Source organism: Aptenodytes patagonicus, chromosome 7 (genome assembly GCF_965638725.1).
Source record: "Aptenodytes patagonicus chromosome 7, bAptPat1.pri.cur, whole genome shotgun sequence".
NCBI classification, from domain to species: domain Eukaryota; kingdom Metazoa; phylum Chordata; class Aves; order Sphenisciformes; family Spheniscidae; genus Aptenodytes; species Aptenodytes patagonicus.
Window position 1 is genome coordinate 28146648 of NC_134955.1, and position 1138456 is coordinate 29285103.

At 46.4% G+C, this 1138456-nt stretch overlaps 26 protein-coding genes and 1 non-coding gene across 111 annotated transcripts; 13 read left to right on the forward strand and 14 right to left on the reverse strand.

The window, feature by feature from the left end:
- Positions 1-342: 342 nt before the first annotated feature.
- On the reverse strand, positions 343-79415 carry MADD (MAP kinase activating death domain). 23 transcript variants are annotated; one of them, XM_076344475.1, is made up of 39 exons: positions 79349-79399; positions 74618-74754; positions 64685-64877; positions 61249-61863; positions 58237-58540; positions 57766-57897; positions 56392-56505; positions 54565-54645; positions 52751-52807; positions 51821-51999; positions 51005-51240; positions 50472-50628; positions 49375-49478; positions 48283-48476; positions 47343-47674; positions 46549-46688; positions 45184-45285; positions 44279-44317; positions 43195-43254; positions 42633-42735; positions 41390-41576; positions 41065-41215; positions 38381-38587; positions 33342-33395; positions 30162-30259; positions 29731-29814; positions 26567-26725; positions 24738-24846; positions 24115-24177; positions 23641-23761; positions 22383-22488; positions 19794-19904; positions 17707-17814; positions 17459-17623; positions 16074-16146; positions 14039-14145; positions 8565-8634; positions 3637-3683; positions 343-1887 (listed from the first exon to the last, which is right to left on the reverse strand). In XM_076344475.1, exons 3-39 carry the CDS (start codon positions 64744-64746, stop codon positions 1780-1782), a joined length of 5139 nt encoding a protein of 1712 aa, XP_076200590.1. In that variant the 5' UTR covers positions 64747-64877; positions 74618-74754; positions 79349-79399; the 3' UTR covers positions 343-1779. The 23 variants fall into 23 exon arrangements, with proteins under 23 accessions (XP_076200590.1, XP_076200592.1, XP_076200589.1 ...); XM_076344477.1 differs by lacking the exon at positions 74618-74754 and having other exon boundaries at positions 47343-47623; positions 79349-79415; XM_076344474.1 differs by lacking the exon at positions 74618-74754 and having other exon boundaries at positions 79349-79415.
- A 2306-nt stretch (positions 79416-81721) lies between these two features.
- On the reverse strand, positions 81722-113947 carry NR1H3 (nuclear receptor subfamily 1 group H member 3). Of its 8 annotated transcripts, none has more exons than XM_076344504.1 (10): positions 113091-113197; positions 98944-99055; positions 94385-94632; positions 91177-91443; positions 88036-88244; positions 87609-87788; positions 87106-87205; positions 85014-85127; positions 84077-84171; positions 81722-83675 (listed from the first exon to the last, which is right to left on the reverse strand). In XM_076344504.1, the coding sequence occupies exons 3-10, from the start codon at positions 94500-94502 to the stop codon at positions 83529-83531; spliced, it is 1230 nt and encodes a 409-aa protein (XP_076200619.1). In that variant the 5' UTR covers positions 94503-94632; positions 98944-99055; positions 113091-113197; the 3' UTR covers positions 81722-83528. The 8 variants fall into 8 exon arrangements, with proteins under 8 accessions (XP_076200619.1, XP_076200617.1, XP_076200622.1 ...); XM_076344502.1 differs by lacking the exon at positions 113091-113197 and adding an exon at positions 110842-111081; XM_076344507.1 differs by lacking the exons at positions 98944-99055; positions 113091-113197 and adding an exon at positions 113930-113947.
- Positions 113661-123178, forward strand: ACP2 (acid phosphatase 2, lysosomal). 2 transcript variants are annotated; one of them, XM_076344499.1, is made up of 11 exons: positions 113661-113806; positions 113891-113986; positions 114059-114145; positions 116614-116766; positions 117124-117222; positions 117385-117474; positions 119745-119877; positions 119953-120041; positions 120653-120759; positions 120982-121157; positions 121240-123178. In XM_076344499.1, exons 1-11 carry the CDS (start codon positions 113696-113698, stop codon positions 121374-121376), a joined length of 1278 nt encoding a protein of 425 aa, XP_076200614.1. In that variant the 5' UTR covers positions 113661-113695; the 3' UTR covers positions 121377-123178. The 2 variants fall into 2 exon arrangements, with proteins under 2 accessions (XP_076200614.1, XP_076200615.1); XM_076344500.1 differs by lacking the exons at positions 113661-113806; positions 113891-113986; positions 114059-114145 and adding an exon at positions 114176-114241.
- Positions 123179-123507: 329 nt separating this feature from the next.
- DDB2 (damage specific DNA binding protein 2) lies at positions 123508-143334 on the reverse strand. 7 transcript variants are annotated; one of them, XM_076344514.1, is made up of 11 exons: positions 143280-143334; positions 137040-137212; positions 134050-134180; positions 132752-132943; positions 129837-130003; positions 128628-128727; positions 127053-127230; positions 126217-126362; positions 125774-125938; positions 125411-125456; positions 123508-124718 (listed from the first exon to the last, which is right to left on the reverse strand). In XM_076344514.1, exons 2-11 carry the CDS (start codon positions 137209-137211, stop codon positions 124468-124470), a joined length of 1548 nt encoding a protein of 515 aa, XP_076200629.1. In that variant the 5' UTR covers position 137212; positions 143280-143334; the 3' UTR covers positions 123508-124467. The 7 variants fall into 7 exon arrangements, with proteins under 7 accessions (XP_076200629.1, XP_076200627.1, XP_076200628.1 ...); XM_076344512.1 differs by having other exon boundaries at positions 137040-137216; positions 143280-143333; XM_076344513.1 differs by lacking the exon at positions 143280-143334 and adding an exon at positions 138512-138553 and having other exon boundaries at positions 137040-137216.
- On the forward strand, positions 143069-165801 carry PACSIN3 (protein kinase C and casein kinase substrate in neurons 3). Of its 5 annotated transcripts, none has more exons than XM_076344522.1 (12): positions 143069-143188; positions 155223-155306; positions 156785-156885; positions 157324-157480; positions 158271-158506; positions 158919-159074; positions 159623-159798; positions 160616-160736; positions 161211-161347; positions 161996-162061; positions 162576-162663; positions 164356-164453. In XM_076344522.1, exons 3-12 carry the CDS (start codon positions 156832-156834, stop codon positions 164365-164367), a joined length of 1203 nt encoding a protein of 400 aa, XP_076200637.1. In that variant the 5' UTR covers positions 143069-143188; positions 155223-155306; positions 156785-156831; the 3' UTR covers positions 164368-164453. The 5 variants fall into 5 exon arrangements, with proteins under 5 accessions (XP_076200637.1, XP_076200632.1, XP_076200635.1 ...); XM_076344517.1 differs by having other exon boundaries at positions 143073-143188; positions 162576-162736; positions 164356-165801; XM_076344519.1 differs by lacking the exon at positions 143069-143188 and adding an exon at positions 143428-143497 and having other exon boundaries at positions 162576-162736; positions 164356-165801.
- A 9201-nt stretch (positions 165802-175002) lies between these two features.
- On the forward strand, positions 175003-184466 carry ARFGAP2 (ARF GTPase activating protein 2). Of its 2 annotated transcripts, XM_076344524.1 has the most exons (17): positions 175003-175100; positions 175373-175491; positions 176443-176515; positions 177064-177195; positions 177289-177369; positions 178204-178306; positions 178959-179015; positions 179591-179635; positions 180744-180796; positions 181231-181367; positions 181907-182038; positions 182525-182653; positions 182734-182862; positions 183238-183364; positions 183482-183572; positions 183691-183809; positions 184238-184466. In XM_076344524.1, exons 1-17 carry the CDS (start codon positions 175029-175031, stop codon positions 184256-184258), a joined length of 1620 nt encoding a protein of 539 aa, XP_076200639.1. In that variant the 5' UTR covers positions 175003-175028; the 3' UTR covers positions 184259-184466. The 2 variants fall into 2 exon arrangements, with proteins under 2 accessions (XP_076200639.1, XP_076200638.1); XM_076344523.1 differs by lacking the exon at positions 179591-179635 and having other exon boundaries at positions 175005-175100.
- A 1286-nt stretch (positions 184467-185752) lies between these two features.
- CSTPP1 (centriolar satellite-associated tubulin polyglutamylase complex regulator 1) lies at positions 185753-273004 on the reverse strand. Its single transcript, XM_076344525.1, has 9 exons — positions 272881-273004; positions 262986-263088; positions 243289-243419; positions 202170-202254; positions 196604-196689; positions 193840-194035; positions 191187-191296; positions 187849-187912; positions 185753-187322 (listed from the first exon to the last, which is right to left on the reverse strand). Exons 1-9 carry the CDS (start codon positions 272924-272926, stop codon positions 187142-187144), a joined length of 1002 nt encoding a protein of 333 aa, XP_076200640.1. The 5' UTR covers positions 272927-273004; the 3' UTR covers positions 185753-187141.
- Positions 273005-289058: 16054 nt separating this feature from the next.
- LRP4 (LDL receptor related protein 4) lies at positions 289059-372860 on the forward strand. Of its 3 annotated transcripts, XM_076344528.1 has the most exons (39): positions 289059-289168; positions 330911-331057; positions 341055-341171; positions 343276-343389; positions 343836-343952; positions 346463-346591; positions 346928-347047; positions 347178-347303; positions 350192-350317; positions 350766-350900; positions 351069-351194; positions 352238-352468; positions 352771-352927; positions 353290-353507; positions 353832-354008; positions 354593-354718; positions 355461-355669; positions 356303-356384; positions 357046-357151; positions 358126-358327; positions 358655-358844; positions 359097-359228; positions 359901-360041; positions 360761-360847; positions 361061-361232; positions 361329-361491; positions 361737-361962; positions 363363-363666; positions 364004-364222; positions 364532-364666; positions 364866-364974; positions 365298-365442; positions 365970-366083; positions 366393-366516; positions 367501-367568; positions 368198-368285; positions 368818-368959; positions 369526-369594; positions 370754-370824. In XM_076344528.1, the coding sequence occupies exons 1-38, from the start codon at positions 289084-289086 to the stop codon at positions 369568-369570; spliced, it is 5454 nt and encodes a 1817-aa protein (XP_076200643.1). In that variant the 5' UTR covers positions 289059-289083; the 3' UTR covers positions 369571-369594; positions 370754-370824. The 3 variants fall into 3 exon arrangements, with proteins under 3 accessions (XP_076200643.1, XP_076200641.1, XP_076200642.1); XM_076344526.1 differs by lacking the exon at positions 369526-369594 and having other exon boundaries at positions 370754-372860; XM_076344527.1 differs by lacking the exon at positions 369526-369594 and having other exon boundaries at positions 354596-354718; positions 370754-372860.
- Positions 372861-375549: 2689 nt separating this feature from the next.
- CKAP5 (cytoskeleton associated protein 5) lies at positions 375550-431165 on the forward strand. 2 transcript variants are annotated; one of them, XM_076344529.1, is made up of 45 exons: positions 375550-375628; positions 386289-386380; positions 386927-387120; positions 388275-388481; positions 390912-391083; positions 392081-392213; positions 392509-392612; positions 392986-393099; positions 393353-393457; positions 397133-397222; positions 397337-397501; positions 398322-398450; positions 399361-399543; positions 400510-400623; positions 401836-401946; positions 403182-403274; positions 403882-404067; positions 404538-404632; positions 406016-406073; positions 406156-406281; positions 406623-406759; positions 406922-407096; positions 407638-407751; positions 409802-409930; positions 410579-410773; positions 411424-411559; positions 412346-412434; positions 413649-413774; positions 414484-414633; positions 415023-415226; positions 416498-416633; positions 417475-417668; positions 419505-419677; positions 419892-419915; positions 420827-421000; positions 421441-421561; positions 422264-422443; positions 422898-423085; positions 423496-423571; positions 424323-424511; positions 424612-424749; positions 425289-425372; positions 425466-425625; positions 427344-427498; positions 428725-431165. In XM_076344529.1, exons 2-45 carry the CDS (start codon positions 386324-386326, stop codon positions 428977-428979), a joined length of 6138 nt encoding a protein of 2045 aa, XP_076200644.1. In that variant the 5' UTR covers positions 375550-375628; positions 386289-386323; the 3' UTR covers positions 428980-431165. The 2 variants fall into 2 exon arrangements, with proteins under 2 accessions (XP_076200644.1, XP_076200646.1); XM_076344531.1 differs by lacking the exon at positions 419892-419915.
- Positions 421611-421721, forward strand: LOC143163893 (small nucleolar RNA SNORD67). The gene has a single exon (XR_012995983.1). It is a non-coding gene; the product is annotated as a small nucleolar RNA SNORD67 (small nucleolar RNA).
- A 1379-nt stretch (positions 431166-432544) lies between the features above and the next one.
- Positions 432545-442695, reverse strand: F2 (coagulation factor II, thrombin). The gene is made up of 14 exons (XM_076344532.1): positions 442589-442695; positions 441460-441623; positions 440408-440432; positions 440153-440203; positions 439529-439634; positions 439319-439449; positions 437351-437647; positions 436859-436972; positions 436445-436571; positions 435780-435947; positions 435272-435445; positions 434930-435108; positions 433245-433315; positions 432545-432836 (listed from the first exon to the last, which is right to left on the reverse strand). The coding sequence occupies exons 1-14, from the start codon at positions 442665-442667 to the stop codon at positions 432693-432695; spliced, it is 1830 nt and encodes a 609-aa protein (XP_076200647.1). The 5' UTR covers positions 442668-442695; the 3' UTR covers positions 432545-432692.
- Positions 442696-446894: 4199 nt separating this feature from the next.
- On the reverse strand, positions 446895-452273 carry ZNF408 (zinc finger protein 408). Its single transcript, XM_076343515.1, has 3 exons — positions 452035-452273; positions 451658-451956; positions 446895-451169 (listed from the first exon to the last, which is right to left on the reverse strand). The coding sequence occupies exons 1-3, from the start codon at positions 452271-452273 to the stop codon at positions 449254-449256; spliced, it is 2454 nt and encodes an 817-aa protein (XP_076199630.1). The 3' UTR covers positions 446895-449253.
- A 100-nt stretch (positions 452274-452373) lies between these two features.
- On the forward strand, positions 452374-480967 carry ARHGAP1 (Rho GTPase activating protein 1). 3 transcript variants are annotated; one of them, XM_076344533.1, is made up of 14 exons: positions 452374-452437; positions 459284-459467; positions 460260-460352; positions 465704-465733; positions 471062-471149; positions 471393-471524; positions 472016-472102; positions 472731-472829; positions 473560-473667; positions 474907-474983; positions 475385-475462; positions 476017-476145; positions 476321-476424; positions 477125-480967. In XM_076344533.1, exons 2-14 carry the CDS (start codon positions 459329-459331, stop codon positions 477302-477304), a joined length of 1344 nt encoding a protein of 447 aa, XP_076200648.1. In that variant the 5' UTR covers positions 452374-452437; positions 459284-459328; the 3' UTR covers positions 477305-480967. The 3 variants fall into 3 exon arrangements, with proteins under 3 accessions (XP_076200648.1, XP_076200650.1, XP_076200649.1); XM_076344534.1 differs by lacking the exon at positions 452374-452437 and adding an exon at positions 458950-459031; XM_076344535.1 differs by lacking the exon at positions 465704-465733.
- Positions 480968-483675: 2708 nt separating this feature from the next.
- Positions 483676-508319, reverse strand: ATG13 (autophagy related 13). Of its 11 annotated transcripts, none has more exons than XM_076344538.1 (18): positions 507934-508319; positions 502307-502388; positions 501390-501470; positions 500350-500469; positions 499865-499911; positions 499165-499305; positions 498050-498090; positions 497423-497519; positions 496962-497060; positions 496131-496221; positions 493616-493714; positions 492388-492498; positions 491122-491255; positions 489819-489903; positions 488994-489071; positions 488572-488688; positions 487981-488109; positions 483676-486757 (listed from the first exon to the last, which is right to left on the reverse strand). In XM_076344538.1, exons 2-18 carry the CDS (start codon positions 502373-502375, stop codon positions 486680-486682), a joined length of 1617 nt encoding a protein of 538 aa, XP_076200653.1. In that variant the 5' UTR covers positions 502376-502388; positions 507934-508319; the 3' UTR covers positions 483676-486679. The 11 variants fall into 11 exon arrangements, with proteins under 11 accessions (XP_076200653.1, XP_076200654.1, XP_076200651.1 ...); XM_076344539.1 differs by having other exon boundaries at positions 488572-488646; positions 489786-489903; XM_076344536.1 differs by having other exon boundaries at positions 489786-489903; positions 507934-508318.
- A 304-nt stretch (positions 508320-508623) lies between these two features.
- Positions 508624-511292, forward strand: HARBI1 (harbinger transposase derived 1). 2 transcript variants are annotated; one of them, XM_076344552.1, is made up of 3 exons: positions 508624-508684; positions 509179-509911; positions 510493-511292. In XM_076344552.1, exons 2-3 carry the CDS (start codon positions 509242-509244, stop codon positions 510867-510869), a joined length of 1047 nt encoding a protein of 348 aa, XP_076200667.1. In that variant the 5' UTR covers positions 508624-508684; positions 509179-509241; the 3' UTR covers positions 510870-511292. The 2 variants fall into 2 exon arrangements, with proteins under 2 accessions (XP_076200667.1, XP_076200668.1); XM_076344553.1 differs by lacking the exon at positions 508624-508684 and having other exon boundaries at positions 508740-509911.
- Positions 511293-511368: 76 nt separating this feature from the next.
- On the forward strand, positions 511369-652741 carry AMBRA1 (autophagy and beclin 1 regulator 1). Of its 4 annotated transcripts, none has more exons than XM_076344549.1 (18): positions 511369-513167; positions 525431-525686; positions 525941-525999; positions 526737-526920; positions 527595-527767; positions 528554-528620; positions 529207-530666; positions 547959-548045; positions 555545-555727; positions 569152-569232; positions 569788-569888; positions 599164-599274; positions 608394-608582; positions 609038-609192; positions 624052-624191; positions 640669-640761; positions 642382-642575; positions 651148-652741. In XM_076344549.1, exons 2-18 carry the CDS (start codon positions 525552-525554, stop codon positions 651636-651638), a joined length of 3903 nt encoding a protein of 1300 aa, XP_076200664.1. In that variant the 5' UTR covers positions 511369-513167; positions 525431-525551; the 3' UTR covers positions 651639-652741. The 4 variants fall into 4 exon arrangements, with proteins under 4 accessions (XP_076200664.1, XP_076200665.1, XP_076200663.1 ...); XM_076344550.1 differs by having other exon boundaries at positions 511854-511867; XM_076344548.1 differs by lacking the exon at positions 511369-513167 and adding an exon at positions 514385-514466.
- Positions 652742-670824: 18083 nt separating this feature from the next.
- On the forward strand, positions 670825-687172 carry CHRM4 (cholinergic receptor muscarinic 4). The gene is made up of 3 exons (XM_076344554.1): positions 670825-670922; positions 684206-684247; positions 684820-687172. Exons 1-3 carry the CDS (start codon positions 670868-670870, stop codon positions 686295-686297), a joined length of 1575 nt encoding a protein of 524 aa, XP_076200669.1. The 5' UTR covers positions 670825-670867; the 3' UTR covers positions 686298-687172.
- Positions 687173-688172: 1000 nt separating this feature from the next.
- MDK (midkine) lies at positions 688173-693610 on the reverse strand. Of its 2 annotated transcripts, none has more exons than XM_076344556.1 (5): positions 693537-693610; positions 689905-689988; positions 689645-689806; positions 689375-689536; positions 688173-688928 (listed from the first exon to the last, which is right to left on the reverse strand). In XM_076344556.1, exons 2-5 carry the CDS (start codon positions 689981-689983, stop codon positions 688903-688905), a joined length of 429 nt encoding a protein of 142 aa, XP_076200671.1. In that variant the 5' UTR covers positions 689984-689988; positions 693537-693610; the 3' UTR covers positions 688173-688902. The 2 variants fall into 2 exon arrangements, with proteins under 2 accessions (XP_076200671.1, XP_076200670.1); XM_076344555.1 differs by having other exon boundaries at positions 689905-689984; positions 693537-693585.
- A 3562-nt stretch (positions 693611-697172) lies between these two features.
- DGKZ (diacylglycerol kinase zeta) lies at positions 697173-751437 on the reverse strand. Of its 3 annotated transcripts, XM_076344557.1 has the most exons (32): positions 750838-751437; positions 721328-721436; positions 719957-720052; positions 719102-719179; positions 718702-718758; positions 716412-716480; positions 715893-715964; positions 715459-715575; positions 715297-715368; positions 714910-715005; positions 714545-714627; positions 713933-713993; positions 713395-713508; positions 712850-712990; positions 712299-712377; positions 711944-711999; positions 710811-710873; positions 710494-710567; positions 710269-710380; positions 709791-709990; positions 709399-709499; positions 709185-709264; positions 707998-708042; positions 707639-707708; positions 705693-705733; positions 704901-705091; positions 704304-704335; positions 703476-703519; positions 702980-703100; positions 702418-702454; positions 702026-702125; positions 697173-699630 (listed from the first exon to the last, which is right to left on the reverse strand). In XM_076344557.1, the coding sequence occupies exons 1-32, from the start codon at positions 751074-751076 to the stop codon at positions 699514-699516; spliced, it is 2967 nt and encodes a 988-aa protein (XP_076200672.1). In that variant the 5' UTR covers positions 751077-751437; the 3' UTR covers positions 697173-699513. The 3 variants fall into 3 exon arrangements, with proteins under 3 accessions (XP_076200672.1, XP_076200674.1, XP_076200675.1); XM_076344559.1 differs by lacking the exon at positions 707998-708042; XM_076344560.1 differs by lacking the exons at positions 707998-708042; positions 750838-751437 and adding an exon at positions 742809-742999.
- Positions 751438-756746: 5309 nt separating this feature from the next.
- Positions 756747-826213, reverse strand: CREB3L1 (cAMP responsive element binding protein 3 like 1). 4 transcript variants are annotated; one of them, XM_076344564.1, is made up of 12 exons: positions 826196-826213; positions 778380-778608; positions 773403-773563; positions 771672-771750; positions 770562-770722; positions 769811-769960; positions 768945-769003; positions 766979-767047; positions 764466-764565; positions 760273-760393; positions 759464-759710; positions 756747-759062 (listed from the first exon to the last, which is right to left on the reverse strand). In XM_076344564.1, the coding sequence occupies exons 2-12, from the start codon at positions 778570-778572 to the stop codon at positions 759026-759028; spliced, it is 1377 nt and encodes a 458-aa protein (XP_076200679.1). In that variant the 5' UTR covers positions 778573-778608; positions 826196-826213; the 3' UTR covers positions 756747-759025. The 4 variants fall into 4 exon arrangements, with proteins under 4 accessions (XP_076200679.1, XP_076200677.1, XP_076200678.1 ...); XM_076344562.1 differs by lacking the exon at positions 826196-826213 and adding an exon at positions 802963-803098 and having other exon boundaries at positions 770562-770719; XM_076344563.1 differs by lacking the exon at positions 826196-826213 and adding an exon at positions 802963-803098 and having other exon boundaries at positions 760279-760393.
- Positions 826214-843933: 17720 nt separating this feature from the next.
- On the forward strand, positions 843934-979859 carry PHF21A (PHD finger protein 21A). Of its 13 annotated transcripts, none has more exons than XM_076344572.1 (19): positions 845283-845545; positions 846211-846296; positions 877543-877583; positions 882257-882392; positions 887067-887099; positions 889204-889290; positions 947748-947948; positions 951698-951952; positions 953729-953815; positions 956049-956345; positions 958123-958221; positions 959325-959376; positions 960171-960250; positions 960702-960762; positions 963207-963370; positions 969946-970101; positions 971749-971824; positions 972153-972256; positions 974211-979859. In XM_076344572.1, the coding sequence occupies exons 4-19, from the start codon at positions 882339-882341 to the stop codon at positions 974463-974465; spliced, it is 2061 nt and encodes a 686-aa protein (XP_076200687.1). In that variant the 5' UTR covers positions 845283-845545; positions 846211-846296; positions 877543-877583; positions 882257-882338; the 3' UTR covers positions 974466-979859. The 13 variants fall into 13 exon arrangements, with proteins under 13 accessions (XP_076200690.1, XP_076200687.1, XP_076200688.1 ...); XM_076344574.1 differs by lacking the exon at positions 845283-845545 and adding an exon at positions 881160-881255 and having other exon boundaries at positions 845991-846296; XM_076344575.1 differs by lacking the exons at positions 845283-845545; positions 846211-846296 and adding an exon at positions 843934-843949.
- A 5052-nt stretch (positions 979860-984911) lies between these two features.
- On the reverse strand, positions 984912-1013798 carry LARGE2 (LARGE xylosyl- and glucuronyltransferase 2). Of its 5 annotated transcripts, XM_076344565.1 has the most exons (16): positions 1013746-1013798; positions 1007581-1007741; positions 991711-991884; positions 991157-991413; positions 990658-990740; positions 990261-990384; positions 989547-989718; positions 989277-989381; positions 988899-989011; positions 988657-988782; positions 988349-988504; positions 988068-988231; positions 987505-987783; positions 987031-987177; positions 986658-986853; positions 984912-986535 (listed from the first exon to the last, which is right to left on the reverse strand). In XM_076344565.1, exons 3-16 carry the CDS (start codon positions 991808-991810, stop codon positions 986338-986340), a joined length of 2220 nt encoding a protein of 739 aa, XP_076200680.1. In that variant the 5' UTR covers positions 991811-991884; positions 1007581-1007741; positions 1013746-1013798; the 3' UTR covers positions 984912-986337. The 5 variants fall into 5 exon arrangements, with proteins under 5 accessions (XP_076200680.1, XP_076200682.1, XP_076200685.1 ...); XM_076344567.1 differs by lacking the exons at positions 1007581-1007741; positions 1013746-1013798 and adding an exon at positions 1004964-1005001; XM_076344570.1 differs by lacking the exons at positions 1007581-1007741; positions 1013746-1013798 and adding an exon at positions 998193-998223.
- Positions 1013799-1013936: 138 nt separating this feature from the next.
- Positions 1013937-1022017, forward strand: PEX16 (peroxisomal biogenesis factor 16). Of its 2 annotated transcripts, XR_012995890.1 has the most exons (12): positions 1013937-1014096; positions 1014261-1014296; positions 1014573-1014649; positions 1015921-1016054; positions 1016360-1016466; positions 1016964-1017044; positions 1017504-1017656; positions 1018013-1018085; positions 1018389-1018508; positions 1018718-1018782; positions 1019907-1020016; positions 1021963-1022017. XR_012995890.1 is itself a non-coding variant. In XM_076344585.1 (11 exons), exons 1-11 carry the CDS (start codon positions 1013937-1013939, stop codon positions 1019963-1019965), a joined length of 1065 nt encoding a protein of 354 aa, XP_076200700.1. In that variant the 3' UTR covers positions 1019966-1020433. The 2 variants fall into 2 exon arrangements, 1 of the variants encoding a protein (XP_076200700.1); XM_076344585.1 differs by lacking the exon at positions 1021963-1022017 and having other exon boundaries at positions 1019907-1020433.
- On the forward strand, positions 1021683-1022411 carry FREY1 (Frey regulator of sperm-oocyte fusion 1). The gene is made up of 3 exons (XM_076344586.1): positions 1021683-1021750; positions 1021969-1022036; positions 1022160-1022411. Exons 1-3 carry the CDS (start codon positions 1021683-1021685, stop codon positions 1022294-1022296), a joined length of 273 nt encoding a protein of 90 aa, XP_076200701.1. The 3' UTR covers positions 1022297-1022411.
- A 208-nt stretch (positions 1022412-1022619) lies between these two features.
- Positions 1022620-1047569, reverse strand: MAPK8IP1 (mitogen-activated protein kinase 8 interacting protein 1). The gene is made up of 12 exons (XM_076344589.1): positions 1047481-1047569; positions 1039772-1039877; positions 1032730-1032963; positions 1028814-1028895; positions 1027722-1028594; positions 1026994-1027069; positions 1026368-1026540; positions 1025967-1026076; positions 1025705-1025824; positions 1024614-1024684; positions 1024132-1024230; positions 1022620-1023680 (listed from the first exon to the last, which is right to left on the reverse strand). Exons 1-12 carry the CDS (start codon positions 1047564-1047566, stop codon positions 1023608-1023610), a joined length of 2103 nt encoding a protein of 700 aa, XP_076200704.1. The 5' UTR covers positions 1047567-1047569; the 3' UTR covers positions 1022620-1023607.
- A 3736-nt stretch (positions 1047570-1051305) lies between these two features.
- On the reverse strand, positions 1051306-1074835 carry CRY2 (cryptochrome circadian regulator 2). 2 transcript variants are annotated; one of them, XM_076344591.1, is made up of 12 exons: positions 1074638-1074835; positions 1071583-1071691; positions 1067927-1068069; positions 1060433-1060617; positions 1059007-1059095; positions 1057797-1057937; positions 1056992-1057303; positions 1055753-1055904; positions 1055415-1055617; positions 1054840-1054929; positions 1054177-1054315; positions 1051306-1053695 (listed from the first exon to the last, which is right to left on the reverse strand). In XM_076344591.1, the coding sequence occupies exons 1-11, from the start codon at positions 1074823-1074825 to the stop codon at positions 1054179-1054181; spliced, it is 1749 nt and encodes a 582-aa protein (XP_076200706.1). In that variant the 5' UTR covers positions 1074826-1074835; the 3' UTR covers positions 1051306-1053695; positions 1054177-1054178. The 2 variants fall into 2 exon arrangements, with proteins under 2 accessions (XP_076200706.1, XP_076200705.1); XM_076344590.1 differs by having other exon boundaries at positions 1054177-1054318.
- Positions 1074836-1075108: 273 nt separating this feature from the next.
- SLC35C1 (solute carrier family 35 member C1) lies at positions 1075109-1079603 on the reverse strand. The gene is made up of 2 exons (XM_076344592.1): positions 1079060-1079603; positions 1075109-1077264 (listed from the first exon to the last, which is right to left on the reverse strand). The coding sequence occupies exons 1-2, from the start codon at positions 1079601-1079603 to the stop codon at positions 1076705-1076707; spliced, it is 1104 nt and encodes a 367-aa protein (XP_076200707.1). The 3' UTR covers positions 1075109-1076704.
- Between the last annotated feature and the right edge of the window lie 58853 nt (positions 1079604-1138456).

Genomic DNA, 1138456 nt, shown 5'->3' on the forward strand with positions numbered 1-1138456 from the left:
GTTTGCCAATTTCAGTTTTGCCTTTATATTAGGAAAGGATGAAAAATCCTTTATTTTTTGCTTCTATTTGCATGTGTGCAAAAAAATTTCAATATTTCAGATGTGTCTGTTTTCCCTATTCGTGTTTTTCAGATTTTTTTTTAAAGACAAATTACATGGATGTTATGATAGAAGAAAACAAAAACAAGTTTTAACTGCTTATGTGGAAAGAAATGTAGATTTTCCATTTATAGTCTTCTCTTTTTCATTATTTCATATATGCGTATGATGTATTTTGTATATAGTTACATTAATTTCAGAATAAGTTGCATCAATAGAAAAGCACAGGAGGATGAAAACCAGTTGCTGGTTGAATGACATTTTATTTTCACATTCAGACAGCTGTACAGTTTCTATAAATAGACGTGGTACTGTAATATTTACATCATTTCCTCACCCATTACTAGTGTCTTCCATTCAAATTGGTAGGCACCCTGACCAAGCCAAAACAGGGTTATTTCTGGGTTCATTTACTCAGAATTCTATGTCAAAACATACAATACATCAGTTTGCATCAGAGCATTTTTTCCAGGTATTTTACATGTAACATTATTTTCTCTAGACAGTCTCTCCTCCCAGCATCCTAAGAGCTTTCCAGACAAGTGCAGTACAGTTCAAGAACAAAAACAGGATGCAAAAAACATTCATTTTCGGCCTACTTAAAATAAGGAATGTGATTGATAGTTTTAACTGTGGGAGTTTCATTATACGTCAACACAGTATTTGCAAGATTCCTTGATATATACAGGTACAGATTGGAAAAAAGCAATAGCTTAAAAAATTTGGAGACAGCATAATCCTTTGGGCTTCAGAACATGTTCTATAGATTGCTATAGAAATGTCTTGTTGTATAGTTACAAATGCAGAAAGACAAAAGGGTCTGCTGCATGCTTCTGTCAATAACGTTTCCAAGTTTTACATTTCCTTATTCATTTTCTAATCCCTGTGATTAACTGCTTTAGGTAGTGCTTGTATGCATCTGTTAACTCTACTGCTGGGATATCTACAAATGTTACCTCAATGCCCATTTGAAAATCCACACAATCCACAAATCCACAAAATCCAGAGTTTTTCACAATATACTGCCTTCAAAGTTTCTCTCTCCACTTCTTTTCCCACTTGAGATAGCAGTCATCTCCACAGATGGACCAATTTAATAGCCAAACTTCAATTGTCACATGATATTTTAAGACTATGGTAGCTAAATTGTTCATCTCTACCAAAAGGGTCTGAAGAACTATGTGACAAGAACTCCGTTGGTGGGTAAAAACAAACAACACAGGAGGAAAACAATAAAAACACTGCATTTAAACAACATGCAGGACCAGACTGCTTCCACTGAGCACATACCAGAGAATCTGAAAGCAGAAGCCTGCAGTTGTAAAGTGATTAATCTGTAACAAGTACCACCAGAAACAAAAAAAACAACCGAACTCAAGCTGTTAGTCATCTTAAGAAAAAAGGAATTCCAAAGGAATGGCCAGAGTAGGTCACTCACAGCTGGATGCTGATGCTCAAAACTGTTTGATTAACAGCTCATATAAAAACTCCATTAAGGATGAATTCAGAAGGAGACTGAGCAGTGAAGTCTTAGGTTTTTCTATGGGGAAAGACTTGCAGGGTCATACATAAATAATCAAGTTCTCATAGAAGACAGTAAAGTGAGCTCCAGTAACTGCAGTAAAAATAGGAGTACTGCACGTCAGCGTGCCAAAGGATAGGTATTTCCCAATATCGTGATCAACTGGAAACTGGTCGAGGTGGTTTGCTTTTGTTTTCTGCCTCTTTTCCGCGAATGGCAGCCACGTAAGAGAAGAGACACAGCACGGAGTAGCAGATCTCATGAGCCTACAAGAATTTAGAAAAGGAGACAATGAAATTCATATGATTTAGTGTTTTACAAAATCCACTGCACATTTCGTATTTTGCTGCATGTCTTCCTTCATGGGACAACTACTCTGACTACAGACAAAATCAGGAAAAAGTGTCCCATACTACCTTTTAACTGAGATGGATAGAGAAGAAAAGCCTTATAACAAATAAAAAAATCTCCTTTGGGATAAAACATCAGTTGCTTGATAGTATGATTCGAATCATTTTTAAGAACAGTATGCTAAGCTAGAAAGTTGGACAGCTGGCTGTAGAAAAAGCGTCCTACATATTTGCTTTTGGTCTGTTGTATGAAGTTACAAGAAATTTTCTGGGAGGGATTGAAAGAGCTAACTAAAAAGACCAGAACTAAACATCCAATACTGTACCTTGACTCATGAGATGGTGGGATTCTTCCTTGTTCACAACTATCTTTTTATGCTCAAAAGTACGACTGGTAATCCTTGTAATTTTTAATCAACGATAGTGAATCCATGGATAATACAAGATTTTTTTTTTGCCCTTTTTTTTTTTTAATTTAAAAAACCCCACAACCCAACATTGCATGTTTCATATGAAGAATACCAAGCAATTTTGTCACTACCTTAAAGCAGAGGGTTTCACACAGCATTAGCAAGATTTACAATTATTGCTTTTAACTGATTAAGTGTGCTATTAGTTAACAGAAAATCCTCTTTTAGCATGTGACTGGCAGCACAATTCAGTGAAGGTAAGACTTAGACTTAGTTTATATCCTAGTTCTAATACTGGCTATTCTGGTGATTTTAAAAGTTCTTGTCCTGTAAATTGACATTTATAATCTTTGTAAAGGTAATAAGCATAATAACGTGTTTTGTTGTATTATAGTACAAGTAAAACACTTATGTAAAATATAATTAATTTTCATTAAACTGGCTTTTCTTATTAAAAGATACAGCGATCTGCTTCTTAAATTACATATATTGTAAGCATTTTGTTTCTAAAACATTTCTAGCTTCTTCAAGTAATTTTTCTCTCTCTCCTTTTGAGGTTTCCCTGCAATCACAAAATGTACACACTGCACTTTAGACATAAAATAACTGAAGAAATTTCAGTTCTGATGATAATCATTGGCTTCTATTTCTTCCTCATAAGTGCATGTAAGCCGGATCATTGAACTATTATGTGTAAGAGTGCTAAGTATCATTATCAACTGCTGGTGTTCAAAAAATGTTATAAAAACTGAACACTAAACCACAGCAGTAACTCACCTATACAGCAGGAATCAATACTTACACTGTTCTCTTGCATCTCACTGCTCACTTTCATGAGGAAATGGGAATTTTTCATAAAATTCAGTTACCAATCATTTTATGCCCAGGAACTAGTCAACCTTCCCATCTTTTCTGTGGATTAAGGATTGTTTTCTTGCACTGTCTTAAATTTAACAGTTCCACTAGCTCTTGTTGTGCTAAAGTTCATGCCAAACCAGCTACCTTGCATCTTTAAATATCTGAACAAAAGAGACCACGTTTTCTACACTACCTGAGTTCCTCTAGTTTCATAGAAACAACTATCACCAAGTTTTGTTGGCTTCCCTTAAGGAAAATTATCATAAAAGAGCAGCTGGTATTTCACTGCAGTATTAGCATTGCAAATCCTGCAATCTCAATGTAATTCTTTTTGCCACATGAAAATGTAAAGATATATCCTCTAAAGAACTACCAGAAGGCATCACAGTTGACTCACCATTGGCGTCTTGTACTTGTGGCTCACCACTTCTTTAGTTTCAGGAACTAAAACCGGACGGGCAAGAGACAAAACAAAAAGTTCAAAAAACGAGAGGAAAAGGGGAAAGAAATAGCACAATGTTCCCACAGGAAAGGGAAGGGATGCACACAGACAGCAGGTGCAGGTACAGGGCACCTCACTATGCCTCACTTCTAGATACTCTTCCTTCTCCTCATTTACATTACGTATGTCCTTGAAGATACTGGTAGTACCATAAATTACTCAGGTTGGCAAAAATATTTCACTGCCTCTGTTTGGAAAACCATAGTAGATATTTGACGTATCTTAGAGACTCTGGCTTTTCTTATACTACTTATTCCTGCTAGACAGCAAAATTAATGACAAAATATGCTTAATAACAAAATATGCCCAATGTCTACTAGGATAAAACATAAACCAACAATTCCATAGGAATATGTCAGTATACAATTCCCAAAGATTTTATCCTTTAAATGTTTGAATCCTTCTCTGCTGAAAAACAGATCTCAAAAGAATTGTTGGAGACCCTGCAGTAAGTTAGTGAAATCCAGAAGGAAAAAAAAAAAGAGCTGAGGGAGAAAATTTTCTAAACTGGAAGACTGTTTCCCAGTTCTATTTCAAGAGTTTCTCAAGACATTCTTTTTCCTCTCTAGGATGTGTGTGATGGTATTTACTTGACATACTCACTGAAAATGTTCATTGCTTTTGAACAAGTTGCCTTAAAGTAAAATACTGATTTCAGTTACATGTATTCTTAAAATACCAGACTTGTTGATTTCTGGAAGACTTTATATATAAAGAGGATTAGGGCACTGATGGGGGGGGGGGGGGAATCTTTTTCATCTTGCTCCCTTGCACTGCCTCAAACTAACAGAAAGGAAAACAGGCATAATATAGCTAAAGAAAGTTCGCCTTTTGTTCTCATTGTGGAATGCATAGAAAAGCAAGCTGTAACCATCCCATTAGTGTGCACTGCATCTGAACTGTGCCTTTGACCCACACTTGGTCTACAAATCTTGTTGTGAACAGATACCATGGGAAATCACCAGGAGAGAACAAAGACCACACTAAGAACATACAAATGTCAAGTTTAAGATCAGTGGAATACCAAGACCAACTTTGAATACTTCCCTTCCAGAATAGCTGAAATTTGCCATGGAATTTCTGTGTCACAACAAAAAAATTTAGAAGCAGCAATACAGAAATTATGCAAAACCAAATCATACCAGGTTCATAGAGGAAGGGTAAATGTTTTATTACACATAGTACTAGTGACAAGAAAAGAAACAGAGGCAGATGAGTTCAGTATGAATAACTAGGAAAAGTCCACAACAAAACCTATCCATGCAGATGTCATCTTTTCAACTATGATATGACACAGCTAAACGCTGGAGAGGGAGACGGATCACACTCTAAGGGGCCAAAAGTAGGCAGTGCAGACTGGGTTTGAGAAAGTACTCTGAATATAAACCAGTGCCTACTAATTCTTGTATGTCACGGTATTGTCATTCTTGAAAAAAACTAGTGAAAAGTACAGAATATGGTTGTAAAAAGTAATTAATACTTTTGTTTAATTTTTCAATTCTCGCTTTTCTTGGAGTTGTCAGTTACATTAAGGACTGAGAAACATGGGAAGTGCACACCCAGGCTGCACTGCCCCAGTGATACCAGTGACTAGAGTTGGGGAGATAAGGAGGTGCACATCCAAGCTACCTTACCCGTTGCACCAGATGTTCCAAATTAACTCCATGTCACCAGGGGATAAAGGTGGGAGTGAGGCTGGTGCACAGCCAAATAGGGTAGGACTTTTACAGCTGTGTAAGTCTCACTGCCCACTGGATAACATACAACTGTTCATATACTCTTCAAAAGGCAGGAAGGGAAAGCTGTAAGGACCTTGTGCCACGAGGGAAGGAGAGAAGGGAAGCTGTAAAGTCCTGTATCATAATTGAGAATAGGAAGAGAGGGAACAGGAGAGCACCTAGGCAAGGTACTGTCTCCCCACTTCACAGTCAGTAAGTTGCCTTGTCTTTAAGTAAAGTACTCCTTCACAGTCCTTCCAATGGGGAAAATTCTCCTGAGAGGACTGAGTTAGGAAGAGTAAAAAGAGTGGGTTTGGATTTACACTCAGAAAGTCAAAGCACTACCGCTGCAGAATACAAAGAAAAAAGAAGAACAACAAAAAGAAAAAAAGAAAAAAAGAACCAAGCCTCAAATTAAGAGATTAGCAGAAGCACTTTTCTTCTAGCATTAAAAGTTATTCCTGATGCTGTTGAACTAAGTGGATGAAGGGAGTAAATTATTAAGCACCATCCTGCAGCATTTGGTCCTGTGAATGAAAATATGGCGCTAGCATAGAATGAGTTTAGGGGACATCACTTTACCTGCTGGAGAATGAAGGTTTTCATAGCAGCGGCGGTGAAGGGGCCACAAGAAAGTAAAGCACAAGTACACAGCAGTAACTCAAATTCCAGAGGGAAGAGCCTTACATTTCCTCACTTACTTAAATCTCCACTTCCATTTGTGGGCAACAATTCCTGAACTTCTGCTTGCATCCTGCTCTGAAATCACAATTCCAACTTTCATGCTGCCATCTAAACCCAGCATTAACACAAACAGACCTTTAATTTCCTGCTGCGGTATCACTAAACTTGGAGCACTCATGCTTGGCAAAATCAAATAAACGAATCTTGCATTGAAGTATTTCCCACCAGACTGGAGTATGCATGCTTACCACACTCTACTTTTCTAAGAGGAGGTAGTGCTTCAGTATACTCCTACTATAACAAATCTGATTGCAAGGTTCACAATGTTTAACACAGCTAAATAACTTCATTCTTAACAAGTCCACACAAGTTTTTGGTGAATGTGGTTAGTTTACTATTAACAAATTAACATGTTAATTTCTCTTGAACAGGACAGATTAGCATATCTTCTCATCTTTATAACAATTAAAAAAGTAGCTCTGAGGTAGTCTCTCATCTCTGCACAAGAAGAAAGCTTAGCTCCCCTGCAACATCTTTCTTGAAGAAACTTTATTAGCTGGATGGGCAAATTGTAAATCTCATTTGGTACATTTAAATTGGTTCTTGTCTGTGCCCTCTATTTTGGGAGGAGGGTATTTGTAATTTAATTGGTTTAATTTCTCAGTTTTTGCTTGTAGTGTCCAACTCCCAGTTTATTTTTAATTACTTCTTAAAATTACCCTTTCATAAGTTCTATATCACAATTCTAGCTTTTGCAGTAGGCCCTTAATTACAAAATTTTCAGTAAAAAAAGTTCTTTTTCTTACAGTTATTACAGTCATTATTTAGGGGCTAAATGCTGTATTACAGAGTCATCAATAGAAGTTGACTGGAAATAACTAAGTGAAAGACTCTCTTTCTTCTTGTGCAATATAAACAAACTATTAAAAGAAATACTTTGAGTTAAAACCTCTCAAAAAATGATGCAAACTTCATTTCTGATCGAAGTAATGTCTTTTAAGTTAAAGATTTCAGAAGCTGAAGCCATTCTTTAAGCTAATTTTATGGCTTCTGAACTCTCATCTTTGTAAAACTCATCAATAAGTTGATGAGTTTACAGCCTTAAGCAATTTCTGTAAGTAGTAAAATGAATCATGCCCGTCAGGGTGAAAACGTGGTATCAAAGGAATATGCAACCATAAAGTGCAGACAACTTCTGAACATCTAAACTATTAGAAATTTTTCAGGGTTTAAATACACTGATCTGATCATTTGAACCATGAACAACATTTTCAGAAAACGGGAAAAAATTGTTCACAAATTCAAATCCCAAACTTCTGGGAGATTAGTTTATGGCAAACAACAAGCAAACTGCAATAGTCAGAAAGGCTTTGTCATTTGAATACCTTATACCTTTGTATCACCGAAAGGAGACAACACATTATTATGGACAAAGACATTAATTTCAGCAATCTCATATTAACTGTCTTTTATATTCTAAGAGACAATCCCTCAGCCAGAACATTCTATTCAGAGCACCAACGAACAATGAGAGTCTTGGTAAAGGGAGCTGCTGATTTAGATTTTGATTAACGGCCAAAGTATGGATGCTGATCTACTACGGAAAGAATGTTGTAAATTTTATCTTCTTTTTAAATGTTTCATACATACACTTAAGACCTAGACAAATGTCTCACAGATGGGTGGAAGAATAAACCAATATGGGTTTGGGGACTATTTCAAGAGAAGTATGTGGATCATTCTTCTGGAGACCTGCATCTGAAGTCACTAAGTATAGTGTGACTGACAGTAACACTGAATAGTAACCCAGAATTTTCCCCAAACTACACTGTAGGCAGATTATATGTAATAGCAATAACTGACCAAAATAGCACAAATTCTCTATTCTACTTAACCTTTACTTTTCCACTCTTTACCAGTCATGCTCTGAAACAAAAACCACAAGATAAAGTGCAACCTGACAAAACATTATCTGCTCCATACAACAAAAATGAAATTCCACATAGAGCAAAGAGGAAACTTTGCAATTAACAGTAATTCTTTGTAATGAAAGCATAGTTTGTTGAGAAAGATCAGCTATAAGTCCTGCTTAAAAATGTGGCTTTTCAGGTGAAAAAGGAACATACCAAAGAAAATTCCTACACACATCCAAGTTTAACTGTTGTTTTGTTCGTTTCAGAAGACTCAGAACATCTTCTTTGTCTATTAACAAAAAGCACCTAGGCCACAAATCTTAATACGATGAAAATTAATGTGTAAATTTTTACGTTAAGTCACCCATCTCTCAGTTAGGCAACTTCTCACGTGCAATCTACATTTATCTCCCATCTTTGAAACTGCAGTGCAACTCTGAATCTGAAGACTGGAAATTTGAGTTACTGCCATGTGAGTACAGACCTAATATCAAAATAATGTAATTACCAAATTCCTCCAGGACAAAGACTCCTCGCACAGTATTGCACTTTTTAATGTGATTCAGCTCTATGAAAACCTACAAAAACAGGAGGAAAAGTAACATAAAATTAGTCAGGTTTGTTATTTTTAAACTAAAAACCAAAATTAAACAAAAACATCATCACAGCGGATACAACCTGAAGTGTTGTAATATACACTACCGGTTCATTTACAGTTTAATATATAAATAAAGGGTGAAATAAATATTCAAAAGACAAACTTGCCACAATGCTAGAAATCAACAAATAACTTAAAAGCGCTAAGAAGCGAAGACAGCAGAAGATGAAGTACCTTCCGCTCCTTGCAGGAGGAGAAAGCATGGAAGAGAAACGAAGGAGTTAGTAACTCTGACATATCCAACATTGCTACCCCTTCAGGCACTCAAATGAGTTATTGCAAAAAGAATACCAACACACCTGAAATATAACAGAAAAGGGGGACGAGAAAAAAGCTGGCTCCCAAATTTGGCACGATTTGTAACCTCTGATCCATCCCAGTTAGTTTCTGCCCCTCCATGCATCCTCCTCCAGCACAGAGGGCAGGTAAGGGGCACTATACTTCCCACCCTGACACAGATCCTTCTAACCTATCCAGTAGTCGAATTTAATCCAATGAGGAACAACTACTCTTCCTTCTCCCTGAGAGCCTTGCCGTTTAGGACTTTACTAGGGTTTATGAGACATAATCTGCATACTTACTCTTGGAACTGTCTCCTTTAACAGTCAGTAGCAGTTTTCTGCTTAAAGCAGGATGGGAGAGTTTGGACCCTTCTCTATTTTCTCACTTCACATATGGCTGCTGCCAGCTGAGCAGTCACTTACAAAACAAACCTGCTTTAAACTCATGTTTTACATACGTGAACCCCAGAAGACAAAACAGTTGAACTACATGACTAGGTTTTTCAGTCCAGAACCAAGATGCCAAGACTGCATAAATAAACAAGTTCTCTGAGCACAAGGAGTTTGTTCAATATCCAATCTATTTCAAGATACAAAACAGCCCCTTCTTATATGCACATCTCCAAAAGAGTCAGAGTGAGTACACAGACAGAAGAATCTGTAGAAAGTGCTATAAGGAATCAATTCCATATTCCAGTTTCTAACATACTTGCTTTTTCAAGGCAAGAGAAACACTAAGAGTAACATTGTCCTAACATTCAGAGTCAGTCTATGTCCAATACCTTAGAGAGACCCTTGCAGGACTGTATTCCAGTAGTCTGGATTGATACTTTCAGTGCCTATACACTTATGACACCATGATCTCAGGACCTTTTTTTAAAAATGTTACTGGAGAAACTTCATTGTCTTGGAAAGAAGGGAAAGGAAATCTCTGCAACCCTTTTGAATCCAATACTAGCAACATCCTTGTAATCATAGATGATATGCCACCCAAGAAAGGCAAAGGAGTCAACACCAGAAATCGTTGTGGTTTTTTTAAGAAACAGGCTTATCTGTATCAATAGAGGTCAGTAAATGCACCATACATCTGAGAGAAATCGGGTTGATTTTCAAGTTAAAGGGGTTTTATTACTTTTTTTATTAGCAGAGACCTAAAACAGACCCAGGATATTTTTTGCTCAATATAAAAAACTAAACTTCCACTTACTTAATCAGAAAATCTGAAGCTTGCTTTCTGCTTACATTCAAGCACTCAGGGAAAGGAGACTTAATCCCATCTTTTTTGTTTGCCTGTCTTCACCGATGTTCTATGTCAGTTTAGTTGGTCGAAAACATTTTATTTTTTGAGGAATAGTTACAGAGTAAACAAGTCAATAACAGAACACTTTCTTTATTGCACTTAGCTTCCTTTTTCTGTAATATTTTCTGTGAAATGTTTTTGCTAGTAGTCTAACGTACAAAATTCAGAAAGTCAATAGAAAGGCTCAGGTGAAACATTTGTTGTTTTATCTGGTAACAGTAAAGCTGCCTAAAAGACTTGACTGCCCCATGTGCTCATGATCTGAGTATAATGTTAAGGAGTGCTGCATTTCCACAAGAATTATGAATGAGATAAGAATTTATCGAGTTTGTCACAATTACAGTAAGTTATCAGTTTTCAGAAGACATATGAGTTGATGGGCAATTTCTTGTTATATTGTTTAAGGGACAGAGATGCTCTCCTCTCACTCAATCAGAAAACAAGCGTAAAGGAAGTAACAGTTACTTACCCTAGGGAAAAACTGTGGTTCTTCAAGACAGAGCATTCAGTGTGGATCCTACTGTAGATGGGCATGTGCCTGCTGCATTTTATTAAACTTTCATCTATTTTTGACACAGATGAATTCATAATGGGGACAAAGTTACTGAGGCCCAATATTATAACATAATTTGTAGATGCAAACTCAGAATAGTCTGCCAATGCCACAGGTACACTTGATTCCTCCCTATTCCAAAGGACTTCCTCTGACCTGCTAGGCACAGATAGACTTTAACATTCTTTCTTCTTAAACTTATGGGCGCTGCCAGCATGGTGAGACCATTTGTGAACAGTAAAGACAACTATCATGTCAATAACAGGTTGGCCCACCATGCATCCAAGACATTTCCTGAGGAATTCATAAGGCGGTAAGAACATATACACGCTGCAAATCAACGGCTTTCAAAAACAGTTTCATGAAAGCAAGCACCATTCTAACACTGAAGCAGTATGTTCAGCCTTCTCAGGTAGGACAGAATAGACTCCATTTATCTTTTTATTTATAAAAGGTATGTTCTTCCTATGTTCTAAATGAATTATTTCTATGGTGTCCAACCAAGCAGAGCAACAGAAATCCCTTCTTTTAGTAAGCTTCATTGCTGAAAAGAGTACTTGGAAAGAGGGTCAAGAACAGGGCCTGTATATGGAGTAAGAAAAGGAAGATGAAGAGAAAGCTGTGCCTGATGAGGTCCTGTAGGCATTTGTTGGTTAGTATCCCCATCCAAATTCAATAGAAACAGAAAAAGCCATTTTCAACACAGAGAAACAGCTATAGGATCCTGGTTTTAATCATGCTCATATACATATTCTGAAATCAACTGCCTTAGGGAGAAATTCATATAATTTATATGAAAATTGGAAAGGAGAATTCATCTAGAACAGCAGACCTTTTATTAAGAAAGCAGGCTGGTTGATGAGTTTTAGAATAAGAATGCAAACATCCTTTAGCTCCACAGATTATGAAATTGGAGGGGATTTTTTTTGTATGGTGCAACTAGTAGGAGTCCTTTATGTAACTGCTACAGTTGTCCATTCTACACAGACCCTCAAATGGTAGACTTTTGATATCTGTTTAGACACTTTGCTTTGAGAAGGAAAACAAGGATATGTCTTAGGTCCACTAAATGGTACTGAATGCCCTTGCCAGCTGGCAGTGTAAATCTAACAGACCAAGAATTAAACATATCAAATAAATGAAGTATATTTTCCAGAACTGTACTTGTTTCAATATCCAACTTAAGTAATGGAAACTGATCTGGCTACAGGCTCATTGGAAAGGTGATGAAGAGGAGGAATAATCTTTCAGGTGGGGGAGACAGCTGGCATACTTTCTGGGTCTGACCTGCACAGACTGTCTTCCAGAAAAGATGTAGTAATTTTCACCACGGACAGCAAATTAGAACACCATTCTCTGTAAGGAAAGGTATGATAAAGCTAGTACTCTAGGAGTGCTGGTGGTAGCACAGGACTCAGTTATCTGTGGTATGAAATTCAACTGGTAATGGTCCTGACAGTTGTATAGTAACTATCAGTACTAGGTTTCCCTAAGGTTTCTTTCAGAATGTCATTCCAGTCTTTCAGGGAAAAAAAAAGGCTTTGACTTTAAGGACAAGGGTATGTTCTAGGATTTGGAGTTTTTCTTTTGGACAGATACATGTGTGCTTACTATGTACTTAACACTGAGTGTCTTTGTCTTGTGAAGATGCCTGTTACACTTAAGAAACCATCATGATGATGATGTGGCTACCTTCTTATATATCTTTTCTCACTGCAAATGCATATATGCCTGGATGTTCTGTTCAAGAGATGAGCAGTCTGAGCTCAGCATCTTTTTTGACTTCTGGCAGAAGAAAAATGAGAAGCAAACAGAACATTCCCTATGGTGTGTCCTTACCTTAGGACAAAGTAATTTCTATTACGTCCGTCTATAATGATATCAAACTGTTGCTTCAAGAGCAGCGTTTAATTTTCAAAGGCTTTAGACGTGCCATTTCCAGTAACTATGAAAATTCATTCTGTACTACTGATGAGTTCCTCCTGCAGTTCTTCATATTTCGGCATATCCAATAAAAAGTTAAAACCTATAACTAAGTCATACAGGTAGACTGTTCCATCACAGAGTAGGTTTGAAATACTACAGCAGGTCAGCTGTAGTCCGGGTTCTACCCTGGTAATAGACAGGAAGAAAACTGAAGGAGGTTCACAACTCTCCACTCCTTATACTGGCACATACAAACTCAAGAGAGGCACATGGTGCTGCTGTGACCTTGGGAGAAGCATTAAAGATTCTGAGCATGTGTGTTTGAGATGCACATGCACTTCCAGTGGGATCTACACTGACGTATCCTCAAAGAAGAATAAAGCTTGTGTGGGGAGAAAAGTCTAGTCAGGAAGAAAGGAAAAAAAAACTCCACAGAGGACTGACAGAAGCTTTTCTTTCTCTCTCTCTCTCTCTCACACACACACTTTGTCTCTCTCTCCCCCCCCTAAAAATCGATTCTATCGTCTAGCATAGCATGCATTTAAGATCATATGCAAAACAAAAAAACACAAAGCAAAATAAAAAACAAGGATAAAAGGAAGCAACAGAAACAACATCCAGAGAAAGGAAGAAATGACAATTCTAGTTGTGTTTCCTCTATGCCCAAGAGATCTGCTATTCGGAAGGAAAAAAAAAAAAAATCAGTAATTTTTTCTTATTTTTGTGAATAACAGCAAGAGCCACTTTCCCATTTTATTTTCATACTAAATTCTACAGATGGTTTCTCAAATTTTAAAACAAGACAGATTAAATATGATGCAGAAGGTTGCCCTCTGTACCTGCAATATTCAAACACTATATCTTTAAGGTTGACTGCATATGCCATCAGGATATGTTCACAGTGTGATGCATTATGGCAGTTTAGATTACTATTGATCACTTTTTCTGTCCCTTAATATACTGGCTACCATTTGTTTTGTGCTTAGACCATTCAGACCACCAGAAACAAGAAGTTGAAACCTGTATCAATGTTTTTCTTCCATTGATTATAGTTTTCCTGAGGATATTTAATTTCAGTACATTTTTACATATATACTCATATATATATATGTGCATGTGTGTTTGTGTGCAAATATACATACGCTTTTTTACCCCCATCACGCTATCCCTTGTCCTTGTTGATACTCTGGGAAGAGGAAACACATATACAGGCGTGCTGCAAAAAGCTTCATGCTCACAGTGTTCTCACGGATTTTCCTCATACCTGACTGTGCATAAATTTCAGGTTAATGCCTTCCAGTGTGACCTGAAGAAGACCTCCTTCACCAGTTTTCATATCCTGCACAGGGAACTCACCACCCAACTCAGGGCCTGTGATATGTTAATTAAAAAAAAAAAAAAAAAATCAAAGGAAAACAAACAAACAAAAATATCCAGAGAGAGAAAGAGAGAGAGAGAAAGAACAGAAAGCAGTCAGCCAAGTCATGATATGTAGAAGGGGAATATAAAACAATAAAAACATAATTTCCATCCGATGTGCATAGCAAGAGAACACTACTAAGAATAGTAGGCAGCACTTCAGTAGAGTCCACTCACTAATGACAGCCTTCTGAGAACCACTAGACTTTTAAGTATCATAACAAATTTCATCCTGGTTACATGAAGGGACATAGATGTCAGCTCAGTCTGTATTTATTGTAGTTCATATTGGGGTTTTGTTTGTTTGTTTTAAATGACACATTTCATTTCTGCATGGTAAGACACTGCAATTACATAACACCACAGACAGCACAGACTTAAGTACAAACACATAAGCAAGTACAAACTAGGCTTGCATTTGTGAGCTTGATGATTTTTGTATGGCATTGTTTTATGCTTTCAACAATGAAAAAGTCAACGTGGTTACAACAATGACAATTTAATAGAGGACATTAATAGATGACAGTCTAGGCATTTTCATCTAGTTTCTTTTACATCATTCACTTCAGCTAGAAAATGCTTTCTTATAATGATTTTTTTAAAAAATCATCATTTGTGCAGAACCACTGAACTCTGGAGAATGGCTTTCAAACACATTTTTAATACTACATTATTGCCCAAGTCTTAAAATAGCTTCCAAAGATACTTTTGCCTCCTCTACCCTCAGTGAAAGTCCAGTCCTTCCTCCCGCTCCTCAAATTAAACTGGACTAATGGTAGGAGGAAGAAAACAGTGGCTCTTCCAAGCTCCAACAGCTAGCTGAGAGTTGAGCACTTAGGATGCTAGACTTAAACGCAAGTCATTTTCTCAGTCATGCTGATGCCAGTTATGAGTATAAAATGTAGACCCCTTAGATTTGGCATTAAGACACACCTAAAATAGGCTTGTACCTCAAAGCATGGCTCCCAGAGTCCCAGCATCCACTTGAAAAAAAAGAAATAGTTGCAACAAAAATCAAACTTGAAAACACGAAACCAGAGTGATGTTACCCTGAACCTGCAAACAGACTCCAACAAGGAGTCTTATGACCATCTTATGAAGGTATAAAAAAAGCCACCTTCATGTTTGTTACCCAGGTACATACAGCACCTGCTGCTCTCTGGGGACTAAGAAAAATGGAAAATTGCCTTCCCAAGAACTAATCTCCCAAAACTGCAAATCCACTTTTCTAGTTTTTTTGACTCAACAGGAAAAGGAAAGTGGTGTTTGCCAAGAAAAGTGTCACCGGTATAATTACACTATCCTGTACCAGATGACTATGCTAAACTAAGAAGAATGTCAACACTGGAGAAGTTGTACTGATATAAGGACATTGGGTTAACTGCACCTTTTGACTTGCACCAGTATGAGACTTTCCGATATAGAAAAGGTTTCTGCATTGAAGGTCTGCAGAAAGCTGCAGATTCATCACTGCAGATTCACTAAGACAAACAAGCATATTCATTAGCCTCCATTCTCAACACAAAGTGGACAACATAGTTCTATGTCTCAATCAGGAATATAAGGAGTAGCTAGCCAACGGTGAAGAGAAAGTGAAGCTGAAGTTTCATAGTCTTTTCTTAGTTATCATTTTACTGGCAGCTAGTCCTCCTTAAATGCCACTCTTCTTTATACAGGTGTTTTGTTTATGTTTGTATTTAGAGTGAGGTATCTGGGGGCAAGCTAATGATAACACCAAGTCTGCTACATACACACAGATGTACAAAGCTACCCTCAGATTTCCAAGTAAAAGGAGATTATGTTCAAAGAAGTTATTAATAAAAAAAATTTGTTGATTGCAGATTAAACAACAAATGTTCCCAACAAGCAAAATCTTGTACCTGGTTTAATGCTTTGTTGTCTTGCTGCTGCTCGCTCCATGCTGTCTTTTACACAGTAGTATAATTCCCGACACTAACATATAAAAGAAGAGTAATACGATGTTATTTTTCCAAATTACTAGGGGAAAAGAACAGCAAGATTCTAAGATTCTACAAAAAAAACAAGCCCCATGTGGTGCATAACAACAAAAAGCCTATAGAAGTTCAACCACAGCTAATTACTAGATGGTATTTATATTTATTTTTCAAGTTGACAGAGAAACTATATGATACCATTTCATAGCACAAGCTAGTGAAGAGTTCATGGCTTGGCACATGCTCATGAGCAATCTAACCAAGTTTACTCAGTTTCCTAGTGTAGAAAAAGCCTCAAAACAATATCACCATCTCTCCCTTTCTTTCGGCTTCCAGCAATCAATGTTAATGGTCATGCCCATATGATCTACCTTTTTGATATTCATATCAACTTCCTTATGCCATATTCTTCTATTCATCTTCCTCCAACTGCCCTCTCTAATATCAAATAATGTTAAGCCATAAACTCAGAGTAAAATTTAAGAAAATTTTCTATCTGAAGCCCAAGATACATGCAATTAGCTTTCCAAGTAACTTCTGTAGCACACTGCTTTTGTCCTCCTTCCCTTTGTATTCACACCTGCATTATGACGACCTGGTCTATGTAAAATGAAATTTTTGAAGCAGAAATCTAATCCCTTTATGTATCTCAAAGATAATAACCTTTCAATATATTACTTGCATTTACAAATCTTTACATTTTGTTTCCTGGTCATTGTGTAGGAGTTACTGGAGTTCTAAGAGTTACTGGAGTTTTCCTAGTAGGTTAAACCTATTTCTTTATATTTGCAATTAATCATAAGGAGAAGAAAAGGGCTTTCATATTAGCAGAGAATGTAGGCATATATGAAATAAAAATCAAACATGGGCTCATGGAGAAAAATTTTTATCTATTTTGTCAGTTTGGGTTTGCCATTAAAAATGACACAATCAACTCAATTAGTAAGACATAGTTTTATTTAGCTTTTTCCCCATGAATCTACCACAATATTTTTACTACCTTTATAAAGCCTGCAAGATAATGCAACATTTAGTAATACTGATGCTTTCCTTCTTCTATCCAAAAAACCAAGTAAACACTACACATGTAATTTCCTAAGTTACATCCTGCTGTACTACTGTCTTCAAGCAAATAACAAGGCATAATGCCAGCTTCAGATGTCAGTGCTGTTAAACAGCCATTGCAGTTCAGTAACCAGTGCTAGAGAGAGAATGCTATTTTTTGATTAAACACAGAATGTGACACCCAAGGATTTGTTTGTTCTATGCAGTTTTCCCTCAGTATTGTGTGTATTAAACAAGATGCATACCTTCTTTGTGTAGAACTTGTTCAGTTGTGTCTCCTGACCATTCCTCCGCCAGAGGCACAGCACTTTTGTTTTGGGACAGTAAGTCATGTTGATGAGTTTCTCATACCACCAACGTTCATACACAGTTCCAATGTTGCTTCTCAGCACAATGCAATCATCACATACCTGGGAGCACAAAATATTACATAAGATTTCTAATATTATTTATTGAATGCTACTCGTTGCATTAATATTATTCTTGTCTCTACCTCCATGAAAAATATGTCTCCTGTTGTGTCTGTCCCAGCATGTACTACAAAAGTCTGCTTCTTGATGTGGCGGCTGCCACTGGGTCTCACAGGGAGTTCCCGTCCATTCTAGACAAAAAAAAATATGCAATCATTAATCATAGAATCATAGAATCATTGAGGTTGGAAAAGACCTCTAAGATCATCGAGTCCAACCGTCAACCCAACACCACCATGCCCACTAAACCATGTCCCTAAGCGCCTCATCTACACGTCTTTTAAAAACCTCCAGGGATGGTGACTCCACCACTTCCCTGGGCAGCCTGTTCCAATGTTTCACCACTCTTTCAGTAAAGAAATTTTTCCTTACATCCAATCTAAACCTCCCCTGCCGCAACTTGAGGCCATTTCCTCTCGTCCTATCGCTTGTTACTTCGGAGAAAAGACCAACACCCACCTCGCTACAACCTCCTTTCAGGTAGTTGTAGAGAGCGATGAGGTCTCCCCTCAGCCTCCTTTTCTCCAGGCTGAACAGTCCCAGTTCCCTCAGCCGCTCCTCATAAGACTTGTTCTCCAGACCCCTCACCAGCCTCGTTGCCCTTCTCTGGACACGCTCCAGCACCTCAACGTCCTTCTTGTAGTGAGGGGCCCAAAACTGAACACAGTATTTGAGGTGCGGCCTCACCAGTGCCGAGTACAGGGGCATGATCACTTCCCTACTCCTACTGGCCACACTATTTCTGATACAGGCCAGGATGCCATTGGCCTTCTTGGCCGCCTGGGCACACTGCCGGCTCATGTTCAGCCGGCTGTCGACCAACACCCCCAGGTCCTTTTCCGACAGGCAGCTTTCCAGCCACTCTTCCCCAAGCCTGTAGCGCTGCATGGGGTTGTTGTGGCCCAAGTGCAGGACCCGACACTTGGCCTTGTTGAACCTCATACAGTTGGCCTGGGCCCATCGATCCAGCCTGTCCAGGTCCCTCTGCAGAGCCTTCCTACCCTCGAGCAGATCAACACTCCCACCCAACTTGGTGTCGTCTGCAAACTTACTGAGGGTGCACTCAATCCCCTCATCCAGATCATCAATAAAGATATTAAACAAGACCGGCCCCAGTACTGAGCCCTGGGGAACACCGCTCGTGACCGGCCGCCAACTGGATTTCACTCCATTCACCACAACTCTCTGGGCCCGGCCATCCAGCCAGTTCATCCATGAACTTTGAAACCAATTTTTCCTGATCTATTGGAAAAAAACCCATTAGGTGACACTAGGAGCGTTTTCAACAAATGAAAGAAAAAAGTATTTTTAACACAGCTGATCGGAGGCAATTTTGGACAAAGCCTTAAGCAAGATACTCTAGTTTCAACAAGTGTGACTACGAGAGCTATCACAGCATACAACAACATTCACGCTGGTACCATACTCAGTATAAGATAGTGAGGTGTCTGGGTTCCAGTAACATTGCAGTAAACTGGTCTGCTTTTTCCCAATTAATTGTAAGAGAATTTTGTGTCCTTTTTGTGCATGAAGCTAAGTTCCAAATGTAAAAATGCTTTGAAAAATTAGCTTTCAAAGGACCTAACTTGCATCCACCCCGGTGACGGTTGTGTTAAAAGCTGGCTAGTTTTGTTAACTTAAGTGTTAGCCTATATTCTTAATGAGCATTACAGGACGTAAGGTTTATTCTGCATGGCAGCTGATAGCGGAAACAGTTTTGTAGCAATCAGTTTCTATACCAGTCTTATAACGACCTGGAAACTGATGGCAAACTAAACACTTGTTACAGTCATAGTAAGAATAAAGGTTCCCGCAAGTGATATTAAGAAGACATTAGGGTTGCATAGAACTGTGGTACTGAAGTGTCATGTGTATATGTATTTGTACTGCAGTTCTAATTGATAACTGCATAACATTATAATATTATAAACAGGGTCATACAATCACAGTCTTTATTCTATACATGTGAAGGCAATGTTTAATAATTCAATTTAATTATTTTTAATATTTTTAAATTAGTGTTGCAGAGCATTTATAGAAGAATTTTCAGACAATTTTTTTCCTCTGCTGTAGCTCCCACAGGTACATCACTCATCACTGTTTTACTTACCAGATTGGCAAGTTTGTCTAGAATATCATTTATTTGCTGGCTGTGCACCAATCCAATATGCGATTTTCCCATTAGACGACGCACCTTTTTCCTAATATCATTCTTGTTCACCTAGAAAACAGATATAAATACAGTTACATACTCTCCTCTATTCACAGGCGGCATCTCCTGTCTCCCAAAATCAACATATCTTGGTTTCCATTGCTAAGACAGCAAAACAACTGATCTCCAGCTCAGTCATGCTAGGGCCTCTTTAGCCCAGGAATACAAGCAGAAGTTGCACATACACCACTTTTCCCAGCTACTGGGCAAGTGATACTGTGCACAACAGATTTCCTGCCTACTCTTGCACAACAGAGCAGTGATTCCACTACCCTCCGCTTCCAACTACTGACATCAGTTTGGTATTCTCAGTTCTCCATGTTGCCACTTATGTGATGGGTCTCATCTGCCAGGCTAGCTTCTCCACCTCTTCCTCTGCAAAGAGTTGGTTTAGTCAACTGTGGAGCCCTCAACACAAGAAATATTAACACAAAGGCATGATATCTTTCAGGATTCTCACTCTTTCATGATCTGTATCCTGGTCACTAGGCCAGGGGTCTAACAAACATTTCCAGATAGTCGTCAAACAGCAGCAGGTTCCTCCTGAAGATGAACTACAGAGAAGCTCAGAAGCAAAATGGCCGCAGGTGCCATTTCAAAAGGCTATTATGAATGCCTGCCATTGATACTAAAGGCTTCAAGACGGTACACTCATGCTTGAGCACCAACTTCAAGCTAGATTGGACATTCTTTTTAAACGTATTGTGATTATGACCTTAGTGCTATGGAGCATACAAAACAAACTCGACCTGCTTCCTTCCTTTGACAAGAATTCTTTGCGCTTGAAAGAAAGCATTGTATTTTTCAAGAATTTTTTTAGGTAAAAAATACTAGGCTCTGCTATCCCAAAACAAGAATATAAATTAAAATACCAAGGTGTTGGGTTTGGAGGATTATGCTTCCCTTGATAGCTCAGAATAATTTACCTCTCTAGTAATAGAAGGCCTTACAACTTTGCAGTTTCTACTAGAAGCTGCCCTAAGATGAGATACCTTGGTACAGTCTTTAGTCTCTTAAAGCCTTCACTCTAACTGCTTGAAAAAAATCCTATATACAAATAATATATACCAAATTCTAGATCCACCACCTTTTATCCCCAAACTGATAATCAGGGCAGAAAAAAAGTAACCACAACAATAACAAAAAAAACCCAACACCCCACAACAACCCTTCTTTTGCCCAGTCCTTCATCCCATCCTCACTCTTGAGCATCTCTGAAGATGCAATGAAAGAAACAATATTTTTATCACAACTCTCAGATCCCCTGTATTCCCTTTTCATCTATAACCCATAGGCCCAGAGTGATAGCATTTTCAAAGGCATAATACCCTGTTTGCCTCCTTATCCCTTTCCCTCAGGAAACTGTTTTCTTGGGGATCTGATTATTTTCACCACACCAAAAGACACTCTTCCCCTCTGGAACTAACTCTATCAACATCTGTCATGAGATAGCCTTTTGAAATCAATATTATTTGCTCTCCTCTTTTGCATCCTGTGATGAAAGTAACTGCGCTGGTTATTATTACTTCTACTTTAAGTATTGCAGCAATGCATGTCCTAATGGCCAAATCCCACAGTCGTCTTCTGAAATAAACTCATTCCAAATATACTCAAATCCCATCTTAAATGGAATGTGAAGGTAAGTTTTATGTCAGGAAAAATCAATACCTTCTTTCTTTCACCACTCCCCCCCCCAAAAAAAAAAAAAAAACCTACATACAATAACTTCTTCCACTGGTTGGGTATCAGACATTCTTTATCTATGGAATAATGTCTCACCTCCTCATTTAAACAGTGAAAACTATCAAACTATCACTTGTGTACAGCTATTCTTACTGTCAAGCTGTTGCACTGGACAGCACAGTGCATCAAATCTGTTACAGGTAAAACCATGCACCTAAGCTGGTTCTAAACATGACAAAAATTTTAGAAGACTGATTTTCCAGTGACACTGAGGGAGGATTTGGACTATCTAAGAAATTATTCAGACCAAAAGAAAGATATTGCGCATTAAGGTGCATATAGACAGCCCATTAAATGAGGGGGAAAAAAAGGGTTGCTTACTAGTAACGGCAAATTTCATATTAAGTTATTGATGTGTATATTCACAATCTGCCCACGTTTGGAATTTGCAGCTGTGAGGAAATCAGATTAGAAGATGCTCTCTACTTAATTTATAACCCATACTCTTAAAAATAAGAATGTCCTCTAAAGATACTAATAGAAACAGTAAATTTCTATTGTAAATGGCAATGTACATGCATACCCATGGCACAAAACTGCATAAACTCAGACAACATATCTCAAAGAATCTCCAGGTACTGAAGCAATTTTTTCATTAAGATTAGGAGATGTTTTATAACATTCTTTTATACTTCACTGTTCTGAGCTCTGTGAACAGACATGTATGGTTTCAAGACAACACCAACAAAATATACTGCTTAAATCTGAGCAGGGATCTATTAAAAAGAAAAAGAAAAAAGTCACCTTTATCATAAGCATATAAGCAATCATATTATGCAGCAGTGTAGCCAACAAGCGGTCCTCATCATCCTCCAAACGCTTTCGATCATGTTCTCCCAGAGAAAGATACCTGCAAGAAGAGCTAGATCTGAAGCAGACTCACAGGCATACTTCATCCAGTTCACTAAAGCACTGGCAGAGGACAGATCACTATTTGTAAAGCGTATGGCAAATAAAACCTCCAAAAACACTAAGCCAAATGGGCATTTTCCAGTAAAACACTGTGATCACTAATTAAACATTTCCATTAATTATTAACTAGTTGAAGTAAATAACATCTGCTCAGTGGGAAAGTTCTCAGTGGTCCACTGGGCTTATCCATTTCCTCTTTTCTGCAGTCGCAGCTCCATGACAATTGTAACTGCCAGAAGAGGGATGTGTAACTCAGTACAAGAGCTACCTGCCTTTAGAGCTTAAATGTAGCTGCAAGGCAGAAGTAAACTGCACAGGCACTCTCTTTTTCCAGTAAGGTAGGTAGTCTGTGGAAAAAGAAATCGTTTTCAAACGAGCACCCCACAAACTGGTTCTTATTTTGGCTACCAGATCCCATGTTACATGATAGCATGGGTGTTGGTGGTACAACTGCAGGTGGTAGACAGAGCAGAGAATGATCAGATATTAACAGAGCTGGGGGCGGGGGGGAATAAAGCAAGCAGGTAGCGAAGACTGACATCTTATAAGTAGTCTAGCTTTAAGCAACCACGCAGATATTTCTAGAGAGTGGTTCCCTCGTGGTTCTTTTGTTTGTTTCTTTTAACTACAAACTGTAAAGTAAAAACACCTGTAAGTAACTTAGCATTTTGAGAAGGCTTAAAATGCAGTTTCTGAAGACATTTAATTCTTTCACGTTATGTCAACACACTGGTATCTTCCTTTATTCCAGAATACAGTCATCTTGCCACAGAAATCTCTTGCTTTATTACTGATCTAGTCTATTCCATCTATTCATACTGTGATTACGCTTACATTACCCATTTCTCTGGAAATACCACCTCTTCACAAGAGTTAAAAAACCCATATATATCACAACTGAAGATAGTATTTCAGTATCAGGAGATACTGGCCAGCACAGAGACAAAAGGCTCACTTTGGAACAGTCAGGTATAGTAACAAGGTTTACAAAGTGACAATAGCATGTTCAGCAGTAAAAAAAAATGGGTTTTTAGTATTTCAGCCCCAGGTGAAACAATGAGAAGGAAAGAGTTCTACTAATGAACTTTACCTGTCAATCATCTCCTGAGGTCCCTGGTCCATCCCCATTCCTTCTCTCTCTAACATCACAGCATCCAAAAAAGCATCTTCCCAGAACTGCATCTGGTCCCACAAAGTTGAACGCTCTTTGCCTATGCAATGTATACAAAAATTGAGCATTTATTCCATTTACTCCCTGTTCCTTCCCACTCCTTGAAAATACCATAAGCCAACACACAATTAATCCATATTAAAAAAAAAAGTTACTTTTAAATGACAAGCAATATCACAACTGAAGAAAAGTGTAAAAGAGAAGACATGTATCTCATCCTAATTCATGGCATAATCTTTTCAAACCCTTACACAAAAGTACCTCTCATCTCTATTCTTTAAGGAGTGTATCTTCTTCCATATACTGTTAACACTGCCCGAAAGAGACAGGAATATCTCACACAAACACAGATCATGGCAAACACACAGAGAAGTGGAAAGATAAGATTATTACTCATAGAGAAGGTTTCCATTGCAGCATCCTCTAACTGGTCCCAGACAGATCCTTTATCCCTACCTGCACCATTCCAAGCAGGTAGGAACGATAAATGGAAAGGATGAAAAACACAGGAAGAGAGAGCTCTTGATTAACAGCAAGTCCAGATGAAATACATTTCAAAAAAGTCAATATACTCCTAATCCAAGGATACACTCGAAGGCCATTAGTATTCTGAGTTTAGTAGCCCTCTGTTCAATGACTTAAGTTGAAGGATCTTTTTTCAAGATCAGGGATATATTTTAGTCTTCTATGCATAGCTAGGTAAGTTCCTTCTCCTCTTTTTCCAACAGTTTAAAGAATTCATATTCAAGAACAGCAAGAGACTTGGACAAACTACATTTTATGCAAACTACACCACTCACACCCATCTCCTCTTACTCTTATTCAATCTCCCCAGCAGATCTTTGGCTTTACTCTGAACAGCCTGATGCGCCACCCTATTCTACCAGTATGGGCAACAGTAAGAGGTTAAAAAGTCTCTGGGAATGTAAAAATTCCAGTCTGCCCCAGACATGACTCCACCTGAACTTCAGTCTAAGAGATCCCCTCCTCCCCTCCCTGCAAAAAAAATAGTTTACCCAAAAGTCCTTCATAGAGATAGACACGTTGGTTCCCGTCCTCTGGACCTCTCCCTGGAGTACTGCCTTTGCTATCCTTCACACTCTGCTTCAGGTTGTGAGACTTCGCCTGAAAATAATACAAGAGGTGTCAGACAATTTAACTCTGCGCCCTGCAGGGCTGTTTCTTGCAGTCCACTGTTGTACTTAACAGATGCAGTTTGCAAGCTATACTTCACAGACACTTCTCCCACAAATGTTCACAAAACAAAAAAATTACTCTGTTCAAAGAGCAAGGTAATACACTTAAAAGTCCAGAGTCAGACAAAGGAAAAACAAAGAGAGACAGAGAGAGAAATCAAAACACAGAGGAAGCAAAATGCTTCCCCTGAAGGAAAACTGAGACAAAACAAAAAATGCAAATCCCAGACTAAAGGAAAGAACAGTTAAACCTCTTCTGTCATCCCCCATATTTCATGCTTATGCAGTAAGTTTGCCCAAATTCTAATAGTAAATCTTTCCCACTGTTTAGGAAATAGCTGAATATCACTGTCATTGTACAGATTGTGAGGAACGGAGGAAGAAATATGCAGCATTCTCAGGACTACGCAGAAAATGAGTATTCACAAGCAGAATAAGATTACCTGAGCTCTATCTCACATTCAGACTTTACAGGTTTTTCTTTCATTTACTATTCATAAAGGTATGACGTTAAATAAATGATTACATATCATGTGGTCTGAAGAACTGTGTGCTGGGACTATCAACCAGCAGGAACTATGATAATAAAGCTGGCCCATCTATTTCTCTACCACCAGGTAAACTATGATGCGATACTTGACATTCATCGTACATCACGTACACCCATCATCTTTGTTCTAAATCTGTTGCAAGGGTTCTTAAAATTACATTTAGTTTCATTAATCAAGTAGAAAAATGCAGAAAACTTTAAAAAAAAAGTAACTCTTTAGTAACTGAGAAGACACCCTCTTGCAGCTAAATAAGCGGACGTGGTTACATCATTTTCATGCTTTTAGAAGAAATCTGCAATGAAGCACAATGATTTTGTTTGTTGCTTAAAATTAGAAGTAGAAGCCCTATAAAGGCTTTTACGATCTCATCAGGATTATAAAATAATGAACACAGTGAGACCAATCTTAAGGCATTGCAAGTTGTTTTCATATTTGGCTGACAGCTTGATTTAGTCAAATCAAGTATATAATTATTTTCTTGGTAAGATGTATATTATAATCAAGGACTTTAAAAAACAAAATGAACAAGAAGTGCTCTCAGATCATTTGAATTTTACTGCATACAGATCTTCCAACTATGGAATATATTTAAAAGTTATGATTACACTTCAAATAGGATTAAAGTAATGTTTTAAAGAAACAGAACAGCTGTAAACCTACAATGGGTCATCCCTTTGCTGTATCAAACAGCTGCTCCTAAGAAACAGGGGAATCCATTCCTCTCAATTAGGTAAGGTCAAACAATGCCCTTCAATGTTGTTTTGCCTCTGAAGGGCAATTAAATGTCCATTTGGTTGAGAGAAATATTGAATGAGGGGGAATTAAATATTGCTAGAGCCTGTAACATGGTGCGAGATGTAAATCTACTGCTCTCAAAGAACCATGTATTGCACAGGAAATGAAGAAAGGCACGTGGATCCATACAAAATTGCATCTTTAATATTTTAATATTGTAAGTCATCACTGATTAACCCTTAGAACAGCATCAGAGATCCTCTTCCACACATGCACACACATTGAAATGATACTGTACAAGATTTAATTTAAAAAAAAAAAAAGAAAAGAAAAATAAAAAAGGGAAGTCTGCAATGCCCTTACAAAGATAGAGCTAGTAGCAGAGTTTGTCTCAATTTCACTGTCTGACACAGTGCCTCTGGATCCTGTCAAATTGCCACCATTTTCCACACTCGGGCCATCACCAGCATTGCTACTCAAGTCACTGTCTGCTCCTAATGTCTCTCCGGAACTGTTACTAACCTGTGGAGAAAAATAAAGCTGTTACTTTCAATAGACAAAGACACCATGGAGAGAAAAGTTGTAAAATGTTTCTTCTTAAGGCACCAAATAAGAAGCAGTACAACTGAAGGCCACATTTGCCTTTTCTCCTTCAGTAACATTATCTTTTCATCAAATCCTACTCCACAGAAAAAGATGAAAAGACACTCAAAAAGCCCTTCAGAAAAATCACCGAACTGTTTAGGTTGGAAGGGATCTGTTAAGATCATCTATAGACAAGCCCCCCTGCTGAAGCAGGGTCAGCTAGAGTACGTTGCTGAGGACCATGTCCAGTCAGGTTTTTAAAATCTCCACAGATGGAGAATCCACAACCTCTCTTGGCAAACTGCTCCAGTGTTTGACCACCCTCAAACTAAAAGTGTTTTCTTGTGTTCAGATGGAATTTCCTGTGCTTTAATTTTTGTGTTGACTACCTCTTGTCCTGCCAGTGGGTACTACTGATAAGACTCTGGCTCCCTTGCCTTCATTCCCTCCCATCAGGTATTTATACCCATTGATAAGATCCCCCCTGAGCCTTCTCTTCTCCAGGCTGAAGAGTCCCAGCTCTCTCAGTCTCTCTCATGAAAGATGCTCCAGTCCCTTAATTGTCTTCATGGCCCTGAGATGGACTCACTCCAGCAAATCCTTATCCTTCTTGTACTGGGGAGCCCAGAACTGGACATAATACTCCAGATGCAGCCTCACTGGTGCTCAGTAAAGCGGAAGGATCACCTCCCTCGACCTGCTGACAATGCTCTTCCTAATACAGCCCAGAATACCATTGGCCTTTTCTGCCACAAGGGTGCATTGCTGGCTCATGGTCAGCTTGCTGTCCACCAGGATCCCAGGGTCCTTCCCAACAAAGCTGCTTTCCAGCTGGTCAGCCCCCAGCATGTACTGGTGCCTGGGGTTATTCCTCCCCAGATGTAGGACTTGGTGTTTTCCCCTTGTTGGGCTTCATAGATTCCTCGTGTGCCCAGTTCTCCAGCCTGTTGAGGCCCCTCTGAATGGTGGCACAACCATCTGGTGTGTCAGTCACTCCTCCCACTTTTGTATCATCTGCGAATTTGCTCTGTACCGTCATTTAGGTCATCAGTGAAGATGTTGAACAGTACTGGCCCCAGTACTGACCCCAGGGGTACACCACTAGTGACTTGTCTCCAGCTGGACTTTGTGCCACTGATCACAACCCTCTGGGCCCAGTTGTTCAGCTAGTTTTCGGTCCACATCACTGTCCACTTACCTAACCCATACTCTTGTCAGCTTGTCTATGTTACAGGAGACAGTGTCAAAAGCCTTACAGAAGTTGAGGTAAACAACATCTGCTGCTCTCCCCTCATCCATCAAGCTAGTCATCTCATTGTAGAAAGCTATCAGGTTGGTTAAGCATGCCTACCCCTTTGTAAATCCATGATGACTAGTCCCATTCACCCTCTTGTCCTTCATGTGTTTGGAAACGTTTTCCAGGAAGATTTTCTCCATCACCTTTCCCAAGGACTGAGGTGAGGCTGACCAGCCTGTAGCTCCCCTGATCTTTCTTCTTGCCCCTCTTGAAGATAAGAGTGGTATTTGCTGTCTTCCAGTCTTCAGGAACCTCTCCTAATCACCTGACTGTTCAGAGAATTGAGAGCGGCCTCGCAACGGCATCAGCCAGCTCCCTCAGCGCTTGAGGCTGCAGCTCCTCAGGAACCATGGATTTACATATATGCAGTTCGTTGAAGTGCTCCCTAGCCTGGTCATCCTCCTCCAAGGGTAAGTCTTTCTTGTTCCAGACTCATCCTCTGGTCTCAGGGGCCTGGGATTCCTGAAGGCCAGTTTTACTGGTAAAGACTGAGGCAAAGAATGCCCCAAGTACTTCAGTCTTTTCCATCTGTCATCAGTTCCCCTGTCCCATTCAGCAGCAGGCCCATGTTCTCCCTAGTCCTTTCTCTTGCTGCTTACGTACTTGTAGAATCCTCTCCTGTTTCCATTCACATTCCTTGTCAGATTCAACTCCGTGTCCATATTGGCTTTCCTAACCCTATCCCTGCAAGATGAGACAGCAAATGTATACTCCTCCTGGGTCACCTGCCCCTGCTTCCACCTCTTGTATACTTCCTTTTTATGACTGAGTTCAGTTAGGAGCTCTTTGCTCATCCATGCAGGTCTCCTGCTGCCTTTGCTTGGTTTCCTACTTGTCGGGATGGACCTTTCTTGAGCTTGGAGGAGGACATACTTGAATATCAACCAGCTCTTCTAGACCCCTCTTCTATCTGGGGCAGTATCCCATAGAATACAATTTCTGGGTCCATTAGAGAAAGACAATCAGAGTATTATTCTTGTTACAGGCTGGGAAAAGGTCATGGAAAGGCAGATATTCAGAGTTATGCGCAGTTTAGAGAAGAAAAAAAAACCACCAACAACAAAAAGGAAAGTTCCTTGAGTTTTGTCCCTGGAATATGCCATATCAGATAATATGCAGTAGGGAGAAGGCTCATTCTTTTTTTACTGAATGCATTCCTGCTACCTTTTCCCTCTAGGCCCTGTAGTTGATTGGAAAGCAAGCAGACATATTTTGATATGATTCAGGTGCTTTAAGGTAATACATCAGAAAGTTTTTTCTTGTTTTTAATGCATCAAACAATCTGCCTTTTTTGCTCTCAGGTTTCATTTTTAAACTTCTTTATAGATGGATTATACACAGCTAAGGCATATTTATAAAATTATTGCAATCCACCAGTTCCATAAATACACCAATATGTAGGAATATGTAACAGCAACAAGCACCATATATGAAGGATGCAGTCTGCTAATAAAGCACTACGTATGTTCTGTCAGACACACATGCTTGCCACCCACTCAGAGGCTCTGGAGAGAGAACTCATAGACATACATTATGCATGTGTGACGATATGCAGCCATACCACACAAAATGTAGGCACGAAATGCCCTCCCCCACTTTAGCAAGCAGTGAATCACATCAAGATTTCACTTTGGGGGTATCCTACCACTGTGCTAACTTCAGAATCCTGGCTTGTACTTCGGACCATAACTGCTGGTCCTCCACTGGGAATAGAGTCGAAATCACTCTTCTGCAATCAAAACATATAAAGGACAGGAAGAAAAGTCACGTTAGTTTTTATCATAAGGAGAGAACATCACTTCCCATTCCTTCAGGGTCTTGAATCACACACCTTACACTTCTTTGGTTTATTTAGCCAGCCAAATAGAAACTACTGCCTGCATGTCAAAAAGATCACGGGGTCATACAATTGAGGAGTTCGCAAAGAACTCAGTCCCCTACAGGAAGGGGGAAGAAATGTTACTGAATGAGCCTTTCAAGAATACTCAAACCCTAGAAGTCTTCCCACAATTAAGTAGTGAATAGAAGAATCCTCTCTCTTATCACATAAAGAAAGCAAGCATAGGAGCCACTGACCTGAGAACCTGAGGCCAAACTGAGGCCACTGTCTGCACTGATTTGGGATTTTTTCTCATCCGTTTCTCCCAAATCAAAGTGTTTCACAGCTTCTGGCCCTGAACAAAGGAAAAAGGAAATCATTACTGTACCAAGAAAAAACAGTATGGCAGAAAGCAGATGACAGACTGAAAGCAGGAACAGTACCAAGAAAACAAATTTGCTTTCTCATTCCTTTGATTTTTTTATTCCTTGGTACTGTAAACAACAAGGCCAGCAGGACACATCTGCCGTTCTTCAAAAGTTAGTCTGAATTTCAAATACTCCAAAGGCATAGTCCAGGAGTGACTATCACTAAACAGTACCTTTGTTAGCCATTCAAGAGAGAAAAGAGGACAGACAAAGGTCAAGTAGCTTCCAGTTACAGTATCACATGCAGAGCAGTTGCCATTCAACTCTAGGAAGCCACTTCCTTTATTCTTGGTAAAATAAAGGATACTTTTTTACTTAAAGTGAGAATCCTTTTTTGAACAGCTAATTTGCTCAAAGTCTTGGACTGAGTTTGTTAGGTTGCCTGCAGCAACTATCTAGACAAAAATCAGGCAACACATGACAAGAACATAAACAGTGACAATTGGTGTTACATCAGTAAGAATTTCAAGGAAGAAGCTTGTATGATGCTGTACTTCACAACATTCCCCGATTACATTAACAAATGGCTCTCCAGAGTTGGCAATCACATAGGTCAGTAGTGAGAGAGGGAATCAGCAAGCCTTATGTCATGCATTCATTAACCTGCCGATCCGAAAACAAAAAAGGGGAAAAAAAGGATAAAGAACTTTATGTTCAATTTCCCATGCAGTTCTAGAATCATATCATCTATTGTCCTCTGATGGGATGGCAGAAGGAAAAGACAATGATGGAGAGGTAGAGCCTGAAAAGAAATTTGGATAAGCACTGAACGAGGTAAATAACGAGGCAAGAAAAGAATGTGTTATAGACTGTACACAGAATGTCACTACTCTCAGAAAGGGGAAGAGACTGAATGCAACACTTCTGCCATATCCATATCTGCCAACTATTCAGTTACAGGAAGACATGATCAGCAGCTGGAATATTTGTATTATATACCCATGACTATATCCAGTATCTCTAAGTAAACAATGTCACTATCTCTTATAACCACTGATCACAACAACCTGGGAATTATGAACATGTTTGTATTATATGTAATATTAGAGAGGGTAAGACAGCGAAAAGGAAAGAAAAAGGGAAGGGAGGAGAGAGAGAGAGAAGGATAATATACAAAGATTTGTGGGAGTGAGTTTGAGATGGTATGTAAACTCATGAACAGCAAAGCCATAAGCGGGCTGTGCAGACCATACTAGCTTACTACTCAACCATCAATTCTCCATTTGAAGTGTTTTACAGAAAGTGTTCTTCATTGTTATAGTATTCTGCCTCTAAATCCATATGCTTTCGTTACTGTAAATCAAATCATCAAAGATTCTAACAAAGAGAAAGTATGAACAAAATTTACAAAAAAGAAAAATAACTAAAAATATCCTTTCTAAGAATCTGGAATCTTATTTTACACCGAAATATACACTGCTCACTTCTAGAGGTCTATTTCCACCCATTCAAACGGCCACCATTTCTAGTTCTGAATAACGATGCAGCAAAAAGTTTTATATCTCATTACTACAGCAAGAATACTAAACTTCAGCTGTGTGTTTTAAGCAATTTAAGAGTTCCCTGTCCCGACACATAATTCAGATCTATTTCTGGCAATTTGACTTTTAAAGCAAATGAAACTGACTGAAGCAGTTCAGGTATTTTGAAGGCTGTGGGCAATACTGGTAACTGAGTTTAAGGAGCACAATAACCACAACCACATTGTTGTCACTATCAATTTACAGGCACTTACTAACCTCCCCTTCCCTTCTTTATGGAGCTGTATGTCTAATACACATAAACCACCAAAACCTCAATTTATCCCTCCCAATGTAGGCACCTACCTGAAAGGCCCAGTTTGGGAGAGTAGGTGTGTGCATGTACTACGTGTCTGTCTCACACACTCCTACCTCAGCAGAAAGCAATTCAGATCTTAAATGTAGCAAGCTGTACTGCAGAGGTGCCCCATTTGCCCCATTCTCTCTGAACTAACTCCAGATGCTCGCTTATACTTAACTGAAGTATTTAACTGAGGAGCCTAAAAGTAATGTAGCAAATCAAGGCCTAGTCAGAATGTCAAGAATTTTCACCCATTTATCTTAGCTATTAATCCTCCCCAACCTTCAGTCCGTAAAAGGGGCATCAGCTCTGCCAGGTAGAAACTACACTTATGGTTAGGAAACACCTACCACATCATGGTTATTATAAACTAGCTATTGTCCTTATGTCATATGTCCCTATTTACAACAGTGACAACCAAAAGAGCAAAACCTTGTACTACACCTGCAGATAATATATATTCAATATTTTATTCAATATCATATTTCAATAGATGTTAAGATTTGTGTAGATTTAGACTACTGTTTAGACTCTGCAAACAGCCTCAGACTATTTCACTCCTCCTTTAACATGGGATATAAAAAACAAAATCAGGTTGATTTCTTATTATGAGGCTATTCTCTAACAGCCATCACTAAATACAATTCTTCACATACACCTTCTCTCTCCCCCTCAAATGTATTTCTTGTTGCAGACTGACTGTGGTCATAAACTGTTCATGGTTGATGCCAGGTAACAAAATTTGCCATCCCACGGCTTGAAAGAACAGAGAATTCTTCATTCCAGTAACATTCAATCAATCAATCAATATATTCATGTCAAGGACTTGTTAAGCAAAACTGGTCTTTAACTTTTAAGAAAGGAGATGGAATATCTTAAAATCCTTCCATATATATTTCTGATACGGTAAGGATGCAGGATATCTGCTTCCCCTTCTTTGAAGAAGGCAACATTCAGGGGAGGAAAAAATGAAAGGAAAAAAAAAAAAAAAAGAGACATTTGAACACAATTTCCCCAAGGCAAACTGATCTGTTGGGTCTCCTCTATAATGCAGGCTTTCTTGATAGACCTTTGTTCTTGCGGGCATAAAAACTGTGTGCCAGAGATGGAAGCTCACTCTGCATGTGGGGAGTTGGCAGTTATGGGGAGGCTGGAGGAGTCAGTTTCTACGTTTTTTAATTTCCTTACTCGTTTTTTCCAAAGATTTTTGCTTTTTCACTTCCTGGTGCTTGTTCCACAATTCTACCCAAGATGCATTGAAAGCAGGAGAGAAAGAGAAAGAGTCAGCGGCTGGTGAGACAGGTGAAAACGGGGAAGAAAATTTGAAACAAAACCCCCACCCCTTCATCTCAAAAAAAAAAAAAAAAAAAAAAGGCAGAAATTTACGACACCTACTGAGTGAAGGGTTAATTACACCATTTTACAAGAAATCAATGTTAGGAATCGAGCACTGTCTCATCTCTCATTTACAGAATTCAAATGTTAGAGATGACTTCATACAGTGAACCAACTAAGGAAAAACAGCTATTATGAACACATATAATGCAATTATAATCACCTTTCCTGAGAAAGGCCTTTAAGATTGTCAGATATTTATTCCTCCAGAATGTAGGCATCACAGAAGCTCTAATTAACAGAAACGTTTTAATGTCTCTAGTTTATATCATTGAAAGGAAAAGGCGCAAAACCAGCAGCAGCAATTCCAAGAAAATGAAAACTGTAGGTTAACACAATATTTAACCGATATTATATCTTAAAAATTATCACAAAGTTTACAAGTACAACAAGTTATTTTTGACCTGACAGCATTCTCAATAAATGCTTGGCTCTGCCTATCAACCAGTCCTACATGCAAAAAGCTGAACTTCTCTGCATCCACTACTTCCTATCAGGTTATAAAGAATGGAAAACAAGGAAGAAGAAGAAAATGAGCAAGATATCAGTCATGCTTAATGCCAGCTTCCAAAATTCAAATTAGGTCACAGCACTCCAAGTCAAGGAATTCCGTAACAGGATACAATGCAGAGAAAAGAAAAAAAGTCTGAAGTCTGCATGCACTCTCTTCATTTGAAGCTTAGCCCTGAGACGAGATAGCGATGAGGCACTTGCACTTTTCTATCACTCACATTCTTCAACACTCTGAAATGCAGTCATCTTTTCTGCTCAGAAACATCAGATGATTCCAGGTGCTGGCCTGTTGGCCAAAGGAAACATTACAAGCTGACATGCTGAACTGACTCGCTGAACTGACTCTGAATGCTGGGCACTGTCCCCTCTCACTAGCACGGTTAAAGCTGGGAATGCTACAGAGAAAGATACTCTTAGAAAAGCAGCAAAGGCAAAGGGAAGGAAAAAGAAGTACAATGTTCTTCTACTGCTCTTCAAGGAAACTTGCTGAGCAACTAAAAGGCCACTTGAAGTGTGTCAGAAACCCATCCCACCCTGCAAATGGCAGAAATTAGGGCAAGACAGGCTCTAAAAAAGTTCTGTTTAGCAAAATGTCTACTAGAAAAAAAAAATTAAAAAAGGATAGTGTTATGATTGTGGAGGAAGGCTCCAAAGTATTATCATTAAATGTATCAGGAGCAAGGCAAATGTAGCAAGGGAGAAAAAGCTAGAAAGACAGCTGCTAGCCAACCGATTTCTGTATCTGCTTCATGATTGATGGATGTTCCTTCAACTTTCGTAAGTACACAGATGGATAGGATAAAATTGCTTATGGATCCAAACAGCATCCTATAGGCTTATCTAGCTGAGCACACACTGACACAGATAACAATCGCTTAAAGAGGCACTGAATTTGTTTGTTAAAGGGCTTTTAAAACATCTGGCCTCTTAAGTGCTCAGTCCATATGGCTTGGCTTTAAAAACCACCAGGCTGAAAGCTACAATACCTGCCGTTAAATTACTTCTAGCTGACTTGCCTGTTAATTCAGAGTAGAGTGTATCCTAGCACATAAAAACAGCCTAGATTTTACTCTCAACTGCTTTGTCAAAGAAAAGGAAAACCTCAAATAAACTTAAGGGGCATAAAATACTATGCCTATGACTTTGTTACATGAGCCTGAACTAAACAGGACAGCAGGTCCAGAAAGGATCTGATGCAGACAAAGTAGGTAACACAATCTTTTCTGTTTCAAAAAACTGTCAAAATAAAAGTGATCTGCCAGCATTAAACAATTATTTAAAAAGTAGTAATGGAAACTTCAGTAAGTACTGACATTTTCATTAACAGCTACTGCAAGTATGCAATAAGACCAAACTAACCACTAACATAAAAGGGGAAACTATTAACTACCAACTTTAAAGCCACCAGTGTCCTAACAAAAAGGCCAACACTACAGGTGATGACCTGGAAGAACTCCAGAAGTAAGCAAATAATTGGTGATCTTTTAGGAAACAAAGTATCAGAAGCATCATCTTCACAATGAATTTCCTAGCTAAGCAATTAGGTATTAGAGCACAGCAAAGATCAATCCTCAACTGATAAAAATCCATCACTCTTCACCTCAGAAATAAGAATTTTGAATACCAACAGCCTTTCCTGTTACAAGGGAGCATCCTACATACTTGAGAGGTACACAAGAAACCATAAACTTTCTGAAAAGCGAAGAAGAAAAGGGGGTCAAGCAGGATCACATCCACCCTGAACTTTGGAAGACTCTGTGAACCTCCTGGCCGTTGTTCCTGTAGTACAAGACGACTGCACACATTCAGCTACCATACCTCTAGATCTCAGAGATGCAGTTTAATTGCCACACTAACACACACTTTATGTCTGGCTATTGCAAACAGTGCCGTACGTGATTTTACTCCATCATGCTGATGACTTACTTTTCATTCTAGTATTTTCTCTTGTAACTAGGTCAAAAGGTTAGCAGCCCAATTTGTATTTTGTCCACACAACACCAACAGATTCATTGAGAGTTTCATTTACATATCTGCAACCTGAGACTGTAAGCACCTTCCAAACTTCATAGAATCAAGGAACTGCTGAGGTTCCAAGGGACCTCTGGAGATCATCTAGTCAAATCTCCCTGCTCAAAGCAGGATCAACTAGAGCAGGCTGCCGCAGGATCATGTCCAGTCAGGTGTTCACTATCTCCACAGATGGAGAATCCACAACCTTTTCAGGCAACCTGTTCCAGTGTTGGATCACCTTCACATACAAACATTTTTTCTCATGTTTAAATGGAATTACTTACAAACACTTTGTTATTTCAGCAACATGTAAATGTTTACCAAATGCTTCTTCCCTAAATAAGTTAGTTTGAATGAGAAAGTCTGCATTTCAATACAGAAGGAATTTCAGCCCAGCCATGACTAACTCTGGTCCTGTATATCCAAAGTATTGTCTTATACTGAAGCTTTCGTAACAGAACATAAAGGAAGTATAATAGCCAAGCAACTTTAAATTATCTTCCTGCAACACAAGAGAAAATCCCTTTACTTCTAGATCTCAAAAGTCAGATGAACATGGACACTACGGTTTTTTTACAGCAATTCCTTAAAGACTGACTTGCATACTAGTTCATGGTTCTTTGTGACAGACAAAACCAGTTAGAAAAAAAGGCTTCAGAAAAAACACTGAAGTCTTTCGAACTTCGATCGGTTTTGGTGAAACCATATCCTTCTTGTAACTTAGTTCCATAAAAGACAAGTGGAAATCATTAGAGCATCAGAACCACCAATAAGAATTTACCTGTTGCCTGTCCTTGAACACTATGAATTGTTTAAGGCTAATATTCTGGCAACAGTAGTTAACATAACATATTAAGTAGCACTTCTTTTGAAAAGCATTTCTTACAATGCTTCACAAATACGGACTGTCTGATCTCTAAGATTTCCATTTCTATGAGGTTTTAAATTTATTTGACAGAAAGGAGCAGTCTCAGCAATCCAAACAAAAGATCTCTCTTCGTTCTTTAAAAGAACGCTGGTGTAGCATCTGTTTTATTCTTAGTTGTGTCAGAAGCATACTTTCCTTTTTCTCCTTTCTACAGAAAAGAAATTAAGTACCCAGAGTGAACCAAACCACTAAACTGAAATGCTAGAAATCTGAATCTCTCTTAGCTCCCTGACAGATTTTCAAATAGAGTGTAAGACTAGTTTCTGAGCAACCACCTCCATGTATTACCTCTTGAAACAAAAAAGCAAATCAAGTCAGAGGGGCTCAGTATCAGTTCAGGACTCGACACCATTCAGCCTGCAGCTATTATGTGGGTATAAAAATGAATGCCTGCACTCCTGCCACATAACTGCCCAATACGCACATTCCCCTGTCTTATGCGACATACTGCAGGTACAGCCTCACAGTAGCAGGCTGCTTCCAGAAGATTAATCTTTCATACAATGATTCCACTAAAAAGTTATTTTGAACAGGCTATAAGAAGCAATGGCTAAAATCTAACATGACATATTTTTGGAGTTGACAAAGAATTTCTCTCATATGCTGATGGTACTTTCCTCTTGTTTACAATCCACAGCAGGTTGGATCCAACCAAAATATTTTTTTTCTTTTTTTCTCCCCCCCCCCCCCCCCCAAAAAAAAAATTTGTAAAGCCCTTTTTAGGTAAAACAGTTTAAAGCCTACCTCTAACTTTTTCCCAGACATAGAGAAAAGCTATACCCGCTAAGAAATTAGGCTGGGAAAATTTCCAGTGACCAGCCTAGCAGATGCTGTTTAGAAGGACACGCATTCTATTTGCTATTGCATAGAAGGAAGATCCATCAGTCCTGCTCACTAAAACTGTAACACTACAACTAAAATCTTTTTGGCGGTTTTTATTATTAATAGTCAGCAGATCCTGGGTCCCACTTCTATCAGGATGCAATCTAGATAATCCACAGGTAGTCAGCAATGATTAGAAAACTTTTGTTTCATGTAGCTCCTTCCACAGTTGCCCTTTCCAAAGTCCTGCTGGCCCTGTTTCCCTTTTGCTATTTCCTGTTGCTTGAAAACATCAATCACAGAGCAAAAAATTAAGTTGTCTAAAGCGTAATGAAATTCAGAAACAATTAAGATTAGAAAGCTTCTGGGAGAAAACTGCCCTGAATAGTTTATCCAAGAGTAGAGTGAAAACACATATGATTGTTCCTTGTGATCCAAAGTGTAAATGAAGCATGTTACAGCAGCAATGTAGTGTGTCAAAATGGAGAGAATGCAAATAGAACCTAATGCCAAAATAGAAGTTCCTCCTGCACTTCACATGCACCTCAATACACACCAATGGAAGCAATAAAATTTTCTTCCTTTAGACTCCTTGTGTCAAACTCCCTTGGCCCTTTGCCTGCAGGGCTTGGTGCCTTTGGCATCAGCTGAGGTACCGGCAGCTGCATTGCAGGTTTTGGCTCCACTCTTGGGGATGATGCAGGATCCTTGCCAGCTGGAGTGACAGATCCATCCGTTGGACTTCGTTTTCTCTTTTCTGGTTCTTTAAAGAAAAAAAACGAAGTGTTGGGGAAAAAAAAAAAAAAAAAAGAAAAAAACATAATGAAAAAGGAAATGAGAGCAGGAAAAGGAAGATGAGACAGATGGTCTCACCTAAATCATTAAGCCTGGCACTGAAACAGCTCAGTCCCACATTTGTTCCCATAGGTCACCATGGCTTGCAGATAGTCTGACACACTGGTGGAAACAGCAGAGGAGAAAGCCAGAGTGCTGTTTTTGCGAGTCTCAAATTATCTTCTTCCTGTATATTTGAAACCTAGGAATCTTCTTTAACACAGTAACTGTAGTATCTCCTCTGCTGAGTTGTGCAAAATTAAACAACTCTGCCTAAACTACCAAGAATATCACTTCTAGAATATAAGGAAGCTCCTCTTGCAGTGAAAAGATGACAAATACAATCATCTTTGATGGGTAACACTAAATGAAACTTCAGTTAGGAAAAAACCCCAAAAAACTATGAGCTATAGCTCTTCTATCATTCTCCAAGACTTCCTATAATCATATGTCCCCAAAGGCAGTTTGGATTATTTCTCTGTATCAAACTCCACAGTCTGAATTACAGCAAAACTTTCAGAATAGAATAATTAAAATTAGGTTTTCCATAAAGAACCTCCTGCAATCCTACACAAACTGTTCCAATAGCTGATGAGGCTAATAGTCAAAATTTCATATCCTAATATCTAAATTTGTCACTACCACTAGACCTCATGATACCTTTGTCCAGTAGATTAAAAATTCTGCTATCAGCAACACCTTTCCATTTAGATAACTGAAAACAATCAACATCTAATATTCAACAGACTGAACACCTCCACCTTTCAGAGCAAAAGTGTTTTCCCAATTCCTTGTAGGTCTTTCCAGAAACCTCCTCAATTTTTCAAGATGTGATGATCAGAACTGGAAGCACTACCTCAGCTGTGGGTCTTGTTAGTGACATATCCAGAGACAATGTAACAGCTGCATCCCAAATCTATATTCCCAGGTTTACACAGTGTCCCCTTCTCCAGTTTTTACAGACTCAGTAAACAGTGGGAAGTTCACACATAGCTGCCATTTTCAGAGACACTGCTTCCTAGGACATAGTTCCCAGTCCTGCTATATTGCCAACTGTCCTTGTTTCTAAACACAAGTCCTTAGTCCTTAATTATATTAAAATAAATTAATCACAACCATGCTTTATTAAGATTCAGCTTCCTCTAGACAAATAACCTATACCCATCATGTCCTGTTCCAATAGCATGCATCATATGCAAACTGAACAATTTTAGGATTACTAGATCACTACTATATGTTAAGTAACATTAAGATAAGCACTAATCTCTATAAAACATTTCTAGAAATACCTAGATCAACTCATTGAAAACAGGTAAAACATAGTAAACAGCTAAAATTTGAGTATAAATCAAGATGTCATGCAATAGAGAAGTCCTTCAAAGATGTATCAAGGCTTTAAAAGTTTTTATCAAATTTTGTCTATTGTGATCACAATTAATTTACTGAGTAGACTCTACTTACAACCAAATTATGGTATCTGGCATCACATTAGCAAGACTTCACTCTACAACCATGGAGTTTTACATCAGCCACTCTATAATTTTGCTTAGGATCAGTGTCAGACTAAAAGTCTTGTAATTACCAAGATCAGCCTATTCCCCACATGCAGGACTGTTACACTAGCACAGCCTTCCTTACCTTCCTCAGCATTCTAACAACGATTGGGAATGAACACCTGTAACCCACAGGGCATCTAAGCCAACTCATAAAACCCCTGATGCAAGCCACCCAGAACACCAACCATAAAGTGTTCAGTAGATGTTACTCCTGGGCTACAATGAAATAAATAGCTTTTCATCATTTGAGATTACAGCTGAGTCAGATATTAAGCAGAGAGGTAACTTTTTGTCATCTTTTGCTCTTTTTCCTTATGCATGCATTTTCCTATTTTGCATTAAGGATCATATTTTAAGAAAAAGCTGAAAAATAAAGAGGTATTTTCGGACTTTCCTCTCCAAGAGTACTTAGTGATATAAGAATCATCGTGTAATGCAAGGTGGTTGGTGAGATATAAGTCTCATATGGTTCCACATTAGAAATAGCTCCCTCCCTATTCAGGTTGTCTGCAATAACTTTCCAAGACTGTGGTTGGGACAGTGTTAGCTGAAGGTCCCCACTCTCAGAATTTCCAATTCATCTGTGAAAGTCCCAGATTTTGTATCTTGCTGCATAGTTTCCATTTTCAATCACATATCAGCATGGCCATTATTTTGCTTTGGTCCAGTTACATGTGTGCAAGAGAACGGTTTCAAGCTTTGTAAGGTTTCAGTAACAATGGTACAGTTCTCACCTATTTTGAAAGTGTCGTAAAACCCCTGAAATACCAGGAGTCACAAAACAGCTACCTTCACAATAAGGATCTTGTTTGGTTCATAAACACCGTATTCTCATAATCACTTTTCTTACCTTTGTTGTAATAGTGAGTATGTGCTATCTCTAGCAGGCCAAAAACACTGGCCATGCCTCCCAGGCCAGCATTTGCATATGACTGCTCCAGGCTCAACACGGTGCACTTCAGCAAGTCCAGCATGCCTTTATAAACCTTGCGGCTGATCTCCTGCAATGAAAATCCCATTGGTGTCGCTATTTCAGAAGTGAGACAGTAATTCAAGAACATAAATTCCAGTACTGCTGTAACATCAGCTTTTAGGAGGCACTTTAACAAAAACTTTCTACGAAATGAGCTGCAGCAGACACTAGGTATGAGGACCCTGCTGAGTTCAGCACTGACCACATCCTGTATGACATCCTGTCGAGCATCTTCTTCTGACTGGATCGTGCGATTCAGCTTGCTTAGTACAAAGACACGAAGCTGCTCGCTCTCCAGCAGCCGTCGGACTCTCTTCATGTTCAGCCAGCCAACACCTTGCCCATCGAGAACATTGTGTACCACCTCCTTCAGGAACTGCTGGTTCTCACTGATGGATTTAAGGGGAAGCAGGCAAAAGTTAGCCCTCTGCTTACCTTGGCTTGCATAGGAAGAGAGGTATGGCCAGGACACACACAGAAATGCACTTCCTATCAAAGCTAAGCTTACAAGAAAAGAAGTTCAAATCTAGCTATGCCCGCTGCTAACGTAACTGCACACAGCCCAAGCTCTGTTCTATAGGTGTAGTATCAATTATTTTATTTTGTCCGTTATTTCCTATAATAAGCCGTAATCAGATTTTCCTCTAGTCCCTCTAGCTACCACTCTACTTCTCACCTTCACAGCACTCCTCAGAATCCATAGGAATCCTCTATGCCACAACCTTCTCCCACAGCCACCTTGTCTGACCTGTAGGCTTTCCTTGAAAGAGGAAGTGCAGCACTACCAATAGCACTACTGCAGCAGCCTTGGCAGGTGTACTGCTTCAGCTTGTTTTGCCACAGGGGAGGGAATGGTAAGAAGAAGGGAACTCCTGTGCAACCTGCTGCACTCCCCAGTCTGAACTGCAGTTATTGTTCTTGCTTGTCTCCCCAACCCCAGTAGCTCAAAGTAAATTTCACTCTACCCATGATTGCTACATAAGAAAGGGAGGAGAAAGCACAGGCACAGGTCAGGTAATGTTTACTTGCACCATCCTGAGTCCCTTCCCAAGGCTGAGAAAAGCGTTTCACATGAATTTGCAGAATCAAACTGCTTCATATGACTCACCTGATCCCCTACATGGTGCACTAAAACTTTGCTGCCTAGACTACCTTGTTCAGAACAGACTTAATTGCAAAGAATAAATACTGAGTTAAAGTAGGGACCTAGAATTTTTTGGATCTCATCAGAAAGAGGATACATTTCAGAGCACAAAAAATACGTAAGTGCGCTATTAACTGTAAGACCATTCATACCGAATCTTTTCGGACAATAATACATGCAAGCTTAGGGCCACAGAAAAATACTATTTAGTTTTCAACAGCTAGGCTTCTGAGGAAACACTGACAAAGTATGAGACCACTCTAACAACACTTTATACTCAAAAAGCAATGAAAAATATTACCTGGAATTGCTAGTTCGTCCCTGAGGCGATGGAGATTCTCTCTTCACTGTTGGGCTGTGCTTAATGACTGAAGACTTTTGATCTACAAGAGCTCGTCTGTTTCCTAAACAGGAGAGGAAACAGGATGAGAGGAAGGGGTGGGAGGAAAACAGTCTGATCCCAGGACAGTAACAAGCAACGCTAAGGTTGGCTAACACACCTCTTCAGATTACAGATAACAGACTTCAAACAAAATGGAAACTTCAAAAAAGCAGCAGCATATATCATATTCTAGCATCACACATCGGCAGAAAACAGTAATGGGAGTAATGCAGAGAGAAAAAGAGAAGATGGTAATGGGAGCAGGAGGTGAAAGGCAGGAACAGTTTGGCTGCTCTGCATGCAGTTCCACAACAAGAACCATCTTCAAATTAGTCACTATATGTAAAAGCATAATGCATTGGGGATGACTAGTATAGATCATGTGGTACTGGTTACCCAGTGAGAAAGGTAGCCCAAAGTCAGGCATAGGGAATGCTGGAAATTGTTATATCATGCACAGCTCATGCTGTAGGGAACCCACCTTCATTGCTTACTGGGCCAGCTTCAGTAATAATCTCCATTATAGTATTTAACCCAAATACTGGGACACAAAATACACAATTAGTAGTGTACTACAATATCTACACTCCCCACCATCAGCATCAAAAGAATCCAACTACCAGCTTCTTCCCAGCCCTCCCTCAAAACAAAACCCAAATGACGCTAGAGCAGGAAGGATGATTGAAAGCCCAAGACAACAAGGGCCTGCGTAATTAATCTTAGAGATAGTGCTTGACTTGAAATTTGGCATCGTGGAACCATTGTATTGCATCTTCAAGGACATTATTGCACATATTGTATTTCAAGGGCACTATCAAAAACATCTGCGTCACCGAGGAAAAAATATCAATGGATGTGCATGAAATAAAAATTAAAAAGGAAGATGGAAAGTGGTCAAACAGCAGCAATGAGATGGAGTCCCAGCATCATTTCCCATTACAGTTAGAAACACAGGGTACCACACACACTTGGTAAGAACAAGTTAATGCAGCGATTTTATACCTGTACAACAGAGACAAAAACATTTAAAAACCAGTGAAGTGCCCAGTGGGAATCCCAGTGAGCCAGCATGCACACGTAAATGAACACGAACACACACACACTTGCACATGCATAAAACAGACTGAGCTACTCCACGGAAATCCCATCCTCTCATCTTCATAGTAACATTAAAGGCCCTACAGGATTACAATAGTCAAGAAAAGAACACCAAAGTGCAGAAGATGAGGCGCAAAGCATGAACGTGGAATGGCAAACCCCATCACTGTTTTCTTCCAATGCATGGAATCAGTCTTTAAGTTTACCCATGGAAATAACCCTGACATGAAGCATGTTTTTTATCCAGTACAATTGGACATGAAAACATAACCAACTGGTAAAAGGTTGTCAAAAACAGCTGGGCAGAGTCTCTGCTAGTGTTTTCACCATACCAGTCCTGTTCCTCCTCATTTTACACACAGGGAATGATTACTTGTCTCAAAAACAAAGTCCAAAGCAGAAACACAAAAACCAGCTTTTGGCCTTTGTTTCTACAAGGTCAAAGGTCAGCAAAACATCATACCAACCTTCATCCACATCCCTTCCCACTTCCAGATTAAAGTAATCTTTACCGATGAAAATGATGAGGAGGAAAAAATAAATGAAAAAAAAATCAACATATTAAAACAAAAGCAGTAAGTTCTAATCAGATAGAATAACTCAAAAGGTAAAATAAAACCTTTCCCCAGTTTAGCAACTGAAAAGGTCTCAACACTAAAACGCCAGCATGTGCTCAGTCACCCATCTGTTACTACATCTGGTACAAGGATGACCAGGCTGTCTATCTCCCCACGGTAAGAGGGTCATTTCTCCAGTGCCCATTCAGACATGTTATCTAATGATACTGCAGACAAACAGGAGATGTTCCAATGAAAAGATTGTGCACATAAGTTAGGAATTGATCTTCACTCTGAATGAGCTGAAGTATGGTTATCATTTGATTTTGATCAGAGATTTTCTATTTCGTGACCTGAAAAGACTATAAACACTTTTGAAACCCACGTAAACTGCAGTCTCCATGGGAGGTTGGCATTACCCACACTTACAAATGCAGCATCATTGCTCTAACAAGTTATCTAAGGCTAATCATGAGGATAGTGGCAGTACAAAGTAGTACCTACCTCTCAGTTCCCATTCTTTACAATAAGTACTTAAAAATAAAACAAATCAAAATACAAAACAAAACCAACATTCACAGTTAATCCATTAACACAGGCTAGACTAGCCAATCTCCCATCCCAGCACAGCCCAACTGTTGGGAAGAAGTCTGACTGAGAAATATCAAGACAATTTACCGTCTTGATACTTAAGACAGGTACTACCCAAACTACCAAAATACGTCACCCCCAGGATTCCTGTTAGGGGTAAGACTTCAGACTGCCAAGTCACAAGAACTGTAAAGGCTGTAGAAGACAAAGGGAAAAACGGTTACCTTTCAGGCTGGGAAAGGGAGTATTCTTGTCTCTCCCAACTTTGGTTGGTAGGGCTAAGTTGGACAGACTGAAACTTGTGCTGTGGTTTCTGTACAGGCTGCCTATGACAGAAGAAGAAAACAATTAAATGCCTAATGCTCACTGCACACACCCAAACTTCCTAAACTTCCTGTAATTCACCTTCTTATTCCAGATCCTTGATGATGAAGTTGTTCTTTATTACCCAAAAGTCTCACAAGCATAACATCATCTCATTTACACTGCAACCACATCTGTAATCAGATTATTCTAAATTGTACAAAAAAGTAATTCTTAGCTTTCATGTTACAATCATTGCTGTTGTATCTATGAGTCTTAAATGTAACAGCAATATCCACCTGTCTTCCTGCACTTAAACTGGTAACCTCACATCAGCTGTGTCTTCTAGTTTGATCCTCTTTTTAGGAGCAAATGAATGGTAGGGGCCACATGAGAAAACAGGATGACGGAAGATCTCCAAAATACGCAATTCTGAAGTGAGGATTGTGCACTGTGCCTTGTGAAACACTGTAAATCTGCCACAGAAGTGTGCTTTAAAATAGAAGCTTTCCATAGATTAGGAGAAAACAGAAGTTCTTCCTCGTACAGACAGATCTTAAGAACACAATAATGCATCGTCATCTGTTAAGTCTGTAGACAGCCTGAAAGCACCTCATGTAGATCAACGAGCTGATTAACACTTGAAGATGTTCATTTAAAATCTCAGCGTACTATTTCAATTTGCCTTGGTTCTTTTTTTGCGGCCTTATTTTAGTAACAATCATTTTACCAGAAACATCCGATATACTTTCCCCACTGCTGCAAACTTCTTGCGCTGCTCCCCACTGTAGTGCAAGACTCAACTGGCCATATCTTCTCTCAGTCATTTAAAAAACTCTGTCTTAGTTTTCCACAACTGTGGATTTTATTATTAAAATATAATTGAAAGTAGGTGAGCACAGTCAAGAAATTCAATGTAGCACCTAAACACACAATATGGTAGCATGGAAGACATACTACTAGTAAGATTTTTGTATCAGCTTCATGAAATTGCACAATTTTTTGTTTAAATGAAACTGAAAGAATTTCTGATCTGTGCCCTAAAGTGCCATATAACTCAAGGGCCTAACCACATAACCAAAGTCCTTCTTACTGAAAAATACATAAAGTAGTAGTTATCAGCAGTGTAAGTTAAATAGGTCCTGTGGCTCCTAACGTGACTTCTGGAGAGCTGGTAACAATTCGCCAACCAAGTCATTCTCTTGACTAGCCATCCCTCTATTCCATCTCTCTGTAAATTCTAATATAATAAATAAAACCAGCTTAACAAATGCAGTAGTACATACTTGCGAAAGACATGATGCCCCCAAAACCTTCACTGCTGTTGTTGGAGACAGTAGAGTTTGGGGAGCTGGCCCTGGAATCTGAATCTGCATCAGAATCATTGGCCAGTTTTAAACTGTTTGGACGGAGTAACTTCTGAGACCTTTAAAGAAATTAAGTACAACTGTTATTAGTATTCCTCCTTCCCGCCCCAAATCAACACGTTGTCTGATTGTGGGAGATCGATGCCGGTCTCATTCCTCACCAGTTTTCACCACACTACCCTTACCTTGTGGGAAAGAAAAAAAAAGAAAAAAAAGAAAAATTAGAAGCAAGAGAATTGAAGCATCTTTGCATTCAGGCTTTTATTACTTTTCAGGGCATGCTGAAAACTTGTCTGCAAAAGGGCATTGGTGGATTTGGGGGTGAAAGGCTTCTGCTTGGACAGCAATAACAAGAAAACCCAATGTCATCAATCACTATAGTATCTTTCCCCCAAAACACAAAGCTTCACACAAAAAGAAAAAAAATTGCTCAAAGGTTTCCAGAAATCAGTAGGTGATATACTAAATGTTTCTAGGAAGAACTGATAATTCTGTTAGCTCCTACTGCTTACATAAAAGCAAGGAACTGAGGGAGTTGAGCAAGTGCCTTTACTCAAACCAGAAGGGTTTACAGAATTTCAGTATTAAATGGAAACGATCAACAATACATTTCAGGTGCAAAAGACATCTGAAGGAACGAACGTTAAACTACATGAAGCAGATGGAAACCCCAACAGTGCTGTACAGAAGGGCAGGAGACAAGGAGGACTCACCTGCTTCCATTGAGATTCTGGTTAAATCTTGGGGTGTAGCTCTCTTCCTGCTCATCATCTTCATCCTCTGTAGGAAAACCATACTGTGGTTCAAAGTACGGATTGTCATACTCTCGCTTCCTCACCACCCCTTCTGAGGAGCTCATGCTGCCAGCTGCGTTGTCACCCTCACGACGATCCAAACTTATCTTGGGAAAGCTTGGTTGCAGTGGCAAGGAAGGGAGATGGTTTGAAAATCCAGCAACCAACTTCTCTTCCATTTCTGCTGAATCTGCTGACTCCTGTGGACCAGTCAAATCATTGATCTGTTCGCTAATTTGCGTTACGTACAACTGAAGGGCAGGACAAGAACAATTATTTCAAACTGGGAAGTCTGCAGGGTCCTTGCTGTTTGTTACTGGGCCCTGACCCCATCCCCACTGTCAGTGGCTATAATCTAGGATTTTATACATGCTGCAGTATTTGTGCATTGTTCTAGGGACTTACTCCCCTGTAAAACAGATCTTACTGGTAAGTGTTAGCTCAGGATAACAGCTGTCCATTACCCTGTTCTGTGGTTATGCAAGCAACTCCCATTCTTCCTAAACGACCACAGATTCATGAGTTTTCCCATCCCACTCCCTGCCTCTCTAATGCACCAGGTCTTTCCAGACTCTGTAAAAGCAATTCCTGCAGTCACAACCTGGACCACTGCTCTCTGTTAATGCTGCATTTTTCAATGCATGGGAGCTTTTGTGTACAGGAATGCTCTATCCCAGCATAAAAGGGTACCAGTAAACTCCACCTTGCTCAGAAAGTCTAGAAAGAGCATGCAATTTAATCTGTGCATGGTTTCACAGTCCTATTAGCTTTTGCCCTTCTCAGAAAGAACCACATGCATTCTCCCATTCTTTATATCCTAATACACTGATCTTGGGGCTGAACTCATCTCAGTACACACATGATTCACTCCATGGATGACAGTGCTGGGGCTGCTACTGGCTGTAGTACTGGAACTTGAACGAGGCTGGTTGTTCTCTTGGGAGTTTTCACTGTCCATGGCCTGTTCATCGAGATCCCCTGAATATTCTTGAAAATCATCAAATTCCACTTCACTAGCATCACCAAGGGCTGCATGAGTCAGGGGGTCAACATCTGCAAACACATCATTTTGCATTAAAGAACACTGCCTTCCTCAGCCTTTTGCCCATCTAACTAAAAATCCCTAGCAAATGAAGACTGCTCGGTAGAATGAACTTGCATAAAAGATTAGGTTGTAAAGGGCCTTTGGAGGTCATCTATTCCAACTCTCTGCTCAAAGCAGGGGTAACTTCAAAGTTAAAGCAGGTTGCTCAGGGCCTTGTTCTACTGAGTTCTGAAAGTCTCCAAGGCTTGACATTCTACTGTGAACCTGGGAACCTGTTTAACTATACTAACCGTGAAGATCTTTTCCTTATGTCCAAGCAGAATTTCTTTTGTTGCAACTTATGATTATTACCTCTTGTCCTTGGGACATAGGAAATGTGTTGGCATTCCTAGATTTAATTTATTGAAAAAAGTGAGTTTCCCACTCTCACAAGAGAAGCTATTGCTGCAGCCTCCATATAAGCCACAGAGAATGCATCTCCTGTCCCCACTAGGATAGAGTGACTCATTAAAGCCAGCACTGAGAATCAATATGCAGGTGCAGGAGAAAGCTCGTACTCTGCTGCCCGTACTCTGCTGCCCGTATTGCACAGTATCTACTGGCAGCAGCAGGTTGTTTCCAGACCTAGTGAGCCAGTTTTGTTCAGCAGCACCTATTTCTGTTCTTCCTCCTTGCAGTGTCCTTTGGAGGGCATTGTTTATAAGCAGGAGAAGTGTCTTTTTTCAGCCTACCCCTGGATATTGAAGAAGGAGTATAGAAGACACTTTTACCTCAGAGCAAGACTACAATGGAACAATACTTTGCTCTGATTCAGGGACTTAGGGGAGGCATTTTTCCCACAGTGCAGATGAATGGGGAAGAGGAACCTATGTGGACCTTGTGAAAGTACAGCTCGAAGTTACTCACTTGGGGTATCGCCATTAATGTCACATTTCATCATCTCACTGACAAAGTCACCAAGGGAGGAGTAGGAGGAACTTGAGTCATCATAGTCGACACTGTCACTGCCACTGCCACAACAGGTGAGAAAGAGAGATGAGTGGCAGCACAACAGCAACAGCAGGGCCTGATGTTTCAAAGATGTGAATCAGCACCGTTTTCATGGGCCTCTTAAAAAACTCATGATACTACAGTCTCTACAAACAAATTTCTGGCAAGAGTCAGAAGCCAGCTTCATGAAAGTCAGAGCAAATGAAATAACTTTGAGGTACGTCAAGAGACATATGGGAAGACATTTAAAGGCTTTCAGCAAAGTTAATGAGGTCAAGCATAAGTGAGCAGGGAGTAGTGTATTATTTCTCAGTGTGTGTGTGGATGTGTAGGACGACTTTAAGGGAACTGGAAATCACAAGTAAAAGCATTCCCTTTTTATACTAATGATAAATCCCACTCAGTCAGCATCACTGGTGCTTTGTAGAACGTAAAAGATATGCAAGACCAAGCCTAAAAGATCTCACAGGCTAGCAGAGAATGAAGGATAATAAAACTAGATGCAAAACTCTGGGAAATATGGCCAAAACTACTATAACAAAAAAAGTTTACTCTTTTTACTGAACACACAAGGAGTCTCAAGCAGTAGGTAGTACTAACAAGCTTTGCATAACTATGTGCACTGAGCAGAGATTTGAAAGAGTGGTAGGATGGGTAGGAGTACTTGTAGTACTGCAACAGAAATAACCGGAGAAAGAACAGCATGGAAGAAAAAAGCATTAGGGTGGGAGGAAATATCAAATGTCAAGCGGCATATGGGTAGCAAAAGAAAACAGGAAAATACAAATGGAGAATCACATTAAATGAAGGCTTAAGAATACACTAGCAAAGGGTTAAGAGGTTGCTGTGATGACAAAGCAGTGAGACAATTTACTTCAGTGTCAGTATTCTGCCCAGACAGAAGAAATGAAACAGCAGCCTGGCAGGCTAAAGGAAAAGTCTGCAAATGAGAAGTAGGAGGCCCAGCAATCTGAAGTAACTATCACGTGACTAGGGTTATGCTCCCCACTAACCTGTCATCAGTGGGATCAGAGTCTGTTTCTTTCTCTACTGTGACATTCAGCGCTTCAGCCAGCTGTGAATTACTGTCATAGACACGATAGTGGATGGGCTGCAGCTGGTGAGCATACCACTTTGGTTTGTCACCAATCAGTGCTGGGTCAAACATGCCTGCACAACAAAACAAGGAGAGAGTTAATTGAACTCATTTATTGGTGTCAAAGGCTTCATTCACAGTGAGGCTACCCCCACTAAGTCTTGCACAAAGGAAGGGACAGTCTCTACTCTAAGTAGCCTACAAGACGACTTCTCCGTAACCAAACAAGACAAGAGGTAAAATTAATGGGAGGAGTGAGTGGCTAATAGCAGGGCTAACTTGGTAGAAACACATGAGGACATACATAAAAATAGAAAAGTGTTCCTTGAACTGGATTTCCCTGCCCAGCAGGAATAACATGGTGTAAAATTAAGTCCTTCCCTAGAATCTCTCTGCTTTTTAAGTTCTTGCATTACATCCAAGTGCAGGAAAGGCAAGACCAAAACTTACTGTTATGAATTCTTTGGAAAGCATAGTTAGTAGGGTTGAGTGACCATTCTCCAAAGTATTCTACTGCCTGTGTCCTGGAAAGCTTATCTGCAAAAGGTGTTTGCTTCGGCCTAGAGGCAAGAAAAGAATTTGCCTGGAAGGCCACCACTGGTCGCGGGAAGAGACGAAGAGTGCGAGTATGCATCTGGAAACCTTGCAAAACATTTGGCGAGTTGAAGAATCTCACCATAGCAACCCTAAAAAGAAACAGAGGCCAATATATCAGATAAAAACACAAAACACAACAGAAAAGACAACAGAGAGCCTTTAAAAGGTATGCAGTAGGCAATGTTTCAAACCTTTGAAGAATGGTAACCCAGTACGAAAAACTAAGTATTCTTAGATAACACTTGTCTTTAAAAAAAGAAAAAAAAAAAAACCAAAACAAGAAATTACTTTGTTTTAATTCACCACCTCATCACCAAGACCCACCCAATGAGGGACATTGTTCTCATATCCACTAGCTGAGGTGACAACTAAGTCTCCAGCTTTTTTTGTAGTTCAAGGCTTGTGATTTAAGCTGAGGATACAATATCAGACTGACAAGTCCAGGTAAAGTGGATGATCTGTAGGAAAATGCAAGAAACAAAACACCCCCTCAAGATACATAGTTATGTTCATGCAGTTAATAGATCTGAGATAAACGCTGTAATTTCTGCTCTTTCTTTCCCACGATGTAAAGTAGAACCTGGCACATGCTGCTTCCACCACAGGACCCATAGAAGTGTCTGTGCAAACTTTATGAAGACTCAACACTACCTTCCTGTTCAGCCTCACCTGGTAGCCACATCCACAGAGTCCACATCATTTCCATAGATCAGAGGGTTGAATTCTGTGGAGGGAGTAGACTGCAAATCATTCTGTGGTCTTCCCAGCAGCAGTGGCACCTCCTGCCCCTCTTGGAACTTCTCTAGATTAAGAATGGGCTGAGTATTCAGACTCATGCTGGCCAGTGCCTAACAAAGGACAACATTATGCACACATTCAGCAAGAAAAGTTACTCAAGGAAGAGAGAGATCAGAGCTACCCTGCCCTCTAGGCAATTGCAACATTGTGCATGCTCCATTACTTTGTCTTAAACCATCTCCTACGCTGAGTCACAAATATCTCCAGGCCCTCCTTTATGTGGATTGTCAAAATGATCTCCTCAATGCTGAAACAGTCCTGGAGCCAGCCAAGGGGTAGCACAAAAGTCTACTTTGCCAGATCATTCATGACATGAAAACAGATAGTCCAAATTGGACTACTAGTAGTATGGCACTGTGTACAACTTATTGTAGAGTTATTCCCATGTGTAATTTGAATACATCTTGGTACCTAGAGGCCTTGAAACTTGCCTTACAACTTGGCTTCAACCAGGGAGTTTGATATCCCAGGACAATGTGGAGACACCTTTACACAGGCATCTGCCTGTATCCCTGCAAACCTCCACTTCCCATCTGAATGAGGTCTTAATCTCTCCATAAAGCTACCATCCTCTTCAACCCTTGTAACATCTTCAAGGATATGCACTGGAGCAGCACAAGTGCTAAATCAGTCCTGGACACTCAGACCTAACGTAAGTCTTCCTCATTTCTCCCATTTGCCCACTGAGTCTTCATCTTTTTATTTCAAAAATAAATAAATATATAAAACAAAACAAAAACCAAAACTCCAAAGGAAAATGGTAAAATGGAAAATTGAGGGGAAAAGAATAAAATAAAGAACCTTGTTGTCAGGAGTGAGCAGCTGTTTCTGAGTGATTGCAGTCATGCTAACCAGACACTGGAGGCAAGATGGAAGATCATATGATAACACCAGCAGCCCATCAGAGCCAAGACGAACACATGACCACAGAGAAACAAATGGAAGGGAAAAAAAAAAAATATATCTATTACTACCAAATATCACAAATGAGAGGAAATAAAAGGGACCACAAAATATGCACATCTTGGGAGAGAGGTCTAACTGCCCCACCCCCAGACGTTCATATCTGGCCACTTTGGAAAGTGGAAAGGCTGCTGTCCTTATTGATGCAGCTAAGAACTTTCTACTGCAGTTTAAAATCCTGAATTTTATTCATTGACACTAAGACCCAAAGGCACACAAAAGTGTTAACCTTAGTGACGTGGGCCACAATTTAGTCTTCTCTACTTTGTACAGCAACCAGTAGCGCTCCTTCTCTTTTGCCAATGGTCAACTCTTAATGATAATGCCTATAGGAATACATAGGGATGTAATATGAATTTGGGTGAACACTCTGAGAATTTTAAATGTGTCTTCAAGGAAATTGCAATTTGTTCTTCTGATACCCAACTTTGCCCTAGTGAGAGAGTTTTGCTGAATAGTGCCTGAAATTGCAAGGGGGTGAGGCAGAAGTGGGGGGAAGGTGGATCTAACAAAACTCCAAGCAACGCTTCGCTTCCATCTGTGCTGACAGCAGGTACAGGGGTATCATAGAGGTTACACACTTTGCTCTCCTGGTCTACGAGGAGAGAGAAAGAACAGAACTCATCACATTAGTAACACACTTTACCTTTAGATACTGCATGCAGCATGCATAAGGAAAACAGAAATAAAGAGATAAAACCTGCTTGACACAATCAGCCAGGATGACCCAAGCCGATTAATGGCTTAGCAGGACCTGAGAGGAGAGACTGAGACCTCACACACAGATCTGTGAATGGAGGGGAAACAAAGATGATCATAGCTTGATGGATCAAGTCAGAGTTTGAAGCCCACATGGCAAATGTAAAGGAGGAATCTGGAACTTTCTGCACCACCTGGAAACAAGTTAGCCCCAAACAATAGTAAAAAACAGAAACCATTTGTTGCGTCCAGGAGCATTTCACATTATCCCTCACCTGGCTAAGAAATTAACTGCAGTTATAAGCCTCAGTGACCACTCACTTCTCCAGATTAAGTCTCTCCATTAAGACAGAAAAGCAGCAACTGGATACCTACCACTTAACATCTGTATCAATTGATATTGCTTTTCAAGCTCAAAATGCTGTTGTATTCTAACATGGGGGATGTTCTAACTAACTACAGGATGTAGTCCTGTGCCTCCCCTACAAATGACAAAGGTGGAAGAAGCAGAGACAGCAAAAGATGAAACAGGTAACAAAAATTACAGTGAAGTCCTCTGGAGAAACTACAGAGAGATCTGAAACAAGATAAAAGTCTCAGATTTAGCTTAGTCAGGAGAAGACAATGTTAAAGTCATACAGCTCAGGGAGCTCAAAAGAAGGCACCTCTATAACGTTGTTTAATCAGCCACCCTGTTGATTAGCCCACCTCCACATTCAGAGAAGTAGACCTCTCCATGACTGACCAAGGGGCACCTTCTTGAACAAGAGTGTTCTAGTAGTCTGATAAGTTTTCACATCCATCTGATGTGCCAGGATACACACCTGTTTTTAACACACTTTGCTTTGCATTTGCTGACTTGCATTCTTGTCCAGTATAGCAGAAGAGCTGTGCAAGACTACATCTTGCTAAGTTCTACTGAATCCGAGTCCTTTCCCCAAAGTGCTTATTACCTGTTTCAGATGCTTTTTCAGTTCTGAAGCTTCTGGTTCTGGCAGTGCTGGCAAAGATTCTGCATTTGTGGGAACGATCACCTGGAATTAAGCACAGCAACAGACTAAAAATTCCCCAGCTGTAGTCATTTCCAAAACAGAATCTCCTGAATCTCCACCACTCCAGAGACCGAGGAATAAAAGCATAAAGTAAAATAATTAATAAAAAAACCCCACAACACAACCCACACACACAGACACCTGCATCAATACTTTGCTTTTCACTTCTTTATGGTTGTTATTGTTTACAATATCACAAACAACAGAGGAATTACTTTATCATTTACCACAAAAAAGAGAAGTTTGAATGAACCCACACTCATCCTTTGGAATTTCCATCAATTAGATGATGTTATAACACATTACCCTTGAAATAGCCTTGCTCATGCCCCAGTAGAAAGCGGGATACATAGTCCCATTTGAATCATGACAACCAATGCTGCTGGAAGGCTCTTATCATAGAATCATAGAATCATTGAGGTTGGAAAAGACCTCTAAGATCATCGAGTCCAACCGTCAACCCAACACCACCATGCCCACTAAACCATGTCCCTGAGCGCCTCATCTACACGTCTTTTAAATACTTCCAGGGATGGTGATTCTACCACTTCCCTGGGCAGCCTGTTCCAATGCTTGACAACCCTTTCGGTGAAGAAATTTTTCCTTACATCCAATCTAAACCTCCCCTGCCGCAACTTGAGGCCATTTCCTCTCGTCCTATCACTTGTTACTTCGGAGAAAAGACCAACACCCACCTCGCTACAACCTCCTTTCAGGTAGTTGTAGAGAGCGATGAGGTCTCCCCTCAGCCTCCTTTTCTCCAGGCTGAACAGCCCCAGTTCCCTCAGCCGCTCCTCATAAGACTTGTTCTCCAGACCCCTCACCAGCCTCGTTGCCCTTCTCTGGACACGCTCCAGCACCTCGATGTCCTTCTTGTAGTGAGGGGCCCAAAACTGAACACAGTATTCAAGGTGCGGCCTCACCAGGGCCGAGTACAGGGGCACGATCACTTCCCTCCTCCTGCTGGCCACACTAGTTCCGATACAGGCCAGGATGCCATTGGCCTTCTTGGCCACCTGGGCACACTGCCGGCTCATGTTCAGCCGGCTGTCGACCAGCACCCCCAGGTCCTTCTCTGCTGGGCAGCTTTCCAGCCACTCTTCCCCAAGCCTGTAGCGCTGCATGGGGTTGTTGTGGCCGAAGTGCAGGACCCGGCACTTGGCCTTGTTGAACCTCATACAGTTGGCCTCGGCCCATCGATCCAGCCTGTCCAGGTCCCTCTGCAGGGCCTTCCTACCCTCGAGCAGATCAACACTCCCGCCCAGCTTGGTGTCATCTGCAAACTTACTGAGGGTGCACTCAATCCCCTCATCCAGATCATCAATAAAGATATTAAACAAGACCGGCCCCAGTACTGAGCCCTGGGAAACACCGCTCGTGACCGGCCACCAACTGGATGTAACTCCATTCACCGATTGGTTATCAGATTGGTTTTCTTAGGTAGGGCTATAAGAGACAGGGTCACAATTACTCAGGAAGACAGCTTTATCATTTGTTTGAGGATTTATCTTCTAATGATATAGCCACATGGATTAACTGAAAAAGAATGCCTTGTGAGCAAAAGAAATGGGGAACTTGAGACACAACAAGGAACGGAATCCTAAAGTTTAAGGCGGGAGTGGCAAAGGCAGACTGAGGCCAGGCATTCTTAAATTCTCAGTGGGTACATTGATGAAAGTGCACAGTTCCCTGGAAACAAAGCCACAAGTCCTTATGGGCACCACTTACCCTATTGGTATCCAGGTCAATAAGCCATACATCATCAGGCATTTTGAAATCCAGTTTGTAAAGGAAGAAACTTGCTGGAACACCAATGATATAAGGTGTAGGGGCTAGAAGCAACTGAGAGAAAGAGAGACTTTAATAAGGACACGATATGCATTTGATATCACCATGTTCTTCCCAAATATTTATTTATTAACTACAGTATGTTTATAGCAGAGGAGACGACACACAAAGCATTGATAAATCAGTAATTAATTCCATACAATAGAAACATTTAAACAAAAAAGAAGAATAAAAGCTCCTGCTCAGAGAGCTTCAATTTTCATGGAGAAGAAAATAAATTTCCGCTTCCCGTATCACCTCCCAGGGATGTAATTTATATGGCTGCATGGCTCTCTGGAAAAAACTTAGCTAATCTAATAGTTTGCCACATCTATCATGGACCAAGAAAAAAGATGTTCAGAGTAAGAGCCTAACTAGAGAAGTAGCAAGTCACAGATGAATACACCCTCAGCTCAAACTGAGTCTGTGCCATTGTAAATATGGCTTCACCCTTGCAAGGGCTTCACCCTTACCCTTGTAATGGTAGTTTGGTTTCAAAACAATAACATCTCTAGGAAGCAGAAGAAACGGACGCATTTTTTCAAATGTACATGGAAAACCTAAAGGGAAATTCAGGTTGTTTCTGATAATGGAATCAGCAGAGGGAAAAGCTTTAAATCAGTAAGGCATGTAGCAGCTTGAGACCAGTGGCTTGGGAGGCTAATTTATTCTTTAAATCTAGAAGAGTTGGTCACCTCCAAGGGGCAGTACAAGAACAAACCTGCAGCATCAGTTGCAGGATAGCACTGAAGTAGTAAGATGGCCTGAATTCTATCTTTCCAAGCAAAATAATGAGCTCCTGCAGAGAGCTGACTATTGGTAAAATCCAGGGTCCCAGCTAAAGTAACTCAACACTTCATATTTCTGAGGAGAATAAATTGCAGTCAATAGTTTCTAAATGCTGAATCAAGAGCCCTCAAGTGTCCTTAAATATTACTCTGGACTCTCCCTAACAAACCTTAATACTCAGCTGGGGGGGGCGGTAAATACTCATCATAATATTGTGGATCTATGGCCTTTCAGTCCATTGCTTGTGAACTGCTGTGAACTACTGCTTTGAAGCATACTATTCACTAAGCATGCTTTGAAGATATCCTAAATAAGTGGTGTTACCTACGATTTAAATAGTGCTGCTCAAAGAACGTTCTTTGCAAGGCAGACTTTGCTACAATCCCTGAGAAAACAGCAGGGAAGGAAATAAGGACTACTCCTATATGAGTTTCAGACATTACAGAAACATCCTTTGGAAAAGACCAATAAAGGAAAAATATATACCTGTTCTGCAGAGGCCATGCAGGTGGGAAGCAGAGGGATCACTGGGAACATGTACTCTAATGGGTAGATCATAGCCACAAAGGCCATCACAGACATTGAGAGCGCATTATAATCTCGGGACTGCAATACAACCTGCAACCAAAGAAACTCACATTAGCACTGCAGCAACCATTCCCTTCTAATACTCCCCCCAGGGGTATACAAAGATCACAGCCTGCAGGCCTCTGATTTGATGGCTGTGAACTGGATGACCCTCCATTAATCTGTCTGAAAACAAGTTTCAGGTGTTTTTTTGAGTGAGAACAAAACTTTTCAAAACGGGAACCTCAGAAGGAGCTATTCCTTCCCCCCGCAGACAAACTGATTCCAGGCAGTGCAGGAGACAGCTGTTCTACACGTCCAGCCTACCCTGGTTTTGAAGAGGGCAGAGCGTCCTACATACCTCTCAAAGATCAACTCTTCCCTTCTTACCTTGTGCTCCAGAAGGATGCAGGTCAGCACCTGCAGGCAGGCATCCACTCCCAACAACTCCAAAGGCAGATGTAATGGAAAATCCACCAAGGTGAAGCGGGATGGATCAGGAAGAGCAAAGGTCAAAGCTGGCTGCAACTCATGGGGCAAGACTTCCACATCCACCCGCTTCTGACCAGCAACAGGCATCGGTGAACGGAGCAGCCGGTATATCCAGGCCTCAATCTCCCGCAAGTCGTGTAGCAATGCACTAGACTTTTCTTCCACCAGGAGGGAGCCTGTGAAAATCCGCCACATTGTATCCCTGTACAGGGAGAACAACAAGGTTAATACTCCAAGAGCTTCACGTGACAGCCATTCCACAAGGCTCTTCCAGGGAAAGGGCAGATCCACTGAGAATTAAAAGATGCAGCTAACAAACATTTGGTCACACATGGGAATGGAAGGTAGGGATTTAAGCCTACTGAAACAACCACTGTGGGGAAGTATAAATCTTTCTGTGGCAGGAATCAACACAAGTATGTCACTTCCACCTGAGAGTTAATTCATTCTTTTAAAGGGTTCAGTTAGGTCCAGATCTCTGAAGATCTCTCATCGCCCTGGTGCTTGAAATTCAGCATGCACATAGGATACTCTCGTATCTCGTCCAGAATTGTGGCAGACTTATTGACTGTAAGATTCTGCTTCCAGCAGTCCTACAAACCTTTGCAAGAATAGGAACTAAACCCAAGATAACAAAAATATGCCACACCAAGATCTCCCAGATGTTTTGGCATGATAAAATACTCTTTTTCACCCTATCCTAAATTGCATTGTATCATTCTTAAGAGCGGACTAACCCATGGCAGAAGTGGATGCATTTCAGCTGAGAATATAAATTTCTGAAAGCTGTCTAGAAAGTATTTTGGGTACCTCAGCAAAATAAGCAGCAATTCTTCCATGCCCTAAGCTAGCAATCTACAAACTTGTAGCTCACAGACGGACTGGCCAAAATGCATTTACAGCATTGCTCAGGGCCTTCAGAGCTTCAAAACTTGAAACTGGGTCTGACAAGGGAAGCAAAGTGGCTTGCCTACTTCAGCCCTTAATGTTGTAGCACAGTGAAGGCTGCAAACCTGCTGCAGCCATTCTGCAAAAAACTTCAGCCTGGTAAGTATCTTCAGCTACTATAGTAGATCCCTTAGAATGGTATGGGTTCAAATTAGAGGTTCTACCTTACAGTTCACAACTTAAAAAAATTAAGAAAAAGAAAAAAAGATTGTAACACTGAAGGCTTCAGAAAGGAAGAAAAGTTAGAGAAATTTGGAGGGGTAAAAAGAAGGGCAATTTGAGATTATGCTGAGTAAGTGATACACCTCTCAGGACCTGTGATGCTTCTCATCCTCCACTCTTCCTTCAGCTGCTAGTAATGCACAGGACATTAGGTTGTTAACAGGCATGCTCAGCCTTTTGCAAGCCGTAAGGATTCAGTTTCACCTTTATTCTGCCACCACTTCAAAACTGTTCTACTTTTCCAGGTCACGGCTTGCAAACCACATGGTAATTCAAACCTGCTGCTTTACTTTTACCAGAGATGTATGATCAGCATTCCTTCTCTTGCCCTCCTCATCTGTCACTCAGTTCTTCTCTTTAAGAATTATGTCCAACAAGAGCAAATTTTTCAAATACCACATGCCATTCAAACACTGGAATACTTTAGCACCCCTTTCAAAAGTCAGATGAGCTCACAGAGTTGAGGAGAATCATGAAATTTAGCTTTTTTCTGCCTCAGTAATTATCAGACTAAACCAAGTGACAAAATAAGCTCCCTTAATACATACTTCCACTGGAGGGGGGGGTGGAAGTTTTGTTCTGACAGAATAATTTTTTCCCCAACAGTCAGTGGATTCAGGTGATAAATCTGCTAATGCAGGAGTCAGTCATAAGCTCAGGACACTCTCCTAGAACTATTCCAGGGCAGTAACCCAAGAAGTAGGCTACTGCTCTGTGAACGGAACAGACTTCCCCTTTCATGCAAAATGTAAAGAGCTTATAAAGATGAAAATGATAGATGTCCTGTCATTTTTTGCTTTTGACAAGTTTAATTTGGAGTGTACCAAGCTACTTAGCTCACACTATGAGCTATCGCACAGTCCCATCCCTCTTACTATTGAGATAATGCCCTCCTTTCTCCAGAGATTCATTTTGTATTTTCTCTTTTCATTTAGCATATTGGAAAGGAAAATATCATCCTGAAATGTAGGTGTCAGGCACAATAGCACAGATAAACATCCATGACTGATACACATAAAGACATTGTTCCTTCTGTACCCTACAGTGCAACAGCTTTTGTTAGATACCCAACATTATAATAGCAGATATGTAAGATTACTACATTACATTAAAAATACACCAAGTTCCTGTTAATTTGCTGTTACCAACCCCCATTCCCACATGCTTCCTAGACAACTCCTTTGTTTTCCACCTCTCCTCCCTCTCCCCTTCAAATATTGTACTTTGATCTCTTTCAGCCGTTCCTGCTTCTCTAGTCTTTTTTCTCCCACACCGAAGTTCAGATTGTTTCATAAGCTCATTAAGCACACTTTCATCATTTCCCTCTTGCCCCAAGTGGAAATTCTCTCCGTTATTTCTTGGCTGTTTCTAATTTGCCAGGGAATCAGTCCTGACATACACTGCCATGGAGCTTATATGCCAAAGCAACAATAACAGCATCAGTGCTCAACTTCAGAAAAGATCGTGCTCCGTCAGTTGTTAGCAGGACAGTGCCTCCTTAGGCATATCAAAAATGAAAATCATACCAGGTTACAGAATAAGACAGAGAAGTTTTAAAGAAATCATCACAAAATTTTCCTTTTCCTACTGTGATCGTGGGTTAAAACAGCAAAAAGGTCAGCCATTGGTGTTTGGCTCCTTCTGCAACCACAGCTGCAGCCACAATTTGCTATGCAGACAATTGCAAGCCCTGGACACAAACAGTGGGAGGAAAAAGTTCTTTCTTCCCCCACAACATACCTCTGCACCCCACGAGGAATCCCCAACTTCTTGCCCAGCAATCTCTCACTACAGCAGTCCACAAGTCTCTTGAGGGTGTACAGACACTCACGAAAGGTGGAAAAGAAGGGATAATGACTAAGGATGCACAGAGAAGTCAGAGTGCTGTTCCGAGAGCGATGGCTGCCTTTGGCCAGACGCTTACTGCGTGGTGATCGATTCACATCTGGGGTAGACTCTGTACTTGGAGCCTGCAGTGAAGAACCGCTCTCCGAACTCTCAGTGCCCACTTCCTCTTGGGGTGCAGATGCATCCCCAGATTTGGGGATTTTCTGTCCCTCCCGAGCTCGATGCCCCCCTGTGCCTTCTCCCTTCTCCTTGGGTACTCGCTTCTGGAAGGAGCGGTAGAAGTTGACACAGATTCCATAGCGAATGACACCTGTATCCTTGTCTGTGAGCGTGAAGACAAAGGAAGTGTCATCACGGAAGCTCATGCGTTTTTGCCGCACGCTCAGGCATCCTTCTGGCTGGCAGAAGAATACAACGTCAGGTGGTAGAGGAAAGTCCACATGGTCTTCTAGAGGGTAACGTCGCAGCAGTTCAGGAGTCTGAGCAACACTATCACTACTTGGCTGCCTACAAAAAAAGCAAACAGAAAAAACATACATAGTTGACTAATGCCAATAAAAATCTTTGGTATCTCCCTACTAAGATGTCAGGAGCCTGTGGGCTCAGCTTCACCTTTGTTTCTTCTCTCCACTACTACCCAGGGAAAGTGCAGCTTCTCAGTCACTAGCCACAACGCTCAATCACTAGCACAAGGCCACAAATGCAGAATGGTTAAATAAAAAAGTCTATACCATCATTATCAAGGCCCAACAAGGAGCCTGTTCAAATTTGACCAAGAAAAGAATTTTCAGGAGTATGTTTTTCCCAGGAGAACATCGTATTGTCATGTTTCCCTGACTTTGATTTCCAAAATGAATTTAACCGCACAGGTCTCTGGGCAACACTTGGGTAGGAAATACACTGTCCCTCTCCAAATATAGTCAGATGAAAACCCCCTGGATTTCAGCCATTTATGAACAAGATGAAAAATTAAATGAGAAAATCCAGTATCAATTCCTAACTGGGAAAAACAAGAATTTACTAGGAAAGAACTCAGACAAAGGGTGGAATGATACAGACCTCATCCTGTAAAATTTTCATTAAAAAGTTCTAGCAACCATAGATACATATATTTCTGCGTTTGATTTTCAAGTTGGATTTGAAGCGTAAGTTACTATAAAAGCTGGGTAGTAACATGCAGACCTATTTAACACTGTGGCTCACCAACCTTTGTACCACAAATCACTAATGGAACACAAAAACAGAAAGGCAATACTGTTTATTCCTAATTTTCCACCAGAAGAACAGATTCTTTCAAGGTATTAACTATTTTCCTACCACTACTTTTCCATGAAAGTTACTGAAAAACTGCGGGAGAAATAGTATGAGATCCACATAGTGAAGGAAAAAAATATGTCCCCAGAAAAACCTCTCTTTGGTTTAACTCCTTTGCTTAAAGTCTGATCTCTCACCATTTTCTAAAGTAATTGGCATTTCGCATCATGTTTACTAAATGGGATGTAGGAGACCTGGCTCCACCATCACTCTCCTATGGGATCTCATACAAGACATTTTCTCACCTTGATACTTTAGATTTGCCCATTTCAAAATACGAATGACACTTGCTTTTCTCTCATCTGAGAGGTGAGAAAACCCAAACAAGTAGTAACAGAATATTTGTAATTTACAAAAGAAAATCACTGGTGTAAATAGCTCTGCTGACTAATTCTCCTCAACTAATACTTTATTAAAGAAAAAGTAAAAATGCTTTAATAATAAAGCATAAATTGGTAACAAAATTTATACTGCCTGTACAGTTAAGTACCAAAATACTGTACTGAAAAGTAAGTACTGAAAAAAAAAAGAAACCCTAAAAAGCTTTTATATATTAGTGGACACAACTAATGCATCATCTGCTGAAGAAGAAATGTCAAATAATGCTGGTACTGTTTAGAGAGTCTATTTGGCAGTAAATGGTTAAAAAAAAAGTCATCAACAGAGTACCAGTGAATATATCATCAGTTCATGCCTTTGCAGTAATATTAGCTACAAAGACAGAGTCTTCTCAGACATCTAGAAAATCTGCATCTAATAAAAGGGAATACTTCCAAAAGGCATTACTATTTGTGCACGGTGGATAACAAGATGTAATGGTAAAGGCCACATGGAGCTCTAAGGACTTTGCAGTAGCAGCTACTTCAGTCAGCTCCTTCTCTTATCATAGGCATTTGTTGAAGTGCCTAATGAGACAACAGACCTCTGAGCATTAGCAATCTAGCTACCGCTGCCCAGCAAAAAGCAAGAGAACCGTAGGAGTCCAGAAGTCATGCTAGCAAGTTTCTAATGAGAACATCAGACACTAAGCATCACTGGGGGAGGCAGTTAACATTTCTTCCTCCTCCTTTTCCTAGTCAGTGACACAGATATGGAAAACTCGGTTATTTTTCTACAGACAATAAGAAGTAATTAAACTATTAAATTATTCTGTTCATAAAATACAATAATAAAAATAATTATTACTTAGGATTATGTCATCTCCTCCACTTAGCCTATTTAAATATTGCACTCAAAGTATTCTGAAAAGAAAGCAGGAGGTAAAGCAACAGGCTGATGCACATAAACCACTGATATTTAGAAATGAAAGTAAAATAGACTTTGGAATACACCCATTAAATAGACTGGCAGAAAGTTAGTGCGTAAACTTTGAATAAAGAAAAATAACATTTACTGAGCACCTGTGTATTTGACAAACAACATACACATCAACCCCACATTTCATATACGCTTTAAGTAAATAAGCATAACATTTTATCTATTGACAGTTAACAAGACTTTTAAAAAAGAAAGCATTCATGTCATTCCTATGAGGATAAATGAGTATTAGAGGGAAAAACAGTCAAGTAAGGCAAGTTCCAGATTTTTTTTTTTTTTAAACTGAGTTTACAGACTACACTTCAAAAGCTAGAAAAGTAACCCCAAACTAGTATTTTACTTGCATGTGGCTTTCAGTATGTTCAATTTGTGAATCCCTCTATGCTGATGCCAGTAGAAGCAAAGAAGTTCAGACACACAGGCTACCAGTCAGTCATATATAAATTGGCTTTTCTTAGTCACTCTTTGCAGACCCTTGAAAAGGAGTCTAAAGACCACAAGTTAAAAAACTTTGGCTGCACTAGTATCTTTCAAAAAGTGCTCTGGCCCAAGCAGATGCTCCCAATACGATAGCATTCTGCATGCATTCCAGACAGCACTTCCTCAGCACCAAGCAAAGCTTCATCAATGGATGCTAGGCTATTTATCCCCACTCTACTGCCCATACAAAAGCACTGCTGAGACTTTTTTACATTACCTGGCTCCAATGATCACAAGATAGTCAAGTAACCGAGGACAGATTTTCTTTTTCTGCACCATTGTCCTTGACGCCCCTCCCTATGTCATCTCAGTGAATTTCTGTTCATCGATCCAGTAGTCAGTTATCCAGTCAGCCGTGATTGACTGCCTTGGGGAACAGAAACTGCTTGGAACTGTCTGGCAAGTCCAACCTATGATCAAGAAAAGCAAGAGTGTCAAAGGCACAATCGGGAATACAAAATACATATAAGCAACTTCATGACCTTAATTACATTCCCAAAAAGCCTCAGTGTTCTGTGCAGTCATGGCCATCCACGGATCTCTCTCTTCATGAGTATAAAACCACAACCACATGCCCACAAAAGCACAGAGCTGAAAAACACACAAAAAAGTACACAAAGATCTCAAGAAAGACCACAGACAAAGAAGCATATCACTGGCAAAGAGCTATTCATGAAATGGTTCGAGGCAAAAGTATTGTTTAGGCAAATCCCTGGGATTTCTACAGTGCTTGGGAAAGGAGCTTTAACTGGCAATTCTGTACAGTTAAACATGACTGAAGAAAAAAATGCAACCTGAACTTTAGCTGTCCGATAAACAGAATAACTAAAGAAGGGGTAATATCAAGAGAAGTCCAATTTGATATAGAATCATAGAATCGTTTAGGTTGGAAAAGACCTTTAAGATCATCAAGTCCAACCATTAACCTAGCACTGCCAAGTCTACCACTAAACCATGTCCCTAATCACCACATCTACACGTCTTTTAAATGCATCCAGGGATGGGGACTCCACCACTTCCCTGGGCAGCCTGTCCCAGTGCCTGATAACTCTTTTGGTGAAGAAATTTTTCCTAATATCCAATCTAAACATCCCTGGCACAACTTGAGGCCATTTCCTCTTGTCCTATTGCTTGTTACTTGGGAGAAGAGACCGACACCCACCTCGCTACAACCTCCTTTCAGGTAGTTGTAGAGAGCGATGAGGTCTCCCCTCAGCCTCCTTTTCTCCAGGCTAAACAGTCCCAGTTCCCTCAGCCGCTCCTCATAAGACTTGTTCTCCAGACCCTTCACCAGCTTTGTTGCCCCTCTTTGGACATGCTCCAGTACCTCAATGTCCTTCTTGTAGTGAGGGGCCCAAAACTGAACGCAGTATTCGAGGTGCGGCCTCACCAGTGCCGAGTACAGAGGGACAATCACTTCCCTCCTCCTGCTGGCCACAGTATTTATTTCTGATACAAGCCATATATATATATATATATATATATAAATATAAATATTCTGATATAATGCACCTCACCCTCCCAAACCTAGATGTGGCCTAGAGCAAGAATGATCTCCACAATCCCCAACGACTGCAATCTCTAACACTTTTTCTGTGAAGATACAGAACTGCAGTTTGCAACAGCGAAAGTGCTTCTTGTAAATCATAGCGTTTCTTTCACCTACTTTATTCAATTCCATTTATCTTGTCTATCTTCACCATTTACTCTTGATACCCATGCCTCTTACAGCTACTTTCTCTGCCCATTTTAAAATAGCAAAATCCTCTTGGCACAATTGGTATTTTACTGCAGCATTACTATTTGTCAATAACTACGCTTAATAGACATTCAGAATTCAGTAAGCACTGTAAAATTGTTCTTTCCATTCCCACCATTCATACTTCATTGAATTCATGAAAGAGAGGGGAAAAAAAAAATCTTAAAAAGTAATCAAGTTCCATATTACAATGTTCCCTACCTACATTTGAAAACAATCTGAAAGCAGAAATTTTCTGAAACAGAAAGTTCTCAAAAACTCTAAAATCAGAGATGCTCAAACTGTACTACATGTTTACTGAGCATTCCAATGAAAGCATTAATAAATTTATTTTATATTAAAAAAAATTGAACTGATTGTCTTTTGGGGCATATTCAGAGTAAGGTTTCTATTTCAGTTCGTGTTTACATCCTAAGGCTATCACAGAATTCAGAGAATTATTATTACTGTACTAAAATCTTTCAGTTCTGCAGCATAAAGTTTAGATTTTATTTGTATACAAGTATAACTGATTTACTAACAACCTGTAAATCTCAGCAAAATTAGGTAATTTTCTTGATGTTTCTCTCATTACTTCACAACCAAAAGTTAGTTAAAGGCACTGTAACTGTCAGCATCTCACAATCAAGTTCAAAGTCTAGCAACATATTTGCTTTTTTCCCAGCCCTTCACATTCCAGGTACAGAGTTGGGGAATTTTATTCATTAGCCCTCCAAATACCAGTAAGAACACAAACACACAAAAAAAAGTATGTATATGATTTATCAAAAAAGGAAAATCATACTAGTCAGTAAGTATTAATTATGGAATAATAAACAGAAAGAAACTTTAACCCTCACACCCACATTTTGTAAGACTTCATGGCATGGTGTTAGTAGATCCTCAATTACAGTCACTGTAGGTTCCTAAGTGACAGCACTATGAATTACCTTCTCTGAGCAGCAATACTTTTATAAATTATCTTCTCTGAACAGCAGAGAAAATACAGACACAGGAAGCAAAGCTCCTGTTTCTTCATTTTAATGGTATTATTGAAAACATTGTGGAATCTGTCCTGCAACAGCTCTTGATCCAACATATTCTGCAAATATCTTGGCATAGATAAACTTGAGAGGAACAAGATGAAGTTGGGACAATCAAGTGGATCTTTCTGCTGTCAGTTTGAAGAACTACTTTATCTGTTTTCTTTCCAAATAGCTTTACCCAGAACTCTTTAAGGAACTCACTGTTCAGTTACAGATATGGGCATAGGAATAAGTTACAATGAGGTAACCTAGAAGTATGACTTCGAGGAACTTCCGCTACTCAGTGGTAACCAAACGTATGTTCTTCCTCTATAACAGAGACTATCCTACCCCTCAGTGAAGGTGGAGAAAGTAAACTGCATTTACAATGGAGCAGAAACATACGCAATGACTACAGAGTAACTGAGAGGCTACAAGACCACAACCTTAGCTTACCTTTCAGTAACTTGTCCATACCCTATGGTTCTTCTCCTATTCTCTAGCCTGGAGAACATCTTTTATAACTGCAATTCATTACACATCTTTCCCACAGTTCTGCAAAGGAACTAGCGAGATATGCAGTATGAAGACCTCCATCAAAACCATAAAATTTTCAAAAGAGTATCCAAGCAGACCAGTACAAGGAACACGTGCAGGGCTTCCAATGTCCCTGGAATGGCTGAAGCTGTATCCTAGTGATGCCACACATCAAAGTTTCTGTCAGTTTTTTAGAAAAAGATCAGAGCACTTTCCGACATTTCTGATTTCTGCTGCAACACAGGGAGACCAGACTGATGCAGATATTCTGCAGGGGCTTCTACAGTCTCCTTTACTTGGTTACTTCTTCTTAACAAGGCCATAGTTAGCGAGACATAAGAGGACAAAAGCTTTCTTTTGGAAGATAAAGTTTTGTTGGATTGAAGCAAGAGGTAGAAGAATTAGAACAAAGTTTAGGATTTTTGCCTTCCCCTATTCAATCTCTTGCTTCTTCAGAGATCTAGTAATGGCTGATAACAGCAATTAAAGAGCATTAGATCAATATTTGCTGGAACTCACCTTCCTACTCCTGGTTGGAATCAGCCACCACAGTTGATGATCGGTATAAACCAACACAAACAGAAATTACAGTCCTGCCTCTCTCTCCCTGTCTGCCAAAAGCTTGCTTTCAGGCCAGTGTCATTCCCTCCTCTGTGCTGGTAGAAGTGCTCGTGCAGTTACATGGTGAATCAGATTGTGGAATTGATATGGATTAAAACTAACACCCTGCCTTCTCCTCCCTTGCCACTTTTGTTTTTACTGGGTTATTTCTATGACTTGGTTCACCAAGTGGCCACACAAATGCTTGTGCAGGCACAAAGAAAAGGTAGGAGCGAGCAGCTAAGGGAATCTGGCAAATTTGATTGAACATAATATGATCACAACTACAGACGACAGCTTCTCTACAGGCAATAAAGAGGTAAAGTAGTTTCTTTCTCAGAGATTTGCTATCATCCTTCCTCTAGCTCCTAGATTTTACAGACTAAGTACATTAGAACAGAAAGAGATCAAACAACCGAGAGATACTTCCATTTCGCCTCTTTCATATTGGCATTTGGACCTGAACTGAGAGATTATCTTGACTCTGAGATGGTACAGATTTTGACATTGATGGCTTCTTCTCTCTCTCAAGCTGCTTTAACTCTAGGTTGCTTTTTCTGAAAAGGTCTTCTGCAGTCTGCTTTCCCTTTGCAAACATCTTGGAACCAGCCCTTTGAAGGCTGAATCCTCAAGCAGCGCCTGAGAAGAAACTTCCTGTAACTTCAACTCAAGAAAAGGTGAAAAATAAAGAAGTGAAGGCCACCCCACAAACATATTGCACAAACATATCACATATCAGAGAACACCATAATTTAAATAAGCACTCATATGGATGGTGAACAGGTTGGTGAGAACTAACACTACCCACGGACTGTAGCAGCTGTCAGCAATACTCATGAACTAGTAGAAATTGGCACAGCAGCCTAGATACAAAGACAAAGGCCAGAGCCAGCACTATAACCCACGGCCTACCAGTAACTCAAGATAAAAAAGTGTTCCAAACAATGCTTCTATTACTGGCACTACTCTACATTTCAAAATTCCCAAACACCCATGTTTTAGGTTGTAGCACAACTTCTTAGAGGACAATCTGCATGGTATTCTGCAATTTAAAGTCCTCCCAGAAACAGAAGTCTATATAAACACACACACACTCATGAAAAGCACCACACCACAGAACGGATATGATAGCGCGAAGGAACTGCAGACTTTTTATCAGTTTAGAGCCATCTGTGTCGGGCCAATACCCAGCATTAGCCCTGAGAGACATGAATTGTGCAGCACCCCTGCCTCATCTACCCCTTGGAGTCTTCAGTCTTTTTAAGTGTCTCATCTTTTTAGTTACAAAGCTAGAGGAACAAAGTCATTTAGTCAAAGAATAACTTGAACACAACAAACCGTTAACCCAACTTAGCTCACTTACAGTTGTTTTCCTCACACAGAAGCTTCCAACTTTGATAGGCCAGCCTTACGCTCAACTGTATGGTAGTCAGCAGTATTTAAATCATTGCTTGAAAAAATGATACAAAGACAGCAGATTATTTTCCAACAGGCAGATGTTAAGCCCTGCTTTCCTTGCAACTCTTCCATAGTTTAGGATGGTACCAGAAAGGTCTCTCCTTCCATTATCTCCAGCTTTCATCTGGTACAAGGATCATACTGCACAGTTCACCAGTGCACGGATACCTTTAGAATATAAATCAGGGTCATACAATTCAATTGACTAATTGAGTGAAAAGCATATAGTGGGACATTAATTTCTAAGAGAAAAAAGAGGAAGTCATGAAGGAGACAGCAAGAATTACAGGACAGAAGCCACATGAATTCTGGTTCACTGAAATCTCACCTTGCGAAAGACCAAATTTCCAGCCATGTCCAAAAGGAACTAGATTTTCAGTTCTAAAATGTCCTTGGGACATCTCGAATTTCTATTTATTCTCAGCCAAGACAGTCTGTACTCAGTTCAGCATTTACTGTGAACTCAAGATCCATACCAAATCAGACAAAACTGAAAGCTGAAACAAATACAAATAGGGCCAGGAGTTTCAATGCCCACTTTTTGGTTGATTTATCTTTCCTTTTCTCACATTACACACCTTGAGTACACTGAGACAGCTATCTGCGAAGCTATGAGAAACAGGTACAAGTACTTCAGGACCAGACAACCTCACCTGTGCGGCCAGGAACCCCACTTAACTCACTGTAGAACTGCAATCAACACAGTTTGAAGCACAATATGAACTATTCATGATAGCTTTGACCTGTCTTTAGACATTTTAATAATCTTTATGGAATCTTTACCACTGAAATTTTGGTTACTTCTTCTTCCAAGTCTGTTTCAAGTGATTCCAGCCATTATCTCCATAGCACATAGTATTTTTGCTTGTACTAAGCTTTTAAAGAAGCAGATAAGCAGTCCCCATTTCACGTGAGCCATTTTACACTTTCTCTGCTTAACAGCGATATTAACATTAAACACCGCTAGTAGTTTCATACTTAAAAATATGCAACATTCTAGGAAGCCCGTTATCCCTATTATCCAGATACTACAGTGGTTCTACTAACACAAGAAACATAGATGACAGCGCAGATGAGTTGAGAACACCTCCCCTTCTCCAGAGCTTGACAGAACATGAAACAATTTCTGAAGTCAGACCTGGATGGACTTGCTATACTGGTGCAGCTGCTTTGTGTGTTACCATCCACCTTGGCAAGGCAGCAGTGCATGCCGATGCTGTGACTCCTAAAAAGATACTAGCGCTTTGGCACCAAAAAAAAAAAAAGGGGAGGCATTTTCAAAGCATTGCAAGCATGCCTAAAACAGACAATGGCATATTTATCTAGTACAGTTACTCTATAATATAGGTGTGGTTCTGCAAAATGCCTAGGGATAGTTCCAAGAATAAGAAATCACCCAGTAGAGAACAGGACTGCAGGCAGATTCTAAAAGCATCCTCCCCGGAGCACACGCATCACTTGAGTCAGCAAGAGCTCCTTACGGATAAAACAGCAGATGCATCCTAACTGTTTCTACTTTCCATCTATCCATAAAGCTCGAGAGAAAGGACAGAATAAATCAGATTAAAGAAAATTAGAGAATGAATTGTGAAAACAGTTTTTGGTAATACAAAAAGACATCCCTGGAAGTCCGTCTGAAGAATGATAATAATTTAAAGATTTCTTCCTTTCCTACTACAGAATGATATTCTCTCTTTGCCTTCTGAAAACAGTACTGACGCAGCCAAACATCTTTAGCCTCCACATCAGTTTTCCAGAGCAAAATGGAGGTAGCATGGACAGGGATGCCAACAGACTGAACATGACCAGAATTAGTTCACAAACAGAAGTATCATGCCACAGTCAGGAACCTTTTTGCAGCATCACAGAGTGAAGCTGGACTGATTCAGGTTCGCAGTTGCTATAGTGACAGATTTCCCCGTCCTTGTCATATGCTGGCCCTTCAGTGTTGCCTCCTCTTTCCCCCCGGCTTCAGCCAAATGCTTGGCTAAAGCAGCCTGCTGTACATGCAAGACCACGCAGTTGCCACACATGCACGTGCTGTGAAAACAGACCCACAGGTAATCTGATTCAGATCAATCTCCATAGCAACCCAATCTTTAGTCCCCAGATCTTAGCCTGTCGGGTCTATTTATAGAGCAGCTGCAGTGCTCCACCCCCTCCGCTCCACCACCAAAGCTCCCAGCACTGTCCACACTACAAACAAGCTTCACCCACACACAAGGACTGCCTGCAGCCAGCGCTGAAACATACCCCCCCTGGCACCTGCGGGCCCCCGAGCTAGATGACAGCGTAGTATCTGCAACACGTTAAACGCCTCCCAGTGGGTGAGGTTTTCCATATCCATGAATACTACAAATATCAGAAGTCATTATTGCTCATGGAGAGCTGAGTACCAACCGCAGCTGACAAAATCTGCTTATCCAGGTACGCACAGGATGCTTCCACAGACATCCACTGCTGCTGCTCCCTTAGTCTTGCGCAAAAAGGATGTGCAAAGTGCGCCAACACAAATGTGCAATCCTAAAAGGAACTTGCAGGCAGCAGCAAACGCAAAGGAGTGGTCCCAGCAGTACCTGCCCCACAGAGGCACAGCTGTACCCACCAGCAGATATTTGAAAACCATGTGGCTGGGACATCCACCTACTAATTGTTTAAAAAAAAAAAAGAAAAGAAAAAGAAAAATCAAGACCGAGGCCTTGAATGAGTCATGAGAGATAAGCATGTGAGAAAGAACAGTATGCGAATGCTGTTATCCATTTCATTCTACTACAGTCTTGGGGAAAACCATCAACAATAAACTAATGCAGGAGAAGCATACACTTTTACAGTACTCTACTTGCTAACAGGAAGGAGATGAGGTTTTAGCCTCAGCCCCAGTTCATTTTGCACACTTCAATTTAGGTTGAAGACCTTATTCTCCTCCCTTCCTTTACTGTCTGAAACACCTCTCTCGTGATACTCCCTGCAGCTCTCATAGTGCAGGGCACGCAGAGCACCACTCACCATCTTCTCACAGAACACAAATTCCGGCATAAAAATGCTCTGTCAACTCAATCAGTTCTCCTGCTCTACACTGTTCGAATTTAAATTCATCTTTCATTTAAAAATAATCTCCAGAGATTTGCATGAGAGAACAGTAACACAGGAGCTTTGGCTCCCTGCCCTTCACTCTTTTCAAGTCCACCCTTTTTTCCCCTCCTTGTGCAACGTCACTATCACAAAATACAAGAGCCTTCGCATCTATTTCTACGTCATCAGCTTTTCATCGATCCTCAAAACCCCAGTAGCAGCCACTCATACCCTTTGCAAAGGCAAGGAGGGAAGCAACCCAGAACCTTAAAACCTACACAACGCACCAAACTGCATTAGCCTCACCTTCTGCAACTACTATGGCAGTACATTCTTTTCCAAACCAGAACTGCTTTCGGCCCAAGTTTTGAGCTGAGAAACTTTCTTGCTGCTTTTGAGCACAGCCTAGACCCCAGCACCCATAAGTAGCTTCCATTCCCAGCCCTCTGCCCAGTTCCCGTTTGAGAAGTAGGCCACAGTTCCCATAACACGGGCACCAGCAGGTTTTTTCCAAAAGCCAAACACTGCAAATGTACAGCCATAAAAAATTAACAAGAAAACAACAAAGCATGTGACATTTAAATTGAGAGAACTGCTGGCTGCAGCTGCAACTGCTAAATTATTCAGTGCTCTCCCTTGCCACGGCACCTCCCCCAGCCACAGTAAGCAGCTCCAAGCCAGGAGCTCAGAGGAGACTTGTACAAGACGACAGCAGGTAGAAAGCACACACCACAGGCAAACAGCAGGGAGCACACCAATGACTAGTGGCTTCTCCTCTCACATAGGTTACAAGCTATTCACCTGCTCATTTAATAGGTGACATCACTCATGGCACCACCACCACCAAATACAGGCACATTCAACTCTCCTTCCTGGAGATGGGCCGCACAGGGACAAATGACAGGCTCGCTGGGACCCCGACAGTAAATTCCAGCCATTTATAAGGCAGAAAAGGGGGACACTCACAACCAGTGTGAAAACACTGAAACATTGCTCAGGACAATGAGAACCAGAAAATAAAGCGTTTGCAATACTCCAGTTACTTGACTGTTTTTAGCACCACAGAACTGGTACTCAGAGTCTCACATCTGTTTTGCCTCGTCTTAGAAACACTCAGCCTGTCTCTCTGCGTGTGCCACCTGCCTTGTTATTCCTTCCCTCCACGCACCTTTCCCTTCTCTTCATCAACACGGTGGAAGATCAAAAATTCCTACTCTCAAACCAATCCTACTATTAATTTTGGTGATAAAACATAGTACCAGCTGGTCAAAACTGAAAGGAAAGCAAAGAGAAAAGCCCATTTTCTCTCTGCTAGAGCTCTGGGATGTGGGAAGCATGTGTTTGGCAGACTCGCCCACACGTAAACATTGAAGGAAACAAGCTCAGAGCAAAGAAGGGATAGGAACCGCCTCAAGCGACTCTTAGGGCCGGCGAGTGACAGAACAAGGGGTCCCGAGAGGACCTCCTGGACATCGGCAGTCACCACGGCAAAGGAGGGAGGGAAAAGACAACACCTGCTGGATATGTCTGAAGACTAATGAGAGAAAGAAGGGAGAAATGAGGTGGCCTAGAGGAAAGAGCAAGCATGCCCAGCTCGCAGCTCCAGCAGAGTGCAGTTTAACCACTAGCAAGCGGAAACAGATACAGACATGGCAGCAGAGTGGCTCAGTGCTCTTGGGTGAAGCAATTTTGGTGAATACCAGTTTCAATTCTTAATCACCTTTATCACAAAAAGCACTCCTCTCCTCCTGCTATCTGATGCAGAGGCAGAACTCCCCACCTCCTGCCACAAGGGCCTTTCCAGAGCAAGTACAATATACCCAGGCAAGCAGAGATCCAGGGAAGCTGGTGTCAAAGCTACGGGTAAGAAGGCAATCAAACATTTGATACTGACAGTGGGAAATTCAGTTAGGGAATATAACTATATATAAAATAATATAATATATAATAATATAAAGGGAAGCAGGACACAGCCATGGCGCTGAACTCACAGACGTGACAAAAAAAGGAACAGATTAAGAAAAAAAAAGGCTGCATGCTCATAAGATAACGCACAGTTCCTGGAGGTCATCAGATACATAACTGTCAATCCGGGTATCTTTGTCCCCTGGGTAGAAAAACAAGGTTAATTTCCCAATTCTCACAAATACCACTTGGAATAACCGTTTAGAAATTAATTACAAACAAAACAAAAAGGAGAGATCTGACAAATATTACAGGATACATCAAAGGCAACATGATGACCAGCCCTTTTTTGAGGGCTGCCACTGCTGTGAAATATTGAAGGCTGTGGAAAAAACAGAAAACCATGAAACTTTGTTCCTTGTTGCTACACTGATGCATTATTTCTCACAGGGACCTGGAAACAAAACAGTCTCTCATCTAACCACAATGCCTAGGAACACAGCACGAGAACTGCCTCAGCATAGGTAATCTAGGCATATGCAAGCAGCACTTCTTACTTTTAAATCACTGCAAGGGTCCTGCTAGTAGCACCAATTAAAAGTAAGCACCACCTCTCACAATTCAGTGGTTTCTGGGCACCAAAAGGCACAGCCTCCCCATTCAGGAGTTCTCCGGTATAAAGAGATTTTAGAGCTCCTGGCAGTACGTGGGTCATTTCTTCAGAGTTTTGCTGGGTTTGGGGTTTCAGTTGGTTATTCTAGTTCCAAGAGACAAATCAGGAGGATGTTTCTCAATCATCAACAGTAATTTTGATGTGGTCGTGACAGGTTTAAAGGCCTCCAGTGACAGAGAATCTAATCGCTCTAAAATTATGTTCTAGCTCAGACGACAGAGTAAAGACCAGCTGAATTATACAGGCTCAGTTACAGAGAGTGAACAGTAGGTCATCGTAACAGTTTTTCATAGCTCTTGAGGTGGAGAAGGAAAAGCAGCAAACCCTTCCGTCATCAAAAGCAGTATCACAGTTATTCCACAGATTAACAGATTATCCCACTAAAAAACATTCCCTTCTAATTGATGCCTCATGCTGCTCATTTTTATTTCACTTTGTGTCTCGTTAGGTCACTGATGATGCTTTTCCTTCATGAAAATTTATACCTTGAGATAGATGGAGATCGTTTAAACTGGGGAAGTGATATTAATCCTGCACATCAAGCTCTTTCATTCTTCTTTCTAAATCTTTTCCCCATTGCTGCAAATCCCCAATCAGTAGCTGCATTCTGTATTTTCTACTAGTGCGCTGAATAACTACGTCAAAGCCTTTCTGCTAAGGGGCTGCCCGGAAATTTAATGCAGTATATCTTAAATGCAGGCACAATAGGGCCAAAAGACATTTGCAGGAATTAATCTAGGTTGTAACATACGCATTGCCTGTCTCCGATTCCTTCCTAACGGAAAGTAAGTGAAACATTCAACTCTGTACTTGGTTTTAACAAAAAAGTATCAATTTCCATCTCATGGGCATGATGTGGGCACCTAGTTAAAAAACTACAGTGTGAAATGACAGCCAAGTCACTAAATTTTACATCATTTGTTATCCACTCTCATGCACTAAATCTCTAACAGTATTTTTTCCCAAAAAAAGAAAGTCATTTCTCTAACAAACATATCTGGGAAGAAGTATCAGAGAAAAATCTATTAGCTCAAGTGCTATAAATTAAAAACCGTGAAGAGATTAATTCTCTTAGAATTCAGCAGTACTTCTGACTTGCTAATTTAATACCAGAAATTTTTGTAAATATTTGGTTTTTCAACTGACTTATTGCAAAAGATATCAAATAGACCAGACTGAACAGCTTCCCAGAGGTATGTCTAGTGCATCCCGCCTACACGCGACTTGAATATTTGATATGGCTTGAGGTGAGAGGGAAAAAGCTATAAATGATGAGCCTCTGTGCCCCTCATCCCAAGCCAGATAAAATCAAAGCCAACATTAATTTAAATTTAGGAAGATGATATGAACAAGCACTTTACTTAAGACTTGAGATACACTGATGCCTCTACCATTTCTACTGAACCATCAACCTGATACTCTAAAAACTAAAAAGCTACTTTGGCTAGGTGGGCAAGGCTTACTGTTAAAAATCGTTGAAACTTTTATTTCTCCTTCTCCAAAATCCTTCTGAAACAGACTGAAGTTGGACTTCACTACATACACACCCTGTCTGCTTTCAAAAGAGTTAGAGAACGGTATCAAGCCTGAAGAAGAGGTCTGCCCTCTAGAACATTTACTTTATGTTTTTCTGTGAAATCTTGAAACTAGAAGACCTATTTTTTTGCCACTTGCTACACAGCCTTTGGTTCACCACCATTCATGGCTTTGGCACATAACACCTACATCATCAAAATATATCTTGGCCATATTATGCATTTTATATGGAAAATATTCTTTCACTGCAATTTCCTTTTTGTCCATCCAGTAAAGCTAGAACTGTTTTAAAAGTAGTAATGGTATGGAAACCAATGCAGTAGGACTCTGAAGCTTACAGCTTGAAAGCTCTTAATTTAGTAAAAACACAAAAGTCCAGACTTGCGATACAACTGCAGCACCACTGGACAGGCATGTACAAGATCTTTCAGCGCAGACAAGGCTATCTTATTTTTCAAACAAAAGTGTTCTAGAAACTTGCCGATGATTTTGCATTTTATTAAACACACAATAAGATGCTTAATGAGTGTATAATTAATTCCATGGCATATTAAGTTGGGTCCAAGAGCTATGTATTTTCTAACAATACAACTGTAAAGCAAAAGAACTATTTTATAGCTGGAATGGCCGATCAGTTCAGTATTACGTAACATGCTATGAGGGGATGGCCAGATCAGATCCTGCAAAAACTGCATTTTAGCTATGTTAGATGTCTGAGGTGCTCTCTCTGATGTGTCAGGATTGCAGATTTTCATTAGTGCTGAAAACAGCAAGTACTTCTTGTGCCCATCCAAAACAGTTGCCAAGGTTCAAGCAGTATAAAGTCCAAAAATGGAGACACTTCTCAAATAACCTATATTTGGATGACTTTGGTTTGGTTACGTGACCCTCGGGACACCACAATACATCTTCCCTCCCCTTGCTTCTGTCTACCAGTAATATCCTTTTTGCAGATAAGTGATGCTGCAAAGAGCACAGCAAGGACACTTGAGAGCATACCAAAAGAAATGCTGACCCAGAGTTGCACTGAATGTAGAGAAAATGGCTGGCTTGCCTAGGGAAAGCACAACATATTGCCAGATTCACAGTTCTACCCCATCACTGTGGGGCCGTGATGTATGTTATATATGTTATAATGTATGTTATTCTGTGTATGTCAGAAAACAGTATGGTATACGGGCGAGTTCAGGGAAAAAAGGGAGGGAAGAAAGCCAGGCAACAAATCAGTTTCCTCCAAGGCTTATAATTTCTCTAAGCACTTCTTTATCGTGACTCCACACAAACAGTAACACAGACCAAGCTTTCTTCCCTTCCTCCACCTGAAAATAAAAGTGAGCAACGCAGCAAGGTGGTGACACCCTTTTCTAAGGGGAAAATGCTCTTGATTTATAGGTTACTTCACAAGAAATGGCCTAGTATAAAGTGGATATCCTAGTCTATTGTCTTCGGGAGTAACAGGATCTGCTGTTTGCAAACCAAAAAGTAAAAGCACCTTTCCGGTCACATTACTGCAGCAATCCCTTCGCAAAGCTGCACACCTCACCTCTTCAAAGGGGATCAGTCCGTCCTGCGTCTCCCTTTACCTGCCCTAACTGTCCTGCCCGCTCCCTCCCGGCAGGGAGCGAGGAAAAGCCGCTGGGAGGCCTGGGCCCAGCCCTGCCCGCCGGGCGCCCCGCTGTGCGGGAGGGCGGCGGGCCCCGCGCCCTCGCACCCGCCGCCGGCCGAGCCCCCTCCCCGGCCGACCACGCCGCCATTTCCAGGGCCGGCCAGCCCCGGCGCGCTGCCGTCCCCTGCCCCGCTGGAAATCCGCAAGCGACCCCCCAGGGGCTGCCGCCCGTTCCCGCCCGGGGAACGCTCCGCCACCGGCCGGCTGCCGGCAGAGCCCCGCGGCGACAGCCCGGAGCGGCGCGCCGCTCAGCGGGCCATCGGGGCGAGCGGCCCCGCGCACTCCCGGAGCCAGAGCCGCGGGAGGATGGAGCAGCGCTCGGCCGGCCCCGCTCCCCAGAGCGGCGGGCCACCACCTCTGCCCCTTCATGCAGTGACCTTGCGGAAGGGCTCGCCGTACCCGAGCATCACCACAGCGCCTAGCCGGGCGGCTGCGGCAAAGCCAGAGGCGGGCGGGGGCGTCCCTACCGCCAGCTGTCCGGGTGCGGATCACCTCAGGCAGCGCCAGCCGGCCGGCCGGGCTCCGCGCTCCCCTGCCCGACCCACGCGTAAGCGGCGCTGGGGCAGGCTCCCCGCTTCTGGCACGTGCATGCACGCACACGCACCCCTCCGCCTGCCTGCCAGCCCGCACGGGCACCCGCCCCCGCGCCCGGCCGGGCTGCCCCCGCTCACCTGCCGCCGCCCCGCCGCCCCCTGGCCGCTCTGCGCCGCCCGGCCAGTTCCGCATCGAGCGCCAGGAGCGGAACGCGCCACCGCCACCCGCAGGGAGGGAGGGAGGGAGGAGCGGAGCGAACCACTCGCACCGACGGCGGGGGGAGCCACCTCACCAACCTCCCGCAGGGGGGCGCTGCAGCTGGCTCGCGCCGCCGCTCCTCGGTCGGGAGGGGGAAGCGGCTCGCGCCCCGGGGGCCGGCCCGGCCCCGCCGCCCCAACGGGCGCCTCAGCCGCGCCTCTGGGCTGGGCCTGCGGAGGCCGCAGCGCGGAGCCCCGGCCTCCCCCGCCACGCCGGTGCCCGCGGCGCCATCACACTCAGCTGTTACCCGGGGCGGCGAGGAGCAGGCGGCAGGCTGAAGGCAAGATGGCAGGAGGGGGAAAAGCTGCGCGGACGCAGCTCTCCGGGCCAGGCTGCATGAAGATAAATAACCTGGAACATTTCAGCCACGTGAAGCGTCAAATTACTGCTTTCAGACCTCGTCCTGGCAAGCAGAAGGTGAAGCCGCGCGGCAAAGCCCGGCTCCAGGCAAGCAAGGCCAGCGAGAGCCACATGGGTAAGGAAACGCTACCTTACAACAAGGAGACACAGCGCTGTGCACTTTCACCCTGTGTGTATCGAGCTACTTGCCGATTTGCTACTGGCTTCATAGGATTACAAGAGAATTTGGTTATTAAAAGCTTGAGATAGAGCCTTTTTAATGCCCTCCAAGCTGCTATAAACCAGTACACTGCACAACCAAATCCATTTATTAACAAAACCAAAAGTACTAAAATAAACCCAAAATGCAACCAAAACTACTGCAAGTATCCCAGGGGTTTAAAAAAAATATAAGGTGCAGAATGGTGAAATACTTGATTTCATATTCCACATCTGTACTCTGCCCATTGTAGGGGAATTGGGATTTCAGAAATACACCCATCTTTTCTTCCTCCTCCTACTGATCTGAATAGATCGTGAGCAAACATGGCTGTTGCGTAAGAGTAGAGCCAACTGGGAACACCTCCCGAGATTATAGTTCAAGCACTCCATGATTTCTCCAGTGGCCAAGTTAGCAAAATTAATTTGAAACAGATGGGGTACAGAGACTTACAGCGGCAAGACTTAGCCTCAAGCCTAGGTAGCATTTTGCAAATATGAAAGTAACAAAGGGCCACTGATCTCAAGGAAGGTTCTTCCCCACACCTGCTTACTTGAGCTCCCTGGGAAGCTGCTATAAAATGAAAAACTAATACTGTACTGATTTGCACTTTAAAAAATGGGAACATGAATATGTAAACAAGGAGCTTATATTTGATTACATGATAATGAAAAGGGATGGAGAAGCAAGAGCCAAGGAAAACCACCATTTTCACCACTACCATCAACAGCAACATTATGGGTTGCACCTTGAAAATACTGCAAATTTACACGTAGTTTTTCTCTTCAAATTAATAAAAACGAGATGCAGCTCAAAATGAAGAAAATTAAGCTAAAAATGAAGCTGCAGCTTCATTGCCTCTGTTGACAGCCTCATTGTTTAGCAAATCCTTGGAGTAGGGCCCAGCCACTCTCTAATCCACCCAGGGCTGGCTCGAGGTCTCGAGCTCTGCTCATTACTCCTCACCTCATACCCCGCTGCAGTCCCCTATAAGCCTATTCCTATTCCCTCTTCCTCTGGTTTAGTAGTTTCCAATGTAAATTTTATACTCGGAAGTAATGCAGAGGCTTCAGCAGAACAGCCTGTGGCGTGGAGCCTTGCTGAATCGGCAGTTGCCTTCCTTTCCCATTGTGGCAGGGGACCTTCAAGTGCTTCGGAAGCAGCTAACGCTGGACAGCTCTCTGCTTCCCCCGTTCTACCATTCCCTTCGAGGTAACGTGTCCGGACAGCTATTCTTGTTGCTTCTCCTACGCTGACCATTTCCGATGTATTCATAGCAGGTATCAGCTAGGATCCTGCTGAAATCCAGCCAGCAGCCAGGGGCGCGCTGGACTCCTATTCCAATTTTGGTGAGCCACGATATGCAGAAAATGGAGCAGAGCGCATGGAATAAAAGGGTTAAATTCTGAATGTAGCTGTACAAATCAAGGTGAGGTCTTGGTCTTCATGACATTCACTTAATCCACTTCACCTATTTGCCAGCTCTGGCACACAGCAAGGTGCATAACAAGCTAAAAATCTCATAGTAGAGGCCCAAAGAAACTGCCTGGCCTTGCACTGCTATTTCTTTTTCACCACTTCTTGCTTCTCCCCAACCTATATACTCACTTTCGTATCAGCTTTGAGCCTGTTACATCAAGAACTTCTTCCACCCTCCTCCAGTCTAATGACAGCACATCAGAGAATGTCAAAATCCTGTATTAGGCTTTATTCTTTTATATAAACATTAACATTTCTCAAACAGATTAGTTAAAAATACAGATTTAAACAAGAATTTTTGCAATTGCAATGAGTTATAAAAAACAACAGATTATTTTACAGATTGTTACAAGTGCTTTACAAAGGTGCAGAGTGAAGGCCAGTGGCAGGGGACCAACCTCAAGTGCAAAATGGACACAATACCCTCACCACGGGCATAGCGCTCAGATACACAGCCAAAAAAAAAAAAACCAAAACAAACAAACAATAAAACGAGCCATGTGAACCTAGGCTCTTGGGATGCTCACCGGGCAAGCAAACATAGACCCCTATGACAGAGAAGACTCATGAGACCAAGCTACCAGGATACATAAGGTTACATCTCTGAGATCAGCCATAAGATGTTGTTTCTTGGAAAATAGGGAACGTGTTTTACAACAGTATATTTCTCTTCTGTCAGACAAAATATTGCTGTAAATCCTAGAATACTTATGGATGTGGATACTTAAGAACTTGGGGCATAAATCCAGTGTGGATCTCACAGTGCCCAAAGTGAAGAAAGCATACAAGACCCAAGTGTCCTTCTAGAGCAGTTGGCACTCCTCATACGGGAGGGACCTCCATATCCCATGACCATCACTAAAACCTTGAGCAAGTACCTTGGAAAGACTTTGGCAAAAGGAAGAAGACGCAAGTGGATCTGGTTACACCCAGTATTCCTGCAGCCCATGATCTGAGAGTTGTGCAGCCCATAGCTTATGCAATGCCCACATATTTCACTAAATGCAGTGTGTCCTCTCTCCTTGGCCGATACATCTTCACACCCACCTTGGAACACATACCACATGCTCCAAATTCTTGGAAGTTTGAGATCTTTCCACCACACCTACCTTGCCTAGGTACCAGTCCTTCCCACCTATCTTTCTTCTATTCCACCCCTAAATATAAAATCTATGCCCTGATTTGTTTTGAACTAAAGTTTCCCAGCTGTTAGCAAATCAAAGGTAAAGTGAACTGGCTGAGAACCACCATGAGATAAAACTACAATGTATTACATTAAAAAACCCCACTACTTTATGCCTGACATCTTTCTGATACACAAATGTTCCCTACCCAGAGGACCTCCCTGTTAGACAAAGGGCACTACACCTTAGAGGAATCCTTTTTCCAAAGGAGGGCCAGAATGAAAGGGCAGCTCTAGAGATGAAGTCTCATAATAAAGAAATAACAGCTACTTCTCTTGGAATCGTTGTAAAGGGCAGCACATAGAAGAGATTTTATTTATAGGAAACCCAGTGAAACCCCTAGAACATCCACATTGACTTCCCTGAGCTCCTCAGATCCAGGTACACTGGGGACCCTGCAGAAGCCTTTTGAGCTGGGTTACTCTCAATAGAGAGGGTTTGGCAAGTTCCTGCAAATTCATTTTCATAATCAACAAGAGGGGAAAGGATCAGTGGGCAAGCCCTCAGGACATGCTTAGAGAAGAGAAAGACTCTGAAGAAAGAGGTGTATGTGTGTGTGGGGAAGGTCTTCATTTCTACCGTTTTCAGATGTTTCATGTTATTCCTTTGGGGTATGGGCACTACATTGAAACCAACCCCCCCTCCCCCCTCCCCCCATTCTGATCTACCCCAGCTGCCTCCTGCATAGTCTCATGACAACACTGAAACCCCAGGCTCATCACTCTCTGCACTGCCTAGCCCAGAGTTCAGTGCTTTGGAGAGGGGAGACTGGCTTCTCGTTAGCAAAGGCTAGGAAATGGCGTTATGTCAGCACGTCAGTGCCCTGGGAGCATGCAGTCACTCATGCACATCCCAGATTTCTGACAGCAGGGGAGGGAGTTTCTTGTCCTGCAGCCGAAGGGCGAACACCTGTTCGGAGTGGACACTACTTAGTGTCCGAAGACTGACCAGCTTCATTAACATCCGTGGAAACATCAGGCGGTCCTGCAGAGTCAAACAGACCGCTGTTAGTAAATTCACACTAAAACTTTGTTCAAAAAAGAAAAAATTACCACACCAGATAATGCACTGTAACCACAATCCTGACTTCCTCTAAAGCCAGCATTCTCCAGGAGGCAGCAGTGTGGAGGAACACGAATACTACACCATGTCCCAAAGCTCCAGACTTTCCATGCTGGCTAAATGATGGAACATGATACAGAACAGCAGGCTGTGACAGCTCACAAATCCTACATTTAGAGCTGCTACCAAACAGCCACAGAAGGGAAGAGCACGACAGTACAGGCAGCAAGAGACCTGTTACAGACAGTACTGCAGGAACTGTGCCTGCATAAACACAAAATCAGTTTGCATCATCGTTGGGGATGTTCTGCTCAGGCACTTACATTTGGTCTGTTGATGCAAATGTAAGAATGAAGGGCTTCCACATAGGTGTGCTGCAGCCTCTCCACCAGGGACTGGTCCTGCACATTAGGTCGGTCTGCCAAAAAGCAGGTTAGAAGTAAGCAGATTGCCACAGGCAGCTTCACTCGACTTGACCTGCCTAACCCCAGTCCCTCAGTATGGTCTGTCCCCAAAACCTCATCTAGCATTCACCCAGCACAGCTGGGAGAGTCATCCATGACTGCAACAGCTATGTCAGTTTTCTGTAACTGTTCTTTCTCAGTGATGTCTACAGCACATGGGGAGTCCAACCTGACTCCTGTAGAGGTGGAAGGTTAGACAGACCAAACAGCACTGTAAGAGTGAGTTTGGTCTCACATTCCTGCCCCAGTGAAGATGAGAAGCTGGCCATTCAGGAGGGAATGGGAAAGTCTCTCCAGCAGCTGAGCCAGTTAGAAAACAGGAACAAAGAAAAAGAAAAATTCATCTTTCAGGTCACAAGACAGAAAATAGAACTAGAGAGTAGAGGTGGCTTCTTTGCAAAGCCCTGTCCTGGCCCAGAGTGATACTGGTCTCACATCCAGAGCATCTTTACTTGACCACTAGATGTCACTCATGCCGTGTGACCTGCATCACACCAGAGAAGTGCCAAGTACATTAAGGGGACAGTAAAATAACAATCTCTAAATGAGGAAGATAAATATTGGCTGATTTTGCTATACACTTTTCCAGCAGTGGGGAATCTGATTTCCTCTGGAGGCAGCACTAGAAAATTCAGAATATAATGAATACCCTAAGCAGAAGTAGTAACACACTCCCTTTATCACTAGACCCTACACACCCTCTATTATTCCTCTTCCGCTTGTGACCCTCCTTAACTCTACTTTCTTTGCCCTCTGACTCACTGCTGCAGCACTTCAGATGTCCTTGGCTTTTTACCTGCAGAGAAAATGTTGATGGCGATTAAAAGTGCATATTCAGCATCGTTGAGCTGTAGCTCATTCATTCCCTTTGAGAACTCAAAGATGGGGTTAATGAACTCAAACTGCAGACCTGCAACAAACAGAAGAGAACAAGGTGAGGCAACAACAATTGTCTCCTCTCTCTCCCCCTCCCTCCCACAGAATAAGCTGCCAGAAACCCACCGCAGTACGCTAGGGAGTGGGGAGGACAGACAGGCAAGGAAAACCCCTTACATTATGTTCCAAGTGTGGCTGAAACCTCCCTTTACATCCCACCACTACTGGTGACCAACAACAACAGTGGCTGAGGAGTTGGGCTCTAACTAAAATGATGCTATTTCTGGGTTTTCTTAGAGCCTTAAATGCCCCACAGCTCGTTACTAGGCAACAGCTAAAGGAACACAACATCAACTATCAGGTAAGTCCATCAAAAAGTCAGAAGCCCACAAGTACAACATTTACACTTTCCACTCTCGCACTTCTTCCTTCACACTCTTCTTCAAACCCAGCAGCCCTCTTGCTTTCAAAGAAAGCTTTAATCCCATGCTCCAGATTCATCTGAAGTCCATCTGAGCTGAAAATATAAAGTTCCAAGAAGTCTGAACTATGCCATTTCCTTCAGCTCAAAAAGCTGGGAGAGCTGAGGCAGAGCCTGACTTAGGCTTCCAGTCACCTCCTTTGATAAATGCAGTCAGGCAGAAATGCACTGATATTTATTGTCATAACATACAGAGGCCTCCGTCACATCAGGTCTCTTTGTGCTCTGTGCTATACAATCATGCTGAAAACTTTAGGCCTTTCCCCCAAAACAGCATCCAAGTTTCTAATTTCCTGCAGCGCAACTGCATCAGAGAAGGATGAACAAGATGGAGGGAATCTTTCTGGCTGCCTGCTTTTTGCCTTCCTAATAATCTGAAGAAAAGGCTACCAGGAAGAGTGTCAAAGAGGAAAGTTGTATATAAAAGCCATCTCAAGTATAAATGGTTAAAATAGCTACCCAAGGAATTTAAAAAAAAAAAAAAAAAAGTCACATGAAGGATAACCAAAGTCTTTTTCAGAAATGCTGAAGATACACACTTCCTGTTACTTCATCTGAAATTACAGATACTCATTGCTGGAAAAATAGACTTCAGAAATCACACCACCACAGTCAGCTCGTTTAGTAAGGGAGGAAGAAGCTTCTTCTAAAAGGGAAGCAGAGGAAGAACTGTACAAATACCCTGGAGAAGGGCCATCACAAGAACGGGAGGAGGAGAGGCAGCCGCCGCTCGGGGACTGGCTGGGCATCGGTCGGCGGGTGGTGAGCAATTGTACTGTGCATCACTTGCTTTGTGTATTATTATTATTATCTTATTATCATATTATTATTATTATTATCATATTATTTCAATTATTAAACTGTTTTTATCTCAACCCACGAGTTTTTCTCACTTGTGCTCTTCCAATTCTCTCCCCCATCCCAGCGGGTGGGGGGAGTGAGCGAGCAGCTGCGTGGTGCTCAGTTGCCGACTGAGGTTAAACCACGACAGTCCTTTTTGGCTGATATCATATACTGAGCTGATGAGATGTCGAAAGCACTCTGCGGGGATCTTCAGTGCACAGTATAGACTTCCTATCAACTGAAATATAGTAACACTAACGTCACCACTCAAAGCATGCATCTAGCTTAGCAAGTGATATACTTGCAAAGGAGAGAAAACTGGGGTTTGATTTTTTGTGATCTGATACGGCTCTAAGACCACATGTCCACGCCAGATCTCTACCAGCAAGGAAGTTCACACCAGCTGCTAGCCTTAGGTGCACTCTTACAGCAAGATTTTCATGCTGTAAGAGTCCAAATTTTCCAAAGCAAGTTCACACCTAAAAAAAAAAGACACGAACTGAGAGCTAGTATCACATGTTAAAAGCAAGAATAGCATGCGGGGCTATTGATCTGGTCCTGTTCTAAACCTCTCACCTGACTTCAGCTTTAAGGCCCCACATACTATTTCCAGTAGCCCACATTAAAAAGAAAAAGATGAAAGAACACAAGACACAGGGAAGGAAGAAACACCTGTCTGATGCACCACCTGCTTTGGCGAAGTCATCCCGATTATAGCTCAGGTCCTTAAGAAAGGTGATGCTCTCAATCTCTGGATTGTAGCGCCGAGATGTCTCCAACAACATCACCTGAAACCAGAAATGGATATACTTGATTTGAAAACAGGAAAGAATGTTACAACATTGATAATTTGCTGAGTGTTAGAGCATCTCTGAAAAAAACAAAGAACAAACAAAAATCCTCCAAGCAGTTTCACTCAGAGTGCTTAAAAATTCCAAGGTAAATTCTGCTGCATCCTTTGCTGCGTCTGCTTCTGGGAAGGGGGAAATACCTGCTTACCACTAGCAAGGCTCTTGCCTCGTTCTCCTCCATGGCCCTTTGCCAGTATAGCCTGGCACTGCAGTAATGGTCCCATAGCTGAGGTCCTTCAGCCTGCCATCCCAAAAAAAGGGACGGAACCAGTTCTCCAGGTGGGTACTCCAAATTCTTTCATCTCTGCTACTATGTATTGTGGTGGAGCCAAACTCTCACCTCTATGGTAGATGTCTTCAATAAAGCGATCTGATCTTCCCTGGTGAGCTCCAGGAAGCCAGGTAGTTGCTTGGCAAAGTCCACAATCTCTTGCACAGAGATAATTGCAAGTTCTGTAAAGTGAGCAAAACGCTGCTGCCTTGCTTCACGGTTATTAGGGTCAGGAACTTGGGGCCATGGCTGTGGGAATGGGAAGAGACAGCGTATGCATGTGAAAGATGGAGCCAGGGCAGAAAGATGAGAAGATGAAGTGTACAGAGAAAGAAAATGAGACACATTGGAACATCATCCTTTGCTATTATTTACAGAACTTTAGCCCACAGATGCAATGCCTAAAGTATCTCTGTTCTCCCAAATAATTTACCCACAACGCTGACACCCCAAACTTCACTTTTTCTTATTTTTGGTACACCGGTAGAGTTTTTACCGTCACTTTGAGCCTGTCTGTGAATGAGCGCTGGTTGCACTGCTGCTGAGCGGCCACAAGCTTTTTTATCATGCTCAACTGTTCAGGCGTCAGTTTGTGGGAAGGGCTTGGCGGATTTGGAGGGTTTGGACGCACCACGACTGTCCGAGCCTGATCGTCTTCCTGCTTCTTCAGTTTCTTCAGTCGGATCTGTTCTTCAGACAGAACATCTAAAGCAGAAATAGCCAGAGATCAATCATGACATAGGAGCGCACTGGAAACCACACTAAACACAGGGTAACATGCTATGGATGGAGAGGCAGAGATCCCAGCTGCCTGTATCTGGTATATCAGACTGTACAAAACACAGACAGCCAACAGCGATACTTATCATTTGTTTCTCCCTCTTTTCCCCACTTTAAGTTCTTCCATCACCTTTCTTTTAATCATACTGTCATGCAAAGTGTTCACAAAGGACAGAACCTCCCTGCATGATCCCCTGCAGATCTCAAAAAGACAACAGCGACTTTCCCCATTGAGCAATTCCCCAAAATGCCATGTTACAACAGATTCCAACAGGTGCTCTCTTCACATGTCCATTGTATTTTATATTATCCTGCTGTTGTGTCTTTTTCCAATATTGCTAAATTAACAGCCTGTGTCATTTCATCTTCTTCTTGGGACGTCAGAGTCAGTACTGGATGGAGTTTGAGAGTGAAAGGACAATTCTCTGCACAGCCCATCTGCTGCAGACGGTAGAGTCGTAACATACCACAAGATGAATAATGGAAGAATAGCTTTGCATAAAACGTACTGAGGACCGCAAGTCCTTCGGGAGTAGGGCTAGAAGACTTCTTCAGTCATGTAGTCAAAGGATATGCCGTTTAGATGTAATGTTGTAAGGAATAAAACAACTCAGAGGCATGGGTTGTGAAAAATCTTATTGGACCAACTGTTCATTAGCTAATTTAAATACAAAAACCTGTTAACAGCCTGTAACTAAGTTAACTGAAGAATTCACTGATTTGAATGTAGAGGAGGTTTATTGTTTCTTTAAGTTAAAGCTGCAAAAACTGTCTGCAAGTTGCATCAAAAAAAAAAGGAAACTACCAGACATACCTGGATTCAAGGATTATCTTCAAGAGAATCATCCTGTGAGTTAGTGATGAACAAACAAAAAGCAGAAAAGGGACTGACTGGAAACGAAACCGTATCTTCAGGAACAAAGATGAAAAAATTAAAGCTTGACTTTGCAAACAAGATTTGAAAAGTGCTGAAAGATTCTTTGGCCATTTTTTATGCACAGGTAACAAGGAAACATGACTGCTCCACAGGAATGCAGGCCCCAAAACTGAACAAGTATATACTTGCACTTCTCAAAATAATCATGTTAAACGTGAAGACAAGAAATGGAGAAATACTGTGAAAGAGCATTCTGAAATGGACAGTCCACAGGATTGGAGGGAAAGACGAAGAACATAGCACATTCAAGCTGAGAGTAACCTTTATCCCTGACTTCCAACAGGGAGGATGCACGCACAGGTACACATGCGCACAAAAATTACAATTCTAACAGCAAAGACATTCAATACAATTACTAAATTAAGGGGGATCTGTAAGATTAGAGAATGCTAGTCACAGTGTTAGTTTAAGAAGGGAAGTAATTGATCCAAGCAATTATAGTCCCTCATCTTGGGACTCAGACACACAAAGAATTTATAGCCGAGTAACAAGTTGCCAGATATTACTGAATCTTGAAAACTGCCTATGTGCAAGCTTCTACACCATGCTAAATTCAAAGCAATCTAAGTTGCTTGGTTTGCCATGAATGAACTATTAACCTCATGGTTCACACTGGCTTAAGAACAATAAACTGGCCATGAATAACTTCAGTCTGGGAATTAGAAGAATGTTTCCAACAACTAGTAGAGGGAAGTTCTGGAATGACCTTCCAAGTGAAACAGCTGGAGGAAAAAGCCTTCGGCTTCTGTCGAGATTAACAAGGCGAATTTGCAGTGGGGATTACAGTGTCGACAAGAATTGCCAAGCACTCGATAATAACAACCCAAAGATTCCTTTTGGCCTAATTTTCCTGAGCTGTCTTCAACATAAGACAATGAGTAAATGCAGAAACACATTGAGGCTCTCTAGTATCTACCTGCAACAGAAGAGCAAGGTGGACAGGTAGCCTTGCTACGTAGCTTTTCAAATACATCTGTTTTGTAGCTCTCAGGAGCAGGGGCAAATGGGGCAAAGACAGCATAAGTAATGCTGATACAAACCAGTGTGACAAAAATACTGATTACATATGTTAGGCGTGCTGTGTTTCATGTTGAAAAAACTGAACAGCATGTTTCCTTGATGCAGCTCAGTGGGACTTACTTTTTGCAGAAGTATTTTTATAAGATGTTTCCGAAATACCCTCTGTTCCTCACTGTTCTGGGTGCTGGATGTCAGAAAAAGAGACTTCACACAGATTTAACATTAACCGAGCATCCATTTGGTCAGTCTTGGCCAGCAAAGGGATGAAACCTGGATGCCTTGGCAGAGGAGGGCTGTTCCTGATACATGAGCAGGAGCATTGTTGAATATTCGGAAACAGCAGCCTTATGGCTTGTGTGAGAAAAACAGCAGAGTTCACTAAAGGGAGCAACGAGATCGGGTCTGCACAAACACAGCTGCAGTACTGTGGTGCTGCCCTTGACCTCTGTCACAAGCTCAGTATAAGGCAAAGGAAAGTGCCTGTTGTTCAAGGAGCACGGTCACCAACCTTGCAGTCCTGATCACAAAACAGAAGCCTGAGTTTACTGATACAGTTGACAGCATACTGAAGAACGCACAAATCTTAGTTGTGAATCTTTCCTCTGATGCCATGTTCCATGAGTTCTTACAAAATAGCGTGTTCAGGGAGCACCCCAGCAGGGCTGGGGCTCTCAGCACACCGGTGTAGTTCCACTGACAGCCTCACCTCTCCAGGTGATCCCCACTAAGCTCTGAGTGACTTCCCACACACATTCCAGCATCCAGCCTGCATGGCTCACATGTGACTCCCCAAGCACTCACACTGCCCCCTTCCTTACACCCATCGGCCCCCAGCCCACCCCCACACGCCTCCTGTCCCAGCACCATGGTGTTCCTGCCAGCACCATTTCCTGCACTCACACTGCTCCCGCATGCCCGCCTCCTGGCACTTGCGCAGCCGGCACTCCTGACACTTGCGACGCATGTACATGTCCATCTCACACTTGCCGCCATTCTTGCAGACGTACTGTGCACCCTTGATGACACTGCGGCGGAAGAAGCCCTTGCAGCCTTCACAGCTCAGCACGTTGTAGTGGAAGCCGGAGGCCTTGTCCCCACACACGCTGCACACTTCATTTCCCAGCATCTTAGGGGCTGGGCCCTTCTTCCGCTTCAGGGGGGGATTTTCTACCAAAACGAACAGTACCAAGGAAAAGGAAAAAAAAGAAAAGAAAACCCACACACATGAGGGAAGCATGGTGTTTGCAGCTGACTGCCCCATTCCTTACAATAACCGATATCCTCACTCAAACCCACTATCTCCCAAACACACAGATGAAGAGATCAAGTCTCTCATTTCACAGACTCCCCTTCTGGGCAAGCATACCTTCTGCAACAAACCAACTATTGACATAATCCAAACAGTTTCACGTCAACTATATAAGCAGATACAGCTTCTCACTTGTTCCCCTCCAAAATAGGGTGAAAGAGCTAAAACATGCTCAGGCCAGATGCTCTTCTGCACTTTCCATCAGCAGGAGTGACAGACAGGTTACCAACGTGAGAAAGAGCTGCAAAAAAGTTGAGCTGAAATCCAAGACTGTGCAGAAAGTAATTTTCTTCAGAATTCACCTCCAGTTCTCTTACTTCTCTGCCATACTCACGCACAAGGATAAGGAAAAATGGTTCAGCAGTCAAACAGTCACAGAAAACCAGTGCTGAAACCATAACCGTCCAAAAAGCAGACTGAGTAGGCAATCCCTGTAACTGGAACACTTAGGGAAACTGTCAAGACAGAAGACAGCAACTTTGTGGAGTTAGGGGCAATAAGCAGGCAAGCAGCACGCTGCACAAGCTCTGTGAATCTTTGGAACCCTGAAGCCATCATTCCTTCTTCAAGAAGAGCGCTCCCCACTCCTAAAACTGAAGCACTCTCATACTGACAGTTCATTTACTAAACTTTGTTATTCTATCTGAAACACAGGGCCTTCACTACTGCCTCACGTTTCAGATGGTCTTGTGCAGCAGCTCCCAGTTCTTCCTATGTCATTCTGATGGATCTTAATCTTGTCATTGGCTGTGCATTCTGAAAACATCTTTGGTCTACTCCAACGTGTCTCACCTTAAGCATTCCAGCCAAATGCTTGCCTATGTCATTTGTGTATTCCCTCCCTATTAGCCATCTCTTTTCATTCCATTTAATTCTAGCCATGTTGACATCTGACGTGTCCTTCTGCACAGCTCATAGTGCAAGTATTTTTCTTTATGTCAGATATTATAGATTCTTCTATGGCAGCTGTTCATAAAGATTACAAACAGCATGTCTTGATAAGTCTCCAGATTATGTTTAGATATGCCTGGAAAGCCTTTACACTGGAATTAATTCATAGCGATTGGTTTGCAGGACAAGGCTGCTGCATTTCCTGATCAGCATCAGGGTTACAATGGCATGTCTCATTTTTGTACATAGGGTTCTAATACTTCTATCTTTACTCTCAGTTACACTTACTATTCTGCTCGAGTTCCTGAAATGGTAGTTTTAGGTCAGCCTCAGAAATTATTATTAGTGTTCTTCGCTACATATTGGTTTTCACAGTCTTAAGTATCTTAGTGTTGATTTTCAATCCCATTGACTTTAGAGGTCTGGAGGTCACTCATTTTGGCCTGCACTTCTCATTCCAGATTGGACAGCAGGAAAATGTCATCAGAAAGGTTAAGTCTCTGATATTCCCCTCTCTTGTTCTACTATATTTCTCTTCACACAATCTATTACCGAGAGAAAACTATGCAATGCCTACAGTTTTTTCAAATTACTTAGTCTGCCATTGCATATATATTAACTGATATGACAACTTTGCAGAAGCCTCAAATGATGTTCATATGTTTCTGAGGGACAGCAGAGTAATCCGATGACTTCCACAAGATGGATCTGTCTGTCTTGTAGATTTCTTAGCTGTCTTTAAGAAGTTACATAAACGTCTGATTATCATTCCTATGACTGTTTTATGGAGATAGGCGAATTCTTTGATCTATGCGAATTATTTTCCATTTCTGAACATTAACCATTTTAGTTATATAGCTTATTATTGTCATTTTATGTAGTCAAAGATAACACAGAAATAATTTGAGATGTATGAAGCGTGAATGCCATCTCTGTACCTTTAGCTCTCATTAGGGTCCTCCTTCTTTAATGTTTTTCTACATTTTGTGGCTTTTTTTCCTTGCATTTTTGTAAGGCATTTATCAATTGTTTTCTTTTCCTGTCCTCAAGTCTGTTTTAAGGACTTTTATTGGGTAATATCTCTTCACCTTTCAATTACTCTCTTTGTTTCTACTCTACTGATGAGTCCTAGTTCAATGTTCAGATCACCTCTTCTTTTTGTATCAGGGATTGCCCATTCCCTCACTGTTCAACAAATACATTTATTTGTCATATTTTCATTAAGTTGCTGATACTATGCTGGACACCTCACTTGTGCTTTCCTTTTTTTCCTGTTACCTGTCCAGAGATGTTATACTACATCTTCTTACAGTTTGAAAGGGTAGGATTGCGTGTGTCAGCAGCAATTATAACTGCAAAATCTCAATTCTATTTCCTGATACTCTTTTAACCTCGTTTCTTCGTGGCAGATTACTCTAAGTTTGATTCTGCTGCCCATCTTCTTTTTTATGCCATGTAGCTTCAGAATATCATGGCACAATATGCTTCATTACTGTGGATACATACATTCTGGAAAAAGAAATGTGTAGAGGAAACTTCTACTGTCTTTCCATTATATGAATCTGCAAGAACCTATTATTTCTTTGCATCACTCATCCTTGTTGGATTGTCACCAATAGCAAAGCTTTATTGTTCAGCAGCTTTTGATAAGCCTAACAAAAAAAAATTCATTTTATTGCCACGGACCTAGCCTATAGAAGGTCAAATATGCAAAATATTCAACACATTTATCACCTGGATAAACCCAGTCATCTTCAACTATCAGTAACTGATTCTATTCGTAGACATTCTGAGTGCCTCAAGCACAGCAGAACTCACCCTAAAATTTTACCAAGTATCAATTCTGCTTTCAGCTGAAAGAATGGATAGCCTTTAGCTTGCATGGATTTAGTAAGAATTTTTCCATACCTGCATGCTCAGGGGGGTTCTCTGAGCCAGGGAAGAGCGAAAGCCCTTCCTCCTCCATCTCAAATACACTTGCCACCCTCTTCCCATGATCCTGTGTGCTGAGTTGAGTGGGACCCATGGAGGCCACACAGGAAGGGCTCACTATAATCTCATCGCTGCAGCATTGTTATTGCCGAGCAAGGGGCCACAGGTGTCCTTCTTCAAGGTCTTTAGTTTCTCTCTGCTACTGAAAGTCAGAAAGGAAGTACCTGTGGAAAAAAAAACAGATGCAAAAGAGGCAAGAGTTCAACTACTGAGGCTATTAACTCCCAAAATCTATTACAAGCTGCATCACAAGCAAGCTTCAAGATTTTGTTTCCTTATTTATTAAAAGGGACAGTTAACTTTGTTTTATCAATGTTTATGCTCTTGAAACACAGTATTTTAAAGAAACTGTGGTAAAAGGTACAAGGTTAGCACACCCAGGCTCAAAACTGTCTTTTTATTGCCAAAATATTTATCAAAGCAGGACAAGTCTTCATTACTGCTAACACCACTAGGGGACTTCAGCCCTGACCTCTCCAAGCATATAAGGAGGAAATTCCAGACTTTACAACAGGTGGCCTTTGTTAAAGCTTCCAGTAACAAACAGCTCATTGGTGCTAGCCACCCTCGATTTTGTGGCATGTACTGCAGAGCACACAGAAAATTGTAAAAGACAATTTTGATGCAATTCTTTAGCAACGACTACAAAACACTGAATTTCCCTATTAATATCAGTAGCCAAAGGCTGTGCCAAAGATCAATGATGTATCAAAGATGAGGATGACAAATTCTCCCCTCACCTACAGCAAGAAATTGAAAGCCAGTGTCATACCTACGGGAAATGACCATTACACCACCCTCAGGAAATAGATTCACCACCAACCTTCTGAGGATAGCCTTTTCTGGAACCTGGAAACCATACTGAAAAGCATCTTTATTAAACAGCACTAACTCCACTACAGAACCTGAAAAGCAAATCCAATCACTTTTTCCAAAAAGCCCCACTTGCACAGAAAATGACCTTACAGGTTTGACTGCACAGACTTAGTGAAACTGATGCAAACTGCTAATGTAGACACCCCTAAGCTGATTGAACATGCATTTGATCAGTTGATCTTAACTCAGTGATTTACCAATGCAAGCTAAAGGGATTAACTGATTTAAAAAGCAACTACGTTAAAGGCCTGTACCAGTTTAACTTGAGTGATTGAGTTCAGGACTGGAAGTCTGCCACTCTCTGAAAGACAGGAGGTGACAAAGCTGTGCAGCAGCCCAGATACAAAAGCATCAGGTAAGCAGGGGCATGCCTTGCACACTGCAGTGCTGACTGGGAAGAGGCAGAGGATCACAGTCCCAAGTCCCTTCTTCCCTCCTGGGTATTTGGACCAGATCGTGCAACTTTTCCTAGAATGCCAAAGGCAAAGATGAAAGCAACACTTCCACAAACCACCCCCCTCCCAATACTCTGAAACAGTCATCAAGTATAAAAGCAGTCATACTGTCAAGCCTGCTGAGCTCCTGCCATCTCCCATTACACTGTGGCAGATAATAGATGCAGGTGTTAAAAAACACAGGGCATATTAATTCACATAACCTTTGTAAACACAGCCTCAGACTAAGAAATTCAGAGCTCCCTCCCCCCTTTGGTGCATGCAGCCACTGAATTGCTGGAGAAACAGACTATCTAGAATAAAAACAGTGGCAGCAAATATGAAACGCAAAGCCACAGAAAGGAAGAAGTCCTATTGTGGGAGACTACAACCTAACTGATGTGATTTGCAACCAATTCAAAGAGACTCACAGTCCTCAAAGGAGCAGCGTGGCTATCTCAATCAATTTTTTAAAAAAAGCCTCCACAGTAAATCCTGCAGCAACTGAAAGCCTTGTGGAGAGGCACAGAGCATCAGATGGAGATAGGAACTTCACTGAAACAAACCCAAACCTGACTTGTATTCCTAGTCCCATGTAAGCTCCTCACTGATACCGATATCAGATGTCTCTGGACATGTTTGGGCACGAAACAAGAAAGCTAAGTGTACTGCCTCAGTGCATCTCCACATTCCTTTGAACCACGCAAAAGACTCACTCAAACATTAATTATTGTGCAGAATGAATCACCAGCAGCAGTACCGCAGTAATTTTTCAAAGGAGGAGTTTGATCCCCCAGCTGAGGGACTGAGTGACAGTGCTCAGGCCCCACTGCCTTCACTTCAGCATCCCAGTCTTGCTGCATCCCAGCCACAACTGCTATGTACTGCAGAAAGCAAGAGGAGGGTACAGCTGGATGGGATTTCAAAACTCTGTCATCCGCACAATCATGACTGACATTGCAAGAGTGAAACTTGCTGTCAGCAGGACATCTGGAGCCCAAAGGGGAGTTTCTAAGAGACTGTAGACTTCCTGGCAATGTCTGAGAAGTCTGCAGCTACTAACAGGGAGGAGAGTATAAATCCATGTGCACACCCAGGACACGGCGAGGGGTAAGGCCTATCAGCCACTACCTTCGTGCTGTAAAACCAACCCACACGTTCCTACTTCGTGCACCAGCCTCGAGCCTTTCCAAAACAGAATGGGCCAGACAGGAGAGGCCTCTTGTCTTCTCTGCTCCTAAGACACGGCATTTTTTAGTTTTGTAGATGCAGTAACAGTTGCAGGCTGTGGAAAACTGACCTAACTACAAACAGCAGCACTCTGGTGCTAGGTAAAGAAACCTAAACTAGCATTTTCCCCACAGGCACACAAGTCAGAGGCTGTATGACTAGGCTAGAAATGACTAGGCTATTCACAGAAATACATGAGGATCATTTTCAAATGACTAAAAATCTTGTCGAGTTTTGTTCTAATAATCATGTTATTAGAGGTTCACATCTTCCAATTCGTAATCGGAACTACATCAACTAAAAATGTAGAAGGGTGATGCAAGCCATAACTGCAAGAGGGAACAGTGTCTTCTTGACATAATCTGCTGTGCTGCCTCCCACTGTCTGTCTCAACTCTATCAGTTTTAGAAATGAGGACTGGCCAAGTGACAAAAGATGAAGCAATCATTTCTCTCTAACGCAGCGTCTAGAACAGAGGAACCTGATGAGCAGACACACTGCAGTGAAGAAGCACATATAGATGAAAGGCTAAGGGAAACAATTTTCTGCCAGCCCTTGCCACCCATGTCTCAAATAAGACACTAAACACTTCCAAAATGTGTCACCACCAGCTTCGCCCTACTCCATTTCTTCCCTCTCCCTTTCTTTTCTGAGACAACGGAACAACTCAGATACCGATGGTCCCAAGATCAGTGCTCTTGCAACAGGAAGAACTGTTAACAGAGACTAGAGGTGGCAGCCCTGGCTCTTGCAACTAATGCTAAGTGCCAGAAACCTTCATCACTTCCTCCAGCAATGGTCTCATCTCATCCCATTCCCTCAGCTGAGTCCTCTTCCAAGCCTGGCTGAAGCACTTGTGCACTCTTCTGGACATCTTTGATCCGACCAGTCATCAACAGACACAAAGCTACAAAATATTCCTAATTTCTGCCCCACATTCATTGAGGACAAGTAAAGGAGATAGCATTGGGCAGCACAGCACATAAAGAAATCAAATGAGCCAGATGCAGTTACTGTGACACTTCTGCTAAACAGGTCTGTTCTCTCCCTGGTACTCCTTGTTTGGTGCTTTCTGCAAGAAGTTTAAGGATCAGGAGCCAGACCAGATGCCAGCATATCTCTGAAGAAACTGTACTGTGGAGTGCAGGAATAATCAGAGGAATAGCACAACAAGCCCTTTACCTCCAAATATTGGAAGTTCAGAGGAAACGGTAGCTTTTTAGGAAGTTTGTGCAAGTCTCTGGGATCTTTCAAACAGGATTTACTGGTCAGTCCTGGTCCTGTAAATTACAAAATCCTACAGCCTTTTGCCAAGGGAAAATATATGGTTACGTTTCAGTTCTGTAATGAATCACAAGAGTGCACTCTGCAGCACATCAGCATCAGCAGAAGAGACCTTAAATTTGTATACATATGTTAACATGTGCTCACCCGTCACACAGCTGTGTGTCAACAGGACTGTGCCTTTGTGCATGGGCCTAAAAGGCTGTTGGTGAACAAATGCATCTGATCGGAAGGGCTACCTTTCAGAATTACCTAAAGCACGGATATAATTTGGCATTTTGGCTTCTAAACGTGTTCTGACATGCAATACAAGTGCCAGCACCCAAACTGAATCTACCTCTGAAAGCTGGGCTCACAACAGTGCATAAGGGTCTCCACTGAAATCTAGATGCGCAACTCGCACAGTGGTGATGCTACCTCAGGGATCAAAAGCTGGCTGCAGATCTAAATGGCCAGGAAAAAAACCTGTTGGACTGAGATTTCACAGGACCCTACAGCACCAGCACAGAACTAAGCCCCTTAGGAGACACCACTGTTCCAATCCTTTCATAAGGAGTAACCAGTATTTTGTGACCTAATGCTCTTCCTATACCGTCTCTGGTGTAGCAGCCAGAATATTTTCACAAACCTTCCCGAGGACCTTGGTACTACCTTGTAGCTGTCTCAGAGAAACAAAGGTTATTCCCAGCTCATGTTGGCTCATTCCTCTTCCTTCCCTCTGCATCATCATATTTCTCAAGAAATGTTGGAGCAGCTAGTAGGTCTGTAAGCGGGGCAAAAGTACACATATAACAGGTTTCAATTAGGAAAAAGTTGAAAGAGACACTTGTACCTTTCAGGGCAGAAAAAGAATCCTGTGCAAAGCTGTCACTTTGAAAATGAAGTAATATTACATGTGAAAACTGTTAAAACTCACAAGGAAAAATAATAAACTTCAGATTGTCAATGGGAGGGACAAACCATGAAAATACAAGGTATGCAAAGCAGTGCAACAGGATAGCATAAAGAATGACTTTGAACAGTATGTTTACAAAGAATGGAAAAAACGGTTCCTGTAACTCTCAGGGAACAGAGACTAGCTCTGTGCCCCCACTGTAAATCCCTCTCTACAGAGAACTGCAGGGACATGGTTTGAAATCGCATTATCCATTTTGATCTCTCAGAAGCATAAAGACAACCACAAACCGGAAGGAGTTTGCAAGCCACCGTCAGTCCCAAGCTGATAAAAAAAAAGCTACAGCCTCCTGATCGCTTTCATTTGCTGTTGAGCTGAGCTTCAGCTGACCATGAGCAGCTGCCCAAGCATGCAGCACCAGCCTCTGAGCCTTGCAAGTTGTTGCCACCTCTGCCAACTATGCAAAAGAGCCCTACCAGTCACTCCTGGCTGTGCAGCCTGCTCCTCAGGGATGGGCAGCTGCATTCTGGTCTCTTGCCCCCAAGTTAAGGGTCTTATTCCCACCTCTGCCTCTCTAGCTCTCAGTTTTAGAAACCCCCCCACCCTTACTTTGGCTTTTACTCCTGCTGCTGACCAACTCCTTTATTACCCATGACTTTGCTGACTTCTGGCATGGCCTTTTGCCCACACGTTTGTCTTCTCCTTTCAACTGGTACATCCCTGAGCTTGACTGGGTTCTCACTGCAGCACCCAGCTCTCATTGTGAAGACTTCCTTTGGCTTTAGTCTGGTCTCAACACACAGCATGCCATCTCCTACCCAGGTCAGGTATGGATGCCATGGCAGAGTTCAGAGAACAACAGCAAAAGTGACTAACAACTGAACAGATTAAAATAAACAAACATGTGTCACTTGGTTGTAAGAGTACTGGGAAGAGAAGCAGGAAGGTGTAACAATGGTGTACAGCAGGATGAAAGGCATTATTCTGAAAGATGGTATGCCTAAAAGGAATAGAAGGAAACAGAGGAAGGGAAAGTCAGGCTATTACAGAAAAAACACCCTAAAGGTGAGTTCTGGGAGACTGGAGGGCAGTCTCCCTAATCTTCCTTCCAAAATTAGACCTTATATTACAACTGAAATGCAAAGAGGTCTGCAGACATTTCTGAATCTGAACCTAATACAACTTAGATGCTCTTGATCCACAGAATATGCTATTATAAACAAACAATGGCAGCAACAGAAGTTCCAAACCAGTTCCACCCTACCTCAGGTAAGAAGGAATATAGGACTGAAACAAAAAAAGTCTCTCTCCATTGAACAAATTGGTTACCAAAGTGAATTAGCATCGTAAGGCACAAGTGTACCACCAAACAGAATGCAATAGTTCAGGGCAGAATCAGCCCAAAGCACTTCTATGGATCCCTGCATTTTGGGAAGAGGGCTTCCCAAATAGTACATCAGATGAAGACAGAAAGCGCTGACTCCAGTCCCACCCAAGAACCTACAAGCTCTGCAAAGGAACTCCTCATCCCAACAGCAATTGTTTTGCAAGAAGTCAGCTCTCCTGTTCACATGCCTCATCCAACAGGAGATGCTCCCTCCCCTCTGACCTGCCTCTCATTATTCCTTGCCTGTCAAAGGCTGAGGTTTTGGTTTTGCCCTTGTCTTCACCTCTTGGTTTCTGCCTGATCAGAGTGCCATGTCAACACAAGGAGCAAGAGGAAAAGAAAGTACACGTGTGACTACTTTCAGGGTGGGTAAGATCCTGAAATGGGCTATGTCTTTCTGTTTCCTCCCTCCCTCTCTCCCAACTGCCAGATGCCCTTGGTCCTGCAACTGAAAGGAGGAGAAAGGAGATGAGGTTACTAGAGTTTGTTCACAGTGTGCACAGGGCTGCTCTCGCCTCTCTTCCTGTTTGCATGGAAGTATCAGTCCCTCTGACAAAAGGAGAGAGAAAGAGGCAGAGAGAGAGAGAGAGGAGATGATGGTAAGAGAAGATAGACTTTTCCCTGGTTAATGAACTGGAAATGAATAGCAAGTAGTATCACGAGTGATGTGGCCACCTTGCTGCCATGAAATTGCTTTAAAGGCCATTGACACAAGTTCCCTTGAACTCTGGAAAAGAGCACAAGCCAGGTCTGGGTAACAAAGCTCCAGTCCCTTCTACCCCTTCTAGGCTTTCTACTGTCACCTCAGCTTTCAAGCTTCTGGCTAACCTAGAGTATAGGAATGGCAAAAACTAGGGCATGCACTGGGTTACAGCAAGGAGGATGTTACAGTAGCAGCATCCCCCCCACCTTCCCCTCCCCTCCGAGCTGTTTTCTAAAATGACAAGTCATCCTTTCTCAGCTCTGCCTGGCCAGATCAGCTGTGAAGCCAGTGTCCCAACATGGGGAGCAGACAGAGCACAGCCACTTTGGAGCAACACCAACTTCTGCAGCACCGTGGGGACGGACACGAGCAGAACTAGCCATTTGTAGCTGAACTGCAATAGTCCCCCATGTCTGGCTGCGAATCCAGCTCATCGACAGTGCTATCAGCACGAACCTTCAGATGGCACGAAGCACAACTGAGGCTTTGACAGGGGCTTCCAACAGGAAAAATCCCATCTGTGCTCCTCCCAGGAGGATGAAACACACAAAGCAGAGCAGCTGCCCCCTCCTGCTAGCAGAGGAGCAAAGGGCAGCTCTCTGACATCCCTTGGGAAGAAAGGGAAGGGAGGGGATCCAGCCTGGAGCCTTGTCTACAGAGTATGTTTGTCAGCATCAGCTATAATAGCAAACTCTCCCTATGGAAGCTCACTTTAAAACAGCAACAGCATTCTTTTGCCAGTACCACTCACAATTTCTCCAAGCAAATTAAGCTATTCTACCTTATTCTAGTAAGTCTTTTTTTCCCTTGCACATCTAAATGTATCTATGCAAAGGTGGTTTTGGTTTGAGGGTTTGTTTTTCTTCCTAGGGCCCCTGTATTGGCTAATGGTGTAATTCTTTCGCACTTCTAACCACACCACCAGACACACACACACGCAGAAAACAAAGAATAAAATCAAACATGGAAAGTGTTCAAGCAACCTAGAAAACTTCCTACTACAAAATAATCTGCTAACTAGCAAGACCCTGCTTTGGAAAATTAAAGATGAGATGTTTGCAGCCCACTATTCCTGCTGCTGACCAGCTCTTACACATCCTACGTGCAGTGACAGCTCATCACGTCCTACTTGAAGGCTGAAAATGAGATCTGACCATAGTTTCCTTATAAATGCCACTGCAAGGCAGCATGGAAAACATGCCCACAGACTGTTTCTTTCTGGATTCCTTCTCTAGTTTTACTCAGCCATCAATACCTTGTTCTACACAATTATACATAGCTATCCAAAACGTAACAGCCAGCCATTCTTTGAAGCAACAGTTTTAAGACTCAGAGCTTCCTTAGTCTTCCCAGAGAACAGGGTTTAAGAGACAGGAAGTACACAGTGTCATCCAGATCAAAGGTAATGGCAATAACCGGATAGGTTCAAAAAGCTGTTTTTTTTAAAAATGGGGCTTGCACAGAAGTGGCAGGGGGGTGGGGGGGAAGTTAGAGAAGCCTCTCTCTTCAATCATTGTGGACTTCCACAGGGGCACCACGTTACAGAACAAAAGAACACCCTACCTTGGATCCCACATTCCTCCTTTATGACCCTGAGTCTCACAGATGTTACAGCCCTGTTTCAGGGAACACAAGTCTGACTAATGGCAGATTTGAGATGTCATCCCAATGCCATCTCCAAACTGAAGCGAGAGATCAGAACTTTTAAAAAAAAAAAAAAAAAAGGCAGCAAGAATGAATACCCAAAATAACATTCTGATAGTGGAGATGTCAGAGAAAAGGGTTAAACCTAGTCCATAAGCAATAAGAGAACCAACTAGATTATGCCTAGAAAAGAGAACTGCAGGCCTTTTTTCTGCATGTAGAAAATGATGACAAATAATCACACGACATACTGTTTACCTGATTGTCTCCTTAAAAATAATTTCACCTCCACTAAACTATGCAGTAAGGGAATAACATTTCATGACCCGTGCCTATTCTAGCCAAGTGCCTTTATCAGCTGGCATCACGAAAGGGAAATCTGCTCACCAGGTTGTCTCAGCCCATTTCTTCAACATCAGTATCCCAAACTGCTGTTGACTCCTCTGGGCAGGAACATGGCCCAGTCCACTGTCAGCCCTGAACTACTCCTAAAACAGATAAAAGCAGTAAGAAGCAGCTGAGATATTTTACCAAGACAAGATGACAAAGGACACATGAAGCTGTAGGATGCATCACAGCAAAGCCAGAAAGAGAACTTAAAACACCTCAACTCCTAGTCCTTGTCCAGACCACCTTCTCTTTCAAACTGGTTTTCTCCATCCTCTAGCAGCTATGAAATAAAAGACCATGAAGAATAGAGGCAAAAGAGGAAAAGAAGAGAATAAAGGGGAGGGCTGTTTATGGTACAATTGTTTGTTCATTTTTCCGATTTCCTCCTTTCCTCCCACCCCAAGAGTACTTTCATCAGCATGCTGCATATCACCATAACTGGAACAAGACTGTTTCTGGGAAACCGTCTTTTTATAATGTATCTATATAGCACTTTGTATCTAAGCACCATCCCACCTAAAAGCATCAATCAAAACAAATACTGCCCTTCACAGGCAAAACAGAAATACAGTACTGGATTGCAAAACAGGCAGGAAACTCATTAGGATTCCCTTCAGGGCAGTAAGGGAAAAGTACCGATTCCCATTCATAGAAATATCATCCCTAGATGTAGCACAGAGGTCAGGAAGAAAGGACAGTACTACAGAAACACCCATATAAAGAATACATTGGAGGAATACTGGAACGGAGTTTTAAATTGCTTCAAAGTAAGCTTGACTGTTAGTCTATTCCCCACTCATCCATTACCGGGGATATATTTTGGCAGGTTTTGCTAACACTGCTCTCAGAAGAATGGAAGAAGAGAGGCAGGGATTCCTACCCTGCAGCAGATGTACATATCCAAACCTAGATCCACCAGAAGACTGTAGTAGAGCAAGAAGAGAGATCAGAAGAGTTGCCAAGAAACACAGTGAAGACTGGCATAGGGGTGCAGGTCAGAATAAATGACTATTAAGAGCTCTGTTGCAAAGTAAACTTGCCCTGCTTTTGACTTCACTATTCTGGATCCTGGCCTCTATGGTCTATTTCTGCTTTGGGGGTCATTGCAACTAAACACTTACAAGGTACAGTAACAGTAAAATAAGGAGGAGGGATTTTTTTGTCTTTTATAAACCCATAGGGTGGAAGCTAGGAGGGAAGGGTTAAAGGTCTGAAAATGAGAGAAAGAGGATCTGCGTGACAGGAAGGGAGCATGTGAGAGGGCGTGTGACAGGCTGTGTAGCAGAATGTGTGTGTAGATCTCATTCCCTCCGAGGCTCTTGGCCAAATGTGGAGCTGAACTTTCTGCAGACTTTGTCCTGCCAAGTCATGTTCCCTTCTCACACTGCCTGACATCACCACAAATACTCAGCTGGAAAACAGTCCAGAGCCGGACAGAGTCCACCGCTCAAACACCAGCCAGTGAAATGGCTGCACTCACGGCACACCCACCAGATGGGAAACCAGAGCCACCGACTCTCCTCACAGGTTATCTCCAAGCTCCCAGGTGGCATCACCCTCATCCACCCAGAAAGAGCTCTAACAAGGCGCAAAGAGATTGGAGGTGCTAACAAATGCTATTCTATTGCCCAAATAACGTAGCCCAGAACAGATTGAAAGCCTGTACAAAGGCTTTAATAGAAAAAAAGCAAAAGAACGTAACCATCAGATTGTCAGAGTTTGTCACATGCAATGTGCTGCAAGGAGCACACTCTGTTCCCAGCTCCGGCGCAACCCTGCCATGAGGAGAAGGAAGCCATCACACATGACCCATGGATGAACCAGTAGCCAGTGGTTCTGCAAAGACTGACGCTCCAGCAGGGTCTGCATGAAGCAAGCAAGCAAACATTATACTGTCAGAGAGCTCCTATCACCCGACTTCTCAGAAATAATTGCGAACCCAAGACCAGTACTGGAAAATGCAAGCACGTGTACCAGTGTGTGGGAGCAGGCAATGGGGCTAAGCCAACAGGTGGCTGGATTTTTTATTTTGATCAAGGGAGAAGGGTGGGGATGGCCTGCCAATTCTGGGACACTACTAAAGGCACCACCCAGAGCAAGTATCAGGGAGTAGCAGTTGGAGACGATACTGAAACAAGGGAGGACAAAGTCTGCAGTCTCTTCTTGGTTTTTCTTCAGCCTTCACCCCTAGCCTGCTGCTTAAAAGCAGCATGATAGAAAATGCCCTCAAAATACACGTGATAGGGAGAAAATTAATGTTTTCTTCAAAGGTTTCTGCTTTCTCCACTCCTGTTCTATTTCTAGGAAAACAAACAGCAACTTGGGAGCTTTCTGGAGACCAAGGGAAAATTTTTCTTCAGTCCCATATAGCCCAGAAAGTTAAGTCCCCTCTTCTCAGACACACCTAGATCACAGAAGCTACATTATATGGTTATCAGTATTTTAAATTTTAAAAACACTCCTCACAACAGAAGTTCCCTCTTCCTTTGCTGAGGAAGGGAGTCTGACACCTTCCTTAAAGGTCTAGCAGCGCAACCTTGCCTGTCCGCATGCTATATGGACCTTAAATCACATCCCTAGGGCTTCCTGCCCAGACCTGCAGACGACTGAGAATCTGTCCCCCTCACCAGTTGTAAACACAGAAGCCATCTTTTGAACCTCTTCCTGGCCCTTTCACAGAAACCAGAATATTATTCCTCTCCTACAGGCCACGGCCAAGGCTGGGAAGCAGTCAATCAGAAGACCAGAATCACAAAGTTGGTATTTGAAAGCAAGGTGACAGCTTCTCCTTCTACTCTCGGAGCGTGCAGCTGGGTGAGTTGCCCTGCCTCGGTGGGAGTACCCATGCAAGCCAGAGCATGCTGGTGAGGAGGGCTGGCCACAGGACTCTCTGTGTGCATGTGTGCATGCATGCCAAGGCAAGCACCATCACAGCAAGTTTCAAAGGCTGTTCCAGTGCAACTTCATGTGCCCACAAACATTTATGCGTGGGTTCCTGCTGGTAGGTATGCAAGAAGCCACTACACATGCGCATCTGACAGCCCAACTGTGTAAAATCCGCCAGGAAAATTCACTGGCATGGCATGTGGAGTCCTTTGGGGGCTGGCACATTACTGCATATATGTCCGTGGCAACCGAGATATACAACGGAGCTGTTGCTGAAACCTACCTCTTTGCCCTCATTTCATAAGGGCCTTAGACTATTTAAATTCCAAACATTTTCCTTTAAATGGATTTTACACACATTTTTCGAGATTACACTCATTCCATTTATTTTCTAAGTTAATGTCAATTTATGATAAAGCCTAAAACAATCATTTAAACAAACCAACACACACCCTATCCAAGCAGCACATGGTTGCTGGAGAATGTTCAAAGAGTATAATTCCTAAACTTGAGAAAGTCACAAAGTCCACAGAATCAGAATCCACTGAAGTACCAAACAAATCTTTCTTAAAAAGGCAGAAAGATTAGTTTCTTCAATTCACTTATTAAATTGGTTCTGTTCACACAAAGTTGGGGGAGGCAGCATAAAATGGGGGGGAAGTGTTTTTATTCAGAGATTAGAAGAGAGAAACAAGACAAGGGAGGATGAGTTACACTCATTCTAAGATCTGGAAGGACACAATGACCAAAAACAACGAGTTCATTTTGCTAAGTACAGATAACGCTACCCTGTTAAAATAAGTCAGTTGTAATAGCACACACTCCAGCAAGCATATTTTCTCTTATGCATCCAGTGCGCGATTATAGTCTAATTATATTAAAAAATTGCATATTTAATTTGACCTCTTCATTCAAATGCAGTTTTGTACAAGTCATGAGGAAAGAAATTATTCACCTAGTAAACACAAATGACCGTTTTCTAATGTAAACATTCACTGGGATATAATAGCATAAATGGGTGTATGTAGATACACTGTATCATCCTGCTTAGCAAGAAGTGGTAATAGATGAACCTAACCAATTAGAATAAACCTTCCTTTTAAGAAAGTATCAAATGCAAAACAAAGCTTAAATGAATTATTTAAATCACCAACTTTAATCATTATTTAAATCAGCAAGTGGGAAGCCTTGATTCAAACCAATTAACCTTGTTTGTTTCATAGTTGCGGTAGGACCAGCAGGCCAAGACTGCCCCTCTCCCTTCAGGGAGAGAGGATACAACTTCCATGGCCAGTTTGTTTCAAGAAATTGCACAAGTATATTTGCCAATATTTTTTTTAAATCTTAAAACAAACTAGAAAGCCTTACATGCCAGGAGACACCTACTCTCTCGTCAGTCATCTGCTTTAGCAATCAGTCTGATACTCACCTAACACCTTTTATTTACATCTCAGAGAGGTTTCTATGCGTACACAACACAACCTGACTCTGCAGTATGGCTTTTAAATTGCTTCAATCCTCACATCCCACGAGATAGTTCTCCTACTTAATCCTACTGACACTAATTTTGGTCTGTTCAAAACAAGAATTAGATTTCTCATTCTCTAGCATTGTTCTCCTCATTCCTTCATCAACTTCCCACTAAATAAACATTTATCTCTTCCCCTCCCTTAAACATACTGGAAGCTCTGCAGGGCTCTGCTCTCCTCTGTGCACTGCCCTAATTAGCCTTTGCCCTCCCCAAATAAGGTACTTAAATTTTGACAGTGTATACTTCAAAACAATTTACAAAGTTATACTGAAATCGAGTATATCACCTTAACATTTTCTTTTTGACGCTCAATAAAGCAAGTAATTTTGCTTTACAGGACATCTGGTTTTGAGATCTCCAGATCTAAAAGTGCAAGCTACATTGACTCCAGGGGTGTCTCCTTTTTAGTGAGGACACAAGAATGGAATTTATCTATGCACCAAAAATGGAAGAAAGGTATTTTGTCCTGAGCAGGAAGTCACAGAACAAAAACCACACAGGAGTGCTAAAGTAACCCATCGTACCACTTCTAATAGAGAAATTTTTAAGATCTGCCAGAACATGGACAGCCTTATCTAATTTAACAATATTATGCACATCTCTCAAACCCAAACTGACTACAACACAGCTTCTAGCTGCATTAACTGCAACGAAAATGCTAAGTCAAATGTTGTACTTGTATAGCAGCAGAAGTATGATCTAATGACCAAGTTCAACCTGTTTGCAGCCTAAATGCAGACCTGTACCTGTCAGCAGGAAGCACTCCCCTGAATTCCCTCCTAAGATGAAGTTCCTTCCCACCACGACAGTTTCCACAGCCAAGAGAATATGATTTTGCCTTCCTAAGTTACTAGGCTGTGAGGAAAACAAGGCGACATATCCTATTGCGGACCAGCAGAACATTTTCCCCCAATGAAACAAGGTGTCTTTGTATAGAATCATAAAATGGTTTGGGTTGGAATAGACCTTAAAGATCATCTAGTTCCAACCACCCTGCCATGGGCAGGGATGCCTAGGACAGGTTTCACCTCAGTTCTGAAACACTGATTTTTCTCCAAGATTGTCAGGTCTGTGAATCTTAAGACTTTGGGGGGGGCGGGGGGAGGGAGGGGGCGGGGGGGGGGGGAGTGACATACAATCTGATAAGCTTTCCTGTTCAACATGCAAAGACCCACACATCTGCAACAATGAGACTTTCACAGCAGCTGCTTCCAGACTAGAAAAGCAGGATCACCCTTCAATGCATTCGAAACAAAGCACATTATATTCTATACTCTTCCTTGGGCAGATGGGAACACAACTTCTGAAAAACAGCAACAGTTAAAGACCTTAAATTCAAAACTTAAAATTTTGAAAACTGTCAATCTTGATAGCCACACAAGCACAGACCAGATCTAATTACAAGAGACATGACTTTTGAGGTCTGAGACCATCACTGCTGGATCAAACATTTAACAGCAGCAAAAAATTCATCCTTCTGTTTACCACAGAACGAGTGCGCTGAGTTGTGAGGACTAATCCTAGAGAAAGCTTCTTTCTTGGAAAAAAAAAGTCATAGCAATCAAATGCACTTTAACAGACTGGGAACATGACTCTTCCTGCAGGTGTGAGATCAGGAGAAGGCAGCAAACGCATGCTCTGTACTTGTACGGCTGCATGCCCGTTCTGCACACCCTCTGCCTGCCTCCTCGCTGCACAGCCAGCTGGTAAAGGAAACATGCTGACAAGGCGCAGAGAGCTGCAGCAGCAGTAACTGGAAACAACTGACAACGGTAACCCAAGGCACACAACCAGGACACACTAAATCTGCGATAAAGTTTCCCATTTCTTATTTTTTTAGATTAGGCAATTTATATACATAGTCCCTGCTACGGTACTTCTTGCATCCCTTCACAATACAAGTAGCTGCAGGTTTCCTCCGGCAGCTACAGAACTCCTGAGCAGCTCTGCAACAACCCGTGTTCTGTCCTACCTGAGGCTGGTTCGGGTTTATTCCCTTCACCTTTTATTTTGGGGGGTGGGAGGGAGGAGGTTGTTAATCATTTTCACCCCTGCTTTTCTCCTGCAAAAGCTGGCCTTCCCATATGGAGAAAGATGCATGGGCGTGTGCACGTACGAGAACGAAATATCACTGAACTCACTGCTAGATTTCAAAAAGGGGTTACACCAGGCAGCCACACAGTCAGCCTGCCCTTGCAAGTCTTGCAGCAGCAGTAAGCTTCTGGCAAACATGCCACAGGTGTGATAGCAGAGAAGCACAGCAAGGCCAAACTCCATCTGGTCCTGGCACAACGCGTACCGTGTCCAATGCCCTCTTTCCACAGCCCAAAGGAAAGAAGAGCTGAGCTCAGCAACACTCAGCTGAAATTTTCAAACTGCATTTGCTTCCTTAACTAAAAGACATTTTTTTTCTGTTTCTACCTCAGCAGGGGGGGGTTATGTCTTGATTAAGACTCACTTACTCCACAAACCAAGCCCACCACTCGCTAAAGGAAGTAAAAGACAGCTTTTCCTTTTCCTTCTGTCTGTCCTCAGGTATAGCGTTCTCCAGGGGAACAGCAGATACTTCATGTACCTTGGAATGAGCAGCAGAGCCAAGAGGACTCTTCCCTACAGACAAACATAACCTGCAGTCATAGCCAGAAACAGACTGACACACAGTGATCAAAACGGTTAGTCAGAAACGTGACTCAGTGTTGGAGACTCCCTCAAAAAAGCCTTGCAGTGAAGGGCCCAGCTGTGCCTTTAGGAAAAAGAAAAGGGGAGGAGGAAATTTCAGGAGATAAAGTATTTCTCTTTCACCAGTGATCCAAGGTTTGCTTCTGTCCCATAATGAAATACTTATTGTGACAGATCTGTGGACCTTAGCATAACAAGCAGCAGTGCAACGGCACAATGAAGAGCCATCACCAACGAAAGCAAAGTTACCTTTTAACAGCACCATGCAAACTGACAGCTGTGCAGACAAGTGCGTGTCCTAGAAAGCTCGCGTTCTCGGTTGACAGGATGCAACAGGTGAACGAGATAGAGAAATGCAGAGCTGAGCAGAGGAGACGAGGGAAGAGGAAAGCTAACAAGTTGCCACAAAGCAAGTAAACATCTCCGTGCTGCACCTGACAGCATCTCCGGAGACAGCAAACGGCGATCCGGGGTCTCTGGATGCACGATAACAGCCACGAGTAAGTGATATCCCCTCCTTAAACGCCTGCTCTACCTTGCTAGGTCCGTCCACCTGCTGCTGCTGCCGCCCCTTCTCCGACCTCTTTAGCAGAGGGACCCTCTCCAACGGCGCGACTGCGCAACCGCTGCCAGCCCGAGACGGCAGGCCCTGCCGCCGCCCGCAACACAAACAACACGCGACCGCCAGCACTCGGCTCCTTACTCGCGCCAAGAAAGCGACTCCCGCCCGCCCGCGGCGCAGGAGAGCCCGGCCGGCGGGTCTCGCGGAGCCGCCACGAGGAACGCGCCGCTCGGGGCCGCCGCCAGCCCGGCCCGCGCCCCCGCCAGGCCCCGGGCGGCTCGGCGGGACGGGCCGCCACCGCCGCCCCCCTTCCTTCCAGCACCTTCCAGCGCCGCCCGGCCCGGCCGGCAGCACCACGCGGGCGGGCGGGCGGCGCCGGGCCGCCGGCACCGCGTCGCAGGAAGCGCTGCCGCGGCTCGGGCCGGCGCAGGCCGCGGGGCCGGAAAGCCGCGGGGCGAGAGAGCGCGTCCGCCTCCCCGTCCCCCGCCGTGAGTCACGGACGCGCGAAGCGGCCGGGCCGGCCCCGCGGGCGCGAGGAGGAGGAGGCGGCGCCCGCCCCGCCGCCCCCACAGCCAGAGCCGAGGAGAAAAGTTACCGGCGTGACCCGCGGCGACGCGCGGCCGCCGCCCCCCGTGGCGCAGGTGCCCGAGCCGCCGGCGGGAGGGGCGGCCCGGCCCGGCGCTGTTCCCGGCGGGGCGCCGCGGCGGAGCTGCGGTGATGTCACGCGCGGCGCGGCCCCGGGTCACGTGCAGGCACCGCCCGCCCCGCCCCCCCGCCGGCCGGCGCGGCCGCCCCCGGCCCCGCCCCCCGTGAGCCCGGCGGGAGGCGAAGGCTGCCAGCCCCCCCCCCCCCCCCCTCCGGGGCCAGCGCACGGTTAAACCCTGCCTGCTAATGACAGGGCGCGGACGCCGCGGCCACGGACGGCGTCGGGCCCGTGCCCCACGCTCCTCCGCGCCCGCCGGTGCTCACAGCTTCGCCGCACCGCAGAGCCGCTGCCGGCTCTCCGCCCTCGGCTCGGCTGGGAGGGGAGGAGCAAAGCCGGCGGAAGAACAACAAAAAAGCAGGTGCCCGCAGAAGCGACGCACAGCCTCCGCCTGCAAACAACCTCTTCCTCCCAGCCCCCGCCCGGAGCCCCCGCGGCGCGGAGCCCGCAAGGAGCCGCACAGCCCCGCGCTGTCCTCGAGATACGAGATAGCATTAGCTGAAGTCCACTAAGCGCTCAGGCACGAGCAAATTAAACGCGTTATTCCACCCAGCTGAGCCTTGTGTGCTCGGCCGAGCCTGCGGTGACATCACCCCCCCGCTTCACGAATAACTCGGCACGCGAAGACGTTCCGCGCATAACTTCCTAACGCTGCCAGCCGCAGAAAGTTTCACGCAAACAAACGCATACAAACGAGCTGATTTTTGAGCCACGGGGCTCCGCGCCCCCGGGATTTCTTTGCAAACGCGAGAGCCACGTTTCCTTCTTTTCTTAAAAAAGGGAAAACCGAGAGCCCCGCGTAATCACCCGTCCCTACGCACTAGCAGGCGGAGACGAGCACCGAGTACCACAAGATCCGTCTGACCACCTATGACTTCTCCCTCTGTTTAAACGGCACCTACCAGGCCCGCGGCCAGCGCTTCGGCAGAGGCACCCCTGGCGGCAGAGGCACCCCTGGCGGCAGAGGCACCCCTGGCGGCAGAGGCCGGGTTTCCTCACACGCTCGCGTCATGCCACCGAGCTTCGTGAGGGGCGGCCAAATCTGGGCAAAACCCGCCAACGGCAGCCTCGTCGTCAGCGGAGCCGGGAGCGGCAGCAGACTCCCGCTTCCACACGGGCACCCCCGGGCTGACTCAAGGGATGAGGCGAGCGACGACCCGCGGGGCTAGGGCAGCCGGGTCGTGCGCGCCGGCACGCTTTCCCTCCTTCTGCCCATTAAGGCTCCACGCAGGGATCACAGGCGGTGCCGAACACCGCGAGCTTTTCTCCGTTTTAAAAAGAAGCCGCCGGACGACCGCCTGCCCGAGAGAGAGGCGCAAGGTGACGCTCCGTCCGCGAGGAGCCGCAACGCATCGCGCGCCGTGACACAACTGAGCCCTCGCGTTCCCACCCATCCCCGCCCACCGCCGAGCACCTACGTGGTCGAAGCCCACCGGGACGCTCCGCGGAGCTGCCGAGCGCAGGCCAGCCAGCGGAGGACGCCGCCGTGACCCCGGCGGGCCCGACCCGGCCGTACGCGGCTCCTCAACGGGCCCAGGCCCTCCCGCAGCAGGCCGGCGGGCTGAGCGGGCCGCCCCGCCGCCAGGCTCCGCCCCCGCCCGTCAGGAGGCGGGAGCAGCCTCGGGGGCCCGCCTGAGGCCCGGCCCCCTCCCCACGCCGGCTCGGCCTCGCCCGGCCCCGCGGAGCGCAGCGCGGCCGCCCCAGGCCACCCGGCGCTTCCGAGGCGCGTCTGTCCCCGCCGGGGGGAGCGCATCCCGTGGGGCCGCCCCGAGGGCTGCCGACTGCCGCCCGGCCCGGCCCTCACCGCCGCCCCGCCCCGGCCAGACCGCGCACGCGCACTGCGCGCGGGGGCTGCGAGGCGGGCACGCGGGACCGGGGGGCGGGGCGGCCCCAGCCCCCAGCGGGAGTGCCGGTCGCCCGGGCCCGGCCGAGACGCTTCCGGTGTGCGTTGGAAAACCGTGTCCGTGCGGGCCCGCGGCCGGCGGCGGCTCGGTTCCGCGCTGCGGCGGCGGGGGGAAGCGCCATGGCGGCCGATGCGGCAGGGTGCGGCTGGGGAGGCGCCGTCCTGCTCCTCCTGGCGCTCTGCCTGCAGCCGCCGCCCGCCCGGCCCCGCAGCCTCCGCTTCGTAACGCTGGTGAGGGGGAAGGGGGGCGGCGGGAGGGGGCCGGGCCGGGCCGCGGGGCCGGGCCGGGCCGGTGTGACGCGGTGCCGCCCGCAGGTGTACCGGCACGGAGACCGCTCGCCCATCAAGGCCTACCCGCGGGACCCCTTCCAGGAGGGCGCCTGGCCCCAGGGCTTCGGGCAGCTCACGCAGGTGGGTGCGCGGCCGTGGCGGGCGGGGGCCGGCCAGGGCCGGCGCCGTCGGTAACGCCCGGTGCCGTTGCAGGTGGGGATGCGGCAGCAGTGGGAGCTGGGCCAGGCCCTGCGGCGGCGCTATCGCGGCTTCCTCAGCGACACGTACCGGCGGCAGGAGGTCAGTGCCGCCGGCCGCCGCGCCGGCACCGGGGCTCGGGGCGGGGAACGGCGGGTGGCTTCTCTCGGAGGGGAAACGCGGGCGCCGGGTCCCAAGGTACGTTTGTTTCTAGCCCGTTTCCACTGCAGGCTGCCGAGCTGGAGGAGAAGGGGCCGAGCGCGGGCCTCGTTCCGAGCCTGGCCGCAGCGGGGGAGGACCGGGCAGCGGCTCAGCACTGCCCTCGTTGGGGGTGCTAAGGCAATCCAGCCAAGGGCCGCGCTGCAGCAACGCCGCTGGGAGAGTGTTCGAGCCGACTGCTCTGAAGTCAAGGGAACAAAACAGGAACGCTGTGTTGTAGCTGGCACTTGTTTCTCACCCGAGATTATGAGGGTGGGGTTTGCTTTTTTGTCACATCAGCTGACAAGAGCGCAGCCCCCGTTTGCCCTGCCCTCCCCAGCGCGCTTCAGGTACAATCTCGTGGGAGCCTGTGCCTGTAAGCAGTAGTTACTGACCAGAAGCAACCCTCTCATTTGTTTCCACCTGTGAAGTATCGACGGCTTCAGTCCCCCAAAGCTACTAATTTTCCTCTCTCCCTCCAGGATGTTGCCACACTTTATAATAGTTCTTGAGAAACTGGTAGGTTTCTTTTATAAAACGCTGAGCCCTTGTGGAACCATATGCCAAGCACAGGGGAAAATTTGAAAGATTAAAAAAAGTAAGGAAATAGAAAATCCCCTCAAATACACCTGCTGGTTGATCACAGAGGTGTGAGTCAAGTGGAACATGAGCAAGTGTCAGGATGAGAGGCATACTGTCACGTGGTTCGGATGGACAGCGGGCAGTCAAGACCCCCTTGACCCACTACTGGCTCTGCATCGGTTCAGTTATTTTATCTGAGCTCACTTTGGGTGATTGACCAGATGGGGCAAACTGAGAATCCCCGTACAATTTTCTGTCTTTGTTTCCCCCGTTTTTGGGCTCCCCAGTAAATACCCAGCTTGCCATAGCTGAGATTACAACCCTTCTTTGGCATTTGCTTCATCAACAAAATTTCCAGCATCAGCTCAAACACAGATCCTTTAACCTTCCTCAGTAGTTCCTTTCCAAACATACTTCACTCTTATAAAGTTTTTGCTAGCTGAAGCTGTTTTGCTTCTCTTGCTTGAGAAGGAAAAACAAACCAAGGCATATGCAAACAAAAGCTGTTCTGCTAACCAAGCCTGAACCCCTGCTCGAGTTGAGCAACCTCCCTCTTACAAGAAGTGTTGCCTCTGGGTGACACCATATGACCGTTTGTCACCTGACTCAGCGACAAGCTGGAGCCCTGGCAAAAGGTGCTGAAGAAAACATGTACACTCAGGGCTTAATTGTTTTTTATGACACTTTTAGAATTAGATCCTTATCTTTTAAAATATTTCCTTTCTATTTCTTCAGAGCTTACTGAGGATGAAAGCATTCCGGTCTAATAAGTACAGGGTCAGTTGTTTTCAAGCCACAGTTAAGAAGTAAAAGTGGGTAGAAATTGTCAGAGAAAAGACAACTTTTTTTTTTTCCTCATGACTGTTAAGTTTTGAGGTACACTTCATGTGGGAGATGCTGTACAGAGTGAGCATATATATTTTTTCTTATGTTTCTTTCTAACATTAAAAAAAAAAACAATCTCGACATTGTATTTCATCTTTCTGGCTTTTTATTCTTGTTTCAGATTCAGTATGCTGTTTTCTAGCACATTATTTCATTATTTCCTCTGTGTTCCTCTTGTTTCATCACTGGTTTCTCTCCAATCTCCCCCTGTGTTTTCAGTGCACAGATACCAGAATACCAAAGTTTTGCCATTTTGACCTTCTGAACTTTTCTGTATTTTTCTGGTTTCTCTTTTTTCTCACTCAGATCTCTCTCTCTAAGCTCTGGATTGATAAGTCTTGGCCCATTAATCCCAAGAGCCCACAATGATCAAATAAAATCCCAGCTCCCCCTTTTCTTCCTCTCCTGTTAGTCAGATCACTCTTGTCTTTGCTTCTCGGATGGAAAATCTGAGGCTTGGAGAAGCCTTTTTTTTTTTCATGAGCACAGCAGGCCATTACTAGAACTGAGAACTGAATGCAGGAGTTTGCCCCAGTCCTGCTCTGTAAATACAGTGCGTTTCCTATCTGTGCCCATCATTATCTGCATCTCTCTGTTGCTCTTCTCTGACTCTTCCTCATACTCAGACTCCATTCTGTCTGTAATCTCCGCACAGTGCATCTGGCTATCCCACTTATCCAGAACAGGCTGCTCCAGTATTACACGCCAAGTTGTCTTTGTGTCTGTCCTTACAGTTTTGTCCAGGTTGACATCAGCAGGCTCGGTCACTTCAACCCCTGTTATCCTGTTGTCCATGAGCAGCTGCAGGGCACTTGGCAATGTTCCTCAGCGAGTGCGTCGTCCTGCGTCCAAGCATCGCCACTTAGAGCAGCATTATTAATGGTGCGCTGTCCCTGTTCTGGCAGATCTTCACCCGCAGCACAGACTATGATCGGACGCTGATGAGTGCGGAGGCCAACCTGGCAGGCCTGTATCCCCCAGAGGGACAACAGATGTTCAACCCTAACATCTCCTGGCAGCCTATCCCTGTGCACACAGTGCCGGAGTCCGAGGAAAGGGTAAGTTAGTCTCAAGGATCAGTACTGACCACTCAAATAGTGTGTTATGCTGACTTCTCCAAAAGTCTTTGCTTCAGTCTCGATCCAGATTGTCTTGAACTTCTCCTGGGACCTACCTTGCAAAGGTTCTTCTGTTCTCAGCGTAAGACAAGAATTCAGGGGCTATGTTCACTCAACATGTTAGCTGCAACACCTCAGCAGACCACACACAATCTGGAGTATGTTAGAAGGCAGTACCTGAGGCTCTTTATAGATGCGTCCCGCTAGTCAGGGTTTCATTACAGTTGCGCGTGTTGACTGCAAATTCTGTACTTCAGTGTTCTCGGTGACCTAGCTGCTCTTGTTGTCTCTGCCCAGCTACTGAAGTTTCCTTTGACCCCCTGTCCACGGTATGAACAGCTACAGAATGAAACACGGCACTCAGCAGAATACATAAATAAGACCAAAGAGAATTGGGTAAGTGATTGTTTGCATGAGATAAGGTGGTCTTAGGCTTGTAGTTAAAGTATTATCACCTCTATATAATCAGAGCTCTGAGAAAAGGGTAGGAATACCTGTGCGTGTAATACAGTATGAAATCAGAAAATTGAAGGCCTTTCTCTTTTCTCGTACCTACAGCAATTCCTGCAGATGGTGGCAAATGAGACTGGGATCCGGGATGTCTCTCTTGAGTCTGTTTGGAGTGTGTATGACACACTGTTCTGTGAAGTAAGTTTGGCCGTTATCTTACAGCCCCGGGAATTTGGTCTTTAGGACTCACTGGATTTGGTAGAAAATTATTTTGCAAAATCCCATAAAGCAACTTTTCACCATTCCCACCCTACAGTTAGAAGTAATGTTCTAATTTCAGAATAATAAGTTCCTACTCACTAGAGGCGTGTGCCAAGAATTACCTACTTTTGCACTCTATAACCTCCCACTTTGTAGCTTAGATATATATCGTGCCAGAGCCAGAAAAAGTCCCACCTGCATAATAAATATCTCTTTTGAAAGTCACTAGAAAATGACTGCAATCTGAACTCCTTAGATCTCTGTGGACGAGTCTGAGTTAAGTAAGGTAGAAATGAGATCTCTGGAAACTGAAGGAGCGTTAACTTTAAGTTAGGAGCTTAAATTAGGACTATTCCTGGTTCTACCTCTCTGTAACTTTAGATCAATCACTTTTCTTTCTGTGCTTCTGTTAATGCCATCTCTAAAAGAAAATAATGCTCTTCTAGGTTAAGTGGGGTTCACCCACATCTGGTTTTTGACCTGTTATAAGGTCCTTTGCCAGAGAAAGACTCTGGAGACAGATATGACCCTTTTACTGCCTGGGGCGGAGCACCAAACTGTATTCATGTGGAGTTTTGTTGAAAACACATCTCATGAAGGCTTAAACAAAATCAAAAATCGGGTTAGCTGTGCTGTGATAATGCTAAAGTAAAGGTCATCTATCCAGGAGACTTACAGTTGTTGCACACAAGTTTGTGTACAATTATACAGTATGATGAAGTAAATTACAGAGCTCTTTCATGTCAGACTAGCTAATTGTGGAAGAAGCAGTAAAGCCAAGCATTTTGACACTGTGTCATGCTAATTCTATGGAGGTGCAAGGCTACTTAGCTTGCTGGCAGTGGTATACAGCGGTATGTACTATTTTGGGGATGTACAAGATAAATCTGCATGGAATTGCACTTTGCTATGTAAAGTAGTAGCTTGAGTTGCTGCAAGCTGAGAATATTCCAGTCATGAGCTGCATTGCACTATGTAAATTTGCCCTTTGTATCACAAACCGCATCTCCTGTCTTTTAACGATCACAGTGAAGCAACTTCTGTCGGTAATAAAAAATCCTTTGATCAGAGAGATCAAGAATTTCAGATCTCCTTCATTTTCAAGACTCACTTAATGAGCTTGCAGATTGGGCCCAGGTGGTCAGCTGACAACCACTATAATCCCCAAGAGCTTGGAGAATAGCTCAGTGTCCCAAAATGAAACCAGAACGTTTTGAGGGAGTTTTACCCTCAAAACTATACCCTCAGGCCGATCCTTCTCTTCAGCTGCTTCAGGCTTCCTCCTTTTTTCTCACTCTTACTAACAGTGCCCTGAAGAGAAGGATTGTTTTTCTCACCTGAGCCAGTAGATTCTTTCTACTATCTGAATGGAGAAAATAAAAAAGTCCAAGAAATAGCTGAACTTACAAGCTATTCTCTTTGTAAATTAATGAAAAAACTAAATATCTAAGTTGCTGATGGGAATTTCTCCAAACCACTCAGACAGAACGGGCCCTTAAGGATATTCAGCCTCATCTTCTGGCAGTTTAATGGGATGTGGCGTAGAAAATTGCTCCGAGTAATGCCAGGGAACCACAACTGCTGTTTGCCTGCCAGTATAACTAATCCTTTCTTGTAATGGGTTGGCTGCAAAGCAAATTCTTCTCTTGGTTCCCAGTTCTGTGTACTCTGGGTTTGAGTACTGGGCTTTGTCAGTGGTGCATCCCAGTATTACGTCTGCAGAGCGCTTGCTAACTTTCTCCAATATCCTTCGGTGGCCCTCAGAGCCTCCGGTGAAATTGTGCTGCAGGTACACCAGAAACCTTGAGTTTGCATTCTCTCACTTATCTTTTTTTTTTTTTTTTTTTGACTGCATGCCATCTGCAGGGCAGAATCAGCCACACGTAAAGTAAATGCCCTAAGATTATTGTATCGGTGTTACGACGTAACCCTGCACCCCAGTTGTGCTTTGACAGAAATGTAGCTCCTAGATTTTAATCTTTATGCTTCTCATTATCAGTTTCTGAAACAACATTAAAACCCATATATATTCTTTGTATGCAGCACAGCAGTGTGAGAACAGAAGCATAAATAGAAAAGGGGCATATTTAAAATAATACAGGAAATCAGTAGCAGCATGGGCAGGACTCCAGACACCCTGACTCCCATTCTCTGATTGATCTGCGATCCGTGCTACCTGCAGATGAGTATTCTGTTTCTCTTTCTAGCAAGCACACAAAATGGATTTGCCTGTATGGGCGACACCAGATGTCATGACTCAATTGAAGCAACTAAAAGACTTTGGTTTTGAATTTCTGTTTGGGATCCACAATCGGGTAGAAAAAGCTCGTCTGCAAGGTGGTGAGTGCACCGGGGAGGGAGCTTCATGCTGCTCTATCTAGTTTTTGCCTCTTACCAGCTGTTCCCTTTCCTCAGGGGTCCTGCTGGATCACATAAGGAAAAACCTAACCAAAGCAGCAAATGTTTCTGCCCACCAGAACCTGAAACTGCTTGCCTATTCAGCGGTAAGTCAGAGCTTGGGGGCTAGCTTTTATCCATCTCCTCCTCCTCACAGGGAATTGGGGCTTGCTGATAGTTTTAACCCTTTCTGGCTTCTCTACAGCCCATGCAGTGATCAGGACATGCATCTTTGCCTCTGGCTGGGTGGGATGTGCAGGATCTGGCATCGTTCCTCTGGGGCCCCTGAGGAACATTCCCAACCTGCGCTTTGTTCCTGTTAGCTCAGGCTTGTGGATGAGTCTGGCAGACTTTGGGGAGCCACTGCTGTATATGTTTGGTAGATGGGTTGATGCTACTCAGACGTGATGTTTCAGCAGTGTAAATGCAGAGTCATCCACCCTTTCCAGCAGCCTACTGACTGGAAAGTCAAGCATCTCTCCCAGAGATTAATTCTTAAAGAACAATGCAGGATATATATGGCTGTCTTTGACTTCCTCCCCTTCTCTGGCACCATCACAGATCACCGTTCTAGCAGCACAGCTCCTCTCCTTTCTTCCAGATGGCAGTTACAAAGGTGACGTCCCCTCAGCACTGCCCTGTCCGTTATTGGTATGGTCTGAGCTGCCCTGCCACATCCATAAGGGTGACTGATTTGGTTTTTTTCCCTCTTTCTCAGCATGACACCACACTTGTGGCACTGCAGATGGCTCTAGATGTCTACAACAAGATTCAAGCACCATACGCCTCATGTCATTTATTTGAGCTGTACCAAGAGGATGATGGGTGAGGGCTGCAGTAAAGACGTCTGCTGTGATTTCACCTCAAGGGTTAGATACCTAGGCTAGGCTCCACCCTAGGGGGATGCAATCGTGCTCCTAGTGGCAGACTCTTAGGAGGAGAACTACCACCAGAATAAAGGAAAGGGTGTGCACACTGAGGTTTTGGGAAGGGATGACTTTAGCTGGAGGAAAAAAAAAAAAGCATCTGGCTGTGTTTTGTTTTCAGTAACTTCTCTGTGGAGATGTTTTTCCGCAACGAGAGTGGGAAGGAACCTTTCCCACTGACAATCCCTGGCTGTCAGCATAAATGCCCACTGCAGAGATTCTTGGAACTCACAGATCCTGTTGTTCCTCAGGACTGGGAGCAAGAATGTCAGGTAGCAATCAGCATGCACGACACAGGTGAGCCCAGGCTGGACCAGAGCATGGCAGAAGGGGAAAGCTTGGACGATACCATGTTGACCGCTTGTTTTCTCCCTTGCAGAACTGTTTGTAGGTCTGGCTGTGTGTGGATCCATTCTCCTTCTCCTTATAATCCTCCTGTTGACTGTACTCTTTCGCATACAGTCTCAGCCCCCCGGCTACCGGCATGTTTCCAATGAGGGAGAAGAGCAGGCCTGACAGTTGCTTCAACTCCTTCCCAGGCAGTAGGAGGGAGCAGTGTTGCCCCCAAGGATGATTGGGCACCTTCAGTTACTGAGCATTCTTCTGCTTTGACCATTGCCTCCCAGAATGAAGCTGGACTTGATTTTTGGATGCTTTCTAAAGGTGACGTCCCAGAGAGAGAGGACTGAGCTACTCTAATGGAAATTACACCTTAATTCTGAAGCCAGTATACTGTGTGGTGCCCCCAGTCCTCATACAGCTTACCTAATCTGGGATTCCCAACATGGCCAGTTGGAGCTGGTCAAGAGTTTTCCTCCTTTCAGTAATTGTAAATGTTACCACTCACCGTGACGGTGGCAGAGGGGCTTGGGCCTCCAGCAGCTGCCACATCCAGTGCAGTCAGGAGTTGCATCTCTCTTCAGGGTCAACCTGCTTTGAGTGCTTTTCTCTCAAGCCATTGGGCTGATGATGGTGGGAAGGCTGGGCTTGGAGCAGTGGGCCTAGCTCACCAACAATGCACCGAGACTCATCTACTGTCCACGCAGAGGGAACTGCTGCAGATGATGGCAGACAGTGAAAAGTGTTTCTTGAGGCTGCTGCTAAGCAACTAGTTGCTGCTGGCAACTAGTCTTTTTTTCCCTCCTTACATTTTGGTTCAAGAGAGAACTGGCCTGGAATCAGGACTAGGTTGAAAACCCGGCAGTAGTTTCTAGGATTCAGCTCAGAGTAGGTTACATATGATCCAAAGAAGCTCTAAGAGCTTCATCAGAGAGATGAATTCCTGTGACCGTAGCAAACCCGCACCCAATTCCTTATGCAAGGTTGGCTCTAGAAAGGGGAGTCCCCATAGAGAAGAAACTTGGGCCCTGTCTGAAGATTCAGCCTTTGAATTTGACTTCCCCACCTCTGAACTTCAAGTACCTATTACAGGGAATATCCAGTACTACAGGCAGTCCAGGTTTCAGCTACAAGCCCAAGGAATATGCTTTACTAGCAGAATGTTTTTATGCTGTAATTAAAGAGATGTAGCAGAGCTGTTTACCTGAGAGTAGATTAAATGCCAAGTTCTGTAGTTTTTGTTCCTATCTTCCCTACTGGATGGACAACAAACAAACAAAAAACCCCTATTAAGGATCAGAGTTTGCAGATGACTGTGGATCCCTTTATTTGCCACGCTTTGGTATTTTGTCCGAAGTGTGATTCTTCCTCCAGGCTGGCCTCTCTGTGCGCACTGCAGCTGCCGCAGGGAACATCATGCCAAGTGCTCACCACCTGCATTGTAGCTTTTGGCAGAAAATGAGAGACTGCAGCAGGCACCAGAAGCACAGGCTCTTCACATGGTGATGCTGCACATTCACTTCCCACTTTTACTTCCCTTTCTGGTGCAGTTCCCTTCCCCTCTTGGCGGCAGAAGCCAGTTCTTAGGTTACAGACATTTCCTTTTCTTCCCCTATGGAGTACCGTGGGGACTTTTCCCTACACCATAATCGGCATCTGCCAGCATGGGAACTCTAAATCAGCAGAAGCAGCTTGCTGTTCTCAGCATCTCCCTCACCTTTTTGTCCTCTGAAGAGATAATCTAGGTCTCCTGCACAGCAAGACAGTCATAAAGAAAAAGCTACTGCCTGTGAGAACAGGCACAAGAAAGAGGCAATAGTGCATTTAAGAGGACCAGACCTGTTATTTTTAAAGGCAGCAAATTTTGCACACACAGAGGAAAGGTTTCTATGATGATTTAGACATTTTGACTGTGAATTACTTTCTGTAATTGTTCCAATACATTTCCTTTTCATTATTAAAATCAAATTCACACTGAACTCTACTCCTCTTCTTCTCTAAGAGTTCACAGGGCTAGCACCAGCGTGCTCAGTGCTGGAAAACAGGCAGAGCTTACTGCAGTATACCCCCTCCCACAGTAAATCCCTGATTTACAATCCCACTTATAGCAGAGTGAGAACTGAGATAAACTATTTTTGACTGCAGTGACCATGCATAGATACAGCTTACAATGCAACCTGTCCAACTTGGAAGGGTCCATTATAGACGCAGTACTATGACTGGTATTTCCACCACTGTTCTAGGTCTCTTAGCCCTCCTGCAGAAAGGTCAGTAACTTCTTCCCCCCTACAAAAGCAGTGCAGCAGAATTTCAGTTTAGTACAAAACTTTATTAGTATCAATACTGCGAAACTGTAAAAGTGAACATAGAGAATCTGAGCGGGCCTGGAGCCTGTCCCATCCATCAACCTCTGGGACAGCAGCAAGGCCCCAGGCAACCTTGTAAACAAACTAGAAAAAGCAAAACTTTTCAGTTTAACAGCAGTCTTGAGATTTGGCTCTGAGCAGGGGTGTTTGGAAGAAATTCCTCATTTCTGCTTTACAACACTTTTATCCAACACTGAAGCACATAGGCATGGGTGAAAAAAATTACCTAATCAGTGGCAAGAAAAAGCCTAGAGCTCTGAAAACAGAAACTACAGAATCAGTAGGTTCCCAGCTCCATACTGCCTTTGCATCCCATGAGGCAGGTAAAGAGCTCTGGCATCATCATATTCTTCGTGGTCTAGTTAAATAGCTGCAAGCACAGAATAGACTAAGCCTGAGGTCTTGACAGACACACGTTTTCCAAGAAGCTTGCATATGGGAGGGGTTGGTGTTCCCTAGGCTACCCAAGCTATCCATCGCCTCACCCCTGTGAACGTTCTACCTTTTCAGGACACTAACCTTGTTAGCAAAGGGTTTCTCGGCTCAGTTTGACTAGAAAGAACAGGCTGAGGACCCTCCACAGCAGACTACAGGAGATGGTAACCTCTGAGAAGTGATGACAAGCAGATGCGGCAGGCAGGCTGGAAGCAGTAACTTCAGCAGGATCTGAGAATATCTTTGAAGTTTTCCTAGTGCCTCGGAAAATGGGTGGTAACTCCACTTGGAGGAGGAACTGAGTACTGACACAACTTTCTAGAAGGGGAAGCAAAAGGAATCAGTGAAGCAAGATCAGATCCAGGGAGGAAGGACAAAGTAGAAGTCTAATGCCCTGCACGGCTTATACTGCCCATTGCCAACAATTAATTTGTACCCTGTGATCCAGAAAGGATCAAAATACTAAATCAGTTCTCTAGATCCTTCCCTTTTCGCTTCCTTCCCTGTGATTTAGAATCGTCGGTTTTTGTTCTTGTCTCCTCCAGCTCCCAAGACAGTAACTTAGCTTTGAGTTTGCTTGTCCCGGGGTTTGCCTGCCTTTGCCCTCCGCGTCTGGATAAACTCCAGCTTCCAATCCCCTGTTCTGTCATGGCTTTCAAAAGATGTTCTTGCTTCTTGGCCACCATCTCCTCCCGGCTCCAGATCAGAATATTAAAGCCTGAGAGGGAAAATTAAACACTGTACATCAGAAACTCTACATCAAATATAATACCTTAGGCTACGTCACTTAAATGCCAGAAATTCAAAACGCTTTGTCTGTTCTAAGATATTTCCAAGGTACAGAGGATGCAGAGATATTTATTGCAGACGCTACCTCCACACAGCCATGGAAATTTGATCTAATTAAAAGACTTAAGTAATTCCTAATCTCATCTGTCACAGGTCTAAGACCTAAATCTCTAGCTAGCTCCCTTAATCCCATACAGCCTGCGAAAAACTGAGTAATCTTGGCTCTGCAGCCTAGGAAATGAGATAAATTAAACAAAGGGAGAGGGTACAGCCTAGTAGGAAAAGGCTTTCCCCCCTGGCCCCATCGTTTTCTGCTACTGTTACATGGCCCACAGATGGCAGCAGCTCCCTGCTGCGGGGAGGCCTCTCACTCCTCTGGACTTCATGCTCTCAGGAATGTTACACAGGAGATGACTAGCAACCCATTTTCCAACTGCAAAGCTGGAAGACTGAAAAGAAGGTCTTGATCTCTTTTACAGATGTAGGAAATTATAGAGGACTACTAGCAAGTGGGATTTGGGAAATCCTCACTCACAACTTGCTTTAGTCTGGAGAAACAAGCCTGCCCTTTTCTGGGACTGGAACCACCCGTGCTTAGTGCCCCAGGTTCTCTTTACTTACCCATGCCAGAAGCCAGCGTGTCTCCCATAGGGTTAAATTTATTGAGCTGAAAATGGAAACACAATCAGAGCCTGTAAGAGCATCACTGCTTATATAACAGAGTCATAAGAGCACCACAGCTTATATTACAGCAACAAACCATCTGGAAAACCCAGTGTTCCCTAAAGAGTATCACAGAAAACCCACAGATGACCATGGACCAGCCCTGCTCGAGTCAGCAGCTTTAGCCAGCAGCCATACCCCAACAAGAGCGTGAGTCTGTCACAAGTAGAGAGGATACTCCTATTGTTCTAGTCCCTAACTCATATCTCTTGGCTGCTGTTCAACACACAGCGGTCCTTTTAGCTGCAGTGCTCAACTCACCGAGATGATACCAGAAGCATTTGGATCATGGAGTTGACAAACCATCTCCCCAGTGTTTCCATCGAATACATCAACAGTTCGTAGCTCATTCACCGTGTACCCTGGGAACTTCGGGTCTGGGTAGCGACCTGCTACAATGAGGTCATAGCGAGGATGCCATGTTGCCTAGTCATAGAGCAGAGTGATGGGGAGTTAAAAGAAAGGGACAGAGCTCATACTGGCACACACCAGAAAACCAGCAGTGTGAGCAACCGTTTGTGCATCCCACCCACAGCCTGAGGAACATGGGTATCCTCAGAATAGTGCTCTGCTGGGAGGTGCAGCAGTGCGAACATCCACCCACCAATGCAGTATCCCGACCAGAAATCAGACCATTTCTGATGTACAGCTGGCTGCTAGCACCAAGCGTGATATTCCTCTCAGACTGCACTGGCTTAACTCACCTTAATAGGTGTGAGGTGCTGAAACTGCCGATGTGGATGTGGGATCAGATGCTGTGGCTTGGTCCAGTCTGAAGATGAGTAAACCCTGATTTCACTGCGCTGGTCTGTGCTCAGGAGCTTGGCACCATCTGTTGGGCTGAAGTAAGCTAGGAGAGGGGGACAATAAGGCAAACAAAAGATCACAATGCTGTGATTGACAAGAAACATAAAAGTCACATTTCTCCGATTGGAAACCCATTGCTCTTTCTTTAATAGGGACGCGAATATGGCCATGTGTCCCAACAGACGAGACTTTACCTGTCTCAAACAAACTCAAGGCTCTTGCAATCAATAAGCTGAAACCTACAGCACTGGGTTACATAGGAAGAATCATTATTCTCATTTTAGAATCACAGAAAGAGACATTGCAAAGAAAGCAACTTGCTCATTCAAATGGAAAGTTAGTGGAAAAGCTGGAGACAGACACCTGCAGTTTGGATTTCCATGAACTGGTAAAACTGCACCCAAGAAACAGAGGTTTGAGTCCCATGCTCTGCTTTTGTCAAAGGAACTGCCCCAAAAAATTCAGCTTTCTAATCTCAGCCACTGCTGATGCTTCCACACTCACCTCTCAAGGCACAGTGCCACAGTTTGTATGGCAAGCCTACGGCTGTGCTGCAGCTGCCCTATCCACCTCCCTGCCTCTGGCCACATGTTCCCAATGCCTTCCTTGCTTTAACACTAGCTACTGTGCAACTTCAAATCTGAGCGAAAGCTAACATTGGCACAACAATAAAAGCTGAGCTGAATGGACTCTCTGCACACATCTATGCAATGAAATCCTTATCTCAACTCACCTGCATTGACAGGTTTGTCATGAGGAAGCAGATGAAGAAAATTCATTTTGTTTTTGATGTTTCTGAGGTCCCAGATTTTGACTGTCTGATCCACAGACGCTGTGGCCAACAACCACTCACATCGGGAGTTAAACTCCACATGAGTCACTTTCTTCCTGTGCAATTTCAGCTTCCAAATCTGCAGCAGAGGAAACAAAATCACACAGAAAAAAATAATCAAGGTCTGGAGTAAAGAAATGGAATAATAATCTACTAATGCAGAGTAAAGAGGTCACACATTTACGCAGCAACAAAACTTCTAAAATACACCAAGAGTTTATCCACTGGAAACAAGAAAGGAGAAGAATGACCTTGGGAACTATTTAATTCTAGGAGAACTCTGATCCACCAATTTATTACAGCTATGAGAAAGGAAAACGCAGTCCCTGGTTCATGGAGGGAAGTATTAGTGCCACTACACAAAGCAAGATCACATCTGGAATGCTTTATGCAGTGCCAGTCTTCCACCTGCAGAAAGATTAAAACAAACTGGAACAGGTACAGAAAATGCGCTGCCGAGATAATAATAAGGAAGGGCCTGCTTTGTGGGAGAAGACCAAAAGAGCTTGCTCTGTTTATCTTAGTAAAAAAGGTGAAAGGAGATGCAATTGGCTTCTAGAATACATCAGCAAAGAAACATGAGGGTAGGAGAAATATTTCAATTAGCAAGAACAAATGGATATAAACTCGCCATGAATAAATTCGTATCCGAAGCCGGAAGATTATTTCTAATCAAAAGGGTGAAGCTGGCCCATCCTCCCTACAATAATGGCTATCTCCTAAGTGCAGAAGAGACTGTCACATTCTTTCAGGAGAAAAAAAGGAAAGGAAGCAACTAACCTTGAATAAGCACAAATCATTTGGAGCACTCCTGACTGCCCGCTAATTTACACAGCTGCCTCTAGCCACAGCTCATTGGGTGGCAAACTCTTACAGATGCTACCCTTACAGGCAGGAGAAACGGTAATTCCGGTGTGACGGTACAGCAGGCTTTTAAAGCAGGGCCCACTCCAACTATTCTCTTTAATATGTTTCTGTACTACTTCAGACTCGAAGATGCCGTCTGCCTCTGCCTGCCCTCTCGTGTCTAATGGCAGTAGTGCAATTTCTATCCCAACATTCGCTGAATTACTGTTGTGTACCTGCTCCAAGGTCGTGGAAGGATATACATCAAAGCAGTATCTCCTAAATGACTCTCATCAGTGCACTAAGTTTCTGGAATTGTGAAGGTCGTTGGCAGAGAGCGCTCACATCTTCAGGTTACCCTATAATTACTCTGGCCAGTAGCAAATACTCTTAAGGAAGGGGTAGCACACGACACAGTCCCTGTTTGGGAATTGTTACCATTACACTCAACAATGTGAAAATGTCTAATGAATGGCAGAGGTGGAGGACCTCTCACCACCTAGACAATGGGTGGACTCATCTCCTGAGCTGCAAGGTACTTGCTCCTCTTTTCAGGGTCCCTGTAGTGTAGGAAAGCACATAAGCCATGAAGCTTCCCGTAGAGGAGACACTGCATGGAGCCATACAAACCTCTTCACCAGAAGTGCTGAGGAGGACCACGTTGCCCACATTATCACCTGTCACCACTGCACGGCAGCTTGCAGAAACATCAACACTGCAGTACCAGCAACTAGAGGGAAAGACACAAAATCAGTGCTGCCTCCCACAGGCAAGTGAAGGCAGTGGAGCTCTGGTTCACATCTCATCCCTGACAAGGGAGACTGCAACAGACTGTAACTGCAATCTCCTGCCTGATGGTGTGGGCCTGAGTATCAGGAAGGGGGCGGCTTATCAACAATGCTCCCTGTGGTGACTGAATATGAAATAACTTCCTAGTCATTTGTGAAGTGCTCTTTAGATGGAGTGTGACACATTGGGACAGTGGAACATAATAGAGGCTGAAAAGCCACTTGGTGCCTGCACATGGACACACCTTGGGAAAGATCAGAACACCCTTGTGACATTGACAAATATACAGAAACAGCTTTAAAATGACATTTTCCACAAATCACAGAAGCAGCAGTAAAGAAAAGACAAGCTTTGGACTGGAAAGTTGCACATCAAACTATCTCAACTTCATGCTCCAGGAAACAAAACTGAATAGAGACTTATCTGATAAAGACATATGTCTTAACTCCAGCTCTGCTGGGAGGGGAAGGGCAGCAAGAATAAAGCCGGGGACCTTTGGGAACTTGTTGGGAAAGCTTCACTTGCAAAGATAAATTAATCTAGAATTCAAGGTCATGGAAATTAGCATGGTGAGCCTGAAGCCTCCAGAAGAGCAGCAGGGTAAACTCAATAACCTGAAACTCAGATTGTGCAGGAATGTTTTGTGGCTTTCCTATGCTACCTGAGCTGCTACAGACAAAACACAGAGAACACTGATGACAATGAAGAGTCGGAAGTTACCCTGCTCTTCTCACCTCACACTTTATGAAGTGAAAAGCTGTCAGTATCTGCAAGACAGGAGATGGCGTCACCAGAAAGCAACACCAGAAGATGCAGGCAGCACACTCAGCTACTGTAAAAGCATTAAGTGCCCTGTGGCTGCCTAGCTTGTCACCCACCCTGCAGTGCTAGGGTCACGAGCAGGAGCCTGTCTCCAAGCTCCCTCACAAGACCAATTCATACCAAGAGTCTCCTAACACTGGCAAAGATGAAGATGTTAGAGAGCACAAGAAACAGAGCAGCATTAACCCCAAGGAACACAGAATCAACCTTGCGCTGCTCCCTTCTCACCAAACATTATGGTACTCATGGCCACAGTCCAGGGCACGGGAGATCACCTGCACCGCTCTGCCCTCAAGGTCCTGCAGACTTAGGGTGCCATCCCCTGATGCCACATAAAGCTTCACTGCCTCATAAGGACTGAACTTGATGTCTCCGAGAGAATCTCCTGGCCCTTTCTGGAATACACACAAAGCCAAGAGGCATCAAGGTTAGAGCAGAAGATAAAAATCTTAATACAACGCTCATCTGGAACACACTGCCGGTTTCCCTAGGTACAACGCACTGTTTTCTGACGGGGCACATACGTAACAACTCTTTTTTTCCAATCTGTTTCCAATCTGAGCACAATTCGGAGCCTGTAAGTTCAACCCCACCACTTTGGGCTGCAAAGCTCATTAGCAGCATTGCTTCTTCTGCTATGGGGTAGGACTAATCTGCAGTGAACCACCTAGCTCAGACCAGGCTTAGGAGATCACAAGCAAAACTAGCACCATTCCATGCAGAAACCACATAAAATCTCATGACAGCCCTGCACCAAGCTTTTCTTACAGAGACTTCATTCACCAGTTCCCTACAGGCTGCTTCCAGTGCTGTATCTGGTCTTTCTCAAGGTACCAGCAGGCAGGATGAGAGCGGTGCAAGGAGAAATCCTATTGCTAACCCCATGCATGATACAGGAATCTTATGTTCTATGTTATGTTATACTGTTGTTATGTTGTTTTGTTATGTTGTTTCCCCCAGTCTATCTACTGAGGAAGTATGGAAACCCGACCCAAAGAGAGAAAAGAAGGATGCTAGCTAGAAGTCCCCAAACTCTTCAATACTCAAGTGCACTCCATTTGCTGCTCACAGAACAACTACTTAATAAAGTCTCACTGTAAATACTAGATTTCAAGAAGCCAATGAAGATAAAAAAAGGCTTGCCCATAGAGCTTGCCTGTCCTCACAGCAGTAGAAGGAGGATGGCATGCCCTTTCAAATCCAGGCATCATTGCTGTGACAAGCATCCCACTGGGATAGGAGATCCTCATGTCCCAGGACCCAGTCTATCCCTCCTTGCTCACCTGGCCAGTCATCCCAGCATTACTTGGGTTCACCTTCTGCCCTATTACAAGGTTGCAACTGGAACAGCCAATTTGGAAACCAACCATGAAAGTTGCCACCCGGAAAGAATCAGGTGGGGAAAAGTAAAGAGGAGGCTAACACAAATTCCCTCACTTACCTGTAAGTACTGAACTGAAGTAACTAATTGAAGAGCTCAGACTTCCTCACGAGTCCACAGAAAAAGCAACAGTCTAAGAGGGTGATTCTAAGCGCAGGCAGACAGAGTAGCCTCTAGCAATTCATGTCCTCTTTTCACTCATTACTGAAGGAGCCCAGACTCTTAATTTTGGTATTTTAGATCAGCATCAAAAGTTAGGTGGGGTGAATTGGGGTGATCCTTATGACACGCACCACTTGAAGTCAGTGGTGTTTGTGGAGAAGCACTCAGGGGACTATAAATTGTCCCGTAAAACCCATCTGACAACAAGCAGCACTGCTAACAGGTGAAGAGATTAGAAGGTCCCCAGGGCACAGAGCTATTGGAGGTTTAAGAACAGACAACTAAGGAAATCCACTGGCACCCCCATGCTCTCCCATGTACAACAGGAAGTAAGCAGCATCAAAGAGTCCCTCCCCTTCACGAAGAAAAGCTCTCTCCTACCCACCACCCCGTTTCAGGGAAAAATAAGAAGGGAGAGTGAGCCTCCCTGGAAGAGAGAGGATCCCTGAAATTTAGAGGATAAAGGACATGTAAGTGGAGAAGAGGAAGCCCAGCTCCCACATATTAGAGACAAACATATCTCTCTCTCTCTCTCTCTCTCTCTGTAGCGGTCCTGCCAGCAGGACACAGAGGCCCAAAGCATTGCTGTATTTCTTACTCCCAGTCCTCGGTGCTGGTGAAGACCCGGACAGTATTGCCATTAAAATCCTGCAGGGTGGTAGTGCCGGCAACTGACGAAGTGTACAGCTGACTAGGGTTAAAAGGGTTAAACTTCATTCCTGTGATGGCCCCTCCAGCTCCCATCTACAAGGAAGGGGATGAACAAAAGAAAAATCCACTGAGTGATGGGGAAGGAGAAAAGTGTGTTCTGTAACTTGCATTCACTGCTATGTCCTTAACAGCAACAGTGAAACACACCACAGCCCTTCAAGGAGGCAAAGACAACCATGTCTTCCCACATGATGGCTGTCTAGACAGCTGCCCTCCTGGAGGACAAAACTGCAACTCCTTCAGTCCCCAGGCAATGTATTCCCTGGCTGGCTGGCACCACGCTATTTACAAAAAGAAAAAGATGACCCTGGAATTTCTGGAGGATAGACTCCTCCCAGTGTATATCTATGTTAATTTAGAAAGGGGACAAAAGTTAGAGTCTTTGAGCCCCTGTCGGAATGGGAATGGCTGAATACAGCAACGAGGGGGCATGCCAGCTATATAAACCATTCATTCTACCTTAGTTTCTCACTTTAGATAAAGGGACTTTAGTTTCTCCCCACTCAAAGATGTTTCCTCATCTGACACAGAATAAAAGGTGAGCAGAGAAAGATCAAGACCTAAAACAGACAAACCCTCTCTGCTTACTTGTTTCTGGCATCCCTTTAAGATAACTGTTTTGCTAGTTGCTGAATTATTTTCCCACTGAGCACACACCAAGTACTGCTTCACTATGAATTTAATCAACACGCCTCGGTTCTCCCCAGTGCTAGAACAGTCAGGGACTTAGGAACAGACATGCTATTGCATCTCAGTCCTGCCCCATAGCTCGCTACTCTGCAACCTGAGACCCTTATGTGCTTCTCACAACAGAGCTCAGTTTTGATCTGCGGTATTTGGTGGTACTCCAATTTTCCCTCCCACCCATTCCACACACCCAGAGGCTTACCCCTTTTATGAAGCAGGTCTTAGTAAGTACTTCATAGTCCCAAAGGATGATGTCTCCACCTTTGGAACCAACAGCTACAGTACTGGGGTGTGTTGGATGCCACTCCAGGCATGTCACTCTCCTGTCAAAGGGACTTGCTGTTCGAAAGAGGCGGTATGAGGCGAGAGAACGCAGAAAGGGCAGCTGCAGACACTGTTAAAAAGATAAAGAGAATTATGACTTTTGCAGGGATCCAGGAGATTCTCTGAATGAGGAGTGCTAACAATTTCTAATTGCCATCAGCGTTAGTACATTCATACAAAATTCTAAGCCTCTCTGTAGAATGAAGAGAACATGCTGTCCCCAAGGGAAACAGCCTGTGACCACACAAATCCACATCAGCCACAGCACTCAGAAAGCAACAGAGAACTGAGAGATACCATACGTTAAATGATGTACAGGGAGTTAAGCCTCGTGGGCTGAGCTAAAAAGGCAGGATAATTAACATTAACAAGGAAGGCGAACATGCCTCCACACCAGTAAAAGGCACTTACGACTATCTATGTCTTTACTGAGCATCCCAAAATGTTACACATCATCCAGAGATAAAATATTACGGTCCTCCATCCAAATTGCCTGCAGCTCAACTATACAGCATAAGAGTGAACAAAACACTTGAAATAGTGAACAAGAAACCATGACATGGTTTTGTTATGGTATTGTTATTCAGCTGAGGAACAGGTACTGCTTGGATGAGCTTGGCGATTTCTTTAGCATTTGGATACTTAAAACAGATAAATCATATGGAAGATAAAGCTAGCCCAGGTGCTTCCCACCCAAGGATGTTACAGAAGTTAATTTTCAAATGGAAGAAGGAGTATGGCTCTGAAAACAGTAAAACATTATGGACTTGATGGAATATGTCTGTGAAGAGGAAAAAACAACACTAAACCTGACATGATTAGCAAAGTAGAGTGGATACAAAAATAGTATGACAAAACAGTCAGATCACTGTGCAAAAGTAGCACTGTGCAATAACTCAAATGGTAGAGTGGGTAAGTTTAAATGTGATTCAAGGAAGCACAGAATTAACAGAGATATAAAATGTAGAGTGACAGGGCCAGGTCAACCGAAGGGAAAGCCATCTCAGCTCTTGCATTTTACAGGATTAAGAAACATAAGAGTGCGCCAGACTTGGAGCCACAAACTGTGTATGTGAGGAACTTTTAAGCCCCTTTAAAGTTTCCCTGTGTGTGTTCAAGACGTTTTTATGTAGGGAGCTGACATGTCCAACAGGTCATGAAGGAGAAACTCCTCACCTGCCTGAGCTGTGCCCGAATGGAGCCTCCCAGCATGTTCTGGTAGACATAATGAACAATGCTGCACTGCCGCTCCAGCTGGTGGAAAAGGACTTTGTTGTTTCTCACCATCGACCCACCTCCACTCCAACCTGCCAGAGAGGAAAAGAGTAAAACTTACTGAGAGACACCACCTGTCATGCTCATTCAATAAAAAACGTGGGAAAACATCTGCATTTGCTGCTAAATCCATTAAAAGCTTCAGCCACAAGAGAAAAGTCTCTAAATTATTCTTATATCTCTAAGGTACAGCAGCCTCTGCAATTATGGAGTCCAGTGCTTCCCATAGCCTGCCAGAGCTTTGTGTATGCTTCCTCTTGTTAAACTTTCCTTCTCCTTGCCAAAGATTTATCAAAAAGACAACAGGAGAGGACTAAAGCAAAGCCACAGGTGGTGCATCTCTTGGACAGTACACAACCTGAATGGTTCATACCCAAAATACAATGAAGCTATCCAAAGCCTCAACAACTTGGAAATATGCCATGGGAGGCGGTAAGCCCCTGGGTACAGCAAAGGGAAGGTCAGACGTGTGACCAGCAGAAACGTTAACACCTGAAAATTCCCCAAGCATAGCAACGTGAGTTCCCACACAGTTCCTGAAATGCCTGCCTGTGAATCAGAATTTTCGATCTGCTTGTGCTGTAGCCTGTTCAGTCTGCCTACAGCACTGCGAGTTTTGTTTTTGATAATAGACTTGCTGACGCCTCATCGCCTGAAAACCTTTCTGTTCAGGGTGATTTTTGCTGAGAGTACAGCATGCTTCTACATTTTGTTCATGTTCCAAGTTTTTATCTTCAGGGACCTTTACATAAAAACCGGATCTGTTCAGTCCCGTGTCCGTGATCTAATCATCCCCACGGCAATGGTCTGTAACACTCCAGGGGATCTAGACGTCAGATGGAAAAGCAGCATTTCTTAAGAAACAAAAATGCTATTTTCATTTAGCATTATTATAAAAAAAACAGAAGACCAAAAACATAGGGATCGTTCTATATGATTAGAACCTAAACCAAATCTTTCTTTAATGCAACACTGGAGCCTAGAAATGCATGGGTGTGAAACTGAACTTCTTTGTTCACATGCCAACATAGTCCCAACACTTGTCACACCTGTTGAAATACGTAAAAAAGTATTTATATTCTAATTCCTTTTTTTCACAGAAGAATTAGCATCCACAGTTCCTTCTTCAGAGGTAACGGAAATGGAGGCATTTTTTCCAAAATCCATTTTGTTACAAAGGAAAATTTATTAAGAAACAAACTTTAGGCCTTTTTAGAATCTGCTGGAAGAAACCCTTTAAAAAGGTGTTTCAATTGCAAGAAACTGAACCTGTCCCATATGGCTCAGGAGAAAAAAAATATTTTTCCAAAACATATAAAAATCAAAACTGGAACACAAAATGGAAAAGCTCAAATACAAAGGTCTTCATCTTTTTTAAAAAAGGGTTAAGGGAAAATTATGATTGGCTTCATTTGTCCAAAGTACTAGCCTACAGCCAGTTCCCTCTGAATCTTACAGGAACTGCAGATGCCGACCAAATCTGAAAATTGAAGTTACAATGAAAATCATGTAGCTAAATTAACTACAGAAGATGCTTTAACTGTCCACAATTATACACAGAACTCCTTTCAAAGAGAGTATTTTGCCTCCACGTCCGCTGTTCACACTGCCAGCTGCTCCAAGTTTGGAGTTATACACCAGACAATGGAAATGTACAAAATCGTAGAACTCCTGTATGGAAAACTGTGACTGTTGAAAAACACTTCAGTAATTTCTGGATTCTTAAAGCCAAAATTGTACAGAAAGTGTGTAATATTTCCACGCAAGGCAGTAACTAGTGCTCTCCTAAACAAACAATGGAATTAAAGGTTTTATCTGAGAAAAGGAGGCTCAGGTGAGACCTTATCACTCTCTACAACTACCTGAAAGGAGGCTATAGCGAGGTGAGGGTCAGTCTCTTTCCAGGTAACAAGCAATAGGACAAGAGGAAATGGCCTCAAGTTGCGCCAGAGGAGGTTTAAATTGGATATTAGGAAAAATTTCTTCACCGAAAGGGTTGTCAAGCATTGGAACAGGCAGCCCAGGGAAGTGGTTGAGTCACCATCCCTGGAGGTATTTAAAAGACATGTAAAAGTGGTGCTTAGGGACATGGTTTAGTGGTGGACTTGGTAATGTTAGGTTAACGGTTGGACTCGATGATCTTAAGGGTCTTTTCCAACCTAAATTATTCTATGATTCTACGAAAACAGTCCTTACTGTAGCTGAAGCCTACACAACTTTCTTGATAATGCAAACCATTATCCTTTCCAGTATCTTAGAACTTAGGAAACCTCTCCTCATTATATCAAAAATCTTTAAGAGATTTTTTTTTTAAGTTACATACTAAAGGAAAAAAATGCACATGAGGAGAATTGATTAGTGGAAATTCTGTCCAGTCTAATCTGAACATAGAGGTAAAAGGTATTCCTACTTACTGCAGCAAAAGATAGAATACGCAAAGAATCGGGAAATACCAGTTTAGACTGCATGCTGTAGGATACCAACCTTACGACTATGAAACTGCATTAAGAATTGCATGGGAGAAAAAACAATGTATTACCAAGCTCGGTCTGTCTTACAATAAAGCAGACATCTGGTAATTCAGGAATTCCACAAAACTTAACCACCCTCAAATGAGCTGTGACAGCACCTCCAGTGAGCAGGCTTCTACAAAGGGGTACGGAGCCTCAGAAATGAAACACGCATACATGTTCATGCACACACACTCACTAGGCAGGTAACTGGAGGATGTACTACCCCAATGCATGTCTGTGTATCACTTAAATATATAACCCATCTGAACACTCATGTCTGAACACGCGTCTTGGCATTCTCCCTCTTCAACTAGTCAATGCCTGTCATTTAGGGTAAATCTGGTTGGGAGAAACAGTAAGGATCTGAGGAAATGTTACCGATTTTCTCTGGGGGCTTGGATGTTTTTCTCACAAACAACCTCTTTGCTTGTGGCTCATTCCCTAGTTCCTCGTAGTCCGGTTTCCTCTTCCCAGCTGATTTTGCCTCTTCCGGCCAATGCTCATGTGCCCTCTCGTGCTTCTTGTCCTTTGGCTGGTTCACTGGAGCCATTCTGTCTGACCACAAAAAGCAAACAAAGCATGGAAGGTAAGACTGTCATACACTTTTAACTAGAAGACAGAGAGGAAAACTGGAATGAAACATATCCCAGTGGTCTGAAAGTAGTGATTATACCTGTACCCTCTTTCATCAGCATGACACTAGCTTTTTGTTGTGCTCTGCTGGAGAGGGGAACAGGTTCAATAAACTCTTCTTTGTTCACGTATGAAAATGAACGTATCCTGAAGCATTAGAATATGTTTTGACAGATGTGCTTCTACCGAACTTTTAAGCTTAAAACCCACAGATCTGCATAAAGTACATCTGTGAAACCACATAATACCCTAACTGTTTCTCTAGTAGCTCACACTGAGCTCTTTAGATTCAGCTAAGAAAAAAGTCAGAGCTTTTATGGCGATGGCCAGGGCCGACTGGTCTTCCACCATATATACTCAGAAGATACTTCCTATTTAACAGCCCCTGTTCGTCACAACCACCACCTGATATTTGATTGGGCTCCTACACTGGCTGGCAACCACACTTGAACTGCTCTTCTGACCAGTGGTGGGACGCAGCGACGCGTGTCTCCTGTTATGACAACCAAAACACCACCCAGCCCCCCGAGGAACGGCACGGGCCTCCCACAGCCTTCCTCGTAGCTGGCGGGCGATGCGTCACACGCTGTTTGCAGGAGCAGATTCCCTCCAGAAGATCCTCCCCAAAGAGCCTCGTACAGGCTGCCCCCATGCTAGCGCTAACTTATTTATAATTCGTGAATGGCTGTCACGGCTATCTGCCCGTGTTAAATATAGCTCGGCAGGCACCGCGCAAGCTACCCTAAATAGCGCCCACCCCGCGCCTCAGGGCCTCACCCGGCCCCGCGGGGCCACCCCTCAGCGCCGCGGCCCGCCGGGCCCCACTCCGGGCCCCGGCCCCGGCCCGGCTCCCCCGCGGCCTGGGTGGGCAGGGCCGCCCCGGTCTCACCTGCGCTCTAGCGGCCTCCGCTCCCCCGGTGCGGCCGAGGACGGCGGGCGCCAGCCGGCCCCTCCCCCGCGGTTTCGTAACCGGGGCGGGAATGGGGGTAGCGGCTCCCGGCGCGGCCCCGCGGGAAGGCTTGCCGCCCGCCCGGCCGCCCCTGGGGAGCGGCGCCAAGCCCGCGGGCCCCGCCGGCGCAGGCCGGTGGCGCCGGCCGTGGCGGCTCTGCACGGCGCGCCCGGACCCCGCCGACCCTTCGCCACCGAGAGGCAGCGGCCTCGGCAGGGGGAGGCCGGGGGTGCCTGCCCCAGCCGCTGCCTCCCACCGCCGTCCTTACCCGCTGCCGGCCTCCCCGCCGGCCCAGCCGCGGCGGCGATCAGCATGGGCAGCACCCCCGAGCTCCGCTGGTGCGGGACGGCGCAGGAGGCGGCTGCAAGGCTCACGCTCCGCTGTGCCCGTGGCCTGGCCTGAAACACCCAGTGAAAGTCTCTGAGGTGTCCTTTGGCACAGGACTTAGAATCTTACATACTTTACTAGTTTCCAGAGCACCAAACTGGCATATGAAAGCTGCGGAAGGGCCCAAAATACATCATCCAAACGGCAACCAAAAAAACCGATACTATTTCAAAACACAACTTCCACAAGAAGATGCATCTGGTGTTGGAACTCAACAGAAAAAAATGCACTTTAAAGGCAGATAAAAAAGTCATGGCAAGATCAGCTCAGAAACTACCAGATCTTACATGACAAAGCAGAGAAGAATGGGGAAGGAAGAGCCCTACCAACACAGCTGGAGGTACCAGCTCGTCCCCCTTCACCTGCGAAGGAGGCTGCTGTCTGCCGGCTGTGTTGCGTTGAGGACCTTATCTCCGGAGCAGTAGGGTCTCATGCTTCAGGCCTACCAGTAACTATGCTGAGTGATTAAGGTCCACTCATCCACGCAGCTGGCTATGAACACAGGTCCTAAAATATCCGTACATAACCACTCCTTGAATTGTGGGGCTTTAGGGTTTGGTTTTGGGTGTTGGTTGTTTTTTGGGGTTTTTTTGCACTATAACTATAGTTAGCATTTTCTCACGTATTAGGAAATGCATAGAAAAACTACTAAGAAAAACAACAAAAACCCAGACTCTGTGCTTTTCTCCTGAACTGTAACAACATTGTATTAGTTGCTGCCATCCTAAGAATGAGTATCAGAATGACATACACAAAAAATCATAACCACTGACAGACAACACAATCTGGTTTTAAACACGTCAGCCCAATTAGCAAATCTTAAAGTCTTATCAAGCACTCCTGTAATACACAACATTCTTCTTAGAACTGTACCCACTAGCAAAAAATAGCAAGAAGAATAATTGAACGTAGCACTTCCCTTCTTCCCTCCGAAGCCTCCAAGTCTTGATTTCCAGCAAGGGAAACTACTATAGAAAAAGATCCTTCTTATCTTGACAGTGACCAACAGTTTCATCTATAGGTCTGCAAAAGTCATCATCATTGGAGACAGAATCTATGGAGTTCATCAGGAATCACCAACAAAACACCAATTAAATTACATAACTCAATACCTTTTGTTTTTCATATGCTTTAAAAGGGGTACATTTCAAAATTTGTAACTGAAAAAAGCGGCCCAGATACCCATCTTCTTAAAGTAGACTGAAAGGCTTGTATTGATTTCAATGTTCTATGTATTAATCCCAAAGAAAACTCTGACAGTTATCCAAGTTATCTCCAGCAAAGATACGCACTTCCTGACTCCACCCCATTTGTCTCCCAGCAGTAGCGTCCCCATGCAGAGTACACACAGAGTAACCTATGAGTTTCCCTCTTGGAGCTATCATGGTTAGCATTTTATGGGATGGAATGGGATGGAATAGAATAGAATAGAATATTTCAGTTGGAAAAGACCTACAATGATCATCTAGTCCAACTGCCTGACCAATTCAGGGCTGACCAAGTTAAAGCATGTTGTTAAGGGAATTGTCCAAATGCCTCTTAAACACTGACAGGCTTGGGCCATTGACCACCTCTCTAGGAAGCCTGTTCTGGCATTTGATCACCCTCTCAGTAAAGAAATGCTTCCTAATGTCCAGTCTAAACCTCCCCTGGCGCAGCTTTGAACCATTCCCACACGTCCCATCACTGGATACCAGGGAGAAGAGATCAGCACCTCCCTCTCCACTTCCCCTCCTCAGGAAGCTGTAGAGAGCAATGAGGTCACCCCTCAGCCTCCTTTTCTCCAAACTAGACAAGCCCAAAGTCCTTAGCTGCGCCTCATAGGACATTCCTTCCAGCCCTTTCACCAGCTTGGTTGCCCTCCTCTGGATGAATTCAAGGACCTTCACATCCTTCTTAAATTGTGGGGCCCAGAACTGCACACAGTATTCAAGGTGAGGCCACGCCAATGCTGAATACAGTGCTAAATACAATATGCTAAATACAGTAATTTTTCAATTACTAACACCAAGTTTGCTTTCTCTCTAGAGAATCACTGGATATTTTTGTAATTATTATTCACTAAGGACAAGAATAGCAGATAGTACACAAATCACGCACAGAAGAAATGCCACTGGCCCTGAGTGCCACAGCTCAGTGTCTGTATGGTACACTGAGCAAGCCAGAGAAAGAGTAATTTGAAAAAATATTCTTATCTGTATTTACAGTCTCACACTCTTTGAACTACAGTATGCAGCAAAGTCAGAGAAGTATAATTATGTGTGGGCAGGATATTAGGCTTATTTTTATGATGCCTTTTGTCTGACGTACAATTATGTTGAGGTTCTGCCTTAGTTATGGGACGTGGTTCTCTACCACAGAATAAAGCTGTCTTGTCACCAGGTCTGGTAAAGCTATATTGTGACTAAGACCATCAACTTCACAGTATTTGTAATACCACTAGGTATTCTGTCTCCTTGTCACCAGGATCTTTTTCCAAAGCATGAATATTTTCGGCTACTTTAGTCCAACTACTGATGTAAAGAGTACCATTACAGCAACTAGAGTTTGGCATGTGTATGAAAACAAGCCTATATTCCACTAAAAAGTAGGAAAAAATATATAATCATAAAGAGACAAAAGAGAGAGAGTAAATATCATGCTATCTGACCTCCTTCTATCCCATGACCATTACTAAGCTGCCCTGCACAAGGAAAATGAACAAAAATATCACTATTGTAACGACCTCATTTACTCGAGTACCCCATTTTCCCTAAGCCATTCCAGCCTTGGAGGAAAGGATTGCAGCGTCCACGCTACGTAGCACACTCGCCTTGCAATCAGTACTGGGGGCGGCCAGGTCCCAAATAGAAAGCATCTATCTTAGATGCTCAGCGCATCGGATATCAATATCAAAATCAGCATGAAAACATAACATAGGGCAAATGCTGGATGCAGAATATTAATGTATGACAGATGTTTGCCTTTTCTGTACTTCATTAATGTACATAGAGAATGGAATTAAAATGTCAGAATTTAATTGGAGCATGTCTATACCAAAGACTTGGGTTTGGTTTTGTTTTAGTAAAATACAAAGTTGATGCTTATATTCTCAACTATGATTAACTCTGAGGCTAAGACAAGCATCTTGCATTACTTTTTGAAAGGATGCTCACGGTCACACCACACCCAGTGACCTGTCATGGGTGCCCACCTTCCAGGGACCCCACACAGGTAGAAGTGAAGAGGATTGGCCCCAAAACAAACTAAGTGGGATGGTTTCTAACGTCCACTTTCCAACACAGCAATTCATCGTATCTGAAGGGCCTCAGTACAGCTATTTCTCTGGCTCCTAAGAAACTGGGGCAGTTGTAAAGAGAGAAAACATCCCAGTACTGCTCCAGAGAAGCAGGAGCACAGATTTACAGCATGCTCTTTCCTCTCTTCCTCCTGCAAGGCTCTCAGTCTTTCCTTTCTCCACCAATGGAATAAACATCACTGCAAACCCACAGCTGGTCCTTGGAGTTGTGTCCCAAGTCACTTGGAAGCAATCAAGAGGAGACGGGCCAGCGAGGCCTCCCAGCACTCCTCCTGCAAGCCCTGCCCCAGCGTCATGGGGAATCGCACCTGGGGCCTGGCGTTAGAAATGGAAACTCTGGCAGGCAAACTCCCTGGCATTTAGAAAAAGCTTCAACCGAGAGACTCTGAGGGCTTAAAGATGAGGTCTGGATTATTCAGATAAAGGTTTTCAGAGGAAAGGGAGAGTGACCAGAGTCAGCGGGGTCAGGCTGAAAGAAAAAAAGGATACCGAGCTGAGCTGAGGTGAAGCTGCTCTCCAACGCCAGGGAGAGTGACCTACACCACGCTCAAAAGCGAGGGCGCAGCTCTCTGCTTGGGTGGGAGCAGGGCTTGGGGAACCTGCTGGGCCTCCTGCTCCAGCACACCAGGCTGGCTCCGGGCCCTGCGGGTCAGCTGGCCGGTACAGCACGCAAAATAACTAACTAAAAACTAACTAAAGCCCCAAATCCAGTGGGCAACACAGAGAAGAGCCCAGCTCCTCGGGGTTGGGCCAAGCGTCAGTCACCCGGGCAGGCAGATAGGTAGGTCCTCACAGGGCCGCCTCCCTCCCCCTCCCGGCACCCGCCATGACGGGGGGCGACCCGGCCGGGCAGGCCTCCCCCAGGGAGAGGGCAGCCCCCTCCCCACTGTTTAGAAGCAGCGCCCCGCGCCCCAGGGCCGACCCCAGGCCCTCCCCGTGGAGGGGGAACTGCGGCGGGAGCAGGCGCTGCCCCCCCCCGGCCCCACCTGCCTGGGCAGAGCCCGCTCGGCGGCGGCGGCCACCCGTTAATTGGATCAAGAGCCCGGCGGAGGGGGGCGGGGAAGCGGGAACCTCGCCGGAGCTGCCCCGCCGCCACCGGAGTGCCCGAGCGCGCGGGCCCGCCCCGCCGGGAGCTGCTGGAGGCGGGGCGGGAGCCCCCGTGTCCCGCGGCTGAAATAGGGGGAGGGCCCAGCCCTCTCCCAGCCCAGGTGGCCGCTGCCCGCCGAGCGCCCTGCTGTGCCGAACCGCGCCGCCTGCGAGGTAAGCGGCGGGGCCACCTCTGTCGGGACTGCGGGCTCCGCTCCCCCGGGTCAGGGTGCCCCCCTCCCCCCCGCCGGGACGCCTTTCGGACCTGTTCCCCGTCGGGTGCCGGGGGTCCCGGCGGCAGAGCTCGGCTCAGTCCCGCCGCCGCCTCGGGAAGCGCTGGCGGCTGCGAGGGAAAAGTTTCTTCATGGAAAGGGGGCGGGTGGGGGTAGGCGGTGCCCGGCCGGGCGCTGCCTGTGGGCAGAAGGGGAACGGGAGGCGGCTCGGCGCGGTTCGGCTCGGTGCGGAACGGAGACGAGACCCCCGGTAGGCGCGGAGGAGTGGTGGCGCTGCGGGCCGGGAGGGGCGGCGGGCTCGCGGTCCCCGGCAGGTTGCTCGCAGGAGGCTGGGGGAAGCTCTCGGGAGAGCTCCGGTCCCCCCGCGTCCCTTGCGGCCCGGCCGTCAGCCTGACCTTCAGCGGGTGCCCCGCCGCCGGCCTCCCCGGAGCCGGCCTGCCGCCGCCGCCCCGTCGCTGGGGGCTGCGGAGCCTCCCCCTCCCTCCGGAGCCAGCGCCTCCGCTCCGCGGTGGGGACAGGGGCCCCTTTGTCCCGGATCCGTGTTGAGCTGCTTCCCACTCTGAAACCGTAGCTGCGGGCGCTGGCAGCGCTGCGGCGGAGGGGGGTAAAGCGGCTTCCCAGGACCCCCTGGGGGAAGGGGCCTCGCTGGGGCCCAGGCTCGGGGGGGCTGCACGCCCTTGTTTCAGGGGGGTCCATGTTGTCAGTCTATGAGCCGGGGTCCTGACGGCCAGAGTGAGGAGTATGGCAAACGGGACAGTCTTGGCCTTGCTCATCCTCTTCCTCCCTTCTGGTCGCCAACAGCAGTCTTGGTGTCAGGGAGGGGAGAGCAGGGTGCGGGGCAGGCTAAGGAGTGCTGCCTGCAGCAGTGTCGCCTGGCCCCTGGCAGGCTGGTGGGGTTACCGTGTCCTCTCTGGCCCAGGGCAGGAAAAAGCTGATAAACGTGGAGGGTATTAGTGGGCCTGAACATCCAGTGCTTGAGAAGACAGTTTATGACTTGTCATTGCGTGTGGGAGGAGGGATCCACGATCTCTGCAAAGCTATCGATAAGTGATGCTAGTGTGGCCCAAACGCATTAACCAGTTTCACCACTTTCTGTGCCAACTGCGTGTTCTTTGCTTGCTTCAGTTCTTCAGGCTTGCAGGAGGCTCAGAGCTTGGTGGTGAGGGGCAGGTTAGCTGACCACCTCTGGACACTTGCTCCTGGCCCTAGGAAGTAGCCTGGCCTTTTTGTTCACTCTGTAACCCTCCTTACCCAACTGGTGCTCCCTACCTCCTGAAAAGGGAGATGAGCCTCTCTCCCCTTCAAATCCACCACCAGTTTCATGCGCACAAAGGAATTTCTGATACGATGGTAATTGATTGCAGTACAGAACCCCAGCAGAGCCTCCCACTCCACCCTGGAATTCAAATGTCACCAAGAAGTCACTAAGCCTTACGACGACTCAAGTCATTCTCAGAGTGTAATGGGAGCAGAATGCACAACTGTAGCATGTGGGCTAAAATGACAGGGTCCAGATACTCCTCGCTCCAGGTGTGAGCTGGTCTCTGGGTGGAGTCAAAGTGGAGTTTCTCCCCTTGCGTTGCATAACTGGGCGCATTCTTTCGGCCAAGGATTCACCTTCCTGTGAAGTGCACAACGTGCTCTGTGTGAGACAGAGTCTGTTCTGCTTTGACAGTGTTTTGTGTTATTAATGGTATTTCACTAGAAGTTCTCTAAAATATTTACTAGATTGTCTTTTGAGTTGCAGCTTGGGACAGAATGAATGTGTGAGCTGGATCAGCTGCTTGCTGCCTTCCCTATTCTGTGCCTGCTGTATTGTATTGCTTTATTGGCTTTTTTTCTTTTTTTCTTCTGACCTATGAGTTTGAGCTTCTCTGGCTTGCCTGCACTTGTTCAAGTGAAGACAGTCTTCTCCTTTTCAGGCTGTAAAAAGCAGTAGCTTCAGTGTGTCAGCTATGTATGGGCCTGAGAACAACTGCCCACCTGGAACTCCGCTATCAAACGTTAGTGCGTGAATAAGGATTGTGTGTGACTGGGCTGTGCCAAAATGCCGCAGGTCCCTGGCAGACTGTGTACATAACCAAGTCCATAAGAGCCTGAAAATCTTACGGAGCCAAATTCATTTCTTCACAGGACAATGACTGGTGCTTTTAGTCATTTTAAGTTATTGTGGATTATACAAGAGCTAGCCTGAATCTTCTGGGCTTTCCATGGGTCAACATGAGTTTCCAAAGAAATATAAATAAATAAATGTGTGTGTGTATATATATGTATACACACAGAGATATATATATATATATATTTTAATTCAACAATACAGTCAGGTATATTTGTAATGTGACTGCTTTTCTTAGGAGATGCAAAACTGAGAACACATTAGTCGCCACACCAGGGGCAACATGAGCTTCTGTTAGGAACTCTCATGATATCACTGAGCGTGGCAAATACTGTATATTCTTTATTCTGGCTGTCTTGAGGGCTGGAGATTATTCAGTTGTTGTTTGAACTATTTGGTCTGTGTCATGGCTGGCATCCAGGGATTGAACTGGGGACCTCAAGCTAAAAGTATCTGCCTGTAGCCTGAGTGGAAAAAGCTATGCTCTTGATCAGAGAGCATTAATAAACTGCCTCTATTTTTGCCATCAGCTGATCAGTGATGTGTGAATTTGGGCTGCTCTTGAGAGTTCATGGGGAAATGCCTAAACAATAGGAGAGCTGTTTAAGTCCTTTGAGGGACTCTTATCTTTTTTTTAAAACAGACTTTCTGATCAAGCAAGCTATTTTATCTCTAGTTACTCGGCATGATGGGTGTAGAGGGTACTGTATGACAGGGAACTGTGTCAGACAGATTAAAAAAAAAAAAGCCGTAATATCTTAGTCTAAGGCCTTAGTGGGTGGGACAGAAAACAGTGACTACTGTATCTGGAAGTTTTCATGAAGAATTTGCATGAAGAATGCAGAACTTTGCACCCTTGGAGCAGTTAAGAAGCTGTTCAAGAGGTAGCTTTTTGCCGCTACCTTGCAGCATGGTGACCACTGTAATTTAACATCCAAATGCACTCTGACTATCTGGGCACAAGTTTTTTCCAGCAGCACAAAGTGTAATGTCAATGCAAAGAGCCTGGTGCATCCTCTGCTGTAATCATCCAGCTTTGTTTCGGTGACTGGTATAATAGTTTCATGTTCCTTCAAGCTGAAATGTGGGCTGAAGCTGGGCACTGCTATAAGGCAATATGTGTGACTGGCATCCTAATCATATTTCAGCCTTCAGTGGCTTCTCCTCACTATGAATGGCACAATGGGAAAGAGCCTTTCAGACTTGTGGTAGTCAGAATTTGTGTGTTAAATCTAGTGGTTGTCACTGGGCTTTGTAGTTTGTTGAAGAGGCATGTGAGAGATCTCCATGGTACTGGGGGCCTGGATCCAGAGGCATTAGGCTTGTATAGGATTTTATGCTCTCTTAGTAGGCGACTGTGGTAGGACTCTGTTTATCGTGACCTGTCAGTAAGTTTTTCCAGGCTAGAGGAGTTAGAATTGCTGCAGGCAACCCACAACTAACAGTGTTGGCAAGTCTTCAGCCTCCTCAGTCCTGTCCGTGCTATGAGCTTGCCCAAGCTGTGTCTCTTCTGTTTGCAGGAAAATATGGTACTTGTCCCCTGGGCTGTTGGGGACATGGTCAGTCTTTTCAGTCTCCTATAGGTGATTATCTGTTGGCAGTAACTTCCTTTCCCTCAGTTGCCCTGCTGCTGAGCCAAACCTCTCCTGTTCCTGTGTGTGCTGAGCCATCAGCTGCAGCACTGCTGTGTAGAGCTCAGAGTAGGCTTGCTGCCTGTCTCTGACAAGGGCAAGAAGCTTTCATGGAGGATTGGGAGAAGATGCAGCATATTTCACTTCTCAAATGATTCTAGATATTTATTTTTGCTTTTTGGTGTTTTCAGCCAGCTTTTCCTTGTACTAGGACTGCTGACCTGTAGAAACCTGTGTGAAAGCCTGCTGTTGACTCCAGCAGGCTTCTACCCCAACGCAAGCAAAAAACTAGTGTTTTGAGCTGTGGGATAGGAGCTGCTTCAGGAAGCCATTAGGGAGGAAATAAAGCCCACTGGATTGCTCTGTTTGTGCTTTCTGTTTTTGAAAAGCCTCCCCGTGTTCTTTCCTCACATGTCAGGTTGAGTCCTGAGGATCAGAAACTGAGACCATTGCTTTGGGCAGTGAGCTGGGAAAGCAAATGACATTCCAGTGATGCTGAACAGTTAAAATCTATTCTGTAACGTGTGCCCTTTGGGCTGACTGTCCCATTTGCTTGTGTTCTCTTGGATTTTTGTGGATAACACCTGGGATATGAAGTAATGTATATTAATAGTCCTGTTCTTCAGCTTGAGATCCAAAAATTTATTTGAAGAGGCACTACTGATACCAAAGAGCAGATTCTGTGCAGATAGTGTGAAAGTAGATAAAAGTTGCTCCATGACATACAAGATAATGAACTTCAAGAAGAATGCATGAAGTATGAATATCCACAGTGCAGGTCAGTTCCTAATGGCTGCCCTACTTCAACCTTGTTACCTATCTGTATCTCTGGGAAATAGGTCAGAAAGGCATATGAGTATCTTAGGAATGGAGTACCTACAAAGTGATTGCATCTGCCAAACTCTCCTTGAACCAGGAGATGCTACGAAGGGAATCTAAGTTACTGAATGGTCTCTCCAGTTCACAGAGCAAACGATGCTTCCTTTTTACATGCCATAAAAGACTGTGTGAAATGACTCTGTGTAAAAGCTGGTTTATAGTCCTGCCAGTTCATATGGTACTGAAGTCTGCCTTACAGTTGCAGTTGTTCTTTGTTTAGATTTTCCTGTGAGGAAGCAATTGAGTAAACCTAGCTCTGGTGACAAAAGGTACACAAAGAGCCTTGTCATCAAAGTGGAGGAACTGACCACAACGTGGAACAGAAGCAATGGGTGTGATGCTTTACCTTGTTCTTCACCTTTACCAGAAGAGATGTCCTAGCATTCAATCTTATCTTATTCAGCTCTCGCTCAAAAAGTTGGTTGTACTCCCTTCTACAGCCTTTTTGGGACTCGGAACTGTGCAGGGAACTGGATGAACTTCAGAAATGCCTTGATGATCATCTTCCAGGTTCTTGTCTGCATTATATATGAATATTTGGAAGAAAAGTATTCACATAATAAACAGTTTTAGTAAATCAGTTTTACCAAGTAAAAACAGAAACCTGTTTGATGCAACCAGAAATAAAGAAATGCAGTACTTTGAATTCATTGGCCATGTGATTGCCACACGCTTGGTCTGAATGCCAAAATACTTGCCAACTTTATCTCCCATTCCCCCTTCCTCAAAAGACACTAATGGAAAAGAACTATTGGTGAAGTGAAGCCAGAAGTTGCAGAACTGCAGCTGGCTTAAAAAACCACTGTGACTTTCAAATGGAAGGAAGGGTCAGAGAAGGCTGATTGGAGACACCTGACTACTGTGCAGTCTAGTGAAGCAAGAAACCACCAGAAGCTCAGTGTTAGAATGGAGCTAACTGGCTTGTGGCTCCTCTGAAAGTTGTTTGATTGCATTGATTGCAGTCTGCTTCCTTAAGACTTAATGCATTCAAGTAAACTTGATCTGTGCTCTGGAGGTTGCAAGGTGATTCAGTCACAGGAGAATATTCCACTGACATGGACTTACAGGAGTTTGCTTTTTTTTCCTTCCCCCTCCCCCCAACCACAGGAAACACCCCCCCCATCACCACCCCCTCTCTTCTTTGCTCAGGGTTGGATGAGGCTGGGGCATTTTGTTCTGTTTGGATCACTGCTGTTCATGTAAAGCTCTGAACAAAACAAAGGTCTTGACTCAAAGCCTGGTTGGAAGTGGGTGGACTGGCTCTGCCTGCTATTGTGATGAGTTACCTTTACTAAGTTATAGGCAACTGTGTTACAGGATGGACTATTGATCTTGTCTTGCCAGTCACTGAGTGCAGAAAAAAATGTGACCAGGTGAAATGTAGATTAAATCCTGGAAAAACTGTCTGCATTCAGTGCAGATTGAGACTGCTGAGGAGGGGTATAATGGTGTTGGCTGGAACTTTAAACACCTGTTTATCAATGATTTAGGAAGAAATAGCTTCCAGTTGTTTAGGGTCCCTTCTGATGAAAAGGGAAGTGCTGATTGCATGTGTTTGCTGGCAAGCTTGATGTTTATTTGCAGAGACTGATGCAGCAGGGTAGGAAGTACCCAGCATGGAAACAAGCAAGTGAAGAGGCTCAGGGGTGGGGCAGTAGAGATTACAGGTTCTCAACATCTGCATGGGTTAAAACCTTGCCCTGAGAGACAGGTAAGCCAGGGAGTGTGAGAACTGGGAAGTGGGCATGCTGACTGATGTGTGGAACAGGAGCTATGCTATTCACAGGGCTAAGAAAGTAGGCTAGTGTAGTGCTGTTCCTGGTAGCTTGGATGTGTGTCTCTGCTCCTATTTGTAGCTGCCTGCTAAATACATAGACAAAGCATACATTTCAAGATTATTCCAGCAACTGTCTTGAACATACCAAATGAATGTGGCCTGTTACCCTGTCAGAGTATGGTACCCCATGGTCCAGCACTGATTTCCTCCCTCCTTTAACTGTGGATATTTGAGATTATAATCAAATTTTTCATAGGAAGAACAACTGGGGAAAAACCAACACAGACCTTGATAGCCCAATACATTCCTTCATCAACATTGCCTCATATTGTTGTGTTAACCAGGATAGATCTGTGTTCCTGTCGTACTAAAGATCTCTTACGTCATATTGGAAAAGAAAGCAGAATTTTTCCTTTTCTTGGTGAAACAATTTCTGCCTGGTAAAGCTATGTCAGTCAGGAATCCTAACCCTTAGATCAGCAGCAATGTGTTGGTAGAAGCCTGTCCTGTAGCCTTGGCCTCTGAGAACCTGACAGGGAATAGCTAATAAATGTGGAAAGTACTTAATTCTAAATGAACGTTTTGAAAACTTGGGGTAACACAGAGGGATGTCCGTCTTCAGTATGTTAGCTTGGTCTGAATGTGGAGAAGACCAATATAAAGAAGCTGTAGGCTGAAATGAGAGAGTAATAAAGCAGCACGTAGACTCAGGAGGTCAGCCCTTTAAGTGGAAAAGGATCTTGTCTGTATTTTAGTACTTCGGTGTAATTGTGGAGAATTTTGCTGGTGGACAGCCACATGATCTCTAGAGAATCATTGTCTGGGAGACGGGCTTCTGTTAGAAGTCTGCACGTAGCTGAAGTGACCTTTGTGTGTAGTTACTGTTCTGCCTGATGTCTCTCTGACCTCTCCCTGGTTGGAGAGATCAGCTGAAATCTTGCTCGAAACTGCATTAGGCAGGCCTGGCAGGCTTCAGTCCTTAGGGAGCGGCTGGGAAACACTGGCTCTTAGTCCCTTTCCCAGTCAGGTGACTCTACCAAGGGTGTGACCACAGCAATAAGATAAATATCTCTAAGGGAAGTTTTGGAGGATCTTCATGTTACTTGGCATCCTCTCTAGCTGTAGAGAAGAACTGGCCTCTCTTCAGAAAGGTGAGCACACCTGTAAATATCAGTCCTCCTGTATAATGGCAGTGGAGAGCATGTTACAGGGCATCATTACAGTCATTTCAGAGCTATTGGATGTGTGCCTCCAGAGATGGTGAGGCTGGAAAGGACACCCTGTCCTATGCCCCATTTCATTCTCTCCATCAGGGACCTTCCTAGCACTGCTGTACCAGCAGCAATCCAGTTCATTACACTGCTGGAGTCATGTAGAACCTCCTGGCTCCAGCTCTCTAGTTCCATTCTGACAACAGGTTAACAGAAAAAAAATAAAGGGTTTTCACATCTGCTGTTCTGTAAGGGGAGGGGGGGGCTGTCATCCTTTTGTGTATTTGGATTGTTCAGATTGAAATGTTTATCTGCAACCTACACCAGAAGTGTCCTGGAGTGAAAACAATACCTTCACCACTGCCTGCTGTACAGGAAAAGTGACTCTTTAGGAATCAAACAAATTGGTCACAGAAATCTCACATTGCTGTCTTGTGATGTTAGTTGTTGTCTTGAGGTGGATCAGTTAGTAGCAGCGATTCCTGATTAAAACTCTTGCTTAGCTTGACTTTAGCACCTATATAGAAATTGGTTCATAATAAAAATGTGCTTACACCAAAGCCCCAGTTACTATTACTAGATAAATATTACTCAATTTGTTTCTACATGTGTCTGCATCCAGCACTTGCTGTTGCACTTGGGAAAGGGGAGAGGAGTTGGGCAGAAGGCATTGTCTGGCACAACATTACAAGCTCTGTTTCTGTGGATGAATTCCTGCAGGGCTGCATGCACCAGCCCTTTGAGCATTTGTAGAGTTCAGAGGCTTGTTCTTGGCAAACTTAGGAAAACAATTGCTCACAAGGAGTCTTGGGAGGCAGTCGAGCAATGCACAGAAGCGACGCCTTGGGCATTTGGAGGCTGGAAGTATTGGAGTGTGGTGTAGAGGGAAAAGGATCTTTGTGGTTTACCTGCCTTAGGGAAAGGTTTCTGAAGTGTAGAAGAGTGATTATTACTATTGGGTCTAGAAGCTTTATTTGTGGATCAGGACCCTGTTGTACTCATGTTGTGCAAACATGAAACAAAGACGTACCTTGTAGTGTGTTGCCAGATTCACACGTTTTGAAAGGGAAGGTTTTAGCCTGATGCCTTGGGCTGAGGGCAGGGATTTGCAGTTTGAGATGTGTGACTGACTGGAGCAGGGGTGAGATTAACAACATGGTTAAAGGTGGAAACAGCTCTGCCATGACAAGCCCTCTGGCATTTCCCCGAGTGGAGCTCAGTATCAGTGAGGCAGTCATGAGCCATTCTACCTTTCCGCAGCTGAAGACCAAGAGTCTTTTTTTGATAACTTAATAGGGAGTTGATACAGGTGAGGCCTAATGACTGTGTTGGTCATAAGCAAGAGCAGATATTTGGGGGAAGGAGGGGAGTACCTTTTTTTTAACACTACTAACAGAAAGGGTTGTAGCTGTGCAGCAATCTCATTTGCATGGTTCAGTTTGCCTACCTGACGTTGCTCATTGTAGTGGTGTCTGTGATGCCCTCATCCGTAATCTGCAGAGGTGTGAAGTGAATAGATGTAGTCACTCTCCCCCTCCTTCAGAGAGCTTATCTTGCAGGAGCTGCAGTGAGGTCTCAAGTAGCTCTTGAGGTACTTGGTAGCTGAAAGAGGAAGGTGGGAAGGTAGGGATAAACATTCCTTTCCTTGCAAATATGACTCACTAGATAGCCTCGTCTTAGCAGAGGTGGCAGTGGCATCAGTCTTGCATGTGGTGCTGACCCACATATAACTCCAGTTGACCCAATATAACTCCAGCTATATTGCTCATACTGTACAGGCTCTGCCAGCTCTCCTGAATCATGTGGTGGGTCTTGCTATATCAGGCTGTCCACAAGGTAGCCCTGTCATCTCTACTTTGCTGTAAAACAGCCTTGCCATGTATAACTCATTTGCTTTTCCTGGCAAACTCGGGTTTCCCCTGGTCTCAAGCTCTTGGTGGCTCACAACACATGCGGTGTTTTGGGAATAACTAGGCATGAGGGGGTGGAGTGGCAATCTGTTTGCCCTTCTAGGGCTCAGGGTGACAGCAGCAGCAGCTGTTCTTCAGCCCCTGTGTGCAGCACTAAGTACCTTTCCTATGCCTGCATGCAGATCCAATTTGATCTGCTGACTGACATGGGCTCATGGAGTATGTAAAGTCCAGAAAAAGCCTGGCAGAAAAGGGTGCTCCTTGTCCTTTGACCTTTTTGCTTCTACCAGGCTAGATTTTTTTTTCTGGACTTCTATAAAGTCTATACAACTGCTATAGAAATATGTACTTGACTGGCTGCTACTCAGGTCATGGAGATTAGCCTGCAGAAACATTATACTACTTTATTGTATTCTCCCACTTAGCTACTGTGCCGATGACTACAGTATATCCTTAAGCTGTGGGATACTTTGCCACATGATGTTGTGGATGCTGAAAACTCATGTGGGTTCAAAAACAGATTGGAGAAATTAATGGAAGAGAAATCCATTGAGTGTTACTAAATTCATAGGTGCCACATCCAGCTCAGGAAGTTCCTGTCAACAAACGATTAGAGGCTTGGAGAGCATGCAGGGAGGCATCGTGTACGCTTGCTCTGCCCTCAAAGTGAGGGAAGGTATCTGCTTTTGGCTGCTGTCTACAGAGACTGTGAGGCTACGAGAACCATTAGTCTGATCCAGCACAGCTACTATTCTGTTCCAGAGCCTGTTGATCTTAGTGATGTAAATCCAGTTATTTGGGTTAGTAACTCCTGAGAAAATAAGTGGGTATGGCTCAAATTCTAATGTGGAAACTGCAGAAAGAATGGATTCGGGGGTTTTTTGTTTTGTTTTTTGCTTGACCGTCCCTCAAACGAACAAGCACTCTGACACACAACAGCTTTCCACATTTACCCCCAAATTCTAGCACTGTGTAGTCAGCCTGAATTGGAAACCAGAGCTGGAAGGCATGTTTGTGATTCACTGCTTCCTGATAAAGTGGGGATGGGGGTGTGGGATGGAAAAAGTGATACAACAATTAGATATGCCACATAAAGGATCTATGTCTTCATCAGGAGAAAGAAAGGAAGGGTCCAGGGCAGATTTAAGTATACTTTTGCATAACTATTCATGAAGTATTTTTAATCTTGGCAATTTCAGGAATGTGTAGTCTGGTTTTACTGGGGACCACTGGAAAGTCTTAGAAGGTTTTATGGTGAGCTGTAACTTTTTAACCAATGACCTGGATCATGCAAAAGTGTCCCAACTCTTCCCCTGCTGCCTTCGTCACCAGAGGTCCCTAGTCTGTTTGCAATAACCCAGTCTGCTTTTCTTTCCTTCTTCCTCTTTTCCTACCTTCTTGCACTCCTTCTCCAAAACTGTCTTAATGTATGGCTAAAAATCCCACTTCCTCCCAGGTTTTGCAGTTTCTGCTCTCAGTTGTATTAACTCTCAGTTGCCCTAACCTTCCAGCCTCAGCCGAGTGGATATTCATGACTGTGCAGAAGGTTTTTTGCTTGTCTGTTCTTTAAATAAATAGACTTTTGACATTGAAGTAAATCTTCAGGGAAGTGAATGCGAGGTAAACAAAAATGCCTTTCTGCCCTTGCTTCCCTTAGCCTCTGCAGGCCTTTTATTTCCCTATCCTCTGTGGAAAGTTGATGACAGTTACCTATACCATAATGCAAAATAAAGTATTTCTGAGAATGTGATGGGGACAGCTTACAGAACTAAGGGTCAAAAAAGCTCTGCTGGTAGAGAGCCACATCCTACCAGGGCAGTGCTAGGTGCTCTACTACTAAAAGGAATCCAGGCCTCTAAACCAGAATATGCATTCTTGTAAGTTTTTTGGTTTTGTTTTTTAAATGTAGAGTTATCAAGTCCTTTGTCTTGTATATAAATCCTCTTCATCTTTAGTAAAAAGGGATTGGAGAAAGTGTATGTGTGTATCCTTCCTTTCTTCTCCCAAAGCCAGCTATGTATAAAAGTGCGGGCAGCAGTGCATGAAGGCAGTGGGGTTTGCTAAACCGGACACTGTACAATGAGGGGGGACCAGGCCCCACATACAGTGCCTGGGGAGCGTGCTTATTTTAGGCCTTTCTGGCCACGAGCTGCTCTCTTTGCTCAGCTGTTGTGATGCTACCTTTCCCGCACAGTGCTGTCATGTCACCCCGATGTTTCTATTTTAACTCTCTCTGGGGCTAGATCTTGTGACACAAGGATTTGGCATCTCTCCTACGTGCTGGAACGTGGCATCTCAGGAGGCACAGTGGCTGCAGCTGCTATATCGGAGGGTGCCCCTCCTAGTAGCTGGCAGAAGGGGGACACCCATAGGATTGCAATGCATCAGAACGGGCAGCATTCCTGCAAAGGAGCAGCAGTGTCTAACTGTGCCCATCTCTGTCTCCTCCAGTCTTTTTCACAGAGTTTGAAGAGCTCGGGACATACTTGCCAGCTGCCTGCTGCTCCCCCGCGACATCTCACTTTCAGCTTTCAGGTATGTAGTTACTGGGGACAAGAGTAGAGTTGCATGCCCTGGAGGCACATAAGATAGCTTTGCAGCCTGCTGACAAATGCTGGGGAGGGAGGACAGGGACAGCTGGTGGCATGGGTGGAGGTATTCTTCAGGTTTCAAGGTTCGTGCACCTGAGTGTCATGTCCCATTTAACAACTTGCTTCTGTGACTGGAATTCAGCACTTCCAGCCTTCTGGAAAAACCCAGAGGAACAGCATTAATGTACTCCTGACACTCTCCATGGGACGAGACTGGGCAAACAGGGCCAAACTGTTTCCAGAAGAAATGTAGGAAATTCCTGCAGTCTGTGTTGGGGTGCTTCATGGCGTGGCTCATGCTGCTGAGAAGGATTTGCAGGAGGTGGGAGATGTGGTCTCTTGACCTGATCTTCTTCATCTCTGCTGTGTACTCTGAGCTGGCAGAATGAGCAGATACCTCTCTGGGGTGTGAGGGAAGCTTTTTATAACTAGGAATGTGCAAGAGGAGAAGTGGCAGCAAAGGACATCTATGCTGCATTAACCCAGACTTGCCTAGAATGGAGTGGGTTTGTGTGTGAGTCACTGGGCTTGGGCCTTTTTCTGTTACTCCCTCTCTCATTCCTGCACAAGAGCAACCCTGAACCTCTCCCCAGGGAATTCATTGTGTCACACCATGTCAGGAACAAACTGGCAGCGCAGACAAGCACAGGGAATAGGCAAAAGTTCTGAGACAACAGAGGATGAGAGGCACCTTTTACCTTCTAGCCTAGATTTTGAGCCTAATGCAGTGGGAGTTGAGTGTAATGAACACACCAGCTCTACAGGGATGTTTCTAGAGAAGCAGTGCTGCTGGGTTACCGGTATGTGTGCCGCAGTGCCATTTGGCTGGGTATGCCCCAGTGTGTTTCTGTAGTTCTGCTCAAGCCCAGCTCAGCTGGTGGGCAGCTTATAGGGTTCCTCCCCATTCAAGTCATGCCTGCCTGCTGACTGCTCAGCCTTGTTTTCTCCAGTCAGTTGTTGTAATCCCATAATCCTGAGTCATACTGGGAAGCTGGAGTCATCTCCATTGACAGAAGACTTATTTAAAGTCTGTCAAGGCAGATTTCAAATAGCTTTAGCTACCTCTTGAGGGCCTTGGTTAAGAAAGGAATCTCTGCAGAGATGTCTGGTGCTGCTGAAGGGTGTTGGATTCACTAGCATCTCCAGTATCTGTACAGCTGAGGTTTAGCAAGATTGTCTTCTACAACATCCTTTCCAAATGTGCTACAGGCCTGCCAAGGAGGCCTTCTGTCAGCAGGAGGGAGGTTCAGTCCTGGGCATCTCTGCTGGATCTAGCCATCTGCTGCTGGAGGTGCAGTGATGCCAGTACTTGCCTGCAGGGCAGTAAGTTGGGCTCCTCCAGCTCCAAGAGTCACGGAGGACTGTGCTGTCTGCAAAGGCTCAGCCAGTGCTATGTTAGAAATCACTTTTCTCTCTTCTCAGCTTAACTGAAATCTGCAAAAATTTTCTGCTGCAAGAAAACGGGGGTGATGTCATCAGAAGATGATGCTGGCGGGGAGGCTCCTGGAGGCAGTTTCTGGGAGGTAAGGAAGGATAATTGGAGTGTGAGAGAGGTAGGAATGTCTTCTTACCTCCTATCTGTGGAATTAGGGGGTTGAGTTTCAGGTTCCTGGATGACATGTTGTTCTTGGGGACTGGAAGGGAGGAACTGTGGGGAGGTTCAGTAATGCACTCTGTATTACTGCAGGGAGGAGGTGACCCTTACCTCCACAGATGCTGTGGAACGAGAGTTCCTTGTTCAGCTGACACTGATCTGAGCTGTGAGAGAGGCAAACAAAGCATCTCAGCTTCTTCCCTCCACTGTTGTGCCTGCCTGAGAGAGTGCCAGTAGAGGGTCTGAGCCCAGCTGCTGGCTTCAGAAGGGCCTGTGCTCCCTCCTCATGCAATGATTGACCTGCTGCTGTCTGTTTTGAAGGAACATGAAAGTACAGTATAAATGATGATGATGTGTGAAATTTCAGGCTGGAAACTACAGGCGGACAGTGAAGCGTGTGGATGATGGGTACCGGCTCTGCAATGACTTAATCTCCTGCTTCCAGGAGCGAGCCAAGATAGAGAAGAACTATGCCCAGCAGCTAACAGAGTGGTCCCGTAAGTGGAGGACCAATGTGGAGAAAGGTAAAGTTGGCAGGTTGGACTGGGAACAGGATGCAATCATTGCGCTCTCTTCCTTGAGTGCTATCTCTTACTGAGGTGACGCTGTCTCCTTGGGGGACAGGCTTCCCTTATCCAGGAAGGGGGTGACTTTTTTGGGTGTCTTTGTGTGTGTGTGTGGTTTTGTAGCCAGTCCTCTGATTCACTTGGAGAGGTGTTCTCTGCATTGTCAGGTGTTTGGTTACAAAAAAAAAAATCTATTTGTTTAGATTGGCAAGTCCTTGGGCAGTCCAAGTCTTAAATCAAGCTGCAGATCTCCCCTTTTAAGGATGGATTGGCTGCCTCTCCTCCTTCCCCTCTAGTCAGGGAATAACTACTAATGCTGTGATTGAGTGGCAGTGGGCTCAAACTGACAGCATCTCACAAAGTAATGGGAAACAGTGGGACAGATGCCCCAAAGGACCTACTGGTCTGTGAAGCAGCAGCTTAGCCTCAGTCATGAACTAGTGTTGCTATCTGTCCTGAAGCTCAGGCCAGATCTGTGAAGAGAATTTTCTACAGAAACTTTCTCCTAGCAGGCACTGTCTGGGACAGCTAAGGCTGCCCAAAAGAAATGCCTGTCTCGGCCAGCTGTAACAGCCAGTGTACATGCTGCCTGTTGGGACTGTGTGGAGACCAGTCAATGCTGACTTGTGTGATGGGGGAGAGTTAAGGAAATTACTCCATACTGATAGATGTGTGTAGGAGGAAAAGAATCTGCGTTCCCTTCTGCGGACAGGAGGTGTAAGAGCTCCTCTGGTGCTTGTTCCTGCAGGTCCACAGTATGGTACTCTGGAGAAGGCCTGGCATGCCTTCTTGACAGCTGCAGACAAACTGAGTGAAATTCACTTAGCTGTCCGGAACCACCTGGCTGGGGAAGACTCAGATAAGATCAAAGCCTGGCAGAAGGAGGCCTACCACAAGCAGATGATTGGAGGCTTCAAGGAGACAAAGGAGGCAGAGGATGGGTTCCGCAAGGCCCAGAAACCCTGGGTGAAGAAGATGAAAGACGTGAGCAAAGTGTAAATGGGGAAGGAGGGATAAGGGAAGTTGAGCTGGCTGCCTGACTGTGAGAGCCACTGGGCAAACAAACTGGATTTAGCCAGAGTAGTAGAGAATGCCAGAGAGGGAGGGTTGTGTTGATGGTCTCTTGTTCTTGGTGGTTTTGTAGCTTCCTTCCCATGTGGGAAGACTTTGGTAACAGGCTCTGTATTCCTGCACAGCAGGTAAGCACTGAAAAAGGGATCATTTGGAGGTGGTACTTCCCTTTTGGAGCATGTTTACTAAATGCCAAATTGGCATTCCTATTAGGTTGTCCTGAAACCATTGCTGCTGACTGTAACAAATGTTAACATGCCCTCTCTGAGTAATAGAGGATCAATGTGGTCAGGATTATGGCTTTCTCTGCATCTTTCTCCTATAGGTGGAGACTTCTAAGAAAAACTATCATGCAGCCCGGAAGGAGGAGAAAACAGCCCATACAAGGGAGAACCATGCCAAGGCAGACTCATCTGTCTCACAGGAACAGTTGCGCAAGTTGCAGGAGCGTGTAGAGAAGTGTACTCAGGAGGCTGAGAAGGTGAGTATGTGTTTTATGGATGTGGGTCACAAGGATACTCCTCTCGAGGAAAAAGCACTGGTTGTAATGTCACTCGGTGAAATGGCTCCTGCTGAAGCCTGTAAGGAGGTGTGAGATCCCATTTTCTGAGGTTTTAGCAAGTTATTGAGACTTCAGTAACTAAGACTAAGGTCTCTCTATCTTTGGTGTTGAGTAAGACCTAATTTATAAGTAAATTTAAAAAAGTAGGAGATTTGGTGTGGGGGTAGGAGCTGCAGAGCTGAAGACTTGGCTACCAAAAGTGGCTGGTTTGCCTGCCCACGAGAGTGGAAGTGCGGAAGGTCCTCTATGGAAGAGGGTGGCAAGGAAGAACAAGGAACTTGCAAGAACATTAGGAGAGCAATGGACTGGGATACCAGCTGTGGGATTTCTTCTTTCTGTGGTGTATTTGTTCAGCAGTGCAGGGGGGGAAAAAAACTTGTCAGTCCCAGGCCAGAGCAGGGAGAGTGTCACTGGTTTGACATGAAGGCCACACATCTCACCATTACTGTCCTCCTGGGTTGATACAGTGCAAGGATCAATATGAGAAGATGCTGGAAGAGCTGAACCGCTACAATCCCCGCTACATGGAGGACATGGAGCAAGTGTTTGAGGGCTGTCAGGAAGCAGAGCGCAAGCGATTGTGCTTCTTTAAGGAAATGTTCCTGAATCTGCACCAGCATCTCAACCTCTCCACCAGTGAAAGGTACCAGCCCTGACACAGGAGGGAAGTCTGCCAGCCTGGGGTGCCCTGGGCTCTGGTGAGGGGTGCCAATTCTGGTGTCTGAAAGGGAGCTGCCTGCTTGCATCAGGCAGGTCTTGCTCCTTCCCCTTCCAAGTGTGTCTGAGAACTGGCATTTGGTCCCTTTAGGCTGACCAGTGCTAGTGTCTCTTATCTTGGACAGTGCCAGGCTCCCTAGAGAGGATTCTTTCTGCCTCTGAACCCTTCCTCTTCCGCTACTGTCTAGTACTGTCCTGTGGGTGTGTTTCTATTCCTCCATGTTGCTATATACAATCCCAGACTGAGGAATGTGGCTCTGTTGCCTTCTAGTATCTATAGCTATTACACCCATTCTGCCCTGAGTAAAGAGACTTTTGTGAGATAATGATAACTGTAAGCCCACAAGTTGCCCTTAAGTGTAGGGGTTACATGGGGGAAATAGGTGCAGCCAAAAATCTTCTGTGCTCCTATACTTTAAGGTGGAGGCAACAAATTTGAGCCACCTGTCTGTGTGCAAGAATGTGCAAGGTTCTTTCAATGCTCATTTGATGAGCTGTGCTGAGAGCTGGCAGATGTTAGCTGCTGCCACACCAAACAAGCCTGTCCCATTTGGCAGGCTGACTCTTCTGTAAGGGTGGCTCTTTTCCTAGGGCTGAGCAGGTGCTGCTCTAGCATCCTTAATCCTGTGGGACTTTGGATGCTATGTAATTGTTCATGAGGTTACGCTCTTCCTTTCTACTTGGCTTTTGGGAAACAGCTGAGGGACTTGGTTACTGATGGTTCTGTCTGTTCCTGGTCACAGCTTTCATGCATTGTATCGAGATCTCTACCAAGTCGTCATGGCTGCGGACAACCAGGAGGACCTGAAGTGGTGGCGCAACACTCATGGACCAGGCATGGCGATGAATTGGCCTCATTTTGAGGTGCTGTAGCATTCTAGAGTGTATTATTACTATTTCCAAACATTTATCTGCTTTACTGAAATTGGTGGATTGCTAGTCTTGTGTTGGAAAGACCATGTCTTTGCTCGGCAGGCCCAGGATGTTAGGCTCTTCTAAAATTTTTGTTGTGTTGCAAGCTCTTTGGTGCCCAAAGGGACACATGCAACCCTGCCAAACTGCAAATGCTCCAGCCATCCAGCTGCAAGGTCAAAGAACAAGAGCTGGTGCTCAGTGCCTTGGGACAAGTTCCTGTTATAATTTTCTCACAGCCCCTCTTGTTACACCTTGGGAATTCATCAGGAGTGAGCCTGCTATGCCAGCAAGGCCATTTGGCTGACCAGTCCAGCCACAATTGAAGTATGACCTGGTGTTCTGTCCTTCTGTATTGGTCAGAAAAGATGCACAGAGCTTTTGTATCTGGGTGGCTTGATGGTGTTACTGCTTTTCCCTGAACAGGAATGGTCCCTCGAAACACAGCGGCCGATCACCAAGAAGGAGAAGAGTGGCAAGGTGGCTGATGATGTCACGCTGACCAGCATTTTGCCTACACGGGATGGTGTTGTCTCACAGACCCCTCTGCAGACAAGGCGAAGGTAAGGGCTGAAGTCTGGGATGCATCAGGTTAGGAAAAGTACAGTCCTGCCTAGGGTCATGAATGAGTTGGATTGATAGGAGTGATCTCTTCCTTAACTTCCTGTCTCTTGCCCATGGCCTTGCCTGTGCCACCCTGGAAAACACAGGGTAGAAAAGGGGGTTTATGGTAGCTGCACTTTTTTTTTTGTCTAGTATGTACTGCCTCACAAGGTGCCTTCCTTGTAAAGATCCTTCTGGTGATGAGATCTGTCCGAGTCAGACTAATGCTGTGTGAGATTTTTGGCATGCATTTCCCCAATCCTTTTTCCTCCCAGACAGGGTGAGGAGAGTTGGGAACTGGCAGCTTTGCCAGTTAGCTGTACTGTTTCCTAAATGCAGGCATCAGATTTTTTTTTCACCCCCTGGCATGGTGCTGAGTACTACCTGACAAGTGTGGGTATAGCTGCTTCCCTTACCAGGAAGCAAGCTGGAGAACAGGGAGAGGCTGGAGAGACTCATGTCCTACAGTTCTAGTAGCCATCCTGCTTTAAAAGGTGAACTGTGGCCTAAGTGAAGTGGGCAGAAAAGAATGGGGATATAGAGATGTCTCAAGGCCACTACTGTATTTCAGTCTGTTGGATTCAGGGGCCCTATTTGCCAATCTACAGGTTTTCCTATCAAGAGGAGCAGAACAGCCTCTTCTATGACAGCCTGAGGGCACCTGCCCATGTGAAGTTAGTATGGAACGTAGCCTCTTCAGGGGTTTTTGGGTTCCAGGTGCCTGTCCTCTGCTGCTCTTCCCCTCTGCTCTTGTTCCTGACTTGGAAAATGTCATTCCAGACATTTTTCTTTGGGATGGGAGACATGGCTTTTCCTGTCTGTCTTATTCTTGGCTGGAATAACTCTGAACACAGCTGGGCTCTCCAGTTAAGACCGGCCTTCCTTGTCTGAGAGGGTCTGCTAGAGTAGGATGAGGTCATGAAGAGTGTGCCTGTGTGAAAATACTTTGAGAATGAGTTACCCTCCTGGCCCTCAGGGCTGTAATGCTTGAATGCTTTCAACCAAATCTAGTATCTGCTGATCTCTCCCCCCTGTTCACCCTCACTTGGCTGTTGGGCCTCTTGCACCTTGTTCTATAGCATAGCAGTCTCAGGGGGGAGTCAGGGTGGTGCATGATTCAGGAGCAGGTGGGTGAGAGATGAGTCTACTAACAACCATCTTGTCCCCTCTCTCCTTCCACATACAAAGCGGAGGGAAGGAAGACATTTCAGAGTGGTCAGATGAGGACACTCCCAAGAAGTGCCTGGATGCCAATGGGCATGAGGAGGACATAAAGGTACCAGGTGTACGGGTACGAGCGCTGTATGATTACACAGGACAGGAGGCTGATGAGCTGAGCTTTAAAGCAGGTACAGAAGCACTAATCTCTTACTAACCTCTTGCTGTCCTCACTCGGGCTGAGTGATTGAAACACTCTTTAAGAACTGGATGTCCCTTGAAAACTGATACTTACTCTTCTTCCCTGGCCTGACCCATTGCCAGCTCCTCTGAGGTGGATGATACCCTGGGCAGTCCAACCTGTTCTAGACTAAGAGACAGGCCACATAAAAAGAGATTGCCTTGGCCTTGGTCACAGTGTAAGGAGAGCAGACCCCAAGTGGTAAAACGGATCCTTCCTGCCTCCTCCTAAGGCACTTACTCTGTCTTGTATCTTGAGACTTTATTAAATGTTTCTCCCTTGTGCCATCGATACAAAAATTACATAGGTGGTCTGGATTGTCCTTTGAAGTAACCAGAAAATAGATGTTTTGGGAGAAAGCTCAGCTGACTGACATGCACTACTGAAGGCAGAGTTCAACTGGCAAAAAAACAGCTATGCAAACTGTTGCTCAAAATGGGTATCTTGAGAGTGGAGATCCTGGCTCACAGCAGAGGATTGAGTGAGAGAGAATGCTGTTGCAAACAGACCCTTCCACTTTTCTTCCTTCAGTTAAATTTAGTTTGCATATGCCATCTTCTCCAATTCCAAGAGGACATCTGAATCTTGAGAGTGTCTCTAATTGTGCTTGTTTTGAGTCTTACATGGTGTCTCTGTGCTATGCCTCTCCAAAATACACCTGTTTTGAAAAGGTACTGAAGTCCTTCAGTACCTTGTGCCTGAGGCCACTATCTATGCTGCAGTGTTACTATACTAGTAAACTTCCTAACGCTAACTTGTTGCTTTAAAATATCTTACAATATGGGTGCTCTAGAACTTGACTCTTTGCTCTCTCTTTCCACCCAGCAGATGTAATGAGGCATGACTGGTTAGCTTCAGCCATCCCCTTCTTGAATCTGCTCTGAGCAGCATGCACCAAGTAGAGCTTAAGCTTAACAGCAGATGACTCTGAGCCTCTGCCAGTGTGGGATGTGTCTATTGATGCAGTGAGACCTCCCTCTCTGGCCGAAGTATGACCTTCTACTGGTGGAGAAGGGGACCTTTCTGCCCTTTCCCAAAGTAGATGTGGGAAGATTAAAAGCCTTTCCTGCTCATAGTCTGAGAAATGAATTGATTCCATGCCTTGCTGGCCAAACCAGACGCTCCATCATGGAATAGTCATTTTGGGTCCTAACAGCCAGAGAGCTTAGCAGCATCTTACATTCCCTTCCCACCTGCTACGGAGGAGCCACTAAGAGAGAAATCTCTGAGATCCTTCTGATCTCTCTGGCTTGTAAGCACGTTCCTCTGGGGAGAGGAAAGCAGGCAGAAATATAGGGCACAAAAATATTTCTGATGTTGAACAGCAGAAGTGAAGGTCTGGCCCTAAGTTCCTTGGCCTAGGGGATGGTACTGAGCATAGATACTGAAGAGGTCAGTAACTCTGGCTTTGGTTAAACTGTGCAGTATGATACAGAGTGCGATAAGGGGAGAAAAGTGTGGTGATTCAGACCAATAGGTCTTGCTTTTTAATCAACTCTTTTGAGGTGGGGGAAAAATGCCATGCTACCTTTCCCAAGACTGCTTCCTAATGACTGTTTTTGCTTTTAGGTGAAGAACTAATGAAGATTAGTGAGGAAGATGAGCAGGGCTGGTGCAAGGGCCGACTTCTCACTGGCCAAGTTGGACTCTATCCTGCTAACTATGTTGAGAAGGTTGGATCATGATTGCTACTGCCCTGCTAGTGTCTCACAGCCATACCAGCATCTCCTGCAGAGGTCACTGCTGGCCCCAATCCACCTTTGCAGTATATCCAGCAGCTTCTGGACTTTGAGGGCATGTATTCCATGTAACTAATGCTTCATTTTAAATGCCTAGACCTGTAGGGATTTTCTAATAAATAAACAAGGATGAGTAAAGACTTCTCTGATTGTGAACACTATAGGAGTGCAGAAGGGAACAGATCCTCTTGACTTGCACTCAGTGAAGGGAGGTAAGTGACACATGCAACTCTTCAAAACAGAGAAAGGAGACTTCCTTGGCTTCGATGCACATGCATCCATAGGGTGGTGGGGTCTGCCCTGCCCCCAAGTTTCCTGTTCAAGGAACTTTGGATGTACAGGGCAATAGGGAACTTCTAGTATTGCTTCCCCTTTTTGGCTCAATCAAGCTGACTGGCAGAAATCTTACTCTCCTACATCTTTTGGAAGTTTTCAGCATCCTTAACCTGCAGGCTTGTTGGCTCCCCTGGTAAGGCAGTTGGTATAAGTGATACAGCTTCAACAACCTGGATGTCCCCTCCCACTGCTCTCAGATTTATTGGGATAACACCAGGAATTAATGGTAGTATAGCTGGGACAGGAGAAAGAGGCTTCTGTCTTGCATGATGTGGCTGTTCAGGCTAACAAGTTATGGACAGAACTGTCTAGCAGCAGGTCAGAGTTGACTCAATGTTTCCTGAGCTAGAATGGGCCTTGACACATGCTGAAGGCTGGTATTAACAAAGAGGCAGCCACATTCCAGTGCTGTTCTGCTTAGGACCCCTAAATGCACTAGTATGTGTTGGGGTTTCTAATGCTTCTAGATCATTTTGGCTATACCTCTCTTCATGAACACTCAGTACACAGTAGAGACATTCTTTTTCCTTCTCCTACATATTCTTGACTTATGCATGCTAGAAGCACGCTCCCTGCTTTGCCAAAGACCTACACTGTGATGAAGGGTAGCAGAGTGTGGAAGCTACCTGCTGGCTGGCACAACATTAGCTATAGAGGGATAACTCTTCTTTTGGTCCTGAATTGCTGGAGGTGTACTTATGCCCAGTTGTTAAGTGCCATTCAGCAGGGAGGCCCTATCAAACCTCTTTATCTGGCCTGCCTTTCTGCCCTTGTAAGCCTCTGAGGCTGCTGAAACAAAGTGGAACCTGATCCTAGTGCTCTGTGTATTCAAACATGAGGACTGATGGATATGTTCTGTATAGGATAAGCCCAGGAGCTTGAGGGAACAAAAAAAGGAAAAGCTACCATTTTTGGAAAAATAAAAAAACCCTAAACAATAGTTTAAAGGCTGTTTACTTCCTCATCTGCTTGAAATTGTTGTTGAGATGCATTGTGAGTTTGTAGTAGCCTTCTGTAGTGAAATTCTTATTCTGGGTTAGCACGTGAGGAACTTGGTTAAGTCAGAAAAGGGGTGATACAGATAAGGAAGTCTGAAGTCATAGGTGAGCATGTTAACAGCAGCTAGTGAACCAAAATGGATGTTTAACAAATGTAGACTGAAAAGGAGGTGGGGATGGACAGATTCAAACACTGTTAACTCACGAGAGATTAAAGTATCACAAATATCTTATTGCCTGCCTGCTAGACAGAGTAGAAATTAACCTTTTACAGCACACTGAATGCCTTGAAATGTAGTCTGCCATGGACAAAGAGATCTGAGACTAATGCTATTTAGTACTTTTTGTGATACCACAAAAATGCATCAGCTGTTGAAAGGTCTTGCTCAAAGTATCCCTAGCACTGTACTTCATGAATGGGGGAGGGGGTGCAAATCAAAAGAACAAGGCTAAACCATTTTGTTCTGAATCAGTAATGTCATTTCTCAAGAAAAGATAAAGTATTCCCAAAAGACAATTAAAGATCTAAGGAACAGACATTAAAAACACTTGGATTTAGCTATGAATTTACCTATTATTCTAGGTTCAAGATTTGAAGAAACCTCTAAGCTTATGCCATGCAATTAGAGGTGTCGGTGTTGGATTTATTTAAAGATCTAGTCTTCTCTTTCAGTACTATATCCCAGGTGAAGTATCATCAGTGTTGTACAGTAACTGCAAGTGTTCTACTTGCTGACCCACAACTGAATGATTTGTTGCTGCTTTGTCCTAACACACATGAATGGGAAGAGAGCATGCCTGCCAGGCTTGTGAGATAACAGAGACAAAAACAGTCAGGGATAAAATGACCTGAGATGTGCTTTAATGAATACTGAAATTTACCTTGTTAGCCTGGATATTTTCAAACACTAATGCTAGCCTTTCATGTAAGGTCAAAAAATTCTAGAAAGGAGTTATGTAGGATAACATGGAGGCTTGACTTCAATTCCCCTTCTGAGTTCTAGTCAGGCTATAATTTAGGGATGGAGTTAGGTGTGGCCAGAACCTGCTATGAGGACAGAAATGTCCAGTGGCCGAGACCTCTGATTACAGTACAAACAACCTGAAATTCCACATGACAAAGTCTGAATGGACTTATTTGTCCTAGGAAAACAGGACCACCTGATCATAGTAGGCTGCTTGAAGGTTGAAATAGTGACATACTGCAGCTTATGTGAACAAGTCCCCTAAAGGAATGTTTGCATATCAGAAATTCCTGCCAAGAGCTGAAGTAATGGACAGGAGACAACACATTGAGAATGAAGAATTGCTTGGCTGGACTGTACCTCATAAATTTTGGCATGGCACATACTACTGGCTACCCAAAACCAAATGGATTAGTAAAAGAGAGCCTTTGTAGTAAAGAACGAGCTGGAGGGGAAAAAAAAAAAACAAACAACCAAACACATCTAATGATCTTATATTAAACTAATAGCTCTGCCTGGAGATTTAGATTTCCGTAGAAGCAAATGAGGTTTTGTTAACCACAAAGGCTCTAGTTGAAACTTGTCATCCATGCCATGCCAAAAGTCTTGTGTGTGAACAGAGAGATGCACCCATGAACTAATTCCAGAAGGCCAACAAAGCCTGTTTTTCCCCCATGGTTTCTGTAAAAATGTACAGATGCATCTCTGTGCCTGATGGGCAACAGTGAAAACATTATCTAGTCATACTTTATGTTTTTAATAAAGCCATTCCTTGTGGAATGCTTGTACATCTGTGGTTGGCAGATAATTAATTTGGTTCTGACATCTTCCTGGAAAAGAATTTCTAAAGTATCATGCAAAGCTTGGATTTCCTGTTGAGCATGAATTTTCTAGGAAGAGGAAGTTAAAGATTCTCTATGATGGATCACACCCATTTCCCCAAAGCAGCAGCTGAGCTTGCTCAACCCATTAATGATGTTTCTGCCCTGTAGGCAAAATGTGGGTTGCAGAGCCCACAGGACAGCTGTGCTCTCTGATGGCAGCTGAGAGTTGCGGTTAGTGTATAACTCTTGGTGGCACTCCCACAGGCCTGCGTGGAGCTTGGGACCGTTGGTGCTTCAGTTTACTGTCCGTTCCACTTCCCCATCCCCTGTGTCCTTGTGGCTGGTTTGCTTGGCACGAAGCACTGAGGCAGGTGCAAGTATGTGGCAATCCTGCACAGAGACCCCTCAGAGCTGTTACAAACTGTCCTGCACTCGCTTCGCTCCTGCCCTGTTTGCAGGGCAGCCCAAGGCCGCAGCCACATGGAGCTCAGCTCTGCTATTTCAGGCAGGTTCTCCCTGACTGAAGTGCAGGTTGTGCATAAACTGGGGCTGCATTTCTAGAGCTGCTAGTGCTATGCTTATGGGCAGCAGGCTGCAAAATTCCCCTCTGTGAAGAAAGCTGGTGCCAGAGTTAAAATGGGCTTGAACGCTCTACTCAGACTGCCTGCAGACTCAGGTGATCACTTCCAGGGTAACTGCACAGAGACTGGCTGCAGACTGGTCATGGGGCTGAATCCGAGACAAAGCCAGTGCCACAAACTCCATCTTGACCCATGGAAATGTGGTTGGAAAATATCCACTACAGGCTGGCAGGAAAGGTTGTGCAAAACAAGCAAGAATAGTAAGGCTGCATGATAGGCAAAGTGTCTTCAGAGGGACCTTGCACAAAAGAAAAAAAAAAAAAAGGAGAAACAGAAAAAGGCTTGCAACCAAGTGTTCCACCACTGCCCAGGTCCAGGCTTCAAGGAGCTGGAAAACTCAGGGGCTGCAAGGGAGTGAGACTGTTTACCAAGCTACTTAGGTTCTTAGAAGATCAAAGAGGATGAATATGAGAAGATCTTTCTGGAGAAGATGAACAAATCCTTGCTGAAAGGGGAGGGCAGGGGGGGAGAGGGCAATGGGGTAGGCTCTGTAACTGGAAGAAATTGGCTGGTTTTCTTTGGAACACCTTGACTAAGCAGCACAGCTCCAGTGAACTTTTCCAAACCAAATTTCAGGCCAAATCACCTCAGCTGCTTTCAGCACATCCATTTTACTGTCCATTTTTGTCGTCCAGTAACCCTGCTTGCAGAGGTTCCTAGTTTGTCAGTCTCAGCTTAAGGCAATTACAGCTGCAGCTTGAGTGATCTTTTCTCCACAAGCAATGTAGTGGTGGTCAGCACCTCTTCCCCCTTAGTGTGGGGGCCCATAATCTCTCCTCTTCAGTCCCAGTGCTTTCACTAGGTCCAGCTATTTACAGATCCTGTGGTCCCTTCCTCCCTGAGTTTCCTTTCTATTCTACCAGCTGGAAGTCTTCTTCTAGGTCCTGCACTCTCCCCCTTTGACTTCACTACCTCTTTCCTTCCTGAGTCTATTGTTCCTGCTCTCAGCAGGAGGTTGACACCAAAACAGTCACTGCCCCCAGCTGTGACCACACTAGCCCTTTCTCTCAAATTCTTCTCAGGGCTTCCCCACAGGTGCCACACAGTTCCTAAGGAATGCTGCATCTACAATCCTATGGATGTTTGTCTCACCTGTGGCCCTGCATCCCCTCTACACACCGTGGCCACCTGCGGAGATGAAGCACTGCTACCTACTCCCTCTCCACCCAAATCCCTCATAATAACCTGTTTAGCAGCAGTGCTTGCACTCTGTGATAATTGTATGTTTTCAAAAGAGCTTCATAGTAAACCAACAGTTTTCTCATCTTGCCTTGTTTACCTTGTCTTCCTTAGCTCAGCCTGCCCTGCTTTCAAGGGTCACTCATCTGCTTTAGGCATGCTCCCTATGCTTGTTGTAGGGGCTGCAGGCAACTAGTCCCTGTACTAGAGGGGTTCAGTTTAGAAAACTCTGGAGAGTGGGGTGATCTGCAGGGAAGAGGGATTACATGTCCGCTGGAAAAGTTGGAAGGGTCACGTCTGATAAGAGGACAGCCCTGCCAGCTCTGACCTCAAGCAAGTTAGTGCCTGTGCTGTGGACTGTCCTTGAAGGAGGGTGAGGTAGCTCAGGGCCTGCTCACTGGCCAGTCTCTCCACTGTGCTTCCATATGGTGTGATAAGCATGACTTGAAACTATACATCACTTGAGTGATTGTCGCCTGCCAAACAGCCTGCTCCCGGCAGGGACACCTGTAACATCTCCAAACTGACCATTACAGCAGGTCTAAAACTTGTCCTCAGATGCAGGAAACCCCAGGGCACATCTGCCAGCTCACCCCTGCTTTGGGGTATCCCCAAAGCCTCCCAAGTCCCAAGTACCTGCCAGGCCAGTCAGAGGTGATGTTACCAGACATTTGAAAATAAATATTTGGTTATAATATTGGAAACAGAGTTACAAAAGAAAAGCCTGAAGACATACATATATACACACACACACACACACACACACTCTCTCACTTAACAACTACTCAGGAGCAATCGGGAGCAGCATGCTCCTTCCCTGGCCCCACGCTCCAGTCACCCTTTCCATCAAACCCCAGCAATTTTGCCTGACAGCCCAGCAACATTGGTTAGCACAGCTGAAAGGGACAGTCCTCTTTTCTCCCTTTCAAATCTTCCTAGCCCTTCCTTTACTTGCTTCAGGAATCGCACAAGCAGGAGATCAGCTCAGTAATGCAATGACAATCGGCATTTGAGCGGGGCTAGGGACACAACTCAGCCCACGGCCGCCACTTGCCAGAGTGGGTGCAAGGGACAGCATGTGCAGCAGGACCGGCCTTTCAGCTGCAACACAACCCCAAATTGGATCAAGCCAGCCATGACTGTGCTCATCAGTATCTCTGGAGTTACCCATCTGTTGTGTTCCTTAATTTGTGGGTTCCTTCTACCTTTGCTGGCTTTTCTCCAGACCACAACATTTGTAAGACTGCAGTAAAATTGTATAAGTTGTAAACCTGAACAAAATACTCACTCTGCACATAGTGTATTAGCTCCTTATCTTAGATCTTGCTGGAAGCATTTCATGGAGTCAGTGTGTGACGTGGCTGCCTGCCTCGGTGCTATACTTTCTTCCTAGGGAGGCAGCTACTAATTACACTCAATCCGGCACACTGGCAGGCTGGTCACCCACAACCCTCAGCCAGCTGCTTCCCTTGCATCAATCCTAGCAAATATATGGCCTTATGGGAATACAGGGCAGCTTGCTGACCTGACAGAAACCTAACACAACCCAAGGAAAAGTTTTCTATATGATCCCTGAAACCATAGGAAATTGGGAGCATCTTCTTACTCTGGGAAGGGACATACCTGCTGAGAACCCATCCCTTGCTCTAGTGAGAGGCAGAATGCTTTCTATCTGATTCTCCTTTCCTCGTCTCCTCCATCTATGGCTATGCTTGCTCTTTCCACTACTGGCAACAGCCAGGCTGCCCTAAAATACTGCGCAGAGCTCTCTCCCAGGGTTACTGACTATCCCCAGGGGAAATCATGCAGATTAGTTAGTGTCTGTAAACTGCTTGATAAGAAAGAAAGAAAGAAAAAAGAAAAAAAAAAGTAGTAGACTTGTGTTAAGAATTGCTCCTCTTCCCAAGACATCATTGTAGATTCCTGGTATCCCACCATTCACACTGTGATCCATGGGAAACTATATCTCCCAGTTATTTTTCAGGTAGTTGACTGAATTTGCCAGCCCCCTTCCCTAATCTTCTCATCCAGCAAAAGCATGAGAGGCCAACAGGCCTGAGTAGGAGATCAGGACTCAGCCACCTCCCTCCCTCTCCAGCACAGTCCTTTCACCCATGTTCTTTGCTGGCTAGGGAGAAGAGAGCAAGGTCCCTCTTTCCCTCTGCCACTCTGCTTCTGGACAGACTCATAGAGAAGCACTTTCTCTTCTCTTTGTCTCTGACCTGCAAATGCAGGCCAGGTTTTATCTCCATCCCAGCCCTTCACTCCCAAGCCTCTCCAGCTCTCTTTCACAGTAACCTCATGCCCTCAGACAACAAGACTTCTGTACTGAAAATGGTTCCCCAGTGGTATGGCAGACTCCAGGAACAGGCCTGGTCACCTTCCTTTGCTTTCCTTTGCTCTCTTGGATGATGCTGGGGACTATCTTTTACTGACAGAGGTGGGTCACAGCAAGGTGATCTCCAATTAGGAGGCTACATCGGGGGTCACAGCAGTCAGGAGGAAAGAGGCAGATGTCAGATGTGATGTAGATGGACAGGGAAGCTGAGGGCCAAAGAGCAGGCTGCCAGCTTGGAGCTCAGAAATTCAGCACCAAAGCACATGAGGTGCAAAAGAAACAGATGCAGGAAATAGCAAGAACTCTGCAGTGACAGCACGTGCTCACAGGGAACAGTCAGCAGCAGGAGGTCTTTCCTGTACTGACAAAGGCAACAAAAAGAAGCTGACTATTTCTCAGACCAGCAGCATGCTCTTCCTGCTGCTTTTATGTAAAACTGATGGACAGGATCAGCAGCCTTGCCAGGACTTGGAGCAACTAGCATGGGCTGGAAGGCCTGCAAGGGACCCAGCTGAGGTAGAGAAGCTTGAGTAACCCTGCTGTAGCAAGCCTTCCTAAGACAGCGCAGTGAACAAAAACTGTGCACCCTCCACGGTGGAGAGGAGCCTGCACAGTATCTCCCCATGTCTCCTAGCACAGACAGGCAGAGACAAAGCGTGACACTGACCTATTGGCCTCTGAGGCTGCCTTGACTCCTCCTGGGCACATGCCATTTCTCTCTCACAAGCCCCAGCTGGGGTAACACCAGCACGAACAGACTCTGTCCCTCCCAACCCCTGCACGACATCTCCATCACGCAGCCAAACACAGACCTAGTGAGAACAAAGCCAGCAGAGGAGGGAAGCAGCACCGCACAACAGATGGTGACAAGGTAGGAGCAAGCAACTCCAGTTGAGACTGCTCAAGCCAACATGACCACTGCCACTCCCAATGCACACTCATTGCCTGAACTTGCTCCTCTACACAACAAGATGCAGCTTACACAGCCTCCACCCTGCCACCGTACACTCCCTCTCCTGTCCTTCTGTCTAGCTTCAGCTGTCAGGGCCCTGAGTGCATTAACAGGCCTTAATTGCCCTGAGCAGCCTCACCTGGGGCCTCTACCCACACCCCTGCCCATGGGTGTGGGGGTGGGTGTGTTTTCATTTAAGTTCAGCCCAGAGCTACCAGTCCCTGTCTGAACTAAGCTGGAAGAGTAGCGGTCTCTGGCTGTGTGTTGTTGATCCTGACCTGTGGGCTGGCTTACCAGCCTGACTGCAGACTACCTCATCACCATGAGCTTGCCTGGCCATCTCAATTCTTGGTCAAACCTGGGCCTGCCCAGCTGTCCTTGCTCAGGGCACAGGCCTGCTGGCCTTGGGAACCACACCCCTCACAGCTCTCCTTCTCCCAGGGTGCAGCCAGCCCTTGCTGCACTCTGACATTGGCTCTTCTGGTTTGACAGCCAGGACAGCTGCACCATGAATGGGATCAGGGAACTCAACTGGTTTAAAAATAGCTGTGAGGAAAAAGCTATCAGTTATTTTTACCTGAATTGATTCCCCAATACTGCTTGTGTAATCCCAGAAATGGGCATATAGGCACAAATAAGGTAGCTGCATAAGAGCGACAGATGCCAGGGGCTACTTAAGACAAGACTGCTGCCAAGAATGAGCCCTGGCAGGCTGGATCAGGCTTCATTACCCACTTCAGAAACTCATCTCGGAGTAGCTCAAATCAGATGTGTCAGCCAGAAGCCTCTCATCTTACTGTAGGGCAACATGGCTCCCATATCAGGTCTTGCTCTGATCGTGTAGTTAGAGCTTTGCTGATTCCCAGAATGCAAGACTTCATACCCCTGCTAAACCTGTGGGGGGGGGTTCTGCAGAGTGTTTTTGCCCAACAACTCAGTAGTTCCTGACTGCATCTGTATGTCCCAAGACTTTATGGACCTTGCTAAGATCCTAGGTTCCCGTTGCAATGAATTCTACAGTCTACCATACATATCTGTGGAAAATATGGAAATGAGTGAAAGGAAAGCCTTTAAATTTAAACTGAAAGTTCTCTTGTCCAGATATTAGTACATTTAACTGTTTATTTTAGAGACAAGCTGGTGCTACAGAGCAATCTCCTTTTGGAGGTAAGGAAATCCCAACCTATTCCATCTCAGTAATACCATGCTACTGATTAGCTTTTGTTGTTGTTGCCCTTCTGAACCACTCGTTGCTCTGCAGTCACTTTTTTTTTTTTTGGCTAAAGCATGAAACGGTCTATATGCCATTGACTTTTAGTTCAAAGCACAACCATATCTTTTCCTGTTTTTCTTGCATTATAACTGAATGACTTTCTAGTCCATTCTCTCCTGCTTCCAAGCAGGTAATACAGCATTTTAAGGTCCTGGCACCATCTTTGGTCTGAAGTAACAACTTCCCTACCTTGACTACTGCACAGGATTAGGCAATGCTGCTTGCTGCTCTTGAGAAGTCTCCAGCCGACTAAACCATTTCCAAGTCTGTTCACTTGTGCTAGTGTACCAGGCCCGGTGTCCTGAGGTCCAGCTGCTGCAGCAGGTGATACCTGTAAACACTCATCCGAGCATTTTCCCAGGTAGCAGCTGACCCAAGGCAGGCATTGCCTCCCTGCTATTCTATGAAGCCTCTCCCTGTCCGGGCCTACAGAGGCCCCCCCCGCAGGAAGGGCACAGTAACACCCCCCCGAGAGCGCCTCTGCCGCCTGCCGCATGCCTGCGCCGTGAAGGGGCTGAGGGAACACCGTGAGCAGCCAGAGCTGGCGGGGGTCTCGGGCGTGGAAACGTCCCTGTTCATGCTTAGACTCGGAAAGCGGTTTGCAGAGGACGACGCTGTGAAACCCCAGAAGCGGCGGGGCCGGCAAGGCCGGAGCAGTGGACAGGGTGACGGGGCTAGCGCAGGGTGCCGAGGAGGGGCCCTGACCCGAAACGCCCACCCTGGGCGCCGGGGCCGCCCCTCAGCCCGGGGAAGGTGGGGACTCCCGTCCCCCCTCCCGGCGAGCGGCCCCGCCGGCTGTGGCGGTTGGAGCGGTTAATGGCGGAGCGGCTCCGCGCCCCCGCTGTCATGGCGACGGGGCGGGTAGGAGCTGACCCCCGCGGGGACCCGTCCGCGGGCCGGTATGGGCTCAGGCGGCACCCGTACTACGGCCCGACCCCTGCGCTGATTGGACCCGGCCGGCACCCGTCGCCGCAGTGGTGTCTGGGAAGGAGAGATCATGGCGGCGGAGCCGAGCAAGACGGAGATCCAGACTCTCTTCAAGCGGCTCCGGGCAGCGCCGGCGAACAAGGTAGCGGGGCGACGCCGGGCAGCCTCCCGTCCTTCCGAGTCGGGCTGCTTCCCCGCGGCCGCGGTTTGGGCTCGGGCCAGGCCCCGATGGGCTCCGGGCCGCGCTGTAGCGGCGGGGCGGCCGGGTAGGGGGCTCCTGGGGCGCGGGGAGGGCCCGGAGAGAGCGGTCGAGCCGTGGGGGATGGAGCTGCCGGGTCGCGGCAGGGGGTGGAGAAACGGCAGAGTCGCCGAAGACGCCGCTTCAGCCCGGCCGTCCCTCTGCCTTCGCTTTAGTCGTGCTTCGACTGCGGCGCCAAGAACCCGAGCTGGGCCAGCATCACCTACGGGGTCTTCCTGTGCATCGACTGCTCCGGCGTCCACAGGTCCCTGGGCGTGCACCTCAGCTTCATCAGGTGCGTGGGGCGCGGGAGCGTGCGCGGCGGGGAGCTCCGGCCCGTGGGTTACCGCCGGGCAGGCCTGGAGCAGCTGTGCCTCGTTGGTGTGGGAACACGCAGGGACTCGGTTAGAGAGAAGCGTTATCGCGCAGTGATCGCTTCGGGATCGCTTCGGGTTTTACGTGGCTTGTTCGCTGGAGGTTTTAGGTCACTCAGCCCTTCCAAGATGGAGTTTCCAAAGCACCTCAGTGGAACGTCGACGTGTTACTTTCGCTAACCTTGCAGAAACACTGTCTGGACTCTGAATTGTAGAAGCTGAGAGGAGAGTGTGGTGTGTGAATCTTGCCAGTAAACCAGCAATATCTTGTAATGCTGAGCAAGACAAAAAGAGGAATATTATTATTTTCTGTATCAGCCTAGTGGGGAAGATGGTGTTGGATTTTCAGCTTATTGTTCTTATTTTCAGTATGTGTAAAAGTTAGCATTTTAAGTAACAGAACTGTGACCTTTACTTATTCAGAGGTAAGTTGAGTAACTGGTACAAGGCGTACTATGTCACCCAGCTTTACTTGGTTGTTTTCTCAGTTGCTTTGTCATGTGTTCTGGCCTAATCTGTGGGACGGGCTGAATGTGAGTCTCTCATGTTGTGGTGAGATCACGTGTAGAATGAAAGTTGTTGGCTGTGCTTTTCTAGCTCCAGCTCTGCCGTCTTAACAAGCAAGACAAGTGAGAGGTCCTCTAAATTTGGACACTGTTATTTGGTGTGAAGCTGAACCTGTGATTTTTCCTTTACTTTAAAAGTTCAACTTAATTTCTTACGGGAGCAAAGAAGTTACCAAGATGTTCTTTCTCTCTTTGCCTCCTATACTCTGGGATAGTAGTGGGATACCTGACCGTTCTAGCTCAGAGCTTGCTTTTGCATTTGGTATGCCTGCACGTTATTAATAGAAATAATTGGTTCTCGCACAGGTCCACAGAGTTGGATTCTAACTGGAACTGGTTCCAGCTGAGGTGTATGCAAGTGGGCAGCAATGCCAACGCGGTGAGGAGCCTCTGTAGGCATTTTGCTTGCTTTCCCCCTTGCTAATCCACATCCTCTGTTTCTTGTCCCTTTCCTTTGTGTGGCTTTCTCGGTACCAACCTCATCTGTTGTTTTTCTGGGTACAAACATCATCTGAAATGAGTAATGAGGGGAGGCGTTTGGTAGGTGTGCTTGGAAGTCAGACTGTGACCTTTGAATGCATTGTTTTCTGATGTGCAGATCTGTTATTTCCTTACATCTCATTTAAATGAGAGGCATAGTCCTCTTAAATGAACGGAGTTAGTAACACTGATCAGTTTGAAAGCTCATGCTCAGCATTGTGACTCGGAAGCATCCTCCTGTGGAGGACAGGGATGGTTTTCTTAGGCCTCTGGGGCCTGGAGTGAGACTTCTTGGAGAAAGCTGATCAATGAATCGTTGGTTCATGCTGTGTGCTCAGTATACCATCCCCTGTCTCTGGGAAGCTTCCTTTTTCTGTTGAGTTTATGTCTAATGCTTGCTTGAGTATGATCTAGCAGTCAGGAGACTGAATATTATTCTCTTTTCAGACTGCTTTCTTCCGCCAGCACGGCTGTACGACCACAGATGCCAATGCTAAGTATAATAGTCGAGCTGCCCAGATGTACAGGGAGAAGATCCGGCAGCTGGCAAGTGCTGCCATGGCCAAGTATGGCACCGATGTAAGTCTGAGCAGCTCTGTACTGTTAGATGCGTAGCGCTGGATGCTGAGTCTTGTAGGATACCTTCTTTTTTTTCCCCTCTCCTCTCTTCAGCTGCTTATAGATGGACTGAGTGGAGCCCCTGGGCACTCCCCTGACAAGAGTGATGCTGATTTCTTCATGGAGCACACACAGGTGAGAAGAACTGTCTAAACCAGACAGCCTTCACAGCTCTCAAATAGCCAGCTGTTCAGCCGGGAGCAGTCCCACTTAGTTTGGAAGGACTCTAAATTGTATACTCGTTCAGTAGTCACTTGGAAGAACTAAGATTCATTCGTCAGCCTGGGACATAGTCACAGATCTAAACAGTCCCTCAGGGGGCCTGTAATATCCATGTCCTTTGTTTTCGAGACCATCTTTATCTTCAAGGAATACTCAGAGCTACCAGCTACTCCCTGGAAAAAGCTTTGTGTACTGCGTTAATGCATAGTCTCTTTGTACAGTTAAAGCAAGAATGGGCTGTTACTTTGAACTTCTGGTTTAGTCAGCTTTTCAGTGCATAGACCCTGGTGAACTGGATTTGGGCAACTGTTTGCACAATGCACTTGTTTTCTCAAGTGAATAGAGTAATGTGAGAATTGGCTGTATGGCAATAAAGACAGTGGAAGCCAAGATTATTTTAATCTAGGGAAGCTCATTCACACTTTCTCCCAGATTTAAGCTCATCTCCCTAACCTGGGAAGTCCTTGCAGTAGCCAACTCTGATAGTACTGTCAAGTGATGCTGTTGTTCCTCCTGGCCTTCCATTCAGCTTAGCTTCCGTTTTTTTTCTTCTTTAATTTTTGTCCCTGCTAAGGGAATGTGGACTTGTCCATATGTTATCTTATCGTCAATGAAGGCATAGTCTGGAGTTTGGAATGCGTTTCCTTTGGCCTGAAACTGAATACAGGTCACTAAACCTGAAGTAAGTTCAGGATTGTTCGGTTCATTCATCTTCTGCAAATCACTGGAATGAGCATCTCCTTGCAGTCTTCCAGTACCTGGGATGTAGCAGATGCCAGCCAGAATCCTGCACAGTCTTCCCCAGAGGTGGAAAAAGCAGCAAAGTCATCAGAAGGCAGTGAAGTGTCGAGTGAGTTCCCTGCTGAATAATCTTTCCAAGAACCTGACTTCATTTCCAGGAGAATACACTTCTGTACCACAGCTGGAAGGGCTGAGCTTCTCCTTTGGTTCAGGCTTGAAGGAGTGGAAGCTTTGTGCACTCTATGATGTTTAGTTAAATTAGTGGAGACTTCTAAAAACACTGCTCTGTTTGGGATCAGTTCTCTACTTTTCCTGAAATGCACACAAAACTGTTTTGGGGATTAGCTGCCCCGTTTCCCTGCTTCCAGACATAATTATTTGTCTAAACACTCTTCTCTATCCCTTGGATTTGGTGGGTCTGGAAATGACATGTGAATATAGAGCAGAGAAGTGTTTCTAGGGTGAATGACAAGGAAACCGAGAATCTGGGGGCATAGCTGTAATTTGAAACAGCTTTGTGTATTCCTCTGCAGAGTGTTTGCTTTCTTTTAATGTGTTAAGAACACTGCAGAGGGAATAACTTGCTCTGTGGAGATGTAAAGTTGTTGTGCTTGGGAAATTGCACGTAACTGTAACTTGTCTTGTTGGCGGGGGGGAGGGCAGAGGAGGTAGAAGAGATATAGTGGAACTGTGAGCACACTGAAAAGAAAGAGGTTGAGAATCAATCTGCTGAATGTTCTCTTCTGGTTTTGTGCCCACAGATTCCAGCCAAGGCCCATCTATTGACTTGCTGAGCACATCTCCTAAAGCTCCTCTAGGTAAGTAAGACTCCTCACTGTCGCTCAGATCAGTCTTTCTCTTATATCTACTGTTCAGTAGTAAGCTCAGTGGAGCTGGAACTGATGAGTCGATTTTCAGACTGTCTAAAGGAGCTTATCTTCCTGTGGAGCCAGTACTGAGGATCTCCCTGAACCCCAAAACCGAGCCACAGTTTACTGGAGGTTTCCTCCTCCTCCTTTGGATGATCGAGTTCAAAGCTGTCACCTTCCCAAAAGCTTGTTTTCATTTTTTGAGCTTTGGACAGAACTTGGCATTTGCATATCTAGAACTTGGCTGATCAAGGCCACATGGCTGTGGTGTTTGGTTTTTGGTTTCTTTTCCCCCACCCCCCACCAGAAGCTTTGGAGGCAATTGAATTTTTAGCTTCCAGAGTAATAGGGATTTGTATCTGATTCTCCCCTGCCATTACTGTCCCGGCTGCACACAGAGCATGTAGCTGGAGCTTCTTTGCTTATTGAGAGTGTGCTCCTAGCCTACAGTGGGTTCATCCTGGGTGGAAAGCCTGTGTCCTCAAGTGTCTATTCATTCCCCATGTTTTATGTCTCTTCCTCAGACATGTCCATGTATCTATCAACACAAGGGCCTGCTCCTGCCAGAGGTAACTGGCCAACAGCTGGCCTGCGCTGGCTGCTTGTGACAACTCTGCTTGCCCCTTCTGTGATTCTGCCTTCAACTCTTAACTTTAGCTTCCCGTGCTTGGAGGGAGAGAATAAGCCAAAGCTTACATGTACCGTATTGGGATCTAAAGCAGCTATTAATTCTCTGGAAAGGGATCTTATTGTCATTTCTGTTAAATGTTTCCTGACAGTAATAAAAAAAACTCCAGACAACCCCAAATCAAATGTTAGGAACAGTGAGCTGAAAACAGTCTTGGACAGTGTGAATGTTTTGAATGCCCCTATTTCAAAAACTTACGGTAAGACTAGAAAAGATACAGGAAAGGCTGTCAAGAATGATCTAAAGTATGGGTTGACAAAAGTCACGTGGGTGTGGAAAGTAAGGAGACATTTCTGTGGAAGAAAAGCCCAACAAGGGCGATGAAAGATTTTGGAGCTACATGTTGCAAGTTGGGAAAATGTCCCTTTCTGTTTGCTTTGTTCTTACACTTTTCTCCAGGCATCTGCTGCTTGGCTGGACCATGGCTGGTTTTACAAGTGTGGCATGCTTCATGCCCTCGGAGTGACAGGTTCCTGGTACAAGCTGTTGGGGAACCTGTTGCTTTTACAGCTTGCTGCACTTTAGGTCCATTTTGTCATTGGTCTGTTCATGTGAACATGACTTAAAGGTTCTTGTTTCTTCGTTCTGAAGGCATTGGTGAGGCACTGACCTTCATATGGCTCTGAAGCTGCATTTTCTTGGATTTATGTATGGAATAAATCTAGTCTTTCTCTACCTACCCTGATCCCTACTGGGTAGGGTCACCAACTGCATGACACTTGGAGGAGCTATTTTAAAGGTCTTAATTCACTTACAAGTTTCTCCAGCAATGGACATGCTTCTCAAGGCCACCAGCCTGCAACTGTGGAGCTTCTAAGTGCATCTTTCTTGGCTGGTGAAGTCACCCAGGCTTCTGATGTGAAGCTGCATGGTGTGCCCTGGACTCTATAGCAGCTGGACTGTGGTGGATGTTTGTGTGGGTTGCTGACTAATTTTGGCTTCTTAAATTAATTCACTTCTGTTTACTTGCTACTTCCCTCCTCTTGCAGAACTTAAATCCTCCCTCATTGGAAAGAAGAAGCCAGGAGCTGCCAAGAAAGGGGTATGTCTGAGCTCTTGTTTTATGGAGAGGAGGTAGAGCATGTGTCATTACTGCCATCCTTTCCCTGGCCCTTGCTTTCTGCCCTTAACGAAGCTGCGTACTGAGAGATCTATTTGGGGAAGGGAGAGCTTTGATTGTGTCACTGCTTATTTTGAAAGATATCTTGTATATTAATGGACAAAACAATTAGGTTTTGGATCATTACTTGTTGTGGTCTGAAGTGTATGTGGCTGATCTCTTAGCACTGGCCACTGGTGGGTTAAGTCTTGGGTGTTCTTCCATACTCCGTTGCAAGCTCTATTGGGTCTGTAGGTTGTGACTACATGTGGAGACTGAAGGCCTGATCAGTGCGGGAAGGAGTAGGATTCTGGTTTTCTTCTACGATGAGCAATTTAGCGTGAAGAAATCGCATTTTTTTGTTTTTGTTTTTCAAGTTGGGTGCAAAAAAGGGTCTTGGAGCCCAGAAAGTGAGCAGCCAGAGCTTCAGTGAGATTGAGCGGCAAGCCCAGGTGGCAGAGCAGCTGAGGGAGCAGCAGGCAGTGGAGTCCAGGAAACAAGATGAGGAGTCCATGTAAGTGCCCTGTTTGGGCTGAATACCTTGCATACATAAGGCAGAAGTAATATGAGGTTAATGCTGTTCACCTAGGACCACCTAATGTGAGTACAGAACATGCTGCACAATAGGATGACCAGTAGCTATAAGTCAATATGGTCCTTACAACAGGGCACAAGTTACACTGCCATATTTTATTCAAAGTAGCGTCCCTGGAAGAGTTTAAGGAGCAGATATGGAGGTGTTTTGTGTTTCTGTTGACCTTTCGACAGGACTGAAAAAGGCAAAGGCTGAACTGGATGGGGCATTCTGTTGGGGGGGGCAATGCTTACAGTAAGGAAATAATGTTGAATCTCAACTCAAAAAAGAGTTGAATCCCAGTGGAGGTGAGATGGGAAGACAAGCAGTAGCTTCTATGCAAGGATTTTTGGCAGAGCTGTTGTGGAAATGGGTGTTTTGATGGGTTGTCAGGGTTACTCTCCCCCTTGCCCCTTCGCAGCATGGGCTGGGCGGGGGGAGGGTAATGGGCTGGTACCCACCATAGCTCTTTCCTTTAGAGTCACCTCAATGCGACTGGCTTATCAGGAACTGCAGCTCGATCGGAAGAAGGAAGAGAAGAAACTTCAGAACCTTGAAGGGAAGAAGCGTGAACAAGCAGAGAGGCTGGGCATGGGCTTGGTGTCCAGAAGGTACTTGGCTGTGGATGGCATAGGACAGACAGGTGCCTTGGACGCACCCTGCTCTGGAAAAGTCTCCTGAAGGCAGTAGCTTGCTGCTCTTGTAACAGATGAGGAGCTTATTTAAAGTGCTCGTATGCTGGACTGTCTAAAAATGCTTCAGGCCCCAGAATCAATGGGCACTCTGTTCAGAGGTTCTAGTTCTCATTTGAGTTTTTCCAAAGATGCGTGTGGCCTGTCAGTGTCTAGCCCTAGAGCCCTGCTGCTTGACAGATGTCCCCCTGCAGAATACTTCCCTTAAGAAGGTAGCTCAAGACTTCTGAGGGAGTCAGGATAAGCTAGATAAGTGGTGAAGGGAGCTGGCATCCCACAATTCTCCCTCGAACCTTGTGGCACCTGCCCTGCCTGTGAAGGCCGGATTCAGTTTTGAGGCAGACTGGTTGTAGGGGCTGGATGCTGTCAGACCCATCAGCCCTGACTGCCCGTTTGTTGTGCTAGTTCTGTTTCACACTCGGTGATGTCTGAGATGCAAGTAATTGAGCAGGAGACGCCGCTGGCTGCAAAATCTTCCCGCTCCCAGTTGGACTTGTTTGAAGATGCTGGAGGCTTCACATCTGGACCCCCCAAGTAAGACTTGGCTTCAGTGTAGTCTTTGGCTTATTCCTGAATTTTACGTCTGGCCTAAATTACCTATTTTTGGTACCTAGGTACAAATATAATCCCTTCTCATTCGAAGACGCATTTGGCTCACGATGGGAAACAGACTCTTCATGGGGTATGGACAAAGAGGAGGAACCTGAGGTGACCACTTCCAGTATTCGGCCAGTTTCAGAGAGGTAAAGCGCCTGCCACTGCTACTGTACCTTTCTTGTGTGTGGGACAAAGGGATAGGTCTGGGACCTGCGGGGAGAGATGCTGCTGTGTTATGACAGGAGTCTTGTGCTGCAGAAGATATCTTGCATGGACAAGCCCAAGAAAAAGGGCCTTCAGTGAAAGAGGCTTGGGCACTTTGCCTATTGTGTCCCTAAGTTTGATACAGCCTTTATGGTCATCAAGTGCTGGCTGTCCTGAGGTGGGGAGAGAACCCTGATGGTAGCTAGCGCTTGAGGATTTGTTGCTTTCCTTTGATCAGATGGGGTCTGAGAGAGAAGTCTGTTTCTTTACTGTGTTGGTGAGCTTAAGCTGAGATGTCTCCTCTCTTGTTTCCTCAGACCCACCAGTAGGCGGGAGACAGAAAACAGGACGTCAGTTGTGGAATCCAATGAAGCTCGGCAGAAGTTTGCAGGGGCTAAAGCCATCTCTTCAGATATGTTCTTCGGGCGGGAGGCAGATGCTGAGGTAGATGCATTCTGCAGTGCTTAAGCTGGTACAGCTCTGGCTTCATCTCCTCCTGTTTGCTCAGGTCCTAATTTGTTCCCTTCCTTTATAACCGTTTTGTTTTGTTTTTGACTGTAGTATGAAGCCAGATCCCGACTGCAGCAGCTCTCAGGCAGCAGTGCCATCAGCTCTGCAGACCTGTTTGGAGAGGCTGAGAATGCACACTCAGGTTTGTTAGCACTCAGCAGGTTGAGGAGGGGGGCAGCTTTGGAGGACCTAGACTAAAGGGGGTCAGGGTGCTCTCTGGAGCTGGGGAACTCCGGGCTAAGTCCTGCTGCTTCTCGTAGGTGGCGTGTCAATTGGAAATGTCCTGCCTGCAGCTGACATTGCCCAGTTCAAGCAAGGAGTGAAATCAGTTGCTGGCAAGATGGCTGTCCTAGCCAATGGGGTGATGAACTCTCTCCAGGTGAGGTTACGCTATGGCACCTTCAAACAGGCTATCATCATGCTCAGGGACTTTCACCATATCCTGGCTTCTGCTGGAATTATCATTGTCTTCTCAAATTACATGGAAAGTCCCAAGTAGAGACCTGTCTTTTGTAGCTAATGACTACACTGCAATAGCTGAGTAATTCCAGGTGGCCAGTGAACTCTACTTGGCCAACCTTACTCTCCTGCTGGACAGGACACCTTGTTACGTCAGATATACCTTTTCCTACAAATCTCAGGCAGAACTTAAAAGTTAAGGCCATTTTACTTCCTGCCTTTGCGTGGTGTCCTGTCTAGGTAACCTTGTGCAGCATTCCAATCCCAAACATCCCAAGACCTTGTTATTGGTCTCTGGAGTTTGCATGAAGTATTGTAGCGTGGTGTCTTGGTGTGTTTCCTCCCCAGGATCGTTACGGCTCATATTGATGACCCAGGGACTGCAACTCACAGGGAAGCCAGCAAGAGGCACTGATGCCACCTTTGCCTGGAGTAAACTCTGCAGGATTGTCTTAGTTTGTCTGGGGAGGGTGGGGAGGGGAGAAGGTAAGCAGAGGGGGTCAGGACATGGCTGTGCCCAGGATGCTTTCCAAATATCTCTGGATTCCACTCTATTAAAATTCAATGTGCCCTCATACCCACTGCTATCTACTAGCCAGTGGAGAGACAGGCCTTCTTACAGGGTTAACCTCACTGCTGTGAAAGATATGACAGGAACTCCTGGGCTGCCCTCATCAGTGCTCCTGTCCTTCTTGGCCCATACCTTAGCTCACCAAGTGATGGAGGAAAAGGGAATGCTATTTTTCTGAACATCATGTTACTTGGTTCCTACGGACTTGACTGGTTTTTTTGTTCTGCTCAGTGCTCCCAATCCATGGTGCTGTGGAGTCCTCTGTATTTGCAGGGTCTGACTTTTACCATGGGGTAATCCTTTTTATTGTCTTGTAAACCAGCATATATTGATGCAGGAGAAAAAAATCAAACAAAGCAAAGATTATTTTTTTAGCTTCTGATTATATCATCAGCAAAAGAGGCCCAGGTAAAGAAGTACTGTAAAGGTATTTACTGGATCCCTGGTTATTTTGTTGCCCAGCTTTGGACTGAGGTCAAAGTCCTGAACCTCTGACTTCACCATGACATGAACCGCTGAAGTGCAGCAGTGAGGACTGTTGTTTTAGTCCTGTTCAACTTGGCTCTCTGCTCCCGACTCTGGTTTTAACAAGAGTATGTTTTTCTCTTCTTTGGACTATGGTGTTGAGGACTAGGTAGTAAGAAAAAGGGGGGGAAAAGGGCTAGTTACACACTAACTATTAGAAAGAGAGGCTGGGGCAGTTTGTTCTGAAGTTTCTGTCGGCAGCTCACTCTCTGAGGCTGGTAGCAGGCTTGCACGGGCTTCACCGCTCCTGTCTAGGTCGAGGGGCTGTGGTACCTGCAGGGCTGGGGGCGGGAGCGGAAGGGTTACTCTGCGGCTGCGGTGGGGCAGGAGGGGGGTAAGGGTCGGGCCTTCCTGTGGCTTTGTCCCCCGTGCCCCGGCGCAGTTGAACCGTGACAGAACCCGCGACAGAGCCGGGGCTCTGAGGGGCGACAGCGCTCCCGCCCACCGCGCGAGGCGGGAACGCTGGGCGAGCGCGCTTGCGCGGTGGGTCCGGGCGCGGCGGGAGGCCACCTGCGCTTGCGCGGCCGCAAGCCGCGCCCAGGGGTGAACCGGAGCTGCTCCAGCGCAGGCGCGGCCCGGGGACGCCCCGGCGCTCGGGAGTGGCGCCGTCGCCTTCCTCGGCCGAGGCGGCGTCTGGCGGGGCACCTCGGAAGGCGGCCGTCGCCTTGCGCTGCTCCTGTCCGCCCTGTACCGCTCCCCCAGGGTCTTAATCCTGGCAGCGCCCTGAGGAGGGGCCGGGGCAGCCCAGAAGAGCCCAGACGCAGCAGTGGCCTTGCGCAGCGTGCTTTATTGCCGGGCTGTCACAGTCACTCACTGATGGTTGGGAGAGAAAGCGCAGTTAGCGAGCACGTTAATAAATACAATAACTTACAATATATAAATAACCCCTCCCACTACCTCCACAGGTGGGACTGTGGTACAGACTCGGCAGTAGTTACAGGATTAGTCTTAAAATAGCGCCAGCATGTGTTGAATCCACTCAGCTTAGGGCTGCTATAAGCCTTGGGTTACCAGCTCTTAGTAGCCCACGCTGCAGCGTTTCATGAACAGGAGGAGCAAGGAGGCTCCCAAAGAATCAAGAGAAACTAAAGTTCGCCATGAAATAATTAGTCTATGCAAGCTGAGGCACAGGAGCTGGGCTAGACAAAGCGTTCAGGGCTGTGGAAGTCAAACTGCTGAGTTAGGTACCATTAACACAATGAGACACTACTTTTTGTAGTTGTGAGGGCTATGCTATGATGCTACAACAATGCCAATATTTACAAAAAAATACCTGGGACTCATTTGATAACTGCTTCCTTCTCCCCTAGTACTTCTGCCCACCCAACCCCAGCAGATGCTCTATAAGTTTGCAAGCCACACCACCTGTGGCCAAGGAATTTAAAGACTTCTTTTTTTTCTCTCTCTCCCCTCCAACCCCTCTGAAGCTCGCTTTTCCAAATGACCTTAATAATGCTGTTGGAGGCAGTGTGAGGCCTTACAGAAAGGAACTCAGCACAGCAGAGTACTTACTGCAATCTAGCTTATTTGCTATATTTGCTTTGGCAAGTCTTGGACACATGAAGGAGGAAGCAGAGACAGGTGGCATGGCAATACCTAAGCCCTTCTTTTCTAGGAACTTCAGGAATTTCTCTACCTTTGATCGTATGCAGGTGCAGCTTTACTGGGAATAATTATAATGGAGCACGAGTGCAGAACTGCCACTGGCGATTTAACCACTCTATTGTCTAGGCCAAGTCTGAACACAGTTACACAAAAAACACTGGCAAGCGGCCTGCACTAGCACTCCCACTGCTCCAGCACCTGCTGAACTGTGAGGGAGAGCCCCGGTGAGAAAATACCCAGCTATTTCCAAGTGGAGGCAGAACTAGCATCTGCTGGTTTGTCTTGCCTGCCAGCAGAGGGTAGCATAACTCTGCAGCTGGAAATAGCTTCTGCAGAGGAGCTACTCCTGCACGAATTTGGAGCTAGGAAAAAGGCAGAGTTCTTCCTGGGAAGAGACGGGTGGACCTGGCAATGGGGACTGGCACAGCTGCACACACACTGGTGACGTGGACAGAACCCACCATCAGAGCAGATGCTCTGGGAGGAGGTACTGTTCCTCCAATGGGTTCTGGAGAAACCCAAGATGGGAACAGTGCCCACCCTTACAATCTTCAATTTTCAGAAGAGTCTGTCTCTTCGTTGGAGCCTTCACTCTCAGCATCCATTTTTCGCCGATGGTGTAGAGGTTTCCAGGGAGAGTTAATCCTGGGTGAGTTACGGACAGGCAAATTAGCTGTGTCCCCGCTGGAGCTGGTGGGACCGGAGACAGAAAGCCCTGAAACCTGAGCTACCCTGAAAGAGAAAAGACAAATGCTAGGCAGCCTACCTTGTCATCTCCAACCTTTACCATAGCAGTTTTGGAGTGAACCTGGGAGGAGGACTTGTTCACAACTAGCACAGGGATGGAAAGATATTCATGGCACAGAGGGGGAACACCTTGCACTAGTACCTACCAGACTCGCTCTGTGAATCCTTCTTCCTGTTTAAACAGATCTTCTGGGCTGAGCCTGTGTCCTCCAACACTCCTAGTTTTCACCATCCAAACAAAATTTCCCTGTTCATTAGAGACTGCTGCTTCCCCTAGATCCCTCTTTGAGGCACACTTTTTCCCTCTGTTTCTGAAGCCTTTTCTAAGGATTTTGTTAGCTGCACCAAGGCACCCCAAAGAAAAAGGCCCTCTCTGCTCAGGCTGCTCTGTTAGCTCCTCTATTGTTTTATAGTAGAGCAAAGGAATAGGGACAGTACTTTACTAAAGTCTTCCTTAGCATGCTACCTTTAATCTGTTGCTTTACCTCCTGCTTTAGGCAACTCCACTTACAATTTCTCAAGTTCCTCATCCATGGCAGGGTCCAGAAACAAGTCTCCTTTATCTGGCAAAGCCCCTGGAAAAAAAAACAAAGGAAAGTATCAGAGCAGAGCGAGGCTATTCATTCTTAAAGAAAAGCGCTCAAGCCATAGCAGCATCCAAAATCTGTCCTGCAAGACAGAGAAGACTCTTCCTTATACTTGTTAGAGAAACGGACACTGAATGCTGATGATCATGGACTGATGATCCATATTCTGTGTCCTTCACACAGGCTGTAGCTGAGTTCAGACTAAATGGGAGGCACTCTCAGTAGTCTCACCTCTCAGAGAACTTGAAGAGCCCTAAGGATTGGCAGTTTCCACTCACTATACGAAACTACTGAGTACTGACTGTCAGAGAGATGACAGTCTGTCAACTTCGGGCCTCTGCTAATTGCCCTATATAGTCACCAGTCCCAGATCAGAGCAATAGATATGTTGTTGTCTGTGCCACAGCCTGAAGCATGCGCTATACCACTCAGGGAGATGCATACTTCTGTGCCACCTGCCTTTCTTGTGGTGCACTGAGCTTGGGGATCAAAACACTCCACAGATTTAACACTATTGCTTTCTTTGCAATTCAGGAAAGTCAGGCCTGACTCTGGTGCACATTAAATCTACAGGAGTGAGTGTGGGCGGACTGTGCTCTAGCGTTGCTTGCTGTCTGGGTGAGACCGTGAAAGACTGGCTCAGTAATTGGGTACCCTCTCTCAGCATAAGATCAGCATGTTCCTTTTCACCTTTGAAACCCTCCTCAGGATGAAGGACATGGTGTAGTTCAGGACTGGAAGAGCTGGTTGATCACCCTTGCCATTCTCTGAAAGGACACTGGCACCTCAGGAAGAGCCCAGAAAGAAAGGTGGGGCTCTTAGGAAACCCCTCCTTCCCAATTCTGTAACAAACTCCACCTTGTACAGGGATCATGGGAGGGTGTGATCAGCCAGCACAGAGATGAGAGGAATTGCCTACCGCAGCCTGGATAGTGCCACTGCACACCAGAAAAAATACACTTGGTAATCTGTACCAACAGTCCAGTGAGGGATGCTCTTGTTTTTCAGGAGACCTGGGTGCTACACTCAGTACCTTTGGGAAGGGGCTTTGTATTACCCTGTGGGGACACAAATCTGTTTTCTTGGCCCTGGCACCTTGGTCTTGAAGGAGGGGCTGGAGAGCTACCTGCCTCACACAGGCAAGCTGGCAGCAGTCACCAAAACAGCAATGAATGCCTAAAAATTAGAATCAGATTAGACCAGAACCGACTCCCCCACTCCTTCCATTTCTGGTCTTCCCTTCCTGCAAATGAACAGGAAAGCCTGGCACCGCAACACAGAGTGTCAGGAGGTCCAGTGAAGTGCCCCAGCCTGCTTCCTTTCATGGGCTCAATTAAAAGAATAAGCAGCTAAAGCTTGTTTCTGCATTTGCAGAAAGCACAGTGAGGTCTCTAGGGCACAAGAATTACTTGGGAGAGTCAGTAAATAACACTTAAAGGATTCACGAATCAACATTGACACTGGAGTTAGGCTGTGGATTCCAGTCTTCCTGACAAACTCATCAGCGCTGCCCCAGCCTGAACGAGCCGCTCTAATCCCTACCCCTGTTCCTCAAGGGGGGGGGGGGGGTACTGGCTTTGTAAGCCCAGAGAGAAGGCAGGCATCCTGACCGAAAGCTCCTTTGCCTGAAACTGCCCTTGCTGAAGGGCTTTGGGGAGCTTGTGATCCCCTACAGACCAAAGACTATTGAAATCACCCTTCAGGAGAGATTAAAAGACACCAGGAAAAGAATCCTTCTTTCCTTGCCAAGATGCTAGCACCTGTCAGACTTGTGCCTGCTGCCCCTCCTCTGTGAGAGGCCTCGGCAGGAGGCTGGCAGAGGGCCAGGGGACAGGCCCACATTAATGGAAAAAAAAACCCACACACTTTGTAGGTGGCACAATGGAAGCTGTGGGCGGGATTTTTTTTTCTGCTCATCTGTTTTCTTTGCACTCAACTAGAAGTGGATTTCGTAGGGCAAAGGAAAAAAAAGATTTTCCTTGGTGCAATCCAGGCATCACCTTCCCCAGTGAATACACTGCTTCCTAAGCCTGTTTGCAGAGGGGATCACAGGGCTGTATTCATGCACCTTTGATATATAATCTCCATGTTGCTGGGTAAGCAGCCCTGCCCCAGAGGAGCATTAGCAGCTTAAATGGTTTGCTGTAAGAAGGGGCTCAGCCACAGAGGGGACACTTTTACTCTACTATGACACACACCTGTGCAAAAGAACAAGCCCTCAGGCAAGGTGCACCTTTTCACTGAGGTTTATCTTTGTAATATAGGGACTGGCAGATACTCAAGCCTAGAAATAGAGGGAGAGGATACCTACCCAAAGACAGAGAAAGCCTACTCTTACCGGCCAGATGATTTGCTGGGTGGAGATGAGTGAAGATGAGTGTTTGGGCCTCCACACGTTTAAACATACCTCCTGGATACAGCCTTGTCAAACACAGAAAGCCACTTCTGTTCCCCTTTGCAAGAGGAGGGAGAGCACAAGCAAGGCATATTGGGGTATTATGGAATTGTGAGTCTCAATTATGTATGGATTACATACTGTCCTTTGCCAATGCAACACTTTGCTTCCTTGCTCTGGAACAATATTGACCAGCACAACATGGAAACGAGCAGTGAGATGCTGCTTGGTAATCCCTCTGGTTCCCACAGCAGTCTGGTACAGAATTTTGTAGCAGTTTGTATTTTATGATACCACCAGATTTTCAGCAGGCCATAGATTAATATACTAGCACGCTGCCTTGAGGGAAGATGGGGAAGAGCTGGGAAAGACTGGGCTTTGAGTCTTTGAGCCAAGGTGGCAGCAGAGGTTTTCCCATTAGGTGTGCCTCCTTTTCTTGTAGACAAGAGCAGTCACTTAAAATCTGTGGGAGAATGAAGGGCTAAAACATAGGATGGGACTTCAATTCAGTACTGTCGACAGCAGTCAGCCACCTTACTTGTCTCCTGAACACCTCTGCCCAGCCTTTATAGCCAAACATGTTAAAACATCAGTTCTGCTAAAATGATCAGCTATTGAAGAGGTAAAACATTGCTATCTTAGGGCAGCATTTCATATCTAATTTTATCCTTGAAGAAGCTCCACAGCTTCAAGCAGACAGTAAGGCACAGTGTTGTTTTTAAAGTTTAATCCATCAACAAAAAGATGAAAAACTTTCCCTCACTCTCTTCCTGACAGTGTAAAACCTGGGGCATAATTACAGAGGAAATTCCACAGAAGTGCAGAAGGACTGAAAATCTAGAGCCGTACCACTCGCAGGAGTCTTACCTAGGGCTCTATTGATCCCCTGATCCTTTGCAAGTGCCATAAGGAATCCATAGAAGGTCAGTCTCTGTGCACTACTCAACATTTCCTTCACAAGAGCAGAAGGTGGACAGCTAGGAAAAGAGAGACAAAGGGGTCATCTTGTCTTTTAAATTATCTTTTTTTTTTTTTTCCAAGACCCAGCTCAAACTGGAGAAATAAACTCTTCTACCAGTTCTAACACTGACAAGTTGCCCTGACTCAGTTTAAAACAAATAGCCACCAGCTTGCTTATTTAGCATTGCATCTGCTCCTCATTTGCTAAGCAAGATGTTTGAGCTAGCGTACATCCCTAGGAGCAGTCTTACCTGTCTCCATTCCAAGGAGAGGGAGAAAAGCCTAAATTCACTCAGAGGTATACACATCCCAACTCTTAGCATATTCTTTCAAAAATCAACTGGGAAATCCTTTCTTTTAGAAGACAATAAACTTTCATGAGGGTTGTTATGTTGTTATCACCCTTTTATCAGTGATAGTCATCCAAGGGGCAGGAAAACCTCTCCTATGATAGCCTAAATATGTCAGAAAACAATATTTAGGTGGGGACTAAATTGACATGTCCCCTTCTTCTACACTCATCTTAACCCCTGGCCCTGACTTCTAAGCAATATCATCATAGTGATTCTTGCTCTTGCCTAATACTTCTTAAAGGATTTCATGCAAAATAAAGCTGTCTCATAAAGAGCAAGTGTTGAACAGTCCACGGTGTAGTGGCACCCCTGGGAGATGTGGGTGTGGGCTGGTGATCCCTCAGGCAAAGGTGGTTATCAAAGCCTGGCTGAGTGTTGAGCTACTGGATGAAAAGCTGGGAATGGCTCCCCTGCACAGTGCTGTGCAGAGCCTGACCTACCAGGCAGGCTTCAGATCCTTCCCATCTGAAGCTCTCAGGACATACAGGGAATATAGAGCTTTTGTTATTTAAAAGAACAAACCAGCCTGGCACCTCCATGCTCAGCTATCTATAGTAGCAGTATCTATAGTTCAGCAGTCATTTTGTGGATCACAAATTTGGATTCAGGCACCTAAAGCAGGAATCAGGTGGAACTTGTGTCTTGAGTCTTTTTGTGGATCTAGCTCCTGACCTTCTAGCAGGGCATGTGCTCGCTACCTGCAAGAAACTATGAAGAAAGTGTCTGTCAAAGCTACACAATAAGGTTTGGTACTGCTCCATCCCCTGCTGAACCAAGGCTAGTCTTGTGCCTGGAATCTGTAACTGGAGACCAGCTCCATCACAGGCTCAGGCACAGACTAGCAGTGTGATCTTGTCTAGGTAGTAAGGCTTCAAACTCCATCCACCCCAGTGTGCCTTTCCTGTGCTTCAACACCCAAGAACACAACTGCACTTGTTTATCTCCTCTAGTTAACTTGTGATGGTAGATGGACCTCTCCTTGATGAAAGTGTCAATGCAGAAGTGAGAAGGAAAGCAGAGACTCAAATCAATCCATTACTTCAAGAATCAGCTCAAACCTCATGTTTCTTAAGTCCATGAAATTGTTTCTCTCCTTTGATTAAAGCGGTTCGGCTATGATCTCTCCCTTCATACTTCTCCAATGACATCTATTTGGGAGTTACAGCTTGTTCAAAGTCATAGAATCATAGAATCACAGAATCATAGAATCATTGAGGTTGGAAAAGACCTCTAAGATCATCGAGTCCAACCGTCAACCCAACACCACCATGTCCACTAAACCATGTCCCTAAGTGCCTCATCTACTCGTCTTTTAAATACCTCCAGGGATGGGGACTCCACCACTTCCCTGGGCAGCCTGTTCCAATGTTTAACCACTCTTTCAGTAAAGAAATTTTTCCTTACATCCAATCTAAACCTCCCCTGGCGCAACTTGAGGCCATTTCCTCTCGTCCTATCGCTAGTTACTTGGGAGAAGAGACCGACACCCACCTCGCTACAACCTCCTTTCAGGTAGTTGTAGAGAGCGATGAGGTCTCCCCTCAGCCTCCTTTTCTGCAGGCTAAACAACCCCAGTTCCCTCAGCCGCTCCTCATAAGACTTGTTCTCCAGACCCCTCACCAGCCTCGTTGCCCTTCTCTGGACACGCTCCAACACCTTGACGTCCTTCTTGTAGTGAGGGGCCCAAAACTGAACACAGTATTCGAGGTGCGGCCTCACCAGTGCCGAGTACAGGGGCACGATCACTTCCCTCCTCCTGCTGGCCACACTATTTCTGATATAGGCCAGGATGCCATTGGCCTTCTTGGCCGCCTGGGCACACTGCCGGCTCATGTTCAGCCGGCTGTCGACCAGCACCCCCAGGTCCTTCTCTGCTGGGCAGCTTTCCAGCCACTCTTCCCCAAGCCTGTAGCGTTGCATGGGGTTGTTGTGGCCGAAGTGCAGGACCCGACACTTGGCCTTGTTGAACCTCATACAGTTGGCCTGGGCCCATCGATCCAGCCTGTCCAGGTCCCTCTGCAGAGCCTTCCTACCCTTGAGCAGATCAACGCTCCCGCCCAACTTGGTGTCGTCTGCAAACTTACTGAGGGTGCACTCGATCCCCTCATCCAGATGGGATCGAGTCCTGTATTTCTTCACAGCTCCAACCTTACAAAGGGTCTGCAGAGACACAGACTTCAAATCTGTGTTTTGGACTCCATTCATACCTGTATTTTGATCTGTCGCACAAGGACTCTAGGCACTGGTAGAAGAGAGATGCCTCTACCCCATCGAGTGGGCTGCAGTCATTTGGGAGTTGGCGCTGCCGATGTTGCCCAGAAGATGATGTTGGCACAATCACAGTATTTGGATTCTTACCAGCCAGTAGATCTTGATAAATGGCAGCCACACTTTCCAGAAACTCTGAAAAAACAGAAAGCGACTTAAAACTCAGGGCTATAATCAGCAAAGCATCCTCCTGACCTACCAGACCTAGGATTAAACTGTCATTCCCTGTTCTGTGTTGTACATAGCACCAACAGGAAATAAGCACAATACTACGGCATCCTGCATGCTCAGATCAGATATTATGCAAGCAGAAACAGCCATTTCCATGTAAGTTGCTGGCTTCTTCCTGTCAGGATGATTACGAGAGGCCACTCACTCTGGGGTGATTATGAAAGGCCACTCACTCTGTTGAACGAGATTCTTCTCAAGGGAACAGAGGCTAGCTAGCACATGGATAAAACAGCAGACCATGAAAGCTAACGTTGAACGCAAAACTAGTTTGCAAAGTCTAAGAAGTTTTCCTTCTCCATCTCTTGCCACTGACTAAGAACTCATCCAAGTTGGGAACAAACTATATGGAACTGCAACAGGAGTAAAGGGAGCAAGTTAGTCAGGGCTCCAGGCTGTATCCCAGCTTGTCTCTGTGCTGCTCCAAAGTAAATATAACACGGGATCTAGAGGAAGGGCCAGGGCAGGTCAGGGCTAGAGCTGGCAGAAAGCCTCTCCCCAGGCTCCTCATACTACCCACTGTTTACTGCAAGAGTCTAATTTTAAACAAGTTTGTTTATGGATGTGGTCAGCAGTTTACAAATCTAGATTCCATTTGGAGTGGTTTGCATGTGTGTGGGTTGGTGGGAGAGCGTATGACAGGGTGCGTGTGTGCATTGTGCCTGGGTGAACAGGACAGGGATGGGATGTTTGAGTGTGTGTACACAAGGGCGGGCTTGTGAGGACTCCAGTGCCATTTAAGTCCCGAGTGAATAGAAGTGTAATACTGTGCGTGAGGTGGGTGGAGAGGAAAGGCAGGATGTTAGCAGGCCCTGAGGCTGTGCTGAGGTTCTGCAGCTCAGTGGAAATATTTGTTATATCAGAGAAAAACTTTCCAAACACATTTTCTGTCCCTGGCTAAAGGCATTACAAGCCTGGTTCTGCCCAACCCAAAATCACCATTTTGAACTGTTTTTCTTTGATGAATTGTCATGGATGATGTTGTGATATGCACAGGGGAGTTACAGGGCAAGTATATACAGAGGAGTACTGAGAAAAAGAGATTTTTCTATTAGGGATAGCAGCTGACTCTTAACTGCTAGAAAGATGGGAACTGACAGGTTGGATCAGATCAGCGGGCCATCCAAGTCTACTCTCTGACCACTGACTATGCTCCACCACAGCTTCTAGCCAGTGTCTCCCAGTAGCCAAACCTGGCCCCTTTTGCCTGGTCGAGGCCAATTGTGAGCTACGTCCATCAGAGGGAGCTATTTAAGTGTGAGTGGACGGAAATCCATGAGCTTATGTTGCCTTTAGAAAGTGCTCTGTGCCGCAAGATGAGTAAGTGGCACCCCAGCAGTCCCCAGTGCTTAGAAGCATATCTAACTTTGATAAAGGAAATGCTTCTCTCTTTTTGCCCACTTAAGCAGTTCCCTGAATGAGATTCCCTTTCCTCAACCACATTTTAGGGGGGCTAGGACAAACAGGCCAATGTATTGGCCTGTAATCAAAGCAGTCTCCCTGTACAGAACAAGCACCTGAATGCTCATCCGAGTTTCTCCCCCTTGTCTCCTGAACTTTAGTTCAAAAATACCTGGGGATTTTTACAGATGTATATGTGTGGGTGAGCATACATAAATACACACACACACACACACACACACAAACTAATATTATTTGATTTGTACTTTTTCTGTCAAGAGTTTTAAAAGTACCCCATCTAGTTAAAACTCAAACTGGGGGAGAGGGGTAGAATACGATAAATGACCAACAATATGAAGAAGGTAGATGGGGATCAACTGTTCAATTTCCCTTCCAACTAGGGTCTCTCAAATCAAACAAGAGAGGTGGTTCTTCATGGGACGGGTGGCAGACCTGTGCAACTCCTTGCCAAAAGGTGTTGTGGAGGTTACAAGTTTATGTGGTTTCAAGGGGAGGCTGGAGAAGTTCTTGGGAGAGGAGTCCACTGGGGGTTCCTAAATCCATGGAAACTATACCCAGTTCAGAAACTCTCTGAGCTGAAACCAGATCATAGTTGGGCAAGTATTAGGGGAAGAATTGTATTCATTTGTCCAGTTCCTTTTCCTTTCAAGGCACCAGCTGGTGGGCTTTTCTTATCCTGTCTCCAGCAGGGACCAATACTTTAGAGGCGGAAATGCTGTATTAAAGAAAAAAAATGTTCCTAGTAAAAGTTAATTGTTAGGTGTTAACATACTCTAGGATAAAGCTGGAAATTTATGTCTCAAGACTAAGACAAATACATGCATAAGCCATAACAGTTACAGGTATCTTGTTATTCACAAAAATTTGGAACCTCCTTATGAAGCCTCCTAATCTCTTGGCATCAGTGATGCCTTTTGTCAGTAGATTCCATTATCTATATATTTTCTGTGAAATAACATATCTTTACAAGTTTCAAAAAAGTGCAGGGATTGGGAAGCTGTAAAGTTGTAATGCTATACTAGTGGGTGAAGTCAGCAGCTTCCCAGCATTTACCTGAGTAGTAGAACTGTATCTGGAAAGCAAAGAGGAAATCAGAAAAAGACATCAGGCAATCCATAGCATCATCCATCAGCACAATCCTAGGATAAGATGAGAGAAAGTTTAGCATCTACAAAAGAACTGAAGTCTGTAACCAGGAACCCCAGATCTAGAGAAAGTGCAGCTAGGGAGCTATGTGCAACTGAGGATCGCTAGTGGCTTGGCCCAGTGTAAGAGGTTAAGAGAGAGGAATAGGAACACCCACTGCTGCATGGATGTGGACACCCTAATATAAAATGAAGGCAGCTTAAGAACCTGCAGCGTGGAGAAGATCCTGAATGTCAGTGCTATCACACACTTCAGCTACAGTGTGAACAGAGCAGCGTGACATGGATGTCAAGCATTCAAAGCCTGGTGGACACAGTGGAACGAACACTGGTATAAAACCTGCAAGGCTGGTTCACATGGCTATATGAAGAGTAACTGTGCTACAGCCAAGACAGTTACACGAGTATTAAACTGGTGTAAGCAGAACGAGACTTATGCTATTCCTCTGTATACCAGAGTTCATCAAACTGGGATATTTTCAGATTCATAAGGATAACAACAGTTACTAACTCCCAATCTATACTCAAACAAACTCCACTTGACTACAGAGGAAATAACATTGCGCCAACAATCAGCTTTCTAATTACAAACTGTGAACATCCTATCCTCCCTTCCTGATGAATGAATCAGTCTCTCTTCATATCTATCAGGTCTATCATTTGACTGTCAGGTCAAATTTCATGGAAACTGAAGACTTCTTGGGCCAGGGACAATGTCTTCTTTCTCTCTGCTAAGCCCCAGGTGCATGTAGGGAGCTACATGCATCCCTATTTTGAAGCATACTTCATGAATATGGAAAGTATCAGCCACAGGCCATAAAGATGAAGTATAAGTGATAGCAAAGTCCAACTCCTCCTTTCAGGAAAAAACTCTGGATTTCAGAAGTAAGTTAGGGCAAAAATGTTCATAAACATGAAAACAAAAACAATGCTCTGGCCACTGCCACTACATAAGGATGAAAAGGTCAGTCTCTGAAGTGGGGAAAAATCAAACTTGGGCTGATCAATGACAGCTCAGACTGGAAAACAGAAGGAAACACTCCATTTTGATGGGAAAAAACAGTATTTGGACAATGCTAAAGAAAGGTAGTTGGTACTTCTTTTCAACTGTGTGCAGGTCTACTGACCCCATACAGTCAGTATCTGGCATATCATGTCATATGAGAAGGATTACCAGTTCATTATAGCCAAAGCATGGGTCATCTAGTAGGACCCTTTCGAACACAGGGCCAAATGCAATCCACGGACCAACTCATCCAGCATCAATGGTCTAAACACATTGCTGGGGAAACACTGTTCTGTCTCATGTAAAAGACTCCAGGGAGCTGTGTGGGAGGCTGACCTAGAAGACTTACAGGATCTTGCAAGACTTCCCTGCCACTCAGACCAGTTCTGTTCACTGTGGCAAAATCAAACATGCAGAGCAGCTTGGATTAATTATCTCAAAGAAGAAAGACTGGGGCTAAGAGGGTCCCCAGGAGAAAAGCCAGTATTTAAAACAAAACCCTTTGAAGATGTCAAAGTGCTTCTGATTTATTTATTATGCTCCAGAAGCCTCCTCCTCCTTCTGTCTAAAGAAGCAGCAGCTTCAGTTCTTAATTCTCACTAATAAGCATGTTACTGAGATTGTCAGTGGCCACATCAAGGAAATGGCTTTGAAGCTGGCAGGCAGAGCATCTTCATCTCTCAGGCAATACTGCTTAGCCACTGGCATTTCCAACCACTATTTAAGCACTGGAAGTGCGATGGGCCACATCGCTGATGAGCTGCACTCCCTCCTTTGAAATGATGGTCTGTCTCCTAGATACCCTCAAAGCACAAACTCCAAAGCTTTTGCCAGTGCATTTCTCCATCCTGGAGATGCAGGAGAACAACAGTGGAGAGGTTTTTTATGTGTTCATTATGCAGAAAGACAATTATTACATCACTTTCATGACAATCAACTCATTTCACTTGTTAAATCTAAAGCTATGGTCAATGGATGTGCTCTGCAGCACCAAGTCCCAGTCTCTTTCTCAGAGGAGAGAGCATGAGGAAGTAGGCAGAGGTCTGAGAATTTGCTAGACATTTCTTGCTATTAAAGACAGCAAGAAGCCTCTAAGGAAAACTGTACGGCACATATGTGACGGAGGAGCGTCTAAATAGAAGCAGGTGCACTCTGGTGCTGGGTTACTGACTCCACTTGGCCCAGGAGTCTGCACTCCGGAAATGTTGAGAAGTCTTTAAATCCAATACAATCATTTATGAGGAGATTGACTGCAGCTGGCTATTTCCCCAGCAGTCAGGGAAGCTGGGAGAGCATCATATCTGCACCTCTTCTCTGAAATATCTGGCACAGAGAGAATCCTAGCCATGGACTGTAACCCAGACAGCAGGACCAAAACTAAGGACGAAATCTGAAAGTCTGAACTGCAACTCAGAAGAGTTCATCAGGTAGCTGATATTTCAAGGGATTCCTTATTCATTCTTTCTTGTCCAAATTAGACTTTAAGCCCTCAGGGGCACAGACTTACTTACAAAGTTAGTAGTCAGCACTCAATGAATAATGAAAATCAAGGATAAACTTTGGAAAGGACTGAAGAAAGATGCCTACACTTGACGGGCTCTGGTAAAGGGTGTAGTGGTCTTTCAGGGTTCAAGAGGGTTTGGCTGGCAGGAAAGCCTTGCTACTGTGCCAATGGGGAAACTTTATGATCTACTGATTGCGGTTAAAATCTCAGAAACCCAGACTAGACAGGATGTCCCCAGGACAAACTCTAGACCAGGCAAGTTGAAAGGACTTTTACTGTTCTCTGCTACCATTAAAGGCCAACTGACAGAATCTGTCTTAAGGCGAGGCTGGCTCAAATGAGTCTTCAGGGACTTGGTTTGTTTACTGATACATGGAGGCAAAAATAAGCGGAACATACAAAAAGGGCAAGATCTGCACTCTCAGGCAATCTTTTAACAACAGGGGTACAGACTTGCAAGCCCCACTTCCATTAGCACTGATCAGTGCAACATGAGCGCCCATACCACATAAAACAGCATAGGAAGCTGTGAACTACTCAGCTCCCGTTACTCAAATGCAGGCAGCGAGTTCCTTGTGTTTCTGTTACAAGAGAAGTCAGTGCTCAGGTACAGATCTTGAAATCATGGCATCAAACCAGAAAAATCCCTTCATTTTGTATCCTTCTGCAATTTCAAGATTCAGAAAGCCAAAAGGTGTCTCTGAAGATCTAAGGTATCTCTGTAGATTAAAATCTTCAATCTGCTAATGGCTATAGCCCTTTGAAGAAAAAAACATTCAAGAAACCTCACAGACACAGATAGCCTGGTTCTTTTTTGGGTATGACTTCTGCATTTGTACGGCACCAGGAACAGAAAAATGGAGCGCTCTGGTGTAATGCTAATAAAACCTATATTGTTGTAGCCTCTGTTCTTCTGCTCTGACATTTCCCAATCTTACTCCCAGTGTTTGTTATCAGTGCATAGCAACAGCTCCTGGATGAGTGAAGTGCACCGTGCTGTGAGATCATCTCAGTCATGCAGCACTGAGACTACAGCTATGACTGCCCTCTTCCCAAAAGCGCCAATAATTACACAGGTCCTGGCTGTATCAGTGAATGCTGTGGCTACTCCCGCCACTACTTTACTTAATTCCTTTCCCAAGCAAATTAGCAACAAAACCGTTGGGGGTGTGCAGACTGAAGGAGGAACAGTATCAGTAGGTTTGCATGTGACATTCATGCTTTGCTAGGACTCAATCAACTGGTGCCGGAAGACAGCCTGCAGAGTTCACCTTTCTAACTGGCAGAGACCAAGGAGGACAATGGGAAGTGTAGACCAGAAAAAGGACAAGAGAGCGAGCAACAGTTGGAAGGAAAGAGAAAGATGGTTTAGAAATATGACAAGTTTTATTAAAATTGTTCAACTAGATTAGCTTGTAACAGAATAGTAGCAATGTGTAAGTAAATCTCTAGCCAGCCAAAAGTAGGAGTGAGGTCATCCCCACCTGAGCCTGGGTGCCTCTGACAGAGATCTCATTTCTCTCCAACACCTGCTCCCAAAGCCTGCTTGTCTGTCTCTACGGCACAGTGCAGCAGGCCCCTCAATGGGGCCTCTAGTTTACAGCAGCCTTGTGGATTAAATTCCTTGACACAAACATCATAACATGTGTAGATATGCTGAAGTCTCCTTTCATGCACCATCACAAATTCCTGCTCAGCTCAGCTGGAACCCTGTGAAATACACACCAGCGCATAGGACTGGTGCTTTTGTACCTCCATGAAAGGAAGCAGCAGATATATCCCTGCTACAGGGTTAGCATTCTTTCTTAGTCTGGCATTGGAGGCCAAGCAACTGTACTCTGTGGAGCCCCAAAGGCCTACTGATGAGTTAGAGGGAAAAGTGGTGCTCCACTTTTAGTTTTAATTGAGCCAACACTCAGTTGAACTGCAGTTCAATTCAGATAGCAGTACATAGGAGCCAGGGAAGAATCTAGAGAATCAGCCAAGTGGAAGTACTAGCAGATGGATAACACTTCTCTTTTTCTCTCTCCTTTCTTAATACAATTTTCATGGGACTGATGCTGAAGAAAGATGACAGAATGACAAACAGAAAATGAGGACCTTTTCATTATTTAGGCCATGAACAACTTAAGCAGCAGCTAATATCCCGCTTGTGTGCCTGGATCCTGTTTCCAAATGTCGTATCTAGGTCCATGAAAAAAGTTACATTTCCATGCCCCCTCTGCTGAGATGGCTAGGAATGAGAGCATTTATTCAGTAACCTTGCTGTGATTATATATGAGTGTGTGTGTGTGCGCGCGCGCACGCATTCCTACTGAGATGATTCTGACCTGACCCCCCACCCCAACAGATGCATATAGCTTATTACATTTTCACTATCAGATAGTTAATAATCAACTGCCTGGGCTGGACTGGAACCAGCAAGCACTATCAGTAAAAAATTCCATATCACGTTATCAGTGCCCTGAGCCATCTACCTGCTTTAGGCCTTGTCTAGATTAAAATAAAATTTCAAACAGATTAGCTACCATGTTGTTAGCTAATGTACTTTAGAACACTGGCAATCCTTCAGAAGTTAGTACCTTTTAAACATGATCAACCATAGGAAGCTGGGGCAGGGGGGGAACACATTTTAAAAATGGTAAACATTATTTAAAATAGAGTTTAAAATCATGTCAGTTAAAAAAACACATTGGCTAACATTCTTTTATATGCAACTCATCTTCTGAACTTCGAGCCAGCAGCAGCATTCTGCACTGATATTTCAGTCCCTGTATACCTTAAAGATACACTCTTTCTCATTACTAGAAAAACACCCTGTTCTTAGCCTCAAAACATGGTATCTCTTTTCCCCAAAATCTTAAAAGCTGAAGGTCCCTGTCCATAACCTTTACCCACAGATCTAGTTCCTAAGTCCATCTATGTAGGACTGATCTTGCCTTAAAAGAGAGGATGAGGACTCACCTTGCTGCTTTCTGAGTGAGTTCCATTGGGAAGTCAGGGCAGAGCAGCTGCAGCAGGCAGTGGTATTCCTGCGCTGTCAGCAAATCTGCAGGAAAAAAGAGGTGAGAACATCGTAATTCTTTTACAGGCTGTTCCCTCCCCTTGCTTCCTCTCTAGAAAAAACCCCTCATATTCCCTTCTATTCTCAATTCAAGTAGACTGAATACTAATGACAATATAACTGCTCCCTAGACCCTCAGAACTGAGCTCTTCAGATGGAGTTTCCAGCAAAGACAATCAGAAAGAGGCCTGATAAAGGGGAAATCCTATTGAAGAGACTCCTGCAGAGAAACTGGTAACAGGTAGTGATTCAGTGTGAAAAAGAGGTAACCAAAACAGGGCAGTTTCAAGTGAGAACACAGTTTGGTTTGACTTGAATATAACCATGTGGAAAAAGGAATAATTTCAAAGTTGCTTAAATTTGCTGAAATTCACTGGCATGGTGACATTCACCACAATACGCCTGAAAACCATCCACAGAACATCTGGCAGCAGTAACAAAGGCAAACAAGGTTTTTGGGTTGTGTATGGAAGACTACAGAGTATAAACCACAGACATTATTACTTTGGCATTCGGTAAGGCAGCTGGATGGTCTCTTTTGGAATAATGTGTACAAATCTGGTCACCGTATTATAGGAAGCACAGAACGAAGATCCAAAAACCACAAGAAAACCAATCAAATGATTCATGTTTTAGAGAGCAGCTTTGTGAAAGACTGGTCAAGAAAGGCCTCTGTGGTTCAGCAGGAGGAGTCTAAGAGAGGTGACTCTTAAGGAAGCTTATAGGATCCCAAGGGAATGGAAACATACTTATGTCAAAAAGCCCTACATGATTGTATGTTCATAGTCCAAAAGGCTGTGGACTAGAGCTAAGGAGAAGACTAGCTGAACAGCAGCAATTTTGCAGTACTTCTATATACAGAAGAATGCAAAGTATGGAAGAAAGAGTCAGGGGTGGAAGTAGAGCCAAGCAGCAGTCAGGGAGGGGATCCAAAGGGCACAGGCATTAGGACTGAGGTACAGAGGATGAGTTCTTTTTTCACAGACACATCTTAGCCTTCCTTAGGCTCCCATCCAAATAATCAACCTTGTCCCAGATGATAGCCACAACTTCTCCATATCTCCACAACTCCTCAAAGCCTGGCAGTTCAACAAAAGTGAGAGAAAGGGAAAATGCTACGCCTTTGTCAGATGTTTCAAGAGGCAGGTATGCAGTATCAAAGGGACATTTCACTGCGACATCCAACCCAGCCAAATGAATATTTTCAATGCTGACTAAAGAAATACTGCAGGAGGACTGTCACCAAAATCAAGTTATAGACTTTTCCTTTACCTACATTATTAGCCAGGGAAGTGGAAGAAAGAGAGGAGAGAGCTACTATTTTTCTCTTCAGTTCAGGAAACCCTATAGCTGAAAAACACTGTTGTCAGATTCTTTGATATCCATTATAGACACTCTCTAGACTACTATACTTTGCACTGCTCTTGGGAGGACCTTCTATCTCATGAAGCACCTTAGGTTTAGGGTCATGCCATGAAAAGGTTATTTTGCATGCTGAGAAGAAAGATTTTGCTCTGTCTCGAAAAGCCAACTCTGCAATCAGAAATCTGCTATAACACAAGGAAGTCCCAGCCTGTGCAGAACTACAATACCATTGTGGGGATTTGTGCAACCTATTCTACTGTAAAGATAAATACATCAGAATCTCTCTTCTTCCAAAACTTGAATGCTGAGCTGAATTAAATTTCTGTGACTGCAGTGAAATTACAGATGTCTGGGAGAATATGGAGGGCACTCTAACTTATTTGTATTGTCATTTCTTACTAAAACACAAATCAGAGGCTGCTCTCTATTGCAGATACTACTTGGTCCTTCAGTCAGCATATATCTAAGTTTGGGTTAATGCTGGTATCCAGTGGAATGGTGGGGTTTTCTCCTGCAGTGTTAGCTAATCAGTTCCTTGAATGTCATCAAGGAAAGTATCAACAAGTTTTACGTATAACTGCAAAAGTATATTATTGAAAAAGTCCCAGTTATCATGAGCAGGAAGATGCGTATTTTTAACTGAATTTTCAGCTCACTATTTCTCCTTCATGACACAACAGAGAGGAAAGAAAATTTTCTTCTCTGTTATTTTGTTAGATCAACAGTCATTTATAGCAACAGAGATTTTGGTCCTAAGTTCTTAAGAAAACTATCTGATCATTTGAGGTACATGCAAGTACCTCATGAAATCATCTTCAACAGGCTCAGCATAGGAAGCAGGTTACAGGAAAACAGAGAGGTTGGGAATAAAAAGGCTCTTTTGAAACAGACAATTTCTCATAATTTAAGAGGACAGTATGGACCTCTTACAACTACTCTTCAAGGCTTTCTAAACCTAGCTTTGAATAATGCTGGGCATTAAACTTCCGATCTTTGTCTAAAAAAGTCTACATGTTGGTTTGAAGGAGTCACACCATTTGGAAGCTTTATGCAATACTCAATTTACATTTTTTGTTTGCTTAAGTTCAAATTCCTATTTATGCATCCTTATACCTCTTGCTCTCCATTATTTTTTCCTTTCATTTGTCAACCCTTTCTTCATACTGTATCTTATTCAATCTATTTAACTGATAACTATATTTATTTAAAGTTAAATCTGTTTAAATTTATCTTACCCTCTACACCCCTCCCTACCTAGCCCAGTCATATCTGTTGCTCTGCTTTGATCCCCGTTAGATTTTCACAGTGTGGTGTCCAGCAGTGTACAAAGCATCCCTCATGCATTCATAACAGACAGGCTCTAGGAGGATAATCTGCCCACTTTAATCAGCGAAGACCTTTTCATTAATTCTGAATCTTAGCTTCCTCTTTTCTCCCCCCAAAGGTGAAGGAGTTTAAGGGTTTTTTGAAGGATGAGGTTTCCTGAGAAAGTTGGACTTTGTTCGCAGTCCCTGTCAGGTTGCTAGACAAAAGCAGCTTGAAAGGGTAACTGGGCCCTAAGCAAGCATTAGTTTTGAGGCTTAAGTAGAGATCGCTCACTTGCTGGAAATAACATACTTTTAAAACTTATAATAATTTACGCTGTCTTTTTCTTCTCCCTCTTTATACCAAGTCACAGCATCATCCTTACTCCTCCATCACAAAACAACATAGAGCAAAAGCAGAAGTCTGCTCAAAAAGACTTTGGGAAAGGGTGGCAGAGATCCTCTCCAGCCAGCACATCAGAGGGTGAAGTTCATTGTCAATAAAAGTGGAATTAATTACAGTTTCAGTCTTTGAGCAAATGGTCTATTTAGATGGGAACTGCACACAAAGCTGAAGTGGTACAGAGAAGTCCCTTCTCTAAAGAAAGAAGCCTTTTGCTTCTTATGCCTGGAGAAACGACACCAAATTAGTCACTGAAGTACGCAGGCAGACTCTTTTAGGCCGCAACACAACTCAGCCTGTAGACACCCCAGGCGCCTGACCAATAAATCATATTAATTTCTCAGACTACAGATGGGTACCTATTACACAGGAAGGGGGATCACCACAGAGCTTAGGAGGTGTCTACAGTTTGCTGTGATGACTTTTTTCCCATCCCCTACAGCAAGGTCAGTGAAGACCATCCAGAAAATTACATTTGCCCATGCACCATATTGTCTGCCAAGAGCTGCTTGGAATAAACAAGGGCAGTTTTGGTGCATGACCACATTGCTCCTTCCTGTCTCCAGGCCACAGCTGAGTAAATAGTGTTCAATGCTGCATGATGAAGAAAGAAAGAAAAGAAGGAAGGTACCAGTCAGAATGAGTGAAAACTGGAATCCACAACTGCTACTTTGGTTGCTACCACAAATTACTGTATCTCAAGTTCCAGTAACAAATGAAGCAAATCACGGAGAGTTTAAATCTGACCCCACAGCACAGGGCAGTGAGCCGTATGCACTCTGCCATGCTCTCCCAGTGGAACAAACTTGGTCATACCATGTGCTTAAGGATGGAGAGAGACTGATTGCAATCTGCATGTTAACCATGTTCATTTACAGCTGAACATAACACTTTGCTCTTCTACTGCAAAGCAGCTAATAACAAATTCCAAAGTGATTTTAAAACAGCAGTACACTAAGAAGGAGATGGAAGGTTTAATAGAGTAAGTACAGAAAAGTAAAGTGGTACGGCTAGAGTTGCACAGGAAGTACTTTAACTGTTCAGTCATAATTTTTGCTGTACTGGTCTTCAAACTCCTGCCCAGCCTGTACTGCTACTGCGCCACTAGCAAAATCCTGACTCTTTCCTACAGATCTCACTGTGAGTAGTATATCGTCTTTTAGTGCCTGAGGCAGACTCTTCCTCATGTTTCAGAGGCATAGCGGAGAAGGAAGTTTGTCCATGTGGTACAGCCTTAGAAAACAAATACCACTTTCTGGATAAAAATGGCCTACCTTGGAGAAACATGAAGGCAGCTGCTTTGTATTTCCCTGGCTTTCAAAACACATATTGTTTTTACCAGCTTCGTTTCTGGTTTGTATGTGGCTGACAGATGGCACCTGACACGAAGCGATGCAAACTCTAGGAATGCTAAATGATGCATTTATGCTGCTGCCAGTGTCGTGAGTGAAGTGTAGACACACCTGAGCTATCTTTAAACTAGTTATCTTTCATACCGACAGCAGCCTAACCACAGAAGCCTGGAGCTCAGTGAAGGCTGTAAAACCTACCCAGGAAGCCAATAAATATTTAGGACTTAGCCTGAATTGCAGTCATTGCTGCTGTATCTAGGCTGCTTTCGGCACAAGAAGTAGCTATCTACAATGCTGTCACAACACTATGACAGCTATAAATATGCCCAAAGCAGTAGGAGAATATTTACTGCAGTTGGTGTATGAAATCTGCCCCAAAAAGTCACATTAGTAACTTCCCAGAAACACAAGGATTACCTTGATGAATATACATTAAAGTTCCCTATTCCCATCATCTTTCATGTACAACCACTATCCAAGCAGGCTGGAGCCCTGGGCAGTGTAGCCTTCCCCTTCGGATTATGGTAGGACACACAATTCCCACAGGTTGCTTTTCTACCACAGTCATGAAGTCATTCAAGAGTCATAAAGTCACAGAGCTGTAAATCAGTCTCCTGGAAATATAACAGAACAGCCTAATAAATAATACTGTTTTTTTAAAATGTTGGGAGAGTCTTTCCTGGCCTTTAGTTTTTTAGCGTTTCTGGTACAAGTAAGTATCACATCCTTAGGATTCTCTCTATATCCGTGCAAGCTTGCAGCTTTGTAGAAAAGAACAAAACCAAACAAAAGTCCCTAAAAATAAAAGTCTAGGTGTTCTTGTGCTGTCTCTAGGAGCTGCGATTTTACAAAAAACTGAATATAAACATGAGTATTGATAATACTGCAACTTCACACCTCACATCTGGCTAATAGGCTATGCTCTGCGCATGCCTTGTTCACAAGATACCTATAGCCCAATTTCTTCATCTCTCCATATATCTAGTGCTAGTAACAAACAGAAAACTAACAATTCTAGGAAAATTAATCCATGTGTAGGACCTAAACAGCGATATACAGCTGTGTAAAAACCCTATTTCTTCCTCATAAAACTTTCTACTCTTAAAAAAAAAACATTTCTTCCTTTTCAATCATTTATAAAATTTTGCAGAGAGATTTTATGACCTATCATGAATAAGATCTGTTCCTTTTCATTGAGAATCATTGTTTAAATAAGAATTTGAAACAAAATAAAAACATTCAAGGGCTGTTTCTTTGACTAATTCGCTTTTTCCACTGACAAGAGGAGATATAAAATAAACAAAAACCAGATCCAGAACGTGCATTTGTCTAATTTTAAAAATTGATTTTCCTTATTTTTTGAACAAACAAAAAATGAAACAGTGGGCCACATAATTATTCCCATAATTTGAGTTGGAAGGTTAAATAAATATAAACTAAACAATAAAGAGAAAGCACTCACACACTTTCCCCTTAAGTTGCATAAGCACGTTCATGTAAGATGTGTACAGCAGGATTCATTCTGCTCTTGAAGTGTACAGACAGCTCCCACAATCATTAGAAAATAGACCTAAGATCACAGGAAAATCAGAAGAAAACTGAGAGAGACCCACTTGTAGTAACAACAAGTTAAGCAGTAGTTAAGCAACAGGAAATGCACTAGAAGCCAAAGATTTGTGCCAGGTGAGCACAAAACCAACTTCATTTTTTAAAGGAAGGTTTCTAGTGAATAGTTTAAAGAGGGTAATGGTCATGTTTCATGGATCAAAGTAAGAATCTGTGCTTTACATGGAGTCTTGGACATAAGTAGCTTTAAAAGACTATATGGCTTTGTACCAACGTCTGGCTCAATCTCATTAGATACTAACAAAAAAAAAATTTTCTTAGTTTTAATAACTGGATGCATTACCTCTGCCTTCCTGATGGTGAAGTTCAACAAGCAGCTAAGCCAATCTAAAACCTTACTCCTGTTGAAAGGGGCAGGTCTCACTCCACGCTCTCTTCTTTGCTTTCCCACCACTTGCTGCTGGCCATGTGGTTCGGAACCACCCCTTGTACCAGCTCTGGCACGCAGCAGGCCCCTTGCTGAGAAAATTCAACTTTTTTCCTGGGCTAGTGAATTGAACTGACTCTCAGAAATATCTGATGAAAGCTCATGCAAAGCAAGCTGTGGAAGGGCATGGCCAGGTGCAGGGAAGAGAGAAGAAGGTGGAGCAGAACGTCCCCTCCTCAGCAGAGATAAATTGTTAAGATAGGCTCAGATAATTCCCTGCTTAAGATGTTTTAATTCTTAAAGTCCAGGATGTATGCAAGGCATTGTCATAGGATTAATGATCCTCCTAATTAAAAGTAGGTTCAGCTAGGTACCTGCTAAAACGGTTTGTGAACACTCTGTTGTCAGACACACTCTTAAGACAGAACTTTTGGCATCCTTACTATCCAAGCAGGCAGATGAGTTCAGGTTATTCACAAACCCCATCTGCTCTTTCCTCTGATACCATTTAGGTCCTTCCAGAAGGGATCCCAGGGCATCCTCAGGAAAGGACCCCAGAAGACTTTGTGTCTGACATGACAGCATAACCAGACAGGGTAACTGAAGAATTCTCAGAGTTGCTAGAGTTTGGGTCTGGGGGGGATGTTCTTCCAGGAGGGTACCTGCAGCACTGGGGGCACCCTGCCTTGCCTATCCTGACCTATGAGAATACTAGCAAAATCCTGCCAGATGTAAGGGTGCTGCTGCAGGCAAGTAGTCTTCACAAACAAGATGTTTTGCACTTTACAAAAGGAGCATGGCTGCAAACAGCAGACTTAGACAGGTGACTCCTTAGACAGGTTGACAACAGGTAGAAAAGACCCAGCTTATGATGTGAAAAAGCAAAGAGTGACAAAGATTTAGCGAGATATGCCTGGAACAACCTGTGTCAGACTCAGGACAAATATAGCGGAGAGTTAAGCAGACTGACCTAAAATTATTTGTTGGGGAAGTGCTGCAAAAGAGAACAGTTAGAGGGGATTAGCACTGTGGTTGAGCAGAAAGCTAGTTTTGAGGCTCTCAGGTAAGAAGGAAAAGATTCAGCTGCAGCTGATGTGAAGAATGAATTCATTTGTTCTGGAGGGAATCTGGACAGTTCATATGAACAGTAATTTCACTGAAAAGCAGCCTTATTACGGGAAAAGCTCCAGTAGCACCATATTTTGAGCGAGCTGAAGGGTTTTTAAGGAGTAAAATCCTCTAGATGGTGTGATTGTTTTTCTGCCCTTTGATCTTGAGCCCTTTTATCAATAAACGACTTGCCAGATTAACAAAAACAAAAAATGAATTTATACAGAACTGCTCCAATTCTATCTCCAATATCCAGAATCTTGCTGTTTATACAAACTTTAATCATCCTCTAGTCCCTTTCAAATTCACCATAATTATCCTTCAGTATCAAACGTTTCATGTGGCAGTATTACTTCAGCTTTGAGTGAATGTTACTCAGGGCAGGATGAGCTGTGCCAAAGGTACAGTGCAAGGCTATCATCTGGCGTGCTTATGTGGCTAGCATGGCACATCCACAAACTGAAAAATTTAAACTTTCATTAGAAAAATAAAAAAAGTTCTCAGCTCTCATGACTGTAAAGAAAACATTCCAATAGTGGAAGAGTTTAACTGATGCAGTGTGGTATTCCGGAATCCACAGACAGCCTGAAACATGACTCAAGTTTGAACTTTCTACCTACTTTGGGAACCTTAACACTATACCTAAAGACAACATTAACTCTTTAATTACTTGTTTTAACTATAGGATGGGACTTTGAATGAAGTTGGAGCTTAACAAATTCAGAGTTCCTGAAGTGCAAGAACAGCAAACAATAAGAAAGGAGAAGCAGCCACAAATTCTGTCAGTATTTCCAGAAGTAGAAAAAGAAGACAGATGACAATCAAAAGAACCTGGTTTAAATTTTCCGGTATGTTATTGACTACAGCAACCAAACAGTGGCTTAAATTTTATTTACTACACAGACATACAATTTTCTCCATGCAGCTTTCTTTAACATTTGCAAAGATAATTCTGTGCATATTCTGAAGCACATATAATCCTGAAGATATGCTCAGCTCATTGAATATGATCCAAAAGGACATTTAGCCTTCTCCAAAGGACATAGGTCTGAAGCAAAGAGGCTAGTTTTGTGGACTAGAGTATGAAAATATATTACTTCCCCTCATGTTTTAGAGGCATTAAAAAGCCAAGTAAAAAATGTTAAGAATGTCCTAACATCTGAAGTTAAGTGTGATTATAAATATGCTGTATATTCTTGGGTAACTGTAAGCCTGTGGAACAGCAGAGATCACCCCTGGTAATCCTCGGTCTGTAGGTAGCTACAAGGGAAATGACATCAGATAATAAGAGGCACTTTAATCTACCAAATACAGGCATAGCAAAACCAAACCAAAACAACAACACAACACAAGACTGGCTCTTAAGACAGATAAACTACAAAACTAGAAATAAGGTATAATTTCAGAGTGAGAGTAATTTATAACTGAAATGCTGTGACATTTGACATTCTTTCTATGTGTCGACTACGAAACTATTTTTTCCTTTCACTGCAACGTCACTAAAGGTGTAACTAGCAGATCTTCTGAGCAATAGGTGAACTGATAGATTTAGACTACTTCTATCTTGTTCAACAGTTGATTTTTCTGCACTTTGAGGAGTTTTCAGTCACTCATTGAGAAAATAATCAATCCAATGCCAGAGCTAATTGGTCATGTAAACAATAAGAAGCAAACATTCCTGTTGGAGTTCTGGCCATCTGGGGGGCAGACTGCTCAACCACTTGAAACGGGACCCACAGCAATCTTAATAGTGAACTACAGGAATGCCGGCAACACTTCACTGGCGAGGACGATCGACAACTCCCCAAGCTCTCAAACAGCAGCAGTAATCTTTAGACAAGATGTGGATCAGCCTCTATTCAAGAAAACAAGTTGTCATTAAGCTTAAGATCTTCAAAACAACTAAAGAATTCATAGCTACACATCACGAGATGGGCAGAGTAAATGGGCAGGTGGTATGCAGCTGCATCTCATGCAATACAGGACCTTACATACAACCCCTCCTCCCCTCAGATATGTACTAGGTCTAGTGACAATAATGGGACTATGGCCAGGGAGAGGCACACAGTCTTCAGTTACTGTTTGGTATTTCCTTTCTGCTTTGGGAGCCCCAAGAAATACAGTTAGCTGGCAGACAGCTCATCTGTGTCATGCACACAGGGTCAGGGAGCAGAAGCAAGCTATGACATTGGCCTAAAAGAAAAGGAGGTAGAGGTTAAGGAGGACATACAATGAACTATGGAAATGCTGCAGATTGCTGTAGCAATCTCAGATCAAAGATCTCCTTGACTTCCAGTTTCCTTCTAGCCCGACCTTTCCAGGAAACACCAATGAAAGGTTCCGGTGAACCAGTTCCAGTAGAATCAGGTATTTTCAAATACCTTGAATCTACCAAGTGTTTCAGACTTCAACATGGCATGTAAAAGCATGAAGTGCAACGGTCAACAATTTTCTCAGAACAATGAATGAAACAGAAATGTCTTGGACTTTTCTCTTTTAACGACTGGTTTGGAAGAGGCTTTCAAGGAACAGTGCAGTTGCTACAAACACCCCATGGAAGAGAGACGAAACATTTCAGCATAATTTAGATCATGATCAAGGATAGCCTTGTGTGTCTCCCCCTGTCCTTGCTCCACATTGACTCTTAAATAATTCACCGCAAAGTTCTGAACAGTTAACTGTACCTTCACCAACAGCTGTCATCACAGCAGGCACTCTGATACTGCTTCTCTGAAATGTGTCCATCATGAGCCCAACCATTGAAAGAGACAAATTCAGGCTTGTGAAGAATGGAGAATCCCACATGCCACCAAGAGTGACACCAGTATGCAACTACACAAAGCAGTCAACTCACTGTGGCTGAAACTCAACAAGCTGGTTGTGATCCACAAAGCACTGAATGGTCTAGCACATCTTTCTCCGTGCACTTGTGTTCACCTGGAACAATTTGACTACCTGACTTAAACATGAATCTTCCAAGAACTGAAAGCCATTCCTAGTCCTGGCCATTCTTTGACTTTACTGCACAGTATATTTATATATAGATTTATATACAGGCTATACAGTATAATCCCAAGCACCCATACTGTTGGCTAGTTTTCTCCAATTTTCTTTCACAAATTATAATGCTGAGGAAAACAGTCTGAAAGGAAAGGACATTGTTTTTAGGAGCCTCTGAGTCAACAGTTAAAGCCTCTATTCATAAAAATAAGTATTGCAGTATCTGGACCTATGCTTGGGCAGTGTTGTTCAGTCATGTAAAATGCTCTCAAACACACCGATACGGAGTCTCTTTTATGAGCGTAAAAACTTAAGAAGAAAATGAACCTCAAACCAAACAAATCAATAAGAGAACTGGCTGGAGGAAGATAATCTGGTTAATGACAAGACTGAAGAAGTCATCATTAGTTATTTAGAAGGAAATGCAGTGGAGCATGTAAGCTCCACAGAGAATGTTTGGAGCGCATTACAATATCAATGAGCTAGATTAATGATTATAAATGACTACCACTACAGAACTGGTCTGAATGCAGAACAGAATGAATGCACTAAGAGAAACCTGAAACAACAAGGCATCCAACTACCCCTTTTAAGGGTATGCTTTTGGCTAAGGTTCTGTAACGTCTCTTGATTTTAACTCTTAAAATACTCTAGTGAGCTCTGTGTCCTAAAAAATAATAATAATTTTAAAAAGATTGAGAAGAAGGGAGAGAAGGAAATAAGTTGGTTTTCTCTGTATTTCACATGGAGAAATACATGTTTAATAAGAATTTAACACAGATATTCATTTCTAAAAAATGAAACAAAGCCTTTTTTTTTTAACGTTCTTTAAGCTTCAGCCCAGCAAGTTCTAAACTCTTCAGACGTCCATTAATCCTGAAAGTTTTTCATGGACATAGTGCATCTTTGTCAAAGTTTAACTTAAATGCCACCTATTTTACAGCTAAATACACTTCCATGGACAATCTACCATGAACCACAAGTTAAGAATATTTTGCTGGAGGAAAGTTCAGGCAAATGCCCTAAATCCTCCAGCATTATGCCCTAACACTGATGGTATGCATATATTATGGTAATCAGGGAAGTGTAATAAACTAGACAAAAGAGCAGCTCTTGTTGTGGAAAGAAAAAGGACACTTTCTTGTTGCCGCACAGGACTTTCTACAGGGAAAAAAAGGCCATCTACTGGAGGACAAATGTAGAGATGAATCCATACTGTAAACCTGGCTTGTAGAAACTGAAAATAGATACAGTTCAGTTGTTTAATCTTTTTCAGCCTCATAATTATGTCAGGCTTTTCAGGATCTTTGTAATATCTTTATGGCAGGAGCAATAAAAAGGAATGTCACTGAACTTATTAGTGGTGGGATGATAGCTTAGCATAGTGAGCAAATTATTTTGACCAGGTATGATATGCAAGTTATTTCCCCTAAAGGAAGCATGATTAGTATTCTGTGGAAACTCCTGGATGGATTGCTGCTGTGATGTAGTCTACTGAGAAGATAATGCAAAGAAGAAACAAAACACAACCTCTAAAAGATGTAGGACTGTCCTTGCTTGGAATAAAAGATAGCAGGAGTCCTAAAACCCCAAATACAGTTACTGCTGACTAACCCATTTAATGACAACAGTGAGATGGGCCATCCATAGTGAGTAACACCATATTAACCTCTACTAGCAGCTGGGGCCTCAGCTACATTGTTCTAACATAACTGTACTCTGTGGTTTCGCTTACATTTTTTCGTCTCCTATGCAACAATATCCTGACTGTTCAGCAAAAAAAACATCATGGAAATGCAAGTATGATAAACCCTCAGAGTGGGAGTCAAGATGAAAGCTGCTCTTTAAGCATCTCCAGCCACTGAGGACTTACAAAACACATGTTCCTTCTATTTGCTGCAACATTTGCTCTTCTTTTCCCATTCAATGTTGAGACTTATGGAGCAAGTCTGAAAATCAGATGGTGCAAATCATACAGCAATATAGCTTTAAGAAGTACTTAAATGTAACGTATTTCAGCATATGTTCTTGACTCAAAGGAAATGTGCTGGATCTTTCAAAGCAGAGCTTAAAAGCTGAGATCCTATTTGCTCCATGCAATTATAAATGTTTCTTAATGCTGCCCTGTTGGGAAAAAAATTGCTTCCTGGTGTTTCTGGCAAAAAAAAAAATTATCTAAACTCACTACATCAGATGTAGCTACATTTTAGTAGTACTCTATGTGAAGTGGATGGTAAAAAAGGGATGCTATATAAATGTATTAATTCATATTCCGCTCACTTTCATGCCACATTTAAAGGTAACATCTGTCCTTCCAGTTGTCTTTCACATGAGTTATCTCCTGTCTGGATCTTTTTCAGGCTTTGCTGTTCCAAGTCCCTACCTACACGCAGTACTAAGGGCTCTGAAACCAGTAGTGCTAGCTCTTAAGAGATTCAAGATTAAATAAAATTATTAACATATAGGGGAACCCAAAGAAAAGCAGAAAATATCCCACCTCCAAAAAAGCTCTGAGATATTCAGCAGACAAATACAAATTACAAGAAACAGCTCCTCAGTTATTAGAGAAATACAGAAGTGACTCTCTGGACTTGAGAACCTGGGTCCACGTGCCAAAACAAGACTTTACTTACCAGCTCCTGGAATAGAAAACTCTGACAGGAAGAATAGGGGCCTTGAGGATCCATGCTGGTGGGCAACAAACAATGCTGAAGTTCAAGGTTTCTAAATGATCTCCACTAAATGGGATATGTTTGGAAAGTCACTTTACATGACATGTTTATCAAGGGAAAAAACAAATCTTCTCACTATTTACTTTTGCTCTTTCCTTTTAGGAGGATGTTTTCTGGGGTTTGGTAAAGAACAAACAGATGAGTGCTGCAAAGGGAAACAGACCAAGAGCCTTTATGCGTACATCTCATTTTCACTTGCAGCTTTGTATGCACAGCTGTGACCAGAACAGACTTTTGCTGAATGAAGGACATGCAGTTCTGTACCCACTGGCACAGCACAAGGGAGATCATCATTACTTGCTTTGCAGTTAAGGTTTGAAATAACAAATCAGTGAATTATTTGGGAATTTAATGAGCTTTTGTTCTGATTTCCTTTTCTTTTTGAACTGTCTGTATCACTCTAAAGTCTTTCCATGAATATAGTGTAGATTTGAAAGCTTTTCAGTGCTAGATAGATTAGATTCTAATTTCAATGTCTGAGTAAAAATGTTAACTATTCTAGATGTTAAGGAAGCAATGAAAATACTTTCTATTATACCTATTAGGAAACAAAAAGAAAACTATACAACCACTAGAAGTCTCTGGTATAGCAGGAACATGCGGAGATGCAGGAGTGGAGTTTGTGGCTGCAATAACGTGCCTTCAGGTGCTAAATAGGAATAGGGACAGAAGAGTTTTGACTAGATGAAACTTATGCTCTGTAAAACAAGTATAATTTATTATTCATCTTTCCAGTACTTTAATTTTTGTAAGTGTGAATACCGCTGGTCAGCAACATAAACAAGATTAGTATTTAGTAATAATGATATACCAGCAAATGGCCATATCTGACTCAAAAATGTCCAAAAGCTATAGGGAAAAAAATCATTGAATGAAGGGGTAAAATTAAAGCAGGTGAAATAGTATCTAGAATTATTAAGCAGAAAGATAAAAAAAATTTATTATTTTCTCAAAAAAGTGACAATGTTCAGCTGAGTCACAGATTTGTCACAGATCAAACAGCACTAACTGCACGTAGGAAGTCTGGGATTCAGTCACAATCCCTCCCCTGCTTAGGAATACAGGAGAACACGCTGGTCTAATTATTCATGTTTGAGGCACTTTATAACAGGTTAAAAGTTGATACGTAACATTGTAAATAGAGATCTGTAATCCTTTTATGAACTTGGCTATCATGGCCTGCAAGCATTAATGGGAATAGAAAACATGGCATGAATGAACAATCTAGAGAATTGAATAGTTATAAAAAGACCAAAGATGATACTATCCCCAAAAGTCTGGGACAGCAGTTACAAGACACTAGTACATTTGCATGTTTCAGGTAGAAAAGACACCACCGCTTTCCTATGCAGAGATTGAAAACAAACAAATGAAAAAAAACCAAAGAACCCTAAAAACCAAAGCACCAGCACTTTCATTTCCCCAAGGGATTAAGATCCCTTGGAGAAAGAGGATGGTTACTTGTCAGGGAAAACCCAGTAATCTGTGATATAGAGGCAAACTAACATAGAGAAGTGAAATATGGAAGTGGCTGGAGGAACTCTGCATGATCGTCAGGTGGAAGATGACAGTATACCTTATAAACAAGCCTACATATAAGGTTTTCTTTAAACACGTTTCTCTAGGGAGACTTGGAGAACCTAGCACTGGTGCCTCAGAGAGAATGGAAGTGCAGGAACTACGTTTCAGTCAGACCAACAAGAGGGTTCTCATTTGGGCAAAGGGACTGCAAAATCAGGAACCCAGCATGCAATGAGAAAAATCATAATTATTCCATCCTGCATCAGCTCTGAGACTGAAGAAGAACAATACCTACTATTACACAAGGAAAGTTCAGCAGTTTGGCCAGTCTGGTAACTGTGATACTGCTTACTTCCCACTGTGCACCAGGCAATGCTGGTGTGTGGCACACAACAGAGGTCTTTCCATTTCTTAAGATGACGAATTGCAGTGCTGAATGCGCAATATTGCCTTTCTTGCTCTGAATGTTAGCTAGAGCTGAAGTAGAACCTATAAGGCAAAGCAACTTCTTTTCCCTTATTTACATGAGACAGGCACAATCTCGTCCTCTTCTCTTAAACTTACATCCCCCAGACTTTTCACTTTCAAAGCAGAAGGCCTTGGGTCAAGAGAGACTTTTCTGTCACAGAATGCCAAGGGAGTTAGAGTACCTAATATAATCAGCGACCCAGAGATACGTTATTGCCCATTCAGTAGTGAACATTCACAGGACAGAGTCATGCATTTAGTCAGCTACCCAACACTAGCTAGATCCTTCAGTCTCAAAATAATGTTGAATATTTTCCTCATTAATTTGGCTGGGTAGATTATCGCTGAAAGCCTAATTGTCCATTATTGCTAACTGAACAGATGAGAAGCAAATGAAGAGAATCCCCAATGAAGAGATCGGAGAGCCCTGCGAAGCAGTCACTAGTGTTCTAAACAAAACCTCTCTTTATTAAACTGGTGAATATTTAAATTTTTAAAATACAAGGACATATGTGTTTCTATTTCTAGGGTTTTCCTTGTCTCTTCCAAGACAGATCATCCTGTGAAATTGGAGCCCAATATCAGCTGTACAGAAGGAAGGTCTTTAAGTGATAGGACATGATACCGCATTTAACAGTGTTCCTGTGCCAGTCTGCATAATGAGTGGGGGATGAAAAGCAATCGTTTTTCTTCATGTACAGCTCAGTGAGGACAGTTCCAAACCTGCCACACAAAACTTCTTTAATAATGCAATCCAGTGCCTTTGATTTGAGGAACACGCAAAAGAATAAACAACCTATTAATCTAAATTTTCTCGTTTGCCTGAAAGTACAAAGCAGCAAGGAACAAACCTCTTGGCTACATTAAGTGTACTGAAATGCAAAACTGCTTCTTTTCTCACCCTACAGTTACTCAGGAAAAAGGAGGAGGGAGAAGAGGGAAGGGAGAGAACAGGCCAGGGAAGCAGAAATGGTTTTAATATAAATTGCTCAGTCAAAACATAGGGCACAATGAATTCTGAAGAAGGCTTTCAAGTATTGCCACACGAAGGCACTTTAATACAAGTGGATATGCTCAGAAGATGAGTGCAAGAGATAGCATTACTTAGTAAAGAGCAAGAATCCTCAGGCTAACCAGCTCTCAGCTGAGCTGATACTGTCAAGACGAAGGAACCACAGGTAGTAGCTTGATTAATGTTTTCAGTGGTTTTGTTTTGGGAAGCTTCAACACAAAATACGGGTGAACACCTTGATTAACATCAGTCTCCTCACTGTCTGCAGTGGTGTGCTTTGCTCTGTTATTCTAATGTACTTGCAGTCAGCAGAGGTGCTTTCATTATCCATCCACAAATTTTAACATCTGAAACAGAATTATTCTAGAAGCACTGTCAGTCTGACTCAGACCGAGTCTGCTGTGCCCGAGCACTATGAGTGTGGTTGGAGGATATGTTTAGGCATTTGGCTAAACAGTTTTGGCAAACGTTCTTGGTTCCCCTACAGCCTTTTTCACAGCTTGAGAAGGGCAGAGAGATATTAAAGTTGCTTGTCAAAGCAGCTTCACTACATCTATGGTTTGGGTAAAACATGTATAGTTTCAGTCAAACCCTTCTCTGTATGTATAGCAAATTATAATGTACATCAGAAAGTCAGGAAAAAGAAAAAAGCTACTTCATTGGCTGTAACATAAGTGGGCTTTTGGAAAAAGTGGAAAAAATATTCTGACAACTTCGGGATGAGCAGAAGAACCATAAACTGAGAAAAGGGTAGGACCTGCACCAGAGAGGAATTAATATCTGTGGGTTAAGCATCCATAATACTTTTTGTATTGAAAGTTCAGGAAGAGGCTCAAAATACTTGCAACCAGGGCATTTTCAGTAAACTGTTATTTGAGCCAATATACTAGTCATCTTTCTGCTTTGGCTCCCACTCTTCAGCACACAGTTAAAGCCAGACAAGACAAATTTAGCAAACTGTTGATAGCTTATGCTACAGTTGTAAACAAGAGATCTGAAGTTACATATAAATTGTTTTCTGAGGGAGAGAAGTTTTATGGTGCTAAGAGCAAGTTTGGCCTGCTAGGCCCTTTATATCACCACCAAGCAAAGCTGTAATACAAACATAGGTTTTATACTGGGTCATCTACTGAAAAGGGCAGTCCTACTCTCCTCCCTACCTTTCATTCCTATCTTCTCCATTATGCCAGCACAGCTGCCTGTACAGCCTCATTGTGAACGGGACAAGAAACTGATTAAACTGAAAAGTACTTCTTTTTTCCAGGTTATTTTTTGTTTGGATCAGCTCTGTGCTGTCTTCACTATGCAGCCAACCATACCCCCACAAAGAAAGGGAAGAAAATTAGGAGCAGAGAGGAGGCCAAGGACTACTCCTTCCCTCACTAGTGCCAACCTAAAAGTGCTTATCTAGCCACAGGCTCAGTTGTCTTCCTTGGGAAGAAGTAGTTTCCTTGCAAGCCACCTTGTAGAACAGCTGGCCGCAGGACTCCCAGTAAAACTCTTTTCTTCTTTCTCCAATGTCTGAAAGCAATGCATCACCTTCCTCAGAATACAACCCACAAAATGTTCCTACCTCCACAGCAAAGAGGACAGAGTGACAGGCAGTATTTTACAAATGATAGTACCTGTGATTAGAAAAGGTGAATGAAATCCATAATATTCCTGGTTTAAAAAAAAAAAAAGTCAACACTAGTGAAAAAGCAGGAAATTAATCTCTTGGAGAGTAAGTTTAACTATCTCCTGCATCATGCAATTCTAAATCATTAAGGAAATAGCTTATGGTTATTAAAGCTAGAGAATTAAAGGGATAAATCATTCTGAATTTATCTACTGAAGAATCTCTTACAAGAGTAAAATCTTGAACTAAAATTAGTGAACAAGTGCCAGATGCCTCCAAATATATCCTCCGGTAGCCACCATCTGAAGAAATTTAGGGTCATCTTAATTAAGGACAAAAGAATCTTTAACCAGTCACTTTAGTACTCAGCAATGGTGTATGAGCCTCTGTTTTGTAGCATTCAGAGGCTGCATTTTAAGGGTTTTATTAAACAAGATAGGAACATCCCTTGCTCTGGGCAAAAAAGTCATTAGATGCAGCTAGTTCCACCCTGTCTCTCTTATGCGTTTGTATTTGACTTGGAAAGGTGCGTCTCCTTCAAAAGTGCCATGTCTGACTTAAGGTTTTCCAACCAAGTCAATTTTCTTTCCTAGTAATGTGAGTACCTACCCTTTTGAAGTTTTTTCTTTTCTTTTTTTTTTTTTTTTAAGAGTTACTCATGATTATCAGGTGGTTGAAAGTGTAATAATTAATTTTAAAATTACCAGATTAGACTTCTCTGCAGAGAGCAGGCTATTAATAGCTGAAGAGTTCAAAATTCTTAAAATCCACCCACTCCTGGACTGACATACCAACATAAGGCATATTTTGCCTTTGCTGTCAGTTTCTATCACTATTCAGAAGATTTGCTATTCAACTTTATGAACAGCAAACAGCATTACAACAAACCACTCTAACTTGAGTAAACTGAAAGATCTGCTTTTGGATCTTCACAGTTTAAAAATCTATTTTTCCACTGATGAGCAGGCATCAATCCATTTATAGATAATAATCCTTTTAGAGACTTTACAGCATTGCCTAAGCACTGAAATTTTCATCTTATGTTACAATTTCCCATTTCAAACTGAAATTTTCCCTGTTTATGCCTTCAGATGTTTTGGAAGTCATGCAAAGAACATAAGGCTGTGTCTAAGCTGTTACCTAATTTCATGCACAGCTTATAAAATGAACAAAGAACTACCTGCTATGGAATTTGTTCAGTACATGGAATAGGAAGGCAGTTATTGTTAATCAATTATTTCAGTAAAGAACTTGTTTATCTCAAAAAAACCAAGGAAAAGCCATTTAAAAACATGACAGTAATACAGCATTATATTTGTATGGCTAAGCCATGGTAAATGTCAGAAAATGCTAAAATTATGAATGTGCAGAAAACTTTATTTACCTCAGGTCTGTAGAAGTTACATCATCATTTCCTCCATTATGCAAATAATATTAAGCATTATACTATTATAGCATTTTTCCTAGTTTCTTCATAACATCTATCATTCTTGCATACTTCATACGAATTTCATTGTCACAGTGGTGCCAAACATCTTTATTGACAGATTTTTGTATTATACTTTATTTGGATGGAATGTCACATATTTTCCTTTCCAAAAGGCACACAGCCTACCCAAGATGAAATTCAGACAATAGGAGAGATTAAGTTCTCTGCCAAACACTGACAATATTTTAACTACCTTTCTGATATAGTTCAACTGGAAGATTCAAGTAAAACTCACCTAGTATTAGCATAGATATCTTTCATAGACTCCTAAGCAGTATAAAAATAAATAATACAATGTAAAAAAGAGTCTGCTGACAGCAGTGAATAATATTGAGAAGCCAGGAATTTGCAGAAAACTGGAAAGAGAAACAAAATTAAACAGGTAAAAAAAATCAGGGGACAAAACAACAAAGATAACGATATGCATATCAGGAGAAAACTGTAGTAATGATAGTCCTCTTGACATTTTGCTCCATGGGGGGAAAAATAAAGTAGTGTTCAGAAGAAGCGTATGCTGTATTTAATATAATACGTATCATCCTTCTTTTTCTGCATAACCCAAAACATTTTCCATTTCAGTGATAATTTGGGAAGATGTCAGTACTGGAGTGGTACTTAACATATCAAAAAAGTAAAAGCAGACGTTCATCATTTCTGTCAGAATTCTGAAGAGGGTTGGCTGACAAGCTCTCAGCACTGCTGAGAATTGATTTTCAAAGTCTGAAACACCTGGGAAATGTTATAGGACTAGAAAAAAGCTGAAGTCGCATTAGCACTTAAAAATTATAAGATCAGGGGCTTACTCTGACTGAAGTGGCTACCCAACAAGAGCACGCAGTATACCAATGAGTGCAAGGATGGGGTCAAAACAAGGCCTAAAGTGCTGCCATCGGTTGAAATAACCTAGGCATCTGTACCATGGCCAGCTTGATAGTACTCCCAAACAAAATATTCAAACAGGAAATATTGGACTTCATCGGTTAATTACTAATAGCTATCAACCAGGAAAAAAAATTTCTTGGTGAATTAAGTAATCTTTTCAAAGGGGAACACAAGTCTAGTTGTAAAAAAGCATCAAATAACAGTTAGGCTTTGAGAGATACTACACTTTATCCTGAACAGTGCTGTGATTAAAAAATTTGAATTATTCAAAACAACCATCACACATGTTAACAGGATAACTGTTACATCTCAAAATGAGGATGAGGAATCACTACTTAGAAGGTGTATTTCTCCGGGATCCCCAAGAATACCCCTTAGTTGTACACTCTGAAGCAATTTTTCAATTAATGGTCTAGAAAAGAACAGAATTAATGATAACATTTGTGAGCCATATAGAAACTGAGGAAACACTAAAAATTTAAAAGGAATCAGTAGTAACATAGAAAAATCTCATCGACATAGTTGGCTCACACCTAGCTTAGAGTATCCTCATATATGAAACACTATATCTAGAAACAAAGAATGCAGAGGGCTCCACCTGGGTAAACAGTTTCTATGAAGACAAGTAGAGAGGAAGGTGACAACAAATGCTCAGAATAATGTAATCAGGAGAATAATATAGTCCTCAGATGAGTAAAGACAGCAATGTCAAGTAGAGAGGCTGAGCTACCAGCATTTGACCAATCTGAGATACCCACAACTCAGGAATGATGGCGAGAATTGAACAGGAGTCAGAAGTGCCACAAGAATGATCACGTGCTTACAAAACATGCCTCACAGAGAGAGGCTCAATGTGATAATTTACTTGGCTTATCAAAAAGAAGGATAAGAAATTGACTTCAACATATGATTCAAATACTTAAAAGAACATAATTTTCATAAACTTTTAAAAAAAATATTTTTTAAGGTGAAGATAATCACATTGTTAAAGACTGCCACAAGTTGAGATTGCAGTAGCATGTTCAGGATTCTGATTTTACTAGCCCCTAATGATACTTTTCAGTTCAAAATCAAGTCTTAGTAAATTCTGACCTCCGACAAAACAAAAGTTACCAAATAAACAACCTTCCTCCTCTGTCAGGACAGTTTCTTTCTCACCTGGGCCTGCTATCACCACGAGCAGTCTTCACAAGCAACTGTTTTCACAGCAGCAGCAGTGTGGAGCATGCACAAGGGCCACCCTACTGCATGCGTGCAGAACTACTACACATCGGTCAGGCTTCCTGCCTGTGTGCTAAAGCATGTGCGAGCACACCAGGAAGGTGTCCGAGGGCAGGCTATTTCTAGCAGCCCTCCCTCCCATGAAAACTCTGTACTTCATGGGGACCGGGCTGCAGGCCAGCCTAATTGCTCTGGCAGCACCGACAGCTGACTGCTTCCTCCTGCTATTTTTCCCAGGGGCCCTTTGGCCCCTTCAGGCTCACATGACTTAATCAAACCTGAATGCCCTTCTGGAAGATATGCAAATTATTTTTCAGTCGGACAAAAGTGTTTTGGCTCAATACTGGTGTTACTAAGTGAAGTTTAATGATGTGCTATACAGGTCAGACTACATGGTCTAATGGTACTTTCTGGCTATAAACTTGACAAGTGTATTACTCTCTAAAGGAGGTTTTAAAACAAAATATTAGTATATTCATTATATTACCTAATTAGCCCGGGCCAAGTATAAATGCAAAGCAATATGACCTGTATCTTAAGGCCAGATTGGTCAACACTGGGATTTTTGCACTTATAAACTGCTAGGCAGTTTGAGTTCAGCCATGGTTGCAGAGTACCACACTCTGCATCCCACCTCCCGTGTGACTTTGCACTGGTGCATTTCAATGCACTATGCCAGCAGAAAACTAACTCAAGCAGCAGAAGTACTGAATAGTTTTCTGCCAGTTTAGCATGCCGAGACAGATCAGCACGAGATTGGACAAGTGCTGGAGCTGCCATAAGAAGGATGCGAGAAGGCAGTATCTCACTAGCCAGCAATTAGATCAGGTTATGCTGACACGGGACTGCAGCTTTAATTAAGGCATTAGTAAAGTCTCAGATGCATTCAATTCAGAGAAGACAACAGCTTCTGCTTCCGATTTATCTTAGGCGTATGATCAGAATAGGTCTCCTTCTCCTGTCTAGCTCTTTCCACAAGAAACTGTATCACTAGGATATCCTTCTCTTAAATACTGAGCTGAAGTTTTTTCCACTGCAAAGTAGGATAAACCAATGATGAATGTTTCATAGCCACGTGAAGCACAGTAGTCTGGTTTTAAAGTCATTTTAAAACCGATTGTGAAGAAAGACAAATTATGTTGCTTTCAAGGTAATGAAAGTACAATCTGTAAAAGAACAGGTTTCAACTTGCAGTATTCTATCTTGCCCTGGGCAACCGATTCACACTGTGTGGGGGAACATACAGTCTTGTATATTCCCTTTATTTATATTAAAGATACAATGTGGCATCATAAAATGCATTACAGGCAACAGCGCTTAACTGAATATTGGACAACTCTACAGGATACACACATGTACTTTCTTGGTTCTCTTTCACCTGTTAATATCAACTGAAAAAACCAAGTACACTAGAGGTAATGCTAAGATAAAGATAGTATCAGTTGTTCTAGTTACAATAAGGCTTCCAGGATAAAGTGGCAAGCATTTAACTGGGTGTGGGAATCAGTGCTTTCTAAACAATAATGGTATCTCTACCTTATCCAGCCAGCTGCACGTCCTTGTATACATTACTAGAATTAATACTACACAGAACTCAACATAATTTGTTGTTTATTTACAACCACTCTTCTCACATGCTAATGAGTGACACCAGCTCTTCAGAGGGAGAATTTGCTTTTCTTGCCAATGCACCCTTGGCAGACTCTGCCCCTGAAATAGAAGATTTCAGGGAGGGACTGAAGCCAGCAAGAGGGAATGCAAGGGAGGATAGTATGATATGAGAAGAATGCCTGCAATTTTACAGGGAGAAGACCCAGCTGCCAGTTATTCAGATGTTTGAACTCACACACAGATACTAAGCTGTTCCATCAACAAAAGGTACACGCTTAGATATTCAACTGCCAGAAAATGCCAGGGAACAGGTGCTCCTCTGTGCTCTAACCTGCTTATGTACTTATAATTGAAGTATATATATAAGAATATAAGAAATAATGCAATATACTATGCTTCCTCCCACCCCCTAAAACAAGAAAAACATCTACACCACCTTCATCTCCATGCTAGACAAAGCCTACACAGATAACGTAGTTACTGGGCAGCTTCTTCAAACTCATCTGTGACTCAGGTAAAACATTCTGGGGTTGAGACTTTGCTTTTCAGCAAGCAAAAACTTAAAATCCTTCAGAATTTTGAAACTCCTTCAAAAACAGTGAAGTAATTTGCCTCCCTTTTGTTGTCTTCCAAGCGCCTATCAATCCATAATGGTGCTTTTGGCCCTTTCCAAATCACTTGACACTACTTGGAAGCAAGGGGATTGTATGCTGTAGTTTTATCAGAATACACCCATTCAGTGCATCCAAAGCTTGCAATAAAGTGCATACACAATTGAGTTAAGAAGCAATTGAACTATCATGATGTTGTAGTGACCCCTAGACTTCATTTGGCACTCAAACATGGAAGTCACATGTTAAAACTGTAAAAGAAGAGAACCGAAGGATTTCTCGTGGAAGTAACATCCAGACCAGGCTAAAACTGCAGAACACAGTATCCCTTCAGGATCTCACCTGTACGCTAGCATGACTGGGGAAAAAAAAAAAGATAGTTACACAGGCAGAAGTGGGAGAACAAACTCTGCAACAGATTTCAAAGATATTAACTCTAGTGGAATCTGAGGTAGTTCAGTTAAAGCCGAAACTGAATTCTGCGAAAAGTCACCCAATTGATTTCCAACTCATCCCATTCATCCATTTGAGTCTGATCCACTGTCAAGATTTCAGAGAAGCATGTGTATGCACTGTTCATCTTCTGGTGGTTTTGGGGGGGGGGGGGGGGGGAAGGCTTGTTCGTAATGATAGCCCACCCAAAATCCAGCTCAGCTTGTGAAGCACCACACAAGGGGTTTTTCCCCTCCCCTAACTTATTAATTTTAATTTCAGCATTATAAATTAGTCAATAACATTTACTGCCACTTATGCCCAAACTTCCTCACTTTCTGCTACACTCATCTTTATAATGAACAAGCTAATTATATTTTAAACATCCATCAAAAGCTACTTAACCTAGTCTGGTAGGTGGAGGGGAGCTATAAACCAGAATTAGTTTTAATTTATAACTATCATGGCAAGGAGAGGTAGAGTATGTTCATTAAAATAACCAAATAAAATTTTTTAAACTTATCCATTAGAATCACATTTGTATTTTGCCACCTGCTTTTACATTAACGTACACAGGCATCAGGACTAGAGACAAGTATAAAATTTCATACAAACAGATTTTTTTGTTTAAAAAAATTTAGCCAAGAATTGCAAATGATCATGTTTATAGTTCTAACAAGAATGAGCTGAAACACACATAGCATTCAGTAAAACAAAAGTGTGCATATGTCATCAGGTAGGTTTAAATTTGTACACTGAAGGTGGAATACCAGTATCTATTTCTTTGGTAGCAAACTTGACAATTTCTCACCTCCACCTTGTCTGTCACAGTTCACTGCTCTTTCAGTTTGCCAAACCAATTGTTTGAGCAGCTGTGTTATAAATCTGATTATGAAAGTGATCTGAGTTAAAAATAAGCTTTAAAAAAATTCAGTATAGAAGTAGTGAAATGATAGAACAACACCGTACTGAGTATATCTGGACAATCCCTCAGTTAGCAAAGGGAAAATAAATACTTGTGCAGAAAAATCAGCAGCCTACATGCTGCTCTTGTTGCATTCAAGTCCCAAGAAGTTCTGCGTTGCACTTCCCATTACAGCAGAGGGGAGCCAGTCTCAGAGGCTAAATCTAAGGTATTTTCTGTGAGATGTTTTCACTTACAATTATTTCTCAGTGTGGTTACTTTTGCTTATTTGGTTTTGTTTCTCCTCAAAATCATCACAGAAGGCAATTAGAATGCTGATTTTTCTTTAGGGCTCAAGGATAATAAAATCTGTCATATCTGCATTTACCTCAAGTTCAAAGTTATCTGAACAAGGTTCCTGAAGAATAGAAAAGTCACTCCTGGATACCTCAGTAACTTAAAAACTCAGTATTTTGAAGAAAACTCTCTTGATATTTTCTTTAAATCCTCTCTTCTGCAGAGATACAAGCTATTTCATCCTGGATTTATTTATTTTTGCTTGTATTTCCTCAGAAAGCTACTATAGTCTGAAAACAAGGTTTTAGAATTACTTCTGGCTATAACTTGAACGATGTTCCACACAGACTAGGTTGTAAGGAATATGGTTGATGACACAGTTAACTTCCTGATGATTCAGGCTCCTCTACAGTCAATTACTACTACACTTGGGTCTCAAATTGATCGTTGTTGTGTAACTTTAGGAGTTACATAAATTCCTTTTGCTATGTTGTCTGCAAATGGCCTTACAAGTCAAATAAATAATTTTCTAAGAAGAGTTAACTTAGTAGCAAGCAAACATCCAGTGTTTTGAGGCTGCTTAAAATATTAGATTAACTTAACACTTACCTAAGCCTCTTCTCAAAATACCTTAGAGCCATTTCTTAGAAGTGACTGAATACTGAGGTCTGTGCCCTACAGAGTAGTCATAAATGAGTAAAAAGTAAAATTCTTCTCTGCCTATATCCATGTTACACAAAAAATGCTCAAAAAAGAAAAGGCAGTTAAGAAGATTGATTTGCTCGTACAACGTCACTTTCATAATCTGAGTTTTTACGGTTTTAATATGTTAAATTTGTACCAATCAGAAATAGAATCATACAAATATCCACAAATTAAGTATCAGATGTATTTGACCAACACCTAATTTTTTATTAAACATTTAGCAAATGCTCAAATACAAAGAGAGTAAGAAAAGTATCAAGGCAAGGCAACAAATTTTAACTCTCTGGCTAAAATCAATGGTCCACCTCACCCTCTGCTGAAACTATGCTAGGTCTGAAAGAGTTCAAGATGATTGTGTACATTGTGTGTGACAACCTTCTGCAACCAAACCACAACAAACAGTGCCACCACTTTCCTATTTCCTCTCTGCAGGTTTGGTTAGTTTTCATATGAATAGATATACCTCTTGAAATCCAGTTCTAACTATCATAAAGTCTTTCCTTCCTTCCTCCAGAACTGATTTTAATATCATTCAAAGAACTGTTAAAAGGCAGAAAAATTCTCATAGGAAAAACCTTCTGAGTCTGAATTGGGTTGGGGGGGGGGGGGGGAAGGGAGAGAAGAGAAGGAAGACTGATATTAAAGGGGTTTTTATATTAAAGTTTTTAAATTTAAAATGCTTATACTGTTATACTCACTCCTTTTTGTGTATTTAAAGAAGAGTTAAATTATTTTAATGGAAAGAAGCCATAAGGAAGTTTACATGCATCTGTCTAAAATTAACTGCTTATCACTAACAAAAAAGTGAGAAGTTCATTATGGTCTTGATTCCATCAAATTTGATCTATACAGATATCTAAGTAGTCTCAGTTTTACCTATCCAGTCAAAACTTGTATGTCCAAAGACTACTTAATTTAATCCAACAGATGGAACTCCAGACTATAAATAGAAAAATGAAGGTACATTGAGATTAAGTGATTTGCCCAAGACACAGATTAACAGGATTAGGATTCAGGAGTTGCCAGTTTGAATTTCTTTGCTTGTCCCACATTTGCTGTAGCAGACTAAGTACAACAAGGAGAGCAGTGAAGGGAGGAAAATGTTTACATCTTCCACTTGGCATCAACAAAAAAATGCAAAAACCCTATTCAGTATCAGCTATTTGCCTACAGATTCACTTTACATACACCTAAATCATGCCTATTATCAGAAATAATATTTTGAATACACAAGACCTAATCTAATTTATTTTAAATCAGCATAAGACCTTATAAAACAAAGCTCCAGACTCTGTGTGTGCATGCGAGGGTGTGTAGAGGGATGTTGCAGATACATTCTTCCAACAGAGAAAGCCAAAAGAAATAATGAACGAAGTTTTCAGTAGCTGTATTACTTCTTAAAAAAACTGCTTCCCTTAGTAACCATGTTTAATTGCTGCATCTACCAAAGCTGGCAGTGTTTACTTTCTGAGAAACAGATAAATAACATTTCACTAGCTTTTTCTTCCCTTTAACATTAGATTTGCAAGATGTCTTAGCTAGGATTCAAAGGAAATACTTCAAGAGATTACAAATTTGATTTCAGTGACTTGATTTGTTTCTTAACTCCTCTAGTCTAATAAGATTTAATATAGTATTCACTTTCCTTTGCTTTGCTTAGGGGACACTTTAGATACAACAGTTGTAGAAGATTTATACAGAAGAAAAACATCATGGAATCAAAAACTTTCCTAACAGTTTTATTCATGAGCATTACAGAATAGTGAGTGCCAAACTAAAATGAAATAACACAGCATCATTAGAAAGACACATTTTGCTAAGGGTTTAACGTATTAATCTGGAAAACAGCACGTTTGAAATGCAGAGCGGAAGGGTAATTTTTATGCTGCCTAACTTCAGGCACCAAACTTAGGTCCTCAGTTAAAATGCTGCTCTACCTAAACTCCTAATATAATCAATAGAGAGAAAGATTATCAGATAGTGTTCATGGCCAGGATCCCATCTGAACTGTTCAAAACTGCCCTATGGATCAGGCATTCTCTGTTGACTATCAAAGAAGCCTATGAAAACGAGATTTCTAGTTTGGGCATCGAACTTGTATACTCATAGGACAAGACATGATGGACACAAGCTGCAACAAGGGATAAGCTCCAGCAGGTATTCTTTAGCTTTGGCTTTAGCTACACCAGTGCACCTACTCAACTTTCCCGTGCAGCAGCCTCTTTAGAGCAAATGCCAAAATCCCAAAGCTCAGCTTTTAAGCCTGTATTTCCAGATAAATAGCAAGGCATAACATAGCCAGATCAGGTTCTAGGCTTCTGTGTTTCACCGCTTGAATAAAAGAACTCAGAAGATGGCCCTTCACAGATGTGTTTAGGAGAGTTTCACTAGACATTATGTGCAACTCGCCTAGCAGACTGGACCTAAGGGGAAAGAACAGTATGCCATTTTATAAGGTGGTCCCTTGAAGAACAACATGCTTGAACAAGACTCTACTAGTTAGTACTTTGAAGCTATGGAAAAACAACAAAAGACTGCAGCCTCTATAGAAAAGGGAAATATTCTGAATTTACAATGAGGGAAGATGAAATAGTGTGGCCAGTAGGAGGAGGGAAGTGATCGTGCCCCTGTACTCGGCACTGGTGAGGCCGCACCTCGAATACTGTGTTCAGTTTTGGGCCCCTCACTACAAGAAGGACATCGAGGTGCTGGAGCATGTCCAGAGAAGGGCAACGAGGCTGGTGAGGGGTCTGGAGAACAAGTCTTATGAGGAGCGGCTGAGGGAACTGGGGTTGTTTAGCCTGCAGAAAAGGAGGCTGAGGGGAGACCTCATCGCTCCCTACAACTACCTGAAAGGAGGTTGTAGCGAGGTGGGTGTCGGTCTCTTCTCCCAAGTAACTAGCGATAGAACGAGAGGAAGTGGCCTCAAGTTGTGCCAGGGGAGGTTTAGATTGGACATGAGCAAAAATTTCTTTACTGAAAGAGTGGTTAAACATTGGAACAGGCTGCCCAGGGAAGTGGTGGAGTCCCCATCCCTGGAGGTATTTAAAAGACGAGTAGATGAGGCACTTAGGGACATGGTTTAGTGGGCATGGTGGTGTTGGGTCGACGGTTGGACTCGATGATCTTAGAGGTCTTTTCCATCCTTAATGATTCTATGATTCTATGAATAAAGAAGATACTCCAACATATAAAGGAGTTTCTATTTTGCCCAATTTTACTTTAGAAACTAACAACTTCTATAAACGGAGATTGGCTTTCTAAGTGACACAGTTACCAGCTAAATACCAGAATGCTTATGAGCCAAGGTACTTTCAGAGAGGTTATATATTACTAATGCACACACATGAAATTACCTTCCCCTCCCAAAGAGGGAAGGATTGTTGTGAAACTGATACTGAGCATGTGTTCTACAATAGAGATGATTAACTTGATGACATATGTTAACTAATCTGACTTCTATCTTGCTCTAAAGGCTTTGTCTAGAAAAGTAAGTAGCAAAGGGGGTTATAACGTCAAACTTGAAAACAACTAAAAATACAACCTACGTCATCCAATGTAGGTCATGCACAGTGATCTACTATTCTGAGTAAGGCAATGATTACTCTCAAAACTTTTAAAAAGAAAAAAGATAACAGATTCTTACAAACAATTTATCTAAACGATATTGCTTTATACTAACGTGTGTTTTCCTATTTGCCTCACGGTAAAAGAAGCCTATATCTCCAAGAAAAATATAATTTTAGCATATAAAATTGAATCCATAATATCAAAAGGCCAGACATCTTGATTTTACCTCTGACTATGTGAACTTCAGCTAGTCACTTCATTTCCCTGTCTCACTTTCTGGAACTGTAAAGTGAAAATAGTATTGTCAAGATTTTTGGGAAGCTTCATTCATTAACACCTGTAAAATACCTGGAGATCCTCAGACACCAGGTACAGAAAAGTGTCATCATTAATCATCATTCTGAAATTAAAACATCACATTTGAGGTTCTGTCCATCACAGAAAAGCCACGAAACACTTCTCAGCACCTTAAGGACAATTACACTCACTCAGTCATTTCAAGGGTTTGATAAAAGAAATTTCCAATCAGAGTAGACAGAAAAATTAAAATTCTTTCAGGAAGAAGCTGCAATATTAACTGTTCGGTATCCTAATCATGTTGACTAGTGTCTACTTTGCGTTGTAACTTTGCACAGCACAGCAATCCCTTTGCCACTGCTGGCAGAAATGAAGAAATATCTATTAGCAGCATGGAGAGTGGGGATGAGAAAGAGGAAATACAGAAAAAGATTTGTTTCTGACAGAAGATAGTGATGCAGAGACAGCTTCACACCAAAAGCACTGGCAGCTTGACTTCCTTTCAGATAATGTATAAGTTATTCTGGGAATTATATAAGGGAAATTTGACTGGAGGGTAGATGAGAACTTTGAATATGCAATAACTTAACTCCAGCAAAAAGAGCAGGGAGAAAAGTAGTAATAGATAACTAGGTACCAGGGCTATAAGGAAACAAATATTTGAGAAACAGACGATCGAAACAAACAAACTCAGAAGGAAGATAGTATAATGATACAAAATAATGAAAAAAAAAGGGCAGGTAAAGAGCTGACTAGAGGAGGGGGTGAATATAGTTCAGAATGAAAGTTTGTCCTACAGCTCAAAGGAACAAAAGGGGAAGGGTTGAAATTCCATTCAGGACAATATTGCCTTTCCTGACATTTCTCCTCCCTCTATGAAGATGAACACTTGTAACACTTCAGAACCTGACATACTTGTACTTTCCAACAGAAAAAAAAAAATCCATTTCTTTTCAAACGTTCGTCTTCCTTTAGGTTTATTATGTACTCCATGTACTCTCCAGCCCCCCTTGATACTATTGCTTCTTCTATTAAGCAACACCAGGTTACTCCATTACAAATAATACACAAGTTCTACTGGGGAATCTATACCAGTTTATTAAATCAGCTGATGTAAATTTTGACTGCTTCTGGGACTAGGCCTTAATGCAGGAAAACCTCAGAGAACACAAGATTTGACAAGTATCTCTGTGAGCACTAGAACTAGCAAAGATTTATCCTACAGATTTGTGGGTTTTGGCTGACTGACATTGAAGTCTAGGAAGGTGTGAACTTCTACAGAAGCTTTTCCTGCGCCTGAAACGTTTCTAAGGTCTTTGTCTTTATACCTGAAAAAACAGTTCATGAAGCTTTCACAATTTATCTACCTGGCAAAAAGCAGGACCACAGCCCTGGATTTCAGGAGAGCAGACTTCAATGTCTTCAGAGATCTGCCTGGAAGAATCCTATGGCATATGGCTCAAGAGAGAAAAAGGGGTCAAGAAGAGCTCGTTGATATTCAAGTGTCTCCTCCTCCAAGCTCAAGAAAGGTCCATTGTGCCAACGGAGGTGATGAGATTCATGCTTAGTATGAGCATGGAATGCAAATCACTCTCAGATCAGCTTATGAAGGAAGGTATCAGACTGTACATTATCAGAATCACGTCCCTGCGACAAATTCAAAATGGATCAAGCTTAATTTATAAATATTACTGACTACATTTCATAACTCATTTGCAGATTACAGGTTTTCCATAGTAGTACCTTATCCCCATTTCACAAAGTAGCATATCAAAGTACTAATCACGCATGCAGATCACTTCTACTGGTACTCAGCTAGGATTCTTGAAAGGCACATAATAGAGCATAAACCAACAATCCTTTTAATCATATACAACACTTTATTCATGATCATACTGATTTGAACCAGACTTACAGACGTTTATTGAGGTAAGGCGACTTTAAAGTGATGCAAGAACTTCTACACCTAGGCACAGCTGTACTGTTTAGCTAAACTAATTCAACATCACACCTTTAGTCAAACATGGACATACTGAATGGCACCAAGGCCTCAAAATGAAGTGCAGAGTAGGGACTCCCTGAGAGATGATGAGTTTGTATGCACCAATTATCTTGCCTAACAAGAAAAGGTTTGCTGGAAGAGTTTGGTAACATAGTTACAGCAACAGAAATTCAGCTCATGTCAGTCCTTTTAACACCATAGCGTTAAAAATCAGTTCCTTGAAATAAATGGCACTCCCAAGCTTATTTTACCAGGATAACTGAATTGAAAGTTTTTGTGAGTACAACTAATAGATGGAGTGGAAGAACAGGGGGTGAGAGATTGTAGTTGTCCAAATTCACAATCAACAAACAGGCAAAAAACTTCTAGATATAGGTCAGGCCTGCTTGACCCAATAGGAGACACAGACTCTAGAGTCAGGAGCACACTATATAAATCAATCAGGTTAACTTAGGAAAGCCAGGAAGTGAATTTGCGGTGATGGAAACTATGAATAACAAGACCACCAGAGAGAAAAGCTATAAGAAGCAGCTGGGACGATAAAGACAAAGACAACTGATGCAGAGATTTTCTGTGCAGCTGGACAACAGTACTTAAAAAAGATAGATATTTAAAAAGCTAGATATCTCTTCTCTTATCATGACATCTCCTAGCACCTAGGCTACTTTGAAGAATTAATTGCACGTGTAAAGGAGGGTCCTTACTCTTCTGTTCACACTGAACCGGAACACACATTATCTCTTCATCGTGCTCTTCCTCAGACTGCATCTACACTGCTCACAGTAGCTCAACACAGAGATGCCAGAGTTTATTCCACAGCAGTGAGCTACACGGATGCACCATAACAACACTCCCCATATGTCAGCTGACCTACTGAGATAGATCAACTAGTCTCAGGCTGCTGTCAAAGAAATATAGCTCTGCAACTTCCCGGTCCCAAGCTAGTATCTTGAGGTAGTGCTGAATTGTACCATATGGAAATACCAACCCTGAGCTTAGATTGTCTATATAAACATTGCATTACACAGCACAGACATACACTTGAAGCCAACAGCATGGGCAGAAGTATGTTTTATGGTTCACTGAGAAGGGATGAAGATAATTCTTTCCTCCGTTCAGGCACTTTCACATCTCAGGGCAGGTTAAGAGCCAACAGCGGGTTGAAAGCAGACATGGGCTTCACAGAGGCTCTTATTTTCTTACAACCTCTTTGCAGAAAGTCACAGTATAAGGAATCAAGAGAAAACAAGATTTTCATATATTCTCTACCTCCCTCTCTCCCTTTCAGCATCTCTGCTGCTGAAGAGTAGACCAGAAACATCATAAAACATAATAGTTAATGAAGCTAATGCTTCATAGACCTTCTACTGGATGATCACCTATATATATGTAGTGTGCAGATCATCTCTCAAGACTTGTCACAAGTGAGAGAAGAGATAGACCAAGTTCGTTTAATATAAGAAACACAGAGCAGAATCCCAACCCAGATCACACAACTTAGAACTAATTTTATTCCAAGGAACTTCCCCACAATTTGGAATACTAACTCTTCAGGCCCATATTGGAACCTAAAAAAGTCTTGATTGAAAAAATCCCTTTCAGTTGGTTTGAATAAGAATGCTGTTATAGGGATGGGAAACTTGCCAAAAGACTGCAAAGCAAATGGTAATAATAATTACCAGTTGAATTTTGGATAACTGCTTAGCAGAATGCAACAATGATCACTGTACATAAACTCATTTAAATGTTTCATTCAACTGGGACAAAAAGCAAAGAACATATTAATTTAATTTGCCAATGACACAACCAGTGAAGAACTGTCAAAAGACACAAAATAGCCAGAAAACATTAGAAAACAAACAGAAAAGCTTATTGGTTTTCCAAAAAAGTACATTTAGAGAGATATTCGTCTGGAATATGAAGTTGAAAAAACATTTGGATATGGTTGAAAAGGAAATGTAATACTGGCGGGGGGGGGGGGGGGGGGGGGGACACCAGGTTAGATAAGGAGGACTTCCAGAGTACTATATTTAATTTCATAAACTGCATTGGCAGAATGGTATGAACTGAATTCAGGGAGGGGCTAGCTGAAGACTCCATCACTGACCCATGTGCTACTACTTCTACAAATGATTACTGCAATGCATTTTAGATCTACGTAATGCAGATGTTTTAACTTACAATGCTTGTAGATATACCCCACCATCTCTAAAATGTAATCCTCCACTTATTTCTCCTCAACTTCAGAAATCCTTTCTCCTGATATTCCAGGGTCATCAGTGGTTCCAGGCAGAGCTACATTGATAAATCATAAATAGCAACAGCTATAATTGTAGGGCAAAGGAACTGCTAAGTGAATAAAGGCTGGAGATCAATCATTTCAGCCAAGGCTATTTCACTGCAGAATGAGCTTTCAGAGAACACTGTATTAAAATCCACAGCTTAATTATCTTTAGGACATACTATAAGACCTTACTGATTCATAAAAGCTTTCCTGCAATAACATGGTATAAAGATCTGATTTGGTTTTAATAATAAAAGGGGAAGGGCAGAAGATTCTGACATTTGCTGTGTTCATCACTGCATTGTTCTATGCATCTCACTAAACAGAGATTGGCTAAGCTACAAATGGAGATAGTATAACAGCTTACAAGGGAGGGAGTAAAAAAAGAGGGAGGAATTTAATATGAAGAGTTACGTGTGGAAGCATTAGAATGACACTAGTGAAGGAAGGGGTTTTGGAACCTCAAGAAAGTAATCTTGTCAGCAAAATGCATTAAAATAGCACCTTTCAAAAAAGAGCTGGGAGAAGGGTGGTCCTAGCTCTTCTCAATCTCCAGGTTACATGAATCATACGGATAGGGCATTTCTTTAATTTTTGTAAGGAACCCAGCCTTCCTGGCGAACTCAAGAAGAACTAGTCAGAGAGACATACCACTCTTCTCATTCTGTGACAGAGTTTGTGTGCTTGGTTGTGGCAAGCCTTCCTTCCACAAGCTCCAAAGGTAGTTAGGCTTCCCATTTCCTAATTCAAATGTGCAGAAGCAAAGAGGCAGCCGTTACACCACGTAACGAATGTGAAAGAAACAAGGTAAGTGTATAAGAAGACTTTATTTCAATATGAGCAGTAACAGTACTTTTTGTCTGAAGGGGAGGTAAGAGTCTGTAAAAAGGATCCTCAACCAATATAGTCCAACATACTTTCTGCAGCAGTTTTATGCTTCAGTGGTGTGTGCATCTAAATAAAGTAACAATCACCCCAGAGTGGAAAGAAAAGATCCTGTAGCTGGTGTTGAACCATTCCAGGGCTATATCTAAGGTATCAAACAGCAGCTGTTTTTGCTGGAAGCAATTTTAAATCGAGGAGAGAAAAAAAAAAAAGAAAAAAGAGAAAAGCTGTTGAAAAGCACCAAAGAAAGCTGGGGCTCTAGAAAAAAGTGCCAATGGTCCTGACTGAGCTTTCTGTTCACTTCTCAATACATCAGGCCTGGAACAAGTTTCTCAGTGCAAAATTTCTCTAATTGGCTGGAAAGCATTTAAGGAAAAAACTTTTTAATTAAAAACAGAGAACCAACAAGACATGAAAGCCATGGGGGTTGGGAGAGGCATATGTTGACCTTATGAAGCTTCACAGCAGAACTCTGCAGGGGCTGTTTAAACTGAGAAAGCACAGCTTTAATTAAAGAGTCCTGAGGAACAGACAATTCAAAAGAGCAGGTCAGCTAGATTCCAAGAGGTCAATTTAAGCATAAGCAGAGGGAAAACAAGACTTCTGGTCATTTTGCCTTCCTCTGGGAGAAATCTGTTGCTAACTGAACATTATGCTCTGTGCTTCTCAACACACAAGCTGGCTGTCCTCTAACCACCACCATGGGTGTTGTGTATCACTGGTAAGCGTTTAAGGGAGGGAAGAAATTTTGTGAAGTCCACCCCAGTTTCTTGACACTGGATCACATTCTAAAATAAACCTATTTTTTTTTTTCCCCAATGCATGGAATCCCAGATATGCTTATGCATACTTGAAAATAGATCTCTGCATCTTGCTAAGCTTCTAAAAACATTGGGAAATCCTGTAAAAAAAACAGACCCAGCATATCACCAAACAGAAATCCTCTTTTTAAAAAAAAAACCAACAACAACAATCTTTTTCTTTACTTTTTGAAGTGTGTTATGTTACTATCACATTTAGTGAAGCTAGTCATTTTTCCTTGCTATTTGGAGACCAAAGGAAAAATAGATCTAGTCTCCAAACAAAAGGAGTTATGAAGGGCAATGTAACTAGAAGCCATCAAGTAGCAGGGCTAACATATAAAAATGTAACATAAAAGCTGCTGCATTTCTCTGTGAAGAACTACTTTCCAGTAATTCAAAAGGATAAGGAATTAAGTAGAAAAGTAATATCTACAGTAATTTCCCCAGAGAAACAGTAATGACAGTGCACTTCAATCAGTGTATACATGGTTCTGCACATACATGGATTATTACATTTAAGTATTGCTTCTGTTCAGACAGATTTCTCTCGTATTGGTCCTTTGAGAACTCATGGCTAGATGCATCTGCTTGGGTGAACAAGGTGCATATCCCAAGTCAAGGCATGGCTACTTCAAGACTGACAGACAAAGCAGTAAATTTCCCTGCATCAAGGAGGAGCAACTAGCAGCCAGATTAAGCAATCAGTTCACTCATTTGTGAGATATTGTCTATTCTTCTAAAATCCCAATTAAACATTCAGAAGTGGAAAGGTGAGGGTTTTTTTGTTTGGGGTTTTTTGAGTTTGTATAAGATTGGAAATTACATCATCTTACATCTTTAATTTTATTCTCCCTTGCTTCCTCCAGCCAGGGTGCAAGCTTTGATGCAGGTTCTCATTTATTATGTTGACCTATATCCTCACAGAGCTGGCTTTTTTGCAGTTTATCAGGGATACCCTCCACAGATGAACAAAACTAAGAAAAAGTCACCACTCACTCCTAAAACAGAAATTCAAATCTGGAATGAAACTTAAAGTAAATGAGAGGGGAAAATGACAGTAAACACTTTTATGGCAAAGGAATAAAAACCAAGAACATCCTGGCAGACATGGAAGTTAGTGAATGTAATACTTTTGACAAAGGAAGACAAAAGATGCCTCCATAGTTCTTTGCAGACATAAATCAATGACAATACTGAAGCACAGAGCAATCCCTGCCCAGAAACAAACCCAGGAGAGAAAACTGGGACAGAGCAGAATCTTGCTGTAGAAGGCAAAGGACATATTTTCACCCTTTTCTGCGCACAGAAATTCTATTTGAAATAAAATGGACATTCGATGAATAACTCTCCATACACCTGACATAGGGCACCAAATGCAGAAAGATACTAGTTCAGGTCTCAGAAGCAATATACCAACGTTAATCTGAGCCATACTGCTTCTAATTTCAGAACTAGCAAGTTGTTTGTCCCATGTTCTGCTGCGTAGTACAGGATAACCATAAACAGAATTTCTTACCTGGACTTTATAACTTACCTACCTCCTTGTGGTGGGTTGACCCCGGCTGGATGCCAGGTGCCCACCAAGCTGCTCTATCACTCCCCATCCTCAACTGGACACGGGGAGAGAAAATATAACAAAAGGCTCGTGGGTCAAGATAAGGGCAGGGAGATCACCCAGCAATTACCATCACAGGCAAAACAGACTCGACTCGGGGAAATTAATTTAATCTATTGCCAATCAAATCAGAGTAGGATAATGAGAAATAAACCCAAATCTTAAAACACCTTCCCCCCCACCGCTCCCTTCTTCCCAGGCTCAACTTCACTCCTGATTTCTCTACCTCCTCCCCCCAAGCAGTGCAGGGGGACAGGGAATAGGGGTTGTGGTCAGTTCATCATACGTTGTCTCTGCTGCTCCTTCCACCTCACTCTCTTCCCCTGCTCCAGCATGAGGTCCCACCCATGGGACACAGTCCTCCACGAACTTCTCCAACGTGAGTCCTTCCCACGGGCTGCAGTTCTTCATGAACTGCTCCAGCATGGGTCCTTTCCACGGGGTGCAGTTGTTCAGGAATGGGCTGCTCCAGTGTGAGTCCCCCACGGGGTCAACAAGTCCTGCCAGCAAACCTGCTCCAGCGTGGGCTCCTCTCTTGACAGGGTCACAGGTGCTGCTGGAAGCCTGGTCCAGCACAGGCTCTCCACAGGGTCACAGCCTCCTTTGGGCATATCCACCTGCTCCGGTGTGGGGTATTCCACGGGCTGCAGGTGGATATCTGCTCTACCATGGACCTCCATGGGCTGCAGGGGGACAGCCTGCTTCACCATGGTCTTCACCATGGGCTGCAGGGGAATCTCTGCTCCAGCGCCTGGAGCACCTCCTCCCCCTCCTTCACTGACCTTGGTGTCTGCAGAGTTGTTTCTCTCACATATTCTCACTCCTCTCTTCTGGCTGCTGTTGCACAGCAGTTTTTTCACCCTTCTTAAATATGTTATCACAGAGGCGCTACCACTGTTGCTGATGGGCTCAGCCTTGGCCAGCGGTGGCTCTGTCTTGGAGCCGGCTGGCATTGGCTCTATCGGACATAGGGGAAGCTTCTAGCAGCTTCTCACAGAAGTCACCCCTGCAATCCCCCCGCTACCAAAACCTTGCCACGCAAACCCAATACACTCCTGTACATAATACAACGTTTAAATTGTCAAAATTGTATCATCATAAAACGAGATGCTGTAGCAACAAACTATCTGTAGATAGAGTCATGATTCCATGCAAGCTTGTGTAACTGTTTTCAATTTGATATGTACATATGACCTTGTGTTCTAGTGCAGTGATCATAAAGAAACAACTTAAAACTAATTTCTGGAATAATCCAATTAGAAGATGTACCACCAGCCATGCTTCTAAAGAAAGCTCTAAGTTGAAAGTCTTACTTGCTTTGGGCATCACTTAGTCTGACTTTTTCTATTGTTAAGAGACTCATTCTGTAGTTCAGATCACCAATGATCTCACTTCTTGTTGCTGCTATTTGTTGTATAACATGATTCCTTCCTGCATTCATCTAAAAGCAATGTATTTCAAGGAAAGAAATCCAGGTCTAGTCTATGCCTGAGTGTGGTAATGACCATATTTCACCCACCATGTTGCACAGGTTCAGCTTCTTCTTGGTAAATGAGTTTAGTTCTTAAGAGACCATGAATGTTCTGAGTTCCCCTATGCACAAGTATAGCAGAAAAAATCCCATAGCAAATAAAACTGAAATGAATAAAATCAAGGTTCTAGTCTGTAATTACTGCTAGAGAATCAGAGATATTGGACTGAGTGGATGAAAATATTGACAGCAAGCTCTCTAAAGTGATGCATTTCTGTCTCTAGTTAATATAAAAAGAAAATGTATATAAATGTATAAATGTACAGGTAAACATGCCATATTTGCTCAGACTAAAAAGTGCAGCCACTGGACTTTAAAGTTAGAAAAATATATGTTGAACTCTTTTAAGGCCACAACAAGAGCATAGTAACATCCACCTGAGCTTTTGTTCCTATGCTCTCCCTTCCCTTTCAGAGTACCTTGGTGATTACATTTTCTTCCACAACCTTTTCCATATTCACATAAAACTGCTAAAAGTAAAAGAGAAGGGAAATATTACATAGCTAAAACTTTTCGGTTCTTTCCAACAAATCCAGGTGGCCATCATCTGGCTGAGTCAGATGCTAGATAGATGAAGCTTGATGAAAACTTGCATTGGAAGTACAGCAGTGGGTACTTTCCATCAGATAGCTTCTTCTCAATTTGTCAACAAGGTTTACCACTGACAGCTGCAGTTCTGGTGGATGACTTCTTCACTATCATCTCTGACTCTCCTACAGAAATATGTTCTAGGAGTCTACACTTTATCTTTCCTGACTATGACCTGACCTCAAATCAGGTATGTCCTCACTGCATACTGGTTAGATTAGTACCATACAATTTACCTGAAATCTTAAAAATATTATCCCTGAACTAATATAAATGATTTAGAACATAACAAAGTACCTATCACTGGGGAGAAGGTGTTACAGACAGCATAGTCAGTCACTTCAGTAGCTAACTACAGATTTTGTCATGTTGAACTACGATTGTCTAATTTCCAAGGATCTAAAATGGCATATGTCAAAAAAGTCAAGTCATTATTCATAGTCTTGCAAACTCTGTTCATCATCTGCAGAATTGTTGCAAAGCTTAGTCAGAAGGTGACATTTTATCTGTATTTAAGAGAATGGTTCTAGTCTTCCCTGCAACAAGAATTGAGGCTGAATAGCCTGAAACAAGTGAGGCTTATAGTAAAAAAACCCACCACAATTCATATTTGTACAGCAACATTCAGTGTATTTCCTTAAAATACTAAATTAAAAACTAAAACAAAACATAATTTTAGTTGCATGTAGTTACATGAGTTTATTTTGAACTCTGGACAGTTCTGTAATACCTTATATACCAAGTGCAGTATGAGAATAGCTAAAGAAGATAGTACAGTGCTGAATAGTTATTTTGGCATTGGAGCTTTTTTCCTTGTGGGTAGGGTTGGGGAAGAGGTCACACAGTTGTCAATGGTCCCCCTTCCACAGCCATCAGGATCCTGCAACATCACCTAGGAGATGTGCCAGGACTAGCTCAGGCCCAGCTCGGGTGGCAGCGTTCACCACCCTACAGCCCAACACCACTATATACTCTACCTCCTCCAGGGCTCCTAGTCAAAGCACTTGGTACCCCAACTGCCTAATAATCTCAGCACCTACTTCCCCATGCTCCATACCCTATATTCTAACCATCTCTGGGTCTGCTACCCTGCTCCCATCTACCAACCCCCAGCATACTTTTCTTTTCTATCCATCCCCATGCACAGGCCCACAAATGTCCTCCCTCTGGTCTCTTGTTGCTTGACATGCTGTTCTGTAATGGAAGTAGCACTGGCAACAAGGTGCTCCTACGCTACTTTATGCTGCGAGCATTTTTTAACTATTCCGCAGGCAACTGTGACGGTGTCTCCCTATTAACAACGTTAGAACATTAGAACACAGTGTGAAGTGTCAGTATTTGCACTGCATTAATAGCCTAGCTAATGATTTTAATGTCAAGGTAACAGGACAGCAGCAGATGCTGGAATACTTGCCTCCATTTTTCCCCACTGTTCGGAAACACCTCCAGAAGGTCCGAAGAAAAGACGCCCTGTTATGAGGGGTAGCTTGAACAAAGCTGAACTCACGGAACAAGATGTGTGTTCCTTGACGCACGCTGTTAAAACTGTGGAGATAAAGTCAAAACAAGAGAGCATTAGAAAACTGAACCGATGTGAATGTTCTGGGGCCAGCTGGAACAGTAGCAAGAAAACCAACCACTGGCAGTTACATTTTGTGAAACCAAATCTCCAAAGCTTATACCCATCTGTTCTCTAGAGAGAAGACTATCTGCAAAAACCACACATTGGTACTTAATTATAGGAATTAGAGGTTTGTGAAAGTAAAATTCACTCTAAAGAATCCCAGCAAGGCGTGTCCAAGATCAACTTATTTGAAACCAATCCATTGGAAAACGGCTGGCCAAGAGTAACTTGTTTATCTGACCAGAAGATGCCCTTTCTTTTAGTACCATTTGAACTTCACTGCTATTCTCATCACAGTTTTCCGTGAAGCCACAAAAACAAACAAACAAAAAATCCTCTTTAACAGAAGCCTCAAGATTTCATTTCTAGGTTACTGAAACTTGACTGCACTGGATATATAAAATCTACTTCAGTTGTCATGAAAAGCAGATTGACACTTCACTAAACAACACTTTGCACTGGTGCATTTTGAAAAGAGTAGCTGGTCATTATGATAGTCAATTAGATATTCACATTCTTGTATTTTTGTACGAATTTCTCCTATTTGAGTTGTAAGCACTTTAGGCTAACTTATTATAGTAAACATTTGTCTTAAAAAGGTTTCTCTGAAGTGTAAGAAGCTCTCCTTTGAGCATGGTAAAGCTCAACATGCAAGAACAATAGAAATGCAAATACAAACATTATATACCAAAAGGTATAATGACAGGATTGCCTCAAAAATAGATGTCGCGCATTTCACTCTGCATTGTACAAGTGGGACAAAGCTTTCAAACACTCCAGAGAGATCATTAAAAACATTCACTTGGGACAGCAGCTTAACTCTCCCGCATAGGAGAGAATTAATGAAAAGATACAAGTTTACTTTCATCGCAGCAGAACCTCTCCATAGGTAGCATCTCCACAACAGACAAAATCCACTGGTCAGTGTGAACCCTCTCAGTTTGCAATTTTAAATCATCTCTTTAAATATAAATAGTTTAAATCACTTTATCCTTCATAGTATAGAAAAGGGTCTCACATCTGAAAGAGAATTATACCAGACAGTTGAGCAAAATTAAAAAGTCATGTAACAACTGGGGGTGTGTGTGGAGAGAAGCCAATTCAATTTTTCAGAAAAGAATCATTATTTCTGTTTTTTAATGTCCTGGTTCTCAAAGACATGCGAGTAAATGGAATTTTTTGCCATGTGTTGAAAGCTAGGTGCAGAACACTGTTTCTAGCCCTCCTACCCAGAAGGAAATGCAACTCAAAATCACCTTATGATTAAGAAACACTCATCACTCTTGAATCCTGGAATTAGGAATACTCTTTCTGTAAATATCATAGACAAATATATTATTTTGTATTTATGAAAACTTATTCATACACCAGTGCTGTACAAACCAGAGGAAAGCACAGCCATTGTCCCAAGAGATTAAAGTAAATAAATAAATCATGTGCCTGATCAAAATATGCCAAAATTACAGGAAAGGTCTCCTATGACTATCATTGTAAGTAAAGACTATTCATTACAAAGTGCCATAGCTCCCTGCCTTAGAGTAAATGAGTTCAGAGTAAGGTAAAGTAACTTGCATAAAGTCCCACAAGATGTCTGTGACAAAGCTGGAAATGGGATTTCAGATCTTCGCATCCCAAACCACAGCCTGTAAGACTTTTTTCATTTCCTATTTGCATTATTTTGCTGATGATTTGACAGGCTGATAGAGAAAAGAGGGATACGAATGAAAAAAGAAACTTGGTGTAATAGGAGAAGGCGGCTTTCAGAAAGATGACACATGTAAGGGAGACGTTTAGGAAGAGAAAGAAAATGAAGACACAATGATACAACTAAATGCACCAAATTATGTTGCTCAGAACAACTACAGTACATGCAATGTCTGGAAGCAGATCCTGGCACAACTGTAATGGAAAGGTTCAGACATGAAGCTAACATGCTATTCATTCACAGCAGACAGCCCTACTATACTACTCCTTAGTTCTAATAAGTGAAAACTCAAGTCACTTGCATTTTCAGCACAGGATGGCTCTAAACCTAGCAGGCAGAAGGGTATGATATCATTTGTTGTTGCTTACTCAGTTAAAAGAGTGGGTGGATATGTTGGAACATCAGCACACCTGGATGTGCTGACAGCCAAGTGCCGCCAGCTAGTTGAGTAAAAGAGGTACAGTATTTCTTTCATTCCTCATTTCTTGCAATAAGATTTTGTTTAACTATACAATGGAAGGATTTTTCCCCAAAAGCTCAAGTCTGTGAGCATGGGAGTCAGAATTTTATCCCAGTTAAGATGCTGCATTTCAGCGACCCTACTTTATAAATACTTTTTTATAAGTTATAAAAGTTCAGCTCAAAGGAGCCAGCCCATGATGGAGCTATCCAGCAAGCAGCCCAATGACAAATCAACAGATCTATTCTCACGCAGGGTCAAGATCACTACAAGAGAAAGGAATACTATACATTTTGAACAAACTATATATTTTGAAATTCCTTTATCATGGGTAGGTGGGCAGTACAAAAATAACTTGGCCACCTTTTCATTAACAATTGCCCAGAGGTGAAGTTACCGTTAATGTGGCAAGTAGTAATGGCTTGCAGGTAAACCCTTCTGGAAGAAAAAGAAATGGTGACAACCCAAAGCTGTTGCAGGTATTCCAACAGCATGTAGGGAGTATCACCAACACCTTACCTATGATTTTTATATACATGTGAACAGATGTCTTTTCCAGTTTCTTCTGAACGCAAAAATAAAACAAGCTGCAGACTCAGAGAAATGGCTTAAGTAAGCAAGATATCAACAGCAAAGCAACAAACTTAGCTCAAACATTCTCAGCAAGTTTAACAGCTACTGAGATTCTTCCCTTCGGATTGCTCGGTCTTCCCTCTATCTGCCCTTCTCTCACTGAAAAACTCATACCCTTAGCAAAGTTAGGTGGCCAGAGCTTATCAGCACATTTGCAGGACAAAGACTTACGAACAAACTAGGGTATCTCAACAAGGTATTAGTTTGTCCTCAATCATTGGGTTTGTAAACCAGAAACAGGGAAAATAATTTTTCACTTCTCTGGTTAACTTCTCCTTTCACCCTTTTAGGCATCTAGTGCATCCATCTGCAAGAGATTCCTTCAAGAAGGAAGGTTTCAACAACTCTGCAAGTCTCCAAGCCTCCTATTGCAGACCTAATGGTTGGCCTGGCCCTCTACATTACCAGTAAATAGAGTAGGCAAATTAGAACATTAACAAAAGTTACTAATGATATGATTTTATTTGTCTTGCTGAAACTGAGACTAGAAATTGAACTGAACGTTCATTAGTTAACACCAGTTCACTGCAAACACTCATATTTCACACAAGAATTGTTACACAACTGGGTACTCTGTTAACAAAATGGCTCTTCCCATTCATTTGTGAGAATATTCTGGAGAAAGATGAGAGAAAAATAAAGTAAGGTTCTCACTTGATGAGAAGATCTAAAGAAACTCTTACAGTAGGGACTTCAAGATGCTCACTTTTTCACTCCTTTCCTCTACATGCCCCAGAGCAGCCATACCACAGAACAGAGTCTCTTCCAAGGCCACTGCTGAGAAAGCTGCATCTTGCAGCACACCCAGTCTACACTTGTGGGATGGCACATGCACGTGAGAGGAAGGAAAAAAGTTTGGGGAGGAGACTATGATAAAACTGCCCCAGCTCTCAGAAATGGCTATGCTGGGAACTCCAGCACTCAGGTGCTGCTTCTCTGAACAGAGCTGCTTTGAGTAAGGCTTTGTCTTTTGTGTAATGACATTTCGGCAACTTGCCAGAGTTCAGAAACTTTCAAGCACTCTTTTCAAACCTTTGGACTTCTAAATAGATTGTAAAAGTCCCAGAATGCTACAGTAACATCCCAACTGAAACCCACTACAGTAGTTAGCCTCTGCCTGCTGAACTCAGGCAAAGCCAAATATGCACAATGAAGAGAGAGCCCCAAGTCCCCAAGAAGGACAGAAGAGCTTGCCAGCACCCTGCTGTCCCCCTAGCAGGTACCACCTTTGGTTACCACACAAAGAGCTGAATGAGTTCACAGGACTCCTTCTCTACTAAATGGAAAACAAGGAACAAGGACTGTTATTCCTTAACTTACAGCATTACTTCTTGCATTTTCCATCAAGAGCATGAAGAAGGAAAGTGCTGGTTTTGGCTGGGATAGAGTTAATTTTCTTCATAGTAGCTAGTATGGGGCGATGTTTTGGATTTGTGCTGGAAACAGTGTTGATAACACACGGATGTTTTCGTTATTGCTGAGCAGTGCTGACACAGTCAAGGCCTTTTCTGCTTCTCACACCACCCCACCAGCGAGTAGGCTGGGGGTGCACAAGAAGTTGGGAGGGGACACAGCCGGGACAGCGGACCTCAACTGACCAAAGGGATATTCCATACCATATGACATCATGCTCAGCAAAATAAAGCTGGGGGAAGAAGAAGGAAGGGGGGGACGTTTGGAGTGATGGCGTTGGTCTTCCCAAGTAACCGTTACGCATGATGCAGCCCTGCTTTCCTGGAGATGGCTGGACACCTGCCTGCCACTGGGAAGTAGTGAATGAATTCCTAGTTTTGCTTTGCTTGCGTGAGTGACTTTTGCTCTACCTGTTAAACTGTCTTTATCTCAACCCACAATTTTTCTCACTTTTACCCTTCCGATTGTCTCCCCTATCCCACCGGGGGGGAGTGAGCGAGTGGCTTTGTGGTGCTTAGGTGCCGGCTGGGGTTAAACCACGACAGTCCTTTTTGGCACCCAATGTGGGGCTCAAAGGGTTCAAGATAACAACAGATTTGATTGGAGTGTGCTAGATGGAATTTATAGCTGGTTTTGCTGTTTAGCTATTAATCGGCAGGCTCCTGTGCTTGCCACTGGGCTTGCCTGTCTTACTGTATATTAGCATCTAGTGCTCGTTAGTGGCTGCTTTTTGCTTTCGCTGCTTGCTGTACTGCTTATCATCGTATTCTACTGTGCCTGCGAACATTTTGATAACAGCAATGGCAATGCGCCTGGGCTGGCAGATGGCCAGGGCATCGCTGCTGTTTCTGTGCTGCTGTACTGGACAGGCTGGAACTCCAGTGTGAACTCAAGTCAAAGGGACTGTGACCTGTGGATGAGTCCACGCGGGAGCAGGACACCCCAAAGCATCTGTGGCTGTGCGTAAGTCCGCATCAGATCAGGTACGTCTTGAAGCATCTGTGGCTGTGGTTATGTCTGTGCCACAGCAGATATACCCCTGAAAAGACTGTGGCTCATAGATAAGGCTCCACTTGGAGCAGGTACAATCCTAAGGGACTGCGGTCTGTGGATAAGTCCAAGCTGGAGCAGGGGCAAGGGGAGACGTTCATTGAAATGTTAAACCTTACAGTCTGGTCCAAAGGGACCAGGGGTGGAGACTGTAATGGATCTACCTCTAAATTGTTGTAACCCACGATTTGAGTTGCATGTTATAGGAATTACTATAGCAAGAACCACCTGAACCAATGGAGGACAAGCCTTACAAGAAGCAGTGCAAGTGCAGCAGCGACCCGACCTGAGCTGGCTTTGGTGCCTAGTAACTCCACACAACGCACCACCTCTCCTGTCCTGAGTGACCACCATAACAGATGGAGCCCAAAGTCATGGACTAAATGAACTCAATAGACACTTTGTGGACATTTTACAGGGATGGTCCATAGACTAAGGGAATGATAGCTGCATGTTATACCAAAGGATGGGAAGGGGGGTGGTGGTTAGTGAGGTTGTACTGGATAGTGTGGGACCTGAGCATGACATAAATGGTATGGAAAAAGGGGTGGAGAACGTGCTGGTTTTGGCTGGGATAGAGTTAATTTTCTTCATAGTAGCTAGTATGGGGCGATGTTTTGGATTTGTGCTGGAAACAGTGTTGATAACACATGGATGTTTTTGTTATTGCTGAGCAGTGCTTACACAGAGTCAAGGCCTTTTCTGCCTCTCACACCACCCCACCAGCGAGTAGGCTGGGGGTGCACAAGAAGTTGGGAGGGGACACAGCCGGGACAGCAGACCTCAACTGACCAAAGGGATATTCCATACCATATGACATCATGCTCAGCATATAAAGCTGGGGGAAGAAGAAGGAAGGGGGGACGTTTGGAGTGATGGTGTTGGTCTCCCCAAGTAACCGTTACGCATGATGCAGCCTTGCTTTCCTGGAGATGGCTGAACACCTGCCTGCCGATGGGAAGTAGTGAATGAATTCCTGGTTTTGCTTTGCTTGCGTGAGTGGCTTTTGCTCTACCTGTTAAACTGTCTTTATCTCAACCCACAATTTTTCTCACTTTTACTCTTCCGATTCTCTCCCCCATCCCACCCCGGGGGGAGTGAGTGAGTGGCTGTGTGGTGCTTAGTTGCCAGCTGGGGTTAAACCACGACAACAAAGAAAAACTCACCTTGAAGGCTTATGCTGCTTCTTCAGCATGAAGAATTTACACACACACACACACACACACACTACTTTTCTTCCCGGTTACACAGGTGTCTAAGTCATTAAAACAGAATTGAGTGTCTTAAGCAAAAATAAGGTAGTCTCAAATGCAAAGTTGCCATCGGAGGCTATGGCTAGACTGACTGAAACATCTGTAGAGAGAAACGGTGCAGAGGACCTGATGTCAACATTATGGGTATCTCAGGGTTCATTTTTTCTTGAAACACTCTCTGGACTAGCTCTAGTCTGGTCCCGTGGGCAGAATGCTCATTTGCAGTTGGAACACATCTTCCAGTTTAGTTTCATATGAAAGGAACCCAGGTCACGAGCTCCAAGAGTGCTTCATGGTGTGAACCAAAGCACAGTAAGTAGGGATAATCAGGAGTATTAGGATTAGAGACTATGGTACAATGAGTAACAAAGAACTAGCTCTAGCAATAGAAAATACTGAAATTCAAAAGGCTTTAAAACCCAGGCAATTTCTGTTGTTAAATAACTCATCCACATACAAAGCATCCCCAAGCAACCAATCACACTTACCCCAAGGCTATGCTCTGAAATAGCAAAGTGAGATTTACCTTGCCTGGAACAAGCCCTGAGAGGGAACACTTAAAACTGTAGGCACCATTGGGAAAAAAACCCCAGTTTCACTGATGTGATGAATAAATTACTGCCACATGAGCATAGTTAATTTAAGATCATTTTATTCTTCACCTATTGGTTTAAGCATACTATGCTACTTACAATATTCAGACCAATCATTGGACTGTTTCTTTACCTATCCCTCTTGGAAGGTAGCATAGGAGCATTAGCATTTCTCAATTCAAAGCTGTTGTATCAAGTGCTTTTTAAAGTTCCAGAGATATTAACACTTGGGACAATGAAGTCAGCCTCAAGGAAATCACCATCTTCCTCTAATGAAATTAGCAGTGCTTTTTAGGCACTTCCTCTGAAATGTGTTAGCAGTGTTAAGATGAAACAGATGCTGAAAGTTATTCCTGATGACTGGCTTTAAGGAAAAATCCTTTTTTAACAACCAGGCAGATAGGAAATCATTAACACTCTTAACATTTTGGCAAGACCGGGTGATGTAACACTGCAAACACAGAGACTCAATTTTTTTGAGATCCTTTCTGTCTCACCCACTCAAGTTTATTTCAGCTGAAGGGTATGGAAAGAGTGACACAAATTTTAATGATTTAAAGCCTGAGTTTTCAGGCTTCTTGGTATAGGCTCAGGAATCTCTGTATTCATGGCAGAATTAATACAGGTGGTACAAAGATTATCCCAAGTACTGTTTGAAAGGAAATGAGCCACAGCACCTGTGACACAGCTCAGAGTAGGCAGCAAACAAGCTCTCTTATGTTGCTTTGTAGCAAATCAAACCCTCTGAGACCAGTCTACAGATTCTGGAGAAGGAAAGGATTAAAGGAGTTACTGTGCTTGCTCTTTATTACTCGGAATCCCTTTATCCTTTTTAGAGTCCCCCTCCCTTGATTTTTCCTATGCTAGGTCAGTAATTTAACACCTTGAAGCTTTCAAATCAAAAGCTAAAATGACCTTACTGCGTTGAATTATTAGCCCAGGATTTTAAAAAAAAAAAAAAAAAAGCAAACGGCGGGGGTGGGGGGAATCTCTAAAAACAGAGGCCTTTTGATCAGAGCAGCATCCTGCAGTTTGCTGTAACTCAAGCTGGCCATTCTTATATAGCAGGAATTAAGGACTCCCCCTGCCAGGCAGGGCCCTATTAAAACACAATAGCTGTTTGAAAAGGGTAAGCTAGCTGATATGGATATAATAGGCCACATATTGGGGCCCCTTTCTACTCTGAAATAAAGCTGCTTCTGAGAGTTATGAGCTGGGAAACCTAGTATTCAGGAAGATGGGAAAGAGCGTACAATGGAAGATGGTAAATAGCCCTGCAGAAGCACTCAAAGGTGCTTAAGGGAAAAGTAAAGAAGCCTTCAGAGATAAGCATCAATCACCCAGGACTAACTCTTTCAGTCTGATCAGGTGCTATTTCAGACCACATGGTGTTTCAGTGAGTCTGGAAAGGTCTTGCTGCTATAAACAGAGATTTAGTTTTTACAGTAGAAAACACAGTGAGTTGCACACCACAGAGACAGCTGCATGAATACCATTATAATTAGTTTTATGGAGATCATTGCAAGTTGCTACGCAGCTTCCCTCAAAAACCCTTGCCATTTTCACCCAAACCTAAAAAAAAATAAATACATAATAAAATAAAAAAAATCCAGAATTATAGCTACACAAAGAAAGCTGCTAACTCTCCAGCTAATGTATTTAGTATTTGTTCAAACTGGTCCAACTAGACATTTTGGGGCAAGCAGAAAATTCCTTATTGAACTTCTCTATAGCCTTCTATATGCTGAGGGTATGGGAGATTCAAGTCGTCAATGAGTTTTATTATCATACAGCCATGATCTCCATTCTTTGGCTTCCTTTATTAACCAACAGATGTATTTTTGCCCTCCCTGCCATGCTGTGGAATTCATTCAATAGCTGCAAGATGCTACAGAAACCATGCAGTGAACCTGTGGCAAGGGTGACAAGATGGCACAAAGAACAGAAACACTATTAAAAATACAAGCAACACAAGGTAGCGTTCAGATTTCCTCTAGTCTAACAACTCTGGAAGTAGCTATAGAATTGACATTGGCTGGAGAAGGATTTTGATACCAAAATGTCAGTGTCCATTGAAGGAGGAGCACAAATTTGAAAATTATCGAATAACTGCACCCATCTTGTACTGCCAAGATCAAAGGGTAATACCGAGTGAAGGCAAACTGGCTTCTCAGAAAGTTGAGGCCAAAGTATAAGCACAAGTAAGGGCCTGCTTGCTCCACTCTGCATGTAGTCTCCTGTATCTCTTATTGTAAGAGAGTTCCATGTTTTGTAAATTAGACTTTTCATTATTTTAAAAGGTAGCAACACAATCACGTTACAACTGTGATGATCTAGGAACTACTGAAATGTAACTTAATCACTGTTCCAAAGAGATTCAATACTGGTGCCATGCATGCAGCTCCCATATTTGCTCTTTTCAGTCTTGGTTAGACTGGAGAATTTCAGAAGAAAAAAATTTACAACTAATACTCTCGCACCTATTCAGTTGCCTTGGCAAGAACTATAGCACATCAAAGACTGAGCAGCTTCCAGTATTTCCATCGTGGCAACAAATGAACCTTGCCAAAATTCCTTAATATAGATGAAGTTTCATCATTTGACATTAATGCTAACTCTGCATTTAGAGATTGCTTAGCTAAACCACTTTGTGCTCACTACAACTGCTTGGCTACAGTGTTGACCAGCTACAGTTTGTCTAATTTATTTGAAGATACACAATAGGATTAATTTTGCAGGACATGAGGTTACTGCAAGTCTAATGCTAACGTGTTCTGGAATCTGTATAGTTTCAACACTACACAGCATAGAAAGTCTCAGGTTCTCTGAAGATATCCAGATTTCTAGAAACTAGACTTTTTTTTTTTTTAAGAAAAGGAAGATAAACCAAGTTTTAAAAATGCATTTTTCATGCAAGCTACAGGACTTTCAGCGGTTTGCTATTCATAGGGATGCAGAGACAGTTAAGGGATTTTATCCTGTAAAGGATAAGGAATTCTGTTATGGGATCTTATCACATCCCACTGCTGCAGGCATTTGCTGATTTTTACAGCTTGGCATATCCAATTTAGGAGGAATTTTACATTTGTTGGCCTTGTCTGCATTGGAACACACATAATCTTAGCAAGGCAATTAGAAATGCTCCTCAAGATTTTCTGTGACACCACAACATTTTACAGCCTAAGAATTAATACAAAACTCCTTCCAACACCACAAAACAAAAAACCCAACCTCAATTCTGATCCATCTTTTCTTAAAGATCTTTCTGGGAAAAATAAAGTGTTCCTCAAACTTATGCTACTTTATTCCAATTTAATACAAAGTCTTATAAGCTTAGATAGATGGAAGCCAAGAACTCCTCTGAAATTGATATCCTATATGCATATAGTAGTCTAGACTCACGCCAAAATGCTTAATTAAAACCAGAACTAAACCATATGAGTTAGTAATACAGAGAAAGGTATAGTTATTGATGAAGCTATCATTTATTCAACAGCAGTTCCCTTACAGCTTGAGACATCAAAAACTTTATTGGAGGAAACAGTATGTTCCAAAGAAAATTCCTAACAGAAAAGGATAAAACTATGCCTTGTAATTCTTAAAAATAAAAAAAATATAATAAGAGAAAAAATACCAATGGGTACCAAACTTCCTACGTTATTATGTTTTTCCAAAGCTGCTATTCTCTAGTGCATTTCTACTGAATTCCAGGTGCCAATTTCACACTACTAAAAGAGTTTTCTTCAAAACATTTACAGAAGCTGCAGGAAATCCACTCCTTTCGGTATGTGACCAAGCATGAAAAGAGATTATTGCTTTATATACACATTGCAGACTGTAAATAGTCCCACTACATCTGGTGTGGATATGTCACTATTTATCTTTCTCATTTTTTCCTATATATTCCAACACACTGACTCAGCAAGCACAGCTGAGCTGTTTTCCAGAATGATGGAGAAAGATGCTTGTCAAACAGTGATCTCAGCATTGAACATCTATTTTGCATCATGGTGAGCTCTACTACAGACCTTTCCTCAGTGGCAGAAGGACAATATAAGATTGCCACAGTTCACCAATTCTGACTTGAGGGCCCTTTCATTTCTGCAAGAATACAAACTAAAACAGAGCAAAGATTTGTGATCAGAAATGCAAGAACAGGGATAAGGAAGTAACCACCAATACCACAGACATTAAAAACAAGTAGACTGATGGAGAAAATAAAATTAAACAAAAGACCCTGTGGCATCCCAAAAAGGATATGATGAGCAGTATGAAATACCCAACTGATGAAATGAGTTATGGCAAAATAACCAGAAAGAGCACATATACAGGAGGCTCCTTAAAGATTTTCTTATGAACAGCAGTGACCTGCATATCTATTTTTTTCTACTGCCAAATGCAGACAGTGGGATGGACTGGGGAGTAGGAAAACTGTATCACAAATGCACATAACCAAGAAAAATTACTTCTCTATTACCTTCTAATCAAGATCAGAGAGATCAATTTTCAGCAAACCCGAGGATTTTGTCCTTTTCCCTCTCTCCCTAAATTATCCAGACTTGTTTCAAGAATAAATTTACACATTTGAAGTGTGTCACAAAAGTCTGATTTTAACTCCCAGCTGGGATCATGTATACATCTCCAAATTTGTACTAGTAACATTAACAACTATGATGAAAAGCAATAAAAAAATTGGAAGCATAAACAGAATTATGCTAGAGTTATTATCCTCTGTCTAGTTTTAGTTCATACATTCAACTCTAGCCCAGAGAAACAGCACAAACACAGTTAACTCAGATACATAGAGTTATAATGCTTCTACCATTTGCCAGGTTTCTGGACTGTGGCTTTTGGAAAATTTCAAACGTCTGTTTTTCAGTTTTATTAGCTATCAACACTGCCTACATGCAATTTGCTTTAACCATCATTAAAGGAAGCTCAACTTCATGGCAAAGGTGTTGCATTTCAACATTCAAGGCTGTAAGAAGGAATACAAATATACGTGACTACACAAGGTCTCCATAAGGTAGTCAGTCCACTTCTGCTGCAACTATTCTGACAAAGACCACAAATAAGTATGTAATTTCCATGATGTAAAGGAATAGGAAAGACGTGGGCAAAGACTGCACTGCTACACCACTGAATACATACTAGAAGCATCATAATCTGACCACACTGCATATAAAAGTTGTGATTGCCTCTCTTCAAATAGCAAGAGCACAGTGCAGCTCAAGTCAGTGTATAAGTGAAGGGTTATCTACGGACAACTACCCTGTGCTGACAAGGTGCTGATATCAAGTGCTAACATTCATATGCTATGGCAAGTCCTCTAGATTTTTCTGTCACCAACACAGTATTATAAGTTTCCTGAGTGGAGTATATTATCGTACACGGCATCAACAGTAAACGTTGTCTTTCACATTCAATTCTATGTTGCTCCTTTAGCTACAAGCCTTCCGAGTTTGTCCTACTTACCAGAAAGCTTCTTTACCTTTTCCCCACCTGTGTTTCTTTGTGAGGGCTTGGATTCATCTCAGTATCCACTCACCTGTAAGATTCTTGAGTATGTGGGAAGAAAACACTACATTTTCTAATATATTGGCAACATGTACAAACTACAGTGGGAATCAGTGTGTTATTCCCATTAATATATGCATTTTTTCCAGCTGTTTACTCAACAGCAGTCATCCCAATCAGCATATTTGTCAGGTTAGGACTTGTTGCAATGTTTGTTACAAAGAAACAGCTCTGGGAAAATTAGGAATTCATAGATCCTGCCTGTCAGCTGAAGATACCAATGTTGTTTCTGCTGTCAAGCATTTCTGTAATAAAAACATCACGCTCCAGGTGGCAGGTCTACAGGTTCTGGACAAAATTCACATAATTTTAATCACAAATAAACTGAGTTATCCACACACCCCCAATCTTCCATAGCTCTCATAAAAAATGCATATCCCATGCAGAGTAGACAGGGGGTATTGAAATCCCATTTCTAATATGGGTTGGAGAAACTTAGATTACAAGGAAGAGAATTTGCCATTCTGACAACTCCTCTGTAGAGGTAAGACTGGCAGGCAACAAATGGATTTTAACAGAAGGCTTTGTGTCCATTAGCAACACTCTAAGTGGAGAAATATGCAACTATTATAGGTTCCCCAGAAAGACTTATCAACAAATTCAGTCCTGCAAATCCATCTACTCTGTGGAGAGAGAGAGACTTTGAAAATGTCTCTCTCGTAGCAACTTATTCACATTAGCTGCAAAATCTACTCCTCAGAGCTTCTGGCACGAGTGCTGTGTCTGAGTGCATAGATTCATTCTATTTCCACTGATAACTGAAGAGCAAAGGAGAGGCAGACAGCACTCTTATGCAGTGCCTTAGGGATTCAAGGAATCCAAAGTAAGAGACTGTCAGGAACGGTCAAGCACATTATCCCAGCTGAGATTTTCAGCCCAAAGGGCTGCTTCACAGCTAGGTCACTGGCAGCAGCAGCTTCATACCGATTGCATGGCTCAGTGCAGTCTTGCATTGAGTGTGATAATTTTGTGTTTTTCTCTCCAGAGCAGAAGACATGTAGGAATCCTGACAGTATTTGAAGAACACATGAAATATTATTTTTGCAATTGCTCATAAGATTATATCAGAGAGAATATCAACATTTTATGTAAGAACCTGAAAGTATTGTTACCTCCCAGAGGCTACTGATTTGCTCAAAACACACAGAACTAACACTAAAAAAACCCAACAACCAACGCCCCTCCCCCAAACAGTCTTACTGAGAAATTCTAATGAATGGCTCCATCTCTCAGAAAGGGAATCTGGCACAACCTGTCAAAGCCCTAAGGACCTTCTCACTACTATTTTTGTTGTTTATACTACAATTGTACAAAGCACAGAGGCGACATTCTACAATGCTAGATGCTGTAAAGTACATGCAGTACAATATCACTTCTGTCTTGAAGAGCTTACACTATCCTTGCGAACAAGACAGAACAAGTTACTGTGAAAAGGGGAAAGATGCAGAGCAGATGACAGCAAGATGATGACAATGATAAGGCCTACATACAGAAATGAAAAAAAACCCAAAACCTGATGGCTCTAAGGTAGCTCTAAGAATCTCTCCTCTTTATAAGCAGATAATTCAGGTTATTTCCAGTTGCCAGTTAAGGTTGTCTTCAGTGAGTGGCTTATTTCTCATGGGCATCCCATCTGTCTGTCCTGTTCCTGACCCTTCCCCCTCACCCTCTCCCCCCAAGGGTACTGAGACTATTTTAAAGAGGAGGACATTGTTTACTCTACAGATTTATTTAGGTAATGTTGTATAGCAGCACAGGACTGAACAAGCCACAAGTTTTTCTGATACCAAAGCCTGTGTCACTGCTATTGCCAGAGAAAGCCAAGAGAGCAATACTGTATTTGTCCCTAAGGAATGAGTCGAAAAAATTGTTCCAGCCAATCCAGACAGCAAGAGAAAATGAGGTACTTTCATTGCTAGAAGTTGATACTTCTCACCATGATAACATCTTCTTATCCAAGGATCTCAAACTATATAGCACTGGCAGTCCTGTTACTCTGAACAAAGCAAACGTTCCTTTGTGTAAAACAGGGCTCTACACAGCGCAGACCTGGTATTTTGAATCGCCAGGCACACAACAGATCTAAAAGCAGTATCTGACCCCCAACCCCCCCAAACACACATCACAGACACCTTCTCAGATAAATAGTATCAAACTGTCACACAAGATCCAGCAGGGGCACTTCAAGTTAGAGCCAGCAGAAACATCCTTCACAGAAAAAGGGGATCTCAGACATCAGTTTGCAGAGCCCAATGGAAGTAGTGATGCATCTGCAAGCTAAAAGCAAGATGTCTTTCTCAATCATGCTCCAGCTGGCAGGTGGTCAGGGAGACATTTCACCAGAAACAAAAGAAAACAAGAAGTGTTTTGGGAGAAGAACACAGACAAAAAAAAAAGCCTTTTCCTGTGTCTCCAGTTTTGGTTTATCAAACAAACTGTAAAAGCGATAGGAAGAAGAGTTTCTTGTCTGAGGTAAGTTATCACTGTTTAATATTTCCGAGCTTTCCAAAGAGTCTTGAACAGAGTAGCACATCTACCTGCAAGTTGGAAGAGAAAGCTTTAAGCAAAGGGTTAGCCCAGAAGAAAAGCAAAAATTACTAGTAGGAAGTCTCTTCGTCAAAAATTTTTTTTGCTGCTTCTTCCAGCTGAAGTGAAAAAAAGCCACACAGACTCCCTTTAAGATCCCAGAAAACATAAAGTGGGATGCTATGCACATTCCCTCTGCGTGATCAAATGCATTAGCATGGGGGCCCTGTTTTTCTTCAGTACAAGAAAGATCAAGAAAACAGGATGATAAATAACATATAGGAGGAACATGTCCCTTTAAGATATGTTGGCACAGAAGTTAGGCTGGAAGAAGTAAAGTAGCATTAGTGTGTAACTACACAGAGGGTTTTCAAGAGTCTGCATTTCATGGAGATTCAAAAGCAGAGCAGAGATTTCTTGGGTTTGTAATGAACAAATACCAGTAGCATTTCAGCATATCTATAAAACCAAGACTAGTCCTGAGAGAGGCATAATTTCACTCATTTAGCTAAAAGATGTGGATTAATTGGCAGAAGTGTGATTGATCCCTATTCCTGTAAGAGTCAGGAGTGAGTCAGATGAGGGGAGCCTCAAGGAACTCCCAAGATTGAAAGCAGATGTCCACATGACTGGGACAAATGAACAATGGAATAAAGTGGGAGAAAAACTATCCTTGAAGACTAAAAATATTCTAGAAGGAGAACTGTAGAGATGAAGGTCAGCCCCCTGCAATCAGCAATCCCAGTGCTAGGCTGTGGATAGCAGTGAAATACATACCCAATTTCATTTCCTAGAAACAACTAGAAACACTCATTGCCTGCAAAACACTTCCTGCCTGATCCATACAGACCTACATGACCACATAGTTTTCAGCTCTGAAATTTCACTCAGGTAAGCTAAACCCCAACAAAATTTTCATAATTACCCATAAAAATAGTTGTTGTAACTGGCACAAAGATTTGAAGTGACTCATAGTAAGGTGGGGCATCGCAACGCATGATGGAAAGGCTATGATTGCTCTTCAGTGGTGAATCCTGCAAGAGAGGTCCATGGAACACCACTCTATTGAAAAGCGTGCCCTCTGAGAAGAGTTTGGAGAATATCTAACACCCATCCTTGACGCACTAACATCATCATTTCTGAAAAGTTACAGAAGTCATTATTTTATCCCATACACACTTAAAAAAAAAAAAGTCACTTGCTCAGGCCTACCTGCTAGCTTTCTAAACCCTGGGTTTGGTGTCTAATTTTAAGTAAGCATGAATAGGGAAAGCACAACGTGAAAAAGTGGACACCCTAATACCAAGTCCCTTCACCGCAAATCATTGCAGCATATTTCAAAATATGCACATGCCAATCCTCTCACTTAGAATAACCTGAAACAAGGAAAACACTGGGAGAGTGCACACAAACCTTTGGGAATCTCACAAGTTATCTTCAAACTCAAAGATACTGAGATTAAAGATAAAAATCAAGATCAAGCTTATTTGCTTGGCAGAGCAATACAAAGCCAGTGCAGCCTTCAAAGCACAGCCTGAACAAATGTTGACAGTTGCATGGATGAACAGAAGTCAGTGAGGGCTCACCACTAAGCCCCGGGAGCCAGAATGTATGACACTTTCATAATAGGAAACTTTGTATTCTGAGTCTACCTACACCAATACTGCCGATCATTTATTCTCCACTTTAAATAAAGAATCCCACATTTCAAATCTTAACACAGCTCTCAAAATTACTAAGCCTGTTTGTGCTTTGCTACCCTGTACCCTTTGGTACAGAGACCCAGTTTGATCTGCTAAACTCCAGATATACTATAAAAGAAAAAAAGAAAAAAGAAAAGAAAATGGAAAAAAAAAGAGAATAGAATGACAGAATGATTAGTTCTATATTAGTCACAGAAAAAATGAACATGCAGCCTTTTCCTATCTTTCAAGAAATCAGAAGCGCCACAGAATGCTCAATGTGAACAAAAAACCATTGTAGAAATTCACATCTTATTTTGAAAATAAATGGGAAAAACATGATTTCCAGCACCTAAGTCAATCAGAGGGTTGTGCTCTATGGTGACAGTTTTGTTTGTTATAATGATCTTGAATTACTTTTATTCTTTCAAAGGTAGAAGAGGAACAGGAAGTGAAAAGCAGGTGGTTATCATGTCACGATGAAGAAATACTATAGAGAAGCAATGTGAGCAGTTTCAAAAAGTGTGGAAGACCTCTTTGCTCACCATTTAATTTTTTAAGTATATATGATCAGAAGTTTAGAAAAGGCCCTGAGGTGTCAGCTTGAAAGCAGGTGCAAACCAAATCCGATCTGGAGAGATGCCTGAATGACGATTTCAGCAGGGTATTTCAGAGGCACCTTGCCTTTAACCCCTGTAAAGAAATCCTGTTGGTGGGTGGAGGTCATTGTAGTCATGCTCTTTATCTTTCTTAAGCTCTTCTTTACTGACTATTTGTTCAGCTGACTAATCTCAGCATTACCTTCTGTGGAAACTCACCTGTATCAGATAGAGTATCACGATTCCCAATCATGTCAAGTGCACAGGTTGTACCTTCATTTGTCCCCAAAACCTACTCTTGGTAGGTTAACTGCCTGCAACCCCCACTTAACAGTGACCACTGCAACTTGCTCAGAACATGGAAGTATACTGTTCATTGGTTTGTATAATAAGAGTTTCATTCCTGACACTATGCATTTTTTTAACTTTGGTAGTCTACAAAGAGGGAATGCATTTTGAGAGTTTAAGATATTTTATAAAGAACAACAAAAATATCAATCTCCTTATAAAATCCATGTAGTACCAAGTATTTTTTGTTTCCAAAATAGATTTCTGAGGTCTTTTAAGTCAGTATTTGTTCTAGTTACACTAAGCTACAGAGAAAGGTTAACAGTAAAACTAAACAGCCTTGATAAGCAGCTTGATTCTTCTATCAAAATTGCCTTTATACTGTTTTGAATGGGTCTTCCAGATTTTGCAACATGGATGATTCACTCCAAGTGAAAGTTGGAAGTACTTTGTTGAGAGCAAAAGAGACAAGGTACTACCAAGAAACCACATTTTCTTGTTACAATGCCATCTACCTAAAAGATCTGTTATATAAACAGATGTAGCAAGATGGCCTGTATCTTACCTCCTCTGCCAAGATGGTCAAAACCATGCTAGTCTTGAACTGCTTGTTACCCTATCTCAAAAAAAAAAAAAAAAAAAAAGCAGCTTTCAGAATTTCCCCTCAGACTTGCTGCAGTATTTATCTTAGTTACTCATTTACCAGTGAGAATCTCAGTTGTTTAAAAGTTGAAAATGTGCATGGGGCAAGAAAATATAATGCAAGCTGTCCAATCAGTCAAACTAGCAAGTTAGATCTTATTTGAAGATTAGACAGACACTGATGTGCAGAAAAAAGCAAAACCAAAAAAAAAAAACCACCAAAAAAACCCTGAAACTGTGGTCAATTGAGAAAGTTACTCATATGCTTTGAGATCCTCTTCCACTGCTGTAGTACAGAAATTGTTGTGAAATACTCTGCATATTGATTTGCCTCAGAAAAAGATAACAGGAAAGGAAGCAAGCAAGGAAAGATTTTCAAATGGGCATCAAAAGACAGAAACATACAACCACTGCAAGCACACGCATTACCAAAAGATCTTTAATGAAGCTGCCTGAAAGAGTTTTAGACATTGTGCAAGACATCATCAAGTTGGCAAAACATACAGCAATCGGCTGAGACAACATCAACAACACTGAAGATCAGCACACAGTTTCCCCCCCCCAAAAAATCTTTGCGAATTAGTAGGAAGAGATTATGTGTGGTAATTATGATGATCATTATTTAAGGACTTATGCAGGTTATAAGGGAGGAAGAGGCATTCTGTTAAAGCATTCAACAGGACAACAATCACACAAGGAGACAAAAGAGTTCAAATTCATACTCAGAAAAAGGAAGAATGAGTGCTGCTGAAACCAGAAGCAGTGTCTGCTTTTGACACTAACAGCCCTGTTTAAGGCAAGCAGAATTTGGTTTTCTATATGCTTTTGAAAGCTCTGTTCCCCAAAGGGACTGCTTCACATGAATGTTTATAACAGGAGAGGTACTGAACTGTAGGAAACCCATGCACGTTTCCAAAACATGCTCAGGCAGCCCTTGGCTAACCCAGTGAAATCCAGCATTCACAACATAATCAGCATGTGTCCAGCTCCATTCTCCATGTACCCTGCCTGTTTCCAAAAGCCCCCCCTCAGGCTGGCCCTATTGGCAGCGTCCTGATGTACTTACTATTCAGTGAAGAACCTGGCAATGCCATACTGACTAATATCTTCTCTGTTCTCCAGCAACTGGCTCACTGCATCCTCCATGTACGTGAGGACATGTCTTTGAGCTGCAAATAAAAGACAGTAAGAGACAGAAATTAGAATATAAGGGGCCTGCAAAGCCCAGAACCAGACTAGCCTAGTTGTGTGCCTTACACACCAAGCCAACAAGCATTTGATCCCTCAGTTAGAGAGTGGAGGTTTCATTCTCCCAGGTATGGATAGTAAAATTCCTGACCTAAATCCTGCTTTCCTTCCTGGCTACACAGTGTTAGTCATTAACAGTGCTGACCCTTTTCTCCTGAGATTCTGGAAGTGAAGGAAGAGGAGAAGGAGTTGTGAGACTGCCTCACTGGAAAATACTCAAGAGGAGTTCCTGATATCTGTTCTGAGTCACAGCCATCTTTCATATACAGATGGTCAATGCCTTATCTATGGGGCTGTTGCAGAGCTTTAGGTGTTCCCTGCCCTTCCCTCCTTACCAAAGCCAAGTAGCTCTAAGGTTGTTCTGTAAAAATTTTTTCCTAAAGGCGCAAATAAAAGTACATCTGTTTCCATACAAGCATCAGTGAATGTTCTTGGAGTGGCAGGTGGGGAACAGGTCTCAATGCCAAGAGAGATTTATATTGCTCAACAGTCAGTCTCAAATAACTACCTAAACCAAACATAAGGAAATTTCAGAAGTGGTGGATCTGCCAGTACCCAACCACAAAATGCCACTCAATTATAAGACTTCTGAATAAAGATAGTTTGGTATGACACAAACCATTTTGCTGCTTCTACAGGGGGCAGACTCTGTACAAATCAAGCATTTGCCAGAGAGGAAGCAGCACAGATTTGCCACTGAGCCCCTTTGATGTTTTTGGCTAGAAACCAAGTTGGAGCAACAAAGAGCCGAGTCTGGGGTGATGCGCCAGCTACCAAGCAGTAGACGTTCCAAATCTACAAGTTCAACAATCAGAAGACAAGTCACAACGAACCCAGGAAAATCATTCCTAACCTGGAAAGCACACAAACCCTGTTCCCAAAGCACACACCTCCATCCTAAACATATATGCTACTGCACCTTTGCAAGTAGTGTCGTGTCCTAAAAAGAGCAGGAGAAAACCCTTAGGGGATATAGGAAAGGCAAAGGCTGTTCTTGCTCCTTGCCAATCTGCTCCAGACTTGGCAGCATCATCCCCTCACTAGCAACTGGCCAACCTCAGACCCACATCAATATTCTTCAAACCATTTTAATTTGTGCTTAATATCCTGGTAAGCATCAAGCCTGCACCACTTGATACACAGCATGGAAGTCCCTTTCATCTTAGTGTGGGGCAGGTGGACTTCAAGAGAGGCCCGGAAATGATTATTCCCAGTGGATACAGTGATTAAAAGTATGTATGAACATTGATTGCTATCAGGGGATTTCTCTGCCTAGAACACTTTTCAGGACAATGGTAAAATTGGTTAAGCACACCCTGGAAAATACCTTGCAGCTGATAGCAAAATGGTGAGCCAAAGGTTCAAAGATATTATCTGGCACTAAAAGATACAGGGCGTAGCTTTATTTAATTATTGTAATGCAAAGGAATAAATTTAATTTATGTGAGCGATTAAAGAAAAATAGCTCTGCGCACCTGTGTCCCCTGAGGGAGGAATGAGTTGTGCAGCTCAGTCACAGGCTCAAGATAACAGCAACCGGGTAGCTTTATTTCAGCCCATCCTTCCTCCCTCTTCATTATACAGCCCATCTTGCACTCAGAAACCATCTTCCCAGACCCCTCTTGAGCTGTCAGTGGTACCAGATTAAGCCAGGAACCAGTACTAGCAGACAGGCTTCCACTCATCTCAGCCTGCAATAAACTTCTGCTCAACTGCAAAACCATTCTCAAAACTTTGTGGCGAAGTATACGCTCCTCCTTTCGTAGAATAGCCCCTATCAATGAAACATATTTTTGTTATTTTGCTTCTTTAGAGTCATTAACCTCTCCCCTAAAAGCCTACAGAACAGACAGGCATGGTTCCACAGTGCCACACAGCACAATGGGGCTGACCTCTATAACAAATACCTTTGAGTCTGCTCCTGGAGAATAAATTCAACACAGAATTTCAGACATTTCTGTCACGCTCAAAAATGTACACAAATATATATGGGTCATTGTTGAATACAGTCGCTGGTAAAAGGATATTTCTGTTAAGCTTTTTGTTGCATGGCCTAAGGATCCTGGCAAAGAACCTCTCTCTATTTCCCAGAAAATAGGTAGAGGCATGGGGGAGGGAAGAAGTTGGTGAGCGGAGAAGCTGCAAGAAAATAATAGCACTTGCAATCTCCTTGAGAAGTGTCTCTCTTTGGCTCTTTAGCTGCTGTGCTGTTTTCCAGGTAGCACAGTTCACACTGCCAAACCAAATTCCAGCTCTGGCTTCCTGTTCGCTGGCTGCCCAGTTCCATGGAACGGTACAAGTAGTATGTTTTATAACCCAACCAACTCTACCCTACACAGAAAAGTCACAGAATAAAATTTAATTTGCAGGCAGGTTCTAGCAGGTCAGAGAGGCAAAATAGAGTGCCAGGAGTCTGGTTATAGCAAAATAGTAGTTTCATAATTTATAGAAATGGTACTTTCCATAACAAACACTGGAATCATACTGGAATGTTAACTATTTATGCAAGCAGAGCTAAAAATCCATGGGGTCCTGTCCAAAATAAATGGGATGATTCATAAGTTTTTAACAGTTTCAATCTTTTTGAAAATTCAGGGAGATAATCATAGAATACCAGGTTAGAAAGGACCTCAAGGATCATCTGGTCCAACCTTAAATGGTGTATTGGTGGACATGTTGCTCATATTTTTGAGGCTCACCTTGCAATAACAAGGCAGCAAGTCCAATTCAGAATGTAAAGACCAAATGCTCATGCAACTGTGCTATTACAGCTTGCTGTCTCTACTAATTTTCTTCCCGATAGAATTCCAGTATACTGCAGCTTCCATGCAGGAAGTATTACAACAAGTTATCATCCTCAGCATTTATTTGTTTATGTCTTATTGCAACAAAGGCTCTCCTCCCTACTAGTACAAACCCTTCCAAGTTAATGGTTCATGCAACCCATATTTGCTAAACTCTTCCCTGAAATCCCATGCAGCTACCCCAAACAGTAAGTAACTGTGCCTGCCACAGTCATTTGGTAGGTGCTACTCTCTTCTGTCAGGCAAGCTTTGCTACCAGGCAGCTTTCACAGAAAGATCTGACAACATAAGTTCACAGAGGAGTCTTCAGGCAGCCCATGACCTGATGTCAAGTAGATACCTTCGCATAGAGTATCTTAATTCTTATCACTAAACCACTAACAATGATGTTACACTTAGAGCCTCTGTCCAATCAGTGGCAATATAAACAGTCCTTCCAAGTCAGCTACTGCAGCACTTAGGAGAATGGCCTCTGATGGTACTACTACCACATTCACATGCTCACACCTCCACCATTGCTCACGTGCCCAAGGTTCAAAGCAAATTTTGGAATCAATGCACTTTTGGCTCAGAACCAAATTCAGGGCTAAACAGCGGCTGTTCAATTCAAGCATGGCCAGACCAGGTCATATAAATCTGTAAGTATTTCTATGTAAAAGGCAAAGTGACAATTGCATCCACAGTCAATCCACAATCTCTAGAGACTTCACTACAACAGATTAAACAATCACAACTAATACCATTTAGCCATAACTGCACCAAATCATTTTGCATGTGTATTTAAAATAGTAAAAATAGTCCTTTTATAAGCCACTGGATGACTTTTTTCAATCTTCCTATAAGAACAAACAATCCGCTAATTCATAGAGTTGATTACAAATATCGTAAGAACAAGCACTGACACTTGAAAAAACTTGAAGGAAAAGGAAAATGTAACGCAAATAATACCACTGCATGAAACAGAATATATGCACTGAAAATCTCAAAGCCAGACATTCAGGAAGAAGGAAGGAAATACATGTCACCTTTAAGTCATGATATTGCCTATATGTAATATTTTTATTATCAGCAGTGCTCAGGAAGGGAGACGATTAAGACCTTGGAAGTGCCACAGTACTGTTTGTGTCAGTTACGTGATACCTACTTCAGCACGTATTGGCAACACAATCACGTTAACCATACTATTTTTGCATACTAGTTTCCCAGTTTTACAACTTAGATGCATCTCCTTAATGCTACATTGATAAGAAGCTTCTCTTTCCAACAAGTTTGCCTCTTCTAAAGGCAGAGAAGAAAACCTGAAGATCAGTATATCAGCACACTTACCAAGAAGTGGTGCTGCATGTCACACTTGAAAGGAATAGCAAACATGGGATGGCCAGAAGATGCAATAAAAATAGCAGCAGATGCTGCAAAAGAAAAGTGAAGTGCACCAAACAAGGTGAAGAAAGATAAATTGGTATCGGATAGTAAAATACGTATCACATATCTTGTTTAAAGAAGCAGCAGAACAGAGTCCTACAGCAGAGGTAAGTCTTCATTTATCAAATTATTATCAAATCAGCTAGCTACGTTATTGCTCAACTCTTCATGAGAGATGACTTCTGGAACATGAGCCGTCTACCAAAACAACTTGTACTATATGCACATAAGAGCTTTTTTTTTTTTTTTTTTTTTTTCCAGCTGGTTCATTCCTGGCATAACTGAATACGTTGAAAAATCAGGAGTGGGAATTCCTGGATAATAAAACAAGCTTTTGTTAACTATTTGCCTCCTCCTCAACTGAAGTGTTGAAAATACACACTATTTGATGCAATTAACATTATGATTCACTTCAGTTATCATAAGTTCAAGAGCATAACAAGCTTTAATGTATTTGGAATATTTCTGGCATTTTTTAATCTCTAAGAGTGTATAAATTAACAGCTAAATACCCTTTCAGTATTTATTCTAAATTGGAGCTTAACTAAGGACACTGCTGTATTACGCACGTTGGAAAGACACATCTATAGCAACACAAAATCAATTTAATGCAAATACTACCAAAACAATAATGATGTGAGAGGGAATTAGTAAGGATACAAACTGCAAGAACAAAACCATATCAACCATGGAAGTTTTTCCAGCATTAATGGTCTTTCAGGATGCTCTTTTTAATCTCTTCAGATATCACTAAGGAAAGGCCTGAGCAAGAGAAGTATGTAAACAAAACAATCAACCTAAAAGCTAAACCACTGTACAGCTGTAGTTCCTTCCAGCTTTGCACAGCTTCACAGTGTAATTTCCTATTAACCCTCAAAAAAAATTTTTTTTTTTGAAGGACAGAACATGTAATGAAGTACAAGCAGACCTTGTCACACCAGAGATAACACCATGATGCGAGACATGCACTGTTACTCATGAACACATGCTAAGTGGCCACACAGCACAACTATATCGTATTTCATATGTTCACAGTTTCAAAACCACTTTCAGTAAAAGATTTAAGAAATGTTTCAGTTTATAATTTAATTTTTACCATAACTGAAAATTTGTTTCAAACAATTAATCAGCATATTAATCACAAACCATGACATTGTACTCTCTCAGTTTGCACTCCTGAGGCTGCACAGACTGACTTGTCTAAGTCCCTCCAGCAGACCACTTCCTGCAAGATGTCGTACAGCTGCTAGAAATCACCACCTCGCCAATGCAAAATTGTCGAGCTATCATTTAAAAAAAAAAAATAAATCTGAATTTATGCAGTGTATTAACAACATTGTGGAATTGTTATTCTAGCTTGTTATAAGAGCATTAAGTAGCCTAATGGCTCCCTACCTATTCACACTCAAACGCAGAAGGACTGTGTACAATCCAGTTCTGGAAATCTACCTAGATCAGGATCAGATTTCACTTGTTACCTTTCAAGTTAAGGTGGAAGTCCTGTAGTGCAACAGCAGGTTTGGGGATGAAACCTCCATTGTTTGGAGAAAGTACTAGACTGAGTCTAAGAAGATTCAAACATATCTAACATTTCTACAAGCAAACTCTTACACATCAGTGGGGAAGTCATTCATCTTCCACATAATAGTTCTCCTATCTGTACAACAGAGAAAGAAAAATTAAAAAAAAAAAAAAAAAAAAAAAAAAAAAAAAAAAGGCATTCTCTTCTCTTTTTAGACCATAAGCTTTTTCAGCCAGAGTGCCTCACAGAAGCTCATCAAATATCTAGACTGAGGAGACTCAGTGTCAGCTGAGATGTCTGGATAACAACGTAACCTCTACATTGATCATGCTGTTAAAGAAAACAATTGCACTAAGACTTTCCAACTCAATATTTCTTAAGACTGTTCAGAAGAAGAGTAAACCCTAGGTATCTGCAAAGTCTCTACACAACTGAAGTTCTCTGCTGGGAGCGACTCAGTTTCGTAAAAGCACCAATACCATGAACGTTCTTTCTAATCATGAAGCCCAAGATGTCTTATGAGAGAGATGGAGAAACATGACCGTGTTTCTGGCACTTAATAGCCCCATGCTTTACTGATAAGGCACTTCCCTAACAGAGTATCTGTGTTCTTACATGTCTTACATTGGCAAAGGAAGAAATGAAAGCACATCCTAGAGTTGGGGAGTAGAGAGGAGGAGAATCCAGAGAAAAATAAAAGTTCAGAAATTTGCAAAAATCTACTGCTTTTTCTCCATAACGGGGGCGGGGGGGTGACACAATTTGAAGCTTCTGAAGACAGCTGCATGAGCAGAACAATACACTAAGTGCTCCATTGCCTGCTATAAATAACTGAGCTATCACCAGTTATTAAACCATAATGAGGAAGGCATGGAAAAGTGTCTCAAATAGGCCGCATTTTGCCTACTGTAGTTCCAGTCTCATCCATCAAGTGAGAAACACGTTTTCATCACTATTGCAAACAATAAGTGTTGTTTATTCAGTGAAAATGCTGTCTAAAATGTCCTGCTTGTTACAACATCTTCACTGTAGCCTTTCTGCCAACTCTGCAGACCTCATCTCCTTTCCTATTCACTGAGTATCAGTCATCTCTGTTCTTCTACCTACTATCTCACAACCACTGTGGCATGAGACGTGTTGCCCTGATTTTTATTTTCCAGGAACTCTGCTGTACCAAAGCTTTGCAATTATTTTTCATCTTAAGTGAATAATTAATTCTTTCGCTGTTCCCTTCTATTTTAACTCACAACTGCTTTTATTTCCCTCTTAGCATCCAAATTGGACGTGGAAGAATCATCTCAAATAGGAAAAAAAGAAAAAAAAAAGTAATGCAGCAAGTAGCATGTAATGTTATTTTTGCCACTCCTTTTATTTGTTGGCCTGGTTTTGATACTGAAAAAGGAAAAGGGGAAAAAGAGGTTAGGTGAAGCTTGCCCATTTCAGGTCAGGAAAGACAGTGCCATCTGATCTGGGAGACTCAGAGAATACCTTATGTGGCAGCCTGGGGCAACACAACTTCACAATGAAATTGCAGAAAGTGAAACTTATCACAATTACTTATAACCCCACATCACACAACTATATTAACAAGACTTCGAGGCACACAATAGAACAAATCCAAAGAGCAGTGATTTCAGAATGCCAGGTCAATGTAGAAAACATAAAAGCATCTTATGAAGACGTGTGGGGAGGTGTGTTTATTTGGGGGGGGGGGAGAGGTCAGGTTTTGGGGGTTTTGTTTGTTTGAGGTTTTTTTAACCACTTTCCTACTGCTAATACACAATTCATTCAGTAGGATCTGTGAGCAGATTGGTAAGTTACAAAGTCTCACGAAGATAAAAACATTGTTATTGGTAACATTTACAGCTAAATAACAATACCATCATGTAGCAGACACTTTTTCCTCTCTAACAGACAACAGGTATTGCAATCTAAACAGGAGGATATACTAAGTGATCAACAAAACAGGCTCTTATACAAGTTATTGCTCAACCTGATATGCTCACACATGTGTCTTTCTGACCCCAATGTCAGAATAATTTAGAAGGTTTTACAAAATGAAAAGGGAATGGTAGATCAGCATGTGAAACAGAGATAAAAGGAGGCTCACTTTAAGTAGGTTAATAAAGCTGCTTGCACCTAACAATCTTGCACATCTCTTAGAAGTCATTTCTCAACTTCAGATGTGAAACGGAAGACTGGTTTATTCTTACACTTTAAGAATTTTTAGTCTGCTTCCTAGATCGTTTTGAGTGATTCAATCCTTACTGACAAGTTTCACACAAGTAAAAGTTAAGTGCCTATTTCATTAAAAACAATTAAAAAAGAACCTAAAACCAAGCTGGCTCATTAAAAAAAAAAGAAATTTTGCAGGTTTCAGCCTAGAGCAACTCTGGAAAAGTTATGAGTCTCTGTTAACGCGTAGGTTGAAAATGCTGACATAGTACGATACAGTAGCACAAAACCAAAGGGTGTATCTACATGGCACGCTGCAATACTGTTCTCAAATACCTGAACTAGCTCCAGAATTGAAATCAGCAATAAGAACTTCAGTAAAGTGAGTCTCCTGAGAATCACCCCGAACAGAGCACTAAACAAACTCTTATTTCTGCCTTGAGTTTCCTTAACACAGAATAGCATTGCAGTTACGTAGGTATGCACAAAGTACCCAACCAGCAGCCTAGCAGCAATAGCACAAAGAGATTCTACTCTAAGATGAATTAGATCACTCCTTTGCTTAAACACTTCATCTCTCTTTAGTGCTATGATATGCTTTGAAAGAACAGTCAGATCCCTCCTCATTGACACTATCGTTAGACTAAACAAAATAAGCTCTTTTAGTCTCCTCCCTGCAAGACAGGTTTTCCATTTACTAGAAGCCAGCAGCGTTTCTCTAGTCTTGTTCCATTTTGACTTACCAGAGATGGCAAAATCATGGTGGAACAAGTAGCACAAACCAATCGATGCCATTTCTGACCTTTCCTTGTACAAGAAAGCCACAGTAAATTATGTATACCTTTATAACAATTATTACCAAATAGCCTCTTGGGCCTAGAAAGTAATGGCTGAAGAGTTTCACTTCAAAAATACTGTCTTGAACACATTCCAAATGCTTACTACTTGTGATTCATCTCCTCTTTAGCAATTAAATGAAGTCATATTGACTTTATTCCATCCTAATTATTTTTATTTGACACATTAACACCGAATCACTTTGCTCCTTAGTTTCCTGGAACATCAAGCAGTAACACAGACTGTTAGAGCCAGCTTAAAAAGAATGCAGTCTGCAAGGGAGCAGCTGCTTTATAAGTTAAAGGATTTCCATTTTATGTGGGAAACATTATCAACATTACCTTATTTCAGAAGAAAAGCTGACATTCAAACTATCTCCCAACATAAGAACAGCACCCTTTCCAATGTTGGGAAATGAGCATGAAATAAGGTTGCTCACATAGATCCGTGAGCAAAACAGGTTGGTAATGGGCTAAATGAGGTTACAGTCTACCATTGAGCAGCTGGACGTTGCTTGCCTCTACTCACACAGTGCCAATGAGACAGGGGAGGATACCGCAGCTCACCTTCCTCAGGCCAGCGCTGCCTTCACGGAGACCACATCTAAGGGCACCGGAGGGGAGCTCCCTGCACCCAAGAGGGCCCCGCAGCCCTCTCGCCTCAGGGAAGCACCCGGCAAAGCAGCGCCCTACAGCACCGACCTGTAACCCCCCGGTGCTGCCCCCTCCCCCGCCGAGAAAGCAGACACGGAATCGCTGAGGCCCGGCCCGGCCCAGCCGGGGGGCACACCGCGGGCCTGAGGCCACTCGCCGCTGTCCCCGGGAAGGCCGGGCAGGGCCGGGCCGGGCCGCAGCCACGCCCGGCCCCGCTGAACCCTCCCCATGCCGGGCCGCAGCACACCTAGGGGACCGGGCCCTCGGGGTGCTGCCCCGTCGCCCCGCTCCGCTCCTCACCCAGGTACTCGGGCCCCGGCAACGAGAGCCGCTCGGGGCTCAGCATCCTCCCGCCGCCGCCGCCGCCGCCGCTCCCTCCCGGCTTCCGCCCGTTTCCAAGGCGCCCGACGCTCCCGGCGCTCAGGGCCCGGCGCTACTCGGCCGCTCGCCCCGGCTGGGAACACGCCCCCACGCCGCCAGCGTTCCGCGCCCAAAACCGCCCGGGCGGGAGCGCCTGCCCGGCCTCAGCCCCCGCCCCGCCACCCCCGAGCGGGGACACGACGGCCTCCCCCCGCCAGCCAGGGCGCCTGCCATGAGTGACTTCGTGGGAAGGATCTCTAGAGGAGCGTGGTGACATGGCAGCCTGGCCTTAAGGAAGGGGCCGTGGGCAACATGGCGGCCTGGTTGTGAGGAAGGGACGGTGGGCGACACTCTGGGCAGCATGCTCCAGGGCGGAGGGAGACCTCAGAGAGAGAAGAGCTAGTGAAGCTGAAGAGCCAAAATGGCACGAGGAGATGCATGTGTAAAGTCATTCTGGTTAGATTTAGGTTGGAAATCAGAAGGTGTCTAATGCCAGGGGCTGTTGGGACTACAGCTGTGGGGGAAAGACCGCAATTTGAAGGTCAGTGGTAATAAGTTAATGCAGGACTCTGCGTAGCACCTTTGTGCCAGGGAGCAGGGACTGAACAGGGTGACCAAGGAGGTCTTTTACAGCTGTGTCCTTCTGTCTGTACCACTCCTCTGCCATTTTTTTGCAACCCTTGTGCTCTGGAGAGGGAGGTATGGGGAGCATCAGGAATCGTCCTTCGTTCACATGAAAGTAGAAACTAGCAGAAAAGTCCTGAGCCACAGGGCTCTTTCTGTTCTTGTCTGGGAACAGCCCTTGTCCTGGGGGTGTAGGAGAGGCAGAGCTCTTCGCATGGCTGGAAGCAGCCACGCTGGGCTCCTCTTCCCCAGAAGCTGATGGGGCTAAAATTCCCAAATTACTCTGCAGTTTCTTGCATTTCCATTAGAAAAATCCCAGCCCAGGATGTAATCCTGGGAGTTTAAAAAAAAAAAAAAAAGGACTGGAAGTGTTGTCTATGTTTTTACTGACAAATGCAAAAGAACAGAAATTAAATAAACCACTTGCGCGTGCATATAACCTGCCTTCATTCCACTGGAGGAAAGAGATGAGTGTGACTGTTGGCAACTCAACTTTAATCTATACTTACAGGACAGCCACGGTTAAAAAGGGCAAACAGGATGTTGTAACTTACCTATTCATATCCCCCCCAAAATTGCCTAAACCACTTCACTGTCTTTGGCTTGTTCTGTCTTTAAAAGGATATGGCTTAGATGTCAATATTTCAAAGATGGGCAGAGAGAATAATTTAGGAAGCAGACAATGAGATACTCCAGTGTGAAGAATGATTGGAAAATATAAGATTGTCTTAAAGAGGATATGCATAACATATAAAATGATGTTATCTAAAATTACTTGTGCTACAATGAAGCTCATTAAAAACTTGTATTTGTTCAGTTTTGCCGTTTGTGCATTTGGTTATTAGCTATAAATTTAAAGGCAGGAATTTTTTTATAATAGATACAATTAGATTGTAGAATACATTGACACAAGATATTTTTGAGGCCAGGAATTTAGCACAATTTAGAAAGGAAGATATTTTCACGCAGAATGAGAAAACACAGGATTATGTTGTTACATACAAAAGCATAGGGAAAAAAACAGCACAACATCTGTAGGAATATGAACTATCCTACTTCACAGTGAAGCCAATTATCTGACATGGGGTTTTGGAAAACATTTTTCCTAACATGATGTCTATTGCATAACTGCTCGCTTTAGGGTTTCTGGCACTTTTCTGTGAGGTATCTAATTCTAGGACACTGTTGGAGAAGAGAAAGGGAATTTGATAAATCCCGTGTGATCATTAGGTTTAAGAACATCGTTCCTGCACTTTTAAAACTAGCATCACGATCTCTATTTTCACAAGCAATCCTTTATCATCAGCCAGGTAGTTTCACTGGTGTTCAAAAGCCAAATATAAAAGCCTTCCTCTCCCATATTGCTGGTCAGCTGAGCTGGTAGGAGCCTTCCACAGGTTGTGCACTGTTTCTTTCTTGTTGTTTACACCATTTCTGTAAACCACAATTTATCCTTGATCAGTATCTGGAGTACTCATTTCCAAGAGGCCTTTAAAGTCCAGTTTTAAATACTACATTCTAATATTTCTATTTTTCATTCTCTGGGATTTTTTTTCTTGTTACTCTTTGGTCTCTGTGAGTTGGACTTTGTTATTTCCTTTAAACCAGCTAAGGGAATCCTCTTGGACACTGAGCCCATTTGTGGTTGTAATAATGATAAGTTTCAGTAGTAGTGGCGCCTGACTGTTAACAACTCAAAGAAAACTATATAAAAACAAGATGTCATTTCTGGAGCCATTTATAGACTTCCCTGTTTACTATTATTTCTCTTTGGGCTTGCCAGAGCCAGGATTAGGTGATACAACAGATCAGCTGCAGGACTCACCTGTTCTCTCACACTCATGACCTGAAAAGGGAGAAATGCTGCCAGCCTGGCCATAGGAATTAAGTTTGTTTTCCCATATTGATTTTTAAATCCCTAGACTAGTGCATTTTAATAAATTGAGAAGGCTTTTCTGCATCACTGGAAAACATCTGCAAGTTTAATAGCTGCCCCAAGAGGGGCAAGTCTAATAGGGGCTTAATGTTCTTTTGGACCCAGCTGCAAGAATGATAGTGAAAAGATGTATTTTTCTCTGTCACAACCCCTTGGTAGATTATCAGAGGTACAGGTCTCACTTTAGGGCAAGCCTATGGAGTACGCTTTTAGGGTCACCATCTGCCCTGGGAATCATGGTGGTGCTTACATCTCTTAACTAAAATTGCTGAGTTTTGTCTACCAGGGACATTTGGGAATCCAAATCAGTCTTTCAAGAAGGATCAGTTGGACTGCATTGATACATTTTGTGCACATTCTCTTTCAGAGTTGAAGTGACCTTGATTTGATTTAGCTTAATTCACTTCAAAGTGTGGTTTAAGTAGTCTTTCAGAAATCATACCGTTAGGTAAATTGGGCTAATTTACTTATGTAAGAGTCCATGTGACCACGAGTTTGAAAATAGTCAGTGGTATAATTTAAATTATGTCATGAAAGAAAATTTCTTTATTATGTTATGATGCATGGACTGAAAAACTCCTTTCTGTGTCAGTTTTATAAGTGTTTCTCAGCAATTTAGCTTAAATTGGATTTCTGTTTACTTCCATTCCCACATACTTTGCCCCCACTATGTTAATTGCTTAGCTTACTCTTTGCTGGTTTTATATTCACCTTCCTAAATGATATTATCAATGTTGAGCTGAAATACTTTCCTTTTATTAGCCACAGTTCTTCTGAGAAACAGCTCCTCTTTCAGAGAGAATATTATATAGAATAATAAACAGGACTAGATATCAAGCAACAAATTCCAGAGGAAATGCCTTGTTTTAAACAGACTGAGTCATTTTGTCTGGCTTCTATTACTTTTTCTTGGAATGGAATTTTTTATTTGCTTAGAATTTTAACAATTATCGCTAAAGTAGTTACAATAAAGCCTAGACATATTGGAGGAAACTTAACTTTTACATTTTTTTTTTCTTCAGGTGACAGTTGGAAATGCTATTGCTTTAAGCATTACAGCTACAACGTACAAAGAGCTAGGCTGTGGCAGTCTTCAGTCCTGTTCCATCTGACTTCTATGAAATTAATGTAAGCCAGTTTCACAGAAACACTAGGAAACTGTCTCTAGCCTTTCTTGTTCAACCTTTGAGTGTCCAAAGCCTTGTCCAATTCTAAAACAGTTAGCTAAGAGCCTGTCTTGTGCAGGGCTTAGCTTTTGGGGGTTTAGTGGTGCTTTGTATTTTTTGAGGCTTCCCACACATTTGCCAGCTGAGCTTTACCTAGTACATAATAATTAATAAAATTGCAGGTGTGATAACAAAATGTGTTTATCTTAAGACACAAGAAAAACAAATTGTACTGAGAGGAGAAAAACATTGCGTTAAACAACTGTCAATCTTTATTGATAATCTATTATTTTGGGCACCATAGCAGAGATCAGTTTTGAGGAGAGATCTGAAGAAATGGAGAATAAGAGCTTCACATGCTATTATTTATGTAAATTATTGGATATCTTGTAAGTGAAATTAGGATTCTATTATGCAAGACATTTTAAAAATCAGTGGTGCTGAAGCTGGATGATTCATTTATGAGTCAGCTGCAAACCCATAAAAACCTCCCATTAAATTTCTGATTTAATAATTATTTTTATGAATTATGACCAAACTCTCTAAACACATGCACTAAAAATAAGATTATCTTAAATAAAAAGGTCAGCCAAAATCACAATGAAATTATGTGATGAAATCTGTATTTTCATATTGTTGATTCCTCAGGAGACATTTACAGAGAAAGATCCAGAACTTCTAGTGCTTATCCTAACCTGAGCCTTCTCAAGCTGAATGAATTGTTTATGTGGTTCACATACAGCACAGTGGTTTCGCACAACAAGTAAACCAATCCTTTTTCTCTAATAATGCAGTATTAATACTTGTTTACCTCTTCAGGTAAAACCTAGACAAACAGATAGGACTTACATTGTTCTTTAAGATCAATGAACTTTAGAGAAACAAGATTCACAAAGTTTCTCACTCCTAACATCTGCCACAAGATGAAGTCTGGAAACAACTGTGTGTTTTCCAGCTAGTGATAAGACATGATGACAGCAGCAGCTCTCTTAAGTGGCCAGCATTTGTACCATTAAAGGGCTTAAATTCGACACCTGTAATTGCACCTGGAAGTCTTAAGTCAAGAATATACTTAACTGGTAAGGTGTCATAAGCATGCAGGAAACTGTGCGTGAACATTATGCCATTGTAATTTATTTTTTATTTACTAGTTTAGCTGCATTTTAATCTGGATTGCTGAGATTTTATTTTTCCCCTTGAACTGGTGGACAGAAAGAAAGTAAGTAGAGGTCTCTCTATATTGATGAACTTTATGTTCACCCGAGGATTTAGGTCTAATCAAGCTCCCAGATCCTTGTATTTTAAATATAAGTTGTTAGGAAAAAAACTTGAAACATTCCTCTACCCATCAGTCATAGGAGTACTTCTAAATTCTGGGTGATCTGCTTATGAGAAGAAGAAATGTTATTATGACAGGTTCTGTGGCTTATGGAGGCCACATCTTCATTTTAAAATCAAGGGTAGCTGTAAGTTGTATGGTAGATTCCTGGCATGTATTAAATGCACTGTCCAAATTCTGGTTGGTTTTGAGCTTAGTGTTAGCAAGCAAAGTAGGCTTTTTTGTAACAGAAAACTGTTGAAAGACTCTCCTTCAGGTTTTGTTCCCATTATCTCGTCAGGAAGGAAAGGACAACATCTTTAAAAGTACTTAAGTACCAAGAGAGTGACCCTTCTCTGCTGGAATGCTGCCCCACTAATGATGCAGAGAAGAAAAACAGCCATTTCTGGCAGAGTTTGCAGGATCTCTCATGCCAAACAAAAAAGTCTAAAATGCCTGGTAAAAATAAATATCACTATGAAATTCTGGCATGGGAAACATTTCTGACAGCCAAGGCTTAGCTCATCCTGGGGGGTAACCCAAGAAGGCCTGCAATTTTCATTCTTCATTCCTACTCATCAAATGTTCCTTGCAAACTTAAGCTGCCAGACTGTGTTATCTATTAGACCAGGTGTCTGTGTGAGAAAATTTTAATAAGTAAATGGCTCTGTGTGTGTGCAAGAGAGTAGGCAAATCTATGTGGGAGTGAGCTATTGCTTCTTGGGCTGAGGTGAAGCAGTAACTCTTGACAGCTATACTGGCCAACTCTTATGGGAAAGGTATATAACTTTCTGTGTGCAGTACAGAGATTTAGCACACTCAAAATACTCTGAAAGTATTTTGTCTTATAACATCTACAGGGAAAAGCAAATGATGGAAGCAAGAAAAAAAAAAGAAAGAGGAGATCACAGATTCATTAAAATTGTGGAATTCTTGCAAAACAGTCCTTAGTTCTGCTTGTTAGGTACGCAAAAGAGAACCTGAGTATTTATTAGGGCTGTTGTGAGAGAGCACTACAGAACCCTGCAGCTATGCAAGAGCTGAAGTCAGTATTTTTTTTTTAGTGACGCACACATTGGTATCCCAGTCATTCACTCGGTAATATAAGAGGACAAAGTGATGAATGTTCTTTCCTTTCCGCTACATAATACTTGAGGTGTTTTCAAGAGTAACATCTTTGCGGAGTTGCTAGAAGATAGAGACCAGAAGATCATATAATGGTTGGAGTACTAGGGAAGAGAAGTTGAGGAGTAGTGGATGGGAGATGGAAAGGGTAGTATGCAAATCGCTTACTGAGAGAGAAGATAAGCCATGGGAGACTGAAACAGCAAATGAAGATCATGGCAGTTAATTCTAAAAAGAATAGAGGGAACATGGAACATTTACCAGATTATAGTAGCAAATGAAGACATTAATTAAGTTTTATCTGAGAAATGTATTTAAATATCTCTTTTGATTTGTTAACTTTATCATGCAAGTTTCTAAAACACAGCAAAATAGATTGACCACTCCATATTTGAAACTGATAACAACATGTTAGATAGTAAGAAAATGTCCTTAAGGTTCCAACTCTTTATGTGTTAAACTTTACAAGGTGTTAGTGAAAGAAGAGTTGTTCCTTGAACACTTAGATGTGGATCAGAGTTTTTCTCAAACTCTGTGACTAGAGTCCATTTCTGATATTTACTAAGCATACTCAGTGTGCTCTAAGTTATGTGAAACAGAAACCTGCAGTCTCTGTGACAAAGTTTTCACTGCATTAAAAGCATAGTTTTGTGCTTGCTGAAGTCACCGATAAAGTTTCCATCAACTCTGCTGACCTAGAATGAAGCATAAATGGAAATGCAATACACAAGCCCACGTTACCTTGAACTCTCAGAATGCTAATATTATGTTAATATGCTTAAGTATCCTAAAATCCTAAAATTGCAATGACATGGACACAAGTATATGTGGCTAGGAGGGAGGTTGGACGTGTGTGCATATGCGTGGGTGGCTGATCTCAGATTCATGTGGAGGGTGTGTGCAACTCTGGATCTTGCTCCCACCTGTGCCTTTATTCAGGTCTCACTTAGTGCTGGTAAGAAGCAATTAATTTGTTCCCTCATTCACATTTATCAAGAGCTAATATGAGAGAGGGAGAGGTGTTAAGAGGCGTCTCTGATTCAGCCACCTGATAGGAAAACAGATGGTTAACATGCCATGTCTCTTATCAGAAAGACTCAAGGGTTATATCTTGTGCATGCTGGCAGTACTTGCTTAACCCATCATGCCAGTAAAGTATTAGAACTGAATCATCTTCAAGAAAGAAAACACTCTTTATCTGTCTGTCTACATTTTTACATGTCACTCATCTCCATAGTGGCAGGGCTTCTGCAAACAAGAAGGGTTTGTGAGCTGAGGGAAAGATATGTTTATGTCTTTCACATCTATTCCCATGACTACTTGTTTCTCTTGCAGGCCGAATTTGTGTATTCTAGTTTTTTGAGAAAGGAAAACTCAGCCCATCATAGATATTCCAGATACCGAGACATAAGGTCACCTTTCTTTCTGATTGTGTGATTGATTTCTACCACAAACTTTTTATCTGAATACAGAGACTGTTGATGACAAACTACATTAATAGCTTGAAGTTAAAGAAAGACACAGGTCTTCAGTTCTTTGGAAAATGCTTCTCTGTGCAGTCAAAAATTAATTTAGGAGCCACAACTTGCTACTTACCCATTTGAATGTGTTTGGAGAATAAAGGTGGTTAGGCTTCTGTCTTCAAACTGAATTCTTCTACTGCTAGCTTTTAAAAGAACATTTTCCTTTTATGCTCTTCCTCTTTTCTCTTCTTTTTTTTTGTGCCAGAGTCAAGGTATTAAACTGTGCTGTTCCTAAGGCTAGGCCACAGGCTACCTTTGCAATGCAGACATTGTGCAAGGCCTGGGTAATTGCCATTTCACTGCAGGGAGGAGTCTCATCAGGAATAGAAGAGGGTGTATTTGCATTATTTTTACATAGAGGATGTAAGGGAACCGACAAAAGGAGGAGAAGAACCAGCTTGCAAGGCACCCAGGAAGAGCTACTATCTCAAAGAAAACATGAAGAAAGGTTTAGTTTTGTTTTCTTTTCCCTAGTCTGAGAGTCAATCTACTTAGGGTTTTTTTTTTTCCCAGAGTGGAAGGTTGAACAGCCTGGCAGGTTGGCTTCAATCCCACCTTCCAGACACACAAAAAAAAAAAAAGGAGGAGGGGTGTCAGATGAATCTGCACTTTGGTCATTAAATTACAAAGGGCCTTTTGCAAGATTCTTCATATCTTAGCTTCTGAATGTAGACATTTAGTAGTTTTGCTGTTCTGCACTGCAAAGTAGAATTAATTGTGGTCCATGAGATGATCACGAAGTTTCCCAAAATAAATGTGCAGTTGGAGTGCTTAGAAGGCAGTAGATAAGTGAAAGGTGAAGAAAATGAAGTAACACATAAGCTCTGACTCGTTAACATGAATTTTATTTTGTTGTAAATTAAAACAGTTGTGGTAACGCTGCAGAAGATGGCACACAGATTACTGTTTTCTTAAGAGTAAGTGGGCAGTAACTTGAGAAACACTGTAAAGGAGAGTACTGACAGGACTTGAATGTTTAGAATCATAGAATCATAGAATCATTGAGGTTGGAAGAGACCTCTAAGATCATCGAGTCCAACCGTCAACCCAACACCACCAGGCCCACTAAACCATGTCCCTAAGCGCCTCATCTACACGTCTTTTAAATACCTCCAGGGATGGGGACTCCACCACTTCCCTGGGCAGCCTGTTCCAATGTTTCACCACTCTTTCAGTAAAGAAATTTTTCCTTACATCCAATCTAAACCTCCCCTGCCGCAACTTGAGGCCATTTCCTCTCGTCCTATCGCTTGTTACTTCGGAGAAAAGACCAACACCCACCTCGCTACAACTTCCTTTCAGGTAGTTGTAGAGAGCGATGAGGTCTCCCCTCAGCCTCCTTTTCTCCAGGCTGAACAGTCCCAGTTCCCTCAGCCGCTCCTCATAAGACTTGTGCTCCAGACCCCTCACCAGCCTTGTTGCCCTTCTCTGGACACGCTCCAGCACCTCAACGTCCTTCTTGTAGTGAGGGGCCCAAAACTGAACACAGTATTCGAGGTGCGGCCTCACCAGTGCCGAGTACAGGGGCACGATCACTTCCCTACTCCTACTGGCCACACTATTTCTGATACAGGCCAGGATGCCATTGGCCTTCTTGGCCGCCTGGGCACACTGCCGGCTCATGTTCAGCCGGCTGTCGACCAGCACCCCCAGGTCCTTTTCCGCCAGGCAGCTTTCCAGCCACTCTTCCCCAAGCCTGTAGCACTGCATGGGGTTGTTGTGGCCGAAGTGCAGGACCCGGCACTTGGCCTTGTTGAACCTCATACAGTTGGCCTGGGCCCATCCATCCAGCCTGTCCAGGTCCCTCTGCAGAGCCTTCCTACCCTCGAGCAGATCAACACTCCCACCCAACTTGGTGTCGTCTGCAAACTTACTGAGGGTGCACTCAATCCCCTCATCCAGATCATCAATAAAGATATTAAACAAGACCGGCCCCAGTACTGAGCCCTGGGGAACACCGCTTGTGACCGGCCGCCAACTGGATGTAACTCCATTCACCACAACTCTCTGGGCCCGGCCGTCCAGCCAGTTTTTGACCCAGCGCAGAGTCCACCTGTCTAAGCCGTGAGCCGCCAGCTTCTCTAGGAGAATGCTGTGGGAGACAGTGTCAAAGGCCTTGCTGAAGTCCAGGTAGACCACATCCACAGCCTTTCCCTCATCCACTAGGCGGGTCACCTGGTCATAGAAGGAGATCAGGTTGGTCAAGCAGGACCTGCCTCTCATGAACCCGTGCTGGCTAGGCCGGATCCCCTGGTTGTCCCGCTCATGCCTTGTGAGTGCCCTCAAGATGAGCCGCTCCATAATCTTCCCCGGCACCGAGGTCAGGCTGACAGGCCTGTAGTTCCCCGGATCCTCCTTCCGGCCCTTCTTGTGGATGGGCGTCACATTGGCAAGCCTCCAGTCTTCCGGAACCTCCCCCGTTAACCAGGACTGCTGATAAATGATGGAGAGCGGCTTGGCGAGCACCTCCGCCAGCTCCCTCAGCACTCTCGGGTGGATCCCATCCGGCCCCATAGACTTGTGAGTGTCCAGGTGGCATAGCAGGTCATTGACTGCTTCCTCCTGGATTACGGGGGGTTCATCCTGCTCGCCGTCCCCGTCTTCCAGCTCGGGGGGCCGAGTACCCTGAGGATAACTGGTCTGCCTGTTAAAGACTGAGGCAAAGAAGGCATTGAGTACCTCAGCCTTTTCCTCATCCTCAGTGACAATGTTCCCCCTTGCATCCAAAAAAGGATGGAGATTCTCCTTGGCTCTCTTCTTGTCATTAATATATCTGTAAAAACTTTTTTTGTTGTCTTTAACGACAGCGGCCAGATTGCGTTCTAGCTGGGCTTTTGCCTTTCTCATTTCCTCTCTGCACGACCTAACGAGATCCCTGTACTCTTCTTGAGTCGCCTGCCCCTTCTTCCACAAGCGGTAAACTCTCCTTTTTTTCCTGAGTCCCAGCAAGAGCTCCCCGTTCAGCCAGGCCGGTCGTCTTCTCCGCCCATTCTTCTTACGGCGTACAGGGACAGCCTGCTCCTGTGCCTTTAAGACTTCCTTCTTGAAGATCGTCCAGCCTTCCTGGACCCCTTTGCCCTTCAGGACCGTCTCCCAGGGGACTCTCTCAACCAGCGTCCTGAACAGGCCAAAGTCCGCCCTCCGGAAGTCCATGGTTGCAGTTTTGCTGCCCCCCCTCCTTACTTCACCAAGAAGCGAGAATTCTATCATTTCATGGTCGCTAAGCCCAAGACGGCCTCCGACCACCACATCTCCCACCAGTCCTTCTCTGTTGGTAAACAGCAGGTCGAGCGAGGCACCTCCCCTGGTAGGCTCACTTACCAGCTGTGTCAGGAAGTTGTCTTCCACACACTCCAGGAACCTCCTAGACTGCTTCCTCTCTGCCGTGTTGTATTTCCAGCAGACATCCGGGAAGTTGAAGTCCCCCACGAGAACAAGGGCTAGCGATTGAGAGACTTGTGCCAGCCGCTTATAGAACGCTTCATCCGCCCCTTCATCCTGGTTGGGTGGTCTATAACAGACTCCCAGCAGGATATCTGCCTCGTTGGCCTTCCCCCTCATCCTTACCCATAGACACTCAACCGTACCATCATCACAATCGTTGAGCTCTATACAATCAAAACACTCCCTAACATACAGGGCCACCCCACCGCCTCTCCTTCCTCGCCTGTCCCTTCTGAAGAGTCTGTAGCCATCCATTGCAGCACTCCAGTCGTGAGAGTCACCCCACCATGTTTCTGTGAGGGCGACTAAGTCATATCTCTCCCGCTGCACAATGGCTTCCAGCTCCTCCTGCTTGCCGCCCATGCTGCGTGCATTGGTGTATATGCACTTGAGCTGGGCTATCGATTTCGCCCCCGGCATCGGCACGCCACCCCTCGGCTCATCTCTAGCGAGCCTGGTTTTATCCCCTTCCCCCTTCGAACCTAGTTTAAAGCCCTCTCAATGAGCCCTGCCAATTCATGAGCCATGATCCTTTTTCCCTTGTGAGACAGCTGGACTCCGTCTGTCACCAGCAGGCCCGGTGCCATGTAAACCTCCCCATGATCAAAAAAGCCAAAATTCCTCCGACGGCACCAGCCCCTGAGCCACGCGTTGATCAGGTGTGTTTTCCTGCTCCTTTCGGTATCCTTCCCTGCCACTGCAGGGATAGAGGAAAACACTACCTGTGCTCCCGATCCTTGAACCAGTCGCCCCAGTGCCCTGAAGTCCCTTTTGATCGCTGCAGGACTTCTCTCCACAACCTCATCACTGCCAGCCTGTATAACCAGCAGCGGGTAGTAATCAGAAGGCCGTACTAAACCAGGGAGCTTCCTAGTGATGTCTCTGACCCGGGCCCCAGGGAGGCAGCAGACTTCCCTGTGGGACGGGTCCGGTCGGCATATCGGGCCCTCTGTTCCCCTCAGAAGGGAATCGCCTATGACAATTACCCTCCTTTTTTTCTTAGCAGCGGCAGTCGTAATGCGTGGGGCTGACTGCCTCACCCTAGGCGACCCCCCGGATGGACCTTCATCTACGTCCTCGCTTGCCTCGCCCTCAAGTTCCAGGGCCCCATATCTGTTGTGTAAAGGCAACCGGGAAGGTGAGGGAGGCCGGGCAGGGGTTTGCCTGGCATGCCGAGCAGGGACCCGTTTCCATCCCCCCCCGTCGCTTAGGTCCCCTCTTTCTACCTGGTGGCAAGAAGGCAGGGGGTCCTCTGCTTCTCGCGGAGCCTCCTTCTGCTGCCTCTGCCTCAGGGATGGTAGGGTGCGGCTCCACCAATCTATCTCCCTCTCACACTCCCGGATACTCCTCAACCTTTCCACCTCCTCCTTCAGCTCTGCCACCAGGCCGAGCAGATCATCCACCTGGTCACACCGCACACAGGTGGTGTCTCTGCTGCCCTCCGGCACAGCTGACAGGCTCAGGCACTCCCTGCAGCCAGAGACCTGGACAGCTGCATGCTTGCGTGTGAGCTCCGTCTGGGAGCATATGACATCTATGAGCATAGGCACTTGGCCTTGTTGAACCTCATACAGTTGGCCTGGGCCCATCGATCCAGCCTGTCCAGGTCCCTCTGCAGAGCCTTCCTACCCTCAAGCAGATCAACATTCCATATGGTGGAGAAGCATCTTCCCAAGGAAGGGCCCATTTGAATGTGTTAAAAATACTTTGACAGCTAAGACCAAAATGGCCCGTCCCATTTTTGTCTTTTTTTTTCTTTTTTTTTTTTAACCTCTTCTTAAGGTCTTTGCGGTTTTAAAATAGTTAAAGTGTATTTTCTCTAGTAATCCTACCTTGTTCTGGTTCCTTTCTTTCTTCTTTTTCCAATGACACCATGTCCTTGGTTCTGTTTTTCTTGGCACAGGGTTGCTATTTAAAATCACTCTGAAAATGATGTTAACTTTTAGTATTATTTCATAGTAGTTATTTTCTGTCATTGGATTGGTTTATTTCTCTAATGTGTCTGTTTGGAACAGGGGGGGAGAATTATGTCCCAAAATGGTTATTATGATAATAATCTTCTCCTTGCTCCCTTTATAATGGCTGGTGTGGGTTTTTTATCAAGCATGTTGTCATATAAATTAATTGTTAATTATATTTTAATTACTTCTTTCTCACCTTTCTTACAATACTTGTGTTATATATCACTTATCAGTGATCTATAAATTACTACAAGTTACTTAATAATGTTCCTCCCTCATAGCTGTGGGTAAAAGCAAGTACCTACCTTCTGCATGGGCTGAAGTGCATTCTGATATTTACATAGTCTTTTTTAAAGTGATTTGGTCTGAATGAGGCAAGTCCTAAGCATATGGTTCAATTTTACTGGCATTATTTAGCAACCCTTCTAGTTTTCTTTCAGCAAAAATACCCATTTTACACTGCATAAATCTACTTTACAATTATCCCCCCAAGATCGCACACGGAGTCAGGGCTATATTCATAGTATTATATCAACAGGTAGGTAACTGAGAGGTTTGTAATGTAAGTTTCCGTCTGCTCAACTGCAACCTGTTTAGGAGATCGTTGTGAAAGACAATACTATGTGCTCCTCTAACATTTCACCAGGGGATTTCAAAATGATTTATAAGACAGAGATATAATTATAGGGAAGTTGAGCTTGGAGAGGAAAGTGATTTGCCAGAATGCAGTGCAAGATGCAGAGGACTAGTAAACACACTTTAACAAACACAAGTGGGTAAAGTAATTTGTTCCCTGGGGAGAGAAGGACTGAAGAGCTAACGAGTGAATTTATTTGTGTTTAGGACAATATTTTTCAAGAGGCTTTTGTTTCAAACACAGGAAAATACTCATCTCAACTGCTGGAAGACTGTTCCATGACCTAAGTATATAATTATCAGGAAGTTCTGGGCCCTGTGTCTGTGCTTTATCACGTTCAGTACTTCGGCATCTAAACTTCTTACAAGCTTCTGTGAGCCTGAAGTCAGCAGGGCTCCTCTGATTTATACTACCTGAGGATCTAGCCTCAGTAGAGAATATAAACTTAAATGAATTTTGGTTATGTTGCCCTGTATTTTAGGGGGATGCAGTAAGGGTTTTGCATGCTAGCCAGTCAGCCAACCCCCAGTCAGAGTGATGTTAACGTTTTCTCTCCCCTAACTTCAACCCACTGTTCCCAACTCTTCCACTTCAATCATCTTAAACTCTGGTATCTTGGAGTTTAGTCCTTTACAATAATTGCAAATTCTTTCCATGCCTCATTCCGTCACTGCTTCCAAGTCAATGTTAGCATAGAGAGGTTTTTTAATCTACCTCAATCAATCCCTCCTGGCTACCTGTATTTATTGTTACTCTTCTGCAACTTTGTACACTTTGCCTATCAAATGGGTAGAATTCAATGCCATAGTCTACATGCTACTGCACTCATGCTATGTAAAGTGGATCTATTCCTATCTTGAAGCAGTGATTTTGCACATAAAGGGAAAAGTCTCCATTTTTTAAATTTTGGGGGCCATATATTGTAAATTTATGCATGGTTTGCTGCTTACTGTTTCTTATGGTGTTCCTGCTCTTGGGAGTTCTCCTCAGTGAAGCTCTGTGTTGGATTATTTTCTGCTTTACATTGAGCTCAATTTGTCGAGTCAGTCTCTGCTTTAATTTCATGTTGACGTTTTTAATAATGTCCCTTGTCTTCACTATTTTACGTGTAATTAATAGGAGTGGCAGAATTGTCTCAATCACATGCTGTGCTGTTTACTTGCTCCTGTGATTCTTTAAAGGAGAGGATTAATTGCAGCTTCCTCTGGATTCATCTGTGCGAAGGCTTTAAATAAGACCGTTCCTATCACTGGCCCTTTGGTGTCAATTTGACAAAATTCCCATCCTCCCCTGTGGTCCAGGGTTTGGACTATCTGAATCGGCTTTCCATTCAAGTTAATACTTTGAAATCAGCTGAGATTAATTATTTAACAACAGTTTCTTGCATTGCCAACCCTATGTATTAAAATGTCAAATCATGCTACAGAGGATCATAAAACTGGCTTTAATGATGATGTCCAGTGAAAACCTGCCTGCTTTTAAATGCAGCAGAGAGCAGAAAGCAGATAAGACAGTTGTCCAAGTGTTAATTTCTACTCCTACAGGCAACGACCCTAGCTCTTTTTTTAGGGTATCCGAGATTCATACATAATCAGCTGTCTCCGGACACTGCGGCTCTAAGGAAAACAGCAAGTATCAGAACACTTGCAATGAACGGAAGGAAAAAAATCATATGTTTCTCCTAGACAGCAACATGTATGCTGGGCAAAGAGCTCGGGAACGAGGGTTTCAGTTTCTGAAGGGTGTTTGGCAAACGGGGATGGGACAGGGAGAAGGGACTCTGCCATTTGCCATGTACAGACAGCCGGCACAAGCCGGGAAGCGGTGGCAACGCACGGGGGAACCGCTCAGCCGCTCAGGAGGATACCGGGCAGCCGAGAGCCCGGAGCGGTGCTCCTTGGCGGCGCTGCGGGATCTGGGACAGTGAGAGCCGACACTGACGGCGAGAGCCCCGAGCACCGGGGCCGCTTTAGGAAGGGCTTCTCCGCCCGCAGAGGGGGAGCCGCACCCGCGGCGAGGGCGGAGGGGGGCCGGGGGCGCGGGGCGAGCCCGGGGGTCTCGCCGAGGTGCCGGGCGGCGGCCCTAGGGGGTGGTGAAGCGGGGGGGGGGGGGGGGTGTCTCGCTGCGGGGCCCCGGCCCCGGGGCCGCCTCTGCTGCGCCGAAAGTTTGCGAAGTACCTCGGCACTGGGGGGAGCGGGGCGGGGGCTGCCCTGGCGGGGCTCCTCCTCCGGGGCCGGGCCTGGGCCGGGGCCGGGGCCGGGGCCGGGCGGAGCGGGGAGCGAGCCCCCAGCCCCGGAGCTGCCGCGGCTGCGGAGGTAGCGGGCGGCGGCCGGGCCGGGGTGCTGCGCTCAGGAGGAGCCCGGGACGTCGCTGCGGGCGGCCCGGGCGCGGGGCCGGGGCGCTGCCACCATGAGGCGGCGCGGCGGGGGCTGCCTCTTGCCCGCGCCTCCGCAGCTCTTGCTGCTGCTGCTGGGAGCGCTGCTCCGCGCCAGAGGTAAGCGGCTGCCGCGGCGCCCTCTGCCCCGCGACGGCGCGGGGGGCCCGGCCGCCGTCCCGGGCTCGACGGCGCGGAGCCTTGCCCGGGCGGGGAGCCCTGCCCTGCCGCGCCGCTCACCTGCCCGCGCCCGCCGGGCGGGGAGCCCTGCCCCGCCCCGCCGCGGGACAAAGGTCCGTGCCCCGTCCCGCGCCCGGACGCGGGGCTCTCGCCTTCCCCGTGCCCCGGCGCGGCGGGCCGGAGCCGGCGGAGTCCCCCGGCAGGCCGGGGCGCGGGTCCTGGGGCGGCGCTGCCCTGGCCGGGCGGCAGCGGAGGGTCCCCGCCGCCCACGCGGCCGCTGCCCCCCGCGGAAGTTTGGCGGCGGCGGGCGCGGGCTTTGTTCCCGCGGTGCGAGCGGCGCGCCGGGCCGGGGCGGGCGCGCAGGTTGCCTCGGAGGCTGCCGTGCCCGGCGTGTCGGGACAGCCGCCGCTCCGGAGCAGGAATGCAGCCGCGTACCCGCCGCGACGGGCCCCTTAAAGGTACAGCCCGGCTCCGCGGCGGCGCCCCGGGCTACCTGCCTCTCCTCGGCGGGGACTGGGAGTCCTTCCGCAGCGCCCTGGCAGAGTGGGGCCAGGGCAGGAGTGGCACCAAAAATAGTGGCGAAGGGAGGGGTTCGCCGCAGTCTTAGCGAGCAGGGAATCAGTTCCATGAAAGTCTCGCCGGTGAAAACTTATCTCTGTGGTTGCTCTATCAACTGGAAAGCAATTGCTGTTTCTTCCTCTTGTGCAGTAGTGCTTTATTTTACAAGTGCGCCCGGTGGAGGAGAAAACACCTAAACGCTTCGCGGAATTGTTTATAAAGAGTTGGAAGGCTTTTGGGGGAGGGGTGCGAGGAGGAGATATATACCTCATTTCTTTCCCTTCACTCCTTTGGCAGCTGCTGTATAATTTCACCCATCCGTTTTCTCCTATGCTACTCTGAAATTACAGGAAGCATTTGCAGTAGTGCTGCTGACCTCCATCATCCTACAAGTATTGCCTCTGGGGCACATTCACATGGGGTTTGGGTTTCAAGTAATATTATTTCTTTTCTAACAAGAAGCCTAATTGCAGGCAGCTTTGAAGAAGGTGCTAAACCAGCTTGGGAAGGCTGAGTAGAGGGCTGCAGTTCTGTATATTACAAAATCTGCTTTTTAGAAACCAGAAGTACTCTTAAGTTCCAAGTGCCACACAGTTACTTAGCTGCAGTCTAGGAGCGAGAAGGATCTAAAGCACAGATCTTAGTGTAGGTGCAGATCTGGATGTGTTTTATTTTGGCTGTTACCCAGGTGCTCCTAGTTAATGTGTCTGGGCTGTTAACAGCCATGTGGGGGATGTCTGATTGTAAAGTGCAGGTTTGCTCGTAGGTGGTTGTGCCTTGATGTCTCCAGGACACTTTTTACGGCAGTTTGCCTCTCTTTCAAGTAGCTCTCCCATCAGTGCACTTTCCTGTATCCTCTTCTCAAATGAATGTGAGTTTATGATTGGATGTGCCAACTGCTTCCAGAAGTGAGTATCCTCTTTCATTCATGGGAAGATACGCTTTGCAATAAGAACACAATTCGTGAAAAATTTTTTTCCTATTTGAAGCAAGGAAAAACATGAAAAGGTGTCAGGATGGAGGTGGCAGAGAAGATGCCAAAGTTTGTGATGAGTTGGTGTTCCTCCTCTTAGCTAGAAATTTTTCACCGTTGTCCCTGTTACGGTTTAACCCAGCAGGCAGCTAAACACCACACAGCCATTCGCTCAATTCCAGCCCCTGCCCAGTGGGATGGGGGAGAGAATCAGGGAAAAAAAAAGTAAAATTCATGGGTTGAGATAAAGACAGTTTAATAGGACAGAAAAGGAAGGGAAAATAATAATAATACTACTAATAACGATAATACACAAAGTAAGTGATGCACAATCCAATTGCTCACCACCTGCCGACCAATGCCCAGCCAGTTCCCAAGCAGTGGTCACCGCCCCCCAGCCAACTCCCCCCAGTTCATATACTGAGCATGACGTCGTATGGTATGGAATAGCCCTTTGGCCAGTTTGGGTCAGCTGTCCTGGCTGTGCCCCCTCCCAGCTTCTCACTGGCAGGGCTTTAGAAGCTGAAAAGTCCTTGACTAGTGTAAGCGCTATTTAGCAACAACTAAAGCATCAGTGTGTTATCAACATTATTCTCATACTAAATCCAGAACACAGCACTGTACCAGCTACTAGGAAGAAAATTAACTCTATCGCAGCCGAAACCAGGACAGGCCCTTAGAATTACCTGCAGGGACGGTGTACAGCTTAACTGTCATAAAGCATCCACAGCCACAGAACTTGTGATGCCAAACAGGTAAATTGTTAGAAGCACTTGGTCATTTACCACCGTACCTCAGTACAGGAGCAGGTAAAGCGAACAAGTCTGCAAGATTGACCTTTGACCATCTTTTAGTGGATAGTGGCAGTTAAAACTGGAGAAGTCTGTGCCAAAAAAAAAAAAGAGAGGTCTGCAAGTATCTTGAGCTCTTGGAAAAGGGTGTTGCAGGTTAAAATGGGTATATAGAGAGAACTTAAAGCTAATGGCACGTGCTGCTGGTGCGTGGTGATGAAGAAGGGCCTGATGTTATGATGGTCTGTGTTAGTATAAATACAGAATGTCACAGAACCTGTCTGGGTGATGTGCTTGCCATTCTGGCTCCTGGAGCTCTGCCAGAAAAATGTATGGCTAATATCAGTGCTTCACTCCGCAAACATCTTGACTACATTTTAGAGCCAGAAACCTGAATGCGATACGTCTATAGATGTATAGTTTGCAGTGGGAATCGCAATCTCTGCTAGGTGTGCTTGGCATTGCTATTGGTTCTACAGCTCTCAACCAAGTGCAAAACGCCCGTTTTCCTGTTGTCAACTTAGAGCTGATAATGATGTTCTTGGGTGTGCTGAGGGTACCTGGGTTTACTGTTGATCAGTTTGGATGATATTCACAGATCTCATGATCACCCTGAATTATCTTGACTGTTTCTTTTTGTCAAAGTCGTGAAGGCACTAAGTGACATCCCCACTCTTCTAAAATTAAGAGTAAGATGCTGCAGGAGGCTGACAAGTGGCGGCGTTCGTTTTTTTTGTTTTGCTTTATTTTGTTTTTGTTGTTTTTTTAAAACAATTCTGTGTCTACTAAAACATGGTAGAATTAGCGAAAAAGCATAAAGCATAAATCTTCCAGTATGAAGTTAACATTATAGTTTCATTTATTTAGTGTAGATAAGCAATTTTCTTTTATGTTCTCTTTCCAAAAGCTTTCAGTTGTGTGCTTTAGTGCTGCTTTCTGCAATAGAGAATACCTTCTTGCATCCTGGGAGTGTGGGTGTATGCAGCAACCAAATTAATAGGTGCTTAGTTACGTAAAGTGCCTGCATTTCCAGAGTGTCTTGTGAACCTTGAAGAGGGATATTCTGTTCATGTGGGCCACAAAATGGGATTTCAGAAAACTTGGAGCTGTTTCTCCAAGTTGAAGTTACAGAAGAAAATGTGGTTGGATATAGACATTATCCAGTTGTTTGTAGTTCAAACCAGAAGGCAATACTTGCTGTATGTTAAATAGGAAAAGAAATTGAACTGATTTGTATTTTGTTTTTACTCCTAAAAACCCTGTAGTTCTCCAGACTGGTGAAATTAACATTAAAAAAATAATTAAAACATTCATTCTGTGAGAATGATCTGTAGCCTGATAGTCCTCTTGAATCTTCCTGCACTCTTGTGAAATAGGCAAATATTATCCTTGTTTTGTAAATGTGGGAAGTGAAGTAGAAATTGTCTTGCCCAAGGCCAACTCCATTTGCTCTAGAATGCAACTTACCATTGAACACAATAGAATGTATGCTTCATAACACTTATAAAAGCTGATAAAGAGATGTTATCTTGAAAACCAGTCAAGGTTTTAAAAATAGGTTTAAAAAGTAAGTGCACGTCCTACACCTTCGTTGAATTCCTCTGCTGCTTGTAACTTTTGTGGCTATTTCTCTTTTTAATAATACTTCTGTTTCTCTTACTGATCAAAAGATTCCTAAAACCGCAGAAATTTTACTGACTCTCCGTTGGAAGGGGTGAATTGGCAAGTAAAGTGTTGTTAAAAGAGGCATATAAGAAAAGTGGACACTTTATTTCTCTAGTTCTCTGTTATTTCTACCTTAGCTGTTTGTGATGTTATCTCAAAGGGGTTTATGTAGTAAGGTGATAAAGACACACACGCATGCACACTTAAACTGACCATCTTTTAAGATGTCTGGCTTTACCTGATACAACATCCAGATCTGGAGCTCTGGCATGCAGCAAACCCACTCTGTTAATTGGCATACTGTATTTAGTGGCTGTCCGTGTTTCACACAAATCATGGCAGAGAACGCTAATTGTAATTGTCGTTCATGAATCTAATGTGCTTGACGGTTAGGCTCTTGCTTTTTCCGTCTGTAGTGCCTGTGGTTCTTTGCTATGGCTGTTATGTTAGGTATTACTCTTCTATGGGATTTTGTTGTCTATTCTGCATGAAGACCGGGCACTGTAATGCTTCTTGAATCTCTTCTTTCTGTATCATCTTCCCTGTAGATTTCGATTTCCCTGTAATAAAGGTAGTAACTATATGGATCCAGGGGCTTGTGATTCCGTAGACTTGTGGTTTATTCATGCTGTGTATCTGGTTGCTCTGGGACTGTTACATTGCGAGTATTTGGCTGCCATCCTGTTGTGGGTGAGTTTGTGTTCAGATTTTTCAGCTTTCCAGGCGTTTTTTTGCCTCTGTTATGCAGAACTGCCTGTTAAATGCTGAAGTATTCCAGCCTGTCTATTTAGTCTGAGAGACTCTTGAGCTGCAGTCAGTGTTTCTGCGAGGAGCAGAACTCCTTCTTGGCTGCTGCGAGCCTAGATGAAGGGAGACTCACTACGCGAGGGCAAGAAAATAAGTTTTCATAAAGACTTTATTAACATCAAATGGAGCTGATGTTTGTGGGCTTTTGCCTTGCTAAATTGTGGATGACTGCAACTCCTCATATCAGGGAATTATGTTTGTTGTTTAAAATAGAAGAAAAAGAAAAGAGAGGATTGAACAGTCAGGAGCCCGATTCTGATGGTATGAGATACATGCCTATAGCAGGATGCTTAATGCTTGTGCAACTTTGGGTTGTGAAAAGTAGTAACAGAAGCTTCTGTTTTTCATGAGGTTCTTCTTAGGTCATTAGATTTTTCTGTATTTAGCCACCAGTCAGCAAGTCACAAACCATTAAGATTAATGGACAGTATTGTATACGCATATTAAATGTTTGTACTGCAAATTGCAGTTTTGTCAAAAAGTGTATGACAGAAGACAGTGTAGACTCTTGTTTCTTGAGCTCTTTTATGTTGATAGCAACTTTTTGATGTTGCAGTACTCGGAACTAAGAAGCACCAGCTATTTCCCCTGAATGGGTTAGGATGAGAATAAAATTCACCTCCCTATACTATAGTGATGAGGTTGTTTAAAGACATGTTGTCGAGCAAAGCTTCCAGCAGAGAACATGTTTGCCGGAAAACAGACCCCATATTCTGTAGCGTCAAGGTGAAGTTTTACTCCTGGAGTTAAATTTACCAGCAGTGAGACTTTATCATGACTCCAGGCAGGGGAGACCCCTCTCCTGGCTACCAGTATGGTGACTTCCTCTATATGCCCTAGCAGGGCATAGTCTTCTGTGTCTCTTTGTTACTGCCTGACAGCCCCTCCCGGCTGCTGGAGCTTTCTGTTTCTATTGCATAGCAGCAGTTCTTTAATCAGAAATCTTGTTAGTATTCAAGGATAATTGATCCGACTCTCTGGTAGGGGGTGGGGACCCAGCCTTGCATCCTTCTCCTACTTGCCACCCCCAGTTTGACCCCTGTTGTCTCTTTGTTTTCTCCTGTTAAGTTTGTGCCAGTGATGTGTGTGTGCTGTTTTTCCAAGCAGCCTGAAGTTGGCTGTAACCAAGAGCAGCAGTTAAATAGAGCCCGATTTCCCCGCTTCCTGGCGTTTAGTTGTTCGGCTCCATTTTCTGGTCTTCTGTGTTTTTGATTTGCAGAGAAGGAACTTACTTGGTGCCCCCGGGCATCTCTTAAACCCATTAGAACAAACTCCATTATTTCACTGTACTTAGAAATCCTCCTCCTTTAGTCCCAGCATCCATCAAAATAATGTATCCTCTGTAAGGCCCTCTGGAAAATGTTTAATAGGATCTTTTCAAACTCAAGGAGAGTTCCAGTTGGGAAGGGGGAGGGGAGAAGGCTAATGGAAGATCTGACTGTGACTTGCAGTAAGCCCGAACTTGGCCTGTGTCAGCTCTCCCTTCACCTCCATGCCGAGGGAGTGCTGAACAGAGCGGATCCAACACTGGGATCAAAGCTGGAAACAAAAGGCTTTGGGAGAAAAATTTCCCGTCTGGCCAAGAGGCAGCCTCACAAAGGTGGTGCATAATTTATCATTCGAGGTTTATTTCTGCTGTGCTCCTTCTGGAGAGGGAAGGAAAAAAGAAGTGACTCTCCTGCTGTTTCGAAGGCAATAAGTGATGGCTTTGGAGACTTGAGGCAGGAAGGGGCTAGAGATACCATGGAAAAACTTTTTCAGTGCAGTCTGTACCCAGCTCTTCTCTTTTCAGACACGGTCAGACATTATTTCGGGGGGGGGGGGAACCCTATTCTTGCCTTTTGACGTTTCAAAGAGTGAGTACTTTTAACTTCTCTGGTCATTCCCAAGTCTCAGTGTATGGAGTGGTGCTGCTCTTGGCAAAATCAAGTTCTTTGAATTTCTGAGGTATTTTTCTTACCTTAAGGATCAGTCTAAGTGCTGTGGCTCTGTGTAACATGGAGGAAGAGGCTACATTTGCCCCAAAGGATTTATAGTCTAAATTAGACATCTGACAAGGATCAGGGATGTGATAATTCCAGTGGTACAGATAAGGTCCAATATTAAAATAGCATAGCTTTCTAATTAAATTTCCTTTAGCTTTGGTTTAATGGGAAAAGCTTCTGAAAGTTTTTAATTCCAATCACTTCTTAGAACAAGGATAGAGAGGGGTTTTTGGGTAGGAGTTGACATCAAAGACTACTGAAAGCTGGTAACTGGGGAAATAAGGATGAGGAAGCAAATGCAAGTGTAAACCATGAGAAGAAGGGAGGGGGATATAGGAGTACAGATGTTAACAGAAGCAAAGATAGGCATTTTGGAAATGAGAGCCAAGGACTTGAGCTGGCAAAGGAACAGAAGAGCCGTGTAAGGAGATCCAAGTAGAGTAATTATGGCAGAAAGAGTTGTTAATTAGGTAGTACAAAAGATGGCAGTTTTGAAAGTGAAGATGAGCACTGAGCACAGTTTAACTGCTGAGGCAGGGAAAGACTCATTTTAGTAATGCTTTAAAGGAGGATGTGACAACTTGTTAGGGACCCTCAACAGTAGAGTCCCTGACCTAGTGAGGTGATTTTATGAAATACCAGGAACTTAGCAATGGGGGCAGAGGTGGAAAGGGAAACTGATATTGGCATAATGCTGAGATGGTGGCCCCATGAGATAGTGGTGGCGATGGAACTATCTGCAGCGGTGGAATGTGGGACCTGTCAGGCTTGGGAGCACGTACGGCCAGAAGGATTTTTGGGTGAGATGTCCGGGAAGATATTTTGGAGGACAGTCCTGTCTGGAAAAGTGTATGAAATGGGAGGGCAGAGTTGAAGAGAGAAGCTAGGAGGTTGGAGATGATTGCCTGGAAAAAGGCATAAAGTGAGAATAGGAGATTACTCTGTGTTTGGAAAGGAGTCTGGGTACAGAGGCAGCAAGAATAGTGGTAGAAAATAACACCTTTCCTGGAAAAGGAGGCTACTTCTCTTCTTTTTCTCCATTAAGAATTGCTGTGTGAAGGAGTGAGTCACTAGTGAGAACTGTTAAAACATAAACATGTGATGTCCTCAGCCTCCTTCTCTGAAAGGCTCATAAGAAGCATTGTGTGACTATGCAAGAAGGTTAGAGGGAAATATGCACTCTGCTCCTTTAACCTGAATCTCCAGCTCCGTCAGTTCATTTGACTTGGTGAGAGCTGGTAGTGTCTGGGAGAGGTTCTTGCCTAAGGTGCAGCCATTCACTGTAGCGGAACCGTGTCTCATGGGATCTAGGATTAGAATAAAATAAAGACACACCTTCATTTTTTTTTCTTTGTGCTCCCACCCAATTTTAGTTCTGAATTTCCATAACTGCTGAATAGTCAAGTCCTTTCTTTGCAACTTTGAGGGCAGGGAAAAATGAAGAGTCTCAGGGTTGTCATTTCCTGCTTCTGTTCTGAGCTCCTGAGGATGAACCAGGAGGTGGGATGATTCTCTGAATTAAAATTGCATTTGTTAAGAGGAAGCCAGCTTTACTGCTGTCCTTTCTTTGTGATTCAGAGTTTGCAACTTCTTCAGGCTTGACAAATTTAGGAAATGAGGTTTTTGAGGCCTCAGAGATTGTGTTCTTCTCACTGTGATTTTTGAAGCCTGTTATTCTTGAAAAGCCTGAGTTGAGTTTCTTGCGGCTGGAGGACATGCCCCTAATTTGTGCTGCCTTTTTAAAAGGGCCTTGATCAGCATAGTACCTATTAGCATGAGGAAAAACATAATGGGTCTGGCTGTGAGAGAAAACGGGAGAGTTTGCGGCATGGGAAAGGGAGATAGATTGGAGGCTGCCATTCTGGAGGCTTTAATAACCAAGAAGCAGGAGAGGATAGTCATTGGCAAATAGGAATGCTAGTGGACTATCTGCATTTTTGTCATAGATCTCAAATAGAAGTATTCAGTGTCTAAATCTTAGAAAGCATGATGTGGGAGTAGGTGGGAGAGACTAGGTCGGGTCTCCTGACGAGGGCACTAGTCATTGCCCTGCAAACAGACCTAAGTTTAACAGAAGGAAAGAGCAGGTTGAATTGAGAGCTGGATCCATGCAGAGTCAAAGTGGTGGAGGGATTTTTCTTGGGCATTGACTTGGAAACAGGGAAGGACTGAACTGGGCTGGCTGGTGATGTTATGGCCCTTTGCTATCTTTGCTAGGCCTTAGGGAAGGCTACCCCTGGGTCTGACTTCTTTCCTGTACCAGTGAATGGTAGTTGCAAGAGGGTGTTGACTCATGCACAGCTGATTCCTGAGCCATTAAGATGCCTCCACCACAAGGGTGGTAACCTCATGTGTTGTTCCAGTTTGAACTGTCACTGCTCGTGAATCAACACTGTCTGTAGGCCTTTGTTCACTGCATTTTTGAGTATAAGGAAGAATTCAGACCTGCAGTCAGCATTACCTTAAACAACAGAAGGCCTTTAGGCCTTTTGGGCGCTTGTTGTTTTGGGTTTTTTTTTTCCAGGCCCAGGGTTCTTTTATCTGTGGAGCAGGTGGATCCCCTGCCTGTGCCTCAACTCCCCTCGAAGGGCAGATTTGTCATCTTTGCATCTTTGGCAGTTACGTTGAGTAATTTCTATGCTACCAGTACTCAAGCAGGGAAGAACAACCTTGTTGGTCCCTGCCTTCTGCAACCTTCCACTATGAACTTCTTTGGCTTGAAGCAGCTCACCCACTCACAAAAGAAGCCTGTTCTTTGAGGTTTCTCTTGTTTGTGACCTGCCTCCTGTGAACTGGAAGGTGAGGAGCTGTAATCTTCTGTTGCTCTTCGTGCAAATTCCAGACTAGAACAGAATAAGATAATTCCTTAGGTTAAGTTTTCCAGTCAATTGTCCCTAGCAAATGTTTTTTTCATACTTCCTTTCTTGCTTGTTACGGTTAGTTCCTCATGCACAAGTCTTCAGAAGTCTGGGAGCAAAATTTAAGCTGGAAAGGAATGTCTAAAAAAAAATGGGATCATTCCTGTGATACTCTGTAGTAACTTTTTGTTGGTTGGTTGTGCTGGAGAAGCAAACTTTTGATGAAGGTAATATGTACGCTAGAGGAAGAAGAGAAGCTCAGATGATTACTTTCTGAGAAATGACCCATGAGCAATTTTTGTGCTGCAGATGCTTTAGAACAGACTGGCAGGGAAGAGGGGGTGGCAGGCACTTGCCTACTTTAAACGCTTGGCAAAACCCCCTGTTTAGCTTAATCGGGTACGTGAGGCCAAATCTAACACAGTTACAGTATAGAACTAATGGGAGATGCAGGGCAAATTAAACCTATGTACAATCCATCAATTGTAGGATAAAAATAAACAGTACTCAGACAGAAGCCTTCAAGCAAGGAAGGGAGTGAGGCAGAGATGACATCTTTGGTATGTACATCATGACTTACCCGCTCAGGCGAAACAGCCTCTGAGCTCAGGCTTCCGATTAAGTGACTGGGACAGCTGCCAAAACACCTATGTTCGCTAGCTAATATACTGCAGTGCATTGGTCCTGCAGGTTAATCTGGGAAAGGCATGGAGTCATATCTGGGTTTGTTTTGGGCTTTTTCTTGAACGATGTCGTAACAACGTGCTCTGCATCCTGTATGTCAAGATCTTAAAATAAATGTGGTGGTGATGCTAAAGTGTTGTGAGGAAAGAGGGCCATCAGAGTTATGCCACAGGAGACCAGATGTGCCCAGGGAGCCAGCTTTTCTAACCTTGCAGGCTGCATAGTAAAGTCTTTAAGGTATGCGCTGTATGGCTCTGTGCCCTTTAGAGACAAGCAGAAGGGGAGTGGCTTACAGGAGGGAGATGACAGTAACTCCATAAGGAGAGAATTATTATTCTGTTGCGGGATGGGGCTGGGCTGAGGTGGGCATGCAGCAAGGTCCTTCTACAGCCCCGCACTAACCAGCCTCAGGAGCCCTTGCATGTCTAAGGCTCTGTGCCAGTGTGGCTGTGCTGGCTATGTAGTGGCCCTAGCAAGTAAGATACATTTCAACTACTCAAACCATGAGAACTGAATACAATGCTGAGATTTTCCTGCTAATTTGATGGCAAATTAAACGTTTGACTCCCACAAGAATGAACTCCAGAGCTCTGTATGTTCTTACATTGTAACCAAAGGGAAGTTAACTTTTTATTTTCAGATGTGCAAAGACATGATAGAACTAAATCTATGAAATCTATGTAGATGGCTACAGAGTAGAACTGGAAGGATTTCCATTGCTGATCTTTGCATAAAAAGACTTGGTTTCGGTGCTATCTCAGCCAAAGCAGCAAAAGCTGTCTCCACCTAAAAGTACTAGAGAACCATAGGCTGAAACCAAATGAAAACGCTGTCCATTCCTATGAAAACATTGTTTCTGGGATTTGGCACTCCTTTTGAGGCTAATGAAGCAAATAACTTAATCCAAAATCCATCTGTTTGAGAAACTAGTCTGAATCTAAACCAGAACACAAGTTTCTGTAACAAAAAAAAGTCCAAACCTACTAGCCAACTAGACTGCCACAAGTTATTGTGCAAAGTTATTGTGCTGGCAGATAGTACCAAATGAAATGTGCAAAATCAAGTCAGACTCTTACCAAATACCGAACTGGCATGTGCAACTTTGAGTTGGATACAGGGAGAACACCATAAATCAAACAGTGAATGTCTGGAAAAGAGAAGTAAAAGGAGAGACTGAGAAGGAAATCTTCTAATCCTGTGAGTAAAATATAAAAGAAGATTAGAGAGAGCAAGAAAACACTTATCTTACTAGAAATAAAACATTATTCCTTGGAATATTTTCATTTCTGTCATTGGACTCCATGCCATGTAGCCTTCTCTGTTGAAACCTCTGTGGAGGCAGGCGCTTTGTATGTTGAATCCACTTCTGGGAGAAACTCAAGTGTGCTGTCTCTTACATGTGGGTAACACTTGCAGGCTTGTTTTGCCAATAAAAGTGTCTTTGAATTGACTGTGGTGGGATGTGGTGCAAGTTCTGATGCAACATGAGGCTCTTTGTAAGTAGAGATTTTGATGAGAACTCGTCTCTAAAATCTCTAGTAATTTTGTTTTCTTGTTGCTGTTGTGAATTGGCTCCTTCCTTTCTGTGGTCCATTGTTGTATGGTTGATGTTTGAAAATGAAATGTCTTCCATCTGGTTAAGAAATTTCATTTATCCTTGGAGGCCTGAACTGCTGCCTTTGCTAGTAGGAAATAAAAAATGTTCCAACTGTCCCTGATTATCACCCACTTGCCTTCCTGCAGATCCATGTCTTTTGCAAGGGCACTAGAAGAAATGACTTATGGATCATGAATTTCATTTTTCCTGTCCTCTATTCCTTCATCTCTATCAACTTAGTCCTCTCCTCCTGTTTAAACTTTGTAAATTAAAAATACTACTTAGAATGATTAAACAATAGGCTGGACAGCGGAGATGTGGCTTGCCTGGAACACAGTCAGTGGCTTGTTTCAGGTGACGTTAGGAATGTAACTGCAAATGACTTGTAAGGGCATGTTACTGATTCGGAGTAGGGTTTAGTATAATCTCGCTTTATGGGAAACATTGTCTTCAAAGTACAGTTTTGGGGTAATATAAAGCCTATGTTTTGGAATATCAGAATGAGAGGAATTTTTGTTCCTGCTGCCTTTTGCTTTCAGTAAACTTGATATGTCTCTGAGAGAGAGAAATTTTTTTGGTGGGGGTGCTAGGATGTTGTCACTGCTGAGGATTGTTCTCAGCCTGCAATGTATGTGGCTTGGCCTCTAGCTGCAGGGCTTCCTTGACCCACAGGGTGTGGTTTCATGTTACGCCTAATCTAGTGTAACTGTGGGTTGCCCCACAAGAGCGGTCTCGCCCCCGCGTCCCTTTGATAGGTCTGTGTGTATATGTCTGCTGGATGAATCAGTTCAGCTTGTTGATCTGTCGCAGAACTGACCTGCAAAATGGTGAAACCAGTGACACCATGGGTTGTGTGGTATTGGCAAGCTGAAAAGAATTGCTCTTCAGTGAGCTGATCAGTATAGACCTGATGGAAGGATGGAGAGAGACAAGACCAACCGTTGGGTTTTTTTGGTTTTTTTTGGCACTGGCTTGCTGCTGCTTCACTTTGCCTTAACAGTAATTTGGAAAGACTTTCTCTGGAAACAAGGGAAGGTGAGAATTCAAGCCCAAGATTCAGTTTCTATGGCTCATGTAAGCATAGGCCTCTTTATTGTATTGTACTTGTATGACAGTCTTAGTGTTTTATTAGTGTCTAAGTGTGGTGAAAGATCAACCTATAGATGTTGCAACTGGTGCAGTACATTAATTAGTGATGCCTTTTGTGGTGGAAACGTCTGTTCATTAAGACTGGAAGCAAACAGCTACTATCTTGTTTTACTTGGGCTAACACAGACTTATGTTCTGAGTTGTTGCCAGAGAAATTGTCGATCTAAATATGAAAAGCTTTATCCCCTTGCTAGCACCTTGACTCTTCTTTCTTAATCTTGCCTTTTAAATGACTGATGTCTAGCAAAGAGTTGGTTTTTGACCCCTTATTTACAGAATCTGGAGCTGAGTTTTTCTTGCTTTCCCCACCCCTCTCCACTGATGCAGTGGTGTGTCGTGGTTTGACAAGCCTGGCCTGGGCATGCACACAAAAGGAGGCACGATCCTACCCTCCTCCAGAGTTGAGGATGAGGATGCAGAAATGGCAGCGCTGATGCTAAGCGTCTGGTTAGTCAAAGGAAGACAGAGCTAGCTGTTTGGAAACATAAGCTGCCTGAACGGCCATTCCTGTTCTCCCTGAATGAATATGTGGCAGGCTGAAGGGGAAGATCTACAACGGCTGAATCTCACACATGAATTGTCAATTGGATCATGTAAAGATTCACTCTGATGGAAATCAGAGCTTCACAGTTACATACAATGTGTGCATACAATAAGGACAGTCCCTACTCTGAAGAGTTCATAATTTCTACACGTAATAAATTGACAGATGTATCGAATAACAAGAAAAAAACACAATGAAATACTGATTAACATAGTAAATAGAGGCTTCACTTAAATGCTTTGCCTTTTAGTCTGTATGTTGATACTCCTTGTCCTGTCCTCTCCATCCCCAAAATATCTTTCTGTTGAAGCTGCCTTTCTCTAATCTTTTTTTTTTTTCCCCCTCTGACATGCTGCATGCAGCTTTATCACAATTAAATAGATGCATTTGTTGTGTCTGGGGTCTGATACTGGGAGAATGAAAATTATTCTCAGATGTAATGCCCTTCTAAGAGGATCTAGTTGCTGTTTTTGTCCTAGATAGTGCATGTTCCTGTTATCTGCCAGCATGTTCAATAAATGGTTAGCGTTAGTCTAATGAGGGGTATCATATCTGAACCCAGCTCACAAAGATCTCTTCTGCCTCCGTGACTCTTCCACCCTTTCCCCTATCCTGACTGTAGCAGCTCTTAGAATGGATCGCAAATGGATATTTAACCATATAACCACAAAGGTCAAGAAATTTGAGAATAGAAGCATAACTTGGAGTTGTTTAGGAATCCAAGTGTTAAACCCTGGATTCCTGACTTGGGATAGTTTAGCTGTGGCCAACTTTAAATAATAATTATTGAATGTTCCTTTTTGCTGCTTTGTAGCAGCAAGCTAAATTGCTGGGTAGAATTCTGTAAATACGTAATTGGCTTCAGTGGCCATATTTACCCAATAGCTTAAGTGTTTTTCCCCATAACCTTTGGAGATCATCTGTACAGAACTTAACTTGGGAGTGTCCTCTTTGCAAGCTCTGACATAAAGGTTCCCTATGATTGTTAGGCCAGGTGTGCTAATGGCTAGGTCTTTTTTTTTTTTTTTTTTTTTCCTTCCTCTAAGGATAGTTGACAACTTGATTTTGGAGTCTACAGAATTTTTTCTTGCAAGGGTAAAGAACTGAGCCATGGTGACTGGTTCCTTAAGAGCTGGTTTTTTTCTGCATGCTGAAGTCAGTGGCTTTTTCCCAGGTTAGAATGTTAAATCTTTAAACATCTACTGTACTCAAGTGTAGAATGATCTAATTCACCGTGTTTATTCCTTTTCATAAGAATTTTCAGCACAGTAGCATGTCTATCATACTTCTAAATGTACAAACACTTGGTAAACAGACTGTAAGAAAAAAATAACTCTTGCGCCACTGTAGTAAATATGTCTGCAAAGCCTTAAACAGGACATGACCCCAACTTCTTCTGTCAGTTTGGCTCTGAGGCCATGGTTCTGCAAGCAGTGAAGCAAAGGGAGGAATCAAACTGGGCTGGGTGGAGTTGGAAGATCCTTCAAATTTGTATCTTTTCACTGCTCATCGCCCACTGGACCACTTTCCCTGATCTGTTTTTTACCAAGCTGCACAAAGTTGTGCCAGCTCATGGGGGTCACGGGACTGAGAGTTCAGGGAAGGAGGGCTGGGAACTCTTTAAGCTAGCACTACTGATGAATATGAAACCACAGTCCTAAAGTTTCTTTCCCATTTTGAGCAAGTATCAGTGTGTTTCTGGAGGACCTGAGAGCTGTGTTATCACTTAAGCATAGTCAAATCAAGGCTGCTTCCTTTACTTTGCTTATCGTGCACAGAAGAGGGTTTGTTTTGGGAGGATATCTGGCAAAGAAGTCAAGAAACTAGGTTATAGCATGAAGGGCAGAAGATTATATCTTCCCCATGGAAAACGGTCATGCTTTTCTGAGGACTTGATACCTAAATCATCTTGTATGTATTTCAGTTTGCTAAGTGTTTGTGCAGTTATAAGGAGGGACATGGGAACGATTTCCAGAATGCTGTTGCTATTTGTAATTCCACATTGTTTGATAGTGTACAATGAAAAATTGAGGGAGGGGAATGAACCTCTAAGCACACTTCTCAGAATCTGGAATTAATGGACCACATTCAACCTCAGAATAGAGGACCAGGAAATGGGAAAGCTAACTGACCTCGACCTCTGAGGTTGAGATGTATGCTATCATGACTGTAATGGTGTGTAGCTTAGTGGCGTACTGTGACTTCAGTAGATATGATCTTGACTCATCAAGGCTTGTTGGCTGAAGGTCCAAATGTACCAGATGTTCTTACTTAGAGAATGATCTGTAGGAATAAATGTTATGTTCTTACAGTGTCTGGGAATGGCAGTGTATGGTACCAGAAATATTTAGCAAATTTAGTCAAGATACAAACTGCACACTAAGGCCTTTTTCCCCACCACAGAAATCCATTTTTTTCCTGACTGAAAAAAGTAATTTTACTGCACAACCATTAAAATGGATTACTACATAACTCTTCCACTTAGGAGTGGAAAGAGAGGAAAAAAGTCTGTGTCCAACTTAAAAAAAACTCCCAGGAGCTTCTCAAGGTAGATTGCAATTACTGGAGATAAAATTCTGCTGCGAATAGAAGTAACCAGAGGAGTAGTCCTGTGTTCTGCCACATCTTTACTGCTATCCAGTCATTTTAGGTAGCATTTATAGCACCGATGGGCTTGGGTCATTCTTTGATCAGAGGAAGTACTCTGTATTTGGCTGAATAACATCACTTCTTGCAATGCCCACAAATTGCCTCAAAAGCTTGATTCAACTTGATTTGTCTGTTGCACCCTACCCTCCAAAGTACAGTGGAATAACAGAAGGAAAACGGCTCTTGAGTCACCACAGTAAATGCATCTGTAAGACTGAACAGAAGACTCCACACTGTCTTGTCGTGGTTTTTGGCCCTGAGATCATGGTTCTAGCAAAAGGCAGGGTCCCTGCATGTAGGATGAACTTTTCCTCTGTAGGCAGAAGAGTTTAAAAGGCTCTTAAAAAGTGTCAAAAATTCTTCTTCCAGGGCTGAATGACGCATCTGCTGAAATGATTTGTGGGCTTTGTGAGGAATCTGTGTCTTTTATTTAGATATGCACTTCAGATCCTGGAACTTGGTCCAGGAAGTACTATCAGAGGCAGTTCTTAATAATATTGTTAATATATGCTCTTCTCGTGAGAAAAATCTGCAGGCATCTTTAGCCTGCTTTTATATGGAAGCAATGGTTATTTCAATATGTATGCATATCTTCTCACCCAAAAAACTGGTCCCAGAGAATAAAAATTTCATGAAAATAGGCAGCACAATAAAGGGAAGGCACCACAGAAGTGACTTGGCCGTGGGTGAAGATTCCTCGTGAGTTTGCATTTTGTTAGACATGAAAGAATCCACTCCCTCCCTCCATTTGGCAACAGATGCACCAAAATTGACTATTAGAGATTAATCCATCTGAAACCGGCTTTGTTAGTTCTGCTTCTCGTGTAGCTATTGAGATTAATCAGGTGTGCAGGTTGGAGTCTTGCTGGACATAAGCCTATTTCCAGGTTCCTAAGTAGTGGCAGTGGTCCAAGCGGTTAGTTCATCAAGCTCAGGACATATTTAGTCCTCTCTCGTTAGGAGGAAGAAGTCTTCAATGGGCTTTAATTGGGTTGCACTTTAGGACTGCTCAAAAGCTTTGGCTGGTTTAGGATGTGGCTGCTTGGCTGCAGAGTGATATTTCTGGCGAGAAGCATGTTAAACTTGCATTCTGAGCTAACTAGCTGCTGGCTGGTTCTCAAATAGGAATGAGAAGTTTGGGGTGGGGTTTTTGTTTTTTGGGTTTTTTTTTGTTTAAACTCGTGAAATTTTTGGACTGGATTTTATCTGTTAAGGTTCTGATATTGTGCTCATCCCCAGCTTAAGGGTCCATGGAGGCTGTGCTCTCTTGTATAGCAAGAAATTTTAACTAGGATATCTGAAATAATTACTGCTCCCAATGATCCGCCCTGTGCCTTTGAATGGCTGAATACGAGCTAAAATATTGCTGAATGTCACAGTTTACAGCCTGGCAACTTCCATTTATTTTAGCGTGCTGGATTATAAACTGGTGCTTCAGGAGATGTGCACAACTGTCCTGAGGTAATATCTTGCCAGATAAGATCCTCCGGATTGCTGGGTCTGTCTGATTGATCTGGAAGGAGGCTGCAGGCGTGACGCTCTTTTCCCTCTGGAGACTTGAATCTCTTGGTCTTCAGGCTGTGTTACAAGGCCTGTGTGCCTCAGCCCTAGCCTGGCCAGGGTGGCAGCTAGCTGAGGGGTTTTGCTGAGGGCAGGGAAAGGAAAGAAGGGTGCTCCCAAATCTCCTCAGCATCTTGGAGCACAAGAGAGACATTTTATAATGCAAGTTGAACCAGTTCTGATGGTCTTTCCTAATTAGTTACATCAGAAAGGCCAAGGATCTTTACTTTTACTGATTTTTTTTTTCTTTCTTTCTTTCTTTTTTTTCCCCCTGCCTTCCTCCCCCCCTTTTGTCTTGCTTTCAGTTCACCCATCTGCATCTGGTCTTGCCCAGGCAGCTGCTGCTCTATTTGTATGTTCCCTGGGGGAGCTCTGGTACTCCTTTAAGATCTCCTGTTGCTTTGGGAATTCACCTTTTAGACATGGTGCTTCATTAGCGCCTCTCATTTATTTAGTATTGTGAGAAAAGATTTCCCCTCCCAAAAAGCAGAAGAACGAGATTCCAGCAGCATCTGCTTGAGAGAAGAGCGTCTCTATGTAAATAGAGCAGGTTTAAAAGCCTTCCGCTATTGGCAAAGGAGCGGCTGGGGAGTTTTTGAAGGAATATTGTTCGACCGAGTTGACACTAGGAGGCCCTTTGGAGGCGAGGGCTGAAGAATTCCCCCCTGCTCTTTCTCGCCCGGGGAAGTCTTGCACGCTGGCGAGTGGACGTGCTGCCCCTGTGCTCCGTTGTCTTCCTCCCCTGCCTCGGTCTCAGCACAGTCACTCCTTTTTGTTGCTGCTCATTAGAGAAAAAGAGCCATTTGGGATTTTTCAGCCCATCGGGTTCTGCATTTCCTCGTGTTTGCCGCCCCTCTCCCCTGCCGGGTGTTGTGGGAGAGTCGTCCCCTCTGCAGGCGATGGTGGGAACGGCTCCGGCCTCACTTATCACCAGTGACAAATCAATGGCAGCCTTCAGAAAGCTGGCCCCCAGGATCCCCGCTCGGCCCAGCTCTGGAGCAGTGGGAGGCTTCCCTGGCGGATAAAGGACTCCTTGCAGCTCTGACTTGTTGCCTTAAATCTAACTGAGGAAACCTTTTCATTCTCTTCAGCAGCGGCCCCCTCCCCTCTCGATTTGTCTTGGGGAAGGTGGCGGCTGGTGGAAGGGGGGTAGTTGGGGAGGCAGGGGAGACAGGAGTGGGGGAGCATTGGGGTTTGTAATGGTTTTTCTGTTTCCCTTTCACAATAGTCTGGCTAGTGCATGCAGAGCTGGGCTCACAAAGCCTCCCTGAAGTGCCCGGAGTCCCGCAGGGCTCCTCACAGTGCAAGTTTGCTGTGTGTATTCCTACCAACAATACAGCTGGGCCCAGCAACAAGGTCCAGCTTTGGGCAAATATTTCTACAGCTTTTCCTTAATCGCTTTTGAGAGGAGGAGGGTGAGATGGGTTTGGGAGGTGGGAGGGGAAAAGAAAATTTGTGTATGCAAGGGAGGGGAAAATAGAGATGGGTGGAGGGATTTATCTCTGGCTTCTGCGGTCCAGGATTCTAAAGGGAGCCTTTGTGAGTATTCAGCATCCACACTAAAGCTAGAGTGAGTTTGGGGGGCATCAGTGCTGGATCTGAGGGAGGAGGGAGATTTAGGCAGACAACACATAATGGTTTGGGCTCAGCCAGTCTCCTTTTTCTTGTTTTCTTTTAGTAGGAGACATTAGCTGACAAGCTGCTTCTGGGTGGTTTTGTCCAAAGCATTGGTGTAGGCTGAAAGCGTGGCCTTTTCTTGTGCTGAGTATGTCTAGCTTATTTCTGCTTAACAGTTCTGTATGTTTTTAAGCTTGACTTCATGTTCCCTCTACTACCTGTGAATTATCTCTCAATTTCTAGTTTATTTCATCTGGGTCCCAGCTCCAGATGTGGAAGAAATCAGAAGTGATGTCTCTTTAAAACAAACTATTGCAACTTGACTGTCTGATAGGTTTTGGCCTTGGGAGTTCCTTGAGCCCATTACTGTAGTCCTGGGATAGTCAGGTAAGCTCATATCTATGTGCTGGTTCTGTCCCCCATTTCTAAAGCTGCAGTGGAGATACCTAAACAGCATGAAACTGCTTGATTGTGTCAAGAAGAGCTCATATGAGCCCACTTCTCCCTAGCATTATGGGGAGAAAGTAACCAGGCCACCTCCTTTAAACATTCCTTTCCATCCCTGCAGGGCTGACAGCAAGCTTGGCATGCCTACAATTTGGGGCTAAATTCTTACATTGGCTAAGCCATGATGCATGCATTATTTGCTGTGTATTAAAGATTCAAATGTCTTAGACCTGATGTTCTTGTTATAGTAGGAATGGTGCCAGAAGCATCATCCTTGTTCTAGATGTATCATGTCAGAAATTAAATTTGGGCAGGACATGCTTATCTGTGTCCTGTGTCAGTATTTTCCCAGAGCAACGAGTACACTTGCTCTAAGGTGTGAGGCTTTAAGCTGAGCATAACTAGGGCTGCACATACGGAGACTGGAGTTCCTGAACACTCTGTCCAAGGCCTGGCTCATCGTCCATTTCCAGTCAGTTAAATCCCAGCAAAATTTCCAAATTGAATCCAGTCTCCAAGCGATCGGCAGAATTTAGTAAGTAAAGGCTTACTCTGTGACAGCGTGTGGGAGAATGTGCAGGGAAGGCAAGACTGGGGTGCTATGGTAAAGCTCGCAGTAAAGGTCTTAGCATGGATATAGCCAATGCTTTTAAATAAGGGACATCGTTGCTTCTCATTTGGAGGTGAAGGTAGAATAAGAGTCCTTCTTTGTAGGAAGAAATTACTGATATGCCAAAAACAGACCTGAGTCAAAAGAATGTACACAACCATAGAGATTTTTAAGCATCCTTATCCTCACTGGCATCTGGTGACTGCCCCTTCCTTCTATATTGTTCATGATATAATATTTGTAGAAGCATTCTATCCTTAGAGCATCACAACTGCAAGTGAGGCAAAGTTTGTAGGGAGAGAGAACAACTTTAGTTAGACCATCTAATATGGCTGGAAAAGCAGACAAGCTTTTGGGAGCAGTTTCTCCTGAGAACTGAAATAGAAGCCTAAGTCTTTAAATTAAGTGCAAGTTGAGAACAGTTGCTTTGAGTTCAGCTTGACTGTGTTAATGAATTAGAAATTCAAGAGAAGGTTCCTGATACCTCTGGAGCAGAAGGAGATGATGTGTGGGAAAGGAGTGGTGCCATAGGGGCCAAGCCTACCCCAATCCCTGCCTGATTTTCTCTTTCTTTTCAGTTGATTAAAGTCTGACCAATTTCTAACTTTCCAGGCTGAAACTTGAGGGAGAGAGGGAAGAGTTTCTGCTTAAAACTGCCTGTGAAACTTCAGTTAGAAATGATTCAGTGAGTTTGGAGAATAAAGATAGAGAGAAAAATGCCTTTTTTTTCCTATGTATAAAACTGTGCCATAGTACAGAAAAGCTTGAGAATGTTTGTTAAGCCTCCCGTGTTCCAGAAATACAAAAAAGCAGAAGGGGCTTAAAGAGTCTTTGATTTCTCTGAAATTCACCCATGCATGTTGGAGTTGTAAATATTTGAAAATTTGTACTTGTATGTGCTGAGTAGGAGTTAAAAAGCCTTACAGCAAAAGCCTCTGACTCTCTCTGCGATGGACGTTGACTATCCAGTGGCAGGCTTGAATTGAACAGGAGCTCTGCTCCAATTATTCCCCCAAGCAAAGGGCTGCAGAGGATCTGTAGTCTAGATAATGCCTTCTGAGAGGCTGCCCTCTGGGCTGAGTGCTCCCTTGCTGGCCTACAGGTGGTGAGGAGGAGGAGAAGGCAGCTACAGGAGGCTGCTTCTGTGTGATACAGTGCAGTATTGAAGATTGTGTTGCAATGCAAGAAATAACATGGAGTCCCTTATGGAGCCGAGTCTGTCATCCCACAAAGCTGTAAAGCAAGTGTGCAAAAACAGTGCAGCTGTGTGATGCCAATTACTGAATAATATAACCTGTCTGCCTGTTCAGATTCTTCCAGGTAATTTTGAAGGGTTAACTTTTTGCTAGTGCTTTTCCATCTGGATCACTTAGCTGCTTTTTTGCAATCAGCTTGCACCTGGCTTAAACTTGGGTATGTTGCTCTCTATAGAATAGAGAGAAAGGTGACTGTGTTTGCACCGGATTTGGATCAGGTTTGAATTTCTGGGCATTTTTCAGGCTGGGGGGGGAAAGGAAAAGAAGAGTTTAGGAGGAAAGAGAAGCAGAAGAGAACTGGGTTATGGAAGTAGGGAGACATAAAAGGCATGAGGGGAAGTGGGCAGGTGGAAGGAGGGCTCTGGGTAGCAGGTGTGAGAGAGGAGACACTGCCTTGTGCTCTTTTTTCCTACATCTAGCCTGTCCCTCTTGCTCCTAAGTTCCACTTCTCTGTAGTGGCTCGCCCACAAAGCCACTTGTGCCTTTCAAGTTCTTTTCTGTTGCTTGTCCTTTTTCTTAGAAAAAAAGGGACTTGCAAGTTTGAGAGGCCTGAGGCTGACCTGTTTTACTTTTATACCACCTGCATTGCTCCTCTTTCCTTCTGTTGCATTTCACGAGCATCCAACACTTCTGCAAACCATTCCCTGGCTCTTCAGGCTGGACACCTAGGAACAGAGGTTTCTGGCTTGGGACTCTGGCTGTCTGAAATCTATAAAATGGAGCTGATGAAACCATTCAGAGCAATAAGATGTGAAGACAAATGAATCTGTGTTTATGGACTGCCTGTTACGGTGATGAATACCATATAATAATTTTACATCCAGTTCAGGACTTTGTGCTGCAAGTATTGTGGGGATTGTGTGGTGTGATAAAGTGCAAAAGGGGCCTGTTAAAGGCTGTGCAGGTGAATTTAATTCTAGGATTTCATTAAAGCTTTTTTTAACTTGCTTATAATAGATTTTAAATGTCCTGTGTAATCAATAGCAGCTGGATTTATTTTCTTCTGAAGCATGCTGTATCAGATACTGTCTTTGCCAGACTGTTGATCAGTTCTGCATACCAGGAAGCAACCCTTTTAAATTCACACCTGTAAAAGTAAATTTACTAAAATCTTCCCGGTTCTGTAACACTAGACCTCGTCACTCATTTCCCTTCAATGGAGAGAGAGCTGGTGTTGGGGAATCACGGTGTGTCTCTTACCATGCTGTTTACTGCTGCCTCTGTGGTTAACTTGTTCCTTATGGACCATTCAATGGTGTCTAATTTTTTACACTGACACATTTCCCACTCTGTTGGGGAATGTGTGTGTGTATATATATGTATACACTATGATATTATTTTTTCCTTGGAGTTGTCCCATAGCATCTCCGTCCTATTTCAGCTCCTTCAGGAAGAAGAGATCCAAGTCTCTCCTAACACTGCACTTGCAGCCTCTTTCAGCCTCTTTTGACCCACTCCCTGGTGAATGAGAGTGTCGAGTAAAGGCCACAGATCTGCACGTGAAAAACACAGGGAACATGAGTTGAGATCCATGTTAATGTCCCCCCGGAAACTGCCTCTCTGTAATTACAGTTCCAACATCCTCCAGAAGAAAAGGGCCCTGTCCCCGCTGCAGCTCCCCTGGCAAATTCGATGCTCCTTGCAGCAGGGAAACCAGGCGTGGAGCGGAGCAGGTCAGCTGGGGCCTGAGAACGCTCCCTTTCTGTGTCTTCATTGCAGGAGGGGGGTGGGGGCTGTTCATCTCCCCAACCCCCTTCTTGCCCCTTCCCCCAAATCTCCCAAGTAAATACAATTTTATTTTATTATATTGCTGCCGATGTGCTGTTGTTTTTCATACAAAAAAGGTGGAAGGGGCAAGAAGGAACGAAAGAGTCTGGCGACAGGAAGAGATGAATTGCTGAAGAATGATGCTGGCAGGGACTATTGTTCATTTTAACGCTGGAGCAGGAGCAGAGAGAAACGTTCACACGCCATTCTTGGGCATCCTGCTGGGCAGGCTAGGAAAGGGGCATTCCAGCTGGTCATGAGATTTGGCCGGACAGATTGAATTGGGCTGAATAGAGTGCTTGCCGTTTTTTATTATTATTATTTTTTCTTATAAAGAAACCCACTGATTAATTGCAATGGAACCCGATTAAAGGGAGAGTCTGCAACCCACATAGACATTACAGACATAAAGCTGTCAGCCTACCAGCATGTGATAACTGGGCCTTAATCCTTTACAAGGCTCATGGGGGAGGGGGATGCTCACCGGAGTCAGCATTGCCCAATTTGTGTTACATGTTTGTATGAGAGAGGACTTGTGTCATTTGGGGAAGGAGCTGTGTGCACAGCAGGAGACCTGTAAACAGACTGTATCTCATGAAAGACAAGTGCCTGAAGAATGAAAATAAGGTTTAGGGATATTTTGTTCATGGAGAGGTTGTATGGGGATTTGCTCAAACGTTGCTGGCTATATTTTAATAGTTTTGCAGAATTTAGCAGCCCTTGTCCATATCTGTCTCTCCTTCTGTGCAATCCTGAATATGACAATAAGAAAAATCTGTGAAGAGACCTATAAAGTTCCACAGACTCGTTGGGAATTGTTGCAAACGAACTTGCTAGAAACATGAATACCCCTGTGGTGGATATAACGTAAAAAACTAGGTAAGTATTTAAAAGAATGCTGTAATCTGTATGAGAACAAAGCTGTAGTTCAGCTGAACTTGGGGACTGATGTGGAGATTGAAAGCGGATGGACAACTTGGACATACATTATCTCAGCGGTGGTAGGATGGAATTTCAAGATGCTTAGAAACCCCTTTCTGTGAGTGAAAACTCTCGTTTTTATTATATATTGGTTTCATTTCAAATGTGTGGGAAAAAAGTCCATGTTGTGATAGCTCTGGTTGTCTTTAAACCATTTTTTTCCTCAGCTGATTTAGTGTCTGGACATGGTTGAATGCCCTCTGCTTATTCTGTTGCTTCTTCAATATCATGTTTGTAGTTTGCTTCTTCTGTTGAGAAACACAGATGATTTATTTGAATAGACTCTTCAAGCTTTGAAAGGGGACTCTGTGTTGCACTGTGAGGAGATTGGGCGGGGGAGCAAACACTCTTGCCCCCAGCAATGTTCAGCTTCAAGTGTGACACAGTAAAGGATGGCACGTAAGATCTCTAATGAGTATGCTCTCCAGTTGTTTTATCCTATTCTATAGCACCCTGTGCACATGTGCGCCCACTGGCTCGGAAATATTTCCATAGAGAGGTGGAAAGAGCAGAGATACAGTTCGAGCAAACAAAGGTCCTTTCATGGGCCCTGGGAAGATGACAGAGGGATTGCTTTTTGCTATCTAGAGCGCCTCGTTCCTTCCAATTCATCTCTCCAAGTGAGAAGGAATTGTGGAGGCAGTAGGAGCTTTCTAACATGGAAGTTGCTGATCTTCCTTTTTCTTGTCCTGTATCTCTGGTCACTTCCATCAGAAGCTACCAATGCAGGATGTGCCCTCACTGGCTTGACTTCACTGGAAATAACTGTCAAATGGGTGAGTCTTCATGCTCAGCTCCTTCCTATTGGGAAAAGGAGAGGAAAAAAGTCAAAATGGGAATATCTTTAAACTCTCTCTGCATAGACATTTGTATTAGATTGAGTGTTTGAGTATTCAAGGGAAGAAGGGCACAGTGCTGTCTTAAGTCCCTACAATTCATCAGTAAAATGGAAAACAGCATGAACAGACAAGGTCTTGCACTGTTTTCACTGCATCCTCTTCACAAAAAGAGAGCCTGCTGCAAGAGCTGCTTCTGCAGGCAGCTGTGTACCACTCCCTCCGAGAACATGGTATCTGTCGAGATCCCAGCCAGAGAGACTGGAAATATCTGTCTGTTCTTAGCTGACCAAGGGTGAGAGTCAAGTTTTGTGGTAACTCAGCATTGACATAGCCAAGGAGTCAGGAATAACAGAGTTTCCTCAGATTCTTATTCTGTATTTTAAACATGGAGAGAGGAAGGTAGATGAGAACTACTGTAGTTGCAAAAAAACCCCTATGAGCAAATGGGACCTAAAAAGTCTGCTTTTCACGCAGCTAAGTGGAGGGATTGGACAGGGGAGTCACTTCTACACAAAAATCTGCTTACTTGTTGATCACTTCCCATGTCTTGCTTCTTGTTTCTGTTTCTTCTGTTTGTTTGTGGCTTCCCCTCCTTCCTCCCTGCCACCTACTAGTCCTGCTGTATTCCTTTCCTGCAGCTCTGTTAACGTTTAACAAATTTCCCTCCAGTTCCTATGTTTCTTTTGGCTGTAGCTCAAGGCAAACTCCCCAGATCCAAAACTAATTTAGGGCTCTGAGCAACAGTAGCATTTAAATGTTGGCTTTGTGCCATCAGGCGGGCAGCCTCTTCACTGAGAAGAAATCTAATTCCAGTGTTTATTAGATCAACAGTGGCCTCAGGGCTGGACTTCCTTTAATGTTGGGTTTTTAATAATTGTAAGGCTAATACAGGAACTTGGGACTCTTAGGAGCCTGGCTCTGACCCTTTTTTTGGGAAGCAGGACTTGGATCTGACTTAATTTGGGTTAGGGAGCATAGGGGAGCAGACTGGTGAAGTGGAGCAGGAGGTGTTATTTTGACTTCCTAAGCAGCATGTGTAAATCCTTCCACGTTTGTGCAATAGTGACTTTGATTTCCTGCAAGTTTGTTTTAACGAGCTCTCTGGGGTAAGGAGCTAGGTAGGGCAGGGCAAATTGTGCCCTGGTTAAGAAGTGGACTGGGACCGGGTAGGATCTGCGTTAATTTCTCAGTTTGGCCACAAGCTCTTTGGGAAGTCACTTAGGGCTCAGGTTTCCAAGCATGAAGAGTGCCTGTGGCGGGAGGTATGAGTACTTTGTAATACCGAGAGACAGGTCTGCATCTCTTTGGCCAGATGTGTAATGATAGTTAAATGTCTAATGTTCCACTGATTTTAAATGACTTGGGCACCCAAATACTCACATATCTGTGCTGTTGGGCTTCCATTTTCTGCTTCTGAATTGAAGATAATACTTCCCAGCTTTTAAGAGGTGTTAAAATTGTTCATTAGTAGAAGAAGGCACTCTGACACTGTAGTAGTGAAGGCCACACACATACCTACAAAGATGTGGTTCCATAATTGGGCCATTTTGCTTTTTGTGCATCTTCCTCCCCCTGCCTCAGTGCTGTTGCTATTATTTCATTGAACGTGAAGGTGAAACCCAATGTGAACAGTATGAAATTGGCTGTAAGGGATCCTCTGGCGCTTTTCACTATTGCGGTTAATTTTTCTGGGGTGTGAGTATGAATGAACTGTGGAGCTTGCGGGTTTGTAGAGGCAGCACCTGAGACTTCCAGTTGAAGCAGAGGAAGAGTTTTGTGACCACTTTCTAAGTGTTGCAAAGGAGTCTGAAGTCCAGGTGCTGTGGGAGGTGTAGGTCGGTGCTTCGTGAGCTGCCTAGAAAGCAAACAAATGTGGGTGGGCTGAATAGGGGCTGATGTACAGCATAGCTGCCCTGCAGTAACGCCAACACTGACGTTCTTGTTTTTCCTATTGGCAATTCTGTTGGAAAGAACTTATCCCATCTGAGCCCATAAAACATATTTGCGTTAAGCTTGTGTTTTTGAGTGCACGTGTGTGTGTGTGTGTGTGTGTATATGTATTAAAAAAATGTTACTGGTGAAGGTTTCTTTTCTACTTTTAAGTTAATCCAGTTCTCTGGTAGGCAGCACAGTTGCTGTGATGTCTCTGTGGTTGTGTGGTACCTCTCTCTTTGCCAGGCCCAACCCTGTTCTTCCAGCTCAGTCTGGCCAGTTAATAATTGCCCCTTTGCTGCTCATCCTCTGAGGGCAACATAATATCATGTATGGGGTTGTTTTTTAGAAAACGATGTACAGAACAACTCTCTTTCTCCCAAGATAGCTCCGTTTATCTTGTGGTTTGTGCTTTTGAAGTCTTCCTGCCTGTGGGATTGCAAAAATGAGCTTCTGCCTCCTTACTGCCACAAAACCACACTGTGTATCTTATCCCTTCCCTGGAGAACTCCTCTGCTAAGCAGAGCTGTTGTGGTTGGCTTCCCAGTCTCTCGTGTGGCAGAGAGCTGGAAAGCTACAAAGCTCAGATGCTCCACCGCTAACATGATGGCCTCTTTATAGAAGACCAAAATAAACTCCTTAAAATGAGCCTGTAAGAGAACAGTCTCTGTATTGTCCAGGAACCTGGTCTTTTCTGTATCGTGCCATAATGATGGGAAGAATCTCACTGCAGCCCACAAAAGCCAAAATGGGCTTTTTTGGAGGCAGAACTCGTCTCCTTGCACTACGTGCCTGGACAACTGCAGTCCAGCTAGAACATTAGGTTCCCTGAAAAGAAGGACTTTACAATGCTTGCATTTTTATCTCCTGAAAAGAAGTGTATGACTATCCATGTTGATGTGTTCTGGGACTGATCAAGACAGAGGAACTTGGCTTTTGTCTTGAATACGTTAAATGAACAAAAGAATGTTCTGGGTTCTAGTTTTGGAGAAAAGTTGGGCATATGTTCTGAAGGGCAGAATGTCCTTACAGCTAGTCCAGTGCCTGGAGCATCTGAAAGATGAAAGGCTGGCTGATAATTTCCTGTGGGACGAACTTACTTAGCATATTTCAGAGAGCCAATGCAGGGTGAAACCTTGAAGGCCAGGTCAAAAATGGCTTCCAGATGTGTTGTGAGCAAGGTTATGGGTGCTTTGTAAATCCAGAGAGCACTGGACAAGCACTGATGTGGTAATTAACAAAGATCATAAGTGGTGTGGGAGAGGAAGCTAAAAAAAGCTCAAGAAGCTTCTGAATCTAAAGAGAAAGGAACCAATTTCTCAGAGAATCTGTGGTAAGAAGGTGGCTGGATAGGATCCTTTGTGTTTGGAATTTTCCTAAGTACATTTACCAGGCTTTAGTCCTTGTAACCCAGATCGAAAAATACCACTTTTAGTTTTTCTTGGTTCCCTAAAGCCTCTGAGCGCTACTTTTCAAGCAAAGATGGCAGTAGTGCTTCCTCATCTTAGCTGCCCTCTTTTGACCACTGCATTTTCCTTTCCCCCCACCCTGAGACAGCTTAGCTTCTTGTGAAGCTGCAATTAAACAGGTGCAGTTTACAGACAGTAGATTAAAATAAATTGACATTAATTTCAGTTTTCCTTAATGCTGTGACCTGCAACTGGTTCTTCAGTAGCATCTGCTAGAGTTGGAGGCCATTACTGTTCAAGAGTATATGCAGACAGGAAGATGTATAGCTATCCTATATGGAACTGAAAACTGAGTGGGTTTTTCTTTGCTTGTTTTTTAGCTCGAATCAGGTTGAGTTAGTCCATGCACAGTGAGATGACAGCTATGTCTTTCTTAGCTGTTAAGCAAAGGATTCAGTGAAATCCCAATGACACTCGCAGTTTGGAAGAGGACATGACAGGAATGGGAGCAGAAACAGAATGAATGTTGGAAAAGTACTGGAAATTTGTTTGCCTTAAAAGTTAATACTTGGGTTACTTAAGCTAAGGGAAGTGAAGTAGAGGGAGGAATGCATGGGTGCAAATTAAACCTTTGTTTTCTTATATTGCTGTTATGAGTGACAGATGCCAAGCTGTTTTTCATTAGGTGTCATAGGCTGCTTGCATTCATCTCCATTCAGTGAAGGGGGAGGATTGCAAAGCTTCAGAATTTCTGAAATAGCTCTGAAGTTCTGATTTTTCCAGGTTGTTTCCCAGAAGTGACAGAGCATATCCTTGCTGTGACTGTAGTAAACTTTGGGTGCTCCTGTAGCTGAGGTAATGTAAGGCTCACTGTAGGATAATTGCTTCAAGTATTTACTCTGCTGCTTTTGCTGACTTTTGCAGGTGGATTGCAGCTGTGTGCTTTTGTGATCTACTGCCACCAAAACCCAAGTTAGCTAGTTTAAAGCTAACTTGAGTAGATCTACGGTACACTTGAGGGACAGCAGTGACTGAAGCAACCCTTTCACAAAACTCTGTCTATAGCAGCAAGAGCAGGGGTCTGTTCCTAGGGACTTGGTGAGAGCCTGCTTTGTCCAAATTCTTCCTTCTGAAGGCTGTAAGTGGCAGCATTTGATTAAAGTGGTGCTTTGCCTTTAGGGGAGTAAGTGCACTTTGGTTGTCCAAAATTTTGAAAACGTGGATATGGATCTCATAGCTGCCCCAAATTTATACATCAACTGTTGTGTCCTGGTTTCGGCTGGGATAGAGTTAATTTTCTTCCTAGTAGCTGGTAGAGTGCTGTGTTTTGGATTTAGCATGAGAATAATGTTAATAACACACTGATGTTTTAGTTGTTGCTAAGTAGTGCTTATACTAAGTCAAGGACTTGTCAGCTTCCCGTGCTCTGCCAGGTGCACAAGAAGCTGGGAGGGGGCACGGCCAGGACAGCTGACCCAAACTGGCCAAAGGGCTATTCCATACCATGTGACGTCATGCTCAGTATATAAAGTGGGGGGAGTTGGCCAGGGGGCAGCGATAGCTGCTCGGGGCTGGGCTGGGCATCGGTTAGCAGGAGGTGAGCAATTGCATTGTGCATCACTTGTTTTGTATATTCTTTTATCATTATTATTATTACTTTCTCTTCCTTTGCTGTCCTATTAAACTATCTTTATCTCAACCTATGGGTTTTACTTTTTTTTCCCAATTCTCTCCCCTATCCCACCAGGGGGGCAGCGAGGGTGAGCGAGCAGCTGTGTGGTACTTAGTTGCCAACTGGGGTTAAACCACAACATGCTGTCACAGAAATATCCTGTAAGATGCATATGAATCAAAGCTGCTTAGGTTTTTCCTTTTGGACCATTCCTTGTATTCTCCAACAAATGCCAGTAGTGCTCTTATGTCTCTGTGCCTCTCTCCCTTTGTTTCCTCATTTTAATTTATTTGCAGAAGAGAAGGATGAGAGAAATCCATCTCTCTATGAAGTAATGGAAAAGTTAAAGGAAAGCCTATGGAACTTAAAATACCAACGTTTTCTGTCCTGTAACTGGGAAAACAAACTCCAGTGTTTCACTAGTCCTAATCAATATCTGTAGCTTATCTCCATGAACTTTGATATAGTAGAAGGATTTCTGACTGCTCAATGAGCTTCCTTCTCAAGGGCTGTCTTGCTAGTGAAACTCTCTGGTGACTAGAGTAGGTGAAATACATCAGAAGTACCTTTTTCCTATGGATTATCTCTTTAAAACAGCAGGTTGCTTCTCTAGCTGGCATTTAGCAATTGTCTGGTATCATGAAGGTCTCCTGGTAACATTTCTGCTGTTGTGCCATTATTTTCTAAATTTTAGTGTCTACTGTACTGTATGATTCATGATAAATGAGCAGTAAATTGTTCACAACCCTTATGGGACAGGAAAGGATAGAGGTTGTTAGTGTGTGGTTTAAAAAAAAAAAATACAGTGAAAGAAATGGAAAGTTACGTGTCTCATGTTGCTGAGGTGACTAATTCTTACAAAGCATGATGTAGGCTTAAGGTAGTATTTTAAAGTGTTTGTCTAGCATGTGTGTATTCTGAAAGGGTTTGAGTCACGTAGTTCTGCCTGCCAGGCCCTGGTGGTCCAGCTAAACATTCCCACACTGTTCCAGAGCGGATGATGATATTTCTGAATTATGTTATGCAGCAGCAACCTTTTATTATTCTGTCCATTTCTGAGTGGTATTTAATTTCTGTTTAATGTGCTTGAGTGGAATGGCCCTGCATGACAAGTAATTTAGTGCTGTGGGTGACGACGTTATATCTGTCCCTTGGATTCTTCATTGACATGCAGTTGCACAGGAGGTTGCAGCTGTGTAAGGAAATGCCACTCCAGGCTAAAATCAGCAAAGCATGTTTCTTGATGGCATCCTTCAGGTATCACTCTGCACTTCATAATACAATGTGGATGAAATGTTCTCTGCTTAAGAAAGAAAATCTACAGATAATGAAATGCCAAGGCTGAAGGGATGCTTTTAACAGTAACAGGAGGAAAATTTCACAAGGTGGGAAGCATAATGCTCTTGCTCCTTGGAATCCAAGTTTATATGTAGGAAAAATGAATTATTCCACAGAGAAAATATAAATACATGGGCTAAAAGGATTTAGGAGGCTGAATCTTCCAGTAAGGGCCTTGGAGGTGAGGAGCAGAATGTGAGAGATGGTATACTGCAGCTCATGACTTTCTGTGGTCTTTGTTTTACCAAGAATCTGTGAAGGTGAAAACAGATGCTCCAACTATCTAATGTTTTTGAACACACTTGTAGAGAGAATGGGAGAACCATCGTCTTGAATTGTGATCTTTTGAAAGGCTCAAAGCCCTTTCTAAAAGATGTCTATTTCTATTGACATTGGACATGACACCTGAAGCAGGCTGAATCAAGGCTGATACAGTGCTTGTTTCTTGGATGGCAGCAGTGATTGGCAGGCATGCGGAGCTACAGAACAAAGCCTGCATTTTTGACTCCTCTGCCAGCTGCAAATGTTTGAGGGAACCTTGTAGTTAGGGAAAGTGGGGCATTTGCCATTTAATGGCAAGTAAATATGCATAAAGCATCACAGTATGGTCACACTTCAGCCAAAAGATCTGGAAAGTAGAGTCAAGATGTTTTACCAGGTTCTTACAGAGTAATTCTGGTGTTACCAGGAAAGAGCTGCATAGGAATCTGAAGAGAGGGAGGAAAAGTCGCTCAGATATGACTTTCTTCTGTCTGGCCTTGCCTGATAGAATTCCTCAGTCGCTTGGAAATAGTTGTTGTCTACCTGATACTTCTTGCCTTTCTTTGGACAGGGACTTTGGGCTGAGATTTTGGTGGTTGAAAGGTTCCTGTTGCTATACTGGGACTTCATGGATTGTCCACCGTGAGCTATTTCCATAGGCAACTGAGGGGTTGCTCAGGAAACAGGGGATAATAAAAGTCCTATTTAGAAAAAAAAAAATGCACAGAGTTGATAGTTGTTGCCTTTTGTCTGATTTCAAGAATTAAATAGTCAGCAGGGGAAAAAAAAAATCACATTGGTTCAGGCTTCAAACAGAATCTGTTTGAAGTCTTGAGGGAGCAGTGTGCTGTAACACACCTTTGATAAACATTTTGTTGCTGTGGTTAGAATATGTTGTTTAGTTTCCCTATATCGGCCTCAGTGTGGAACTCAATCGTATACTCCAGTTCTGCACAGGGAGAAAGTTTCTTCCTCCATGATGTGACATTTATGCATATTTAGCCTAAAGTAGTTTTTTGGCTGCCATATTGTGTCATAACATAAATCAATGGCTAGCTTGTCTGTTATTATTGCTCCTTCATTTCTCCAGGCATTGCTGCATCCCAGATTTTTCTTTCCATTTGAGTGTCTGTTTAAAATTATTTTCCACCAGATGCACTAGCTTTTAAAAATCTTGTTTTTAAAGATCGAATCTTAATTTCCTGCCCATAATTCTAGTCTTCTAAGGTCCTTTCTATATTATTACTTCTTCCTCTGTCGTGTTTGTAGAAGAATATTTCCTATTTTGGTATCACTTGCAGGCTCCTTTAACATGATACTCTTCCAGATCATTAATGAAGTTATTTAATGGGACTGGATCTAATGCTGATCCCTGTGATACCTACTAGCGGTCTCTACCCCCTGCAGCTTGACTTGCTGCCATTTCTAATTATCTTTTGTTTATGGTCCTTCAGCTGATTTTTTGATCTGTGTGTGCTGGTAGCCCAGCCAATTTGAATTAGTTTTTGACTAGGATTTCATGGCAATAATACTGTCCCTTCAGCTGCACCTTCTGTTCAAAGACTCTGGATATATAGAAACACACACTAAACATTAAACCTTAATACACTGTGCTGACGTAATAGCAGTGTCCCCACTTCTAGAGGGGGAGAAGTAGTTTTGTCAAATGCTGTAGAAGATACGGATAGAGTTAGGACGATTCTCTAGAGACCTCGGTTATGGTCACTTTGTTTATTGCAAGGTGTTTGTTTATGACTTGAAGGATTTGGGAGAAGGAACTGTAACAATTGCTTCTTGATCCTTCAGTCTTTCTATGTTCAAATCAAATCCTTCTTCAGTATTTCTTTTTCAACAGTTGTTTCTATAAATGCTTTCCTATTCCCTGGGTGCAGGGTGAGGTTTTCAGTGGGGTTGGTAGTCTTTATTTCTGTGGGATCAGAATTGGGCCTCACAGACTCAAACATGTTTTTAAAGGCCTCCTATCTCTTGACCCATGCGGTCTTTCTGAAAACATGGCTTCTGTTCCAGTCTCGCTCTACGTCATGCATACACCCATTGCATCAAACACTAACTCAGTTTGTGCTTTTGTTGCACCCCTTATTTTCTTTAGGTCCTAATTAGCAGACGCCCTGTGGAATTTCTCTTCCTTATGCTTCCTGTTCCTTGTGGTCTAACATTTTTCAGGTCTAACCTGCATAGTTGTGCAGTTTAATATGAGAACTGAAGGGTGGTTGTGCTTGATAGCATGCCTCTCCCTAGAACTTTGTTCAGCCACGTGTTTAATTGAGAACCAGCTGGTTCTGGACTGAGGTATCCCTGCTTTTGCAAATTGAGAGGGGAACCTCTAAGCCTGGGAAACTTTCATCCTCACTTGGAGACTGCCAAAGTAGGCACAATACTCAATAACCAAAAAGCTGTAACATCTTTGACCTCTCTTCTTCGACCTCTCTTCTCCGGTTGATGTGGTTTTGTTATTTTGGGTTTGTATTGTGTGTGTCTGTATTAAATTTTTTTTTACCTTACCACTATCACATTCTTTCTCAAACAAAACTGAAACAGTTCTGTTTAAAGCTTTGAAAACTTTTGGGTTGCTCTTCCTAGTGAGGTTAATTTTACTCTAGACAGGCATCAAATACTTGGGAGACCATGTGGGTACCCAGTCAGAACTGCTTCAGATGCTTCCATAACGGGAGTAAAAAAAAAAAGAGAAAACTGTTGGCTTTTATCAGTGCCTGGTGCCCCCTCTGACATCAGGCTGTTGTGCTGTAATGTTGCCTTTGCTGTGTCTGCCAGCAGAGCTCTGGGCTTAAACAATGGTCAGCAAATCCCTCTTCTAAAGCTGGATTAACTGTACTTTCCTTCAGTGGAAACTGCTATTTGGGTAAGAGAGAGGAATCCAAAATTTTCATTTTCCCTCAAGATAGGCAAGCAAAGAAAGCTGAGCTGCTTTGCTATAGAAACACTCAGAGAAGAGCTGAATGAAGAAGGAAAATGTATCAACTGAACTATATTTAAGGCCATCTGAAACATCCAAGGTTGGCCCTCATCAAGGTGTGTATGTAATGGGAATGCAAAAGTGAGCCTGGCCTGGAAGTGGAGAAAGAGAGAAAATGGTATCTGATATAGACCTTCTAACAACAGGTGTGCAAGGTATTAAAGAGGCTATTAAAGGCTATGCTACAGAATTCACTAATTTCAACCCCAAATAAACAATCAGATGCTCATGGGTTCTTAAAATACAGAAATAAGAAATGAAGTGCATCTGCTGAAGCCAGGGCAAAATATTCTGATGCTTAGTCCAAATTTGTTCAGAAATGCTTCTGGTGATACCCTTCCACACTTTCTCTGGGGAAAAAAGTCACAGCCTTATGCCCGTCACTATTAGGACTTTCTTTCTCTCATTTTCCCTTTAATTCCATTATTTATATTCCAGTTCTTCTGCACAGTCCTAGATTTTTTCCTCTTTGTCACTGTAACTGTCAAATATTTGTACTGTATTTTCACACCCGTTCAATATCCATTTATACCTTCTATCCTCTGCCAGGATTTTTATATGGTAGGATTAAAATTATAATAGCTGGTACTGTCATCTTTTTGGTTGTGTCTCTTGTAGTAATGAGGTTGCAGAAAGATCTCTGCCTTCCATTGGAGGTCTTCTGTAGGCCATGAAATGCGATGTTACGTGCCTGCCCATGGAGGAGAAGGAACCCAGATCCATGTGTTACTCAGTCCTGGACCAAAAGAGTGATTGTTCTTTCCAGAGGCTTCTGATTCTGAACTGAACAGTCTGCAACTGTAAATCATGCCAAATATTTTTGTAGTTCTGGGTTTTCTAAACCTGTTGGTGTTATTTTCCTTGCAGTATAGAAGAACTAAATGGATACTTAGCCATGGCTAGCTATGCTACCCTGTGTTACAGGTACATGCAGAATTGCAGGATGGTGCAAGCAAACTGATGGCTGTGAATTTAATACTACTACTTTAAAAAATAACAGTAAGAATTTTTCTGTTAGGATGAAGGGGAAAAGATGCAACTAACAGGGTGGTGTGGAGCGGAAGAGTCTCTTATGTAGTCAGTTCTTGGTACCTGGAAAGAAAGTGTGGAAAGGCAGCATGGTGTTGACCATAGATGGCAGGATCTTTGGCAGTTGTTCATGTGGTATTCTTGGTCAACATCCATTTGAGGAAACTTCATCCATATTATGGGACTGTGAGAAAATCCTGCTATTGCTAGAATGCTGCCAGGGCCTGACAGAGCTGATGGACCCTGAAGAGCAGGAACATGTTCATCTCAACATAAAAAGTAAATTTTTTACAGTAAGAACAATCATTCACTGGAACTCCCTCCCCAGGGACGTGGTAGAGTCCCCATCACTGTAGGTTTTCAAGGTGCAACTGGACAGGGTGCTAGATAATCTCATCTAGGCTCCCTTTCTCACAAAAGGTTACCTTTCAAGTTAATTTTTCAAGGTCCCTTCCAATCTGGGCTGTTACATGATTCCATGTTGAAGCAACAGCCTGTAGAAGGTTGAATTGCTACAAAATAGTTGTAAGAGCTGCCATCTGTCATTATTTTTACTGAAAATAGAATTAGCATCTCTCCTTTTGGAAAAAAGCATGCCATCAGGACTTAAAAGAAACAGTGTTTTCACTCTCCCCTAGAAATCTGCTGTCCCTAACAAAACAAAAGCTACAGAGTTCAGTTTGGTAATTATTCTGTCTACTTAAGCTTCCTTTGTAATGTCAATGTTTCTGTGAATCTGTGGCAAATACAGGGCTGTTATTTAATAGCCCTGAGGGTTGCAGGTGACCTCATCAGCAAAATGAAGCTTTGTATATTAGGTTTTTCTTTTCGGGCTATATTATTTGGCCTAATGAAGAACTGCCGAGGGGAAAAAAGAAAAAAAAAAAAGCAAAAAGCCGAGTACCAACTTATTGTTTAAGCAACCCTGCCCACCCCCCCAAAAAAAAGATGTGCAGAAATAACAGAATGATTATTGACTTTTGCTTTTCAGCCAGAAATGACATAACTGTTTTGCCAACTTTAGACATAAAATTACAAGGATCGTAACTATCTTTGGCCGGGGGGGGGGAGGAAGCCCTCCCTCCCTCCCTCAGGAGATGTTTCATTTGTCAGATAAACATGAAGATGGGGAGGGTATTTGGAAAGAATCTGAAGAAACTGAGCATACCATGCTAAATTTAAGGTGATGGCAGATGTTAAGTATGAGGTCTGTGTTTAGACTGACTTCCTGTTTTTAAAATCTGGAGGCTGTTTGTATAATACTTTGCTATGAAAACTGTTTGGTTACTGGATCCTGCTGCTGTTGCATCTGGAGAGAACCAAACTACAGACAGTGAAAATGATTTTTTGGTTGCTTGTACCCATGGGCAAGTGAGAGAGTAGGAAACTTGTGTGGTGGTCACGTGAGGTATCAAGAGAGGCCAGGAAAGTTGAGTGATGTCAGCTCAGCACCTGGCAATGCCTCTGTTTAGCTTTTGTGTATTGTTTTGTATATATTACATTGTTAAAATACGTTGGGTTTTTGCCTCCTGCGTAAGTGCAATGATTTTTGAATATACAGGGTTGGTAAAATGTCCAAGCCTGCAGTGTGATGAAAAGTTTTAGGAAAAACGCTTGTCATGGCTAAGCCTAGAGGTACCTCTCATTGTTCCTGCTGCAGAAGAATGTGCAGAAGTGTAAGTAGATATGTCTGCTTTGATTGTTGGTCCAGTTGCCTGAACAGCAAGTGCTGACTTCCATCCTGTTCCTGGACCCCTGATTAACTGGGATTGAAACGTGACACTGGAGGTTTATGTTCCTCCCTAATGCGCGCTTGGTTAGTCTTCTGTCTCACGCTCCCTATGCTTAATGAGACCTCGATGTTAAAGAGTAAGTTTTCCATTGAGGCTTCTTGCACCAAGTGCACTACTTCCGTTTGTCTTTGAGGGAGTTGGAGAAAACATGCTTCTCATCTTTATCCTTCCTGGCCTTCTACTGTTACAGATATAGTTACAGGGTGTCATGGTTTAACCTCAGTTGGCAACTAAGCACCACACAGCAGCTCGCTCACCCTCCCCCCCATGCCCCGGTCTGATGGGGGAGAGAATCGGAAGAGCAAAAGTGAGAAAACTCGTGCGTTGAGATAAGAACAATTTAATACTTGAAAGAATAATAATAATAATAGTAATGGAAAGTAAAACAACGAGAGAGAGAGAGAGAGAGAAACAAAAACGCAGGGGGAAAAAAACCCAAACAAAAAACAAGTTTTGCAACTGCTCACCACCCACTGACTGATGCCCAGCCAGTCCCCGAGCAGCGATCACTGCTCCCCGGCCAACTCCCCCCAGTTTATATAGTGAGCGTGACATCATATGGTATGGAATATCCCTTTGGCCAGTTTGGGTCAGCTGTCCTGGCTACACTACCTCCCAGCCTCTTGTGGACCTCTTCGCTTGCAGAGTATGGGAAGCTGAAAAGTCCTTGACTTAGTATAAACACTGCTTAGCAACAACTAAAACATCAGTGTGTTATCACATTATTCTCATGCTAAATCCAAAACACAGCACTATACCAACTACTAGGAAGAAAATTAACTCTATCCCAGCCGAAACCAGGACCACAGGGTAATGTCACTGGAGCTCTGAGCACTGGGAAATAATCATGGGACACCAAGGGTGAAATACTGTCCACATTGAAATCATTGAGAAAATTCCTCCTGTCTGCAGGGACTCCAGGGTTTCATTCAACCTGTTCTTTTTACTGGATAATGACTAGTCATCCAGGATTGGTTCTTCTGGTACTCTTTATAGGTTGGAATTAGTGTGCTCTCCGAACAATAATGTGCTGTACTTGTCCAAGTGTAAGACTAGTGTAAATCATGGTTTATAAAATGCATCATTGTAATGACTAGAAGGTTACTTACCCTATAGGTCACAAATCACAAAGCATTAGACTCACAAAGGTCATAATTTGGACTAGTTAAGAAAAGTATGCTCACATAATAGTACTACAGATATAGGCTAGTGCATAGGAGAGAGTGTTGGTATCTGGGTCATAATGTATCCTTCAGCTTCCAGCAGTTTCTATAGCATGGTAAAAACACAAACCAGAGATGATTGAACACAACAACTTTAATGAGGTGGGAAGAACGGATTTAATACATGTGTGGATATATATATAACCTGATATTAGTAGTAACTTTTGAAGATAACTGTGTTTGACAATACAGCAGATGAAGTTGCAGTTTGCAGATTGGGACAGCTGCACTAATTCTTTCTCTGCTGTTGCAGAGCTGTACCTCCATGCTGCTATTCAGGAGCTAAAATAACTCGCTTTTACTTTTTTTTCCCCAACTCTCTCATTTGTGCTTATCCAGAAAGAAATTATTAAATATATTCCCCTAGTTTAAGAATTGGTTACCTTGATGTTTGATCCTTTCCTGTTGGTGAAGCTACCCTAAGACATGGTGGAGCCTGGGCAAGATAGAGCCAGTCACTAGTACTTTTGTATTTGTCTTTTTCTAGGGGTAATAAGGATGATGATTGTCTTCGTGTACTCCAACAGGAAGGGGTATTGGAGCTTAAAGTAGCTGGGATAAGTGTTTTGGGTACTGTTGAGGATAATGGTAGAAAAATTGCTTTGGAAAAGGTGATTTAAACAGCAGCTACCTTGGATACAATATACAGCTAGTTCTGCCTTTCTAAATAGTGATAGGCAACAGCAGAAGGTGGTTTGTCCTGAATTTCCTGTGCTGCCAGTTTGAAGGAACCTGTTTGATTTTTGGGGAGGTTTGTGGTTCTTCTGAATTTCCTGGTGTTTATTTCTAATAGTTGGATGTGTTGCATAGATGATGCATTGCTTTTCCTTAGAGGATGTCTGTGCTGCTTTTTTTGCCTTCTGACTCTACATCACCCACTTGCTGTCTTTTTGAGTCAGCCTTTGCCCTGGCCATACCTGGCAATTCCTTGAAGGATCTGACCACTCCGCCCTCTTTCATTTGCCTTTCCTTCTTTCTGTTCCTTATTCATCTCATGTTCTTCCTGCCTCTGTCCCTTGTAACACCAGATATTGGCCACTTTCTGTAGCAGATACAGTAATACCTTGAGATGTATGTTTTCTACTAAACCTGTTAAAGAGAACTTGTAGCAGAGATAGGGGAAAGAATAAAAGGTTGTTACACCCATGGCAGTCTGTGAAGGGAGATGTCCCAACCAATTTCGTTGGCCCAATTCAGCAGCTTGTCGATGTGCTTGGAAAATAGTTTGTTGGGAGCAGGCAGCAGAGGCTGGCAGAAACCTCCTCAGCCAGTTTTGTTGCAGAAGAAACTTATCATGGAATTGTTCCTCAAGAAAGAAGTGCATCCCCTCTAAACTTAAAACTTAGCTTAACTTGCACAAGTGGATGTCTTTGCTGGAGGGAATTCTGCTGTTGAGAGTTGCGGAATAGTTACATAAAATTTTGTAGATATAGCTTTTCTCAATTAGAAGGGAAAATAAGGAAATTATGAGGCTTTTTTTTTTTTTGCTTAGGTTGCTACAGCTCATGGTTCATCACAGATACACTAGATGTAACAAATGAGATCAAAAAGTCTGCAAATAGTTCAGGATGCATATAACTACCACTTGGGGCAGGTATCCTTCTGTACTTCTTTCTTTATGATCTATTGTTTAATCTAAGAGCTTTAGGTTTGTTTGAATTGCAGAAAGAAGGAACCATGCAAAAAGAATCCAGTCACTGACTAGCCTGAGGGGGTTGTTGATTGATAGAATAATCATTTGTTTAACAGTGATATTGATTATATAGATTGTCTAGATAATGTCAGACAGAAGTTCAGGCATGACTTTTCCTTTTCGAGAGGTGGGCTATAGCCTGTTCTCTCTTGAGGTAGAGATTTATTAAGAGAATGTGTGGGATAATATTGTAAATAGTTGCATTTGCACAGGGGTGAGAGTCAAGAGTTGTGCAGAGTATTGTTCTGTAGCTAGGAGAGGGGAAAAAAGGGTTGGGAGCTCCTTAAGCTAACTTTAAGGCTGGAAGAAAATGTTCTTATCAGATTATATATTGACATTTGGACTGCATTTTCTTTTGGTCAGTTTGTAGAGTTGAAAATCCTCTTCTCCTGCTTTCATAAATGTCAGTTATGCACAGGATAATGTCACAGTTTAATCTCTACAGATAAATAAGAAAGGATTTATTTTTTTTTCTTTCTTTCACTGGAGTCTGAAACGTCTAAAGCAGTGACATGTAAAAGGTTTGCATCTAGAAAGTTCAGGGTCTGGAGAAGACCCCAGATAACTCTCTGAAGTAGAATCTTTGCTATCCCTTCTGTTGTGGTGTCAGAACTAAGTGGAGCAGCAGCAGCCCTGTGCTCCAGGAGAAGACTGAGTTTGTAAAATAAAAAGGGTGTTCTGATACCTGGGATTCCTTGAATTTGATTGTGACTAGTGTTGAGTTATTTTTCAGCTAACTGATTCCCAAGTCTCTTTTTGGCAGGTTGCTATTTGCTGTTGCCTTCAAATAGCCCCATTCCAGGAAACTGTGCACAGTACTTGATCTCCTATTTCAACAGTGTGAGGGGGGTGAATGTTTTCCTTTTGCAGTAGAGTATGTGTTCATACATATAGTGTGTACATGGAGATAAATTGTGATGTCACTTTGTATTTAACGCATTTACCCTAAAATAGAAGGATCTCTTCAAAATATCTTTTTGCTTTGTTTGTTCCTTTACAGGTGTTACAAGTAGCACCGAATGCTCCTGTGGACGTAATCATTTTACATGTGCTGTCAGTGCTTTTGGTGAATGCACATGCATCCCTGCTCAGTGGCAATGTGATGGAGACAATGACTGTGGGGACCACAGTGATGAAGATGGCTGCAGTAAGAATACCATTCTTGACTTGTGTTTGTGAAAACGGAATGTCTTAACTTTTTCTCCGCAGGTGCTTCTCTGTTTTAAAGGCACATCCTAGTTTTTGTATGACAAATGTTTAACACTGTAGATGACATACTTTTGACTGACTTCAGTACACAGAGTCTAACAGAGCCAGTGTCCACTGACATAAAGCCCAGTGAAAGCCTAACTCTGCCTTTTGCAGCTGGTTTTAGATGGCTGTTGGACGTGAATGTTTTAGAGTGATAGGAGGGACAGAGAGAAATACCTCTTTTTTCCCACCCTTGCAAAAGCGCTGTGAACTAAATTATATGGGTTTGCTATAAATATTAATGGAAAATAAATAAGCAGTGTGAAGAAGTGTATTGAGGGTGTCTGCCCTCTTAAGTAACATTCTAGTTTCTGTCCTGGCTGCCCTGTGAAGGGAGGAAAAGGTAAGCACTGTAATCAGCATTCATTGATCTTGGGATCTGCTGAGAAAAGTTACCTTGCAGCTACTGTGTATCTGCATAGTGTCAGCATCTGTGAGCCCAGCTAGGTGAGAACTGGTAAGAGTCACTCTTAGTGGGTTTAGCACAATATAGATGAATGGAAAAAACCTCTTTCCCTGGAGCCACAAGTAAGTTGCTTTCTTACCTCATCTTTTTGGATTCCACAGACCGTGGTAGAATTGAAGGGTGGAAAAAAAAGGCCCGATTTCATGGAACTCCTTTCCTGAAAGTTTCCCTAGAGCTGAAGATTTAGGGCTCCTGTCAATGAACATGATTGAGGAATTTATCTTCCTCTGTTGGATGTTTCTCTAGCCTTCCCTGGTTTCCACTGTTGACTGCTGTAAGGAAAGGAGCTTTCCTCATCTTTGACACATTGTTTTGGAGAATCTCTTCTTCCTTAAGTGTGGGAGATCTCAACCCAGCTTTGTGAAAATTTGTTTCCTTCTCACTTCTTGTTTCTTGTAATTTTGCAAATAGTGAGCAACGTGGAAGACCTTGGGTGAAAAATGGGGTTTTGAAAAACAGGTTACCTGCAAACTGAGGTGATCAGTGTTTGGTTTAAAGATGCTTAGTGAAAGGGTTATTGGGCAAGGAAGTGACCTTAACTGGAGAAATCAAAGAAAGTGGAAGGAAAACCTGCATGTTTACATCCAGTGAAGAAAAGTGCGAATCTGAGAACTTGCCATGCTCAAGAAAGAGGACATGAGGATCTGGGAACTGAAGAAATAGTATTAAAATCTCCAAAGAACAGGAGAGAGGAGGCTGTACTCAAATGCACAGGCTGAAAAAAGGAGAAGTTGAGCAGGAATAAGGGGCTTGGGGAGGTAAGGCATATCCAATAACTAAACTGGTTTTGCTGGCTTCTTACTAAGCACGGCGGAAGATTTTTTTTTTTTGTGGTTTGGGGGGGGGGGGGGCAGGTTGGGGGTTGGGTTTTTGGGGTTTTTTTTTTGTGCATTGTTTTGGTTTTTTGGGTGGGTGGTGGTGTTTGTAAGGGGAAGTCATGCTTCACAAATCTATTGGAATGCCTTGAAAGAGTCAGTAATGATTTAGACAAGAGATACTTGTTGATAAGGTCTACTTTGTACTTCAACAAAATCCAGCACCAAAGGTTTTTAAGCTAAGCAGGCGTGGTAGGATTGGGGGCAGGAGGGATAAGACCTTCCATAGGAACTAGCAGGAGGTGGTTCAAAGCTAACAAGAGTTGCTTGTTCATGCAACATATACTTAAGCTGTGGATCTCCTTGCCATAAAACATTGATTCTGAAATTTCAAACATTCTCAGAAAGCAATCTGACGAGTTTATGGATGTAAAATTCATTGAGGGCTGTTAAAGATGAATATGCCATCTGTTGTTTGGGAAGTCCTTGTATCACAAATAGAGGCAGATTTTGTCTTTTGAGGAAGAATGTTTACTTGCATGCTATGTGCTTACACTCTTCTCTTGGCATCTGCTGTTGCATCATGTCTCTCTCCGTGGCCTGGGCGAGAGGAACCTTTTGGTCTTGCACAGTAAAGCTGTGGTTGTGGTGTATCCCTAATACATTAAGGAAATCTGGCCCATATGGATTTGAATGGAAGCTGTGCAAACTAGGGAGTAGTAGTGAATTGTGATCAATCTGCTGATACTCTCAGGCACTGGAGGTTGGGAAGTATATAAAGTAGAGGCAGACAACCAAGTGAGGCAGAGAATGTAGGAACTGGGTTTGACTTCTGCCTTCTTTAATTTACAGTTTCTGACAAGGCAAAGGGAGAAATAAGACTGAAGCAAAGGGAGCTGTCTAGAAAGCAGCACATGTAAGATGGGAATGTTTAAACATCTCATTCGGAATATGACTTGTGTTGTAGGTCTCTGCAATTTAGTGAGAGAGGTAAGCTAGCATGTACAGAGAAGGACAGTAGATTTGACAAGATGGGAGGGGAGATAAAGAGCTGCATTTATACAGAGTAGAAAAGTGACTCAAGGGGAAGGACTAGAATCTGAACTGCCTTTTTAAATATTGCATTGTAGTAGAATAAATACGAAGAGGAGGACTTTTTTTATCTGACAGCCAGAAGTACTCTGAGTGCAATTTAGTGGAAAGAAGAAAGCAAAAATAAAAGTTAAGCAATGGGGCTAAGGGCTCTATAGAAATGTTAAGTGCATGGCTTCAGCACACACATGCGAGGTTGCAGTGGAGGGGCCCTAAGAACACTTATTCCATTAAGCCTGCTGAATCTTGCTCCGAGTAGCTGCTCATTACAAGTCCAGCTATGTGATATTATTGTTAGCTTGTGAGAACTAGATCGACTCTACATTGTAGGTTCGTGGTAGTTGCCTGTGCTATTTCCTATCTTGCTTAGTTATTATGGCACTGAAACTTTTTGCTAGAGCAGATCACTTGCTAAACCCCTCTCTTTTGCTTGGCATACAGGAGCCTTGTGAAGGTGTACTCATTTGTGGGGTTAACTTTCCATTTGATCTGTTTGCTGACTGTGCCAAGCATAGAGAAGGCAGCAGGAGTGCAAGAGCAGGGGTGGGGTGTGAGCCCCTTGGAACAGCAACTTGAACTTTAAATCAATTTAAGCTTCTCACAAATCAGCACTGATGCTTGCACATAGTACATGAGAACAGTCAGTTCACAGATTTTCTTTCCTTCCCTGGCCGTTTGTCTGTGACATGCATGCAGTGTTCTGGTTGGAGTGAAATTTTGGACAACTTCTCTGTTTTGAACTTAATTTATTTTTTATTTATTGACTTATACCAGATCTGAAACTGGTGAATTTCTTTTTAGTACAAATATTGAGCTGTAGGTTTGGGTTGTCCTGATTAAATCATCCTACGAGCCCCAGATAAATTAAAGGCCTAGTTAAAAAAATTAGTGAGATGCCTCAAAAACCATGGGGCTAGTCTTCATGCTGGGGTGAGCCCAGTGGTTTGTTCTGACTCATGAACCTAAGTCTGTGCAACCACTTATATGGACTATTCTGAGATGCTAGAGCTGTCGGAATTCTTTTTCAGCAATGTCTGGAAGTACAGCTCTGAGTTTTAAAGACAGAAATTATAATATCATCAAGTAGATGTCTCTGATCAGAAGAGTAAACAGGAGTGATTGCAAGGAATCCCACATTTCCACTGGTCTGCTGCAAGCTAATTTTACAGAGTTACAGATTTTTCTTTTTTCTCCTGTGAATGTCCTAACTTTCCAGAGAAAGAAAGCTGCAACCATGCCTGTTTTATGGTCTACTTTTCCTTCAGTGTATCAGCTCATATGTATACTGTAAGCTGGTACAACAACAAGAATGAGTTCCTGAGAGAGTTTTGTCTACTTCCTTGGGAAAGGGAGAGGAGAATGGGAAGACATTGGACTGCTGGACTCCTAATAAAGCAAGAGAATGAAACACGGCGTGGGGGAAAGGTGAAAATTACTTTAGCAAGTCAAGATTCAATCTTGCATCTGTGTCTATATAGCACTGCATATACTTGAGTAGTTGATTGGAGTTTACTAAATTCAATATTAATGCAATTTTCTAGCCTTGAACTGGTAATCTTTCATTTCAGTTAAAGAATGACAGATAACTTGAAATGCACGGGGGGGGGGAGGGGGCAAGTTACTTGGCCATGAGTGAGAGGAGTTGCAGCTATGAAAAACAAGAGCAGACACAGGGAATGTTCCTTCCTTTTGGAGAGATTTTCAGTTTTGAGATAAATTCTTAAAATGTGGTGTGTTTTGGGCTTTTTGTTGGTTTGGTTTTTTTTTTTTTAATGTTCTGTTACAAACTATAAAACAGATTCCCACTTTTTGAGTCAGTTGCACTAAGTTTTTCCTCAGCTGTTACCCTTTCTGCACACCCCAGACATTTTCCACTTGTATTGGTGTCCTTGTAATGTCTACTTCTCATAGGTATTTTCCCATCGTTTTTGGGAGAGCCCTGCCTCTGCTTACCTGGCTGTGACAGGAACTGTTCTTCTTGCAAGTCTGAAGCCCTGCTGTGATGGGAGCCAATTATTCCATGACATGTTTGCTTCCTGCTCTGGATCATGTTTACAAGCCAGAGTGCTGTAGTAATAATAGCAATAAGCAACCTCCCAGCTGTCATGCCAGCTTCATAGACTTTATCTGGTGTCAGCTCTCTGGCTTGCTGACAGTGTCTGGCTTGGAAGCCCTTGCTACACATGCACAGAATAGCTCAGCTGCCTTCCTGCCTTGTGCCAACAGAGACTACTTTGGACTGTCCCTAACGAAAGCTGCATGCAAGCGGAGGAATGGTTTTCATTCTGTCCTCCTGCATGCGCTTTGAAGTCCAGCGTGGTGTTACTTCCTGTTGCAAGGGTGAAAGGACAACTGAGTAAACTTGGCCTGAGGATTGATAAATAGTTCTGTTTCTTCTAAGATACGCCAGCCCCCCTCATAACCATCCCCCACTAGAGCCTTCTTGCTCTGAATTTTGGATCTGTATCATACCTAATCAACTTGTAAACGTGTAGCTCCGTGGGACACAGACTTGCTTGCTTAGCTCCATGCACTGTTGTACAATACTTTTTCATTTAAAGGGACTGAAGAAGAATTTAATGCTTTTACCTTAAAGCTTACTGAAAGTGGTCTGTTGTTCCCATCTCATTGGGAAATTTAGGCAGTTCCTCTTGAGCTACAACTCATTCAAGCCTAGGAGAGGGTCTCTTCCTTGCCAGGAACAGGGGTATCAGTATAGCCTGCTTATGAGTCCCACAACAAAATTTTTTGAGGTGACATGAGGATAAAAATCTCACAGGTCTTTTACTAAAATTAATGGAAACTTTAAAAGAATCATCTTCCCTCTGCCCTTCATTTAGTCACCAGTCTTGAGCTCAGATGCAGGAGCTCAGGTGAAGCTTCACTTCTAAACTTCAAGTTTTACTAATTAGGAACTCTTAACAAGAGTTCAAGTTTCTCTTGAAAAGGTACCAGTTCCATATCTGCAACCATACTTTTTCATTTTATTGGGCTTGGAGTATGTGTGTTTCCTTTAAAAGGCATCAGAATCAGTGCAGTGCCCCCTCGGGCAGAGCGCTTGTGATCAACGGGCTGTGAAAGATTGAGTGCCGATACTCTTTTTAATTTTTTTTTCTCTCTTTTTTTTCTTTTGACCAGCAACATCCTTAAATACAGTTCAGCAGTGTGATTGGAAACATTTTATGTTATTCTGGAACTAGATTTTCCAAAATGTAGTTAGTAAAATGCAGTATGTCCTATTTCTTCCTGAGAGTGGACTAACGTCCTCTATTCTTGTTTCTGGACTTACTGCCCACTGTGCTACAGATGTCAGCACAGATCTATGTTTGTGTGTATGTATGTGCTCATACACATGCATGAGTGTGGACTTAGCTGGGGGTCAGGCTGCAGTTGTCTCTAATGTAGGTAGCATGAATTTTTTGTGAGTTTGTATTTATTTCTGAAATTAACTTCTAATTCTTCACATGACTGAGAGTTTGTCTAATTAAACAAGCGGTATTGTTCAAACTGCTGAGCTCCAGAGCTCTGAACATCAGTCGCTCGCTGTCCTTGGGTACAAAGCAACCTGCTCACCACAGGCAACAGGGATAGAGTGTTCAAAGGACAGTGGGACGTGATTCAGTCTGTGTTTCACCTTATAAACTTCCCTTTTCCTCCTCCCTCCCCCTTCCCTTTCTGATCAGCCATAAAAGAGCGCCCTGTGTAATAGGAGTTGGGAGAGGGGGAGGAGTAGCAGGCTTACGATAGACCTAGCTTTGCTGAAACCTTGGATGATGTCCAGTGTGACCATGCAGAGGGATGAGCTCAGGGAAATCGTTGGAAGTTCAAAGGCCTTTTTGTGTTGCTCACTGTCAGATGACAGATGTGCTCTCTTGGGCTGTCGCTGCCCAGGCTAGCTCTTCCCACCGGCTCCCCTTCCTTGGGCTTGTTCCCCATCCTGCCTCTCTGCTCTGCCTGGAGAGGCGGGTTAGTCCCTGTCTGTCTGGGCATTTGTCTGTCTTCAACTCCATCCTAGGACTTGCCTTTGCTCATCTCTTTTAGGAAAATATTGTTTCTTTGCATAGATATGGAGAGATCAAGCTGGAACTGAGCAGGGAAGGGGGGGATGAGGCTTAACTGTGTTTACTGTTGCATTACCTAATCCTGCTATGAGTAGTGGTGAAAGCATGTTAGTGCAATCTGTGATTACTTTCTCATCAGTGGAAGCAGTGCCTATGAAGGACTTGAAGCTTTCTTGGGAAGTAATAAATATCCTTCATTTTACAGGTTGGGGAAGTGGGGCTAAAGAGACAGAACTGTCCCATGGTCATGCAAGCATCAATATCAAGCTGGGAAGAGAATATAGGGGTTCTGTTTCCAGTCTTCTAGATGCTAATCTAGCTTGTCCAGAGAGTTCTTGCTCCATCTCTGGCAGTGAAAGGAGTTCGTACTGCTTCATTTGTACTACCATGTACTCTTCTTCTGATCATGGAAGCGTGGCTTTTAAAATGAGTTATGTAAGTTAAAGGAATACACTTACCAAATTGTATAGCTGCTCCATGATGTCAGAACAAAATATAGTGGAGGTTGTTTGAATGTCCTAAGTGTGACCTCTTAACTTTTGAATTTCCTCTTAATGTCAAATTTACAAACACTTTGGATATATTTACAACAGTACTAAACATTAACTCTGGGCTAATGGTATGCCCTCAGCTTTAACTCCACAGGAATAAAACTCATCAAAATATGAAGTAATAAATGACCAACAGAAGGGCGGAATAATAACAACCCTAGAGCAAAGGGCTGTACAGTGGAACTGAAGCCTGACGTGTTTAGAATGAATAGGAGGAAACACAGGAAAGTTTCTGTGTAGGCAGTTTGCTTTTTCATGGGGAGAAGGGATCGTGGATTGGGAGGGCAGAACTGGGAAGAGGGGGTTAGGAAGAGACTACCCCTGTGTGAAAGCTGCTCCCAGAATCTCTTGCATTTCCTTTTGAAGCATCTGTTTCTGACCATTATTAGATTCAGGTTACGAGTTTACGTGGATCCCTGCCCTGATCCCATTGACAGTTCCTCTGCTCTATGAGACATCAGCAGTTCATTAGGTTTTTTTTGTCTTAAGTGGGTTTGTGTTTTTTCTTTCTCATTTAAAGGAGAGCTCCTGCATGAGAATCCTGTAGAAGGGGATTTATACACCACCACCCTCCCCACCCCCGTGTTGTCTGGGCTGGCACACACTTGCTGTCTGCTGGGGTAGGAATTAGGTGGTCCTCCTTTGTATGTGGCAGTTTGTGTTTCGCCCTCTTCCCCCTGCTCCCCCTCCCCTGTGATTGAAGCTCAATTTTTATATTTAGGGGGAGTATGAAATTGGCTGAACTGCTCCCTATAGGGGTGGAATTTCATTTTGTATCGTTACCTCGTGAAGCGATGCAGCAGTTCAGTGGGATAATGGTATCAGCTCTGAACCAGCGCTAATGGCCTAACCCTCTGGGAGCCTGAAGAATTCTCCCCTGGAGAGTCAGCATGCAAATTCCCTTCCAGGTGGCTCCTGTGCAGTCCTTTGGTGATTAGTCACGCTGGGACCAGGGAGAGCAGACAGAAAAGCATATGCTGGGGGGATGGTCTTAGTCCTGAAACCGCAGCTGAGGCCGGGGAAGGTTTGCTCAGTGTGCAGTGTATGGAAGTTGTGCTTGGGGGAGAGAGGGCTGATCTGTAGGACTGACCCTCTGAATCCAAATATCTGTCTTGGTTTTGTTTGGAAGCAGAGTTTGGGAACGGGGATGTTTTCCCCTTCTGCCTGCCCAGGGGAAGAAGGGGAAGCTCCCTCTCCATTTTGATGCAGCAGCACAGGGGTGCTCAGAGAAAGCGCAATGTAAGGAAATGGGTCAGCCATTGGAAGACCAGGGTGGTGTCAAACCTGTGGGGTGAAAATACAGATTTGTATGCTTCCCTCTCCTTCATACCTCCCTGGGGCCTAGAAGTAGCTGGATCTGACCTGGACATATATCTGCATGGGGCATCCTGGACATGATGGGAAGAACCTTTTCCCAAGGGCCAGTGCCAGATTCTGTATTTTGTCACCTAGTGCAGGGTTCAGCGTTGAGAGCAGTGACGTCTGCAGTGATGTCCTCTCAGACACAGAGATGCCTATGCCTGCCATACTGCAGAACGGCTGAGAAGATGATCCGAATTTGTCGTTAGAAAAAGAGATGTTAGAGCAGGCCTGAATTTAACTGCACTAGTGTATTCATAGGATGGGAGGCTTTTAGGACAGGCCCTTGGTGAGAAATGTTGGAGGACTTGCTATAGAGAGCAGTGAATGATTCTGTATAGTGTAATCCATGCTGCTTCACAGGACATTGGCAGCAGTCCTGGGCCAAGGGGAAATGGAGGGTTCAGGAAGCTGGAAAAGCTGAAAATGTGACTATTTGTTCTCCTTATTAAATCCTCCTCCTTGTGTGTGTGGCTGCTATCTCCACCTTCTTCTTTTACCCGCCTCCCTCCCCTTGCGCTCCCACCTCCAGGATAGCGTTGGCAGGGGAAGAAGTAGCAGCATAACAGAAGAGGGTTGGCCTGCCTGGTGACAGATGGGAGATGCTGTCAGCAAGCTGGGCTGGGATGAAAGGGTTTCAGGGACTAGCCTCTCCAGCCCTCGCCCCTTCACATGGCTGAGTGAACGTTGTTCTTTGGAGAACACACCTGTCAGGAACAGTCTTATGCAGCCCCTTCCCTACCACAGCTGGCAGCACTTAAAAGCATGAACCTCCCGGGGCTGAGTGTTCCTCTCATCTGTGGGGGGAAGGACAGGGCTGATGCTCCCCCTTGAATTCCAGCTTTGTGGTTCCAGGCCTCTTCAAACACTGTGGATTTGTGGTTCCACTCCATTGCCAGCAGACTCCTGTGTAGGCAAGTATCATTCCATGCCTGCCCCCTTCCTCTGTCCCTTCTGGAGACCTCTAGCAGGGTTTGGACTCTATTGCCCACACCCGAGGTACAGCGAATTATCCCCAGCAGTGGATTCCCACCTCTAAGCTTCTCCTTGCAGGTTTGTTAGACAAAAATGCTGACAGAGTCCCCGTGCTGGAACACACACTGTAGCATGTACCTTGCAAAATCCTGTTCCCATAAACATTGCTTCCGATAGTTCTCACCCTAAAGAACTTGCTGTGTAATAGAAACAGGATGGACTGCACTGGGAAGCATGCAGGAAAGATGCTGATAATGTAATTTTGCTTGTTATAAAACAACTGCAGTTATGGGAGGACAGCAGGCTCAGGGATGAAAGAGAAAAAAGGAATTCTGGGGGGGAATTGTGGCAGCTACTTTATTGTGGAAAGGTCAGTGCTTCTCTGGGGAGGAGAGACTGCCAAGCTACAGACCTACCTTGGCCCCCCATCTGAGGGACAGCTCCTCCTCATGACTTGAAATTTTATGCCTTTTGTTGCTAAGAGGTGTAGCCCTCTTCCCTCAGGAGGGAAGGAACTTCTCTTTCAGGAAGGAAGCTGGCTGCAGCTCCATGAGGTGTTTCTTTGCTGTTGCAGTGCTGCCCACTTGCTCCCCCTTGGACTTCCACTGTGACAACGGGAAGTGTATCCGCCGGTCGTGGGTCTGCGATGGAGACAATGACTGTGAGGATGATTCTGATGAACAGGACTGCCGTAAGTCACTTCTCTGAGGGGAGAGGGTGGGTGCAGTGCCTGCCTGCCATGGCCGGGGAAAGTTGATCCTTTTTATTACAGGAATGTGAGAGTTTATCCACTGAATCAGACCTTTGGCTTGTAATAAGCTATATCCTGCCTCTGACAGAGGTGTGTACCTGATGTCCGTAAGCCCTGCTGCCTTGGCACCTGGCTTGCTGTTCAGCTGCATGTCCTGGGGGAGGGGATGCTTCTCCATCCAGCTGGAGAACCGTTTATGCCCTGCAGCCTTGCTAGTTAATGTCCCATGAAGCACTTCCCTGAGCTGAGCTCTTCATGTCCTCCCCTGTTCGTGGAAACACCTAACCCCTGCCAAATCCTACTGAACTGCCTGTCTGGCTGACTTCCTGCGGCCTCAGGTTCCACTGTCTGACTTTTCTGCTGTGCCGGGCAGATGTCCCCAGCATCCTCTCCCTTCAAACAGAGCTCCCTGAGGAGAGGGAGGTGCTGTAGGGATGCTGCCCACACAGAGACCAGTTACCCTGAAAGCTGACTGACTGCTGCGATGTGAGGCGCCATCTTCAAAAGACCTGCCATTGCAGGCTGCTAGCTGTAAGCACTGCCGTTGTGCTTCTACAGATTACTAAAATGGAGGGAATTTTGTCTCAGTCTTTGGAGTTCCGCCCCCTCCCTTCCCCTTTGTGTTGAGGACAAGGGTTACTTGTGGTTGGCTTCCGTTAGCAAAAGGTGTTCAGGGATCCAACTTTACTTCTCCACAACAAATCGTCAGGTCCATACTTGGCAGCACGTGCCAGAGAACCAGCGTGTTTTGTAGCACTGGAGCTTCAGCTTCTCTGAAACTGCACTGGTTGCTAGGGCTGGCATTGGGCTGCAGTTAGGAGCAGAACTGTTTTGCTGTCTGGTTGAGATGGTTGCAGCTGCTTAATAAGCATCACTCTACAGCCCTTGAATTCTACAAAAGTTGTGTGCATGGTGCTCCAGAGTGGCTCTGATGGAGGAACCACAACTCAAGAAATGCAAAAAAAAAGCCCTTGGCTGTAAAGTATTCTGTATCCAATACTTGTGCGGAAATTAATTCACTTTTTGATCAGTATGCCCCTGATCTTTGCCTGCCCTTTTGGGCAAAGGGCTGGGAAGCAAGGTTCAGGGGTTTGACATCCTGTGTGATGCTCTGGATCACAGGACTAAGCTCAGTTTTCCAGTCCATTCAAAGGTTTTCATGAAAGAAAAGGTTTATAGGTCTGGGTCTGTTTGGTCTTCTGTTTTTCAGAAAAAGTTGGAATGCTCTCATATCTAAGACAACAGTGGAGAAGGGTGTGATGAAAAGATTTGGAGACTAATGAAAGGAGGAAGGCAAGGTTCTGTGAATAAGAGACTCCTAGGGGGTTGTTCAGACTAGCACGTAACCGTAGGAGGGTTTCTGTTGGATTGAGGTCCTCAGGTGCTAATTTTGCAGTCCATTTCCTTTCCTCACTGGTCTGCAGACAAGCTTTCTAAGAACACTGGCAAAGAGGGTGGAATGAGGCAGCAAATACTGAGGTGTTCAGAAGAGGAAGTTTAAATTTTCTCTCTCCCTTTTCAATGAGCATTTCCTTTCCTTTGAAGATAGCTTTGGCATTGTTGTGAAAAGAAGGTGGAGATATAATTCTACCAGCAATTATTTGTTAGATAATGATAGGGCCTATTAATTCCTTTAAAAAGAGGCCTGGATTGCCTTTTTTCTGTGCAGGCGTCTCTTGAGCCTGGCTTGGGGCTGTGCTAGAATACCAGCACAGGGTGGGTGTCTCCATCTCTCTGTTCCAGGAACTTCCTCCAACCAAGCACAGGGTGGGTGCTCCATCTCTCTCCAGGAACTTCCTCCAACCCATGTTCTCAAGTTTTAGAGCCTGCTGTACTACTGACTTGCGGATGGAGTGGGAGAGAGACACTCAAGAAATCTCACAGTGTCCCTCCTGGTATTGTTAGGGGAAGTGAAATCAGCTCTCCAACATTGCCGTGTCCTTGGAGGACGATGTTGCTCGATTTGTAACATGTCACAGATTTGGTGTTCTGCAAGGTAAATTTCTTGCCTTGCCTTCACCTTATCTCCATTGTGTCCCTGCAGCTCCACGGGAGTGTGAGGAAGATGAGTTCTCATGTCAGAATGGATACTGCATCCGCAGCCTGTGGCACTGTGATGGTGACAACGACTGTGGCGACAACAGCGATGAGCAGTGTGGTGAGTAATGTGGCCCTACAAATACTGCCCTGCCAGTGCTTTAAAAGGGGTTGCACAGACTCCAACCTGTGCAGTTCCAGGATCCGCTGAGCATGGCAAGGGCTCGCAGCTGGCTTGTCTGGGCTGGGCTTGTGGGATATTCCATTCCCAGGGCTGGCTGCTTGGGATCTCGGGCTGTGTGGCTTACCTGCCAGGCAAAAATCACTTGAGGCCTGTTGTTCCTTGACGTACCACTGTGAAGTCCTGCAGATTCCTTTTGAATCCAGCATTCTGTGTCAGTTAAATGAACAGTGATGGTTTTGCTCAGGCACTGCATGACATGGGTATGTATGGTTTAATGAGCAGTCTTATTTGTGGGTGCCCTAGGAGCTTCAGGAGCATGGTGCAGTTGTTTCCTGGGTACTCTGAGGAAAGCCAAAGCTTTGTTTGCGTTGCTGTCTCTGCAGATATGAGAAAGTGCTCGGAGAAGGAGTTTCGTTGCAGTGACGGTAGCTGCATAGCTGAGCACTGGTTCTGTGATGGTGACACAGACTGCAAGGATGGCTCGGATGAAGAGAATTGCCGTAAGTGCTCTCCTTGCTTTGTAACCACAGGAAATAGCCCTTTGGACTGGCTCCTGTCTTGGAGTTTGGCATGTTTTCTGCAGCAGAGATCAAAAACAAGTTAGTCCTGCCTGTACTGGCAGCTATGCTGCCTTCTGTTGCCTACCCCAGAGGGCACAAGAGAATGATGTCTCTCTTGTGTTACCTCACAGGCATACTTCGTCTGTGCCTGGCTCTTCTCTGTTCCTTCCCATGGCTATGTGACCTTGAGTCAGAGCAGGAGGCTTATGCTTTACTGAATACAGCTCTATATAAAACTGTAGGAGTTGGAGGGCAGGGGGGGAGGGGAGAAAACTATTCCCTCCTTTTTCCTCTTGTCTGATTCCTGCCTGAAATTTCTGGGGGGCTCTGCCCACTGACAGCATCCTCAGGGACTGCACGTCCCCAGCTGGCACACTGCAGGGGCTGCCTGCCTGACCAGCCTCTCTTGACTCAGACGCTTTATGCAGGACGTTGTCCGAAAAGGGCCTATAGGACAAGTTAGCTGGAAGCTGATGTGACTGATGGGGAAGGGGGGCTGTGACAGCCCACAACAGTTGTTTTCTCCTCCACCTTCACAGGCTTGTAGCAAGTGGGACAGGAGTCTATTATGTTCCTTCCTAACCCCCACTGCCTCTCTCCCATGTCTGTGAGTTCTGTCAGTGTCTGTGGAAGTTGCAGTGGTCCCTTCCCCCACCCTGCTCTCAAAAGCATTTTGCAGAATTTGTTCTAGATAGCAGGAAACTTCAAAAGGCTCTGGGAGGGGGATCAGGGCCGCCAGCTCCTGAAGGGCAGGGGGAGTGGATGCATGGGGGAGTTGTCTTTTATCTCTCCAGATAATGAGAGTTGGCAGGGAGCCAGGGGCTGCAAACATTTCTAAGCCAGGAAAGGGCTCTAAGAGGAAGCCAGCCTCTCTCCCTCTCCTTTCCCCCTCTTACTTTCTCGCTCCCTTGCCTGTCGCTTCCCCGCAGGCCATGAATAGGCCCTTGGGAAGGGAGGGGAAATGTTTCAACCTTGGCTCCTATGGGAGTGGAGGGGCACCCAGAACTGGTGCCCCTGCTTCTCTGAGCTGGAATGCTTCTCCAGTCCTGGCTGGCAGTTGTCTCTATAAGGCATTTTAAGTAACTCACTAAGAAGCTCAGTCTGGCTAGCTCCCTTTCTCTTATCTTCCTCCATGTGGTTGTCATCTTTTCCTTATCTCCAATCCTGCTTGTCATTCATTTAGGACAAGGTGGGATTATACTGTTCTATTTTGTGTGGTTTTTCTTTTTTTTTTTTTTTGTGTGTGTGTGTGTGTTTCTTTTGGGGGTGTGTGTGTTATAATTGAATCATACTACATGAGAATTTAAGTCACTGAGTTGATTTGCTCCTCAAGGAGACCCAAACACTCCTTTCAGGCTCCTTTGGTGAGGCAACACATTAACACACATTTTAGTATCCAGCCACTGGGTACTCACTGAACTAAAGCTCTTACTGCATGCCTGCAGGCTGTGCCCACTACTTCAGATTGGAAAGGCAGGTGTAGTTCACTTCCCAGACTGTCAGTCTTTCTTTTCCATTTTGTTTAATGGATTTATTTTCAGAGCTCCTCAGTTGGAAGACTCATATGCCTGAAACATGCAGTTCATTCTCTGGACAGTATGAGAAGAGGTGTCAGATTCTGTTGTGCGGGACTCAAAATAGTTTTCATCCCTTCCCGCATAGTGTACTGTTGAACAGAGAACAGTGGACAAATCCTTGACTATAAGTTTGCTGGGCTTTGCCCAGGGTCATCTGTCTGGCTGTGCTCCTTACTGATAAGGCACGGTTTGTTTTGGCGACAGCTTGAGAGGAAAGGGAGGGGGGAAATCCTCAAAGGTCAGGTGCAGACCTGGGCACCTTGCTGCTTGCTTGCTTCCTTTGATCTTCAAGTGCTTATTTTTGTTAAAATTTTAAAGGAATCATTCCATAGTTTAACCTTGCATTCTGACACGCCTCAGTCCTTAATATAGAGCTACCCCAGAGGGTATCTGTATTTTTCTATCTGTTTTTGTATCTACCTTTTTCAGGTTTAATAAACAATTTAAACACTTTCTGGAGGGCACTAAGACATAGTGTCTCAAGCATAAGACAGAAGGTGACATACTCTTGGATCCTTTGTGTTGCTTTCCCATCAACCCTTCCTTCTTCATAGCTGTTTCCTTCTCTAGAACTTAATGGCTCTTGAAAAGTTACATCCTATGTAATTTTTTTTTTTTTTTTTTTTATATTTTTAGTGGATTGTCTGCATGGGTGTTTTTATATATAGGTTTAACATGCCCCTCAGTGAAGCACAAACAGCATTCAAGTTCCTCTCAGTAATACAAGTCATGCAGCGATATGCAGCAATGGCTAGTAATTTCAAACACCTTTCCATTGAATACTCTCTAGTCTGTTATTAGACTGAGAAGGTTGCATCTAAGCTGGATTGTGCCCTGTCACCTCAGGCATTTTTTCTTTGATTCCCTTGTTAGCATCAGATGTTCCAGCTGCCACCTGCAGCTTGGAGGAGTTCCAGTGTGCATATGGACGCTGCATCTTGGACATCTACCACTGTGATGGCGACGATGACTGTGGGGACTGGTCTGATGAATCTGACTGCTGTAAGTTAGTGCAGGGTGATATACTGGTCCAAGCATCTGAGTTGCAAACCTAAATGGATTTTGCATTGGCTGGAGAGGGGTTGCAGTGTAGACAGCAATCTTAATTGTTCACACATAAGCTGGCTCTTTATTTATTTTTTTAACTTGGGAAAGTGAGAATAGTGATGGGAACTGTGTAGTCAGTACACTTCTGCATACAGGAATTAAAGCAGTTTCCAGGAGCAGTCTATTCTGGACCAAGTTCCACAATAGTGGAGTGTAAGGGTGGTGCTGAGGGGCTTTGGGGATGTTACACTGGTCTGAGTTTGCTCTTTATATTCTTTACCATCTCTGCAGCATCTCATCAGCCTTGTCGCTCTGGAGAGTTCATGTGCAACAGTGGCTTGTGCATTAATGCTGGCTGGAGGTGTGATGGAGACTTCGACTGTGATGACCAGTCAGATGAGAGGAACTGCAGTGAGTGCTGGGAACTGGTGGAAGCGTTCAGTTTCTGCGGATGCAAAAGAGTGTTTGGGACTGTTAGCTTTGGAATTGGGTCTCTTCTGATCCTTCTTGCTCATGTACTGTTCTTTTTCTGGTCCCTCAGCTACATCTATGTGCACAGCTGACCAGTTCCGCTGTAAGTCAGGGCGCTGTGTCCGTCTGTCCTGGCGTTGTGATGGGGAAGATGACTGCTCTGACAACAGCGATGAGGAGAACTGTGAGAACACAGGTTTGGCCTGCTGCCTTGCTGCTTATACCTAATGTTTCCATCCTGAAGGTAATAGGTAGTGAAGTCTCTTTTGGATTGCTTCACTGAGTTCAGCCTCGAGTTTCTGTCCTTCCCAAAGAATGGGATCTATAGGCTATCTCATACGCTTGCAAACAGGTGCAGGTCTGTGTGCTTAAACGAACTTAAGTGATGGTGTTTTCTGGTCAAATATCAGATTCCTTTATCTTCCTATCCTGTCCCTACACTATGAATTACCACAGAGCTCTGAGACTATTCCATTCAGACTTGGAAACATTAATAGTGTGCAAAGTTGCTGCCTTTGTCAAATGGACTAACTCATGCCTTCTAGGTAGTTCTGGATAGCTTTCATTGCCTTGTGAAATTGCCAAGCAATTCTAGCAGGCAGTGGAATCAAGAAGAGCATTTTGTGGAATTGAAGGATAAAGCCTTTGTTTTAGAGGTTAAGGATGTCAGCTTCCCCCTTAGATATTTGCTCAGGAGTCTTTCTCTTTCTAGTAATCATTTTGCATATAGCCATTCTTTTATATAACAGTGGTTATGGAGAAGAGGAGGGTTTCAACAGACCCTAGTGTTATGGTTGTCCTGGTTTCAGCTGGGATAGAGTTAACTTTCGTCCTAATAGCTAGTATAGTGGTGTTTTGGATTTAGGTTGAGAATAATGTGATAACACACTGATGTTTTAGTTGTTGCTAAGCAGTGTTTATACTAAGTCAAGGACTTTTCAGCTTCCCATACTCTGCAAGTGAGGAGGTGCACAAGAGCTGGGAGGGAGCATAGCCAGGACAGCTGACCCAAACTGGCCAAAGGGCTATTCCATACCATATGACGTCATGCTCAGTATGTAAGCTGGGGGGAGTTGGCTGGGGGGCGGTGACCACTGTTCAGGAACTGGCTGGGCATCAGTCGGCAGGTGGTGAGCGGTTGCACCACTTGTTTTTCCTGGGTTTTGTTCCTCTCTCTCTGTTGTTGTTTTCCTTTTCATTACAATTTATTATTATTTTATTTCAATTATTAAACTGTTCTTTTCTCAACCCACGAGTTTTCTCACTTTTGCTCTTCTGATTCTCTCCCCCATCCCACCGGGGTGGGGGAGGGTGAGCTGTGTGGTGCTTGGTTGCCGACTGGGGTTAAACCACAACATGATAGGATTCAAGGAATGTCTAGAATCTTCTATTTTCCTTAAATCCTTCAGGATGTCTGTAGGCCTTGTTGAGGAATAGTGTGTACTGGTCCATGAACTCATCCCAGTGAGTGGAGCCCAGCTGCGCATACTGACCCTTCTGGATCAGTGTATTTTAAACAGTGGGTTTAGGGGGTGACAAAAGGGATTTGTGAAACTGTACCCCTTGTTTGGGCCTGTTGAGGAGGGGAGAGTGGGTGTTCTACAAGGACAGCTGAGCTCAGAGGACCTGGAGAGGAACACTTTGTAGCCATTTGAGAGCAGCTGCTCTAGACTGGTCAGCTGTCATGAGCACCAGTGTGCAGGAGCTGGTGATGATCCTGGAAAAAGCAATTGTACTTAAAGACAAGCCAGTAACTGTGTTTCCTCATCCTAATAACAAAGGTATTTAGAAGTATTGAAAGAACAGTTGCCACCCAGAAGCCAAGTCAAACTTCCAGAGCCACTGAAATTCAACCTCTCCACCTCAAGCCAAACCCAAGGTGGTTGAGTACAGCTATTGTTACTGTAAGGTTAGTTTTGCAGTTCTGCATTAGGTCTATGGTGATAGTCAGCAAGTAAAAATTAACTCAGGGCTTCCAAGCAGCATGTGTACTGGCTCATCTAAGCAAAATAGTGTGCTGTCTCAATGTCTGTAGCAAGAGTTAAAATCCTGTGTCACCTCTTGGATTTAGAGCAGAATTATATTTTTATTGGCCATAGAGAGAGGATTCCTAGAATACTAGGAGATCAGCTGATGTAAGGATCATTATGTTCGATACGACAAATGCAGTCCAAGTTTCAGAATCCTTAATATAAAGCATTCCTGTGCTCTGAAAAGTGAATCTGCATGTGATTTGGTTTTATGTTCCCAGCTGGTGTGTCTGTTAGTTCCTATTTGTACTTGTTGTTAATCTCACAACTACCCTTTTCCATGCTGCTTACAGGCAATCTGCCAATCTAATTGTTTCTTTGCTGATAACTGTATTGTCCTGTTGTCTTCCTAGGATTATCAGAGGGTGATGATTTGGAAACCACTAACCAAGCCAGCTTAAGAGGTACAAGAAATAAGAGGCAACAGGACAGTGCATTTATTGCTCAAGAAACAATCAGATTGGCAAAGTCCCTACAAACAGTATTACTTACAAGAATTCTGTAGAGTCTCCCTGCCAACAGCAGAAGTTGAAGTGTGTAGCTCGTGTGAAATCCTGTTGCCTGAGCTCAGATTTCAAGGATGCATGTAAATCTCATTCCAAGTCCATCACAGTGCAGTTAGGGCTGGACAAGACGCTCATTCCTAGGCAGGTTTAAGATCCAGAGCCGTGCTGGGATGACATATCAGATGATTGAAGTGAGGAACTGACTCCTCTCTTGCACACGCTGAGTAGGGCTGTGAAATCTGGAACCAAAGGGAACTAAGCCAGGACCTTCCAGTCATTCTGAGAGAAACTAAATAGCTGAACTTCCCAATAAAGCAACACTGAACTCAGTCTGGAGGAGAGTTCACAGGCCTCCAAATCAGCATAAAGATATGTGGAGCAGTAAGGAGTGCCAGATGAGATGAATTGAAGGAAAGAGGAAGTCATGGATTTGTGCTCATATGTAAAGTTTGTAACAAATCTTAGAAAATGTTCTGTATCCTTTTCTTCACCATGACTGTTCCATCAGTAAGCTGTGGTGTGCTTACTTTCCCCTTCTTCTATTGCAGGGACCCCTCAGTGTGCCCCAGACCAGTTCCTGTGTGGGAACGGGCGTTGTATTGGCCAGAGGAAGCTGTGCAATGGAGCAAATGATTGTGGAGATGGCAGTGATGAGAGCCCGCATCAAAACTGCCGTAAGTTCTCCAAGTTCAGTCTTAAACATAAATGGAGGCACTGTGATGTGTGGGAGTCTATCTGGTGTTGCTGAAGAATGTGTGTAAGGAAGAAAGCCTGGATTGTGATAATGGGAGAGAGTTGAAGACTGAGGAAAATTACCTTGGTGGTTTTGCCAATTACATACTGCAGACAAGGAATAATGAGGAGAAGATTATGATCGCAGGTATCAAAGTTTGTCTGCAGAGATAGTGAATCCTAAAAGCATATTATTCTGAGTTTCATTGTCCCCTTTGGTTGTGGCCTGCAGGGGAAAGTTCTGACTGCGAAGAGGCAGCTTCCAGCACAGCCTGTGTCCTCCCCCTCTTGCTCAGCCTGTTCTGAAGGGCGACTGCTGCCTAACAGCTGAGGACACAAGCAGCTGCCTTGTGGTTTCAGCTCAGTTATCTTCACGTGTTCCTTTTGCAGGTCCACGAACAGGGGAGGAGAACTGCAATGTCAACAATGGTGGCTGTGCTCAGAAGTGCCAGATGGTACGAGGGATGGTGCAGTGCACCTGCCACACAGGTTACAGGCTCCTGGAAGATGGCCGATCATGCCAAGGTGGGTTTTTGGAGCAGTAGCCTCCTCCCTGCAGCTTTGATGTGCTTCAAGTTGATGGCTATGATAGGGTGCAAATCAGAGCATGAAAGCAGAAGCAAGCTATCGGTGAGATTGCCTGGCTTGTTGATGATCTAATGGTAACTTTCTCCCTTTGTCTGTAACGTGCAGATGTGAATGAATGTGCTGAGGAAGGTTACTGCAGCCAAGGCTGTACCAACAGTGAAGGAGGCTTCCAGTGCTGGTGTGAGCAAGGCTACGAGTTGCGACCTGACAAGCGTAGCTGCAAAGCTCTAGGTAAAGAGGAGTTCAACCTTATTCTGGTGTGTGTGTGTTGGTCCAGTTCTCATGATTTTGTCTCTAATGCTTCATTGGCAGCATTATGCTGTTCACTAAGCCAACATGTGAGGAAAAGGAAGTACCTGGATTTGTATTAGATATGCCCAGGTTGTTGGTGAATGCCTGTGAAAATTTTGTGTGATTTTTGACCATGCAGAGGTACTTCGCTGTTCCTTTCCCTGCCAGCAGGACAGCCCTTGCCTTCTTTTCCTAGTCCCTTGTCATTCTTGGTGACCAAGACCCTGGGACAAAAACAGCCTCCTGCCTCTGTCTCTGTTCAGGAAGTGTCTTAACCTTTCCAGTCAGTGAGGTTGTATCACACCTCCTTGTGGTTTGACCCTTGATGCTGGTCACCAGTCCTGAATGCTGTGAGTGGCTGCTGTACGGACATCTGCTGTTTTTTAAGGGCATCTGTACACTTGTTTAACTTTATTCCTCAGCTCCTCTAATGTAGATGCTGAGGAATTAGAAATTCCATTTAAAGAATTAAGATTTCATTAGGAATTCCCCTAATGAAATCCATAAAGGCTATTGATCTTGTTTTTATTTTTGTTTTTATTTTTATTTTCTTTTTCTCTGCAGTGGAAGTACCTGCTGAGTTTGTATCTGGCTGAGGCAGATTTTAACTGTATCTTGTCTGTGGTAGAAGATGTGGTAGAGCATGTGTGTTTGTATGGCTAGGAGATGGATATAGGAAAAGGAAACTATAGACCGGCTGCCTAGTGGTATGGTTTCAGAGGCTGAGGTGAGGCGGGCTTAGGTGGGACCTGGAATGATCACTTCTTGCTGAGTGAATGTTTGCCAAAAGGTTTAAAACTGCTCATCTTTGAGTTAGAACTGTGTATCGAGGATGTGAAAACAGCTCTCTGAAGTGTTTTGCACTTGGGAGTTGATTTCTTGCTGCCAGTACTGCAAAACTATGTTCTGGGACTTGGTGCAGAGGGAATGGTAGGCAGGACCCTGTCAAAGTACTCTAACACTGTCTTCCCATATATTCTCAGGGCCAGAGCCAGTGCTGCTCTTTGCCAATCGAATTGATATCCGACAAGTGTTGCCTCATCGCTCAGAGTATACGCTGCTCTTGAACAACCTGGAAAATGCCATTGCCCTTGACTTCCACCACAGCAAGGAGCTGGTGTTTTGGTCTGATGTCACTCTGGATCGCATCATGAGGGCCAATCTGAATGGTAGCAATGTGGAAGAGGTGGTTTCCACAGGGCTGGAGAGCCCAGGTGCGTCACCACAAAAAAGGCAAAAGCCTGGGGACTGACCATGATGTGAGAAAAGGGGTGGGTGAGTGAAGAAAAGCAGGTACCCAGCATTCAAAATGGAGTGCATCTCCCCATGCAAAGGGGATGGGTTGGAGGGAATGGGTGCGAGATCAGTGTCTCCCTGGAGTTAATCTTGACTGACGGGGGAAGAGACAGGAGGACTGAATTGGGCCTCTTCTGAGGCTGAGAGGGAAAGGGAACTATTTTTCTGAGCAGATCCTGCTCCTGGTTTCATTCTGTGCTTAATTCTCCCCTGGAGATAGGTGGACTTGCTATTGACTGGATCCATGACAAATTATACTGGACAGACTCTGGGACATCTCGAATTGAAGTAGCAAACTTGGATGGCACTCACAGGAAAGTGCTTTTGTGGCAGAACCTGGAGAAGCCCCGAGCAATTGCCCTACATCCTATGGAGGGGTGAGTGAAAACTTAGAACCCCAGTGAGTCCTCCATGCAAGTGCTTCCAGGTGAACACTGAAAACCCCATCCTTGCTCACCAAGGCTGCCTCTGGGTTCAAGCCTTCGTTTGGTACTACCAGTTTGGGGAACCTGTCAGTGCTGGGGGCCTTCAGACCCTTAATCCTATTCTGGGCCTTTCAGGTTTCACCAGCCTGAAAGTGCTGGGTGTTACCTTGTTGGCTGTCATTTCTCCCATGGCTGTGACCCAGTCTCATGCTCGAGGTCAGAGGACTGATACTGTTTTGCCCTGATAGGGAGTGATGCTGAGTGCAGTATGTGGGATGTGAGTTTTCTAGCCTGTCTCTCCCTGCCTCCTCCAGCACTATCTACTGGACTGACTGGGGCAACACTCCCCGCATTGAGTATTCCAACATGGATGGCTCTAATCGGCGCATCATTGCGGATACGCACCTCTTCTGGCCCAATGGACTGACCATTGACTATGCAGGACATCGAATGTACTGGGTGGATGCCAAACATCATGTCATTGAGAGGGCTGACCTTGATGGGCAGAATAGGAAGGCTGTTATTAGCCAAGGTAAGTAACAGGGCTATGTAGGGGGTGTGCTCTCTGCAGTAAAGAAGACAGAGTAACACAATGCTACTCTGAGTTTCAGAGCCACTGGCTCCTGCTTCTATGCTTGTCTCCTGTTCTTTCACTGTGGGATGAAATCTGCCACTGCTGAGGGATGGGGTTTGCTACCCAGTCTTCGGTAGACAGGAGAGAGGAGTTGTTTTGTGGATTTGATCGGGTTGACTGTGGCAAGGCCAAACGGGCAGTGGAAAGAGCTTTCCCTTGTCTCCCTGCTAGCCTGAGTCCTGTTGGACCTGATTATATCCCTGTATTGGATGTCTATTACAGGCCTCCCGCACCCATTTGCTATCACCGTGTTTGAGGACAGTTTGTACTGGACAGACTGGCACACCAAGAGCATCAACAGTGCCAACAAATTCACAGGCAAGAACCAGGAGATCATCCGCAACAAACTCCACTTCCCTATGGACATCCACACACTGCATCCTCAGCGCCAGCCAGCAGGTAACTGCAGAGAGGGTAGAGAAGACCCATTTGAGCCACTAGAAGATCTGCTGCCACCCACCACCCTGTAAAGCAGGGAGATGGCAAGCCCGAACCCAGCATATCGACACATCCACCACCTCCACCTCTGTCCAGAGCTGCCGCAGAACTTGCTCCATCTGGCAGTTCAGTTGAGGTCCCTCAGCCCCGGTAACCTGGTGTTAGGTGTTACCACAGCTCCCCCTGCTGACACGTGGGAGTGGAGGCTTTTCAGTAAGAAATACTTGTGGCTTGTTTATGCAAGAGCTGTTTTGGGAGGGGGAAAAAACCCATAAGTGGGCACTACTAATGACTGACACCTCCCTTATTCCTCTTCAGTTGCCATAATCTGCTCTAGAAGTGGATTGAGTTAAATGCTTTGTCTTAAAATTGAGCCCTACAAGTGCGGAGTTAGTGCTTTAGTTTATACGTTTCCTTATTCTCAATTAACTTCTGAGTAGACAAGTTATCTTATCCATGTGGGTCTTGACACCGTGACTAGTGTTTTTCCTCTTTTCTTTACTCTTTGCTTTATGTGTGGTTGTTTTTGTCTTTGGCTACTTGAGCAGGGAGAAACCGTTGTGGGGCCAACAATGGCGGCTGTACTCACCTCTGCCTGCCGAGCAGCAAGGATTACACCTGTGCCTGCCCCACAGGCTTCCGCAAGATCAGCAGCCATGCCTGCGCCCAGAGTAAGTGAGGTGGGACCACAGCCTGCATGCTCAGATGTTCAGCGGGTGGCAGAGGGTTGGCAATGGGAGTAAGCAGCAGCAGTTGCTTCCAAGGAGATGCAGCTGGATAAACTGAGTTAGTAGTATTAAGGGCCCCACCAGAGGATGCTTCACCTCTTTAATGCATTCCACTGTTGTGCATTCCCATTGCCGTCACTAGGCTTGATGAGTGGGGATACAGAGAAGCTCCATCCTTGGGTCCTTATTTCAGGGCTGCTTTTGGTGCCATGCTACCTGTCACAGCTGATTGTTTCCCTAAAGCTCCCATAGGAGCTGTGTCAGTGATGAACAAAAAATTCAGTCCTCTTGATTGCCACAGTTTCTCTTGGGTTGCAACCACTTGGAAGAATTAGGCCAACTGTCTCCTAGATTCTCAAGAGTGGCATAGCTATTTGATTTGGAGGGAGGTCTGTGCCATTCTTTGAAGAATATGGTTGACTTTGTTCCCTCAGCATAGGTTACCCCCAGGAGACAGCTCCCTACTACGCTTCCTGCTAGTCCCTACTACTACTTCCCCCCCTGCCCACCCACCCCACCTACCCTCCTTGGTGATATTTTGCTACCAATAAAATCCTGGGCTGTGACCTGCCAGTGAGAGATGATATAAGTGGTTAAGGTTGGATATAGCAGGGAATTGTCTGTGTCTATCACTGTGTTGTTGAACTTAGAGAAATTAAAAGAAGACCTTTCGACCTTTGATCAGGTCTTGACAAGTTCCTGCTTTTTGCCCGAAGGATGGACATCCGTCGGATCAGCTTTGACACAGATGACCTGTCAGATGATGTCATCCCCCTTGCTGATGTTCGCAGCGCTGTGGCTCTAGACTGGGACTCAAAGGATGACTATGTCTACTGGACAGATGTTAGCACTGACTCAATCAGCCGAGCAAAATGGGATGGATCGAGCCAGGAGGTACAGTGTTAACTACGTGTGGAGGTCATCTAGCCAGGAGACTCCTTGAGCATCAGATTTGAAGCCGCTGGGATACACTGGCCTTCTAAGGAGCTGCAGTTCATGCTGGATTTGTTATTCATTAGTTTGCCTAGTTCTGGCTCAGAAGAGCCCTGAGATGACTGAACACTTCATACACAAGTTTGGTGTATGTTCCTGCTTGTATGGAAAACCTTGAATTGGGACACGAAGCATGTTGATTTACAAGCTGTGGTCTATTCCTTTGTTGTAGCCCTAAAATCTGAAAGGAAGAAGTATTAAATCCTCTGTTATGTACTACATTTGGAACAAGAGCCACGCTCCTTAGGAATGCTTTTTGCACATGCCCTTAGGCTAGTGTTGCTGTAAATGAGGGGAACAGAGTTCAAAGTTTGGAGTTGCAGTTTGAACAGACATGAAAAATAGATGTTTCTCCAAATGTAAGACTTTTTTGAACTTCTAAGTCCTTAATGCTCTCTCTTGTATGGCATTGCTCTGCTTGGGCTTTTGCCTTTTGAAAGTTAACATTGTTTGTGAATAGGTAGTGCATTGGGCAAGTGCTTTCTCCCTAAGGTCTAATCTCACTAAAGATTTTTTCTTTTCGTTTTTATTTAGGTTGTGGTGGACACCAGCCTGGAAAGTCCAGCTGGACTGGCAATTGACTGGGTCACCAACAAGCTATACTGGACTGATGCAGGTACTGGGATCCTCTGCTTTACCTAGGCTTCTGTCTTCCTTATTAGTCATGAAAACTGAAAAACAGCTGGGTAGTTCTATCTGTCTCATTTCAAATTTGTCTGTTTCTGTCTAGCAAAAAATGGAGTTCCGTCTCGTGTGCTTCTAACAAAGTGGGAGCAGAGGTGGCATCCTTAGTTTACTTCTCTTTGCAGTATCGCCAGTACTAATTCTGTAGAAAGGTTTATAGTAGAAATCAAGCACCGCTGTTGTCTTGCTGCAGAGCTTGTGATTGTGTGTGTTTACATATCTTCCAACAGTGTATCTTGGGGTGCAGCAGGTAGTATTTGGAGGATGTTCCCTGCTGGAGAGTCATAGTTCAGAGAGATGTAAGGAAGGTGATTCTCTTCTAGCTGTTCTCTCATGCCTATGGAGATACCTTGGGAGCTCAGGAAAGAGCTGGTTTGCATTCATACAGGACTCAGCACCAGTGACAGCCACAGAGGTGACTTGAGAGATCTAATGCAAGGTGACACTTTGAGCCACGTTTCTTACCTGTCTTCCAGCTATGAACAGAGATAGATGGAGGGGAAGAATGCATTGTTGTATGGATGTTTTTTGGCTTAGCTCTTGCGATTCCAGAGGTCTTTGATATCTCTCTTTCTCTCTCTTGACTTTTGTAGGAACAGATCGGATAGAGGTCTCCAACACAGATGGGACCATGAGAACTGTTCTAATCTGGGAGAACCTGGACAGACCTAGAGATATCGTGGTGGACCCTGTTGGAGGGTGAGAGATTCTTTCTTCTGGGATGACATGGCAATTCTTGCATATCTAAAGATGGTCAGGTTCCTTGGTTTTGTGCAATTGTCTTTCTCTCTGGTGCCATTGTTCTACATCCTGCCAAAGACTAAAATTAGAGACCTGATTTTTGGATGCTAGTGGAACAAGATAAGCAGGGATAATTGCCTGTTGTGCTGTAGAGCTTGCAGGAGCTGGCTGGTGATTTTATTTGTTTATCCTGGGGACATAATAACTAAAGATGTGGTACAAAAAATGTTGAGAATGAGGCCATCTAGGTATTTTCTATTTCTTTATTTCACATCTCTGTTGAATTTGTATTCAGGCTCTCTGCTTATGAACTAGAGTTCAGTCAGAAGGATCTCCTCAGGTAAATTACTGCTGATCTCAAGCAAGCTGTAACATTAGCGGCCTCTTGGCTTCAAAGCACTGTGTCAGAGTATTGAGGGATCAACTCTGCCATGGAAAGCAAACCTTGAGTAACAGATACAAATGGTTTCAATAACGGATTTTGCTTCTGAATCATAAGACCTTGTGGAGCTGGGGATAGGGTGGATAGGAAGAAGGTTGCCAGCTGTTGCTTTAGAAGCGTGAAGGTCTTGAATAAAAGTGTGCTGTTCTTTCCTTGAGTGGATTACTGGAAGACCGATGCAGCAAGAGTATAAAGGGCCAATGGTGGAGACTGGTAAATGGTTAATTTTTAGGCCTTGAACTATTATCTTGAACTTTTTCCTCCATGTTGTAATTAGGCCAGCACGTGGGCAGTAGAAGGTATATAAATTTGAGTATGATCTTAGGTACATTACAAGAACCCAAGACTGGACATGAGTACAATATTAGTCTAATGCTGCTTCCTGCTAGGGCCTGAAGGCACCAGGCTCTCTTGCTTCTCTGTAACACTGCCTGGCCATAATGGCAGTGAAGGAGTGTGGGCCTTCACTTTTGTCTGGGCTTGTGTTCAGGTTCATGTACTGGACTGACTGGGGAGCCAGCCCAAAAATTGAGCGTGCTGGTATGGATGCCTCAAACCGCTTGGTGATCATTTCCTCCAACCTGACATGGCCTAACGGCTTGGCCATTGACTACGAGTCACAGCGCTTGTACTGGGCAGACGCAGGCATGAAGACCATCGAGTATGCCAGTCTGGATGGAAGCAATAGGAAGGTAAGGAAGCCATCTTTGAGGAGGGAGTCTGGGAGCCTGAGGTATAAGTCCTAGAGCACAGAGTGCTGATGGCCCCTGCCTCTCTTTCCAGTTGAAAGTGAAATCTCCAAATCAAGACATGCTGAGCTGCTTTCACTGGGAGAGAAGAGCTCCCTTTCAGTTGCAAACTGTGTGTGAGGGAACCTCCTTTTGAGGGCTAACGTTGCCCCATTGCTCTCCTTTTGCTGTGACTGTACATTATGATGTTGAGAGGGGGCAAGGGAAGCCTCTTCCCCTTAGTGACTTCTTAGTAATGTTTTTTTGGGGGGCTGGGGGTAATCTGACCAGGTGCTGATTGGGAGCAATCTGCCTCACCCCTTTGGACTTACTCTTTATGGCGAGAGAATCTACTGGACAGACTGGCAGGCCAAAAGCATCCAGAGCGCAGATAGAAGGACTGGTCAGGCTCGGGAAACGCTGCAGGACAATCTGGAGAATCTTATGGATATTCATGTTTTCCACCGGCACAGGCCACCAGGTACAGAGCTCGCCCCAAGCCACACTGAGCTGCGAGCCTGCTTAGGCTCTGGTATGTGGCACAGCTCTCCTGCAAGGAGCTGACCTATCTGTCAGCTCTTGATGCCTTAAGTCTCTGGGTGGAATATGAGAGCATGAGAATAACTCTCGGCTTGGTATTTAAGGGCATTCTAGAATGCATTTCTATAGCGGTTGCACCCCTTTTTTGTGCCTGTGCTACTGGCTTAGGGATTTCTCATCCTCTTTCCTATAGTACGTACAGCGTGTGAAGTTAGCAATGGAGGCTGCAGTCACCTGTGCCTTTTGGCACCTCTTCCAAAAGGTTACAGCTGTACCTGCCCTACTGGGATCAACCTGCAATCTGATGGCAAGACCTGCTCCCCTGGTGAGTCCTCTTTGTAGGATCCTTCATTGCAATTTTGTATCAGAGCTACATTTTGCTCGTGCCTTGTTAGAGAACAAAATTCACTTTTCTGTGCTTAACTGCTTTACCCCTTGAAAAACCAATTTGATGCCTGTACCTTCAATTTGACTGGGAATTACTATGAAGAAACTTTTACTGATGATTGATGTAGAAGAAATTTTTCTTGAAATTATGTTGGGCAACTAAACCAGATGTCACGTTTTCCCCCATACTTTTGCCCTAATCTTGAGGTGGATTCTTTTTTAACTACAAGGTGCTATATTCTTTAATAGGTCTGTACATACTCCTCCCATGGACCCTCTTTTTGAGGATTGTGGAAGGCACTTGGCTTCAGGCCATGGTACATTCACTTTTTCTCCTTAGCAGGAAAAAACTGACTCCTAATTACCATTTCCCACACATATTAGCAGAAGTAACTCTTCTATGGGTGCGCTCCTTTTCAACTTGGATGTAAAAAAGCATTCAATAACGCTCAGTAAAGCTTTTGTACACAGACTCCCCATAAGCCGAGATCTGCCTGAGACTTCCCCTTTTCCACTGAAGTGGGTGTCACCTCCAGAATGTTCAATAAATGATGCCTACAGTTGACTGAACTTGTTCCTTGCTGATATATGTCCATTTTCAACTCTGCAGGAATGACCAGCTTTCTGATCTTTGCCAGAAGGACTGACATCCGGATGGTCTCTCTGGATATTCCCTACTTTGCAGATGTTGTCGTCTCAGTCAATGTCACCATGAAGAACACCATTGCAATTGGAGTGGATCCTCGTGAAGGTCTGAACTTCTTAGTATTTCCGACTGTCTGTTTGAAAGGAAACAAGTGACTTCATATCTAAATGTCTGAGTAAAGATCCAGGCACAGATCTTGCTGTAGGTTGTGAATTTGAGTAGGTTTTTTTTCTAGTATGTGCTGCAAATATTCCTTTCCAATCAGGAAAGGAATGTCCTTATAGGAAAACAGAGAACCCCAACTATGTGGAAAAAGCTGCCTGCTATATTGACTGAGGTTCCTGTGCATTTTGGATTTAAGAAAGCTTTCCTCCTGCTGAAGCCTTTTACAGCAGTAGAGCTGAGACTCTGGCTGTTCGTGTATACTAAACATCTGATGCTGTGCTGGATGTAAACCCACTGTTGTACAGTAAGGTAGATGATCTGATTGCTGTCCTCTGGGACATTTTGAGAAATCAGATGTGGGACTCTATACTACTGATAATGTGTTATATGTTCTCTGGCCTTGTGTAAATGTCAGAGTGCCAGTGCTCCTACATATTTTGGGGAGGATTGGAACAAGATAATTTGTACTGTTTTATCACTCTAGCTTAATGGTCTTGTACTGCTGTTATTCCTGTGCAGTCAGATCTGTTTTGAATGGTGTAGCTGGTAGTCAGAGACCTGGATCTGTTTTTTAAGGATTTTGCTGTTTGGTTGTTGGGGTTTGTTTTGGTTTGGTTTTGTTGTGGTTTTTTTAAGTTTCTCTTTCTTCTTCCACCCAGGAAAGGTTTACTGGTCAGACAGCACACTGCGGAAAATCAGCCGGGCTGCCCTTGATGGCTCACAATTTGAGGACATCATCACTACAGGTAAGAGAGATTTTGGCCTGGGAGCCTCTCGCCTTCATGCAGCAAGAAAAGAGAGATTCTCTGGTACCCTGGTAGAAAAATCTCTAAATTTTCGGTGGAAGGGCAAGCAAAGCCTGAAGCAACTGCCTGATGAGATGCACAGGGGGAATACCAGAAGTTCCTGACTAAGCTGGGAGGATGAGCAGTGACCAATACACCTTTCTGTTTTCTCAGGTCTGTTGACTACAGATGGGCTGGCTGTGGATGCTATTGGCAGGAAGATATATTGGACAGATACAGGAACAAACCGGATTGAAGTGGGCAACCTCGATGGCTCCATGAGGAAAGTCTTGGTCTGGCAGAACCTGGACAGCCCTCGGGCAATAGCTTTATACCATGAGATGGGGTTAGTGTTGTCAAGATATCAAGAGGATATCTAGAGGTTAGGTTAGGACAGGACTTCTGACCTCTTTTTCTGTAATACTTGCTGGTTTTTCCCTAGGTATATGTACTGGACGGACTGGGGTGAGAATGCCAAGCTGGAACGCTCTGGGATGGATGGCTCTGGACGTGCGGTGTTGATCAGCAACAACCTGGGCTGGCCTAATGGACTGGCAGTGGATAAGGCTGGGTCCCAGCTGCTCTGGGCTGATGCACACACTGAGGTCTGATTCTGTTCTTCAGCATTGTTTGTCACTGGATCTTTGGTAGCCTGGAGGCTGTTTTGAAGTTCTTGAGCAAGCTATCAAAAGAGCAAGGGGAACTTAAGCTTTTCTGAGAGTATGGGCTATGGGAAGGGTGGACTTGAATAATATCACTTGCTTAGGCTCTGTTTCCCACTTGATATAGCAATTGCTAGCAAGAGGATCAATGTTCTGAGCGTGGGGCTGATGTTTACTTCTTTCTTCAGCGTATTGAGGCTGCAGATCTCAATGGTGCTAACCGCCGCACCCTGCTGTCTCCAGTGCAACATCCCTATGGCCTCACTTTGTTGGACTCTTACATCTACTGGACTGACTGGCAAACTCGCAGCATTCACAGGGCTGACAAGGACACTGGTGCCAATGTCATCTTGGTGAGGGCAAACCTGCCTGGCCTCATGGACATTCAAGCTGTTGATAGGGCACGGCCCCTGGGTGAGTTGCTAGGCTGCTCAGCGGGTGTCTGTAGTGACTAGGGGAGCTCTTCAGAGCTGTCATTGAAGAGTCCTTTGGTGTAAAGCATGAGTGATAGAGTAACGTCTCAAAAATCAGCTTTTCTTTTCTTCTTCCCTGTTGTTTAACTATTTTTGCACTTCTCCCTGTTTACCCAGCTCCATAGGTCTGGTGTTTGTTTATTACTGCATGCCTTTTGACCCCCTTCATCCCATTTCCTTCACTAGATTGCATTGACAAACTCATTCTCACACACATCAGAGCCACTTTCTTAGGAGGACTGAATGAGTCATGCCCTATTAGGCTTCACCAGAGTCTACTGGCATTGGACAGTTTCCCCTTTTTAACTCCAAAAGGCACTAATTCCTCTGAAGCTAGTTGCTGAAACCTTATTTCAAGTTCTAGTTATTTTTTTGCCAACCATTGCAGGCTTCACCTTCCTGTCTGCCACTTTGCTCTACAAAATCTCTGCTTCTTTAGTTGCTGTTAATATATCATGCTCTCCAACTATTCTGTGCCAGAGTCAGATTCCTTATGTTACTCTTTGGGGATCCTATATGACGCCATCTTGCCTCCTTGCTCTTCAGTGGGAGTTGTTGCTTTGTGCTGTGGCTTCGTTTCGGTGGAATTTCCCCAATACATACTTCTACAGAAAACTTTGTGCTGCTTCTCCTGTGGCTGCTAACAGCAGAACATCACTCTTGGCAGCGTAACTTTACAGTATAACTTAAAGCTAACCAAAACTCTAGCCATCATATCCCCATTGTCTTCTTCCCACTCCCTGCACCTGTCTTCTGGGCTTATTCCCTTCTAATAAATGTATACTGGGTTTTTTTCAACTTTAAAAAAAAAATAAAGAGAGATGACCCTAATATGTCAGGCACTTTCAGCAGGCTTCTCTGATGCCTTTGTTTACTTGCCACTGCGTGCAGCTAAGTTGAAACAGAAGCTTCTTTGTCAGCCTGACCTCTGGTGCATTGTCACGCTGCCTCCCCACAGGGTTGGATCTTTCTGTCAGCATTACCATTTTCAGCAATAATAAAGCTAAACTGCAGTTGTGTGAATCTATCAGCATTTGGCTGTTCCTTTTTCCATGGGAAAACTATGATTAGCAAGGAATGCAGGTGAAGATTTTGCTCCTAATGCTCCCTCTTCTTCTCTGTCTTCCTGTTCTCCTTGCCCCAACCATGCCCATACCCACCATGACTCTTGGAGGGGAGGGAGGCAGCCTCTGTGTGAACAGCTGTAGATTCCCAGCAAGGCTGGGATGGTAAGGGTGAACTCAGCTGCTAGCAAGTTGTGCATGTATGTAGCCTTTAAAATAAAGCTTTGGTCTGTGGGACCACACTGATCCTTAAACTGTACTTTCCCTATTTCTAAAGGCTTCAATAAATGTAGAGTTCGTAATGGTGGCTGCTCCCACCTTTGCTTGCCTCACCCCACTGGCTTCTCCTGTGCCTGCCCCACTGGCATCCAGCTGAAGAGAGATGAGCAAACGTGTGACTCTTCTCCAGAGACCTACCTACTTTTCTCTAGCCGTGCTTCCATCCGTCGTATCTCGCTGGACACCAGTGACCACACAGATGTGCACATACCTGTCCCTGAGCTGAACAACGTCATTTCTCTGGACTATGATAGTGTGGATGGCAAGATTTACTACACAGATGTATTTCTTGATGTCATCAGGTGGGTGCAAATCATCTGCTTGGCCAGTGCCCAGGTCACTCAGCTACTTGTGCTGGTTGTGCCACAGTGAGCTGTGGAGTGTGCTAATTAGTTGGGGAGACTGAGATGCTGGCAATACACCACTACTTACACCTGGTCTTTGGTACACAGCATCGTGTGTATCGCTGAACTAAATGCTGAAGGTGTGTTTAACCTGCTGGAGACTATGGGGAAAAATGTATTAGGGAGGTAGCAGTATGAAGTGGCCCTGTGGTTGTTGGGGACCACACATGGAGGTGTGAAGGTTTTCCGGGGGCTATCCATTCCTCACTGCCATTTGTCATTGATTTCCATCCAGGCGGTCTGATCTGAATGGCAGCAACATGGAAACTGTTATTGGTCAGGGTCTGAAGACGACAGATGGCCTGGCAGTGGACTGGGTTGCCAGGAACCTCTACTGGACAGACACAGGACGCAATACCATAGAAGTAGCTAGACTGGATGGAAGCTCCAGGAAAGTGCTGATCAATAACAGCCTGGATGAGCCCCGAGCCATTGCTGTCTTTCCCAAGAAGGGGTAGGTATGGGGTATTGGTGGGGCAGGAAGAAGGGCTGTGCAGAGGCAGATTGGAAGAGGAGGTTGTGGGAGGAAGAAGAGATGTGCCGTGTGAATCTGCAGGTACCAGCAAGGAGCTGACTCTGAGTGACAGATGTAATCAAGCAGACAGTGAATTTGAAGGTTGGGCAGATAGCTGGGAGAAGCAAGCTACAGACCACATGATCTTTTTTGAACCTGAAGAATCTGGCAGTTTAATTCATAACTAAAACTTTCATTAGGCTAAATGAAATGTTCTTTTTTTCTAACACTTGCCTTTTATCTCTTCAGGTACCTCTTCTGGACAGATTGGGGTCACATTGCTAAAATTGAACGGGCAAACTTGGATGGCTCTGAACGTAAAATCCTGATTAACACTGACCTAGGATGGCCCAATGGATTGACTTTGGATTATGACACCAGGAGGTCAGTGAAAGATTTTCTTATACTTGCATAGGGTTAAGGGGTGTAATGAATCTTTTAGCCTTCTTAGCTTGGTTTATTGGAGTAGTGTTGTGGGTTTGGTGGGGGTTTTTTGGTTGTTTTTTTTTTTTTGCCTGATCCATCTTGGCTAGCGAATGACTAGAAAGTAAAGAGGGATATGTATATTTTCCTGTTCCTCCAGGATTTATTGGGTGGATGCGCATCTCGATCGCATAGAGAGTTGCGATCTCAATGGGAAGCTACGGCAAGTGTTGGTCAGCCAGGTGTCACATCCCTTTGCTCTGACACAGGTAAGAAGATTTTCCTGCTGCCACTGTTCTCCCTAGTGTGTTCATGAGTTTGGACAGTGGAGCTTGGGGACAGGGAAGTCTGGGGAAACCAAGGTGGCTGAGAGGATAGTACTTAACTCTTCTGTGGAGTTAACAAAGGATGTTTGTCTGAACTCCTGTGGGGTGTAGACAGTCATCTTCTTTATGATAAGAGGGGAAGGGGTTGAAAAGGCCTTTATTTGGGGCCTTTTGCCACTGGGATGTGTTTTTTTTATGGGTATCCTGTGTCTATATGGCTAATCATGCTAAAGGCTGTGATTTTTCTTTGCTGTCTCCCTGAGCAGCAGGATAGGTGGATATACTGGACTGACTGGCAAACCAAATCTATCCAGAGAGTGGACAAATACTCTGGGCGGAACAAAGAGACAGTCCTAGCCAATGTTGAGGGACTGATGGATATCATTGTGGTTTCCCCTCAGAGACAGACAGGTAAATAGGAGGACCTTGATTCAGGCAAATGCTAACTGTAGACAAAAAGAACTCTAGAACCACTGTGCTACTGTAGATGTCAAGCGAGGTTGGCATCCTTTCTTATACTCAAACTGTTAATGCATCTTCCCTGGGCACATTCCTTGTCTGCCTGTGACATTTCAGTCAAGTACATCTTAATGGTGTTGTTACAGCTTTGATTAGCAAATGTCACTTTCTGTGTTGTTTATCTGACATTGTGTTAAAACAGAAGAAGGTGAGCTTTTTGGTTTTTAATCTGTGCAGCTGTATTGACTGGGCTCCTGTCTAATGACTTCCAGTGCCTTCCTTTCAAGACTGCCCTAATCCTACCAGTGTCTGGCTATTGTCATCACTTTCTTAGCAGTCAGATGGAGGGCATGTGCCAGAGCATAGTAATGTAATGGATTTCTAGGAAGTATCTCTGGCTGAGCAGCAAAAAACGTTGTTGCTCTGAGCTCCTATCTGGTCATCTGCAACATATTTAGAAAATTGCTTGTTCCTTCCAGGTACTAATGCTTGTGGAGTGAACAATGGAGGCTGCACTCACCTCTGCTTTGCCAGGGCTTCTGACTTTGTCTGCGCGTGTCCAGATGAACCAGATGGGCGGCCCTGTTCTACTAGTGAGTTTACCGAGTGTCACTTGGGTAGTAGCTTCCATAAGTGAGCCACTGCCACCACTTAGGCAGTGGCAGTGGCAACCAGAGCATCTGAAGCTCTCCAGTGTATAAAAAAAACTTATGCAGAGTTGTATACTAGAAGTAAGGTGGCTGTGAGCAATAGAGCCTTCTTCTGTCCTTTCTGCTGACAGACTGGGTTTGAGATGGGAAAGCTGCTCATATAGGCCATTTCGGAAACTCTCTATAGCTTACCAGACTTGTTCATCTGTCCCACAAAGTTGGGGTCCTGCTTATTTTTCTTTGTTGTTCTAGTTCCTGGTGTAGTGCCCCCTGGTCCTGAACCCACCAGTGTAAGTGAGAGAAGTCAGACACCACCTGGCAGAGTAGGTACCTCAACAACCAAATCTCTCACATCTCTGGAAGCAGTGGAAGGAAAGTAAGTGCTCTTGTTCTCTTGGAATTGGGGTGTGAAAGTCACAGCTTGTGCAAGGTGCAACGTGCAAGCCCCCTCTGGTTGTCATCATCCAAATGTACCTCTCCCTAGCCAAAAGAGGCTATTCCAGCTCCAGACTTCACGTTCATAATGGGGAAAACCATTTTGACAAAGAATGCAGAACACTGTTGAGCTGGCAAGAAAGAGATGCAGAGATCTTTGTTCTATTGAAATGTGTGTCTAGGCTGACTGTGCTGAAGTGTTAAAATCCTCCTGAGACCATGTCATTCATTTGATTGATTTTTGAACTCCTAATTTTGAGACCTTATTTCTGAGAGGAGGAGAGGGGAGTCTGTTGCTTTAATTCACTGAGACATCTCAGACCTGACCCAGACATCTGAGGAAGTGGTTCTGCCCTGGCCACAAAGGGGTAGCTTGTTTGGGGCAGAACAGAACCTTTGCAGCTCTAACATTTAAGTTACAATGCAGCTAGTTAAGAGACTTTTTTCTGCTAATTCCCTATAGCCTGCTATCCTACTGCCCAGCAAAAAAGTATGTTCTATAATATACAGCTGGGTTATTTACAAGGCAAAACTTCCACTTTGTTGAGTATGATGTATTGGACAGAAAGATCTTTGTGCCGACTCTAGGATGTTCTGATTTTTGCTTCAGCACGGATGCTGAAATTTGTGTTCTGATAGATAGATATACGTATGCACCTATGTACCTGAGAGGTGAATCTAGAATGACTCAGATATAAAGATATTGCAGACCTATAATTGATGTATACACACACACCCCCCTATATATACGTATATGGTCCTCTCTCCTCTGGATACAGAAGGATACTGGAGAAAGGAAGGCTCCTGTTGTTGAACTGGAAATGGAAGGGATATCAGTGCTAGCCTGTCCCATCCTGTCTTTTGATAGATACCTTTGATACTGTTGATACTACTTTCAGTAACTAACTGCCCTTCTGTCATTCAGCTGCTCTGACAAAGATGCTAGGCGAGGCTTGTGTACCCATGCCAACGAGGCAGTGTTGGCAACCATGGGTGAGTTCCTGTTCTTTAACTCTTCCCCACCAGGGTTGTTCCTCCCAATGTGCCCAGGGCATTCCAGTCCATAGTGTTTGAAACTCAAATTTCTGAAACTCAGACTTGAATTACTCAAATGCCTTCTGAGCAGAACAAAGTGTGTCTAAGGATGAACATCAGTCATACACATTCATTAGCCTACATGGGGACTTTATCAAATGACTCTTTGGTCTGAAGAATAGTTCTGTTTTCTTTTATCCCATACCTCATCCATTGGGCTCTTCCCATTAATGATGCTCTCTTCACCATCCCCTTTGTGTTTAGTTGAGGATGGTTGACTAGGGTAATTGTTTCTCACTGCAGGAGTAATCTGTCAGCAAGGGGGTCTAACTCGCCCTTATCCAACCCCATTACAGAGGTTTTGATGCTCCTTGGTTTGCTGGGGCCTGGATGGGAGGAAGGGTTACCGTATGTTTGGTTTCATATGAAGCCAAACAAAACCCTCTGCTAAACCTTGGTGCGCTGACATTTTACTTTACATAATTCTGTATGGTGTAAAACCTCTGTATTGGGCGTTACACCGAGGTCAGTATTATCCAGTGAAAGTTAAGGAGAGTGCATAAATTACCCTTGCTGTTCACTTTCAGGAGAAGGACTGCATGTCAGTTACATTATTGGAAGTCTTCTCAGCATCTTGTTTATTTTGCTGCTTATTGCTGCTTTAATTATATATAGGTAAGCAATCTTTTTTCCCCTCTCTTGGCCAATAGTAAAATCTAGGGTTGTAGGAGAAGAAAGCTGCTGAAAGCACTTCATCTTTCTTTATTGCCATTTACAATCCCTTTGTTCTCCATTGGAAGCAGTGTTTGATGATTTTATTTGCAAGGTTTGAGTCCTGTGCCTTTGAAGTGTTGGGCATGCAACTCTATTATTTGAAGCCTTATTGGCTAAATTTTCTGCAGAGAGCTTATGAGTTATGGACAGGGATGTGAGATAATTCATATCTCAGTACATGTGTGAGCTCATGTGCTTTCTGCCAGATAGCTTCACTAGTTACTGCCAGTATAGCTTCTATGGTTACATGGCAGTGCCTTGCTGTACTGGTAGCTAGTGAATGTACAGGTAGCTGAAGAGCCAGGTGAAGCCAGCATTCCCTCTTTTTGAGGGACAGTGAAGATTGCTGGAGCTTTCCACTTGCTGAGCACTCAGGAATGTTGGATCCTGGCAGTAGGGCCCTGTGTCTTTTCTGACAGCTTTTTCCCTCTAGGCATAATAAGTCCAAGTTCACGGATCCTGGCTTGGGGAACCTAACCTACAGTAATCCCTCATACCGGACATCTACCCAGGAGGTGAAGATTGAAGCGATTCCCAAACCAACCATGTACAACCAGTTGTGCTATAAGAAAGAGGTAAGAGCTGCTACTAAGGACATGGGAGCCCAGCCCAAGCTGCTGTTGGGTATTACAGGCCTTAGTATGTGAAAATGTTGCAACTTGTCAGCATTTACTTCTAGGACATAGGAGGGCAGCTTCAGTGAATTGCTCAGACTCCTATGGAGATCAACCAGCAGCACTTCTTCCCCAGTGAGCTGTAGTGAATTAGACCTGTCTTTAGCTCTCTGCTTCTTCCCCGCTCCCACAGTGTCTTGTATTTCATTTACATTGTGTGCTGGCCCTCGAAGTACAGAAGTCAAAGGGAATTGTCTTCCTTGGACACAGTCCTAGTTAGTGACTGTTGCACCAAGGTTGCTGTGCACTGTCACCAGGGGAACCAGGCAGCCAGAAGGGGTTTGGTAACAAGAACGTGGCTCCTGGCTGTGCGCTGCCTGGAAGGGGTGGGATAGGGAGAGAACTGGAGCCCTTATTAAATGGAGCATTTTAAAGGCCCTGCAGAGGTCCACCCTGTGTGCCACAGGACGGAGAGGGTTTAATATGATATCTTGCAGCACTTAGTTTCTCCTTTGTTTTCTCCTCAGAAGCTTTCTTATCACTCAGATAGCTTCTCATCTTCCCTCTTCTGATTTCCGTCCACATCCTCATGTCAGGTATCACTACTCTATGTGTTTGATCCTGCTTCCCTCACTCAAGCTCTGTTGTGTGGCTCAAGCACTGTCCCATACTAATTGCTCTTTCTTGTTTTTTCCCCTGCCCTTATGTCCTTAAACCAGCTCTGCTGTCTGTCAAGAAAGTATAGGTAATTTTCTATGGCAGATCCTTTGGTCTTGGCTTTGGCTACTCATACTCAGTGTGTGAGATTTGAAAAAGACAATTTCTGTAGGACTATTTATGATAATCTGTTAGATCCCTTAGTTCCTCTAGCAGGGATCACAGCAAGACTTACGCAGAGGAGAGTTTTCCCTGGTTTTGTTTTTCAAAGGTACTATCCAATAGATTTCCCAAATTTTCCTGCCATTTTAGCCTTATCTGCTAAGGATAAGCCAGGATTATTTATCTGGGAATCTAAATCCTTTCCACTTTTCTCTTAATTCTGCTGCTTCTAGATATATCCAGATGTATATTTCCCCACCCCCTCCACTTTCTCCTCAGGGGTAGATCAGATGTTCTAATGCTCCTTATTTGTCAGTGAGCTAAGTTAGACAGATTTCACTACTTTAATCTCAGTGTGGTCCCTTTAGCCTCTGATCATTTCCATTGTTTCCCTATAATCTCCTTCCCCTGTATCACTGTGAGACTCAGACTCAACAGTGGTATTCCAGCTGTGCTTTCCTGACAGGCAAATCTAGAATGACTCCGATATAAAGATATTGCAGACCTAGAATCGATTCCCTGCCTACTTTTACTGTGAAGTCTTCTGGCTGTTCCTGCTTCCCATTTTGTTTTTTTTTTCTTTTTTTTTTTTTTTTTCTTCCTTTTTAGGCTCAGTGTTGTTCTTACTCCCTGCTGTCAGGGAGTATATATAGTTGAATTAGAAGAGCCAGCTCATCCTCATTTCCCTTCTATGATTTGAAGGCTCCTGGAGTTTGGAATGAGAGCTCTTGCAGGGAGGATTCGTCTGGGGGTGGTGAAGAACTAAAGGGAAACTTAGAATGGGTTCTGCCATTGTGACAGTCAAAGCCAATGGCTGTTTACGTGGACGTCCAGCCTTTTGTCTGCTTCACTGTCTACATTCCAGCTCTGCTTTGCTCTTTGCCGTATTTTTCCGTAGATATATTGGCTTTTTTCATTCATCTGTCTGCTCCCTAGACTGGTCCTGACCACAGCTACACCAAGGAGAAGATCAAGATTGTGGAGGGGATATGCCTTTTATCCAGTGATGATTCCGAGTGGGATGACCTTAAGCAGATTCGGAGCTCCCGAGGAGGGATCCTCCGGGACCACGTCTGCATGAAGACAGACACGGTCTCTATCCAGGCTAGTTCTGGTTCACTGGATGACACCGAAACTGAGCAGCTGCTACAGGAAGAACAGTCTGAATGCAGCAGTGTTAACACAGCAGCAGCCACTCCTGAACGGCGTGGCTCACTCCCAGACACAGGCTGGAAACACCAACGCAAGCCCTCCATGGAGAGCGAGGTCTAAAGTACACGCGACTTTGGAAATGCTGTTACCCTCTCTAGCCTCTGCTCTGCACAAAAAAGACAGGACTCTGCCTGCTAGGCAAGGAAGGGCCCAGAGACCAGCCTCTCTTGCGAGGGGCCCAGAGACTGTGATTGCCTTTCAGCAAGGAGCTTGGGCAGCTGTGCTGTTGCAGTTGGAGAGGGAGGATGGGTGGGTTGGAACCCAGAGACCCTTTTTGCTCATTTTCACTGTCTGTGGTTTATTTATATGTTCCCTTTTCCTGGAAGCTGCCACGTTAACTTTTGCAGTGACTCCTCTGGCCTGAATCTGGTTCAGATTCTGTGTTCTCTGGCAACCTGCAAGTCCTGTGCCGTCCGGCTCACAGTCAATGCCCATGAAGAGAGCAGAGCTGCCTCATTGCTAGCTCCTGGTCACAGAAGTTCCCCTAGTCATTCCAGCACTAGCAGCACTCTGAGGCTTTGTGTTGAGGGGTCTCTGGCTTGAGAGAGGTCTTGGAATAGATGGGGTATACTTTGGGGCTCAAGGGGACACTGACACAGCATCAGGTCACCTTTTAAGGGCATAAAGAGGGTAACCACAGTTGCCGTGACTTGCTTCATGAGAGCATTGCTGCTTACTTTCCCATCTGCTAGTAAAAACTTTAAGGAATGCTCAGATCGGAGCACTGTGTCTGTTGCTGGCAGTGGACACTGCTCCTGTTCTCCCCTTTCCTGTTAAAACATGTTTCTACTCTGGAAAAACAAGAGTCAGCAAATGGCCCTTTCAGAACTGCTCCCTGTGGGTGCTGGAGTCAGAGCGCTGAACTTGAGGAAAGAAGACATTGGTATTGTTCTTAGCTCTACAGAGCTAATGGGAGGAAATGGATCTCAGCAAGACCTACATTCTACTCTTGTCTTTGCATAACTGATAGATAAAAAAAGAAAAAGAAAATTTGCTAAGTTCCAATTCTGCAAGGTCCCAATTCTCTTGGCCTTTAGGACCTGTGATTACCATAATGAGGGAAAAGAGAGAATTCCTAGGTCGAGTCTTTCCCAGGGGAATGCTCAGCGCTGACAGTTAGGAACTGCTTTATTACTAGGCTGAGCCCATTTGACATAGAATAGGAGACAATAATCAGGGAGCTGTAAGGGCCATTTTAAATAGTTGTTTATCAGATAGAATTGCACTTTAAGCTCTTCTGTTACCACTAAATAGCTCTCCTTGCAAAGTCGTTTTTCCCATCAGCTGCCTGAGCTTCAGTTGTCCTCTGGCCTCCAAGGCCTTCACCCTCTACGGGGTGTAATCCTACCCTTGCAGTTACACCCCAGCAGCATCTGGAGCTGGGGTTTGCATGCTCCTAGGGACTATCACCACCTTTTCATACTCTCTTGACTTCTCTTGTCATCTGTTTGTTCAGAGGGGAAAAAAGAGAAAATATCTCTTGATGCTTCTTCAAAAATGAGATTTATATTAACCCCTCAAGTCATATGGATACTATAATGGTAAAGTATTAAGTGTTAAGCCAGATGCTTGGAAGCAGAACTTCCCAGTGAAGAATTTCTCACGGCAAATTCTGTAACCTCTTTATCTCCTGGGAAGAGGTCAAGTACATTCCCACCCGTGGTGTAAAGAGAGCAAAGCGTACACTAGGGGTATGGCTTAGAGGTGTGGGGAGGGTGCATCTCCTGTGGATTATTTTTCCAGCTGGTAAAAAAAGAAAAAAAAGGAAAATCCATCCTACTCTGCTCTAACCTTGTTCATATACTAACAGTCCTGCTACCCCTGAAAAACACGACAGTTGCCAGCAGGTTGGCTGTACTTTTTACAGCAGAGGTAGCTTTGCAGAAAGGGGAAGGTTGCAGCTTTGACCTGGCTAGGTGGCTTGAAACTCTGTCCATAATTGCACCATTGGGCTGACTGGTGTATATTCCTGTGGAAAATGAACTGGAGCTAAGGCTTGGAAATTTCCCTGTGGTAATGTGGGACTCCGCCCTACTCCCAGAGGGATTTTTTTTTTTTTAATTAGATTTTTATTTAATTATTTATTTGATTGACTCCAGCCTGGGAAGCATTGTTTTTGTTGGGCAGAGGCACTTTTGGATTGAGGCGTGGACTCGACTGGGAACTGAGAAAGGAGTGTGTATCATTGACTTGGACCTTGCCTGTCTAAGCTGCCTCATGCAGGGACAACCCCAGAGGGCTCAAGCATAGGCAGAAGAATCGATTTGAACAGAAACCACATGTAGGGGCAGGGGCATCAGAGCTGGGAGTGAGTGGGTGGATGGGGGAGGAAGGCTCTGACTTCTGGGAGAGCAGGGTTTCTTTGGGGTTTGGGTGTGGGTGGTTTGGTTTTGGTTTTGTTTGTTTTTTCCCCCCCTGATAGCTTATGTGAACGTGCACCAAAATCCTGAGGTGGGACAGGGGTGAAGGGAAACATCTGCCCAGACCTGTCACTTGAGGTTCAGTCAGCCTGTCAAAATAATCGCTGTCGGAGTCGCAAGTGCAGAATGGAAAGGAAAACCCAGTCAGTCTTTTCAACAACTCATGGTGCTTGTGATCTCCACCTTGATAAATATTCTCTGCTGCTTCTTAGGAGGGACCCTGCACACTCCAGCCTAACGACCATTCGTAACTGCTCTCTGCTCCCTTCGTCAAATGATTATGGTGAAAAGGAGCAACAAAATGTCACACAGCCTCTCCTCTACCAGTGAGGTGGGCAGAAATTAGTTTCTTTTTCCTAGAGACAGCCCCAGTGAGACGCTGCCTAGGGGGTGCATCATGGTTCCCCATTCTGGGGAAGAGAAGACCCTCGTTGCACTTAGGATGTTAAGAATGTAGAAAGGCCACTGGAGGATGATCTCTTGAGCACTGATTTACTATGTAAAAAGCAAACCTCTCTCCTGTCTGTCCCGAGCTAACATCAGTGATTTCCGTGTGTTCCTGTGTAATGGTTTTAACGTTACTCACTGGAGACATTGGACTTTTTGGAGTTATTTAACCACTGTGTTCAGTATTTTAGGGGTTGATGATAATTTAATATAAATTTAGCTTTTCTTAACCACTCTGCCTGGCTTTTCGTTGTGAATCATGCATGTTATTTGGACTCTCCTTTGAAAGAGGAGCGCCCAGACCTGTTTGCACAGAACCTCAATTTTGTTTCATTTGAGAGGAGCAAGAAGGTAGGAATGGATCTGGGTTCTTTTGATAATCTGATTGTAACACACATTTCTTCTGCCATTACGGCTTTGAATCAAGGGCCAAATATCCACGCTCACGCGCTTTTGCAAATTCCTGCGTACACATAATACCTTTCATCCTGCCCCTACCTTGCTTTTTTTCCTTTTTGTTACCATTTTAACATGGCAACAACAGAAGAGGATGTTCCTCTTTTGGGAAAGTATTAGGACTGTAGTGGTCTTAAGCCTCTGCCCACTAGAAAACAAAGCTCTGAAGAAGAGCTGTTTTTCTATCTGTAAGGGGTTTTGTTCAAGATTCTGTCGCTGCTTTTTTTTTTTAATAACAGTTTAAATGGTGCAAAAGGCCAAATAATGAACAAAACATTCAGTAATAACTGACACCACAGTACTGGTGCTAATCTTGTACCCCATTCTGTCCCTTTCTGATGAAAGAAGTACCAAAAACAATTAAAACATCTTAGCTTTATTCCTGCTCGTTTCACAGTTGAAGCACAGTGCAGAAGTGATTTCACTGAGGTTGTGCAAAAATATAATCGCCTCACTTTTTTAAAAAAATTGATGCTTACGCAGTGTGGTGGGGAGAGATGGCATTGTAAGATTAATTGCAGTTGTGTTGATGTCACTCTCCTGTCCCTCATCTTCTATTCTGACTACCCCTAAAAATTTTCCCTTCGCTTGCTTCAGCTGAAGTGAAGAAACAAAGGAGGGAAAACACACTGTACTCCAACCACGCACAGCGGCTGCTTGCAAACTCACTAATCGTATTAAAGATATTAAAGAAGAGAAAGCCCATTCCCCTATAACGGGGTATTACCGAAAGCTGAATGCAGCCAGAGCTGCTTTAGCCCTTTGCGAAAGGCGACGGGTTCAGCGGCCCTGCACGGCTGCCTCAGGACACCACCAGCGCTTCTCGCCAGCGGTGCCGCTCCGGGCGCCACGGGCTCCGCAGCCGCCCCACGCCCTCACCGGGGCCGCGGCGGCTGCCGCGGGGCCCGAGTCTCCCCGCAGCATCGCGGGGCGGGCGGGCGCAGCGGCCTCTTTCCCCGACACGCCTCGGTGGTTATCGAGCGGGGGCGCGCCGAGCCGCGGGGGCCAGGACGGTGCCGCCAGAGGCCGCCCCCGTCGCGGTGCGCTCTCCCCGCGGCGCCGGCGAGGCCCGGTAGCGGCCACCTCAGGAGAGCGCGGAGCACGCGTCGCCGCTGCCGGATTCAAACGGACCAATAAAGCGCGCGGGTGCGGGCGTGGGTGGGGCCAGCGCCGGCCAATGGGCACTGAGGACACTGGGAGGTGCGGGCGGTGTTAGCGATTTCAAACCCCACCGAGGAGCGGCCGGACACGCCGCGCCCGACCCGCCGGGGCCCAGGTGAGAGTCACCGTCTCTTCCCCAGTGGGGGCCCGGCCCCTTCCCCCGCTCTGCCGCGGCTTCCCGGGCCCGCAGGAGGGTGGGGTAGGCCTCCCTTCGCCGCTGGGCCTGAGCCTCCTCCCTGTCACCTGGGGACTGGGCGGAGGCACGGCCCAGAGCGGCGCTGACATCCGTCCACGGGAACGACCTGGGCCCGCGGGCTTCGCCTGGAGCCGCTCCCGTGGCTGCGGGGGGGTGGGGGCCGCGACTGCTAACGGTGGGAGGCCGCGGCCTGTACCACGCCGCGCTGTAGAGGCTTAAGGGGCGCCGCTCGTCTAGGCCGCTCGCGGAGCGGCGGGTGTCGGGGCCTGTAGCGAGCCGCGGTCCGGGCTGCTCCGCCGCGGTCGCTTCCTTCGTGTCATCACTGTGGGCCCGGGCGCGGTTGGGAGCTGCTAGGGCCTTGCCTGGGAGGCGGCCGGCAGGGTGGGCCCGGGGGCCGGTGAGGGAGCCGGGCTCGGCCCCTTCCTAATGCTCCTCGAGGGAAATAGAGACCTGGCATGTTCTGTCCCCCGAGCGTCCGTTTCAGGAGGCTGCGTGCGGGATTGGTTTCCCCTCCAAAAGGACTTCAGGTAAACGTTCCCTGAGGTGATTCTAATCTTAAAGTGAAAGGCAAGAGCTCATCTCCATTTCTACAGCTCTGCTGTTGGGTGCAGGTGTTAGTCTTGGATCTCCAGGGTCCCTCACCAGGAGGTGCTTCCTGTTGAATCTTCTCTAGTGTATGTGAAGAGGGTCTGGACAGGAATGTGGGTCCCATGTTCTCCCCCCCTCCCCCCCCCTATTTCATTTGATTCTGTTTCTGAGTCAGAGTTGTGATTCTTCTTAAGACTGTAGCTTTCAGGTTGGTGTGTAGGGGGTTTTCCTCCTGAATTTGGACCTCTGTCAGTGAGAGACCTGAAGTCTTGTGTAGCAGAGGCTGAGGAATGAAACTTCTGTGCAGCTTAAGCTGACCTGGACTCTGTTCTAAAAATAAAATTAAAAAAAAAAAAAAAATCACAAACTTATCTGCTACAATTTTCTGATATGTGTTTGGTGTGTGTCATCTAATTATTCCGCAGTTTTCCTTTTTTGCTGACTTACTATTTTGTGTTTAGTGTTGCATCTTCCAGTACTTCTGCTAAACTGCAGTGCTGTTAAAGTTGCCTTCTGCAGATGAGAAGGGGATGAGTAGTTGTTGGGATGTTGGGCTACCAGCTGTGGGAGACCTTCCTTATTTTTTACTTGTGTATTGGAGAAAGCATTGCTATAGACTTTCAATGAACACATCTATTAGTTTGAAACTGTAAAGATGCATATTTCCAAATGTTGAGAGTCTCAAATATTGAAGTATTCTAAAAGGCTACTCATAAAAATCTGTTACTAAAACTTTGTGATAGGGTCAAGTCAGAAAGAAGAATGATGGGGTGCAAGTTGCCCTTACAGTTTTGACTCTTTGGTGTCCAATATCAGATCAGTTGATTGTGCAAAAATCAGAATTTGGTTTGATTTTTTTGCTTTAGGCTTGGCCTTTCTTTAAACTTTGCTGTTTTGGTAGCTTTCCCCCATTTAAAACTTACAGATGCACTTTTTTTTTTCTTTTTTCCCCCCACTTCAAGGGGGAGTAGGGTAGTAGGGTTAAACTTCTTAAGCAACATCAAGAGAGTGATACATCAAAGCAGAATCAACAAAAAATGGCTTTCAAGTACAACAAACTGGTTCTAAACAAATTGTTGTAGATGCATTAAAGGTAATTCTCAAGAATACAAAGTTGGGAACGTTAACTAGGGGCCCTGCTATGGAAAAAATTATTTATGTGACACCTGCACAAAAATAAATGAAACTTGGATTTCAGAAGCATGGGAAACGTTAGTTAGTCAGACTGCTTTAAATCTGTACTGATGTGAGACTTCTCGTTTGATATTCTAATATAAAAAAGTGAATGCATGGTAATGGAACACGATTCCTGATTCTTGTACGTGTATGACTTGTATTTGGTGGGACTTAACTTCCCTGCTGGCTCGTGTCCTTTCCCTGATACGGGCCAGTTATGTAATCTGGGCCTGCGCTTTTGAAAACCTGGTCTGCCATGGTGGAGCCGATACTCTCATACCGATGTCTGTTAAAACAGTAAGGTCTTGTTCCCATTTAATAGTCAGCTCAGAAAACCTGACTTTCTGAGTCATGTTAAAAGTTGTTTCTCTCTTGTGCATCACTGCATGTGTTAGGTGATAAATTCACTTGGCATGTTGTAAGCTCTTCCAGTCAATTCTTTTCTTTTTTTTCTTGCTACCCTGATTAATTGTGTCATCTGCAAACTGTAACACCTCTGTTTGCCCCTTTTTATAGATAACTTAGAATATCTTGAGCAGTATATACAATTAGAAACTGCTCTGAATGTTTTGTGGAGTAGAGATAACTGTCTCTCAGTCTTAAGTATCTAATTTGGAAGATTTTTTTGTGTAGGATGTATGACTTGAAGGACACTTACGAGATGTAAATACTTGTAAACCTTCTAATTAGGGGTTTCAAAATCATGGTCAGTGATCGTCTGGTTCCCTTTTTTCTCCTTCCTGTCTCTCCGCTGTTCCATGGTACCAGCAGATGTCCTTTTCTGGTTTTTAAAAGAAATTTACAAACTTGTATTGCTAATTTGTTTGTAAACTATTTAATGTAAATGGTTTGTGAAGTCTCTGCCAGACTAGGATGGCATTAAAGCCATTTGCATCTGTAACAGAATGGTTGGTTTCAAGACAACATAGTCTAAGACTAATACTGTTGCTGCTGTTGCTGATGCTGTGTTGTAGACTGTTCCAGTGGTTCATCTTATAGGGGTGGAGTTCTAAAGTGTGACACAGGAAAGCCTTGTACCCTTGTGTTTGAATTAAACATTGCCTTGCGCCGGGCAGTGTTGCTGTAGCTTGTTTGAATAAGGAGTCTCTTGACCTGAGCAGTTGCGTGTTGTTTGGGGTTATCTCTATGACAGCTCGGTTGCTGTGAATGTGAAACATTGAAAAGCAGGAGCTGTTGTGTGTCTTCGTGCCCCCTGTTGCAGGGGGGAGGTTGAGATGCTAGAAAAAGTAACTTGGACGATTATTCAGTGGGGAGCGTGTCTGGTGCTGCAGTGCCTAGAAGATGCTTCTTTCTTTAGCTAGCTAAAAAGATGTCTGAAGAAACACAGCCTTGCATCATATGGCTCGATGCTCTTCTCAGGAGGAAGCTATTGACACCCAGTTTCCACCATACCAGCTTCTTCAATTGCTATTGTCACTGTAGAAAAGGCATCTCAAAATGTCAGGCGATGGGCTAGAGAGATGGCTGATGAATCGGCTCCACCAGAGCACTGTCATTACACACTTCGCAGCAGAACATGAAATGCAATGATGGTATGGTGCCGGGCTATTCATTCATACCTCCTTTGGAAGGTACTGTGTTTCTCGTTCTTCACAGCAGGCCTTGTTCCTCCTGTCGGGTTTCAGAACTGATCCCTTCCTCGATGAGGGATTGCTGGATGATGGTGGCCTGGGATAATGTCTGCTCCACGCTTGAATATGACCGCAGCTACCTCCGTTACAAGAATAATTGTTCTGATGGGTATGGGTGTTCAGGGGTATGACTCATGAGAACAGCAGGCCTGGCAGGCCAAGCTGGTCACCGGCCACCGCGGTCCGGTGGCCCCTGCCCAGCCGCAGGGCAGGCACCGCAGCCGCCGGGAGGGCCGGGGAGCGCCCGCTGCCGCCTGCGCACCGGCGGCGCGGGGGTCGCGTGTCCGGCCCCGCGGGGGAGGGCTCCTCCGCGGCGGCCGGGCTGCGGGGGAGGGGGGCGCCATGTGCCCGGGGCTGCCGTGGGGGGAGCGCGGCGGGGCCGGGAGCCCGACGCTGCCCTGCCCGCCTTTGTCTGGCCCCGGCGTGGGCCGGCTCCCCGCCCAGGTGCGGCCGCGGCGCCCCGAGCCCCGCCCGCCGGCGGGGAGGGGCTTGGCCCGGCCCGGCCCGGCCCGCCCCGCGGCTCCACGCCCGCGTCGCCGCGGAGCCGGCCCGGAGCTGTCAGGGTGAGTGTCCGGTGAGGCCCGGCGGAGCCGCGCGGGTGGTGCGCGGCGGCTCTGGCGGGGCCCGCCGGCCCTCGGGCGGGGACGGCGGGCAGAAACAATGCCGGGCGGGCGGCCTGCTCCGCCGCTGCTGGCCCGCCGCTGCTCCAAGCCCCGGCCGCGGCCTGCTGCCAGATACCCGCTGCCGGTGCCGCCGCGGAACGGGAAACCTCTCCGGGCTGCGGCGTGCGGGGGAGGTGGGGCCCGCGGCGGCCCTCCGGGAGGAGGAGCAGTGGGACATCTGGGGCTGCGGGCGGGGAGCCGGCGGCAGGCGGAGCGGGCAGAAGTGGAGGGGTGCTCTTCTGGAAGGTGCTGGGCATGGCGGGGGCGCCGCTAGTTCGGGGGTGGGGGTAGGCTGTGCTGCCGCGTTGGAGGGTGCTTCCCTTGGAGAAGGAGGGAGCTAGTGGTCGGTCCTGGGGGGTGATGTCTCTGCGGGAGCTTTCCTTCATCAGCAGTTCAGGCCGTCCTTTTAAAGAACATCACATGAGCCTTTCCGTGCCTGAGCTTTGTAAACACCTTGAGGGATGGGGGAGTTTGCAGCTAATAAGCATGGCCACACTGGCATCTTTCACTCCAGCTGGCTACCCTTAGAATTATGTCAGTGCATGCAAACTTGCCCGTGAGCTGCCCTCTTTCCCCTCTTGCCCCTCTCTGCTCTGTAGGGTTGGCTTCCCTCCAGGCTTACCCATGCAGTAAGAAATCGCTTTTGCTCTTAGCTGTAGCAGTCAGTTTAGTTTGCATTGTCTCTCACTTTTAGGTGCATGAAAAAGAATGGCCTCAGTTACTTTCAGAGACTATGTATTAAAACATGTTTTTTTCCAGAGAAATTAAGTATCTGTCTCCCTTACCAATAACTTGCCATTTGTGCTATTAAGATGTCACTGTGCTGAGTTAGGACATAGGAATTAGAACAGGCAAGAGAGAATTTAATGCTCTTTATTCTTGAATGCCATTTCATTGCTGCTGAAGCAGTAGCTTCTCTCAGCTCCCATCTACTCCACAACCTGCAAAACAATTCCTTTTTAGCATGCATTTCTCCTATTTCTTCTTCATTATTCTGAGGTCCTGCTTTCCTTTCATCAAGAGTCTGTGTATCTTGCAACTTCTAATTCATCTTTTAATTGAAAATGCCAACCTTTAAAATCCTAGGAAATTTTTATTGCTTGAGCAGCAAATAATCTTCTGTGGGTTTTTTAACCTCTTGTTCTTTTGTCTGTCATCAAAAGATATGTGGACTGAAGCTGGAAAGCACATTTACAGTCTGACTGAAAGTTCTTCTGACTCTTTGCTGCTTTTGCAGGTGTCTGTAGTTCAGGATTGTTAGCTGGACTTCAGTTTTCCTTTTGATTATGTGGAATTTACTTAAAGCAATTGCATTATTTCCCTGACTGATTAGGCTATAGTTCTTAGATTTGAGTGCTCTTCAAAATACTTAGTGTGCCCAGGTGTTGTTTAAAATAAAAATTTAACTATGTTATGATTACTTGAATTTTTCAACCTTTTTTCTGAGCTACTTTATGTTGTACCTAATGAGAAGGTTTAACGGGCAAATACCGAAAACGTGCTGGGCTAAACTTCTAAAAGTGAAACTTCATCTTTTCAGAGTCAAAGAGCAAATATGACCCAAAACTGCCATTAAACAAATAAAAATTCTTTCTGCTAGGAAAACTGGGGGCTGCACTGACCGACAACTGTCTACTGAGAAGTCTAGTTTCATCTGAAATGTGACATACAGCTATACGCTCCCCAAGTATATGCCCTACTGTATAGGAACATTTCAAACAGATTTTTTTCCTTTAAAAAGGCCTGTCTTGCTTTCTCAGAACTTAGTCTTTTCAGTAAAGTTTTTGAGAAGCTGTCAAACTATCAAATGCTTGATGCTGTTCTTGTGGCAATGGTGATGTTCAATAGGTGGAAGTGAGTAGGGAGAAATGGACAATCAGTATCAATAAACATCTGTTTTTGTTTAGCATAAAATGGCTTCCTAGTTTGCCATTGCACATTTTCTGTAGAAGATGGTCTGGAAGCTGAAACAGAATAAAATATAGTGATAGGTGATAAATGTATGCCTCAAAATAAAACACGTGCATTTCAGGATGTTTATGATGAAAGGATTTTCTTTAGCAGTATCTCATACTGTGAAGCTGTAAGGTTGATGCTATTCAGCCCTCAAAAATTGGAGCAGTGAAAGCATTTATTTAGAAGCTGAGTAGGAGCTGTTCAGAGCATTGCGTGGTTAATCCAAACTTTCATGTATTGACACTTTCCCATAATCTCTTAATGTGTTGATAAATTTGTTTCCTAAACTTACTTATATTCAGTGGGGAATTCTCACTTTTACGTTTGAAATTCTTGCATTTGTGCTGCCTCGTAAGTACTTTCTGCTCTTGCTGCTTTTGCGTGGTCTCCCTTTGAAAGACATCCTATTCTTTCCTTGATGATCTTCATTTTCTCACTGTTCTGTAATATAAGAACTTGTCCTGCCAAGAACTGTCAGGGAGGATTTGTTATTCATCTCCATTGCAGATTCCTCAGCTGACTTGCTTTTGGAAACGTTGTATTGACCATGTTAATAACAAACTTCTCTCACAAAACTTATTTTGGTTGTTCAGTCACTTTGGAGGTCTTGTCTTCTGGATTCTACTAAAATGAATATTGCTACTGAAAGACTTAAATCTGTTTGTTCTGAGTTGTAACAAGAAAGCTATGTAGGTCAAACTTCATTGCTGCAAATTCACTAGTAATAACATAATTTAGCTGCATTATTGTATAATGAAGCTACTTGCTATTTGCATGTTGAGAAGTAATGGCTGGAGGCTTACATGTCTGTGCAAAGAAGCTTTATAAAAAAAAAAAACATTTTGTCAAATGTGGGATATTCTGTGAACATACAGAACCCAGTGACTTAATTGGAGGAATTAAAAACAGTCTTTTATTCTGGTAAATGCAAGATGTAGACAATACAAGATCTTGGCATTAAGACAGGCAGTGATGAAGCTGGAAAAATGGGATGTTTAAGAAGGAGCTCTCCCTCTGTGACCGTGGAATACTTTCTGATAAACTGTTCTAAAGGGATTTGTAAGTTATTGGGGGGGGGGAAGTATAATTTTATCACTATTTTTAGATGCCAGATTCAGCACAGAAGGCAACTTAACCCATTTTATAATTGAAGTAACCATTGTAGATGTTAATGACTAAAAATAGTAGGGGAACTGACTTGACCAGACTGAAAAAAAATGGGTGAGAGAATACACACTGTTTCATGGTCATCTGTCTCCCCTCCCTGTGTCTGTCCCATCACGTGTGTTATCCTCCAAGTTGCGTATATTGTGATGTTGGGAAGGGAAATAGTAGATCCTTTTCTTCTAGATTCTATAATGCAACACTGGAGTATACAAGTAAGAGGTCGTACTTTGTAGTGATGAACTGTTGTATATGTGTAAGGGTAAAAATACTTGTAAATCAGTATCAGCCTTGCAATGGACAAGCCTTTTTAACAGAGTTGCTCCTGACTTTAGGGTTTGAACTGATTTTAGGATTATAGTAAGGTAGTTGCTGTCCTACAATAAGATTTTCCTTTGGTGGAACAGATTTCTGGAGAGAAATAAATGTTTCTTTTTATTGTTGAAGTAGGAAGTTCATGCTGCTGATAGTTTTCTAAAAGAATGGGGTGTAGATGGGGGTTTGTCTTAGTACAGGTGCCAAAACTCTTTATTCTCGTGTTTCTGACGCTGGTTAGTGCTTTCTTTCTTTTTCTGTTTTCTTTGTGAATAACTGTTGTCCTTGTATTGGTTCCTTATGCTTTCCTTAGCAAAATGATATAGACAGGTAATGGCTTGAATTACCTCCAAGTTTCTGAGCAAGATTCAGAACTACCTAATTTCCTATTAAGTTCACTCTGCTTGTTCTTGGCAAAGGCACATGTGAGTTTGGGAAGAGACCGCCGTATCTATTTGTCATCTGCATCTACACTGGGGAAGTACCCCATTATTTCTATACTGGTATGTTAAGAAGAAGTATTCCTAATGCAAACACAGCTTATACTGGCAAAGCTGCATCTTTCCTGATGGCACTTGGCTGCAGATCTAACTTGAATGACAGAAGGAAGTCTGCTGCTGTAACTGTGTTCACACTAGGGCTTTCCTGCATCCTTTGCTAGGTGAGCTATTTGAAAAGTTTTTAATGTGGATGCAGTCTCACTTTTGATTTTGTAAAGAAATCATTGCAATCAGAGCTAGATATAGCTTTACCCCCCAGCTCTATGTTTGCCATGAGTGTCTTGCTTTTGTGTGTGTGGTGGCTTTTTTTTTTTGTTTGGGGGTGTGTTTGGTTTTGGTTGTGCGGTTTTTTTTAAATAAGTAAAATGCATTCCATTTGAATCAGGAGGCTGTTGATTTGTATTTAATTTTGAACCCTCTCTTTCAAGTAGGCTGAAGGAGGGGATAAGAGAACAAATGAGAGGTTTGGGTAGAGAAAAAGAAAGCAGTAGAGTTTCAGAAGAATTTAAACGGATGAAAGCAGGATCCGTTGCAAAAGGCTGGTGAGGCTTCTATGCAAAAAGATGTAGTAACTCACTTGCCCTGTTGACCTCTTATGATTGTTCAGTTTTGGTATGGCATTTCAAAGCTTGAGTTTTATTTTCATTATAAATTTTAAATCAGAGTACCTTTTTCTTGTAATGGTGTGACCAGTATTTAACCTGGAACTTTTTTTTAAAGAAGTTGTACATTTACAAAGATGGTGTACCAGAATTAACGGTTCAGTAGAATGGGCTTTAGGTAGCCTCACTTCTGTGTACTTCGTTTCTTACATGATGAGCAGAGTGATTCCTTCATTCTCAGTGGTTTATAGTTCTAGGGGTTAATTAAGTCTTCATCTTTGGCCCTCTCAACTGTTTTTTTTTTGCCTCTTTTTGCTTAAAAAGCAAACTTCTTAGTACCACTGTGCAACTGTGCTGATATCAAGAAAAAATATCCACATCACTGTTTATGAAATGAGAAGGACAAACCATAATAATGCCTGGATGCACTCGTTTATATGCATAGTCAACTTCTGTCCTGACATTGACTTTTGTTTTATTGCCTTTGTGCAAATAAATAGGTTTATGCAAGTATAGTGAGAACAGTATTAACATCCATAGGAATCTATAAATATTTAAGGTAAGCTTAGTGTAGATTGGTGTGGGTGTTGGTGGCTGGTAGGGCTTTTGGGGTTTTTTGTTTGGGTTTTTTTTGTTTGGTTTTAATTATTGGGGGGTTGGGTTGTTATTTTTTTAAGTATCTTCTAACTAATCCAGGAAGGAAGAAAAAATACTGTTTTTACTGTGGGTTGTTGTTAGCCTAATTTTGCTATTGAGTTAGCTGTATGTTAGTGTTCTGTGACTGACAGAAGGCTTTGGAGAACTTGCTTATATTAACTTACACCAGTGAAATTACACTCCTAATTCTAGGGGTTAATTTTCTGCAGAGAACCTCTGTGCATTGGGTGAAATATTTTGTAGGTTAAAGTATGCAGCTTTGCTGGCATAGGCTGAATTTACATTAGGAATATTCTGCTAGTATTGTGTATTTATATGCCTTTAGTGATAAATCATTTTATATGCTGGCCAATTTTTGGAATTTTGGTCATCTTTGTCTATGCATTTGAACTGGTGTGCTGGAATGTGTTATGCCTTCTCTGGTTTGATTTTGTTTGTTTGTGTAAATAATGTTGGGAGCCCTCATTACTGCTGCTGCTATTTTCATTTTGCTGATCTCCCTGCATCAGGCATATTCTCTTGTTATTCTCTGAGCAGTCAGGTTAGCTGTACAATATTTCTGAGATGGGCGTTGAGCCTGAGATCTCATCTCTCGTACCCTAACGGTCAGTATTCCTATTTTAATAAAAGGAAAGGGCTGGAGGAGGAAAACACTTAGGAACTTGAATGAGTAAGGATTTGAGCCCTACATGTGGTAAGAAATTGATCTCTTGTTGACAGTTGCTGATGCTGGCTACATTAGAATTAGGGCATAAAGTGGCCAGTTTGCAAAAATGGGTTTTGTTCTTCTCACAGTACGATTCATTTCAATTGTGCTGTTTGTAAAGTTGTTAAAATGGCTGTTCTTACACTAGCACCCGATTATTTTTTGACACTGATTCATGGCACCTGTTGCTGAAAGCACGTGTCAGTAAGAGTCGGTTTTCTAGTGTTGATGGGTACTCATTTCATTTTAGCACCTTAATCATAGTACATTCTTCCTCAAGCTTAGATGAGGTTATATTCTGCATGCCCTTCTCAGTTTACTAAAACTTTCACAGATTGAGACTTCTAGTGTCTGAAATATTACAAATTGCACTACTCTCTAATCTTTAATGGCTTCTGGTAGCTTTCCAGGGCTAACAAAATAGTGGTCTAGTCTTAGTAGTGCATATCTAAATACAATTACAAGCTTGGGTTGCACATTAGCGATAAGATTTGCTACAGAATTGTCTTTGTTTTGTGGTTTTTTTTTTTAAGTAGAAGTACGTTGCAGGTAGCATCTGACATGTATTTTTCTGTGTTCTAACTTGTCCCTATCTCCACAGGAATTACTGTAGTTATAGAGAGAACCTGAATTACAATGGGGGACGACAGTGAATGGATGAAACTGCCCATTGACCAGAAATGTGAACACAAGGTAGGAAATCTTGGCTTTGGCTCTGGCTTGCTGTATCTCTCTGCTGTGGTGATTCTGTGGTACTCCTCTACCTAAGTACACCATAGTTAGGTAATCTCAACAGCTGCACAGCGTGCGAATAACAGGTCTGAAACTGCATCAGTTCTGTCCAACCTAGAGGCTAAATAACATTTATTAAGCAGAATTTAGTACCATGATAATCTGTATGGCATAAGTTTGTGCGCTGAAAGATCAGTGCGGTCATTCATGTGGAGAAATTATTCATCTGTAGTTGAAACTATCATTGGGCTCCCACCTGCTCATCAGTGGTTGTTAGAGCTTATGAAGAGCAGTGGGGAAGACTGGCATGTCTCTATCCAGATCGTTCCTCACAGGAGAAGAATGAGTATTTTGTCCTGTTGCATGTTATTCATATAGTCATCGAAGAGAAATCTTGCAGATGCCAGCTTACTGAGCACACTTTCAACTATGATTGAAGAACTTTGCGAGATTGGTGAGTTAAGATTGTACTAGCACAATGTTTAAACGTCTGATTTCTGCTTCCAGCTGTGGAAAGCCAGATTAAATGGTTATGAAGAAGCCCTTAAGCTCTTCCAGAAGATAGATGATGAAAAGAGTCCTGAGTGGTCCAAGTATCTTGGATTGATAAAGAAATTTGTGACAGACTCCAATGCAGTGGCTCAGTTGAAAGGACTGGAAGCAGCGCTTGCTTATGTTGAAAATGCTCATGTAGCTGGGAAGTAAGTAGCCTTTTCTTGCTATTAGTAGGCTGTTAGGACAGTTTAATGTGCCTCTCTGAGAAAGGCTGCAGATTAAATTGTACAGTGGCCACTAACAATTCTGATCTTTACTGTTGAGAGCAGAACTTGCTTTCTGATCTAGAGAATTTGCCAAATTCTAGATTTGCCAAAATCTAGATCAAATGCTTTCCCTGTAGATGGCTTCCATGTGCGTGTTAACTTGTCAGAAATTACTTACAATGTTCAAAGAAACTGCTAAAGGCAGTAGTAAAGACTTCTGAAATGGTAGGGAAAGTGAATCAGTAATTTGGTGGTGTAGGTGCTGTGAACTGGAATCCCTGTTCTTGTTTGACTAAACGGTCTATATGTACAGGGAGCCTTTTCTTCCAGGGAGATATTTGTGTAATTCATCCATGAAATAAAATGTAGTTATGTTTATGTAGTGTTGCATCCAGCTTAACCAATATGAATCTTCATACCTGCCAATTTCTTCATGGGATGTCTTTTAGTATTCACTGTTGTCTAGCCCATGAAATAGCCCGTACTCCTGAGGGTGAAATAAAAACACCTAATGGGCCAGATCAGTGCTCTGGTCCATTGACTTTGTGACCTGATGAAATGAATGAAAGTCTTACTTAAAAAACAAATAAACAAACTCAAAGCTTTGTTTAAATTAAGGGGTTTGGAAGGTTGTTAGGTTTTTAAAAGTGGTGTAAATGATTTAGTTGATTGGAAGCTTTGAAATAGATGTGAAATCCTGTGCTGGGATTATGCGCCAATGCTGTATGCTAGTTAACTGTAATGTATGCAATTCCAGGAAATGGCATTTATTTGTGGACCTTGACTAATGTATATTAATGAATATACTTTTGAGAAAAAGTGTACTGTTCACTGTCTGGTGTAATCCAGTATTAGGAACATGTTAACTAGCACTCAGTCTGCAGGAGTTCTTTTGATTAAACTAGAGGTTGAAGTAATCTCTTACAAAAGGTTACTACCTTAAAAGTTAACTTAGAATTTAGTCCCTATTATATGAGGACTTCCTGAGTTTTAATCCATGTTTTGGGTGTTGTGTGTGCTTTTGTCTGTGGATAATGGTGTAGAACACCTAATTCACTTAAATGTTCCAAAAGTAACACTTTCTCCTCTTTCAGGACAACAGGAGAAGTAGCGTCTGGAGTTGTAAATAAAGTGTTCAATCAGCCAAAAGCCAGAGCAAAGGAGCTGGGTCTAGATATATGTCTAATGTATATAGAAATTGAGAAAGGGGAGGCAGTACAAGAAGAATTACTAAAGGGTCTGGACAACAAAAACCCGAAAATCATAGTAGCGTGTATAGAGACACTGAGGAAAGCCCTAAGGTAAGCTTTTAGTTCGCGGTGTTTGGGGTTTTTTTTCCTTCTCTTTCCCCTCACTCCAGCAGTATGTAGAGTCTAATTTGTTGCTTAAGTCTTTAGCAGGCCCTTGTTATTGTTGAATAGGATGTATCTTTACTGAACTGGTATTTTCTGACAACAGTTGAGAGCATCATGGGATTTGTTAGATGTGAGGGATGTCTTTGTTGTACAAGCCTCATCTGGATCACTTTCGTTCCTGGCAACTGTTTACCAAACTTCCATTTTCACAATGGACCTCTGAAAGAAGGGCAGCATTAGTGTGTCTTGTTCCAGACTGCAGAGCTTCTCTTCTGAATAGCTGAAATAAACTCACTGATGGGAAAATTAAAATGTAGTCTTTTTAAAAAAAAAAAAAAAAACAAACCACCATTTTGATGTGAGCATCTTTAATTGGGTACAGTAAGTTTCTCTTGTCCGTATAAGAATTTCTTTATTAAAAAGAAAAGCTGATAATGCTCCCTAAAAATCAAATCCAGTTTAATTAAGATGGGGTAGTTGGTTTCAAGATTAGATTTGGAACATCTTTTTTTGTTCCACTTCAAGTATGTTTGCTGCCTTTGTGAGTTGAGTGAAAAATACAGGGGTTTTATCAAATTCTTACACTTGGTGTGTGTATATATAATTCACTGTCCATTAGATTGTTTGGGTTTTTTTTTTTAAAGGAAACATAATTTTGGTATTAATGGACAGAGCACTTTTTTCTGAGTAAAGTAGCTCATGTGAAAACCGTATAATATAGATGGAGAGTGTCTTATGCTAGGTATTTTTTAGCGAACTTGCTGAGGCATATGTATAGATGGTCCTTGTTAAACTAATTGTTTCAGGCTTCTGTAATAGAAGTCAAAGCATGGGTCTTAGCACATTACCTATGCTTCTACTAAGTGAAACTACTGTCCCACATTTAAGAATATATTTTAGCTATTTTAAATTGCCTTATCTAATCAGATGTCCTTTTAACAGTACAGTGTAATTAGAAACCTGTGTAACCTTCCTCAATATCTTTCAACTAACCACGCCTATAAAATGTGCCACATCTGCCTATTTTTTTTTTATATGCAGTATTTTATTATCTTTGAGATGGCAAGATCAAATTCTTTCATGGAGCCCTATTGACTTAACCTTCGTCTTCTGCTTCTGAGCTGTGTTGCTACCTAAATTTGTCTTGTGCTTTGACAGGATTTCTGCATTGATAACAAAATTTGTCTATGTTGTACCTACGTGGGTAGCTTGAGTGCATAACTAGTTTAGCTTCTAGTGTGTTTTAATCTTGTGCTAAGGTTTCTGTTCTTTCTTGTGTTGTTATATGAATTGGATAAGAATAAGAGAATTTGCATAGGCACTCTTCCTAATATGCTCTTTTTTGTGTCATGGTAGAAAAATAAAAATTTTGGGCAACTCATTTGTTCATATTCTGCATTTAAATTGCATTGAGAAATACTAAGTATTAAAACCTGCAAAAGAGACTCCAGTCTTAGAAACAAAGTGGGCTTGGCAATAAAATGTTTAGCACTAGAATTTTTAGAAAGTGAGACATAAGTTTTAGTTCTTGAGCAGCCATTTTTACTAGCTTTTTCATGTGGTACTTGATTGAAGGGAAGCAGAAGAAAGTGTGATTGGTGGAAAGGTTAATTCCGAATTCTCAAGGAAAAGAAATGGTTCTGAATCAAAAAAAAATTAGGGCTTCTGAGGTGATTTAGATCTGCTTTAAGAACTGTAGCAGTTAACTTTACTATGAGTATGGAAAGGAAGTTCTCATTCAGCAGTGATTGAAAAAGGAAGTTTAGTGTATCGAGTTCAACAACATGTAGAATCTGCTGACAGGGAAGGGTGATTGGCTGGGGAAACTTGTTTTATGTGTCCTTTCAGCAGTACGTATTTCAACATGTATATTTTCTGTGAAGATGACCCAAGCTCACTATAATTATCTGGTCTAACAAGTGGAAAAGTGACTAATGCTTTTACTGCAGTTTGCCTCCAAGGATAGACAAAGGAGATTCTATTCTGATTAAAAAAAAAAAAAAAGTAGGTCATACAAATTTTGGTCTAAGGACACTTTTTTTCCTTCTCTTCCCCCCCCCCCCCCCCTTCCACAAGAGAACAGATTGAAGCAGCAGATTGTATTAAGTGCTTTGAAGTAATTTCAGAGGCCCGATTTTGTAATTCCAAGCTGGGTGTGGAGGGTAATTATGATAGGGCAAATATTTTTTTAAATTTTACAGTAGCTTAGTAGCTTCACAAAATAATAGCTATAATAATGATTTAAGTAATGACACAATCCCTAAAAGTGCACTGGAAGCATTTCATAGATTGTTTTAAAAAAATCAATTATTATTTGTGGATCACTATCTGGTTCCTACCTGGACTCTGATGCTATTCTATGTTTTTAACTTTTAGTGAATTTGGTTCAAAAATAATCTCACTGAAGCCAATCATTAAAGTATTGCCAAAACTTTTTGAGTCTCGGGAAAAGGCTGTTCGAGATGAAGCCAAACTCCTTGCTGTGGAGATCTACCGTTGGATAAGGGATGCTCTGAGACCTCCATTGCAGAACATAAATTCTGTTCAGGTATGCCGAGAAAACACTTCCATGCTCACCCTCCCTGATCCTGTGGTGTTGGGCATTCTTAAAGACAAAGCTGGAATTTTTCAGTAACAGCAATGTTATTTTTTAGCCTCCTGTAACTTTACCTAAAATGTTAGTCCCTCTTTGTTCTTTGTAAAGAAATCATGACAATGTTTTTTTGTTGCTCTGAATGTATGTGAAGCTGTGGGGGGAAGCATCATACTGAAACTGAGGAGGGGATCTGAGAAGTAGAATGGTATTTCTTGGAGACCTAACCCAAGGGCAAATGGTTACCCTTATAAAAGACCCCTGCATTGAAAGTCTTCAAGTCGACCGTTTTCCTTCTTTTTTCCTGAAGTCTTCTCCTCTACGCAGCCCTTCAGACTTGTTCTGGTGGTGCTCAGGATGTGACTGTTCCACTTCAGGAAGTGGCATTACATTATGATAGGTAACTATGCTATTGGACATGGAACATCCCGTTATTTTAAAACTTTGTTGTTTATGCATCCTTCCCTCCTACCCACTTGAGTTAATTGTGTTCAGGTGGAAAGCAGTAACTTGCTGGAAAAAGGCATGGTTTAAAGAAAACCAAACTGTCTCATCAAATGTAGCTCAACATGTTTGCGTTGTCTTAGTTTTAGTGTGTAATAATAGCATGGCAGTAACAAAAAGATCCTCCTTCATGCTCAGCCTTTTTTATTTTAAAGCTTCTACAGAGGGGACACACCATTCTGACTGTTCTACAGTTTGTTCTTATGTAAATGCTTTGCATTGGTATTTTTGTTGATGATACTCTGTTTTGTGGATATACTTGGTCAAAAGCTTCTGAACAGTGAATGCGAAGGGGATGTCACTTCTTTGGTGGCAGAAAAAAGAACTTGAAAGGTAGTGCTATCTTGGCTTTGAAATGGGAAAACTCCATTGCTTTCCATGAAGCGTTGTTTGTCTTGGGTTATGTACAAAATGTCTCCGATACAATGATTCTTTTCTCTTTTGGCAGCTAAAAGAACTGGAAGAAGAGTGGGTCAAAGTGTCATCAGCTGCTCCTAAGCAGACCAGGTTCCTGCGTTCCCAACAGGAGCTGAAAGCAAAATTTGAGCAGCAGCAGGCAGTTGGAGGAGATGCAGATGGAGGTAAGTTATTTAATCTCTCAACTCCATTGGAAAGTATAGCACTAGTATATTATTTGTGAAGGAATGCATTAAATTGTAAAGGTGCTTTTACTCAAGCTGGTGCAAAACATGTGGGGTGCAGTACACAACAAGAAAATGTGGCTCGGGCAAAAACTTTATATGAAAGAGTATCTGTCCTTTGGAATAGCAAAATCACAGCTGCTGATAGTACTTCTTAAACAATGAGCCTTAGGTGGTGCTGTAGTCAAAATTTCATTTGTCACTCTGCTTATATTTTTCTCTTTTCTGGTTGCAGGAGGTGATGATGAGGAAGAGGCGGTACCACAAGTAGATGCATATGAGTTGCTTGAAGCTGTAGAAATTCTTTCCAAGCTTCCCAAAGACTTCTATGAGAAAATAGTAAGCATAAACTTATACTACCAGTTAACTCTATGACATGTGGAGCTAACGAGTCTTAAGACTTACTAGCATTCTGCAATGCATGCTTTACTGCTACAAGGATAATAACAGACTAGTGTAAGTAAAATACAGACTATCATAAATAAGTGTCAAAATTTGATTTACCAGCAAGAAAGCTGTAATTTTAAGGAGCTGAGAGATGTCCTGGGAAAGGACTGTATTTCATATTTCATTGCAATTATTGATGTTGAACTGTAGGGAGACTTTGGCTTTCTCAGGATAGAATTAAGTTTTAAAATCTATGGTTTGTGGCAAGTATGCTTCTCTAGAACGGTTTGTATTTATAAATGAATGTAAATTATTTGCTCTGCAGGAAGCAAAAAAGTGGCAAGAAAGGAAAGAAGCTCTAGAAGCTGTTGAACTGCTGGTGAAAAATCCCAAATTGGAATCAGGAGACTATGCAGACTTGGTGAAAGTTCTCAAAAAGGTAATAAATAAAACCCAGAGTGCACATATGGCTTAATTTTTTTTTTTTATAATTTATTCATATTATTCTTTAAAAGTTACAATTGAGATAATACTCATGACTAGAAAATTATTAGCTGGAACAGTGGTGGAAATAACCCAATCTGTGGCCTACTGACTATTCTAAGAAATTCTTCCAAGTCTCTGAAATTTGTTTTTTTGGTCTTTTTAACATTGGGGTTTTTTTGGGTTTCTTGTTTGTTTTTTCTCCTCAGGTTGTTGGAAAGGATACAAATGTTATGTTAGTTGCTTTGGCTGCCAAATGCCTTACTGGACTAGCTGCTGGCCTCCGAAAGAAATTTGGACAGTATGCAGGGCATGTAAGTAAGAGTATGTACTTTTTCCTGTGTTTATTGATGCTGGACACCTTGCACACGCGCGCACACACACCACACCACCCCCCCCCCCCCCCCCACACACACACCCCACCACCACCCCCCCCCCGTCAAACCTTGATATTTATCAAAGGTATTCTTTGTACAATTATGAATGCTTACCTAGCCCTTAGTGGAGCAAGCAGTGAAATATCTGCCAAGATCTCTTGCAGCTTTAAGGTTAAAAGGACCTTGTTTATTCACATGCAGCAACATGAAGCTTACTATTGCAATAAATCTTCTATACTAAGACAACTCTGAATTACTCTGCCATGAAATGAACTTTATTTACATTGCCTCATCCTGGAGATACACCCACAGAAATGCATTTGTAGACCACAGTGGAAAAAAATAGCTTCTGAACCTAAGTTCTACTTAGCAGCTCCATGATGTATGTTTTAGGTTGGTTGGGTTTTTTTTGAATGTTGGGGGAGGGCTGGTGGTGGGTTTTTGGTTTTTGTTGTCTGGGTTTTGTGCAGTTTTTTGTCTGCTTTAAATAGCCAAACTACTGAGATTTTTGGTACCAAAATGTTCTGGTGGTCTAGTTTAATGCTCCTCTCTGTTCTCCTTTGCTACTCTTCTCTTACCAACAGCTAACATCAGGGAATACAGGGAAGCTTAACCAGTCTCTGCAAAGAAAGGGAGATTTTAATTAATTGCAGTTACCTCACTTGTTTCTCAAGCCTCTGTTGCTGTGTTCTTTAAGCTTCTCAAACAAATTTTTCTTGTGATAAGCAAGAGTGATGGGGGTAGAGCTTAGAGACGGAGAAAACTGATGTCTCTGGCTGCTGGTAGCGTTACATTTTTGTCATGAATTGGAAGGTTCACTGAATCTCACTGCTTCAGAAACATTCAAGTCTCTTGAACTCTGAACAGCAGTTTGGACAAAGCCTCTTTCTTTCTGAAAGCTGTCTGTAGTTGTAAGAAGCATTCTTACATCTGTTTACACTTGATTTGAGTTTTAAAGGTTAACCCTCGTAGCTACTGAGTTAGTATTGAAAAAGCCGAGCCTCTGAATTAAGAGTATAGCTCCATGGTTGCCAAACAAATGGCATTGAGAAGATGACTTTTTTCAGTACTGTAATGGCAGCTATGGATTGCATAATCTCAGCACTCATTTTACCAGTTCACTTGATTTGTTTGCTGGATTTATTTACTAGTGAGGAAGATGTTGACTTCTCCTGAGAGTGGGCATTCGAAGTGTTATAAAATGGAACTGTTGCTAGAATTGTGGGGTTATAAACTCTATTAGTTAAATATAGGACTGTAATCATAGAATCACTGAGGTTGGAAAAGACCTCTAAGATCATCGAGTCCAACCGTCGACCCAACACCACCACCCACTAAACCATGTCCCTAAGTGCCTCATCTACTCGTCTTTTAAATACCTCCAGGGATGGGGACTCAACCACTTCCCTGGGCAGCCTGTTCCAATGTTTCACCACTCTTTCAGTAAAGAAATTTTTGCTCATGTCCAATCTAAACCTCCCCTGGCGCAACTTGAGGCCATTTCCTCTCGTCCTATCACTAGTTATTTGGGAAAAGAGACCGACACCCACCCCGCTACAACCTCCTTTCAGGTAGTTGTAGAGAGCGATGAGGTCTCCCCTCAGCCTCCTTTCCTCCAGACTAAACAACCCCAGTTCCTTCAGCCGCTCCTCATAAGACTTGTTCTCCAGACCCCTCACCAGCCTCGTTGCCCTTCTCTGGACACGCTCCAACACCTCGACGTCCTTCTTGTAGTGAGGGGCCCAAAACTGAACATGGTATTCGAGGTGCGGCCTCACCAGTGCCGAGTACAGGGGCACGATCACTTCCCTCCTCCTGCTGGCCACACTATTTCTGATATAGGCCAGGATGCCATTGGCCTTCTTGGCCGCCTGGGCACACTGCCGGCTCATGTTCAGCTGGCTGTCAACCAGCACCCCCAGGTCCTTTTCCGACAGGCAGCTTTCCAGCCACTCTTCCCCAAGCCTGTAGCGCTGCATGGGGTTGTTGTGACCCATGTGCAGGACCTGACACTTAGCCTTGTTGAACCTCATACAGTTGGCCTGGGCCCATCGATCCAGCCTGTCCAGATCCCTCTGTAGAGCCTTCCTACCCTTGAGCAGATCAACGCTCCTGCCCAACTTGGTGGTGTCCGCCAACTTACTGAGGGTGCACTCAATCCCCTCATCCAGATCATTGGTAAAGATATTGAACAAGACTGGCCCCAAATCTGAGCCCTGGGGAACACAATGTTACAGTCTGTAGTCTGTGTTAAAACAAGAGTGATGAAATCAAGCATAGAACCATAGTACTCACTGCAATTGAGTGCATGTGGCCCAACTTCACCTCTGTTGACTGCCTTTGGAGCCCTGGACTGACTTTCCTTCCTTTCCTCCTTCTCTCATGTAGGGTGTGGCTTCTACCTACCACGTTAAAAAAAATACTCATTCTAGCTGTCAGCATTTTCTAAACCAGTGATTTAATGATTTTAGATATCTCCTTCCTATGACTTCGTTCTCTGTAGGGTTTAGGGTGTCTAGCACCTGCAGTAGCATGTATGAGGGTCTTTATGGTGCCATTCTGTATTATTTGAAGCTTTTTTAGTGCTAAAGTCTTTGTGAACAGGGAATTTGCAAGTTGCGGCCCAGCAAAGGATGCCAGCTGAGCCTAGGTCACTGTGTTGCAAGGGGTTGAGATCTCATAGTCAGCTTCTGAGTAGAAAGCATTATCTGTGGAAAATCTATTTTGAATTATACAAGAGCTTATAACTTCTGTAAGGCATCAGTCTGCTTCGAAATTATGAACTGCGTTATGTTTATGAAAATCTTGAAAATAGCCTCCTTCCCACAGTTAAAAGCTCTGCATGTTTCTGACTCACTGACAAGTTCTTACTGTTACAGAGATCATACTTAGATGGAGCTGCTCGTATTACTGACACATAAGAATGTCTGCCGACTTTTTTTTTTCTTTAATTTTTTATTTATTTTATTTTATTTTTCAGCAGTGACTGACTGAGCAGCTAGATTGGGTATAAATTGCTGTGAAATTCCAGTATGGCATAGTTTAGTGTCAGGTGTGCTTTTTCAAGGTGATAGATCTGAAAAATACTGCTCCAGGAAGGATTCGTGTTGCTTTAGAACCATGGCTTTGTCAGCTGTGGATCAAATGAGGGCTTCTTAATGAGCCGTGCTGAGTGCTGTCAGGAAGCTGGGAAAGAGGGGACAGGTTATGTACCTCCTTGGATTCTTAGAGTACAAGAGCACAGCACTCTGTGCTGTGAAATTGTTTAATTTCCATTATATTGCTCTGTGTTCCAAACCAGTAGAGCCAGAGTATTCATTTGTAATCATGTGAACTTGTATATCTGCCTTTTGTTTAGCTTTGCTATGAAATTGCTCAAAAACCTATATTTTGTTAACAGATTGACTGGAATGAATTTAATATTGCAGATCAGCTAGAATAAACTATTTCATACTGCTGTTGTGTACCCCTGGAGGGGGCAGCAGTGATGTTTGCATTATTTGCTTCTCTGCAAAATACTAGGGAGCGGACTATCAGGCTTTCCTGATAATTCCTGATGTTAGTGAAAAGTGGATTGACTTTTTTGTTTGTTTCCTTTTCCCTTTTCCATAGGTTGTTCCAACAATCCTGGAGAAATTTAAAGAGAAGAAGCCTCAGGTAGTGCAGGCACTGCAGGAGGCTATTGATGCAATCTTTCTTACAGTAAGTAGGAGTGACAATTTTCCTGTTGTCTGAGAATTGGTCTCTAATTTTGATTTGCTTTTTCTCTTTTTCTCTTACTTCACTGAAACTAATGACTTCTTTATCCAACACTAGACCACATTGCAGAACATAAGTGAAGATGTGTTGGCAGTGATGGACAACAAAAACCCAACAATTAAGCAACAAACATCCCTTTTCATTGCAAGAAGCTTCCGTCACTGCACACCTTCCACTCTGCCAAAAAGCCTGTTAAAACCTTTCTGTGCTGCACTTCTCAAGGTAAAGCAGGAGGAGTTGGTGCTTCTCTGGCATTGACTCGAGCACTGTTGTTGTAAAGCGTTGGGTTGTTTTGGGAGAAAGATCCTTCTGGTAGAGCAAGGACTAAAGAGTTCTTGTGTGCTATGTAGCCATCGGAGTCAGTTTTGACTGATGTTAAACTTGAAGATGACTGTCAGTCACGGGAACAGTTTAGTCTCCTTTTTCTTAGCTTCTCTGAAACTGAAGACTCACCAAGTTTATAATAGATTAAGACAGTGATGTGCAACTATTAAACTTCTGGGCACTGTGCCACTTGCTTCTTGCAGACATCTCTAGCAAGCTTTTGTTGTAATGCTACATATAATTTACCATGAATAAAAGAACCATCGATTCATACACTGCAATTACACTAGAGCATTTATCAGTGTAAACAATAATGATGTATACTTTTTTCTTATTGCAAAATAGCCCTTTCCTCATTATGGGAAATATCCCTGGCTTCAAAAATGGAGATTTGAACAGGGTTGCAGAACTTCAAACTCCTTGTGAACTTTCATGGTGTTGCAGTATCTATTAAAGCATGAATGTTTACCCTCTTCTTGTTGTGTGAAAGGTCCAAAGATGAGAAACTGGCTATATCTGAGAAACAGTAGACTTGATCAGTACATAGGAAAACAGAAGTGAAAAACAACCTTTTTCTTTCTGCAATGGGATGTTAAGGATTATTCTGTAGTAGACGTAGATTTTTAAAAAGGGGAGGGGATTTATACAGAAGATAGATTTAAGAATCTGTTTAGATATGAGCTGCAAGTCATATGATACAAGTTGTCTTTCTCTGCAGCATATCAATGATTCTGCTCCTGAGGTAAGAGATGCTGGATTTGAAGCATTAGGCACTGCCTTGAAAGTGGCTGGGGAGAAAGCTGTGAACCCTTTTCTAGCAGATGTAGACAAACTAAAGCTTGATCGGGTGAGTTTGTCATAAATGTTGTAACAAACAAACAAACAAACAAAGCTCCATTTATCCATTTAAGATGCATCTTAGGCTAGAAAACACTGAAGAGGATGCTTTAGCTAATGACTCTTAGCACAGATTTTTGAAAATTTATTTTTTACTTAAAAGTTACATATTGCAGGGAATTGGAAAAATATCATTATTTCTTGCTAGATTGTCAAGCATCTTTTCTTTGACTTTCCACTACCTAAAATACATTAGTATGTTAACATTGCACCTTTTCATTCTTATGTAAAGTATCTGTTTGGCTTCAAGGCTCTACTATCGATGAGGTGGGTTGTGAGGTTTGGTTTGTTGTTTGGGGTTTTTTTGGTTGGGTTTTTTTTGTTGGTTGTATGTGGGGTTTTGTTTGGTTTTGTTCCAGACAGAAAGTGTTCAAAGCTCAGGGTTTAGGTTACAACCACATGGTCTAATTCTATATTACTAGACAGGATTTGGTATTAAAGACTTATTTCCAGCAGGAAAGTTTTTGTGCCTTTGCATAAGCTGACAGGTTTGATTGAATGATGATTTTATAATTTAAGGTGCTAAGAATTAGTCTTTAGAGCATCTATAAGTATTGGGAGGTGTGTGTCAATGCTTTATGTGTATAAATGCACTTCATTTTGAACTAGGAAAATTGTTCTAGCAATACAATGAATGGCTGATGCCATTGACTGGTTAACATTACTACTGTAAGGAACACAGGATAACAAAATTTTGTGATGTAAATAAACTCTTCACATTTTTTCCAGAGTAGTCAAGTTTGAGCCACTGCTGTTGAAGGGACACTGTACATCCAATTGTGGTAGCTAAATAGCTTTTTTCTTTTTTCCCCTTCCCTGCTGGCCCCCCCCCCCCTTTTTTTTTTTTAACTGCTTGTCAGATTAAAGAGTGTGCTGAGAAGGTAGAACTGGTTTATGGTAAAAAGACAGGAGGAGCTGCTGAGAAAAAAGAAGGCAAGCCTATTATTGGAAAGACCCCTGCTCTTTCAGGGACTGGTGGAGATAAAGAAACAAAAGATGCAGCAACCAAACCAGGACCACTGAAAAAAGTGCCTGCTGTGAAGGTAAGAGAGATTGCCAAGAGGTTTTCTGACAATCATGGCTGTCTCTGCATCGAATAGTTACTTACTGAAGATCAAAGGTGGCCTGTTGAACATCTCCTTCCACTGAGGAATCACTGTCCTTCTGTTAGGGGTAGGTGAGCCTAACAATAAAAAGAATCTGGGACTTTCTGAGAATGTACTTGGTGAAATCTCAGTTTTTAATGATACAAACTGTTTTGTCACTTACATCTTAATACCAGATTTTGATATTGAAATAGTGATAGACCACTGGAGGCATTCAGAGGAGTCTCAGATGTTGTAACATTACTGTATCACCACAGAGCGCGTTAATATTTGGCTGAAGTCAAGGTCTCTTCTTATAACTAGCAAGGTTACTACTTAAATGTTGAATATTCTCTTCAGTGTTGTTTTTAGTTTGTTACCATAAATAATTTGAACCATTAGCCTGTATTACTTTAAAATCCAGATAATAATTTTAAAAATTGACCTTAGTAGTACTATAGATGGTCTTTGTAACACCCTACTTACTTCTCCAGGTGGGAAACCTGGAAGTGAATACTAGAATAGATCTTTTTTTTTTTTTTAATCTATTGATACTCTGGTAGCCTTGAAAAGAGATACCAGTCACCAAGTTTAGTATCTAATCAGTATCCATAGGAGAATATATAGATTAATTCATTATTTCCTGAACCTTCACAAATAGATAAATTCTTTCCCTTTTCATCTTTTATTGTCTTGTGTCCCTGTTACTGTACATGTTTTCTAAAACCTGGTAGTCTGAAAGCAACATGAATTAAATAAGCTTTAGCAGGAAACTATTTCTTTGCCTGCAGCTGTTATAGTACTAGAGAGATACGAATTTTTTTGACATTAGAATGTAGAAGTGTGGAAAAACAGCAGTTCTCTTGGTATCTGATGAACTAGAGACCTGTTTGATCTTGGCTAACTTGTCCATTTCCTTTTTAGCCTGGGGGCCCACCCAAGAAAGGCAAACCAGCTGCAGCTGCAGGTATGGGAGGTGCTGGGGCTAAAGGCAAGAAGGGTCCTGAGACCAAAGAAATATTTGAATCTGAGCTCTCGGTAAGTATTCTGCTGTTGTCTGATATACGAAGTCCTCTCTATAAGGAGCTTCGGTTAATCACTTCTTCGGCTACTACAGAATTTTTCACTGAAGTTGGGTTTTTTGTTAGGACAAGGGAAAGCAATACATTTAAATAAATGGAATTCATAACTGGTAAAATGGGTGTTTGATATATTCTGGTAAATACACCTGTTCTTCAGGCTGTCGTTGGTACCAGGTCATATAAGACGGTGAACAATAAATCATGCTAATATAATAGGGTATATTGTGTTGTCCCTGAACTAGGAACAGATGAAAAAAGTGATGATATGACTACTTTATATGTAACTTAAGATGCATGGTTTGCTGAAGGTGTCTGGTATTAAAAGCCTGAGAATACAGTATTCTAGAGTTTATAATTGAAATCTGAAGTACAATACAGTAATAATTAAACAAACTAATGCAAGTTTATTCTGTGCTGCTCATCTTAAATTACACTTCAAGAAAATTATTCAATTCTGCATGTTAATTGAGCATCTACCTATCTTCTTGGTAGGGAACCAGGTAAACTAAACTATCTGTAGGTCAAACAGTATCAAAAAGCTATGAAAGCTTTGCTAGATGTATCTGCAAGTTTTTTGGACTGTCAGCTCTCTTGAGTGTTGCTTAGAATGAATACTTTCCAGTATGTATCCAGTTATATTGCTAGTTATACAGTGGAAAATGAGTATACACTTCCTGAAGGTGATACAGAGACCAGTGAAACAAGGGAATTTTTTATCATTTTTCATATACTAAATAACTTTAATTCTTCATTTTGCTAAAATGGATGCAGAAGATGCGTCTTCTCCCATCCACCCTCATCAACCACTGATTCATTGCTGTGAATGTTCATTCAGACTTCATACAAAATTATCTTGCAAATTTTAGGTTACATCTACTTGATTCTGTAAGTAGATAGTGGCTATTCAGGGTAATTTTTGACTGCACAAGTTATCATACTTTTTAGGGGTTACTTTTCTGTTGCAGTACAATTTAGCAGCTTCCTAAATTCTTAAGGCCCCTGAACTGTAATCCATACAAAATCTTTCAACTTGTAACGGAAAACTTTTCATATTTTGTAAATGCACCACAGTGCAAGGGTCATTCCAGTATATTACCTGTCCTTAAGGCTGCTGCCCCCCTCTGAAGGGATACAGTGGGGTGTTAACCTTACTCTGATCTCCCTGCAGATAGAAGTATGTGAAGAGAAAGCTGCTGCTGTCCTTCCAGCTTCTTGTATCCAGCAGTTGGACAGTGGTAATTGGAAAGAGAGGCTTGCCTGCATGGAGGAGTTTCAGAAGGTAAGTTTGTAGCAGTTGGTAAGAAGAGAGGCAGGTAAGAAAGCAAGCAAGCAATAATTTCTTCAGCTTTTTAGGCCTGGTAACTCTTTTAAAAGACATGCCAGTAATAGTGATATGTCAGCACTTCAGATGGATTAAACAATACTTGCAAAAGACAAGTGGCTTAGATGGTTCAAACTGGCTCTTATTCCATAACAATAGTGGAATTAAGTCTTTTAGTCTAATATAGGTAGTTATGCTTTTGTCAAAAATATTTGTACATGGATTGAGGATGCATAGAAGTCTTTTTAAAACAGTAGGTAACTTTAAAGCTTAGTCTCAAAGATAACTAGGTTTAAACAAAAAGTTTTGCAATGACAGGGTAAAACCAGTTGGAAGTAAGTCCCTGCTGACTGCATGTTAGGCAGCAATTGATTATAATCTAAAATTTCAGTTGGCAAATAGTTGATGTTTGAAGCCTTATACAATACCAGCAGTCTTCACAGCTGGTGGTGAGTGCTTCAGGTAGTAACAAACAAAAAAAAGCATCATGTGTCACTCAAATGTGAAGCCTGGCTTTCTTCCCATGGTATCTGTCATAAAACCTTTGAGAGTTCACATTCAAGAAGGCATCAACTGTAGATGTACAAATAGTTCATACCGCTACACCATTACAGATGCAACTGAGTTTTAATATTTTAGTGGAAAAGGTGACTAACTTAAATTATGAAACGGTGACTGGCTGCACTGAAATGCTGCTGCAGAAGTCAACTTTACTTAAATGTAAAGATGTTACAGTTTCAGTGGAATGGATAAGCCTAACAACAAGTAAAAACAGTAATTTAGACTGCATTCAGGCTTAATCTCTGCTGTGTAGTCAGCATTCCAATGTGAAAGGTGCACAATATACTTAATCATAAAAAAAAAAAGGCAGCTTGGGGGTTTCTTTTAGTTAAGTGTTAATTTCCCAGGGCTGGAATGGCCAATAGTTGTTGTAAGGACACTTGCTAAAGAACATACAAAGTGTAGCAATGTGAATGCTGTAGTTTAAATGTTGGCTCAGAACCTGTAAAATGGGTTTCTTATAAAAGTGGGTCCTGTAGTACGGCTCTTCAGGTAAATTCTTATGATGAGAATTTCTGCAACTTAGTTCAATATTAAGAAAATATTTACAGGACAGTTGCGGTAAGTTCTGTTTGGGTTTTGGGTTTTGTATCACTTGTGACCCACTGGCTAACATAATGTTTATCATTTAGGCTGTTGAGCTTATGGAGAGAAGTGAAATGCCTTGCCAAGCTCTAGTAAGAATGCTGGCCAAGAAACCTGGTTGGAAGGAAACAAATTTTCAGGTAATACATTATCCTTCAGTAACTAACAGTCCATTCTTGTTACTTAATGTAAGATGTGTTTCCAACTAAAAGGCTGTAGGTGCATATATGTCACTGACAGTCCTAGTACCATGACCGCAGTTGTATCTGTAGTCAATGAGAATATAAACTCTGAAATTAGATTTTATTTCTGCTGACAGTTGAGACTTAGAGACAACATTTGAAGATATCTAGATGTATGTGTATACATGTATGCGGATATGTGTGTGTATGTATGTGTGTATATATAAATTCTAAAAGTAGATAATGGCTGCCCAGTATTATTGATTGTGTATGTATATATACATACAGATATAAAAATATGTATTTGTGTATAATCACACAAAATCATATATATACAAGTGTGTGTATATAAAATATGTATGTGTACACATGTTTGTGAACACAAACATATATTAAAATGTATATAAACATTTGTGTGTATATACACAAATACGTATTTTATGTATACATTTGTGTTTACCCTCAAATACATATTTTTTTAATATATCTATAAATGTATAGAATAAAAAAAAGTCTAAACTACATGAAGACATGAGTAACTTCCTTGCTGTTATGGACATTCCAGGTGATGCAGATGAAACTGCATATAGTTGCATTGATTGCACAGAAAGGAAATTTCTCCAAAACTTCAGCACAGGTTGTGATGGATGGTCTTGTAGACAAGGTTGGTGATGTGAAATGTGGGAGTAATGCAAAAGAAGCCATGACAGCAATAGCAGAGGCATGTCAGTTGCCATGGACTGCTGAGCAGGTGAGTGAGCAGCAAAGGTATTCTTCCAGTAAATAAAATCAGAAATATTATGTGGGGTGTTCTTTCAGTCTGAGGAGTAAATCCTAAATCTCTGGTTTTTCTCTGTTGCCTGAAAGTGATTTGTTTCCTCTCAAGATACCTCCTAAGGCAGAAATTAAATACAAATTCCTCCAAAAGAGGAAATAACAAGTAGTAAATCAGTATTTTGCTGAAATACTGCCAAAGCAGGTACACATCCATAATAAAGGTATCTCTGGCTGCCTTTAAGTACTTTAGGAACTTCTGGTTCACTTTAGCTGCAATGATGTTCTGCTACAGTGGCACAAAATTTTTTTCTTGTATGTTACCCCAGCTGTTTCTGTTTACTTGCAATGCCCTGTGGTTTTTGCAGGTGTCTTCACTCCTTTATTACAGTACTTTGTCACCTGGTTTGCCAGTGAAAATTTACACTTAACTCTCTTCTGTTCCAGGTTGTGGCTATGGCTTTCTCTCAAAAGAATCCTAAAAACCAGTCAGAAACTTTGAACTGGCTTTCAAATGCAATTAAAGAGTTTGGCTTTTCTGGGTACGTCTTTTAAGTAAATTGCTAAGAGAAACTTGAATGAAAATGTTTCTAATCTAGGACTAAAAATCCGCTGTTCTCTGCCAAATTGGTCTGAAGAGGGTGGCTGCAAATGCATCTGACGTTTTGTTCCTTAAACTGATGCTGGCTTTAAATGTGTAAATGAAAGTATCTGACATTACTAATAGGATACTATTACACTACTAGATACTTTATTTATCACCCTGCCTTCTCTGAAGAGCACTTTTCTTAAACTTTATTTACTATAGGAGTGGGCTGAGCAAGGAGCTGTGGTATTGTATGTCTGTTGTTCCTGTTCTACTTGGATACACCTGCACCCAGGTGGATCACTATTTTATAGTTTAAAAAACCCAAAACCTGACAGCCTACAGAAGAGTACATACCAGCATGCTTATTGCTCTCCTTGGGAGAGATTTTGAGGCTGATAACAGGATGAAGTCTTAGCTAACAAAATAGCCATTATTGCAACTGGCACTGTGAGGGTAAGAAATGGATTCCTCATCAGAACCAGGGATAGCATTCCTTAATTTTTAATCATCAGTCTCTTAACTGAATGTGGTCAAGCATATATAATACAGTTTACTCCTGAGAACAAAATTTCTAAGCAGTGAAGACTTCAAATATTAATTTATTTGACTACTTGGGCAGTTACTATTCCTGTCCAAGTTGTTTTGCAGCTATTAAATGGATAGTAACATTGACTAAGTCTGGAAAATAAACTCTCTTCTTCAGTAAATTCCCCCGAAAGTGCGTATTTCCAGCAGGGTAATCTATGTGTAGATGTGATACTAGAACAGCAGTGTTTGAGGCTGCACAAAGGAAGCTTCCATGATTGCCTGTTTTCTCTTCTATTGAATTCAGTGCTGGTATAGAAGATTCAGTAATCTAAACCTTCCTTTCTTTCTCTTTTAAATTTTTTTGAAATTTGTGCCTTTCTCTGGAAGATCCTGAGACAGACTAACAAAAAAAAAAGCTTCACCTTTATTATGTAGCCATGTTTCAGGTGCTTAAAATTATTCTAGACTCATCCCTCAGGATTTCAGTCCTAGCAATCATGTGGGTGATGTAGTTTAAGAAACTTTCCAGCTGTAGTAATAGTAGTCTTTGATATAAACTATCTTGTTTACTGTATTGATTTTCATAGTAGGCTATTCTCCAAACTGATCTCTTTCAGTAGTTGTTTAAATAGCTACAATCTACACTGTACCTGTGATATTATTTTATAAGTGCAAATATCTTCTGCTTGTAAGTTAGTTGTATGAATCTGTTCTCAGCGCATTTTTTTTTTTTAGCATACTGTGGTGATTGTTTCTTGTTGGTGCTTCCTGTGTTGTTTTACTTATGGGGGATACCTTTTTCCCACAGACTGAATGTCAAAGCTTTCATCAGTAATGTGAAGACAGCTCTTGCTGCAACTAACCCAGTGAGTAAATTTAGAATTTTAATCCTGAATTATTATCAGTCCTTAACTTGAAGACTGAGTGCTTTTATCCTCTTTCTGGCAGGCTGTAAGGACTTCTGCCATTACCTTGCTGGGAGTCATGTATCTTTATGTGGGACCTCCTTTGCGAATGTTTTTTGAGGATGAGAAGCCAGCCCTTCTCTCCCAGATAGATGCAGAATTTGAAAAGGTATGAAGTGTAGCTCTTTTACTACCAAGTATCATTAAAACTACTTGGAAACTTCAGTAGCTGGAATCTGTAGTAACATCGTGGTCTAACCTGTGCTTTTGTAAGTGAAGCAGATTTTTTTAAGACAGCTCACCAAAGCAGCTGCAAACTCATTATGTCTAGCTATGTCAATTTTTTTCATGACAAACTTCAAAAGTTTCTGGTTTTGTTTGAATAGCATAATGTTTTTAGAAGTCTGTCGCCCTGAGACAGCGTATTCGTGTCATGCAAGTGATTTTTATTTTTAATGTGAAATGAAAAACTGTAAAAATAGCTGTTTCTGATTTTTGTGTTGCTTGCAGATGCAAGGGCAGACAGCACCAGCCCCAACTCGTGGCATTTCCAGGCACAGTGGGGGAGGTGGGGATGATGGTGAGGAAGAGGAACAGGAGGATGTTGGGAATGATGTTGTGGATCTCTTGCCAAGAACAGATATTGGGTAGGTTTGGATTCTGCAACCTGAAGACATACTTCCACTGTGATTCAAAACTTTGTGTTTTATAAACACTTTCTAAGCAGAAATCTGTGGTGTTAAGGCACTCAAATACTAAAAGATACATAAGTAAGAAAATAGGCTTTTTACTTTTTTTTTCTCTTACAGTGATAAGATCACAGCTGAACTAGTGTCTAAGATTGGGGACAAAAACTGGAAGATCAGAAAGGAAGGTCTAGATGAAGTGACAAGCATAATAAATGATGCTAAGTTCATACAGCCAAACATAGGAGAACTTCCAGCTGCTTTGAAGAGTCGTCTCAATGACTCCAATAAAATCTTGGTATGTTATTCAAAATCCTGTTTCAGCTGTTTCCATCTTGGAACTTAAGACAAACCATTTATGATTTCTGAACCTTGCTTATTACTCAGTCTGTTACAATGTCATGAAATCAACAGTTGGAAAACAGTGAACTGTGTATTTCTAGCTCATACATTTGCCTATTTTTATAAATATTTGCCTTTGTTTTGTATTTTTAAAAAAGCCTTCAAAAAAGAGAACCTACCTCTACTCTGAATGTAATGTAAGCAAATCTAAAAAAAAAAAAAAAACCCAAACAAACAAAAAAAGTTTGAATAATTGCTCTGCTTGTGACAAAAGTGAAGTGTCCCTTGTTTGAAAATATTTTTAGTTGAACTTTAATTTACTCAGAAATAATTTTTATCTATATGTGATGAATTTGAAGTCTGGAATAGATATCATTGAGTAGGCGTTCTAAAGTAAAAGCCTAGGTATACAGCAGTGTTACTTTTCCCCATGACTTGGAGTTTTGCACACGTGGTTGTAACAGTATTTTATTCAAAGCCTTTTTGTTTATGTGCAGGTGCAACAAACACTGAGCATTCTTCAGCAGCTAGCAACAGCAATGGGCCCCAATATCAAACAGCATGTGAAAAATTTGGGCATTCCTGTCATTACAGTCTTAGGAGACAGTAAGGTAGGACACCCATCAAGATCTCTTTCCTTTTTGCCGCTCACAATCTGAGTTGTGCCGTGCCTGAGAAAAACTATTGCTGTTTGAACTTGCTTTTGAGAGGTGGATGGTAGTTAAAACTTCTTTGGAAGCTTATGAATTTTTTTGAAAGGTTCTTGCCTAAATGACAACTTATTATCCAAATATGAATGTGTGCCTGAATATATATTCTGCCTGAGATGTATTCTGCTGCTTGCAAATAAACTCAGTCAGTGTCATAATTCAGCTTTTAAATGAAGTGTGGTGACTGTATGCATACTTCTAATGCTGAAAATACCCCGTTAGATGCTAATCAGGTTTGCTTGGTAAAGCTGCTTGTAGAACTTTTTGTTCTTTTAGTGTATCAGTGTGGATTCCAGTGTACGTTGTTGTCTTTGTGTTACTGTGTAGGAGGCCTTTGAACTGCAGGTAGAAACAGGACACTCACAACTGACACTGAAGCTTGTATAATGTCAGTGTCAAGCTTATCAAGATGCTATGTCAAAAATCAAAGCTAGGACCATGGGAGAGAGCTATTTGAAGCAATGGGGGAAGGAGGCTTGGGAAGATGCCAATGTCTTGTGCCAGAAGTCACAGGCAATTATCAGAGGTGGCATGCTTCAGATGTCTCTACTCTGAATGTGAGTAGGAAAAAGAGCAGAAACTGGATCTACTTGTCCCAAGCAATGGAAGGACTAGGACTGGTCCTAGGGCTAGATAAAAACCTGTAAGACTCTTAATGAGAAAACAATTTGAACTAAAAGAACTGAGATTTTACAGGATGAAGTTGGATTTTTCTTTTATTCATCAATTATCTTGAGGAAACAGCAAGCTCCCTTCAGTTCCAAGTACATGGTTTAAGGATAAAGACCAGCTGTGATTAACTTGTACTGTTACTAAAATGCATAATACCAGTGTTACTTGTAAGCACTATAATGCTGACAGAGGATTGTATACTCATTCAAACATATTGTTACAGTAGTAACTTTTTTGATGTACTGCAAGATTTACCCAGTTTATCCAGTTGCTAGAGTTTCTGAAGAGGATCTTTTTTAGGCCCTACTTTGAAATGTTGATAGTGGACCCACTGAATAGTTGAGAAAAATCAACAGCTTGTAGCATAAGTGAAGACAAATTAAGTTTGGGTGATGGGAATCAAGGCCTCATCAGAGAGGCTGATAAGCATCTATTTACCTGCAGCACACGATTTGTTTCTTTTCCTCAATGAGATTAAAGATGGGACAAGTTATTTGCAAGGATGCTCACTTCTTGTTTAGATACATGTCTGGATACTACCTTTGCATTTAAAATTTATTCATACTAAAGCTAAATGAGTCTGTTACATTATCAGCTTGCCTCAGAAATTCAGCCTACAGGAGAGAGTCATATGTATGGAGTCATGTCTATACTGATAAAGTTTTGAAGAACCATAGTTAAGTATTCCATCTGACTTCTTGCAACTTCACATAGCTGCTTCAAAAAAGTGTGCTGTTCTAAATTTTGCTTGGAAAAAACCACTAAAGATGGAAATTGGTAGGAGTTAGAGGGCTCCCCTGTTCCTGACTTGACTTTTGCTCGTGTGTGTCCTAAATAAGAGTGCCCTAATAACAGGCTCCATAACCCACTTGCCTTCGTTTATGAATGTGCTAAGTCTATTTTAAGCATTACATAAATCACTAACCTTATTCTATAGCTTGTTTGAGAGTTAGGAGACTCCCATAAATCTCATCAATGAATGGTAGCAGGTATGAAGTGCTTTTAAAAATATCCTTTGTCCCTCTTCATTAAACTTATCTACCATAGTTTTTAAAAAGTAAGTATAGTGTCCGATTCGGTGATTTCTGCAGCTGATACCGTCACTAAAACGGAATTCTTCTGAATCTTAGACTTCTCAAGCAGTGAATAAAAATAGAAATTTCAAAGCCTGTGATATTGAAGCTTCTTCTTTTCATGGGAAGGATGAATCTATTGCCTCTTTTGTTGTAATCTTCTGACCCCTCTTTAGGATTATTCTTAAATCTTGTTCTTGCTACAGAATAACGTTCGTGCTGCTGCACTAGCAACTGTGAACGCCTGGGCTGAACAAACTGGCATGAAAGAGTGGTTGGAAGGGGAAGACCTGTCTGAGGAGCTCAAAAAAGAAAATCCTTTCCTAAGACAAGAGGTAGGCTTCTGTTAAGTAAACCTCTCCTTATGTGAGTCTAATCAAGATAACCTTACTTGCTATGGACTATGTTTATCTATGCAGACTGAAATGACACAATGCTACCATTACATGAGTAAACAAGTAGCTGTGTCTTCATACTGACATAAAATTGTTAAACTTCAAAAGGCTAATAACGAGCTTTCTTCCTGCATTATAGCTGCCACTCAGATTTTAGTGCCTCTGAAATGAAACTTTTGTCTGTTTTGATCAGCATTTTAAGAGCTAGTGTGTTTTCCCTCAAATTAACCACATGGTAATAAAGACTAGAACTGAAGTGGAGGCATTAATATGTTTGAGGCTGATAAAGTGCAGCTGAAATTCTGATGTTACTTTCGAAAGGGAGAAACAGCCCATGCAGTCTTAAGAGACCAGGCTCCAAGTTTTAAGATAGCTGTGTATTAATATACTGTATTTAATCCTTAAAATTTTTTTAATTGCTTACATGAAAGTTGATGTTGGTTAAGAATATTTGTCTGAACAAAGGTTGGGGTGGGTTTTTTCCTACTTACATAGAGGTATGTGAAAGACTACTATTCGGGCTCTTGTGGCCTGACAGAGCACTGTGAGCGCTTCTTCAGCAACTTTTATTATAAAACTTTCTTTCAGCTTCTTGGTTGGTTGGCTGAGAAGTTGCCTACCCTCCGTTCTGTTCCTTCTGACCTACTCTTGTGTGTGCCTCACCTGTACTCCTGCCTTGAAGATCGGAATGGGGATGTGCGTAAAAAGGCGCAGGATGCCCTGCCGTTCTTTATGATGCATCTTGGCTTTGAGAAGATGGCAAAAGCCACCGGCAAGCTGAAGGTATTTCTGTCACTAAGATTAGATAACGTGACCTTGAACGAGTGGGTATTAATAAGTCACATTCACAATCTCATGATATGCTGTCTTGAGTCATGTAAGCTTGTCTGCATTGAATGCTTTCGGGGGGCTGAAAATAGTATCAGGAGGCTGTGAGTTAGAGCTTTCTCTACTTCAGATAGACTACTGCCACCACAGGTTTCTCACTTAAGAGTGAATAAATGTCAAACTCCTGTCCTTCTGAAAAAAATCTACCTGCAGATAGCTTCTATACCAGTTACTGTCCAACTGTATGCCTTAGAAGCCATCTTAAGGCATGTGTTCAAGCAATTTGGTGTATCTTACAGACCCTTGAGTGCTGAATCACTGTTAGGGCACTCCATTAAAGTCATAGGACTGCTCACCTAAAACAGATTGCTGGTTCACATGTTTCTCATAGGTCTTGCAGAAGAAACTTAATGGAAAGGTGTTTTATCTCAGAACAGAAATATCTGAAAACATTGATGCTCTAAGATAAGCGTCCTGGAAGATGCTAAACAGAGAATAGCTTGTTTCAAACTACTGTCATTTTCCTTGTCTGTGGCATGTATTAGTAATTGGTATAACTAACCTTTCCAAATTTATCACTTCTTTTTCTGCCTTCTGTTCTTTAGCCAACTTCCAAAGACCAGGTACTGGCCATGCTTGAGAAAGCCAAAGCCAACATGCCAGCCAAACCAGCTGCTCCTGCTAAAGCATCTTCCAGAGTGGTAGGGGGAGCAGCTCCAGCCAAATTCCAACCTGCATCAGGTAACCTCTCTTACGTTCTGAGAAATGACTGAGAAAAGGGTGGTTTTTGAAGCGTTTTGACATGCCGGAGGAAGAAGCTTACTTAGCAGCAGGAGAGGAATTCAGCATAGTTAGGGTTACAAATAGCTGTGTAATCTAGTGAGTTCTGTCTGCAGTTCTGGTCTTACTTGCAGTTGAGTCAACTTCTAATGTAGGAGTGTTTTTCCTTTCCACACAACCATCTGTCAGCTGCTCTTTTAAAATATCTACTTGGTATTGAAGCTAAAAGCCATGGACTAGAGGGTTGGGTTTTTTTTAATACTGATCTGATTTTAACATAACATTTTTTAAATGTTTTCACATTAGTTTTTATCTGGACTGTTTCCTCAGTATAGTTTACTGTGGGGCTACCAGAATGCTTGTGCTGACACAAAAGAGGGTAATGGGATTAGGGGACAGGTGACTTGAAGAAGCAGTCCTGCCTTATCCCTCTGCTGGGGCTAGCTTGCCTGCTCAAGCTGGGTGCAACTACAGCTCTAGACATTAGCCTGCACAGTATATGTGTGTGTGCATTTTTAAATTGTTTTGATAATGACAAATTTGCTAACATATTATGATATTATTTATGAAAACTTTGTATGCTAACATGGAATTTAAGGAACTTCTTTTATGGGTCTAAAATCCTCAGACCTCTGTGTGATAAACGTATTGTATCCATGAACAGTTTTTCTTCTGTCCTAAGAATGGAAAACTGTGCTGACCTAAAAGGGCTTCTTGGTAGTTTGAAATGGTCTATTGTTTCTCCAGCACTTGCTGAAGATTCGGGGTCCAATACCATGGAATCCAAGCCTGATCCCAAAAAGGCCAAAGCAGGAGGAGCCTCCTCTAAAGCTAAGGTATGTTGATTTCATTTTGTATAAAATCCGTTCTATGAAGTTAATAGCTGTAGTTCGTTAATGTATTATAGGTAGAAGAGTATAGCCCTTGCTAGGGACTGCTTTTACTGAGAATCTTTATGCTTGTCTGAGTTCTGAAATGACAAGTGTTCCCATATCACTTACTTAACCACTACTCTTGTCATTACCTATTTAATTCTTTAAGTCTGTGTTGTCAAAAATGCTGTCTTGTGAGCAGCTCAGTCTGTGTTCTAAATCTGCTTGGCCTCCTTGATTTTGTGCTGTTGAGAATTCATTCTTACCATTGCAGTTCCAATGTTATACTTCAAACAGTAATTTTGAACACATGTATCAAAAGAAATTGCCCTTCATACTGTAAAGGAGAGATTAAAATGTTCTTAATCACAAGTGCAAAAAGGGAAGGAAGATGCTTAAATGCATAATAATCTCAACTGATGACATCTGAATTTGGGGTTAGGTTTTTCTGTTGTTTTGTGTTACAGTAATTTTTTTGCTATTAACTTTAAAGTTTGTCCTAGGTGTATAACTAAAAAAACCCCAAATCGTTCTACAGTCCTGTTGCCTCCATTGTGTAAAGTAGTGCTGTAACGAGAACATTTGATGTAGGTCCAGATTCATGGCAGGAATGAATGGAACAAGCCTTGAAGGATGTGGTAGATTTGCCTAAGTCGATGTATTCTTCTGTCAAAACTGATGCTAGAGTTAATGCCTTTGCTGTGAACGCATTAAAAGGTTTGGAATGGTAACTCTTAAGACTAAATAGCTGTCTAACAACAAAGCCTTTTCTGTGGCTTATTTACAGCGGTCAGATGTTAATAGCAGTATGTCCAAGGGCAATACCAGCCTGTCCAAAGCTAATACAAGCCTCAGCAAAGGCAGTACCAGTCTGACAAAGAGCAAATCTATCAAACAGGTACCACATTGGATTTTAGGGATGTGTGTGGGTGACTAGCACACTGGTTGAGAGTGATGTGTCATATTTCACAGGGTACTACTGCGCACACTGTCATGGGTATTGCTTCCACAGCAGCAGAGCACATACTTTTAAAATTCTAATCAACATTATTCTTTCAGCTTCTCTCTGGCTCTTGTACACATAGGCAGCATGAGGTTGGCTGGTATCTAATACTTGCAGTTGCTGGGACTGAGGCATATATGTCTTGTGTTGCCTGTTAATACCTTGCTTTTTTCAGGGTGTACAGGGGAAGAAAGTGCTAAGCAAGCCTAATTTGAAGGAAGATGATGATAAATCAGGTCCTATTTTTATCATAGTACCAAATGGGAAAGAACAGAGGATGAGAGATGAGAGAGGTCTGAAGGTGAGAAAAATCTGAATGTATTCACAAGTTTTGAAGAAGTGTAATTTTAACGCATTCTTTTGGCTTTTAATTTAGAATTAAACATGTTATGGCATGAAAGTGCTAGTCTCTGTCCATCCCTTGGATTGATTATCTAGTTCTTCAGTTGACTTTCAAAGGCCAATATCTGGTTTACTGTGGTGTTTCTCTACTTATTTCCAAATTTTGTGCATTTATACACTCTCATAAAAGCCAAAGACCTTTTTACAACTTCCAAGAGATGATCTTCAGTTGTGAAGTATCATCAAGTTTTTACCTGAAAACAGTTGACTAACTTCAGAGTTCTAGGATATATTGTACGTGCTTTAATATATTTATTTTGAACAGCCCCACTTATCAAGCTTGTATTTTGTAGGGAAATTCTATTATTTAAAACATGCATATTATTTGTAACTTGCTAGTAAATAGACCTATCTATTGCTTAAAGACAACCACTTTAATTAAGTGCTAATAATTAAGATAATGGCCTAAAGATAACCACTCCACATAGAGAAAATTTTTCATGTAAGCCAAGGTGAGCAAACACCACTGAATTTTTCCCGTTACTTGTTGATAATGAGACGACTTTGAAAACAGATTCTAAAGCAGAATTAGAAGGGATGCAATTTACAGATTCTTTCAGGAAGAAAAGGTATTGCTTGCTTTGAGTTCCAAATGCTGCCTTTTACAGGTGTTAAAGTGGAATTTCACTACTCCCCGTGACGAATATATTGAGCAGCTAAAAACTCAGATGTCCAGTTGTGTGGCCAAATGGCTACAGGATGAGATGTTTCATGCAGACTTTCAGCACCACAACAAAGCACTGGCTGTTATGATTGAGGTGAGTTTGGATCTGTGGTGGTAGAGGACGCTGTATAGAATTATTCTCTGCTATGAAAGATTCTGCTTGAATTAAAATCAAATAGGAATTCTCTGAGGAGCCAGGTGTCGTCATTCTGTGAAGTTGAAACTTTAACATATATAGAAATAATTTTCAGAGGAACGATGAAATTGGTATTAGTATTGTTTCTTGGGAAAACGGAAAATTTCCCCCCGGAGACTTCTATTAGAATTTCAGAAAGCTTGTATAAGTTAAAAGTGAGTACTTATGATTCTAGGAATCAATCAATACAAGTAGACTGTCTTATCAGGCACAGCTTTTCCTTATTCTCTGTTCTTTTCTTGAACAGCATGTTTCATTTTGCATACCCTTTTTTTTTTTCCTTCAAGCACTTGGAGAGTGAAAAAGATGGAGTCATCAGCTGCCTGGATCTGATCTTAAAATGGCTTACCCTGCGGTTCTTTGATACCAACACAAGTGTTTTGATGAAAGCACTTGAATACCTTAAATTGCTTTTCAATTTGCTGAGTCAAGAAGAATATCACCTTACTGAAAATGAAGCATCCTCTTTCATCCCATATCTTGTCCTAAAGGTACGGTTCATTCTACAGAAACTAACCTTATTTTTCATGAGGAATATAGCAGGGTACCATCAAATGCTGTAATATGTTCATTCCAAATATATTGTGAATGGCATTAAATCCAGGTGGCGGCCAGTCACAAGTGGTGTTCCCCAGGGCTCAGTACTGGGGCCAGTTCTGCTTAATATCTTTATCAATGATCTGGATGAGGGGATTGAGTGCACCCTCAGTAAGTTGGCGGACACCACCAAGTTGGGCAGGAGTGTTGATCTGCTCAAGGGTAGGAAGGCTCTACAGAGGGATCTGGACAGGCTGGATCGATGGGCCCAGGCCAATTGTATGAGGTTCAACAAGGCTAAGTGTCAGGTCCTGCACATGGGTCACAACAACCCCATGCAGTGCTACAGGCTTGGGGAAGAGTGGCTGGAAAGCTGCCTGTCGGAAAAGGACCTGAGGATGTTGGTTGACAGCCAGCTGAATATGAGCCAGCAGTGTGCCCAGGCGGCCAAGAAGGCCAATGGCATCCTGGCCTGTATCGGAACTAGTGTGGCCAGCAGGAGGAGGGAAGTGATCGTGCCCCTGTACTCGGCACTGGTGAGGCCGCACCTCGAATACTGTGTTCAGTTTTGGGCCCCTCACTACAAGAAGGACGTCGAGGTGTTGGAGCGTGTCCAGAGAAGGGCAACGAGGCTGGTGAGGGGTCTGGAGAACAAGTCTTATGAGGAGCGGCTGAGGGAACTGGGGTTGTTTAGTCTGGAGGAAAGGAGGCTGAGGGGAGACCTCATCGCTCTCTACAACTACCTGAAAGGAGGTTGTAGCGGGGTGGGTGTCGGTCTCTTTTCCCAAATAACTAGTGATAGGACGAGAGGAAATGGCCTCAAGTTGCGCCAGGGGAGGTTTAGATTGGATGTAAGGAAAAATTTCTTCACCGAAAGGGTTGTCAAGCATTGGAACAGGCTGCCCAGGGAAGTGGTGGGGTCCCCATCCCTGGAGGTATTTAAAAGACGTGTAGATGTGGTGCTTAGAGACATGGCTTAGTGGTGGACTTGGTAGTGTTAGGTTAATGGTTGGACTTGGTGATCTTAAGGGTTTTCTCCAGCCTAAATGGTTCTATGATTCTGTATTGGATATTTGCCTTTAAAAGCCATTTACCCAAAAGGATTTTTGCACTGAGAATAATTCTGGCTTTTCCTAACATTTAGACTAATCAACAGTATCAGGAGACTGTTTAAAATAGTCTGTATTTCTTCTGCCTTTTTTTTTTTTTTTTACTTTTCCACTAGGTAGGAGAACCGAAAGATGTCATCCGCAAGGATGTACGTGCCATTCTGAACAGGATGTGTCTCATCTATCCAGCCAGCAAGATGTTCACTTTCATCATGGAGGGGACAAAATCCAAAAACTCAAAACAGCGTGCAGGTGGGAAATAGCATGATGAACTGAGCAACTGCAAAGTGCTTGAAATTGCTTTGGTTTGCACCTTGAAAAACCCAGCATAATAACATTTGATGGAATGTGAGATTTGCCTATGTATAGCATTTTATGTAAACGCTTGTAAGTGTTTAAACGATCGGATTTTAAAGTAATATCATCTTGCCTTTTATTTTTGGTGTCCATACCTTCTAAGGATGAGCAATTTGTTAAATTGCTATCAGCATTAAGATTATGAGTCTCCCTTGAGTAAGCTGCTTGTCTTACAACAAGCTTTCACAAGACAGTGAAACAGTAGTGGAGAGAACAGTGACAGTACTGTTGTCCAAGTGACTAAGGGAATCAGTTAATCTGATCAAGACTTTGGAAAGAAATGCCTCTACATTGTACATCTGTCTCAACTTTGTTACAGAAATTATTTGTGGTATGGTGTTTGTAGTTCAAACAACTCCCTAGTCACCTTGAAAACATCTTATCCTGATATAACCAGAAAGTTAAATTATATACATACATACAGCATTGCAAGCTCACAACTTTCTAAACTTACCTAGATGTGAAGTTAACTGTAACATTGCTCATATATGGTAATGGGAAATATTTGAAGGGTGTAGGGATAACTGACAGCTTTTAGATGCTATCTGTGTGAAATAGTCTGAACCTTTAGTTTACTATTCATCCCATAAATCACCTGGAATATATCTATCATTAGCATTATGCTTGACACTTCTCTACAGTGAATGTTCAAGTTGTGCAAGCAACACAGAAATTGGGAGGGCTCTTTTCCCAGCAGCTTTAAACTGAATGTGCACGTGTCATTTTCTTCCTTTAGAATGCCTGGAAGAGCTTGGATGTCTGGTTGAATCATACGGCATGAATGTATGCCAGCCAACTCCAGGGAAAGCCTTAAAAGAAATGGCAACTCATATTGGTGACAGGGACAACACTGTGCGCAATGCTGCACTCAACACCATTGTGACTGTCTATAATGTTCATGGCGACCAAGTGTTCAAGCTGATTGGAAATGTGAGTGTAACTGGAAATAGATTTTTTTTTTTCTTCAAATCCTTACACTTTTGTAGGGGATTAGCACTTTTGCTTGCAATTGGTCATGGTACATCTTGCTGTTGGTGTCGAGCATTTTGTAATGTTGAAAACAACTTGCTACACCACAGATGCTCTAAAAGTTAGTTGGTTAATTCCTGATTGTGGGATATATAACCTGGGTGTTCATGAATGAAAAACTAAACTGAAGAAATGAGCAAAACACTGACTTTCATGGGAATTAAATTGTTTATAAAGAGTAACTTGCTTTATAGTTGACTGTATAGGTAACACTTGTGATTTAGAATATTTGGATAACTTATTTGGATAACTTATTTGGCCAAAAAAGGCTAGTTGTTGGGGCTCCATCCTCTCAGCTTTTTTTTATGTCCATCTCCACCAACAGCTTTGCAGTTGAAGTCTGGTAAGTTTGGGTTGTTTGCTTTGTCTTACTGCACTCCAGTGCTTAAGGTTTGTGTCAGTACAGCAGCAGTACAAAGCAACACAGTTTTGTTCTCTGGAAATCATACTTAACGATGTCATCTAAAATGCAGTAAAAGTTAAAGGTGGCAAAACTCAAATTTCCAGTCTCCAGCAGTGGAAACCTAGTTCACTGTGTTGTCTACAATTACTGTGCATGACAGATTAAGTATACTGAATTCTAACCTGAATCAAGAGCTGTTAGACCATTTTTTCCTGTTCTGCTCTCTGAATTTGTGGTCTTGGTAATGTTTCTAGCAGCACTTAAAATGATTGGAATATGATAGATTAATGCCTGTACAAACTTTTTGTGTTGTGTTATATGCCATAGTGTATACAAGCTATTAGATGGATATTTTCTGACGTATGATGAGCAGGGAAGCAAGGCTGCCTCTCTCTCCCCCCTCCCCTTCCCAGCTTCCTGAAATGTTAAAATTTAATGTGACTCTTATTTTCCCTGGTAACAATCTCCATGATAATTAATGTTGCATTTTCATTAACATTTTAGATTCCTGTCTTATTTTAACTATTGTTCAGAGTGCAATTTGCCTACTCCTTAGTGTTGAATAGTCCATTTGCGTTTGGATTTTCGAGGTTAAAAAAAGAACTGTAGCCCCTGAACCATTCAGCCCCTTCTAACCATGGCTTTCTGAGCTTCAGTATGGTCCATCTAGTCCCAAAATGTATGGCTTTTCAGGAAAAATCATTTCCAAATCATAGGGATGCTGGAGAGTACTTCCCACAAAACTGTCACGGCTACTTTTGTTCAAATGTAGTTATTGGTAACCTCGGTCCTGTAGGTAAGCCTGTAAATATGATTCTTTTCAGCTCATGAGTTGGAGTGTTCAGTTGGCTTGCTTTGTGTTCAGGTTGAATTATAAGTACATTGAACAAGTCAACTGTTAAAAGGACTCTGGCTTCTGTGGCAGGGTCCGTAGTGTTAAAGCATTGCCTGGGCTCCTAATAGGGGATATAGAAAGGTGGGTGGGGATTTTTTTGTTTGGTTTGTTTTTTTTTCAGAAACACAAGCAACAATTGGAAACATATGGTAGTATCATGGTTTGAATTCAAGATGACTTGTTTCTTGGAAATTATGTGGGCTAGAAATAGCTGTATTTAGTATTACAGCTTGTCAACATGGGTTAATTAGCTCCTGAAGTAGCATCTGGCAGTCCAGAGTGGCCCTATTAGATTGCTGCTGGATGGTAGTATTGACAGTTCCTACCCTTGCTATTAGAGAACTTCAGTCTGCAGTAATAAGTGGCATACCTCCTGTAGGTGACTGAGATTTCTAAAATCCATACAACTCAAATTGAGTGAAAGCGTTGTGTGTTATAGCTTTCTGAGAAAGATATGAGCATGCTGGAGGAAAGAATAAAACGGTCAGCCAAGAGACCGTCTGCTGCTCCAGTGAGACAGGCAGAAGAGAAACCTCAGCGTACTCAAAACATCAGCGCTAATGCTAGCATGCTGCGGAAGGGACCAGCTGAGGACATGTCCTCCAAACTCAAGTATGTAATGATACGTTATGGTCTGTGGCCTGTATAGTGTATGTGCTAATATCATGTCTGGCGATGTTATCTTAGTTCTTGTATCATCATCTTTGCATGTTGTGAAAATTGGCCAAATGATATAAAACAAAATGTCTGAAACTTTTTTGTCTTGTCTGTCTTGAAATCTTTCTAAATGGTCTTGTGCCTTTTTTCACTGCTTCTCCATGGACAGAATTATGTATCGCACTTATAGGATGTAAGTACTGCCCACTAACTCCTTGGTAGCAAGGCTCTTGTATCTTTCAATTTCTATCCTAGTCATCCCTTCCTGAGGGTGTGACAGGTTTACTATGGCCAGTTCTACGTTATTCACAGGTCTCTGACTTAAAGAAAAGAAAGAAACCAAAAATACAGGTTTCTGCCAAGGTGACTGCAGGCAGAGGTGGCACTTCCATATTAAGCAGCTGTTAGAAATATTAGGAGAACTTCCTGTGTGTTACATTGAACTTGGTGTTGATTGGATCCTGTTCTTAACTTGTTAGGGCAGACATACAGCACAGAAGTGGATTGAGCATGTGTGAATTGTAGAGCCTGGGGCAACAGTACCAGAAACAAAAAGCTCAAACTGTATTCCTTGCCATCTGCTCATTATCTTGGAATAAAAGTCCCTGTTGACAACTATATATTAGAACATTTCCTTGAAAAATCTAATATGCAGCACAAGTCACGTGGGACGCTGGGAGTCCTAGGTTCAGATGAGTTGGCAAGGTTGCTATGTACATACGCATCCTATCCATCATTTAAAAAAAAAAAAAAAGCCACTCATTAACTGTAATGCTATATTCCATTAATACTACTTTAAACTGTGCTAGATATCTCTCAGAATGAACCAGTGCATACCTGTCATAGATGCAGGGAGTCTTGTGGTGGGTTATAAGAGAAACTAGGAAGACAAGTAACAAGCAGCTGCTTTTCTGGCCTACAAAAGCTTGTTTTACTGATGGCTAGGGGAAAGGCAAAAGGGGTTATTAGGGAGCTTGAATGAAATCAGAACTTCAAAATTGTGCTATTCTATTATGAGAGCTTTAGGGCTACCAGTGGATGCTAGTGCTAGTACTCTTGCCTCTTGTGTATATATAATAAACACCTCTCCCCGGGTTTCTATAGCCAAAATCGCAACATGGGCAGTCACTCTGAGACAACGCACACAGTTCCACGGGAATTTCAGCTGGATCTTGATGAAATTGAAAATGACAACGGTACTGTCAGATGTGAGATGCCAGCACTTGTACAGCACAAGCTAGATGACATCTTTGAGCCAGTCTTGATTCCTGAGCCCAAGTGAGTCTAGTTTTAACTCCTAAGTGAAACCAGTAGGGCTACTTAAAAACTATTTTGAGAAGCTGAATTGACCGTGCTAGCTTCTACATTTAGGCTTGTTTACACAAGAAGGTAGTGTCAGCTAATTTGAAGAGAGATGTCAAAGCGATGGTCTGTTGTACTGTTTTGGAATCTGGAGAGCAGTTATTTCTAATGAAAAACCTGGGTTCTGCTTATGTGTTTTTATAGTAAAAAGATCTTGAGTTTGTAAATGCATCATCAGTGTCTTTACAAGTAGTGCAATAGACATGTTAAAAGGAATGATTCCTTCCTTGAGTATCCTCTGTGAAGAATGAAATTCTTTTCCCTTGTCTGTAAACCATCATTAAATATAGCAGTTCCGTGTAAATTAGAGCTATCTCTCCAAGGAATAATGAATCCCGTTTTCTTCAACTGTTTAGAATCCGTGCTGTATCCCCACACTTTGATGACATGCACAGTAACACAGCTTCTACTATCAACTTTGTCATTTCCCAAGTAGCCAGTGGTGATATAAATACAAGCATCCAGGCTCTGGCACAGGTAAGCGAATTAAGGTAACAACTAATCACACTGTACTAACCTATTTGTCTGCGAGGGTGATGAGTTGCACTGTGGTGGAGCAGTCATGTCAGGAGACGTGGACTCTGCTCAGAATCTCCCTGATGACAAAACTAAGTGCACAGGGGCCATCTGACTCGCTTTAGCAATAGAAATTTCACTTGGAAGATGTAGAATACACTCTTAATACAGAAGCACTGAGGGGAAAAAAAAAGCATGTATCTCTGTTTTTGTCAAGTATCTGTGCTATAAGTTTGAAAAAGCCAGTTAAGCCAGTGAGACTTAACTTTTAAATGTAAACTGTTTTACAGATCCGCAGCAAAAGAATTGTCTTGCCTCATATCTTTTACATGTTTCTAGGGTGGCTTTAACTACTTAAAAGTATTTTATCCAGAAGATTTCATAAAGTTGTTAATTCCAAAATCCATAATGCAGCATTTCATGTTTTCGTTTGTGTGCAGGATAGGATTGCAGTTCTCTTAAAAGATCAATAATTGGTTGTATTGGAATTAGTAATAGGAGTCTGTGGCTACTGATTTCAGGTGAAAGCTTAGAATATAAGTGCCTTAGTAAATGGACTGGTCAGGGCAAGACCTTTCCTATAGAAGAGTTTTTAAATTATAGTTATTTTGCACTATTTGCATTACATTGACTTTACTTGGGTGTTTTGTTTTTAAATCTTAGATTGATGAGGTTCTCAGACAGGAAGACAAAGCAGAAGCTATGTCTGGCCACATCGACCAATTCCTAATAGCTACATTTATGCAGCTTCGGCTAATCTACAATACGCACATGGCAGATGAGAAGCTAGACAAAGATGAGATAGTCAAACTTTATAGCTGTATTATTGGGAGCATGATCTCGGTAAGGCTTTGACCTAAAAGTTAAGGTGAAGAGCAAATAATTTCTATGCAGAAGTTGCAGGAGAATGGAATGTCTGTCCTGTACCTAGGTTAGCTTACTGTTGAGTCTTATCTGTGAAGGTTTGTTACTAATTGCTCACCAATGCACCTTTTGAGAGAGTGGGGAATGAGAAATTGGGGAAGAAGGTCTGTTTGTTGCTTCTACAGAATACAGCCACTTTAACGCTTTTATTCAGCTGTTTTAATATGCCTTACTTCTGAGTGCTTAGTTGGTGGCCTAAGTATTTTCAGAAGTCACTCTGTAGAAATAACCTTCTTCCTAGTTACATTTCTATTGTTTAATGCTGGGGGGGGACGTGGGGGATGTCAAATGGTTTGACAGTGTAGTCTAGAGAAATCCCTACATTAAAGCATTGTGTGCAGGGAAAAATTCTAATACTGTCTTCAATTCGTAGCTATTTCAGATAGAGAGTCTGGCTCGAGAGGCCTCCACTGGTGTGCTGAAGGACCTAATGCATGGTCTTATTACATTAATGCTGGATTCTCGGGTTGAAGACCTTGAGGAGGGTGAGCAGGTCATCCGATCGGTCAACCTCTTGGTAGTGAAAGTTCTGGAAAAGTCTGACCAGACCAACATCTTGAGGTATATAATGAAAATTGTGCAGTTACTGCTTCTCTTCACCTGTCTTGTGTGTTCCTTGAATGACTGAGTTTGTTATTCATTCTGTAAGCAAAGAATGATGTGTGTAGAATCATTCAGCTGGCTAATGAAGAGTTATCACTGATTGTCAGTGGAGATTAGAATTTGACTGCACAATCTGCACAGCTGGAGGCAGGCTAAACGAACCAGCTTAGTATGATTCTATATGCTTTGTAGTTCAGCAGACTGCCTCTTAAACTCTTGTAACATACTAGAAAGAGAGAGCTGTTACACAATGTGATGTAAACTGCTGGACTAACCCCAGTCTCTGGTGTGGTATTCTGTGGGGAGCTGGCATCTTTTCTGTGTGTAGCACTTTTCCTGTGTAACTATTACAAATTTATTCCTTTTAGTGCTCTGCTTGTTTTGCTCCAAGACAGTCTGCTAGCAACAGCCAGCTCTCCTAAGTTTTCAGAACTTGTCATGAAGGTGAGCCTGTGGTAGAGGTTTTGAACTTGGTTTATCTGAATCAACTTAGCTGAAAGAACAGATATATTTAAAAAAAAAAGTGACCATAACTTGAAATATTTCTTATAACTCTTATTATAATCTTATAATTAGATGTTGCATATAGTGACTTCTTATGCCAGAAGGCTTAACACCTGCTACTAGTTTACTGAAGCTTGTGTATACTAATACACACTCCATACAGAGGTGTGCAATCACCTGCTGGGCTTATTTGCTTAGGCACAGCACTGTACTATGGATTCAAACAGTCCCAGGCTGGAGCTGGCTTGTATTTTGTCATGTCTAAGGACAGGCAGAGTGAACATGCAAAAGTCTGCATTTAAAGCATGGGTGTGATCTTTTTTTATAATACAACACTCTTAACTTTAATGAGGTTAAACCTAAAGAACTGGCGCTGTGCATGGGTGTACATAGCATATATGCATTATCTGCGGAAATTTCTTCACATAAAGCATTCAATCTCCTGTTTTTGGTAGAGAAGTCAGCACTACTTTTGTTCATCAACTCTAAAGAAGGATCTGGATACAGTACAGCTAGTTACAAAGAGAAAGCATATACCAGTGCAAATATAGCTTGAGCAGACAGACATGGTGCATGTCTGTATGTGGTAGCTGAGTGAAATGGCTCAAGTATAGTTTTGTATAATCTTTCCTTGTATAATTAAATGCTTCTTCCTTGAGTTGTCTTGCTTTAAGTCAGCCTCTCATTCCAGTGTCTGTGGAGAATGGTGCGTCTTCTTCCGGAAACCATTAATAGCATCAATCTGGATCGGATTCTACTGGATATCCACATTTTCATGAAGGTTTTTCCCAAAGAGAAGCTGAAGCAATGTAAGAGTGAGTTTCCTATAAGGACACTGAAGACACTGCTTCACACCCTGTGCAAGCTGAAAGGGCCCAAGGTCAGAGCAGTCACTAGTCATGTACTTTTAAACTGGATGTTCATGCAGTCTCTAAAGCTTTTCCTTTTTTTTAAATTTATTCCCTTTTTTCTCCTTATAGATCTTAGATCATTTAACAATGATAGACAACAAAAATGAGTCTGAGCTGGAGGCTCACCTGTGTAGAGTAATGAAACACTCCATGGACCAGACTGGAAGCAAAGCTGATAAGGATACAGAAAAAGGGGCTTCTCGCATAGTAAGTAATGTAAATGTGTTGATGGGGAGAGGGAATGTAAGGCAATTTATTTAAGAAACAAGCTTAGTTTTTGTGATTGTGGAATATGAAGTAGTAATTGCCTTTCCAACATGCAACTAGTGTTGGAAATACTCTTCTGGTTTCACTTTTATTTATGGCTGTTTTGGGAACTTGCAGTGTGTTTCTGTTACTCACAGAATGTTCAGGTAATATCCCAGGATGAAGTGCTCTCTAAGACATTCAGGTGTGCAGCATAGGTTTTATGCTGCCTGATACTGCATTTGATCTACTAAAAGTTAACCATACCCAAAACAGGTTTTAAGCACTGGCTTCTCAGAAGGAGTCCTACAGCTTGATAATGTCCTTACTCTCATTCTGTGTAAACAGTGGCTATGTAAAACCCTAATTGCTTCAAGGTTTTCTTCATCTTGGAAGCTCTGTATCCAGCTAGCAGGTCTGAGAGCACTGTGGGTTCGTCATAACTTCCCTTCATTTTTATTCACTTTGTTTTAGAAGTCTCCTTTTATTTATTTCTTTAGGAGGAAAAGGCTTCGAAGGCCAAAGTTAACGATATTTTGGCAGAAATATTTAAGAAGATTGGCTCCAAGGAGAACACTAAGGAGGTAAGTGCTCCCTTCCTGCAAGGGAGAAGGCATGATACATTAGAATGGTGTATGCAGCAGTTGTAGTAATGGACAGGAACTCTTCCCTCCCAGGGTCTGGCAGAGCTGTATGAATACAAAAAGAAATACTCTGATGCAGACATTGAGCCCTTCCTGAAAAACTCCTCTCAGTTTTTCCAGAGCTATGTTGAAAGAGGCCTCCGGCTGATAGAAACAGAACGGGAGGGGAAAGGACGCATTGCTGCTTCTACAGGTACATGTTACAGCCAAACTGATTTGATTTATGAGAAGCAGAGATATAAGGAGGGCAGCTACATATCTGTCCCCTGGTAGAAACTAATAATTGCAGATGCTTATGGACTTTCAAAGTGAGTCACGTATTTTCTTGGCACTTGTGTTGCTTCATGAGGCACCATTTGCAGGGACTATGCGTTCTTAGTTTACAAAAAAAGATGTTGTAACCATCGTCACACTAAATGTAGAAAACATCTGAAAGGCTTGGTAAACAAGTGGTTCTAATTCGTATCCTGTAGTGTGGGTTGAACATTAGCCTATGTTTCATGTGTCTGGTATCAAGAATTGTTTCTGCAAAGTATACAGCTGGTTTATAACAGCAGCAGCTGTCAAATTCTCCTTTTACCTTTTGGTTACTAAAATGGTCCAGGATTTTTTTTGGTAGAATATTGTTTACTGTGGAATTGAAAAGTTTATTTTAAATAACTTGAACTCTTTCTACAGCAGTCGTTGTGATTACCCCTTTCCAATAAATCAGCTTTACAATTGAATAAATTACTGTAAAACACTTAGTTTGTTAGTGAGTCTTTTCATTGCATGTAAGCACAAATGAGTATTTAATGCAATATTGGGGAGGGAATGTAACAAATGATTAGCTGACAGTAAAAACTGATAGTCTGGCAAAACTACCTTTAACTTTCACTTCTTTCACATTTCACACTGTCCTGTGAGACTTTTTAGCATTTTCTCCTACTACTGTTCCTTCTCTTATCCCTGTATTTTAAATTACTTTAGGAAGACAATGTAAGTTTCTTTCAGAACCTCCTAAATGTGTCTGACTAGATAGGACAGAAGATTCTACCTTTCGTCCTAAAAGTCTGTACAACCAAGAAATGTTAGTTCAACAGTTAGAGATTTCAAAACAGAATTTGTGCCCCGATTTTCTTTTTCCCCCTCCCTAACTATAATAGTTTGATGTAATAAAGGATATTGTTCCATCTTGCAACTGTGCTTTATTTAGACTAAAGTATAAATGCTTAACCTTAGTTCTCCTTTTATCTATTTTAAATACCCTTGCAGTAAACTAGTGAAAACAAATCCCTGTCCACACTAAGTCTTAGAACTTGCCATTCATTTCAGAATGTAAAGGTTTTTTCATAATATAAAATCCTTTCCTAGTCTTTTGGTAGGGAAGCTTTAAAAACCTTGCTACATGCCTTCCAGAAATCACTATTTCAGATTGAATTGGAAGAAGCAGCAGCTTTAAGTTACATGAACAAGAGGTAAAGAGGGGTTAGAATCAGTGGTGAGGTCTGCCCAGAAGTACTACTAAACTTAGAAAAAGACAGAAGACTCCAAATATTTCCCATCCTGCTAATTGCTGAGGTCTCTCTGTTGGACATAATGGTTACTGCTGATCTAGATCAGCATCTTCCTCTCCCTTCACTGTTGTCTTCAGCTGTCAGCCTCAGCACTACTTCTGGAGCTGCTCTGCTGCCACTTCTTAAATGTCGCAGTTTGTCTTCTTGGTTTTCAATTGTCGTTCTTGCAAGGAAATGAAAGGGCTGATATGCCTATACTAGCAAATGTAAATAGCTTGGTAGTTTGTAGGTTGGTTGATTCTTCATCCATTGCATCTTATTTCAAGGAACTGACCAAGAGGCTTACACTTTTTTGGTGTGTTTAATCTTTTTTTTTTTACTTTTTTTCTCCCTCCCCTCTTCCCCTATCCTCCAGGAATTTCTCCTCAGATGGAAGGAACATGCGTTCCTGCTTCTACCCACACTGTATCATCATCTATAGGAAACACAAATGGGGAGGAAGTGGGGCCTTCAGTTTACTTGGAAAGATTAAAAATCCTCAGGCAGCGTTGTGGCCTTGACAACGCAAAGGTATTGTACTTGACAATCCTTGTAAATCCCCAGGGGAGGCACTTCATTTGCACTTTTTTTTTAAGAATTCAAATTATTGGTTTTTCTGTGCCAAAGGCAAATTCTAATCAGAATTTATGATCTTTCATTATACTGCATGTCCTAGCTATTCACTGCATGTCACCATGCCTAGTATAAATGGCTTTAAACTCATTACTTGGCCAAGTAGGCTTATGTTTCAGTCCACCCTGTTTGCAGCACTGGTGTACATGCAGGTTGTTTCTGCAGCTCTGTAGTTTGGTATCTTCCCTTGCCGTGTAGTTGAGTCTCAGAAAGGTTCAAATAACTTAACTCCTGTTTTCTAAAGCTTAAGATATATTGATCTCTGAGAGTTGAATGATGTGGAAATTCTAGATCTTTCTGCTCTGAAACAACCATAAGAGCTGAATGAAGACTTTGAATGAAGTTTTATATATTTTGGGTGTATGGATACTGAGGCACAGAAATACTGAATGAGCTTAGTATTGGAAACCTGTGGGCCAAAATTTCTAACAGTTTGGTGATCTATGAGTTAGGAATCTAGTGCTGATGGCTGAAGTTTGCACTCAGCCACATGAGAAGTGATGTTCAGTCTAGGAATAGTCATACAGGCACATCACTGTTTTAACCTTTAACACACACTTGCATATCACCTTACAGCTCTGAGGAGGCGAAAGGTTTCCTAGATGATATAACAAGGTAATTAACGCAGATGGAAGTATCAGTTGGTAAAAGAACAGTAAATTGACATTGTAAGTCTTTGGCAGGGTGTATCTTGCCAATCAATCCAAGGTTCCTCTTCTCATTCCTACAGAAAACTCATTGGCTGTTGATGCTGCGCATGGGCATGAACTTTCCTCTTGTGGTGTTAGAATTCAGGCTGTTCAAGACTGCAGCAGGCCATCTCAGTAAAACACTGGTCTGATGTGACTTTTTGATCTTTAAAGACTGTAGCTCCTTTGTGTCCCTACTGATATCAAGCTAAATGAACTACTTAAATGATAGGAATTGAGTATTGTAGTTAGCTTTGCATGGTTCTGACTTTGATGGCAACTGACTTTATTGCTGCAGATCACCTGTTGTATTGCTCCTTCTTTCCTCTGTTTTGAGTGTCTCCTGTGAAGATGAAAAGCCATTGATTATGGTTTGTACTTCTTATATGGCTTTTGCCACTATCTGTCTTAACGCTTCACTCTCCTCCCCTGTAGCAGGAAGACAGACCACCTCTGACATCTCTGCTCTCTAAACCAGCAGTCCCTACAGTTGCATCCTCTACAGATATGCTTCACAGTAAGCTCTCCCAGCTCCGTGAGTCACGGGAGCAGTACCAACATCTGGATCTGGACTCCAATCAGACTCATTCCTCTGGCATTGGAACTACCCTGGCTTCACCCTCTTCTGCAGCAGCTAATATTGATGACTTGAAAAAAAGATTGGAGAGAATAAAAAGCAGTCGCAAATAGAGATGCGAGAGAGAGCATCACTGTTGCTTGGGCTGTCTTCAGCTTTAGTTTACTAAACTAGAAGTCTTCATAGTTAAATGGCCTCATTTAGGCCTAATGTATACAAACTGGTTTATGTATAATACAGTGGATTTTGGGGGGTTGAGTCATTGTGGCACAAGTATTTGTACATACTCTGCTTCTCAGTGAGCATCTCTTTGACAATAGAAGGCTGTCTGTGTATTAGTTTTAGTGTACAGACCTGTAAACAACCATCCTCTTGCTCAGACTAGTTTCTCATAACTTGTTTTTTTATTTGTAAAATTGTCTTTAAGATCTTTTCCTAGTTCTTAACTCTTAGAAGATCTTTAGTGATTTCACTTTTAATTTTGTGAATTCTTCTCCATGTAATCCTTGAACTGTTGATTCTGTATGGACACATGGCATGAAGTGACTAATTTAAGTGTCTTTTGTAAATAAAGTTTGCATTAACTATACCAGCCTCTGTAGGAACAGCAGTGACTGCTGGTTAGAGAATTCACTCTCTATTCCTGAATGTTAGTGACTGGGCATCTAGAAACTGAACTAAGCTATTCTTGACATGAACGTTGGGGTTTGGATATATTATAAGGAAGATGAGTGAATATATACTATCTGTGGGTGCAATCCTGAGACTTTGCACTCTTACTTTTATGAGCAGTAGTGCATTTTTCACATAGTTGCTTTTTTGTTTTGGAACGTGTTTCTGTAACTTGAGAGTAAGTTGAGAATATTTAGTTTGCTGAAGTGCTTATTTTAAATTATCTAGTCCTTGTGATGCCTTTACCCAGATTAAGCATAGTCCCATCTGTGTACAAATGCTTTCTTTGAGGGAGCCTGCTGCTGTTGATATGGAATAGGTTAGCAGTGATGTGCAGTCAGTGGACTCATTTATCCTGAACTCATTTGGTTAAGCAGTCTTTCTCATGCAGGTGGATCTCACCACCACATTCTTCTTGCTCTTAAACATCTGATGTCACCAAACTCTACTATTTGTGTAACTGTGACACCTGGTAGTGCTAGTCTGTGGAAGCTGTAGCCACTGCTTTTTTTTTTTTTTGTAAGAGTGTCTTCTGATTAGCCTTTTTCAGAAGCACCAAGTATGAAGATTAAGACATACACTGGTGTAGCCTTTCTAGCCCTTTCATCTCTAGGGAGGTGATGTGTTTTCACCTTACTACTGCACTTCCACATGAGAGCTGGTTGTGAAGCATAAATTGCACATCTGTTCCATAGCTAGAACAGAGTTATTGAAGAGTTGGACAGGCAGGCTTAAAATAGCACACTTCTGCTCTAGATTTTAATCTCTTCTATATAACTGCTGCTTTTGTTGTTTGCTCTGTGGACCAGCAGTCTCTGCATTAGGTTCATTACTGAAACTATCTTGCCTGATTACAGTAAAAATATGGCTTTAAATTAGTACCTGTACAACAAATCTATGCCAGAGCTTTTGCAAATGGCTGAAATCTTCCTTTCGCAGGACCCCTAGGCTGGGGGTTGCAGTTGATATAATACTGCTTGGTGCTTATGGTGAGTTTGTACACTGTGATATAGCAGGTGACTTGCGAGCGTTCTCCATCCTGTGTTAATTGACATGATGCCATTCACTGCTCCACCACCTCGATTTAGTAGTTGCAGTCTCCTCCTAACCTGAAGTGGGCACGCACTTTTTTGTGGAACAGAGCTGTGTGACAAGTGGAGGTTTGCCCTTATTGGTAAGTGCTGAGGTTTTGTGCACTTAAATTGGGGCTGTTTGTGAATAGTTGGTGTTGGCTGGCACTAGTTACTGCCACTACCTCTCAATTACTAGCTGCTTTTTGAAACTTACTGACATTTAAATTAATCCATATGTTCCTTTACCATGTCCAGCAGATACTCTGAAGAACTATTTGTTAATTAGCTCAGGATGTTAAAACAGCAATGCCTGCAAACCTGCATACAGCTATTATAAATTTGAAGCTGAATTGGAAGTGAAGTACAGGAATAATTGAGAATCAGAAGATATAGTTGCTTACTATGAATGAGTTTTTGCCCTGTGTCTCTGTAGTGTTTGGTTGGACTCAATATCCTGGGAGTTCTAAACTTAAAACTTGTGCACATAAATTAATAAAGCCTAATCTTTAGCCCAGACAATATTTAAATAACATTAAACTGAATTTTAAAAATGATTCCTCTGTATTGTTTGTAACAAGTCAGCATTAACAGTGACTTACTCCAGAAACTGTATGGTCCTGGTTCCTCTCTTAGATGTGCAATTTCTCACAGATTATTAGATAGCAGTGAAAGGGTGAGGCTAAAAATTTAAACATTATGAAGGGCTAAACATTTTCAGTGTCCGATGCCTGTGGTTATCAATGACTTTAAACAGTTGTGGAACTCGAGCTCTCGAGGTTTCGTTCTTCGGATGTCTTTTGAGAGGTTGTTTTTATGCTTTCTTTGGGCAATCAAATTGGGCTGTCTTCAAGTTGGTTCCCAAATGAGCCATCTTCAAGGAGGTGGCCAGACAGTAATTGATCAATGACTGTTTATATCCAACTAATTTCAGGTAGCTACATCTACTGTCATTTTTTCAACACAGTCACTCTGCTTCTTAATGCTCTGTATGAAGCACAACAAAATTTCACTGTTGCCTGTTTCTGTGACTTGATGGCACTGTGAATGAGGAATTTAGGAATATGGTGTCATAGGGTGCAAGGACAGTTTCCAAATCTCATTATTATATTTTAAGAGAAAATTGGGCTGAACAAATTCGCTAGTCCAAGAATGTGTTTACTGCTGTACTGCTGGGTCCTCAGTGGTCCACAAATTGCTGCTAAAGAGGATTTTATGAAAGAACTGAAGCTGCTTTTGGGAGTGATCCCTGAACAGGCTTTATAAGACAACCAAACAGGTATAGCGCAGGATGCTTCCATTGGAGGCCCTTTGACAATGACTGTGCATGAATTGCTTCCTTCTGAATCTTGCTACACAGGTGGAAAATACACTTTGAGGACCCAGCACCACCTGCCATGAAGAAAGTTACTGCCATACAGTAATGGAAGTGCTACTTAATGTATTCAAGCCTGTATTCCTCTGTAGGATGAATTGCATACAGCTGGCATCTGTAACTTCTTAAGATGCTAACCTTGCAAACTCCGGTGTTGGTATTTGTCTGCTATTGTAGCTGAGAACAATGTCTTATCAAAACAGGTTATAGTTGCTTTACTTTTGATGTTGGTATTGGTGTTTTGTGTAATGCTACAGTTACTGTATGGTGATAATCTCCATTACATTCTTGGCTCAATTTCTAGAACAGAAAATGAGTTGACTTGAAGGGAGGAAATGGACAGTGCCCGAGGGCACAGTCGTGCTTACTATGACTGACTTAAGGCCATCATCTGAGGTCTAAAATCTGTTGATGATTATAGCTGATAGAAGGGAGGAGCATTTGTTTGAAGCACAACAGATAATTAGCAGTACAACTAGTGCCATTCTGTTGGTACTCCTGGCTACTGTGATGGCTTAGATTCAAGCGCAACTAAACTCAGCATGAACAAAAGGAAGAAGATGGGTTTGAGAGCTTTTATTTTCAAGGGAGAACACTTTCCTTTGAGTTGTAAGGATATAACTGTTTTACTTCAGGATCTTCTATGCTTATGTCTTTAAGAAGTAGCAAAAGTGTGCAAAACTGAGAGCAAGCAAGGTAAACGTTTCCTCTATCGCCCATGTTTTTCGATGGCTTTTCGCATCCACTTTTTCAGGCGGAATACATGGGTATAAAATCCATATTTGTTGTCTCGGTCACAGCCTTCTCCCCATGAAACTATTCCCACTTGATACCAACGGTTGTCATCTGGGTTCTAAAGCAAAGAAAAATAGGATTGACACAAGGAGCAAGAGACTTCCAGATCTAAGCCTTGTATGCACCCCAGCCTGTTTAGTGATGGATACTGCTTTGGAATTCAGACTGGCATCTACTAGATAATGTAGCTTGTTGGAGTAATTTTGTCTACTCTTAAACCTCTAACTGAGAATTGGCCATCACTCATGCATTCTGCAGCTGATCTCTGTGCTGAGAACTCAGTACAGAAATGGGGCTGAATGACTGCAGGATTCATCTCAGTTGGTCCGCTTGGGCATGAGATGGGTTTTCTTCAGCCACTCGGCAGTCTCCGTCTCTGCTGCTGTTTTTTTAGGCTATTATGAAAGTTCAGCATAGCACAAACCTAGCTCCATGTGTTTTATGAGCTTGAACTTGTTGAACATACCTTCATTACAAAAGGTCCCCCACTGTCCCCTTCACAGGCATCTCCTCTCTCTGAGTCTTCAGGACTGTAACCTACAGGCAAGAAGAAATTGAACGCTTGACTGTAGGAGGAGTGGCTGGTGTTGGCCATCTTTTCCTTGAAGTATTGCTGCATAAATTTTCTGAGAGCCATGAGATTGCTTACAGCTTCTGCCAACTATTGGACTTAAACAAAGCTATTTTCTAAATTTATATGTAAAACAGCTAACTCTGCTTCTGTCTTTGCAACACTTCTGAATCCACCATATTCTGCCATCCTCTGTGCCCTCATTCCTGTTCTTTCATCAGAATTGCTGTTAGTGTCAGCTGTCACTGTGTTCACAGCTGTAGCTTAAGCTACTGTGCCTTTCTCTTGTCTTAAACTTCTGTGTGTAATATGCCATGTACCCTGTTCTTTCATTCTATTTACTAGAGAGACACATTGTTGTCCTCACTTTCACCTTCCTGTCATTCTGCAGGCTCTGTTCTTTCTCTCCCCCAACTGTCTGTCTTCCTACAGTCTCGCTATGAAGAGGAAAGGGATTTCACTTTAATTCCTGATGAACTAGACAATATCTTTGCATTTTCCCCATTACCCGTCTCCCCTTTTCTGCTGTATGTCTGCATCTCGGCTATTTTTCAAGACTTGTCTAGAAAAAGAAACCATAAGAACACTATTGTCAGTATACTCATGAAATTGGCTTCCATCCTAACTCAAGCAATCATATACGTTATTAGATGTGAGCAGCACAAACTCGGTCAAAAATCATGAGAGATTTGCTTGTAGGAACTGATGAAGTCTGCACAAATGAAGAATACAGCAGAAAGTATTAAATGGGTACATAAGTCCATAGTCTTTGTATCTTGAATTCTGTGTTCGCTTGTATTCTCTCTCAAAAAGAGTATAGTGCCAGAAGAGATTTAGGAAGGTACAACAAGGATTATCAGAAGTACAGAATGCCTTCTATATTAGGAAAGATTAAATAAGTGCTCCTCAGCTTGGAAGAGAAATGACAGAGCTGTAAAGGGTCCATAAAATAGCATATGACATGGAGAAGAAAATTTTTTTCTTAAGTTACGAGTATAGATGTGTACCTCTTCAAATTTATTAGGAAATTTAACAGAACATGAGGAATTACATTTTTCACACATGCCTAACTAATCTGTGGAGCCTGTTGCCACAGAAGTTGTGGGCGTAAGTATGAATAGGCTCCAAAAGGTTGAGACAAGCCAGTAGAGAAGAAGGGGTTGTTTGGCTACTGAGTAGGATAACTGGTGTGCAGCCTTTAATTTAGGAAGTCACTGAACTGTTCTGTATACTGATGAAAAGATAATTTTAGGAAGTCACTGAACTGTTCCACGTACCGGTGAAAAGATAATTTTACATGTGCTCAGTTCTTACATGGCTGTTGCTGGTATCTGGCGGAGTGGTGCCATTAGGCTAGTTAGCCTGACATAGCGTGATGTTACAAACCTTATTCATAGCTTTAAGTTCTCCAGCCTTTGTGTTTTCTGAGAGCTGAAAAAGTTCTTATCATAGGAAAGTTATTCTTTATGGAGGGCATTTGCAAATTTATCAGAAAGTAACCTTGCTGCGTGAGCCCCACCGGGAGCACAGAGCCCTTGTCTTCTGTGGCAAGTTGGCCTTGTGTCTCCAGTGCTACTTACCTGCACAGAACATGTTGTCAGTGACTTTAACTTTGGTGGATGCCTTGCAGGTTTCTTGGTCTACAATTGGCACATTGAGCTGTTGCAGAACTGTGGGGAGGTTGCTTAGGCTAGTGGCCCATGTTTCTCTCAAGTTTCCCCAACCAGTTACCCGCCCTTTGTAACCTGACAGCATCAGCCTGTGGAAGGAAGCATGAGTATAATCGAACGTATTGTAACAGCTTTCTCCTGCCTGGCTCTCTTGCTGATAGTCTAAATAAGGCATCTTTTTCTGTCTTTTTTGAAGGCCCAAAGAAGGGTTTTGTAGCCTGTATTTTTAGGACTGTGGGACAGTCCCCTCACCTCTGCACAACCTCTTTGGTAGGCAGGCAGACAGGATGGATGTATTCACTGAAGATGATGGGTCTCTTCAAGTGCATGAGTGCAATGTCTCGGTCCATGTTCTCTTTCCAGTTGTACCTGGGATGGATGATGATTTTATCCAACAGAGCAATCTTCTCTTGATTCTTTTCATATCTGAAATAGTCATGAAGGAAAGAACTTGCTGTACAATAGCAGCTGAGAGTCTTTTGGGGTTCATGATACTCTCAGGTGCTTTGTACTCTCTGAGACAATACTGTCTTCACTCTGGAGCGCCCCTTTAAACTTTCCATGCTTCTGCTCTCCCTTTCACTTTAACCTTTAGGACCAGCAAGAGCTGCAAATGACAGCTCCATTAGATCCCATTATTGAGAGGCATGTGGCATTGGCTATGTATGTTTCCTTGGATACTGAACGATAGCCCAGCCTCATCGTATCTCATTACTCCAGGAGAAAGGCTATTTCAGTCTCACTTCATCCAGGCTCTTACTTTGCCCTTATGTGCTTGCCAATCCGCACCAAGATGTCATTTGTGGTTAAGTTCTTGTCCCAGGGTGGATAATAAAGACAATGAGCAGCAGTCAAGACCCAGCTGTCACTGATGAGGCTGGCACCACACAGCAGTTCTTGAGGACTCTTTTTGTAGAGCATCACCTGCCTGAGAGACAAGGAGGGAGGAAGGCTTAGCAGGACCGAAGGCGTGGCTGGCTAAATGCGGCTTGGTGTCATGCAGAAAGAGCAGAATTTGCAGTGAGCGGGGAAGAGCGTTGCGCTATACTGACAAAAACAACTGCCTTGGTGGCTCTCTAGCAGTCTTCCCTGGGCATGTATATTCTATGTAGTAGGCCATTTACCCTATTTCCTTCACCTGGAGAGGTTTCTCATCCTCTCTGCTCCAGCAAAGCTGGAAAGAGGAAGAGACAAAGATGAAACACACCAGCACTCTTGCTTTCCCAGATGGTTGCGTACTTGGCTCAAGAGGAGAGTTTCTTTCCAGCTATTTTAGTACTACCCTGACAACCACTTGGAGGAGCTTTGATTAGAAGCCATAATGCCCACATGCTGCCTGAGATGGGAGAGCACCTTTACTTCCCCCTGCTTGAACTGAAGAGAGACAAAATTCCCCATGAAGGACTATGCAAAGATAATGCTTACCAGGGGGAACTGCCAACTTCTGCATCGTCCCCACACACAACTCTGCCTCCTATGTAGGACTCCAGCAGCTCCTTCTCACTTTTATCCTTTACTTCTTTCTTCTCAAATAAAGGACGAGTGCCGCAGTCTGAAAAAAGAGGCAATCTGGCTTTGTTACTCTATCTGATTCACAACAGAGAAAGCATGCTGACTGCAGACAACATAAGCTGGAAGAGCCTAGGAAGGAAGTGCTTACTAGCTCCATGACCATAACTGGAGATTGACTTCTGAGTGTCCTTCAAGGAATTTAAATATTTCCCCCTGCTTTTGACAGCCTTTGGCAAGCTGGTGTTTCTGAGGAACAGTGCGTGCCCTGTGGAAAGAAGCTGCAGCCTTTCTACAAACTGTGATGCTGTATCTAGAGTTTTTGCTCACCTGCTTCGCCTGAACCAAAAGTTTTGATATCAAAGAAGGTTTTGAACTCCTGAGGATGGGTAGTACGTCCTGATATTCCCTCCAACTGTTCGTTCCCATCCTCTAGCAAGCTGTCTGAGAGAGACAGAAAGACAAACATGGTAAAAGGCCTAACTGCAGTTTCCATAATTATCAGCAATGTAGGTGTTCCTTTCTGCACCCAGTGGGTCTGATGAAGGAATGATGTTTTAAAACCACTGCTCTTTTTAATGCTCTTTTTCCACCATTGTGAGTTTTCAGGGGGAAGAGAACACCTGAGAGATGTAACAGCTCTATACATGTATGGCAGGTTAGTATATATGATATTTGGACAAACGGGACTTCCACATACATGGTGCACATGCTTCCTTGTCTATGCCTCCCAGGCCAACCACTTCACCCTAGTTGCACATACTGCTTTTGTTTGCCACTACCTCACAAGTGTGCCTCCCCAAACCAATGTAGGCTTCTCACCGCAGTAGTGCAGATCACAATATTCAAAGTTGGGTGGTTCATCTGTGACACACCAGACACCCTCATCGTCTCCATCGGGATTCCGACAGTAATTCTCCAGCAGCTTCACCTCTGGGTCAATGTGTTTTCCATGGAGCATCTCTTTGGCTTTCTCAGAGTTCCAGGGCAGGCACTTAGCTCCAGACACAGTGACCGAGAGGGTCCCGGTATAAAGCATGCCTTTCTCTTGTTCACAGGGCTCCACCGGGGCTGGTAGCGTGACCCGTGGAGTAAATTCAACTGTCGTCCTTTCTTGACCTGGAAAGACGGAGAGCTGTGATTTAAGCCTCAGCTTTGCACTCAGAAATACTGTTAGCCCCTTTACTAAAGCCCAGAGTTCCATGGAGTATCCCATTATGTTTGGGGGTTCCCACCATGCTACCATGCATGTGGTGGCCCTCTACAATATTGCAGTGTCAGAGGTGGTCCTTTCAACAGGAGGTAAGGTGAGGCTGGCACTGCTCATCACACTTCTCTGCCACTAAGATGTGAGGGACAATATTGTTTGTGTTCTTTTCTGGGGTATCTTTGAGAATCAGCTCAAGGGATGGGTAGGTGCCTCAGGCATCATAATGCTGCTGCGTTAGAGCCTCCAATGCCTTTTTCTCAAATGCATAACTAGACCATATTTGGGGGAACCTTTTACCATGATATGCTACTAAAATAGCAAATTTAACTTTTGCCAATGTTTCTATATCTAATGATAAGAGAAAAATCTTCCTGCCATGCTTTCCACAGTTTTTCTTGCAAGTATCCTAATGGCCACAAGCTTTAAGCAGTGTTTCCTGAGTGAGTGGGCACCAGATAATCTGTTCTGCGGCAGTTGCTTGGCCTCAAGGTGCCTTCTCCTTGTGCACTGGGGGAATCCCCATGTGAAGAGAGACCCTCTGTTTGACTACTCACACTGGGACACAACAGCCACTGAGCAAGTAGCATTCACCTTAATCAGTGAGGCTGCTTCTGTGTGAGATTGACTCATGTCAACATGATTGCAAAGGAACTGTGCACAAAAACAAGACTTTTCTAGCCCTGCCATATCCATGCACGTGTAAGTATAACAGTAAGCTACTGTAGGTCAGAAACAAACTAGCGAACAGAGATAGTACAGATGCCTGATCGCCCCAAAGTAGAGCAGTATCTCTTTACATTTTGCCGTATTGCAGACCAGGGCAATGGTGATGATTTTTAAAACTTCAGAACATCCCTTGGTCAAAATGGTTGCTGACCTCTCTGACTTTCACTTGTAAGAGTCATTGCCTCTAGTCTCTGCTTTTGGAAGAGAAACTTCTGCTGTGAGAAGGTTCTCTGCTTTCTACCAGTTCTTCTGAGATGGAGGCCAAGCCCCAGGGGAGACAGCTCTCTATTGTGCAGAAGGTATAAGTGTAGGGGGATGGTTCTCCATCCTGTCAAGTGCAATGATGAGAGAAGGGCGTATTCTCTGTTCTTGAGATTGTGGGTATTAAACTGCACCTTCCTGTATGAGTGAATGTTAAGGCAGGCAGTCAAGCACAAGCTGTAGTGGTTTTGTCCTAAAGGTGGTAATTCAGGCAAAAAAAACCCAGTATGACTCACTGCTGTCACAAATCAGAGGCAGCTGAGCCAGGATTTTGGGGTGCTCCTGACTGGCAAAACTGTAGTAGATTCCAGGGGACTGCTGACACTGGAATTAGTTTTGATCTAGATCAGCGTAGTCTTGAGAAAACAACACATTAGAGGAATTTAGCTGAGGTAGATGTATGGGCGACTCACTGACTTTTCCTCCTCAGCTCCTTTACCCTTTAAGACACAGCTCCTCTACTTCAGCTGACCTCTGTACATGTAAGATCCCTCCCTCCTAACTCTCTCCCCTTCCTTGACACATTTAGTATCAGTCTCGGTGCAGTTTCCTTGCCAGTGAAGGGCTTGCTGGGGTGTAGTGCTGAGGCATACCACACACTGGGATGGGACACTCCTCCCGTTCCACCGTTGGGTCTCGGGTGTAGCACCATGGGCCTTCTGAGTTGTTGTCTGGGTTCCTGCAGTAGTTCTCAATGAGGTTTGTATAAATGGTGGCATTAAATCTACGAGAAAAAGCTAGTTAGGCTAGGAAGGAAGGACACCTTGGAGAACCCTTTAGGGGTGTGCAGGAGATGAACTTACTTAGGTATATGTGGATATTTGCTTGTCCACACTTGACATTCAATCCCTGATTTGGTGTAGCTAATTGTCCCCTGATAGTTCTGGCCCAGACCAAGAGAGCAGTTACCTGTCAAAATCCCAACATGGTGTAAGCCAGGGCCAAGGGAAATGGACATTGCATTTTTCAAGGCCAGAGGTGCCATCCCACAAATCCCTTTAATAAACTTCTGCTGCATGTGTGAGCCTGCACAAGCACAGGCATTCTCTTCATGGGGTGGGAAGAGCACGCAGCTGAAGCTCTCTCTGCCTCATCAGAGGGAGCTCACCCTGAGGCTCTGTGCTTTGCTTTGGCTGTAGGCGCAGGTCAGAGCCCTTCTGAGAGGCTGGGCTTCGGGATGCCTGACTGTGTCACAAGAAGGGTATCTACCCCATGCTGTTTCAGTGGGGGAGTTAGGCTGTTTGTGAAATGGTTAGTGGGGAAATAAAGAGGAAGAAAGGAATTTCAAACTCCCTTCCTGCTATTTTTCTTTCTAATCAGACAGCTTCACCAACTTTAGATTTTTTTTTTTCCTTACAAACTCTGCAGGAAGCAAGTTCCTGGCACTCACTGTATCTGGGAGACTGAGGTCAACATGCGTTTCTTACCTTGTAGACAAGCATCCAGAACTGTCCTGGAATTTCTCAGACCCTGACATACTAGCAAAATAAGAAGAAAGAAACACATTATATGAAAGGAATCCAAATAAACATAGTTTGAATCAGTTTATCATCTAGGGACAAAACACACGTGCTTTGTCCTGGAAAGTGAGCTCTTGTAAGAGGGTAGGGAGCCATCTCTCCAGGATGGGACAGTGCATCCTAAGGGACAGCAGGGCACCTGCAGGACTTGAAGCAACTTACCTTGGTATTTTGACCAAAATGCCTCCTGTAAAAAAAAAAAAATAAAAAAAATAATAAAAAAAATTAAAAAATATCTATTTAAGAGTAGAGACACAGAACATCAGACCTTGCTTAGCTGCTGCAATTCAAACCAGTAGGAGAATGCCCCATCACAACAAAGGGAACAGACTAACCTAGCTCTGTTGATATCAATTATTACAGAGTCAAAGCAAGCAAAAAATCTGATATAAAACCACATTCCCACTTATCAGACTCAGGAATCAAGAGAGTACTGTTGTTTCTAAAAGGACCAAAGATGCTTACAACCTTCATCAACCTGCAGAGGAAGCAGAGCCTGTGCTACAGTGCAGAAGTCCAAGGAGCTGAACCTAGAACTTCTAAGGCCACAGATCACACGTAGGTATTGCTCAGTGATTTGGACCTACATCTCTGCTGTGCAGCCTGAGGGTGATGGCTTTAGAAATACTCCAGAGGTGGTGTCTTGCTGGCTTAGACTCCTAACTGTTCATCTGTTTACTGTTGTATTCTTGGGAGTGGAATTCAGCATGGATACTGGCCTCGGGGCTAGGAGCAAATCCCAAAAGGATGCAGAACAAATTTAGCAGAGTGAGTGAGTCTGGAAGCCAGAAAAAGGGATGGGCTGTGTCAAAGCTTCAGCTGAAAGGAGCTGAGGCACCTGCACTGTTTGGTTGCTAAGCCAGCTCTTCTGTGAGTGTCTGGGGCTGTGACAGTTTGAATGTGTGTGGCACCACGCTGAACTAGTGGAAGATGCGATTCAGGACTGGTGGTTGAGGGAAGACTCTCTCCTTTTCGCTTCATGCTTAAAGTAGAGAGGGAGGGAAGAAGAACCTGAGCTTTGAGCTGCATTCCCTGGAATGGCTCCAGGAGGGGAAGTCCCTAAGGAAGCTGGGGCTCTCCTTGGGGCACATCCACATCAGTCTCATCTTTGTACCACAGAACTGAGTCTTACAACCCCAGCCCCTCACTGTGTGCGCAACCTGCTGGTCTCTCACTACAGGTTTCTTGGGACCACCCATGTCCCCTGTACGTACCATCTGAACGGTGGATTCAAGGGCTTCAAAAGCCTCCTCATAACTGCACGTCTCCTCCAGGCACTCTCGCTCCAGGTTTCCCTCAAGCATCTCTTCCAGAAATCCCTTGTTGGCACGTCGTGGGCGTTTGAGCAGTGACAGTGCCTGCTCCTTTTCCAGGAAAACTACCGAGTCAGAACACTGCCAGTCAAAGGGGTGCTCACAACAGGAGGGGCCCTTTGTCTCCCCTTGCAGTTTCCAAAAAATCCCACACGGCTGACGTGATGATCCCACAGCCCAGCCTCCTCCAGTGCAGAGAGGAGAAGCCCTGTCAGGTCCCCACCTGATGATCAGAGCAGGCTCTCTATAACTCATCTGTCAGAGCTGGCATCACTTAGGCAACAGCAGTGACACAAATCCTCTGCTATCCTTGGCAAAGCTGCTCTGCTCATTTGCAGTTAGGTAGAGGCTTGTTTGCTTGGAGCCTGCTACTGCTCCCTGCCAGCCACAGTATTTCTGTCTTGCCAACCTCAGACCACTGTGATAGGCACAGCTTGGTTCCATCTTCATGTTCAAATACCCTGATTTGAGACCTGTAGACAGGTCTTCCCCCACAAAGCAGTGGGCCAGAGAGGACCTAGCCTCATATTAAGAAAAGATGGATGAAGTAGAGGCTCTGATAAGAGAAAAGGAGCAATGAGCAGGCAGGCTGCATACTGCGTATGACCTAAAGTTTAGATAAGGGACAGCTGGGGAGGCAATGGAGAATTGCAGCCACCCAGGTCACCTGAGGAACTCTAGCCCAAAAAGGCCCACAGTTGTGCTACACAAGGTTCTGGGCTGAGCCACATTCCCCTTCCCCACCATCTCCCAGGTGACCCACAAAATCCTGACCCACAAAATCCACTGATTTGTTGTCACCAGCCATCCCTGCCAGCTGCTGGATGCTGCTGCATCCTCCTGTGCAGGAAAGCCCTGTGCTCACTCCACTCTTGGCACCCTTTCACTCCTAGCTTCAAGCTTTTAGCAGCTCCTCCTGCCTTACCGAGAAAACCTGCCACCGGCTTTACCCCTGGAAAGAAATAACCCCATCTTTCTTCCTTCTGTCACCCACTGGTACTGCCCTTCTCCCTGTGCCATTGAGTCTTACCTCTGGCATGGCTCAGCGTGAGTTGCAGAAGGCTGGAAAAGAGTAGGCCCCTCAGTACGCTGTTTTTGTTGTGCGCCATGCTGTACAGCCCTGGCTGCAGGGGAAATGTAAAGGGAGCAGAATAAGTGGAGTCACAGCCCCGCTGGGTTAATATTGAACCAGAATGAAGAAACAGGACTCCAGAGGTCGTGGTGTGTCAGGGACAGTGGGACTGAGGCTCCTCTTATCCCTCCTCTCTTGGCACCTCTCCCTCCCTTCAGGGCATCCTCATTTTCCTACTTAATTGGTGGAAGCCAAGCAAAATGTCTCTGGATCCCCATAGGACTAAAATTAGCATGCCATTTCATAACAGGGAAGTTGGCATGAGGAGTGAGAGGACAAGCTTGTCCCAGGGCACAGGGAGAACTCGGGCTGGCATGGAGAGGTCTCTGCCAGCTCACCCCAACCAGAGCAGCTCACACCTTTTCCCTCAGTGCCACTCCATTCCCCTGCAGCTCTTGGCACCATCACAGCCTCCCCACCATGCTGGCTCCGGTTCCTGCTGCTGACTCTTCTTGGAGGCTGTACTCTAGTAGCCTCACACGCAGCAAGACATTGAGAGCTCCTTAGCCATTCCCAGTCCTTCTCTTTTTAGCTGCAGCACCCCCTGCTTTTTCCCCCTAGAGTCCAGTTGTCTTTTCTCCCTGCAGTTATCAGCAAGCTCAGCCCTACTACTTTGGCACCAGAACACACAGTTTAAGTCTCCCCCTTCTCCCTCGCCCATGCCAAGGAGCAGAAGGGGTGCCTGCAACAGCCCATGTGGAATTTCAATTTTCCTCCCAGTTAGGTCAGCAATGCCATTGGCAGTGCATGCTTCCCACTGCGTTACAATTCCCAGGAGGATGAAGCAGCATGAAGTTTGGGCTCCCCCTTTTATTCCCACCCCAGTGTAACGTACAAAAGTACATCCAAAAGGAAACAGAAGCTCTGATGAGCAAGGAGCTAACACACCCAAAACCAGACAGGAAAACAAGAGCTTCCAGGAACAGGGAGGCAGGAATAGCCTGGATGTCATGACATCAGCTATTAAGTCAAGAACTGGGCTACCGGAGCTGGGAAAGCTCTAATGATTCCTACAGCAAGCAGAAAATTGGCACAGTGAGAAACCAGCAGAAAGCAGGACAGGGTGGGGGTAGTCTCGGCAACTGCCACATGTCACGAGAATGCTTTCTGCCAGCAGGGAGCATGTTTTGTGCTGTGCCTCTGTGCAGCAGATACATCTGTAATGTTTATCTCCATAGAAGGAGTGTAAATATTAGCATTAGGGTGGCTGAGGAATGACTCTGGCCACTGGTACAAAGAGCAGTTGCAGAGGCTCGCTCCCTCATCTAAGAGTATCCCCTGTTCTCACTCACACACAACCCTGGATTTTGGAGAGACGCCTTTAGGAATGGCTGGGATGACCTGGGTGGAGGAGTGTGTGTGTGCAGGATTAGGCACAACCCTAGAAACACCCCGTGTTACTTAGCAGGGGGAAGCAGCATTTAGGAGGAGGGTGCAGGCAGGGACAGGAAGGAGGTGTCAGGTCACACACAGGTTTTGGAAGAGTGGTGAAATCGGAGCCGCCACCACCGCTCCTCAAAGTGGGAGGACGTGCAAACTGCCCCACATTTGTGTAAGCCCAGCTGGCAAGCAGAGGGCCTTGCTCAGCTGAGGGAGAGAAGAGGATAGCAGCAAGGACAGTTTCTTTACTCTCTATATGATAATTTGGTTTTGGTCTCACATTACAGGTGGGACAAGTGACCTCAGGGCTGCTTTCACCAGGCATAATTGAGCAAGCCCATGTGGATGTGAACGCAGGGAAGAAATACCACTGCAGGAAGACTGACGCCCACCCCCCCAGTTGTAGTGATGAGAGACACAAATGCTGCTGTGTTTTATGGAGGTGTAATGCACCTGTGCAAGTGTTCATTATGGATCCCAGTAAGAAAGGCACCCAGACTCTGTAAAGTATTGATTAAAACACCATTCGTTGGGGATAACATTAGAAGGCAAAATAGGATAACATTAGATAATCTTACAGCCCTTCAGATGCTGAGAACACCAAGAAGTACAGCATCAGCCCATGCCATGCTGCACAGTGTCTGTGCTGAAGTTCACCAGTGTCATGGTCTTCAGAGGTTTTATAGGATTTTCTTGGAAGTAAACAACTCTATTTGTCATTTCTGCTGTCAATCAAAAGGATGTTCACATAAGAATATGCTGCTTCACTCTAAGATAAAGACAAGGACATGGTGGTGGCATCATCGCCAAGCGGAAGCAACCTGCAGGCTCCCCACTTAGGTTTAGCCAGCTAAGTTTATCCTGCGGCCAAGTGGTATGTGCAGCACTGGCCTGCACCGCCTCACCTCAACTTGTTACATGGATTGCCGGAGTATTTAACTTCATAAGAGCTTCCAGTATTCCAAGTCACTTCCTTTTTCATTCCTGCATATCTCTGTGTCTCTTCTTTATAATAACCAGGCAGCCTTTACACTGCAACTTAAGTCAACATTGTTGTATTTCTGCATAGATTTTTACCATCTTCTTGTCTTTCCTTTAAAGGAAAGGTGTTAGCATCTTTCATGGTATCGTGCATTATATAGGGTTAACTTTAAGCAACACTAGAATACAGCAGTTAAGCTTGGTTATCAGACAGGCAATAATATGCTCTAATACTGCCCTATGCTATCTTCCTTTAACGTTACTTCTCTTCTGGCTCCTACATTCATTCTGTTGCTTAAGCACCTGTTTAAAAAACTGAAACCAACCATTCTGTCACTATGTCTGGCTGCATCTTTTCCAGTTGCTGTTCTTCTTTCCCTCTGTGAAACAGGACAAACGCATCTACCAGGGCCATTAGGCTGTTAACTGTAACTGCTGAAACCTTTTATCTCAAGATTACTCAAAGTTACATCCATCACTTAAGTTTCAACTATTTCTTTACATTGGTTTTGCTTTATAATTTGAGATTTTCACTACATCCTGGGACATTTTCCAGCCCTTTATGGTATCTTACAACAATGTTAGTAATTAAAGATGCTGGCTCTTCACATTATAGCCTTTTCTTGTTCTGTAATGTGCTTCTAGAGCTCCTCTCTGTTTCTCCCATTCTTGTGGTTAGCCTCTGCAGCAGGACAGTGTACATCAGCTACCATCACCTCTCCAGCAGCTTTGACTTCCACCCCTCAAACATTTAACTCTTCTGCCTGTTCACCGTTCCTGTAAGCAACTTTTTATCATTTCATTTTCTTTCTGCCTTCACCCACCCATGGGTGATGGATGCTATTTTCTTTCTTAGGGTAAGAGAGTTAAGACTAATACCTTTACCCTCCCAGACTTACGGCTTTCAACACAGCCAGGAGTTTTGATCTCTTTCCCTCTATGAGTTGACTCTTCTTTTTAAGTGAAGAAAGCCTTTGGCAATTGTTTATTTCCTATGTAACTATTCTTCCAACTTCCGGGGAGCAGAGTATAGAGGGTTTGGCCTTGGCCTATTTTCTTGTGCCTTTGTCTGCTCTATGACAGATACAATTTGCTCGTTCAATAGTTGGGCCATTTCTGAATATTTTCCTGAAGTGAGTGATACAGTTTGATCACCAATTGTAACACTTTGGGTACAACCACAAAGGATGAATCCCCCATCCCCTCACACAGGGGTTCCCCTGTCCCTGAGGATGGGGGGAGCTGCCGAGCAGGGAGGACTTCAGGACCCAGAGAATCATCCCCTTCCCTCGCAGCTTGCTGCCACCTTTTCATTCAAACACCTTGGTCAGGTTTAAGCCAGTTTACGAGTTGGCCGAGGGTTGAACCCTGGCCATGGTGTGAGGTTTAAGTGTAACACTTAAGTTTACGTGCATGCCTGATACCTGGTGAGGCCCTGCCAGCATGAAGGACCCCAACCATCAGACAGACCGGTGCACTTGTCACCCTGGAGCACTGCAGCAGCACCCCAAAGCCCTGGTGGAGCCCCACCAGCCTGCATACCTGTGTGCTTGCTACCTGAAGGTGTAAGGGTCACAGGTGCACAAGACCTCCAGCCAGCCAGGTGATCCATGTGTCTGCTGCCCCGAAGCATAATGATTATTGGCATTATAATGCAGCATACTGTGTGCCTGTTCCCCATGCCAGTGTATGGGACCAGGCAGGCACCCATCCTTTTCCTCGCCATCCTTCTTGCAGTAAGGTGTCTCATCAGGATCCTGCCAACTACACCAAATGTAATGCACTGGTGCAAGTGTTTGTTATGGATCCCAGTAAGAAAGACACTCAGAGCCCATAATGTATTAATTAAAATACCGTTTATTGGACATAACACAAGAAAGGGTATAGCATTAGTTAATCCTACACCCCTTCAGATGCTGCAAACACCAAGTTGTACAGCATCGGGCAGATATCTAGTCAGGCCATGGCATGCTGCACAGATCTCATCCACGTTGAGATTCACCAGCATCGTGGTCTTCAGGGCTTTTATAGGATTTTCTTAGGAGTAAACAACTTTATTCATCATTTTGCTGTCAAGCAAAAGGTTGTTCACAGAAGAACATGCTGCTTCTAAGGTAAAGACAAAGACACAGTGGTGGCATCATCACCAGGTGCCCAGCAGGAGCCACCTATGGGCTCCTCAGTCAGGATTAGCCAGCTAAGTTTATCCTGCAGCCAAGTGATATGTGTAGCACAGCACAGACCTGCCCCTACCTACTCAGATCAACTGTTAGGTTGTTTCTGTGAGGACCTCCTAATTTGTAATTGCTCCTACTTTTTCTCTCCTATTATCTCAAAATAAAGAAGGTAGTTACAGGTCAGCAGATTAAGCAATAGGGGCCTGGATTCTCCCCTTCCCTTCCCCCAGTTGCTCCCCCTTCTCTCCCGGTTGTGCTGTGACAGAGGGCACACGCTTCAAAAAGCGCACGAGCCCAGCTCCAGCGAGAACACTTTGCAGCTGTGTCAATATTTGAAAACTGCAAGAGTTAGGATAGGCACCAAAGGGAGAGCAGTAGGAAGCACTGTGGCTTCAAATACAAGCCCCCCTCATACACCTCTGCTCCCACTGGTCTGTCTCCAAGCACTCAGGGCAAAGACTGAGCTCATCTGCCCCCTGACTTCAAAGAAAATAGCTGAAAAAAAGGACACCCAAAGATTTATCAGCTGAATTCACCTTCCATCCTCACTTCACATCTGACTCTAGCACCTTGTCTGCAAACAGGTCGTAAAAGTTTATGGAAAAGGTTGACTGTAGAAACTACAAAGAGCAGCTTTTCAGATTGTCACCTTGTTACATTCATAGCACCCCAAAAGGGAACTGTGCTACTGGCGATTCCCTGGTGACACTATACCCTCCTCTTGTGCAGCGGGCATAAAAAGCCCAGAGAATTTAGACCCCTAAGCAAAACTTTTTTTGGGAAATGCAGATGTTAGAGAAGGGCAAGATGGAGACCAAGAACAGCTAAAACTGAGATTGCAGCAAATGAAAGCAGTGTTTGTGTAACACGTGAAAAGGGAGTGCAGGGTGGGCAAGTCTTCAGAACTCTGTTAGGGCTGGTATTGTTGGTCTTTTCCTATAAGGCCATGTTCACATGGCGTTGGGATCTGTGCACTTCCTTCCTGAAACGGGATCAATTTCCTTCAGCATGCCTCAGCTGGCAAATGAGCACTAAAGACGGAGCAGTGGGAATACTGGGGTGTAGCTGTGGTGGTGCTGTCTTTTAGCTTTTTGCTGCAGGAGCAGGAAAGAAGTGGAAGAGAGGAAGCGAGAATGTGAGAAAAAGAACAAGGGAAACAGATTAATGAACCCAATTTGAATGTGGAGGGGAAAGGCAAAATCTCCTGAGCATACTGAGATGAACTGTTGGACCCTTACCTGGAGAGGTGAGGAGCCTCTCCGCTGGGGACAGTGAAAATTGCACTGTAGAATGCATTCGCATAGTGAGACACAAAGCTATCCTTTCATGTCCTCAGACAGACCATCCAGTCACCGTAAGGCCAGGAAGCCGACAGCAAGCAAAAGAGGTGACAGTGGAGAAGGAACACTCAGCCCTAGCTCCAAGGCAGGACTTTGCTTCTGCTAATTGTGAAAAATGCTCTTAAAAACCCCACAACAGAGGCAGCTAGTAAACACTTGGGAAGCTGCTTCCCAGCAATGTCTGGCATCAGCATCACCTTCAAATGATCAGAAGGCTGCTGAGCTCCAAGAGTAAAAGCCCAGGAAAGTGCTTGAGTAGCAACAATTAATTAGAGAAAGAAAAACTTGCAAGGAAGACATTGTTCAAAGCCACTGCCTTGAGACTTTTCCTGCCTTTCCCATGGCACACTGTCACCCACTGACAGCATAACAGAGGCAGAGGAGAAGCACTACTCATTAACACCATGGGTGTCTTCTCCAAGAAGCTATTCCCATCAACAGCAGCCTTCCCTGCACCAGGCCCGGCACGCGGCACGTGTAGGCTCATAGCTCCAAGGGGCAGCCACCAAAAAGACCCGGGTCTCCCAGGTAACCCAGTTACCTCCAAGACTGCTAATTCTGCCTGGGGCTGAGCCACAGGGCCTTGTTGCCACAGAGAGACAAGACAGCTAGGTTTTTTGTTGTTTTTTTTTTTACCCCATTTTAATAAGTACAGAAGAAGATCAGCCAGGGCAGGCTGGGATAGTCAGGTCCCAGTCTCGACCTCCACCACTTCTGCCACTGCTCCAAAGCCCACCCCCTCCTGGATGATGACCACATCACTTGGTGAGCCCTCATCCTGCACTATAATGCATTTGTCCTCATGCTCGGAGATGGTGATTTCAATGATGTCCTTTGCTGATGGCAAATGCCCAGCAGGCCTCCTGTATGCCCCAGGATCTGGGGGGCTGCCTCGAGACTGGTAAGTAGTAATGCAGTGACCGCTGGCTGTGATCAGCAGCTCAGCCTCATTTGCTGGCCCCGGCACCTCCACCATGAGCAAGGCGGGCTCTGCCGCAACCTCCTCCTGGTGGCCCTTCCTCTGAGGCCTTTTCCTTGCTGCCTGGGGTAGGTCCACAGCAAGCGAGGCCACTGCAGAGGTGAGTTCCTCAGGGTCCTTTTCTGCCTTGTGGGTGAGCACATGGCGTGCAAGGCTCTGGGGAAGGGTGTAGCCCATGCCACAGAGCTCGCATTTGTAAGGCTTGTCAGCCAGGTGGGATTTCTGGTGGCGCCGCAGCTTCGTGGCCAGGGTGTAGGACTTGCCGCACTGCTCGCAACGGAAAGGGCGCTCACCTGTGTGCAAGCGCTCATGGGCACGCAGCGTGTGTGGGTCCCGCAGCGCCTTGCCGCACACAGTGCACAGGTGGGCCTCACCTGTGTGGGAGATGAGATGGCGCCGCAGCTCTGGCAGCTTGGGGAAGGCGTCGCCGCAGAAGCGACACTTGTAGGGCTTCTCGCCCGTGTGCAGCCGGAGGTGCTCTCGCAGGTTGCTCTGCTGTCGGAAGTCCTTGCCGCAGTAGGGACAGGCGTAAGGGCGCTCCCCCGTGTGCAGGCGCATGTGGTTGCGCAAGGAGCCGGGGTTGGCCAGGTGGCGTCCACATATGGCACACTGGCATCCCTTGGGACCAGCTGGGCCAGTCCCAGTGGCCAGGTGGATCTTCCTGTGAATGCGGAGAGAGGGCCGGCGTGCAAAGGCCTTGCCACACTGCTCACAGGAGAAGGGGCGCTGGCCGGTGTGCAGGACCTGGTGCTCCTGCAAGTCTCGCTTGGTGCGGTAAGCCTTGTCGCACTGGGTGCACTGGAAAGGCCGCATACCCCGGTGGGCCAACACATGGGCCTTGAAGCTCTCCTCTGAACTATAGCTCTTGCCACACTCCGTACACAGGAAGGGCTTGTGGCCAGCATGGACAAAGCAGTGCTTCTTGAGGTGGCAGAGCTGCAGGAAGGCTTTACCACACTCCCCGCAGCGGTACCTGCGCTTGATCATCTCCTTCTGGGACAGAGCTTTTGATGGGGGGCCTGGGCTGCCAGAATGACCCTCCACCAGCTCCATATACTCCTCCTGCCCCTTAGGCCCCTCCAGTGGGCCCTTTTCCACATGTTCTGGGGACGCCAGTCTGGAGTCTTTGGAAGCTTTGCTCTCTTTCTCACAAGTCTCTACACTCTCTCCTTCAAAAGGACTGGGCTGCTGGGATTCGTGCCCAGCTGTCCTGCCACTACAGTCCTGCAGGCACTTCTGGAGCTGGCTGGCCAGAGCATGTACCTTGCACGGCTTGCCAACCAAGCGAGCACTGAGTCGAACCCCGCTTGAGGGCAACAACAGACCCAGGTCTCCTGGACATGCCTCTTTATGCCCCATCTCCACTTTTTCTGCTGCAGATCTGGGATCCACACCCTCATCCAGTTCTTCCTTGCACCTGCCATTGGCCTTAATGGTTGAGATTGTCTCGAGGTGCTGATTCTCAGTCCTCAGCACCTTGGCTTGCCATGGCTCATGTTCGGAAGTTGTGCTTTCCTCTTCTTGCAGTCTGTGGAAATATTTGGTGGGCAGCCTGCTAACCTCAGTAGGGACATCAAGGACTGTGGTTTCATCAGCTATCACCATGGAGACATTGGGATCCCCTGCACAAACACAAAAGCATGGCAGGTAAATTAACGCTGGCTTGTTGTTGTATGACACGATTGCTGCTGGATCAGAGGAACATGAACCTCGGAGACAGATACTCTGCTATCCAGCAATCCTGGGGCTCTGGCACGAAAACCATTACTTTCATGACGTTTTCTTTTAAACTGGGGAAGATGGGTGGAATCTCAGTTCTCTCACCACAGACTGTACCCGTGCAGCATTTCTAGTATTTCACAGGCAATGTTTCTAGGAGATATCATCATGACTGGCATAAAACAGGGCGGCATGCTCCTTTCTCGGTCGGTAGCTCTTAAAAGCGACGCAAGGTCAGGACAGCAATCTCGGAGGGGCTGCGGGGCGAACGCGCCAGCGCAGAGATGCTGGGGACAGCCGAAGGCACCCGGTCGCCAGCACCCAAGACCCGGGAAGGCCAGGCCGCCCATTTCACCCAGGCTGGGACGCGCGTCCACGGCACGGCACCTACCTGCGAGGGGCTCCGCCGCCGTCCCGCCGGGAGAGGCCCCGTCCCCCTGCACTGCCACCGCCACCGCCGCCTCCGCGGTGGCCGCCGGCCGCCCCCTCGGCCCGGCTTCCCGCGGCGCCGCTATCCCCTCGCCTCCGTCCGGCCGCCGCTCCTCCGCCGCGGCCCCGCGGGCCTCCTCGGGCCAGTAGAGCAGCTCCGCGCCCGCCGCGATGGGCCGCCGCGCCCGCAGCTGCAGCCGGCCGCCCGCCCAGCCCAGCGCCACGTTGGCCTCCGCCTCCTTCGGGCTCCGCTGCACCAGGCTGCAAGGCACGGCCACAGCGTCGGCCGCGGGCACGGCCGCACGGCCGCACGCACGCCCCGCCGCCCGCGGTACTCACCTCCTCCACCCCGGCCCCGCCACCTCCTCCCAGGCCCCGCCGGGCGGCCCCAGGAGCGCCCCGGCCGGCAGGGCCCGGCCCACGCACCACACGCCCGTGCCCCGCGCCCGGGACAGAGACGGCCCCACCGCCAGCCCGGGCGGCAGGCTCCGCAGCGCCGGGCAGGCGGCGCCGAGCGGCTCCTCGGGACCCGGCCCGCCGCCGCCCGCGGGGGACATGCCGGGACCGGGGCGCTCCATGCCGGCGGAACGGCGCGAGGGGGCGGCGGGCGCGCCCGGACGGCGTGCGGCGGCGTGCGGGGCGGGGCGGCGTTCCCCCGGCGACGAGCCGCGCTTCCGGCGGGCGGCGGATGCCGGCGGGGGGTTGACAGGCGGGCGGGCCGGGCGGCGGCCGGCGGCGGCAGGTACCGGCGGCGGGCGGGGCGTGGTGTCCGGGGAGCGCAGCCGGGCCCTTCGTGCAGCGGCGGCGGCGGCAGGGTCCGGGGCGGGCCGCGGGGGCACGGCGGCCTGTCCTGGCGCTGCCGGGGCGGGGCGGGGAAGGGGCCCGGCGGCGGGGCTGGGCCCGGAGCCCCGACCCCCTCTGCCCGGGCGTTGCCGAGCGCGGGGGGCGCCGGGCTTGCCCCGTGCGGGGAGGCGGTTATTTCTGCGGGAAACGCCGAGCCCGGCTCCTCGCTGACCGCCCCGCGGCAGGCTGCGGGGCGCGGCGGGAAGAGCCCGTCTGGTAAAGCGCCGCGGGCACCGGCGGGCGTTGCGGTCCCGGGACCTGGGCGGGGAGAACAAGGGCTCGGAGCCCGCGGAGTTTTAGTCGCTTCTTTGGTGTTGGCGGTGTAACTGACTGCTGGAGCAGGGGCACGGGGCCGGGCCGGATCGGGCTCTAGCCCTCGCTGCTCGCTTGTCCCGTCCCCAGCGGCGGGCACTGGCCGGTGGCTGCAGAAGATGGTGTAGGAGTGCTGCGGTAGGGGTGCAGGGTAACTTGCCGTCCCTTTTGGTGCCTAACAGCGCAGGGGCTGTTAAATGTCCCTCCGTTATGCAGTTGGCATGTGCTACAGGAACTTGGGGTTTTCTTTTAACAGTGTAAATAGCAAATCTTTGATTCTCTTATTTGCATCTTGAAGTTGGCTCTGGGTTGTCACAGGAGCTCAGGGAATGGGAGAGAATCAGACATATGGCAGAGAGGAGGAGGAGGAGGAGGAGAGGTGCAGCCCCTCTAGGGCTGCGTATGCTCCCGTTCCCTCGCATGCTCCGCGTGTGATGGGTGGATCCAGCACGACACTGATGGCAGCCTCTGTACTTTGTGTGAGAGCTCCGAGAGAAGAAGCTGAGCTCCATGCTTTTGCCCTCAGACCCTGCAGAGAACCACTAAGAGGAGGTTGATTGCTAGCTGGGATGGATTTCCAGTGGGCATGGAGGTGGCCTTCAGCAGAGGGTTTGAGGTGACTGCGGAAGGAAGGCTGCTCATTTTAAAAGCTGTTACAATAACGAAGGGCCAAAGAGTTTCCCCAAGCAATGGTGTGTCTGTCCTGAGTTAGTTGATCATGGTGCGCCACACAAAGCCAGTCTGGCTCTTGACCCCTTTGATTCTTTCAGGGCAGTACCGGGGTAGTGATGCTCTCAGTGGTATCATCAGTCTTGATGTGAGGGAAGACTTGGGCTGGACTTTCTCGGTGAGTCGCAGTCCTGGGGGTCATTCGTGCAAGTGAGGACTTTGAAGGTCTGCTGCTGAGTAACTGCTTCCTTTTTTTGCAGCGTGCTTGATATTAAGACTGTAGCAAAGTGCAGGGACTTGATTGATGTGTACAGAAAAACAGACATTTGTGCAAATGAAACGAAACTGGGAGGAAGTGCAGATGGCAGCAGAGTCAGAAAAATAATACAGTCACCCCAGAATTGGGATTCCTTTGGGTCTGAACGTTGCTTGTTAATCGGGCAGGGAAGAAGAGGCCACTTGGCTTTTGTAATTTTTTTATTGTGTGTAAGTACAGGTCCAGGGCGTGGTAATACATGCATGGACATATTTTGATGTGTAAGATTTACTTCTGAATTAATAGTACATCTGGAAGAAAAACAGGAAAAGGAAACTGCTGAGTAGGTGCAGCTTAGAAATAAATGATGGAAAAGTAGTGAAACTGGAATTGCAGAAAAAAATAGCCTGCATGAACAGCAGCTACCAAGACTTCATAGATACAAGTGAACTGTCTTCCCTGGGTAAATTCTGGTGGGATCTTGTATAAAGAGTCTCCAGCTCAGAATTTGTGTGAAAATTGTATTTTAAAGGGCTGAGGTTTCTCTCCTTCAGCAGAACGTGCTGTTCTACAGCACATATCTCTGTTATCGAGAGAGTAAATTTTTATTAGGCAGCAAGTGTTCAGGTCAACCAGTGTAGGTGCAAAAAACATACTTAAATGCTTGGAGAAATGGAAGCAGTTGGCTCTTTAGAGCCTGGCAGTAAGAAAATGCTTGTGATGCAGGTGTGATTCTTTAGTTTTTAAATGTTTTACTAGGCTTTTTACTTTTTAAATCTAGGTACGTCATTTTTCTTACATTATGATTGGCTATACAGGGTGCATCACTTGCATCTTGTCATGACATCTAAAACAAGTGGGGCTCTTAAATTGTGTTATGTCTGGTGAAATGCTGGTTTTTGACAACCATTTCACCCTTATACTGATACAGGATGGACTTTCTGTTCAGTGACAGGTCCTGCTTATGGGTCATTTTTGAGTACACAGGGAAAGATCTCATGCAGCTGCACTGTCAGGAAGTAAAATGTATACCCTTATACTGAGATCCCCAAGTAGTTTCTTACATCCTAACTCCAGGCCTCTCCTTCTCAGTGCCTGCTAGTTCCCAGGCATTTAGAGGATTATATTTCTCTAAACTGTTCTAGGGTTACCTGATGTGAGACCCTGTGCTTTTGTCTTTTGCACCGTTGGGAAAGGGCTGGGGAAAATTCTGCAAAAGCCTTCTAGAGCTCTGTGGGAGCTACAGTCTGGTTCGCAAGAAGGACTGGAAATCTAAGAGATCTTCTGCTCTGCATCCTCATTCCATTTACATTTCTGCCATGGACCACTAACCTAGAGCCAAGGAATGGAGCTGCCTGCATGGCTGTGAAAAGCATGTGGAGGTACCTGGGGAGTCTGGTCTGCCTTTCCAAGGGGTAAGGAAGGTTTTGGCAAGAGCACTATCCGCTGAGCATTTTTTCCAGCGTGGAACTGTAAGGATACTACTAACAACTTCCTTCTTCCATGTGGTGCCAACCTAGGATTAATTTTATGCCTAAGGGGAAATCCCCCAGTGCTGTCTAATAACCAGCTCTTCTGCCTCTGATCAAGCACTGCAAGTTGACTGTGAAGCCAAGTCATGATCTGTGTAGGGACAAGTGAGGATGCTTGGTGTCTTGCTGGCCCTATGGCAGTACCATCACTGCTCTGTGGGAAGATTTGGATTTGGTCCCTAAGCTCTTCAGGACCTTGCTTTGGGGACACTGTTGCTACTGGGCATCCCCAAGAATCTCACATGAAAGGCATCTCAGTGGATGGCAGCAGTTGAACGTAGGTCCTCTGTCCCCACTGGGGCCGGAAAGTCCCTGGGAGCTGGGAATCATAGAATAGAATCATAGAATCATTAAGGTTGGAAAAGACCTCTAAGATCATCGAGTCCAACCGTCAACCCAACACCACCATGCCCACTAAACCATGTCCCTGAGCGCCTCATCTACACATCTTTTAAATACCTCCAGGGATGGTGACTCCACCACTTCCCTGGGCAGCCTTTTCCAATGTTTAACCACTCTTTCAGTAAAGAAATTTTTCCTCATGTCCAATCTAAACCTCCCCTGGCGCAACTTGAGGCCATTTCCTCTCGTCCTATCGCTTGTTACTTGGGAAAAGAGACCGACACCCACCTCGCTACAACCTCCTTTCAGGCAGTTGTAGAGAGCGATGAGGTCTCCCCTCAGCCTTCCCTTCTCCAGGCTAAACAACCCCAGTTCCCTCAGCCACTCCTCATAAGACTTGTTCTCCAGACCCCTCACCAGCCTCGTTGCCCTTCTCTGGACACGCTCCAACACCTCGACGTCCTTCTTGTAGTGAGGGGCCCAAAACTGAACACAGTATTCGAGGTGCGGCCTCACCAGTGCCGAGTACAGGGGCACGATCACTTCCCTCCTCCTGCTGGCCACGCTAGTTCTGATATAGGCCAGGATGCCATTGGCCTTCTTGGCCACCTGGGCACACTGCCGGCTCATGTTCAGCTGGCTGTCAACCAGCACCCCCAGGTCCTTTTCCGACAGGCAGCTTTCCAGCCACTCTTCCCCAAGCCTGTAGCGCTGCATGGGGTTGTTGTGGCCAAAGTGCAGGACCCGGCACTTGGCCTTGTTGAACCTCATACAGTTGGCCTCGGCCCATCGATCCAGCCTGTCCAGGTCCCTCTGCAGAGCCTTCCTACCCTTGAGCAGATCAACACTCCTGCCCAACTTGGTGTCGTCTGCAAACTTACTGAGGGAGCACTCGATCCCCTCGTCCAGATTATTTATAAAGGTATTGAACAAGACCGGCCCCAAAACTGAGCCCTGGGGAACACCGCTCGTGACCGGCCGCCAACTGGATTGAACTCCATTCACCACAACTCTCTGGGCCCGGCCGTCCAGCCAGTTTTTGACCCAGCGCAGAGTACACCTGTCTAAGCTGTGAGCTGCCAGCTTCTCTAGGAGAATGCTGTGGGAGACGGTGTCAAAGGCCTTACTGAAGTCCAGGTAGACCACATCCACAGCCTTTCCCTCATCCACTAGGCGGGTCACCTGGTCATAGAAGGAGATCAGGTTGGTCAAGCAGGACCTGCCTCTCATGAACCCGTGCTGGCTGGGCCTGATCCCCTGGTTGTCCCGCTCATGCCTTGTGAGCGCCCTCAAGATGAACCACTCCATAATCTTCCCCGGCACCGAGGTCAGGCTGACAGGCCTGTAGTTCCCCGGATCCTCCTTCCGGCCCTTCTTGTAGATGGGCGTCACATTGGCAAGCCTCTAGTCGTCCAGGACCTCCCCCATTAACCAGAACTGCTGATAAATGATGGAGAGTGGCTTGGCGAGCTCCTCCGCCAGCTCCCTCAGCACTCTCAGATGGATCCCATCTGGCCCCATAGACTTGTGAGCATCCAGGTGGCGTAGCAGGTTAACTGCTTCCTCTTGGATTATGGGGGGTTTATCCTGCTTGCCGTCCCTGTCTTCCAGCTCAGGGGGCTGAGTACCCTGAGGATAACTGGTCTGAGGGGCTGCCCTGGGGGGGGCTGCAGATGCTTCCTCAGCAAGGGGTGCTGGGTTGTGGGGCTGCTGAACTGCAGTGGGGAATGCTTTAAGCACACTGACTCATAGGAGTTGGTGCCTGGTGTTACCATAGAAATCGGATCAGCTGCTAGGGGTGGGGAGTCCTTGTCCCTTGGCTCTGCTGCTGCGTGGTTCCAGCATGAGCTCACGGTGCAAGGTAACCTGATTTCTTGCTCCTTGTCCCTTCAAGATCAGAGGAGGTCAGGCAGCTCTCGCGGCCTTCACTGGAGGGCAGGGAATAATTTTACTTGGGTCTCTGCTTGGCTGCAGTGGTCAGACCCTGTGTGTTTGCTGTGCTCTCTTGGTGATCTGCTGCCCATATATGTCTTGCTCTTTCATATTTTGGGAAAGTTCCTTCATTTGCTTAGCAATAGCTCCCAGCCCTTTGGGAGCCCCAGAGAGGTGAAAACTGGTTGTAAACTGGTGAGTAGAAGATAAGGGAGGACAGGAAGCAAGAAGCATGGAATGATCCAGAGGGAGGGGACAAACACTGAATATCCAATTTCCTGTACTCTGAAAATGCATCCCCAAGCTTGGTCACAAGTGTTGCCCCAAGCATGGATGTGACGCCTTCCGATGCTCAGTCTCTCACAGTTTTTGTCCTCTATGCTCACATCCGAGTAACTGTTTCATCATCTTCTCTGGATAAATACACACATTCAAGCTCTAGGGATGGAAGATGCAACACATCATTGCCCCCCTCCGTTCTGCTAAAGGAAATAACTTTACTGTGAATATAATCTTTCCACAGAAAGGCGTTGTGCCTCCTTAGATCATCTGTGAACCCTTTGCTCTCCTCGTAATGCAAAACAAGCACAAGCCTGTCTGAGAAGCAGTGTTACAAGAGTCTTGCTGATGCAAGGTGTCATTTTGTTTTGCTACAGTTCCTCTTGGCTTGCTGCCTGTTGTCCATGTGGTCTGTGTGAGCAATCCAGATCTATGTACTTGTCCTTTCCAGTGTTTCCTTGCTTATTTCCAGACATTGGCATTAGAGGATAACAAGCTGTTTTCTAGGGGTCATCCCTACGAACTGGTACCCTTAGGAGGTGCTGTATGCTGTGCTAGCTCATTCCTGGGTTTGACATATCTTCTGCTCCGGCTGAGAGTGAGAAATATTTGCAAGCAACAGCAAACATACTGAGCTGTCTGTTTCTTGGACCCTCTTAATTCCTTGGTCTCCTGAGTATTATGGCATGCTTTGTGAAAAATACTCATTCTAGCAATATGGCTTTAAGTTAAAGAGGTTATTCCTTGCTCTCATATAGGAGAAAGGATTTGCTGGGTGATGCTGAAAGGAGATGAAGGTTGTATGTGTATTGTTCTCCCTGTCTTACTAGCTCAGCCTACAAAATCCTGTTTTAAGAAGCTGTTCACTTCTGTATTCAGATCCCAGCACACTGAAGCACCCACTTCAGTGTTGTTGAGAGCTCTGGCCCTCCCTTATGGGGAGAAGGGGGGGTGATTCCTGGGAAAGCTTCCAGCACTGGGCCAACTGTGGAAACAGCTGGGCTTTGTGCCAGCCCTTCAGAGGGAGGGGGAGCTCAGAGCTGGTACAGTGAGTGTATCAGGCAGGGGCTGGTGTAGCCTGTCGCCTTCCTCAGCGTCTTGCCACTGCTCCTGTTTCAGGGGAGAAACTACTCTGGACAGGGCTGTGGTCAAGCAGAGACTCGCTGAGGGGGTTGGTACAGGCTCCTGATGGCTTTTGATAGCAGTTGGCAAGAAAGAATCTGACATATGTCTGACATATGTCGGTGCTCCTGGCTTGGAGGAGGAGGAGGAGGAGTTCCTGCCTGTGTTAAGGGGGAGGGGAAGTATGATCTCTGGATAAGTAAAGATAAGGGAGGATTTGAGGAAAATCAGTGAGAAGAGGAAGAGCCTCTATGGGGAGGTAAACTTGTGATGTCTGTGTCTCACCTAGCAATCTCTGCAGTCCTCATTCTAGACACTGCAAAATAAACTGCGGTATTTGGGGACCATGGCTACAGACCCACTCTCGGAGCTTCAGGATGACCTGAACTTGGATGATACCAACCAGTCCCTCAGCCAGCTCAAACTGGCCTCCATAGATGATAAGAGCTGGCCAGCAGATGAAGCCCCTGCTTTTCCCAAATCAGGTAAGTATCCTGCTTGTCTGGGGTCTGGGTTTTGGCCAAAAAGGAATTGTTTGTCCTGCAGCATTGTGGTCATATCTACATATACAGAGAGCCCCAGCTCCATTTGAAAGCTTTATAGACACATTAATCTTGCACCACACCCAAGTGAATTAGCCCTGCTATTGAGCAGCACTAAAAAGCTCAGAGCCAGCTGATGTAAATATACTCTTCTCAGTCCTGTGGCTGGCTGCACTTTGGTGCTGACAGTACAGACATGCTGTAAGTCCTTGAGTGCCCTCTGTTATGGTCTCTTGCAGGATAGTTTGGCCTTCCTGAGTGGAAGGGTCTTGAACTTCCATGTGGGAGGTGGGGCTGGAGATCTGAGTTGTTGCTGTGAAATCCTGCCCAAAGAGGTCAGGAAATTAGCTGAAGGGCATATAGGATGGCCATCCATCAAGGGACGATGTTAAGATCCTCCTGCTCTAAAAAGTCATGACGGTGCCCTTGGCACTTGGGTTTTGGTCTTTGTGAATGTTTGTGACATATCTGAACAGTCATTTTTGAGAGGATGTACAGTCTGAGGAACACGTATGGACCTCATAGGATTGACAGGTCTCTTCTGAAGTCATTGCTGCTCTTGCCCCCTCAGAATTTCAAAGGTGGGTTTCCGGGGTGGATGGGTGCATACATTAGTCCCTCCCATGTTGAAGAGCCATTTTTTCCTCATCCCTCTATCTCTGTCGCTCTATCCCTCTATCGCTAAGGTGCTCCAGATCCCTTCTTCTAATTGCTTGTTCCTTGTGTTTTGTGCAGAGGACTCCAAAGGCTCCCCTGAGCCCATCACTCACCTGCGGTGGGATGATCCCTACTATGATATCGCCAGGCACCACATTGTGGAAGTAGCAGGTAGTGGTCTTTCTGTTTTCCCCTTTGATGTCTTTGCAGCTGGGCTGAGGAAGGGTCTTTCTAATGGGGTTGTGGGGGTATCTGCTATATGCCAGGCCCAAGTGGCCATGGCAGCTGGCATTGTAAAGAGAAGGAGCACCAAACTTCTTGAATGTTCGCAGTATGTGTAGTTTTCTGTTGACCTCGGTTAAACTTGCATTCCTTCTTGGCTCTTACTGTCTTGATTATATTATTAGCAGGACTTGGTTGCTTTTGCTGAATTGTTTTAGATGTGGCCCTTGACTATATCCTGAGCACAAGATGTGTTTTTTGCATGATAAAGCCACAGAAATTACCTAGTTATGCAGTACAGCTGCAAGGTCCTCAGCTGACTGAGTAATCCACAGTAGGTCTGGCAGCTCTCTCATATCTGAATGGCCAGAGCTTGCTATCCTGTCCAGAAACAGCGTTTACAGAAATCTGAAATAGGGTCAATAGGCCCATGGCTCACTGCAAGGAAAGACCTGATCATTCAGGGTCACAAGCATTCGGATTTTCTCTGTAAACTAATATCCATATTATTTTAATTACACTAACCCTCGGAGATTTAGTGATGGGACCTCCATAAAAAAGAGTTTTGGGGGTAGTTTTAGGTAGCTGCGGTAAGTCTGAGGGAAGGGTAATCCCAGTTTGTCTTGCATTCCTTGTTTAAAAAAAAAAAGCTCCTCTTCAACCTGTTGTGACTTGATTCATACTTCCTCCTTGATTATCTGTAGCCACCTCCTACCCCTCCTATTGCCATTTCTCTGTGCCTTGGTCCCTGCCCCACATGTGAATTTGCAGCAAAGCAGAGGCACAAGCTGGAGTCCTCCTGATTCAGGGTTGTTCTGCAGCAGGGTTTGACCACAGAGGGAAGATTCTCAGGCACTTACCTTGGTAAGAGTTGTCCTGACATTGTTCTTTTCTGGACCGTCTTCTAGAATGAGCTTTCTTTCTCCTAACCTCTCACGTTACAGCTTTTGGGGAACAAAACGATAATGGCAAACTCAAAACTTTGTTGTCCTTTGTCTCCTGCGTGCCTCTGGCTGCTCAGGCTGACCGGCAGGGTGTTTAGCATTTGGGCCGTTATGTCTTGTAGATTTGCCACAAGCGCTTTCATTTGCAAATGTGTTACTAACCTTCTTTCCCATGGGGTTGGAGTTTCAGGACTGGGGTTTATAGAGGTTTGCACCCTGGTCTCCCTACTTTTGAAACTGGGAAGGGACAGATGTGTGGACCCCACCGTTTCAGTGATAATAGCTAGAATATCTGGAATGCGAATGGCAGAGGTGACTGGTGTTTCTGGACTCTGGGAGCTGGTGAGTTAAATGATACTGTTGTTCACTTCAGACAAAGCTTCAGACAAAGTGCTTAGCAGAGACTTTAGATCAGAGACATTGATAAGACTGGAATGTCAGCCCAAACCAAGGATATACTTTGTGTGCTGCCTCTGACATAAGCAACAGTCTTTCTGCGGGATTTCTGTTCCGAGGTAACATGATTTTTTTTTTCCCCCCAAGCTCTCTGAATAGAGTATCGTTCCAGTGGAGGTGTGTCTCAGTGGCTGTTGGAATGCAGCCGTTTGACACGTTGTCTAGTTTAGCAAATGAAGAATTATCTAACTTCCTGAAAGGATTTTGGGGTGGTATGATGGCTGTCTGGGAGGCGTGCCTGCATTCTGAAAGAGATCTCTTCCCCGTAGTGGTTTAAATTTGTGTTTCTAGTGAGCTCTCTGTTCCTGTTGTGTCTCTGTATGGTGCAGAAGCAGCTCAGAGGAGCTTCTGTTGTTGGCTGCTCCTGGCCCATTTTCACCAGTAGCTGGTTTATCTGAAAGCCTGTGATGGTCCCACACACAGAATGTGGTGCAATGCCTTTCTTGGCATTGGAAGAGTTAGTAGCACAGCTCCAGATACTGGATTTGCTGCCCCATAGTTTTGAAACTTGCTGGTGTCTCATCTCCTGGAAGCAGGATTTATGAAGTTGATAACAACTCAGGGCCTGAGTTGTAATCTGGGCTCTGGGGTGAAGCTGTTCGGTTTTCTTGGTCAATAATTAATCATGTTAACTGTTCGGAGAATCAGCCAGGGTAATGTTCTCTGGACTGTTGTTGGAGGCAAACAATCTGGGAAAATCTGGAAAAATCCTATTAGAAGTAGCCTGGAGAATCAAAATCTCACTGGAGGATTAATATGAAACTGTTTGGATCTGGCTCTACTGACAAGTTGTGCTTGTCATCACCCTCAGGTGCAATAAACGCTCGCCACGCTGAGCCTGAAACAAAATAGTTCCACCCCGGTTCTCTTGTAAATATTAGCAAATGGCAGCAGATCAAGGGTAGTTTTATCCATTCTGCTGATTTATGAGCTTTCTCTTCCGTGTCCTTCCCTGTTCTGCACTTCAGAGCAGAAAGCATATGGCTAACCCTGTTCCTGCCTTCCCTGAAATATATTCTGGGATGATGATGCTATTTTGAGACAAAAACAGAAGGCTGGTTCCCATCCTCAGGCTGAACTCCATGATTCCAGGGTTATCCTGTGTGGTCAGAAAAGTAATTGCTTCTTGCAGGATGGATGCATGGTGTTAATAACTTATTAAAAGCCCAGTTTTGATGACAAAAAGTTAGCGCACTCATTTTCTAGCTGACCTCAATTTCTGATTCAGTTCAAGGCACGCTGGATTTGAATATTCTGGCTATCTGGCCTAAAGAGGGAAAACAATATTGAAAAACATTTTGCAGAATTTGCTAGAAAAATAAGGGGTTTGGTTTTGTTTTTCACTTAAAAATAGTGCAGCAGTTTCATGGAGACTCTTCTTTGTGCCCTATGCTCCTGTCTCTTCTGGGGACTGGAATCTTCCTGGAAGAGGCTGTCCATGGGGAAGGAGCAGGCATGTCATTGCTGTCCCTTGTGGTGGTGTGTCACAGGAAGGTGGCAGCAAAAGGCATCCAGGCCACAGTTCTGAGGGAGTACCGTGGCATTATTATGAATCAGAATATTTTAGTTTTGGGAAACCTTTTGGTTCTGGGATTCAGTGCTTTTCTGAAGGAAAGAGATGATACTCTGCCTATCCTTTCAGACCTGCCTTAAGGTGTGTGTTTCTGGAGTGTTTTACGCAGGCTCCTGAGAGGTCTCTGTGTGGTTGTGCTCTTCTTGAGTCCGAGTTCCTCTTTTTGTGACCATTATAGCAGAGAAATTCATCTGTACACGTGGCTAGAAGTTGGAGCAGAGGCAGCTCGATTTCACTGCACAAACCACTTCTGCAAAGTGTGGGTTTTTTCCTTGCGTTCGGAGGAAACGCAGGCTTCTGGTTGAAGGCTGTTGAGGAACTATCCCAAATTTCTGTTTAAGAGTTTCTGTATCCTCCTGCTAACTCTTATATGGCAAAGGTGCTGCTTCCATCTCCTTTGGGGTTGAGGCAGACTAGAGTGACATAATCTTGGCCTTGAATTTCAGCAAAGGCTGAATTGCAAGAATATGGCAGATGGTTAATAACAGTCTGAAGGAGGTCTCTGGAGATGGCAGTGCCTACTGGAAACCTGGGCTGTGTGGGAAGAGCAGGGCTCTTGACCGCTCTCTGGCAAAGTGTTCCTTCCTCGTTCTTCTGCCCAGTCCGAAATACTGATCTCGCCTTTGTGGTCAATATGCAAACCTATAGCTATGAGGTGCCTCAGCATTCCCATTTTACACAATAACTGGCTTTGTTCCTTTTGGGATAAGAAAACTGGGGCTTAACATATGATTGGCGTATGAATTTTCCACTGCTGTGGAGGCTAGAAGTTGGTGTAGCAGTTGTCAGGACAGTGGCCATCACTGTTTACTTCAGCTATGTAGTCCCTGCCCAGTGACTTCAAAGCTTTGCTGAAGCTCAGAGCATGTTTCCGCTAGTTTTTGTGGGAAATCTGCTGCCTCACACCATTAATTGGCAGTCTGCAGGGCTGCCCTCACAGACAAGGCGTGATGCTAGTGTGCATAAGACCTGCGATTGAAGTGGGAAAGCAAGGTAGAGAGCTGGGGATGTACCTTCTTGTGTGTTACTAGACTGAAACTGCAGTTTCAACAGTGAATCTTTTTTCAGTGGTGAATCTGGTACCAAACCTACCTGAAAAGCATTGTGGCTGGCTGTTGGCTGCGGGTGCCAAAGTTGTAACTAGTGCTGATGATTAGCTGTTGCTGTCAGTGATTGACATGGGGAGGTAAAATCAATCTTGGAGCACCAGTAGCTGTTGTTTCACTACGCAGGCAAAGGTAGAAGTTGCAGACAAAACTTGTGTTGAAAGTATGTTGCAGTGTGTCTTTGGTGGCTAATGGGCTCAGCAAAGGCCTCTGATAACAAGGGTCCTTTTCCCTTCCAGTATGCTACATTATTATTGGCTTCATTAATACAGGGTGCCTGCATTTCTGCTGCTTTTGGATGTAGTTTCTGGCTTTGACTTTTTTTTTTTTAAAAGTATTGGTATGGTACGGAATGATGAGTTGCTTCTGTAGAATTGGGCCCATCCAAAGCAAGCCCAGCTTGTGCACCATGTTTTGACATGTGAGATCAAGGGAACGGAGAGTTTCTAAGGGATTCTCAGTTTCTAATGGAGACCAAGGGAGTGGAGAGTTTCTTTCTAGAGCCCTGCTCTGCTCAGGATCCTGTCTTGATAGGCCTATGTGGGTCTGTTGAGTATGTAGCTGTAAGAGTGATGGAAAGGGGCTGGGCATGGCAATAAATGCCTTCGCAGATGCCTCCCTGCCCAGAAAAACCTTTTTTCTTTTTTCTAATTGGCAGTTGGTTTTTTTAATTATTAAAAATCTACTAAACTTTTTTTTTTTTTTAAAAAGCTATGGGTGTGTTGAAGATCTAAATTGTCCCCATCTTCAGCTTATTAGTGAAATTTAGCTTCTTGCAAAACAATCTGTTGGATGCATCATTCATACGGTATGATCCCATTCTCTATACACTTCTGAAGTTGTTCAAAAGACCTTGACATTCAGAATTAATTGCATTTAACCCTTTTAAAAGTGGCAGTACGGCAGTTGCCGTTTTGGTGGTAGGGGAAATGTAACAGTAAGGGCCAGAAATTTGGCTGTGATTATACAGAATTAGTTGCAAATTCAAGAAGGAGACTCAGGAATCACGGGTTGCTGTTACTGCCTCTAATTGTTAGATAAGGTTGCTTTGGAGAGGAGCATGGGGGAAAGATGAAATAGAAGGAGCTTGACTGCTGCAAGACAGCAACTAAATGCATCCCAGTAGCAATCTGGCTAGACTCTGAGACTTTATACTCAATATTACTTTCTGGGAAAGGGTGCAAAGCTTGGCTTGCTGTAACTTTGTTTCTGTTCCTCCAGACCAGGGTGCACTTGATGGGGCCCAACCAGGTAGGTAGATTTTTTTGTGGCACTAACATTTGGTACTGTAGATCATGGTATTCCTTTAGCATGACCGTGGCCTGTAGCTGGACTGTCTCAGGGGAGCCCAAACTTTGCTCAGCCTCAGGCTGCACCAGCAACTTTTCAGGAGTCCAAAGGCTGCACAAAACTGTCATCTGAGGGCTGCACCTCTTTCTCAGGCACAGCAGAATCATCTGAGCCAAATTTGGCATGGGGGCTTTACTTTGGGCACTTTGGAGCTCTGGGGTCTCAGTGTAAATCCTGTTCCTCTTCTGTCATGGTGGTGGCCTGCTTGGACCAGTTCATTCTGAACTCAGATTTACCTCGTTGTCATGTGTGCTTTGGAAGTTCATCCTAGGATTGCTTCCTATTCCTTCATATGATCTGCTGCGGCGCTCACATGCTAGCAGCTGGCACTTAAACTGGATTCTCCAGCTGAAAGCAAGTGTTATCTATTTCTTCTCCATTTGGCTGCAGAGACATTGTGTTTTGGTAACTTGTTCCTCATTCTAGCCTGAAGCTGTGCTAGACTGCTCTGTGCTTGCTAAGCATTTGTTAATACTCTCTGGACTTCAGTCCCAAGCCTTAAGAATTTGGCTGCTGGTGCTTTCACACTTCTCAGTGTAGATGAAAACTTCTTTTGGTGTGAAATTCTTTCGGCTATTTCTGAACAGCAGGCCAAGACTTTCACACAGTCCATGGAAATGCTGATCCTCCCTGCCTCATTATGTGGGCTCTTCTCCCCCGTTTGCCGTGCTCTCAGGCATCCTCCCATTTTGCATTCTTTAATCTGACCCTCTAGTATATTTTGTATCAGAGCTGTAGTCGCTTGGTAAGGCTTTATTCTGGCAGTGTTTGGATATTGGGAATATCCAAAATTCCACCCTATAGGTGGAAGATACCATGTTAAAATACTTCTACTTGGAGCTCCTTACCTTCTTTTCCTGAGGGGCTACATCCACTTTGGAATTCAACAGGCAGCTAAAATCTACTATACTTAAATACTGCCCAGCTATGTCATAAGTTTGGCAGGAACCTGAAATTACATTAGAGAAGTTTTTTACTGACAGTGGCTCTGATAAACATCCTAAGCTTTGTGAAACTTGTGTAGTAATGTTCCAGAATTACGTAGCGGTGTCCTCTCCTTGGCCCTGAACTCTGTTAACTTTGCTGTTTTACCAATAACACCAGCTTTTGGTGGCAAGTTTTATCCGTCTGCATTCTCTCAGTATCAAAGTACCAGGATATTCCCTTTTGAATCTTTCATCGAGGTGAGCCCTCAGCTGAGGGTACCTGATGAAGGTAGGAATGAGCAGGATCCCTGGGCTGCAGTTATGCTGCCAGTGAGTAGTATGACAGCTTCCAATCATGGCATAAAGCCTAATGGATACATTTCAGGAGAAATACCTAGAAATACATAGCAGGATTTGCAAGTCAAGCATGTATTTTCTGTGTTGGCTGTACAGATTCATTTAATAGAGAATCCTGTCTCAGGACAGTACTGCTACCTTGACATGAGTTTCTGTTCTGATACATTTGTATTGCTGCAGGTTTCAATCTGAAACATTAGCCTCAGTATTTAAACTTCAGCTCTTTTAGAAGTATGGTCCTGCACTGATGGCTTGGAACCACAGCAATGATGTTCCTTGCCCCTTGTCTCAGAAGTGCACTGGAAACGCTGCTCTTCGGGTGAGAGGAAGAACTGAGTTTGGGCCTTAAAAGCGCCATAACAGTGTTCAGGAGAATTAGCATGTCCATCAGTGCTACAAGTTAGTATCTCTTTAGATGAGCAGCTGTCTTGACTGGAGAGGCTTTGCATGTTGGCTACTGTCTTGTTCTTTGTTGTTAAAAAAAAAAAAAATCTGAATTACATCCTATGGGGAGGTAGTTTAATTCCAGTGTAGATTGAAAATATTTTTTATGTATGAACTTACAAAGGTATGCACATTGTTGGGTGCTCTGTGAGTACTGATGGTATATAATTGCTTCTTTGCTGGTTTGTTGTTGAGCATTCCTCATCTGGGAGAGGAGACAGCCTGAGAAGCTGAGTGATTGCTTCATGGTCTATAGTTGTGTTCAATGGAAACTTTAGCTATTTGCAATTGCAAACAAGGGGTGAAAACCTAGGTACGTAAGATTAATATTGCAAACAGGAGAGCGAACAGTACAAGGGATGGAGCATCTGGGAAAGATCAAACGCGATAAGAATCTGTTTGGTCTGAGGCAGAGAGGCCACCTGCAGGCAGTTTCCTCCAACAGCCAAGAATGCATGGAGTGGACTTTAGGTTCTTTATAAATTGGAATAACTGATTGTTCAGCTTTGATGCTGAATTTTGAATTTTGTCATGTCTGGAGGAACCAGACTGATCTGATATATGTCAGGTGGAAACAAGATTGGCAGCTGGTTGTTTTGAAAGTGTCTGTGTTGACAGGCTGAGCTCAGTGTGATGAAACTGGAGTGAAACCCAGAACTCAGAAATGGGCATGCTGGTTCCTGTGTAGGTCTCACGCATAAATTCATTCTGATTTGGAAGGCAAAACGGGCCACTCCTTTTTCAGTCATCCAGAGGACTATAGATTATCTTTTGGTGTACTTGGCCCTGGAAATTATCCAGGGGAAACATGCCATCTCCCCTTTGGCAGAATCATGGATCGTCTGTTTTTTCTTTACCAGCGATCCCAGGCCTTTTCACCAAGGCTATATAAGGAACGAGATTCTAGACTTTGCATAGGCCCTGCCATAGGCTTTCACGTCATTCCAGAGGAAGGTGTTTAAGCTATGTGGTTCCTGACTTGTGACTTGTCAGGTCTGGAAATCAGTGCCCAGGAGCCTGAGCTGAGTGTGTGGCCGCCCACATCTCATGAACATGGTGCTGTACTGCAGTTCTTCACAGCCAAGGCCTGCTTTGATCAAGCTTGCAATCTGCTTCTCGCCCTCAGACCATTTACTCTGGTGTGAAATGCAGCCTCTCAGTTAACTGAAGATAGCACCTATTCTGACACATGGCACAGAGCTATGATCTGTAAACATCTGTAGTCTTTCTGACCATTCTCTTTCATCACTACAAAACTCAACAGATTCTCAGATGCTACCATCTTCTTGCTGCTCTGTGCAAGCAAGACCCTTTGTCTTCCAGATGGAGACATACGAGTGGCTCAAGACCACTGGGAAGAGTCACAATATGCCATATTCCCTGCCCAGGAGTTTGTAGCCTGCACCTTTGTTGTATAGACAGCTTATGTGCATTAGACCCAGCCCTAAAGCTCATAGCAAGCTACCAAGAAACTCTGGGCTAGGCAGAGAGTGGGCTACCGTGGGATATGCAATGTGATGTTGGTCTTGTGGCCTGGCTGTGACTGTATCTGGTTGTTCCAGATGAGCCTTGCATCACTCTCTCCTAGTCCTGCATTCTGGGTCATGCGTCCTCCCTAATCGCCCCTTACCTCCGCATGTGTATGTCAATGTGATGGCCTATGCCACCCCTTTCCTGGTCTGTACCTAGTGCTGCCTCAGTGTCCCTAGCTTTTTTAGAGGTTCTGGCTTGTGTGCATCAGTAAATTCTGTCTCTTGTGTTGTCTGGTGAGTGACTTGAAAATGGGACTTGCGAGGGAAAAATATAAGTGAAAAAGTAGCAAGAGAATCTGTTCTTCTGGTCAGGATGGGGGTAAAAGAGGGTTAGTGGCATCTTAATGTCATGGCTTGTGTATGTGAATTCTCTGGCTGCCATTTGCAGCACCAGGTGGTCATCTGTTACTAGCAGGCAATGTTCCCAGAAACTTCAGGTTTGCTGTTCCAGGGTTCAGTCTGAGATCTCAGTTGCTGCACGGCAAGTGTAACCAAGCGGTAGTTGAGGGCCAGAGCCCACGCAAAGGTGAGAAAATGGCTGCATGCTCTGAATATTGTAAATCAGTGTGGGGAAAAGGATATATTTTGAGAGGAATGATGTATTGCAGGGCTGTCCTGCATAAGTAGCGATCCTTGCTGCTTTTCTGTGCTGTGGTCTGTATGAGATGGTTGTGCCGTAGGGGAGGAAGGAGGGTGTTGTTGAGTATAACCTCAGTAGCCCCTTCCACTGCTCCATGCTCCTTCTGCGTGACAAGAAAACAGCTCTTGGAGCAGGGTGAGTAGCAAGAAAGATGGGAAGACTTTAACCCTTCACATTAAAGGAACCATTTCATCTTCACTGGTGCTAAAAAGCAAGTCATCCTTATGGAAATGGATTGGGTGTTGTGTCTGGGAGAGAACCAGACTTTCCCTCAAACTCCGTATGTCCAAAAGATTTGTGACCTGGTTCTTACTTATCTAAATCTCTCAATTCCCCTAGCATGTCTGCTAAACTTGTCCATGCCCATCTGCTCGGGTTTTGTTCATGGGACTGAGATCTCTGCTGGCAGAAGTCCACTGACGTATGAAGACTTGCTTTGGGGAAAACTTGGCTTGTTGTCTCTGAAGCCTCAAGTGGTGGCTGGGAGTGTCCTCCCAGAGATGAGGGTGCTTTATGGGTTATTTGGCTCCAATGCGGTGGGGACTGCTTTCTGCTGAGTTTTTACATAGAATGCTTTGTTGTGCCGCACTTTGCAGCTCCTTCCAGCTCAGGTTGGAAAAATATCTCTCTGGATGGAAAATCTAGGAAGCAGTGAACAGCTTGTTCTGCAATCCCCCTGGAGAATCCAGCAGCCCTACTTGGTCCAAACGTAGAAGAGACTTATGATGATGCTTACTTCTCATCTCTGGGATGTGGCTGGGACTGCCCTGTTTCTAGGAATTTCGTGGTTTCCAGGGTATGAAATGGCTTTGTTCTGTGTGCAGGACTAAGCTTCAGGTGAAGCAAGAAACAAATGCACCAGACCACAAGCAGTTAGTCTGGGACGGTGTGCAGGATGAAAGGAATGGTTATTGTGCCTGTGAGGGGCAGTTTTCTCTGTACCTCCCTGGACACACGTGCTTCAGGAGCAGTGCCCAGGGGCAGCGCTGCAGGATTAATGCTCTGAGCACTCTGCTCTGTACTTGAGGCCTCCATCCCTATGTGCCCCGAGGCATCCTGGCTTCCAATCCTTCCTCTTCTTTCAGGGCTGGAGCATGGGATCTGTTCTCCATTCGCATTGTTGACTTGCCAGGCCCTTGGTGTCCAGGTTTCTGCTTCCGTACTAGGCCTGTGGTAACTCTGCTGAAAATCAGGTTTAGCTTTGCTGGCAGCTGTGGCAATCCAGACTTCTGCCTTGTTATGGCGGTTTCCCATTCTGTGTTTACCCCTTGCTGCCAAGACCACAACATAGTCCTTAAACTCCCTGTAATCTCTGGCATTTCATTTGCAGGTGATGACAAATACGGAAGGAAAGTAATTTTGTTCAGTGCCTGCCGGATGCCCCCAAGTCATCAACTTGATCACATGAAACTGCTGGGGTGAGTAGTGTCTTAGGAGGCTGCTGTTAACTTCTTAAGCCTGACATAATTCCCAGGTGCTGGATTCCTGGGACCAGATCTATCTGCAGTAGCTTCTTTAGCTGGACATGTCCTCCCAATGTGCTTACCTCCATTGCTGGGGATGCAAATCCTCTGTTACAGCACACAAAAATGAGTCCCAAAGGGAGGAAGAGCCTCTCTATGGCAGAGCGTGAAGTGAGTTCAGCAGCTGTCTCTTCTCAGGTACCTGAAATTCACACTGGACCAGTATGTGGAGAGTGATTACACACTGGTGTACCTGCACCATGGCCTGACCAGTGAGAACAAGCCATCCCTGAGCTGGCTGCGGGATGCCTACAGGGAATTTGATCGCAAGTGAGTAAGGCTGCAGCAAGCAAGGATGTAACATGCTGTTCTGTAGCTTAACGTAGAAGATCTTCCCCAGGCCCCCCCTGTAGCTTGGTGATCATAATTTACTATCACATATTTCTGCTGCTTATGGAGGTGGGTTGTTCTTTAATGCAGGCTGAATCATGGGATAAACAGCTCCTTCTGTAGTTACATCCTTTAGGCCAACAGGCAAGCAGCAAAACCAGGACCCAGTGCAAGTGTGTCAGCCCCATGGTTGCTTCCTGGTGAGGCTGCTCACTGCTTCTCGGTGAATCTTGGAATACAGTAGAGTGTGCCCTTAGGCTGCTGAGTGGCCTGACACTGCTACGAAGCATGGGAGAGCAGAGGCCATGGGTGCTGGGGAGTGGTGAGACTCAGTGCAAAGGGAATGGAGCACCCAGGGTGCCTTAATGTTGTGGAAAGGTTGGTTCCTCTGCTTAAAGTGCAGCTCATCCTTACTTAGCTTCTCTTGGCAGGTACAAGAAGAACATCAAAGCCTTGTATATTGTGCACCCAACCATGTTCATCAAGACCCTGCTGATTCTCTTCAAGCCTCTGATCAGGTAGGAAGCACTATAGGAGGCTCACCCACATCCTCGCACTGCAGGGGAATAATGGGGCATTCTCAGTCGGGCACAAGATGAGCCCAGGCTGCCGAGCCTACCCTGGAGTCTTTCACCCTATGCTATCTCCTCCTGTTTCTGAGCTCAGAAATACTCAGACAAAAGAAGTACTGCTTTGGGAACCTACAGAGTTTGCAGCTCTGTGCAGCTCCCTTTCTATCCAGCCAAGTAGAAGGAAAGTGTTGCAGGCTCTGCTAATAATGAAAAAGGAAGTGAGAGCATCAGTTCAAATTATATTTAATTCATTGTGTTGATGTTGAAATCCTAACTCTGTAAAATAATTGAAAACTTTCTCCAGCCTACTGCTGAACTTAGGAAGGAGAAATCCAGCGTTTCAGGGAGCCTGCTGCTGCTAGAGCTTCTAATATGACTGGGAAGTCTTGGCATCTCCTGGTAAAATATATGGAGTTGGAGAGCTATGTGGGCGACATCTCTGCTGCTCAGCCATACCTGCCCCTTTGCCCCATTGATGCCTCTTGCAGAACCCTGCTGTTCTTGCCTGTAAGAAATCCGTTCTGATACTGGATTTACTGATTCCTCACATACCGACTTTTCTCTTGTTTTTCAGCTTTAAGTTTGGACGAAAGATTTTTTATGTGAACTTCCTTAGTGAGCTGGAAGAGTATGTGAAGCTGGAACAGTTGGGGATCCCAAGCCAAGTGCTGAAGTGAGAATGCTGCCTGTCTCCCATTTGCTTTGGGCTTTGTGAGAGGGGACTTTTCTGGAGGAATGGCAAGGGGAGGAGGAGATTGTTCCACTCAGGCAGTGGTTTTGGAGGGAGCGGTGACAAATTGCCTTAAAGACTATTGTTTCTCTGCATGCTCCTTCCTGTGTGTCCTTGGCACCAGTGCCCAGTTCTGTCCTTGAGTTAAAAATCCTCCTCCAGTGGAGCACCAATCCTGCCTCTCCCGCTCAGCCCTCAGGGGCTTTCTGCAAGCTGCTGACCTTAACACTGACCTGGTGCTCGTGGTGCGCGTCTGCTGCGTCTGGGCACCTGCTTTGCTCACTCTGCACAGTTCAGCTTGTCTTGGGGCTTCCCAAAGTGCCACAATCTCAGTCCTACCAGATTGATTCCCTGTCCCTCACACACACATGCAACTGTCTCATCACAAGCAGTGCTGTCCTGGCCTCCTGCCCATGCTGTCTGTCATCCTCAGCTACTCCAGCTCCTGATTCCAGATAGATAGTCCTTTCTCCCTGCTTTCTTCTGGCAACCAGACGTTTGGTTTTGTTGCTCCTGTGCTCCAGAGCTGCCTGTCCTGTTTTTGCATAGGTGGAGTCAACCATGCTAGGCTGGAGCTGTTATGAGAGGGTGTGCAGTGGGTCACGTGCAGTGCTGGGTTCATGCTCTTTCTGGGAGGTGGGGTGGCTTTTTACTAGTCTGTGTTTTGCCACAGATATGATGAATATCTGAGATCCCTGCAGAAACCTTCACAAGTGCCCCAGAAGCCAACACCCCCACGCCCACCACTGCCAAACCAGCAGTTTGGAGTCTCGCTCCAGCAGTGAGTATCTCTGGATTGTGTTGCTTTTGCCCTTACTTGCTTGAGGTGAGGTCACTGTATTTATAACTGAACAGAAGCAAAAGTGGATGTAAAATTTCTTGTAGTTCAGATTTCCTACAAAGCTTTAATCATTCTTCTGAGGAACTCTGCGCTCATGTCCGGATCCTGACTGACTCAGTTCAGTTCAACCCTCTTGATTCCCCGGCTAGATTGTATCTAAATTAGGATGGGATTGTTTCTGCAGCTAAGGGTTACTAAGGGAGGAGCAAAATAAGGGCCGTGGGGACGGCTTTATGCCACTAGAAACTTCCTTTAAGCAGAGGAAGTCTGTAGGAGGCTGATGGAGCTGTCTTTAGGGCTATGCTATTTTGATTGAGCAGTGCTGCAGATCTGTTTCTTAGTTTTTTCCGTATCATAAATTCTATTTTAAAAGCACTTCCATTCACCCTTGTAATGATTCTCACCCCCCATTCCTGCACGGTGACACAGACAAACACGGACACTGGCAAGGGCTAGTGATACTGGCTAGGTGTTGAAGGTATTTTTAACTTTGAGTGTGATTTTTGCCTCCCCGGAGAATGAGGAGGAGCCAGTAATGTGTGGCCAGACAGATCCTCTGAAGCAATCTGGGAACACATTCCCCAGCTTCAACACAACATTTCCAAATGTAACCCCCGTGGTGCTGTGTGCCTGAGCTTGTTAGTAGCCTGAGTGGGGTGAACAGCTCCATGCTATCAAGTGGTATAGACAATCAAATGTGAGGGTGGCAGCAAACACCTAGGTCTTCCCTGACAGCATTCAACCCATCAACATTGGGTTGATAGATCTTCTGTTACAGGCATGGGGTGGGTAAACTTATCCCATATATATTTCTCTCATGTGTCAGCTTCTTTCTGCCCTTGCTCCTATGGGGAAGGAAAAAGGAAGCTTAACCCTTTTCACCTGATTCATAACTAGCAGCCTTGCCTTCTGGGAACCCCTTTGCCCTGCATCTACAGGCTATGATTTTTACAGAAGATAGAGAAATATTCCTGTGATGTAGGAGTGAGCTCATACTTGCTCTGGTGAATGATGCAGCATGATGGGTGAAGAGGAAAGCAGGCTGGAATAATGGCTAAACCAGGGACTGGGATAGCAAGATCCTATGTGGTAGAGCTTGTGCGGGCAACTTCAAGACTCAGGGGCTGCATGCGGGGCAGGGAGGACCAGTCATTTGTTACCTTTTGTCTCTTCCCGCAGTCTCAGGGAGAAGAGCCCTGATCAGTCTCCTGTTCCTCTGGTGGTCAGAGACACCATTGCTCATTTGCAGGAGCATGGTAAGTGTTCAGGGGAACCTGCAACCCCTCTTAATTCCATGTCAGTGGCCTCTCCTCCACCCAAGTTCCCTTCCAGAGTGTGGTAAGAAAAAGAACAACAGCAGTCTAGAATAAGGTGTAAAGGCCTGAACTAGGTGAGTTAGCCTTCAAGAGAGATTGTGCAGGGCTTAGGAGACCTCTTTCTTCCACTCATCCATACTCCCACTTGTATGAGAGTAGCAAAATGCTCCTTGTATCCTTTGCCTCGTAGTGGAAGCAGAAAGAATTGCCGTACTCTAAAAAAGGGACTTGTTGACATCTGTCTGAACGCCCCACAGCATGGATTTATGATTGTTAAGACCAGCATTTTTGGAGACTCTCTTATGGTTGATCTTTCTTCTCCATCTGCTCTTACTTCACAGCTCTTGCTACAGAGGGTATTTTCCGGAGATCAGCAAATACACAGGTTGTCAGGGAGGTCCAGCAAAAATACAACATGGGTAAGTGCCCAAACTCAGCAGAGCCCCTCTCATTCCCTAACTACTACTGTCCAACTGGAACTGTGTTGGAACTGGTCCACCATGGCTCCTCTCCTTCTCTAATAGGCCTTTAGGTGAGGCCCCATCAGGGTATGACCTGAGTTGCAAGGGAGAAGCATCTGATACTTTTGCTGTGTGGAAAGCATATTCCTTCCCACTCATGTTCCACTCACTGCCCCTTTCCTTCCTGAAAATTTCCCTGTTTCTTGGGGTGGGATATACCATCTTAGTCTGGTTATACTGGAGGGACTGAAGATGACCAGGAAGAAACTTGGTCATCTGTTTCATTTGATGACTTCTAAAGATGTAGCGCTGGATTCAGCAGTGCTTTGCATATGCTTTTGGGACACATTTTTCCACTCTGCTAGAAGATGTGGTGCTTCAGTACCCTCTCTGTGTTCTTCTTTAAAATACTGCTTCCCTAGTTCTGGGCTCTGACCACCATGTCCCATTCTTTGTCTGGAGGAGGTCCTACTTTGGCCAGTGAGCACTGACTCTCTGCTCTACTTTCTCAGGTGTGCCTGTAGATTTCCAGCAGTATGAAGATGTCCACCTCCCTGCTGTGATTCTCAAGACCTTCTTAAGGGAGCTACCTGAGCCCCTCCTCACTTTTGACCTCTACAGCCATGTTGTCAGCTTCCAGAGTGAGTTGTAACAGGAGTGTGCTACTCCCTGAATGTTGCACTGGCCAAGGTCAATGATATCTTCGGGGGGGACAGTCCTGCATGGGATACCCTGTGACTGCAAACAGGGCTTTCATCAGGGTGGGTGCTGAGGATTCCTCATGGACCTGCTTGCCCTGTCTCTCTTGATTTTTAGGTGTGGAGGAGGAGAATCGTGTGGATGTTGTTCGCAAAACACTCCAGACTCTGCCAGAAGAAAACTACCAAGTGCTCCATTTACTGACAGCCTTTCTAGTGCAGGTGAGCTGCTCCAAAGGTGGGCAGTTGTATTCTAGTTCAGTTGCCAGTGCCTTGCATCAGCTTTTTGACTGCCTGCTCCCTCTTTTCCTTTGGGAGAAAATGAGTCTCAAGCTAGGAAATTGCCTTTCTTTACCTTATGTTCTTGTTAAACAGAGATCAAGAATGATCATGATGAACTAGCCTAAGCAGTTGCTTCTCATAATGCTGAGAGGTGCGGGTGGGCCTTAAGCCTGTGTGGTCTGTACCAGGGAGGCTGAAAGCTCCCCAGGGTGGAGGTACAACTGCAAAATATCTGAGTAGAAGATTAGACTAGAAGAGGGGTCTCAGATCCGCCCTACAGAACTTTCTGCTGCCAGGGGAGCCACTGCAAGGCTATTCTAGCAAGAGGGAAGATAATTTTGTTTTGAGTGGTGATGTGGACTGTAGAGGTATTGGCTGACAGTGCTCTTGGTCCTATTGTTACGATATGGCCTGGTGGTTAAGCCATAGTGGCAAACTGCCAGATATTGTTCCTCACCTCCTGAATGCTGGATGTCATGTGTGTTTCCCCCAGCCGTCTTCTGGCATTGGGCCTTTGGCTTCTCTCCTCCCATTTGCCCTTGGGAGTCTGTCAGCTCTGGCTTTGGGGAGGGTAGAGGGCAGCGGGCAGTTGCTCTGTTGTTCTCTAGGATTCACAGTGGTCTTTTTCCTTCCCACATAGGTCTCTGCTCACAGTGACAGGAACAAGATGACAAACACCAACCTGGCAGTTGTGTTTGGCCCAAATCTGCTGTGGGCCAAAGATGTAGCCATCACCCTAAAAGCCATCAACCCCATCAATACCTTTACCAAGTTCCTGCTGGACCACCAGAAGGAGCTCTTTGAGGATGTGGAGGCCTGAATCCAGGCCAGTCCACACCAGCACACTGTGCCCACCTTCCCACCTTTTTTCCCACCTTGTCTTGGAGCTGTGACCAAGCTGTCTCCAGTGCAAAGGGACCATTGATCCTCTGGGTGATGAGCAGAGCGAGGGCTGTGGAGATGGTGGAGAAAGTGTGTAAGTAAGCGAGCAGGAGACCTGCTGCTCCAGATGGGGGGGAGCTGGTCTCCCAGCTGCTGAGAGTGGAGTCCTAACCCACCTGCCAGTCTGTGCAGCTCCTCCAGGGCTCATCACCAGTCTGCTGCCCTATCAGATGCCCTGCCTTCCTTTCCTCCTTCCCTCACATGCAGTTTTTCTGCCCTCCTGGTCCCTTCCTCAGCAAAGATCTTTTTTGTTTAAGCTCCCAATAGCCCCAGCTCACCCCCCTTGCCTCAGCTGGCTTGTCTGGGCTAGGGCAGGCTTGGCTGGGTTTTGTGGCAGAGGTGTTCTTGCTGCGAGTGCCATCTCTCAGCACTGAACGTGCATCCTGCCTTTCCCCAGAGGCACCTAAAGCAGAGAGGGGAGCCAGGCAGCCCTTGTGCTTCAGGTAGCAGCATGTCCTGCACTTGCAAACACCACTCTAGACCCCATGCTTTTGGCAGGCAAGTGAAGGACAGGCTCACAGCACGTGGGCTGTATTACCTGTCAGACTCCAATACAAGGAAGCTGAATTTAGCCCAAACCCCTCTGGGGTCACCCACTCCAGATACTATTCAGTGTTTGCTGGGGTGTAGTGGGTGAGGTGTCTCCCATAGTTACCCAGCTCAGGTGTGTTTGTCCCTCCAGCAGCATTTCCAGCCCGGCTGGGAAGGTTCATGCCAGATCTGGCTGTGCGGGGGGGCTGGCTGGGGCCCTTTGACAGCTGGTGAGTCTGAATGGCAGGAAGCAAGTGCTCTAGTGGCGCTGAACTGCTGAACACTATGAGGATCACTGCCTTTCCCTGTGGCAGCAGCACAAGGCCTCTTCTCCTCCGTCAGGCATGTGTATCTGTGCTGACTGGCACAGACCGCCTTGGCTAGTTGTCTTTTTCAGCAGAACTCTCCCCAGCACAGTGTAACAGAGAGCATGGCCTTGAGGGAAGGTCTAGGGACTGGGGCTAACCCTCACCCTGGAGTGCACCAGGCCTGGATTACAAATTTCTGCCCAGGTGCTGAGCACTCATGTGCCAAAGCTGTGAGGGAACAGCTATTCCATGCCAAGGGCCTTTGCCCCGTCTCCTCCTCAGTTCATACCTTCCTTCCATCCTACCATGGAAGCCTGGTCAGATGCATCCTGTATGCACTGGGCATGGCTGGAGAGATCAGGTTGTCCGCAAGGCAGGCTCAGAGTGGGGTGGGCCTGGCACCTTCCCAAAGCAGCTGCAATACCGTTAGGGCATCACTGTTGGTTTCGGGTTGCAGCATTCCCGTTACCTGAGCTAAAAGAGATCCCTCTCCTTAGCCTGGGCCCAGCAGGGTGTTAGTAGGGAGCTTCTAGCCTTACTTTACTGGTGTGTTATATCTTTATATCTTGTGCCCTGTGTGCCTGGGCCAGTCCTCCCTGCTGCATCTGGCCACAGGGACAAATCTTTTGGACCAAGCAGAACTAATTTTTAAAAAGCTACTGGATGCTAAATAGAATTTGCTTTTTCATAATATTTTAGCCTGGCTTTAAACACTGACCAAAGGTCGGTGCCCCAGTTGTAATCAAAATAAGTGACATCTGCTGCAGTTATTTTGGAAATTGCTCTTTTTGCTAAGCTCTGGAATGGGGATGGGTGCGAACATAGGCAGTGTTGCAGGGCAGCGCAGGTCCAGCCAGCTGGCTCGGAGGAGGCACACCAACACGTGGGTGGGAACAGTGAGCAAGAAACTGAGCATTACTAAGGCTGGAGCAAGAGATGTTCTAGGAGAGGGCTGGGTCTGATTCCTTCTAGATACTGGGGGACTTTGCCCTATGGAGGCTGCAAGGCTGCTTAGTCTTCCTCTTCCAAGAGTAGGAGTCTTCCCTGTTTGGCCAGGGTATGAATTGTTTCAGCCTGAACAATTCACAGCAGTAACCAAATAAATGTTTTGGAGGTAGAGATACTCAGCTCCTAATTCACCTGTGATCTCTGCTAGAGTAGGTTAGCAGAGCTGATGTGCTGTGGAGGAGTAATCTCCTAGGATGGACAGTGTGGAAAGAAGTGTACTTGCCCCAGTGCTTCTTTTAAGAGGCAAGGCTTTCTGGACAGCGTGGGAGAAGCGTGGAGGCTGAGGGAGCCCAGTGCAGGCACCCTGCTCTGTGTAGGCTTCAGTATGGGGGGAGACTTGGAGCTCTGAGTGTATCTGCAGCTGACACTGGCCTCGCTTATATCTCCCTAGAAGAAAGGCAAACCCAGCTAACTTCTCCTGGGACAAACAAGCCCAAGGTCAGCAACTTGGAATGGGAAGTGCCTGTGTGCTGGGGCACGAGGCCTCGGCCCTATGTGCAGCCCCGGCTCCCTGGGGAGAGTGGCACGTTCCAGCCCTGCAGAGCAGCAAGGACCGTTCCCTGCCCAGTAGCGAGAGGAGCAGCGCTGGGGTAGCTTAGTTCCTCTCCAGGGGGAGAGCAGGGATTGCCACAAGTGTCGGTTCTGACTGGAGTTTGTTCAGTGGGTGCTTTTTTTTCTGTGAATTCTTGAAATAATATTTCCTTTTTTAGCAAAATGGAGACTGGTGCATCCCCTGCAGGCAGGGAAAAAAGCCTGCTCCAGTTCAGTGCCTGCAGGGAGCAGATTTGGAGGGTGTTCAGGAAGCTGCTACTGCTCATGGTGGGAAAGTGCTTGCAAATCTTGGAAGGGACCCAGTGTAAATATCCCCTTTCCTCTGCTGCTCCTCATGCTGGAGCTGCTGGGGGCCCTGGAGCAGGCACAGTAACCAGGGTTGCTTTTGCTTCTGCAGTCTGCTCTCCTGAATGCCTTGTATTGCAATATCCCTCCTGTGACTTGAGCAAGGAACTGGCCTGGGCCTGCCTGCAGCCTGCACTAGGTGCAGCCAAGCCCAGGGGGTTAAATTTCCTCCTCACCTGGTCAGCCTCCTCGCTGAGGCAGGGGGCTGGCTGGGCTGGGTTTCTCTGCCATGTATAGGTGGGGGGGCAGTATCTGACTAGGGTGCTGGTCTTTGTCGGTTTTCTCCTTGCTGTAGAGCTGCCCAAGGGTCTCTTCCCTTGCTCGTCTTTCAGGTTAGCTATTAGCCATTTCTCCCTGTGGGGGTACTTGTTCCACTTCAACCCTCTGCTTTTTAGCACCTAGACCATTCCCCTCTGCTAAGCCTCCTGCTGTCTTAATAGCCTCTGATCACTCCCTGCTCCCTGGCCCAAGCTATGTGCTGACACACACAGAGCTTTTGGGTGGTGCAGGGAGGGCTGGGGCCATCTGGATGCCTTGTGGCAACGTTTGCTAATTTGAGAGAGAGCTGAGGGCCAGTTTGGTCCCTGTTTCCTCTTTTATGCATGGGGGCTCCTGTGCAAAATTTTTGGCTTTGCTTTTGTTGCTGGTATTCCCTGCCTTATTTTCTGTTGATGTTCATCAGTTGCAGGGCTGGGGTTTTCACGGTTCACATTGTTTAATTCCTTCTAATCTGCACCGATCTTATATTTCACAGTTTGCACTTTTTGTATTTCAATAAAAATCAAAATGTAATCCCAGATCCAGGTGTGTGTGTCAAGTGGCAGCAGCTGTGGCACAGCTACAAGAAACAGAAGTAAGGCTGGCTATGCTGCCAACCACAACCATGCAGAGAGGGAGGAAAGTGAGTATGAAATACCTCCTATGTGAGTAACTCTGGGAAGAAATACTAGTTTGTGGGAGCCTCAGGCTGGAAACAGAATTCAAACAAAAATGAAGTATTACAAGTTTGGCTCTTCCCTGAACAGGGCTGGGCTTCCATGTTACAGTCTCCCTGTCACAAAGAGCAATCTGCCCCGGATTGCCCTCTCCCAGAGGTGGACCCTGGCAGCTGCACAGGTTGTGGTATCACCAGGTTGCCACGTGGGAGCCACCTGCAGGCTCCCCAGTTAGGATTAGCTGGCTAAGTTTATCCTGTGGCCAGGTGATATGTGCAGCAGAGGCCTGCAGCTTCTCATCTCAACTTATGTGGATCGCTAACTCCTCGATGTGCAATAGTCTTCTGGTTACTACTACACTCCACCCCTTGATGCACATACAGTTAACTACCTTTTCCTAAAGACACTGTAATTTGCTGGTTACATCAGTAAGCTTTTTGGCTAGTAGAAAGGCTCTTATATGCAAAGTGATTACTATAATACCATAATACAAACGTAGCAACAAGTGAACCCAATAGTGGATGTGAGAACAGGAGTAGAACGGAGGGCAGTGGAGCTAAAAGCATCACCATCGGGCAGTAGCCTGAGCCCTGGCTACTGGCCTTGTCGTCTGGATGATGTGTTAATGCTGATCTTAACACTTGCATTTCTAAACCGCATGCTGCTTTTCAGTTTTTATTACTGATAAGCCGTCCAATTAAGGGCATCCCAGTGCTGCCAATTCTCCTTCCGCATGTTGACATTATTCAGCGTGACTTGTGACAAGCTGTCAGCCATACACCAGAAGGCAGAGGTATTTTTGGCATCAGTTCACAGGTACTATTTTGCATATAGTCCTTGTAGTCTGATTTATTAATTTATTTACCTGCTGTAACTTACTGGGCAGTACTTTGGTTCTTGAGTTGAGGGGTTTACTACACATTATTTCTCTGGGGCTTTTTCATGTGGATGGTGCTTTTGGCTGTAGTCTATGATTTTCCACCCCTTGGACTGTGTTGGCCCCCTGTAATGGGGCCAGTACGGTTAATATGCTGATTCTACAGCAGTATCTCAAACTCCTGTGAGTGCAGCAGTTGGTCCCATCTCTGGGTTTGGTCACAGTGACCTGCCGCTGCTGAGGCTGTGCTGTGGCAACATCTGCTCTGGCCTCAGAGGAGCTTGAGAGCAGGTGAGTCCATCCCTGACAAGGTGCTGTACTTGGCAGGATGTACGCTACGTGCAACCACATGGACAGCACTTAACACAGCATAAACACCGTTGCAACTGGGTGTGTTTTCATGTGTAGCTGCCCTGTGGCCTTAAGGACATCATTGTTCTGAGAACATTTTTCTTTTTATAAATACATACAATAGGCTCATAGTTGGATGGTATTTGATTGTTTGTGACCTTGGTGATTAATCATCCTTCTATGACTGTTTACTTTTTCACTTATTTGCTGATGGTTTTTCCAATCCCTTGTCTTACTGGTAACATGGTGACAAGGGTAGATACTGAAGGCCCTGTAGTAAAGCCCAGATCCCACAGGACAGTTTATGTGAGTTTGCCAGCAATTCACCTCTCCCCACATTGTGCGGTGTCTTTTGTAAGTGCGTGAAATGATACTCATAAATACACACACGTAATGTAGATAGATCAGTATCTATAAGGTTGCAATGGGATACTCCGTTTACTGTGTTACCTCCTGAAGATAAGATTAAGATGATTGCTTTTAATAGTTATCCTTGTTCCCCAAGCTGCAATATTTCCCTTCATAGAAGCTTCCAATATACGCATTTTTTTTTTCCATTCCTGCCATTTCATTCACTGTCTCTTCTTTATAATAACCAGACACCCTTTACACCACAGCTTAAATCAGCAGTTGTTATATTTACACATAGATTTTTACCATCTTGTCTTTCCTTTAAAGGGAAGGTGTTAGCACCTCACATGGCATTGTTGTGTATATAGAGTTGACTTTAAGCAATACTAGAATACAGCTGGTAAGTTTGCTTATCAGACAGGCATGAACTACACGCTGCGAGCAGCATGCTCTTTCACCAGCATTTCTTGCTGCTGGGATACCCACACTAGTTCTTTCCACAGACTTTCTTATTAGTCTCTTCTAACTCCTCTATCAGATTGAAATATTCCCAACGCTCCTTTTAAGCACGTAGTAGCAAACAAGTACAATGCAAATTCTGCTGGTGTTTTTTTTTCCTTTTCCCACCCCTTTCTTTTGGAGACAAGTCAGTATTGCAGCTGGGGTGGGACATCCAGGTAATTCGGTTTCCCAACTCACTGGGAAGGTCACCAGGGCCAAACACTATGTGACTGTTCCCCATGCCTGCATTTGGGACCAGCCAGGCACCTGTTCTGTCTCTTCCTCGCTATCCTTCCAGTAAGGTGGTCTCACCTACTCCAACTGTAACGCACCAGTGCATTTTACCCTCTCTGTTGGAGGCAGCAACCCGCTCCATCCTGCAATCACTGACAGGCAGCTCTCTGACTATCTCGTTTCCTGGAGGACAAAGAGTGAGAGGTTGGGACTGTCCCACACCTGTCAGTACACATGGAGAAAAGCACAAACAGAGTGTTGCTTACGTAAAAGTTTTATTGGAAATTCTTTGAATACTTGAAGTACATTGGAGACTATTTCCAAAACAATACACTTTAAGAGCCTTCACCCAAAGTATCCATAAATCAGCAGCTACATACATACTGTCCTTAATATAGAATTGAGCAGACAGCTGCTAAAATAAACAGCCTTCATAACACAACCTGTGGCAGGCCACAGCAGCAGCTAGATCTTTCCTGAAGCAGAGCATTTGTGCAGTGGTCAGGGAACTCGGAGCCTAGATGTAGCAACTATGTGTTGAAACTGAGGAATGTCCAGGAAAGAGGCACATAACTCAGCCCTAGAGAATCTCTTTATTGCTATGGCCATCCAGCTCAACACTAGCAGCTTATATAGGCAAATTTCCAGCCTTTTGAAGTAGAAAAGAACGTGCCGCACTGACGTTCTGCCTTATGAGATGTGGGAGCTGTAGCCGTGTTAGGAACTGCATCAACAAATGAGCACACGTATTTGGCTCAGGGGACCTTCTGGACAGGACTAGCAAGAATGGCATGCTTTCTGCCAACTCCATAGCTTGTCAGTGTGAGAAGAGGACAGCAGTAGCACTGGCTAGATGAAGTTCAACCTAGTCTATTCTCCATGAATACAGCGCTTTACCCCATCTCTGCTGCTTTGCAGCCCAGATCGTATTGCTTTCCCAAGCACAGCCTGTACATTAAGAGAAAGGTGACAGCAACTACCTGTCTGTGAGCTGCTTCCTACAATGTGGCAGAGACCAACTTCCTGAGCAGAGGTGAGAGCCAGCTGATCCGTTAATTCCTTGTGTTTCTGCACACTTCTGTGACCCTTTCCGTCTGTAAAACAAGGTGGCTCTGGCTGTGGGGATCAAGTATTTGTTAAAGCCCATGTAACTTAAGCCCTCCTGTGAGCTGTTTATCTTGGAAGCTTTCTTAAATGTTTGTGCAAGGACTAAGCAATTTCTGTGTGAGGTTGCTGAAAAGTTGAATTGATTAAGTAAGCTAAAAAGGTTCTGGTGGGTAGCTTTCCTTTAATAAAGCTCTTTCTTACCTACAATTTTAGAGCTCACATGGCCTCCCACCAAACACATCACTCAACAAAAAAGCTGGTAAAGTTCAAAGCAGTGTTGCTCTGACCTTACAATAAGCTTTATTCTGAACTTGGTTTCTTGCTCTAGCAGTGGCACAGAAATAGTGTTCTAGAGAGGAGGTGGGGTTCCCCTGTCAGCTGCTAGCAATCTCTTTCAATTAAGAATGCAGCTAAGTTGAAGAAGCTGCCGCATTGCACTGACTAGAAGACTGGTTACTCAGCTACTCTAAAGAAATTAAGATGGTTCCTCAGTACTGAAGGAACGCAACCCCACTTCTGGAGAAAGAACAAACGAACGAAAAGAAAAACAGTATTTTAGGACAGTAAGGGGTCTTGCAGTTGCTCTCTCTAGTTACACATGGGAGGAGGAGAGAGAACCACAAGACTACCTACCTTATCTAAGTTTCTGTTTAGTGTCACTGTTTCTCCTCCCATCCTTACCTCAGGCAAAAGACACGCAACAGCCAAATCAACCATAGAGCACTGCCAGCCAGTCACACTATCGATAGCCAGATCATTACAAAAATAAAATTTCAGCTAATCAAAAGCCAGCTGATTAAAAAGTACCATAAGCTCCCAAAAAATGTGCTTCTTTAAAGAAGCTGCCTTCTGAAAGGCTGAAGAACACTGCAAATTCATCCATGCCTATCAGAATACAGCTTTTCACCAAGTCCCTGCCACTCCACTACGCTGATGTGTGCGTTTCATTCTGTCAACGGGCCCTGACTGGATGTAATGGACACACAGTCCCCAAAACAGAGTAGTATATTAGAATAATCAAGTCTGTCTTAGAAAATAAATATCTTGGATATTTTCCTGCAAAGAGAGACCAGTCTCACTGGCCAGGGTTCCATGGCACACTTGCTGTCTGCAGTGATCTAGGGCAGAATGACCCGCGCTACTACATGAAAACAGAACGTCTTTTAAATATAGGTTTCTTTAAAAGCAATAAATATTTCTTGATTCTTAAGATCATCTATTAACCATAAAGCAGGAAGGTTTGCAAGGGTTAGAGGAAAGAATCTTGGACTAAGACTCCTAGTTACATAACCCTAAAGAAACAGGATTCCTAGTATTTACAGTTACAATTCAGAAGCAGAGACTATGAATTCAGCATCATCACAGCTGCTACATGCAGGCTTGCCAACATTCAACACTGGTAAACTCAGCATGGCCGAGTGTCAGTACACTCAGGAAGGAAATGTGGAAAGCGCTTCTGTAGTTTCATTCCTGCTTATCAACCAGCGTAACAGAAGGCCTCACACAAAACAACTGCGTAGAGATCCAGTTCCTTAGAAGCAGGAAAACAAAGGTAACTTGTATTACACAGGTCCCAAAGCTGACGTCTCTCCCTGGGCTCCAGGCACTCACACTGAAGTCAGGATGAAATGCCCTGTTCTGCGGAATGCATGTCCTGGACTTAAAACTGTTGAATCTGCTGAACTCACAGACCCTGGAAATGAGCCAAAGCTTTCTATGCTCTAACAGGATCGGAGACTGTACGAAGAAGTCTGTTAGCAAGAAGCTCTACCTAGGGAACTTACACCATAGGACCTCTGGAGGAAACATACAGCAACTTCTCACAAAGCCCCTCCACACAGAACAGAGACTGAGGAGAAAATAGGTTTCATACATTGGAGTTTGACTTCCTGTGTCCCTACTGAAGTCTTAAATTCAAAACTGACTGTGAGCAGGAAAAGCGGTCCAGAACTATGCGGTGGTGTAGTTGAGGAAAATCAGCAGATGAGCTGTATCTGCTGTTGAAGAGAGCAATCAAAGACAGCTCACTTGATGGAAGGAACTAGTCAAAGTGAGACAAAAGGCAGAGCAGGGGCAACAGAGATATTTGTTGACGTCATTCTCCAGGATGCCTTGAGGAGGAAGAACTGCTGCAGCAAAACTGGAGAACAGCTTCACTGCAAGGTTTCTACAAAGGCATCAAACTCTTTGACATTTTTCTCGTGGACTGCCAGCTTCTCTGGTAACGAGTCCTGGAAGGGTAAAGAAGGGTGCAAATCAGGGCTCATTCACAGCAGATAAAAGGAAGCTTTAAACACACACTCTAAGGTAAAAGTTCTGAGTCACGCAACCCCTCTCCACTGCTCTGGACTCCCCTTCCCACATGCACAAATCCAGGAGTCCTCTGGCCGCATCCAGCAAGTGACCCTGAGAAGGGCACTCTGCCCAGAGTGTGTTTGTTCTGCAGGAACAGTAGGTGCACTGGGGCCTCGCCTTGTGCAATTCCCGCCACCAGCTGCAGCACAATAACCTGCTCATGTCACTGCCTTCATCAAGTCACTTGCAGCTCTTAGCCTTTGGTATTCATTTTTCCCCACAGTATGTTACAATGCCTGTGAGCCCAATACAGCACTCACCCAGACATGACTTTCACCAGCCACACCAGGATTTTACCTCTGCTCAGGCTGCAAGATCAGGCCTAGTTTGCCACTAAGTTTGACACATCAGAGGCAGGATTAGTTTTGGGGGTTTCAATGACAGCCATGGCAAGCATGTGGCAGCAGCTTTCAGCTTGAAGATAAACACACCAGTTTCAGAGGCTCAGGTGTGCCACAAACCAATTTGCATTTGTCTGGAACATAATTAGTGAGGGGCCCCCTTTGGGCAGGGTCTCTCTTCTGAAAAGTACAGGACAGACATGGACCTGTTGGAGCAGGTCCAGAGGAGGCCACAAAAATGATCAGAGCGATGGAACACCTCTCCTATGAGGAAAGGCTGAGAGAGTTGGGGTTGTTCAGCCTGGAGAAGAGAAGGTTCTGGGGAGACCTTATTGCAGCCTTTCAATACTTAAAGGGGGCTTATAAGAAAGATGGGGACAGACTTTTTAATAGGGCCTGTAGCGACAGGACAAGGGGTAATGGTTTTAAATTAAAAGAAGGTAGATTCAAACTAGATATAAGGAAGAAATTTTTTACGCTGAGGGTGGTGAAGCACTGGCACAGGTTGCCCAGAGAGGTGGTGGATGCCCCCATCCCTGGAAACATTCAAGGTCAGGTTGGACGGGGCTCTGAGCAACCTGATGTAGTTGAAGATGTCCCTGCCCGTGGCAGGGGGGTTGGACTAGAGGACCTTGAAAGGTCCCTTCCAACCCAAACTGTTCTATGATTCTATGAAGATAAGACTTTTTTCAAACTAGGAATAGAGAGAGCATTATAAAGTACATATTCCCACAAACAGAAATTTCAGGGTTCCATACCAAATCCTCTGCCATGGACTGCGCTCCAATGTCAATGGAGAGGCTGCTGAGTTGAGGGGGGTTCTGAAACTCACGGTAAAACGTCCCCAGGTCCATTGGAAGAATGTCATCTTTTGAAAATGCTGGTTTCTAGAATCAAAGATACTGCTGTTAATTCCCATTCAGAGACATTGGCTTCCCTTTTGCTATAGTCTCAGGTAAAGTCATTACCTGCTATCAGTAAAGATCTTGGCATTACAACTGTTGCTGCAATAATGCAGATTAAATAACTGAAGAACAGCTAAGATCTGTGCTTGCCTGAGCACTTAGAAGAGAGCATTTCCTTAGAATCTGGCTCCTTTAGGCATTAGAGAGGGGACGCCAAGCCCAGGTGTTGGTAGGGAACCGAAAGAGTATTCAATTTGTAGCTGTTGGTTCTGGGTATCAATGTCTTTGCAGTTTTGGGACTGTCAAGCTTTAGTTTGGAACTGTGAATCATGGGTCTTTTCCACCCCCATTGAAAACTACTCTTACATCATTTGCCATTGTACCAGCACCTGAAGCCCATCTAAGATGCAGCTGTTATGTGAGAGCACTGATGAGGGCACTTACAAAGTCAATCATAACAAAGTCATCATGGGTGTTCCCTGTGCTGCTGCCACTGGAGCCCTCCGAGTGTAAGCTGCCCTGTAGAGGAGATTCAGTTTCTGGGGAGTCAGGAGGATTGACCTGCCCAAGAAATCAAAGATGGTGAGTACTGATCTTATGATCACGTCTGTCTGTGTACTTTGACAGTGTGGGGGCAGTTAGGAGGTTGGACAATAAACACATGCTACAACAGGGGCAGCAAACACATACTGTTATTTGCATGTCTAGAGAGCCCAAGACTCAACACCGGAGATTTCTTGAAACAAACAAATCTGAATAACTAGTTCTTTGCTCAAAAAACAAAGTGTATTCAAGGTAGGGAATAGCATGGATGTTGCATAAGGGATGCTGAGAAGGCACATATTATACCTCTGGAAGAGGCTTACCATGGGGTCGTTATCTTCCAGCTCAACATTCTTGGGAGCAAACATGGCAAAAGGAATGTCTAAGTTGGCCATGGTCACCTGAGGAGATTCAGCAAACAGAATTTCACTAAGATGCTCTGCTTACCCAGCACAGAAAAGGATATTGAAAGTCTTTGTCAGGCCTGCTAAAAATTGCCCAAGATCACAGGCAGGAGGCTGACAACCTCATTTAAAAGGCATAAAATAAGAGAGATTGTACTCAGCTGACCTAATGCAGATACATACCCTGAGGTGGGATTGCTTATATACATCTTGTATAATATAGGCAAGGATTAACGAACTGCTACAAATTCACACAATTCTCCTTCATCCATCCAAAAGGCTTAGAACAGCAGACCTAGGAACTGGGCAGATCTCTAAGCTGCCCTAGCTGAGCTTAAATGCTTGCTTACTAGTGATGAACTGGTCTACTGCATGTCCCTTCAAGGAAGGAAGGCTTGCTAGCAGCTTCCCCAGTTTATGAACCTGTGGTAGTTGCAGATCATTGTGAGACCCAAGTGGAGTATCAAGTCTTCCATACCCAAAAAGGGTGTTGGCAAAGTGGGGCAAATTCAGTGGCTGTCACATCCCAAAAGGATTTTATGAAAAACAAGCCTATGACAAGACCTTGTAGGGAAATGCAGCAGGCAGGAATATGCACTCTCAGTCTCCGGGGTTGCCCTGGCATTGGGGTGCTTTTTGCTCCTCTGTGTAGGAACAGATGGGAAAAGCAGGGTATTATGGTGCCCCCTGAGAAGACCTACTGCTAGTTACCTGGTTAATGGGTTTGTTGACAAAAGCTCCCACCTTCCGAATAAAGATGGTCTCCAAAAGGTCATGTGGGGAGCCACACTTCCCTTCGCTGCTGTTTGATACTGTTTCTGTGTCCTCACTGGGGGAGGAAAATAGACTAATTAGTGACTCATAGCACAAACAATATAGACAAATCACATGCTTTACAAGACTCCTTCATTTTTCTGGGTTTACTCCTAGTATTGGAAGAAGGACAACAGAAAATCTCTGTCCTTGTACCACACCTTCCTCCTCAGTCATGAGCACAAAAGGGGAGTGGGACACTTGTGGAATCAGATTTTTGTTTAAAGCTGGACGAAAACTATTTAGTTGAATGAAAAGTTGCTGCCAACTGAAATAGGCTTTTCTTTTTGGAGATGGGTTTTTAACTTCAGAATGTGCACGTTCACAGCAATTCCTGTTCATCACTATTATTTTTTCAGTAATACAGTAGTCGCAGATCTGTCAGGAGGTGAGGGCAAGAACCAGAATTGTATCTGTCACTCGGGTTACAAAGGCAGCAGTCTAATACATCACAACAGCCACTGCCAGTATGATTAATTCACTGCATGGCTATTAGTTATTTCTATGACCTGTTTTTTTTTTTTCTACCACAGGTATTCAGAACTTTAAAACAAAAAAAATAATTGAGTCTTCTGGCAAGAGGACTACTTAGATAGCATACCCAGGAAAGTGCTAGTGCAACTATGATTTTTGGTTTCCTCATAGCAAAATCTCTGCTTAAGATATTTGACTCAACTATGTGACCCCAAGAGAGACTTCACAGGAAATAAATATGGTGACCAAAAACAAAGAAGGATTTAATTAGTTGAGAGGGAGGTGATTTAGGACAGTTTGAAGTTGCATTGTTTCCTTTTAAGTAACTTTGTGCCTAAAGTTTCTTAATAAAATCGTGAACAGATTTGCAGTAACTACAACCTGTTTTGGTAACAATTCACATTAAGTCTCTGGAGAATTGAAGACTCACTTGTGAACTTGCTTCATCTTGTTGTTTTATAATCAAAAACAGTAGGGAGATTAAAAAAAGATAAAATTGATAATAAAGTTAAAGTTGACATAACGGAAGTTGCAAGGATGTTACAGTGACTAGCAGGTGTAAGTAGATGGGCGAGATCATTGTTTGGAGAAAGGCTGGAAAAAAAAGCCCCAATCAGAGAAAGCTGCTAGTTGTTTTTGAGGATGGAAAGACAGTAGTTATGCTACAAACAATAGATAAAAAGGGGAAAACAAAAAGTTTTATCTTAACAGGATTATAAATGGGCTAGCACAAGTGGTGGATCATCTAAAGCCAACCTACCTACTAGAAGGAGTAGCTGCTGAGTAGTGGACTCCATCCAGTGGGGTACATATCCTCTCTTGGTCAGCTTGAGTGCCATGTGCTGGCTGGCTAGGAATCGGGGGAACTCCCCCCTCTTTGCCTGGACCAATCAACTGAGACAGAGAGGAACGGTCAAGTTAGAGATCTCAAATTCAGGTCAACATCACAGTGCAATACAGAGCAGATTCTGTCATATCGGGACTAAGTAGTGGGGTTTTTGGCATATGGCCAGGCTCTAGCCCCCATGAGGCTGAGAGAGGCATCAAGTAGAAGGTGATCACCACAATACAAACTTTTTTATTCCCTTCCTACTCCAATCCTCTCCACTTCAGGCCTGTTCTACACTGCAGAGCTCTCTGGCCATAGGTCCTCTGCTTCAAGTGGGGGGGGGGGGGGGGGGAGGGGCGGGAAATCACATCCTCTTGCTATGACCTCATTGCTCTCTACAGCTTCCTGAGGAAGGGAAGCAGAGAGGGAGGTGCTGATCTCTTCTCCTGGTGTCCAGTGATGGGACATGTAGGAATGGTTCAAAGCTGTGCCACGGGAGGCTTAGAATGGACGTTAGGAAGCATTTCTTTACCGAGAGGGTGGTCAAACGCTGGAACAGGTTTCCTAGAGAGGTGTCAATGGCCCAAGCCTGTCAGTGTTTAAGAGGCATTTGGACCAATGCCCTTAACAACATGCTTTAACTTGGTCAGCCCTGAACTGGTCAGGCAGTTGGAAGGTGCCTACAATGATCATCTAGTCCAACTGAAATACTCTATTCTATTCTACCATCACTGTGTCAGCAGAACTCTGGTGTAGCAGCAACATCACAGGCAGAAAAAGACTTCTGTCAACTTTGCTTATTTGTCTGATGAATGGATGCAAATATGCCAATATGGACTGTCAGTGTATCCTATATCTAGGCTACAATGCTGTGCTTGGACAGCTACAGGGGCAGCAGCTCTGTAAGACAGCCAAAGTTTGGAATCAGTAACATGCTGGTGCAAGCAAACAGGTCTGCTGCCTGCTCTCTTGGTGTAGTTTTTCCACATGATCCCTACCGCAGTAGAGTCAGGGGTGCTGAGGAGCCAATTCCCAGCTCCCATGCAAATTGTGCTTTCTCTATATTTACCTCACATTCTTTTCATTCCTGACAGACAGGATACCAATGCATGCACTAGTTTCAAGGCCTCTCTCAGATGTACAAGTGACACAAATGGTTGCAATACCGGTTATGTTTGTTCTACCCTCTACAAGTACCTGGTGAGGGTGTGCAGCATTCAAGCCACCAGCAAAGAGTATGGGATACCCCATGTCAGCTGATCCAACTCCCAGGGCAGCAGGCTGATAGGAAAGACGAGAGCTGGAAAGCTAAGAAAGAAGAGAAAAAACAAGAAGGGCAAAGGGAGAGGAGAGAGGAAGGGGAAGGGGAATGCCCCACAGTCTGAATAATCATCAGTCACTGAAGAAGGAACAGGAAAAGTCAGAGGCACAGCACAGCATTTCAGGCTGGCAGAAGGATGACAGATTTTCGTTGGAATCAATAATGAAGGTTATTACTCTAAAAAGTTCTTATTGCAGGGGACTAAGTCTGGGCCTTGACAAGAAAACAAGACTGGTTTTCTACACACATAAGAGGAGGCTGTGCAAGGTATAACCGATATCCAGTCACAGGGAAGCTCTGCTCTACAGGCCTGTTTCGCATACTGGAAAAAGCATGAAGGTGATCGTCAACTTACTAAAGAGCTAATATTTAATATTCTTTCCCCAAAACAACTGCATTATCAACTGTTTGAACCCATTCCCATTGTACATTGAAAGAGCTGATCTTCAAGGCCTGATCAATAGCTTCAGCCAAAGAATACAGAGTCCCATAAATGTGCTAGGTAAAGAGAATTGGGAAGCTAACCCTTGTGAGATTGCTTTAGGAATGAAGTGCTGGAAGCAGTGAAACCCAGGAGAAGTTCCTTACACGCCCCAGGCAGAAATCTAGCTGGTCAGATTAAATAAAACTTTCCTGTTTTAGCTTGCTTGACCTCAAGAAGAACGCTTCTTTCAGAGCTCTGTGTGTGATACTCCAGCAGCGCCAACACTGACATCATTTACAGGGGTCTGAATGATGAACAGCACTTTTACTCACATGAGGCTAGTTAAGCTGTATGGAGCACTAATGACCCTGCAGGTTCTAGGGACACTGACTGTTAAGAGAAAACTCTCAGCACTGTGCCTTACTACTTGTGCATTTCACTAACAATCCTTGCAACAGCTGTTGTTTATTTAGGGGTGCTTGTCCTGTCTTTGGGAGACCTTCATCTGCAAAGGCATTTAAGCAGCCAGTCTCAATAATGTGTCTGGCTCATTTTGGGTTCACCAGCCTTTCCCATGCACAACAAACATTCCACATTGTCAAATTTGTACTTTCCTGTCTTTGTTCTGTCATGCCAGAACTGTATCTGGCCATGTATAGCATATTCTATTGACAACTCACTTGATGTGAAAAGGCCAGTCCCATCACTGGGACCTTCAAGGTGTCCGTCACCACAGGAGGAGGGGTCTGAAAATGTGCCTTTGTGACAGTAAAAACACACTGTGCACAGACACAGACACACAGAGGAAACAAGGAAAAGAGAGAGAGTGAGAAGAGGGGGGGAGAGAGAGAGAAAAGGACTTCAGAGAAGAACTATAAAGAGTTGGATGAACTGAATGCTACTGAAGAGGTTTTGGCTGCAGCAGCCACACCTACACATAGAGCAGAAGTCTCAGTGTTGCCAGAAGCACATTCATTTTGTAAAGAACTGTTTTCCAATCTCAGTGAACCACTCAACACAGGTAATGTTTTAGACTCCAGTGAATGCTGACAGAAAGTAACTGCCAGAGACTCTGTTCCACAGCTAATTAGAATTGGTACCGGCCAATTAGCAAGAAGAAGGCTGAGCGGATGCCAGAAAAAGCCAAGAGTAATTTTTTTTTTTTGGAATGTACAAATTACATGTATTTCAATACTCTCCATCCATCCATACTCCTAATCTTCCAGCATTCTGAGGGATCATATCTTGGCAGGTCTGTGCTGCACCCTTAGAATAAAGGGAACCCAGACTAAGATGCAATTCAAACGCACTGATGTGAAGAGAGAACTCCGTCAACAGGAGTGATGCTCCAGAAGTAAACACTGCCTCACAGAGGGTACTAATGCAAAAAGGGCAATCCAAACCTGGTTCAGTCCCATACCTCCTCTCAGTCATTTTCCTACCAACAGTTTTCAGTTTTAGGAAAGCTTCATTCCTGGGTATTCCCCGTGGCCAGACCTCCTCCTGAATTTTGAGCTTATCCACAACACACACAGACATGCTATGCAAGCTCACAGGGAAAAGGTAACACCTATTCCCTTATATCATGTAGGTTAGGCCTCATTTCTACTGGGAAGGCAGGCAGAGATTTGGACAATTTGCCTAAACAACCACACAGTTACCAGTATTTTCCTACACATTAAGTTGTATATAGAAAGCTGGAGAAAGAAATTAACTTTTTTTTCCCCCCTTCTAATTTACTTTAGAGACCACTCTGCCAAGACAGCCTTACAATTCTAACTGTGGTAACAAAGACTGGCAGTTGCTTTATAAATAAGTGCACAGCATATGGCAACTATGGGCCACAGGAAAAGCAAGAATGTAGGCTCATACTTAATGTGAATCCTCAAGGTTCATCTGGTTTCATAAAGCTTTTCCCTTCAGTGACAGCAAAGCTTCATGTCCCCTGGGGAAATGTCAACTTCAATGTATTTACATACACTATTACTGTTAAGTAACACTGGCATGAGCAAGCCAGTGGAAATTTCCTTATGAAACCTTTTGCATTTAACCCATTTTGTGAAAAGGCAGGACACAACTCGGCCACTAACTCATCTCCTGAGTTGTGTATCGCAGAATAAGAAAAGCTTTATTCCATCAGACTTACCATGAGTGCTGGCTGATTAGTTCAACGTTGCCTGATGCCCTGTCACCCAAAATCCACTTGGCACAAAAATGCTTCCAAAGAAAAGCTCATTTCTAGCTCATTCATACAGTAGAATACATTCTGCTAAACCAGTCATACCAATTCCTCTGAAGCAGTAGAAAGACTCATAGCAAATTCTTTCCGTTTGGAACAGCATTCCAATTACACTTCATTCTATGTTTCACATCGACAGCAAAAGAGATTTGGAGTCTTCAGATTGTCTTTAAAGATCAGTAGAGCCATCTGCTTGGCTGGACAACAAGGCAGGACATTCCTGAATATTTAAAGCTATAGGACAACTGCAAATCTGGCCAAGTCTTCAAAATACAGAATTGTGGAGTCAGATATATAAGGACAGTAAAAGAAGGAGGAATTGGAGTTTCTGTTTTCTGATATTCAGAAGGAAACCATTATCTTTTTTTTTAAATTGAAACTTAAATGAAATTTGCATGGGTAGGTGGAAGTACAGAATATTAAGTCCCTAGTTCAATATTATGACCCAGTTTGTTTGCCGATACCTATTCCTGCTGCCCCAACTAGTTTTAGATGGTCCAACAAATACGGCTTTTGTCTTTTTCCTGCTTTTCCATTCTGCAATGCAGAAAACATGACTGTGCTATAAGCATTTTCCTGATACTTCAGGAAAATGTCAGTCTGTTACCTCTACTTACGCTGCCTGGCATCAATCTCTTGAATTCCTCTCCTTGCAGTATCGGTATGTGAATGTATAAATACACTGCTATCCTCTTCAAGCACATCTCAGCCCAGCTACAGGAGTAGGTTCTTTTAATCTTTCTCAGTAATTCAGTCTTTCTAGTCCCCTAGCATTTTGTTGAAATTAGTATCTAACTAGGTTTTACTCAGAGTGTAACGATATAAATAACCCACACATTAAAATTTAATTAGCAGCAGGAAGCTGCCTGTTTGCACAGTAGTTGATGTAGGAGTATGCACACTACTCTAACAGTGATTGTTCTATCTAGGAGTAAAAAGAGCCCGGTTTCTCTTACCTGAGATGGAGGAGAGGTGGAAAAAGATGTGGTACACACTTCTTGGGAATCTTCTACTGAGGGGTATACTGCACCATTGTCCTCACCAGCTCTAAAGCAGCAAGAAAAGAAAAGCTTTCTAACTGGAAATACTCCTTAAAAAAACAAATAGTAAACCACACTGGGACAAACACTGCAGGGAGGTTGAGAGTATTTGGGTGGAGTTGAAAGGAGAATTATGAATGGCTTTCATCTACTTGGCAGAACTGAAGAAAACACAGTATGAAAACTTTAATTTTCCCCAGGCGCTCCTCTTCTAGCCCCTAACAGAAACACTTCCCTCTGCTTTTTGAACTAAAGGTTTTGTTATACCAGCTAATGCTACTGGCTTTGGTGCTTACAGAACCATTGTCAAACAATACCACTGGTCCCAATCTGAGTGCCCTCACATGCATTTTAGAGAAGACAAACCTCTCATCTACAAAGAGAAATTAAACTCGTCTCTTTTGCCAAAGGAAATATCTGGAGATGCATGCCTCTGGACACGTAGTTCTACAGCAGGATTAACTGTTACACTTTCAAATTCCCAACGGCAGCCAAGGTTAAACATCCTTTGTGTCCAAGTGCTTCTGTAAGGAATTTGGGAAAATACTGGGGCTTGCTGCACTCAGTCTTCTAGATGTGAGGAGAAAAATGTCACTCTTCCTCATATGCTCAACCGTGTCAATATGATTGACACTAATCCTCCAGTCTCCCTTCCCATGCAGTCAGCAAATAGTGGAAAAGGCTCTGTATTTGGGCATAATTGATGCCTTCACCATGGCCCATGACTTCAACTCAGTATTTCCTCACCTGTAATTGCAGGGATGCATGGGTGAAGAGCTGGGATAGGGACGGTCCACAAAGTGATCAATGATAATCCCCATGATAGGAGGGGTCCTCTCAAACTGCCTGCAAGGCAACAAGCAATGGTGTTATTGGCTTTTTCTCTCTACTCTCATCCCAATTCATGGCGCCCTCACAGAAAACCCTTGTGTCTGTTAATGGGACCAGAGCATCTTTACAGTTCAGCCCTGCAACTCCAAGCACGCATCAACAATTTGGAGCTCTAGAGTCTGGCTCAGGGCTACCCAAATACTCCCCTTGCTGCAAGACTTAAGCATGAGAGACAGTATTTTTCATGAAGGAGAATCTCAGCAGGAAAGGATAAGCAGAAGGGAAAGATTTAGGGGCTCATAATATGAGGGGTTTAATAGTTAGGTTTAATAGTACGTTACTGTAAAACAGTTTCTGGCATGATCACATTTTCTCACCTGGTTGACATGAAAGCGAGGTTGATTCTGTAGGCACAAGACAAAGTGATGGTTCCCACTGGGGTACCCACTGTTCCAACACGGACTGTCTGGAAACCTGTAAGGTTAAGGAACAATTATCAGTTTCACTGATTATTTATGTTCCATACTTTTCTATTCTGAGGTTACATTATCTTATTTCTATAGTGTTTCCATTATACCTTGCAATCTGAACTCCAAAGACACGCATAGAACCCATAACAAAACAGCAACACTAGGTTGCCTTGCTTGTAGGTTTCATCTACAAGACTTCTGATGTTGCTCCCTATCTTGGTCTAAAATACTGCTCTGAAGTGCTTCTTGTTCCTGAGTACATCATGATCTCCTTTACCAGTCCTGCCCCTTATCAACACACTTCCATATTCTTATTTCAGTGCCGGATCACTAGAGTCAAAATGGCAATCACCCTAGATTTTGTCAAAGTACCACCATTATACCTGTCACCTTATGACACAATGGCAGATCCAGATAAAAAGTGTATGTAAACCTCAGACTTAACTTTCCTTATGGCACTTAGGAATAGTAATAAATGGCTAGCCAGTGTGGAAAACAGTTCTGCTCTAGTTTGTGTGTGTTGCCTAATCATACCTTCTCCCAAGCCACTCAGTTGCACTTCACCAAAATATATCCTGCAGGAAAAGGAAAAAGAAAAGGTTTAAAGTCCATTAGGGACATAATGCTATACATATCCTTATTGCTTATTTAATTTTATGAGTTGAAAGACTGGAACTACTTTTCCTCTTTAGAAAAAAAAAAAACAAAAGAAGCGGCTAGAATGCCCATCTCAAAAAACCTTCCAGCTACTTCAGAGGAAGACATGTCACATAAAAAGGAAGAGAAAACGATAGTCTAATCAGAAATTTCTCTTTAAGTTTTTTAAGCCTCTGTGACAAATCTACAGTTCAGAGCAAAAATATGAAGCGATGTAAACTTCACGGACAGGTCTGAGTCTAAAAGCTGATACTCATCACACAACATAAAGATTAACTGCTGTAAAGAGACCTGCTCTTAAGTATATGCCAAACCAGCAATGGAGGCAAAAATGAAGAAATGGCTGGGATTTCTTTTTAAGTTCTCAGCTGTGCAAATGATAACAAACGTGAGATTTAGAATAATCTAAATTAGCTGTGCAAACATGTCAAAGACTTTTCTCAAAGCCAAAAACAAAGACTGGAAGGTGATAACCATGAACCACAAGCCAGTCAGATCTCACAGGCTAAACAGAGTTGAACTCAGTATTGGGATGAGTAAACTGCAAGAGCTACAGGAAGTGGAGCTGAGGTTGCATCTTTAAAATGGAATAGCAGGAGAGAGTCTGAATCTATACTGCAAAAGCATGCATTGCAGTTATGTGCAACGTAGACAGGCATTTATCAAATACAGGCCAGACACTGAACAACTGGAAGCTAATAAGCAATTTAACCAGTGCTTGCATGTAGAATTTTTGTACTCTTCTCAACATGGTAGGCAAACAACAATACTTCACAGCCTGTGCTTAGTTTTTCTTTCAATGGCTCAGATGGAGGTTATATGGTAATATATAGCCCAAAGTTCTCTTCTGTCACTGATCGGTAGTAGTTAAAATCCAAATAACTTGAATTTATTATCACTCATCCCTTTTTACCACATTTGCAGCTGCACTGTGCAAGTCTAGAGTATCTGCTGTTTGCACTTCAAATGGGGAATTTCATATTCTGCTTTACCTGTACAGTATTACATATTCATGGCCTTGTTTCCTTGAGAGTCTGTAGGCTGGAGTTACCCTGGTTATAGCAAGCAAAGACTTCAGCAGTAGAGACAGCCTGTTGTATACAGTGTATGAAACTTTGATTTCTTTGTCACACCTACAGAACACAAAGGAAAAAATTAGTCCTTTGTTCCCAACTAAGTTGTTTGGTTTTTTTTTTTATTTTTACTTTTTAAAAATCAAAATGAGTCTGGGCCAATTGTTTAATGTCAGTTTTATTGCCAAAATGATAAAATAAAGCCTCAGTGTGGGTACCTGTTATTGACCAACCAGCTAAGAGTCCTACTTCAATCTAGTCACCTGTTGTAGAATTAATTGCTGAAAAATGCCATGCAGCCTTCTACTAGACAGAAACATCTTTTCAGTATTAAAAACATTTGTCGTTACTGAGTATATGAATTCTTGTATCTGAGGAAGCATACTAGTTGTAATGGAAGAATGAAAAAGGAATAAAATCACTAGTTTATTTTCTTGACATCAATATTAAACAGTTTGACTGCTGCACTAGACAAAGAGGGGACTTCCCTCTGAAGTGTCCCAGGCCACACAGCCAATATGTGCTCATTCATCACCATGGATTGTGCTGCTTCCCCATTTCATCAGCTAAAGCAAACAAACACACACACACACAAAGAAAGTGTGAAGAATGCACTTACTTTTCATTCATTTCTAGACACCAAATTTCCAGCTCCATGGAGTCCCCCTGGATCAGAGAAAGGATGGCAAACAAAGGCTCATTTCAGAACACAAACCTTTTCACATCTCATTAATGATCAGCAACTGCCACACCTCTCAATGAAGATGTTTCTCCTGGCTCCCACTTTCTTGTAATGCAATAATAGAAAAAGGTGCACTGGAAGTCTCACTGCACAATTAGATCACTTGAGGGAATACCTTCCTCAGAATGGCTAAGCTCTTCATTATCTAAGAAACTAAATTTTGCTGCTCTATCATTTGTGTTTGGCCTCAGATATTTGCAGTGAATTGCTTCTGTTAAACAATACATTTCTTTTCATTGGCATACTACCTAACTTCATAAACAAAGATATTTTCACATTGTCTTGGACTAAAGGGCAGGAGCTCTGGTAGGTGACTTAAGATTCAAGTAAAAAAATGGCATCTATTTCGACTCAATTCTCACCTCTGAGGTTTTGAGAGAAATCTCCACGCACATAGACCGTCCAACAGCAGGTAGTTGTCCTGCCAGGGCTTTCTTTGCTTCATGAGTAACCTCTGGTATATCTTTGATTGCCAAGTTGAACTGCAGAATGAAAGAGATGATTTAATTTTTTTTATTTCTTTGAAAAACTGCCTAGTGGTACACTGCAGACAGACTCACAGACCCATATAGAATCACAGAATCATTTAGGTTAGAAGAGACCTTTAAGATCATCAAATCCAACCATTAACCTAGCACTGCCAAGTCCACCACTAAACCATGTCCCTAAGCGCCACATCTACACGTCTTTTAAATACCTCCAGGGATGGTGACTCAACCACTTCCCGGGGCAGCCTGTTCCAATGCTTGACAACCCTTTCGGTGAAGAAATTTTCCCTAATATCCAATCTAAACCTCCCCTGGCACAACTTGAGGTCATTTCCTCTTCTCCTATCACTAGGTCAGTGTCCACTGAAGTATTTATGAAACAAAAAATTCCCAGATGGACTCAGGCTTTCCATATTTGCAAACATTTCCTTGGCTGCTAATTCAAATGTTTTTCTTGATCTTGCCACAAAAATCACGTTTCTTTTCCCTCACTTGAGTTCTATCTTCACCCACAGAGTATCTTGAGTCTCTTCAATTTTAATAAAGCCCACTACAAAGTCCTGAATTGCAGAGTTGCAAATTTCTGACAGAAAAGAACTCATCACCCCACCCCAGCAGATCTTGGAAATGTGCCTTAGCTGGCAAGAGTTGCTGAGAGGTATCATTTATCTCTCCTCTAATCAGCCTTTAAGAGCCCAGAGGAACATGTTGTATGTGAACAATAACAACAACAAAAAAAACCCCACCACACACCATCAATGAACATAATTGAATACAGTAGTTATTTTATGAATAGTTATTATAGTCTGCACAAGACTGTAACAATGACGTGTTCTCAACACAGGCGCGCGTGCACACACACACACACACAATCTCCAACAGTTATGGAGTTGCTTTAAAAAACATGACTTCACCCAGTCAGAGCCTGTTGGGGAGGATGATGATCGGGTACAGATTTTCTCTCCAAGTCGGGCCTGGACAATTACTTGTACCGTCTGGAACAGAAAGGAAAAGATACACACTCATGTTCTGAGCTCAGCAGAACCCTCAGTTCAGAACCTGAGCTAGACAAATTCCAAGTAAAAAAAAAAAAAAGAGCTGACCAGGATGTAAAGAAGTAGAGTTTGCTATGCTAATCTTCAGGTCTAATCAATTTAAGTTATTACATGTAACAGGTAAATGTATTTCAGAGAGAAAATCGTTTTAAGCTGACCTTTCTCTGTAATAACATGAAGTGACTAAGTCAATTTTGTGATCAGGAGTTGCACAGTTTTCGGTAATACTGAAATGAAATTTACAACTATATCCTGAACCTTGGACACAAACGGAAGTCAATTCAATCTGTACATTTATAACATAGCCATTGTCAGAGTATCTACTTGCATCTATGTACCAAGTGAGGCCAAATTTTACAAATATGTATCAACATAACTCAAAAGAACATTCTGGTATTATTGCTTTTGGATGCAATATAAAAATTAGATAGGCTGAAATGAAAGAGTGGAATCCAACAGAAGATACTACCTAACAGCTGGATGGTTACATGTGTTGATAGGAGCCCAAAGCTGACAGAGGTATGAAGCACCTGTAACTGATTCTACAGCAGGACACTTCTCGGGGAAGGAAGAGGATTTGAAGGTAGAAAAAGGGGAAAAGATGTTTTTCTAGTTCTTCTCAGGAATCTCCTAAATTTAACATCAGCTTTTCTTGCTTTGGTCTTTAGCAAAAACAAAAAAAACCCCAAACCCCAACCTTGTTACTCTAGCCACAGCAAGTATGGCTTTTCTTAAACAAGAAAGAAGAGGCATTTGCCCACAAGAGAAAAAGTTACCTTTAAAGCAAAAAATTTGATGAACTTGTCCAGGTCCTTCCTGTCCTGGGAACTGAGATCAGTGTCCATTGCATATGGCAATCTGAAATATAGCACAGGCGTGGGAATGAAGTCTTCCTTCAGCTTTCTGTTTGGATTTCAAGATTTCAAAATATTTTGCCATTAGAGGCTAACTCAAAAGAAATGATAAGCACCAAAGGCCTTCTGCCGGTCAAAATCCTAACACGCTAAGAACTTTGGGGGGTAGGTGTGAGGTATAAACGCGCATGAATAGTTTATCTGGTCAGTGCAAAAGATACTAGAAAAGAAACAACAAGGGGGGCTCACAATTAAAACTGGGTACAAGTTCTCCAATCTTGCTAGCTTAATTAAAAAAAAACAAAACAAAAAAAACCCCAAAACACCCCAACACCACACTGGATTCTATACCAAGCTATCCATCAGACATGGCAGTCTCTACTTCAGAAATAATATATCTTCAGTTATCAGCACTGGTCAAAACCAAGCCAAATCGTTTTCTTGAGTCTGAAATTCTAAAAACAGTATTCCAGTGGTATTTCAGCAGATATTGAAGTCTATATAATAAACTACTGCTGGAACGGGCTACACTGCTTCTTTACTTCCAACAAATAGTACTTGCAGTAGAGCTGTACAGCTACAGATTTACCTACAACCAACTGAAAAGTACATTTTTGCCAAGGGATAGACCAAAATTCTCTGTTCACTTCTCTTGAAAGCTCTGACAACAAATATTTAGCTCCCACATTCACACTGCCTTGTTTTTCAAAATACGATTGTTTCTAGCAATACCATGAACTTGCACAGTGCCTGAAGCGAGGCAGGCCAAGGCACTAGTCAGATTTCTGCCACCATCGTGTCACATGGTCTGGGATAAATCATGATTTTTCTGTCTCTCAGTTTCTTCATGTGTAAGTTAATAATCATATAGAGACCATGGGGAGGAATGCCTTAATTAGCAGCATTAACTGTACTTTTGCTCATAAGCCTTCAAAGTATTAATTCACTCTTAATTCCTGTTGTTGTTTTTGTTTTGAGACAGCTAATCAGCCTGAAGCAGCTTGTCAAACATCACGTATTTATGGAACGTGCTGCTCATCACAGAAACGTTGGCGGTCTAAGGTCAGTGAGCACGAGCAGCTGCCGTGCACAAGGTTACTCTACTCAGGGTTCAATCTTTAAGCAAAGACTGAACTTGCAGCAAGGTATGCTGTTTATACAAATTAAAGCTTAGCAGGACGAAGTGGCTAATAGTCCTGTTCACACAGAAAATATCGTATACTCTTTAATGACTACGCACATGCAGAACTTCTATTTAAAATATCTCACTTAATAGCAGTAAATGCCTATTTTAAGTAATGCTTTAGGAGCATCATCCAAGAAGGTCTGCTAGATAAGAGTACTGCAATTTACAGAGCATTTTATAGAGAAGAGTCCTGCTTTCTGAATGACTCGATAAAAAGAAAGCTGGACATCTAATATGGTTGAAAGTTCCTAGGCTACATTCATACTGCATCTCCTAGCGCGGTACGGTTCTCATTACAAATCATAATTTAATATGAGAACTAACAATACAAATGATTCAACATTAGATGCATTATCAAATTATCCTTTGGATATTTTAACCTCCTCATCAAAAGTATTATACTTTCTTTCCCTGCCTTTACCTCCACTAGACAGAGATTAGGGATCTTTTCTACTGGGGGGGGGGGGGGATGCAAAAGGAAGTCAAAACTTAAAGCGCTAGACTCTAACTTAAAAAAAAATAAGCTTTTAGTATAGATACTTCCCACTACAAAAAAATAGGTGACAATGACCTGTTATTATTCTTTTGACTTAACTAAGTAAAGCACTGTAAGGGTTGAGGGGACCCGAGATCTACAACAAAACCTGGCTGATATGGGCAATAAAATACTGCATTAAAAAAATACATCTTTTTCTCAGTGAAGAAAATGCTGACATTTAAATACCAAGAGAAATCAAATCATCTTTTAATGTGAAAAGAAGTTTTTTTCTATGCGACCCCTGGAGAAAGGTGCAAGGAAATATATATCCTGATGTTGTAGGAGAGCTGTCAAATAAGGCACCTACATTTGCCTTATGGGGCTGGAAAAGAATTCTGGTATCGACTATTGCAAGACATTCGGGAACTAATGGGAGGCGTTAGGCTCACTGGCCTGTTAGGAAAGGAAACAAAGCAGATCATCAGCATGGTTCTCTGTGCAGTATAGGAATTAGTTCTAATGACTATATACCTAAATATCTCTAGAGAGGAGAGGAACAGCCACCAGAGCCACGTCTTAGATTCAGGGTTCAAACAGTAAGAGCTTCACAGTTCTGCCCTGCTGCAGCAGAATTGGGATTCTTCCTGCAAGATCTCAAACTATCTGTAACATTCATGAAACATTTGGAGATTCATACCCTTACCTCTCAAGCTCCAAATGCCAGCAACAGTTGACTCACCAGAGCCTAAAGTAGAGCAGAAATTATGAGGCAAGGTTTCCTGTCAGGAATCTGTAATTTCAGGGGGAAACCGGGACCTTGGAACTCAGCTCCTGACATGTCTAAGGGCTGTCATCTGATGACCACCATCTCCTCATTTTTGCAGGAGGGCCTCTGGTGATTACCTGAGATCTGCTAAGGCTGAGGACAGTGTTCACCTTTAGAATCATTCTTGATAAAGAGTCAAGATGGGCCTAGAATTACAGCAAACATTTTATTTACAAAAACGCCTCAGTACCCTTGGGTTAGCTGCCACCAGCTGACCTGAACAGGAAGGAAATTCTTTAAACTTAGTTCCACCAAGCTTATTCAACTTCTCAGGTTCTGTGGGTTGCAACGCCAGCAGGGCTCCTTGTTAAGTGCCAGCATCCGGGCATACGCTTAGCTCAAGGAAGACGCTGTCTAATTTTACAATGAGTAACAACTAGAAGGAAATAACCTTTGGTCTAGGTTAGAAACCCACAGATGACTGATTCCCCCTCAACCAAGTAATCCCTTAAGTAAACTGATACCTCTCTGCTTTAGCCTTACACATAGGTTGTTCACAGGTAAAAACAAGCATCTTGGCCACACGGCTTTTTGCTTTGTCTCCCTCTTCTGGCAACATCCATTTTCATACTATTGCCTTTATTTATACGCCTTTGTCTCCACTTTCCTCTAAACAGAAACGTCAGAGACAGATGTTCAAAGGAGAACTGCCACATGTGGCTCTTTTGACTAAAGCCTTATTCTTTCTCACAAGGTTATGAGGCAGAGAATACTAGGCTTATCCAACAGTTTAGCATCTAAGCATTGTGCCTTATACACTCTACTGGTATTTATACTCTCCTTCTCCAAGGAGAAGGACACATCAGCGTAAGCTGATGGCACCCTATTTGCATGATGCAACAAACTGCAAAAGCCCTCCCCTTCATGCCTTCGTACAGCCCAGAGAAACTACAGCTACCAGCATGCCATGCTCCAGTCCAACAGCAGCAGCCCCGCTGCCTGCAAATACCTGTAACCCTGGCACACAACAGGTGCCCAGTAACACCTGTGAATACTTGCATTGCAGTACGTGTTTCATACGTGGGAATTTAGCGTGTATGTCTGTTTGACACTCACGTACATAAATGGGAAAGGAGCAGGCATTATTATTGCTGCTGGGGAAAGTATATACAGGCTGCTTCCATCACCTCCCTCCTCTGAGATTTCACTCTGAGCCAAGGCTGCTACAACTTAAAGTCATCACGCTTTCCTTTCGAACAGATATTTACCAATGCAAAGTAATTACTCATGGTTCCTATCCCAGAGTGAAATTAAAAAGACCAGAGGGAAGAAACAAGAAGGGCTGTCGCTGTAAGGACAGGGCTGTGCCCCCCAGACTGGGCTCCTTGTCCCTACCACTCTTTCAGAACTTCTTTGTTAATACAGGAGCCAAATCCCATCTCTGAGGATGTCCTATGTGAAGGTCCAGAAAAGCTTTGTTGAATCATGCAGGTAAACAAGAAGCACATAGAAGTTTTTGAAGCTTTTAATAGAATGCCTTTGATAAATAGGCTTGACTGCCAAGAAAGCTTTCCTAGAACATCACCTTCAATGACCAAGAAACTTCACTGCAAGCAGGTATTTTGAGCACATTAATAAGCAACTATAAAAAGATCTCCATAAAGACAGCGCTCTGTTTCAAGGCTGGGCTTAAAAGTCAAACTCCAGTATCCTACAATTACTTAAAATTAATCTCCATTCCGCCTTCTTAGTAGGTTAGTCAGAAACCTGGGGAGAGGGAGGGAACAGTTCTAAATTTTAAGGAGTGCCACTCCCATTCTTTAAAGTTTATGGATTTTTTTAAGAGAAGACTAGAGTAGATTCTAGCAGAAAAACTGTTTCACATAATATAAATGTTCTGATGAAATCAAAGGCTCTGTAGTTCACTATATGGTTGTTTTGACTGATAAAGAGGCAATTTTTCCTGCTGATCAGGAAATAGATTTACTTCATAACTGATAAATGAATTCCCAGCTTAGGAAATATCTTACTAAAGCCAGCACTGCCAGCTCCATGGGCTTAAAACCAAAATTAAGTAATTCCTGTTGACCAGCAGTTACATTCTGTACTTCTCTAAGGTCTAAAAATGGTGTCAGTTCAAAGGTCCATCCTCTCATTTTGTTTGCCAGGCCAAAGTATACAGACTAAACCAGAATCTGCTTCTACGTACCCTGTACTACAGCCACCAGTATAATCACCAGGTCTCAACTTTTGTGTGAATACATGTTCAGAAAAGTTGAGATTATACAATACCATTTAAGCAAAATAAGGTGATCCTGTATGATCCTTCTGGACATCTAAATACAGCCTGGCTCATCTGAATGACTTATTTCTTGCCACAAGAAGGAGGGTTCCACCAGGTCAGGCCACTCCTGCAATAATTTGGAGATGCTCTAAACTTCATTTGCATAGCCAACTAATTTTCAGCTAAGGCAGTAATTTACCATGTTTTTTCCCCCTTACAACGTGCCTAGTCACACCACTTTTGAGATTTGTAAGTAGGCAGTTTGTAGGCTTAGTCCAAATGTCCCTTTTCTACCTGTTCACTGACATGGAAGGTGTCTCTGCTCCCACCGAATCGATGGGAATGACTCTGGAGGTGCCGTAAGAGCCACAGCTCTAACAGGAAAGAAAGATGCAATGATTTGTAAACTCCTGATCTTTCCTAGCAGACAGCAAACTCACATTACAGGAAAACTATACAATGAACTGCAGGGTCTGAAGTTCCACTATTTCTGACAAGCTCTGAAGCATTTTGATTTTAAAAGACACCACTTGGAGAGATTTCAGCGGGCCACATCCTTCCCAGCCTCCGCTGACGGTCACCAGCCGTTAGGAAAACAAAGCCCCGCCGCCCCGCTGACGCGCGGCTGTGGGGCCCCAGCAGGGCTGCAGCAAACCCCGACTTCAGCCAACAGCGAAGCGAAACTAAAACGGAGACACGAAGCCGCAGCCAAAGGCTTAAGACCCACGTCCCGATCCCCTCCCCTCGAAGGGCCGCCCGCAGGCTCCCGAAGCTCCCACCCCCTGCGCGGCCCTCCCCGGCCCCGGGACCCCCCGGCTCGGCCCGGCCCCGGTACCTGCGCGGGGGCGGCAGTGCTGGCGACGCGGCGGCTCATCCCGCGCGGAGGCCCGGCTGCCCGAGGGGGCCTCGCCGCCCCGCTCCCCCGCCGTGCCCCGGCGTCTCCTCAGCGCCCCCCCCAGGCACGGGGGGGTCCCCGCGGCCCCGGGCCCGCTCCCTACGCCTCCAAGCCCCAAGGGCCCCGCGGCCGCCCTGGCTCCGGCCAGCGCCCCTCCTCCGCCTCCTCCTTAGTCCCGGGCCCCGGCGCCCGGGCCGGCGGGGGTCTCGCAGCCGGTCGGCTCTGCTGCGGCTCGCCGCGGGTGTCAGCGCCTGTAGGCGTGCGGGGCCGGCGGCGAAGGTCGGGCTGCCGCTGCCCTCAGAGCCGCGGCCTGCGCCGCGCCGCCGCCATCGCCGCCGCCGCTGTTTGTTTTCATCCGCTGCAGGCGGGGGGAGGGAGGGAGGTGCCTGGGTGTCCGCGGCGGCACTTTCCACACGGAGCCGCCGCCGCCGCTCCCCGCCCACCCGCGCCGCCCCGGGCCGACGGGCCGGCAGGGGAGGGAGCGGGGCCGAGATAAGAGGGGCAGCGCCCGCCGACACTCCTGCTGGTAGCCCCTTGCTGTGGCGAATCTGCTGCGGCGAACGTGGAGGCCTCGGCGGAGTGGCGGTAACGGCGCCGCCCGCCTCGGGGGCCGGGCTGGCGGGCAGCGCGGCGGCGGCGGCCGCGGCGGCTCCTCGGGGGCGGGGGACCGCCTGGAAGCGGCCGCAGGCCGGTAAGGACCGAGTCGGCGTCCGATGGGGTCGGGTTCCGGGCGCTGCCGGCGGGGTCGCTCCGCTGTCCCTCAGCGCGCGGGGCCGTCCGGCAAGGGCAGGGCCCGCCGGGCCTGTTTCACCCGCCGGACGGCAGCGGGGCGGGGGAGGACACACACGGCTGCCGGCGGTTCGTGTCTCTGCCATTCCGGGTGTGAACGTGGCCGGGTCGGCGGTGACTGGGGATGGCTCCCAAGCCCGGGAAGCGGGCTGCTGCGGTTCACCAGCCCCCTCCCCGTCACGGGAAGTAAATTCCTGTCAGCGCCAGGCCCCCTCCCGCCAGGCAGGGCTGGAGAGTTGTCAGCCCCGCATTGAGCCGCCCTGCTTTGGCCCCCGTGCTTCTAAAAGCAGATACAAAGAAGTAAAAGGGTTTGTTGCATAACCGGAACGGTAACGGAGTCTGAAAGGCTGACCGGCAAAAACCATCCTGAGTCTCCTCCCCGTTTGGTTTATGCAGGTGAAGGCTCTGGGGAAAGCTCTGTAACAGAGGAGCCCCAGAGGACTCCCCTGGCCGTCAGCCATGGCTGTACCTATTGCAGTTCTTGACTGCGACCTCTTGCTGTATGGCCGCGGACACAGGACTTTGGATCGCTTCAAGCTGGAGGATGTCACGGATGAGTATTTAGTATCCACGTACGGCTTTCCCCGACAGTTCATTTACTACCTGGTGGATCTCCTGGGAGATAGTCTCTCTCGCCCTACGCAGCGGTCCAGGGCCATCAGTCCGGAGACGCAGATACTTGCTGCACTGGGTTTCTATACCTCTGGCTCCTTCCAGACTCGCATGGGGGATGCTATTGGCATTAGTCAAGCCTCTATGAGCCGCTGCGTTGCCAATGTAACTGAGGCATTGGTGGAAAGAGCCTCACAGTTCATTCACTTTCCTGAGGATGAAGCTACCGTTCAGAGCCTGAAGGATGACTTTTACGGGCTGGCAGGCATGCCGGGAGTGCTGGGGGTGGTTGACTGCACCCACGTGGCAATCAAAGCACCAAATGCTGAGGACCTGTCCTATGTGAACCGAAAGGGTCTCCATTCTCTGAACTGCTTGATGGTGTGTGATGCCAGAGGAGTCCTCCTGAGTGCAGAAACACACTGGCCAGGCAGCCTGCCCGACTGCACAGTGTTACAACAGGCAGCCCTTACAAGCCAATTTGAAACTGAGCTACATAAAGATGGCTGGCTACTTGGTAAGTCAAATTTTCATCGTTATTTTCTGTGGAAAGTCTGTTATATATCGGCTCCTTATTGAGTCTAGAGCCTCTGGGAACAAGTCATATGTTTACTTTTGATTGCTTTCCTGCAAATTCCTTGAGATCTGCGATGCAGTTTGGACGATCCTTCTCTTAGAAGTCTAGAACAGTAACTTCCAATCTGTGTTTTATACGGTCTGATTGTTGTATGTATGAGTTTACATTCATTCTGTTAAGACCTTGTTTTCAGTATCCTACACCTTTCTAAGCTGAATTATGCAATTTTAAATTCTGTGTAGGATCCTAGTCCAGCTGTCTTTCACTGTATTATGTAGTGAATGAATTCTCTTAAAACTCTTCTGTGTTCTTCCAGGATTTCCCTGTGTAAAACAGAATGTCTTTATCTTGTTGTTTGTCACATTTGTAAACCTGAGTTACATGTTTTCTCATGCCTTCTGTTTTAGCCACAGGAATAAGTTATTCTGTATCCGCAGTACCAGAAAACCGAGGGTGAAGAGCTGCAATCTGTGATTAACTGTAGATATATAACCTGTCCTCCTCTTTTTCACTGCTAACAGGTGACAGCTCCTTCTTTCTCCGAACGTGGTTGATGACCCCTCTGCATATCCCTGAGACACCTGCAGAATATCGTTACAACATGGCGCATTCTGCCACTCACAATGTCATTGAGCGGACGTTCAGAACCATTCGGTCACGTTTCCGCTGCCTGGATGGGTCCAAAGGCACCCTGCAGTATTCTCCAGAGAAATCCAGCCACATCATTCTGGCCTGCTGTGTGCTCCATAACATCTCCCTGGAACACGGGCTGGACGTGTGGTCTTCCCCGGCCACAGGACACATGGAGCAACTGGAAGAAGAGTATGAGCAAATGGAATCAATGGACTCGGAAGCCTGTCGTATTCGTCAGGAGCTTTTACTTACTCATTTTAGCTAATATTGTGACAGAGGGAAGGCTTCTAATGGTTCATCTGGGAAGATATACAGAGGAAATATGACCCTTCCTCCTCTTTAAGTCTGTAAGGACTAAGCAGACGTGAGACGAGGAGAAATTTTACTCTCTTCATTTCAGGCAGTATTCTGAATTTCTCTCGATCTTTCCAGAGATGCAATTTAACCGCTAAATTTTTACTGTTGTGATGCTTATAGACTCCCCTTTCATCTGATTTAGAGAACAATGACTAATGTGAGATCAGTGGAGAGACTTGGGAAATTGTCTTTGATAATTATGAAAAATCTGTAAGCCTCGCACCGTTTTACAAAGCAACAACAATTCTATGCTGCTTTGTAACCCAGAACATTCATGACTGAATTTTAAACAGTATTTCACACGAAATAAACTTCCATGTGGACTCATGTCTACCCTGAATTCATGAGCAGCAAAGCAAACATTTATCTTTTCGTTTGCAGATACAAATTCTTGCTAAATACCATTTTGCAGTTTTGCACATCTTGCAAAACCCAGCGATTCCTCTGGAAGCTGACAGCTGTGTTCTGGGAGGAGTCTGGCTTTTTGCTGGGTACACACTAGTGCTTGCACGTACCTAGAAGGTCAAGAAGGGTTGAACGTTTCTTCTTTCCCAAACAGACTGGGGAAGATGTTGAGCTGTGGTTGGCTCTGTCAGTTACTTAACAGATATTAGGAAATGGGCTAGTGAATGTAAGTCTAGTTCTTGCTAGGTGTGTCTGCCACAACAGAAATTGTCAGTAACTACTCATCTTGTTGGCTGCTGTAAAAGAAATGCCAAGGACTGGCTGGTCACAAAAATTGAACTGGTTGCAAAAGTTCTCCGTTTAGATCAGAGCTGAGGTACAGAAAGGCTGCTGTACCACTGCTGGCAATCTACCTATTCAGTGGAAAAAAGACGACTAATGCACGCAGTTGTTGCTGGCACAGGACTGGAAAGTTTCCTGGCAATGTTCTCGTTCCAAAAGGTGCAGGTGTTTCCAAGGATCTCTTAACAGCAGTCTGAGAAAATTTTTGTTTCTTGGATTTTATTGTTTACTGGGCAGTAAGTGAAACACAACTGGTAGGGAATGCAGAACGCTGAAAAAATGTAGCTACTTAAAGTAGCAGTGCAACCATCTGGCACGGCAGGTCTCTCTGTTCTCTTAGAGGAAATGAGCCTGGATCGTGCCCCACGTTTGAAGAATAAGAAAGTATGGGACACGTTCCTAAGTGTAGGATGGAGATGCTGGATTAGGTATAGTTCTGTCAGGTTAGCAATGGCAGCAAGCATTTACTATCTTATAGAAAACCAAGCATGCTTTATGATGTATAAGCAGCATGTTTTCATAAGCCTTGATGAGAACTGTTACATAATATGTACAACAGTCTGAGATGTAATTATATTTTCTTTACACATCTTCCCATGAAGTAAGAACTACTATTGCTCACTGTGGCAAAAACCCTGCTCCTTTTACCTAGGAAGAAGCAGACAAGCATCGTTTTCTAAAAAAAAAAAAAGCATTTTTAAGGTAAGAATTGCTGCTGTGTATGGTGCCTGATGGCTCAAAATCATATCTGATGGACTATGCTAAAAATACTGATCTTTAGACCTAAACACCAGCAGAGCTGCGTGGGTGACGCTAAGGTCAAGTGAGACTTGGACATGTGTAGGTACAAACCCTGTCACGTAATAACGAGCTGGAGTTTCTCAACTTATGCTATGAATAGCTCTTCCCAGCGCGTGCTGAGACCAGAGTGAACTCAAAGTGGAGGCTTTTCCCGGAACACATTTGCTGCTGGGTTTTGTCTTCCTTCAGCCACTGTCACCTTTGGTAGAGTTTAATTTCAAAACTGATCTCGCTGCTTATCAGTTTGGGCAAAACCTGCATCAGGCCGCACCAGACAAGACCAATCCACTCAGCAAAACTACTGTTCTTCCTTGAGTCAGATGTCAGTACCTCTCAGTTCACTTGGGAAATGGAACTTCCTCATCTAGAGGAGAGTTTGCCCCGTGTACTCCTAAGCAACTTCTTTCAAAAAGATTCATCTAGACTTTTCTCTTTTCCCTCGGGTTTAGACAATATTTAAATTTGGCAGCCTGAGATTCATGTTTCTTTTTTGCTTTCCTGCTCCTCTGTGCTTTCACCTCATCTTGCCAGCTGCATTCTGGAGTACTTACAAATTTGTGCGTTGTCAGAGCTTTGAAAAGTCAAGTCTACCCTGGCCGTATAATGTCTGATAAACCTCAGTCACGTGTTGGAGGATGGCAGTGAATGACTGTCCAAGGTATTGCAGTTTTCACTACTTGACTAAATTCCTTGTAAAATCCCATCACAAGCCATTTTCAGTTTTCCTTTAAAATACCTCCTCGAAGACCGTCTAGCTGTTCTGCAGGCTGCCTTTGCTCCCTCCGACCTGCGTATTACAGCAAACCTCAAGCCCTGAGCTTCACCTCTCCGGGCCTTTTGACTCTTTTTTTTTTTTTTTCCCCTTGCTGACTTGATGGTGCAAAGTGCCCTGGCTTGCTTAGATTTTCCTTCCCGCAACCAAGTCCCTCCCGAGGCTCCCGCTTCTCCAATACAGATGAGGCAGGAGGATGCAGCAGCTCGTCCTATTGCCTCCCTAGGGCTTCTCGTTGCAGGGTGCCCCTCTTCCCAAGGGGCTGCGTACACGTTCTGCGTCTCCACCACCCGTGATGCTGGAGATCAATATATAACAATAAATAGTAACACTGCTATTTCAGGAAAAGAAGCTTTTCAGTTACATCTCATCTGATGCCCTTATCTTTTTCTCTCTAAATGTGTTTCACTCTGATACCATCTATCTTCTCTTGCCTGTTTTTAATTACATTTTTTCCACTATCAGTCTTTGAGGGGAAAAAAAAAGATAGACGAGACGTGGAGAACGTCCTGTAGGGTGGGATTTAAGAACAGTAGCCTACACGAAAGAGGGAGCAGGGCGCTGCCTGCCCGAGAGGCCTCCCCGAGAGGCCTCCCCATCTCGGGGTAACGGGCGGACACCCCCGGTGCGGGGCCCGGCGCAGCCCCGAAGGGCTTCGCGGGGCAGGCCGGGGCCCGCCCGGCACACCGTAATTTTTCCCTTGACCGGATGCCCGGCACAGCGCGACTCCCGGCCCCGCCGCCTGCCCGTCCTGCCCGGCGGGGGGCCCCGGGCACCCGCAGGCGCGGGGCGGCGGGCAGGGCGGCCCGGCCAGGCCCGGCAGCGGCGCCCGGCAGCGGCATCCGCCCCTCGCCGCCCTCCGGGTTCGACTCGTCTGGCCTGCCCTCCGTCGCCCCCGGGCGGCCGCGCGCAGCGCAGCGCCGCGCCGCGCCGCGCCGCGGTGGAAGAGCTCTTCGTTCGGCTGGCGCGGCCTGGCGGCGTTCTACCTTCGGCTGCTCGGGCCTTGGTACCGCTCTCGGCGCCGCTCTTCGAGTCCGGCTCGGCGCTCGGCTGGCTCGCCTGGTCGGAGCTCGGAGCGGCGGCGGCGACGACCGAGCGCTGGGGGCCGCTCCTTCCGGGCCCAGCCCTGGCCCTGGCCCTGGCCCCGCTCCGCCCGGCCGGCCGGCCCCGGCCCTTCCGCACCAGGTAGGGCTCCGGGCCTACGCGCCCGGCGCGGCTCCAGGCCAGGGCCGCGCCGCCGCTGCTCCCCGGGCGGGCGGGCGCGGCCGTCCCCGCGGCGGCGCCCCGGAAGGTGGCGGGCACCTGCCCGCGCGGGGCCGCCGGGCCGCGGCGGGCGGAGGGGAGCGGGGCCGGGGCTCGCTGCCGGGGCCTTTGTTCGGGAGCTCGGGGACCGCGGCCTGCGGCGGGGGGAGCGGGGAGGCTGCCGCGGCGACGGCGGGCTCCGCTCCCCTCGGGCCGCGCTGTCCCGGGCCGGCCGCGGCCGGCGGAGGGCGAAACTCGCGGCGCTTGCCACCCGCTGGCCGGCCGGCGGGGTCGGGGCCGGTGCTGGGGGCCGGGAGGGAGGGGAGGCCTCCGAGCAAAGCGGCTCCCGAGTCCCGGGGAGCTGCCCCTGCCCTGCGGCCGCCCGCCTGAGCGCTCCTAAAAAGCGGATTTTTAAACCCGAGCTTGGGTGCCTTGAGCTTCCCTCTCCATCGGCCCCTTCTCGCCTGCTGCTCCCGCAGAACAGGCCGGGGCTTCCACGCACCCGCGGTCTGGGTAAGGTCAGGCTGCGTTTTGGGGCTGCTGTTTTGAAATAATAAGTATTTTTGTTGTTGTTTTCCGGCCTTAGCCAAATAAAATGTGAAGTAAGTGTTGCCTTCTCTATCTCTCCTTCTGTTTTTCATCGTGTGTTGCAGAACACTTGCTTGTGTAAGTAGTATTTTGCATAAAATGCATTCATGTGTGCCTCTAGTATGATGATACTTGATTACCTCTTTTCTTGTGAGGGAGCATACCCAGTTAATTCACTAGCTATAGAAACGGTTTTGTTTTCACTTACAATAATGCTCCAGACAACACGTAAATTTCTGTAGTGTTCGTTGAGTTTTCTGAGATTATTTCTGATCGTGTCAGTACCATACCTGTCTGTGGAAAGCAATTTTTGCAACACGGTTCCTGCACTAAAACAGCATTTCATCTTCCAGAGATGTTTTAGATGGTTGCGCATAATTTTTCCCAGTACACACTTTTACAGTATCGCTCTGTTGTAAGAGACCGATTCAAGAATAGCTATTATCTAGGTGCAGGCTAGTCCCCGGGAAGATCAGCTGTGTGAATGTAGAGTCCGTATAAATACATTCAGGAAAAGTGCTCAGTGCTGCTCCATTTTCTCCTCCGTATGAAATGTTCTTAGATCTTTATATAAAAGCCCAATGCGTTTTTCTATATTTGTCCTTGTTTACTGCTCCACCCGGTTTGGTGTCCTCTGCAAATGTCATCTGGCTTCTTTGCCTTTGCCACTCCCATCCTCTTTCATATTGCTAATGGGAATGTTAAAATGGGACCTAAGAATGACCTGCTGGGTAATGTACGCTTACTGCCAATCCATTACCAGACTGTTTAATTTTGTTGTTGGGTCAGTCTTCAGAATGTGGTATGGGGTTAAATCCAGGCAGATTTGAATGCCTTATGGGTGACGTAGGCAACAGTACCTGAAATTCTCTGCTAAACTTAAAATCCTTTTTTGTATTCTGAAAGGCTGCTGTAATGCAATTTCTAACATTCATAACTCTTCAGTATAGCTTGCTTAATAGTTCTGTGGTCCAGAATTGGTGCTGCTGTAGATAATTTTTTTTTTTTTTAAATTGGTCCATTTGTGTTTCGACAGTAACAAATACTTATCTTGTACTCATCTGTTGATTTGTGGCAGCGTGGATGTTAATGAGTATGGCAGTCCATTAGCATTTATATTTTATCTGATACTTGGAATGAAGAATATATTTGGATCCAAATATCTGGACTTGCCTTTTCAGATTTAGTTGCTGGGGAGTTTATGCAGAATGTTTACTTTGCTGACAGCTTCTTCTTAGTGTTCTTTCTTTTGCCCTTTTCTGAGTCATAACTGACCCTCTGGATTCTTGTTTGGTTGTTTCCTACTTTTCCATTTTCTGTGCAGCACTTTTAACTTTTATGCAGCTGTAACAACCAGTTATAAAGAAGGCAAGCAACGATACTGTCTGCTAGTATCCCTTTGCCATAAGTTAGGAATTTGAATTCCTACTCCTTTTTTTGTGTCATAATTTTTTATGAAACTTCTGGAAAGTAACTTTAGTATCTTTTATGCCATGGTTAGCAAGCTAACTGAATTCAAGGCTCTTACAAAGTTATTGTTGATGTTAATACTTATTAGTACTATTAATACAAATAGCATTAAGGTACTTTTTTTTCCCTATTGAGTTTGTATTATTGGAGACCTGATAAAGGGCATAGTGCATGTTAATAGTTACCTCGTGTGTTTTGTGTTAGTAGCCCTCCACTAACCTAGCAAGGAGGGTGATAGAAATGAAATATTAATGAGGTGAGGACAAAAGAATTGTGGTTTTCAAAAGCAAATAATGAGGTGATGTGCAGTGGAAGAGGATTAATATTAGAAATATTTTAATGGAAAGTTGTTAAATGATATAGTAGTCACTTAATGAAAGACCCATTGATTGGGTTACTTAAAACAAGAGGAGACCTTCTTGTCTGCCTCTTGGGATTTAACGTTGGTTGTGAAGAGCTCTGACTAGGATTGTTGTCTAGTAACTGTTTGTTGTCTCCAGTTTTTGTAAACTGTTTGTTGAAGGTGCGCAGGATGATGAGGTGCCAGGCCTGAGCATGGAGAGAGTCATTTTGATCTGTGTGCTCGCACAGCTCCGCTTCAAATGTTCTCAGTGAGGTCTTTTGGGCTGTCCCGGCAGAGCTATTCCTGCTGCCCTCTTCCTGGTATGTAGCACTAATTCTCCACCTTGAGCAGCGTGGGATTGCTGAGACAAGTCTCGGACCCGTGTTTCGGACACTTTCCCCCTCTCCCTTTACATTTTTCCCACAGTCTCAGTCCAAGGCCAAGAAGGGAAAGAGTGTCAAGAATTGGCTGTGTTTCTTTGTTCGGAGTCTAAATCTTCTTTGTCTCCCACCTCTTCTTTAGTTCTGATACATCTGTTCCTGAAGACTTCAGCTTCTGTGTAGATCATTTTTGCTTTTTGGCTTGTTACCTTGTTTGATTATTTCCATGTGAGCAGGAAATCGTATGAACTGCATTTTTTGTAAAATATGTTCTCGCTTCCAGTTGCTTTTTCTTTATTACTTGGATAACGTGCACATGCCTTAAGTGCAGCCTTGAATGCATAAAATACTTGTGGATACCCCATGCCGCTTCTGCTACTCTGTAATGTTGGTGCTCCCAAATTTCTCTTGCGTGCACGATGTCACTAGGGGGCACTTGGCTGTGGCTCTTGAGCTTGAGGAACCTTGATGTGACTTTTACTGTAAATACTGGGATTTTGAATTGAAAATTCCTTTACTTTCCTATCTAAATGAGAATAATTCTCTTAAGGGGTTAATCTGAATTCTATGTTGCTCTATTTGCCCCTCTCTCTATTGCTCTAGTTCTCTCTTTTCTGTCTGTCCCTCATTTCCTGCTGTGTAGAGTACTTAGCAAAAGATGCCATGGTCTGAGTATGGAACTGGGGAACCCAACTCTCAATCTTCTGGATCTCAGTTCTGCTGTTTGACTTATCTTACAGCTTTGTGAATTTATATTTATTCTCTTCCTATCTTCTGGATTGGAACTAATATCTCTCTTCTCAAGAATTCATTAAGTTTGTGTGGAAATGGTAACAATAGTCATGAAAGTGCTCCATATTCTCATTGGTAAATGAAACTGTCAGACTCCAGACACAGCTGATCACATACTTTTATTTTTATTACTTCCCTTCTTATATTTACCATTCATTTTCTGACCTTTAGGAGTTGATATCTGCAAGTTTCTCTTACAGCAAAATGATGAGGGAGTGGAAATAACTAGCAATTTAATGTACTTCTTTTGACTGAAAAGTTCTCTTAAGAGGAGTATTATAGCTCATTTAATCCAGACTGGGAAGACAAATTAAGATTCTAATGGCAGTCAGCTCCTTGTTGCAGTCATATAGGATCTTGAAATGACAATGTACTACTGACATCTTTGTAATGTAATTGAATTTCCTGAGCTGTTTGTAGTTTCAATTTAAAACATGGCATTGAATTTTTTAATCATGAAGCACTAATACAAGTTATTTTTCTTTAGGAATCCTGTTCTGATTTATGTGGAAGCGCTTAGAGCTGTGGATACAACTTAGAGCAGTGTATCTGCAGAAGATGTGCTTTGGAATTACTTTCCAAATATCTCTGGCCTTAATCAAGGGAAAACTTCAGCTTGCAGAATAATACTTTGGGGAATATCTTAAAAACTTTGAAGACTAAAACCAGGGCCATATAGTGAAAGTGCCTTCATGGTATTAGTTTTGGACTCTGTTGCATAGTTGGATGATAAACTTACTTTCTCTCCTCCTAAGGCTTTTTTTAGTGTGTGTTTTTTTTTTTTTCCCCCTCATATTTAGGGACACTTAAGACTGGCTCTGTGCTCTAATGTCAGGAATCTACATGATTCTAGTGTCTTAAATTAAGCTGCTTTTGTTTTTTTAAAAGCATAATCAAGGACACAGAAGTAGAAACAGCGAAAGAATGGATTGTAGTTTTGCTTTTTTCATTGTTTTGATTAATCATGCTTAAGATACTTGTACCTCGTGGACTATTTTTGTTTGTGGGTTAGCCTTGTTTAAAGATTCCAGTGCAATGTAACTTTATTTCCAATTTAACTTTTATTTCCAATTTTCTGTTCATTTAGATATTGCTGCAAGATAACTCGAAGTTGTCTCTATGCAAAACATTTTCTGGTTTTTTTTTGTTTCGTTTTTAACCCAAGAAGAGCTAGAACCTCTGAGAACAGTCATAAAGCTCATATGGAAGTATCACAAAGGGAGTTAAGGGAAGACGAATCATGTTGTTTGAGGAAAATTTAAATATGTAGCTGATCAGGTACACTGTCAGAAATTCATGTGGCCCTGTCGCTTAATACTGAACATAGTCCTGTTCCTCTAACACTTAAGTTTTGATACGTGGAACTATTCTGGATATGAGTCATGTCACCCTTTTTTTACTGATTTTGTTGTTGTTACAGCATTGTTCAAATTCCAGTGCTACATAGTTTGATTACTTACCAAACTAGGACTCTTTGAGTTGTCTTGTTTGTTTAGCTGAGTTGATGCAGTGCAAAGAAGGCAAATCATCGTTTTTGTTTTGGTTTTGCATAAACTTTTTTATTTTGCTCAGTCTTTCAAGCGGAGACATGAAAAGGGTTAGCAGGAATGGCATGACTCTTGGTATGAATTGAGTCAATATTTTTAATGAACCTGCTAGTAGAAATCAGGTCTTCTATCCAGGATAGCATTTCTGGGGCTTCTTACATGGTATTGTTTCGTGCAATTTAGGAAGAGGTTGGCATCGTAATCTCTGTATTGCCGGGGGGCTTGGAGTATAAACAAGGAAGGGAACTAGAAAGTCCCTGGAGCTGCGTGATTGCTCACATATATTCCAAATGATGTTTTAGGCATCTGGTTCGTTCTTGGAGATCTCCTTTCAGTCTCCGAACCAGGTTTTATTGCTCTATCAATGAAGCTCCTGTAAAAGAAGGAGGGGCTGTGTAGTCTGTAGTCATTGGCAAGGTGATCTCTGACTGTCTTCAGTATGCACGATGTTTTCCTCTTTGCTCTTTTGAGCTTCTGAAAGACATGGGGGTTTCGATGAAGCAATTTGCCTCAAAATTAAACTGTGTAAAATACAAGGGAAACTGATTTGTTGTAGAAAATACTTTGAGGAAATAGCATGTCTTGTGACTACAGCCTACGTGAGGATCACTGGCAGTGAAGGTAAAGCTTTTGGGCTGTATAGCTGCATACACTGTTTTCATGCCTGTCTGATGATCTTCTGATCATTCTTGGAGAACCCGCCCACATGTACAATAGTGGGAATGCTAAGTTATTACTAATATTTATTAAATTACTAGAATTTATTAAATACAATAAAAATGCTCTTGAACTCGTTAACATCTTGCTGATATTCAAAGCCTGAGATGCTGCAGTTTAATTTGGAATAAATGAAATGGCATGCTTTATTGTTAGTACTGGACACTTCACTTAAGAACAGACATTTTAAAAACAGAAGTTACTGGCTTACAAGATAGGTAGGCCCATGGCCAGAGCTGGGATAGTTCAGAGTACTAATAATCTGTTTCTCTTCTTTTCTAGAGACAAGTTTGCTTGTGTTTTTGCAGGTCAGTGACATGCCTCATTGTTCACAACAGTTTTGTTTTTGTTTTGTTGTTTTATTTTTTTCCCATCTGTGTTCTTTTAATACAAAGTATACAGCTTGCACTGGCCCATAACCTATGTGGATCGTATCAATTTTACAGTCAATGCACTCTGGAAGTCTTAAAACTTGACAAAGGGACTTTGAGACAGAAACTGCCAGCACATGCTTTTATCCTCTCTGGTCTTTTCTAGGGAAGCTTATACATGCATTCTCTCTGTGGATCCCAGATTGCAAAGCCAGAGACAGCTTTTATATTTCACTTAATATTACCTCTTTCTTCATCAGTCACTTGAGACCTCTTTGGGCAGCAAAATTGTCTGAAATTATTTGGACACTTGTATCTTTTGGCTAGAACTCCTGTTATAAATAGCATTTACTGATTGCAGCTTTTTTTTCTTTTCTTTTTAAACACTGGTAGAGCTGTTTACACTGTTTCTGTATGCACATATCAGGAAAGGCTTTTAGTGTTGGGCTCAGCACGCAACCAAGAAGTCCTTTGGAGTGGTAATAGATTTGTAGTCTGAGAGCTGAAGGCCACATGAAATAACTTTTTTTTCCCCAATGGAGAATTGAATAACATGACGTAGTACTCCGATATTCTTCTTTGTATCAAAGCCAGCTGTGCTCCCAGAACAGTGGTACCAGAATCTCCACAAAATTAATAGCGCCAAAGATGCTGGGGGAGGGGGCAGGGCATGTTAAAATATGGGACCATCATCTCTGTAAGGTGCTAAAGTTTCTAATTGGAATGGTAAACCACTGCATAATGCATAAAATATCCTGACATCCTTTCTCTGTGGCGATTTTAATGTGCTGCTTTTTATTCCTCTTCTCTCCCTACCTTTTTGTCAGTGCTTTCATGGGATCCTGTACCATTATGAAGTATTACCAATTTGCTGCTTCACTTTGGTTTTCTAGAGGTTCAGCATCTGTAAAAGTGACAATTACAAGTGAGCTTATATTGCTCTGAGGCTAGGAATTCTTAAGGCTTCTTCGAGGACAGCTGGCACAGAGCAAGTAAAAGGCTTGGGGTTGGGGTGTGTAATGTTCTTTCCAAAACTGTAAACAGCCCAGCATGCTGTCCTGAAATGCCCTGAAGGGAGAAAACTGTTAAGGAAACAAAGCTGCCAATTATAGAAAAATTTCTGACTCTCCACTTTCAGAATTTCTGTGGTGCCCTGGACCACATCCAGGGCATCAGTTAATCTTCCAGTAGTTGGACTCCACTTTTGGTCATCCTGATTAAAAAAACAAACCAACCCCCAAAACCCCCAACAACAAGAAGAAAACAGAAAAATACCAATCCCTGAGCAGTTCCTTGTTTTGGTGGTCAGCTGTTTATCAGTTGTGATAGCATGGGTATTTGTAATAGAAGCTGTTACTGAATCGGTCCACCACTTGCCTGGACAGGTTTGATCCAGTGAGCTGCAAGTTTTCTTTATGCTGAGGCCCGAGAAGTATTTTCAAACCCACTGTGTTTCATTTAAACTTTGTTAGATGGCTACTGAGTAGCTATAAATATGGTTGGTACTTCCATGGTTTATCTGCTAATGGTATTTAATAACATGCTGTCATTATTCGGCTTCTTATATTCGAGCAAAATGTTTGGAGTTGGTGGGTATCTTTACTAGATTAGAGAAGGAACTGGGTCCTTTAAAAAAACCCCAACAAAAAAACAAAACCCCAAACAAAGCAACCCCCCAACCCCCCTGCAAAACCCTCCCACACCCCCAAAAAGAGAAACCCAACCCAAGAGAGAAACCCAACCCCAACCAAAAAAAAAACCCACCCAACCAAAACTGAACATATGATCCAATAACGAGGTTAAAGGCTTCCTGCTAAAGTGAGCGAAGGTAATGCCCCTGTCTACGCTGCATCTATTTCTCCATTTGAAGGCTCTAATTTTCTTTGCCAGTCTGAAGTGTTGCTGAACGTGTCACCAGCTAGTGGAGAGCAGTTGCTGTATTCAGGCTAATTCAGATAAAGGAGTAAACTTTCCCCTTATGAGGCATGGATAAAGCTTGGCCCCCAAAGGGATCCGGAGTAACACTGGAGTGCCAGCCCCACTCAAGAAGGATGCATTCAGTGTTTTCTGAAGAGATCCCAGCTTTTAAAAAAGGAGCAGGTTAGCAGGGCACTGTGTAGGCATTCAAGCCCTGGGTTTCTTTTGTTTTCTTTTCAAATGGGATAAAGAGGTGAGTCAGAAGAAGCTGAAAAAACGAGGGACAGTCCCTGAAGGAAAAACATCAAGTTCAGACACGCTCAGGAGGCTCACATATGAAGTGTTTGTTATAGCCAAATTAGTTCAAGAAATTAGACACATCTGCAAAGATTTAGATAAGCTGTCTTAAGGTAGGTACTTGATTTTATATATTGGAGATGACTTGGTCTTTCAATAAGGTGAATACAAGAGGGTCACTAACTGCAGTTGTAGGTGTTATCTGTCTTTATTTTACAATATGTAAACTTGCCCTTGGCATAAATAAACAAAGATGTTTGTTAAACCTCTTGATTTCCTTGTTGCTATTGTACTTCAGGGAACATTAGTCCTTCTGATAGGACTGAAATGTTCCCAAGTTGTCAGAGCTTGTTCTTTCTCATGAGTAATTGGGTTATCCTGCTTGTAAATTATCAGGATCTCTTAAGTTATTTAGGTTGTTTGTCCTTTACAGCTATCGAAAGGCTATTCCAAAGCTTTATGTTTGAGATCTCTTCGAACTTCCAGCTTATTCCAGCTGCAAGTCTGGTCTTCCGTTTGTGTCCGGTTTATATGTTTATTCTTGGTCTGTTGTAGTCCTTACTCCTTGAATGCACCCATATAGAATATTCAGCTACTGTTTTCTTAATTTTACTAGATGAAACTAGACTTACAGCTTCCTCCTGTAAAATAGGCTTTTTATTGCCTGTATTGTACTGAGCTGTCCTTCCCCTCCACGCTGCTCACCATCTGAATCCAGTCATTTCTGAACATGGGTGACTGGTGCTGTTTGCAGAATCCAGATGAGGATTTATTAGCATTTAGTGAAAAAAGATTTTGGGTTTAGTGATTCCTGTATTATACTGTACTTTTGGCTGTATCTACTCCAGTTATCCTTGTTCTAACTTTTTTGGGTCTGGGCTTTTTTAATCTGTACAGTTGCTTTTAAGAATCTGCTTGCAGCATGACATCTTTAGTTTTTGTGTTGCTTTCCAGTAAGGCTTTTATTTTGTAGAATAATTCCTACCTAATGTTTGGCTGACTTTCACAGATTCTCGAAAGAAGGCTTATTTTACGCTGTGGAGTTCAGCTTCTCTAAAATAGATGATCCCCATGCTGTTCACATTAAGCATCAGGGGATTTCCAGCTAGCTTGAATTTCTTTGTGGTGAATTTCTTTTCTAGGAAGATGGATGCCTTTACTTGTTCATCACTTCAGTACCCTTTATTGTACTTTTACAAATGAAAACTGGTCTGCTTTATTAGAACTCATTTTCTTGGCTTATCTCTTCAGACAGCTCCTCCCTGTAAGCAGCAGCTGTCTTAAATCATCTGCTCAGGAGGTTTTTTTAGGGAGAGTAGGAGGAAAGAAAGGTTTGCTAATGACCATTTTGAATTCTGTCATTTAACAATTCATCTCTTCTTGTGTATATGAACCCTTTTTCCCTGTAGGTGTGTGTTTTGCTTTTTTAAGTTCTTCTTTAAGCCACTTCCTTCTCTGTTGAACATTGATGGTTTTGTTCAGTGTAACATGAACTGAGGAGGATTTATCTTTAGATCTTTACGTTCTAAAGAGATGACAGAGTAGTATGCGCGCTCTGCTGGGATCAAAAGGTAATAGCATTGCAGCAGCGTTTCTTGGTTTATGTATTCTAAGAAACTTCTTGTTTCTGGAGAGCTTTTGGTGGCAAACTCCAACGTATGAGACCATTCAAAAGCTGTGTAACTTGGTTGCTGTTAGGGTACCTATATTTAGTTCTTTCAAAGAATTAACTTTTTTCCTAGAAAACAGGTATTAATGCTTTCCTTAGCAGCTCAAAGTGTACTAAAAGCATTAGTCTTTGCCATTGTGCATTACTTGGGGTGAACTGTTCTAAGAGCAATGTAGATGGAAAAATGATGTGCAGGCAGGCGGAATGAATCATCTTGATGGAGCTGGCCAAGATGTCATGCAGTGTAAGGTTTTGGTCCGATATATGGTTGTTTTCATACGTTGTAAACTACTGTGATGGAGTTGGAAGTAACTTGGACTTGAGGTCTATCAATCATCTGACCTTTGCAGTGATAATAATTACTACTACTGAAATTTGAATAATTCCCCAGAGACTCCTCTGTCATATTGTCAATTTTTTAACACTATTCCTCTAGCTATCAGTCACCCTTCCCAGATAGGACCTAAATCTTCAAGGTGTAAAGACTGTCTCTTCATAAGTCTTTTTTTCTTTATTATATACAGCAAGAGATGGAGGGAAGGGAAAGAGTTTCAAGGCCAATTTTTTATTCTCTTTAGGTGTGGTATGCCTAGTGCAAGTGTACAAGGAAAGGGCTGGATGCTTCAGAAACCTTTCAAAGTAATCTTTGGCTGCAGAAATGTCAAAATTGGGCCTTGGTAATGGAGGAAGGTAGCAAAGGCTGCGGGAGAAGATTGAAGAGAAAAATCTATCTAGTCTTTTGGGATTTAAAGCTCTTATTTCATCTAGGTGATCAAGGTAAAAGCTGCCTGCCTTATCATTCTCTTCTCTTTCTAGGTTTCCATGAAGATAAACAATTGAAATGTGGATAGCCTATTTGTAGTTTGGTGGTGGTTGTCATCTGGAACCTGCTGGTGTCTCCTCCCAGTAGTTTGTATAACGTTGGCTGCTGAGAGCCATGAAGGTTGTACCAGAGAAGAATGCTGTCCGCATCCTGTGGGGTAGGGAACGGGGTACCCAAGCCTTGGGTGCTCAGCGGCTCCTGCAGGAGTTGGTGGAGGATAAAACTCGATGGATGAAATGGGAGGGCAAGGTAAGGTTGTGGGATAGAGGTGCATAGCTTGATCTTGGAGTGGGGGAAGGGAGGCAGGGATTTGAAATAAATTGTCTCATGATTATACATTTGATGTGTTACACTTGATATGCTCTCTGGCTCTGTTCAGTTCCTGCAGTGATGTGATACTAGATATGTTCCTGCAGCGGGTTCCCCTTGTTGTCTGTGTGGCTTACAGTTAAAGTATGATCATATGACACTTGCAACACTTCCTGCTTTGTTGGCTTTTTCAGAAAGTTGAGTTACCAGACAGTCCACGCTCCACCTTCTTGCTGGCGTTTAGTCCAGACAGGTAATTAACTCCTAGTTCGTTCCCTGTTTCAGCAGTCTCCTTACACTTACAAAAGTGATGGAGGCTTGTGCCCGTTGAGTTGTCCAGTCCTGAATAGCCAAGTGAAACTTCTGGTTCCTGACATGCATGGATGGAACGTGCGCACCTTCCTAATCTCACAGCTTCAAGCATAGTTGGTGTTTAATTTCTGAGGTACCCAAGCGATGCATAGTTCTAAGAAAAAAGGATCTGTGCGGCCACCGTGGGATTTCAGAAGAAACTTGAAGGGAGTAAAGGGTGTTTTAGCACAATATGCCAAGTGATGTGGCACACCCACTGGGATATCTAGGACTAAAGAACAGAGCAGAATGATGCGTTTATTGGAAGCAGAAATGGAGGTGGGATCTCTCTTAGTGTCACTTGATTTGACAGTGGTTGAGATGGTGTGGAGAATTGGGAATATTTCTTTGCCCCGAACTGTCACTCGGGAGTTCCTTCTGAGCTGCATGTTCACTCTGACTTTCAAGGTCAAGTTTGTGCTTGCAGATCGGATGAGCTCATGTTTGCATGGACCCTGAAATCTGGCTACAGGAAGCTTTGTGGCCATTGGTGAAACAGTAGCCTCTTACCCTTTGAGCTCTGTGTGGGAGAGCTGCTGGGTTAGGTGTGAACAGACCCTGTTGAGATGAAGCTAACCATGGTCTGGTTTTGCTGTATTCTTCTCATGCTAATGTTTGTCCTACCTTCTGCATTCCCAGGACCCTAATGGCTTCCACACATGTGAACCACAATATCTACATCACAGAGGTGAAAACGGGCAAGTGTGTTCATTCCTTGGTTGGACATCGCCGCACTCCCTGGTGTGTCACCTTCCATCCCACCATCCCGGGCCTCATTGCTTCAGGATGCCTAGATGGGGAGGTTAGAATTTGGGATTTACACGTAAGTCTTTCCTGAAACATATGTGCCTTTGGTGTTTGGTGGGTGGTGACTTTTTTTGTCTGAGTTTTTCCCAAATGTTGCCTGCTAAGAGAGCTGTTTGGAAGCTTTGCTGGGACCTGTCTCTAAAAGCATAGAACAGATCATAGCCATCCTCTTCTGTCTAGAGAGGAGGTGACAGATTCTTCGTTCAATCCTGCCAGGTAGGTCATGCTCCTTAGCCATGCCTGTTTATTTGATTAGAGTGGTACAGATAATGCTGGAGAACTTTGTGCAAGGTGCCTGTTTAGCTTATGTGAAAGACGTGCCATTTTTCATTCCACTGAGCATATCTGAACTCTTCATTAGAGAAGCTGCTGCTCTGTCAGTTCTACCTAGTCTGGTGATTGGCACAGAGACAGAACACTTAAACTTACCTGGTCACTTTGAAATGCAGCACTTTTACAGGCTGCTTGAGACACACTTACCTGCAAAAATACATCTATGGTCATTGTTGCAAGTAGTGTTATATTCTAGACATGACACATGACCTCATATGAGAGCAGCTGTTGTTGTTGCCAAGAAAGCATGTCACTTCCATGCTCTAGGCAGAGTTTTGGAGAGATGGCACATACATGGAAATCTAATGATCTCAAACTTTGTGATAAACTGCTTGTGATTCTTGACTCCTCACTCAGGGTGGAAGTGAGAGCTGGTTCACAGATAGCAACAATGCCATTGCGTCGCTTGCTTTTCATCCTACGGCTCAGCTCTTGCTGATCGCAACTGCCAATGAGATACATTTCTGGGACTGGAGTCGTCGGGAACCTTTTGCAGTGGTGAAAACAGCCAGCGAAATGGAGCGAGTCAGGTGAGTTCTTGCTTCTGGGGGAAGAGAACACTGGTATGTGAAAAATGGTCACGTTTGGGGAATGTGGGGGGGTCCTGTGGGACGCTGCACCCTCTGCACTGAGGCAGCAGAGAGAAGCATTGCTTGCAGTTCCTTGACCCAGCTGGTAGAAAAACAGTTCTGTGCACAGGAAAAAAAGCAATGGGAAGTAATAGATCAGCTTAGCTGTTCATATTTGTAATCTGACCTGTGCCCAATAAATGCCCAAGATCTACTTCATGTTCATCTGTAAGCTTAGTAATTAAACTTGTCAGCCATAAGAATGAGAGAATCCAGAAGTTGCTGGAAGAGAGTGCTGAGCTATTACTTTGGTGCGGTTATAGAGGAAACTGTGTTGCTGGAAACTTGATGCCTTCTTTTAAGCAATTTAAAATAAGACAATGATGTAACATTCAAGGGAAGCTAATCTCTCCCTTTGTACCAAATTCCAATTTGTAATATATATATTTGCATATTCCTTAAAATTTTCTGGCTATTTCAATTGATACAGCAATACTTGCTTCCAGCTTTTAACTTCTATATAGTGTTGCTGTGGACTATAAAATAGCTGCAGTCTTCAGCTAGATAAGTATGTTTTCTTCTTAATGCGTAAACTTTTTGACGTCCTTCAGAAGATGATGATGGTAATGTAGTAATGTTCTCACTGTAAATATTTCACGTGGGATTTTCTTCCCTGCTGTGTCCAGCTTCCTGTGTCAATGTGGAATGTGAACTCATGTTGATACTCTGACTCTGCTTTTGTTTTAGGCTGGTCCGGTTTGATCCCTTGGGACATTACTTGCTCACAGCAATTGTTAACCCTTCTAACCAGCAGGTAAGGGGAATGTCAGTACCTGTATTGACTGACTAATTACAAGATGCTCTACATACATTAATGCTAGTCCGTTGCTAAGCAGCCTTGGGCTTTTCTGAAAACCTGAAGTCCTTCTAAGCAGAGTTCTGTCTCACCTTAATTGGTCACATGAATGTTCTTGTGTTATGTGCAGTGCTATCAAAGAGCTCTCCAAAGTGTGTTTGTTTTGCCCTCGCTGTCTCATTAGCGGTGGGACAGATGTCCCAATGGCCCTGCTCTTTCAGTTCTGTTGTGACATTCTGCTGGATTTGAAGGTACACGAGGTATTAACATTGCTCGCCATGGCTGCTGACCTCAGATGCTGATGCTTCTGTTGGTATGAACAGTGTATTGTCAAAGCTTACTGGGCTGTAGGAAGAGGTTGTCTGGATCCATAAAATGAACTTTGAAATAAAGGGTCAGCTGGTTTCCTGCAAGTCAAGGCCTCTAGGAAGGGACTAACTGCATCCTTTCATCTGTCTAGGATGGTAGCTGTCTTTCTGCTATTTATTTGGAGGTGTAGGATTTTGCTGTGAGGTGACTGAACTTTGATTGCTTCCTTCTGCAGAGCGATGAGGAAGTGGAAATCTCCGTGGACAGCACAGAGATGCCACATTATCGCCAGCGTGCTATCCTTCCTTCTCAGCCTGTGAGGCGCACACCCCTTCTCCACAACTTCCTGCATATGTTGTCCTCCCGCTCCTCTGGCATACAGGTGGGAGAGCAAAACAGTGTTCAAGACTCTGCTACCCCATCCCCTCCACCGCCTCCACCACCACCACCTCCGCCTCCAGCCAGTGAGAACACAAGGGCATCTGTCTATAACAGGCTCCGGGAGCGTGTCAGCTATCCCACAGCAGAGTGCTGCCAGCACCTGGGGATGTTGTGCCTTTGCAGCCGATGCTCTAGTGCAAGACTTCCTTCTTCTCTCTTCCCGCACCAGGAAAACGCACCCTCCACGTCTTCTGGGGCCACTGGCACTTCCTTCTCCTCTGTGCAGACAGAGCCTTACCAACCCCCAGAGCAGGCATCCGTAGCACAGGAGGAGCAGGGGATACTTAACAGGCCCTCTGCTTTCAGCACAGTTCAGAGCAGCACTGCTGGCAACACCCTGCGCAACCTTAGCCTGGGCCCCACACGGCGGTCCCTCAGCGGGCCCTTGGCAGGCCACCAGTCCCGGTACCAACAGTCTGCAAGAGAGATGGCTTCAGGCTTAGGTGGGTCTGACTGGTCCAGGACAGTGCTGAACATGAGCTCTCGGTCAGAGCTGGAAGCCATGCCTCCCCCTAGGACCAGTGCCTCCTCTGTGAGCTTGCTGTCGGTGCTGAGGCAGCAGGAGGGAGGTTCCCAGGCATCAGTCTATACCTCTGCAACAGAAGGGAGGGGCTTTCTGGCCCCAGGGGCTGAGGCGGACAGTGGTAGTAGCGCTGGCCCGAGCAATCCAGCCAGCATCCGTAATGAGCTCCAGTGTGATTTGAGGCGATTCTTCCTGGAATATGACCGGCTTCAGGAGTTAGATCAGGGGATTGGTGGGGAGTCCAGCCAGTCGCAACAGGCTCAAGAAATTCTCAACAACAACATTGAGCCTGATCGGCCGGGTCCCTCCCATCAGCAGACTCCACACAGCAGTGAAAACAATTCCAATTTGTCCCGGGGTCACCTGAACCGCTGTCGCGCTTGTCATAACCTGCTGACCTTTAACAATGACACGCTGCGCTGGGAAAGAAGCACGCCTAGCTACACACCAGGGCAGGTCCAAGGCACGTTTGAGGGTGTGCCTCCAAATACCAGCCAGGTGCAGCCTGCAGAGAGAACCGAGGGCAGAGCTCCTGCCTCTAGCAGGCTGCAGCTGGGCAGCTCTTCCACCCCGCAGGAGGAGAGGACCGTGGGAGTGGTCTTTAACCAGGAGACGGGGCACTGGGAAAGAGTTTACAGCCAGTCGGCTTCAAGCAGACCTGGGAATGTATCACAGGAGGCCTTAAACCAGGAAATGCCTGAGGAAAGCTCAGAGGAGGATTCCCTCAGGAGGTAAGATATATGCTTGGTCTTCCTCCTCTATTTTTTCTTAAACCTTTCCCATCTAGTCTGAGTTTTTCAGTATTTTCAGAGTTGAAAACCTTTTCTCATGTGGTCACGTGCTATTTATGTAGATGAAAATAGAGACGTTGCATTGACGTCTTTTATAGCTGCCATTGTCATGCTGCAGATAGGTTCTGAGGATGTCTATAAGGACAAACACCAGACCTCTCAATGAGAAAGGAGAATAGTAGTACAGATAGGCAAAAGTACAGGCTCTGGCAGCAGATCTCTGGGGTGAACTGTGCTTCTGGTGTTTCCCATACACGGCAAAAGGGTGGGAACACAGGATGTGCTACACTGCCCTTTGTGCCCCATACTAATCATGTGCTGCACATGGAGAATCTGCCCAGGGTAGGCATGGAAAATTGGGCATGAGTAATGAGAATTGCTTTCTTGAGTGCTGTGTCTTGTTGAGACTGTAGTTGTTAAGTTGGAAGGGTTAACAGTCATTTCCTTGGTGCAAAAAAAGTCAAAGCTCTGTGTCAGTGGCATATACCTTAGTTGCGAGTGTTCGGTCAAACCCATGCAGTTTGCTTGCCTTTATTAAAGAGGTAAGTTTTGAAAGTGGCTCCCATTGACCCGAATCTAGGGTGAATTGGTTGGGGGCATGCTGATCACTGAAAATTTTAGACTCTGCTGTATTCTTTCTTAAGAAGGTGATTCTTTTTTGGAAGGATTTTTTTTTTTTTAAATACTTCAGATGTGTTACAGGAAACAGAACGAGCCAAACCAGATTTGCATCAGAAAGGACCTGTGCTTTGTGTGAAAGTGTCTCCACTGGCTTGTATGGATGATTCAGCTACATTGGTGCTTTGGATAGGGTTTCCCTACTGGGTTTCAGTTTGACAACCTTTCTGTCAAGTGGTTTGTGCGCTTGTCAGAGGAAAGGTCCAGCCCTGCTGTTTCTTGGAAATGGATGCTTTGTGCTGTAGGAAAGCAAAGTTTCCAGGTTGGATGCAGATGTAACTGACTGAGGAGGCTTTGTACACAGGAGTGCCTGAGGAAAGGGAATTCTTTCCTTCTTCCTGCAGATAAGCTGATTATACTCAGGCTGAAACAGTGGCTGCCTTTCTTGTTGCTGTAGTTGCACAGCAAATAAGTGGTGGTGGTCATGAAAATATTCATCTGCTTCTAAATCCTTGCCCCAGTTTTTTTTATAGCCTGCCATAATGAGAGTCTAAAGCTGATTACATGGTAACTACTTCTTTCTTGGGCCTGGACTTACCTGCTGTTAATTTAAATCAGATATCCTCTAGTCCTCTATTAAAGGGCAGAGAGGTGAGAAGGAGCTGACAAATTTAGCTTTAAAATGGCACTTGACTAACTCTTACATTATCTTTCTTTTGAAATAGCTGTACGTGCTCATAGTGTCTTCACTGTTGCTTGTTTTCTGGGCTGAGTCACTGTAGTGTCAGAAATAATGGGGGCAAATAACCTTTTTCTTGATCAGGTGGTTGGCACGCATTTGGACAATGAGGTGTGGTGGGATCTGTAGATGTGATCTTTTCTGTGGGAGCTGTATAACTTAAAAATGCCCTAAGGCATATAACTCAGTCCACCCCAGCATACAGGAGCTGGATGGGTTACTGCCTAACAGCTGGAGTCCTGCGACTAAATCTCTGGGTCACTTTGCCTGTCGCCCACGGTGGTTGCTGCTGCCTGCTCAGTGGCTGTAGCATCTGTGCAGGGTTAGTTGCCTGTGCAAACAGGTGCTTTTTGCTGAGACATTAATTTGGAGTGTGTAGTTTGATGTGTGAGCTTAATTCCAGAGGAATTCCTATAAGATGAAACCTTTAGTGAAACCCTTTTGGCAGAGGTTGCTGAGAAGCTCATAGGGACTCTTGTTTTCCCAGTTTCCTGCTTCTGCTATCAGGCCTTTCTCAAGAACAGGCATGGCAGGGGCTTCTGCATCCCTTCTAACTGAAGTTAACATAACTGTGAGGTAAGGAAGCTGAGAGCAGTGAGCAGTCTGGTATTAAATACTCATGGCAATTTCCTTGAAGTAAAACTTGGTTTCCTTTCCTGTTAAACACGTTGGGTGGACTTGTGGGGATCTTTACGAAATCCTTCTCCTTAAAAGAAACCCTGCATGTGGGATAGCTATATTCTGCAGGTGTAATATTTTCCCTTCTCAAACTGCTGTTACATTTTTCCTTATAGAGTAATAACAAGTCAGCAAGCACCCACTTACATGATTTTGCATAGAATGAACGTCCTCAGGTCCAGCCTTTTTGTCTTCCAGACCTAGGGTGTGCTCCCACAATTAGAAGTGCTGGAACCACTCCTGCACAGCAGAGTCCAAAATGTCTGTTAACTTTTGCAGCTGCGGAAGTGTGCAAAGATGGTGATTAATGTTCATGAGATGTAAGCTGTGTAATGCTGAAAGTGCTGGGGAAATAGAGGAGGGAAGGTAAGCCTTCAAGCCTGAGGGTGCAAGTGATAACTGCATACACACTTTCAGTCGATGTAATTTTGTGCCTGTGGACCTCAGGTTAGTTGTTGGCATTGGGGGACATGCATGTATTTGCTTGTAACCTGTTCTATATTCTGTTCTTCTTTGTTTCTCCATTAGATGTCCTCATTGGGCAATTGAGCTCTGTATTCAAAGGCCAGCTGAAAAACTTAAGATAAAAATTGCATCTGGAAACTGCGTGTGTATGTTCTCGTTCCCTATTCATGGGCAGGATCCATTCCTTGACCTGGCTTGCCTGGCTGAGAAGTAGCTTGCTGGGAAGATACTGCCATAGAGGGTCAATTAAGTTAATAGGTAGTTTAATGAAGGCTGTTCCTCTTTGAAGTCTGTTGAAGCAGCTATGCCAGCTGGGTAGGGAGAGAATTCTGCTCTTTCTGATGGTGCTGGGCTAATTATCTTGGGCTAATCATGAAGGGATTAATAAGCATGTAATGAAGCTGTTCCTGACTAACAGCTCTGGCACCTCTATTAGGAGGAACATGTTGCTGAGAACCGCGGCAATACAGCAGTCCTGTCACATTCAGCTTGGCCTGAAAGCAACATGGGCGTTGAGCTGTGTGCTTCTTGAAGCTGTGTCAGTGAGGTATGAAACTGGGGAAGGTTTATGGTCTACCTTAAGCAGAAGTTGGTGAGACTGAGCTTCAGCTTTTCTGAGGTTCTCCAGGCTGATCACATTAATTCAAATGTAGGGTTTTTTCCCCTGTGGATCTATCTTTGCCTCACTTCTAACATCAAAGTGAAAAGAGCCTCAGAAATCCCTGAAGTTGTCATGTGAAATGTGCTGCGTAAAATTGGTGATAGAAACTATTGGCAAGATCTGGATGAAGGAAAGATAATTGAGCAACAGATGATAGCTAGTTTAATTTTTCTATAACTTCCTGTTAATTAAAAAATGGGTTGAGGAAGCATTGTGTTAATACTGTAATCTTAGTGAGGGAAAAGATCCTGTAAGTACTTTAAGCCATTGTTGCTGTGTGGGCCAGTTAGGTTGGTAATGAAAAGTTGAACAGGGAATGAAAGAGGATTCTTCTAGTCAACTGCTTGTTTGAGAGGAGCTAGTGCCACCTACTTAAGAAAATGATATAAAAAATGCTAGCAGTGGTCTCCACTGAAATATGTTTCAGCTCATCAATTAATGAGAGGTACAGTGCAATGCTGTCTAATAAAACTGATCCAGCTCTTCAAATGCCACCTCTTTGGCTATTTTAATATGACACAAGTGATATCTACAGAGCTAGTGTGTTATTTCACAAAAAAAGAAAATCCTCTGGTTTTAATCTAGTAGTGTTTCTTGCTTCTGGCATGACACCCCAGGCCACAGTCTTTCTAGAATGGATACAAGGAGCAAGTAGTGCCATGTGTATCCCTGTTGACATACTTCAAATCTTATTCTGAGAAACAATCCCTAGAAAGGGGGAAAAGAAATGCACAAAGGGAAACTTGTCCTCTATGCATTCGAGACTTAGCTGCTTGTAATATACTAAGGGGGCAGTTCTGATGTTTACCTGTCTTATTTTGACTGGAGATTTGAATGAATTGCTGCAAACGAAAGATGAGCCCTGTCCTACTGCCAGGCAGGTTTGCATGAAACCTGTGTTTTGTGAGGAAACACTTATTATCCTTGTTCTTCCATTAAGAAGCTTTGCCTGGCAATTATGTTAAACTTCTCTAACCACTCCATTGCGCTCATTCCAGAGGTCAAATTCTGTAGGCTGTGTGGTATGAGTAACTTCTGTGCCTGTGTCTTATGAATGCATAATGTTTTTGCCTTGCCTCACCTATTTAGTTTGGCAGACAAGATAGATTACTGAAGTTATCTGAAAATCTGAGAAGTCCTTTGAACTGTCCTGGGTGATGGTTTTGCCATGCACACAGGTCGGAAGGAGTGTATGTGAGGTGGGGGAGTTTGTATTGTCTGGGGACACTTGTATAAACTCCTTTATTTTGTTTGTGAGTGTATAAAAGTGCAGAGTCTACAGTGCTGTGCAAATAACTGACTTGCTGAAGTTGCACAGCTGACCAAAGGCATAGCTTTTTGATGTGTTTTAGTCTGTTGGATGCAGCGTGCACAAGTGACACATGCAGACCAGCTTCCCTGGAACCACGTAACAGGGTCCAGGGTGAAATTTGTCTTTCATTTTCCCAGCTCTTGTCTGAGGATTGAGGTCCCTCCTACCTGCATTCTTGCTACAAAATGTGAATGCAGTCGTCTTTCCTGAGCTAAGATTGCGTGGTACTTAGCAATCTAGGATTTCTATCTAGGTGAGATGAGAAAGCTATAGGATTATGAATGTGATCCAGTCATTGGTGCTACACATTGCGAATGAGTTTGGCTGTGTTCACTTTCCCTTAGAAAGGTATAAATGCTCTACCTGTGGTTTCACCTGTTAGCCAAATGCAGACCTCTGTGCCCTGCTCTCGTCAGGCATGTAAAGGTCTGAAGTAACACCAGGTGCAGCAGGGTGGAAGCGGTGGTACCATTCTCACCTGCCTGGGCAGTACAGTGACTCCAGCTCATATATGTCTTTATTCAGTCTTGATGGCCTTTCTGGCAGCATGTAGCTCTCTATACATACAACAGGTATGAAAAGAAACGCCTACTCTGTGCCCCTTTGAATTTCTCAGGATTTATTTCACTTCCATATTGCTTTGCTGCCACAAGGGGGTAATGTTGCTTCTGCTCCTTGCTTTCTCCATCTCCTTGCAGAACCGGAAAGTTTCTGAGTTCTTGTATAAAGAAAACAAGGTAGCTTGAGGACCCCTGCAGTCCTAAATTGCAGCTTATCTCCTTAGTGTTACCATACATTTGCAAGTTCTTCAGTGTTTGGGGAAAGGCATGAGTGGGGATCCTGAGGGGAATTGGCTCTGGTACAGAATGCAAGCAAGGGAGCAGCTTATCCTCTGGTCTTCTTTAAGGGCTTGAAAGGGACAAATGTGGATCTTGAGGTGAAGCAGGTATTTTGTCTTTCTGACATGTAAATGTCCATGAGTTAGAGCTGTAAAAGACCAACTTTGCAGAATTGGTCTCAACTTTTTGCTCATTGCCTTCCAAGCCTGGAGCAGACCTTTCTTTGCAGTCTGCCTTTTCAAAGGTTTTGTTTGCATTTAAATGGTTGCTCATCCATCCTCAGAAGACTTCCATAATAATGGGGTTTATTTTCTGGAGGAACGCTTGGCAGATGTTGACTGGAGTCTGGGTGGTCACCTTTTCCGGTGGTCTGTGTTTATTTTCTTGTTCAAGTATGCTGTGAGCTATTACCTAAATTTTTGGGCTTTTCCATAAGAAGGCCGTGAATATGTTTGGGTTTTTTTTCTCATGCAAATAGGCAGGGCTTACTCATGGCCAGGAGGGGATGCCTCTTCTGGTTCTAAATTGTAGATATGGTGTTGACTTGTGTTCAAGGTGGGACCAGTCTGTGGTTACAGTAGATTGACAGGGTAGGAACACTCCCATTCCTGCCCAGCAGTGGTGAGTGCTGTATGTAAAATGGAAAAGAGTATAGCCACTTCTACAGCTTGTTCTTGAGCTCCTGTTGGAACTTGAGCTTCTGGTGTGCTGCTCTGTTTTTCGATTTAAATGACCAGGCTGTTCAGATCTCTGCATATATTGGCTTCTGGTAGCTTTCTCACTGTGTAAAGCACTGAATGAAAAAGGTGCATGTCACTCATATCCTAGCCTTAAAAACAAAACCACCAGAACATTTCCTTACCCCCTGCTGTGGGTACAGAGTTGCCTACTAGGAGTCAGTTCTGTAACTGAAATTTACCATCAAAATAAGAGAAGAGGGTAGTGCTACTCCCTTTACTTTTCTGGGGGAAGGGAGCTAAAGCAGGAGGGAATTGCCTTACCTAAAGCTACAAAATGCATCTTGTGGTGGAGACAGAACATATACCTAGTGTATTTCATCTTGTTTTGTTCCTTATTTCACAAAACCTGCGTTGTTACTATTTTTTTCCTAATTGCTTGCAGCAGTTGTGGCTTGCTTATTCAAGTATTTAATATCTATTGTGGCAGTGGTGTGTTGAGTTCACTGAAAAAGGGGGACTTGAGCAGGAGGGCACGCCTCTGCGCTGTGGAGAAGAGAGGCAGCAGTATAATGCTGGCTGCTCAGACTGCACATCAGTGGGAATGTGGCCTGTGCCAAATCTAAATGGACCTACCCAGTATAATTTCTCCCCACCCGTTACATTCAGGCCCATTACTTGTGGAAACCTTACTAGCTTGGTGTCCTGGCATTTGTAGTTTGGGCTCAGCATTTCGTTTAAACTTACAGTGTGTAGACCTTATCTGTGCTGTGGAAAGAAGGATTTTCTGGCAACCTTGTAGCCTCCGTGTGTAATGTGATAGTTTTGGAAAAGTTTATGCTGTGCTGTTTTCAGGCTTGGTAAGAAATCATTCCAAAGATGCTTGTTACAATTCTTGAAAATGATGGTGATAATGATAAGTAATATCTCAGTAGTTAGTGAGGAAAGTGGGGTAAATAGAAGTAATGAAGGGGTTTGCAAGCAGAGACAAGAGGTTCGGGTTTGTGGTTGGGAAGAGGGGCTTGAGGGGAGAAGGCCAAAACTGTGGGATGGGGAAATGATTTCTGAAAATGCTAGCCTGGACACACAGGAATGAATGAAGACCTAATTTGTCAGTGCCGAACATAAAGTGAAGTGATAATCTGAAGGTGACATGAACATTTAGACATGATAATTAGCTGTGGTGATGGGTGAGGTGTGCAGGTTGTGGACAAACTTGGCAAGTATTGTTTGTTTGGCCTTTTCTAAAAATGGAAAATACAAATTAGTTTTATCATGAGAATGTAACCACAGCCTGAACTGTAGGAGAGGCTGCCATGATACCTAAATGGCCAGTTGATGTCTATGTGAGCTCTGAGGTTATTGCTGCCACCCTTCCAGCTTTGTGTGTTTTTCCAGACCGAGCCTGCTGTCTCCATGTGGGCAGGAAAGACTTTGTTTTACTGCCATGGTAGAAGTTTGAGCTCTTGAATGCTCTGGTAGTTGTTATGTAGAAGAGCAAGTGAAAGAGGTGCCTGTTTTCTTGCACAAAGGTTCCTCCCCCTGCCTTTGCTGGTTTCCTCATTTAAGACTAATGTAACGTTGCTAGAGCCCTTTTACTTCATCACTGAGAGTTGGTGGGGGAAAAAATGATGCTGTGTGCTTTCCCTCTTGCAGTGACTAATAGAGGTCACTCCCAGCTGCCGAGCTTCCCTGAGTACTTTGGAAAGCTGAGCATGTGCAGTCTTCACCAAACTTGCAGAAAGGCTTAAGCCGTCTTTTCTTTTTCTTGGCCTGAATTTAAATATACAGCAATGACTGTAGCACATGAAAAGAGATTCTTTTCCCCATGTTGCTCTTGCAGCAGCTTGGCTTGCAAATTAAGCAGGTATAGAAATAACTGCTTTCTCAAATACCTTCATGGTGTTTCCCCAGTCAAACCACTCCCCTTCTCCCACCTCTTTTTTTTTTTTTTTTTTTTGTAGTCCAGGCCTAGCAATGAGGAGTTCACCTATAAAGAAATAGGTAAACTTTGTTTCTCTGCAGTCTCCAGGAAACGGGGACGTGTTTCCCTACAGGTGTCTGTCTGTGGGATTGCTCTGGGACTTCGCTTTGTGTTTACCTGCTCCAGCATGGCAGCAAGGGAACTTGTTGAAATTGGATTCCAGTGATGTTTCTTAATGAGGATGGACGAGGTACATGATTCCAAACTGGCTTACTTTTTTGTTTCTACTGAGGAGTAATGAGATCTAGAGTTGGGTGGGTTGTTTTGGTTTTTGGGGTGGGTTTGTGGTTTGTTTTTTTTTTTTCTTTTGAGGAAGGCCTGTCTGAGATGACCATACAACAAAGATATTAGATAAAGACAGATTGCTTAGAAGTTGAAAGACAGCTGACTTCAGACAGATAGCTATTTGAGGATACCATAAAATATATCCGTTCTCAGCTTTCCTACAGACAGGGAAGAAGTGTGAATAGCTTCCCTCTCTTGAAAGCCATCCTTTGTTAGGTTGTCTGTCTCCTGTGCTGTCTGCACATGGCTTCCCTGTGGCCTCCTGATCCAACTGCTGCAGGGTGGGCAGCATGTCCAGACAAGCTCACTTGACCTGGAACAGCTGCTCCTGTTCCCATTTTTTACTTACGTGCATTGAATTAATGTAGTATTCTATCTAGGGGATGATGCAGTTATGATTAATGGTCGTCTTTGACATGCTTAAACTACCTTGCTGTGATTCCTAGAGCTTGTTTTCTGGCTTCAGATAAGTAATGTTAAAACAACCTCTAAGTTTTGTTTTGGTTTTGTTTTCCTTTTGCCAAGAAACAAGTTATGGGCAGGTCCTCAGACCTTCTATTTCAGGTCTGCTTGCTCAACTGCAAGCTCTGTGTAGCTTTCTTGAGTGTGGGGAGGAGCTGGAGATGTTGGCAGTATAGTGTGCCTCTTTTTTTACGCTGATACAAGCCCTTAATCATTAGATGTGCAGTCACTTACATATACTGCACGCATGCACTCATTCTTCATGCTCTTTATAAATGCACACAGCACGGTGTGCCTGGGAACAAAGTGTCCTCATCCAATTATTCGCTCCTTATTACAGAATCTGGACCGGAGAACTTGCAGTAGAGCAGCATGCATCTACTCTCTGGGCCTGGAGCAAGAGGAGAGAGAGGGATCTGTGATCTGACTCAGTAATAAAACTGTAACCAAAATAGCGATGACTCTAGATTTCTCCAGTTGAGCCGTTCTGGTCTGTTGAATAGCTAACATGCATTTTAAACATTTTCCACATACATATTTAACTGATTGCGCCAAATGGCTGTTTGTGTGATGATATAACTGACCCCCTCCCTTGCTCTTCTTGAGAAAGCACCTGCTGGAACTGAAGGCTGTGAATAAACAGGATTCATCTGCCAGGAAACTGACTCAGTTTTCTGTTTGAAATGCATTAGTATCAAATCCTTCCCCTGTCTTCATGAAGTGGGAGGGCTGGGGTAAGTTGCTGAACTGACCTGCCGGTCATCTGTTGACCTGACTCTCTTCATTACTCCAGCCTGAACAAGAGCATTTTAAGGGAAGTGATTGATGTGTGGTGGGACCTCTGTTTTCATATCCTTAGAAGCCTATGGAGATAACAGTATGGCTTCTGCCCCCTCAGGAAAGACACCTCCTCTTCAATTCCCTATGGAGAAGCAGGAGCCCTATGTAATTATCCCAGAAGCTGACGCAGATCTGCGTGCGTGGGTAAGCAGAGATTTCTGCTGTCCACACAATCTGTGGTGTTGGGAACTCCCAGAACAAGGAGAATTTGAAGCAGACTTTATACATATGAAGGTAGGTAGAAGAGCCCTCAGAAGAGTAAAGCTGTCTGTAGGCTGAGGGAGTTCACTGTGTTGGCTATGTTCTGGCCGTGCTTTCAAGTTATCATAACCATGATGACTAGGAACCGATTCCCTCTAGCGGAATTTCTGGTAAAATCGCATGTTGTTAAGGGTCTAGGTGGAGGAATGCGATGTCTGTCTTCAGCTTGGCTGAGGTGCCTGCCCTGTTCTGAGCACTGGTATAAAACTGCCACAGTAGAGCAAAATAGCACATGCAGTAGCTTGAGCTGGTTTAAGTTTCTTCTCCCCTCCCCGCCCCTCAAGTTTTGCCCTGCAAAAAGGAAGTGCAAGACCTTTCATCGTTCTTTTCATGTTGAGAGTTATTGCTAGACTAATCAATGCTGCCATAGCTGTTCTTGACCCTTTTAATGTCTATCATGGATGTGTGCTTCCTCTTGCCTGTTGAAATAACGCATTAATCATTCCATAGGTGCTGTATGATGAGGACCTCTGCATAATGCTTGCTCATCTTTTGTTCTGATGCATGGCCTTTGTCAGCCAGGTGAAGTAACAGATTAACAGTGTGACCTTGGGTCCTCTTAAAGAACCTGTCATCTTCCTCAGAGCCACTGAATTTCCCTATGATGAGGTCCAAAGGTGCTGTGTAGCTCCTGCAGCATCAGGTGGTAAATGGAAGTTGAAGTTCCTAGTCCAAGAGCAGAGGTGCAGTAATAGCACAATTCATCATGTGGTATTACTTTCTAGTTAAACTGAAACAGGTAAACTTTAAAGGGTTAACTATGTTCTTCTTGAAACTCTGCTCCTTGTCTTGTGATTAGGAGAACTCAAATCCCAATGCTTTTTTCTGCTGTTCGAACTCTTCCCTACAGTTCTTTGTTTCATGTAATTGTGCTCCTTTTCTCTGCACTCCTTCCCAAATGTATTCCTTCCCATCCTAGCTGAAGACCTGATGTGCTGCCTGGTTTCTGACTGAGAAATCCTTACAGCTTGTTTTCTACAGGATTCTTGCCCAGAATCAGTGAAGGGGGAAAAACGTTTTTTGTGGTAACTTCTGTCCTGTGTCAAACCTGCTTCTCTGACAACTCCACACCTCCAGCTGGGAAGGATGTCTTCTCTGTCCCTGGTTGCCCTTCAGAGTTAGCACAAGTTCTTTCTCACAAACAGGCCAAAGTGTTCTACAAAGGCCATGTTTGGAACGTAACTGTGATCACATATTGCATCTTTGCTGTCACTGCTTTCCCTAAAGAAAGGAAACTTTCTTGCAAAGGGCGTTCATTATGTGGAATAACTTAAAAAAAAAAATTATGAAAAGAATGCCTAACAGGGCTTGGATACTCATAAGAGAGGCAGCCACCAACTCTCGTTCCTCACTGAGGATGAGTTGTATGACAAAGATGTGAACAAGGGGACGGAGGAGCTAACAGAGAACTGCCAAAGTGAATGTTGAGGTTTTCATCAGTAGTGAAATTCTCAGGGTATTTATCTCTTGTAGATGGTTACAACTGTCTTAAGAAAAGTTTGACCATTTTGTTTGATTGTTTCTTCTCTTCTAATCATCTGCTTCTGACCTGTCTTCATTCAAATCTTGATGCCAGGCTAAATATGTCTAACCATAATGATGTGAAAGCTGAAACAGTCTAGAAATGTTAGCTTAGAGGTATCAGTAGATTATGTTAAGGACTTAATTTTAGAAATCATCTTTTCAGGCAAACTTTAGAACTGCATACTGATTGCTTTTTTATTTTAAGCTTGAATATGAAACTGGTGATAGCAATAGTGTTTTTCTGTTTGACAAGAACTACAAAACTTTTATGGAAAATGAAGCTATGGAACAAAATGCTTGATGGTTTCTCCTTATGTGATTTTAGTTTGCTCTTTGAAAGTAGGCAACACAATACAGAGATGTCTGAAATAATTTTCCCTATTCTTCTGAGAAAAGGGAAGGGAAAAAAAACCAAAGCCAGTGGATTGGGTTGGTTGAGATTTTTGTTTAGAATAGTTTTCTAGTGTTCTGTTGAGGCTGTAATTGATCTCCAAGAATTAATTTGGCTTGTTAACAGTTAATAATTGAGCTTAGGATTTGAGGGAGGGTAGCAGTGCTGTTGGGCAGCTGGAGAACATTCAGCTGTCTTTTATGCTTTAGCTTTCTTGTTATCTTTAGGTTAAACATTGCCCAGCTGTAAGAGGAAGATGACTGAAGGGAATCTAGTTTTAAACTGTTGCTATTCTTTACATTCCTATGAGGAACTACAGGAGCACATCCGTAGGGACAATTGCTCAGGAGAACTGACTGCTGGCTGTAATTTGGAGGGCTGAAAAAGGGATGTAATATGAAGTAGTGCAGTAATTTCACCTCCAAATGGGCAGTAGGGGATATAAAAGCCTTTCCAGGGAAGATATAAAACCAGAGGAGGAAACTCACAGAAGCTGCCAGAGTTGTCAATATACTTCTGCTTCAAAGGATAACGATGAATTGCTCTTAGACCCTCTTCAAAGCTGAAGGCTGGGACTGTGGGAGAGGCAGGAGCGCTTGCTGCATTTTACTGGTTTGCTCTGGTTCTCGGTGTGCAGCAGCAGCTTAGGAGGATGGCAGCTGACTGAACACCCTTTTGATTTTAAGGAAACTGAGCCTCAGTGCTGTTTGTTAGCGCCTCCCTTTTGGATGGGGGAGGAAAGCCCTTCCCTCGGTGTTGTGTGGAGTAATGCGTGTGCTGTGACAGCAAATCTAAGATGTGGTGTAGGAATTGCATATCCTTAGAAACTGTTACTGAGAAGTTAAATTTGCTGCATTTAAGTATCTTCTCAAAGCCTGCTGAGATGAATCACTCTGTCCCAAGAGGCTTTTGGTGGTGATCCTCGCCCCCGTGGGGAGAGTGTGGGTATAGTCCAATGGCTGATGCGCTGTGAGGAGGTTGCTTCATGACTTTGTTCCCTTCAAGCTGCAGCTTCTGGCATTCAGCTGCTTCATTCCTGAGGAAATTTCCCTTTCTGCTTGTAGTATCTTGTGTGCGTGCACTCTCTTTTTCTCTCCCTTGTCTAAAGGTGTCCTGTAACTTGGACCTTGCTTCCTTCTCTCCTTGCTAGCGATTGCTGCTGTTTGCAGACCCGAGGTAACAGAGCGAGTGTAGAGCGGTGGTTCCATAGCTACTGATGTCTGACAGAAAAGGAATCTGCTGAGATCTCAATGCTGCTGAACAGAGGCAATTTGTATCTCCTTGTAGTAGTTTTAATAAAAAGAATAAACCAACAAAAAACTACAATCCCTCTCCTCCTATTTTAGCAAGCTGGGCCAGAAGCATCTCTCAGGGTGAGCAGAGTTAATCTTCATCATTGCAGCATTGACTGACAACCTGGAGGATGATAATGTGTGATTTTTTTTTTTTATTATTTTTTCTGGTGAGCGGGGGAGGAGAGTGGAAATTGCAGTTTCTCTGCTAATTGTACTTTAGATGTCATTTGTGACAATTTCATATTGTCTAGACAGAGATAGTGGAGCAATTGCTTCCACAGAGCCTAGTGTTAGCCTGTTATATACCTGGGTAGCAAAAACGGGGGGTGTGGGAGAGGAAGAGGGTGCTCTAAGCTCCAGAAAGGATTCAGGAGTCAAGCATGATCTACTGAAATGTCTCAAAAGGAGATGCAAGCAATATGCATTTCTGTTTTCTCTTTGCGTGCTTCTCTGTTGGAAACTTAGATGTTTAATGGCTAGCAGTTCACTGTAACAGAGCTGCTTCTATTCATCTGTGGATTATGTTTATCCTCCTTAACAGAATTGCTCCCAACCTCAGCATTTACTGTGGTAGGATATTGGGTTACCTTATACTTTGGGATCACTGAAAACAAATAGTCTGTGTCTCTTCTGGGACTTTGGGTGACAAAAGCTATGAATGTGGCACCTAAGACTTGATAGAGTTCAGCGTGACTTACTTTAAAAATATTTATCTGCGCCTTCCTCGGGAAGTCACAGATGGGACACTTTATTGATGATTGTAGCAGTGTATCTGTTATTGAACCCATTTGTCAGTACCAAATGCATTCGGATCTGTAACTTGGGCCTCAAGGGCTCAGTCTAGAATGAGTTAGTTAAATAATAGATTTTATTTGTGTTTAGTACTCTGGTGTCAGTATGATACTGTTATTCTCTGGAGCATTAAGCACAGAGATGGTCCATCTGGATCTCATGAGATTGCACGTTGCCTTGTTTTGGTTTTTTGCCTACTATATGTATTTATATCCACCTGTTCATTGCTCTGTGATCTGAGAGGGCACAGTTGTAGGACAATTAAGAACTACCAATCAGGCTTAAAATCAGCTATAGCTTTTAGCAGTTACTGTTAACTGAATTATCTTTGTCCACCTGATCTGAATGTGGCCCTAGTATGTGGCTTGTGTCCCTCAGTGTGAGATAGTGCAGGAGCTGAGTTTGGTCTTGGCAGGCTTGGAAGGTTCTGCTGGAAAGGCCGTCTTAGCTGAGACTAAGCTGAGTTCAACTCAGCTCAGCCTCAGAGAGGGTCCTGGGGAGTGAGTTTAACGGAATACGTTTGTCATCCCACTCTCCACAACCCCATAACTACTGGTCTTCCTAGGGAGCCCTTCTGGTGAAGGAGGTGCTCCTAAAGCAGCAGCAGCTCCTGCTGCATCATGGGGTGGAGTTGCAGGCTGTTCAGGTAAAATCACAGGGCCATGAGGCCTATAGGAAGTCTGTTTACCCAGATACCTGGCCATCCTGTGGCTCAGGCAACTGTTGGTTTGTGTTTTATTAAAGTAACGTATACCAGTTCTCATCTGAGGTGCCAGGTACCTGATAGAGCAAGGCTCTTCAAGTATTTATTTCACAGATCAGATGGGGTGTAGAGGTGAGAACTGTAGATTCCCCAAAGTGCTGTTCCCAAGCCAAGTAGAGGGACTCCTAGCAGTTCTATACTGAGTTACTACAATGTGTGCCCTGCTTCTGTTTCCACACCCTTCTGGTGCCCTCTGGTTGGTATACATTTTGATTTCCTTCAGTGCAGCTGCTGGCTGCTTTCTGAAAGTGATCCCTCTAAGGCAATGCTCTCCTCAGGCAATTGCCAGCCTTTCCAAAGATGAGAAGAGAAATATGGCTGGAGAATACCTGGAGACTCCTTTCTAACAGAGCCTGCTGGGCCATGCAGCATGTACTGGCCATCTTCCCTTGTGGCTCTGATTTTGCTGTGTCATTTAGTGGATAGACCCTGAAAGGTTGGGAAAGAGGGTGGCACGTGTAGTGTATAGGCACCAAGACTTTTGACAGGGATGATGAGTTTGATTATTTGTGTGTACACACATTATCAGGACACCACAGGCATTGCAGGGAAATAGCATCAAACAAACCACTTGGGTTGTGTGTAGGTTGCTCACACCTGTAAGGAGGCAGCTGCTGTTTCTAGGGTTGTGACCCTGCCAGGCTCTGTGTGCTGTGGGACCTCTTTTTCCCCGATTAAGTCTGGTGATTAGGCAGGATGGTCCAGTAGGGTGGCAGCCTCAGCACATCCAGGCTGCTTGCAAACTGCTGGTTTTGGAGTACTCTGCATAAGCAGCTCTGAAGAGCAGAGTTCTAAAAAGCATGTTGGTGCTGCAGTGGCAGCAGTCTCTGAACTCTGAGCCAGTGGTTTAGAAAGGGGCCAGCTGACTGAATAGGTAGAATATCCCTTCTGCTAATTTTAATCTGTCTACCTTTCCCCCCAGAAGAAATAAAAGCAGTTTATATATGATGCAGGTGATATGAGGTATACCTCATAGGTATAGGACTTCAGGTATAGCTCATAAAGCTGTTGTACCGTTTGTTCTGGATTAGCTGCTTTTGCATATATTTGGAGCAGGAGAGAGGGTTTGGTAAGGCAGGATTGAAGTATAACTTTCTGGGGAGCCAAGGGATTCCTAATATCTAGCAGTGTTGAAGGTTAGAGCTTTTGACTCAATAACCTGGGGAATTAATTCATCTCAAAGTTTAAGAGATTTAATAACTGTTCTTGAATAAGACAAATGGTTGCCAAGCAACTTCATGCCAGAGAGGACAGGATTTCTTGCCTTCTGTAGAGTCCCAGTGCTTTGCAGCAAGTACAGAGTCTCTTGAGCTGACACATGCCTTTCCAAGTAACTGGAGCAATCTCTTGCTGTTTTCTGTATTCTAGATTTATAATGTAAAATTGAAGTAATTTTTTTTTTTTAATTGCTGGAAGGCAGTGAAAGTTGTCTTGAGATCCTGATGGGGGGGCAGCTGCTGCTGGAAAAAACATGTCTCATTTGCATTTCTACTGTCTTTTTCTGGCTAGAAATGGGAAGTTGGGCGTGGATTATATCTGGTCCTTCTTCCTGCTTCCTGTGTTGACACTTGCTGTCCTGCATTGCAAATGTTAACTGCAAATTAGGAGTGTGGGGCTAAGACTGATAGGTTCAAATCTTTCTTGCCAATTGTGTGTGTGGGTGAATAGAACAGATGTGGTGTTGGACCCCTTTGACTTTTAAACCACAACAGTTTTCATTTAAGTTACTAAGACTAGGAAACAAAATTTAGTAGGAGTTCTGAGGCAAAAAGACTTGAAAGGGAACTCAGCAGCCTTATAAATTTTGGCAGTTGATTTTTTTCCACTCTCCACACCCACCCCAAATTATCTCTCTTGTTAATCTAATGGCTGAAACAGGCTTGAATGAATCTGTCTTGAAACAATGCCATCGTCTGCTTTATGACAAGAAGCTAGATAGAGGTGCATGTAGAAGCCAGGGTGGAGGACATGTTCCTGCTGTATACTTTTGATTCTGCTGCCTTCATGACTCAGACTCGCTTCTTGCATATTCAAGCTGTCTGGCTGCATTTGCATACATTTACTTCTTGAGTGAATATTTGGTATCTCTCCCTGTGGCTGATTAAGATAGAGAGGAAACGAACATTTTTTTTTTTTTTTGTAGCTGAAAACCTCTCTTTCTGAGCCTTGAGACTAAGATTGAATATCTTACTGTGAATAAACACCAGCAGTGCCCTTAGAGTCCACATGCCGAGCTGTGTTCTTTGTCCTGTGCTCCTTGGCCCCATTCCCTGTGTAGTCACCTTTGAGTAGGTAAGAATTTGACAAATGGCCAATGCAGCCAATGTGTTTATGGACCTGACAAATTGGGATGGCTTGTCTCCAAAGGAGAAGTAGCATCTGCATCTTTCTCTTGAAACTTGGAAGTGGGTTTGGGACCACTCTTCTTTCTTATGCGAGGTGTTCTTTCTCCTGTGCAGTGAGAACATTACACTTTGAATAGCTATGTGGTGAAAACGCTTATGCCATCAGTGAGTGGTTCAGTATGCTGCAGAGCTCTCTGCACTGATGATAGAAATAGTCTTAAGAGGTTTCAGAAAGTAGGGCGTAAATAGGGGGGATGTTCCTGAATGGTCTTTGACTTTATAATTTGTTTTTCCTTTCTAGGAGGTTGCTGGAGTCTTCCCTCATTTCTTTATCTCGCTACGATGGAGCAGGGTCCCGGGAACATCCGATCTACCCAGATCCAGCCAGGTAAGAGCTAAATGCAATCTAAAGGCATTTAAGTTTCATAGGCAAAAGCATAACTTTGGTATAACTCACTGAATCCTTTGGGAATGGTTCCAATATTGGGCTCATCTCCTCCTCAGTGACTTGCCATGGGGGCAGGGTGCAAACCAAATGAGAAGATGCTGTTAAGTCTGGGAGAGAATGAGGAAAAGAAGAAATTGCTGTTGAAGTAAGCACATAAGGATTCCTGAAATCATTTGGGATGGAGAACACTAGGTGGCAAGCAGGTCCAACAGTAAATGAGATGATATCAGTAAATTTGAAATCTCTTTTGAAGAAAAATGAAGAAAAAGCAAATAGTCTATTCAGGAATAAGGGGGAATGCAGTAAAGGCAGTTAGGAGCTGGTGTGAGCAGACAACGTGCTTGGAAGAATGGAATGTCTCCATAAATGTATCTGTATGAGAGAGCATAACCAGGATGTTAAGTATACTTAACTAAGAACAAAAGACTGACAATTATTTCTGAAGAGTCATGAATCATTGACAGTAGACACAGAAACACCCGTAGTGCTGCTTAATCTCTAGAAGAGGTGGGAGTGTTTCAGAGGACTAGAAAATGCAAACGTGGCAGAGTTATCAAAAATGGAAAGGAGTGATCTTTGCAGTTTCAACTTAGTGTAAGCAACAGATGGGATAATGTGACCCACAGACTCTGTCAGAAGAAACGATAGAATCGTGAACAGCAAGCAGCTTTGGAAGCTTTCAAAGAATAAATCGTGACAAATAAACTTTTTTTAGATGGGTTTAACAAAGCTATGAATGAGGAAAATTCAGTAAGTGTAAAATAGATCTGATTTAGCCTCTTAGGGAACCTCTGGCATAGCTGCATGAACTGAAGGCTACTAGGATTTATCGTAAAGGAGAGTACAGAAATACCAGTGTATGCAAATTAAATATCTAAGTTCCTGAAGGAGGTTTGTTTTAGTTTTTTTAAATCTCATTCTTTTTTTACATCATTAACAACAAAATCTGCATTTTTATACAGATGATGCTCTAAGTACAAGTTCTGAAATAAAAGGCTATGTTGCAAACTGGCCACATGGTATGATTATGCTGGTGAACAGCTCCTTGCTAACTATCTCTGTAGATAAAGCCTTGTAGAGGTGAAATCTTATATTAAGCTTTTTTTCCATTTATTGCAAAGAAAATTGCTTTGTGAAGATAATTCAGAGGCTCAGGAATGATGTAAATAAAACTTCGTAGCGAGGTGAAAGTAAGGTGGAGTGTGCTACCTGTATGTAAGGTCACTGGGAAATCAACCTAGGTAACTGCAGAAGGACTTGGCAACTGCATGTCAGAATGATGCTGATAAATGTAAAAACTTTCTAAATGGTAATTGATTAAATGACAGGTAAAGGGATTGATTTACCTGGAAAGATGAATATTATATTTTACAAATGTTAATTAAAAGGTATTACTACATTCAGGTCAATTTATGAATGCCAAGACCTGCTAAATGGCTGGAAGTGCACCATTCCTTATTTCTGGAATGTGTAATCCAAAGCAGGCAGATTTATTGACCAGCGATTGTAAGAAGTGATTCTGGCTCTCCGGGAGCTGCCTTTTAAAAAAGAGAAGGAGGAGGACCTGCCTAGGTTACTGAATTCTTTTTTTTTTTTTTTTCCCTTCTGTCATATCTCTGCTATGATGAAGCTCAATAAAATGTATGAAAAGGGATCACTGCCTGAGACATTTCCTAGCATAAGGAGCATTGTCAAAAATATTTTTCTACTTGAAGCCATTTTTTAACTGATAAGATGCTCTTCATGTGACAGTTCAGGTGTTTTTATGTTGTGGTAGAAGCTATAGTAGCTTGAGTTTGTAAGGAGCTTTGGGAGAAAAGTCCAGGGCTGAAACTTCTTTTAAGAGGGTTAACTTTTTCCAGTAAGTGTCACTGCCGTTTTCAGAGGATGAGATTCATAGATGCTTAATCAGCACGAGCTAGAAGTTTGAATGGGGTAAGATCAGAGTCTTCCTCCATAAACCTTACTGGTGTGCTAGGCTTAGTAGGATCTTTTTAACTGTCCCTTTAACTTGTTAGAGATTGGGGATGTGGTTAAAAGGAGTGTTATTGCATTTTGAGTTTTTTTGTAATGTCATAAGTTTGTAACAGAAAGTTATGACTTTCAGATGTTCTTAAGTAACAAAGTGGAAAAGTGAAACAAAGGTGAAATAAACATATATCTATATATGTGTGTGTATGTGTGTTTAAATATATATTAAAAATCATAGAATCATAGAATGGTTTGGGTTGGAAGAGACCTTAAAGATCATCTAGTTCCAACCCCCCTGCCATGGGCAGGGGCACCTCCCACTAGACCAGGTTGCTCAAAGCCCCATCCAACCTGGCCTTGAACGCTTCCAGGGATGGGGCATCCACAGCTTCTCTGGGCAACCTGTTCCAGTGCCTCACCACCCCTCATAGTGAAGAATTTCTTCCTTATATCTAATCTAAATCTACCCTCTTTCAGTTTAAAGCCATTACCACCCCTTGTCCTATCACTACATGCCCTTGTAACAAGTTCCTCTCCAGCTTTCTTATAGGCCCCCTTGGTACTGGAAGGCTGCTATAAGGTCTCCCCGGAGCCTTCTCTTCTCCAGGCTGAACAACCCCAACTCTCTCAGCCTGTCTTCATAGGAGAGGTGCTCCAGCCCCCTGATCATCTTTGTGGCCCTCCTCTGGACTCACTCCAACAGGTCCACGTCCTTCTTATGTTGGGGGCCCCAGAGCTGAACGCAGTACTCCAGGTGGGGTCTCATGAGAGCAGAGTAGAGGGGGAGGATCACCTCCCTTGACCTGCTGGCCACACTTCTTTTGATGCAGCCCAGGATACGGTTGGCTTTCTGGGCTGCAAGCGCACATTGCCAGGTCACATTGAGCTTCTCATCAACCAACACCTCCAAGTCTTTCTCCTCAGGGCTGCTCTCAATCCATTCTCCGCCCAGCCTGTATTTGTGCTTGGGATTGCCCCGACCCATATGCAGGACCTTGCACTTGGCCTTGTTGAACTTCATGAGGTTTGCACGGGCCCACTTCTCAAGTGTGTCAAGGTCCCTCTGGATGGCATCCCTTCCCTCCAGTGTGTTGACCGCACCACACAGCTTGGTGTCGTTGGCAAACTTGCTGAGGGTGCACTCAATCCCACTGTCCATGTCGCCAACAAAGATGTTAAACAGCACCTGTCCCAATACCGACCCCTGAGGGAAATATATGTACCTCTTTAAGACCAAGCTGTCTCTATTGGAGTCTGTCCTTTTTTTTTTTTTTTTTTTAAACTCCATGATCTGAAGAATTTATTTTTAAGAGCGTGTGTGTGTATTAGTTTTGTTTCTGCATCTACTGTCTGTAATGGTGCTATATTTGAATAATCTAGGTCAGGAGTGAGGCAGGGAGAACATTCTTTGAAGTTCCCTCAGATTTAGAATGAATATTCTGATATAGACTGCAGCAGTCTTTCTCAGTGGCCTTGCTGAACTTCTCTAAGGTCAGCTTGGCTGTTCTGTTATTCTCCACAGTTTCCATATGTACTGAACTCCGAAAACAATTTGCAGAGGAATCAAACAAAGCTGTCATCAAAGAACACTTGTATTAATTTTTTTTTTTTAAATAGAAATACTCATGAGATGGTCCCAGACTGCATATATAAAGCATCACAAGGGTGTTTGGTAGATACGTCTGTAGAAAAAAACTAAGCTGCTAGAAAGTTACTGGGAGAGACACCCTCAGGCCGAATGTTGCCTGTGAGTTGAAGGCTTAAGTGGAATGGAAGCAGCCAAAAGTTGGTGTCTGCTACTAGCATTGCCTTCAGCTCAAGGATTGGTGGTATGTGCTGTAGATATCACCAAGGAAATTAATGACACCAATCAGGTAACCCCTTTAAAACGTGTCTGCTGGCTGAGAGACATTTAGAGGTGTGAGCTGTAATAATGTTAGTGAACATCCTGGCCATCAGCATCAAGGCAGGGTTGATGAGTGATGTCAGTACTTCTGAAATGTTAGGAAGCTTGGGGGTCGGCACAGCAGTATAGTGCTCTTGGATGCACATACACCAATTCTTGTGGCTGTCTTGGGGAACTGGGTCTAGACATTCTCCAGTTGATGTTCTTGTGATTTTTTTTTTTTAAAAATTTACTTCCTTAGAAGATACTAAAATGGAGCAAGGTGAAGAAAAGCAGCCTTTGTGTAAAAATCTTCATGTTGTCCATAAATACAGCCAGCTGGATTGGATATCTGGCTGTAGCTGAGGACACTGCTATGTAGTAGCTTGCTCTTTAGGACTCATGATGCCATTTAGAGCAAGATACTTGAACTTTACTAATGCTAGCAAAACACTTCCTTCCCTCAGTTCCACTTCCAACTGGCCAGCCAGCAGCACTGGGTGCCTAAAGAACACACTGCTTCTCGATCACATGGTTGTTGGATGAGACAGAAGCTGTTCGGTTCTGGTTTTTGCACTGTGGCATTTCTCCCACTCAGTGCCTCGTTTTGTGGCCGTTAGCTGTGGCAGCATAGCCTCTCCTCCTCTGAACCATCTGCTCCAGTAAATGGGGTCCAGTCACCCTAGAGACTAGGTTAATTTAGCTCCTGTGGTGTTGTCAAATACAGCCTACTGTCCTGTGGACGCAAACTTGGTTTAAGAATTACTGGATAACCTCTATCTGTGTTTTGCCACTGCTTTGTTAGAAGCACAGGTGAGAAATAAATGGACTAGGCAGCCTGCTGTGACTGGCTTGTGTTTAGCCAGCTGGTAGACTAACTTTGGTCAGGGGCTGATTTACAGTTGTGTTCAATAGCTGAATGAACTGAAGGGTTACGTTTAATGTTAACCGGTGTTTCTTAGGTTGCTTTGCAGCCTTCTCCTCCCTCTAGGACAGCAAATTCTCTTATGCTGGCTCTCAGCTCTGGTTCTGATTTGTGTCATAACTGTATTCTAAAGACAGATACAGCCTGACAAATACAATTTATTTTTTTTTGCCCTGCATGCACTCATCTGCAAAGATTAATTCCTTAGCCTGTTGCTTTGAATATGTTTCTCCCCTGCCCTTTTGTATTTTATCCCTCACACCTTGCTCTCTGTGTATCAGATGTAAGCTTCTTGTCTTCTCTTTGGAAATCTTTTTCCCAGTCTATCCAGTCTACATACCATGTGCTGTCAGGAAGCTGAATCTGGCATCTCATCATCCATTATGGCAAGTCTTTATTGCCTACTCCTTCTCGTTCTTCTAAGAAGCATCACTGTGTTTTCTCTTGTGATGTGCTGCATAATTTGGGAAGACTAAATGTCTGCAAAACTCATTCTTCATACCCTTCTGTATAACTCTCCCTTGGTGTGATATTAGCAAAGAAAAAAGTTTCAGTGATTACACTGCTGGACTGCTGAGACCACTGTTCATGTTTTCCAGTGTTGCCTTGTTTCCACGTTCCTTTCTTTCTCTATGTGCACGTATTATGCCGTAGACTTATTTTTAGTCATACACAGAGGCTTTGGATTATGGAAAAGGCCAAAGAAGAGAACAGCTCCTCACTTACGAGTGCACTGCTGTAATGCCTTGCTTTTTTGTACTTGGCCTATTAAATCTTCAGGGGAGTAGAGAGAAGTGCTGTGTTTGTACAGTGAAGCCTTCAACGTTATATAAGCATGAACAGCTTTAACTCATCAAACAGTACATAAAAGATCCAGGAGGAATCCAAAACAAACTGTGTGTGTGGTTCACCTTACCCTTTTGCTGCTTATTGACAAAGTTTTTAGACCCCTGAGCCTGTCTGCTAAACTTCCCTCTTTACCAATGTGGCAGCCTAGTAGGGTACGGGGAGCTTACCTTGGGGAAGACATTCTCTCTTTATGTCTACATGACTTCTAATTCCTTCTTTCTTGCCACCTTCTCTTTTGCTTATGTGCCCTGAATGTATGGTGGAATGGATGTGGATGTGAAACATCCATATAATAAGCAAAATCTTTTTCCCAGTACATTCCCATAGAATCAGCACAGCTCTGGAAGAGAGAAAAAATAAAAAGTCTTCTAACGATCATATTATCAGAGATGATTATGGAGTTGCATTTTTGACGCTGGTTGTAGTGTAACAGAGTGAAACTCTGTGGTATTGGTCACGATAAAGTTAAACATATCCTTAAGAGTCTTCATGGCTGATGGTGAGGTACACTGTAAAATGAATTTAGCTTGAAACTCTGTTCTGAAGATAGGTAGCATTCCTATAAGGTAGACAGGCCACCTCTCTTTGTGATTGCAAATGAGAATATTTTCATCTCTAGATTATCCCCTGGAATTCACTGTTCATTTGAGGCTTTTTGTTTTATTTTTCTTTGATTAAAGCTGTTCGCGCTTTCATTTGTAGATTAAAAATTAGGGCTACTCTCTCCATTATCAGTCTCTTGCCTGTGGTGCCTTTGCAGGAAATGAGATTGTATTTTCATGACCTCAGGAAGTACCAGTCTGGTAACTTGAATTGAATAAAAAAGAACAAAATCAAACACATGTATGGAAAGGGGGGGGGCGGGGAGCTAGAAGTTAAAGAAATAGACATCTTAATGTCTAATTACTTGGGGGGGATTGTTGTCATCTCCCCTCCTCCCCCCCAAATTAGAGTTCAAGTCTAATCCAAATGAGGCTAAATAAATGGTTATTTAAGCATCTGAGGTGTCTGGACTTTAATACTGAGTAACTGTGTCACAGAAAGCGTGTGCTAGGAGCTGTGGATATATGCAGGGTTGGAAAAGAGAGTGTTTTTACCTATCTAGCATCAAGGAAGGGGGTAATACTGGTGCGGGATAATTGATGCAAACAAAGGCCAAGTTATGCATGAGAGAGAATTAAGAGTTAATTGCAGAGGAAGTTTTTCCTTTCAGGTGGGATGCAAGGCTTTTAACGCTCCTCTTAACATACATGTAGTGGATCTAATGAAATTGCTGCTATGTGAAAATCCCTACTGTTTGGATTACAAAATAGTTAAACAAAGCTGTTAAACCTTTTTTTCCTCCTGCTTGGTACTTTATGGTGCTCCCATTAAGTACCCTTAAAACAACACCTTCCTTCGATGTTTATTTGAACACTGCTGTGGTTTGGCATTGCAAGCAGAGTTCACATTGGGAGTGGGCTTGATTCTTATCAGGGATGCTTGCTGGGGTTAGTTGTGTGAACTAGTAATAAATGAAACAGTGGGCTCCAAAGAGTCCTGAGAAGCAAGTCGATGAGCTTTTTGTCTATAGGTAGTGTAGTGCTTCTGTTTGCAGAACAAGGGAATCACGTGGGAGTGTAGTATATAAAGGGAAAATTACTTCTACTTGGTTTCTTTATTTACTCTGTCTTACTCACGGATAAAATGCAAACAGCCAATTTTGTGATATGCTGTTACTGTCCTGACACTTGGAGCTCAAAAGGAAAAATAGGACTGGCTGTCATTCTATACTTGTGTAACGAGTGTCTGTATCTCCCTCTCTCTCAGGTTGTCTCCTGCTGCATATTACGCACAGAGGATGATCCAGTATCTTTCCCGGAGGGACAGTATTCGACAACGCTCTATGCGATACCAACAAAACCGTCTCCGCTCTTCCTCCTCCTCTTCTTCCACGTCAGAGAACTCAAGCCCAGCTGTAGACGGAAATGATCTGGAATTTGAAGATTTTGAGTAAGTGTGCGTGCTGCCTTGCCCTCTTGCTTGAGTCTGTTGTCAGCACAAGACTGCTTTGTGGCTTCCTACTGTTTACCAATCAAAGACATCTCAGGCTTCCTGTAGGAACAGGTTAAGTCAAGTCATTCAATCAATAATTAGAGCAGTGATTGCTACAAATGGGACTTGTCATTTCTGTTATGAAAATTAAGATCCTTTAGGCTACCTTCAACACATCAGGCTATCTCAACCAGATTTAAAAGACTGATTACATAAAGAAAAAGAGAATCTTTTTCTTCCATGGAACAGATGGGGAGCCAAGAGTTTATTAGAGCCTTCAAATCTTGAGATAGAACAGGAACCACTAAGAGGCTTTGCAGGACTTAGTTCTTTGGTCTAAGGCCATAGGAGACAGCCAAACATGTTCTGTTACTTTTACTTGCTCTATCTGTACAACTTTGTCAGATTAGCTGAAGTTCCTGGGATTGTTTTTTTGGAAGACTTGGTGATTGTGAATCTGTGTTAAGTTAAGGCTTAGTTTTCTGTAAGGAGAGCAAATGGCCCATTGTGTCAAAGTGAGGAATGACTCTGTCTGCATCCAAACCTTAGAAGAGCACTCCTGTAAGCCACTGTATTTTCTTTTGAGTGGTTGTCCTGACAAACTTTTAAAGTCTGCTTTCCAGCATCTGCTTTTGGACTTCTAGTGATACCCAGTGTAATCCCAGCAAACAAATTTATTGCAAACCCTTTCCAATAAATGGAAGTATAGTAATGGATTGTTTAGATGGCATGGAGACCAAAAGCTCAGGAATTTAGATTAAAATCCATTTTAGCAGAAAAGAGAGTATGACCTTTCTAGTCTGTCTTCGGTCATTTCCTTTTAAATATGGGATTTTCCCTGAGTACTTTAAGTATTTAACTGAATTTTTTCCCCCCTTTGTGTATATTGTGGTTAAAACATAGGATGATTCTGAGCATGGTCATAGAAGTAGTCTATAGTGGTAGTGTAGTAGGGAGATGTGTTTGATGGGAGCTATGAACTCCTCAAAAATCTGGGCTTTTATGTTGTTGCTGCCAGCAGAGGATGTTGTCAACTTTGCTACTATCATAACTTTCATGTTCACTTGCTGTAGTGGTACATACTTGAGATGGCATGTTGTTAAAGCTCCGTGTCCTTTGTGTCAGGGTGAAGTCCCTTTATGAAGGACACTGGTAACACTAGCTATTCCCAGAAAGGCAAGATATTAATCCCTTTCTGACTTTTTAAGTAGCGGTAGACTTTTTTTCCCTTAGAATGTTGTTCTGTGAAGCTGTCATTTCATGCTCCAGCAATTAAATATTCAGAAGTACAGGGTGGGTGAGTGTCTTTCCCGTCATTGTGGCCTTGTTTGTGTAAGATGTAAACGAGGGCAGATAATGTGGAAGAGTCATTGCCTAGTAGCTTTTCCCAAGCAGCTTCGTGGTCTGGAAGAGCAGAAATATGGTGGCTGTTGGGCCCATTTTGAGAGGCAGGTGCGTCACAAGCATAGACCTTAATATTTCCATTATTCCATTTCATTTGTTTGGGGCGGCTTGTTCTGCTGGGAAAAGAAAAGATGGTAAGTTCTTAATTCACAGAGCCAGGCAAATGCCTGCAGAGAAGTGTGTTCCCCTGCAGATAATATTCACATGGTAAGAGCGTCCAGTCAGGGAAGCAATTCAATCAGCCATGCTAAAGTTGTCTTTCATTTCATACTGAGCAAAAAGAAGTGTTTATTCCTTACTGTGCAGTGACTGAATTTGTTGGTTGAGTATTTCATACTGAATTCTGTTCTGTGCATTCAAGACATGCTGTCTTTTTCCTTCTCTGCTTCATTATTTCTCCTGGCTGATTAGAGGGAGCTGTTGTGCAGGGGTCCTTAGAGCTGGAACTTGTCTCATGACTCATTTGATTTCTTCTGCTGACACTTCACAATGAAATCTCTTATACAGAGTTCTTGCTTCTCCTTTTGGCTCCTGCGTCCCTCATTCTTTGCTTGCTCACCTGAGCAGGGTCATGTATTTCTTCGTGTATTTCTTTCTTGCCCTGATCTAGATGGTCTGGCTTCCCTGCTTCTTCAGATCTGATGTAGGACAGGGAGTTGCTATTGTGTCTAGCTGTCTGCAGCTCTTGCTTTTCTCCTGGAATCCAGTGAATTTTTTTTAATGTAAAAGCCATAGCAAATTGCCTTGATGCTTTATCTTTCTAAACTGGTTAATGTAATTGGTAAATATTCTCTCTTCTTTCATTTTCCTAGAGATCAGGAGAAAGGTGTAAGGGGCATTAAACACTGGTTGGTTTTACTATACATAGAGCACTGGGTAAGGAGTGAGCCCTGTGCTTGTGCAGGGTGCCTGGGAGACAAGCCTTTCTGAGCTCTCATCTTTTTGTGGGGTTCTGAGGTTTTTTTTTCTCCTCTAAGATTCATTCTTGTATTTTTCCAGCTTTGCTTACCTAATGACCTAGTAAGGGGCATGAAAAACTTGGCCTCTGCACTGTTTGTGTACATACGGCCTCTAAATTTAAGCTAAAGCCTCTCCTCCTGTGTGTCAGTCTAATAGTGTAATTTTCTCCATGCAGTTTCTCCAGAATCTCATTTGAATTAATTCATAAATGCATTTAGTTTGTGATAGCAATAGCAGTAGTGTTGGTCTAAGAATGTGAATTAAAGTGGTTTTTATAGATATTAATAATATCCTTCTATTACAGCAGCTTTTATGGACAGGGGAGGAGGAGGGAGACACAAGCTATAACTGTGTTATTTGGTCTAATAAGATCTTATCTCTCTACATGTGCTGCCTGTGTTTAACCTGTCACTGTTGTCATCTTACTGCTTATTGAATACAACTGACAACTGTAAACTCAGTCATGTCTGCATGAAAGCATTTAATACAGTTTGTAATATATATACACAGATTGTAATATTAGGTTATTAACAGATAAATTGATATGAGTCGGTTTTAAGGTTAGCTTTAGCAGAATCCTAAGCTAAAATGAAAAGGCTTCTTGTATTCTGGGATAAGAATCTCTGAATGGAGAATGACGTCACTTTAGTCTTCCAGCATAACTGGTAAAAACAGATTCTTTATAGACAAATCATAGATATTGAACTCTTTAATTTCAAGGTCTTTTGAGTGTCTTATGTTTGGATCACATAGTAAATGTAGATTTTTAGAACTAAACTATCTTTTCTTTTGACTTCTTCAACAAGTTTGACTGGGTCTCTTTCTAGAGATTTCCTTTAGTCTGGAACAGCTCTGATGCTGGAGACTGTGGGTGACGCTTCTAGGACTCCTTGGATAGCGCAAGCTAATTTTTTTCATGTGTAATTCTAAATCTGTCACCATAATCAGAATATAAAGGTGTTTCTGCAGATGAATTCTGGCCACCTATGTCCCTTTTTGTCCGCAGTAAGTGTGGGAACAAATACACAAATACAGGTTCATTTCATCTGTCAGACTGAAAAGCAGATATATAGGACAGTGCACCACCTCGCTGTCTGAAAGCCTTGCTCAAATCCTTCACTACAGTTCTATAAAGGCTTTCAGGCCAAGGCTAAAGGTGTGGCTGTGGCTGACTCCTCTGTCTGCTTTTGAGAGTGGGCTGCCTGGTAGAATATAGATATGAAGGAGCTTGGAGTTTACACTCTTTCAATGTCTGCAGCTTTTCCCCTTTCTATCCTCTCCTTTTTCCTTCCTCCCAGGAGGATCTGCGCTGGGGTGGATCTATTCAGTTGTGCATTTTCACAGACTAGGAAGGTCTTTATTGTGTTTCTACAACAAGAAGGGCTTTACCTCACAGGCCTGAAATCTTGTTTTGGTGCTTTATCTTTTTAATTTCTTTTGAGACACCACTGAGCACCCAGACAGAGAGTATGAGCACTGTAGGCACTGTTTTACAGAGACCATAATGGGCATTCTGGTTTTGTGGAAGCAGGCTCTTGCTTTGTAGAGATGATGAATCACTTATGGAAAGCTTACAAGATTCAGGGTGACATTATTTGGCTTTATTAGTCAACTTAAAATCCTTCTGTTTAAGGCATATTCTGGACCAAGACTTGTGGTTTCTCAGATGGACATCTTGCAGAAGTCTCTTCATAAGTGCATAAGATACATGAGTATCCGCCATGCCTGTCTTCTGCCATTTTTGGTTGCTTTATTGACACTGTCACGGCAAGAACTGCCATATCTAAGTTCCTCCAATAGCTTCTTGCCTTAAAAGGTTCTAAGATCGCAACCTGCCAGCTGACTGCCACTGCATTAAAGCTGTAAGTCTCACTTCTGGTTTCTTGAATATGATTTTCATTTATTTCGGAGAATAGTATGGTAGATTCTTTTTGGCCTCTTCCATAGGTGAAGTGTTTGGTTTGGGAGTCTGTTTTGTGTTATAGTCAGTGCTCCACTTCAAGCTAGCATTTTGGTTTAACTTTTTTTATGTATTAGGGAGAAAAGTGCATGGCTGATTAGACATTCATGCGAGATATCCAGGCAATCACCCTTCTTTTGGAATGTCTTTGTTTAAAGCACCTTTTCTTGTTAGCTTCTTTAAGAACCTTGACTTGTGCATTGGTAACTGAAAATATTAATTAGGAACTGCTTGGAAGCAATTGTGTCTGAACTAACATTATTATGAGAGAGAGAAGGGGAGACAATGACTGTGGCAGTGTGGGTACTCAGTAGTGCGCACTTGTGTAGTAGGTTTGGTTTGGGCTTCTGTTCTCCCGATTACTTCTCAAGTGGGATGGTGGAAGTGGGTTTTGGGGAGGGAGTTATGTGCACGGTGAGAATAAGCATGTGGTTTGCTTAATGGCAGAGACAGAAAGAGATTTTGGAAAGTTTGAGTGAGGGGAGAGGTTGGAGATTACCACTTACTGAAGTAACTTCTTCCCTACCCTTGTGAAGGAATTCCATGCTCGTGTTTAAATCCAGTCTCTACCTTTTCAGTCTGACTCTATATCATTATTTGCTAGAGGCACAGCAATGGGAGTACTAATCTGCAGAAATGCAATCAATTCACAATGCGCCTGCTGTTTTCCCTTGGCACACCAACTACTAAGAGCACACGGGTAGAACTCAGACTCTTTGTACAGCCAGTCTCGGTCTTTACTGCTCTCCTTCCCAGCTGTTCACTGTGCATTCGTGTATTTCAGAGTGTTTTTTCCTTCCTGTGACAACCTTCAACTTCTGCAAAAGAAACTCCTTCAAATAGGAGCCAGGTTTTCTTGGCAGGGGAAAGGAGAGATTGGAATGGCTAAAGTTTTTTGTGAGACTTGAAATAAGTATGGAGCTTTTGATCTACAGCTCCAGAACAGTGAGACAAGTTGTGTCATTGTGGCGAGAGAAGCGTAGGGAATTCCAGAGGTAAGGAAAGAGGTTAACTCTGTAGGGTGACTATAGCTTAAGCTGACACAACAGGATGGATGGGATGCCCAGTGCTAAGTTCGGATAGGGCGTAGGTGACGGTGGGTAAGAGAGATGACTTGATCAATGGTAGCCTTTTGGTGTAGTGGTAGAAGGGTAGTATATCTCAACCTCAAGGTTTCTAAAAGCAATTAGGCTGGTTTTGGTATTTTTTTCATTTTTCTCCTTATCATCCTGATGTTTACATTTGAGGTTAACAAAAGACATGGTAGGACATGTGAGAATCTATATGGGCTCTTCAGGTCACTGAAATGCTGATGGAAATGGATTTTTAGGATCCATGACACACCAGTATACTGCAGAAAAAGCGATTTCTTTCTGGAAGTCTTAGATGGGACTGTTTGTTATCTGTCTCTCTTACTTGAGCAGCTACAAATAATATTCTTGTTAGTAATTTGTTATTTGAGTTCAGATAAAGATATTAAAAGCAGGATTGCTATTTATTGTACATACCTGCCTTTGTTGTTTTCTTCCCAGAGCCCTTTTATCTGTGGTTTTGATGCTGTTTCCTCTGCCTCTGTTTCTTGGCTCATATGGCTCTGCCTCATTGTTTTTGATGAAGATGGACTTTCTCAAAACTGGCTTTCAAGGCAGACCTGAATTTTGTGGAACTTGGTGGTCACTTTCTGTGTTGTTTTTTTTTTCCTTTCTGTTATAGGTTTCTGGAGCAGTTAGCACTGGGATGTTGCTTCCAGATACATAGAAATTTATGTTAATTATATTCATCATCTTAAACACAGTTTCAGGCTAAGAATGCTAACAAGTCCTGGATGAACAGGAAGGATATTGAATCTACTCTTTGAACTTCATTTTTCAAGGATTAGTGAGAGTCTTAGCTTGGCTTGTGATCTACTCATAGTAGCCTGCAGCTTCATTTTCCCTATTCTTTTTATCTTTATCTTTTGTGACAGTCTTTTATATTCCCCTTATCTTGGTCTTAATGTCTAATAATACTGCCTGGATGCAGTGACAGGCAATGACTATTTCCTTGCAGCAGTACTGCAGGATATTGCTAACCTCTCCAGCATAATATTGTTTTACCATTAAGTCACATTCCAGCAAGGCAAGTGTCTTTATAGCAGGGCGGTGAAAGAATGAGTGCCTTTTGAAAGATGACAGTTGCCAGAAAAGCTCACATCATATTCCATACTGTTGGTTGCCTGGGCTTGTAGAAACAGTTTTGATGTCAAGATGGTACCCTTCATCCATCTGAGTTTTTCTGCTACTTATGAGCTGTGTTCATTGTGTTCCTTTTGCTTTTATTTTGTGTCTGTGAAACTCTTAACTCAAACTAGGTCACCTAGTAGGTGACATCTGGTGTTAATGAGAGTGATTAGGAAGCAAGCTATTATTTGTTGCTGGCCACACAGAACAGGCAGTGGTTAGCATTCTTCAAGCCTGTAGGTCTAACAGATTAGGGTTGTTTGTGCAGTTGTGCTTTCATTTCTGTTTCCCTTGGAAGAGCAGTAGCATAATAGAGCAATATATTAAAAAAAAAAAAAGGGAAAAAGAAGTTGGTGCTTACTTTTGACACTTTATTCCAGTATTGAATCCTGATGCGGCAGTCGTTTACATGTTTGCGCTACGAACTGTGTTCAATGAACACCAGTTGTGAAGTTTCCAAGTGATTAGAATTAGCCATAGTGATGTTTTCCCTAGTCATGCTCATGTTTGGATGAATGTTTGAAAATGACTAATTAAGGGGTCTCGGAGGAAGGGTGGTTGTAGTGCTGGGTGCCCTGTTTTTTTATAAAACACTGTATACAGTGGTTTCCTTAATACTCATATACCAGGTCTAGACTGGGGAGTAGGGATTCTCTACCTTCATCTGGCCTCTGATGTTTCTGTTTTCTAATGACTCACTGTAGCTATGGAGTGTATCAATCTTATCCTGAAAGGTGTCATCAATTTGTGAGCCCACCACACAGTGAGGTGATTAAAATAGGGACAACTGGATACTGTGCCTAGATAAGAGTGCTTCATTCTGGTTCCAAATCAGTCCTTCTCTGAAGCAATTAATCCTTGGCATTTAACAGGCAAGTGCTGCTGTTTCTCTTGACCAGGTCATAAATCCTCTCTTATGTGATGCTTCTCTGAAACACTTGATCTTCTGAAGTGCCATTTTTTAATCTTGTAAATACATTTTCCCCTGAACAGCCCTCTGAGAGGTCATCAAGGCTGGGGGGTTTGTTTCCCTCTGGTCAGGAGAGCCATTAGTAACTCAGCAGTCTGCTGGTTATAGGAAGTTTTAGCTGATAGACATAAGTTTTCCTTGGTGTTCCTTTGAAAAAGCTGCTAGTGAAAGACTGGCATTTTAGCCTTCAAATGAACATAGGAAGATGGAAAGGCACCATGTCTTGGGTGACTTACCTAATTTCTTTATCAATTACCGTATTAAGTAGCTATGTTAAAAATCTATTCTTCTAGTTCCTGTCTCTCCAGCTGGGCAGCACTGCTCTTTGCAGTTTCTCTAATATTTTTATTCTTCAATTTTGTTTGGCTTCCAGTGTTATACTTGGGAGTTTGCTCCACAGTCCTAGTACATTTAGTGCCAGGAAAAGCTTTTCGTGTAGCAGATGCTTCTTTTTGCTTAAATTTTCTTGTTGTCTCCTTCTGTTCTGCCTTAAGTACTTTTCCTTCAGTAATGGTCATATCCTTCAAAGATGTGTAGATAAATTTATACCTTTCATTTTTACCAGATTATGTATATTCTTTTAAATCAGTGTTTTCATCGTTTTAATGTCTGGCTGTCAATACTTGTACCCGTTTTGATAGGACCAGTGCTCCTGACTTGCTTATTTTTATCTACTTGTGGAAAAAAGTCTCTGCTCAGAGATAAGTCAGTTGTCTTGAATCTTTCTCTTAAACATAATCCTAGTTTTAGGTGAGATACCCTTGTCCTCAGAGCCATAAGTAGGGTGGTCCCCTTTTCCTGGGTTGAGTTTGCAACTTTTCCAAGACTTAAGGATTGTGAGTAAAGTAGCATATACTGGATGGAACCTGTCTTTTTTGATTATGAGACTAGTCCTACTGATGCAGGAGATGTTATTCCAGCTACTATGTCTTTCTGCAGAGTTATAACCAACTTGCAGTGTGGCTTTTCCTTTTGTCTTCTAGGATACCTGTATCTCACTGAAATATTCAGAATGTCAAGGTTTTATTTATTTCGTGTTTACCCCTCTATTTTGAGAGGCTTATTTCCTAGAAAAGTTCCGAGTTTTCCCTAACTTCATTTGTAGGAGATGCTCAGGATCTCGCAGGATCAGACAGAGGAAAAACTAAAGTTTTAACATCTTCTGGTATTTGCTGCTCCTCTCAGTTGTAAAGCTAGGAGTTAACTTTCTATCATAGTGTTCCCAACACTGTATGTCCCTTACTCATCAGGATGGTGATTGACATGTTCTTAGAATCACCAGCAAATATAATGTTCCCCTCACCACCTTTTTCCTACTTCTATAAACTTTGTGAAACATAGTACACACTTTGTCTTGTAGTCCTATGCAGCTCTTGTAAGTATACCCTTCCCAGGATATGTGTCATCTGTTTCCATCTAAATCGGCAGTGAATCCTGTGAAGTGAATTGCAAGATTTCAGGATCTGTTTCTTCTTTAGTATGGCCAGTTTAATATGACATCCTCTAGGTACCCTCTTTAGAGGCAGACTTGACCAACCTCTAAGGCCAAATAAGTTTGCATTTTCTGGTAACCTCCTCTGAGCTCCTGATACGATCTTTGTGTTACTCGGGCCCTCCTTGCTCTGTGCTACTCCTGCCCTCTGTGCTATCTCCTCTGAATTAACCTCCTGTAGTCTTAAAAAATTGATAGCAAGTAAGTGGAGATACTTAATGTTTGAAGTACAGAGAAGATGTTACTGTTTTTTTGTTACATCAAGATGGTGTGACTGAATCCAGTGCCAACCCTTACGGATATTAGTAGCTGCCACTCAACCAATTATTTAGCATTTCTATTGTATGTAAGTGTCTAACCTCTGCAATAGAAATTGATTTAGCATTTTAAATTGGATCGCATGAAACATGATAAAATGCTGAAAATATGGAACAATTGGCTTGGTCAGGTATAATTTGATTCTTAGGAACTTGCATGGCTTACTGGTGCTAGCTCTGATAATTAAATGGCTTTTCAAAATGGTCATTGTTGACTTAAATCTATTGGCAGTGTAGTCAGTGGGAGTTTTAATATTGACTACAATGGCAACAGTTAGACGAACAGATTGCATTAGAAATCCCATGCTGTGTGTTTAATTTCACTTCCTGATACAACAATCTCTAAATATTAAAGAGAATTCTTGCCAAGATAGAAAAGCAGAACATAGCTTTTTTCCTTTCTGACAGTCTTGACTATATTCTGTATCCACTCAGTTATTAATGCCGTAGCCAAGTTACCAGATGACAAAGAATGCCTTTTTCTCCAAACTTTAGGATGCAAAGTTTTGCATCTCCATCTCTGTTTTCAGAGCCGGCGTTGCCGCTCCATTATATTTACATTGGTCAACTTTTCTCTCAACAAGCAAACAAAACAATAGCAGAAAAATCCAAGGAGATTTGACTGTCTTATCCAGTTTAGGATGAACTTTCATCCTTCTTATGCCCTATTAAAGGTCTATAAATCTCCTGAATGTTTGGGAATTGCTTTCTTTTCCTGCTCCATTCTGTGTTAGTGTTAATGCTGTTTTTCCCCTACCAACTCTTATTCTCTGTATCGCTGTTTTGATTTGTCCCACACTGGTATCTGAACAAATTATGAATAACCTGAATTTTGAGCCAGACCCGTAAAGTTGTTTTGACCATTTGTTGGTTCTTGCAGTTTTCCTCCTGAGACTAATTTGTCTGTTAATAATTATAGTATTGTCTCCCTTGTCACCTTACACGCTGATTACTTCTGATTCTTTCCCTGCATCTTGCTCAATGGATTGCTTAGTTCCTTCATTATTATTTTTTCACTGCAGAAGTTCCCCTGTGCTGTTCATATTTGCTGGTGCACTTAAAACAAAGGGCATTGCAGGACACCTTTTTAGCCCTGTTACAGAGCACTTGCTGTGGCACATTTTTGTTTCATTTACTTTTGCAAGGTTGCTGAGTTGCTTTACAGAAGAGGCTTTTTTTTATGTAGACATACACACTCTGAGGGATCCACTTTTGCAGGTTATGTTAATTAAACTATCCACTGCAAATCATTAGCTAATGGGTCTGTAGGTGGTTGACACTAAATAGAAAGTAGAGCATTAGATCTTCACCAGTACTTTAGAGAACTTTGGAAACTTTTCATTTCTTGCCAGAGTGCTTCACACTGGCACTGCAGTCGTGCTAACATCTGCTCTCCTCCCTCTGTCAGCAGGCTGTATGTGGTACAGAAATAACACCAAGTGCCACCCATCTTCACTGATCTGTAGGGTTTTTTTAAATTTTCCTTTTTAGAAGGTGCAGAAATAATCTTCAGCTGGCACCAGGGTAGTATCAGCTGTTCTAGCTTTTCAGCACTAGATGCTTAAAAACACTCTTGCATGGAGTTGAGCATGGGAGTTTAGATATAAATGACTCTGTAGTTTAGTGATTCAGAGTAATGTTTAGTAATATTCCTCTTTAGCACAGGGGAGTGTATCTTACACTTCCATTACAGTAAATAGGAATTCTAGCATTCTCAAAGGATAGTCACTGTTTCTCATTCCTAATTCTGCTGTTTGAGTTATAGGGGAGTGGCAGTTGGGGTGTGGTGGTTTTTAAAAATTTTTTTTTTTAAGGCGATGTTAAAAATAGATTGCTGTCTCTTGAATCGGTAGAGGCTGTGTCTGTCATGGTGAAAACTGAAGAAAAGTCTAGCCTATATTTTTTCCCTTTTAGGCTTTTTGTACTGGGGGAGGGTTATATGCACAGTGAATGGGACCATACAAGATGGAGTTCTTGCATCAGAAAGTCTCATTGGTTAGAAAATTTGTGTCGTAAAATGTTTTTGTGGATGCTAAGAGCATTGGCTAGTGGCATTTTAAAAAACTTGAACAATTAGTTGATTTAGGTCTCTTGATTTGGACTGTAGGAGACTTTGCATCTTTATTTTCTTTTGTTTGCTGGAGCTAATTCCTCATTCCTTTTGAAACATGCTGCAGAGATTCTCTTCAACTGGAGAGTTCTGCAGGGTGTAGTCCTGCTGTTCCTCTAGCTGATACTTGTCCCTTTCAAAAGCATCTTCTAATTCTAGTAAATGTCCAAAGCAAATGCAAACCCTGAAAACTGTTTTGCTGCTTTTCTTCCAGGGCTGCATTTCAGCGGTTTCAAAAACTGCTATATGGACTTTTAAAAAGTGTATTTCTTGTCTGACTTTCAGTAGCTCTTACTGTGTGTGGCAAGATCTGGAACATGACACTTCTTTTTCCCTTTGGCCTTTTCTCTTTAGCAGGAAAAGTTGATATGTCAGCACTTGAGTTCCCAGGACTCCTTCTGTTATTGATCCACATCTTAAAAGGCTGGAGGCCTCTGATAAAAGAGCAGCAGCAGCTTTTACATTGCTGATTTCAGGAACCCTGCTGGTTACGCAGAAACCTCAGGGCGAGGTGCGGCTTTGGCTGTGAACTGCAAATCCTGTGCCTGCAGTGGGAGGAGAAATGGAAGCTTTGAGCTTGGATTTAGATCTGGGTTTGGTGAAATAGCTTGAAATGCTAACGAGCTTTGCAGAACAACCTCTGCTCTTGTGTTCCTGGTTCCTCAAGTGTGTGGGAAACAGCCACGTAATGGACTTTTCTTCTCAGCCCACGTTTCTTGCTCACTGACTTTAAAAAAGCAAAACAAAAAAAAATTATAAAATGCACAGCTTGCTGGAGTGGGTTAGGAATGTGCTGCTAGTGTGTTGCATAAGGAATATTTAGTTTCCTAGTGATTCCAAGGCTCTGCAAGTAATATTCTCCCCACAACTGCCTGGGAAGGAGACAAGTAGGGCTGCAATTACAGATGGGGATCTGGAATCCAGTGAGAACAGACTTGCTAATTTGTGCAAGGTCATGCAGAGAGTAAATTTCTGAACGGAGAATAAAGCACTGCGGAGGTCTGTTTCAAAACTCCAGAGTCACTGATGGAGTCTCATTATTTTCCTTACAGTTTTAGTGCTATATAATTACAGGTCCTCTTGTGACCTATGAATGCAATATCAGGACTTTTATTTGCTGGGGACTCTGGAGTTTTGGCCTCCTGATTGTTGTAGGGTTGTTATTCCAAAATCAGACTGGGTCAGCCATGGCTTTGTCTAGCTCCTGTCTTGAGACTTCCAAGGATGACAGCTCCGCTGCCTCTCTGGGTAGTGTGTTCAGTGTTGCACTGCCCTCCTGGGGAGAAGAATTCTCCGTGTCTGCTGTAGGACAATAGATGCTAGACCTTTTCCCCTCATTCCCCAAGGCCCAGACATTTATTGTGAAACCGAATGAGAGGGTTTTGAGGAGGTATGGTTTTGTCTGATACCACCTAACATTTCTGACTTCGCTGGAAAAGCTTGTGAAAGGTGAGATTATCTTAAGCTGTGATGGCACTTAAACTGGACCTTGAGGGAAGGAGTGCAAAAGAATAGTCTGCAGATTATGCTCTTTTGCCTGCGCTTCTGGGAATGAAAAAGTGAAATTTTACAGATCTCTCTGACTAACAAAGTTCTCATCAGGACTGTGGTGTGCTTGCATTTGCTCTCCCAGTCCAAATTCTAAAGTTTCTTGTTCATTTGCTCAGGTGCTGATGTTGATTAATTGACTCTCTGTGCGTTTGTTGATACTTTTGAGACATTGTCAAACAATTAAGAAAGTGGACATTAGGTGACCCGTATGTAAAACTGTCAGGAGTCTTTGGTACGGTAAGTTGTATGAATTTGGAACATTGACTTACGCAAGAGAACCCTTAAATCTCAGTGGCATACTCAGGATGACTAGGTGATGTTGTTGGGTTTTTCTTTTCTTGGAGAACACTTTATTACATAGTATTTTTAATGTACTTTTTTTTTTTTCTTTTGCTGAAGGGACAATGGAGACCGATCCAGGCACCGAGCTCCCCGGAATGCCCGCATGTCTGCACCATCGCTGGGGCGCTTTGTCCCGAGGTAAGGCTTGTACATGTAAGAGTAAAAGGGTGTGGAAATCCTGGAGGTACCAGTTGCAGTACAGCTCTCTGGTGCTTTCAGATGGATTCTTTTACTTGCACAGGGCTGCTGTATTCTTGGTTAGCAATTTCTGGGACCCCTGAGATGGCATGTTAGTATGATCAGCTGATCCTGTGACATCTGAAGGACAGCATGGTCTTAGTGCTTCTTACCTGCAGGTTGGGGCTACGGTGAGAACGCAGAATAGGAGGAGAAAAGAATCTGATCGGAGATTCTCAGCACAACATGCTGGTTTGAGATTAGGAAGCTATTGTGGGAGGTAAAGGATTTACTTAAAGCTGATCTTCACAGCCACATTGATCAGAGGAGGATCTAATCTGTAACTTGCCTTTGGTTTGAAGCAGTGAAGTGGTTGGCTAAGCGGAGGAGTCCAGCCTTCCTTCTACTACAGTCTGCTGGAATACAGTCATGTTTCCTCAAAGATTGCAGTTGCTGTCCAGGGCTGTAATATACTGGGATGTCTTTCTCCATGTAAGCTTACTCTTTGTTTTGCAGACGCTTCTTGCTGCCAGAGTACTTGCCTTATGCCGGGATTTTCCATGAACGGGGACAGCCTGGCTTGGCCACCCATTCCTCTGTAAACAGGGTTTTGGCAGGTAATGAGGTTTCCTTGTTTACAGTAGTCATGTATATTAGTGGTATTTTTCTCATGAATCTGAGCAGAGGAGGATTGATGAGGAAAAGTCTAATTCCAGCTTTTGAGGTTCTATTTAAGTTGCCTGAAACAAGAGAAAGGACTGTTGGAGTGATGCGGTGAGCTGTCATTCAAGTGCTTGGGCATTGCAGATTCCATGCTTCAAGTATGTGTATGGGAGTCTCTGCATGAATTGGGGAGGGGTGCTGTTAACAATTCTCCCTTTGTTTAACTTCCTCCCCTATTCCTAGATGTCTTTTTCTTAACAACCTGACAGACTAATGATTAGCTTGCTGCAGGTCCTTCTAATTGAATTATAGGGTGCCTTGTTCATGTTCCGGCTGGCAAGACGCACACAAGGCAATGCGGGATTCAATTAGGATCTTAATAAGTGCATATTAAAAAACTCAGCTGCCACCACATACGGCACACAGGCATTTGGGAGCCTTAAAGGGCAGGCGGAGGTGGGAAGGGAGGTGGGGGGAAGAGGAGGAGTATGGCGCTCTGGCAGTTCATGAAATAGATGGTTATAGATGACACTTCTTGAGGGTGGGTCTTTTTTGGCTGGGTCTGAGTTGCTCTGTAATTAACCCCAGTGCAGGGGAGCCATCTTTGAGCTTGGGGGAGAACGAGGGATGATGTATGGACAGGTAGGTTGGGATGTGGTTCTCTTCCTTCCTGTAGGTAATCACAGGACCACCACTGAAACGAGTGCTGAAAGGTTTCTCAAACAGCTGCGTGACTCTTTTCCTTATCCTAAGGCACGACCAACTATGCCTAAACCATTTTGGACAGGATTTGTCTAACCTGTTCTTAAGAGTCTTCACTGGAGTTTTGCCATCCATTTGGGGGTGGAACTGTTGTTGGTTTTGCATGGCTGATTTAGTATGGCAGTGGTCTTGTCTTTGATAACAGATTTCTGGCATCTCCCGGACTTTTGTCTCCCTGGATATTTTGGTTTGAGCGCATGGTTCATAGACCTTGCTGTTGCAGTAATAGTAAGAGCTCAGCCAAAGGCCAGCCTCCAAAGCACCTCTGCTTTTTTTCCTTAGGAAAGAGTGGAGCTAGCCTGTAGCTTTAGCTGACGCACGTACTTTCCCGTGCTGGCTGCCTGTGTGGGCTTTGGCTGTTGGCACGTGGAAACAGCACACTGGCAGATAATTACTTGCTGCCAGGCAACACTGCAGAACTCTTGTATCGCCCGCTTTGCTGGAGACACCTGCCTTCAACCCTCCTCCCATCCTCCTTGCAGTTTGCCTGTTCCTTAGTGGCTGGGAAATAGCCTGGCTTTTTCTCCTTGCACATTTTAGGGAATTCGAGCCCCAAAATACATGTGCTTGCTGTTTGTTGTGTGTACACCAAGACTAACAAAAGAAGGCAGAAGTTGTAATTATAGGACTTTCAACAAACAAGATCAATCTTTTCTGTATGGCGCTGTGGTGAGCCTACTTAAGGCAAGGTTTGTTGGTTCCTACAGTGTCGTGGAACCTCACACTGGAATGGCTGGGACTCCACAGTAAAGGCTTTTATTGACTTAAATATAAAATTAATTCTCCCAATGCAGCAGCTGCTTGTGATACGTTGTTTTAATATTCTGTTTATTTTAGTCTGTACCTACGCTTTCAGTTTTCAGAATGTTTTTTACATTTGTGCTCAAAAACATGTTAATGTGTAGCAGAAACCAGTTGTAAAGATTAGGTGGAGGCATGAAAGATGAGAACTAGAAAATGAGGTTGCAATTGTGGAATAGTCAGAGAATTTCTTGTGTTCGTTTTGTTGGTCAGCAGCATTGTAGTTTTCAATATTATATTTCAGAGCCGTTGAAAGTTGCAGTGCTGACAGTTACGCTTTCCTTTTTAGTTAGCCTGTGCCAAAGCTTGTGGTCATTCTTTCCTCACTCTCATAGTGAAAAACCTCTACTCAAGCTCAAAAGTACTTTAACCCTGGCCTGGTAGTTACGGGTGAGGTTGCCAGCCTTGGCTGAGGGAAAAATCAGTCATCTATCTTCCTGTTAACACAGGCTAATCTAAACTTGAGTGCCTTAAATTGCTTCATCCTACCATGTATCCAGACTGTCACTTCTGAATTATGTTTAAATGCATAAATGCCAAATGTATTTCTTATGTAACCTCTACAGCATTTGAGAAAAGATGCCAAAAACCCCCCGTATTCCTATAACGTGACAGCTTTCTAAAAACTGACAATAGACTTCTGTGGTCAATTATGAGCGAGAGCTGTTGTTTGGGGAAAATACACCCAGTTAGACTTCTGCTCCTGTCCCCTTCCCCACTTACTGCTGTACGCGGAGAGGAAATAAAAACAGCAGACAGATTTTACGGGTGTGTGAATTACTTTGGTGTGCTGACTATATTTCTTAATGTCAAAGCTCTTGCTGTCAGGTTCTGTCCACGTTTACTTTCAGCTGTCGGCTTTATATGAACAGCTTTCTGTCATTTAAGTATTGTTCTCATGCAACCATTATAGACAATAGCTCCATGCTAGGGAAGACTGCCTTGTGAATAAATTCTTAGAGCAGTCTGGTTTAATGAACCACTAAAAATTTCAGGTTATCTAAGCAGACGGGTTAGTACACAGCAACACAGTAGGTTTGGCAGAATGACTCTGACGTGCCAGGCAGGGCTTAAGTCAGGATTAGAGAGTCCTTTGTACTGGTCAGGGACTGGTGGCCATCCCTGCACGAGGGCGCTTCCAGGCGAAGTATGGGAAAGGTGGCAACAGATGGATAGAGTAAGTGGGAGTTCAGGGGGAGAATGAAGCAATACTAGTCAACATGACAGACAGAGGTATCTCCATGCCAGCAGCCTAATTTGCATGTACCACTGGAACAACAGACAGAGTCCCAGTAGCACCTTCCTGCCTGACTCCTTATCTACTGGTGCAGTTTAGATCTATCAGCTGATGCGATACGCTGCATCACTGTGTTTTCTGGCACCAAGTAAAACACCATGTGAAAATATATTACATCAACATTGTTACCTTTAGCGTTCAAACTTGTAATCACACCAGAAAGTGTTGGTAGTTTGACAAGTTATATTTTCCTGTAAAGTCTATGTTGATTGGCAGTAATTACACTGTCCTCCTTTAATCCTTTATTAACTGAGTCTTATATCAGCTTTTTCATTATTTTGTCTGGAATCAATGTCAGGCTGACAAGACTGACATGTCTCATCCTATTTCAACCTTTTAAAATACTGATATAACACTAGCATATTTTTCAGTCTTCCACATTCCCCTTTTATTTCAAGACTTGTCAAAAAAACTGAGAGTTCATTTGGCAGCTCTTCTAAGGCTCTTGGTAGTGTGGGCTGTAAGCTACCCTCTGGACTCTTCTTTCCGTGGTGAACTGCCGTTAAGTGATGGGGTTGTGGTCTCCAAGGAAATATCCATACAGTGAAAGCTAGTTGAAGTGATTGTTTGCTAAAGTGATGATGAAAGTGGCAAATACATTTTGGCTTCTCACTCGATAGGACTGGTCAATTGCATGTGGCAATACAAGTGGAATACCACACCTTGGGGCCATTTCAGCCTTCTAGTCTCTTGTGTTCTCTGCCATTTGCAGGCCAACAGAGTGGGTGGGTGAGTGGTTGTTTTTTTGGTTTTGGTTTTTTTTTTTTTTTTTGGTTCTGTGCTTCCCAGGAGATACCAAAGAGCTGTTCTGTGGGATGAGGTTACACCTTTTGTAATGGGAGTTAGTACTGCTGCAAAGTTCAGCAGCTTTAACATGCCTGGCTCTGGATCCAAGGAACACACAGCTCAGTACTGTGTTTACCACCTCCTACTGCTTTTTTTTGTTTTTCTTTAAGCTGAAAATTTCTGCCCACTGTTTTGTTTGGGGTTTTTTGTTTGGTTTGTTTGTTGGTTTTGGGTTGGAGTTTTTTTGTTTTTTTGTTTTGTTTTTTTATAAATTTCTCTTTGTCCTAAGTCACATTGTGAGTAGGACACTGCTAAGTAATTTGAGGGCCAAGTCATGGATATTTTTTGGCATCTGGTAGTAGACAGATGTACATTTTAATATCTTTTTAAAAATTAGTAAATACATTTAAAAAAAAGATCCAATTCATTACCACTAAAGTGCTTATGACCTCTTGTTTGCCTATGTGAACTTTTCCTTTAGGCTTTATAGTAATTGACAGAGACACGCTAATGGTATAGTGGAACAAAGAAGGCTTTAGTTTCAGTTCAGTGGAAGCTTGGAGGAAGAAGATCAGTGTTTGCCAAGGAACTTTGCAGGAGGCTTTAAAAATTGACACAGATGCCGGTTTGTTGATGTTCCTGTTACTCAGCAGGAGACCTGCAGATGAAAGTTTACTGGTTTATGATAGTTACCTAGCTTTGTGAAATGCTTCTGTCTCACCTCACTTTGTTTTAATAGGCATCTATTCAGTTCAACAAACAAAATATTTTTCCTTGAATGAACACAGATCATGTTTGTCTGTGCTGGCTTTGCCACCAGGCTTTATCTTTTAAATGGAATCCAACACAATTGCTCTGAGTCCTCCACCTCATGGGGAGATCCAGACTCAGCTTGGCTTAAGGGCCGAGTGACACAACACTCTACAGTTTTTGAGTGTTTTCATTGCTATTTCAGGGTAATAGATTCAGACCAGAGACTGAATGCTTACATGTATTCAAAGAATGAGCTTGATATTACAGATTTTTCCATAGCCCACGCCTATTCAGAGTATGACCTGCTATAAGAGTAATAATGGTGCAGCTTTGGGTATCTCTGCTGGGGTTGACAAACAAAGCTGTCTGTGGCCTCGTTACACTGGGATAGGGCTGAGGCTATAAGTGAAGCTAAGATTCAGTTGATAGCCTGCCTTTAATGGGGATCTAGGACTTCAAAGTGTAATGTTCAGCTGCTGTTTTCCCAAAATTACATAAGCTATCCCATTCTTCAAAGCTTGGCTCCCTGGGAGAATTCTAGGTCACGTGTCTTCAAGTGAATTTCTATACTTCAGCCAGAAACCGCTAATGCACAATTGTTAGAGCATTTGAAGTTTCATCAGGATAAAAATTAGCTAAGATGGTGGATAAATGTTGTCCTTGCTCTGTGACAGGAAGATTTATTTGAGCACGTGATAGTTCTCCTAATAAGAATTAGGGCGGTGACCTCTCACCAGTCAAATTTTCGAACCAGACCCACTAGCTAAGGTGCCTCCTGGTGCATGTTCCCAATCTGTTGATCACTCTAGCTGTGTTAAGGGCAAATGTTCAAATACAAGTGAATAGCTCTAACCTAAGGCCAGTTAAAATGGATGTTGATGAGCCTGTGATACAGACAGTTAGATAGAGTATTGGTTGCTGCTGCAACTAGAATTAGCCCAGTAACCTTTCACTTCTGCTCTAATGATGGAAGTGATCATGATAAGAGGCTGCTCTGGTTGCCTTGGAAACCATATTGCGGACAGATTCTCCAGTTCCTCTGGCATTGCAGGTGTGATTGCCTCCCATGGCTCAAGTCTCCTTGACCTAATCCTGTTCTGTCACATACAGTGTCAGTGAGCTGTGAATTCTGTTCTGGGATGCCCTCATCCTTCAAATGTGCTTGCAGTGATGCACAACTGTACAGAGTAGCACTTAGATGACTTGAGAGCACCAGAAGGCCAGCAAGAGTTGATGGAAAAACTCATCCCAGTTGTCTCTGATGTACCCTTGTTTTCCCCACTGTTAGCAGGTATGTACTTCACTTCCTCTGGCAAGGCTTTCTCTGTAGTTGCCTGAGACTGAGTGTTGTTTTGAGTCCGTACCTTCAGCTGTCAGTCATTGGCTTTTTACTGTTAGCTTGCTTCTGCCTTTTCCTCTAAGACAACTACATGAATTTGGGTTAGTGTCCTGATCTAATCCTCCTTTTCACAATAGGCAGATCTGTAGGGTAATACAATCAATGAACATAGCCATGTGGCTTTCTATGCAGTGTGTTTCTGTTATAAGTCTGTTGGGTACTGCTTAATATGGAAAGACGTAAACCTTTGAGTAACCTGATTCTCTGTGGTGTCCCTGTGATATACCTCAGTGGATGCTAAACGATATAAGAGGCTTAAAATATGCCTCAAGTTCTTCTGTAACTGGAGAGCTATAGATATGTCACCTTCATCACAAACTTGAGAACTGTTTATAATTTCTGTGAAAGTACAGCCTTTCATGCAGAAATGTAAGGAAGAAAACAGGCTGCAGTGCTGAACTGCAAATGCAGGAACTGAACTCCACAGTAGGGAGTGGAAAGTGTGCCTTTATGGAACTGGTGAGAGGTATCCTTGGAGTTGTTGATTTCCTCAAGACAGTACTTAGCTTCTGAAGACAGTAGGGTTTTGGAAGTGTGGAGAAGACTTTAATTGTGTGACATTCTCTTATTTAAGTGTTAATTTATAAACTTGCTTCATGTGTTCTGATAACACACTTGCAGCCCATGAGCTTTCATGAAGCTTAGCTGCTGGACCTCAGCTCTCATCTGCCTTTGCCTCTCTCCAACTGCTGCTCTCCAAGAGCAGCTTTCAACTATGAAAGTTTTTAACATTGCTTCTCGATCATAGTGGAGTATCTCACAAATAAAATCTCCTGATAGTTCAGTGTCGTAGATGGATTGGATGAAGGCAGAATAAAGTCATACTGTAGTTAACTTTATCTTAGTATTAGATCCATTGTTGACTTCTACTTCATAGATTCTATAGCTGTGGCTACAGAGTTATACCACATCATGACTGTGGTCAGAAGGTGAACAAACATTCTTCAAATGAAATCTCTCTCCCAGAAGGTAGAAATCAGTTTGTTAATGCTTAAAAAAAAAACAAGCCTAGAAACCAACTGGTAATATGTAACTTCTTACATACACAGGGGTCATATAGCTGATCCACAGATGCTACATTCTCCCTAGCAGGTCCATCTTCATAGTATGTCAGTCATTTTTCACTGTATTGCAAGACACCAGTGAGTTTGTTTTTTCAGGCTCTGTGCTTTAATTGGCAGCCTAACTGCCACTTGTCTGGTTCTGTAATCTGTGTCATCCTGTAGCATTGTACCTTGGCACAATGAAGGCTGAAAGGTAGTTGATGTTATTAGCATTTGAATGACCTACAGGTCATCTCTTCTGAAATACTAGTCTTGTGCAAAGACCCCACAAAAGTTCCCAAGGTGGTGGTATTGGTTTTGATGCAGATAAATGCTGCCCAGAGCTAAAGGGGGTTTACTTCTCCCATCTAGCTAGAGGTCTCCTGAAAGTGGATGGTAGGTAGTGTTGAGAGAAAGCCATTAACGTATGCATTTATGTGATTGAAAAGGTTGTGTGTGTTGTTTCCAGTTAGCCTTTCCCTCCCATCCAAAATATCAAATTCTACAGTGAAAATCCGTGCGGTTACTCATCCTTGTTTTGATGTCTGCTCCTGCTGTACACTGTTGCATACAAAAAGCATAGACAGCTAGAAAGTGTCAGGGTACTTTGTGTGCTGGAATGGAAAAACGTTAATCTGGCTGTCTGCTTATGATGCTCTGCTTGCTCTATGCTGCTCTTCACTTCCTTCTTCCCTTTAGCAGTGAAGGTGCTCTGTGGGCACAAACACTTCTCTGTTGTCAGCTGTGAACAGATCCAGTTTGAATTCTTTGGTTGGGACATTAAGAGTGCAAAGCACTAGAGATTGAAGGGCAAAGGGAATGAACTTGCATCAGAACCCTTGTAAGATGCTATCCCCTATTTGTTTCCAGAGACTAGGGTACTCTCAAGGCTTGAGTGACTCCAAAACCAGTTTAATTTCTAAAACAAATTTGTAATAATATTTTGTAATATCAATGTCTTTATATGGAAAGAGATGCCTCTTCACACCTGAGAGCTGGAGATGGTCCAAAAGTCTCTTAAATATTGCACGATAAAGGTGAACTGAAGAGTCAAAATAGTGTTATTAGCACTTTAAAGCCTGCTCTTGCTCAGTCCTTTTTGTTCTTGTTTTTCCTTTATGCTTTTGCAGCTCATGCCATGGTTCATCTCAATCTGCTAAGTCTGGGAATATGTTAATTGCACTATGGGGGGTATTTACACTGTAATTTTTGGGGCATCTGACTTGGGAAGCTAAGCTTCCTGTATAGTTAGCAGAGAAAGAGAAGCTTCTGCTCTGATTTATCAGCTGAAGTGAGCTGAACTTAGGTGCTCTGAATCTTCTGTGGAGCTGCCACTCTATTTATCACTGATTGTATAGGGAGCTTTGGAAGAGTACCTTTCTGCTGTGGATACCTTAGATGCCTAAAATTAGGCAGGTTGCATCCTGCCCTGATGGCTGAGTGCAGAAAGGATGATATCTAGAAGAGGAGCCTGAGCAGAAGGGATGAAATCGAAGCAGGAAAGGTGGTATAAGAAACTAAGAAAGCAGGAACTCTGAGAGGAGGAAAAGCAACAGCTGTTTGGTTTGTATGGAGGATGTTCTTTCATGTGTGCTTTGCTTCCAGAAGTAAACACTGCTTGGCACAGTGGCAGTGCCAAGGTAACGTATAGCTTTACTGTTGATCAGTGCTGCTCACCTGCTTTCTTTATTTTCTGCATTTATCCACTGAAAAGGTGGAGTTGCTCTCCACCTCCCCCCCTCCCAGTACACAAACCCTACCACTGTCTGCAGCAGATAATCAAGTTTTCTTAGGAGGAGCTGTACCCTTTTTCTGTTTCTATAGCTTTTTGTTCTGTTTTTTTTGAGATTTTTTTTTTTAAAACTTATTCTGGACTGCAAGTATTAATGGATGTTTTGAGACCAGTCAGACAGTGCATGCTTAACTCGCTGCTCAAGATAAATGAGCCTTGTGTGATAGGGATTTTTTTTTCTTGTTTCCACCTGTGCAATTTGAAGCTGGTACTGCCACTGTCACTTGGTGTGCAGCAGTGTTGCAAATTTAATTCTGATAGCCAGGTGTATGGAACTTGGTTTTACGATGTGAATGAGTGCGCCTGCTGCAGGAGCCCTTTCTCAGACCACATCAGTCTCAGATACTCAATAAAAGCTCATGTGACTTCCTCCTACATTATCATAGAATCATAGAATAGTTTGGGTTGGAAGGGACCTTTAAAGGTCATCTAGTCCAACCCCCCTGCCATGGGCAGGGACATCTTCAACTAGATCAGGTTGCTCAGAGCCCCGTCCAACCTGACCTTGAATGTTTCCAGGGATGGGGCATCCACCACCTCTCTGGGCAGCCTGTGCCAGTGTTTCACCACCCTCAGCGTAAAAAATTTTTTCCTTATATCTAGTCTAAATCTACCCCCCCTTTAGTTTAAAGCCATTCCCCCTTGTCCTGTCGCAACAGGCCCTGCTAAAAAGTTTGCCGCCGTCTTTTTTATAAGCCCCCTTTAAGTACTGATAGGCTGCAATAAGGTCTCCCTGAAGCCGCCTCTTCTCCAGGCTGAACAACCCCAACTCTCTCAGCCTTTCTTCATAGGAGAGGTGTTTCATCCCCCTGGTCATTTTCGTGGCCCTCTTCTGGACTCGCTCCAACAGGTCTGTGTCTTCCTTATGCTGAGGGCTCCAGAGCTGGACACAGTACTCCAGGTGGGGTCTCACCAGAGCAGAGGGGCAGAATCACCTCCCTTGACCTGCTGGCCACGCTTCTTTTGATGCAGCCCAGGATACGATTGGCCTTCTGGGCTGCAAGCGCACATTGCTGGCTCATGTCCAGCTTTTCATCCACCAGTACCCCCAAGTCCTTCTTGGCAGGGCTGCTCTCGGTCCCTTCATCCCCCAGGCTGTATTGATACTGGGGGTTGCCCCGACCCTGGTGCAGGACCTTGTACTTGGCCTTGTTAAACCTCATGAGGTTCACACAGGCCCACTTCTTGAGCTTGTCCAGGTCCCTCTGGATGGCATCCTGTCCCTCAGGCATGTCAACTGCAGCACTCAGCTTGGTGTCATCTGCAAACTTGCTGAGGGTGCGCTCGATCCCACTATGTCATTGATGAAGATATTAAACAGTACTGGTCCCAATACGGACCCCTGCAGGACGCCACTCGTCACCAGTCTCCATCTGGACATTAAGCCGTTGACCACTACCCTCTGGATGCAACCATCTAACCAATTCCTCACCCACCGGACAGTCCACCCATCAAATCCATACCTCTCCAGTTTAGAGAGAAGGATGTTGTGGGGGACCGTGTCAAAGGCCTTACAGAGGTCCAGACAGACGACATCTGTAGCCCTTCCCATGTCCACTGATGTAGTCACTCCATCATTATGCTCCTCAACTTTTATGCTTCCTATGTACCCCAGTGCTGTGACCTGTTTATTAATTTCTTCCCCTTCCTACTCCATGTCCCTTCTTGCTGTGTGTTGTGCATTGATGTGACAGACTGAGGAGCTGTCAACAACCTGTATTTAACAGAGTAGGCAAGAAGCTCTGGTACTTGATCAGAAGCTGTGCTAGATGTGATATAAGGAGACTCATTGTAGGTACGCTCCTTGTCGCTACATGGTGCTGTCTTTTCCACGTTTCATACTGAACATGGCTACAGGACTCAGCAGATAGGGTTTTGGTATTATGAGAAACAAAACTTAACATCTTGATTTCCTATATGTAGGAAGATAATGCAGCAGTTTTGTTGATGCAGCAGAGCTTTTTGCAACTGTTTTGCAGCTCCTGATGCATTTAAAATATTGTTTCTTGTGCCTCACAAGTGAACATGTTAGGTAAGCGAATGCACTAGTACTTGTAATCAAGTTTTATTAGCAAGTGAATTAGCCTTATGTCTTGTAACTGGATGTTTTCTGGATCTTTCATCATGCCTTGCTCTTTTGGTTTCATGCCTCAAAATGGGTAAAAGGGGCCCACTTTGAGCATATGCAGATAGATAAGGAAGTATCTACAGGACAGCATTGTGGGAAAAGCTCTTCAGGAAAGCAGACTTTGGCCTGTTCAGGGATTTGCTTGGGGCCAATACATACTGTTTAACATCTTCATTCATCACCTGGATGATGGGTCGGAGTGCACCCTCAGCAAAACTGGGAGGAGTAGGTGATGAACCAGCAAGTTGTGCTTCTATTCAGAGGGACCTTCATAGGCTGGGCCAACAAATCTCATGAAGTTCAATGAAGAGAAATGTCAAGTCCTGCACCTGGGGAGGAATGACCCCATACACCAGGACGGGCTGTGGACCCTACTGGCTGGAAAGCAACTTCGCAGAAAAGGGCCTGGGGGTCCTGGTGGGCAACAAGTTGAACATGAACCAGCAAATGTGCCCTTGCAGAAAAGAAGGCCAACAGTATACTGGGTTGAATTAGGAAGAGCATTGCCAGCTCTTCTGGGGTGGTCAGCGAGGTGATCCTTCTTTTCAGCCCTGGTAAGGCCACATTTGGAGTGCTGCGTCCAGTTCTGGGCCCCCAGTGCAAGAAAGGCACGGACATACTGGAGTGAGTGCAGTGAAGGGCTACAAAGATGAGTAAGGGATTGGAGACTCTGACTTGAGGGGGGAGGCTGAGAGAGCTGGAACTGTTCAGCCTGGAGAAGAGAGGGCTTGGGGGTGGATCTTGTCAATGTGTATAAATAACTGAGGGAATGGAGACAAGAGAACCAGGCTCTTAGTGGTGCCCAGTGAAAGAACAAAAGGCAATGGACACAAATTGAAATTCCGTTTGAACTTAAGAAAACTTTTTCTTTTTAATTGTGAGAGTGGCCTGGAAATGCTGGAAGATGTTGCCCAGAGAGGTTGTAGAGTCTCCATCTTTGGAGGTATCTAAGTTTGACTGGAGATAGTCCCTGGTAGCCTGCTGTAATTCACCCTGCTCTGAGCAGGGTGATGGACTAGAGCATCTCCAGAGCTCCCTTCCACCCTCGATCTTCAGTGATTCTCTGAATCATGTGAGTGCACAGGAGCAGCGACAGGATGCTTGGGTTCAGTGTAGGTGAGAATAGAGTTCAGTTTAGCTGAAGCTGTGTTTAACACTGTATTTCAGCAGTAGGTACAGCTGCTTCTGGTTGCATCTATTGGCATTGTCTGCTAAGCCTATTGTAAAACCTTGTGATGGCTGTTACTGCAGAGGACTTCCTTCTCTTTGAAGGTTTATTTGAGAGAGCAGATGTTACTGGAGAATGCTTTGTTACTAGCTTTCCATGAGGATGCTTATTTTGTGCCAAGAGTCTCTCAGTTCCTTTTGGTAAGCTGAACTGAAAGCTGAAAACCCCTCAATCGCCCACTTCTGTAGCATAAGTGTCCATAGAAAGAGTTGGTGTGGATTAGCAGCTGTATGTTATGAGCATAATGTACAACTTTACTTGCAAATGAGATTAGAATGAGGGCAACTTTTCTGGTCAGAGTAAGTGCAGACCACTTTGTTTTACAGGATATGCTTGATGAGGTCTGAGGTGTCAGGGGATTTTTGGCTAGTATCTGGAAATGTGACTGCACTGAGATTGGCGGTAGTTGGAAAGATCTGCATTTACTCAAGTGCGCCAGACACTGTCTGTGACTGGCTGTGTTTCAGGAGTTGTGGAGATGTTTGCAGTACGTTGTCCTTGGTTATGCTGCCCCATGAGAGAAGTTTGTTAGAGAAATGTGTATGACTTTGTCCTCCATATGAGAAAGTCCTGTTAAAGGGTTAAGAGGTCCCAAACACAGAGCCTTGAAGTGCTAATTACACTTTTACCCTTAAGTTTCCCCAAAAGGATGATGGTGCAATTGCAGGGTTATCGTTGCTAGCCCTGGTACATAGGCTTCCATATGCATTTGTGGAAGATGGTTCAAATGCGAACAGAGTGGTACTCAAAGCCTTGAATTAGGCTGAAACAATAGGGAAGATTTTGGACAGTTAAAGGAAGCAGTTTTATGGAATGACTCTGGGCCAGAGGCAAGATGTATTTCAAACAAGCCAGCTGTTAAGAACTCTTAAGAGCCTAGAGTTCAGTGTTAGCAGTCTATTGCTGTTGGCCTTTCAAAGAACCAGGTGTTTGGGGTCTGGGGTCAATCCATGTCTGTCTGTAGATAGTAAAATATGGAGTGTGACAGTGGCAATCTCGATCTGTTTGTTTGGAGGGCAGATCTTTCCTGCAGTCACTTCATTCCCAGTGATGATCCAAGCAATGGTACATTGTGGGTAAGTGAATATTATTACAGCCCAGAGTGGGATTAGATACCTTGGGACAAGTAATGTGTATCCCATTTGCAGTTTGTGAAGGTTTGTTTTGGGCAAAGTAGTGACTCTGAAAATGTCTTTGGGGAATTGCACGTGAACCAAGGGAGCGTTAATTCCTATCATGATGACATAGCTCTAAGACCTTATATAGGTAGGCAATATCAGGGAGTATGAAACTGCTGTTATCTTTTTATATGGTCTTATTAACACCATTCCAGATGGTGTGCAAATCCATGTGCGATGTCTGCACTTCAGAAGGGCTCAAAGTAGCTGAAGGAAGAATCAGCTGAGGAAAACTTCAGCTATAGAATGACGTAAGCTTAATGTACTTAGCTAATCAAAGAAGTAGTAGGTAGTTGTCGTTACTTGATTGGTCTAGATATGTCTATGTGGGGGAAAGATTTCTGATAGAGCATCTTTTAATTCCATAGACAAAAGGCATAGAAAGATGCAGAAGCTGACGTCAGACCAATTTAGATTGGAAACAAATGGCAGATGTTTGAGTGGTGGTGTTGGGGGGGGGTTATTTCTTGAAGTCCTGCTACATAAAGTTCCCACTTACCTTATGGTAGCTAATTGCTGAAACAGGTGAGTTTTTTCCAGTACATGGAGTGTTTAAACTAGCAAAATTGTTGCCTGGGCTCAAGGGGAAGTTTATGAGCATAGTACTGGTCCTGCAGTTCCTGGTATATGTACAGGAGTCTTGATGGGATGTCTTCAGTGGTCCCAGTGCAAGAGAGGTCCCACTAGCCATTTGCATCATGTCACAAGCTGTAGTCTGTTCCAGTGCCACATGATGGAAGCGAGCACTGAATCTGAGAAAGCTTGTATATTGTATTTGCTGATGCAGACTGTCCCAAGAAGCCTTTCTTTGTGTTGGTGGCTGGGAAGCTAAAGCTGGTTTTGAGATTCAGAAAGGCATTAGAGAGAGATGATGATGTTCTTAACAGTGAAGGGTGCAGGCTGTTTCCTTTTGTGTGCATTGTTAAAGCAATAAATTTCTAGATATCAGAAGGGGTAAGGCTTTGCAGAAGTGCTCGTCTTTTTGTGGGCGGTGAGGGCCCCTTGGGGACCTGTCTCTTTGTGGGTGGTAAAGCTCACTTAGCCATAAAAGTATTTTCCCACAGCTTGCTGCCTCCTTTTTAAAGCGGGGAAAAAAATAATAAAAAAATTACCCACGCTCCAGAGCGCAGAGGGGGGGCAGGGACCCATGCGATCTGCCGTGCGGAGGGATAGGAATTCTCAGTGGCCTGCCATGTTTGGCTGCCACCTTTGAAGAGAATAGTGATGATTTTTGCTTATGTGTTTTACATGGGGGGAAAAACCAACCACCACAAAGCAAACCCGGAGCCAGATTTGCAGCACCCAATATAGAATATCTTCATAGACTTTTTTATAGCCACCCTGGCATAAAGATGGAGGAAGCTCTTGCTATGGCAACGTAGCTGTATGTTGTATTAAGGGATCTGATAAGGATGCTGTGTACTAATCCTCCAGCTCCCTTTCCCAGGTAGATAGGATTATACCGTCGGATCCTTCTGCTTGCTACCCTGGAGGGTTTTGTTTATAATTGTGCATTAATGTATCAATCTGTTATCACTTAATATAGTCAAATTGAAGGTTGTTGCTAGCTATTAGATTCTGCAGTTATAGTTTTCCCTCCACATAGTATCATTACCTCAGCTTGCTCTGTTTTATGCTTCTGGCCTGCTGGCTTTCCTTGATTACGGGGAAAGATGTATGGGAAGGTGTTGTAAGGTTAGTCACAACTTGCCTGCCTCTTCGGAGTTACTTTTGACTTGTGGGTTTGCTCATCCCAGATGGGTTTACCTTACCTGTGTGGTTTACCTTAACATGAGCCACACTGAGAAATCGCCCTCTCTGCGTGGAGGCTGGAAGAGTTTTAGAACATGTCCTTGGCAAGGGCAGAGCCTAGGGAAATAAATTTAGGCTGTGGACTTTTCCCAAAACATAAAAGCTGCCTTTGTTGGTGGTTTTGGGGTGTTAAACATGTGGAAGGTGGTAAGTGTCCTGCGTGAGACAGAGAAATTCTTAAAGAAAACCAAGCAGAGGATCCAAACAGTATTTGTGCAATAGCAAACACAGGCCTTAGTCAGGATGAGAGCACTATATAAACTCATACCAGCTTTTTAACTTGTTGCCTCAGAACTCAATCAAAAGTAAATGCAGACAGCAGGAGATTTTATACACTAACAAATATAAACAGGAACCAAGGGTGGAGGTATACTTCATATATGTCTCCCCCCTCCCCGCCCCCTGTTTTTTTTTAAATTAGTATACCACTACCTCTGGAGTGGGGCAGAAGAGGGAATGGTCTCCAGTGTCTGCAGGAGCTCAGAGAGTTGATTTTGAACTAAGCAGGAGCTGCAAGTCAGTGCTACTAAAGGAAGCTGTATTTTGCTTTCTTGAGCAGTAGGTTGACACACTCTCCTGCTGAGCTTGGTGTGGGCTGTAATCCAGCAGCCCTGGCATGCAGGAGTTATGTTTCTGAGATTCAAAATCAGCAGGAGCTGTGAGCCAGCCTCTACAAATGTAATTGCTCTGGTCTCTCAAGTCCTGCTGAGTTCCCTGGTAGCCTGGCTTCTGAACCCTGCTCTTGCTGATCTGGGAACCAGGTTCACATCTCTTTCCCTTGCTTCAAGTGCTGCCTGAAACTATGATTTCAGCTGTATTGACCTGCTTCAACCCACCTGTTTTTGCAGCAAGGGTGGGAAGGAGTATGTAGGTGTGGCTTATGACCCATTAGATAACTTTAGAGCTGGCAGCAAGCACAGAGATCAGTGTGGAAGAAGTTGTGGTGATGTTCATAATTGCTCATTTGTCTCCTTCAGCATCTTTGGGGGGTGGTGAGAATGGTAGTGGTGGAAGTCATTCACAGAAGGCAAGGGAGGAGTAATCCAAGAATCAAAAATGTTACCACCTTTGCTAAGTAAGAGATAACGATGACGGCTAGACTACTAGTCCTGAGCTTTGACCAGAAAGGGGGTCACTAGAAGTAGAGCAGCTTTAGTAGTATTTGAGAGATGGAAGGCAGGCTGGAGAGAATCCAAACTGGACTTGTCAGAAAAAGAAAAGTCCCTGCAGGGAGTTCACATGGTGCAGTTTGAGAGCTAGAGATGAGAAGAACATGGGGGTGAATGCATTTCCCCTTCTCACCCTAGACATCCAAACTGTGATCCAGAGTCTCTGAGGAATTTAGAACTGCAAGAAGTTAATGCATGTTTGTATTGTGAGAGGAAAGAGAAGAGCATACGAATGTGTATTGTGAAATGGCAAGGGATGGAAATTGGCACGAACTAGGGAGATGGGGATAAAACCATAGACGCAGGTGGAGAGCTTAGAAGGGTCAGGAAGATGCTTCTGTATGTGATGGGAGGAATTGTAGGAGGGGAAGGGAAGGTTGAAAGGATGGAGGAAGTAGTGTCACTTTGTAATTTTCTTATAAGCAACTGAGATTCTGCACAGAGAGAAATGGAGGCTGGAGGAGGGGAGGGTTTGAGGAATGAGTCAAAGGTGGTGATGAGGCAGCTGGGATTGCAGGCGTGGGTTTCAGTTAAGCTGGAGAAACACTTTGTCTTCTTTCAAACAATTGTTCATATTAGCATTCATGGTGTGGGCATGCATGCACCCAGCCATGTGATGTCTCCTGGTGTGCTGCACACACAAGTTGTTTGAGGATCTGTCTTTTGGTTCATTACAGACCAACCCAGTCAGATTTCTCTGTCTTCCCTGAGGTGCCATAGTAGAAGTAGAAGAGCAAAGTTGCGTAGTGGAGGGAATTGGTCTGGTGACAGTTTTCATTAGAGTTGTCTAGCAATAGATGATGGAATGGGAACTGGTATCGGGGTGGGTCAGGTTCAAAATCTGGTGGGGAGCATGACTGGGGGAAGGAGGCAAACACCCAACACACACACACACGCGCGCGCGTACACACCCCCCCATATGCCCATTATGAGGACACTGAAAAGCCTGAAGGAAATCCAGAACTACTTTGACAGAGTGGAAGGGAAAGAAGACACAGGAAAAAGAGGGCTGAGCGCAGACAAATAACTAACAGTGCTTATAGACTGGAAATCATAGCAAGGTGGAATGAGAGAGAAGGGCTGATGGTAAACGCTGAAAGACGTTAAGTTGTGGTGGGGAGGGAGTCAGTAACAGAAAGTTTAGAGAAAGAGCTTATAGGCCACATGGAATGAACAGATTTGCAAAGATTTTGAAGGGTGAGGTGAGAAGGCATGTCACTGAGGACTTGAGTGCATTCTTTATGTGGAAGGCACGGAAGGGGTGCAAGGGGAGCGTATTTCTATCTTTTCCTGGCCTAGCTTGGCCGCTGAGGTTCCACAGAAGACCCCTTGTTCGCTAGGTACATGCGTGTCTGTTGACACAGGAAACAGTGAAAGCTGAAGACAAAGCCCTGTCATAACTTCTCTGCTTGCAAAGAAACTAGCTGTAACTGGATGTCGGTCTCCCTACTTCTGTGATTTTAGTGAGCTTCTGCCTAACTTCTGCTGTCCTCTGACTTGTGAGGCCTAACAAAATTGTCCTTTGGGACTGTAATTTTACACTGAGTCCTAGGACTGAGAGGCTGACCTGGAGTGCTCATCATCTTCTAGGTTGTACCACTGCTGATTCTTTGATCTGGTAGGAGCTGGACCTCTGCCTCTGCTGCTGTGAGAATGAGATCTTGAAGCCTCTCACCACAGTTTCTTTTTAGTTTGTGACCCCCACCTCCAGTAAAGCATGGCCTGCTCCAAATCTCAATTGCATATAATCTAAAATCTTACCGCAAACCAGTAAATTGTGATTGCCCTATTTTCATCATCTGAATTTTCCTCCACTCTTGCTTATAAATGCTGTGTGGAGTAGCTGTGGTGGTTATATTGTATAGCAGCTTCTTGGACAGGTCTGTGTAGTATCCTCTGGAAGTATTATGAGCTAATTCAAGCTGGATTAAGGTCAAGTCTGCCCTAAAAAGAAATAAAACCCATCTGAAGTATCCATCTGTTGTGCAGCGCAGGGCCTGCATGCTAAGTAGCTAGGATGTACTTCTACCTTGAGCTTAGGTCTTAGTTTTTCTGTGTGTGGCTTTGAGTTTGACTTTTAATACTCCTTAAAATAATGGGGTAAAGCGTTAGTCTCTTTTGATCTTGTAGTCGCTTTTGTAATTGCAGTGGATTGGACCTGTCTGGGTTGAACTCAGCTGTGGCACTGATTTACAGAAGTCACTGCAAGGTTATGAGCTTGGCTGAACTCCTTGGTGGAGTCCTGCTGCCCTCTGGGAGCTCTGATGCTGTGTCACTGTTCTGAATGTCGCACCGTTAATTTCACGTTGTTACACAGTGGTCCATCAGGGTGTGGACCAGTGTGCTTTGTCAGTCCTGCTCTGCATACTCTGGGATCTGGGTCACCCCTTGAGTCTGAATCTCCGCATTGGCTCTATGCGGAGATCCCTCTGGATTCAATGAGGTGCTGGAACCTGCTTTGTGCATTAAAGCTAGTGGCGATAAGGAATGAGTCTTGTTTCCATTGCTGTCATCTAGATCATGCCAAACCGCCCTCAAAACTTCCTCCATCAGAAAGTATTTAAAACATTGCGAGAGCCAAGTACTTTATTTGTTGTAGGTTTCTTTTATTTTGTTCTTTTCCAGTCAGAACAATGTGGTCTCCCCATTGTGTTCTTCCAGCCTGGGCTTCCTCCTTTCCATCTCACCATGCTTTAAATTTAAACTGCCTTCCCATTAGTTAAACTATTGTTAGATTTTGTGTTTTCCCAGCTTGCTCGTTTTCTGCTTTTTTTGGTTGTCTTCCTGTTCACCGCTTTACCCAGAAAACAGCGAGCCTGGCTGCTTACTTCCCAGTTCCTGTCCTGCCTTCTCTTTTGCTCATCAGATTGGGGATACCTTATAAATTGTTCCCTTTAGCGATGTCTTTCCAGCTTTGTATTCCCTATGCAAGGTTAGTGCCTGTTTTCTTTGCAGACACAGTGACTGTGCAGGACCCACCGGTCTGAGAAGAGGCTCTTAATGAATACAGTGCACCCTTAAAATACATTTCATAAATGCCACTTATCAGGTCTTCATTTGCCCTAAGACACTTTGTTAGTTTATTATATGGAGTTTATTTAAGTTGTCAGGACCTGCATTCTTATTAATGGAAGTGCATTTTTCTCTGAGAGCATGTGACTTCATCTTAACCTCCCTAGATGAGTACAGATTCAGAACAGACAAGTATTTCCTCAACAGAGCTATCCTGCTCACAGGATATTATGACTGTGAAATGTAATCAACCATTGAGCATGTTTAGCTTAGTGCTCTGTATTGTGGTGGTAGCTCAGTCCGTGTCACTAAGCTGACACAGCATTTTCATTGCAAGTTTGGATGCACAGGGCTTGTGCTGTAATATAGCAGTCCTGAAATGTGTTGAAGGATAGTAAGAATTTTTGCAAGTCTTCCATTCACTGGCAAGTACAAGTCTTTGAATGTGTTTCTGTGCTTGGAGCTTTTATTAATACTGTGTACTGCTATTTCCACAATGAAAAGTGGCTCCAGTGTGGAAACTTGGTGTTGTACTGATACACAGTTAAATCTCAGGAATTCAAACCCTTCTAGGGAACATACTGCTTCTTGGATTAGTGAAAGTTTGTATTATTGCAATGTGGTGATTGATAAGGCATGCATGTGTCCTACGAAGATACCGCTGAGTTTTTTTTTTTTTCCACTGCAGATGGGTGTTTTGGCATAAGCTGCACATTTAAAGTGTTAAGCACACATTCTTGCAGTAAGAGCTGCAGAGGCAGTAGCAGGCTTGCTGATTTGTTTGGATTAATAGGATTTCACGTAGTTAAATTGCACACTCACAATGAAAAAGGCTCTTCTGTGTAAAAGCAGTTTCACTCGTTATTTTTGCATCTATTCTGCATCTCTCTGTTGGCGTAGCTATATTGGTTAGATGGGAGTGCTGTTACAACACTATTTGAGCCTCTGCTCAGGAGATTTTTCGGTGTGAACTGAAACTGTGGCCACACTAACTTATGATCTGTGGAGTTGATGATAAAGTATAACCTGTGTGGAATATGGGCTAAAGTTGGCAAGTGTCCAGGCAAACAGTCCCTACAAGAAAATCTCAAGAAATTGCAGGAGCTCTGAATTATCTAAAACTATATACAGCAGTTTTGGCAAGGCTGGGTTAGTCTGATACTGTGTTAGTGTCTACGTTAAGATGAGTGAACTGCAGTAGACCTAGTAGACAGTGTGGGTGGTGTGACAACTGTGGAGGACACTAGCCTTGGGGGGTAAGGACGTTCTGGTTAGGCAACGACAGCAACCCTGTGAAGGAGTGTTTTGTTGCTGCAGCGGAAATATTCCTCTGAATCCAGACAAACTCTGCTAGACCAGAAAGTTAACTTCTTTAATGATTGTTGGAGGCAAAAGTGTCTTAATACCATAACAATTCAGTTTCTCAGTGCCTGTGTTACTGACCAAGGCACTGCTAATGGAAAGGCCGGCTGTGGACGTGCCAGTGGGACCTTGCAAACTTTTTCTTTGGTAAGAGAGCTGGCGCCGGGATGCAGACAGGCAAATGACCCTTAGAAGTCAGATGTTTAGCTTTTTTGCTTTGACATACAGCAGCAATATTTGAGGACTCTGCCCAGCCTGAGTCACATCGCACAATGAGCTCAGATGGGCTCTTGTGCTGGGAGGGCCATTTAAGCAGGACAGGGGAAGTCTGGGAAAGCAAGTCCCTGTTCCTGGAATAGCTACTTGGGGAAGTTTGTCCTTGTGTTCTTCAGAAATGCGGCAAAGTGAGATGGGAGCTCTGGAGACTCGAGAGCTTAGAGTCTGGTGCCTGCTCACAGCTCCTTGGTGGAAAGCTGCCCCCTTTGTCTAGTCTCTGCAAGACTCTCCATCTGAGGCAGTTAGGATTAGCAGGCACATTTCATGCTCTGAAAAGTCAGAAAGGGAAAGAAGAGGGAGTTTTACAAAAGGAAATGCCTGCCAGGCACAGATTTCACTTGGTTTTTGTGCAGAGAATAAACACAGATGTGAAGGTTAAAAAGCAGACTTCCAACAGCATTTAATGAAGGGCTTGGAAATGATGCAAGGGACTTAGTGACGGGAGAGAGTGGAGGCATTGCAAGGGGCAGAGTTGGCAGAGGGAGGAGCCCAAGCGAGACACAGCACAGATTAGCTATTGAGACCTTCCTAGTTCACCTTCACAGGGATTTTGTGAAACTTAAATTCTGGCAGGAGAGACATGGCATTTTGATTTTGGAGAGTCACCTACTGTTTCGGGAAGCTTAGAAGGGAGGAGGGCTGTGAACATGCCCTTGTGTGTGGGTTCAAACAGAGGTGAAGGAAGAGAATACATGTTTCTTTAGAGACTGTGAAGTTCAGCTCTCTTCTGCCTTTTCATCTAGCAGTGTGTCCTGGCCTCATTCGCTCCCCCCCCTCAGTTTAATTCTGAAAAACACATTTCTCTTGTAGTGTCAGTTGCTTGGGAGCTGATTTCAAATGTATTATTTTACTGATTTTTTTTAGTAGATTGATACAGACCTCCAGATGGAGAAATGACTGTAACCCAGATTATTGTTTCTCCTCACACCGACAAGGTGAAGTTGTCTTTATCTCCCCGGTGTTTTCCAATAAATAGGTTTCTGACTCCCATGCCAGGGCAGTAGCTGATGGCTCTTACAGCAGATTCTGTAAGTATCAGAGGATTTTATGGTGTATGGAATAATAGAAATTAGGAAGAAAGCGTAAACTCCTTTCTCCAGTGCTTTACTCATTGTTTTTTGTTAGGGCTTCTTTATGCATACAGACAAAATCATCTAAAAGGCTGAAAATACGCAGAAAAGGTCGAAACAAAACATTAGTTAAATAAAATGCAGATTGGAATGTATTTTTAGTGCTTGAATATTTTCCCTAAAAGGCTGTACTGTAGGAAACATGTTTTACTGCTTGAATCATGTGGTAGTATGAGGCATGCTTTTAACACATGCTGCTGTCACATGGAAATAAAGAAATTGTCTCAAAACAAGCAACAATGTCTGCAGAGACTTCCTTTAACAGCTACAGCAGTTAGCTGACTGGAAGACTCCAGCCTTGACTCCCCTTCCCAGCAAGGGGCCCAAATGAGGAAGGAGAAAGCTTTTTTTTTTTTTTTTTTTTTTTTGCCCACCCACTTCCCAAACAACTTGTAAGCTGTTTCAGCCAACGAAAACAGATGTTTCTTTCTGTTTCCATAACCTTTTCCTGTCAAGCTCTTTTAATGATACAGCATCTCCACTTGCAGGAAGATTTTTCTTGACTGTCTAGCCTGATAACATTTATTTCCACCTTTGTGCTTCATGGAGCACCTCCATCTCTTTACATACCAGTCCAGTACTGTACCCAGTATCAGAATTCCAGGAGTCTCATGGTGGTCCCTAAACAAATGGGGTTTTGCTGTTTAAAATGTGTATGCATGTGTGCCATTACATAGTATAAAGCAACCAATATAGTGGAGCCTTCCCACAGAACTTCCCATCCACTGCAGCTAAAAGCATCATAAATGACAAATGAGAAAACAAACAGCTGAGCCTAAACAGTCCTTGTTCATAAAGATTTTCTTATAAAGAAGAAAATTGCACTTACCGGCTTCATTTGAGTTGTACAAATGTAAGAGCACCACTAAGACTTGCAGCTCTGCTTCTTTTGCAAGCAGGATTTGAGGCTTCAGTTCTCTGGTGAATTGTACTTACTACCCTGCAAGAACGAACTTTTAAACTATGCAAAATATCCTCTGAAGCATAAGCTAAATAATTATATATCAGTAGCAAGATACAACTATTACTTTCTGTTCCATTGCCAAAGTCAGGCTCTCACTTGTCTCTTTCATCCCTTCTCCTTTCCAGCAGTTGTTGAGCAGTTATGTAGCTCTCCACTCATCACTAAGGTGAGGCGTGAGTAAGACACTCTATGCCCACGGTTCAGATGGTATTTGTTTACCTTTTTTTTTTTTTTGATGGCATGAGAGATTATGAATCTTATGGATGAAAAATAGTATGCAAAAATTGTTTTAAATCCTGACAGACTTTCGTTGTGGCAAGGCTGTACTTGAGGTGATGATTGGTAGTGATTTAGGAGGTAGAAAGAAGGAATTTCTTCCAATTTATTTGATTGGGTTTTTTTCTATTCAGCAGTGCATATCTGATATTGGATGGTTGCAGAAAGTTCTTGGCAAGTTGGAGACTTTAGGCCATGATCTGTCACTAACAGTAGCTGAGAGGGTTGAGGTAGCTACAGCAAGGAAATGAAACTGCTTGTTCCTTATTGGTCACCCTGAGTAGGATGAGGACTTCCTGAACAGTGACATTTGCTTGCTCCAATGTGTATATGCAAAAGCTGTAAGATACCTTATTTGTCACCGAGGGGAGTATAGGGTTTTCCTCATCAGAGAGGTTCTATGTGAATATTGCTGGCTCAACTCTTGCTGGTTCTGGAAACTCCCCATGCTGTTTCATATCTGATTTTCCAACTTCCATGTGTAGCAGGGTGACATGAGCAGGGGCATTTCTATGGGGTGAACAACAACAGAAAAGCGGGAATTCTCTTTCTTAAGGAGAAAAATTATCGGCTTGCTTGGTGAAGTGCAAACAATTCAGAGAAGAGGGGAATGCATTTGAAAAGGACCTTAACCTCTTCTGATTTCCCTGAGGGAAAACTGGACCCTACCATCAAAGACAAACGCTTCCCAGATGCATTTCTGTATTAATTGTTATATGATCAGACAAAGAAAGATCTTTAACGTCAGGAAGGTAAGATGTCAAGGAGCCATCATGACTGTACTGGGGATGGAGGCTTTGGGCAGGGCATCTGTTCATTTATTGTTTGTGTTTCTTGCAAAAAAACTGATTTCCTTTTGAAGTCTGAAACTTGTGGCTGGAAAATTCCCTTTCCTATATGTTGCTTGCATTGTTCACAATGTGAGTGAAACCCTTGGGCACTTGACTGACCTCCTATTAGGATGCTCATCTTCACTACCTGCACCTGAGGCCTGCTCAAATTCCCATAGTTGATAGGACTGTGGAACTCGGCATGTTAAGCATTGCCCCTTTTAAAAGGAAATTTTGTAATAGGAATGAGCATGAATGGGAAATTGCATTTCTTCTTATTTTGTACATCTGGGGTAAAGGAAAAATAATAGCCTTTTGAAGGGTTCAGCCTTCAGAGAGCATAGACCTCTTTGGGGCTTTCTCAGTTAACATCAAATCTAAGATCCCTTCAGTGCTTAGCATGTGCCGAGCTACCCTTAGTAACATTTTGTGCATCGATTCATGAAAATTGTTTTACTTCCTATTTACAGCTTGCTGGTACATTGAAAAACAAGCAAAATGAATCCTTGAAAATACCAGGTTGCTATGTGTACTGTTTTGACAGCATTAGCACAGTTTTAGATAGTTAGCTCGGCCACTTCAAAGGCAGTATCTTCATGGTATCCTGGAACAGATATTTGCTGGGACTTGTCAAATTCATATTCAGGATTTAATATATTTACTGTGATCAAAGGTAGTCCCCAAAACCAGGCTGCCCCATAAAATACTTTAGGATCGGAGATGCACAAGAGCTGGTTACATCTCCACTAGGCTTCAGGGATCAGTAGTCACATTTCAGCCGAATTCAAATTGCTTCAGAACTGGTTGAGAGAATCTGGTGTATTCTTGCAGCAAAGAGCTTTATCCTTGGTTTGTCAAATAGATTTGTCCTGTGTTTTGGGCTTCCTGGAGCCTGGATTATAGTAAATGTAAAACTTGTCAGCTGTGATAGATCCTTTCTTGCAAGTGTAGGATAACCTCAGTATCATTAGCCACAGTTACAAATGGGCTTATAAAGAGGTAATTACTTTTCAAAGGTACTCATGCTTAAAGATGCAAGTACTAATCTAGGGGGAATTTTATACCAGGGCTTAATCACTGTCTCAAATTGAGTCACAAATTAGCTCAGGGACTTCTCCAGCTTCCTCAAGCTTATCCATAAGCATCTTAATAAATTTTTCTCTCACTATGAGGGGACCTGCCAGACACTAAAACCTTAAGAATAAAGGACCTAGTCTAGAAAAAAAATTGAGTTCTGGTTTCTGTTAAATACATGGGAAGGAAATTCCCATAATATGTAGATGTTCCATACTCTTGAAACTTGTACCCCAAAGCCTGTGCAGCTCTAGAGTATTAGCTCTTCCTCTGAGAGTCTGATAGTAGTAGTCTGGAAGTATCCTGCTCTTCACTGAAGGAGTGCTGGAGTGCCACGGAAGGTGGTTTTGCACTGCTTTTTTCCCTTTCAGTCTAAACTCAGACATTGGCTTGCATGGCTTGATTCATAAATGAGCAATAGCTGACTGGCAAAGGTTCATTTCTCTACATGCCAAGATGAGTTGGACCCTCTGAGGGGATTGATACTGATGGGTAAATATGTTACGTGTAGGTGGCCTATAAGAAGAGATTTGAGGATTTTTTTTTTTTAAGTCTTTGTTAAGACTTTTTTCCCCCCACTCTTTAAACTCTCTTGTCATGTGCTGAGTGGGGGTGGATGGAGATCGGGGCGGTGGGGGGAGAAGGGGGGGCTGCTGAAAGCATTTATCTTCATTTCTGCCATCACCCAGTGTTTATTACGCAGTGATAGACAGACGCAGGAAAGCTGCCAATCAAACCTACGTTCACTGCATTTCAATTGGCCTTCGCTTTGGATTTCAGCATTTTGAAATCTACATCATCTCTGCAGTAAAAGGTGGTTCTGTTCATGGGAATGACAAGCCTGAGACCCTCTGGTACCCACTGCAGTCACTTGTGATCCCATCAAACAGTGGAAGACCCAGGAATCAGGACAAACTGTCAAGTGCTTGGTGAGAACTGTTGCTTGTAAGAGCTGATCTGCTGCTGCCCACATTTAAGAAGCTGAAGTGTGTTGTTTGCCTCCATGTTGCACTAGAACTTAAGAGGCAACAGCACCTTCTTCTGCTCTCACCCAGGCTGAAACCCTGACTGGGCAAAGCCAGCTGAGGATGAGTTCTCACGCTGCACAGTGAACAAAAGCTCTGTAAGTTTTCCACCCATGGTCTCAAATCTTCCCTATCAACCAATGGAAAAAGCGAACAACAAAGGTTAGGATAGCATAGTTGTGTACTGGGGGGGTGTTTTCCTCCCTAAATTGAATGTCTGAAATGTTTGCGTGCTTTTAATCATCTTTACTGTAGGACAGTGCATGCATGCATGTGGGAGGCTTCTGGCAGGATTTGTGATAGGAATGTTATTCCACTTTGTTATATGTAGCTAGATATAATTTAATAATTACACTTCTCAATTACATAATTAGTATAAGTAGAGGTAATTACTTAATAAAAACATGTAGATCATGGATTTGCCATTAGTGTTAGGCACACTGGTTTGGAGCCTTTGAGAAATGGACCAAATCCTTCTGAACATGCACCTTTCACTCTATGAACCTTGTTCCCTGGGTCCTAATCTTTTTGATAAAGGTGTCTGTTACCTGAAGCACTAGCATTAGTTGACAGCTTTTGCTGGCTCTGAAATTTGTGCAGGGCTGTCCTGTAGATGGGGAGGTATTGCTTTTTTCCATTGTTACCTTTTCTGTGTAGGATGTGACTGCCTTTGGAGGTGAAGGGGATGTGAGGTTTAAATGAACACCATAACTAACTTGAAGGTTCTGGAGAAAGATGTGAGAAGACCAGAATCTTTACAGAAAAAAAAATCAAAAACATTTGCCAACAGCTTTTTTATGGTACTTGTAGCAGTAGGTGCAACAGTTGTATGAGCCAGATGAATTTTCTGTTTGTGGAGCAGTTGGTGATCTTGCTAGGCTTCTGTGATGGAGAGGGAACGCACGATTACTCTCCTAGGGTATGTTGTTCTCCAGTTTATATATTACTTGCTATACCTACAAAGGTTGTTCTCATTGCAAAACAGGTGATGACTTTGTAATGTTTATCTGTAGTAAGATCAATATTCTGGAATTATGTGCCCTGAGTAGTACTTCTGTTGCCTGTCTTTGCAGAGTGTTTCCTTGTCTGACTCAGTCCTGTAAGGCAGTTGCTACCTAGTTGGTGATGTTAGTTACTGTCTCCCTGCAGGAAGTCCCACTGCTTGAAATTTGTAAATTTAAAGAGACAGAAACTAGTTTTCTGTTCTCCACCTGGTGGCTGGAGACAGGACAGCAGAAGAGCTGCCCTCGTGTACCAAACCCGGGCTTCCAATGAGGAGACTTTTAAAGATGAAGCAACATAAAATTTAATTGTCCTTCTTCTGGTTGCAAAATGTAATTTCATTAATGCATTGAATCTGCTTTCTCCAGAGCATATCTTTTTGTTCAGAGGAGCCCTTTGTTTTGGGGGATATGGAGAACAAGGCCTTGGGCATATGTAAGAGCAATGGAAATTTTCTTAATTCTGCTCTCCAAGTGATATGTGCGTGTCTGACAGAGGCAGAAATGGAGACTGAGCAGACGTACGGTGGAGGTTTGTTGATTGCTGGAGGCCTGGCACAGCTGAGTACACAGTGTAAAGCTGGCTGCTCAGAAGCCTTGCTCTTGGCGTATTTCTGAGCTTTCTCCAGAACCAAAAATCAGGACTCGAGACAGCTTATTGATGGAAAGAGGACTAGCAGCAGCCTTCTTGGCACTGGTCTAGAGTTTGCTTCCCTACTTTGCCCTGCCCCACCTTGTTCTTTACTTTGCAGAGAAAACATAAACCGTGTTAGTATGTGTGTGTTTACAGGCCTTTTTTTTTTTTTTTTTTTTTTTAAACAAGCCTGAGTGTTCTGCTGGAATTTGGTAAGAAAAGTAAAAATCCAGTCACCCTAGTCTCCTCATCTTCCTCCACACCACTTTCATTTACTAGCAGTTAGCAAGCTTTTTAGCTCTCTGTGCAGGCAGCTGGCTTGCTGTGCACTGGATAGAGTTGTCAGTGATGTCTCTTCCACTATTGCTGCTGTGGCAGTAGAGTCCTGAGCCAGCCCTTCCGGGAGGGTGAAGCCACTGCCTTTTCTGTGTGCTTCCCACTGGAGACAGCGTGGAGATGCTGAAATCCAGACTGCGTAGACTCTGGAGGCTGTGCTTTTCCTCATTTGTGCTTGGGGATGATCTTGTTTTGCTCTCCCTTATCAAATTCTGTTACCTTGAGTTTCCCTGGGTGCCAGCATGTGTGTGTAGTACAAGGGCTGCATGTATATGAAGGCCTTAGAGACTGCAAATAGCGTGAGATTTTTGACTCTAGTACTATTATGGGAGAACGGTTTCTTCTCTCCACTTGTCTCCCTAGGGTTTGCATTTAATGCCTCTGAGCTTTCTCAAATGTATGCCGACTTGAGTTACCAGTAGCAGTTCCTTTCTGCCTGGAAGATTATGTTCTTTGTGCTAGTTTCTGAAGTACTCTGCTTAGCCTTCTGCTTTGGGCTGTTGCCCAAATCCTTGGGTGGTTAGCAAGGGTCATGTCATTTGCCTGGAGTCAGGGCAGTCCCTGCCTGCTGCAGGTTGGGCCACCCTGAGCAGCAAAGGGCCAGCTTGTAGGTCCTCCTTGCTAATATTTTGTTACAATCATTACTGTGTGACAAATATTGTAGGCAGCCTGTATTTTCTGAGTGGAGTTTACAGTAGTAGGAGGGATTATGTCCACAAATGTGTGTGATTTGCCAGGGCAATGCTTTTCCTTAGTATGTATTCTGGTCTGCCTTCATAGCTGTACTAGAAAATTTTGGGTCTGTGAAAATACAGCTTCGCTAGTACCAATAAGTAGAATGCATTTGCACCAAATGAATTGGTTAGGATTCCTGCCTTGTGAGTCTGGGCAAGTCTTATCTTTCATCAACTTTCTTTTCTTTCAGAAATGTGTTGCAGGGAGGTGCTTTCCTATTAATTTCCTGTGCTCTGTGGCTTATTTAGGAGGTGTTGCCATTTCTGTAAATAAGTTGGGTTTTGTTGTTGGTTTTTTTTTTTTTTTTAAGAATCTAGAGTTTTGCTTATAGGATTTTGAAAAGTTTTCTATGGTTTTGTCTCCCCAGCTCTTTTCTGGATAATCTTCTGGAGGTTAAATTGCTAATTATTTCCCCCTTTTCTGTAGGCGCTGTGATTGGGGATGGACAGTCAGCTGTGGCCAGCAACATCGCCAACACAACCTACCGGCTCCAGTGGTGGGACTTCACTAAATTTGATCTGCCTGAAATCAGCAATGGTAAGCTGGAAAGGACACCAGTACTTTCTTTTAAGTCTGCACCAACCAGAGCTACCATAAGCTCTAGGATCTTCCAAAGGTAGCTGTATGTTGCAGTCCTTGGGTTGCTTGATTGTCTTGTTGCATTGGGAACTGTAAAATGCTGAGCCTTTTAAGAAAGTTGACTAAAAGCATGCAGAGCTGTTCCTGTTCTGTCTAGCTTGTATATTCTTGCTATCAGCAAATCCATGCATAAATGGGGCTTTTTTGTGAGCATTCTCATGGGAATATACAATCCTCTTAGAAGAATTCTGTATCCAATCTCCTCATTCTTTTACCAACAAGTTTCTAGAGGGATATTGTCTTTATACCTTTATATTAGAACCTGCTAATAAATTGGGTCTGAATTCTCCGAGTTAGTGACATTAGTGTGGGTTAAAGTGCTGCAATACATTTTGGGAATGGGGGCTCTGGTCTGTTGCTTACTACAGTGTTGCAAGCCAGGGGAAGTAAACGTAGCTTCTAGCTATTTGCAAAAGCAGTGATTCGTCCCATATCTCAGGTGAAAGCTGCTTCTAGGTCAAGAATATGAATAATATTGCCTATTTATTTATTTATTCTCTCCTTCCCTTTGTGAAAATTAGACCATACTTTTACATATGTTCTATGGCATAAGCTAGCTCTTGCACTGGAAGAGACTTCCTTATGCAGGCACAAGAATGTTTGATGCTCGTGGTCAGCATCAAGGAATGACTTTTGGGGGGCTAAAACTAACTTGACTAGAAAGGCTATTTTTAACCCAGAATGGTATACTCGTATAACTTGCTGTACAGCTGCAGAAATATTTGTGGCAGCCTGGGATGAAAATAAGCGGTGGATATTCATGAAAGTTTGTACAATGATTTTTAGCTTAGGCCATCTCTGTGCATATGTGAAATTCATTGCTTGACTTCTCAGCAAAACCAGATTGGGTTCTGCTTTAAGGGACTGACTTCTTTTTAGGGAGACCAGAGATTCTGTTTTCAGGAAGACTCTTGCTGTCACAGGTAGCCACTGAAATGAATTAAGAAAAAGTTTCTCTCAGTCCCAGCCCTGTCTGTTCTGCAATTCTAGAAATTATATATCTGACAAGAGAGGTCTCGGGGGGGGTACTGTCCTATTGCTTAAAGAACCCACAAAAGGAGCACATGTAGTGACACCACAGCAGCAGAGATGTGGGGAATTGAAATTATAGAGTCACAGAATGGTTTGGGTTGGACCTTTAAAGATCATCTAGTCCACCCCGGCCCCCACCGTGGGCAGGGACGTCTTTCAATAGATCAGGTTGCTCAAAGCTCCGTCCAATCTGACCTTGAACACTTGCAATGATGAGGCATCCACAACTTCTCTGGACAACCTGTATGGGGCCATTTACCAGTCCCTGGGAAATCGGAGGAGCTGGGGGAAAGCCACCAGTAGCCCATCCCACTACGAAAAGCTGTCTTACTTTATCTCTAGGGACGACACAGTATCTGGTGTTTCTGTCTTATCTCCTTCCTTCACATTGTATAGAATATTGTGGTGTGATATTTATAGCCTGGTGGGAAATAAAAACCCTGCTTCCAGACAGTAGCCCTCGACATTGCAAAGGGGGAAGATGCTTTATATTTTGTCCTGGAGAACCATTCTGTCTCTTGGGAAGGAGCACACAGTGTCATCTTGAAAGTAGAATACTGTGTTGAACTCGTGTGCCACTGCTTGTTAAGTGCCAAACTTTGTAGTACTAGTGTAAGGTTGTAGGCTGAGGATCAGTGCTCAAGGCGAAGTTTTGCCACGCGGTGGCAATGCTTTCCGTGGTCCAGTCAGACTCTGGAACAGAATAACGATGAAGTCAGAGGGGGAAGCATCTTGCTGCTGACTTAAATTCTTTGGGACTTCTCTGCAAGCTTGTCAAGTATTTGAAGAGTGCTACAGCTGCTAATAGCTTTTTTTTGGGGGGGGGGCTCATCTGGCTGCTGAGGAGAAGGCTGCTGATTTTAAAAAAAAAAAAAGCATAAGTTTTTTTTACAATTTATGGAATCCCATAGAAAAGAAGAACCATCTGCTCCTCAAGACATCAATATTTCAATCTTATCTCTCTCCCCTACCAGGACACTTCCATTCTGAAATAGCTTCCAGTTAGCTGGAAATTGGGCTATGGTTTCTGTTGTCATTGTGCCCTCCTTGCAGGTGGGGTTCCTGCTACAAGCCCATCCCCAGCCCTTTTGACTCCCCACTTTGTGCTTGGTAGTACTTGGCTTGTCCATCTTTATTTATTACCATTTGGAAATGTTCAGTTTTACTCTGCTTCTTCCTTTTTACATTCTGAGCCCAACTCTGGCATTTCTAGGTTGTTAGCCATATCTCCCTCTGCCAAGGTCTAGTAGGGATGTATGAAGTCGTAGCCGTTGTGCTCATCCTACAACAGGTATTTGCCAAGCTTGACTAGGCACAGAACAAAGGCAAGCTGCAAGTTTGACAAGGTGCACAAATTTGTAGAGATACTGTGAAGCTGAATGTGTAACAGTGGAATGGTGGGTTGGAGGAGTTTTTTCTGACCCTTCACGATGTTGGAAATAAACTATTTTCCCAGTAAAGCATGTGACCTCAATAGCTCCTTTTTTTCCCATCATTTGCTATAAATCAGAGGTGGTCATGTGAGAGAGTCTGCTTACACAGAGAGGACTATTGCACTTTCTGGGACTGACTTGAGCCACAAGTGGTTTGGGAGTTCAGGCAGATGAAATGATGCAGCTGAAGTTTGGGACTGCCTGCCAGCTCCACTCTCCATCAAAGAAATGACTCTGTGGCCAACCTCCATCTCCGAGCAGCTCTTCTTCCTGTTACAATTAAACAAAGAAAAGATAGTTTGGAAGTAGGATGTTTTCCACTGAAGCGGATGCATCTGAGCAAGTGACAGCAGCATGATTAGCACAGTCCTGTGATCTCAGTGGCTGGGGCCCAGCACCCTTCAGAGCCCTGGGCTCAGGACTCGCCTCTGCAGCAGCGACCTCGTTAACACTCAATCCAGCAAGCACATGAAAGAGGACTCCAGTGGTCTTGGGGAAATGCTTTGCAGGGACTTGTGGGATTTTAGTCTCTGCCCTGTCTTTCTCTATTAATTGCAAAATGGAAAAAGATGGCTTCAGATTTCTTCTCTCCTTTTGCCAGTTTTGCTTTTAATAACTCTGAAATGAACATGACCCGGTCTTAAACTGTAATTGTCAGTCATATCAGCTTTGGGGTGGGGAATTTATTTGGCAGCAGAGACAAGCTATCTCCAGCATTTATTTAATATTCTTCTAGTAAGTGTTGCAGATCCTTAAAATTTCCCACAGCTAACAGGTAAGTATTGAATCGGTGAACAGTGCAGAATATAGCCTTTCCACAGATAAAATATTTGAAGGTTTTGTCTCTTGTTTATATCTCTTGAATATAGTTTCTCTCATGCTACTCACTGCTCGTTATTTCATTTTCTAGCCATTGTGGCTGAACTGGTCTAGTTCTTCCACATTTAGTCACGCGTCAGGAATTTGTCCTGTTCTAACATTGGCTGTGAGTTGAGGAAGGTGATTTGATCAATACTTAGTGATCCACAGTGGGATGCAGAAGAACTTAAAAGAAGAGAAGGAAAAAAAAAAAGCATACTAAACAACATATAAATAGGAGCAGCTGTTAAGAAAGTGTCATCCTTAAGGGTGGCTAGAAGCGGGTGGTGCACCCAGCACCTTTCCTTTGGCAAACAGTGCTGTTGCTGCTGGCGTTCCAGGCCTTCCCCAGCTTTAAGCATAATCATGCTGTAGGTGTAGGCGCTCCAAGTTGGCACAACAGCTTGATTAATTTGTTCTCTGATGTTGCTTTTGATCTGTTCTGTCAGCTCGGTGGCTGCATTAACAACAAAAGAAAACAAGAGATGAAAGGGCAGCCTTTGTTGTAAATGGTTTTCCAAAAATAGCAATTTTTTTCCCTAGAATCTTCTATATTGGCTTTATTTTCATAGATCAGGCCTCAGGCTCAAACAAATCAAATAGCCCGTGGCTTTGTCAAATGCATGGGTATCTTCATCCTGCCAGCGTCTTGGGAATCTCTTAGATGCTGTTCCTTAAAATGAAACCTTGCTGAGATCTCCACCTCTCACATTTAGACTTTTTCTGTTGGCACAGTAGGCTCTCTTGGTTCTAGGTGTAAGTGCTACCTGAGTCCCTCAGCCTTTGTAAATGAGGGAAAAGCAAAGAACCACAATGCCAGCATGAATCAGATCTTGAAAGACTGAAATAAAGGGCGCTCTTTCTTGTTCAGCGCAACTTGCATCTGTGATGTTTTATGTTCCAGGCACACATTAAGGGGGAAAGATAGTTCACTTCTGGCAGGGGAGCTCACATCTGTTTTGCTAAGAGGCATTCACCGTATCCAACAAACTTTAGAAAGAACAAGACATGCAGTCATGTTGGCCATCATTGTGGACTGCTCACCAAAAACTTCTGTGCTGGAGGGGTGGGTGGAAAAAAAAAAAAGGAAAACCTGTGTGGATAGAAAATGAGTGATCATGTGCTATGTGATAAAGAGACTCTTGGTGAGTGGTGATCCAAACCCAACATTGTTTTAAAAAGACATATAGTAAATGCTAGATGAGGAAGAGGATTAGAGACCTGGAAAGGAGAAAAAAAGTCATGGAACTGCAAGGATATGTACAAGTGTTGTGGTTTAACCTCAGTTGGCAACTGAGCACCACACAGCTGCTTGCTCACTCCCCCCAGCCCCCCGGTGGGATGGGGGAGAGAATTGGAAGAGTAGAAGTGAGAAAAACTCATGGGTTGAGATAAAAATGGTTTAATAATTGAAATATAATAATAATAATGTAGTAATAATAATAATACACAAAGCAAGTGATGAACAGTGCAGTTGCTCACCACCCGCTGACTGATGTCCAGGCAGCCTCTAAGCAGCGGCCCCCCCAGCCAGCTTTCCCCCAGTTTATGTACTGAGTCACATGGTATGGAATGTCCCTTTGGCCAGTTTGGCTGTGCCCCCTCCCAGCTTCTTGTGCACCTGCAGCCTTCTCAGTTGGTAGAGCATGGGAAACTGAAAAGTCCTTGGCTAGTGTAAGCGCTACCTAGCAACAACTAAAACATGGGTGCGTTATCAACATTGTTCTCATCCAAAATCCAAAACACAGCACTGTACCAGCTACTAGGAAGGAAATTAACTCTATCCCAGCCAAAACCAGGACAACAAGACATGGCAGTGTCCCTGAATCTGTAAATGGTACATAAGAAATACAAGCATTTCTTACCTTACAAAAATAAAGATGTGGGGTTCTTTTCTTATGAAAGTCCAAGGTGGCATTAGATTTAAAAAATCCCCAAACTTTAAAAGCTGAAAAGAGACATGGATTCTATAGACTATGATTTTCAATAGTTATAGAAACAAGGAAGAAACATTGCCTGTGCCCAGAGAAATTGGTATCTGTCCCCTCTAAAACTTCTTGCACCTCTCTGAAAAGCACCAGGAGTTCATCAGTACAGAAGGGTCCCTGGGCTAAATGACACCCATACCTTTGGTCTGATGAAGCAAGTATACAATCTTGCTACTTCCAATACTGAGCATCAAATGACAGTAGAGAAACTGTGGCTACCTCATGGAAACTGCATCCTGAGCCCAGAGATGCAGAACAAAAACGCAGATATCTAGCAGAATAGGAATGAGAGAGAACAGTTCTTAGACCCCAAAGAAAGGGACTGGACTATATTTTCTCTTCTAATAATCAAAGTTTTTTGCAGGGGCGGTGGTGAGGGTGTGTTTCTTAGTTGTATCTCTGGCAAAGGCTCTCCCTGTGTAGTGTGTAGTTTTGCTCTGTTGCTGGCCTTCTTTCTTGGCTCTCTTTTAAGTAGTTAACTCAGGTTTGGCTGGGAGAGTCCCAATATTCATCTGTCCAATAAGTTCCCATTCCCCTCCCTGCCCCCACTCCCCCTTTTTTTTTTTTTTTTGCAAATGTTTAGGTCACTGCTGATTAGATTACAACTACAAAGGAATTGGTGAGAAAGGACCCCCTTAGCCAATAAGTATAGCTCTCTGCTGTCTTAGGCAAGCACATCCTATAGTTCTTCTTATTCTGTCTTAAAATTGGTTAAATTCGTTGCCCCTTTCACTTCTGTTGAAAGACTGTTCTAGAATCTTGCTATTCTGGTAGAAATCTTCAAATTTCTAAACTTAATGGCTGCTTTTACCCACTTACTCACCTGTCAGCATTATTTGTGAAGAGAACTGATGTTTTTCTGGCACTTACTTTCTGGTATTTTTTGTAAAAACAATCCCGTTTCCTCACAGTCTTCTCTTTTTTTTTTTTTTTTTATTATTTAACATAAAATACATGTTTCATTTTCCCCAGTCATCTTCCTAGCTCTTTGCTGGACTTGTTACCATTTAGGGTTTAATCTTTCTTGAATGTGGCTGACCAAAACTGTGCCCAGTATCCTGCATGTGGTCTCAGCACAAGGTTGTATATTAGCACTGATATTTCTATTATAAGTGTGCTCCCTACTGCAGTGTAGGATTGCCATCTCTTTCACTGTTATGCGGGTGGATAGCTCAGTCTTTGCTATGATCACCAAAGCTGATTCTCTCTTGTTTCCAACTGAAAAGCTCCTAAGTAAAGCAGAAATTTGTAAATGTTAAGACACTTTAGAATTCTTTCATTTCACTTCTGTTATGTCTCTGTGTATTTCAGTTCACTGTGTGGTCTGATCATGCTCTGTTAATGAAATTACCCAACTTTATCAACAGAATTCGTTAACCAGCTCCACTGTGTGCCTAACTCATTGCTAAAGCTAATAAATAGGACTGGTTTTGAAATGAGTCACTGAAGAACTCTGCAGGAATCCTCCCAATTTGACAGGGATTACAACAGTGTAACCTGTTGTCATGTATCCTTTAGTTAGTTCACAGCATATACTGCAGTTCTTGTGTTGATGCCCATCTTCTCTTGTGATGACATGAGTATTTGAGTGAAGCCTAGATTAAAAAAAAAGGGGGGGGGCAAATTTTAATTCTACCTTTTTTAAAATTAGGTAGTATAGTCTTTAATCCTTATTCTGTTGTCTTTCTGTTCAACTAGCTTCAGACAAAGCACTCAGGAATTTTGTCATCTTTTGGACTGTCTGTTCTTTGAAGGGCCATGTGTATTTTAGATTATGTTATTATAGCACTGACAGTGACTACCATTATTTACCTTTTTTCTGTTCAGCACCTTTCTGTTTATACTAGGCTGAAAATTACTAGTTTTAGCAGCTTCGAGACTGAAAAAAGTGGTTGAATAAATTTAGAGTACAGGTTTAGGTGTTTTGGTACAGAATGTAATTACATAGTCCACTTTTTATCCTCGTCTTCTTTTTTCATCTGAGTTTCTTAAATGGAACAGTAGAAGTTGATACTCAACCATGTAGGAAAGCAGTTCCAGGAAAAATGTCTTTCAGACCAGAAGAACTGAAGATGAGGTTCAGTGAGTGCTTTAAATCAGCAGTGCTGGAAGAAGGAGCAGTCCTGTCTGCTTCCCTGTGATGACTTCTTTTTCTGCTGCTGCAAGTGTCTATGTGGGACACTTAGACTGTACGGTTTCCCAACCATACCAGGTTGGGAAACTGTTCTGGCTAAAAAGTGACCCAGACAACAGTCAGTAATGTCTCAGCCATATCAGTTCCCTGATGTAGCTTTCTTTCCACAGAAGTGTTGGAAACAAAGGGCAGGGATTGTTTCTTCTGGCAGCAGCACCAGTTTGTTAAAGCATTGAGTTACAGCCTTAATTTGATTTGGAAGTTCAGACTTTCGGAAGTATGCACAAAGCATTCTTGGCACTGTTCTTTTGTTAAACTAATAAGGAATCTAGCCCAAGAAGTGCCCTCATAAACTCATCTGCAATTTTAGCTGAACAAATCAAAGCCACTTCTAGGCTGGGCATGGTCTGAAGGCTTAGAAGAGAATTCCTGGACTGTAGAAGTTGGCATAGTGCTCCACATGATGCTATAGCTTCAAGGATATGAGATGGGGTGTTCAGTCTTCTAGCATGCAGAGCTTCTATATTGCACATGTGGGCTTTATTTCTATTTTTTTATATTTCTGTCCCCTTGAGTTTGAAAATACTAGAATCTGAAATTCCCCCATCCCCAAAATAGCGTATGCAGTTTCAGCTCCAAACCTTCTGGAAAATTGCAGCAGTTTTAGTGAAACACTGGAGCACATTTAGGTTAGGCTTGAGGGAGCGTAACCTTGTCTTATCAAGCCACCATTGAACTGCTGGTAATAACAATGCTAAAAGACCTTGGAACCTCATTGTACTAGGAATGGCACAAGTGCATAGTAAGATTCAGTAGCCCAAAGAACTTATGGACTGCGTATGCAAGGCACGGAGGGGAAAAGATTTGTACAAGGTCACCCAGTGACTCACCAGCAGAGATTAAAATAAAACTTAAATTTTCTGAATTGCTGCTCACTACCCTGCCTGCTAAACAGTTATTTCACTGATTGCATGAGTGTCTCAAATACTGGAGTAATTAAATGGAGGACTGGCTGGAGAAGTCTCTGCCCTTTCTCACTTGCTTTATCCAAGATTGGTGTGAAAATCAGCTGTCAGAAATTAATGTCTATATCTGCAGGAAGGATTTTTTCTCTCATCTCTTGTTTATTGGAGATAAGGGGAGCTGGAACTAGGGGCTCCGCCAGAGAAGGGGAAATGAATTAAGGTGTACTGTTTCCAGTGATACCACTGCTGGAGTTTGTCAGAGTCACAATTTGGGACTTGTTTAGACTGTGCTGTCCTTTACAAAGGATGGTGTTATGCTCTACAAAGGAGGGGTATGATAAAGTGCAATTGCCACTATTTCTTGGCTGAAGGTTCCAGGAGGTGAGTAGATTTCATTCCCTCGGCTCATTGCAGTGTCTTATCTCCTTTTTGGAGCAAGTTTTACATTAATCAGGGTATTAACGTTTCATAAACTTTTGGAGGAAGCTAAATGTCTTGAGTGTCTTTTGCATGTACTGTCCAGTCTCCAATGTTAGGTTTAAATCTTGCTTTATTCTCTGTTGAACCTGAGTGCTTTAATCACTGTTCCTTTCTTTCTTCTTTGCAGCCTCTGTGAACGTGCTTGTTCAAAACTGCAAGATTTACAATGATGCTAGCTGCGATATCTCTGCTGATGGGCAGCTGCTGGCAGCCTTCATTCCCAGCAGTCAAAGAGGCTTCCCTGATGAGGGAATACTGGCTGTGTATTCTCTGGCACCCCACAACTTGGGCGAGATGCTTTACACAAAGCGATTTGGTAAGCATGCAGCAAGAAGTCAGGGTGGGTTGGGAGTGTGAGAAGTTACCTCAGAACTCAGCCTGCAGTGAGAAATGCAATAGTCTGAACATCAGTGATTGTAGTAACAGGAAATACTTTATTAACCTTCCAACCAGCCACAAATATAGTACTGCTGGGGAGAAGTTTGTGGTATGATCTGGACATGTAAGGTGCTGGTATGGGGGAGCTGCTAAGGGATAGTTTTTTATTCCTTAAAGAACTTCATTATCTTAGTGGGAGGACACTTGCTGCAAGGAAACGTCTCACAAAATTTGTTCTTGTGCAGGTCTCCTTATTCTTCTCTATCCCTTATAAGGATGAGCTTAGTATGCCATACATTATGGGAATGCTGGAAGGGAATGAAGAAGCTGTGAGGACAAGGCATGGGGAGGGATGTCAACCTGTGAGAAAAATAACTCCTCTTCTCTTTATAGGCCCTAATGCCATTTCTGTGAGCCTGTCTCCAATGGGCAGATACGTAATGGTGGGACTGGCTTCCCGACGTATCCTGTTGCACCCCTCCACAGAACACATGGTTGCTCAAGTCTTCAGGCTGCAACAGCCCCACGGTGGAGAAACCTCTATGAGGGTGAGTGTATGTGTATTCTGCTTCTGTGTGGTTTCATCTGTGATTTTGTCATTTTGGCTCTAGCATAGTAGGTGGTTGCTGTGTTATGGTAACAAAGAGGTAGCATGCTCCAGGCCTACTTGAATAATAAGCATGTGAAGGAATTTATTACAGAGGTATGCAAACATGGCAGGAGAACATAAGTATAACAGAATTGTGAAACTTTACTCTGGTTTCAAATATGATGATAAACAAATAATTCCATGTAGTGTGTGGTATCCTAAGTCTAGATATCACTCATGGTACCTGGTAGGTCTTTTGTACTTCTTAGGGTAATATGCACATTGCTTGTGGTACTACAGTTGGCTTTGCTGAGGGAGATTTTCAGCTGAGGTTTCAAGATCATTTCCTGACATTCCTAAAAGCAGCTAACCTCTAGGAGAGTGGACACCAGCAGTTTCAGGAAGGGTAGGAGCCAAACTTCACATCATACTCGCAGACTGAAGGTGAGGCTTACCGTACTTTTGCCAAACAGGCTTTTGTTGGCTATTTATTAATGAGCTTTCTATATATATGTAGGACTATTTTGGCAATGGAATTATCTTTCGGTACTTCTGCTTTGTGGGAGAACTGAATTATGACCCACGCTGACTCATTTAGTATGTGAGGAAAAACCTTCATCTTTTTGCAAACTGGCAAATAGAGTTAAGAGAACATGTGTGTCTTGCTTTGTTCATCAGCGGAGCACAACAGCTATTCAGTGATAGTTAGGGATGGAAAAAGCCATGTCCAGTTGATAATGCACAAAGAGAGTTGAGGAGGCAGGACTAAATAATTTCTCAAGCTGAAATTTGGGCTGGATTCAAGTTTTAGGCCATGTATTCAGGTGACTTTTGTTGCAGGAGATGAAGAATAGCTATTCAAACCTTTTCATTTTGGGGGATAACTTGATCATAGTGGAATTCATTCCATGAGCAGCTTTATTTTCCTCTGTCTGTATCTCTCTCCCCCCCCCCCTTTAAAAATTTTTTCTTTTTTAAAAGGCCACTCTGATTATTATTACTTTTGGCAGAGCTTTCCCAGTGTACAAGGGAAACTGTACACTGAGCCATTAATCTAGTGGCCCAGCACTGGGGAGAGACTTGTCTCTGGGAGAAATTGCTTGATTCACCTTCTGACTCTATAGTTGCTCTCCAGACTGCTCATGATTCAGAGAGGGTCATCTCAGCTGCGTCATCACATGAGCTGCTTCATCAGCTGATATAAAACTCTTGTTTATCGTCATCATCTGCTCCATGTTATAATGCAAGGGAAAATCAATGATGAGGATATTCTTTGGTGCACCAGTCAGCACTTTTTCAGCCCTGGTTCTGAGCTACTATTCTGGTACGAGCCTCTTAAGGTAAGAGGCAGAAATTAAAAAGTATTTATAAGAAAAACACAATTTGGATAGCAGGTATGGTTGGTGAAAGCTGTGTGGATATGATAAGATCACTAATTACATGGATTCAGTATCCTGTTAGATCCTTTTAAAAGTCTAGTTTGCCCTGGTACTGTTCCTTTTTTCAGTTATTTTAAGATCCTAGTGAAATACATAGCTTTTACTGCCAGATACGGGAGTATCCCTTCCCACAGTCTTTTTACCATATCGTAATAAGTTAAGATCAAGAAGTCGTATTAGCTAAAATTGTGTCTCTTCCCATAAAGAGCTATGGTAGGATTCTTTCCTCTCATCCATTCTTTACATTTGCTCTAAACTCCAGTTGCTATGGCTTCTATCTAGCCCTTCCTTTTGGAGACATTTTTCATAGCCAGCTAAATCAGTAAACTTCTGTCTAAGCCTTCCGTTTATATTTCTTCATCTCCATTTCAAACATATCTTCTTTCTCTATGGTGTGTTATACTCTTCAAATGCTTGTACCTTTGCTCTTAGTCACCATTTAGTGAAGTAATGCTTTGTATTCCCTTAATCCTTTCTTGTAATTCAATCTTCCAGCTTTTGTTTTTTATCTTCTGAATTCTCTCCAAAATACCCTTCTTTTTTTTTTTTTCCTCCCCCTCATTCTGTTATATGTTTAAATGTACGTAATGTGATAAACATAGTCTTACCAGAAGCCCACAGAGGATATTTTTTCCTGCTTTTTTGGACTACAGGGCTTTACTTATGCAGTCGAAAACTGTTGGGTTTTTTTTCTTTTTTGCTGTTATGGTGCATTGAAAATTTTGTATAATTTTTCCCACTCTTGCTTTTCAGACTTGCTCCGCATCACTGCACTCCTGTCTTTCTCATCTGCTGTAGTTCTGGATTATTTTTCTCCAGATGGATTGCATGTATTTTAAAGGTTGCTTTTTTCATCTTTCTTGCACATGTATTTTTAGTTTCCAAAAACCTTTCCCCCACGTTTTCAAATCTATCCAGTCTAGCAGGATTTGCGAACTAATTTGCTGTTTTCCCCTTTCCCACATCATGTTTAAAGATGTTAAAAATGTCTCATTTCTGACTGCTTTGGACTTTCAGCTTTCTGCTTATGTGACAGGGTCACAACTAGACCAGTTTGAATAAATTTGATTAAAGAGCCTTCCTGTGGGATGATGTTGAGTATTGTTTCAACATTCTGGTGTGGTGTTGGTCATCTTTGTGCAGTCTGTAGGACCAAGCTTGGAAAACATAAAACTGTTAATCTTGTAAATATTAATCCTTCATCTAGTTGTAAAAATTAGTAGATCAACTACAGGTATTTATTTTGTCTTGAATTTTGCAATAAGACTGCTCTGTAAGTTCATAATACTTTTCAGGACATGCAAAATAAAAATAGAGCTTTAAGTAGGAAACTTTCTATTATTCTTAGCACACTGTCTTTACAGTAGTTGCTGTATTCATATTCAGTTGAGTAAAAACCTGTTTGCAGCTTGGCCAGCATGCTGTAGAAAAAGGTTTAGGAAACCTAGTGAAACTGTATTCTTCAATTTCTAATTTAATGTGCACATTAGAGAGAAACAGAAAGCATCCTTGTTGCCTCTGTGCCAACAGCTTGTAATACAAAGCAATTGTTACTCAACTTCTTAATTAAAAATAAGTCATAGCCATGTTCTGAAGCAATGCTTTGTGGATATTTTAATTTTACATTACTTGCAAAACTCCCAAGAGAGAAATTCAAGAGAAATGCTACATCAGATTCTATGAAGATTCTTGTAAGTTGTCTCATGATTGTTCCTTCCTTCCCTGATGCCTTTTGATTTGCAATCGATGAACCGGGAGAGTAGGGCTTGGCAATGTGGCCTGTAAGTCACTGCAAAAGCATGGCAACCTGCTGAGGAGTGAAATACAGTGATTATTTCTGCTTCCAATTAAAATGGAAAGACCCTTCCTCCACATCCTTGACTAGCAGTCAGTGGAATGAAGGTTTCTATTCCTCAGAGAGGTTCCTCCATCTTGCTGTTGAAATAGAGGTTTTGAAGATGCAATTAATTAGTTTTGTTACATGAAACTCTAATACATTTAATTGCACCTAGAAATCCACTGGCTGCTGGTGTAATTTTCAGAGTTGGAGAAATGTTCTTTCCAAGAACCACAGCACTTTGGGATTGTACTAAGGAGCATCTTGGTTATACAAGCGTGCATTGTCTATATACATCTTGCTCCTAATATTTCAGAGAGATTGGATAGAGTTCTATGGGTCAGGGCTGACATGATTTGACAGTTATGAATTGTGCTCAGAAACGGAGTAAAAGTAGTGAATTGTCATCAAATATGGTAGAGTCCTGAGCTAGAGGTTCATGCTCTTTCTATTCACTCCCTTAAGATTGATCTGCTTAGCATTTCAGATGGAAACCTGGCTTTGCTAAAGAACAAGTTTGTTTTTCAGACTGAAGCTTAAAAAGCTCTCTAGTAGTGTTGACTTTTAACAAGAGTGGTATGCATAAGCTTCACTTTTTGTTGTTTGTGTTTGTGGGTTTGGGTTTTTTTTGCAAATCTAGCTAACCTCTCTGGAATTTATCTGTAGCTGGAGAGTACAGGGAGGGAGTGCTTTTAGCAGATCTCTAGCTTGGAGTGGTACAGGTAGCAGTGGTACTGGGAATGGTCTGGAAATATTTGAGTTTCAGAGATGGGAAGTTTGGAGAAAGGACTCCAAATATGGAGTAAGAATAGGTTTTGCAGCCTATTTTGAAAGCATAGGTGGAGCTGGTCTCCAAATAAAGAGGGTCTGTTTTCAAGCTGCCTTGGGTCTAGGGTGATTTCTGAATTCCGTATGATTCAAAGAGTATACAGAGGTTAAAGAACTTAGAAGAACATGAAATTAGAAATGTGGTTGGAGCTGAAGTTCCTTAGAAACGTAGAAGAGTAGGGATCATATTGCCGTGGATCTGTTAGCAGTAGATATTAGTGAGAAAGAAGGCCATAAGGTAGTTTGATTTCTGGCATTCACAAATTCTGATGCCCTTGCAATGTTTAATGTTTTTCATTTTACCCAGAGGAAGCTAAATCTAAAGATCAGAAAAACATGATTACTGCAATCCAAATTAAAATAAAACTTGGAAAGGGGCTTTTAAGCTGAGGATACAAAAAGTGAGTTAGGTGATGGAAAAATTTGGTTGACGTGAAGCTGAAGAGCAAATCATGCAATTTGTGGGGATAAGGTAACTTAACCAAGCCCCATCTCAAATACTGCATTGTGCTTTGAATCTGGAAGGAAATTCGGGCTGTGGAGATCTGGAATTAACTCTTGACAAGACTACTGGTATTTGGGAAACATCCCACTGAAGTGGTCGGTCAGTAGCCTGGATGGAACAGAATACATGTACACTTCCATTGTAAACAGATGGAGAATTCCAAATACTGCAGGAAGAAGGGCCTGAAGCAGAAAGGCACACGGAGTTTTAGCACAGAGCCAAGCTTTTTTTCAGTGTATTAACTGTTAATGAGGACAATGCACAGAATATGTGAGAAGATGCACAATTTTATTGAGTGCTGTTGTCTCCTGAGCTTCATGCAAGTGTCAGTAGAACGTATGCAGTGTGGTCTGCAAAGGTCACTGCCAGACCTCATTGACTCACTGGATGAGCTGTGAATGCTCCTGCAGCCAACAGCGAAGGGGCTTTAAGCCTGAAAGCAAATGGCTGTGCACATTTGCTTCACTGGGGTGCAAGTTACAGTTTTGTCAGAACCCTTGATAATGTGAAAAGAAAGTTGGTTAGGAGAATATATGGAGATGGTTTACTGTAACATGTTACCTCCAGTGGAAAAGTTCATATGAACTAACATACTTCTGAAAACAAGAGTAGTTTGCAAGAAAGAGTACCAACCTCTTGCTGTGTTTATTGAAAAAGCATGCTTATTGGTGTGGTCCCTTCTGTCTCCTTTTGAGAGAGACTTCGACATCTTCAGGTCGACAGGAGGAGCTTCTGACAACTCTTGAGTAGAACTGCAAATAATACATTCAATTACTGCCCAAAGAAATTTTTCACTGTTGGCAGAAGTTGAACCAGGTAGATGTTTCTTAGACTGCCAGAAGTCCAAGCAGAGTCACAGACTGTGTGTACTTGTTGGTACTAGGAAGAGGGCATGGGGACAGAACCCTTTTCTGACTGATACGGGAAATCCCTTCTTTTAATACAAAGTAGAGCATAATAGTCTGGTTGAGGCCAAATAGTTTTACATGCTCTGTGTATCGGCAGATTCTCACAGGTTTCTTTAGAAAAACAGAGCATATCCAAAACCCATGCTGGTAAGCACTGCTTATGTAGAGTGCCGTAAGAGCAAGCTGTATTCAACATCATTGGAAAATGCAACACCACTTTGGTGTTGCAGATGGCATGAAGATTTGCATAGATGTGCACATTTGAGTATAGATGCAGGAATGGTACGTTGTAAGATTTAGTTAAATTGCTATGTTGACCAATTCATGTCTGCATGAAGGCTGCTGAGACAGAATTTACAAGAAACTTAAAACTCATTAGGATCCCTTCATAAAATATTGTGTTAGTATCTCGTGCAATGGATAAGCATGGGAGCAGTGTCAGTTTTAGCAAACTGGTGTGAAGAAAAGGCAAATTATATTTATTCGGGATGTTTTTACTTCATGGGATGTGAAGCTGAGAGCCAAGACCTTTTGTTTAATATGGGGTCCAGTATTAGCAGTGCTGAGCTCTTGCAGTTCAGGTAAGGCCTTAAGCCCATTTGCCCCACAGTGGTTACTGTTAGCTTTGGTGCAGTTGGGTACATAGTTTTAACTAGATAGAAAAAATTATGGCAGAGATGGTTCCGCATCTGAGATTATTTATGTGCAGTCATCTTGCCCAAGTCAGGTAGGGGGAAAGGAGCCAAGGTGAATTATTACCGGATTTGCACTAAACTGGCCATGGGCTGAGAAGAGGTTTGCAATTTCATGAAATTCTTTTTCTTTTGGTACTTCTTCCTACCACCTTTCTTGAACTAAATTTAAGCCAACTCTTTCCTCTAGTATTTATTCCTTCCAGACGTGTAGGTAGCTGGATGACAGCCTCTTTTCACCTAGTTGAGGTGCATGTAGCTTTGTCATCAACATATTGTTGACGCTTGATCTTGTATGCTGTTCTATTGAGGCTCAGCAGACGGAGAGCGGGGTGGAATGGCAGCTGCGTGCGAATCCTTTGCTCTTGTCATTAGATCTTTAACATATTGTAGATTTTGCTGTTACAGTCTCAGCATGACATTTAATGGGGAATTCACAGGTACTGCTTTTGGTTTGTAGTCTGAGTTAAGGGCAAAAATTAAGCAGCTTGTCATTTCTTTTGCCATAGAAGTGACCATATTTTTTATTAGATTGCTCCAGCATTGAGAGCTGTCGGTGATTTTTGCAAGAGAGAGAGATAGCTGGGGGCACAGTCCTGTTTGCACAGTTCAGTTCACTTCTACATCTGCACTGAATATATACATATCTATCTTCTGTCACGCTAACACCCCCTTTGGCATTCCTGTTTCTCTCCTTTCATCTGTTCCAACCACACGCATGCACAATTGAAAGGACAATTGTTTTGCTTAGCAATTTCTTGCTTACTCAGCCCTAGGTTTCAGATCTGGGCTTGGACCAGTCCCCTAAAGGGCTTTTTGGAGGTATTACCCTGGTTTTGCAGCCTTTGGGAGACAAGTAGTAAATTAATGAGCCACTTCACTGCTAGTGTTATTTTCCTGAGTGAAAGCTTTGTTACTTGAGATGATCCGTTTCTTCATAAGACCTAGTTCTTGTTAATGTTTTGAGGTTTTCCACTAGTTATTTTAAAGCTCTTTCACATGTAGTAGTTGCATGGCAGACTTGTGAGATAAAGTACCAGCTGATAATGCCAAGAGCTAGCCTAAAGAAGGAAAGGGTTAGGTGTGCTGTAATGAGACTTCTCCTGATTTGAAAGATCAGCAATAAATTATGTGATCAAGTATAGTGAGGCAGAACCAACAATGTTTTACCTTTCCATAAAGTTTCTCAGTCCATCCAACAGAAACTTCTGGTGCTGTTCTGTTTTAGGAATGAAATCAAATATCCTCAGTTGTTGCTGAAAATTAAGGGTTAGTTCTCATTTCATTCACTGTGGCTCAGAAAGCAAAGCTAGGATTTTCTGCACTGACAACAGGTGGGCAGAAAGAGGTTTGTTGTATTGGTAAAGACTGAAGAAGAATTTCATATATGATCCTATTGCATCTGGGGATGATAAATGGAGTTGAAAGAAATTTTATTTGTGCAGAGCATTAGATGATAAGATCCATTTGAGGATAAGACTGACAAATCCAAAAAGCTAAGTGCATTATTTTTTGCTTCTTCCATTTTAACAGAGAAGATCTAATGGAAAGACGTGTATTTTGTTGGCAGGAATCAGCTGTGGGGGAGGGGTTGAGAGCAGCATAGACCAACCTGCCTAGTAAGAAGAGACTGGGAGCAAAAAAGCGGTTTGTTCCTCCCCCCCCCAGTCTGATCGTGGGAAATGCATGCCTTTTTCTTTGCATCTGCGTATAGATACAGAAAGAAGACTCCTTCCAAACAAAGGGGAGACTTGCCTTGTTTCAAAATACTGATGTACGTTGTCTTATGAATAAATGTATTGAGCCATTGGTCAATTATCCCAAGGAGTTTGTTTTGCTTTGCATTCAAGGCCCTCTGCTTTAGACAAACTAGACTTGAATTCCGCTGCAGAGGGCTCTGGGTTTGTGGCAGTGCAAGGCCCGAATTTCAGCAGCTTTTGGTGAAATTCATAAATTAGAAGGCAGAGTAAAGAATGTAATCTAAGCAAAAAAGGGATAGTGTTATTTATTAAGGAGATCAAATTAGGATGTCTTATTATGCTTCTGGACCTTAAAAAGCCACAGACTTGTTTAAACTAATTGGCAGCGTTATAGAAGTCAGTGATGCAGGTGGCTTCCTGGCAGCTAAGCAAAGGACATGTAGTGCTTTCAGTAGAGTGGTAGATGCTTCATAGATCTGATATCCTCTGGTGTCAGAGGTGAGCTAGTTAACACATTGACATTAAAAAAAAAAAATACAGGGTGAGATCTTTCAGTGGCAACACCCTATTGGGATGAGTAAGACAAAAAAAAGATAAATTATTTAGGGGCTGTTCAGTCTCATTAGGGTGCTTGCAATCAAAAAAGATGAAGTGAAACTTCAAGTTCTTGTTCAAGGTCAGACTGTGGAGCAGAAGATGAAGGGCAGATGGGGAAATGCAAAATGTGTGCAGCCCTAGTTGGACTGCTGTTGGTTTTGCTCTGCTTATGCCTTCATTCTGTCACTGCACCTCATCTGCTGCTCTGCAAATACAAGTACACTTTGTAGTTTTCTGCATTTTTTTGAATGCTCTTTGGGTAGTTTCTTACTGTACGTAGGCTTTGCTTTGGGGTGTGTTTTCAGTGAACTTAATATTGTGGATTGGCTGTGCTTTTAGGACTGCATCTATATTACATAGTTCATGTAGCTTAGTTTGTTAAAGTGGATTACAAAACGAGGTACCTGCACTGGCCAGAAGCTCTAGTATAGCTGCAATTACATTGGCAAAGCTGTGCAGCCTCCACAATTACTTTGGTGGTATAACCTGTATCCATATGAAGAGCGCTTTGTTTACCACCATAAACTTTAGATCTGTGCCGGCACAAGATATAAATGTTGGCTGCCTGTACAACTATACCCATCCAGCAAAAATCAACACTCCTTTCTGAAGCACTTTTCTCTGCAACCCAGGTCAGAGTGGTCATGAAGCTGTGGATTTTACCAGTCTTCCCAATAAGAGGTTTCTATTGGGTTTAGCACATTAGGTGTTTCTCTTCCTGTGTGTTTTCATGGTCAGTCAAGCCTCTGGTGACAGCATCAATTCAGTTGAAAATTAATAATTAAATTTTAGGCTGGTGCCTGATAAACCCGCCTGGTCTGCTCCACCTTTTCCTCTCCCTTTACCTGTCAGGATGGAACTTCACAGATGACAAGATTTCCCCATGTAAACAAGAGAACAGCTGCACCCCCTCCCCACGCAGTTTTTATCAAGGCTGATCTAACAGCCCAGTTTACTGCTTGCGCTAAGCAAAGGTAATGGCTTGAAATTTATTGGCATCTTGAAAGGCGATGCATCTAGTCAAGAACAGGAATGTCTCTTATTGAATTTAAAAAGATAAAAAGCAAGAGTTCCTGCTGAGTTTCCCTACCTGCTTGTGCCAACATTCTCTTCTCCTCTAGCTTCAAAACATGTTTTTTCTTTCTTGAGTGCCAGAGAGGAGAAGAAAGGTCCCACTCTGCCAAACAAGTAGTGTTCAGCACTCCTCTGCCTTCCATTGCTCTCCTTAGAGGTGGGAAGGCCTTGAGCAAAGAGACGGCTGTGCAGATGACGTGGTGCCTCCTCTTTGGCCAGGCATGGTGCTGCTCGGACCAGGCGAGCAGTGCAGCACTGTTGCCAACTGGCAGCAGTAGCACAGGCTTGGGGCAGCCTGCTGCTACTCTGACGACTGACAGGATCCTGGCAATTGCCCTGTCCGGCTTATTAATGTTGGCACACCCCAGAAATGGAGGGAAAAGGTGGAATTTGAAGAGCGTTATTAAATAGCAGCAGCTTCCCTGGGATAGAGCGGGAGGGGAAGAAGGGAAATGCTAGGTCAATAACTAGGGCTTTGCAGAGCAGAGGCTTTTAGCAAAAAGTTTTCTTGCCCCTCCAGGGCAGGTACAAATTAACTGTCTAGCTCTGTGCTTATGTGTTGTGCCCTGGGCCCCCTTCTTCCCATGTAAGTACAGCAGCTTGATGGCGAGGAAGAGATCACGGGGAAAGATTTCTTGAGGCTGTTGATTGTCATGCAGCCTCCCCTGGCTCTCTGCCATAAGTAAATATTTAGTTTAATACCTAAGCAGTGGCTGTGACAGGTGCTACAGTACTGATGTGCCAGCACTGACAAGTTGGAGGGGAAACAGCAGCAGTGGACTTGAGGTGGCCCTTTGCACTCCACATGCAGCTTGTTTGCTGAACACTTTGAGGGCCTATTTTTTTTTTCTTTTCCTCATGCCTTACAGCCCTGCTTTCTCTGAGCCATCTTCTCCCCTGCTGAATTCAACGTTGAAGAAGTGGCTGTGAAGTGATGAAATGAGCTTTAGGGAGTTCAGTAGATGATGTGTACCTGCCCACTCCTGTTCAGGGAGGATGGAAAAGGCACACCAAAGAGATAAGTAGTTGCTTCTAGTGCAGTCTTTGAAAATAGAGAAGTCCAGACATAAATTACTCAACCAAATCTTTCCCCACGCTTCATGGTTACAGGGATGTAGAATGGAAGCAACCAGCTGTTTCTTTAGTGAGTATCGCTTTCCCTTTGTGAGAGTCGCCTTTTGTGTGGAAGCTTAGCTACCTAGACAGTTTTGGTATTTCTAGAGGAAGACTTTTTATCTTGCTGACATCCCCTGAACTCAGAGGAGAGATGGAGTCCCTGAAATGACAGAATACTTCTGGAGTCTCCTGTGAAGTGTGGGGAGATCAACAGAGACGGGGTTTTCCACAAACATAAGCACAGGTCAAGCAACTGTTCTGTGTAATTCAGGCTGGGTTGAGTGGCCTTAAAGGGAAGGGGTAGGACCTTTCTTGTCTACTGAAATGGCATTTATATGTTTATGTTGTTGCCAAGAAGAGAACAGCTTGCTATACTTAAATTGCCTGTTTGGGCTTAAGCTTCCACAGGGATGTTCTGAAGCTCCCACTCCTCAGACTTCACAGTGTTTATAGTTAGAGAAACATACCATTCAAAACTCTGTTTCAGAACAACATCTGGAAACAAATGCAACTGCCAACTTCATAAAATGCTGAATCGCCACATCTAATGGTGTGGCTGTATATTATTGAATTAGTAGTGTAGTGATGCTAAGAGCAAGTTTGACATTGGTTATGAAGAGCCTGGAAGCTTTCTGTGGCTGCTGGCAGTGATTATGGGCTGATAAAGTGTGATGCAGTATGATATCTGTCCTAAATGAAAATGCCACCCTATTAAAACTAAACTCTCTGGAGGTTGTAGTAGTGTGTGGTGGTCACCTTAAACATTAGTGGACTTTTACAACAGTGGTTCTAAACTGGTTCCTGAACCCTTGGCCATCAACATGGCTGTCACACGTGGCCTGCAACTAGTCCTAGTCCTAGACCAGCCCTGATGAAAGGGAACTGGTGAATTATCAACTTTATGCATTTGTATTGCTAGTTTTAAGAGTGTTTGAGGGTTGGTAGCAACCTCTTGACCTAGAAGCTGGAGAATCGTGTTAGTGTAGGTTTCCTGTAATAACTTGAATATTATTCCTAGAAGTTCAGAACTACAATCCCACTGGCAAAGAGGTGTGGTCACTCTGTGGTATGTTTTCAAGCTGGCTACTTTGGTTGAAATATGTCAGTAACTTCTTATAAGATTTAGCAATGGAAACAAAAAGACAAAAAAATCTGAAAAGAATTAGCTGTGATCTGTGGAGAATAATGCTTCCTGGCAGGCTTCTGACCTTCTTCTTGAGAGGGACCTGCCAATGTTGAAGGAATTTTAATTTTTTTTCCACTCTCTGGATAGAGTAGGGGGTCTTGCTAATGGATGCAATTGCAACAGCCAGTCTGTATGACTGCATCAGATTGATTAGCTGGGTTCTGGTTACTGCTGCGAGTGGTGATTATGCCAGTACAACTGCTTTCTCTTTTTATGTACTAATTACCACATGCACGGATGTCATCACCCTTAACACTGCATGGAGTTGTCCCATTAGTGTGGGAGTGGGAAGCAGCAGGGCAGGGGAGCTCTTTGGCATGACAAGCTGTTTAGAAATGAATGGAGTAGAGTGGCATGATGAAGCAACTATTCTTATGCAGAATTTTTAAGCCATCTTGTCTTTGAGATTCTGCCCTCAGCCAACATTTTTGCAGGTTGTCAGAACCAGACCCATGTTCTTGGCAGCACTTTCCATGGGGTGTTATTTACTGCAGAGCACTTGGATGCTCAGCTGTAGCTAACAAGTCTCCCCCCTTGACATGCCTGATTGCAGAGCCTGTGGGACAACAGCTGTGCAAACTGACCTGGCAGTGGAGGAGAGCTTGCGGCGAGCCCAGAGAGGCAGCTTGTCTAGCTGTGATACCTTGCAAAGCCATTCTCAGGAGAAGAGAAACCGTTTGTTTCTGACTTGCCAGAGAAGGACATTGTGGAAAACCCTTGCAGTTTTTGAGAGATTTGGAATGTTTATTTTATGAATTTATGCTCCCAGCTCTGGCAGACCCCTCCCTTTCCTCTCCTTCCTCCTCCTCCTCCTCAAAATCCAGTCTCCCCATCTCAGAGTGCACCATAATCTCCATGGTAACAGGTGTTACCATCGTACATCTGATTTTTTTCTTTTCCCCCTGTTCTTTTTCTCCCCTGCCACCCCCCCCCCCCCACCCCCCCCACCCCACCCCCCCCCAGAGCAGACAAGGCAGGGAGGGAATGGGGCAGACATGATAGAGATGGGTAAGAGCTAGATAAACCCCTAAGGGCCTGTTTCTTCCATCCAAACACTGAGCTTCTGTGAATACACTAACTGCTGAGTGATAGCCAGGGCAAAGAGTGACCAGCTTCTGTCATACAGAGAAGTCCTCAAGGACGTTTTCTGCTCTAATGTGGCCTCCTCAGAGGAGAGGTTAAATGTGTTACTGATGACAGGAAATAATGTAGCTATGTTGTTTTGCTCTGACTTACTTTGTTTGCGTTACGATGGTCAAGATGAAGGTTCTGGGTACTAGCTATTGGAGGGCATACAGTTAAGTGGTCTCTGCCTCAGACTTCTCAAGTTAAATTGTCAACCAGACAAGATGTGGGGTGGGCAGTAGAGCTGCAGAGAAAAACAGGTACGTAAGCTGTTGTGCTGAGTCCCAGTTTGCTTTGCTAGCTGATGAGTCCTACCCTAATGAATTCTAATTATTACGTCAGGCCACCTCAGCAGTGCAGTAGTGGTTGATCTGCATTGCCCTCTACCTTTATCCTGTTGTTCCAGCACATCCTCATTCCCTTCCCTGCTTCCTGGTCCAGCACCATCCCCTTTTCTAAGGAGTCTAGAAGAAAGGTTTTGTGATGGATGGATGGTTGCCCACCAGAAAATCTAATGAAAATTTATCTTTCACCTGGGACTTACCCCACTGAAAAATCTAGATTTGAAGTCTGTTACCTGCAGTGATTACAGGTTTAAATCTTAGATAAATTTCTGCAGAAATTCTGTTAATGATTTGGACTTGTAAATGCAGTCTTCAGTCCTGCCCTTCTGAAGCCGTGATGGAATGTGCTCTGATGGTCCAGTCCACTGAAGCAGCTTGCTCCTGTTTATTCCTGGTAGCCAAACTGGTTCATTACCCCTCTTTCCACTTCCCATGCCTTTGTTTTTATGATCTACATGTGTCATATTTTCTGGCTAAATGGAGCATTGTCAGTATACCCAGTTCTTGTTGCTGGATGGCAGGGTGCAGGAAAGCATTGTGCTGTACAAAAGACATTAGCTCCTTGGAGTAGAAGGAGAGTATCTGCATAGGTATAATCTGTTCCACTTCATAGTTCTTGCTTTTCAAGCACATACGCTTCAGAAACCAAGCCAGTGCAGACCAGAAAGCAGAGCTTGCTATTGGTCCTTTGTGTGCACAGGGTTTTCATTCACCTGCATTAATGCATCATTTGGGAGGCACTGGCTTGCAGCCGTGCTAACTACCTGCAGTCTTAGCAGCTCTTCAGCTTCCTACCTTACTGCAGGTAAAATGGATGGTATTGGAAGGGGACCTGAACTGAGGGATTTGTTACTTGCGTACTTGTGTTATTCTCATAATCTCTGGATTTTGATTTTCCTTTGTGCGTTGTTGGTGTGGGGGTTGGTCAAACTCTGAAACATTTTCAGGAGGCTGTTTAAATGTTTAAAAAAGGAAAGAATTGTATATTATTTTTGCATAAAGTTTGGTTTGCTTAATAGAAACAATAAACTTTTGATGCTGAAAGCCCATGTACTTGCCAGTTTCCTGTTCCCACCCTAGTGAGTTAAGATGAAAGGTGAAAGCCAGAAGAGTCCCAGTTGTCCTGCTTTCTAATGACTATACCACTGGTCCCCATCACTTTGTTTAATTAGTTTGAATAGAAGGACTGTGCAGCCCACTGAGTGATACACAGATTCTCCTGGGGTCAGAATTTCTTCTGCTCCGCAGCTGCGTGCCAGTCAGTCTGTTAAACACTGAGGGGCACATGTATGTGCATTTCTAGTAGCTGAGTATTCTTGCTGCTGGATTAGTGGTTTCTTGCAACATCCTGTGAAGTGACATGTCTCCTTGGCCAGCTGCGCTGCTGCAGGGAGATTGAACGTTTGTTTGAGCCTCCTTGGCTCTCCTGACTTGTTACTGTCAAGTAACCTCCTGTTATTGTTTCAGAGAGTTTTCAACGTTCTGTACCCAATGCCTGCCGACCAGAGAAGACACGTCAGCATAAACTCTGCTCGCTGGCTGCCTGAGCCAGGCCTGGGATTGGCATATGGCACCAACAAAGGGGACCTGGTGATTTGCCGACCAGAGTAAGTGATTGCTTTATATGGAGTTATAACTGCTTTGGCCGTTCTGTTCTTAGGGCAGTGGGGATAAGATGGCTTTTCACTGCCGGGGGCATTGTGCTTGAGGGACCCAAAGAACCCAACTCCTAATACTCCTTTTGGACTGCCACAGTGTTTACCCGAGTCTCTTACAATCAGTGTTTGTTTTGCTGATTATAAACTTCTGAGGCTGTTTGAAGTGCATCTCATTAGCTCATTTTACTTCCCATGTCTTCCTAGGCTTTCTGAATCCTTTGTTTCACGTATGTCTAGTGCAGAGTTGTTCAGTCTCTCTGGATTTATGGATTTCTAAAACTTTCCAATGAGAACAGCAAATTTGAGCTGTTAGTGATATGCTTGCTTTCCTCAGCTTTCATGGACCCCTTGGAGTCCACCAACCAGGTTGAAAGCTGCTGACTTAGACTTATGAAATACTTGTTACAGTATTCAAGCATGAGATTCTATGAACTGCCGAGATTTTTGCCATGATTATGAGCAAGCCAGTGAATTGTTTTGGTCCTCACTTGAAAGCCCAGTGATGTGACGTGTAGACTTTAGCTCTCTTTTATTTATACAATGCCATGAAGGGTGTAACTGTCCCTTTGTAAACTTGCAATTAAACACAAGCTAATTTAGATGTGGTATGAGACAGATGATGACTGAGCATCTGAGCAGTGAAACATGGATTGCTTTCAGTGTTCTTGGGGAGTCTCTGCACCGTACTTTGTTGAGAACCTTTTCTCCATTGTGTTGTGCAAGTGCTTCTTTTGGAGCAGTGTTTCTTTTATGCTGCAGGAACACTTTAGGGATTTCTCTGCTTCAGTTATTTCCTGGTACTAAACTACCTTGGTATTCTTTTGGGTTATGCTTCACACACTGAAGTTTTTTGTAACTTAAAAGCTGGGAGCTAGAAACTCGCAGCATTGCTAGTGATCTTACCGCATGCATGTGAACTCCATCTGTTGTGCATGAGATCAGGCATGTGGTGCTTGAGGAGAGTCATGTGGTCAGTGTAGAACCACTACCTCAAATCAGAATAAATATATACAGTTGTAATAGTGACTAATTCAGCACAGCCTTCTGGTGAAATCTGTGGTTGGAATTCAGATTGGACCAATTTCAGTAGTACAGAATGCCAGTGCTCTTCAAACAGCCCTCTTGTTCTCTTGAACATAATCTGTCATCAAGACCTTATTTATACATGAAGTTCTACAAGATATTATTATGGAATAAGCTATAATCACTCTCTTCCAGGATAAGTGGCTTTCTTCAAGAATAGTTGCTGTACTTTCTAAGCAGAAGAATTATTCAGGAATAATGGCTCTCTTCTCAAAGTCTAGAGAGTTATTCTAAGTTATTTTCAGTATAGAGAAGTGATAAGATCTAGTCTACTGATTATGGCTCATGAGATGTACTTGGACGAGAACCCAGGGAAATTAAGTCTCCCTGGGGGTGGATGCTTTGATTGAATGCTGCAGAGTTGAGCTTGGTCTGGCTGTCCTCGCTTGCCACACCCCACATTAGGTATCCATTCTGGTGCTTGCAGTTGCCCCAAGCTAAGTGGCGTGTCTCTTCTTGACACCTCACTAATTAAAGACACAATAGGAACACTTTCATGGTATGTTACGGAAGCGAAGCACTGTCAGCGAAGCACTGTCGTCCTTCTGCGGCATCTCTGTAAAACCTTCTTAGCTCACCATGTTGCTAGGGCACTCTTCTATCTCCTTACTTCTATCCCAACATCAATCATGCACAATTTCAACAAAAATAAACTTTTTGTATACAAACATGAAACAAGGTGGCTGTAGAGGTGGGGGAGATTTATTGGTGGTTTGACAGAAATGCTTCAACAGGTTTCCTGCTGGTGGATTGGAGTGACTGATGCTTCTGGTGATTATTGCAGACCTCATAGGGACTGGTGGGTTCTTTTTGGAGCAGGACACCTGATATTTTCTGTTCTCAACTGCACTATTTTATAGACCAACAACAGCCAGAGTGAATTAAAAACCTCTGCATGAAGGTGTAGATATTCACCAAGCTGAATAATTTGGATTGAGGCTCTAACATCAGAACACACGAATGAGTGAGGCTCTATCACAGCAGAAGTGGCTTGCGGCTGTCATGTCTGCCCCAGATCTACTTGGAAGATCCTCAGAAAAAGGAAAAATCCCAACATGTAGATGCCATCACAGTAGTTCTTGGCTTAATAGACTTGGTTTGAGGTTGGCATATCTGTTGACTTTAACTTGAGAAGCGAAGGAGAAAGATGAAAAATATTTGTGTAGTTTCCATACACAGTAATACAGAGGAAGAGAAATATTAAATAAAGGATTCAGCAATTGATAGAGTACTATGTCGGGGATAGCCTAGCAAACAGCAGGGATCAAGAAAATACTGTACTGCTGAAAACACCCCCACTGTTCTAATTTGGCAAAGAAAACTGGTCAGCAGCAAACAACTGAGATGGTTATAATTCCCTGGGTCTTTATTCCCATGTACAATGGAGGCATTTGAAACCAAGTACTACAGGGATCACATAAACAGGTTGGAATAGCAGCTGTGCCTCAAATACAGGGTTTGAAAAGCATGTGCTTAGGGAAAATGAGTAGACTGGAAGTACAAGCTGACCAAAAAAAAGGCATAACTTGAAGCTCCATGGGCTCATAATGAGAGGCTATGCAAGTAGTCCTTCCAGAGTTTTAAAGAAACGGTAATTAAAACCAAATGTTTTGGGCTATATTGCTAATTTGGGGTAGCACTGATGGCAGTTTTTCTTGCAAATGGAAATGGGGAAGGTCAGGTTATGTTGGCAATCCATAATGTGAACTTGGTACACAGATTTATGGGCTATGTATGTTTTGAAGGAAAGGAAAATTAGAACCATGGAAAGCGGGATTGAATGCATTGTGATTTGACTAAGGTGGAGTATAGCAGGTTGGATACCTGTCCTAGAGATTTTTATGTGTTTATTTTTAATTAAAGGGTCAACTAAGGACTTGCTCCAGGTCTAATACCTCTGCATTTTAGTAAGGCAGTTCCCATGTTGGAACTACAAAAAATCTAGTTAATTTGTAAAGAATTAGGATTAGAACAAGATCTGGTAAAGAACAGATAAAGGCCTGGCTAAAGGAAAGAATACAGCATGATTGAGAGCTGGACTCTGTTACAAAAGAGGTCATTGATGGACTTCTTTAAGAACCTGTTCTGGGGCTGGTTATTAATACTATTTGCACTAATGCCTTGTAAGGGTGCACTGAATAAATTTGCAGATGTGACATTAGCCTTGTCATTGAAGAGAAAGATCAGAATTGCACAAGAACTGGATTGCCTTGAAAGTGACTGAAGCTATAGAAATGAGATAGAATTTAATAGTACAAAGTGCACTTAGTGACTAATAACACTGAGCTCAGTAGTTAAAATGACAGAGGAGGAGAAAGACCCGAGGTTTTAGTTGATCTTAGGTGATTGAGCCATCAATACATGAGGCTGTAATTAGTTTTAGGATGAGACACGAGATGCTTAACAGCAGAGATAGCAAAATGTTACTATCACTGTAGAAGAAACTAGATACGTAACCTGGAATAGTTAAAAATTCGCATATCCATATTCAGAACTGCCTTTGAACTGGTACAGTAGTTGAGAAGAGCTGCTAGTGGGGTCGGTGGAGCACTTTTATCTAAGAAAAGCTGCAGCTTGGGGTCTTTAGCAAGGCTAAAAAGGAAGGCTAAGGAGGGGGTTATATAGCCTTCCATAAATCTCCAGGAAAGGAGAACTATTTAAATTTATGGGTTTTTTTATTAGAGAACAAAGAGGCGTAAATTGACTATGACTAGGTTGTGGCTGCGAACTAGAGAAGGGTGGCTAACTAGCTGATTTCTGCAGTAGCCTGTACGTTGGTTGGGTGGATGCAAAAGGCTTAGCTGTTTGGAGATGCAGCTTGGCTGGTTTGCAGAGACAGGTATATGACTTCAATACTTGTCACTGGGGGTGGGACTGGACTGCTGAGCTGTGAGGCACTTTTTCAGTATTTTGAACCCAAGGTCCATGTCTAAACAGGTGTTGACAAGTTGGCTCTCAGGGCTCTTGTGCTGTAGGGAGGTGAGGTGGTGACAGCAGTGTTCATCCACACTTGGAAATGCACCTAATGGGCCTGAAAGAAGCCTGCAAGAGACTAATTCCTGAGCCAGTACAGTAGCTATGAGGATAGAATAAATGGTTTTATTAGCCAAAGATATAACCCCTAGCAGGGTTGCGTTGTGGTGGGTAAAGGAAAGAAAGTTGTGTACCCACTTCCTTAGGTTTCAGGGTGACACCCAGCTCACTAAACTGTGCTGCTGAAAAGCATCAGTTTGTTTGCTCTGCTTTTTATGTGATTAAATTGGAATAAACTTTTAATGTAACATCAGGAAAGCTCCTCCTTTCCCAAACACTCAAAGGCCAACCAACTTACGTAGTTTACTAATATGTTAGTTTGAACATGCAGTACTAGATACAAACTTGTATTGAAAACCCAGAGATCCTAATTGTCAGTGAATAAATACTATTCCGAGTAAGGATAACGAATAGCAAAGGTGGTGGAGCTGGTGTTCAGCAGTGTTTGCTTGTCCTTCATGTGTTCTTTTCTTTTGCTTGTTTAGCTGCTGGTTTCACTTGCTTGCAAATAAACAAACTATCCATCTTAGAGCAGGTCTCTATGACCTGTTTAAAACTTTGTCTACTTTTCCTGCTGAATTACTGTCCTTTTGAGGAATGGTCTGTGTGAAAGAACCCAGGGGACTGGGTTCCTGTGGGACAGGAACCCAGCTTTTGGAAACAACTTCCTCTGCAAGTGACCAGCAGGACAAGCAATTTACTTTTCACAAGTCTGATCTTTCATTTTTGTTTGAAAAAAATCACCAGCCACCATGTAAGAGGAGGAGTCACTGGGAGAAGGTTCATGGAAGTGACTGTTGGGGACAGAGCGCAAAGTGCAGGAAGCTGACATGAAGAAAGGCATCTGCAAGTCCTGAAGGTGCATAGAGTAATGAATGGAATTGAGTAGATCATAGGTAGTATAAGTGTTTTTGGGGGATGCTTCATGCTTGTCTTGTTGCTTTTTAACCAATTGCAGTGATGATAGGCTGGAGCAAGGGTACTCAGGTCTGTGGTTCACAGGCGAGTCCTGCTCAAAAGTTTAAGCCCTCAGATGTGGATTGGAAACAGGTTGCAGTCTGTATGAGGTTGTGACAGCCTGTTCATTTTTTCAGGGTCCTGTAGTTCACTCTTGTCATGGTTTAGTGTATAGATGTTGCCAACTGATAGACTTGCATACATATTAGATCACTAGTCTGCTATGTGCTTGCACATGGCTTCACATTGCCACGTGGTAGTCTGTGCTTTTTGGATGTAAGATGAGTTTGTGTTCAGTCCAAAAGTGTGGTATTGAAAGGCTCTGAGGCTGCCACGTTTTAAAGGGTGGGCACCACTGAGCTAAATCAAGACACTAAATTCATTACACTAACGTTAATTGGGAGAGCCGTGCCACATGAAAATGGGGATCCCTTTAGGTATGCCACTTGAGGTAGTGTACTCCACTTAGCAAATGAAGTGAACTACCATGTACTACTCACTGTGGTCTGGAGGTCTGTCGCGGGAGGTGGTACAGAGCAGTGTGAATTCCCCCCGCCCCTCTTCTCTCCTGCTGCACACTGACTTTTCTGTGTGGCTGCTAGTGCTTTTTTAGCCTCCTCAGGGCTGCTTCTCCCCCACCACATGCTGCCTGACATCCTTTGTAACTGTGACCAGTCCTAATGCTCACTAAAGTTTTGTACATCTGTCTTGGCTCTGTGTAGTTCAAGGTTTGATTCAGTTCCTGAATCTTTGGTTTTTGCAGCATGGAATGAAATCCACAGTGTCTTGTACAGTAGAAACACCTCGACTGAATTAAAAAGGAATTTGTTTTTTAGTGCTCATAACCTTTCCTATCCTGTCACATCCTAAGAAGAGCTTTCACATTCAGAAGCACCCCGGTAGGGCTTCTCAAACATTAATTGTCTTGTAGAATATGAACAGGTGAGACCGAAAGTGAGGAGGAGCAGACTGCCTGCTGTTTATTGCCCTTTGCTGGCTTCTCTTGTGGATGACTGCCATGGGAGAAAGGCAGGGGGTCCAAATATCTGTTCTTCCTTGTTTCATCTTGAGTGCCCCCCCCGTGCTCAGGAGCAGGTTCTGGAAGGGCTCAGTGCTCACGTGCTTTTGAAAATACTAATCCAAAAACCTCAGTGTTCTGAGAATACTGTTTCAAAACCAAGCACTCAAAGCACCTTGTCTAGGGTTAGCTATGTAATGCAGGCATCCACAAGAGAGGAAGGATTTCTTCAGCAGACAGGGCCTCTGGTAATGGAATTAAAATACCCCCTGAAGATGTATCTGGTTCAGAGGCAGCATCCCTTGGAATTCTCTCGTTGGGAAGTAGGTGTGGAGAGTCTCAGATTGATTCAGTGCTAAGCAGTGTGCATATTTTAATTCTTTGTGGTGAGATCTGCCTCTAACGTGAAATTATTCTGGGAAAATTGTCGTCACAATAAATTCCTATGCTTTGCAGAGGATCATTGCAATTGTCTGTCCATGCCAATCCAGTTTTTTTTCCTCTGAGAATTGCATATCCTCTCATCTAGTAATGGGGACAATGTGTCTGCATCTAGTTATCAGCGCTGGTAGAGAGATGGTGATCTATCCAGCTGCCTGGCGTGTCATGTCTCTCTGCTTGCTGGCTCCATTTGTCAGGCTCTTCAGCCTCTAGCAATGATGCCCCCCAGCAGCATAAGCCCTGGTGCATTGTTTGCCTTTTAAGAATAGCTTCTGGAGGATGGAGTAAATGAAGAGACAGAAGGAGGAGCTGTCTTCCTTCGTGTGTAACGGATGGATGTTAGCAACCCTGCACAGGGAATGTTTTCACAACTGTTAACTGGGGCGGCTAGAGATACTGGTTATGTCTGAGTCCTCCCTGCAAATGGCCTTTTGAAAGGCAGCATCTGCACAGTGGCCTTTGACCATGACCAAGTAAGCGAATGCATGTCCTGGACTTTTGCTGCCTGTTAACCACAAGATACATTAAATTTTCTAAATGAGGGTAAAAGATTATTTTGATTGATAAAAGGACTGAAAAGGGGGGAAGACGGCCAATTTTGCACTAAAGATGCATCCTGAAGGCTTATATTTGGATTTTGTTATTCATGCATTTAAGAAAAAAACTGATATGAATTATTTCCAAATTGTGCAGGGAAGCCTAGGTATCCTGAGTGCCAAGAGGCTCAGTCACTGAGATGCAAGAGAAGTAGAGTGGTAATATGGAGGCTTGAAACAGTATCTCCATTCTGATATTGGTTTTTATTCCATTTCTATTTCTGTATGTGAATTTGATATCCAGGATGAATGATGGCATTAGGTGGAAGATGCCCTCATAAAATTCCTCTTAATATATCTATGAATCCTAGAGATAAATTTTGAGAGCTGCTTTAAGTCTTCAGGTATTAGCAAGTTCATTTCCCTCACCCAATTCTTCAAGATATGCTGAAGCACTGACTAGTTAGTGACATTTATTTTCCACCATGAGAAAGGGAACTTGGTACAGAGCTCAGTGTTAAAGAAACTTAACCTGTTACTTACCAGTTTGTGTACTATGTCACTGGGCTTCTGCAGGTCCTTACAGGTTCTCAGATTGGGTAGCAATCTTTCTAAGAGTGTGGCCATGTACTCTACAGTTACTAAATGCTTCACTTACATCTATTCAGATCACACCTGCTGTCTTTGCTTCCTTTACTTTTTTCTAATTCTATATACAAAAGCAATTAAATTTCATGCTTGCAATTACTTGACTTACTGCCTACTGCGTGTGGCTCACTCTTTCATTGTTTTCATATATCTTCTTTTTTCTCTTTGTTATATTACTGTCTTTAAGGATAAAAGTTATGCTTAGGAGAGAGTAATTGTCAATTTAAGTATGGCTTTCTTTTTGAACAATGCTGCTAAGTTGGCTTTTTTGGCCTTTTGTCACTTCCTCGGTTTTTTGTAACATATTAAAAATCAGATGTGAATGGCTCAAAAAAGTTAACTTTTGTTTGTTTTTTGGTTTTTTTTAAATTTTCCTAATGAGTACAACTAGCTGCTATGTCTGGCTTCTTTTCTTACTCCCTAATTCCATAAGCACCCTTGGATATTTTTTAAGTGGAGACTTGACAGAGAAAATTCAGTATCTCGTCCACTTTGAGTCATCATTGATTTTTGTCCTTAGCCTCACAGATGAATAGACCTTTTTTCATTCTAGTACCATTTTCCTCATGTTTATTTCTAGAATGTCTTTTCCCTCTTTGGCAGCACCAGTCCATCCTGCTTTCTTATAACCTTTCTTTTGTCCACAAGTCTATGCTAGACCTTCCTTGTTTGGTTGTTTACGCCCTTGGCTTTCCAATAAGATCATCTTTCATTTTCCGGACTTTGATCCAGTTTATTTGTGGAGTTCTATTTGTTGTCCCTTACACCTGTGTTTTCTAGCAGGACTGTGGTTGAATCCAGCTAGCAAATAAAACAGTAAACTTTTTCTTCGTTTTCTTTCCCTTTTTTAAATGCTCAAGCTGTCTGGTTCTGTAAATGGTCTCAACTCAATGTCTACAAACTATGAGCAATATGAGTAATAATTGTGGATTTGGGCTTTTTGTCAATTTTTTTTTTTAAGCAGGTTTCCCCTGTGTGCTAAATATAGCACTTTTCAGTTGGCTAATTTCAAAGCTGGTGAAGATTAAAAATATAAAACTTGGCTTGCCCTGTGGATCTCATTGAGATTAGACCAAGCCAAGATCTTGGTTCTGGAGCTTGGCAGCTTTGTGTATGCACATCGCAATGTTGTATTAAAAAAAAGCATTTGCTATGCTTGCTAATTTTAAATGTTTATTTTGAAGTTGATTTCTCCTATTCTAAATGCATTTTCCTGGTTTAGTTTGTTGGCATAAGATCTACAAAACAAGCCTACTTCAAAGTCACCTTTGAATCAACGTAAATGTTAGTTTCTGCTAAAACGCTAGTGAAAGTTCAAAGATGACTAAAGAGTGACTTTAGCTCTCGAGACTTGCAACAGTTTAAGATCTTTAAGGCCTTAGAAGGCTTAAGCAATTTGCGCTCCCCCAAAGACTCCTAACATCCTAAATTGTCTTAAGCCACTGGAAGAGCTGATAGATCATAAAGAGCTTAAGATATTCTGAGGGTTCAAATCTTATTTGGAGTATAGGCTGCCTGTAATCACTTTAAGCAATTAACAGGGCTTTAGGTTTTTAGAGGACTTTAAGCAAGTTATCCATCTTTAGAGCTTGGTTTAAGGTGATACCAAGCTAAATTGTCGTTATTTAAGAAACTTAAAGCTCTGCGTTCTGGAATCTGTTATTTACCTTCCAGCGGATCCCTACGTGCTACTTGGTGTGGTTGGAGCCTCGTAAGTGAAGGATACCATGGAATACTGGCAAGATTTTGACTGAGAAGAAAATCAGTGAAAGTTCAGGAAATTCTTATTTGATCTATTTCTGCCTTGTTCATTCCAGGCTATTTGGTCTGGGTGGTATGTTCTTATTCACATAAACATGCTTTTTTTTTTTTTTTTTTTTAATAGTGTTAAAACTACTGTGTAGTGCACTGTCTGATACACAAAAATCTTATCAGTGTTTTAGGAGCAAATCTTAACTCTGGGTCTTCCTTGCACAAGTGTTTTGTCCATCTGCTTACAGTAGTGCATTAATTCAAATATTTTTGAAGTATGGGCATCAGTATGCCCCTTCCTAATTGGGATATATTGGGATATATCTCTTCTAAATGTCAAAGTAGCTGATGTCTAGTTACATCAGTAGCGCAGGAGTCACGTTCAGGACTAAGAAGGTTCCCCTTGTTCTCTCAGGTACAAGTTACAACTTCCTACATCATGCTGAGAGTGGTGTAAAAAAGCTCTGGGAAAAGCTGCTTTAAAAAACTGTTGTGGTATTTTGGTAGGAGAATTGATATTGGCATGAAGGCCGTCTGTAAGGGACTTTTCTTGTCCTTATTCTCAACACAGGTTTTGCTGTTTAGCTTTGCATCCCTTAAGTGCAGTGCTTTCAACCTCAATATTTGTACTTGGGTCCCAAGGTAATCGAACATCCAGACTTTCATACAAAACTCTCTCCTTCTGCTCTGTCATTGTCTTGGTGCTTAATTTCCATTTATCACTCCTGTTGAATGTGTTGGAAGACTGATTCTTCATTTAAGACTTTCTCCTTTGGAATGTAAGACAGATTCCTCTTATGCTTTCTATTGATGCGTCCTCCATGTCAACTCATTTTATGAGTCTACTCATCTGCCTCACGCAAACTGTAGGTAGGTTACAAATGCTGACTCTGGAAGTCACTTGGGTTTTAGCTGTAGTGACCCTGTGGATCAGAAGAAACCATTCTGTTTGGGTTCTTCCTACTGTGTTAATCTCTCTTCTCTCCCCCTCTCTCTTTGAGGTATCTAACAGCTTAGCTGACTGATGACTCTCTTCCTTAGCTGAGATACCACATTTTTGCCCAGGGAAGATGACTGTTAGAGGTGTGCCTTCTATCTAAATCTTATCCACTGGCTGCAAGAGCATGGATTGTATCCAGCTTTAGTTGCCCAGTGGTGGGCAGAACAAACTCATGCATATTCACGCTGTTGAGACACAAAAGTGTTAATTAGCTACTGGTGACTCCAAATTTATAAGGCTGACCTCATTTAAATGGTGTGAGTTTGAATAGAGCCTCTTCAAAAATCCCAGTATTTAACCTAGCTGGCAGGACTGCACAATCAAATAAACGGGGTCAATCATCTTGCATAGTGTTGAGTTGGCATCCTCCCTGAAGTAGACACTTGGCTACTAGCTGCACCAAGCTGCTTGCTGTCCTGCTTCTGCAGTACCTTTGCCAATTCAGGTGGGTGTCAGGATGTGTTTCTGCATGGTTGCTGGTTTCCAGGTGGGTGAAGCTTGCAGGATTCTGAAAAATTAGTGGGCTGTATCAGTACAGGGAGTAAAAATGCACCTGCTGCTAGTTGCGGAGAAGGGGTCATCTTGCCATTGTTCCTCCTAATGTGTTGAATAGGATAATTTCATACGTCACTTAAATGTCTGTGTGGTTGTTAATCATAAACTGCAGATCTTTTGTTCTGTACGACTTATCTTGTTAGGAATTCCTATACTCGGTCTCATGCTCTTCTCCTGGCTAGTCATACATGGGCTGTACTCAAGGGTGTGCTCTGAAATAAGCCAGTGCCAGTGAAGCTGCAACCTCTTCCTTGGTCAAAGGGAATTACTGCCCTGCAGAGCTACTCCAGGAATCCCGTTTGCTGGTTCCATACAGTTTGCACTGCAGCCAATTTTCACTTGGATTTGTCTCTGCATGTGGTTCATCGCCTGCACAGAAAGCTAAATATTTATGAAGTAGGGTGTTAGAAATGATTATTTTCCTATCCAGGCAGCTGCTGGGAGTGCCAAACTTTGCCTTGTACTGACAATACCGTTGCCTAGTTAATCATGGGAGCCAGGGATGGGCTTGCTGTGCTGATCATCACATGCCAGCAGAAGAGATAATGAGCTGCTGAAAAGGATGCATCTGGAATCCGTCCGAGCATTGCATTGCGTGAGATACCGTGTGCTGCCTCTTCCTTCCCAAACCAGGACAATGGATTCCTGTTCCTTAGCATAGTGCCACCTTGCTCTCTGTAGCTCACTTTATATTTCCTTTGTACAGTTTGAATGGTTTAAGAATGACAAGTTTACACAAAGGGAAGAAAGCACATCTTGGGGAATTCAAATCCTTTGTAAACTAACCTGGTTTTGTATGCTTGCTCTTAGTGATCTTGAATGGACAGTATATTTGAGAAATCAGCTTTAAAGAGTGATTTCTTTTGTGGGGAAAGTGAACCTTGGCAGCATGAAAATCAGATATTCACCACCTAGCTGCATGCTGCATGGCGTCGCTTTGCAGCTAGTCTTCTCCATGTTGGGCTTGCCACAATCTTCATTCTAGTAATGGGGTTGTGCTGATATTTTTAGAAGGGATTGCAGGCAGCAATATCTTAACCAAAATTTAATTCAGTGCTGTAGCAGACAAGTGTGCTACTGTTGGGCCTTTCCATGTGGCAGCATTTGAAGGAGAGCAGTGCATTTGCCCATTGCTGCTGCTGCCTTCTTCAGTATTGGGCGTGGTTTAAGTGAAAAGACAGTAAGTGCTATTTATGCCTTCCTGGACATGCATACTCTACTAGAAAATCATAGTTTTTTGTCTTGCCATCTTGCTTCCAAGCTGTATTGTTGTGGTGGAGTTGGGGAACTTTTGTCCTACTCCCTCCTCCTCTTCACCTCCTAATTCTGGATATGCCAGCTGTGGGGGGTTACTCAGATGTCTGTCGGTTTATGCTGACCTGTGCTTTGTCAATGTACTTTCCAAATACTGGTTAAGCCAATGCAGTAAACTGTATTTCAGCTTTCTTGTCACGTATGAATAATTTTGTCATTAATTCCTAGAGCTTGGTACTAGTTTCTTCAGCGGGCCATACCTGAGCTGTGTAGGTAATACCTCCATGCAGAGGGAGAGGCGGTGCTGTTTAAGTTGCTGTTAAGGTACTTAACAGGCTCCACTCTGAATCCTTATTCGACTTTCAGCAAAGCATGCAAGTCTGTGCCCTTCATCCTCTTCAAGCTCGTTAATAATGTGAGCTGGACACAGGCGTGAAGGAAAAGTCCATCTCGGAACAGGTCCCTGCTGGGAAAGCCAGGCTGTGAGCAGCTCTGCATTTAACAAAGCTAATGGAAATTTCCAGGGAGGGCTTAGAGAGCTTAGTGACAGCCATAAAAAGAAAGAAAATAAGAACTTGACTAAGTGGGCTTCACTGTCCATGACTGACACAGTGTGGAGAATTGCAATTTTTCACCCTGAAGCCCGGGGCAACAAATGTCCTCCTTACTGCATCCACATCCAAGTGGCAACATGCTCCATGCTACACAGAGCTTCTACCTTATGCCTTGGAAAATGTAAAGTGCTTCCAGCATTTCCATGTCTAGAGTTTGATGGAGCAAAAGTTAAATGCTTACATTACCTGAAAAATATTCATTTCTCCAGTGTAAGCTCTGCTTCTGTGAAATGATAGTCAGGCCTTGATTTGCAAATCTCCTGGGAAACGTACTGTGAAAGGCTTGCTAATTTACAAAATTCAGGCAATGTTTTGCAATGGGAGTTAAAAAACCTTTAGGCTTTCTGAAGAGGGAGATTGCACTGTTTTAAATAGGTGTGGCTAAACCAGTGCAAATCTTTAAGCTTAATTGAAAATCTGATTTAAACTAAGGTAATTGCAGTTGTCACACACATCTTGTTGTGTACTTAAGTTGGTTTAAGGTGCGATTATGTGATCAAGTTTCTAATGCAGGCATGGTCTGGCACTTAACCCATACAATAGCAGCATTTCTTTGATGAAATCTTTGCTTATTAAGAAGGGAAGTGATGATCTTCGTATAAAAGATAGTGCCCAGCCAGTTCCCTCTGTTAAGTTCAGATATTTGCTTTCCTCACTGTTCCTTGATGCAGTCTGAAACATCACTTCTGTAGCCTCGATCATCCAAAGGCTGGAAGACTTAATGGGGAGCAAGCTGGATATTGGTCTTAGGGCTGTGGAGAGGCAGAGTTCCAGGTCAGAGAGATGCAGATGCATGCGTGCTCTCTCACCCTCTACTCCGCTCTTGTGAGACCCCACCTGGAGTACTGTGTTCAGCTCTGGGGTCCCCAACGTAAGAAGGACGTGGACCTGTTGGAGTGAGTCCAGAGGAGGGCCACAAAGATGATCAGGGGGCTGGAGCACCTCTCCTATGAAGACAGGCTGAGAGAGTTGGGGTTGTTCAGCCTGGAGAAGTGAAGGGAGACCTTATAGCAGCCTTCCAGTACCAAGGGGGCCTACAAGAAAGCTGGAGAGGAACTTGTTACAAGGGTATGTAGTGATAGGACAAGGGGTGGTAATGGCTTTAAACTGAAAGAGGGTAGATTTAGATTAGATATAAGGAAGAAATTCTTCACTATGAGGGTGGTGAGGCACTGGAACAGGTTGCCCAGAGAAGTTGTGGATGCCTCATCCTTGGAAGTGTTTAAGGCCAGGTTAGATGGGGCTTTGAGCAACCAGGTCTGGTGGAAGGTGTCCCATGGCAGGGGGGTTGGAACTAGATGATCTTTAAGGTCTCTTCCAACCCAAACCATTCTATGGTTCTATGAAAAGAGAACAAAGATTGTGGTGAGGGCTTTATCGCTTGAAATCTTTTGCAAGAGGTGGAGTTGGGAGAGGGTAAGTTGGTTAGCTGGTCAAGGGAAGAGTCTGCTGAAAGGTAGCGGTGAGGATGCTCACTGCTGCAGTAGGGACTGCCAGCTGTTTATTCTGAGCCACTTTTTTGGTCCTGCAGAGAGACCGGAATACCAGTCGTGTAGGTGGCTGCGGGGACCATGCCTGTACTTTGGAAAGCATGAAGAAGTGTGGAAGGAGAGGGAGAAGAGCATGGGTCAGTTTAGTTCTGTTGTGTAATAGCTGCAGATACCAAGCAAACTAGACTTTTTATGGAAATTTTGACTACCAGGTTAGAAAATCTCACTTGCCTAGGGAGTGTGCTACTTTGCAGACAGCAAAGTGTGACAGCTAAGTCTCAGTATATTAGGCAGGGGATGGAGCAGCCAGAGGGACTGGCATGGTTTTAGTGCCAAAAAAAAACCCCAAACCCCAAACTTTTTTCTTTAATCTGTCAATAAACTCTGAAGCCTTTGTAAATCAGCATCTCCCCGGCAGCTGCTTTCATGGGGTATAATGCAGTGCAGGGCTAGCTCAGCAGGGGAAAAAAAAAAAAAAGGTGGTGACTGATTACTTCCTGTAGACTCCATGCGCGGTTTTGTTGACCTAATTTTCTCCAGCTTTTGCCCTTAGTCCCGACCTGGGGTGCTGTCACCCCAGCAGCCTGGCCCCAGGCCTCCAGCACACACAGCTCTCCTATTGCAGCATGTCTGACCTGCAGCATCCTCTAAGCTGGGGTTCTTGCCAGTTCTGCTGAGGCATCTCATTACAGAGACAACAGCTTTTATATGTACGTAAAACACCATGTTTGTGCCTGAGCCATAACCAGCTACCAACTACTTGCCCTGAATCCTTCCTTCAGATTATGGGACTACCCTTAGTTCATGCTCTGAGACTGTCTGCAGTGTGATGCAAGTCCAGCTCTTCAGACGCAATTCCCTTCTGTCTGGAAGGGACTTTTTTTTTTTTTAAAGTTGCCTTGTGCTGACCACTGCACAGCGCTGTTAACTCTCCACCTAGCACCATCAGGTGTCTGCAGTCCAGGAGCCATGTGGTGGTACACAGCACCGTTTTGAAACCCGCAGGCCAGCTCACAGGGAGCTGGTGTGTCAGCACGGCGTGGCAAAACACTGTACAGAAAGTCTCTTCCATGGTAATGCAGCCCAGAGTGCTTCTGGAGGTGGGACACAGCAGTAGGTGGAAGATCTCCATGCTGCCTTGGACTGCACAGCGTGTGCCTGTCCTCTGACATTTCTGTATGGCACAGAGTAAGATGGATTCACTCTTATCCTCTTGCAGTCTAAGAGCTGTTGGGCCTTAGAAATAGTGGGAGATGCACTTACAGTGTTAGTGATTGCCCGTAGTCTTCAGCAATGATGTGATTTGCTGTACATTGCTAAGCTTGCCTGTTCCTGTGAAGTGGTTAGCTAGCTCTGGCTTCACATATCTTTTTGGGAAATGCACTGTGAAAGGTTGCCAGAGTATTGGCTGTTCTGTTAAACTTAGTAGCATTAGCTGTAAAATTCAAGTTTTGGACTTTTCAGACACACATAGTTGATCCAGTACAAACTCTCTTGTGGAAACTTATTAAAATATCCTCTACATCTGCCCTTGCTCCACAGTGACTGTCAGTGAGAGGGCTGTATAGAGATTTATTTATAGGTAGAATGAGAACCATTTGCAAAGAAACTAAATGTCGAATAAGAGCAGTGTTTTACTTAGCATTACTGAGTGCGGGAAATGCTGGCAGGCACCACAGAGAGAATTGGCCTTCCCATTCCAATTCTTTGTTTAGTCACTTGGAGTTAGGGTAACCTGATTTTATACACACAGTTGTATGTCTTCATTTCCTGAAAATCTCTCTGTTCCTGTTGCTGTGCCTCAGTGCTTATATTGAATTGAAATGAATGGAATATTCCAGAGCAATCTGGGTAATACAGCGCTCCATGTTTGCAAGGCTGTTCATGGTGATGCGCCCTTTTAACGAAAATGTGAATTGAGCTAGATCTGCAGTTTCTGTAGGGCAGGAGTCAATACTGTCCTTCATGTTGTGGGGACGTAATGTGTGCTGGCTGGAATAGTGTCCTGTCATGCTAATATTTTCTTCCTTCTTTGGTGTTTCAAGGGCCTTAAACTCTGGAGTTGAGTACCACTGGGACCAGCTGAATGAGAACGTCTTCGCTGTGCATTCCAGCAGCAGGAACACTGAGCGGCCTGGGTGAGTCTCCTGGGTGTGGGTTAGAGAGACCTGACCCTTTCTGCTGCTTTTGTTACATCTGACAGCACCACTTCTTCTTTGTTCCCTTAGCACTGGCAGCTTTAAATATGCAATTTTTCCCCCCTTTGACACTGCCTAGTTGGGTCACCTGGCCTGCTTCCAGCAAGTGACATTCAGTGCCCAAAAGTGCTGCCAGTGATTGTGAAGTACATGTGTCATCCACGGCCTCAGTAACATCCATGAGCAAGCCGCGGGAGGAACGTGTGGGGCTTGATGCCTCAAAAACACCATGCAAAGTAAATGGCCTTTGGAGGATAACTGAAACAGGGGGTTCCACAGAGATGAATGCAAATCCATTGGGTGGTCCTGGTGACTGATTTTCATCCCTTTAGTTTCTGGTCATGGGACAGTTGTTTCTCAGCAATAAACTCTAAAAATAAACCTAAATCCCTTGAGAGCCCTATTGGCTGCTTCATCCAGTCTGTCCAGTGATGCACACATTAGTTACTCTAAACACGAGGGTGATGCTGCAGTCCCTTGCTTCTTGCCCCCATGACAAGTACTTCTCTGTATGCCAGCTGTTCTCAGCAAAAGGGTGACAGTCTTGTTTCTGAATTGTGAGCTCCAGGATCCCAAGGAAGTTATGAGCTGGTGTACAGGGCAATGTCTGTGCTTTCCTACAGCCTTGGTCTGACTGAAGGTGAAAAATAAGTAGCAGAGATTCTTTACTCTGCCATGTGAGTGGGTATTGCCACTACTCATGTTTTTTGACAGCACATATCAGTCTTGCATGATGGGCTTAGGAGCAGCTTGAAGACAGAAATATTGCTCAAGAATGAACTAACTCAGAGAGCAAGAAAAGTGTGGCAGGTTTCAAAACCTTATGAAAAAATGTTGTGAATGAGGCAATCTTTCCTAGAATCTCTTTAACATTCCCAGCACTTAACAGCCAGAGGTCGATTTTGGAAAGAGCATCCAAGCATTGTCAAGATTCAGCTCTTGCAGTGTCATACACTTCAACTGTTCGATTCTGAGAAGCTAATGAGCCTTGAGGTGGTTCCTGTTGTTTGCTTTTGAGAACAGAGAATATCTCTTGTCCAACTGGAATGGGCAGAAATGCCTGCTGGAGTGCATTCATGGGTGATGCTGACAAACTAGGAGGTCCAGAGGAGGGAAGGGATACAGGCTGTGTCCTTGGGAGTTAAAACCACTCTGCTGACATGCAGAGGGAGGTTGTGTCTCTGTTTATGGTCCTGCGCTGCATGTTGTGTTGCCTACTCAACTCAGTGACCCCGAGACAGAGTTGTTCTGCAGGCTTAGTGGTGCTGCAGGGATATCTATCCATGCCTGTCAGACATGCTGCTTCTGTGGAAGGGTGAGTGGACTATAAGACTCTGTTGGCTTAAAACTCAAGAGACCAGCCAGCTGAGGCTGGAGAGGGGTGTTTGTGTGTGTGTGTAAATAAGTGCAGGTCACAATTCCCTCCAGCCTCATCTGCATAGTGGCTAGCAGGTGTGTGGTTGGAGTGGAGGCAAGAAGAGGCTCAGGTGGAAGCTTCAATCTTGCTGGGGCATGTTGCCTCCGATGCTCCCGGTCTTATTTGTTTTTCTCTCTTTTCAGAACCAGCAGAGCCACATGGAGGACAGACAGGGATATGGGCCTGATGAATGCCATAGGCCTGCAACCCCGAAACCCCCCCACCTCTGTGACTTCGCAGGGTACCCAGACCTTGGCGCCTCAGCTGCAGAATGCCGAGACTCAGACAGAGAGGGAGGTACAGGAGCAGGAATCCGCCTCTGCAGGGACTGGGGAAGGTAGGAGCTCAAGCAATGATTTGTCTGACAGAGCTTACCTGGTGAATGAGGAGTTTCCACATAGGTTCCGCATCCTATCGATGCATTTCGACACTCCTGTTATCTCTTCAGCAAAGATTTCTCCAGCCTAATTTGCCTGTAGCCAGGCCAAGATGATCAGGAGAGTGAATCTCTGTCCATATGAATAGACAAGTTGTCTTTTTCACATGCTTTTAGAGGGCAAAATGAACTCTTCTCCAGATCATTGTCTTTGTAGAATCAGCTGTACTGGCATCACTCCTCACAAATCTCCTGAACTCTAACCATCAGTAAGGCTGCAGACTGTTAAGAACTATCCTTTCTGGCTCTGCATTAGAGTTTAGCTTGGTCCTTCAACCTCTGCATCTAAAACCTGTGCAGGCTTCACAAGCTCAGCATCTGGATACAAAATACTGTAAATCATTTCTCACAAAGCAGGTATGAGTATTCTGTTTAGTCTGATCGATGAAGGCTGTGATGAGTGTCCAGCTCAGCTATTCAAAAATGTCTCTAGTGTTTTCCAGTCCAGGAAAACTTACCAGTAAAGAGCTGGAAGCAGCTGATGTGCAATTCCTATATGATGATAAAGTCACTGATCTTTTGAAAGCATGATGATTTTGTCCAGGCTTCTTGTCTCTGTACTGTAGCATTGTGCTTGAATCCAACTGTGAAGGCTTGGCTAGGAAGGAGTTGGGCAGTATATACATAGGAAAGACAGAGAAGAGAAAATCAAGGAGACAGTTTTGAAGTTGTTGGTTCATGATGAACCCACTTGGCTTTGGGAAGCAGCCCATGGCATTTCTGTTTGTGCCTGTATGCTTGCTTGTGCTGTGTCACTCTGAAAGATGCTTTTTGGCATGTGACTCTTCCACAGTTTCTGCTGTGCAGCATCCAGCATGTGTGATAAGGCTTTGTGTTTCTCTGATCTCAGCTTTTCTGTTCAAAGTTAAGTGGCAAATTCCTGACCTGTGGAGTTTCCCATCTGCTTATCTCAGCAGAGCTGAGATTAACCTCTCTGGAAGGTTAGTACAGTTGAGGGCATGTGAATAAGGCTGGAACGTAGGACGTCTGGGCAAATGCTGAACTTGTGGGAACTGGTTCTTCCACTGAATGTGGTATGCAGACTGAGGACAGGGTACGGTGTGGGACCTTCTTGCATCAAGGCCATGATGGCTGATGTTGCAGGCTTGGGGGTCTTTCTCTGCTCTGTTAAACCAGTGGAGTTCTCCAGTTCTTCTCTCTGTTGCTGTTCTGCAATTGTCTGAAGGTTTCATTATCTCATTCTTTCTAATTAACCTTTCAATTTTCAGATCTAGATCATGGTTTTTAACTAGACCATTAATGAGATGGGGAAGGGTTGTCCTTTACCAGTGCCTTGGGCAGGGTATCTCTACAAAGAAGCAAAACGTGTAACATTTGGAAGAACAGGAGTGTAGATAACAAGCCTAGGACAGAGACTCCTCTTTGTCTCCCTTTCTTGCTTGGAAGATTGGCGGGTTCCACATGTGGTGTGATTTCTGGCTCAGATGCTGACTTACCGCGTGTCCCCTTGCAAGTGGCCTCGCCTGCAAAATGGGCTGTCACACTCCTTTCTCCTATATAAGGATCTTTAGAACAAAGGAGTTACTCCAGTACGGATGCATGCACTGGAGATGAGCCAAGTGGTCTTACCCTGTAGTTGATCAGTTCTTATGCCAGTTGCATCCTCAGTGGAAATTCTGGTGCAAAGGATCAAGAGCAGCTCAAAACAGGGAGCTGTCAAGACATTAACTATCAGGAGCATGTATGATCTAAAAACCAACTGTAATCCATGACAGAGGAATAGTACAAGGACCTATCATGAAGCAGAAAGACAAGTTTTCAGCTGCTATTACCAACACCTCAGCCAGTTAGCCAGGGACTTGTAGCATCAGTGGTCTGGTTCATCCAAGAGTCTTTGTGCTTGACATTACACTTGAGTCCTATTGCGCTGCTTGTGATGTTAAGGTTACTGTTTTTCCAGCATCATAAACTCTTGTGATGCTCATCCAGTGTGTTCAGGCAGGCTAGATTAAATGCTGTGCTGCTTTTCTGATGGTTAATTTGTCCACTGTATCTACCATAACTCTTTGCCTGTTGTTGAAAGGGAAACAGTGTTTCCTAATAGCAGGATCTAGATGTCAGGGATACAAGGGAAAAAAAAAAAAGAAGAAAAAATGTCCTACATGCACCTACAGCTTGGTGCATGACCTAGGGCAAATTATTAATCATCTACCAAATGGGAATAAATCTTCCCATAGTACAGTACACCAGGGGCTGTGAAGATTAATTAGTGTTTTGTATGGGGCTTTGAAGATGTAAATCACTACGTAAAGGCTTAGCAGTATTATCAGCAGCAGAATGGATAAATCAGATGTGATTCTGAGTAATGTAAAGGAAAGTGTTTTAGTTATCACCTCGTCATGAGGGGGGAAAAAAAAATCAAAACAAAACAAACCCCTTGAATGTTTTAAAAAAAAAAAAAAAAAGAAAAAGAAAGGCTACTGCTACCCCCAGGAGTGGGTTTCTGTCCTGTGTCCTGTCAGCCTCGCTGCTGTGGGGAATTCTAGCTCAGGGCATTTCTTGCAGATATGTGCTTACTGTACAAAAAAAAAAGTATGCAGAATTGCATCAGAAATCTAATTAAGCTCTGTGCGGGTATAAATAGTTTCCTTTTCTCATGCAAAGCTCTGCGGGGACTTTGCTATTCTGATTATCTTTCTACCTCCTTTGGAGGAATGAGTATATGATGACTTTATTAGAAGTGAATCCCTTTAATGTCTGTATCTTTTTGTTTTGCAGCAGTTGATAGCTGCCTTGTGAACTCTGCTCCCAAGCCACACATAAACTTAAGGAAGTTAGAGTTGAGAGAAAACTGGGAGAGGTACCAAGAAACGCCTAGAACAGTGTTTCAGCTGTCTCCTACTTTCTTTTAAGCTGACAGACATAGTGGAAATAGTGATGGAATTGTAACTTTGAGGCACTCTTAATTAGAAACAATCTGTTGGGAGTTATACTATGATTTCCCTTGCAAATGGACAGGCATGATAGGGGAGGGATCTGTATTCAACTGGCAAATTAAATCTCACTTAAAAACCAACAAAAATTCCTAATGAGATTTAATGGCCCAAAGCTTTACCTTTAGAAATTGTAATTCCCGGTCCAGACTGGGTCAGGCTGTGGCTGCCACTTGTTCAGGCTGCTGGATCTGTGGAGTAGGGTGCAAGTGGCAGTAACTGTCAGGGACTGCAGCTGTGCAAAAGGTGTTACAGGCTGAGGGAAAGGGACCTTTGCAGAGCTGCAGGACACTTGTTTCATTGTGCGCCCATGCTGTCCCCTGGCTATTGACAGTATATCAATACATCTTTCAAAAAGAAATGCATTTTTCAAAAAGAAAAAAATAACCCACACTCAAAAAAAACTTTATGGAAATAACTGAAAGGCAATTGTCATCTCAATTCTTACCATCTGCATTGTCTTCGGGGCTTAAAATTCAGATAGCTAACTCAATGCTCATTGTGCAAGTAGCATGTGCTATGAACTACTGAAATTGTAGCCATCGGAAGTCTTGCTGTCAGTGGATTGCTACTTTGCCTGTCTTTGGGGGAGCAATATATTGGCTACTGTCATGCCATATACAATTTTTAACCAATTTGGTTGAAGTGTTTCTCACCAGCCAGTACAAATTTCCATCATGTCCAACTGCTTTCAGAGGTTGCAGCAGATACTTTTGAGAGTGAAAAGGGTTGTAAAATGAAGGCTTGGGTTTGTGGGGTTCAGTCTGTTCAAACTGTTAGTAGTGAAAAGACAGCACATGCAAGTGAAACTTCCCTGGTATAAGCAAAGCATCCTGAGGATGCCTAAGGAGCACTTATAAGCAGAGTCAGAGTGCCTGCATGTGATGTAACTTACTTAATCTGAGACATTAGGAACGTGTGTTGGGGGGCTGCATGGGTAGGAGTACCCTGTCCCCAGCCGAGCCTCATGAATGCTAAAAAGAAACATGTTGTTTTACGTTAGCTGAACACGTTCTTGCAATGCTGTTGTCAGATGTGATGTGACTTTTGTGCGATTAGTGTGGAAATGGGAACCAGGACACCAGGGATCAGCTTCCAGATCTGCCTCTCATTCTCCAAGTAGAAACGTGGGTAGATCCCTTAGCCTTTCATCTGCCCGTCCATCTGTAAAATGTGCGTCATATGTCCTATAGAACTGCAAATTTCAGTTTCTCTTTAAAGCCATCTGAAAAGCACTACCTAAAAATTAGAATCAGGTTCTAGAAACATGTACTATGCAAGCCTTTACAGTGTGAGCTACTCCAAGTACTCTCTTGGGATTAAATTATGGGGGCTACTTTTAAACTCTCATTACAAAAATAAGTTTCACTCATACAAATCACCAAGGTGAGATATCGCTAAGAAATTTGTTACAAGTCAAAGCAGTTGTGTCTTTTCTGAGTTCTGTGGAGTTGTTTGGATTAGCTACCTCAGAAAGGAAGTGTGAACATGCTTCTGAGATTGGCTGGGGAGAAAAGTAACTGACAGTATTTCTTCTGGCACTAAGGGAGATGTGATTATTCATAGCTGGTTATGCTGTGCTTTGACCCTCCCTTTCCTATTCTTATGCAAGGAGTGAATTCATTTAAAAATGCTGATATTTTTATCTTTGGGCATCTGAATTAGTGGGTCAGTTCACACCTCAGAGCTATTATTCCATGTTCTCTGAAGACTTAGATATCTCTGCAGTGCTTACTCTCAGTTCTAATTTTGAAGCTTTGTTTGCAAGCATGGCTACTAACTACTGCTGGTTTTAGAAAGAAGAAAGCTGAAAATAGGAAAAAATTCGAGAGCGATGTCAGTATATCGCACAGCCGCAGAGGAGCCTGATCTTATCCTTGCTTCTGTGGGCTTTGCTCTTTATCAGGTGTGTGCCTTCCGTGCCCAGAGATAAACAAGTTGTACTCCCCATAAGTACTTCAGAGACCACTTCATTTAAGAGTGGAAATGCTCCGGCCTTATGCCCAGCTCCACTGAAAGTTTGCCACATGTTTCGCCTTTGTAGTCTTCTGTGTCAAACTCTTGTCTTGCTGGAGTAGCATGGCAGAGGACTTCTAAAGACAGGTGCATTAGCTAGAGAGTATTTTGTTAAATGTTGGAGCCAGTCAGCTAGATTGACAGAAATCCCCTGGTCTTCGGGATAATTACTCTCAAGAGTAATGTTTTGTGTCTGTGTTTGGAATAGATGGGGTTTTGGACCTCTGGAAAGGTCACTTCAGTTAGAGTAGAAAAGGTTTGTAGGAACACAGCACTGTGGACACAACACTAATACTTACTCGTATTGCAGAAGGGAACCATGGGTGATGCTTTTCTGTCCTGTCAGGCACAGAACCTGTGTCCCTGTCCAGAAAAAGATGGAGACTGTCTCTCAAGATTGCTTCCTGCTCTGTGATGGATTCTGATACAGGGACAGCCTAGGTGGAGGGCGAATTGGCAGGTGTTACGCTTACACTGGTACTTCACACACTGTAGCTGAAGCTGGTTAGCTCAGTTTTCTAGATTTTGTCTGTAGTGCTCTGTGAGGTTTTTCTATTTTTCTGACCCTAGAAGGTAGGCTTAGAAGAATGAGAGCTTAAGATAAGGGATTTTACAGAGCCTGGGAGATCAGAATGTAATTTTGAGCATAAAATGAGAGAAGAGGAATTGCCTTCTCCGTATGGAGAATTAGATGTGCTATCACTTGGCCTACACCTGCACAAGCTCTGGATATGCCTAAACCCTTTGGAGTCTGAAAAAAGTGTCACGAGTATGGGGTTTCCCTCTGTCCTGGTTTTGTTCAGCTGGTGGTACAGGGAATAGGGTTTGGCCACTGTGGCAAGTTGAAACTTCTAGCAATCTGAGGTGTGGGGTTTACGGCATTGCTGTTGTTTTGGGTAAGTGCCTGTGTGCACATTGAACCTCCACCAAATGGAAGTTGGCTTATTTCACTTGCACTGAGTACTAATGTAGTCTGCATTGGCAGCCTGGTGAAAGAACGTGTGTGGGAGTCACCAGGCAGTAGAAATGGGCTGTATGTGAATCTGTGCGTAGCTCAGCTCAAGGGAAATTGCGCAGGAAGCTTTGCTCAGAACCAGTCAGCCAAAGTCATTGTCGAAACCCAAGGGGGGAAAGGGGAGGACAACCCCTGAAGCAGAGGTGCTTGTTGGCTGCTTGAAGGGTGAGGCTTACTTCTGGCCCTTGACGGGCTGTCTTTCTGGAATTTCCAACAGTGCTGTATCTCTGTGCTTGTAATCTGAAGGCTGATGACTTGCTGATTTCTGCTGTGGCATCAGCCCTTGCCTGTTTTCTGAGCAAGCAGCTGCCTCAACTGGAAATTCAGCCATGGCACATGGTAATTAAGGGGCAGGGAAGAGCAGGGAGTGCTGTGGTGTGCGCTGCCTGCATGGACTCCTCTGGTGAAGCACATGTTTGTAGTGCTGAGGAGCATTGGCTGGAGATCCTTGCTGATTTGCTGTTGCAATGCTCCTGTATTGGGCTAGTTTATAGTAAGTGATCTGTCAAGAGCACAGTACCTGCTGTTTCAGGCCTTGTGTAGATAGGGCTGGCTGGCATGTCTCTAAGCCAGGTTGCACATCTTGGCTTTCTCAAGCTTCTTCTCTGGCCTGGCCAGACGGTTGGTAACAAAGTGCTTACGACTATGCCCTCAGAAGGAAGCGATGACTGAATCCAAAACCATGCTTCTCGTTAAACCTTTCACTTACTTCTGCTCATGATTAACGCTTCAATATCCCCTGGCCATGCATGTTTTTCACACTGAAGTTTCAAGTCTAATAGCTGCCTCTGTCTGTGCTCAGTCTTCGTGCTGGTCAGCCAGGTTCCTAGTTCATGCATCACCCACATCTTAGTTCATGCATCAGCTGCATCCTGAACAGGATTTCTCTGCTAGAGTTGTGGGTCAGGCTCTGCCCAGGGGGTATTCTTGCTCACTCCTCTAGGCTCCGCTCCAGGTTCTCATGTGGTTACTGGCGTCCCTGTGGTCTCACTGACGCTCTAACGAAGGAGCTATGTAATTGCTGTGTATATATAAGTGGATATAGCAGGCCTACTACATTCCTAGCAGAAAGAGACTTATTCTACTTGTGGGTATTAAATTTGCCCTTAATGTCCATAGTATTTCTACAGCAGGGCAGTATGTCAGCAGACTTGCTTGAAGATGAAATTAGCCGTACCCTGTGGTGGAGGAAACTGGTGATGTTTGATGCAAGTACCACTGAGCCCATGAGGAAAGGGAATAAGCTGTCACTGACTGACTGCACAACACGTTATCAGTTTTAACTATCTTGCTTTTTTAAAAAAATAACCTCTACAGTGGCATGGTGTAGACTGTGCTGAATACCCCAGCTCTCATGTTAGATACATGATCTCCACCCCACAGCCCCAAGCGGCTTTGTCTTCCTAGTCAGTGTGGCAGTGGTTTTTATTGTGTTTTAACTCCTGCCTACATCTAGCCTTGTTTGTGTTCATTTCCTTGGTGCCAGGAGAGCTCATGGCTTTCTCCTCTCCTCCAGTCAGCACTGCAATGGCTTCATGGAGCTGGGAGTTAGATTTATCTCTTTAATAAGAATCATCAGGATCCCACTGTGGAATGATTCTAGCAGTTTATGATTACAGATTGTTTTCCCCAAACGGTCTGGGTAGGGTTTGTAGCAAAAGGAGGATTCTGGGAAACAGAACTGGGCTGGACTTCCCTGCCATGGGGATTTAATCTCCTACGTGGACTATTTTTCTGTGAGATTTTGTTCTTCAAAAGTAATCTTCAGCAACCAAGGCATCTGACGATGGTTCCCTCAGAGCTCAGTACAGCCTGACTATGAAGGGAGGGCTCAGAGATAGACAAAGACTTAAGAGATAGTTTTTGCATTCCTCAAAAGACACCAGTCAAGCGGAGCAGGAGCCTACACACTTGATCTTTCCTTGATCATAGGTGATGTGGAAGCACAGACCATGTTCTGTAGCTGCTGTCTGCTCTTGGCCAGCTGCTTGTGTCCTCCCTGATACTGGGGAGATTGCCATCATGTCATCTGCCTGGGGCATTCTCAAACAGGTGAAGTAGGAAGGGCCACAGGACTCTTTAACACCATGGTGAAATGTTTGGTTTATTGCAGCGCAAACTGAGGTTTTTCTTCCTGCCCCTGTGGGACTGGCTGGACTGTCTCTGCAGCTGTGAGAAAACACACTGCCTCTTTGACTCCTCTTTTTTCCACACCTGTATGGCTAGATAAGAGCTGCTTCTTCAAGGCTTGGACATGCAGGTCTGTGAGGGATACCTGTGGGAGTGGCCAAGATTTTCTTGACAGAGTTCAGTGCCTCTGTTTGGCACTTCACCAAAAGTTACAGAAATAAAATGTTGGGCTCCCTCTGGACAAAAGCCATCTTCTGTCCCAGCACATGCGCACTGCATGATGCATCTACCCAGCATGCTTTCTCTTTGTGTTGTAGTTTGCCTTGTGCACCAAAGTTGCTTCTGCTTTCTCTTGCAGGTGAAGGTCCAGAATATGGGGCCAGTGGGGAGGATGCCCTGAGTAGGATCCAAAGGCTGATGGCAGAAGGTGGCATGACTGCTGTGGTCCAGCGGGAGCAGAGCACCACCATGGCGTCTATGGGCGGCTTTGGCAACAACATCATTGTGAGCCACCGGATCCACCGCAGCTCTCAGACTGGTGCAGAGTCCACTGGAGTTGAGGGCACATCAGCACAGCAGTCCACCTCACAGCAGCTGGCAGCTGAGTTGGAGGGACGGATCCTTTCAGAGTCTATGCAGCTGTCAGAGCATGGCCTGAGCCCGCGGACAGCCCCTAGCGGGAGTGAAGGACAAAGCGCTGGTGATCTGGACCTGCCAGAGCAGGCCCAGTCCTCCATGGACACTGAGGGACCAATTGATTACAGTGACCTAACTAATAATAACCATCTTCCTGACAGTACCAACTTCTATAGTGATGACAGCACCAGTGGGGAGTCGCGGAACAGGTAGAGATTGAGTTGTGTGTTGGTACTACCCTTGTACTGCTCAGCAGAGACCTGTACCTCACAGCTGGCCAGGAGCTGGAAGAGTAGCAACGTGTGGCTCTGACAGGATGCTGGTGGTTCAGAGGGCTTCTCTATCCTGGGTGAGTGGGAGGGGATAAGGACTGCAAGGGAAGCCATGGGGAAGAAAGCATACTTAACTTCCAACATTCCCACTGCTGAAGAGTTAACAGGAATATGAACCATACTGGCTGCACATCATGCAGATTTTGAAGCCCCATGGGATTCCCTGAGCTTAGCCCTAACCCTGCAATTTGGTTAGTGTCATCCTTTGTAAAGCTTCTTTCCTTTCCTCTTTCCTGCCCTTTTATGCTCAGGGGCTGATCAGTACAGTGAAGAAAGGGAAGGGGGCCTGCAGCATCCTTCTGGAGACAGGCAGTCCTACTGGGCAAACCTGGGCGTGATGCTCCAGCTCCGTTGCTGGAGTGGAGGAGTCTTCCAGGCCACAGTCCTGCTCTGTGGCACAGCACTGCTCCCTCCTCAGAGTGTGGTGTTCTAAGACCCGTCCTGCCTGTGCTGTGGTCTTTTCTGGGAAGAACTGGGCTTTGCCAAAACCTGCATGGCTCAGGAGCTGCTCACAGGTGGGGATCTTTCCTTTTTAGAGAGTTAGTTTAGCACTTGGCAGGAACCTAAGCAGAGCTGCTGTATGGGTAGAGGGATAGGGGCTACTGCTCTCTAGTCAGGATGCAGTTCATGCGAGGATGTTCTAAGCTGTGCCAATATTAACAGGAATGAGCTATCCCAGTGGTTTCATGGTGCCATGAGCTGCACCTCCTTGGCAGGGGGCAGGAAATGTCTTTCAGCTCTAGGCCAGGATGTGAGGTATGGGTCTGTGATGTAAGGTGTTGCATGTGAAATCTTGACCTTGTACATGTAGTTTCTAGTGGAGAAATCAAGGCTCTGATATTTTGTTTTTAGTCTCAAATGTGATTTTCCTTTTCGTTTGTAACTCTCCATCCCTAGCAGGCTTGTGGAGGAAGGACGGGGAGAGCGTGAGTGCTAACGAGGGAAACACCAAAGATCAATGTCATTAAAATATGACAAACCCTTGCTTGACCTACTGTCTTCATTTGTGTGATGGTTGTCTCTGTGTTCAGCCTTGGCATAGGTACATCCAGCTCAGAAGCTCAAGGTAGCTTACAAATGTCAGATGATGACCACCCCCTTCCCAGGAGGAAAGCAGGCTCAGCCTTTGAGTTGGAAGCCCAAAATTGGGAAACAGGGAGGAGCATTTGGGAGTCTTAACTGCAAATTGCCTTTTAACCAGTCTGGAGGTGAGCAGGCACTTCTGTGTTTCCCATCGTTCAAGTAATGGGGTGAAAGAGGAGCGTTAGTCCTATCCCACTTAAAAAGGTATGTAGAGATGCAGCACTGTCTATCTTAGGCAAGCAGAGAGTGGTCTGTCTTGCTGACCTCTCAAAGCAGAAAAGGGGTGCAGTATAGGGCTGTTCTGGATAAAGGAACGCATGCCCCAGTGTTAGCACTCTGCGGTGAGGGATGCTTCCCCTGCTGTCTGAGCACTTGCCAGCAGCTGCTGCGCTCCTGCCTGGCTCCTCTAGATGCTGCGCTGCAAAGACATTACAATAAATAAGGCTGTTATTAGGCAGCACTCAAGCTCCCAGTCAGAAGAGTCTGTTAGAGAACATTAAGCAAATCTTCTCTTAAATCACAGCCTGGAAATGAACCTTAAATCAAATCAGCTGCTGCCAGGCCTCATTGTGGAGTGTTAATGAGGCTCTAAAACCTGTCCTGAGCCAGCTACATCCCTGATCTGACAGGAGAGCAGCCTGAAAAATGGGATTTCCTTGTGTGGTGAGGAAGGTTTCATGCATCCCTATATTGCCTTAGTGTGGGGTGGCCTGAGGATGTGTTGGCACTTGGGAGCCAGAGGAGCTATGTCTCAGCTGAAGACTTGGGCAGACAGGGCGGTGCAGGTCTAGGCAGAGCTGTTTACTGCTCTGCTTGAAAACAAAGAAAAACAGCCTGGAAAAAAACTGCTTCAGCTCAGCCTGGCATCTCCTCTTACCTCTCCCTGCACAATTCCTGGAAGAGTCTTGAGGCCCATTCCTGGTAGATGTGTTGCAGAGCATTTACAGATGTCCATTTCCATAGCCAGAGCCAAACTACCTACAGAAAAATTTCCTTCACGGTTGGAGAAAGGTCTTCTGGGATGTCTCGCTCTAGTGTTGGCAGATTCTCAAAGACCTGGCATGTACCATTGCTGGGCGCTCAGGCCTGGCTGCTGTGCAGAGGCCTGAAGCCTGCTCTGCTGACTTCCCCTTAGTCCAGACGTGCCCCCATTGTAGACGATGGTGGAGCAGGCAGTGAGCTCCAGTGAGAGCAGGAGCAAACCACAGCTGCTGTCTTTAACATTGACTCGGGACATCTCTGAAGCTCCAAAGCAGCTTTTCATTCGAGGCTTGTAGGGGAAACTTCCAGATGAGGTAAGGACGGAGGCCTGATCAGAGCAGGCAGCTTTGATGTTTCTTCTAACCCGCTTTGTAGCTCTGGGCCAAAGGCCTACTCCTGTCTTCATACAGGCTTTAAGCAGGAACAGTGGGCAGGGTGGGTGTGGGTGGGCTTAATCGTCAGATGCTGCCTTGGCCATGCTTTGTAGATGACCTGCTGTGGCCGCACAACTAAGCTCTCAGTGGTGGTGGGCTTATATGTAGAGAGAGCAATGCTTTTTTTTTTTTGAGTTTCAGACCTAGAATCTGCCAAGCTCAGTTTCTGTCCCTGCCTGAGACCTGACAGAGGGAGGTGGGTGGTTGGGAAGAGGGGGGACAGGAGGGAAAATTGAGCGCACTTATGCCATGGGCTCACTTCCCCCCCCACCTCAATGCAGTTTTCTTATGCCTTCCATGCTTCTTGTGGAGCAAAACTCACTCTCTGCCTTGGACTACCCTGTTCTGGCCCAGCAGTCTTCCTTGGCTGGTTTGGGCAGGGCTGAGCTGACCTGTACCCTCGAGCAACACCCCTGAATCTGCACAATGACCTGAGGCATGGAGCCCTGTGCAGAACAGGAGGTGGTGGGATTGCCTGCATCCAGGACAAGCACAGCAGCAGCATGGGGCTCCTTCCCCGAACCTCGCAGCTTACCTGCTCACTGCAGTATGATAATGCAGTGCTGAGGCAAATGCCCTGCCAGGAGCAACGTGGAAATTCAACAAGAGCTGCCTGAGGAAACCAAACCAGAGCTGTGCGTGCTTGCTGGCCCGATTTAGGAGGCAAAATGAGAGCCTTGCTGCTTAGGAGCAGGAAATAATCTTAAAAACCAAAAGCTTTTCTCAGCCTTAGCCTGTCAGGAGCCTTTAAATGTGCTAACAAAATCCTGGGGAAAGGAGAAGTATGGTGCAGAGAATTTTATTTAGCTTTCAAAAGGCTTTTGATAAAGTCCCTCACAAGAGGCTGTTAAAGAAACTTAGTCACCTCAAGGTTGAGGGGTAGAGTCCTCCTGGAGATGGAAGCTGTTTGAGGCAGGAATTGGACTCAAAAGTAACAGCCAGTTCTTGGTGTGGAAAGAGGTTAATGGTGGGTTGGTTGGGTTTGGTAGGAGCCAGTGTTCTCTAAAAGCCCTAATAAGCTGGAAGAGGAGGGGAACAACTGAAGATACAAGATTGTTTAGGTTAGCTAGGGAGAGAGAAGGTGCCAGAAGCCTGGGGCAGCGGGAGGAGGTAATGGTTGGAGCTGCTATGCTGGAAGGGGGCTTTTGTATGAATCCACAGAGCTAACCCGCACGGGCACCGCTGCAGCTGGTGAATGCTCTGGCACCCCTGGGCTTGGGACCAAACCAGCTGGTGAGCACTGGAGGGGAGACCTGGGATCCCACAGGGATCCACTGAAGCCCTGGCAGGTGGTACAGCAAAGCAGTGAGACCCACTTGTCCCCGAGTCCTGTGTTTTCTGCCCTTTCTCCTTTGATGGCCTGTTGCTCCATCTCCAGCACCTCCATTCGACTCCCCCTGGAAGTCCCACACCATACCCACATGTGGCTGGTTTGGGGTGTCTGTGGGGTGACCCTATAGCTGGGTGGTGCTGGGACCCCAGCTCTACGTGACGGCCAGGAGCTGTGCTGGGCAGGAAGGAGAGGGCAGGAACCAGGTAACAGCTGGGTGCATGGGGACTCTCTCTCCCCCAGTGTTACCAGTGCCGAAGCTGAGCCCCATAGCTGGCCCCTCGGGCTGCTGGCCAGGGTCCAGCTGTCTTCTCTGCTTGGTCCCAATCTGTCAGAGAAGCTGTTCTCCAACAGGAAAAGTCATTTAATTAAAGCATGCAGCATGTGAGCCATCCACCTCTAATTGGGATTTCAGTGTGCAGGACATAAATGTCATGCCATTGTTGCCTCTGCGTGGAGGGGGCCCTCGGCACACGAGGGAGCTGGGGGGGGACAGCAGCCTTTCATTTCCAGCTGCCACCCTCTGCCAGCCAATTAATGTCGGCGCCTCTTTCTCCTTGTCCCTGGGAGCAGAGGCCTCTCTCCTCCCTGCCCTGCTGCTGCTGCGTGGCTCCTGCTGTGGTAATAGGCGGGAGGCTTGTTACAGCCCGCTCGGTGCACTCTGGCAAGCACACGGATTTGTTTCCCCACAGCGTCTCGAACAGAAGTGCCTCTCATCTGTTCTTGGTTAGCTCCCTCGGCTCCTGTTTGTTTTGCCTTTCAAGCAGTTGTTGCTGGCGTGCAGCACCGGTAGGAGCTGATGGGATCAAGCTGTCCTCCCTGGGACGCCAGCACCGGGCATCAGCTCCCTCCCAGCCAGGAGCCAGCGTCCCAGAGAGGGCACCATGAGGCTTCCCCTCCGCCTCCCATCTGAAAATCAACATGCTGTTGCTCAGCCTCCAAGCAACCACCCTCCGTGCCAGGGTCTTGCCCGCCAATTCAGGCCAGGCTCCTCCAGCTCAGTGGTGCCACGTGGGAGGGACTGGGGAACCCAAGCGCTGCATGGGCAGGGCTTAAATGACTCGGTGGGATAGGCAAGGTGTGAGTGATAGGAGATGTGAGCCCAGCAGGGAGCAAATGCTACTGCTGGAAGAGGCAGCCAGACACTGAGATCTCCAGGAGGACCTGTTGGTGAAACTGGACCAACACGTATGTGGAGAGCTGCAGCTGGGCTCTACTGCCCTACTGAGCCTTCGCTTCAGCTGTGGCTGGCAGGACAGTGAGCTCTGGGCTGGCACGTGGTTTCTGGCAGCCTCTGAGGTTTCTCTTTCTGTCCTTGCATCCAGCCCTGTTCCAGTTTGACTGGTGGAGTTGGACTCTGGAGTCCCTGCTCTTTCCAAGCTCAGGAAACACCCAAGGCTCCCTGGCCCTCCACCGTTACCCTCTGAGCTCCTAGCTCCAGCTTTACAGAGGCTGGGGTAAATAGCAGACACTGTGCAAGCTGTGCAGAAGCATGAGATGTTATGGTAATTTAGGCTTGGTTCTTTCTATTTCTTAGGCTCAGCTGCATATCCAGGCCAATATTCCCACCCACGTGGGTGCTACGTGCAGGGTACGCCCCTGCTACGGCTTTTCCCAAACCCTTTCTCTGTGCCATGCGAAGTGGCAGACCAGCAGAGCTCCAGGTTAGGTGTCTGTCACTTTGAGCATTGCTTGACACACACAGCAAATGCTGCCCTCCTGTCTGCACTGCTCTTTGCAGCTGCTGGGGAGAGGGAAGCCTTGAACACCTGGGAGAAAACAGGAGACCAGGATGGGTTATGGGGGACTCTGTAGCCGCTCTGTTGTGTGTAAATCAGGGGAAGGGAGAAGAGAAAGGGAACAATAGGGGTTCAGCTGACAGTTCCTAATGTGCAATGGGCCCAGCACAAGCGTGGCTGTGGGGCTTGTGCTCTCCAGTGCTCACTGCTGTGTGTTAAATGAGCTCCAGCATCCCTTACCAACACGCATGAAGCGTCTGTACCAAGGTCTTACCTTATATTGGTATGTTCTCCTTTTTCTTTGAGGCCAGAGCAGGTTGCCCAGCATTGGAGACATGCTGCCAAGATGGTGTGCTGCTGTCCTGCCTCTGCCCTGCCCTGCCCGGAGCACAGGGGGGCAGAGCCAGGGCCCAGGTCTGGCCGCTTCCTATGCGTCCATGCAACTGTGTGTGGTGGTGGGCTTGGGGGCTGCTCTGGGCCAGCAGCCGCTGGGATGATTTCCAGGTGGAGAGGAGGGTGCCCAGGCAGGGGCTTTCGCTGTGCTCCCCCGAGAGCAGCTCTGTGCTGCTGAGGCTCTCCCATGAACCTGCGTCTCTGAACTGATATGCAGGTGCCCAAGGGCAAGGGGGCTCTTCTGGACTGTTTGAAAGGCTGGTGCTCGGCAAACACAGGCTTATGCCCCCCACTGACAGCTTTTGTGTATGAGCCTGGGTTAATTTGGTGCAGAGATGAAAATATTTTTATCCTCAAGAATTTTGTGGCATGCAATTGCTGCCTCAGAGTAGGGAAAGCATGCAAAGCCGTGGCCCTTCCTGGACCCCTGATAGCATCGTAGCTATTAAAGCCCATCCCTCAATCCCCAGTTCAATAATACAGTAATATCCTGATAGCATCAGGAGCTGGCTCTGATGGCAGATGGGCTCCAGTCCCTCCTCCAGCGCAGTGTGGGGCACTGCCACCCTATCGCAGGGAAACTTTAATTCGCAGATTATTTGTTTTCATGGCAGGCTTTGGAGGGGGGGATGAGCGAGTTCCCGTTACCAGGGTGGTGGTTGCTGGCTGCTGACCAGGCACCGCTGAAAGCCAGAGCCCTTTGCTGGGCTCTGTCACGCTTCGCTGGCTGGTATCCAAACCCAGCTTCTGTCCTTCCCCTGGGTCCTTGTCAAACTTCCCGAAGGTGCTATGGCCATGGCTCTGCCCTTTCCCTGGGGGTCATTACCCCCGGATTTGCTCGCTCCTGCCAGGCAGGGCCATACCCCCACCAAGGTGGGCGCCCACCTGTGGGGTTCCCTGCCAGGCTCCATGCCTTGGCAGGCAACTCCATCCACTGCTGCGAGCCCTGCTTTGGCCGCAGGCAGAATTGGAAAAGGCTCAAAGGGGCTAATGAAGACTGACTGGCAGCGACCGGGGAGGCTGATATAAAGCATTTAAGTGCTATGGCAGTACAGAGGGCTGCACTCATCTGTCTGTCCACTGCAAAAGTTCCCAAGGAAGCCCTGCCAGCAGCCCCCTGCTAATCGCCTACATCAAAGCAAACACTAATTAAAACAATTATTTAGGGAGGGATTGAGGCTGGTCCTGCTGCATTGCTGGGGGGTGCCAAGTACAGCTGTGAAACAGCAGCTTCTGGGTTGCTGGACCCGGTGTGACCAGCAATGACGAGTGGTGCTGGGAAGGACAAGGTGGTTTTGTAATGCACAGGGAGTGCCTGGGCCATGGGATGCAGCCTGCGAGGAGGAGGAGGAGGAGAGCTGAGCAGACAGAGGCAGCAGTAACCTCTTTTCCCTCTCCACTCTCACCCAGTGCAAGGTGCTGCCCTGCACCCAGCCTTTCCCATCCGGCTCCATGTCCTGTGGCCGCTCACAGGGTGGGAGTGAGGATCCCACACCAGGGACACTTTATTTCAAAATCATGCGAGCTCCGCTGCAGTGGCACCAGCTTTGCTGCGGCAGGGAAGTCCCACCCTTGGGGTAGGGGGGCTCGGGCCACTTCCCCCTGAATTGCAGCCCCGGGCTGAGTGGTTGGCAGCACTCGGGGTGCAGTGACCCAGGAGAAGTCCCAGAGATGGCTTTGCTCTGGAGGCGCTGAGGATGGCTAAACCCAGCATTGTTTTTTTGATGAGACCTCAGATTTGGTTGACAAAGGTAGCCGCGTCGGCATAATATGCTTAGGCTCCTGTAAGGTATTTGACATAATACTTCCTGACAGCCTGATCGGAAATTAGCCCTATACAGCACTCTGTGGGTTTAATGCAGCTAAGTGCAAGGCCGTATGTTTGGGGAGGTGGAATGTAGGTCGCAGTGGTGAGACAGGGCTGCATGCCACAGGCGGCCAGGCGAAGGTCAGGGTGGCTGAGGTCCCAGGGGGACAAGCGGCACCGGTGGGTCCTGTCCTGTGGAGGGGCTGAGCTCATTGCCTAGAAGTTACTTTGGAAATCAAACTTGGGGAATAGCTCAGCTAAAACCCCACTGGGGCTCTGAGGTGCCACAAAAGAGCCGGCTCGGGGACACCAGCAGGCAGTAAACCACCAGCGAGTGAAATTCCCATCCAGGTCCCGTGTGCTGCTTCCTGCCTCGGTGCTGTCTTGGCTTGCGCTTGCTCCCTGCAGTCACTTGCTGCAGGCTCAGTAGGACAGGGCATCTCCTCCCCCCTGGGTTTCCCCAGGCTCCTGTCCCCTGCTCCCTTCCCTGCCCTTTGGCCCTTACCCCCCCTGGGTGATTTTCTCTAGCAACCTTCTCCTGCTCTTCCCACCCCCCTCTGGAGTGTTATTTATCTTATGCTCATCAGCGAGAATGGGGCTTTCCTTCCTAGGAGCACTGCCTCCCACACAGTTAATGGGACTGATGGGAGCAGGATGGTCTGGAAATGATGCTCGCCAGGGCTCGGATCCATCCACGGGGACACCCCAGGGTGATGCAGATTTGCGGGCTCTGCCGGCTGAGAGCAGAACTAGGCTGCAAGTGCCCACGTCCTGCCCACACTGCGGTGGGGGGGACATGTCAGCCATCCGAAGCGTTGCTCTTGGGCTGACCTGCTCTGCATGGACCCGCCCTGATGCTGCCGGCCCCATCCCCACTGCCTGCACAAATATTAGCTTAAGGGATGGCGAATGGCCCTGAAACCGCCAAGATTCCTCCCGCCTTGAGCAGCCCCTGCTCCATCTTCTTCAAGGCTGTTTAAGGCCATCCAGATGGCCTGATGGACCTCATCAAAGTACAATTTGTGTCGTAGTGCACAGCTATTTGAAGTATCCCAGCTCAAGGCTGGTGGTAACACTTTGGCTGGGCCAGTGGCACGTCTGCCTCAATTCATTGAGGCGGTGATGGATGGAGGGATTGTGCTCTGGAGCCCAGCACGAGGAGGCTGGCCCAGCACCTGGGACGTGAGGAGGCACCCAGGGGGTTTTTGCATGGAGGCTGTGGGCTGGTGCTGGTTGGGTCCCCCCGAGGGGTTAGCAGCAGGTTAGTTAGCTGTAAGGATGGATGCAGATGCAACAGGTCCTGTCCTTTAGGAAACACTGGAAAAGCCCTTTGAGCCCCTGCAGGAGTGCGGGATCTGTCTTGCCAGCTTCCCTGGCCCCGGCTTGCAGCCTCACGGGTTTGGCGCTGGCCCTTTGCAGTCCCAAGGGGTTGCTCCTCCCTGCCGTCATCTTTAGCTCTTTGGGGATGTTGTTAAGCGCTGCTTTGCTTTGCTCTGAGTTCTCTGGACAGGCTCTGTGTGCTGCAAGGGTCCTCCCGCACCACCACCTGCAAGGGTGGTGTGCTCCTCCCCCACAGCCGAGGCGTGAGAGGTCTTGTCCCCTGTGCAGGGGCTGCTGCTGGGTTTCCAAGCAGGGTCTCAGGCCCTGAACAGATAGAGTAAGTAAATTTTCATAAAACAGTTTTACTCTTCAAACAAATAAGACCACAGCTGCTTACTTTCCTCCTTTGAAATACTATCACTGAGATGATGCATTTTTTAATTTTAGTGATAAAACCTATTTAGGGTCAGGTAGTCAACTGGGTATGAATTAATTCAGCTCATCAAAGTGCAGTGTCCCTCCATAGAAAATCTGCCATCAAAATGTGTTACTCTCACTCAGGTAGCTCTGAAAATCTATGAAAATATTTTTTCCCCTCTTTATGGTAGCAAGAGGGGAACCTAGTTGGTTTTTTGCTGTATTATGGGAGTGCCTGCCATCCCACTCCACAGCAGCACCTGGGGGATGCTGGCACGCCATGGAAGCTGGGGGGACAGTAGCACGGGCAAGAGCGACTGCAGGGGCAGATGCACGAAGGGAGACTGGAGGACATGGATAAGGGTGGTTCAGCCAAGTACCTGCATGGAGCAGCAGCTGGCAAAGGCACAACGAGAGTGTGGGGAGACAGGTGCAGTGAGCTGGGGTCTGAAGACCAACCCCCTCCTGCAGTGATCTCGGCCGGATCCCACCCGAGAGACAGTGGCTGTTAACACCCCGTCTCCAGCAAGGCAGCTGGAAGCACTTGCTCTCTGAAGGTGTTGACAGCTCCTCTCCTTGTGTTCCAGGTTGCAAGGCCATGTGCCTGCTCCCCCCTTGGAAGGGGCCCATGGTCCCTTGCTGCCCCTGGCTGGGCCCCAGCTCTGCCCGGCTGCCTGGCCCTGACCCTCGCTGCGGCTCCGTCCTCCAGCCTAATCACCCAGGGGCTGGAAATTAAGTCCCATCACAGGCTCATTTTCATTAATAAAAATACCAGGCTGGGCTGGGATTTTTATTTATTTCACTGATGTGATTACCCGCCTCCCACCCACAGCTCCCCCTGCCCAATGGGGATGGGGATGCTCCACGTGGGTTGACAGGCTCCCACAGGTGCCTTTGCTCTATGCCATGCCCCAAAATCCCAAACCTCCATCACCCCCGCCCAGCTGCTGGGAAGGGAAGCTGCAGTGCTGTGCTGGGGCATCCCCCCCTGCCACGAGTGAGGGTCTTAGCTCAGGGTCCCCAGCGAAAAGCACTTTGCCCCCTGCCCAGCTGAGGCTTGCCAGCCGAATTACCAGCTGGGGGCTGGCATGGGGCCAGTGCCGAGCAGGAGCTGGCCTGGCTGCAGGGAGGAGGAGGGTTGTGTGTGCATGTGTGTGTGCACACGTACGTGCGTGTGTGTGTGTGTGTGCGCGCGCAAGGGAGCGCCTGTGGAGGAGAGAGGGGCTGCAGCATGGAAGGACAGATGGACAGAGCTGGGCTGGCAGTCTCCTGCCCTCCTCCTCCTTCTGTGCTCTCTGCCCTGAGAAGCCTTATTTAAATAAATGATGCAATTACTGGGAATTAAGGGGAGGTGAGGGATTGATGCCAAAACAGAGGCTGCTCATTTCCAACTTCCCCAGATTCTCCAGGTTCTTCTGTGCACCCTCTCCCCCTCTCTCGAGGCTTCTCTTCCTCCCAGTGACATCATTGGAGGGATGGAGAACCACCTGGCTGGAGGCTGGTTCCCTCCTCCCTCGGTGTCTTCTTCCCTGACCGCTCTGGTTCTTTCAGTGACTTTTTGACTTTTGAGTCCCCTTGTGGGTGCTTGTGCTCTCATGCTTCCACCTTCCCCAGTGTCCCCAGCTCCAGGGTGAGTGGTCCCGGGGCTGTAGGGCTGCGACTTGCAGGCAGCCCCAACCCTGCCACCCTCCTGCTCTGCAGCAGCCCCCTGCTCGCCTCCCAGTTCCCTGGCAGACACAGTAGTGAGATTATCGTAATGATGCCCGACAAGGCAGTATCAGGAATTACACTGATAAATCTAAACAGACAGCTTATAAAAACAAACAAACAAAAAAAAAACCAACCACAACTGAACCCAGGCCTGTAATTTAATACAGGGTTATTAGCCTGGCCAGCACAGAACAGAACTCTTGCATCCTGCAGCCTCAAGTCTTCTCCATCCCTGTCTCTGCCTTGAGAAATGGCCTCTTGCCATAACAAAAGGCTTCAGCCAGGTTTTTGGCTTGGCTTGGGGTGGTGGAGTCTCCTTGGCGAGTGCTGGGGCTGCGTGAGGGGTACAGACCTGGGGGTGAATGGGAGACCCCGATGGCAGTGTCTGTTTTCGTCCCAGCAGCTCGCGGCAGCTCGGTACCCATCACCAGCCCGCACTGGACCCTGACACGGGGTCTTCATCCTGGGGTAAATTTCAGTGGGAAGAGGCTGGGGAATGGGGGTGAGGAGAGGGGCAGTGACGCATGCCAGAGGTGTGAATGCTGGGGGACTGCCTGCTGTCACGCTCACCGCCCGCCGGATGAAGACAAGTGACTGGTAGCCGGGTCCCTGCCAGGTGCAGGGAGGTGCAGGGCAGGGGCAGCATCTTTCTTGGGAAAGAAAGTACCTGCTTGCTTCTGGCTGTGTTAAATCCCTTATTGGCACAGAAATTGCTGACTGGTTTTTTTACCTGCTGTGGTTTTTTTACCCTCCCTGTGTTCCTCTTGGCTTCCTTCCCTGTGAAGGGGACCGTGGGGGCTCTGTGCAAGGCAAGTATGTGTGTGGGGAGCACAAATCCTGTCCAAACAGGGGGCTGAGCAGGGCTGCCTGAGGTGAGATATGCACACACATAGAGCTCTTTGTCCCCCTGCAGCACTGGTGATTACCTCAAACCGAGGGAAATGTACCTTTTTAATAGAGATGTTTAAAAGAGTGGGTGCATTAAAGCAAATATTCATTAGGCTGCGTGTTTATTAGAAGGCAGGCTCCACCAAGCTGCTCGGTGAATTAAATCTGATGGCGGAGCGACTGAACTGTAGGCAGGGCTGCTGGCTCTCTGCCCTGGGGGGAGGAGCACCCCGGAGGGCTGCAGGGAAGCCCCCAGAGGGGCTTGGGTTTGCCTCTGTGCCCCCAGCGCAGGGAGGCTGGCAAGCCACGAGGCAGCTGCGCTGGGTGGTTCAGTGCCTGTGTGGGGCTAGGGCTTGTCTCCTTGCTTGGGATGAGTTCCTCCTCCAGCGAGCAGCTGCCTGTATCAAGGGTGGGTTTGGCTCCATGAAGTTTGTCGGGTTCAGGGGCTCTGTCCCCCCGTAACCCAGGGGCTAGTGGGCCTGTGTCTCCTGCAGCCATCCTCTCCTGCAGCTCTGCAACAGTCACTGGCACCTTCTGCAGGACCCACCAGCCTATAGAAATGGTATAGACTGATCTCCGGAGCTGGAAGGCACGGTGGGTACCCCAAAAGCCTTTGGAGGGGAGTCAGCAGCAGCCAGACTCTCGTGCTGCCTGGTGGGCTGCCGGGGACCCTGCACTGTGGCGGGGAGGAAGGCTGAGCACTCTCACTGCCGGTGAGGGAATTGCCGTTCGCATAAACACGAGGGTTAGTGAATTCGTGGGTTAGTGAATTCATGAATTAATGAAGTAGCGAATTAGGAAATTAACAAGTTAAACTAATCTGTTAAAGGGGCTCGAGCCACTCTCTGATTTTTCCCTGATGGTCAGGCAGCAAGCTGTGTGGGACGGTGCCTGGGAGAGGGGCCCAGGGAGCATGGTGGCCGGCAGCAGGCAACTGCAGGCAGCACGGTGTTTCACCATGTGCCAGCCAGCTCTGCAGGCCAGAGCTGGCCCACAGGCACAACGGTCATGCAGGAGATGTGCCGTCTTCTGTGGCGGCGTGGGAAATGGCAGGGGAACAGCACAAGCCTACATTTCCACTTTCTTTTTTTTTTTTTTTCCTTTTTTTTTTTGGATAATAGGTATAAAAGAAGTGATTCAGAAGCACTTTCCCCCTTCCATTACCCAGAAAGCAAGTAAGAGTTGCAAGAATGGGGACTGCAACAAAACAATTATATTGAAATATTTGAAGTCGTGCTTATATGGCAAATGTGACAAAATTGAGTGCAATCTTAAAATAGCAGCAGCAATCTTTTAAAACACAAAAAGCAGACGATTATTGGCTGAAGAGATTGCAGTGCACTGGGCTGGGCGGCAGGCTGTTGTGTTTAACTCTCTCCAGAGGTGCGTGCTCCCTGTGCCTCCTTGAAAGCTGCAGTGGGCACAGGCTGCAGCTGCCCTCCTGTTTTTGATGAGCTCGAGCAATCAGCAATGCCCAACAACCAACTTTCCAAGGGCTAACATCAGGTGAGATGAAGTCTAACGTTTCACCTGTCGTGCCCCCTCACATGAGTTAAGGCACTGATATTTGCAGTCAAGCCGAGAGCATGGGTGTCTGGTGGTCCCCTGGTATTTCAAGGATGCTCACGGGCCAATGTGAATTGCACTGGTGTGCACTAGCCAGGCATGGGAGGACGACTTTCTACATTAGTCACAAAAATCTTCTTCACACTCACCTGGCTTCCCTGCATGGGGCAGAGCAGTCGTACTCCGCTTTCCTGGCTGTGCCCTGCCGAGGACCCCAGGACAAGTGGGCACCGCTGGTGCCACCATCACCCCAGCCGCTTGGGCTGCACCTGCTGTGTGGCTAAACATAGTCACCCGCTCCCTGGGGCTGTGGCTCTGGCATCCTTCACTGGTGGTAAAAATGACATTTTCTAAATAATGAAAGAACCTTTCATTATCCCCTCTCTCCAAGCAGCCCAGGAGGCTGGGAAACAGCTGAGCACTAAGTGATGTGCCTAATGTGGCTTCAGCGTCGGTATTTTTGTTCCTCCGTCTCTGGTCCAGGCATGCCATGAAGCATGAGAAGATGTGGCTGTGGATGACTCCTGGGGGCCTGACCGAGGTAGAGGAGCACGGCTGGGTGCCTTCAGTCGCTTTCTCTCTTGGGAAGGCTGCAGCAGCCCTGCTCCTTCTTGGGCCCTGCAAGTCCTCCTGCCCTGCTCCCCTGCAGCATCACTTGCTCCCTGCAATGTGGTTTTGTCCCAGCATGTTTTGGGTCCTGGCTCACCCCACATGCATGAGTGACTGCCCTCCCACAGAGCTCATGTCCGGGGCACTCACGGGGCCGTATGTGCCTGCTGCTGCCCCGGGGACAGCTGGAATGAGGGAGAAAGGCTGTTTCCCTGGGGATGGTGCTTGATAGGGAAGAGGAGGACTTGTGCTCACACCATCCTGCATCTCCTCAACTGGGAGAGCAGCCGTGGGAGGCTCCAAGCAAACATGGCCTGGGAGTGATATTTATTTCAGACCCTTTAAACTGTCCTAAACCCCTTTACGAATGTGCCATCCCATGCCCTTAGGCAAACTATTAGGAGAGAGGCAAGTGACTGCAAGGTGCTGTCCCCTCTCCCATCTCCCACAGGGTAATGTCACTGGCCCAGGGGAATGACCCATGTCCCCTGTGGGCTGTGTCTCACCCACCAGTGCACGCAGGGCAAGAGCCCACCCACAGGTGGCATCGCCCTGTTGCCTGCAGCCCTGGGCATGGGCAGGGAGACTGAGTTACTGACCTGGTGTTTAGATAGCTGCCTCCTGCCAGGCAATGCCAGCTCCATACCAGCGAGCAAAGGGGCTGCGTGCGTGGGGGCTCGCCCCCCACCCTGGCGATCCCTCCAGGGTGCCCAGGGTGTCTCCTTGCTTGGCCAAGAGCAGGCAGAACGGCTGCTCCGGCTCCCTGTGTCAACACTTTAATGCTCTCACCGACTGCTGAGCAAAGCCTTCATGCCCATCTCCCTTGGTGAGGTGATGCTCGGGAGGGCTGAGCCTTTCTCACTCTCACTGGCTGTTTTTTCTCTCTCTGCCTCTCCCCTTCTGAGTTGGGTTTATTTTGTTGTTGGGCTGATACATGGATTAGCATTTATCACCAGGCTGACTACTGGAGGGTTATTAAAAGTGATTTGCAATGTAAATACTTTCATCATCAACCACATTTTCTTTAGACTAGGGTTGACTTTTATGAATATTAAAGCCGTGTGGATGGGTTCAGCGAGTTTGTGGGAGTACGTCTGTCGGAGGGAGGCTGGCTGCCTGCGCTGTGCTGGGAGAGGCACTCTGGATCTGCCTGAGGGCAAAGAGATCTGGTGCCGGAGGGAGGGAAGCGGAGCGTGAAAGGGTGTGTGTAAGGCAGAAAGAAAACCTGAGTGCCTTGGAGAGGGACAGAAAGAAAGGCGAGGGAACATGTGAGCATATGCATGAGGGCATCTGTCTATGAGCAGGATGGGAGGACAAGCTGGGGCCAGGGCGTTTTTGCTGGAGACCAGCGGGGGCTGGGGGAGGGCCTGCGGAGGGATGGGGAAGCCTGGCCAGAGCTGGTGGTGAGCGGGTTTGTCCCCGGCAGTGCCCAGTGCTGGAGGCGTGTGTCTGAACAGGCACGTGCCCCGTGTGCTGCAGGGATGGGTGATAACTGCTTCTTTACCTGCAGAGTCCCTGCTATGAGTGTGGGGCTGCAGGACCAGGGGCAAATTCCCCAAATCCCCCAGCAGCCACAGGCTGGCATTAAGTTGTGTACCAGGAGCTGGTGTTAGCTGCTGCCGCCGAGGCTGCTGTCTGCTCTACACTGCACGTGTGAGTACAGTTACTGGGAGTCTCTCAGGGATAACGGGTCAATGGTCCCAGGCCGGTGGGGGAAGCCAGAGTAAATGACCCATAACTGCCTTCCCTGCTCTTCAGATGTACCCATCTCCTGAGTGCCCACTCAGTGGGGTAACCACTCCTCTGCCTCAGGATGCCGATTGGATGGGAACTTTAACAAGCCAAGATGGAGCATCAAGGTGGCCACTTGCCACCGGCCCCTGCATCTCCCACCTCAGGGGCAGAGGGGAGAGGAGTGGCTTTGCCTGTTTCTAGGTGTTTGTGTTGTTTTGGTGTGAGGGCAATTTTGGAGATGATAGAGGAGCCTGATGGAGCATTGCCAACTGATAATGGAAGAGCAGCAATTGCTGATTAGACATCAGGCACAACAAAGCTCATGGGCATGGCTAAAAAGAAACAAAAAAACCAAAGAAGCCATCCAAAAATAGAAGTACAGTGATGAAAAAAGGGAGATGTTCAGTTACATGAAAAATGGCCGGCTCCAGGAGTATCCCAGACCCCTACAAAGTGATGTGTGCTGGCTTTTACTCCCCAGGTACCTGCCAGACCAAGCTGTGTCAGTCAAACAGGATGGCAGGAGACTCAGACTGTCACAGGTCCTAATCCCAAAAGAGAATAAGCAAGGCCCTTCCTTTGCTTGGGACACAGAACATGAAGGCAGGTTAGTCTCTGGCTTCTGATGTGGGGCAACCACAAGTCCCTCTTGTCCCACCCCACAGCCTGGCACAACGTATCTGGCCAGGGGAAGGGTTGGAGCTGGGGTCAGATTCTGGAGTGGAGTTACTGTTTTTCATGACCAGTGCCTACATGGCCCAAGAAGGAAGGTGATGTCACTTTGGTGACAGCAAGAGGGGCTGGTGAAACTCACTGGCAGCCCGTGAGCAGGGAATGTGCGAATATGTCAAGGCAAGAGAAACAAGTGCTATCTTTAATTGGAATATGTGTGGGGAGTCTGGGCTTTCAGAAACTCTACTTCTTCTGACTAATGAGAGTGCATAAAGCTAGGCTAAGAGTTAGAAGTTGAAAAGTTTTGTGTTCAATTTGGTTACACATTTTTATCTCCATGACTGATCAGCTTTGGAAGAAGACTTCTCGCTGTTCATTACAGTCTTTTGTCTATCCATGGGGAGTTGTAGTTTGAAACAAGAGTCCAATCAAATAACCCAACTCCAGTGCAATCAAATTGTCTTTGAAGCAGATATTTCCTCCATCTGATGAGTTCACACAGAGTGTGGCAAAGGTTTTTTCACATTAATTTTTTTAGGGGGGGAGAAGGAGGAGGAGAGGGTGGTATTTATTGAGGTCAGGGCTTTGGGGCGAGGCAAGAGACTCCAATTAACTGGCTGAAATCTTTGTCAGGTTTTGGTCAGTGACTGCAAAAATGGTGTGGGCAGATGTTAAGCTGACAAAAGTCAGCAAAGCCTCGCTGCGCTCAGTACAACTGCCTGACTCCGCACCAGCTGACACCGGGAAAGCTTTGTCGTCTCGCTCCTCAAAGAAGGCAGGAAAGAAAACAAATACCCGTTGACTGAACACTCACTAAAGAAATGCCAGGATCTGGCCTAGGGTGACCAAAATAAAGACAGTGTATCTGCCTCGCTGCTGCGGCAGGGGCCTCTCGGTGTGCAAAGGCAGCAGCCGAGCTGCGGATGCAAGTGCCAAAAGGCTTTAACCTTTTCAGGGTGCAGAGTGAAGCACTTGGAGCTGGAGATGTGTCATCAGAGAAAATTGTCTGAATTATCTTACAGTGTTCTCTCTGCTGGGATTCAGATGTGTGTCTTCATCTCCAGGGAGAAGATACCAGATTGCAGGATCGGGGGAAGAGAGAGGTCAAATCTGTGAACTGGGCACATCTGGCTAACATTTTAGATGAGACATTGACATCAAACACCAGCCTTTAGTTAAGTGCTACCAACTAGAGCAAGAGATGTAAGGGAGGAGGGTGAGGAGGTGAAGGAGTGGATGGTGGGAACTTGTCTGAGACTGTAATCACTCAAAGGAGGGAGAAAGCAGGACGTTTATTTGTTTATGTGTATTTATGTATGTATGTGTGAGAGCTGAGCAGATGGGGAAATGATACCCATGTGTATCTGTGAGACAGTAGAAGTGCGAGGCAGAGGGTGGGTGAGAGTTGGTCTAGGTAGAAGCAGAGAGAAGGGGAAAGATGTAGAGGGAAGGGAAGACAGATTCCCCCCCCTCCCCCCCTTCCCCCCCTCCCCGTTTGTTTCTTCTTGCTTGACACTTTCTCATAACTGCAACAAAAGGAGAAAGCAGAACCTGTGGGGCAGTCAACTGATTGTGAAACTGCCTATTGATCTTTTTGTTCCTGGGGAAAAAACCCAGTGCTGAATATTAGTGACAACCCGGCAGAGAGTCCATCATGCGTTTCAAGTTTGCAGATGTGTGCGCCAGGACCGGATTCTAACTGTATTTTGGGGGCCGGGGAGCGAGTCGAGGACTCCTTTGCCCGGGCCGTGCCGGACCCCGCTCCGCCTCTCCCGGCACCTCGCTCTCTCCCGCGTTGAGGCCCTGGTGCTCCCGGCGCTGCCGGCTGCGGCGGAGCGGGGCTTACCCCCGCCGGTCTCCGGGCGAGGCTGGTGAGTGCGGGGGGCAGCAGGGGCTCCCGGCCGCGCCCACCTGCCGCGCTCCGGCTGCGGGGAGCCCGGGCGGGACCCGGCTGCGGGGAGCGGGCGGGGAGCGGGCCGTGCCCGGGCGGGCGGGGAGCGCTGTCCGCGGTGCTGCAGGGGAGCCCTCCCGCCGGCCCGGCGGGGGTGCCCGCACCTGCCCGGCACCGCCCCCCCCCCCCGCACGACATCTGGCCGGCGGGGGCGGGGAGCCACATCTGGGATGGGGGGAACGGCGGCGTGGGGATTGGCCGCGGCTCCCTGACGTCGTGGTGCGCCCCCCCCCCCCGCCCCGGTGCGTCTTTGCGGCGGGGAGGGGGGCCCACATCTGGGAGCGGGGGAAGGGAGGGGACGGGGGAGGGGGGAGGACCGGGCCGAGCCGGCAGCGCCGGGCCCTCCCCTCCCCCTGCCCCTCCCCTCCCCGCCCCTCCGCCGCGTACGGCGCCGCCGGGAGCCGGGAGCCGGGAGCCGGCTGGGGCCATGCGTGCCGGAGTCCCCGACGGCGCGGCGGCGTGCTCGGCGCTGCACCATGGCCGCTGAGAACCGCTCGGCGGCGAGCGGCGGCGCGCCCTGGGGGCTGCCCGGTAAGTCGCTGCTCGGGGGCTCCGTGTGCACGGGGCGGGGGGGGCAGGGCATCACCGCGGCCTCCCCCCCACGAGAGTCCCTGTGGTGGTGGGGCAGCATGGCTTGAAAGTGCATGGGGAGGTGGGGTGCGCACCCCCAGGGGCTGCAGCACCCGGTCGCCCCAGGAATGGGTGCTGTCTCTCTGCCAACTTTCCCGCACTCCTGCGTCCCTCCGGGAACCCCGCGGGTCGGGACCCCCGCATTGGTTCACGACCCCGGGATGTGTGGAGTCGTGCAGGGCTGCAGCCCTGCCAGGGCACCGGGAGGAGTTCTGGCAGCCCCCTTCCCTGCTCCCATCCAAACCAACACCGCTCCCTGGGATCCGTGGTCCAAGGCACCTCGGGTCCCTCTGATTGCCTAGGAACTGGCCCTGTCGGCACCCTGCCACGGGCATATGAGCAGCCTGTGCCCCCGGGGCAGGCACCCCCACAGCGGGGACCCCAGGGTGGGGGTTATTTGCTCCTCTGGTAGCTCCTCTTGAAAGGAGATTTGTTTTCTGGGCAGGAAACTACCTGCATGCTTTCTTTGCTTCCCTCTATATTCCAACAAGAGCAGCAGGGACAAGTTCCCATATCTTTTGGATAATTTGTCCCCATGCTGGACAAAACTCCTCTGGCCCTTGTGGCCACCTCTCAGGACATGACTAGGCAGAAGTCTCCCCACCTCTCTGCAGAGCCCTTTGCCGGGTTGGGCATTGCAAGGGGGACAGATTGTGGCCCCTCTCTCCCTAGGTGTGGATCCCATCTGCCCTTTAGCCCTTGCTGGCCCTGCTGCGCCCTCCCTGCTGGTAATGGCAGAGCTGCCCCATGCTCTCCATTGGCCCATCATGGGCAATAGTTAGGCAGCCCCCTTTCTTTTCTCCCAAAATAATGACATTGGCTTCAAATCGGGGAACAGTTCTTGTCATTTTTTTAAATGAAAGCAATGCTGGCTTCTCGTCTGTCCTGCTTTCAACCCCTCTGACTGTGCTGTGGCATTTTCTAGCTGGTCTTTGCAAACCCAAGGCTAGGGAGATACTTCCCAACCCGAGGAACAACTAGCATTCTTCTGTGACCTGCTAGCAAAGTTGGTGGGCTCTGCTTGGGCGTTTGGAGGCTCCTTGCTGTGTCACAGGTGCCTTGAGTGACCTCCGAGGGCAGCTCGGCTTCTCCTGCCACTACTTGCAGGATGAGCAGAGGGGCTGGGAGGGCTGGTACCCACCCAGTGGGGTGGCTTGTTGATGCTGGCACTGTCTATCAAAATACTCAGATGCCAGGGTCCTAGAGCCTAGGCTTTCGGTGAAACATCACCAGTGACAACGCTCACGTTGAAATCGCAGGTGACAGCAAGATGCTTTTCACTGTCACTACTGCTGGGCATCACCTTCTGCTTCCTAATGCCTTGACTTCTGTGATCTGAGCACCTGCTGCTGCTTTCCAGCCTGGACTAGGCCCCCGTGAGGCATCCCAACAAAGAGCAGGGCATCCGAGGGGGCGATTTCACCCATACAGAGATCCTAAGAAATAGCGACCCATCCCCTGTTCACCCCTCAGCCGGGCTGGTAGCCAGTGGAGCCTGGGTGGGGAAGGTGGGATGGGAGCAGGTATCTGGGAGGGGGGTGGTGTCTCTGTGCGTGGCAGCCCCCGATTCCTGCGGGAGCCAAGCCAACGCGCCCTTGCTCAGAGCCGGCAGCAAGTTCCCAGGTCTGCCGGATGGAGCGGCGGCAGCCCCGGGAGTGACCCGGTGAGTGGGCAGTGGGAAGCTGGCAGGAGAAGGAGGGCTACCGGTAAAAGCGGCTTGTTTATTCACACAAGGGGCATACCTGTCTTGGTGGGTCAGTCTGTTTTCTTTCATAGAGGAGAAATGAACTGAAATGATTAACTAATGCTGTGATCCAATTACTCTGAGTTTGCAGAAGGAGCATGGTTTTTCTCTTTAAACTGTCCCCACGAGGATCCTATTGATATCAGGTTTTGTCATGGTTGGGGTTTTGTTGTTGTTTTTTTTTTTTAATTAAAATGACAAACACCTCCCCAGGAAAAAAAAAAAAAAAGACAAAAACAGGGAATAAAAATAGTGAGACCAGGACAAGCGGCTGATGCGGAGCAGTCCCTAGCATGCCTTCGCTGTGGAGCCCTTCTATGCCTGCCCTGCTGAGCCCCGGCCAGCAGCACCCACAGAGGTGAAGAGGGCTGGTGAGTGCCCAGCTGAGGTGGCAGACGCAGCTCTGCAAAGACAGTGGGGATAGCAATAGCGAGAGGAGAGGGAAATGGAGGCTGTTTGCAAGGGGCTGCTGCTTTCTGCGCAAACGCAGCTCCTCTTTCTGCATGCACGTACAAGCAGCAAGAGTTTCATGTGCGCAAGCTGACCCCTTCTCCTTGGCACACTAAATCAGGGCTTTGATCGACATCTTCTGGAGAAGTAGGCGTTGTCCTTGAGCCGGTCTCTGCTCAGTCTGACACGGGGCTATGCCCTTGTTGCTCTCCAGTAAGCCAAGGGAGGAGGTTTGCTTTGCATTTCAGCATCCATTCTGGGCTGGCCCTAAGACTGTGTATTTAAAGGATGTGTTTCGGGGAGATGCGAGGGTGCAGGACATGGCGCAGCCAAGAAGTGGAAGTTTGGACCAGATCATTCCCATCTGCTTCCCCTCCTCTCTTCATGACTCTCCCAGCATCCCCCACTGACTGCTCCTTAGTCCACCTTAGCACCAGTGCCCACCACGAGTGTGCCAGGGGCCGGTGGTGGGCTGAGGGGCTCAGCACCTGGGCCATGTTGAAGCCTCTTCAAGCCAGTATTTGGAGCCATGCCAAAGCCATCCCTCTTCCGAGGGATTCAGGTGACCAGTTAGAAAACAGCCACCAGTTTCTAGGAAGACGCATGTGCTCTTCTGCCCAGGGCCCTGGCAGGCCAGGCGGTGAGGGTCTTAATAGGTGGCTGTGATCTAACTCATAGCCAAGTGGAGGAGTGTGCCAGCCCTGACTGTCCCCCTGGGAGAGCACTGCCCACCATGACATCCCTTTAGCCCTTTAGTCACGGGAAAGGCTCACTGCATCCAGACCCTTGAACGTGCCGAGGTTGGCCCTTGCGCTATATTCAGACAAATTCATTTGCTGCAACTTCAAGGGGGAATTAGGCATTTGCTGGCCAAATGAATCTGGGGCAAATGCTCCCCGGACAGGCTTGCCCGCTACGCCAGTATTTTGCTGGTGCAGGAGCATAGGGCTGGGTGTCTCGCCTACAGGTACCCCCCCCCCTTGATGTTTAGCAGCAGGGCTTTAGCAGCAGACACACAACTAGTCCCTGTCCCCCCCGGCAGACACCTGGGTGTCCCCACCCTGTGTGCATGTTGGCATCCATCCCACTTTCCCTGCAGAGGGATGTGCTGATCCTGCTGGGCCTTGACTCTGGGACAGGACGCTGTCATTTGACCTGGCTTCAGATCTTGAGTCCCTCGGTACAGCGAGCATTGGCAAGCAAGGCTCTGCTGGAGCTGTTCCCCATCCTGACCCCTCGTGTGCCAGGCGCCTTCACCCTGGGGCTGCTCCCGGGACCCTCCAGAGATGCCTTCAGCCCTGAGGCTGCACTGCATGGAGGAGGAACTCAAACAAAGACTCAGTTTATACCTCATAAGATGTAAGTTTGCTGAGAAAATTAACTTCACCAGCCTGTCCAAGCCTCCAAATGCCGTGGCTGCAGGCACAGAGATTGTCCGTTTGACAATCCCAAAACTGTTGCTGGAGGTCCTGCAAATCAGAACTGTGGGAGTGACACGAACCCTCCTGTCTTGCTGTGACCCTGTACCCCTCACCCCTGGCGTCCCATGGCCCACTCAGTGCACGAGGCAGCGGCAGAGGTGCCCAAGTGCCCTGTCCCCTTCCCATCCCGCCCTGCCCCAGCGTTAGGCAGGCTGAGACGTGCTCGTGCAGAGGACCTGCATCCACCCTGGGTGCTGTTTCTGTGACTCAGAGAGGGCTGGAGAGGGATGTGGGGAACCACAGGGCTGTTTGCTTGTCTTCAAGAGCCTCGCAGAGGAGTTTCATCCTAGGTCAGCTGGCACAGGAAGAGCAGCAGCTGGGAAGTTTGTCCTTTAAAGGCAGGACTCAGTGTAAACCATGGAGCTCCTCAGACACAGCAGGCTCGGCCAGAGCTATTGACGTGGTACCAAGCTATCGAGGCTAGCTGTGCTCCTCTAGCCAAGAAAGCCAGGCAGTGAAGCAGCCCCTCTGCTACCACAACTGCTGTTAAGTCTAATGTATTTTATGGCACCTTGCAGCTTGCAGGTTGTAGCAGCAACATATCTTGGCACTGCTGAAGCTGGACAGGAGGCAGCGGGGGCTGGCACCAAGTGCCTCAGCTGGAGGCATCTGGAGGACGGGGGTGAAGTGTTGTCCGCATGTTTAAGGCTCGTGGCAGAGTTCATTTGTGTTGGCCGGTTAACGCATTAATGTCTTTAGACTCTTTAAGCAGAATTAGATTGATTCATCTGTGGGAAACTCAAAGCTCCAGTTGTGCAACACCAAGGTCTGAAAACATCACTCTGCAAACACAATGTCCCAGGCCCTGGCATCCGCTCCAGGTCACGGGACAGCTCTCTAGAGGCATGCATGGCGCCTTGCTTCAGTGATCCCTCGCTCGCAAAACCTCCCAATGTTGATGTTAGCTGGGCCCCCCCACGGGCAGCGCGGCAGGCTGGCTCTGCTGTGGAGGGACAGGCGTCCTTGTGGGATCTTTGCATGACTGAGATGGGAAGGAGTGTATCCTGCATCTCACCATCTCTAGTGCCTTCAGGGTAGTTTGGATCCCAGCTCCACCGGCAGTTACATCACGTGCAGTCCCAGCTAAAGCCAAAAAAAAGTGTGCGTGTGTGCAGAGAGGAGTGGAGAGCAATGAAACCCTACTGGCATCAGCCTTCGCCTGACAACAGGCATGAGTTGCCTAGGCTTGGGTCTGCCTTTCTGCAGCACTTAGGAGCAGTGTCTAGCACAGTCATCTCTAGGCTGTTTGAAGAGCTCAGGTCACCCACCATGGCCCATAAGTGATGCCTGACTCATGAAACTTTCTGCCATGATGTGCAGCCACAGGCAATGAGGTGGTTAAAGCCCCTGTAGGGTGCTGCCTGCGGCATTAGTGTAGGGCCACGACAGGCTGGAGACCACTGTCCTGCGGTGAGAGAGGTGACTCCTAGGCAGAGCTGGACTGCCTGAATGGGAGAGCTGCGGCCCACGAAGGTTTCCAGCCCCAGCATGGCTCCCGCTCTGCCGGCGGGAGCCTCCAGGGAAGGCAACAGGGAGAGATTTGTAGGCAGTGTCTCTGCGTGAGGTCTCTCCCTCTCGGAAGGGTTTCTTAGGGCTCTTCTGTGGGGGAGATGTGTAATCCCACCCTGGCAGCCTGAAGCTATTCCCACCTCCTTCCTCTCCATCCCTCCCCTCCTCTGTTGTCGCCACGGATGGGAGTTTCCTACCTGTTCTCCTCCCCTGGCACCCATGCTTCCCATGCTGCCTGCCCATGCCCCGGGCTCCCCTGCCCACCTTCTGCTCTTGCTCCTGTCCTTCTTCACTCTGTCCCCTTGCTCAGGCATCACCTCCAATGCCAAAACCTCTGGGCAGATCTCGTGGCCAAGTAGGGGTCTAATGTTTTCATTTTCCTTCCCCAAAGATTCCCCTCTGCTGTCTGTCCCCAGGACTAGGCCTTTCCTCTGTCACATCCACATCCACCCAGCAGGGCCCTTGCTCTTGCCCGATTTTCTGCCCTTGGCTCAAGGCATCAGATCTCTTTTCTCTTACTCATTGCTTAGCTAGCTTATTTGTTCTTTCAAAACCCTGCAGAGCGTTGCCCTGCTCCATGGGGCAAGGGGCTCTTGCCCACTCTTTAAAATTTCAGATGAGCACCTTGGTGCTTTCCCTCTGCAGCCCTCAGCTCTGGGATGAGTTGCTTACAGAGAAATGTGCCCCCCCCGCCCCCCCCCCCCCGCCTTCCTAACAGCTCTGCCTGTGGCAAACACTGCATCCCTGATGCACAGAGCCCAGCGTCCATCCATCCCCCTGCCTGCCCTGGGCTCCTCCACCACCACCTGTAGCCACCCAGTGCTCCTGCAGCCTTTTACCTCTGTGCAGAGGTCAGGAGAAAGGCATCTGATCTAAATCCTTTAGTGTTATTGGGAAGGGAAGGATTGCCCAGGGCTGCCAAGTCCTCCCCGGTAGTAGGTGGGTAAGGAGAGAGGGTCTTTCCCAGCTGGTCTGACTGAAGAGCATCTCCTGGCTGGAGCCCTCCACAAGAGCCCAGCACCCAGCAGGCAGTCGCACCTCCCTCCTGGCGAGCCCCTACCTTCCCAATGAGATGCAATCTCATGGAAGCAGCTGCCCTTCCCAGCTCACACTTGGTGCTTTGCCTGAGCTGCGTCCCCACCCCACGGTCCGTGGGGACCCTGGGGGGCAAGGAGGGCGCAGGGTGCTGCGGCTCTCTGCATGGGGGTCAGCTCCCCCCTTGCCCAGTGCCAGCCCTCGCTCCTAGGGGGGGCTGGGGTGGACTGGCACCCTGGGTGGGTGGCCAGCATGGGTGACTGTGCGGGGTAGTGGCAGGGTGAGGGGGCTTCCCTGCAAGGGGCTTCCCCCTTGCTGTCCCCAGGTGAGGCCTGTCCTTGTCCCTGGGGCAGGGGGAGCTGCTCTTCTAAGCAACCAGATCTGGGGTCTTGCAACTCCCTGCCCTCTTCCCCCGGGTCCCTCTTCCAGCGCTGTCTCTCCCACAGGCGTCTGATCCTGGCCACTAACCTCTCCCTGGGGAGAGACCAGCTAATCCAGGCAGCCACTTGTTGCTGTAATCCATCGTTGCCCTTGCCCTCCTTCCCCTCTCTGCTGGCTGAACCCAAAGCCCTTCCCGGCAGCAGGACCTGTAGCTGCAGCAGGGTTATTTCTGTTGCACTGCCTTGAAACAGCTGGGTCCTATTAAAGCTTCAGCCCAGAGATACAAAAGAACATGAGCATCTCTCTGAGGCAGAGAGCATTAATGCAGTAGATGGGAGGGGAAGAAATGTGGCTCTAGCCCAGGCTCAGCTGGAAGCTGAGCACCTTCCCCGCTCACTGGCATGGGCTGAGCTCTGCCGCCAGCACAGAGCTGCAGCCCTTGGGGGCCAAGGCAGAGGGCACAGGAGGGAAGGGACGGCGGCCCCCCTGGCCCCATGATGTTACTCACTGGAGCCGCTGTGGGCACAGGAGCTGCTGGGGAGCCGCCGGTGCCCAGGAGCCATGGGCTGGGCACAGTGGGGTAAGGCTGGGGTTGGCTTGCATGGTGTTTGCCAGGCACGCTCGCTATTAGCTTTCCACTGATATAGGTTATTTATTGGGCCTAATAATTGGGTGACACATGGTTAATTAATTGTCAGAGTGGCCAGTGTGCTGGAAGGTTATTTATAGGAGTGACTTTTAACTACTTATGCCCACTTTCTTACCCATTTGCTTCTTGCCTGGTAATACTGGGGGTAGACGGTGTGTGGCCCCTTACAAGCTGCGTATGATACAGGGCACTTTAGGGATACAAGCAAGCACTGGGGGGCCAGCTTGGGCAGGGGGGTGCAGCCGTGCCAGCAGTGGGATGCTGATGAGTGTGCTGGGCTGGGTGCTACTGAGGTGGGTGGCTCGTAAGCCAGGGCTCTGACCTGCAAGCACCTCTCATGGCCAGGTGCATGCCGCATTGGACAGGGTGCCTTGGTTTTGCTTTAAAACCCAGCGACAACCATGTAGTTACAAGCAGCAGCGAAGACAGGGAGGTTCCTGGCTTGCTCGGGGCGGGCGGTCAGGTTAGGTCCTGGACACAGGAAATCTTCAAAATCTGATGCACCAACATGTGCCGAGCGCAGGAGGGTTCTCCAGCCCCCTCACCTCCCCCCGAAAGCTGGCAGCGCCTGCTCCGCTGAGCTCACTGCATCTCCAGTAGCTCCAGGAAAAGCCGTCAGAGACTCCTAGCTTGTGGGGACGGAGGAATTTGCTTTGCCTCATCAGAACCAGTTGAATAGTAGAGGAAGAAAAAGGATTAAATTATTCAATGGAAAAATAAAATGCCCAGATCGACCCTATCCATTACTGGTAAGGAGCAAGTCCTCTGGCGCGATGGCTCAGATCTCCTCTGGAGCAGGATAAGGACTTCAGGGGCCCATCGACCCTCGCTGTGCTGGAGGCGCGCCAGCGCAGCTGCCAGCTGGAGCCGGGAGGGCAGAGGGAGCCCTGCCATCTTAACACAGCAAATCCCGCTGGCCCCTTGTCTCCTTTCTGTTTTCCTGGTTGGTTTATTGCCTTTGTTGCTGCCTATGCAGAGGCACAGGAGCAGCCAGACACCTCCCTGATGGGGCAAATCCAGGCTAATCCCCCCGCCAGGCACAGGGTCCCCCTCTATCCTCTCCCCATATATTATATTTCTAAGGTGCCTGTTCCTGGTATCTAGGAGCTCTATTTTCACACTCTTTGAGGGGTGTGAATCTGTCAACCAGAACAATCCCTCACTAGCTGTAAACTGGTGCCGTGACTCAGGAACTAATTAACGGCTATTAGATAACACAATTAGCACCACAAACTGTCACCCCTCAGTGGAGCGTTGCCCCATCCCTTTGTGTCACAGACATGCATGAGCCATAAACACAAGTATCCCTTTAGCATCTTCTATCCCTCCCCTCTTTTTTCTCCCTCCCTCCTCTCCCAAGGCCGGTTGCGACTGTGCTAACTGCCCAGCCCCACATCACATCAGTGGTTTGACATGAGGGAACAAATCCCATTAAGATTTTCACCCTCGGTGCTTTTAGGAAGGCCAGGACAAGCAGGGGGCTGGCAGCGGGGCTAGGAGGGCTGGCCCAGCTCTTTCCAGTAGTGACGCTGGAGCTGATGTGCCCTGGCCCCAGCCCTCTGCACCCAGCTGGAGCAGGGGGTGATGTGTGCCTTCCCCTGGGATGTCCCTGTGGTGAAGGGGGCCAGCTTCCCTCCCTTCTGGAGTCAGGCAGCACCCGGAGCCCAGCACGGTGCACCCAGCCAGAAGCTGGGCTTGGGGTCTCTTCAGCTTTGCTGTTCCTCCAAAGGGCTGATTGCACCCATGCAGAGCAAAAGCCCGTCTCCTCTGGGAGCAGCTCACACTCGGAAGCCCCTGGGAAAGTAATGGTTTCTCTAATTCCAGTCCTTCCCCTAAGAAGGTCGTCTTCTCCTGACTGGCATGTGAGCATGGGGCTTGGTTTCTGGTGGCGGTGTTTGCCAAGTGTGCTGGGTGTGTGCACAGCCCTGCTCATTCCCAGAGACCTCATTTCAATACGCACATGGACCAGCCGTGACTCTGCCCACACCTGCCCCCACTCCCCCGGCCCCGAGGATGAGGATGGGGCTGGGATGGAGGCAGTGATGGAGCAGGGAGGGGAGGCAGCTGGCGGTGGCGTGAGGGACAGGGGCTGTGGACGGGCACAGGGAGGCTGTGCAGTACAGGGAGCAGAGGCAGGGGACACTGAGGCAGCAGGGCTGCTTGCTCCAGGAGCTCATCCCGCAGCTCAAGGTGCCACCATCACATGGGTGTGTGTAAATACCAGCCTCTCCCGCTGCCTTTGCCGCACCGGTGGGCAGGGCAGCTGTCTCCTGCCACATGGGGAGTGACAGGGAGGGCAGGAGCAAGCAAGACCCTCTGTCCCAGATGGGTTCAGTGCTTGGTCACTAACTGCACCCGATGGAGCACCTGCCTCTATCTGGTGCAGACTTTTTGGGTATGGGATGACCATCAGCAGTCCATGACAGGGCTTTCTCCTTTCCTGCCTGGTGATGGGCTGCAAGGTACTTTGCAGGGGCTGACAGGCTGGGAAGCCTTGCCAGAGTGGCACACGAGGTGTGCGGCAAGGAAACAGCAGGAGCTTTCCGCTGTGCCCTCAGATGTCACCCTGTGACCGAAGAAGGGTGGGCAGGACTGGCTTTGTGCTCTTGCTCTGGAGCTGTCTCCTCACCCAACAGTGGTGGCACCCGTGATCTCAGGCAGCGATGGGGACCCTGCTGTGCCAAGCGCTGCCCAAAACAAGTGGACCCCACCTAAATTACAACCTTCTCTGCTTGGATCTGCAGCCACCTGTGCCTTGTGTCTTCATCCATAACATGCAAAATGTTGGGTGGGAAGGGAAAGGCATTTCCCTGCTTTGAGGACATGCTTGCTGAGTGCTGCAAGGGCCACAGAAACCCTTAGACCAAAAGATGCTATCAGTGAGGAGCTGGAGGCTCCTAATGGCTTCGATGGAGAGGAGAAAACCAGCCATAAATCACTGCCAGAAGTCCTAGGGAGGGAGGAGGCCAGTAATGGAGTTTGCTGTAGCTGGCTGGCGGGAGCAGGTCTGGGAGAGCACCCGCTGAGTGCTGCAGACAAGGGATGGCGTGTGCAGGGAGAAAAGCCAACTGGTGTCACAGGTACGGGCCTCAGCCCCAGGAGCCCTTCTGAAGTGGCCTCTGGGCTTTGCTGCGTCTCCTCCCCGGCTGTGGTGCCAGCACGGGGGCGGGGGGCAGAGGGGGATGGAGACAGGGAGGGCGATGTGGGATGGGGGGGCATGAGGGTAGCGAGAGGAGAAATGTGCTCTTGGAGGTGCAGGAGGAGAGAGATGGGCAGCGAGGGGCAGGGGGGAGGCATTTAGTGGGGCATGGAGAGGTCCCTTGGTGTCTGGGGGCTTCACAGCATTGGGGACAGTGATGCAGCTGGCGTGAGAGTAGAGATGGGATTGCACTGGCGAGTCCGTTGCAGCACTGCAGCTCTCCTGCATGCTCCCTCCGTTCTCAGGCACATCCTGGGGGTGCAGGCAGAGCTGGGGCTGCCCGAGGGCTGTGCCCCCACCCGGGCCCCCACCCAGGTGCCCTCCATCCCCATGGGCAGTGGGGGAAACCAGACTCAACAGGCTGGAGCTGCTGCTGCTAAAGGGGAGTCCCCCAGGACAGAGCAGGGCAAGTTTATCCCCAAGAAGGCTGTCAAAGCAGCCAGCGACCCGGCGAGCTCAGAGAGGGTGTCTGGGGCAGAAGAGAGAGACAGTGGGATGGAGAGAGCAGAAGACGGGGAAAGAAAAGATGTGTGACAGGCCGGGGCATGGCAGAAAATAGTCAGGGTGTTTGTGTGGTGTTTGTATCTTCTGGCTGTACATGTTGTTGTATGTCTGTGTTGTATGTATCTTCACACCCTTAACCGTTTTCAGTCTCCCTCCTACCCTCAAACGGGAGATTGCTTTATTTTTGCCCTTCAGTGAAGGCTCATTTTCAAAACACCTGTTTAAGTCCTTTATCCTGAGGCTGCAGTTGCCTCTGTCTCAGCACACCAGTTTCCAGCATGACCTCTGGGTGGCATCCAAAGACACGCAAGTGGGGCTGTGCCAGTCTTTTCCTCCTTCATTTCTTGTGATCTGTACAAATGGTTTTATGGAGTGGGACGAGCTGGACTTTTACTTCAGGCAACCGAGAACACAAGTCTCTGTCAAGACTGATAATTAATTAAATGCACTTAGAAGAGGATGCTGGTTCACAAACTAAAGTGAAAAACTGAAACCCTCATTTAGCGGAGACGAAGGAAAGGCTTCTTTTAAAGATTTTCAAATTCTTCCTGGAAGAGCTGGGGTAGATGTCTGGTTGATTGCTAGCTTGTCTGATCGGTCTGATTAGCTGTTATAAGAATGACAGCTAAATCTCCCCATCTCATCAAAGCGAAGAATTTAAAACTCATTTCAATTGTACTGAAACCAACCCCCAAACTGCCACGATTATATATCTCTAAGTCATTTTACACACTTATCACCTCTTCTCGCATCCCTGGCTGGGTGCCCAGGAAGGATGGCAGCAGAAACCGCTTTTCTTCTCCCTTGATGCATCCCTTGCGCTTGGAGCTCGGTGCAAAGCTGGGCAGTGCCGCCAGGCTTCCTCGCCCTGTCAGTATTTAGCATTTAGTATCTGCCAAAGGGTGTTGCTTTCTTTTCAAAGCACTTTGTCTTTGTGAGCCACGTGTAACGGGCTCAGAGGATTAATAGTACAGAGGTATTTCTTTGGCTCTCACCCACTTCTTTCCCCTGCACGTGTAAGACAATCCCAGCCACTATCGCAGCTACAGAGATAGCGTAGCCTTGCTAATGCAGAAGCTGCCTTAATGGCTACGTTGGTACCCTGGGTTTAGCATCTCAGCAGCCATGCTTCCATTTTCCCACACCCGCATTTCTTCAAAAAGTGGTTATATTAAAACCTTGGCTGTTTGCTGATGGTAGAAATCTACCCTCACCACAAACGAAAGGCAAGCGCATTTCTTTTAAAAGACTTTAAAAATACAAACCGATACCAAAGCCTGCCAAACCCTGTTTTGGAGAGGAGCGCGTTAATGGCGTGTTTATACATCTAGCAAAATCAGCTTCAGGAGTCCCAGGGGTTTGGAGCCAGCACTGCTACCCAAGGCAGCTTGCAGAGACACGCTGTGCTAAGCACTCCCGCTGCGCATGCCGGCGTGGACGCCTGCCCGATGTGCCAGCCCCCGCTGGGCTACCGGCAGCAGCACACATGGGGCTGGGTGGGCAGCCTGGCAGGACCCCCACCCCAGGCGCCGGGTGGAGCTGCTGGAGAGGCTGCCCTTGCTGGGCTGGTGGGGTTGGGATGCCTCCAGCAGCCCGGGTGATGGCCCAGCAGGTTTTGGGGGTCTGGGTGGTGCGGGAGAGGCAGGTTGGATGCGAAGCTCCTCTGTCCAGCCCACCTCCCCCCCATGCCTTTGCTTCTCCTTCCCCTTACAGGAAACTCCCCTTCATCCCAACACATCAATTTTGGTCCATTGATTTTTTTTTTTTTAAGGTCCATTCTCCTCTTACCTTGGGGGGTTAACCACAGGCACCTTGGTTTGGATGAAGGCAGTCTTTCTGTCCATAATTCTTTCCGCCTTTCATAAATAATTCCATGTAGCAGGCTGAGATGTCTGGGTTCACCCTGTACATCTCCACGGCTGGTGTGGTTGCAGCTGCAGTGTGATGTGGGACTGGGGGAAGGGGCCAGCATTTCCCACCATCGCTGGCTGATGGCACTTGTGCGGTCCCTTCCCTCTCCTGCGCCTGTCGGGGCTGGGCTGTGAACCAGGCCAAGCCAAATTACCCCATTTCAGCCTTGTTTGGGTTTTCAGCATCTGCCTCCGAGCAGTGTTACCCCTTTGTCAAGGCCACCTCTGTTGGAAAGGTTGGTGCCCCCCAGTAAGATGTTGTGGGACTCACATGAACTTGGGGCTGAAGCTGTAGTGTAACTTGCTGTTTTCCCTGTCCCAGATTTCATCTTCCAGAAGGAGCTGTTTGCTGCCAGAGATACAGGTGAGCTGAGCAGACCATGGCATGGGCTTCGTGGGGTAGCCCCCTCTTGTGGGGGGGGCTTTGTGGGGTAGCCAGCGGGACATGCCTGGGGCATACCATAAACCTGCTCTCATCCCTGGGGCAGGGCACCGGCTCCGTGCCACGCTGTCCTCGCAGTGAGCACTGTGCATCACCACTCAGCTCCTCAGCCCCCTTCCTCCTGCAGGCCCTCGGCCTCTCTGCATGCCTCCCCGGGGCACACTGGGGCTGTGCTCCTGCTAGGAGGTGGTTCCGGGCCCTGCAGAGAAGGGACCATCGCACCCTGGCCAAAAGGCTGTCCCCAGCCCTGTCCCTGCTCCTCTCCCTGCAGCCCCGTGTGTCTCCTCCATTGCTAAATGGGGGCATGCTAAATGGTGCCTTCAAAGAGCTCCTGGGAGAAGGCTGCAATGGCAGAGAGAAACCCAGTAACACTGGGAGATTTTCGAGCACTAGCCAGAGCAGTGCTGGCCTGGGAAACTGAGGAGGAAGCAAACGCTGCCAGCACGGGCAAGCAGGTATGATATTCTGCCTTTCTGTCCCCGCTCCCCTTGCAGATCCCATGCACAACCTCTCTGCTCAGCCCTGGCAGGCAAAGATGGCCAACCTGACCTATGACAACTTCACCCTGGGCAACCACTCCGAGGTGGCCATCCAGCCTCCCACCAACTACAAGACAGTGGAGCTGGTTTTCATCGCCACGGTCACCGGCTCGCTCAGCCTGGTCACCGTGGTAGGGAACATCCTGGTGATGCTGTCCATCAAGGTGAACCGCCAGCTCCAGACTGTCAACAACTACTTCCTCTTCAGCCTGGCCTGCGCAGACCTCATCATCGGGGTCTTCTCCATGAACCTCTACACGGTCTACATCATCAAAGGCTACTGGCCGCTGGGGGCCGTGGTGTGCGACCTGTGGCTGGCCCTGGACTATGTGGTGAGCAATGCCTCTGTCATGAACTTACTCATCATCAGCTTTGACCGGTACTTCTGTGTCACCAAGCCCCTGACGTACCCAGCCAGGAGGACCACCAAGATGGCGGGGCTAATGATTGCGGCTGCGTGGATATTGTCCTTCATTCTTTGGGCCCCTGCCATCTTGTTCTGGCAGTTCATTGTGGGCAAGAGGACAGTCCCTGAGAGGGAATGCTACATCCAGTTCCTCTCCAACCCAGCGGTGACCTTCGGCACGGCCATCGCTGCTTTCTACCTGCCTGTGGTCATCATGACGGTGCTGTACATCCACATCTCCCTGGCCAGCAGGAGCAGGGTGAGGAGGCACAAGCCTGAAAGCAGGAAAGAGAGGAAAGGCAAGTCCCTCAGCTTCTTCAAGGCCCCCCTGATCAAACAGAACAACAACAACTCCCCCAAGGGGGCCGTGGAGGTGAAGGAGGAGGTGAGGAATGGGAAAGTGGATGACCAGCCCTCAGCACAGACAGAGGCCACTGGCCATCAGGAGGAGAAGGAGACTTCCAACGAGTCCAGCACAGTCAGCATGACCCAGACCACAAAAGACAAGCCCACAGCAGAAATCTTGCCAGTGGGGCAAGGACAGAGCCCGTCCCACCCCCGGGTGAACCCGTCTTCCAAGTGGTCCAAGATTAAAATTGTCACCAAGCAGACTGGGACCGAATGCGTCACCGCCATCGAGATCGTCCCAGCTAAGGCAGGAGCCTCTAACCACAACTCCCTGGCCAACAGCCGCCCAGCCAACGTCGCCAGGAAGTTTGCCAGCATCGCCAGGAGCCAAGTACGGAAGAAGCGCCAGATGGCAGCCCGGGAGAAGAAAGTCACCCGGACCATATTTGCTATCCTGCTAGCCTTCATACTCACATGGACTCCATACAACGTGATGGTCCTCATTAACACCTTCTGTGAGACCTGCGTACCCGAAACAGTGTGGTCCATCGGCTACTGGCTCTGCTATGTCAACAGCACCATCAACCCAGCCTGCTATGCCCTCTGCAATGCCACTTTCAAGAAAACCTTCAAGCACCTTCTCATGTGCCAGTACAGGAACATTGGCACAGCCAGATAAACTGGCACTCAGGGACCACTTCAGCAACATTAAGGAAGCCCTTCCCTTTGCCTCCTTCGCCGGGGGGCCCTCTGCTCCCCACTCACAATAGTGCAGACTGTGCAGTGATTGCAGATAATGGCCTTCATCCAATGCTGACAAAGGTCCAAGGCACCTCTGAGCTGCAGCTCCTTCCAGTCATCCTGGGCCTGGAGAATAGCTTGGGGAGCCAGTGGGAAAGCCAGAGGCAAGAGGAGGAGATGTGGTCACCAGAAGCCCTCTCCAGCTCCCTGCTCTTGAGAGGCTGGCCAAACGGCATCAGTGTTTGTCCTAAGACTGGATGCCTCTTCTCCCCCTTGCTGACCGCCTCCAGGGCATCAGAGCTTGTCTGCATGCAGACAGCCTAATGCTGGATGCTTTCAATAGGCTTTTAAACCATTTATTACCCAAGAAATGAAAAGAAACCGGGGCCAAATGTTTGCCAGCCATTTTGGACCAGGCTGGTTCGGGCGTGCTCATGGGACATTCTGCTGGCCCAGCCAGGGGGCCTCCCAAGGCAGTCAAGATTGCGCCCTAGCAGATGCGGCAAGCTCCTTCCTTTCCCTTAAGAGACACCATCGTACATCCTCACCAAGGGACCTGGGGGGAAATTTTTCCCTGGGCTTCAGCTCCACTCTCCCCTTCATGCCCTTTCCACCCTCAGCCAGCAATTGGCTGGACAGACAGACAAACCAAGCATCTCACTCCTGGGTGAGGGGCGTGAAACCCAGTCGCCTCCTACAACAATGGAAACTAAAACTGCAAAGAAAAGCAGTGGTATGGTGCAGGACTGCTCTCCACGGCCCTGGGGGAACGTGGCCTCTGAGAAGTGGGCAGCAGTGACAGTGAAAATAACTGTCCTTGGGAGGGACAGGGGGAGCTGGGGGGTCTCAGAGGGGGTCGGGAAGAGGGTCTACAACGTGGCTGAGGTGCCCTGTGTCTCATCTGGGCCATGAGCAGGTCCCCGCTCTCCCCATGGTGGGGGATGCATGGCTCTGGGGGTGGGAGAGGATGACGGTGCACCCCCAACCCCACTCCTGCCCCAGGTGCAGGAGGACGCCCCAGGGAGGCCAAAGGAGCTGGCTGCTGAGCTTTGTAAATGGACGTAACCCTGTTGTCAGTGTTGTGGCGGAGCCCTCAGCATGCAGGCTTCAGCCAGCGTCTCCAGCCCCCTCCAAGCCCACCTGCGTGCACAGCCCAGACCACCCCAGGGCTGCTCAGCTTCTCCCAAAGCTGGGTCTCTGCAAGCCTTGGCAGGCACAGCCAGGCGCAGCCGAGAGACGGGACGGGGCCACGCTGGCGTGGGCAAACTCCACGTCCATATGTCCTTCCCATCCCCACACCGGAGCGATGCTGTGCAACCTGGAGAAAGGCTGCCCCGGCCCAGCTGGGGACCTCACCCCCTGCCACTGCCTTTAGGATAATTCACATAGCAGTGCCCAAACTGCCTGGCAGGCCTTTGGGTTTTTTTAAACTGTTACAACCACGGCCCAACCCACCCCGAGACAAATAAAGACCTCGGACCAGAAACCAATGGCCATGGCGTGAGGAGTGAATGAGTTGTCACCCGGTCGCTCACCAGCTTCCCAGTGTCACCCACCAGTGACATTTCCTGCAGCGCATGGGTGGCAGCCCCATCCCTCCTTCTGAGAGCAAGGGGGGCAGCCCAAAGTGCTGCCAAGAAGAGGCCATGAGGTCTGACCCATGCACCTTCTCCAGGGCTGTGTGTGGTGGCACCCAGGCCACTGCTGCCAGCCGCACGGTGAGTTCACTGCTGGTCCCAGTGGGGTCGGCAAAGCTGGGGTTTGCTGGGGCTTCCAGCACAGCAGCACCTCGTGGGGACGACAGGTGGGTTCTGATATTTTTTTTAAAAAGATTTTTATTGGAAAAGAAAACAAACCCCATTTTCCAAAAGAAGTGAGAGGTCCCACCCAGCACCGGTGTTCGCGCACTGAACTGCAGCCCTGCATCACTGCAGCCCTGGCATGGACACACACAGTTAGAAGTGATGGAGGAGAAGGAACAAGGTTCCTGGGGGCGGTGGCTTTGTTTTCCCCGGCTGCTGCAGGGAAGTCATGCCCCAGCCGAAGGGATGCTGGAAGAAGCCCCTCGAGCTGAGAGCAGTCCTCACATGAGTAAGGGGCATGAGTGATGGAGTTACTTGGGCATTCAACACCCAGCCCCTCCCTCCGGCACTGGTACCTGGCGGAGGAGTGAGAAGGCTCCCGGGCTTGCCAAAGGATTTGCTAAAGGCAAGTCATTTGTGCTAGAGGGTGGAAAAATGTGTGTTCCCATCCCAGCTCTCCAGGTGCATCCCAGCAAACCCCAACACCAGCCAAGAGGAGGCAAGCAGGATGCACTGGCAGCGGCGGCAGGGCAGCAGGGAGGGGGGCAGCCCCTCCTGTGGGGCAGGTGGGTTTGCTCTCTACAATACTAGTGATTAAAACAAGGCATCTCAGTGAAAGAGGAAGTCATGGAAAGGAGGAAGGAGAGGAGGAGGAAGACTGGAGCGTGGGCCGGCTGCAGCTGGGCATCCAGCCCCGTGGGCACTGTGTCGAGGGGCCGACGAGGATGCTGGCTTCCTGCTCTAGTCCTTCCCCTTGCCCTTCTTTGCTGCATCCGAGAAGCACAGGAGACAAGAGTTAGTGTGTCTGCTGGCAGCTCACTGATCCCCCAGGTGCTGCCGTGGCAGAAATGTAGCCAGCATGGCCAGCTTGGCATGGTGCAAGGGCCGCATCCCTGCAGGCAACCTCCCCCCACCATGCAAAGCCACGTTTTGCATCAGCCCCACTGAGGAGAGGGGGAAATCCCTGTCCCACCGAAGCCAATGGTGGGCTTGGGTGGGCGGACCAGGGTTTTTCCTAGCAGCACCTGCATCCCACCCAGCCAGCAGCTGGACTTTGGGACTGTCACATGTACTGATGCAGAGTGAAGAGCATCCTACGTGATCCCCCACACCACCAGCAAAGCCCAACCCCAACGGGCCAAGCTACCCCTGGAGAGCCCCTGCCCGGGGTCCCAGCAGGACCCTTCTGGGGACAGGAGCGGTGGGGACTGACCTTTGGACTTTGACTTGATCTTGGAAGAGCAGGGCTTGGTCACATAGACAATCTCCTCGCACTGGGCATTGTACAGGGCTTTCTTCAGGATGCCGGAGCGAGTCTTCACGCCTGTCTGAGCGCTACACCCCCCCCAGCTCTCAAATTTGTACTTGCAGTCAGCTGGAAGAGAGGGGAGAGGCGTCAGAGCCGGCCAGGACCTGGCGTGGGCACCAGCCCCGGCCACCCAGTACAGGGTAGTCCCCAGCCACCCCGCCGCCATGCACCCACCTCCAAACTTCTTCTTCCAGTTGCAGGGGATCTTGCACTTGAGCTTCTTACTCTCATCTTTGCAAGTCCCCTCACGGTAGCCCAGGCCACAGTCCTTGCTGTTGGGGACGCAGGGTCCCCAGTGCCAGTCCTCACACTCAGAGCCATCCTTCTTCGCCTTCTCTGCAAGGGAAGGGGAAGCGGGTGCTCGCTGTGGGGGCATGGGAGCACACCCCAGGCTGCCGCCAGCCCCCAACCCCCTGCCCCGGGCTGCCCCTCACCTTTCTTATTCTTGCCAGCCTCAGCGGTGGCGGCCAGCAGGATCAGCGCCAGGAGGAGGAGGAGGCCCTGGACCTGCATCCTGCCTGGGGAGGAGGGAGAGGGTGAGGCAGACAAGGGGTCAGGGCGCGATGCAGCAGCAAGGAGGGGGCACGGTGAGCTGTGGGCAGCCTGCCTGGGAGTGAGATGGCAGCTGCCTCCATTGCACACATGCACCTGCGTGTGTGCGTGCACGTGTGTACACCCCCATACCCTGCTCGTTGCCACCCATTAGACTGTGTGTATTAATTGCAACAGGAAGGTTAACTGTGCACCTCAGCAACTGCCTCCGGCCAGGGAGCTGTTGAACTGGAGGCTTGTTCCCATCCCTACAGCCCCCCATTGCCCTAAGTGTGGCCAAAATGCTCTCTGCGAGGACCCCTGCACCCTACACAGAAGCCAGGGAAGGCCCTTTGGTTGGGTGCACCCAGCACCAGGCTGCAGCAGGGCCCATGCTGCTCCTGCGCCTCCAAAAGCAAAGCAGTCCCTGCCTGCCTGCTCTCCAGTGCCGGTCCCCAGCCCCTACCCCCCCTGTATTTCTCTGTGGCTCCTTTACCCAGCACCCAGCAGGCTGCTGCCCCACACCGAAAAGCCCCAGGGCCTGGGGAGTGCAGCTGCCATAGTACTTTTCTCCGGCTCCAGAGGCATCCAGGAGGGAAAGAAAAAAGCCCAGCAAAAACAAACCTGCTGCCATGAGGGCTCTGAGAGCTAAACCAGTGGATTAAACACCAAATAAAAAAGTCCCCACAGTGTGCGAGCTCATTGGAGAGATGGAGCAGGAGAGCTGCACCCACTGCTGGCACTGCGGCCGCCAGCACAGCACCCCTGCATGCAGGGAAGGAGTGTGCAGGCGTGTGCATGCACCTGGGAGCAGGTCGGGGCCGAGGGTGCATACACACAAGGGTGCAGCTCCTGGGGCCCTGCCCACCCCACCACGGTGGCCTTGGGCCAGGCGACAGCACCCCTCCAGCTGCCACCAGGAGCCTCTGTGGGATACTGCTGCCAACACTGGGGTCCCAGCTCCCTCTCCCAGCAGGAGTGCAGCCGTGCAGAGCCGGTGTCTCAAGTCTAGTGGCCCCTTCCCCGCTCCCCCACTGCCCTGCTCTTTAGGATGACACCCATATCTGCGTGGCAGCAGCCAGCCAGCAAATACATAGCACCTGCCCTGGCTCCATGATGGGCTTGGCGGGACTGGGATGGAGAGATCAGGATGCACCACGTGTCCCAGGGGAAAGCAGTGCAGGGAAGAGCCCGGGGTCAGCATTTGCTCCCTGCCCCCAGGCTCCCCGGGCAGCGTGCCGGAGAGAGCAGCTCCTTGCATTATTCAGGCTCCAGCACACTCACCTTTCATGCATCCGCTGCCACGAAGCTGCCGGCTTCGCTCTGCATTGAACTGTCACAGGGAATTACACAGCCCAGCTGGCTGAAGGCACAGCTGAGGGGGTGAGAGCTGCCTGCCCCCTCGCCCAGCCTGGCTGGGAACCATCCTGCCGAGTACGGCATGGCTCAGCCCTGTTCCCATCCAGCTGCCTTCAAAGGGAGCAAGAGCTCAGCCCGGAGGGCCCAGTTACAGAGAGCAAGGCTGGGGCTAAGCTGAGTTGCTGGCACTCCTGCCCCACTTTCTGTCAGGGCAACACCTCCGACACCCGCACTATTCACAGCATCTCCCTGATTTCAGGTACTCTGTAAACTTCTTCCATCTTTTGCCATGGAGCATTTCCCTCTGCTCCTGAACCGCCTCCCAGCCCGGCACCTTCCAGCTCAGGTCCTGCAGACACGGCCTCTGAACACCCAGGGCAGACCCCCGGCTGCTGTGCTCACCCCTGCCTCGCCTCCAGACATGGATGCCCGTCACTCCCCCCGGCAAGGGTACTGTGGGGTCCTGCCCATGTGTACACAGGGATGTGGGAGGGGGGGCCTCCAAGGGGCAGCCCAGCTACAGCCCCAGGGATTCCTGGATCTGCTCCCAGGCTCTGCCTGGCACATCACATCCCCCAGGCAAAGTTCTGCAGGGACCCTCAGCCATGGCTCATCCTAAAGCATTCATAAGGGAAAGGCAGTGCAGTTTTCCAACTGGTTTTCCAAACAGTCTGATCCCTTCTTTGCCAGTCAAACAAGAGCTGTTCCTGGTTGGGCTGCCAGCACCTTCAGGCGTGTTTGCACAGCCCAGCTCCTCCCGCATCCCTGCGGGGCCCTGGCTCCTCTCCTGCTCAGATCCCAGCTGGCTCTCACACTGCGTTGGTCTCTCCCAGGAATGGGCTGCATGAGTGGAGCAGCCTGGAGCCTGGCCACACCATAGCAGTCCCCCCTTTCCCCTTCCCCTCCCTCCTCTAGCTGCCCTGGGTTTGAATAATCTAGGATCAGCACTAAAAAAATACCCACCACTGCCAACGGGAGAGCCTAGACCCCTCTCTGGACACCGCTCAGGGCCAGGCAGTGCCACCGGCAAGTGCTTCTCCTAGCATGGGCCACGCCATCCTCCCCAGCTCCTGTCCCCTCGCTTCCACCCTGACGCTCTCCTGGGAGCAGGGCGTCTGTCAGCCCCCTCACAGCCCCTCTTCCAGCAGCAGGACCTCTTGGCTCGGCTCAAATTGCAGCCGGCTCTGGCAGAGGTGAGCGCAGGACTGCTGCCCTCCCTCCACGGGCTGAGCTGCTCCCCAGTCTCTGGGCAGGGAGCCCAGCGCTCGGGAAGCCCATGACTTGGGGTACCCAGCACCCCGCCAGCAGGAATTTCCCTGCTGCCAGGAGAGGGGAGACTGAGCTTTTCCCCATGAGCCAAGGTGTTATCATGACCAGGAGCTCTGCTGGAGGTACCGGAGGGGAGCAGAGCCACGGGGGCTGTGGGGCTTTCCAGCAGATGGCCTCACCTTCCCCTCGAAGTGAGGAAAAGGTGCTACAGGGGGAAAGGGTTTGCTCTGCCTTCTGCCTATGCACTGTGGGATGAGAGGGGAGCAGGCAGCACCCTTCCATGCTTCTACGCTCTGCTCCCTCCCCAGGGCAGATGCTCTGCCGTGACCCCAGTACAGCCCCTTCCCCTCTGGCCGGTCTCCCCCCTCGCCCCCTGGAGAGGCTGGCGGTGGCCAAGCAGGGAGCAGCTCCCCGGGCTCCAGCCGGAGCATCTCCCGCCACCTAAGCGCGCCTCCCCGACCCGGTGTGGGATGCCCCCCGAGTTGGGACGGGGGGGGGGGCTAAGATCCCGGGCCCCTGCCTCAACCCCTGCCTGCTGCCTGCTCTCCAGGAGCCCTGCCTCCCTCCAAAACCCCTTCCTTCCCCATCTCCAGCCCTCCAGGCACTTCCCTGGCTCCTTGCAGGCAAGCCCGCACCCGGGGGGCTGCCGCCCCCGGAACCCCTGCCCCAATTGCCCTTCCTGCAGCTCCTCCCCAGCCAGGGCCGTGTCCCCCACCCCGGCAAAGCCCCTTCCCCCGCCGGGGAGCCCTCAGCCTGGATTACTGCCGCCTCCCCGGAGAGGCGAGGTTAGGTCGCCGCTCGCCTTGCCGGAGGCGCCCATCCCCGTGGCGTCGGGCGGGCGGCGCCGCCGTCCGCGGGGGCTTGGGGGGGGGGGTCCGACCCCGAGTACCGGGGGGGGCCCACTCACCTGCGGAGCGGTGCGCGGAGCGGTGCGGAGCTGCTGCCTTTGTGTGGCGGCCGCGTGCGGAGCCCCCGCGCAGCGCACAGCGGCCCCTGACGTCGGGCTCGGCTGGCAGCAAAAAGGTGGTTTTTTAGCCCAAAACTTTTCGCAAGCTCCTCCTCTGCCCCCCCGGCCAGGCACAAAGGCAGGCAGGCCGGCCGGCCGGCGGAGGGGCGGCCCCGGGGAGCGGGGAGGGGGGAGCGCTGGGCCGGCGGCGGGCCCTGCTCAGCCGGTGAGTGTGCTGGGCTCCCCGGCACGGGGAGCTGGGCCGGAGGGGTCAGGCCCCAGCGGGGCAAGTCCCCATGTGTCCCCTGCCCTAGGCGGGGTGTCTCACCTTCCCCCGGACTCTGCAGCGTGGTACCAATGAAGCCGTGAGGGTTCAGCTGACCACACACCCCAGCACCGCAGAGTGGCTGAAGGGGGGCAAGCTGAACAGCTGGGCAGGGCTTCCCTGGGGCCCGCCGCTCTGAGACCCGCTGGAGGATGGCCTCTGGGGCACCTCTGGGGCTACGTGGAGTGAAGAGAACCACTTCGTGTCTCCACCAGCTCCGTGGATGCCTCCTTCCCCATCAAGGCCACTGGCAATGATGGACCGACTTTTCATGGTCTCTGCCCTTCTCATCCCTCTCTGCTTGCTCTGTGCCTCGTGAGAGGGTACGGGGAGGGGGTACCTGAAGCAGCACATCACTTTCATGCTGACCCAGGCCTCTCCCCAGCCCCAGCCCTCGAGACCTGCTCGTCCCCGGCTCAGACACGCTGCAGCCCTTCTCCTTGGACCAAGCAGTGATATGTGATCAGGCTGCTGGTTGGGGATGAAAGGACCTTAAAGACGTGACTGCTCCCTCCCCCCCATCCACCCCCTTTTCTCAGGAGGTGAGGAGAGGCAGGGGCCAAGCCAACTCTCTTCTGGAGTTACCAGCCAGAAAGGGGAGTGTCATGTCAAAAGAATGGGCTGTGGTAGGGAACAGAGCCATTTTTCCACCCCTTACCCTGGAAGAAGGCTGCTGAGAGCAGGGCCACCACAGGTAGGGTTGGGGGGTGGGGGCTGGTTTTTATGAGCTGCTTCACAACCAGGAATCGCTTTCTGAGAGATTCCCGCATTTAACTCGCACCCTGCTGGCAACTTCCTGAACACCTGCAGAGGTTTCGAGGAGGGCTGGCAATCGTGGGAGCATGTCATCTCCCCTGCCCGCTGCACACACAGCAATGGGTGCTGCTCTGGGTGGCGAGGGGTCTGGACATACCTTTGAGCACAGGGTACAGAAATGGGTCCTGACAACTAGACAGGTAGCAAAGCCAATAGTCCCCCCCAGCCCCCCATCACTGAACCTTTAAACCAAAGCTGAAGAAAGCTGTGGAGACAAACTTCACGGTCAAAAAGAAGGGGAAGGGCCTAGGTGTGCTGCTTTTGGCCGGGGTTCAGTGGCATCAGGTTTGCAAATCTGAGTTATGGGACTGTGATGAGCAAACCAGGGCCTGGTGGAGCTGTGAAAGAGCTGGGTGTGTGGCAAGCGCTGCTGCTTTTCCTCAGTCATCTCTGGCCAGGAGCCAGAGACCTCACTGGGGTCCCCAGGGCAGAGCAGCCCAAGGTATGGAGAAGTCCTACGCAAATTTTCACTCCTTCCTCCTTTTCCAGACGTTCCCATTCTCCTCCTGTTGCCTCCTCGGGCTGGGGACCAGGAGACAGGTGCTGGCTGCGTGGGAGAGCTGAGATGCATTGGTGCACATCACTCTCGGCAGTGGTTGTGCTTGGTCCCTTCGGGCCCTTTCTGAGGGATGCAGGGGGGGAACAGCTACTTTCCCAGCTCAAACAAGCAGCAGAAGGCTGTGCTTGCAGAAAGGGGCCTCATACAGAGGGAAGGAGGGAAAAGACGGAGCATGACCAACCCAGGTGTGTTTCGCTGCAATTGCTTACCTCTGAAAACATCACAAGATACTTCATGGTATGTCGGCTCCTCATTTTCTATCTCCAGTCGAAGCTTGGTCCTTGGGGCACTGTTACTGCACGGTGCGGCAGTGCCAGCGCGGGGACACAGCTGTGCATGGGGGGCACATTTTCCTTGTTCAGACTTGCGGAGGTGGGCATGTGGCAGGTAATCATTAACACGGCCAACTGCTGTCATCCCAGCTCTGCTTAGCTGGGGCTGGGTTTGCACGGCCTTCCCCAGCCTGCACGTGTGCCCTCTGTGCATACACCCCCAGGTGTGTTTCCATCCCATGGGAGGCCAGACAGACCTCTGGACCTCTGACACCTGGCTGCAAGGGAGAAATGGGGGATGTTGAGACCCTTCGGAGAGAAGGGCAGGGCTCTCCCCCAAAGGTAGACTGCCCCTTTCCTAACACCCCTCATCACAGCGATTGCATTTGGGAACGCTTCTCTCCCCCACCATAAATTTGGCACTGGGGCAGCTGGAAAACTCTCATTGCCATGGTTACTGACGGTCCTCACCGCCTAGACATGGGCCAAGCGCCAACGCGCCAGGGTCTGGGCACTGAAGCAGAGCGGGCCCCCTCCTCCCAGTCACTCGTCCGCCTGGTCCCTGGGCAGCGGCCCAGGCAGGCCGGGACAATTTGGTGTGCCTTACACCCGCTACAGACCCCCACTGTTAGCTCCGGGCAGGAGCTGAAAGGCTGAAGGCGATGAAAGGGAGGCACGGGGGGGGGGTGGAAGGGACAACGCAGCCGGGGAAGGAGGCTGCTTCTCCGGGCAGAGAGGGGGCGGCAGGAGAGACAGGCAGGCTGCCAAGCTGCCCTCAGGAATCTGAGTTTAAGGTATGAGTATAGTTCCCCATCACCCACCACGTCCATCCGCGGCTCACTCACCAGCACGCCGTCGGCCAGAGTGGTTACCTCCCTTTTGCAAAGGAAACTCTGCAGGAGAAACGGCATTGGCCGCAGTCATCCTCATGAGTCTGGGGCTGGAAGCAGAAGTGTCCCTAATCCCCTGCTTTTGTAATCGGAGAGCAGTCCTCCTGCCAGAGATAATCCCAGCCCTTGACGCTGCAGCCTCAGTGCTCAGCACTGGAAGCAGGACCCCAATGCTCCCCTCTAGAGCTGGGAACAAATGGGAAGAGCTCTCAAGCAGGCTCGTGCCTCGCAGAGCAGCGTGGCTGGGGACAGCTCACCACAAAAAAGGGCCGACAGAAACATTTTGAAATCTGGAGGCTGGATGCTGCTGTAGTACCCACTCATAGCTGTGCGGCTGCAAAGGGCAGGGCAGGCCTGCCGCCGGGGCTGCTGCCTCCTGCCCCAGGGAGGAACTGGAGCAGGGCAGGAACAGCAGGCTGCCAGCTCCTGACTCACACTTCCAAGCCCTTCTGGATCACTTGGGATGGAGATGCGCTTTCTCCCTGTTCCACGTTACACTGAATATCGATGTATGCTACAGAGTGGGGGAGAAGGTCCCTCAGGACAAAGTCACTGTATCCAGCAACTGTCCCAGAGGGATGCTGTGCAGGGAAGCGGGCAAGGACCTGGCCCAGTAGGGAACTCCCCAGAGTACCCCCAGTTAGGACTGAGGCAGAAGCCTTGGGGTACAACCTCGAGGGGTGTCACTCGTGCACCACCCACCACATTCTCACAAATGCAGCTGGAGACAGTAACTAAAACATCCATCTCTATTTCAATGGCAAGAAACAACAACATCCAAACAATCCAAGTCGAAAAGCGACGGGAACGCAGGCTCACGCCAGGCCCTCGGCCTGCTGGAGCCGGCACCCTCACAGAGTTACAAAAATACAGTCCTACAACAGCGTCTAAGAAACACAGACCCAGGTATTGCACAGAACCCCTGCCCTTTGCAGGCAGGGCGACCCACACCCCCTCCGCCTTCGCCGAAATACAAGCCAGGCTTGGAATTGCACAGCAACTCAGCTCACGCATGCACGGAGAGGCCAGGCGGGGAGGGGGACAGTGTGTCTCTCAACTACCTGTACAAAAACTATAAGGAAAGATACAAAACTGGGGAGAAAGGGGGAAGCTGGGGCTGTAAACGCCTGCGGGCCAGGCTGGGCGTCCTGGCTGGGGGCAGCAGTTTGCACCTTTGAGAAGATGACAGTGCCTTGTCTGTCGGTGGCCAGCAAGCAGTGCTGATGGGAACTCTGGGCGCTGCTGGAGCATCCCAGCTCTGAATGTGTCAGGACGCTATTGTCATTAATTGCCAATACTGCTGCTGGCCCCTGGCACTCTGCACTGCCCTGCACCCCTGCTCCCCACCACAGCATACCCCATCCTCCAAGGGAACCCTGCCCCCCAGCCAAAAAGCCTTAAGGGTATTCTGGTTCTCTGCAGTAGCCTCATACCCTTTTTTTGGTATTGGTATTAGGAGAGATTCGAATGGTGCCACCCAGCACTACCCAGCAGGCGCAGCTGGGTGTGAGTGCAGGTGGGACCACACAGACCCCACGCGGCAGCAGCATCCTCTCCTGGGACTGAAGCTGCAAGCAGCAACCCGCTTTGCAACCGCTGCCCACCCAAAGGTGCCAAGCAGGTCTGCAAGGCCCAGAGCCATCAGCCCTCCTCTTCCCCTGGTACCTCCTGGTCCCAGAGACTGTCAGTGCTGCAAAAGCTTGCTGAAGGGCTGGCTTGACACCTCTGCGGATGCTCAGCACCCACAGCGTCCACAGGGGAGATGGGTTGTGGTGCCGCGTGCCTCAAGGCAGATGGTAGGTGAAATGCCATCCCATTGCAGGTGTGACTTGGGGCTGGGAGCCCTGATGCTTCCTATGCATCCAAATCCCTCTTTCTGCTAAAACTGGAGAGGTTGAGCTGGTGGCCTGCCCAGGGAGTTTGTGTCTGGGCTGGGCAAGCTCCCAAGTTTTCCCTGCAAAGCCCTGCACCCAGTTTGGCGGGAGTTGGACTCAGAGGATGCGTGTTGACAGGTTGGGGGGCATGGGGGGAATCCCTGAGAGCAGCACTGACCCCAGCACTGCCCCTCCAGCCCAGTGCAACATCTAGCATCCGGGGGGAGCTGAAGCAGGGAGGGCAGCCGGATCCAAGTCAGCATTTGGGGAATATAACGGGCTCCACTGCAGCCACTGCCCAGGCCAAGCACAGCTCTCCACCACGGCTACGTGCTGCAGCAGGCTCACGAAGAGATGCCCAGCAGACACTGGGTGTGCAGGCTGTCCCACCCAGCCCTGCAGAGGGAAGGACAGTGGGAGGGCTCAGTAGCCTTCCTCCATGCCATCCCTGCCCTGGGCCAGACTGCCGGCTGGCTGAGCACTAAAGGCAACTGGGAGGGCAGCAGCTGCCCTGCTTCCAGCTGCGCCAGCCCCAGATGCTCTGAGGAAAGGCTGGGTGTGCCAGGGACTTCCCTCCTGCTGCAGAAGGCCCCAGTAGGGCAACGCAGAGACCCAGGGCAGCCCCAAACCGACAGGAGGGAGGAGGAGGCAGGGGCAGTAAGTCATTGTGCTTCCCTTGAGGCAAAGTCTGAGGTTCACGGCCTCTGTTGTCTGCCCGCACAGCCTGTGCCTCCTGCAGCTGTGCCAGACAGGAGAGGAGGAACAGGACATGAACCTAGCCAAGCATCTAAAGGAGGGGCACTGCTGGCAGGGAGAGGGGACGAGCAACAATATCCCACAAGGATCATAGGTAGGAGCCTGCGGATGCGCCACTGGCATCACTCCCATGTACAAGGGTGACTCGGGGCTTCAGCCTGGCCTGCCCCAACAGGGCTGCGGGATGGAGCCCATCCAGGGCAGGGAACATGGTGGATGAGGGGCAAAGGGGGACACACATAAAGAGCCAGGTTTCAAGTCCCAAATACCCACTGTCCTCATAAACAGAGTCCCAGCCCAGCCTGGGACAGAGCTCTGCAGTCTCCATCTCCTCCGGGGACCAGGCTGACATCTAGGGAGGGCTGGGCCAGACTCACAGCTCTGCCAGTTGCCATCATCCTCTTCTCATCCTGCCTGAGCTGGCTTGGGCTAAGGCACGCTAAGCACTACACAGCTGTCTCCTGGTCCTCCCGCTGGATCATCTGGTAGTGCTGTCGGTTCTCGAGGTAGGCAGCTAAGTCAGGGTCGTTGGCTTTCTCAGCCCGGTGCTTGGGGGTGTCTCCCTGCACAGGGGAGGCAAAAGACATCAGAGCGCTGAGCACTGCCTAAATGCTGCCTTGGCACCCAAAGGTGCTCCCATTCCCCCACCGAAAAGGTGGCTGCAGCTGGGTCCAGCGGAGCCTGCAGCCAAGCCCTGAGGTGGACAGTAGCCAAATGCCCAGGTGCTTGCCACGGAGCAAAAGCGTGCTCCCGAGGAGTCCAACTTTGCTGTGTGGCTGGAAGCTGTCCCCTGAAGGGCCATTGGCCCTGTGTGCGGGCCAGGACAGAAACTATCCCTGACCATCACCAGCCCCCTGAGAGGAGACAAAGGTTGGTCCCCGTGACCCGCTCTTCCCCGGAGCTGGGGAGGCAGGCGGGAGAGGGTGAGGAATGAGGGGTATGTCTGGGGAATGCCCGGGAATACCAACCCCCCTTCCCTCTCTCAGCCTAGCTAGCGCTCCTGCTCCCGGAGGAGGATCACATTTCACCAGCTTATTGCAGCCATCTGGACTGTGTCCACTAATGAACTCCCGCACTCCATAAAAAGCAAATCTGTTAACAGCTCCCAGCTCTGTCTCCTCTCCCCCTTCCCTCCCCCTGCTCCTCGCTCCTCCTCACCAAGCGCCCAGGCTCTGCCGTGCTGCTGAGAAAGGCCGCAGAAACCTGGCGCTCTGCCACTGCCATTGAAAACCGGCCCCGGAAGGGATGCCCAGCCTGCCCGGCTCGTCCCCTGGTGCGCAGTGGGGCATGGGTGGCTGCAGCGGGGTCTGGGGCCTCCAGGGTGACCCGCAGCCATATTTCTCCAGCAGGAACAATGGTCAGAAACATGGAGCCCCACCAGGCCTGGATGCGGCTGTGGACAAAAGCCCACCTACGCACGGCTGCGGAGAGGTGCGATGCACCAAGAAACCCCCTCTTTTGCATGTGCACCCCAAGACCCGGGCACACACCATGGTCCCACACACACGCAGGCAGGGGTAGGGAGACTGCTCTGTGCTTCGGTGCCAGCTCTCCTCAGGGGCCTCCTCTCCGCAGCCCCTGAATGCAAGCACTCATTTAACAAAGGGGGGGAAAGACCAGAGGAGGAATTGAGTTTCTTTCCGTCCCCCTGCAGAAGCCCCACTGCAACACTGCCTGCCCGCAGCCTGAAACCGGAGCTGCCAGGGCCCCTCTGCCCAGCCGGGCTGAGGCACGCCAACCGATAAGGCTCAGCCTCCCTCACCGCTGTAGAGTGCAGGATCAGTCCACTCCAAACCCGTGCCACAGGTCTGACACTGGGGCTTATAACAAGGTGGGCTCATGCCTGTGCAGGCAGGCTGTGACCCAGGGCCCACGTGAGGTCAGCGCAGCAGTGCAGAGGGGTCCCCAGACAGCTACAAACCTGGACACGTGTTTGCACAGGTATGTGCAAGCCCCGTTCCCCGGGGCAGCCGTCATGTCTGAGCAGGGCTCCCTTTTGTGCTGGCAGGTTGGGGGCTGCTCCCCTCCTTCAGGCAGATGAGGGGGCTGGAGGCAGAGAGGGGCTGTGCCCCCAGAGCTGCCCTCTCCCCTTGCCTCTGTTGGCTGAGTCTCCAGCCAGGGCAGCTGTGCAAGGCCCAAGCCTTGGCCAGGACCAAGGAGGAGCGATGCTCCAACAGCAGAGCCAGAGACTGTCTGTACAGCATCTCCATGGCAGCTGGACTGCACATTGTCTGAGGCCACCCCCAAGCTCCACTAGCCCCAGCAAGTTTGCACCCTCCGGCTGGGCTCCTACCCTGTGTCCCAGTCCCACAGATTGCACCTTCTCAGCTTGTTACTACATTGCCTCTGCTACAGTCCATCACTACGAGCCTCCACCAGACAGATGCGACCCCGTCCCCTCTGCCGCCTGCCAGTCCCGGGAACCTCCTGTACCAAAACATGGCCTCAAGCCCCCTTCCCACAACTCCTCTGCCAGGGCTGGCACAACTCCCCGGCACCAAGGCATGTCTCAATTAACTCAGCATGCGAGGGAAAGGGCCGTCACTGCCCGCTCCTGCTCCCTGCAGGCCGGCTTTACCCGCTGAGAGGAGCTCCCAGTGCCCCCATCATGGCCGCCCGTGGGGGAGAGCAGAGGGAGCCCTGCAGCTGGGAGGGAACTCACAGCAAGAATGTCCTTGCTTTGACCCCGGAGGGTGGGAAGGGGGAGACGGGGATGAGACATTCCAGCCCCTCGCTTCTAATTTAATAAAACAACAGGGAGAGAAGTGCAGGGAGGAGAGGGATTTAACCCCTCTGCAGCTGGGCTCCACTGGGCAAGCATGGGTGCTTCATGTCAGCTCTTCTCTGGCTGGCAAAGACCCCAGCCAAAGCACCTTTGCTCTGCTCTCCTGCTGACCCCACTCCTGCCAGCCCTCTGCTCCCCCCAGAAAGCCCCACTGCCAGCCCTCCCGCCGTCACCTGCAGGTCCGTCTTCATGAGTGAAGCCCCGGCCTCCACGATGTAGTGGCAGATAGTGCGCTGGCGTAAGGCTGCAGCCTGGTGCAAGCTGGTTTCACCGCTGGGGAGGAGAAAGCGGGAGATGTGAGATGTCACCCCCGAACAGGGACAAGCAGCACGTGTGGGTGGCAGCTAGGGACAGCAATTTGACTGCAGCAGGAGCTCGCGGTGGGTTGCGTGCTTTTCCAGGCAGCCCTGGCAGAGGAGGGCATGCTGCTTGGGGCCAGTCAGTCCAGAGTGGACTGGGAACCATGGATGGTAATTAGGGTGAGGGTAGCTGATAAGTGCCCAGACAACCAGTCACCTCACAGAAGGTCTGGCCAATAGGTAATGCAAGTCGGTCAGCAACTTACTTCTCCTCCTCTGTGGCATCGAGGATTTCTGAAGGGGCTGTGGAGAGAAAGACAGTGCAGGATGAATAAGACCCGGCTGCAGGGCAGAGACGGACCCACCTACTCCCCAGTCGCACTCTGTGTCTTTCCATAGGGGCTGCTATTTCTTTCCATGCTGCCTGCAAAGGTCCTGGCTCCAAAGCACTCAGGCCAGCAACGGCATCTGAGCCCAGCTGAGATCAGGGAAGAAGAGTTGTTGTGGACTCATTACAGAGAAATATCTAACTAAAAATAAAGCAGCCTCTATTTCAGTGGGAGCTGCCAAAAACAACAGGTCAGCTGCCCTGAAGGCAGAAGCAGGACACTGAGAAACGTTTCCCAGAGACATGCTGGTCCCTGCCAGAATGTGGCAATGGCCATGGGGGCTGGCAGGCAGATGCCAGGGAAAGCCCATACACCAGGAGGATGTAGCAAACCCAGAGGGAAGGGATCTAAGCCCAGGAGGACCCCCTCCGAGCAGAGGGTCGGGCTTTTTCAGCTGCCAGGCTCCTTTGCTAAGGGTGGCAGCCTGGCCCCAGCTCACCATTCTCGATGATGTATTTGACGATGTCCTTGCTCCCTGATTTGACAGCATGGTGGAGGACGGTCTGGCCCGAGGAGTCTCGCACCATCAGGTCTCTTCCAGCCCGGTGCAGCTCTTGGAACTACAGGATTGCCAGATTGCTTGGGATGAGTTGCCTTTCCCAGCTCCAAGCCCCGGCATCATGTCCCCAGGGTGCTCGGCAGGTTGTATGGATATTTGGGACCTGGCAGGGAGCTTTGTCCAGCTCAGCCATACCGCCAAGTCCCTCCCTCCATGTCCCCCAGACGAGGAACAGGGCTTCTTGCCAAAAGCCTGCCTGGTTTCCAGCCACCACTCCTGGAGGAAGGCCCTCGACAGGAGCTGCTCCAGGGCAATTGCGGAGTGCGGCTGGCAGGGCTTCCCACAGCCCAAGGGGGACGCCAGCCGAGCAGGCTGCGGGGCGAGCACCCAGAGCCAGCCCTGGCTGCACATCGCAGCAGGCAGCGGGAGCGCCTACCTTGCTGAAGTTGCCACTCTTGGCAGCTTCTATCAGAAAGTCATCTGCAAAGAAGGGAGATGGGTTGGGGTCAGAAAAGTCAAGCTGTAATGCCGTTTATCTAACCAGGTAGGCCAAGGTTTGGGCACCGGAGGCTTAGCAGTCAGCTGGAGCTCCTCCAGGGGCTAACCCCTTGGTCAGACTGGTTTTACATGGCTCCCCCACCTTCAGGCATGTAAGGGACAAGGCAGGGGAAGAAGGGAGACCCCAGGTAGCTGGGGGCACAGCCAGACTTCAGCCCCAGGGAGGTGTGTATGCAGGGGGAGCGATCTCTGCCCATGGGCAGGATGACTTGCAATGGAAGTGGGGAGCAGATCTCCTGGGCGTCAGCCAGCGTCCAAGATGCCTCTCACCCATGACTGACTCACACTTCCAGGCACTGGGCTCTGCTCAAGCCCCAGGAAACTCTTTCCATTTGCTCAGCTCGGCGAGGCCCCTGATCTTGTGCTCCCACCTCCAGAGCTCCCGCCACTGCCTGGCAAGGACAGCCCCCCAACCCAGCCCACAGCACTCAGCTCCGCAGGTGGGGGATTAACCCATCTGCCATGCCATTTCCTGCACAACAGAGTTGGGAAGGCGCCTGGCCGGGCCACTCCACAAATCACTGTCAGGTCTCTCCTGCCCACCTCTGGGGTCACCCGCCTGTGGGGCTCTGTGCTCCCACCTAGCACACAGGCAGCAGGGCTCCTGCCTGCACGCCAGGGAAAGGATAGGCCAAAAAAACCATGGCAGGGACCCAAAACAGTGCGACCTGAGAGAGGGTGTGACAGGGGGTGGGACAGGACTCACCTTTGTGTGGGAGGCAGCACTCAGGCTCAGCACTGGAAGGGAAGAAGAAAAGGCATAACTAACCCTGCTAGTCCTGGCAGCAGATTGCCCAAAAGAGCACACGGCGGGTGGAGGGATGGTTGTGGAGAAGCCTGTCCGTGGCACTCCTCCAGCAGGCAGGAGCAGAGGCAGGCCAAGGGACTTTGCTGCTCTTTGGTCATGCTATCTGCTTCTTCCCCAACCTGGGTTCTTCCCCATCCCCACTCCCATTTCTACTGCTGCTCCCAGCTCTGTTGCTCACCTGTACCCAAGGCCAGCCTGACTTGGGCCAATAGACACCCATGCCCTTTGCCCCACAGGCCAGGCACTGGAGCTTGACCTCATGGCTGAGCTGCCTGGTGATGCCCCACCACCTCCAGCAGCACTGGCTGGAGAGCAGGGAAGATGGGACAGCATCTTACCACTTGGTCTAACTCAGCACTGAATTCCTGCTCGCTTCCTGGGAGCCCCCCTGTGACCTGGCCCAGGGATCGATGCAGTGAAGCCAACCCTGGCTCTCCCATCGCTGCCCACCCTTCCTGAGGTCCAGCACCCCATTCTCTCCCACCCCAGACCCACCTGGGGGCAGGAGAGGAGGGTGGAGAGGAGGAAGAGGAGGGGAATGCAAAATGGTGCCCAGTGGGTGCAGCAGATGAGTCAACAAGGTCAGGCATGGCAGGAGAGGTGCCCACGGTCTGGGTGATCACCAGCTCTGGGTCCAGCACGTAGAGCTCGTCCTGAGAGATCTCTGTCACATAGTTGAGGTGCTCCTGAAAGACACAAATGAGCCTCCTCATAAGCAAGACCTACTTCTGCATAGCTCCCATCCCCTCACATGCCATGCCTTGTCGCCCACCCACTCACTCAGCAGAGTGATGGTGGCTCGAAGAGTCCTGGGACCTGTGTCTGGGAAGCCGCCACATCTCCTTGTCCTTTTCAGGCTTCCCATCTCCTCCCAACCTAGCAGGTGACCCCGTACACCTCATCTCCACGTGCCTCTCTCCAGATCATTAGGGAAAGTATTTAATGCTGGGTAAGATGACCCCAGTCGGTGGGTGCCTGGCCAGCCTTGCTACGTTGCTATTCCTTACCCACTCTGCTGCAGGGTCCTGCAGGCGGCTTCCAACCCAAGTCTCTGTGCTCCCACCCACGCTTCCTCCCTTTCCACAGGAACCTAGAGGTGCTGGGGCTGGCCCTGGGCCAGGCCCGTCACACCACCCCTTGGGGGATGACACAGGGCAGGGCAGCAGTGCGAGACCTGCGTGTCCCTGAGGCTGAGCATGCCTGTCGGTCCACGTGAACGCAGGACACTCAAGCACCTTCCCAGCAGATGCCGGGGGAGACAATGGCGGAGGACAAGGCCACACTCACCTGTGCGCGGTCTATCCTGTAGAACCGATCAGCCGTCGTTGCTGTAAGACAGGGACAGAGCAAGACAGAGTGATTCTTGGTGTGGGATGAGGGAGACAGCCACTTTCTGCCACCGAGAGGCGGTGAACTATCCAGCCACTTCATGGCCTGCATGGAGGGTACAGCAAAGCAAACAGCACCCCCTGACCAGGAGCAGTCCCCTTCCCTTTGGGACCCTGCTGTTCTCTTTATTCAAGAGGCAGCTCCTTAGGCCTACAGACCACCATGCCGCTGTGCAACATGCCTTTGCTTGCTATCTCCTCCTCGATGACTCCTGGCAGGGAGCCACAGGGAAGGCAAGAACACGCCTAGCTGACGCTGTGGCCTTTCTGGGGGCTTTCGGGTGCTCCAGCATTAGCTTGAGCAGACAAAGCTCAGGGTTGTGCAGCACATGTCTCAGCATTCACTTGCACCAGGTGAGGAACTACTCCAATTTAACATGGTGCACCTCGTTGCAGAGTGCCGAGAAACGGGGGTACTAAGCAGGGCTGGGAGAAGAGGGAGCTCAGCCTCCCGCTGACTTGACTGAGTAAGGTCCCATGGACCACCACAAGACCATGTCAGAGCTTGTGACTGCCAGGTACAATGGAGCACACCACCACCAGCTGTAGATCCAAGCCCCTGTCTCCTAGGACAGCAGGAGAGAGCTTCAAACCAGCCTCCAGCTTGTTGCTAGCAGCAGCTTGTCTGAGTGCATCCCTCTGCTCATCTCTTTTCCTTAGAGGAGAGATCCCCACAGCAGGAGAGGAGCTCCTTCAACACCAACGGAGCAAGTGGCTGTGCTGGAGCCAGACCCACGAAGCCACCACTCCTGAGGGAGGAGGGAGGGGCTGGGGACTTACGGCATCACCAGCCAGACAAGCAAGAGCACAGTGCCAGGACAATTGGGTCCCCACACAGGGTGGCACTTCCCCTGTGTCCCGCCAGGCTGCTGGTGCCTGCCCAGGTGAGGTTGCTGTGGTGGGACCCTTGGGGACCCGGGGAATTCTCTCCGCAGAGTGGGGATGGGCCAGAGCAGATGAGAGGAGTGAAAGAGCCCCGTTTATCCTGTCCTGGCTGGAGATTTACAGTCAGCGAGCTGCTGCTGAAGGCCTGCAATTCAGCTGCTTGAATAAGCCTATGCTGTCTTGAATGAGGCTCTGGCCTCTTTCCTGACACATTTTCCTGAGCCCAGAACCTGCTGCTGGGAGACTGGCAGGAAGAAGGAAAGCGGTCCTGGTACAGCAGTCCTGGTAGTGACACCTGGGAGCAGCAGCGCCAGCAGTCCCATATGCAGGGCTGGAACCCCAAAGGGAGAAGCTGTATCCTCTCTGCCTAGCACGAGGCTTCCCAGGCCCACTTTGCAACCCACAGCTGTGCTCTACTGTGCTCTATGCCCTGCTACTGGGAAGTCAGGGAGATGAAGTGCCACCAGCAGTCATTTCTCTCGGCCAACTTCCAGGTACAGAGGGAGAGCTCTGGAGCCTCTTGGTCAGTGAAGGCAAAGGGGGAAAACAAAGCTACTTTCAGGCAGGGGAGAAGAAGCAGCTGGAGCCTGGTGGGGAGCCTGCTCCCATACTACTGGGACGCTCACGGTGAGCCTCACTCCCAGCATGCTGGAGCAGGGGGGCCCCCTGCCTGCATGACACAGGACAGCAAGCCCAGGAGTCCCGCAGTGACAGGACACACGCCGCCAAGCTGGCTTCAGCTCTGGGGGCAGGAGACCAGCAGACACCCCTCGCTCCACTCACGGCCAGCAGCCAGAGACACAGCCTGGGGCAAAAAACTGCTGCACTAGGCTGCAAAGACCCCAACGTCCATTAGTCCCAAGTCCCACATGGCTCTCAGTGGCTTGTCACTAAGGGTCCGTCCCCTCACTCCCCCAAATTCAGACACAATCAGCACTCCCAGGGGAAGATGATACTCACAGTCCAGGAAGCACCACTTGGGCGACAGCTTCTGCGATGACAGTGTCTTCGGTTTGGCTCCATCTCCCTCCTGCATAAAAAAAGAGAGGATAAAGTCACGTCTCTTGGCCTCCCCATCTCTCCCCAGAGCATCCCTCCTGCTTTGGGAGGTCCCTGCAGACATGGAGGACCACAGGTGCTTGGATGGAAAGGCGAACTTGAACACAGGCACAGCACACAGCGACGGGAAGCTGCACAGGACAGACTGGAGCCAACACACACCAGCTCACTGGAGAGAGAGGTGCCACAAGATGAGCCCATGAGACCGGCACAGTGCACATGACAGATGGGCCTGGGGGACGGAGCGAGGCCATACGCACCTGAAAGAGCAGGCGCTCTAAAGCAGAGGGCTGTGGAAGGAAATCCTGCAGAAAGGCAAGGTGTGCAGTTACAGCCTTTGGGCGGCCCCTCAGCCCCTCTCTCGTCCCATTGGTCTTGCTTAATGTGCTGCTATATCTGGCTTTACACACTGCCTGGCCAAGGTCCCTGGTCCCTGCCCTGCTTTGAGGCTAGAGCACAGTGGTTGCCCAAGGAGAGAGAAGAGGTAAACCACGAGATGACTGAGGAACACCAGCCTCAACGCACAGCTTTAGAGGTGCAGGAGGTTGCAGAGGTATCAGTCTACCAGGTTGACGTCATAGGAAAGCATTACCCTCTGAGCCCGGGAGCTGCTAGCCATGTGCCTGTCTGCATGTCCTCACCAGTGCCTGGGCACAAGGTGGGCAGGGGACAGGCAAGCAGAGCAGGCAGAACAAAGGAGCAGATGCCAGCGTGCCAGCCTGGGCAAGCAGCTCTGCAACTCAGCCCTGCAGGACACTATGCACAAGCTGGATAGGATTCCCTCAGGCACAAGAGCCAGCTAACTGGGGACTGAGCAAGGTCCCTTCAATCTTCTGAGAGAAAATCAGACTGAGCAGTGCAGCACCAGGAAGCACGCTGTGGGCTTAGAAAGCATTGCTCACCAGGAGCAAGGGTTACACAGCCCGTATCTAGGTCATGGACACGTACTAGCACATTGGCAGGAGCACAAAAGTTAGTACTTGTAAATGAAGAGTTGGAGGGGGGTGCAACCCTAATCCAGGCACCCTGGGAGGGGCAGAGCTGTGCCAGGAAACACGGAGCCTGCAGAGGGCTGAAGGAACACAGCACAGCAAACAAAGAGACAGAGGAAAGGCCTCCCCAAACACCTAGGGGGTGATAGGCCCCCATAGGATGTATGCTGGCTTTTTCCACTGCCCCATAACTTTTCTGGGCCACCGACACCCTGGGCCTGGAGAACAAGGTCAGAAAAGCAATGCTGAGAAAGAAGCTGCCAGAGAGCAGGGAGCAACTAGCCATCCAGCTTGTGATCCTGCCTCCACCATGGGGTGAAGGCAAACCGTGACCTGCTACCAGAAGCAGGAGCATGTGTGTTGGTGTGTGCAGGTCGAGGAGGCTTAGAAATCCCTTCCCTGAGCCCCTCCATCCTCGGCATCCATCTGTGACCATTTCCCACGCAAAGCCTCACCTCCTGCAGCCTCTCGATTTGGGTCCGGCACAACTCCAGGTCGCTGTCTCCTGGAACCACAATGATCCCCAGCGGCACAGCTGCATGACAGGGCACAGACACAACTCAGGGAGCAGCCCATGCCCCACCCCTAACACCTCACAGCTGAGCTGAGGGCACTGCTGGACTCGGGGACTGTGGCTCCCACCCCCTGGTCACTCAGCTGGTCACTCACAGGCTTCCTTGAGCTTTTCCTTGTCATAGTGCAGTGCCTCGTAATCACGCATGCTGATTCGGCTCACCCGGATCCGCAGCCGCTCGGGCACTGGCTGCTGGCTGTATGCAGGGGGGAAGGAAAAGGGAAGGGATCAGAAAGTGACAGCCCACTTTCTTCTTATCCCACTCACCCCTCCAAAACAGGCAAGAGCACAGACTAGGGTGGGGAGCTTGACACCATCAGCTTCTCCAGCATCGGGGTCTGGCCATACTTCTGTGACCTGATCCCTTCCCAGGCCCTTCTTGAGAGAGGATCGAAACGCCTTTGGGACTGATGAATCGGTCCCATGCCTTCCCCCTCCATCCCTTCTGCTTTGGAGAGGAGGTGGCAGATTGATCTGAGGAACCTACTCATTGAGCAGAGGCATGGAGTTGCGCCGCTTGGTCTTCTGCACCATGTTGGCTTGGTTGCGCAGGGAGATGTGGATACAGGAAGCCGCCAGCTTGCAGGGCTCTCCATCTACCTGCATGGGGATGGCCTTGGACGTGGTGAGAACCACCTGCCGGCACTGGCACAGCCGCTCCCCGTGACCACCAACCTGCAAGGCAGCCTGTGAAAGGATCCAGAGTGAGAGCAGAGCATAGACTGAGTGGTGGATGGGGGAGCACCCATTGTCAGCCAGATGCCGCAAGTGAACCAAGTTCTGGAAAGGATCCACAGAGACTAGGGCATGACAGCACCTCGCCTAAATCTCAGAGAGCAGACACTGCCACACAGACCAGCACTACAGCTCCTCAGGACAGAAGCTGGGGGGCTGGCCAACGCCTGGTCAATGGGACCAGTCGCTCCCCTCATTGCTAGTTACAACTGGCAACAGCACCGACTCACCAGGGATGTCATGGTGAAGCCAATAACTTCAATGCAGCCGTCATCGTGGCGCTGCGGCTCGAAATCGTGGTGCTCCCCAGGGTTGCCCCAGGGCATGGTGCCTGCACAGTACCTGTGAAGGGATGGCAAGTGATGCATGGACAGGCCTGCCCCAAACCTGGGCAGGGATCTGTGGCATGGGGGTGAGGAGCCCAGCACACGAGGGCAGGTCCTGGGGCTGCTCACCTGGGGATGTTCAGGAAGACCAGGCACTGGGGCTTCAGGTCCTGGATCTTGGAGGTCAGGTCTGTGCCATCGCACTGGAGACAACACAGGGGCGTTCAGGCTGCTCTAAGGGGTGGCTTGGCCCACCCTACCCACCTAGGAGGAAATGACCTCCCCCTCTGCTCCCCATGATGACTGTCCTCCAAGCCAGAGGAAGCCAATGTCCCCAGGAACACATCCTCTCCCCAATCCTGAGATACCCAGTGTGCCAAGGGACCGCTCCTCACCCCTCGGCAGCTCAACCCCCTCCCTGATCCAGAGCACCCCTGCACACTCACAACCAACTTGACGTGCTTCGCTAAGTCTTTGGAGCTCCCTGTGAGGAAGTCGGAGAAAGCCGTCTGCCAAGGCAAGAGACAGCATTAGCGCCCACGTGTTCACCGAAACGGGCAGCCAGGAAGCCTGCCACCAACCTTCAGACCTCAGCTGCTGAGAGCAGCAAATCCCTTCCTTGTCCAATGGCAGAAGCCCTCTCTTCTCCCCTCCCAAACCAACCTTATCCATTCCTCTGGCCATTTTGTCTACCAAAAACCTTGGGGCACCTTTAGTAACACCCCCCAGTATTCCCTTGCCAGCCCAGTCCCAGCTTTAGGGAAGAGCTGGCAAGGTGGGTCTCCTCTTGTGAGAGACTTGAGTCACAGGAGACAAATTCAGTCTCAAGCTGCAATGAAATACCATAAAACAGAGCTGATGTGACCTCATCTAGATTTATCAGGAGGACAGCATGGCCTCTGTTACACAGATCCTAAGGTCCCCTTTGGGTTTAACTGTACAGAGAGGAGGGGAGACACAAACAGGAGAGATGTGAGATGGTACAGAGCAGCACTTGGCCTTCAGAACTGCTCAAATACTGGTCACCCAGCCACATGGGTAGGGAGGTATACTGAGGATGGGGGGATGGACGAACAAAGATGACACTGAGACACAAAGTTCTACAAGTGAGATACAGGAGGGTGGCATAATTAGCCAGGGAGCTGTAACTGGCCCAAGGTATAAAATAAAAGACCAAAGTAGCGTGGGGACTCTATGGAAAGGCTTCCCGTTCCTCTGCAGGGGAGACAGCCTGCCTCCCCACAGCTCCGGGGAGGTCCTGCCTGGGTGACTGTCCGTGAGCCGGAGAACAAGAACAATAGTGGCAGGAGATCAAGGCAGCAACTGTACTGCAGGCCAGAGAGCAAGCTGTACTGCCAGCAGCACTCGTAGCCAAAGAGGAGCTGTGACTCCCAGGTCTGCAGCCTTTCTCCAGCACCTCTCCAGCTTCGGGAGGGGGGCTCAGCTTGGGTGCACGTGAAGGCCCGTGTAACTCGGATGAGTGAGTTGAGGGTGCAGACAGGAGCCAGGGCTGTGCCTGCGCTCCAGCTGACGCTAAGGCTGCTATGAAGGCATGCCCAGATATCCTCCACACACTCACCCCAGCATAGAACATTTTATTCCGAAACCGGCTGTTGAACTTCTCTGGGTTGGCCTCTAGGGAAAGGAGAAAAAAGTCCAGGTCATTGGCCTGCACATGGAAATACTTCACTTGCCAGCTCTCTCCAGACACAGCTCTCCAGCCAGCCTCGGCCAGGAGGCAGCCCCCAGCTCTCTTCCCATGCAGGCACCCCTCTTCTCCCTCTGCAGCCTCCACTTGCTCCTCAGGTTTCACCTCCAGCCCTGCCCCTGGGGCAATCCTCTTGTTCACTTTCCCGAGGAGCATTTTACGGGCCCACCTCTGGGGCACCCCATCACCACAAACCCTGCCCCAGCCCTGTCCCCCCCCCCCATACCTCGGGATTCGTGGAACTCCAGCGTCACCCGCGCGTCAAAGCCAAGGCTGAAATAGTTATTAAAGACATCCAAGGGGAGCTGAAATGGAAAGGAGGAACAAAGATGAGGCTGCCAGCGTGTGGCTATGGCAAAGACAAGGTCAGGCTATAGCAGAGCCATGCACCGTGCTCACGAGGCTCATGGAGCAGAGGATTGCCTTCCCCCCAGGAAAATACAGAGGTCACCAGCCTGAGATGACGGACCCCGGCTCCTAGGGGTAAGGGACATGGCCCAAGGGGACACACTCTGGTCTCCAAGATACCTGCAATCACCCATGTTTCCGCTAAAGAAACAGTCTCAGAGGGGACTGGGCTTATACCTGTTGCAAGCTGTGGTTAAAAACCTCTGCTGAACATTTAGTTCTGATCTCTACATGCCTCGCCATGAGTGCCATGGGTCAGAGCCATGAGGGGAGGAGTGGAACTGGAACAGGGAAATGCCAGCCCAACACCATAGCCCCAGGTGCTGGGGCTGCCTGAGCCAGTGGGAGGAGGAGAACACAGTGTCCCACCTTGTCAGCGGCCGCCTCATCCTTTTCCTCAGGGTTCGCGTCAGGGTTTGGCTCCACATGGAGGTTCCAGCGATCGAGCTGCACAATGTTCCCATCTTCCACGTGCGACAGGATCTTGGACAGAGGCTCATCTGTGTAACCCTGGTGAAGACCAGGACTCAGTGAGTCTCCTACCTGCTTCCTGCAGAGATGTCTTCTTCTTTGGGAAGACATCCCAGAGCAAAGGATGTGGAAAAGATCAATTCTACTTGAATGCTCAACAAAGTGGAACTTTAAATTTAAAAACAACGTATCTTCCTTCTAAAAATCTCCCAAAGTTTGAAATAATGATTGCTTTTGTTAATATCCTAAGATATTATAACCTAATTCAGAATAATTCAAATGTCAGAAGAACGGTAACATCCAAACTGCACTTATTTGTTGGTCTATAGTTAGGGAAAGTCAAAACAGCTAGCCAGTGCAAACCCCCACCTGTGTGTCTGGAACCAGAGCCGAAGCACCCAGCCCCCCTCTGTCAGCAGTGAGCTCTTCTGCCCATCACTTACCCCACCCCAGTTCAGTGTCCTGGCCAAGTCATTCCCTGTCCCCAAAGGTAGAATGGCCACAGGAGGAGGTGGGTTGAGGCGTAGCTGGTCCAGAATGGAGAGTATCCAGCCCACCTGCTCAAGCAAGAGAGCACAAAGAAACAGTTGGTTATTTCAGGGACAGGCAGGCAGGTGGAGGTGAATCGGAGCACTAGCAATGGCAGAGGGGCAGAGACGGGGTCCCCTTAGCCACCACCGAGGCTATTCACAGTCTTTAATGCTCCAAATGGGTGCTGCGGGAGATACCAGTAACCCCACTGGCCCCCCTCACTGGCCAGGACACTGGCCCCCAAAAGGGCAACAAATCCAGACATGCCACAGACTAGCACTCCCTGGAGCAGTGCATGAGGCGACCCACAGTATCCGATGCCACCAGCTGGACCATGGACACAGTGTGCACATTTTGCCCCATTCTGGATTGCAGCGAGGAGGGCTGCTGCTGGCACTGGGAAGGCCTGGGGCGAAAGGTACCGCAGGCACAAAGGGCCAGGGGACTCACTGTGCCGTCTCCCCCGCACGCCAGGATCCGGAGGTTGTGGACCTTGCGATACAGCTCCAGCCTGCAGGGAACAGAGAGGGTAAGAAGGGGAGGGAAGAGGCACTTGAAGGTGTTACGCAGCAGCTGCAGGGCTCCCTGCCCTCACAGAGCCCGTGGCGTTCACAAAGCCACATGCGTGTCTCCCTCCCCATCGCCACAGCAGTTCACAGCAGTGGGCAAAGCCACAGTAACTTTGGCTTCACCAGCTCTTGCAGAGGAAGAGCAGGGTGTCCACAGTCCATGTACACGCAGATAAGCTGAAACGCAGCAAGCAGGCAAGACCCACACGACATTAATGGAACATAATGAACTAGATTTGGGAATGTCACCCTACAGCTGGTCTCTTTGCCACTAGCCTTAAGATTAGACCAGCCCTCCAGCAGGAAGCACTGCAAGGCCAGGACTGGCCGCAAGGTGTCCTAGAGAGGCCTCTCAAAGCATGAACTCGTTGGAGGTGTCTTTGCACAGGGAAGTATGGAGCATCAGGCCTCTGCCAACCGCGGGAAGAGCTCTGAGGAGGAATCTCTGGGGCAGGGATGGGGGAGAGAAGGGTGCTGCCCCATCAGTACTCACGCCTCCTTGGGTCCACCCTGGCTGAGGTCGAAAACTTGCCGTGGGTTGAGATACCACATGAAGGATTGGATGATCTTGGCTCCCTGTGAGGGCAAGAAAGACTTCAGCAGGGAACAAGGAGTTCCCAGTGGACAGAGGGAAGAAGGCACCTGGTCTCAAGGACAGGCCAAGACAACGGCGTTCTGGGGGGACTCAGGCAAAGCCTGGCCTAGGTGGGAATTGCTGGGCAGCAAACTGGCATTGCGGAGGTTGCCTTGCCTCTTCTGCAGCTGAGACATCACCAAAACTATGCTGAGTCCTCAGCAACCAAAAGGCAATGCCCCCATAGAGCTGCCTTCTCATGGAGATGTAGAACAAGGCCATACCTGATTCCCACCACTCTTGGGGTTCACAAATACCAGCAAGGGCTTCATGAGAGGAGCTGGCATGGGCTTGATGACAAAAGGTTTCCACCTCCCTTCCTGCAAGAGACACCACAGGTCCTTCAACAAACCCGGGGAAACGCAAACTCCCACCTCTAGCTGAGCCCTAACATCACACGTGGTCAGGAGTGGGAGGAAGAGAACATCCCAGCCACCCTGTAAGCCTCATAGCTGGGATTTTCCCTGCCAGCAGGCACCCTCCCTCCACCTCACCCTCCTTAACCTCAGCGCAGACCCCGCAAAGCCCTCTTGTTTCCCAGTCCTGCTCCTCACTGCCCAGTCCCTCCACCCTTCCAAGACAAGGTCATTCCCTGTCCCCTAATCTCTTGCCTCGGCCCCCTTTTTGCTGGATTTCCGCTTGAACGATGTCCTCTTCTTCTTCTTACTAGATTTCAGTGGATTCTAGAGAAAAGAAACAAACCCAAAAACTCTGTGAGGAGCTGCTGGGCAAGCAGTTGTTGTGAAAGAGCCACAAGAGCTGAGGTGAGTTACCTGGGGCCGTCGGACCCGCAGAATCCAGGTGGGAGGAACAACGACAGCAGCGTGAGCCCCCAGTGAGCAGGGCTCTTCGATGTGTTGCAGCATGAAACATGACACTTTGCTGTGATACTGGCGAAGGACAAGAGGAGAGACAGAGAGAAAACTCAGCTGCTCAGTTTGCTGGGGACAACCATCTTCTCCTCCTCCCAGCTCACCCATGCCAGTGCAGGGAGTGCTGGAGAAAACCATGCAGGAATTTTGTAACGGGAAGGCAATGAGGAGAAAGTTTCTCGTAGGAGCTCCCAGCTATCACAGTACAGCTTCTCCCACTAAGAGGAGCTGTAAGGGCAGGCTGCAGAGAAGCAGCCTGAGGGCATCCCAGCAGAAAGCAGAGGTCATGAGATGCAGAGCAGGCTGGTAAGACGTTCAATGGGGGCTTTGCTCACCGCTTGCTTGCACCAGGAACAGCTGATGGCTACAATCTCTTTACTGTGGAAGGCAAACTTTTGCTGGAAACCCTGTAGAGGGAAGGATAAGAGGCTTAGGGAATTTCCTTGCAGTTTTCTACCATCCAACAGGACTTTCCCACCACCAAGAGAGACATTAACAAAGAGAGTGTGCCTGCAGCTGGAGCCCTCTGGATCCCTGTCAGATAGCCCCAACCACCACTACAGCACCAGGGAGGCCACTGCGCTCTGCAGGGGTGTCCCTATTCCCCAAGGAAAGCATGTCAGGAAGACAGTCCCCTCCAGGATTGATTTGGCCCAGGGGGAGAACAACTCTGTGTGGGAAGCACTTATGTAGTGCTTCACTGTGCAAAACAGGGCACGCGTCTTGCTGTTGCTGTAGGCTGCTGCCACCAAACAGGAATGGCGGGATGTCCTTGGTCCCCAGCCCTGTTCTTGTCCCTGGTTTGACCTTAGCTTTCCTTCAGGCTGAGAAAAAAAAAAGAGATGCCCTCTCACCTTGCCACACTGCCGGCATTTCCCTTCCTGCCGCCTCCGGTGTACCCAGTGATGCCGGACAACTATGGGCTAAAGGGAAAAGAAAAAAAGAGAAAAAAAAAAAAAAAAGGGAGTGAAAGGCCCAGCACGTGAGGGAACACAGGAACAGGCAGGAGGAATGGACCCAGGCCAGCCAGGATCTCTGCTCTTGCAGCAAACCCACTACTCACATGCACCAGCCCCAACATTCTGGGAGAAGGCAAAGCCAACAAATCAGGGGGCAAGGGGCCAAATTAAGGTGCTCAGAGAAGAGGGAATTAAAACCAGAAAAACTAGGAAGGAAACGAGGGAAACTGAAGACTGAGAATCACACAAAGCAAACCCAATGGAGAGTGGGCAAGCAGTAATGTGGAGCACTACTTTGGTCATAAATCACCTCTCCATCTCCTAATATCTCTGACCAGATGCCCCCAGTGCCAGGTGAAAAATACGCTGGTGGAAGGCGTGAAAATCCCCAGGGAGACACAGTTTATGCCCACAGCAAGAAGATGGAAGTGCTTGCAGCTAAGCAGCGAACTGCCTAGCTCCACATTCCTTGAGGAGAGGAGCAGCCCCAAAGCTCCCCACACCCACTTCACCCTGCTCTTCACCCCAGGGCAAGTCCTGCCAGCCTGTCTCAGTCCCTGCCCGCAGGGAGGGGAGCCAGGCTGCTTGCAGGCACCTTCTCTCTGTCTGTAGGCTCACGGTGGGTGAGGGCTGGAACTTGCAGGAGTGATTGTGGAGGCACGGAAACATGACAGTGGGATCTCTGAGCGTTGTGGGGGGACAGAAGCTTTGCAATGAAGTACCACATTTCCTATATCCCTCCTTCCTCTTCCAGCCCTGGATTGGGAATGGCAATGTGGGGAGGGCAGCAAAGAGAGAAGAGGGAGTGCAAGTTCACAGCCCGTGAGGTAGGGCCCAACGCCCTGCTCTTGACAACTTTTGGGATCACGATGATGATAGAGGCAGAACCTGGCAGGAGATTTGGGTCAGCTCCAGTGTTGTCTGCTCTGAGCGCAGCACATGGGAGAGGACAAAGAGTCCTGTTGGCTTTAGTGGACATTAATCCAGTGGCAGCAGAAGGGGGGCTATGCCCTGAGCTCAGCTCTGAGTCCCACCAGGCACATGTAGGGAAAGGGCTGACCCTGAAGGGGATCCCTGGCAGCACAAAGGCCAGAAGGGCACCTTTCTAGGGCAACAGGAGGGAAGAGCCTGTGGAGGAACTGCGGACTATTAGAAAGACAGGATGGAGAAGCAGGGTTTGTGAGTAAAAGGAGGAAAACCAGGAAAGGGGAGGAAAAGAAAATTTGTAGAGGTTGGAGAGGAGGAAAACAGAGACAGAAGAGTAAGCGGAGGCAGAGAGTTATCAGCAGAGCCCAAAAAGTAAGTGAAGGACAAATAAGGGAGCTGCGCTGAGAGTGACATGGGAAGGAGGCACGGCAGGAGAAGCAAAGGAAGAAAGGAAGGTTTAAAGTGATGTCAAAAGCTTCACCTTACCAGGTGACACTGGCATTTCTGAGCAGGGAGCCCTGTGTTTGAGTACCTTTCCCCTTCTGCATCTGCTGTGCCAGCACAAACACGGTGTGGGGGCAGCAGCTGTGTTACCAAAATGGCCCACAACTGAGCCCATCCACACCCACTCCAGAGCACTGCATGGGCTACGCAGGCTCCATGGGCTGGAGGGTGAAGCATGAAGGCTGACAAGTGCTTCCACCAGTGCAGCTCAGCAGGCAGGTCCCAGGCCACTGCTTATGCCCAGGACATTAAAACATGGACTAAAAGGGTCTGACAGCACCACTGTGGGCATCTTCCACTGCTACCTGGAGTACCTGTGGCACCCAGGTCAGGGCTGAGCAATAAAGCAAGAAGTGAGCCCGTACTGCTCCCTTCCAAACTGTGGGAGTCTTGGGGAACTGCTGTTTGCCACAGCCCCCTCTACTTGCTTGGGGACGAGCACAAGGGGGGAAAAAACTCTCCCAGGAAACACTGTTTGCAGGTTCCCCCCATGCAGATGCAGGAGCTTTAGAACATGCAAACCAGCAGATGCTCTGCATTTGCTGCCTGCGAGCTCCTCACTCCTCACACCCAGCCTGCCCTGCTGCCTTGCAAAGAAACATCCCTTTTACTGCACCATCCCCTTGGAGCCAGGAGGCAGTACGATGCCTGCACTCTGATGGGCAACAGGCTGGCAGCATCTGATGCCTTTGCCACCAAACTGGGAAGGCGAGGAAGGGTCAGACATAGGCAGCGTCCCAGACACATCTCTCACCTCCCGTACGTTCCGGGATCCTGACTCCCTGAAGGAAGGTTTGCAGCGGAAATTTATCTGTAGATTGAACACACATGAGAGGAATCAGTAAAACCATCATACCTGAAGAAAAGCTACTGGAGCTTATTTTACTACAGGAGGCCCAGAGCCTCTGGAGATGTTCGATGCTTGCCGCGAAACCTCTCACATATCTCTGTTACTGAACAAAATGGCGCCTGGGGTCCCAATCATGTCACTAGATGCTCCTTTTGGTATTGCCTCCTCAGAAGACCCCTCTTTGCAATGACACATTGTAGTTCCCCAGTCTTCTTGTGTTTCACTACCCAAGAGGAAGGGCTGCCCAGGAAAAGGCTGTTACAGCTTTGTGAGCCACAGAGAGGGCTTAACAAGCTCTACTCACTTTCTCCAGCTGTTCGATGCAGGGTGTATGCACTACGATCTTGCAGGCTGCACACTTACGCCTGGAGAGAGGTTTTTGCTGGAGGATGAGAAAAGAGGAGGAAAAATGTGCATGTGAATAACAGTGTTCAAAGGCTGGCAAGCTCAACTTCCCCTTACACCTCCTTCATATATTTCAGGATGCAGAACAAGTCCTATAGGAAAGTTATATACACCTAAACTCCTTGCAAGTAAAGGGATCTAAGCGTGTGCCTAGAGCAGATGCTCTTGAGTCTGTGACAGAGCAGGGAGGTGCTCTCCCACTGCTTTAATCAGTCCTTGGCCTCTTCTGACATTGCCCGCGAGCACCACAGAAGCTGGTCTGGGAAGCTCCCATGGTAAGCCCTGTGGGCAAGCGCAGGATGGCATCAGTGCTCCATGTCCACACCACAAGCAGGATTGAGTCTGCAAGCCGGGAGGGAGAACTGCAGCAACCCTCTAAGATCAGTGCTGCCTGCAGGGTCAGGAGGCAGCAGGCCTGGGTCTCCAGCACTCACTTTTCTCCTCTACTGAAAGGTCTTTCCAGAGAAGCTGGATTTGGATTCTCCCTCTAAGGGTGTGAGATCCCAACAGCCTGTCCCTGGAATATCACCATACCACCTCTGAGTGAGCGGCAACCCTGCGTCAGGTTCCCATTGCAAACTGAGCACCAGCACCGGCAGAAATTGGAGACAGGAGGGGCACACTCCCCGCCTTGGCAGACCCCTACGTTTGCCCCAGCAGCAGCAGCAGGGCCTTCGTGGTGTCCCCGCCGGGTGGCAGCACAGCCTGCGTCTGCGGCCCCTGCTGGGGAGGCACGTGACCCCTTTTGGCTTACCAGCAGCTTCGCCATACAGTTCTGTTCCCCAACGTAGCAGAAGTCCCCAGAGACATTGGTCTCAAACCAGATGTGCTCCCCATAGACCGCAGTCTCCTGAAAGGCACAAGACAATGTGTTTCTCTGAGAGCACCCCCAGACGGGCATCCAAGCCCTAAAATGCTTTGTGCAAGGGACAAGATACTGGGACAAGCAAGGCTGGGGGGTGTCATGGTTTAACCTCAGTCAGCAACTGAGCACCACACAGCCGCTTGCTCACTCTCCCTCCCCCCCCCGGTGGGATGGGGGAGAGAACTGGAAGAGCACAAGTGAGAAAATCTCGTGGGTTGAGATAAAAGTTTAATAATTGAAATAAAATAATAATAATAATAATAATAATAATAATAATAATAATAATGATAATACACAAAGCAAGTGATGCACAGTGCAATTGCTCACCACCCGCCGACCAATGCCCAGCCAGTCCCCGAGCAGCGGCCCCCCCGGCCAGCTTTCCCCCAGTTTATGTACTGAGCATGACATCACATGGTATGGAATGTCCCTTTGGTCAGTTTGGCTGTGCCCCCTCCCAGCTTCTTGTGCACCTGCAGCCTTCTCAGTCGGTAGAGCATGGGAAACTAAAAAGTCCTTGGCTAGTGTAAGCATTACCTAGCAACAACTAAAACATCAGTGCCTTATCAACTTTGTTCTCATCCTAAATCCAAAACACAGCACTGTACCAGCTACTAGGAAGGAAATTAACTCTATCCCTGCCGAAACCAGGAGAGGGGGTTGGAGCTATGTGTAGGCTGGGAGACAAGATGCACAGAACAATCAGGGCCAACGTCTGGACAGAAGAAACCTCACGAAGCTGCTGTCACGGCCTGCCTGTTGGAAACGAGAGGGCCCCAGGAAACCAGCTCCAAGACCCACAGCCCAGTTGCAGTGTCCTGCACAGGGGGGCTGCTTCCATCACCCCCTGAGAGGAGGCATCGGGGCAAATTCAACGCAGGGGACTCTCCTGAAACAGCTTCTGTTCTACGACCTGAGGATGCGGCTTAAAACCTGCCAGGCTTTGCCTGCGAAGGAGCAGGGGCTTGCTCCTGCTGCTTGGCCCCAGCCACCAGAAGACCTTGGCTGCCAGGAGCAGAAGAGCTGGCAGTGGAGTAGCTATGCCATCCTCCCAGGAACCACCTGTGCCTGCACAGCCTCTCACAGCATCAAGCGGTGCTGCCAGCAGCACAGATGCTGGCACCAGCTGGTGGCAACGGTGGAGGCCATAAATGTGTCAAAGCTGAAGTCACCTGGGAAGCCTCAGCCTGGGAAGAGCCTGCTGCTTCTTGGCCAGGAGCCCATCCCATGCAACACCCAGCAAAACGCACTACAACTTACGCTCCAGTCCACAGTGCTGCGTATCTGCCTCTCCAAGTCACTCCTCAGGGCTAGTGCAGGGTTTGGCTGGGTTACCATGTGCTGGAGGCTGGACTTGGCGATAGCTTTCCTGGAAGACACGGGAGGGCTGGCTATTAGATCAGGGGAGGAGGAGTGCAAAACACAGCCTGTTTCTGGGGCGGGTGGAGAGGCTGGAGCAGAAAAGCATCCTCAGGACCAAGCGTCTGGAAATGAGGTGAATCCCCAGCACCGCCGGCCGAGGAGTACCTGCTCTTGCGAGGCAGCCCTGTGGGACAAAGAGGTGCTGGCCATGTTGCTGATGGCTCAGCTAAAGACACCCTTCACCTGGCAAAAGGCACAGCCTGGGCCTGCTGTGCCAAAGCCCTTGGGGATGACAGGTCCATTGCAAAACAGCCTGGGACGCTCCACTGAGCTGTGGTGGTGCGGCTGCCTTTGCAGGGACAACCCAGAGCCCTTGCCTCACAGAGGTTCCCCACAGCTCTCGCATTCCAAGGCACCTCAGAGCCTGGGGCGTTTTTGGGGACCAGCACAACTGTCCAGAAAAAAAGCAGCTGTTTTTTTGGGGCTGGCAAGCTTCTCCCAGATGTGCTAGGGTAGAGGAAAGCAGCAGCAGAGCCGGCCAGCTGGAGAAAGTGTGCATCTCCAGCCCACAACCAGGCCTGCCACCTCCCTCTGGCCCCGGGCTGGCAGAAGGGGATGCCCGCAAGCCCCAGGTGCCGCGCTGAGAGCACCAGAGCAGCGCTGGCCCGAGTGGGAGATGCTCAGTGGGACACAAGCAGCACTGCAAGACACTGATGGCAGCCAGGGCCAATGGTGTCGAGCCCCTTCCCTCCTTCCCCACCGAGCCTGGGTCTGCACCCAGCCTCCCCTCCCCGAGGCATCGCACGTTTGCAAGCTGCTGCCATACATACAGCAGCCGGGGGCTCCAGCCGTCCGGGGTGGCATGGTGGGTGGACTCCGGTCCCAAGCACTCGGGGAGGGTGGCAGAGGGGTGCCCGGCTCCGTCCGCCCCCACACAGTGCTGGGCCAGCAGCTGCAGGTGGCCAGAGGGGAGCAGCCCAGGCTGGGGGGCATCGCTGGAGCGACGGCGCTGGCTGAGGCGGCGGTAGCGGCCTGGCAAGCCACAGGCAGCCCAGCCGTACATGAACTCGGTGGGCAGGCGGTGGGAGGAGGCACGCCACAGGCAGCGGGGGCCCCGTGACAGCAGCCTGGCCTGGAGCGGCCGCAGCCGGGGCAGCATGGCCAGCCACTTCTCCTCGGCCCACCGCTCACGCCGGCCCCGCTCGGCTCCCGCTGCTGCGCTGACACCGCCATCCTCCGGAGACTCGGATCCGGAGCTGTTGGTGCGGGGCGCCCCATCCCCCTCCTCTCCGGTGGGGATGAGGCTGGTCAGGAGGATGGAGGGACCCACCAGGTGAGCATCGATGGCTCGTGCCCGGCCCCCACGCTTCATCTGCACGGCGAACCTGGGGCTGAGGCAGGGTGGCGTGGTGCTGGAGCGGCGGCGGGGGCCGGGGTGCCGGGGCAGGCCCAGGCAGGAGAGAGCCGGCAGCGGGGCGCCCAAGCCGCGGCGGCGCTGGGCCAGCGAGGCAGAGGGCAGCCCTGCCTGGGAGCGCCGCCTGGCCTTGCCCGTGGGCACAGCCACCATGCTGGCACGCCGTGGCCCCTTCCTCCCAAAGTGCCGCCTAAAAAAGGTTTCCATCACACCTGGACAGTGGCTGTTAACACAGAGACCAGGAATTAAATAGGCTCCCCCGTGAGTCTTGGGGCTGGGCTGTAGGGGTCAGGGCAGGGGGACGGGGGGACAGCAGGCGTCAGAGGGCAGGAGCAGGAAGGGGGGGACATGGCGATGCCACCCGGGGCGCGCAGCAAGGCTGGGACCCGCTTGCTGGGTAGACGCACCGCTGGGGCTCCTGCTCCCCACAGCTCGCCCTCTCCTTGGGGTTCACAGCTCAGCCCAGGGTGCTGCGACAGCAGGGCAGGTGTCACTGCCTGGCCAGGGCCCTCTGTGCCCCGCGCTCACTGCTGCAGGATCAGCATAGCCCCTGCATCCCAAGGTGCCGATCAGCCCTGGTGACTACCCCCACCACTCTCCTTCATTCCCTTGGCACTGGCCTGCCTGGTTTCCCCGTGGGAACCACACTGCCTAAGCACCAGCCCTGCTGAATTTGCAGCAAATTGAAACTAAACCCTTGCAAATCCTAAAGAAATAAAACAACCAGGCCGTAAAAGCAGGGCAGGCAGATTTGGCAGAAGCTGGCTGGGGGAGCTGGAGTAGAGCAGAGAAGGGCTAGGAAAATCATCCCATCTGTCCTGCTCAAAACTTCCCTCTCCTGGTGGAAAGAGCTTTACCGGGGCTCTCGAGCTTTCCCTGCCCAGCCCTCGAAGCTTGACGGGCTGCCTGGGCATTGCAGCAGGCCCTGGGAAGCCCAAGGCCACAGGTGGAAAGTGCTGCAGTGGTTTCAGCGCTGGCGGCTCGGCATGCAAAGGCTGGAGTGGAAGAGGCTGAATCTGGCTAGCTCCAGCACTCCCCTCCTCCAGAGCTAGTGCTTCGCTTCCCACCCTCCAGCTGCCACCTCTCTTCAGCTGCTAAATAGAGAGGATTTATTCAAGGGCAACTCAAAAAAACCCACCAAGACCCACAGTTTGGTAGAAGCAAACTTCTGGCTCTTCAATTGCTCCCAAGACAGGGGACTCCGGATCATGGCAGCCTGTATGCACATACAAGCCACCACCATCACTCTCAACAATTTCCATGCTGTACAGGGCAGCTCCTCTACCCATCACGAGGGTACGGGCACACCACTCACCACTGCACTAAGGTTGGCACCAGCTGCACTTGCTTCTACCTTCCTCCCTTCTCATGCTCTTTTATGCACTCGCTTGCAGGTCAGCAATACCAGAGGGCCTTCAGGAGAATACCCTGGCCCAAACCTCCACTGCCCCAAGCTCCACACGAACAGGCAAATTTGTCAGCAGCTTCCCTTTTTGTCTGAGATATGCATGTATGATGAGATATGTGTTACTTTCTGGACTGCAAACTGAAGCTTTTGCTTAGTGCTTGTACCACAAGCAACCCATTGGGCTGTACCTCTATTTCTTTTAGATGAGTACAAAGCTGAGTTTCTAATTTTGGAGAAGGCCAGGCTTGGTTTGGTCTCCTCCAGTCCGGTAGGCAAGGAAGCCAGCTCTTTAGTTTCTACAGTCTCATTGCCATGCCTGTACTCAGTAACGTAGCACAAGGAGGGAAGGAAGGACAGCAATGCCCTCCAGAGAGCAGCATCAGGGCAGCTAAAGCCTGGTTGAACTGAAAGCAAAAACAATGTGCCACCTCCTCGGAGGGATTTCTCAAGCCCCACCACAGCAAGCAATGCAGGTACATGGTCACCAGCAGGTTAACTATCACACCACCAAGGCCCGTGCAGCTTTGCAGAGGGCAAAAGCACGTTCTGCTGACCACCCTGCTTCCAGCCTGTCCCTGACACTGCAGTGCTCCATTCCTGTCCCTTCTCCCCATCGTCTGCAGGCTGATGCACAGTAAATTGCATCATTACTAATAGGTGCTAAAAATTGTCTGAACAAATAAAACATGTTAAAAAACCCAAGAGAGAACACTGCCTGGGTGTGGCACACTGCAGCAGACCCTTTTTGGCTGGCTTTAGCTGCTGGGGGAGACATACTGTCCAACTACATCCCAAATAAGCTGAATGGATGCTCCCTCCTGCCCCAGATATTCCACTAGCATGAAGCTGCTGTACTGCTTGCTGAGCTGCTGCTATGGGCAGGAAGATCTCTCAACACAGCTTCCTTCCTTTTTGCACCGCAGTCTCGTGAGGAAATCTGCTAGAACAACCTTGGCTTGACATTTATGTTTGGGTACTGGCCAATTATGGCCCTTTTTATCTTCAGGACTGTCTGCAAGTGGCACATGGACTCACGCTCTGGCCACCAGTGGTGAAGGTTATTACCAGACAACCATCTGACAGCCCACAACAGCAGCATGTGGCAGCTGAGATACAATGGTGAAGATATCCCCATCTCTTGCAACTTCCAATCTGAACTCCAAATGGTGTATCACAGGTGTTGAGAACTGCTGCTGGTGGAGCAGATGGACTGACTGCCAGGGCTGCCCAGGGTTGATGTGCACCAGCAGAGCTGTGTGCAGAGCAGCTGGGGAACCACACACTGGGCGGAGAGAAGCCCGAGAGGAGCGAAGCCCCTGGCCTAACACCAGCACGTCTCTGGGATCTCCACTGTTTGTTGCTGAGGCAAGACAGAGAAGAGCTGGCACCTGTGGCTGCTCTGCAGACTGCAATGCTCGGCTCAGTTAGGTAAGGAGGCTGGATGGAGGCAGCCTGGCATTTGCAGGGTGGGAGGGAAAGGAAGTACTGCTGCACGCACTAGGATATCAACTCTACTTACAAGCAGCTTTGCACTATCATTTCAATCTCCTTCTGTGAATGAGGAAGGAGCCAGCAGCTCTGGTCTGCTCATGATCTGCAGCTGGAGCTCTTGGAAGGTTTTGGTTTTTTTTTCTAACCAGACCCCTCAGAGCTCCTCAGCCTCCTGTGCTCCCTGCCTGGCATCAGTGGGCAGAGATGCTGCTGAAGCAGGAATGTGTCCCGGAGTGTGGGCAGGCAGCAGTGCTGCCCTCAAGAACTGGGGGAGGAGGGGGCTGCTGCAGGAAGCTCCCTGGGCACTCGGAGTCTAAGGACAGAGCTAACCTTGGTGGCAGGATCTAAACGCCCTTGGAAAGTCAAGCAGGGATTGAAGAGGAAAAACTTGCGTCTTGTAACTTCAGTGGACACAGAGCTTGTGGGTTGGCTGATACGGAGACCCTGCTCTCCGGACAGCCAGCAGCCACCCCTCCTGTGGTGGTGGCAGCTCCAAAACCAGACAGGCTGACTCCTAGGGCTAAACAGGTAGTGTCCCTCAAGGCATAGGCTCTGCCCACATCAGGGAGAGCTGCTTGATATTCAGCTCTATTATTCTGCTTTCCTCCACTAGCCTCAAGCAAACCCCCATGTACCGCACTGAACAGGCCCTCTGTGCTCTTAGACATGTAGACGGATGCTGTGCCACACACCTGCTCGGCCCTTCCTCCATGTTATTATTCCCTCTGTCCCTCCAGCAGCCTGGTCTCTTCTTGTCAGCGCCCAGAAGCAAGAGCAATTGCAGGTTACCTTCATACAGTGCCAAACCTGGCACCCCTCTCCTGGCACCAAGGGTGGCAAGAGGACTCCAGTGCAGGACACCACCAGCAGCACAACACACAAGCCTTGAGCCCTAGAGAAGTCTGGACTTGAAAAACACCATCAGCTCCTCCTGACCTTTCAGCAAACCTCCAGTTAGTTGACTGGAAAGCATTTTTTCCAACCACGGGGCTACAGCAAAGGAAGTAAGTCTGAGAGTTTCACCCTGCTCCGTGACGAGTACCCGTCCTGACGGTGGCTGGCTGTGTCCCGGCTTGCTGCGGGTGCTGGGGAGCTGCTGCAGAACCAGAGCTAGCAGTGTGCAAGCAGGAGCCTGTTTCAGTTTACAAGCGTCTTCCCCTGGCGAGGATGCTTGACTTGCACAGCTCAACCACAGGGAAAGTGTAAGTGTTGTTAATAGCCACCCCTGTGTGACACCAAGATCTCCTGGGCTTCTGCCTCTCTGTCTCCTCCCTGCCAGGACACCAGAGGGACAGAGCCTGGGAGCCCATCCAGGGAGCTGCTGCTCATCCCCGCCCCACTGACATACTACCACTTGCCTTCAGCCTCAGTTTCCATCACAAGCTCAGACCCCGCCCCTCCTTTCAGTGCTCTGATAATCTTCCCATGTACGCTGCCATCCCCACACCGCTCCTGCTGAGATCCTGTCCCCACTCTCCCGTCCTGCTTCCAGACATCAGTCACCGACCTTTCCTCTCCCTCAGGCTCCCCCAGCCAGCGCTCTCTGAGGTGCCACGAAGGGCAACCAGCACAGATGAGGTCTGCTGAGGAAGGTGCCCCCGTGCCAGATGGGGAAGGGAGTACACTGATCAAGATGTGGTGCAGCCCTCAGGGCTTTGGTTGCATTGAGGTGAGCAGTGATCAGCAAGTTCCCAAACTCTGTGTGGTTTGTTTCTACCCAGAATTTCCATTACAGCTGTAATCTCTCCTACATCACGCAAATAAAACAGAGTCAGGAGCTCCCTGTGCTGGGGACACACAGCACCCTCCAGTATGAGCAAGGAGATGCAGCTCCCCCCAGCACAGGAGTAAGGAGGCTCTGTCCAAACCACCAGCCTTTCAAAGCATTGCGAGGAGTGAGCTACGGGCCGTGCTCACCTTCTATTTTAGGATTCATTCATTTGATCTACTGCAACGAGTGCCACCGCCTACACGGGCCATAGCACCTCGCTCCCAGGCTCCTGAACTGCAAGAGCATGGCATTCCCAGGGCAAACCGCAGCCAAGGACACCTTCAGTTGTACCGTCACTGTACTGTGAAGGAGATTACTGCCACAACCTTAAGGTTGCCCCTCCAGGCTGCAGAAGGCAGTTTCTGGCCCTTGCAGGACACTCAGAGGGGAACAGTGAGCCCTGGGGTTAATCCAGAGGACTTCAGACCTCCCTCCTAGTGAGAAAGCAAGGCAAGGGCTTATAAACCAGCTGGTGGTCACATGCATGCAGCTGCAGAGGACCTCCTCCCAGCCCTGAGGTCTCTGCACGTGCAGCCCCAGCACCCCTCTCTGCAGGGAGCTGCGTAGAGGCCCCTGCAGGGCTACTGGGCATGGACAGCGAAAGCAAGGCACCCCTTTGCTAACTTGCTCAGAAGCCTGTCAGTGCTACTGGGCACTTTGGTTGACCAACCTGGAGGCCCCAGGACTGCACTGCTTCACAAGGGACAGGCAGCAACATCAGTTTGGCCCCTTTGTACCCATCTTGCATGTGGCCGAGCAAGAGCACAACTCACAGCCTCCTGCTCCCACGCATACACACCTCTGCTCCACGCTGTCACAGCAGTGCCAGTGCTGTGGACCCGATTCAAATACCCTGACACACTCCAGACACGAAAGGGTAATGGGATCCCTACACAAGATGGCCAGAAGCAAAACTCGCCCACTGGCTTTATTTCAGGGGACAGGAATTTCACAGCAGACCCCAACTGGCAGCGACGGCTCAACATCACCAGTTCAGCATCACTTCTGACTGCGGGTGCCCCAGGCGGATCACCACACAGTCCACACCAGGGATGAGACACGGCCACTAACTTTAACCCCACACCACTTTCTGGTTATTCACACTCCATCAGGAGCTGGGGATGCCACACAAAGGAGATGCAGCCTCTAAGCCGCCTTCTTTGAACAAGCAAGGCAGGGGGACGGATGCAGGGACAGGGACCAGCAGCTCCTTGCAGGGGCGTGTAGGCAAGGCAAAGAAACGAAACACCACGGCTTTGCAGCTTGTCATGGGAAGCTTCTCCAAGGGGCAAACCCAGGTGGAAGGAACTGCCCAGGGCCACGCAGTGACCTGAGCGTGGTCCCCACCACCTGGCCGAGCCTCGATCAAGGCAAGGTAAAAGGGATTAGCCATCCCACCCTCCTGCCTGGCCCTTCACAAGAAAATGCTCTCAAGTTCAGCTTGCTGGGAAGAGCAGGGGCAGTGAGCAGAAGGGCCTGAGACTTTTTTACAGTTCCTAGAATAAGCCCACATTCTTCTGGTGGCAGCTCCATCCCACCTCTCCCCAAGCTCTGCACGATGCCTTGGTGCCACCTCCCCTTCACCGCCTTCTCAGGGCGAACCTGAGATGTGCTTCAAGGCACATCTGCCAGACTAGCTCAGACCCTCCACCTACGCTTCGTAAAGTCAAGAGTTTGCCAGCCCTAAGGCTCAGAGTAATGTTCCCATTACAACAACGTGATTTCCTTCCCAAAATCCATGGAAGACAGTGTTTTGTCTTAATTTAAACCAAAGCCGTCTCCTTGGAGGCTTCTGGGCTGACTCTGGGCATTCATATCCCCTGACAACTTTCCACCATCATAACATTATGAAGTTTATTTGCCACTACAGTAAATAATCTGCCTCCTGGTTATCAAGAAACCCGACAGCCCTGATTTAAACAATCTGTTGCTGTGTTTGGCTAGGGAGCCAAATGGCAAGACTGACAGCCTCAGGCAGCAAATTATCCCGGGATGAAATGCAGAGGATGAGCTACTATCATCAGTGTGCCACGGCTGAGGCAGAGCAGGGGTCGGGGGAGAGGCTGGCCATGCAGTTTCTATTTTGGTAGCCTCAGCAGGACTGGCAACGCAGGCTGAGAAGGACTTTGAGAGTTTCTTCTCTCGCTCTGAGCTCCCTTTGCAGAGCGACATGCAAGAAGCAAAACAGTGGGGGGCTCAGCAGGGCACCCCGGTGGTTTGGGTGCCCAGCCCATGGTTTCTTTAGCAGATTCCCACCATCCTCCCCAGGGCTGGTCCCCTCCTTTGGTACGCATGGCTCCGTGCCTCCCGTACAGGAGGGACATGCTATTTAAAGGGAGGCTGGTCCCACAGCCCAGCTGTCTGATCCAAACTCCCCGAGCAGCCCCGGAGTTTTCTCCCAGCACACGGGGATGACATCCCGGCGTAGGGATGACATCCTGGGCAGGGCAACATGCAGCGCCTGCCCAGGGCATCAGCCCCAGGGAGGAGGTGGTGAACCCAGCATAAAGATAAAGCTGCAGTATGGCAGATGCAGAGCACAGGCAGTGATTCCCAGGGCTGGGAAGTCCTTGGACCTCCCAAAGGCATGCAAAGATCTTTGCACCTCCCAAAGCAAAGCCAAGAGAGCCTCAGGCGCTCAGCTACAGGCACTGATAACAGGGAGATGGGAGCCACATGCCTCCCTCCAGCCCACTGCAGGGATCGGATTGGGAAGAGCATCCCTCCGCTCCTGGCAGAAGCACGGTGCCTCACTGCCACCAGGGGAGATGCCAGGAGCCCACAAGTCTGTCCTGCTTCCCTAAACTATGCCAGGGCAAAGCGGCTGGGGTCCGGAGGTCCCGGTGAGGAGCAGGCTGGCTCCCCATGCCGCTGTCCTCTGCCACATGCAGACTTCCCGCTGCCATCCCCATGCCACATGGGCTGGCAGGATGCAGCCAGTGCTGTAACAGGCAGCAGACTGGGTGGCTGGAAACGCACCTCTGGCAGGGAAAACCCCTGCCCTCCTTCCAAAGGGGAAACAACAGCCAGGTGCCACCGAGTCCCAAAGTGGCTGCGTTTTGCAGGGCCCCCGCCTCAGCCTCGGGAATCGCTCGTAGCCCCATGGGCTCACTCCAGCCTCCGGCAGCAAACGCTGCTGCAAGGTTAAGGGTCTCAGGGATGACTCTGGGGTCTGCTCCCCCCTGCCTTTCCCCAGCAGGATGAGACCCAGTACCTGCTCAGACCATACCCACGAACTAAGGGCTAGCTCTCCCGGCCCCCTCCCATCCCCCACCCAGCACAAACAAAAGCAGCAAAATGTGGGGGACAAGGAGGAAGAGGAGAAGGGGAGAGCATGGGGAAAAAGCCCCTGTGACCTGATCTGGAGCGGTGCAGGGTCCCTGCAGGTGCTGAGCGGGTGGCGGTGGCCGCGCAGTAGCAGCGGGCCAGCCCTCCCCAACCAAGTCCTAGTTTGGAGAGTGAGCGCTCAGCTTCTCCCTCCGCCTCCTCCCCGCGCTGCAAACCCTGACAGCGCTCGTTAAAATAACCAACAGCACTTCCTCTCTGAGCAGCCCCGAGGCCAGCTTGCCCCTGGCCAGAGGTGTGTGCAGCAGAGAGACGACCCCCCCAGCACCCAGCCACCCCCCAGCACCCAACTAAAACTAGGAGATGCCACTGCTTCCCTTGGAGTGGTAAAAGGAGGATAAGGGGAGGAACCTGCCGAGGAGGCGATTCTCTCCTGCCTCCTTGGGACCTTGATAAAGATAAAGGGGTTTGCATGGCTGATCAGAGCCGAGCCACCTGCCATGGAGAGCCTGTGCTCATGCACAGAAGGTAACTTGCTCCCAAGTTATGGTCAGTGTCTGGTCCAGGTGGGCTCCACAGACGTCTCTGGAGCTTTTTACCTCCCCATGTTGCTGCAAACCCCCCCGCAGGACCTCTCACAGCCAGGCTGGGACTTCCCCATCACGCTTCACCACTACCCCGTGTCCCCCAGCTGCCCCCAGGGAGCTGCTCCCAGCCAAACGCAACCCAGCTCCCTTTTGGGGCCATGAACCCCATCTCTGCTTCAGCCTTTGCAGAGAGGGGGGTCACACCGAAGGCCGGCTTGCTCCTCAATGCCCACAAGGGGTGAGTCACCAGCTATTGTTATTTCGGTCATTTACCCAGCAATGGGAGCCGATAGCCATGCACGCGGCTGTAGTGAGTCAGCGCGGGTGGCCGCATCTGGGACCTCGTCCTTTCACACCCTGCCTCCTCCTGCCTGCCCCTTCCCCTTGCCTACATGTCACGGCTAAAATTAGACAGGGAGCTCTTTTCCTCTGTGTGTAGGAGCGTGCGTGCGCGCATTTGGACCATGCCCAGCGTCCTCGGGGCCTGAAGGGAGACTACAGTAAAACGATCATAACAAAACGTCAGGGGAGGCTGCTGCCAGCACAGCAAAGGCGGCCAGCTGCTTTCCCTGATGGGTATCTTGAGAGTGGTTCACAGGAAACCATTAACCAGAGGGGAGCCAGGCCCAAAGGCTGAGCTACCGCCACCGCTGCTGTCTCTGTCACGGCAGAAGGAGCAAGTGGCCTTTGCAAAGTGGTGAGAGCTGGGGGTGGGTGAGGACACGAGCAAACTTCTCCACCACCAAAGCTGCTGCAGGGATTGCGTTTGGCCCTTTTCTCACAGTGCCAGTGGGGAAGGGGAGCTGGAGATGCTCAGGGCAGGCAGATGTTCACCCCTGCTCAACTCTCTCTCCCCTCAAACCCAGCAGCTGCTGAAGGATGGAGGGCTCTGCCCCTTTCCCTACACAGGGTACACATCCTTTGGACTTCCCTTCCCAGTGCCAGGAAAGGGCCAGCTGCCACTAACAGCCGAGCAGGTGTCCTTGCAGAGTCAGGGCGGCAGTGGTGCCAGCTGTGACCATGGGAGGAGGAGGGCTGAGGAGGACAGGCTGCGGAAGGGCCCCCAGAACGGTCCCCAGTCCATCGCTGTTAAGACCCACTTAGTAGGACTGGCAGGATGTTTTCCTGGTGTATTTATCAAAGAGGAAACTAAAATCATGCTATAACTAGCTGCCCATCCAGAGCAAAGAAGCCCGGTAAGAGACGTGTGCGGTTCCTCCCCAGCCCCTCCTCCAGCCAAGGGAGCTTCTCTCCAACTGCCCCGTGCCCACCCTGCTCTCTCCATCCCCCATGGCCTAGGCACAGCAGAGACCCCCTGCTGACACCACCTGCTGCTCCTCACCCCTGCCTCAGTCCCACCTCCCTCCTGGGCTGGCAGGACCTGGACTTGCAAATGGAAACAGCCCGGAGGGATGCCCAGGGAGGATTCTAGCTGGCCCCAAAATCCCTTCCAAGTCAAGCAGACCAGCAAGAGACCAGGTCACTGGTTCTCCAAGTGCCTTTCCCTGGAGGCAGTGGGAGCGGGAAGCCCAGGAGCCCTCTCCTCAAGCCAGCCAGGCAAACCTTCCTGCTGCCGTTGTCCTCCTTCCCACTGTGACCTACTAAGCCCTCACTCTGCAAACATGCACACAGGCAAATGGGCGGCGAGGGAGACCTTCGGTTCCCCGTGCTGCTGTCACAGGTTTCAGTCTGCTGTGTTCAAGCAGAAACCACTGCTCCGAGCCGAGAGGCTCCCAGCCCCACGCAGCCCTAAGCAAGGCTTTCCAAGTGAGGAGACCCTGGTCCCACACACCGGAAACCACACCACAAGTGGCAGCCCCTGCAGGTGTCTGCAAGGGGCAGACTGCTCAGCATCCCTCAGAAACCTAGTTCCCAGTGATCTCCCCCCCTGCAAAGCCTGAGGCTAAGACAGGAAAGACACCTCCTATTTCTGCGTCCCAAGCCTTCATCGTGACCCCGTGACTAAGCAAAGCACATGCCTACTTGCCACCCGAAAGGCATTTGTTGGTTTAACTGTGACCCTGTTGCTGATATCAAGTCTAATCTTTGGTTTCACTTTTTCACCTCGTGGTAGTGAGCTACCAAGTCTTTTTCTCCCCCACCTCACATCAAAATTAAAATTAACTCCTTTTAGCAATGTTAAATCTATCACTTCTTGGCTTTGCTAAATGTCAGCTTGTCCCTCTGCTACAAATGGGAGGGCAGGAGGAGAAGTTGATTTTTTTTTTCTCCTCCACCCTTTTTGTTCTAAATGCCCTCAGCATATCGGCTCTTACGTGCTTCCTTTTCTTCTCTCATCCTAACATGCCCACTCTGCCAGCCTCTCTAGCCTCGCCGACGGGCTCTTTTCTCCCGCCTTTGGAGACGCGATCCCAGGGCAAGAGGTGCTGCCGGTGTAGATCACTCTTCCCCTTCCTGGCGCAGGCTGACTTCACCGCAGACCAGTAGCGCAGGGCTGCCTCACTCTACTCCCTGAGTTTCTCTGCTCCCCCTCCCACAGGGTGACACTGGGTGCTCCGGAGACCACCAGAGTGGGGGGAGCAACCCAGGCTCCAGGTGCAGAGGTTGGGCGGGTGCCATTGCGCAGCTCTGAGTATTACCAAGACACACAAGCCCGTGCAGTGGCGAGCTGGCTAACAGCTGCCTTGGCTGGAGGTTTGCCTCTGAGCATCAGCCAGCCCGTGGCAGGGGCTGATGAGTTTAAGCCAGCAAGCTCACCGGTCACTTCACCCACAGCAGCACAAAAAAAGCTCCACGCAGACACTTTGCAAAGCCTTCCCTTGCAGAAGAGAGGAAAGCATAACCAGGAGCGATGAGACAAGGCCAGCGACCCTGCAGAGGGTACATGCCACAACACCCAGCTGAAGCAAGCCCCAGGGAAAGAGCCAGAGCTGCACAGCAGAGCACCGAAGAGCTCCGAAGAGCAACCGTGCCCTCTGGTGTTCAATCCATGGCACTTTGGGCCTCTCCAAACCCCATCTGCCTCACCTCTGCAGAGCACTAACCAGCCACGCTGCCTCTTGCCCCCAACACTTCCAACCACTAGACTCCCAAGCAGCACTGGGACACGAGACTTTTGTGTCTACAAGGTCGGGCAAGCTGGAGACCAAGCGGGAAACTCAGAAAGGCCCAGCACGCCACGCAGATGGGGCAATACCCAGAGAAACCATTTAGCAGAAGCCAGGAAGCAGTGGTCCTCAGTGGAGGTCTTCCACCACAGCACTTCTGCACAGCACTCACACAAGCACAGCCAAATCCTGACCAGGCTGATGTGCTGCTCCACAAAGACCATGGTGCAGGGAGCCTGGGAACAGGGCCTGGGACTTGTCCTTACCTCCACATCTTCTTAGGAGCGCTTGTGAGCCCCCAACACCATGGCTAGCCCAGGTATTGGCTCCCACACAGCAACTACGTCCCAGCAATCGTGACTGCCTCCCAGGCCCTCATTTCCCACCATGTCTGGCAGCACCAGCCCTACTGAACTTCAGGCTGCTTCGGCCACTTGGCTAAACCACCCTCTCAGCATTGTCATCTTAGGCCTTCAAAGCGCTCAGCATGCACAGGGTCTAGGTGCTATGGCCCTCATGCCCATAATGGCTAGGACATGGAGGAGCAAGACCTCAACTGACCTTCACCCCAAACACCAGCAAAACAGGGGCTGCCATGTTAGCTGATGAAAGTCCGGCAGCGAGCTGCCCTCTAGAACAAGGTTAGTGACACAGGCAGCAGGCAGGCAGCCTGGCTTTCGGCGGCCTTGGTTAGTGCAGACACAAGAGGGTGACGTGGGGCGAGATGTGCGTGGGAAGGAGGACAGTTCTTGAGCAAAAACGTTGTGGCAGCTGCTGGGACTGCACAGCCTGCGCAAGCCAATAAAAATACCACGTACTTATACACCGCCGGCCGGTGCTTTATCCTCCTGGATCCCCATCGGCTGGGCTGGCTGCCCTGGAGACAAGGGAAGACACCTTTGTGGGGCAGGTGGAGTCTAGGGACACAAAGAGAGTGATCAGCAAGCCCTCCCCATAAACATACCTGGCTGCCCAGCACACGGCACCATTCCTCCCCCTCCATGGCTTTGCTGCCCCAGTGCCATCCCTACACCCCACACTCTCTCCCCATGGCCTTGGTGTTTGCAGACCCCAGGGGCCCCAATGGCACCCCCGCCACCGCCCCTGCTGTCAGCTGTGGAGGTCAAGGCAGGCAACATGCCCTTGGAGCTGGGGTGAGCAAGGCCGTTTCTCCCTTCGGAGCCAGTCAGCGAACATCAAGCACCGCACTCGGGCTTCTGGGATACTAACCCAGCCCAGTCCAGAGTCACCTCCAGCCCGACCCAGCCAGCTGCAAAAGCCTAAGGGTGCCCAGGCCCTGCACCTCCATGGGGTGCACGGCTCAAGGACAGGGGCCAGGTTGGCACAGAGAGGGAACCCCGCTTCCCTCCCTCCTTCCCTGTGCTGGCCTGGCTCCTGGCAGCCTTCACCTCAGCCACTGGGTCCAGGCATGGATTTGAATTTCAAATAAATCATGAAGGCACTCACCAAGCCTTGCACAGAGGAGCACTGTTTGCGCAGGGCAGGGCAGCTCACCTGCTCCCAACCCTCCAGCCCCAGCACGTAGGCACCGAGACCTGGGAGCCCCGACCCACTGCCAGCCAGGGGCCAGAAAGCAAAGCTTTTGGTGATCCAGCGCAGAGGGGGAGCACCTTTCTTGGGACGCCTCTGACACCCGCCCCCACCACATCTGCTTCCTCCATCATTCAATGACAAGAAAACTTGTGGGCAGGTAACACCGTTGTTCGAGCCCAGGCAGGGGGTCCTCAGCTGGCAGCCTCTGCCGGAGCATCTCCTGGCCCCAGGCCAACCCATAGCCCAGCCGGGAGCCAGGCTGGGGAGTGGGGTGCCTCCAACTGTGCGCCCCGGCAGCTCTCACAGGACAGGAGCCCTGCCGCCTCTTAATCCCGCCATCTGCCAGCCTCCGATGGGTGCAAAATCGCTGCAGAAAACATCCCCCCCCCGCCACATTTCAGCAGAGGCAGCTGCCGCACTCCTGCCACCAGTGCCCCATGCCATGCCCCCTTGCATGGTAACCTCAAGCTTGGACGGTAAGAGGCTTAGCGCTGGATCCAAGTGGCCAGGGCCGGGGCAGCAAGGCAGGACGAGATACAGATAATCTGATTGAGAGGGAACTTTCACACGGAGGGGCCAGCATGTGGCCAGCTGCATGGCCCCCCACTCTCTCTCCGGGCTGGCTACGGGCCATGCCCAGAGGCCGGGAGCTCAGGAAGAGGCTCCAAGCTGTCTTAGGTACTTCTGCCCCATGACTCTCTATCCTCATCCCGCTGGCAAGCCCTGTCCCGGAGAGGAGGTGGAACCCCTCCCAGCCAGGGGGGAGCAGGCAGGAAGGAGTCCCCCCTGCTCTCCGGCTCTGGATCCGCACCTGGGCTGCCAACGGTAAGCAAGGGACGGGCTGTTCCGGCACCCACATTTCCTGTGGGAGCCGAGCTGCGCCAAAACGAGGGGAAAACCCTCTGCAACGAGCCTCTTCGTTAGCTCCCCTGACTTCCTGGGACAGCCAGCCAGCAGGGCCACGTGACTTTCTGCAAAGCCACAGCGTGTTTCGGAGCCGAGACTGCTCCCACCCCGCAGAGAGCCGAGCTGCAGCTAGTGAGCAGGGGAAGGGAGATGGGGTGAGTGGAGCCAGGGAAGGGGCAAACACCGAGCTTTTCCCTGCCAGAACCGGGTGGGATTTTCATGCTGCTCTGGCTGGGAGCCCCCCTGTGAGGCTGGGACCAGGCTGCTGTGCGGCTAGAGCCCGCCACGAGCTGACATCCTGTGGTAATGCCAGGGGAGCAGCAGCAGCAGCTCAGCCATGCCCGCTGGCAGCAGCCTGCAAGGCACCTCCCACTGACTCGGGGCACATGGAGGGTGGGGTGGCAGCCAAAGGTGGGACTACCTCTGGCCAGACCTCTGCCTGCCCCCAGAGAGGGGCTTCCCACACCAGTGCCATGTACATACTGCTCTGCACCCTCATCTTGGGCAGCATCCCCCAATCCCCCAGAGACAGGTCTCCAGCTCTCACTGGTCCCTGCCGGCTGGGCAGGGCTCCTCTGAGATGGGGGATGCTTAGTTCATTTCCCCAGGCCCTAAACCACTGGGAAAGGCTGATAGCCGTGAGATGGGCAAAGCTCAGGCAGGCTGTTCCCAGGCTTGGGAGCAACAGCTGCAGGTAGAAACTGGAATTGGCAGCCTAACCCAGACAGCACAACCTGCCTGGCAGGCAGGGCTGAGGCAGGAGGCCCATTAACTCCTACTGTCTGGGATGGCAGGGACTGGGAAGACGTCCTCTCAGTCAGTCCCTGGTGTGATGATGATGAGTTTCCCCTGGGTGAAGAGCTCACGGTTAACTACAAAGTTAACACCCCCAGGCATCAACTCCTAAACCACAGGCAGGAGGAGAACAGCACTGGGTCTAACACGTGTCCAGCAGGGACTGGAGGACTCTGTCCCCCCGGGCACTGGCCTGGCCAGCACAGTCTCATCGCTTGCCTTGGCAGAGCTTCACCCTCCACCTGACATCCTGACGGGGAGGAGAAGAAAGCCTCCCAGCTCCCAAAGAGACTGTAGCTGCTGCCGGGCCTGCAAGTTGCAACAGAAACACGGGATATTACTTTTGTAATACTGGAGAGCTAGCCTAGGGAAAACTCCCGAACTCAGGATCGCAAAGACAGAAGCACTTATTCCCTCGGAGCCTGGTGCCAGCTCAAGAACCAGCAGGACAGGTTTCCCCTATTTTCACACCTTGTCCATGTCCCTGAGTAGGTCCTGCACCAGAGTCCCTACCTTTAAAAGTCTCTGCCAGAAGCAATTCACCTCCTGCCAGCCCCCGTCTCTTCCAAAAAGGACGGTTTATGGGCCCGAGGGTCAAGGAGCCTAAGCCTCAGCCTGCAGCCCTAGCTCTGCTCCTGAGCTCAGCACCTCAAAGTCAGCACCTGTTTATGGGAGCCAGCAAGCAAGCGAACGCATTGCTGAAAGCTACCTCAGGAGCTTCAGCTCATGGAGTCACCTGGGAAAAAGAAACCAGAGGTCCACCGAGAGCAGAGCTGGAAGTTATATTTAGAGACTTTGCCAAGTCTCTGGGGAAACTGTCTGCTCCCCAGGCACGACACCTCGATGAGAGAAGGAAATCCTACACTGCATCCCCCACCGCCTGCTGGAGCTCAGGTTGCATTCCATGAGCGCATCCCCCCAATCCCAGAGGGCTGGCCTCACCCTACGAGCATCTGCTCTTAGTCCCCAAGAAGACCCATGCAATCAAACAGTCCCCAAACTCTCCCGCCTTGCAACATCCGTGGCTCTGCCTCTCTCCCCCCAACGCTGTGTCCTTGCAAAGACCTGTGCCCACTCCCAGTGCCCTCCTACCCCTCCGCTGCCCTTCTCTTCCCATCATTTTTGTTCAAAGGAGGGAAGAGGTCCCTTGCCCTCCCTCCTCTCAGCCCCTTGAGGAGATTACAGGGTTTCCTGGAAGGGATGCTCCAACTCCTAAGAAGATTAGAGGTCCTGCCACCTTCTCCAGTGCAGGCACACGGCGCCGCTGCAGCCCCTGCTCTGATCTCAGGAGGGCAGCAGAGCCACCGGCGGGTGCCCAGGGCTGGAGAGACAAGGCAGGTAGCAGGCAGGGACCATGCTAGGGAGGGCCCCAGCCTCCAGGAGCAGCCGGGCCCCCCACACTCTGATCCTTCCCTGCCTCATCCCAACAGCCCCACCGGGAGGCTGCGTTGGCTACCAACAGGCATGGCTGCTCAGCATGCCCAGCGCTTTTTTTTTTTCCCCTGGCAAGAACAAAAGTCCCTGAGCCACCCCACAGGAGGTCAGGCCTGGAGCAGAGAGCACAGAGCAAATACGCCAGCGGGAACAGCTCTCCTGGCACATCCCACCCACCTGCCCTGCAAACAATCCCAGGTGTCGCTGCAGGGTACAGCTGGGGAATCCCACGGGTGTTGCTGGCCCAGACCCAGCTAATACCACCCATCACCTGTGAGCTGGATGGGGAGCAGGGGGTGGAAGGTTTCAGAGCTAGAGGCATGCAAAAGCTGCATGCATGGAGGAGGAGGAGGATTGCTCAACAGCTAGCTGGCAGCAAGGTGCATTGTGAAAAGCGCGTCCCGAGGTAAGCACTGGTCTCAGCCTGCCAGCATGCAGATCACAAACTTCAGGCTCCTCACCACCATCTGCCAGGGCGCCTGGGGCTCGCCCCACCACACAGCCCCTCTACCGCACCCGTGCTAGGGGAAAGCAAACCCAAAGCCCTGCACCCTGGCTGGACCCGCTCACCGGCCAAGGGCCAGCAGGTTCGAGGCAACGCAGCGGTACCCCCCCAGACAGCGGGGATGAGGAATGCTGGGCAATCATCTCACTGGCACATCTCCCCCAGCTTTCACATGGGCGTGAGCGTCAAGCTGCAAGAAAGACGGTGACAAGCAACGTCCCAGAAAGACGTAGGCGGGTGCTCGGCTCAGTTTCTCAAGTGCCGTTTACCCACACGCCGTGCCACCCACAGACCTTCCCCAGGGCAATGGCAGGCGCCCCCGGGCTCGCATGCAGGCTCCAGCGCTGGGCCTGCCAAAGGACCACAGCCAAAAACTTGGTCCCACGCTCTCTGTAGGGCAACTGCCTACCAGCTGCCCTGATGGCAGCTACGCTCCCTGCTTACACTGCCGCAGCAGACCCAGCCATCACACGTGTTAATGACCCTAAAACCCACAGGGAAGACCCATTTCAGCATCCCACCTCTACAGCACAGGGGAGAGCAAGAAAGGGGCTTTGTCCCAAGCACTCACACTCCCTCCCCAAGTCTGCCCTGGAAAGGGTAAACCGTGCAGTTCACTCACAGCACAAGAAACCGGGCACCTAGGAAGGAAATTTAATCCTAACTACCTATTATCTGATCAGCCCCAATCTCTTTATCAGCCCAATTAAAAGAATTACCCATCTGTGGCCCGGATGCACGTATTGTGCACTTGTCTCCATCAGCTCTGGAGCCAATTACTCCACCCTCCTGTAAGGCAATTACAAGGTACAGAAATAAGCCCGTCTGCAAAACACAGGGGACTAACGGGGACTAACATACCACTGGAGGCCAGAGCTCGGGGGCTTGCCCCTCTTTTTCTTCAAATCCCCTCGGGGCTCACCTGCCCTGGGGACAAGGTGGGCTCTCTTGCCATTTTGTGGACCTGTTCCTCACCTGGCCGTGCCTCCCGGCGTTGCTGCGGGCAGAGCCCAACAGTGCGTGCCCACCGCGGGAGACCTCTCTCCTTGAAGTCGGGGCTCTCCAGAGACTCACCGCTGTTAGCGGGCAAGCTCCTTCTCATGGCCTAAATTTCTTCTAGACCCACTTCCCAGCCACATACGCTCTGGCTAAAGCTCAGAATTGAAGTGGGTGCAAATTTCCTCACCGATGGCTGTTGGAAAGCATTGGGGGGGTAGGGGCTAGCTGTACTTCTCGCCAAAAGAAAGTGCAGCAGAGCCTTCCCCCCCAATTCCCTTGGAGAAGGTGGAACTTCACATCGCCCTCAGCTCCAACGCTCAGGTGGGCACAAATTCAGCAGCATGCAGCCAATTATCCTGCACAGCTTCCCACCAAGCCCACCTCCCACAGGCGTGTGTGGGAGCCCATTCCTTCTCGGAGGCCCATGGCAATCTCTCCTCACTCCCCTGCAGCTCTAGGTGCTGCATTCATCACCCCAAGCTGGAGGAAATCAGGTCCACCGTCAGCGGAAGAAGAGCGAGAGAAGCATCCACGCACCAAACAACCCGACGGGCATTTCCAGCCGTCCCAGCGGGCACGCTGGCCCCCTCCAGCTCGGCGTCTCCTGCCCGTCCCACTTTGCCTCTCTCCCACGTGTCCACGCTGCAGAAGGTTGTTCACACGTGGAGAACTTCCCCTTGGTGTAGGCTCTGATATACTTTGCAGGAATGGCAGCCCAAACCCCTGGGAGCCAGAGAGAGAGGCCATGCAGTACTGGGGACAGGGCAGAGACTGCCAGGAGCTCCAGGCAGCCACTGCCACCAGCTCTGAAACCAGAGCAGAGGAGAGTATTGCTCCATGGTGGGGTGACCTTGCAAGCCCACTACTCCCAGCTCCAGCTTGGCTGTGGAAGTTGAAACTGGGGCCTTTCCCCTCCATCCAGCACCTGTGACACCAGCTGGGAGCACTGCATTGTGCTTCCCCCGTATGCCAAAAATGCTGACGAGCTGTAGCAAGTTCAGCAGAGGGCTACCAAGATGATGGGGGCAGGAGCTATCAGATACAAGGAGAGGCTGAGATAATGGGGGTGGCTTGGCCTGCAGCAGAGAAGGTTAAGGGGGAATATTATTACCATCTTCAGCTACCTGACGGGAAGGTACAGAGGAGACTGAGCCAGACGCTGCCCAGAGGTGCACAGTGACAACCTGAGAGACAACGGGCACAGGTTGCAACAAGGGAAACTCTGACTAGGTATCAGGGAAAAAAAATCCCCAGGAGCTGAAGCACAGGAGCAGGTGCCCAGGGAGGCTGTACAGTCTCCACCCTGGTGACACTCAAAACTCAACATCAGCAGCCTGATCAAATTCGGCCCTGCTTCAAGGCGGCAGGGTGGACCAGGTGGCCTCTGGAGGTCCCTTCAGACCTCAGTTATTCAATGTTTTTACACACCTCTGAATGGCAGGGGCACCCCTTTGCTTACGCAGGCCGAGAATCCCCCAAATCCCATGAGGCCATCAGCAAGGCGCAAGGAACCCAGCTGACTCTGGGGAGGAAGCGAGCGAAGCTGGGATCCCAGCAGGCAGCACAGGACCGACACAGCCATCGCCCCGGCACTGCAGGACTGCCGGTCTCGCAGCCGAAGCACCGGACAGGTGTGCCGGGATGGAGACAGGCAATTTTGAGCGGGTGGAAACGAATCCTCCAGAGATGAGGCTCTGACTTCTCCGGGGAGGAGAATGGGCGCAGCAAGTGCGATGCTTCCCAACTTCCCATTGCTCGTGTCAAGAGCTCAAACGGAGGAAAATGCAAACTCATCCCCCTCCATCCCCACACCATGTCCCGCATCCCTCGGTGGTTGCGCTCAGCCGGTTGCCGACTTTATAACCGGGGTTAGCCCCCTCCGCGGGGCCTGGCGTGGCGGGTTCGGGATGCGGCGGCTGCTGACAGCTGCCCGGCGGCGGGAGCCTCCCCTCGGGCGGAGGCGAGGCAGCGGCTCCGCTGCCCCCGTTCAGGATACTCCAGCCGCCCCTGGCCAGCCCTTGCCCCGGGGGGCTGGCCTCCTCCGGCCCGCCCCGCCGCCGCCAGGTGCCGGGGCGGCGGGGGAGGCGCTGACCGGAGCCAGCCCGGCCGGCGGCACCAGCCGTCCCGATGCCACCCGCCAGCCCACCCCGCCCGGTGCTCACCTGCGCCCGAAGAGCTTGAGGCCGGTGAAGCGCTTGTTGCTGTGGCGGCGGCCCAGCGAGGGCGGCGGCGGCCCCCGCTCGGGCTCGGCGCCGCCCGACGCCCCAGAGGAGGAGGCGGCGGCGGCGGTGGCGGCGGAGGAGGAGGAGGCGGAGGGCGAGCCGCCGGGCGGCGGGGGCCGCGCCGCCTGCATGGCCGGGCTCGGGGCTCGGCGCCGCCGCTACCGCCGCCCCGCGCCAGGGGAGGGGACCGGGGGCGGGCGGGGGGCGGCGCGGCCAGCCGGGGCTCCCGCCCCGCTGGGGCCGGCAGGAAGTGCGGCCGCGCACCGGCGGCCCCGGAGGCCGCGCCGAGCCGCCAGCGCCCCCTGCCGCCGCCCGGGCCGCGCGGTGAGCGGGGCTGGGGGCGCCCCGCGGCGGCGGCAGCGGGTCCGGCCCCGTGGCCCGGCGCCCGGCGCTGCCGGCTCAGGAAGTCGAGTGTCAGCCCCGCCGCCGCCCCGCGCTCGGGAAGAGGCTCGGCGGCAGAAACGAAGCCTCCCCCCTCCTCCTCCTCCGCCTTCCATTGTTCACCGCCGGACGGGGGGCACGGAGCCAACAGCCCCGCCGCCGCCACCGCCCTCTCCGGGGACCGGGAGCCACCGCTGGCCTTGCTGCCAGGACGGACACTGCGGCTCGCTGCCCGCGTTTTACCCAGCCCGGCGAGCCGCCTGCCCTGCTTCTCCTCCCCATCTCCCAGGGGGACCCCCGGCTGGGCGGCCGGCAGGCTCGGAGGGCAGGGGCTGGCCTGCTCCGCGTGGCTGGCAGTGCTGAGGCTGCCCTCAGCAAGGAAACGCTTTCCCTGCCTGGCAGGAGCAACGGGCAGCCCTCTTTTGCATGGAAAATGAGCTGGCCGTGATGGCTGCTTTTCCCTGCTCCCCGAGGGTGCCAAGCCAGGCTGAAAGCCAGGGCTGCAGGGGCTGCCCGGGCAGGGTCCCAGCTGCCAGCCTGGTGCGGCCGCTCATGCTGACCCGTAACCCCCTCGGGGCAGGTCCCGCTGGCCACCTTGAGCACCAATTGTTCCCAGGAGGGCTGGTGGGGATGGGGACACACCTTCCAGCTCCCACCAGCTGCAGGAGGAACCCGACAGCCCAGGCAAAGCCCCGCTGACTACATTCACTTGCAGGCTCAGCATCGAGAGCGCCCGCACGGCCTTCCGACATCCCCGCTGGGGAGGTTGCGCTGCCTAAGCCCAGCACTGGCACCGGGAGAAGAGGAGGGTATTGCTGGCGAGGCACCGGGAAAGCATGGGAAGCCTTTCCCCCACCCCCCGAAGTGCGGGCTGTCAGCACCAACCACAGCACCTCGTCCCCCGAGAGCAAGAGGGAGGCGGCAGAGCCTGGCTTGGCGGGTACCTCGTATCTACGTCCCCCGGAGGGCTCTGGGGAACGTCCCAGGAGCGGTGCCGCCACATCTGCTGCAGCACGAGCTGATGCGCTCAGCCGGCCCAGGGTTCACTCTCGCTCTTCCTCCCCCGTCGGCTGCTTTCCGGAGTCATCCCGAGGGCAGGTCCCTGGCAGTGCTCCGCCGCCCAGCCGCCTGCCGGGGGCCCCGGCTTTGTTTGCACCCTCCACCTGGTTCCTCTCTCTGCACTTCCTGGAAGTGTGAGGGCGGCTGTCATCGCAGCCGGCTGAGCCACACTCTTCCCACAGCAGCCCACAGCCCAGGGCCACCTCCTCTGCCGGGCCCTCTCCAGAGAAGCCTCGCATGTGCCCTTGGCAAGCAGGAGCACGCCCTGGCATGCTGGGCTGCGCGCTGAGGAGCCTCACCTCCCTTGCTGGGTGGCTCTTCAAAAGCCCCGGGCTCAAGACACCCTCTCTCCCAAAGCTGCCCCAGCACCACCATGCAAACAGGGCCATGGCAGCGGGGTTGTCCTCCTGCAGCCTGCCCTGTGCATCCTTACCCCGCATGGTACTGCGGCACTCACAACCCCCCAGCTGTATGCGTCCCCCCTGTTCAGTGGGTCTCCAGACACCCTCCAGCCATGAGCGTCTGCTTACCCTGTGCCAGGGTTTGTTGAAAAACCACCTGGGTAAGACAGATACGGGGACTGTAGGAAGCACAAGCATCTGGGAGGCTCCAGGCCAGCCTCCAAAGAGCGGAGAGACAGATTGACGTTTGTCATCTGTCCCCCGGTGTGGGTCCAAGCTCTCTGCAGGGCACAGCATGAGCCTGCAGGCTCAGCCTGTCCCCAGCTCCAAAAACCCCAGCTCTTCACAACCAGACGCTGCTCGAGCTGCTCTGGCTCCAACAGACCTTAAGATCAGCGAGGGGATCTGTGGATGGCTTCTGTGCAGCCAGAGAAAAGCAAGCAAGCAGACCCAGCCTGCATGGATGGCATTTCTAAAGGGGGACATGGTCTTGCTTTAGACTCCCATCATCAAAAGGAAAAAAAAAAAAACCAACATCGGCAGACCTTGATCTCACCAGGTGAGCTCTGAAACTGAACACAACCCACTGCACTAATTACTGCGCTGAAGGAGGAAAAGGCAGGTCCTGGATGCCTAACTCTAGCTCAGAGATCGGGGAGGGAAGAGGTTTTATCACCGAAATGGTTTATCATCCCCTCCACTTTGCATGTCGTCATGGGTTGGTCGCATTTGCTCCTGCCTGCAGACATTTCCCTTTCACTTTTCATGGTGCCCCGTGGCATTGACACCCAGTCCTATGACCTGGGAGCCCCAGGGTTTGGTGAGGCTGTCGGAGAAGTAACACACCCTGCCCTGGGACCTTCACCCTCCTCTCTGCGCTGTGTCCATGGGTCCTTCCACAGTCCTGTCCCTCGGCTTTGCACCTCCCTTTGGTGCAAAACCATGGGGGATCCCATAGAAAGCCCAGTTCTGGCTGCTCTTGGTCAGGAGACCAGAAGGGACGACCCTGCTGACACTGGCTTCTCTGCAGGCAGCACCAGAGAGGGTGCTGTTCTGGGTGGTTTTGTGATCCAGCACGCCCCCATCTCTTTGTGCTAGTGTGTGCAGTCCTCTGGTAAGGAAAGGGTTAAGCTGCCTGCTTAGCCCAAACCTGGCAGGATACCTGCCTGTGGGATTCACTGTGAGCTGGGATCAGATAAGGGAGGGGATGGCCAACGGAGGGGATGGCCACCAAGGCAATTTCGGTTCAGGGATCCCAGCTCTCCCCATCCAGGAGTGTGCAGGTGCAGTTTCGCATTGCCCCTAACGCAACCTCCCTGCTGGCCTGCTCTCAGGGAGTCCCACCCCACAGACCCCACACACACCCCCACTGCGCCCAAGGCTGTGGCTGTGGGGACAACCAGGGAAGGCTAATGGTGTCTTCTGCTGCCTCAGGAAGCAGGCCTGGCCCACCTGATGTGGAAAAACATCAGCAGAAGGGAGGACAGGAGCATCCCCTCTGGCAGCAGCGTGGTCTTGGATCGGCTTAAACAAGGGAGCGTGTCTGGTTTAAGATGGGGGCTTGGGGCTGTGTTACGCTGCCCTGCACTGGCACTGCTGCAGGCATGTCTGTGCACAGCCAGGCTGTACCCACAGCCTCCCAGTTTCTCCAAAACTGCCTCTTGGGATGTTTCCATCTATTGTTACACACAACCCAATCCCAGTTTACTACTGCCTTGCACCTAGGAGCATCCAGGATGAAAGCCATGGAGTGAACACACACCAGCACTGCTCACCGAGCACTGCATGATGCTGACTCCAAACCCATCCCACCCCTGTGTCCACCAGAGCCTGTGCCTGACGGCGAGGGCAACCACCAGCAGTGGGACTGTCACGGCACCTGGGAGCTCTCACAAGCGCTATGCCCAGCAAGCAGAGCTTGTTCCTGGCTCTGGAGAGAGTCAGGGCAGGGGATGGTGAGACACCTGCTTGTCAACCCCCGACCAAGGTCTGTGAGGAGCCACCCGCTCATTAGGACTTTCCAGCACTGTGAGTTTCCCTCTGGCCGTGCCAGGGGGTGCCAGCCATCTCCTTTCCCCAGCTGTACAGAGAGACACAGTGAGAGCTGAGTGGGCTCGGCTTGCTGGGAATGAATGGGAATTTGATTATGCTGCTCTGCACAGCTGGGCTAACACGATTAAAAGGCTAGCAGGCAGGATTCAGAGGAAGGAGGCTCCTCTCTGCCCCTCTCTCCCTGCAGCTGGAGGATCTCCTTTCCTTCCTCCCCTGCCCTGCCCAGCTGGGATGGAGGGGCTGCACACTCTCTGCCCTGGGACTTCACAAAAACCCAGAGCCCAGCCAGATCTGAAGGCAGAAGGAAGAGAAGATGGCAGAGCGCCGCAACCAGCTTCCCCCCAGCCCCGCCGGGCTCCACCTCCCTCTCCCCAGCAGGCCCTTCCAGCTCTCCCTTCTGCCCTGCCTGCACCTGTGACCAAGCTCCCTTGCTATTTACATTACAAAGCAGCCCCCTCTGCTCTGCTCTCTGGGTTATATTTAGCTCCCTGGCACAGAACAGCCTGTGAGATGCATTAGCCGTGTCCTATCTGCCAGCCAAGGACTGCACCGAGCAGCCAAGGTGCCCCACATCTCACTAGCAGGGATGGGAGCTGGCAAGGGGACGCCCCGCTTTGCTCCACTGGGGCTAACACCAGGCTGGGGGCCACAGAGACCCCTCTTCCCAATGCCGCAAGATGCCTGTGAGGAGCCCTATGGTGCGTGGGCTGTGCTGGGCGCTGCCTGTGGAGGTGGCTGAGAGCAGAAGGGTCTGATGCCCAGCACGTCCCTCGCCCCATAGACATAGCCTGCGGGGAGCCCATGCAGCAAGCTTTTGTGCACTTGTGGTTTCCTTTCTAGGTAAACACCCCTGCGGGCTGGGTTGCTGGGAGCAGTGGCGGTGACAAAGGCCACCGCTGCAAGCGTCACCCCAAAAGCAACCAAGAAAGCATCAAAGATGAGAGAGAGCCCAGAACTGCACAGGTCCCCAGCCCCGCCGGAGAGGCTGCAGGGTGCTGCTGTGGCCAGCCAGCACCTGTCCCAGGCCTCCCTGGCTCCAGGTCACAGGGTTTTTCCTAGAGCAAAGTTCCCCCAGCCTCTAACTCACCTTATTGCCGCTGGAGCTGCCCCACTTGGGGAGCTAGAGATGCTCCTGCCCCACCGCAAAACCTTGGTGGAGACACCCAAAGCTAGCAGGAGCTGACTTCAGACTCCCCTTGGCTGAAGCGACTCTCCAGGGAGTGATACACAAAGCCCTGGCGCTTGCTCAGGGTTTGCTGCGGTGACAGAGAGCACGGGGTCCTTCTGGCGTTGCAGAAGCACCTCCCTACTGGGAAAACTGTCCCAGAATGTGCAAATCTGGTGCACAAGCCAGCATCATTAATAAGCTTAGCACGAAACTGCTACTCAAAGCCCTAAATATAACCTGAGTGCTGAGCTCTCTTCCACCCGCCCAAGGTGCCTCCATACACCGCGGCAGCTATTTATGGAAGGAATTTTATTTCCATGGGCTTAATATCATTTCTGCTTATTTCAAAACCTTTATATAGCAGCTCATGCCACCTGCCCTTTGTGATGACTAACGGGTCCCAGCAGGAACAGGCAGATTGGCAGCAGGAGGACCGGGGCCTCCAATCTTCGCTTGACATTGAGGACACCTGTGATGCCCACAGCCCACAGAGGAGGTCCTCCAAACTCTGTACTGGGGTTCGATAAGTGCCTACAGAGCCAGGCAGCACGGTGAGGGGATTTCTGTCAGCCCCCAAGGGCTTCTTGTGATGCAGGAGGGGCACCTGATGAAAGGTTAGCCCATCTCTGGGCAATAGCTCTATCACCACCTGACCTGCCCCAGGGAGCTGCCAGACCCAACCCTGCGTGGGCGTCACAGGACCGCACAAGCAGATTTCCACCCCCAGACACTTCCTCTCCTGTTTCCCCTCCCTTTGCTTGGCTGCCCGAAACGGAGGGTGGAGGAAGCAGCTCATCCCAAACATTACCTCCTCCCTCGCCACTGGCCTGCAGGTAGCTGCGGCATCCCCTCCGACCCTGCCAGACTCCTCTCCTCTGCAAAGCCCACGTTGGATGGAGCAAAGCCTCTTGCAAAGAGACCCCTTGTGAGGGTTGAGGAGGACAGAGGCGCTTTGCGGAAGGGCGTCACGGGCTGGAGCGTGTCAGCGGAGCTGCCTGCCTGGGGCGGCCGGGGTAGGACGAGCAGGATGTAAACAATCCCCAGCAACCTTAGACAATTCTGGAGCAAATTCAGGCTGATCAAATTAGGTTGCAGTACGGTCCCTTCCTCCCCTGGGGAGACTGGATAATTGCAGCTGGCTAATCCGTTTGCAAAATGCACTGTGCACATCTGGAGGAAGACAGCTAAGATGAGAAAATACTGCTCTGCCCCCTCCGCTCAGCACGGTAATTCCTCACCCTCGGTGGCATCAGGGCAGAGACCCTCTCAGCTCTGCCCGGCACCTCGGTGAGCAGCCCTGGGTATGGAATGAGGGCCAGGAGGGCTGCGTGTTGCTCCAGCTCACGGCCAGGCTCAGGGCTGCCTGGGGGAGGACTCTGCCATCCCAGCTCCTGCTCGCCACCCACTGCAAGAATAACAAGTGCTCCAGATGACTCAGCTCTGGGGCCCCTCCTGCTCTGCAGGCATTAATACAGTTTCCCATTAGTTCCCATTACTGCAGTATTAGAGAGCAATTTGCTCACAGTTTGCACCGCCGCCCTTGCAAGGGAGGAAAAGGGCTGCTGTACATGTAGGAGCACAGCTGGGGGCTGACCGATAGCTCCTGCCTGAAATCTGCCCCCCAGCAGAGCTCTGCGCCCTGGACTCCCCGAGTCCCAGGCTGGCGGCGGGAGAGCCCATCCAGCCTCTGCCTGCCACGGCAGCAGGCATCGCACCAAGATCCTCCGTGCTGGTTTTCCGCCTGCTTGTAAACTACCTGGTGCTTGCTGAGCACGGCATGACATGGTGACACTGAGCCCAGGAGGACACAGAGACATCCCTGGGCCAAGCCAGCTCAGGAGAAGGGTAAGGAGGCGGCTCCTGCCTTCTCCCCTCCGCTTGGTCCCAGACCCTCGCAGCAGCCCAGGGTCAGTCCTGCAAGTGCTCACTTTTACTCTGGGCAGGCACAGGGTCGAAGGATTTCTCCTCATTTACACCTGAGAGTCATTCTGCAAAGTTGGGGGGTACTAAATGGTAGAAGGGCTTAAACAGTGAAAGAAAGGGGAGGGTGAGACATCAGACCTTATTTGCTGTGAGAGAAAGAGCAGAACTGAGCTCCTGGAGGTGCTGACCCAAGCAGGGTTTCAGACAGTATGGCTGGAGTTGGGAATAGGAGCTCACCTGAGCATCACCAGGCAATGGCTCCCATAAAAGCTCCATGGGAGCTATGAAAACCACTCTTTGCCTCCACCAGTTTTGTTTGGCTATAGCAGAGTCCTAAGAAGAGCAGTCCCGGCAGAAGAGTCACACCAAGAGCCAGGACAGATACTCCTCTTGCTGCAAGGTGCCCACAAAGGGCACATTTCCAGCCTAAGCCCTAACCTCAGCCCCCTCATCTTTGTATCACTTCTCAGTCTCCCCAGGTGGGATCAAGGTTTCTGGATCTGGGAGCCAAGCAAAGGGACATTTGCCTTGGGGCAGAGGAGGAAGAGGAGAATCAATGTTACTAGAAGTCCCTTGCATCCAATGCGCTGAACAGCGATAAGCCGGTGCTGCAGAGAAAGAGGGAAACATCCAGCCCATGGCCTGTGCCAGAGCTCCTGTGAGGCTGTTGGGCACGGACCGCCTGGAGAGGGGCCTGGGAGGCATCACAGCCCCGTGATGGGAAAGGGGAGTTGGGTAGAAGGAAAAATAAGGGGGCCTGCGAGGGTGACAAGGGGACTGCCACTGGGGAGGGGGCTGCTGCATGGGTGGGGAGGGAAGGGACAAACTGGTCCCCTTGTCCCTGTGCTCAGATGGTTTCTGGTGGGAAGGCACCAGTGGCCACTGGGAAGAGCCAGCCCTGACTCACGGGAGGGAAATGTCCCCGGGACAGGGCACTCCTCCACCCCAGCCCAGCCCCAGTGCTTGGGGACCCCAGAGCTCCTACCTGTAGGAGACCTGCTTTCTGATGGCCAAGTGCAGGAACTGCTCCTCCACCTCTGCCACCACCACTGCCCCTCTCATCTCCTCCCAAGCTGGATCCACACCGTGGAGGCCTGAGCGTTGTGCTTGCCTGGCATTCTCTGCATCCGCCGCTCCCAGGAGGCTTGCCACGGCCCCCCTGGCTGCCTCATCATCACCCCTGGCCGGGGTGAAGTCTTTCCAGCTCCCGGGACCTTCAGCCATGCTGGGGTGAGGTGCCTCTCCAGGCAGGGAGTCCTGCTCTGTCCCCACAAAACTCTCGGGCAGCTCAGTCCAGCCCCGCAGGGTCCCACAGTGCTGCTCCACTTCGCCTCCCCAGGGCCGTGGGACGATCTTGGCAAGGCTTAACTACCCAGACGAGCACGACCAGAGAGAAAAAGCAGTGTCCAACTTTTTGCAGTGGTTTTTATCGGCCTCTTGATAGCGGTTTGGGCAGCTCAGGTGCCGCAGCTCAGCCTCCCTCTGTCTCCGCTGCCCTGCCTCAGTGAAGCGGAGGAACAACTGATGGAAACCCGGAGACGTCAGTGCTGCTCCTCGGAGGAGCCGGCACTGCGAGGGCAGCGGGGAGGAAGCGGGAAACACAGCACTCACCAGAGAAGGGATCTTAGGACAGAGCGCGTCCAGGGATGGCGATGCTCCCAGCAGGCAAAGGAGAGCCCGGGGTGCCTTCTGTGAGGTCCCCCTAGGGCCCGGCACGTCCCTTGGTGTCTCTGGCAGCAGCAGCCGAGTGGGAGAGGCAGGCAGAGGTAGGCAGTGAGGAAGGTGCCTGTGCACCGATCCTGCAGCAGCCCTCAAAAAGACAAAGCAGAAAGAGAGCGTGAGTGTGTGCGTGGGGAGGGGGGCTGCGGAGAGCTGCACCAAGCGGCAGCCTGGTGTCACCTTAGAGACACTCGGAAACTGGCACTTAACCCTTCAGAGGCCGGGGAGGCAGGGGAGGGTGACAACTCAGCCACCCCTCACTGCTCGCAGCCCAGCTCGCCTCTGCCAGCCTGCAAGGGCTGCTCAGGGAGCTGGGTCTCAGCCGCTCGTCTTAACCAGATGTACAGTCAGGTAAAGTCAGGCAGCCTGGAAAATTGTGTGACAGCAGCCCCAGCAGAACAAAGTACCTGCTGCTCTGGCCAACTGTCCAACACGGATGAGATATGTCTGGGGATGGGGTCCCCAGCTTTGGACAGTGGTAGCCAAGGAGAAGTATGGCTGTAGCGTGGTTTCCCTCCTCCCAGCAGGTTCACTCAGCTCCTTGCCACTTGGGAGGCCACATTATCCCTGCTTTTTACTAATTCAAGGCATTTTTTCCCCAGTCCTGGCATCCAGAGGTAGAAAGGCCCTTCTGTCCTCTGCCCACATCTATCAGGAGAGTTGCATCATCTGTCTGTCCTGGGCTGGGACCCAGGCCCCAGTCCCAGCTCTGGCCTGCCTCAGCCTTGCCCGCCCCAGTGCTGTGGATGCCAGCTGGGGTGAGAGATCCCCACAAAGCTCCCATATATGCCTGGCTGCTTGTTTGGGATTTGTTCTGCCCCAGATTCACATGCTGAGGCTTTACGTGCTGGGCACTGGGAAATTTGAGCTTCGGGTCTGTAAGAGCCGCCCCCTGCATCAGTTGCCTGTGGCAAGGTCCTACAGTCATGTATTACATCAAGAACACATTGCCATCACCCTTAATCCCAGTGTCTTCCCATGAAGGGCTGCCACGGCAGGAGCTGGAGTATGTCCTCAGCCTGCTCTGACTGTTTTATTACCTTGGGAGTTGTCAGGAGCAGCTCATCCCTCTTGCCAGTGCTCCCCATCACCTCCATGCAGCCCTATGGCACCTCTGCTGCAGGGTGCCGTGGCAGGGCACATTCCCACACCACTCCTGATCCCAACCTGGGAAGCAGCAGGGGCTGGAGAAGGGCTGTGCCTTTCCCTAGGAACCACAGCCCAACAGCACCTCTAGTTCAAGTTACCAAATCTTTGCCTGGCCCTAAATGTCATGATGACATCTCCCCCCAGTCCTGTGCCTACGGGGGGATTTGTGCCTCCCAGGGGCACGGCAGCCCCCAAGCCCACTCCTCCGCACAGTCGTGACTTGCAGGGAGCCCCGCGCCCTCCTCGCCATGTGACTCAGCCCCTCCAGCCCCCACAAGGGTTTTGTTCCCCTTGAAAGCTGGAGTGCTGTTGGGTGAGCCCTCCCCGATGGGCAGAGCTGGCCCCGGGGAAGTGGCTTCACCCTTGCTTGCTGGGACCAAGACCTGCCCGGGAGCTCGCTAGTGCTCCCCGCACCAAAGCACGGCCCTGCTCCATGTCCTCCTGCCTCCCATGGGCACTGCGGAGGTTGGGAGCAGGCTGTGGGAAGGGAGGAGCAGTGGGTACCCGGCTGGTGCAGAGGGACCTGTGGCACCTGGCTGCTTCTCACCTCCCACTGGGCGATGCCTCTCTGCCTGCCCCGGGGCTCACTCTGGCATGGGGGTGCCCCCCGTTGGCCACGTGCTATGAGAGCCACCTTCACCCGTGCTCGCCAGCTGGGCTGCCAGGGCAGGGCAGAGCTGGGCTGCCCAGAGGAGCTACGGGGGATGCAGGATGCAGGTCCACTCGTGCTCCCAGGAGATTTTGGCAAACATCTGTCTTGTCCCTCATGGTTGTAAGGAGTCAGTGGCTGCTATGCTGAGGAAGGGGATGGCCAGGCCAGGGTGGATGCAAGCTGGAGGCTCAGGGAGCACGGGGTCCGGGTGTGGGAAGGAGGGAAGAACCACCTGGGGGGCGTTTCTCACTGATGGCTGTGTTGGTGCCATAGCGAAGGAGCTTTGGGGAGGGAAGCAGAGGCCCTTATTGCAGGAAACCTCCCAAGGGCCAGGCACAGCAGAGCCCCAGGGTTGCAGCGCCTCTGGTTGAGGCAGAGAGAGGGGCAGCACAGTGGGTGCCTCCTGCCTTCCCACGGGGGCTGATGCTGCGCTGCAGAAAGCCTCTCTGGGTGGAGGAGCAGCCAGCAGAGGATTTTGGCCTTCTTCTACCCATGTGCCAAACTGTACGGCTGTCACACAGGCAATGTGTCCAGATTTTGTGTGTCTAGAGGAGAGGAAACATCGCGGGATACGCCTGCATGAGGGGAGGTAAAGGATTGCTCAGGCTTCTGCATCTCTCTCTGCCCACCTGTCTCTGCAGGACGTTTCACGTGTCTGTCACTAGCGGGGTCACCCTTCCCTTGGAGGATGCCATCAGAGCTCCCTGAGGACCTGGGAAGAGCAGGCAGATGCTGACTGGGGACAGCATGGCTGGGCGGTGGGGTTGGGTCAGTCCTGACCTCCTGGCACCCAAAGCACCCTTCAGCTGAGCCAGGTCACCTGCTCACCTGGGGCTCACCTGCTTACCTGGGGCACAGGCAGGACAGGGCCCCTCCCGTGCCCTGGGTAGGGATTTCCTTCTCCGTGGGCATGTGGGATGGTGCAAGAGCAGCTCAGTGTTGCCATACAGACCCCATCCTCCCTTTTTTTGCCCCCCACAGGCAGGGCACGGGTTTTCTAGGAAGCGGCATTTCTAGCGAGTAAAGCTCTGGGAGGGTACAGTCTCCTTCCCTGGGCAGAAGAGGAACCTCCACCCTGCTCACCCATAAGCCCCGTTTCAGCCACCAGGTTAGAAAATCAACATGGATTTGTTGAGGCTGAGGCGGGCTGGGTCAGGGTCCGGCCAGGTGCCATCACTATTAACAAGCCCTCAGCACCCAGGGGGTGTCAGGAGGTGCGACTGCCCCATTCTCCACAGAAGGTGTCCAAGAGCCTGGGCCCCTTGCCAGGCAGCAGGACCAAAGCCTGCCGATCCCGTGATGGATCCATGTGAGAACTGCTAGCACAGTCCCAAACAGTGACAGCAAGAGGGACCATGCCAGACTCGGAGAGTGGGGATGCTCTAATAGCACATGTCCTTCTGTAACAAACCCAATGTACTCGCCAGGCTGCTGCCACGCGCTGCCAGTGGCCCGCTCGGCAGCGGCGAGCTGCAAAAGCCAATTCTTTTCTCTTATTTTTTCAAGTTGGCCTGGTAACAGAGAACAGTTGGGAATAATTTGTCTCTGAAAAACGAAGCCTGTGTTCTGCTGGTGTTCTTTTGTTCAGGGCTTGTACATATCGACAGTGCAGAGGCTTGTTAGAAATGCGACCCTAAATGGGCAAAAGCCCGGCTTGGCGTGGCGGAGCTTGGCTGGGGGCATTTGGAGCAGACCCAGCATAATTGAGTGAGGCTGAAGGTGACTTGTAAAGAAGGTGCCTTCTCGCTTTGCTAATTCTCTTGTTCTGCTCTAATTAGTCGCTGTAGCCAAATCGGTAGGTGTGATTGGCTAGCTGCATTTCGGGAGGCATAGCGGGGATCAAAAGATCCTAATGTGCCTGTTTTGAGCAGCTCAGAGTTATCTGGTGGACTGCAGAATTAGGAGGATTTGTTGAGATGAAGGGAAATTTGCTCCTGATGGACGGGGCTTCTGGTTTCTCCGGCTGCATCAGCATTAAAGGATCCAAAGCCTGAGAAATCATCCTTTTAAGAGCTCCCCTCTTGCACCGGTTTCCCTTGACGCTTTGGAGCATGCATGAAGGGCACAGGCCAGAATCTCCCTGGAAGGCAATGCCCAAAGAGCTGGGTGACGTTGCACAGGGGCAAGCAAGGCAGGAGCCCTTCCCCTGGATGAAATCTGGTGGGAGTGGGGAGAAGCCTGGTAGCACAGTGGGGGAAGGTGCATCACACTGACGCAGGGGTAGAAGGCTGCTTTTTGGACAAGGTGCCACAGGGAAAACATCAGACCCTCGACTTAAAACTAGTTCTGGCCCAGGACACAAACTGCAGGGCAAGGTCAGGCATTTCCTTGCATCCGTGGGTGTGCGTAGGGGAAGGGAGCTCTGCAGGGGTCTGTAAAACCCGCATCAGACTAACCCGCCATGGATCCCATGTCACACCCCCTCTTGGCAGTACAGACCCAGCCAAGGAAAGAGAGCTCCTCTCTCTCCCCGCCACTGTTCAATGGCCAGCCCTGTCACAACAGGGTGGCGACAGCTCAGTGCTTTACTCCTCTCCACGAAGAAATCGTAATCCACAGAAAGAGATCTTTGCAAGCCCCAAGCCTCGTATCCTCCTCCTGTGGCAAGGACAGAGCCCTGCTGCACCAGCCCAGCCAGAGGCGGGAGACAGAGCCACCACCTTTCAGCATCTCTGAGAGCAGCTCCTGCTTGGGCTGCCGTCCAGCTGTGGAGGGCCCGATTGCAGGAAGGAGTAGTTTCAATGGCCAAATTCTAATGAACCCACATGGAGCTTTCTAGAATATGAAGATTCATTTTCTAGACCCCCTGTTGCCTTGTGTTTCACACAAAATCAGGACAAAACCTATCAGTTTTCGTGGATGTAAATGGACTATCAGGGTTACAGGCTGACAGCCAGCCAGGTCCCAAGTTGTTACGGATCTGAGCGCAACTGCTCTGCTTTTACAGTTAACTGAAGGATTTAAGTATTTTTTCTGATGGGATGGGGCCAGAGCCACAGTGCTACTAGCAATGTCTTTGTTGTACAGACCCCTGCACAGCCCCTGCATCAGAGGAGCTCATTGCACCTCATAAACTTTATTCCATGATCTTCCTCCTTCCAAGAGGGTGATGTTAGTGGTATTTCGGAGGGGGAGAAGAAACTGAGGCAGAACAGTTCTGACTTGTTCAGAACTGCAAAAGAAATCACAGTGCTGCTGGAAATAAAACATGCAAGTTTGCTTCTAGCCCCTGACACTGAGCACGAGGTCCCAGCACTGAACCACTTCTGCATGCGGCCAGGGAACAGGACAGTCAGGCAGCAGGAGGTGAGGAGCTGTGCATGTGGGCTGGCATGACAACCATGCCTCAATGAAAGGACCCGTCAACCCAGGGCTGATGCTGCATCTTTTTATTTTATTTTTATTTTGCTTCACTAAGCAAATGCAGAGCAAGTGATAGGAGGAGGGGTAAAGGTGGCTTGAAAAAACAAAAAAAAAAACCCCAAACAAAAAACAAACAAGAGGGAAGAGGCAGCTGCTGGAGTATAAGGGGAAAGTGAGCTGCTAACAAGAAAGAAGTTCATAGATGCCAAGCCCGCACTAATTCTTAATAAAATACAATACTGAAAATAGGATCTGAGAGTCTCCAAAATACAATATCTTAAGGGATCGGCAATAATACAAAATAAGGTTCATTATGTACAAACGAGTTCTGCTTTTGGTCTCTGTACAACGGTGGGAGTGGGAGGCACGGGGACATGCTCAGTGGAAGTGTTGGGGTGGAGGAGGGCGTGCTTGGACCCGGCAGTGGTTCTTTGTGCTGGGGTGGAGGCGGAGGACGGGGAATGCAGTGGTATCTGGTGACCAGCGGGTCTTGTGTGAACCTCAAGAAGAGCAGAGCTATGCTGAAGGCCTTCCTCTTCCTTACCCTACTGGCCACGCATGTATGGTTGCAGCTAGCTGTGTCCAAATTTGTCCTAAATGGCTTCAGGGGGCAAAATCAGTTTTCAAAAGGGAGAAAAGAGGGATGTGAGGGCCCTTCCCTCACTTCTCCCAGTCCTTGAGCAAGAACCATCCCATCCTTCATCTCCAGGGAGCCCTCTCCACTCCCAGCCTGGGGGGAGAGGAGAGGCTGGGGCAGTGCAGAGTGAGTCCAGGGTGCTTGAAAAGAAACAAGCCGAAGAGGAGCCTGCTGTGAGACCTGGCAGGGTGCACAGGGACTCCCATGTACAAACATGGGGCAACCTGCCACATCCCAGATCTCTGACACTCATGTCCCACACTGTCCTTCCATCAAATGGTAGCTGAGGGAACAGAGCGAGGAGACACCTGAGCCTTTCAGCAGGGCTTTTGCCAGAGAGGAAGAAGGGTCAGAAATGGGTGTCTGGGTGCTAAAGAGGATGGCATAGGCTTGAGATGAGGTCATTTCAGCACCAAACTTGGCAAGTCTGGCCTGAAGGGTGGTACGGCAAGAGTTTGCTACCTTTGGTGCCAGCACTTAGGAAGAAGAGGTCTAAAAGAGTCTTTGGTGATCCTGGCCAATTCCAACATGCCACCTCTTTCCTGACAGACATACCTGTCACCAGAGATGCCAGTATGTCCTCAGTGGCTTTCACAACACTGCTGTGCACACAGAGGACGTGAGGGGAATGATGGCTATCAGACAGCCCTCCAGCGGGCTGCAGAGCTCTCCTTGGTGGTTCCTAGGAAGGCCCCATTTGGCATGAAGCAGAATTGGGGATGGAGAGCTGGGACGGGGATCAGGTTATGGGAGTGGGTTTCTCTCACCCATTCACAAAGGGGGAGGCCTGCAGAAGAAAAAGTGAGAAGGCCACTGACCTGGTTAGCACTGCACTGTAGGGCCCAAGCTGGGAACAGAAAGGGAAATACCACCCTTGCCAAAGCAAGGGTGCCGAGGGTGGGGAGAAGTGGGTTGTGGGGGAAAATTGTTCTCTATTTCAGAGCTCTGGTTGTCCAGAAGCTGCTGGCTAATTTTTACGGTGGTTTATCTGTCTGGGATCTGTCTCCCCCACTCCGTTTGTGTGCAGATCTTTGCAGATAGTTGGCGTGGAAGTTATGTAGGCATGTCCATCAAGAGAAAACTAGAGCAAGGAAGAACTAGGTTTTCTCTCAACGGAAGCAGAAGTATACTAACAGATGGAGGGGAAGGAATGAGCTCAAACTCTCCAGAGCCATCTCTCCAGCACCAGCATCACCCACTCCTAAGCCCCCCAGGCAGGACAGTAAATCCAGAACTCTCTCTCTCTCTCCTTCAGGTGCATCTGATGTAGCCAAGGGGTACACGCCTGGGGACAGCCCCCTTGGTCTGGAGGCTTTGGGGAGTGAGCTGAATAGTTTGAGGGCTTCCCCTGATCTCACTCCACTCCAAGGTGAGCCCACACCCATAGGGTAGCGCTCATTTAAGCAGGAGGTAAGGCCAGGAGAAGAGGGTGTCTCAGGGCTTTGCCAGACATTTATTGCTGGTTCTGGCAGTCCTGCAACTCCCCTCAGAGAAATCAGTACTAACGGGGGGCATGGGGAAGGGGAGGAGCTGAACCCAAGGCCAGCGTAGGAGTGTCTGAATGCAGCGTCCTCTCCCGCCAAGTCCCCTCAGTTGCTCAGTGAGGAGGGAATCCTGCAATCAGACAGATGAGGCCTTGAGGTCCAGCAGCTGCTACAAGTATTCAGCTGTCTCACTGGAGCTTGTCTCCCTGAGGAAAAGAAAAGACAAGGCATCAGTCAAGGTTCATTGCAGCCTCCTATGCAAATTCACCTCTCTGTGTGCCCAGCTGGTTTGCTCTGACCAGGATGGAGCCCTTCCCCAGGGCACTGAATGACCAGCAAGCCTGGGACCACCTGAATCACCCAGTCCTCCTCAGCTCTATGCCAGTGGGACACTGCTTTATGGAGTCCCAAACTTTTGCTCTAGAAAATAAACTTGGTCTTACGCTCCCTGCCAGCATTGGCCTCCTCCAGCCACTGCTCTTTAGCTAATTGCCTGTCCCGGGCAGCTCAGCTGTCCTTAGCTTGCAGCAGAGGGGACATGCCTGCTGCTCACTCCCAGACACCATGCTGTGTTTTGGGCCTTGGAGGGTGGCCCCCACCTGCTTACCTCTCATGGAATTGCTCTTTGAGGTGGGCGAGAGTTGGGTCAGTTCGGTTCTGGTCAGGACCCTCCAGCTGGGATTTGCTCAGATATTTGGCTGTCTCATGTGTCCTGGCCAGATGAGGCCTTCCCTCCTCAGACTGCCCTTTTTCGGCCTCCCACCCCTCAGGATGGTCCATGGTTAGGAAGGAGCTATAGCTCTCTTCTAAGGAGCCAGCACCCTCATCGTAGAAAAGGAGGCTCCGTGACTGAACTGGAAAACAGGAGAGCATTGGTTAACAATGAGGACAAGGTCTCTTGCAATGGGTGTGGGTCACGGTGGTGGTTTCCGCACATGCTCACCCAGCTATGGCCTTGTCCATGCATAACTGTGCAGGAGGCCTGCTCTGCAGGATGCCCACCTCCCCCCAGTTTCAGGAGGCAAATGCCCCCCTGGACACACAGCCTCTTCAGAAGACAATCAATCTGCCCTGGGACTTTTCCCTCATGTTCCTTCCTTTGACACTTGCCATGTGTCCTGGTTTCAGCAGGGATAGAGTTAATTCCCTTCCTAGTAGCTGGTACAGTGCTGTGTTTTGGATTTACAGGCAGGACACCATGTTTTGGGACAATGGTTAGCAGAGAACGACAACAGGCCCAAACAAGGTGCTGTTATCAGAGTTTGTACCACTGACAGGCCAGGAATCTCCCCTCGCCAGAGCCCCAGCTTATGGGGTAGGCACTGAGGGGAGGACGCTACCCCTGAACTGGGAGTGTCGAGAGAAGAGCTAGAAATGGTTTGACAGGGTGAAATGGAGGAACCACATTAGACTCACTCTTACTAGTTGTGTAAATGTCTGGTGCTGGTGTTGCTTTCACTGTCTGTGATGCTGAAGAGAACTCAGGGAGACAGGGCATCAGGGATCCCAGGATCAGAACGAAGCAGAGCGCCAGCACCTAGAGAGGAGATCAGCACAGAGTTAGTGCTGCTAGCCATGAGGAAACACTCCCCCCTGCAGCACACAAACATGAGGCTGTGTGAGAACGTGTGGTCAGGCTGACAACTGGGTCGCTGTGGTCCCCCAGGGAGGGAAAGGGCTTGCTCTGCTAATCTCTGCTGCAAATCTGAGAAGGGAAGTCAGAAGTTTCCCCGTGTTGCTTTATTTGAAGTATTTCTGGTTCAATGGTGAGAACTTGCCTGTCCAGTTGATGAGAGGTGGTGGAAGGCATAGCTGGGAAACAAGCTCAGAAGGAGGGAGACTCAACAGAAGGGATGAACTCTGCCTTGACCAAAGGGAACCTGACCATAGCCTCAGTAGGAGCTGTAGTGGGCTGTAAGAAAACAAGCTTACTGGGAAAAATCTGTGAGGTACCACAGCACATAGCAAAGTGAAGCTACTGTCCATGCGAGGACAGAAATGACAGCAGAACTGCAGCCACCTAATACCTGATAGCAAGGATGAAGAGTCCAAGGAAAGGGTTAAATTTATGCTTGACATGTAGGTATGCAGGACCATGTGTCCCTGCCTTCTGCTATCAGGCAGACCAGTCAGGGCTACTGGGCAGTGATAAAAGGAGATGAGAGCCCCCTGGAAATCCCCCTCTGGTAGGTCTGCACCTGTCTGTAAATTCTGCCATAATAGTAAAGCTTCAGAGTGAGATGCCAGTGCTGATCGTAAGAGACTCTGTAGAGTTTAGGGAACTATCAGTACAGAGCAGGAGGGGACACATGGGAAATGATACAGAGCCAAATCCTTATTACCTGAATACCTATGTGCCATGGGTGGTATATAACTAGCTGCCGTCAGCTCAGTGCTCAGACTGAGCACGTCAAAGAGGCAATGCATCTGTTGGTGAATTCTACTACCTATGTATAAACTAGCTAAGTTTGACCTGTGGGGACACCTATGGGGACAGCCAGCAATTGCTTGACTGGTTTTCAGAATAGCCACCTATTTCGGAATAGCCATGCCTAAGTAAGGCACAGAAGCTGGTACATCAAGGTAATTTTGACCACCAGTGGATTCCAGATGTGGAAGATCAAATAATAGCACAGGGATGCTACGCTATGTGAAGAGGGATTTTAAATGTCCAGACTCTTCACGGCTAGTTTTAAAGTAAGGAAATTAAATGTGGATGGCATAGACGCTGTCTAAGCACATCATATCAGGCACACAAAGCATTTAGAACCCTTATTCCACAGAAACAGGGGAAAAAATAAATTCTGAATATGTTGCTTGGAATTATCACAGCCAAACACACAACTTCCAGAAAGGGGAAACAGCCCTGTGAAGCCTGTTCTTCTCTTCTAAAACAAAACAAGCTTTATGGGCTGGGAAAGAGCAGTGTACTTAACAACTTACTTTAACATGGCTTTCAACTGGAGCTTTGCAAACCAGCATTGTTTTTACTCTGTTTAGTTTCAGGTTAACTCTGATGCTTTGATTCAGTTCCAGTTCAAACTCTGTAACACTTCATAACAATAACTCTTGGTTTGACTCTGAGTACCATTCATCTCGCAGCTTTTGACCATCTCATGATTTTGACCTCTTAAAAAGCAAGGGAAACTAAGCTAGAGGAAAATACTGCAAAACCAGTTGGAAAGGCGGAGGCAAAATTAATCAAAAAAAGACATCCTGAGAGCGTAGTTATCAAATGGTTCACTGTCAAACTGGGAGGAAGTAGCAGATGGAGTAGCAGAGAGATCCGTTATGGCTCTGGCAAGATTCAACATTTTTAAGCTTGACTTGGATGATGGACTATATCAAATCTGCAGATGGGAGAGACTACAAGCAGACTGGCTTTTGGTCAGGATTCAAATTCAGAATGATCTTGACCATGGGGAGAAGTGGTCCAAGAGAAAAGCGGGCAGATCAATACAGACAAATGCCGAGACCTGCTGAGACCTGTGAGGTGGCAGGACTGATTAACAGAGGAAGCACGTCAGTGACTACGTGGCCAGACAGCTGTTCTACAGAAGAGGATCTGGGAGTTAAAATGGAGCACAAGGTGGGCGCAAGTTGGTGTCACTTTGCAAAGGGCAAATCTCAGCCTGGGCAGTATGAAGAGGCTTTCTGGCTGGCCGGCTGGCTCTGTACCGGCCTTCAGGTGGAACACTGTGTCCAGCTTTGGGCCCTGTAGTTCCAAAAAGATGCAGGGCAATTGGAGAAAGTCTGGAAGAGAGCTCTGGGAACAAGCAGTGATTCAGTAACTCAGCCTGCAAGGGAAGACTGAAGAAATTGTGGTGATTTAGCAGAGCAGACTGAAGGGAGTTGCTCAAAAACAATCGTTTTCAAATATGTAAAATGCAGCTGCACAAAGGGAGGGTAAACTGGTCTTGCTTACAGTGGGCAGAAGAAGTTGTAATAGGCTTAAGCTGTTGCAAGGAAGATTGAGATGAGATAGCAAGAAAGCTTTATCTGGGAAAGATAACAAAGCACTGGAATGGTTTGCCTGAGGAGGCTGAGGACTGCTCATCACTGGAGGCCTTCAAGAACTGGCTGGAAAAATATCCAGCAGGAATGACACAGGGCTATAAAAGAAGGGTACTCTGCTCCACTCCCGTGCTGCAAGGCATGATGATTCTACGTATCTGTCGTGATAAGGAGTGCTGTATTTGAAAACGGAAAATGGGAACTCGGAGGCCTATGAGAGGAACTGGCCAAAGATAGAAAAGCAAATTATAAATTCTTGAAATGCTTCAAAGCTAGGAAGCCTGAGAGAGTTGGTGTGTGGGCTGGGATGCCGTGGAACGAAGGGAGCAGCAAGGAGAGATAAGTCATTGTTGAGAAGCTACATTAGGTATTTTATCAGCCTAGAGCACAGGGCATGTCTGGAAGGCACCTCTCCTGGACTTGCTCATTCCAGGTAGTAGTGATGAAGAATTGCTTGAGCCAGGGGTGCTATGTTGAGCTGCTGCATTAAGGAGCATGAGTCACTGGGCCCAGCTGGGTCACACCCGAAAATGTGGAAAGAACTTGGGAATGAAGCCATAGAGCAGCCAACAGAAAAGAAAAATCTGGTCTGACATGGGGGCAGCAAAGAGTAGCAAAAGTTTGAGCAGATTTTGAAAGGAGAAAGTGTTGGAAATTTCAGAGCAGGGGCTCTGGAACCAAGGAAACAGATATAACCAAGAGCGAAAAACAACCCCTCAGGACACTGAGGGTGCTGAGAAAGTGGGGCAAGTACCTCATCATCTGTTTGTATTTCACGACTGTTAACAGTACAGAAGTGATAACTAGATATAGATAACTAATTTGACAAATTTGTCTCAAGCAGCTACTACGACAATCCTGCAAAGACATCACAGGGTTGAAGGTTGTATTTTTATCATGGATCAGAAACTTTTCCCCTGGCAAAAAGTGAGATGAAGAATAAGCGATTGACTCTATTTATGGCCATACACTGGCATGCCCTAAAGCTCCATGGTGAAGCCAATATTGCTTAACCATGATCCTCCACTATGAGAAATGAGAGGCAAATAGGGATTACTAAAACCAACAGACAACCCCGAATGATTTTGGTTAGTCAAAAGGGCAAACGAAGAGAATTCCAGCTGGATTTAACAAGGCCTGATGTGCTTGCCTATAGCAAGAACAGATGCCATTTCTTGCTGATAAACACAAGGTAATTCCCACTGTGAGGAATTCTTGAACTGTTCATCTGCCCTGCTGAGTTAAACATTAAGCATTACCAACTCAGCAAAAGAAAACTCTACCCATTACGATGGAAGCTCATTGAAAATTTTTGCTGAATGTCCAATAGCTAATGAAAAGCAAACAAAGTGCTGTTTTGTCCAAAGAACAAGACAGTGAAAATGCAGGAATTATTCTAATTCTGTTGCATGAACAACTGACACTACCAATGTATGTATGACACAGGGCCCAGTTCTGGTGACTCTAACACAAAAGGAGAGAGCAGATGTAACTGGCAACACAGCCGGGCAGTGGGAAAGAGGGCAGAGACAGGCAATCGACAAAGCTGTCTGGGGAAGCATGACCAACAAGGAAGATGGAAATGAAGCTCATACCATTAGGCAGGTCCCAGTCTGCGTGGAAGCCATTTTGTAAGGTCTGGAGACTTTCCCAGCTACCAGAGCCTGCAGCTTCTGTAACTGCTGGAGCAGAGTCCTAGGATAGGAAACAACCCAAATCAAAACTCGATAAGGAGGTAACAGCCAGTAAGTGATGCAAGAATACCACTACCCCTTTCATATTTTGCCCTGATTTTCCCTTCTTCTGAAAACAAGTATCTCCCCCTTGCTGTATCTTGCCCAAGTTCTCTGACCAAACAGGCTTGGGAAGCATGAAACAAAAAAGGGTGAGTTTGAGATATAAAGTGTGCAGGAACTGTGGGAGGTATGCCCCCAAGGTGCCATTACGCTGTGGTAACCCCCTGCAGCACCTTCCCTCAGTCTCCTCACCGGTAGATCCACCGTAGTCGTCACTGCAACTACCCACCATTATGAATGTCCCACTCATTTAGGAGTCCTGGGTGCCTCAAAGCCCAGCCAGTCATCTCCAAAAGCAATGGAGAGGCAGGCTACCATGAAAACCAAGCTCTGGGACGGGGACTGAAATTCGTAGTCAGGTCAGACATTGAGCACAGGCCCACCTCCTCCCACTTCACTCAGAGACACACAATCTGCAGCTCGACCTGTGCCCTGAACCATATGGTAGAGAGAAACAAAAACCAGTTTTGATCCCCTCCAGCTTCTTCAGTCTTGGCAAACTCTGCAGAGGGATGTGGGCAAAGCCAAATCTTGAGTTCAGCAATTAAATAATTCTCTGGCTGCCCTGGCTGGAACACATGCTAAGGTCTCTCTGCCCCACTTAACTGAACACGGGCATTGGCACACATAAGCACAGAACAGTGGTAGGTGTGTTACTAAGAGCCACCAAATTCTTCACTGGGCTGGTGAAGAAATCTGCAATGAGGGAGACTACAGAGCACACAGTTCCCAAGGGCTGCAAATTACTGAAATGCAGATTACTGAGTGTTTCCCCCTGGGAGCACTGACTGTTTTACACAAATATGTTTGAGCCTTTATAAAATGCCAGGTCCTGGAGCCAGGAGATTGCAGGAGAATCCCAGCTTTATCTCTTTCCAAAGCCTCTTCTGCTCCTTGTACATGTGGAGAGAAGCACAGAGCGTCCCACTGGCAGTGCTCAAAAACCAAACCCAATCAGAAAGAACACAATGTGTATTTTGAAAAAAAAAAATCTCCTGGCTTCTAGGCCAATCTCCTGATTTTGCAGGGTGGGGCTCATGCTTTTTCAGCAGCAGGGGCTGCCTGCATTCCCAGTGAGGTTGGGCGGCAGGCTGTGCCCTGTGGATGAGAGCAGCTGGGCAGCCACATCTCTGGCAGATGGGAGGCTCCAGCCACTTGCACACCTCAGCCAGACCATGCCTGACAGTCCCTAGTCCCAGCACCAGTGGCTGGCCTGGAAACTGGGGCCACAGCACTTGTGTCATGGATGGGAGGAAGGAGTGCGGCAGAGCCTCAAGGAGTACTCCATGAGCTGCAGTGGCAGCAGAGGGGTGGGTGGGGGGACTGGCTCTCTGGCTGCGGTTCTCCCCTTCAATTTGAGCTGGGGGTGGTAGAAACAGGGCTATAGAAATGAGCTTCCCCCTCAACAGCGCTGCAGCTGCCCCTGCCCTTGCTCACACCTATTGCACCCAGTAAGAGAGAGCAGAGCTGGGCCCTCCACCAGCTCCTGCTGCCCATCCCCACTGCAGGGATGGGAGTCTTCATTATTTGCTTCCAAGGAAGCAAATTCCCCTGGTGATCAGTCGGCCAGCTCTGTGTATTAGAAGCACAAGCGCTCACCAGATTCTTGGGCGAGGGAGCCAGGGGCCTGCTTTGGGGCTGTGGGAGCAGCTTGCTTCTTTCAGGTGAGCAGCAGCAGCAGATGGGAGGGATATCCTTCAGGCTTGCTTTGCAAGGGGAAGAGGCAGGGCAAGGGCTGGGGTACCACATGTACAGGGAGTTGCCCTGGACTTTGTGGGAGCTGGGATCTCTACCTTTATTAGAGGAATGGGCTTTCCCTGTATTCACCAAGTCTGTTCAGCTTTTTCTCAAGAGAAACCTGAAACAGCCACATTATGCCCAGGGCCTTGTATTCCTCCAAAGAGCCCAAAAGCAGAAACAGTGGGTCTGAGGTGCTGGTGTGAGGGGCCTCCCTCAGTGCAGCTGCCCTGGAGACAGCCAGAGGCCTGGAGGGCAATGGGGAGGGCAGCATGAGCCCAAAGGGCTGCAGGGAGAAGGAGGAAGAGATGTGAGAAACGCGCCTTCCCTCCTTCCCCTCGCTGTGGCGCGGCCTGGCCATCCCAACACAAACATTCCAGGCTCGCTAACCAAATCCAGCTGCCTCGCTGCTGCCATGGGCCGAAAACCAGCACCTCGCCAAGCAGCGCTCGTCCCGCCAGGAGCTGGGGGAGCCTGCCTTTCTCTTCTCGCCCCCCTGCCCCAGCACTCCCCTGGCTTCCCTTCCTGCCCACCCCACCCCACCTACAGAGAGGGTCAGGTCTAGCCCCTCTTACCTGTTTGCGTTTTCTAAGGTCTCTACTTTTTTCCAGAGTTCATTGTTTTCTGTTGTGTATGTCTCAACCCTGTGGGAATAAAACCCATAGCCGGTTAGTTACAAAGGCCAGACAGATAAAGCAAATGTAGTCCTTGCCTCTCTCGGGGTGTGGAGGCTCAGTGGCTCCATCCATCACTTGCAGATATGGTCCTGGAGCCAGATGTCCCTTGCCCATCTGGCTGCAGCCAGCCTCAACGGACCGGGGATGAGACTGCAGGTGGACAGTTATGTGTGACATTTCCCAGTTCAGGCTTTCCCAAGTGCTGGGAGAGCCAGTAGCACCCAGTTACAGGCAGGTCAAGTCAGCACAGACCCAAAATTATGCAGGCATTTCCATCACTTCCAAACCCCCCTAAGGAGCATGGAAAAGGAACAGGGGGACAAATTCCAACCTCTCCCACTCAGACTGAGAACCTGCCCTGGTTGTGCGCCTTGCATATGAAAACCAGGCAGTTCTGTGCAAGTGCTGGGCCAGCTCCGACTGCAGGCACTTGAGGGCAGCAGAGAACCTGCAGGCTCTCTCCCACAGCTTCGGAAGGGAAAGTGGTTAGGCTGCACTTGGGAGGAGGGAAGGGGAATGTCTCCAGGCCCGGAGGAAGGCAGGCCAGGGACACAGCCTGATCCGGCTGGAGGTTTCCAGCACAGCCTCCGAACCAGGCGTTCCGTGTAAAAACTGGGCTTGCAGCAAAGGTGTCAAACTGAATGGTGAAGGGCCCAAGTACAGGTTTTGACAAACCAGCTCTTACAGAAAGCCAAGTTGACCAAAGGCTTGTTGCATTAAAAAAAATCACTGTATGCTGCTTTTGGTTCACATTTAAACCTGGCATTGTTTGAAAGCCATCTGTCACAGCAATGCACTAGCATAACAAACTGCTGAGTACATACAGGCACTACAGCCACGTCTAGGGAAGAGGCCCCAGCACAGAAAGCCCTGGACCTGCCACTTGAGCAAGGCCAGTGAACTCCCCAGCCCCGGCTTGAAGGATCTGGGTGTCAATGTGGGACATTAGCTGGAGGTGATGTGCTCTGATGCCTGGACACACACATGCACACTGAGGTGCTGCTTATGGAAGGGCATGAGAACTTGAAGGTGCCTTGAGTCATCTGTTTTCATTCAGCATTTCTACGCGCTTAGAGAACATAAACAAATAGCATCAGGGAGAAGAGTTAATTAAGGTTGGGTTTGGGGGTTGTTTTTTTCCATTTTGCTGATCTCAGGTGGTATTAATAACAGGGAAGAAGACAGTATTTAAACAGAAATGTGAATTTGCACCTGGATCCTGGCATTCTTCTTTGCCTGGGAATGCCCATCAGGGGCTGCTAGTACAGAAGGGATTACAGGATCAGCCCCTCAAGAGTTATTTTCTACCCTGTCAGTGTCATGTGATGTCACCTTTGGCTTATGCCTGCCATACATGCAGGACCAACCTCAGGGTTGCAAGGAGAAAAACAAAGCTTACACAGGGAACGGTGGAAGGGGAGGGAGTGTGGGGAATAACTGTAGTGCAAGGTTTTTCTTGCTATCAAATGCTTGTGTGTCCACCCTCATGGGAAGAGAGGGGGGGAAAGCCCCCTCAGAGGGCCTGCTGCTTATGGAGCAGACAAAATAGAAGCAACTTCCAGTGGGGAAACATGACTCTTACCCAAAATCCCACCTTGCTGGCAGCCAAAATGGCCTGTGTTCTGCAGGGGACCAGCCAAACCAAGCAGTTGGAAACACAAGGTTTCTAGAGCAATCTTTATCCTGCAAGAGGATTTCTAGGAGGGAGGGGAGTAGGGGCAGGATCCCAAACCAAACTTCAGTGCAGCCAGCCTTGCAAGGAATCGTACTCTTTGAGCAATTCAGGGACAAAAGCACTAGAAAGGGGGGCTGTGCATGGACAGGGCTCCTTTTTCAAAGGTAAGACTGAGAAGAAGAAACTTACTTTTTCTCTAGACACTCCACATATTCTTTCTTCTTCCTGCGACTCTCCTGAGCAGAGATCTGTGAGGGGGGCAGCCATCAGAGAGGAGTCAGTATCATAAGCCTCTAGGCATTTTTTTGTGGCTCCCTCACCTTGTCTGTTCCCTGCACACACAGCACCCTAAAGGTAAATGGGGAAGTCACCTTCCAGTCTGCCATGGCTACTGGTCTCCAGGCCAAAACTGGGAGGGATGGATGCTGTAGGTATGCAGCCTTCTTTGGCCTGTAGGACACAACCATTTGTTGCAGTATGCCTGACCCCCTTGCTGCTGAGAGCATCTTTAGGGTTGCTTTGAACTCCTCTGACTCACATGGGTACGTGCTGTGGCCATCTGGGCAGATTCTACCCCAGACCACTTCTGAGTCACTGGGTGACTAATTCAGGGTCTCATCATTTCTCCCACGGGATGCTTTCTAATCACAGTCTAAAGTCTCCAGCCTCTGCCTGGCTAATGAGCTCTGTGCATCACTCGGCCCGCACTATGCAATGGCTCTTGTTTCCCTGCCCCCACAGCAAGGCCTGACCAGGCCGGTTTGTCTGAGCCATGATGCCTTAGCTTGTGGGCCCCATCTCAGGCCACACACTCCCAGGAGCTGGGCTGGAAGTCATACTCCCCAGATACGGCTGCATGCACAGCATTCATGCAGAGATGCCCCATGGCACCATTTCTGTGGGTTGGGAGGCTCGTGCCAGTGCACCAAAGGCAGGATCCCACCTTTTCTGACCTGCACTGCAGCTGAGGAGGCGAGGGTAACTTTAGCATTGGTCAGCTGAGGATGCTCTGGAATCATGGGAACTGCACGGTTACATTTTTTGCAAACAGTCACCTTGTTCTTGATTTTCCTCCTGACCCTCTTCAGTGCTTTCTCCTCTGCTTTGGTGAGGGGCAGCTTGGTAGGAATGGGGTAGCCCTCAGCAATCAAGGTGCGTTTCTCCTCTTCAGTCAAGAGCAGCGGGCCAGAGGTCCCTTGTAACTTCTGAAACACACAGAGAGCAGCCATCAGCAAGGAGTTCTATCCCTCCTTAAAGCCTTGCAGAGCAGCTAGGGGCTCAGTACAAATAGGTGTAGGGCAGTGTTCTTTCCTGCTCTCAACCTGATCCTGGGGGCACACTCAGCAGCTGCCTTCCTCTTTCACTCGGGAGGCCATCTGCTCCTTCATGGTGAGGCTGGCTACACACTTGCACTGCAGGACCCCGCCAAAGAACTTTTGGGTGATGGTAAAAAAAGTCTGGTTATGGGAATTCTTGGTTATTCCTTTCTCTTCCATTAACCTCCTCAGAAAGTCCTCCAGTGCATAGGCCACTTCCCAAAGTGTGGGGTGAAAGACAGCACTTGCTGAAACAAAATAGCTGCTGGTAGGCATTGTGCAAGACTCATTGTGCCTCTCCGCACTCCTGTGAGCACCATCCTGTCCCCACACCCCTATGCTAGGACATCACATTGCCTTGCCAGAGCATTTCAGTTTGGAGACCTTAACGAGGGCAGGATCCCCGACATGAGCCTCGGAAAGCCTCCAGCCCACTTTGAGCACCAAGGAGCCCTGTGTCCCAGTCCCTGATGTCCTGCTGCCTCCTTACGTGTGGTGCTGTGAGGAGAGGTGAGGAGGAGATGGCAGTAGAAGAGCGAGCAGCGGGTCGGGCTGGGCTGGAGGGAGGCAGGGACCGGGGGCTCTGGGATCCGTCGCTGTCACTGCCATGGCTGCTGGGTGGAGTTGGAGGCATCTGCACCAGGTCATCTACTGAGAAACAAGGAGATCAAGTCAATGGCTCTCATGTCAGCCTGTTGGTACAGGCATAGGGCCCTGAGTAGCAACAGGAAAAGGCACTGCCATAACACAGGACTAAAAGGAGAGGGTGATGAGTCTCACAAGATGGGGTGGGTCTGAGAACAAGGCTGGACTGAGTGCTGCCCAAGACAGAGATGAGGCTGACCTCAAATGTGCTAAACTAGGAACTGCAGGAGTCAAAGAGCTGACAGGGGCTTTGCCAAGACACTGAAGGTATTTACAAAGCAATAAGGTACTCTGGTGTCAACCAAAATGGACTACAAAGCCCATGATGTTTTGCTCCGTAGCCTGTTCACAAGTACAGGAAGCTCTGTAAGAGAAAAGCTCTTCCAAAAGCACCACAGGGCTCACATGCTTGCTAGCACACTTGATCCAAAGGGGCTCCGGTCACTCAGTTGTTGCCAAGCACTTGAAAATTGTCCCCACTTTGTACTGGAGAGCCTGGGGGCCTTAATGGAGGTGGGAATATGCCTAAGGAATGTCTCTCTGCGGCAGTGGGAGTTCCTATAGTGCTTTCATTTGTGCATCAGCAGATTTTCAGATGCTTGGGTTTCTTTCAAATTAAACTGGATCCTGAATTTCCTGACTTTCAGATGGTTGGTTTTGGATAACACTACCATCCCTCTGAGGATTTTAAAGGCACTCTTGCATATTTCCAACTCTGAGGTAGCCTGTTTTGCCTGGGAGTCCCTGTCTGAACAATTCCGTGCGTGGCTGCTGGTCCAGACACTGATCTGAGTTGGAACAGTGCAGCACTCACTCCTCTATTGGTCTGTGCCCTAGTATTACCTTGTATGCATGGCTCTGCTCTCAGGTGTTGTCTTTCCTCCCTGTATAGTAATGATCTATATCTGAGTAATATAGAGGGATGTAGGTTGACCAGCAAATTCTATCTTCTTACCTGCAGGTACATTTAGAAACTGGTTCACCTCTTTGGGTTCAGCTTTGATCACAGGCGCTGGAGTCATTTCTATGGGAGTCTGTGGAAGAGAAGCAGAAGGAGCTCTTGGGTGCTGCCACCTCCCCTGCCCAGAGGGCTCCCACCAGTTCTGTTCATAGCCACTGCTCCCCTGTTCTCTGTACTGCCTCATCTCACAGCTCTGCCCAAAGCAGCCTCTCACCACCCATAATAGAAACCAGGAGTCCAAACATAAGCCCCCTGAAGTCTGTGTCGCTGGGCACACAGAGTGCAAACACATGTTTGCAGAGGAAGAGGCAGTGGCAGATGGATATGCTGCCAAGCCATGCACTGAGTACCTCCGAAAGGGAGATGACTTTTATCCTTGGCAATTCTTCCCTTGCTAGACCCAGACAGTGCAATTTAAACCAACCTCTGCATTATCATGGGAAGTCCCTCTTTGATCTGCCTTCATAAGAATTGGGAGTAAGAGAACAAACCCCCTGTCCTGCTCACATGATTTTCACCAGGGCCACTGGGCAGCTGTTTCCAATCGAAGGGGACTGAGAGTTAAATAAAGAGTAGATTTATTCCCATCTGGGCTATGCTGCCCCTCAGCTCCCTGGCTCACCAGCCCCCAGCCCACCATAGGCTGGGGGAGTTTTTACACTAAACAGACACATTGCAAACTCCTCCAGACTGTAAACACAGCTGAGAGAGCACCATGGTATGGCTGCTGAGCACACACAGCAGAGCTTCGAGGGCACAGCAAGTTCAAGCTGTGTAAATAATGGAGTAAGTTTGTGCACAGTTTTGGCTGGAAGTACCCATTTGTTTTGGATGGTTGTTTAAATGGGAAGACGCTCAGCATGAGTGAAAAAAGGAAGTGAACCCCAGAGATGCTCTACTGTTATCTGTTGAGCTGCTACAAGATAGCCAATGTCTGTGTGACACTGGTCAAACCTTCCCATCCAACACAGCTGGACTCAGGGCCAGCCGAACTGAGCCCCCAGCTTACACCCATGTACCAGTGGCATAAGTGAGCATCCTTCAGACAAACAGACTTCTTAAGAACTTAGATATGACCGAAAGACTTGGCCCCTTGTTTCTTAGAAATAATAATTCCTGCTGCTTCATAGGAAAAAGCAAGCAGGACCTGGAGTGGGACCTCCATTTCCAGTGAGCAGCTGAGAAAAGTGAGAGGCCCAAAGCTATGAAAAAGACAGGGGCAAAGCAGGGGTCTATACTCACTAGTAGTGGGGTCACTGGCATCACATTAATTGACACTGTTCTCCGAAAAATGAAAACAAGCCAAGAGTGGCTATAGAAATACTGGCAGACTGGAGGGGACAGGCCTCCAGCACATGCAAGCTTAAAAGCCTTTGGCTTTTGTGCCAAGGAAACACACTTGTATTTAACCGAGATTGTAAAGCCTCCTGTGCTGGAGAAAACCCTCCTTCCATCGTTTTCTCTGGAAGGGTAAGCTGTCTTGTAGCTTCACTGCAGGAATCAAGAACATAGTTCTAGCTAGCATCAGGTGTGCTGCTCCTCTGACTGCCATTTCAAGAGGAGAATGACAAATACTGCAGTATCTGGGCTTTGTTATCACCTTCTCCTGTCTGTCCAGCAGCTGAATCACCTAGCAGGACCCTGCACTCACATGGCTGGGTCCGCATCACCAAGGGTGCTGCTGTGTGAGAGCCCGGGTTCCCGATGGATCTTAGATGGGCTCACCTCCTCGGGGACTGGCAGTCTCTGCAGAGGGTGGAGGTTCAGCACTGGTATGGAGCTGGCAGCTAGCTGGGACTCAGGCAGGTCTAGAGCCAGATTCTGTTCCTGTTTCACCATGATGGAGCAGAGCTTGGGCCCCAGCGACCACACTCCATTCTCCAGCTCTGAAACATGCACAACATGAGAGTCAAACTCCAGCAAGAACAGGACAAGAAAAAAAAAATCCATGCAGACAGCTTCCCCCCGTCTGGGGAGGCTGCCTTTCCAAGTTTAGCACTGTCACCACACAAGCATGTGCAGGCCCACAGCACAGAGTACAAAAGGGAAAGAACCCCCAGCGTGCGGGGAGCAGACAGGACAGAGCTAGAGGGATTGTGTCTCTGCTCTGACTGTGCAGCCCAAGCGCTGGAGGACAGCTGCGGGGTTTCTTCCCCCAGTGATGTCTCGGTCTTGTGCTCTGGAGCTTATTTATATTTAGAGCTCAGTGAGAGAAGGATGCTAGGCTGTTGCTCCTTAGGCAGCATGGCCAGCATCACAGAGCTGCCAGGTGTGTTACCAAGAATAGCACCATCTCTGTGCTAGAGAGCTGGTGAGAGGGCAAGCACGATGACAGTGAAAGGCTGACAGGCAGCTGTACATGCTGCTTTGGCCTCCCGCCAATGTTGTGCCAAGTACCAGAGCTTTGTTGCACGACAGGAGAGGAGGAAGGTCCATTTCTGTGGAAGGAAGTCCAATGTGGCACCTGCTTGTGAGGCTGTTCCCATGGCTGCTCCCCTCAGTCTCATCTCTGAGGCTCCCTCCTCCACCCCGCGCTGCTCAGGCTGCCTACAGCCATGCCCCGCTGCCATTGATGGCAAGGACCAAAGCAGCAGCGAGGGGAAGGAAGTGTCTGAAGAGAACTGAATGGAGCTATGTGGGGACGCTCCCCTTGCCCCCTGCCTGCTCTGTCCCGTGCAAGTCTGTGGCGTGAGCCTGGCTTGTCACTGGAAGCAGAGATTCCGGGGGCTGGGATTCAGGCAGTGGTGGATAAGCTGCAGCTCAGATGGGGAAAAAAACCTGCTAGGCAGGAGAGCTGCCTGGGCTCTGCTCTGAAGTTTTGGCCCCCTCGTTGCTCTTCAAACACTTCAGCCTGCCAAAAAGCTACTCCTAGCTGGCCTGGAGCCTGCATCCTCCTCCCTAATCCTCATCCCTTCCCCTTTTTATCTGACAATGAGAAATGCATTTGTCTTGACACAGGACAGACTATTGCTAAGTGTGTCACCAGACAGTGCCCCAGTTGGCTCAACATGAGGCCACAGTTGGGTTCCCTCCCTGACCCCTCTAAACTGCTCTCTGCATACAGCACTCTCAGACCCAGGGGTGTTGCCTAGCTGTCTGCTGCCCAAAGCATCTCTGCAGTGCAGGTCTCAGTCTAGAAGATATCATGGCAAGATGAGAGGGGGAGAGAGGTCCTTCTCAGCTCCAGAAAAGCCTGCACAAAGAAGGGTACAAGCAAGCAGCTGTTCATGTGGGAGCTGCCATCTGAACTAAACTTAAAGGTGGCCTAACGTCATCTTTGCCCAACTCAGGCTCTGTTGCCCTCAGGAGAGGACAGGGCAGAATCCTGCCTCTGGCTTTTGCGTGGACACAGTGGTGTTAAAGCTTGGGCAAGAATTCTATCAGTTAACACAGTGTTGCCCTTGCCAGTGGAATATGTTGTCTTCCTGTCTTTGGTTTGGCACCTCTTATTTTGCTGCCTGGATAGGTCTCTCTAGCAAAGGCTTGTTCCTTCCAGCTCCCTGTGTGACTGGACATGTTCAAGCACAGACACGAGTTGCTGTGGCTGCTCTGTGTGCCTATCAATCAGCTGTGTGCGCTGCTCTCAGTGCTGCTGGATCGCTTCCTAGAGCTTCCCACAATGCAGCAGGGCCAACGTCGTCAGGCAGCGTCTCAGGCAGGGGTGCACTGCACAGCCGTGACAACAGAGAGGCTGCTGAGCAGACACAGACTGAATTGCATTTTCTCTGTCCTGCTAAGGACACCAAACCCGCAGCTGGTAGTGAAGTCCCAGTTACCCCTGGTATGCAAACAAGCCCTTTCTGATGGAAGGAGGCAAAGTGTTGCACAGCCACAAGTGTTTGCAGCCAGAAAACTTGGACTGAATTCTTCTGACTGACCACAGCCTGTCACAGAGATGAGGGACCTTGAGATGTCTTCCAGTCTATCCCGCTGCTCCAGACAAGTTCAACTAAACCTGTGTCAGTCCTGACAGATGGTTGTCTGACTTGATCTTACCCGTCTGCAAAGTAATGAAGAATCCACAGCTTTCCACATTAAATCTCTTCTACGGTTTCACTATGCCCACTATGGGAAGGTTTTGCCTACCGGCTAATCTGAAGTTCCCTTACTGTGATTTTAAGACTCATCTTCCTCATCCTCCCTTTCTGTTGCAAAGCTCTGCATTTCTCTTTTTTTCAGAGGCGTGGGGCATCCTCTGTCTGGGAGGCCTGCTGCAGAAGCAAGTTACCAGACAAGGGAGAGCAGACCACCAAGGGCTCTCCCCATTCAGACTTGACTCGGCGAGAGAGCAGCCCCCAGTGCTGTCAGTCCAGACAGTCCAAGGAACAGACACCCAAATAAGTATGCGCTGTCCTCCCATTTCCTGTCTACATTCTGACCCTGCTCTCTTTCCCACCCTTGGAGATTTATCTGGGGAGCGATTGGGTTACAGAATCAGAAACACATAAGCCATCAGAAGGTCAATGAGGGACTGAGGAGAAGGCATTTTGTGTGGACACATCTATGTTCTGCTGCCTCAGAGGATGTTTCAGAGGTATGGTCAGTCTGTGACCACTGCAGATTTCACTGTATGTTGCTGGGTGAGGCATGCCAGGAAGCTTATCCTCTGCTCTAGATACTCTGTACATAATGGGAAGAAGTATGGCTGAAAGATATCCATAGCTGCCCTGGGTTGAGGAGGTGAGGCAAAGAGCAGTGAGGAAGCAGGACCTGTACAGAAGTGCGGGCACTAGCCTGAGGCTGGTCCAGCACCCACTGTTCTGCACAACCCTGGCTCCCCCTGTTCCTGGCATCAAATCATGCCCTGCAGAACTGAGGGCTGGTACTGAGAACCGAAGCAGCCAGTCCGTATGCACAAACCATCTGGAAAGCAGACTCCACTGATAAGCAGGGTCACAACGCACCCAGCAGCTTGCCCTAGCTGACCTGTGTTAGTGGGAACAATGTGGGAAGGGGCAGGATTTGGAAGTGTTTTGGAGATCTGCAGAAAAGCTGGGAGAAAGCTGATAAATAGCAAGCCTCAGCCAAGTCCAAGCCTAGACAGAGCCCAGGCATTCCTGAGGAGCTCTGCAGACCACGCAGAGCTTGCTTAATGTTAAAGAAAAGCCATTCCTGGGTAATTAATTTGAAGTGAATGTCTAAAAGGACTGAGACTGGATGGAGCTGTGCCAAAAGGACTGCACAGTGTTGCAAATACTGGACCTGACTCAGGGTTACACTAGAATATGACTCACATCCAATTACAAGCCAAGATAGCCCTGGAAAGATGGGTTGAATTATCCCACTGCAGGACTGGGTGCATAGATACCCCTATTCCTGCTGCATTAATACTATGCCTTACTCCCTGTACAGAGCTGATTTGCACTCTCAGAGAGCAAGTGCCAGGTCCATCTCAAGCTCTCCTGCGTTAGGCGCTGTACACCCTGTGCTGGCCTCTGCCCAAGGATCAGTGTCGCATTCTGTTCAGGAAAGTCGTGGTCTTGCCTTGGAGACACTGCAGCTGAAGCAGGGGCATGTCCAGACACAGAGGAGAGGAGCAGAAGTGGTGGCAAGTGTCTCAGAGAGGAGTCCCTGAGGTAGCTTCATGCAGGCAGACTTCATTTCACTGCTTTCTACAAACTCATGCTTTTTGCTTCTCTCATTCCCAAGCCATGGGAGGACATGAGTCCTCCTATTCATTTGCAGGGGCAAAATAAAGATGTGTCTATGCACTCATGCTGGTTTGTTTTTTATTAGTTGCCTGGTTGCCTGTTTGGGCTGAGTGCCCTCCAAGACTGTACTGGGGTTAAAGCTAAGGTAAAAGAAATGTGAATGGAAAGCTTTTTTGATACTAAGGCAGAGCTTGCTTGGCCTGCCTTGAGCCTCTCTCCCAGCATCTCTCTGAGTGGCCCCTAAGGAATGTGGCACTGATGGCTGTGCCCTTTGCAGGGACCAAAGAGGCAGAGGAGGCCAGCTCCTCTCCTCCTGCCTTGGCGTTTGTACCAGAGAGCTGGGATCATTCCTGGCCATGAGACGGAAGCCTCTGTCCCAGGTCTCACTCTTGCTCAAAGGAATGGCTTTCTTCTGTGTATACTGAGCCTGTGCCACTGCTTTTTCAGGCAGCCTGGTGTCCATCAGCTGTTGGGACACCCACACAGTCCCACAAATTACAGGACTCTCTGCAAGGACAGCTCTAAAAATATCCAGCCATCATAAATTATCCTGAAACGAATTGTTTTAAAAATAGGTTTTGAAATGACTGTTCCTCTCTGTCTCCTGCTAAAAGATCTGCTGGTAAAGAAGCCACTTAGCTTTCCGCATGTACCAGCACTGGTTGCAGCCAGAGACTCATGCTTCCTATATTCAAGCCAAAACCCTGCTGCCTGATGCCAAAACAGACCTGGATCTAGGGCATCCACACCCAGGTTTGCAGGGTCCTGAAGAGACATTGCCTATTGCTTGCCAGAAGCTGGCAGCACACTGAACCACAACCAATTATCATCCTCATAAATAACAGCCCGGTAAAGGAGCAATGTGACTATCAGAGCACAAACTGAAGGAAAAAATGCGGGCTGTATTTGACAACAGCAGATCAAATTCTTCCCTGGATTAGCCATGCGCAAGCCCAAGGAATAGCCAGTTTGTCCTTATATATAGAAGCCAGCCAGAGCCTCTGCTAACAGATGTGCCCAAAGCTGTGCAGTGTGCACGTCTCATGCTCACCATTAGCATTATCTTCAGTCTTGACAGGCACGAGGGGGCTCTGGGGAGCAGAGTCTCCACTGAGGGAGTAGCTGTGCTCTGCCTGGATGCCTGGAGTGGGTGGATCCAGGTCCATGTCCAGCAGCGGGTTCTTCTCAGCCAGTACTGGGTCATCGAAGAAACTGCTGAAGAGGTCGTTGGAGAAATCCTCCATGTTGTCAGAGAAGTGATCCAGGTTCTCTGAGAAATGCTGAGGAAAGACAAAGGGAGAGAGAGCGTTAGTGTCAACTCCAAGTGGGATCTGAGAGCCTTCCCCTGCTCTGAGAGCCAAACCTCAGCAACAGCCCTTTTTGGATGAGAAAATGCAGTTCCTATCCCTTGCCTGCATCAGTTTGATAAAAACACCTTGAATTAAGATAGAAAGGTCCGTGGTGCTGTACATCTTCTCTGCCTCTTTATCTACGCCACAAACAGTCGTGAAACTCCTCTGTATTCTCACATCTGCCCCTTCCTCTGTGGGTACCTATCTTCGGCTTCCTAGCATCATCTCACTGTGACAACAAGCTGAATAGAGCACAAGGCAAGAAATCCCTGTGATGACAAAATGCAAGTGTGGCAGAAAATCATGGTCTTCAGCACCTGTCCTTGGTGACAGACACTTTCTCATGCTCTCTGCCAGCAGCAATAGGCACTCTGATGCCCCAGAGAACATCAACCCAGCTGCTGATTTCTATCAGAGAAAAAAAGAGCAGTTGGATCAACATAACAGGAAGACCCCCTGTTGTATTTAATTTCCTCTGGGATTTCACAGCCCCTCTGTGGACCATATGAGGCTGTCCTCCAGCCAGATAATGCCTGTGAAATTCTGCTCCCCGATGAAGTTTAAACACTACAGATGGGCTGTTAACAACAAACAATCATTCCACTAATCATTCCAGTAACAGTCAGTAAATCTGGCCAGTGCTGCTGCAGAGCTGGGCTCCTGATGCTACAGGGAACCTGTTTCCTTTGAGGCATATCCTCCTATTCAGAAGTCAAATCACTAACTTTTCCATTTGCTACAACAAAGCATTCGTTGGGCAGGGAGAAAAATGATGGTTGCCAAACACTAGCTGAAAAATTATCCCATTTGTTGGCGGATTGAGGCTTCTGGCTCAGAGAGAGGAAAGAAAAGACAGATACATTCAAGTGACTATATTACACAGACGGAACTGTGTAACTTAAATGAACTGGAGAGAGCTCAGCAGAGTCAAACTGGGTCCCCCCCCCGCTTGGAAAAGCATCTGGGTGGGCAGAAAGGCATCGAAAGCAGCATATTGAAATACCAAGAGCAACAGGGTACGGATGAGAGAGAGTGGGAGAGAGCACGCAGGTCCTAGAGTAGAGACATGAATGCCAATGAATTCCAGTGTGAGAGCTGAGCTCAGGAAAGAGCCTGGCTCCTAGAGAAGCAAGGGGTGCATGCAGTCCTTTCTTTCCCCAGCACTAGGACTGAGGGAGGAGTTGGCCAAAGGACCCCGGATGCTGGAGCCTGCAGGTTCCTGTTCCTACAGGAAGGTATATTTGTTTTATCTGAGCACAATATCACTCTGTCAACATTACGCTGGCTATCAGAGGGTTGGGGTGAGACTGGAGAGTGAAGTAGGCTCCAGCTGAACAGACCCACGCTTCCCACCAAGTTGGGCAGGGAGACAGTAAGCTGCAGCAATCTCTAACATGCCAGTGCCCTTCACCCTCCAGCATCAACCCTCAGCCACTCAATTTAAAAACTCAGATGCCCACAGAGCATGCTGAAGTGAGGGGGAGTCCCTGCTGCCTACATTCTGCCTTACACAAGATATTTCTCCCTTCACTTCCTTCCCACTTGTCCTGTCCTCCCACTGCCTGGAGTGACAGCCTGACACACCACCATCCGAGGCTCCCCTGGGAGGGCAGACACTGCATGTGCAGGTAAGGCGGAGAAGTCACACTCATGCAAAATCCCAGTGTTGAGGCCCTCCCTGGGATGTCTGGGCTGAAGTTTTCTCCACTTGTTCCCATACTGGAAGACGAGTTGGCAGGGTAGCTTGGTAAAATCTACCCAGTCATTTCCAAGTTGCCTAGAAGCATTTCTGCACTTGAATCAAGCGACAGAAAACACCTCCCATCTGTGCTGAGCATAACCGTTCTTCAGAGGGAGCTGAGTCAGCAGATGGAACTGGGTTAGATATTTATCTAAAAAGCACTGGAAAACCAGGTTTTGTCCTATCCTACAGCACAGAGGGGTAAAGAGTTTGGAGTCCTGAGCATTAACCCCAGAGAGTTCCTGCTCATGTAACAGCTGTTCTTTGTCTTGCTTTCTCTAAACAAGCAAACACAGGATATGAACACGATAGCCTTATGGTAAGGGTGAGAATGTAACCACAGAAAAGTGAAGGGATTCAGAGTTCTGGCTGCCAATGCACCACGACAGCACAGCAGAGCTGGGATCCAACAAGAGGCACTCAAATCTTATATACTGTTGTAACCATCAAAACTAGAACCACTATGTAACCCTGGAAGAGAAGCAGGACTGGATGGACAACTGCAGGGAGAGCTGTCTGCAACTCTGCCACATGCTTCAAATTTCTTTCACAACTGTGCATTAACAAAGGCAGGTGGGAGTGAAGAGAGTCAAGAAGATGCATTTATACAGTAGTTCCACACACTATCTTTTAGCGGCACTCCACCCGCGCTTAGAACAAGGATCTCTTGGTCCGTCAAAAGTCTTTCCATTGTAGGACAAACCTACCCAGAAGGAAGAGGTGGAGATGTGCCTCTGGTTTTATTCTAAAACCAAAAATTCTCCCCAGCAGTGACTAAGGGGTGAGAGATGAGTAATAAGTGCAAGGAGCTGAGTATCAGAGCCTTAACACGGTCCACCAACACTGGCAGGAGTAATTGCAGATTTCTGTTTTTTCTTTTAGACACCACACAGCAGGCTTGTTGGAGGACCTTGCTGCTTGGAAGTGAGGATGAAGGCAACACTGTTATCCCAGAGATGCAGGGGTTCAGGTCCCCAGAGAGCCCATTCTCTCCCAAGAGACAGACCTACTGCACAGTATGGGAAAAACATGGGTGATAAGCAGAGGATGAAACTCACACCCTCCCTGGGAATCCAGAAATGCTGGGACACATACCCCTCTCTGGGCTCCTGGATCTTATCCTCCAGCACAACTAAATACTGGCAAAGCCTTCTCATCAAAGCAGCCCCCTTTCAGCTCTTGCCAATCATACATCTATCAGTCCAACATCTGCAGACACAGATGATGGGGAGAAGGGAGCTAGCCTATGAGGTTGGGAATAACTATGGTTATTATCAAAGAGGGCACCAAGGATCAGACACCCTCAAAGAGGGAGAGCACCCAGAGCTGTCACAGAGCTGGAGATTGCCATTTTACTCAAAGGCAGCGGCAAGAGGCAGAGGAAAGCAGAAGGAAGGGTAAAGCAAATAAAGGTAATGACATGTCTTTGTAGCTGCCTATATCCACAATGGAGACTATAGGACAAGCAGGAAGCTAAGCCACCACGTCCCAGGAAGACTGCTGTGCCTCTTGGGTTGGCTCTGTTCTCTCCTGATGCCAACAGGTATTGTTAACTTCAGGACAGATTTCGGGTTAGTAAAGACAGCCATGCATGCAACCACATGGTAACAGGAAGAAGTGTCCTCTTGTCCAGATCCAACTGTGATGGGCATAGTGAGGAGCAGCCCAGAGCTTAGTTTGGATAGATGCCATCAAAAACACTGCTAATTAGTTTAGATCAAGTCTGCTAACCCAGAATATGCAAACTCTGTCCTACCCAGCCTCGTTACAGGAGCTGCACCTATCTGGCAAAACTCAAGAGAAGGCTTCAGCCGTACTCTTCCTTAACGCGTGTGAGAGAGCAGGCTCCGGGGAACTGCAGGACCCAGGGTGCAGTGTCTCAGGGCTATGTGGATCATGGCAGAGCATGGCAAGGTCAGTGCTCCGAGTTTCTGAGTGATAAACAGAAGCAGGTGTATCACCTGACCAAATGGATGGTAGCATTATCCTGGCTGGAAGGTCACACACCAAAGGAGGTGCTGGGCAGCCACTAGCCCTCCCTTCCCACCCAGACTGGGGCCAGCACAGTTGAAGGCCTGCATGTGCTGCCATTAAATGAAATTACTATGCTGGGCTTTGGAGAGACTTTCGCCGATGCCGTGGCAATGAAGATCTCAGCAGACCAGAGGCACGTGTTGGTGGAAGGTCCAAGAAATAGTCCACAGGACTCGGACGTGAATGAAGGTGGGATGTACAGAGATGCACAAGCAGAGCAGGTTCATCCTCTCACAGCCTCTTCAAGGCCTAGACTCTCTCCTTGAGAGCACCTTCCAGCCAGGCTGAGATCAGCCAGCTCCTGCTCCTCAGGGGATTGGCCAAGAATTTCTAATTGTGACAATGAAGGACTCTGCAACTCCGCTGAGATTCTCCTTTAAGATATCTCAAGTAGCCTTCACACAGATGGGCCCAGGTTGAGCAAGGGGGACCAGTCAACTGGGAAACGTGATCCTTACCATCCTGGCCCAGAGGGAGCGGGTGTGAAGTGTACTGGAGGAAAACAGCTTCCAGATGGGATACGAAGCTCGCAGCACAGTCTCATTTTGCATTATTCGCTCCTGCTATCTCCCCCTCCCTTTCACACCCTCCTTCCTTCTCCTTCTAACTATGCTCCAAAGCCAAGAAATAGCACGAGATGTGTTTCCAAAGCTGTATTACCAGTAAGCGGTCAGGGAGGGGGCAGCCAAGGGACAGAAACGCAATGGCGAGGATGTGCTGGATTTCCTGATCCAAGCCCGAGTTCTGGCTGCCCGTCCCCCCACCGCAGTTCTGGGGGGATGGGGAGGCAGCACCCAAAGGGGACGAGCCAGCGTGCACAGGTACAGGGGAGGCAATGACCACTGCATCTGCAGGCCCAACAGAGAGCCTTAAGCTGCGCTGGTGCCACAGGAGAATCTACTCGGGCTGAGGCCACCTCAGCCATGGGGAGAGAGTGTGAATCTGTCAGCTGCTGGCTCCTGCTCCCTCCCACTCCTGGTGACCGACATAGGCACTGACTCTTCCAAACATATTTCCACCACATGTTTTCACCCTGACCTCATGCTTAGGGTTGTCTAAATAGCACACTGTATGTGCGTGCGTGCACTTCTCGTTCAAACACCCTTTCCTGTTGTACAACAGTTATCTTGGGAGCTAATGTAAGGCATCCAGACATCCAAATGCAAGCTCTCTATTTCCCCCCACCCAGAGCTGGTGTTAGACCTCTGGAGGCCCCAGGCAGAGACAGAGGCATTAAGCCTTTTCCTCTGCCCGGTTGCGCACAGGATGCCTGGAGGTGCCACTCTTGTATCCCAGTGGCACCACACACGGCTGAGGAGGGGACAGTTTCCTCTCCCTGGATCCACTTCTCCTCTGTGGTCACCTTGGCTGCATCTGTCCCTCCCTTTCCCTTTCCCGCATCCATCCTTTGACTGTGGCTTTCCCCTTCCCACCTCTGGCTGAGTTGTTTGGAGACAATCTCCCTTCAGGATCAGCCTGGTTCTCACAGCCTCCCTGCTCCCACCACAATGGTCTCGCTCCAAAGAGAAAGCGGCGAGGGGCTAATCCAGCTGGGCGGCAGCCCAGGCCCAGGAGACGAAAGGCCTTTGCAGGTTGGAGGTTCTGCTCATGCTGGCAGGCAGTGCAGATGGGGAGGGGATTCTTCTGAGTTTTCTCTTTTCTTTTTGAAAGTATTTTTCCTCTTTGCTTGCCAAGATAAATCTCCTGTCCCAGCTGTGACATCTGCATTTCCCTTCTCTGCTTTCACTGAGGAATGAAGCCCCCTGCACTCCAGCTTCACAGCCGAGGTTTCCTTTACATTCCAGGAAAGAAGAGTCCATACACTCCAGACAGTCCTTCTGCACTCTTTAAAATGCAGTGAATTTCAGACCTTATGAAAGTGAAGGTCTTGACAGCATTAACGATATCCAGGCAGGATGGACAGATGCTGCACACACTTCTCCTCACAGTCTGGTCAGTGCATCTGCACCCTAAGGGGCACAAGTGATCATCCAACCACCTCTTGGCTCTCTCAACCCCCTCTGGTGTCCCTCTGTCCTGAGCCGTATTGCTCTTGGTCTCTCCCCTCACGTACCGCAGCTCCCTGCTGCTCCATGCCTGGTCTGCCCAGGCCACCGGTCTGCCTGGATAGCTTGCCACTGACCTGCTACCCCCTTGCTGTTCCTGCTTCGCTGCATGGCACAGCTGAAGCACTTCAGGCCAAACCATCTGCAAACCCCACTGCTATTTCCCTCCAGCAGCAGGACAGCATCCCAACCAGCAGCACCCCTCAGTCTTTCTCAGAGACTGCCGGCAATGCCCAAGTCACGGGTGATTATTTCCAGCATCACGACCTGGGACTTCCCTGACACCCAGCCTCCAAGTGGCAGAGGGTTTGACTGAACCTGATCTGGAACCAGGCCCAGAATTTATTGCTGTCTGTAGAATAATGCAGAATGACAGAAAGAGGCGGGGGTTAAGGTCACCGAAAGCAAGACTGGTGACCTGTTTCCCCACAGGCGAGCTGTGCCATCAGCTCCCTCCCTGCAGGGACTGCAGCCGCTCAGACCAAAGGTGCTACAAGCCATTACTCCTCCATGGCAGCAGTGGCAGCCATGTCCCCGGTGCCTTGCAAAGTCCCAGCAAGGCTCAGGCACAGCTCGCTGTGCAAACCTCCTTCCACCACGCATCTGTGCCAAGGACCTGGATTTACAATTTCCAGCACCAGGCGCCACAAGACCTAGGAGGGACGACAGAGGCTCAAGACACAATCAGGGGAAGGCGATTGAGGGAGCGGTGCCAAGGCAAGGCGCAACCCTGAAGCGAGGGAGCAGCAGCGATCCGGGCCGCCGAGGTCCCCGCCTGGGCCCCGGGTGCCCGCAGCCGCTTGGGAACGGCCCGAAGCTCCTGGGTGTGCGGGGCAGCCAGCGCGTCCCCGCTGCCCCCGGGTCCGAGGCGCGGCCGGCGGGTGCGGGGAGCCACCCGCCCCTCCCCCGCCGCCGGCCGTTAACGGTCTCCGCGGCACGCTGCCAACGGCCGGCAGCGGCGGCAGCCCATTGGCCGACGCCGCCGAGCGGCGGCCAATGGGAGGCGGCTGCCAGCAGAGCCGCGCGAGGCGGGCGGGAGGAGTGCAGGGTTAGGACGGAGCGGTCCGCGGCCCGCCGCGCCTCGCGACCCTGCCCCGCCGGGTACCCGCTGCGGCCCTGCCCCGGCTCCCCCGCGGTGCCGGGCTGCTGCACGGCTCGGCTGGACGCTGAGGCCTGAGGGGACGCTGAGGTCGAGGCGCGGAGCCCGTGGGGCGGGGGGACTCTGCCCCTCGAGGAGGCCTTGCCTTGCCCCTTGATGGCTTTTATCTTGGGATGTCTTAATGAGCGCCTCAGAGGACACCGTCTCGGCCTCTCAGGGAGACTTGCCCCTTCGGGTACATACTGCTCCCACGGTTTGCAGTAACCTCCGTGGCAGGCATAAAGGTTTTGTGGGTTTTTCCCCCCCCTCTTCCCGCACAACCCCGGGGGGGGATGTCAGCTGACAGAATGGGTGATACTGTTAAAAATACATGCACACCACATCAAAATTTTGTGGCCGTGGCTGCAATACCCAGCTCAGACTTAGCGAGCCTGCCATTCACTGGGGAGGAATCTTGGGAGGCACCCAGCCACGGGGGGGAGTGGGTGAGTTAAGTCTTTAACTGAAATGTTTTTGCCCCTGAAAGGAAAAAAAAAAAGAGAAAAAGGTATGTGAAAGTTGAAATCTGCCAGCCTGTGACTGGGTTCCCCAGCAGCCCTGAAGGAGGCACGGAAGGCACCTGCTGCTGCAGTGGCAGAAGAGTCATGGACACTGGCGTACCCACAGCTGGATTTAATGTGCTCAGCATAAATGGGATTAGCAGCTGGTGCAGGCAGTGGTGATGTGGGAGGGACTGGAAGCACCCTGCAAGGGGAATGACTGTGGAGCAGGGCAGAGCCCAGGGTGAGGCAAGTCAAAAGACAAGTGGCATCATGGTGTGGCCACAGTGGTGTGGTGATCTGTGTGCCCTCAAACCACCTGCTGGTGCCAGGGTGCGGAGCAACTATGCATGTGCTAGGGAGGAAAGGGAACATGTCAGCCTCCCCTAGGGCAAACCAGGCTCCACTGTCCCGGGGTGGAAGGCAGCTACAGTACACAGTTTGCCTGTTGCACGAGACTTGCTGAGTCTGCAGAGACAGGAGCACCTCTCCTCCCAGCAGCAGCACCCTGGAGGATAAAGAAGAATGCCTCTGCTTTCCAGCGAGCTTTTGCTGCGTGTATGCTACATATGCAACGAACGTCCCAAATTTCCTTTGGCTTACAACTCCCTCGCAGCCAACTCTGATAAAAAAAATTAGAGCAGGACTTAAACCATAGACAGAAGTGGACACAACCCTCTCAGGATGAAACATTTAGATCAGCTGCTCTTAACCCTCATTTGGCAGAGGATTTGGGGGCTATTTCTAGGAGTCCATGAAAGGTAAATAAAAAGTTTGTCCTTCAAGGCCTTTCTTGAGCTCAGAGAACTGAAGACACCTGCTTGCTACAAAACAAAGCTGCCTTTATTTCTGAGCCATCGTGGTGGCAGTGGGGCTGTGTTTGAATGGAGATGCGTGGGAGGTGTTCTCCATGGGAATGCAGGTACCCCTGGGCAAGCTGGCAGGGGTCTCTTCCTCTTCTTTGCCCCCTCCCAAGCCGAGGTCAGCAGTCTCCAGGCAGAGACTTCACACAAGCAGTAGCTCTGAGAGAAAGAAGCTGTAGCCTCATAACTCCACCCAGATCTCTGCCCTCTTGTCTGAATTGGTGCCTTACCTCTTTGTGTTAACTTGGCAGCCTCAGCTGAGTTTGCAGCACACTCCCAAAGACACCCTAACTCCACACCATGATGGGGGGCCATGAGTCTTTCAGCTGCTGTAGCGTCAGGGGGAGGAGGTTAATGTGAACTTTATCCTGTTATGTGTGAAAATATAATCCATCATCTTTGGGAAGGCCCCATCTGCTATGTTACCCTCATCCACCTCCACCCAGGCCTGCCCTTTGCAGAGCCCAAACACATCCATCCCTTCTCAGTCCCCACAGAGGCACAGGAACCATAACGCAATTGAGTGCAGTCGTGCCCGTTGGTGTGCGGCACCCCTGCACAACCTACGGGTGCAGCTCCAGCCCAGCCCTGCAAATCTGGAGGCAAAATCTACATGACCCCACATGGATTTAATTCTGTATGGCACGTCTGCCTGGACAATTTAGGGAAAAATTCTGCTTGATGGAGACGGAAACACAGTGCAACGAAAGGCAGCAGGCAGGGGACACGAAAGAAAATACTGCTTTACTCTGCGTGACTCTCTGTGAACTATACTGCCATGCTGCAGTGAAGCCGAGTGCACGGTATCCCTGGAAGACATGAAATAAGGTTTAATACAATTAAAAATAAATTAAAGAGGTGCAACTGCTCAAGCCAGTCACCAGTCAGTGGGATGGGGAAGTTTATGCAATAACCAAAATAAACTGGAATAAATGCCACTCCACCATTTCTTCCATCTTTCTTGGAAGCTTCTGGCTCTGCCCAATACTGGGTTGGAGCCACCAGAGTCGGCAGATCTCTGCTCTTACACAACTTGTCACCCCCATGCCATTATGGGCCTTTTTTCTGCATCTTGCAAGAAAGGCAATCTAAGCAACGAGAAAGGTGCCCTGGGAGATAGAGGAAATCTGCTTTGGGAGATAACTGGAGAAGGAAGAAAGGTCTGTATTATCTTTACAATCAGCTTCATTTGTCTCATTGAAACTGTTTCTCTTTAGTGCTCAGAGAGCAAAATCAGAGATAATTCACGTTTTGTCCCCTGGCAGGTCCCTGGAGAACCATGAAGAAAAGCAGGCCTTGGAAGAGGAAGATAGCTGTACTCTGCTCAAGTCCAAAAGCTGAGGCATGCAGCTAATGCCAAACATTACTGGTGGCTTTCATTCCTTGGGCCTTTGTAAAGGGCAATTACAGAGCAACTAAATCTGGACCAGCTGATTTGTGACTCAAGGATGTGAGGGATTTTCACCCAAAATCTTGAGAGAGTAAGAACTGGGACTCTCTTCAGTGGCCAGGCTGGGCAAGAGCTGAGTTTTGCAACCAGCAGGCTGAATGGGGTCCCTCACCAGGACTGTTTTCAAAGCAATTCAGCTTGGAATGCAGTTTTCTGACCTGCTGCCAATATCCCAGTGGAAAATCTGTGCCCTGAGCAGCAGATAGGAAATTAAACTTCAGCTCCAATGCTGAGGGTATCATTTTCACCTCAGCAGTGGAGCTGCAGAAACCAGAGTCTCTGGAGAATGAGGAAATCCTTCCTAACCCGCGAAGGGCAGTAACACCTCTCAGATGATTCATTACTACTGGGACAGCCTGGATTAACACCATCCTGGGGGAGAATGAAGGTGTGATGTTGGTGAACAAGGGGTCAAAGCCCTGTGTTTCCAAAGATGAGGATGGGATCTGACTGGTCAGAGAGAATGCAGTCACTTCAACCATGGGATGAAAATCAAGGCTGAAGGAGAGAGGCAGCCTGTGCAAACCCTTTCCCAACACCTGGCTCTCCAGCTATCCCCTCTCCAAGCCAGACTTCTCCACGACAAGGCCCAGCAGCCGACTACCCTGTAGCTGGTGAAAAGAAGTAGAAACGTGAAGATGCCTGGGACCGTGTGCTCAAGTAAAGTCAGAAGCTTCTGGGAAGAAAAGATCCCATGTTCCTTTGAAGACAGGAAACCTATTATGCCCTGGAAACCTGCCCTGAAAGCTCCTGTGTCTGTGATTGAGCAGGCATCTGCACCCCAGCATTGGAGGGGTGTCTGCAGAAACTGGTGGATTTGGGAATCCATTCTCTGGACATCCCTGGAGCGGCACAAGGAGACGATGGCTGGCTTCATGGGTTTTAGGGCCTGGAGGAACCAGTCTGGTAATCAAATATGGTTCCTTACATAGCTGTGTGCAGGAGCTATATTCATGCCTCCTGCTTCAAACTCATCATCTGCAACTGAGCTTCACAGAAAGAAACATCTCATCTCAGTTTAAAGGCTTCAGATAAATCCACCCCTTTCTAAAAAAAAAAACCTGTTGTAGAAGCTAACTACAGTCACCGAACATATGAGTCATTGCAAAGAGGGACTCTAGCTTAAGCTTCCAAAGTGTTTTCTCTGGCTTTTTGCTCTTAGATGAACAAGTCCTTACTACCAGAAGTCTTCCTGAGAACAAAACCAAGTCACGTTTTAATCTGTGGAGTGTGGTATGGCATGGCCATTGTACTGGGTTATTCTGCAGACAGCAGAAACAACACTGGTCTCATTGCAGGCAGGGAGAACTTGAGGACTTATTTAATGATGGCAGGTTGTGGTCATGTAACACCACGCTAGCAGCAGATTCAAAGATTAAATTATCTTTATGTATAATTAATTGCTAGATTTTAACATAATCAAATCACAGGTGGAAGTGAGTGATTCCTGTGGCAAAAGAAGTTACAGCCTTGACATGGTGGCCAGTGCTGCAAAGCGATAATGAAGGCTGTGTGAGCCCTAGAAAATCAAGAAAAAATCTACAGTGGTTTGGCTTCTGGGCATCCTTTCAGACATGGCCTTATTATGCAGGTATATAATCTAGGACCAGAAGCAACAATAACCCCTTAGTATCTATCATAGTTTTATGAGCACCAAAAGAGAAAAAGCATCAGCGAGATCTTCCTCTTCTGTCCCTTAATCCCGATGCCGAGTGACTTATTCCTAAGTATGGAGTTCTCCGTATATATGAAATCTTTCCCAAGTGCCCGGTGTGTGTCCCAGCACACACGCACCCAGCCCCTGTTCCTGCCTGGATGCTCACAGCACCAGATCTTCTCATGCCACCCTCTTCCCTCATGCCTCTGCTGCCTGGTTCTCCCCAGCTTCGCTCCTCCATCGCCTTCCTCCATTCTCCTCTCTGAAAGGGTGCACACATCTGGCTTGCTTTTATTGTGCGATAAATCTCACCCTGCATCTTGGGTTCATTTTCTGAAAGTTTTGAATGGTGTCTTGGAAATGCTGTTGGACAATAGGAGCTCTTTGAACCCAGGCCAGCTGGACAGGACTCCTTCCATTGCAGCTGACATGCAGGCTTTGGCGGTCTTTCTCAACTCTTTCCTCTCTTCTCTTTTCTGTACAGCACTTGAATTGTCCTCAAACTTTATTTTTGGAGTGGGCAGTGTGTTTCTGAATCTTTTCATCATTATATTATTATTAATTATGGTCATGACTATTTCTCTTTCTGCTGGCACTCCTGGGTGGATCTCTCCTCTCTCGCTTAATGTCTTGGGTAAGACTACCTTGGCTGCAACCCACTTAAGCAGTGACTCAGAATCCCTGGCCCGCTCCCAGGAGAGATGCAAGAGTTTTGCCAGTCAGTTTATAAAGAGGCCATCGTTTTCCTCAGCTACTCTCTCGCTCAGCAGAGCTGAGTCGGGTGGAAAAGCTCAGCTCTCTGGTTCCAGTGAGTCCATCCCTGGTGGACAGGCCATCCCTGGGGTATTACGAAAGCAGAGCCCTGCTCCCTCCACGTGCAACCAGGACAACTCTGAACTAGGCGCTAGGATTCTCCGCTGAACAAAATTTTGCTCCCTGGGGGTCACTGTGCTCAACTTCCCCGTTCCCAAGCCCCTGGAGGAAACAAAGCTAAGCGAGGCATGTGGGCAGGATGAGGCATCATGAAAGAGGGAGTACTGTGTGCTCATGTCAAACTGTTGCCTAATGGCTCATCACGCAGCTACCCACATCTCTTGAGTCAGAGCAGAGAACTGTATACTCTGAAGCAGGCCCCTTGTATCGCTGGGTTTGAGGTTTGCTTGCAGCAGTGCTACACTGTAGAGAAACCCCATCTTCCTTCTCTGGGCATCTCAGACCTTTCCAGCCATTTGGAAGGGTGGGAGTTACTCTGTTTCTGAAGGCAGGAGGGGACCTATGGCTCTACTGTTTGCCCATCTGCACATTGAATTTATGTAGTGAAGAAGCCTCTCTGTGGCTCCTGTAACTTAAAGACGTTCAAACAGTGTGCTTTTATGGAGGTGGATGTGCAAACCCTCTTCATTTCATGTGCTGGGAAGAACTCAAGAAAAAAGAGATGACTGGTCTTGGTGAGGCGTGGCTGTCTCCCACAGACCATCGAGGGAACGTGAGTCTGAATCCTTCCCATTAGACTGCGCTGCCTCCTGGAAATGGCAAGACTGCTTTTTACTGGTCTTGGGCCAAACAAAATTCTCCTTCCTCCCATTCTGCTGCAGGACCCAGCAGGGCAGGGAAGCCCATGAGCGGCTGGGAAGGGGCGTCTCACCAGCCCTCTCTGTGCTGGTGTTGAAGGCTGAGCCAACTCCTGAGCAGCCCAGGCACCAGGCAGAGGTGTCGCCCTCTCTCCAGCTGTGGCACGGTGCAAACCACTGCTGGTCCCCGTGTGGGGCTGCCCCTCCTCAGCCAGCAGGCTGGCCACAGCTGGCCTCCGTTCTGCACCAGTGGGGTGGCATTGCTTCTTCAGCTTGAGGAATGCAAACCGCCTGAGCTGCTCTTGAGGATCGGCCAGGAAAAGTCCACAAATAGCAACAGGAAATCAAAATGCCCGCTCCAGACATGCACCAGATACAAGGCCATCCAGTGCAAGAAGAAAAATCAAACGCTGGATGATGGAGATTACATCATGCTGTGGATAAACCTGTGAGCCCATCCAGCTGGGGCCATGCCAACAGGTCCAGATGGCTCAGGAATGCTAACTGCATAGCTACCTCTCTCTTGTCTTTGCTTTTTCTTCCCTCTTTCTTTCCCTATTCTCCGTCCCTCCTGGCCTCCTTCCTTCTTCCCTTTCCCAGAATAAATAAATAAATCCTCTGGCAACTCTACATAATCCAATTTCATCAAATATCAGAAAGGCATCTGAGACCGGTGGACAGGGCACTGGTCCGGACACGGGTCTCTGGCACTTACACATAGATATCGAGGCTGCCGGGTGACCTCACCACACTGCATAGCTGCTGGGGTTGACATAGTAATGTGTGCCTTCATCTCACCTGGGACTTCAGCCCCTGGCTACAAAGGAGGAGGTTGCCAGGGTAGCTCCCCTAGAGCCTGAAGCACGCAGGAAAATTAAGAAATGAGCATTGCTCCCACTCTGCTGCAGCTCACCCCAGCTGCTTACAGCTGCCACTGACTGCTCACCGTGGCTGCAGTTACACAGGGAGGGAGAAAACAGTTTTGCTCTCACAGCTAGCAGCCTCTGGCTACCACCCTGGTACTAATTAGTAACAAAGAAAGGAGTGCAGTACCCTCTGTTCTGTCCCCAGAACTGACCAGAGCTCAGCTTTCTCCCAGTGCGATAAAAACAGGGCTCAAAGACATGTAAGAAAAGAATGAAAGGTGTGTGCTTTGCCGGGTCTGAAAAAGGACTGCAGGCTATTTGCTCATTATTTAATGCTAATCCAGCTGCTGGACTGCTGCCAACTATATTTGACAAATCCTGAAGAGGAGGAGAGGCATCAGGGAATGGGAAAGCAACCTTTGCATCGCTCTTCCCAGTAGACGATGGCGATCCTAACTTTACAACAGGTCAGGCAGACTCACTGTGGGGAAAAGGCGCCTCCAAAGAGAAAGGGAAAGCACAAAACCATGCGCTGAGCAGCAGGAGAGACTCACATGGGTCTTGAGTGCCCTGCTAGGGGACTGATAAAGCCATGGCACTCTGGTACTTTCAGCTTGTTACCTCCTTCACAGATACAAACCAGATGAGACATGCTTTGGGAGCCTGGGAACTCAGCACAGCCCTGACCACGCAGCAATTTCAGGCAGAAATGTAACGGGGTGCTCTCAGCAAGTTGTGCCAAACCCAGGGAGAAGTTAGGTTTTGCGACTCAGCCAGGATCTGGTTGTGCAGTGGAGGATGCGGTATGAGTACAGCCCATTCACTGGATTTATAAAGCACAAATTGTTTGGTTTTCAGAAAGGCCCAAAGAGGCCAGGCCAGCAGCAACATGGGCCAAGTACTTCAGTTTAAATCCTGATGCTGACCAACGCAGTCATTCAGACTGACACAGAAAGATTACTCCGGATTATCTTGAAGTATCTGAGGTCAGAATCAGACACGTGCAGCCCCCGGGGGTAATGAACAGGAGAGGGGCGAAGGATAGCTGGGACATCAGTGGAGGACCTGCCAAACTGAAAAAGTTGCAAATATCATCTATAGCTGCAAAGTAATTCAAAGAGACTCTAACTGGGGAAGCAAAGTAATAGCTCCTATGGACCTTTCCTGGCAGGTATCTACTAGCAAAACCCCACCCCAGTCTAACTTTCCATTAATCTGCTTCACCCATTGATGGCACTGCCCCATGCCAGTAAGAATAAGGATGTGCACTATTTTATAGACAGACAGCAAAAGCTGCATCGCCGCAAGTGACACCCTGAAGATCACACGCTAAGTAACTGGCAGAGCTGGGACTAAAATACAGTTCTCCCATTCCCGACAACCTCACTGCACCACTGTCCATAAGAAGAGAAAAAAACACAACAAAAACAAACCCAACATCATTCAATTGGCAATTCAATATTTGTGGCTCAACAGCACCTCATCAACTCTCAGAGTCTGCCGCATTTGCTTGGAAAGAAGAGCCAGATTTCCACCACTCCCTGGGCAAAGAGCTCTCAGATCGAGAGACTGAAAAGGCTTTGAAAGAAACCTTCCATCAACAGTCTTTACAAATGTCAGAGCTGGTTTCCTCTTCCCTGAGCTGCCTGGCTTACAGTCCCTCCCCCCGGGGCAGCAGTGAGCTCAGCCAAAAGCACCTGCCCAGCTCCCTCCTTCAACTGTCATGAATTTACGGGACTCATTTAACATCAAGCTGCTCTGACATTAACAATTAACTATCGAGGCTCTGGACCTGGGTCCTTTTCTTCATCCTGGTTTCTCTCTGCCTCAGCTACCCCTTCTGGAGGGAAAAGCTCTCCTCCCAGGAGAGGGAGGGCTGCAAATACTGCAGAGCCAGGAGCAGGTTTGCAAAGTAGACCCCCTGCGCCTCGGCCAGCAGAGACGTGTTATTCTTGAGCTGCAGTGCTCCCATCTGGACATGCCATGGCATTGGGAGGAGAAGCCAGTGTCCCTGTGACACTGTGCTGGGGAGTTCTTTGGGCATCGGTCTAAGGAGGCTCACCTGCAGGAGGGATGCTGACAATCCAATATGAGTGTCCAAAACCAATGTTGTATCCAGCTCCTTCCTGTGCAACGTGCTTGGTGTCAGGCCCAAGCTGTATTTCTCCTCCAGCCTCGGCTGCCAGGTTCCTCCCAAGGGAGCCCTGACATTCTGTTGCAGGGGAACTCCTGACACAGATCACTGAGCTGCACGCGTTATGTTGCACCTATTCTAGGAAAAATGTTAACTGCGTTTTGAGCAGGCTTTGCTAATCGGGTCAGCCAGACTGACCTGAATGAACATTTTTCCTAATCAAGACAAAGTCACAGTGTAAAGAAGCCAAAAGCAACTTTGCTGAGGTAGTCAAGGGTGAGTTTCCTCTGGAACAGGCTGGACAGTGATCATAATGAATGACCTCATGTAAGGCATCACCTTTGAGCCCTAAAGATGGTACTAATTACCCCAGCACTGGTTTAAATTACATACTAGTTTCAGGGAGAATAGCCATGCACATTGCTTCCATCTCGTACAAGGGATTTCTGCAATCTTAGAAAGTGAGAAGACAAAATAGGAAGAGAAAGAAAGGAGTGAAAGCGTGTGTGGATATCTGCAGTTCCAACCTTCACGAGACCTTGTTCTGGAAGAACAACGTGTCAAGATCAGTGTCAAGCATCTATCACTTGGACACTGACCAGACCAGAGCAGCTCCGCATGATTTCAAAGGCAGACAGCCCTGGAGAGATTTAAGAAAATAGGAGTAAAAGGAGATACGCAAAGAAAGGAAAGAGAAGGTAAAGAAGTCAGAAAGGGATGGGTGAGAGGGGAAGGCTGGGGTGTTCAGGTTGGCTCAGGAGACTACAGGAAAGGAAAACCTTAAATGATATGACCCTACAGGAAAGCAGAAGCAAAAAAATTTGTTTTCTTAAGCAGCTGGGAGTAAGTTAGACAGATGTAAACACTGCATGGCAGACATGTGGGGAGCAACTGGGCTGAAAGATACAGCTTGCCTTTCAGCATGCTACCTGCAGTCCCCTGCCACTCTGGTCATGCCCTTGGATCCTCACACCCTTTCAGCTATTTCTGCTCTGAGGGACGATGCAAAACATGCAGGCACCAACCCAAGAAAACACCTAACAACTCACAACACAAGTTGAGCTCCAAAGACAGTAAAGAGTAAGAAAAGGGCTCCATGCAAGCACCCCTCCCTGTCCTATTGCCAGGCTGAAAACACAATCGATGATTTCAGCCAAAGGATACTAAACTACATTAAAGTTGCACGCTCAGAAGTCACCAGCTGCAGCAGGACAGCCACGGTGCTAGCATGGGGGTCAGTCAGAAAACACGGCTTTGGTTCCACCCTTGCTCTCACTTCTCATCTCCCATGTGGAGACAGGAAGTCCCAGCAGTTCAGATGTGTGAAGGAGGATAAACACAGTCCCCAGCAGAAAGCTGGGATCGGTGGGATGTAGTAATCCCGGGACTGAGATTGGCCTGGAAGGGAGGACTAACACACTTGGCTCCTCCAACAGACACCTCTCCTGAAGAAGAACAATGCTGGCCACAAGGTTGCCTGTGAAGCATCAGTGACTGCATCTGACCTTGCAGCACAGACCTGGAATCTCCCTGGGAAATCTCCCAGCCAAATCAGGCCAAGAGACAGCTCTTGGCCATTTCTTAGTTGAGGTGTAATGGTCCACTTCATCCCTGGTGCCCTACCCGTTCCCCTGTAACTCTGCAGCAAGGAGAGTCACCAGCTGGGTTTTGCATCCCATTTGGTTTCCTGCGGTGGACTGTCCACAACAGCATAAGGATGCACAGGATTTAGAGGGTTGACTCATCCTTTCCCTAAAATGCACCGGTACAAGTCAGTCGTGAGAATCCTACCTGAGCACAATCCTACCTGTGGCTATGAGAAGAGGACCTGCCACATGGCCATCACAGAGACAACTCCAGAGAGTGAAGTGTTTTCATTCACTTCCTTTAACACTGAGAATTTTTAAAGTAGTAAATAAGTAATATACTAAATGCTAATTAAATACTACAGTCTGAAAACCTACAGGGAAGTGCTGAGAAAAAAAGGAGTGAGCCCAGGAGTAGACCGTTCTCGGGGGAAACACAGGAGTACATCGCAGAGGTGTCAGCCTGGCCACATTTTGAGTAGCGGGGCTGCATCTGTGGCTATGAAATCCCTACTTCTAAAATTTCCCTTTAAGGGGCTGCTTCAGAAAACGCTCTTCTTTCCAAATTCCCCTCTCTACCAGAGACAGCTCCGTTCCAGGCTTCAGCGAGACCAGCGCAGCGCCAGATGGGACCAGCACAGTGCCGGATGACACCATGCAGTGCCAGATGAGACCAGTGCAGCCCTGGATGAGACCAGTGCAGTGCTGGATGATACCAGTGCAGCACCAGATGGGCTCCTGGGCAGCAGAAGGCACTTTGCATCGATGAACCCAACATGTCATGGGATTCAGAAGCCACCAGACACCATGCTTAGGCACTTGTACTGGTACCAGGAGGAGGTCTAATGGAACAGTCTCAGAGGCTTTCTACAGCCTGGTCTGTACAGATGAGACCCCTAGGTTTTCTCCTCTCTGAAAGCGGCGGTGGCATTGAATGACTGCCTTCTGCCAGAGGGGATGGGGATCACCTGGCAGACGTGGCCCGAGCTCTACATCCCCAGCATCTCCCAACTGGTGCTGCTGACACCCTCCCTCAGTGGGAGCAGACTGTATGCACAGATGTGCTTCCACTCCCTGCCAAACCCTCCTGTTGTTTACTCTGCAAGCACTTCACCAAAGTCCTTCCTGCTGCTCCCCACCAAGACGATGGCTCTGTCTCCACTGTTTAACTCCGTTTTGGACACATGCCTTCCTGCACTCCTGCTCTGAGTTGCAACCTCTTGCCTAGCTCTTGCCTACCAACGCAGTTAAAGGGTTCTCCCACTTCGGCTGAGTTGAGCATTTAGGCCAGTGTATCGCCAGCACGTGCAGGCAGTTGTCCAACAGATGAACGTTTTTATTTAGGAAGAGTATCCCAAATGTTTATCAGTTTCTTGGCAGCTAGGAGGGACACACGAATGATCCCCAGTCTCTGTGGAGAAAGTATTTACCTAGAGTCTTCCAAAGGAAGTTCAAGTCTCTCCCCCTCTTTGTTACCAAAATGGAAATATGTTTCCTGGTGCTGACCCGGCGGTGATGATGCTGTAGGCTCAGAGACCCATGAACTGCTGTGTTCAGTTCTGGTTTCATCCTGCTGCCAGCACTTCTGCAGGTGTAAGTCCTGCTATGAGACGATAAGGAGCAGCACGGACATGAAGTGGAGGAACCATGAGATGGATCCAAAGATACTAATGAAGTAGGAAAATCTAGGAACTATTATTTTAGGATTCATTTCCATCAGAGCAGGTCTGATGGCCATACCAGGTCTCTCTCTATCTGTGCTCCAGATCCCACAGGAATCTCTGACTGGCAAGTCCCAAGCAAAATTTAAAGAAAAAAAGTCTTGCCTAGGCCAGTACTTGGCTAACTAACCAGGGATGTGTAACTGACCAAATTTTACCAGGCATGGGAATAGAGGGCCAAAATGCTTGCTGCAGTAGACCAAGGGACTACCATTGGTCCCAGAGACTCAGCCTCCCATTACAGCAGAGCTCTCCTCTCTAGCAACTGGAAGGGATGAGAAGTGGATGAGCAAATCTGCCTGAGCTCTTCATCCTCACTGTGTGCGGAGATGGTGGGAGGAAGCTTACACATCATGAAGCTCACTCAGACCAAGACCTAAGCACCATTTAAAGTGCTATTTATGTCCCTGTAGTAGGCATAAGAGGAATAGAAGTGTGTACAGGCTTCTTGCAAGAGCGACGGTCATCCATGGTAAATAGCCTCTCTCTATCTTGAGGGAAAGCTCCCTTTACAAGTTGCACCAGCACCGCTCTCATCCTGCTCACTACATACAGTCCTGCTACTTTCCTCCTTTCTGCGGGCCGGGACAATATTAAAGGAAAGAGCACACGGTAGGCACAAAACTTAGTTTGCACTCCAGGAGCAACCCACAGGGACAAGCAGTTCTTCTCCCATTCTGCTGGCTCCCAGTAGGCTCCAGAATGTGCCGCTTGTCACATTGCCCAGGCATATAGGATCACATGGTGAAAGAGCGCGTTACCGTGCATTCCCCAAAGGAGCTGGGTTAGCACTGCTGAGACAGCTTGAATTGCCATTTTGCAACTTCTAACAGCGGAGACCTCAACTAGCATGTAGGCTATTTTTTTGCCTTGATGTCTCCCTTTTGAAGGAGATACAGAATATGCTTTGAAAAGCATAGAGTCAAAATGGAGGGGTGTTTACGTGAACATCCAAAGTCATCTTTGAAGGTATCTTTTCATACTATAAAATACAGAAACATAGGGAAGAAATAGACCCACTGGGGTACCGGGTTAAAAAGAAACACATGCCTCCTGTTTTGCTGGTTTATTCTGGCTTCATTCTGACACCAGTGTCACAAACCCAGTGAAGCACAGTGGTGGATCTGACTCAAAAGATAAGGCTTTTGAAGAGTTTCACAGCACTGATGAGAGCCGAGAGAGAAAGTAGGAGCTCTCTGAGTGCAGCTGTAATAGACTGTAAGTGAATAGATGGGTGCTCGCAGGAACGACCAGAAATGCTGGACTGGGCAGGAGGCAGACAGGTGAAATTGATAAGCAGAGACTGCATGAAGGATTAGCCTCATTTATGGCGGGTCCTTCTGGCAAAAAGATGAGCAAAGTTGCCCAAGTTCAAGAGCAGTAGGTGGCCTCCTGAGCAAAAGGAGACTGATAATGTTGTTAGTAGTCATCATATGTAAGTCTGGTTAGCAGAGGCTAAATGAAGTAAAAAGAAGCATTTTGTGTCCCTTGGAGATTTCCCCTCCAAGTACCAAGCAGACACCACTCTCCTTAAGACTTAAAAAAACCCCCACAAAACCCTCATCATATAATCACAGACTCAGGCAAGTTGGAAGGGAGCTCAGGAGGTCTCTAATCCAACCTCCTGCTCAGAGCAAGGCCAACACTAAATGCAGACCAGGTTGCTCAGGGCTTTGTCCAGACAGGTCTTGGAAACCTCCAAGGAAGGAACTTCCACAGTGTCTCTGGGCAGCCTCGTCCACTTTTAATTGTCCTCACAGTGAGAAATTGTTTCCTTATACCCACTCTAAACCTTCCCCGTTCCAATTTATGATCACTCATCCTCCTGCCATGCACTTATGTAAAGAGCATGGGTCCATCTTCTCAGTAGCAACCTCACCAGTGCAGGCAGGCTGCTGCTAGGTTCCCCTGGAACTGCCTCTCCTCCAGCTGAGCAAGCCCAGCTCCCTCAGCCTCCCCCCACAGGAGAAGTGCTCCAGCCCCCAACTATCTTGGTGACCATCCCCTCCACGCACTCAGATTTATCAACAACTTTCTGCTACTAGGCAGTCCAAAACTGGACACTGTATTTCAGACACAGTTTTATGATTGTCAAGAAAAGGGGGATAATCACATCCCTCTGTTTATCTACCACTGCCCTCCTGTTGCTAGCTGCTAGCCGCCTTTGTTACAGGGACACAGCACCGCTCCATGAGCCCTGGTGGGTCAGTCCCCCCAACCTAGGGGCAGGAGACTGTATTTGGCCTTGCTGAATTTCATGAGGTTTCTGGTGACCCATTCCTTCCACATGTCTAGGTCCTTCTGAGTGGCACCCCCACACTTACTCAAATTATTTTTTTTTTTTTCTATTTCAAGCACCTTTTTGAGGATGCATCTACAGATGTTCCTTCATTACTTTGTCACAACTTTAGATGAACAATACAGTGAAGCATTTTTTAAAGACCAAGATGACTCATTAGGAGTGCTAAGGTTCAGGAAAGGAGAGTAGTTTAGAGACACATAATTTTTGCCCCACAGGAGCACAGCCTCTGCAGTAAGGTTCATCCGTCTTTTCTTTCCGCTTCCTTTCTGAACAGAAGAAATCATCCTCAGAAAAAGTTTCATACTGGCATTTTATGGCCAAAATTCCTGGCCTGCTCTAAGAAAAATGCTTGCTGAACAATATCTGGAAAAGTTTGCCCATCTTTGAAGTAAAGGCACTGGCAACTTTGCGAGCTATTGTGCACGGTGATGCTTTGTGCAGTTCGATGTGAAAAGAACTTCTCAACACATCTCAAGATCCCAGGAGATTTGCTGAATTTAGTAAGAAAATGCAAGTGTATTCCTTCCCCCCATGTTGTTATGCACAGTGAGAACAAAGAGGGTGATGTATTATGTTCTGGCTCTGGTATCACCAACAGATTTGGTAGGCGAGAAGTGGCTACAGAATCTCTTATATTTATGATCTGCAAGGTATCAGCTTGACTTTCACACTCCAGCAGAAGTTTGTGGTGCTGGCAGTTGGGAAAAAATCCACAAAAGCATTTCTTTTTCTACTTGTAAGCTGAGCACAACGATGCCTGAGTCACCGCAACCTAGTTAACGTGAAGGCAAGGGTAGGCTACTTCGAGAAGTAGCTTTCCAAGCAGAAAGGCGGTTTAAATGAGGCAAGACGGAGCCAGCCTGCACATGGCCACTGCACACTTTAAAGACACTGTCCTGGCAGGTGGCACCAGATGGCACTCTTACACAAAAGCTTCTTTTTCACAGGGTCTGCTTGCAGGCAGAAGTTGTATTTAAGCTATAAAAAGGTACCACCTATATTGGCTAGGGGTTCCCTGGCTTCTGACTGCAGCCATTGCTGCACCTAGGTAAAAGGGCTGGTGCCAATACATACCATTTTCACTTCGGTAACGGAATAAACAGTCCTGGCATAAAGCACTTGGTATCAGCACAGCTTCATCCACACTGGATGTATATGGAATTAGGGAAAGCATGAGACTCCTAACAACAGGTCTCTCAGATACGAGCGGGCAAGTCCTCACAGTGCGAGCGAGTGTTCAGTCTCGGGGTGACGTGCCTTTGGAAGGTCTGCCTGTGCACAGCGGGACTCTGCTGCCTCCCGTAGAGCCTGACCGGAGTCAGTCCTTGAGGCACGGTAGTATCTTGGAAATTAGGAGCTGGTGAGATTTGTGAGAGATGGGGCTGCCTGCATAATCTCTTTCCCAAACCTGGTGTGCCTCCACACACCAAGTATGGTGCACTTAACATACACGCAAATTCTGCATCTCTACTTTCTTCTCCACAAGGGAGGCAGCATAAAAGGCTTTGGACGTCTTCTGCGTAGCAAAGCAGAAGTGGATTCATCAGGTGTTTAATGGCTACAGCCCTCGTCTGTCTGTCCCCTGCTTCTGTGTCATGGTGCTGGCATCTCCCCTGCTCCCGTTGCAAGGGTAGTCCTCAGAGACCCTCACAGTGCTACACTGGGAATGTGGGAGGTGCCAGTATTGTGACAGGGGAGTAACAAGCCATGGCTAAAATCTCTTTGTCAGGAACAGGAACACTGTCCCACGACTGCAGCTGCTCAGAGGCTGGTGATGGAGCCTCGAGTGCAGGCAGCGCCCCACTGCCCGGTGTTGGATGATGCCCTCACCCTCACCCTAAACAACCTCTGGGGTGGGGCCCTTCCCCCTTCTGCCTCAGGGCTGAGTCCCTCCCTGGCAGAGGGGCTGCAGGATTTGCAGCACAACTCCCACAGAAAGCTTGGGCAGGACAGCAAAGAGCCTGTGTGCGCTGCTCAAGGAGAGCTGCTGGACTGGGGACTTGCACGACTCCTCCGAGAGGCTGGGCAGTTTCCCTAGAGGTGAACAATGCCCCTTTGGTTTCTTGGGACTGGCAACACATTTTCCTCCCAAGTCACTCTTCCCCCTCACCCTTCTCTCCAAAGTAAATCAGCCCAGCCTTAACGCCAAGTGGGAGATGCTTCATCTCCCAAATGCCACTCTGAGGAAAAGTTACAAGCAAATGCGAGCGGAGGCGCCGAGCCCAAAGGTCTCCCGATGGCACCCGGCCGTGCCTCCGGTGCTGCCTGAGCCGAGCCACGGCAGGTTATGCACTCCCCGCCTGGGACCGCACGCTTCTCCCCCAGCCATCCGTCTCAAAACAGCGCATTGTGAGAAAAAAACCGTGATTGCCCAGCGGGGTCTCCTCGGGGTGCCCGCGGCAGGACGCCTGCGGGCGGCGGGGCCGGTGCCGGGGGGCGCTGGCCGTGTGCGGCGAGCGTGTGCGGGTACCCGCATCCCCGGGGCACCCCGCGCTCGGGGGCAGGACCCCGGCACACGCAGCCCCGGGGCAGGCGGGGCGCAGCGGGAGCCGCGGCGAGCCCGCCGGCGCGTCCCGTCCCTGCTGCCGGGGCTGCGGCCGCCTGCCCGGGGCCGCCCCGCCGGGGAGGGGGGGCGCTGCCGGCGGTCCCTTACCACATTGCTGAGGAAGTCCGCCTCGCTGAAGTCGCCGAGGTCGAGGAAGCCGGTGCCGGCGGCGGGGAAGAGCCGCTCGGCGGGGAAGGGCTCCAGGATACTGTCCATGGTGCCCGCGGCGCGGGGGCTCGGCCGCCCCCCGCGCTCCGCCGGCCGGGCTCACTGCGGCGGCACGCTCCCGCCCGCCCCCCCGCGGCGGCGGTCCATGGGGCGGCGGGGTCCGCGGCGGGGAGCGAGCCGCCTGCCGGGGACGGGAGCGCCGCGCCGGGTGCCCGCTCGGGGCAGCTGTCAGTGCCCCGCTGCCGAGGGGCCGGGCAGGCGGCGCCGCCGCCGGCCGCGGCACGCCTCCGCCCGCGCACCGGGAGCCGGCGGGGCGGGACTTCCCTCGCCGACACCCCCTTAAGGCAGCGCAGCGGCGGCGGCGGGCGGCGCACCCGCCTCCCGGGCAGCCCCCCGCACCGCCGGGGCCACCCGCCTCTCCCCGCACCGCCGGGGAGGACGAGCCCGGTGGCTGCCCGGGGCTCCCGGGCCCCTCCCGGGGCTGCGGAGGGGGCCCGAGGATGATGCTGATCCCCGACAGAGCGATTTCACTTTGATGAACGGACCAAACCCTCCCTTCAGCGGACGTCCCTGCCGGCAGAAAGGCAGTGACAGTCTCTGGTGGCCCCTCTGCATTCCTCGGGGAGCACAGCCGGGAAAGATGGGTCTTGCGAGGGGTCAGTGCCCAAAGGGGACCCGCAAGCCGGCAGGGAGATCTCCTTTGCCCTGCTCTCCACAACGGGCTTGCAGGTAGGCCTGGCTGCAGCAGCCCATGTGGCTGCTCTGTAATTAAAGAGTTGGGCACCATTAAAGAGCTTCAGGAAGATTATATGGCTTCAGATAAATAGGATTATGGATCCCTGTCCTCTCTGATCCTTACTCCAACCAACACTCAGGAAAACCACTTATAATAAACCTGTTGAAGAAGCCCTGATGTTTTATTAATCTGTCCCTGCTTTCATGGCTCCGCAGAGAATGGACTGGAGTCACAGCCCCTGGCAATGGCTTTCTTGGTCACAGGCATATGGAGGAAAAACACAAAGACAGCGGTGCATCTCTCCTGGAAGAAACCTAGCTGAAAGTTGCCAACAATGAGGGTCATGGTGGGGAAGTGCAGATTTGAGGCTGGCTGGAGCCTGGGCTCGAACCAGACACTGGATTCCCATCCATCCAGGCTCTTGCTCCACACTCCCCACAGGTCTGGGGACTAACAGGACAACCCAAGGCGCTCCTTGGCTACTCATAGCACAAGCAGCCACATGCTACCTCCTGCACACAAAAGCCTTTATACTTGCACACACGATGGGCTCTTACAGTTACATTTACTTTTACCTTACGTTTCAGTCAAGTGTAAAGAGCCTTGGGGTAAAAGGTTCAGAGACATAAATTCAGCCAGGACGGAGATGTGCTGAGAAAATAATGCTGTTCCCCCTTCCTTGATGGTAAAGAAACCTCTTTGTCAATGTGGATGCCAGTGGGTTTAAAGGGAGGAACACAGAAACCTTTGCCGCTGTAAGATGGGGAGAAGAAATATGTCCAGACCCTTCAGCAAGAAGCAAACCTCTATCTCCAAGCAAGGGGAAAGGCGTCTTTCCCTTAACATCCCAGTCAGCAGGGTTCTCAGCTGCGAGGGGCAGAAGGACCAAGCCCTGTGATAGCAATGGGGTGACAGCCCAGGGTCACGGAGCACAGGCAGAGCCACAACAGGGGCAGCTTCCACCTCCCGCCGCTAACCGGACACAGATATCACTTCCCTAACTGTGAAGACTCACTGATGAAACCAAGAGTTTCTGGTCCAGTGCGTTGCCCAGGTTAACCAAGGAGGCCTCTTCTCAGGACACACACTGTATTTATCCTCAACGCCAGGCTGAGGAAGCTGAGATGGTGTCAGCTCCAGTGACTGTTTGCACAGCATGGGTGGCAGTGTCATCAGAAAAGGTCAAGCAAAGTAAACCTTACTTGTTTGTCTGCACTCTGAAGGAAAAAAGCTTTGACACATTCAGGTAGGGATTGTGAAGTCCATTCGGAAGATTAGAATAGCTTGAAAAAAATGAAGTTGCCTGTTCTGAGACCCTGCTTCTATTTAATACTTTTAGTACTGAACATAACTGCCGCGGCTGCAGCTCCCCTGTCTATTGGTGCTGCACCTCTGCAGGCAAGGAAGGATTGCAACAAACCTCCCTTTTCAGTATCGCGCTACAAAACTGCTCTGTCCCATCTGGGAGAGCTCTGATAGGGAACCCCATCCCTAGCACTTGTGCAGAGCTTTGAAACAGACATTTTCCCCACGTCAGACACGAGTGCAGTCCATTACAGGCAATGCAAACGTTACCTCTGTGTTCAGAGACTGTTGCTGCTGACTCTCTGGAGCCAAAAAGGAGAGGTATTTGTGCAGGTGAGCAGTTTTGTGCTCCAAAAGAGACCTGAGGACAGGGAAAGTGTTGATGGGGTGAGGGGAGGTGACTGCAATTCGGAAAGACTCAGATGTGCTGCTGCAGCTGGCAGGGGGTGCCTGCAGCAAGGGGGGGAAAGGACAGGCTGAGCGGCACTGCTGCAGAAGAGGCCTGGCCACTGCAGCGCTTTCAGCACTTGAGCAGTGTTAGCAGCGTCACGTGGCTGTGAAAAAGGCAAATGCCACGCTGGGATACAAATGTAGGAATCCTCATACAAAACCTTTAAGACAGGAAGTTCCCCTTCTGCTCTGCAGAGGACCAGTGCAGAACATGGGGAAATGGAGCCAAAATGCCGTGCCCATCTGGGGTGCCACCCCTCGAGCAAGATGGGGACTAACTGGGCTGGGTCCAGAGGAGGGTGGTGGGAATGACTGGAGAAAAAGGGGACCCTAAAAAAGGACTAAGGGAATTGGGCTTCTTTGGTCTAAAGATAAGACTCTCATGCCAACAGTCTTTAGGCATTCAAAGAGCTGCAGGAAATAGGAAGGCAAGAATTGCTCTTCTTGGCCACATTGGAGGGGACATGCAGTAACAGACGAGTGCCTGGGACGTGGCAATGTCACCCTCACCGGAGCATCTTTAAAACCAAGTTCTGCAGCTATCTCTTGGGACACAGATACAGCTGATCAGGAGGCAACCTTGGGGCAGGGGCTGAATCACATGATTGCTCAAATCCCTTTTCAGCCTTATTTTCTCTGATGTTATATTTAGATTTATTTGCAATCTGATCGCAGCAGGAGACCGAAACAGCAACCAAGTATGTTTAGATTGAACAAGTCTCAAACTGACAGCGGATAAGCCTTCCCGGCCTCACAATTTTTGATACTGCAAATGCACATGTATGACCAAGCTCATTTTATCAGTGCTGAGAAGTGAATCATCAACCCGGTTCTCATAAGAAAGAAACCCCACTCTCCTGTGCTCCATCCTGCCTGGTCTTGCTGCCACTGCCTGCCTTTATAACCATGGAGAGAGAACTGCAAGTCCCTCATCGTGCCACCTGGCATTCGCTTTGCCTTCGCCCTGCACCATTGTGAGCAAGATGTGCAAGACAAGGGAAGTAGCCCCTGGGCTTGAACACATGCACTGCAATCCAGGCCATTTTGCAGCCTGCAGAGCTGAAGCTTTTGGTGTCCCCCCCCCAAGACCAAGCCAGGAGATTTCACAAACTCATCAAGGATGAGTGTTTCTTGAGGAATGTGGGGCAAGCTGCCTATGTCAGTGATTTTTGGTTTGCTGCATGCAGGTTCTGTTGTTACAGAAGGGGTCGTCTGCCTGGGGTTTGCCCTCATTTGCAGCCTGGAGAGCCGGTATGGGAATGATTCACGCTATTAGAGCTGCTTGCTTTGGGGGTCAGGCTGGCTTTTTAGGACTGCCACCACAGCAGAGCTTTTACTTCAAGTCTGGCGAAAGATACCGTTTGTCCTGTTTATTTTTCCAGCTTTGGTGTTCATATGGATGGAATAGCTGGTTTCTGCCACAAGCCTAGCCTTCCTAGCCACGAAGGCTTTCTGGAGCCATGCAGGCTCCATACTTTGGCCCTTCAGTAGCTCTTCGTAGCAGTCCTGCCTTTATTTCTCTCCGGCTTTTCTCTGGACTCAGTTACCTCTCGGTATATTGCTCGGGGGTGGTTTTGCTCGCCGTTTTGTGCAACACAGACAGAGGGAGCGACTGCTGCGTTGTAGGTCCCCTCTGCTCCTGAAGTCCCACTGAGAACAAGGTGAGGATGGAAAAGGGACTTTCAACCTAGTTTAAAGAAGAGGCACTGCGGTCCCCAGACAGTCCCTTAGGAGTCAGGCTGTGTGCAACGGCACAAGTTGTTACATATCCAACACTCAGGTGTCATTTCTTCATTTAGTTTTTGTGGGAACAATTCAAAGCCCATGAAGAAGTCAAGATAGGAGGGGAGGAATACAGCAAAACGTCCTCTAGCAAAAGGTAACTTTCGAGGAAGGACTTGCAGATGCTGGAACCTTTCTCTGCCCTCTGCTCCACAGCCCCACCTCATCCAGGAAATCCAGCTCCCTTTTGATTTCCTTCCAGCGGCTGGTTTAAACTCTGTCACACACACGCTTCTCCCTCCAGACGGCTTCAGCTGCTTTCTATTTCCTCCTTCCTCCTGGGTGCTGTCTCCCAGCCAGGTACCCAGCACACCTGCTCCCACCGCCAATGAGCCGCAGAGGGACAGGGAGGGGAGCCAGCAAAGAAATCACACCTACCTCAGCTCCCTGCTAAAACAAGAGAAAGGGGGGGGAAGACCTGTGAAATCTTCATAAATCTGCTGCCACAGCTCAAAGAGGGAACGAGTTGTGTTGTGCGTGTTGCTTTGCGTGCAGCTACCCAGAAGTGGTGCTGCATCGAATTAAATGTCTGCCTGCAAGCAGACACGTTTCATCAGTAACCACTGAGTCCAGATAGGTGCGAGCCATGCTGGAGCACTTGAGCGAGGTGCAGACACACACGTGTGCGTGCACTAAGGGAATGTACGCCACGACTTGCACTTTTTTTCCGCTCTTGCTTGGGAAGTAGAGGGGAAAGTGAAGAGCATATTAATTGCATGTTTGCATATGGCAAGGATCCATGAATGCTGTGGTTTCAGCGAGCACCCTAATGCTATGTGGGGAATGAAAGGAAAGCCACAGAGCTCAGCGCTGCAATTATTATTCTTTCTGGGGTGAACTTAAGGCCCTCGGATAGATTTAAATCGGCCTTGCAAACAAGGAATGAGTGACAGGCAGGGAAGCAGGAAATGCAAGACCTAGGGAAAGGAAAGCCTCGAATACAAGACACCAGACCCTAGCAGTGTCCCTCTATGGAACACCTTCAGCCTCCTGGGAATGTGGCTGAGCTGCCTGCGGCAGGATTAGGTATGTTGGAAAGTAAAGCCCCAAAATAGTAAATGGGTACCGTAACAAAAGATGAGAACTGAAAACTCACCACTTTGAAAGTAACTGATAAAGGGGGAAAAATCACCTTGTACCTCCTTCACTTCTTCATGGCAGGCTAAGAATGTTTCTTTGCCTTGTCACACACGATCTGCCCTCCCTGCTCTATACCTTGGAAAGAGCAGAGACTCCGCCTTTTTTTTTTTGCTGGCAATCTCCCTGGAGAACCAGACAACTTTGAGGGTGACTAACTGAATGAAGAGTAACTTCAGTATAAGTGCATCTCCTTCCAGCAGTTTCTTAGCATTTGAAGACACTGTAAATAACTCCCCTTCAGGAAATTCAGGTGAATGGGAAGCTACAGAATAGCAGAGGAGGGTGGCTGCCTCAGCTTCCCATGCACTAATTTTTATTTACTCTAATAGGCTTCTAGCCTGCATGGTTGCAAGGCCAGCTTGCAAAAGGGACCCAGGCAGCCTTCATGGAGCTGCAGACAACCTGAAGAGTCATTCTGCGGGGGCTGTATTGCCTCATTTCTCTTAACCACTTCCTACATCTCAAACCTTTTCCCAGGAAGGATGAGGGGTATAGCTGCACACCCCCTTTGATTGAATTTTACCCCAAGGAGATACCTTGCATCAAGGAGCTGGAAGCAGATGGCTTTGGTGCAGGAGGGAGCTGAAGAGCCGCTGGAACAGGACTAGCCCTGTCGGGGCAAGGAGACCACAACGGCTCTGCTTTGACACACTGCATGTGCCATACGGAGTCCACTCCAAAACCCCAGTTACCCGCATGATGAGTAGGGGACAATCCCCGCTGATTTGTGCCACTTAGCCCCTCGAGCATGGCAGAGAAGTTGGACACTCACATCTTGGCTACGTCCAGCAGGATCTGCCCCAATCAGAGCCAAGCAGATCCGGCACACGCAGGCTGGTCGGGGGAGTGGGGGGACAGCGTTCCCTGCCCTGCCAAGGGTTAAAAGCAAGGTCCAGATCCACAAGCAGTCCTGCAGAGGAGAAAAGCACAACCCAGCAATTCAGGCATGTCTCACCCCCATTCAAATGACATTGTTTCAGTGCTGTCTGCCTCGCCCCTCACTGGTAATTACAGACTTTCACTATGGGGGAAAGAGAGACACGGCAGAGGAAACCTTCATTACAGACTTATCTCCTAGAGCAAAAACAACCCCAGTGTAATGTCTGGGGCACGTTGCCAGGATCAGCCACCAAAGCAAAATGCTTACATTTAGGACAAAAATAAAAGGAGGAGAAGTGTTAAGTGATTTGGGAAGATCAGAAGCCCACCAGGTTGGCTTCTGTACAGCGCTGGGTGTGGGGAGCACTTTGGAGGAACTGGAAAGCCGCCCTGGTTTTAAGTGGTGTGGTTTGCATCTTACATTCTTCCTTCCTTCCTCCTTCTCCGCGTGCTCGTGTCCCCTGATGTCTGCGTGTGTCCCTTTGTCACCCCTGGCAAACACCAGTGGGCCGGGAAGGGATGGTTTCCCTAGGCTTCCTAGCTTGGCGTTCCTCAGAGGGGCAGATAAAGCTGTAGGTGTCCTTGGCTGACCCCTCTCCCCTTTGCACACCTAATTACAATATACGGTAAAGAACGGGCTTCTTATATTCAAAGCTGGGGGCTCCTTCGCACCTTGCATGTATCACGGGAGCCCAAGGTTCGAGCTCTGTTAGAAGAGATGCAGGAAGGATGCAGGAGGGTTTTTCTTCCCAGTAGAACACTCCCCTGTTACAGCCCACGACTGTTTCCCATTGCTGGGGCCATCTCTCAGGGTTGGTGTTGACTTGCCCACAGGTGGCTGACACCTTCTCTGGCAAACAGAGTCTCATTCCCACTGCTTTCTTCCTCATCCCAACTTTCTGTCTGCAAGTTATGTAGATCCCAGTTAAGCTGCTGTTCTCACCCCTGGGCATTCACACGTGTGAAACTGGGAACCGCTATCATGGCACGGTTAGCTCACTGTTTGTGGGAGAGCTCATTTCAGTAACAGAGTTTTCCTGCGGAGCCCATTTTTGCTGCCAGTAGTAACACCTTATTCTTGCAGGATCTGGGGTTTGATGCTGCATTAGAAAGATCCTTTAAACCTGGAGGCCTTGTCCCCAGGCAGCTAACGGCAGGGATGGGAGAGGACCGGGAGGAGAAAAGCGTTCAATCAGATTGCTATTAAGATGTGTCTGGGGAACTGGCTGAATTTTAATTGTTCTTTCCTACTCGGTGAGCGAGCACAGGAAAAGATTTACCTTCTGGCCTTTCCATTTGGGCATGTTGACATTTCCAGGCGGCACTTTCCTCTGATGGAAAGGTTTGACGTCAGGTGGGCTGATTAAAGCCTGCAGTGCCTCTGACTCATTTGGCTACGGCCTGCGCAAGGGGATTTGTAACGTGTCTCTTCTCTTTCTATCACTCATTATGGTTGGTTTTAAATAAATAAACCTAAGCTCAATTCACAACTTCGGGGAAGATGCAGCTCAGCTCAGGCTCAAGTACGCATTGCCATGGCAACAGATGCTGTCAGGCGCACGCAGAAATGTCACTCTCGGCAGCGAACTCCCCTGCCCGGCTCTCCCTGCCCAAGCGGTGCATGGGGCTGGGGCTGGCAGGAGGAAGGCAGCATGGAGCTGGCACTACCCATGCTGCTTGGGCATGCAGCTGCATTTGGGAGCAGCCCGGCACTGGCCTTGCTGCTCTCCCAGCCTCAGGAGAGCTCACCTGAGCCAGCCAGCTGCCCTCTTGCTGAGCAAGAACCGCTTTGGGGGAAGCCCTGGTAAGCAGGGTTTGCAGAGCTCCCTGCTTGAGCGGCATTTCCAGACTGAAAAGCCCTAGTGTGGCTTTTTCAACTTGCAAAAAGGAAAAGAGGGACTTCCTGGGTCAACAAGTCTCATACAGCTGCAGCCAAGCGTGTAATGCAACCCTCTTAATGCACTGATCGTGCTCTGAAATAAAGAGATAAAAATTATCAGCTGCCTTCCAGAAGCCCCGCTGAGCAAACCCTTCACGCTTGCTAGATAGATGCCCAGCAAGGAAGCAGAGATGCAAAGAGATGTGGTTTCTCCAGCTGACTGGGGGGTAGATAGGTTAGGCAAGGCAAGGCAGGGCAGTAGAGTCCCTGGCTCCTCTGTCCCAGAGTACCTGTCTCCTTGGCATGCTGAACATGGTCCCTTTGGTGCTACTGTGTCCTGTACAGCTCTCGATTCATCGAGGGCTTGAGTATGGCAGCAGCCCAAAACGTGAAGCATGAAACATGTCCAAAGGTAGCAGCACTAAGGAAAAGGCTCTTTGAAGTGCTCAAGAACTCACCACCCGCGGCACTGCGCCTGTCCATCTCTAACGTCCACTGATGTACAAGAGAAATGAGAGGTTCTGGTTTGTGTGGCAAACGCGGCTAAGAGCGTTGCCAGATCCTTCTTTCTCCAGGCATCTCAGGACATTTAGTGGTTTTCTTAAAGCCTGAGCACCTGGAGTCCTGGGAACATGGAAGCTTCTCATCTCCCCTTCTCTTTTCTTAGGTGACTTCTGATGGTTGCAGGGAACTGGCTGGAAATGCACCCCCCTGGCTACGACACAGGCAGGCAAACCTAAGAAACCATTATTCACTGGTTTCAATCCTATTATTTTTAGACCACCCCCATTGACTGAGCTCTGAATTATGGTTTTCATTTTGGATCATGAGGGAGCACAACACACGCAGGGAGGTACTTGGGTGTTCTCCCGCTGACCTGAGCTGCACCAAGAGGCAGCATATACCCCGTTGGACACTTTGGCAGGGGCAGAAAACAACTTGAGCCAAGAATTCAGTCTTCTCACATAGATCGCTAGGACTGGGGAATGGTTTCTAGGTTAATCCTCATTTTGTAGGTTTAATGCTTCCCCAGCTGGGGTGCCAAGTCATTTTTCTATCACAGCTGATTTGAAATTAACCTTACCTCCTACAGTCACTGTACCCTGCCACATCGGGGAACTTAATAGCATGAGAAGAGTATGAACATGTGAAATGTTTTTATGACTGCATAGATTGAGCCACATTTCCATGACAAATCACTGAAATCTGAGAAATCTAATTTACAACACAAATTCCTTTCTTTTGTGTGTCTTTCCCAACTCAAATTCAAGTCAGAAACTCTCTGGGTTCTGCAGTAACTCTAATCTAGCAAAACTGTGGGTGTAAGAGAGATGAAAAACAATTGCATGAGGTCTCCAGGGCTGGTCCACAATGACTCCAAACCCTAAATTGCTCATCCCTTGAGCGTGGTTTACGACTGCAATGGATCCTGGTGGAGCTGTGTAACCAGCACTTAAATAAAGGGGAGGCAGCAAGCCCTCCTGAATCAGTGGCATCTGTTCTGGGAAGGGCTGACCCAGAGACAGCCACAGCAAGAAGGTACTGAAACCCACTGTCTCCTCCTAGAAACAGAATTGAAGGTCACAAAGTAAAGACCCCTGCAACCAGTGCTGGCTTCTGATTAAAAATAAATCCCTTTCATGCACAGACAGTGATTTGAGAAGGGGAAATACTGAACTGTGGTGAAAGCTTGGAGAGTTGATGGCTGGGCATCTGGAATGGAAACACAAGTGGCATCAATTCAGGTACAGCTCTATACCCCCAGCCATTGGCATCAATGTACAGGCGTGCTCCCTCCTCTTACACTTAACTTCTTTCACAGTAAAACTGATTTTTATGGTGCTTTCATCTGGGAGCAAATGTGAAAGCAACTCAGTCTTAGGAACGACAGAGATGAAAGGCTGCTTGGTGTCCTACCCATGCCACCTCTGGAGCCAGGAAAATCACGGTCCTCTGTGGACAGTTGGTGCTTTGCCCCAGTACAATAATTAGCATCATTATTTCCAGGTGATGGGGGCTGCCACTGTCTCTTGCCAGAATGATAAACAAAACCAGCACTGTGGTGTGGTCCTCCCACCCCCTGTATTGTACTCTCAGGGTTAGCAGACAGCAGAGATATTCGGGCACTTAGACGGCTCACTTCTGCATTTAAAATGCACTAGAGGAAATACTGGTAAAATACATTATACGATTGGCCCACATAACTTATTGCTGTCAGTGATAACTGTGACGGAACTGTGAGGAAAGGGTCCGACATTTATAGGGTGAAAACATCCTCCGTTATACCACGCAAGGGAAGGGCGTGGCTCGCAGCCCCACGAACCCTTTGAAGAAGACAGGTTTTCATAAAGTACCTGAAGCAGGGGACTGAAAATGGAGAACCGTTTAAAAACCGCAGCACCTAAACTCCAGACCAAACCAGAAATGTTCCTCATGAGCAGGTTAATATATAAATATACTTCACATCATATCTGTATTTCTGCAGAAGACCATTAAATTCCCAAGAAGCACCCAGTGCCGGCCCCTGGCAGAGGCAGGGCTACTGACCAAGGCAGGCTGTGACCCCGAACAGCAGCTCTTACGATCCCATCACAGACAGAAAATCTCGCAGTATCCTACAAAAATATTAGTCCTGGTGCCAGCGAGTAGTTTTGCCTGCTCTTTTGCCGTCTAATCAATCCCATGTAAGTCACTCTTCCTTCACTGCAGGCTGCCATCCTCTCCTCCTTGACCAGATACCCAATGGACTATTTTTGTCTTGGATCACATAGTCCCAATGTTACAATTACACGCTGACCTCAAAGACTTGCTTTTAAAATTACCCTTCTTTAGCAAACCCTCTGTCTAGTGGGTTGGGTGGTTTTTTTATTTTTTATTTTTATATCTAAATGGTTAAATAGTGGGTGTGGTTGAGGAGAGAGGAAAAGAAGAAAGAGAAAGAAGCAGACAGAGCAAGCAGTAGGGGGGAGGGTTGTGAGGGTCACAAGTGTCCTCCTCAGGATGGGGAAGTCCACGTGCTCCGGAGAGGAGACACTTGGCTTCCTCTCTTTCCTCAGCAGCATCTTCTTCTGGAGAGTCAGTTCTCCTTGCTGACAAATGTCATTTCACCGCAGACAGTGGCAGTCCCTCTTCATCATAGCTACACCTAGGGACTTATTCTTGCAGCCACTACCTAAACCCAGAGACCCAACAAACCAGCGTCCTTCAAAAACGGCGTGAAAATTGGGACTTCCCTGTAAACGCTCACTGATGTTAAACATTTTCTGAACTGAAGTGACAGAAAAGCGACTCTGAAGTTCTCTGAAGGGCTTAAGGGTGAACAGGCCTAGGACAGCAATAGGCAGACACGACTGCAGAGATGTGTTCACAGTGAAAACCATATAGGATAGGTGTCACCTGTCCATGTTGCTGCTCAGCTGACAGTTCCATCAAATCCCTGCAAAACTTGACAGAACGCACAGAAACCTCTTCAGAAGAGGAGAGATGAGCATCTTCTTTGAGGATGGAGAGTAGGAGGGAATAGGACACCAGTCTGTCCTAGTGAGGAAAAAAAGGGAAGCAACTCACAGGCTGACAGGAGAAACTTCAAATCTGCAGCAACATCTCACACCCAGGGTGCTCACACAACTTTGTCCGTTTGCTACACGCTAGGCCTTTCTCTCCATGCTCTAAATATCTTTAAAGCCCAGCTGAAATGGTTTTAAGGCTGATTTGAGCCACAGTGAATTGGCTCCAAGTGATACAAGGAGCTTTGGCTGGGCTGGTTGTGAAAGTTGGCCTTTTAACAGCCTTCTGTCACCTGGCCAGTGGCTGCTCGTCCAGCCATCTTGTCCTTGTGATGGTCTCCTTCATCTTCAGGCATGCATATTGCTTCCACACTGTTCTGCGCACTTTCTCTTCCCGTAGCCTCTTCTGCACACTGGCTATGTCTCAGTCCTGACGGGGTGAGCTTTCATCATGTCAAATGTCACCAAGGGTAGTACTTGCAGAGGAGACCTGAAAACAGTGCCCCAAGCTGCAGGTGTTTGAGAAGAAGGCACCTGTCACTCAGCGTGAGCCCGAACCCCTGTTCTGCGCTGTATGTGGCTCTGGGTGGGGGTTCAATTGTTCAATTCAACACAGATCTGAACACCATCAGACTGGAAATGATCTCAGCATTTTTGGTAAAGTCAATGTCCCAGGCGTTTGGGAGGGGATGGTCCTCTTCCCTTCGTTCCTCCTGCAGCTCCCCTTGGACACAGCATCTTTTCCCCTTCTCCACGTTCTACACAGTTGTGTTGGGGTGTTGCCCTGTGCTGTCACAGAGCTGGCCTCACCCACACCTGCAGTGGCTGCATTTTGCAGTGGGTGAGCTGATTTTTGGTTTGGGGAGGTTTTTTTTGGTCGTTTTTTTGAAATGCTTTTGAAGCCTGTGAAACTGAAATGGATTTGATACCCACTGGAAGGGACTACAGGCTGGTTAGCACAGCCCAGGGCGGGGCAGAAAGTAGTATCAGAGCTCCAGTTAAGTGATACCTGGAAATGGTGGCAAGGGGCACGATGAAGATAAGCAGGCATGTGAGGACTCATCACTTCTCTCATTTGGATTTAAAAAGCCAAATCCACCTACCAACATTTGCTGAGTAGCGTTTGTTTCACTGGCATCCGTCAGCCAGACATCAGTCATAGGTATTAATCTCTGAAATAAAAAAATTCAGATTCCAATCTCGCTCTTTTAATGAGCTCTGGTAAATTTGCTCCCTTTTGCAGTCCTGGGGTCAATCAATTAGCGACTGCCTAGGGAGAAGCTTAATTAAGCTCAGATAACACAACAGAGATTTCACCCCCTTGCCCTCCCTCTGTACACATCCTCTTTTACACATCTGGATAAAAGCTTCGCTGCAAAGCCTGGAGAGAGCAATCGCTTCAAGCAGAGAGTCCCCAAGAGCACGTCTGAGCTCCCAAAAAGCATTGCAAACTCTTGCATCATGCAGAGGCAGGAGAAGCCAGAGCGGCTCGGAAGTGAGAAGATCCACTCTGGCAGCTGCTGCCACGGGGATAGGGTGTCACTGGGAACAACAAAAGGTGTTTTTACTGAGGAAACGTGGTGCCACGAGTTATTAATCTTCTAGCAGAGGCAGGAATCCTAGGGCTGCTCTGATGGTGCTGCTCTTGCAGCAGGAGCAAGCCAGCCATTCAGGACTAGTCTGACAAATCTGGCTCCAGCTGCTCGGCTTTATTAACGACAGAAGCCCTCGAGGGGTGGGATCCAGAGGCATCACAGAGGTTTTTTTCCTTTCCTAAGCACAAAAGACAGAAGTGGAATGTAGCTGAGGAATGCTTCGCCCTTGGAAGGGATGTAATAAATCTCCTTGGATGTGATATTTGGTTTATTTTGTGGGCGTCATTCAAAAGGAAAATGTAGATTGTGGGGCTTAGCGCTCAGCCTATGCTGGCAAAGGATCCCCGACAAAGAATGTCCATTGGCAGGGAATTTCCTGACTTTGCAAGTGAGCAAACGCCTCTTTTTCGGTTACTCTAAAAGCTGTCTTGCTATTATATAAAAGGTTGCTGTAAGGCAGACTGTGATCGGTTCTTCTCCAGATCCACCAGAAGAAGGACAAGTAATAATCGGCCTGATTTGCAGAAGGAAAGATTTGGGCTGCGCTCAAGAAAGTGCTTTCTTCCCAGGAAGGTCTCCTGGGCCGCAGGGGGCTGCTGGGGAGGCTGCGGCATCCCGATCGCTAGAAGCATTTCACGCACGCGTCAGGCACTGCTCCTGGGTGACTCCACCTCGGAGAGGGGGGGATGGCTTCAGAGACTTCCTGAAATCCCTGCCAGCCCTCTGGTGATTATTACTGTATGATTATTATTTAACAGTGGGAGTGCTGCCTTTGGGATAGGCGCTTAAGGAGGATTCTTCCTGCGCTGAAGGTCACTGGGCCTAGGGATAGGTTAGCAGGCAGGGGTCAGGGAAGAAGAAAACAGAAGGGAACTGATGCGCAGATGGACTTGATTTACCGCAGAAGCATGGCAAAGAAAAAGCTCAAAGGTGACTGTGGACCTACCACTGAGCAAGACGAGGCTAGGCTCACTGACAGAGGTGGGCAGGGAGGAGGGAAGGGATTACTTCTGGGGTCTCAGGTCTATCAGTGAACTCCTTGCAGAGGTCATGACAGAGGCCGGACGGATGGCGGTAAACCGTCTGGGAACCCTACACTAGGATTAAAGGGGACCTGGTGGAAGAGGAGCAGACTGCATGGAGCTAACCACAGCTGCCCGCAGCAGTTCCACCCTTAAGGGAATCACCATAGTGGAAAGTAGAGGGGGAAGTAGAGCTGCAGGACACCCGGGCAGAGGTGGAAGCGTGGTCCCAACACACAGGCGGTCACCCCTGCTGTGAACCACAGAAACTGCCCAGGCTGTGCCCTACTAAAAGCAGCTGAGTGGTTGGCACCACTGAGAGAGGCCAGAGCTCAGAGGGGTCAGCCACAGAAGCCATCATCTCGTCGCTCTGTTCGTTCTCTAGAAATGCAATTTTGCTCACTCCGTCAGATTACTGGGGATTCCCCTTTCTCATGTACTTGTGAGAAGAGATGAAAAAAAGGATACCATTAATGAGGAGATGTTTCTTAAGATTTTAATTTCCTAGAAGAGGAAGTGCGTGTTTGCAGCCCTCAGTGGAGGGGCTGAGGCCTCCACAATAGATTTTAAGAGTCCTTCAGGTCGTTGCCTGCCATCGTCACCTGCTGGAAATTACATGTTTTCAGTGTTTCCTTTCTTGTCAGGGAACACAAGTGTCTTCTGTCCTGTTCCCCGTGTTTTCACATGGAGAGGAGGTGCCTGTGTAAAGCAAGTGACCTTATCAAGAAGTTAGCAATCTTGGGTTATTACCAGAGCTGGACTAAGCACTTTGCTGCTGTTATCATTGCTATTGATTTTACATTTATAGAGAGCTGCAAATTTACACAGTGCTTAATAAACACAGAGTTTCCTGGACTGTCCAACTAGTGACAGGGGAATTGGGAGGCCTTTTTTTTAAAAAAAAAACCCAACTTTTTTTTTAAACAATTAATTACATTATATTTCTATGTTATTTTTTCCACTACAACAATAGGCTGAAGATCAGAGGAGTTGCTGCCACACTCCTGTATGGCCACACGCATCAGGACATAGTGAGAGCAAACGGATCTGACATTCTCCCAGACAGAACAGCAATTTTATACCACTTATGCCACTGACGTCATCCAAAGTTTTGGACAGACAAGTCCAAAATATGCTGGGTAACAGTGAACCAGCACAAGGCCTTGGGTTCTACTCCTGCTGTGCCACTTAAAATTTCACCCAAGTTTTCCAAAGATGCAGCGTTTTCTTCCTGCAAGAGTGTGGCTGTGAGTCTCCGACTGGGATACAACATGGGATATCGCTGGACTGAGGTATCTGCGAGCAGGCAAGTCCAATAATATAAGAAAGGCAAGTGGATTCCCTTAGAGCACAGCACCATTATCAGCACAAATATTTTGACTCTGGACAAATTATTTGTTCATCAGCTTAAAAATGAAAACCTTTTGGCTTAAATCTTTGTGGGCGTTTAAAGAATGTTTTTCCTAAAGGGACCTCTGAGAGCAGGAATAATGTCCCCTGTCCCCTCCACCGTACATCCGAAAGTATCGCTTTGTGCAACACTTTGTGGCAGGGAGAAGAAAGAAAGAAAGAAAAGGAACAGCAAACAACCACGGGGACAGGGAGGTTGGAAGATGCAAGGAAAGAGTGGAAGTCATGCAGCCTTGAAGAAAGGGAAAGGAGCACACGCTGAATCCAAATAATCTCCAATGACTTAAAGAGGCAGGTTGAACGATTCCTGGATGAAAGCACTGGGTTAGGACTCAGGAGATCCAAGTCATCACATATTGGTGCTCAGAGGGGACTAGAGACAGCAGTGAGGTTAAACCCAGTGTTTGGGAAGCACTCAGGTACGTGAAACAAATACCTGGAGGCGATTTTTTTGGGAAAAAAAACCCCAACAAACCAAAAAAGGCTTTAAATGCAGAGATGACGTGCCAAGGCTGTGCTGTGGCAGAAACTCTGGCAGGAAACCCCGGCAGGAAACCCATGAGATACATGCTCCCTGGAGGTGGGAATATCCTCCGGGAGTTTGGGTCCTTCACTGCGAGTTCTGTCCTCAGCTCCTCACAAGGAGTTAAAGTTCTGCCACTCTTCACTCGCTGCTTTTGCTCTAGAGATCTGGCTGTGAATCCAGGTGTACCGCTCCCGCAGTTTACCTTGGCAGGCTGTAAACGTCCTATCGCTGGCTACAGGGTGTGGCCGAGTGTGCCCAGGCCCTTTCTGCACAGCTTCTCCATATCTTCTAGAGGCTGGCATGGACGAATGGCCCAGCCTTGGAAAATATTATCGTCTCCCAGAGAACGCTGGTTCTGAGCTGTACCCAAGGGAAGCCAGGCTGCACTCGGGGAAAACTTAATGAATGGCTGGGTGAAACTCCCTGGGCTCTACACATGGAGAGAAGCAGAGACAGCTTTTGAGAAGTTCACCTGAGAATATTCCCTTACATCTTAGCCCTGACACTGTGCTTTCAGCCCAGCACCTGCCTATGTGCCATAAATATACTGTCCCCCGATTTATATTTTTGGAGTGCTGGGCATGTGTGGAGGTAGCATACTTATTTGTCTGCCTCTTCCACCAGACTATCCCAAAATACCTGACAAGGCATTAACGGCTTGAGACTCCAAGGTCCCACAGCAGTGTTTTCCCACCAAGTATTGCTTCTAGTGAGAAGGACCCTGAAGCAAGTTTGAAGCCCCTTGGCCTTGCTTCAGGCACACCCAAGCGCAGCTCTGCAAGGTCAGCTGTCCGGGTTGTCTTCCTGAACCTCTCATGTAGAGGCCAAAGGCATTCTGTCCAGTTCTACGTCATGATCACACAGGGGATTACATATTGTTCTAAATATGAATTTTTCCTCTGTATGCTACTGCAGATCTTAGCAAAACAATCGCGAGGGCTAAGCCAGGGTGGTTCTGCTGTGCACAATGTTATTGCAGAGTCCTTGCCAGCGCTCTCCACAGAACATTTCAACTTCACTTTAACCCACCATTGCTCCATCTGTACATCTCAATGCATCTGCCACGCACATATAACGTGATTCAATTTGATCTCGGAGTTTTTCTTCATGGGCCAGTAGACATCAGTCTGAGTATACGAGTTATTTTCAGCTCGTCTGTGACATCCAATTCCACCCACCAAGCTTGCAGAGATATATAAATCACGGAGGTGTCTAAAATAACAGGCCCTGAGGAAACATCTGTCACCTCCAGAAGCTTGTGAGGGAGGAGGATGAAGCATTCAACTCAGCAACTTACTGAATTTTCTTTTAGCTCCAAGAAAGCAGAGAGCAGCAAGTCTTTCTGACACAGCCCAGATGCCTTGGCAGTCAGATTTTCACATTGCCTTCACACTGTATTTGACCTGTGAATGTAACACTGGCAATACAGAGATGCTCAGCAATTTGGATGACATTTGTGCCACCTCACCTTTATCTTCAAAAGGAATGGATTGCTTCGATTCCTTTTTGTTTCTGGATTTTTTCCCCAAAATTGACTGGCTGGTTGGCCCTTTGCACCCAATCTCTTAATCAAAGGAACACAGAACTTGCCGTGCTGGAACCTACTGATGGCTGCTCTAGTCCTGAAACCTGCCACCTCCTGTGTTGGTGAAGCATGTGGGCCAGAGCCTTGCATATCCTACAGCTATTACCCTTTTTACATGAAAAACCGGGAGGAGAGCTGAGAAGTTGTATTTTCGCTCTCTCCCTCCTCCCTTTTGAAGTGATCTGATCTTCTCTCTTGGACCCCAACTCCACTCATTCTTTGCTGCTCTTCAGTGGAGAAAACAGCAATGGAGCAGTGGAAGAAGAAAAAAAAAAGCAAGTTACGCTGTATGGAACGCTATTTATAGGGTGAATGCTGGCAATTTGTGAAGCATGCAGGTTTTGCAAAAAGGAAAGCAGAAGACAGATGGTGCTGCTCTCCTTATGCTGGCAGAGGCAACCACTGGAGAGGAAACGGGGCCAGGCTCAGCTCACAGGACCGGGCGTACGGGTGGGGGAAGGCTGGATCCATCTTGGCTTGCCGCACTCGCCTACCTCTGCACCAGGCACCTGTTCTCCCTGCCCCAGGGGTGCAAATCGGGGAACGGGCAAACCCAGGCCCCTCCCACCTCACCGCCAAATATTTACATTACGGTGGGTGGAAGTATTACAGAGAGCGAGCGGGGACGGCGCACGCCGCCGGGCGGGTCGCCGGGCGGACCGCGGCGCCGCTCACGGCCCAGAGGCCTGACCCCTGCCAAGAGGCCTCCGGGCCGGGAGCACCGCCGACACGCCTTCCCCTCCCGCCTCGCCCGCCGGGGGCCGTCTCCCCCCCCCCCCCCCGCCCGCCCCTCCGCAGCCGGCCGCGGAGCCGGCCGCCTCCCCCCGCCGGCTCCCTCAGCCCCCGGGCCGCCATGAAACGAGGCGCCGCCCCCGCCCCGCACTCCCTGACGCTGACGAGGCGCCGCGCGCGCAACGCCCGGCCCGGCCCGGCCCGCGGCGGCGCTGCCCCCTGGCGGCGGGCGGGCGGCCCTGCCGTGTCCGCGTCAGTGCCGTGTCCGTGCCCGTGTCCGCGTCAGTGCCGTGTCCGTGTCCGTGCCCGTGCCCGTGCCCGTGTCCGTGTCCGTGCCCGCGCCGTGGGCGCTGAGCCAAGCCACCTTGCCACCGCCGAGGTCGTTTCGGTAAATAAACCTGCACGAAGGAACCACTTCCCTGGATGTAATAGGAAAGCTAAATATTCCCTCCTCCAATGTATTTCACGTCCCCAAACGATATTGGTGATTTTTTTTTAAAGTTTGCGCAATTTACAGTAAAACCTGCTGGTATTTAACGTCATTTTATTCAGCACCGAGGAGGTGCTGACAAACTTGGTGGGGGGAGGCGGCGCCGGGCGGGCCCGGGCAGCACCGGCAGCGCGGGGCCGCCCGCACCCGGCACGGCCGCCAGGGGGCGCCGCCGCCGCGGCCACGGCGGAGGAGGGAGGACCCGCGGCCGCCGCCATGAGCCCCGGCCCCGCCGCCCTCGCTGTTGGCTCCTAGGATAAAGAAGGGGGTCGGTTACCATTTTTTTTTCAAGAGGAAAGGATCGGCCACGTAAAGATGCGCCGCCTGCATAAGGCTGGGAAGAGCGGGCTTCCTCTAACTGCCCGAAATGTTTGAGCTCAGCACCTCGGAGCTGAAGAGCCGGGATTAAACCTGCCACAACCCTTGTCCCAGGTTGGCCATTTCAGCAGAGAGATGCTTCCCCCAGGGACCTCCTTCCCTGCATCTCAAAGCAAAGTAACGGTAGAGATGTCCTCAAAAGCTTGCTCGGGCTTAGAGACCAACTCTTCATCTCCAGCTCAAAATGTACTGGTTTTACTAAGCCATCCAAGAGGGGAATTTTCCTTGGGGGAACGTAGGACAGAGGCGATCCTAAAGCTGCCTCCCATAGCAAGAGGTCTTTGCATAGGGGCTGCTATACATCTTTGTATCACTGCACTGATGTACGAGCACCGGCCTCGTCCGAATGCAAAGACGGGTCCAAGATGTAAGTACGGAGGAAGATCTTGAAGGAAGAGATAACTGAGGATGTAGATCAGCTGTCCGGGCTGGCTGTGGCTTTGTGGTTCCTACTGAAGAAAGCTGACTCTAACTCAGACGTAACAGCGGTCCATACGGCAGGGCCGGTTTTCACTGACAGCTTGGCTACTAACCGGTATGTTGTGAGCAGTGTGACGTTTCATGCCAACTACAAACTCGCTGAGAGGCTGGGGAAAGACCTGGGCACTGAACCCCCAGTAGCCATGGCTATAGTGGTAGGAGTTGCTAGCTGGCAGCTGGCTCCGGTCTGTCTCCACTGCCCTGGTGGCAAGGTGGCCATGCAGCGAGAAGCGCTCCTGCTCACTGTGCGCCAGTATGTCGATGGTGTCATGTCATCTGTTCCCTGCAGGAGCCTGGGGTTGCAGTGCAGAAGGATGGGATAACCGAGGAATTCATTCTTTCCACTTTTGCAGCCTTTTGACTCATGTTCTGAATTGCATCAAACACCTACCTTTGGCAAAACCACCTAGTATTTAAAACAAAATCCAAACAAAGCTAGGAAACAAAGATAAGTGCAGAGTTAACCCAGGCTAGCTCCCCGCCCTTGTAAAAACTAGGATTTATAAGGGGTTCATAGCGCTTGGCTAAAGGGAAAACTCTATATTCAAGAAGTGATCAAACTTGTAACAGGTAGTGGATAATTATAAGAACATGGAAACTTTTACAGACGTTAATGTTCTGGGTGACAGCGGACTGAACTGGCAAATACAAATACATTTGGCAAAGTGATGTAAACGGTAGCAGACCACCTTAATCAGATGGATAAAAGGAGGAGGTGCATAAGGACATCCTTACAGATTCTTCACACGTGCAAGAGCTGATCACCAGTGCAATTGCTGTGTCAGTATCTTTAATGTTTTATCTTTGATGTTGGCTCAGCACACTCTAGGACACGCGGTTTCTGCATAGAAGCGGCTCCTTAGGCTGCCTTGGGCTGCCGAGCTGTCTCCAGGTCACACAGAGGAAGGTACATCCACAGAAACGGGAGTGGAAATCAGTGGAAAATCTATAAAGGGATGCTAGCTTATGAAAGATCTGCTAGAAAAAGGGGTTCAAAATGTGCCAGCGAAGGTGAGCATGCTGATTGTGTATTGCATTTGGTAGGAAACTACACAGAAAATTGTCTGTGGACTTAAAGCACAAAGATATAAAGGATTATAAAAGGCACGCCAGGGCTGAGCTGTCTGCTCCATGGAGCCCTCCATGGCAGGGCTCTCCCAGCCACAAGGCACTGCCGAGACTGCAGCGAAGTGCAGCAAGCGGAGTATCAGACACAGGAGACTTCAGTCTGAAGTACAAATCATGGACACGTGAGCTGACGGTGTGAAAGAAAGAACCAGGAAGCTGCTCAGGAGCAGCTTATCCCGGAACAGTTCACCAAACATCTTATCCCTTTTACCAGATATTCCACAGGCATTTTCTCTCTCTACACGTAGCGCATGCTTATTTAAAGGGGGAAATATCTGGATGACTGGCCAGTTTTTCAAGAGATGGCAACTAAGTTCAAACAAATTATATATTGAATAAAGATGTAGATTCTACTGAGCTTCTAGCGACTGTGGATTTTGATTTGGTTAAAAAGTACTCAGAACCAGAGTCTGGACATATTTAGCCCTGGAAGGGTTTTTTTCTGTCTGCCACAGTACTTGATTACTGTTTCTGATACTATCATCTGCTTTAATAAGCAAATTCCCTCAAACAGCAGTTGGCGCTAATATATCCCTCTTCTATTCGGTCTCCTTGGCCACATATTGCTTGCTGTGCTAAGTGCTAAATGGCTCTTGGAAAGTGCTAAGAGGGTGTTGTGAAAGGGCTAAGCCGAGTTTCACAAACTGCCTGTACAGAGAAATAGTCCCATTGGTAGGGTGGTGCCAGGAGGCCCAGCAGCAGTCTGGTTGAAGACTCTTGTATTGACAAGGCTGGAGAACTGAACTTCACAGTTGCCTTCTTAAGACAATTTAAATGAGGCATTTTCACCTTGTGGAAGTGAAGTTTTTTTGACCCTAACTGAATCGAAACCATTGGTACTTTGTCAGAAATATTTGACGAGATCAGCATGTTCCTGCTAACCAGGTCAAGTTCATCTGCTCTGCCTGCTCCACCAGAAACCAGCTCAGCCGGCAACCTCGGCACTCGATAATCCTCAGAAGTGAAGAGCGGTTCCTGGAAGACAATGGGAACAAAGCCCCAGGCCCACCAGCCCTGGCGTGAACTTGGCTTCTGAAGCCTCAGCCGAAGTCAGGATGAAACCCAAAGCAGCCATCCTGCAAAGAGGCGCCGAGTGGCCAATGCCAATTCAAATGTTCCTCAAATAATCACCATTGTCTGGGCATGGGCAGAAAGAAAAACATCCAATGTTTTTTATCTTCTCCAACAAGTCGCAGCATGTTGGGGCCACCAACAAGCATTGGCCAGTGCATAAATTTCAACCTGCAAGTAGAGGGGAAGCTTCACCGTATGAGAAGCCACTTACCTGCAAGAACGTTTCAAGAAATGAGGGTGGACGGGGTCTTTTAAGCTAAGCAATTTCCTGGGTGAACGAGCTCAGTCTGTGCTCTCGCCTTGTTTATCTGCTTAACTGTTGGAAGATGTGGATCTTATCCTCCGTGCACATGAATTGGTATCACAAGACACCTCTTTGCACCTTTAGTCACTGTCACTTGGGGGATCTCTGCTACACCGGGCTGTAGCATGTGGTTTTGATCCAGTGAGTGCTGGCATGGACTGGCGTCCAGCCCAAGTAAGCAGACACTTTGTGACTAATGGGTAAAGTTATTTGTTTTAACTCTAAACCAACAGGTCTGCAAAGAACCCCCTGTCTTTAGTTAGTGAATATTTTGTTTATTTTATAGGGTGTTTCAGATACTATCAATTTCTGTGTAAAATAGATGTAGTATCACAAACGTTGAGGGCTACCTTGCTAATTGTTTTAATTTTGCAATTAAATTACTGCAGGTTAGATGCTAGCTAATACATTTAAACCAGCCCAATGAATTGTTTTTTTTATACTAACAACACATTTTGAAAGCACATGTTTCCCTTAAGAAAAATAGCATCTGCAACTGTTTTACTGAGCTATTTGGGTTCTGAAATGTGTTTATTACAAAAAATGCCACAGAGTCTGTTATGTCCTATGTAGTATTTGCCATGCAAGCTATTTATAAGGCAAGTTATTTATAAAGAAAGTCATTCATAAGGAAAGTTAGTTGAAGTTATTTATAAGGGAAAGCCAGGCTCATTATCTCATTTTATAGTTGGAGATGTTGTGGCACAGGGACAGGTGAAACAGTTTCCCCAGTGTCACGCAGCAAGTCCGATTGCTCCCAGCTCCCGCTTACCTGCCCATCCAGCCCTCTGTCCGCTGAGCCACGTGCTCCTCTGTGGTGTTATTTGCTCTCCCCTCCACTCCACAGCAAACAGGATAGTTCAGTTCTGTTGCATCCTTCCAGCTACAGGTCTACTGCAGAGGATACAGCTTCCTAAGTAATGATGGATCTCCATAGAGCTTCCCAACTTCCCAACTTTTACTAGAACCCTAGGTTTCTTGATTGATTTTCAAGACCAATATACACCTGCTAATCCCATTTCATCCAAAAGAAAGGCGACATTAGTCACTAAATTTGGCCGGTGGAGGTTAGCAGACCCATGTTTGCCACTCGCCATTGGCTGTGCTTTCCTTCTCCTGGTTGAGAAACAGGTGAAAAACTCAGTGGGTTCCAGGATTGTTCTGTAGTTTTGGTTGTTTTGTTTCCTCAATGAAATTCAAAGCTCCAGGATTCAAAGAAACTGCTGCCAGCTCTAGGGAGAATTGAAAATGCAGAGGAAAATATTGCCAATTTTTTCCCCAGTTAAATCACAACAGACACTAGCAGCTACTGAAAGGCAGAACGTCCACATGGATGTAGGCAAGACACAGCTGACAAGCAGAGACTGCCTGCACTGGCAAGGGCTTAGGCACTTTATATTGCCTCCTGGAAGCCTCCTGGGATCTCATCACCAAGGTGTTCAGAAACGGCTCAACAGAAGAGGCCAGGGACATAATTCATGGCCTTTTTCCACCGGCTGCCATAGGGTTTCTCTGCAACTTGATAGGTAGGAGGAAGTTGCTCTGCTTTCACTGTCAAACTGAAAGTTGGCATCTTGGGGGTTTACAGCAAAATAAATCATCTTGTCTTCATTTCTGAGGTGGCACAGTTCAGCTGTGGCCACCCTGTGCAGATGCCTTGAGCTTGTTTCCATCTGCATCCTACATTCACCGCCCACTGGCAGGCCTGGGCATACCTACAGCATCCCTGGAGGAAGCTGGTCACGACATGTTGAAGGACACTGAGCATGGCCACCTCGGTAGCTCCACGACTTCATTCCCTCATGCCTAAATGGCAGAGGTTTTCATACCTTCCCAGGGTCTCTGTTTTGAAGCAGAAATATCTTCTTGTCCAGCTCCCAGCGATCAGTGAGAACATTTCACCTTTACAAGCCAACAGTTACCACATCATTCTCTAGTCTTGCCCTTCTTAAACACACCTTCTTAATCTTTCTTCACGGGACGTGCTTTCAAAGCCTCTTCCCAGGTTTGCTGCTTGGCTGTGAAGCCTTCAGTTTGTGTCCGGCCTTCCCTGTGCCAGGAAGAGCAAACTGGTCACCTGCTGTGTCGTGCACCCAACACCCTGCATTAGCGCTGCCTTTTTGTTGGAACAGCATCATACTGTTGACTCCTCTTCAGTTCATGGCTCACACCCCGAGCTGCCTTTCTGCAGTACTGCCGCCTGGCCACTTATTCCCCATTTTCTCTTTGTGCTTTTGATTTCCTCCTCTTAAGTGTAGCACTTTGCACTTTTCTTTACTGAGTCGTTGATTTTCTCCAATTTAGGAAGATCATTTTGAATTCTCAGTCCATCCGCCAAACTGTTTGCATCCTCTCCCAGCTAGATGATGTCTGCAGATTTTATGAGTACTCTTTATTCCCTCGTCACAGGTTGTTAATGAAAATACTGCATAAAATGGATTCCACACAGATGTTGGAAGGACCCCGTTTGAAAATTCCTCTAAGTCTGACAGAGAACAATGGAAAACTGGGTTTTAAAGCTATTATTTTCACCAGCCATGTGTCTACTTTATGAGGATTTCATCTAAACTATATTTGCTTTGTTTGCTTAGGAGAATGCCATGTGGAATGGTGTCAAAACCTTCTAAGAACCAAGATGTTACTTCCTCCTTACCTGCAAAGAAGGGTGTTACAGAGCCCACACTGACCTAAGCTGAGAAAGGTATTTTTATACAGGCTTGAACTGCTTTATCAGTTTCCAGTCTTCAGTTCAATCGCTGCAATTTTGTGTGTAGCCATAGCCCGAGTAATTGTCTCCAGTATCTCAGTGATTAAAGCTCATTCAAAATTCCAGCAAGCTTCAATAAAACATTTTCCTCCCTCGCTAGGACAATATATACTCAGAGATCAGAGACATTTTTACAATCCCAAATTCAGCAAGGGAGAAGTTGGCACTAATACACACGTAGCAGTGAAAAACTCCTTTGCAAAAACACGACGATGTAGGTAAATTCTTGAAGATATTTCCTACTTTGTAAAATCTACGTTCAAGGAAGCACACTGATGTGTGCTAGTAATTGTGTATCCCATCAGCCTAATGATTTTAATTTATGGACTGTTCTGCACTACTATGAAATTCCTGATGCAATCAGTATCATTGCAAGAAAGTAAAGCTGTTCTTACAGATGAGTTACAAATCCTCATTAGCCATCAGATATTACATTAGGCAAGCGTTTGCTATATCCTCAATATATTATACCCTTTTTAGTGCTGTTTATTGGTCACCTCTATACTTAATAGCCTCCATCACCCCAGTATCTAAGCAACTTGATCCCGCATAACCTTGTGTTAAATAGCGGCCCATCTCTAAAAGTCGCTTTTCTTTTTAGGGAAACTAGTACTTCATCCGAAGGAATGAATGGTTATGATTCTATAACATTGGAAGTGACTAATCCAGTGTTGTAAATGGGATAAAGGGAAATGGAATGTATTTTGAGAACAAACAGTAATCATTGACACAGTAATTTGCATCCCTAGATGTTATAATAATGACTTCCCCTTGTTTGCATAAGGAAGAGTAGGCAGAGAAATCCAGTGATTTGGCTAGCACACCACCAGCAAGCCACTGAAAAAGAGAAGATCTGAACATAGATCGCTTTTCTTGCAGCTTGTTTTCCTGTAATCTGCCACATGTTTGAAATACAGCATTACAAATGGTGTGATCCCTTCCAGTACTAAAAACTCTGTAAGGGTTTCACTAGTTCATGCCAGAAATAGCCAACAAGAGTTGGTCAAGGCTTGTGGCGGATTTGAGAGAGATGGGGCGCAGTGCATTGCCTTCAGAGGAGCTGGTTTGGATGGGTGACTTGGGATTCCTGACAATTTACATACATTAAGTGCCAACAGCCTCAATCCGTGCTGTCTTGCTGATGGAGCGAACATATTTTTGCTGCCTGAGGAAACTTTCTGCCCTTCAGAAAGTGATTGCAAGGACCAAAGTATATTCAGTGACCCTTCTGCTTCACGGCCAACTTACGTGGATTTAAACGGGGAGTACTTGCTAAGAGTGGATCCTAAAGGTGTATTTGTACAGTAAGCAGCTCTGCACAAACATTTCTAGACAGGCAGTCCCCAGGAAGTCAGAACCACTGCATCAGAGGGATGGAGTGTTTGCAAGCTGAAAAGCAAATATGTTTAATGTCTTAATTTTTTTTAGAAGAAAATTAAGCACCTGGGGTATGATTTGCTTTGTACTAAATAAAGGGAGTGCAAAATACCATCAGTAGGACTGGTGACAGCATTCTAAATTGCCTTTGAATTTCACACTGGCTGCATACCACAGGACTGGGGCAAATAGCAGTTAATACAACCTTTACTTAGCTTCTCCTGACAAATATAAAGGGTGAGGCAGTCTCACATTGACATATGGCCAGATATAGGCAAGACATACCTAGAAAAGGTAATCACTCTTTATTATAATTATTTCTTTTCATGCGGTTATGGGTCCAAAGGGAAGAGCAAAATGGATAGATCTTACAGACTTCACTGTCCGAGAATACGGTAATTTTTAACGAGGGTCAGTCTAGCACTTCTCTCTAGTTCACGTACCTAAACAGGGGTCAGACTTTCCTGAATACACGAGGTAAGAGTTATTGGGAGCATGTAGGGTTCAGTTATGGGAAGCAAAGGACAGAGGAGCAGAATATCTAGCTGCTGGACATCTCTTCAGGCCAAAGAGGAGTACCAGAGCTGGTGAGGGCCAGGCTGTCCTGCCAGAAGGGTGATCCTGGCTCATCTGTGGGCAAGCACCTTCATGTATTTCAGGTTTGGTGGAAAAAAACCTAAAAAACCCAACCAGTTATTAACCCCCCTGCCTGACACCCACCTGACAGCTTTGCAGGTGTGCTGTACCTTCCTCCCTGCTCTTTGCCTTTGCGTTGCAGCAAAAGTGCTGCCGGCGTTGCAAGGTCTCTTGTGTGCGAATAACCCTACCGTGCTGTGGGCTGATTGGCACCCTTTGGGCACCACTGCAATACAGATGAACAAATATTTGTTTACATTTGAATAGGAGATCGGAAACTCAGTGATTCTGACTCATTGCCACAGCGCCAGATAACTAGGAACACCCTTATCTTTTCTACTGCATTTTCCAGCTGGTTTTTTTTTTGTCTCTCTCTCCCCCTACCGTGTCCGAGTGTTTTCATGACTCTTAGTTCTTCTCTCTGGTTTTGCCTTCCTGGTCTCATTTCCCTTCCTTTACTTTCTTCCTACACACTTCGCTTCCTCTTCAGCTTTCCCTGTGGCTTGTTCTTCTCAAGTTCTCATTGTAAGTGCTTCTTTTCAGGCTTGTCCCTCTCACAGGCTATCCCAAGGCTGTCTTTCCACAAGGAGAAGGAGATATGAAGACATTTGGGCTGGAGGGGGGCATTGGCAGCAAGGGAAAGCTGGGGGCCAGGGGAGTTGCAAGCGAGCAAGGAAGAGGATGGAGAGAGAGGAAGGCAGGGAGGGACACTCACCAGGATACAGACAGGAACAAAGAGGGGAAAGAAAATTTCAAGGAAGGAGTGGGGGGGAAGATGGGAAGGTAGGGAAGAGTGTACACAACAGTGAGGGGAAGTAGAAGGATATGAGAGTCAATGTGCATTAGGAGGCAAGAGAGAAGGGAGATTTCATGGAGGGGAGTAATTAAAGGTAGAATTACACTTGCAATGAGGAAAGCACTTGGGGCTGAAGGGAAAGAAAGGCGGAAAAGAAGGAATGAAAGAAAAAAAAAATTCAAATCCTAGAACGGATAAGGGAGAGTCCATGAGTGGGAAAAAAGGAGCTAGAAAACAGAAGACGACAGTAACCCTAAAACATAGCGTGAAAAAAGGTGAAGATTGTTTGAATCTTGGGGGAAGACAGAAATACAGGAGGAAAGGAGAAGAGCCTTGGAGTGTTTCAGGATTCCTCCCTAAAACAGCTCTGAACTGAATATTTATAAAAAATATCACAACAACAATACGAACACATACTTTCTTAAGCATTGAAACGTTTTCAAGTACACTCAGTCACCTTTCCTGGTCCCAGCCCTTACCGCCCTTACTTCACTATAAAATCCTTGACATACTGTAGAGCCCTTCCCTATACAAAGGACATAATGTAAAGCCACACACTTGTTATTGAAACAGCAGTAGGGAGGCAAGAAGATCCCTCCATGTGTAAACCCCATTATCCTCCCCATTACTCAACATAATTTGCCTCAGGCAGCAAGTCAAATCCTCCAAATATTCACTGCAGTGAGAGATAGGGAGTGAGGAACTCACTTATCTTTTCAGGTAGATTTCAGAGTCTGCTTTTCTCTCTTTGTTCTCACTTTCTCCCTGGTTCTGTTGTTTTTCTTTTATCTTTCCCTTTCACGTTTTTCAGCCCAATTTCACTTTCTGCCTACTGTTCTCAAACAACTTACTCAGTTTCAGATTGTATTTTCCTCACCCACCCTATTCTGATGTCCTCTGGGGGTCCTTCTGTTGCCCATGCCTCCTCTTCATCTCTCTCCCTCTCTTTCTCCAGGTGCCCACCTCTAGAAGCCATCTCCTACCTGCCCCTGCCAAAGCATGTGCCCCGCACATATCACCAAGACTGGGTACTCTCCCTGATGAGCTCATGCAACTTCCCAGGGTACCTTCAGTATTTCATTCCTTCTCATGAAAGGGAAATATCTAAATCATTACACTTCCTCTTTGAACACCAGTAGAAAGGAATATCCCCCTCCACCATGTGTAGGCCCATCACACATCTATTCTCTATTCACTTTCAATACTTGACCTCATGGTGTCTGGTCCCCTCTGCTTCATATTCAAACATCTCTAGTCTCTTTTGACCTTCTGTTCTGATCCAAATATTTGATCTGAATTAGAAAAAAGTGCAGGTTCCTTTTTCTCTTTTTACCCCATTATTGCTGGCAGGCCTTCCCCCACCCTGGGGTGCTCTGCCGTGCTTTTGAACTACAACGAATGGTAAGGCTGGAAGATCAGGAGCCAGGGAGGAATGACAGTGCCCCACCAGGACACTTTCTGAGCCTCACCCTAGCTTGCAATGCAAGCCCTGACCTTGCTCTGCAGCACGGGGACTAACGCACAGCAACCACCTTCTTGGCTTTGACCGTGATGGTGCTTGCCATACCCAAGAGTGCTGCTCAGCCCTGTGTTTCCCACCCCTCAGCCAAGCCCCAGTGCTAGGCCTGGGTGTAGATATGGGAAGCCCATATAAATTTGGACTTGGATATTTTCCTACACTCCTCCCATCAACTGCATAAAGGTCACCAGAAGTACTGTTTGGACCAGGGGTTTCACAGGGGATGAAGGCACAATGGATCCTCCCAAATTAACAAGCCAGTGACACAGTGGACATGGTGCTCAGCACCATGCGTGCCTTCCAGCTGAGTTGCCTGGTACCCTCCCAAATCCAGACACCCAGAGATCTCCAAGCTCTGCTCTTCTGACACCCACCATATTCAGGTATCCTGGCAGCACCATGGAGGTGCCCTTGGGCAACCTCTCCTCCACAAGCTGAGGTTCTCTGAGTCCCCTCTATACCACACAGTCCTGCACTCCAAAAACTGGTGTGCCTTGAGCTAACTTCTCATCCGGATGGTTGTACCCTGACCCTCAATACCGGCACATTGAGGCCAATGGACTGAGGTCTGGAGACCTCCCCAAATGTTTGGTGCCCCCTGCATGCCCCTCACAGAAACAATGCACTGCAGCGAATCTGAGGTGTCCTGTCAACGCCAAACTGAGATGTCCCACATCACCCCAAATGGAGGCTTAAGGGATACTTCTGAATTGTGGCAGTCTGGGGTCTCTTTCTTGAGGCATCATCCATATCCCTGGGACTGAGGAACCTCAGGCGGTCCCAAAGAAAACATCTCAGTCCCCTTGTAATTGAGGTGACCAGTCCTCACCTTAAAATGCTGAGGAACCTCAGCCTCCAAATTACTCTCTTCTGGGCCCCACCACTTGGCAGCACCATGGACCACTCCAGATGCAGGTATACCCCCCAGGCACCACCCTGACCCAGCCCACACACTGTTGAGATATCCCAGGCCCCCACGGACGAAGGTGTCACAGGGGCTTTCCTCACCCCACACCACTTGGAGTCTCCCTCAAAGTGACACATCCTGAGGTGCCCCCAGCTGAAGTCAACAGAAAGGATCTTCCTGCATGCACTAAGCTGTGGCAACGTGGAAAGAAGCAGCCAGCAGTTGCAGAGGACTCTTTTTTACTGTATTCAGTTTCTTCTTCCAGGTGAAGATAAGGACCATATCTGAATAATCCTAATGCTGCACGCTCTGTTCTGGCACAGGCATATCCCCTCTGCAGATGTTAAGCCCAGGGTTAGGGGTGGCAGTAGCAGTAAGAGAGGTAATGGCAAAGGGCACATTTTCTCACTGCATGCAGTATCAGACTGAGATAAGGGCTGGAGTTTGTTAATGCCAATGCTGTACATTATATTTTCGGAGGTGGAAATAGCCAGTCTTTTCCTTAGCTGTTTGCAGAGTGCCCCAAAAACATGGTTCTTACCTGAATCGGGTGTTGGTGCTGCTGTACCATGAGAAATATTGTACACCTGGGACAATCCTACCTTGCAGTGGAGAGTCCCCCTGCTTCCCAGCACAAGCTCCTGAGCCTGTGTCATTTCAAAGCGCTTCCAGGGGGCAGCTGTATCTTGAGCCAGAGGACGCAAAATGACACTATTGTTTATCTATCTAATCACACCATTTTGTCCTCAATACTGAAACAAAGAAGGAGCCTCTAAACTTTTCAGATGTGTAGCAGAGAAGCAGGACGGACTGGCCTCAGAGGCAGATTCCCCAACAAGCAGTTCACACCAGCAACCAAAGGGAGAGACGCAACGAACTACGAAGCCAAAAATCAGCAAAAAAAAAATCTCTGCTGCTTCTGCAGCTTCCTGATGGCGAAAGGGAGCCATCTCGATGCCAGAAGGAGATAATCCGCTGACAGCCAGTTATGCTAGTAAAGATAAATAAACACAAGCTATTCGATCCCCTCTAAGGACTCTATGGTAGAAGGGGCGTAACTTCCTATCCCTTAGCTCTCTACAAATAGCAGCGAAATATTTGTTTCTGGGGAATAATTAATTTCTTTCAGGTCTGGGTGAAAGTAGAATTGCTGAGGGGCATGGTGGGCTGGAAATGGTGTTTTAGCACCTTTACGTATTTGGATATTTTCCTTAAATTTCTCTCTGAATCTGTAGAGAAGGCATTTCTTCTCCATGAGGGCAGGCAGAATTTGAGGTCTCTCATTTTATCCATCAAGGTTAATATTCCTCATACAGTCTTCTCATCTCTGCCAGAAGGGATTCTCTAAAGAATTTTAAACTTTTGAATGAATTCCCCAGAAATATCCGTTGATATAATTACTCCCTGGCCCTGTAAGTTCAGTTTTGCTTGTACTGAAGCCCTAGAAAGCAGCAAGCATCCCATGCAAGTGAGGAAAGACATGGTTCATGTGAAACTAGGGAGTTAAAAATATATTTTGCCAAGTCTCAATATTATATTTAGTAGTGCTGTAGTTGCCATTCTCTAAGAATAAAGAAGGGCAAGTCTTGAAGGTAATATATATATTTATTAGGAGATCAACCAGTATCACTGGAAAACACAAACAAGCTTTTAGGCACACAAGCCTTTCTTTAGGTCCAAACTGGAAGCAGCACATTTCATATAGATATTTGTAAATATAACTTCATTGCTGTTATAACATGCATTGCTTCCTTTCTGAAGTGCTGTTGCACTCCACCTCCTTGACCTCAGATGTTCCCTCAGGAACAAGGGATCTGCTGCTCCTCTAAGTTCACATGGTGCAGGGAGAAGGGTTTGGGTAGAGGGGTGACATTTCAGTCCCTGCCAGTAACATCTGAGGTGGAAACGAACCAGCCCCCGCAGCTCCCAGTGGCCATCCCTTTTCTCTTGTGCGCCTCAACAGAAATAGTAGTACTTCATACACATTTGCCAAGCGGTTTACAAACAGATGTCCTCATGCCTGGAAATAAAACCTCAAGACTACAATGCTTTCTGAACTCTTCCTGCTCCTCTTCCTCTTCCTCCTCCTCCTCCTCTTCCTCCTCCTCCTCCTCCTCCTCCTCTGTGTAGCAGTGGCCCCTAGTGGAAGCTGCTGGGTGGGTTGTCCCCGGTCTCCACCTCTCCAGGGAAGAGGCTGGCTGGGATGGGTGCGTGCCAGTGGGCAGCTGCAAACCCACCGCAGGGGCCCCGCAGAGCCACGCCGGGCACCACCGGGCACCACCAGGCAGTCCCCCGGCCAGCTCCTGCCCAGCGCCGGCTGCCTGTGAACACTATTTCAAGCAGCAGAGAGTCATGATGCTGTTTTGGTTTGTAGGGACGTGTAGCACAGTTCCTCCATGGCCTTCAGACAGCCCCCTTACGTGATTCCCGTTTGAACAATCTGTTTTTATTAAAAGATAAACTGCCTCCCATTCCAATAAATGTGATATGAATGACAATGTAAGGGCTGTTTTCATTCTCAGAAGAAAAAAACCCCAATCCACAGTACAAGAAGTTTCACTCTATTCAAGTAAAGAGCAAAGTCTATATACCATCGGCACACATGAATAGAGAAGAAGCCTCTTGCACTGATTATTTTTCTCCTCCACCAAAATATTACTACTTCCTTTATTCCTGAACTCATAAAAGTAACAATACTGAAGGAGACCAAAGATGCATCATCTAGCCCAGCCTTTCTCTGATAATGTCCCAACTCGGGTACTTAAGGAGGACTGTAAGAAATGGGATGCATCCAGAAGGATCTTCCTCCCGGAAGCCTCTGGCAATCAGTGGTAAAAGGGCTGAGTCAGATGTGGCATTCTTCAGTAGATTTGTTTCATGCCTTTCTGAACATATTTATGCTTTCAGGCTCCATGAAATCTTGCAGCAATGAGTTCCAAATGTAATTATGCATTGAGTGAAAAAGTATTGCTTTTTGTTTGTTTTAAACATTGTCTAATCATTTCACTCAGTGCCACTTACTCTTGCATCTTTTGGAACGGTGAACAATCACTCCCTATTCTCCTTCTTCATGCCGCTCTCCATCTAGCAGGCTTCTTATGTTCCCCCTCAGTTTTCTCTTATTTCAGCTGAAAAGTCCTAGTCCCCGTGTTTTTTTTCTCAAGGTGAAAGTTATTCCTATCCCTTCTGTTGCCTTTCTAATTCTAGCCTACCTTTTTTGAAACAACACCCTTCAGCTTGCTCTGAGGGGGTGGGCACGCAATGGCTTCATAAATAGGCAAAATACAAGTTTCCATTGAATTTTATAGACTTCGGATAACTTCCAACTCCTTGCTTAACTACCTGGCTGATGGCAAGCAAGTCGATGCTTTCAGGAGCCCCACTGATATTACCAGTGAGACTAAGGTGAACAGGAACTTTGCAATGTTTTCAAACGATCATAGGTTTTATTCAAATTCACTATGGTGTTTCCAAGTCCACTGCGAGAGAAACTAATCAAATTATGTCATGTTTCCACTTGATTGCCTAATAGAGTTTTGAAAGAAACAGCCTTTTCATTCTGTCCCTCCTAGTGAGAGAAAAATATGTTTATGCTTACGTGTACTATTCATATAGGGAAGCGATGCCAATGAGATTTGTGAATATATTGACATTATCTAACTGTCTTTTAGCTGAAAAGCATAATGTTGGTGTATCTCACTGTTATTAATCAATTTTGAACACAAAGAATGCACAAACAGGCTTAATTGCTGAATTCCCTAACTCTTGAGTGATATATTTTGCAACTTGCCTATCACTCAGACAACAGAAGACTTGAGTGGAAGATATTAAAATCAATTATAAACAAAATATCGGTGTAGACCTCTCTCTACCTACATGTGTCTCTGAATTTATGATGCGGTAGCTGTATTGTAAGACATGACTAAGTAAAAAGGGCATCGTCTTGCTGTGCAGATGCCTTCCATGTCCGTCAGGTTTATTGATTCTTTTTGGATCTTTACTTTGCCCCTTCCCACTCGGTTCAAAACGCAGCCGCCTTCAACTCTGGATTATCCGAGAAAGCGGCAAGACAAGATAACGCAGCCAAAGCAGAAACCCAGAGATAGCCAGACCTGCCCGGGAAGCTCGGAGAAGAGGGTGTCACGCCATCGAGAAGGATTGGTGACTTCGGGGGCTGTGAAGGGCAGGGGACCACAGCTCCTCAGAAGATGCAATGCCGTGTGGCACGGTGCTGCATGAGCACAGCAGCGCTCCCACGAGCCCACACTAGTTCAGCATCGGTCACTTCAGGAGTATCTGCACCCACAATACACTTAATCCCAGATAATCTAGAGTTGACTAACACTATTTATTGTTAGGCCATGAAAACCCACTTTGAATCCCTGCACTGGCACTGACCCCTCTGTCCACTGAGTCGTCGTTAACTCTCTTATTCTCACATGCAAAGCCAGGCACAGCTCCGCTCCTGGAGTCCCCTTCCCCTTCCCTCCTTAATAACAGCTGTTTCACAGCTCCTCTTCCCTCTCCTGTCCCTGTGCCTATGCTGGGCTACTTTTCAGCACAGTGAAGTCAGGACAACACATGATAAATACACGGGATTCCAGTAGTTTAATACTTCCCAAAGCTTGCTACTTCTGCACTGCTCTCAAACACTGATATTCTTCTTGCCACATCATTCTATAGGAGAAGACGCGGCTCAGCTGGTAGTCCCAAACTGGCAGCTCAAATATAAGCCTAGTTAAAGAGAACTGAATTGCTTTTTAGGTGCTCCATCCACTCAAACCCCAGGCTCTTTATGTATCTAGTAATGATATGGAAGGATTTAGGAGCCAAATTTATGCAAATATTTTTGAAAACCACAATCAGCATTTAAATTTGAAGTACTTAACATTCTGAAATTATCATCATCACCTAGTTTTCCTAAGGCACCTTGGTTCCCCGCCTCTCCCCTGTAGTGACCTTTTAAATTGTATGTTCCTCAGGGCAGGCTCTGCTTTATCACGTCTCTCCTGCAAGGTGCCAAAATGACCATTAACACCTAAAAGAACTAAAAAGACACGACGTCCTGTCTACTGGTGTTGTACCGTTTATAGGAACGGACATTTTTTTGTGGATGCTCTTTGCCGCAATGTCTGATTTGTGTGCATGTGGCAGGTCTACCTGTTGAGATGTCTATACGCCTGTGTTACAACCTGGTAGCTGCTGTCATGGTCTACGGCTTGTGCCTTTTGGTTTACCACTCTGCACTTTACCTCTGCTTATCAGGTTAATGACACACTGAAATGCTCCCTTACAAAAGTTGCCATTTCCTTTCAGTGAGTCCTTGAAAACTTACTCAGCAGTTTCATTTCCATCAACAGCTTTCCAATTCTACTAAACTTTCTCTGCTCCAAGCTCCCCAAAAATAAAAGTGAGAGAATTCTGCTGAAGGCATTTGGAAAAGGGTATTTTGATGGAGACCAGATATCCCTAATCACTAGCGGTCCAACAATCTCCAGCTGAAAAATTTAGCAGGGTCACCGACGTTACAACATATCAGCCTGAATTAGGGGGCATTACATTGTTTAACAAAAAGGGTGATGAGCCAAAAAGAGCTTCTTTTACCTGATAATGGACCTGCAATTGCTACTAGGATACTTCATACTGCTGGCTTAAAAATGAGTAACTGTTCCCTGGACCGTTCGCATCTTGGCACACAATTTCTAGCTCATTGTGATTCTAAAGAATGTACGGGATCTGTAAGCGTGCTTAGTCAGCCTGGCCAGCCACCTGAGAGCCATGAGCAACGTCCCCTTTATGACTGCTCACATCTACTTAAAGAGAAAGATAAAAAAAGGGCAAGGAAACCCATTCCTCTTGATTCCCAGAGACAGTATCTCTGCTCAGATCTTCCTTCAGTCTGGAAGCGGCCAGACCACCAGACTCTCCGAAAGCAGATGCACCTCCAGAAGCAGTGAGCAATGGCTTGTGAAGGGTAAGATACACTCTGGCCTCCCCAAATTGCAGATCTGATACAGAATTACTGGTTGAAATAGCCAGCATTTTGCTGGAGGTCAGATTAGATAAGGAGCCACCAACTTTCCTGACTTTGCATACCGAAGCCTTAACATAACTGAAACGCTAAGAGGGGAGCCAAGGAAGAAGAGCTCTGGGAGCTGCCGGCAGGTACGAGACGATGGTGGGTCCTCACAAGTGCCCCCTGCTCTCTGGTGCAACAGGCCAGGCTACCCCCTCTGTGCTACAGTCCTCTACTTTCTGTACAAAATAACCGGCATCTCCGATAAGCAAACCAGTAAGTAATCAGGGGAGGAGAAAGCGAGATGGGGTCATCCTTTCAAGGCTAACCTCGGAAGAGCTTGCAACCCCAGTGAAATCCCACTATAGATGCAATGCCGCACTGCGCTGACAGGCCTTCCCTGGCTCCGCTGCTGGGGGCGGCCTGGAGAACGTGAATTTTGCAAAAGGAACAGGGCAGCCCAAATGCTGAATTACCTTTCCTGGAATACAGATCCCAGGCAACGCACTCCTATGTGCGTTTTTAGCTCACCCAGTCAAGTGCTGCCTCCCAGGCAGAGCATCAGAAGAGCGAGATTTGCAGCTGCACCGCTCCCGGCTGGACCGACCGACAGCTGCCAAGTGAGCGAGTCCTTTCGGATGGGCCAGGGTAAACAGGGGTCTGCTTCATTGGCTGCTGTAAGCAATAGCTCCTATGTAAGGCAATAATCCGTGGTCAAAGTCGGAGGTTGTTATGTTAAGCAATGCAGTTTGTACTTAGGCTGATGTCCTTAATGGCGAGTGTCTCGCGTGCGTCATGTTTTCAGCCTCTGGTTTAGACCACTGGTCTAAACCGTCTGCTTAATTTTCCTTATCGTCTGGAAGTGAGCGATGCCCTATCCTCCCCTGACCCTGGGAAAGAGGAAGGTATTTGCTTGTAGAAGGAGCTCTCTGCCTGGATCCTGCTGGAGAGATAACCCCGTGTTCAAACACCAATGAGAAAAACGGGCAGGTTCCTGACCGTTTTCTTAGGCTGGGGTATGTCTTGCCTGAAACGGTCTTGTGGCTTTCTCTTTTAAGCACGGCTGCACAGGCTATCTCCCCTCTTATTTGCAGCCATCTAGCATCCCTGCCAAAAGCACAGAGAAAAACAGCAATAGGCAAGTAACTAACTTGTAGTTTATTTTTTAAGGTAGTTTTGTTGCTGAAGAGAAGGTGCTATGTGGCTACTCCGCTGTCAACTTAATCTGTGACCTGTAGCTCAGGAGCCTTTGCACTTGCTGCTAATTCCTTTTAACACGAGTTGCTACAAGACTGTTTCTGCATGTTAACTAATGTCTTCTCGGATTTTGCTCTAAGTATTCTCAGCAGACAGCACTGTAAGATGGGCTGGGTATAGCAAAGCTAGCACGTTATGATGTAACTTGTTATTTTGAACACTTATTACAATGATTGTTAGTAACGACAATTGATTACTCTTGAGATGCCTCTGCATTAATACTTTACACAGACTGCCCTGCTTTCTCTGAAATTCACCCAAACTGGTGAAATAACATTCAATGAGAAACATCATCATTGAGCAGCTGCTTGCAAATTCTCATCGAAAACCTGTTGATTTTTGTGAGTTTTCCGCTAACTTTGGGAAGGCTTCAGATTTGCCTTGTACTGGTAAGTGCTTTTAGGAAACAAACTTGGAAAAGGGGGCTGGGTGAGTATTCAGGGTGATGCGATCAAGTAGAAAGTGGAAAATCTGGACAAACTGAACTACGACTTTTGATGAGCAGCACGAATACCAATGCATTTGGAAGCAGAGGTGCGGAGGGTAACTTCGTGCACAAAGACTCAGAAAGCAAAGGAGGAAATTTTTTTCCTAGGCTTCTAGCAAGGTTTCCTTTCACTGCAAGGAAAGCGTGATAGATCTCTCTCTACGAAGCCAGCAAACAAAACCAGCCAGTTTATTCAAGCATTTAGCTGTGCATCTGGTGGTACCATCGCTTCCGATTTCAGACATGAAACAACTTCTAATGCTACTAGAAGGTGAACGCTACACATACACTTACGAAGGCCCTTTTTGCTGATGTGGAAGTGAAGCTAAGTAGCACGGAGGCTGGGACCACTCCTCTTCATCATCGCAGGTCTGAACAAAGGAGTGGTGTATGTATGTGCGCCGTTTTTAAAGGAAAAACTTTCAGCATGTCTGTGATAATCAGGATCTGTGGCTTAAACTGCTGAGTTCAGGGTACAAAATGGTCCGAGCCACTCTACCTGGCTGTGACCCTAAGATCACTGTGGGTAGCGCGCACTGAATACAACCGGTATTGTGAGATACCCATCACACTCTGAGTCCTAAGACAAACCATGTAAAATTTCTTTGCATATCTACGGCAACAGCTAGTGATTATTTTTTTCTTTGAACTTTGTCCAAAGTTCATCTCTAAAACAAACTTTAGTCAAACTGCGCGTATTGACTCCTCAGCAGAATAAACATGCTGAATCTCTAATAACCAGAAAGATAAAACCCAGTGAAATAAACATGCTTTACTCGGTATTTATTTTTCTGGTGCCTCTATCAAAAACTCTGAAGGACAAAAGCAACTCTGGTCTGATGGTTTTCAGAGTAAGCCGACTCCTCTTCCTGCTTCAAACCCTAACTGAAGGTAAAATTAAAATCCAGGCTGTTGTCTGTGTTGTAACACTCGGCCTCCACGACTTGAACTGCCGGTAGTAAAAGTTTACATGGAGGGGAAAAAATCTGAGTATTGGGGCTGGGATTTTCAGAGGGGTTTAAAAACTGGTTACGGACTCGAGACTGGAGGGGTGAGAGGAGGGAGGGGGCTGGACGGTCCCCCAGCCCCAAGAGAAATCTCAGTAAACTAACGTGCAGATCTGACAGTAATCGACCTGATCCCCGTATTACTTGATCTATTGAGCGGCCGTAGAAGTAAAGTAGAAAGACGTATAAAAAGCAAATATATATTAATTAAAAATTGTGTAATATTTTTATTATACTAACCAGAACACTTCTCATCACAGTTGGACATGTTAGAAAACCTACTGTGATGGCTGTTAGATGTTTGGTAGTTCCATGCACGTGACCTTACCTGTTAACCCATGAACGGTGCACCTACCAGTACCTATTTAATGAGCACCCTGGTATTTTCTGAGTGTTTATTTTTTTAGTATTCCATCAACCCTGCTGTTCAGAAGCATACCTGGCTTGCCAAAAAAAAAAAAAAAAGGGAAAAAAAAGGGGGCGTAGGAGAGATTGCCTCAAAAATAAAAAGCCAAACAATGTGGCAGTAAAAAAAAAAAAGGCATTTTTGGATGACTCTATCTGCTTCGTACCTTTTCCTTTTTGTGCCTTTAAGGTTTGTGTCTTCAAGTTTGTATCTACAAACCCACAGGCTAGAAACCTAACTAAAAAAACCCCAAACCTGAGTCTCTTGCATAACTGTCTAAGTCCAGGAGCTACAGCTTTAAGAAAGGCACCAAACGTTGTAAAGTTCACAATTAAATCACACACAGCTCGGCAACCAACTGATGGAAAAAGAAGTGGAAAATTAACAGTAATTAAATAAACAATGGCTTGGTAGCCCAATTTTTTGACAGTTGAGAGGGAACCTTGCTGTAAATCGCCGCTCACATTGAGCACACCAGAATCCTCCAGACGATAAAACTCTGCATTACTGACCAATTACGACGAGTCCCCGAGTTACTCATCATGACTGCTTTATGGATTCAGTTTCACAACATAATAATGAGTTCATCGTGGTTTCCTGAAGCATCTGCAGAGATAATGCAAACACTTACTTTTCTTCCCAACTTGCGAACATTTTGAAGAAATAAAGCGATGCAGAAGGCTGTTAAAAAAAGATCGGTTTTGCATTGCATCAAACCCGGCTTTCTGTGAGAGCTCATGCAAATCCCGCAGCGTCCAGGACACGTCCCGCTGCTTTAGCAATGGTGGCTCCAATATAAAGGCGAGGTTTTAAGTATTTCTGAGGCTCTGGAGACTTTCGGAAGCCGGAGACGCGCAGGGGGTGCACGCCATGCCTGCAGCTTAAGCTAGTTTATTGCAGATGAGCAGCGATCCTGCACGGGTTGGCCGCTTGGGTTTGGGCAGCCCCCAGCAGCCCATTGTGCTGTGGCTGGAAACTGGGGGGGACGATGGTCCCCGAGCTGCCTTCTCACGCGGACCCAGAAACGTACGTGGGTCCGCGTACGCGAGGAGCCTTCCCTTCTCTGGCGTTTTGATCCTAACGGCCCCCCGAGTAAAATCCACGTTTATTTGCCTTTCATGTCAACGGGCACCGCAGACACCTTAAAATTCATGATATGTAACTTCACTGCTTTGAACCTGCCTATAAAACTTTCTGACTCGCAGCGATTTTTTTTTTCTTTTGGGAGGGGAATTAAAAGAGGAAGGGGAGGAAAAAAAAAGAAAAAAAAAAAAGGCAGGGAAAGCTGATGCGCTGCCGTTCCCCGCGGCTCGCACGAAAGCAAATGGCAGCATCACCCGGCACTGGAGTAGTAAGTGAATAAATAAATAAGCAAACCCCACTGCATGAACGGCAAGGCGGAAAGCAGCGGCGGAGGCCAGCGGAGGAGAGGAGAGGAGAGGAGAGGAGGGAAAACCCTGCCCGGCCGCACGGCGAGCGGCTGCGCTATTGCTGCGAATAACATGGCAGGGCCGGCGATGCGCCGGGGAGAGAGGGGAGGGGACGGGAGGGGACGGGAGGGAAGGGGAGGGCGGCTCTTCCCGGGCGCCCCGCGGGCTGCCGTGGGCGCGGGGCCGGGCGGCCCGGCCGCGCATCCCGCCGCGGTGCATCAGCAAAGCCCCTTGCATGGGGATGAGGATGCCGGGCTTCCTCCCCGCCCCCCCCCCCCGCCGCAGCGGCAGCTTCCTGCGCGCGCCCCCCGCGACCCCCCCCCCGCGGCCCTGTTGCATCAACTTCCTGTGCGGAGCCCCTCGCGGCGGGGCCCCGCGCGGCTCCTCCCGCCCGCCCCAGCTTCCTGCGCGCGGCCCCGCGCCCGCCCGGCCGCGCGCCCGCCCGGCCGCGCGCCGCCCCCGCCGAGCCCCGCGCGTCGGCCGGCCGGGCGGGGGGAGGGGAGGCGGCGGGGGTGGGGTGGGGGGGTGGTGGGGGGGGCGCGCGCCGGCCGAGCCCCCCCTCTCACTCCCTCCCTCATCTGCGCGCCCCCCCGCCCGGTAGCGGCGGAGCGGCGGGGGCGGGGCGGGGCGGCCGCCCGGTGCCCCCTGCTGCCGCGGCCGGCGGCGCCGCTCCGGCAGAGTTTGGTGCCCTACTTCACTCTACTTTAGTTTCACTCACTTTACATCCGGGCTTTTTCCCTAGGCAATGGGTGCCGCAGCACAGCCCGTTCCTTAGGCAAAGGGAAATAAATTCGCCGCACCGACACGTCAAGTAGTCCCCCTCAGGAGGAGCCGTCGAGCCCGCCCTCCCGCCTCCCCCCGTCCCCGTCCCGGGCCCGGCCGGCGGCGCCCCGCCGCCGTCGCGGGGTGTTGGGGGGCGTGGGTCCGCCGGTCCGGGCTCCCCCCCCCCCCCCTTCCTCCGCGGGTCTCCGGCGCCGGGCCGGGCCGGGCCGGGCCGGGGCGGGCGGGGGCGCGCGCGGCGGCGTGTCGGGAGCGCGCCGCAGGCAGGCAGGCAGGCAGGCAGGGAGGCCGGCGGCGGAGGGATCCCGGCGAGCGGTGCTGCGGCCGGGCCGGGTGAATGGGATTGAAGAAGAGTTCAGCTTCTCGGCTTGTTTTTGTGTCACAGTTTCTCTCCTCCTGCGCCTCTCCGGCTTCGTGCCTCCCTCCCCGCCCGCCCCCTCCTCCCCGCCGCAGGAGGAGCCCCCCGCGGAGAGGGGGAAGGAAAAGGACCCCACAGAGGCGAGAGCGAGCGAAGAGGAGGAGGAGAAGGGAGCAACCTACCATCTTCCACTCCCCGCTTAGCTTAAAGAAAGTGAGAGGAGGAGAGAGAGAGAGGCGCCCAGAAGAGGGGGACAGGGAGGCCGGAGGAGCGGCGGCGCCGGCACCCTCCCCCTATGAAGAAGAGTCCTCCCCCTCACAGAGAGGTCCTGCCAGGGGGACCCCGGCCGGCCCGCAGCAGCACCGCCGCCACCAGCAGGGTGTAGTATCCCACCTTTCGGATTCGCCTCCTCCTCCTCCTCCTCCTCCTCCTCCTCCCTGCCCCCCCCCGCCCCCCGGGCGCCGTCCCCCCCCCCCTCCCCCCCGCGCCCCCCGCCGCCGCGGGGCTGGGGGCGCCGAGGATGGCGGCGGCTCGCCCGGCACTCTCCGGCCAACTTGGCGATGAGGAGCAGCAACTTCGCCGCGGCCCCCGGCCCCTCCCTCGGGGGGGGTGGGGGGGAAGAGCGGAGCGTCCCGGGGCGCCGCCGCGGCCCCCCGGCCTCCCCGTCGGGCGCCGGCAGAAGTTTGCGAGCGGGAGCGGGAGAGGTGGAGGAGGGTGACACTTGGGGTAAAAGGAGGAGGTGACACATTGGGGTTGGGGGGAGGAGCAGGGGAAGGAGATGACACATTGCACTGGGGATGGGGTGGGGGAGGGAGGCTTATCCCCTCCCCTCCGGTTTCCTTCAGGATGATTATTTCCAGGCCCTTTTCTCTCGGTCGGGTCTTTCGCTGCGATGCTGTCGGGGAAGTTTTATTATTATCTGGGAAATGATGCCGCTTTCGGTGATGGATAATTCGTAGTAAAACCGCTGCTGCGGGTTTTTTGTGGCGCTTTTTTTTTTTTTTTTCCCCTCCCTCCTTTCATTCGTCTTTGTGGCCCGAGCAGCGCCGGGAAAATTCCGTTTCTTCTGCAACTTGTTATTCTGGAGCCGGGCCTGCCCCCCTCGCCCTGGGGCTGCTCTTCCCGCACAGGTACGGAGCTCGGGGCCGGGGCGCCGCTGGGGTTTCCCACTCCTGCTCCGGCACGGCTGCCGGCATTGGGGACGGCCACTTATTTATTTTTATTTTTTCCCTCCCTCCTGCGCCTGTGTAGGTGGAGTGGGGCTCTATGTGGGACTCTGCCATTTGGTGTAGTCCTCTTGTGCATGCTCCTTTCTTCACTTGCCTTTCTGCGTGTTTTGTTTTTTTTTTTTTTTGTGCTGTTGTGTGTTTTGTTTTTTCTTTTCTTTATTATTCCGAGCTTCACTGTCGGTAGAGCTTTTTCCCCAACCACCTCTGCAGTTTGGTGGGTGCTGACGGGATTGTACGCCGAGGTTTTTAGGTGAATTTGTATTGGATTAATGCATGGAGCTCTTCATTCAACTTCTCAAGTGTCAAAAAATGAGGCTATGAACAGATGTGTTTCAATATGGAGAGATTTCCAAGTTCCTAATTCTTGGGGGTGGAGGAAAGAGTGCCATTGGAGAGTGGCTTTTGTTTTCGATTGGTGAACAAATGTCATCACATTTCAGTCACGTGCTGTAATATTCTTTGTTCAGCTATCAAAGTATGATATCTGCTACACCTGTTCCCACTTTTTAATTGTAAGTAACGGTGATTGCCTGCAAATCTTACAGTTGTGGATAGGAGCACTTGCCTTCTTTCTCCCCCTCCTACCCCCTGGATGTTTGTTTGGGCCCAAGTGCTGAGCTTGACAATGAACTTTTGTTCACTGTGGAGACTGCATGTAAAAAGGTCCCACTGGGGGGTAATAACTTGCGTGTCACGAGAAAGTTGTGTGCTGTGATGTACAGTAGGTAGGTCTGAGCGTGGAAAAATCAGGTGGGGACATGCGCTCAGTCATGGCAGGGCTCTAGTAAGGGGTAGGTAGGCTCCTTTGGGCCAGTGAAGTTTTCTTAACTAGATATGCTGTTGCTTGTTATCAGGTTAAAGGACAGATACTCCCATACACCCATATCGATAGATAGATACATCTGTTTTGCTTAGCTGTAGATTTTCAGGTATCAGAAATAGAAAGGATTTTGGCTGTCTCTTTACTTCTTTTTTTCCTTCATTGTGCTCACTTCTAACAATGAAAACACCTGCTTAGTTTCAGTTTTGTAAGCCAGCTTCCTCTGGCTTTCCTGTGCTTGCCCGGAGCTAGCTGGTGAGGCTGGATATGCTACATAGCGAGGGAATGTTTAACTTTGATGAAAAGAGGCTTATTTTGGGGCTTAATTTGTGAAGAAAATAGCATGCTTTTCAAAGCGGTGGGGGGGGGGGGGAACCAAACACCAACCCTAGAAATCTAAAATTCATGACTTCTACCTGGTTAACGCGTAACGCTAAAACTTTTATATTAAGCTTGTTAGTGATTGTGTATAATATAACTTCATCGTTTATATTTAAATAGTGACATTAAGTTATTAGTAAGAACAGGATCTTAAAGAAAGAAACAAAAAATGTACATAACTACCCATATTAGTTGGAGAAGTTAATTACCACACTTTAGTAGAAAGATCACAGGCTTTGGGAATTTTATTTATATCTGGGCATGTTTCACGATAGCTGAATGAAACTGTTTCTTTGGGGGCATTTATTATTATTATTTTCTAGAAAGGAATTCTGTAGCTCAGTAAGTGAAACTTTAAAACTGTATTAAAAAAAAAATAGCTGAAGTGCTTCTCGCATGTTTTTAAACCTTTCAACCTTACTGTGGTAGAGAAATCAGATTATTTTTACGATAGTTACATCAGCTAGAAGTTTGAGCTGATACAGAGGGAGTATGAAGCAACCTCTTTATCCATTGATTTCATGTTGCATAGTAGCATGTATAGAGTATCACTTCAAGGTGTTGAGAGACCGGTTGTCCAGCAGAAGGTAGGTGCTTGCTCACTGAGTACTTACCACTAGCTGGATGTCAACTATGTCATACCCCAAGTTTTTAGCCGTACTGACCTGAGCAACAAGAAACTTGGAGTGGATCCCATTATGGGTTTTAGTGCTTTTTTGGTTAACTAACAAAGCTAACATGGTGTATAATTTAAAATGTCACATTAAGGAATATTTTGTTATTAATAATTATTTTACCATTAGTCACTATAAGATTTCTACCTGAAAGCTTTTAATCTTTGCTCTTCTGTATGTGCATCCTGAACTGGATTTGTTGTGAGGCGAAAGAAGGCAGTTGAAAGTGTTTTTTTCCCTTTAGGGGATGAAAATAGGAAACTTTCCTTCAAAGAACTTAAGGCAAAAGTAAGAAACTGAAACTTATGCGGCTCAGAGAAAAATGCTGTTGTGTTTTCCAGCTTCAACAGTAAGATCTCTGCTTTCAGTTTAGGTTTTGTAAAGATCTCTCTTCACCCTAGGCCATTCAGCTTCAGCTGTGTTTCAAGCATTGGGCCTAAATAGTTCTTACTCCAACTTTACTTCTCTTTTTTAGGGATGAGGTTTTGTGTGTGTCTGTTAAATGTCACTGTAGAAATTATAATTAAAAAAAAAAATCCTTGGACTGGATCTGTACAAAGGAGACCGTTTTCATGCATTTTTGTGTTTTTTGTTTTTTTCTTTTATGGCGCCTTAGAAAGTTGTGAAATTCTGTGTGCAGTTGGAAAGCTTTAATTGTGAGCCCGGCTATCACTTGGGTTGTTCATGCAGTTTGTTTATAATGGTCATAATTGCATATGAACACATCGTAGCTGTTCATTTCCTTTATACTTATTCTCAAAGCCCTGAAGAACTGTATTCGGTCAAATGAATTGATACTACTGGAATTTGTTTACAACAGATTTCTCTTGCATTTCAATATCAGTTTGTAAGAACCTTGATAGACTCTTATTTCGTGTGTTACGGGCATTTTGCGTGGGTACCAGAAACTCAAGATGAACATCATGTGAGAAACACATGTTGGTGACTTAACCTTTTTACTATTGTTTTGGGTTTGTTTGTTGGTTTTGCTTGTTTAAAATCTTCCAGAAAGAACTTCGTAGTGTGATAGGGCTTTGCTTTTCGGAGGACCATCGCACAGTGATGTGAGCTGTAAAGCAGACCAGCCTTCAGGAGAGGCTCCTTGTGTAGAAGGGGCAGCGCTAAAAACCTATTATTAAGCTTCTAATAGTATTTCTTTACTGTCCCCTTCGCCCTTTATGCTTACAACTGTGCAGTCACATGCATAGCTGTATACTAGAAGTGTAAGACTTCACAAAAGGCCTGGCTCCTGTATGTTCGTGAATTGCCCTTGTTCAATTACTCTGTGCCAGAAAGCAGCTCACATCCTGTTTCTGATGTATTTTAACTGCACAAAGGTTATTTAGGAACAAACCATATACTGGAAAGGTGGGGCAGTGTGCAGAAGGGTTTTGAGATGTCTGCCGAATGCAAGGGGCAAGATATTTACTTCTGTACCCTGTAAATAGAGGGTGAACTGAAGGATAGTTTTTATAGGTAACTTGCATTAATATTTCATGTTCAGTACAGCACAAAGCCAGTGTCTGGCTTGTGCTGGTGGTAGAGATATGCATTATGCAGGTAAAAAAGAAGTTTATTTACATTTGAGGGGGAGGAACTTCATATTTTCTTATTTTCCTTTTTTTTTTCCTTATTGCAAATACAGTCTCATTTAAAAAAAAACAAACCAACCCCTGTGTTTCTCTTATAAGTTTTAAATAATTTATGGCTCCTGCACCTTACCAAGTTCCTCACTGAATTAAAATTGGTAAAGTATGATTTTAAGTTTGTTTGACTCTGCTTTTGTTATGTCAAAACCTCACAAAAGCAAAGTGGTGAGTGTAGATATAGAATGGCTATAAAATGTACAAAAATCAAAAGAGGTTTTAAAAATGTACTTAGTGCTGAGGAAAGGTGCACTTGTGTGACAATTAGACTTTACAATTAGAATCACCTGTCCTTAAAGTAATTTTTAAAGCTGTAGAAAGTTCTGAAAGGTCCCTTCCTTTGGTCTGAGACGATTGCCATGCCTACTGCCCTAACAAAGCCCCAACTTTACCACAGAATCTTTTGTTTTAATACTTTGATCGTCCCGGGCTTTTAAGGAGAAAATGCGCTCCTTGGTGTAGGCTTCTCTGCAGCATTTATTTTCTGTTTTGCTGTTTACATCATTTTAATATCTCTGCTGGAATTATCTAGTAGCCTGTGCCTTAAAAGCTCTTTGCCTAGATAATTTGACCTATTATTCGTTCCCTCTTACCTGAGATTTCTTGTTCATTGTTATTGCGAACACTCACGCTTTGGTTAGAGATTGTATGCTCAAGGCATGCTTTAAAAAACCCACACGAGAACTGTCCCCCCCTCAAATACTACTACCCCCCCCAGCCCTAGCCTGATGTTTGTTGTTACTGGTGGGAATGCATTTATAGATAGTACATAAGGAGTGAGGCTCTGCTTAACACGAGCTCTGTTGTAGGCCATGTTCACACAGCTTCTAGGCTTTTTTAATGTCAGATTTCTTAAAATGTGTGTTTTCCAGATTCTGCCTTTCCACCTGACAGTACTGTGCTTGTAGGACAAAAGGGAATGTTACCAAGTTCACTTACTACAGAAATTGTGTTGCGTACCTCTTAAGTGAGGGACTCTACCATTGCATGTGTAACTAGAAATATGTTTTGAAAATGTAGCCGGTGCGTTTCTTGATTGGGAGTACGGATACATGAATGGTTAAAACAAACAAGGGCAGATTTGAGCCTGTGACTCTAAGATGGCCTGTGCTTGGTCTCGGTCCCCAGGCCTGTGAGAGAACTCTAGCAGAGCAGCTGAGCTTACAGTCGGTTCATTTTCGTTGTTTCTGCCTGCGAAATACAAGCTGTCAGTGTGAAAGGGAGAAGGAACATTGATTCCTTCCCTTGTTCCCCTCCAACCTTGCAGATCCAAGCATCGTTAACTATGTGGATCCCAAAGGCAGCGTAGTTGCAAATAGTTAATTGAAGAGATCAAGTGGTATCCTATTAAAGCTTTAAATTGTTTTAACAAAACTTCTGAGTAATCGCAATAATTATTTTCTGATAAGCTGGCTGATAGTAACTATGGCAACAGCTGTCTTTGGCCTATGGACAGTATTGCTGTATTGACAAAACCTTTAGATGCTCCTGAGGCCTCTTGCCTCTCTAGGGAAGTGCATTAGGATGTCTTTCAGGTGACTGAAGTGTCACCGTTTGTCTTTCTGTTGCAACAGGACATTGTCTTTCTCTTGGGTCATAGTCTTGGTCCTTTTTCTCTTGCATGTTTTTGTGGGTGCTGCCTGCTAGCCTGGAAAAGCTGCAAAGACTGTCTTGTTCTACAAAGACTAGCGAAACATACAAGTACTTAGATGGAATTATGTATGCATATTATTGTTTTTTTTAATAATAATAATCCAGAGCTTGGGGAAAAGGGAGGGAAAAGAAAGGAGGACTTATTCATTTTGATCCCTGGTTGTTTCCTTCCTCGATTAAAACCTTCTTAGAACAGACTGGTAGGGGGAGCTGCCCTTCCCTTTACTGAGCTGAAGTACAGCGTATTCTTCTCTGAGGCCTACGCTGAGATAGAGCTATTTAATTTTCAGCTAAGCTCTGCTTATTTTTGGAAGAGAGGCAAGCTCCTGCTTCAGTACGTTGTAGAAATGGAGGAAGAGAGTAATTTGTTTCCAGATTACTAAATTCTGGACATGGAGAATATGCCCCTCACCAAACATACCTTTCCTATTGATATTCAGAAGAACACTCTTTAATGTTAATAAATGTAGCAGTCTTGGGGAAAAAAAAAAAATCTTACTGCACTTTAGGATAAAGATGTTAAAAAGCTATGGCCCATTCTGCATGTTTGAAAGTAGCTAAACTGCTGATTATTCTTCGGGAATTATTGGTTAGCTGATGTGTATTTTTACTGAAATCTTTGTCCTCTTAACTTTGACGTATGAGAACTGGATATCGATCCAGCTTTCCTGATGATTACTAGCAGCAGTCTCCCTGTACAGTATGTGTATGTTGTTTGCTGGCCCGTGGAAGTGTGCAATATGGCCTACATCTGGTCTCATCTTCAGTAAGAATGTGGCTTGTGGAAACTACAGGCCCCAGTATGCAGTGCTGTGTTTTTAGCTGAATAGCTTGCCTGGACTGTGATATACTAATACATCCTGGGACCTGTGGTTTTCATGAGCAGAAGTTGGACATTTGGGGTGACAAGTGAAAGATGCTGTAGTGTTCTAGAAACAGAGTCGTCGATACCTTATGCAGTTCTTAGTTGGTCAGCTTAAAGCTGTGCCGCTCTTACTGTGCAGCAGCATGTATTTTTATTTACAAGTCGAAGACAGTTTATAGTTGGGTAGTATGTTTAGGGAAAAGCAGTCGATGAGAGAAGTCTTCCAACTGCCTATGTGTTTTTGTACAAAGAATATATTAATAATTGCACTAACACCTTGCTTCATCTGTGATTTCCAGAATATCAAACAGGATACTTGCAACTTTTAATCTTTCGAGGCAGCGTTATGGATGGAGACATTTGGCAGAAGGAGGCTTCCGTTACTGGCAAGATGGCTGCCATGTTCTCCTTTCAAACTGCCACCCAACTGTCACAGTGGGTTTCTGTCAAAGTGAAGGGGGATTTGAACAGCTCTTTACCTGCCGAGATCTCACTTCTCTGCTCTGTTTCTTGAGGTTGAGTGATGACGTAGCCGCCTTATGCAGCAGAGCAGGGTAGCCGGTTTGTGTTCCTGCTGTGGGGGTTAGTGATGTCATTGCTGGTTACCAAGGAGACACAGGGTCTCAAACTCAGGTATTGGCAGGTGTGACCAGAAGCAGAGCGCATCTGGCAGTTTTTGTCCGGTGTGTTTGAGCCCTGACCACTACGCTTGAACTCGCGTCGAAGAAGGTGAAGTGTTTCTGGGGTAGGGGTAGAGGAATAGTAGCTTTCAGAATGCTTATTTTTTTAATATCTGTAAGAATTGTGTATTTTCATGCCAGATGTTAACTAATAATGTTCAGTGGGAATTGCTAAGTTAACATGGACGTTAATTTGATTTCAATTGTTAGACCAGTAGCAAGTTTAGTATTTGCTGTGGTCTCGTGTGCCAGGTTTTGGATACTGCAGTTGTCTTAATTTTTAAGTGAGCAAACACTTAACTTTAACTGATCCGAGTCAATTTCTTTGTTGTTCAGTTTGTGTGAGATAATAATGAAAAAAGGTTTATTTTTAAGTGCCAAACAATATGAAATAAACCTCTTTGATGTTTTTGGAGAAATTAATTAGAGCTCCAGTCTTGCAAAAAGTCATGTGTATTTTACTTTAAGGTCCGCAGAAGTCATAGATGATATCTGAATGCCTAAAATCGGAACCTATATAAGTAGTAGTAGGATCAAGACCTCCAATCTTGTAATGTTGGAAAGTAGCTGCTTTGTATTCACCATAACTAGCTTATATCTAGGTCTGTGTGGCAATATTCTCCTTTTAGTAAGTGTCTGGAAATTCCACTCAATATAAATTTAGAGTTCATATTTGCTTCATAGTTGTGCAAAAAAACCCCCAAAACCCAACAAAAAGTTGCTCTCTCCTTCACCTGTATAGATTATAAATATGGCAGGTATTTAGGTGGTAACAGCTTCTTTGAGGCAGGGAATGTATTTTTGTCAGCACTGTTGCATTGTACACACTGTACATTGCTGACACTTCTGTTTAAAACTGATACGAAAAAGTAAATCTATACAGAGATTCCTCTAAAACCTTACATATGCTGTAATAGAGTTTGTAAACAGTTAGTAATATAGTTTTCTTTAAGTGTTCCCAGCCCCTTCACAGCCTATGTGGAGCAAATTGCTGACAGGACACATGGTTAGCTGAAATAGTTACTATTAGTATATTGACATGATTAGAAAGGCTGTCATTGTTGCCATGCAAGGATGAAATTCCCTTTCATTGACTGATTGGGCCTACACAACAGGCAGGAGAAGAAACCAAGATAAATCTATATGTAGTGGAATGATGATGTATCTTGTCCTTCAAGGACGTTTTACCCTCTGTAGAGAGCCTGCGACAGTGCCCTCTGTAACACTGCTGTATCAGGGTATTCTAGATAAGGAACGTGGGTAGTAGGGATGTACAAAAGGGTTTGATGCATAGTTGTAAAGAAAAACTCTTCTATAAGTACTTCTTATCTCGTAAGAGCAAATGTGGCCTGGTCTGGGAGGAAATCCTGTACCTGCTCAAGTCAATGGGAAGCTTCCCAGTTGAATCGAGAATACCAGGATTTCATTCTTTTCCCCCAAAAAGGTAGTTTTTAAGTGGATTTTGCAGGGCTGAAGCACTTGACAAAGTTTGAAGAATCTGGTGTCTGTTTAAGATGCTGCTGCTGGCCCTTAGGGGATCTCGCACTAGGTACTTTGTCTCCCAGTGTCTTTGCTGTTCTTTTAAAAAGTGGATAATATTGAGCTCCTGTAACGCTTTGTAAGGACTTGGAATCTATTTATTCAGGGCTTTTGCTTAATTTGCTAACACGACAAAATTTTACATGAAAGCCAGAAATTAGTCCTTGATGTATCCAAGGAATACTTTTTGTCTCTGTCTCTTCCTTCTTGCCAGTGTGACAAAACTGCCCCGATTGAGATGTTCAGTCCGAAATTTGAATAACCTGACTTGTGATGGATTAAAAAACAAAACAAACAAACAAAGCCCCAACAAAAAAACAGCCCCATCCCCCCAACTAACAAACCTTTTTTATAACTTTATAAAAGGACTACAATGGCCTATATTACTAATAACGAAGCTTTTTGCTAATTTGCATCTAGCTGGAGCTCCAGACACCTTACTGTTTCACTGCTGCTTAGCTTGCAGTAATTCTCTCTGATAAGCATCTTTATCATGTAAATCTATTGTTGTGTGTAGTATGAATTTGCTGTATTAAGGATGCTCTTGTCAGTGACCCCAAATGGAAAGGATGTGGCTACCTGAGCTTCCCCTGTTACCCTTTCAGAGAGTACATTCTGGTCAGGAATAAATTGGGAAGCACTAGCAACGTTTGCGCTGTTTCTGAACACCAGGTACCTGTCCTTGAGTCAACTGCAATTCTTCTCCCAAGGAGGAATCCCACCATACCCCTTATTTTGCCTTTTCAGAGAATCCTGCTGAAATCAGTGGATTTGTCACCATGAAACTTGTTTCAGAATTAGAGACTTAGTTTCCATTTCCCACCTGCATTTTGGCATATTTCACCAGCTCTACTTTTCCTTTGAATTTCCTGCTCTGAATTAAACATGGAAATCTCCCCCCTTCACATAATTCTCATCCCTGTATGGCAATTTCTTCTTGGCTTAAAACTCAGTGTCTTCTCCCACCTTACTTCTTGCAAGAATTATATTTGGATGCCTGGCTGTTGATGTAGAACTCTAATAGATTGTGCAGTATTTAATTTAATCAAACAGTTTTTCTTGTGATGATGAGCTGCAGTTCTTGCAGCCAGTCAAAACCTGATGTTGTTGGCCTGTTAAATGTATGCTCCAGCTTAGTTCCTCACTGCAGTAACAGTATCTTCTCAGCTGCAGAGTTGATTAGTTCAGCATAGGTCTGTAACTGTGTGAATACCAGTACCTCAAGTTGTTGTTTTGCACTGATGTTGTCATTGCTACAAAATTGCATGGGCGAAAATACTGATCTTAGGTTTGCTCCTTCCTGATGTAAGATAAACATGTATGATTCCTCAAAAGTTGGGACCTTCTTTCTGGTTTCCCTTTTCTAACTTAATCTATCCTTTTTCTGCCCATTTTTTGTCCAAAAATGATGATTTTTCCTTATGCCAAATATATTGTTAATATAATGGATGATTTCATCATCATATATATAAGCTGTCTTACTCTAAGGTTTTTGAAAACTTAAACTAAGGAAGGAGACAAGTATCTGTTAAATCCCTGTTTGTTGTGTGTAGAAAGTACTGTGTATGAGACATGCCTGTATTTTTCTCTCGGGTATATCAGAAACTCCTGCAGCTTCTTCAGGAACTCTTGCATAATACAGGAAAGGTTGTAAATACTACCTGCATATTTTTTTCCATAATTTTTGTCATTTTCCCACATATGCAGGATATGTTTTAAGCCTTCAGCTATGCAGCCTCCATTGTGTTATGATTAGATTTGTTTTCTCTATATTGCTTTCCATGCTGTGATCTTTGGTAGTCCAGTAGGCAGTAAGACTTGTATGGGCTTCTTGGGGATCAAAAGTTGTATTAGAAGGGACTTAAAATCACGCAATAAACTTTCATGTATGTTTCTGGTCCTCGTATGGCTTTTTTTCCCCTCTACTGTGTAATAACCAGAGTCTAAATTGAGAGGAGCTGGGATTTTTCTCAAAGGGGTTTTAAAAGGAACAAAAAAAGTCACCCTTGAAACAGCAAGGAGAAGAATATGTAAGGACGATGTAATGAAAGGAGTGCATGAGAAATTGTGTGTGTGTGTAGAGATATGTGTTAAACATCTTTTCTAGCAGAGCAATAGGACCATTAAAAATCTGGGCATTAGTTTTTAGATAACAGAATTTGTTTAAAGAGTGACTTTGCAAAGAAGTTACTGTAATGATGGGCACTACACTGATACCACAGTAGTGCTGTGATTGTAAACATAATTGTGAGCGTTGGTCTTGATACTACTGTGGCATACGCAGTACTAGTTTAGTGCCCCACACCGTTTTGTCTCATCTTAGTGTCTGCTGTTATGGTAAGCCGCCTTGCCGTCTGGTGGCTGTCTTCATCTCCTAGGACAATGTTGGAGTGGGGCTGTGATGTACATGGAATCAGTAGGTCCCAGGAGGGCAGGTGAAGGATGTGGTGATGTTGGTGTGAGGAGATGTGAAAGAGGAGTGTCCCTCAGCAGCACGTTACTGCCTTCTCCTCTGGGTGAAGCCCTTGAGGGATAGGTCCTGGCTCCTTAGGAATAAAAATAATTTGAGGCAGAGGGAAAATTGACTGCCAACAGTAGCTTCCTTCAAACTGCTGATCCTTTTGTTTAGAAAGCGTAATCACACCATGCTCTATGATACCCTTTCATTCTCTATCAGCATTGTGAAAGTTGAAAATGGCAGTCTTTCAGTTGGTTACAGTAGCCCCTAAAAATGGATAAATCTACAGTTTAGTCTTCCTATTTTAAGTAAACAATTGGTTAAAAATCCGTGGCAATCAGTGCGAGTAAAAATGTTTTGGACACTTTGTTTTTCTTGTAGCTGAAGTCTACTTTCATTGTACTGCAGTCTTGCACTCAGCTTTTCTTCCATTAAACACTAACTGTATACTTCTGTGATTCCATGTTAGATTGGCACAGTGATTCAGTGTTATGTTTATGTGATACAGCGTGTAAATCTTTTTACTTATATTGAATAATCATGGTTTTGAGAAGAAAGGAACTTCTATTAAGTGTGTGGTTACTTGAATTCTTCCTTTCAGATTAGTGACTACCATCAGTACTCCCACACTGAGTGTGACTACCCCAGCTACAAATACCATTCTCCAGATGCTACAGTTCCCGTTTGTGTGCTTTTGAGGAGAAGGAAGAAAAAAAAAGGCTTTTGAGGGGTAAGGAGGAAGAACATAATAAAAGGGGAAGGGAAGACAGAATTGGAGGTTGATACCTGTGCCTGTATATTTACAGGGAGCAGCAAGAGTGCCAGCTGACTGGAATGTAGGGGAAGGAAGATCAGAGCACATCAGTGAAATAATTTTGGAGTCCTTCCTGTTGACTTGTTAATACTGCATGGAATTTGGCCCAGGCAATCTGCTGTTGTGAATCAGCATAGTTTATTCAATTGAGTATAGGTGTGCCTGTTATTATTTGAGAATCTGCTTCACTTGAAAGATAACAGGTCAGTCTGGTAAGTAGTATTATTCCCATGTTTCAGATTAGAAACTGAGGCAGAAAGAAATTGATTTATTCTGCATTGCGGTAAATTTATTGGAGACCTTAAGCTAGGAATGGAGGCCCTCACTTGTGTGTTTAATCCAGTAAATTGCTTGCTTCCTTCAAGTCCTGAATGTTGCTACGTTGTAAACAAAAACGAGCCTAAAAATTATTTCTTGATTAAGTATGAGTGGTGTACCAATAAGTAGTGCTTGCCCCAAAGAAGGTGAGATTTTTGTAAAACTGGTTGTACAAAATAAATAGGGTACTTTGTTTTTGAAGTTTTGGATATTTTTTTTATTAGGTTATCCTGGGTTGAAGGAAAAGTAGAGGTTTGAATGGGGATGGGAGACCTTCTGATGTATAGGGGAGATAACAATTAATAAATGTTAATTTGAAATCCAGTGAAATCTGAGTTGCATAGGTAGGTACTGATGCCAAGAAACAGTCCTGAGCTAAGTTCTGCAGAACCTGAAAAAATATAGAAGAAAGATGGTGATGGTGGTTGTTGCTGCTGAAATTTTTTTTTCTGCCTTTCTAGCTCCCTTGCGTTATACTACAATTAATACAAGAAATTGCATATTACTATGTAGGCATGTTTTTACAGATACTGTTACATGGGCACACATCCTAAATGTATCCAGAGGGTCAGAGTTAAGGTTAGTGCTTACATTTACCGAATTGAAACACCTCCAGAATGTACTTTTGTCTATGACCAGTGTGTGAATGAAGTTCCAGTATCTTTATGATACAGAAACAGTGATATTGTACCAGCCTCAGAAAGTACTGTATAATGGAATTAACATAGCTAGTTGCATGGAATGGTTCAATGCACAGCAAAAGTAACACTGAGTAACTAGTGTCATCAGTGCTGAAGTCTTAACCACTTGTTAAAACTATTCTGTGTACAGCTTATGTGAGCAGAATTCTCCAGTCCTCCCAAGTGAGTACTGTTCAGGGACAGATATCTTGTTCTGTTAATTTTGACAAACCCCTTTTCCAAGTGGAAAATCAGCAGAGTCAGCAATACCCAAATTTCTGCATCTGTCCAAGTTGACTGGGTCCAGCATTGCTTCCACTAACTCTTTTAGTGCTGCTTAATAAGGACACTATATTCCAATGCCAACATGAAAGGTATGGCTCCCTTTTTGTTACATGCCTTGCTGTCTATTGTAAATAGTTCACTTAAAGGTGTGAGTCTGGTGCTAAGAACTCCATGTGATTGATTCTGTGACTACTCATGGCTTTAGGCTCTTGGGCTCTGGTGGGATATTGAATCATGATCTTTTAAATGTGTGTCTCTTGTTCTGGAGTATCTCCAGTTACAACCCTTAATGGCACTGCTTGTGGTGTCTGCTGGTGTCTTAGAGTATTTGTGAAGCTCAGGAACTTTGGCATATGCCCCTCTAATGTTTCATTAGAGTTGTTCATGTTTTGAGACTCTAGTTCTGCATAAGCCTGGGGTTGACTTTCGGCAGTAAGCTGGTTTAGTATGGTCTCTTTACTGAAGTGCTTTTATGTTGTGACATCTCAACTCTGTAACTGTGGAGACAGCTTCAAGGCCAAATACAAGGCAACTTCAGTAACTACTGCGTCTCATACTCTACAATGTGACTTCTGTGAAGTGGCATTCTGTTTTTGGTGATCTCTTGATTTATAGATGGGTGTAATGAAACTTCCTGGAGTATCTTCTTGTGTTAACAATTTGGTAATTGGCATGCTTCTCCTGTTCACGTGCAGTTAGTCCTGCTTACATCACCACTGCTTAATGAAATGATGTTTCTAAAATAAGTCTCAGGTATATTGCCTTGGCATTAAAGGCCTGAGATCCAAAGAGAGAGCATTGGCTGGCACTGCGGTTTTCAGAGAGAAGACTTTCAATTATTGTTCTCCATGTTGCCAAAGGAAGCAGTTCTGCTTTGTATGCGAGTGTCATGGAAATGTGAAGTAAACCAACATGAGAACTGTATTGCATTGGAAAGGTCAGACTGCATCATCACTAAGACCAGTGGCTTGGAATTGCAGGCAAATGGGCATAAATCTGGAGACATCCATACAGTTGTCCAGTTCTTCCTCTGTCTCCATGCTGCCTAAAGTGTGAGAAGAGAAGATGATGCCTTAAAATCGTTGCCTGTATTTTGGAATATATCGAAATCAACTGAGTTTTCCTGTGTAATAGTTGAAGAAGTGTCAGCAGATATGGGGGAGAACAGAAACTCCCCTTGAACTTAGGAGAAGAGCAAGAGGGTAAACATTTGGGTTTTTCTATTGTGAGCAAAAAACGTGAATGAGATTTGAGAGGTTTCTTGGTACTGCTTGGAGCTCTTTTATACCTTGCTTGGTGCTAGAATTTGCTCTCAGTGAGAGATGGGGCACTTCAGAAGAAAACTTTCCAAGTTGTGTATCTGGAAGACAAATTATGCATCTGTGATGGGCTTTACTGGTGGGATGGAGAAGAGAGAAATGTTGCCCCATGGATGATCAGCAGAAGCACTGAAGCATGAATAAACTTGGCACACACACACACGTTATGATTAAATCTTCTTGCAGTTCTCTCGGGGACACCAACAAATTCAACCTGAAACATTCAGCATATGACAGCATGGAGTTAGAAAACATCTAGTAAATCTGAAGTTCCCAACTACAAATAAGAGTGCCAATTTCTTTGAATTGTTAGTTTGTAGTGCTGTTTGTTGCTGGTGTAGTTTGCACAAATGATCTTTAGGATGGCAAGGGCATTATGTTGCTGTTTTCTTTCAGCAGGACCAATTTCACTGCTATTACTGGCCTAGATAACAATCCTCCCTCCCAAAACAAAATGAAAGAACCCCAAACCAACCTGTGTGATTCCATAAGCAGAAGGCTATTTAAATAACAAAATGATACTACCCCCTATGTGAAGGAAAAAAAAAAAGTAGCACAGCCTGAAACTCTTATTTTGTTGTCTTTTTGTGTGACTTAAGAGATTTCTCATGTAAACTGGATCGTGGTCAGCTTTCTCACCAGTGTAGCTGAGCAATAATTTTATTGAGGCAATGTCTGCGTCTTCATGAAACTGATCACAAAGTTTCTGCTCTTTCTTCCACATTTTTATCCTTGATACTTGCTTGTTCCTGATAAGGATGATAAGCTTATTGGGTACATCCATCTTCATCTTACTGCCTACAGCAATACTGAAAGGTGGTGTATACCGGACACTTGCTTTGTTTTCCAGACCTGTTGTAATTTGGGCTCTAGAAAATGAAACTTCTGTGTTTCTCGCAGATTGAGACCTGCTTGTTTATCCTACATGGCTTTCAGCTTGGCTATCTTCAAAAGCTCATCTGTCAGAAGAGAAGGGAGCTGACAGTGATGAGAAAGCAGACATTCACCAAATTGTTTAGGCAGTGCTTTCTAGCAGGATTAGCAGTACTTCCTAGCAGAATTCTGTACGATGTTTGTCCTGGGCCTCAGCTTGAGGTTCTGCATTTTCTACGACAGTAGTACTTCTTCAGCTAGACTTCCTTATTAAAAAGGAGAGCATCCAGTACCGCTCCAGGGTCAGACAGGACCTGATGACTTTGGCAAGTTCAGTTTTCTTGGAGAGGAGTCAGACATTCATCTACATGTTCCCTTTGAATCCGTTGGTTCAGGAGATCTTTCCTCTGGTCAGCTGGGAGGAAGCCAAATTGTTGCCAATCTTAAATGGGTCTTGGCAGTTTTTCCAGCAAACATCCATGGCTTATGTTTAGTGCTGCTTTCCAACTTTCTGGGTCTTTCTCGGTTAGGAGAGACTGCCTGAATCTCCTTGGGTTGACATCCTGATTAGTGAGGGGCTTATAGGAGAATTTTTCATCAGTCTGATGGGTTATGTAAAAACAAAAAACCCCCACACCCTTGAATATTGATCATGTCTTTATTTCAGTGTTGCATTATATTACACAATAAGCATAAACCAGTTTGATTTCTGCTTCAGAAGGTACAATTTCTGCTTTTAACATTATATGCTTGAGTTACAGCCTCGTTTATTTACCGGAAGAACCAACCTGCAAAACAACCCAAGACATATACTGGTATGGCTGCTCAATGTGATTAAATGTAAGAACTAACATACTGTGCTGGACCAAATGTCCATCTAATCCAGCATCTTGCCTTTATCAGTGGCCAGCAGCAGCAGCTGACTGAACGGCGAAGGAAATGGGTGAATTCTGTCAGCTGCTGAAATATTAACAGTAAATTTCTGACAGACGCTTATTTAGCTGCTGCCTGAGATGGAAGCTACATTTGGGCTATTGCACTGTGAATAGCAACATCAAACTATTTATAGGTGAACTTGTTTGCTGCCTTTTTGAACTCATTTATATCCATGGCTTCCATAGTGTTCCACAGCAGCAAGTTCCACACAGTTTAACTGCATTTTCTGTGTGAGTGGTGGGTTGATGCGAGAAAAATAGTTTCATTTGTTTTAAACATGCTTCCTGATTGTCTTTCCTCTCTGTACCATTTCTAGTTCTCCCCTTTTTGAGGTGGAGCAGCCAGAATTAGTGCAGTGTGCATCACAGCAGAATGTTCCTTGTTTGTTCTCTGTTCTGTTTCTAAGACCTTCTGAGATTTTCTCTGACTTCTTGCTGCTGGGAGTTGAACTGTTTGCTTGCAATAACCTCAATCTTTTTCATAAGTAGTAATGCCTAGTTTAGACTCATCGTTGTGTATTTATAGCTAGGGTTATTTTTTCCTCTGAGTGTGTTACTTTGCACTTGTCAACACAGGACAATAAAATGACAAATGAAAATCAATCATTCAGTATTATCAGATCCCCTATAACTCTTTGAAGTTTGCTTTTATTTTAACTATCTGGAATAATGGAAAGCATCACAATGTCTGCAACCTCCCTTTTTGCCAAATCAGTTAAAAGTATGTTCACAGACTCAACCCTGGCCCTTGTTACGGTAACTTCCCTGCTTTTTGACTGTTTAGTGTTTTCTTTATTTTCAGTCTTTTAATATATTCTTAAGAAGGGGAAAGTCCTCTCATGGATTTTGCTCTAAGGTGGTGTGAGGTGTACTAATGGGTTCACCTTCCTTTTGTTTTTGATGCAACATGGTGTATGAACCTTGTGCTGTTCAAGATGTATATATTCCAGTGTCCCTTTTCTTTTGCTTGAAGTTGGATGTCCAAAAGCTTCAGTTCATTAAGATTGCAATCTTCTATGCGAATGCTTAGAAGAGAGTGTTCCTCAGAGATGTGATTTTTTTTTTTTTTTTTAATGATAGTTTAAATGGCCAGTACTTTGTCAGCTTAATACCATGAATTATATCACCTCTGGTAGGTAGTGGCATTCCCTGCTCCTTTTTTCAGTTCTTTCCTCTTCCAGTTTGTGGAAGTCCCTGTCTTACACACTCAGCACTGATCTCAGTGAGGGATATTATGATCAGTTTTAAGGCAGTTTGATTGTCAGGCAAAGGGCAGGCGTTAACTCTCATAGGTTTAATCCTTGTTTAACTAGAACATCTCAGTTTGATTTTTGGGGGAGTTTGTATTAACTAGTTGACTTTTTGGGAAAGTGGGAACAGACACTTTTCAGAGAAGAAATATTGCTAGAAAGTAATGCTGCTTTTGATTATTATGCTTTTACATGTGAATTTACCTTCCCCTTGCTGCTCTGAGTATTGATTGGGGATTAAATAATTAGCCTGACACATGTACTACTCTGTTCTTTCTTACCATACCTGAGAGGTAGGAAGAAGGGCTGTGACAGACACTTCTGTCCAGAAGACTTCTGGCCTGGAGGACAAGACGACTAATGCTTCATGTATGAACATGCAGATGTGACATCCAGACTATAACAATTTACCCGCTGTAGGAGTTGCATCCTTTACTTCAGCTTTGCTCAGTGTGTATGGATTGTACAAATTTTCACATATCTAGGTGGTTTAGATTATTGTTGGGGGAATCGACCCCCTTTCAACTTCCTTGCTATTTGTGCATTTGGTAATTTGAATTATAATTTTACATTATTATATTCAGAAGCTCTTAGCAGCTTGTTCTCTTGTGTGGGTGCATACTTGTGATGCTTTGCAAGTTGTGGAAAAATATTTTTTTGGTACATTAATATTAATCTGTTGTGGAATTTGAACAGTGTCTAGTGTACTGTGTGACTGCAGCAGGAACTTAATAACTGCAAAAAGTTTAATTCATAAAAATTACTGTTATCTTGACTGCTTGTATAAGGACTTTTATGCAGATTTTGAAAAAGTAAGACTGACAGTTTTAGATGTTCATGAATGAGAAGTCTGAAGAATGTGTTTTGGTTTTGTAGCACATGTAACCAAAGCAGCTGAAGCTTGCTTCAGTTCTCTGTCTCTACCTGGACAAACCATTGTTTTGTGTATTAGTGAACTTCATTCAGACACTTCTGAAAACATAGAAAGCCAAGAAATGAATACTTTCATTGTTATAAACCAGGTGTCATTATTGTGTGTTTGTATTTGGAAGATGAAATGCTTTAAGTGACTTGACAGAGGCTGTTCAAATGAACTAATTCTGAAATTGGCAACACATGCTACTGCTGATCTGAGGGTCCTTTGGTCTGTTCACTGAACAACTGTCCTCTCCTCTTCAGGAAAAAAAAGTACTTCTTAGCATTCTGCCTTCTTCCAGGACTGGAGCCTGTAGTATGTATGAAAGGGTGATATACAAGCCACTTCCCCCACAGAACCCGTGCCAGATATTATGTGCTTATTAATGCAACTTCAGAAAATAGAAAGGGCTGAAATAATTGAAATTCTTAATGTTTCTCCAATAGATGATTTGAAAATATGCCATTTAGCACAGGTTAAAATGACGATAGGGACTATTATTCACTAGGAGTGACTTCCGAGACATTAAATGCCTCTTGTTTTAGAATTCTTTAAAATGCTCGTGTTTGTTTTGGGGACTTAAATACCCCCTGCCTGGTACAAGGATATATGTTTTCTTGCAGCAGAGGGGGCTGAAAAGGGTGTGGACAGCTATGTCCTCCTGCTTTTCCTTCCTTCTAGTGCAGGTGTTTCTTGGAAGACAAGGGACTAAAATAAACCTTGTAATTTAGTTCAGGTATATTGTGCAGAATAGAGAGGGGGAAACAGCTGCTCAAATTTTGAGATCGGAAAACAAATCTGTAATGGGGAAGAGAAAACAGGTCTTTCCAAGGTGCGTATATAAACTTGTATATAAACTTGTTCTCACTTGTCCATCTTTTTTGTGTTGGTTGTTGTCTAATAGTGAGTTCTTTAGGACTCTGTCATAAATGTTTTATGTATCAAGTGTTGTCAGGGTTTCCATTGCAATGAGCTAGTTAAATCACTGTTTAAATAATAATATATTTAAAAAAAAAAAAGTTGCATGTACTCTGGATTGTCTAGGAAATCTTATTTTTTAATTGCTGTGGACCGTTCCCTGGAAGGAACAAACTGTGGTGATTTTTTTTTTGTTTGGTTTTAATTTTTTTTGTGTGGATTTTTTTTTTTTTAAGGAAAAAGTACAATGAAACCATTTTTGCCTCCAGTATTCAGGTAAAGTGTGTATTTCTGTACTTACCTCTAAGTCTTAGTGTTCTTTAATTTTTTTTTTTAATGCAGTATTCTGATACATGTTTGACCTCCAGCATGTTACCCCTTTTTGTTTGGCCTGGCGAAGACGAATTTTGGGACTTCATCATACCTTAGTTCTTGCTGTTCTGTTTCCCTGGTAGTTGTGTGTCAGTCTCACGAGACTGTGTTGCATCGAGTACTTTACCCAAAATGTCATTCAGGGTAAAGCTATTAGAAAATGTGTGTTTTATCTCAGTGTTGTTCCATCTTGCTGGGATGAGAAAGTTCACGCTATATAGAGACAAAACTTTTTTTTTTTGTCTTGAACCTGGGTGTTGCAAAGCTACAGGGTAGATTAGGAATCCTAAAAGCAGAAAAATGCTGAATTAGATAAAGTAAAAGGCTTAAAGTAGTTGTCAGAATGGGATTAACCTGGCAGAGAAATAAAGTTCTCTATAAGAGAACACTTGAGGTACTTGGGCCACCACTTAATTGCACTTTTATTTAATAGCGTTGTATGAAAATAAACAGGGGAGTAAGGAATTGGTGTTGAAAGAGAGAAATGTGTGAATATTAAACTAGTGTTGGACTTGTGTATCTGTTGAGAGAATGGGGAAATCTGAATGTTCACAGAGCCCAGCAGGAAGCAAGTGAGAAGAGGGGATTTTTTCTCCTCAGAGGTATGCTGTGAAAACAGTGATGCAGCCTGGCAGACTTAAGTCCTGTTGCATTCAAGGAACAAAAACCAACAGCTGTCGAAGGCTCAGAAGCTGCAGGGTAGCTGGTGTAGTAAAGAAGAAAAAAATTAGGGTCAAATCTTGCACAGTAAATTGTGATTCCCTCATCTTTTTAAATACAGATACTAGAGCTAAAGGAAGCAGAGAAAAAAACCTGATGCTAGAATGATCTAGTAGTTTAAATCTGAAGGGAAATGAGGAGAAGTGGTGGACTCCTGCTCATCTGCAGCAGCACTGCACGCAGAGCCTACCTGATTTAGGCCTAGCGACAGTTGCGTTGGAGGCCTTGGGAAGGCAGATAGCTCAGCAAGCGTGTTTTCTCAGTGTGACGTACTTGGGAGTGTGTACAGCCTGCATGCTAAATGCGAGTGGCTGGATTTGACTTCGCTTATAACAGTTCTAAGAATGTAATGAAATCCTTTCTCACTCACGCTTTTATTTTGGGATGGAGGGGGAGAGAAAGGAGCTTTCAATATTCTGGTTCAGAGTTTGAAACAAGCATGTTTTACCTAATTCTGTTTACTGCCTTTTTATTTAGACTACTTGTAAAAATGTTGATGCCTTTAAGTGCTCTATCATAATTTATCAGTACACAAAACTAGAAACTCATGAAAACCCTAATGCTGTTTATTTTCTTGATTTAATCTATACACAGAGCATACTGTACTCACTGTTAGAGGGTCTTAAGCTGGTCTCTTTTTTTTTATTTCTTTTTTTTTTTAGTGGGTCTCTGTGCTCAGGAGATCAGGAATGCCAAAATGACAACATAGTATAATGAAATAATAGCTGGTGAAATAAAATAAGTTTGGCTAAAAAGCAAATCAAATTCAAATGTAGAATGAGAATGTTTCTTAGTAAATGTTACCAGGCTGTACTTAGAACAGGTGTTGTATTTATTCAAGAGGAGAGGAAAATGTGATACCTTTCTGGTAGCAGCAGAGGGTCCCAGCTGCCTTTTACAGGGTTCAGAGCACCCAACAGAATCAACAGAAGTCTGAGACTTTTTTGCATAGAACTGTATGAAATTAACTTGCCAGTATTCTTTCTAGAAAAAAAATCACTTCTAGCGGGTGAGAAGCATTACCTTTTTCATCTTGTTCTTAAAATCTGAAGACAGATTAAGAAACAAACAATTGTTCTTTGATACTTTTGTCATATGAACATCTGTTCACCAACAAATCATTTTCATATTGTTTTCTGACAATTACTCAGAAGCCTGTGACATATTAGAGCCAGTGATCTGTAGTGTTGTAAAGGCAAGAATTTGTATATAGTTTCTCATTTTGAGCCATCTTACTTCCTGTTAAAACAAAAGTTCTACAAAAGATAAAATGAGCTCCTGGATTCTTTTAAGTATTTTTCAGTATCATAAAATACAGAACACATCAGCAGCTAATTTTCAAGTTTATGCTGCTGTACTTATATACATGAAATAGCTTATTTTTAATGCATGTGCTAAAATAATTAAATTGAAGAGGCCAGTTTAAGAACTGTGCCAGACAGGAAGTGTGGACCAAGTACTTGTTCCAGTATATTGACATGAAAGTTGACCCATAGCAAAAACAGCACAGGTTGGTTTAATTTTAGTGTTTAAAGTATGTCTTAAATGATGATTTTTCTCCTTGACCTTTTTACACAGCCTCTTCCTGGATGATACAGTAAACAAGTAAAGAACTGTTATCCCTGTGCCAGAATGAGGATAAGCAGAAAATAATAGTAATTTCTATTCTGCCTGAGTAACAAGCAGAACATACAGAATTCAGATGCCAGGCAAACTCAGATGCTTCTTTTTCCCCAGTCGTCCTGTAGGTCTTCCAGTCTCAAAATGAAAAGAACGTGTCTACGTGACTGGATCACTGAAAACGTAACTCACAAGCCAAACTTCTGACCAGGTGGGGAAAGTGAAAGATGACTCCTTGATGATTGGTTTAGCTGAAAAGCAGCAGAGTGCTCAGTCTCTTACCCACTACAGCACACTGGAACTCAATGACTGTTGAAGGAGGTCTCCCTTCTGCTGCTAGCCCAGTGTTCCTGCTGCTTAAGCTTGTGCTTGGTGCTCCCCAGACCTATCAGTGAATTGCTTCAACTTTCTGTGGGGTGTGACACCCCCTCACCCCCCATTCCCCCCAGAAAAAGAGTGGGGACTGTTTGTGGTAGGGCTTCACAGCTGGAAGAGAACATAAAGGAGAGCGCCTTGGTCAGATAGATTAGCTGCCTGTGGGAGTGTTCCAGCTGCAGGATAAATTAAATGAAAGTGGAGAAACTGGAGGTAGAACTGTAAACTCTGAGCAGAACTGGGATTTACTTAAACCTCTTGGTGTACTCTTAGTCTAATCTTTCCTTGTGCATGCTTGAAGAACTGTCATTCAGTTAGCAGGTTTCATGGACACACTGAGAGAAGAGCTTTACTGAAAGTACAGCATCTGATTTTGAAAGGGCTTTGTAAGTACAGAAGTATAAAAGATTACCTGTTGTTGTAAGGTGCCCTACCGTATAATCACTAATCACAATTCATCTGCATTTTTTAATGTTTGCTTATTATTACATGTGTACCTAGCTTCTGTCTGATATTTGTGGGAAGGTAACATCAGTAGAAGCTTGTGTAGCTAATCTCCATAAATCTGTCACTGAAAATCTCCCCGTTGCTCCTTGTGATTCTTAGCCTGTGATGCTTTAAACTGAAAGTCCATGTGATTGCAGGGCTTGTCTCTTTGTCATTGTAAATGCATGTTAAATTTCTTTGTTCAACAAATTTTCACATTTTGGTTTTCTATTTCTTAATTTTAAAATGCATCGGGTAATTGTGTCTGTTTCCTGTCTGTTGCATGCAAGTTACCCTTCATCAAAATATGTTTAACATGGAATTATTCCCTTAACTGATACTCCCTTTAAGTAGTTTTCACTATACTTTGTAACCATGGAAATGGTGTACAGATAATATTTATAAGGTAGAAGGAAAAACAGGATGTCTAATGGGACCCCTGCTGTTCTGAAATCTCTTCAGCAAAAAGAAGTCCAGGCTCTTGGGATTCTGTATAAATGTAATAGGAAGTCTTCTGTAATGCAGAATGATTTGCTAGAATATATGTATTCACCTTAAATAAATGAGTTCATACATTCATGTTGGATAGTCTCTCAGTTGTGTAATCACAAAACTTTGCTCTTCATTGAAATGCTAGATTTAAGAAAACTTTGATTTGCAGTCACTCTGTGCTAACACTGAAATGGAAAGCTTGTTCTTCCTTGCTGGTGCTGTTCTTAAATACTTATATTTTGGACTGGCACTTTCACCGTTTCCTCTCTAAAGCCTGGAAGAAGGCTTTAGAGCAAAATACTCGGTTACTTTGAGTCGTATATACTTCCTTTATCCTGCCTCCCCTCTCCAGGAACAGGATCTTTCCCTTCCTTAACTGTTGAGGATGTGTGTGTGTGGTGATTGTTTTGTTTTAATTTTATTCCTCATCTTTAGTGTTTTGCTCTTTCAACTTTTTTTCACTTGTTTGGCATTTCCCCCTGCTGGCGGATTAAGTTAATAGCACTTTGTTCTGCTGTGGAAATGGAAGGCCGTAGTTGTCCTTGAATGTCACTGTTCTGTGGTTGAGGCGTTGGCTGCTTTTCTAACTTTTTTTTTTTTTTGGTCCTCTGACCATCTCTGGTAAATAGATAAAATTCAAACAATAGTTTGTATAAGCAGAGGATGTGCACCTACCTGAAGTTCTCCCCATCAAAAGTGCAGTAGCATTTCCAGTGATAGAGATACCTCTAGTTTTGCATTTCATGCCTGCAGTCTTGCAGCATTACCCAGATCATCTCCTTTTGTACTCTGGACCTCTTCCCAAAACTCTTAAGGCACTTCTGCCTCACTAACGCATCGTTCCCGCAAGCCAGTTCTTCCCAAAATTAAGTGGATTGCTAGAAGGGGAAGAATAGTTTGGCACTCAATATGAAATTTCTCATCATGTTTAAAAGAATAAAACAGGAAATCAGAGATCCCTCTGTTCTTAATGGAATTTGAGGGGAAAAAAATACCTTAATCAGTACTGGAGTAGAGTTTTCTTAATTTTTTTATTGTTCCTTGCATCTTCAGTTGTTAAATCAATTACTAGGATTTCCTGTGTGTGTTTTCTAGAAAGTAGTCTTCTCTCTTCCTCGCAACTCCTCTATCTCTTTTCCCTAAATAGTCCTCTGTGTCTGAAGTATGAAAGGAAGGCAGAAACTTCTCAATGACTGGAATGAGAAATTTACAACACACCTTAAACAGTAGAGGTTAATGAACTGATTTTTCTGGGCATGTTTTTAAAAAAACCCAAAACACCAACCTCCAAATAACTTTCCTTTGAATTTCTTATAGATTTTGAGACAAAACAGTGGCTAGTACAGCTGGGAGGGTACAACTTCTGTTTTCTATTGACCTTCCTCCTTTGTAAATAAGTCAAAAGTAATTTTTTAAAAAAAATTCCACTTCTAAGATTTAACAGATTAACTGACACTTCTTGAAGTTTAATTGATAAACTTTTGTTTTCTAAAAAAAACATGTTTCCAGCAACTTTATAGAATGTGGCAGAATGCAGCAAAAATTTTTGGAAACAAACACCAAACTCTGCCTTCCACTGATTTATATCTTTACTTCATGTAAATGTTTTAATTTTTGCCAAAAAAAATCCCTGGCTTCCTGCTTCAAATATGAAACTTTGCTGTTGCACTGTTAGTAAAGCATAAACTTACAGACTTAATTAGGACTGGGGTTTCCTCTTAGTGTATATATAGATAAACAGTCCTTCTAAATAACAAAGTAATTCACTAAAATAGAAGTTCAGGTCATCCATCTTTTTACATGAGCAGGAATTTAGCCACGCTGCATAGAAGGTGGTTTTGTGTTTATCTAAAACTGGTGAATGGTAACTCACTGAGCAAAGTGCTTAGTGTTCTTGTTTGTATTTCTCTGCAGTACTATAACTTTTGAAGGCAACAGTGCTGTAAAATATCCCCATATGCTGGTTTCTGGGTACAAAAAGCAGAATTGTACTGATGATAATTTTATGAATGTTAGAAGGGGTTAGATGGGAAAATACCTTGAGCCCATGGTATCAAGTCAGGAAGAATTTCTGCTAGGCTTACTAATGGTCATAGGTTAGAGAGGCAGACTTTCTGTAACTTCCTAGTTTAGTTTTTATTTAAAAAAAAAAATTGTTTCCCTGAATGCCTTATTTATCATATGGAAGGAAATAGAAAAGCAGGGAGTTGAATTTGTTGTGGGTTGGTTTGGTTTGGTTTTAAGTGGCAGCACCTTACTCTTTCCTTTAGAAGGAGGGAAGGTATATGTGTGTGAGAAGTGGGAGGATGGGTGTTTTAATTTAAAGATGGCTTAAATGGTTAATCCCTGGCGAGTTAAATTATGCAAACTTTTCCCTTTCAAGTGTAAGTGACTTTAGGATGTGCTTCTCTGATTCAAGAAATACACTGCGACTGTTGCAAGAAGAGGGGTTTGTGCATGGGTTAAAAAGTGCAAAGCCACATACCTTAAATCTTCTCAGGTGAGAGAGGCAGTCTTGAGATTTTAAAACATACTTGTGCTAACTTTCCACTAGGCCAAATGTGGTTCTTCATTTTGCTAGAGAGCATGATCTCATCCCCGACCCCACCGCCAAGATGCCAGGAAAGACTGTGTTCAGGAAGAGTTACTAAAGCCTATCAGAGCTGTAGTCATAGAACAAGCAGAGCTAAGAGGGTAATCTTCATCTGCTTACATGTGTTTGACTGCCATGGCAAGTTTTGGTTGATATTTTAAAAATCATGTTGTGAAGTGGTTTTGTCTTTACAATGGGGATGGTCTTTTTAGCTGTAATGAGTCTTTTAGCTCATTTTCTATATGTTAAGTATAGCACTGCTTCTGCAAAGATGAATGATGGCATCACACACTTCCATTTAAACTTGGTTTGATAGTTTTCTAAACTGTTTCAGAGAAGGTGAAGTGATCTATCCCCAAATGACATCAGCTTCTGGTGTCTTAAACTCCTAATTGCATCTGTTTCATGGCTAATCATCACAGCAGAAGAAACTCAGAGGCAGAATTGGAGCTTGTAGTTTCAATCCTGTAGGTTGTCTGTATGCATCAATAGAAAATCCAAGCTCCTTGACCATTTTAATGGGAGTTATCTACCAGTATTGGGTGGGGATAGGGAGGAGAAAGAGAGAAGTTATAAAGGAGTTGTGCAGATGGACAAACCAGAAGGCATGGCTAGTACACTTCAGTGCAGTCTCAGTTATCTTGGGCAATCCTGTTGGTGCCTTTACCACCTGCCTGGCACATGTTACTGGGGCTGACTGGGAGTTCTCCCAGCTGCAGCACAATGGCAAGATCAGATTCCCTGCACTGGCACACGGGAGACTTGTTTTTAATCACGGAAGCAGCAGCACCGGCACTGCTAACATGGTCATTGAAACGTGAGCCTTATAATAATGTAATTTGAAATAGCTCTTATACTCCCTGTCTGGGCTGTGTTTGGTCTGTCTTTTTCTTGAGACTGCAGAAATCCTGTCCTGTTAAGGAACATGAGTTGTTTCATTTCTCACTTGAAAATCACAGTAAAGTAACTGCTATGACTTATTTTCCTAGAAGATACTGATAGAGTGCTCTCTGTATACAGGTTGCCTTTCAAATATAGGAAGGAGAGCTGTTGCTTTGAGGAGTTCACATCTAAAGACAGAGGTCCAGAGAAAACTGTTAATCCCTTCTGTGTGCGGTGTATTTTGCACCAAAAAAAAAAAATTAATGCTTTACCCTTAATATTGTCAAGCAATGCTCTGAAATGTGAAAGAATGTCAGGCTCACAATTGCCTGTACACAACAATTAGTCCTTTTTCATCTGAGTCCATCCTGTGCACCGAAGAAGACCGAGGTCCTATTGGCAAAAAGTAAAAATTACATAATTAAATACTGTAATGTGATATGTACATATAAAGTTCCTGATTAAAGTTACATGGTCTAACAGTAAACGTGCTAGCTTCTAGAGTTAGGAAAAATGCTAACAAAACATGGCTAAACATGACTTTTCATTTCTCCCATTTTTTCCAAATAAGTCTCTGGTTACAGTAGCATAACTTTGTTGTATAACTTAAAGGTAATAATAAGTATCTGATTGATGTAACCAAACATCTTAATATACAGATACTTAGCATTTAAATAGTCTTAAACCTTCAGGTGCTGTATGCTAAAATGTTTAACAACCATGTGTAGTTCTTCTGATGTCCTCAGGGGCTACCAAGCCTTAAACATAGGAGTTTTGTGTTTGAGGTCTTTGTTTTCATAACAGTCCCATGAAATGAGTAACATTTAAACTTTTTGTTGAAGTTTGTAAATAAGGAGAAAGTTGATCTGCAGAATTTGATTGTTTTGGTAATGGTGGTGTATTTTTCCTTAGATATGTTGTATAGAATTGTTGAAAAGTTTAAGAGCCTTTTTTTTGGGGGTGGGGGGGGTGGGGGCGGGGAGGTACTCCTTCTTTAAGTGTTTGTATATATCAAACTACCCTTCCTGTTAGTAACACTAACATCAGATTCTCAACAGTCAGTCTCGGTAAGAAAAACGTGCTGGTTTTGGCTGGGGTAGAGTTAACTTTCTTCACAGTAGCTGGTATGGGGCTAAGTTTTGGATTTGTGCTGAAAACGGTGTTGATAATACAGGGATGTCTTAGTTACTGCTGAGCAGCGCTTACACAGGGTCAAGGCCTTTTCTGCCTCTCATGCCACCCCACCAGCGAGTAGGCTGGGGGTGCACAAGAAGTTGGGAGGGGACACAGCCAGGACAGCTGACCCCAACTGACCAAAGGGATATTCCACACCATGTGACATTGTGCTCAGCAATAAAAGCTGGGGGAAGGAGGGAGGGGGGACATTCGGAGTGAGTGAGCAGCTGTGTAGTGCTTAGTTGCCAGCTGGGGTTAAACCATGACAAATGTATTTCTAAAACTTTGTTTTATTTGGTTAAGACTAATTTTAATTGCTTTTTATTATTAGCTTGTAGTAAACATAGGTAAGCATTGCTCAAGCTTTTTCTTCTGATCATATGTATGTTTTGGGAAGAAGGCACTGTTCTTAATAGAAAGCAGAGGTGGATATAGAAATATGACTCCCAGAGCTGGGGTTTTAAAAAATCCCCGAATATTGCAGAATATACTGTAATAATCTGAGAGTTAGCCATGCAGACTCATACCTCAGCTTACAGCACGTGTTTCTAGAGCCTTCAAAAGGCAACCTCAGTAAAATGAATAGCTGAGATTTCATGATGTGTTTCTACTTGCTGAAGTTTTTGTTAAGAAACCCTGCAAAATGCAAAACTCTTCAGACATCTCTATTGATATGAGTGATTGTGAGCTGTCTAATCTTAACTTTCTGATGTGTTTTGTAGTGAGGGTGAGAGAAGCCGTGTGAGTTTGTGTATGTACTCTTGCTGTGAACAAGAAATAATCTCATTTCATCTACAGAGTGCATTTTATCTGGTACCTTTTTCATTAATACTATTCCATGTTGCTTCCCAGTAGCCACAAATGCAGAGAATTGCCAAGAACCAAAGCTACAGATTTAGTTGGTCATAAACTGTTCTCTACTATAAAAATGTTAAGAGCAATGGAAAACCTAAGTCTGTTTAAGATGCTTGGAGTTACCAATCTTGGATGTTTGTTCGTTCTTCATTTCTCTGCCTCAATTTCCTATCTAAGAAAACTTGCCTGTATCAGGCACAAGTTTTTCTGTGGCTCTTGTTAGTATGCTGCTTATGAGGAAACCAATTCTTTATTGTAGAGCTTAGATGTTGAATTAAAAAAAGCACGCAAACGGAAAACTCAGAATGAGAAGAAGTTATTCAACTGATACATCATTCTTTAAGCTTGTACTTTCTGCTAAATGAGGCAGAGATGCTAGTAAAAATACTATACTTGCATGAGGACAGAATTAAAGTATTTTGTATTTCCAAAGGCTTGACTTTCAAACATTAGTCTGTTTTAAACACTTAAGAAAAAGCCCATAGTAAATTATGTACGGAAGAGGTTGCAAATGTATTTCCATCCCCTGTCTAGGTTCTCTCTAAGTGACTTCTCCAAGGCAACACAGCAAATCACTCCGATAGTCACGATTAAACTCCTGGTGTTCCTAACTTTGTCCTCAGGAGCCCCTGGGTTCTCAGCCTGGGATTGCAGCCCTTCAGAATGGTTAGATACAATCTGAAGGTTTGTAACTGTGCAGCTTTTTTTTCTGCACAGTTCAGTCTTGATGAAGCTAGGGTCCTGCTATGGAGGTGAGTCTCTACATAGGGAGGGAAAAAGGAAGGAAGGAATAGTTAATCATGCTGTTATTTTTAAGTGACAGTTTTCTCTTCAGTTTATGTGTCCTCGTGCTACAAATAAATTGATATTTTTCTTTTTTAAAATAAAAATCATGCTCTTTTATTCTAAGACTGTATTTGCAGATGTGTAGTACTGACCGTTTTGTTTAGCTTTCCGGAGTCAGTCATCCTACAGCAGTGAGATTTTTTTTATTATTATTATTTTCTATTAATAGCATGGAGATATAGTTGTAGTTGCTGGTTGAAGAGGGACGGTTAGTGCTTGCATGATGAAGGAGCTTCCTCTATAGATTTTTGGACCAATGAAATAACTGATTGATAGTGGGAGGTAGAGGTGACAACTAAGGTTTTAATATCGAAGAAGAAATAACTAGAGTTTGAGAATCATACCTGTCTCTTCAGCACCCTCAACAATAAGGGTATTTCAAATTCTGTAGCATCCAGAGCAAATGCACTTAAGTTGAATATAGCCTCAAAACAGTCCATACTCCCCAGTTCATAACCTACCATGATAGCAGTTGGATGTTACTTAAACTAACCTGAAATTGCTCTAAATTGATTTGACAACTTTTCTTCTGTAATATTTTGCTGTTCAAAATACACAATAAAATTTGAGACTAGGAGAGCAACAATACCTACAGTCACTACCAGCAGTAGGCTTCCTGTTTTCTTTTGTGTTCTTAGTGTTCATCAGTACCCTGGTTCTGCTGGTTAGTAAATGTAAACTCCTCCACTTGCGCTGGTCTCCACTGAGTGAGATGATTGTGTGCCTTTCTACTGCTCTATCTATTTATAAAGCTGGGGCTTAAACTTTAGCTCTGCGATGACTTGTGTGTGGATAGAAACATATCTGCAAAGATCTTGTTAGCTGTGGAGTTGAAGTTTAAATAGTATTTCTAGTATTTTACTAGAAAATTGGAGTATTTTGGAGGCTTTTTTTTAGCATCAGGCCAAGTAATTGAGCAAATGAGTTATCGTTTATATTTTAGCTATCTTTTTAGGACTCTGACTCACGAGTTTTTTATGATTCATATGAGGATGATTTAAGAGGTACTACCTTGCTCTGCTGCTAAGTGTTGTTCTTCCCATGACACAGGCAGTGTAATGGGCAGTGTATCTGCTCGGCCTCCACAGTTCATGACCTAGCATATTAGCTTAAACTGCCATTGATTTCAGTTTACATTAGTACTCTGGGATTTGAGCTCTAGTGGCTGTGCTGACACACCGCCTGCTCTACCATCTTTGTTGTGTTGGTATAACCTCTAGCAGAGGTGGTGGGCAAATGTCTGGGGTGGGTAACCTTGTCATATTTAGCTGTGGAAACTGACAGGGCTTGTGATTTAGATGTTAATAAACATGGCGGAGAGGAGGTATTTCCCCCAGGGGAGGAGGACACAGGCCTTGCACAGAACTACAAAAGCTTGTACCTGTAATCTCTTCTTCCTCTAGTGACAGTAATAGTTTGTATTTTAATCCAGATTAGAACTGTAGGTCTCCTTGGCTTTCCCTGCCATGTCAAACAGATTTTCTTTCCAAGTGGTATTTTATAGTTAGCATCAGCATTTAAAAAAAAAAAAAAAGCCAAAACCCAAATGCCCAAAACCTGAAAAAAACAAACAAAAAACCCCTGCCCAAAACCCAAACAACTCCCCCCCACCCCCCCCCAACTTTCCAAATCTTTGAATTTTCTTTTTCTGTTTCAAACTGTAGTTGAGATGTTTGTAACTATCCTTTGTTGTTTTTCTTTTGTAGGAGGGGGTAGAGAGCTGAAGGGAATAACTTTCTCAGAACCGGTAAGTACTTTTTCCCAGGGCTAAGATGGTTTACCTAAGAATAGATGATATGAAGAGCTGGCATCCATTCCTGGAAAAGTTTGATGTTTACTGAAATCCTATCTATTCTTATATTCAGAAATTAAATCTTAAAAAGTAAATGTTACTGATGGAAGCCCCAGTCCTATAAATAAAATCACCGTAGGGCTGAGACTTGGGCCCAAGGGTCTGTAAGTACAGTGGACATTTAAATTCATCTACTCAAAAATAATAATGTTAAATTCTTTTTTCTGTGTAATGTGAAAAACAAATTTATTTGAAGGGATTTTTGGTGCAGAAAGACTTCTGTCTAAAATTCTAAGTTATTCAGAGTCCTTCTATACACACAGAAGGCATTCATGTCTTTTTATGGGTCCTACCTTTGGTGTTTTTATATATATATACACACACATACACAAACACACATACCTCCCTTGTCAGCTGTATTTCTAGTGTAGTTTCCAAAATAGCCATAGTTTAAATAGCTTTGTGATATTTTAGAGGTTCTGATGTGGATTGTATTTAATTGAGATAATAATAGAGAAGTGCTAATGCACTTACGTGATTATTGTAGAGTTTAAGGTCTCATTCAGTCTCTGAATATTTATATAGTATATAAACATCTACTACCTTAACTGCGGTGCATTGGGGTACTTATCTGAGTATGAAATTTTAAGTCTTGAAGCAACCACATAAGAAATAATGGATTATTTATAACAAATGTATGCCAGCAAGAAATTGAATGGAGGACTGCTGCCTCCAATAGTTGAAATCAATCCAAGGAATGGCAAATCTACCTCTTGCTCTCAGCGCTCTTTCTGGCTGAGGCTTGGAAGTATGTCTGGATGTACAAGAGATGCATGTACTCCACAGTCCTCTGCTTTCCTTTTGGAAATCACTGATTCTAGCATTGAACAAGGCATTTGCATGTTTTCCTTTAAAAACTAATGGGATGAAGGATGTTTGCAGACCAACCTATCCATGCAATTTCAATCATCTACAAGCTTTTTAATTAAAATAATTCTGCTGTCGTAAGAGTAAAGTGGAAAATGCAGTATGTTTTATGATTAATCCAGGGATGGTTTTATACATCTTCGGATGTGGTATTCTAGGTAGTTTATAATGCCACTGGACTTAAGTTTTTAAATCTTCCCGTGAAGTTCAGTCTAAAAGAATAAAAGTCCAAAAATACTGATTTTTGCACTCACAAAATGTGTGTGACCGCTTGCTTATGTAGTTATGTATCTGCTCTCAAAGGAAATACTAGCAATACTTAACCAGCTGCCCTCATAGGTATTTCTAGGCATTATTCTCCATAAAACAGAAAAATACAGTCTAGGGTTTGTTGGATGTAAGGAATGATCACTTTTTTTTTTAAAATTAACATTGGATAAGTGTTTAAGGTACTTCAGGGGAATTTTGGACAGGGATAACTTTGGATAGTTATTCCTGCTTGGGAAGGGAAGCTACAAGTGCATGTTCTAGAGTGTTTCAGTTCTAGAGGGGTACAACTGAAAAACAACTGTATGTATTTCATATTCAGAAATCAGCAACTTGACCAAATTTTTAAATGAACATCTTATTTAATGTGTTCTCCCACCCCACCAATGATTTGGATGCTTAGAACACTTCAGAACCTCGTAATAAATTCTTCACTGTCCTTTGCCTGTTTCCTTGTCTTTAAAATGGAGTTGATGCATGCCTCAGCTGGGATGCCATGCCAAATACATGGTAACGAAGTTCTTGTAATTGCTTATCCTGGTTCTTTTTTTACTAAGGAGAGCACTGATGCTGCTACCTGACAAATAGAGCAGCTGGCAGAGGTGATTGCAAAAGATCATTCTTCACTGTGTGGCCTTCGCTGATGAAGCAGCGTTAGTTTCTCTTTCCTTACATATCAGACACTTAGTTTTTGAAGAGGAGGTTGTTTCCTATGTTTAAAATGTGCTTCAGTGTAACTTTGCTGGCAGAAGGTAACTGGAGGTAAATGATACTGCAAAGTGAGTTGCTCTGAGGCTATAATGGGAATGCTGGAGGAGGGGAAGTAGGAAGAAGGAGTCAAGAGTTAGAAAACCTACCAAAAAAGAAAAAGGAAAAAAGGTCAAAAGTTTGTTAATCTCTTGCCTTTTCTTGGAAGCTTCGGTCTTATGAATTGAAATTAATTCTTCAGGATGTTATAGTATGGCACCTATTTCAAATTTATGTATATTGAAGGAATAAATTTTAAGGAATCTTAAAATCTGCAAACTCTTTAAACTACAATGAAAGAAAAATCTGAAATTGTAACAAATATTTTGAGATGGAACTGAATGATTGGTATGTTACTAGAATTGTTTTGGTTTTTTTACTTGTCACAATATATGTTTGTCAATACAAGAGTGATCATGTCTACACCCCTGTAAACGTGGCTAGGCTGAGCAACCACTTGCTTCTGCAAAGCACTATCACTTTTTTCTTAAACCTCTTAAAAATTAATTTTGAAAAATCTTTCTAGCTGTTCAAGGCATCTGAAATTAGGTTTGATTAGTTTTTATGAACCACTGATACTACAATTTCTATGTGTCAGATGAAGTTGTGCATTAATAGTAGTTGCTCAATCTTTATATGTTTTTTTACAGAAGTACTGTGTCATTTTTCCCGTGAACTAGTACTGGGTTTTACAGTCACATGTACTAAAATTATGGATATTGTTTACATTCTCAGTTGAGATAACTGTCTCTTCTGCTGTTTTGCACTGTAAAGTTAATATGTAGTTATAGAGTGATACTAGCTATTCATCATGACTGCCTTCTCATTCATTGAAGACACACTGAGAAAGAAACTATGGCCATATCTGCCTGTATCTTTACCCCAAAATTGAATTTCCAAGGCTTATGAAAGACTTTTTGCTGCTGCAGTGGGTTCCAGTTTTCATTAGCCAGTCTCCCACATGGCTTTCTGAAACATGGTTTCCTTTGAAACTTCAATGGAAGGGACTTAGTGCAGACTATAGTTGTTCTTGTCAGTGAGTGGAAGTAATAAGCCGGGATTCTGTTTTCTCATTACTGTTTGTGGTAATAGAACAGGGAACTATATGTAGTTTCCATGTATCCCTTGATACAAATTACAATTTTATAGAGAGTAGTGCTGCAAAGGCAGCTGTTTTTGCTTGTCTGTCACATGTGAGAGAGGCCCTTGCAGAAGGTCATTTAATGTGTTGACTAGAAAGTCTGGTCAGGCCTTTGTTATTTAAATAAGTAACTTTAAGCTAACAGCAGACAGCACTGACAAAGAATGAGTTTAAATAGAATCATAGAATCGTTTAGGTTGGAAAAGACCTTTAAGATCATCAAGTCCAACTGTTAACCTAGCACTGCCAAGTCTTTTTAAAACCCTTTTATAGTCTTCTTTTTTTGTAACATATTTCTGTTTGGAAAGAGAAACAATTTAAATAAAACACCCCACCCCCAACTTTTTATTTTCAGGAGTTCACAAACTTGTCCAGCACTTCAGTTTCCTGTAGTGAGACAATGTTAAAATAAAATTCTCTAACTTACGGGAATTATTCTCTTTTTACAGCCTACATGTCTAATCTAAAGTGCCAATATCCTTTTGAAAACAATGAAGTCCCATTATGAAGGCCTCTGAGTTGGCTACAATACCTGTGCAATAATTGTGAGCAATTTTCAAGAAAATAAAAAAATTGGAACTATTTTAACACTTCAGCAACTCTTTAATGTGTGGTGTCTGGATGGAAAAGTGACTGGAAAGGTTGCTACATAATGTTTTCCGATGGCTTTTATGTGCATGTCTTTATAGATGTTTTTACACAGGTTCTATTGTGATTTGAGCATATGGGTTAGAGACAGGAATCTTAATACTGTTTCAGAAGCTGATACTTTTAATGTATTTCTGAACAAAAATCTATTGTCCAACTTTCAAGGCTTTTAGAAGTATGGCTGATAATGCTTTTCTATGTCAGAGGTTGGGGGGATTCATTTGTTTGTAGTACAAGTGAAGATGGTAAACTCATACTCATGTTCTACAAGTAGAATTCCAAGATTAAAAGGATTTTAAAATTAATGGTTTTGAAAAAGTCTTGTCCTGCTTTATATCAATCTTGAGTTCCTTCAAAATAGGTTTCAACTGAAATTACTAACTCGGCACAAACTTTAGGCAGTGTGTTATTAATGTATTAATGTTGTTCTGTCAAATTGCATGCAGACTATCCCATCTAAGAACAGCTCTAGTGTCATGGAAGTATGTTAATGCAGTAGGTTCTGTTTAACAATTTATTGCTGTTTGGGTTGCAGAATTTTAGTCTCTAGAATATTTTTTTCATCTACACAGATTTTTAAAATGTTCTCGGTAGTTAAATTTTCTAATATGCAGCTGCAATAGGATATTGGTAGGAAATAGCTGCCTGCAAATGAAGATAAGGGACAGGTATGTCAACTTTGGGATATGTGGGAAGTAACAAATTTGGCTAAATGGCTCCAAGACAGGCATTTTGTACAGCCTGTAGATTTCTTGTGTTCGAAAGATTGTTTGTGTTTAGGCTAGAAAGCTGCAGCTGAATATAGTTCACTACTGAATTCCTGCTCTGTTATAATCTCCTTTTTTCAAATTGACTTCTCTTCTTCACTAATCAAAACAAAACCTTTATTTTTCTATAGCACTGGTGTTAAAGAGGAAACCAGAAACTAAAGGCACTGGAATCAGCAAAGACGCTTCTAGAGAAAGTGGAGAAGGTAGAGAATGGAGCTGCAGACTCTACAGGAGGCTCTGAAAGTGGAAATTCAGGTTCACCAGGTAATTTGTATTCTTTCTTGCTTTATAATTTCAAGTAATAGCAGCATTAGTATTGCTGATAGTAGTAATACTAATCGTAGCATTAAGTAATAGCACTACAACTGTAGTAATAATTGTTTTATAAGCTTGAAGCTACTTTAGAATTTTATGCTCTGCATTTTGACCCCACCACCTGTTGTTTTTTAGCAAATGTGAAAATTCTACATTTCGGGCTGTGGGTGGGGATTTTTTTTTTATACATATTTTGTAGCAGTGAAAAACATTCTGAAAACTCTTGTGTTCAGCAACTTCCGTCTGGAAGGTTTTTCTAATGTCCTGAAGCCAACTTCAGTATTCAGGTGGCAATGGAAGAATATGGTGGAGGAACTTTCAAGCGAAATGTGCGTAGTGCTGTGTAGTCTCACCTGGTGCTTCTCTTCTGGAGTGTCTTCTACTTTAGTGCCTTCTAAAATTGTAATTTTACAGTTTTGCTAACCAAAACGTTGTAGTGCTTGGGCTCAGAAAATTTTACTTGTTGGGTCTTTTACTGGTAGCCTGTCCAATACTATATGGCAGTAGAGTTGCAGTTTGCCATTCCATTACAATACAAATGAGAAATATTAAAAATAATAAAACCTAATTTAGCAAATGTAAGAGGACATATGCATGTTAATTCTTGGAACAAAATGGTTACAGCCATAAACGTAGAGTAGCTGCCAACTTGAAATGTTAAATTTATTGATGAGACCTTTTCTAAAGACAGTTCTCCAAGTATTTGTTGGATATCTGAAACTCACAACTGTTACAGTGGATAAAAGAAATATATGATAGGTTACACTGATCAGTGTAACCCATCACATAAAATTTGGAAAATGTTTCCAAATTACCTGGTGACTTGTCTAAACAAGTGTTCTAGAAGACTTGTTCAGTAGCTGCTGCAATGATGAGCGTAGTGCAAGAACTTGAATGGGTGGATTAGTAAAATGAAGCTATGTCTGCTTTAACAAAATACAACTTTCAGCTAGGGAGAAAAACTTTAAAAAGCTAAAGGTGAATTTCCAGAACTACAGACAAGTATTTTGATCTCCTCAGAAACTCCAAGGCCCTTGCATTCAAAACTTCAATGAAGTTTTGTTATGGGGGTAAGGAAATTCAGAAATCACCCATGGCATTTTGCTGCAGGCATAAAATGTTTAAAGCCAGTAAGTATTTTTTTTCAAGTATTGTCTGCTGTATGGTGATCAGAATGCTAGTCATACTTGTGTTTGTATAACAGCATTTACCTCTTGTGTGTGTCTTCATTCCCCTTTATGCCTAAGCTAACCAAAAATTTTAAGACTGCGAATTTTGAATAATCTTTAGCATCCGTTCATAATGATGATGATGAACAGGGATGAAGACTGGAAAATGTCCAAAAAAACTTTTTTTTAACAACTTCAAGGCTTTTTGACCCTGTTTGCCTTAGCTTTGCCCGATCCTCATTAAAAGTGAGCTCTGCACTGAAATCAACTTTAATTAAATTTGGTTTTAGTTGGTGACACTAGACAAGCCATTATATCAGAAGGTTGTCTTTTTCTTCAAGATACTGTATGTTCCCATAATTAAGGCTAAGAACAAGACTAAATGTTTACAATAGGAAATAACGCTTGCGGCAACATGTTGGGTCCTTCAGTAAACTTTTCTTGAACTGTGCCTGAGTGGTTACTGCTGTGCTCGTCAAATGGCCACTGATAGAAATGAAACTGGTTTTGGCACAAAAAAAAGAAATCTTAAGTGAAATGCTTGAACTGTATGGTATATCTTTTGAATTTTGTAACTTAAAGAGATACAATATATCCCTTCTCTTGGCAGTGCTTGGAATTTGTGGAGAATTGTCTCACTTGTCATCTTTTTACTTATCTAATATTTCTTTTTCTGAGGACTCTCTAAAAAAGCTTGCTAACACTCATACAGTCATAGTTTTTCGTCCCCTTGTAAGTGGTGGACAGGTGTTTGATGAGCGTACAGAGTTCAGCTCTGCACTGTGAGCAAAGCCTCCCAGCTTCCTGATGCTGCGTGTTACCTGTGACTGCTTACATAGCTGTAGAACATGATGGTCAGTATGACTGTATTTTTGTTTGAAGAACAGCTCCTTGTTTCCTGCCTATTCCAGTTCACCTCCAGAACTCTCTCTGAAGCTTTGCTACTGCTTTGGCAAAGTGTATCTTAAACTACCAGTAAGGACCCAGAGGAGGTGTTTTAGTTGTTTAGAAAAAGCTACTTCTTTTGTTTCATTTTGATGATCGAAGAATCCTCCATAAATGAAGTCTGAGCAGGTCACTTGCTATATCAGAGTACAACTTGAATATTCAGGTATCTTCCATGTCAAAACTATATTGCTTGTCCTGAGAAGAGATGCATCAAATCTAAGTAGTTCATTCTGCTACTGTGTTGACTTAATTAAGGTTATTTTGAAACAGTCTGCTTGTCATAGTTTTGATCACAAGAGGTGTTAAAGGAGCTATATTTAGCTATTCTCACAGAAGGGTTGGGCTTCATGGATGACTCCTCGAGCTGATATGTGGAAAGAACCTCAAACATCCTCTTCCTTCTCTTATTTGGTAGCAAAAAGATTGGTAGGTTTTAAAAGATCTTAAATCTAGCTTGCATTTGGGGTCAGTGCAAAAAAACAGTTGTGGGTTTTTTTTTTCTTATGATTGGATGATGCAGTATTGTGTGATCCATAAATTTAGCAATACTTCATGAACAGTTTACAGTCACTGACTGTATTGTCTTATGACTGAGTCTGTACAAGCACTTGTATAGGAACTAACAGATATGTTGCTTGTCAAACTCTGATGTGGTAGAAAGCACCAAGGAAAAATAAGCTAAGCATGTAAGCAAAAGGTTGACATAGCACCTCAGCTCCCGTGACATTGAATGGCGGCATGACGAAACAATAATATTCAGTGTAGATAAATGCCAAGTGATGCACTTTGGAAGAACAGTCCTGCTTTTACATCTGCAATAGCAGGCTGTGAATTCGCTATTAGCACTGTGGAAGGAGTTCTTGCAGTACAGAGTACTTGAGTGTTGCATGCAGTTTTAAACTTTGTCTCCAGATAATAGAGACGAACTAGAGAAGTACAGGGAAGAGTGCTAAGAGTGAACAAAGCAATGGAATGATTCGTGCATAAGGAGACTTTCAATGTGAAGAAGCGGTGACTGATGGGGGAATGTGTGGTGTGGAAAAAATGTAGGAAGAAGGTGAATAGAGAAACAGTCATAGAATCGTAGCATATCTCGAGTTGGAAGGGACCCATAAGGATCATGAAGTCCAACTTCCAACTCCTCTTGACTCAAGTCAAGACTGTTTTTCCATAATCTTATTTGCCCCTCATGCTTGCACTATCAGGAGGTAGATTCAAAAGAAAAATGAGGTCCTTTCACATAAGAGTCCTGTAGTTTAACTTTGGAACTTATTGTCACAGGAAAACACTCAAGATCCTGAGTTCAAAAAGTAATTAAGGCAGATTAATGGAAGAAAAGTGTGTTACTAGCTATTAAATCTAAGACATAATCTTTGAAGACATCAGAGATGCAAATTTCTGAAAGAGGGGAGATAACACCCTCTGCTTGACCAGCATAGACATCATGCTGATGCCTCTGTTTGCTATTGGCTAGTACTAGAAAGAAAATGCAGCAGGTAAACCTGTGGTCTGACACAGAATTATCTTTGTGTTATGCTTTTTTTTATTAATACCATTTTTAGGATGTGAAATGAAACAAATTTTTAAAGAGAATTAGTTGACAAAGTCTGAATTCTCCAAGTGGTATCAATGCAGGTGAAATGAAACATACATTTTTCTTGCTTGCTTTGTACATCTGTTTCTCACTCCTTTTCCTGATTCTGATGAGCAAATGGGGAAGAAAGTACAGATTTTACATTGTTCCTTGCATGTGTGGAAGGGACATAGCCATGTTTATTCATCACATTGCTGTAACCAAAAAAGAAATTGGAAGTTTTTGGTTTACATTGCCTCTTCATTCTGGGCTCTGGTTTTCTTTGGTGACAGCCTGGTAACTTTTTCCTTGCTTAGCAATAGACAGCATTCTCCTGCAGCTGCCTGAAGGAAGTGAAGGAGGAAGAATAGTGAATGGTAACCATCTGTCTGCTTTCCTTTGGATGTGGAGGGCATCTCTTCTACAATGATCTCAATCTCTCTCTGAGGGAGAAAAGTGGCAAAGATACTTCTGAACATGGGTCTTCCATGTGGTACCAGCCAAGCCAACACACAGGCGGACCCTTAGTACTTGAAATGTTCTGCTCTTGAATATACAAACTGCTTTTGTGCCTGCAGTGGTTATCTGTGACTTGTGTTTCTTGTGACTGCAAGCAAAGGCAGCAGTTCTAGAGGAGACACAGCTATTAGATTATCTTACCCAGCTGGCTTAAATTGTCCTTAAAAGGCATCACTTGTTCAAGAGCTGTTTAGGAGGAGAAACAAAAGTGGTGGCTTAGTGCGGTTGTTTTACTATATTAGTAAGAATGGGTTTGGAAATTATATAATAGTGGATTCTAGGCCTTGCTATTGAAATGCTGTAAACTGAATATTTTGCTTTTACGAAGGTTCTTCAAAAATGGTGAATTTTAAACTGTTCAACAAGATCTGTAATGAAATCTTCATTGTATTGTTGCATCTTTTTTCTTTCTAGAAATTGGTTGCCCAAATGAAGCAAGATCCGCAGGTAACTATTTATTTTTATATTGTATTATTTACCTTTAAAAATGCATGAAATAACAGTGCATGAAGCTAGAGAATTAATTTTAGATATTCTTGATCATGTTTTTCCTTGCTAACACACTGTTTAGAAGAAAACTATTATGGCAAGTCTTTAAACAATGATTGTTGGATGGTTTAAACCAAAACTTTTGACTTTATGGACCCTTTTGCCTCACATTCTTAATAGTTTAAATCAAGCAACTCTTGCAGGCTATGGTGCAGTTCAAACATGCAGTATGTTTCTGATTCTATTGGAAGCTGCTCTTTATAAAATCTGCCATTACTAGAATTAGCTTTTTTCTTTTTTGAGTATCAGAAGGTTCAGAGTTGTACAAGAAGAGATGGGATATTTTGTCCAAATGTAGCTTAATACTGTGTTCAGTTTGCCTGTCTTAGGTATCCAACTTCAGCACTGTGGTGCCTGGAGAGTGGGCACTTGGCCTTGGGATGTTTCAGAGCTACTGAAGTTGGATAACTAGACTCCTTGCATAGACAGCAGAAGTCATCCCTTTTCCAGTGACTGTGGAAGGAGACTGGGTTATCTTATACAGCAATTAAGCACTCCAGTGTGCTGAATGGGGAGTTCCGTGGCGTTCTCTAACTAGCCTGAAATGTTGAGTAGAAGGATAAAGGCAGCTCACTTGAGGCTTGCTATGAAGTGCTTCCATCCCCATGCAATACTAAATGCCCTGTAATTTTCTGAGCATATATTTTTCTGAGCTCAGTGGAGTGGGAAGACAGATTTTTGTAACAGTCAAGTAGTTAGACCCCTGACAGGGAGGGATGAGCAGGGAGTAGGGTGGTATTGGAAAATCTGCTTTCTAGAACTTCCTTATTTTGATGGGATTTGAGTAAGGTCTGTGACTCTTGCTGGGCAAGTCTGCTAATGATTAGCCTGCAGAACAGTTCGCTTTCAGTTCATATCTGCTGAAAGCCAGGTCATGCTGCAAGCAGCTGTGCAAAGTTCCTGGAGCCAGGAAGAGTAAATCTGGTCTCTGCTTCCAATGCTCTTAATGCATTTTTATCCCAGATTATTAAGTGGAATCTAGAAGAAGGGAGGATGACTGGTCAATATCTGGTTTTGCTAGAATTGTGTATATATTGGAGAAGACTATCTACAAGCTGAGACTGTAATGCATTTCAAAATTGTATGGAGGAATATAAAAATAGGGAAGCTCTCCTGAGCATGAAGTTCCTGTAATGATATTAGTCCTATGTTTTAATATTTCTGTGTAGCACAGCAAACCTGCGTAATCTAGTGTAAAGAGTTTACAACATCAATGAGAATAAAAAAAGTGGAAAAAGAGAAAAATATAGGCAAACTTGCTTCCTTGTCATGTTTCTTCAGAGCTTCACAGGCTTTAAACTGAGGACAGATTTTTAAATTTTATTTTTAGTAGGAAAGAAATAGTCCTGGTAAAACTTGTTTTCTGACTGCATCTTTATAGTGATGCTTACAGCTTTCAAATCTTAAACTTAAGAAAGTGCTATTGTAAGCGAAGTGCTGATATGAATGATGCGCTAAGGCAAATGTAATTCTCTTAAATACAGTCTAAGGCATAAACATACATGGAAATGAAAACTTAAATATGTTTGCCTTCATTTGACATGTGTGTCAATTAAGTTTTAATAGATATGTTTGCTGATGCTCTACACAGTCAAAGGTATGATAATGTCTTTGCATAAGTAACATAGGTGAGAATGCTTTAGGTAACATACCATAGCATACATCATATACAATATGATACTATTGTATTACATATTAACATTTCTCGTTTAATTTGTAAGCTTGATGAAATGTACAAATGTGCTTTATAATGCAGCAAGCACTAATGGATGTTTCAATGAAATCTTCATTCCAAACTGGGTTGTCTCTCCGAGTGCTAGAAAGGTCCTCTGATTATTGTTGCACTCAGTGACTTAAGTAAGGCTTTGTTGAGCCTCTTGAATTTTATTGGCTGTACATCCAGAGGTGCTGTATTTGTAGTACACTATGCAAAAAAACAAAACAAAAAAACCCACCTTCCTGCTACTACTCTATGTTAACAAATGGAATATCTTTCTCACAGATATTTTTTCTTTCTAATCAGAACGCTGATTTGAAGAAACAGCTTCATGAACTTCAAGCCAAAATCACAGCTCTGAGTGAGAAACAGGTAGGGAAACAGAGATATATTTTTTAACACCCTGTTCTAAAGATGTCTCCTTTTCCCAGCTTCCAAGAGAGCTGCTAAATTTTTAAGTGCAAAAATAAGTGTGGGCAACGAGACATTTTGGATTTTTATTTGATTTCTCAACAAAAGGCAGGATGAGTTATTGCGAGTCTATCAAACGAGCAACTAGTGCAATCAGTGGAAGCTATAGCAATTTTTCTTGTGTTGAAATGTTTTATATTAAGGGAGCTGGGAAAATGAATGAATTTTGTCACATCCTTTATTATTATTATCTTGAAACTTATTCTAAACCAGAACATTCTGGTTTAGGCAAATCTTTAGATTTTGTCTTAGTTGGTCCACACTGTATGTCTGGATGAGTATGCTGTAATTTTTCTTTATGTCTAGACCAACTAAATTCATGTCAGTTATGGATACCTAATAGACAATTTGGAAATTAGTTGTGTGTTTTTACCATGATAAATTACACCACAGTTGTCTTACGTTTGCCATTTGGTAGGAATTCTCTTTGACAGGTCTAAAGTATGAGTAATAATTACAACTGAATGCTTAATAGATTGTGGAACTTAAAGGTGCATCTTGTGGGTAAAGAGAAGAAGAATAAGTAACACTGAGAGATCTACAAAACTGGTTCTCGCTTATGTTTTTAGAAAAACAAAACAGTAACACACACAAAAAACCCTCATACATAACCCCCCCCCCCCCAAAACTAAATTGACTTAAGCAGTCCCTTAATTGCACTGCTATTGTGTCAATAATGGAACCAAATTAGGTGAATAGATAACACCTTTGAAGAGGGGAAACACTTTGGAACATAGTTCCCATACCCAATACAGGGTATTAAAAATTAGAATATAGTTACAGATCAGTGTCACATCTAGATAACAGATGAATGCAGGTATCATCTGCATGTGTTCTGTTTTGAGAATTACCTTTCCTAAGGAAATGGGCAGACAGTGATTAACATTTATCTAGAAATTCTATTTACTAAAAAATTATAGTATGTTTTAGTAGTGGAACAGTGAGTCTAGGAAGGAACATGTAAGGATAATAAAGAAAATGATTTTTTAATGAGAATACTAATTCAACAAAACCTGAGGTTTTGCTGATGTGATGGCATGCATCTCCTGAAGATGATTTACTCTCTGAAACCAGCATGAGCCTCTGCATGTGGCTATGTCTCACAGCAAGCAGCTTCAGAATTCTCTGGTAAGCTCTGGAGGCCCATCGTAATTTCAAAATTAGCTTGCCTTGATGCCACGAAGTAAGTCATATTGACTACCAGTTCACATGATCAGCAGGGACAGGCAGTGAGATAGTGAGTGGAAGGTAAGAAAGAAGTAAGTATATCTTACTGTAACTTTTAAATTTGGATTCATAACTCTTAAAATTATGTTACAGTGGTCTATACTAACATGTATTTTAAATTACCCATCACCAGAAATGCAACTGTATTTTTTTCTGCTGAAAATTACAGCTCAAAGTACTAAAGCACACTTGTTCATGGGATGAACATGGGCTAAGTTTCCAAAAGACTTTGAAAAATAAGTTTCTGTCTTCGCTTCCACCACACAGCGAATACAGTCAATATGAAGTCACAGTCCAGTTTCCTTCTTTGTATTTTTATGGTTTTGATTATCAGTAGAACAGTGAACTTCTCTGTGATTGTTGAAGCTTAAATATCTTGTTATATCTACCACAGAGCTGCCAGTGTCCCAGATGATAGTGTTGTTAAAGTAGTATGGCTGCTAAAATGCAACGGTCATGGCAAATGTGAGTTCTAGGAAAAAACCCACAACTTCCCAATGCAGAGAAATGCTCACTCCCTCTTATTTGTAGAAATCTGTTGTATAGACATCTGTGGCTTAGCAATGCAGAGTTAAGCAGCATTTTAGAGACTACAAAAAAGCCCTTTTTTCTGTTCTCACTTTCATTTCTCTTTAGGAAAAATAATTATTATAATTGTTTTATGGGGAGAATATTATCCAACAATTTAATTTTCACACAGCATGGAGAAACGTGCAGTTTTGCATAGTAAATAAATGCTTTACATTGTGCAGTGCATTTCTTTAAGGAGGAGTGCAACGTGTTATCTGTACTCTTGTTTAGAGCCAAGTAAGTAGTCTCGATGTCTGATGTCCGATGAATAAACTCTGAGGGCCTAACTCCACTGTGGACAGTTACAGGAGGCATAATTGTTACTGTTTGATAAGCTTTTAATGAAATGTGAAGAACTAAAGTTCCAGCCTGTGTGGTGTCCCTACTCGGAGCTGAGACCCTGGTGTTAGAGAGGCAGAATACTGAAATATTTCTGGCTTCTGAAATATTATGTCAGCCTAATGTACCCTTTTTCTTTGCTCTCTTATTTAATGAAGTTGCATGAAGACTCGTGCAAGAACCAAGTCAGTGGTAGGTTAGCTAAAAGCTTTTAGTTGCTTTAGGACTTCTCTCCATTTCTGAAGCATTGTGAGAGTAGTGCTGACACTTGCTGCCAGTCACTGCAGTGATTCATAGTGGCTTAGGTTTCTTGCTGAGAATTAATAACAACTCTGTTCAGAAGTTTGTGAAATTGAAGAGATCTGACAAAGTACGAAAAGAAAGCAAGTAGGCTGTGCAGCGTGTAGGCTTAAACCTAAGGAAATTTGTTAGCTGATGCAGGGTTAAACTGTTACAGCATAAGGTACGTCATATGTTCATATGTTTCTTGAAAATGTGAGAGGTGAAAATAAATGCTTTGATTTGTTTCACCTGAGAGATGATGGAGCAACGTATGCTGATTGCGTTATCATATGGAAGAAAAACTTCAAAAAGAGAAAAACTTATTTGAAGATAATTTGCATTTAAAGGGCAGTAAACATGAATCCTTCAGATGATTATTTTCTTCTGCTAGTCTCTTTAAGTTATTACCATGGAGTTCTAAACTGTGGTTACCTTATTTTTCTAACCTGGGGGCAATAAGGTGAATTCAGTTTAACAGTCTTGTTCCTCAGCTATAAATGTGAGTGCTGCAGTTTGGAAACCCTGAATGCATTGGTTTAAAAACTGGTTTGCTCTTTCTTCCTCCATCCCTCTCTTCAGTAAAGAGAAGTCAAGAGTAACTTTTTGCAAAATAGTTTTAATTGCCAAATCTAAGCTTGGGTTGTAAATATGAATGAATTCTGTTGCTGTGTAGCACTGGTTTTTATTACGTTTTTACATCTTTGTAAGAAGCAATAGTCTTAGCACTCTTTCGTTCACTGTATATTCTATGATAGTGTCTTCCTTTGGCATTCTGTTTTGTAGACTTTCACCCACAATTACCTATCACTACTCAGCTTTTGTTTGTGTTGAATATAGTCCTTACAATAAAAAACATGAAGAATGTATTCTTGATTTTTTTTTTTTTTTCTTTCCATGAGGAAGTTTACCAGTGTGTACTTTTTTTTACTTTGGGGAGGTGGGGTGGAGATTGTTACCAGTGACACTAGTGAAAGACTGAGGTAGAGCAGGGCTAACATAAAGGAGCAGGAGGGATGTAATCTTGAAGTAACACCTTTTTTTCTGCTTCTTTTCCTCCATAGTTAATTAAAAAATATAATATGATCATGCAGATATATCATCATCGAGTATGTATCATAGCAGTACTTTTTTCCAGTGACAAGGAAGAGGTCATGTTTATTTGACTAAAGAAATGTAAAGAAAGGAGTGGGCAGCAAACAAATGCTTTTTAGCAATATCATGTCAAATACAGAGGAATTTCTACATCTGTCCCTATCACAATTTCTTGGAAAAGTTGGAGCAACATTCTGTCTTAAATGTGGAAGAAAGCTTACAGGAATAGTCTTTTGACCTTATGGTAAAAGGTGATGGTGATAAGCATATACTAAAGAAATAGCGTGTCTCTTTCCCCTATATTTGAAAATAAAATGAAAATGTCTCTTACTGTAGTTGCAGTGAAATTCATTGAATCTTCAAGAAAACAGTCTTGTGAAAACTAGACTTGTATTCTAATGCATTTGCTCTTGACATGGAAAGAATAAAGTGGATCCCTTTGTTACTTTGATTTCTGAAGTACTGTATACACTTACAGGAAAAAGTACTCAAAAATAGTTGTTAGCATAGGGATACTTGTGGTTTTTTCGTGGGGGAAAACGTTTAATATACTTTACTGTGAAGAATAGTTGAAACTGTAGAATGTCATCAGAAAAAATGCACACTATAAAAGCGAGCTTATCTCTATTATTATTTTGCTTGTATTTAAAGTTTACAGCAAACTGAGGTAGTTGAGGTTATTCTAAATCCTGTATGTTCGGGGTGAGACTCCTTTTAACCTTGCCAATAAATAGCAAGTAATGGGGAAGAGGATTTAGGGGGGGATTTTAAGAATGGTAGTGTAATTTAACCATGGTTTTGTATAGTTGAATAAATGTAAACATGTGGTTTAGACTGACAAAGGAAACTTGTTATTTAAGTCTTCAGAAACTGTAAGGAATAGGTTTAAGCATTAATGTTGCTATATTTATTACAGGTACCATAACTGAGTAATGAAAAGATTGGTAACATGCATAAATACATCCTGTGAGACTGTTCTTCTTGAATGCTTGTCATCCATAGTAAAGGTGAATTTTTATGGAGGCTTTTCGAACACATTATCAGAAAATTGTACCCGAAACATGTTCCATCATATTCTGTAAAGATGAAAGGCTGTGTTTTGGTGAGAGGAAAGTAAGCACAAGAAAGCTAGAGAGCAGGAGGGAAACTGGGTGCAGTTAACCGGTAGGAAAGAGCACTTTGAAATGCTTCTGCATAAGAAGGTAGGCAAGATATGCCTGTATGTTGTAGATACACCTAATGAATACCATGAGAACTTTAGGGCTCAAAATCTGGAAATAAATAATGAAGTCACTCACTTCTCACTCCTGCCACTTTTGTCTGGAGTTTCTAATCCCTCCTTTCCCCAAGATCCATCAAGGGCATATTAAAATGGCAGTTATTCTATCAGAAATGGAGGAAGTGTGCAAATATGCCATATGAATGTGTAGTAACTAATAAATTGAGGTGGGTGATGCTTAATTTCAGTTCCAATTGTTTATCCAGAACGGTACGTATTACTAAACACCTATCTTTAAGTAAATGGCATGAATGATAAAGATACGCTAATTTCCATGTAACTGCAAGCATCCATTTATGCCAGCTGTTGATAAAGCAGTCTTAAAATATATGAAAAACAATTCTGCACCTTCCCAGAGTTTGGTTTTAATAATGAAACCCTGTAGTGATACTTAGCTCTACCTCCTCCCATAATTGACTCTTTGTAGATTCCTTTCTTAGTTTGAAGTAGTCACTCATTTTTCCTGTCAAAAAGATACTGGTCTATCTGGACGTAAGTAGGAGTAAGTTAACTGCCTCTGTGAATTGTCAGACCCTTTCGAATCCTCTGATCAGTGTGAACAGCGCCTGTTTAGAAGGTGAATGTTTGTTTGACAGATCTGCATGAGCTTACTATTTTAATCTTTGGTATTTATTTAATTTGCGTCCAAATATTGTGTGAAAATGTGAATGTAACGACTTCTCATTAAGTTATCATCTTCCATATTCTCAAGATATACTGGCTGAAACAAGTTTTGAATGTTGTACAGATGACTGTAGATAGGCAGAGTGCATGCATCTCTCCCTGCTGCCTCTTTTGCCCCAAACTCTTTTGCAAAACCAATGTTATAATCATTTGCATATGACTGAAATATTGCTAAGCTTTCTCAGTCCTTTTGTAAGGCTTAAATCATGATTAAATCCATACTGGCATCTAAACTTGGATTTCCCATTCTTCTCTTAATGTAACTCCACCTAGACTTCTCGCTGTTGGTTTGTGAACTTAATTTTTGCATATCTAATATACATTAGCACCGGAATAACTTAATTTAGGAAATGCAAGTGACTATTTCATGATATCATTAAAAAGAAGAAAATCCTTCCACACCTTCTTCCTGCTACCCTTCCTTTAGAACTGATTTTCTGGCTCAACTTTTAATTTTTGAGTTCATGCTATATTTAAGCCAGATTTGAATGCATCTGGAGAACTTTTTTAATTGAGCCTAGTTGGAGACATCTTTCATCTTCATATAAGCCAGGGCATAACTCCAAAATAGCCTGCTCTGCTTGAAAATCAACACTGTAGATAGAAAATGGGCAGTTAAACTACAGTATTTCCTTGAAAATCCCCTACTGATGGCGAGAGTTCGTTATTAGGTGCTCCTGCATGTTTTGACTTGCTGGATAACCTCACACATCAGCAGTTATTTCAAGACCTACTAGTCCCTTTTTCCTTTTTATACTTGGAGGAAAGACAGGCGAAACATCAGATTGGATTTAGGATGTTTTGTATAGCACCCTTAAAGGTGTCTTATTTGGAGGCTGGGAAAAGGGATTAAATCTACTAATGATTTTTTATAAGTGAAAACAGATTAAAATAGCCCATTCTGCTGTGTTCTGCATGACTCAGTGGAACAACCTCACAGTCACAGAAACAGTATTTTGATTTATTCCAAGTGTATCAGTGTTAGAAGGGGAATCAAATCTAGGGGTCTGCTTTTCAGAGCCATATGGTTCTTTAGTTCCTATTGGAGTTGTTTGGTCCCTGGCTCTTCTGAAAACTGTGAGTTTTGGAAGGGACAAAAGAGAAAGTGTGTCTAGTGCTTAGAATACAGGCAAAAACTTGCCTTTGCTGTTTGTCCTCTGCTGCCTGTTACTTGATTTGAAAATAAGTCACTTCCTGAGATTGTGCTTCTTTGCACTATGAGTTACCGAATGCAGTACAGCTATGGGCTAAAAAAAATTATTAGTAAAAATTATCTTATTTAATGGTACTACGCCAAGAACAAGACTGACGAGGGTAGTCAGCATTAGGTGGTATTTTCCAACACACTGGTTACACATTACACCCTCATAGTGCATTGTGGAACCACTCAGTTCAATTCCTCATGCTCCTTTTTGAAAAGGACCGAGGTGAATGTGATATATTACATTGCTTCCATAGTGCCAGTTCTGGAATTGGTTTCTGTTAATTGTACTGGCCTTTACAGGTGGACTGGGGGTCCTTTGTGATGGACGCTGGACAAATAAATAGGAGATATGCCTTTCTGGAAGTGATTTAGAGAGAAGGTGGCATACTAAGGAAGCGGGGGAGGGCCAAATGCCATACAGTTTTTGTAAAAGTTTATTTTAGGGTTTGACTTTTCTATTCGAATAAGTGTTATCTGCCTTTATTGCTCTAGTCACTGTGAGGTTTTTTCCTCATTTTATTGTGGAGACTGTGATAGGCTTGGGCCTTGAAGGGCTTAAATAGAGAACAAACCTTAAGGATTAAAGGGTAAGAATGCCCTTGATGGGGTTTCGCTAAATCTGTCTGCTTTCTTTTCTATACTGACCCTGTTGTAGGGAGAGGATACAGTCTTCATCCTCAGGAAACATCGGTGTTCACTGAAATTATAACCTGGTATACATTTTCTGTCCATAGAAATAATTAAGAGTATTTTCTTCAAATGTGGGTCACATCAATGTGAATTCTACTATTTGTGGGCATTATATATAGTCAGTTTCTTTCAGTATTGTACTCATTTCTGGGTTAACTTTTAAAATAGTTGTTCTGACTTTTAGAAACTCCAAAAAGTGTATAATCTCTTTAGAGCAACTTTTCCCCTGCTGTTGCATTGCAATAACTAGTTAGCAGAGACACCTGACGGGGAGCTTCACTGTTAGGGAAGATAGGTGGTGGAGGCCAGATAGCATGTAGGTTTTCTTGGTGTGTTTTTTGTTTTAATTAAGTCCATTATTCTCTGAGCTTTTCTTATTTCCTCCTTCATGCTAAGTCTGTCAAAACTGATATTGATGTGCAAGGTGTCTTTCTCAACTTTCTCCCCTTATTGTAATGTAACAGGTAGATTTAGGCAGTGGTGAGTGCAGAATTCTGACAGAAATTTTGCTGGAATGAAGGTTTGAATCACTATGGGGATCAATAGGTAGAGAGAGAGTACTTTCCAGGAGGCAATTCAGAGAAGGGAACCTAATTCTTACCGTTCTGTGTTGCCTTTGTGAGGGCCCACCCCTCACTCAGCTGACTGTAGAAAATTTGTAGGAAGATTAGGCTTCAGTTAACTTTTGTGAGTTCATTACCTGTTTTCCCTACAACATTTATCTGTTGTATTCTATGGAAAAGAATTCTTGTTCTATTCTTTCTTTTTTTAATAGTGAGAAATTCTAAGTGTCTTCTTACAGTAGACTTTTGAAAGCTATCAGGGAGAAAGCCCTTGAGTTGTGATGAGCATTTCTTCTTTGTCCTGTAAACTCCCTTCAAGGTTAGGTGAGGCAGGTTAGAAACAGTTAAGTAGTTGTGATTCCTTTTTTTTTTTCTTCTTTCTCAAGATTTCCTCAGTAAAATGTTGACAGTGTGTCACAGTAAATGGACACTAATGTGTAGAAGAGTTGGACCCAGGCTGCCCTATGTAGCAAGGAGAAATGAGCCAGCTTTTCCCTTGCTCAATAAGTAAAACCTCAGTGATGGTGTTTGTACTGTTTATAGAAGGCAGAACTTGTTTACCTTATTTTTCCTTTAAAAATAAATGGAGGAAAATTACATAAGAACTCTAGTATGTGATGTGAATTTTTGAGACGTGCTTTAGAGCTGCTTAATGTCCTGCAGAACAGCAAGTGGCTATCCTTTTTTATTTTAGAGTTCTGAAAATTTGAATAGTTGCAGTATTTAAGCCTGTGGAGTCTTGCTCCATATCCATGCACTCTATAAATTGCTTCATTTTTGTTCTAGTATGGCAGCTTTTCAGAGCAATGCTGTGTCCTTTAGAGTTGCAGCCAGCCCAGAGCGGTGTAGAAGTGCCTGACTGTCAGCAGCTTTCTAGTGTCAAAAGCTCCACGCGCACCTTTGGGCTGGTAACAAATGCTTCAGCAATCAACTTGGACAAAACTACGTTCTTGAATTCTCTAATTCATTCTAAATTTTGTCGTATATCTCAAGAAATAGAAATATCCCATTCTCTGAGTAAATCATTTGGGGGAAGCAGTTTTACAGCAGCCCAGAACACTAAGCTCCTAACATTTGTCCACTGGGCAATTAAATTGTGTGGCCTAAAGGTACGGTACACTGCATATTAAGTAATCTATGTAGCACTTGTAGAAGGTAAAGGGTAAACAGGTTTTGCCCTTTCCTCTTTCTTTATGCTGCCTATTTCTTTCCACTGTATTAAGTGATGTAAACACTTCTTATTCCATCATTTCATAATGGGTTTTTACATCATTTGGATCTAGCTATGTGGAATTAAACTTGATGTACTACTTCTCAGAATAATCTTTGTGGGTTCCAAATTATTCAAAAGCTGCTTGAATGAAAATCGCTGATCATTCGAAGCCTTGCAGGTGATAAAATCTCCTTCGCCTTCACCTTCATAGTTCACTTACTTATATCTTTGAATGGTGGCTGTTTTGCTAGCTTCTAAAGTATATATAATTTCTCTACTCAGGAATGGGTTTTTTAAACAGTATGTGAATTACAGCATTTAGCAGATAGTTAGCTTCCCTTCTGACCTTTCCTGAGTTAGCAGGAGACCCACTTAACTGACACACATACAGTCATTTTGAGCCTTAGCTTTCAAAAATATTTTAGTGGGTCAGATGTCTCTAAAATTTCATTACATCCTTTATTTGCCTTTAAAATATTAATGATCTGCTCATGCAGTATGCTGATTAAGACTAGAAAATGCTGAGACAAAAAGTTCATTTTACCACTTATGGTACCCAGGGCTTCTCTGTGTTTAGTTACATCTCTCAAACCTTATTAAATATTCTAAGACCTCCTGAGTTGAAGTCTGTTCCTTGAAAAGACAAGGTTTGACTGACTGATCACATAATCTCCCATAAACTTCTGTATGAGGGGAGAAATGGGTTGTAGACTTAAATTTGATCCCAGTCTGAGGCATGCAGGGGGGTGGGTGGTATTTTCTTGTTGTTTTGGTTTTTTTATTACAATTATTCCTACAACCCACAGGATAGATTGGTCTGTGCTCTCTTGGACTGGCTGGGATAGCCAGTAAATCTGTGAAAACAGAGCCCTTGCCCTCTCCCTCCCCACCTAATATTTTGAAAATTAGTTGTATAAATTTCTATAAATTTTCCTCTAACAGTGTTTAATAACAGCATCAAATTCTAAGGCCATGCGGAAACACCAGGTGCTGTAATAATCTCGGACTCACTTGATAAAACTCTCCACTAACACCCGGGATCGTTACTGCCACATCAGGCTGAAAGATGAATGCAATTAACTTGGACCAGAATGGGGACAGGAGTGTGCCTCTGAACCAAAAGTAAGGGGAAGGCAAGACTGCAGAGGCCCTGGGGGAAGCCCTGTTAGCAGCTGGTTCTGAGGAGAAAGCTTGCACTAAGGTTGATGTTTGTGTTACTGGGGTATTTTTTCTTATCAGCGGGTTTGGGTATGGGGTATGTGTACTTCTGTTTGAAGACTTGGTAGGAGCTTGGCCCATTCTCAGACAGTCTTTTGTCTGCCTTGCTGGGGGAGGGGGAAGAGGCCAGTGTTTGTATCTCTGACTGTAGCTTACTCTCCCATATTGAAGAAGTCATGACATAAGATGTTTATTGATGCCAAGAGAAAAGTTTGCCTCTGGTGCATGGATTCGGATTGTAAGAGCAGTTGCACCCAAAAGCACTTTAAACTCTTCAGAACAGTTGCAGTCCTGTTTGCCCATCTAATCTCGATTTGCTCAGTGTTTCCCAGTGTCCATTACTGCTTTCGTACCTGCTTTTAAGGGAAGCTGTCCAACTGTGCCATGTGTTTACCTACACCTCATCCCTACTCGAACTATTCCTATTCCCTGGAGATGAAACCCTTTTTGCAGCCCACTTGTCATTTCTGGAGGTCAGCAAAGAGGACAAACTGTGGAGAGAGGAGTAGGATGCATCACCTGAAAGGATGGTGCACCTTGTGCATATCCTGTTTGCGCTGACATACACTGTGGTGGTTTGCAACTGTGTAATGTCCCCGAAGCAGGCCTGTGCTTTCAATGCTGGGAAAGCTGAGAAGACCATAGGCATCAAATGGTGTTGCATAAAAAATAAAAATTGCCTATTATAAGGCTTTAAGTAATTTAATGTTTGTATTTAAACTGCTTTGGTAAGGAGTCAAATTAAGTTCTATAGGAAACAAGGTAATAAGAAAGTATCTTTAAATCTATCTTTTTTCCCCCCGTGCATTTTGTTACCTTGCCTGTCTTAAAAATACAGGTTGTTTTGAAGTCTTTTATTTTGTAGGGCTGACTGCATTTCAATAAATCATTTAATCAATTGATGTGTGGCATATAATTTATATAAAGAGTTAATATGTTTATATTGCCCATTATAAAAGATAAACATTTCTTTAAGAAGCTTTTGTACTTTTATTTTTGCAACAGGCCTTTGGTAATTCAGACTACAGAAGTACCTGCTTTTTAAATAAATGTTCATCTTGTACTAAAAAATACCTGTAAACCTGCTTTTTAAAAACTGCTATTTTCTTTATCTTTTCCTAATGGTCTTTGAAAGACTGTAAGCAGGTTGCTGAAGAAATTTCTATTCAAGAACATCCTGTGGTTGGGCTGATGATAACACTTCGTAGTGTCATTATCTGGAGTTACTGAAGCACTGCCCAGGGGTGAGGAAAGTCAGGTTGCACCACTTTACTTTGTCTTCCTCTGGAACCAGTGGTTCCAGTGCTGTGCTTCCAAGGCACCAAATTCGCTATGTTTCAGAGGCGAAACTGAGTTAGGATCCCATACGTTGTGGTTTTGTAGGTTGTGATTATATGGCTGCTTTGATTAAGCTTCAAATTAGACTGCTGCTGTGGAAGTAGTGACCTGCCTTCCTGCCTGGTCTAACTGCTTACTTCTGCCACTCTTTTGTGCTAGAATTACTGCTCATGTCACTCTGCAGTAACTGGAGTCAAAAAGTTGTCTGGCCGAAGACTAGCTCTGAGGCATGCTAGTTTTTGAGCATGATCCAGTTTGCTCATTTGGCTTGCGTGCAGTTGAATGAACACTGCTTTTGGCATAGGGAAGTGGCAGAAAGGAAGGGCTGAAACAAAGGAAGGATGAAACAGCTTTCATTTGACAGCTGCCTGAACTTAGCCTGGACTAAACAGCTGTGTAACCACAGCTTTGAACCCAGTCTGTGGCTTGGTAGTCTCCTTTTTCAGTGGTACAGTTATGGTAAATGTACCTGCAGCTCCGGAATGGCAGAAAGGAAGGCAGGCTGTGTCTATCTTGCTCCTCCCACCGAAATAGCTAATCCACCCAGTAGCCCTATGCATGAAGCAGACATAACACACGTGACAGTAGACCTAAATGACTGGGATTTAAGTACAGAGGATGGAGATTGTTACAGTTGCACATGGAAAATTTCTGTTAAAGCTTTGCCTTTTGTTTGTCACCATTGATACTATTTTCGGTATAATCTAACACAAGAAGTATGAAGATGAAGCACAAAAAGAAATCTAAAAAGGTTCTTCAGTGTTCTTTGAAGAACTGAATTTGTGTAACTTGAGTTTGTACATAGGAAGAACAGCTGAGAAGGTTTTTTGGAAGCTGTTTGACAGCAGAGAGCAACCTGAATTCTAAGGCATTATAATTTTTGTTTAGCAAATTTCAAACTGAATTGGTTGGAGACAGAGCTTTTAAATTGTGCCTGAGAACTTTTTTTGCAAGTCCTGAGTGTTTCAGTATAGATCATATACACGGGGGCCAAGCAGAAAGCAACGAGGTGTCTTTGAAATCTCATACAGTCAAAGCCTTTGTTTATGTGTTAATCTCTGGCTTTGAATAAAACTGTTCATGGACAACAGAAAATCAGACCCAAATGATAGTCCACTGTGGGTATCCTCACTCTGCTGCCCAATTATGAAGAAGGAGGAAACCCCTAAATTCCACCAAAAAGGATGTGAATTTTCCACAGCTGCTTTCGTTTTCGGTGGTCTTACGCAGGCATAGCTACAGTGAGAATTTGTCTTGTACTTGGAGCTTGGTTAAAACATGTTGGGTTGTTTTTTATGCATGAATTGAAATAGAAACAAGGTTTTTTCCCTTCTAAGTTCAGCAGAGTTGATTCAACATAAATAAAAATAATAAAATTGTGTTTGGGGTTTTTGTGTGGGGTTTTTTTTTAATTTAGACTGTAAATGTATGTAGAGATAAAGCTACTGCGCTTGTTTCAAAGTAGCTGAGTCTTTAACAGAAAGCTAGCAGTATGACTTATACAAAATCACTTTCAGAATCAAGAATTCTAGAGGGTAACTTCAGTCTAATGCTGTAGGGCATCTCTATATTTTGGATCAGTACGTAGCAGTTATTTTTGATTAAGACATTTATCACTTGATCATTTAAAAAATGCTAAAGAAACTCAAAGAATGCTAAAGCATAAGAATACAGACACTGATTTAGTTGGTCACAGGTGTGGATTTAAAAAAAAAAAAAAAAAAATTACCGTTTGAGGCAGGCACTTGTAAGAGGTTTTCTGCTTTTTTCAACCAGGGCAGCCTCTGATTTTTCTGCTCCTCTGCCCCTTGCAAATCCCCCATCATAATTGCTTTATATGGTAGTAGGGTGATGGGTAAGGATGTCTGAGAGGAAAGACATCTGTGAAACTTAAATGTGCTGTTCAATAATTTTTCACTGGTGTGCTGATGCAGTCAGGTTGTTTCTAGACAAACCAGCAGCCAGGTCAGCCAGAAAGGAATTGTAAATGACAACGACTAACGTATGGAGCTTAAAAACAAACAGAAAACTCCCTCCTCCCCCACCAAGCTACCACAACCAATACAATGAAAAAAGAAACCCCAAGAAAAGTGTCTCCTCCTATTGTCAACCTCGATCCTCACAGTCTAAAGAGTGAGAAACTCTCAGAGGCACTCACTGACAGTAGGCAGAGGTAAGCTCCTTCACATGGAGGAAGGAGGAAACATCCTTTGACCCTAGCTTACATTTGTTATATCTCTGCACCATGCCCCTCGCAAGTGCATGTAATAGAGCCTATAGTTCAACTCTAGAGACACTGGCAAACTCCTACAGGATGTTATACCTCAGTGATAAGAAATAAGATTGTTATGACTCCGGAAAGTGAAAAAGATGGAGAAGTTCAGGCATGGGGTACACTCAAGAGCATGTAAAGCAAGTTTTATTTTTGTAATGTGCATTCAGGGCTGATACTATAATTGGTGTTTTGATGGGGTGTGGTAAATGGAAAACTTTAGGTACAAAGGGAGCTCGAGAGGCCCAACCTCCTCCTCAAAGCACATATGTGCTTCATGAATACAGAGTGATACCAGTCTCCCAAAAGGGATTGATGGCCTGGACTTGCATTATTTGAATAAAAGTATAACAGTTGTTTTTCCATTTGTATTACTTAGTATCCCTGTCTGAACTCAATGCGTGTGCCATCAGTCTTAATATGTTCACTCATATATTTGACAATTTATTTTCCTGGGCTGGAAAACTCCCTCCATTGCAGCATTTTAGGAAGATGTTTTGAAAACACTGTTGTTTTTCTGAAACTCTTCCAGGGCATTAACACTGCTGCAGCTCTCCTGGCACTAACACCAAGAGGAGTGGTACTGTATGCAAACGGTTTTTGTTACTGTGTTGTCTGCTAACTCCTAATGTGGAAGTAAGCAACCCGTGCTTTTCTCTTGTGCATCCAACCATTACTAACTGTAGTAGATCTGAGCAGGTGCTATGACAAGGAGATAAATGTTTTCATTTGTCCATCTGCAAGGTCTTATTCCAGTCTGAAAAGAGTCTTAAACAGTGTCAGTGTTTGAGATGAGATCTTTCTTAGTCAAGTCTAGAGCTGCTGCTAAACTTGTTTTTTTTTTTTTTAAATTAGTGTCTTTTTATGAGGAAGTGAGGAGTGCAAAACTTTCTGCGTTTTCCCTTGAGTGTCAGCTCTGTTTATTCTCTGTATACATATAAAAGACAGCTCTAGAGTTAGCTCTGTCCCTTGTACAGTTAATTAACCCCCCTGCTGTGGGCCTAGATAGGTGCTCTTGCTGTTCAATGATGTGTGTGAATTGACTGAAGAACATACACACCCATGCAGGCGTACGCAGAGGGAGAAAGCCTCCAAGAAACACAGAGAAAGATGATGGGGTAGCACGTGGCTTCATAATCTGTCATGCTGAATGCTAGCTAAAGCTTGCAAAGATTGAGGATTTCAGTTACAACAGATAACTACAGAAATGGCTTATCATTCTGTGGTAACAACTAGTCAGTTTTTAAGGTGTTACTTTAGGAGCAAACCATAATAGATGATAAGCATCAATAGCCTAGAAATGTTCTTCAGTACTTCAAGTATTTGAAAACTCTTGAGTAACTACATAACCTCATACAAGTAACTGTTAAAGGACTGACTTGGGCTCTTAAAACATAGATGCATGCAATCCTAAAACATGACAAGATGCAAACTCTGGGAAAATCAGTAAAACTTCAAAATAGCAAAGCTGCCTGTGAAGTTTAATGAAAGAGAAATAAAATTGTTCCTGTAGTGTGTATTTTTATTGCAGAATTAACCCGGCTTGTTCTCAGGATTTCTCACACTCCTATTTCTGTGCAAACTTCTATACAAATGCAAACACCAAACTTTCACTGAATTTGGCATGATTTGAAGCTCACTTTTGCTGCTGCAGCTAGGAGTCTGTATTAAGCATGGACAGTATCTTTTTACACTTACCCCTTTAATCAGCCACTTCTGAATAACATTGTAGTCATTGCATTGTGACAGTTTTCTAATGGCTTTTTGTAGTTTCTTTCCATCGTGTATCTGGAAGAGTAGGCAAGTTCTAAAACTGGGAAAGACGCACCACTTAATGCATACAAACACAAAAGCAACCTGTGCTAAGGGCCTGAAATCCTATCAGCAAATTGTAGGTAGTTTGTTACCTATGAGAAGATAGTAAGGTAGAAGATAGATTGAGGAGGAGTCAAAGGAGTTTCGGTAAAATGAGCCAGGAGGTATTCCTCCAGATGCTGTGAAAGAGGGCATATCAGCGCAGTTATGGCTGTGTAGAGAGAGGGCACATGGATGCTCTGTAATGTGGACAACCTTCAGAGCAGGGATACTCATATTTGAAAGTTTGATTTCTCGTGCTGTTGAAATGATAAAAATACAAAGGGAAAAAGTGGGCTTTCTGTTTAACTGGAGTCCCCAAAAGGCTGGTTTAAAATTTAATTACACTTACGATACACTGATTCCTGTTGTTCACCCTAAAGCATCCCAGCTGCTCACTGGATGATTTTCAGTTGCTTGGGAGGAGGAAGGAACTGAGAGGGTACTCGTCAAAGCGAGGGGGGAAGGGAGGACTACAGTTTTGGTAATCTTCATTGTGAAGTTTATCAAAAGAGGGAAAAAAGGATGTTTACTGTCCGTATTTTCCCCTTACTATTTCACTGTATTCCCTCTTCACAGAACACTTTTGCAGCACGTTCTGTTCAGCGTGTAGGTAAAAAAATCATAGTCTGGAAGTTAGGAACTGCTCTGAATTCTAATTCCTACTTTACTGTCATTCATTGGATGTACTTACAAAAGCCCTTTGCTTCTCTGTGCCAGATTCCTGATCAATTAAACATGGCTCAGAGTATGTCATCAAGTAAGTAAGTAACTGAAGATACATTAATTTCTGTTTACAAACTACCTAGATCATGCAAAGATGTACGTTACTTAAATACAAGCGATCTGATACTACACACATGGGCATGGACACGGAAGCACCCTGCTGTCCATATAGACTATAGCTATGTATAAATATTACCCCAGTATGTCTTCTAATTTTTCAAAAGATTTCTTTTTTAGGATTGTGTTTTTTAAATCCTTCCTGTGTGTGGAAGAACTTTCAGATATATTCTGGTCTTCCAAGGGAAAACATGCACAAGGCAATAAAAGCTTTTTCATTAGGCGGTAACGTTTGTGCAAGTGCTGTGGAGTGGCATTGCTTAAATAGCATGTTTAAGGAAGGGAAGAAAAAGAGCTTCTGCAGGACCCCTGCTCCTCTCCCCACAAAAGCAGTTAAAAACAACTCTAAGCTAATTGTAAATTTAAACATTGTAAGATGCAACATTTTAACAATACATACTTTGCAAACAAACGTGCCTTAGTATTAAACTGGGTTTTTTTAAGCTTAGCTGAAGCTCCTTGCAGCAGGATGATCAGTTCAAAGAAGGCCGATCAAAGACTAGCAAACAGTTTTACTTTCTGTTGAATTTAAAGAAGGCATAATCTAGATAGAAAGAATGTCTTGATGTAAGGTTTTTTGTGCAGATTTGGTAGGAGGTAATGTTTCTCAGCTTATTTTCTTCAGGTGTGCTGTATTAAGAGTTGTCAAAATCGATCTGTCCTTGAGCAACTGATCTCAGGTTTGAACTGGATTTCAGTAAGTGTCATTGTGATAAGTTTATGCTGGCCTGAACCATAGTGCCCAATGAGAAAGCTTTGTTTATGTACGGCAAAGATAGAAACAGGTTTAAAGCTGTTAACCGCAAACCAAACTTGCCCAGTTCCCTTGGTTTACTGCAAATTCAATTATTAAATGGCCTGATATAAATCATTAAATGCACATTTTAAGGTTCTATAAGAGATTAATTTTTCATTGTTTTTCTCACACGTAGCCACCCTATCTACAATTTATAGTTCTGAGGGCTAGGAAAATTATTAGAGGATTGTCCTTCAGGATGCCGAAGTGAAATGCTCACATCAGTAATCCTGTTTGGAATGTTTGCTTCTGGCATCATCACTTTTAGATATAAATATTCATATTTCACCTGGAACAAAAAACTGCTGATTTTTGAAAGTGGGTCATTTTCTTTAAAAATGAATCTTTTGGCAGTTTTCATTATGTGTGTGTAATGCTACATCAAAACCGGGGAATTTCGTGGCAGCGTTTGTCTGTAGATGTATTCAGCTGAAACTTAGATACCTTGACAGCCCCCCACACGGAGAGAAGAGGACTCGTTCACAGCCATGTGAAGAAGGCTGCAAATGGGAAAAAGCAGTGTATTCTGGTATGGACATTGTTTGCCTTGTTCTGCTGTTTTCTTATTCACTTTAACTAATTCATTCAGAAGTAATTATGCTGGAAGTCACATAAATGAAGATTTTATTCCCCAGTGCGTGAAATGAAAGTGCAAAAATTGTTCCAACATGTAGAGTTGTAGAATGTAAATTTCTACTTTGTAGAATTTACTTCTGTAGAATAACTTATAAAAGACTCTCCAGATCAATTTGTTAATGTTTGTGTGGTGCTTTGAAGTATTAAATTGCCTCATAAGCAATAGGGACAAAATAGTGTTATAACCTACTTTGGTTGCTCATATATAAGGAAGGGCAAATTCTGTTATAATACCATTGGTTTGGTATAATGCCATAGTGTCTGGACACCATCTAGATGTGTGTAGGTGGGAGAACTGTCTGTGTAGATGAGCTTACAAATATAAACACCTATTTAGGACAAGGTCTTAGTGTTCAGTAATTTCACATGTGAATCTGGAATATACTTTCATGCTTCATTTTGCTATGAAATGAAGTGTGGAAGGGGAAGAAAATAGAGTCAGATCTACTGGTAATCTTCACTCTGACATGTTTACTTAATCTTATTTAGAAAGTTTTGAGCTTCTTCAGAAAAAAATCCAGATTTTTATATCCCCCAGTGGTTTATTATTTTTGGTTTGTCTGTTTCTCTTTAATTATGGTTTTCCTTTGCTTTGAGAGAAACTCTTAGAAGACAATGGAAGTTTAGTAATAGATTTTAGTTATTTGCTAGTGAGAGGGTGCTCTCATCATTTTGTGTCGGAATGATAGAAAAAGAAAGAAGAGTGGCAGCTCTACAGGTAAGGCTCTGCCTTAAGGTAGCCAGTGTATTTCTCTGTTGCAAGTTACTGCCCTGTCAGTAGAGGGAAGGAGCATAATGCATGCTTAGACTATACCAGTTCAGTCCTGTATCATATCTCAGACTCATGCTAATAAGTTATTATTTACAGCAAGATGTCAGACTGTGAACAGGTGTGGTTGAGGAACAGTTATCTTCTGTTCTATCAACTGATTTATTTTTCCTAAACTAAATTTGGAAAAATAATAGGTCAATAGGTGCAGTGCATAGAATGGCTAACTTGTGCATCAATTTACACTATTCATTCAGGAAATTTCAGTGCACTCCGGATCGCTCATGAACGTCAGAATAAAAATGGCACAGAAAATGATACTAAAAGGTTTTTTGATTAAAAGTCTGACCAGTTTACCTGTTGGTGTGTATGATGGGAGAGCTAAGTACAGTATACATGTGTCACGGGGGGGACACACGACACAGGAGTTAGTTGCCACAAGCACCATTGTATTGCGCTCTCTCTACTGCTCTTCTGTCATTGGTAGCTATTGAACATTCACTTCTGATCAATTGTAAGGATGTCTTTCTGTATTGCTACTGCAGAAAGTAAGCTAATTTTACAAAAGGACAGCCTAATTTTTTTGTTAAAAACAGTTGTCTTAATTTCAGTTTAGGGGGAGAAATTCTGGACCAAAAAAAATGTAACGTCTCGACAAATATTTTCCTGCTTTTTAAAGCAGGTAGAGTAAAATGACAGGAGGTAAAAAATTAGATCAAAATTATTGAACAGTATCTTTAAGTTTGTTTGAATTTGACTTGATATGAAGCAGAAATACATAATTTTTATTGAATGAATTCTGCATGGATGGATTCAGTATTTAACAATAAAAGTTTACAAAACTTTTATTTAACTTTTATACTTAGAAAAAGTCAGATCTGCTAAGTGGACCAGAATATTTACATTACATTACATTACATAAGTAATGTATCAAAGAGTTTATCTGTGGGTATTGCTAATTACTTAGTACAATGTGTAGCATATTCCAGCCCCTCCCCAGGCTCAATTCTTATCAGTTAAAATCAATAATTTTTCTGTTCACTTGAATTGGTACAGAATCAAGCCTCCCAAGGAAAACTCTTGTATTTTCTGAGTATTAATACATAATATCACTAAGAAATAAAATAATTGAACTCTGAGTCTCCCTTCATGTTTTAAACAGTAAATTTACTTCCGTTGTCAGAGAAAATGAAACAATAGACCTTGAAATGGAAACAGGCCAGAGGAGAACCCAGAAACATGCTCCAGCCATGGACAGCCTGTGCAAAGCAGCCTTCGGAGCAGCATTCCCAGCAGTCGTCATGAATAGCATTGATAGCTTACTCTTAAAGATACTGAATAGTAGAAAGGTGACAAGTGATTGTAACACTTATAATCACTACACCAACCACAGAAACTTCATGAATATTTTAAAATTATTATTGTTAATGACCTGATTTAAGATATGCGTGTAAAGCATGAATTAACTATGTAGTGCATTTCTTTCATTAATGTAAAAAAGAAGGCTCTTAGTGGAAGTGGGTGTGTTCTTAAGCTGTGTTATTGGTCCTGCTCTCAATTTTCACCTATTCAAAAATTAAACTCTGAACCACATTTGGAAAGATGTCAGTTAGAAAATAGAGCCAATTCTTGAAGTGCTCTTTGGGGTGAATACCCACTGAATTGGTGAGAAATTGTCTTAGAATATTGGGAATGAGAAACAAATGAGTAGCTCAGGGATTTAGTCCATATGTAAAAGAGAAAGTAAAAGAAAAATCCTTGAAACACACCATTAACAACAGCCTTAAGAGTAGTTAAAACAGGTAATTTATGAAATAACATTATTTGCTATATTTTTTGCCAACTTTTGTATTACATCCTAGTTGTGTAAAGATAACTTATGTTTCTGATCAGGTTTATTGATTCTAATATATGTGTTGCAAACACAGGAATTGGTGTCTAAACAAAACTGCTTTTAATAGTGGGGTTTTTTTAAATTGTGGAACGAGTTGTTAATCTTGCTTTTTGTAGGTCTTAGTTCTGTCTCAACTGTATTTTATTTGTAGTCCGCCTGGCTTTGTCCATTTAATATTTTGAGAGGAGCCATGGAATAAATCTCCAAAATTAGGACTTGCTGACTTTTGTGAAGGTGCAGACTTTGAAGCGACTACTCACCTTCTGCAAATGGAAAACAGACTTTGTAGTCATTTGGACCATTGTGGAAAATATGTCTATTTAACTTTCAAATTATTTTTTTAAAGATTGCAGGAGGTGTAATGGAGTGTAAAACTATAGCCAATCTCTAGAGTTCTTTGGAATAGAATATAGAGCAGACCTTTTGCAAAATTTTTCAGTGTTCATATTCTAATCTTTTATTGGACTGATACAAATGCAGTCCGGTTTGTTTCTAAACATTGGTAGAATGGGTTAATTAAAACTGAGTAATCCTTCTTTAAATTAGGATGTGAATAGCGAAAATTGTCTGAGGTTTGGTACTCAGCTGGTGGAAAGCAGAAAAAAAAATTAGCTCCTTTCATAACCTCTTGAATTTCCCCCAGTTATTTCATGAGATCTTACTAATATGAATGTGTTCAGAAACTATGTTTTATTCTGCTTCTCCATGATATCTCCAGATCCATTTTCCAGTGTTAGGCAGTCAGTCATACGATGTTTCTCAGATATCATGTCATCAGCTGAAAAATCGCCAAAAATTATCTCCTTTTGTAAAATCCAGATACCAATGAACCCGGTGTACCTTTTGCTATTTATTTCAGCGGGGCCAAAGTTTCATCTCTTGTCCTCTTTCTGTCCCAGATTCTTAGTTCTCTGTCTTTTTCTGCTACTGACAATAGTGTTCAATTTCTATATTATTCAGGTATGTAATTTTTAGGGTTGTTTTTTTTTTTTTTAAGTATGTTCATTCCATTGGTTGTAGTCAGCTAGGTCAGCTATAAATCTGGTGCTTGCTTTCTTAGCATTTTAAGACATGCACTTTTTTTTTATCCCTGTGGGCAAGCCTCATTTCATGCCATGTCTTAACCACTGCACTATCTTCGGCTCTGTACTAGACATGTCTATTATGACAGAAGGAATAGAGACTTCTTTCACTTCCTAACATGTAGCTGTTAAAATAATCCTTCCTGCTTGCTGATTTAATTGTCACTCTTATTTTTGTATTCCCCCTACTGTTCACCATCCATATTTGCATCAGATTTGAGCTCCTTTCAGTACTTTCAAAGTTCTATATAATTCTGCCCTTCCTTACTTATGTTTCCTCGTTGAGTTTCCTGTCTCTCCCCCACCCGCTCCACTTCTTCGATGTTCCCACACATCCATCTGTCACTTCTTGAGCAGTTGCTTCCGTGTCATCTTCCATGTTACCATCTACGCATCCTATGACCTTCCAGGACTCATCTGTGGAAGTGCTTAGCTTGGCCACATTTAAGTCCCATTTAAGAGCACACTTCTTCTCTGCTGCTTTTATGGAGCTGAGTTGGATTTTATTTAAAAAAAAAAAAAATCTTTCTTGTTCATTATTCTTTCTTCTGTAGCTTCTGTTGCTGTATCTATAAACTGTACGCTGCTCATATTACTAACTCCCTTTAAGTGCCTAGACAGATACCCTTTTTGCAAAAATGTCTAGAATAATTTAAGATGTTACCAGCAGCAGTTACGTGTTCTGCACCTCAGCTAATCAAATACTTCAAATGTTTTACAAGCTGATAGCGACAAAACTTGGGGCAAAGTGGCCTCAAGTTTTCATCTGCAGAGGAGTAGAACATAGAAGTAGGAGTGGGGAAAAGTAACTTCTAAAAGGGTTGTAGACAGACTTACAAGATGATATCTGCTGGAGCCCAAGCTGTCTGGAAAGCAATTAGTATGTTGTTTGTGTATCAGTGCTATACAACAGGTTTAAACAGGTATAACTTCAGAACTTGCATTACACTTGCAAAGATTACTAATGAATTTCTGTATGAAGTGTGGTATCAGTAACTGCCTGGGCAGGAATAGGAATCTGTACAATACTAATACTGACAAAACTTGATGGACAAGTGAAAAGCTCTGCATTTTATTTTTTTGCATGTCTGTGTCACCTATATCGATACTTCAGTCATGGTAAAATTTAGGCATCTACTGAAAATTTTAGCTCAGCATGATCTTGCTAACACTGTAGTAAGAGTGCAGGTAGTTCGGTCTTGGGTTTTGAGGTTGTTTGGGTTTTTTTTATCGGTACAACACTGTTTTGGCTCTAGGTGTAGGATCCTGTCTGAAAAAATCTGAAGCAAACAGATCTGTCTTGTGTTGCTCTAAAAGAAGGAAGACATAAGATTAACCCTGATCAATGTCAGTGTTCTATAGCTTGATGTCTTTAGCTGAAAGCATCTGCTTCCAGCTTTCTTGAACTTAACTTTAAGCACCAGTAGGTGCATTGTACGTGTTGATTTCAATATTTTAGAGGACATATGCAGTAGGAAAGGTAGTCTTTAATTGATCCCACTGAAAATTCTCAAATACAAGCTGTGTAATAACATATGTGTGTATTGAAATGAAATGATGTGCCCTTGCTGGAAATAGCCACTAAACCAAGTGGACTTTGAACTTTTTGGCCAAGGAGTGTGTAGAAGAATTGTGAATGCATTCCCAATTACTTGGAGCATTACAACGATTAACAGCGCTTCAAGAACATTTTCACTTGTGTACTTTGTCTTAAAAATACTGCTACTACTTGTAAGGATATAATCTGATACAGTGGTATCTGAACATACAGTTTTGCCAACAGGATGAAATAAAACTAATACTTACCTGACAAAGTAATTTTTCTGTATCAAGATAAAATACTTTAAGGACAGGAAGTAAAAGTGTTCAAGTGGGAACAGTGTCAAGACTTAATGTTTTGCAAATACAAAACCAGAGATCACTTCCTATAATTTTTGTAATAAGAATTGTACTCTGAGAGTCATCCTTTATATAATCACTCCAGAATATTAATTATGATAAAGTATTTTTTTATGGCATTTCTGTGCATAACACAGAAATAAGTTGGTTTTAATTATAATTTTGATTTTTAGTTTGTATGTAGTTTAAAAATGAGCTGCCAGACTTCTGAGCGTGCTTTTCATTGTGTTGGTATTTGAGTAAGTACCTCAATGAGTTGAATAGGTTGTGTTGCTTGCGTGATGGAGGCACAGACTGGACTGGGTCTTGGGTTGTTGCTGCAGGCTTCAGTGTTCAGGTGCATATATTATTTCCCAGTGTCTAGTAGGACAGGCATTTTAGTTGTTTTTCTAAAGACAGCTGAATTATAATACTAAACGTTTAATTTATAACAGACAATGCAGTGTGCAGGCCAGTTAGTCTATACACATATATAAATCAGGTAAACAGTAACAGGTTAGTACAGAATTGCGTTCATTGTGAATAATCTTAAAAACAAATGTATTTGTGCTTGTGCCTGTCACACCTATTACAGAGCATGGAGAAAATATGCAGAAATCACTATATCATGTTAGAAATCTAATAGAAATGGAGGGAGAAAGCAGAATGATGAGAGACAGCTGCTGCTGCCGCTGCTGCCCGGATTGGCAGCCTATTTATAATCGGGCAGGCTGGTAGCTAGATTACTGTGCTTGGCTGTAACACATCAGATACCAGTGATGATTGTTTGTGTATATATGCTAAGCATTTTATTTTTTAAAGCAATGCATAATTTTCACATTTTAAAGAAATTAAAGAAATGGACCAAACCAAATTTTCAGTATTTTAAATAGTTTTGAATGGTGTAGTACTTTCATATCAGGAAACACTATTTAACAGTTTGTTACTGATTTTTTGCATGAATCAAACATGTTACGGTAGTAGGGCTTGTTTACATGTCCTGAATGCCATCTGAAATGATAATGTCAGGTGAGATTGAGTGTCGCACAAATCTTGGCTGTGTATGAAAATAAGTGTGTAACAGTTACCAGCCTGTTTCACATTTTGCTTTTTTTCCTTCTTTTTTAATTGACATTTTAAACATATGCAGTGGTATTACCTTAAAATTACCTTTTTAAATATTAGGGCAATTCCATTCATAAGTCACATGGGGGAATTACAAAGGCAGGCATTCATTCCACTTGGAGGTGATTTCTGGCTAGATGTCTGCGTAACACGCAAGGGCATAGAGCCCAAGTGACTTGTTTCACTACTCAGATGCAGGAGTTTTACCAATTGATTTAATTTCATGTAAAGGTCAGTTCCCTCCAGCCTCTCTCCTTTCTCAGTACCCCCAGCTCCTTTACTCTAACTCTGGCAAGCTTCAGAAATCTTAAAGAAATCTTGAACTTGTTGTTTGTTTGTTTTGTGGGAAGATTATTCTAACCAGGCTGATGCACAACTAAGCAGTGTAGAGGTATTGCATTACATCTTGACCTGATCTGCTGTTTGGAGTATACCTGACAAGGAGATAGGTAAAATATTTTTACAGATTGAGATAATGTTGTTAACTTCCCTTCTTTATCAAAATGTGTTATGAGATTGTAATTGATTTCGTACCTTAAACATTGAGAAAAATTAGATTTTCTGTCTTTTTTGGGGGGAAAGGGGAAATAAAGGGGTAGGAGTGTTTTCTTTACATAATGATGTCCTTACCTAAATAAATGTGAATGTAAGATCTTCACCATGCTACCTTGTGGCTGTGAGTTCTAAAAGTTATTAAACAAAATTAGTTTATTTCTAATTGAAATTGTTTACTTTCAATTTTTTTAATATTCCTTTGTGCTTCAATTTTTAGAAGGACTAATAGGACTTTGTTTTCTCTGCAGCATTTATTCACTCACTTCATCTGAATCAATTATATAAGCCTGATTTTTTATTTCTTCACATGAAAATCTTTCTAAGCATTATATTTATTTGTGTTGTCTATTACTGAATTAATTATATTTTGGTTGTTTCTGAGAACAGAATTGGGGAAAATACAGATACGGGATCCTAGGCCCACTGTTAATTTATGTAATGCTGTAACATTTGTGTATTACATCTTCTTTGCTTTGCTTTTTTAAAAATTATTTTCACATTGTGTAAAACTGAGATTCCAAAAGGTTTTTAATTTCCAGGGTTTTAATTTCAAATATATTTATTGATTGATTTTGCTATGTCATTGCTGACCGGATTGTCTGTGGTAAGCATTCAAAGTGCCTTCCATTGAAGTAAAGCTGGTTCATCTGTAATTTCTAGGATTTCCTTTTGCATCTTTAAGATAGTTATAGTGTCTACATTTTAATTGTGGAGGTGTATATAAAAATGCCTGTTTCTGTCAGTTGCTCAAGTCCTTCATTTTAAATTCCTTCATACTTTCCAGGTGTTTTATATATATTCTCAGCAACTATTTCTCCTGTAATTTTATCATCTGATTCCAACATCCTCTCTTTGGCATCTCAGTTATCATATCAAGATATATGAAAAGTAAAGTTATAGGCATATATTCATCTTGTGAGGAAGAACTCATACAAAGACATAATTTTGTTTTCTCTGCAAATTTTTGACCTTAGCTGTCCGTTGATTCTTCAGCAGCCCAGCAGACTGGTGGCTTCCTGCTTTGATGCATTTCAAGAACGCCTTGGTATTGCTGTTACAGCTCTGTTATTTGCTGTTCACATTTCCTCTCGTGTCTCCTTATTTCCATCTTTCATTTCACCTGTCATAATTGATATTTCCTGCTATTGGTTTGCTAGGGGTGAATTTCCCTCTTTTGAGGGATACATGTTTGCCTCTAATAACCTCTTCAATCACACCATTAATGAAATTGGTTTATTTCTCGCTTTTTTGCTTCCTATTCTGTATGGGGTTTTTTTCTTTGCTTGTTTTATGGTTTCTATGAGTCTTTTTCGCTTGGTAAAAGGCTTTCTGGTAAGTATTGGGGTTTTAGTTTCCCAGCTTTTATTTGTAAAGCCTTTTGACGCACATCATTTTTCTGAAGTTTTAAGTTAGTGGTTAGTGTTTGGAATTCCAGGTGTACAACACCTGCCCTTTCCCAAAGGGATCCTCTCTGGGCAGTATTCATACACATTTCTGTGTATGTGTCTGGTTAGCTATCTTGTGTGTTTGTAGGAGCTTCCAAGCATAATCGGAGAAACTGGTGGAACTTGTGAACTGAGCCAGGGGGGCAGTTCTGGATTTTTTTCCTCCCCTTTTGAAACCTAAAGTGACACAATGCAGGCAGCTGTGGCGATGCTTTTACGTTTTTGGCTTAGATTCAAAGGGAGCGCTTTCCATTAGAGCATCCCCTGCCCGACAGTCAGATACCACGGTTGGAGCCAACATCCCCATTTCGCGGCCTTCCCCAGTCAGGCTTTCCGCTCCTTTTCCTTTCCTCCCTGCTTCAGTGACCACCACCTTGTGTCGTCTTTCTGCTACTGCACTGTCTTTTCTCGTTGGATTTTGTGTCCCTGGCAGGAATCTGTTCCAGCCCAGGAACAAAGACCAGACCGGCTCTGGGCGAGTACACGTAATTTTCATTTGCGTGTGCTCACGTATGTCAGCTGCATGTTGGCATACATTTCCTTTCACCGCTCCCTAGTCAGCACCCACGGAGAAGTGTTTCTTTTGTAATTACTTTCACGAACTTTTTGTTTGCGGGGGATGGAATAAGCAAAAGTCTCAGTGAAAGTGCTGACCCAAAGCAATATCAGGTTTTGTTCCGAAAAATCAAGATGTATGTGTGAGATACCAGCTGAGAGAAAGTTTGTTCACTGGTTAAGAATTATATTGGAAAAAAATGCCATGCCCTCAAGGGAAGTGAAGCCAAATTAAGAGCAACAATGTCCTGCTAGGAAATTATTTACCTTGAACTGATATGGCATAGTTTATACAGTCCGTTTTCCTGTGGTGAATAATCAGAATAGCCGAAGGAGACAATGGTAGTCTTTCTACTTCTGTACGATAGAAATCCATGCAGGAAGGCATCCTCTCCGTGTAAGTTTGGAGCCACCTTTGTCCTGGTTCGTGTTAAAACCAAAGCAAAAGTGGGCCCAGGCTGGCACTTGGTTGCCCTGATTCTGATGAAGGTGGCATTGACTCAGTGTATGATTCTTCATTCTTTGTAGTATTAAATAAAGGCCCCTCTGTGTGTGTATATCTGAAGAACTAATATGCATTCTTAGTTGAAATTAATTATTATAAAAAGGTAGGTAAGATCATGGGCTAGAAGCTGTAACAGGACCTGGCTAATCTTGCCACAGAACTGGTCACCCATTTCATTAATTATGGAAAATAATGTAACAATTTAAAAAATAAAATACAATAAAAATGTTAGCCCAGACTGTCAAATGTCTAATGTTATACTCCTGGAGAAAACTTGTTTTCACAAGCTCAGAGCCCCATCTGCTTTTATTGATTTTAGTGCCTTTAAAATTAGTCTTTTTTTGCTTAGGCCTTGACTTTACATTTGGGAGACCTACACTTGCATTTTTGTTTTTAAATTAATCTCTATGTTTCAGTTTTCCCATATGTGAAGTTAAAGAATAATGAATACTTTACTCCCTACCAACATTACAAGGTTATTGTGAAGATTAATTTTGCTTGTAAACATTATATAAAGGCCTGAATATTGCCAGCAGTATTACTGTGCTTTATTAGGTATTTACATGGTTCATCCTACAGGTAAATGTGTAATGTTCAGTGATGAGTAGTTAGCAGTTGATAGTTCAAAAAAGAAGAAAAAAAGATTGTTCATTTAAATTCCTCCTTTTATTTTAAAATGTACCTACTTAAAATTATTGCAAATCAATGTCATGCCCTGTTTCAATTTGAATAAATCTATTTTTAATAAAGATAATATTAAACAATACAAGGTTGTTACTGACATCTTAAAGAACTCAAATGAACCACCTCATGGAAATCACTCGGTACACTGCTGGAATGAGTGTGTATGTGTTAAATTGAATTATGACAGTAGTAGTCCCTTCTGCAGGTAAAGAGCATATTTACTCATTTATGCGTATTCAGTTGATTTAGTTTTATAATTACTTCATAAAGAGCTGAAAAACAATGATGGCGAAACTTTTCTATCTTAATCTATAAGTAAAAAGCAGCTGAGGAGAAGGGCAAGATCTACTAATTCTAAAATCTTGAAGGACACGTTCACTAAAAACAGTTCAATTTTGGCTTATCAGATGGCCCTTCTCTGTTTAATACATCTGTTTTAAATGCAAATCGTGCCTTGATAAACTTCCATTCCCCTCAGATACACAACACATTCAATATATTTGTACTGATCTTCTTTAAAATGTATAGTGTTCTGGTACAATATTGATATTCTTCTCGCCACAAATTACAGTAAGAGATTAGAAGAATAAAATCTAGTAACATGAAATAATAATTTTTGAACGTAGTAATCTATATGTGAATAATTTGAATGAGTGTATGCTTAGCTTTATTTTTACTTTAAAATTATATTGATCTGAGCTACTTTCTAGTTAGCAAAAATAGGTAAAAATTTTAGAGACTGTTTTTGTTACATAGTTTTAGAGATTCACTGTCAGTGAGAACCAGCTTTTTTTCTAAAAAGTTAAAAAGAAATACAAATTCGGAAAAGATTAAAACCCAGCTGTTTAAATAAAGATTTTCTTGTTCAAAGGAAAAATCAAAATCAAAGCTCACTAACTTTCCTGTGCGCCCTAATAGATAAAATGTACCCTTAGATTTTAATTGATTTAACTCACCTGATAATGTAGATATATATATAGATACCTATATATAGGTACCTATAGATCTCCGTGTCTAGGAATCACAGAGGGCGACAGCATTGTCTGAGTCTTTCTCTTTGTATCCACATGATCTGTTTTGTTTATAATGTCACTAGTGGATGTTGGATTCTTTATCTGAATACCTGGAGAGAGAGGTAGGTTAGAAGCAAAGGTCAACGGCATCGTGCTTTTGCTGCAACGTTGTAGGCAGCAGTTTCTTGTAACTATTCTGTTGGTTGTTGGATTACCTCCGTTCCTCCCCTGCGCCACGTGTGTGTTTTATTCCAGCCACAGCTGAACCAGCAGGGCTGAAGAAATGAGTAGCCTCCAGAAAGGTTGAATTTATCAGTAATGTAGTAGTGTGTAATAGCAGCATGTAACCACAGCCTTGCCATCAGCATCCAGAAGTGAATGTGTAACTCTCCATATTTGAATTACACTAACCTGATAGTTTATATTTTGCTGTTTGATTTTTCAAGAAGATGATTCTACAGTGCACGACATTTTTAGTGAACAATTCTGTCATTTCAATATGTTCGATAGGTTTTTGTGTCTTTTTTAATGGATGGACTTAAATGAAGACTCTTTGGGGGGCTTGATATGAATTAGAATTTCATGTTTTAGTCATAGCATGGTTTTGTCACACCTGTTTGTGCATGCTACCCTGATTAATATTCAGCTGATGTCATTTTGATGTAACCTGATTTGAAGCTGAAGTCCTAAGCTCATCAGAAAGAGCTTCTAGTGGCAAATGAGAATGCTGACACCCCAGAAATACTTTAGAAGGCTGTAAAAAACATGAGAAGTAGCTTTTCTCTGTATATTCAAGAAGTTAAAGAGCAAAAGCCAACTATTTAAAATGAGAAATTGCAGGCCCTTAGACAATATGTGTATCTCATAGTGTGCACACGAAGGAAATGTATTAGTTTTTAATCATCAAGGACATAGCTGATACCTGTTTCCAAAGTTCTTCACATGGTATTTAAAAAAATAATACTGTGTTGATGTATCCCAGGTCAGACTTCAGAAAATGTCTCGATACCCATTGATAGGCCTAGACTTTCAAAACATCATTATTTCCCTCTAGGAGCTGACTTTCAAATAGGTAATACTGGCGCCTCTGTATTTCTAAAAGTCTAGTTTTGCATTATTGCTTAGTCTTTCTGTTCTTTCATAGCTTTAACAGAGATCCTGTCACGGTGAAGGTGTGCTTTTGCTACAGATACATGTGATATATGTTAGTTTTGTAGTTGCTGCGACAAGTCTTGTAACTTTTGCAAGTGCCCTGCACTGAGCTATGTTGCTGTAATTTGTCATCTCTGTAAGCAGCAGGCTTGGACACCTGCAGGATATTATATGAAGAAAAGGAAAGTGTTATGTTATTCTGCTGTCATGTATTCGGTTACTGTTCCTACTGCTTTCACATTGTCTACCTTAAGTTACACAGAGCATCTACAAAGGTACACAAGCAGTCATTATCATGATTTGGGGAACTGTAGTCATTTCTGCTGCAACTGAAACTAATGGTACGGTTTTTACTCTTTCTAGCCTCAACTGGCAGCAGTTAAACCCAGGTAAAGCTGTTCAAGTTGGTGACAGCATTGGCAGAGTTGACCACAGAGTTGAATCCTTGAGGTCACAGTTTTGTGTGGTATTACGGTGTGTTTCAGAATCTAAAACGTGCAATGAATGTATTATAAATTAACAAAAGGCAACATTTGGATTTTTCCTAGTCCACAGAAGTGTTTGGGGGTTTTGTAGCTGATTTAAATGGATTCTGTATGCTGTGCTGTATGGACCTGCTACCAGAGTTCACTTTAACATGAAAATGATCTTGACAAGCTACTTTTAGAAGAGGTTTAAAAAATATTAATGAACATGACAGGCATTTCAGAAGAAGTTATGTACACATTGAGAAGGGACAGCAGCTGCTGCTCCTCAGCTTGAATGGCAGAGGGAATCGTCGTGACCTGCTAGTCAGCCATCCTGTACAGACAGGCCTCATAATTTTATCAGTAGCTTCTCCTTGAAGCTACTGCTTACACTTCGGGTTTCTGCATTTGGAAAGGTTTTTGGAAGGGGGGGGGAACAGCAGTTAGCAGCGTGTGTTACGTGAGAATGCTCAGTGACTCTGTTAGAGGCAAAATGCAAATGAGGAAGCCTGTTGGACTCATCTGACAGCGCTTATTTGCTGGAAGCTGTCATCTTTTGTAGCATTTTTTCCTCTCCTTAAGAAATGCGGGGGGGGGGGGGGGGGCAGAATATTTGTAGAATTAGGGTATAGTTACACCCAAATAACAACCTCATTTTTATTTTTCTGAGGCAACTGAGGATAGAAAATGTTTTTAAGGAAAAAGGCTGTGAGACTTATTTGAACAGCTTTAAACAATTTAATGCTGCGCATATTGCAACACAGTCGTCTTCTGCCTGTAGTTTGTAGAGAGTGGGTTTTGCAGACCAGAATTTCTGAGTTGTGATGTTAGAGGAGAACCCAGTTCTCCTCAGTACACTCTGTATGCATTTTTTTCATTACTTTGTATACAGTGTTTCAAGAGAAAAGTAAAATAAACACGTCAGAAATATTTGATACAGAAGTTAATAAATGAATCCAAACAAGACCTAGGAATAATATTGACTTAATTGGTTCTTTTAATGGAGCAGATAGAACCTGTAGGTAACATGCAGCTTTCCCAGGTAGAGGTCCAAGACACAGTCCTCCCACTAAATTGAAACGTGGCAGACGCCTTTGCGTGTGATTCTCGGTGGAATCTGGGTAGCAGTATGCCCTCGGAATGTCTTGCAGAGCTTTGTTCACTCCGGGGGAGGAGACGTGGCAGTGACTGAATGATTGTAGAAGATGGAATTTTATAGTTCGTGTGCAGTGGAGTGGAAGAGAGGGGGGTCCCGATGGGAATACTTCATATGTATGGTATCTGGTGGTTTCAAATGCAAAATCAAAATAAACAGATGCTGGTGCGGGGACCAGCATTCTCTCTCAGGGGAGATCCCTCCTCTTTATTCTCCCTCTTCCCTTCTCGCTCCATCCCTGGGCATCTTGGGTTCTTTTCTGTGGCTAAGAAGGAGAGATAAGAAGTGTCCCTGGCCCAACTTCACGTACTACCAGATGCTTAGAAAGCTCTTGGGGAAAGAGATGTACTTTTGTATTATCTTGAGCTGAAAGAGGAAATGAATGTCATCTGTCACTTTTTGGGCAAGTACTTCAACCACAAGGACATGTGCAGCCAAGCACTGCCGGAGTAATGTGGGTAGATGCCTAAGTGTGCAGAAGAGATGGGATTTCAGGCATTCTTTCTCTTCAGGATTTCCTTTAGGCAGAATTGGACTAATGGGACTCCAGGTGTTGTAAATCTTTCTTTTATGTTAACTCTGCCTAAGCACGGTGTAAGGTATGGAGGTGGCCCAGCATGGTCATCTGAGTCTGCCTGTATGTAGCCAGGATGATGCATTTGGTTCCACAACGTGGAGCTGTGCTGCACTAGCCAGTAGGAAAAAAGGTTAGAAAAGTAAGAATGAAATGACTTGGAACTCAGTAGCTCCAGGAGCTGGAGAAGTGGCTTTTCTTGTAAGACACCTCGTTTGGATCCAGTTCAGTACTAATGGTTATTCCTCACATTTCACATGCAAGTGGTGTCAAACAAACTTGGCTAGCCTACTAGGCTTCTGGGGCTTATATACCATGGTTTCACCTACGTTATTTTCCTTTCTTATCTTACTTTACCTTCTATTAGTTTAGAGGCATCAAAAGCAAAGAAGATCGGGTTGGTTTTCAGTTTCTCATAGGTGTAAAAAGTGAAGGCTGAAAACGTCGTTTGTACAGCATTATTACTGTATTACCAAGTATGAATTGTGGAAAGTGAATTTACAAGAAGTAACTTCCTTTCCCAGATTAAATGCTTTATTTTATTTAACTGTTGTGGTTAGTGTATTTTTACTGGTTTATTTCCTTTAGAAGTATTAGCTTCCAGGAAGATTTCAGACAAAGTTAATATTAATGAATAATTTGAAAAGAAAAGTTTAATTATTAATAACACGTCCAAAAGTCAGTAATGCACTGGAACAAAATCGGTAGCTTCCTGAAACAAGATTGCTGGAGTAAGATTCTTCAATCAGTGATTTCCAGCAGTATCCAGGAAAACAATTTAGCAGAGTGTTATGTTCAACATCTGGCATTCGCATTTTTAAAACCTCTGTTGTTTCTGTTTCCGCACTTTCTTAAAAAAGTGCTTCTGTTTTAAGCAGAGAGATGTTCTTGACTGGAGATGAGACAGAAAAATTGTTACATTTCTGTTTGATTCCATGTGTTCTGATACTTTTTTTTATTACTATGATGTTATTTTTAGCTAAGTTCACCCTTGCACTTTCCTTATTTAAACAAAACAAACATGATTCTAATTTTATCTAGAATTTTTTGTGGCATATTCCTCTTTAAGTGTTCAGATCCAAATTGAAGGGAAGAAAGTTTAATGTCTTCAATCTTTTTGCATTAACCAGTATCAGTTTAGCTCAGCTCTTCGAACTGTTAAAGGCTTATTTTTGCTTATTAATGTAAACAGCCAGAAGACCTAGTTAAGATTAAAGTCTTAGTATATTAAATAATTGTACAGACAGGTTCATTTTTTTTCTGAAAATAGTGCAAAAATGTCAGGAGAGGGGAAAGGATTATTTTCAAAGTGTGTGGATACATTTAATTGGTCCTTTATAAAGTTTGGGAGCTGCAGATTCATCTCAGATCTATGAAGTTAAGAAAAATCAGTTCTTGTTCTCTACGACACTGGAGTTTCTGCTGACCCATCAGCCCCCTGGGCTTCTGCTCCCAGAGAGCTGCTGGGGCAGTGGGGGGCGGTGTGTCTCAGCCTCCACACACTGTGACATACGGTGTGTGGGACATGATCAAAACACGAGAGGCGACTGAAATTTCCAACACCTGTCTTCTGTTGTACGTCCTTGTAATTTCAGTTACAGTATTTTTATCAATGATGATTTTTTTGAAGAAAATACTCATGTGAATTAAATCAGATAGTTATTGATGAAAGAAAACTAGGAAAACCCCCAGATTTTGCTATTGGTTACCATAATAAATATGCTACCTTCAGTCCTCATGCAAGTGGATTACAAGAAGGTTTGAAACAAGGACCTTTCGTTAGCTCTCAGCACCACGCTCTCTTGACTGAGTTAATGGGAAAGTGGGAGAAGTAACAAAAGCAATTTGTTGGTGTTTTTGCCAAAAACACAGCTGTTTTTAAAGGAGCATTTCAATGTGCATTGGATTTCCTTGAATCTCTTCCTACTTTGAGGAGAGGCGCCTGATTAGAGCTGTGGTTTTATGCAGGATAGTCAAATATATGGATTTGACATGTCGTCTTAAAGGCTGGACTGGTTGAGTCTTTTTTCTTTTGTATTAGGACTGTGTTTCATGTCTGATATTGCAGAAATACCCTTGTGCAATCTATGTTAATTCATTTATAAGAAAAAAGAAATAATTTATCACCCTTACAGGTTGAATGGTTTGTGGCCAGGTTCAATAATAAAATGTTAGAACCGAACAAAAACATGAGTAGCAGTGAGTGTTCCTTGCCGTATAGTTCACTGCACCTTCCTTAAGGCCATGTATTTTGTAGAACACCCTTTTTCTCAACTTCTGCTTAGCAGAGATGCGTGTCGAAGAGATCGACTGACTCAAGCTCTGAAACATTGAAATCTGTGATGCTTGGGAGGTCTGGAATGCCTGTCGGACAACTGATACTGGTACACGTCTCTGAACAGTGCTTCTTAGAGGCCTGGCTGTCAGGCCAGCAGTAGAGGTATCTGCTGGTCTTGAACATGATCACCTTTTTGTGCACATGGGTGTGGCTAGACAGATTGCTGTTATGGGCATGTGGAAATTAGTATTTGTTTTCAGGCATCTTGGACTTTGTATGTAATGCAAAGCACATTTAAATCATACTCTGCCATAACTCGCAGAAATGCAGAAACAGATTTCTTGTAATATTAGCTTGCTCGCATTCCTTACATGTGTGTGTGTGTGCGCGCCGATTATGTTCTTCTCATTTGAGGACAGATGAAACTAGACTAGTCTTTGCTGTAAGTTAGAAGAGCCTGAAAGCCTTTTGCCGGACATCTGCTTGGCTGTAGCTCCATTGGCCACGAGGGTAGTTAAGTCTGAGAGTGGGTGTGAAGTTCTGATTTGGTTGTGCCCGGCAGTGAGTAGTGCCTGAGCTGGTGCGCCAGCTGTGCCGCATCTGGGGAGGCCCCCCTGCCTTGGTGAAGTGCCTGGGCTGCTGTTCCCGCTGGTTTTCCAGCTGCCTTGAGCCGCTGGAGCAGCGCACAGCAGCTGGAGTGGGATTGGCGATGGAAGTCTCTAAAGTCTTGTTCGGTCTTCAGCTAGAGCCTTTGCAAATACCGTAATGTGCGTTAGGAGTAAATAATGTCACGCAAGAGAGGTTTAGCGCTAACGGTGGAGTTAAGTCTAGGAACAACTTTGTTAGGAGATTAATGTGAACGAAAACTTTACAGGGTAATTGTAATGCTTCGGTTTCACGACAAACAGATTTAGGTGGCTTTTGAGATCTGAAAAATCTCTTAGGAATTTAACAGCGGTGTGGGTTTCTTTGACGTTGCTGCACCTTCTCATCTCCGCTGACGCCTAGTCAGAACCCGCTCCGGGAACGAGGACCGTCCCCCGCCGCCGGCGGCCGCAGCGCAGGCCGGCCCGCCGCCCGCCAGCCCCACTAGATGGCGGCCGTTCACTCCCGGCGCGGCGGGCAGCGCTCCGGGCCCCCGGCCGCCGGGGAGAGGCTGCGCGGGGGGCGCCGGCTCCAGCGCCGCGGGGAGACACCGAACCCTCGGGCGGGCCGGCGTGGGGCGGGCGCGGCCCCTGCCTCTGGGAGAAAAAGGTGGATTTCTCCATCCTCCGCGTCCTGTAACGCACGAATGAGAATAGCCTGGTGGTACACACCGTACGTACTTCTACTGTGCGTAAACACTTACGACAGCGTTAGTATTTTTTAATGATTTCTGTAATCGCTAAGCTTCTGGTCCCTCTGATTTGTTACAATTTTAGAAAGTGAAGGTAGAATGTAGCCGTTCGCTGTTGAAACAGGAATTTGCTCAGTGTCTTCCAGGAAAAAGAAAGTTTTGTAATAACTGAATTAACAACTAAATGATTCGTTAGCCATTTTGGTGGTTTGGCCACTAGAAAACTGAAGTGGAGGAGATGCTTCTTATTTATTTGATGGGGGTTTTTTGCACTGTCCATTATTTTTGATTCTGTGTGTGAGAGAGAAATTTGCTTTGGGGTGTTTCGTTTTGTTTTGTAGCAGTTTCAGCTCATTTTAAAGAATGCAAAACCTTGTGCAAGTTTTTGGGTTTGGGGGTGTGTGTGTTAATGTGAAATACCCATTTATGTGCATTAAGTACGTCATTTCTTGGAAGACCAGTTCTTGAGGATGTCAAGGTTCCTGCTACTAAAACAACTTCCATGTTCTGTTAAAGTAACTTTTAGTCTGATCGTGCAAATACAGTTGAGTGCAAATTCTTCCAGATGCATGGAACAGCCAGTACTTTGAACAGCCTGAGCTTATCTTTAGTGCTTGTTTTACACTGACAGATTGTTAGCGTTCGGCTTTCTTACTTTTAGAGACCATTCCGACCCTAATTAATTGAAAGTTAATACAGAAACATTTGTGGGGGAAAGTTTTTGAGAACATATGTTTTTCCTGTGTGCACATACATAGTATAATTGAGTAGATCTGGGAAAAAAAAATACAAAAGCAGAAAACAATGGGCAGAAGTGTTTGGTACTGTGATTGGGTTTTGAACAAAGTACAGCAGCAAAAGTATTTAGCTGTCTTACAACAATACTTATTCGCTCAATGTTGTCAAGACTTTGCATAACTGAAAACAAGAACATCAATTTGGTATCAATGTTGTTAAGACTTCACATAACTGAAAACATGAACATCGATTTGACACCTCTGAAAAATGTCAAGTCCAAAAGAAGGATGCATTTTACAGATGCAACCACTTAAATGTTTGGGCATGTAAAAGCTTACTTTTAACTACTTTTGGGTTTATAAATCTTAATATATTTTGGTTTTAATCTGTTTGTAAAAAGCCTGTTAGAAGCGGGTAAGTTCCCTGCTTTTCATCTGCTTCATCCTATTCTGTTCAGCAAACTTTAATAGATTTCATGTATTTTTATTGGATGTGAATTTAACAGAGGTTTTCTATTTACTTCGTTGTTTGTGCACCTTCAAGACTGTTAATACTGGTTCAGTTCTAAAATTATCATTTACCAGCTACTAAAAAAGCATGCTGCTTTAGTTTCTTGTGCAGGTGATTTTCTGTGTTTCAGTATAGTCATAAAACCAGGATGATGGACAAGCTGTAAGTCTAGTGATCCTTGGTAGTTCTCTAGTCTCATGGGCTTTAATAATCCAGGAGAGATTTTCTACTTTTTTGACACCACCCCACCCCCACCCCCCATGTGTCAATTCTGGCTGACACTCAATATGTTACAATACATATATTGAAAATATGAACAGTGTTAGAAATTTTAGCACAGGTTTCCCAATAGTATCTTGGGCCCTTGCAGAAAGTTACATTCAGCAAGACTCAGTGTTCGGGCTCCTTTGATGCTGGAGCTAGTCTGTAGGAATTATTTGCAAATACTTTAATATTAACCTGAAGTCAGTCAAAACAGTATTCAAAGATAAAAATATTTAGCTGGATCATATGGCAGAGCTGTTTTAAGGGGATTTCCTAGAAGCTTTATGAAATAACCCCTTTGTTTCTCCATTGTGTTCATAACCAAGCAAGCAAGATGCATATATACCCAGGGAGATCTGCTGTGAATCATTTCACTGTGGCAAAGTTTGTAGGAAGTGGTAATATCTTTGATTCAAAGAAATGATGCCCAATCAGGAATGCAAGCCTTTTATAGTTGCAAAATGGAAAAAGCATATTTCAAGATACGAATACGCTGAGAACAGTCACTCAGAGTTTTAATTGAAAACTGTCAAATCAGAAAGGAAGAGGTGGGTGGTATTTGTGAAGCAGAGTGAATGTCAGCAAGGGAGAGGTGCTGCATTGTATTGCCTCTGTTAGCATCAGGATATGCATCTGTAAGTGATTGCTGCTGTCAACAACAAAGTGGAGGATGAGTGTGGTGCTGTTTTTAATGATGGACAGATGAAGTTATAGTATCGAACAGCAGTATATGCATACAAGTAATGGGGCTGTAAAAGAGGGGTCTGGGGAGTTGAGGAAGAGTTGTTCTGTCTAAGGAGTTGGCTCAAGGTTTCTAATTTCAGCTGTGTAAAAAGTAGTCTAAACTGTCTGGAATTTGTGAAGACAGGGCACATGCCAAGCATTACTTATTCAACCATCCATCTGTCTGTTTCTGTTGGCTATACGTGGAGGCAAAGGGTGATTTATTTTTTAATTACAGTACTAGAAGAGTTGAATACCATCCTAGGTACGCAGTGTAGATGGCTTTTCTGAAAATATCTGTTCTGTGGTCAGCTAAGGTACTGGAAGACTGCAAATACATTCCCTGCTACTTCTGAAAAAAAAAAGTACCGTGCATTTATTGTTGATGATATCCAGAGCATGAGGATCCCAAGAGGACAAAATTAATATGCGTGGATGTGTACCCTGAACACTTTCTTAGTTTCAGATACTTGGGTTTCACTGAGTTTGATAGTCGGCAAGAGCACCAGTTAGCTATAACTCCTTGTTAATAAAGATTTTTGTTGCTGAATTTCCTTAAAACTTTGGTGTTTGTCCATGTTTGGTTTTGTTGGGGTTTTTTTTTGTTAAGAGAGAATTCCTTATAGGAGTCAGTAATCAGTTATGCTGTTGTGCTTGTGTGAAATTGATAGTTGAACGGCCTGGTGGAATAGCGGATTCTGTGCAATTTGCAAGTACAACTTTCTTCTGTGCCATATCACTGCAGAGTGGAAGTTCATGCTTTAAAATGTCTGGGGTATGCGATTGGCAATAGGGTCTGTGAGAGGAACCCACTGGCATGGTTATTTGTCCCAGTCTCTATTTACACCAAATTATGATTAGAGTAACTTTAACCATGTGACGTCAAGCAGCTTCTCCATTGCCACACTACCATCCCTTGCAACTTACAGCTCCTTCCTGCTGTTATTTCCAATCCATTCTGTGCTTCCCATTAAACTGTTACAATTCTAGTAAGCGTTAGCACTTTACAAGGTCTCTTTTTCATTGAGCTGTTCCTTGTCTTCCGCTTTATATGCGAAACACAGGTAGCAGTTATATGATGTGACTGCACAGCCCCAGCTGTATAGCCGAAGTTTAAGCAGTGTAGTCCAAATTTAAAGCTAATCATGCCCAGCTGTGTCCTTAGTCACACTTCTCCATCCTAATTCGTCACTTCCAGTTAATTCCCACTAGATGAGCAGAGTCATCAGGTATTTTAATTTTTATTACAGATGTGTGATTTCAGCCCTCAGCTCTTCAATCCTCAGTACTGAGGCACTCTGGTCATTATGCAGGAGCTCCTTGCAAATCCCCGGAGCACTCTGCCTGAGGTGCTGATACCATCACTGCAGTGTGTCTCCCCAGCTCTGCTCCCCGTTGCACGGGGCGAGGGAACGTGGCAGAGCAGGCTGCTTTTGTTCAACCTCGGCCTGCCATGCCACGTGCCAGCCGTGCTCCTGTCAGCAACAGCGAGAGCCCTCGCAGCGTCGGGCTGTGATGTTCGCAAGGGAGACGGCTTTGAATGGGAGGGCTTGGAGTGAAAGAGGAAGGAAGAGGAGTGCTGGGGAGTGGGTGACAGGCAGGAGGTGTTAACCTGGGTGTCTCAGTGCCACCCTGGGCACCTTCTCTAAATCTGCAGTCCCCAGGTCCTAGCTCATACGTTAAATAGGGGGAGAGGCTCAGGCACCAGCAGGAGGCATAGCCGATCAGTGCAAGGCGTGGTGGTTCTCAGCTGGCAGTGCCGGGTGCTCCTGGGTGATGAGGTGGCACTTCCAAGCCAGGCTGACGAGTCCTTGTGTAAATAGTGCTGGTTAGCGGTGCTGCAAAGGGGAATGATTTATGAAGAGTGAGTGTCTGCAGTTTTTAATAAAGTGTTTAAAGATATCTGCGCAGACCCAGATTTTAAGGCTTTCTGTTCCAATTTTAAATGTTACATTCCCTCTAATTTTAGATTATTTTAACTAGGCACAGCTGTTAAGCCTTTATCTCCTCTTCTGCCTCTCCTCTCCCCAAAGAACATAAGCCTCTAAAAGTCCACAGTTATCTATCTTACTGTAAGCCTTGCCGGCTATCACATATTTAATGAAGGCTATTAACTACCTTGTGATTAAGTTGAAAGAAATAGAGTAACTTGAAATAGGACAGTGACTAAAAAGAAAGACAATACCAGCTTGTATCAGAAGATCTAAAAAACACATGTTTTCAAAATAGTGTGCCTTCAAATACACATTAATTAAGAAATTCTTTAACTTCATTTGTTTTGGGAACCACATCTATGTGTGTCACATCTGAAAAGCTTACAAAAAGCTTTTACAGGTGTTTCTTCAGAAGGCGTTTTACTCACGTTGCCTGAACTGGCTTGCCTGTTACAGTTACCTGCCTTCCCAGCACATTGAGTCAATGCCTTTGAGAAGTAAGCTCACCCCACCTTTTTAACAACTGACCAGTTCAGTTACTAAGAACTCACATTAAATGTTTTTGCAGTTTTGTTAGTGTTACTAAAATATCTCACTATTACTAATTTCACTTCTTCAGGTAGGATACGAAGTATTTTCTACATCCGAGTGTCTTTTGCAAAATGGCATAGAAGACCAGATCAGGGGTAAATAAAAGAAAAACAAACCGTATTGCAAATTATAACTCATGGCGTTAAACAAGCCGTAGAAAACAGTGGGATGACAAATTTGCCAGTTTATAATGAGTTAAGTAAATTATAAAATCATGTTATTTTTGGGACCTGTTTTTTGCTTTTAATGTCTGATGGTAATTTTCCAGTAGTCTAGTTTTAATGAAAACGTTTACTCATGTAAATGAGGGTTTCGGTTTGTTTGTGTTGACATTATTATTTATTTTTGTAGAGACAAATCCCTCCTTTCTTTATCATCTACTTTCAGAAATCTTTTGGAATGTGCTGAAGAAATGTCATCCTTCCTTTGACATTCATGTTTTGTTTGGGTTTTTTCTTTCATTTTAGTTTCTATGAAGTAGTGTAAACTCTCGCTTAATTTGATCTGGCATCCCCGCAGTTGAACATTTGTAAGTATCTGTTATTGTGGCCCATCTGGGTTGCCATAGAAACCGGAGACCTCCATCCTCCTCCTTGTTGTTGGAAATGGAACGCACACAGGGCATCAAAGTGACGTTTTTCTAGTACAAGTGAGAGCCCTGTGAAGAGCCAAACAGAAAGGTTTCTTACTGGTTTTATGCTCTTGTGGCCTGTTGTAGCAGTTGTTATAGTACACCCTGTTTTCTCTTGAATATCTGGCAGCTGGGTAATAGAAAAAATGTGAGCATCGTGAAAAAGCCAAGCTTGTGTGGTTAGTCTTGTCCACAGCTTTTTCCTCTCTATCTTTTCTTGATGTATTTGTCTTGGATTGGGCTGCTAACTAGTAAGGAGGTGAGGAGCATGTTACTGCAAATCATTTGTGCTGCAAGGGGCTGAAAGAACCAGTTATGTAGCACGTACATGTGGCTTAACGTTTCTCTGCACTGATCCTCTATCATCTTACAAGAAAAAACAGCCAAATAATTCTGGCAAATGTGTTAAAAGTTTTCACTTGCAAAATAGTAGAAATGCCAAGTGATCATTCTTCAAAACTGTATGGATTTAACAGATATAATTGCAAAATCATACACCGTTTCCCTTCCCCCACGTACACTCCAGCTGTGTACTCAGCAGTTCTGCTGGCGTGTTGGTGAATGGTCGTATCTCCTCCCCAGGACAAAGAACCTTTGAAATCACCGCTGAATACTAACCAGCGCAGCCAATTGTACGTGATTGTGGATTTCCAAAATAGGTTGAGAAATTATTTTCTAAATAGCGACTTGCTCATCAACTGAGAAACAGGCTCCATCAGCACAAAGGGGGCACAGGAACAGTTTGGTTTTGTGTGTGGGAGAAAAATCTTAGTACAGTCTGTTCATGCTGAGCATGCTGTTGCTGGCCTAAAAGCAGCTGCCTCTATAGCCTCCGCTGCTGGTGCGGTTTCTCGAGCAATGTGGGTCACTGGGCAGGCTTCTGATCTTCTTCAAATTAATTAAAGAAATCATTTTCTGGCCCTGTGCAAAAGATGGATCGTCCAGTTTGGAGAGCTACGCAGTGTGAGAATCTGTGCTGAAAGTGTTAAAGGCTTGGAGCAAAAACTCCTCTTTCGTCATTGCTCTGGTAAACTGGAAGAGGAAGACGAGGAATGTGGAGGCAGAATGCTACAATCCTGCATTATTTGTCTAGCTCATAATAAATACATTCGAAATGCAGAGCAGGAAGAGGCCACTGAATTATTATTACTATTTGCATAGCACTAGTATGTGTTAAATATTTCAAAAGGTTTTTGCAGACTAGGTTTTTGGCCTGCAGAGCGTACAAGCTAATTGTGCAACCTACCAGCGGGGAAACAAAAGAGGAAAAACAATTAAGAATGTGGGTCTGTGGGATTAAATTGAGCATGGTTTACTGGTCAGTTTTTGCATATGTATATGAAGTGTGGACTTCCTTTCTTCAGTGAGATTGTTATTTCTAATACCTTGAAAAAAATCTCAAAGTATGCCCTGCACTACTTGTCTCACCTCGGACATCCCGCTGGGCATAGGCCTGACGTGTCAGTGAGAAGGGACTTTAAAAGGGGATTGTGTGACTGGAAGTGTGCCCTTTTTTCCAAGTCAATCTGGTAAAATAGAATACTTTCTCCTGCAAGCCTTGCCTGCCAGTGAGAAAGGACTAATTTTTGCTTGTCAGACTTCACTACTTTTAGGTTCAGCTTTACATTGTCTGTGAGTGCCCTTTGCTTGTGTGAACCTGTTTCTGCTTACTCCTTTCTGTGTTTCCTGATAATTTTTTTTGGAGCTTGTTTTTTGTTTTCTTCTGAGCTTCCTTGCAATCAATGACAGCTTGACTGTCTTCCTATGCAGACTGACAAACGTGTTTTGGATTAAGTGTGTTTTTGATACGAACATATTTATATGATCCTCCAAACAATTACCATGAAAATCCTACTCTGCTTGTAATGAATACTGCCTATACAGTGCGAAGTCAAGTATTTGTTTGCACATTAAAATCTTTACATGTTGGGTTTTTTTTTTTATTTCTGCAACACCTATCACACTGACATTTTTATTACAATTGGTTAATATTTTCTTAGCCTTTGGTCATGGAGTTTCTTTTTTTAAAGTTAAGTTAGATCACTAGTTACTTACATGCCCTTGCATGCATTTACTGGTATAAGTTTGTGGGTGTGTAGTATAGATCTTTTAAAAGCCTCTTTCTTCTGCTTACATCCTACCCCAACTCCAGATGAAATACAATAGAGGATACTTCTATCAAAATGAACAACTAAATATGCCCTATTTTCTTGAGTATGTGCCCTGTCGCATTTTTTAGAAAACAGAAAGAAACTCTGAAGCTTTTTTCCCCAAAGCACCCCTGCATTTCAGCGTCAGTTTGGTTTATTCAGAGGCAATATGAGGGAAAATGTTACCTCAGCTGCTTCTTTCCACTAATGGCCCCCGTACCTCAGAGCCCACAGAACCGGCTCCCTAATGTTGATGCTCCCCTTCTGCTTCGCATTTTGTGGAGGTTATCTGAGAAAGGGGGTTATGTGAGGGCTTATTTTTACAGACTGGAATTTAAAAGGGTAAACATTATGTGTATAAAACTTTAATTAGGCTCTGGTTGCAAAGACAGTGCAGCTTTAAGGTAGTTCTCTAGGTTAATATAGAGCTTGAGATCCCAGTATGAGTAAAGTTACCAGACCTGAGGACACAAAGCAAGATGGCTTGCTGTAATAGCCTATGTTTCAGTTGCTAGGTTTCTGTAATCTTTCAGCCTTTCTCAACAGCGCAACATGTGTTTCCTTTAAAAAAAAAAAAATCCATCAGTGCGAAACCACGGGGCGGAAAACTACTGTTTTGTGATTTACAGCTCTTAGAGACAGGTGTGATAGGTGTCTTTAGAGATACCTGAGAGAGACCTGCTGATACTGTTTTTAGAAGTCCGTGCATTCTGAGCTAATAACATATTCACAGCTGAATTGTCACGCAAGAAATGCTGAGTGAGGGCCAATGAAATAATACTTCCGAGTTTCACTAAGACTGTCTGATACCTCTGAGTGCAGGTTTAGCTGGTCAGACCAGTTTGTAGCATGAAATGTGTTCATCCAGCAATATATTGCATGTTGCCTGCAATAGGTAGCAAGTCAAGCATATGGTCTCAAAAAAGAACTTGCACTTTGTTATGTGATGAAAACATACGGTAGTTTTTGTTTAATCCTTTTAAAAAAAAAAAAGTTAATTTGCCTTTTAAATCTAATATGGGCCTGCAGAGGCAAAGAAGAAATCTTGGTCTCCCCTAAAAACACACTTATTATATATGTTTAGTATTGCATAAAGAGGAATTACAAAAGAGCTTATGTTCTATTTCTTACCTCTCTTTGACAGAGAACTCCTTGGAGAATTATAGAAATTAATCAAAGGCTTCTTCAGAGTTCATTTTACATCTGTAGCATTTACAGTCTGTCTTTAAAAGTTTTAACAAAATACTATTAACAACAATACTCCCCCCAAAAAACCAAAATACAGAGAGTTTTAGCCAGTTGCACTAGGATTCTTTTCCCACCATTTAAAATGGGGTTCTCACATTTGTATTAGTGATATCAACAGTCCCTCAGTCTGTTAGGATTATTACAACAGCAGTATAAAAAGCCTCAGCAATTCTGTTCCAGGAGTCCTTCACCAGACTGTATATTTCTGTATGTGATAGGTTAAAAGATCTGTTCACCCACCTCATGGCACCCCAAAACCCTCAAGAGATCTTCTTTATTGACATAATAAAAAAGGAAAGTACTTGCATTATTTTTGACAGGTCTTCTGTAAAAAGAGAATGATGAGCAAGTGTAGAGCAAAATATTTCCTTCTGAAATATTTTCTAAGAGTATGTTGGGAAAATAACAAACGTTACCAAAAAGTTCTGAAGAGGCACATTGCTCAGGTGACGAGTTAAAAAAGGTCCCATCAACTGCAGCGTTGCATTCTTCAGAGGTGAGCTTGGCCCACTTGTCGGAAAACAGTATTCCAAATGGTGTTAGCAGCGATGGGACTGCTCAAGGAAGTGGAAGCACCTCTGCAATGCTTTATTCTGAAAGCAGTTTCCACACTCAATGCTTATAGCCAGGAATTTTGGAGCTTTCAGTCATGATTCTAGTATGTACTCCAAAAAAGATGAGAGAGCAAGTTATAGAGGCATTAAGTACAATTCGTGTGTACATAAATTCAAAATTCTTTTTTACAGAAGTAAGAGCTAAGTGTGGCACAAAAATGTGGTTCTGCCTTCCTTCACAGTGCTATCTTGACTGTCCTGGCAAATTTTAATCCCAGCTCAAACAAGATTTCATTGTGTTACAGCATTGAAGCATTATAGATACATTTTTACAAAACAAGAGATATGGATGCTTTCAATAATTTTATTCAATGTCCTAATTGTGTATGTTTCAAATTTATTAGGTTTGAGAGTGAACATCATCTTTAGTAGAGAAATTATATCTGACAGAATTCATCTTGCATCTTAGTTGATATCAAATGCATCCCAGCAACAGTGTTCATTGTTCATCCAAGAAATGACTGTTACAAAGGTACTTGTGTTTGCACTTTGAGCAAGCCTGTCTTAGAGGGAAGAACTAACTGTCCTCTGACTATTCAGCTTTCCTGAGGCAACCTCAGCAGCTTGACAGTTTTGGAGTCACCATGTTTGGTCACATCCACGAATTCTGAATTTATGTCATATATATTATAGGCTTAGGTGGCACAAGTTAAATTGCATTAAAGACCAAATTGGCATCTTTAGATTAAATTTAAGAAAATTTGGGAAAGGAGGTTCAAAATCTATTAGAAAATTACTTAGACAAAGAAAGTGGGTCATATGTTAAGAGCCTTTAATGATCGCTCTGAAAACCAAGTCTCTTCAGGGTACTTTAGGTGGGTTCAGTAGCAGTGTTTACCTTTCTGTTAGAAGAGAATGGCCACCTCCGTTTCCTTTGTAGTGGAGGGGATCTTTGACAACATTCACCGGAACTCTGAAATAAAATTCCTGTACCATTCTGAACAAGGACAGTGCTGGATTCATAGCTTGGCTTGTAGCACAGAGATTTTGTTTCAGGCACTTCAAAGTTACCAAGACTTAGAAAACAGCAGATCATTTCAAAATATTAGCTGGAGGTTGGGAAACTTATCGTAGAAGAGAAGTAAGTTATATTTATTTATGGAGATGCATGCAGATGTTGAGTATCGCAATATGTTAAACAACAGGAGAGGGATGGGAAAGGATAATGGAGGTAATAGCGAAAAGAATATCACCATCACTCACTCATATAGGTCAGTTCCGTATACAACTTTATGTTGTGAAGTCATTTGAAACAGTTAAAAATTCCGACGGATAGTATAAAATGTCATTTGAAAGTGCAGATTTTGTAGTGTTTCATTTATTTTTTTAAATAATTTGGAATCTGTTCCAAATTGTTTACAATCCCTCCTTCCAAATTTGTTTCCCTTTTATCTGTGTAAGCATGTGCTGACGCTGTTGCTCAGTATACACAAATGCTAATCTACCTTCATGCACATGGAAAATAGCTTTCCTGGCACTGAGTTTAAAACTCCCATAGAATACATTATTAATCGAAGAAGTCTCTCTTTTTAGAAAAGCCTATCATTTATGTGGTCACCGTTGAGAAGGTTATAGATAAATATAATGCTGTTTGTTAACAGTGTGGTCTTCAGAACATACAACAAACAACCCCAGATACTGAAAGTGCATTAAAAAAAGATTTAAATTTCAAAAGTAATTTTCCTTCTCTGTACTCTGGTTGCATACGCTAACATGATCTAATTATAATGTAACGACAACTTCTTTTCTATTGCCCTGCATGCTTTAATGCTCTAAATGCATTTCTCTTGGCAGGTCTCTGCAGTGAGGTGAAAGCATGGTAACTATTCAGTTCCCTATAGCGAATAATTCCCTAGTTCTTCATTTGGCTTTCAAATGCTAGATCATGTGTCTATGAAGTTCAAGGAGTAAAGTTGTGAGGGAAGTGGGTGGGATGAGGCTGGTGTCCATCTGTGTATAATTTAGCTGAATGTGACTGCCGCTCAGTAACAGAGCTTCAGCCCAGCTTCTGCTAAGTCTGCAGTGCTGAAGTGTTCCTTTAGTTACACGTGCTGGTCTTGCAGACTCTGCTGAGCCTTATCAAACGCAGCCAGTTGGTGCTGCTGGTATGAAAGCACAGGGGAGCTCTCATGTGGAAGGTTAATAGAGTGTAATTAGAAAGAAAAATGAACTGCTCAACCACTCTATCTCACTGTACCTGCGCTGAGAGTGACAAGTGCTCTGATCTTTTATAAACCCTAGAGCAGAGGTTTAACAGTCTAAAATTATGACAGTATAACTGTCAAACAAGCAAGCACGCTGTGAAGAAGTATTATGAACTTAGGGATAGGAATGTTTACATTCCCTTATGTGGTCTCTGTTAGTACTTTTTTTCATGCTGGATATTGTCCATATTGATATAACAGGTCTCAGATGCATTTTCCTGCGAGGTGTCCATCAAAGCCAGAAAGCTCTTTGTGTTCCATGTGTGACTTCTTCGTGTCTGCGCATCATGTTACTGTTACCTTGCTGGATGAAGTGATGACACCTTCCTAAGGCATTTTGATAGTAAGGGATTAAGCTTTCATAGAGAAGAGTTCTGACGGGAGCAAGAATAGCTACTGGGGTTTACATTCCCAGGAACTAACCAAAATTTGAGATTACACACGTAATTTGAGATTAGATACCTGATCCTGTTAATTAAGTTAGGTACTATGTACATCTGTTGAAAAGCATCGTGTTCATAAAATGGTTTGTCTTTCATCTAGCATGCAGATTTTTTTTTTCTTTTAAAAGAATACTGATAAACTTCAGTTGTGAAACTGCATCTAGGAAGTAGAGGGAAGACACCACACATCAAATCCAAGAAGAAGGAGATTAACCAGTTTAACTTCCTGCATGTTAGAGGCCATTATATTCTACCCCGGTACTCCTGTGTGACGTCTGCTGCCTTCAGGGAGACTAGGACAGTTTGGTCACCAGGAGACTGCATTTTTGTCTTTCACATCTTTGTGTTCCAGAAAACAGGTGGTGGATTTGGCTGCCAGTTATTCTGAAGGCCCTTGCAATGTCAGCAGGTTGATTAGGGGAAATTTGCCCAGCTAATCCTAGCAGGCAGTCCACATCCTGCATTGCAGTGGAAGGGAAAAAACCAACATCCCAGCAAGTCTAACCTGGGGAAATTTTTTCCCATTCCAAGTCTAAAATCAATAAGAATCTAAATATGTAAAGAAAGCATACAATAAAAGGCATCAAAGGAAGAAGATAAGCTTGCTTCGCTTAGGTTCTTTTCTCTAGCTGTGGCCAATATCTTGTGTTTCAGAGGAAGGTGAAAAAACAACATTGAGTATATCTGGTGGTTTGTGCCTCTGGACATGTTCATATTCTGAAGGGTAAGACTGTCTTTATGCAGAGTTTCAGTGCTGGAGAAGCGTGCTGGGTACAGTGCTGGCATTTGCACTGTCCCTGGTAAGGGACAGGAATGAGCAGAGGCTTCCCAGGTTCCAGGGCCCTCTCCCCCACACGTGTACTGTACAGTCTCCTCCAAAACATAGATTAAGCATTTCCTTTAGAAAGCTCTATAACCTTGTCCTAAAGACTTCAAACCATGGTAGGCCATTACCTCTCATATTAGGCTGTTCCACCATTTAACCATTTCTGCATCTTATTTCAAGGTTGAATTTGTCTACCTTCAACTTGCAGCCACAGAATCATCATTTTGCATTTCTCAGAGAAACTAAAACCCCTCCCATCATCAGATGTCTTCTCCGTCTATAAATATCTATACCCGGTGAGAAGTCACCTCTCAAGCTTCTCTGAAATAAACTGGATATGCTGATCCCCAGTAAGCCTCACATTACACAGCATTGTTTGTTGGGTCCTTGATTATGTTTGTGGTTTCCTTTGAACTGTCTCCAGTAGCTCTGCGTCCCTCGTGAAAAAGGTTGCTTTCCATTCTTTTGGCAAAATGCCTGTTCTTGGGTGTTTTTAAGAGAGGTGGAAGTTCACCAAATCTTCAGTTGTTGTGTAGTTTTAGCCTTACTTAGCGAGGCGCTTTTTGCGCTGAGATAAATAAACACAGGGACAAAGTCCTCCCTCCCCATGCCATTTAAATCGGGAGGCTAAGGAAGAACCATTGCTTTGTTTTTCAGACAGTTACTGTTGACTGATCCACAAACCTTGATACAATTGAAGAACAGCAATTCGGGTCTTCTGCAGTGATTTAATGTGATGTCTTCTCTGTGAAGCAGGCATTTTTCTTTGTTTTGATTGTGCTTGGTTAACTAAAGAGAATAGTACAGCAGGTATATTTAGCTGGTCAGACTATCTGCATTTGATAAACTGTTCGAGTGACTAGGAAGAAGAGAAAATCTCTCATTTGAGTGAGGTGAAACGATGACTTTTTGCTCTGATAACTCATTCTGCCTGTGAAGTAGAGATCCACAGTGAATTGCGATGTGATGTTGTTAGTGATGGGTTTTAATTGAATTGGCGCTAAACAGTATGTGGTTGACGACATAGGGAAAAAGCCTGCCTGCTGCTGTTAGTTTGTGATGTTTGTAAAGCGACTGTGGAAATGAAATATTAGATGCTGTTAACAACATCAGAGTAATCAACAGGTGGTTGTACAATATAGTTTGAGCATCCAGATCTTTCTGTTCACAAAAGAACAAGTTTGCATTCTGTGGTGAAATAAAACTAGTCATCTTGCTTGATACTTCGAATCATGTGTGAAGCGCATGAGCATGAACTGTGTGTGTTTCCTTTCATGAGGAGGAGAGGAGGTGTGATTCAGTCGTCGGAATAGCTGTAGGATGCACAAGAATCCTGCTGAAGCTGATTCATTTTTATTCAAGGGACTGTGTTACTGTGCAGTAGTACGCTGTAAAATTACTTGATGACTATCCTTTCCACTTGTGTTATTCAAAAATATGAGGAGTTACCAGATTAGAAAGTAGACTTTTATTTAGGTTGATCATTTGTAAAACATTAAGTAAGTTTACAAATTTAAATTGCTCTACTGGGCTTGCTTAATTCATAGAAATTCAGTTTAAAGAATGTCACATTATGAGGTAGATCAGAGGGTAGAGAAGAGAAGCAGCAGGACTTCCCTGGCAGAAGTGTTGAGCTTAGACAACTGGCTCTTGTGTATAGATACGAATGGCTTTCCCATGGGGATGGTTGTTCCTGTGTGTTCTCCTGCATAGGAATAATAATCCACAGTATTTTTTGTGCTGAGATTTTATATCCCAAGCTTCAGTCCATGACAGATTTTACAAGACCACATTATACACTTCTGGAAAACTAGGTTCAGTCAGAGATCATAGAAACATACTTTATGTTGAAGTACAAAAGAACCCTTGTTTCATTTCTGCACAATCTAAGTGGCTATTTTTTTTCCCTAAGGAGTTTTTTTTTTCCCCTGAAACAGACAAATGGGGGTAGGACAATACGGAGATGGGCAAGATAAAATTGAAATAAGCGCCTTTTCCGTGGTAGTCAGCAGTTTAATTTTTTCATTTCTTCAGCCTTTTCATGTTGAGGTGATCCCCACATTGTATTTGTGCTTGGAAGTATTTCTGGGAAGTGGAAAAACCTAAACCAAACCAAACCTCGTCAAACCGTGTCAAATTAAAAAAAAAATAATTTCATTCCTTTCATTCCATTCCTCCTTAATTACATTCAAAGTACTGCACTTAACTGTTTTTCCTGTTCTGTTTTGCCTGTTGTCATACACTTAATTCTCCATTCATTAATTGCTTCATTGTTTAATTATTGTAGCTGTTCTTGCAAGTTTCTTTCCGTTAACGTAAGTACTGGGGTGAGAAGGTAGATATTACATTTATTTAATACATAAGCTGGAGGAAAACATTGTATGTGTGCTGCTCCTACTAGTTCAGTCTCTGTTCCCTACTTTGTGCAAGAGTAAAAATTCTAAAATGAGAAGACAGTGATGCATAAGGCATTTCACAGTACAACATTCCCTTCTAAAAATTAATTGGTCTTGTGGTGCTGCAAACGGTAAAAGACACGGTATGGGAAATAAAGCAATCAGGAAGTCACATAAAGCAGAATGGCACAGCAGCTGTTTTTGGTCATTTTTATTTATAATTCTAGCTATATTTTTAAATAAAATAAAAATGATAAGCATTCGCCCCTGTTAAGAATGAAGGAATGAACATCATTTTCAGAACTCACATCATTCATTTCTGAATGATTTCTAGCAACTTCAAGTAGTGTTTCTCTATCACAAAGGAAAAATCCCACATTTTTTTCAAAGTATGTATGCTCATGTGTGAACTGTGTATTTGTTTAAGAATGACACCTGTAGTGATTATTTTAAATAGTTTAAAATATAATGAAGTGTAATAAGTTTACCAGCATTTTTAATGACAAAAATACTTTTCACATCATGCCAATGCTATATAACAATGTTTATCTGACGAAATGTCAAAGTGGGTTTTTACAGAATGAAGATTTATTTAAATTCCATTTTACACAAGGTACCCTATGCCATATTCAGTAATTGTATTAAAGATATTAAGACTGCAAAGCAGGCTCAGGAATTTAGGGCGTACCAAAATTAACTTACTTTCTTGGTCCATCTCTAGTGCCCATCGGTATCATAAGTGTATTGCTCAGATTATCCCATAGGACCATCATGGCAGAGGGAGGAGAAGCTTTCGGTTCCCCTAACATGCTCCGCAACCCCTTTTAGACGTGCAGAAGAAGTCCTTGTATCTTTGTGCAGCTTTTAGCCATGTTTTCTGTGGGATGAAGGCAGCGCATGCTCTTTGGGACAGTTACTAGAGTGTTGGCAATGCAACCATTGACTGGATATGGTTAAGATATCTGTGTATTTAACAAAAGCTTAAAAAAAAATTAGGGTTTTAAACTATAAAAAGAAATAGTGCACATTTCAGTAATCATGCCCAGTAAGACATTCAGGTATGCAGTGGAGCTGGTCTCCCAGTGCCACTGCTCCGTTCCCATTCAGCACACAAGAACCCCTGCCCCAAGAGAGTTCTTTCTGACTGAAAGGTATAGGTGCCAGTTTGATCATCTTTAAGAAGTAGGAAATTCTACCATGCTTTTTTCTTGGAATAAAATTCTTTCTAATGTAGTTGGTTTAGATTTTTTTGTTGATTAAAAAGATCTGGATATGAGTGAAACACAGCCAGAAGTGCAAAATTCCATAAAAATACAGGATAACCACAGAAATAGCTGAAAATATTTCTATAGTCCTTTGATCAGTCTTTCAATGGAATTAAATTCTAGTTGTTTTGTGCAACAGGTTTTTTTTCCTCACTGGTGTAGATTCTGCGTCATCAATTTCTATAATTGGATTTCACTATTTTAAATTTTAGATACTATCTTAAAGCAGTAGATGAGTGAGTGTACAATTATTCTCCTTGCTTGTAATTTTCCACTCCCAAATTCCACTCCCAAAATGCACCCTCTTTGCAGGTTAAAGACTAACTGTGCCAGGGCTCCAAAATCTTTTAGCTTCTTTCTGCCATGAAGTTTTGGTATCTTTCTGTTTTGTCAAAAAGCAGAGGTATTTCACTTCTCTTTGGGTAGCAACAGGGGATGGGGCTGGCAAGGAGAGGGGCGGGAGGCTGGAAAGGAAGATTGCAGAGCAGTGAAATTCTCTCCATCCTCCCCACTCCCAAGTTGGAGCTTATTTGAAATCAGTACTTTCTCTTACCATTTCAGTCTCAGCAGTTGGCAACTTTTATATCCCAGAGAACACTTCTTGGTCATTAGAGGGAACGGGTAGCAGAGGATCCCTAATAGCTGAGTTCCTGGAATTGGTGGAGCAGGAAAGCGGGTCACTAGCAGGCAGCTGAGCAATTCAAACCACATCAGCTTTGTTTTTGTGATATGAAAGGTATGCATTGCAAGGCTAGTTAGTACTTTACTTTTTTCTCTCATTTTTAGAAGATTTTTATGTTTTAATTTTTAGAGATTTTTGAAGTTTAAAAACAGACCTTCCTTTAGATATTTATGCCTTTCTGAATGTGTTTCCTGGATGAAGAAGAAAACGTGTCACCAAATATAACAAAGGATCTAGTATTTAAAAAATTGCTGTACTCGGAGAACTACTTTGTTATTGATTGATTAAGATGGAAATAATGCTTAGCTAATAATGTTATACTTAAACCTTACTAAGCTTTAAGTTTGCTCCAAGGACTTTCCTGATCTTACAGCAACATATTCATGATAGTTTTTTATATAAGCAGAGAGAAGACACCTTTTGGTGCAGATCTATTGCCAACAAGACGTAGAGGCAGATTTTCTGCTTAATCAAACCAAAATAATCTCCTAATGCTGTGTTATAGGATCTGGCCTGTGGCATGAATGAGAAGGTGGTATCGCTAAATGTCACAATATTGATTACGATTATTACCTTTAAGAAAGGGTCATGTAAGATGTCTAGGGCTCTGTGAACTCAGTGGTGCAAACGGTTCTTGATGAGATCAGCAATGAAGATGTCAAGACAGCAAGAGCTATGAGATTAGGTAGTATGCTTACAGGGCACTGTTCGACAAATGGGTTTTGAAGTAGTCCGATAGTAACCATTGCAGAGGGCTAGCAGTTACTTTTTGGGTAGAATACAGTTTGGAAGAAAGGATGTGATTATTTATTTCTTTCATGTTCTAGATGTAAAGAGAGTATTGGCATTCAGCTTGGAAGAAAATTCTGTAAACTTGAAAGACAAATGCTTTTTATGCATTTGTAGTGTTGCAGGAAACTGAACTATTTTAGGAATATGGGGAGGGTTAGAGCTTTCTGACGTTCAGAAAACTATTATGTTGTGTTTATGATGATGTGTTTATGACTGAGTTAATCTCAATTTAAAATTTTGAATTTGTCAGTAAGAAATTAAATATTCTTAAATAAGAGTGGGAAGGAAAAATGGCAACGATTACATTTAAAGAATTAGTAATATTTCTTAAGAGTTCTGTGGCACTTTTAGATAACCTCAGTCTCGCTGGCACTCGATCTCTAAGGCGTGTATCTACGACTTTATACCAGCCTTGGCAAATTTCAGTCATACAGATTGTACTTTCTGCAGCACAAACCGCCTTCAAAATTGATTAAGAACAGTCAAATAACTCAAGAACAATTTCAAAATACAGTTTTAATGAAGTATCAAGTCTGACAGTAGACAAGAGTTTCTTTCATACTGCCCTCCTGTTTAATCCCCTACAAAACGAGGCTCTGCTAACATTGCTGCAGACAGACACATGCTGGGGCTCTTGTGCGGCTGCAGAGCAGCGGTTCCAGCAGGATGCCGTGGAGGAGCTGTGCGGTGTCAGACCGACAGCGTGCATTGAGACCGTGCAGAGGAGGACGCAGCAGAGGGTAGTGCTGAAAATTGGCGTAGATCTGCTCTTAGTTCCTGTGTAGGTGCAACCCTGAGAGTCTCGTCTGGTTTTGCTAATTAAGCTAAGTAATTTTGGAATATGTTGTTCAGAGTCCTTCTTGATAAGTACTAGCAAACAGATAATCCCAACAGTCTTGCAGATAGTAAAATGATTTCTGTAGTTTCAGTGTGGTATTACTGACAGTTGGTAGAAGCAGCTTAATAAACTGAGTAAGCAATTGGCACGCACTGCAAACTTCAGTTTTACTCTCTGAATCTTAAAAGCATTAGATGTTTCTTCCAATTTAGTATCTGCATAATGGATATGGATGGCAGGATATGCTGCTGCCAGGCAGCTCTCAGCAGCCTCTAACAGGCTAGCGTAGACTTCCAGAGCAACAGCGTTTTTCCACTCATGTTATCCATCTTGTGCCAAATATGCTAAGCCTCAGTTTTTGCGCAAGGCACTACTAAAAGTTGTGCTTCGGCCCTGTTTTTCCCCAGCTCTGCACGCCGTGGGTCGGGCCCGGGGGTGGAACAGGCGGCGTGTGAATGTGATGTGACTCACCTCGCTCCTGCTCCCGTCCTTGCTGGCTCTCGCCCTGCCGTAGCAGTATGGCAGAGGAGTCCTCCAGCCTGCCTCTCCCTCTCCTCTCTCCATCTCTTTTTATTTTTTTAAAATCCTTTCACTAATGTTCCCTCCCATTATAAAGAACAAGATGGAAATGAATTCTTGGGCCACTCCTGCTGATTTCCTCCAGTTAGGGAATCAGTAGAGGAGCACCATTATCACTGAATTTCATACAGGCAGCTGTGGAAGACAGAAACTCCCTTCCTGTTCATGTCGGGTACAGTAATTCTTTAGCCTCCTGTGCAGTGTATGTGCAGTCCAGCTTTTGGCAGGTATTCCATAGGCATGTTGCATTATTTCCTCTCCTACTTTGCTCCGTTCTCCTCTCCTCCCCCTTGGGTTACTCTCTGGAAATGTTTTTTCAGCTCTTCTATCTGCTTGCTGACACGGCACTTTGGTTTGCATGTTAACATGGTTGATCTTTTCAGGAAGCAATTTTAAATGATTGTTCAGTTATTACGGGTATGAATGAGCTGATAGACACAGGCCATTTAAAACTATGTAAAATATCTGAATTAGAAAAATGCCTTCTACATTCTTATTACCATTATTTCTTCCTTGTTCTAGAAGGTAACAAACAATTTACAGCTTTCAGGCTTTGGCAGCTTTTAGCACTTTTCTGGATGCAGTGTAAAATAGTTCCCTCACACTGCCGTCCAATACCAACTTCCTGAATTTTCCGTCAGGCTGGGCCTGTGTTTCTCTTGTCGTCAGAGCTGAGCGTGCATCCCCAGCCAGGGTTGGGGGGTTTGTAGAAGCCAGGCAGCCCTCCTTCTGTACACCTCTGGGTCGCTGAATTCAGTCTTTTGCAAAAAGGTCAGTCATGTGAGATCACAATGTTCAACCTTATGAAACAGGGGTGTTTTTTTGGTTGACTTGTGTGTTTTATTTGGCTTTTTAAAGTTCCAGTTCTCAAATCTGCCAATTTGGGACCCTGCATCTTTTGTTATCTGCTTCTGGGCTAGAGGTACACATTCAGTGTGTGAGGCACAGCACAGTTTTAACTCATCATAAGCAAGATACTCGGAATCAAATGTCTACAGTATGTCCACAAGAACTATGCAGAGAACAGATACTTTGTTAGCTCAGAATTTCATAATCCTGTGTGAAAGAAATTTGAGGGGAAAAATTGTTTCAGTTCGTTGTAAATAGCTGGATTTTTTTGTTTCGGTTTGGTTTTGTTCCATCTCTCTGTTTTGTACTGTGTCTTAATACTGATGCTTCAAAACAAAAATATAAACCTTTTATATTGTCAGAATGTTTTTTTTCTTTTCCATTACGTGTAAGTGGAACTGCTTGGGGCAGCCCGCTCTGTCAGTGCCTGGCTCTGGTAGAGGTCTCCTGACCATTTCTGTTTCCCCTAGAGCTTTCTCAGTTGAGCCCCTACCACGTCTGTTGACTTCATTGTCCTCTTCCGAAGCCAACGTTGTTGTATAACTGTTTGGAGTATGCATATGCTCTTGATCAAGGGGGCTTAAGTATATATCTAAATCTTTTTAAAGCTGTCCTAATTTGGGGGTGGTTGGAGTGTAGGAAAAAATGTCCGTTTTCTATCATGCCCGCAAAAGGTAGAAAAACTCTCATGGTGTTTTCACCCTTGTCCACACTGAAGTGTAATATGAACATAAATTGTAAGCCCTTATTACCCATGTGGAGACATGGTATCTTATCCTGCAGGTCACCTGGTCTGCTCTTAAATCTGTTGAGTTACCATCTAAAGATACACAATGGCTACCAGGAGAAGAAACTTCTTTTTTAAATAATTTCAAACTTTCATGTAGGCTATAATGTAATAGGAAGCTTTTAAGCTGGGAGAAATAAATCTGTGCAGTTTCCTTCCCACGTAGGTAGCCCTATCTGATTTTCTTTCAGGTGACAATAATATTGAACAGAATGACCACACATCCATGCCCTTCCTATTCCCCACTTTGCACTCAAAGTGGCTGTCTCTCCACTCAGTTTCGATGCCTGGTACAAAATGGCATCCCCATTGCCTTGAAGTCAGCCCTGAGGCTTCAACCTGAAGTTCTTTTTCGTCACTGTGTAGGAATGGAGCATGTTTGAAGGAGTCAAAAACTTTGGAATCTGAATGCTAACAAGTCTCAAGTGAATACATGTTAATGAAGTCTTGCAGTGGTTTGTGAATAGGCTGAATTTGGATGGTGGGTTTCTGCAAGGACAGCAATGTCACCCTGCTGGGCAGCAGTACTCCTCTGTGGGCTATTTTGGCACTCTGCCCATTAGATAACACAAATATTTAAAATTCCAAAAAGAGAAATCCCACTAAGCTTCTGAGCAGTTCTTTATTTGCATTAAATAAATGTAACTTTAGGTGTTAATATCTCCTCTAATACATGCAGCTAAATAACTGTCATCATTTCCATTTATGTTTTTGTTTATCTGGTAGAAAAGAGTGGTGGAACAGCTTCGAAAGAATTTGATAGTGAAGCAGGAACAGCCAGACAGTAAGTTTCAAATACAGCCCTTGGCACAGTCAGAAAACAAACTACAGACACCACAGCCTCAACCACTACAACAGCTACAGCAACACCACCATCAACAGCAGCAGCAGTCTACTGCACCCTCTCCAAACGTGATTGGATCACAGGTAAAAATTTCTACAGTAATTCTTTTCCTTGCTGAAGGTGAAGTTCACTGCAAAAAAACCCACAAAGAAAGGTGCAGAGAGAAATGACAAACTTTCACTTATGCCCATTAGTGTACCAATATGAATTTCTCCTTTTATGCATATGCACATATGGGTCTTGTGGTTTTTTTCATCAATAACCTCCTATCTGAGTAAAAAAAAAAAATGTAGTGTTTAAAAGTCAGATCATAGCCTCACAGAAAAGAAAGGTGGCAGTATCACCTTTCTTAAAAATAAGTGAAAGTGTAGCAAATGAACTTATCTTTTCTGTAGGTGCATGAATGATTGTCTGTCCATACCCAGTAGGTCTCAAGAAACAGTAAAGACTTTACAGGCACTGTATGAGGTGTATGATTAAAATAATTTATTTCTAAAAGACTAACAGAGTGTTCACTGTATCTGTGAACAAAATGTAAGAAAACAGTTCCCTCTTCTTTCTGCTTGGTTCTTTTTAAACAGATGTAACTCGTATCAGATAATACTTACCTGAGTCTTCAAGGATTAGTCTAAAAGTACACAATGGTAATTGCAAAGTTTGAATCTTAGAAAGTAGTGTCTTTATTGGGAAGGTACACTGAATTTCAGTACAGTATAGGATTAGAGACATAATCCCAGAACTCACCAGCGAAAGTGGTCTGCTTTTACTGAGAGGGGAATTCCAAGCTGATTCAAAGTCTCTCCTGTTCAGATATTTAGAATCCCCCAAGTGTGCTAATAAAACAGCAAGAAAGCGTAGGGAGGTGTTTTGTAAAAAGAAGTGTACGTGAGGTCTTTTTTCCCATTGATGCAATCTCAGCAGTTCATGTTTACCTGGATAGGCAGGTGGCAGAATTCACCCATGAAGTTTACTTTATGCACACTGCAGTGAATCACAACCATAGCTTCGACTGATGGTGGTTCTTGTCTTCCCTTTTCCTGGAAACAGAAGGGGGAGAAACGGTTGGGCTGTTAGTTTTCTCATTAACTCAACAGGTTGTTTTGGATGCTGACTGAAAATGTATTTGAAAGACTTAGGTAATTGTATTTTTTATAAAAGCATATTGAAGACATTAAGCAAACTTAAGTAAGGAAAAGGCATTTTTTGAGCAGCAACATCTATATCAAAGCTAAAACAGAACAAAGAAGTAAATATTACTGTGTCCTAAAATATTTACAGGCAAACAATGGATCACTATTTGCTGTATCACTGGTCTCTGTTTTTCAGTTAGGAAACATGACTGCAAAAGCAGTTTTATGTGTTTCTCCGTATTCCACACTTCACATTCACGCATTAACTTCCAGGTCATCTCCTGGGTTGTAAAAATTGAGGTTCTGTTCAAAGTTAGAGCCCTCTAGTGAAACAGTCAAAAAACTGCTACACCCTTCTGACTATCATTCATACAGTTGTACTTGGAAAGTAATTACAAACTGAAAGGCAGGTCATCCTCTCATTTGAATAAATAAGCCAGCTTTTATCCTTAACACTTTTCTATTTTTATTTATGTTGGTATAATTCTGAAGTAACCTCACTTGCTTCTGTACACATTTTGCATCTAAGGCTGTGCCTCTGTCCTGTTGCCCCTCAATCTGTTTCAGCAAAGAAAAGTCAAATATTTTGTCTCTCTAGAAAGTTTTTTGGTGCCTACTTTTGTAAATAATACATCTTTCAAGGCTGTGTCAGTAAAGAGAATGCTTTCAATAGTTATTTTCAGAGTAATTCAGTTTAGGAATCAAGGTATGTATGCTGCCTTAATAGTGACATTTTAATATACTTAATATAGTCCACTAAGAAGGACTTTTTAAATTTTCATAAAGCAGCAAGCCTGCTAAAAGGTCACATTATTGCAATGTTATTATGTGAAATAATGCAGACTTACTATGAATGCCACTTCAGTATGAATTCATTCATTGAAAACTTTTTAAAATAACCGAGGTAATTAATGCTCAGCAAAGTAACAGGGATATTCAAGCTCTGTGATCTGCTGACTGAAACTATACTTGTAATACTTACAGACTTACTAGAACCCCTTGAAAGAGTCACAGTCTTGTGTTACATGATTGATTACACTTTTCTTTAAAAAGTTTATGGATGAATGCAATGCTTGTGAAAATGATACCATGTCACATCTCATTGGAAAAGCTTGAATAATATTACTGCATTAGGGGAATGGAGCCTCTTGCTTTGGAGAAGGGGCAGCAGAGGTCAATAAGAAGTTCTTGAATCTCAGATAAAAAGTTAAGGGAATTGTTCACGTTGTGACAAGAAAAAGTTAATTATGTCTGGGTTTTGTATAAATGTATAAAATTGAAACATGAATTATCCTTTGATTTGGCATTATACAGTGTTTGAATTTTTTTCATACTTGTGTGTAATTAACAGTTAGGGGATATAGTTTAAGCATTATGAAATTAGAGGTGTGAAAGTAAACTGCGTTTTTGTTTAAGGAAATAATATTGGTGAAAATACTGAAGAACCCAACTGGAAACATATTTATATTATTTTATTAGAAAGAAGAGAAAGGTCTTGTGTGATTAAAATTAAGCCGTCTAAATGAGGCATGTTCAGAACACGAAAAAGACTGCCTGATCCCTGGTTCTCCATTTTTTCCTGTTGTAGAGCCTAGCGCTGACATCAGGAGGGAATGGTGGTTATTTCATACTAGGAGCACTTGATCGTGCCAGTAACTGTTTTGAAGATGCAGTGCCATTGGTACAATGGATTTTTTACACCAAAGAGAAAAGAAATAAGCTCACTTGCCATTCTGTTGAGTGTCACTTGTCATGAGTTCTCTGTGCACATTTTGTTCTGGTTTTATATGGTGAGATTCTTGCCTTGTTGCTTTTTGAATGAGATTCGTAATTGTCTGTTTCCTTAACACCTTAGAAGACAGTACAGTTTAAAACAAAGCTTATGAAATTATAGTTGTTTTAACTTTGGAATTTGTAGGCATTTATTGCCGTATTCAGGCATTTCAGGTAAATGCTGGCATTAAGTGGTTCAAAACCACTCTCTTTAAAAGAGGCCAAGAGCAATCATGACATCACATATATGTTCCAAAACCACCCCATTCCACAGAAGTTAAACTTAATTGCCTGCAGCCTGCAGCTGGACAGACTAACAGCCAGCTCTTACAACTTCAGGATAGCCCTGCTGATATTCTTAGGAAAGAAAGTTAAGAGCTAAATAACTGTATGGCTAAAACTGAAATTTGGGATACCCAAAATCAAAATACATTTTTGTTCTTAAAGAAACCAATTTATGAATATTTTTTCCCTCTGCCTCTGATTGTGAAGATCTCTGTAACTAAAGTTTCCATTTGAAAATTTGAGTTTTAATTGGCGAGAAGCTAGTTTGCTGGTATGTTTCATAAACCTCCACCTTATAGGTTTGATATTACAATACATATTTGGAAGTAATATGAAACTAAAAGATCCAAAAATGCATATGCCACTACTAACACTTGATTGTCATTTTCTCAGGAATTTGTTCTGAATCAATCTGTAATGCTGCATATGATTAAAATAGACCCGACAGGTGCCCCAAATGAGAATCCTTTCTAGCTATCCACTTTTCAGAGGCGTAAGATAATGTGCTTGTGTGAAGAGCAGGTAGATAGACTCAGTGCTGCCTTTTCTTTCTCTTACTGTCTATTGTTTCTGACTAACCAACCCACGTCCTGTCTGATACGAAGTGTCTCTGTCTCTTACAGTGTATTTTCTGTTTCCCTTAGAAAACTGTAACTACAGCTTCTATGATCACCACTAAGACACTACCTCTCGTCTTGAAAGCAGCAACTGCGACCATGCCTGCCTCTGTTGTGGGTCAGAGACCTACCATTGCCATGGTTACTGCTATCAACAACAATCAGAAAGCAGTCCTCAGCACTGATGCGCAGAATGCACCAGTCAACCTCCAGACAACAAATAAGGTCACTGGGCCAGGAGCTGAGGCAGTCCAAATAGTGGCAAAAAACACAGTAACTTTGGTAAGCGTTTCATGTGTTTGCCCTGCAGATATGTGTGGGTTTAGTTTACAAGAGGGCTATTGGAAAAAAAAAACCACAACCAGTCAGGTTTTTGCACAGAAAGAATAGTAGGGACACGTCATGAGTCTTCACTAGTTGTTAAAATTATAGTCTAAGAGAAAAGCATTTACTACCTACATGGGTTGTTGTTACTGTTTTGCTTTATAGAATTAAATCAGTGCTATCATCACCTCTGTGTAAAGTTTCCCCTGTTAGTAATTGTTAGTCATGGGGAAGTAATGATTGTTTCGCCCCTACCTAATCTATGTCACTGTGTTCTGCAGAATTCCTACTCTTTTCTTTGGTAAAGGAGATGTCAGACTTTCTTCATTTGATCAGTTTGGGTTTTCATCTTAGATTTTTTTGAGTCAATCTCTCTCGTTCCCTTTGCGTGATAAATTCTCTGGTGTTAGACACATCACTTAACTCTGCCCACTACCATGTCTTCACTCACCACTTTTTCATACACATATACAGAACCTGTTTCTTTAAGCATATATTTCGGAAAGTTCTTTGATTACATCACACAGTCTTTTCCAGAATAGTTAGCCATCTAGAAATGAGAGAAGTAATGTTTTAGAATTGGGTTATATAGGCTTCTTGGTCTGGAAACCAGGCATTGCGTAGCATCATGACAGGGAAATTTTACTTCTGGAGTAAAGGTTAAGGCTTCACTAAACATAAATCCAATTTATCTTTATTGAAAAATACAGTTTAATAATGCAAATGGAAGTAATTTTGCTTCCTAATGAGGCATATATTTGCAATCAGAATAGAGAAGACTATTTGAGTGGAGTTTTTTCTACTGTTCTCTTTTCCCATGTCATCCCTTGCACCACTCTCATCTGTCCTTTGTGTCTGTGCTTCATCTCTTTGCTGAATAACTTACTTAGGTTTGGGGAGGTGATCCTGTTTTAATAATAGTCCATGATTTATGTTTCTGTAGCAAATTTCATCAAAAATCTCAGAATATTTTCCCAAGCATTAATTAATCAGTACAAGACCTTTTTGAAGTAAATTGCAATCTTATGTGGGTGGACAGAAGTACAGAAGGGTGGAAACTAACATGGACATTAATTTCAGAGAATCTCACAGAGTACTCAACTTAGGGTAGCTGGTAGTGCTGTTCAGAGGTTATCATGTGGCAGCTCCATCCAACTGATTTCAGTTAGACAGGGAAGTACTTAGGATGCCTTAAAATCAGATCTTAATTGTTTCAAATGAATGGCTTACTTTTGAAAATTTCAAGTTGTGTATTTAGAACCCCTCATAGTGTCATTAATATTGCTAAAAGAGTTGTAACTTCCAGATCTTTTCTATTTGCGTGAGATACTCTTTCATTCTTCTGCATGCCATTCAGTATGAAAGGACAGTGGTTCATATAGCTGGACATCAAAGTCTGTTGTTATTTTCTGTCTGTTGTAAAGCCAATTTTTAACTATTAAAACAAATAGGAGTTTTCATTATCTTAAAATTAAATGGTTTTAGGTTGCAGAGCACAGTAGTTAGTACAGCTGCACTGAAAGGAAAGATACCTTCAATTTATGAAGCAAGGTGCGTAGGAACTGGAAAGCAAGGTTAGCTCTGTCTTTAATACATTTCTAATGAGGAACCTGTTACTGTGAAAAATTATTTAGAGTGGAAAACCGGGGATATCAGGTCTGAAAATACATTCAGGATGTTGATTTTGGTGAACAAGCTACTTTTCTCTTACTGAACTCTCTTATGTTCTTATAGCAGGTTCAGGCTACGCCTCAGCCCATAAAAGTGCCGCAGTTCATCCCTCCTCCCAGACTTACTCCTCGTCCAAATTTTCTTCCACAGGTGAGTGTACAGAGAAGAAGCAATAGAAGAAGGAACTTAATTATAGCATAGATAGGAGATACTTTTTATGAAGATAATTTTTGTCAGTCTTTATTGGTGACCTGGTGGAGGAGGCAATTCATGCTCAACAGGTTTGCCGATGATGTCAAATTTGAGGGTGCAGTCAATACTCTTGAGGGCAGTGCTGACATTCAGAGGGTCCTAGACAGGATAGAGGAATGGGCCAGCAGGAATCTCTTGAGCTTCAGCACAGAAAAAGGCAAAGTCTTGCACCTGGAACGGACTAACCCCCCGCATAGGTACCAGCTGGAGACTGGCCGGCTGGGGAGCAGCACTGCCTAAAAGGTCTTGGTTGACAGTAGCTAAGCTAGCAGTGTGCCCTGGCAGCAAAGAAGCCTAGCAGCATTTTGGGCTGTACCAACAGGACCACAGCCAGTAGATTAAGGGAAGAGATTATCCACCTTTCCTCAGCAGTCATAAAACTGGATCTGATATACAGCATGCAGTTTTGGACCCCCTGGTACCAGAAAGAAGTTGATAAATTTGAATGAATCCAGGGGAGGAAGGCCACTAAGATAGCTGGGGGGCAGGTATATATGACCTGCAAGGGGAGGCTGAGGGATCTGGGCTTGTTCAGTTTGGAGAAGAGGTTTTTGAGGCACTCTAACAGCAGTCTTATTTCCAATATCAACAAGGAAATTAACAAGAAGATGGAGACATAGGTGCTTGGCAGGAGAATTATAGACAATAATCATAAATGGGAACAGGGAAGGTTTAGACTGCGTATAAGGATACAATTCTCTCTTTGAGGACAATTAGGAGTGGAAGAGGCTTCCCAGAGACGTTGTGGAAGCTCTGTCCTTGGAGTTTTACAAGACTTATCTGGACAAAGCCCTGAGCAACCTGGTCTGCATTTAGTGTTGGCCCTGCTCTGAGCAGGAGGTCAAATTAGAGACCTCCTGAGCTGCCTCCCAACCTGCATGAGTCTGTGATTATGAAATTTATATGTGATGATCATATATGATCCTATTTGCATCAAGTGAAATGAACCCACAGGACAGGTGCCAGCAAAATCAAAGCATCACCCAAAATTGCTCTAATTGTTATTTGCTGCTCATGAGCAAAAAAGGAAAAATGAGATGTCTGTAGATTGTTCCCAGGTATTTCTGTATTGCAACAGAGAGTGACCTCTGCAGCTGGGCAGTAAAACTTGTGTTTTGCTTTTTTTTCATGGTTTGGGAAAGACACAGATTGCTTCTTCATTTAAAAAAACATCTTGGAGGAACTATTTCATTTGTAAGAAATCCGTGGTGCTGTGAATAAAAGTCTAAATCTTTTACAAAAGAAAAAAGGAAAGTATAGGCTGGTATCTGATGAAGATTTGGGGATGGTGAGATCTGTTGGAATGTGACCTAGTTTTCCATGATAAAATGCATTATGGAGTATTAACGTTGGATAGGACAATAGAAATTAAATAAGGAAAAAGACTTTATTTTCAGAGTAATGTATTCTACTTCTGTACTCTGTAATGATGTGGTAAGTGCAAACTTAACAATGGGCAAGAAATAAGCGAGTATTGATGGTGGAGGATTGGAAGATTCTTGTGGCTCCTTTCTTGTGAAAGAAGAAGAGAGTAATGACTGCATTTACCTATTGCCTTCAGCACTTTCAATGAGGGATTAATGAATAATCTTGACAATTTTTTTGCTTAGCAAGATTGGTTGTGCAGGTGTCTAAATAATATATAGAGTTGACAAAGGTAACAGGGATTTGCTGAAAATTTTAATTATTTCTTTCAGGGCACAATCAGCTGTTCATGATTTCTTGGAGGCTCAGTATAAAGCCCTGAGACACACTTTTAACATGAGAGCCTCAGCTGTGCCTGTAAATATTACGTGAATTTTTTGGCTTGCAATACCAACATGTTGATTAAAATACAGATAAGGCACTTGGCAATAAACATGCAATATAAGTATCTGTGCATCCAAATACCATTTCAGGGACAGTGACTGTATATGCAAATGTTATGGATGGGTTTTATGCAAGTAGGTTTGAAAATGTGGCTTTTCCTTCACATAACATACTTAGGGCACTATGCTAAAAATTACATTCTATAAAAAAATCAAGCAACCTTCTGCAGATTATGCAGGCTGAATTGAAAGACTTAGTAAAAAAGTTCATCTGAAATACTGATATACAAATCTCTCTCTTTTTTTTTTCTTTTTTTTTGTAGGTTCGACCTAAACCAGTTGCCCAAAATAACATTCCTATTGCCCCAGCACCTCCTCCAATGCTTGCAGCTCCTCAGCTTATTCAGAGGCCTGTGATGTTGACAACAAAGTTCACGCCCACCTCTTTACCCAACTCTCAGAACTCCATACATCCTGTTCGTGTAGTTAACGGGCAGACAGCAACTATAGCCAAAACTTTCCCCATGGCACAGCTCACCAGCATCGTGATAGCAGCACCGGGTACCAGGCTCGCTGGACCTCAGACTGTACAGATCAGCAAACCAAACATTGAAAAACAGGTACAGATAAGAAAGTGTCTACTAATGCAGCGTACTGGGTTTATTACTTTACTGTGCCGTTTTGGAGAGGATGACAACCATGGAGAAATTTTCAGTGGGTACTGGAGATGCTCATGTTCCAACAACAGTAAAAATTATGGAATGACTTGCAACTCTTGGGGCAGAAGTTACCATTTTCTTTAATACGGCCCATTGGAATCTTTTTCTCATGCTTCAGTGTTTTTATGCTCCCCCTACTGTCTTAACTTCAGTAGTTTATAAGCCAGCTACATTGCAGGGCTGTACTAGTATCTTGGAGACCAAGTACAAACTGAAGTCCGTGTTCATATCAAGTCTTTAAGAAACACTGGAAAAATATTTTCTCTGTTTCTGTTTTTCAAAGGCTGGCTACGTGAAAGGCAAAAACTACGCAAAACCGTAGGGGTATTTAATACGGTAAATGTAGCCATTTCTTCCTTGAACTTGCAGTCTTGTGATTGGAGGTAAAATAGTCTCACTCAGCTTCTGAAGACTGATAGTTCCCCGTGACTAAATTGGATTGATTGAGTGGAAAGGAGACCCTCAGAAATGGAGAACTCTAGATGTTCAGTTTTAAAGTCTCTCTCCAGAAAAGACTTTCATAAAATAAAACATGACTTTAGTCACTGTGGATTGCAACTGAGAATCCTTGCCATTCAGTTCAAGCAAAGCAATCTTCTATTTCGCTTTTAACGCTTTCCTATATTATATATTAGTATAATATTGTATACTATTTAATACATTATCTATAACGTATAATATTTCTGTAATTTATATAAATAATAGTAGTATATATTTCATTTATAACTCTTTCATAGACTAATATGCCTTGAAGTTACCTTCTGCTTTTGAAGTCACCTATGGAGACTGTGAAAGTTACGTGCATGAAAGATATGCTTATGCTCAGTTCTGCTTATGAATTCTCATGAGTAGATTCTTGCATACCTCGAGACTGTTTCACAAGTTGTTCAGCAATGCATTGCCCTTTTCGTATGATTTGAAGTTGTACTTCTACAGTACTATATTTTTTGATGCCTATTCCTTTTGATGTCAGCAATATTCATTTGCTCTTTGAATAATTACTGGCGATTCAACTGTTGAAAAACATACAGAAGAATGGTGGTGGTTTAATAATACATGAATTTTTCTGTATATTTTCTCCATATCATAAAGGGGAAAAGTTTGTCTCTCTGTAGCTTACCTCACTCAGTTTGTAGCCTCAGCAGCTATGCCATGGGCTGAGGATTGTCATGCAGAGTTTGTGATACCATTGCAGAAGATTATGACTTAAGAAAAGAAAGAAGCTTCAGAAACATCTGAGATCGTAGGATTCAGAGAGACAGTTTTTGAGCCGTTCATAATTCTATGAAATACGAAGATTGAGGAGTAATGCATGTGCCATGCAGAGTGGTTTCTACCTGGAAGTTTTCCATGGGATGCTTTTTCTTAAAGTGCCTGTTAAGTTTTCCCATACCGTATAGTGATTTCTGTAATGAAGTTAACTCCTAAGATGACTTTTATTGCTTGCATGGCTGCATGGGTTAATGGAATGGTGGTAAGGCTGTTTCATCCTTTGTTAAAGGAAAACACTTTCTTTAACGTTCCTCTCACATCAGATTCCTCAATTAAATCTTTGTTAGTACACTGCCAGCTTTAAACTTTCTCTCCTGTATCTGCAAAAGTATTTGTTCTGCTTTATTAGTCAAAGTAAAAAAAGTAATTCTTATCACTGAATGAGAGAAACACTGTTTCTTTTCAGACTATTAAACCACATGTGGAAGCAGAAGAGAAGCAAACAGAAAGTCGTACAGTTACTCCACCTGCTGCACCGAAGCCAAAACGAGAAGAAAATCCACAGGTATCAGAACACACCCAGAGCTTTCTTTTAAGAAAAAAAGGAAACACTCTGTCCTTCAGAAAACATTTTTCCCCCTCTGTTCCCTCAAGACTCCTTAACTTTAACATTCCATACAGTCCTGTTGGACAAAAGTAGTTGATAAGGCTACAGAATAAGAAATCTAAATAAATATAATGCATTGCATTTTTCAGTCCTGGAATGCATTTGACTTCTGAGTCTTTTGAAAGTTAGATCATAATTTTTCTCTGATACTTCCTTCAGCCAGGAGGCTTAGATTACAGTGTTGATTTCCATTCCTTTGAGGTTTTAGACTTCTGGAGTAATTTTTAATGCTGGAGAAATGTCTTTATTTTGCTTTACAAAATATTTCTGCTCTGGTGAGCAGGATGGAAGGAGTCACGTATGTTCACATTCTGCCCGGTTTTTATTCCAGTTTAGGTCCAGTTGGTTTTGGGGGGAAAGAGTGGCCAGAATGGCTATTTCTTAAAGCCTTTCTGCCATGCAGAGCTTTGGAACTGATTACAGCTGAATGCTCTACTACCTTTTTTGTCGATGGATTCAAACTGGCTACTGTGTGAGCATTAACTGTTGTCAGTACAAATTCTGATTTTTACATGTCTGTGCACTTCCTGCATTAAAATTAGAATCCTTTAAGAAAGCCATAGCCCTTATCGAATGGCAAATGTAAACCAGAGTTGCGCCTTGTAGTTTCCAATATATGGAGAATGATCTTCAACTAGCAATATTTTGCTGGCAATTGAACTGTGTTGGTATTTACTAAGAGCCAATCACATAGTCCGTTCGATGCTGGACTGGAAGCAAAGAAACTGCTTTCTTGTTCACAGCTCTGCCAACTCTGTGATCATGAGCAATTGGCATTTTCCTGTATCTCAGCCTAGGTTCCCGTCTAGAAAATGGGACTATTGTCTATCCTCTGTAAAGCAGTTCGACATATATGGATGAAAAGTGATTTATAGAAGCAAATTATTACTAATAACATTTTTGTTGCTTAGTTACCTATCAACTGACTTTAAAGGGCCTAAGTGGCATAGCTCATCCTAATGATTGGATTTGTCATGATCTTTTTTTCTCCCCCCTCACAGAAACTTGCCTTCATGGTATCTTTGGGACTAGTTACTCATGACCATCTGGAAGGTAGGAAAAATGACTTAAGTTGGTTCTTGAGCTCCCTGTTTCATGGCCATTCTGAATTGGAAGTACAGGTCCAAAATATTTCTGTATTAAATGCAGTATTTTCTTGCACAAAAGTACATTTGGGATGTCTGTACTCTTGATCTAACTTAGCTTGTTGTGCATACTTTTTTATTCCTCTTATTACACTGAAACAAAGCAGTTGCTTATGCAGTTAAGATCAGTGGTTGGGAAGAAAGTGTATGCTCTGATGGTAGGAAAGACATTTGTGACAATCCCATTGCTTTCTGCACAACTCCTGTATCTGCAAAGTTACACCATGGATAATTTTACTGTAACCCACATCTGGATTTTCCATTTATTTCATGATTTCATGAGACTGTAGTCTGTAGTGAATGAGTTAATAGATTATAATTGGGTTTTATAATTTAAACTCCTTAATCCTATACATATTTCTGTACTGTATTTATTTTTAAGTATCAATAAGGTTACCAGAGGCTTTTCGTTTTAGATCTCAATTACACTGACCATGAATTTAAAATGTCTTAGTCATGGAGTACTTGGCAAGAAAATGGCAGTCATTTCATGAGTTAGTTGAGCACTGTATTTGTATTCCTTCTCAGGTCTTAGTTTTCAAACCTTCAGAAATTAGAAGTATAACAAAGTTGCCTATATTCAGCATGATTGGTGTTCTGTAAAAATCTTCACAGCTCTCCTCACATGCAAACTGAATTCTGAGGACTTTAGATAATTTCTGAGACCCATTGTTTTCTAACCTGAATGCTTTGTTTTACAAGAAATCCAAAGTAAGCGACAAGAGAGGAAAAGAAGAACAACAGCAAATCCAGTGTACAGTGGAGCCGTTTTTGAGCCTGAGGTATTAATTTTTTGCTAGGGGAAGCTGTTATTTTCATTCTGAGCTTGTGTGTCTTTCTGCCATGTTGCTACCTCCTAAGCTATCTCAGTTCTAACTAGATAGGCAAGCTATTATTTATAATTCAAAAGGCCATTGCAACGATGTCACCCTCAGATTTTTAACGAGTAAATACATTGGGGTGTTCTTCTAATACTTATGTCTTTTCCTGCCTTCTCCTATGTAAAGCTGACGTTAAATGGCAGTCTGTGTACTATTAGGTCAGCTTGTGTATCAGCCTGAAGCAGTCCAGATGTCAGAAGTAGTGTAAAAAAACTAACCTTTCTGAAGCTATGCTTCAGAAAACAGAACAGCCAGTAATCTCACTTAGTACTACTGTGCTGTTCCTCAGCTAGTGCATATAGTTGTTGCCAAAAATGTTAGCCAACAAAAATTGTTATATTCTTCCCTGCAGCGCAAGAAGAGTGCAGTCACGTACCTGAACAGCACAATGCATCCCGGGACACGTAAAAGAGGTGAGGTATACTTAGACCTGTCTCCCTGCTGTATGTCTCTTCCTCCATCTTACATTTGCAGTCCCCTTGTTGATTTGAAGAACAAAACAAAGAAGGACTCTACAGTACTTCATTTGTCCAGTAAATTTCCGTGGTAGACAAAGATCATGACTTCTAGGGATTAGCATAGCAGGTTTTATTAGGCAGCTCAATGTTTTATTTCAGTTTCACTCTCCAAAAATATAATAAAATACAATAGGTAGAGCAAAGTGAAAGGTGAGATGTTTGAACATCATTTAGTGGTATAAAGCTGCTGTCAAGATCCTCTTGTTAATAACTAAATTGTATTGTTACTGTCAAGAGGAAGGTGGTTATGGAAAAAGTGTCTGTGCCCTGAATAGGAGAGGAAACTTAGTGTGACAAAAGCCTTGTTCCCCACTGGGAGTAGAGATGGGTCCTTCAAAAGAATTTATCTTGAGCAGGAAAGGCTATCGTGCTCATACTGAGCACTTTTCTGCAACCAGAGTGCCACTTGTCCTAAAATGAGAGGTGATCTTTCATATAGGTATGCGGTATTATTCAGTAGAAATCCTTCTGTAGAACAGGTGAAATTTTGAGACTTAGATTATGGTGAAAACAAATGAGTCAGAACAGCATAGGAGAGAATGCAATACCATTTTTTGTGCATGGCATCAACCACCCATATATGACAATCTTTCCCTGATTTTTGATGATTTTCTGCAGTCCTTAAAGACTCGTAATACCTTCTCTACTCCTGAGTTTGCTGTCTAAAAAAAAAGTAATCAATCAGATTAAGAAAACCGCAGTCCTACCTAGCACTAGTTGATTCCATTATCTTTGTTTTTTGGCTGCAAGGTCAAATACTCATTTGATGTGTGCTCTCCTTGATATACCTCTTCAGTCCAGCAGGCAATGTGGCAAAGCTGACGCTTCTGCAGCTATGCCATTTCTAAATAAAAGACATCAGTCTCTACTGCCATCCTCTAATAACATTAAATGTATTTTTTAAAATTATATGATGTAGATTTTATAGAGAGAGAGTTTTGCATTTGCTCTGTGGATAAGTAAATGTTCCTTCTTCTAGTAATGATTTCTTAATTCTATTTTGTAACTCATTGTGAACAATTACTGTATCAATGAAAACGATTGCATGCTTTTGTACTTGATGCTCTCTTAGCCTGTTTTTGCACACTGACTGCTATTATACTTTCTTTTTTTTCTCACACCCTGTTGTGAGCCTGTACCTTGCATCAGCACCAAATTAGTAGCACACATTTTCAATTGACAAAAGATTTGGATGTATACATTTGTTTTGTGATTTAGTATAGCAATATATTAGGTGAAAAGAGTATGCAAGCATGTGCCCCTGAGAGCTTTAGTTTAATTCTAGATGGTGCTGAGCATGTCAGAAATTTCAGCCATGGACATCACTATCAGAAATCCGTTTCCAAGGACATACTTAGTTCTGGAACATATCCAGACCTTAAATGCAAGGTTTAGCATGTTAATAGGTATAGACTGACAATCTGTAAACATAAGATCTGGGGAATTATTCCTAGATCCTAACTCCTTTATGTTTACATAGCCATAAATTACCCTGGAGAAGGGAGGCAGAAATGATGGTTACATTCTGTTTTTTTGCTGTCTTGCTTTGCATACGTAATTTTATGAAAATCATTACGAACACATTTTGCACTTCTGCTGGTCTAAAGGAGCATATAGGAGTTGCGCATAATCGAACATACTTGACTGAGAAAGTCTAAGAAAGAATACAGAATTTGAGGAGGATTACAGTGGAAGACCAGCGGTAGGTTACAACTGGTAGTGCTGGTGTTATGGGTCAGACAACGGGACCTGTTCTTGAGGTAGTCTAATTTAAAAAACGTACCAGCAGGGTAGAAAGTGCTGATCTGTGGGTGAGTGGGTTTAAAAAAAGGGGAAGAAAAGGAGGGGGTTGGTGAGTGTTGGCCTCTGATAAAGTACTTAACCTTTGTGTAGATTTTTGCTGGCACTAGAAAGATAGGGAGGTGTGGGATAACAGTAGAAAGGATTTAATACTAGTTATTGTAGCTTCTCTCTAGCTTTGATGCCAACATGTTTTCCCTAAAAACCGAATAGCCTCATTCCTAGGAGTGGCAAGTGTCCCCACGCTGCTTTTGTGGGAGTGATTCTTTGACCCTCTGCAGAGCTTATTTCTATTTCCTTCTGAAATACATCTTTTAAATGTTCTTTCCTTGCAAAATTCTACTTAAAGTTTTCTAAAAAATGTTTAAATCTTTGCTTCTGTCCTTCCACTTGTAACTTTTATATTAACTTCCTCTCTGTGCTACATCGTTTCCTTTTTCACGCTAGCCAATGAGGACCACTGGCCAAAGGTATGTAAGATCATTTTTCCTTTCTTTTTTTTTTTTTCTTTTTTTGTGTTCCCTGTTGTTAATATGTAGGTCGTCCACCTAAATACAACACGGTGCTGGGGTTCGGGGCTTTGACCCCCACATCCCCTCTGTCCAGTTATCCTGACTCCCCTGAAAATGAAAAGACAGAGACCACATTTACTTTTCCCGCAGCTGTTCAGCCTGTGTCCCTGCCTAGCCCCAGCTCCACAGACGTAAGTAACTCTTGGGGAGGGGGTTACTTTCAGAAGGAAATGCAGGAAAAGCCACAAGGAAAATCATTGCAGATTTTGTTTCTGTAGTCACACTCATCATTTGTCCTGATTCAGTGCAGTGAAACGGTCCAGCATTCTTTTAACACCCTTCCTTTTTCCTCCTGCACCTATGTTCTTATCCTGTGGAGATTTTATTTATAACTCCTTCAGTGGATTGAAACATTGGGAGGCACCAGGCATGCTAGATGAGTTCATTTCTTTTGTGCAGTGTCTGAGATCTTGTCTGACTGAATTGAATCTGTCATCCATGAAAAAGGGGGAAGGGGGAAGGGGAGAATGAAAAGTATTACTTACAGACCATAATAACAAAAAGTTGGGGTGTTTCTGTAATGAGAGAAGGAGGGAAACCGCTTGGATCACCCAGGACAGCCAGGAGCAGTGTTCACAGCACTGGTTATGGCAGTTCTGGTGTACTGGCATAGCTAAATACGTTGCCCCTGTGGTCAGATCGCAAAATCTGTCTTGAGTGAGATCTGGTCATTTTGTTATAATTTATGAAGAACCAAGTGTCCTTACATTAAGTTAATTCAAAGATAAGATTTGCTACTCAAAGCACAACCTTTTTTAAGTTGCTGAGAACTATCCAGTTATTTCATTGTTTCTATTTCTTGCAAAAACATGATGAAAAAAATTAAAGGTCATGCATAAACTTCAGAAGATAAATAGTGTGGGAAGAATTGGACTGAGTCGCTGTGTAGGTCCAAAATGACACAATGAAGGGACTGTACACTATGGTTTGTCTGAAAGTGTACTGTGACTGTTCAGTATGGGTGAAACAATTAATTGCACAAAAATTCTCAGGAGCTGTAGTGTACTTCCAGTAAAGTGCTTGCGTTTTAATGACTAGTACTTACTGGGCACAGTTTAAAAATAAAAAGGTGCTTGCTTATTTCTTCATACCAGTGCTGCAAACTCCTTCTGCAATCTGAGTCAGAGCGGTCTCTTTTTTTTTTTTTTTTTAACCATATTATCACATATAATTGAGGCCCAACCATTTGAAATGGGCTTTAAGGAAGAGTTGGGCTGCTTTATTTTCATCTATGCAGTTGCACCACTGTAAGTACATAGACTGAGAGACCAACTCTACTGGCCACATACAACAGGGAATAGAAGCCAACTTCTTGCCTCTGAACTGTATTTGTTCTGCAGAGGTAACAGGAATAGAAATAGTACAAGTGTGTCTGAGTCACTGAAATAAATAGATGCAATTCTGATACCCAGGGAATATGTATGTGAAATTAAAAGGTTCTTTTTTATATAGTCACTTTTGAGAGCAGAATAGCACTTGACGCTAAAAACCCTTTCCTGACAGCCAGATGAATGGGACTGTGGAACAGCCCCTCAGGGAGAAGGTGGGGCAGCTCCATCTCTGGGGACTTTTAAAAGTAAGCACTACAAACAACTAGCAAACATGCTGGAGAGCACATTTTTTACATTGGCCCCAAGAGAAGGACTGGATAATGTGGTGGGGGTCTTTTCCATCTCTGACGTGTGTGTGTATACTGCTGAGTCTCTTCCCACTGTGTAAGAGCTCTCAAAACAGTATAATGAGTTGTTGCTCTGTTTTCTGCAGAGCCTGGTGGCAGCAAGCTAAATGACGAATAGTGAATTTCTGTAGAATTCCAATCTAGTTCTGAATGCCCTGAATTTTCTGAATTTGGATAGTATTTAGGCCTAGGTTCTGGATTGCTTTTAATAGTCATTAATGAAAACAGAAGTATTTTAAAGGAGACAATGGAAGATTACACAGCAGGTAATTAACATTCTCTCTTACCTGAGCATATTATAATATAGCACAGTAGCACTCTTTCCCCTTTAGAATCATATATGAATCTCCTTTAACACATTTCCAGACAAGTTGTTTAGTTTATACATATGCAACAGCACTAACATTTTTGTGCGTTTAATTTTTTGAAAGAATTTTATCCCAAAGTCCCATTCAATGTGTATTTGCTATCAATTGGGCTAATTTGGTAGACTTTTCAGAAATATTTGGTATTGAATTCCGTGTAAAATAAAATACATGTAAAAGCAGAAAATATATTTCAAAGTGCTCATAAAAATATGTTTTTAATTAAAAATAAACTATTAAACAAAATTTGAACCTTAAGAAACAGCAAAATACTGGAAAGGAAGTAAATATGAGATCTGTTCTTCTGTCATTACATGTTATAATTCTTACTTGCTAATCATAAAGAGAGGAATGGTTTCCCATTGCCATCGTGGGCTGGAAGGTAGTCTTCTGTTAATATGTTCTCATAAAATTGCTGTATAAGCTTGTGCAGTCACATCCCTTTCTTGTGATTCAGTTTCCCCCATTTATACATTTGGCATGGTGTTTCCTTTTCCCATCTGAGTTTTGAGAACTTAGCAATACTTGTAAAAACCTTTAGCATCCTTGGCTGGAAAAGTGCTATATAATGCTGGAAAAGTACTACATATTTAAACACCAACAATTCGAGTCATGCTGGAGATGAAGACAAAGAGGAAAATTAGGTCTTTTGCATTTAAGGAGCTTGCAGCTTAATTAAATGTAGAATACAGTATACACTCAAATGCCCATGCCACAGTTTATGACCAGTGCTACCACTGAGAAGAACTGTCCTGCCTGTCACCAGCAGTCTTTTCTCATCCCTGAAATACCTTCTATGTTGTTCCAGCACAGATACATCTGAGGCCACGTTGTGATCTGCATAGGGGAACTGGTATAGCTGAAAATTGTTGGTCTTAGCCAAGATCGTGCCCTAATCTGGTTAATTTTATAGACACACACGTTCTTCTGCCAGCCTCATGCAGGGGACAGAAATGAGTGTCTGGGCATATAGAGAAGGCAGGATCACTTCTTTTGGTAGTGAGGCCAGTCCACGTCATGTTGAAGAGGGTCTACACTGTTAGCAGATGATGTGAATATAGAAAGGTCTCTTTATTCTAGATAGGATAGAAAATGTTGTCTGTAGTTACAGCCTCCAGCTTTTGGGGACTTAAAAATGAAAACACGACAAGTGCATGCCTAAGTAAAAGGCTATTTCAGAAGTCTCAGTTAAAACAATTGAGCAGTTCCTCAGACAGGTGTAGAAGAAAACTGCAGTTTTGTTCATCTTTAAAGTATTTTTGCATTAATTTGCTGAGAAGGTCTAATTCCTATAGGCTTTAGAATAGAAATTTGATATTTAGCGCTTGAGTAATCTTTGTCTTTAGCCAACCTATGAAAATTACAAATCAGGCCAAGCGCTTGGCACCAGGCACCAAGGCCCAGAACGACCTTCTTGCCTTTCTCCTGAATTGTCTTTCTCTGAATGACAGGAATAAAGTTTGAAGGCAGGATGAAGCAGGAACTTGAGATGGGATTGGTGATAAGGATGGCAGGGTAGAAAGTAGGAATAGAACCTGGAAAAAGGACGGAAGTATTGCACTAGGCAGGATTGAGCAAAACTTCTCTTCCCCCCCCCTTTTCTTTTTTCTATTTGGCAATTGGCTGTGAACCACTTGGTTATGTGTGATTCTCCCTCACGCAGTAGTGGCATATTCACCTGGAAGATAGCAATTGCCTTTGACGGTCAATTACTCAGAAGTAAGAACAGTGCAAAAATCTTTATTCTCGTGATGGTTCAAGTCTGTGGTCACAAAATGCCTTTTTATTAGTAAACTTTTTATATCAAAACAACGTTTCAGTTAAGAGGAGCATTAGAGAACAGTCAGATTGCAAAGTCAAGCCCATAAAAGTTAGGAAATGCCAGAATTATTACTGCTTCTGATAACTTAATTCACTTACATCATACATTATGGTCATCTTTATTTATATGGTCATGAACAATCTCTGTTGCAGAATATTTAGTTTTCCTATGTTGTTCCAGTGAAATGTACATACAAGTATAGATAGTACATATTCAAACACACAAACTATATGTACTTCTGATGTGATACTGTATTATTCAGTTCTATTGCCTAAAGCCAGGCCCTGCTGCTCTAGACACTTTATAAAAATAAAGAAAACTGTTAGCTGTCCAAAAAGCTTTCATTTATTTTCCTGGTCTCTTGGTGCAGAGGAAGTAGAGTAAAAAGTGACGTTAAATCACCTTTTATGGTCTCTGTTCTGAAATTATTCTTCAGCCTCTTCAGCCTGTAGCATGTGTTAGAGCAGCCTCAGTGAGCTCTGCTCTAGCCTAAGTTGGCTGCCTATAGCCTTCACAGAGCTGGTCCAGAAGCTGTTAGTGGGGTGCATGTCACAACATTAAATCCAGCCCCCCTTTATGCATATATTTATTAACTGCCCATAAAACCTGGCGCATTTCTTTGGAATCAAACAGTGGCTGGGATTTTGGTGAGGCCGGTTATTAATTCTGAGGAAATGCCCTGAATTTTGCATTACCAGAAATAGGACTGTGGATTTTGTGCATGTGTGTTGTCATCTCAATGCGTTCAGCCACACTGCACACTGACCAGCTGTGTCACTTTAGGTTTTGCAGCATTCAGTTGATTTCAGAAGGTTCTGGATCTAAATTTCTAAATGTCTCCCCCTCAAGAAGCAACTGCATGTGTCTCTTGCGTAGGTCTCCTTCTGCAGGGTATTAGACAAAACAGGTTTGGTTTTCAACACATCAATAGTTTTGCATCCGAGCCAGTTACCAAGTGCCATCGTGTAGTCTGTGGCAACCAGAGCATCTTCACACATGTAATTCTCTAGAATGAGAATTTTCTTCTAAAATGTGAGAATTTTCCTCTTAAATTTTTCCTTAGGTTGCAGAGGATTTTGTTTTAGCTTATATGACATCTCCTGCCTGCCTTCTTTTCCTTGTACTCACAGAATGCATGATAGAGGAAAAGAAGTTCTTCCCAGCCTGGTTACACAGATGACTTCACAAGAGGCATGAAATGTCACTCATTTAATTCTTCATTTAACACTGAGGAACATTTTGGTGTTAAAGGATGAAATAATACCATAACCCAGCTCTCAATGACCCCTGGGAGTTACAGAACCAAAACATGGCACTGAAAATTCACTAAAGATTGATCCTTTACAGAACATGACATCAGTGCTAACCTTGGGAATTAAGAGAAGAATAGACTTCCCTTTGAAGAAAGGCCTCATCAGCAATAGAGCTGGGAAGTAGAAACCTGAGCAGATTGCTTGTGTGTCATTCTTCTAATATGTTTAATATTTTATCCATAGTAGAGATTAGTGTCATTTTTCTTGCCTGGCAGCTTAATGTGTAAGTGCGCGGCCAAGTCTGCTATCTCTCCAAATTGATAGAACTTACTCATGCACGTGAAAAGACTGTACGGGTCAAAATGAAACATTGCACACGATATTTCATACAGGAGGAGTGTATATGCGCGGTTTGACTCAACACATATCTTCAGATTGTGATCTTGCAGATCTGGTGTGTGTGAAACTTTGACCAAAGTCAGTGGGAAGCACGTGTTTCAGACTCCAGGTGGGGCCCTGAATGTGTTGAGTTGCCAGGACAGCCCACAGGCAGTGAGAGGAGAGGGCTGCCGTGCCCCTCTCCTCCCCTGAATGCTGAGCCATCTTTCTTTCATGCCTCTTTGTTCAAATATCCAAACCCCAAAGAAAACCAAGTAGAAACACCACCACCACCCCAAGCATGAGATGGGAGTAACAGGAGGAGAGAGAGAGAAGAAAAAGTGGCAAAAATCAGACCTACCTTTCTGGGAAGCTAATGGCTGTAGAAAAAAATTCTTTCTGATGGTGATGGAATAGTAACTGAACCTAGTTTTTTTAAGAGACGCTGCCAGTAATGTTTTCAATTCTTTCGTTAAAAAACCCCTTAGTTAGAAAATCTCTCTTGGTATTCCCTCATCCTGGCTCTCAGCCTATGTTAGTGATGAAACATAAACCACTCACTATAGAGAATGAGAAAATTTTGAGTCACAGCTTTTTTGGTGCAATTTGAGGTAACCTAAGTGAAGTAAAAAGAATTGTCTCAGAACGTAATTCATTCTGTTCTTTTTCATTTGCAAGCACAACACCTTTTCCTTCCAGTTTCATTTTAAAGGTGACCTAAATATTTGACAATGTTTTTTTAAGTCACTCAACTGGGGTTTCTTACATACTGTTACTGGCAAGAGACAGCCTCATCAGCATTCCCGAAGTGGAGTTGTGCTTACATCCAGAAATGAGAAGGGTTAAGAAAGTGGGTAGCTCATCACTTTAGGCAAAAAAAAGCAGGGTAAAGGGGGAATCTTAAAGAATACAGGCTATGGTGTAGCAGTTGTTAAGAGAAGCTATAGTAGTAAGTGTTTGCTGTAACATTTTGCCTTGGGAGGACAGAGGGAGTGTTTGGGAGGATAGATGTCAGTGTTTCTGACATCCTGCCTGGTTTTCCTGTTTCACGTCCTAAAAAGGGTTTGACCATTTGGAATCCCCTTAGACATAGTTTGTGCTGTAAACTTTGCATTCAACTAGGATGTAGATGTCAAAGGTCAAAGTTCACTTTTTGCCTTCTCTCTCTCTCTCTTTCTCTCACCCACACCCCTTCTCCTCAATTTTATAGGGCGATATCCATGAGGATTTTTGCAGTGTTTGCAGAAAAAGCGGGCAGTTGCTGATGTGTGACACATGTTCACGTGTTTATCACCTGGACTGTCTGGACCCGCCTCTGAAAACCATTCCCAAGGGCATGTGGATCTGTCCCAAATGTCAAGACCAGGTATTGTTTGACAGACAGGGAGAGTTATACACAATGAACTATAAAGATTTTCCACATTAAAGAAAATAACCACATCACTTGGCTTATTTAGATCAAGACATTCTGACACTGAACAAATCTATTTGATCTGTAATAAGGCTTGTGTGAATTTGATCGAATTACCTCTGTTGGGATGCGTGCAAATACAAAACTGTTAAGTCTTGCTCCCAGATTTGGGGTCCGTATTTGTTACCCTTGTTCTTACTTTTTTCCTGGGCCAAAGCACACAAACTTTTGGGAAAGGTTCTCTATGACCCATAGAAATTTTCCTGTTCATCTTAAGGTCATTGTTTCTTCAAAAATTGCTAGTATATTCTTCTGGACAAATAAATAAAACATTTGCACAAGCCTACCTCAATAGATAGAGCAAATATAAGCCCCTGTTTACTCATATAAATCAAATATCAGAGAGGTTGTCTTCAGTGATCTCTTTAATGATATCATCCAGCATCAGTATAACGAGGATAGGCGAACAGTTTGGTTGTTCTTCCTTCCCGATCCCTTTCTGAAAGTACGCAATTGAAGTGAACAGATGATATGTTAATATTTTGTTTATAATTGCATTGAGATTACAAGACAAAGAAGTAAACTATTGTATTCCTAACCCTTACATGGGATTCCAGAAGCTGCAAAGGATTGCTGATAATCAGCAGCCTGAAGCTGTTAGTGTTCTGTCTGATTTAGCATATTTCTTGGTCGCCCATGTGACCTTCGGTTAGCCAGATGGTAACGTAAGAAAACAGCCTGTTCAGAATATGCTGTTCAGAAGAATGAAAATGCAAAACTCAAATGACTTGGTCAGTAGCTGCAAGTGAGGAGGGGGTGTTACCACTTCCCTACTCCCGCTCTTGCCTACTCTCACCTTATCCCTCCTCTTCATACTTCTGTGATAGTTTCCCACAAAATTAGGGGGAAAAACATCTGAGTTATTTCACTGTAAAGTGACCGAGTCCTCTATCTTCTGAGACATCCCTCTGATTCACTTATTAAAAAGACACAATACGTGTCTTTCCTCTCAAAATAAAGTTTGTTAGGAAGGAATATGTAGGAAGGATCTGAAAGACATAAATGGTGCTTACCCTTATAAAGAGGGTTTGACAACTCTATTAAGATGATTCTGATAAGAAGGGGAGATAGGACGGTTTCATCTTTTACTAGCCAGGAAGCGTGATGTTTGAATATATGGTGTGGAGACTGGTCTGTGCCATGAAAGGTTTTCTCCCAGAACAACTAAGATCAGCAATTTGTCTGAACCATGAAGTAATGTGTATGTCTCCTGGCAAGTTTGAGTTCAGATATGTTATCCTTCCATTCCTCTTTTAAGTTGTTCAGTTTCATTAGTAGAGTTTATTTGTGGCTATGGAGGGAATTTGAGAAAATGCTGACATTTGTAAGAAACAGGCCTGCTTTGCGGGAGCCACAATACAGTTGTGAATAATTCCCTCTGTTAAATCTCAGAACAGGCCTGCGAAGCTTCATGTTAACAGGGCTGAGACTAATGATAGCCATAAAAGAAAATCCTCAGTCTTTCCCTCTTCCTCTCCCTCCTTTTTGCTTTCCTAGAGGTAGATTGTGTACCAGCTAAATCTCCAAATGCTTTTCTTTCAGATGCTAAAGAAGGAAGAAGCAATCCCATGGCCAGGAACTTTAGCAATTGTTCATTCATATATTGCATATAAAGCAGGTAGGAAAATGGGGAACAAAACTTTCGTTTCACTTTTAATAATGGAAGATGTTATTCTGGGAATGGGATAGAATGGTACTTCCTTTACAAAAGGAAGTTAAAGGGGAGGAACCTTAATCACTAGTGAAGTGAAAATAGCAGTCTAAACATTTGTTAAGCCTTCTGTGATGCTTGTGTGTGTAGGTGAAATTTTGGGTGTGATTTAGTGCACAAGTTGTTGAATTGACTTTAAACACAATTACCCTCTTTGCATGAACCAGTTTAGAGCCTCTGTCCACTGTTGTAACAGGAACATTTTAAATATTCTGATTAATATTCTGTTTTGTAGCAAAAGAAGAGGAAAAACAGAAACTACTTAAATGGAGTTCAGATTTAAAACAGGAAAGAGAACAACTAGAGCAGAAGGTCAAACAGCTCAGCAATTCTATAACGGTGAGTATTGCCCTCCCAAATAGCTCTGCACCTGTGTTCTGGTGCCAGAATACAGAGAGAAAACTACAGAGTGACTCCATGTACTAGAGCTGTCTTCCACTGGATTTACTGAGAACTGAGTGAGCACTTTCCTTTGCTTTTTAGGACTTTGGGGAGCAGGAATGAAATACAGCCAACATATACTTAGATTGAGTCACTTACACATGATCCATGCTGACCGTATATTGTGGATGTGTGGTGACCTATAATATCAGCAGGTGACAAACATGACCCAGAGCATTATTGTCTGTGGGCAGTAGATTAAGTCAAATTCTCCAGTGGCTTACTTAAATATGAATCGTTGGGCCTCTGTGTGCAATAAGCATTACAGTCTTGGTGCGCTTTCCAGACCTTCCTAATACAAAAGTGACCATTTACTCATGACTGGCTCTTGGGCTCTTGACATGTTGCCTTGGCAGTCAGCAGCTGGACACTGTTCATGCCTCTGCATAATATTAATTAGACGATGTTATACTTCTAACCAGAAGCTGTAGTTTCCACCTTAGTTTATTGCAGTAATTGGAGCATACATATTAATTCGCTCTCTCTTCTCACCTTAATATGCAAATCAGGCTCTTGAGTTGCCAGTGTAAAGTTTGAGCCCCTCATTTAGCGTAGCCCTAGTCAGTATTACAGAATGAAAAATACTGAAATCTCTTATGTGGCAGCATCTGTAAGGCCGGATGCATAAGTACAGACTTTTCTTTTTAAATACAGATGCACTTTCTGGTCTGCCTGTCTTTAGCTATTAGAACAAAAGTAAGTGTCCAATGTTTAAAGACCCCTAAATGCTGGCGATACAAATAAAATGATTGTGAGCAAACAAGTGGTGAGAGGTGCTGGTTAGCAGTTCTGGAGGCTGTCATCTTCTGGTTAGCAGTAGCTGGGCATAACCTGAGCAGCACTAGAGCACTAACACTGTTTCTCAGTGATGTACCCGGGCAGGTGCAAGCCCTTAACATGAGGGATTGACAGTAGGTAAGGAGAATGGTTTATTTTCTATGATCGAGTCATTGTTTATACCTTCATTGGAACTGTCCAAAAAAGACACATTAGGTTTAAATTTTGTGGCGTTTTTATGATGCTACAAGCTGCATGTGAAAATAGTAAAGCTGAAACCAACAGTGTCTGGAGATCAGTGTAGATAAAAGGTTTAAAAATGTAGGAAGGTTGCCATCTTCATGTAAGAACCTGAATGTGACAGACATAGCTACCATCTCCTCCTTTTTGAGAGTTTCAAATATAGATATAAGCAGTTTTTCACCCTTGAAACATCATTTGTGGGCTTTTTTTAAAGTTATCTTATCCTGACTCTTAACTGATGAGCTAGCTAGGTTACTACCGCTTCTAAGAGAAAGAAGTGGCCACAAAATAAGATTTTCAAGTGAAGAAGGGCTGGGTTTTCTTTTCAAGTGCCCCTTTATTTATTGAGAGGAGGAAGTGATGTTCCTGCTAAAATGTATGTGAAAGCAAAGGCTGTATCCCATTAGCGGCATACATACACACTGTCAGCAGTCAGCTGCAGTAGGATGCCTGAGTTTGCAGATTTAAGCTAAAGAAATTTCAGCAATGCAATACTAACAGAAAAATAATAAGAACGTATACTTGGAAGTTTCCCTTCAAAAGGAACACAAAAGGATGGAGCTGTCTGTGTGGATTTGCAAAACACCTTGGGATGAAAGGGGGCCACACCAGGTGACAGCTATGTACTGGCAGTTTAATTCCTCAGCCTGCAAATACGCATTCTCCCGTGAACACAGCCCTGAGACTCTTTTTCTTCTAGGCTGGGAAAGTGAAATTGTATCTGCAGCCTTTTCTGCATACTTACATTTAGATCTGTGAACATCATATTCCTTCTCTTACCTTCTTTCATTCATAAGCTTAAACTTATTACTGCTTTTCTGTTTTGCTGCAGAAATGCATGGAAATGAAGAATACCATCCTTGCAAAACAGAAGGAGATGCACAGCTCCTTGGAGAAGGTAAAACAGCTGATCCGCCTCATCCAAGGCATCGACCTTTCAAAACCCATAAACTCTGAGGTCAATTCAGTAGCCATCTCCAATGGCATGGACTCCACTAACAATACTAATGCTGCCACCTCCACCTTAGCCCCCTCCCCTTCCCAGAGCTGCATGGTGAACTGTAACAAGGGCGATGAGACTAAATAACACAGTGAAGTTAAGAAGGAGCCAAGGGAGGTGGCGGCGAGGAGGAAGAGCAAAATAATGAAACTCTAGAAAAGCAAAACCGGATTTCTTCTGGAAAGTGCAGAATTCTTTAGTTCTTTGGTTCCAGAGAGAGCGTGAAGATGCTTGTGCCAGGCGGCACCGGAGTTTGCCAATTGATCCTTCTTATTCTGTGTGTACATGCAAAGTTTGGATCATGTTACATGAATAGTGCCAGCTGGGGGTTCTTTGCCAGCACCATGCCAAGTGAAATAATATATTTACTCTCTCTATATTTTACACCAGTGTGTGCCTGCAGCAGCCTCCACAGCCACTATAGGTTTGTTTTATTTTTGTTTGGGGTGAGGAGCAGGGATGGGGGAGGAGAGCAGGTTTCAAATCCTTATTTGCAGAACAGTTTGTTTAGCTAGGGTAAAACAAAAACAAGTCCAAAGAGCCTGTGGGCTTTTCCTGTTTCTAAACTCTCAGTACTATTAAACCAAAAAAACAGAAATATAAATTATCAAATCCCAGTGCCCAGAAGGGACAAGTCTTATCAAATAAGCAGTATTTACTATTGTTTAGACAGGAGATGTACAAAAGGAAAGGAGATGGACTTTTCACTGAGTAACCAGCACATGTACAGACTGAGGATCTACTGTCCCAACAGCTTTGGGTTAATCCTATTTCTTCACATTAAACAACAGACATGCTTTGCAGAATTGGTTTGGGTCCTCACACTCATCCAGAAAGCCTGTGTTGGGAATGGGAAAATAGAGGGCCAGAATCCAGGGTCAGCTTGGAGCATTGGGCGGAGGTGTCCCAAGTGAAAATGTGCATCGATTACTTGAAAATGAGTTTCCAACCCTTTTCTATATTTATAAACAACAAAGGTATCCTGAACAAAGTAGCACATGACCCAGATGTGTGAACTGAACAGAGAAATGTCCTTTTCTTTCACTTCCTTTCTCTTCTTTTGGTAACAAGAACTAAATAAGGAATAGAAAAGCTGTTTTTCAGGCTGACAGTCTAATTAAAGAGGTAGATGGGACCTTGCATGGTATAGATTAGAAGTAATAGTGTCAGTGAGATACAGTGAGTCTTTGTGAGTCCTTGTGTCATCGTTTTGGGCACTGTTTTTTTATGCAAGGGCAAAATCTTTGTATCTGGGGGAAAAAAAACAACTTTTTTAAATTAAAAAGGAAAATAAAAGATATTGAGGTCTTCCTAGTGTTACTTAAAATAAGATCAAGGTAAGAAACATTGTAAAAAAAAAATTACAAAAGTGCTATTTGTTTCCTAAACAAGTGATTTCTATTAAAAAGGTGTCAGAACTGGAGAAAATGCTGTGTACTTAGAATTTTTTAACACAGACTTTGCTTATTTATGATGACATTCTGCTGTGTTTGTGTTTTAAAATCCAATGGGACAGTTTCCATAGATTGTACCATACATGCTACTGGCTAAACTCTAAAGAGAATCAAATCCTACAGTGCTGGATCTCACCCCACCTGGAGGATCTGCCAGGCTTGTCTCTGCTGTTACCATATCTCCCCCATTCTTTCGTGTGTTTGTAACCCAGAGAAAAGCAATTGGCAGCATGCTTGTTTAGGGCTTTTATAGTTTTGTGATATGGACTGATTAGAGCTTGAGAATGAAAGACAGTGAGTTGGTTGGACTGAAATCACCTTCTGTTATATCCTCTTGTTTAAGAAGTTCATCTCTTATGTATAATCTTTTCACTCTAGATAGCAAAGCTTGCCTTGTGCTTCCTATTATTGTGGGGTCTGTCTCAGTTTAGAGTGCCGATTGTGGTCACTTAGGGTCATGTCCCGGAGCTGCCTAGTTTCACTACTGCATATAAACATTTGGGCAAACCCCGTTTCTACTGGAAGTACTGGGAAAACTCTCTTTACTTCCAGTGGGAACAGAGTTGAGCCTCTACACACACAATGTGAGGCAGAGTCCCTGGTATGGCACCCTTGAGAGCATGTATCAGGTGGCGAGGCAGACCTGCTCAGCTGGTTCTAGTGGAAAATAGAAAAGCTTTGGATTTCAAGGATGCATTTCTGAGCAAGAAGAAGTGAATACTCCAGACATTACATAGCCTGAGAGAGTCTCTTTGCTGCCACAGCCAAGTATGCTTCTGTGGGATTCTTGGAGCTGTTTTCTTCCCTTTCCTTTAGGTTGCCCTTCTGCCCTTTAAGGACTTTTATTCCTTCTATAGGAGTGTGCACTATTTTCAGCTCTGAGCTCAGAACTGATATCCCAAGTTCTCACATTTGTCTGTAGTTGGGAAAGTGGCTCTTACATGCACTTCTCAGCTGAACCTGTGATAACCTCGACTCTGTCTTTTGATGTTTGAGTTCTGTTCTGGAACTAGCAGAGCTGGAAGGATAAGTTAGCACAAGTGGCAGGGAGACAGCTGGGCAGACGACGTCAAAACTGATCAAACTAAAAATGTCCTCACATCAACCCAGTTACCAGTGGGGGTCATTACCATAGGGCAGCACTGGGCCAGCAACCCATAGCATTTAAACAAAGGACTATGTATTTCAAGGGATGAAGAGAAAAAACGAACTGAACATGAACCTTCTTTCTTTAGAATATGAGCCAGCAGCTAGTGACCAGATACTCAGGAGAAACTGCCTTTTTGGCCAGGTTGTTCTCTAGTTGGCCGCTTGGGTAATTCTTAACATCGTCTTCTGAAGCATCGAGTATGTTCCTGGTAAGAGACAGTCTCTAGCGATAGGTGCACTGAGTCTTCATGATTCTCATGTTCTTATTTCTGGTGTTACCTCCTGAGCTCTCTTGGAAGCACGGCACTATTTGGGGGTAGCAAGCTATGCCTGAAGACTTGATAGTCCTTCTGTTTTCTTTGCCAATTCAGTAGGGGATGGAAGTGAAATTCACTGGTAGCCGTATTTAAATTTGAGCGCAGTTAACCAGCCAGGAGATGTTGAAACAGCTATTACTGCTTTTCTGAGGCATCTGTTTGTCTCCAGAATCCCAGTAGATAAGTATAGACTTTTATGTCCCTTTTGTTACAGCATTTGTGTTCCAGACGTAAAAGGACGCTTTTACTTAATCATTACCTGGCAGAGAAATCATCTTAACTTAGACTTTTTGATGCTGCTAGGTAGTTTTCTCTCTCTCTCGCTGATCCTGTTTGCATGCTTTCCCTCCTGGCTCTGCAGCAGTATCAGTCAATAGGCAAGGAGCATTCCCAGGGCTGCGCTGACACTGGCAATGATGCTGCTACATAGACACAAGTAAATTGGGGTTGTCTCTGCCCAATTAGCAACAATAGGGTGGAAGGGGAATTGGCATTTGCTAAATACAGAGGAAAATGTTTTTTTTCTAGCTGCTCTAAGAGGTTCCAATCAAGGGAGAAATTTAAACTCTTTGACAGCTTAAAGCTCAAGCTTGTCTTCTGGGTTTGGATTGTGTGGGGGTTTTTTTTCTCATGTAATATTTGAGATAGAGTGAGTTTGTACTAAAACTTCTGCTCTTTGGGAAGCTGTCAGAATGACTGGCGTTTTGTATTTCCAAACCACCATCAAGATATTAACTAATTCTTATGTCATTGCTTGTCATTGGTGGGAAATAAGTGGCTTTTAAATCTCTGCTATAAAGGAGGAGATGAGACCACAGAGGAAGCTCATATCAGAGACGGTCCTGGCTCTCAGCCCAGTGCTAAGGGCTTTAAGAAGTCACCCTGCTTCTTTGCTCAGAAATAGAGTAAGCGTTGCAGAAGTAGTTTTTTCCCTTCTCCTTGCAATCTGTTCTTTAAACAGCTGGAAAGGTGTGTTGTGGTCAGAGTGGGAAAGCGAGCATGTGACCTGGCTAGAAGAATTAGTATTATCATTAGTATTCTCATTATCTTCGTTTAGAGCCAGCAGTGGTTTTAGTGCTGTACAAAACGTGGTAAAGGCAATACTTCTAGGGATGACTGGCAGATGGGGTGAGTAGCATGGATGATTCTTCGAGGACATCATTAGCCATCGTTAGCCATGTTACCATGTTGGTAGGATGAACTAATGGTTTGCATGAGCAAAACAAGGACTTTGTTCTTTGTTGCAAGCAAGTTTCTGTCGGTGGGGATATGAATTAAAAGCTGCTAACCTAGAAATTAAAGAGGTGATAATTTTATGGGCAGATCTGTTGGCTTTGTTGTTGGTAGAAAAAACAATATTGTATTTTATCCTTCCTAGCTGACCAGGCTTAAGAAAGCAAGTCTGTATTCCAGCTGTCTAGAAATGTGAACCCTAATTCTCACCTCCTTGGCTTCAAATCATCTTCTTCCCTGTACTGTTGCAGAGACAGCCCTGAAAAGCAGCATGATCAGCATTCGGGAGGACCCAGAGTGAAATTTCCCCCTTAGCCCCACCAAGCTGTGGCAGCCCACAATACAGGGATTAGTAAACTCTGAAATGTCCTTCCCATGTGGATACAGTGGAAAATATTTGTGAATTTGCAGTGCACATGTTTCTCTCTCTTTTTTTTCCCAGCTGGGTTGCACCCTGCCCTCTTTGCTTCTGAAGCACTAATGATGAATACACGTTTTTTAATGAAACATGTTTTTAAAATAGCATATTCAGATGTCAAACCAAAATTCACTCTTTTACTGAGGGCCTCTCTCAATGAGCTGCTCAGATAACCGCTGAAATACCGATATTACACTTCCTTGTGGACCATGCCCCTGTGGGCAGAATTTGTTGTGTCTTTTCAGAACTGTCTTGACCCTTCTTCACCTCCATTTGTCCTCCCTTGGGATTCTGAAGATCCAGGGCAAGTTCAGCCTTGCTGGGTTACTGCAGTGTTTTCTGACAAGTATGTAGAAACTCTTCAGAAGAGTCAGGAACCTGGAGAAATATGAAGATGTTTTGTCGTGCAGCTAATTCATTTGGCACTTAGGCTTGCCTGGCCAACAAACTACCTCAGCAAAGGCCATTCCCAAGCACTATGTGGATTCTGTAGTTTCTGGCATTCAGAAGGCAAAAGGTCTCCGAAGAACCCTTCCAACAGCCAGCTAGGTACTGGTTCTGAGGGCATGTGAGCAAGCCTCGCAGCAACACGCTGTTGGATCCTTGTTTTCAGTGGTCAGATCTGGACCAGGGAATGCCCTAAAAATCAGGTGGGATTAGGAAAACACAAGAGCTGCAGACATCTTGTCTCCAGGTTATTGCTGTCTTACTTTAAGCCTCAGTCCTGTTTGTAACACCTACAGAATGGAATGTAATACTTGAAAAATATGACTCTATCTGTCCTTTACCCTTAGCTCCCATTTCCCCCATGTTTATCTTTTATCTGGGACAAGAACTTTCTGCATCGTTGTGTCTTGTATAGGCTGAGCACATAGTTGAAACTTGCCAATAAAGAAAATTATTTATACCATGCACTGGTAAGCTTGGTAATTATAGACCCATGAAAAGACAAACACCTCTCCTAGAGGTTAATTTAAGATGTGGGCTTGTTTCAGAAAACCAAGACCTTACCTGTGTGAGGGTCTGTCTGTATCCCCTGTCAGTATTACTAAACTACCTGAGTAGTGAATGGAAAACAGGCTCGCCAAGAGCGTTGGTGCTGTGAAAAATGCTGTGCTGCGCTGAAGTCTGTCGCATGAGAACAGTCAGGCCAGGGCTTCTCATCTCCCCTGGCCAGAGGTGGGTGCTGCAGGGACAAAGGAAAGGACAGAAGCCTCTTTTGAGAAGTAAGGGCAATGAGAAGGGGTACAGGGCTGGAGACAGGGGAAAGGAAGAAGGGAAGCAGGAGGAGCAAAAGAAAGGAAGATTACGTGGGGTAAAGCAGAGCAGAGAGAAGAAACGGAAAGCGATGAGAAGGAGGGAAAGTGCGGGTAGGAAAAATCCAGGAGTGAAATAGGGCTCCGTTGTGAGGAGACAGGTATCCCTGCAGTTACAGGGTTTGAAAGAACAATGGAAAGAACAAAAAGGCTCTTCATCCTACCTCGATTTCTGACTTGGGTTGCTCTGTGTTCCAAAAGGACCAAGTGTGGTGGGAGAAAAGAGCTTCTCAGCTGGAGATGGGGAAGGAAGTGGGCACTAAGTCATCCCTAGCTCTGCTTCTGCTGCCGAGTCACCCCATCCTGACCAGAGCCTTGTTTGACTTCTGTGCTACAACGTGGGACAAGGCAGATCAAGCAGACCTTGGGGCAGCCAGAGCCTGCTCTGATCTGGACTGAATTAATTAAAAATTTCCCTGGCTAGAAATATTCCCGGGACTAGCCAAAGGTTCAGCTCATCAGTGTGGTTGCACCTTCCTAGTTCAAGTGTCACGATCAGCCTAGTTGAAACCAGCGTCAGCTTCCAGAGGTCCTGGGTCCCGAGTGAGCGGGGGAGATGATGCCGGGCAGGACCTGTGAGTCAGGTGCTTCTCGGCTGTCTCTTGGAGTATCTGTGCAAGGTTCCTGTTCTCTGGGCCATCACGTCTGGCAGTTCTGTGTCAAAACCCCTCTGTGCAGCAACGCCTCCCTGTTTTCTTAGGATCTGGTTTATTTAGGGACACATGTAAAAAGGCGGTTCACCAGGGCAGCTAGGGGCATGTGGCAAGTTTAACATAACCCTTCGGGAGCTGAGCCTGGAGAGCCGTGCTGAGGGTCTGCATCGAGGCTACATTAAGCAACAGTCCATGGGGACTCTCCTGGGAGAATGGCTGTCCCGGCTATAGTGTGTTAGCAGGGTCGTAAGCTCTCTGTGTCTGTTCTTCTTCACTCTGCAGTATCCAAGCAAGTGTCAAATGCTTCAGGCAGAGAAACTCAGCCCAGTCCCATCTAGGAAGGAAGAAGTACTTAAGAGCATGTTTACTGTCGGGGGTGCCTGGGGAACTCGGAAGCCTTGTAAGCTTGGCTCTGTCTGTCCTGGGTGGAGAGGTGGCACAGAAAGGCAGCAGCAGAAAGCAGCGAGCAGTGAGCGGTATCAGTCTGCTGGCACTGAGCAGACTTTTCACCACCTGGGGAATTTGCATCTTTTTTCTTTTTCCTAAATTTACGCCGGAAAATACAGACCTCGACCGATTCCTGCCCTTTTGTTGCCTGCCTTCTTTTATTTGTGTTGTTGGAAAAGAAATGAAGTATTGTTGCCTCTGAGCTTTGAGAAAGCACTTTTCTTAGTGAGCAACCAGAATGGCCTTGGGGGTGTAGCTCAGGCGGGGAAGGGAGGCAGTGGCTTATGCAGGTCCAGCACTGGCAGAGGCCAGCTCCTGGGGCTGTGTTCAGTGGCCACCCTTAATTTTGGGTCACCAGCGCTGAGGATTGATACTGCAGCAGCACTGGGAAAACGCTGTGCCCATGCAAGCAAGGGCAGGGGGCTCCCCTTGCTTGTTATCCAGATCTATCAGGCAGGGCATGCCAAAATTGAGGGGGGGAGGGCACTTTTTTAAAAGAGAAAGGAAGAATCCCCCTGTGCCTCGCATTCCCCTCCGTAAAGCGGGTACCGGCAGCTCTGACACTGCAAGAGCTGTTTTTCATGGGCTGCAGGCACTGGGAGCAGGCACTGTTGAAAGAAGAGGTACAGTCACGCTCCGTGCTGGGTGCGGCAGGAGGCTGCGTGTTTCTGCTTGTTCTGGGCTAATGTGTAATTTCTAATCATAGTCTCATATGTTTCTTTAATTATCACTGGCGTCAAAACAGTGATTGACTCTAGAGCCAGGAGTAGCGTCTTACCCACCAGCTCTCCCTTCCAGAAGGTACATTGTCTCCGAGTTGTTCCTGATGCCATATGTGACAGGCAGCCAAGACCCTCCTCATGGAGGGTTTTTGCTACCACATAAACCCCTGAGGCTCAGGCATCTTCCCGGCAGCCCCACGCAACCAGAGCCAACAGGCGGTCGTGCCCCACGGACTGCTTCACTGCAGTTACAGCTGCAGGGCTCCCCCAAGCACCCTTTTACACTGGCAGAGGTGCCTTGGCCGCCTTTCATAGTCCCACAGAAACAAAGCACAGGGGTGCTGTTGCAAACTTACATTAAGAAGAGATTAAGCAAGGTAACCGGGAGGAAGACAGCTAGTGCCAACCTGTTCAGGCTCCTGCGGAGGAAGGGAACAACTTTGCAGTGTTAACAGCAGTGGAGCCCGTGGTGCAGAGAAGTGGTGGTGAGCTGCAGCTTGCCTGGGAGGGCCTGGTGCAGTGGTGGGGTGGCTTCCCGTGTGGTACTTCATCTTTTGGGGGGCTGACTGGCTCTAATCTGCAAACACCCACCGTGTCGTCCGCAGCTGAGGGCAGGCGGGTTGTGAAGGCAGCTCTGCTTGTATAGAGAAAATACTCAGGCCTCGATCACAGCTTTACGTTCCTGTGATCGTGCCAGCACCATCTCAGTAAACTTGTTGATGCCACCACCCCACCTACGTGCCGTGCTTCGTCCTGTCCCCCCACACTCCCAGCGTTTTACCCGAGACCAAGCTGTACAGCGGGAGTCCTGGCTTGGGGTCAGACCAGGAGCTGATGCTGAAGGGCACCGTGTCCCAGCCCCGGTCCCTCCACAGCCTGCCCGACTTTCTCCAGGTGCTTTTGGTGAACAGCCCCCAGTTCTGGCGGTGCAGCCCCCCGCGGCCGTGGGCCCGGTGCTGCCAGGGGACGGTGGCAGCTTCTCTCCCGGCTGGGTTTCCGCACGGCAAAGCCATGGCTCTGCCCTCCGTGAGCCGGTGCCGCCTGTGCTGCCCCTCTCCCTGCCAATCTCCTGTCCTTGCAGGCCCTGGTGTAAAATGCCCTTTCTGACCGGTACCACTTTGTTGTCACAGAATCACATCATGAGAACACTGATTCATGAGCTGGTTTGGGTTTTTAAAATATCTCTATTTTTTTTAGCCTGATGCTCATAGTGATCTGCAGTCTCTTTGCTGCCTTCAAGTCCCTTGTGGTTTCAGTTTTGGTACAAATGTGTTTAGATTTTAGCAAATTAAAGTTGGGGGGAGGGGGTACAGAGCATCTGATCAATTTGTATTTATTTATTTTAACATTTTACTAAATAAAACACAATAAAATCTCTTGTCTCCTTAGCTGTATGTACCAGGCGGGGACAGTGCATCCCACAGGCACAGGGGATGGTGCGGTGCCCACAGAAAGTCCCCAGCCCCGGGAGGGGTTTCTGAGCGTGGCTCTGTGCGATGGCTGCGGTGCGCTCCAGCTCGAGGCTTGCTTTCTTGGCAGGGAGAAGGGTGCTGCGTTAGTAGAAACGAATTTTAGCTCTAAAAGGGGCTGTGCTCGGTTAAGAAAATCTCCGCGGGCTCTGACTCAGCGGTTGCCTCCAGCTGATGCCGCCCGGCAGAGGGCACATGGAGACCAAAACCGAGCTGGGTTTACTCCAGGTACCTAAACCCTTGTAGGCAAGTTTTGAGCTAAGGACTGGTTAGGCTGGGAAGGATTATCTGAAAATGATGGCACACAGTCCTCCTGCTTAAGCATAGCAGTACACCTTCCAAAAAACTGCAGAGCCAGCATTTCTGTAGCCATCTAACCATCAAAGAAATGCCCAGAAGAGGTCTGCTCCATCCTGGCACTGCTCCACCACCACGTCTCTAGCAGAGAGCAGGCTAAAACTACTGTCTAGATCTAAACCTGTGTTGTTGCTTAGTGCAGAAGCAGAGCGATATTGGTGAGCTTTGGCTGTATTAAACAAAAGCTGTCTGCTAGGGACCAGCTGGGTGGAGCTGCGCCTGGCTTCATGGTGATTAGCAATGTCTTTCCAGCCCTTTCCCAAATAAAGCCTCAACAACTTGCTCCCGGCGTACCACCCCTGTCCTCACCCCCTGCAGCTGCAAGGCTGGCGGCTAGTACAGCCTAAGAGCCAGCTTTTATTCCCAACGGTCTTGTAAAGCCAAGGCCATTCAGTGGGGGAGCCCCAGTCAGTCCTGTTGCCTGTGTCATGGCCAGAGCTGGGCGCCTGTCCTCAGCGGGCGAGGGGAAGGTCCTGCGGGTCACGGCGCAGCGGCCAGCTTGACACGCTGGTCTCGCGGACGAGCCACAGCACCGCCAGAAGAACAAACCACATCTCTTCTACTTGGATGTGATTAAACTGACTACATGCCTAAGCTGTAAAGCCCCAGGCTCCGTTTAAAGGGCGCTGGCTGCGCAGGCAGGCTGCGCTGCCACCCAGGCTGCCAGCCCTGCTGCAGCACCGGGAACCGGCAGACTCAATCCCACCAGAGTCAGCAACTGCCAGCTGTTTCAGAGCTGGCAGCAGACAGGCACGCTTGCCCCTTGGTGACACAGGCATTTCTTTTGCCTGCTGTTGCTTCCTGCTCCCCAACCCTCCCACTGTGCCAGCCAGAAAGGGAAAAGGCTTCAAACGCACCAGGCAGAGGCAAGCCCAGTGATGCTTTTCCCCAGCCGAGGCTCAGGCTACACCTGCATTGCTCTCCTCCCGCCACCTTCTCTCCAGGGGACACGTGCAGGCTCACAGCAGAAAAAAATTAATAACCAGGCAGTTCTAACAAGGATGTGAAAAAGAATAAAAAAGCTTTAATTTAAAAATTAAATTAAAAAGAGAGAATAAGCAAGAGGCGCTTGTGCCCTTTCCATACCCCGCGCTTTGTATGGCTCCTCTTAGCCGCTCCCACCATGGACGGAAATCCTACACCTGCACAGAGCTGGCTCTTGCAGCCCAGAGTAATGCTAAGGAGAGAACAGCGGAGACTGCAGCAGCAGCTGGCCTGGAGAGCCTCCAGGGCCACCAGCAAAATCATCCAGGAGGAAGAAAGGATTAAAAAAAAAAAACCCAAGACACCCTAATCATTTAATTCTTATGAGAAAAGTATTAAATAATTTAAATAGCGTGAGGAAAGCAATGCATCCTCTGTGCTCCAGTGTGTGATAGCGGTGGAACAGTGCCCGGCCAAGCTGCTCCCAGCGTGGGGATCCCACCACAGTGCTCAGCTACGGTCTTGTCCAGTGTCAACCACATCCCTGATTGTCGATGGCAGCGTCTGTGCTGCCAAGAGCTGGGGAGGAGCGGGGTGGCCCCCTGCCAGGAATTTCTCCAAGCATGTGCTGGCCCACGAAGCTGCTGCTTCGCCCATCGCAATAGCTGCCAGGCGTGGTTCGCAGCCCTGCCCTGCGGGACGCTGCCGGACCCAGGACGGGGCCTGTCACTGGCACGGCCACTTCCAGCCGGGAGGCGCAGGCCCGTTCTGGGCGCACACTGCTGGGGAAGGCAGACAGCCCATCCTCCTCCGGGTGACTCCCACACCACCAGTAGTGGACCAACCCCACTGGAGACTTTGCATCCATACAAATGGGGAGTAACAATATTTCGCCCTGTTAACCAGCCAGCCTCGGTCCGGGCTTGAACCGGGTCTCCACAACTCCTGGTACTCCCTGGCCCTACCTCCCAGGGTGTTGGGAGGCTTTCTCTGAGTCTGCTCCACAAAGGATGCAAAAGGATGCTCTACATCATCCCCACTCACCAAAGCCCCGGAGGGGTGTGTGGAGGATTGGGACCTGGGACCACAAAGCAGAGGCAGAGCAGGGTAAGGTACAGCTCCCAGGCTTCTCGAGGAGCCAGGCCCCAGGCTGAGGTGAGCTAGTGAAGGCTGAGAATCCACATCTGCTAAAACAGGGGTGGGAGGAGACCCGTCCCCTTGGCCCCTGGCATGGGGAGGTTCCCCTGTAACACAGGAAGGCTGCTGCTCCAAAAAAACCCTTGGCCATGCCACAGCAGCTTGACCTGCAGGCACTGCTTGTTCTCACAGCTGGCATCTTCCATCTTACCTACAGGCATCCCTTTGCTGGGCTGGAGAGGCTGTGCTGCTGACTTGGTTCCCTCGGGCCAGGCTGCGGCAGTGGGCCAGTGCAGGAGGGAGGCCCTGTGCCCTCCCCTCTCCAGCGTGCTGCTAGCACCCCGCACCCACTGTCCCCGGGCATCACAGGCTCCTCTCGGCGGTGAGGTATTTGAGCGCGGCAGCCCCGTACCGCCGTGACAGGTCCTGGTGGAACTCCTCCCGCAGTGTCTGGAGGCAGCCCCGGTACCCTGCGCTCAGGCGAAACTTGGAGATGTCGAAGCTGGGGGCGTGGGGCATGTGGATCATGAAGGCGTTGGGCAGGACCAGCAGCTCATACTCCTGGGGGCAGAGCAGCAGCCCTTACTGTCAGCAGCGATTTGGTGGTACCAACATGTCACTGCCTGGCCAAGACCCCTCAACACCCAGCGCCTCCATGGTGCCAGGAGCAGCCCCTCACCCACCTGCGCATCCAGCTCCATGATGTGGGACACCTTATTCCAGCCGAAGCCCACGAACCTCTGGTCGTACTTGGGGCAGTCTCGCCTCACTACAACGTAAGGCTCGAAGTCTGGCTGCCATGCCACGCGGTACGGCACGGTGGCCGTCCGCCACTTGGCGTAGTCAGTTGGGGCATGGCCTTTTGGCCACACGTGGTACCTGCAGGGAGAGATGGAAATGAGAGACCAGGCAAAACTGGCAGCTCCCTGAGACAGGTAGAGGATGCAGGGGGTCCTCTGAGCTGGCTGCCCCACAGCCCCAAGGCACAAGGGTACAAAACTGGCTTCTGCTGGGTGTGACAGCCCCGTTGGATGGCGAGCCAGCTCCAGTCCCTACCTGAAGGTGTAGAGGGAGCCCATGTCCAGCATGGAGAGCAGCTCTGCTTTGGATTTGGGGAAGGTCAAGCGGTAGTGCAGGGTCTCAAACGCCGGCACGATGAGAGCTGCCTTCCTCTGGGGCAGCTCCAGCTGCTGGATTGAGTTCCTATGGTGGTAGGAAGGGTGTGAGGTCTCCCAGGCTGTAAGCCTTCGCCTCAGCCTCCTTCCTCAGCCCCTCCAGCCTGTCCAGAAGGTTATTAATGGGTTTAGACACTTTGTAGCGGTGCCATGCAGGGGCAGGAGGATGGGGGCAGCCCTCACAGACAAGCCCATGAGCGCTGGTGCCTGACAAAAGCAAGGGCAGGATCCCAAGGTTGCACACAAAGGAAACAGTTTCTGCATGTTGAGAACTGCTGCCCAGGGTGTTTCCTGCAAACCCCGGTGCTTGGGGAGCCCAGCAGGCTGAGCAAGAGCTGGCTGGAGAAAGCCTTACCTGAGGTAATCGTAGAGGCCATACATAGGCAGGAAGTCAATGTCTGTCAGAAAGACGTATGGCGTCTGCGTGTTGGCCAAGGCCACGTTGCGCAGGAGGTTGATGGGGTAGAACTGCCCCTCCTTGTAGACAATGTGGTAGGCAACGTTGCGGCGGGCACTCAGCACCTCTGAGGCCTGGGCGTAGCGCAGGAACTGCTGAGCCTCTGCATCTGACATGTACAGAGCCAGGCTGATGGGGCCCGCCCAGTGTTTGCAGATGGCCTCCAACATCTGTAACCTGTGAAGCAGAGGGCACTGCATGAGCGGGAGACCTGCCCTGTGGCAGCTTGGCCAAACCCAGAACTGGGTGCCTGCCAGTAAGCCACGTGCCAGCTGAGCCCAGTTCAGGGGGGAGCAGGAAGAATTGCTGCTCCCAGCTTGGGGTGTTGCTCCTCACCGCAAAGTGCTGGTGTGAGGGTGAGGAACCCATGTTTCAAGATCCCTGGTAGCTCCTAAGCTGTGGAGTCACCCCAGAGGAGTAGAGGTGGGATCCGACCTCCCACCAGCTACACCAGCAAGTACCTGTCCATGGAGAGCTGGGCCACGAGGGTGACATCGGTGGGGTTGGGAAGGGCAAGGAACTCGTACTGCAGGAAGAACAGGTGGATGCGGTGCTGCGTGAGATGCTGCCGACGGAAATCATAGCAGGGATCGTCCTCGTCCAGCTCCTCCAGCGCTTGCTGCAGCTGCAACGCCGTGAAGGTGAGGGAGAGCAGGACCCCCACGGGGAGCTGGGGCAGCTGCATGGGGTCTCTGCCCACCCCACACTCTGGGGTCGGGGTCAGAGTCGCAATTGCCCTCACCTGGTCGCTGGGTGGGCTGGGGAGACTGGCACAGCCGAAGAGCTCCCTGCGCAGCAGGTTCCCGTCGTACTCCAGGAAGGTCAGGTAGAGGTTGCGGAAGAACTCCACGTGCTTGTTCTTCACCCGCAGCTTCTTGGGTGAGTTCCAGTGGATCACCTGAGGGCAGTGGTGTGTCACCCCCTGGAGGGGAAGTCAGCAGCACCCAGCACTCCCCAAGCGCCCAGACCCCATGCTGACTCCCACGGACCTCCAGCGCATGCGCTGTCCTTCAGGCCCTCCCCAGTCTCAAAGGCAGCAAACCCACCCACCTTGAGATCCGAGACCTCCGTGTAGCACTGCTCCGAGCGGGTGTGATCAGAAAGCTGCACGTTCCAGAAGCAGGGGAGCCGGTACACCAGGGCCGGGTCCTGCTTGATCACTGCGTTAAAGATGTCCTAGGAGAGAGAAAAGCGAGTGCACAGGTGGATGGGGAAGACAGCATGGCCCCCCACCTGCCAGCAGTGCTAGGGGAATGCAGCAGGGCCGACCACCCCAGAGGAGGGACCGTTACCTGATCGGCCAGTGAGGTGGAGAGCATGCTCATGAGCTCCCGCTCCGCCGTCAGCCGCCACATCTGCTCCCAGCCCAGGCGACGCAGGCGGTCGAGCAGGAGCAGGATCACCCCTGGGTGCCGGGGGGGAGGGCACTGGGTCACCGAGGGAACACCCAGCCATTACAGAGCTGGAGCACAGCAGCCTGCATGCCTTCGGCCCCTGGGACATGCCACTTATCTGCGCCCACCCACAGGACCCTGGGGGGCTGTAGCAGCACCCTCGTGCCCACCACTCTCCTGCCTCACCTCAGCCTTCCCCAGCCTCGCCGTGCCAAGTGCCGCCTCAGCTGGATGCACCATCAGGCTGCAGGGCCCACCCCAGCAGCCCACACTCACCCGTGTTGAAGCCACGTCCCAGGGCCGGCCACGGTTTGTGGTTTTTCCACAGGTTACCCAAATACCAGTCGCTTTGGTTCTCCACCAGCCCAATCACCTGCTTGTCTGAGGAAACAGAGGGATGTGCATGCAGGCCGTCTTGCTGTAGGTTCAGAAGGCCCAAGCAAACCCACTGCACTGGTGCTGTGGCAGATGGGGACTGCCACCCTGAGCCCAGCACCCAGGGTCCTGCCAGGGCCCCAGTGGGTCCCAGGGGCCCCCTGTCCTCACCAGAAAACTTCCCGAAGACAGCCCAGAGCTCAGCGATGTCGGTGGCGAAGGTGATGTCGGTGTCCAAGACGATGACCTTGGAGAGGTTGGAGGGCAGTGCCTTGGTAAGCGTCAGCTTCATCAGCCCGTAGATGCCGGAGTAGTGCTTGTTGGGGATCCACGACACCTCCGGCTGCAAGGCGACACGGCCTCAGGGCTGGGCACGGCCATGCCCTTCCCCTGCCCGGGCAGGACGGCTGTGTGTGCCCGGCACCTCGTGCAGAGGAGGCCAGCAGAGAGGCACAACAGAGCTGCGGAGCCAGCCAAGCCTGGAGCATCTCCTCCAGCTGCACTACCGGCAGCCACACCTCTCTCTCCCCAGGCCCTTCAGGCACTCGCTGGCTGCATCTCCTTCTCCTTTGCTCTCACCCTGGCCTGGCTCTTCCTCCAGCCACCAGAACCCCCACCTGAACCCCAGTGTTTCAGTGCTCAGTGGGGGACCCAGCTCCGCCGCAGAGGCAGTGCTACCCCAAGGGGCCTCCCCACCCCTCCAGCACCAGCCCTGTGCCTCCCTTCTCAGCTGCACCAGCAACAAGTCCAGAAAGGGGAGCAGGTGAGCAAGGGACCAGCAGGAAAACAGTTAATAAACCCCTTCCCGCTTGCCCCTCTCTGCTGCTTCCCTCGGCCCTCCAAGCACTGGGTTGGGACAGGGCAAAGGGGGGGGCAAGTGCCTGCCTTCAAGTCATCGGCGTTGTAGAAGCTGACATGGACTGATGGCACCATCCAGGACTGGAAGAGCGTCTGGAGGATCTGGTGGGCCACTGAGTCCGTGATGAAGTGAAAGTGGAGGGGGTTTTTCCTGCAAGCACAGCAGCACTCAGCACCACAGCAGGAAGAAGAGGACATGATCCCCATCCCTCCCACCCCTGCCAGGGGACAGACATCAGCTGAGGGGGCAGATGGAGAAAAATCAGCCACCTGGGAGAAACAAATCCCCCTCTGGCCCTCTAAGCAGTGGCACAGGGTGTAGAGAGAGGCCCTGGAGCCCCTCTCCCACAGCACTGCCCCCCCTACAGCAGCTCATCTGGGAACCCCAAACCAGCGGGCCTCTGGCACAGCACCTCCCCATTACCTGTGGAAGAGGATGGATTTCACCAGGGTGACCACATCCCGGCTCGCGTTGTGCCCGGCGCACACAATCGCAACGTGCAGGAGCTGCCCAGAGACAAACGGCGCCTTTTTGAGACTGGACACCCCTCCCTCGCAGGGGCCTGTCAGCTCCTCCCTGGGGTCATGCTATGGGGAGAGACTCCATAACCCAGCCCTTCCCCTGGGGAAGGAGCCCCAGAGAGAGGTGGGAGTCCCCCAGCTCAGAAGCAGGGACCAGGAGTCTGGCTGCCACTCCTCCTGTCCGGCCTCCTTCTCCGGAGAAGCAAGATACCCTCACCCACCGGCTGTGGCCCATTAAGCACCATGGAGAGCCAGGATGAGGCCCCAGTATGGCCAGAGCACTGGGTGAGCAGTGCCAGGCAGGTTGCACATACATCCATGCTCAGCCAGGGTCCCAGCCTCCCATGTGACATCCCCTATCCACTGTGCCACCGTGCCACCGTGCCTGTGCCATCACCCACCTCACACTTGTGCACCGTCCGCTGCTTGGGGCAGGCTGTGCGGTTGCTCCTCTCGCCTCCGGGGGGGTCCCCATCCTCGGCAGAGGCCCCCCACTGCGGGCTGCCGTCACTGCCCTCCACCTGCACCTGGCTGAGCTGCAGGCGGAGCTGCTGGTTCTCCTCCTCCACCCTGCGCACCCGCGAGGCCAGCGCCTCCCGCTCCACGTCCCGGCTCGGCTGCTCACCCAGGCAGGGCGGCAGCAGGAGGAAGCGGCCATCTGCAGAGAAGGCATGGGGCATGCAATGGGAACGGCAAGGCAGAGCTTGGCCGGGAGGGACTGGGTGTGGATGGTGGGGCAAAGCCCCAAATGAGAGGTACCGGCACACCCCACGTGTGCCCAGCCAACGTCACAGCTCTGCTCCCCGGATCCCGAGGGATGCCCCTGGAAATGCAGAGCTCAGATACACCTGCAGCAACTTGCATGGCCACAGAGCAACCACCCCAAGGTCTCGGCCTCCCCTGCCCACCCTCTGTTGGGGACCGTCCCTTGATCCGAGGAGGAGGACCCACTCACATTCGAGGCTGCCCACAAAGAGGTAGAGCCAGGAGAGGAGGATGGCCACGGTCACCGTGGCGAGCAGCAGCTTCAGCTTCACGCGCCAGGAGCGCAACATGGTGTGCTGGCAGGACAGGAGCAGCGAGGATCAGGTGGGCAGCCCGAGCCCGGCTGGCCCCAGCATCCTAGAGCCTGCAAGGGGCAGGGGAGCAGAGAGAGTGGTGTCACCAGCAGCCCTGCAGCCCACACCCAGGTGCCTTGACATCCCCCAGCAGGATGTCCCCCGTCTCCTGCTCCCTCCAGGACACCCCCTGGGCGAGCGCAGTGGCAAGGCAGATGCCCTTCACCGCTCCAGTGACAGCCTCTCCCAGCTGGTACCCTCCTGCCCATGCTGGGGCACCTGGACCCCCCCAGCGCCTGTCCCACCACCCTGCTGTGGCCACACGGCTCTCAGGGGGGACCTCAAACATGGGAGGAGGGAAGGAGTCCTCCAAGAGATTTCACTCCAGCTTTGTTCCTTGCTCCTTGTCATCCCACAGGCAAGAGGAAAGAACGAAGGCTTCCCGTGGGATGAGAGAGGCTGTGCTGGAGAGGTCCTCCCTGAGCCGGGTGGCTGGTCACGGGGTGGTTAATGGAGCCTGCCCTTGAGAGGGAGCACAGGTCCCTCCCCCACCGCCTCCGGAGGCCTAAGGGGCCAGGACTGCTCTTGAAACGCGGCCTCAAGGACACGTCCAGGCTGGGTGGGAGCGCAGCCCACGTAGAGCCAGGCGAGGAGCCCAGCTGGGCATGCTGGCTCCTTCCCAGCCCTCCCGCCGGCAGGCTCGGGGGGATTCCCGCAGCGTCCCATACCAAGGTCTGTGGCGGGCCAAACACCTCCCCCTCTGCTCACAGCTATCTGCCCCAATGAAGTTTGGCGGAAAAATCCCAAACGCTTTGGTGAAACTCACTTCCCAGCACTGCTGGCTCAACGGGGCATGCCGGGGGACCCCCCTTGTCCTGCCGCGGCAGCTCCAGCCACGCATGCTGTGCTGCTTTCATTCCTCAGTGGCGGCAAGACGCTCCCCCACCGGGCACAGCACCACACTCCCCGCTTTGCTCTGGTGCCCAGGCCTAACACGGGGACAGAAAGCCCGCCTCCAGAGAGCCCTGCCCAGAGATCCCAAAAAGCCAGGTGCCCAAGGCAGACAAAGACCCCACAAAGCAAGGAAACACCAACCTTTCCCCGCCAGGCTGGCCTCGCTCCGCACCCCTGCCTGCCTGCCTGCCTGCTGCAGCTCAAGACTGAGCCCCTGCCCTTGGTGCAACATCTGGAGGCTCAACAAAAGCTGCCGTAGGGATGAATGGGCCGGATTAGGGTCTGCTCCCGCTCACACACACCCCACCGGAGACCATTGATGTGCAGATGCCCATGGGGCCACCAGCGCTTGGGGGCTGAAACAGGCAGCCTGGGAGGACACCACCCTGAGCAGCCTCTGGGGCCAGGGTGCAAATGCCTGCCCACTGCAGGAGTTGCCTGCTGCGGGTGGATGGCAAGCTCGCCAGGAGCAAGGGGTATGCAGCAACAGACTCAGGCTCTGCAAAGGGCTGGGGCAAGGCCAGCCTGAGGAAGCATGGCCACCCTAACCCACTGGGGGATGCAGCCGAGCCCCCATGGCAGCAGGCAGGGCACCTGAGGGCTGCACCCCTTTTCCTCGCGGAGAAGGGGTCCTGCTGGCACCACAGCTCCCTGCAAGTGGGGCCCGGCATTGCCCTGCTTTTCCGCTCTATGGAGCACGCCAAGCATGGGCATGGCAGGGAAGAGGGAGCTGACACATGGAGCACACCAGGCCCAGGCGCCCCTTCTCCCTGCCACAGCCATAAGCCGTGCTGGACCTGGCGAGGTCTCTGCACGCTGATGCCAGCCTGCCTCCCATCCCACAAGCCGGTCTCCACCCCTCCTGCCTGGCCTGGGCATCCCCCAAACTTTGTGTTGAGCTCGTAGCACGAGAGGCAGGGACGAGACAAGATGAGGGAGGTCAGCCGGCGATGAGCAGTCTGGGAAGCTGAGGGACGGGAAAGAGACTTCAGCTCAAACCAAGGAGAGAGAAGGTGGTGACACACAGCAGCACCCCTCCTGGTCCCGCTTGCCCCCATGGCCCCTCTGGGGGGGCCTCACTGCAGGGAACGGCACTCTGTCCCCAGCCTGCACGTGAGCACGCTACCGGGACAGCAATTTTGGGGGACAGGATGGAACCAGCAGCAGGCCAATTGCCAAAGACCTTCCTGGAGGCACCCAAGGACTCCATCCATCCCCTCTGTAGCACCCCCACCCCTCCTGCCATCCCTTCTCCCCCTCCTCACCTGGCTGCTCGCCTGCCCCCCAGGAGGCGACCTCCTTACCTGCCTTTCTCCTTCTCCTCCTCCCCGGGCGCCTCTCCAGCCGGCTGGCAGCCCACTGCTGCTGCTGCTCCCTCCTGGGTCTGCCGTTCCCCCGTCCTCCCTTTACTCCTCCCTTTCAGATCTGACACTTCCCCCCCTCCTCCCCGCTCTCAAACCCAAGCTCCCCCCGCACGCCCCGTGCTGGCCCCCCTTTCGGAGGAAGAAAGAACAAACAAAACAAGAGATTAAATTCGCTTTCTACTCAAGAGCCCCCAGCGCCAGGGGCACGGAGTTGCCCAAAGTAAGTTGGGAGGAATCCGCCCTCCCTCCAGCCCCCTTCCCGCTCCCAGGCCTCAAATATCCCTCCTTTGCCAAGATAAGGGAAGCATTGGGATTATTTACCCCCTACCCAGCACCTGCCTCCTCCTTTCCCGGGGCAGGTGCAGGAGCCTTTGTCTACACGGAGAGATTCTCGGGGGGACTTTGGAAGGCAGCAGAGCCCACTCCATCTCCCTTTGGCTGGCAGAGGGGGGGGCTGCACGGCCAGCCTGGGATGCAAGTATGGCAAGGGTGGGGTGCAGTCCTTGCTACTCAGAGAGAAGAGATATCAGCTGCCGTCAGAGCACTAGCCCCTCACCTGGACAGAGTGCAAACGCCACCGTAGGTTTGAAAAGGAAAGAAGAGCTGCCCCCCAATTACCCAGGCTTGCTCCAGCCTCACCAGCCTGGGAAAGTCGGGGGCTCCCCGAAGAGCGCAGCATCCGCCAGACCTGCCCAGTGCACCGGGAGTGAGCAGGATGGCAGCAGGAGGAGTGGGAGGCCGGGGCTGGGAATGCTAACTATGCAGAGACGGGCTCTACCTGCAGCTCCCCCTGCGCCTGGCCCCAGGGCTGGGGAAAGGCAGCAGGCTCCTGCCCTGGGGCGGGGGCCGGAGCAGGAGGAGCCCCCTTGCCCTCCTGCCCGCCTTGGCCTTGGAGGGAGCCTGCTGGAGGATGCCTGGAGAAGGCAGGGTGTAGTGGGAGGAGGCCGTCAGCGGCAGCAGGCAGAGGGATTAGGATGCAAACTGCCTGCATAGCAGTTTAGATGAAACGTAAATTGCCCCCCACCCCATAACCCAAGGGCGAGCTGCGGCAGCAAGCCCCAGCCTGCCTCCCAAAGACAGAGCAGCGCCTGCAAAGGCAGCCCTCGAGCCCCAGGGCAGGGGCAGGCTGGGTCTCCACCCAAGCAGCACTGAAATCACTGCCCCGGGAGATGCATTTACCTCCAGCTCAGGCAGCTCTTGCTTGCCCTTGCAGAGCCCCGTTACAACAGGCAGTGACTCCTCAACAGCACTTTCTGCCCAGCCCAGCCCCAGCAGGGAGAGGAAACCCCCGGGCTGCCCCGCTGCTCCTCTGAGTCAGCGGCTCCCCAGAGCAGGAGCCCTCCCTTTGCTCCCCCACCTGGCCCAGGGGTACATGGAGCTCAGGCCCCGGGACTGTCCTGTCCCTGCCCCATGGTATCCATCATGTAACAAGCCCTCCAGCTGAGGCATCAGAGGCAGTGGCTGCGCAGGGCTTACCCACGCTCCTGGGAGAAGCCCAGACCTCCTGCAGCCTCCTCCCAACAGCACTGCTCCGGGGGAGGAAACCGCCTCCTGCTCTGGCTGACCACCACTGCCTCCCCACACTCTCTTCCTGGCCTCCCTACGTTGCTCGCTCCCGCAAGCGAGGGCCCAGCGCCAGGCCCAGTGCTGTGAGACCCAGCCAGGCCCTCACCAGCCAGGGCAGGAGCAGGTAGGCTGCTGGGGAGCACAGGCAAGGTGGAGGCATTTTAGGATGTTTATGGCGGTGGGGAGGAGATGGCAAGCAGGAAGGCAGCTACGCAGCCTCTCCTCCCCCGTGAAATGTTAAAGTCACAGCAAGTGGAGGGCAAGGCTGGAAGCAGCTCCCAGGCAAGGGGCACAGTGGGTACTGGCAGCCATGGTATGGCACACAAGCGTCCCAGCTCTATCCGTCCCTGCAGCCACGGCACTCGGCCTCTCTGCCCTCCCTCCTCAGTCTCCTTGCTCGCACCAGACAAGCGCAGCCAGCAGTAAGATGAGAGGTTTCCCAATACTGCCGGTTTCCGACCCCAGTGCGAGGGTGCAGGGCAGAAGTGCTGTTGGCAGCAGATTATCCTCCCTCCCCCACATTCTCCCCGGGAGCAGGGCGGCTCCTGCTTCAGCAGGGATCGAGGATGTGGCAAGCTGGACAGAAAGAGGCACCCGGGTCCCCTCTCTCGCTGGGAGAGGCTGACGGCAGACACCAGGGAAGGAGCAGGCAAGACCCTGGTGTCGCCTCATGCCTGGACACCCCTGCCTCCAGTGACGACAGGGCGATAGCCAGGGGACCCAGAGTCTCAAGCCAGCAGAGCTGGGCAGCTGCACAAACACCGGGTGCATGCTCACACCAACCTCTGAGGTGTGGGCAGGAGCCCAAGGCTGGCTGCCCGCCAGCCACCCCTCCATGCAGAAGCAGCCTTCGCTCCCCAGACGGTACACCCACCTTGCTTGCCCCAGGCTCCCCTCTGCCCCGAGCTGCCCATGTGCTGGCACCCCGCTCCTCCAAGACCCCCTCTTTTTGTAGGAGCATGGCTCAGCCCGACTGGCCTTCGCTCTCCCTGGCTTGGTGACTATCAGGTGAGCAGTTAATGTTTAGGGAGAGCTGGCAGTGGGAGATTCCCATCGCATTAGCACGTTTCCCCCAGCCCCGCAAGCACAGAGGGGAGCAGCCTTGTTTTCCCACAGCACCACAGCTGGCAGCAAGGTCCATGGCAGGGTGGGCGTCTTAGCCTGTTGTGTCTCCTAGAGCTAATGTGCACCTGCAGAGGGGATGCTGAGGCACAGCAAGACTGTCTGCAGGTCACAGGACAGCAGCCCTGAGGGGCACAGGGACAGCCCGAGGCTTGCTGCCTCCCTACAGGGGGTGTCCAGGCCCCCCAGGCATTACAAGTGAAGAGGTGGCCTGGCTGTTCCAGGTAAAGAGCTGCAGGGCAGCCAGGAGCAGAGTGATTTCGCAGAGCCACGCTGCCTGTTGTCTTGCCTAGCTGTAGGCGACAGAAACTGCAAATCCTTCTCTCAGATCTCATTTTTGGAGCTGGGAGAGCAGCAACAGTTTAGCTGACCTGCTTAGACTGCCTCGGCAGCAGCACAACACGGCAGCTTCCCGGGCTCACAGGAGGTGAGAAAGGGCCCAATAGCTGCGGTGAGGGCTGCGCAGCAAGACTGGCAACTGAGAAAAGGCACCACGATTTGAAGAGAGGCAACTGGGGACGATCTCTTTTGCTCTTACACAGAGATGGGAGAGGACAGGCTGGTTCCTTGTTCAGCAGGTCATCTTTAAAGCATATACCGCAGCACCCATCTGACAAAGTGCCTTATGATTCGGGGTCACCTCCCTGCCCCCCTCCCCATGGCTGAAATGCTGCCACTTGAGGGGGGCTGTGCCAGCCGGCGGATACCACACAGGCAGCGCAGAGCGGGGCAGCTGCAGTGATTTACAGAGGCGGAATGGAATTTGGCCAGGAGAGCAGGATTAAAACCCCATGCTCCAGATTACCATGCCGTCCCTCCCTCCCCAGTCTTATGATAAGCAAAACTTAAGTGAGAATTTCACCTTCGTACTTCTCTGGAAAGAGCAACCTGTGGCAAAACAGCCACCATATTCTAGAAATGGGATCAAGCAGCAGCCAGAGTCAGATACCAGCACATGAGCTGTAAAAGAAGAAGATGTCCCCATCTCCCCCCTGCCCCCAACACCACCAAGCTGCAGAGAAAATCCCAGAAAGGTGAAGATCTTCCTAGGACAGCAGTCAGCTGTGCCTCAGTTATGGCTCATTCTCGTGCATCAAGCTCTCCCCAGGCCCATAAGATTATTACCACACACAATGCTGCTGCTCTAAGAGTTCAGCTTTTTATTCTGCAAAGGTCACACTGAAAAGCCATCTCCTCTTCTCTGATAGAAGCATAGCACTTGGGGAAAGGAGCTAACAGTATCTGAAGGGTGTTAGTTGAAGCTCCGAGCTTGGCTGAAGCAGGGACTTTCGTCACCAGGCTGTTTCCTTGTTTCCAGAGGAAACAAGCAAGTTCAGGCTGGGTCTGACACAGGAACATGCCTCGCTGCTTACCTCTCCATGTCTGAGATCCCAGGAATGCATCAGGGAGCAACTCCTCTTGGCAGGGACTCCAATCACGAGGCCCTGCTAGACACAGTCCGCTTTTGCAGAGCGGCACTGCAGCCAGTCTCCCTGTCCGCAACCGGGCACTGGATTCAGCTGCCCGGCAGAGCCCCAGCTGGAGCGAGGGCTGTGCAGGGCACACGTGGGGAGTCCGGTGCCACAGCAGAGCATGCAAGTGTTGCGTAGGAGGCTTAAGTCTACCAGACATCCTGCAACGCTTACAAGTTGGGCAGCTGCATTTTGCCACAACTCTCAGGCGAGGCAAGAGGGGGCCACCCAGCTAGCAATATGGTCCCTAAGTGCTCTCACTCCTGTTAGGCCCAAGAAGAAGCTGCAAGGATCTAGCCAGCAATAGCCTTCAACCATGTCTGTGGGGACACCAGGACAGCAGAAAGCAGGGTGCTGGCTTGCACCCCTCTGCACGTGTTGCATTTGTCCCTCGCTGCAGCAGGGGACCAGCAGGATAGACCCTGAAAGCTAGTGTGTGAGCAGAGCTGCAGCCACTGGACACACTGCCCAAGACACCCACCCAGACATGCCAACACCACCGGCTGGGTCTCACCCCGGGCTAGAAGTAAGGATCACCTCTCAGGGACCAAGTCACTCCCTGCCAGCAGGAAGCCCCTCACCCAAGGGCTGTCCAACCCTCCAGCATGGCTCTCGAGCAGACCACCTTCCCCCAGCGCTCAGCCAGCCCTGTGCCCACAGTGCCAGGCTCAGTTCGAGGAAGCACCCCACATGTCCATGGCAGTCATGGTTTTCCCACTGAGCCCGTTTCCTGCACAGCCTGGTGGGGTACACCAGCCCCACTCCAACCTGGCACCTGGAGGTGCAGGCACTGGCACCAGTGCCTCCTCCCACCATAAGACCCTGCCAAGGTGCTGCTGAGACCCCCAACAAGCTCACGGAGGAGATACCTGTTCAACACACTGCTTCCAGCTTTACCTCCCTGGACTACAAGTTGTTTGATGCCAGGAGGATACTTGGCAGGTGAAGTATCGACACTGACTGGCCTTTTTCTGGGCCTGATGGAGCATAAGCCTTGACTCCTGGGGGTTCTGGTCGACAGCCGGCTGAACATGAGCCGGCAGTGTGCCCAGGTGGCCAAGAAGGCCAATGGCATCCTGGCCTGTATCAGAAATAGTGTGGCCAGTAGGAGTAGGGAAGTGATCGTGCCCCTGTACTCGGCACTGGTGAGGCTGCACCTCGAATACTGTGTTCAGTTTTGGGCCCCTCACTACAAGAAGGATGTCGAGGTGCTGGAGCGTGTCCAGAGAAGGGCAACGAGGCTGGTGAGGGGTCTGGAGAACAAGTCTTATGAGGAGCGGCTGAGGGAACTGGGACTGTTCAGCCTGGAGAAAAGGAGGCTGAGGGGAGACCTCATCGCTCTCTACAACTACCTGAAAGGAGGTTGTAGCGAGGTGGGTGTTGGTCTCTTCTCCCAAGTAACAAGCAATAGGACAAGAGGAAATGGCCTCAGGTTGTGGCAGGGGAGGTTTAGATTGGATGTAAGGAAAAATTTCTTTACTGAAAGAGTGGTGAAACATTGGAACAGGCTGCCCAGGGAAGTGGTAGAGTCCCCATCCCTGGAGGTATTTAAAAGACGAGTAGATGAGGCACTTAGGGACATGGTTTAGTGGACATGGTGGTGTTGGGTCGACGGTTGGACTCGATGATCTTAGAGGTCTTTTCCAACCTCAATGATTCTATGATTCTATGACTCAGGACAGCTGCTCTGACACTAACACTAAGTGCTCTTTGGGAGTCTGTTATAGACCACCCAACCAGGATGAAGGGGCGGATGAAGCGTTCTATAAGCGGCTGGCAGAAGTTTCTCAATCGCTAGCCCTTGTTCTCCTGGGGGACTTCAATTTCCCGGACGTCTGCTGGAAATACAACACGGCAGAGAGGAAGCAGTCTAGGAGGTTCCTGGAGTGTGTGGAAGACAACTTCCTGACACAGCTGGTAAGGGAGCCTACCAGGGGAGGTGCCTCGCTCGACCTGCTGTTTACAAACAGAGAAGGACTGGTGGGAGATGTGGTGGTCGGAGGCCGTCTTGGGCTTAGCGACCATGAAATGGTAGAATTCTCGCTTCTTGGTGAAGTAAGGAGGGGGGGCAGCAAAACCACAACCATGGACTTCCGGAGGGCGGACTTTGGCCTGTTCAGGACGCTGGTTGAGAGAGTCCCGTGGGAGACGGTCTTGAAGGGCAAAGGGGTCCAGGAAGGCTGGACGATCTTCAAGAAGGAAGTCTTAAAGGCGCAGGAGCAGGCTGTCCCTGTACGCCGTAAGAAGAATGGGCGGGGAAGACGACCGGCCTGGCTGAACGGGGAGCTCTTGCTGGGACTCAGGAAAAAAAGGAGAGTTTACCGCTTGTGGAAGAAGGGGCAGGCGACTCAAGAAGAGTACAGGGATCTCGCTAGGTCGTGCAGAGAAGAAATGAGAAAGGCAAAAGCCCAGCTAGAACGCAATCTGGCCGCTGTCGTTAAAGACAACAAAAAAAGCTTTTACAAATATATTAATGACAAGAAGAGAGCCAAGGAGAATCTCCATCCTTTATTGGATGCAAGGGGGAACATTGTCACTGAGGATGAGGAAAAGGCTGAGGTACTCAATGCCTTCTTTGCCTCAGTCTTTAACAGGCAGACCAGTTATCCTCAGGGTACTCGGCCCCCCGAGCTGGAAGACGGGGACGGCGAGCAGGATGAACCCCCCGTAATCCAGGAGGAAGCAGTCAATGACCTGCTATGCCACCTGGACACTCACAAGTCTATGGGGCCGGATGGGATCCACCCAAGAGTGCTGAGGGAGCAGGCGGAGGTGCTCGCCAAGCCGCTCTCCATCATTTATCAGCAGTCCTGGTTAACGGGGGAGGTCCCGGATGACTGGAGGCTTGCCAATGTGACGCCCATCCACAAGAAGGGCCGGAAGGAGGATCCGGGGAACTACAGGCCTGTCAGCCTGACCTCGGTGTCGGGGAAGATTATGGAGCGGCTCATCTTGAGGGCGCTCACAAGGCATGAGCGGGACAACCAGGGGATCCGGCCTAGCCAGCACGGGTTCATGAGAGGCAGGTCCTGCTTGACCAACCTGATCTCCTTCTATGACCAGGTGACCCGCCTAGTGGATGAGGGAAAGGCTGTGGATGTGGTCTACCTGGACTTCAGCAAGGCCTTTGACACTGTCTCCCACAGCATTCTCCTAGAGAAGCTGGCGGCTCACGGCTTAGACAGGTGGACTCTGCGCTGGGTCAAAAACTGGCTGGACGGCCGGGCCCTGAGAGTTGTGGTGAATGGAGTTACATCCAGTTGGCGGCCGGTCACGAGCGGTGTTCCCCAGGGCTCAGTACTGGGGCCGGTCTTGTTTAATATCTTTATTGATGATCTGGATGAGGGGATTGAGTGCACCCTCAGTAAGTTTGCAGACGACACCAAGTTGGGTGGGAGTGTTGATCTGCTGGAGGGTAGGAAGGCTCTGCAGAGGGACCTGGACAGGCTGGATTGATGGGCCCAGGCCAACTGTATGAGGTTCAACAAGGACAAGTGCCGGGTCCTGCACTTCGGCCACAACAACCCCATGCAGCGCTACAGGCTTGGGGAAGAGTGGCTGGAAAGCTGCCCAGCAGAGAAGGACCTGGGGGTGTTGGTCGACAGCCGGCTGAACATGAGCCGGCAGTGTGCCCAGGCGGCCAAGAAGGCCAATGGCATCCTGGCCTGTATCAGAAATAGTGTGGCCAGTAGGAGTAGGGAAGTGATCGTGCCCCTGTACTCGGCACTGGTGAGGCCGCACCTCGAATACTGTGTTCAGTTTTGGGCCCCTCACTACAAGAAGGACATTGAGGTGCTGGAGCGTGTCCAGAGAAGGGCAACGAGGCTGGTGAGGGGTCTGGAGAACAAGTCTTATGAGGAGCGGCTGAGGGAACTGGGACTGTTCAGCCTGGAGAAAAGGAGGCTGAGGGGAGACCTCATCGCTCTCTACAACTACCTGAAAGGAGGTTGTAGCGAGGTGGGTGTTGGTCTCTTCTCCCAAGTAACTAGCAATAGGACGAGAGGAAATGGCCTCAAGTTGCGGCAGGGGAGGTTTAGATTGGATGTAAGGAAAAATTTCTTTACTGAAAGAGTGGTGAAACATTGGAACAGGCTACCCAGGGAAGTGGTGGAGTCCCCATCCCTGGAGGTTTTTAAAAGACGTGTAGATGAGGCGCTTAGGGATATGGTTTAGTGGGCATGGTGGTGTTGGGTTGACGGTTGGACTCGATGATCTTAGAGGTCTTTTCCAACCTCAATGATTCTATGATTCTATGATTCTAACACAGAGGCTACAGAGTCCTGGATCAAATCTCTTCCACATGCCCCCCTGGCCAGCACAGCTAGGCACAGCAGGGACCAAGCCTGGGCACTGTGCAGGAGCACTACAAGGGGCAGGAGGACCCTGCCTGCCTCTTGAAGCAGAAGAGGAGCAGCATTTGGGCTGATCCCCAGCTCCCTTCCCTCTGCTGGGATTAGGTTTCTAATATCTGCATTTTTGCTGACATCTGTGCTGCAGCTAATGGCCAGCTCTGAATCCATTAGGTTCACTGTGTCCTGGTCTCCGGATGTGCTCCGCGCATCAATACCTGTTCACCCCTGCCATTTCCTGATGCTTCCACTGCCGCGGGATTGTGGCAGATGGCAGTTCTTGGGGTCAGAGCTGAGCAGGGTCAGCAGCCAGGAGCTCCCGCTTCTATCCAAGCCAGTCTGCAGCAAGCCTTCTGCCAGCTCCAGCTCTGCCATCAGCACAGCTGAAGCACCCAGCAGGCGTCATGCCCCATACAGCAAAGGGGGGGAATTTCACCCTGTGAACTACCGATGTCTTAAGTTTCCAGCTAGCAGTGTCCATGGGTAGGGACTGACAGGAGATTCCTTCCCCCCTCCAAATCTCCCTGCTCCCTTGAAACACTCTTGAACAAGCTGCACCAGGAGCTGCTCCCTGGTGGAACAAGGCACACCATATCCCAGCGCATCTGACCAAACCTAATCCCTACACATGCTTGTGGAGTCTGCATCATCTCATGCAAAATTAATTAGGTTAATTACAGCAAAAAAGGAGGCAAAGGGACTCCAACAACCCCAGACCGGCACTCTGCCTGGAAAAGTCCACAAGAGGCACGACACCATCCTCCCCACCACCTCTGGGAAGGTGCCAGGGGCATGGCTGTGAGCCAGGTCTTCAGGTGCCTGCCGTGCATTGTCACCGGCAGAGCTGGCTAAGTGTTTCTGGCTGAATAGTTATTGATTGAAAACTGCAGTTCCCAGACAGCTCAGAGCTATTTGCTACTACACGACAAGTTTTGGACAAGAACAAAATGCTTTGTTTTCCAAGCAAAAAGTCTCATTTTGCATTGTTTTGTTTGAAATTGAGCTGCGTTACATTTAAAAGAAAAGATAAAGGGTCTCTCAAACTCGGCTGTGTTGGGTTTTTTTTCCTCCAGCTTTTCATTTTGGGCACTAAATCAAGCAATTAATTATTTGTTCAGCTCTGCTCTCCAGACAAGCTGCAAGCATCACAAGCCAAAGGGCCGGAGCAGCTCTGCCCAAGCAGCAGCGCTGAGGAAGGGTGTGGGTGTTTTCTGCGCTGCAGGCTCCTTTCAGACCTCAGCTCGAGCTCCCTCGAGGCCAGCAAGCACTTGCCTGGGGGAAGGAGAGCAGGGTCCTGTGCAAGGAATGGCAGGTGCCCCACCGAAAAGGCATCCATCCGCCCTAGTGGGCAGTGGTTCAGGATACAAAACCAAGAGGTCACAGCCAGTGCTTGAAGGACATGCTAGGAGCAGGGCTTCCCGTGCAAACTGCCCTCCACAGTGCAAGCACATCACAGCAAGGTCCCTCACTAGTCCCCCTGGTACCTGGCACTGGAGCAACTCTTCCAGATGCCATCTCTCGCAGTGCCGTACTCTACTCCAGCAGCCTCAGCAGCACAGGGGAGCCAGGCACACACGCAGGGCACCTGACAAGGAAAGGCAATCCCTTCACTTCCCCTGCATGAAAAGCAGCTGTGCCGCAGAGGAAGCTGACGCTCACCGAGAGCCAGAGGTCACAGATGCAGCCTGGTGCCTCTTCCACCAGGGACTGGCCCAAACGGGGAGCTGTGCTCAAGCAGCCACTCCCATGTCTTCCTTGCCCAGAGCTATTCCTGGCACTGGTGCCCTCAGTGCCCAAGCAAGGCTGAAAGCAGAGCTCGTCCACAGAGGAATGGAACAACTGCACTATAAATAGCAAACCAGGATGGCTCAGGGCAGGCTCTAAAAAACCAAAGCAGCAATAGTGCTGTCCACTCAGGGTGCCCTCGGCATTTTGTAAGACCTGAAGTGATACCTGAGCTACAGAGAGGCTTACACAGTGCAAATAGGCTCTGACAACACTGTGGAGGAAGAGCTGCTGGCTAGGCTAAGAGACTGCAAACTTATCTGCAAAAAAGCATATGGGGCATTTTGCAAACTGGAAATGAAGTAGCGACTGATGGGGGCAAAAAAAGGAGGGGAAGTGGATCCCAGAGGGGAGGCGGTTCCCAAAGCCAGGCGGTGGAAAGGAGAATGCTCCCAACATCCAAACTCCTTACTGACCATTCCCAGCACTCCTCCCCTCCTGCTGCTCCTTGTGTTCCCATCCCTGGGGCTTCTCACACTGCTGAGCTAAACCCTGAACTCGCACACTGAAGGACAAAGGCAGGGAAGAAACAGCATACCTCGACTCAACCAAGCAGCAGATGAGTGGCTCAGGACAAAAGCTCATGTCTTCTGCAATCCACGGCAACCTCTGCCCAGCCTGCACCAGGAGTGGGACAGAGGCATAAGAGCTCAGCCCATCCTGTGACCATCAGGGTCAAGTTTCCCTCCTACCTCCAGGAAGAGTCTTATCCTTCCCACCATACTCGTCCTCCCTACTCCCTCTTCCCTGCTGGTGCCTCCATCTGGAATAGCAAATACTCTGCCTTCCCCTTCACACTGACAGCATATGTCCTATAAAGGGATCTCAGCCTCCACAGATGAGGATACGACCAGCCTCATGCAGCACTGCCAGGCACCAGCTTCGCGCTCTCAGCGGGGAGCCCTGCGCTTTCAGCAACGCTGCAGCACGGCTCACTTGGGCATACCCTGAGAATAAGAGTGCAGGAGAGACAGTTGGGAACATGGGGAGGGGCATGTACGCACAGGGAAGGCACAAGACCTGAACTGAATCACCCAGCATATAAACACACATGCACACACACATACAGGGAAGCAGTTGGTTCCTCTGACAGAAAGTTTTTTTCGTCAGAACAGGAAGACAGCACTCAAAAAAACCCAAAACCAAAACACCAAACCCTTGCTTTATTGCTTCTGGAGCACCAAAACCAGCCAGGGCACAACAAGCAAAGACAGCCAGTGTTGACTACAAACCCACCTTGAGAATTTTGGAAGCCCACAGATCACTTCCCTCCTCCCCCATGGCTCTCCTGTCACCCCTCGCCCTTCCTCGTCTGCGCAGCAAGCAAGAGGAGAGGTAGAGGTCTCGAGTTTGGCTGAGTTTCCACTCTGGGGACAGAAGCTCGATAACAGACTGGGCAGGATGTGAGCACCCGTTGAGGAAGAGGATTAGTAGCCCCCTAATCTGCACATTTTGGAGTCTAAGCACTTTACTCCGCTCTCTAATTAAACCACAGAGTACAGAGATTGCCAGAAGGCGGAGAACAAAGAGGAAGAAGGAAAGGAAACAGAGATTGTGGCTTAAAGGCTGTTCCTTGTGGCTTAAATGCAAGGGGGCGTCACTGTAGGGATGTATTTCACCTCAAGTGCTTTATGCCAGGGCTGCTAAGCATCCTGTTGTCTCCCCTGATCCAATCCATAGCGGGGCTGAGGGCAGGATGAAGGGGAACCTGTGCGATGGCCTGGGGATGGCAGAGGAGGGAGCGAGGGGCTCCATCAGACAGGACGAAGCTTTACCTGCAGCAGCTTCGCCTGGCCGGCTATGACTCCCCTCCTGAGTCCCCTGCCTCCTGGGAAACAATATGAGCTCCAGACCACGTTTGCCTCCACTTCACAGACCTGTCTGCACAGAAGGGCCTTGTTCAAGTGCTTAGCTGGCTCCAGGTTGCAGAGGGGCTGGTGCCTTGCACGCTGCCCTGGCACCCAGGCAGGACATTCAGCTCTGCACCGGGCTCGTTTGGGGCTGCCTGGCAGGGGAAGCTTTCCTGGCATAGGTAAAGAGGGGAACCTTTTACCGCAGCCCACCACAAACAAAGGAGTTCAAATAATGGCCCGTTTCCCTCAAGCTGTGTTCGGGCCCACGTGCCTGTGCCAAGAGAAGGCAACAAGCCCGAGCCTCCGTTCCTCTCTGCTGGCACTTCAGCATGCAGTGGGGACAGCCTCACCAGGGAAACTACCTAAGCAGCGGGGACAGGAGCTCTCTGGGCTGCACATGCCGCGGCCCCACAGCACAGGGAGCAAGGCAGCTGGTGGCGTAGCTGGGAACAGGAGTGCAGGGGAAGGGTCTTGCCTCCCGAAATGCTCTGCCTCCAGCTCTGCCCCACCAGACTGAGGCGGGGGGGGTGGGGGTGTGCATGTGTGCAGGGGCAGCCTGTCACTCCAGCGTCCCTCTCTTCCCTCGCTCCTATTCTTTGGAATTCCTCTCTTCTGTTTGCTTTGTTTCAGCCCTCAATGAACAGGAAGAAAAGGGAAGGAGCCTTGACAAATCCGATCAAGGCACAGACATGCTGAGGCTCCCTCCTGCTGGCATGCCAAGCCCTGCACTAATGAGGGGTAGAAGAGAGAGAGGTGGCCACTGAGAACAGTGGCCCCACAGAAACACTTGGTATAAGGGACAGAGGGATAACAAGCTGCTAGGGCAGAACAATACTAGCACAAGCTCCCAGCCTTCAGAAGGGGGTCTTCCCATTTCCCCTGACCCAGGCAGCTTGTTCCAGCTCCTCAGCCCAGGTCCCAATCACCTACTGCCCACTACACTAGAAACACACAATAGACCATAGTAGTGTTTGGGGAGAAGGATCCAGATGTGCACATTCAAGGGAAGTTCAACTGAAACAGCCATGGAGATGGGATCACACTTTGTTCCAAGGATTCATGCGGGGAATCTGGTCTTTCCCTCCAGAGAACTGGGCCACGGGGGCTTACAAGTGCCAGTATTGTCTCCAGAACCTCCCCACAGGTCCCAAATACCCACATGCCCAGTAGAGAGGAAACCCACAGAGCCAAGACCTTCTGCCATGCAATTATCCCCAGTTAACCAATTTGGGTACAGAAGCACTAAGACAGGAAGGGAGCGAGCGCATGCAAAGTGTCTACTTAACAAGCAAGATAACTAACCTTTGGAGGCTGCCAATGTTGCAGGAGTACCTGGGAACAGCTGGAGAAGCTGGCAGGGCCTGGTGGTGGCTGTGAGGACCACCCTTTAACCAGGGATTCTCAACTTGAAGGGCAGATAACACATCTCAGCTGTACTTGAAGGTTTTGGAGCTTGCCGTCACCTGAAACCCAAAAGACAAACAGTCACATGAAGAGCTACTGCATAAGAGAGCTCTGGGGACAGGCCCCTGCACAGCCACGAGTGTCATAGATCAGCAGCACCCAACACCTTGGTCCTGTCCCTTTCCTCCAGCCTGTTGCAAAGCACAGCTCAGTGTCACCCAAGGCCACCCAGACAGCCCATGGGAGAATATCTGCGTGCTGCGTGTTCCCAGTCCCAGATCACTGCACTGTCCTGTGGCATGTTCCCCACCCACGCAAGGAGAACTGTACCCATGTCCCCAGAAGTGCTGGCAAAGCCACAGCCACCGTGCTCAATCACAACACACGTGAGTGTGAGTTCTCACACCGACTCTTCAGCAGGACGAGGAGCTGGGGGAGGGATGCAAGTTCCCTGGCCCCCTCCCAAACATGATAGCAGCAGCAAGTGTTTAGCTTGTGAGGCAATGAAGGGATTAACTATCACGCCCAGTAACCTGAGCCCCTGCGACATACCCTGGGCAGTCCCAGGAGGGGAGTCAAGAGAGTCTCTCCAGATAGATGCACAACAGGGAGAGAGAAGGGATAAAGGCAGAGGAGAGAGAAGGTAGGCAAAAACTACCACGCAACTTGCACTGCAGTGAGCAGAGCAGCCTGTACATGTCGCTCCTCCTCAGAGGAAGAGGAGATCATCCTCCTCCTCTGCTGGGATCTTGCCAGCGCACCCCTTTCCTTCAGCTCCCATGGAGTTGGGCACCCACACACTACAGCTGCAGGCTGGAATGGATGAGCCCCTCTCTCAGGAGGCTACAGGGATTATCACCTCCTTATCGGGAGAAAGCCCAAACCAGAAGCACAGAGCCAGGCAAATAAGTTGGGGCAAAGGAATCAGAGAGGAATCGGAAGTTTTGATTTAAAGCCCCTCTATCCACACATCGTTGCTCCAAGATGCAGGAGGAACAGGACCTTCAAAGCAGGTAAAACCTACCAAAACCATCTTTCTGGTCTGTCCCACCTGTTTTAAAACCCCAAAAACAGAAAACTAAGTGTGCAGTGTGCTGGGCAGCAGTCCCGTTGCTCCCCTCTAGCCACAGCAAACCCCAGGTCAACCTGGCACAGCACAATATGAAACAAGGGAGGCAACATCAGTCCCAACAAGGGCTGGAAATAAGAAATAGTTTACAACAGCTGCTACCTGAACAGTGAAACCCAGCAACTCCAATGAAGAAGTACAGCACCACAACTGCTCAGCAAAACCCTCCTCCAGCAACAAAGCCTGACACTACTTCTGCTTTGCGAGTCTCCCTCAGTATCTGGCTACAAGGTGGTAGCCAGTGAGAGAGGACACGTATGGACACTATGGCACATGTCAGTAAACAGACATCTATCCCCTCCATCATCCCCACTCTGCTTGTCCTGATCTGTCAGCTCCCACCTCAGACTGAAGGGGTCTAAGGGGGTACCTCGAAGATGGATACTTCTGGAGCAGGGGGAACAGGTTACGAACCAGGGCGCCAAATCCACTTGGCACACATTCCTTTTGCAGTCACAACCCTCCCTCTGGTGCTACTAGAGCCCTGCATTTACAGGGAGCAGTTCAGCAGGTAAGAGCCAAGCTCCTGGCACCCACGTGGGATAGGAAGCAGAAGCTGCCGGCAACAAGACCAAGTAGTTTCAATAGCAAAGAGCTGGGAAAGCAAATGCACCTTCAGCAGAGCTAATACTGAGTGTGGAGAGCCAGGCACGTGCCTGCCACACACACGGCAGTGCTGCCCAGTGGGATCCGCCACAGCACGGCCACCAGCATCACCAGGAAAGCAGACCTCCCATGCGCACATGGAAAGAGCCTACTCCCCAGGGTGGAGCCCACGTCCAACGGCTGCAACCCAGCCACTAGCAGTTATTTACACAGCACCGCGCATGGGACCTGCAAGACCTGCAGCGTGGTGGGACCGATCACCAGGTCTGCTGCCTTCTCCAGGTGGGGTCAGGGGAACTTGGGTGAGGCTGGGGGAAAGGCAGATCAGAAACCACAAGCAGTTGCCCCCCTCACCCCAAAGCAGTTGCAGCACCCTCTCCTTCAGGACCCAGCTGCATCTCTCCCTTGGAGTGTTTCCATTAACTCAGGCCACCAGGGAACTGCACGTCCAGAAGTTTTTTCCAACTGTATCACATGGTTATTAAAAGATACGGCCTCTCCCTCTCAGCCTTTAGCACAGGCAGATCTGGGATATTACAGGAGAGACTGCACATTGCTAATGAATCAGGGAAGGGAGTTATCCAAGTAACAGCCTGGGGCTCTAAATGGCTTTCTGGAAAAGGCATCTGGAGGCAGGAGGTGGTCACTATCTCTCAGCAGGGCTCTGCGCACATTGCCAGACTTGTTGTTTCTCCTGGGAAGCCAAAAAAAGTCTCTCTCCTGAGATGCCAAGTCTCAGCTAAGCTGGGAAGGGCAGGGGCACCCTGACAGAGAACAGCAACAAAATGCCTCCAAGTGAAAACACACATTAAAAGGCCCCTTAAGCTTGTTTGACCTGGGTTTCCCTTCCCCTCAGACTACCGCTTCAAGCAATAGACCTGTCAGCAACACTTCAGGAACTCAAGGACTACACCACCAACATCCCCTGCCAGCTGCTGCCTTTCCAGGCCCCAGGTCAGAGATCAGAGGTGCAAGCTGCCACCACCAGCAATGCCATGCTCAGAGGCTGGTATGCTTCATTGCCCTTGTCTCCTCATTTGGACAGAGATTTGGAGCTCTCCTGAAAGTGCTGGTCTCCAGTGAGATACCGTGAGTGAATCAGGCCTTCCATTCTAGGCAGGGCTCATGTGTCAGGGACTAAAATACTCCCTGGACATGCCTCTGTCTACAGGTTATTTGAAGTGAGTCACAATTTATCCCTAGCCATCCCAAAGTATTGGCTGAGCTCATCCAGAAGCAAAGAAAATAGATGGCCACACCATGGTGTGGGAGCTGAGCAGGGCAGGAAGGGATGACCCAAGGAGACAGGGCCAGAAGGGCCACCTCATCCCACACCAGGACTGCTCCCATCCAACCACAGCTGGAAAGATCCACATCCCTGACCTCACACTGCCAGGCTCCTTCCCTCCCGGCGGTGGAAGAACAGCAGGAAAACATGGTTGGGGACAATATCCACTTCCCCCACAACTACCACCCTCCCAAGACACAGCCAAGCATCAATATACGGAGTCTATTCTCCCACATCCCGCTCCCCAGCTCTAACACTGGCAGGCACTGTAAGAACACGTCCTCACCTACCCCAGCACCCCACAAGGTATGTTTTGAGCAAGGCTTACTTAGGATGAGTTGCCTCAGACCCATGGCAGTGCTCTGCCTGGGGTCAGGCTCCCCAGAAATGGTGTGGTCTCACGGATCTGAGCAAAGAGCGAAATGCTGGCAGCCAAGCAAGCTGGACTTCAACACTGTACCCACTGATGGGCTGGCAGAGTGCTTGCTTTTTTTTGGTTTGCTTCTTTTCCTACCATTAGTGCTGAGCCTGCACCCCTCATCATCAGAACACAGGAACTATTTGGCCTCAGTTACAGCCAGTGGATTTCCAGTAAGCACGAGCCCTCGGCACACAGACTGACAGTAAGTGCTAAGAAAGGAGCTGCTCAGAGATCTTTCCGGGTACAGTAAAGAGAGAAACCAGCCCTTCAACCCAGCCTTTCACCTCCTACCCCCCCCCACCATGGGCACCATAAGCCAAGGCGATTTAAGTCTTGCCCAGTCTCATGGGCTCACGGCTGTCCTGAGAAGCCACCCCTCCTACAGCACTCCCTTGCAGCATATTTACCATAAAAAGGCAGCGTGAAGTTACTCAGACTGTCCTCCAAACTTGCTCACTGTAGGAGGGAGACAAACAGAAAGGGGGACAGGACAGACAGCGGGTAGGAGGGAGGCTGGGGGCAAGGGATGAAGAGGAAGCGTCTGCCAAAAAGCTTCTCACTCAGGGACAGAACCGCACTACCTAGCTATGCTGTTCAGAGTAGCCCAAGGACTTTGTGCATCAAGCTTCACCTCTGGCTGAAGACAAGGTGTCTTTGGCAGTCTCCTAGGCAGCCGGCTCTCAGATTGCTGTCTGGCAGAGCCAGAGCTTCTCCTTGAAGGAGAGCAGCTCTGGCAGTCTGCACTAGATATGCCCCTAGAGTCATCGGCAGCACACACCTACCCCCAGCAAGCTGTGCTCCAGATCTCTGTCACGGGCTTCAGGTGCTACCTCACCCGCCTCGGTACTTACACTAGCAGCTCGGCCGCTGTGAAATTCAGAGGAGCTCACAGGTAGCACTGCATGTGAATGGAAAGTTGGGTCTAATCCACGTGATTCTGACTAAAAAGGTTTGTTTAGCACCAGACTGTTTGCCAGCAGTATCTCGTGCCCTTTTTGAACTCAGCCTGCTGGAAAACAAACCCTCAGGGGAAGGGAGGGAGAAGAGGAGAGATCAGAAAGGATAAAGTGCCTGCCCATGCAACTGTAATTCTTGCAGAGGAAGCTGCAGGCACACACTGCGTCCATTGTGCGGAGGTAACTGGACAGGAGGAAGGAGGGGCAGCTTGGCAGAGCTCTATTTGCACTCAGGAGACCTGTGAGAGGCCATGAAACACCCTCCTCACCCACCCTGCGCACCATCAGAGGTTCAGCAGGGCGGCGTGCAGCTGTATCCATGTGCACTGCTGCCGATCTTTGCACCACAAGGTGTGCCGAGGGCCAGGCCCAGCTCAGGGGAGCAGTGCGCAGCGGGGAGGGGATAGCCAGGCAGCCTCAGTGCAGGGTAACTCTCCCCGGCTGAGCGGGAGGCAGAGCTGGAGCAGAGTCTGTGCAGCCCAGCACCACTCGGCACGGCAGGGAGGGAGGGTCTGCGGGACTGAATACAGGTTTGAGCCCTCTTCTGCAACAGGCTGCAGCCAGACGGGTCCCAGGCCTCTGCCTCCCACCTGTAAAAAGGGGCTTTATGCTTAAGTGCAGTAAAGACTAGAACGTGACTGTGGCCGTGCAAGTCCTGCGCGGGCACCGAGAAAGAGCCGGGAAGCACTGACAGCATAGCCCTGACCACCTCCCTTCTGCACCTCTGCTCCCCCCTCCGCGCTCCCTCCCTCCTTCCCTCCCCTCCGAAACCTCCTCCAGCCCCCCCGATCCCGGGCAGGGAGAGACACTGCCACGCACGATAAAAGACAAACACGAGGTTGGCAGGCCCCCGTCCCCAAGGCCCCCCCAGCCTTTTCCAGTCCCTGCCCGCAGTTTGCAGCCCCTTGGGGCAGCACCTCCTCCTGCCCCGCACCCAGCAAGCGGGCACGGACCGTTCAGCCTTTGAAAAGAGCGGGGGCTGCCCCTGCCCGCTCGGTCACACCTTACGCTTCCCGAAATAAAGCCCTTGTCAGGTGCAAAGAGATGTCTCCCCGGTGCCTGCCAAGGAGGGATCCAAACACGGTCCCTGGGTGTCCATCAGAGCACCCCCCCCGCCAGGGGGGGCACAGGCCCTCCCGGCTGGGACAGGAGCTCCTGCACGTCGGTCCCCGCCGGGTGAAGATGTGGCAGATGCCGCTCCAGACGCCCACGCTCCCTCCCCAGCGCCACCAGGAACTTTTTACCGGTGCCGCCGTCAGACCCGGTAGTTCCCCCGAGCAACCCCACGCCAGCTCTCGGGGGGGGCGGCCAGCACTCGCCACATCGCCGCCAGCGGCCGCAGCCGCCCCGGGGCACGGCGCTGCGCGGCTCCCAGGCCCACGGAGCGCCAGATCCACGCGTGGGCCGACCCCCGCCCCGCTGCAGCGCCCGAGGAACGCCTCCGTCCCGGAGCCCCCCAAAACTGACCCGTACTCCGCCTCTATGCTCTGCGGCAACCACGTCCCCCCTCGGGACACCGCCGGCCCCTCTCAGGCCGGGACCGGGACCGGGACCGGGACCGGGACCGGGACCTTCTCAGCCCCCACAGAAGCCGGTAGCCCCATCCCCCCCAGCCCGCCCCCACAGAAGCCGGTAGCCCCATCCCCCCCAGCCCGCCCCGTACCTGCCCGGCCGCCGCCGCCGCCACCGCCGCTCCCGGTCCTTTAAACCCCCGCCCCGCCGCCCAATCGGCTGCTCGGCGCTCGGCCGCCGCGCCTGGCCCGCTCCGCTCCGCTCGCTCGGCTAGGCTAGGCTGGGCTGGGCGGGGCGCTCAGGCGCGGTGGCGGCCCCCGGAAGCGCGCGGCCGCGGGAGCCATGGCGGCGGCGGCGGCGGCTCCGGTCCTTGCCCGCGGCGGCGGCCCGGTGGCGCGGCTGCGCCTGCTGTGCCAGCGCTACCAGGAGTACGTGAGGCGGCACCCGGCCGCCACGGCCCAGCTGGAGGGCACCGTGCGGGGCCTATCCTACCTGCTGCCAGGTGCGGGAGGGAGGCGGCCGGGCCCTCGTCCCTCCCGCCGGGGCCCGGGCCGGGCCCCGCTCCGGCACCTGCCCGGGGGGGTGCGGGGGGCTGGGGCCCAGCGGGGAGCGGGGGCCTCCCCCCGCGCTGGGCGCTGGCTGGTAGCCGCTCTCCTCCCTTCGCAGGTCGCTTCTCGGACTCCCACGCGCTGTCGGAGCTGGGTAGGTGGGCAGCGGGGGGCCGGGGGGGCGCGGAGCGCCGCGGCCGGGGCAGCCCGGCACCCGCCGGCTGTAGGGCTGGCGGTGTGCCTTTGAGCGGGTGCATGCGGGGCCGTTCCCCGGCCCCCTTGTTTTCTTCGCGCCGGGCTGCATCCTCCGGCAGCCGAGGGGAGGAATCTGCACGTCTTGCTGCCCCTCCCGGGGGAAGAGGCAGCAGTCCCGGTTTGGTTTGCTTTCTGTGCAGCCCGTAACTGCGGTGTTCTTCTCTTCCTTTCCTAGTGTACTCTGCCTCCAACCTCCTAGTGCTGTTAAATGACTGGATTCTCCGAAAGGAGCTGCAGCGGAGCCTGCCCGTGGTAAGGCTGGAGTGTGTGGGAGGAGGATTTGGGACACATGCTTTCTTCCTTGCAGAAGCTTTCAGGGAGTGTCTGTAGAAACTAACAGGTCTTTTCTGTGGCCTCTCTTTGCTGTCAGGTATGTAGAGGCCAGAGGCAACCTCTGAATGCAGGTAAACAGCAGCCCTGCCCTGTAGCTCCTGGCTCGGAGGAGTGGCCAGAGCACTCCCTGGAGCACAGAAATCAGGCTCTGACTTGCACCAGGAGCTCCACTGTTATTTTGAGAAGCTCAGAACCTGAGCTAAGCAAAAGTGTTGCTGAATAACCATCGCTGTTTCCAGAGCAGTGGCTCTGGAGCACTGAAGCTCTGATTCCATCCCTCAGACTCTTCCTTTACATATGCTATTGAGCAAAACAAATATAAGCACCTTGCTTCTATGTCTCTCCTGCAAGAGCCCCAGGCTGGCTCCCAGCACTTGTTAGACCCTTTGGGGAATGAGGAGGAGGGCTTTTTTTTCTAGACAGGCCTCTTCTGTTGCAAGCCTGCCCGCTGTGTGGGTTTGGGTGTAGGCAGCTCTCTGGAGCGTCAGGCGTGTAACAAACAGACATGCAAAAGACTTGCTTCCCAGGTTGTTAAAGGCCAAAGTGAATTTCAGCTGTATTGTCTTTATTGATGCTTTTCAACGGTTAAATCCTGTGGTTGACAGCACCAGCAAGTTCCCACGTGGGGAGCAGGGACCCTGGCTGGAAGAGCACCCACTGTCTTGGGGTTCATGCCTGGACTCTAGACTGATGCTGTATTCAGCAGGCATTTGCTCTGGTGTGACTGTGGACTCTGGGTCCTCTTCTCTCTACTCCAAGCGTACTCCCTTGTCAACTCTAACCAGGGAGGAGGTTCATCCTGTATCCCAACTCTGGGACAAGGAGGAGGAGGAGAGAGTTTTGCCGCGGAGTTTAGGCACAGTGGCGCAACCCAGGAGACTGTCCTGCTGTGTCAGTTGGGGTAGAAGGCAGTCCAAGATACAGCTGTGATGTTCTCCCTGTTTCTGGGGTAGCAGCTCTGTGTGATACACTGATGTCTCGGTCTGCCCCTGCTTGGAGGTAGAGAAGTGGGCTTGTGCATAGACTTTGGCTGCAGTGGAGGCACCACTTTTTGTTTCTGGGGCTGTGACTTCCAAGGCCATCCGGTGCTTATTTCTGAGAGTCTCGCCAGACTGGGCTGTGCTTCTGCCCCGTTTAACTCCCAAGCAGAACCTGCATCCTGTCCCCCTCCTCCCCTCTGTGTTTTGCAGTCGCTGCCCCAGCAGAAGCTGCTGACCTGGCTGAGTGTGCTAGAATGCGTGGAGGTCTTTGCAGAGATGGGGACAGCCAGGGTGTGGGGGGAGATGGGCCGGTGGACCATCATTGTCCTCATCCAGCTGGCTAAGTAAGTGCTGCGGGCGGAGGGGAAGGGGCAACGTGTGCTCGGAAAGGGGATCTGGAGGGGACTCAGCAGTACCCTAGGAAAAAGCCTAAGCAGGACTGAGCTGCCGGTCCCTGAGGCTGGGGGAATTTGGAGCCCCACAGCGTGCTGGATACTGTGCCACAGAAGGGGACACCTACCCCTCTTGCCTTGCCAGTTGCCCTGAGCAGACCTGAGTGTTTCCCTCTTCTGTGGAAGCCACCTTTCCAGTGCAACAGGAACCCAGCTCCGTAGCCTGGTATTGAAGGCTTCCATGTGTCTGCTCACAGAGCTGTCCTTCGTCTCCTGCTCCTGCTGTGGTACAAAGCTGGCATCCAGACATCTCCTCCCATCGTACCGCTGAACAGGGAGCAGCAGCAGCCTCTCCACCCCCAAGGTGAGCCCATGGTGCTGTCATCATTGGCTTGGCGCCTTGCTGGGCTACATGTCTTGTCCTGCTAGGAAATACTCATCAGAGCAGCGGCGTGGGCGGTACAGGGAACTGTAAGGCTTCAGTATGCAAAGCTGAGCTGCATTGAACTTTACACCCTTTGCAGAGCACGAGTTAGCTTGGTGACAGGGTTGCCCTGCAGTCTGGAAGGAGGGGGTGAAGGAGTCTAAGCCTGGAACCACTGGCTGAACTGTGAGTCAAGCTGCGTGTCCCCTGGTCTGACGGTGAGGAAAGAGATCCTAGGCCTGGGCAATGTCAGGCAGATTTACCTTTTCACCCTCCGACAGCTCTGCGCAGTTTTAGCCCCTTCAGGATGGTCCAGTTTGCACTAGATCAAACTTTCAGTCAGTCTTCTTGGTGGCAGTGTAGGGAAGGGTGCTGCCACCTCTGGGGTGAGGCGTGTTTCTTCGGAGCCTGATCCCTGTGGCTGCTTTCTTCTGCAGACATGGAAGACAACTCCTCAGGGAAGGATCAGACATATGTTGGCAGGCGTTCCAACCGTGTTGTGCGCTCCCTCCAGAGCAGTAAGTAGTAGAGCCCATTTTCTGTCCTTGTCTGAGCTGTTTCTGCTCTGTGCCCTTTATGTATGACCTGGGTGTGGGGCAGTAAAGAGCAGAACCTTGTATTGGGGCATATCCTGCCAGTCACTGGGCCCTGTGGGTGGGGGGATATCAAAGCAACGGGGATTCAGGCACATGCTGCAAGGCTAGCATTTAAATTGTATTTTCCCAGGTGAGCTGCGCAACGGAGATAACCCTTCAGTGTGGTTATGCTTTGAGGGGCACAGACCTTACGAGTACCTCTCCCTGCCCTCTGGAGGCAAGCTCTGAGGGCGCTGGTCAGCCGCAGCAGTTGCTGTGTGCGCAGCTCTTCAAGCTTTCCTGTTTCACACCTTCACAGTGCAGAAAGTAGTAGGGTGGTGGTGCGGGGAAGTGTGGTAGGAAGGCTTTATTTGTGTTAGTGACCTGATCTACTTGTTTCAGCCCCATCCCTGCAGTCCCGGCACTGGGGGTCCCCTCAGCAGAGGGAGGAGTCGCAGAGCCGAAGAGCGGAGGAGATGAACCAGCCTCCCACCCCTCTGGGTCTCCAAGAAACCATCGCAGAATCCATCTACATTACCCGCCCTCTGCTCCACCGTATCCTGCCCTGGCTGCGTGGGGGCTCATGCCATACCCGGGGTGCCGGCAGAGGGTGCTGCGGGCTCGGCCCTGGTGCAGGGCAGTGCCGCACCAGGCTTCTCTCTCCCTGCTGCTGCTCTGCTGAGGCAGGGGCCTCGGGACTCCTCCCTTCTCTTATGCCTTGATGGCTAGCCTCAGCTGCTGGAGTTGTGGGTGCAAGTCCTTCAGCCCCTTCCCTGGGCCCCCCCAGCACTGCCTTAAAGTGTATTCTCCTGGGCTCAGCAGAGCTTTGCTGGCACCCAGGGGATTGTTTGTCTGCATGCCTCTTGTTAGGCATCTCTAGTTCTTTCCGTTCCTTGACTCTGCGTTCCTAGTATTGAGTTTAGGAGTGTGGGGCCAGAGATCGTGGAAACCCTGGCTCCTTTCAGCAGTCCTGGACATCTCTAGGTCAGTCTGAGGAAGAGTCTTTGCGGGTGCTTGAGGTTGGTGGTGGCTGAGCATCAGACTTCCCCCTGCTCCCCAATCCAGGGCAGGCCCTACTGAGAGAAATACACACAGGGACTGGGCCTGGTCTTTAGCTGGGAGATTGACACGTTTAGGTATCTTCTGCAACACTTAAAGTGCTCCATGTTCTGAGCTGGTGCAGCCTGCTCTGTGTGGAGCTGAGAATGGAGGGCATTTAGAAACCCACTTTCTTTTCCCTGCTGGCTGCTGTTGCCATGAGTTAGCTCTCTGTCTTTCTCCTTCCAGTTTGAGCTTGCTGAGTGATCTGAAAGACTTGAACAGGCGAGAGCGAGCAGAGCTGAGGCGACGAACCATCCTACTGCTGTACTACCTGCTGAGATCTCCTTTCTACGACCGATATTCAGAGTAAGGGGCCCCTGATGGGCTTTTGCTGAAAATTTCCCTTTTAACAGAAATAGTGTCAGGGGTCTGGGTGAGTAGATCTGAAGAGGTCTGGGTGCCTGTGACCGGTTTAATCTGAGCCCTTGTGTAACAGCTGCCATTGCTGTTCATATGTTCAACAGCTGGGGCAGGAGGTGTCCCGCTGGATTTGTTTATATTTTCTCCCTTCCTAGGGGCAGGATCCTCCTCCTTCTGCGCTTGTTGGCTGATTACGTGCCTGGAGTTGGCTTTGTCACACGTAAGTGGGCCCTGCTGCTATATCCCTGTTTCTGTTGGGTGGAGAAAAATCAGGGGAGTTGAGCAGAACGTCTGTCAATTGGTTTCCAACCTGAGGAAGGAATTGGGAAGTCCCTAGAATGGTTAGCACCAGTGCACCCTGTATTGATGCTTGTGTTGTTTTAAACTGGAACAGGAAAGGATTAATTGCTCCCTGGCTACTGGGGACCTGCGCTCGACCACAGTGGTAAACCTCCCTGTGCCCTCCCAGGCTGCAGAGCTCTGTCTCCTGGGCTCACTTTTTGCACCTCAGCTGGTGCACCAGAGCCCTGCTTTGCAGCCCCTGTTTTTGAACTCTATTCCTTGATCCCCAGTCTGCAATGCAGACACAAGGGGTAAACAGGTGCCTAGAGGTATTGACCCAGCCAGGAGCTGATTGTAAGTCAAAGGGCTGAACCAGGTCTGTCTTCTCCTAGTCCTTCACCAGAGGATCCCTTTGTTATGGGCCAGAATTCCACCACCCCCTCCTCCCTGCTGAAGTGAAGCCTTTTGTGGAGTGATTCGTGGCAGTGATGTGGCATTAGATCAGCCTGGCATCGTGGGATTGTCCTTTCTTTGGGGAGTTCACAAAGCTGGCTAGCTCAGGAGCCGCTTCCTCCAGTTAGTGATTTCAGAGAGGCTTTGGAGCCTGCATTAAGCCATGTGCTACATAAGCATTTTCATTCTACAGCAGTTGCTTCTGTGTCTGCACCTGCTTGTTATTGCTGAGTTGTCTTCCCTCTTTCCTGTGCCACAGCAGTGTCCTCCTAACTTGCTGCATGCGAGTTTTCCCCTTGCACATTGTAGAACCCCCTTCCCACTGGAGCTTGGATGTGTCAGCTCTGAGGGAGTGGTGTCCCGCACCATGGCCACGCTGACCATGTTCCACACCCTGCTTGGTCCTGCTCTAATCTCTGGCACCACATCCCAAAGTTGTCTCCCATCTTGGCAAAAGTAACTGTTCTATTCTTGAGTTCCTCTGAGTTGTATAACTGGAGATTTGGGATTGTTGGGTATCATAACGAGAAGGGGGGATATACCCCGTATACATACAGCTTCAAATTCTTGCCTTTCTACATGCGTGATCCCTCTGTTCTCTTGTTTCAGGGCCGCTGATGGATTACTTGCCTGCTTGGCAGAAAATCTATTTCTATAACTGGGGCTGATGAGAAGATGATTATTCTCTGCTAAGATCATGGCTGGACATTTCTAAGGAGGTCAGGCAGGCTGGGGGAGGGATGTTGATAATGTCTAATTTTCAGTTAAACCATCAATGAGAACTCCTGTTCTGCAGGGTGGGGAGGGGTGTGTGTAATTTTTTTTAACAGATCTAGCTGTGAATGATGGACACTACATGTGTGGAGAGAGCCTGGCCACCTCTTTCTCTGGACCGTTCTGTGGCTGCAGCAATGGTGATGGGACAACCTCTTTTTTTAAGCACTTGATTTTTCTCCTTTTGTACGGCTGCACTATAATAAAGCCAGGCAGCATAGTGTTTTTCGGAGAGCATTGTCTCCCACCTCATGGCGCTGAGATAGACCTGCAGCCTGCTTGTGTTGGCCGTGCCTGGTCGATCTGCTTGGAGTGGGCTTGTCTGTCAAATAAACTGACTGAACAGAAAGAACTGAGCTGAAGGACCTCTCTTCCCCTGTTTGCCTGGGATCCTCTTGTATATGGTTGCCAGCAGGTCTCTCTATTGGAAAGAGCAGCTTTTGCAGTTGTCTATGCTGGGATATGCTGTCCCTTAGAAGCCTTTTGCTCTGGCCTGTGTCAGGCAGGGCCCCACGTGTTGCTAAACTGATGACTGTAGCCTCTAACTCCAGGTGCCTGGTTCGGTCCCCAGTTTCCTGGGGTTCCCCTGGGGGTACAGAGAGCTGCAGTTTGCAGGCTGCCTTCCTAGCACCTAATGTGTGCTAAAAGGGTTTGTAGAATGGCTGCCAGCCAGTGCTCGGGGGCTTGGCCAAGGGCAGAGAGGAGAAGAAATGAAGAGATTAATTCAACAAATACTGCTGTGCCACACTTAACAAAGGGCCCAGGAGAGGCCTGGACAGCCATGGCCGTCTTTTTGTATCTGCTTTGCTAACTGGTGGACAGTTGAGGCATCAGTCTGCTCAGTGAGCTGCTGTGGAGGCTCCCTTGGCCAGGACAAAGGGGTAGCCAGCTGGTGGCACTGGCTTGTCCCGCAGGCGGCTGCCAGTCCTGTGCAGAGCTTGGGAGCTGGAAACTGCCGGGTGTGTTGGCCTCAAGTGGGTGACAGGAGCATTCCTACCTGAACCATTCTTGAGGGATTCTGGGGCTGCAGGGGTCACAGCCTTCTTGCCTCAGCACCTGAAATAGGACATCCACCCACCCACCCCCCAAATGGGCCACGGCAGTTGGGGACCACAGGGTTTTGGCAGCGGGTGGGGTCTATGTTGCCACCCCAGCTGGCAGCAATGCCCTGTAATGCAGCAGCAGCAACATGGAAAAGCCATGGGTGAGGGACTGTGCTTTTCATTTGGGCTGCTAGCAGAGAAAGATGCTGAAGATGGCAAAGCCTGGAAAGTGTTTGGGGGGTTCACTCCTGGGAACAGGGAGTTACTGAGATGAAGGGGTTTGCTCTTGAAGGGGTTGAGAGGGAGGCGAAGGATGGTGGTGAGGGACAGGGAAGCAGCCCTAGAGCTGTGGCTGTGTGGAGGGATGTGCGCCAGGCAGGGAGGCTGCGAGCAGCTGGCGTGGCCTAGGCAGGACCAGGCAGCCCAGGACCAGAAGCTCACATACTGGGAGGGGGTAGGCAGCAGCGCCTGGGCAGGGGCCTGCCTCCTGCCCAACCCAGCCGGTGTCCCAGGGCCACCGGAGTGGCTCCTCTGTGACCTCGCTGTGGAGCCAGCATCAAGGTGCGCCATGCTCCACGGGCTCCTGCTGCTTGCCCTGCTGCTGGGGGCTGCCCTCCCGCGGCCCCTGCGCCAGAGGTGATGGTGCTCCCCTCCTCCTCCTCCCTGCCCTGCTACCTGCAGAGGTACCCCAGGGCTCCTGGCCCAGGCGTGGGCTGGCACTTGTGGCACCAAGCCCTCAAGAGCTGGCCGGGCTGGGTAAAGACAAGCGGCGCATGGGCGCTCTTGTGCCAGCGTGGGTGAGTGTCACAGGGCCTTGGCTCACTCCTGTCCCTGATTATCCTCCGTAGGGTCAGCTACTCGGTTCCTGAGGACTTCTCTGCTCCCCTGGAGCTTCCACAGCAGCACTTTGGCCTGGTGGATGGTACAGCACCCTCCTTGCCCCTCCAAACTCCCTTGCCATGCACTCACCCCTCCAGGCGGGCGGTTGTCCCCAGCCCCGTGAGCAGCCCCAGGGCTGAGCCCAGCCTCTCCGCTCTGCCCGCAGATTACGGCATCAAACCCAAGCAGCCTCGCTTCAGGACCTGGGCAGCCCGGGAGCGGCCGGCGGGGCTGCGCAGAGCTGGCAAAAGCAAGCGTGATGAACTTGACTTGCTGGAGTACTACTATGATGCCCGCTTGTAAGCCAGCATGCCCCTGTGCCCATCACAGCCCAGCCTCCAGGACGCCCCCCGCCTGCCCTCCGCTGCTGCAGGACAGGGTAGGTGTGGAGTGTAGGAATGGGGCAGGGGGTGAAAGGGTAAGCCCTATTTTGAGTGAGGACTGGAGCAAATGACCTCCAGAGGTCCCATCTGATCATCATACGATGATCTCTGGCCTCCAGGGATTGCAACTGGAGCTCTCAGACCAAACCTGAGAAGCTCCAGCTCCTCTTGGGGTCCCAAGGGAAGGAATGAGCCAGGGCCCAAACTCACTGTGGTGGGACACAAACAGCATGGCGGCCCTGCTCCATGAACCATCATATTTAATAGTTGTTGCCATCACAGCAGATCCAGCTGAAGCACAGAGACCGCTGGCTGCAGGGACCGGGAGAGCTCTTCTACCTCCACGGTGCTTCACTCAGTTCCCTGCAGGCTTTAGCCCTTCCCTGCCCCACTTCTGGCAGGGACCCAGCTCTGCGCAGGGGCTGAGCCCCACTGCCCTGGGATGGTCCAGCCCTGCCGCTGCCTCTGCCACCTGCAGCTGGGGGGAGGGGGGGGAAAGGGGCAGAGAAAGTCTCCCCTCCCAAGGGTGTAGTTACTGCAGGGAGGTATGGGGGTACTTTTATCTCTTCCCAGGGCATGGATACAAGAGGGGAGGGTGGGGATGGGGGCAGAGGCAGGGGTGAGCTGTCTCAGCTCATCCTGGTGCTGGCATGCCTCTGGCAGGGGAGATACTGGAACCCTCTGTCATTCCCGTCCAGCAGCCTTGTCCCCAGGGCCCGGCAGGGAGGCGATGCCTGCCCAGGGCAAGCCCATCTCCCAGGCATGAGCCAGCACACGGGTCTTCTTTGCTGTAGCTGCTGTGTCTTCATACTGCGAGAGTCTGACTCTGCCACTGCATTAAAAGTCACCCCAGAGGGATGTGACGGGAAGCTGGGCCATGGTCGCAAGGAGGAGATGCTGTCACCCCAGCCTGCAGCAGGAAAGGGCCCAAGCACACTGCTGCCCACCCCTCCGCTGCTCACAGGCAGGGCACCCAGCGGGTGCTTCTCCAATAGAATAAACTAAGAGTATTTTGTACAATAAACACAATTTGTCCAGCCCTCCCCCCTCCCATCCCCCCAGCCCCAGCCCGAGGAAGGGGAGTCATGAAAAGAGGCGGTGCTCCGTGCCCCGGGGAGCCCTGCCCCGGGCCCGCTCCTCCTCCAGGCTCAAAGCAGCTCTTGTCCATGCACAACACGGGGAAGGGGCGAGATTGCAGCCCTGGCTGTGCAGGGGGTGCCTGTGCCAGCCCCTATTCCAGGTAGATGTCTTCCGTGGGGCACGTGTACTCCACATACTCCTTGTAGAATTGCTGAAAAGCCCTCCTGCAACACAGCACCGGGCAAAGCTGAGCAGCGTCATCCCCACAAGGCATTTACAGAGTCCCGCTTTCCTTCTCGCCCTCGCTCCCTACCCTGCGGCCAGTTTGACCCTCCAGTCCCCCAGCCCCTGGCCCCTCCTGCATTAGCACCCAGAGCTGCCATCAGAGCTGCAGGGTCTCCATCCTTGCTCTGATCCCCTGCACAGTGCAGGACTTTCAGCCATCTGCCTGCAAAGCTTTGTACTGGGACTTGTTCCAGTGTTGTCAGGAATACGCTGCCCGTAGCCGTCAGCCCTGGCTCTCACCCCAAGCCTCTCACTTGAGGGAAGAGGTGCCAGCCTGGGGCCAGGTCCAAGCCCCACATATATGGGGAGATGGCAGAATTCAGCCTGGCTGCCTTGTTCCTCCTGCCCTTCAGGAGCAAGCGCCTCCCTTCCTGCCCAGCTGGGACTCACCCTACAGACTCCGCCAGTGGCTTCGTGGACTCCTCCGAGACAAAGACATGACAAGCAAATCTGTGGTCAGCAGGGTGCTTGGTGATGAACCCAAAATATCTGAGAGCAGAGAGAGTGGGTGTGACTGGACCAGCAGACAAGCAGGCACAGGTACCCCACCATCCCCGAGCTGTACCCACCCCTGAGCCATAGGGGTTTGGGACGTGCACACACACACCCCTCCCCCCCCCCCCAACCCCTAGTGGCCACCAGCTGCCACGGCCTATGCCCAGAGCTGGGATGTAATTCCCATCCAAAGGCTGCTTTTGCATGAAGCCGCAGTGCTGGGCTCACAGGGGAAGGGGAGTGCTCAGGACCAAGGCACTGAGAAGCATCACCTTCCCAGCCCCAGTCATGCTGCCCCCAGGGAGCGGGAAGGCAGCAAAGCCTCCGTGCCAAGCTGCTGGTGTTGAGAGCTGCCCCGCCACCTCCTTATTACTCACTTGTTGTTCTTTGGATGGTACCCACAAAAGGAAATGTTCTTCAGCTGGAAAAAATGGCTACACTTGTTTACCTGGGGGAGAGAGAGAGACGAACTGTCAAAGCTTTCCTCCCCACCACCCTGTGGGGCAACCAGTCTCTGGCCCCTGGAAATATGCACTTGGATTGAGCAGTGAAATGAATTTGAGCCTGATCCTGGGCTGCTAGCAGAAGCACTTTCAGGATGGTCCCAAGCACCTGCACACAGGGTGCTCTTCCAGGCAGCCCTGCTGGCTCCCACCCAGGCTGCCTCTACCTCCAGCAGCTCCTGTGGGGTTTCCCTGGAGGCCCTGGGTTAGGCTGTACTCAGGTTAGGGTCAGTGCTGCTGTTTGCCCAGTGCACACAGCCCTTCTCCCTTGCTAAAAAGGCTCTCAGAAATACCAGCAGATAGAAGGTGAATGGATAACTTGGAGCTAAATAAGTCTTTCAAGCCTGCGTGTTCAAAGGGTCCCAACCAGAAATGAGAACTTATTTATACAGGTTTAAAGAGCAACCAAGTTGATGGCATCCTCTAGATACAGGCAGGACTTGTAGAAACCCCAGCCCAGCTCCCTGCCACAGCATCCATAGCCATGAACGACTCCTACGCCCCAGCTGTAGGGGAGGTTTCCCAAAGCCTTGCTGCAAAGCCCTCCCTTGCCTCTGCCCAGCATCTCGCTGTGCTTTGCTAGGCTACTTATGCAGAACACTAATCAGCAGCCTGCCATAGCCAGCTAAAGAGATTACAGGGCAGATCTGGAGGACACCACTCAAAATAGTAACAGAAAGATTTAGGAGCAGCTGACAGATTACCGGCGCAGCTCAGCTCGCAGCATCCCAGCATCCCAGCGCAGCGATGCACTTGGCAGCTGCGAGGGCATCAGCTGGTGGTATGGCCCAAAGCTGGGAGCCCACGAGGGACCCTGAGGTGGGCCTACAACCCCACTGATGGTGTTTCTCACACCCTTAGACGGGTGGAGATCCTCCATTTTCATATGCAAACATGACCTATAGCACAGGGGACACGAGCCAGCAGCTGGGAAGGGATGAGATGAGTGGGGAGTGGGGCACTACCTTGCTGTGCTCCTTGGAGTCATCAGCTTTCACGGCAATCTTGACCCCACGCACGCTGATCTCCAGGACGCAGCTGGAGGGTGGGTTAAAGTGCACAGTGAGGCGGCGTGTGGTGGCAATCTAGGGGGGGGGAGACAGAGAGACAAAGCCCTGGCACTCGTGAGCAGTGATGATGGCTCACCCTTTCCCTTCCCTTCCCCACTGAGGCTCTGCCCTGCTGCCAGGAGGAGCAGGCGCTCCCAGGGATGGGGTGGGACACTACCTTCTGCATGGCCGCACAGAGCACGTCGTTGCCCTTGTGATAGGGAACCTGCACCGAGCCGAGGAACTTCACCCGAAACTGGTCCACCCAGTCACTGCTCTTGGTCAGAGCTGGAAGAGAGAGCACGCGGTGGGGATCGCCTCTGGTGACCAGGAACGTGGGCTGAGATACACCTCCCCGCTCCATATTCCCACCCCCGCATGTTTCCCTGCCCAGGGAAGGCTTCCTGCAGCACCAGGTACCAGCTCCCAGCATCACACCAGAAGCTGCCCATCGGTCCCAGCTGGGTGCCCAACTTGGTCCTCCCTCCATCCCCCTGCTCAGCACCAGGCTCTGCTCAACAGAGGGGAGGTGGACACAAGATGGGGGACATCAGCAGGCTGCGCACAGAGGCTTGGTACCTGTTACATGGTCTGGGTCCTTGGTGACTTCGATAGCATAGTAGGCAGGAAAAATGCCCCGGTCACCCGTCCGCATGTTGTAGGCCTCGTACCAATAATCTTCTGCCTGCACCTCCACCAGCAAAGGATCGTCCACCTCCAGCTCCAGCTCATCCACGTGGCGAGGCACAAACCTGGGCAGGGAGGCACTAGCACCTGGCCAACCAGCAGCTCTGGTGGCCTTCTCACTGGCACACTGCTGGGGCAGGGGGCAACACAAAACCCACCGCTGGCCCAGGCAGGCAGCACCCTGGTGGGTGTAATTAGCTATGGGGACCTGAGATACTGAATAAAGCATCTGAGCATGTTTAGGCTCAAAAGGTGTCAGCACCCTGGCACCTAAGGCAAGGATATCCCTATGGCACCACCCATGCTGCTCCCCAGAGGTCCCAGCTGCCCTCGGAGGTCTTGTCCTGCCCAGGAGCGACACCTGCCCAGGCTGCTGCAGGGGCACGAGCTATGGGCAGTGGTTTGGTCCCTGGGGCTTCCCAAACACTGGTGTTTGGGCTGGCCCCACCATGGTGGGAGGACAGCACCAGCTTTGCCCCATGAGAGGCTGGGGACACCGCTCGCACCTGTAAGCTCACCTAAAGACAGCACGGTGGGTCTGCTCCTGCTCCTCCCCGTTGATCATGCAGGAGAACAACCCGAAAGACTCGGCACCTGGGGACAAAGGCAGAGGAGGACAGCTCAGCATTGAGGGGTCAGCACCACAACCAAGGGATGGACATAAAGCCAAACAGGCTGCTGATGCTCCTGGGTATGGCCCAGCCAAGACAAAACCACATGGTGCCACATGAGAGAAAGGCACGGCTAGGGCCGCCGCACTGGTGCCCAGTGGTCCCCGCTGGGACCACGACCTCCCTGTGCCACCTCGCACAGCTGTGACAGCTGGTGTCACCAGCACTGTGGGACAGGCCGCACCGCAGGAAGCCCTGCCTGCCGGGGCATGCTGCCAGCCGCGGTGCTCCTCTGGGCTCAGGGAGGAGGGGGACACTCCAGGAGGGATGCTGTCCCCCTGTGAGACCACCCAGCCTTCCCCTCAGCACAGACATACCTTGGGCTAGCCAAAAAAGCAGCCTGAAACACCTCCAGCCACTTCCACCTGCAGGTCGCAAGGCTTTTCCAAGCCCCCCCCACACCTCCCTGGCCACCAGGGACAAAACCACAGGCTACAGCAAGCAGAGCTAGGGCTGATGCCTGCTGGTGGCCCTCCACCTGGCCCTAAGTGTGCCCTCAGCCTCGCACCAGGGATGGGCAGGGCTGCCCAGGCAGGCAGCCACCAGCTCACCTCCCCCCAGCCCCCAGCACTCACTGGAGGAGCGCGCCCGGCCGCTCATGAAGACGTTGAGGAACTTCTTGGAGAAGTGGATGTCTGCCTCAGGGGTGGAGTCCTCAGAGAGGCAGACCGAGTCACGCTTCAGCGCATCTTCCTCGTACTCCTCACTGATGGCCGACTCGTAGGGTGAGGAAACGCAGTTGTCGTAGACGGTGGCCGAATCACTCTCGTCGCTGTAGCCCGAGTAGCACTGCTTGAGGCTGACCAGTTCCAGCTGCACATTCTCGTCCACCACCAGTGTGTACTTGACCGAGTCGTAGGAGAGGGCGCTGGTGTCCGAACTCACCGAGGCTCTCTGAAGGTTGTGCCCTGGCCGGGAGCCACCACTCCCACCACCACAGGAGGCCCTGGGCAGGTTCGTCTTGTCAGGGGAGGACATGTAGTCCAGCACCTCGTCCTCCTCGCTGATGGAGGGGTTGGTTTTTCCTGCCAGGGCCGAATAGCCGGTGTCAATGTCGGAGCTGATGGACATGCGGTTCTCACTGGACTGAGACAGGAATGGCTTGTCAGTCTCCAGGGGGTCCGAGTTCTTCTGCACAGGTGTCAGGTAGATCTCCTCTGTGGCCTCCAGCCTCACGTCCGTCTGGTAGTGGATGCGGTCCCGGTGGGCCTCAGGGCCCCTCGTTGTCACCACCACCACGCTGGCACCATGTGGTGGGGGCCGGCTGGTGGCCTGGTGCTTCTCGGGTGGCCGGGACAAGGCAACACAGGCAGGTGCCATCTGGGTGGCTGCTGTGCGCCGGCACGGGCTCTCCGTGGACGTGCCCCGGTCTTTGGTGGAGGTTGTGCTGTTTTGGTGATTGACCTCATCACTCAGGCAAACATGGTCGTGGGGAGGGGTCTGCTCACCTGGAGGGAGAGGAGAGCAGCACTGACAGCCCCGCAGAGGGTGATGCTCCCTGCCAGGGAAGGTGGCCAGGAATGCCACCCAGACTCAAGATGGACATGTACCCTGCATCCATGTGGGATGTTTCCCCAACCTCCTGCTCCGCCACCACTTGCCCCAGGCTCCTGAGAGCCACGAAAGGGTGCAAGGAGCTGCCCCTGGCCAACAGCCCAAGAACTCACCCGTCTTCAGAGGGGATGACGACCGGGACACCCGCTCCTGCCAACTGTGCTTTTTCCCCAGAGAGTTGTTATTCAGAGTGTCCTGAGGAGAAGAACAAAGCCGCCTTGTAGCCCAAACAGTAAACAGCGCGTGGCGCAGCGGCGGCAGCACCCATCCCTCCCCAGGTCCACAGCACCCCTCTTGGCTCCCACCTTGCCTGGGCACACCGGGGCATGTGGTGCTTGGGGGGACCCCCCCACCAGCCCCACATCTGGCCACGCTGCTGCTGCGAGAGCTGGTGCAGCAGCCAAAGCAGGGCGGGCAAGGAGCCAGCTGGGAGGCAGATGGCCTGGCCTGGATGGATGTACTTGTCCGCCCCGGGGAGACTCATATGCGGGAGCCCACGGCTGGATGGTCCCAAGCCAAAAATTCAAGACCTGAGCCTGCCTGGAGCCCACCTGGGCTGGGCAGGCATGCTTTGCTCCCATCCTTCGGGCCCTGCCTACCTTCAAACCACCCAACATTATTAAATGGGGGAAGTCTCAAGGGCCAAGGGTTGTGCTGCTGCCTGGCTGGGAGCCAACTACTGGATAGACTGACACCTGCTACTGGAGTCATCCATATTGGGTGTATATAGGAGTATACATATGCACACACACGTATATGTATGGATACATATCTATACATGCACACACACTTTTTTATATATATATATATATATATATATATAGTCCACTAGCAGACGTCAATTCTGATCAGCTGGAGAGGTGAGGCAGGATCGGGCCGCCCGTGCTGCTCATGCTTGGGAGAGTTTCTTTGGGTGCTGTGCCCTATGTGCCTTGCCCTGGGTGGCCGGCCTTGCATGTGCACACGCGTGTGTGCACAGGGGAACATGTGCTCAGCCTCACTGTGAGACCTGGGGACAGGGAACCACAGAGGTCTCGTGTCTGCAGGGCTGGGAGAAGAGCCCTCCCCAGTCCTGAAGGCCACTGGTCCCCCTCTAACAAGGGCCCTCCTGCAGATGGGGGACAAGTCCTCCCTGCCCATCTCCGCAAGGATGTTTCTCCCCCAGCTGCAGCAATGGCATTTTCTGTGCCGTTAGTTTTTGCTCAACTACTAAGCCCCGCTGGGACTCCCTGGATTTTCTCACGGCCTTATCGCCAGCCTGCAGCTATTACCAGCAGCGCAGGAGCTGCACCAACAAGTTCCCCATCAATACGAAGCAAGCCTTTGCCCTGAAACTCCACTGAGTCGCACGCTGCTGAACCACGGCTGCCAGATCCCTGCCTCCGCACGGGGAGGGGAGAGACCCCTGCCACAGGGTTTCGGCGACCTCCCAGCACGGCCTCCGCGAGCCCCTCCTGTGCCAAGGCAAATAACAGCGTGTCCCCACTTGCCTTTCCCAGGGACACGATGGGCTGGGATGCGGGCCAGGTGAGCTGCCGCAGCGACGGCCTCTGTGTGCAAAGTGCCACGGGGCCAGCACACGAGCCAGCCCAACTGCCTGGGCCAGGACAGGAGGCAGCAACACAGCAGGCAGAGCCCACCCATCCCACAGGGCCAGGGCACTCTGGGGTCTGTAATGCCCAGCCAGGGCAGAGAGGTGCTCATAAGGTCTTAGAGGATGAACCTAGCCAGTCCCAGCAGCTGTTTCTTCCCCTCCTGGGAAGCTGGGGATGCTCCTCTCATCCCAGGCCACCTAGCTGGGATGACTCTCACAGAGAGCCCAGCAGCAACCAAGACATCACCAAGCCAGCTCCTGGCCCCACAAGGAAAAGCTGGAGCAGAGGGTGGGACGGTGCCCTGCCCATGCACACCCTGCCCAGCACGAGGAGGCTGGAGGCACGGGACAGCAGCCCGGTGCCCTGGCTGGGCATTCAAGAGAGGATGCGTGGCCACGGTCCCTCTTCTGACCACCTTCAGGAGGAGGGAGCTGGGCAGGCCAGGAGGGTGCAGGAGGGTCTGGCACAGGTGGAGGCAGATCTCAGGCCCATCCCCAAGGGATGCCCTGCACCTTGTCCTCTCCTCCGGGCACCACATGTGGGCAGGAGTACCTGCCTACCTTTGGCCAGAGGTAGGCATCCAGAACAGGCACCCCAAGCACCTTAGAACCAGCCTGCCTCTGGCACTTCTCCTAGATCCTCACTTCTTGCTAGATGCCACTGACAGTGCTGTCCTCCCTGGGCAGCCATGCCCCAGCCCTGTACCCCCATCCCCACCGGCTCCGGGCTCCTGCTACCAGCCGCAGCAAAGCCCCCACCTCCTGTTCCCCATGTCCTCAGCTCCGGCCATGCCTCTGGCCCCACAGCCTCCAGCATCCCTCTGCGAGGGGACCATCAGCTCCCCCTCCCCAGCCCACTGTCTGTTCAACTCCTCCCCACCAAAATCCCTCTCTGCAGGCCTGCTGCCACTTCTGGACACTGGTTGGGACCCGCTGCCCGGGAGGGGGTCCCTGCTGTCCCCCATCCCCCCAGCTGGATGTGGCTGCCACGTGCCACTTGCTCCTCGGGGTCCCTGCACAGGGTGGGACAAGGCTGCTGCTGTCCCCTTGTCCATTATGCTCGGTGGGGCTCCACCCGCCTCCCCAGCCCTGTTGCCTTTGTCCCCGGTGCCAGCTGCCCCGAGGACGCCCATCCTGGCTCTGTGCCTTCCTCCTCCTCCTCCTCCCACCCATGACCTCAGGCAGAGAGCTGGCATCAGCTGCTGGTGCTGGGCTGGTGACACCCAGCTCTGACTACTCCCCATCTGTCACCCACAGGGACACCTGCCTCTTGCTTCATGCTCTTCAGCTGAACGTCACTGTGATGAAAATCCTCCTACTTGGCAGAAGGCATGGCTGAACGCAGGAGGGTGGCAAAAATAGCCCTGCACATCGCGCATCTTGCATGGGTTCGTGAAGTTTGCAGGAGAGACGGGACAAAGGGACTCTGGACACTGCTCAGAGGGCCAGCATGCAGGGCACCAAAACACCACCCGCCCCGGGGAAAACAGCAACCCCAAGGCTGTGTGGGGCAGGCAGTCTTGGGGAAAACCATCCAAAACCTCGTGCAAAATCTAAGAGCGAGTGAGACACCAGAATCCCCTCATCCTCCCGGCCACCATTTTGGGCGTTGCCGGTCTGTCTCTCAAATTTTGCACGGGGTACTGGCATTAATGCTTCTTTTGCTGGGTGCCGCTGCTCAGGAGCAGGGGCCACCGAGTTCCCACTTTTGGGCATGGGGCACCCAGTGTCACCATCATGCCCCAGGGCTAGCGCTGCCCTGGCCTGGGGCTGGAGCCCAGCCAGCTGTTGGCCAGTGGTGCTGCCCTGGGCTCACCAGCCCCTTGGCATGGTGCTCTGTCCTGCAATGGCTCATTCATGCATTCGGTACGCCCCACGGGCTCTGCTGGGGGCACAGGTCAGCCCTGCCACACTGATGCCCCGTCCTGGCCTGTTCCCTCCTACCTCGGCAGCAGGGATGGAAGAAGGACCCACCCGGGCCCTAAGCACCCCCATCCAGCCGCGCCGAGCATGGCGCCCGGGCAGGGGCGGTGCGGGGGTACAGCCTGCAGGGGCTCGGCGGTGCGAGGGGGTGGCACGGAAGGGAGTGAGCACGTCCCCGTGTCCCCGCCGGTGCCTCCCGGGCCCGCAGACCGCTCCCTCCGGCTCTGCAGCAGGGACCGAGCCTACGCTGCGCCCAGCCCGGCGGCGCGGGCGGCGGCGGGCAGGGACCCCCGGGGGGGGAGGGAGGAGGCCGCCCCACCGGGCATCGCGGCGAGGGGCAGCGGAGCCTCTCCCCGCCATCCCTCCAGCCGAGCCCCGCCAAGCCCCGCCATCCATCCCTCCATCCATCCCTTCATCCCTCCGAGACAAAAGCCCCCGGCGGCGGGAGCATCCCTCCTCCTCCCCGGACCCCTCGGCCCGCTCGCCCCGAGCTCCCCCCGTCCCGGCATCACCTGGCTGCGAGGCACCTGCGGGAAGAGGTTGAGAGTTGTGGGTCTCTTCGGCCTGTAGACATCCGTGGTCCCGGCCGGGGGGTCTTTCTGCAGCGGCTCGGGCGCCGTCTGCTCCTCGGCCGGCGCGTCCCCCGCCGCGTCGATGAGGTCGAGCTGGAGCATCTCCGCCTGCAGCCGGCTGGCCTCCCCGCCGCCCGCCGACCGGGCCCCGCCGCCCTGCCGGCTCACATGGCCCTGCCGGGATTAGCGGCCGCGATCAGGCCACGGGGAGGGCGGGCGGGCGGGCGGGCGGGCGGGCGGGCCGGCAGCCGCCGCGCCGCGCCTCCCGCCGGGGCCGGGGAAGGGGGGGGCCGGCGCCGGTGCAGCCGCATCGGCACCCGGCGGCCTCTTCCTTTTAAAGGGGCAGGGATGTTATTCCCGAGGCCGGGGAGCCCCGCGCCCCCTCCCCGCCTCCCCTGGCAGGCGCAGGGCAGCATCCGTCCTTGCTCGCTGCCCCGGGTGACAGGACACCCCCATCACCTCATTCCTGGCAGGTGCCTGTAGGTACATGTAACCATCACATTCACCACAAAGTGCACAAATGTGCACACCCAGGTTTCATCTCGACATAAAAAGGGCATTTTTTTACAGTGAGAGCAATCATTCACTGAAACAACCTCCCCGGGGACATGGTAGAGTCCCCATCGCTGGAGGTTTTCAAGACGCAACTGGACAGGGTGCTAGATAATCTCATCTAGGCTCCCTTTCCCATGAAAGGTTGGACCAGGTGATCTTTCAAGGTCCCTTCCAGCCTGGGCTATCCTATGATTCTTCCTCCCAAGGCAGATCATGCTCTTTCTTGCTTCCTGTCCTGGCAACTGGGACTCACACAAACACACAATCATTTTGGTTGGAGGCTTGGTCCAACCCCTGCCCGGAGCAGGTCTCTCAGGGCCTTGCCCATCACACCTGAATATCCTCACGGAGAGAGAACCCACCACTGCATTGGGCACTGGTGCCAGTGCTGTACTGCTGCTACTTTTTCTCTCTATGGGGTTGACATTTTCACTGCACACCTTTGAGAGGAGTCAGGCTCCTTCTTCCCTGTAATGCCCATTAGGCAGCCGGGGACAGCAGTTACATCCCCCTTGGCCTCCTCCTCTTGAACAAGCCTCTTCTCATACACCCTGCATTTGCACATATCGGCATGTGAAGCCATGCAGAAGGGACACCCAACAAGCCGGCAGCCTGACATTAGTTTTCCAGTCACCTGCTGGCAGTGGCTGTGCTCTGGCCGGGAGCAGCCCCACTCTTTCCCTTTGCACCCTTGGAGCAAGGTGGCCACCGTGGCCCGTGAGGGCTGTGAGGAGCGGGTGCCCTCATGGCTGCGTTGCTGGGCGAAGTGGCACCGATGTCCCCCCACGGCTGCAGGTGTTTAAAGGTCAGTGGTTTCCTTCCCAAGCCACCTTCCTTGCAGTAACCGGAGCTTGCATATGCGCAGGTTGCTGCAGCCAGCAATAAAGGCTGCAACTTGGCATTAGCAAGTTGAATTCCCCGTGTTATCAGCTGTTTGTGGTGACTGGGAAGCTTGTCAGCGGGCAGAGGTGAAGGGCATTTTTTTTGCAGCTGATGCTACCCGTGCCTCCGGCTGCATGGAGGATTCCCCTTGAGCTGTGGGAGAAGAAACAGCCCCAGCAGCTCTGGCAGCCCCTCCAAGAGCTCTCGCTGCTACCAGCTCCTAAACTGTTGGACTAAAGCCAGCACAGGCAGGGCTCTGCCTGCTGCAGGCACAGTACGACCCCTCTCACGGGGGCCATTTCACCCCAGTGTCCCTGCTGCAGACCTGGCAGGCACCGGGTGAGCACCTGGAGGAGCACTGCCACCAAAACCCATCTTCTCAAGGCTTTAAACATTTAACTCCCTTGTTTTTAATGTTAGCCTTCATACCAAGTTCTGTGTTTCCATGGCAGATCCCACCAGTTGCTTGTGGCAAATCACATGGATTTTAACAAGGAAACAGAAGCAAAGGAAAAGAACTGGGAGGAAATGCCGGCTAAATAGATCATACCTAGCTAAGGTAGGTGTGTTCGAGTCAGCTGGTGATGTTCAACCTAGACTGCTAATGATGCTGCCTCAGTAATCCTGTAGCCTACAGCTACAATCACTCGGAAAACTCACAGAGGAGGGAAAGTCCCAGAAGGATGCAGAAAAGAAAAACAGTACCTGTTTTGAAGAAAAGTGTGCCCTAGGAGGGATGCACCATTCCAGGTTCAATAGCTAGGAAGAAGCTACAACCACCACAGGCACTTATTAATGGACTGTAGCACAACAAAGTGATTTTGAAACCACACACCAATAGATCACCTTACCATCTGAGGGGGACCTGTGGTGATGTGCAAAGTGAGGGCAGGGACTAGACGTTGGGAAGCCTTTCTAACTGGAAGGATGCTGCCCCACCAGAACAGGTTGCCTCGAGAGCCCTCTAGGAACAAGTTAATGTAACCTAAGGCCAGCCTGAGTATGCTCACGCCTCAGCACAGACGCGATGGTGAGGTGACTTCCCAAAGTCCCTTCAGCCTGTGGGAGAGATTAGGGCATGTGGGAGAGCAGTACCAGTGCCCAAATCCCGTGGCAGGATGTACACAAGATGCACAGCTGGACCCCGATGCGGTCACGGGGAGGCTCACACCTCCATTACAGATCTGTCCCTGGGATGACCACGATGCTGGTGCGCTCCTGCTGCTGCTACCTCCCGCCCGCACAGTGCTGTCCCAATGGCAAGAAGTCCCAGTGTCCAGCAACTGGTCTCTGATGGTCCTGATGCTGTGGTCCATGGGCCCCAGGGGGGCCGGAGCAGCTCGAGCCCTGCTGCAATTGCGAGGTGCTGGGAGCACCCCTGGGAGCACCGGTCTAGCCAGGGGAACCGCCTGCGTGGGGGCTGCTGCTGACCCCAGGAAGGGTCAGATGCTGCTCGCTTCCCTAGGAATGAAAGACTCGTGCAAGGGGAGCAGGATGATACGCAAGATGTTGCTTGAGTGACCCTGGTCCCTACCCCCTATGGTCGAGCAGGTGAAAGGTTCTTCCCTGTTCCCCTACCCCTGCAGCCTTCCCTGCCGGAGAAGGAGTGACAAAACCTTCAGCTGGGAAAAGCAGTTTGTGAGCACGGGGAAGCAAGGGGGACTTGCTGAGCAGAAGGGACAACTGTGTCCCCTCTCCCTACCACCCGGCTATGACTGCTTTGCTCCCGGCTTCAAAGGGCCGGGAGAAGCCTCTCTGCCCCCAACCTGGCGCAGCCGCAGCTAGCGATGGATCACAGAGGCAGCTTCACGGGACAGCCTTTAAAAAGCCGCCTGGAATAAGCAGCTGCCTTGCTGCTGTTTTGTTTGCTCCCAGCCCACGCAGCTGGCTCCCCACCGGTCCCCGGATCAGCAGGTTGGCTGGCTCATGGCAGCTGCTTCCCACTTTGCAGTGGGTCCCGCTGGCCTTCTGGGGGTGGCTGCTGCCAGCGGCATGCTGGATCAGTGACGGTGAACATCAAGAGGAAGCCCGGCATTTCTAGCAGTCTTATGCTGGAAAAACAAAGTGGTTTGTTTTTTTCTCCACATATCTGTATCTTCGCGGCTGGTTCAGGCCTTTTCATGCAGACCACGAAGGCTCAGTACAGCCCTATATCAACTCTTTTCCTTTGGGCACTTGTTCTCATGCTCGCAGGTATTTCCAAGAGGGTATTTCTTTTTTTTTTTTTTTTTTATTCCTGCATTAACCATTTTCTGCAGCTCCTGGAATACAGATGAGGCACCAAGCCTTTATTAACCGCAGCCTGGTTGTTTGCTGGGATCCATCTTGCTGAAACCAGGGACAGTCACCCCAGATTTCCAAGCCACCAAACTGAGGCCAAACCCGAAGCAAAGGCCTGGCACTTCTGTTGCAACCGTCCGTCTCAATGCGCCCGAGTGCCCCGCTGGAGCCGGCTGCCATTTGCGAGGTGGGGGTGGCGTTCCTCACCCCGACAGCCCCTGCTCCTCCCCGTCCGGCCTCCTGCCCTGCCATTCAACAGCCCTACAGGCAGCACTCTCCTCAGCCCACCCCTTGCTTCGCTTCTGGTTTTAATTCACCCAGGGCTTCTTGTTGAAATTAAGGGGTGTTTCAGCTGTGATTGGGAATATTCCTCATTCTTAGTACGTGGTCTCCCGTCCATGAAGTGCGGTCCTCATCGCCGTATAGAGTTCCCTCTTGCACAAACATCAGTCTACGCCTCCTTGCAGTTTCTGTGTGTCTAAGCCACTATTTCTGGCAAGCTGCTAAAATAGCCAACAATGAAGTCATCTTTGTTGTTCCAGGACTGGAAAAAAACCCCAAACCCCATCTCTGTTTGGGTATAGAACTCCACACCAGCCGCCACGGGGTTTTGCTGCTGAGCGGCTTCACCCAGACCCCCCGCCTTGCCAAGGTCACCAGCTGTCCCCATCCAGCAGCCGCCTTCCCAGCCCTCTGGCAGGGTTTGTCCCCTCGCCCTGTCCCGGTGCTTTCCTGCTCATTGCTGGGGCAGTTACTGCGCCTGCCCATCTCTCTGGAGACTCGCCTCCGGGTCGGGAAGCTCAGAGGGGCTGGATGCCCCCAGCACCGTGGCTCACCATGCTCCCCAGAGCCTCTATTTTCCCCTTCCCCATTGCTCTCTGCTCCGGTGTGATCTGGCGAGCTGGCAGCTCACTCTCGCCCCGCATCCCTCACTCTGTCACCGGGCTTTCGCCAGCCGCCCGGTGCTGTGGGGGCGACCGGGGCCAACCCTCCATTCTACATACCACGGGTGCTCTGTGGCACCGGCACCAGGAGCTCAACGCAGGCAGGGCATCAGCGCAGGGCCCCCCCGGCCTCGGCCCCGGCGTTGGGCTGACTTGCCAAGCCAGCCATCCCCACGTGATGCAATTAGCTGGCTGATGCCGGCCGCAGGTCATTACTGATTTGCTGGCCCCTGCACCACACACAGACCCGGCCAAGCTGCTCCCTCTGGGCCTGGCTGCTTCTATCAGGCAGATCCTGCAACCCCATCGCCCCAAGCTCGCTCCAGACGGCAATTGGGTTGGAAAGCTCCCTGGCTCTCGCCTTCGACGTTTGGGATTGAAAAGCCCCTCTTGCTGCCGTTGCTGTCACCACTTTCGGTTCTGCTCCTTGGGCAATCCTCCGTGTTCCATATAAACAATTTGGACATATTTTTAGCAGGCATTTTTTCTGAGCATGGTAGGATTCTTCCTTTGCTGTGTTTATGAATAGCTCATTAATTCCCCGGGGGCAGCCTCACATCCCCTTTCCACCCCAGCAGACTCTCAGTGCACCCAGGCATTTGTATAAAGCAGCTCTGAGCCGTCCCTGGGGAAGGTGTGGGGCTCGCTGCTGGAGCCTGAGCAAACCCTCTACTGAGGGTCAGGTCTCTGCATCGCAGCGCAGGGATGCAGAAACCCCTCAGTAAACTGTTTTAAATGGGTGAAACAGTCTATTTTTCCTCACCCTCAAGGAAGGGCTGCAGTGGTTAATCTTCAAGTCCCCTCTACCCTTTACGCTCCCTCCCAAACCTCAGTCAAGGGCTGGCAGTCCGTAAAGAAAAAATAAATCCTGTCCTAAGAGCCCAGTGGTGCTATTAGCAGCGGAGAACTGGGATGGCTAATGGGAAGCATCCAGCAATGTACCCACAGCCCCTGCCTGCCTCACCTATTGCAGGCAGGAGGATCTTCCTGACACCCTGCCCTCACTGCGGCTGTGCCCTCAGGGACACCCAGCACCGGGTTTTGCCTTTGGTTTTGCCTCCAGCGTTATCCCTCCTTCCTTCAGCATACACAGCCCATGAGCCCAGGCTTTCCCCGTCCTTCCCCAGCCATCACGTCCTGGAGCAGGAGTCATCTGTGGCCAGAGCAGAGATGTGGAGCAGCAGCCCCATCTCCAGGAGCAGCTGAATTTCTGCTGGGAAGGTCCTGAATTAGACCAGGGAGCACAGCAGGACACCTTCACCTCCCAGGGGTGAGGTTTGCCTGTACCCTCCTGCCTGCAACGAGGGATTCCCAACACCACAAATTCACTTTCTAATTTTAAATCTGCAACAAACTCCTCTGCCTTTCCCCTCCTCGCTGGGTCCTCATCAGTTTTGCAGATGAAGTATTTCTCCTGAGGGATGAAATGATTCTCAAACCATTTGGTTGCTCCTCCAGCGTTTGCATCCCTTTAGTGTGAAACACATTGGCAAAATGCAGAATCCCTGCATATTTCCAAATCCAATGTAATTCTCAGTTTATCTCCACGTTTCTGCCCCCATGGCTTTCTCGGGCAGTTCAAATAGTGGTGTGAACCCTGTTGGTGTCTCCACAGCATGGCCCAGGGTGCTTAAGGTGGATGGGAGACCCACCTGCAGCATCTGCACAGGCTTCACAGCTCCCATTTTTATTTCACCTGCTGCCTGCTGGGGTTGGAGCCGCTTCCTCCATCCCTGTTTCACTGACACGTCAGGTCTCCCGCTTCTGAAACACCTGAGGATGGCTCCTGCTAAAGGCAGCCAGAAGTAATGCCTCGGGGGAGTGGAGGAGGGCTCTCACCATGCCAGCCCAGATGCACCTGCAGGTCCAGGGATGCACCTGCAGGTCCAGGGATGCACCTGGGAGCAGGAGGCACAGCCTGTGCAGGACTCTCAGTGCCACCTCGCATGTGTCCTTGCTTCCTGGGGATGCCCATCAGGTACCAGAGGCTCGCTGGCCATCCCGCTCAAATGGGGACCTGCCCTCAGTTGCGCCCAAACCCTTAGGCTCATCCCTGAGGAATGAACTCAAACCCCTCCAGCACAGTGGGGACCAAAAGGCACCGGCTTTGAGATGCTTTTTTGTCCCCTGGGTCTGTGCTGTGCCACGGTGAGGAGAGGGCACTGCCAAGCAGAGGGGATTGGGGTCATGGCAATGGGTTCATTAAGGAAGCATCACTGGCCTGGGGATCTAGTGGTCCTGCACAGGAGCTGCTGGCCCTGTCAGCCCCACCAGCACGCTCTGCCTGTCCCCATCCCTCTCCCTGTCCCCATTGCGCTTACCCGGGTGGCCAGGCTCTCCTTGCAGTGCAGGCTGATTCCACATTCGTCAGTGATCTCGGAGAGGTCTTCATCCTCAAACTCCTCGAGGCTGATGTCATGGGTGAGCCTGGAGGGAGCGGAGATGGGGTGGTCACCCACTGCACAGGTGGTGGGCAGGAGGGTGCATGGCGGCATGCTGCCTGCGGGCAGGGAGCAGCACCGCCCTCCCTGGGAGAGGCTCTCCCAGTCTTTACTGGGGAGAAAGACTGGGAAGGGTGCTCCTTCTGGAGGGGATAGGTCTGTCCCCACCGAACAGCTGGGCTTGGCATGGTCCGCGGCTGTGGGGAGGCAGGAGGAGCGTGCCCCAAACCAGCCCCTGCCTGACCAAAGCCAGCAGGGACGTGCAGGTTGGGAGAGGACAGGACAGACGGCACAGCCAGGTGTTCCCAGGAGGTTCGGCTCCCACCATCCCAGGGAGGCTCTGGGGTTGTCCCAGCTGGGCACAGACACCCAGTGGGGCAAAGGCCGGGGTTACAGGGAGGGGAAGGGCTGGGGATCCTGGCAGGGCACAGCTGGAGGATGGACCCGCTGGGACGGGTGACCACATCAAGACCCACAGACCTTGCAAGCACTGCAAACCCGCCGGCCATGGCATGACCAGTCCCCGAGCCACAGCTGAGGGATGTCCCAGCCCAGATGCCTGCAGTAAGAGAGGGCAGCAATTTCCCTCTACGCCAAAATCACTCGCTGGGGTGAGTGCGGGCATCTCCACGGCCATAGGTGCTGCCAAGCCCGCCCTCCCGAGCCTGCCTGCGTGGCCTCAGGGGTCCCTTATGGCTATCAGCCCCACAGGCTCATTATACCCCTTTAAAAAGTTTACAGAGATATCCTTTTAGTGGCTGGAAACGTGCTGACGAGCAGGCTCCTCGCATGCTTGTTTGCATCCTCAGGGGGACAGTGCGGCGCTCCTGGCTTCTGTGCATTAAAACATTTCTCCACAGTGGTACCACAATGCTCCTCTCGCTTATTCATTACCACGAAGGTAAATAAAAGAGCCCAGCTCGAAAGTCCTCTGCCAACCAACTCAGCCCCCCGAGTTCATCTGGAGCGGCCACAGGCGCTGCTTTGTGTGCTGCCATTTCCATTTGCTCCCAGCTCCTCGGGCTGGGAGATGCTCGGGTGGAAGCACCACACCAAGCCCCACACCCCTCTCCGGCTTGGCCTTCACTGGCAGGGAAGGAAGGAGAAGGGTATTTTGTGACCTGCAGAGCTCCCACCCTCATGTTAAGCATCACTCGCACACCTTGGGCTCCCCCCCCTGCAGTGGCACCAAGCCAGTGCCATGGAAGGGTAACACCTCCCTTGTCCCAGCCCCCGGAGGGAGGGAAGGAGCAGGAGAAGCCCATGGAGGAAGCAGCATCTCCCCTCCATATTTCTGAGGACCCCGCCAACGGTGGGCTCCTGTGGTGAAGTTGGCCAGGAATGGCTGTGCCCATGGGGGCAGCCCCCATGAGATGCATCGGGGGGGCAGGGACACAGCCTTCAGCACAGGGTGGGGTGTCCGGACCCCCCCCTCCCCATCTCCTGCTGGAGACACCCCCCCCCCCAGCCCACGGGAGGAAACGTGGAGCAGAAGGCTCATGACAAGCCTTCAAAGCATGAATCGATTTCTTCTCTGGTTACGCAGGTCGCCAGGGTGGGACACCGTCAGCCGCTAATGCTCGGGGCCTCCAGCCGCCACGGTGCGGGAGCGCAGCGGGCACCGTGGGGTCCCACCGAGAGACGTAATGTTGCCGAGGGGCTGGCAGGGGCTCCTCGGCTCTGTGGGAGCAGCTGGGGTGGGTGGCAGTGCCCCCCGCTCCAGGATGGGGACCGCCAGCCCTGCCCATGCTCTCAGGGATGGGGAGACGATGCGCAGGCCCTGCCTGCAGATGCTGGTGCATGGCAGGATGCGGCCAGCTGCCTTTGCTGCTCTGGCGCCTGGCTGCCACGCAGCTCCCTGCGCAGCCAGGAAAACTTTGGGCTCGACTAGGTGCCAAGTTTGCTCCTGTCCTGCAGCCATCGCTTGCGGAGAAGGGCAATGTGTCCAGGGACAAGGGGCTGCCCCACGTCCCTGCGCCCACCCACAGGGACAGCCCTCCCTCCCCAAGGCCCGGCGGGTCCCCTACCATTTCTCCCACTGATCTTCCAGCCAGCTCTCCTCCTCGGTGTTCGACTCCATTTTCAAGGGCAGATGCATTGAGGAGGACCCCCCTTCCCTGGGGTACACGCTCCCACCCCAAAGAAGACCCCCAGGCCCAGGGCGAGGAAGAGTGAGGGAGGTGACGGCTGAGCCCCGGGCACCCGCTGCCCCTCCGCCTGCCCCGGTGCAGTCTGTGGCTGCCAGTGCTGCTCTGTCTCCTCACTGCGCAACCTGGGGAAGCTCATTAAAAATAGATGGAATCAGCTGTCCTGGAGGGGAAAAAAAAAAAAAAAAGATAACCTCCCCAGCTGAGCCAGTGCCAAGTCCCTGCACTCTGCTGGGGATGCTGACTGCCTCCGCCTGCCAGCCAGCCAGCCCGGCTCCTGGTCCTGCTCCAGCACCCACTCCCCAGCACCCACAGCGGGCACAGGGGATCTGCTTACCCCGGCATGGATGCCCGCGCCACCCGGCCTCCTGCTCCTCCTGCCCTTGCCACATTGCTGGTCGAGCCAGGGACAAGGGGCTCTGCCCCTCTCTGCCCTGCCGCAGTGATGGGATCCCTTCCTGCAGGAGACGGGAACATTTGTCCGGCTTCTCGCCAGGTAGAGCGGGACCGGCTCACCAATGCAAAGGCCGGAGCGTTCCCAGCACAGCGGGACCAGCATCGTGACCAGCCACATTCCCCGAGTGGAGGAAAGCAAGAGGAGCACCTTCGCCAAGGGGCAAGCCCAGCCAGTGCAGAGCAGTGCCGGGAGCGCTGCCCTTTCTCTGTCTGCCCCCACCTAACCCCCAGCCCCACTGCCACCTCAGGCAGGGCCATCCCCAAGCTTCCCCAACCTCTGACCCCTGTTAAGGGCCAGAGAAATAGCCGGTGAGCTGCTCTGCCAGCTCCCACCCCTCTTCTGCTGCCGAAGGAAATATGGGCCTTTCCCAGGAGAGGCTGCCAGATGTTGCCGACAAACTGTTAGTGTAGTGGCCTCAGATAATCCTCCATCACCCCCATGCCTCTTACAGCCACTCACCGCCCGCTGGCGTGCTACAGACCCTGAGTCTCCACGGAACCATTCCCCCCTCACCCCGTCAGGACGGAGCCCAAGCAGCTCTGGGAAAGAGGCGCCCACCCTGATTTCAAGATGAGGACACAGCATCCCCCTCCCCACCAGCTGCACATACACTGCTCTGGCACCCAGCAGGGTCGCACCCCACTGCTGGCCATTGCAGCACTGCCCTCCTGCCCCACGCTGACACGCACCCCAGGAGCTCTCCTTGGCCCCCCAGCCCAGGGGCTGAGTGATGGGTGCATCTCCCACCAGCCTGACCAGCACTGCCAGGTCCTTGGGACCCAGCTTTGCCCCTGGCCCGGTTAAGGCGGGTGATGTTCGCAGGGGTCGAGCTCACCGTGTTGCCTGGACCACTCCGCTGAACTAACTTGTCACTGCATTAGTGCCATGCCACCAGCGAATGTCACTCATGTACTGTGTTCATTGCCTCTCAGCTCCCCGATAATGGTATCCAGGGCTTCATCTTCCCTATCAGCTCTGCCTGGAGGCACCTTGTCTGCTCGAAACCTCCTCGCTTAATGCAATGAATAAAGAAATCTCTATCTCCATATTACTCCCACCCTTTTCTCCTCTCACATGGATGCTCCAGGACTTCCTAGGAGATACAAGGAAGCCTCTCCGTTATCCCCCCTGCTCCTCATGCTGGAAATACCCCTGCCTTTCTCTCTTGCTTCTCAAATAGGCTAAAAATACCAGCAAAATGAAACAGCTCTGACTCCCCTCAGCTCCATCATTGGTAGTAAAAGTCTGAGCAGGACCTACACGGGTATTTTGGCCAACTTCCCTCCCCAGCAGCAGCACTGAGGCATGGGTGTCACCTGCGTGCCACTGCAGGCTGGCACCACGGTGTCACAGGTACGTGGGAAGTTGCCCCCTGGTCGTGAGGGTGGGCAAGCCCTGCATCTGCAGAAGTTATGGGTGCTTTCCTGAAGGACGTGATGAGAGGCTCCCGGAGGCTGGCAGCCACGCTGAATGCATGAGAACTGATACAGTCAGGACACCCAGCAACTGCAAGCAAGGGAGCACATGTGTCTGCGTGGGCGGAGGCAGCCGGTACCTGCCCTTAGCAGGGGCAGCTTGATCGCAGTCCTAATAACAGCCTTATAATCAAGCCTGGCTTCTGCGCCTCCCTCCACTCCATCCCCCGCCAGAGAAAAGGGGATTTCCAGCCTCCCCAGCCCGCTGCTGCTACGCAGGATTTCCAACGTGGGGACTTGGCCAGGGCAACACAGCACGATGGAGCTGGGGACTCCAACAAGCCCGGCTAGCCAGGCCACGCTCCGATACTCTGCTCCCAGTCAGTGCTGTGTGGAAGTCCTGTAACCAGCATCAGTGGGAAAGAAAGTACTATCCTACATTTGGCTGGCCCCGGGTTTTTCTTCCATCGCAAGAGCCACCGAGACTCTTCTATGTGAACCGAGGAGAAGGCTCCTCTCTCTCTCCATCAGAACAAGACAGCCCTTTTGTCTCCCCTCACAAGAAGACAGGTAGCCCCACTCCGATGCCCAGCTCATCGCCTCCAAAACAGGCTCCTCTGACAGCTCCAATGAGCACAGCAGACATGTAAAACAACCCATAGTGCTGGGACTGATTTTTGCCTCAGCCTGAAGGTGCTTCCTTGAACTTCCTGAGGAGATGGAGAGGTCTCCTTCCCCCGGAGACCTCCTGCCTTCCTGAGGCTCCAGCAACGGCGCGGAAATGGGCTGTGATTTCCCACAGGGCTCCCCAAGGAGCAGGGTAGTTTCCCCCTCTCTCCTGACCCATGCAAAAAACCCCCTAAGGGTTTCCTTCCCTAGGAGCCTTCCTGCCCCAGCAGCTAGGTGGATTGGCGAAACCAGGAGACAGAGGAGATTGGTCGCTGACCCACGCCCCCAGGGTCCCGGCTACATCAGAGCCATGCTCCAGTGGGCAGCGGGGCAGGCAGCCAGCAGGGCAAGCACTGCAGGGCCCTGCACCCAGCTGCGCTCTGGTTGTGCCAGCCCTCCCTGCCCCTCTTATACTGGGCAGAGGGACCCCCACCCCCAGAGAGGCCCCAGAGAGCCCCTCACAGGAAAGCTTGGTCCAAAGCCCTGGCAAAGCTCCTTGGCAGGGTGAAGAGCTGCAACATGGTGTCCCAGAGAAAGATGCCAAGGAGGCCCAGCGGGGCACAGCCCCGACCGTGGGGCTTTGGGAGGCTTAAGGACAACAGGGAGGCTGGGTGAGAAGAACTTTTTTATTACTGTCTCCTAAAATGCTGTTGTTCTTGTCATGGTGAGCAGCCACCTCTGGAGGTCCTCCTGGCTAAAGGAGGGCTCATCCCACCATCCTTCTCCTTCCACCTCCTCTCAGATAACACCAAACCATCACCGGCACTGAAGACCTGCCACACCACTATCTCTGGCCACCAGAGCTTCAGACCCCAGCCCATCGGGCCACTTGCTGGCCAGGACCAAGTCCTCTCTTGATTCAAGCCACCTGATCACCTAACACTTGGGCCAGCGCATTACAGCTCAGGGAGCTGGAAGAGCAGGTGCCTGTACCAGAGGGCAGAAAAGCTGAAATACCTCATCCCGCAAGCAGCAAGCTGGGGTACAGGGCAGGGCTCACCCAGGACCTCACCGCCAGCCACAGGCTGATCCCTCACCCTAAACCATGCTCATCGCTGCCGGCTCCAGCTCAGCCGCGGGGGATGGCCACTCACCGAGCCCCCGCACTAGGATTGCAGGACCTGGAACAGGCACAACCCAAGCTGTGCCACATAACCCAGCTCACAAACGTTGCACAAACAGGGCTCCCTCCTTGCACGCTGCTCCCCACCACAGCGTTGCCTCTGGTCTGCCAGACCCTGCCCCAGGCTCAGGGACATCACCAGCATCTCCTTCCACTTCATATCTCGCACCCCGAACTCGGCGCCCGGGGAAGATCTCGCGCTCCTGCCCCAACTCCCCAGCTCTCCGCCCAGCTGCACGGCCTCCCCCGTGGAGGTCGGTTCTTCCCCGGGGCAGACTGCCAGGGCGCTGGGCTCCTTTTCCAAAGGTCTGAGGCACGGCAAGAAGCACCACCTCATTCTCCCTCCCAGGGTGTTGCTGTTTACTGGGGAGCAGAAGGGTGCCCAGGGGACAGCCACTGCATCCAGGACAGTGCCGGGTGACAAGCCCGACCCCCTCATGGGCCCAGAGCTGCTCGGCGGCTCAGCCTCCGGCCCCTGGCTCGGTAGCCAAGCCCCTTCTCCATGGTGGACATTTCCAGAGGCAGCATTTAATCGGTCGATTTGCAGGGTTTACCCAGCCATGTTGCAACAGCTCCCAGCAGCTCTCACAGCCAGCACTGCAATAGGAGACGGTTGCCGAAGCCCCGGAGCCACTTGGCAAAGCAGAGGAGCCCTTCAGGGGTAAATTGCCTGAACAACCACCATAGCTCAACTGCACCTGCCTGCTTCCTCTCAGGGACCCGCTGGCCCCCAAGCCTGAGGGGCTGGAGCCTGCCAGCGGCAGGCATGAGCTAAGCCATGGCCCCAAGTGTGGACCAGCCCCTCCTCTCCCTCCCCAAAATCTCACCACACAAAGCAGCTGGTACTGAATCCCCCTTCTCAGCCAGCTCCCCCGCAGCACCCCTGGGTGTCAGAGACAAGCAGAGAGCAATGGCTGACGATGACACGGCCGCCAGAAGCATCGAGCCTTCCCCAGATGACAAGCAAGCAATGCCGGGCATCGCACCCGCGAGCCGTGGGCTGAGCTCCCTTACCTGCCCAGCGCATCCCCATCCCAGAGCTGCCCTCGGGAGGCACCAGAGGGTCCAAAGCCCCCAGCCTCCGCAGGTCAGCACCTCTAGCCATCCCTGGCCTGGCCCATGCCATCGGAAGTTCCTGTGAGCAGCCTTGCTGGGTTTCGGAGGAGAGACAGCCCCCTGCATCCCAAATCAATGGGAGCGCTTGGTATTGCCGAGAGGATCAATTCTGGCATTCTCCCACCATCTCAGTTGGGGTTCCTGTTTCACAGGGGTGGGAAGGAAGCGGGAGCACCTGGGATTTCTAGGAAAGGGCTAGAAAAAGGCTTTCCTGGGGATGGAGAAAGAGATGCAGCTTTTTTTTTTTGTGAGGAAGAGGTGTTTGAAAAGAAGATGACAGGTATGGAGGCTGGGGGGGTTGGAGGGGGACATGGGGCCAAGCAGAGGCCTGGTGGGAGCTGAAATGCTATATGGGGTGAAAGCCAACATGGGATTGGGGGGGGGGGCCTGAAGCAACATATGGTGTGGGCGGGCTGAAGCAGTGATGGGGGGCTGGAGTGATGTGTGGGATGGGGGTTCAGCGGTGTCTGGGGTGGGGGGGCAGAAGGGATGGGTGGGGCGGGGGGCCGAAGGGATGCGCGGGGAGGAGGCAGAAGCACTGGACGAGGCGGGGGCCCGGCGCGGCGGTGCGGGGGGCTGCAGCAGATGGGGAGCGCTTCCCGGGACGGGGGGCAGGGGCAGCCCCGCGGGGATCCCGGGGGGGAGGGAGTGGCGGCCGGTACCTGAAACTGGGGGGCGAGGCGAGGTGCAGCCCCAGGAAGGGGGAGGAGGCGGGCGGGGATGCGGCTCCTTTCTCTCGCTCCGCCATTCTGTGGCTCTCTCCATGCAGGCGGAGGGCGGGCGGGAGGGAGGGAGGCAGGGAAAGAGGGATGGAGGGAGGAGGATGCTGGCGGTGCCGGCGGGGAGGGACATACCTGCCGCCGGGGGGGGGGGGGGGGGGGGGGGGGGGGCGGGGAGCGCAGCCCGGGGGCTCCTTCCCGCGGCCCCCGGCGGCAGCTGCAGAACAGATGCGGCCGCAGCTGGAGGCGACACCCCGCACCCCGTCCCCAGACGCACCGCCCGGGCCCTAGGAAACGCCGGCCCCGGCGAGGCAGATGTGCCCGCAGCTGGATCGCCCCCCATGCTGTGCCCGCAGCTGGAGGCAGCGCCCCCCCCGGGCAGATGTGCCGCAAGTGGCGGCAGCAGCCCCAGAGCCCCCGGTGCGGGGGGGTGGCCGGGGTCTCCCCCAGGCCCGGGGGAGCAACCCCAGGAGCGGGGCCGGCTGATAGAGCAGGCAGACAGCAGCCCAGGGCAAGGGGTTGGACACACAGGGCCACTTGCAAGGGTCTCCTCCCCAGCAGGGGCATGCCTGGAGGCAGCAGGAGCAGCAGCTAAAATCAGGCTGTGCTTGCTTTCCCACCCATCACAGGTTTGCAGCGCCTGGCTGGCAACAGGTCTGGCAGCCCCAGCACAAACCCTGTCCATATTGAAGCTTGCCAGGGCTGCAAGCACAGCAAGGGGAATTAAAAAAGCAGTTTATACACACGTTCCACAGGCACAAAGGGAAAAAAAAATGCATCTCGAAGTTGTAGTCTCTCCCCAGAACAGGCAGACCCACTCTTGCATCCAGCTGTGTCCCAGGGAGCATCTTACCTTGGGTGAATGCTCTTCGCTGCTACCCTTCCCCACCAGCCCAAGCAGCAGGTTTCTCTGCCCTGCCTCTCCTCCCCCTGCGTTGCAGGCTATCTCATAAAACCGTGCAGGTTGTGCTGTGCACAGAAGTGGACAACATCAGTATTTTTAGGTCCCAAGGCCACTTCTGTACGCAAGCAGGAGAACTTTTCGTATTCCCTGCACGCCCACTGTGCTCCCGGTTACTGCCCGTGACAGTCCTGGATGGGGTGGGTGGCACTGCTTTAGCAGTTCAAACTTTAAAGATACAGCAGGTGCCATCAGCATTTCTCAAACCAATGAGCAGACTGTCACTGAGGCAATGGTATTAGTTCTTGGCCAAGACCCAGGACATCAGCTGCTCCTCCAGAGAAGAGCAAGCAGAGCCCTCCAAGGCACACAGCCCTGCTCTCACTCGAGAGTCCTGATCTCCTGCCAGACAAACTCGAAAGAGACGTTACTCCTGGGCCACCGTGGAAACAAGCACACACCCACAGGGTCACCACACACAAGTACCTCCGGAGCAGCCTCCCAAGGGGGACTAGGTGTCCCCTTTGCAATCTGGATGCACAGACTGAATGGTCTTACATGCAGGACCCAAGAGACTCACCAGCATCCATTCAGGGACTGGGGAGCTTTGACACAGCTCCATCTTAAAGTATAAACCCCAGCTACCAAAACATGATTCCTCTGCAGCATGGCTGTGGTTTGGCCTCTGACCTGGGGCAGAAGGTAAGGCTGCCTCCTCCTCCTGCAGCCAGACCACCACCAGCACGTCTCATGTCGTTCTGGGAAGCCAAGCACCAAGAGCTCCCCCCAGTCTGGCCATCAGACCCTTCATCCCAGGCCTGGCTCAGGCCGGCCTGGCAGGAGACCCACTTTGGTCTTTCTGGCTGCACTACTGCCGGTCACATCTATCTCCTTATATACATGGTAGAGCCCACGGCTTCTGGGAGAGGGCTCCCAGAGAGATGTACACGTACATGTCCTGCAAAACAGAGACTATACTTCAGTCCTAGCCAGTGTCTCTGCTCACAAGGCATCTGCTGTCTTTTTTGTCTCTTTCAAATTGTCCAGTTGACCATCAGGTTCACTTCAGAGCAACTGTTCTCAGCCGTAAGTTAAACCTGAGGAAAGGTGATGTGCTGAGAGAGGTTTTCCGGCTTCTCTCCCTGAGCTGAACCACCTGATCTCCCCCTAGATGCAGTTGTAACACCAGACTAGCATCTGCTCTCTTTCCATAAGCCATCCTTCTCACTACTCCAGTTTCCCCTCTGCTCCAACGGCCACAGCTCTGGCTCCCATCCCTTCACATCCAGGTGTGTTTTCTACTTTCAAACCTTTCAGCCAACCCTGCCGGAAGCCACTCCAGCTCCTTCTTTGTGCAGACAGACGAGACATGGGGGAACTGAATTTCCCCAGCCACCAGCACATGGAGCAGGCAATCACCCTCTGCTAGAAATCCAAGGTTAGCCAGTTCCATCCTTAGCCACATCACCATCATTCCTTTGACAGGGAGAACAGATGTTCTGGCCAGCACAGAGAAGGAGCCTCAAACCTGACCTCGCCAGGTTTAATTTACATTATTACACTCTGGATAGAGAAAGCTGGACTGAGCTTGCAGTCATCCTGGCTCTTCATCTTCTAAGGCACAGGCTGCTCTTTTCAAAAGGTTTTTGTCATGTACGAGCCACTTCAAGCATTGAAGTGTTACTTCCTCAAGCCCACAAGGTCGTCGCTGGAGACAAGAGAACTCAACAATAGCATGAACCTTGACCACACCCTCACTCAGTTAACCAACACACTGTACACGTTTCCCTCCCTGTAGACCGGACGCCCTTTTATCTCCAGCACCTCTTTGAAACACCCTAATTTGCATCTTCAAAAACTGCCTTTTGCGTTTCAAACTTGCCAAACAAATTAGGCTCCAAATTTTAAATGCTTATATATGCAAAACGTTTTAAAATTATGTCTTGGCTTTGTTTGATTGTTTGTAATAATCACTTAGCTGGTGTTCGGACTGGTGGTATCTGAACATACCCAACCAAGGCTAAGTTTCAGCAACTTCTGTTCTAGATCAGCCCCGTTGCCAAACCTGGATGAGAAATTTCAAGGCTACTTGCGATTCCTAAAATCTTGCTGGTTACTAAGAAAATAATGTACCTCATATAATTCTGCGAAGGTTCCAGTAACTGGGTCTACACAGGAGCACTGAGGAGGATGGCATAATGCACAAGCAGAACTTTACTCCAACTGCATCCTAGCTAGTTACTAGACTGCTAAGTCATGGCGTATTTAGTATCAGTTCATGACTTAGCTGAAGAACTGCAAGAGAAAAGGCTCAGTCACTGACAGGAGACTCATGTTGAACAATGATCATATTGTTCATAACTCTGTAGCACTTCTCTGCCCCAGCGCCCACCCTCTCAGTTGAAAGGAGCCTCCACACCACCCTGTGGAACATCCTGAAAGCCACTGCTCTCACAGCATCAAAACCAAACTGCTCCCTCTTCCCAGGCAAAGAGCTCACACTATGCCTGCTTTGGGGGTGCCTGTACCAGATCAGGTATTGCCACCTAGCCCCGAGACACAGAAAACAGTCGTTATCCCAGGAAACAGAAATCCTCAAACTGGCATCCATTTAATGATGCTTCCTTTATCTCAGCCTCCAGCAATCCTCCGTGGTATCTTCACTAATGGTTACTGATGGCTTTTTCTTTCCCCATGAACTGGTCAAGCCTTTTTGAACTCAGTCAAATTGTTAGCACCCACAAACTAAGGAAGAGCTTACCACGAAAACTGAGGAAGGTGCAGCCTTGTTCAATCTGCCATCTTGTAGTTTAATCGAACACGCCCAATCCTAAACATTACAGAAAACAATGAAAAATCATCCCCTACTCGTTGACAACACAGTTTCACACACCTTTATTGTTTCAACTGGGAAAAGATCAGAGTGGATGAATCTCAGCCTACTTAACAGGTTTCTTGCAGGAAGTTTTTCCTGTATCTTTGGTTGGCTTTGTGTCTCTCTGTGTCCTTCCCAGTTCTACTACCCAAACTGCAGCTCTTCCAGGTGCCACCATCCACATCACAGGCACTGACAGAAGCCTTGCAAATGTGATTTCTTCCTCACCCACAAAGCCTTCTAAGAGATCACTTAGGAGATTTTGCCTCTCCTCCCTTTGGTTCCTTACCCCCATGGATCCAGCCCCAAAAATGCCACTTACCAAACGAAATAATTTGGATGACAGCAAAGAGAGGGTTAAAGACATTTATAAAAAAAAAAAAAAAAAGAAGACGACATATTTACAGACCATTGCCTAAACATGAAACTCTCCAAATGACACAAGCCACAATTTCTGTAATCCAAATGTACAAAGTGCACGTCTTTCCCCTTTCTTCTCTCTGCAGCAGAAGACGGGGATGGGGGAAAGGGTCTCGTATTCTTTATACCTTCCTACCCTTAAGACAGTGGGAGTAACTGGGTCAGACTGAAGGACACAAAACCTGTTGATTACTGGGTTATCCACCAGGCAGACTCTATGGATTGCAGTTTAGAAGAAAGTAAGGGCAGTGACTCTTGTTTACTTGGTCAGTCTGCCCAATGGATTTGCTTGGGAAAAGTAATCTAGGGCCAATGCCCCAGAGAGATGAGTGGGAAGGAACGGTTATTCAGCTATTCAATAAATTAACTCACAGACCGAATTCAACCACTCCAGGTTTCCCAGATACATTTGAGTCAGTTTCTATTCGCAGCCCCATTGCTCTGGGTTCAAACATGGGCTCCAAAACAGAATCTGATTATCCTGGAGCGGGAGACAACTCCTGTGCTCCCCAAGCCGCTAGTTGCATAAGCTCACATATAGTCCCACACTATCTGTGCCAGGCAGGGATGAAAGGTTTTGGACAGCAAATGAAAACAGTGCCAACAGCAGCCCATTGCACAGGATTAGCTACTCCATCTAATCCCTCTTGAAAACCGCCAAAAGAGAGCCTCTTCTGCAGCACTTGCCCTCTTAGGTGGGAAGGCAAGCAGAGGCACTCTGCCAGCACCGTGTTGAAACAACATGTAGCAGGAGCAGGCCAAGGAGTGTATGGTTAAGAGCCAGGAAAGCTACACAATTGTCCTGCTAGACTACAAAGCACCAGTGTGAATGCAAATGGCAAGAAGGAGCAGTGTGCAGGGTATGAGGTACAGGAGTATACTGTGTAGAAACTCGAAACACAGATGCCAATACAGGAAAGAGCAAACATCCACACAGAATGGACAACGGACCGAGCCCAAGGAAGACTCACTTTAAGGAGCTGATGTGTAATACATCCCCTATCAGTATGAGGCACTCCACAGGCTACACACCAGACACCGGTCACTCCATTTGAGAGAGCTCTCACTCAGGGAAGGAAATGCTGTAAAGTGCAGGGCCCAGGTGTAGCTCCCTTATTTGGACCAGCAAGCTTCTGGGAGACTGCTTTATTCATATCAAGGCATGATCTTATTCTCTGAAGAATTCCTCCTTCTTTCAGAGTCCCCCCCCACCAGATGTCAAACTATGCTGAAGCTGCCCGTTCCAGGCAACAGCACTATGGCTCACCTTACAGCAGTGAGATTCTTCTGCAGGGAAAGTTTTAAGTGCCTTCAAGTGTACAGACAGTTTGTATCTCTGTTCTTTGCTACAGTTGTCCTTCATTTCGTTTCCATCCCACATGAGTACCACCTTCATTTACTCAGAAAGCATTTACATCCCCGTCAGTCTAGTCTAACGAAAGAAATACTGAGATTCTCCTGTTCTCTTGTAGGATGAGTACTCTATTTTTGACATTGTAGCAGCTTCCTTCTCAACTCCTACCGTAATTTGAAGTAATCAGTGCACCTCACTGCCTAGTACTAGTGATGAGAAAGGACATTCACTATTTCTGAGATGCCCAGATGCTGCTCCCTACATCACTGCATCAAGTCACATGCACTGAGCCATTGTCAGAAGAGAAAGACACATCTGGGAGTGAACAAGTTGACAGAAGGCTCCTGCCCCCTTAAATGTGGGCAGATTTTGGGCATGGCTGAGAAGAAACATAGTTGACTCTTTGGAGACCAGAAAGCCAAATACTCCCAAGCGCAAGTAATGCAGTGCCCTTTCGTGGCAGCTATTGGAATTACACATTTAGACGAGACCCCAGATTTTCTGTTGCAGATCACAAGTTCCAGTCCCTCTGTGGCAGCAGTCCCTCCTCCTCCTCTGGTCACCTCTTCAGCACTCTCACTCTTCACGTGCAAGGTGCCTGTTGCTGGCTGTAGGAGAAAGCAAAAGAGAGAATTTGCCTTGACCTCTCCCTCGTACTGAAAAGTTGACAGAACATGTGACCAGATCTTCCCTCCTGGGATCTGGAGCATTTCAGGCAGATGCCTGGACCTGCTTGCTCCCTTCCTCTAGCCCGCACCCTCACCACACGGGCAAACCTGGCTGCAAACCCACTTTGTGGAAGGAGAAGCAGCCTCATTAGAGCAAACCTAGGAACTGTGCTCTGTGATTACTCTAGTAACAAGATACTGCTCTCTGCTGGACAACTGAGTTAACAGCTTGTCAGGCAAAAGCAAAACAACCAGAGGGCAGACTTCTGCCAAATTACGGCGCTATGGAACTACAGTTAGGAGCCACCTCCCTCCACAAGCAAGTCCATTTTGTTCATTAAAATGCAGGGAGCAAAAGATTGAGCCTTGCTAGCTGCCAGAAGAAGGTAGTTTAGGCCAGATCACACTAGGGACTACTCACAATCATAAACTCTTGCCAGGGATCTCTGGAGCGGGGAGACATGTCACTTTGGCTCGTTTGTACAGTTCTTCAGTGCACAGCTCTTCTGCTCCCTCATGTTTGCGCTTTGGAGAAGCCTGGTCTGCTTGCGACAGCCTCACTGCTGTAGGGGAAGAAGAGTCACTGCAACATTTCCCCTGCCTTTAGATCTCCTCACAAATGCACCCTAGCCTAACCTGCTACAGAGCTGGGAGAAAGAAGAATATGCAGTGCACAAGCACAGAGAGATGTTGCCACAGACTCCTTGAAAACTTCTGAAAAAACTTTGTTAAAAAGAGAATAATTAAGTCCCCCAGAACAAATACAAAAGTATCCTCCTTTGACAGAGGACAGCTTAATTATACCTGATTAGCCCTACAGTGATCTGCACTTCTCCCTGAAGTGGCTGCATACGATCCCATATAGGCAAGAAAAGATTCACTTTAATGAACTCCTATCCTTCAGCCCTTTTAGGAACGAAGGCTCACTAGGGACTTCTGAAGAAAGCCTAAAGGAAGGTGACTGGGATTTATGTTTTCCTAGCTACACACCCTCCTCTTATTAGAAAAGGATCTCTCTCTCCTGCTCATAGTTTCATATCGACTTAAAGGCTATCTCAGAAGCACACAAATAGCTCCAACTCACCTGTACCGGTGCTGCAGCCCTGCCCTGAAGCTGAGTCTGCAACTGGGCCACTGAGATCTTCCACACATGAAGGGACTGATGCCAGTAAACCTACAGAAAGGCAAGAGGACGATAGTTAAGGAACAAAAAACATCTGGGGTGGCAGAAGCCTTTCACGTGGAAACACCTTAGTGATCACCAACCAGAATATCCATATCCCAAAGCAGGATGAGTTCAGAGCTGTGCTCACCCAGTGTTGGCCACAGACAGACACTGTAGCAGTGTGCTACATATATCCATTCATATTTAGGATGTTTTGCCTAGATTTTTTTCCAAAGTGAAGACTGGACCATTGGTGGCATATGGATGGTGCCGTGCCATCACCAGCTCTCAAAACTAATCGAACTCCACTCTTAGCTGTCCAAGAGCTCAACAGAGCTCTCCCTGGAAGCTGATTCAGCAGCTTTGGCAGGGCCTGCTTCGTCTTGCAAGGACTGGCCAGAGAGACAAGTGCTTTCTATTTTAAATCATGACCCCTCCTCCCACCATTTCATCTCCTATTAAAGACACAATCTTTTGCAATTGTTGGTACTTACAGAGCCCCCTATAGCGCGACAGCTGCTGGTAGATCTGCTTCATGCGTTCGATGTTCAATCGGCTGGTCTCCGCATGGTTCACCATAGGTTTGGGGTAGTCCACCCCAATGATGCACTTGGCTGCCTTCTGCACAGACTCTGGGGCATTCCATGGTTCGTAGATATATCGTGAGGGGAAGCCCTTTAGTTTGGGCAGATACCTCCTGCAACACAAGTAAAAAAATGCACAAACACCACTTACAAGTGCAGCAATGCAGCGTTTACCATGCACCTGTCAGCTACTGAACAGCTTAGGCTCACAGATCAAGCAAGAAAGAAGCTCCAGGCACATCACTTACTTAATGTAGTCACCACTGGGGTCTGTGCGACGTCCAAAGCCCACGGGGCAGTAACAGTGGAAGAACTGCTGGAAGAACGCACTGCATGAAAGCCACATCCAGCTGCCTGCATTTACGCTGAAATCTGCATCCAGCAACAGTTCATCAAATACCTGCAGCAATTGGAGGAAAAGGCAGTGAGAGCTTCCCCAGGCAGGACTTTGTGGCAGGAGGACCCAAGGTGTTATTTCAAATGGCAGGCACTGAGCTGTGAGAACAGCTCCTAGAAACCAGAGCAGCAGCAAGGAGGTGATCTGCTGGCTGAAGCCAGTTGGCTGGTCAATATATCTCACTTCCTGATGCTTTCACGTAGGGAGGCACTGTCTGCTCATGCTGATAAAATGCTGGCTTATCTCTCACGCAGCTACAGACTAAATCACTACCTAGTGTTGCAGCAAGCCTTAGGTATTGATCCTAACCTGGGAGGCGTAACAAGTGCAAAGCACCAACTGTGGGAAGCAGGCAGATGCTGCACAGAAGAACAAGCACCAAATCAAGAAGGAAGAACCCCAGAGCACACAAGAAAGTCCAGAGCACACTGCCACTGAGAGGCGGACAGGTTTCAGCAGTAACTTGTTCACATCCACGCACAGATGCTGCCCTTTTAGCATCTGACCCTATGACGCACTTTCAGCTATGTTCTGCTTTGTCAGCTTTGTGACAAGATGCCCCTGACTCCACTTTTTGTGTAGGGCAATAGGTACACCAGATGGGCCATCTGAAGGGACAGACAGCTTGAACCTAAGAGGAGGGTCTTTTACCTCTTTCCTTGAGAGACTCTAGACTCAGATTTCAGAGTCATGGAACATTCCCTGACCAGCATGGTGATGGACTATACAATGAGGAAAAAGGTCCAGTTATAAAGTGACATTGAACTTGCAAAGAAAACAGTCAGACTGAGAGAACTTTTAAAAAAAAAAAAAAAAAAGGCCCCCAAAACCCCAGTCCATATTTACCAGTGGGTCCCACTAACATTTAGTTATGGTTACTGGAGACTCTTGATACTGTCAGAGCCTCACGCTAGAAGGCAGAAAGACGTCAGGCTGCTGGCAGGCCAAGAGCCCGCTAGCAAATCCTCTCTTCCACGCAACTTTTACACGTGAAGCAAAAGCCATACCTGTGTACCCATCCTTGCAGCAAGTGCCAGGGAGACTGTTTTCCTTATGGCCCCCTGCAAGCCTCTGGAAATGCCAGACTCACCCTGACTCCTGACTCCCAGCTGATCCAGAGGTCACCCCTGGTCAGGAAGCAGGCCACCGCGTGCCTGGCCAGATGGTGGATCCACCCTTCCTGTCTCAGTTGGGTCATGATTGCATCGATCCAAGGGAAGCCTGTCTTGCCCTCTGCCCACTTTGCCAAGGCTTCAGGGTTCTTGTCCCAGGGGATTTGGATGCAGATGGGGTTCCCCTCCATACGATCAAACTTTGGGTTGTTTGTGGCTGCTGTGTAGAAAAACTCCCGCCACAGAAGCTGTCCATACAGAGAGAGCGGGGGCATACTGTTCCGCTTTACCTGTGGAGGGGGAAACAAGGGTATTCACAAGCAGAGGAGGACTGGCGTCATTAAGCTGATCTGTAAGCCACCCATGCATTTATACACAATTCCCAAGTCAATTACTGACAACTGCCATAAAGGAGCTCAGTTCCAGATCATCCTTCACCAGAAACCCCAGGTAGTAAAGATAGTGCTGCTTTTAGCTCACTCAGTACACTGACAAGAGACTTGAACGACCCAAAACTAACAGCAAAAAGCTCTACGTGGCTCTACACAGGAGCCCAGGTTGAAGAACAGGATACCGGCAGATTTAAGGTTTTCTTGACTATATACAGGAGAATCACTTTTCCTCACCCAAGAGCCTCTTCTGCAGTAGCAACAAGCTTAGCCCAAGAGTGAAACACAAGTGAGGCAACAGTAACTTTTGCAGCTGTTCTGGCACACTGTCTGGGAACCAGCATCATGCTACGCTCAAAACCAGCCTGCTCTCCAGATGAACCTTTTGTCTTACCTTCTTATACAGCTCCCAGAGACGATAGTAAAACAAGCGGCAGGACAAGCAGCCAAAACGCAGGTAGGGACTGAGTCCTGTAGGGCTGGCCAGCAACGAATTGGCGTTCATCCTTGGTCTTTCGTAATTTGCAACCCATGCCTAGACATATTAAAGAGAAATGAGCCAGAAAAACCCCAAATTTGTGGGACACTGCTAAGGGCAGGCATCTGTGCAGGTGGTGAGGCCACTTGGGTCTGACAGCAGAGTCTCTTCTATTCACCTCCAACCACTGCTGGGAGACATCTCAAGTGGGCAATCCCAACCTCCACATCCTATTCAAGAAATACAAAATCTTCGCTGCGGGATTTAAACCAGGTAGTCATTCTTGCCAAGAAAAGGACTAAATTTGCTTTGCATGCAGGAGCTAATAACCCTGAGAGCTCCTAGGGACACAAACTAACGCAATTGTTTATGTCCAGGTACGTCTATCTCATTTCACACACTAAACAAGAAAATTGGGGAAATTCAGACCTTTTTGTGGAGTACTATGTTGACAGTTTATTCCCTCTTCAGCACAAGAATTTATGCTTTGATCTCTACAACTGCCACCAAACCACCCAGCATTAAAAAGACACAAACTGGTTAAAATTGAGTCATGCCCCCGCAGCTGGGTCATCTTTCATTACTCTGAAATTGTTTGCCTTGTGCACTATAATCAAGAACTCGTGCCCCATAGAAAAAAATTGAGCATTTCAGCAAGGGGCTCAAGGAATGCCAGCCAGTGAGACAACATATTAACAGGCTGATGTACAAGGGGAAGGCATTCTTTTATGAGCATGTACTCGCACCAATACCTTAGCTAAAGACAAAATGAGATGGTGTGCATTGTGCAGGAGGGACTGAGCAACTTACATGGAAGTTTCCAAGTTTGCACTCCTCTAAAGGAAACTGAGGGGTAGAAACAAGGGAAAGAATCGTATGTGCTTCAAACACCAGCATAATTTGTATACAGCTCTACTTCTTTGGGTCTGAGGAAGCCCAGGAGCTCTCTGCTCCACACACAACCCAAGGTCACAGGAGTACTCCAACACCACCAAACACCCCTTCCAGAGGTGAATGCTGCAACCGTTGCTAGGAAGAGCAAGAAAATAGAGCAATGGCCAACGCTCAACTTTTTTCGTTTGGAAGCACAGCCTGCAGGAATCGCCACTTAAATAACAGGGGTTACCTTTCTTTCCAAGTGTTTATCCAGCCGCGCCAAGGCTTCTGTCTCCCCTCCTTGCCAAACTGCAGGGGCAAGACCATCCGTAGGAAAGCCTGAGGGAAAGAACTTTGTAAGATTTGAAGCCACGCCTAGACAAAGGGTATAGATGGGATTAAGCATTAGTAACAGCAAGACACTAAATACTGTAGTTACCTAACATGGCTTACTTGCTGCTGTAGTCCTTCTACAGCAGGCAAATCATGTGGAACGTGGGGAGAGCCTGCTCATGACACTGCACTACAAGGACCTCTCCTTGCAATGCTTCAGGCAGCCTTCTGGGGACTCTTCCCACCGCCAGCACTCTCTCTTACGTGTCAGCACTACCCACAGGGCTCTGCTCCAAAGGCCAGAGCAGCTGGCAAAGGAACATCTGCTCCACAGCTCTGCCTTACAAAGTACCTTGCCATGGACACCAGCAGCTCACTAGAGAGCCTGGCTGCTCCTGGTGAGGCTCCTATTCTGCTGAAAGTGGGTGCTGGGGAAGGCACTGGATTAGTGCTGAAGAACTGATGCAAAAGGGGAAGTAACAATGCAGTTGCCGTGCACTGCTCTGGGCTGACAGGGGAGCCTCCCCTGGCAGCAAGCAGAGCCGTGTAAGGTTGCAGGCTGTCTTGCATTAGGCCAGGCAATAAAGGAAGCAGATCTATCCGGGACTGCAACCCTTACGATACTCCTGTTGTGAAGCCCTCCGCTTTTACATGACTGCTGAAACTGTGCCTTAAGGTACACAAGTTGATACTCCTGTAAAGTTAGTATGGAGCCTCCAGTCACACACACGCAGACAGTATTCTGCATTAATCCGTTCTTCCCTTGCATTTAGACTCACTTCCCTGATGTAGGCCTTGCATTCCTCATGCCTCAGCTCTCTATTATTCCTCCTTCTCCAAGAAAAATACAGGACCATAAGACATAGCAGGATGAGTGAAAGAAGTTTCCGTAGTATCTTTTGTCTTGCTAAGCTCCCAAATTGGTGCTGCTGGGCAATAAATGAATGAAATTATCTAAGCCTGGTACACAGTTAGTTTACCTCTTCAGGTCTGTTACACAACGTGTCAGAGATGGCAGTAGGAGGAAAGCAGCTGGCGAGGACATGAGACACTGATACAGTGGTTACATGCTCAGTATAACAGAGGAGAGATGGACAGACACAGAGCATTTCAGAGCAATGCTAAAGGGGACGCTGTGCATCGACAGTAGTGCAAGGGACAGCAGTCTATTTTCATGAGGTCCAGCACTCGCTGAAAACATTAGGCTGCTTCTATGGCTAGAGGCAGCTCAGGTCAGATGAGAACACTGGAGCTGTCCTGGGCACATGCCAGCCATCATAAACAGTTTCACTAGATCCCCTTTCAGCTGGCAGTTAACCCTTGCCTTCATTCTCGACACATACCCAGCTCTTCCAGGGACGGGACCCCATACACGTCGTCATGGTTCTCCTGGATGTCCACTTTACATGTCTCCATCTGCTGGCTCATTACAGTGCTCACTGGCTTCTTTGGGAGCTCCATACGGCTAATGATGGCCTGGAAGCGCTTGTAGGTGAGGGGTGGCTTGTGGCCATTCAGCTCAATTATTCTGGAGACAAAATAAGCAAGGTGAAACAACACAGCCTCGCTATCACAAAAGACACAACACAATGACAGCCAAACTGCATCCCACTATCACTGCTCAGGATAGCCTTTCACTTTGGATACAGAAATCCTCATAGACCTACCTTCCACTTGATGCATCCCTCAAAGGGGTATTAAAAACAAACAAACAAAACCCCAAAACACACCAGAAAACAAAACCCCACATACTAATTCATGTCCATGGGAAAAAAACCAAAACAGCTCCAGCTGAATCGGGCTTAGCGTCACATCTCTCTCCCAGAGCTCCTCATCAGACCCCTGTATGAAATCTCAATCTGATTACTGCCTTTCTGCCTCCCCAAGATGGCAAATCCCAGACCTGCATCTCTTCCCCTGATGCCTTGTGATATCCTAACCCGATTCTGACCTTACTTTCACCCCATCTGACAGAAAAAGTCCCAGCCTGTTAGTGACCCCTCCTCCACCTATCTCAGATGAGACAAATTCCAGTTTTTGTCATTCCTCTCTCCCCGTGATCAGAGAAATCGCCATCCTCCCCCACGCCATAAGGTCACGAGTAGACCTATCTCGTGCTATTCACCTGTGTCAGATCATGCTACGGAAAAGACAGCCACGGTTCCCCATTCCTCTACTTCACTAAGCATCCACAGCCTGCTAGGGCCATGCAGTCTTATTTTTCCTGGGACAGAGAGCTTTGAGAAGCCCCCTGGGCTTCTGGGCCAGGTAAGCTTCCCCAGGGTGAAAGATGCCATTTTAACCCCCTCTCCCGCACGGAGAGGAAGGAGTTAACAGCAAAGCAGACAGCACAGGGATCGCCAGCATTACATAAAGTTGAGGCAGCCAACCCCACAGCTCACACAGGAGCTGCAGCAGAGCAGCCTCCCCCACCCATTACAGTCAACAGCTTATGCAAGGGGCTGGGCTTAAAGCAGAGTGTTTCGGCAGACGCCATGTGCCTTCTCCTCCCCCGAAGCCGCACGTGTAGCGAGGAGGAGCGACATGCCGGCCCAGGGCCTTCCCCAGCCCTGAGCCCTTCCTCACGTGTGCTCCGCAGTGACCCAGCTTCCCCACGCTCCTGCGCGGCGGCAACGGGGGAAGCCGTCCCCGCACCGCGCCTCCCGCTGCGGCCGCCTCCATCTAGGCCAGGCGCCGAGCAGGAGCCCAGGCCTCCTCCGCACTGCCAGCCGAGGGAAGGGGAGCCTTTAAAACAGGCAGCACAGTTGCAAAGGTTAAAAATGAAGCCTCCCGCAGTTCCTTCCCGTTTTTCTGCTTGTAAACATTGGGAGAAAAAGACACTAATGAACAGGACAGGGGAGGAAGGGCAATCAGGATGTGCACAGAGCGCAAACCACTAAACTTTTAGTGCGAGGCTATAAACATGATCACAGCGCGGGCACAGCACACTCGGCCACCCCTCCAAGAAAGTGTATTGAGGGGAGCCTTACAGGCAACATATTCTGTCCTGTACCTTCATACCAGAAAACATCTCCTCTGCTTTCATGCAAGCACTTTTCAACCAGCTGTCTCTGTGTACCACCCCAGGGACAGTAAGAGATCATGAACTCTCATGAATACTACCCACCACAATCTTCTCTGCGACTTGCTCTGAGCACTGGGGCCCCCCAAACAAGCCCATCAGTTCACAGAGATCCCCAGAAAATCATCATTGCCGCTGGAAGAGAAGCGAGGCATTTCCAGTTACAGCACTCTAGAGAGTCTCGCTTGTTTCCAGAGTAGTTCAGTGCTTGGAAGCAAAAATGTGACAAAGCTGCACGGTGTTTGCCCTGAGGTGCTTGGGATGGGGGCGGGGAAGCCAGTTCTTTAACACTGCCTCTTGTTTCAGTCCTCTTCCACAGATCTGCTGAGGCTGCAGCTCAGCCTGAGATCCACGCTATTATACCACATCCCAGATCCACAGCTAAAACTTCTGTGAACAGACAGCTACTTGAAGCAAATCGCTGTGACTTGCAGGTGGATGCTAGTGTCTGTGTTTGACATCCTCAAGAACGTGAATATGAGTGAAGTTACCTAGTACAGCTCCTAAATTCCTAAACAGACAGTTATTGGATCTGGGACACAAATCTTTAAGAGATAGGACTAGGACAATTTGCACATTTCACAGCACCTGACACTGGCATTATGCAACAAAAGTTGATCCTTTCACAATACTGCCATAAAAAGAAGTATCAAATATTGGGTATTGTACAATATTGGATATTATACGATACATACTGGATATTGTAGTGCTGTTCAGCCTTCTGTACAAAGATTTGTACAGGAAGCCCCCCAAGCAGGAGTCCTTTCCTTCCTCCTACTATCCTAACCCAGGCAGCACAATCTCACAGGACTTTCCCCGATGACAGAAAAAGGGAGGACCCTCCCCAGGATTTAATGCTCCCATATCATCCGTCTCCCCCAGCGCAACTCTCGGACTACAAGTGGCAGTTACTCTTCCAGTTTTCTTGAAGCAGAAGAGAGAAGAGCAGAATCACTGTATTCATCATACAAAACCTAACGTTTCTGGTGTTAGTGAGCACACATAAAAATGGCTCTGCTACCAGACTAACAATACACTGCCCAGCGCTACCTGAGAGTAGTACCTTGATGCCGGAAGCTATGAGGGTCTTTTTGACTGTCAGTCACACAGTCACACTTTACCTCAAGAAAGCAGGCAACCAAAACCTGACCAAACATAGTTCTGGTGCTGCTAGGATTATAAGGTATCCTACAGTCAGTCACCTGTGACAGCAGAGTGTGCAGACTTCGAATGCACATCCCCACAGGTGTCAGCTTCTGACTCACATCTCCACAGCAGTGCCCCAGCAGGATGGCTACCGAGCTAGTGAAAGCTCCTCGCCTCAAAAACCTGACACCTCAACTCGCTTGCAAATGATAGGGCCCGTTTCTGGCAAGGGATCAAATGTGCTCCTCCCTGCTTCCTTGCACAAGGAAGAGCTGTCTGCTAGCACTCGGCAAGCAGGCTGCTCAACAACGCACCCCACTACCAATTCACACAGACTATTTAGTAAGCCTCGCCAGCTTATGCAACTGCTCTGATCTAAATCCTCGCTCCAGAGAGCTCGTGTAGGGCTACGCGTACATGAGACAGGGGGTATTTCTACAGATTCAAAGAGGAGATGGAGAGATAACCAACAGATATTCCACGCAACAGACGCTGGACAAAGTACGAACAATTCAACTTCTGCAGAATCATACACACAAGCATATGAAAGATGAAGAAGTGACTCGATGACAGGCTAAGTATCAGCGCAGGGGGAAAACACCTGGCACCAGAGCACCATGCAAGACAGACAAGGATAACAGGATCTGGCAGGCAGAAGTTTGACTTAACCTTCTTAGATGGAAATAAACCACTTTTTTGGCACAGCGTAATTATGAATTGCAGAACCACTAAGGTATGCGCGCCTCCCCAGTGCTTGGTTCCTTTAAGTTAGTATGTGCTCCTATTAAAGCACATTTAACTATCATTTTAGCCTTAGGCTAGAGTATTTGAGGAAAAGCTGCCCCTGATGCATGCTACAAACATACAAGCTCACAATGTTCTTTTCTGACCTAAACCAATCCCCCTGAATAATCCAAGCCTGCCTGGGATTACAGAAACCACAATGCTGACAGTCAGCAAGCAGACTACAAAGGATTTAGATCCTAAGGAGGAGAGAACAGGCAGATCCAGAGAAGCACAAAACAACCTGTCACCTGGAAGTTGTCAGACAGAATAATTGTCAAGTAAAGGCTTTGAGCAGGCTAAGATGATACCCTAGATATTATCTTTTCTGTCTGACTTTACAATCTGAACATTGCTAATCTTGACTGGGAATTCCTAGATTTTCTTAGGAGTATTTTCCAGCACTGATGCTGATTTTCTACAGCCCTCTCCTTGTTTTGGGAGAGAGGAGGGGAAAGATGCTCTGATAATCACAGAGCTATGCTGGCAGTGCCAACAAGGAGCATACTGTAATCTTCCTACTGAGTAGAACTGGTCAAATTCACAAGTTAACTGAACAGGCTCTTTGTAAATGTTTAAAAGGAGCTGGTGGTGGTGGTACTGGGAATACGCTGCAGGGGACAAGAGAAGGACTGCTGAAATCATTTATGTAGAAGGAAAGATTAGTCTAAATTGTTCAAAACCAGGCCTGACAATCTTGTCGGAAACTTGATTAAAGAAAGATGAGAAGTAGGACACTACCACCAGGTTACTAATTATGCAGGAAAAACAGTAGGCTGAGCAGAGGGACAACACATACCATGAGTCAAAAGACCGGGTAACACGACTGGAGGGCGATATACTCAGAGAGGCTTCCAGGAGAAATACAGTATTAGAACTGTATTACCACCTGCTGAGAAACTGACTCAGAGATGCCAAGAACCAGGAAATGTCAGAGTAACTGGAGACTTCAACTGCCTCCACGCAGACTGGGTAGCTGTGACACCCCACCACCTGCCAAAAATCAATTTTCTAGTTGCCATAAATGACTGCTCCATGGAACAGTTGATCAGGAACCCACAAGGAAAGGCAATTCATGATTTGGTCTTAGGCAGCGCTAAGGTATAGCTGAAAATGTTAGTTATCACTTGCCTGCTCTAACTGTGACTTTGGCATGCATCAATTTAACATCCTTCCAGGAGCAACAATACCATAATGGTTTTTATTTCAAGAAGAGAAACGCATAAAAATAAGGAAGCGTGCTAAGCAAAAAGAACAAGCTGAGACATAAAACACTGACAGGCAACACAGAGGTGATTTGAAGATGACGTTGGGGAAAAAAGAAATTCAACAAATGCACACAAACCATCAAAAAAGATTTCAGAAAGATCACAAAAGTCAAAACAATTAAAGAATAGCATCAAAGATAATAGAAGGCAAAATCCTTCAGAAAAATGAAGGCAAAATAAAGACAGAAAAAACCCAAATTGGTAGGTGAAATTAAAAGCCACAAAAGCAGCCTCCTTGCACCTCCCAACCTAAATGAAAGTTTGAGAAACCTTTTTAAAAAAAAGCATATAGTAAAAAAAAAAAAAAAAAAAAAAAAAAAAAAAATCCCTTTACAGACACTCCAGGATATTTATAGGGCCAAGAGGCGATCAAGTCATAAAAAAAAGCAGAGACTGTAACACCACAGCAAAGAATCATGCATTTAGTTTTGCACGTGTGTTCACTATGGAGGTATTTGGGGAGGCTGCCCCTCTGAATCTCTTTAAGGAAATGTATCAGGAGATGTCACAGACTGGGAGGTCAGGAAGAAATGCCACAAAACAAAGCTATGCTTGAACAGCACCAGCTTGCCAGGACCATTTACCCTGGAGTTGTAAAGGACATCAAGAAATACCCAAACTAATAGCTGCTGCATGTAATGCTTGCCTTAAAACTGCCCTAATACTATGAGGAAAAAAAAGGCAAATATGACTCCAGATTTAAAAAGCATTTCAAAGGCATCAAAGGGATGACAGAATAGAAAGCCTGATATGTGCATTAGGCAGACGGGTAGAAAATACTAATGGAATCAGTGAATGCATGGGTATATGCAATATGCTTGGAGGGTTAATTTGGCCTTGGTAAAGGGAAGTTGTGCCTCAAAATCTATTAGTGACATTTGAGCCTGGGGCAAGGGAGATGCAGTTGATATACTATACCTGGATTTTCAGAAGCCATCTGACTAGATCCCTTACTGAAATTTTTTAAAGAAACCAAGATAAATTGGGATAAAGGAAAAGATCCCTGCAGACAGAAAATTCTTTGAGATACAGGACAGAGTAGGAATCCATTTTTTCAACAGGAGGAGAAATCCTACACAGAGCTGAGCTAGGGCTTGTGCTGCTCAACATTATTCATAAATTATCTGGGAAGGGACAAAAAAAGAGCATGATGATAAAGTTTATGACGCAAGAAGCTATCTGGGATAGCTAAAAATGAAAGGCAACTTATAAATTTCCCTATACACCACATGACCAGCTGACAAAAATATCAGATGAAATGCAGTGTTGGTCATGTTGTTTCTCCATATGCATGGCTATGCAATCTTAAACTTACTTTTATAGTAGCAGCCTCTCAAATAGCTATGATCATTCTGGAAGAAAGCCCCGAGACATCAGTTTAGTGCTTAGCAGCACTCAGAAAAAGCAAAAAGAATGCTAGCGACTATTAGAAGACAGGAAACATTATAGCACTATACAAATCCAAGTCGCTCCCGCATTTTGAACACTAGCTACAGTTTTCACCACTGCTCTCCATCTCTAGGAATAGCCAGAAGTATAAAGAAAGGTGACAAACTTAGAAGAGATATGGAACAGATTCCACCTGAAAACTTAAGTAAACTAGGACTCTCCACCTTGGAAAAGACAAAGATGACATGAGGAAGGACGTGAAGGACATTGACATTGAAGGGGTGAGGATGTATTCATATAAGTATTCATGGTCTCTTCTAATGCAAAAATTAGAAAGCAGTGTCTGCTCACGAGACAGGTTCAAGAAGAATCCTCCTCACTCCAAAGACAAACATTCCCACACTGCAAAGCTCCTTCCCATAGGAAATTATGGATGCTAAAGATTTATAGGAGGAAATCTACACTCAGCATTACTGGCACAAGTCATCCGAAAAAAATAAAAGGGCGAAAAAAAAAGCAAGCAACCTATAAGAATAATACTGAAACATGGTTGAAATCAAGCATACCTTTGAGTCTTAGCTGAAAGACTGTCTCCACTATTTAAGGAGATCTCATATATATGGAGATTATATATATAAGTAAATATATAAAACTCAACATAAAGGAAAGGCTCCCCCATAGCAAATACACAACAAAGACAAGGCATTCAGGTTTTAGAATAAGGCAAGTTTGCCCCAATCTACCTTGTTTTACTTCTTCCAGCTGTCCTAGCACATCCATCAGTTAAAAGCCCTGCTTTCATAACCCGTTTGAGACAACAACTCAACTATCTTTATTACAATGAAGCAAAAAAAGCAGTCCATGCAGTGAGGACATGCTCAAGGAGAGCAATCAATAGGACACAGCTGAGCAACTTAAATGACTGTCAAGTACAATTTAATAAGCTTGAGGCAACACCTTTCTGTACATTCATGCCATTGTCAGCACTTTGACGTGCTCTAATCAAAAGTGCGAGTGCGCAGAGTAATCCTGTTGACACCTTCTAGACTCACACAGGATGACAGCGATGAACGTATAGCGATCAACGTAATGGAGGAGACTGAAGTCTTTCCAGACACGATAATCCCAGCCTAGCCCAGGCAGCACCTCTGCCCTTGCTCTCCCCGTACCTGTCCAGGTCATAGAGGGTGTGGGAGTTCTCTATCACCACCTCCACGCCAGCCTCCTTGGCCAGTTTGACGATAGCTGCATCCCTCTCCTTACCAAACGGCTCTGAGTCGTATTCGAAGGTGAGACGAGTGACTCCCCATTCCTGCAAGAAACACAATACACACAACTGTCAAACAGAAGACTCTTTCTAACCAGTGCAATTACGAACAAGGATGTCAGAATCCCTGGCCAGTGTTAAGTCCTGGAAGCTTAGACAAGGTTCCTGTGAGGAACAGCAGTCTGGAGTCAAGATAACCAAAGAATCAACAATTTTATCAGCTCTAGCAAACATCGCATCTGCTATGCAAATTCCTATATGTTAGGTTTAAAACACGTAAGAGGAGGTTTGAGTTCTTCACTGCTAATGTTCTTAGGTTACAGCTCAGTCCCCAAACCTAACACCACCTTGTTTGGCTACACATGCTGTCCAAAAGTAACCCTACCATCCCGTTCCAGCATTTGCAGAGAAAGCATTTCGGAGAACTCTTTCAATACAAGTTCTGGTCAAAACCCCGTATTTTTATGTGGAGACTATCATTAAGTAAAACCAATACACTCTAAGTTTTTTCCAATGTCTTCTTTAAAGCCATCACATAATAGAGGCCCAATGTCCAACCCAAACAGCAAAAAACAAGTTAGTGGGAAACGCAGGACAAAGGATGGCAACTGAGTGAACCTTTCTGGTCAGCACAATAAGAGTATGATACTGCAATTCAGATTTAAATTAAAGTCCTGCCTTTGGAGAGTTATTTCATGCTAGTTGTGCCATGCACCTATTCTGTATCTTCACACAGATTACATGGAATAGGCCTTATGAAATAGCATTCAGCCTCTTCCAGGCTTTTCCAGAGCACAGTTTGCTCTCAAAGACTATGTCCTAGTTTTCCTCAGAAAATGAATCCTATGAGAAGAGGTTTAATGGTTTCCACAGCGACCCTCCTGAGACATCCATCAAGCAGAGCAGCAGCCCACAGATTTGTTTAGCAAACACTTTAGTCAAACACAGCCAGAAATCTATAGAGACACTTAAAAAACCCCTCACACAACTAAGGTGTGAACCAAATTCTCCAAGTGGAACAGTTTAAGTCACCTCTGTATATACAGGACAGTCTTTTCTACCTCGGAACCAGAAACAAAGCACAAAGAACAGATGTGATTAGTTCACTAAAGACCGTTAAAAAATAACACCAAAGATGAGGAAGGGAATTTAGAAGCAGAAAACAACTGTACAAGCCCCCTTCTTTTCTAAACTTTCAGATTAAATCCTAAAATTAATATTAGGAAAGACAGACAACTAAAACAGTTATGTACCACTGAATGTACATCTCAAGAGAGGTCCTCCAGTCCTTTTTCAAAATAAGAACATGACAATATGGGGGCAAACAGACGTGTTCCAGACCCTGCCCTGCTCCTATGTGATTTAACAGCTTCATTTTAACCTTTCTTTTCTTTTATAAGAAAGACAGTATCAGCTGGAAGGCTTGGAAAAGATGGCTTTGGTCTTGAATAAACATACATTACTGCCTTGAAAGAAAGGAATGGAATAAAAAAACATTTAAGGCTAACAGATATTTTAGGTAAGAATACAAAACTTCAAATTCAGATATTTCCTACAGTTTTGAGAAGCCCACCACTCTATGTGCTACAGTAGCACACAGGAAGCAGAGCACAACCAACCAGAAAACAGTAAACTGTATGACAATAAATTGCTGCAGATATACAAAAGAAAAGTCATGACTGACTTAGTATCTAGCCTATAGCAAAGAAAAACTGTAGGGAAAAAAAACACACACCAAAGGGATTGTGAGCAAACTTCAGTGAACAAATGACACACTTTTCTTTGACAGAAGAGGTAAAATTACAGATGTTTGTTCAGAGGAAGTGAGACAAAAAACCTCTGCAAAGGTTAACACAGAGCTAACAAGTATACTTCTCACGATATCCATGCATAATAGTGCCTTTGCAGCAACTGTTATCAACAACATATCTCAGCTGCTGGCAGCAAGAGCAGAAATTATATTAGGTCCAAGTGTTGCATTACCACATGTGACGTAACTGTCCTCTGCACAACAGCTGACAGCAAGGCATGAGCTGCTGCTAATTCACTGTTCAGTGCAGCAGCTCTGGAGAGGCCTGAATTCCCATGAAAGCCATACGTTTACCATGTAATAGCACAAAAAAAACCCCACATTCTTTTTGGCTCTGTTACAGCACATCTAAGATATTCATCAACTCACCTGCCCAGGCAAAACAGACTGCAGCAAAAAGTAGGTCTGGCTGATTCCACAACCACCTCTCAAACCTCAGACTCTGCCAACTACTTTTTGTTCTTTGACCAAAGCGGACATTTTTCTCCAACAAAGTTTTAATTATCCTGTGAATACCTTGAACTAAAATAAGGAGGGCATGGACTACTACTAGCCAGAACTTATTTGCAGATCAAAAGACAAAAATAACCCAGACTCTGAAAAGGCTAAAAGCAGCACATAGTTTGTGTCATGTGTTAAGATGCGGAGGCCAAAATAAGTATCAGTGCCCCTTCTGACCTGCATAGTCCGATTCCCCTCCCCAGTACTGCCCTCCTCCAGAAAATACACATCAGAACCATTTGCAGCAGGAGGGTATAGATTCACGTTTACCTCCTTCTCAGCAGCTGGTCTGTAACAGGCTTTGGGGACGCTAGTTCTGTCAACCGTATGTAAGGTACAGTCCACATGACAAACCCAACTCATAAGACTATCGTGAACCATGTTTCTTTCCTTTAGCTTTGTCACTCTAGCAAAGACACCATCAAAAAGCTTCAAAGACAACGGGAAATATAATCTTAGAGCAGGACAGAGAAGAATGATACTGCTTGAGGAACCTTGATATTCAAGTAGATGCTCTTGCCGGCCCTGTCTCTCTCACAGTCTGCAGCACTGACATATCACTTTAGAAACGTATCCCACTAATCCATCATCGACCACTGAGGTCACTGCATATTCCACCATCCTAAATGGTACATTAGCAGGAAGCTTGGACCCAAGTTGTATTCTGCTGCTGAGCTAAATGAACTGCAGCCTTGAACAGAAGAAGAAAAGGAAGGTCAGCTAACATAAAACCTTCTAAATTTTGAAATTTTAACACAAAGTCCTATTTGCAATTCACATACAGATCAATATGCTTTTTCAGTTGTCTGTAAAGGTGTACGGACATAGCAGTCTTCCTGAGTAAAAGCTGCAGGAAGAAAATGGCCAGTAGGGAAGAAGCTCTCAACACAGAGGAGTCAGCGTGTTACAGTGCAACCCTGGGAGGCTTGACTTATAGAAACAAAGGCAAAGACCACCACCCAAAAAGAGAAGCTCAAGCACCTGGTACTAGGTTACAACCTACTACTAAATTTCTTCGCAAGTCTGAGTTCAAGAGTGTATCTGGCTCCCAAGCTGGCCCTTATGGACAGTAGTTAAAGTTAGTTGTAGTTAAAGAGAAGTTCGTTATAGTGAAGAATTAGTTATAGTTAAAGAGAAGCCAAGGAGATCTCCAACAACTAGCAAATCATTAGTGAGTGAAAACAAGGATAGCACCGGGACATCAGTTTTTCTTCACTATGCTCCAGAAAATTACTTTATTGTCTTACTTTAAAGAGTCTTGGGAAGACATCTGTTGGCTGCCCTCGCACAACAAACAAGCGAGAGTTGAGTTTCCTTAAACTGTTGTCCAGATCTTCCAGAGATTGGAGCAGAAATCTGCAGAGAAGAAACAAGAGCAGTTACTGTCAGTCAGTCCGGTTACAGCTAAAAGACAAACGAGGAGAATTTGCATGGAATTCCAGCAAGCCTGCATCACCAAATCAAACTGAAAGTTAGGACAAGAAACAGAAAACAAGAATTCGTATTCATCCCTGGTCTGTCTACCAACTGCTATGAGATTGCAGCACCAGCCAGCTCCCAGCCATTCATATGCATGTTCTGCTTGTCCAGATGCAAGAGGTTTCCAGGATTTTCTTCTTCCTGCAACCCCCTTCCCATGTTCTCTCTCAGAGCTGGCAGCACCCCCTGCCAGCTGCTCTCTCCACATTACGACATGGAGAAAAGCATAAACCATACAATTCACTACAGTATATTCTTTCATGGGTTCTGGGGCAGGAGGGATTTTGCATACGAAGTAGAAAGATGTTGATACACTACTCCAAGGAAGGTAATGAATTACAACAAGAACCGTGCAAGTTTTACAGTTCTGGCTACAAATAGGCAATGTCACAGCAGAGAAATAGCTCATCAGTAGCAATAGACTGAGCACCAAGATCTCCCAAGGCAAGAACTATCTGTACTTAGAATACCTGCAAACAGAACTGCAATTTATCTTCTACCATGAAGATGCAAAGACGAGAGCATGCCAAGACATTAATGTATTCCTTCCCACCCCAAAACTGTAAAAAAGCATTTAAGTGCTTTTTGCATTTAATCGCATGTCTTACTGATCCCCCACTATGCTATAAAACATCAAACGTATCATCTTTGCTTTCACAGCCACACGTCACCCCATCTACGTCATAACTTCACTTCGTTTTGTCTAACTCTGTAAAAGACACCAGCTTTAAAACTTTAATCTCTGTGACAGCACATGGCACTGCTGGCAAACTTGCAACCCTTTGTAAGTGAGCCTGCCAACCTCTACCTCTCCCTCGTTCCTACATGCCCACTCTGCAGCGTGACCTGCAAGACATGAGTATCTGCATCAGCTCCCTTAAGACCACACACAGCTAATAGGAAAACTAAGCTACAATCGCCCTGCAAACTGGGTGCTTCCTCTCTCCTCAACTGCACTGCCCATAACGTGAACCACAAGCTTTGAGATAGAACAAGCTCCCTCTGCACTTCCTGAGGGAGAAAGGGACTCGGGGTTCATGGAAAGAAGGGCCCAGTATCACAGTACAAGAAGACCCAGAACCAGGTCCGGGTAATCTAAACAAACCACTCCCCTACCCCCAGCCCACTTTCCATCTATTAAATAGGAATATCAGCGTTCCAATGTGATCTAAAAATTAAACAAGGGTTAGTCCTATATGGCTCACACACGCTGTGCAGTTAAATAATAAGGGATTTTCATCATGATAAATTTCTGGGAGCTAGATAAAACACAAACACTTGCTTTTGGAGCACAGAACTCTGAATACAAGTAATTGCACTAAAAAAAATAGCAAAACAAAGCCAAGGTTCCCAATGGGAACCAATGGAACTCCGGTAAATATAAGTAACTGGCTAATACATTTTTGCCTAACAGCCAGTGGTGCTAATTTCTGACATCTGCAGTAGGTACACACCTCCAAGAAAACATTATTTTTAAAAACTTCACCTGCTCATATATTCCATGACTACAACATAAATAAAACCACTACCTGCTTCCCTCCCTCCACAATATTGGTTGAAACAAACAAGGATTGAATGGATCAGGAACTAGTCTTGTGGGGGCACTGCTTTGGTTCTTCCAAATGAGGACAGTTAGCAACAACAGCAGCATGTGAAAGGCATTTCTGTCTGCTGCTGCCTGTAGAAAGTCTGGTCTATTGAAACATCTTTTCAGGCTCCTAGGATACTAAGCAGTAACAGAATCCACAATTTTCTGTAATTTGCACATCTACATTGTGGTCATTTCTGCACATTTACGATGTTTAAGCCATCCTCTGATGTGGGTTCTAGAAATGCTTAGAAATCACCCACGCTATCCCATTCCTCTAAGATGAAGGTGTACAACAGAGGCAATCAGTTACAACTACAGTCTCCCTAACCTTACACACACAGCCACGTGACATTTCAAAGAGTACTTTAAAGGATTTTTAGTCAGGTGGCTGTCCTGTCCAGAACCCCCTTGATGGGGTAGTGCGAGGGCAGGGGGAGATCTGCTTCGCTTGTATGCAGGGGAGACTTGTAGAGAAGAATCCCTACCTGGATTGGGTTTCCAAATGTTTAGGCAGCTGAGACCTGACAGAATAGTGTTATGTAATGTTACTGGCTACCAGTACATAAGGTCTTGCTCTCTGCACAGACACGACTCACCGCATACATTCTTCCATTTGTAGGGAGGGGAAGAGCGCAAACAGCTTCATCTCTACCTTCCTAGCAGCAGCCAAAGTGTATTTCCGTAAAAATCTGGGGGATGGGAAGAAGGCCCGCGTGCGCACAGGCCTACACACACTCAGCAGCTGAAGGGCAGAGGGAAGGCGCGGTGTGGTCACACAGCTCTGAGGGCTCTTTGCGCGTCTCTGAATTCAGGAAAAAGTGTTCCTGAAGCGAAACATCCCTCAGTCGTACGTTCAGCCAGCTTGTAAGGAGAAAGTCTAACGACATCACATAAAGTTCAAGGCGCTCTCCCACACAGTCAGGCAACACCGCTGTGAAAACCGTGGAGAGGCCAACCGGGGAAGGCAACCTCTCTGCTGCACGGAGAGGACCGGGGGGAGCAATACGCGGGCCAGGCCGGACGAGGCAGCGTGTGCTGCTCCCGCTGCTGCGGCGGCGGCCTGACCGACACGGCCCAGCCGCTGCACCTAAAAGCGCTCCCACTGCCGCGGGAGCCCTCCCCACCGCCAGTCCCGTCGCTCCTACCCACACCTGGCGCGTCCCGAAGTCTGCCCGGTCCACCCACGGGCCCACCCGCGGCCTGAGGGCCCGGCGCCTCCTCAGCCCACTCACCGCCAGCGGTTGATGCCCACGGCGGAGGAAGCGGCGAACCAGGGGTCCAGGATATAGATGCAACGGAAGGACGCGGCGCCACGTAGCGCTTCCTGCAGCGCCGGATTGTCGTGGAGACGAAGGCCGCGGCGGAACCAATGGACCGAGCGGCAAAGGGCCGGAGCCGGGACCGGAGCGGCCGCCGCCATCGCTGCCGACTGCCGCCGCGGCCCCGGCGCGCCGCCCGCTCCCGCCCCGCGGCGCTGATTGGCTGTCGCCGCGTGCGCGGCGACAGCCAATCAGCGCCGCGGGGCGGGAGCGGGCGGCGCGCAGGGGCGAGACTGTAAAGGCGCTCTGCCGCCCCCCAGCGGCCACGCCCGGAGCTGGGCGCAGCGGGGTGTCGCCGCGCCGTCCGTCCCCGTTCCCCTCCCCCTCCCCCCCCCCCCCCCGCCACGGCGATACGCGCTGCAAACGTCGCTCCCACCCCTCATCAGGCCCAGAAAGCGACCCCCGACTTTATTCAGCAGATTTGGCCGTTACAAGTCAGTACGTGCAACATTAAAAAGGTCAGATCCCATTAAAAAAAAAAAAAAAAAAAAAAAAATTCAAGGACCCCAAACGGCACCCTGCACCGGTACCTGTCGTCATGAAACCCGGAGCAGGAGCCCCCCGAAATTAGACAGGAACATATTCTGGGCAGAAATGGAGTGTCCTTCTGTAGGAGCGGCCAGACATTACACACGGGGGCAGGGTATAACACGTATGATCCATGGGGCAGGGTACGAAGCAGCCACATCAACTGCCCAGCATCCCGGTTCAAATAACCCTTTAAATATAAAGGGGCCAGGGGTTTAGAAAGCTGATGCAACATCACAGCTGACCATAGGATGTTGCTGCTGAGCCCCGGGATCAGAAATCACAGCTGTACAGCAACTTCAGGTGGCACTTGCATGAGACCAGATGGAGGGGCAGAGATTTCTGCAGAATTAACTGTTCAGCAGCAAGTTTCAAGTAAAGGGATTGATGCAGCTGAGCAAAACTAGGATTTTTTGGGGTGAAGGATTCACTGAGCTGGCCATGGGGGGTTGTTTAAAAGGAATGAGCCAAAAGACAAACTGCAAACACCAGAGGAGATCCACAGTAGGTATGGAATAAGTCCCCTGAAACAAGCCAAATTAGTAGGAACCCCATTTTCAAACACAAACCTACCCCCTACACAGAGGGTAAAGAGGACAAGTGTTGAGAACCCCGTGAACTGGGATCTATCTCCACCCTACAGAAGCAAGTGCTTCAGAGTAACTTTTCCCCTCCTGCCTGTCACTGAGAGAGGCAGAGGCCAAGCTCGCTCCTCCCTGAGAAAGGCCACTTGAGGGAGCATGCTCTCCCTCACAGGACACAGGGCAGAGGGAATGAGAAGTTTCACTGCTGCTTCTTAACATGATTTCCCGAACTAAGAAACCAGGTGGAGAGAAACACAGAAGAGACATCAGCAGGATGTGATACGGACTCTTTGGAAAGGAGATCTGGAGGCACTGCTGTTGCTTAGGCTTGTACAGAACCAGAAGGGAGGGAATTTCCCATCCTTTGCATTGAATGGGGCAACAGGAAGAATGGCTGTTGCCAATCCTTTTACAGCAGAACCATTTACTGGAGTATATCCCCAAAACTCTGGCTACCTGCCTCTTCCTTACACAGAAGTTCAGGATTTTATAACTTCGGACTGCATTCATTCAGTTAATTCTAGATCCCTAACTACACAAAGCTCCCATCCCGGTCTTTGTCTGCTATGACCCCACCCACCCAGAGATGCAAATTGCCCGGATTAGGTCAGTATCAACATCCATTTTAAAAAACGATCACAAAAAACCTGATTGCTCTCTACAACATATGCTCTCCCCAATTCCGATACAGGGTGAGATCCCATGGATAAAACACAATTCAGTTAGGTCTTTGGCTCTAGTTCCTGACACAGTTCCCCATACACTTTGCAGGTTAATTTTTTCCCGCTCCTTGCTTTTCTTCTCCCCAGGAAGCAAGGAGCACCGAAGGTTAACCCCTTGGGCACAGAAATGGAGGTGCAGGAGCTGCTTACACACCAGTCTCATTTCTTTCGCTGCTTTTGACATTAGGATCCTCTTGTACCTTTCTCATCTCCAGCCCTTTCACCCACGTGTAGGCGAAGGAGCCCCCCAGAACCATCAAGTTACTCGCCCACCACAAGAAGCTCTTTGTCTCCTCAAAGTAGATAACAGCCAGCACTGTTTGGGCACAGGCCTTGGCTGTCCCAGACACGTTGTGGGTGAGTGGGCTAGTGAACTTAATCTGAAGTCCGGTCACATACCCAATGGCAAAGCCAAACACTCCTCCCAGGGTCATCATGCCCCAAAAACTGGGGCTCCCCAGCTTGTCAAAGTGGTAGAGGGTGCGGAACTCGCCCAGCAGCATCATGAGGGGGAAGAAGAGGACACAAGCATTGACGTTGTTGTAGAAGGTCAGGCGCCAGATGCTACCATCCACCACAGGCAGCACCTTCTTGGTGTAGATGGCATTGAGCGAGACACACAGGCTTGCTATGATCCCAAAGAATATACCTGTCCATGACAGAGTGCCCTCTGCTCCTTCCTGGTCAACACCCAGCCAGAAGCCACCTGCAACCAAACAAATCAGATGTCATCTGAACAACTGCTGAAGGACTCAAAACATACAGTCAGCAATCCATCATCTACCTTATACTGAACAACCGCAAGCAGAGACAGGCTTAAGGGCTTCCCCTTTCTGTTAAGTGAACCCACAAACTGTCATGACTAGTGTCCTGGGAAGATTTATTTTGGGAGTACAGGTAATTTATGGTGCTATCACTCAATCTCAGAGGACTGATTCCCACACTGAGCAGGCAGCATGAGTTTAGAAACTATTATTCCAAAGAGCCATGAACTAAAGTTAAAGCTGCTCTTTCTGTATAGGTCATTTTCAGGAGACCATATGATTTTTTTTTTTTAATTGAAAAGGTAGCAAACTGACACACAGATAGCAAGAAATATTCCTCAAGGTTTTTAAAAAAAAAAAAAAAAGGCCTCACAGGTTTTGTTGCGCTGTTAACAGGAAGGGAAAGATCGGTCAGAAAATAAGATGGAAAGGTAGTAAACACATGGATGTAATATTAAGAACCTTGATCAAAAAAAGATCACAAGGCAGAAACTGAGTGCAGTTATCTTCAACATGTTAACCTTCTTTGATGGGTAATGCACTCTAATCACCTCCGAAACAGGAGCTACAGGCTTTGTGTCTCCACGGCATTGAGGGAGACCTCTCCCCATCCAGCTCATAAGCAAAACATAGAAGGGGAGATGAGCTACTGAAGGAGCGCTGCACCGCCTCTCCATTAGCTGCTTCATGCTGGAAGCTGTCTGGGAAGTTGCCTGCAAAGCAGCTAGTGTTTTAAACTAAACCCAAATACAAATGGGTTCAATGCACAGACAGGAAGGGCTTTGTGTCAGGCCACAGAGGATGCTCAGCTACGCTGCTATAGGCATATGGGCAATGCTCCCACAGCAAAAGGAGATGGAGCCGGGGGAGAGAATCTTAAGAGAAACCCTGCAAGGCTGCCATAGTCCTGGGCAATACTCAAACACAAGACTAGCTGAAGGCAATTGCTTGCATCGCTCGGGTGGAAAAAACAGTAGTTCAGTTCCTGTTCACCTCTTCTGTGGAGAGGAGAATCTCTTGTCTCATTTTCATCTGAGTCCATCTGCTTGTCTAAGCACCAAAGTGAACGCATGTCCATCTGGAATTGGACTGAAGTCAACATTTCACAATTCTTGGCATCTAAATGGCCCTCCAGTGGAAGGTAGCCTTTGGCCTTTGGCATGAAAGACTTGTAAGCAATTCCTGTTAAGCCAGTCAATGCCCTGCCCTACATCCTAACCACACAACCAGATCTTCTGGTGGTGTTTTACGCTTGGCTTGATCAGCTAACCCTTCATCACATGCATTCAGCCTGTCTGAATTGGCTGGCTCCATTGTATGGTCCCAATGGTGCAGACATAAATACTGTTATTGTTACCAAAGTTAATAATCAATAAGCACTTGAGAACAGGGAGAAAGCCACCTGCTGTTTTATGGCCTTTGTGGGGACAAAAAAGGTAAGGCAAGTTAAACTTCATCAGAGAATAGACAGGTTTTAGTGCTCAAAGGAAAAAGGAGCCATGGTAAAGTAAGAGTAATTTCCTTTCTTAACGAGTTACCCGTTACCTACATGCTCCAGACATGCGAAGCGGGTTGTCCAAGGCAGAGCAAGGCACAAGCCCTGAGCTACCCCACCTCACCAGGGAGCTGCCGTGCAGGTGGGGATGGTTTCCCAAGGGGAAGACACCCCACCTCTGGCACTCTGAGGTTATGGGGCCAGCCGTAGGGTGGGTGCAGCCCCCTCTCGTTCCCCCTCACCTATGATGACTCCGCAGGCCAGGAGGGCATAGACGGAGGTGGTCTGCTTGAGGAGCAGGTAGGAGAGCAGCACGTTGAAGACAGTGGTGAGGGAGCGCCCCACGTTGTAGAAGGCTACGCCGACGTGCTTCAGGCAGAGGTTGTTGGAGGTGACCATGCCAATGAAGACGGCAGAGAGGGGCAGGACGCTGCGGGACACCTTGGGGTCGAGGCGGAGGGCAGGCAGGCCGGGGCAGGGGCGCCCACAGGCTGTCCCCAGGCTGAGGCCCAAGCAGAGGGCGGCTGTCAGGGCACACTGGAAGAAGGTGACGAAGAGGGGGGCATCGAGGCGCAGCGAGGGGCTGTCCAGCAGGTACTTGTTGAGGAAGACCATGGCGATGGAGGTGAACCAGTAGAGGCAGACCACCACGGCGATGCGCAGGGCCCGCAGCAGGAAGGGCGCCCGCCGGCCCCCGCCGCCCTCCGCCGGCAGCAGCGGGTCGGCGGCACCGCCGCCTAGCGCCATCCGCAAGATCCCCGTCCGCGTCAGCTGCACCCTGGTCATGGCGGGCAGGGGCCGTCAGCCGCCGGCCGTCAGCCGCCGCCAACCCCGGCCCGCCCGCCCCCCCCCCCGCCGCCGGCCCCCCCCTCCCGCCGCCGGCCCCGCTCACCCGCTCACCCGCCGCCGGCCCCGTGTTTCCCAGAGCGCCGCGGCCCCGCCCGCCGCCCTTTATTCACGCCCCGCGGGCGCCGCTCCGCACCTCCCCGGCCGCCCGGCCGCGCCGCCATGTCGGGGGAGGGCCCGGCCCGGCCCCGCCGCCCCGCCCCGGGCCAGGCCGCGGCAGGCGGGGGAGCACGGCGGGGACCGCTGCCGGGGACTGCTGCCGGGGGCAGCGAGGGCAATGAGCAACCGGGGCAATTTAGCGAGGAACAGTGAACTGGGCACGATTCTTCATGCACCCCCGTGCAGCCAGAAGTGAAGGCCTTGCTGCAGGGGCCGTTGGGGAAGTGCTGCGACATAGCAGGAGTTCATGGTAGTTAATAGCAGCCAGGCGAGGTGACCGGCACCGTCTTTGGCCGGCGGCACTGGGCAGTGGGCGGCAGGGCCGGGGCATGAAGGAGGTAACTGGTAGCGGCCCCTGCGTCGGGAGCAATGCCTGCTCCGCTAGCTCGTATCAGTGTCCTTCGTGTGCTGGTTGGAGCAAATGAGATCTGGGTCTTGTACATTCAGTGATTTTCTAACACGGATTTTGTCCGCAGCCTGCCACAAAGTACAGGTCTGTGCTCTGCTGCCTAAGCCTTATTTACAGAAATAAAGTTTGCATTTTTGTGGAGGTAAATAAAACCTTCCCGATACGACCTGAATGAAGTAGACATGGTAACACCTGCAAACAGCTCATAAGGACAGTACGGGGACGTGTCGGCTGCCTTACTCCCCTTCCTGCAGCGTTAACTTTGAAATCTATTCAGGGGAATGCCGCTGCCAATGCGATTAACTACTCTGGTACTCGTCTGCAGCCTGTGCTGAACTCTGCACCACCCTGCTACATTGCAAGCAATACAGGAACTAACTACTTTCAAGGTAGTCTGGGTATTGGGGTAAGCTGCACACGCCCTCCTCCTAAAGCAGTTATCCCACAGTCCCAAATCATCATTCCAGGTGTAAGAGACCCATCTGCCCATACTCACATGCCAAAAGGTCCCACCTTCTCTTGATGATGCTTTATAACAAAGGAGCCTTTTCAGTACCAAACTCTAGCATGTTGTGAATTCAAACTGCTGGACAGGACGAAACAAATTAAAATTAATACCAGATTCCATGTGGTGGGGGAGGCAACAGTGAGCTCAGTGTCAAACATTGGTCAGTACGATCTCCCACTCCTTATTTCAGCTGAGACTGCTGCAAAATACCTGGTCTGCAATGTCCTGAGGCCCAGCAATTCGCAGAGGGCACAATTAAGGGGATTTCGGAGGCAAGGCCAGTGGTGTTAATTGCCCTCATAGCAGCTGTGCTCTTGCAGTTGTGAAGGACAGAAGTGTAGCAGGGGTTGTGGGGAGAGAAATGATGCATTTCATTAGACCAGTTGATGTGGCTGGAAAATGTTTCAGGCATGATATGCTTTTCTCAAATCTTTGAAATCACATGGTTTTTTTTTCCCCCCAGCTGCATCAGTTGGTTTAGTAAAAGATGTCACCTTTCCTCACAGCCCTTCCCTTGTAAACAGCACCTGGGCGCTGGTGGGAATCACGTTCCCTCTGGACAGAGGAAGTTGGTGCCTGGGTATTTGCTCTGGACTGCCCAAGCGCCCCGCAGGGTGATGGAGAGCTCTGGGTACGTCCTGAGCACCAGCTCTCACCCCTGCACCTTATGATGGGCTACCAGGCACCTTTCCAGCCTGATAGAGCCCTTGCAACCCCAAGCGAGTTTTGCCTCCTCACCTCACTGACCTCCCTGCTCTGCCTGCCTGGGCAGGCAGCTGGGAGAGCCGCAGCGGTGCATGGTGTTTGCCCGAGCGCACACGGGGCGTGAGAGCAGGTGGACGCAGGCCTGCAGCTCCTGCCGTGGAAACAGCAGAGTTCATGACTCTGCAGAGGGGCTGGCATCAAGGCAGGGAAAGCTGCTATCGATGTGCTGGAAATGACCGACCAGTGTCTCCTGTAGCTCAGCCATGCTTTGATCCTGCTGCTAGAAGTGCAGCTAGCACTTACTCATTGCAAGCTTCCTATCCTGCGCCTCTTCCCATCCACCTCCTTCCAGTGCCTGGTCCAGTGCTTCTCCCGCAAACAGCATCAGTCGGGTAAGAAAAAGAAAGCGAACAGCCTGGGTGTGGGGTGCTGGGTTGGTTCTAGAGGTCCCCGTGGCCTGTTACACATACCTGTGGCTTCAGCATCACACATTTGTCTTGGATTTCAAGGAAATGACCTCTCCTATCACTAACGTTGCAAGTGTGACAGCACCTCTGGCAGAATCAGAGCGGATATAGATCTTCCCCCCCCCCGCCACTTGCTAGTGTTGTTCAAAATGTCTTCTCTAAACGAAACAGAAATTAGAGATGGAAAAAAACCCAACCCTCAATTCCATCTTGTCTGCTCATTCAGTGGACAATCATAGAAGATTGCTTTGTCCTGCACAAGTTTGAAACATCCCAATCAATAAAATGTTCATCGCTTCTCCTGGGGGATTATTCTCCAGCCTTATCCCACATGTATGGCACGTCTGCATGGGAGAATTGACCAGAATAGCTCGTTCAGCTCTGCCAATAAAACTCCCTGGTGTTGACAGTGTATTCCAAAATAAAAGTGATTTATTCTCAAATAATCAGGTAGTTCTGTGAGCATTGTGCTGGTCAATGTCCTTAGGCAGAGCTTGTCTACCGCATGGCAATGGTTCTGACAAGTGCTTTGAATAAAGGCTTGCCTAGGAGCAAAACCTGACCGGCAGAGTTACTCTGCCATAGCCATGCCTGCCTACCTGCCTCACAGGGATGCTCTGCTTTGGGGGGAAGGTGATTTAAAGTTGTAGGTGATTTAGAAATTTCAGGGTAAAGGTGGTAATGAACAGGTTATAATGCTAATTGGAGCTGTTGTGACAATGTAGCCTGGTCTCCTGCACAGCACCAGCCTTGAGCTTCCCTGAATTAATTCCTGCTGGAATTAAAGCTGATCTTTTAGGGAAAAAAAAAATCAATCTCAATTAAAAATACTTCCAGAGATACTGAATTCAGTAGGACACTAGCAATATTATTCCGATGGCTGATTATTTCCCACTAAATAATGTACACTCTTTTTCGTACTTGGAGTTGCCAGGTTCAAGATTTCAACCTCTTGTTACAGCTTTGCTGATTTTTTTACAAGCAAGCGCTTACAGGCAGATGAAGTTACCTTTTAACCTAGTTTTTTGAGAAGGTAAATACATTTAACTTCCTTATAGAACATGTTTATTATGCTATAGCAGCAGCGATTCACTTCCTTACGCGGACGAGACCTGGATATTTTCCTGCCCTGCTGCCTGGTTGTATATTAACACAATAGCACATATCGTGAAGAGCCAGCACAGGATTATTTCTGGCTTAGGAGTGTGCTGCTTCAAGTTCCCTGAGTGCTTTCAAAACAAACAATTATCGCTAGTGGAGGTCTGAGGCCGGAAAATAAGCAGCTTTGACGGGTTCTTCGTGTCGGGAAATCTGGCTGCCTTGGTCGTGTCCTTGTTCCCGTGTTCTGCAAGGTGCCTGCGCTGCTGCCGGTGGCCGGCACGCCTGCCTGCCTGCCAGCATGCACACACACATGCATGCACTCCTGCATCTTACTTAATCCTTTCCTAGGTGAACAGAAAACCTCTTAAAATATGACAGGCGGTGCTCCCCTAAGGAGAGCTCTCCCCTTCCCCCTTAAATTATGTGACCTACTTGAAAGCAAGCAAATCAGCTGATAACCAGCAGCCCGGCTGATAAAATAGCAATAGGCTTTGGAGTGTAGATCAAATCCAGTGGTGAGACAGCATAAATTGCATTTCCTGGCTACACAGGAGACCTGGACGTACTGACCAGCGTGTTAGTGTGGGAATAGGCCCTTTGTAACTCATGTAGAATAGCAAACGAAGCAGCAGAAAACACCACCAGTTTTGAGTATTTCTGCGTTTTCAGGAAGACCCCTTTGGGGTTAGAAATAGGGCTCATTCCACTACTTGGAATGGGAAATGGGAAGAACCCAGCCCAGCAGTGAGGTCATTCCAGTGTATTTAAGGATTTATTGTTCCTTGTGTGTATGGGGATCTGATTTCCGGTTAATACAAGCATCCCTGATGCAGACTTTTAGAAAGTGTGGGGCTAACGAGTCAAGGCATCGCTCTAGCTTTATATATGTATTAACACATGTACACACATATATACAAACATATATGTAAGTATATATATATCTCTGTACATATACCTCTGTGTGTGTGTGTATGCTCAGCCTGTATATAGTCAGCGTGACCCCATGATGGCATCCAAGTAGGGACTAACAACCCAGGAGGGTTCACCTATGGCAGCAGTATTACTTTACTGGACCTGCTGGTGATTCCTCTGGTTTGCTGTGTACGTCAGCAAAATTAGCTTGAGCGTTCAAGGTTTCAAGTTGGAACTGCAGATATTGCCTGGTTACAACAGGTCTCAGCTGTCACACCGTTATTTCATGTTTGCTGATAATTATACAGGAGAAAGAGGCCAATGCAAAATCCAAGCCTGATTTATCAGGTCAGAACAGCTGGATCAGGTCTCTCTCTGCTAGGTAGTAAACATGAATCAGGGTGAGAGAATAGAAAATCCCTTAGTATCGTCCCCAAACAACACCCATTTCTAGCACTGGCATTTCCCATTATGATAGTGTCTTTCCAGACTCTCCCTGGTTCACAGGAGAAATGGCTGTGGCAGGGTGCTGCCGTAGCTCTCTGTTGTGCAGGATAGCAGATGCCTCTGCAGTCTCATTGTGGAAAAACATGGAGCACCTGGGGAGTCCAGTGCAAACATGGCCTGGTGTCACTGCAGAATGGGAACAGATTTGGTCCAGGTGGATTTATTAGCTGTCGTTCTGTGCCAGCCCTGTTGGCCCAGGCAGCTGCTGCAAAGATGCTTCGGTGCCTGCCCCACGCGCCATCCTCCAGCAGCTTGGTGGCACCAGCTGGAGAGTGCTTGGATCCAGCTGCACCCAGCTTAGATACCTTCCTGGACCCCAGGACATGGGGGACTCATGCAGAGTCTGCTGGCGCTCAGCCCAGAAGGGGCTAACTCCCAGCTGGATCCAAACCAGCTCTGTAACTGGATCAAAACCAGCACTGCCTGGGCTCTTCAGCCTCTGCATGTCTGGTGCCAGAGCCCTGGAGCAGTCGTGTTGACTCAGCTCTTTATGGAGGCAATGGGGTCCAACAGGATCTCTGCGTGGGCTCTGTGCCACGCCAAAGCAGCCTTGGGCTTTGCAGACCCAAGCTGTTTCTGGAAGCAGTGCAGGTGCCCCATCAGCTAATAAACTCTGCCACATCTCAGACTGTCTCTGCATCTGGGGCATGCTTAATCCCCAACCTGGATAATCTGACTGCACATAAGTGGAAGAATAGTGCATAAGAAGTAGTTAATGAAGGTTTCTCCTGGCTGTCTTGTTCTTTCCTGGTTTCCTCAGGACTCCTGCCTTGACTGGGGAAATGGCAGGGACCTGCTTTGACCATGGGCAGAGACCAGAGGTGAAGGCAGCAGCAAATTCCTTCCACCCCCAAATTACAGGAACACCATCTGGCAAATCTCTGAGCCTGGATCCTTCCCCCTGCCCTGCTCCCCTGGCGTGAAAGTCAAGCTCTGCCTGAAACAGTCACACCTTAAATCTGACTGAACATCTGCACCAGAGGTGCTGGGGGAATGAGCTGTATTATAGTGTGGTTGTGGCAGAAGTGACACTAGAGGGCAGGGCTGGCACACGGATGGAGCCTTCCCAGGCAGGGCTGGGACAAGCCTGGGGCTGGACTGGGTGGGACTGAGGTAGAGGTGGACAGGACTGGAGCTGAGGCTGGGGCAGGACTGGAGCTGGGGTGGGGGGGAGCCCCGGCCTTGCTGTCCCGCTTTGCCCGCCCACTTGCAGCCGCGGGAGGCAGGAGTGGGTGCGCACCACGCAGCAAAGGCCGTGAGCTCTGCAGCTGCTTTCTGGAGTGCGTGGGGATGCTAAGGCAGGGGGTGCATCTTCAGCTGCCTACGCTGGGCTTCTCTGCTAAGCACTTGGCCTGTCACCACCCAGGAATGGCATGAAATCAGACCCCAAGGGTTCTGGCGTCAGCTTAGAAATCACAGCACCACACAAAACAGCATGGATTATGTACACTGCCTGGCTCCTGCGTGTTTCCCACGCACCCCCCATTCTCCACCTCATCCCTGTGGGCTGCGGCAGCCTCTGCTCCCCACCCACACCAGGCAGAGAGCTGGCTGGGACCTGACTGCCTGCACAGCAGAAATGACTCAAGAAGGCAGGGTGAAAACTGGCAGCCCGCAGCAGAGAAGTGAGCAGTTAGCTAGGTGTGAGGAAGCTGCTGCTTAGTCCCTCTGGCTCTGCAGAAAAGGGGATAACCTTGGGGGAAGGCATCCCTGTGCCCATCCCATGGTGGCCCCCAGTTCGGAGGGATAGCTGGAGATGGCTCCACTTGCCGTGGCTTGGGAGCAGCCTGGCTGCAGCAATGCTGAACTCTCTGCTTGGGGCTGGAAATGGCCCCGCTGCTGTGGCCGGGTCAGGCGAGGGAGCAGCAGCCCAGCTCCCCAGGAGCAAGGCAGGCAGGTAGCGGGCTGTGATTTATGAGACAAGCCCTTGGAAACTCTCCGAACCCAGTGCTTAAGTGCTTCTGAATGGCAGCATTAATTACTATTAAAAACACACATTTATATCTCTCTCACCTGCTCTAAATCCTGTGAAATTAGATTCCCTACCCATCCCTTCCAGCCTCGGTGGCAGCTCAGGGTGTTTTATAGGCCTATAAAGCCCTGCAGTACCTGCTGTCTACATGGGCTCTTATTTACGAGGCCTTTAACGTGCTTCCTGGCTGCACCATCTGAGCCCCCTGATCATTTCATTTCTGTGTCCCTCGGAGGGAGCCGTCCCCTCGGCCGCCCCGCTGGCCATTCCTCCCCATGGGGAGCAGCTGATGCAGAGACCCGGCTATCTGGGGTGGGAGCGAGGCCGTGCCGGGGGTCCTGATTGAACCCATTTCCACCATTTGGCCCAGCCTCTCCGGTTTTATGTAGAAAAGGGATTCAGCGAGACAAGCGCCTCGTGACAGGGTTGCGAATGTCCTCGTTTGCTTGTCCTTTACAGCAGAGTGATGCCAGGCATCACCAAAAGTCACCTGGCACCTCCCAGGGCTGGGAGGTGAGCAGCCCTAAGACCCCAGATTTACTGAGCACAGAGACAGTAGTTTGTATACATGTAAAGTTATGTTTGTGTACGTCCTATGTAAAAAGCAAATACTATTTCCATGGTTTATCCTTTCTTTTTGGAGGGTGGAGGCAAACTGTGTAGATGTATCTTAAAATGCCAGCTTTTCCCTAACGGACTGCAGCCGTTTTACAACTCATCACATATTGAATGCCTTGACGGTGCATTTAAAAATATATTATGCCTTTGGACTGAGACACGAACCCCATTTCCTTGGGGGCCCTCTTGTCCCCATGTCACAGAGGACAGGGTGGGGTGGAGGTGGGAGCTCGATTCTTTTCCAGGGCTCTCCCATATAATTTCCCCATCGCTGGCTCTGCCCCCGCAGCACTTCTGGGTCCTCAAACCTGCTGGAGACTGGATGCTGCTCTGGGGAATTGGCCAAATTTGTGTGCTTGTGTCGGCTTGCTGGGGAGGAATTGATAGATATCTCTGCCTCCTGACTCCCAGGCTGAGCATGTTAATTTATAGATTGGATCTGTCGCTCCTGATAAACGATATCTTACTTCCCTAATGCCACCTTCAAATTGAGTTTTTAAGGCTAGGTCAGGTGGAGAAACCAAAGGGTGACTCTGCTTTCGCTTTGCTCTGGCTTCGTTCTCTGCAGATGGGCTGAAGTTGGCTTTTCAGGCGAGAGATGGATCTGGTGTGGCAGGGATGTCCACCTGCCTTGGTGGCCAAGTGGGCAGAGCATCCGCCCCAAACGGGGCACCGAAGCCCACCACCTGGCTCCCCCAGGTGCTCGGTTTGCCCTGATGTGTTTTTGGGGAGGGCCAGCTGGGGCATGTCTGCGGGATGCCCTGCAGCACCTTCCCTTCCTCCCTCCCTGCTGTGCCCTGCGAGCACAGGAGCAGCCAGCTTCCATGGGACAGGGCTGCCACCATAGCAGGACCCCTCCATCCAGCACCCGCTGCCCCCCTCACAGCGTTATGCCAGGCCATCCTGCCCTTTCTGCCTCTCCAGACAAAACACAGGTTATTTATGGAGGAGGATCCAATTTTCCCTGCCAGAAGAGCCATTTCCTACAGCCTGGCAGGGCCCAGGGCACATCTGGTCTGCACTGGTGGGGAGCAGAGGGTCCCCAGTGCTGTCTGGCCTCCCTCCTGATGAAGATGAAGGGTCCAAAGCCTCTGTAGGACCCACCCTGGTCCCTCTGAGGAGCAGGGCATTATCCCCTGCCCCTTGGGGGGGATAACAGGAGGCAAGGAGGCTAACTCGCCTGGGCTCGGAGAAGAGCAGAAGAGCTGCATTTCCCTCCTCCTCCCTGGTGATGCGAACAAAACCAAAAAATCCCTTCTCCCAAAGCACCCCAAGCGATGCCCAGGAAGAGGGGAGGATGTTTGGAGCCATCCTTGGGGCAGCTGGAGGTGCAGGTCCCCTGCATGCATGCCAAAGGGGGGTATCCCAGCAGCCCGAGGCAGCAGGTCCCGGGCACTTGTGGTGCGGTGGGGCTCAGTTCTTAAACGTTCGGCTGGTGTGAGGTGCTGGATGGCAGAGCTGGGAGCTGCCTAACAGGGATTGATGGCTTTAGGTTTCTTAAGCCAACAGTGTGCAAGTGCTGCTGCCAGGGGCTGGGGTGGCATGGTGAGGCAGGGGTGGTGGAGCAGGGGCAGTCTCTCCAGCAGGGAAGAGGCATTTCCCAAAGACTGAGCGGGAGGTTTGCGATGGGGTGGTGATGAGACACCTATGCCAAGGCTGGGGCGAAGCATATCAGGCAATATGAGACCAGGTGTCCTCCTCATCCTCCTCCATCCAGCTTCGTTCCCAGTCTCTTACAACACTGCTGAGCTGCCTGCTTGGGTAGACAGTGGAGGTGGGCCTTAGACCTTGCTGAGGAGAGTGCCAGAGCCCAGGCTTGCCCAGCAGCACAAGGCAGTACCAGAAGGCTACCAGCATTGGCTCTGCCCACACCTGAACCCAACAGTGTACCCATTGCTACTCTCCAGGGAAAAGTGGCATTTCCCTTACTCTGCATGTTTCAGGTGGTGTCTGCTGAGCATTAATCCCTTCAGGGGATGTGCCTGAATGAGCACAAGCAAAGCTTTGGTGAGGATCCTTCTCCAGCAGCAGAGAGGACCGTTTTCTGGAGCGTGGCCAATGGCTTACAGCTGTACATACGTGAGCAGCTTTGTTCCTCCTCCAGGGAGCTGACTAACGAAGTTAAGAGTTGGCCAAACAGCCAGGATTAAGCATATCATTGCTCTAACCCTCCTGAGGTTACGGTGGTTAAAGGCACATGTGTGAGACCTCTTTAGCTTGTCATTATCAAGCCCTGGCTATTTTCTTGTTCCCCAAGAAAGGAGTTTGCTGAAGGCACCTCTTTATGCCCTTTATGCCTGAGTGTCACTGTAATAACACAAAATAAATCAGCTCAGTGAATACCTTCCACACGTGATGAAAAAAGAAGCCAGTAATACCTCACAGAGGCAGGAACCTTCTGCTCAGGGCTAACTCTGAAACCTAATAAACCATCATCCAAACTACACCACAGCCCTTGCCCAATTTCTAGCAATGACAGCAGTCAAAATTTCCCTGCACAACAATCACAGCCGTTTGAGATTGCAAATCCTGCAGTACATTGAAAACTAAAAATGATGGAGCTGGGAACAATAAACTGAATTTGAACTTCCAATTAAAGAAACACAGAGGAGATGGCTGTGATTTGATTCAGATTTAATTCAATCCAAGCTTCCCTCTTTCAAGGTTTGTTTTTTTTCCCCCAGCTGCTGTAGACTCTCCCATCCGCTGCAGTGCAAGCTGCAGAAAAAACCTTGCTGCCGAATTTAGGTCAAGCTTGCCAGGGAATATACGGGGCCTTGGCTATTATTAAATGAATATGGTTAGCATGAAGACCACATTGCAAGTGCAAGAGTGGATGCTTTAAAGCCGGCACCCAGCTCTGTTGCACCTGAAGGATCTGAGAGTGATGAAGGAGGGACAGGAGCTGGCATGGAGCATGGGGGAACAAATGTGCTCATGAGCCATGTCTCCCAAAACTAGTAAGTTGAAACTCTCAGCCTCCCTGTGGCCTGGGATCTTGGTACTGAGGATGCATTACCCCAAGCAGAGAAGAAAAATAGCTGGTCAGAGGAAGCCAGGGCAAAGTGGAGACTGACGGCAAAGCCCTCTCCAGCCACCTCCTCCCCTGCCATTCCAGCTGGCTGCACAGGAGCATTATCACCATAATTATATTTGTACTTTTTAACCTCTGGCTCCTGTTCACCCGATGCTGAATGCTCTCACACCCAGAATATTAACAAGGGGATTGCAGGACCAACGTCAGCCTGGCACCCGTGAATGAGCAGGAGGAAACAGGGCGAGGAGCCCTGACCTCCCAAACTGCTCGGAGCAGAGGGAAAGCAGGCGAGGGCTGCCCGGAGCCGGGAGCTGCTGCTGGGTGTCCAGCCGTGAGCCTGGGACAGCTGAGGAGGAGAAATGCATGCGAGGCTGAGAAGCAGGCTCAGGCCAGGCACAGGGCTGGGAAGGTGGCTCACCATTCCTGCTGCGGCACAATCAAGGCAATCCCTTTCATCTTGCTGTGGTCATCAACAACGCAGAAGCCGAGCAGCAAGAGGGCTGCTGGCAGTGCTCCAATGCATGGAGCAGGTTGTACCCTGCAAATCATCCCATGGAGGAAGGCAGAGAAGGGCCAGCTTACGCCTCACAGAGGAGCTGTTGGCTGCTGTAACGTAACCCAGGAGCTGCAGGGCTCCTTGGAGCAGTCTGTAGTCTGGTGATGGCAGAGGCACATCTTGGAGTGTTGCATCCCTGCTGCCCTGTTCTGCATGGGTTAGCACAGGGTCCATATAGTCAGAACCAAGAGTTCTTTTTTCTAAAAAAAACAATATACGTGTCCTTTCTGGTAAGAAGAACTCCCCCTTCTCAGCAGGCATTCCTTCCTTGCTTCCATTTATTCCTCATAGGGTATAAAGACCCTTCCCAGCAGCTCACTGAACACAAGCACTCATGTAACTTCTGCACTGAGCCCCCCACCCCAGTTCACTCTGAGCTCCAGAGTTGCCAGCTGGGGCAGACAGGCTGGAGAAAAGCAAGTACCAAAGGTCGGAGGGGAATCATCTCACGCGCACAGCCGGTCCTGCAATAACATGTCCCACATTAACCGGTCCTGCTCAGGCGGCTGGGGGCCAGGAGGGAGGCCTGTCGGTGTGCATCTTGCCCCTGCTCATCCCCTGCCAGGGCTTCCAGGCACACCGAGAATAGCATCACCCCTATCCCCCCAGCATCACCAGCTGTGCCCCTCATTACACACCCCGAGCTGAGCTCCGTGTTCCCCAGCACACGGGTCCCCAGTGCTCGTTTTGTGCTAACAGGGCTGCTGTGACTCTGATTGCCTGATAAATGTAATTGAAGCCTCTGGCTTACCCTGGCATTACTACATGGAGCTGGTGACGGGAGTTAACAGTAGCTGAAGCGCAGCTGTGGTGCCTCCTGCCTTTGCTGCGACAAGCGGGACTCCCAGGCAGTCAGTGCCATGCTCTGGGTCACTCCCGTGCTGCTGCCTCCGATCTAGGGAAATGCTCTGCCGCACAGCCCTGCTGTATCCAGCCAGCTCATACAGTCCTTTAACCTGCACCTTTTTGGTCGTGCAGAATCTTTCTCTCACTTGTACACTTGAAGGAGGCCCTTTAATGCACTTCTGCTTTATTACTTGTCCTTTTCAATTTACCTCTAGCCAGTTACGCTGTGTGAGATCAAACTCTCCTGCACCACTTGCCAACAATACTGTGTTGTTGCAGACAATTAGACAAAGAAGCCACTCAAAGGATTCTCCAGGTAAGGTTACATCTCAAAATCCATCCGTAAAACAGGATACCGGAGCATACGCAGGGTTATTATATCAGGCATCAGCGAGTGGAGATATGTGATTGCAGAGCCCGAGGGTTTGGGAAAGCACTTGTTCTCCAGCATCCCAAGGGGCTACCAGCAGGATTAGGAGTGTTACTCTGCAGCAGGATCATTTAAGCGTAGAGTTTGTTAGTCATCAAGCTGAGCAGCAGCCTTAAATGAAGACATGGAAGTCCAGATCTCTGCAGAGAAGGGGGTGGGCTGGGGGAGCAGAGTGATCCCCTGCTGATGTGGAGCCAGGCACTCTAGGGTGGTTGATCACCTCTCAGGGAGTGCTCTGATAGAAAACCAGTGACAGTCACAGGGCCAGGGCTCTGGCAACTAGTATTGTCCATCCTTTTAATTGCGAGCTCTTTTGTTTGAAGCAAAGAATGCCCACAGATGAAATTATATCAGCTAAAATTGAGTGCATCCCACACTGAAGATATCCAGGATGGATAGGCCATCTGGAATGAGTCTTTTCATCTGTTTTATTGAGCAACTGTTACAGATTTGGAGCCCCCATGGTTTTCCACAGTCTCAAAAAACTCCTCCAGCCAAGACCTGTTCAGCATCAGGGCACTGATGCTACCCACCACCCCTCTCCCCCCCATCCCAAAGTAAAGAAAAGTCAGTGTTCACCATTGCTGAGTGAGCAAAGGGAGGCTTTGTTTTTAGTGTGGGACAGCCATAGTGGTGCCTGGCATCCCTGGTAATGAGGTTGTGAGGGCAGTGGTTATAGCTCTATACTATGTAAGAGCAGAGAAAGGGGCTGCAGCTCAGCACCCACAAACGAGCTACACGACTCTAAAGTCAGCCCCATGCGACTTCAGCTTCTGCTCACGGCAAGTGTGCGGGGGTGTCTCATCCCTGCTGGCCCTTGCTGCAGACCAGGCAGCACCCCCAGGGAATGAGGAAAGCGAGCTCAAGGCTTGCGATGGCACAGCAGAGAAAGCTGGGGCAAATCTGCCTTTGGGGAGAGGGGTGAAAGAAGGCAAAGCAGGCTGAAGCCCCCTTCTGAGAGCATTTTGCTGTGGTGCCCAGTCTGGCTAGCCTACACTCTCAGCACACAATGCAGCTGGGGCCAGTGCCAACTACAGCCTTTGTCAGCAGCTTGTGTCCCTACAGGAACATCTGATGCTTCTCTGGTCAAGGGTCACATGCTAAGAAGAAAGAAAAGTCTTTTGGACCATCCTTGAAGAGATCCTGTAGCACCAGAGTACACATGGTCCAAAGCAGGTTCAGCATCGTGCAGGACGGAGCTGCTGCCCGACCACGCTGGCCCCATCCCATCCCATCCCACCCCACCCCACCGCCATCCCCAGGCAGAGCAGGCTGTTGCTGCTGCTCCCATGGGCAGCTGGCCCTTTGCTGTCACATCAGCCATGGCCATGCTGCCACATCCTCGTCCCCAGCAGGCGGTCACACTGCACGCTCCCAGCTGTGGTATTGACCCAGAGCTCATTGCCTACAGCCTCTCATCCGTGGGAGGTGCAGAGCTGACAAGCCCTTGCAGCAGGGATGTTGTGGGGTTGTCCTCCCTTTGGTAGGGAAAGCAAGGCTGGAAGAGCCAGAACAAGAGCACAGGCATTTCTTTGCCCCTTAGCTTCCACCAGGCTATTGGTCCCCTGCTGTCTTTGCTGGACTTGGCCATCTTATGGAGCAAAGGCCCAGCTAGCAAAAAAAAAAAAAGTGGGGGAGGAAGGAGGCATGACACAGCCCCTGAGCTGCAAAACTCTGCTCCCCCCACTCTTTCTGCCTTGCAGGGCTGGCCCCATCCCCTCCCAGGAGGGCCCAGGCTCTTCATTCAACTCCCAAAGCACCTGCGGCAGCTCAGCTCGCAGAAGTCCCCACCTCTATGGAAACCTTAGCTTTTTTTTTTATTTCATTTTTTTTCTAGAGGCCTTTGAAGATGCTTGTTGCCATGGAAACATGCTTTAAAGAGTGCCTTTTCCCTTCCCCTCATCTTGAGAGATTCTGTTGCCATAACAGCCGCATCCGACTCCTCCCTTCTCCCCACCAGCTGCCCCACTACGGGATGCAGTGGGGTTCTGCCCTTGGGGTCCCTAAGCCCCCCACAGTCAGGGCCAGAGGAGGTGCCTGTACTCCCACAGGTGGTTGGTATCCCTCCTCATGCCCATGCATGCGGGGCGCGGAAGAGGCAACCCGCTAGAAGAGCATCTCTGGGCCACACCACTGCCTGCAAGCCCCTGCCTTACACATCAGAGGGGGTCTGCCCCCGCCCCTGGCCCTCAAGCCCCACAGTGATGACAGCGGGTGGTTTTCTGCACCATTTATCCTAAAGCCCTTGACTGAACAATTCCCCTACAGCTCAGCGGGCAGCATCGTGGCTGAGGTCAAAGGAACATCTGCGACTAGGGTGGCTTTGAACTCTGCAACACCCAGCATTGGGTAGACAGGGCTATTTTCTGGTCCCCACAGAGGACAGGATCCTCCGTCTCAATGCCAGCCTTCCCTGGGCAGTGGTGCAGGTAGGCGGGACACGCTTGCTCCGTGAGCACCCATCTCCAGGGCATCCTAGCCCATGACACCCGGCAGGGAGGATGGCACAGGTGGTCACTGGCTGCTGCCCACCCTCTGGGCACCCTGCAACAGCCCTGCTCATCTCATTGCCGCTGCAGGCAAACCACAGCAACTAACCTGTTTCTTTCCAATTTATTTTGCAGCCAGCAGCTGCTGTGGCCACAGCTCCTGGTTCCCCCCAGCAGCTGAGCAGCCTTGGACTATGCTTTGAATCCTGCTCTGGCAGGCTTGGGGGTCTGAGCTGGCAAGTCCAAGCTTACTAGCGGTGGCTTGAGACGGTGAAGTGAGTGGCATCGTCCCTGCTCTAGCAGCTTGGCTGGGTGACTCCAGGCAGGATCTGGGGTCACAGGGAGGAGGTTGTGAAGTGACAGAAAGCAGGACCTGGACCACATCTAGCTGTGCTGTGCTCCTCTGTCCCGCTGTGCCTTCAGCTAGCCAGGTCTCCAGCTACCCCCCAGCTCTGAGGGGCCAAATTTCTGCCTTGGCAGCCATGGGCTCCCCGCTCAGCTCCGCTAATGCCTCTCACTCCCGGCCTGCATCACCCCCCTCTTCTCCCACTCTCATGTGTTGCCCAAGCAACATCTTCCCTTTGCGGCAATGAGTTGTTTGGGGACAGGGTGCTGCAAACACCTCCAGAGCCCATGATACCTCCAGGCACGATTCTAGCATGGGTAGGAGGAGAGGGGGCGAAAAGGGAGGGCTGCAGCTCCCTCCCCACCTCCCTGCGGGGCATGCACATGCCTGTCACAGATGGCTGCCTGCCTCCCACCCTGCGGCTGCGTCAGGCTCTTGCATCTCTTTGGCAGGACGGTCCACAGGGCAGGGATCCCCCAGCACACATCAGCAAAGCCAGTCCCAGTGCTGGACATGGCACAGCCCACGCCAGCGTGGTGTGGAGCCATAGTGAATGGCAGAGATGCAGCTAATGAGTGCTCAGAGCACCGGGGGGGGGGGAAAGACAGGTTTCCCTCCCGCCCCCTCACAGGCCCTTGCCTGGAGCATCACTGTAGCAAAACAGACCCCATCTCCCATCCCCCTGGGTTTTCTGCTCTGCTACTGAAGAGCCAAGACTAACCGAGAGCACATTGCTGGCTGCCATCATCTCAATTAATGCAGCCCTGCTTGCTTTAGCAATTACCTGCCAGTGGCTTGCAGCCCACTTCCAGCTGGAGATCTCCTGCCAGCATTTACAGCTGATGAGCAGAAGTGGGGAGCAGACATGGAGGGCACCTTCATTCAGCCTTGCCCGGATCCTGGATGCTCTGAGGGCTGGATGCCCTCTCTGCCAGAGACACCTGTGTGCCCGGGACAGGCACCTGGGACTAGGACGGGGACCAGCTGGCCACCGGAGAGCTCAAGGTGAGTGCATTAGCCCCTGGCTAATGGCTCCAAGGAGCAAAGTCACCCTGGCTAGAGAAGGGTGGCAAGGCTCTTGGCACAGGCACAGCTTCTGTGGCTGTGTCCCATGCTCATGGTGAAGCTCTCCATCAGGAAAGGATGTCAGTGAGAGCAATGCTATGGTCCCCCACAGCCACCAAGTGCTGGCTGGTGGGTGACAGCACTAGCCAGTCACCAGGAGCAAATGAAGATCCTCAGGAAGGGGCACAGACACCACACTAGCTTCTTCTGCACTGGCACCGCAATCTCAAATCTCCCAGAGGCACCAGCCTGAAAAGAAGAGAGGAAAAAAATTTTCTCCTGAATCAGGGCAAAAAGGGTTAGGAGATTGCAGGGTTTTTTTCTTAAATGTGATTTTTTTAAGTCAGAAGAGAAAGCACTCTTTTTATTTACTTGCTGCTTTCCGAGCTTTTAGGGTGCACCAGGGTCAGGTTTTCAAAGCATTCCCCCAAGCAGTGAGGGACAGAATCTTATTTAAAAGTGAAGCGAAGTGGGAGAGAGAGAAAAGCAAGCCAAGCATCCCTTGCCATTGGGAGCTGGGTTTGCAGTAGCAACAGCAAGTCCTGAGAAAGCCACAGCACTGGGGGTACACATGTAAGACCTCAGCTCTGGCCAGATCCACCCTTTGCAGCTCTCCAGCTTGCTGCGAGCCTCAAGGCCTTGTCGCAAAATCCTCATATTTTTCCAAATATCTCCTACTACCTTCCTTCCCCACTGCGGCTTGCCCTGCGTGGCCCTGCATGGGCTGCAGCACGCCAAGCCCATCCTGAAAACCCTTCCTCGCCTGGAGCTCAGCTCTCCAGTAGCCCTGTGTCATCTGAAGTAGTCACGCGAAATAGAGTCACGGAGACAAACATTATTCCAGGAGAGGGAGAAACATCGCCAGCCTTCTCCAGAGGGCAGCAGCAGCGGAGATTTAAACGGCCACAATGCAATTTCCTCAAGATGTTGAAAACTGTTACCAGGCTTCACTTCTAAACTAATTAGAGCTGTTTACATGGCATTAGTATTTGCTCTGCACCGTAGCAAGGTCTTGCCACACTTGATCAGCACAGTTTCCCCTTTGGCTGTGCATGCATGAGGGCTATGTGTACGTACGCGTGTGCACCGAGCCAAACAAAACACCTCTGTTGCTAAAAATCAGAGCTCCTTATTGCTACCCAAGTCTTACGATTTTGCTACTGATCACCATGACCTGGAAACTTTAAATAAGAGGTTTGCAGTACCAGCACATCCCAGGATGCCCTTGCGCCACCACATTTCACTGTCCCTGAGCCAGCCTGCAGGCTGGCGAGCAGCTGAGAGCAGGCTGCTGATGTGCTGTCCTACTCCTCCCGCCAGGCAGGCAACAGACTTTAAGAAACAGCTGTATTTTCACAGAAAGCTGTCAGAGGACCATTAGGCAATAGCTCTTTGAACAGCGATGCCCATCAATTCTCCTTCGCTTTATGGGGATGGTGGTCCTAGTGGCATGCATCTCCTTTGGGGCAGAGGACAGTGGATGATGGGGCTCAGCATGGCCCTGCAAGCAGCTGTGCTCTCCTCAGCCCTGTCCTGGCCCACCGGTGAATGGAGAAGCTCCATGCCTGGCTCTGGGGATGGGAGATCTCTGCAGGAGGCATGGATGCTGCAGAAAGCAGCCTCAGAGACAGCACTGGCAGCCTCCATTCTCGTGGCCAGCACCAGCTCCCGCCAACCCAGCTGTCCTGGCCACACAGGCACCTGTGCCAGCCCAGGACCTGGCCATGCCCAGGGGACAGACCGTGCTGTGAAGCTGTCTTTAACTTCTGCATGACAACCACATGGAGTGGTGTGGTTATCAAGTGGCCGGTGTGCCCTGTCCCAGAAGAAGCTGGAGGCAGCGGCAGCCAAAGGGAGGCTGCGTGCGTTTGCTATGACATGTGAGTACCAGGCCCCTCGCACAGGTCAGAGGTGCAGCAGGTGGGCTTCCTGCAGCCGGGTTTGGCTGGAGGCCCCAGAAGACCAATTTACACAAGCACCTGGGTGCTTTCCAACCAACAGCACTACATGCCTCGTCCCTACCCTTTGCATGTCAAGAAGCTAGACCTAAAAGGGAAATGCGGCTTCATCCGTCTCCAAGGGGTCGATGCTTACCTCTGCCAGTGCTGTGTAAAGTAGTCCCATACATTTTGGGTACCAGGGTTGCAGTGGGCCAAATAGCAGGGGACCAACCATGAGGCATCGCAGCTCAGGCTGGGGCTCATGTGGTGCAGAAAGGCAGGGTAGCCAGCTGGGCTGTCAAGCTGTGTGAGGCCGCAGGACCAGCTGCGCCAGAGCCAGCTGGGACTCCGAAGAGGCTCGTCTCCTGCTCCGTTTTCCACATCTTTCCTGCCAAGGATTTCCTTGGCCACCTCCTGGCCAAGCAGTGGCTGGGTCTCGGTGCCATTACCCCAGGAAGGCTGCTGCCCGGCGCTGCCCGGCTGAAACAGCTACCCTGGGTGGGGAGGAGGGCCCGGTGGCAATGGACGTGCCTTGCCAGCCTTGCCAGGCTGGCTGCTGAGTGTGTGGTTGTATCTGACAGGCCTATGCTGGCACCAGATTGATGTCCTTTTTGTTCCTGATAAGGATCCGAAGTCTCCTCTGGGTTCCAGCAGCAATTCTTTTATTCTTCCTGATTGTGGCATCCGCTCTCCTGGAGTCCCCGGAGATGCATCAATCGCGGAGCTGCAGGCGCCGCGGCTGCTATCGGCAGAGATGATGGAAAAGCTACAGGAACAGCTGTCATTTCTCCCTGTTTGCATTTTGTTCTCGGGCTATCAGCAGGACGTTTTCCGCCAGACACCTATCAATCTGCCGCGGCAGAGCCCAGCCTTGTCTGTGTGCCTGCCACTGCTGGTGCCAAAGCCTGCCTGCAGCCTCCTGCCTGTGGCTAGCCCACTGCGGTGCCTTCTCCCCTGCAGTGCCAGGGCAAGAGTGAGCCAGCACAGGGCTCCAAGCCGGGGCTGAGGGAGCAGCAAAGCATTGGGATGCAGCTGGGGACCTCCGTGCTTGTGCTGGCCCCTCACTTGTCTCCACGTGGCATTTGCTGCTCCCTTCCTTAGGGCTTTGTTTCAGCAGCCCCCTGCTTTGGGCTGGCTGAGGTGTGCCCTGCAGGTCCCAGGGGACAAGGGGAGAGGGGCACTGGTGTCTGACAGCAAGGAAATCCATCCCAGCCCCTGGATGAGGAGGAGCAGAAGGTCACAGTGGCAGGCAGCGTGGCAGACTAAAAGTGCCAGGCGGGTGGCAGCCCCCGAGACGAGCTCTGCAGAGCCCAGCATTAGGGCTGACATTTAGTATTACACTGGGGGTCACCCCGTACACCCTCTGCCATGCTGGGCTCCCGCTGGAGTGCTGCCCTGGGAGGAGCTGCAGCCCCAGACAGGGTGAGCCAAGCCCATCCCTGTGGCATCAGGGCTGACAGCACTGGGGGGAAGGGGTCATAGGGACATTAGTGGCAGGGGACACCTCTTTTAGCCCCGTGTAACAAGGTAGAATACCTCAGATAAAATAAAGCTAGGTTTGATTTGCCTTGTGCTTCCTCAAAGTCTTTTGAATTTTTGATGGTTTCTGGATGTACATAAGAAGTCTCATGATTCAGAGTTTAGTAAGCCTGGGCAACAAGACCTCCAAATACATTTCATTTCAGGAGGAAGCTTCCAGAGCACTGTGGAGCAAAGAGGGCTGCAATGCCCCCAGCCCCTCCTGCGCTCTGCTGCTGGCGTTACCTGCCCCCAGGCCAGCAGAAGGGAGCAGTTCCCAAGGCCTCCATGCTCAACATTTAGCTCACCCCCCTCCATGATGGCTAGAGACAAGATAAAGACAGGCACCAAGTCCCATTTAATGCCACTCTCTATTCATCATGGAGCTCACAGGCCGTATCTTGCCCCATTACTTAAAACTCTCAGGGCAAGACGACGCGTCTGCCCCGCTCCTGCCCTCTACAGGAGTCAGCACCGAAACCAGGCACCTGCAGAAACCCAAGTCCTCCCTCCCAGGTGGCCAGGGAACGTCACTGCCCCTCTGCTGCTCCCTGCAAATGGCCGGAGGAGGACGCGGTGCCTGTCCCAGACCCAGCAGGCACCCGCCAGCCAGGACCAGCACTGCTGTCCCTTGCCCTCCACCCTGTCCCGCTGGTGCTTTCACATCCTCCCGCGCTGGGCTTTCCCCTCCATAGGGGACTGTCTCCCTCCCTCTCCCCAGCCTTGGCTGTGCTCCTCACCATCGGTGTCCCTCGCCAGCTCCTTGCCATCAGTGTCCCTCACCAGCTGCACCCAAGCCCAGGCCCCAGGCATCCCACTGCTCTGCCAGCAGGTCAGAGCAGATGCCCCATTTTCTTCTGCAAAGCTGGAAACACCTGACGTGGTAAATGTTTGCAGGCAGACATCTGCGGGTTTTTAGGGTATCTTCATGTCTGTTTGTTGTTGATATGGCTGATAAGTGCAACTGCGTGACAGGGCTGTTGGTGCCACCGCAGAGCGGCTGGGAGCGTGTTGCAACCCCAGCTGGATGACACTGCCCCTTCAGATGGAGCTGTGGCAGCTCCTGGTTTTGCTCCAGAGGCTGTCCTGGTGTTTGGACTGGCAGGTGCCGGCTGGCACATCAAATGCTAGGGCACTCACCCCTTCGCTCCTGCTCCTGGTTTGGTTGGGGTGTCTTCAGGCAGAGACGAAACGTCCCAGACACCAGCTGGGAGAGCAGACTATTCTTAAGACATGTTGTTTCTTTCTCTTTGGGTTTGTTTTGTTGTTGGTTTTTTTTGAAGCCTCATTTAACTCGAATGAGTGACATCTGCTGCTTTTGGTGAAAAACCTCTGTTTTCTGCTGCACTTGGGCTGGGATTGCAGACTGCTTCAATGGCCCCTAGCTTTTCTTCCTCAGGCTAAAGCATCTTCTATCCAAGCCAAGAGCCGATTGCCATGCTAGGTACCACACTGGAAAGCCTCTCCTGGCTGCTCGTGCGGGAGTGATCAAGCCGTCCCAGCACAGCAGTCTCTTTGGCTGCAGCCTGTTCTCCTGGGGTGCTTGCAGTCCAGCTCCGCATTAACCTGACTTCCCAGTGAAGCTTTTCCATCCAAGCCTGTGTTACAGTGGTGCTAATTAAACAAATACATATCAATTCTGATGAAAATCTACATGAAAATCCGTGTGCTGCTTCACAGCAGGCTGCATTTTAGCAGTCAGCTCTGCAACCTCTCATGCCTCCTCAAGAGAGTGTCAGCTGCATGGTCAATAAACCTTAATGGGGGCTGAAACCTCCCAAGCCCTTCTGCCTGGGAGACAGCACTCTTGCTGCCTTCATACCCTGCCAAACACAGCTCTTCCTCCTTGCCTCTCTACGCAGGACTGTGTGCCAGGGCAGGGACTGATTTCTCTGGGCATCTCATTGACTGAGCCTTGCTTTCGCCTTGTGCAAGAGCAGGAGATCGACTGCCTCTTCAGCTGGGATGAAAAACCCAGGTACAAGGTAAAGGCTGAGCCGTGCCAGTCAGGCTCCATCTGCAATGCCCAGGGACTCCAGAACAGTACCTGGTTTTTGCACTACGCAGCCTGACTGTGCCACCCAATCTCTGCATCTCTTATTATGCTTACTTGCTTTCCTCTCTTCTCTGGTGAATGAGCAGAAAGGAGAGAGAGAGGGCTTTTCTACCTGTTTACAGACTAAAAGTAATTAGAAATGGAAAGGTTGCCTACCTTTTTTGGTGAAGATAAACTTATTGAGACAGCCTTTGTGCATATAGAACACTGCTCTTGAAGCTTCCTCCCACTGCTACTGGGATACATACTGCACGTGAGATATATCAAAGGCAATACAATATGGCTGAGATGCTATAGGGGGTACTATGAACTATACCAATGACATTTTCATCTTAGGAAAAAAAAGAAAGAGTGAAAAAATTCTGCTTAAAATTCCTGCCTGAGAAGATGAATTTGCAAATCGGTCTGATCATGGAGGGGAGCTCTTTGGGGCACTGCCACCTGAGGTGACCCCCCCTCTTCTTTCCACCAGAGCTCCTCCAGCACTGGCCTGGGCACCAGCAGTGCTGGGTCTCCTACTCCACCACCAGCTCAGGGCTCATTAGCATTTAAACTCTCCCTGCAAATACAGAGCTTGGACGATGAAAGGCTCGTGGGGTGCTGCTGCTGTTTGTCCCTGCTCAGCCCCCTGGGGAGGACAGTGGCTGGCTCCTTACCTCCTGCCATGTCACTCCAAGCATTCCCGGTCCCTCCACAGCTCCCATCACTGAATTTTGTTAGCTCTGTGCCCGTTGCAGCCTTCAGTGGCCCGAGGTGACGGTGCTCACTGCACTTCCCCTGGCCTGGCAGTCTGTGCTCTGCTACGTGTCCCTGCAAAGACATGGAGGACTTTAATAGCTGTGGATTTGTCCTGCTTGCTCACCCCCATCCCCTCCAATGCCAGACAGTCCCAGGCGCAATGGACCCTGGCTCTGCCCAGGCATCCCCCGAGCGCCGGCTCTGCCAGGGCAGGCTGGATGCTGCATGAGGACAAGCAAGGCGGGCTGTGCTCGGGGTGCTGCAGGGGGATGCTGGGGTGGTGAGTGTGCAGCCGTGGGAAAGCCCTCCCCAGCCAGAGCCGCTGCCCTCAGCTGTGCCCCTTGCCTAGGCTCCAGCACAGCGCTCAGCTCCCCCCAGAGTTGCACCCGCGTCCCCTCCAGCCAACTCCCCACTCTTCCACGGGAAGAAAGGCTGAGCCAGCTGCTGCTACCAGCCCCCCAGGTCTTCTCTCCTCCTTCAAACCAGCACTGAGATGCAAAAGCGCAACAGGGATGATCATCCATAGTGGCTGTGTTACCGTACCAAGGTGTCCGGCCCATAATACCCACCCTGGGAGAGGCAGACTTCCTCCTTTTACCCTGTTTTCTCCCCAGCAGCTAGGAACCGGGGGAAGTTTCCATCTGTCTGCACCATCTTGGAGATTTTAATCATCAGCCGTGTGCCGGCTTCTCCGCCTGGGGCTCAACCTGTCACAGCAGTGGCTCTGCAGCAGAAGGCATCTAGGAGGAGAGAGACCCGTGGAAGATGCTCCTGCTCCCCAGCTTGGTGTAACAGCGGTGCTGATCTGCATGGCTCCTGGAGAGATTTGCCGGGGCAGGGTGAGAAGGGAGTCAGTACACCCACCTCACCTCCCACCCGAGGGGCACAGGCAGGGGGACCATGTGCCAAACCTGTTATGAAGCTTTACCTTGGCTTCTGCAGCAGGAGTAGCCCCGTTAGGTCCCAGTTAAATGAGGTTTAACTGCAGTTAAACCCTGAGGTCATGCAATCTGGAAAGGGAACCCCATTTGGAGATGCTGAATCCAACTGAGACAGTGTCATTGCTGCTCCACTGAGGGAGCATGCCCTGCTCCTAGGAGTCCATGTCGGTATGTTCCAGCATTGACAGAGACCCTCTGGGCAATCTGGTAGCTCGTGTGTTTCCCAGCTCCCCGTGTCCCTCCCACCTCCCCATCACACCAAAACAAAGGCCATTTTACCTCCTTACCGGGCCAAGACCTCCTTAAGCTCCTTGGAGGGAGTCACCCTGCAGGGCTGCAGCAAGCCAGAGCTTCATCTGCTGTAAGCACACATGGGACAGACCACCAAACGGCATCCACCGAGTCCTGCAGGAGCTGTTACATTCAGACATTCACACTCCCATACAACCCCATGAATTCCTCTGTGGCCTCCTGGGCTCGGCTGGCAGCAAACCCATGGGCTCATGGTCCTGCACAGGAGCGTTGCTCAGGAGGGTCCTCTCTCCCAAGGTGGTGATGCTCTTGCTGTCCTTCCCAGGGGTGCAGCTACAGCTGCCCCTCTCCCCGACTCCCAGCCTACGCAGCAGTTGGGTCTCAGCAGCAATTACTCCTGGCCGGCCCTTCCCCTGCCTCACGGTCTCCTCTCTGTGCCAGGGCTGGTGGAGCAGTGCTGCTGGTGCAGTGGGAGAGCAGCAAGGCAGGCAGGATGGAGCGCACACCTCTGCTGGCCAGCCAGCGGCTGGGGCAACTTGAGCCAGCCCCCCGAAAGAAGAGATGAGCTCTAGCATGTGATTGCTCGAACAACAAAGGGATGTACGGAGAGGTGCGGGCAGAAGGTGGTCCAGGGCACTGGATTTACATAGCCAGCACACATGAGCCAAGCACATCAAAGGCCCTGGCCGCCTGCAGAGATTTCCTTGGGCTTTTTTCTAACTAGCCATCAAATCACACAGTCAACCAAGAATGTGGGATGGGGACTGGGGAAGATGGGTGGGCTCCATCCCCTGCACCTGCATCCCCCTTCCCTGCTCCCTCTCAGTTCCACCCTTCTCCTTTGCATCTCCGCCTTGTACCACAGCTAAGCAGCTTAACATCTTACCACAATCCATGCTCCGGAGCAATTAGTCAGTGCAAACGGGGATTTTAATTGCCCCTGTGATTTATTGAGCCTGGGCAGTGTAATTAAAATTCATTCTCAGACACAATCAACGAGCCGTGGAGAAACACCACCTCCTTATTTGTGTGATTGAAGAACCTGTTGTGGCTGGGAGGGCTCGCACCCCATCTCTGCCTCCCGGGGCACCCTGCGCAGTAACTGCCCTCCCAGCAGGGATGCTGCCGTGGCATCCCCGTCAGCCGCTGTACTGCAGGCTGAGGCAGGCTGGCCTTGGGGTCCAACGGGCTCCTCTACCTCCATCCTTTGGCCCACTTCTCCTCTTTCAGAGCAACTGCGCTCAAGCCACTCGGGCGCCTGGGGCCCCGAATTACACTGTTTCACTCCCCTGCCCCTTTTGTTTCCCTTGCACCAGTAAAGGCAGGCTGCAGGCTTGGGATTTCCAGCCTACCCTCATCCCACGGTGACTTGGGAAGCTGTCTGCCGCAAGCCATTTGTCAGCCATGTGTGCCGGCTTGCAACCATGCGCTGACTGACAGCTGCTTTGGAGCAACCAGCTGCGATGTGGCAGGCTGCTTGGGCAAAGGCTTGGCAGCCCAGCACGGCTTGAAACGACTCGGTCCCCATTGCTGTGCCAGAGCAGGACCCCTCTGAGGAGCAAGACCCCCAGCATTAGCACCAGTGAGGTTCACCCTTGCCTTGCCCTGCTGCCGTGTCCCTGTTGTAGGAGCATGGATTTGCCTCTGGCATGTTCTTCCCATCCATGGTCTATAAGAGCAAAAGCAAACCAGAGCAGGTAAGTACCAAGGTTTGCGCCAGGATGGCACTTCCAGCAAACCAGGGTTTGTGCCAGGATGGCACTTCCCTGCTCAAGCAGCTGCTGGGCTCATGCTGTCCCTCCAGCCACGGCCGGCCAGGACCCTGAGCGGCAGTCGCGGTGATGGTCCCTCACTGCTGCTCTGCACCTCGCTCACAGCAATCACAGACTGCGATGAGACTTTGTGATTAACCATGCACGAACTGTGCTCTCCCCTTTCTTCCTTCTCCTCCCATCACCACTTACTTCTCCCTTCTCGTGCTGTAAGTAAGGAGCTTCATCTCTTGCCAAAACCCCCGTCTGTGTTGGGGGATTGGGGTGAGCCAGGCGTAAAATGAAAATAAATCACTAATTCCTCCTAATAATGCCTGATTTCCTGATTTGATATCCCACATTAATTCTAATTACTCACCCAGAGTCAGGGTATTAATCAACGCGTTAAAACTTCTCCTCGCTTAGCAACACTGATGTGCCAGGCATCTGGCACGGCCAGAGCGCTGGGGATTTGTCTGTCACACCAGCCCCATCTGCAGCAGTGCTGCGAGGGAGGGCAAGGAGGGGGCCCTTTCCTGGCTGGGCACGCAGGGGGTGCGAGGGTCTCGCCACTCCACTGCAGCTTTGGGGCGCACGGGGACGGTGCCAGGCGCTCAGCATCCTGCTTCCCTCCCTGTGAGGATCACCTTCACTCACGCCGCACCGGCAGCATCCTCAGTGCGAAGGTATCACCAGCAGCGTGGCTCCGCGGCATGATCCAGCCACTACAGCTTCCTCCGTTAAATGGAAGTGCCCTGCTAAATAATCTCTCCTCCATAGAAATACTGATAGATGATCCGCTCATCTCATAGTCTGGGGTTTTTTTTAAATATAAACTATGTGAAACACCCCTCTTTGGAGAGAGGTGAAGAGGGAATAAAGGGAATTACACTTGCCACTATCCCTGATCGGCTGCCGTCGTCGTCTTCCTGAGCAAACCCCTTCCAGGCAGGAAGGATGAATTGATTTCAATTCAAGTTGATCTAAATCTGTAAACAGGAAGCCTTTAAATAATCCACTCTAATCTTGTTTCACATTTGAGCTACTTCGCTGTTTTCCTAAAACAAGCAGACTGGCACTGGTCAGCAAAACCCAGTACTTGTTTTTCGCCAGCTTCCATTGCAGTTAAACCAGCTTTTTAGAGCTATTATGTAATTAACATTTATTCGGATTTTTTTTCCACTTTGTGTTGAAAGGCTTAATATTGCATTTATTCACTAGCTTTTTTTTTTTTTTTAAATTCATCAGTTGAATAAGCTTTAATTTGGATGGTAATTAACATGTGCAGACTCGGAATCTACACTTGGTTTTACAAGCCTTACCTGTCCTAGATACCGGACAAAAAAGGTCTCTCAAAATACGTTTGTATTTAAAAGCCATACAATTTATTAAAGGTAGCATTAGAGGTAGTTAATGAATTCCACTTGGTTTCTGGCTCTGGGGTCCTTGAGGATTTTCAGCAGTGTAGATTTCAACCTTGCAGATGTCACTGCTAGGACAAGGGTGGAAAATGAGCCTTTCTGCTTTTTGGGGTTTGCAGCTTCTCAGATTTGACTGATCTCATCCTTGAGCTGAAGACAGTCCTTTCGCTGCACTTACAGAGCCCATTGCTGTTGCCAGATTCTGGTTTTGTATTTCATTCCAGGTTTCGGGTGCCTCCTGAGTTGTTGGCTTAGCGTTAACTTTTGAGCTACAAACGTGTATTTTGTGAGTACTTACATTTACATGGGGTTTATTAACCTTCAGTAATTTTATGCCTCGACTTAGAGTTTCAAATCAAGAGAGTTAATTTTTAGGAGAAATACAGACCTAAAATACTCTCAGTTAGCAGTAATATTTAAATACATCCTGCTCCTAGGGCTCAGGCAACAGCAGCCACCTGAGCTCAAGGAAGAAGCAGAGTCCTCCCACGCTCAAACCTAAAACTGGGTTGTTGCTTGACGGCATCAAACCGCACTCACTTCTGTCCCCTGGTCCAGGCTGCGACCTGGCAGTTGTCCTTCCAGCGGTGACAGCCACTGGCCTACTGACCAAGCCTTCTGAAATTTTCCTTTAAAGAGAAATCAAACATTTATGGTGAGAAGAAGATGACAAACTGAAAACCGTGCTGTAGACAATGTGCACGTGGAGCCCACCATGGGCCAAGCCTCATCCTGTGCCGGAGCCCAACGGGGACGGGACAGCTGCCCACTCCCTCTTGGGATGCTCCTGGTATCCCAGGGACCACGTAGCTCTTGGCCTGATGGTGCCAGGTTTATAATGGCAGGCAGCAGTTTTCAAACTAATAGGCTGCCCCAGCACCTTCGGTGTGCACGGCTTTATCTGGGTGGAAGTCACGGTGCTGCCCTCTCGTTTCCCTCCTCTACAAGCTGCAGGTCGGTGGTTTACAGCTGGGGATCAATGGGTCCCGGGGGTGCCGTGGGCTATTTCTAAGCGTAACTAAGAAAAGTGAGCCTCTCGTGAGCAGCCTTACAGTTACTCTACAGGAATTTGTGGCTCCATGGGAATATTGTTAGGAGGTATACAACTGGGAAATCTCGCAAAGCTCAAACCAAGATGGATGCATTCACCCGGAAGAGTTTTACAGCCTCTGTACTCAAACTCCCCTCTATTCCCTGGGTAGTGCGCAGAATTAATTACACTTCAGCGATGCTAGCATTGCCCCACAGCAGCTGAATTGCTGTCATCCAGCCCTGCTGGACAAATCTGTACCCCAGAGCCATCTGCAGAAGGAGGGACTGCGCTCAGTGCCACCAGGCAAAGAGGAATTGGGGACTTAGCTGTGCCCCTTCCCAGGCAGCAGCACACAAGTACTAACAGGGACCTCATTAATGTGCGCAGCCTCCCCCTGCCATCTCCAGGTTTCCGCGTGCCACTAAATCATCTGGTTTGGAACAAATTCACTGGGAAGAACTATAGCAAGTCAAGCAGAGGTCTTGGGCACAGGGAACAACGCCCCATAAAGCAAACATGCAGCAGTGTGCTCAGCTGCTGGGGATGCTGCCGGCACATGCGCTCGGGAAGATTAATATGCACTGAGCAACCAGGAGTGGGGAGGGAAGCTCACAAGGTTCCTCTCATTAGCTCATTCTTCCAGCTGAATTAATGACTCACAAGTTTCACCCAGCCCTCGCTGGCTCTGCTATTAAATGGCACCATGGATTAGTGGAGAGTTGAGTGCATGCATTGGGGGGGGGAGGGGGGCTTAAAAGCCTCTTAGACCCTCTGTGGGGAAGATGAGGGAGAGATCTGCTCCTAAGATGCTGGGATCAAGTGCAGAGAGGCAGGAGGGGAAGTGCTGTGCTCTGCCAGCATCCTTCATCGCTCCCTTCCCTCTCACGTGGGGATGGAGCAGGAGAGTGTGGGTGCCCCAAGCTGCAAGAGGAAATCACAGATGAATTTAAAATAAATATGCTGCCGGCAGAACAAAGGGAGCTTGGAGGAGAGTATGCATACGGGAGCAGGGAAGAATATGGGCAGTATGGGAAATATGGGTAGTAACAACTGACACGCTCCCTGGCCATACAGCGAGACTTTTGAAAGCCCGTTATCGGTGTCACCATACCTGCAGCCAGCTCCAAGGGAAAGCAAGGTTCCTGCTGAGATGCCCCCCAGGGTCAGCAGCAGCCTGGCTGAAGATCCTGTGTCCCTCTGGTGCCAAGGGACACACCAGAGGAGTGAATAGGGACACAAAGCATGGAGGGCTTCAGCAAGGCTCTGACTTCAAGGCGCTTTTATTGGGGAAGAGGTTAAATCAAGGTAAAGCAGAACTGGGACAAAGCAGACTCCTGCAGAAGGCTCTAGGATGTCCTGCAGGGCAGTAGCTCGGAGCTGAGCCAAGCGGGAGGGGAGGATTACTTCTGTGGAGGGCACCGTGTGCCAAGGGTATTTTTTATACTAATGATCACAGGCCAAACCCAAAGAAGGAGCTCAATGGGGATTAGGAATTATACATTGTCCTTGTAACCCAAGGCAGCACAGGGCCAGATCCTGCTCCAGGCCTAGCTGCTTGGCAGGCACTATTCAGGGCCAATGCAGGTGTTCATTCAGATAACCTGGAGCATCCCTGTATCTGAATAATTCAATCTCCGTGGCAGTCTCCAATGGATAGCACTTCAGGGCAGGAGCCGGGACTGGAACCTGGGAAGCACTGGCAGAGGCGGCTCCCGAGCTGAGGGAGCTGGGGTCCCTGGAGGGTGGGCTGGGGTGGCAGGGCAGAGCGCGGGACCCCAGGTCAGGAGCCTGCAGCCCTGGTGGGAAACCCTGTGGGTGGCTTCGCATGGCATTGTGCATGTGCAGCAAGGTGTTCCCACAGAGCTGGGAGGGGGGCAAAGCCAATACCTCACCTGCACAGGTGGAAGGAGGAAATCAGCTTGTGCCACACCGGTTTATTGGCTGAAGGGCAAAGGCATCTCGTCAGAGGATCGAGAAAGCCAGCTGGTTCCTTCATCCCCATCCTGCCCAGTCCTGCTCTCTGCTGGTGCAAAGGCCCCCACTGGGCTCCTCAGCGTGTCCCAGCCCCCTGCAGCCCCTCTGCCCCCCCTATTCACCTCCTGTTTGCTATTACTCACCTCAGCCACTTGGTCTTTGCTTTCCAGTGCCGGGCAAGCGCCCTTTGATTGCCTTCTCCCGCAGCTCAGAGAGGGCCAGCCCTATGGAAAAGCTGTGAGCAGATATTCTCCCTTATCGTCCCCTCTGATATTTCTTTCCTGCCCCCTCTCCCCCACCTTCTCCTCCTCCTTTATTCTTTGACTCAAGAGCTGAAATGAAAACACCTCCTTCTTCAGCAGCCCCCAACAACAGCAGGAGGGACACCAGCTCCATTCTATTGATTTGCAAAAAAAGAAATACAGAGAAACGTCTTGATAGCATTGTATCAAAAAGCTTATGCTGTGCTCAGATGTCTCAGGAGACCGGGTCTCAGCTCCTCTAACTGTTTGAAGACTCACTGAGTCTCCAGGGATCTCAACAGCTCCAAAGCTGCTGCGGCAGAGTGAGAAAAATCAGACACATCCACTGCTGGCAAAGGCTTCCCCTGTAGAAATGAAAGGAGGCAGGACAGAAATGGTATGTATTCAGTATGGCCAAGGAACAAGAAGTCTGTGAGGGGAAGCCAAGGGAGCTAAACTTACACTGCTCAGGAACAGGGCTGGGAGAAGGCATGCCTTCTCTCTGCTGCCTGTAGGTATCATCCAAATAACAATGCAAAGAGAGGAGGGAGGAGGTGAGGTCAGCCTTGGCTGATCAGAGGACTTGGATAACTGAGCTGGGAGCAAGAGGGAAAGCCAGGACATCAGAAACCTTGACCACTGGAGCAAGGCAAGGGAGGCAAATTGCATGCCTCAGAGGCACAAAAGCAGGGATGCTGAAATACTTTGTGATGGGTAAATCAGATTACTTTCTTGCTCCTCCTCTGCACCATTCATTAAGAGAAGTCCTACTGGGTGCACTATTTTCACCATATATTTTCACGTTGTGTTTCCTGGCCCTTGAGAAGACAGTGATTCAGGGACATCATTCCCCTGATCCACAGATTTACTGCAACCTCTGGACAACTTCACACAAGGGTGCAAAATCACCCTGCAAAAAACCCAGGGCAACAGGCCCTGTCCTATGTCCTATTTCTGGTGCTCTCTGCACATTCTTCCTCTGTCCAAACTGTAATTGTTCATATTCAAAAGCTCTTGCTCCGATTTTCCTGCTAGAGAAGCAAGCCCTTTCCAATCTTCCAGGTTCCCCATGCTTCCAACCTCTCCTGGGCTTAGAGTTGAGCGCAGAGAGGCATTAGATGTTTGAGCAGAGCCTTGTGCCACACTCACCTTCAGCATCCGTGTGTCCCGGCAGCACACAAAGAGCGCTGACCGAGTTGCTCTCTTTGAGAGGAGTGCAGGCAATGGGAGTGCAGGAATTTCTGTAGTTAATTCTTATTAACCACCTTGATAAATGTTTTTTTTTGCTTTCCTTTCTGCAATGAGCCCAAGCGTGCCAGGGACTAGGTGAACTCGAGATCGCTGCTGGAGAACTCCTGCCTCCTGTGTTGCTAGTGTGCCATTCTCCTGCCCACATTTCTGTCACACGTGTTCTCCAGCCCACTCATCTCACCTTATTCCCACCAGAGAAGCATGAGGTCAACCCGAGGTAGACATCTCAGGAAGTCAAACAAGCTATGCTCCAAAACTGCCAGTTTCTTTACACTGTCTATTCATGCAGACTAGAGAGTTGGTACAGATGTAAGGAAGTAGGAAACCCCTGGTGTCTTCAGGAGGAAGATGGTGGGACCTATTTCCCACAGGTCGGGATAGGCATCCCAGGGCTGCTTATGGCATCAAGAAACTTTCTCTCCTCAGTGCCTCACTAGGATCAAGGATGAAAGAAATGGGTTAACAGGCTGGATCTCCTCTCCTGGAGTGGCTGCAGTGTCTCCTGTCCACTGCTGCTCAGCATGGGCTGGAGAGTGGCCACGCTCACTGGGAAGGGGAGAGAGCCTCCCTCTCTCAGTCCTAAATAACCCCAGCAGATAACTCGGGATCAAGACACAAACAGATGAAGATAAGGAAGAAGGCAAAGATGAGGTGGAGCTGGGGGTCAGGGTTAGACATGGGATCACTCCTGCCTCGCTTCTGATCCCAGGCAGGAGACCAGTGAGGGACCAAACAGCCACAGGCAATGTGGGATGCTCACCATGGTCCCCACCAAGGAACCAGCCAGTCGGGCAGGAGGGAAAGTCACGCTGCAGCTCTGCAGATGTTTCCTAGCAGGTGGGCTGGGGTGGGAAATCGGCTCATCAAAGGTCCCTGTTACCTCCCTGGAACGGTTTCTCCTTTCCGAAATGCACACAGCAGCTGCAGAGTGGCACAGGGGCAGCACATCTCCTTCCCCACCCGCCTGTGCTGCGCCGTCATGCTCCATCACCCAGCTCTGACTTGCACAGTGGACCAGTGGACCTCACTGTCCACCACCAGGCCCAGAAGTGCAGAGACCTGATGGTTCTGCCATCTTTGGGAAGGATTAATGCTAAAGGTTTTCCAAAGCAATGCTATAGTCATCTGCCATTGCACACACACTATTATTGCATTTACAGGCAAGAGCATCAGGTAATCAGCCACGTTCATTAGGAGCTCATTAGCTTTACAGAAGCTTCCTCTTCACTGAAGACTCTGTGCCTCCTTACAGACATGTTACAGCGTTTGCTCTGCAAATGGCTCCAGCAAAATCAGTAAGAGCATTCCCATGGCAAGATGCTTTGTGGAATGGGGAAAGGTGTTATCATCTGGCCAGATGGAAGCCAGAACTCTCTGGAACACAGAACTCTCAGCTGGCAGAAAAGCACCCCTCGCATTCAAAAACTCAGTCACCAACATCCTAACTTACTTGAATGACTAACTCAACTATTGCTACAAGGGCAATAACATTTCATAAATAACACACCGAGGTCTTCGCTCTTCTTCGTTGTACCAGCTGCAAGGCTTGCATCGCTGTTTTCTAAGAGATCCCATTATGTTTTCTTAAGATTCCCTCAAAAGCTGCCGTAAGACCTCAGTTTTAAACAAAACACAGTTCTCTCTGGTGCTTTGATCCTCCCATCGCTCAGCTCTTTCCAAAGGGCTCAGGATGTTTCTGTCTTTGAAGCCATATGCTTTTAGCATTCATGGGTATGCTGCAGCAGCTTCCCCTGGACCAGCATCCTTCTGCTGTGTCAGGGTCTCAGTTGCCCCTCTGGCTTCTGAAGCCTTAGAGCAGACCTGGGAGCCCCGTAACGACAGAGCTGAGCTGCAAGGGATGATGCTCCCTGTGACTCTGGGAGCCCTGGCTCTCTCTGAAAGCATCGCATGGTCTCTCCTGCTCCTACTGCAAAGGCTTTTTTTTCCCCGAAAAGATCTAACGTTACACAAAAGGGAGCTGGGAGTAACCTCAATCCTTTCCTTAGCTTTGTATGCATCAAATTTGGTACCGAGAGTGCTATACTGATGCTGAGAAAGGAGAGTATGCTGGCTTATGCTGCGGTAAACCAGAGGGCACAACCGTAGAGGCGTCTGGATGGCTCCTGGGGGAACCCTGTTGCAGGGACTTGCCCTGGCAGGCAGGAGCACAGGGAGAGAGAGTGGGAGGGAGTGGCTGTACACCCCAGTAAGCTGAAATCAAATCCTTTCCATTTTGACATATTTGGGACAGGGTACAAGAGGCACATTTTGTGTGTGTTGAGGAATTCCCCACCTTTCTACTGGTGAGCATTGCAGAGGCTTGCATACGCCATGAGGTCCAGCATTAATGGCTCTCTCCTATGGTAGCACAGACCCCCTCCATGTGCACCCCACAAATCACAGTCCCTTCAGACAGCCTAGCACCCCACCACAGTTGAGCCAGGGGCTCAGAGCCAGGCTGGTGACACCAAGGGGGGCAGCCTCAGTCCGGCCATCACCAGGCAAGTCTGGGCTCAAGCTGGAAAGTTCAAGCCAGTGGGTCAGGGTGCATAGGCTGGCGCAGGCATGGCTGTGGCATAGCTTGGGCAGGGAGCGAGGGCTGAGCTGCTTCCTGGGCAGCCCTCTGCCTCCCTCTTCTTCCCTGCACCAGTCCCACCGTGGGCACAGTGGGCGAGGTGGCCGGCTGAAGTGGGGGCATGTGGGGCACTACAAAGGCCTGGCCGTGCCCAGTGCCTATGTGAAGAAGCCAGTTGCCTGCAAAGCCACATGAGACACACCTTTCAACATGCCTAGCCATATGTTTGCCCAGGATTAGTGAACACGCTGCCAGACCCAAAGCACCATAATTTTGCTAGCAGAAAAACACTCAGTATTCTCTCTCACGCAATTCACTCAATGCTGCTTTATTAGCATGACGAGCCAAGCCAGGGCTGCCAGCTCGCAGCCATTTGATGCTCTATGCTCGTGTCCAGGGATGATGCAGGCTGTCCTGGCTGCCCCTCCTTCAGGGCAGCGCTGCAGGGAAGAGCTTCATGGGGCTGCAGGTTAGAAAGCCTTTCCCAGTCCCTGATGATGGCTCCTGTTTCTTGCTTGCTGGACCAGGTCCCCTACCTCTGCCCATCCCCTCCCCAGCACGGGGCTGGGGCTGACCTCGAGGCGGTGGCCGTGGCCATGGCCCTGCGGTGCTGCCAGGATGCTGCCATGCCCCGGACCCCTGCAAGCAAAGCCAGAGCCATCCCAGCTGCGGCTGCTGCTGTTGTTATTTCTCAGTCTCTCGATTTTTCCAGCACCGACATCACTTTCCCTGGTGTTGCCATAACAACTGGCGTTAAGAGCTTGTTGACATTGCCCTGTTGTACTAATTGCACAATTTCCTGTCACTGTTACATGCCAGTTATTTCTTTCGAAGGGCTGAAATTGCTTTTGGCCACCTCATCCTCTCCCTCGCTGCCTTCTTGGGCCTAGTTAGGGAGCTTGAGCGAGGGAGCAAATGATCCTGAAATGCCCCAGGGAAGTGTCATTTAACCTTGTCCAGAGCAGCCGTCAACTATGTAGCTGAAACGCAGGTAGTTTCCAATATTTTGCCTACACTTGTGCTTTCACTGTTGCGCTGGCGGGGGGGTGTTACACCTGCAGCAGCAGGATGAAAATTAAGGGACAGGCTGCTGCCATGTGCAAGGTCTGGGACAGAGCTTGGGTAACATGTCACGGCTGCCCCCTTCCCCTGCCAGGAAACCCAGGCTAGGAAATGCATCTCAGGGATGGGGAAAGCAGTGTGGAAGGGATGTGCTTTCCCCAACACTGGGGGCAGCCACCCCACACTGCCCTGTGCCCCTTCCCCTGGGGTGCGAGCTCTGGCACACCAGCAAGGAGCCAGAGGGGTCCCAGAGGTCCCCATCCACCAGGAAGGGCTCCCCTGTCCCAAAAGGGGGTCCCTGGGCTCCTGGCTGGCCCCTAGGACACTGTGGCATGAGGCTGATGGGCTGCCTATGAGCTCAGGGCTTTTGCTCCGTGCTTTGATGAAGAGGAAATGATTAGGAGGATCAATTGCATTGATCCAGCCCAGTTTTCAAAGGATGCTCAGGTCACCTTGAGATGCTCGTTGTCTTAGCGCATGGCAGCCCAGCCTCTCTCCAGCCAGAGCCCCTCATGGTTGCTCTCTGGTCTCACCTGGCCCCCTTCTTTCCTTGTCCCCAGCAGGTGCTGCAGGATGCCTGGAAACCCCTTGCGATCCCAGTCTGGGGTCTCTCACAGCACTTCATGGCTCGCAGTGGACAGTGAGAGGTCAGCCCCTCTCTGACAGCTGCAAGGGGAGGGGAGAAAGCAGGGGCTGTACCAGAGATGACAGGTGCCGGTCCCTAGCAGCGTTTCCGTGCAGGATGCTGTAGTCAGTGGTGACACAATCTCACGCTGCTGAGCTCTAGGTCTCAGCAACGGGACCCTGAGTGTGGAGCCCAAGGTTGATTCCCAGCTGCAGAGATGCCAAAGCCCAGGAGGCAGCTTAGCTGACTAGCAAGAGCCTCCACCAACTGGTGCAGCCAGCTGAGAGGAGCAGGATCATTATGGGCATTTAATTTGCGTACAGGACACCCAGAAGCTGCTTTCAGCCCAGCACCGCTGCGCTGAGGCAAGAGCCAGGACCCAGGAGCCACGGGCTCAGCTGCATCCCCTTCTTGGTAACGAGTTTGTCAGTGCCATCTGGCATGCAGCCCTTTCAGGTGTCATTCTGTGGGCTCCCAGTTCACTCCCCTGTTTGGAGATGTCCAGCTGAGACACCAGGTCAGTCCAGGCACCCTGAAGTTTGGCTGGGGGAAGGAGGGAGCCTTCTTCCCAGCCCTGCAGCCCTATCAGTCCCACAAACCCAGCTACACCCAGGGATGCTGGACGAAGGGCGCGGGCAGACTGGGCGCAGGGGGAGCTCCCAGTCCCCATCGGGCACTCCTACATGAGCAGCAAGGCTGCCCTGTTGTATTCCTCAGTAATTTATCACCAAGATGCTCGCTTTATAAATATTAAATGAAGGGCTCCATAAATTTTTAATGCAGAAATAAAACTGCATTTGGTGGAGAAAAAAACCCACCCCACTCCTCACCCCTTCCTGTTGTCTTTCTTCTTTTCCTTGGCCTTGCCAACGGTGGAAGACAGCATTGCACTCAGCCCTATGGCTGCTAATGCGAAGATGGAGTAGATATTTCTGCAGGGTGCTTGCAGGTGGTTTTATCTGCGCAAGGGCATATCATTAGCACACCTGCCCAACTTGCCAGGTATTGAGGAGGTCACACTGCAGAGCATCGCGCTCTGTTACGCTGTTAAATGTAATCATAAAAATGCTGTGTCCTGAACTAGTACCATCCAAAGTGACCTGGAACCACTGCCCGTGTAACATCCGTGCCTGGCACCGTTCTTCAGTACTTGCTTCAAGCCAGCTGGCACATTTTGGGTCCAAATTCAGTTTTGTATGGGACTAACCAGTCCCATAAAGGTGGCTGACCCACATGTGTGGTGCATAGGTGTGACAACAGGTCTCCAAAATCCTCTGAGACCTTGGTGAGGGCTGGAAGTGGTCCTTGCACATTTGGGGTAGCTCTAAATCCCTCTCAAAGGGTTTTGAGAAGTGCTCAGATCCCTCCTGCTCCCCTGGGTCACACATCTCGGACCTAGCAAAACCAGCAGCGAGCATCGCTGTGGGTTTCACGCCTCAGCTGCAGCCACCACCCTGGTACCCCAAGCTCCAAGCAGAGTGCAGCAAAACCAACAGTGGTGACAGCGTGAGCCACCTGCACCATCATATCTCAGTGGTAGCAGGGAACATGACACTGTTCCCCGGCACACAGGCCAGCGTATCACTCACTGCCTGTGATTTTTTGATTGCCCATTCAAGCTAGGGCTTGCTGCTGGCATGCTCTTTCCCTGGTCATGGCTTTCTACTGGGCCTCCCCATTCCTGGTCCTCTGGTCATGGAGGAGGAGGTGGCCACTGCTAAGTGCAGCCGTGGAGGCCAGGTGGCAGCGATTTCAAACTGGTCAGGCAGCTGTGTTGGACACATCCCTTTGCAGGGGCTGCTGACGAGGGGCACAGCACTCCGAGCAAAGCCTGCACATCCCTGGGAGCTGCAGAAACACACTCATTCCTCACTGTCAGCCTGCTGCAATGAAGAGCACGGATGAATCATTAGGACAAGTGCTACTACAGCCCAAGTGCAAATCAGGGAAGATTGGACCTTTGGCAAATAATAGCTCTTTGCTCAAGTGTGCGACTCTTCTGTATTCAACTGTGGCTCCTTGTGCTAACCCCGTCGCAGGGGATGTACAGCAATAGGGGTCATATTGCTACCCCTTAGGGCCCTGCACACACGCCTCTGCAGTCCAGCTGCAACTCGGTCACCCCCGATGGACAGCAAAGGAGTGGCCGGTGGTCAAACTGTCCCGGAAGATCGTTATGTCCCATCAGTCACTGCAGTATCTCAGTATCGCTACTTCTGGTAGAAAACGGAACTTGGCTAGAAAAGCCTGATGCCAGATTACGCCATGCTTCTTGTTCTCCCTGCACCCTCTGTGGGACCCGCTTTCTCCCTCTCAGCTCTCTGTGAAGTGCAAATGCCAGCAAATCCCTGCTCCTGCAGTCATTAACTTCAGGGAGGAAAAAAATGTCAGCAGCTTTCTGATCAGAGTGGATCAGCTGGACTTTCCCTGGACTCCCCTCAGCCAGACAGGGGCGAAGAGGAATCCCACAGAGCTTTCTCCTTGCTGCTGAGTGCCCTGGTAGAGTCATCTTGGGCCTTACCTGCAGAGGGACCCTAACTTTGCAGCCAATCTCAAAAACACCCGTAAGAGTTCATCGCTGCTTTGATGAACTCCAACATTTTGGCAAGATTTTGTTGTTTCTCTGCAAGTGAGAAACATCAGAGTCAATGCTTACAATGCTGTGTTGATGCAAAGGGATTAATTGCCCCGGAGCCCCTACTGAGCAAGGTAAAACCTAGAGATGCAACTTCTCCTCTGTGCCCCAAGTGCTTCCTGCTGCAGTCAAGGTCTGGGCAAGCCTCTAAAGCATAAACGATGCTGCATGGTGCCTGGATGTCTTCCAGGCTGAACCAGCCCCCTGCGCCTGCCAGCCTCCCTGGCCAAGCCTCCCCACCTCGGACTGCCCTCGCTGCAGGGCCATGGTCACCCGCAGCATCATTCCCACGGCAGGGGCTGGCAGGGAGGACAGGGAAGCAGCTTGTGCTGGGTAGTGATGTCTCACAGCCCGGCAGGTGAGGAGGATTCCCAAGCTCCCAGCTGCCAATCCACACAACAGAGCCAGGCATTAAACAAAACAGAAACTCATAAAAGTGATTTTAAAAATAATAGTGGCAACACAAGTTATTAAAATCTGCACTCAGCTGGGCATGGGGCTTATTGAGCATTTTCCTGGCTTTTCGTCAGACTGTGGGATTGCCCCAGACACCGGGGCAGAGTGTATGACAAGGAGAGACAACGATCAATTTTTAATATTGCATATTTAAGCAGGCTTGGGCTCCAATCCATCATATCCTCCGGCTTTCCCTAAAATTAATCTTCAATAGCTTATCGAGAACTTCAGAAAATTAATATCCTAGCGTTTCACCTTAGGGGAACAGCACTTTCTCTGGCTGAATATGTATGTGAGAGCGAAAGAGTGAGAGATGAAGTGTTTCCCTGCAAAACTTCAGGTTCAAAAGATGGTTTTAGCAGAGCCACCCACCACCTCCGTAGGGCTCCAGCTCTGCGGGCACTGCAGGAAAAGCCAACAGGAAAAAGCATCTCGGGAGCCGCTCGGAGCCTGCACTGAACCCACCACTCTGTGGCCCCAACTCCTCTATGGTCTTGCTCCCACCGAGGATGGGACGCAGGACGATGGGCAATGCAGAAAAGACACGGCCCTTCCCAGGCAATTCAGGACACTTAACTTTTCTGCTTCCTATCCAGGCCCAAAAGGATTGAATCTACCCTTAGTGTCAGCCCAGGGAAGCATGAAGAGGAACAGGAACAGGTTGTTTCCCTGTTGTCTGACTCCAAGGAGCTGAACAGCTGCGCTCTTGCTCCCAAATTCAGCAGGGGGTAAAGGCTCCCGCTGGGAACCTGCGGGGCACAGCAGCATCCAAGACCCACCGGCCTTTCAGAGGAGGATGGTTGGTAGCCAACAAGGGAGTGCAGGCTGTCAGTCGGGCACGGCTCATGTCCCCCGAGGACCATACCGCTTGACTGCGTGCCTCCAGGAACAACTTGTTCATGATCGAATAGCTGTTACGGCCACAAAGGAGGGCCAGAGTCCTCCGCTGGCTGGCGGCGACCCAGAGAGCCCTGGCAAGTCACCAGGAGACGCGGCCAGCACCGCCCAGCCAAGCTAACGTGGACCCCTCGCAAAGAGATAACCCATCGCTGAGGAAGGTTTCGAGCTGCAGAGCGCTCACCGGGCACCCAGGGGAACTGCTCAAGTAACCCTCAGTAGCGTGAACGTGTATCTGCACCCTCAGGGTCAACGTTTCAAACCCCGCTCCCCTGGAAATACAAATGCAAACGTGTATAAGCACCAGCAGGAACAGCGAGGAAGGGCTGGAGGGATGGCTGCATTTCCAGTTAACCAAAGCAAGGAGAACCCAGCTGAGGTGGCCATGCTCTGCTCTGGCCCCAGGACAGGCAACCTGCTTGCTAGCAAGGAGGATGGCAGCAGGGTTGCAGCACAGCACAGGGGGGTTGCTTTCTGTTTGCCCTACAGGAAGGTAAAAGCAAAAGACCACTCCTAACAGAGAGAAAAGATCTGTCTGAAAACTGTCTTTATTCACTTGTCCAGAGGAACCCCAGACGCACAGCAAGGGCTCGGTGACCGGCGCCCCCTCTCCTCCAGTTATTGACCCTGGGGGTCACCTGGAGACACAGCTCAGGGTGTCTGAGAGTCGGAGAGGCTGAGCATGGCAAATCAACCCGCTAAGAGATTTCATACCATAAAACCACCTCCCCTTCCGTCAGATCGCGCTTTAAGTTTTATAACACCAATTTCCTCCCAGTGCTTTCCTTACCATTGTCATCCTGGTGCTTCCCTGCGCACCACCCTCCTACCTGAAAGCCAGGGTGCGAGGGAGGGCTGCTCTGCTCTCCCCCTCCCCGTCGTGCCTGTCATGGCTGCCTCTTTCCAAAGCTGAGCAAGGCTTGCAAAACCAGCATCTAGCTTGTGTTACCAGATAGATCACCTCGCAGCTGCCCAGTAAGCGTGTCTGGGAGCCAGATTCCCCTTCCCTGCCTGCTCCCCATTTCTGGGCAGCTGAGGGTCTCGCTGAGCCAGAGAAGAGGAAGGAGAGCTGGGAAGGGGCCACACAGGGAGAAAGGGAGAATTTCAGTGCCAGATCCATGCCAGGCAGGAATGGGGGAAGCAAGGGGGGCAGACAAAGGGCCGGGGGGATGCCCCAAGCCGTTTCACAGGAGCCCACACCAGCTTCCCCATTAAACAGGCTCCATGGCAATAGGATTAAGGGGTCAGGGAGCATGGGACCACATCCAAGACTGGATTATCAGGAAGAGAATTAAATGGAGATTATCTCCAGCCTAGCATGCACTGCCGGGGCTAGGTCGCTGTGTTTGTTAAATCTCCCTCTCCGGCAGCCCCCTGCCCCCAGCAGTGCTGGCAGCCTAGGTCCCCCATCATCACAAGGAATGGATTTAAATCTCCCCCACGTCCCTCGTGTTGGCCCCATATGGGGGACCCAAGGGGCTACAACCTCATCTGCGGCTCCCTACATCAGAGCGGGGCTGGAAGGATTTGTTACTAATAATTAAGCGCCCAGAGAGTAAAGCAGAGGAGGGCTGCAGCACCCTGTGGGACCCGGGGCATCCCAGGAGCACGCAATGAAGCACGTCCTGGAGGATGCCTGCACTGATCATGTAGCCAGTGAGCTGTGCCGTGGGGGGCATGGGGAGAGCCGCTTGGGGCCAGGATGCCCTGGGGACATGGATGCAGAGCTGGGCATGCGGAGAGGCCTTTCCTGGGTGGTGAGGGGATGGCTAGGTCCAGGGACGGCCGGGAGAGGGGTCTGCCAGGCTGGCACCCAGCCCTGCAGGGGACGTGCCCCAGGTGGCAGAGCAGGCTCTCCGGCCAGACATGAACTCTCCCATCCCGCTGTGTTTCTTGGCTTTGCTCTCTCATTTCCCAAGAGGAAATTCTCTCTGCTCGAGGAGATGCAGCCGACCCGTCTCCCTCCCTGCAGAGGGTCTGGCTGTGCCAGCCCCATGAGTCGCCTCCACCCCATGCTGACAGCTCCCCAAAAGGAGTGATTACCTATCTCCATAAAGAGGGCACTTACGATATGTTCATCTTCCCTGGCACCTCCTGACTGCACTCTACAAGCACTAATTAATTAAGCCGTATACCTGGAACTGTGGTGGGATCACTGTCTGCCTGCTACGGTGGGGAAACCCAGATGGGGTTATAGCAGAAAGGGTTTGACCGCAGAGTAAATCACTGCCAGAGCCCAGAACAGACTCTGGGTTCCTGCAGCTCAGTTGCAACACACGAGGGTACTCCCAAATGGGGAAATCAAAACCTTGCCTGGCAACAAGAAATTATGGCAGGTAACAAGAAAGAAAAAAATGAGCCAAAATGGATTTCTGGAGAGCAGATGGCTAAAGGTGTAAAAACAAAAAAACAACAAGAAGAAAACCTTGCCCTCAAAAAACAAACAGATAGTTGGTAACAAATGTTACACTGACAATAAAAATGAAGCCTCCAGGGGTAATTTGGGGAATTACAGATCAGTAAATTGCACATCTGTGTGCACCAAATTGATTGGAATGATAATTAAAAACAGAACATCTCATAATACAGCCCAGTGTGCATGTCTTGGAGGAAAATTGTGTCTCACTAATCTCCCAGATTTCCTTGAACGTATCAGCCCAGCAGCGGATGCAGAACAACGAAGTGGCTATTTATTTAGAGCTCCTCTGACAAAAGATTGTCCAGACAGCTGCTAAAAAAGCTAATTAGCCGGGGGGCAAAAGGCACCATCTTTTCCTGCATGGGAAACTGGCAAGGAGTCCCAAAGCAGAAAGGATAAATAGTTGGGGTTTATAACGGCACAAGATTAGCAGCGGTGAAGTCAGGATGCGTGCTAGGCCTCCTGCTGTGCAAAGGGGTTATTAATGGTCTGTATGGAGGAGCAGAGGCAGGAGATAGGAGCAAGTGCAAACTTACTCAGGTGATTCATGAGCACAGAAGACAGCACGGAGCTTTGGAGAGTCCCGAAGGTACTGTATGGATGGGTACTGTGGTGACAAATTGTATTGATGCTGATAAATGCAAAGAACTGCACTTTGCAGCATAAAATGTGCAATTTTCGTAAACCTGGGAGTGTTTCTGTACCATCCCCAGGGCAGGGCGGGGCTGCCCTGGGAACAGCTCAGTCCATGCTCCCTGCTCGAGGGGCACCAGCAGCCGGCGAAGCCCCGATGCAGCCGAGATGGGTTGGGCAACGCGCGGTGAGTAGCGCAGGGACCAGCACAATGCTGCAGGGAGAGCGCGGCTGGGTTGCGGGGGGCCACCGAGCCAAGTGGGGAGCCTGAGGGACGGGGACCATAACTGTCGGGGAGGGGAGGCACAAGGGAGACTTACAATGTAACAAGTGGCAGAGAGGTGGGAAAACCTGGTTTTGCCTGTTGCCTCGCAGGAGAGCAGGAGGCTGGTCAGTGAGATGCAGGGATGAGGAAGGAAAATGCCACTTCACCCGACCTGAGACTAAACAATGGTGTTTTTTCCCCAGGAATAGCTGTTTGAGACCAGAAACTCAATGACGGTCAACGCTGGATTAGATACACACAGATATCAATGAAACCCAGAGCATCACTTTTACTGGTGACATTTTGTGATGGGGATGGGAAGCCTTGTGCTTAGGGCTCCGGCTGCGCTGTGTCTACCAGACCCCTGGGGCGGTCGGGTCACCCCATGCCTGCTCTGCCGGCCTTGCTCCTTACCCCACCCCAGCTGCTGCCAGGGGGGACTGCATCAACCCAGAGGCAGCAAGACCGCTCCTCCCTGTCTGGGCCTTGCTAGCAAGAGTTAATTTTGCTCTGCTGAACAGGTTGATAAATGTCCGACAGGAGGGAGGCACAAGGAAAGCTCTCAGGAGCAGAAACTTTCCTCCTTGGCACTCTGCGCCTGTAAACTTTTGACAGTCTTAAGGCTTCCCACAGCAGGGGAACTGCCCCAAACCTGGCCCATGTCACCCCATCCGCACTATCCCACCCCCATCCTGGTCTGAGTGACAGCTGCGTACCGGTCAGCGCTCCTGGCAGCGCCAGCCATGCTGAGCCCTGGGGAAATGCCGCACCAGGAATATCCTCTATCCGTGCCGGGAGGAAACCTCCCCGCGTGAGAAGGCAGGCAGCTGGCTTCAGCCCTCGCGCGTGCCGAAAAGGCTGGCAGCTTCGCGAGACAGGACAAAACCTTCGAGCGGAGACAAAATAGGAAGCGGAGAGCTTTAAGGAAACGCCGAGCGGGAGGGTCCCGGAGCTGCTCCAGCCCCAGCTGGCTCACACGCAGCCCTGGCAGCCTGGACCTTCGGCTGTGCCGGCGGCTCCCTAGCCAGCCCCTGCACATCCCAGCCCCGACCTGCCGCTCTCCTGGTTTTTCTCTCCCTCCAAGCCCCCCAAAAGGTGGCTCTGCTCATGGACATGGCTTTTTTTGATGCTGACAAACAGAGCCTGTGTTAAGCAAGTGAACCCTGCAGTCGCCCTTCTGGGGGTGAAACCCAGGCTCGGAAATGGGCTTGCAGGGGTGAGAGGCAAGTGCATCAGCCCTTGGCACCTTCCCCCTTCACTCTCTCCTTGCAAAAGATCGAAAGGCTCCTGGCATTTCTCTTTGGCTCCTATCAGCCGCAAAATTATTTCCCATTGCAGCAAGCAGATTCGACTTTCCTCTTTCCCACAAGCCTAGCAACACCAGCCCCACAGCTCACCGTGCCAAACACAATATAGGATGCAGGTTATTACACTGGGAATATACTACTCCAGCCTTCCCATGCTCTTTTCACATTCATTTTTAATTGAAGAAAGAGTCCACTTGTGCTCCAGGAACACGGCCCTTACACATCTGTCTGTATCTTTTAAGAGAGAAGAAACTCTTCCCCTCCACTCCCTTCCCAAATTCTCTCTCACGGATCCATCATCATTAGCAACTATAAACGTCAGAGCTGCAGCCATTAGGCTGCTATTCCTAGATAAATAATGCTTTTCATATTTAATTTACAAGTGGTTGCAGAGCCTCTTTGGGGTGCATGGGGTTAATTAAGAGCTGAATTAGATGGAAAGGCTTCTCCCCAAGGAAACTCAATTAAACTGTTCTGGCAAAAAACCAAGGATGGTCAGGATTTCTCCCCAAACAGCAGTGCTGTGCCGGCTGCCCTGACTGCTGGGGTGTGCAGCGCCCAGGCTGTCACCTGCGAGCACGCCATGGAGCTGTGTCCCCTCCGCCTGGGGAAGGAGCCTCTTCTCCTACCTAATGCCACGCACGTGTGTGCCAGTGCTGCCAATGGGCATGGCCGGCTGCCCCTGACCCTCGTGGGAAAGTGGGGACCGAAGAGGGAATGGGGCACTGAAGCAGCGGAGGTAAATAATGATGAGGGACAGCACTAAGGAGCACCCAGACCTGCGTGGGACACACACCGTAACAGCTCCTCCTTTTGAGTTCGAATATTGAGAGTCCCTGGGTTCCGGTCAGACGTGCTAGTGATGATGCTCACGGTTAATCCTTCCTCCTGCTGCACAAACAAGTTGCCAAATGCTCCTCGGGAAAGCGATCTCCAAAACAGGAGGTGTACCAAGACCTTGCTATGCAAGTGAAGGAAGCTCCTGGCCGTCTCCTCCTCCCAGACATCTGCTCACCAAAGCAATGCATGCTGTGAATCGCAAACTACCACGGGCCCCATGTGAGCTATACATCCTTCCTGTGGTGGTTTATGGGCAGCAGCTCTTTTCCTTCCCAAGAAAAAGAGCTATGGATGGAGCAGCATTGCTGGAAGAAACAAAACAAAATAAAACAAAAGAACCCCAACAAACCCTCTAGAGAAGGAAGTGAGGTCTTTTGGAATGACAGGAAAGTTTGTTTAAATGGGCTTTTTGCTCTGATCCCAGCCAAACGAGGAAGGCAGCGCGTCAGGGAGTGTGTATCTGGCTCGCTAGACAGGATGAAAATGCTAAAATTCAAGTGCTCAATGTCAATACACAACACCTTGTAAAGACTTGTCAATCCAAGGAAGTGTTTGGTGGCCCTAATCAACAGCTCTTCAAACACATACTCATTTAACCTTAATTTTGCTCTGCTGTGTGTGTCCTTTCAACAGCTAAACCCAGGAGGCAAATGGTCCGGTGGCATCTCCATGCCACCGCACCCTGGGTAGCCTCAGCTTCAAGGAGGCGGAGGACTGGTACCAGGAGTTTCCCTTAGCAGCAGGTCCTTGATCTTAGGGACCTGTGTGTCCCGCAGCTCCTTCCCTGGCTCTGTCCTGCGCAATGCTGGCTGAAGCCCCTCCTGAAAGCGACTCAGCTGTTCCTTCGACTCTCACAGCACAAGGGAAATGAATACCATGTCATTCTTTCTAATATCAGCCTCAGTGTTTGATGTGATTACCTGCCATGTTCACTTGGCACTTGGACATTCAGACCTAGCAAATTAATCTTAATTGTGCCCTTAATTTGATCATTGTGTTGTTCCACCTCTGACTGGCTTAGAGGAATCTGGTAGTAAATTTGCCCTGCAACGTGCTTGACTTAAATGTACATTTGCTTGGTTGGCCTTCGTACAAGATTTGTGAGGCAGAACACAGAAATCAGTTTATTCTGTTGACTTGCAGCACAGATAATGAACTTGGGGGGCAGAAGTACCTTTGGTAATGTGCTCTGCCACCGAACTAGCGTTCCTGTCCCCCACAAAACCTGCTCCTTAGAGTATCTCTCAGTGTCTGGCATGCCCTGTCTAACTGGATGTTGAAGAAGGAAATCAGGCTCTAGAAAGTCTTTCAGCCCCTTCCTCCAGAGGCTGCAACTCCTCGTCTCCTTGAGGGCACCTGGGTGAAGTTACCCACACAAACACAGCCTGCGCCGAAGCAGGAGGAGCTGAGAGAAAGTGGGAGAAGAGCAGAAGAAATCCTGGGCATCACATTCCTCATCCCAGGACTTTGCAAAGGCCACAGAGACTTCCCCCAGTTTTGCTCCGGGGAAACCAAGTGCCGGCTGGACCAGTCCCACCTGGGCCTGCCCACTCAGCCTCTGACTGCGGGTAAGTGGGTGAGCTAACCTGAGTGCCCAAAACAAGCCTCTTGCTGACAAAAGGCCTCGGGAGCCTGGCAAGGCTGTGTTGCCACACAGCACGCCATGGCTGGACTTGCAGGGAGAGCCAAGGATGCCCTGGCATGCCATCTCCCCCATCCCCCTGGGAAATTTTTATATTTAATTAGAAGAGAGTTAAGGAAAGAAAGAGGAGTGCACGTGTAGGAATAAACTGTCACCCGGGTAGCTGATTTCCTCCATGCAGGAGACAGAAGCAAAGGAACATTTAATCCTGCTGGCTGAGCACGGCCAAATTGAGATCTACAGGGACTTCTCTGTGCAAATGCCGTACGGCGACAAACAGCCTGGGTAACAGGATAAGCTTTATCTGAACAATCAGCCACTTCAGCGCAGCTTTCCAGGGCCACTGGCACTGGCCAGCGAGGGGTTGCCTCAGGACAACTCCTCCAGCCCGGCAGGAGAGTCAAGAAAAGGAGCTGCTGCAGAGCAGCCCGGGATATTGCTGGATTTGGGCGACTCAGCCAAAAATCCTCAGCGAGCTCCCCCTTTGCCTAGAAATTGGCCTGTTACCCAACTCCCTTGGCAAAACCCTTCTGCTTGCCACCCCGGCATGGGAGGCTGTGGCTGCCCGCTCCCTGCCCACCACCCAGCTGCACACCTACGCAGCCCACGTGCCCACTGGCACAGTGGCCCCTCGCAGATGAACACCAAACAGGGCTTTCAGCCGCCGGCAGCAGCCCTGCCGGCGACCCGCCTGCCTTCTGAGAGCTCTTGTGAGTACAGGGATATTAATGATGCTGCCTTTTGATATGCAAACGGAGCGCTCATTACGCCTCTCGCCCCACATCCTCTGAGCTGTTAATTAAAGAGTGTGCAGCAGGCAGAAAATTATCATCGTCGCCTGCAAAATAAACCAACAACGGTCGGATGGCTGCACCCCAACCCCCAAAGTATGTGCAGCAAGGCCCTGGAGGTAGCAGGACAGATGGACAGATGGACCCACGCTGCCCAGCGCTTGGGCAGGAGAACCCCACACCTCCCGCGCAGCCATGACCTGCAACGCCAAAAGCTGTGGCCAGGCCACAGTGCCTGCGTCGGGACCAGCCAGGTTGAGGGCAGCTGTGGCACGTAGGACAAATGCCCAGCTCCCGGGCTGCAAAAGCCCTGGTGCCACCTGCCAGCACCATGCTGCTCTTTGCCCAACCTCTCCCAGGCTCTAGGCAAGCAGGAGAGACGCCTTTCCATCAGCCCAGGGAGGGATGGCTTTCCTTTCCCCTTCCCCAGCCCCTGCCTGGATGCTCACTGCTGGAAGCAGAGATGGGAACAGGTTATTTTAGCGCTGACCTTCATGGTGCTTCTGCTTCCTGGGGGAGAGGGAGACCTGGATCCACTGCAGCACTTTGCAGGGAGGGCAGCAGTGGCCAGGTGCCCTTGATAGTGAGCCCTGGAGAGCTGCTGCTGCAGCCCAGAGGCAAGGTTAGCAGGGCCAATGTTGCAAAACAAGCTGGTGCTTTGGCCTGGATGAGCCTTTCGGGGAGGGAGGGACAAGCTGAACGGGAGCCAGGTGGGCAAGGATGCCCTGATTGCTCACAAAAATGGGACTCCTCTCCCACCGCTGCCCTGCCAAGGGAAGGGGCTCTCCCAGGCCCTTTCCCAAACTACCTCTCGCCCTGCTCTGGAATCCCACCTTGCAAACAACCAGCAGCTTTTTGGGGCTCTGAATCCAGTCCTTGCAGACAGAAGCAAGTGCCTGCAGCAATCACGACAGATCAAAGGGAAGGGTGGGAATTGGAGCCCACAATTCCTTCTGCTCCGACTAAACGAGGAATCAAATTAACCTATTAGTGAGCTGAGTGGAAATCGCCCCGACCCACTTTCCTTCTTAGGTGGATTTGTGTTTAACCTGAGAGAGTGTGCTGGCCGCCGTCACTCCCAAGGGCTGCTTCTCCCCACTTTGCCAGACTAAAACCTCAGCTGTGACTCTCTAGTAGAGGATGAGGCTGCTGGAAACTCCAGATCCCAGCACACGGCTTTCCTCCCTCCTCGTTGAACCAGAGAGGGGAGGATAGCAGTTTGCTCTCGGGCGGGTTTGGGCACATTTTGGGTGTCCCCTGTCCTTCCACAGATCCCCCATGGCTGAGAAGGGAGCTGCTTTGAGATACAGCACAGCCCTTCGCTAGACAGACACATTGGTTTTTTTCCCCTGCCATTTTTTTGGATACAGCCTGCATTTGTCTCTGCTGTTGGGAAACAAGGATACTGCAGAAATGAGACTCTCCCACTCACTCCTCTCACAGAGCCGGTTAGAAATGACAGAAACAGCAGGTGCCCTGTGGACAGTAATGGACTCACTGTCTCTCTTCGCACCCTATGAGCAGACAAGCATTGCCTGATTTGTAACCCTGTGGAAAAGGGAGAGCTCGCAGGCAGGAGGCAGACTCAGGAGCTGCCTGCTTTGGAGAGAGGCTGTTCCTTTGCACTTTTTTGCCCATCAAAATAAAAGCAAACCCCCACTTACAACTAAAGGTGTGCTACATGGGAGCAAACACCACCTCTCCCTGCCCTCCTGGGACAGGCTTTAATTGCTGCTTGCCTGAGAAGGTGGTTCAGGCTCCCACCTCTTTCCTCTTCCCTTTTTCTTCCCCTCTTTCCAAGCCGATGGTGTTTCTGTACCCCGGGGAGGAGGACCCTCCGTGGCAGGAGAGTGCTCTCTGCAGCTGAGATGGGGATGCCAGGGCAGCTCAGCACTGTGGGGCAGACCCCAACCCCCATGTCTCCCACATCTCCAGCACCTGCAGTGAGAAGATGCTGGGAGTGGGCTCTAAGCAGCCCCTCGGGTATTTCTACTGCTCCCAGGTGCCATCGTCCCTGCAGGGACTTTGGAGGCACAGACTCCTTGGGGTCTGTGTGGAGAGATTATTTGTCACATTCTCCCCCCTGGGATTTCCTCCTGCCTCCACCGGTTGACGGTGCTTTGCCCCCCCGGGGTTCAGCATGAAGGGGGCCGGGGGAGCCGGCACGAGGGATTGCCAGCTCAGCTCTCTCCAGGGGCGGACAACAGCCGCTGCCTCCTGCGACCCCAACACCTCAGCTAACCTGGTAATGACAAATGTGGCAATGACTCACCCAGGGGTGGAGGTCACGGCAGCCTATTTCCCTGGGGGAGCAGTGGACACAGGATTCCTTCCTCTCCCACCCCATCCCGCTCTCTCAGGACAGGGACGAGGTGGAAGATGCAAAGGCAACTTAACCCAAGCAACTCTGCTTCTCCACCTCCTCCCCACCCCGCGGCCATGCCTCTCCCACACACCCCAGCCTCCCGGGACCTTGCTGCAATGCCGAGGGTCTGTAACCCCTGCGTCAGTGGTTCTGCACGGCTCCAGCGACCGTGGGCTGCCCCTGCCCTTCAGCCTCCCTCCCGCTCCCCCTGCAAGCAGTACCATCCATCTCCTCGTCTCAGGACTCACCCTGCCATCCATCACCGACTGCCTGAGCACATTATCCTTCACTTCTCCAGACAGCAGTCGAGGAAGGCAGCTGGGACAAGCAGTTACTCTGCTGAATCCCAGACGTGCTTGCACCTTGGCTCTGCGTGACTGTGCTGGGGGGCTGGAGCTTTGCTGATTCAAACTCTTCTAAGACCGACAAGGTCCATGGAACTGCCCTGCATCACGGGCACCACCTGGGATCCTTGGGGATAGAAGTTGTGGCAGACAGGACAGTCTGAATACCACCGCGCTGGACCACAGGCAGCTAAATTCATCCTCGTTGCCATGTCCTGGCGCACACCCCCAGGGCTGCAGTATGGGTTATAAACTGCCAGGAGGGAGTGCGGTGCCCCATCTTTGCCCGAGGGCAGTGGGGAGACTGGGAGTGCCCAGCAGCCCAGCACAGGGGCACAGGCGTGTGAGAGAGGATGGGGCCGGTTTTTGCCCAGCGCTTGAATGGCTTTGCCTGAGACCATAAAGTTTCTGAGGCTGAAGCCTATTCCTTACTCTGGGATTTTTCTCAAATGCTGCTTCTCTTGACTTTCTCTCCCACTCTTTGACTGTTTCCACTCCTTGAGGCAGGGGCTTTTGCCCACAGCATCCCTGCAGCCCCCAGTGCACCAGGGCTCAGCACTGCCCGCACTCCCAGTGCTGTTCCCCTGCAAACCCTGCCAGCAGCCGGGCACTGCATGGCTTTGCTGTACAGACCTCCTGCAGCGAGGTCAGCGCTGGAGCTGCCCTCCCGAGCCCCCGTGCCCGCAGCCACACTCACCAATCCCTCCTTCCTTGGCTGCCAGATCCCCCAGAGCAGCTCTAGCCCCTGCTGCCCCCTGTGTCGATGGATGCATGCTGTGGGGGGCAGAAGCGGGCAAACACATGCTGTTCTGCCACATGAGTACAGTAAAGAAATAATTACAACAGCATTTGCTCTGATTGATCCAGCATAAAAATGACAGCAGGGATATCCCAATACTTCCACCTCTGAGATTTCCACGATAACACCTCCTGTGCCAGCACCGTGGCAGGGATGTGCCCGCAGGGGAAGAGGTGGCTTTGCTATTTCAGAGCCTCAGCCATCACAGTGACATCCATCCTTGTTCTTTAGATGATAGGTATCAAGTGGGCCCAATTTGACTTCGTGCCAAAAATAAAATGGTCTTCTCTTCGGGTGTTCAGTGCAGGCACAGGACATGCTAAGCATTTGACTCACGCTGACCCGGTACTACAGACGTGTTAACTAGGGGAAAAAAGATTTTGGAAGGCGTCTCGTGGTATATTATCTACGTCAAAAAAACAATTCTGATAAATATATGTTTTAATGTGAGTCGGTAGTAATAGGTGCTACAAATTTAAATACCTCACCACACACTCAGTACATAGCTATGCAGAAATATGAAGCACTTTGGATTAATATGCACTTAGTATAATGCGCCAGTATTTAGCTTATATTGAATTGCTGCATTTCTATGTGCATGCTAATATTAAATGTGCATCTACGTGTTGACTGTGTAGGTCTAAGCAGATATTGAGACATCAATGCTGATCTAGAGCTTTAAATGTCCCTAAAGCAATATTTTTGAAGAAGCACCTTATGACCAGAGGGCTAAGAGGTGGTCAGGCCCTGCAGGCTCCTGTTTGTGGGTCCTGCTGTTTTGGAAGAGCAGGAAAGGATGAACAGTCTTGGCTCTCAGATGATGCTTTTTGGGGTGACTTGACACTGTCCATCAGTGCAGAAGGCTCTCATCTGCTCGCCAGGGCTGAGCAGAGCTGGGAGTGGAGCTCTGCCGCCCTCGTGGTGCATCCCGAGGGACCGACTCACCCACATCCCCTCTGAGCAGCTCCCTCCCCGGGACAGACCTCTCAGCCAGCACGTCCTGGCTGCCGCTTAGCTCCGAGGTGCCGGTGAGTCACTGGTGTCACGTGAAGAGTAGAGTCCTCTAGAGATGTCACCCGGTCCTCGCTGCTGCTCTGCTCACAGCAGCCTGGGGAGAGGCCATGCCACATGCACCCCCCACGGCACGCGGCTCCCCGGCAGCTTGCTGACGCTTGATTCCCCCAGGAGTTTTGTTCAGGCTGATGTGAAAGCTTTCCACTTCCTTCCGAGGGACCATTCTGCAGCCTCGGACCTGGGATTACAAGGCAGCTTCCCACCTGCTTTCACCCCTTTCTCTCTAGCTTCATACCTCTTCTCCCTCCTCCCCTGGGTATTTGCACCCTGCCACCCTGTCTCCATCTAGCCAAGCCAGACATGAGGCTCTTTTAGTCTCTCTTCACACACAAGCTTTCCAGCCTGTTCTCCTGTTTTTTCTACAAACTGCCCCGGTCTCTCTCTGGCAACCCGCCCTAGGCTGGGTGCGGTGCCCCAGGACACTGGTGGGGCTCTCCAGAGGTGCATATTGCCCATCCATTGCCTCAGCCATGCCAAGGACGTGCCCAACCTCAAATCCTGCTCTCAGTTTCAACCTGCAGCTGTAGGTACCCATCATCCTTCTACCCCTGCTCCCGAGCAAGACATGAAGCATGGCCACCATGCCAACCAGGAGTTGTCCCTTCCTGTGCTTCACCCTACCCTCCTGGCAGCAAGAGGCCCACTTTCCCCACACAGTTCACCATCCTGGGAACTGGGCCTGGTGGCACTATTTGAGAAGAAAAAGCCCAGAGATGTCGTGGCATCCTCCATCCTTGGAGTTTTGCAAGACCCAACTGGATAAAGCCCTGAGCAACCCAGTCTGACCCCATAGCTGACCCTGCTTTGAGCAGGTTGGACTTGAGACCTCCTGAGGTCCCTCTTCCAGCCTGAGTTTTCCTGTGGCCCTAACGCCCTGCCCCCCCCCCCCCCCCCATACTTTAGGGGTGGCCCCAGACCTTTCCCAGGCTAAATTCTGCTTGGGCTCAGGTTGGTGGTGGCATATTCTTTGAAGGTCTCCTCTCACAGCCAGAAACAGCCACTTGTGCCAGCCTCCCTCCTCCATGCCATAGCCCGCTCACAGGGTGTGCACAGGGGCTCCGTCCATTGCAGACCCCCCCAACCTTACCACCTCCCTGGGGGAGCCCCTCTCGCCCCACCAGTGCCATGCTCCGACCACGGTGCTGATGAGTCAGAGCTCATTCAGCAGAGAGGGGAGGCACACATCCTCTGTCGGGGGAGCTGAATAAAACGGGCAGAAGAAGCACTAAAGCCTTTGCCACTTGTTTATGGCTGACAAATTAGGTTTTCATTAAGTTTTTGACATGCCTGGCTTGTCGGCTCTGCTCAGAGTGCGGCTGGAGCAGACAGCACAGGGCGGAGAGGGGAGAGCGGAGGGGGCAGCAGGGACAGGCGACATCGCGCCAGAGCAGATGTCGTGCCTGTGCCTGTGAATGTTGGATGCAACTCCACCATCAGGAGGCTCAGGCTGCCCCAGCTCGGGGGGAAAGCAATAAGCCTTCTCACCTGCCACGCCCAGGACTTCAGGGGGCTTCTGCTTCAGGGGAGGAGGAAGAGGGTACGTGTTTCCAGCAGGCACTGGGCAATCCACATGCTTTCCCGCAGCACTAGCATCTCCAGCCAGGTCCAGCTAGATGCCTGGTTTTGTCCCTTCCCTTGGGAGCCACGGACACGATCCTTTGCAGAGTGGAGCGGCTTCCCAGTCCCACCTCTTCATCTGGCAAAGGTGGTGGCTACAGTCCATCCCCATGAGTGCCTGAAATCCCTGCCTAGCTCCCCTCTGCCTCCCCAGAAGGCTGCAGGTGGTCAGCAGAAACCCTGACTCTGCAGGCACCATGGTGGTCTCTGATTCCATCCCCAGGAGGTCACAGGAGGGGTCTCTGAGTCCCGGAGTAGCATGTGGGCAGGAGAAAGCCATAGTGAAATGGGATGGTGTCCAGTGCCCTCCTGGGAAAGGGCAGTTTCATCAAACCCAAAATATCCCCCCTCGGCTCTCACGAAATTGCTGCCAGTTCTGGACCGGCTCTAGTGGGAAGGGGGTGGATTGTAGATGAGGTACAGGCAGCTCAGAGGAGGTTGTTTAAACTACAGCAGGCGCAGAACTGCTGTAGTTTACACTGGAGACTACATCCAGGCTTTCATCTACCCGTACTCATGGTTTTGAGGTGTATTCTTGCTTGCAGGGGTCAGCAGGGTGAGCGTTTTCAAAGGGAAGTGAAGGGATGGCGAAAAGCAGCATCCCCGGCTGGGAGCAAAGAGCAGCTTTTGTGGAAGTCATGCAAGGACAGAAATCAATACAGCTCTAAAACAGGCAGGACAAAAGAACAAGTGGAAAAAGCAAGTGGCCCACCAAAATCAAACCAGAAGGTGCAAGCAAGGAGCTTGAAAACTGCCTGGGACAGCAGGAGAAGCCACTGAGGAAGAACAAGAATAGAGTCAGAGCCTGAAACATGTGGGGCTACAAAAGGGCTCAAGACATAAAACTTCCAGTACTGAGTCCCCACGGTGTTCTGATGCAGAGTTCAAGCCCATCTGGGGAGCCAGCAAGGCCCCCGGTGCCCCAGCTGGCCTCTCGCGATGATGCCTCCTCCTCCATCTGTGACCCTGTCTTCCTTCCGGCTCCACTGCATGACATCTAACCACGCTCTTCAGGGAAGGATCAGGCCCTGAGACAGTCCCGAGACGTGCTGCTGGGTGCTGTAAGAACAGTGCACAAACATGAATCTCTACTGGCATTCACTTGTGCAGCCCATGAGCCTTTCCCGTGGCCATCTCATACAGGAGCCAGGCAGCACCTGTGCAGAGCGCAAGAGTCCTGGCCCAGAGACCCTGCCTGCTCACTGGTTCTGGCCTGAGAGGCTCCAGGGCATCTTCTCGCCCTCCTCTGGAGAGACCAGCCGGTGTCCCTGCCCCAGCCAGTGTCCTTGCCTGTTCCTGTCCCCGTGCCGGGTCAGCAGCCTGGGGATCATCTCCAGCATTACGCCTGGAGGAGAAGCAGCACCGACATGCAGGCTCAGCAGAAGAGGTGCCCCATAGGGACAAGAGCTGCTCCCCTGTCCCCTTCTCCAGCAGAGCTATCAGAGCAGCCACCGCTGGAGGCTGAAAAGCTGCAGCCAGGAGTGTGGGCAAGTCCTGAGCAGGGGCAGGGGGAACACGAGGTGGGCAGGAGAGCTCAGGGAGCTGGGTGACCTTGGAAGGCACCTGTTGAATCTGTATCATAAAACTAATCTGGGATTTCGATGCTCAGATACCAACAGCAGCAACCACAGATACCCAGAGCAGGCAGCCTGCAGCAAACACACCAGTGCACCCCAGCTGGCATGCCTCGGCCCCGTGCCATGGTGCTGTGGGCTCTTTGGCTGCCTGGTGCCCACCTCCAGCTCTCACATGGCCTTCGTGTCCCCATGGGACCATCTTGGACTCCCTATTGGCATCTCAGCCAAAGCCCCAACCCTCCACCCTCCTCCCCAGCCCGGTTTGAGGGGGAAGGCCACAGATACCGAGCAACCTGCATGCCCAGGAGCAGAGGGAACTGCAACACCGGGGTGACGGGGCTGGGGTGGGAGATGCCCCCGGGTTTGTAGGAGGGGACCCTGACTCCCAGGGACCCCAAGCATGCTGCCTGCAGCCTGCTTATCTCCGCTGCCTGTGCTCGCAGGCAGGGCTGCCACAGCTATGCCGGTCCCGGCTCCCTGAAAAGGCTCATTGTCAGCAGCGGTGGAGGCAGGGACACAGGCGGCATTGAGGGCAGCCCTGACCTCCCAGGCCCCCATGAAAAGGCTGGTTTGTAACGCTGCCCGCAGCCAGGAGCTGCAGGAGGACAAGGGACTCAGCATGCGCTTCTGGAGCTCCCAAAAAAGAGAGGCCTCTGCACTTACCCTCTTACCCACTTCTCGCCCCGCCCCATCACACCGGCACAGACTTGCATCTCTTTGGGCTCCCCAGACCCGACTTTCTCAAGCAAGCCCAGCCCCAGCCCCTTGGGGTGATGCTGCAGGTCTGCTCAGGATGGCCACCACCACTCCAACCCTTCTCAAAGCAGCTGCTGGGCGCTCCCCGTGCTCTCTGCTCTCCCTGTCCTTGGGACAGAGCTGAGCGGGACCCAGCCCGGCTGGGGAGGGAGCAGTGGCAGGACTCCAGCTCTGCCTGGCCCTCCCACAGCCACCAGTAAACATGCAAAACAGAGGAAGGAAGGACACCTGCCCGGGGAAGCTGGCCCCAAGACCTCCGGCAACAGCAGCCGGCACCTGCAGCCACGCGGAGCCAGCTGCCCCAGGCTGGGCCATACCCTGCAAGGGACAGCAGTGTGCTGGAGGCAAAGCCTCCTGGCATCTCCTGGCCCACAGCACCCAAGAGGTGCGTAAAAGGAAAAATTACTTCTGTGGTGACCTGGCTGTGTAACCTGTCAGATGGCGAACAACTTTTTCTCTCCTGAGCACAGAGCCAGGAGGCTTTTGCCAGCCACATGTGCAGTGTGGGGGGGGTCGGGGCAGGGTGAAGCAGCAGCTCCCCACCTTTGCCAGCACAGACCTGGCGGGGAGTGGGCTCACCCCCTTCCCTCCCAGGGTGGCCCTGAGCGCTGGCAAGGAGGTGTGCATGCCCATCAGTGGGGCAGCTGTTTCTCTGTCTTGCGACTGCCATGGTGGTTTGGGGAGGGGGCACGGGGCTGGTACCCAGCAGGGCTCACTGTGGGGGGTTTCAGGGCACAGCTTTCTGCACCCTGTGAGCAGCGGCTGGAGGAGACAGGGTGTCCTTGGGAATGGATAGGGGACCCATCTGTCCTTAGAGAGACAGGCAGATGCTCAGGGTGCTTTCCGGGCGCACAGCGTGAATGGCTCTAACTTGCGTGTATCTTGGGTGCTTACGGGCTCCTGCGGAGACTTTGTGAACTTTGGGCAATTTAAGATGAAATGAGAGGCTCCACCGATGCCTCCTGCTTCCCCAGGGACTTAATGAGGGCTAATTCGAGGCTCTGCAGAAGTGTAACACTCACATCAAAAGGGCCGGGGAGCCACGGCGGGTGCTGTGCCTGCTGTTGGTGTATGTCACACCTGGCTCTCCGGCAGAGGCATGGCTCCCGGATGCATGGAACACCGCTGCCCCGGGCCCTCTGCCACAGCCCTTGCCTCTTCAGGTCAGGGCTGGGGGTACAGCGGGTCCTGTTGCCTCCTGCTGCTCCGTGGCCAAGCAGGCAGCCCCTTCCCGCTCCCTCACGCCCCTTTGGCAGCCGTGCCCCTCGCCATGTGTGATCCCCCGAGTCGGGGTAGAGGCATAACTATGTCAGGACAGGGCTACAGCCCTCTGGCCAGACTTTTCTTGAGTCTTAAGCACTGCAAACAGGATCCAGCAGCCTCCCCATCTTCCCTGGGGCCTGGCCAGTTCCTCCCAAGGTCCCCCTGCTCTGGGGGGATCCCTATCAGATGTGGTGGCCATGGCCATATCAACATCAGAGCAACTTAAAAAAATCCCAAAACATTGCAAGTAACAATAAGAACAACCAGCACCACACAAACTTTAACACCTCGCATCCTTCTTTTTCTGAAATGGGAAGTTAACTGGACCCAAAACCCCAGGGTATTGGGACAGACCTGCCCCGAGGCTCCTCCGTGCCCAGGATCCCGGCCTTGGGCAGCTAGCAAGGAGGGGTTCTCATTTCTCCCTACAGGCAGGACACCTGGCATCCAGGCCTAGCAGGTGGCAGGCTGTTCTCCTTCTCAGCCCTTGCAGAGGCTTTTAATGGAAATACTAAGACTGGTATGAATGATGGACAAATGCAAGCTCATGTGTGTATGCACTGGGGAGACAGCAGAACGAGGGCTAAAAGAACCGGTATTCATAACCAAGGATGTGTTTCCAGTTAATGAAGCTGAGCACTACCAAGCCCAGGTCTGATAAGCCCCAGCACAGATGCTGTATTAGCAGAAGACACCAGAGTGCTATTACTTTCTGTTAACCCAGAAGGAACAGAGTTGCAAAAGACACCTCCAAACAGACAGACAAGACCAGTCCAAAAATCTAGTTCATCATTGTCCAGCAAGAGGAATGCAGGAGACACAGGGAGGACCCAGTGACCAGCATCCCCTGTCCTCTGCATCATGGGAGAGAGATCCTGGAGATCCCTGGGGCACACGCATCTTTGTGTTTGCACATATGGGAGCATGAATGGGTAAAACCAACTTGCTTAGAAACTTTATACAATAAAGTCACCTTCCCCTTCCCCAAGATCTCACTTTGCTACACCATGAGTAAAAAACCCCCACTCTTCAGCCACTTACAGAAGTTTTCAAGACACACAGGTGTATGAACGCAGAGCACCTTACCCCGGCACTGCACGGAGGTGGCACGCACGGCTGGCTCTGACAGCCCTGTCATTCGTTATGGGATCAAAGCAACCACATACCTGATGCCACCAAGCAGCCCTCAGAAATAGTTTCCTGAGGGTTTTCCTACCTGCCTGAGCCAGCTGGGGTGGCTGGCTGGGTCCGGTGGGGGAGGCAGTGGCACAGGACTTGTCAGGGGGGTTTGCCCCAAAGACAGACTGCTATTTAACCAGACTTTTAATCTCTGGTTTTTTACTGACACTTTCACAAACCTCTCTTTTTTCACTCCAGTGAAACATGGAGTCTCTTAGTAAATAGCCACCCAACCCCTCTGTAAATTTACAATATGTGAATGATTTTTCTTAAAAATACCAGAATCAGCATTAAAGTTACTACTGTATTTTGAACTCCCAAGAAAATGGGACTACGAAAGATAAAGGCCACATAAAAGTGTTGACTTGGCTACAGTGTGATTTATGGGGCATGTTTAACACCATGAAGCCTGATGTACACTTTTAGAG

Excerpts from the sequence above, each read along its gene's own strand:
- HARBI1 (XM_076344552.1), top strand. The coding sequence starts at position 509,242 with ATGGCTGTACCTATTGCAGTTCTTGACTGCGACCTCTTGCTGTATGGC. Across the intron at positions 509,912-510,492 it reads TAAAGATGGCTGGCTACTTG|GTGACAGCTCCTTCTTTCTC; the intron begins GTAAGTCAAATT and ends CACTGCTAACAG.
- PEX16 (XM_076344585.1), top strand. The coding sequence starts at position 1,013,937 with ATGGCGGCGGCGGCGGCGGCTCCGGTCCTTGCCCGCGGCGGCGGCCCG. Across the intron at positions 1,014,297-1,014,572 it reads CCACGCGCTGTCGGAGCTGG|TGTACTCTGCCTCCAACCTC; the intron begins GTAGGTGGGCAG and ends TTCCTTTCCTAG. Across the intron at positions 1,017,657-1,018,012 it reads TACCCGCCCTCTGCTCCACC|TATTGAGTTTAGGAGTGTGG; the intron begins GTATCCTGCCCT and ends CTGCGTTCCTAG.
- ZNF408 (XM_076343515.1), bottom strand. The coding sequence starts at position 452,273 with ATGGAGCGCCCCGGTCCCGGCATGTCCCCCGCGGGCGGCGGCGGGCCG. Across the intron at positions 451,957-452,034 it reads GCGGGGCCGGGGTGGAGGAG|CCTGGTGCAGCGGAGCCCGA; the intron begins GTGAGTACCGCG and ends CGTGCCTTGCAG. Across the intron at positions 451,170-451,657 it reads GGCGGCGGAGCCCCTCGCAG|GGGATCCCAATGTCTCCATG; the intron begins GTAGGTGCCGTG and ends GTGTTTGTGCAG.
- ACP2 (XM_076344499.1), top strand. The coding sequence starts at position 113,696 with ATGGCGGCCGATGCGGCAGGGTGCGGCTGGGGAGGCGCCGTCCTGCTC. Across the intron at positions 117,223-117,384 it reads ATAAGACCAAAGAGAATTGG|CAATTCCTGCAGATGGTGGC; the intron begins GTAAGTGATTGT and ends TCGTACCTACAG. Across the intron at positions 119,878-119,952 it reads AAAAGCTCGTCTGCAAGGTG|GGGTCCTGCTGGATCACATA; the intron begins GTGAGTGCACCG and ends CCCTTTCCTCAG.
- F2 (XM_076344532.1), bottom strand. The coding sequence starts at position 442,667 with ATGGCGCACAACAAAAACAGCGTACTGAGGGGCCTACTCTTTTCCAGC. Across the intron at positions 437,648-439,318 it reads GTGTCCCATCCCAGTGTGTG|GTCAAGAAAGGACGACAGTT; the intron begins GTATGCCTCAGC and ends CCGTCTTTCCAG. Across the intron at positions 433,316-434,929 it reads TGACAACATGTTCTGTGCAG|GTTACAGTCCTGAAGACTCA; the intron begins GTAAGTAGCACT and ends TCTTGCCTGTAG.
- CSTPP1 (XM_076344525.1), bottom strand. The coding sequence starts at position 272,926 with ATGCTGAGCCCCGAGCGGCTCTCGTTGCCGGGGCCCGAGTACCTGG. Across the intron at positions 191,297-193,839 it reads TGCGACAGATCAAAATACAG|CTGTCCACCTTCTGCTCTTG; the intron begins GTATGAATGGAG and ends CTCTTTTCCTAG. Across the intron at positions 187,913-191,186 it reads GGGGATCAATAGAGCCCTAG|GGGCTTTGCCAGATAAAGGA; the intron begins GTAAGACTCCTG and ends TTTTTTTTCCAG.
- NR1H3 (XM_076344507.1), bottom strand. The coding sequence starts at position 94,502 with ATGGGTCCCACTCAACTCAGCACACAGGATCATGGGAAGAGGGTGGCA. Across the intron at positions 84,172-85,013 it reads CATCAACATTTTCTCTGCAG|ACCGACCTAATGTGCAGGAC; the intron begins GTAAAAAGCCAA and ends GCTTTTTGGCAG. Across the intron at positions 83,676-84,076 it reads TTTGCATCAACAGACCAAAT|GACCGCCTGATGTTTCCACG; the intron begins GTAAGTGCCTGA and ends TTGACTCTGCAG.
- LARGE2 (XM_076344565.1), bottom strand. The coding sequence starts at position 991,810 with ATGTTGCGCTCCTGGCGCGTGAAGCTGAAGCTGCTGCTCGCCACGGTG. Across the intron at positions 988,505-988,656 it reads CGGAGGTCTCGGATCTCAAG|GTGATCCACTGGAACTCACC; the intron begins GTGGGTGGGTTT and ends CACTGCCCTCAG. Across the intron at positions 987,784-988,067 it reads GCCCAGCTCTCCATGGACAG|GTTACAGATGTTGGAGGCCA; the intron begins GTACTTGCTGGT and ends TCTGCTTCACAG.
- MADD (XM_076344474.1), bottom strand. The coding sequence starts at position 64,746 with ATGGTGCAGAAAAAGAAAATCTGTCCTCGGTTACTTGACTATCTTGTG. Across the intron at positions 17,815-19,793 it reads TAGACAAACTTGCCAATCTG|AATGGACGGGAACTCCCTGT; the intron begins GTAAGTAAAACA and ends TTTTTTGTCTAG. Across the intron at positions 16,147-17,458 it reads ACAAGTTCTACACAAAGAAG|TGTCGGGAATTATACTACTG; the intron begins GTATGCATCTTG and ends TTTATATGTTAG.
- MDK (XM_076344556.1), bottom strand. The coding sequence starts at position 689,983 with ATGCAGGTCCAGGGCCTCCTCCTCCTCCTGGCGCTGATCCTGCTGGCC. Across the intron at positions 689,807-689,904 it reads GGCTGGCAAGAATAAGAAAG|AGAAGGCGAAGAAGGATGGC; the intron begins GTGAGGGGCAGC and ends CTTCCCTTGCAG. Across the intron at positions 689,537-689,644 it reads CTGGAAGAAGAAGTTTGGAG|CTGACTGCAAGTACAAATTT; the intron begins GTGGGTGCATGG and ends CCTCTCTTCCAG.
- ARHGAP1 (XM_076344533.1), top strand. The coding sequence starts at position 459,329 with ATGGCTACAGACCCACTCTCGGAGCTTCAGGATGACCTGAACTTGGAT. Across the intron at positions 460,353-465,703 it reads CCACATTGTGGAAGTAGCAG|ACCAGGGTGCACTTGATGGG; the intron begins GTAGTGGTCTTT and ends CTGTTCCTCCAG. Across the intron at positions 476,425-477,124 it reads TGACAGCCTTTCTAGTGCAG|GTCTCTGCTCACAGTGACAG; the intron begins GTGAGCTGCTCC and ends CTTCCCACATAG.
- CRY2 (XM_076344590.1), bottom strand. The coding sequence starts at position 1,074,825 with ATGGCGGCGGCCGCTCCGGTCCCGGCTCCGGCCCTTTGCCGCTCGGTC. Across the intron at positions 1,060,618-1,067,926 it reads ACCCTCTATGACCTGGACAG|AATAATTGAGCTGAATGGCC; the intron begins GTACGGGGAGAG and ends TTTTGTCTCCAG. Across the intron at positions 1,054,319-1,054,839 it reads GGGCTGCAGCACCGGTACAG|CAGTGAGGCTGTCGCAAGCA; the intron begins GTGAGTTGGAGC and ends CTTCCCCTACAG.
- DDB2 (XM_076344514.1), bottom strand. The coding sequence starts at position 137,211 with ATGGCTCCAGTGAACCAGCCAAAGGACAAGAAGCACGAGAGGGCACAT. Across the intron at positions 128,728-129,836 it reads CATGAGTACCATAATGTTTG|TTGCTGGTACTGCAGTGTTG; the intron begins GTGAGAAGGGAG and ends CTTTCCCTCTAG. Across the intron at positions 125,457-125,773 it reads ATGCTTCTGGTATCATCTCG|CTCAATAAATTTAACCCTAT; the intron begins GTGAGTTGAGCA and ends TTCCATTTTCAG.
- ARFGAP2 (XM_076344524.1), top strand. The coding sequence starts at position 175,029 with ATGGCGGCGGAGCCGAGCAAGACGGAGATCCAGACTCTCTTCAAGCGG. Across the intron at positions 179,016-179,590 it reads ATCTCCTAAAGCTCCTCTAG|ACATGTCCATGTATCTATCA; the intron begins GTAAGTAAGACT and ends TCTCTTCCTCAG. Across the intron at positions 179,636-180,743 it reads AGGGCCTGCTCCTGCCAGAG|AACTTAAATCCTCCCTCATT; the intron begins GTAACTGGCCAA and ends CTCCTCTTGCAG.
- LRP4 (XM_076344526.1), top strand. The coding sequence starts at position 289,084 with ATGAGGCGGCGCGGCGGGGGCTGCCTCTTGCCCGCGCCTCCGCAGCTC. Across the intron at positions 357,152-358,125 it reads GTGGTGGACCCTGTTGGAGG|GTTCATGTACTGGACTGACT; the intron begins GTGAGAGATTCT and ends GCTTGTGTTCAG. Across the intron at positions 361,963-363,362 it reads TGATAGGGCACGGCCCCTGG|GCTTCAATAAATGTAGAGTT; the intron begins GTGAGTTGCTAG and ends CTATTTCTAAAG.
- FREY1 (XM_076344586.1), top strand. The coding sequence starts at position 1,021,683 with ATGCTCCACGGGCTCCTGCTGCTTGCCCTGCTGCTGGGGGCTGCCCTC. Across the intron at positions 1,021,751-1,021,968 it reads CCGCGGCCCCTGCGCCAGAG|CTACTCGGTTCCTGAGGACT; the intron begins GTGATGGTGCTC and ends CCGTAGGGTCAG. Across the intron at positions 1,022,037-1,022,159 it reads GCACTTTGGCCTGGTGGATG|ATTACGGCATCAAACCCAAG; the intron begins GTACAGCACCCT and ends CTCTGCCCGCAG.
- PHF21A (XM_076344575.1), top strand. The coding sequence starts at position 882,339 with ATGGAGCTGCAGACTCTACAGGAGGCTCTGAAAGTGGAAATTCAGGTT. Across the intron at positions 889,291-947,747 it reads CAGCTCTGAGTGAGAAACAG|AAAAGAGTGGTGGAACAGCT; the intron begins GTAGGGAAACAG and ends TTTATCTGGTAG. Across the intron at positions 963,371-969,945 it reads CTAGCCCCAGCTCCACAGAC|GGCGATATCCATGAGGATTT; the intron begins GTAAGTAACTCT and ends TCAATTTTATAG.
- PACSIN3 (XM_076344517.1), top strand. The coding sequence starts at position 156,832 with ATGTCATCAGAAGATGATGCTGGCGGGGAGGCTCCTGGAGGCAGTTTC. Across the intron at positions 158,507-158,918 it reads GGGTGAAGAAGATGAAAGAC|GTGGAGACTTCTAAGAAAAA; the intron begins GTGAGCAAAGTG and ends TTTCTCCTATAG. Across the intron at positions 162,062-162,575 it reads AGGGCACCTGCCCATGTGAA|CGGAGGGAAGGAAGACATTT; the intron begins GTTAGTATGGAA and ends CCACATACAAAG.
- ATG13 (XM_076344536.1), bottom strand. The coding sequence starts at position 502,375 with ATGGACACTGATCTCAGTTCCCAGGACAGGAAGGACCTGGACAAGTTC. Across the intron at positions 489,072-489,785 it reads TCAACAAACCCATTAACCAG|GTGACCATGGCCAACTTAGA; the intron begins GTAACTAGCAGT and ends GAATCTCCTCAG. Across the intron at positions 488,110-488,571 it reads ACTTTGTTATGATTGACTTT|AAACCAGCATTTTCAAAAGA; the intron begins GTAAGTGCCCTC and ends CTTTGATTCTAG.
- CKAP5 (XM_076344529.1), top strand. The coding sequence starts at position 386,324 with ATGGGGGACGACAGTGAATGGATGAAACTGCCCATTGACCAGAAATGT. Across the intron at positions 393,458-397,132 it reads TTGGACAGTATGCAGGGCAT|GTTGTTCCAACAATCCTGGA; the intron begins GTAAGTAAGAGT and ends CCTTTTCCATAG. Across the intron at positions 406,760-406,921 it reads TTGCCAAGAACAGATATTGG|TGATAAGATCACAGCTGAAC; the intron begins GTAGGTTTGGAT and ends TTTCTCTTACAG.
- CREB3L1 (XM_076344561.1), bottom strand. The coding sequence starts at position 803,070 with ATGGACAGTATCCTGGAGCCCTTCCCCGCCGAGCGGCTCTTCCCCGCC. Across the intron at positions 767,048-768,944 it reads GTGGAGTGTCTAGAGAAAAA|GGTTGAGACATACACAACAG; the intron begins GTAAGTTTCTTC and ends TTATTCCCACAG. Across the intron at positions 760,394-764,465 it reads AGACTGGGACCTGCCTAATG|GTGCTGGCGCTCTGCTTCGT; the intron begins GTATGAGCTTCA and ends TCTCCTCTCTAG.
- SLC35C1 (XM_076344592.1), bottom strand. The coding sequence starts at position 1,079,603 with ATGACCAGGGTGCAGCTGACGCGGACGGGGATCTTGCGGATGGCGCTA. Across the intron at positions 1,077,265-1,079,059 it reads GGCCTGCGGAGTCATCATAG|GTGGCTTCTGGCTGGGTGTT; the intron begins GTGAGGGGGAAC and ends GTTTGGTTGCAG.
- AMBRA1 (XM_076344549.1), top strand. The coding sequence starts at position 525,552 with ATGAAGGTTGTACCAGAGAAGAATGCTGTCCGCATCCTGTGGGGTAGG. Across the intron at positions 526,921-527,594 it reads TTAGAATTTGGGATTTACAC|GGTGGAAGTGAGAGCTGGTT; the intron begins GTAAGTCTTTCC and ends CTCCTCACTCAG. Across the intron at positions 555,728-569,151 it reads CTGGAATTTGAAGATTTTGA|GGACAATGGAGACCGATCCA; the intron begins GTAAGTGTGCGT and ends CTTTTGCTGAAG.
- DGKZ (XM_076344557.1), bottom strand. The coding sequence starts at position 751,076 with ATGGCTGAAGGTCCCGGGAGCTGGAAAGACTTCACCCCGGCCAGGGGT. Across the intron at positions 713,509-713,932 it reads CGTGCGGGGGAGACGGCACA|GTGGGCTGGATACTCTCCAT; the intron begins GTGAGTCCCCTG and ends TTGCTTGAGCAG. Across the intron at positions 699,631-702,025 it reads TCATGAAGACGGACCTGCAG|GGAGACACCCCCAAGCACCG; the intron begins GTGACGGCGGGA and ends TCCCCTGTGCAG.
- MAPK8IP1 (XM_076344589.1), bottom strand. The coding sequence starts at position 1,047,566 with ATGGCGGAGCGAGAGAAAGGAGCCGCATCCCCGCCCGCCTCCTCCCCC. Across the intron at positions 1,032,964-1,039,771 it reads AGGAGAGCCTGGCCACCCGG|GGCCATGTGAGCCGGCAGGG; the intron begins GTAAGCGCAATG and ends TAATCCCGGCAG. Across the intron at positions 1,023,681-1,024,131 it reads CCACTGGCGGAGTCTGTAGG|GAGGGCTTTTCAGCAATTCT; the intron begins GTGAGTCCCAGC and ends GCTGTGTTGCAG.
- CHRM4 (XM_076344554.1), top strand. The coding sequence starts at position 670,868 with ATGGCCGCTGAGAACCGCTCGGCGGCGAGCGGCGGCGCGCCCTGGGGG. Across the intron at positions 670,923-684,205 it reads CGCGCCCTGGGGGCTGCCCG|ATTTCATCTTCCAGAAGGAG; the intron begins GTAAGTCGCTGC and ends TCCCTGTCCCAG. Across the intron at positions 684,248-684,819 it reads GTTTGCTGCCAGAGATACAG|ATCCCATGCACAACCTCTCT; the intron begins GTGAGCTGAGCA and ends CTCCCCTTGCAG.